At 42.4% G+C, this 1054544-nt stretch overlaps 3 protein-coding genes and 2 pseudogenes across 4 annotated transcripts in view; 3 read left to right on the top strand and 2 right to left on the bottom strand.

Moving 5' to 3' along the window:
* The first annotated feature begins 409891 nt into the window (after positions 1–409891).
* Positions 409892–410009, top strand: LOC126356601 (5S ribosomal RNA; annotated as a pseudogene).
* A 68600-nt stretch (positions 410010–478609) lies between these two features.
* Positions 478610–625460, top strand: LOC126354412 (ATP-dependent DNA helicase 2 subunit 1). The gene is made up of 12 exons (XM_050004030.1): positions 478610–478855; positions 514140–514317; positions 517051–517144; positions 534475–534652; positions 555593–555810; positions 565301–565379; positions 571725–571802; positions 579804–579939; positions 587379–587570; positions 600140–600337; positions 602377–602573; positions 625208–625460. The coding sequence occupies exons 1-12, from the start codon at positions 478676–478678 to the stop codon at positions 625322–625324; spliced, it is 1845 nt and encodes a 614-aa protein (XP_049859987.1). The 5' UTR covers positions 478610–478675; the 3' UTR covers positions 625325–625460.
* Positions 625461–643956: 18496 nt separating this feature from the next.
* LOC126354413 (transmembrane protein 198) lies at positions 643957–974967 on the top strand. Of its 2 annotated transcripts, none has more exons than XM_050004032.1 (7): positions 643957–644271; positions 795221–795596; positions 886649–886759; positions 919205–919429; positions 934653–934895; positions 960537–960700; positions 969670–974967. In XM_050004032.1, the coding sequence occupies exons 2-7, from the start codon at positions 795227–795229 to the stop codon at positions 969826–969828; spliced, it is 1272 nt and encodes a 423-aa protein (XP_049859989.1). In that variant the 5' UTR covers positions 643957–644271; positions 795221–795226; the 3' UTR covers positions 969829–974967. The 2 variants fall into 2 exon arrangements, with proteins under 2 accessions (XP_049859989.1, XP_049859990.1); XM_050004033.1 differs by having other exon boundaries at positions 960540–960700.
* LOC126356750 (5S ribosomal RNA) lies at positions 740311–740428 on the bottom strand (annotated as a pseudogene).
* A 79347-nt stretch (positions 974968–1054314) lies between the features above and the next one.
* LOC126355062 (gamma-secretase subunit Aph-1) overlaps positions 1054315–1054544 on the bottom strand; it is a 22802-nt gene continuing 22572 nt past the window's right edge. The window contains exon 4 of the mRNA XM_050005230.1: positions 1054315–1054544. This exon is cut by the window's right edge and continues 488 nt beyond it. The gene's annotated coding sequence lies outside the window, so the exon portion shown is untranslated.

The following is a 1054544-nucleotide window of genomic DNA, read 5'->3' on the forward strand; positions in this document are numbered from 1 at the left end:
GTATATACTTTCCGAAACGAATTTGTCACTGTCATCTTAAATTGTATTTTACCTATTGCTACTACGACCTCGCTTACTTACATTAACTGAAAATGTTTGTCGAGTTAAAGTTATAAGTTATGTCGCCTTGCCAGTTACGAACCTCTTAGATATATATGCGACCGGTAGATGTATGATGGCAGCCATCTTGAAAGGTTAATATTACGTGAGCCACTCAACAACCGATAATTTCGAGTTTCGCATAATTATTAACCGTTTCGTCTGAAGATGCGCACAGGTAAAATGGAGTTGGCTAAAGTTTATACCGATTCTTGATTGGTATAAAAGAAAATTTGTCCGGAATTAGAGCGTTTCAACATAAAACACAGAAGCACATAAAGTGAAGATGATTAATGGAAATCACTCAGCAGAGAAAAAAATTGTTAGAAAGTCGTAATATTGTAAAAGACGATTCGTTAGGACGTAGCTGAGATTATGGGAACTAGACGAGTTCTCTACTAGATTCTGCACGAAAACTTCAATAAGAGTGTGTTCACTCTGGTCGCCATTGCTGATATTTCACTCAGACTAAATGATGAAGGCAATTGGTGCAGAATATAGCTATTCGGTACGTGAACGCAGTATGGTGACCTCGTGCCCACCATCACAAACCTCACACCAAGAAATAATATCTCCAATGACGAAAGTGTAAGACAGAAATCAAAGAACGTGGCGCCTCTTGGAAAGGTCATTGCGACTGAAATGTTTGAAATAGGATATCATTGAAAAAATTGGTTTAGATAGTAGACATCAATCCAATGCATACAATGAAACTGGATTACGAATTAACAGATCTCTATTGCAGCAGCAATATGGAAACAAATAATTAATCATCTGTGCTATAATTATTAGTAGGTGTCCGAGAGATAATAGGAAAGCTCCATATTTTCTCATCAGAACTGGGCAGGACAGTGTCACGTTAACAGAAATAAAAATTTCCGTTTTAAAACATAGTCTGTGAAGTATCCATGACCACAGGGCTGAGTTTTGTGATCATGGCGGTGAGGGTTGGCAGATAATGAGGGTGTTGGGGCTGATGAGTGGAGGAAGAAGTAAGGGAAAGGGTGAGGAATGCATGGGGACCAAAAGTCATGCAGAAAAGGAGCCAGAGGAGATCAGTATGGAAAGAGGGAGATGAGGACTTGATGAAAACAGTCTCTGTGAGGGATAAATTGGGTAATGGGTGCACTGAGGACGTATTTCCAGATTTCAAGGGTGAGGGTACAGGCACCTAGAAACTTTGGATCAGGGTTTTGCAAGGTCAGAGGTATATAGGTTGAGGGCTGGGGAGGCGGGAGGAGGGGTAGTATCCATGGCGGGATCAGAGGGAAGTGTGGCAGGCAGTGGTTTCTTGGAGGAAGGGGTGGAGGTGCGGTCGCCATTTGGGCGCTTAGACGGTTTTTTGGCGGGTGTCGCATTGGAGGAGGGAGATGGGGGAGGCAGGCCCCTCTTGTGAGGCTGTGGCACTAGGTATGGGGATGGGGCGCCCTGTGCCAGCGACTGTGGCGCAGTGGGCGGCTACTCGGGCTGGGGAAGCAGGAGTAGTTGTAGCAGGGCGGGTGGGGAGGGGGAAAAAAATGGTCTCGGCAGGTGACAGCAATGGAAGGGGGGTCAGTACCAGGGGCTGGAGCAGGGAAAAGAGCAGGGTAAGGAGCAGGGGAAGGAGCAACGTACAGGTGAGGATACAGGGAGGAGGAAGAGACCGAATGGGAGGAGATCATGAGTAGGGGAGGTGGATGAGATGGGTTAAGCCCAGAGGAATCACTCCATGAGGTTGCAGTGGGGGCAGGTGAAGGGGAGGTGTAAATGATGGTGGTAGTGGGGATGTCCATGGCGAAAGTACTCGCTGAAGTGCGAAAAGAACTAAAACGGGGGGCGGCGGAGGTGGCGGCGGCGTCGTGGTGAACACTGGGTGGCAGCGGCGGTAATGGCGGCAGCGAACACCGGGGGGGCGGCGACTGCGGCGACGGCTGCGACTGGATGGTGGCGGCGAACTCCAGGATGCAGAGGTGGCGAGCGGGCTGCAGCGACGGCGTGCAGATGGAAGAAAGGACGACAGTGGCCTGCAGACAGACAGACACCAATGGAAGGAGGCTCTTCCAAAGCGACAAGTACACCCTCAGTGTAGCCCAGGCAGTGAATGTCCTTGTGTGGAACTAAAGGGTGCAACCCTTGAATACAATATCTCTAGGACCAGCAAACCTGTATAAATATCAGCAAGCAAAGAACTTCTGAGGACACAAACCACAGATACCAACTCTTCCTCATAGGTATTGGCAACGGGGCCGCAAGACGGATAGTCGATACTATCCTTGAGCCAGTGGCGACAGACAGAACAGTCTACTAACTTAACGGAGCTATGGCTCACCCTCCCCCTCTCAAACTGGAACAAGCCTCCCCTGGGATAAGAACCCCTCACTACACTGGAATGTTCAATCTGACTGTAATGAGCCTGTATGAGCTTTCCCTATTCTGGGTTCTTGACCAATGGATTGACTAGGCTTAAAATTTTGATAATGCAATATGGACCAAGGAAGCGCAGGGCAAGTGTCCCTAAGCGCTTTTCCCGGGAATTCTGCACAGGAACGTTCCTGATGTAGACGAAATCCTCTACCTTCCCTTGAAAGGGGCGGTTGTTTTTATTACAGATACAGGCCTGATGATCGTGAGCGTTCCTAATATCCGTCTGAGCTCGGCCCATTTTTCCCTAAGAATCTTCAGAGTGATAGACGGTGGTAAAAGATCATTTATCTTCCATAAATTGGAGAGCGGGGAATTCATGCGATGTACGAGAATTAGGTTAGCTGGGGTGGCTTTCGATGCTTCACGCCACACAGAGTTAAATGCTAAGCTTAGCCAGGCCAAGGTAGTATCCCAATTCTTGGGCGATTTATCGCGGTAAATAATCAATACTGACTTCATGTTCCTTTCGGCAAAGGAACCCTGGAGATAATAAGGTATGATGGTACCATGTTTTATCCCATTACCAAATCCATCTCAATGGATCCACGGTGCATCATGGCAGTTGCTGATTGGTGTCGATGACAGCCAGATCGATAGGGACAGCCATGCGATGAGCGGTCATCCATCACAAATGTTGCCAATCAGCCAACAGGATGTCAGCCTGCTTCTTGTGGTCGATGCTGACCCCGGTGAAGTTCTCTGGCATCCCTCCTCTGATCAGGTCCTCCTTGCATAGCTTGTGGCTTCGGCCACTCGGACCTCATGACTGCCTCTTGTCACTTCGCTAGTGCCAATCCCCAAACTTGGTGCCTCACCTCTCAGGCCAGCAAACCCGTATATATATATTGGCAAGCAAAGAGCTTCTGAGGACACAACCCACAGATGCAAACACTTCCTCACAGATATTGGCAACATTGCCGCAAGAGGCATATTACATACTACGTTTGAGCTAATGGCGCCAGGCAGAAGAGTCTACTAACTTAAAGCGCCACAGGTCAACCATAACTCCACCTTTTTACTACACTGTTGTTCGAAGCATGAGGATTAAAGTAACTTTACCATGCAGTGACTTTTCGCAAAGTGCAATCATACACTATGTGATCAAAAGTATCCGGACACCCCTAAAAACAAACGTTTTACATAATAAAATAAACTGGTAGCTAAGATCGGAGGAATTCTTTTTATTCCATGATTACCGGTTTCGGCGAAACTAAAGCCGCCATCATCGGATCTTAGAGCACATACATACATTGTTTGCCTTGATGTTGTAACCTGTATGTATAAAAAGAATTTCCTGTGATCCTGGCTACCAGTTTATTGTGTTACAAGCATCAAGATCGCTCCCACACGAGCGCGATGTGCTCCCTACAAAATACGTTTTTCATATTAGGTGCATTGTGCTACCATCTACTGCCGGGTGCTGCGTATCAGCGACCTCAGTTGTCATTAGACATCGTGAGACAGCAGACTGGGGAACTCCGCGGAACTTGCGGACTTCGAACGTGGTCATTTGATTGGGTGTCATTTGTGTCATACGTCTGTACACGAGATTTCCACACTCCTAGACATACCTTAGTCGACTGTTTCCGATGTGATAGTGAAGTGGAAACGTGGAGGGTCATGTACAGCACTAAACCGTACAGGCCGACCTCGTCTGTTGACTGACAGAGACTGTCGACTGTTGAAGAGGGTCGTAATGTGTAATAGGCAGACATGTATCCAGACCATCACACAGGAATTCCAAACTGCATCAGGATCCACTGCAAGTAATTTGACAGCTAGGCGGGAGGCGAGAAACCTTGGATTTCCTGGTTCATAAGCCACACATCACGCCTGTAAATGCCAAACCACGCCTCGGTTGGTGTAAGGAGCGTAAACATTGGATGATTGAATAGTGGAAAAACGTTGTGTGGAGAGACGAATCACGGTACACAATGTGGCGATCCGATGACAGGATGTGGGTATGCCGAATGCCAGGTCAACGTCATCTGCCAACGTGTGTAGTGCCAACAGTGAAATTCGAAGGCGGTGGTGTTGTGGTTTGGTCGTGTTTTTCATGGAGGGGGCTTGCATCCCTTGCTGTTTTGCGTGGCACTATCACAGCACAGGCCTACTTTGATGTTTTAAGCACCTTCTTACATCCCACTGTTGAAGAGCAATTCGGGGATGGCCATTGCATCTTTCAGCACGATCGAGCACCTGTTCATAATTCACAGCCTGTGGCGGAGTCGTTACATCCCTGTAATGGACTGACCTGCACAGAGTCCTGACCTGAATCGTATAGAACACCTTTGGGATGTTTTGGAACACCGACTTCGTGCTAGGCCTCACCGACTGTCATCGATACCTCTCCTCAGTACAACACTCCGTGAAGAATGGGATGCCATTCCCCAGTACCTGATTGAACGTATGCCGCGAGGGTGGAAGCTGTCATCAAGGCTAAGGGTGGGCCAACACCATATTCAATTCCAGCATTAGGGATGGAGGGCACCACGAACTTGTAAGTCGTTTTCAGCCAGGTATCCGGATACTTTTGATCACACAGTGTATAAAGAAACAATTGCTGCAGTAGACTACAGAAGGTACATGAAAAAAAGCAATGAGATGATCATAAATGACACTTTTATTCCTAGACAATAATTAAACTGTAGTCTTTGCGATATATGACATGGTTCGTAACAGGGTATGAGATCATCACAGACGGAAATGCATGCTTTTCAATGTGATCCAATGCTGGCAGCAAGTTTGGTAAGTTCTTGTGGTAGATGGTTCCCTCTTGACAACTGCTGGATGATCGTGATGCAGTACACCTCCACATCGCGTCCCACATGTACTCGCTGGGATTTAAATTGGGGGAACGTGCACGCCAGTCATTTGTGGAATATCTTCTCCTTCAACGGTTCCTCCATCTGCGCATTTCAATGCGGTCGCGGATTGTCATCCATAAAAATTATATCATGTCGAATGTGTCCCTGAACTGAGGCAAATGTGTAAGGAGTACAGTATTACAATAACGCTGAGTGTATCGTGATCAGAGATTTAGAGGTTACTATTCTCGATACATCACCACACCTTGATCACCAAAAACGATCATGTTCGATAATTCTGGGCGTACATTTACTCGTATATGGCGAGAGGTGAAAACACGTAATGTAATGAATTCACAGGAGGAAACTTAAAATGTTGCTCGCAACCATTTACCGGGATTAGGGAAAGTCCGGACCATCATCTCAAGCTGAAGAAAACCCTCTTTGCTCCTGTTACTGAATATTGTGCCTGCCATCCTCAGTAGGATGAACACAAGGTCACAGTAGGAAGATGCATATCTGACAGCTTTCAAGGCAGAAAAACTAAATTTTCAGGGTTTCATATAACTATTCACCTAATCTAAAAATTTAAAAAGCTGCAAAGTATAATCATTGAAAGGTACAATCTTACGTTAAACGTTTAACACAATAAGTCGAGTTGCGACAAGGCGGCTGTTCACCTCTAATACTGAGAAGATACGGAAACGTAACAACATGCTAACCACCAATCCCTGTAACTGCATCAGTTGGTACAATGCTCGATTAATAACAAATCTTTGGTACTTCTCCAACTGTAAATGCGCAGCATCGATGAGAAAACGACTTCAGACTTCAGATCAACTTCTCAATGAAAACTAACTGAACTTACAATCCATTTATACAATCTGTATTTCACATTCCTCCAGATACAATGGAAGTACATGGACTACAATTCAACAGCTTTTAGCGAGCAACTAACTTCCATCACATCGGAGAATGAATAATGAATTTCACAACATATTAACCACAGAGTTTACAATAATTAACAAGTAATGCACGTTACTCCATTACTCCACAGGTGAAAATCTAACATTTAAGTCAGATAGTTTTGTTGGAAATAAATTATTTGAAGTTACATCCCATTATTAACACAATAAAAAGAAAACCCAATGCCAAAAACCTGCAGAAAGTGGAGCTGCGACTCAAAGTGTACGTTCCACTCCCCACCCATCTGACTTCCGTGATGGCACAACTAACGACAGAAACTAGCGCCTTCACAGTCGGATTACTTCTAGTAATAAACATTGCACTGTACACCATCGAATATTACTTTATACAACATTAACTCCTTTTCAATCACAATTCTGTTCTAGAATTACTTGAAATATTCTCATTTGTCGTTTAGTCTGGTGGTGGTAGTTTGTGACTTCGCCGTTATTGGTTTCTTCTCTTGACAGGATATGAACAAATTCTGGTACTCTACAATCAACCGCTCACAGCCCCGGGCACCATCACTGCATCAGTTAGCAAACAAACCAAACAAATATTAGTATTAGTTGCAGAAGCTGATCTTTGCTATGAATCGGAGAGATTAAAGTGTTTGCTGAAACTCTGTAACAAACAGCTAAAGGACATCGACATCGCTCTAAAAACTTATTTAATTATAACTAGCATTTGAACACATGAGCCTGCCTCATTGATCAAACCATCGGTTCCACAGTAACGACTCTTCTCATACTCATTCGAAACCAACATTTTCTTAAAGGGAAGAGAAAACAAGGAAGAAATTGTCAATGCCTCCATTTCACCTGCTCACAAAGAAACTCCTTGCCAGGTTCAGCCTACACTTACTTTTATACAAACATACGTTGTACATTTGTATTCAACCACATAATTACACACATAAAAATGTTTTGCATCACCCCAGTTCCCAGAACTCATGATGATAGACGTTGACTGTGGATATTATATCACAGACATAGTCCCTTTGACTCTTCAGAGACGTTACTAAACCCGCCGAAAGATGTGGACAACAATGCATGACAGCCAATTAGTTCAAGTCATTTCACCAGGAAGGAGGTACACGGCTCGTGTTATCTGTAGTTCAACAATGCCTAGACTGTCAATAATGCGGTTCTATCGCGTCCGCATTGTTATTTTGCGCCGGGAAGGGCTCTCAACAAGGGAAGTGTCCAGGCGTCTCAGAGTGAAGCAAAGCAGTGTTGTTCGGACATGGAGGAGATACAGAGAGACAGGGTTTATTACATGCCTTGCTCCAGCCGCCCAAGGGCTACTACAGCAGTGGATGACCGCTACCTACGGATTACGGCTAGGAGGAAAACTGACAGCAACACTACCATGTTGAATAATGCTTTTCATACAGCCACAGGACGCCGTGTTACGACTCAGACTGTGGGCAGTAGGCTGCATGATGCGCAACTTCACTCCCGACGTCCATGACGAGGGCCATCTTTGCAACCAGGACAGCATGCAGCGCAGTACAGATGGGCCCAACAACATCCCGAATGGACTGCTCAGAATTGGCATCACTTTCTCTTCACCGATGAGTGTCGCATGTGCCTTCAACCAGATAATTGTCGGAGACGTGTTTGGAGACAAACGGGTCAGGCTGAACGCCTTAGACACACTGTCCAGCGAGTGCACCAAGGTGGTGGTTCCCTGCTCTTTTGGGGGGTCATTTTGTGGGGCCGACTTACGCCGCTGGTAGTCAAGGAAGGCGCCGTAATGGCTGTACGATATGTGAATGCTATCCTCCGACCGATAGTGCAAGAATAACGGCAGCATATTGGCGAGGCTTTCGTCTTTATGGACGACAATTTGCGGCCCCATCGTGCACGTCTTGTGAACAACTTCCTTCAGGACAACGATAACGCTCGACTAGAGCGGCCAGCATGTTTTCCAGACATGAACCTCATCGAACATACCTGGGATAGATTGAAAAGGCCTATATATGGACGACGTGACCGACCAACCACTCTGAGAGATCTACGCCGAATCGTCGTTGAGGAGTGGGACAAACTGGACCAACAGTGCCTTGATAAACTTGTAGATAAAAATGGAAATTCCGTGAGGCTAGGGCCTTTCGCCTGGTGCAAGTCTTTCGAGTTGACGCCACTTCGGCGACTTGCGTGTCGATGTGGATGAAACTGCGAGGTGCTGGGCTAGCAGTGTATTTAACACTAAATTCTTCTCGAAGCTTTATATGGAAATGATGCTCTAAGACCCCCTTTTCTAACTCCGACTTTTGCTGTTACACGTGGGTTAAGAAGAAAAGCGAACTGACTGTAATGTACCCTTCAAGTGGAGTAGAAAAGAGTTTGGCACCCGCAATAATTTAATTAGATAGAAATTAAGAAAAGTTTCATTAACATAGTGAGAAATGAAAGGGTTGTTCTACCGATTAACAGAATGAAAGTTCTGTCCAAAATAACAATTTGATTTATAATGACTACACTCAAAATAGTAAACAAATCACATGAAACGTTTACAATACATGAAACTGAATACGCAAATAAGTACAGTGAAGGTGAAGTTGTCCATAAACTAGATTGTGACATTTATGACCATGTGGTATGTGGAGCCAATTCCTTGCAACTCAAATCTTAAGAGAAACACCCAGCCAATCCAACATTAATTGCTGCTACAGTAGTGAGAACTCAGGCAATGAACATTCAAGACAGAACCACGTAAGAAAAGACGGGAACAGGTGCGCTCTGCTGAGCTCTGATTATCACAGAGCAAAATTCCTTAATCTGCCGGAGCTGCGGACATACATTACCAAGCTGTCTTCTTAGCTGCAAGGACACGATCTGGCATACCAGAAGCGATGGCTGGTTGCTTCGACGTCCCGTCGCGGTGATGATAATGTCGCGAGTATAGCCCGAAACAAATTATTCTGGTCTGGTTGTTCCAGACTAAAGATTTCCTAGCAACAAAAATGCGCCTCTAAGGGAGACGATGGAGGCTCGCTACACAATCACTGACGGTACAGTGAGTGATATTAACAAGCGAAGGCACATAGTAACTCCGATATAGTCAACTTTAGCCAAAACTGCTCAAGACGGAAAACATAGGTCGCTTGTATGCAGAACGCTCATTTGCCAACTGTACTCGGAAAGTTACTTTGAAGTCGAAACTTCAGCAACTTCGTCAAACAGTTACAATTAAATTAAAGTATATTAGACAGCCAACGGAAGGCAGGCTGTCCAGAGCAGCGAGAGCTCAGTCTTGTAACCTACTTCGACTGAAAGGCGAGAGCCGACTCTTACAAGAGCACCCGTACAAACCGAACACAGAACATTTCCGCTCCCACGACAGTGGCCATGGTTAAACATTCCAATCAGCAACCCGAAAACCGGCGGGAAATTCCACTCTATTGCCAAAGCACTACCATTCCACCAATGGAGATTCTTGGCGCCAATTTCTTCGCCGATTTTGCTACGTCACGGAGCTGTGCCCTGAGCAAGCCAATCACAGTTACGATTTTGCAGAAAACGCGGGAATTTGCCCGCCAAGACTGCCTGGGAACACAAGTCATTCCCACGCCTCACTGGTGGCCCGCCAGATACGGTTTTCACAAAGTTTCTGCGAATTAACGGAATCTCTAGCCCAGCCACCCCTTCTGGCCCATCTGGGCGTGTCACTCTCACTCTTATGACAATGGCGGCGTCTGGAAAGCATCCACTCAACTCCCTCACACCCGTTGGCTTAACCCTATCAAGCTCAGCAGAACTCGCCTGTCACCAGACCACCCGACTGACGAGAGACGCTGCATGGGAAGTCTGCGTGAGCGAATAGCAAATTTTCACCACATGCAATCAGAGAGGAAAATCGAATTACTCAGAGTAAGATAGAAATATGAGGGGGGCTTATGCCACCTCTCAAAATGATGATGATGAGGACAACATAACGCCCACACCCTGAGCGGAGAAAATGTCCAACCCAACCTGGAATCGAACTTGGGCTGTTACATACGATATTCTGTCGCGCAGACCACTCAGCTACCAGGGACGGACAACTTGTGGATAGTATGCCACGACGAATGCAGACATGCATCAATGCAAGAGGACATGCTACTGGGTATTAGAGGTAACCCAGACATTCCGGAGGGCTGAACGGAAGACCTCTCCAGTTTGTCTGACGAACCGGTTTCAGGCTCTGTCTCAGGCTGATACTGATCTTCGGTCAGACATGGCTGCTTGTCCTGTTCCAGAGGTTGCCCCTCAGTCTTCAAGATCCGAGTGGTCACAGAGGGTGGGCTTACTAGTAGTTGGGAGTTCCAACGTCAGGTGCATAATGGGGTCCCTTAGGGATATGGCAGCAAGAGAGGGGAAGAAAACCAATGTGCACTCCATGTACATACCGGGGGGAGTCATACCAGATGTGGAAAGGGTCCTTCCGGATGTCATGAAGGGTACAGGGTGTACCCATCTGCAGGTGGTCGCTCATGTCGGTACCAATGATGTGTGTCGCTATGGATCGGAGGAAATCCTCTCTGGTTTCCGGCGGCTATCTGATTTGGTGAACTCTGCTAGTCTCGTTAGCGGGATGAAAGCAGAGCTCACCATCTGCAGCATCGTCGACGGGACTGACTGCGGACCTTTGGTACAGAGGCGAGTGGAGGATCTGAATCAGAGGCTGAGACGGTTCTGCGACTAGGGTGGGCTGCAGATTCCTCGACTTGCGCCATAGGGTGCTGGGGTTTCGGGTTCCGCTGGATAGGTCAGGAGTCCACTACACGCAGCAAGCGGCTACACAGGTAACAGGGATTGTGTGGCGTGGACTGGGCGGTTTTTTAGGTTACATGGCCTTGAACAGGTGCAAAAAGGGCAACAGCCTCAAAGGGTGCGGGGCAAAGTCAGGACATGCAGTAGGCCAAGCAGATATCGCTATTGTAATTGTAAACTGCCGAAGCTGCATTGGTAAACTAACCGGAACTTCAAGCGCTGATAGAAAGCACCGAAGCTGAAATCGTTATAGGTACAGAAAGCTGGCTAAAACCAGCTAAAAATTCTGCCGAAATTTTTACAAAGGCACAGACGGTGTTTAGAAAGGATAGATTGTATGCAACCGGTGGTGGCGTGTTTGTCTCTGTTAGTGGTAGTTTATCCTGTAGTGAAGTAGAAGTGGATAGTTCCTGTGAATTATTATGGGTGGAGGTTACACTCAACAACCGAGCTAGGTTAATAGTTGGCTCCTTGTACTGACCTCCCGACTCAGCAGCATGAGTGGCAGAGCAACTGAGAGAAAGTTTGGAATACATGTCACATCTATTTTCTCAGCATGTTATAGTCTTAGGTGGAGATTTCAATTTTCCAGATATAGACTGGGACACTCAGATGTTTAGGACGGGTGGTAGGGACAGAGCATCGAGTGACATTAAACTGAGTGCACTATCCGAAAATTACCTCGAGGAATTAAACAGAGAACCGACTCGATAACATCTTGGACCTACTGATAACAAACAGACCCGAACTTTTCGACTCTGTAACTGCAGAACATGGAATCAGTGATGATAAGGCCGTTGCAGCATCCCTGAATATGAAAGTTAATAGGAATATTAAAAAAGGGAGGAAGGTTTATCTGTTTAGCAAGAGTAATAGAAGGCAGATTTCAGACCACCTGACAGATCAAAAGGAAAATTTCTGCTCCGACACTGACAATGTTTAGTGTTTATGGAAAAAGTTCAACGCAATCGTAAAATGCGTTTTAGACAGGTACGTGCCGAGTAAAACTGTGAGGGACGGGAAAAACCCACCGTGGTTCAAGAAGAAAGTTAGAAAACTACTGCGAAAGCAAAGAGAGCTTCACTCCAAGTGTAAACGCAGCCAAAACCTCTCAGACAAACAGAAGATGAACAATGTCAAAGTTAGCGTAAGGAGGGCTATGAGTGAAGCGTTCAGTGAATTCGAAAGTAAAATTCTATGTACCGACTTGACAGAAAATCTGAGGAAGTTCAGGTCTTACGTTAAATCAGTAAGTGGCTCGAAACAGCATATCCAGACACTCCGGGATGATGATGGCATTGAAACAGAGGATGACACGCGTAAAGCTGAAATACTAAACACCTTTTTCCAAAGCTGTTTCACAAAGGAAGACCGCACTGCAGTTCCTTCTCTAAATCCTCGCACAAACGAAAAAATGGCTGACATCGAAATAAGTGTCCAAGGAATAGAAAAGCAACTGGAATCACTCAACAGAGGAAAGTCCACTGGATCTGACGGGATACAAATTCGATTCTACACAGAGTACGCGAAAGAACTTGCCCCCCTTCTAACAGCCGTGTACGGCAAGTCTCTAGAGGAACGAAGGTTCCAATTGATTGGAAAAGAGCACAGGTAGTCCCAGTCTTCAAGAAGGGTCGTCGAGCAGGTGCGCAAAACTATAGACCTACACTCCTGGAAATTGAAATAAGAACACCGTGAATTCATTGTCCCAGGAAGGGGAAACTTTATTGACACATTCCTGGAGTCAGATACATCACATGATCACACTGACTGAACCACAGGCACATAGACACAGGCAACAGAGCATGCACAATGTCGGCACTAGTACAGTGTATATCCACCTTTCGCAGCAATGCAGGCTGCTATTCTCCCATGGAGACGATCGTAGAAATGCTGGATGTAGTCCTGTGGAACGGCTTGCCGTGCCATTTCCACCTGGCGCCTCAGTTGGACCAGCGTTCGTGCTGGACGTGCAGACCGCGTGAGACGACGCTTCATCCTGTCCCAAACATTCTCAATGGGGGACAGATCCGGAGATCTTGCTGGCCAGGGTAGTTGACTTACACCTTCTAGAGCACGTTGGGTGGCACGGGATACATGCGGACGTGCATTGTCCTGTTAGAACAGCAAGTTCCCTTGCCGGTCTAGGAATGGTAGAACGATGGGTTCGATGACAGTTTGGATGTACCGTGCACTATTCAGTGTCCCCTCGACGATCACCAAAGGTGTACGGCCAGTGTAGGAGATCGCTCCCCACACCATGATGCCGGGTGTTGGCCCTGTGTGCCTCGGTCGTATGCAGTCCTGATTGTGGCGCTCACCTGCACGGCGCCAAACACGCATACGACCATCATTGGCACCAAGGCAGAAGCGACTCTCATCGCTGAAGACGACACGTCTCCATTCGTCCCTCCATTCACGCCTGTCGCGACACAACTGGAGGCGGGCTGCACGATGTTGGGGCGTGAGCGGAAGACGGCCTAACGGTGTGCGGGACCGTAGCCCAGCTTCATGGAGACGGTTGCGAATGGTCCTCGCCGATACCCCAGGAGCAACAGTGTCCCTAATTTGCTGGGATGTGGGGGTGCGGTGCCCTACGGCACGCCCCACGTGTTGAGCAATTCGACGGTACGTCCACCCGGCCTCCCGCATGTCCACTATACGCCCTCGCTCAAAGTCCGTCAACTGCACATACGGTTCACGTCCACGATGTCGCAGCATGCTACCAGTGTTAAAGACTGCGATGGAGCTCCGTATGCCACGGCAAACTGGCTGACACTGACGGCGGCGGTGCACAAATGCTGCGCAGCTAGCGCCATTCGACGGCCAACACCGCGGTTCCTGGTGTGTCCGCTGTGCCGTGCGTGTGATCATTGCTTGTACAGCCCTCTCGCAGTGTCCGGAGCAAGTATGGTGGGTCTGACACACCGGTGTCAATGTGTTCTTTTTTTCCATTTCCAGGAGTGTATATCTCTTACATCGATCTGTTGTAGTATTTTAGAACATGTTTTTTGCTCGAGTATCATGTCGTTTTTGGAAACCCAGAATCTACTCTGTAGGAATCAACATGAATTCCGGAAACAGCGATCGTGTGAGACCCAACTCGCTTTATTTGATCATGAGACCCAGAAAATATTAGATACAGGCTCCCAGGTAGATGCTACTTTCCTTGACTTCCGGAAGGCGTTCGATACAGTTCCGCACTACCGCCTGATAAACAAAGTAAGAGACTACGGAATATCAGACGTGCTGTGTGACTGGATTGAAGAGTTTTTAGCAAACAGAACACAGCATGTTGTTATCAATGGAGAGACATCTACAGGCGTTAAAATAACCTCTGGCGTGCCACAGGGGAGTGTGATGGAACCATTGCTTTTCACAATATATATAAGTGACTTAGTAGATAGTGTCGGAAGTTCGCGAATGATGCTGTAGTATACAGAGAAATTGCAGCATTAGAAAATTGTACCGAGGGAGGAAGATCTGCAGCGGATAGGCACTTGGTGCAGGGAGTGGCAACTGACCCTTAACATAGACAAATGTAATGTATTGCGAATACATAGAAAGAAGGATCCTTTATTGTATGATTATGTGATATCGGAACAAACACTGGTAGCAGTTACTTCTGTAAAATATCTGGGAGTATGCGTGCGGAACGATTTGAAGTGGAATGATCCTTAGAAAATGTAGTCCGTCAACAAAGGTGGTGGCTTACAAAACATTTGTTTGACCTATACTTGAGTATTGCTCATCAGTGTGGGATCCGTACCAGATTGGGTTGACGGAGGAGATAGAGAAGATCCATAGAAGAGCGGCGCGTTTCGTCACAGGGTTATTTGGTAACCGTGATAGCGTTACGGAGATGTTTAGCTAACTCAAGTGGCAGGCTCTGCCATAGAGGCGCTCTGCATCGCGGTGTAGCTTGCTCGCCAGGTTTCGAGACGCTGGGTTTCTGGATAAGGTATCGAATATATTGCTTCCCCCTACTTATACCTCCAGAGGAGATCACGAATGTAAAATTAGAGAGATTCGAGCGCGCACGGAGGCTTTCAGACAGTCGTTCTTCCCGCGAACCATATGCGACTGGAACAGAAAAGGGAGGTAATGACACTGGCACGTAAAATGCCCTCCGCCACACACCGTTGGGTGGCTTGCGGAGTATAAAAGTAGATGCAGATGTAACGTTGTGTGCAGTAATCTGGACCACCACCTCTGAAGGTGGTACATCATGCAATGAGCGGTTTTCATGAGTAATAAAAAGGGCGAAAGTGATCTTTATGTTGATCTCTATTCCAATTTTCGGTACAGGTTTGGGAACTGTCTGAGTTGAGGTGATGCAAAAGTTTTTTGATGTGTGTGTAATACAATGAATGCAGGTGACTGTCTCTGTCAACCACTTCCCAAGAATTCACAAATGACTCACAATAAAACAAAACAACAAGCACGAAGACCTAAAAAGTCACTCTGAAATTTAAATCTGACACAACAGAACAAATATCTTTCAGACTCTACATGTGTAACAATACTGTAGAAAACTGTCGTTTTCATTCCCTCTTTGACTGTAATTTTTAGTGCTCAGTAGTATTTTTCACGTTAGACCATTCATACTGAAATCATAGTCATTCAAGTTTATTCACATGTCAATTGCTATTGCTACCATATTCGTTTAATTCTCATAGCTAGACAAATAAGTCTGAGTGACGCCACTTTCTGGTCAACAAAATTTTGAAAAATTCGTATAGCGTGGGCTATAACTATCCCTTTGCAGTTTCAGAAGAAATCTTTACTACAGGAGCCACGTTTAATAGCAACAGAAATCAACCTTCCAGTATCCTACTTGACACTGTACAACTCGTTACCACAACTTTTCATTTCCAAAATATTTGACCAAAATTCTCGATTATTACTTAAATCGGCTACACAGCCAATTACAGCTTTCAGAGATGGCATTCTAGCTAATATTTTAGTCAGATTCTCACAACCAAGTCTCAAAACAAATAGCAACATTTAATTATTTTTTTACTATTTTATATGCAGTGGCGACATGGAAACTGTTGTATAGATACTACTCTTACACAAACAAGAATCATGACAGACTCCTCACTTAAATCGCTACACAAAAATCAGAGCTTTTACTACGTTAGATAATTAATTTTCTAAAATGCAGGATCGATTAATTCAGATGAGTCAAGGTAGCATAAAGACAATGTCTATTAGATAAGGTTTCTACAAGAAAGAAAAGAAATGGCAGTTTACCTCAGAGTCGCCTGACAGGTGAAGGCCAATTTGTTAGGCTCTGTTTCGGTACGGTATTTACGACGTGATATTACCACCTTCCATACTACAAATCAAATATTACTTACACTTCGATCCTGGTTTCGATTTGCAAGTGCTTGATCTACAATGATTTTCCATTTGTAACTCCTTTTCTGCTGGGTAATTTCATCCCACTGCTACTGAATTACGTCCAGCCGACTGAGAATATGTATCCCAGGGAGCAGAGTAGCAAAAACAAGGCTCGCTAACCGTGCTATCTCAAGCACTCATATCATTCACCTATCATCAATAAATCCATAAATTAAATACCGTTTTCAGAAACTATTGCCATAGTCTACTGACAATCGAAATTATCAATTTATCCCCCTAGTTTTAGTGCAGAAAAAACTAACTACCCATGCAATAGATACCCTTTAGCAACATAAAAAAAAAACATCCTTGCTTTGCGTCTTATCCAACTGTACATCATCATCCTTATCATTTTTCACACAGTGCTCTTTTTACAGTGAAAATGTCACACAAAGCAAACCATTACTTATCAACATATTTCTGTCGCCTAAGACAACAGTAGAAAAGAAAAAGAGGCTGCAGAAAGGAAATCCGCAAGCAGCCCAAGAAAACCTCACTCACTAACCATGTACCTGTTACAGAGTGGCAGATTATCTAGGAATTCTAGATATTTCTTTGCACGTAGACTTCAGGTCTATTATATTTCTGAGCCCCAGCTCTTCCCCTAATTTTGAATATAGGCGCTGTCATTTGATTTACCTACCACCTCAAATGGACGGTTACAGATCACCCAGAATTTCTTTATTTCACCATTTATTCGCTTGGATTTCTGTTTGGTCTTTACCGAAGCTAGGTACCGTTCTTCAAAGCTGATAAGCTTGACCTTTTCTCTCTCCTGCTTTACCTATCACTTATTTTGTTCCAAGGTCTTCTAATAACGCTACAAACTGTTCTTGCCCCATAATAACGTTACTTGGTTTTCATTTAACATAAGCTTAGATGGGGCAATTTCTCTGACTTCTTGATAAAAGTTATTAATAATTCTCTCAGTGACAGTAATGTAAGTAGCCCCTTCTGAATGCTTTTTGGAACAGTGTGTGTTTTGTAAGCTTTTTAACTGCTACACTGTTCTTTCAATCTTATTACCTTGCTGAAAGTTCCCAGAAACACGAATAAGTTTCATTTTATCTTTTTTCAAGCACTTCTGAAATACTATAGAATCAAATTGCGCCCCTTACAAGACAATAATGTTGTTGGATAGTATCGGGATATAACTAGTTATAGCTTACTAACATTTATTTAATCAATACTTCAAAAGAAACTTAGCTTCAAACTATTTAACTGATCGACATGCCACTTCATGTACAGCCGCCACCCTCCTCTTCCACACCCAAGAGAAAACTTCACCACTATTGATAAAAGATACCTTCTCCTGTTCATTCCAACTGGATAAAAGTCTCTAACATCTTTCAGAAAAGCTCCAGCATGAACTGATACCACTGGATCAAACTTGCAAAAACTTTTACACTTAACTAGAATATTTTTCTCAGCCAAATTCGTACAGGTACAAGATTTAGATACCAGTACACTGACACGGTGCTCTAGGCTTCGCTTAACTTCTTTTAGCACTTCAGTACGTTGCCATTCTATGCCTGCTGTAAGTCGAGCCTGCAGCTAAATTAAACGGTCTTCTACAAATGGATTAACTTCTGTGCATCGTTCCTCTAATTTTCTTGTGCCTGCTTCTACAATCTTCACCTACCATTCTCAACTGCTCGTTACAATAAACTTCTACTGCTTAACTCCTACTTTCCCAGTTTCTCTACTTCCTGATCCACCTTCCATCTCCAAGAATTACCAGTTTTATTCAGTTCATCTGTCACATACTGTATTTTATGATCATTGTCACTCTTAAGATCTACAACCTTCAGCTATGAATCTTAATTAATGCTAGAAAATTTCTGGTCTAAGTCGTGCTTCAAGATAGAAACATCTTGCTTAACGAAAGTAAACGCTTGCTTAAAACTAGCAAGCATTTGGTCTAAATCTTGCTTAAAGCTAGAAAGATCTTGCTTAAGATAGAAAACTCGTGCTTAAAGCTAAAAAAACATTCGACTCAAAACTAGCTCGACTGCTTGCAATCTTATGACCTTATCAGATATTCACGCTTTACCAACGCTTGCTACCCCGACGTCGACCGTTGTCTCTGCTTCTACTTTAATTTACATTTGTGCATTACTTTCCAATGCAGACCCTGGCTGCCTTTCAGAATTATCGACCACTATACTGTGGCGATATCCTACGAAGTTAGATAGCAGTTCAAGTTTAATAACATTTGCACTCCCTAAATCAACAGGCTCCTCCCTCTCTCCACGCTCAACATAAATAGGTTCAAAAGAACATAAAAAGCTCTTATTGGTTTACCTTAGAACTTATTTCACTATCCGCTATTACTCATTATTTTCCAGTCCAGAATCTGTTGTCCCTTTGTAACTTTCACGCCGCACACCATCAGATCACCGACGACGGAGATGGTATATTCTCTGGTCACAGATCTTTGCTACAGTGTCAACTAATAATCTCAGAAAATGGCGCTGAATTTCCCTGAAACTCTTGCGCATAAGCACATTAATATAGCACGCGTAAAAAGTAGTCCTGGCAAACTTCCTTAAACAAAAGCTTACTTCACGTATTTTTCTTTTTGTTTTTCTTTCATGTCGTAAGCGCCAGAATTGCGACTTGTTGGCTATTTACGTCTAATAATGTTAATAATGTTGGTAGAACAATTTGGTCTTTGCCACTCGGACGTTAAGAGGATAGGAGTGTAACAATATGCTTACAGCCAACGTCTGAAATTGTAGTCAGCTTTTAATGAAAAGTTAACTTCTAGCACACATGGAGGCAAGAAAAGTAGAGAGATTGCACTATAGTCTTTGTACGTGTTTTAAAGCCAGAGTGGGCGGGGCCTGTTACCATCTTAAAAACATTAGCAGACTATTGTTTACAGTTGCTCCTTGTTCGTTATTTATGTATTGTGCACGCAACAGATCTTTCGAATACCAAAAATTATAGTGCTTAAATGAATAAAATAGTCTCAGGGAGGCAATTTCGATCTTTTTCTGTTTTTTTAATGCGTAGTTGCCCTAGTAATACAACACATTGGCCTCGTTAATGTAACATATTTTTTTCTTGGTGGGTTTTAATAACCAATGAGAGAAGGTTATGATGTGAAAAGGATGTTTCCGTAATCCAGTTTTTTTTAATTTTATTGTTCCGTGGAACCAAATTAAGAAGAAGTCTCCATGGTCATGGAACGAGTCAATACTTGAAATTATAACACGATAGTAGAAAGAGACAAAATTAAATAAAAAAACATATTCAGGCGACAAGTCGTAAGTTTAAATAAAGAAAATCAACAATGTAACACTGGAATACGCTTAATTTTTCAGCTCTTCCAGGAGCTCCTCGACAGAACAGGAGTAGTGAGCCATGAGGAAACTCTTCAGTTTAGACTTAAAAGTGTTTGGGCTACTGCTAAGATTTTTGAGTTCTTGTGGTAGCTTATTGAAAATGGATGCAGCAGAATACTGCACTCTTTTCTGCACAAGAGTCAACGAAGTGCATTCCACATGCAGATTTGATTTCTGTCTAGTATTAACTGAGTGAAAGCTGCTACCTCTTGGGAATAAGCTAATATTGCTAACAAAAAACGACATTAAAGAAAATATGTACTGTGAGGGCAATGTCAGAATTACCAGACTATTGAATAGGGGTCGACAAGAGGTTCTAGAATTTACACCACATATAGCTCGAACAGCCTGTTTTTGAGCCAAAAATACCCTTGTTGAATCAGAAGAATTACCCCAAAAAATAATACCATACGACATAAGCGTATGAAAATATGCGAAGTAGACTACTTTTCGTGTTGAACTGTCATTTATTTGAGATACTGTTCTAATGGTAAATAAAGCAGCATTTAGTTCTGAACAAGATCCTGAACATGGGCTTTCCACAACAGCTTACTATCTATCCGAACGCCTAGGAACTTGAACTCTTCCGTCTCGCTTATAATAAGCCCATTCGGTCTGATCAAAATATCGGTTCTTGTTCAATTGTGAGTTAGAAACTGTAAAAACTGAGTCTTACTGTGATTTAGAATCAAATTATTTTCCACAAGCCACGAACTTATTTCATGAACTACATTATTTGATACTCTTTCAATATTACCAAGCTGGCGTAGTCAGCAAGCAGAAATATTTTTGAATCACTTGTAATACTAGAAGGCATATCATTTATATAAATAAGAAACAACAGTGGCCCCAGCACCGACCCTTGGGGAATGCCCCACTTAACCGTGCCCCATTGGCACTGAATATCACCACCACTCTCATCATTACGGAGAATTACCTTCTGCTTTCTGATCTTAAAGTAAGAGGGGAACCAATTGAAAGCTACTCCCCTTACTCCATAATGGTCCAACTTCTGCAGTAATATTTTGTGGTCAACACAGTAACAAGCCTCCGTTAAATCAAAGAAAACACCTAGCGTTCGCAACCTTTTATTTAATCCGTCCAAAACCTCACAGATAAAAGAGAATATAGCATTTTCAGTTGTTAAACCATTTCTAAAACCAAACTGAAAATCTGACAGCAAATTATGTGAATTTAAATGCTCCACTAACCTTGTATATACAACCTTCTCGGTAACTTTAGCAAACACCGATGGCATAGAAATAGGTCTAAAATTGTCAATATATCAATGTCTCCTTTTTTATAAAGTGACTTCACTACCGAGTACTTTAATCGCTCAGGAAACCGACCACTCATAAAGGAAAAGTTACAGATATGGCTAAATACTGGGCTAACATACATAGGTCAATACTCCAGTATTCTGCTAGATACCCCGTCATATCCATGAGAGTTCTTGGTCTTTAGTGATTTAAATATTAACTCAATCTCCCTCTTGTCAGTACAATGGAGGAGCATTTCAGGTAACAGTCTCGGAACACTTTTTTCTAAGAGCGCTATGTGATTTCCTGTTGGGACTAGGTTTCTCTTTAGTTCACTTGCTTTATTCAGAAAGTGATTATTAAATACTGTACATATATGTGACTTATCAGTAACACGAACATTCAAGGGATCACAAATTTAGCATTAGAGGACAGCGTGGAGGGTAAAAATCGTAGAGGGAGGTCAAGAGATGAATATACTAAGCAGATTCAGAAGGATGTAGCTTGCAGTAAGTACTGGGAGATGAAGAAGCTTGCACATGTTAGAGTAGCATGGAGAGCTGCATCAAACCAGTCTCAGGACTGAAGACCACAACAACAACAACAACATAGGAAATATTATCACAAAAACCGTTAAAATATGTATCTGAAACCTAAAAATATGTAAAAACTTAGAGAGGGATCTCACACGCAGTCACGCGCTTGTTACGTCACACCAAAGATCTTCGCTTTTAATATATTTGTATTGACACCAAATGCAGATGGAACTCCGAATCCAATGCTTGTTTGCTTACTGGTACTGCTTCCTGTTCGTTACAATTTCAGTTTTCGGCTCGTATGCACAACATTATTTATACTCACGTTTGCATGCCGCTCGGGGCAGCCGTGCGGTCTCAGGCGCCTTATCACGGTTCGCGTGGCCCCCTCCGTCGGAGGTTCGAGTCCTCTCGTGCATGGGTGCATGTGTTGTCCTTTGCGTAAATTAGTTTAAGTTAGTTAATTAGAGTGTAAGCCTAGGGACCGGTGACCTCTGCAGTTTGGTCCCATAGAACCTTACCACAAATTTCATAAATTTCCACGTTTGCATGAAACGTACTTGCGAGTTCTTTCTTATACCATTAACGCGTGCAATGAGGAAGGAAGCAAGGTATGCTATCGCATCTTGTGCATGTCAACAAAGTAAACGATTATTTAAATGCCTTTTTTAAATGAAAAACTACTTCTGCACCCAACAAACCACCAGATATTATTTGGAATACTACCATGCAAGTCGATAGTTATTCTTAATGGTCGAAACTTGGCATCGGCAGTCAGAGTGACATCACGGGGAAGTATCACCGCGCTGAACCATGGAGGTATAAATGCGGTGAACCTGATGTTTTTGGACTAAATAAGATGACGGACACCTGCTTCAATGACAGCTCCCTTCTTTTTTTACTTCCATGCTAGCACGTCAGAGAACGAAAAATGAACTTCACAGCACACCAACCACAGAAATTACAGTAATTAATGTCACCGAAGTTACTCCATCTAACATTTATATCAGGTAGTAGTCTTGGAAATTACTAGCAAAATAAAAGAAAAAACAACAATGAATAATGTTCCGGCGTAACGAAAGCACCGGCACGAAGGTGAAGAACGTAAGAGCAGAGAAGGCTGTGAGACGATGTCAGCCAATAGATCGCTGACTAGGACCGCACCACGACATCAGCGGTCTCTAACCGAATAGAATACAAGCGCCGCTCCTGCCAGCCTCGGACGGACAGTTGAAGACGGACAACAGTAGACCCGGAATAGAAGAGATCCCTTGGAGAGCTGTTACTTGTGATCCATATCCATTACTTGAATGGACATTCTATATAGCGAAAGACATTGATTATTTGCATGTCGTCAATACCTTGCGACACGACATTGTAAACCATAGTTAAGTATTTTCAATCTACTTTATTGTAATAAAAACCATTAATATGATTTGTATGAATTGTTTCATAGCTACCCGAGAAAGCAGCGTCCTTTAGGCACCCTATAAGTGGGCAGGACACAACATTCGCCGCGAGGAGTTACAAACACTGCGACTGACGGCCACGGATTTTTGTTTTGTGTTTAGTGGCGCCTTAATTCTTTCTTGTATTTACTTTGCAGGGACAGTTAATTGCTTTAACAGTTTCTTGCCGTTTTAACTAATCATTGTTTTCAGGTGGACGTTGCAGAAAATTTCCTTGCTTTTATACTTATTTTGCCTGCTTGCCTTGTCTGTTTGTTGCATTTGTCTCCCTCCAGCATGGATACCTGGCCTGTCCCTCCCCTGCTCAGGCGCCACAGCCGCAAGCGTTAGATGCCACACAGCTAATGCAGGTGTTCTGTTCCAGACGCAGCAAATCTCCACATCTCCACCCTGCTAAACACGGTGCAGCAGCTACTGGCCAACGCTGCGCGCCCGACGGAACAATCAACGCCTTTATCAACACCTATTGGTATACCACATTTTCGACAGTTTCGTGAACAACAAGAGGAATGGCTCGAGTGGTTGTCACATTCTCTCTCACAACGAACCAGTTACTGTGAAACTTCCATGTCTATTATCAAAGGTAGGATCTGCAGTGTTCCGCCTTTTCAACAAACTATTTCCTGAAGCCACTCCGAGTGAATTTACGTATGAACAGGTGATGCAGTCGCTAACTAACTATTGTGACAACAAGTGAATGTGGTAGCAGCTCGGTATCAATTTTTTAACTACAAAAAACGGTCAGAACAAACTTACTGAGAGTGGGTAACAGATTTGCTGGGCATGACAAGGAAATGCATATTCAAATGTGTTTGCAGTGACATACATTCAGATGTCACGTTGTGTGTCGTGATCGTGTACAATGTATCTGATGTCAGACTCAGAGAACAGATTCTGAAACAGTCCAATCCATCATTTCAGCAGGTACTGCATATCTTAAATCAGTACGATTGCAGTCCCCTGTCAGCTGCTAAATTTGAGCTGCCAGTTATTTGTCGGGTTGCATCAAATGGTTCAAAAGGCTCTGAGAACTATGGGACTTAACATCTGAGGTCATCAGTCCCCTAGAACTTAGAACTACTTAAACTTAACTAACCTAAAGACATCACACACATCCATGCCTGAGGCAGGATTCGAACCTGCGACCGTAGCAGTCGCGCGATTCCGGACTGAAGCGGCTAGAACCACTCGGCCACACGGGTTGCATCCCTTGGTAGCTATTGGCCCATTCCGAGGCAGCTTGCACTAGCCGAACCGAGTAAACATCACCTCTCCACGCCGCATAAGCAGTTCGCTAAACAGGCGGCTGCACAGGCGAACAGAATTAAGCCTTGCCCTCGGTGTCATTCACGGCACAAACGCCAAGACGCCCCCCTCTGGCAAGCTCAGTGTTATGCTTGTGATAGGAAAGGACGTGTACAATACGTATGTTTGCAACGGAACAAACATAAGAATTCGGCCCACTCACAAAAATCTAGTCACAAGGCCCATGCATTAATGCAGTATATTCAAACTCCGCAACAGGCATTCGCGAACCCGGCGCGAGCAGTTTCTTCAGCTATACACCAGTCAAACAATCTTTTTGTTTAATTACTTATTGGTGGGAAACGTATGAAATTTCAGATGGACATCGGTGCCCCTGTCACATTCCTAAATCTTTACACACATGAACTGCTAGACTTCCCACGCAGCTGACGGCTAATAATGAACAAAACATTTCTCTTCTAGCAACATGTACTTTGCGTGCCATGTATAGCTCGCATACGCGCTCAGTGACTTTTACAGTGCAACAATCACGCGATTGTGAGAACATACTTGGTCTTGATTCTTTTGATTTATTTGGCTTTAACATTCAGTACAATATGTTGTCAGTGGCTGAATTCAATGCAAAATACAGTGTAGCTAGTTTGCTAAGAGAATTCCCTGAACTGTGTTCTGAAGGTTTAGGAAAGGCTAACAATTTTTTTGCACATATTACTCTGAAAGACAATGCTCAGCCTAAATTTTGCCGAGCCAGAACTGTTCCCATTGCATTACGGGATAAAGTCGCTGCTGAACTTAAAGAATAACAAGATAGCAGAGTTATTGCTCCCATACAAGCTAGTCAATGGGCAAGTCCACTGTTTTACTCTCCAAACATTCAAGTCGCATTCGCCTCTGCGTCGACTTTAAGTCTACAGTCAATCGACAAACTGTCATTGATACTTATTCATTGCCACGCCCAGAGAATCTCATGGACAGATTAGTTGCTGGGCGAACCTTTTCAAAAATTGATTTGCGCGACGCGTATCTTCAAATACCGATGTGTGTAGTAAGCAATCAACTGAGTTTGTTTAAATATTTGCGTTTGCCTTTTGGCAGTGCTTCCGCATCCGCCATTTTACAACGATATTTGGAACAGCTGGCTGCACAACAGCTCAACTGTTCAAACTATTTGGACTATATTGTCGGAACAGGTCGTACACCAGAAGAACATATTGCAAATTTACATGCCTCGTTTCGTGTGTTGTCTGATGCAGGACTATAAGTGTAGACTAGACAAGTGTGAATTTTTTTAAAATCTGAGTTGCAATATCTTGCTCATGTCATAAACAGTCAAGGTGTACGTCCTCTTCACTCGCATTTGTTAGCCATACGGGATTTGCCAGTTCCTCTTAACGTCACAGAATTGCAGTCAGTCTTAGGGAAAATGAACTATTATATACGGTTCGTACCGATTTCTGCGCAAATAGCGGAGCCACTGCATCGATTGCGTCGGAAGAATGTCCTCTTTGTTTGGGTAGATGAGTGCCAAGTAGCCTTTCAAAAACTTAAAGATGCATTGCTCAGTGATCGATGTTAGTTCACTTTGATCCTGACAAACCACTGGTGTTGACGCTTCGTCTTACGGAATCGGTGCAGTGCTTTCGCACAGAATTGTTGCTCAAGACAGGCCTATTGATTTCGCATCAAAAGTGTTGCCCAAAGCTCATTGTAACTATTCACAAATCTAAACAGAGGCTTTAGCTATTGTGTATTGAGTCACCAAATGTCAACACTATTTGCATGGCAGAAAATTCTACTTAGTAACGGATCACAAGCATTTGCAGTCCTTGTTTCATCGGATGAAACCGGTTCCTGTACGAACTGCCCAAAAATTGCAAAGATGGCCTTTGTTGTTGTCTCAGTATCAGCACGAGATTGTGCGTCGTCCGATGGCTCAACACGGTAATGTGCACGAACTTTCACGTCTTTCGATTGGCCTGATACAGACTTCGACGTTTCTGCTGCATCTTGTTGTCACATCGACGCTGAGCATTCTGAATTGCTTCAGTCATTTTCCCAGAACTATAGGGAAATTGCACAGGCCATAGAAGCTGATTCGCCGGCCAGTGTGGCCGAGCGGTTCTAGGCGGTTCACAGGTTCGAATCCTTCCTCTGGCATGGATGTGTGTGATGTCCTTAGGGTAGATATGTTTAAATAGATCTAAGTTTGAGGGGACTGATGACCTCATATGTTAAGTCCCACAGTGCTCAGAGCCATTTGAACTATTTGGAATCTGATTCAGATTTGAACATTTTGCTAACATACATTCGCACATCTTGGCCTCGTTCCTTGCATAGCGTAAAGATTCTGTAATGCACCGATTCTTTGCCCGTCGGCATAGCCTCGCTGTACATAAAGGTGTGATTCTTGTTCAGAATAACAGTGCACAGTCACGTGTGTCGATCCCCAAAGCTTTGCAAAAACAAGTGTTGCAGTTACTTCACCAAGGACACTGGAGGGTTGTTCGTACGGAACTGTTAGCTCGTCGACACAGTTCCTGGCAGGGTATGAACACAGAAATAGAACAGATGACGTCACAGTATAACACACATAAGGGAAAATCAGTCCGCTCCACCACAAAATGTCTCTGCTTGGCCTGAGTCACAATCGCCATGGCAACGCTTGTACATAGACTTTGCGGGACCTTTTCAGAACACTCGCTGGTTGATTATGGTTGACTCGAATAGAAAGTTCCCTTTGGCTGTGCCAATCAACTCCACAACGTCACGTTGTGTGTTGTCCCCTATTTCTTGCCTCAAAGGTTTACTTGGAGTCACAGTGTCAGACTATGGCCCTCAGTTCACGTCAAATGAATTTGAAACATTCTGTGAACGCAATGGCATACAGCATCTGACTAGTGCACCTTTCCAGCCACAGTCAAACTGCGAAGCTGAACGTTTTGTCAGAACATTCAAGCAGTAGATGGCCAAATTTCGCTCTGCACACACCAGGGATCAAGCATTGCAATTGTTTCTTGCGTCCTATCGTTCCTACCCATGAGATGGATCATTGTCGGCGGAATTGCTTCACGGCCGCCGCCGTCGCACACTGCTCCACCTGCTCCACATCAGGCGCCGAAGGAAGGCCGGAAGTATCGCTTCCCGCCGCATGATATTGTATTTTACAGGATTTTTGCGGCAGCAGACGGTGGACGCGAGGCGAGATCGTCCGTCGACTTGGCGCTGGCATGTCTCTTATTTCAGGTCTGGGCGGGACGCAGCACCGACATCACAATCAGCTTCGCCTCTGTCGTGGGCTTGATGATCTTTCAATGTCTCTTCCCCCAGATTCACGAATCCAGAAGACAACGCGGCCACAACAGCAGTCGGAGGGTGTCATCTAGAAAACGCGGGACGACCCGATAGGACGGAGCCTTCGCCTTCTCCGCCTCCTCTCGTGGAGATGGACCCGCCCACGCCGCAGCAGCCGACGCCTTCTACATCTGGTCCATGGCAGCAGGAGGTGGACGCGTGCCCTTCTGGTCGCTTTCCGGAGGACATTTCCGCCGGAGCGAAGGCCGGACGGCGGGGTGCGGCCGGAAGCTTGACGTCCCCTGGAGCCACAGCTTTCGGTCCAGCGATGCGCTCACACTCCTGCCTCCCCCGCCGTGGTCGCACTCCCTACCGACGACAACCGTCGCTTTGTGTGTGTGTGTGTGGGGGGGGGGGGGGGGGGAGGAAAGTTCCGGCGTAACTAAAGATGAAGAATGCAAGAGAAGAGAACGCTGTGAGCCGACGTCAGCCAATAAGTCGCTGACTAGGGTCGCACTACGACAAGAGTGGCCTCTATCCGAAGAGAAAATAACTGCCGCTCCTGTCAGCCTCAGCTGCACAGTAGAAGACGGACACTTGTAGCCTCGGAATAGAAGAGAGCCCTAGCCGAGCTGTTACTTGTTATCCATATCCGTTACTTGCATGAGCCTTCTATATAGCGAAAGACATTGATTATTTGCATGTCGCCAATAGCTTGCGACATGACATTGTAAACCAAAGTTAAGTATTGTCAATGTACTTTATTGTAATAAAAACCAGTAACGTGATTTGCTTGAATTGGGACCCTATAAGAGCGAGTGGGCAGGACACGACAAATAAACTGCAAAAAGTGGCCTACGCCTCTAGATGACCAACCTTAGTACGTTTCAAAGTGTTAAGTTAGAGACTGTCTTGAGGCTGTTCACAGTGCACAAATTATCCAGATAATAAGCATTAAGTATCTGAGAACGAGAGCACAATGCGACTTCCAACAAACTTTACACATAATTTCAACCTATTCTAACCTTTATCTTTCAGATGTCACTTACAAAATAATAAAAGGAAAGAATTTTCTGTCTTATTATATGTTAGCTGTTCATGCAGTAAAACTCAAGTACGTGGCATGACGTTTTACTATATTACTTCTTTAGTACTAGTTCTACTCGCAACACATTTTGCAGACACCGTCCATGTATACCACTGAACATACTTGAAAAATTGTATCATTGTGCGACACATAGTTCAGAACACATGACAAACATGGAGGAGCATGAAAGGTAGCTTTCCTTAAAACAGAACGACTGGAGCTATTTTATACATGAGAATTCAGTTGTTTACAGAATATGTGGTAGCGGTGGGCCCCCCTTGTCTTGCTCGTATGTTGTCAACTGTGTTGTGAAACTGCGTGATAACTGTGCACTTATTCTGAATATGAGAGATCAGATCCTTAACCGACGCAAACTTCGTACAAGACATGGGCTTTATTTAATCATCATTCAAAAATGTTTATTAAATCGTCGTTGTATAAAATATATAATATCAGCTCTTGAAACATTTTAATTGATTTCTTGGGAAGAGAATATAGTCGCAGCGAAAACGGCTGAGAGTAACGATAAAAACTGAACTTGTAGAATTATTTCCTAAAATTGAAATAGTATACCACCATTTGAAAATGTCCGAAACCACAATAGTAGCTATGATTTGGCAGATCAATGGATAGCTGCAACATTTTCATATACACTGCCTAACAGAGAAAGCGAAGCACCCCAGAAGACAATGTAACTTCATACTCGTACACACCATCGGTGGATACGTAGGTGATTTGAGGAGCTATCTTCTGTGATAGAAAGGCCAACAGGGTGCATTACTGTTGTTCCTGCCTAGGTAGCAGAATTCCTTAACTTCATCTACGTCGTGACCAAAAATCGTGATGCTAAGTTTCTCACTGTTCTCATTTGTGCTACTTCTCATTACTTTCGTCTTTCTTCGATTTACTCTCAGTCCATATTCTATGCTCATTAGAGTGTCCATTCCATTCAGCAGAACAAATAATTCTTCTTCACTTTCACTCAGGATGGTAATGTCATCAGATAATCTTATTGTTGACGTCCTTTCACCCTGAATTTTAATTCCACTCCTGAATCTTTCTTTTATTTCCGTCTTTGCTTCTTCGATGCACAGATTGAATAGTAGAGACGAAAGACTACGTCCCTGTCTTACTCCCTTTTCAATCCGAGATCATCGGTCTTGGTCGTCCACTCTTATTATTCCCTCTTGGTTCTTGTACATATTGTATATTACCCGTCTCTCCCTATAGCTTACCCATTTTTTTCTCAGAATTTCGATCATCTTGCACCATTTTACATCATTGACAAATCCTATGAACGTGTTTTGATTTTTCTTTAGTCTTCCTTCCACTATCAACCAAAACGTCAAAATTGCCTCTCTCGTGTCTTTATCTTTCCTTAAGCCAAACTGATCGTCATCTAACATATTCTCAATTTTCTTTTCCATTCTTCTGTATATTATTCTCCTCAGGAACTTGGATGAGTGAGCTATAGAGCTGATTGTGCGATAATTCTCACACTTGTCAACTCTTGCAGTCTTCGGAATTGTGTGGATGATATTTTTCGGAAAGTCAGGTAGTGCCAGACTCATACATTCCACACACCAGCGTGCATAGTCGTTTTGTTGCCACTTCCCCCAGTATTTTAGAAATTCTGATGGAGTTTATCTATCCCTTCTCTATTATTTGATCTAAAGTGCTCCAAACCTCTATTAAATTCTGATGCTAATACTGGATCCGCTACCTCTTCTAAATCCACTCCTGTTTCTTCTTCTATCATCAGACAAATCTTCCCCCTGACAGAGGCCTTCAATATACTCTTTCCACTTATCCATTCTCTCCTCTGAATTTAAGAATGCAATTACTCTTGCACTCTTAATATTATCACCTTTGGTTTTAATTTCGACAAAGGTTGTTTTAGAGAGAGGATAAGTTACTCTGTCACGTATTTTTCGCTTACAGAAAATTATTAAAGACTTCATTACAACCTGACGCATCTTGAGCGAGACTCCAGAAAGTTAACAGCCTGAGGAGATACTGATGGAGCCTGGTAAGGTGCTAAAAGCATGAGGCATTTTTTATGATTATTAGCATGTAGAAAAGGCTTCTTGGGGGTTGAGACCAATTGGCGGCGAGTCCATCCCGTAGTAAATCAGTCTTACAGGGCAGACAGCGCAGCTCCTTGTCGGGACAGGGCTCCAGCAGAACAATGCTGTGTTACCTGCCACAGCACCAGCTAGACCAGGAACGTGTATACACAGTGGAGCCATAAACTGGGCATTGTGTGCATGTTTTCCTGTTCACTGATACTGCAAGAAGGCCAGTGAGCCACTTCCCTCAGCTGCCCATGTTGTATAAGAAAGCTCTGGCATCTGAGAAATGTTTAGAAATGAAATCTTTATTCCACCCCATAGCTAGGACTAACAAGCTCCAAGGCAGAGGCGATTTAGATAATGATCTTTGATATTGTATCTCTTCACTTGTTGTCATGGGAAGAGACATGACTTCAGAGAAAATCATCTTTTCACCCTCTGAGAAAACTTAAATAAAGAGCCAGTAATTGGAGGTTCCTTTTTTTTCATAGATGTAGGTTACTTAACACTTGCCCTGGTTCGACATGAGTTTGCGCTGTCATGTGGGAGGAAAGACTTAGCTCCTCTATAGCCATGTGATAGGCTCAAGACGGTGTGAAGGCGGTGCCGTTTATGCACTTTGCGGGGAAAACGAAATTTTTTTCTGGATAGGTACGAACGGGTGTGTCACACACTGAAATCAAACGTGATTTCAGGGCTCTGGTAGAGAGTAAGTTGCGATTCGTCTGCCTGATCGCTAGACCGTGACATTTTTTTCATTTCTTTTGTGGCCGCGATCGATTCACAGGTGCCACTTCCACGTCTCACCTCCTCTGCCGCACACAACTCGACATCTGCAAGTCACGTCGCTGTACAAAGTAAACAGGATAACGTACTGCCGCTCCGGCATTGTCAGGGCGTACAGATCTTAATCGCCACTTTCTCTCAGCTGCACCTCTGTAGAGAAACTTCAGTAGATTTGATCAATCAAAGTCTGCTCAGCATCCGATCAATTCAGTTTGTGTTATCCACATTTTTAGGGCCAAAGTACTTGACTCACTGATCACACTGATCACCTAGTTAAACTGTCTTTGCCAACCAGGCGCCACGCAGTGGAGTTTTTAATCTTCTGTTAGTTGTTTAGGAAATTCAATCTATAATTTGTTTAGTATAGTTTAAATCTTGTTTGATAAAATAAATGTTGTTAGTACACTAAATTTCGTCAACATTCTCAATCAATTCAGTAGTCCAAACAAGTTGCCTTTCACTTTGACTTCCTTACACGCTGTGTCAGCCCTTCTAACAATCATTTCTTTTTCGATTTCTTCACATTTTTCATGCAGCAATTTCGTCTTAGCTTCCCTGCACTTCCTATTTATATCATTCTTCAGCGATTTGTGTTTCTACATTCCTGAATTTTCCCGTACATTTCTGTGCTTCCTTATTTCATCGACCAACTGAAGTACTTTTTCTGTTACCCATGGTTCATTCCCAGTTACCTTCTTTTCAACTTCTGAGATTGTCCTTTTTAGAGGTACCAATTCCTCTTCAACTGTACTGCCTACTTAACTATTCCTTACTGCTGTATCTACAGGCTCAGAGAACTTCATATGGGTCTCCTCACCCCTTACTACTTACGTATCCCACTTCTTTGCATATTGATTCTTCCTGGATAATCTCTTAACCCTCAGCGTACTGTTTACCACTACTAAATTGTGATCTGTGTCTATATCTGGTCCTGGGTAAGCCTTAAATCCAGTATCTGATTTTGGAATTTATGTCTAACCATGATGTAATATGACTGAAATGTTACTGTATAACACGGCCTTTGTTATAATTCTTAAACACAGTATACACTATCACTAGCTGAAATTTATTACAGAACTCAATTAGTCTTTCTCCTCTCTCATTCCTCGTCTCAAGCCCATACTCTCCAGTAACCTTTTCTTCTACTCCTTCCTCTACAACTGCATTCCAGTCCCCCATGACTATTAGATTTTCATCTTCCTTTACGTACTGTATTACCTTGTCAGTATCCGCATATACTTTATCTCTTTACCGACGTCGGCATGTATACCTACACTATCATTGGTGTTGGTTTCTGATCAGAACAACCCCCCTCCCCGTTATACCATTTTCTGCTGCTGTTGATAGGCCGGCCGCAGTGGTCTCGCGGTTCTAGGCGATCAGTCCGGAACCGTGCGACTGCTACGGTCGCAGGTTCGAATCCTGCCTCGGGCATGGATGTGTGTGATGTCTTTAGATTAGTTAGGTTTAAGTAGTTCTAGGTTCTAGGGGACTAATGACCACAGCAGTTAAGTCCCATAGTGCACACAGCCATTTGAACCTTTTTTTTTTTTTTTTGCTGTTGATATTACCCTACGCTCACCTGACCAGAATTCCTTGTCTTCCTTCCATTCCACTTCATTGCCTGCCACCAAATCTGCATTGAGCCTTTGCATTTCCCTTCTCAGGTTTTCTAGCTTCCCTATCACGTTCAAGCTTCTGACATTCCACGCCCCGACTCGTACAACGTTATCCTTTTTGTTAATTATTCAATCTTTTGCCCGTGGTCACCTACCCTTGGCAGTCCCCGCCCGGAGATACGAAAGAGATACTAATAGCGGACTATTCCGGAGCCTTTTGCCAATGGAGAGATCGTCATCACCCTTTGTTTCAGTTATGGGCCACATATAATATAGATACACGTTATGTGTCTTTAATGTAGTGGTTTTCATTGCTTGCTGCAGCCTCATGACGTGGCTCATTGCTGATTCTTCCGCCTTTAGGGGCAGATTATAACCCTTGAACCTCTGCCTGCTCCTCCACCCTCTTTGACAAGGCCGTTGGTAGCATGAGTGTGACTTCTTGTGCCGGGAGTCATCAGCATAAGCATAAAAAGTCAGTCTTCTACATAATAGAGGAAACGTGTGGATCAGTATTCAGTTACGCAAAGGAAAACGAAGTAGGATGTGCCCTAGAAAACACAGATTCGCATGTGTGGGATAATTTACTAGCAAGAAGGCTGAACTTCAGTTACAATTGCATGGAACATCTATTAATTCCTGAATTTTTATAGAGAAAGCACGAAACATGTACGTTAGACATAATGAGTTGCTGGTGTCTGATTTACTAAGCAACTGAGTGCAAAAATGAACAAAATACGTTGCTTCATAGGCTCATGGACTACTGATAACTTCTAAAATAGGGATAGTTTGGTGGACAGTTATCACACATGCACGTCCACATTCACACTGGCACCACAGAGAGAAAAGAAAATAAACGAGAAGCGTGAACGTATACGCCATAATCACATGTGTTTGGCAAAAAGGTGTGTTCTCATAGGTCTAACTCATCAATAAGGAACAGAAGCATGCATTTATCCAAACGTCCAGAAATGAACGACGTGGCCGAGCCGAGTAATACGCAGGGTAAATCGAGAAAGCTGTACAATTTCGGAAGTAATAAAAAGAGTGGACAAAAAATGTAAAACGTAAAAACACGCTGCAGTACTGAAATAACCACACCCTCAATCATAGACTAGCCACTTCCGTTGGTACAATCACACAAAGCACCCACTCAGGTAAAATAATCACGGAATATTGCGAAAGTTGCAAATGGCCAGAAACGCAAATCAGAAATAACATAGGAGCGAATGTAATTAATTTAAAAAGTGGCGGTAAAGAAAGGAATCGCAGGACACGAAGTTGCCGGCTCATTAGTTTTTCAAGCACGTAGTCCAAGTTACCAGTAGAACGGTCAGAAATTCAAATCCGAAATAACATAGGAGCGAATGTAATTTAATTTAAAAAGTGGCGGTAAAGAAAGGAATCGAAGAACACGAAGTTGCCAGCTCATTAGTTTTTCATGCACGTAGCCCAAGTTACCAGTAGAACTGACATCCAAGTACGTCACTTTAACACTGCTCAAGAAAGCAACTGCACAGTTAGTACGTACAGCATTCTGCAAGGATTTCCTCAAGCAAGTCGACCATGCCGATAGGATCATCTCCTACAATGGACCTCAGTTCCGTCCAGAGAGGTGGAAAGAGATTTGCGGGAACACAGAATCAAACCCATATTCGCTTCCATACGACATCCACAATCGACGCCAGCAGAGAGAGTGATGAAAAGTCTGGGAAACCTCTACCGTATCTACTGCACAAAACGTCACGCCACCTGGGATGTTTTCCTACGTGACTTCCAGGACGTGATGAACGAGTTGGGCACACGGTGTCTCCAAAACAGCACAAGTAACAGTTCTCAAGAACAGGCAACCCACAGATCTCACCCGTGAAGTTGTAAATTTTCCCCAGCGAACTCGAGAACAACACCAACAAGTTGCTGACCTTGCATTCAGGAGATTGCGTGAGGCAGGGGAGAAATGGAAAGAGAGTTGAGATAGAAAAGCACGCGACAGTGAGTACCGAATTGGCCAAAAAATGCTCGTTAGAAGTTTCCGTCTATCTAACAAACAGAAACAGCTGTGCCACAAATTCTATCCAATCTATTATGGACCTATCCGTGTCAAAAAACTGGTTGTCCCAGAAAAAAAATCTGTAAACACAAGAAAATAACTGCAAGGTAGTGACAAAAGAAAACAGGCAGATAACTGAGCCATACATGTACACGTAAAATCGACCGAGCGAGGTGGCGCAGTGGTTAGCACACCGGACTCTCATTCAGGAGGACGACGGTCAAACCTGTGTCCGGCCATCCTGATTCAGGTTTTCCTTGATTTCCCTAAACCGCTTCAGGCAAATGGTGGGAGGGATCCTTCGACTTCCCTCCCCATTCTTTCCGTAATCCGATAGTCGGTGACCGCGCTGTTTGGTCCCCTCTCCCAACCCAACCAACGAACCAACGTACAGTCCTGGAAATTGAAATAAGAACACCGTGAATTCATTGTCCCAGGAAGGGGAAACTTTATTGACACATTCCTGGGGTCAGATACATCACATGATCACACTGACAGAACCACAGGCACATAGACACAGGTAACAGAGCATGCACAATGTCGGCACTAGTACAGTGTATATCCACCTTTCGCAGCAATGCAGGCTGCTATTCTCCCATGGAGACGATCGCAGAGATGCTGGATGTAGTCCTGTGGAACGGCTTGCCATGCCATTTCCACCTGGCGCCTCAGTTGGACCAGCGTTCGTGCTGGACGTGCAGACCGCGTGAGACGACGCTTCATCCAGTCCCAAACATGCTCAATGGGGGACAGATCCGGAGATATTGCTGGCCAGGGTAGTTGACTTACACCTTCTAGAGCACGTTGGGTGGCACGGGATACATGCGGACGTGCATTGTCCTGTTGGAACAGCAAGTTCCCTTGCCGGTCTAGGAATGGTAGAACGATGGGTTCGATGACGGTTTGGATGTACCGTGCACTATTCAGTGTCCCCTCGACGATCACCAGAGGTGTACGGCCAGTGTAGGAGATGGCTCCCCACACCATGATGCCGGGTGTTGGCCCTGTGTGCCTCGGTCGTATGCAGCCCTGATTGTGGCGCTCACCTGCACGGCGCCAAACACGCATACGACCATCATTGGCCCCAAGGCAGAAGAGACTCTCATCGCTGAAGACGACACGTCTCCATTCGTCCCTCCATTCACGCCTGTCGCGACACAACTGGAGGCAGGCTGCACGATGTTGAGGCGTGAGCGGAAGACGGCTTAACGGTGTGCGGGACCGTAGCCCAGCTTCATGGAGACGGTTGCGAATGGTCCTCGCCGATACCCCAGGAGCAACAGTGTCCCTAATTTGCTGGGAAGTGGCGGTGTGGTCCCCTACGGCACTGCGTAGGATCCTACGGTCTTGGCGTGCATCCGTGAGTCGTTGCGGTCCGGTCCCAGGTCGACGGGCACGTGCACCTTCCGCCGACCACTGGCGACAACATCGATGTACTGTGGAGACCTCACGCCCCACGTGTTGAGCAGTTCGGCGGTACGTCCACCCGGCCTCCCGCATGCCCACTATACGCCCTCGCTCAAAGTCCGTCAACTGCACATACGGTTCACGTCCACGCTGTCGCATCATGCTACCAGTGTTAAAGACTGCGATGGAGCTCCGTATGCCACGGCAAACTGGCTGACACTGACGGCGGCGGTGCACAAATGCTGCGCAGCTAGCGCCATTCGACGGCCAACACCGCGGTTCCTGGTGTGTCCGCTGTGCCGTGCGTGTGATCATTGCTTGTACAGCCCTCTCGCAGTGTCCGGAGCAAGTATGGTGGGTCTGACACACCGGTGTCAATGTGTTCTTTTTTCCATTTCCAGGAGTGTAGAATCGATCAGACAAGAGCTCACGTATGAAACACACATAAAATGCAGAGCAAAATGAAACTAGTGAAAAAGAAAGAATTATAACGCAAGAAATAGAAATACACGTACATTCACAATGAGAACACAAGAGTACTGGCCGAAAGCAAGCGTGGTTCGCCCACCGCGCTTCCACAATCCTCTAAGTTGACTGAATAAAGTAACTACGCATAAAAATCAAATAATAACAAAAGTCCTAGTTCACCTTATGTTGAATAAACTATACCACGTGATTAGCAAGACCTAAAGCTGTAAAAGGCTTGGGCTAGACTGACACTTACACAGTCTCAATCACCATACTTAAGCTACTGTATCCTTGCACACTAACAAAATCAGGCTCTGTATCGCAGGTAGCGGAAATCCGCAGAGAAACCGTTTCCGCACCATGAAAACGCAAAAAGAATAGCAGTTCGGCTAGATGGGTCATCTAAGTCTACATAAGAATTGGCTAAACTTTCACAACAGCAGATGAAACCTACAACCACAGCGAAACACTTTGTAAATGCAGTACACAGACACATTCACTCACTGTCATTCAAAGGGGTGAGGAATGGGAAGGAAACATAATAATACACGATTAAAACGTTATAAATAAGGATGTGGAAGATAGAGGAAACACAGAAACTTAATGAATGTACGTAATACCAGTAAACCAGCTACAAAACAGGCATAGCTGCAGGAAAATGTGAGATGATGTTTGATAAAGACACATTAAACTGCTCACTCTTTAGGGGACATGATTTACTAAATGCACCACAGATATGAGGTGCTAATGATTCGGCAAATCAAGTTAACTTGAGCAAAACATTTTGAAGTGGCTCATATAGGGGCTTTCCAGTGTTGTCCTAGTAAAGGATCCGGTCGGCCACGTCTGAGCACGACAAGGGAGGGTGGCCGTGTTGTGCACCAGACACACACGTTATAACCCCTTCGCATCTGCACTTGCCATCTAGGAGCAAGTAATGGACTACGTGCAACACTGTGTCATCACGGACCATTGGACACTAGCAGCAGCGACACACCAGGTTCAAATGGCTCTGAGCACTATGGGACTTAACTTCAGAGGTCATCAGTCCCCTACAATTTAGAAACACTTGAACCTAACTAACCTAAGGACATCAGACACATCCATGCCCGAGGCAGGATTCGAACCTGCAGCAGCGCGGTTCCGGACTGAAGCGCCAAGAACCGCTCGGCCACAGCGGCCGGCAGCGACACTATGGATTTACAGTACCATGTGTGGGCTGCCGTTGACAACACACAGCATACTGCTGCGTTTGGAGTGGTGCTAGGACCGGAAAGTATGGACTGCTCATCCATAGTGTCACACTGAGTTCAGCGATGAATCGATTTCCTGCACTATCCCAGCGACCTTCGTCAGCGAGTGTGGTGACAACGCGGGGAGAGCTCCATTCTTCCAATGTTTTGGAGATGCACAGCGGTGTTATTAGCGGCGTCATGGTGTGTGGAATCATCGTGTGTGATGCACGTATGCTAATGAGTGAGGAACCTATCACGTGACATTCTCAATCTTCGTGTGTTACCTCTCATGCGACTGTGCCGTGGTACTATTTTTCAAAAGGGCAACCCTCGTCCACACATGGCACGTTTCTCTGTGAACTGTTTGGGTGATGTGAAGGACTCTCGTGGCCAGCAAGATCCCCAGATCTCTCCCTCATAGAACATGTGTGGGACCAGTTGGGATGTCAACTCTGTCCCAGTTGTAGTACCCAGGATATCAAGAACCAGTTGAAATAGCTGTGGGCTAGTTTGCACACAGAAGAGGACACAATGGTTCCTAACCGAATTAGTGCATGCACGCAAGGTAAACATGGTGCAAAGTCACACTGACGATTGCGCTCATACCGCCAAGTTCTGTGTAATTTTCACTTGATTTTAAAATCGTTTTAATATCACGTACGCTCTCAACTTGTGAAGTTTCACTTCGTTTCCTTCTCCAATTCAGAACGCTTCAGTTTTGTTGTCAGTCAGTGTATTTTCTGGATTCCCTTACTCGTTCATTACTGATGATTACAACAAAGTTCCTCATACTGCAGGTAATACAAAATCGAATGTCAAATAAAATATTTCTTAGAAACGTGCTTTAAACAAATATTGACACCGAAAATCTTTAGGATGGATTACCTGAAAATCAAATAAAAATCTGTCGCTCCTACGTCACTTTGGTTCATGTTGTTCCACATTGTTGGAATTAATGTCACGAGCAAAGATTGGCAATCAGCTCTCAATGTAGGGAAATGCAAAAGTATGATACCGGGAAACCGCAGTTTGTCTGCAAAAGAGACTGCATACAAAACACTTGCATGCTGAAGTGTGTGGGGCCGTATGAGGTCGGACTAGCAGAAACGTGGGGCGTAAGCAAGAAAATAACGGTGCTAATGGTCATAGCCTTATTATACAGGCGAGAGAATGTAATAGTAATGCTGGAAAAATTGCACTCGCATACACTGAACGAAACGTGCCGTACATCTCGTAAGATCCTGTTTATGAAGCTGCGAGAACCATTTCCCACAACACTGACCACATACATTCTTCAGGCTTCTGCGTATGTACGACGTAGGTATAGTGCACAAAAATTTAGATAAATAACAGCTTACTCACAGGCATAGAAGTAGTCATTCTTTGCAACTTCCACCCCTTAATGTAACAGAAAGAGTTCTTAAAACGCTGACGGAAAAAAATCGTAACATAATGAACGTGTCGTATGACGTAAAGGAAATTTTGTAGGCTTGTTTCTTCATCTGACCTGTGATGTCTATTCCAAGTAACATTAGAGTGGGGCTAGTAGCGCTGCTATGAGGATGAAAATCAGATTTACTTTAAATATACGCTGTAGCAATCATGAGCGTTATTTACTTTTGAGACTAGAAGTGGTCAGCTGATATTAGTCAACAATACCTTTAAGCCAAGCGACACCGCATTATCAACACCGCACTGAACGAGATCATGTAACAGAGTTACAAGAAGCTGGATGATCCTTCTCTGTACGTGACTGCTGGCAGCGGCGATCATGAGAACGTACGGTCGCAAGAAGATCAGGCTCCGGAATGTCATGTGGCACTAAAGTGCAAGAAGATCATCGTTTTCGGCGTATGGCTCAGGCCATCGTGCTGCAGCTGCACCAGAAATTAGAGCAGCAGTTAGCACCAAAGCGACACAACGAACAGTTACAAATGGGCGGGCTACTTCAAGGACAGCTCTGAGCCAGAGGCCCTGTAGCGTGCATTCCACTGACCCCAAACCACTGCCATCTGCGACTTCAGTTGTGTCAAGCGAGAGTTCATTGGACGGCAGGGCGGATGTCTGTGTGTTTTCTGATGAAATCTGGTTCTGCCTCAGTACGAGTGACGGATGTATGTTGGCTAGGAGGAGGCCACTTGAGGAGCTACAACCAGACTGTCTGCATGCTAGATCTGCATCTGGAATCATGATCTAGGGTACGATTTCGTATGAGACATGGAGCACTTTCGTGAGTGTTACACACACCCTGACTGAAAAACTGTACGTCAACCTTGTGATTCGACCTGTCGTGCTGCGATTCGTCAACTGCATTCCAGGTGGTGTTTTCCAACAGGATGACGTTCGTACACGTACCGGTGGTGTAACACAAAATGCTCTACAGTGTGTCGACACGTTACCTTGGCCTGCTCGCTCACCAGATAATCCTCCAATCGAGCATGTACGGGGCATCATCAGACGATAACTCCACCGTCATCCACAAACAGCATTTACCGTCTCTGTATTGATCTATCAATTGCAGCAGGCAAGGAACACCTCCTCACAAAATGACATCTGGCACCTGTACAACACTATGCATTGCTTCATTCAACAGTGGCGGTTACACCGGTTATTAACGTACCAGCATTTCAGATTTACAGTGGCTTATCTGGCGCTTACATTACGCTATGACCCTGCATTGTTAAGCACTTACCCTGTAAATATATTACCTAGACAAATGTGTTCCCAAAATTTCTTTATTCTACGTTAACAATTTTTTGGTGTCGTTATTTTTTCCTTCAGTATATGTGTCACAGTAAGAAGTACTCTCTGCCGCGTACATCACAATGATTCACAGTGAAAAGATGTTGATGGAGATCCAGGTCGACCCTCTGCTTTACGTCGCGGGCTTCCCCACTCTCTTTTGCAACAGATCCATGCCGAATGACAAAACACTGCACACAGCCCCTGCTGCGTCTCTATAAATATTCCGCAGACTTTCGCGTCAAATGGGCTTTACGCTCTCCGCAGTGAGGAATTGTATCACAGGACGCAGTTGCAAATGCACATCGAAGAGTTCATCTTACGGATTTAGTGTGTTTCAGAGGGTTTTTTTGCCATATGTTTGAACCTAGCTAAACCAAAACCCCACAGTAATTATACAACTGATTTCTTTCCCAGTTTTCGTAGCCAAACATAGAGTAGGAAGTGAAAAAGTAGGGTATAAAACCAACCAGTGTGAAATCTAGTTTTACAAAAATTACGGAAAATAATGAAGCGAACTAACTATAAGTGATTTTAGGGAAAATTTTATCGGAATTTTCATAGTGAAACAAAGAGCGGGAAATAGATAAAAGTGGTATCATATTGAGCAGTGGGAGGTCTAGTTTTCTAAAAACAAAATTAATTGTGTGAAAGTAATCAGGCTAATTAAGAGAAACTTAATAAGTCACTAATTTCAACATAACTGGGAATCCCTCCTTTCTCTTAATCTATATACTGGTACTCGTAACGGCAGTAGAATGCCAAAAAATAATTTATTAAGTTATATTTCATACTTTCTTAGCAAAACGTGAAAATAAAGAATTTTAAAAAAACCAGTCAAATGTATCTGGAATGAATTGTACAAAAATAAGGACTAAAATTGATTTTATAAACATTTGATGTACAGTCGTGGACAAAACGAGCGAGACCCCTCGCCTTTTCGTTATGCTGAACCGAACAGCTTTAAAGTCTGCTACACAGCATAACAGGCAAGGCGGCGAAGTGGTACCAACATACTATGCACAGGCGTGAAATTGAAAAACTATCTGAACTTTGTCAGACTTTTTTAAATTATATCTAAGAGTATATTAATGCTGATTAGTGTGTTAAATGCAACACGTAATTATAAGATATATATGAAAGAAGAAACGATAATTAGTTTGAACTGTACTAATAAAAATGAATTTCAGCTTATCGAGATAACATAACTGTTTTAGTGAGACAGATCGATACGAATCAGCAAAATATTATGAACATTCTGCCGCGAAACGGTCTGTGCTTTGTCCACGACTGTACATGATTTCGAGCGTCACACGAAGGTGCGTCAAACGCTTATGTAAGCCGTTGTATTATTTTAATCAATCATTTAACCACGTACTATTTTCAATTTTTTTTTTTATTTCTTAGCCTGGATGACATTATTGTAGCTTGGTCATAAGAATAGAATTAAGTTAGATTTATTTCTACTTCGCATTAATTGCCTTGATAATTTCATTATAGACGATATGAGGGGTATTATTTTGGATTTACTTCTACAGAGGTAAGTTTACAGGAACCACTTGCACTCAACATCGCACGCGACAAGTTGTCTCCATCCGTCTCAATAAAGTGTTGAGGTCTCTCACTCATAGAGCTTGAGTCACCTGGTATCAGGTTCATTTACAAGAAGAATGGAGAATGGGTACTCTAAAACAGGTCAAAATGCAGTGATCAGAAGAAACAGATGCTCCGAAAAGACATCATTATTTACTGTGTCGGCAGTAATTCGCAAAAAATATATACTACTTTGAAAAAGCTTTGGATAATATGTGCCTTTCTTCCTCCCAACATATTCCGATGAGCGAAAATAGTGTAAACATTGCCCAGCATGACATTGAATGCTGCCTAGTGGCAGTTCGGACACATGATGCGCTAAAGAAACTACGCAGGGAGAGCAGAGGCGAATGTGGAATCATTCTAGCGGTGACATGGGCAGCAAATCCATTGTCATAAGCGGAATTCACAAAGGGCAGACAGCTATGGCGAGGAGGCCTAGGAGCGACCATCGAGAAATCGTCGCAGCTGGTCGACTGCTCACGTGCTATTGTCATGGGCATCTACGGAAAATGGTTGAAGAGGCCGGTGAAACCATGTGTATATGACAAAGTGTTGACGTCCAAACCTCATCACAGAACACAGAAGTCGAGAGTCTAACTCGTGTTCGGAAGCAGGATAGACACCGTGGACTAGCGATCAGATTCAACGAATTAAAGCTAACAACAATGACAATAATGGGCTTCGGTAGCTCAGGTAGTAGAGCTCTTGTCAGCGAAAGGCAAAGTTCCCGAGTTTGAGTCTCGGTCAGGCACACAGTTTTAATCTGTCAGGAAGTTTCATATGCGCTGAAACATTTCGCCGGCACGGTAGATCAGTGTGTTCGGTCAGAGAGCCGGTTGGCCTCTGTAATAAAAACCTGAGTGGAAGGATCAACCACCGAACTTGAACAGGACGCCTTGCGACGTCCGCTACGACCAAACACAACGATCAAAAAAAAAGTAGCATCTTTGATTCATAATCATAAACCTCTCGGTCCCGGGTTCGAATCCCACCAATGGTTAAATTTTGATTAATAATCAGTATTGGCGGCCGTAGACTTCCGGCATAAGGAGTCACCATCATTCTGCTTTTGTCCTAGGGGTGGGAAACTGCCGGAAGAAACAGAAGTCAATGGAAACCACTGCTTTAAAGAAAGGTAACGTGTATCCACGGGATATGTGGCCAGTAATTGGAAAAAAGTGTCATGATGATCTCTCCATTGGCAAAAGATTCTGGAATGGTCCACTATTCGGATCTCCGGAAGGGCACTGCCAAGGGGGAGGTGACCATGAGATAAAGACTGAATAATCAACGAAAGGATAACTTTCTACGAGTCGGGGCTTGAAATATCAGAAGCTTGAACGTGGTAAGGAAACTAGAAAATCTGAAAAGGGGAATGGAAAGACTCAATCTAGATGTAGTAGGGGTCAGTGAAGTGAACTAGAGAGAAGACAAGAATTTCTGGTTAGATGAGTGTAGGCTAATATCAACAGCAGCAGAAAATGGTATAACTGGAGTAGGATTCTTATGAACAGGAAGGTAGGGCAGAGAGTGTGTCACTGTGAACAGTTCAGTGGTAGGGTTGTTCTTATCAGAATCGACAGCAAACCAACCCCGACAACGGTAGTTCCGGTACACATGCCGACGTCGCAAGCTGAAGATGAAAAGATAGAGAAAGTATATGAGAATGTTGAAGGGTTAACACAATACGTTAAGAGAGATGAAAATCTAATAGTCATGGGGGCCTGGAACGCAATTGTAGGGCAAGGAGTAGAAAAGGTTACAGGAGAATGTGGGCTTGGGACAAGGAATGAGAGAGGAGAAAGACTAATTGGGTTCTGTAATTAATTTCAACTAGCAATAGCGAATAATCTGTTCAAGAATCACAAGCGCAGGAGGTATACTTGGAAAAGGCCGAGTAAAGTTTTCAGTTACATTACATCATGGTTAGACAGAAATCCCGAAATCAGGTACTGGATTGTAAGGTTTACGCAGTAGCAGATGCAGAATCAGATCACAATGTTGTAATGATGAAGAGTAGGTTGAAGTTTAAGACAGTAATCAGGAAGAAGCAACACGAAAAGAAGTGGGATACGGAAGTACTAGGGGATGTCGAAATAAGCTTGAAGCTCTCTAAGGCCTTAGATACAGTGATAAGGAATGGTCAGAAGGCTGTACAAATGAAGAGGAATGGGCATCTCTAAAAAGGGCCACCACAGAAATTGGAAAGAAAAACGTAGGTACGAAGGAGGTAACTGCGAAGAAACCAATGAGTAAAGAAGAAATACTTCAGTAGACAGATGAGAGAAGGAAGTACAACAATGTTCCGGGAAACTCAGTAATACAGAGTTACAAGTAGCTGAGTAATGAAATAAATAGGAACTACAGAGAAGGTAAGACGAAATGCCTCCATGAAAACTGTGAAGGACTCGAAAAAGAAATGATTGTCGGAAGGACAGACTCAGCATACACGAAAGTCCAAACAGTGCTGTTTTGCTAAAAACTGACAAATCGAGCCCTTGGCTATGTACAAAATATAGACTGACTCTTACACAGATCGCATTCCGGAGGACGACGGTTCAATCCTGCGTCCGGCCGTCCTGATTTAGGTGTTCTGTGATTTCCCTAAATCGCTCCAGGCAAATGCCGGGACGGTTCCTTTGAAAGGGCGCGGCCGACTTCCTTCCCCGTCCTTCCCTAATCCGATGAGACCGATGACCAAGCAGTTTGGTCTCTTCCCCGAAACAACCAACCTTACAAAGAAGATTACAGCCATGCACATAACTACCAACAGTCATGGAATAAAGAATATTGAAGACCATGTACAAGTATAGCACCATGCTGAGAAAGGTAGCGTTATAAATTTGCTTGAGGAGATTGAAATATATGTACATAAAAGCAAATAGCTACAAAATCTCCTCAATGAAAAACCGAGTTAGCCAATGCAGTCATTCTTCAAAATTTCATTCAGCTGCTTTCCTATTTACAGTAACAAATAAAAAATTAAAGAAGTCCACTTTTGTAATATTTACATTGCATATCCATACGAACCCATTTACTGTGCTTTCAACGTATGCCTGAATATGTCTATGGTTGTAACTTTTATTTATTTACTTCTGGCCCCTATCATTTATTTTTGTACCAATGTATACCGTAATATTTACGGAATATCACTGACTGCTTTATTTGCTTATCTTAATTTTAATCATTTCTCTTTCAATGTAAATAGTAAGTAACGTAACATTAGCAGTTTGTAAATTTCTAGTGTCACATACATGTGCATAATGTAATATCTCTGAGAGTTGAAGTCTTTGCTATTGTTATGGTTGTAATATCGCCATCTTTGTATACATACCTCCATGTGACGAAACTTCTACGTGAGTGAGTGGTGTGTTCCTCATACACAAATAAAGAAAAGATGTTATGTGGACATGTGTCCTGAAACGCTCAATTTCCATGTTAGAGCTCATTTTAGTTTCGTCTTTATGTACTGTACTTCCTCGATTCACCGCCAGTTGGCCCAATTGAAGGAAGGTAATGTTGACTTCGGTGCTTGTGTTGACATTCGACTCATTGCTCTACAGTACTAGCATCAAGCACATCAGTACGTAGCATCAACAGGTTAGTGTTCATCACGAACGTGGTTTCGCAGTCAGTGCAATGTTTACAAATGCGGAGCTGGCAGATGCCCATTTGATGTATGGATTAGCACGGGGCAATAGCCGTGGCGCGGTACGTCTGTATCGAGACAGATTTCCAGAATCAAGTTGTCCCGACAGGAAGACGTTCGAAGCAATTGATCGGCGTCTTAGGGAGCACGGAACATTCCAGCCTATGACTCGCGACTGGGGAAGACCTAGAACGACGAGGACACCTGCAATTGACGAGGCAATTCTTCGTGCAGTTGACGATAACCCTAATGTCAGCGTCAGAGAAGTTGCTGCTGTAAAAGGTAACGTTGACCACGTCACTGTATGGAGAGTGCTACGGGAGAACCAGTTGTTTCCGTACCATGTACAGCGTGTGCAGGCACTATCAGCAGCTGATTGGCCTCCACGGGTACACTTCTGCGAATGGTTCATCCAACAATGTGTCAATCCTCATTTCAATGCAAATGTTCTCTTTACGGATGAGGCTTCATTCCAACGTGATCAAATTGTAAATTTTCACAATCAACATGTGTGGGCTGACGAGAATCCGCACGCAATTGTGCAATCACGTCATCAATAAGATTTTCTTTGATCGTTTGGGCAGGCATTGCTGGTGATGTCTTGGTTGGGCCCCATGTTCTTCCACCTACGCTCAATGGAGCACGTTATCCTGATTTCATAAGGGTAGTCTACCTGTGCTGCTAGAACATGTGCCTTTACAAGTACGACACAACATGTGGTTCATGCACGATGGAGCTCCTGCACATTTCAGTCGAAGTGTTCGTACGCTTCTCAACAACAGATTCGGTGACCGTTGGATTGGTAGAGGCGGACCAATTCTATGGCCTCCACGCTCTCCAGATCTCGACCCTCTTGACTTACATTTATGGGGGCATTGGAAGTTCTTGTCTACCCAACCCGGTACCAAATGTAGAGATTCTTCGTGCTCGTTTTGTAGACGGCTGTAATACAATACGCCATTCTCCAGAGCTGCATCAGCGCATCAGGGATTCTATGCGACGGAGGGTGGAACCATGTATCCTCGCTAACGGAGGACCTTTTGAACATTTCCTGTAACAAAGTGTTTGAAGTCACGCTGGTACGTTCTGTTGCTGTGTGTTTCCATTCCATGATTAATGTGATTTGAAGAGAAGTAATAAAATGAGCTCTAACATGGAAAGTAAGCGTTTCGGGACACATGTCCGCATAAAGTATTTCCGTCTTTGTGTCTTAGGAACGTTTCCTGAAAGTTTGGCCGTACCTTTTTGTAACACCCTGTATATCCACAAAAAAGTACATTATACAGTTTTGGATGATGCAAGATGATAAGCAACCTGCACTGGAACGTAATGGAGCGGATTCTTCATTGTAAGTAACTAATTAATTCAATTTAACAATAATAATTTGTTTACATTACTTAACATTGTCGTGAGGCGCAACATCTTGTTTTGGTTGTAGGGCATCAGCACCCCAAGGAAGTTTCATCAGGTGGGGAAACAAAACACGAAATATAATGTAGAACGTGACATAGCCGTCTGAAGATAAACCTATCGGTTCGTAACCGGTAATGGTGCTGTTTAAATAATTAAATAGCACTGTAAAAAGTGGCTGGTGGCTGTAATCTTCCGTGCATGAGTCAACCTTTAAGTTAAAACAACCTTCGGTGACATTAAAACCAAGAGTGGTAACGTTAAGAGTGCAACGGGAATTGCATTGTTAAATGCAGACTATAGAGCGAATAGGTGGAAAGAATACACTGAGAGTCTCTATGAAGGGGAAGATTTGTCTGATGTGATAGAAGAAGAAACAGGAACCGATTTAGAACAAATAAGGGATCCAGTATTAGAATTAGATTTTAAGAGAGCTTTGGAGGGCTTAAGATCAGATAAGGCAAAAGGGATCAATGACATTCCATCAGGATTTCTAAAATCATAATACGAAGTGCCAACAAAACGACTATTCACGTTGGTGTCTAGAATGTATGAGTCTGAGAATATACCGTTTGACTTTCGGAAAAATATCCACACAATTCCGAAGACTGCAAGACCTGACAAGTGCGAGAATTATCGCACAATCAGCTTAACAGCTCATGCATCCATATTGCTGATAAGAATAATATACAGAAGATCGGAAGAGAAAACTGAGGATATGCTAGATGACAATCGTTTTGGCATTAGAAAAGGTAAAGGCACGAGAGAGGCAATTCTGACGTCGCGATTGATAATGGAAGCAAGACCAAAGACAAATCAGTACACGTTCATAGGCTTTGTCGACCTGGAAAAAACATTCGACAATGAAAATGGTGCAAGATGTTCGAACTTCTGAGGAAAATAGGGGTAAGCTATAAGGGGAGACGGATAATATACAATTTGTACGAGAACCAAAAGGGGATAGTAAGAGTGTACGACCAAAGATGAAGTGCTCGATTTCAAAAGCGTGTAAGATAGTGATGTAGTCTCTCGCCCCTACTGTTCAATATGTACATCGAAGAAGCAGTGATGGAAATAAAAGAAAGGTTCAGGAGTGGAATTAAAACTCAGAGTAAAAGGGTATCAATGACACGATTCGCTGAGTGAGAGTGAAGAAGAATTACATGAGCTGTTGAATGGAATGAACAATCTAATGAGTGCAGAATATGGATTGAGAGAAAATCGAAGGAAGATGAAAGTAATGAGAAGTAACAGAAATGAGAACAGCTAGAAACTTAACATCGAGGTAGATGAAGTTAAGGAATTCTACTGGCTGGCCAGTAAAATAACCAATGATGTACGAAGTAAGGACATCAACAACAGACTAGCACTGGCAAATAGGAAATTCCTAGCAAAGAGAAATCTACTAGCATCAAACATAGGCCTTAATTTGAGGAAGAAATTTCTGAGGATGTACGTCTGGAGTACAGCACTGTATGGCAGTGAAACATGGACGGTGGGTAAACAGGAGCAGAACAGCATTTGCGATGTGGTGCTACAGACGAATGTTGAAAATTAGGTGGACTGATAAGATACGAAATGAGGAGGTCTGCGCAGAATCGGAGAGGAAAGGAACATATTGAAAACAGAGATAATGGGAAAGGACAGGATGATGGACATCTGAATGACTTCCATGGTACTAGAGGGAGTTGTAGAGGGCAAGAACTGTAGAGGAAGGCAGAGATTGGAATACATCCAGGAAATAATCGAAGAGGAATTCGTGGCAAGCCGCATCAAACCAGTCAGAAGAAATGATATAAAAAACCGGCAATCTGTGGAGGATCTGGTGACGAGAACAGTGGTAGCACGGGTACACCAAACAGCACACATCGCCATTTGCAATTGCAGCGGATACTGTACCATCTAGACTGCACCGTGATCAGTGGAAACGCTTCGCCAGTTCGCATGAGTCACGCTTTTTATTACACTAGGAACATGCTCCTGTCGGGATACGCCATCGTCTAGACGAACAGCTGCTCGAAACCTACATGGACATAGGTTGGAGGGAACAAAGTTGTGCAATGGGAGACACTCATCAGAGTTTCTGTGGTCGTAAATGAAGACACCATGGACTACCTCAATGTTATTGCAGACTACAAGCATCCCTTCGTGCTTGACTTATTCCTCAACGGCGGTAGCAACTTCCAGTAGGACAACTCCCCATGTCACAAGACCAGAATCGTGCTACAATGGTTTGAGGAACATATTAGCAAACTCTCTTTGATGTCTTCGTCAGCAAATTCACTTGATCTGAACCCATCTGCACACATATGGGTCGCTGTCAGACTCCAGACCCGCGCCCAGCCAGCAGAGGCCTGTAATTTATTGTAATTGCGTGACCTGGTCCCACAAACTTCCAGCAACTGACAAAGAACACTGATTCGCTGTCGTACTGCACTCCAGAAACGGACCCGCGGGCTATTAAGAAGACGGTCATAATGCTGTGGCTCACGAGCGTAGGTAAGTAACCTCTTGGGTTCTGTTAAGGACAACCTCGCTCCGCGATAACTGTCAATGAAATTCCGCCGCATTTCTAATTACCGTATGTTGGAAAATTCTTAAAAACAGACGCCGTGAACGCCAGCGCCATACTCATTAGCACAACAAGAAAAATCAGAGTTTACCGAGAGCTGCCTAAATACAGGATGGTCTGCACAAATACTAAGATCCTCGCTAGTATTGATTTCAGGCTACTGTTCTTTCCTGGCAGGCTTTCTTCTGAATCCATATTTACAACAGCGTTCGCTGCAGTCCAGCATTGTATTACCAGATATCTGTCTAGGCACGTCACAGATATCTTGCACTAGTAGCTCTTTCAGTGCCTGCTGATGCATATCTTATCCGCCTGTGATAAGTGGAAGAGGGAATTTGTTGCTATTACGGCGTGAAAGCAAATTCTGATGTATTCGTTGTTGATGCTCGCTTGGCCCCGTCATCTCTAACGGTTCCCTTAATTCTTCCTCCGTGCATATTCTCCAGTAATTTGTTTTTCCTTTCTCTCCCATTTTAGAGCATTATCAGTACCGACATGTATCAGATTTTGACCTCACGCCCCATACCCCTTATGCCCACTACATGGACGAAAGTACAATATAGGCAACTTATGTACTGTCGTGAGTGATAGATGTTCTTCCCGCCTTTACATTACGAAGGAAGACAACACAAAATTATATGCATTGACTGTCATTCCTAGATACAGCATTTACTGTAGAAGTAGGCTGTCACAAAGCAGACGAAGTTAAAGTATTCTGCAACTTTGGAAGCAAAATAACACATGGCGGACGAAGCAAAGAGGACATAAAATGTACAGGATCAGAGGGCATTTCTGATCAAAAGCAGTATGCTAGTATAAAAAATCCCCCTTGATATGTGGTAGAAATTCCTGAGAATGTACGATTTGAGGATAGCATTGTGCGGTAGTCAATCGCTGACTGTGGGGAAAACGTAAAAGACGAGTTCGAAAGCGTGTGACATGTGGTACTGTAAAAGGATGTTAACATTAGATGGACTGATATGATATGGAGTGAGACGTTTCCCGGCAGAAATGGAAAAAAAAGGAACATGTAGAAAACGATGACAAGAAGAAGCGACAGGATGATAAGCCATGCATTAACACATTATGGTAACAGAGAGCGCTGTAGAGGGTAAAACCTGTAGGGGAAGACGGACATTGAAACATATCCAATAACTAACTGAGGGCATAGGTTGCAAGTGCTACTCTCAGTTGAAGAGGTTGGCACAAGAAAGGAATTCCTAATGGGCTCATGCAACGAGTCAGAGCACTGATGACTCCAAAAAAAGAATAAAAGCAAAAGAAAACTGAAGATATTACAGAGAGTTTTAGAGGGTAAAACCTGTAGGATAAGACAGAGAGTGGAATACGTCCAACAAATTACGATTAACTTAGCATCAAAATTAGGGGCCACGAAAAAGACAAAGTTAGGAAATCTGCTACCTTGGATGCAAAATAACACATGACGTACGAAGCAAGTGCTATTTTCAGATAAAGAGGTTGCCACAGGTCAAGAATTCATGGCGCTTGGAGGGTCGCATCAAAATAGTCCGAAGGCTGATGACCTAAGAAAAATACTCATAAATTTCCTGCTTCCCTTTAATGTAAGCCCACACACGTTTGTAGATACGCATGTCGTTTCGAGAGCGGTCGATAGTAGATTTTACTTTCCTTTATTACACATTTTATCACGCCAAGTCTTAGTGTCAGAAATGCCATTTTCCGGTAGACATTACCGTCAACAGACCATCATCTTTCTGTGCGGAGTCATACACGAACGATATGGAATCGTTCGGGCTCTCATTGACCACGATTTCCCTCGCCACTGTCGACCTTAGGACTGCTGATATTTTTTTATGACATCGGGAAACCGATGTATCAATATTTAAAAATGTTCCGTCATCGGCCCTCGACACATCGTAAACAGTATCGATATATCAACGGGAAAATGTCAACGTACCGGCCTATAAACATATCGGCCACCTAATGTAAACATACTGCCAGTTTGAGAGCTGTATATCTAAGTATGTATTTATTATCGATAGATATTGTGTACACCGACAAACTATCAGCCTGACTAACCTCCTTTGGGCAAGAATTGAAAGGAAAACGATGCAAATTCACGCTTAGCGTTAAACAGTTTGCTAACAATGATAACTGCAAAAAAGTGGCACAATAAAAGGCCTCCGATGGGTCCTTCGTTCGGTTACGTTACGTATCAGATTTCTCCAGAACACTTCAACTCGACATCGTTGCTTTTCCATTTCTGCCAATTCAAGCGTTCTAGCAGTTGTGTTGTAATTGCGTGGTGACGTTAAAAACTGCAGTTTCTGTTGGTAGCGCCGATTGCTGATTACGTCAGCATTTCCCGTCACACGTCTCCGCCCTCCTCAAAGACCAATCTTGTCCTTAGATTTTTGTTCATCATTTTCAGCAACTGTTTCTGAAGGATGCTGATGTGAAGAAACAGCACACTAGTCACATTAAAATTGTTTTTAACGCAACTGGTTTGCTATTTCTTCACATCGGAAATCTTGTTATTCCATTAACACCACAACCTTCCATTGCATTTGGACTTCTTCTTTGAGCCACCTATATTTGCTTCAAACAGTCTAAAAGAAAGATTGGACTTGATGAAAGCTCAGAAAGTAGACTCCATATAGTGAAAATAAAATTATGTTCTGCTACAATTTCAAAACAACAGTTTCAAATATTTAACGAAAATTGCGAAAAAAATGTAATATAAAATAAAATTATCCGCCATCGACATTGCCATTTCGTTAACAATCTTTTGGAAAAAATATCGGTAGATAGATATATCGATATTTTATCAACAGTCCCAGTCCATACAAGCTGGTTACCCCAGAAGCTAATCATCGCCTCTGTCCAAGCCAGGTACTTTGCGCTCTAGCAAGTTATATAGATTTTATGATTTACGGTAATAATGCGGGAGTACCGAATAATGTCTGTAATAATAATAATGATAATAATAATCAGAATAATTTTAACAGTGCTAGTTACTTTTTCCTTGTCAAATTCAGGGATGAGAATAATGACACCAATATCAAAAACACTGGGCACAAAACGTTTTGTAGCAACAGGATAACATTTTTTTCTGCTAGGAATGGCAGCTGATGCTGAAACAATCGGTTTTCGGTTATATTGTTCTTTTTTCAAAAGCCATTTTAACATGACTGTTAAAGCCTCTCAAAATAACCGGTTCCTGAAACAACCGATTTTCGATTTTTATACCTATTATTTTCTGTGATAGACTTAGAAATAGGAAAAAAATAGACTCAATTGGTTTCAAGACAGAGATAATCAAAATATTAAATTAAATGGGCCAATAAAAGAAAACTTAGTCCTTCCATTGTTCGCTGCCGTTCTCGAAAAGTCATACGCGGTTGATTGCTACAAAAAACATAAATATCATACAATATTCTATCAATTGCAGTTTTTTGAAACTTTGATTAGAAATCATGTTGTAATCAAGGATTATATCACTATTTGGGCATTACACATAGTCAGTCTTAAGGGGCAAAACCGAGATTGAAGAACTGTATTTTTCGTGTTAATTTGATTGTTTTCTAAATCTACAAGCACATGAAAGCATGTTATGTAGACACAGGCAACAGAACAGCTACTTTCTATTTTTATTGTAAACTATTAATGAATTTTTACGTATTCTCCTTTATTGATGTCGCAAGTTTGTAGTGGCTCGATTGCACTTATGCGATACTGCACTTCGTAAAATACTTTCGGAATAGGAGTGGTGCCATTCTGTAATGCAACTAATGTCTTACAACGGCGAGAAACTGCCGTATAGACACGACGGGACAAGTCTCGTGCATTGCATGTACACGCATACCATCCGATAGTTCGCGTCACAAGATAACAGGCACATTATTGTCTAAGCAATGCTGTACCAATTCTTATGCCATGTGTTTGTTGCTCGTTTCTGTCGATATCGTTATTAAAATAGCTTTGATCGCTTTTCCCATTATCTCTAACAACCCAATAATATTGCAAGCAGTGGAAATCTTGCCAATAAAAATTACTCACCGTTTAAAAAAGGTTTACTAAAGTACTGTTTATTACTGCTGCTATGACTAATTGATATTCCGGTTATTAGCAAAAAAAGCGCTTGTCATAACCGACGCCAAACAAATATCAAAAAAACACCTGTTATTGAGAACTAAAATACCGGTGTCAGTTTTAACAGGTCGGTTTTCCCCATCCCTAGTTTTTGCTTGTTCCATCGGATTAATTAGACTTATTCTATAACGCAGACCTAACAGCCTACTCCACTGGTTTGATTGCCATTTCGTTTCAGACGTGAATTTATGGACCAATTTTACATCTTACACTAAAAAATCGGTGCACAAAATCAATTTTGTTTGTTTTAAACCGTCCTAAAATTCCGAGAATTTTTTTTCGGTCAGTAGTCTACAAAACGCCGCATCTACCTTATATAAAGATTTTTATACTCCAAACCTTCATGTAAAATGTATATACCTTTCTTCTACTACGTCAGCGGCGTCATCTGTTTTATACAGCTGTCAGAATCAGTCCACCAGTACCATTTTTGTACAACACCTTTTTTCTCAGCTGTTTTCCGAAGCAGTATGGCAGCGTTTGATGTCAGTTGTCCACTTTTTAATTGTTGAATATGAATCATCGAACGTGTCTTCTGGAACACTGGATGTACTTGGTACCAAATCGTCTAAAACAAAACAAAACATTCTGCCGCTCAGATTTTCCAGGTTATCCAGGGAACGACGTGCACAAACAACGTACTGCTTTATAAGCCGTATAAACAACCTGTCACTAACCTAACTGCGCTACATTTACCAAGAAAGAGATAAAGCACTCCATTGGTGTTGCTGCCGAGCATTGGGTTCCCAGTTATAGCACACTTGGAGCTCGTAATACGCAATAGAACGTAACACAGATTAAACAGTCGACACTAATGCTGTATATTATACTCGTAGTACCGCGCGCGACCGCTACGTCGCAGGTTTGAATCCTGCCATGGGCAAGGATGTGTGTGATGTCCTTAGGTTAGTTAGGTTTAAGTAGTTCTAAGTTCTAAGGGACTGCTGACCTCAGAAGTTAAGTCCCATAGTGCTCAGAGCCATTTGAATCATTTTGAATACTCGTAGTAAACAACACCACTGCTCTAGACCAATTTCCACTTCGGTACGCTGAAAAAAGTACGTCCTTCTCTGCCGGCTTTGGCACAAACACACTGTGCTGGGTTCTTCGAAACTCTGTGAAAGAAAAACTTTTATTTCCATTTTCATTTCTCGTACCAAGCGTGGACCATTACATGTGAAGGTCAAACCTACAGAGGGCTCAATAAACCGCGTTATGACTTTCTGGCTTGTTTTATGAACGTTCAACAGACGGCCTTGTGCTGGCGACAAAATATCAACACAATTTTGGAGAGATGAGTGCGCCGCTGTGAAACTTTCTCGCAGTTTAAAACTATAAAACTGGATCGGTATTCGATGCTAAGCGTCCAGGTTCTCTTGACAGATCTATTAAAAAGAGAAGTCATATTCAATATATAATATAAAAGTAACTGTACAACGCGCGTGCCGCTAAATCTCAGAAACGAGTCCCGGTACGATCAAGGAAGTTATATTGCGTGGTAACCCTCTATCCCCCACCCATAAAGAAGGTTCCCGTTTTTACCAGAAAGGCGCGCTCTTGAAGAATTGAGGGCTGGGAAGTCTCACCTTCTAGAAATTTCCAGAGCATTTGAGAACATTCCAGGACATTCGAGGGTATTCAGGAGCATTCCACAACATTCTAGAATGTCTGATGAAGTCGATGTGATAATGAAAAAAAAAAAAAAAACGTTTTACCGAACTCATTGACCTTAAGTTGCTTCCTAATAAAACTTCATGGGAGATTAAAACTGTGTGCCGGGCTGAGACTCGAACTCGGGACCTTTGCCTTTCACGGACAAGTGCTCAAGGTTCGCAGAAGAGTTTCTGTGAAGTTTGGAATGTAGGAGACGAGGTACTGGAAGAATTAAAGCTGTGAGGACGGGTTGTGACTGGTGGTTTGGTAGCTCAGATGGTAGAGCACTTGCCCATGAAAGACAAATGTCCCGAATTCGATTCTCGGTCCGGCACACTGTTTTAATCTGCCAGGAAGTTTCACATCAGCGCACACTCCGCTGCAGAGTGAAAATTTCATTCTGTTTCTTTATACTTTCACAGAATCTTTATTTTCATCCGTAATTTAAATTCTATACAATTTTAATGATGATATTTATATGATGGTAGATTTTTATCATGCTCAGGGAATTTCACTTCCGATATTGTCATGTGCCCTTACAAATTTTAAGTTGTTAATATTTATGTTTGTATTTAATTTCAAATATTGAATACTAGACGATATTTTGACTAGCTTTTATTATATTTTCATTATCATTTTTCTTTTATACAGATCGCTACTTACTTCATAATATTAATACCAATACGATTTCAAACGTAAAGAAAACATTTTGTAATAGCCCCCCTCTACATCAGAAAGCCACAACTTTCAGCGCATTGATAAATATGGTTATACATCACGGTATTACATTTTTAGGCATCGCTTTTATTACCATTTATTTTTCGCTTTATAGTGTCATCACTTTAATGTCTGACTTTCTGGCTTCATTTATAAACGTTCAACAAACGGCCTTGTGCTGGCATCAAAATATCAACACACTGCCGCCAGCACAGTCAGTGTTGCCTTACTGTTTGCCGCGCGGGGCTGCCAAGCGGTCAGGGGCGCCTTGTCACGGTCCGCGTGGCTCCCCCCGTCGGAGGTTCGAGTCCTGCTTCGGGCACGGGCGTGAGTCTTGTCCTCACCGTAAGTTAGTTTGCGTTAGATTAAAAAATGCGTAAGGTTAGGAACCGACGACATTAGCAGTTTGGTCCCATAAGATCTTACCTTACTGCTTGATCCTTAGCGGTATGTATCGATAACCGCACGCCACTGTCTTAGCAACGTACGTTTCTTCCCGGCACATCTTTGCTTGCCAGCAGCCATCCTGAGGACGAGGTCTGTTCAGAAACAGCGTCCCTGAAAGAACCAACCGCTGCCACGAACTGATGTACTTAGTTATAAGCTACTTTCCATGTAATGTTATGTAAATACCTTTATATTCCTTTTATAATTTTGTTCGTTCATTTGAACGCATCTTACTTAAATCATTTCCCATTGGCTGAAGCTGATTTTATGAGGTGACAGCGCGCGTTTTCCACTCTATTTAAGCCGTGGCACATTATTCATCAGCAGCAGTAAACGCTCGTGACTTTGTCCAGTTGTTCCGTGTACCGCAGGCTGCGACCATACGCATAAACGCTACTCCATTTTTACTCTTGTTGGTCTGCCTTCTTCGCGCACACTGTATGTGTTCTGACTTCCCTACTTAATATGGCACTTTTTGTATCTTTACAATGCATTAGATCTGAAGTTGCCCAGCACAAAGGCTGAAATCGACCAATCGACCATAATTTTTACATAAATGCTTACTGCAATCTTGACTGCCTTATTAAATGATCATAGCGCATGTAGTAGGTTACTTTTCGACATAGTCTTCTACTGTGTTACGCTACTTCGATCTACGTAGAGTGGCGTGGCCTGACGTGATTCTCTTATGTATACTGACAGTACCCCTGCCCTCAAGACTACACACACCTAGTCCCAGTACTAATATAAATCGTTAAATTTTAGTCCAAGATGCTTAATCGTGTGAATGTAATAGGAACTGTGCACAAACTTCGCATCCGACTAAAACAGAAGCACACAGGTTACATGTCCCTATTATAAGGTAGACACTCTGTCAATATTACATTCGTCAAGTGTTGCAATGCGTTGAAGAGATGAAAGGTCAACACACGTTAGTATTGGCACTTCGGGTTACAGTAATTAGGATTTGATTAAATCTTGTGCACGCTGCAATTTATCTGAAACATAAATACGCTCGTTCAATGAGCCGTAACGTGGATAGCTACACCGAAATAACTATAGCTGTCACTCGTTGTCAGCCTCACTCACGTTAACGATCGGTATAGTACACTACGCGAAAATTTTTCACTCACTAGTTGTTGTTGATGTGATCTTCAGTCCAGAGACTGGTTTGATGCAGCTATCCATGCTGCTCTATCCTGCTCCTTCATCTCCCAGTACCTACTGCAACCTACATCCTTCTGAATCTGTTTAGTGTATTCATCTCTTGGTCTCCCTCTACGATTTTTACCCTTACGCTGCCCTCCAGTACTAAATTGGTGCCGGCCACGGTGGTCTCGCGGTTCTAAGCGCGCAGTCCGAAACCGTGCAACTGCTACGGTCGCAGGTTCGAATCCTGCCTCGGGCATGGTTGTGTGTGTTGTCCTTAGGTTAGTTAGGTTTAAGTACTTCTAAGTTCTAGGGGACTGATGACCACAGCAGTTGAGTCCCATAGTGCTCAGAGCCATTTGAACCATTTGAACTAAATTGGTGATCCCTTGTCCCTCAGAATATGCCCTACCGACCGATGCCTTCTTCTAGTCAAGTTGAGCCACAAATTTCTCTTCACTCCAATTCCATTCAGTACCTCCTCATTATTTGTGTGATCTACCCATCTAATCTACAGCATTCTTCTGTAGCACCACATTTCGAAAGATTCTATTCTCTTCTTGTCTAAACTATTTACCGTCCACGTTTAACGTCCATACATGGCTACACTCCATACAAATACTTTCAGAAACGACTTCCTGGCACTTAAATCCATACTCGATGTTAACAAATTTCTCTTCTTCAGAAGCGCATTCCTTGCCCTTGCCAGTCTACATTTCATATCCTCTCTACTTCGACCATCATCAGTTATTTTGCTCCGCAAATAGCAACACTATTTCAAGCCTCTCATTTCCTAATCTAATTCTCGCAGCATCACCAGATTTAATTCCACTACATTAGATTATCCTCGTATTGCATCTGTTGGTGTTCATCTTATACCCTCCTTCCAAGACGCTATCCATTCCATTCAGCTGCTCTTTCAGGTCCTTTGCTGTCTCTGACAAAATCGCTATGTCATCGGCGAACCTCAAAGTTTTTATTTCTTCTCCATCGATTTAATTCCTACTTCGAATTTTTTCTTTTATTTCCTTTACTGCTTGCTCAATATACAGATTGAATAACATCGGGAATAGGCTACAACCCTGTCTCACTCTCTTACCCACCATTGCTTCCCGTTCATGGCCCTCGACTCTTATAACTGCCATCTGGTTTCTGTACAAATTGGAAATAGCCTTTAGCTCCCTGTATTATACCCCTGCCACCTTCAGAATTTGAAAGAGAGTATTCCAGTCAACATTGTCAAAAGCTTTCTCTAAGTCTACAAATGCTAGAAACTTAAGATTGCCTTTCCTTAATCTATTTTCTAAGATAAGTCGTAGGGTCAGTATTGCCTCACGTGTTCCAGTGTTTCTACGGAATCCAAACTGATCTTTCCCGAGGTCGGCTTCTACTAGTTTTTCCATTCGTCTGTAAAGAATTCGTGTTAGTATTTTGCAGCTGTGGCTTAATAACCTGATAGTTCCGCAATTTTCACAACTGTCAACATCTGCTTTCTTTGGGATTGGAATTATTAAATTCTTCTTAAAGTCTGAGGGTATTTCGCCTGTCTCATACATCTTGCTCATTTGATGGTAGAGTTTTGTTAGGCCTGGCTCTCCCAAGGCTCTCAGTAGTTCTAATGGAATGTTGTCTACTCCTGGGGCCTTGTTTCGACTTCGGTCTTTCAGTGCTCTGTCAAACTCTTCATGCAGTATCATATCTCCTATTTCATCTTCATCTACATTCTCTTCCATTTCTATAATATTGTCCTCAAGAACAAACAGACCCTCTATATACTCCTTCCACCATCGTGCTTTCCCTTCTTTGCTTGGAACCGGTTTTCCATCTGAGCTCTTGATATTCATGCAAGTGGTTCTATTTTCTTCAAAGGCCTCTTTAATTTTCCATTAGGCAGTATCTATCTTACCCCTAGTGATATATGCCTCTGCATCCTTACATTTGCCGTCTAGACGTCCCTGCTTAGCCTTTTTGCACTTCCTGTCGATCTCATTTTTGAGACGTTTGTATTCCTTTTTGCCTGCTTCATTTACTACAATTTTATATTTTCTCCTTTCATCAATTAAAATCAATATCGCTTCTGTTTCCCAAGGATTTCTAGTAGCCCTCGTCTTTATACCTACTTGATCCTCTGCTACCTTCACTATTTCATCTCTCAAAGCTAACCATTCTTCTTCTATTGTATTTCTTTCCCCCCAATCTTTTCAGTCTTTCCCTAATGGTCTCTCTACAACCTCTGAATCTTTCAGTTTATCCAAGACCCATCTCCTCAAATTCCCACCTTTTTGCAGTTTCTTCAGTTTTAATCTACAGGTCATAACCAACAGATTGTGGTCAGAGTCCACATCTGCCCCTGGAAATGTCTTACAATTTAAACCCTGGTTCCTGAATCTCTGTCTTACCTTTATACACTATTGGCCATTAAAATTGCTACACCAAGAAGAAATGCAGATGATAAACGGGTATTCATTGGACAAATATATTACACTAGAACTGGCATGTGATTACATTTTCACGCAATTTGGATACATAGATCCTGAGAAATCAGTACCCAGAACAACCACCTCTCGCCGTAATAACGGCCTTGATACGCCTGGACATTGAGTCAAACAGAGCTTAGATGGAGTGTACAGGTACAGCTGCCCATGCAGCTTCAACACAATACCATAGTTCATCAAGCGTAGTGACTGGCGTATTGTGACGAGCCAGTTGCTCGGCCACCATTGGCCAGACGTTTCCAATAGGTTACAGATCTAGAGAATGTGCTGGCCAGGGCAGCAATCGAATATTTTCTGTATCCAGAAAGGCCCGTACAGGACCTGCAACATGCTGTCGTGCATTATCCTGCTGAAATGTAGGGTTTGGCAGGGATCGAATGAAAGGTAGAGCCACGGGTCGTAACACATCTGAAATGTAATGTCCACTGTTCAAAGTGCCGTCAATGCGTACAAGAGGTGACCGAGACGTGTAACCAATGGCACCCCATACCATCACGCCGGGTGATACGCCAGTTCGGCGATGACGAATACAAGCTTCCAGTGTGCGTTCACCGCGATGTCGCCAAACACGGATGTGACCATCATGATGCTGTAAACAGAACCTGGATTCATCCGAAAAAATGCCGGTTTGCCTTTCCTGCACCTAGGTTTGTCGTTGAGTACACCATCGCAGGCGCTCCTGTCTGTGATGCAGCGTCAAGGGTAACCGCAGCCATGGTCTCCGAGCTGATAGTCCATGCTGCTGCAAACGTCGTCGAACTATTCGTGCATATGGTTGTTGTCTTGCAAACGTCTCCATCTGTTGACTGAGGGATTGAAACGTGGCTGCACGATCCGTTACAGCCATGCGGATAAGATGCTTGTCATCTCGACTGCTAGTGATGCGAGGCCGTTGGGATCCAGCACGGCGTTCCTTATTATCCTCCTGACCCCACCGATTCCTTATTCTGCTAACAGTCATTGGATCTCGGCCAACACGAGGAGCAGTGTCGCGATACGATAAACCGCAATCGCGATAGGCTACAATCCGACCTTTACCAAAGTCGGAAATGTGATGGTACGCATTTCTCCTCCACACGAGGCATCACAACAACGTTTCACCAGGCAACGGCGGTCAACTGCTGTTTGTGTATGAGATATCAGTTGATAACTTTCCTCGTGTCAGCACGTTGTAGTTGTCACCACCGGCGCCAGCCTTATGTGAATGCTCTGAAAAGCTAATCATTTGCATATCACAGCATCTTCCGCCTGTCGGTTAAATTTCGCGTCTGTAGCACGTCATCTTCGTGGTGTAGCAGTTTTAATGGCTAGTAGTCTATAGTCTATGTGAGACCTTCCAGTATCTCCAGGCTTCTACCATGTATACAACCTTCTTTTATGATTCTTGGACCAAGTGTTAGTTATGATTAAGTTATACTCTGTGCAAAATTCTATGAGGCGGCTTCCTCTTTCATTTCTTTTCCCCATTCCATATTCACCTACTACTCTTTCTTTTCCTACTATCGAGTTCCAGTCACCCATGACAATTAAATTTTCGTATTCCTTCACTATCTGAATAATTTCTTTTATCTCATCATACATTTCATCAATCTCTTCGTTATCTGCGGAGCTAGTTGGCATATAAACTTGTACTACTGTAGTAGGCATGGGCTTCGCATTTATCTTGGCCACAATAATGCGTTCACTATGCTGTATGTTGTAGCTTACCCGCACTCCTATTTTCCTATTCATTATTAAACCAACTCCTGCATAACTCCTATTTGATTTTGTGTTTATAACCCTGTAGTCACCTGACCAGAAGTCTTGTTCGTCTTGCCACCGAACTTCACTAATTCCCACCATATCTAACTTTAACCTATCCATTTCCCTATTTAAATTTTCTAACCTACCTGCCCGATTAAGGGATCTGACATTCCACGCTCCGATCCGTAGAACGCCAGTTTTCTTTCTCCTGATAACAACGTCCTCCTGAGTAGTCCTCGCCCGGAGATCCGAATGGGGGACTATTTTACCTTCGGAATATTTTACCCAAGAGGTCGCCATCATCATTTAACCATACAGTAAAGCTGCATGCCCTCGGGAAAAAATACAGCTGTCGTTTCCCCTTGCTTTCAGCCGTTCGCAGTACCAGCACAGCAAAGCCGTTTTGTTAGTGTTACAAGGCCCCATTAGTCAATCATGCAGACTGTTGCCACTGCAACTACTGAAAAGGCTGCTGCCCCTGTTCAGGAGCCACACGTTTGTCTGGACTCTCAACAGATACCCCTCCGTTGTAGTTGCACCTATGGTACAGCTATTTGTATCGTTGAAGCACGCAAGTGTCCCCACCAACGGCAAAGTCCGTGGTTCATTTGGGGAGGGGGGGCACTCACTAGTATAAAACAAAATCACCTACAAACGCGTAGTAAATAATTACCATGACCAACGTTTCTCTTACTTACGGTAAATCTCACTTTCGTACACCATTATTCATTTCATTACGGTAATTCCGAACGTAGCAACGAAAGTTATAATTTCACTGCAAACCAGCGATATAGCGATAGCTATCTCTGCTATACTATTAACTTTTTACAATCTAAAACGTTATTTCTTATTGACCCTCTTCATTATTTCTTGCTCTTTAAATGCTTGAAATAACTGTTAAGTGAATAAAGAAGTTAATGCCTTTGACTTTTCTTAAATGAAATCTAATTAAATCCTTTTTCTCTAATTACTGATTTAATTAGAAATAAAGTCTCAATAAGACACTGTCTCTTTGAAACATGGAATAACCGACTTATCTTCGGAAGACCGATTTTAACTACTTTGCATCTTTGTTATTTACGCTACTTGCACATCATTCAGCGAGGACTCAATCCTTTCCACTGTAAAATTAGACTCCGAACTCAGAATTAAGTATGAATTTCCTTTATTTGAATCAAATTACTCTCTCGCATTCAACTTCCATGTGAAATAGTGACATTCAATAAATCTAAGCCCAACACTAATCGGGACAGGACAGACAAAACAAAAACATAAAGAAAACTCCTGCGTGTCACTGCCTCTTTTGTACTACCTGTAATACAGCAAACAAGGCCCATGCACTTCAGGTGTCGGCAACCGGGTTCTCTCTAACTGTCCCTAAGCTAAATTTGCCACTGGACACCCTACCAAGCGACGGAAATGAATATCATCGAATAACATTAATTGGGTCACAAAATTTAAAGGCAACAATAACTGTGTCGTCTTTTACATACGTCTTGCATATCTTGGTTCCTGGCTTTATAAAACACCAATTGAGACCTAATCTCAGTGGTACATAAAATCACAATTATTACAGCACTAACTCTGCAGTCGCTTTTAACTTCTTTTTCGTCTTCGTGTTCTGCGGTTCTGGTATGGGCGTGTCTGAATTTAGTTGTTTATGCACCCTAAAATAAAACAAAACGAAACCAACATAAACTACTCAGCACTCAACTACCTTAGAATGGGCGACCAAAATCACACAAATACCTCAACCCCTCAGTTACCTTAGAGCGTGCGTGAATACAACATCCACCAACCTAAACCACAACGGCTTCAAGAGTCTTGTGAGCACTAGGAACACCGCGAATGGCACACTAAGTCAGGAATACCGAGAATGGCACCGTATGCCCATTCCAGTTACTAACACTTTCAAATATCAATTTCTACAAACATGGAACACAATTTCACCAAAGTCAGAGCTTAACTTTACAACAGCACGCTAACCCGGTACTTCCTATACAGAGAACTCACTAACGAACTTCATTCACGCTATTGCCGCGTCAATTAACCAATTCCTCCACATATATGATCGTAGCAAAAATCTCTCCAGCACTACGACCCAAGCCAAACTCAAATCAATGACTTCAATGTACCCTTTTTCTCGTAGAACAATATAAATTGAAAGAGATACACTGCTAAACACGTCCAAAAACTCGGTCACACTAAATTCTGGTCTACAACACCGACTGAATACTATCTCAATAATTCAATATAAAACTTCTTGACGATATTCTAGCAAAATTTATTAGTCTGATCCCACCTGTATCTGCGAACTATTGTCTTTCCCGGTGACTGTTAGACACGGTAATTAATTGGAGCTTTCACCTACCAGCTCTAGCGTAGGTTTCCCTAGGAAGACTCAGATCAGAACTGATCTTCTAAATCCCAAAAAGTCCTCGTAGAATAGCGGCCAGCTGGATGTGATGATAATCTGTGGCTCGATAGCTGATGACTGCTGCTGTCAGCGCGAGAAGAATCTTTGTTCCAACTTGCTCGTTCTGTCAGTCGCGGTCGAAAACACGCTTTTCTACAACATTTGCACACATAGAGATTATAGTTACAGAACAGACACACATTTATAAGCATTCATCATGTATTTAATGCTTGTCGAAGCGAATCAAAGTCCGTGACGGCACCCAAACACTTTTGTACCGGCACAGTCTCCATACAATCTTAGGCACTTGTCACTTCGTGGGATGAGTTTAAATATACCCTCCTGGTAGAAATCCTATCCCTGCGTGTTCAGTGTGGCGTGTGGTAGTATCGTGTTAGGCAATTTCGGCAAGGACTACAACAAAAGCAGTTACTGATTATTAACGTAACATGAGGTTTTATTTAATCACTGCTTTTTCCGGCTAATGATCGTTACTTTGTTAAAGAAATCTCCACCTGGCAACGTGTAGCAATGTTGTCTGTCAAGCAGTGTAAATGGCACTAAGTTCATGCACAAAAGTGATCATGTACAACCATCAAACAAGCTAAATGAATTATAAGTAATCTCAACTATACAAGAGTAAGCAAATTAGTCTCTCACATACAACTTCCATGTGAAATAGTGATATTCAATTAATCTAAGCCCCACAATCATCAGTGCTGTTGCATAATAGTCCCATTACTAGTTACAGATCGTCTATCGAATTTACCACTACTTTTATTCGACGTGGCTACACTTTTCTTTAAGCACAATGAACAATTGTGTCACACAATACAACACGCACACGACACTAATGTGTTGCTTCCTGTCAAAATATTTCATAAAACAAGCCTTCATACATCAGCAGAGGACAATTTTTATCACGTAAGATGCTGTTTGGATAGACAGAAAAACACTATATTTAAAGATTATCCACAATGTAAGTGGAATTTACTACCTCTAAGTGGGTCCTGTGTCACCCATACACAATTACTATCGTAATAATGACCATCAAGATTTATGTGTGTATATAAATTCAGTTTAAAACTGCTGCTGCAATATTTCACTAAGATGGCGGCTAACATAAAACAATCACTTATCGATTCTCCTTCAGGCACTCTTTTACTACTAACAAATACCATAATATAAATCTTTCTTGTACCTTTACTATATGCATTAACATTTAAAATATTTCTCAGTATTATTCACTTATTATTCATCATTTACCAATAAACCGCGCTGTACATCAATAGCGCTAGTGGCTGCGCTCCTTTGTAGTAGATCAGAAAACTTAACATTTATATCGGACGAGAATCATAGTGAAATAAAAGTCCAAACAAAGTGGATTCATTTCAGTGACACAGAAACTCTATTTTTCAAGTATTACTTAGCAACATAACAGAGTTTGCTACAGACCTCTGTTACGAGACATCAGTCACGTCCGATCAGTACAACAGTTCGACCAAGAAGAAGAATTATCCTAAAGGAATCATAGATGACAAAAGATGGAGAGTATCATTATCTTTTTCCAAGAGTATTGTCTGAGATATAATTTCTTACAGAATATTAAATTATGTCATTGACAATAATTATTTATTATTTTGACGACATAAATCTCTGGTGAACAGCCTGGTATGAGTATGCATAGGACACAATATTTCGGCAATCGACCACGTTGCCACGTTGTCCTTCCGAAGACCGTGTTTCGGAGGAACGGTTACAAGGAAGGGAAAATTCGGAAGGCTCCACATCCCACGCCTGCAGCACCGGCGGAAACTGAGGATGAACCTCAGGAGGAGGCGGCCTTGGCTATTGTTCCGTTTTGTGGGGCGTTATCCGGAAAAATTGGTAGTGTCAAGGACAACCTTGGTCTACGTAAATCAGGGGTTTATCAGATACCTTGCCAATGCGGGAGTGTATACAGAGGTCAGACCATTCGTACCATTGAAGACCGATGCCGAGCACATCAACGGCACACTACACTGCAACAGCCCAGTAAGTCGGCAACCGCTGAGCAATGCCTCCCGGAACTTCACAGCATGGGTAATGACCAAACCAAAGTCCTGACACAGACTCCAAATACTGGGACTGAGTCATCAAAGAAGTCATAGAGACTAGAGTAAGGGAGCCTCAACTAAACCGTGACAGTGGTTACATCCTTATCAGGGCGTGGAAACACACGATCACCCAGATTAAAAAGAAAAAGGATGTTTCACAGAGTGTACCGACTTCGAGGAGGAGAGAAGAATAACGAGAGCGGTGCCCGCAGACCCTCCTGAACGCAGCGCCAAGACGGCGGGTGAACGGACGCTGTACCTGGACCGCGCCTGGGCGCGGACCGCCCCGACCCATAGGAAGCGCCTGAGGGAGGAGCGGGAGGGGGGATTGTCCTATACATACCTGGCGCCGGCCCACCGCCGGTCAGTACATCAGCGCACCTGATGATGGCAACGTGGTCGATTGCCGAAATATTGTGTCCTATGCACACTCATACCAGGCTGTTCCCCGAGATTTATTTCGTCATAAAATATGCCTGGAGAAATTGAAGAATCACATTTATTATTTTACTATCGATGAAGTCCTTTTTATTAATACCACGAGAATGTTCATTCGCACTCCACACACAACGCTGTCGCGAACATGATTCTTAATAACATACAGGCGTTGATATTACATCAGCTACGTTGACGCGAAGTCTTTCACCTCCCCACCTGATGCGAATCGTCCGCCTGCTAGGTGACCCTGCAAGTGAGGAAAAAAGTGGACGTACTTGGAGCGACATACGAGTTGTAAGGAGGAGAAAGTTGAAGAAGTTGCAGACTTGCCCCCATGTACTTTCCTCCTGTTGGTAGGACAGATTTAGGGAACCCAGCTGCAGCAGAATATCATGAGCAATGTGATGATCGCTTCCAAACGGCAATCCCAATTCTTCCTACATTTACTGTTTCTTGGTCCTCCTATTGCCCTGAATCAGCTCCTCTGCGCGAGCTGTGTTCATATCTGTCGATGCCGTGCTGGGTCGTCACTGAAACCATTTTCGGTGACATTTCCTCCACTAGCCGTTAACTTTGGACACCAATACGCAACATGGTAACGAAACATTAGGCCTATAGTCTCTCCGTAAACCTCTGCCAGCTGCCGGTGGATTTCAGCCGCGGCTACATGTTTCGCCCATAGAAATCGAACTGAGCTGATTTTTTCGTGAGACCAATCTTCCGAAGGAGTCACCATTTGTGTTTACTTACAACTAGCGCTGCACGTGGCGGGTGGCCAATTGCATGTATCAGAATTATCGCACACTACTAATTTCTCTGTAATAGGCGAGACTCCTGGAATACTGACCTTGTAATCTTAGTTACTACTACATGGCGGTCAGTGCCGCCCTCCTGGTCTCAGCGATTCCACACTCGCAATACAATCGTGGCATCCCGACTAGTGCTACCAACACTGCTGCGGAACAGTCTGGGAAGACCGCGATCCCGCCGCTGTTGAACTACTGCGACACCTGCTGGCACACGTTTCTTCTCACTAACAAAAAAATAGTTCAAACGGCTCTGAGCACTATGGGACTCAATATCTGAGGTCATCAGTCCCCTAGAACTTAGAACTACTTAAATCTAACCTAAAGACATCACACACATCCATGCCCGAGGCAGGATTCGAACCTGCGACCGTTGTGGTCGCGCGGTTCCAGACTGAAGCGCCTAGGACCGCTCGGCCACACCGGCCGGCTCTCACGAACAGCCAACGTTCAAACGCGATTTTTGAAAGAAAAACACGGTGCTTAATCTTTCCTTATGTACACAGTGACACCGACATTACTGCTATCTACTTTCTGATCGCACTGTATTGCTAATAATTTGCATATCCAAGTGTTTAATACACCTCATGCCAATTTGACGTATATTGCAGGCCCCCTTCCTCGTGGTACTGTAATTTTAATTGCCAGCTGTGTGCGTTTAAATCTTCTTCGTACTTGTTTGTTCGAAAGTATTTATTCTACGAAGCCGGCCGTTATGCCCGAGCGGTTCTAGGCCCTTCAGTCCGGAACCGTGCCACCGCTACGGACGCAGATTCGAATCCTGCCTCGGACATGGATGTGTGTGATGTCCTTAGGTTAGTTAGGTTTAAGTAGTTCTAAGTCTAGGGGACTGATGACCTCAGCAGTTAAGTCCCATGGGGCTCAGAGCCATTTGAACCATTTATTCTCGGAAATATGTCGATATGCCTCCAAAAGCACTTTATTTTAAAAAAAATGTTCAAATTTGTGTGAAATCTTTTGGGACATAACTGCTAAGGTCATCAGTCTCTAAGCTTACCCACTACTTAACTTAAATTGTCCTAAGGACAAACACACATACCCATGCCCGAGGGAGGACTCGAACCTCCGCCGGGACCAGCCGCGCACATTTTATTTCAACTCGATTTGTAACTCAGGTGGAATCAAAAGAACTCTCGATCTAGTTCGTAGCAGAACATTATTTAAAAGAGGAAACATTGTAATTAAAACCCTTATAGATAAGGATGAAAAACACTTGGGTGAATATTCAGAACTTCGCTCTTCAATGACATTAACGTGACTACCTGTGAAAAGTCTGAGCACCCACCTTTCACATCGCGGATCGCTGCGAGACGTGTAGAAAGAGAATCATTGAGGTTCTGGAAGATACCGACGAGGATGTGGAGCCTCGCAGACTCCAGTCCTGTGACCAGCTGCGCTAGCCTTCTCGGTCCAGCATTCATGGCGCGAACAGCCCGATCGAGATGGTCCCGCACGTTCTCGATTGCGTTCAATTTGATGAAATTTGGTGGCCAGGGAAGTACGCTAAACTCATCCTGGTGCTGTTCGAACCACGCACGTATATTGTGAGCTGTGTGGCACATTGCATTGTCCTGCTGGCAGATCCCATAGTGTCAAGGAAAAACAAACTGCATGTAGGGGTGGACATGGTCCCCAAGTATAGAATCCTTCCTGAATGACGTACTCACTGAGGGAATGCCATGAAAACATTCCCCATATCATAATTGTTGGCCGGCCGGTGTGGCCGTACTGTTCTAGGCGCATCAGTCTGGAACCGCGTGACCGCTACGGTCGCAGGTTCGAATCCTGCCTGGGGCATGGATGTGTGTGATGTCCTTGGGTTAGTTAGGTTTAAGTAGTTCTAAGTTCTAGGGGACTGATGGCCTCAGCTGTTAAGTCCCATAATTCTCAGAGTCATTTTGAACCATAATTGTTGAAGGGTGTTTACTTTCAGCCGTTTCACGCTGTACACATCAGAGATCATCTGTACGACGGAGCATAAAGACGTGATTCATCTGAAAAAGACAGCTGTCACCGCACAGTTGCGTGCAATTTGCAGCTGTCATCGCCCACGAACAGCAGTCGGCTTGGGCGCGTGAACAGGGCGCCTGCTGCTGAGGCCCATACGCAGCAACGTTCGATGAGGGACCACTGTTGGTAGCCCCTAGGGCAGTTGCTCAACAGTTGTCAGTCTGTTCGCCATTACACAAGGCCGTAACCGTCGTTCAGCCCTGTCATCTATGGCTCATGTTCCACCACAATTGTCTCGGCGCCAGTTCTTGGACAGCACAAATTTTACCATGCATGGTATACTTTAATCATAGCGCCAACTTAACCTATTCGAAAATGCTTGCGCCCTTGACCCAAGAGCCAATGATCACTCCCTTTTGGACGCCAGATAAATCTCTCCGATTACGTATTACTACGACGAGTCCACTGTTTTCCGCGTCCCCCCCCCCCCCCCCCCCCTTCCGGACACGCTTCACACAGGATGTTTCCGTAAGAGCGCGCAAAAATGTTACATAACATAGAGAATCCTCCACTGAACAATTTGAGATGCGGAACCTGGGGTTGGAGAAGCGAACTTAAGGATATATGGAACCAAACTTGGCTACCACTTTGTTTATCATTAATGTTTTCCAGCTTATTTACAACTAACATGTGTACAAGTTTACACGTACCGTGCTGCAAGGAAACAAGGAGGACGGCCCTGATTACCAGGAAGTCATGATGCAGGTTTTATTTAATTGTCCATAAGGTAGCTCTGTTGTATAGTATTTACGCTATCCCATGACAGAACGTGCAGTGAATCAACGACAGACCTATTTATTTCTCAGTACTCTTCAGAGACGAACAGTACAACACGATAGAGCAGTACCGGTACAGTGTTTCCTGGTCGCTGGATTGAGAGAGGAGGTCCTATTCCATGGCCTGCAAGTTCATCTGACGTGGGCCTCTTGCTTACTTCCTGCGAGGGCATATAAAATCACTTCCGTATGACACCCCAGTGGATATGGAGATGGAATTAGTTGCCACAATTGTAGCTGTCTGTTATGTGATTCGAAACACACCAGGAATATTTGCCAGCGTGCTTCAGAATCTTGTTCGCCGATGTCATGTTTGCACTGAGGTTGATGGCCGTCAGTTTCAGCACATTTCGTAAGATACAGTACAAATGGTACGTTCATTGTGTCAATTATGGTATTTACAGTTAACTAACGTAAATAAAACAGTACACAATAATGTGATTTCTTTCCTATTGATTTATTAAGCTGGTTTCTCCCACCCCAAGTTCCCTAACGCAAGTTGTTCAGTGGAGTATTCCCTATCTCCTGTTAAATATTTGCACGCTCTTACCCAAACACCCTGTATATCCTGCATTGCTAGTGCTACCACCTTCTGCCTGTGAGTGGTTGTTGTTCGTTGACATCGAACATAGCCGATGGTCACATTAATATGACTGGGCCGTGTGTGTGAAATTTTGGTTTATCTAAAAAACTGAATACATAACGGCAAAGATCATTTCAGTCACTGACATCGCAGTTGCTATTTACCTGTTTATTGCTGCCTTACTAATCTATACAGCGATACCAATGTAACTGTAATCCAATAGAAAGCGGCACACCTTTTCAAAAACAAATTCAGATTCCAGAGAAGAAGAAAGAAAGGTGTGGAGATTGTGACGGTACAAACCCCCGTTACTAGATGGACGTTTGTAGTATGCAAGGATTGCTTTGTGGAGAGCGAGCGCGCTACTCGGCGCGCGATTCGCGGAAGCGTGTGGCGCGCCCGCGCGAGTTTCTGAAACGGTCGGTCTTCGCGGCCGGGCGCCCACACGGCCTGCAGCTTGGGGCATTGTTCGGTTTTTCGCGCATTACGTGTAACTTGCCGTGAAGAGCGATGCGGCACTGGATTGTGGTCAGCAATATGCACCTTCTGAAAGAACAATATGTATTTCAATTCACGGGACGCAAAGGGTATAGTAACCTCAAAATCAGTTAATGTCACGAATACTGGAAGATTTTTAAAAAATAGTAAATAAAAACGTACAGAGATGAGTAAGGACTCATTAAAAACGTTTCGTCATAGCGGATCGAGTGCCATAGTCATATGTTAACATTCATAAATAATTAAGCCCGTAAAGAGCAATAAAAAAAGTTTGAGGGAAAATTGTTTATAAAATTAAACAGAAAATTCATGACGTAAGGAACGGCACTATATAATATTTTGGGTGGCATAACACCTATTTTAAACTAGTTAAGTTATACTATATATTTAACTTGCAATAGTTTTCATTGTTTGCAAATTATTATTAACATTTATCGCCCATAATTAATTAATTATTATAGATATGAAGATTTTGAGCAGCGCAATGTGTAGGTCGCCATAGATTACGTCTAAAAACGGAGCTATATGCAGTTCTATGTTAAAACTTTGCAGCACAGATGTCAACAAACAAATTGGCTCTAAGGGGCGAAATTTTGCATAAACTAAAACTTGATTTACGGGCGATAGAATAATTCTACAAATTAATGTAAAATAGTAAATTAGATGTACTTTTTAGCGTGGTTCTGATGCTGTACTTATTTCCGTCGAGGGATGTATATATCAACATTTGTAACCTTAACTGGTGAGATTGGTATTTGCATAACTAGGGGGTTGACGTCCGAGCCTATATAGGTCAGTCGTTTTGGAGGGTGGGTGGCGAGCAAGTCCCACTTGAGGGTCGCCCATGTGGTCGTTTGAGAGTTCTTTGTCGTTCCGATTACTTTCGACAAAGAGCATTGTCTAATAGTGCAAGTGTGCAGGCATATATTTGGTGAAATGGAAGTGCTACGATTATTTGTGTGAGTGCGATTTACAAAGTATACATTGTCGTAAGTGAATATATGGCGCCAAAACTGTTAGAACAAAGAGGACAGTGAGACTTGTGGTTCTGTTCGAATTGATTGAATAACTTTCGATTATAGCAGCCTACATTACTGCTATTGGGGGCTTGGAGTCAAATTATTATTAAAGTAAAACTGTAAACCATCTCACCAGTGATAATTTCGTTGTGTGAAAGAAAAGGACAACGCCAGTAAATAGTGATTGAACTGTGTCGTGAGAAACTGATTTTAATATAATAATCGCTTAATTCTTGTTACCTAACATAAATTCTACTTATGCCTGAGTGAATAATTGATTCAAAACTATAACAAATGCGAAGGTGTGGAAGTGTACTAATGCACCTAGTGTGGAAATCACCCCGTGAGACTTACGTGAGAGCCAAAATTTGCAATAACATTTTTAACCAACGTTTGTACACTCCTGGAAATTGAAATAAGAACACCGTGAATTCATTGTCCCAGGAAGAGGAAACTTTATCGACACATTCCTGGGGTCAGATACATCACATAATCACACTGACAGAACCACAGGCACATAGACACAGGCAACAGAGCATGCACAATGTCGGCACTAGTACAGTGTATATCCACCTTTCGCAGCAATGCAGGCTGCTGTTCTCCCATAGAGACGATCGTAGTGATGCTGGATGTAGTCCTGTGGAACGGCTTGCCATGCCATTTCCACCTGGCGCCTCAGTTGGACCAGCGTTCGTGCTGGACTTGCAGACCGCGTGAGACGACGCTTCGTCCAGTCCCAAACATGCTCAATGGGGGACAGATCCGGAGATCTTGCTGGCCAGGGTAGTTGACTTACACCTTCTAGAGCACGTTGGGTGGCACGGGAAACATGCGGACTTGCATTGTCCTGTTGGAACAGCAAGTTCCCTTAACGGTCTAGGAATGGTAGAATGATGGGTTCGATGACGGTTTGGATGTACCGTGCGCTATTCAGTGTCCCCTCGACGATCACCAGAGGTGTACGGCCAGTGTAGGAGATCGCTCCCCACACCATGATGCCGGGTGTTGGCCCTGTGTGCCTCGGTCGTATGCAGTCCTGATTGTGGCGCTCACCTGCACGGCGCCAAACACGCATACGACCATCATTGGCACCGAGGCAGAAGCGACTCTTATCGCTGAAGACGACACGTCTCCATTCGTCCCTCCATTCACGCCTGTCGCGACACCACTGGAGGCGGGCTGCACGATGTTGGGGCGTGAGCGGAAGACGGCCTAACGGTGTGCGGGACCGTAGCCCAGCTTCATGGAGACGGTTGCGAATGGTCCTCGCCGATACCGCAGGAGCAACAGTGTCCCTAATTTGCTGGGAAGTGGCGGTGCGGCCCCCTACGGCACTGCGTAGGATCCTACGGTCTTGGCGTGCATCCGTGCGTCGCTGCGGTCCGGTCCCAGGTCGACGGGCACGTGCACCTTCCGCCGACCACTGACGACAACATCGATGTACTGTGGAGACTTCACGCCCCACGTGTTGAGCAATTCGGCGGTACGTCCACCCGGCCTCCCGCATGCCCACTATACGCCCTCGCTCAAAGTCCGTCAACTGCACATACGGTTCACGTCCACGCTGTCGCGGTATGCTACCAGTGTTAAAGACTGCGATGGAGCTCCGTATGCCACGGAAAACTGGCTGACACTGACGGCGGCGGTGCACAAATGCTGCGCAGCTAGCGCCATTCGACGGCCAACACCGCGGTTCCTGGTGTGTCCACTGTGCCGTGCGTGTGATCATTGCTTGTACAGCCCTCTCGCAGTGTCCGGAGCAAGTATGGTGAGTCTGACACACCGGTGTCAATGTGTTCTTTTTTCCATTTCCAGGAGTGTATATGCACTTTCGCGTGAAAACATTGCAGCAGCACTTCTCTTAATTTTACCGCCCCGTCGCAAGACCTAATCGAAAATAAATGATAATACCGTAGCACTTTGAAAAATCTTTCACTTCAGAGCCAGTCCATCACTACTGAAATTGAAGTGCAGGACACGCGGTGCAGCTGTAGTTATTCTGACTCGCGCACCGATCACATAATCTAGCGCGTCCGCTCAGAATGACACACACTCGCCGAATCTCGTCCTGTGGCTACCACGCTCCGTGTACATGAGACAATGCACCGCGGTGCAGCTCCCACTAACGTCGCTCGGTAGCACTCACATACAAATGTTAATCAAAAATTCGATCGTACTATCCTTTTTGCGACGCAGATGACTACTATTTCTATCTCCAATTAAAATCAGTGCTGAAGTGAATTAATTTTCAGCGTCTCTTTCAAAGTCAATAGTAGCCGCTGGGAAAAAAACATGGGTTGTTATAATATTGCAATTGGCTCTTTCCACTGCCTGTCATCCGTAATTACTTTCTCCCCCGCACATTTGCGAGTAACAAATACATCCGCCCACGGAAGGCCAAATGCTACAATCACAAACAAATTTTGCGCCACGCAATCACATACACTCCAACCACTTGATTTACGCTTGATCGTGCACAAATTTATTAATTATCTATTCGCTTCGGGGCCTCACCCGCAAAATCATGCTAAATATTTCGGAGTGGCTCAACATAGCTTGCCAACAAGTAACGAAAATAACTGTGCTGGCAGTAGATTAACATCGCTAAATAGATGTTACAAGAATTCTAGTAACTACAGAAAGACTCTCGTTCCACCTATTCACTGGCCATTAGTAAAAGTCAAGGAATGAGTTAAAAAGGCACTATTTGCTGCGATTTCAAGCAGATAACGTCTATCACATACGGCAGTGGACTTGGAAGACCTGTTGAATGCAACTGATAGTGTCTTGTAAAAAGATTATGAGATGGAAATAAATGAAAGTAAGACAAATTGCAAACCGATTTAGACAAGATATTTGTATGGTGCGAAAAGTGGCAATTGACTCTAATAATGAAAAAAATGTGAAGTCATCCACATGATTACCAAAAGGAATCCGCTAAATTTCGGTTACACGATAAATCAAACAAATCTAAAGGTTGTAAATTCAACTAATACATAGGGATTTTAACTACGAATAACTTACGTTGGATCGATCACATAGATAATATTGTGGGTAAAGCAAATCAAAGACTACGATTTATTGGCAGAACACTGTGAAAAGCAACAGGTCCTCTAAAGAGATTACCTACATTACGCTTGAACCTCCTTTCCTGGGGTACAGCTGTGAGGTGTACGATTCGCAACAGATAGTATCGACGGAGAAAACCAATAAAGTTCCAAGAAGGGCACCTCGTTTTCTACTATCGTGAAATAGGGAAGAGAGCGCCACAGATATTATACGTGAATTGGGGTGGAAATCCTTTAAAAAATGGTTTTTCGTTGCGGCAGGACCTTCTCATGAAATTTCAATCACCAGGTTTCTCCTCAGATTATGAAAATATTTTGTAGGTGACCACCTACATAGGGAGGAATGATCATCATAATAAAATAAGAGAAATCAGAGCTCGCATAGGAAGATTTGAGTGTACTTTTTTCACTGCGAGCTGTTCGGGAGTGGAACTTGAACTTTCTACCAGGCACTCAATTGTCATTTGCAGAGTGAGTATGTAGATGTAGATGGAGTGTAGTCAATTCTAATAATGTGATCCTCAGGTAATTACTTTAGGGAACGAGTCGCTGAAAGAAATATTTCGACCCTAAAATAGCTGAGAATGTAAAGTAAATATGGGCAGTAGCAAGAAAAGCGTTCCTTTAAAAAAAAGCGGTGATCCAAAATAATAATGGACATTGTAATAGCAGATCGAGTAATTGATTAAAAGCTGCTCATTCAGTTTGGAAAAAAGATCTATATGATAAAATTCAGTTAAAAGAAGGCTTAGGTTGACAGGAGCCATCGGCCTTCTGATTCGTTTGGTGCGGGCCACCTCGTCGGTGTCAACTTTTCGTCGCACAGTTGCACTTGTAACCTATGTCTTCAATCATTTGCTGGAGGTATTCCAATCTATGTCTTTCTCTACAGTTCTTACCCTCTACAGCCTCCTCTGGTGCCATGGAAGCTATTCCCGGACGTTTTAACAGATGTCCTATCATCTTGTTCCTTTTTCTTGCCAGTGTTTCCTCGTCCATTGTCCAGAGAACCTCATGACTCTACATCTACATCTACATCCATACTCCGCAAGCCACCAGACGGTGTGTGGCGGAGGTTACCTTGAGGACCTCTATCGGTTCTCCCTTCTATTCCAGTCTCGTATTGTTCGTGGAAAGAAGGATTGTCGGTATGCTTCTGTGGGGCTCTAATCTATCTGATTTTATCCTCATGGTATCTTCGAGAGATATACGTAGGAGGGAGCAATATACTCCTTGACTCCTCGGTGAAGGTATGTTCGCGAAACTTTAACAAAAGCCCGGATCGAGCTACTGAGCGTCTCTCCTGCAGAGTCTTCAACTGGAGTTTATCTATCATCTCCGTAACGATTACTAAATGATCCTGTAACGAAGCGCGCTGCTCTACGTTGGATCTTCTCTATGTCTTCTATCTACCCTATCTGGTACGGATCCCACACTGCTGAGCTGTATTCAAGCAGTGGGCGAACAAGCGTACTGTAACCTACTTCCTTTGTTTTCGCATTGCATCCAATGAATCTCAGTCTGGCATCTGCTTTACCGACGATCAACTTTATATGATCATTCCATTTTAAATCGCTCCTAATGCGTACTCCCAGATAATTTATGGAATTAACTGCTTCCAGTTACTGAACTGCTATGTTGTAGCTAGATGATAACGGATCTTTCTTTCTACGTATTCGCAGCACATTACACTTGTCTACAATGAGATTCAATTGCCATTCCCTGCACAATGCGTCAATTCGCTGCAGATCCTCCTGCATTTCAGTACAATTTTCAATTGTTACAACCTCTCGATGTACCACTGCATCATCCGCAAAAAGCCTCAGTGAACTTCCGATGTCATCCACCAGGTCATTTATGTATATTGTGAATAGCAACGGTCCTATGACACTCCCCTGCGGCACACGTGAAATCACTCTTACTTCAGAAAACTTCTCTCCATTGAGAATGACATACTGCGTTCTGTTATCTAGGAACTCTTCAATCCAATCATACAATTGGTCTGATAGTCCATATGCTCTTACTTTGTTCATTAAACGACTGTGGGGAACCGTATCGAACGCCTTGCGGAAGTCAAGAAACACGGCATCTACCTGTGAACCCGTGTCTATGGCCCTCTGAGTCTCGTGGACGAATAGCGCGAGCTGGGTTTCACACCATCGTCTTTTTCGAAACCCATGCTGATTCCTACAGAGTAGATTTCTAGTCTCCAGAAAAGTCATTATACTTGAACATAATACGTGTTCCAAAATTCTACAACTGATCGACGTTAGAGATATAGGTCTATAGTTCTGCACATCTGTTCGACGTCCCTTCTTGAAAACGGGGATGACCTGTGCCCTTTTCCAGTCCTTTGGAACGCTATGCTCTTCTAGGGACCTACGGTACACCGCTGCAAGAAGGGGGGCAAGTTCCTTCGCGTACTCTGTGTAAAATCGAACTGGTATCCCATCAGGTCCAGCGGCCTTTCGTCTTTTGAGCGATTTTAATTCTTTCTCTATCCCTCTGTCGTCTATTTGGAATCTACCATTTTGTCATCTGTGCGACAATCTAGAGAAGGAACTACAGTGCAGTCTTCCTCTGTGAAACAGCTCCTTACCATATCAGTCACCTAATTTTCAGCATTCTTCAGTTACGGCACTTCTCAATTGCTTCGGTTCTCTTCTTGTCTGGTTTACCACGGTCCATGTTTCACTACCATACAGTGCTGCGCTCCAGATGTACGTTCTCAGAAATTTCTTACTCAAATTAAGGACTATGTTTGATACTAGTAGACTACTCTTGCCCAGGAATGCCCTTTTTGGAAGAGCTTCTCTGCTCTTTATGTCTTCTTTGCTCCTTTCGTCGACCGTCATCGGCTACTTTGATGCCAACAGAGCAGATTGCCTTAACTTCCTCTACTTTGTAATTCTCAATTCTGATGTTATGTTTCTCGCTGTTCTCCTTTCTGCTACATCACATTACTTTCGTCTTTCTGTGGGTTACTCTCAGTCCATATTCCGTACTCATTAGACTCTTCATTCCTTTCAAAACACCCTGCAATTCTTCATTTTCACTATGGATAGCAGTGTTATCAGCGATTCTTATCATTGATATCCTTTCACTCTGAATTTTAATCCTACTCTTGAACCAGTGTTTTATTTCTGCAATTCTTCATTTTCACTATGGATAGCAATGTTATCATCGAATCATATCATTGATATCCTTTCACTCTGAATGTTAATCCCACTCTTGAACCTGTGTTTTGTTTCTGTCACTGCTTCTTCGATGTGTAGATTGAACAGTAGGACAGAAAGACTGCATCTCTGTCTTACACCTTTTTGTTAATCCGAGCACTCTGTTCCTCATCGTCCACTCTTATTATTCCCTGTTGGCTCTTGCACAAATTGTATATTACCCGTCTCTCCCTATAGCTCACCCCTACTTTCCTCAGAATCTCGAACATCTTGCACCATTTTACATCGTCGGACGCTTTTTCCAGGCCGAGAAATCCTATGAACAGTTCCTGAGTTTTCTTTAGTCTTGCTTCCATTATCAAGCGCAACTTTAGAATTGCCTCTCTCGTGCCTTTACCTTTTCTAAATCGAAAATGATCGTCGTCTAGCACATCCTCAGTTTTCTTTTCCGATCTTCTGTATATTATTTATGTCAGCAACTTAGATGCATAAGCCGTTGAGCTGATGGTGCGATAATCTCGCACTCGTCCGCCCTTGCTATCTTCGGAATTAAGTGAATGATGTTTTCCGAATGTCTGATGGTACATCACCAGTCTAGAGTATATACATCAAGGTAAATAGCCATTCTGTTGCCACTTTCCCAATGGTTTTAGAAGTTCATGTGGTATGTTATCTATAACTTCTGTCTTATGTTGTCTCCAGGTGTTCTAAACTCTTTCAAATTCTGATTTCAGTACCAGATCTATCTGTTCAGACAAATTTTGTTCCTCATAGACGCCTACAATGTACTTTTGCACCTGTCCGCTCTCTCCTTCGCGTTTAACAGTGGAGTTCCCATTGCACTTTTAATGTTACCGCCCTTACTTTTAATTTCACCGAAGATTGCTTTGACTTTCCTATGTGCTGCGTCAATTCTTTCGACAATGAGCTCCTTTTCGATTTCTTCACATTTCTCATGGAGCCATTTCGTCTTAGCTTCCATGTACTTCCTATCTATTTCATTCCTCAGCGATTTGTAATTCTGTATTCCTGAGTTCCCTTTACATTTTTGTACTTCCTTCTTTCGTCGATCATCTGAAGTATTTTTACTGTTATCCATTGTTTCTTCGTAGTTACCTTCCTTGATCCTATATTCTTCTCTACAAATTCTGATGTTGCCCTTTTTAAGAGATATCCGTTCCTCTTCAACTGAGCCGCCTATTGAGCTATTCATTGTCGCAGTATCTATACCCTAAGAGAACTTCAAGCGTATTTCTTTATTCCTTAGAAATTCCGTAGTCTATTTCTTTGCTCACTTATTCTTCCTGACTTGTCTCTTAAACTTCATCACAACTAAATTGTGAATTAAGTCTGTATCTGCACCTGGGTACATTTTACAATTCAATATTTCATTTTGGAATTTGTGTGTGATAATGATGTAATCGAACTGGAATCTTCCCGTATCTCCAGGCCTTTTCAAGTCTACCTCCTCGTCTGAAACATCTAGGAAAAGTTAATATAGGACTTGATGGAGGTACGGGGCTGGGGGATAAAGCTGTAAAGAGAGATTTACGAGCGAACGTGGTAAATAGTAAGCAGCTTCAAATAGGTGCAGGCTGCGGGTGCTCTTCAGGTACGTAAAAATTGGCACAGGATAGCGTATTGAGATGTATCATACCAATCTTCAGAATGACGAGTTGTAAAATAACTCATCGGCCTCTCCTCCAAATGACAATCTGCATCCCGACCCGACGATCCAGGTGTTCACTTTCATTTATTAAAGGAAAGAAGTTGGTTGGTTGGTTGGTTGAGGGTCGGTGCCAAACAGCGAGGTCATCGGTCCCATCGGATTAGGGAAGGATGGGGTAGGAAGTCTGCCGTGCCCCTTCAAAGGAACCGTCCCAGAATTTGCCGGAGGAGATTTAGGAAAATCACGGAAAAAATAAATCAGGATGGCCGGACGTGAGTCTGAACTGTCGTCCTCCCGAATGCGAGTCCAGGGTGCTAACCACTGCGCCACATCGCTCGGTGGTAAAGAAGTAAAGTTTGAAAGATCTTCAATACTTTTCAAACAAACCATGTCTGTCGTGGCACTCGACTAGATAAACACGCCTCTGAATACACTCAGAACAATACGAGGATTTGACGCCTTGGTCAATGGGGCAACAGGCTGAGACAAAATAAACTCGCCCTCGTGTTGTCAGTGAACTGTATACGAACCACTAGGTCGGTCTGCAGCACAATACTACTCACGAAAAAGAAACATTTGACCTTCATCATTCGGCTGAAGTTAAAACGAATGATTTGCCTTCATTACAGCTAATGCTAACTTCGTTGGGTACGATGGGATTAATTCGAGTCACTACGACCACCTTAATTTTTTCTGCTCGATATCAGTAAGAAATGATGTTTACACAGCCTCGCGAAGCTAACTGAGATACTGTTTGAGAAAGTCAGCATTGTACTGATACACGAGCAACATAACTGGCTTGTTTGATGTAGCTGCCTTGTGTGCTAAATATTCTGCAAATTACGTTGAATGTTTTAACTTACTTGCTCACGTAGGAAGCGTAGGTTCTGCATGATACACGCCCATTGTCCTAGCCTTCTATTTATTCTCTCGCGCAGCAACACAAAACTACTATTGTTTTAACACCGTTTATGTAGAGTTGGAGACATAGAGATAAGCAACATAGTCCATTAGACAAGAGGTGAGTGTGATGGTGAGTGTTCAAACGTAAGTCACTTGCCATCACTCTGTGTCACGAACAAAACCCTCTGCCTCCGAAATGTTGATTAAACCGTGCGTTGTATGCTGTATTAAATTATTGTCGATCTATAGCGTGCAACAGTGTACACTCCGTACTGTAAAAGCTATGGGGACCACTACTATGTCTGAAAATGCATTGAGACACGTCACCACCAGTACGAGACCCCTTTTGACTTCTCAGACTCATATGCCGAAGGAGACGCAATACTGTTTTCTGGAAAATGTGGAACACAGCATTTATGTAATTGCAGATAACGTGCATAATACACTGAAGCGCCAAAGAAACTGTTACAGGCATGCATATTCAAATACAGATATGTGTAAACAGGCAGAATACGGCGCAGCGGTCGGCAACGCTTATATAAGACAAGTGTTTGGTGCAGTTGTCAGGTCGGTTACTGCTTCTACATCAACAGCTTATAAAGATTTGAGTGAGCCTGAACGTGGTGTTACAGTCGGCGCAGGAGCGATGGGACACAGCATCTTCGAGGTAGCGATGAAGGGAGGATTTTCGCGTACGACCATTTCACGAGTGTACTGTGAATATCAGGAATCCGGTAAAACAACAAATCTCCGGCATCGCTTCAGTGGGAAAAAAATCCTACAAGAACGGGACCAACGACGACAGCCATCAACAAATGTCATCGTGCTTACCATTCAACGAAACATCATCGATATGGGCTTTCTGAGCCGAAGGTCCACTCGTGTACCCTTGATGATTGTACAACACATAGCTTTACGCCTCGCCTGGGCCCGTCCACACCGACACTGGACTGTTGATGACTGGAAAAATATTGCCTGGTCGAACCAGTCTCGTTTCAAATTCTAACCAGCAGAGAGAAGTGTACGGGTATGGAGACAACGTCATGAATCCATGGACCGTGCATGTCAGCAGGGGACTGTTCAGCTGGTGGTGGCTCTGTAATGGTGTGGGCGTGTGCAGTTGGAGTGATATGGGACTCCTGGTACTTCTACATATGACTCTGACAGATGACACGGACGTAAGCATCCTGTCTGATCACCAGCATCCATTCACGTCGCTTGTGCATTCCGACAGACTTGGGTAATTCCAGCAGGACACTGCTACACCCCACAAGTCCATAATTGCTAGAGAGTGGCTCAAGAAACACTCTCCTGAGTTTAACCACTTCCGCTGGCCACCAGACTCCCCAGACATGAACATTACTGAGCATATCTCGAATGTCTTCAGAAGAGATCACCACACACACCCTCGTACTCTTATGGATTTATGGGCAGTCCTCCAGGTTTCTTAGTGTAAGTTCTCTCCAGCACTACTTCAGACATTAGTCGAGTACATGGTACGTCATGTCGCGGCACTTCTGCGTGCTCGTGGGGTCCTACGCAATATTAGGGAGGTGTATCTTTTTCTTTGGCATATCAGTGTAGAATGCAGCTAGATAATAATTATTAAATTGGATAATCGCACATATTAACTAGATATTAACGTCAGTTGCGTGTAATAGCATATAGTAAGTAGGCAGGGGGACTGCTCTGTCAAGAATTTTATCTGATAACACTTTCAAAAGGCAAATAAAAACACATCTTTGAGAACAACGATAGTATGTTCTTGATTCCCGTCCACAGTCCTTTGTCCCATTGTTACCATACACTCTTCTTTCCAATCAAACCTTCCTTAGTTCCCAAAGCCCGTAGCTGGTGTAGTCTACCTAAGATCTTTCCTTCACAATCCACTATACCATACACATGACTTTTGTGCAACTAAGAATACTTTTTGTAAAAAAAATTAAACACAATACAAAAGGATTAGGCTTGTTCCGACTATTGCCTAAGGGGCACTACAAGATGATGAGACATGTGACCAGTACGTCGCCAATCTTTCCAGCCCTTATTGCCAGTAGATGAATACTGATGATGCCACTGTTACGTTATTGAAGCTGTTCCTCATTTGGCTTCACGAGGTGTAAGGTTCTCACCTTAAACTTCTTTTATATTCTTCACGGCCGCAGTAGACAAAAACTTTTAATTTAGTCAATATATTCCATGTCAGATAGGAACCTTGGCGTCAGATTAGAGGATGTGTACCAATCACTATCAGGTATGGCTTTCACTGAAAGCAATCAATGTGCTCAGTCACAATATGCTTATTTGTTAACATGTGCAATTCAATGAGAAACACTTTTCATATTCTAACATAAACGATACACCTTGCAACCGTTACCGAGCTACATATTATTACGTCAGCTTGTGTAGACGTCGTTCCAGACCTCCCCACCACAGAAAAAAATCTGTGGAGATATCGGGAATTGAACCCATTCGCTCGTGCGCAAACTGCATCCGACGTGTTTCTTCTCGTTTATTTGTTTGTGGTTCTATGTGGATATGGCCTGGCATCTTTCAAATTCAGTCGACAAGAACTTGACTCAGTTGATCTATAACAGAGAGTGGCTAGTCCCTTGTCCGAACAAGCTGAGGTATCGTGCCGGCGCAAATCCGCTACGCAGGCGGTCCGCTATCATTACCATATCGTGTTTGGAAGACGCTAATATCCGGCAGAAAACCCGATTTCCACGCAATGTCATCATTGCTATTATTAATCAGCAACATCAGTAGTAGTAAAAGTACCGCCAGAATTAACACTATCAGTCCGAGTCGCTACTGTTAAGCCTATTGCCATTACACACATTCAGATGTTGATTCAAACAATTTTTAATTCCATTAACATCATTTCATTTCGATACATCATAGTAAAATTATTCTGATTTCTTAAGTCACTAAGATGTAAAAAGTACTGACGCGTTAAACCCAAGCCCGATGTAGGAAACGGCTTGAGGGTCCTATTCTGTTCACGTTAAATAAACATTAACAGTTCAAAGACTTGGCGAATTTACGTACAAAGTTTTCTTATACTCTCTGTAATTACAGTCTGCTGGCTAGAAACACTATGTGAACTACGTTTCTAACTGTTTAAACTCACTTACAGGAAGGTAGGTAGCTCTGCATCATGGCACGTCAGTTAAACCATCTGTATACACAATTTGCATTACTTTTGACCAAAAATTTCAAAATGAGGTTTTGAAGACCAAAGATTCTTTCAACTCTATGTCTTCGCTAAATATAGGCGTTTACATGGTATGGAACACTTCTGACTTCGTGCGTACCTCTTTATGACATAACCAAGTGGTATTTAACAATTGTGCAGTCAACACAAAGACTGAGCAATCACTGTAACTGGCAAAATATCAATTCTGGAACGTTTTAATGAGGGATGCTGATAAGTTACAATATACAGGCCACTCCCGCCGGAGGTTCAAGTCCTCCCTCGGGCATGGGTGTGTGTGTTGTTCTTAGCATAAGTTAGTTCAAGTAGTGTATACGTCTAGGGACCTATGACCTAAGCAGTTTGATCCCTTAGCAATTCACACACATTTGAACATACAATTTACACGTCAGTATCTAAGCGGCACGAGAGGCTATGATGACAGCTTAAAAGACTCACAAAAGGTCTTTCCAGTGTTCAAAATCGATCAACTCGCCGACTCGATACTGCTAATATGTTAAAAACAAAATCACTTTAAACGAAACCGTGTTACCTATCGGAGCTGATCACCGTTTCATTGCGCTGTGATGTTGATGAAACAATAAATTCAAATGGCGCCTAGCACTATGGGACTTAACATCTTAGGTCATCAGTCGTTTAGAGTTAGAACTACTTAAACCTAACTAACCTACGAACATCACACACATCCATGTCAGAGGCAGGATTCGAACCTGCGACCGTAGCAGCAGCGCGGTTCCGGGCTGAAGCACCTAGAACCGATCGGCCACAGCGGCTGGCTGATGAAACAACAGCTCGGCAGAACACCCGGAAGCACTCTATTACACAATCATTATTCTCACACATCCGCAATCAGCACTGATGCTCATAGGAAATCATATCGTCAATAAGACCAAATATTAATTGAGGAACCAGATTATAGAACGTGCTGCAGAACCGCGGCGTCGTAACAAGAAAATCACTATGCTGTCGATAAAGGAACGCCGCGCTATTAGGGGCAATGAAAAGTCTATTTTCTCGCTAAGAGTACCGTCCACCATAGGGAAAAGACATACGTGAACCGTAGCGGCGTTATAGAATCTTTGGATCCTCTGAATGACTGGCATCCCGGTAGGAGGCGCGAGTTCCGTACTGATTCACTCGGTTTATCGGTGTTTGCGAGTGAGGAAACAGGCGGAACACGTGCCGCGGTTAGAGGGTTATTGTTGGTGCGTGTCGGTGGTAGGTGCGGACTGGTGGACCAGTCCGTTGACATGATGGCCGTTGGGCCCTCATGCTGTATTCGGAACCGTATGCAGGATAGCATCCATTGTGGCTAATTTCTGGGTTCTGAAAAGAGAGTGCACCAGCAATTTGCCTTCTGGAATGTTCTCGCTGCGTGCAGTTTGGATATTGGTGCTCGGAATAGTGCTTCGAATGACGGCAAATGGAGTACTAAAGAAGTTATGGTGTGCGTTGAATTTATTCCCTCAGTGAACCTCGCCTGCGAAGTTTGAAAGATGGGGTTTGTGATGTCGTCAGTCATACAGCCACACCGCCGCCTGGGAGATCGATTCGCCGGATGCGATTCTCTCGTAGACGGAACTGAAGAAAGGCTGTGTTAGCCGAAGAGTACACAGCCAGTCGCGGTACTTAGCTCGCCGCGAGGCGCCGCTAGGCCACTTCATGCGTAGCAGGAGGGAAGTGCAGTTGTGCCAGTCTACAGCAGTTCATAGCCGCGCTCAGTGGTCAGCCAGCGCCGATGTTAGTCATCATCTGCAGCTCCGTCCTTGCTGCCATCAAGTCTTTGTAACCCAGTTCTAAGTTAGTCTTCAAATTCACCGGATACGACATTCAAGCATACGAGAGATTAATTCGTCACCGCAAGATTTGTGACTTGTAAATTATGTCATTCTACAGACGCTTAGTCTAGTCGCCACTTCTATAATTGTCAACCAACAGATCATGGACTACAACAAAATTACATAAAAATTACTTTCTTATTTTGTACTCCTGCTAATTAATTGTGTTTTCCTGTTGTCGCTACCAAGCAGTCTTGGCATAGTAGCACCCACGTTTCCACCACCTCGGCTACCTCATATTTACTACCTCATGCTGATGGACCCGGTTATGGTGTAAGATCGAGAGCCATCAGGGTTTTCTTCCAATTACTGTAATCTATTTAAAGCGACAATTATAAATTTCCTGATTTGTTTAGTGATTTATATTTATTTGTGTATATGAAGAGTTGTACGGGCATCTGGTCTGTTAGAACCTCCGAGTTAGTCTCAGGTGACGTGAATGTCTACGTAGATGGACCAATTACTGAAGTGTTTAAATTTTCTTTGAACCGTTCTGTTCAGAGTCTGCCGACGGTACTTACTGTGCACTGATGTTGGCATTCGTTGTTTTTCAGTTTTAAGTCATTACTTATCTGTTGTAAGTTTTGAGCAATACTGATTCGGCTCTTGATGTTCAAAACTAACGTTCTTTCAAATTTATTTTAGATGGTTTTCAATCTTGAGTGTCTGTGACCTCAATCTTACTTCTAAATGTTAAGCATAAATTCCGTACCAGACGGGTGAGCTTGAATCAGTTGTTCTGTAGTTTCAAAAGAGCAGTCTATGTCTGTAGGTAAATCTAGGATTAGTTATCACAAGTGTCTTATCCTTGTATTAGCAGTTACATTAACCGAAATTTCTGCTTGCAATTAAAAGCTTTAAGACTTCTTGACTTAACTTAGAATTTAAGTAGTTGCTTAGGGCACGTTACGTTACTTTAAGAGCTTTATTAAGTCTTGAAAGACCTTAACACTTTATTGTTGGAGCTCTCGATTTTCGTATTGTAATGTGTATGCTATTTGTTAACAGACTTGATTTCTGAGCCGTGACATTGTAATTCAAGCGGTGCCTGCGTCTCTGGTGGCCGTTAGCTCTCGCTGGACTTTTGATTCCAGCTGCAGCTGCTAAACAAGTTAACTTTTCAGTTATCCTATTTGACGAGTAGTTTTACGTCACAACTTTTTTGAGCTTGCTCTGTCTTGTGATCTAACGTAACGAATATAAGAATCTATTTTCCATACTTGAGTTTACGAACTGCACTTAAGTTTTCTGAACATTAAAATTCCATCTGTAAATGATTTCTCTTGGAAGTCAGCTTGACATAACTTGGTTCCACACTTCTTGTAACTCATTCCAACATTACTAGGTTTAAAGTTGTGTAATTTTATTTAGGACTCTTTACTTAATTCTACTGTCATACTTGTGTGGCTTTTATTTAAGGCCCTTATGGCCGCTTAAATTTTTGTGTGACTTTAACTTCTTGTCTGCTGAGTTTTAAGAGTGGCTCCTGCGGGGTAAGGATGGCTTCTGCCTACTTGTCGTGATAAAGTGTAGTTATTTCAGTTGTTGTTGTTTCACCGTTTTAAATTTGCTTCTGTTTAAATTGATATTCCTCTCGTCTAAAAACTGTGTATGCAAGAGAAACTTCTTATTCATTATTATATATTAGGTATAAAAGAAGATTAAGGTTTTCATTATCACTCTGATTATTTGAAACAAAATTGTAATTTTTTGAGGAAAAATGATGTGCTCAGCCTTAGTTCGCCCTTCCATGTCTTCTATCCTCTGACCATCCTATGTTTGTACACTAACCTGCGGTGACACATCAAAATCTGAAAATAAAACAAAATGTCATGTGACTATGGCCTCCCATTGGGTAGACAGTTCGCCGGGTGCAAGTCTTTCGATTTGACGCCTTGCGCGCCTATGGGGATGAAATGATGATGTTTAGGACAACACAGCACCCAGTCCCAGAGCGGAGAAAATCTCCGACCCAACCGGGAATCGAATCTGTACCCTTAGGATTGACATTCTGTCATGCTGACCAGTCAGCTACAGGGGGCGGACATCAAAAATCTGATGGAACAATAAGTACTATCCCGCTTACCAACAAAGGGAAGACATTATGAAGTTATACTACCAAGTATCCCTGCACCACCATGGTACTCCTCTGGTATTTACGACAGAGAGTTTCTAGTCGCAATGTTGCATCATCGCATTAACCATGGGTGGTCCACACTGCACTTCCATCGATTACAACTGACTGATTCAGTTCTATGCGATTCTGGCGTGGAAGAGTACATCGACTACATCATTCTAGGCTAGCCACTGTGATTCTAAGGGACAACTGATTTGCTGCAATGCTTGTCGCTTCGCAGACAACAGCTTCTCAGTAGGATGCAGACACAACTCACAGCACATGACGTGTCCTCTGGTGGTTGAACGCGGGATGATAGAGTTAACATGCACATATTTTATGAGTGTCTTGGGCGTATGTGTGTGTGATTGGATATGCCTTTTAGTGTGTAATATATTATGTATTGGAGGCTGGCTGAGTGGATCGTGTCCGAAGATCACAAATGAACAAAAAGAAAGAATCCCTCTCTGCCAAAATTGCCGTAACAATAGGATGAAAGAGCAGTCGAATGAATGAGGGTACTCGCTGCCGGTGAGATGGAAAATGCCCTTAAAAGTGGGAAAGCAGTCATAATCTGCTCAACTCTGATTCTCACCCCCCCCCCCCTCCTTTCCTCCGTCCTTTTCCTGGGCTCCCTCTCCCCCCTTCCATCCTCTTTTTTCCCCACCTACCCTCTCTCTGCCCCCCTTCTCTCCCCCGAGTCCTTTTGCATTTCCCTGCTCTGCCTTTTCCCATTCCCTCTCACGTCTGCCCTGCCCCTCCCCCCCCCCCCCCTTATGAGTCCTCTACCTCCTTCGGTTCCCCCCCCCTTTCGTTTTTCCTCTCCTCCCTCCTTGTTTCCCCCTCATCTGTCCAGGTGCGACATTTCAGTGCAGTGTTTACAGTGAGTGTTCAGTGTTGTGTGTCTTTTTCGAAGTGTTGCGAACAGGCATCATACTGTCGCTGGGTGTGATTTTTATATCTCTTGTGAACAGAAACCAGACTGTCGCTATGTTTTTTAATTGTCTGTCTACTACATTACCTTTCTATTTCCTGTGTATTTTATTAGCATTGCCAACCCTTTGTTTTATTTTTTAACTTTCCACAATTTTCCGCCGTTTTACAATTTAAGTCACCGTTTTATCGCCTGCTTTTATTGTTTCTTATCTTTCTTCTTACGTTTTAAAAAGTCTGTAGGTTGCAGAGCAGCGTACTAAGCTGCTGCCAGCCTGCTTCCTTAGTGGGGAATACAAATTGAATAAAGGAAAAAAACAAAATCTGCAAGAGGATTTGTTAAAGAAAACAGGGAAAGTGCATCCAGTGGAAATATGGCCACAAACTGAAACAAGTATCATGTTAATATCTCTCATAGTAAAAGATTCCCTATTAGTCCCGAACTAGGATCTTAAGAGTGGGACTGGTACGAGGGAGATTATGAGTAAAATATTGAAAAATCAACAAAAGGGGAATATTTTATATGTTGGAGCATGTAATGTTACAAGTTAAAATGGTATTGAGGGAGCTATTTGCGTGTAGAACGTTAATGGATGAGGGACCCTCCATTGCATCGTACGATATGTTGGAAATTAGAGTCGGTCATGGACCGTGTTTGGATGGCCGAACCGGTAGCTCAACATGTTCGGTCAAAGGGGCGGCTGTCCTTTGAGTTAAAAAATATATACGTATAAAAATTAGAAGAAACCTTAGGGAAGTATTCAATGATTAACTTGCAGGGGTGTCATGTAACGTCCACACAGCCCAAGTAAATCCGGGTTCGAATCACTGTCTGGCACAAATTTTCCACTTTCGTCGGTCCATTACCACAGCGCCTTGTTCGGCTGAACTCAAGCATTCTCACCCATTCCTTCTCTTTCTTTCCCCGTTCTCTGTTTCTTATAAAGGTACTGAACCTAGGAAACCTAAAAAAAGGAAATACAAATGCTGAAACTACGATGATACCGCAAAAAAGTGACTTACAATGAATGCTAAACTACGCTTACAAGAGGAACTCCCCATTGCATCCCCCTCAGATTTAGCGGTAAGATGGCCCATCAAAAACTGAACACAGATCAAGCATGACAACAAGAAAGTATGCAAAATTGAAAACTGTGAACAGTCTAACCAAAAGATGTGTAACATCGAGAGCATATTAAAAAAAAACGGATTCGTGGTTATGTGGTGACGGCGATGAACTGCGAAATGGGAGACCCGTGTTCAAATCTGCCTCGTGACACTTTTTTTCACAAAATTATGAACATTCCGTCCGGTCATTGACGTGGATGTCAGCTGTATTCAGAGTTGTTTCTGCGTAGTGTTGGTAGTGATGCAACGTCCGCTTGCAACAGCGAAGTGTTAGGAAGGGACTTGCAGACGTACATACCGTCCCATTTATTCTACTCAGTTGTCACATTTTACGGCTCTTGCGTTTGCAACCTAACATCCCAAAGATGTTCGGGCTCACATGCGGTTCCTCTTCGTCGGCTCAAACTCGTCTAGGAGTTGAACCGCGCGTGTCGCATTACATGCTCTAAATTAGACACTTGTTATCCTTTGGTTAAATATTCTGGTTGATGGCAAGTTTGTGAAAAACAAAGATAATGTAACTTATAATAACAGTAATTATAATATCAGGAACTAAACTAACGACCCATAAATGATGTAGGCCACACAGTTGCGGTTTGGTTAGAATAACGTGTATTCAGAAAGCAAATTAATAGTGACAGTGGTCGTATTTGAGTTACTGTTACATTCGAGCGCACATCCATTTGACACAGTTAGATCATTTACAATCTCATCGCGAAAGTTAACTACGCGAAAAGTTAGAGTTCGCACCATGCGTGCAGCTACTCACCGCTTAGAGACTAAAAAGTCCCGCGATACCAGACAACGCGAAATTTTCTAAGTCGTTTCACTTCCTAGCTGCCTAAAGACCGACTGTCCACTTCCGCGTCTGCATCCGAACTGTACCCTCTGGTGTCTGCAGCCGTCTGCAGCAGCACTGTCCTCTGTCCGTCCTCGGCTGCGTTTCCCGAGCACCAAATGTCCTCGCTCAACTGACTGGGGCAGGTCCCTCTCCTGAAGCCGTCCATCTCATTGGCTACAGCTATTCTACATTATTTTATATTTCAACTTATTTAAATAATCAAAGCTTGACTACTTTCACGTTCTAAATAAAGTAACAATAATATCCAGCACATAATAAATGTTAAATTCTTTTACATATAACCAATACAATTTCCTTCTTAGCTTTGAATGCCACGGCCAGTAGCCTTGCACCAGTGTGCTTTCTGATAAATAAATAAATAACAAAAGTAACTATTATGCACTAAACTTTACAACAAATATTCCATTACCCAGTGATTCAATCAGGTGTCATGCTGCCATCGTTCAGTGTGTTTTGTGTGGAGGAAATGATAACTTGAAGCTTAACTGTAAATACTGGTAATTTAAATTTACTATATCTTTTAAACAACTAAAATTGCAGAGCTGATATTTATAAAGTTTGTCATTTTAATGGTGCGCTTATATATGATATGTCGATCGTTAAGAGCAACCAAAGCGTTCAGATTTTAGCATTCAGGTCTTTGTTACAAAACTTGTTAATTTCACTTTAATAGTAAACCCTAATCTGTTATAGATATGATCAGTATTCACGTTTTATTGTATGGAGGATGGCAGATTAAAAAATTACTGTGGCTTCACTCTCTGCATTACTACAGAATTTAATAGTTTTCATAAACATTTTCTATTATGGCCGATCTTAGGTCGGCCATACTTAACACTGCTACGTCTCTTTGGCCACAAACGGCTTCTACTGGGTTTCCTTATGACGTGGATTCTTGTCTGTCTCACTCGCACTCTACAGCGCTTCGGCCTCAATAGACAATAGACGCCTGTGAATTTTCCCATCTCGTGGTGAAACTGCACGCTTTGTAGCACATGGCCCTCGACGAGAGGGTTCGTTTCACACTTCCTGTAGTCTGACACTTTCGGCCATATATTTAAATCAGAGCTCAATGTTCGCTAAATCACACGTTTCGTGTTTCAAGTTTTCACCCATGAATTCCTTTGTTGTAACATGGTTCACACCCATTTATTTCTTGTTGTTTTCATTTCTGGGAGAGGTCTATGTGGCATCTGCCCTGCACTCAGTATTCATGACATTTACTTGTAACGACAATACATTCTTACCACATGAATCACATTTTATGACCAATGTATGGTATGACAGTTCCCAAGGCTAGGGATAGATAACCGACACATCAATTACTGGACCGAAGATCCATAATTTTGTTGAAAGAAAATGATCAGGGCACGATGTAGGCTTGAATACGAATCTCCCACTTTGCAATCCAACACCGTGACCACACAGCCACGATGCCATTGCTCTGTCCGTTCCCTGGGTGTTGCAAGTCTTGAGCTTGGACAGTTCACTGTTTCAGTTGGGGTAATTTTTTCACAGTCCATTTCACCTTCTCCTGTTTTCGTTCTTAACCTGTGCTCAGGATCTGACGGGCTCTCCACTGGGCCATTTTACTACTAAATCTGAGGGGGTTGCGATGGGGAGTTTCCCTTGTTAGAAGTGACACAGCTACGTGATACTGTTTTGCAAAGGAATGACGCAGATACATGATACTGTTTTTCAACATAGTCCCGAAGTCTTTGCAAAGAACAGATGGAACATTCTACCAACCGTTCAGTTCATCGATGCCAAGAAAACCGGTCCTCAGTTACGCAGCCATTTCATAGCTGCTTCGTGAACGCCCGCATTGATGGAAAATATCTTTCCCCGCAAGATATTCTTTTAGCTCGACGAAAAGATTGCCTGGACATTGTCGTCTGCGGCCTTCCTTTCACATTGGCATCGCCTGCGTCTGGGGGGCCTTGGTGAATCTGTTGGATACATCTCACTGCAGCTGGATGAAACATTGCTTTTGGTCTTATACCACCAAGGTGAAACTGCGCGCAATGCAGACGCTTTGCCCACAATAATCGTACTGTCCCGAATTCTCCCTGTTTTCCGTATCCGTAGCGCAACAGATCTTCATTTCTGGAACACCAGGAACATTGGTATAGGTCTGCGGCAGTTGGTATGGGCAGCAGGTAGTATGGGCAGGTGTATTGTTTTTACTACGTATGTTGTGATCTTTTCTTTACGTCAAGTGGTGTGCTTCTGTTGCGTGTACATGTGCAGTTCATTAAACTGTATGATTTGTAGGCACATACACATATAGTGACACATTAAATAAAGCCGTACACACTAAAGTGATAACGAAACTTATCACAGGCAAATTACACAGTCTTTTTTTTAATGGAAATATTATTTCAGTGGTTATGCCCGCAAAATTAAACACACGAAGAGCGGTTTGAAGTATCGTACTAGCTCGTATGTTAACAAAACATCTCAATTTGATTGGAATTAATATAATGGGTTTTCATGGACAAATACTACTGTGTGACATGTTTATCACTGATCATTTAGGAGTAAGTTGATTTCTGTGAGTTTACGTAGCTGAGATAAAAGGTAGCCGCTAAACGGCAACCAAAACAATTTCATGAAAACTGCTATTAATCTTTGCAAGTAAATTAAAATTACACTGAAGCTAAATAACATAATTAAAATACAAACTTTGTAAGTTATTGCGGTGGGTCTGTGCCGTTTAATATTACGAGTATAAATATTCAAATAAGACGTTGCCGCCGAGCAAATGGCTGACAACAAACATTCATAGGCTCGCGCTGTATTGCGCGTTCTGATATTCTGAAAAAAAGTCATTAGTTTCCTAACGTGTAGGGACGCTAAAGGTACATAAATAAAGGTTATAAGAGCAGACAAAACCATATTTAACGAAAATGCGACGTAAGTACACTCAAAATATCACACACGTCCATCCTCATCCAAGATCAAGACTAAAGTAAATAATTATGTAAAGTCATTCGACTGTTTCGGAGTTATTAATATTTTTAACATAGAACTAAGAATAATATGCATTATAAAACGATATTGTTTTCAAATACAATTACGTTAAATGATAAATGTTTGCTGTACATTTTTATGTACTTCTTTCAAGAACTATAAAAGTCTTAATTCATTCCACTGTTCGTAATTCCATATAAATACCTCTCGAGTTTGCAAGCAGCACTTAATTAAAGTCCAGACCTCACTCCGCCATTTGCTAGAGGTTGGGTGACGTGGCTGCTGAGTTTAGTCGCAAGTAAATTCTATTTGCTTTCGAGGAGTGTGAAAGCTCTTGAACGGTGTAATTTTCAGTGTCAGTTTGAAGTAATATTACTGTTTAAGTAGTCAGTTCTAGATTGTATCGGAATGATGAAATTCTGCTCACTCAAGCTGGTTTCTATTTCAGCCATGTTGCAATTAGCAGTGTCAATCGCATAGTATGGGCCATAACAAAATGAGGTGGTACGACCCATACATGCATCTGTTTTAGGGCGCGATGCCGAGGATGAAGAAGAAGCTTGACGGTGAGAGTCCGAGACTGCAACGAAGCGAGCTAAGTGTTTTGGAAGTGCTGCTGGAGATGATTTAATGTCCCTGGCACTACACAACAAGGAAAATTAACATCACCTTAGGGAATCAGCAGACATCTGTGACACCTCAGACGGGGGTCTTCCAAACCAAAATGTGAAGAAAATTACAGATTTAGATTCCAGGTAATGCGCTAGACAAGATTGAGTTACTAAATTTGGCTTACGATTTGGCAGACAATTTGAAATTGACTCACAGAAAAGAAACCGGTAGGTAAAGATTTCTTTCCAAACTTTATGAAGAAGCACCCAGAACGGTCTGACAGAAAACCTCAGTTCTCAAGTTTAGTGCGTTGTGTCAGGCACAGTCGACCACAAGTTGAAAGTTTTTTTAACCAACTGTTATTATTATTTTCTTGTAGTTTTGATATGTACCCAAACTACTTTGTTTGTGCTTCACAATAACGGACTTCCTTATTTAAAGACCTATATTATGTTGTAGGCCCATACTACCCGACACTTTTTAAATTTCTGGGTGTTGTATCGGTTAGAAATCCTCTATTCACCTTTAATACGAAAAGAAATACACTCCAAGAAAACAAACGACGGCAAAGGATTTATACAAATTTGTCACTAATTGCTATTTATAGATGTTTCGATGGAAAATGCGAAACTTAACTTTGGCTGACGTTGGATGAATGTGTGACGCTGAAACATAATTTCACCGCGCAGCTGGCAGGGACAGTACAAAGGGGACATGTCGAACAAAATAAGATTGGGTTTAAGCTCCAATCGACATCGAGCTCATTAGAGACGAAGCACAAGCACGGATTGTGTCAAGGACGCGGGCGGAAATCGGCCGTGCCCTCTGGTGGGAACCATCCCAGTATTTGCCTGGAGCGATTTAGGAAAATCACGGAAAACGTAAATCTATGTGGCTGGACGTGGGATTGAACCGTCGTCCTCCAGAACGCGAGTCCAGTGTGCTAACCGCTGCACCATCTCGTTCGGTTGACATGTCGATACTTTGGCATAAGGTCTTTGCAAATTCCATTACATGTTGGACAGCATCTCAGACAGACGCGGGAACAGTATATGCAGATAGCAGCATTTGAGAAAGGGCGTAAAATTGGGCTCAAAGAAGCCTGTTGCAATAATCGGCGAATCTAGTAGTGATGAAGTCTTCCGAAGTAAGAGTGATTTCAGGTGTGCCGCAGGGTAGTGTCATAGGACCGTTGCTATTCACAATATACATAAATGACCTGGTGGATGACATCGGAAGCTCACTGAGGCTTTTTGCAGATGATGCTGTGGTATATCGAGAGGTTGCAACAATGGAAAATTGTACTGAAATGCAGCAGGATCTGCAGCGAATTGACGCATTGCGCAGGGAATGGCAATTGAATCTCATTGAAAACAAGTGTAATACGCTGCGAATACATAGAAAGAAAGATCCCTTATCATTTAGCAACAAAATAGCAGGTCAGCAACTGGAAGCAGTTAATTCCATAAATTATCTGGGAGTACTCATTAGGAGTGATTTAAAATGGAATGATCATATAAAGTTGATCGTCGGTAAAGCAGATGCCAGACTGAGATTCATTGGAAGAATCCTAAGGAAATGCAATCCGACAACAAAGGAAGTAGGTTACAGTACGCTTATTCGCCCAATGCTTGAATACTGCTCAGCAGTGTGGGATCCGCACCAGGTAGGGTTGATAGAAGAGATAGAGAAGATCCAACGGAGAGCAGCGCGGTTCGTTACAGGATCATTTAGTAATTGCGAAAGCGTTACGGAGTTGATAGATAAACTCCAGTGGAAGACTCTGCAGGAGAGACGCTCAGTAGCTCGGTACGGGCTTTTGTTAAAGTTTCGAGAACATACCTTCACCGAAGAGTCAAGCAGTATATTTCTCCCTCCTACGTATATCTAGCGAAGAGACCATGAGGATAAAATCAGAGAGATTAGAGCCCACACGGAAGCATACCGACAATCCTTCTTTCCACGTACAATACGAGACTGGAATAGAAGGGAGAACCGATAGAGGTACTCAGGGTACCCTCCGCCACACACCGTCAGGTGGCTTGCGGAGTATGGATGTAGATGTAGATGTAGATGTAGATGTAGATGTAGATGTAGATGTCACTATCCTACGACGAAAGCAGTAATGCATGAATCAGAGCCCAACAAGGTGTCAAGAAGAAACTGTCGACCTAGAGAGACCACAGAGCAGTCGTCAGAGAGCCATTCTCAACCCCGGACCCATCATTATCATCAATCCGCCGAGCAACTGGCGCTTCAGTAACCACAGCGTCCATTGACAGGCGGCTCACAGAAAGGGGACAGACATTACGGCACCTCCTTCGCCGCCTACCATTGACCTATGCACACCAGCAAACCCGTTTGCGGAGCTATCAGCCACATTCAGCCGGGAATATCCTTGACTACAGTTGACTTCAGAGATGCGTCCCGCTTCGAAATGAACCCTGATGACCAGCGAAAACGTCACTGGAGACGACCCTGGACAGTGGTGGGATATCTACCTGCCTGTTGCCCGCCACACAACCATTTCATTTCATTGTGGGACACCTTTGCTTGTCACCCAAATGGCACTGAAACAGAGGATGACAGACTAAAGGCCGAAATACTAAATGCCTTCTTCCAAAACTGTTTCACAGAGGAAGACTGCACTGTACTTCCTTCTCTAGATTGTCGCACAGTTGACAAAACTGTAGATATCGAAATAGACGACAGAGGGATAGAGAAACAATTAAAATCGCTCAAAAGAGGAAAGGCCGCTGCATCTGATGGGATACCAGTTAGATTTTACACAGAGTACGCGAAGGAACTTGCCCCCCTTCTTACAGCGGTGTCCCTTAGGTCTCTAGAAAAGCGTAGCGTTCCAACGGATTAGAAAAGGGCACAGGTCATCCCCATTTTCAAGAAGGGACGTCCAACAGATGCGCTGAACTATAGACCTATATCTCTAACGTCGATCAGTTGCAGAATTTTGGAACACGTATTATGTTCGAGTATAATGACGTTTCTGGAGACTAGAAATCTACTCCGTAGGAATCAGCATGGGTTTCGAAAAAGACGATGGTGTGAAACCCAGCTCGCGCTATTCGTCCACGAGACTCAGAGGGCCATAGACACGGGTTCACAGGTAGATGCCGTGTTTCTTGACTTCCGCAAGGCGTTCGATACGGTTCCCCACAGTCGTTTAATGAACAAAGTAAGAGCATATGGACTATCAGACCAATTGTGTGATTGGATTGAAGAGTTCCTAGATAACAGAACGCAGCATGTTGTTCTCAGTGGAGGGAACTCTTCCGAAGTAAGAGTGATTTCATGTGTGCCGCAGGGGAGTGTCGCATGACCGTTGCTATTCACAATATACATAAATGATCTTTTGGATGACATCGGAAGTTCACTGAGGCTTTTTGCGGATGATGCAGTGTACATCGAGAGGTTGTAACAATTGAAAATTGTACTGAAATGCAGGAGGATCTGCAGCGAATTGACGCATTGCACAGGGAATGGCAATTGAATCTCACTGAAGACAGGTGTAATGTGCTCCGAATAGATAGAAAGAAAGATCCCTTATCATTTAGCTACAAAATAGGAGGTCAGTAACTGGAAGCAGTTAATTCCATAAATTATCTTGGGAGTACGCATTAGGAGTGATTTAAAATGGAATGATCACATAAAGTTGATCGTCGGTAAAGCAGATGGCAGACTGAGATTCATTGGATGAATCCTGAGGAAATGCAATCCGAAAACAAAAGAAGTACGTTACAGTACGTTTGTTCGCCTACTGCTTGAATACTGCTCAGCAGTGTGGGATCCGTACCAGTCAGGGTTGATAGAAGAGATAGAGAAGATCTACATCTACATCTGCATCCATACCTCGCAAGCCACCTGACGGTGTATGGCGGAGGGTAGCCTGAGTACCTCTATTTGTTCCTCCTTCTATTCTAGTCTCGTATTGTTCGTGGAAAGAAGGATTGTCCGTATGCTTCTGTGTGGGCTCTAATCTCTCTGATTTTATCCTCATGGACTCTTCGCGAGATATACGTAGGAGGGAGCAATATACTGCTTGATCCAACGGAGAGCAGCGCGTTTCGTAACAGGATCATTTAGTAATCGCGAAAGCGTTACGGAGATGATAGATAAACTCCAGTGGCAGACTCTATAAGAGAGACGCACAGTAGCTCGGTACGGGCTTTTGTTGAAGTTTCGAGAACATACCTTCACCGAGGAGTCAAGCAGTATATTGCTCCCTCCTACGTATATCTCGCGAAGAGACCATGAGGATAAAATCAGAGAGATGAGAGCTCACACAGATGCATACCGACAATCCTTCTTTCCACGAACAATACGAGACTGGAATAGAAGGTAGAACCGATAGAGGTACTCAAGAAACCCTCCGCCACACACCGTCAGGTGGCTTGTGGAGTATGGATGTAGATGTGGATGTAGATGTAGATCCGCGGCACGGCTGTATGTCGAAGATATTCTACGCTCCATCTTGTTGCCCTTCGTGACAAGCCATTCTGCGATTAAATTTCATCAAGATAATGTTTCTCACAACCGGTCAGAGTTTCTACTGCTTGTCTTTGTGTTTGTCAGACCCCACTTTTGCCAACAAGGACACCCGATTTCTCCCCAACAGAGAACGTTTGGAGCATTGTGGGCAGGTCCCTCCAACCATATAGGAATTTTTATTATGTAACACACCAATTGAACAGAATTTGGCACGGTATCACTCGTCAGAACATTCAGCAACTCTATCAATCAACGTCAGGCCGAATAACAACTTCCGTAAAGGTCTTTCTCTTGAATAAATCATCAAGTTTTTCTGAAACTGTAAGCACTGTAATCATTTATTTGTCTGTACATACACATCAGATCTACCAACTTCTCTCCCATTCGGTGTCTTAAGGTTGTTTTAGAGTGTATTCTAGTAAACAATTTATGCAGTTATGCCTTATTTCAGAATACAGAATAACAACGGAAGTTTCATACGAATTTTGGCCTAAGAGGCCTGTACTAGCCCCCGTCCCGCTACTCTCTTCTAACAGTGCTACATTCCTGTTGCTCAATGGACTTAGCGTGGGTCGACTTATGTAACCCATTTCTTGAAGCTCTAACGTAGATGTAAATAGGCTCAATGAAATGATAAGGGAAAGGACAGAGATATCCCCTCAGGTGAATAGAGGATAACAACAGCAGCAGAAAATGATATAAAGGGGGAAAGAATAAAAATACGAGATGAAAAGAACGTCTTCGAAGGCATATGTGTGGTGGGCTACATGAAACTGACGACCCAACAATAATAGCGGGTGGCGGGGGGGGGGGGGGGGGGGGGCGGGAAGGGGGGCCAGTATAGTGGTTGAATGACGTGTGATAACTTCCTGTGTGGCGGGAATAAATGCAGCTTCACGATGCGGATGGTCATGGAAATTACTCAGCCTTGTCTGTTACTTCTATTATACTGTGACCTCCTGATGCACAGATATTTTTGCACTCTTGGCTACAACCGGCGTTCACTGCCGTTTCACGGACCGCTGCTGTCACCTCTTTGGAACGCCAGCCGTTGCGTCGTCCCAGACTCACGGATCATTTGCCGTGACGACCAGCTGCCTGCAGCCGCGGTGGAGCGACATGTTGTGTTTTCCAGACGGGTTTGCCATCGCCCTCAGCCGTATAGTGTGTACGGAGCAAACACGCAAATCTAGAAACTAACATAAGGTGTGAGAAAATCTAATTTTATACGACACCGCTGACATACAGTACAAGAATACCAACCTCTGACTCTGTAAGGGAATGTGCGTTGTTTTGAGACTTGAGAAGGGAGAAAATAGTGAGTATATGGCGTCACGAGACTAGCAGCTGCAAAGCCTGACATGCAGATAGCCTTTCAACGACAGAATAATTAAGTTTGTTGTTATTGATTATACGAAATTGTTATCGTTATAGGTATCTATACAAGTTTAGCCGAAATGATTCATTGGGTTTCGAAGCACTGTTTATTGACTGGTATGGGAAGTACCATGACGGGTAATACACGAAAAGATACAGTCACTAAGTTTCTAGTACATTCTACAAGTGTTCAATATGTTTATATATACATGGTCAGTCACTAGCTATTTCCACCTAGAATAACTCCGAAAGTGTGATAGTAGCTGAAAAATTGTGGGACAACAATAGCCATAATATGACGTTGGTTTTTTGTTGCTAGGTGGGGTCGCGTCAGAGATATGAAGGTCAACTTTGTCCTTTTTTTTAATGGGATATAACTTATTTTCTGGTAGCGGCTATCGAGACGAATCCAATGATGTGTAACAGTAAGGTCTTTGAAGGTCAATGAAGGTCAAAAAAGTAGCATGAACGACCATTTGCAGAAGGTGTTCCAAGTGATGGCCATTGCAATCAATGCAGTGCTGCAATCTTCTTATCATGGATTGACTTGTATTCCTTATTCACTTATCGAAGCACGAACTTTCCAGCTCCTACCATCCTTTCGGAGTTATTCTTGGTGGCAATAGTTAGTGTGTGTGTGTATGTGTGTGTGTGTGTGTGTGTGTGTGTGTGTGCGTGTGTGTGTGTCTGTGTTTCGCGTGTTACTGTGCGACTTCGGAACTACCGACATGGAGGAAAAGAAAGCACGTTGCGAGCACGCATCATACCGTGGATATTAACAGATGCCCTCAGCATCGAAGCTGGCCGTTAGGTAAGGCACGGACGACCACTACCTTCAAACTTAGTGTTGTTAATAGTGCTAAAAACGCTGTTACTTCGGTTTTTTTTATAATTCAGGCGCAGTCTACGATAAACAATCGTGAAAATTTACAGGAAAGAAATGCAACCCTTTGACATCTGAAGGAATGCTAGGGCTCCAAGTGTCTCGCTTGTAGCAACAGAATATGAAATGAGAAATTACTATTTTTGATGGTGTTACTTCCATATTTCACAGTGGCCCAACTTGTCGTCGATTTTTGCAATATGAATAGGAAAATGTAATTAAAATGTCGATATATAACCAAGTTGACTGAATAGTCTGTTTTTGCTCTACAGTATTACTTTTATTGTGTTAAGTGGTTTTCGGCTTAAAAGGCCGTCAGACATTTACTTACTATTGTCGCCATAAAAGTTTCAATGTTTGTAAACGACATTTGAAAAGAGGTTATACGTCTACATTGAAGCAGAAACGTACAGTAAATAATATATTTGACGGTGTAGTGATAACGCAATGTAAAAAGTTAAAAGTTGAACAGTAAATAAATATAATCGGAGGGAAAAAATGGAATAGCAAGCCTAAGTAGCAGTTTATATTAATAAACAAATTCAATAAAGTAAAATTAGTAACCGGCTAGGAAACTGAAGTAGGTATGAAACACGGAAAGTTATACACATACCAACTAAAAGAAGAAAGTATTATCAGTGTGACTACAGAATATATAAGGAACTTAAATGATATGGATAAGATAAACAGAAATGAATAAATGTAGAAAAGTGGACGAGAGTGAGGGAAGAAACAGTAAATGCTGACTTTGAGAGAGTGGTGGTACTGCGTTTTAAAAAGTAAAAAGATGAACATTAGACAAATATAAAAGCAGCAAAAAACAGATATTAACGCTATACTCAAAACTGTCTATGTGACAGTTTACACTAAATAAATGATCCAAGTAAAATAAAAACAGTACATGATGAAACAACTGCAAGAGGTCTTAAACATGGGAAGTAAGACAAGTACCAGCTACAAGAAAGACTTAAGAATTGTACCTAAAGTCTATATGGATTACATAGACAATTTCAATAAAATAAAAGAACTCAATGAACACAGCAAAATGGGGGAATAAGTAGGAGCAGTCAGTGTGGGGAGTAACGAAAAACAGAGAGGATTATGTGAAGTTTAGGAGAGGGGAAGTGTTAATTTCCAGGAAATTAACAAACATCTAGCTCACAGTCCAGATCTAATCTTAAATCCCAGGAAATTAACAAACACCTAACTCACACTCCACATCTTAAATGACCGATCTTAAATGACCAGACAGAGAAGTGCAGAGAGAATAATAGTGAGAATATAATTCTCTTCCTTTGAAACGAAAACCTATAAAAATGCCCGAATAACTATAAAAGTTAGAGACAGAAGAAGAGTAAATTTCATATAGATCTCGGAGTAATTACAAATTCATATTTAACTCTGAGATTAAGAGAAAAAGAATATGGAATGCAGAGTCGGTTGTAAATTAACAAACCATGTTCGGAAAAATAATCACCTTTTGGTGATTTATAGTAGAATCTTGTTAGCAAATACTAGGAAAGAGAGCGAGTCGTCTCTGACTGGGGTTAATAACCGCTTGATTATTTCTACGTTTTGTTGACAGACGGATTTATTCCGTGAATATCTGCTTTTCATAATGTTCTCTCATTAATGATTGAAATAGGATATGCTCATTATTGGATTATTGTACAATAAGTAGAAAACCTCATTGGCGAGGTGAGTTTTGTGGCTTATATATATTTCGTAACATACAGTACGTATAAGCCTGAAGCTTACATTAGCGTACCGTAATCAGGACCGATAGGATTTTAACAGAGTACAGCAAGCAAACTTTGTGCTCATAGGATTCATTTTTCTTTAGAGATCCCTTTTACACTAAAACGTCTACAGGGTGAAAAGTATTTAAACCGACAAATTCTGGGAGGTTGTAGGGGACATCAAAACAAATATTATTCCCTAATGTCATTTTTTTCCTATGAGAAGTATTTAAACCGGTAGAGGAAGATTTATCTGGCGGCAAATTAATTAAACCAACAAACACTTTTCCATTTTTTATTACTAAGAGACAACAACTAGGTAGCAGCTACGGCTCAGTTAAACAGTCTCCAACAACACCGACCCACACATTAACGAAGAATCGCTCTTGATGAGCGCTTGTAACTGTGGCATGTGCGTCATCCTCACTCCAAACATGCGAATTGTGCATGTTGAAGATTCCATTACGCCCGAACGTTGCTTCATCGGTAGACAACACAGAGCATGTAAACGTAGGATGCATTTCACACTGTTCCAGGTGCCACTGCGAAAACTGTGTGGATAATCAAGTCTTTCCAGGTTGTGGGCACGCTGTGAGTGAAATGGACGTAACAATTGCTCTCGAAGGACTGTTCTTACATTCGTCTGATTCGTCCCCATGTGATGTGCAATTGCACGAGTGCTGATTGATGGATCCCGCTCCACATGCTGCAAGACAGCTTCCTCAAATTGCAGCGTTCTTACCATGCGACGGCATCCCTGTTCAGGTAATCTGCTAAATGACCTGGTCTCACGCAAACGTTGGTACACAGCATTAAAGGTCGTATGATGCGGGATACGGCGATTAGGATACTGTTGTTGATGAGCCCGCTCTGCAGCTCGTCCGTTGTGGTGCGCTATGTAGCACGCACCGACCACATCAGTGTACTCACTCCAGGTGTATCGCTCCGTTAGTAAACAGAGACAATGCACTACTACACTGGTGGACAGCAGTTGCCTACAACTGAAGAGCATAATACGATCTCTAACTACCGAAGATCGTAATACGGCCTCCATCAACTGAAGAGCGTAATACGGCCTCCAACGGTTTAAATAATCCTCGTGGTAAAAAATGACATTAGGGAAAAATATTTGTTTTGATGTCCCCTACAACCTCCCAGAATTTGTCTGTTTAAATACTTTTCACCCTGTAGAAAGGACATAAATGCGAATAATACCAAAATCACTCGTGTTGGTTTGTATAATACAAACAGCGAAATGGTAGTACTTATAGCTACCGTAATGTATACTATTATATAAAGACAAGTCATAATTTAACGTTGTTACAAAAAAACTCGAAAAGTTCTGGATCAATTTTCTCCACACACACACAAAAGTCGTTCTTCTTTAATTTTTTTATGAAAAGACAAGAAAAGTGTTTATATGATACGTTTTTAACAACGTTTTTCCACTTCAGTAAAGTTACTTGGCAAAAATATCGAAAAGTTCTTGATCGATTTTCAGATTTTTGCTTCATACTCTAACAAACATCAGACGGATATGTATTTTTTAAACAACACTGTACAGGTTTTCTGTTACAACCCAGTGTTCGAAAAAAAGTTATGTGCTGTGCTGTGAAAATCTGTGGTTTAGTTTCTTTTCTCGCAGTCATTTAATTACTATATCATGGCATTTAAAGACTTAGGGAAATGTTTGTACTACATGAATTCTTTCTTCTTCTAAGTAATTTCTAGCTAAGTTTGTATACGCAGCAATGTCCTGTTTCGTTTTATTCCTCGCAGTCGATTTTAACAGAAAATCTGTGGCTTCTTCGCTTATGAATAAATTACCACTATTGAGTCTGAAATATCAGAATTTACTGTCATAGATCCAGTAGTTGGAGAGGTGTCTCTCCACGGGGGCCCAAATGGCCTGCGCAGATCTGCGAATATTTCGTCGTTCTGCGCATGACGTCAGCATAGGAGCACGTTGTGTGGAGGCGCCAAAAGAGCTGTTTTACCGATGTTGTTTTGCTTTAGTTTGTGGTGTTGTAGTGGTGCTTTGTAAAAGTGTTGAGTTAAAATGCCTGGGTGTGCTGTAAAAGGATGACTGTCGTACAGCCGAAAGACAAAAGGCACGGATATAATTTATCATTCGTTCCCAAAAGATCGCTTCAGTGTTGCGACGTTAACTGTTTGTTCGTTGCATTTCACATCCGATGATTATCTACGTGACTTTCGAGCAGAACTTCTCAATCTACCGCCGAAGAAAACACTTAAACCAGACGCAGTGCCGAGTGTGAATATACCAGGAAGTGTTCCCAGTGTTTGTGGAAATTCAGGCCCTGATGACACAGTTTCTCCGAATAGGGTAGACAGGTTGCAGGCAAGAAAGACAATGAAAAATGCAATTGAGCACCTGGTTAGTGTGTCTCCGAAAAAAGGAAAAATAGACCAGTCAACAGCGACAGATAACTGTGACACTGATAGTAAACAGATCAGCGAACTCTGTAAACGTATAGAAGAATTAGAATACAGGAACCACAGACTGACAGCTCTGTGTGCAAATCTCAGATGTAGTGAGAAGCGTTCGAAACTTGAAAGCTTGTGGTGAGAAAATAAAATATCAACAAAAGTGTCAAAAGAAGCAAGTGCGGGAGAAAGTGACTCAAATACTAGGCAAATTGTTTTCAAAAACACAGATAAACTGCTTGTTGAGTGGAAAGAAACGAGCAAAATGGCAAAGGGAAGATATTTGTAAAGCGGTTACACTTCTAGCCGTGTCTAGGAAGTGTTATTTGTTTTTAAGAAATCAGGTCGGTTTCCCACTTCCAGTACTGTCAACACTTAAGAGATGGACATCACGCTCTTTCAGATGCTTTCCTGGTGTGCTGACAGACGTTTTGCAACTAATGAAAGCACACTCATCTGCGTTGACAAATACTGAACTTGTGTGTGTGCTATCATTCGACGAAATGAATGTAGACAGCAATATTATTTATGATCCTGTGGAAGATCGTGTTGTAGGGCCACACAGTAACGTGCTATTTGTTATCGTACGTGGTTTGTTTTCTGGATGGAAGCAACCCATTTACTATGATTTTGACACACAAATAACAGCTGATCGGTTAAACAGTATTATCTGCTCTGCACAATATGTTGGTTACGATGTTGTTGCGGTAGTGTGCGACCTTGGAACAAAAAATCGATCTCTGTGGAAAGATTTTAATGTGACAGAAACAAATTCCTGCTTTTCCAATCCGCAGTATGAAAATAAACGAATCTGGGTGTTTTCAGATGTTCCGCATTTGTTTAAATTAATGAGGAACCACTTTCTGGATGACGGACTAAAGCTTCCAAGTGGGAAAATTGTTAATAAATCTATTGTAGAAAGACTGCTCGCATTAGATAGGAGTGAAATGAAGTTGTATCCTAAACTGTCACAGCTTCATCTCAGTGTCAAGGGGAAAGAGCGTCAAAGGGTTTATTTGGCAATTCAACTTTTTTCGAGTACCACAGCTAAAGCCATAAAGTACCTAATGCCTGAAGAGGAGGAATCAGCAATTTTTTTTCAGTAGCAAACGACGCATTTGACATTCTGAATGCTCGGAGGTACAATAAGAATGCTTTATCATGTGGTTATGGGATACATAAGGATGTTCAAGAAATAATATTGAGAGAACTGCATACGTGTGCCGAAAAAATGTGAGTAGGCAATGCAAATCACTTGCTCCCATTCCAGAAAGGCATTATGACAACTGTTCGGTCATTAAATGGACTGTTTTCAGGTCTTTAGCCACTACAAATGACATATATTTTAACAGCAAGATTGAAATAGGATGCACTGGAAAAAAATTTCTCACAGATCAGAGAAATTGGTCATTTCCATTTGAACCCTTTGTAAGTAGGCTGTTTAGATTTTTTTATTGGTAACACCACCTCTGTATGAAAATCACTGGTTGTGCTGTGTGCAGCCTGTGGCTGGTTGGCATTGTTGTAATACTCGCCATTGTAGTGTTGGGCAGCTGGATGTTAACAGCGCCGTTGGAGGTGAGCCGCCAGCAGTGCTGGATGTGAGGAGAGAGATGGCGGAGTTTTGAAATTTGTAAGACCGGATGTCATGAACTGCTATAGACATTATGACTTTTGAACACTATTGAGGTAAATACATTGTTTGTCCTCTATTAAAATCTTTCATTTGCTAACTATGCCTATCAGTAGATAGTGCCTCCAGTAGTTTGAATATTTTATTTAGCTGGCAGTAGTGGCGCTCGCTGTATAGCAGTAGTTAGAGTAACGAAGATTTTTGTGAGGTAAGTGATTCGTGGAAGGTATAGGGCCATTCTTTTGTAGGGATTATTGAAAGTCAGATTTCGTTGCGCTAAAAAAATATTGTGTGTCAGCTTAAGCACAGTCATGCACAATATTTCTAAGGGGACGTTTCACCTTCTCCAACAGAAGTAAAATATCGATTACGGCTGTTACTGCTGGGACACAATGCTCATGACATTCCTCTGTCAAGTGACATATCAGTAGAGGCAGAAGAGTGTGACGGATTTTTGACGTCACATCTGTTCACAGGAATTTTGCCTGACATGAGTGAAGCACTGCAAATGATAGATGGTGAAAAAGAGCTACGAGATATTAACTTTCCTGTTCAACCTGCACCAGAAGAATCTGCTGTCAAAGAGGGATGTGACTGCTCTGCAGAAGGATTCTGTTACCTGGCTGGCTAAATTGCATATCGTGCAAAGAACTGTGACAAGACACTGGGAACGCCGTCTTCTGATATTTTAATTCCACCAACTAATGAAAATTATGGTTGGATTGAATTTCTATCTCACGGTGGGCTTACAGTTCCAACAGATGAGTGGCTACAAAAGGTGTTTCAGTTTGAACTAATTTCTAATGAATTTAATGCATTGGGTAGTATTTCCAAGGAAAAAAATATAGTGAAAACAATATGCACTGCTGTCCATACCAAATACCCGGAATTTTCGTCACACGTTATAAAACTGTATGTCAGAACACGACTTTTCATTAGCATGCAGTTCCTCAATACGAAGCATAAAATGCAGAAAGCAGCAGCAGCACAGAAGCGGAAATCAAGACAGTGGCACTCTTCTTCTACTGCAAACATCTAAACAGGTAAATCAACTATTTTAAATAATTTCCTGAGAACTTATTGGTGTTATAAGTATTTGCTTGTCCTCAGTAAGAGTCGCTTGCTGCGCTAGCCGCTGCCTCGCTTTGCTCATACAGTGACGTCACTGCGCCAGCCAATCACAGCCGATTTAGCTTCGGGCCCAACCTCCCGATTTTAACAGAAAACAGGTGTATCTGTGGCTTCTTCACTTGTGAATAGATCACCACTATTGACTCTGAATCATCAGCAGCTTTGCAATGCTACGCTTTGCGAAGTACTGTCGTTGAACTTACTGTCCTCATAGATCCAGTAGTTGGAGCGTTCTCTCTCATACCCCACATACCAATGATCAAACCAGTTGACCCATTCATTTCACGTGACTTCATTTACAATCAAAGAGTGGGCAGAAGAGGAGCTGGAGAGAGAAGGGGGGAAGAAACGAAAATAGAGAGAGAGAGAACGAGGAGATGAACAGAGAGAGGGAGAGGAGGAGATAGACGGAGAAAGAGGAGGAGTAGGCGGAGGAGATGGACAAAGAGAGGGTGTAGAAGTTAGACAGAGCGAGGGAGGAAGACGGATATTAGGGCGTGCATCCTTTTTCCATACATATTTAGCAACTGTGAAGCATTGCCGGGTTCGCTAGTCTAGTTATATTGCCGAGGAAAAATAAGAGGTCGTCAGTTAAAGAATCTATTGATCATGTGTTTAGATCTATTATCAAGCACAATTCGGCTACTTGTCCATCAGATAAATTTGTGTACTGTTAGGTTAGGAAAGCGCAACAGTATACATTGGGGCAGTATAAAGGTACTGGTAAATTAACGCTGAGAGCCAAATCGAACACGTAAACTTTCCTTTCGTAAGCGAGGCCCTTACTGATTGACATCTCCAGGGATGGTTCACGACGCACCCTTCCTTCCAGGAGTGTTAGTCACGCAAAGTGTGAATAAGAACCTCCGTGAAGTTTGGAAAGTAAGAAAGAGGTGCAGTCAAAGAAAAGCAGTGAGGCCTGCTTGGTCAGCTCCGTTTGTAGGAGTACTACCAGCGTGAGGCTAGGTTGCGATTTCGAGACCCCGGTCTGGCACTCAGTTTTAATCTACCAAGAAGAACAAATTCAAAACAGGCCAAGGCGTGGTGGATAATTGCTAGTGGACCGAAGCAAGATGGTGAATATTGTGCAGTTCATTCCTTAAACAAACTCACGACGACCGAAAATACTTAATAAGATGTATCTACATTTCCTAACAAAAAACTGAAGCTCCCAGAATAGATGATCGGATGGCAATATAATGTTGTACACTTGCACGCCATCAGCAGTATATAACTCATTAGAGTTGCAGTTCTCTGTCACAGGTAGAGCGGCCACCAAAGTGCATTAATGTCGCTCAAGTTTAGTGTTGTTACCAAGTCTGGGAGGGTATGAAAGTGGTGTAAACAGTGTCACACGTTGAGTGATTGTCGTGAGTGACACAGAAATGATACATATTCATCTCAGCCAGTATACCAGCGATTCCAGGCCCGTCAGTCTGGAACCGCGCAACCGCTACGGTCGTAGATTCGAATCCTGGCTCAGGCGTGGATGTGTGTGATGTCCTTAGGTAAGTTAGGTTTAAGTAGTTCTAAGCTCCAGGGGACTGATGATGTTAAGTCCCATAGTGCTCAGAGCCATTTTAACCATTAGTATATCAGGACCTAACAGTGGCCAGCTGGTTGAATCGTGCAGTATCCGAATTTGTGAGGCATTCGAATTTTGGAGTGCAAAGTGAGAGCGAGCATATTCGGAAGGTTCTGGCGAACCATGTCTGACCACCACAAGCGCATCATGGCCCCTTCACATCTTTGCTTGTCGTATGAGGATAAGTAATGGACTCGTTACACTTTCTGTGTCATTTAACAGCACTGGTCAGTGGCTGGCAGTAGCAGGACTGCGGAATTAACGCCTCGTATCCGGGCTGCCGTTACCACTGTTGGGCTAATTATTGGGGTCGTGGCCGCTATTAAACAACAATCAAAATATATTATTGTGAGAGTGACCGCTAACTACCACCAACTACTGAATCAAAAGCGATATTGTAAATAACTTGTACTTATTGTAAATTATCTCACGATATAAATTAGATCATGTTGAACAAATCATGAATGAAAACAAATTAAACAAATTGTACACTGTTCTTAGATATACTACACTGGTAAGATTGGCTCTCAGCTCTTAATGTTAAGTTGATGCGAAGTTAGATTTAATTATGCCCTTGGATAAGCAAATGGTAAATGCGACCTGACTGCGTTCCTATAATCTCAATGTTAAATTGATGCGAAGTTAAATTTAATTATGCCCCTGGATAAGCAAATGGTATTTGCGATCTGACTGCGTTCCTATAATCTCTTTTGTGTCTCAAATAATACGCACTTCGGACACCACCACGAAGAATCAAACCACACATGCAAAAAGACAAATAACCAATAACGAATCGTAAGCAAAACTGCAGGGACGCCCAGTGGATGGCAAGAACACGATCCAGCAACTATTTCTGAACCTTACTGCCGCTGCTGTAAGTTTTACAATACCGTCTACCAGCGTGCTGGCTCCGTCGATACTACTGGGGTGACGACTGCTGCTGCGACGTCGCTGAATTAAGATAAGCCTCTCACATATCTTTAGCAGAATAAACTACTCAGAAACTACTATTACCACAAACCCTCTATTTCCTCTAAATGGTATGCAACGCTTTCAAGAGTGGCTCAGCAACCTTTAAGGTGCAGCCCAGTGTGTCTTGTACTAACGTGCAATACCAGTATGATAGCTCTGTGCACTGGTTGACTACGTTCAATGGTGACTGCCAGCCTATAAGGCGGAATCAACTGCAATTATACTAGTAGTCAATGCAAAGCTTATCGTGGATGCTGATGTCCTACTGTAGCTGCAGACTCTAGATCATACACAGCACAGTATTCAGAATGTAAGTCCCTATCTCAGAGCTACCGAACTTTGCGACTGTCCGCTTTCACGGCACAAGACGCTCTCCCACCTGTCGCTCTCTGCACGATGCTCTTCCGGCGCTCACCGGCCTTCGCCTCCCCGCATCCACTGGCAAATCCACTTTGCTTACACCTACAGCATGCAACTAAATATTATCATTACCAAAGCCCGTATTATTTCAGACATGTGTCTATCATCACGTATCTCTCTTTCTAATCCACCTAATAAGACTAATTAACCATTATATGGGTTTATTTACTCCAAATATGCAGTATAATCTGCGAAATGAATGTCACCTTTCAACACCACAACAAAGGGACTTGAGTCTGGAGTGGTACCGTGACTGTTGCTAAATAGCATCGAACTGCTTTCATAGTTGAATCGCGGTTCTCAACTGCCCTGAAAGAAATCCTGAGCGAGAAGTCGGTAACTTGAGGAGAGTTTCCATTCTTCCAACTTTTCTTAAGACGCACAATAGAGCTTCTCTTGGGATCACTGGGATCATGGTGCGGGGACCCATCGGGTATGACATCAGTAATTGAGAGAACTCTGACGCCGCCATAGTATGTCACTGACATCACGCTTCCTCATGTCTCTCAAGCGATATCAACCTGGTGCCATTTTTCAACAAGGCAGTGCTCGTCCACACATGGGACGCGTCCCTGCGAGCTGCCTGCATTATGTGTTAACCTACTTCCGTGGCCAACGAGACCCCCGTATCTGTCGCCAATAGAACACGTGTTTGACCAGCTCAGTTGTCAACTGCGTCTCAGTGCGAGTATGAAAGTTATCAAGGACCTGTGAGAACAGTTGTGGGCAGTTTACCTCAGGAGAAGTTGCAACGGCTTTTATCACACATTTCCCAACTGAAGTAGTGTTGCATCCAGGCCAGAGAAGGTGCAGGGCCATACTGATAAGTGGTCTCGTATTACTAAGTTCTTTGGAAATGTCACACGATTCTGTAATCACTGAATTAACACCGCAGACCGCCTCTTTCCCCCCTCTCCTTCTGAGACCGGTATTATTCCACCACAGTATTATTGCACCGGGGAGTGAGTACGCTTCTGTCGCCCTATCGTGATTTTATGTAGCGATATTTCACGAGTTCACAGTGAATCACTCGATTCTACGAGCGGTGTCCAATAACTAATGCAACACAATTTCTCTGACGGTTTTGGTTGAAAAATCGCGGAATTTGTTGTGGAACACCGTGGATATTTCCCGGTTGAGCCCCTACAGTTTTCATAAAGTTCCGATAGGTGGCGATGTTATAAGTAGCCTTCAAAATTGCGTCTGTAACAAAGTTGCGTTCCAGGCAGAGAGCTGTCATCAGATTCCTTTTGGTAGAGAATCGAATCATCACAGAGGTTCATAAGCGCTTGCAGAATGTCTATGGAGACCTGGAAATGAACGAAAGCACGGTAAGCCGTTGGGCAAGGTGTCTACTGTCATCGCAACAAGTTCAAGCAGAGCTGTCCAGTCTCCTGAGTGCCGGTTGACCCCACAGCTGAGATTCCTGCAATGTTGGAACGTGCGGACACTCTCATGCAAGGTGGTGGATGATTCAAAATCACACACCTCACTGCACAGCTCGACGTCTCTGTTGGTAGTGCTGACACATTCGTCCACCAGCTGGGATACTGAAAGGTGTGTGCCCGAATCTCGCAACTTCCGACTTCCATCTGTTTGGCCCAATGAAGGAAACAGTTTGTGGACGACAGGGAGGCTATTGTTGCAGAAAGACGTTGGCTCTGTCGTGGACCAGTGGAGTAGCACTGTGAGGGCATACATTGTAGCCTCCCCACAATAAAAAAATAATATAAATAATATTCACATTTAGTGTAACCTCCAAACAGAAAAATTCCTAAACCTCCCAACAGTAAAATATATAATTATGTCGTTCACATTATGTATAACCTACCAACAGAAAAATTGGGTAACCTATCAATAATAAAATGTGACTAATCTCTCAATAAAATTGTCGCTCAATTATAACCTTTCAATAATGATTGTGAATTTAAACTGGGAAATTTAGGACGTCAGCAGTGCTGCGTCATGGCCCTGAAAATTCATTCTGAATAAATTGAAAAATCTTACCTCAATTAGGTCGCCGGATAACGCGTATATATCTGCTCCTATAAGAAATTTTTCTGGAGCAGCTCTGTGCAATGCTGGCCGCTAGGATCTGTCATGTACAAAAAGAAACAACTGATTTTTCTTTACAATAATCGGGATGACCATGAATTGGAGAAATTAGTAAATTCTTTAAATTGAGATGAATGTCAAAAGTTACTTTTTATGTGAAAGATTATTATTAACAGATTTTTTTAACATTTACATGGGACTTCATATAACAATACTAATAAGCGCGACGCTGCTTTTACCGTATACTACAACGCTCAGGCTCCGCCATCGCTGCACACGACCGGCCAAGCCAACACGATACACCAGACTGTGCTCTAGCAACTTCTTACTGCTACTAACACACAGTTCCTACTGCAGTCAACACTGTTCTTTGGTCCCAGATTCTCTTATAGCTTACATATCGCAGGCAGTGTGTGAGAAATCCATCGAAATTACATCTGCTCAAGTGCGCTAACAACAAATTCCGTAATCATGGACCTCTTACATAACCCTCCACTGGGGGGGGGGGGGGGGGGGGACAAAAATTTGGCTGCGATGGTGAGTCAATTGGACTTGTTCTATTAGTTTACTAAGTCTACAGTCACAGAGTGTATACTTATATATAAGTGCAGAACATATTAAGAAATGAAATAGAGTGCACATGCACTGAGTTCAGAACATATTAACAAATGACAAAATGTATACACAATGAGTTCAAAATATATTAACAAATGACATAAAGTGCACATGCACAGATTAAGTCTCTACCATTTTACAAGAATTTAAACATATTGAAAAGTGAAATAAAGTGCACACGCACTGTATAAGTCTTTAGCAATTTTTACAAGAACTAGGAAAGGGATGGGAAGTATAGCATCATGGTTGTAGCACAGTGGATTGCACGTGGCTGCACTGAAAGTCCATATCTTTCTACAGAAGCACAACACCAAGTGAGACAATCTGAAGTTCTCTTCCTGAAGTATTTATCACTGTAACCAAGACACTGAAATGTTGTATTAATATTCAATATTATCATTTTGGTAGTACATTAGGTACACCAGACAGTACAACCATAATGACATCTCCATCGTTCAAGGTGGTGGACAGCTTGATATGTCAATACCACATTCTTGTAGAATCCATACTCTTACAGCAACGCGGAATTAGTACAAAAACCAAATATAGTGCTCCATGATCATGAGGTTGGACAGGGCATATGGATATTGCAGTAATTGCTATTAATTAGGTCAGAGGGTGAAGGACATTAAGTCTTATGCTAGTCATCATTCAGAATTACACTAGTGTATCAACCGATTTGAGTAATTATTGGCATTCATTGATTAGATACTAAACATTTCTGTACTATGTATGGAGTATTGCAGGACATTATTCATAAGTCATCTCGCTACAGTAATTATTACAGAACATTATGCATGTCATCTAATTACAGTAATTAATGGCAGAGCATATTCATGACTCATCTCATTTGGTAATTATTGGCATCATGTTGTAAGTAGGCTGTTTAGGTTTTTTATTGGTAACGCCGCCGCCACGTAGCACTCTGTATGAAAATCACTGGCTGTGCCGTGTGCAGTCTGTGGCTGGTCTGCATTGTTGTCTGCCATTATAGCGTTGGGCAGTTGGCTGTTAGAAGCGCGTAGCGTTGCGCAGTTGGAGGTGAGCCGCCAGCACTGGTGGACGTGGGGAGAGAGATGGCGGAGTTTTGAAATTTGTAAGACTGGATGTCTTGAACTGCTATATATATTTTGACTATTAAGGTAAATACATTGTTTGTTCTGTATTAAAATCTTTCATTTGCTAACTATGCCTATCAGTAGTTAGTGTCTTCAGTAGTTTGAATCTTTTATTTAGCAGGCAGTAGTGGCGCTCGCTGTATTGCAGTAGCTTGAGTAACGAAGATTTTTGTGAGGTAAGTGATTTGTGAAACGTATAGGTTAATGTTAGCCAGGGCCATCCTTTCGTAAGGATTTTTGGAAGTCAGATTGCGTTGCGCTAAAAATATTGTGTGTCAGTTTAAGCACATGCGCGTAGAATCGTTCTAAGGGGACGTTTCATATGTCAACCCTTAGCCGAGGTTACCTCACTGGAATCTTCTGATTTTTTCTTGTAGTTTGTGTAGTTAGTGTAGCCTTTGTTTATTGCTAGCGCGTAATTGTAGAGAGAATCTCCTTTTTAGTTGTAGTCTTTCATTGTTGTACAGTAAAACAGTTGTGGTATACACATAGATTTGCACCAAGTATTTTGCAACTGCGCTTGCAATTAACTAGATATTATTTTCAGTGCTATGTTAATGTGTTCTCTTATTTTTTCTCTTCAAATTGTCCTTTTTTGTGTTATCGTGTGAAATATTGTGACAGTAATGGCGTGTGAAAAACGCAATACTAGGCTCCAAAGTAAACTGAGAAATTACAGTGAAGACGAAAGCAGTGTGTTAGCGCCACCATGTAATGAATTAACTTATCTTCAAAGTAGTAATTTGGTAATTGTGCATAGGGAAATGGAGCGGGTTGCAAATAATGGTGTAGGCAGTCAAACAATTAGTGAACAAGGAAGCATTATCGATCGATCGGTCGACAAAAGCTCGCCTTAGGATTCCGAAATGACAGGACACAATCTTGAAAATACTGTAGATTCAGGTTTTGCGTTCTCACCGTTTTCTCAAATAAGTCAAGACACATTTTCTGTTTTTCAGACTGCGAATATTGCCGGTTCAAATGCATTGCCGAATAGCACTAAGGAACATGTTTCAGGCACCAGTGCATTGTTATTACAATTAATGCAACAAATGGGACAAAAGCTTCAAAAGTTAGACACAATGGAACAAAATCTTCAAACGTTAGACACAGTGGAACAAAATCAGAGACAAACACAGCAAAAGCTTCAAACGTTAGACACAATGGAACAAAATATTCAAAAGTTAGACACAATGGTACAAAATCTTCAAAAGTTAGACACAATGGAACAAAAGTTTCAGAAGTTAGACTCAGTGGAACATACGCTTGCACAAACACGTGAAGATTTAACTACTGAATTACATAAAATCGAATCGAAATGTCAAAAAGTCTGTCATGACGTAAAAACACAAATTTGTGAGCATTTCCAACCTATTTTTTCGCGGCTTGAAAATACATTACAGAATCACGAAGGAGCCATAAAAGAACTGCAAACTATTGTTCATGAAAATCATAAGACCTTGCAAGCTAAAATTGACTTAGTTGCATCTACCGATTTGGTTACGCAACTTGCAAAAACTCAAGAGAACTTAAAGGACACAGTAGATACTCTGAAAATTGGTTCAGAAAGACACATGGAGGAAATTAGTTCACTATCTGATAAAGTAGCCGAACTTTCAGATCAGTTCACTAACTTATCTACAAAGGTAGATGATGATCTGAATGACAGAAAACCTGTAGCCTTCACTGACACTGAAGAGTATGAACAAATTAGAAAATTCAAACAGAATCAAAATCAAATCAACACACAGTTCAAAAGAGAAATGCGGGAAGTACAAGATCAGTTGGCTCAAGTAATACAAGAATTACATATTTCAGAGGACACTCGCGACCCAGTATGGGAAGAGGGACATAGAAATACAGAACAACCACAAAATAATGACACAGGACATTTCGGAAATCATGAAAGAAATTGGCAAGGTACACCGAATTTTGAGGTGAAACCGCTGAAACGACGTAACAATGACCGACATGCGACTCGCCGATATGATGATTTTGACTATAAGCTGTTTATAACTACACGTAAATTCAAAACATTTAAGAATTCTGGCAACGACATTCATCCACAAGCGTGGCTTCATCAATTCTCTCATTGTTTTCCTCCCAACTGGTCATTAGAACACAGATTACAATTTATGTGTGGCTACTTGGGGGATGAACCAGCTGTAAGAATGCGATCGGTCATTCACGATTGCCACAGTGAAGGAGAATTTTATCATGCCTTCCTCTCATCATATTGGTCTCAAGCTACACAAGACCGAGTAAAACATAGCATCATTATGAGGAAACATTTCGAACAATCTGAACTTTCCAGTCTTGTGAAATATTTTGAAGACGTGTTACATAAGAATCAATATCTTTCAAACCCATACAGCCTCACAGAACTCATCTGCATTTGCTTAATCAAATTACCTGAACATTTACGACAGATTATTTTAGCAGGACGATGCAAAGACGACATTGAAGCTTTTCAGGGACTGTTACAAGAACTGGAAATTGACACAGACCGTAGCCGGATACGAAAACAGGAAAACAATCACTACAGGTCACATCCGTCACAATTCCGTGACGACAGAAACAATAACTGGACACGACAAGTCTATTCTTACAACGTAAATCGTGACCAAAACAGACACCACTCATATGACAACCACTGGCAGAGTAATAGCTACAGAGAAAGATTGCATTTCCGTAGTAATGATTATAACAGAGACAATCGTAGAAACAGACAATATGGGAGCCAAAACAATTACTATCAAGGGAGACAGAATAACTTCAGACGCAACGGTCCAGCGCTCAGTTACGATTCAGGGAGAAATTCTCCACCACGTGGCCGACAAGAAATTAATTACAGAAATTACCGACATGACGACAGACGATATGATCGTAACGACAGACCTGAATTGCATCAGAACTGGCGGGATTCAAACAGAGGAGGGCCCTCTCGGCAAGGTGAATTTGTAGAAGTTAGGTCTCCTAATCCCAATAACGACGCACGCCAACAAAGAAGCAGACAATGACTCGCACCGCAGGCAGCCACGTGCGCCGGCTGGCTTAGCGAAAAATAACATAGGCGCTAACCTTGAGAAAAACTCCAGTATTCTTTACCGACGTTTACCGCATGATAATTGCGTTCAAGTTGAAACCCTGAGTACTATGAAGAGTAAAGGATTGCACCATATTTCACATGTAAAACCGTTTATTGAAAGATAATCTGCTTTTTAACTTTGTCTTTGCCATATAACTTTTCACTTTACATTACTAGTATGCTTTGTCAGACTGGGAAACTGTTAACATGCAACCATGTTTTGAAGTTAACTATCCAGTCTAGAACCTAGGGAACATTTTTAAACAGAAATTAAGAATGCATTGTTATAGTGAACAGACGACACAGTGTTGTTATTTGTACATTCTTGCTTGTTAGTTGCACGATTACGTAACGACTATAAGGCTTACGTACTTAGAACATATACTGTTAATGAGGTTTTAATGCAACATTTTGGTTTAGTTGAAAGACATTCTTTATCTGAAGTACTTTCTGTGAGATTAAAGATGACTTAGCATTTGGTTTCTTTGATAGCTACACGATTATATCACGACGCTACTAATGTGTGACACAATTTACATTGTGGTTTTGCGGTGTATCTGTTCTATATCTGCACAGTTTTTCTGAATTCTTCTGGAAAGGAAAACATGTTTTAGTAGTTACTTTGTGGTATAGCTACAATGAGACAGTATTTTCTGTAGCACAACAATACGTTACAGTACAGTACTTACTTCATCACAGCAATAAGCGTAGTAACTACGATATCTATACGCAAAGCATTTCACTTTTGTTTATCATGAGGTAAGTACATTGAGTTCTGCAGAACTTAGCTTTCGGAGGACGATAACTACGACACTTCCACAGAGATTATCATGCAACACGACGCACAGTTTAGCGCTACAGTACATGTAGTTGAGTGATTAATTTTGTACTGAAAACATTTATTTTTAAAGATATTTGAAGTACAATGATACAAAGGTTTTCCGTGATACATTTCATTTCATTGCTGTAATCTGCACCACCTGAGGATATAATTACATTAATCCTCAGGGGGGTACACGCTTACTTTGTGTACCATGTGTATGGCAAGCACAAGGAGCCCTAACTAATATGGTATTTGCTTATACAACTTTACACATCGGTACCATATTTCTCTAACACATAAATTACACAGCTATCTAATCATTTAACTGAAAGACAAACAATTTTTTTGCGTCAGTGACACATGTTTACACAGTTGGATAATTTCACAGTTATTAAATTCTATTTTGTCTTTACTTTGTGAAATGTTCATATTTTTTCGGAACCATTGTGATACTATGAGAGGTTTGAATGATGTATTTGGTATGGGATCATGATTTTTAAAGTACCTTTGAGGAAGATGACACTTTTGACATGAGCAGAGAATTTTTTTTAGTTTTTGAAATTATTGGAGGAAGCTACGACGATTTTGAGAGTTGACTGAGGTGTTATGATGTTATTATTACGATGACTATGTGTATTATGCTGTTGCGGTATGTTTATGATCAATAAGCTGATGCTATATGAGTTATTTGATTATGCTACATATCTCTTATGATGAAATATTGAAGAAGTGTCGGTGAATAAGGTAAGGAATAATGAGTAGTGGTTAGGGACTCTGGTTTGTGAAAAAGGTTGTTAGAAACCAAGAATCGTACTTTAAGAGTTATGAAATGTATGTAAATGAGTGAATGTATTACAACGCCGACGGAACGTTTTTGGACGCTGTTATATTTATAGTATTTTATTTTCTACACATTTGTAACTAAATTTTTGACCTGTTAAATTTTTTATATGAGATTGTCACTGTAGCGGAAACTGGTGTCGTAAATATTTCGGTAAGAAAGTTAAGTGACCACCTGCACGTAATGCGTCGTGGGTACCCAGCTGCGCGACAGCCACCTGGAAACAAGCCATTAGTGTGTGCCTTTCTGAGGCACAAGAAAAAAAAAAGGGCCATTATCCTCGCTGTTGATATTTCTTTGTAGAAAGCGTCGCAAATACGACATGCTCAAACTTGAAAACATATAATTACACTTTGGAGTTCTTAATTTGTGATATTTATTGAAATGAAATGATGAGAAACATTTCATATCTATTATCTTGCTAGATGGAAGATTGTTTACTGCATTATGAAATGACTTATGGCTAGCGAATGACGTTTCACGCCTTGCTTTGCCTATTTTGTTTGATATCTAGTTTCTAGCTGCATTGCAGCATTGGTTACAATAAAATTTAATGGACGTACTAATATAGATATTTTATACCTACAGATCCAGTAAATAATAACTTTATGATGTACTTAAAAAAACGAAGGAGCACAAAAAGACTTTCCTTCACAGGAATTACAGGAATTGCATACATAATATTCTTTTCAAGTACTTGGTAATTTTTACAGTAGAATAACTTCTTGTGGTGCACCACTTTAATGACATAGATATTAATATGTGAACAGACATTTCCTTTTTCTGCATTGCTGTATTTACTGTAATATTTTTTCTACTTGAGCTTTGTCATGTTTAGTTATAAGCTATTGCATTTGCTGCTGCTGTGTGTCAGGCATAATGTTACTGAATTTGACTTTGTATTACTCTGTTAAGCGAGTTTTACAACGGATTTATTTTTCTTGTTTGCTGCACATTGCCTTATATTAGTTTTAATATTGCTGCTTGCTTTGATAACGTCCATTTTGTTATTGTTGTTTGTATTAATTGTTTTGTGCTGCTGCATAGCCTCATCCCTTAGTTTAGCATCTGAGCTCAGTAGATTTACGTTAGATTAAGATGTGGTACGCTATATAAGAGAACGAGTTGCGATGAATTGGAAGAAATGCATTGAGAAGCTATTAGAAAATGGTTTGTACAAAAAAAGTGTTTTGAAAGAGGATAAGGATAAAAATAAGTAGGGTTTACGGACAACAGGTTTAGGTAGGATTTTCTTGGAAATAAATGATGACGTAAGATAATGGAAAATAAATAATGAGGTAAGAAATATGTGAACGTATAAATACAGAAAGCATACTTGGAGAGAATTGTTTTGCTGGAAACAAATGTTGAAATAAGATGAAAGATCTATGGAATGAAGTTTTGGGTTGGACTGCAGTACCAAATGTTACACTGAAAACAAACCCTGTCCTTTCCTCCTGTGTTATTCTTCTATGTGTTTATGTACCCTTGTGTATTTGTCTTTTTCCTGTCTTTATGTGTTTAGCTAATAAGATTTATGTTTTAGAATTTTTCAAATACTATGTTACTTTCTTTGTAAATATGTTTAGACATTATTTATTCTGTTTTGTTTTAATGCTCATGTGTGAAGTTGATGTTTCAAAAGTTATTCTGATCTTTTATGTATTTACTTATGTCATAATTCCTGTAACTCTGATGTGTATGTTTATTTCTATTCTTTTGTAAAGCCCGTTTTACTATAAATTTTATCTGTGTTGTTTTGTTCCCCAATGATGTATTTTGTGCCTTTGTAATTGTACTTTTATGTTTTAAATTCGTAATTGTCTAGACACCAGTTCTTCAAATTAAGTATCATTTCACTGCACACGTTTCTGTTGATCATAGTATATGGACAATATGTGAGAAGTAGGGACTGTTACTGTTTGCACATGTGTTGATAATTCAGCAAGGGATTGGTTAACAGCATTGCTGGTTCTAAGGACAATTCCAAAAACTTTGTGCGTGCACAAGTGGTAGTTGATGGACTTGCTATATTCTCCGCAAGACTCTTCGATGGTGATTGTGCACCTGCACAGTCGCAACAGTTGGCTGCTAGCCATCTCTACAACGACTACAGTGGGTCTACACCTTTGATGACTAACCAATACCATTATTTCTACAAGGGCTGCTGTGGGTCTGCGACTCTGGTGGCCCATCAATAACATAATCTCTACCAGGACTACAGTGGGTCTGCTCTGTGATGACCTACCTACCAATATTCTTCAAAACTTCGACTGACTGTGCTGTGGGTTTCCTCTGTTGTGGCCCATTACCTGCCTCCATGTCAAGAGTCAGCACTGTCTTTCCGTTGGAAGGACAACACTACTTCTTCAAGACTGCTTAGAAATCCACTACTTCCAAGTGCAATTTCTTTTATTGCTCAGACTTTGAGAAAAACACTGCAATTTTACTGTGATGAACGACCAGGACTGTCTTTATGGAATGTGAGAAAATTTTAGCTTTTGACCAACATTGTATCAATAAGTGTGTGCATTTGATATCTTTGTTATTGTAATTATGAAAAATTGTATCAAATCATTATTGGCCAGTGCCCAAAACAATTTGTATACTTTTTTGTGGGGAGCATGAGGGCTATGTAAGTAGGCTGTTTAGCTTTTTTGTTGGTAACGCCGCCGCCACGACGCGCTCTGTATGAAAATCACTGGCTGTGCTGTGTGCAGTCTGTGGCTGGTTTGCATTGTTGTCTGCCATTATAGTGTTGGGCAGTTGCTGTTAGCGGCGCGTAGCGATGCGCAGTTGGAGGTGAGCCGCCAGCACTGGTGGACGTGGGGAGAGAGATGGCGGAGTTTTGAAATTTGTAAGACTGGATGTCATGACCTGCTATATATATTTTGACTATTAAGGTAAATACATTGTTTGTTCTGTGTCAAAATCTTTCATTTGCTAACTATGCCTATCAGTAGTTAGTGCCTTCAGTAGTTTTAATCTTTTATTTAGCTGGCAGTAGTGGCGCTCGCTGTATTGCAGTAGCTTGAGTAACGAAGATTTTTGTGAGGTAAGTGATTTGTGAAACGTATAGGTTAATGTTAGTCAGGGCCATTCTTTCGTAGGGATTATTGGAAGTCAGATTGCGTTGCGCTAAAAATAATGTGTGTCAGTTTAAGCACAGTCTTGTATAATATTTCCGAGGGGACGTTTCAATGTTATCTCATTACAGTCATTATTAGCCAGTTACAAAACATTTTTATGCATCATTCAGAAGTCATCATTCAAAGCAAGAGTTAATTATTGGCATAGCATTTATGCATAAGCCATTCATTATAATAATCATTGGCATACCATTTATGCAGTATTACAAAATATCAGTCATAGCTCACTGTATTACAGTAATTATTGGACTCATGTCATCTCATTATACTAATCATTATCATCATAAGACATTTCATTACAGTGATCAGTGACATTCATTGGCCAGTTACTAAACATGCAGCAAGTATTGAGTATTACAAAACACTTTTCATAACTCATCTGATTGTAGTAATTATTAGCATTCATTTATGAATAAGTCATCTCATTACAGTAATCAGTGGCATTCATTGACTTTAACAAAGCATTTTTTATGCATTATTCAGAAGTCATCATTCAAAACAAGAGTTAATTATTGAGTGTAGCATCAAGTTACTAGTGTTTATATATAATATCATGTAAGTGACATAAGACATTTTTCAAATGTAAGACATTGGAACTAGTATTCAAGGTGTTTAGTCCAATAATACATAGAAATAATGGAATTAATACATCAGAGAAATTTGCAGTATCTTTAGGACTAGAAATATATCTTAAACTGGTAGCATTATTTAGTTGTATACCGGTAATAGTTGGACTGGTATTTTTTTTTTTTTTTTTGGTAGCAAGGCATTGCATTGGGTCGATAATTAATTGCTGCAGTAAAAAAAATTTGCTTTTGACTTATTGCTGGAAATAAGGATTAATAACGTCATTCATCATGAGTCAGCTGTAGCAAGGTTATGAAACAAGTAGTGTATATGTGATCACATTCATGAATGATACATACAAATAGGTAAAAAAATGCAAGTATTAGAACAGGTTTCATAACTAAGCATTTATAGCATATTAATATCATGAAAAGCTTCTCCTGGAAAAAATACAAAATGTATTATTGAGCTGAAAGAAGAAATGCATATTATGCTGAAAAGTTGTGAACTTCGAATTAACAGGTAATGAAACGTGTACTAAATATATATGTACTCTAGCTGTCTTTTCCAAAACATTCAGTCATTATACTATGCAACGTAAGACACGCTGTCAAAAGGAACTGCATCAAGTACTTAAAAAACTACATAGCATTTCTTAACTAACAGTAAACATATAAACGTCATCATTATCATCATCTGCAAAGAAAAACTTCATTGTTCATATTACCATAACTTCATCGCTATCATCACCTGCAAAGAAAAACTTCATTATTCATGAAACTTCCTGGCAGATTAAAACTGTGTGCCCGACCGAGACTCGAACTCGGGACCTTTGCCTTTCGCGGGCAAGTGCTCTACCAACTGAGCTACCGAAGCACGACTCACGTCCGGTACTCACAGCTTTACTTCTGCCAGTATCCGTCTCCTACCTTCCAAACTTTACAGAAGCTCTTATTCATATTAGCATATTCTTCATATAAGTATTCATCATCATTTATTATCATCTGCAAAAAATAGACACTTCATTATTTACATTCATATTACCATTTACTTCATACAACTTTCATAGTATAGAGTTTCTTACTTCTAGCATATTTCATCACTAAAATTAGCATGTGTAGTTCTTTCTGACAGCCTGCATCAATCGCCTCGTATTCTGAAAGAAAAGTAATTAGTCAAAACTGCTGTCATACGATGTGTATAGTATATTCTTGTTAATGATTGTTAATTCTAATCCATTTACTCTTCATGACAAGTTATTTCAATTTCTTTCGTTCATTTCGAAGGTGAAATTTCCATTTCATAGTAAACCACTGTGGTTGTATAATTTATTTCCTTTACATGCTATTGCTTTCTGAAAATGATGAATATGGATTAATATTTTGCATTTAATTCATATACCCATTAAATAAAAACTTGTTTCTAGTGATATAACTAAGCATACAACATAGCATGACAGAAAACGTATTAGGTCAACACCACAGACAATTTTCAAGTGCAAAAAATGTACACACAGTATCATAATGTAGTAGCAAAAGATGTAAAATAGTCACGATGTTGAGATATCATAAGGCAAAATGTCAATGTCAACTGGTGTTTGTTACATCTTAAAGATTTCATAGTACATACAGAGAAAAATTCTACTTTCGATAGGAAAACAATCACACATACACAAAACAAATGTAAAATGTGCACAGTCTGATGTCTAACGACAAGAAAAGCGACCTGCTAACCATACCTTGCCGGCACTTGCCAAGAAAAAATATAATCATCATCAGTAAGTGGTCATATAAATATCTGGAAATAGCATTATAGTGTGATAAAACATAAAGTATGTTCATTCAATAAAGGGTTTAATATTGGAGACATGGTGATCGCCCTTGCTTTTTCTGGTTCTCAAAGTTTCGACGTGGACTACATTACGGTGAGGAATGCTTCGTATTCTATATGGACCTGCATATAGAAGTTCAAATTTACTGCATCTACTCTTTCCCGCTGTAGGATAAATAATGTGTGCGTACTAATATCTTCTGCCCAATGTGAAAGTCACGGTGTACAAACTTGTTTTTGCTGTCTCCTCCGGCGCTCTGCGGCACGTTTGATGTTGTTCAGCGCAATGTCAATTATTTCATGGTGGCGTAGTCGACGAGATGTAGGAAAGGATACTAATTCTTTTATTTTGTTGGGTGGTTCAACATTTTTCAATATGACAGTCGGGGATAGCATTGTAGATTCATTTGGTATGGAGTTAATTACATCCTGGAATGAGAGTATGTATGTGTCCCAATCAATATGCTTTTTATGGCAGTATATTCTACATAGTTTACCAATTTCTTTCGTTAGTCGTTCAGAAGGATTCGAAGAAGCGTGGTACCTGGATATATAGATCGGAGAAATGTTTCTTCCTCGTAACATACTGAGAGTATGTGTGTATCCCAATCAATATGTCTTTTATGGCAGTATATTCTACATAGTTTACCAATTTCTTTCATTAGTCGTTCAGATGGATTCGAAGAAGCGTGATACTTGGATATATAGATCGGAGAAATGTTTCTAGCTCGTAACATATGGGTCCATATCGCAGATCGAAATTGTGGTCCATTGGCGGAAATTACTTTCAATACATGCCCTACATGAAATAGAAAATGTTTTACAAATCCATTCGAAACAGATTTTGCAGTAGCTTTGCGTAACGGAGTGAAGGTAACAACTTTCGAAGTGAGTTCAACAGCGACAAAGATGTAACAAAAACCTCTATTAGATCTGGGAATCGGACCAAAAATGTCTACAGCCGCCATGTGTCTCAGTTTAACGGGTACAATGAGATGTAACGGAGGAATACGTGAAGTCGTATCTGATTTAACTTTCTAGCAGATTTTACATGACGCTAAAACTCGTCGAATACGTTTCTCCATGTTGGCAAAATAACAGTTCTGTCTTAGTATAAGAAAACATTTTCTGGCTCCACAATGTGCGTAACTTAAATGAGTATGCCAAATTAATTTGCTAACAAGCTCGTCAGGAATACATAATAACCACTTGTTGCTGTCAGAGTGAGAGCGGCGAAACAGAATATTATTGCGTACAGTATAATGGTTTCTAATGGTAACGTTATTCTTATCTTGCTAAAGGTGTTTAATTTCTTTCCACACGTTGTCTTTGCTCTGCTCTTGTGCCATGTCTCATAATGACGACGAAATAAAATTTTCAAATGCAACTCGTGGAATATACATCACGCTAGAATTTGCTTGCAGAAGTTAGTTGCGATGTCTTGGTGATTGTTGCTGAGAGAACGTGTTAGTGCGTCTGCTACAATATTTTGTGTACGGATATACGGAATAATACGGAATAGGATAATGTATGGCTTTAAATGTGTTACGCTGTTTAACTTGAAATTCATACATAAAACCGGATATAGTATCAGGGACGTTATGAGAAACTGGAGCTTGATGTAAAAGAATTTTGCTTAGTAGCGTGCGTTCGTCATCTGTATTTGCACTGCTTTGTTTTACTTTATCAGAAATCATTTGCATAACGTCATAGTCAGCTTCGTCTGGTGTATTGTAGTTGTGAACATACGTATCTGTGAACAATGTGGAATGACAGTCTATGTTACGTGATGCAGAAATGACCTCTGTCGGATTAATTGTTTGTTCTTCTGCAGATAATGAGTGCTGAAATTCTAATGCCAGTTGTATATTTTCATCCTTTAACATTAAATAGGAATTTTGAAAGTCAATAATTGTGTCGTGTTGTACCAAAAAATTCGTACCTAAAATAACGTCTGTTGTCAATAAGGGAACAATCCAAAAATTTGAGTGGAACGTATGACCTGCAATACAAAACGTTAGTGTGTCTGTAATTTTACATCTACTCTTTTACCAGATACTGCTCCTTTTACTTTAGTTTTGCCTAATGGTAACGTAGGGTAAATATTCTCTTTGTTACATTCGTTGAAGGTTTCTTCATTTATGACTGGCATAGGTGATCCAGAATCGATTACTGCTGAAAATGTGGATGATCCAATCTTTACTTCAATGACGGGATGGGAAATGTTTTTTTGAATAACTGGTTTTTCATGCAAAAGAGTGTCTCGGATGTAGTCAAAAGTAATAACATTTTCGTGGACAAGATTCTCTGTGTAAAAAGTATTGCTTCCGTTGCTGGAAGATGCAACCTGTACTATATCTAGTCAAATTCTTTCTGATGTGCTGTTATTTGCGGGAGGGTGCTGTGGCATTTCAACTATTTGTACTGTTCTGTTATTTCTTCCTGACGTATTAGGTTCGGGTTGATATCGACTGTCTGGTTCGTTCATGATCATTTGTTGTTCCGGATGATTCTGCTGCTGGAAAGACCTACTGTTATTGCATGTACGCTGAAATCTGTGCTCATTACTTTTACGTCTGTCTTGATAGTCATTGGTACACGGCGCGTTGCGATAGGAATTGAAATGATGTGTTTTCTGTACGTACTGATTTCCTTGTTCGAGTGCGATACTATTTGGTGGAGCCGACGCTATACGTGTAGGCGGCGAAACATTAAAGCTTGGTTGACCTTGCAGACTACATTGTTGGCTAGGTATGCCAACCGGCTGGTTTTGTTGCTGTTGTGGGGAAAAGCCTCTATTGTTACCTAAAATGCGTCTGCTATTGCTGATAATTTTGACGATACTGATGATTAAAATTTTGTCACTTATTAAAATTATACTGCTATTTCTTGTCATTTCGGGTGCGTCTAATGGAAACTGTCACTTTCAGGCAAAACTTGTCATATCAGGTTGTCTTTGCTCATTCCTAATTCTAGATAGATCAATAGCTGAAGAGCTGTTCTGATAGATATAAAGGAAGAGTAGGCAGCAGTGCAGAAAACGAAAGAAGAAATAGCACTACTAAGGCTCGGGGCCCTGTGCACGCTACGGCACATATTCATCGAAGTGTAATAAATCCCCTAAGGTCAATTACGCGCTGCAAATAATTTTTATTTCCTGCATTACAGGCCAAGCTGGTGGAAATACGAAAACAAATTGTATCCAGTCCAAAGCGTGAATCTGTGTTCTCTCATTATTAAGTACCTTAAATTTTCTAACAGATAGAAAGTGTTTGTAATCAAAATTATCGTCTCTGTATGTCTGAGCAGGTTCAGGATTGCATGAGAATCTATTTATCTGTGTCTCTTCGGATTCTAAGTCACGTAGTCTCTGTAAATTACCTAAGTTACACTGGCTGTGTGAGAGTGACAAATGTTGTCTCTGTCACTTTAAAACGTTCGTCAATTTGGCTGTTCTGTTTTTCAAATTTCTTATCGACTTTTGCATCCAGAGTGTGTGAAAGTTCTCCTGATATTAATTTAAACTCGTCGCGTAACTGTGTTGCGTTTTCAGAACAGTGTTTAGCGACTGCACTAATTTCCTCTCTAAGTAATTTAGTTGTGGCTGCATGTGTATTACTTAATTCTTGTGTCACAGATCTAATTTCTTCACTACTGTTCCTAGCACAAGCCTTAATTTCCTCACGTAATTGTTCTTTAGTATCATGACATTGCACGGCAACGGCTGTAATCTGTTCACTAAGCTGTTTGAAATTGTTGTCTTGTTTTCATTAAGTTGTTTGTTCGATTGATTAAGGTTGTCCTGTTTTTCATTCAACTGTTTGATATTTTCATTAAGTTGTTTGTTAGATTCATTAATTTGTTGTTTGAGATTTTCTTTAAGTTGTAGCAATAATGCCATAATTCGATCCATGCCAAAATTAGCTGCTGTATTCTCTGTGCTGTGTGATGGTATATCTGCACGTGTCACTTTTTGTATAACCATTTGGTCATTGTCTGATTCACAAAAAGGTTTGCTAATCGGATGTGCTCTGTTGGTCACTACATAGGAATCAAATAAATCTGACGCGTTTTGAATATATTGTTCACCTTCGTTAGAAACGTTTGTCTGTTCATTGTGTAAATTTTGCAAATCAGGTATTTCAAAATGGGCAGCGTTCATTGTAACGGAACGTGCCGCTTCATCAAATGTAATTAAATTTAAAGTGGACGCAGTTGAGTTTGTTTGCTCATCATTAGGATTAAAATCATTACTAGTGGTCGGTACGCACTGATTATCTGTAATTAGAGGATTATCTTATGACAATGAGTGTCGCTAGTATTAACGGTCAAATTATTCGAGTCGGCTTTCTCACTCATTGTCGCGATGTACTGTTAGCAGTTTTTCGCGGCATTTTCACAAATCAAAGCTAAGCACAAACTCAAACAAAGACAAAGCAAAAATGGAACAAATACAGTTACAACAAAGAGCAATAAATTGCCGATGATCTGTGAAAGAAAGAGTCACAAGTTAGTAAAATGAATGATTGTCAAAAGTTACTCTTTATGAGAAAGATTATTATTAACATGTTTTTAAACATTTACATGGGACTTGATATAACAATACTACATATGCGCGACGCTGCTTTTCCCTTATACTACAACGCTCAGGCTCCGCTATCGCTCCACACGACCGGCCCAGCCAACACGATACAACAGACTGCTCTCTAGCAACTTCTTACTGCTACTAACACACAGTTCCTACTGCAGTCAACTGCTCTTAGTTCTCAGATTCTCTTATAGCTTACATACCGCAGGCAGCGCGTGAGCAATCCATCGAAATTACATCTTCTCGAGTGCGCAAACAACAAATTCCTTAATCATGGACCTCTTACAACATGTCTTCCCAGGAAGGTGGCGTAAGGCCGTCGCATTGAACGGAGATTATGTTGTAAAATAGGGCTTTGTAGCCATATAGTGGGGAATCGTATGGTCTGTTGGAATCCTGAATAAAACCAACGTGCTTTCAGCAAAAAATATATGTTGTATTACTTATTGAATGCCCCTCAGATATGCACAATTGTCTTGAAATCATTGGCCGCGCGAGGTAGCCGCGCGGGCTTTGGGCGTCTTGTCACGTCCCGGGTGGGTCCCCCCGCCAGAGGTTCGAGTCCTCCCTCGGCCATGGGTGTATGTGTTGTCCTTAATTTAAGTTAGAGTAAGTAGTGCGTAAGCTTAGGGACCGATGACATCAGCAGTTTGGCTCCATAAGACCTTACCACAAATTTCCATTTTTTTCTTGAAATCATCCACAGTGCGATGCACGTTCCTTAGTTAGCACTTTCCTTATTCACTGTAATATCACGACGTGTTTCTGATAATGGCCACAGGGGTCCAAGTGCAGTAATATCGTAGTCAGGTAGTTCGTGTATCTGATTCCTTATGAACACACAACAGTTCGTATTACGCTTAACTTTCTTCTTATTAATTTTTTTTTCACTTAACATCGCCTTTTCCGGGTGTTTTGCTACAGAGGAGTTGCTCCTCGTCCGAACCGTTTAAGAATTTAACATAGCACTGTATGAAAACAGCAAGTCAGCATTCCTAGAAAAAAAGCAAGGTAATGACAGTCACACGTAAAGTGCCCTCCGCCACACACCGTTGGGTGGCTTGCGGAGTATAAATGTAGATGTAGATGTAGACCAGTTTGATCACAGAAAGATAATTGTCCCGTTACGTGTGACTGCGCTTTTTGTCTACCAGCACGGTTACTCGACTACTGACTACGTGCCGCGGTTTCCGCCTGTTGAACAGAGTTTGGCGTGGCGGCTGCGGCCAACCGCTCTCGGTGTGGCTTCTCCTCTTATACGGTTAAACGGCGCTGTAGCCGGCCGCTGTCTGAAACGCTGTGTTTTAAGCCGCGACCTCTGTGGCCAGGCCTTTATCGTGGCTCCGTAGCAAAACTGCGGATATCGGCAGGGACAGATATCGTAAAAAGTATGGCGTGCCCTTCCTTCCAGTTTATTATCTGAAACACACCGGCTATTCATGCCGACTTTTTTCATAAGCGGCGAAACGAGCACAACTTCCCGTTCCCTCTCTTTTCCGAAGAGTCGTACTTCTGGAGCACTCCAATAGTCTGGATGGTTGATGCACACCTCCGATTAAAAGTTGTTTCAAAATTTTGTTGAGTACTTAAGTTGAAAGTTACAAGACAACTGTCAGCTTTCATATGGCATTCTACATAGTCTCAAAGTACGCAATTTGCAGTGATCAGTTTATTAGATGGCACTCTTGGAAGCTTAATTAGATGGTGATGGATTTATTGTCCTGCCCTACTTGAGAAACTAATTTATATTAATTACATTTATTAATGAGTGACATTTGATTTCAGTGCACAACTCTGAACCAATTCCAAATAAAAGAATTAGATGTGACAGCTGCAGGACAGTATTTTAAGCAAATGTGCCGTATTAGAGTTGTTTTTATTGCCATAATATGTATTTTTTTCCGGACCATGGCTGTACTAATTGCAGCTACACTGTACTTACTCTTAAATAATTAGTGTATTTCCATCATTTGCACTAAGATTAAGAAGAAAATAATGATATTTACATTCCTTTAATATAAAGGGCGATCAAAACGTTTCTGTTCGAATGCCGTCCAATCCATAATCGGTATGTCAATCAGGTAAAATCTTTGTGAACACTGAGACAACCATCTCGCTGATGCACCAGGCTAAAGTTACCTATTTGCTAAAACACTGTGTCCTCCTGCGTGAAGAAGTGCGTAACTATCTGCTGCACATCCTCATCTGACAGGAAACTTCAACACTCCCCTTACGTGAGCAAGACCGGTCACAGAACCAATTGGTGGTAGGTCGTCTGAACTCGGTGAGGTTGCTGGTGGAGACGATTACGTGCGTCGTATCTCGCTGTAGTTACCTGAAATACACAGACCTGCGACTTTCAGATGATGGTGTCTCCTGGACTCAGGACCTGGATGAACGGCTGTAACGATGTGAAGTTGGTCAGGAGCCAGTGGTCGACTAATTGCCCTCTCGTTTTTTGAAGGGATGCCATTTTTAATACTAGTAATTTTCATTATGGTGGTTTACAAAACACGTTTACACAATCACAATCACTATCGCGCTGTAACAATGAGAGTTACTTTAGTATTGTATGGAACTGGGGACCTAGAAACGACGCAAAGGCTTCGTCCCCGCCGTAGCCCTCAGAGGCACACAACCCCACAGCAGGCTACAGCAGTCCACTCACCCACTGCTGCCCCACATCAAACACAGGATTATTGTGCGGTTCGGTCCCCAGTGGACTCGTCCGACCAGGCAACATGTTTACAGCCATCAACAGTCCAATGACGGTGTTGACCCGGGCCCAGGAGAGGCGTAAAGCTTCGTGTCGTGTAGTCATCAAGGGTACACGAGTGGGCCTTCGGCTCAGAAAGGCCATATCGATGATGTTTCGTTCAATGGTTCACGCGCTGACACTTGTTGATGGCACAGCATCGAAACCTCCAACAATTTGTAGAAGGATTGCACTTCTGTTACGTTGAAAGAGGCTCTTCAGTCGTCGTTGGTCCCGTTCTTGCAGTATCTCTTTCCGGCTGCAGCGATGTTGGAAATTTGATGTTTTACCGGATTCCTGATATTCACGGTACAGTCGTTAAATGGTTGTACGGCAAGATCCCTACCTTTTCGCTACCTCCGAGATGCTTGGTCCCATCGCTTGCGCCCCGAGTATAACACCACGTTCAAACCCACTTAAACCTTAATAACCTGCCATTGTAGCAGAAGTAACTGATCTAACAACTGCGCCAGACACTTGTCTTATATTCTTCCAATTTACATATCTCTCTATTTGAATGTGCATGCCTATACCAGTTTCTTTGGCGCTTCAGTGTACAATATTGGTTTTCGACTGACATGCTGCCCCATACACATTCTTCATTCTCCGATGGATGTCTACTGGTGTTTGTACCTCGGCAGCCAAGAGAAGAATAAGAGCATGTTGCTCTTGTTTGGCAGCATTTGATAATATCGACGCCATACTCCCGTTTCCGCATTAGCACGCATGTCGGAGGGACACGAATGCCACCTGAGTTCCTTTCCTACATGTCGATGCTTATATACCCGCATCGGAATCGCGCCACGTTGCATATACGCTGCGGCAACGCCTCTTATAATTATCTGAGGTTGTTCTCCTGGCTGTTAGGATTTGAGGAAAAAGAACATTGGCAGGTAGATCGTCATGTCAGTGCTACAGTGTACTACATTACCACACAGTACGTGAACAGTGTGTCGGTGACAAGGACCGACGGCAACTACAGGTGGGAGCCAAATGGAACTGAGTCAGACATCTACTGACAATGACAAGGGATAAAGCCTGTGTACATAGACTACCAATTTTAAGCGACCTTGCGATAGCAATTGAAGAGCTTCACATCAGGCCCAACTTCGACGTCTATCGCAGTAAGAGTATCACTCTTACACCTCCCTCCTCGGGCATTCAGCAAAATTCTCTCCGGGCGTTAACTTAAACTTGATTCCCCAGCCTTGTCAATCAAAGTATGTGTTAGTATCTTTCGTTGTTATTGTTTAATAACCCACTTTTCTAAGCTGAAAGAAGTAATTAAGATATGTCTATTTTTGAATATGCTTCCTCCATACCCTTTTGGGTCCTAAATCATCTTGGTGTTTCATCAGCCTGACTTGTGAACAAAAGAAGCGATTGGTGCTGTGTCCAGCCCCTCTCAATAAACCAGCTGATCAAAAAGTCAGTATAAATTTGAAAACTTAATAAACCACGGAATAATGTAGATAGAGAGGTAAAAATTGACACATATGCTTGGAATGACATGGAGTTTTATTAGAACCGAAAAAAAGTTCACCAAATGTCCGACAGATGGCGCTGGACAGCAAAACTGCTATCGTGACGGGTGAGAGGTACGCAGATATGTTAAAGAAACGCATCATCCCCAGCATGGCTGATAAACACCTGCTGGAACGTACGATGTTTATGCAGGATGGCGCTCTACCCCATATTGCTAGACGCGTGAAAGATCTCTTGCGCGTGTTGTTTGGTGATGATCGCGTGCTTAGCCGCCACTTTCGTCATGCTTGGCCACCCAGGTCCCCAGACCTCAGTCCGTGCGATTATTGGCTTTGGGGTTTCGGGTTCCGCTGGATAGGTCAGGAGTCCACTACACGCAGCAAGCGGCTACACGGGTAGCAGGGGTTGTGTGGCGTGGACTGGGCGGTTCTTTAGGTTAGATGGCCTCGGGCAAGTACAGAAAGGGCAACAGCCTCAAATGGTGCGGGGCCAAGTCAGGACATACGGGGACCAAGCAGCAATCGGTGTTGTAATTGTAAACTGTCGAAGCTGCATTGGTACCAGAACTTCAAGCGCTGATAGAAAGCACCGGAGCTGAAATCTTTATAGGTACAGAAAGCTGGCTGAAATCAGAGATAAATTCAGCCGAAATTTTTACAAAGGCACAGACGGTGTTTAGAAAGGATAGACTGCATGCAACCGGTGGTGGCGTGTTTGTCGCTGTTAGTAGTAGTTTATCCGGTAGTGAAGTAGAAGTGGATAGTTCCTGTGAATTATTATGGGTGGAGGTTACACTCAACAACCGAGCTAGGTTCATAGTTGGCTCCTTGTACCGACCTCCCGACTCAGCAGCATTAGTGGCAGAGCAACTGAGAGAAAGTTTGGAATACATTTCACATCAATTTTCTCAGCATGTTATAGTCTTAGGTGGAGATTTAAATTTACCAGATATAGACTGGGACACTCAGATGTTTGGGACGGGTGGTAGGGACAGAGCATCGAGTGACATTATACTGAGGGCACTATCCGAAAGTTACCTCGAGCAATTAAACAGAGAAACGACTCGTGGAGATAACATCTTGGACCTACTGATAACAAACAGACCCGAACTTTTCGATTCTGTAAGTGCAGAACCCCATGAACCATGGACCTTGCCGTTGGTGGGGAGGCTTGCGTGCCTCAGCGATACAGATGGCCGTACCGTAGGTGCAACCACAACGGAGGGGTATCTGTTGAGAGGCCAGACAAACGTGTGGTTCCTGAAGAGGGGCAGCAGCCTTTTCAGTAGTTGCAGGGGCAACAGTCTGGATGATTGACTGATCTGGCCTTGGAACATTAACCAAAGCGGCCTTGCTGTGCTGGTACTGCGAACGGCTGAAAGCAAGGGGAAACTACAGCCGTAATTTTTCCCGAGGACATGCAGCTTTACTGTATGATTAAATGATGATGGCATCCTCTTGGGTAAAATATTCCGGAGGTAAAATAGTCCCCCATTCGGATCTCCGGGCAGGGACTACTCAGGAGGATGTCGTTATCAGGAGAAAGAAAACTGGCGTTCTACGGATCGGAGCGTGGAATGTCAGATCCCTTAATCGGGCAGGTAGGTTAGAAAATTTAAAAAGGGAAATGGATAGGTTAAAGTTAGATATAGTGGGAATTAGTGAAGTTCGGTGGCAGGAGGAACAAGACTTCTGGTCAAGTGACTACAGGGTTATAAACACAAAATCAAATAGGGGTAATGCAGGAGTAGGTTTAATAATGAATAGGAAAATAGGAATGCGGGTAAGCTACTACAAACAGCATAGTGAACGCATTATAGTGGCCAAGATAGATACGAGGCCCACACCTACTACAGTAGTACAAGTTTATATGCCAACTAGCTCTGCAGATGATGAAGAAATTGAAGAAATGTACGATGAAATAAAAGAAATCATTCAGATAGTGAAGGGAGACGAAAATTTAATAGTAATGGGTGACTGGAATTCGAGTGTAGGAAAAGGGAGAGAAGGAAACATAGTAGGTGAATATGGATTGGGGCTAAGAAATGAAAGAGGAAGCCGCCTAGTAGAATTTTGCACAGAGCACAACTTAATCATAGCTAACACTTGGTTTAAGAATCATGAAAGAAGGTTGTATACGTGGAAGAACCCTGGAGATACTAAAAGGTATCAGATAGATTATATAATGGTAAGACAGAGATTTAGGAAGCAGGTTTTAAGTTGTAAGACATTTCCAGGGGCATATGTGGACTCTGACCACAATCTATTGGTTATGACCTGTAGATTAAAACTGAAGAAACTGCAAAAATGTGGGAAATTAAGGAGATGGGACCTGGATAAACTGAAAGAACCAGAGGTTGTACAGAGTTTCAGAGAGAGCATAAGGGAACAATTGACAGGAATAGGGGAAAGAAATACAGTAGAAGAAGAATGGGTAGCTCTGAGGGATGTAGTAGTGAAGGCAGCAGAGGATAAAGTAGGTACAAAGACGAGGGCTGCTAGAAATCCTTGGGTAATAGAAGAAATATTGAATTTAATTGATGAAAGGAGAAAATATAAAAATGCGGTAAATGAAGTAGGCAAAAAGGAATACAAACGTCTAAAAAATGAGATCGACAGGAAGTGCAAAATGGCTAAGCAGGGATGGCTAGAGGACAAATGTAAGGATGTAGAAGCTTATCTCACTAGGGGTAAGATAGATACTGCCTACAGGAAAATTAAAGAGACCTTAGGAGAGAAGAGAACCACGTGTATGAATATCAAGAGCTCAGATGGCAGCCCAGTTCTAAGCAAAGAAGGGAAGGCAGAAAGGTGGAAGGAGTATATAGAAGGTTTATACAAGGGCGATGTACTTGAGGACAATATTATGGAAATAGAAGAGGATGTAGATGAAGATGAAATGGGAGATACGATACTGCGTGAAGAGTTTGACAGAGCACTGAAAGACCTGAGTCGAAACAAGGCCCCCGGAGTAGACAACATTCCATTAGAACTACTGACGGCCTTGGGAGAGCCAGTCATGACAAAACTCTACCAGCTGGTGAGCAAGATGTATGAGACAGGCGAAATACCCTCAGACTTCAAGAAGAATATAATAATTCCAATCCCAAAGAAAGCAGGTGCTGACAGATATGAAAATTACCGAACTATCAGTTTAATAAGCCACGGCTGCAAAATACTAACGCGAATTCTTTACAGACGAATGGAAAAACTGGTAGATGCAGACCTCGGGGAGGATCAGTTTGGATTCCGTCGAAATGTTGGAACACGTGAGGCAATACTGACCTTACGACTTATCTTAGAAGAAAGATTAAGAAAAGGCAAACCTACGTTTCTAGCATTTGTAGACTTAGAGAAAGCTTTTGACAATGTTGACTGGAATACTCTTTTTCAAATTCTAAAGGTGGCAGGGGTAAAATACAGGGAGCGAAAGGCTATTTATAATTTGTACAGAAACCAGATGGCAGTAATAAGAGTCGAGGGGCATGAAAGGGAAGCAGTGGTTGGGAAAGGAGTGAGACAGGGTTGTAGCCTCTCCCCGATTTTATTCAATCTGTATATTGAGCAAGCAGTAAAGGAAACAAAAGAAAAATTTGGAGTAGGTATTAAAATTCATGGAGACGAAGTAAAAACTTTGAGGTTCGCCGATGACATTGTAATTCTGTCAGAGACGGCAAAGGACTTGGAAGAGCAGTTGAACGGAATGGACAGTGTCTTGAAAGGAGGATATAAGATGAACATTAACAAAAGCAAAACGAGGATAATGGAATGTAGTCAAATTAAATCGGGTGATGCTGAGGGAATTAGATTAGGAAATGAGACACTTAAAGTAGTAAAGGAGTTTTGCTATTTAGGAAGTAAAATAACTGATGATGGTCGAAGTAGAGAGGATATAAAATGTAGACTGGCAATGGCAAGGAAAGCGTTTCTGAAGAAGAGAAATTTGTTAACATCGAATATAGATTTATGTATCAGGAAGTTGTTTCTGAAAGTATTTGTTTGGAGTGTAGCCATGTATGGAAGTGAAACATGGACGATAACTAGTTTGGACAAGAAGAGAATAGAAGCTTTCGAAATGTGGTGCTACAGGAGAATACTGAAGATAAGGTGGATAGATCACGTAACTAATCAGGAGGTATTGAATAGGATTGGGGAGAAGAGAAGTTTGTGGCACAACTTGACTAGAAGAAGGGATCGGTTGGTAGGACATGTTTTGAGGCATCAAGGGATCACAAATTTAGCATTGGAGGGCAGCGTGGAGGGTAAAAATCGTAGAGGGAGAGCGAGAGATGAGTACACTAAGCAGATTCAGAAGGATGTAGGTTGCAGTAGGTACTGGGAGATGAAGCAGCTTGCACAGGATAGAGTAGCATGGAGAGCTGCATCAAACAAGTCTCAGGACTGAAGACAACAACAACAACAACAAGTGCAGAACAGGGAATCAGTGATCATAAGGCCGTTACAGCATCCCTGAAGATGGAAGTTAATAGGAATATAAAAAAAGGGAGGAAGGTTTATCTGTTTGGCAAGTGTAATAGAAGGCAAATTTCAGACTACCTAACAGATCAAAACGAAAATTTCTGTTCCGACACTAACAATGTTGAGTGTTTATGGAAAAAGTTTAAGGCAATTGTAAAATGCGTTTTAGACAGGTACGAGCCGAGTAAAACTGTGAGGGACGGGAAAACCCCACCGTGGTTCAACAACAAAGTTAGGAAACTACTGTGAAAACAAAGAGAGCTTCACTCCAAGTTTAAACGCAGCCAAAACCTCTCCGACAAACAGAACCTAAACGATGTCAAAGTTAGCGTAAGGAGGGCTATGCGTGAAGCGCTCAGTGAATTAGAAAGTAAAATTCTATGTACCGACTTGACAGAAAGGAAGTTCTAGTCTTACGTTAAATCATTAAGTGGGTCGAAACAGCAGATCCAGACACTCCGGGATGATGATGACACGCGTAAAGCTGAAATACTAAACACCTTTTTCCAAACTTGTTTCACAGAGGAAGACCGCACTGCAGTTCCTTCTCTAAATCCTCCCACAAACGAAAAAATGGCTGACATCGAAATAAGTGTCCAAGGAATAGAAAAGCAACTGGAATCACTCAACAGAGAAAAGTCCACCGGAGCTGACGGGATACCAATTCGTTTCTACACAGAGTACGCGAAAGAACTTGCACCCCTTCTAACAGCCGTGTACCGCAAGTCTCTAGAGGAACGGAAGGTTCCAAATGATTTTAAAAGAGCACAGGTAGCCCCAGTCTTCAAGAAGGATCGTCAAGCAGATGCGCAAAACTATAGACCTATATCTCTGACGTCGATTTGTTGTAGAATTTTAGAAACTGTTCTTTTGCTTGAGTACCATGTCGTTTTTGGAAACCCATATTAGATACAGGCTCCCAGGTACATGTCACTTTCCTTGATTTCCGAAAGGCGTTCGGTACAGTTCCGCACTACCGCCTGATAAACAAAGTAAGAGCCTACGGAGTATTAGACCAGCTGTGTGGCTGGATTGAAGAGTTTTTAGCAAACAGAACACAACATGTGGTTATCAATGGAGAGACGTCTAGAGACGTTAAAGTAACCTCTGGTTTGCCATAGGGGAGTGTTATGGGACCATTGATTTTCACAATGTATATAAATGACCTAGTAGATAGTGTCTGAAGTTCCATGCGGCTTTTCGCGGATGATGCTGTAGTATACAGAGAAGTTGCAGCATTAGAAAATTGTAGCGAAATGCAGGAAGAGCTGCAGCGGATAGGCACTTGGTGCAGGGAGTGGCAACTGACCCTTAACATAGACAAATGTAATGTATTGCGAATACATACAAAGAAGGATCCTTTATTGTATGATTTTATGATAGCGGAACAAACACTGGTAGCAGTTACTTCTGTAAAATATCGGAATATGCGTGCGGAACGATTTGAAGTGGAATGATCATATAAAATTAATTGTTGGTAAGGCGGGTACCAGGTTGAGATTCATTGGGAGAGTCCTTCGAAAATGTAGTCCATCAACAAAGGAGGTGGCTTACAAAACACTCGTTCGACCTATACTTGAGTATTGCTCATCAGTGTGGGATCCGTACCAGATTGGGTTGACGGAGGAGATAGAGAAGATCCAAAGAAGAGCGGCGCATTTCGTCACAGGGTTATTTGGTAACCGTGATAGCGTTACGGAGATGTTTAGCTAACTCGAGTGGCAGACTCTGCAAGAGAGGCGCTCTGGATCGCGGTGTAGCTTGCTCGCCAGGTTTCGAGAGGGTGCGTTTCTGGGTGAGGTATCGAATATATTGCTTCCCCCTACTTATACCTCCCGAGGAGATCACTAATGTAAAATTAGTGAGATTCGATCGCGCACGGAGGCTTTCAGACAGTCGTTCTTCCTGCGAACCATATGCGACTGGAACAGAAAAGGGAGGTAATGACAGTGTCACGTAAAGTGCCCTCCGCCACAAACCGTTGGGTGGCTTGCAGAGTATAAATGTAGATGTAGTTGTACCTGAAGTCCCAAGTGTATCTTCATCGACCGACATCTCTACGGATGCTGAAAGACAACATCCGACGCCAATGCTTCACCATAACTCCGGACATGCTTTACAGTGCTGTTCACAACATTATTCCTCGACTACAGCTATTGTTGAGGGTTGATGGTGGACATATTGAGCATTTCCTGTAAAGAACATTATCTTCGCTTTGTCTTACTTTGTTATGCTAATAATTGCTATTCTCATCCGATGAAGCCCCATCTGTCCGATATTTTGAACTTTTGTATTTTTTTGGTTCTAATAAAACCCCATGTCATCCCAGGCATGTGTGTCAATTTGCACCTCTCTATCTACATTATTCCTTGATTTATTCAGTTTTCAAATTTATACTGACTTTTTGATCACCCGGTGTATTGAAAGTGTGAAAATAAAGTATGATTATAACAAAACATCTTTATATCAGTGGCCATATAGTTGGGTACTTGGAGGACACAACACAATATTAATAATAGAAGACGAGGCTAGGTCAGTTCTGCGAGTAGAGTGAGGCTGCTTTCATTCTGGCCAGGCAATACGTGATTACAGTAAATTCAGGCACCAGCCTCCCCTAGCCCCTTTTATTTTTGGATCTTCAGCCTTCTGACTTGTTTCATACCGCCCACCACACAACTCTCTCCGTTCTTGTGATCTAGTAGTATTTTATCCTACTCTTGTTACACCATTTTCTGCCGTTGGTAATATTATCCTCGCCACTAATGTAGCGCTCCTGGACACTAACCTAGAGTTTATTATCATGTGGTCAGACGCTTTCTTCCTTCTCTATGATCTGGGCCTCATGCAAACTCGCCACAAAGTTTTCCCTATCGAAGTGACAAAATTAAAATATAGTTCAGTACATATCACTCGTAAAAGAAGGAACGTTAATACCGAATTCTGATTCTGCTAAACTGACTACTGTTTAGCTCAAAATTTTTCATTTAATGGTGTCAGCTATTTTCTCTACTTTAACAGAAACCGTACCATTTTTTATTCTACACAGAAAAGTTCAATTAAAGCGTGAAACAGAAGTCAATTAATTCACAGTTTTATACAGATGTTTCAATAGAGACGGTGACTAACAAAGATTTAGTTATTAATTATAATATGGGTTTGGTACACTTGCTTTCATACAATGTCTGATGCAAACTATCCGAACGGCAGTATGGGTGGGGGGGGGGGGTGGGGGGGGGGGAGGGGATGGGGTCGGACCAGTCAGCATAAAAGTAGCGAGAAGTATTGTGTTGTCAGTAGAGAAGCACTAGCTGCAAAATGGGACATTCAAAAGGGCTCAGTGACTCTAAATGTGGACTAGGTATTGGGTATCACGTGCGTGACAAATCCATCAGACATTTTAATCCTTCTAAAGCCACTCGACTGTTACTGATGTAACTGTGAAGTGGAAATGCGAAAGGACAGCCACAAATGAAGATCACGCTGACTTCATATTCAGACGGACAGCGACTGTCAAGCACTGAGGAAGGTGGTTGTAAAAAAATGCACTAAGTCACTAATGACTTCCAAAGTGCAACCATCAATTCAAGTAGTTAAAAGTAATGGGGTACATCATCCGAGCAGCCACAAATGAAGATCACGCTGACTTCATATTCAGACGGACAGCGACTGTCAAGCACTGAGGAAGGTGGTTGTAAAAAAATGCACTAAGTCACTAATGACTTCCAAAGTGCAACCATCAATTCAAGTAGTTAAAAGTAATGGGGTACATCATCCGAGCAGCCCCTCGTAAGCCACAGATTTCTGAAGTCAGTACTAAGTGATACTTGAGGTTATCTAAAGCCACTGAACAGCGGATGACTGTAAACCAATTATTTGGAGTGATGAATCACGCTAAATGCTATGGCGATCAATTGAGCCATCTGGTTTTGGTGAGTGCCTTGAGAACCTTGCCTGCTGACATGTGTAGTAATGTACAGGGAAGGTGGTGCTATTGTATAGTTATGTTTCTCTTGGTTACAGTGTGACTCACTTATTGCGCTTACGAAAACGTTAAATGAGGAAAGATATGAAAACGTTTTAAGGCCTTATGTATCGCATACTCTGGAGGAACATTTAGGAAACGATGATTTTTTTGTGTCATCATGATGACACATCCTGTCATAAAGCAGCATCTGTGCGGCAATAGTTTGTGGAGCGTAGCATTACTGAAATGGGCTGACCTGTCCCGAGTGCCAAACGTTACCTAATAAAATACCTTTGGCATGAGGCAGAACATCGACTTCGCCGTATTCCCAGCGTCCAACATCACTGTCGTCCCTGGTTTCGCCTTTTGCGAAAAATGGGCAGCCATTCTACATCTACATTTACATCTACATCCATACTGCGCAAGCCACCTGACGGTGTGTGGCGGAAACATTCGGAAACTTCGTAGGACGAGTCCTCAACAGCGTTTAAGCCATCATAGAGATGAAGGATGAGCACACCCCACATTAATGTCCACTATTAGGTATGTGGATACTTTTGAACATATGGTGTATGTTACCATTCTATATGTGTGGCAATGGCGGCTAAGCAGACAAACGTTCTCACGATATCGACCGCCTCCATTTTGAAGGAGATATGACAAATATACAACGACATTCTCTGTTTGTTCTATACGGACTGAAAACGAAAATAACATTTATCTTTGAGAACAGAATGACATACCGCAGGCCTTAGATCTACATATCTATTATTTTTGTAAATTACCTCTACTGCTAATGTACGCTATGCCATCTTCTTATTGGCTCATATTTGTTCTGGATTCCACAGATCGTGTTACATACAGTGATGTTTTACATTAGTTTCTCCAGTTTTAAATGAACAGCATTTTTTTTTCTTATTGAGGAGATATAAACTGAGCCATTGGCGCTGCCATATTAGCCCCCATCAGATGCACATACACCAGTATTACTGGCTCTGAGCACTATGGGACTTTTTTAACATATATGGTCATCAGTCCCCTAGAACTTAGAACTACTTAAACCCAACTAACCTAAGGACATCACACAACACCCAGTCATCACGAGGCAGAGAAAATCTCTGACCCCGCCGGGAATCGAACCCGGGAACCAGGGCACGGGAAGCGAGAACGCTACCGCACCCAGTATTACGCAAGATAATTTTTTTCCCATGGTTTAGTTTTCCATAACTCGCAGTTACGATATTTAGATAAAATACTCAAACATACATTCATAATGCCCAACAAAATTTACATTATGTCAGTTTCTACGAAACTAAAAATAAAGAGGGGTCATTGCAAAACTAAGACCAAAATTCCACACTTAAGTGGGCGAAATAGTGGGTAAAATGTTCTTTGAAAGTATGTCGCTATTAAGGCAATTTTGAAACAAGATCTACGAAAACTGGTGTTTCGTTTCTCGGTCAGAAATAAAGAAATATGCGTTTCAACAATTTTGGAAATATAACTCCTATGGGGTGGAATAGTGCGTGAAAGTCCTTCTTTTAAATAAAACATTATTAAAGAAGCACTAAAGTATTTTTATATCTACATCTACGGAAATTGGTATTTGACTTTTCGGTTAAAAATAACTAAATACGGAGTTTCAATTGGTTTGGAACTTCAACCCCCATCGGGTGATGTTGAGTACGAAAGTGTTTGTGGATATATTTCATTATGCATTTTACAGTCTGAATCTACAAAAATTTGTATTTGACGTCTTTGTTAGAGATTAAAAAGATTTATAAATAACTGTTATTGGAAATTCAATCTCTAATGTGGTGAAATAGGGTCAGCCTTATTCATTGACTCATCATCAGCCAGTCCAAATCGCTAAAAACAAAAATTTGAAATTTGCGTAGGGTGTTGACCTTATACCGTAGGCGTTGTTTAAGAAGAGATTTTTCGAAATGCGACCACTAAAGGGATGAAACAGGGGATAAAATGTTTTCTTAAAATACGTCGCTATCAAGGCCATTTTTAAGCTGGACATACGAAAGTTGATATATGTTTCTCGGACAGAAATAAAGAAATACGTATTAAAGTGTTTTTGAAAATTTACCACCTATGGGTATGAAAAACCTCGTGAACTTTTTTAACAATAAATTATTATTAAATAAGTATTGATGTGTTACTACAGCTATGTCAATGATAATTGGTATTTGACTTCTCAGTTACAAATAAAAAAATACGTGTCAGCGTTTTTAGAAATTGATCCTCAAAGGGGATGAAGTAGGGTATGTGATTTGTTATCAAAATATTTTATTATGTAAATATTTTTAAAGCAATATCTATGAAAATTTAAATTTGGCTTCTCAGTTAGCAATAAAAATTACCTGAGCTTCTCCTGGCGTAAACTATGTTCAAAGTACTTACGGGCATTCAGCCAGGTTGAATTTTCGACAACTGCTGATATTTCGGCGGATGCACACTCCGCCATTTTCAAGGCTTAACTGCAACGACCAGACGAAGTGCAGAAAACACGAGAACTCGGTTCTGCAAGTCTAACAGAAAAGATAACACACACCTAAACAAAAGCCACCAAAGATGAACGAAGTCAGAGCTATCGATAGTAAGAAACTATGGACTGGTAGTTAAGGAAACGTTAACTCTGTCCCTATGCTTTTTAACAAGTGAAAGAGCAGGATTCCAGGCCGAGTTTAAACAAAAGCCTCCATCCCTATTCACAAGGTTGCTAGCCAATTTCAAACAAGATAGGTCGTATTTTACGGAAATACAATGTGAAATGTGTTTTCCGACCTCCATCTAAGATTAAAGCGCTTTTGGGGTCTGTTAAGGATGATCTTGGTTTACGTAAGGCAGGTGTTTATCTCATTCCTTGTAGCTGTGGCATGGCATACATTGGTCAGACCATCAGGACCGTGGAGGACCGGTGTATTGAACATAAACGGCACACGCGACTACAGCAGCCTAGCAAATCTGCTATTGCCGAACATTGTTTGGACACTGGTCACCCCATGTGGTATAATAATACCGAGATATTAGCATGCACGTCCGGCTATTGGGATAGTGTGATTAAGGAGTCTGTTGAAATTAAATTGGCTAGCAACCTTGTGAATAGGGATGGAGGATTTTGTTTAAACTCGGCCTGGAATCCTGCTCTTTCACTTGTTAAAAAGCATAGGGACAGAGTTAACGTTTCCTCAACTACCAGTCCATAGTTTCTTACTATCGATAGCTCTGACTTCGTTCATCTTTGGTGGCTTTTGTTTAGGTGTGTGTTATCTTTTCTGTTAGACTCGCAGAACCGAGTTCTCGTGTTTTCTGCACTTCGTCTGGTCGTTGCAGTTAAGCCTTGAAAATGGCGGAGTGTGCATCCGCCGAAATATCGGCAGTTGTCGAAAATTCAACCTAGCTGAATGCCCCTAAGTACTTTGAAAATAAAAATTACGTCTTTAACTTTTTTGGGGAAATTCAACACCTAAAGGAGTGAAATAGGGTATGAAAATTTTTAAGAAAATATTTCTTGTATTAAAAATATCGTAGAGCAAAGTCTAATAAAATTGGTATTTCACTTCTCGATTGGATATAGGGAAATATGAGGTAAGGGACGAAAGTTTATATTAAAATATCTCCAAAAGAGCGCAAAAGGTGTAATTAACGATAACCTTGACTCCACCTACCGGAATCGCTTTTTGGTCAGAAATACGTTTGGAAAAGACCAGCCTTCTACTGCTTTAATTAGTGTGAAAAGTCTATAAGATGTTGAAATTTGTTTTTCTTTGATTAAAGAAAAACAAAAAAATCTGTACAGACCATAGATTCTATGTGAGCGAAACAGTGGGCGCTAAGTTAGTACGTACATAATTCAACACGAAAAAATAGCATATTCCGCCACAAGTAGAGTAAGCCATTTTACTCTTTCCCACTAGTGTAATTTAATGGACCACTGAACGCCAATAAAGAAAAATCGTAGTAAAGTCAGAGTGGCTGATAAGTAATTAAAATGTCTGACAGGGGGAAAACAGTGCCCTGTTGGACAGAAAACATTGTACGATATCCCGTTCTCCGTCACTCTTCCTGATGGACAAAAATTTACAGAGGAAAAACAGTTATGTTCTGCTGGGCTAACTTCTAAGTTTCGGTCACGCGGAGATACTTCGTGAATAAACCTGCTGCCGCAGCGTCCTCCCTGTGACGAGCTTTGGCCAGTGCCGCGTACCTGCATTTGCGGCGGAATTACTGAGGAACAAAAGCGGCTTTTGTGTGTCCCCTGGCAACCAATTTTCGGGGCCGCAGATGCACCCTGATAACGCAGTACAAAGAGGCAGACGTCTCGTCAGAATTACATAATACACAACAACTCCCTTAGGACTACACAATTTTTACGCTTGTTTTTTTCGTTGCTAAATCTTCCTCATCTTTGGAAACTGTAGCTCTTTTCTACAAAATTATTTTGCTTCAGTTATAATGCATCAACGTCAGTTTTTATGACGGAGCTCTCGTACCTTAGCACTAAGCTCTCGAATTTTTAAATATATTTTTAGTCAACTTTTTTCTGACGTGTAAATGTAGGAAACAGAAAATGTAGACATTTATAAGCACTTTTGGATTATGTTGCTCTTCTTACTTTAGGTGCTTGCTATGAAATACTGGAGAAAAATTCTCCCTTATGCAAGATATCGTTCGACTTGTTTTATGTAAATATGTTTCTGTGCCACCTACAGCGCGTTTTTTTAATTTCCTTTCTGAAAATTATTATTACATGTTAACACCTTGCGGAGTAGTTTTTTTTTTAATTTTGCCTTAAACCTGTTTATTTATGTATTCAAAGGAGCGACTATTAGGCGTCAAATTTTACGCTTACTCATACAGCTGAAGACACATGTCACAGCGTTGACGCATTCAACGTTGTGCGTATATGCTAAGCCGAAATTTAGGCTTAAGGTACTAGTTTGGAAAACTAAAAAGCTACCTAATTATTCACATACCTCACATTACGCTATCGGTGATTTAAGCTGGTAGTTGCGTACCCTCAATGCATTCTAAAACTTATCACGTACAAAAAGCAGAACCTTCTATATTTTCCAGATTTGAGTCCTCATCAGATTACAAATAGCTATATTGTATCGTGTTATTTGACGTGTTACTCGAGTTTTGTTGATCTTTTTGTCTTTCCTCCCTTGTTTTAAACGTGTTCGAACACTTATTCCTTCTGCTATTGCCATTGTTAGTTATTACACACGCATTTACTGGCGGGTCCCCATACCTACTAGATGAGTAAATTATCAGTTGTTTACTATCTTCCAAATCTTGGATAAGACTAAAACTAAAGTAAACTCATCCCGAACAGGCCATGAAGGCCCAACGGTACTGACCAGCCTCCGTGTCACCCTCAGCTCATAGGCGTCACTGGATATGGATGTGGAGGGGCATGTCATCAGCACACCGCTCTCCCGGAGCCGCTACTTCTCAGTCAAGTATCTCCTCAGTTTGCCTCACAGGGCCTGAGTGCATCCCGCTTGCCAACAGCGCTCGGCACACCGGATGGTCACCCCTCCAAGCGCTTAACTTCGGTGATCTGAAGGGAACCGGTGTTACCCCTGCGGCAAGGCCGTTGGCCAAAATCTTGGATACATTTCATTTATACCTATTCTACCCATAACTCTGATTCCAGCAGGAGCTACAGGTCCTTTTCGTAATCTTTTTCCGTTTCATTTTGTGGTTGGTATTATGAAGACTTTAACACACATTATGTACTATGACACTGCGTCACTACGTGCTAGAGGAACTGTGTGGGTCAGCGCAAGTGAAGTAGGAATTAGCGAATGAGTGCCATTTTCCAGGTTTTTCGTAATCTGTTGGGCACTACAGATCTCAATTCACTTTTCTTGTGACATAATGGCTTGATTCAATATCAGAAATGTAAGGAAATTGCATAAATTAAGTAATAAGTTCACAGTCAATTTGTTGACACGTCACAGCATAGGCTGTTTAGACCACAGAAGCCGACCGGTGTGGCCGAGCGGTTCTAAGCGCTTCAGTCTGGAACCGCGGACCGCTACGATCGCAGGTTCGAATCCTGCCTCGAACATGGATGTGTGTGATGTCCTTGGGTTAGTTAGGTTTAAGTAGTTCTATGTTCTAGGGGACTGATGACCTCAGATGCTAAGTCCCATAGTGCTCAGAGCCATTTGAACCATTTGAGACCACAGAACCTTAGACATTCTTTTTTTACGGTATATCTCATGACATTAACTCGTTTGGACTATTAATTGTTCATGAAGACTTTAACGCACATCGTGTACTGTGATACTACGCTACTACACGCTGGGGTGGTTGTGATGGTCAATACAAATGAGATGGGACTGAGTGGATGACTGTTATTTTATAGGTTTCCTACTCACTGTGTGAGAACAGTTTCAATCATTTTATCCACATTCATTTCATTCAATATTTGTAACTGTGCTGATAAACGCGGCATTGAGCGCCCTAAGTTCCAAACACACACACACACATACACACACACACACACACACACATACACACACACACACACACACACACACACACACACATAGACTCTACTACAAGCTCCACGGGACGATCTGTTGAGAAACGTCGTACTTTCAAAAGAATTACATATTCTGAAAACAAATGGTTCAAATGGCTCTTAGCACTATGGGACTTAATATCTGTGGTCATCAGTCCCCTAGAACTTAGAACTACTTAAACCTAACTAACCTAAGAACATCACACACATCCATGCCCGAGGCAGGGTTCGAACCTGCGACCGTAGCAGTCACGCGGTTCCGGACTGAGCGCCTTAACCGCGAGACCACCGCGGCCGCCTTCTGAAAACAGGGCATTGCACACAATTAAGCACTTCTACTGAACTATTCTCCGTCATCAACTGTGTATGACCTTCTGACTCATAGATACTTCTGGGTTGGAGACAGCCAGCGATTTTTATAGCTGTAAGCAAACTACTAATTTTAGTCCAGGGTCAGACTGAGTAATGCTCGATAGGAAGCAATCTAGATGTGTGCTCATAAGCCAAACTTGACGCTGAACATCCCTCTGGCTGAATTTGAACATGGAGGTAGTAACAAGAAATGCATAAATAATACGAACATAAAAATGGTAGAGCACTTTCCTGCGGAAGGCAAAGGTACCGAGTTCGAGTCTCGGCCCGGCACGCAGTTTTAGTCTGCCAGGAAGTTTCATATCAGCGCACACTCCGCGGCAGAGTGAAAATTTCATTCTAAATACGAACATAATCCACCTCGTCACTGTTACAGCCATTCGACAGCTTGTGACGGTCCCATTCGCTGAATCCTGTTGATTTCATGCCGAATATGAAGGTTAATGGATGTCACACGTAGTCAATGGTCATAGCAAAGTGGTTTTGGGCTGAAATCTGCACGAATGATGGATTCATGTGGTCTAGTTTAAATTAGGTGGGATCTGACGTTTTACTTCCGTAGGAAACGAAGTTTTAGAAAAGTATTGCTGCATAGAAGAAGCAACGACAAGTGTTAAATCGGTTTAAATTATCTACCTCCCACAAACATAAAAAAAGCTGACATTCACATATCGCATAGGCTATAATTTCTCTAAGAACGCCAAAAAAATTGGACCTAATTTTAATTGAGGCTGCAGTTACGTTAATATACTAAAAGGTGTTCAAATACCGCTACCATTCACAAAATTAGCTGACTACTAAATTATTTATTTAGCGACATGTTTAGAGGTGATACCTCATGATCAGGCTATAGTAGCATTACAAAGACATTTAACATAAGTATGTACAGATATCAAAGTTTCTTTACGTGACTGCTGTGATTATATTTGTTCTTTTGACGTGGCTAGTCTTCTTGTGATGAGCTGATGTATCACTATTTTCATTGCTCTCTTGGAGTTTTCACAATAATTCACAAACTTGACAAGGGCGACTTTAGAAACACTATAACATAAAACAAATCAGCAGCGCAGAAAACAAGATGTTGGTAAAAACAAGACTTTTCAAAACCCCAAGACAACCAGATACACCATATAATTAATTAATAACACTATTCTTGCTCCAAAAAGAGGCTTATAAGAGATACGTATATGAATGCTTTCTGCCGGCCCTGTAGTCCATATGTTAAGTATGTTCAATATAGGAAACGTCAGGATTAACTCTTGCCCATTATACAACTCCTTTCAAGGGCCTGTGTACCAACCCACACAACACCCGCAATGGCAACAAGGTCTTGCTTTGGTCCCCTTGCTGACACTGATGAAAAGCCCAAGAGAGCAACAGAAATGGCGATATCACAAGAAGACTGGCATGCCACGAGAACAAAGACGATCACAGCAGTCATGCAAAGAAACTTTGATATCTGTACATACTTGTGTTAAATGTTTTTGTAATGCCACATATGCTGATGATGAGGTATCACCTCGAAACATGTCGCTAAATAAATAATGTAGTAGTCGACAAATTTTGTGACTGGTAGCGGCATTTGAAAACCTTTTCATAGTATTCAAAATGTCACGGTAGATTAATGGTCAATATGTCTTCAGATTACGATAATGTTTTGAATCTTTTCCAAATTTTACCATCGTTTGTCTGAAGCTATTGAACTCCCTGAAATAATTATTTCTATTGATTAAAAAACAATTCACCTGGTACTGGATTTTTTCGAAGTTATTAAATCGCATTGAGCTTGCTACGTATTTTGCGATTATTTAACTCGTAACGAAAGTGAAGCTTAAAACCTATAACTTGAACAAAAATCGCGTGATAAATCTGAAATTCAGGTATGGTGTAGATCTCTATGATGGCACTAAGCATGTCAAAGAAACACGAGTTCTTAATACAAAACTGCAAAGGCTTTCGTGTCAAAACGTTGACGTACGAAGATACCGAGGTAGGAGCCAACAGGCAATACCTCATCTGCTCTTAACTTCAAGTAAAGCTCGAATTATGTTTCTTCTTGGAATAGACGTCTACTTGTAGAACTGGCAGATAAATTGTTTCGCACAATTGAAGTGGCAACACAGTAGGTGACGATAACTGAAGGAACCCATTGGTGTATTTCTGGCGGGACTTGTTCAGCCTGATCGCGGTCATATTTCAATTGCCCTTGAGAAGTTGGTCAAAACATCTTGAGGGAGAACTACAACCCTTAGTAAAGGGGTAACAGAAATTAACTATCCCTCATCCCTGCTAAAGAACAAGGAAATGTGTGGTGGCTGTTTTCGGCTGGTGATCCAGGACGAAAGTTATTTGACGTTGGTGGTAAGCCTGAGGAAGGAGGGAAGACAGAGTGAAGACAGCTATATTGTATCACGGTAGATGCTGGTGAGGACTGTGGAGGACAATGTGGTGTGGTGTTAGAGATATCTGAGTGCAGTTGGCATCCTACGAGTAGCCTTATTAGCCTTCTACTAGTTGGTAAGCGATGACAGAGTGAGACACAGAAAAAAATATTGAATGACTGACTACACTGTTGCAATTGAAATTGTCAAAGGCACTTTAAATAAAATGGAATTATGCAGTAGGCCTTCGTCCTTCCGCATTTAACAGAGAGAACGAATTTAGGAATTCTATAGTGCCTGAAAAACCCAATCGCAACGTCAAATCCCCGACTAATAGCGATCTCCAACATCTAGCCACGACTACTACTACTACTACTACTACAATACGGACTGGATCATCGTTTAGTGCTCTCAATACATCGCGGTGGACTCTGTCTTGTGGTGGTATTTGTTGCTACTATATCCTACCACACAGCAGAACCTTCCTCCTGCTCCTTCTTCCAAATGTAGTGGAGAGAACTCTAAGCATTCATGGTGGTGTCTGTTTGTTCTATATCGTGTCTCCCTACCACTTTCGCGCAACGACGCTCTGAGCGTGTTTTTTAGGGAACTAGTTTGAACCTGGGACCTGTTGCTGGGAAGGAGACGCCAGACCACACATGACATGTAGAATTCAGAAGAGTTCAGTGAGACTAGCGATGATCTAATCAAATGCTTAATGATCTCAGCGTCAGCTCCACTGCACTTCCTGTAAAAGAATCTTAATTCTAACTAAATATAGTGGAAAGGGTCCAAGGCTTTCCTATTTTTAGTTAGCTGGTAAAATAACGTCGAAAAAGCAGTTAAGTTTACCATTAGAAATTTATTCTAATCACAAAACATCGTTTATAAATTGCACTATTGATAAAAGGAAATGTTTTAATACAGGATGGTAAAAACCAACTGCGTTCAACAAAAATGTGAACGAATATTCCCTAAATGGGTTTCCAAGTTCTACAATCGATCGAAGGATGACCTATGCCATATCACATCTATAATCTAGGTTTAATTTAAGTTTCACAAAAGAGAAAACTATCAAAATGGTCTATAGTGACCCTCAATTATCTTTAGTAACTTATCTAACTTGTCGTAAATTACAGTGGCTGATGTGGCTTCTCAATAACTATATAAAAGAAAAATCATCGCGTTTCAGATCTGTTCTTCAAGTGGCAAATGTGAACACCATGAGTTTTAATTAACGATCACCATTAGTATTACGCAAAAACGGGGTGTAACAGATGAGTCTTCTGCAGTTCTGAGTGAAGCCTTATGCGCTCAAAAATGCGGCATCGCGTGCGTTCATTACCTTGTCGGTGTTTAGGCAGCGTCAGGGCGACAGCGGCCGGCGCACCAGCCGTCCAGCTCGCCGTCTCGGAACCAACTCTCCCTAACTTCTCCTTACTACAATTTACCGAAGTTAGTTTAAAAAAAACTATCTGGCTATGTTTTCATCTGACCAATCAGGGTCTCAATGTTAACCTTAAGCTCCGCCTACAAAAATTCTGTCTATCCAATGAGAAACGTTATACTTTTCGTGGTGGGGCAATGTTTTTAAAGTTTGCAACGTAACAGAGACGCTAAAAAGTCTCACGCTAAAACCTGCAGCTAGTGTGGTCCTTTTAGCGTTATCTTAAGATCTATACTGCTTTTCTGGAGGGCTCTAGCTTTTAACATGGGCTGGGGGTGATCCTTGACGTACCTGAGACGCGAAAAAGCCTCACACTAAAACGTGCGGGTTGTATAGTCGTACAGGTAGCCTCGCGGCGTGGGTGCCCAGCCCCTCCCTTATCTAGCTTAACACGGTTCTGCTCTCGGCTTCTGTCCTCGTTTCTCCCCTCGGAACTGCGTCTGCCTCACGGTGGGAAGGTACGACATGCATTTAGGCATTCTTGTGTTAGTCTGTGGTATTCCATTTGCTCACTCGTTACTCGTATTACTTTGGTTAATTTAATGTCACGATTTATTCGGAGCTATGTGACATACTACTGGATTTGCTTATCATGTCAGGGTCTTCATGTAAGGTGTTGGATTTGCCTGACACCTTACAGAACCAATTCAGGAATTCTATAGTGCTTGAAAAACCCAATCTCGGCTTCAGATTCCCGACTGATGGCGTTATCTGACATCTAATCATACAACGTATTGGTACGGACTGGATCGTGGTTTAAGTGTGTGGTGTTTTGTGCTTCTGAATTCATCATAGTGGACCCTGTATTGTAGTGGTATTTCTTATTGCCTCTATTCTATCAAGCGGATGTAGCAGAGGGAACCAGTTTACGAATTTTGTAACTAATCTCCACCCAAACACTCCAGAAGGTCCAACGGTACGGCCGGCCGCCGTGTCATCCTCATCCTACAGGCATCACTGGATGCAGATATGGAGGGGCATATGGTCAGCACAGTGCTTTCCCAGTCGTACGTTAGTTTATAGGACCAGAGCCACTACTTCTCAAGCAAGTAGCTCCTTAGTTTGCCCTATAAGGGCTGACTCCACTCCGCTGGCCAACAGTGCTCAGTTGACAAGAAAATCACTATCCAAATGGTGATGTGACGTGAACCAGTATTACCACTGCAGCAAGGCCGTTGGCTGTTTAGGAATTCTATAATACTTTTAAAAACCAATCGCTAAGTCAAATTCCCGATTGATGAATTTATTGTTTCCAATAGCTGTACTGCATGCACTCATGTGTTCGGTAGGGGCGGGCATGGCTGGCGCGGATGTGGGTCTCTCGCTCCCGACCTGCACAGATGGGGCTACACTGCAGTCGACAGACGGCGCACTTCGTGATCGTGAGTTTGTGTGATTGGTAGGATTTTTTTTCACGAGATATGTTTAGTGGACACGTTGTGGTAACGGGGAGGGGGGGGGGGGGGGCAGGGGTTGTGTTCTCAAACATTGGTGTGTACAAGACCTCAGATATATTTACAGCTATGATCTATTTGTGATGGAAATTTCATTACATGATTTGTATAATGTTTGTGAGTGAAACTCAAACGTTGAGAATATGTTTCATTATGAAGAAGGATCATCGTGAGGTGGAGGTGAGTGTTTTAAGCAATCTAATTGACTCCTGTAAATTTTTTTACAATTACTTTGATAGGGTATTGAAAATGGATTATTCATTCTATTTTTGGTATCAAAATTATGTCAGCTTTTCCTTTGTCTACAGCATTAACCAATAAGAATACAGTATTCTGAGAAGAGATGAAAACCTCCATATTCGTATTTAGAGACACTGGTTCTCACAGACAAACAGGGAGTGACCTCTTGAGAGAGACAGAGACAGGAAGCGGGTCTGGAATTTGCCAATCAACAGGAAGTCGTCTCTTGATGCTTTTTCAGGGGGCCATGAGATCAAAGGAGGCCAATATCCAGCCTGTGGTCGGTGGTATTTAGTGACGTGATCTGTAATTAGGACATTGGGCTGTTGTGACCAATGTGACGGCACCCTGACGATAGATATACTTGTGGGAGACCGCAAACAGTGGCTACTATACCGCATTTCAATTTATTCCCTGCTGATTACAGTTATTATGTCATGGCGACCAAGGGTGGGGGGGTGCAGTCATGCTGTCTACCCAAGTGGGGGAACCCTGTGTCCCACAAACTGTTTAAATAAATAAAATGTATCAATATATTATTGACTTTGATTTGAATTTCGTATCATGAGCTCCTTCCTCTCCAGCACAAGTGTTTAATTAATTAATTGAGTTAATAAATTAGTCAGTAAAATTTACATCAAAAGTGTCCTTTCATTGACATGGGGAGTTCCCAGAGGAATAGGGGAGGAGGAGGGGGAGGGGATGAAGTAGGACGAAGGAGATGGGAGGGGGGGAAACGGTTAAGGACCTGTCAATCAAAAGGATGGATTATCTCCAGTGGGGTCATAATCCTCTTAGCAGAACCATATATTAAGCATCTGTCAATAAAAAGAGAACAATAGGTTTGCCCTTGAATGTATCCTTGTTGCTGAATATATCCAAACAGCACTAACAAAATGCACTAAAACGAAGTTTCCCTACTACTCAGATGAATATTTGAACCACTTTCCGAATCTGAATGACCAGACGGGTATTTAAACTGTCGTCGTCTCGAATATTAGTTGAGCGTCGTACCCCTGCGCCACCTCACTCGGCCTTCTGTAAAGTTGTAGTTCCACCAACACTGAAACTTACTTCTGCACCTTCTCCCAGGCAGAAGTACATTTCTGCATCGTCCTCATGATGCAACACTTGGGGGTGACAGAGGTAATTACAAATTCTGACATATCACACAGGAAGATGTAAAGAAGCACCTAGCGCTCTTATTAATTTGGGAGACAGAATAATTTCCTGGCGCTAGTACGAATCTATAATTGTGCAGCAAAGTGTACACGTTTACGCAGTTGCTAGCACTTTAAAACTGGCAGCTACACCAATGCTGCCAGGTGCACCGCCTTGCTTTTTTGCGGGGTATGCTCTTACAATTCAGACAATCCTTGTGCTGTCTCAACTGTCTCAAAGAAGCTTCTATTTGTTAAATCCTCTCCTGCTACATAACACGTTAAGCTATCTAGTCGAAAGTAAGAAGCGTTTATAGAACATCCACTGATCATATTTTCCTGAGAACATTATAGAGAATGATGGTGTCTGCTGAATAACAGTTCTACATCTACATCTACATGACTACTCTGCAATTCACATTTAAGTGCTTGGCAGAGGGTTCATCGAACCACAATCATACTATCTCTCTACCATTCCACTCCCGAACAGCGCGCGGGGAAAGCGAACACCTAAACCTTTGTGTTCGAGCTCTGATTTCTCTTATTTTATTTTGATGATCATTCCTAACTATGTAGGTTGGGCTCAACAAAATATTTTCGCATTCGAAAGAGAAAATTGGGTGACTGAAATTTCGTAAATAGATCTCGCCGCGACGAAAAACGTCTTCGCTTTAGTGACTTTCATTCCAACTCGCGTATCATATCTGCCACACTCTCTCCCCTATTACGTGATAATACAAAACGAGCTGCCCTTTTTTGCACCCTTTCGATGTCCTCCGTCAATCCCACCTGGTAAGGATCCCACACCGCGCAGCAATATTCTAACGGAGGACGAACGAGTATAGTGTAAGCTTCTCTTAAGTGGACTTGTTGCATCTTCTAAGTGTCCTGCCAATGAAACGCAACCTTTAGCTAGCCTTCCCCACAACTTTCCAACTGAAGTTGTTCGTAATTTTAACACCCAGGTACTTAGTTGAATTGACAGCCTTGAGAATTGTACTATTTATCGAGTAATCGAATTCCAACGGATTTCTTTTGGAACTTGTAAGAGGTCCATAATTAAAGAATTTGTTGCTAGTGCACTCGATCTGATGTAATTTCGATGTATTGCTCACGCGCTGCCTGCGATATGTAAGCTAGAAGAGAATCTGAGACCAAAGAGCAGTATTGACTGCAGTAGGAACTGTGTCGCAGTAGCAGTAAGTTGTTGCTAGCGAGCAGTCTGGTCTGGTGTATCGTGTTGGCTGGGCCGGTCGTGTGCAGCGATGGCGGAGCCTGAGCGTTGTAGGATAAGGTTAAAGCAGCCTCGCGCATATATATAGTATTGTTACATCAAGTCCCATGTAAATGTTTTAAAAAAATCTGTTAATAATAATCTTTCTCATAAAAAGTAACTTTTGACATTTATCTCAATTTAAAGAATTCACTAATTTCTCCAATCCTTGGTAATCCCGATTATTGAAAAGTAAAGTCAGTTCCTTCCTTTTTTATAAGACAAATCGATCGGCCAGCATTGCACTTAGCTGCGCCAGGAAAATTTCTTATAGGAGCAGATATATACGCGTTATCCGGCGATATAATTAAAGTAAGATTTTTCAGTTTATTCAGAATGATGTATCAGGGCCATGACGCAGCATTGCTGACGTCCAAAATTTACCAGGGTAAATTGTCTGTCAATTATTGAAAGGTCATAGGTTTGTCACATTGTATTATATTTTCACTGTTGGGTAGTTACGCTAAATGAGAGTATTATTCATATTATTTTATTTTGTGGGGAGGTTACAAACTCATGTGAATCACCTCACACTTTTCGTTATTTAGTGTCAATTGCCACCTGCCACACCATATAGCAATCTTTTCTTAATCTCTTAGCAACTGATACTGGTCTTCGGATGACCTTACTCGACGGTAAATTACAGCATCATCTGCGAACAACATTTCTTTCATTTTTTAAAACTAGAAACTCACTCTTCTTCAGACTTTTTTTTGTACCTCTATTGAAACTGCTCTTAAGGCTTACTTTTCTCGGCAAAGTCATTGGCAATACGCCGCAAATGAACTAGGGGAACGCCATAAAAAATCGTGCCAATGTAGGCGCAAGGTTGACTATTCTTGTTCTTGCTCAGGAGGAAAAACAGATCTTCCCCCCTCCACCCCCCAAAATGGGTTCTTGTCTGTGTCTGAATATTCGAATGTTTAGCTCCTCTGGTACCTTCACACGCTGTTTCTCTTGTCTTCGGGGTCCTTACGAGAATCGTACGTTGGCGGCCGTAGAATAGTTCTGCAGTCACCTTCAAATACCTGCTCTCTAAATTTTCCCAACAGTGTTTCTCGAAAATGACGTCGCCTTCCCCTCAATAGCGTTTCGTCAACAGAAGGTCGTTTCCCTTCCAGGGGTTGCCAATTACGTTCACGAAGTACCTCCATAATAGTCGCGTGTTGATCGATCCTACCGGTAACAAATATAATAGCACACCTCTGAACTGCTTCAAAGTGTTTCTTTATTCCTACCCTGGTGGAAATTCCGAACACTCGAGCACTACTTAGGAATTAGTCGACTAGTGTTCTATACAAAGTTTCCTTTGAAAATGGGTTACAATTTTAATACAATTTTACCAACTAACCAAAGTCGACCATTTGCCTTCCATACTACCGGTTTTACATATTCGTTCTGTCTTATATCGCTTAGCAACGTTACGCCTAGATACTTAATTGACGTGACTTTATCAGGAAGCACACCACAAATACTTTATCCGAACACTAGCATAGCACCCTCTGTTTCGCTCACGTAGACTATATGGCCTGCAGAGATTTTTTTCTTTGTATTTAATTGAATTTTTATGTTGTTCACAAACTGCAACACCTTCTAAGCTTTTCACGCTAATTAAGGCCATATAAGCATGGTCTTTTCCGATTGTACTTCTGACCAAAAAGCGATTCCAGTGGCTGTAGTCCTAAGTTTTTGTTAGTCATGCCTTGTGGAGATTTCCATAGCAAATTTCATCCCCTAACAAATATTTCTTTATATCTAACCGAGAGGTGAAATACCAATTTTCATAAATTTACTTTTAAATTTTTTTAGTGTAACGAAATATTTTCATAAAAATTTTCATGCCCTATTGTCCTCCCTTAGGAGCTAAATTTCCATAAACACTGAAATACTTATTTTTATATTTATAACCGAAAAGTCAAATAACAATTTTCATAGGTGTAACCTTACAAATTCTTTAGTAATTTTTCATAATCTTTTACTGACTTAGTGGTTGAATTTACAAAAATGCTGAAACACGTATTTTTGATTTTATGACTGAAAAGCCAAAAACCAGTTGTCATAGTTCTAGCCTCAAAATTAACTTAATAGCGACTTACTTTGAGAAAGCCTTTCCTCCCGTATTTCACCCCCTTAGGAGCTGGAATTTCGTACATTCTCTTCTTAAATGATGCCTACAGTATAAGATCAACACTCTCTCCGAATTCCAGGTTTCTATCCTTAGTGGTTTCGGGTGGGCGATGATGAGTCAGTAAATCAATCTGGCCCTATTTCACCCCCTTAGGGTTTGAATTTCGAAAAACAGTTAAACACGTATTTTTTTCATTTCTAAATGACAGGCCAAATTTAAATATTCATATTTAAAACTATAAAAATGCTCACATAATAATATATTTTCATAAAAAAATCTCGTCCCCTATTTTATCCCATTAGGAGATCAATTTCCAAAAACTCTGAAACACATTTTTTTTAATTTGTAACCGAGAAGTCAAATACAAATGTTCATAGGTGGAACTTTAAAAATATTTAAGTAGTCCTTTAGCAATGATGCATTTTCCAAAAAAATCTTTCACCCACCATTTTACCCCTATAGGGTTAAATTTCCAAAAGTACTGAAACACATATTTCTTTACTTGTGACCGAGAAACCAAATAACAATTTTCATAAGTCTAGCTTCAAAACTGCCTTAACAGCGAAATTTTTCAAAAAGCCCTTCATCCCTTATTTCACCCCCTTACGGATGGAATTTCTAAAAATCCGTTCTTACACGTCGCCTACAGTATAAGATCAACACCCTCTTGACATTTCAAGTTTCTATCCTAAGTGGTTTGGGCCGGGCGATGATGCATCAGTCAATCAATAGGGACACTACCTTTTATAAATAGAGATTAAAGAATAATTTTTGCTACTCATCTGCATTAACCTACATTTCTCTACATTCAGAGCAATCTGCCATTCATCACACCAAACAGAAATTCTGTCAAAGCCATCCTGTATCCTCCTATCCCGCACATTGCAGCGGCATAAACGAACCGTCGCATATTGCTGCTCCCATATCCGTCAGATCATTTCTGTATACAGAAAATAAGAGCTGTCTTATCACACTTTGCTGGGACACTTTTAGCCGTTAAGGACAACTTACTAGGTTCTATTACTTAAGAAGTTTAGTGTTCCTCACGTGACAGAGAATCTATGTAGCATGCTCGGACCTCCTTAAACAGTCTACGGTGAGGCGTTGTTTCAAACGCGTACCGATAATCTCGGAGTGTGGAATCTACCTGTTGCCCTTGCAAGTCGCCACTAGGGTTAAGGCTATGGCTTCGTGGACCAAGTTGGTGATCTGAAGCGACAATCACCTCGCGACATGCAGATCGCCCCACTGTGTGCGCAAGGAAACGGAACGGATGAGTGGTCGTGACAAATGAAACACAGCTGTGGATCTTGCAGAAAATTAATAATCATGTATATAGACAAGGTGATTGTTAACTAAAATTAAGCTGGAGTCCATAATCATCATAATTTATCGATAAAATTAACCGAAAGCAAACTAACACAAGGCATGAGAAAGTTAATAACTTACCTCTCTTCCAGGGGGTGAGTTCAGGATGGAAGCTGAGTCTTTAGAACAGTTACATTTCTAATTTTAGTTGGGCAGAATAGCTCATGAAAGAATGAGAATTACTCTGTTAACTAAACTCGTGAAGTATGTAACGGAATTGAAAGACTGCGTCGAATGTGTAATGATGCTTGCGCTGATTCAGTAAGTGAGGGGAACAAACAAACATGCATGAAACCCCAGCTACAAAATCGTGGCCAAGAAATCAGTGTACAAACCGTGATCGATCAACGTTTCCTCGTGAGTACCAACGACTCGCAGCGTGAACTAAGCATGGCGGCGAGTTAGCACTGCAGCAGATGATGGACTGCCAAGAGCTGTCTTTCATCTCTGGAATCTAGTATGACTGCCGCTTCCCGAACCAGAATGAAACTTGTGAATGTCGCTAATGAAAGCAGAATTAGGATCTGATGTTAGTCTAAAACTCGCACTCCGCCGCTCCTGTCTTGCGACGCTGCCAAAATTACGCATAAGCATCTCTGAAGAGTTGACTTTACTCTTGAGGTGCGTTCATTATGCAGAATTACTTATCACTTTCGGAAAGTTGCGATTTCCAACGAATGGTAAGATACAAGTCCTATAAACTGCAGATACCAACCAATTGAAAGTCGGTCTGGTTTTCTCGCCAGAACTCCACGTGGAATACCTTTTAACAATGGCGCTAGCAAGGTGTTGGCCCTTAACGGAGGTGTTATGCACCCCCACGTTATGAATCGTTCTTATCGTGTTGGGTCGCCCAGAGTCGCTCGCCGTTCACAGCCTGATGTCCGGTCCGGTCTCCCCCCCCCCCACGCCCCTACTTTGTGTGTGTGTGTGTGTGTGTGTGTGTGTGTGTGTGTGTGTGTGTGTGTATACCTGCAGTCTGGCGATGTACCACGAAAAACGTCATAGCCTGACGCATGTGTCAGAGGCAGCAAGCGGGGTCAGGCCGGTTCGCGGAGATGTAAATCCTCTCAAATGGCGCTACCCGCCTGCCGATCTGAATGAGTGAGATTCCAACCAACACTAGCGACTAACTTGTTTTTCAGCTCTTTCAGTTCTCCTCTACATGGGACTCTGTGAGCCGGTCAAACGCTGATTCTGTACGATACTCCTGCTTGAATGTTTTTTTTTTGTTTTTTTTAACACGAAATTCAAAATTTCAGCTTTCCATTTACTCTCTTCTATTGCCACACCAGACTGCTCGACGAGTGAATGAAGAGAAGCCTTCTATCCGCTTAGCGATTATGTTTGGTTTGTGGGGCGCTTAACTGCCCGCTCATAAGCGCCCGTACAAAGTCCCAATTTGTGGGTTGGACTGATTTGGGTGGAAGAAGCCAAACGGCAAGGACATCGGGCTCATCGGATTAGGGAAAGATGGGGAAGGAATTCGGCCGTACCTCTTCAAAGGAACCATTTGGCATTTGCCTGAGGCGATTTAAGGAAATCACGAAAAACCTAAATCAGGATGGCCGGACGCGGGATTGAACAGTCGTCCTCCCGAATGCTAGCCCAGTGTGCTAACCACTGCGGTGCGGTATTACGCGAGCAGTCTATGGCGCCGCAGTCCTGGACTGTGCGGCTGGTCCCGGCGGAGGTTCGAGTCCTCCCTCGGGCATGGGTGTGTGTGTTTGTCCTCAGGATAATTTAGGTTAAGTAGTGTGTAAGCTTAGAGACTTATGACCTTAGCAGTTAAGTCGCGTAAGATTTCACTCACTCACAGCTAACCACTGCGTCACTTCGCTCGGTCCCTATTTTTACACAGTCCAATCTAGCCACTGTCATGAATGATGATGACGATGATGTAGTGATGAGGACAACACAAACACCTAGTCCCCGGGAAGACAAAATCCCCAACCCGGCCGAGAATGGAACCAGTGAACCCATGATCAAGAGGAAGCAACGCTAGGCACTAGACGACGTGCTGCGGACAATTCAATTAGCTATTTTATGTAGAACGAGTATTTTCTAAGGTTATCGACAAGATCTGCCGCTAAGATGTGACGGTGGAAGTTTGTATGCGTCGCGCATCGATCTTTTTATAGACTCTCGAACTTCTACTAAGTTTTGCCTGTCAATATATACGCGTTCTTTTGTGAATCGAGAGTGCAACAATCTCAGGCTGCCTCGATGGTTTAATGGCTTCTATCGAGTCACTCGTCGAAAAAAGTCTGTTGTGGCAACCGAAGACAGAAAATGGAAAGCTGAAATTTCAAATTTCGTGGTTAAAAGATGAGTGAAGCAATAGGATTGTGCAGGCCAAAGAGAAGGGTTCTAATAGAAACTGTGCAGTTATCCGAGATGTGCGTGTAGGAAATGGGAAATCTTCATAATAAACGTTATGGCTTTGTTGCAGTGATGCGTAACTCAGAATCTATGGTGAGGATCTTGCGTCTTCAGCGGAGTGATACGTGGGGGAACCAACAAGTGCCCAGGAATTCTTATGGAACTGATCTTCATGAAGATCTCTTAAAAACCGGAGATGGCAGTACTTTTCTTGCCGGCAGAGGTGGCCGAGCGTTTCTAGGCGCTACAGTCTGGAACCGTACGACCGCTACGGTCGCAGGTTCGAATCCTGCCTCGGGTATGAATGTGTGTGATGTCTTTAGGTTAGTTAGGTTTAAGTAGTTCTAAGTTCTAGAAGACTGATGACCCCAGACGTTAAGTCCCATAGTGCTCAGAGCCATTTGAACAAGTACTTTTCTTCTAGAAGACGATAGATTAGAAGAAAGGATGACAATTTTTAGCAGAAATAAAGGATAAGGAAGTTTAAAAACGTCTTCAAATTTTTTATGGAGAGAACATTTAAAAGCTGCCGCAGGTAGCCTGCACAAATCTATACCATACATGCCGACTCCCTCGTCACCCAGTCTGAGCTTGTACTAGTGTCCGGACACATGGGAACACGGACACTTGCGACCCCAAGTCACGAAACAAACATTGCGCCTGCTGTAATTTGCACTACTCAGTAAGAAGAAGAAAGGCACGTATGTTTGCCTGTTTCGACTAATTAAACAAGCAGATCCTCAGTGGTGTCCTAGAAAAGTGAGCACCGATTTTGAGGTACGCGCTATATCGGTCCTTCGTTAAGTTTTCACTCTAAGTGAAATAAATGGACATTATTTCCATAAGAAGAAAAGATCTCGATATAACTGAGGATTACCGCCAGAAGAAAGATTTAAGACTTCACGTCAGCGTGTGTCCAACGCTGGCATTTTTTAGCCACAAACTCAGTGTCCAAAATGACTAGTGAACATCCGCACTCTTTCCACATCGTTCCTTTCCTGTTCCTCCTGTGGCAATGGTCTGTTTCCGCCGCATTCAATAAGTGATGAAATAAATTACCGTACAGACGGGAGGAGTTGCGGCTTTATACACGCTTGAAATAATCAATTACATATTGACATAATCGATGGTATTGCTATCGTTTCCCAAGAGTTTTACAAATTTCGATTTCCGGATACTGAATAGAAACTCTATATTTCGTTACAGTGGAACAGTAGTTGGAAAGATGTTAGTATTAGATGCAAATAAACTAAACTCCGTCCAAACAAGCCTTGGAAGGCCCAACGGTACCGTCCTACCGTCGTGTCGTTCTTAGCCGATAGATATCAGTGGATGCGGATATGGAAGGGCATGTTGTATGCTCTCCCGACCCTTGTCAGTTTTCGTGACCGAAGCCGCTACTTCAGAGTTAACCGGCTCATCAGTTGACCTCACAAGGGCTGAGTGCTCCCTGGTTGCCATCAGCACTCGATGTACCCAGACAGTCACCCATCCAAGTGCTAACCAAGGCCGACAACGCTTAACTTCTGTGACCTGACTGTAGCCAGTGTTACTACTGCTGCATGGCCATTGGAATCAGATGGAACTACTATACCTGAAATTCATCTAAGTATTACCGCTCAATCAACAAGTAATTCTGTATTTTCGTTTGGCAACGTGATTTCAAGAAACCAAGATGACGAAGAAGGAGGTCTCTTACGTACTGGCTGTGTCGCAACCTACCTGGCGAGAGGGTGACCGCAAATGTCCGACAAACTCTGCCGACCTCAGACGTCCGAGATCGCAACTGTCCGGGATTCCTTGTGCTTCATCTCCAGTGACCTCGTTTCGACTGGACCTTAAATTCTAATCTTCCTTTTCTTCGAATAAGTTTCAAAATATAAATTGAAAGGTTTATATTTTTTTCGATATGAAAAATAAATTTTATTTCTTTTTGTACAAACAATTACGCTGTGATATCTCTGAAACAAAGAAAATGCTCGTTCTGCTAGTGGCACCGTTGAGTTACCGTCCATGTGTGGCTCACTGAAAAGTATTACAAACCAAAGTCGAACTGGGCGACATTCAGATTAAAACTCTAATCTATACGTCATTACTAAGAGAATTCAGTGTGGTAATACAGTTTACATGATGTTAGTTAAAGCATTTCATACATCGTATGCCGTCAAAAAATCTATAAAAAAGCCGAGTGATATATGCTAGCAGCGTTCATCGATTATCACTCAACGACTTTATGATTAATGGAACTTGGGGATATTACAATTTTAACGGGCTGCGATACTCCTCAACGTATCAGATACCTTCTTTTATCATACGCAGCGCAAACATTACAAGGGCTGTTAAAGCCCAAATAATAGTAGTTATCACTGCATACTACAATACCGGCCGAACGTAAAAAAAGGATGTGATATAGTTTCAGAAAATTTTAAAAAAGAGTCCACAACTCTCATCTCTAAGTAAGGAACACAATTTAAAACAATTTCAAAGTATTAAATGTTCATACGTTCTACTAGAACAGGGCATTCCTCAAATAATCCCATAGGAAACTTACCAGTTATAACAAATAGAAAGAAGAGAAATAGTGCAAACGAGTATCGAGATGACAAATGTCCCAGGGCTATCCAGATTTTCGATACCCAAGCGCTACACACCGTCAGCAAGTATTAATGTATGAGCACAGACACAGGAAGCGACAGGCACCAATATAGTTGCGGAGTCTAAACCGTAACAGACGTAACTGAATTCAGTAAGTGCTGCTTCAGTTACAGAAATTTGACGCCTCAACTGGTTTTCATAAATAACGACTGTTACATTAAATTGCGTTTCAACAGGTGCTTTTGTTTGTTTAGCGTATACCGAGCAGTAAACTGAAATTGTTTGACAGAAATTATGAAAATTGCGGTGAGATGTTTAAACATTGTTCTCTATTGGTTTTTCGGCCACCGTTGTTTCGTGTGGGATGGTGATGTAACGAGTGTTGGTAGTTCCATACTGGTTAGTGAGATGTAAGCGTCAGTTTATCATCACAAACACACCCACTCCCTTCGTCTAACCCCCGCCAAATATCTCTCTTACCATTAATGAAAACACGAAAAAGCTGTAACTTAATGACATTACTTCTTTGCGTAGATGAACATCTAGAGATCCAGGCCAGTGGCAAAAGATTTCACATGGCAGGAAACATACACAATCTCCGTATTGATAGAAATTTAAAGATCGTGTAAAGTACAGTGGTTTTGTTACAGTCAGGCAAACAAGGTACCATGTAGACTGCGAATTAAGAACGGTACAAAATGTGAGAGCGCTGTTGGCAGAATGAAAAGTCTATTCTCTTCTGTGTCCACCAGTAATGTGGTAAACAGCTGATTCCAAAAATGCGTTTGCAACAAGGTTAAGAGGTAGGTAAAACGGTCAGCCATCATACCAGCACAACATTGCGTTGCATAATGACAACTGGGACTGAACTAACTGACAGTAACGATCATCGGTTGCACCCAACCTCCTGTTTAGATACAATTTTACTTAAACATTACAGACTCACTACTCTACCATTTTTGTAGTATAGATGTGAAAGGTGGTTTCTAAGTTACCAGGAACACACACTGGGACGTTGCTTCAACTGCACTTCTACGCGCTCAACCAATGTGTGTCACTTTCTTCTCTGTTTTTCCTTCCAGTGTGTAACGTCCCATCGACATCGAGACCATTAGAGATGAAGCACAGGTTCGGAATGATTCAAAGATGGGAAATGAAATCGGCCGTGACCTTTCAAATGAACCATCCTGGTATTTGACTGGAATGATTTAAGGAAATCACAGAAACCCTAAATCTAGATCGTCCCTTCGCGGATTTGCACCATGGCCCTCCTGTATGTCAGCTCTTCAATGGGAAGCACGCCTCAGGTTAAGGACAAGGGTAGGAAAGGTAATCGGGCCTTTCAGTTGTAAAGGACCCATCTCGCAGTCGCCCTTGCAGACGTGAGAAACCAAAGTTAGCAATCAATTTGATTTTCTAAAATAAAATCACTATTGAGTGGTCGTTGCATTTAGAGTGGGACATCATTAGGCTACGCCAGAAAAAATCATATTCCAAATTGTTTTCACAAGTTAGGAACCTTGTTGCTGTTCGAAATGTCGCCATTTTCCCTTCAGTCATAATCGAGACGCAACTAAGTAGCAACACCAGCCAGTGAAAACACACCATTTCCTACGAATGTCAGTACCACCACAGCAAACTAACGTAAATATCGTTCACCAGGCGTCCACTGTGCCAACACTCGTCCATACGAGTCTCACATCAGCTATCGTGAAACATCACTGCATAAAGCCTTCACTTAGCGGTCAACACTTCAAGGACTGCTTCGTTAGCAACTCGCTGAACGATATAACGCATTCGTACCTTCTGGGCAACAATACAACAATGGGAATCAATTCCTGTGGGCTCTCTACATATTGACCCGTCGCTGTAACAATTTAAATTTCGTTATTTTCCTGGAAAAAATCTTACTATCACTACAATACCCACTGTGATCCTTCTGGTTCCAGATTACGTTACTTACGTAACAAGCTCTTTCCTGATATTGAGGTAATAAGATGGCAACCTAACTTCGTCTAGTTATGTCACTGTGTCCGATAAAGTACCGTAACACTACCGCCCTCATAACTATGTAGTTACTTAAAGATGTCGTCCCTTGACATGACCAGTACCGGATGCATTGTGCAATAGTTAGCAAGAGTGTCTGACCGCTTGTTATCTACATTTTAGAGTCCGCCTGCCATTAGCATATCGGAGTTTAGTGCTTTCCTGAGCTTCGTGTGTAATAAAAATATCGCCCAACAGTGGGCCTGGATACATGGAATCATGTTTTTTTGTGAAGTCTATTTGAATTGGCTTCTACAATGTCACATTATTTTTCTATAGTTAATTCATTCAATCGCGTGTAGAACAACTAGGCATTGTACACATATATACACAGCGATAACTTTTTCATTGGTATGGGTTGCGTGATTGTCCTATCTGACCACTTAATTATAGTAATAAAACAGATTATTGTTCTACCACCTTACGCCAAATCTTATATGATGTAGTTATTTCAATAAAATCTTAAATTTTGAAGTTACATGCGTAGTTAAAATAATAATGTGCAGGATTTTTGCTTTTCAGTTCGTGCTGGGAAACTGGATGCAGAAACATGATAATGCACTAAAGGGCTTCTTGTGGAACAACACCGATAGCGAATTACTATTATTATTAAATCTGGGCAGCGTAAGGGACAGACATTTTGTTATGAAACTGTGTTGTACAGACGCAGGTACTATATTAAACTATACACATGGTATGTGAGTGTCTCACTAGCTGTAGTAGTGTTACACGCAGTTGCTCGTCGAGCCGATAGAAAACGTGGAAGAAGCAGAACTTCGTGGAAATGACGTGCCGCAATTAAGGACAAAAGATTATAAATAATAAATAAATTACAGTTATCCTTCTGCAATATTGCATGGCTCTCACACAAAGAACTAGAACTAGAAGGTGATGTAATGAAAGTGAATGTTGGCCTTGCAGTGTTTCTGCCACAAAAGCTAAAAAGCTAATATGTACAAAAGACGTAAAACAATAATTGCTGCTGTACTGTGGTATCACAGAGATTAAAAGTGCCTCCTTAGCATTTGGAATATTAGTTAGTAAAAACTGCAAAATATGGATAATTAACTGAAGGTATAACTTCAAGTATGATATTTTGCTATAAAAGTAATTAGAGCACTGATAAAAGGAAGAACAGAAGTAAACACATAACTCGATTACGGACCACCTCTACAATCTCGGTTGAAAATGAAGCAACAGACAAAATTTTAGGAAAATGGCGATGACGTTTAAATTCGCGTCTCGCCTTTCGCCTCTCTAAATGAGTTGAGGATGATAAATGCTTTCTTCTGCTACTGGCACGTATCATAATTAAAAGTTCAGAGGCCTGCCCGAAAGAAATATTAAAACAAATGTTTCATAATGTAATGCAGAATTTATGTTGTGGTGACTATCGACTCTACGAGTGATATATCTCTCCCATAGCAGGCTCTCTGACCCATGCGGACCTATTGTGCGCCACCATATTGCTTTCCATTCTGTTTAGCGCTGCCGATTGTATAAGACGTTGTAAATATTCTCGCATAATAAAGTTGTATTAATATACACTCCTGGAAATGGAAAAAAGAACACATTGACACCGGTGTGTCAGACCCACCATACTTGCTCCGGACACTGCGAGAGGGCTGTACAAGCAATGATCACACGCACGGCACAGCGGACACACCAGGAACCGCGGTGTTGGCCGTCGAATGGCGCTAGCTGCGCAGCATTTGTGCACCGCCGCCGTCAGTGTCAGCCAGTTTGCAGTGGCATACGGAGCTCCATCGCAATCTTTAACACTGGTAGCATGCCGCGACAGCGTGGACGTGAACCGTATGTGCAGTTGACGGACTTTGAGCAAGGGCGTATAGTGGGCATGCGGGAGGCCGGGTGGACGTACCGCCGAATTGCTCAACACGTGGGGCGTGAGGTCTCCACAGTACATCGATGTTGTCGGCAGTGGTCGGTGGAAGGTGCACGTGCCCGTCGACCTAGGACCGGACCGCAGCGACGCACGGATGCACGCCAAGACCGTAGGATCCTACGCAGTGCCGTAGGGGACCGCACCGCCACTTCCCAGCAAATTAGGGACACTGTTGCTCCTGGGGTATCGGCGAGAACCATTCGCAACCGTCTCCATGAAGCTGGGCTACGGTCCCGCACACAGTTAGGCCGTCTTCCGCTCACGCCCCAACATCGTGCAGCCCGCCTCCAGTGGTGTCGCGACAGGTGTGAATGGAGGGACGAATGGAGACGTATCGTCTTCAGCGATGAGAGTCGCTTCTGCCTTGGTGCCAATGATGGTCGTATGCGTGTTTGGCGCCGTGCAGGTGAGCGCCACAATCAGGACTGCATACGACCGAGGCACACAGGGCCAACACCTGGCATCATGGTGTGGGGAGCGATCTCCTACACTGGCCGTACACCTCTGGTGATCTTCGAGGGGACACTGAATAGTGCACGGTACATCCAAACCGTCATCGAACCCATCGTTCTACCATTCCTAGACCGGCAAGAGAACTTGCTGTTCCAACAGGACAATGCACGTCCGCATGTATGCCGTGCCACCCAACGTGCTCTAGAAGGTGTAAGTCAACTACCCTGGCCAGCAAGATCTCCGGATCTGTCCCCCATTGAGCATGTTTGGGACTGGATGAAGCGTCGTCTCACGCGGTCTGCACGTCCAGCACGAACGCTGGTCCAACTGAGGCCCCAGGTGGAAATGGCATGGCAAGCCGTTCCACAGGACTACATCCAGCATCTCTACGATCGTCTCCATGGGAGAATAGCAGCCTGCATTGCTGCGAAAGGTGGATATACACTGTACTAGTGCCGACATTGTGCATGCTCTGTTGCCTGTGTCTATGTGCCCGTGGTTCTGTCAGTATGATCATGTGATGTATGTGACCCCAGGAATGTGTCAATAAAGTTTCCCCTTCCTGGGACAATGAATTCACGGTGTTCTTATTTCAATTTCCAGGAGTGTATGTTGGTGTTATTTAATGATTGCCGCGTATCAGGAATAACCACATTGGTGACCCCGATCTGTTTTAGTTCAATTCGCGAGTGCTATTAACAGTGATTTGTATTGTGTTACGAACAATGTTTCAACAACCGTTGAGTCCCTGTGTTCCGACTTCTCAGACGCAGTTTTTCAAAGCGGAAAATTAACCCGTACCGGAAATCACGCCGCAGTTTCAGTGCGAAAGTGAACTCCGCTGTCAACCGGATTTTTACATACGTGGCCCCGAGATAACCTCAATGGTTCCCGCTTGGCCGCCGCAGCACGTTCCCGCGCCTACGGCTGCCTCACGACCGTAGGACTGCATTCTGCTTCTCGACGTCCCAGCAGTGCCAGCGCCTGCCGTTCCTGCTCATCTGCTGCACCCACACATGACGCCTTCTCCACAGCCGCAGACTACGCAACTCTCCACGGACAGGTATGATGCAGCCGCGCCTCCCGCGCCGCGCGCCATCCCGGCTCCCGTTCGTCTTCCACACGTTTTCCCGACGGTTTCGTCCGTCTCTGCCACGTCGGTTCAACCGCGCCCGCTACACTCCCGCACCCGTCGTAACCAGCTCCCGCATGCCTACGCCCGCTCCCGCGCCGGTCCACAATGTTTCATCGACTTCCACACCGGGTTCTTTCGTTCGGAAAACACCTGTCGCGTGCTCACCAGTACGAACTGCACCTGTTTCCACGGTACTGGAGAGTCTTCCTCACCCAACTGTGCCCCCACCAGCTGGGGCCCCAGCAACTGTACCTGCCTACACTATGCAACTGAACTCAAATGTCAAGAATGAATTCTCTTCTTGCAATCCTGCTGCTTGTAAATCGTGTGGTTTTGTCCCTAATAGCCAAATTACTACAGCTACTGTGTACCAGTCTGCTTGTGCCCGATTTGCCACACCATCTGCACCTCCGAGTAGAGTGTTTGCTACACCGACCGTTCCTCAGTACCTCGCGCCTAGCAGATTCCCAAAACTGCCAGCCCTACAAACGGAGAACCCTAAGACATGGTTTGCATTAGTGGATAAAATGTTGGACATTCACGGCGTCCTAGACGACAGAGCCCGATTGTGTGCCTTCTTAGTCACCTGCACGATCACACGGATGTTATTAGTGGCCTGCTGCTTTCGCCTCCCGTGCAGAATAAGTACGAATTTGCTAAAGCTTGTATCGTTGAACGCTTATCCCATCCTCCAGCTGAGTCGATCCAACGCATTATCCATGAAGAACACATAGATGACCGTACCCCATCACGGCTGAGGTGCCACTTACACGCCCTTGTGGACACAAACTTTCTACCAGATGTTGCACAATTTGGCTACTTAAACTTCCTTCTGAGCTACAACTGCAGCTATAGTCCCATGTCTATGAGTCCCTCGAAGCACGCCTGCGCATGGCCGACCGTGCCTATAGCATAATTCAACTCCGGCACCTCCAGCATTCGAGCCCGGCATCCGCCGCCCCCATGCATTATGCAGTAACAGAAGCCAAGCCTACCCGCGGCCTTGGCAAGACATGCGCCTCGCTGTCAGCACAAGCAGCGTCCCCGCCACCCCGTGGTCGCCCAACTGCACTACCTACTTTTACATTGCCGCCACAAAGGTCACCGGAGACGGCCGAGCGAGCACATGAGTACACTCCAGCCGCGCAGCTGGCCACCTCACCGCCCACGAGTGCTCCTGCGCCGCAAGTCGGCTCTCCTTATTGCTGGTTCCACAATAGCTTTGGTGACGCGGCTTGCAACTGCAAACCCCCGTGCGCTTTCCCAAACGCTTATGGCAGGGACGTCTAGGTGCCACGTCCTGCCGCGCTGCCTCACAGCACCTACCGGCATCTCGTCCAACGCCTACTGCACTGTCATCTGCTTCGCGCCTCTTCGTCGAGGACATCAACACCGAACATCGTTTTGTAGTGGAGACTGGAGCCGACATTAGTGTTATCCCACCCTCCTTCACCCCTAACATAGATCCCTTATCTGCCCAGCCACTGATAGCTGCTAACAATTCCCTGATTCTGGTGCTAGATTCCTCACATCTCCTGCTTAACTTTGCCCCAGATCAGGTTTTTCCCTGGACATTTTATTTCACCGAAGTTGATGCACCTGTACTGGGCCTTGATTTTCTCCCCTAATCTGCAAGCCAGCTCTCTGACTCACGTCTCCGGTTCGAGTGTTCCTGGTGCGTCACAACATTTCCCCCCTCAGCTCGAAGTTTCTACTGACTGTTCACACTCTGCCCTTTCAGAATATATGTCACTTTTGCAAACCTTTCTTCTGCTCTCTCAGCTTTCTTGCGCGAGCGTTCAGATGTCAATGCATTGTGCACTCAGAATGTTTATCTGCGTGTTCGCATTGACAAATTCTATGCACAACTGTTGCAGACACAATAGCAGCTTGTGCAACTCCGCACACCCACTCTTGCAACCGTGGACACGCCTCCTCAGCCTGGTCATTGTTCTGCAGCTGTGATCCCATTAACGGTTCAGTCAGCCTCTGCCCCTCCCCCATCTGCCCCTACCCCCTCTGCCTCTACCCCCTCTGCCCCTACCCCTCCTGCGCCTACCCCCCTGCGACTACTCCCCCTTCTGCCACTCCTCCTGTCCCTACCCCCCCTTCCGCCACTCCTCCTGTCCCTACCCCCCCCCCCCTGCCCCTACCACTCGGGCCACTACCCCCCTGCCCCTACCCCTCCTGCCACTACCTGCTCTGCTTCTCCCACGTTTTTGCATGCAATTGGCAATAGCACATGTCACATAATAAACACAACTGAAGGACCCCCTGTGTGGCATAAGGCGCGCCGCCTAAATGCACAGAAACTTCGCTGTGCTAAAGACATTGTTAAAGATCTTTTGGATTCCAACTTTCTCCATCAATCTGATAGTAACTGGTCATCACCAATCCATCTCATGCTGAAGAAGGACGGTACTTTTCGCCTCTGTGGTGACTACCGTGCTCTAAATTTACGCATTACCATCGATAACTACCCTATCCCCCACATTTAAGATTTCACCCAGATGTTGCATGGTTCGCAGATCTTTTCCATTCTCAATTGTAGCAAAGCTTATCATCAGATTCTCATGTTCCTCGACGACATCCCCAAATCAGCCATAATCACTCCATTTGGCCTCTTTGAGTACTGTTCCATGCCATATGGTCTCAAGAACACTGCACAGACATGGCAACACTTCATCGACGCAGTGCTGTTTGACATCCCTTTCGCCTATGCCTACTTAGATGATATACTGATTTTCTCTCCCTCACCTGAGGAGCACACTTTCCATCTTTCGAGAGTGCTTGCACTGCTCGCTGCTAATGGAGTGGAGATCAACCACGAGAAGTCTCAGCTTAGGAGTCCTGAGGTCACTTCTTAGGTCACACAGTCACAGGCGAGGGCATCCACCCTACCTCCTCTCAGGTTGAACTCATACTTAGCCTTCCTTCCCCAGAGGACTTCGCTGAACTTCGCCGTTTTCTAGGCATGGTGAATTTCTACATGCGCCACCTGCCCCATGCTGCATCTATCCAGATCCCTCTGACCAATGCTATGGCGGGCAAGGATACTAAAGGCAAACGCAAACTCGTTTGGACACTGGAGATGGGCAATTCATTCAAAAATATAAAAACCACCCTCTCTAAAGCTGTCACACTCACTTACCCTGCTCCTGACGCAACCATTTCTATTACAGCTGATGCGAGTGACGCTGCAATTGGCGTGGTCCTTCAGCAACATGTATTGGATACCCCCAACCCCTACGTTTCTTATCCAAGAAATTAACCAAATCTCAGTCCAAATGGTCCGCCTTCGACCGTGAACTCCTCGCCCTGTACGAGGCAGTCAAATATTTCAGAGCCAATGTGGAGGGTCGCTCGGTCATGATTTATACAGATCAAAGACCCTTGGCAGATGCAATCCGTAACCCCTCATGTGATCTCCCCCCACAACACTTCCGCCATATGGATTTCATATCCCAATATTCCACTGATGCACAATATACCTGAAGCACTGACAATGTAGTCGCTGGCTACCTATCTCGCGTCAACATCATCACTACCCCACTTAACCTTACTGACCTGGCCCACAGGCAAAGGAAAGACCCCGATATTCATGCCTTGCAACAAGACACAACCTCTTCCCTCCAAATGGAACAACATGCATTCCCTGGCACCACAGAACCGGTCTGATGTGGTGTTTCCACTGGTAGCCCCCACCCTCTCGTACCCGCATCTCTCCGCCGCTCTCTTTTTGATGCACTTCACAACCTAGCTCACCTAGGCATTAAAGCCTCCACCAGATTGGTCACGGAAAGGTATATCTGGCCCGGTGTTAAACATGATTGTAGGATGTGGGCTCACACCTGCATACCATGTCTGAGAGCTAAAGTGGGCCGCCATGCATTTCCTCCGCCAGGAACTTTCAACATACCTAAAGGACGTCTACGACATGCCCATATTGATATTGTAGGTCCCCTCCCTCCCTCCAAGGGCTTTCGATATATCCTGTGTGTTATTGATAGGTTCACTAGATGGGTCGAGGCAGTCCCTTTGGAAGATATTTCGGCTGAGTCTGTGGCTCGAGTCTTCATTGCCACTTGGATTTCCCGATTTCAAAGCCCTACCTCACTTACCACCGACCAAGGTAGGCAGTTTGAATCACAGCCGTTCGCCTCCCTCTGTTCGTACTGTGGCATTGCGAAGTTTCTCACAACCGCTTATCACCCCCAGGACTTGTGGAGCGCTGGCATTGCACACTTCAAGCCGCACTTATGTGCCACAGTGGCCAGTGGTCTGACGCTCTCCCCTGGGTTTTGCTAGGCCTCCGCATCGCATACAAAGAGGAATTGCAACGTCCCTCGCCGAGATCCTTTACGGGGAGCCTCTGGTTTTACCAGCCGAATTCGTAGATGATACGCCGCTACAAAGCTCTTCCGAGCTCCCAGCACTCATCGAGAGCATCCGACGGCACATCGCGCTCATCAAACCTGTCTTGTGTTCATGCATAAGGAACTGGCCACATGTGAATTTATCAAGTTACGTGACAACACAGTACGGACAACCCTGCAGCGTCCATACACCAGTCCGTTTAAAGTCCTGTCCCAAGGACCTTCCACATTGTCAATACTTAACAATGGCAAACCAGTAACTGTTTCACTCCACCAGCTGAAACCTGTGTGGACCTTACAGAAGCACTCTGCAAGTGACCCCGACATACATGACACCTGCCCTCCTTCCCAGGAATCCCATCATGATTTGGACGGGCCCACCACCCCTCCCTCCTTCCTCCGCCCCTTTCAGCCTACATCACGGGCCGGACGACTGGTGGTTCCACCCCGTTGGAACAATGATTATGTCCTAGCTTCAGTCGAGCTTCCTACACCTACTCCCAAGTGTTGTGCGTGTGATTTCACCATGGACAAGTGCTTTTGTGACCATCAAGTGTCCCACCCCCACCGGGCTGGCACAGGACTTGGCGCTCCACCGTGCTCCGCACTGCATGGGGGGGGGGGGGGGGGGGGGGGGGGCTCTGTGGCGACGCGAGTGATATATCTCAGCCATAGCAGGCTCTCTGACCCATGCAGACCTATTGTGCGCCGCCATATTGCTTTCCATTCTGTTTTGTGCTGCCGACTGTATAAGACGTTGTAAATATTCTCGCATAATAAAGTTGTATTAATGTATGTTGGTGTGTTATTTAATGATCGCCGCCGCTCCGCATATCAGGAATAACCACAAGGTTATCAGGAAGTATTCTGAATATTTTCCAAACATTCAAGTTATTTACTAAAAACCAAATTTTGAACAAAATCGTCCCATTCACATTAGATTAAATGACATTTGTAACTGTTATAGAAAGTTCTAATTAAAGCGCTCGATTACTTTAATGGAATAAAACATTTGTATCAAGTTCCATGACTTTAGTGTAAATGACAGTCAATACAAGGTCTCTTAAAGAGGTAATTCAGTTTCATGTTCTACTGTAAGTTCAGTTCTAAAGATTCTAGACGGAAAAATTTGAAGGCAGTCAAGCTGAAACTTTTTCAGTATCTAAAACCAACTATTTTCATTCTATATAAAGTATATAGATTGTAAATTGCTACACAACAGAGTTATTAAATGACACGTGTCTGAGAAAGCGGCCATTTAGATGCTGCTGATTGTGCCTAGAGCGGTTGAGAGCAGATGTTCCGTTCGGCTGTCAGGATGATTATAATAAAACTTAAACTTTCAAAACGCTGTACAGATAACACCACTGGTTAGAATGACGTCCCATTGCAACGCGATATTATTGGAGAAGGAGGAAAACGTATGGCAGAAGAAAAAAGAAAAATAGTATGAAAATCGATCAACAGATGGCACTGTATGTGTCAGAAAACGTAAATTAAAACAACTGTCATGAGAACGACAAGCTTTCGAAATGTGGTGCAACAGAAGAATGCTGAAGATTATATGGGTAGATGACATAATTAATGAGAAGGTATTGAATAAGATTGGGGAGAAGAGAAGTTTGTGGCACAGCTTGACTAGAAGGGATCGGTTGGTAGGACATGTTCTGAGTCATCAAGGAACCACCAATTTAGTATTGCAGGGCAGCATGGAAGGTAAAAATCGTAGAGGGACACCAAGAGATGAATACACTAAACAGATTCAGAAGGATGTAGGTTGCAGTAGGCACTGGGAGATGAAGAAGCTTGCACAGGATAGAGTAGCATGGAGAGCTGCATCAAACCAGTCTCACGACTGAAGACCACAACAACAACAACGAGCACGACCCACTGAAGTTGGTTTAAACACGCCGGGTGCACGGCTTTTCCTCCTGTCGCGACTGCGACGTTCGCCCTCACCGTCTGTCTCAATGCAATATCGCGCTCTGCTTGTAAAGCTGTATTACAAGAATGATGACTGTGCACACATCGCTCTGCAGAATAACGGGACACTGAAGGGTTTGAAAGAAAAAATGATTCGGAAATTCGAAAAGACGGATTCTTTTGGCGTGCAACTTGGTAGTGGAAGGATACGAAATGATTCATGACTGTGCACACATCGCTCTGCAGAATAACGGGACACTGAAGGGTTTGAAAGAAAAAATGATTCGGAAATTCGAAAAGACGGATTCTTTTGGCGTGCAACTTGGTAGTGGAAGGATACGAAATGATTCGACGTCAGTGGAAGCAGTGGCCACAGGAATCCAGGAGGAGACAAGTGGTGGTGTGCAGACGCGTAGTGCACGAAGAATTGCTCGAACATTGGACATACTCGTGAGCACGGTGAGTAAAATCCTACGAAACGTCCTTCTTTGCTATCAATTCAAAATTACCCATGTGCACGAGCTGCTTCCAGTTGACATGCCACCAAGAGATACCTTTGCTTTAGAGTTTCTTGCTCGCATGGAAGTGGACAATTATTGGCCGTGGAAGATTTTGTGGACAGACGAAGCCCACTTCCATCTGACAGGAAATGTCAATACACAGAATTGCGCATTTGGGGCAACGGAAAATCCACACGCAAATCAACCAGTACCACTTCATACCGAAAATGTCACTGTGTGGTGCGGGTTTGAAGCATCATTTTACTGCATCATATTTTTTCAAAGAGACAGGTGCTTCCGGTCCGGTTACCTGTACCTTCACTGGTAAGCGCTGTGAGTGTCTTTTGCGCAATCACGTCATTAAAGCTATGCAACAGCGTGGGTGTGTGGATGGGATCACTTTTATGCAAGATGGCGCACCCTCGCACATTGCAAATCCAGTTAAGCAGCTGCTGAAGCACCATTTCGGATATGCTAGCATTATCAGCCGCTATTTCCCTACAGCCTGGCCGTCCCGATTACCTGATCTTAATCCGTGTGACTCCTGGATGTGGGCCTATCTGAAAGATGGTTTGTTCAGTGTTCTGATTGCAAACTTAGCTACACTGAAGGCAAGCACTGCGCAACAAATTCTGAACGTGACCCTATAAACACTTCGATCAATTGTGGATCATGCTGTTTCTCGATTTCAACTTGTTGCAGAAAACGGTGGACAGCATATTGAACATGTTTTGCGCCAGCCACACGGAAATTAATAATCTGATTTGATTTTGATTCATGCTTTTTATGCGATTTTTGGCCTCAGGACAATTAAAAACCGATTTTTCCCATCCGATGTGATATGACGTTGCCGTGGTGGATGGGCTTAGTAGCTAACAGTGTCACACCTGTACACCCATGCACGCAGAGTGGTACAGCTTGTTTAAGGTCAAACGTACACATTAGGCACTATTGTATGATTTATTTGTCATTTGTAATCGACCACTTTTAAATTATGATGCTTACAGTAGCATCTATTGCTACAATGTGTAACTTTTTTTTTTCTGCCATACGTTTTCCCCCTTCTCCTATAATATTACGTTGCAATTTGACGTCATTCTGACCAGTAGTGTTATTTCTACATCGGTTTGAAAGTTTAACTTTAATTATAATCACCCTGTATATACACGTATATCAGAGAGCCGTTAGGGGACACACTTCACACCGAACTGTTAATTTGTCCGAGTCAATCAAACGCCGGCATACGCTGGACTTTGTATGACGTCAAAGCAAGGATCTACCAAACGTGTTTTCGGTAAAAGTAGGAAGTGAACTTTCGAGGACTGTATACTGTCCGCAACCGCTTAGTTTTTATGGAATTAAATATGTGCCACCTGTAATGCTGACAAAACCACGTGTCAGGTGATTAGATTCTTTTCCACTTTTGTGGCGAATAATTAACCTTGATGTTTAGACGTTAGAGCGATAGACCATTTTACTTGAAACTTACAGAAGAGGTCGCCTCTCAACTGCTAATAGTGCTGTTTCTGATAGACACATATTATTATTATCATCAGAAATTTTATTACGTTTGTGCATATGAACTTGTACTGAATATATCAATCATGTAGAACCCAAAACGTGTACTTATAGACATAGTTCCTGATTCCGCTGAGTAAATAGCAAGTAGGAACATTTTCTTTCAGTGAGTACAAGAGGAATGTGGACTTGCAGACTTTAAATTATGGTCAGTATATTCTCCATCGCTTTCTGGATGACCGCAAAAATAGTTTTCAGGCTCTGGTAAGTGGTGAAGAAGATAAAAGCCACCCGCCACCCCACACTAAGGGAAGTGGACCACCACACGATTTTCACATTCACGTTACAACAAAGGAGAATCAGATGAGTGGATGAACCGTTTATCTCTCGGCATTTGTCATAAATATTTTGATAGTGCTAAAGACATTTCTTTGTTTCTGGCATTGGCAACTCTGTCCACTGTAGTAGAGCCACGTCAAGGTTGTAAATGTCCTTCTACAGTGTAACAGGATACGGTAACCCATCGCTACCTAGTGAGTGTTTCACTAACGATGCGATAAAAAGAAACGCTGCGAAAATGTGTTGTTAGTTTAAGTAGCTAAGAAATGTCTTGCTTCATAACGGCGTTTGCTTGATTATATGCGTTATTAACAACTTCCTTTTTTCCGTAGGTGTATTTCGACAGATTATGCAGAGTTATACTGAACTGCCAAACACACGTATAGTGATACAAAACTGAAGGGGACAAAAATTAGATACGGCTCTCCGACACTCGAGAAGTTGGTGACAGAACAGCTGCCTTCCCTACTATTGATACCACGAGACCCCTCCGTTCTGTTCACGTGTAGTGCATGCGGCACCAAGAGTGTAATAGATTTTGCTCTGGTCCGTACTAAACTCATCCTACAATTTAAAAATAAAAGGATGTATGTAAGATGTGATGTCTACGCAGAACAGTAGGAAATGGACTATAACACAGAACAAATAAAGAAATTTCACTTGGTGTACATGAAGAGATGAAAGTAAATGCGGTGCTCTAATACCATTCATCTTGAAGATTGGAGGTAGCGGTTTTGAAGATAACAATTACCATTATTTAGCTTAAAATACCCGCGTTCCAGTAGTCAAGACCACTTCATCTGGCTGTCCGTGTTCAACCCTTCATACAAGATGTTCAGACATAAAGAGGATGTAGTAATCGAGATTATACAAAATAAATTGCTCAGTCATAAGATCTCTAGACAGGAAATGATTGAATTTACGGACCTGCTGCTGATTTTAACGATTTCTCTTATACGTCCAGTAAAATGGGCTGGCTATGGAGTCGAGCAGTTGGGGCGGAATAGCGTATTTTTCTTTTAGCAATTTTGAAGAGCACTTTCGAAATCTGAAAGTCCTTTAATGGAAACGTATATAATAAACACTGTGTTGACGCAGTGTTGTTGCTAGCAACAGGATGACAACTATAATACTGTAAATTGAATTACTTTCACGAGAAAATTGGCTTCATCGTAAAGCTCGAAAGTGATATTGGTATTTAGTTTTTCGACCTAGAGATAATAAGACTAGACAAACTGCATGCCTTTAAGATCTTTAGGAAGCGAACAACAACAGGTGTTGCGAATCCTGGCAAACCCTACCACCTGTGAATTTGCAAAAAAGCTGTTTCGAAGTTTAGCGCACAGAGACTTCACTGTGCCAATGCCTGCAGCAGATAGATTAAATGACTTGAGCTCTGTTTAGCAAGTAGCACGAAACAATGTATATTACGTAAATATGACGAAATCGCGTTACATACACTGGAAAGAAAAACAAAAGAAAGGAACCAGCTAAGGATGAAAACATCGTTGCCGTGCCAATCTCAGAGAAACTGGCGAATATGTTTAAACCACGGAATGGCCATTTGGGACACCAAGGGAATAACTTAGTAAAATACAGTATAAGGCATCAGGTAGGGAACAGGTAACGCGAATTTGAACAAGTACGAGTATATATGACGCGAGATATATAGAATAGACAGGAAGAACTTTTTCGACAAGATATATAGCGCACACAGACGCTTTCATACTACGTTACGTATGGCAAATTTGTATTAGCCAAGATCACATAGCAGACACACTACCTGCTCAAAGGTGCAGAAGAGGGTTTAGAGCTGGTGCGCATCGCGAAAAAAGGTACTTGACCACGAACAGCCCCTGTGGAGTTTCCTAATTGCGTCACAAGTGTCTGTTGTGGTCAGAATAGTATTCTGTGTAATTTTGAACGCACTATGTCCGAGGGTACTGAATTCGAACAGGGCAAATTGTTCGTAGTCGTAGGTGCTTCCGTAACTAAAGTAGCCGAATTATTTGGTTTTCAAGAGGCACCACATCGCGGATTTATATCGAACACAAGGTAAACTGAAAAACATCATCCACTAAGCCACAACGCGGGTATTGAGCGATGGTTACAGACCCTCAATGAAGATGATTTTGACACCTACAGGACTTAATATAGTACTTGGAAGGCTGTCAGCACCAAAACAGTGTGGAGAGAGCTCCATAAGCAGGGAACTGTAGAACAAGCTGGAATTGCAAAACCATTTATCAGTGATGCAAACGTCGCTAACAGGAAAGGATGGTGTCGAAGCCATGAAACCTGGACTGTGGAGCAATGGAAGAAAGTTATTTGGATGGCTGAGTGTTCTTTCTTTTGTTGCCAGCTTCTGGTCGACTTTACGTGTGAAGAGTGAAACACAACGAAGTTTTGGTGATAATTTGGGACAATATCTTGTGGTATGCCATGGACCCCATGGTTACTCTGAAAAAACCGCTTTACTTCGAAGGATCATGCGACTATTCTGGCTGATCAGGTCCATCTCATGGTACAGTGTTTGTTCCCCAACCGTGATGCTGTGTTGCAAGACGCAAGGCCCCTGTTTACACGGCTGACATCGTCCAGCACTGATTTCGTGACCACGAGTATGAATTGTCGCGTCTCTTCTGGTGAGCACAGTCGTCAAATCTCAGTATTACTGAGCCTTTGTTGTCTACTTTGGAGAGAATGGTGCGTGATGGATACCTACCTCCATCATAGTTACAAGAACTTGCGAACATTTTGGACGAAGAATGCAATGAGATTCGCTTGAAGACCATATAGAACCTGCATTTATCCATCCCGAGATGGCTGGAAGCTGTTTGAATACTAACGGTGCTTCTACACCATTTTAGACATGACAACGTGTTGTGTTTTTGGTATTTTCCATACTTTTCTCCACCCTCTGCTTCGGACACGCTGTTACCTTACAGCAGAAAGTTACACGTCGGCTCGCTCCGAGTCCAGTTGTTACCTGCTGTTCCCCTGCGCCCTGTCACCACTTTGGTGCCTCCCCCACGTTGTTTTCCGCGTCACTTGCTTTTTGCGTCGCTTGCTTTTTTCACTGCTTGCTTTTTACACTGCTTGCTTTTTGCTCCCTGTACAGCGGTGTGTTTCCCCCCTTAAACGCTGAAGCGGCCATAATTCGCGCCCCAATTACTCAACTGCGCCCTTCTGTCAGAGAGAGCGAGCAATTACTCCCTGGCACACCGGACGACCCACTCATTGTGGCGTACTCTTGCGGGCAAATTGTACGCCGACGCGGGCAGTAACTGTTTAGCGACGAAACGTTCTCTGAAATTCCGAGTGAGATACACTGACGCAAAAAAAAAAGAATCGCAACATTGAAAACGAGTCGTGCGGCATAAACGGAAGTTGGTAGGCGTGTTTATACATCTGAAACATGATGCCTACTCACATTTCACGCCAGTTGCCTAAGACTACTATGAGGATGCAAATCAGGTTTGCTTTAAATACACACTGTAACTGTCGTGACCATTGCTTATGTTTCAGATTGGACGTGGTGAGTTGAAACTAGACAAGAATGCCTTTAAAGCGACATGGACGCTACTATCAGCACCTCACTGAGTTTGAAACAGGTCGTGCAGTAGGGTAGGAGAAGCTGGATGCTCCTTTTGCGATAGTGCAGTAAGACGTGGCACAAATGTAGCTACCGTATGTGATAGTTGGCAGTGGTGGGCATGGGAATGTACGGTCGCCAGACAGCCGCGTGGCACCACCGATGTAAGTAGGCTGTTTAGGTTCTTTATTGGTAACGCCACGTAGCGCTCTTTATGAAAATCACTGACTGTGCTGTGTGCAGTCTGAGGCTGGTCGGCATTGTTGCAATATTCGCCATTGTAGCGTTGGGCCGCTGGCTGTTAACAGCGCGTAGCGTTGCGCAGTTGGAGGTGAGCCGCCAGCAGTGGTGGATGTGGGGAAGTGAGAGGGCGGATTTTTAAGATCTTTCATTTGCTAACTATGCCTATCAGTAGTTAGTGCCTTCAGTAGTTAGAATCTTTTATTTAGCTGGCAGTATTGGCGCTCGCTGTATTGCAGTAGTTTGAGTAACGAAGATTTTTGTGAGGTAAGTGATTGACGAAAGGTCTAGGTTATTGTCAGTCAGGGCCATTCTTTTGTAGAGATTATTGAAAGTCAGATTGCGTTGCGTTAAAAATGTTGTGTGTCTGTTTAGTGTTGATCAGAATAGGTAAAGAGCGGAATGTCTGAGTACGTTCAGTTTTGTTCAGCCGTTTGAAAAGCAAATAATGTAAGAGATTTATAAGCACAGTCATTGATTAATTTTTCTAAGGGGACGTTTCACCGAGAAGGAAGACCATCGTGTTCGTCATATGGCTCTGGCGCATCGTACTGCATCTGCAGCAGCAGTTTCAGCAACAGTTGGCGCCACAACGAACTGTTACAAATCGGTTACTTCAAGGCCATCTCCCAACCAGGCGCCCTGTAACCTGCGTTCCAATGACCCCCAGACCACCGCAAGAGCCCACTTGGCAGGGTGGAGGTCACTTGTGTTTTCTGGTGAAAACTGTGAAACGTCACCTTAGAAAAATTAATGAATGACTGTGCTGATAAACCTCTTACATGATTTGCTTTTCAAACAGCTGAGCAAAACTGAACGTACTCAGACATTACTCTCTTTACTTATTCTGATCAACACTAAACTGACACACAATATTTTTAGCGCAACGCAATTTGACTTTCAAAAATCTCTACAAAAGAATGGCCCTGACAAACAATAACCTATACATTTCATGAATCACTTACCTCACAAAAATCTTCGTTACTCAAACTACTGCAATACATCGAGCGCCAATACTAACAGCTAAATAAAAGATTCTAATTACAGAAGTCACTAACTACTGATAGGCATAGTTAGCAAATGAAATATTTTGATAGAGAACAAACAATGTATTTACCTTAATAGTGTTCAAAAGTCATAGTATATATAGAAGTTCGTGTCATCCATTCTTACAAATGTACTGTTTCTGATGGACACACGTCCAGATCATCCGCTCTCAAAACTCCGCCATCTCTCTCCCCACATCCACCACTGCTCACCTCCAACTGCGCAACGCTACGCGCTGGTAACAGCCAACTGCCCAACACTACAATAGCAAATTCCAACAATGCAAACCAGCCTCAGACTGCACACAGCACAGCCAGTGATTTTCATACAGAGCGCTACGTGGCGTTACCAACATAAAAACCTAAACAGCCTACTTACAATTGGTTCTGCCTCGGTGCCAGTGATAGCCGTGTGTTGGTTAGAAGGCCAGTTGAGGGCCTGCAAGCAACCTGTCTGCGTGCTAGACACACTGGACCTCACCTGGAGCTATCGTCTGGGGTGCAATTTCTAATTACGGCAGGAGAACTTTCGTGGTTATTCCACGCCCTGCGACTGCAAATTTGTATGATTCACGAACAGCATTCCAGGAAGTGTTTTCCGACAGGATAACGCTCGCCCACTTACTGCTGTTGCAACCTAACATGCTCTACAGTGTGTCGACATCCAGCCTTGGCCTTCTCGATCACCAGATCTGTCTCCAGTCGAGCACATATGGGACATCATCGGACGACAACTCCAACGTCATCCACAAACAGCACTATCCACCCCTCTATTGACCGACCAAGTGAAAAACACATGGAATTCCATCCCACAAACAGACATCCGCCATTTGCACAACAGAGTGCATGCACGTTTGCATGGTTACATTCAGCATTCTGGCGGGTACACCAGTTATTAATGTACCAGCATTTCACATTTACAATGGCTCATGTACGCCGACGAGCGAAGTAACTGCTTAGCGACGAATCATTCTCTGAAATTCCGACTGCAATATGTGCAGCAAAAATACTAGCCAGGATTTAAACGTGAAACCAAATCAGCGACAGACTGTTTTTTCACTAATAGCTACTGGGTAGATATTGTAAAACGTTCAAAAATATGTAGTAGAGACAGTTTTCACGACAGACATCTTACGCTCATTCGCGGTAGTTAAATTAATGCTTGACACAATCAGCCTATGCTATTTATATCTCGGACAGTATTCAGAATTTCTCGGACTACCTATTTCTCCTTGTTACTAAATGCAATATCGCACGGGGCAAAGAAGCTCCCAGCAGTACAGAAGTATCATGTTGGATGCCTGATCACTAGGCGTTACTCTGTGAGGCTATGTAGGGCTAAAGCCGTAGCTGCGATGGTTCAAATGGTTCAAATGGCTCTGAGCACTATGCGACTTAACTTCTGAGGTCATCAGTCGCCTACAACTTTTAGAACTAATTAAACCTAACTAACCTAAGGACATCACACACATCCATGCCCGAGGCAGGATTCGAACCTGCGACCGTAGCGGTCGCTCGGTTCCAGACTTTAGCGCCTACTACCGCACGGCCACTGCGGCCGGCGTAGCTGCGATCTGGACTACAAAGGGTAATATTTTCGCCTATCTGCTTGGCCTATCATGAGGACAAAATAGAGCGTTGTTTGGTATCGTTCCGCCCATTGGGTATTTATGTGGGCGTCGCAGCACCACAATGGGAATCGACTAGAGAGTCAATTGGTGGGTCCATTTCTGCAGCTGACGCCCAGCCGTCTGGTACGGTGATCGGAAGCGGTCAACAGCCTGCAACCAGTCTCCGACTACCGCCGCTCGTCGACCAGCTCATGCCTTCGCGATTGGACCTAGAAGAGTGTCTTTGAAGCGTCCACCATCCGGATTAGGATTTTGATTCAGACTGATATTTCTCAAATATTGTACCCAACTTCGTAGCTCTTCCAAGCCAGAGTTAAGTATTGTGTATAACTGATTATGTAATAAATGTTATGAACTTTGAATCTGAACAGTCGCTCAGTAGTTAGTCGTAAAACCGATACACTCACTTCTATGCGTATTAAAACCTACCAAACCTTGTTGCTTGAGAGTACCTTACAACATAGCACAATACGGCACTAACAGCATCAGCGCTCCTTTTTTGTAACTATTACGAAGTAAATCTACAAAATCATTCTGACATGTGGTGAATAGCTGTTTCCGGATATTTGGGAAAATGATCTGGCACACAACCAACTGTCTAGCTGAACCGAACAGCGACTAAACACGTACCTCAAATACGATGGATCTCCTTCTTGTTTCAGTGTCAATGCCCAACACCTTCTAAACAACCGATTGCGTGACACATGGATAGAAAGAGGTGGACGAATTCCATGGAAACCACATTCTCCAGTTGTATCCCACTATACTTCTGACTGTGGGAATATTCGAAAGTCATCTTGCTACGAACCCCGATCCGACATGCAGACAATGTTCTTATCTGTATTTGGATGGCTGTGAAACCATACACAAAACCCCAGTGGAGAATCTACGTGTCCAGGGTTCAGTGTGATGGCAGGATGATACACAGGGTGTGTTGATAAAGTCAGACAGGTAGACAACTTACCATCGTCTTTGAAACTAAACCTAAATTTTCAGTTAACATTTTGAAACAATTTTTAAGCTGCTTTTCAGGCAATCTGACTTCGAAATTCTTATGGCAATGGTAGTGCATTCGTAAGCGCAACGAGAAAAAAAAACTCACAAGTTTCTCAAACGGTTAATAACTTTTACCCAGGAATGTTGTTGCATTAATGCGTGACTGAGTAATAAATTACAATGGAATGAATACCCTTAGCATCCGACAGGCGTTGGTATAAGTCAACGGGGACAGTTGAAATTTAATTTTTTATTTTTTGCGGACAAGTGCTCTACCATCGGTTTTTTATTTATTTTTTTTAATTGCGCAACGCTTACCGTTACGCAACTTTTCTTTTCTTCATAAGAAAGGAAAGGAAAGTAAACATTTGCTCCAATTTGTAATAAAAATAGAGTGAACAAAGTATATATTATTTCTAGGCTGCCGTAGCGCAATATAAGAAATGAAATGTCTTCTTGAGTTGTTTTTTTTTTTTCATTTTTTTGGCCAGGTAGTAAACAGAAATTTGTATCATTGTATCATACTTCATAGTTGAAGGAAAGTTTCTCCGCTGCCCTGCGAGAGAAGGGAAATGTGAAAACGAAAATGGGAAAGAAAAAATGCCTTCTGCATTGGTGAGCATCATACATACAGGTCACTGGCAACCTCTGCTATCCGAAATATTGTATTTGCAGCATTTAACCGTTAATTATGATGTTCAGCATATTTCCTAATATCTTCGTGTAGTCACAATGTTGTCTCATTTTAAAGTGTTCAATTTCTATGTAAGAATAATAGTCGAGGAAAGTAGCATGCGTATTCTGCATAATAAACGATGCTGTGTGGCCCATGATCCACGTTGCAGCATTGTTTTTTGCTCGTGGGTATCTCGGTTTTTGTGGCAGAATGATCTCTAAAAGGTCTACACCTCAGGGGGGCCTTCGGTCTATCACCGACAATCGTTGACAAAGAAATGTAGTAATTTGTTCTGAATGTCCGCACGTGAACCTATGAAGAAGCGTATCCGCATGCGTCACAGTTGGGCGTTGGATGAAGACTTCTCATTCGTTGCTACTTTATCGTTGTTAGATACCAGTCGGCTATGACGCGTGACGGTAACACGTCGCTGTGCACATTCCGCCATACTATACTCCAATGTGTATGTGGATGTTTCTCTGCTAGACGAGTCCTGTGGTTTGTTGTCATGAGAAGGCCATAAAGCTTCCCGTTCGTCAGGCTTACGTTATCGACGATGTTGTGTCGAATGTAGCTCATTTCCATGTAGTGCAGTCGCACATGTCGGTAAGAAAGTGGAATGCCGGCGATATTAACGGGTGGGTCAAGGCTATGAGACTTCCACCGCTGAATGAGGTTTCTGGTGATACTGGTCCTTCGCGTACGAAACTCATTCCTGGTGCGATTTAGGAGCAGGGTGACACGTTTCTTGTGTACTTTAATGAGGTTAAGGCCACCTTTGAACGAAGGTAAGGTTGAGGTATCGAATTGAACTTTGAAAATGTGCCCCCTAAAAAAAACCAATATAACGCTTGCTGTATACTCTTGGCTAGATGGTCGGAGATGGGAAGAATTTGCGCCAAATAATTCATCTTGCGATGTCGATGGTCTTAACTTTCTGTAGTATGTTCAAGTCACGGTCGGAGTGAAGTATCAAAGCAGCACGTAATTTATTAAGCATGTGTGACCAGTTCTTCATCAGAAATTTGTCTGGTTTGGCCGCAAAGGTAACACCGAGGGTTGTGTGATAATCCTTGACCTTACACCAGGTAACATGGGATATGTCTCCGATACCGCCACCGATCTGCAAAGCTGTGGTTTTAGTTCTATTTAGTGTTGCTCCTGAAAGGAATGTGAATGTTTGTAAAAGAGTTTCAGCTGACAGAAGTTGTTGCGATGATGACACAGTTACGCATATATCGTCAGCATACGCAATGCATCGGATAGTGACAGACTCGACGCTAATCCCGATCCCGCTGTGCGCTAAGTTGTTCGGTAGCGGCTCTACTGCAATGGCGTACGAAATCATTGACAGAGGACATCCTTGGCGGATGGATTGCTCAATGGAAACTTCATTTGTAAAATGGCCATTAATGAGAATCCGTGAAGAGGCGTTTGTAGTAAGTTTGCGAATTAATTCTATGAGATGAGGTCCAAATCCTAGTTTCTTCATGCTTTTAAAGAGGAAGTCATGACGTACACGGTCATAAGCCTTCTCAAAATCTAGAAAAATCAGAGCGCCCTGTCCTTTGGTTTCAGCATATGAACAGATGATGTCCCTCAAATCGCAGGCAGCTGAGATTGCACTTCGACCTTGCACTGCACTGTACTGGTAACTGCCCAAAACCTTGTACATAACGGTTTGCATCCTTAGCTTAATCGATCTGGTGATGATTTTGAAATCGGCATTCAGGAGTGTGATGGATCGCGTGTTTTCGACCTTCCTGCTGTTCCCATTTTTCGGTAAGGGCAGGATGATACCTTCCGTAAATGCCTTGATTATAACTTCCAGGTGCCATAGTTCATTCGCTATCTCGAGGAGTGTTGGACCAAGGAGGTTCCAGTAACGCTGGTAAAACTCAGCGCTGAGACGATCGGATCCTGGTGACTTCCCTTTCTTTGCACTGTGACCCGCAAGTCGGATCTCGTCCTCTGTGAAAAGAGATCCCAGGTTTGCATTATCCTGTTGTAACAAACGACAGCTCAAGGTCCTAAGAAAATCGTCGCACGAGTGTTCGTCAACGGACTGCTTGTTGTAAAGTTGATTATAATAGTCGTAGACGTGCGAGATGATGTCACGTTGCTTCGTGATGGCATTCTCAGCGTCATCAACGACGGCTTCAATCAAGATGGCTTTACACCGTTTCGTCGTTCTCAGGATGTGGTACAGAGAGACCCGTTCTTCGGCGGCAACGTCCTTGGGGTGGGCTCGCACGATGATGCCTTGCATTCGTTGGCGTTGTATCGCCGTGATTTTCGCTTTACACCGTTTGATCTTTACGTCGATGTCGCGAGAAGGATTGTTGGTGCGACTGTACAGTTCTCTCAAACAGCGATAATAAAACTCAATAGTCTGTTTCTGCCAAAAGCTTTTTTGTCGGGCGTAGCTCATGAGGGTGAGGCGTAATTTAGGCTTAGTACACTGAATCCACCACTGGAGAACGCTATCGTAGCGACGTCGTTGCTGCTGGAGCTGTTGCCACGTTATGTTCACCTCCTCTTCAAGTTGGGCATCCTGCAGAAGGCTGACATTCAGTTTCCAGTAGCCTTTCCCGCGGTATATTTGCTGGCGTTATAGGTTAAGGTAACACTGATATGCACAATGGTCGGAGATGTTGACAGGAGCTATGTCACAGTTCACGGTGTGTCACTGGAGGGTATCGGACACATAGATCCTATCCAGCCGACTGGCAGAGTGACTGGTTACGAAGGTGTACGCTACCCGTTCACCTTGCAGTTGTTGCCATGTATCGTGAAGACGCATGCCATGAATTAAATGTTCAAGTTCGATACATCTGTTCGTGTTAGGAGTTTGGTCTCTGCCGTTAAGCACACAATTGAAGTCACCACCGAGGATGAGATGTGCACGATAAGCGCTAAGAAGAATGGGCACCTGGTTTTCATAAAATTTTGAACGACCTCTCTTATGAGTGCTACCTGATGGTGCGTACACGTTAACAATCTGCACACCATTCACTCGAAGAGAAATTCCACGACCACTAGGCAGCCTCTGGACATCCGTAAATGGTATACCGTCGCGCAGAAGTATGGCAGTGCCTACAGCATCCTGGAGATTGATGTTATCAATGAGAACGTAACCGGGCACTTATAAGACTGTAGGAGGGCAATGTCAACGCTGGTGCCATACAAGAAATCAGTTAGCGAACGGAGTTTCACCGCACTTTGAATTCTGTTGCCGTTAAATGTGGTAACGTTGTAGGTTTGGCTACCGCACATGATGGTTCAGATGACAATGAGCTCTGAGTGTTGGATCGTCCTTCTCGACGGCTTTGAACCAAACTCGTTGGGAACGTCTGGAGTACGAAACGAAATGTCAAAACCAATAACGGGTCAGGGAGTGGAAAGGTCGCAGCGCGATGGTCTTGCGCGAGAGCAGCTACTGCTGCATCTCCTCGTCCTGCCGCCACCACGGCTCATTGCTGCCAGGGTGCTGCGCGGTGCGCCCTCCGCCCTGCCCGCCACCGCCGGCTGAGTCTGTCAACGTGGTCGCATCCGCCTGGCCACCACGCGGGGCTGCCACTGACGTCAGCGAGTTCCTGCGGGAGCGCTGCTGCAGCTGCTCGCTACTCTGTTTGCTCTTCCTCTTAGCCGTTACGGTGCTCTGTTCCTTCTCAGCGCTCAGTAATGCCTTCAGGTGTTTGGTTTGTTCACGAATGCGTTCTTGCCTCGCGGTGTCCTCGCAGCGCACGGACCAAGAGGATTGAGGTTCAGTCTCGCTGCCACTTTCTGACATGTGTACGGGTCTCAAATCATCCGACTTTTCCTCTTTGCTACTATTCCCTTTGCTTCTCCTTCGGTGGCCTTTCTTCGTTACTGCTGCAGTCTCTACCGATAGGGGTGGTTCAGGCATAGTGATCTGCACCCGCTCCTGTATCTCACACGGCTTAGTTTCAGAGGTGGCTGGCGCATCGTTGCTATCCAGCGGCAACTGCCCCTGTGAGGATGACGGTGCCGAATCGACGTCCGTCCTACCGCGAATGTCTTTGGCACTGCATTCCACCTGAACTGGCATCTCCGCCTCGCTAACAGGTTCCGGCTGCCGAGGTGGTGGTACAGTCCCCGCGACTACCTCACTCAATAGCGAAACAAGCTTTTCACTACCGTCTGCAGGACGTTCCCGTGGAAGTTGAAATTGACGTCGACATGTACAGTTCGTCCGCAGATGTTCTGTTGAATGGCAGATCGAACAGGTAGGGGGTTGTCCAATGTAAGTTACCTGTGCACGACAGCCGCCAATGGCAACATACGAAGGTATATGCTTTTTTAAGTCTACACGTTCACTTCACACCCCGCTGTTAATTTTTCATTTGTAACTGAGAAAACAGCGCCGTACAGTGACAGAGAACGTTCAATCGGGTCATTAGGGCACTCAGGTGGCACATTAAATACCCTGACGGTTCACACTCCGTATCCCGAAGGCACGATTTGGACATTACCAATACTGCCATCATTATGACGAAATGGTCTCACGCCAGCATGCTCCTCAACGAATTTCTCATAAGTGTCACTCGAAATAAATTTGATAAATAACGAGTACTGCACAATGTCCAACCGGAACGTGTCGACTAAATCTTCAGGCAATTTCAGATCTTCAAAGATCCACTCGTGAATCTCAAAAGCCGTCGGTCGCAAGGCAGCGCGATCGAAAACACACTGAACGCTGTTCGCTCTGTTAATTGTCGACATCTTACTTACAACATTTATACAGAAACAAACGTTAACAGCGCTCGCACACGCTGCTCAGCTCTCCACCTCAGCACTGCTAGCGACGTAAACGCTGGCTCGCGCTACCGCCCGTCACCGCGCGATGTGCACTGGCCGAGTGCCGGAACACGACTGCGTTGATATAAGTCAACGGGGACAGTTGAAAATAGGTGCCCCAACCGGGACTCGAACCCAGGATCTCCTGCTTAAATGGCAGACGTTCTATCCATCTGAGCCACCGAGGACACAGAGAAGAGAGCGACTGCAGGGACTTATCTCTGGCATGCCTCCCCCTGAGACCCACATTCGCAACTTTTTGTCCCGCACTATATTCATCGTGCCCTGTCCATCATACTCATTACTCGCAGCTTTACTGCCGATTCCCATAAGAGTTCGGGCACTGTTTGTGCATCCGCACACGATATATATATATATATATATATATATATATATATATATATATATATATATATATATATATATACTCCTGGAAATGGAAAAAAGAAAACATTGACACATTGACACTGGTGTGTCACACCCACCATACTTGCTCCGGACACTGCGAGAGGGCTGTACAAGCAATGATCACACGCACGGCACAGCGGACACACCAGGAACCGCGGTGTTGGCCGTCGAATGGCGCTAGCTGCGCAGCATTTGTGCACCGCCGCCGTCAGTGTCAGCCAGTTTGTCGTGGCATACGGAGCTCCATCGCAGTCTTTAACACTGGTAGCATGCCGCGACATAGTGGACGTGAACCGTATGTGCAGTTGACGGACTTTGAGCGAGGGCGTATAGTGGGCATGCGGGAGGCCGGGTGGACGTACCGCCGAATTGCTCAACACGTGGGGCGTGAGGTCTCCACAGTACATCGATGTTGTCGCCAGTAGTCGGCGGAAGGTGCACGTGCCCGTCGACCTGGGACCGGACCGCAGCGACGTACGGATGCACGCCAAGACCGTAGGATCCTACGCAGTGCCGTAGGGGACCGCACCGCCACTTCCAAGCAAATTAGGGACACTGTTGCTCCTGGGGTATCGGCGAGGACCATTCGCAACCGTCTCCATGAAGCTGGGCTACGGTCCCGCACACCGTTAGGCCGTCTTCCGCTCACGCCCCAACATCGTGCAGCCCGCCTCCAGTGGTGTCGCGTCAGGCGCGAATGGAGGGACGAATGGAGACGTGTCGTCTTCAGCGATGAGAGTCGCTTCTGCCTTGGTGCCAATGATGGTCGTATGAGTGTTTGGCGCCGTGCAGGCGAGCGACACAATCAGGACTGCATACGACCGAGGCACACAGGGCCAACACCCAGCATCATGGTGTGGGGTGCGATCTCCTACACTGGCCGTACACCTCTGGTGATCGTCGAGAGGACACTGAATAGTGCACGGTACATCCAAACCGTCATCGAACCCATCGTTCTACCATTTCTAGACCGGCAAGGGAACTTGCTGTTCCAACAGGACAATGCACGTCCGCATGTATCCCGTGCCACCCAACGTGCTCTAGAAGGTGTAAGTCAACTACCCTGGCCAGCAAGATCTCCGGATCTGTCCCCCGTTGAGCATGTTTGGGACTGGATGAAGCGTCGTCTCACGCGGTCTGCAAGTCCAGCACGAACGCTGGTCCAACTGAGGCGCCAGGTGGAAATGGCATGGCAAGCCGTTCCACAGGACTACATCCAGCATCTCTACGATCGTCTCCATGGGAGAATATCAGCCTGCATTGCTGCGAAAGGTGGATATACACTGTACTAGTGCCGACATTGTGCATGCTCTGTTGCCTGTGTCTATATGCCTGTGGTTCTGTCAGTGTGATCATGTGATGTATCTGACCCCAGGAATGTGTCAATAAAGTTTCCCCTTCCTGGGACAATGAATTCACGGTGTTCTTATTTCAATTTCCAGGAGTGTATATCGTTAAGGTTCACCAGCCATTTGACCATCTTCTTCTGTGCGGATGCATAAACAGTGCCCGAACTCTTACGGGAATTGGGAGTAAGGCCACGAGTAATGTGTTTATGGGGAGGGGGCACTATGAATGCAGTGCGGGACAGTTAAGTTGCGAATGTGGGTCTGACGGGAGGCGTTCCAGAGATAAGTCCCCGCAGTCGCAGCCGCCCATGTGTCGTTGGTGGCTCAGATGGATAGAGCGTCTGCCATATGAGGGGGGAGATCCCGGGTTCGAGTCCCGGTCAGGGCACGCATTTTTAACTTGTATCAACGCATGTATGAAGCTAAGGGTATTCATTTCACGGTAGTTTCATTCTAACAAGCTGCATGGTTAACATCTCACCTTTAGTCGAAACTCATGCAATATAAATGTATTTTCGAACTTAACAATCTGAAATTAAGCACGAGGGCAAAAATTTTTAATCCTGTTAAGCAATGACGAAATTCACGTAGCGAGACAGATCTGATGATGTCGCTGACCCAAACTGCGTACATCAGCAGACAGCATACTGCACCACGTAGGCTTATACGACAGTTGTAAGTACTCAGTGGCGAAGTGAGGCAAGTGCATTTCTTATTGAAGATCGTTAAATGCGAATACGTACAACGAGGAAACCAACTACTGGTGCAAGTGCATGAAAACACGTGGCTGCTATGGTCACAGAAAGGAAACTTCTTAATGCAGTTGAAACACGAACGCAGATGGCTTTAGAAAGATATTCTCAAAAGGACTAATGACAGGATAGCCAACTCCATGTGGACGATTTCAATTCGTCTCAAATCCCACACAGAGTCATTAGTTGTGTAGTTATTTGATGAGATCAAAAATAATGCAATGAAAGTGTTCTTCCTACTATTAGTTGAGACAGAAGCTGTAGGTCACCGGCGCTCAAGGACGTATTAATCGGGCATATGATTGGCTGGGCACATGGGCACGTGGTCCCGAATATGATGACAAAGAATTCTGAACGAATACATGAAGCGAGAATGAACTCCATACAAACATGTCTCGAAAGCAATATGGCCTGCAAGAATACCCGTGAAGTGTACATATTAAGCCAAAAAAAGGGATGTGATCCAAATACACTCTAAGACCAAAACCCGACCCATGGCCAATGAGTTATGCAAATTGGTCACAAAGTGATATTAATACACGTACCGACAGAACAAGCTGAACTGTAAACTTTGTCGGCCGATGGATGAATGCGTGACGCTGCAGCGCAATCTTACCTCGCACGTGGCAGGGATTTTAGATCGGGAGCATCTCGATACCAGAGCATAAAGTCTTTGCAAATTTTATTTTGTGTACTCGGTTCGACAGTAAAAATGCATCGCAGACAGGCGCCTGAATGATAGATGCCAGCATTTGAGGGAGAACGTGCAGGTAGGGTAAAAGAAACTAGTTGGAGTAATCGGCAGATCGTTGGACATAGTAACGATGCCACTATTCAACGACGGATGAGTCATGGCCGAATTCAGCACCAAGATGGACGTGGTTTACCTAGAGAGACGACAGAACTGGATGACCGATCAATCGTCAGAGAGGCACTCAGAGCCCCTGGCTTCATCCTTATCACCGATCCGAAGTACAACTGGCGCCCCAGTGACCACGAGCACCACTAATGGGAGGACCACGAAAAGGAAGCTCACCTCACAGCACCTCTCGCGCAGACTGTCATTGAGCTCTGTACACCAACATGTCCAGTTGTGTCGGACACATTCGGTCTGGAATCTCATTGACCAAAGTAGAATCGTCTTCAGTGATGAGTCCCGCTTCGGATTGAGCCCCGATGGCCAGCGAAGACGTGTCTAGAGACGTCCCAGATGGTCGTGGGACGTACGAGGAACATATCCGTTAAGACTATGAGACGAAATTTGGGGTTAACTGGCTGCGGCAGCTGATGACCGACTCGAATGCATTTGCAGACAGCGTGACATCGCCTCCAGAGCATCTCGTACGTTCGTGACCATATCGTGTGGACCCTAGACGACTGGAAAACCGTGACCAGGTCTTATGAGTCCCCACTTCAGTTGGTAAGAGCTGATGGTGTGGCGTAAAGCGTAGACGCCACGAATCCATGGATCTAGTTTGTCAACAAGGCACAGTGCAAGCTGCTGGTGGTTCCATAACGGTGTAGACTGTGATTACGTGCAATGAACTGGGACCTCTGGTCCAACTGAAACGACCATTGACCGGAAATGATTATGTTCGGCTACTTGGAGACCATATGCAACCATTCATAAACTTCATGTTAACAGACGAGCAACACTGCGTGAAATAACCGCAAAAAATTAATGTGGGACGTACGATGTTAAGACTGTGAGGCGTAATTTGGCTTTAATAGGCTATGGCAGCAGACGATCGACTAGAATGCATTTCCTAACAGTGTGACGTCGCCTGCAGGGCCTCTCCCTGGTTCATAACCATATCGCGTGGCCGTGCGACGATAGTATGCGTTAAGACTGTGAATTTGGAACTTTTGTGAATAACGATTCTCCACGGCACTAGACTACGATTTTTCGCGATTAGTTTGAAGAACAGTGTGGACAGCTCGAACGAATAATTTGGCTATCCCGATCGCCCGACATGAATCCCAGCGAATGTTTATGGGGCATAACTGATAGATCAGTTCACGTAAAAAAATCCTGCACCGGCATTGTTTTTCGCAATTATGAACGGCTATCGAGGCATCATGGGTCAATAATTTTTGGAGGCGACGTCTGAGGATTTGTTGAGTCAATCTTACATCGAGTTGCTACACTATCCCAGACAAAAGTAGCTCCGACACGATATTAGAATGTATCCCATAACTTTCGTCACCTCAGCGTAATTTTAGAGTGCTTAGAGGAGATAAAAACAAACACTTTTTATGTGACAAAAATGCCATAGGTATACCGCACCTCGCCGGGGTGCCTGATGGTTTTGATGGTAGTAATGTTCAGAAACGGTGTTCAGACTGCCGTGTGATGAATGTTGTTTTAGAGGTGTTGCTGAAAATGTTGACCGTTTAAGTGTACGCATAACTGGCATTTGTGTACTGTTGACTGTATTGTTCACAACCGTTTGACCGGACTGTACCTCTGCCTAATACACTTGGCGGAGGAAATTACCGCGCCTTTCACCGTAAAGTGTTAGCTGGTATATTGAAGAATATACCGCTAGCAGTCAGACAAAGATTATGGTTCCAACATGATGGACTCATACCACACTATGACTTTGTTGGCAAGAACAGTTAGAACACTTGTTTCCCCCACCACTGGATAGGGGAGGGTGGCGCAGTACCGTGGCCACCACGATGTGTAGACCTCACTCAGACAAATTTCTTCTTGTGTGGTGACATTATAGTATGATAAAAAAAATATTAGGTTAAATATATTTGAATTTTTTTTTAAATTTTGTCTCATACTAGAATGTCGTGTTCCCAGTTTGGCATAGCTTTGCCACAGGAAACACGAAAGCGGTCGAAAACGTCCGTCTTCTGGTCGGCTCCTGATCGTTGTTAGAAGGAGGCTAGTTTTTGATTACGCAAAGGCTTCTGTTATTTGGAAAAGAACAACCCGGATTTCTTTACGTAATCAGCTTGAAATTTATAATTACGTAAGGGACCTTTAACAATAAACAATAAAAAAATTGCATTTGCAAATGAAATCATTAATAAATGGGGCAGCTATGAGTTGTATAGGAGACAAGGAGCGGCCTTCTGTCTACGACCAAGATGCCGGAGTATTCTCTGCTGTAGTAAAGGCTGCTTGATATTTACATAAACAATATGACATGGAGGTAAAAAAATTAAGGAAAAGAGCAGAATAAGAAACTTGGTAAGCACTAAATATATTCAAACAATTCTCACTAGCAAATTAGGGCTTATTTACAAACAGTATAACTTACATAAGTACTTTTCTAACTGTATGGTACGATCAGATTTCAGCCTGCCCTGTGCTGTCTCCTTGGTTCACGTTTTTGTTACAAATTGCGGTCATTATTTTTCTTCTTCGTTAAAGACAATTCTTGCACTGTTCAACACCTTCATAACAATAACTTGCCGATTTACAGTTTCGAACATAAATTACTTGAATTTTATTAATTAATAATGTTGTCTGCACGCTGGCAAGACCGCTCACTTTTATAGCTTAAAGTCGACCTTCTTTACGTTTTCACATTACAAGCAGAAGTACATTAAAATCTGAAGATCTACAAAAGTTTTTTACTGTAATCTTTTATTTAGATCGAACCGGAACGTCACTTCAGCTTCTGTTAAAATGTTTCTTTGACTGCGCAATCGATGTATTAACGTCCGCGCTAGATGCGCATCTTTAAAGTTACGTAAATTATATAAAACAAATGTCTTTCAACTAATAGGTCTCATCTCATAAGTTGATCATTTAATATACAGATAGGTGAATGCCTTTCCAAGGGTACTCACAGCTTTCATACTACGGAAATCCCAATAATATTACAACATAAAGGGTTTGATGTACGAAACACTGAGAGCAGTTGCCCGTTTGGCTTCAGTCTCGACATCTTCATTTATGAAGAAACTGTTCTTTTTAAGAGCGTTAGACAACCATTGGCACGCAGATGACAGTAATGTATTAACGTAAACGGACGAAATTTGCAGCAACATTTGGGAAACAATGTTCATCAGACGACATCTTAACACTGTTTCTGAATATCACTATCGTCAAAACCTTCATCGACTCCCAACGGGGAAACGGCGCACCTGTGACTCTTTTGTCACATAAAGAAGTGTTTCGTTCCATCTCCCCTAAACACTCTAAAGTTTTGTACTCGTACGTTTTTGTGTCCTGTACATATTTCGAAATATTTATCACCCTTTACAACTTTAAGTCAGCATGAAGTATGACAGCAATGGTTAAGTGTTGGAGGCGACATTAGGTTGACTCATTAGTTTTCAACAGACATTATCATAGAATGGATGAGCAGAAACAACTTTTAACTTTAAAAGGAAAAATTGATAATTTTAAAAAGAAATACGAACATCAAAATTATATGGGATTATAAGCCTTGTGCTCAAGTTTAAACGTATTAAAAGATTTCTGACCTAGCTCCTGCTTTTATAACATAAAAAAACTTTCTGTTTCCGTTCGCCTGGCAGAGAGGAGTGAATGCAAACATCAGTGTTAATCTTATTGTTTCTTTCCACTTCTTAGTCTTGGAGGCGAACAGGGACACGTAAAAGTGTGTTTTGGATGTAGGAGAATGAGAAAATTTTTTTATTTGGTTCAAAGAAGTTTTATTCAATACAAAAACTGAAAGTATTGCATGAATTGTGGTTTTTTATTCTGATTTCCATATAAAGGTTGTTGTACGTGTAATTACTGTACTGGAACATTAAATTGATGAATTTGGTTTGTTTGTTAATAAATTAAGTCAGTGATATCACGTTTAAAAATCATCTCTTTGAATCCACAAGCCATACTATAAGTAAAGAAAAACTTTAGAACACCATCTCCTTCACTAAAATGATTCCTCTTCTGTTAAAATAAACACATTTAATAGGCCTTGTTTTTTTTTCAAAAAAACACCAATATAACCGCTAAATAACTTCGTAAGGCACACATGCTGTGCAGTGGGGCATTCGGTATGGTTGGAGATGGACACATTTCGTACTCCGCGATCGTTATGTACACGGCGATCGCGGCGTACCAAGTATGTTCGTTTCTAAATAACTAATCTTATATGCAGATAATCTTTGCCCATAGTCTTTAATCACAGCATAATCTCCTGGTTGACAACAGTGCCAGGTGGTTTTTCATTTCACTCAAAGTCTTGGTCTTGATATTCTTCTGAAGATATACTGAGAGCTACTGTTCCTGTTCACCCCACAAATTCCGAAAAAACAACCCTACATTTTTCATTAGCCGAAACACAAGGCAGATCAAAACATACTTTAAAACTGAACTTTTGGTTAATGAGATGGGACCAGAAATTCGCTTACCACTTACTTAAATTGAAAGAACACAACTTAGACTGATACTTACAAACGTAATTTTACGCAATCAAATTCAGCATCACATCCTATGTTTGTCATATAGTGAACCAAATGTCAAATTCATGATTTCCCGGTTAGGTTGGTTCACTAGCAACCAAGACGCACAAATCTTAAATGATATTCTCATTTGTCTTCCGACACCGTAGCATGGAACTTTTATGTAACTTTCGTTTCAGTTCACCCAATTTTACTGTACGTCACATTTGCCGAGAAGCTTGAAAGTCACGGCGTCGTCTTATGTTACAAAACTGGCGAAGTAATTTTTATAAGAATTTATTCCGGAGACAGCGATTTTAAAACTGCTCAAATAGATTCGTAGGGTTTCACAACACCAACAGTTTCTGATGATGTACGAGAGCCAACCAGAAAGTAATGACTTCTCTTTTTTTCCCCTTCATTAAGTAGCTGTTGTAGCAGTATCAAATTGGCGCACTTCCGCTAACACTCTTCTGCAGTGCTCTCCTATGAGAGCGTCCTACGTCAACGGATGACATCACTGAATAAATTCAGAAAATATCCGACATCGATGTAATATAAGACAACGTTCTGTGACAGAGTTCCTTATCGTATACGGTGTAACGCCCAGCTGCAGTCACGAAAGGCTGAAGAAAGCGTTTGGGGAGGCTACGGTGTGCGATAGAGTCGGTAGACAATGAGTTCGTTACTGCAGAGAAGCTGAAGGGTGGTCACAGTAGGCTTATGTAGCGCGAAGATGCCAGTCAACCACTGCAGTACGTTCGCATACCATCCACATTGTCGGCCATATCATCCGCGACTACTGGCAGGGAGCAACAGGCAAACTGTGTTGCCAGTTATTTATCCATTGGTAAAGGAAATTTGATAGCCATTATTGAAAAATAAGGCAACTCAAATATATGTGGTCACTAGGTGCCGAAAGTGTTGACTGACCAGAATATAAAGAGTCGCTGTTACACATCTGTGTCCAATCTCTGGCACCATCAAACTTCTATCCGTTCGGCCAACTCAAAGAACCCCATCGGAGATGTCTTTTTGAAGATGTGGAGACTGAAAAATTCGGTGCTACAGTGGCTCAGGAAAAAGGACCATGCTTTTTATCGCACAGGTACATATCCTCTTGCTTGAAAATGTATAAAGACTGTTTACAAAGATTTATTGAAAAGTGACAGATTAATCATGAATGTTATAGCTGTTAGTCTATGTTAGCCTGACGAAAATAATGAAGCACCTAGAAGACATGGTCGGATGTCGTGTAAGTTCGTACACATACAGATCGTCGGGAGGTATATAAATTATTTATAGATGCAGTTCTCTTCCACTGGTAGAACATCCACCGGAGTGCATAATTGTTGTTAGTGTTTAGTGTTACTACTAGGCCTGTTAGGGCATATAAGGAGAGCGACCAGCGTCAGATGTTGAGTGATCACTGTGAAGGACATGGAGATGCCACGTACTCTTGTGAACAGCGTTATCAGCCCCTGACAGAGTTTGAAATGGACCTCATGGTCGGTCTCAGTTTTGCCTGTTCGTTAAAGCGTGCCATATTCAGATCTGTGGTGCATTTTGAGGTGGTAATAACCTGCTCTTGGATTGCATGGAGCGCGAGGTCAGGAGTACTTGTCTTCAAGGTTCCAGTCGAACATGTGTGATCGCCACAAGGGAGGATTGCCGTTTTGTGCAGAAAGTACATTGTGACACATTCACATTTGCGCATGGCACCTGAGAACAAGTAATCGACTCCTTCCAACATTCTGTGTTATCCCACAACCATTAGTTAGTGTATAGCAGCACCTGGAACAGAGGATTACTGTCCCACCTGCTGCCGTTACCACCACATCGAAAATGGCGACGTTTGGAGTGGTCTGGTAACGGAGAAGCGTGGACTGCTGAAGAATAGCATCTCAGTGTGTTCAGCGATAGACACTACCCGGATGACCATCGGCGGAGGGCATAAAGGCGACCTTGAGAGAGATCCCATTCTTACAACGTTCTGGATGGGCACGACATTGTTACACCTAATTTAACAGTGTGGGAAGTTATTGGGTTTGACTTTATATCATAACTGCTAGCAATTGAGAAAAATCTGACAAACAGTACTCCACGGACTTCCTGCGTCCTTGTGTGTTACCTCTCACAGGACAGTTTTGTGGTAACATTTTGTAACAGGACAATGTTCATCCATCGGTGGCACATACGAATATGAACTGTCGGCATGATGTTGAGGTATCCATGGGCAACAAAATCTTCAGATCTGTCTCCAATGGAACACATAAGGGAGTAGTTCCGACGACAACGGCATCAAATACCATATTCAGGATATCAGAGACCAGTTAGAACAGTTTTGGGTCAGCTTCCCTTAGCAGAAGGTCCAACGTATTTACGACACCCATCCTAACTGTATCAGTGCATGCACCCATACCAGAGACTGTCCAATGTTGTTCTGGTAAATGGGAACATATTGACAACTTTTTTACAAATACCCTATGTCCCCATATCCCTCCTGGCCTCAACCTTTGTTAATCTTTGTCCTTACTCCCTAGCCTCTTCCCTGGTCCCATTCCAGCACTATACAGCCCTTTATTCCACCAATGCATCCACAGTCTTTTTATCTCTTTCCTTTCCTGCAACCACCCTCCTCCCTGCCACCCTCTGCCTAACCCTCCACTACACCTAGCTGCCCTGCCATCTATTCACCTCGTCTCTCTATGCTCCCTCAAGGAACACTTTACCATCCCCTCACCCCTACCCTACTATCTCTCCCCTTCCCTGCCCCAGCATCCTCCTTACCGCACCACCCAATTGCGTCTCCCATCATGTGCAGCTGACACTCGCAGTGTGGCTTCACCACACAGACTACGGTCATGCGTGTGTGAGTTACATTTGCGCTAGTGTGTGAGTATATGTTCTATCTCCGACGAAGGCGTTGTTCGCCGAAAGCTCATTTGGTGACAGCCTTTTTGTTTTGCCTATCTGCAACTGCATAAAAAGTTTGATAGAGCACTGAAAGACCTGAGTCGAAACAAGGCCCAGGGAGTAGACAACATTCCATTAGAACTACTGACGGCCTTGGGAGAGCCAGTCCTGACAAAACTCTACCATCTGGTGAGCAAGATGTATGAGACAGGGAGTAGATAACATTCCATTAGAACTACTGACGGCCTTGGGAGAGCCAGTCCTGACAAAACTCTACCATCTGGTGAGCAAGATGTATGAGACAGGTGAAATTCCTTCACACTTCAAGAAGAATATAATAATTCCAATCCCAAAGAAACCAGGTCCTGACAGAGGTGAAAATTACCAAACAATCAGTTTAATAAGTCACGGATGCAAAATATTAACGCCAATTCTTTACAGACGAATGGAAAAACCGTTAGAAGCCGACCTCGAGGAAGATTATTTTGTATTCCATAGAAATGTTGGAACACGTGAGACAATACTGATCCTGCGACTTATCTTAGAAGAAAGATTAAGGAAAGGCAAACTTACGTTTCTAGCATTTGTAGACTTAGAGAAAGTTTTTGACAATGTTGACTGGAATACTCTCTTTAAAATTTTGAAGATGGCAGGGGTAAAATACAGGGAGCGAAAGGCTATTTACAATTTGTACAGAAAGCAGATGGCAGTTATGAGTCGAGGGACATGAAAGGGAAGCAGTGGTTGGGAAGGGAGTGAGACAGGGTTGTAGCCTCTCCCCGATGTTGTTCAATCTGTATATTGAGCAAGCAGTGAAGGAAACAAAAGAAAAATTCAGAGTAGGAATTAAAATCGATGGAGAAGAAATAAAAACTGTGAGGTTCGCCGATGTCACTGTAATTCTGTCACAGACAGCAAAGGACTTGGAAGAGCAGTTGAACGGAAGGGACAGTGTCTTGAAAGGAGGATATAAGATGAACATCAACAAAAGCAAAGCGAGGATAATGGAATGTAGTCGAATAAAGTCGGGTGATGTTGAGGGTATTAGATTAGGAAATGAGACACTTAAAGTAGTAAAGGAGTTTTGCTATTTGGGGAGAAAAATAACTGATGATGGACGAAGTAGAGAGGATATAAAATGTAGACTGGCAATGGCAAGGAAAGCGTTTCTGAAGAAGAGAAATTTGTTAACATCGAGTACTGATTTAAGTGTCAGGAAGTCGTTTCTGAAAGTATTTGTATGGAGAGTAGCCATGTATGGAAGTGAAACATGGACGATAACTAGTTTGGACAAGAAGAGAATAGAAGCTTTCGAAATGTGGTTCAACAGAAGAATTAGGAGGTACTGAATAGGATTGGGGAGAAGAGAAGTTTGTGGCACAACTTGACTAGAAGAAGGGATCGGTTGGTAGGACATGTTCTGAGGCATCAACGGATCACCAATTTAGTATAGGAGGGCAGCGTGAAGGAGAAAATCGTAGAGGGAAACCAAGAGATGGATACACTAAACAGATACAGAAGGATGTTGGTTGCAGTAGGTACTGGGAGATGAACAAGCTTGCACAGGATAAAGTAGCATGGAGAGCTGCATTAAGCCAGTCTCAGGACTGAATACCCCAACAACAACAACATCAGCAACTCAGCATCTCCACTGTATTGTGAGCAGAAACTACCATTTTCACAATATCCTTGTATATCTGAATCGATTTAGCTGTCACTGAAATAACATCATTACTGCCCAACCTGTGAAGTTTCCTTTCTCTTCATCCTCCCTTCTCAGTGCTCCTCTTGTTATGTCAGGCAGCGTAAATGGCACAAAGTATTTCATCATCATCATCATCATTTAAGACTGATTATGCCTTTCAGTGTTCAGTCTGGAGCATAGTCCCCTTATAAAATTCCTCCATGATCCCCTATTCAGTGCTAACATGGTGCCTCTTCTGATGTTAAACCTATTACTTCAAAATCATTCTTAACCGAATCCAGGTACCTTCTCCTTGGTCTGCCCCGACTCCTCCTACCCTCTACTGCTGAACCCATGAGTCTCTTGGGTAACCTTGCTTCTCCCATGCGTGTAACATGACCCCACCATCTAAGCCTGTTCATCCTGATTGTTACATCTATAGAGTTCATTCCCAGTTTTTCTTTGATTTCTTTATTGTGGACACCCTCCTGCCATTGTTCCCATCTACTAGTACCTGGAATCATCCTAGCTACTTTCATATCCGTAACCTCCACCTTGTTGATAAGGTAACCTGAATCCACCCAGCTTTCGCTCCCATACAACAAAGTTCGTCGAAAGATCGAACGGTGCACAGATAACTTAGTCTTGGTACTGACTTCCTTCTTGCAGAAGAGAGTAGATCGTAGCTGAGCGCTCACTGCATTAGCTTTGCTACACCTCGCTTCCAGTTCTTTCACTATGTTGCCATCCTGTGAGAATATGCATCCTAAGTACTTGAAACCGTCCACCTGTTCTAACTTCGTTCCTCCTATTTGGCACTCAATCCGTTTATATTTCTTTCCCACTGACATTACTTTCGTTTTGGAGATGCTAATCTTCATACCATAGTCCTTACATTTCCGATCTAGCACTGAAATATTACTTTGCAAACTTTCAATCGAATCTGCCATCACAACTAAGTCGTCCCAGCCAGTCAATTGTTTTCAACATATGATCCATAAATAATATGAACAACAGTGGAGACAGGTTGCAGCCTTGTCTTACCCCTGAAACTACTCTGAACCATGAACTCAATTTACTGTCAACTCTAACTGCTGCCTGACTATCCATGTAAAGACCTTTAATTGCTTGCAAAAGTTTGCCTCCTATTCCATAATCTCTTAGAACAGGCAATAACTTCCTCCTAGGAATCCGGTCATATGCCTTTTCTACATCTATAAAGCATAGATACAATTTCCTGTTCCACTCAAAACACTTCTCCATTTTTTGCCATAAGCTAAAGATCTGATCCTGACAACCTCTAAGAGACCGAAACCCACACTGATTTTCATCCAATTGGTCCTCAACTAATACTCGCACTTTCCTTTCAACAATACCTGAGAAGATTTTACCCACAACGCTGATTAAAGAGATACCTCTGTAGTTGTTACAATCTTTTCTGTTTCCATGTTTAAAGATTGGTGTGATTACTGCTTTTGTCCAGTCTGATCGAACCTGTCCCGACTCCTAGGCCATTTCAATTATCCTGTGTAGCCATTTAAGACCTGACATTCCACTGTATTTGATGAGTTCCGAGTTAATTTCATGCACACCAGCTGCTTTATTGCAAATCAATCTATTGACCATTTTCTCCACTTCCTCAAATGTGATCCTATTTCCATCATCATTCCTATCCCATTCTACCTCGAAATCTGAAACATTGCTGATCGTATTTTCACCTACATTGAGCTACTCTTCTAAATATTCCCTCCATCTGCCCAAGGCATACACAGGATTCACCAGCAGTTTTCCTGACCTGTCCAAAATACTTGTCATTTCCTTCTTACCTCCCTTTCGAAGGCTGCTAATTACACTCCAGAATGGTTTTCCAGCAGCTTGATCCATTGTCTCCAACCTGTTTCCAAAGTCTTCCCAAGATTTCTTCTTGGATGCTGCTATTAACTGTTTGGCTTTGTTTCTTTCTTCAACATAACTTTCTCTGTCTACCTGAGTTCTAGTATGTAGCCATTTTTGATACGCCTTCTTTTTCCTTTTACATGCTGCCTTCACTGTGTCATTCCACCAAGCTGTTTGCTTCATCCTACTTTTACACACTATTGTTCCAAGACATTCTTTAGCCACTTCTAGTACTGTGTCCCTGCACCTTGTCCATTCCTTTTCCAATGACTGTAACTCAGTATTTCTTGTAAAGAAAAATTTAAAAGTAGTTGGCATTACTTTTTGAATGACCTTCATATGATAGCCTTCACAGAAATGAGGTCTTCTTTTACACACTACACTCGTATGAACAAAAACATTTGCAGTCGACATCAAGCTTTAGTTACATCTCTGTGTACAACAAGCCGCTTCCATTCATGAAGGACTGAAACGGTCTGATAGCTGCAAACGACAGGCGCGCACATCTGTCTTCCTCTCTTCACTGCTGGCCAACTGTTCCACCCATGCGGCTCCCTTCCACGAAGTGATGGCGCAGCGGCATTGTTTCTGTCACGGCCGATTGGAGTGTCGTCGTCCGCTGTAGGTTCGCTAGCTGGCTGGTTCGTTAAAAGCGATTCCCCGTGACGAGCAAGTTAATTGGCTGTAAGCTCCATTCCCACTGCGGTGCTTTGGCGCGCGATCCGCTCTCGAAATATCGCTGGTTACGAGCGGATATCGAGCTGCGCCGGCAGCCGTAGAGGAGGCAGTCTCGTAATGAAGTGGTGTGTGCGCCCGGCGCTGCACTCAGGTCATCGCTTCCCTTGCACAGATAACACATCTATTGTGATTCTGGAGTCGTATATAGCACAGCACGAAACGTTTATTGACGGAGTTAAGTGTTTTCTGGCCATGTTCCACTGCGAAGTGCGATGTAAATTTTAGCGTAGCTCCAGTAGTGTCAGTAGACTGGATCACAACAGATCATGTGTCATTTCTGGCTTCTTTCTTTTATTAAATCCTACATTCCGTTTCACAGGCTTCACCAATCCAATCTATTTCCAGGTCACTGGATACCGTTCTCTTCCCACATCGTCCAGTTACCTCTTGTCACGCTCGTACGTCATATTAACTTGTTACTCATTTTTATTTATTTCCTGACACAACTTGGCTGATATTTATACGTGACCCGTTTGAACCGCATCAAATCGTAATCATCATATCAAGAAAGAAAAAAGAAGAAAAGGGCTTTTAATTTTTCATACTATTTTGCAATACTTTCAGAAAATACGACTGAAGCAGTTACACGAATAAATCTTCTGAAAAATAGCAAATAGAACTGTCCTCAAAATTTCAGCTGATGAAACAAAATTCATGAAAACCACTTAACAGACATCAAAATACACAAAAGATAGAGCGAGTTAGTAAATTAACATTGTAAGTAGGCTGTTTAGGTTTTTTTATTGGTAACGCCGCCGCCACGTAGCGCTCTGTATGAAAATCACTGGCTGTGCCGTGTGCACTCTGCGGCTGGTTGGCATTGTTGTAATACTCGCCATTGTAGTGTTGGGCAGCGGCAGCTGGATGCTAACAGCGCGTAGCGTTGCGCAGTTGGAGGTGAGCCGCCAGCAGTGGTGGACGTGGGGAGAGAGATGGCGGAGTTTTGAAATTTGTAAGAATTGGTGTCATGAACTGCTATATATATTATGACTACTGAGGTAAATACATTGTTTGTTTTCTATTAAAATCTTTCATTTGCTAACTATACCTATCAGTAGTTAGTGCCTTCCGTAGTCTGAATCTTTTATTTAGCTGGCAGTAGTGGCGCTCGCTGTATTGCAGTAGCTTGAGTAACGAAGATTTTTGTGAGGTAAGTGATTTGTGAAACGTATAGGTTAATGTTAGTCAGGGCCATTCTTTCGTAGGGATTTTTGGAAATCAGATTGCTTTGCGCTAAAAATATTGTGTGTCAGTTTAAGCACAGTCTTGTAATAATTTTTCAAAGGGGACGTTTCAACATATCTTGGAGAAGCTATACAGCCAAATGGATTAGAAACATCTGCTATTGAAATAGCATTAACGAAATGAAAAGAGCATATGGTTTGACAAAAAATTCGCGCTTTCTCAACCCTCCTGTGTCGTCATCATGGAGAAGGGCGCAGGCTGTACGATATTGACATATGTGTGAATGAAACAGTAAAGATTCCATCGAGTTTGGCAACACCCTCAACACCACCCGCCCACCTTTGCTGAGCACTTTAAAAATGTACCTGAACGGACAGTATGCAGCTCGTGGACGTGCGGTAGCATTCTCGCTTCTTGCGCCCGGGTTCCCGGGTTCGATTCCCGGCGGGGGTCAGGGATTTTCTCTGCCTCTTGATGACTGGGTGTCGTGTGATGTTCTTAGGTTAGCTAGGTTTAAGTAGTTCTAAGTTCTAGGGGACTGATGACCATAGATGTTAAGTCCCATAGTGCTCAGAGACATTTGAACCCCATTTGAACCTGAACGGACACAAACCGGCGCGACAGTCCTAGGCGCCTGTGGGAAAGCTATACTTCTGCTCTTGCGCCTTCCAGTTTGGGCAAGCAGGGTGTCTGTCTGCGAGTGCCTGGGTGTTGCTGAACTGTGGTATCTTGGGTCTTAGAGGGACCCTCGCCCCCCCCCTCCCCCCCCAAATAATCACGTCACACTGTGGAGCGAAATTGTAGGAACCAAAAAGTATAAGCTCACTTTGTTGCTTCTGATCACGCGCAAATTTCGTGTAATGGTTTTGAACAGTCCTTAGCGGTTCCACCCTCTGCAACAGAGCAAAAACTGCGATCGCACTGCTCTCGAAAGGGGTCCGAGATCGACCAGAGCGACTGCTGGCCTTAAATACCCTTAAAGGATGGTTGACTCATCCGGGGTGTTTCAGTGCTCATCGTCACATTTCGAAGTGCCGTTTTCGACCGCGAAATGTTAAGCTATCAAAGTTCCAAGAAGGGGGGGGGGGGGGTAGTTTCACTGACGTTCTTTATACCACCCCCTAAGGCCTTTTCGAGTCGATCCTGAGCGGTAGGGTGTCTGAAATGTTTTCCTGGGCCAACCCTTGGAAAACTCACTGATTTCAACGCTGGACGTCGCAATTCTGACCCCCATTGCAGAGACGTCAAAAGAAGGGATGAAATTTGGGTAAAAGGTGGTGTGACGACCTTCCCACCATGTGGTACGGGAATAATTTTGGTGAAATTTAATGCCGATGTGACATCGCTAACCCACGTTACGCCTCACATGAACTTCTGAGTTTTGGCCGTTTTTTCGCACGTGTCGACACCTCGCTGTTTGAAGCGTCTCCGATCTCGAGCAAGACGTCACAGGACGCCACGCTTTTTCCCTATTAGACGGTAAGGTTTTAGGCATCTTTGAGCCAAATTTCAAATTTCTGCATCTCAGTGGAAAGTAATTACGGCGTTTCAAATAAGTTATCCTTTCTCTCTGTTGTGCAATGTTGATGGATTGTAAAATGAGAAATAACCAGGAGATATATGAAAACTTTAAGAAGGTATCGGAAGTAACGGCAACGCGAAGATTAGTCTTATTTGTACATCTCTATCGGATGAGGAAGAACAGGATAATGAAACAAATGTTTCTCGATTACAGAAATAGGAAAAAGAACTGGAAAGCATCAACATCAAAGAATCGCAAATAGGGTATATAAACCTTTTCAAGGTTAAAATACAAATTTTACAAGGCTTTTAAAGTAGAAGAAATAACATAGAAGAAAGGAAAAGAGAACATGGCAACTAAATGAAGGAGTACTGGAAAAATAGGAAACAACAAAGAAAGTTCGTAGTTGGTTAAACGGCAAAGAAAGGAACATACAGAAAACTCTGATAAGAAGAAGGGACAAGATAATAGGACATGTGTTAAGGTATCCATCAATAACCTCCAGCATACTAGAAACAGTTGTACAAAGTTGAAACTATTCGAGAAGACAGACATTAAAATGCATCCAACAAATGCTGAAAATGCTGTTCTGGGATGAAGAGGTTTTAGTAGGAGAGGAATTCGTGGTGAGTCGCATCGTATCAGTCAGAAGACTTATGACGTCCTAACTGAATTCCATCCCTCGACATTTCGATTTATAGGAATGTACTTTATCATGAGAACACAGGGCTCGAAATTTAAAATATGATACAGTACGTTAAGAAGAATAAGACAGACTGGAGACAATGTAAAACAATGTGTTCGCATTGCCAAAATTAGGCACGCTTATTCCACTGAATGACATATACAATCTCCACGACTGTGTGGAAGTAACACCGTAGCAAATATATCGGAAAGAGAAAATCAAAAATGGTGTTACATATCTCAGATGACGAATAAATGAATTAGTTTCATCATCAACTGAATGCCGTACTGGAATGTACCATTGCCCCCAACCACAAATCTATTAAAAACACTTTTCACCTAAAACACACAATAATAAACATAATTGGAAAATCAATAACGAGAACGTCTTGAGAATCCATAAGGAATGGCCGTATCGTGATAACCATGATGAAGAACGACGGTAGACAGTAATCATTATCACAAATGTCGCGGAGAACTTAATATCAGTCTTGGCAGACATTTAATTTTTCTCTGTGAATGGATTATATATCAGTCAATGGAAACTTAATATATCCGTAAGCAGGAAATCCCATAATACCTGTTGTGCACAAAGTCCTGGAATACGTCGTTCAGCTGACTGAAAGTTCAGTCAAATTCATCTTAAATGTTAAACACCAGTCCGGTTTTCGTAAATACAGTAGCACGACCAGTGCAGCAATTACGGCAACAGATGACACGAAATATATCGTAGAGAATAGTGAGGGCACAATATTGGCATTACTGGATTTCAACAAAGCATTCGATACCGTTAACATGGACACACTTCTCGCAAAAATGATACAGCTGCTGTTTTTCAGTCATGTGCTCTCATGTGCTCCACTTCTTTGGAAGTTCCTTGATGAACAGACAGAGGTGTGTTGTCTGTCGTACTGAGAGGTCGTTCTGGAAGCAATTTCACTCAGAGTGCTATATACACTCCTGGAAATGGAAAAAAGAACACATTGACCCAGGTGTGTCAGACCCACCATACTTGCTCCGGACACTGCGAGAGGGTTGTACAAGCAATGACCACACGCACGGCACAGCGGACACACCAGGAACCGCGGTGTTGGCCGTCGAATGGCGCTAGCTGCGCAGCATTTGTGCACCGCCGCCGTCAGTGTCAGCCAGTTTGTCGTGGCATACGGAGTTCCATCGCAGTCTTTAACACTGGTAGCATGCCGCGACAGCGTGGACGTGAACGGTATGTGCAGTTGACGGACTGTGAGCGAGGGCGTATAGTGGGCATGCGGGAGGCCGGGTGGACGTACCGCCGAATTGCTCAACTCTTGTGGCGTGAGGTCTCCACAGTACATCGATGTTGTCGCCAGTGGTCGGCGGAAGGTGCACGTGCCCATCGACCTGGGACCGGACCGCAGCGACGCATGGATGCACGCCAAGACCGTAGGATCCTACGCAGTGCCGTAGGGGACCGCACCGCCACTTCCCAGCAAATTAGGGACACTGTTGCTCCTGGGGCCAACACCCGGCATCATGGTGTGGGGAGCGATCTCCTACACTGGCCGTACACCTCTGGTGATCGTCGACGGGACACTGAATAGTGCACGGTACATCCAAACCGTCATCGAACCCATCGTTCTACCATTCCTAGACCGGCAAGGGAACTTGCTGTTCCAACAGGACAATGCACGTCCGCATGTATCCCGTGCCACCCAACGTGCTCTAGAAGGTGTCAGTCAACTACCCTGGCCAGCAAGATCTCCGGATCTGTCCCCCATTGAGCATGTTTGGGACTGGATGAAGCGTCGTCTCACGCGGTCTGGAAGTCCAGCATGAACGCTGGTCCAATTGAGGCGCCAGGTGGAAATGGCATGGCAAGCCGTTCCACAGGACTACATCCAGCATCTCTACGATCGTCTCCATGGGAGAATAGCAGCCTGCATTGCTGCGAAAGGTGGATATACACTGTACTAGTGCCGACATTGTGCATGCTCTCTTGCCTATGTCTATGTGCCTGTGGTTCTGTCATTGTGATCATGTGATGTATCTGACCCCAGGAATGTGTCAATAAAGTTTCCCCTTCCTGGGACAATGAATTCACGGTGTTCTTATTTCAATTTCCAGGAGTGTCGGTCGGTTCTGTGCCCAGTATTATTATTCTTAATCTACTCAGCTTTACTGTAAATATCATTTCTACGCCGATGAACAAAAACTTTATTTAGGAATAGAACCTGAAGATATAAGTACTCCCATAGTTCAGATATATAACAATTGCCTTCATTGTTTAGGTGAGCGCAAAAACTCTGAAAAATTAATTGCGAAACAGTCCCAAGTTCTTTTTGTATATCACCAGACGTTGACTAATCCAGAATTCCACGAAAAGGTTGTACCCTTTGTTACGCGATAATATCTCAGTATCACATCAAAAACAGTGTAAAAAATCTTTAGTTTGAATTGCGATGAGTACCTTTTTTTAAGTGGAGAAAAATTTTGTCACCGGGGACGGGAAAAAATCTTCTTGCTTCTATGCCTTTCAGAAGTTTTGGAACCTACTTCCATAGAATGTAAAGTTGTAAGAGGCCCATGACTAAGGAATTTATTGCTAGCGCACTTGAGCAGATGTAATTTCGATGGATTGCTCACGCGCTGCCCGCGATATGTAAGCTGTAAGACAATCGCAGACCAGAGAGCAGTGCCGGCAGCAGTAGTAGTTGTAGCTCCGGCAGTAGGAGTAAGTAGTAGCTAGCTTTTATAATAATATTTTTTACAAAATTAACTCTTTGACAATCATTCATCTGAATTTAAGGAATTTACTAATTTCTGCAATCCATGGTCATCCCGATTAACGTAAGGAAAAATCACTTGTTTCTTTTTATTTCTTATAGGAGCAGATCTATAAGCGTTATCCGGCGACTTCACTGAAGTAAGAATTTTCAATTCATTCAGAATGATCTTTCAGGGCCATGACACAGCACTGCTGAGGTCCAAATTTACCAGTTTAGATTCACAGTCAGTTAATTATTGAAAGGTTATACATGAGTCATTTTTTCATTGAGAGATTAGTCACATTTTATTATTTGTCACACTCACACAGCCAGTACAATTTAGGTCATTTACATTTTCTTTATGGAAGACGTACTACCGTTTATACAGATCATAGAGCTATAAGTTTCTGCATTCCGCTAAATTTACACATGACAGGTTAAGCAGATGGAAGCTTTATTTAGGGGAGTTTAATTTTACCATTGTTCACATTCCCGGTACACAAAATATTGTAGCAGATACACTATCTCGTTCTCTCAGCAACAGTCAGCAAGACATCGCAACCAATTTCTGCAAAGCAAATTTTAGCCTCGCGTGTATTCAACAACTTGCATTTGAAAATTTCATTTCGTCGTCATTACGAGACATAGTACAAGAACAGAGCAAAGACAACGTATGGAAAGAAATTAAACACCTTTGACAAGATAGGAATAACGTTACCTTTAGAAACCATTATACTGTACGCAATAACATTCTGTTTCGCCGCTCTCATCCTGACAACAACTGGTTATTATGTATTCCTGACGAGGGTGTTAACAAATTAATTTGGTATACTCATTTAAGTTACGCACATTATGGAGCCAGAAAATGTTTTCTTATACTGAGACAGAACTGTTATTTTGCCAACATGGAGAAACGTATTCGACGAGTTTTAGCGTCATGTAAAATCGGCCAAAAAGCTAAATCAGACACAACTTCACATATTCCTCCGTTATATCCCATTGTACTCGTTAAATTGAGACATATGGCCGCTGTAGACATTTTGGGACCGATTCCCAGATCTAATACAGGTTTTTCTTACATCTTTGTCGTTGTTGAACTCACTTCGAAATTGGTTACCTTCACTCCGTTACGGAAAGCTACTGCTAAATCTGTTTCGAATGCATTTGTATAACATTTTCTATTTCATGTAGGGCATGTATTGAAAGTAGTTTCCGACAATGGACCACAATTTCGATCTGCGATATGGACACGTATGTTACGAGCTAGAAACATTCCTACCATCTATATATCCAAGTATCACGCTTCTTCGAACCCTTGTGAACGACTGATGAAAGAAATTGGTAAACTATGTAAAATATACTGCCATAAAAGATATATTGATTGGGATACAAACATACTCTCATTCCAGGATGTAATTAACTCCATACCAAGTGAATATACTATGCTATCTCCTACTGTTATATTGAAAAATGCTGAACCACCCAACAAAATTAAAGAATTAGTATCTTTTCCTACATCTCGTCGACTGCGCCATCATGAAATAGTTGACATTGCACTCAACAACATCAAACGTGCCGCAGAACGCTTCAGAAGACGGCAGAAAAAGGTTTGTACACGCCGTAAATTTCACATAGGACAGAAGATATTAGTACACACACACTGTTTATCCAATAGAGGAAAGAGCAGATACAGTAAATTTGAGCTTCTGTACACTGGTCCGTATAGAATTGGCAGCACTTCTCACCCCAATATAGTACAAGTTGAAACTTTGAGAACTAGAAAAACCAAGGGCAATCACCATATTTCCAATATCAAACCCTTTATTGAATGAACATACTTCATGATTTATCACACTGTAATGCCGTTTCCTGATATTTATATGACTACTTATGCACTTGTATCTATGTGACTACTTACTGATGATGAACATATTTTTTCTTGGCAAGTGCCCGGCAAGGTAAGGTTAGCAAGTCGCTTTTCTTGCCGTTATATATCAGACCGTGCACATTTTCCATTTTTATGTATATATGATGGTTTTCCTATCGAAAATAGAATTTTCTCTGCATGCACCATGAAATCTTTAAGATGTAACAAACGCCAGTTGACTTTGACATTTTTGCCTTATGATTTACCAATATCTTGAGTACTCTACATTTTTTGCTACTACATTATCACATTGTGTGCACATTTTAGCAGTTGAAAAATGGCAATGGTTTTGACCAAATACGATGTCTGTCGTGCTATGCTGTATGATTAGTTATATCTCTAGAGAGAAGTTTTCATTTAATGGACATATGATTTAAATCCAAAATATTAATCCATATTCATCATTTTCAGAAAGCAAGACTGTGTAAAAGAAATAAATTAAACAACCACAGTGATTTACTATGAAATGGAAATTTTACAATTGGAATTAAGGAAAGAAAATGCAATACCTTCTCATGAAGAGTAAATGGATCTGAATTAATAATCATTAACAAGAATATACTATACACACTGTATGATAGCAGTTTTAACTAATTATTTTTCTTTCAGAATATGAGGTGATTGTATCAGACTGTCAGACAAAACTACATATGTTAATTTTAGTGATGAAATATGCTAGAACTAAGAAACTGTATAATATATGAAATAATCAATGATAATGAATAGTTGTATGAAGAAAATGGTAATATGAATATGAATAATTAAGTGTCTATTTTTGCAGATGATAGTAAATGATGAAGAAGAGTTGTATGAAGAATACAGTAATACTAATAATGAAGTTTTTCTTTGCAGATGTTGATAATGATGAAGTTCATATATTTTCTATCAGTTAAGAGATGATATGTAGTTATTTAAGTATTTTTTGCAGTTCTTTTTGACAGTATGTCATATGTTGCATAGTATAACGACTGAATGTTTTGGGAAAGACAGCTAGACTACATACATATTAAGTACACATTTCATTACCTGTTAATTCGAAGTTTACTACTTTTCAGCGTAATGTACATTTGTTCATTCAGGTCAATAATCCACTTTGTAAATTTTTTTCAGGAGAAAATTTTCATATTATTAATATGCTACAAGCACTTAGTTATTGTACCTGTTCTAGTACTTGCGTTTCTTTACCCAGTTGTATGTATCATTCATGAATGTGATCACATATACTCTACTTGTTTCATAACCTTGCTACATGATAAATGACATTATTAATCCTTATTTCCAGCAATAAGTCAAATGCAAATATTTTCATGCCCCAGCAAATTGATTATCAATCCCAATGCAATGCATTGCCTGCACAAAAATATTAATAGCTGTTCCAACTATTACTGGTATACAATTAAATAATGCTACCAGTTTAAGATATATTTCTAGTCCCAAATATAATGCAATTTTTTCTGATGTATTGATTCCATGATGTCTATGTATTATTGGACTAAAAACCTTTAATGCTAGTTCAAATGTCTTACATGTTAGATATGTCATTTGCATGATATTATATATCAACACTAGCAGCTTGATGCTATATGCAGTAACTCTTGTTTTGAATTATGAGTTCTGAATAGTGCATAATAAACACTTTGTAAATAGCCAATGAGTGCCAATAATTCCTGCAATGAGATAATTTGTGAATGATGTTATGTAATACTCCATATGAGATGACTTATGAATGATGTTATGTGATACCCCATACATACTACATAAATGCTTTGTAACTTGCCAAAGAGTCCCGATAATCATGTAAGTAGGCTGTTTAGGTTTTTATGTTGGTAACGCTATGTAGCTGTAATGAGATGACTTATGGAGTCAATAATTACTGTATGAGATGACTTATAAATGATGTTTTGTAATATTCCATACATACTACACAAATGTTTTGTAACTGGCCAGTGAGTGCCAATAATTACTACAATGACATGACTTCTTAATAATGTTTTGTTATACTCTATAAATGCTATACCATTGATTACTGCAATGAGATGACTTATGAATGATGTTTTGTAATTCTCAATACATACTACACAAATGTTTTGTAACTGGCCAATGAATGCCAATGATTACTGGAATGAGATGACTCATGAATGACTCTCTTAAGGGAGCGATTGAACTTGAGTAGTCATCATTTCTTCTTCTTTCTTCGTTCTTCTCCAATTCTATTCATGCGCTCGCTGTGTTCTCTCTTGCATTGTTCCGACCATCTTTTTCCTGTTCTGTTTTCGTGTGTTCTTGTTTAAGTGTGTGTTTCTTAATGATGTTTCTAAACTGTTCTCTATTGTTTATGTTGTCTTGTGTGCTTCCCAGTTCTTTAATGTCTTCTTCTGTTTCAGTGATCCACTTTGTCTTGTTCTTGCTCTTGTTTACTATCTCAATGATTTGCCTTGTGAGCCTGGTTTTATTCATCCTGCTGATATGTCCATAAAATTTCATCCTCTTCTTTCTAATGGTGTCTGTTATTGTCTCTATGTGTTTGTAAATCTCTCTCGTTGGCCTCTTCATCCAAATTCCTTCCCGAAACACTGATCCACATTCTTTCCTCAGAATTTTTCTTTCCTGTTTTCCAATCTCTCTGATCTTCGTATGACCATGAATCACTGTAGTTTCTTTAACATAATGTGCTTCTTGTAGGACTACTGTGTTGTAGTGCCTTAGTTTCGCTTTGACATAAATATATTTATTATTATAGTGATTCCAAATGAGCTTATATGCTTTTTGTAATCTGGAGATTCTATCTTTATTGACTATTGAGCTCAGTCCTGATGGTTGGATTATCTCTCCCAGATATCTGAAGTGGGAAAATTGTGCCACTTTTCCGTATTCAGTAGTAATAGGAAGATTATCTACACGTTTGTTTTCCAGGTACTGTGTTTTCTCGTAGGAGATTTGTAGCCCAGTTTACTGTGAGATTTAGTGTAGTTTTTCCAATGCAAGTTTGGCTTCCTTTCTATTGTTTGTTAGAATGGCAAAATCATCCGCGAAAGCCAGACCCATCACCTTAATTCTCTGCTCTTTTTTACTCCCCAGCTGAATTCCTTTTATTTCCTTTTCCCATGTTCTCACAATTTTTTCCAGAACCATGTTAAATGGAAGGGGGTATATTCCATCTCCTTGGCGAACACCAGTATGGATATGAAATGCTTCTGATGTTTCTCCCATGTATTTAACTTTGGAGGTTGTGTCTGTTAATGCCTGTTGAAAAATTGACATTGTTTTTCTGTCAGTCGTGAACTCCTCTAAAGTGTGGAATAATGTTTGTCTGTCTACTGAATCGTAAGCCTTTTTAACATCGATAAAAGTTACCACAGTTTTTCTACATCTTCTCATTTGCAAAATTGTTTTAAATTCCATATCTGTTCGATGCAAGATCGACCTTTGCGAAACCCAGCCTGATACTCCCCTATTAACTGGTCCGCTTGTCCTTATAGTCTGTTTAACAGGGCCTTTGAAAGAATATTGTATATTACAAGGGGCAGTGAAATTCCCTTGTAATTATTTCGATCGGTTTTTGCACCGTTTTTGTGGAGAGGGTGAATTAATGCACATTTCCACTCTGCAGCTATTTGTTCAGTTTCCCAAATGTTTGATATAATTATGTGGGCTGCTGACGTGAAACTGTCATTTAATTTCCATACCTCTGCTGTGATTCCGTCTTCCCCTGGAGACTTGTTGTTCTTCAATGAATTGATTATTTCCTTTACCTCTTCAAGTGATGATGGATTTAAATTGGGATTTGATGTTGGCTTTTCCAAATCTAGTTGTTCTGTCGGAGGCTCGCAGTTGAGCAGTGACTGAAAATCTTTAGCTAATACTTGACTGTTCTCTTTAGGGTTGGCTTCCAGTGATCCATAGGACCGGCAAAAGCACACATTAGGCGGTTGATACCCTGTAAGGTTTTCTTTGAAAATGTTGTAAAAATTTCTGATGTTGTTCTTGATAAATTCTTGTTCAATTTCTTTAAACCGGTTTATATCATACACTCCTGGAAATGGAAAAAAGAACACATTGACACCGGTGTGTCAGACCCACCATACTAGCTCCGGACACTGCGAGAGGGCTGTACAAGCAATGATCACACGCACGGCACAGCGGACACACCAGGAACCGCGGTGTTGGCCGTTGAATGGCGCTAGCTGCGCAGCATTTGTGCACCGCCGCCGTCAGTGTCAGCCAGTTTGTCGTGGCATACGGAGCTCCATCGCAGTCTTTAACACTGGTAGCATGCCGCGACAGCGTGGACGTGAACCGTATGTGCAGTTGACGGACTTTGAGAGAGGGGGTATAGTGGGCATGCGGGAGGCCGGGTAGACGTACCGCCGAATTGCTCAACACGTGGGGCGTGAGGTCTCCACAGTACATCTATGTTATCGCCAGTGGTCGGCGGAAGGTGCACGTGCCCGTCGACCTCGGACCGGACCGCAGCGACGCACGGATGCACGCCAAGACCGTAGGATCCTACGCAGTGCCGTAGGGGACCGCACCGACACTTCCCAGCAAATTAGGGACACTGTTGCTCCTGGGGTATCGGCGAGGACCATTCGCAACCGTCTCCATGAAGCTGGGCTACGGTCCCGCACACCGTTAGGCCGTCTTCCGCTCACGCCCCAACATCGTGCAGCCCGCCTCCAGTGGTGTCGCGACAGGCGTGAATGGAGGGACGAATGGAGACGTGTCTTCTTCAGCGATGAGAGTCGCTTCTGCCCTGATGCCAATGATGGTCGTATGCGTGTTTGGCGCCCTGCAGGTGAGCACCACAATCAGGACTGCATACGACCGAGACACACATGGCCAACACCCGGCATCATGGTGTGGGGAGCGATCTCCTACACTGGCCGTACACCTCTGGTGATCGTCAAGGGGACACTGAATAGTGCACGGTACATCCAAACCGTCATCGAACCCATCGTTCTACCATTCCTAGACCGGCAAGGGAACTTGCTGTTCCAACAGGACAATGCACGTCCGCATGTATCGCGTGCCACCCAACGTGCTCTAGAAGGTGTAAGTCAACTACCCTGGCCAGCAAGATCTCCGGATCTGTCCCCCATTGAGCATGTTTGGGACTGGATGAAGCGTCGTCTCACGCGGTCTGCACGTCCAACACGAACGCTGGTCCAACTGAGGCGCCAGGTGGAAATGGCATGGCAAGCCGTTCCACAGGACTACATCCAGCATCTCTACGATCGTCTCCATGGGAGAATAGCAGCCTGCATTGCTGCGAAAGGTGGATATACACTGTACTAGTGCCGACATTGTGCATGCCTTGTTGCCTGTGTCTATGTGCCTGTGGTTCTGTCAGTGTGATCATGTGATGTATCTGACCCCAGGAATGTGTCCATAAAGTTTCCCCTTCCTGGGACAATGAATTCACGGTGTTCTTATTTCAATTTCCAGGAGTGTATCTACGTTTTTCTCCCAGTATTGCCTTGAATGAACTCTCCTGTATTCTCAAAAATCCCTACCGTTTTTCTGTAGTTTTGTTACTACTGAAAGTTTTCGAAACTTGTATAATTTTTTTTCTATTGCTTGATCACATGCGCTGTTCCGCCATCTGTATGTTCTCTTTCTTGGGGGTTTGCCAAATTTAATAGCATTTTTCAGTACTTCTGCAAGTTCCTTCCAGTTCGTTGCGTTTGTTTGCCCAATTTCCTGGAGAATTTCCCTCTTGTTAAGTATAAGGTATTCTGGATCAATTATGTTTCGCTCATTGGTCTTTTCTTTCTGTTAGGTTGAACTCTAATCTTTATTTGCAGCAAATGGTGGTCTGACTCAAAAAATCCCTTTTTTGTTCGTACGTTGAGTATTTATTTGGTATTCTTATTAGATATGACAACATGGTATATCTGAAATTCGCCCAAAGTTGAATATGGTGATTTCCAAGTTGTTTGTGTGTGATTCGATTAGGTGAACAGATAAAGATTTCTAACGAAGGTGAACAATGTACTCAAAATATGTCAGATTTATGTGATTCCGATGTAGTGACCAACAGTGCATATTCAATTAGCAGCCGGCCGCTGTGGCCGAGCGGTTCTAGCCGCTTCAGTCCGGAACCGCGCGACTGCTACGATCGCAGGTTCGAATCCAGACTCAGGCATGGATGTGTGTTAGTTAGGTTATTTAGGTTTAAGTAGTTCTAAGTTCTAGGGGACTGATGACCTCATATGTTAAGCCCCATAGTGCCCTGAGCCATTTGAATCATTTCCAAGTTGTAAACTTTTTTTTACAAGCTTAAGGAATTATGTGGACATGATTTTAAGATGAGAATTTTCGCAGAAGTTTATCAGTTTCTCGCCAGTTTTATTTGTGCTCTTGTGAGCTGTGTGAATTGCCTTTGTTTTACTGAATTTTTTCTCTTTGCCGAGTTGTCCATTGAAATCTCCAAAGATAATTTTCACGTGATGAGTAGGGATTTTATTTGAGGTTTCCTCCAATAGTTTCCAGAAGTCATCTACTACCTGAGAATATTTTCTACTGTAATCATTTGCGGGGGCATGTGCATTTATCAGAGTGTATGTCTTGTTTCCAGATTTTACTGAGATTGTGGAGATTCTTTCTGATGTTAATGGAAGTTCATTACTGAATCTATAGTTGATTTGTGCACAACAAAAGCAGTGCCAAATTGTTTGGATCCTTTGTTCAGCTGGACTGCAGGTTTTCCTTTCTGCAGGTTTTCCTTACTAGATTCTGAAGTTTTCTGAATCAAAATGATTTTGGTCAGTAAATCGTGTCTCTTGAATCGCAAGGATTTTTACGTTGAATTTTTCCATAGTATTTGTGAGTGGTTAGAGTTTACCTACTTTGGAGAGTGTGTTTGTGTTGAGAGTTCCTATGAAGTTTTTCTGTTTTGGTCTTAGAGATTTTGAGAAGCTCCGACTCTTCTGCGCATGACGTTCCTGGTCCCCCAGAAACTGATGACCAGGAAAGGTCAGTCTACAGACTGATGACTGGAGTAGTAGATTTCTTTCCTTTTGTTCCATCATGCTTATTCAAGCTGAAACTTGTTTTGAGGTGATCTTCTCTGAAAGTCACATGTTTTCAACTTGATTGTTGAGGTCAAGAAGAGGATGGAGCAGTCGCACCAACTAGATGAACAGACGCTGACCACTGCCAGCTGGATTCCAGAACAGACGCTATTCGATTTTGGCTGCCTCTTACGCCAGTTCCGCCGTACCGATGACCTTCATCTCCGCCTTCACTGCCGTTAATGTCTTCGCCGTATTCCTGGCAAGAGGCCCTCACAATGTACTATCACCCGGACCAGGTGAACTAAGGTTTTTTTAACAAGGTGTTACTCCTCCCCCTCATATATATATGAGAGTTGCTCAGAAAGTAATGCACTGCATTTTTTTTTCTCAGGCGAAAACATGCTACGAATGCGAAACGTTGCGTATGTATTATCTGAAGTCTCATGAGTGAGCGCGCCAAGTTTTCGTCGCTTCCGACAGAAAGCGTAGCTGCAGGACAGTTTCAAAATGGCGTCTGTACGTTACAAGGAATGTGCCGTCATTGAATTTCTCACTGCAGTGGAAGTAACTGTGCGGAATATTCACAAAGGCTAGTGCAAAGTTTATGGAGCGTCTGCTGTCAACAGAGGTACAGTTAGTTGCTGGGCATGGAGAGAGAGGTCATCAGAAGGCGATGCACATGAGCTCCACGATTTGCAGCGATCGGGGATACCATCTACATTTGTTGCAACTGACACACCTGACCAAGCCCCCTGGGACTTCCACTTGTTTGGGCCATTAAAGTATGCCATTCGTGGAAGACATTTTGAGGACGATGAGGAGGTGATTCACACAGTGAAGCACTGGCTCCGCCTCCAGGACAAGGGTTGGTACTGACAGGGCATACACGCCCTTGTTTCGCGCTGGAGAAAGGCCACAGAACGGGATGGAGATTACGTGGAAAAATATATAGATATTACGTGGACAAATAGGGTGTGCAGATAAAATACCTTTCTTTCGTGTGTATAGTTCTCATCAATTTTAATAAAGAATTGCTGAAGAATTGTGTTCCATGGATATTCGACGGGATTCATGACAGGTGATCTGGGTGACCAAATCATTCGCTCGAATTGTCCAGAATGTTCTTCAAACAGTTGTAGTCTGGTGACATGGCAGATTGTCATCCATAAAAATTCCATCTTTATTTTGGAACATGAAGTTTATGAATAGCTGCAAATAATCTCGGTTCAGTTAGGTCAGAGGAACCAGTCCATTCCATGCAAACTCAGCGCATTCCATTGTGGTGCCACCACCAGCTTGCATAGTGTGTTGTTGACAAATTGGATCCATGGCTTCGTGGCATCTGCGCCGCACTCGAACGCCACCATCAGCTCCAACCAACTGAAGCTGCGACTAATCTGACCAAACCACAGTTTTACAGTCTTCTGGGATCCAACTGATATGGTCACTAGCCCAGGAGAGGCGCTGCAGGCGATATCGTGTTGTTAGCAAAAACACTAACGTCGGTCGTCTGCTGCCATAGCTTATTACCGCCAAATTTTGCCGCATTGTCCTACCGGATACGTGCATCGTACGTCCCACATAGATTTCTGCGGTTATTTCTCGCCGTATTTCTTGTCTGTTAACACTGAAAACTCTATGCAAATGCTGCTACTCTCGGTCGTTAAGTGAAGGCCGTTGGCCACAAGGTTGTCTGTGGTAAGTAATGTACGAAATCTGGTAGTCTTGGCATGCTCTTGAAGCTATGAATCTCGGAATACTGAATTCCCTAACGATCTCCGAAATGGAATGTCCTATGCCTCTAACTCCAACTATCATTCCGAGTTAAAAGCCTGTTAATTCCCGTCGTGTGGCCATAACCATGTCGGAAACTGTTTCAGACCAATCACCTGAGTGAAAATGACAGATCTTCCAATGCATTGTCCTTTTATATCAGGGGTACTCGATACTACTGCCATTTGCATATGTGCATACTGTTATCCTACGACTTTTATCGCTTACAATTTTTTTCATTAACCCTAAGCTGGTAACGCTGTTTGCTTGATGCAACACGTAACGCAATTTCAATTAAGTCTGTCGTTCTCAGATATTTCACATGAAACATATCGTTGCTTAGAAGTCGCTTAAGTGTTCGCCACTAGCACCAAGCAAATTTCAGTGCATTGCAGCGTTACGTGATTCACATTTAATGTAGCCACATGCAATTTAGATTGCAAGAAACACGTCGACAGTTGGGTGTGACGGGGATCATTGAGACCCGCTGTCTGAGCAGAAAGTTAGCTCATGTCCGCGGCTTGCGCCAGTATCACATGTTCTTGTAAGTGCGAGCGCTTATCACCAACTGCATGATATACAGAAGACGAGGAGTGTCCTTTGTTTCATCACTCATTTCCACGTCTCTTCCAGTTCATTAGAGGTGAGTACTTAGGCAATGTACACTTGCAAATGTTTTTTAAATGTCTGTTTGCGTACACCACATAGCATCTTCGCTTGCATGAGAGTCCCATATACTACTTTATCCATTCAGATTTGAGTGAAAGGAACAAACACTAGGTTTACATACACAAGTCCGACTCCAATAACATCAAGTGGAGCTTACGCAAAGTCTCTTTCTTTGGTAGTTCCACGAATTGTATAACTTTCCTTATGTTACTCGGTTCAAATTAATATTTACAGTGTTTTTTGTAAACCTGTAAAACACAGAATAGTGTCTCTTATCACGTTTCTTTACAAAACCTCTTTGTTTTTTTTCTTTAATCTTCTATTTATGTAACTCTCTATGGAATTACATGCATAAATTCCAATATTGAGGAGACCAATGTTTTATGCTCACACGACACAAATCGTCACATATGCGAGCTCGGATTGGATATGGCAAGCAAACCAAGACAAAGAAGTAACCGTGATCGCGAAAGATATCAAGAACTAGAATCTTCTTTCTTAACAATATATTACTATATTTCTTTTCAGAACAGCATCTGGGCTTAAAACTAGTGTTATTGCCTTCTCATTTCTCTTATCGTACGCGACTTACGGACAAGAAGTTATGAAGGGCTTATTTCATTAGTGATACAAGTCTACTTTTGTTCATTCTGAGATAGTCCTGCTGAAAAATCTGCAGTTGAGATACCAGAAATATTCGAGCATATGGCTTCTTGCTAGAGATGAACCTTTCTTTCTGTTTGTTTGGACCATTAACTTCAGAAGTATTATAGGCAGAAAAGTGGAGGTAATGGACTTGTACCACTATTTAAATAAGTTCTTCATATCCGTGTATTGTTTTAGTCCGACTGTTCAAACACGTACAGAAAATACATAAACTACATTATAGGACACGTATATAACCTCTTGGGGTACCACTAAGGCGCCGGCCGCTGTGACCGAGTGGTTCTAGGCGCTCCAGTCCGGAACCGTGTTGTTGCTACGGTCTCAGGTTCGAATCCTGCGCCGGGCATGGATGTGTGTGATGTCCTTAGGTTAGATAGGTTTAAGTAGATCTAAGTCTAGGGGACTGATGACCTCAGATGTTAAGCCCCATAGTGCTTAGAGCCATTTGAACTATTTTCAAGCCACTAAGGTGTCTTTACGTTTAGGGATTATTGATCACATCAGTACAAGAAGCCATATTGACATTTCCAGTTCTACTTGTACATCTATCGTCTGCAAAGCACCGTGAGGTGCATGGCAGAGAGTACGTTCCATTTTAGCATTTATTACGTTTCTTTCCTGTTCCCTTCACGTGTGAAGAACGGGATGAATGGCTGCCTGAGTGCCCCTGTGTCTGCAGTAACTATTCTAATCTTATCCTCACTATTCTATGTCAGCGATACGAAGGGGACTGTACTACATTCCTAAAGTCATCATTTATAGCCGGCACTTGAAACTTTGTAAACAGAGTTTCTAGGAATAGTTTACGTGTATTTTCAAGAGTTTTCCAGTTCAGTTCCTTCAGTATCTCTGTAACACTCCCGCAAGGATTAAACAAACCTGTGACCATTCGTGCCGCCCGTATCTGTATACGTTAAAAATCCTGTTAGTCCCATCTGGTAGGGATCCCACACACTTACGCAATATTCTAGAACTGGTCGCACGAGTGATTTCTACGCAATCTCTTTTGCAGACTGATGTCACTTCCCAGTATTCTATCAACAAACCGAAGTCTACCACCTGGTTTACCCACGACTGAACCTATGTGATCACTCCGTTTCACGTCCCTACAGAGTGCTACACCACAGGTATTTGTATGCGTTGGCCGTTTCCAACAGTGACTCACTGAAATTATAGTCATTGGATACTACGTCTTTCCGTTTTTTGAAAGGCAAAATTTTACATTTCTGAACATTTAAGAGCAAGTTGCTATCTCTGCCCACTTTGAAATCTTATCAGGATCTGACTGGACATTTATGCAGCTGCTTCATTATAGATAACTGCATCATCTGCAAAAAGCCTGACTTTGCTGTTAGTATTGTCTGAAAGGTCATTAATGAACTGCATGGACAGCAAGGTTCCGACATACTTTCCTGGGGCACACCCGAAGTTACTTCTACACTTGACAATGACTCTCCATCCAAGATAACATGCTGCGTCCTCCCTACCAAATAATCCTCAGTCCAGACACCAATTTCACTTGTTCACTTGGTATCCCATATGATCGTACTTTTGACAATAAGCGAAGGTGTGGTATTGAGTCAAATTTCTTTCGGAAATCGAGAAATACAGTGTCTACCTGACTGCCCTGATCCAAAACTTTCAGTATGTCATGTGAGAAAAGTGTGCACTGGGTTTCACATGATCCATTTTTTTCGAAATCCATGCTGGTTAGCATTCAAAAGATCATTCTGTTGAAGATACCTGATTATGTTTGAGCTCAGAATGTGTTCTAAGATTCTATAACAAATGATCCCCAAGAATACTGGACGGTAGTTTCCATTACCCCTCTTGTAGACAGGTATGACCTTTACCTTTTCTCAGGAATTGTGCACGGTGTGTTTTGTTCGAGGGATCTACGATAGATTATAGTTACACGAGGGGCTAACTAAGCCGCAAATTCAGTATAAATCTGTCAGGGATTCCATCAGACCCTGTAACTTAGTACAGTTTTAACGACTTCATCTGCTTCTCAATACCACTGACATTAATACTTACTTCATTCATCTTTTCAGTGGTACGAGAATTAAATTGGTGAAACTCTCCAGGGATTTCCTCTGTTAAAGAACATTTGAAATCGGAGTTAAACATTTCAACTTTTGCTTTGCTACCATCAATTTCAGTTCCTGTCTCATTCACTAGGGACTTGACACTAACTTTGGTGCCACTAACAGCGTTTACATACGACCAGAATTTCTTTGTCTTTTGTGAAAGATCACTTGACGGTATTCTGCTACGGTAGTCATTGAAGGCATCACACATTGCTCTCTTGATAGCCAAACGCGTTTCATTAAGCATCTATCTATAGCCCTACGCTTTTTTTTGCACCTACTATAGAGTAATCTTTGTTTCTTTCGAAGTTTCTTGACAGTGACTTTATACCATGAAGGTTCCTTCCAGTTACGAACTTTTCTACTAGTGCATATCTATCCAGTGCATGATCAACTATTCTTTTATACTTGAGGCAGAATTCCTCTATACGCTCCTGCCTTGTGCTGAAAGTTTCGAGTTCCTCATTGAGATGTGAATACTGCTTTTTATCTAGTTTATTGAACATATTTAGCTTTCTTCTTGCTTTAGTCGTCCTTTGTACTTTGGTAATCATTGTGGCCACAACCGCGTCATGGTCACTGACACCATTTTCTATGTGGACATTCTCATAGATATCAGCTGTTTGTGTCATTAGATCCTATATATTCCCATCATGAGTGGGGTTCCTATCTTTTCTAGGAAGTTTTCAGAGAGGCATTTAGTAAAGTTTCACACAATGTCTTATCACGCTCACCACTAACAAAACTTTAGTTTTCCCAGTTATTTGTTGGATGATTAAAGTCTCCATCGATCATTACAGTATGACTGTGGAACTTACACACAAGTAAACTGAGATTTTCTCTAAAGTTTTCAGTTACATCAGGAGACGAGTCTGGTGGGCGATAGAAGGACCTAACTACCATTATATGACTACCCCATACAGATTCATGCCCAAACAGTCTCACACTCAGCTTCAATTTCTACCACGGTGGATTTGAGTTTCTTCTCTACTGCGACAAATGTACCCCCTTCATTTCCCATTTACCTATCCTTTCGATAGGCACCTACATGTTCCCCAGTAATCTCGCTGCTATCAATTTCAGGTTTCAACTAGCTTTCTGTGCCTAGTATTTCGTGAGCTACTGCTTTTCAGGAGCGCTTCGAGTTCTGGCACGTTTTTGCGAACGCTTCGGCTGTTTACCATTAAGATTTTAAAACTGTCACTTGTGGGAAGCATTTCTTTCGATCTTGCACTGATACTTCCGGGTTTACTACAGCTATTGTTATCGGGATTGGATGGAGGGTCGCCTAACCAACAAACCTTTGTGTGCACCCGAAATATAGTCAGCTGCATGAGTAGCAGCTTCTGAAGTGTAGTGCACAGCTGACCCATTTAAGGGGACCCTACAATTCCAACACTGTGGCGCGAGTCCAGGAAGTCGATAAAATCAGAGAGATTAGAGCCCACACAGAAGCATACCGACAACCCTTCTTTCCACGAACAATACGAGACTGTAATAGAAGGGAGAACCGATAGAGGTACTCAAGGTACCCTCCGCCACACACCGTCAGGTGGCTTGATGAGTATGGATGTAGATGTAGATGTAGATGGAGCCTAGCTTGTTATAGAACTTTCGAAGTCTCTGATTTAGTCCTTCCATTCGACTCAGAACGAATTTCTGGAGACAATGCTGTATATTGGAGCTTCATTGAAACTCCATGCACTAGGCAGGCCTTCTCAGCCTTCTGTGCCCATCTGACAGTTCTCGTTAATATCACCCAAGCAGGAAAGCTGTTTTCTACAGAAGCTTAGAAACAAGTGTCTCGTTTCATTTACCACTTATACAACTATTTACAAATAATCTCTTCATGCTGAATGGACTGAATGTCCGTAACTTTGAAAGCAGAAAACCAATTAGGGTTTTAGCTAGTCAGTCATGAGCTACTTACATTCTGCTTAACTGATTCTCGATCTCCTAGTGATACTACTACGTACAATAAAGAGAAATATTGTGAACACATAGTGTCATGAGCGACATGACATGACTTGTGGTACAAAATGCACATAAATTATAAGACATATAAATGCAATACGTACACATAAGCAAAATATTTACAAATATGACTCTGTGTACTATGTACAAAATCTCTATTACACATATTTCTTTAAATCTCTCTGGTGATGTAACCTTTTAATCTTGTTGGAATCAAGACAGGCTATGAAGTAAGATCCTTCATGCAGCATTCTGATAATCTCATAACGACCAGTGTATAGTAACTCCATTTCTTGTTTTTCTTTTGCAGAAGTGTGGCCTTTGGGTGAATTTTCAACAGTATTCTTTCACCAGCTGCACAGTTCTGAATTTTTCCCAGTTTTTTCATCATATTTTGAGTTCCTAAATCATGTAGAGGCTGTTAAGGCAATGAGAGCATGGTGTGTTTTTTGTTCCCCTGATATGTCACACTGGCATGTGCGAGAGAGGGTTTACCCACTCACTCTTCTCTTTACCTTCTAACATGACTGCTCAAGACGTGTGGTTCATGAACGCATGGGGCAAACTATTCACTATTTGTTCGAAAGGAGTTATTAACACGACCCATTTATTGCTCTTGAAGAAAGGATTTCCATGCTTTAGAAGTAAATTCTTGCCGGACCGGAAATCTTGTGTCAGAGTATAATATATTTACAAAACAAATCATATGCAGCTGCGAGATATTTAGCACCCAGACGAACATGAGGTAAAGGTCTCACGACACGAAGGTATATGATTTCACCAGGTTATGAACTCAAAATCGGGTAGAAAGGTTTCTTACTGGATATGTTCAAGGATTTTAACTTTTGACTGACAACGCAAATGCGTAAGAACTGATATACCCGACGAGGTAGATTAGGAACATAACAATGCATCGCGAGCATCCTCTTACATTTTCTTACTTCAAAGTGCCCCCATGCCAGGAGCGTACACCATGTAATGTGGCTGCCGTATGGAAAAGGAAGGCATACACAACAGGCGTTTGAACCGTGCTTTTGTCTATGAAATAGAATACTGTCACACATCTTGTAATATTGCTAACTTTGTGTCGTGATGTTTGTGCTATTAATTGTTTAACTTTGCTCGAACGAGGATCTGTGTATTGTAACACTCTCACATCCAGGCACATCTCCAGGTAATACAGTCGGTGTAACGGATCTGTCATTAACAGTATTTTAAATTCGGTTACCTGTTCAATGAAATCTGAGAGCTCAGGTAGCCCTTGTGGAAGTCTGAACAGTATCTGCGAGTAAATTGTCTTTACTTTTAAAATGAACACTCTCATAATAATATTCCTGCAAAGAGATTGACCACCTGCCACATTTCGGGTGAAGCAGTTTACAAGTGAGAAGAAAACTTAACGCTTCATAAACAGAATAGACTTCAATGTGTTTGCCATGTACGCAGAAAGTGAATTTCTTGAATGACCAAACCAAAGCCAAGGCCTCTAATTCAGTTGCAGAATATGATCCTTCGCATTCGGTGAGAACAAGGTTAGCGAAACTAATTACTCGTACTTCAAATTTACCATCTGTCTGTTGCCTGGAGTAGACGTACTCCCAATCTGGAGCAAGAAGCATCAGAGACTATGCACAAATCTCTCTGTGTATCGGGATGGTATAAAATTTTTGAGGTGACTAAAACTTATTTTCTTTTGTTAAAATCTTCCTGCCAGATCAGATTAGTTTACATTCTTACACAAGAGTTTCACCAAATGAACCTTCCAATAAGGAAGCAAGCCCCAGGAATGCTTTCAATTGTTTTTTCGTTAATGGAAAGGGAAAATTTTCAATAACTTCAATTTTTTCAGGATCTAATACAATTTCTCGGGACTAAATTCTATGACCTAAGAATTTGACCTCGTCCTCTCCAAGTTTGACTTTTCTAAGTTAATTGTGACTTCACTATTCGAGAACTTCCTTAACACTTCCTCAAGCAGTTTAAGATGATCCTTCCAAGCTGCAGTTGCTATTAGCAGGTCTTCCACATGGTTCCGGATCTAGAACAATGTTCAAGGCTGTTATGGAAACCTCAGCTCTCACATTCAATCCGAAAGGCAATACTTTAAATTCATATAACCTTCTTCGAAAACAAAGGTGGTATACTTTTGTTCCTCAGTTAAGCGTACCTGGCAGTAGGAGTATTGGAGATCTGCCATGTATAGATAGTGTACTCTGTAGAATTTTTGGATTTATTTCTCTAGTATGTATGCTCGGTTTATTGCGGGAACTATGATTTTATTAACGGATCGTGCACCCAAAATGAGGCACACGCCTCCACCAACTTTGATACAGATACCAATGGACTACTCTAAGGGGACAAAGATGTTTCTGTTATGTCACACTGCTACATTTTTTGAGTGTCATGTTTTATGGCCTCCCTTCTCTTCCACGGGATGAAATAGGAAACTTGGCACTTGTTTTGTGAGGAGAGCTACTTCCATTTCACACTGTTGCTCCTTAATAATTCCAGGTTTACTGGAGAAAACTTTAACATAAGACATCTGTAGCTCGAGCCTTCACTCTCCAGAAAAACATTCTGATTCTTCCACTTTTTGTATAATGATGAGCCAAAACGATTATGACCACCCATTTAATGGTATGTTGTTGCCTCGCGGGATTAGCTGAGCGGTCTGAGGCGCTGCAGTCATGGACTGTGCGGCTGGTCCCGGCGGAGGTTCTAGTTCCCCCTCAGGCATGGGTGTGTGTGTTTGTCCTTAGGATAATTTAGGTTAAGTAATGTGTAAGCTTAGGGACTGATGACCTTAGCAGTTGAGTCCCTTAAGCTTTCACACACTTTTTTTTTTTTTTTTTTTTTTTTTTTTTTTTTTTTTTTTTTTTTTTTTTTTAACAGTATGTTGTTCCACTTTTCAAACACAGTAAAACAGAGATTCTGCTTGTCATGGACTCTACAAGTCCTTGACATGGCTCCAGAAGTATGTGGCCCCAGATGTCTACACACAGGTCAAGCGATCCCTCAAATTACGGAATGGTGGTTTACAGGAACGCAGCTGGCGCCCAAAATGTGTTCAGACGGGTACAGATCAAGCACATTTGCTGGCCGAGACATCAATGTAAGTTCACTATAATGCCCTTCAAACCACATCAGCACGAATCTGAGCTCGAAACACGGACAGTTATCCTGATGGAATATGTCAACCCTGTAGGGAGAGACTTCAAGCGTGAAGTGATGTAGGCGGTCTGCAATAATGTTCACGTAGTTCACCGCTCTCTTGAGACCTTCGATTACCACCACAGACCCCATGGAAGCCTAACTTAATGTACCTCATAGTATAACTCTGCCCTCACCGGTCGGAATCTGTGGTGTGGTGCGTGTTTCGTCCAGCGATTCGTCTGGATGACAGCGTGTAAAGATCCAACCATCGACCTGGTGTATCAAGAAATGTGATTCATTCGACAGGTGACACGTTGCTATTGATCCACAGTGAAAACTCAGTGTTGCTGTGCCCAATGTTATCATAACTGACCGTGTTGTTGAGTCAACACAGTAACAAGTACGCGTTCTGAGATGTGGAGGTTCATGTTCAGTAATGGCCTGTTTAATGGTATGCTCTGAAACATTTATGCCTGAACTGGGATTACGCTCTGTCGCCAGATCTACCACAGATCGCTGCATATCTGGATTACATAGTAGGGGATCCTCCGACCTCTGCGTTTTGTGGCGAGACGTGGTTATCAAATACCATATGGCCTACTCGTTATTTCACCGTCCTCCAACCACTTTCCACAGGTGCTCATGACAGTAGCACGCCAACAGGCAACCAGCTTCGCCATTTCAGAGATTCTCGTTTCCAGACGCACCTCTACAACAATGTATCCCTTGTCAAAACCTCTTACAATAGTGGATTTCAGAATTTTCGGCCCATATTTTCACTTTAATGAGTGCCCATTCGTCTCTCTTACCTTTATATTCATACCTTACCGCTTCACATTCCCGCAGCACCACCATGGGCCATTCAATCTCGCGGTGGGCAGTGATCATAATGTTGTGCCTCACCAGAGTACATGCGTGCAGGGTTACAATTAGCCTCTTCACAATTTGACAGATCAGGTGCGGTATTAGCACGATCAGGGTGATGGTGTGTACAATACCCGTGGCCGTAAGATTCTTACTACAACTTCATGACAAAACTTACCTTGAAGTCCGTTTTAATTACACGTAATACGTACAATCTCGCCACCATTGACTATTAAATGGTACTGACGTTTGGAGGGTCGATAGTTGCGTTCCTGCCAAATAGACAACTGACTCTTAACTCCTTTACTACGAGAAAGTGCAACTAATAGCTCCGTCCTCAAAATTTTCTTCAATCTAAATTTTCTTGTCTCCCTCTTTCGCCTGACACCAATAGTTCCCGTTACCAAACAGTTCTATACTGGCACTGCAAGTATTTTCATTCTGTCGGTAATTCTTCCAAGAAAAATGTCAACAACAACGTTCATAGTTCCACCTGTGTCAAGTATAACAATGGTCGGAATTCCTTCCACAACTGCGTTAACTGCGGCCCGAACAGGTTCTTGAGCAGGTACCATTCAGGACTTAAGAATTTTTACAGAGCTCTTTCCTAATGTCCGTGTCACCATTCTATCACGGCGTATGTAGCTGCTACATCTACATCTACATTTATACTCCGCAAGCCACCCAACGGTGTGTGGCAGAGGGCACTTTACATGCCACTGTCATTACCTCCCTTTCCTGTTCCAGTCGCGTATGGTTCGCAGGAAGAACGACTGTCTGAAAGCCTCCGTGCGCGCTCTAATCTCTCTAATTTTACATTCGTGGTCTCCTCGGGAGGTGTAAGTAGGGGGAAGCAATATATTCCACCCTCTCGAAACCTGGACAGCAAGCTACACCGCGATGCAGAGCGCCTCTCTTGCAGAGTCTGCCACTTGAGTTTGCTAAACATCTAGGCAACGCTGTCACGCTTACCAAAGAATCCTGTGACGAAACGCGCCGCTCTCCTTTGGATCTTCTCCATCTCCTCTGTCAACACGACCTGGTACGGATCCCACACTGATGAGCAATGCTCAAGTATAGGTCGAACGAGTGCTTTGTAAGCCACCTCCCTTGCTGATGGACTACATTTTCTAAGGACTCTCCCAATCAATCTCAACCTGGCACCCGCCTTACCAACAATTAATTGTATATGATCATTCCACTTCAGATCGTTCCGCACGCAAATTCCCAGATATTTTACTGAAGTAACTGCTACCAGTGTTTGTTCCGCTATCATATAATCATACAATAAAGGATTCGGAAATGGTGCCCCCTTTCCGCCCTGCGATTGTCATCATGGAGCACGCTGGAACCGCATCTAGTTGGGAACTTCGTTGTCGATGTCGTTGTCGATGGGTGCTCACCCGTCACCTCTACAATACGAACGGCATGGATCTTGGACAATTCGGAGAAGGTTCCCTATTGTTTGCGTGCCTGTCATCAAAATTAAGGGTTTTGAGGCAGTGACCAATATGTTGCAGATCTTGCATTGTTAGCTTGTCTGTTATCATGATTAGAATTTCGTGGCGGTGGCCTATTTTCGTGATTTTGGTACCACTGGTAGCCAAAATTTGAATGCCACTGGTTCTCTGCGGTCGCATTGCGGTTTGTATGGCATTTCGGGTTAAAAGGCGCCAAGTTCTGGGTGTTTACATGGTTGTCTTGATTCGGCGGTGCAGACTGCGACGCCGCGCCGTTGCCACAGCGTCCGTTACAGTGTCTGTCATTGTTGGCGTGTGAGCTGGTGTTGACAGACTGCGCACTGCTGTTGTGGTTAGCAGATTTGACATCTTCGTGTATTAAATGATCGAATCTAGGACCGAGAGAAAGTATTACATGTCATCGTCTGGTATCGTGATTAGCTTCTCGCGTATATTGATCGGCAATTTTGTCTTTAAAATCAAGAGCATTTTTTGTGCGCGACAGGACTGTCCCAGTACCTTGTCTTATTAATGTAGCGCTCGAAGTACCTCCTCAAGCTACCCCTTTTGAGGTTTTTTCGTCTGGGTCAATAACCTCCTCCCGAACACGCTCCTGGGCAAGACCTGACCTAAAACTAGTCAGGAAATCATTCTCAAACTAGTCATACGTCGTACATTTATCGGCAGCAGCAGTTGGCCACAGGACCGCTTCAACCTGGACAGTTGCTGTGACAAACTGAACTTTCTGCTTTTCATCCCATGATATAGGCAAGACACCTCTAATAGCGAGGTGTGTGGAGTTCTTTTCAGGCGAAAACACTTGAAACTGGCGATGCTTTAGAAAACTTAAGTATCGTCGTTAAAAAGGGTGCTGCCCCCACCAATTCATTCATATGTTCTCAATGGGGCTAGCAGGTGCTGCTTCATTCCGGTTAAGTTCGGCGGCAAGGATCACCCGACTTCTGCATTTCACGAATGTAAGTGGCAGCGGGTTTTCCGCGATGCGGCGGCGTCTTGTTTACCAAAAACCTGCGGTGTGTATCCGCCACCACGCGGACGTGTCTTGGCAACACTCAGGAATGTGATGATTCAGTACATGCCTTATACCTGCGAGTTCGTTTTGAATAATTTCGCCCACAGCGCCCGATTCGAGTGCTGATACCTGCGAAATCGTTTTGAATAGTTTCGCCCACAGCGCCCGATTCGAGTGCTGTCTCTGCATTAAGTCGCTGTAAGTCTTTCCTTTCGTTAACGCCTTCGTCTTTTTCTTCTAACCTTTTGGTAAATTCGTTGCAAAATCTTTGACCCTTAGCGTCTAAGCGTTGACGTAGCACTTTCTCAGGGTTAAGTACAAAGCTATCAACCCACTAAGGCAGGTGGCGTATAGTAGTTTCTATGACTGACTGCGCTTTCTACAGGGATTACATCGCTTGGTAACTTATTTGCTGCTAATGGTATGCCATCGGAATTTTCGTAAGTTCCGAAAAATCGGTAGAAATACTTGGCATATCAGTATCATTGAGAGTTGCTCACTTCCTATGTCGCTCGACAAGAGTGGTACTAATTTGAACGGGAAACAGTTTGTCCCTCTCCGTTGGGGAATTGTTTATTCGTGCGGAAATTCACGCGGTCCTCTCTTCGTCACGTTCGACTAGAGTGCTATTAATTTGCGCGGAAAACTGTTTGTCACTCTCGTCCATTCGCGTTAGCAGTTACCGGTCGCGTTTCTGTAAGAGCAGTGTTAATTCACGCGGAAAACTGTTTGTTCCTTTCTGCTAGGGTATTAGCTATCAACGCCGAAATTCGCGGAGTCATGTCTTCGTCATGTTCGTTTATTGGCGTGGCCATTTCCTGGTCACGTTTTATTTATCATTAATTCAACTTTCTTAAATAACGTTGTGAATGGATCTCCTTTCTGGAATTTCTTCTCTAGATGCTGCTTATCGCTTTGACTCTATTTCATAGATGACTTGATTCACTTCTCGTGTTGCCGCATCGGCATTATTGCCGGCATCAGCAACAGATTCAATACTGATTTTCAGGATCCATCGCTAAATTTTTGCCTTTTATGGTCATCATATGAAAATACCAGTGTTATTTGAAACTGACATGTTATAATACAAATCACAAATGTTACGTTTACGCTCAGCAAAAATTATTTCTAATTACTGTTGAAAAAGATCGACACTCCTTTTTAAAATAGCAGAAAGTCGCCTACGGTCCAATTATTCGCGAGCTTCCGAAGTGCTGCCAAATTGGTCACGATCTTTTACAACAATGCAGTTAACAGAATTCAATATCTTTCACCCTAAAACTTATATTCATTTAATTTGAGTTATGGTTGCTCAGTGAGAAGGAAAAGATCGTGGATCGCGAAATGCAAACAGTAGACAAGGGTATCCATTACCTTAAATTTAAATCTTTCTTGTTTGATGTATTACCGCTTCCTGATACTACACAATAAAATTTCTTCTTTATATATTTTTCCTTCAGGTTTTATATGCCTCAACATGTGCTGTCCAGCATGAAACAAAAAAGACACAAGCTGTAATGAAAACATTAATAGGAACTTTCAGATAATTTTTCTAGCCACACGTTTTGGGAGCCAGATGCTACCTCACGTCTTGTAATGAGAGCAAGATGAGGCGTTTCTGAAAGTGCGGCAAGAATTTAGTATTTTGTAAATGAGGCAATTTACAACAATAGAACAGCCATGATATGAAGGGAACCCTCACTGAGTAGTTTATCTTGTAGTGAAGTTGAAATAGATAATTCCTTCGAATTACTATGGGTAGAGGTTATACTCAACAGCCGTACAAAAATAATAATTGGCTTCTTCTACCGACCCCCCGACCCAGATGATATAATAGCTGAACGGTTCAAAGAAAACTTGAATCTCAATACAAATACGAGGGTCAGTCAAAAAGTAATGCCTCATATTTTTTTTTTCTACGTTTAATTGTCAGGAAATTTAAATGCATTTACATAGGTTGAAAACCACAACATTGAGGATCATTTTGTCATTTTTCAATGTAATCTCCGCCCATCTCTACAGTTTTGGTCCATCTTTGAACAAGGGCATGTATCCCAGCACGGTAAAAATCACAGCTCTGCTTCCTAAGCCATTGACGCACGGATGTTTTGACGGCCTCCTCATCTTCAAAATGAATCCCACGATGAGCTTCTTTTAGTGGCCCAAACAGATGGAAGTCGGATGGTGCCAGGTCAGGGCTGTATGGGGGATGAGGCAAAACTTCCCATCCAATTTTGACAATCTCGTCAGAGGTGTGACGACTGGTGTGTGGTCTTGCATTGTCATGCAAAAGAAGAACATCTGCCATTGATTTTGTTGGGCGAACTCGCTGAAGACGTGCTTTAAGTTTTTTGACGGTTGTGACGTATTGAACAGAATTTATTGTGCATCCCTGCTCCAAAAAATCAACCAGAATCACAGCCTCTGTATCCCAGAAAACTGTTGCCATAACTTTCCCTGCCGATCGCACAGTTTTGAATTTTTTCTTCCTCGGCGAGCTTGTGTGACGCAACTCCATTGACTGCCTCTTTGATTCGGGTTCAAAAAAATGCACCCATGTTTCGTCCCCGGTCACAATTTTTTTCAGAAACTCATCTCCCTCCAAACGGAAGCGCTGCAAGTGTTGGGAGGCTATTGTTTTCCTTGCCTCTTTATTCTGATCGGTTAACATTCTTGGAACCCACCGTGCACAAACTTTTGAGTACCCCAATTGTTTAATAATCGTGATCACACTGCCTTTACTAAGAGAAATAATGCGACACACTTCATCTGCAGTCACCCGACGGTCACCACGAATGATGTCATCAACTTGCTGAATGTTGTGTTGAGTCACTGCACTCACCGGCCTGCCGCTCCGCTTTTCGTCAGTCAACGGTGTTAGCCCTTCAGCTTCCTTACAACGCCGAACCCATCGTCTAACAGTGCTGACATCCACTGTCACAACACCATACACCTTCTTCAGTCTTTCATGAATGCGTATGGGCGTTTCACCTTCTGCATTCAAGAATTCAATCACATAACGCTGTCTCAAACGAACATCGATGTCGGCCATCTGACAAACTTCTGCTGTGCTGCCACCTGTTGACACAGAAAGTTACTAATGCAGTGGATTGCAGAAGAAGGTTTGAGGAATGGCGCCAAATTCAAATTTTTCACTTAACTTAATTTTTTTAAGTAGAAAAAAATGGGAGGCATTACTTTTTGACCGACCCTCGTAAGTACTCCACTTATACAGTTATAATTGGTGGAGACTCCAATCTACCCTCGATTTGTTGGCGAAAATACATGTTCAAAGCCGGTGGTAGACAGAAAACATCTTCCGAAATTGTACTAAATGCTTTCTCTAAAAATTACTTTGAACAATTAGTTCATGAGCCCACTCGAATTGTAAGTGGTTGCGGAAACACACTTGACCTCTTAGCCACAAATAATCCAGATCTGATAGAGGGCGTCATGACGGATATAGGGATTAGTGAACACAAGGTCATTGTAGCGAGGCTCAAAACCATATCGACCAAAACCACTAAAAATAAACGCAAAATATATCTATTTAAAACAGCACATAAAAATCCGCTTGATGCCTTCCTAAGAGAAAGTCTCCATTCCTTCCAGGTTAATTATGTAAGTGCAGACCAGATATGGCTCAAATTCAAAGATACAGTATCGACACAATACATAGATTCATGCCGCAAAAGTTTATAAGAGACGGGACAGATCCACCATAATACATAAAGCACATCAGAACACTGTTGCAACAGCAAAGAAAAAAGCATGCCAAATCCAGAAGAACGCAAAAACCCAAAGACTGGCTAAGTTTCACGGAAGCTCGAAATTTAGTGCGGACGTCAATACGAGATGCTTTTAATAGTTTACACAATGAAATATTATCTCAAAATACGGTAGAAAACCCAAAGAGATTCTGGTCGTATGTAAAGTGCACCAGTGGCAAAAAACAGTCAATACCGTCACTGCGCAATAGCGATGGAAATGCTACCGATGATGGTGCCACTAAAGCGGAGTTACTAAATACAGTTTTCCGTAATTCCATCACGAAATAAGACGAAGCAAATATTCCACAATTCGAAACCAGAAAAGCTGTTAGCATGAGTCACCTAAAAGTAGGTATCTTAGGTGTTGCGAAACAAGTCACTTAAGAAAGGCAAGTATTCTGGTCCAGATGGTATACCAATCAGGTTCCTTTCAGAGTATGCAGACACAATAGCTCCTTTCTTAGCAATCATATACAACCGCCCACTTGACGAAAGGTCTGATCCTAAAGACTGGAAAGTAGCACAGGTCACACCAATATTCAAGAAAGGAAATAGGAGTAACCCATTGAATTACAGACCCATATCACTGACCTCAATTTGCAGTAGGATTTTGGAGCATATACTGTACTCGAACATTATGAATCACCTTGATGAAAATGACTTATTGATACATAACCAACACGGATTCGGAAAATATCGTCCTTGTGCAACGCAGCTTGCTCCTTATTCCCATAAAGTAATGAGTGCTGTTGACAAGGGATTTCAGATCGATTCCATATTCCTAGATTTCCAGAAGGCTTTGGATACCGTTCCTCAGAAGCGACTATTAATCAAATTGCGTCCATATGGAGTATCGTCTCAGTTGTGTGACTGGATTCGAGATTTCCTCTCAGAGAGGTCACAGTTCGTAGTTATAGACGGTAAATCATCGAATAGAACAAAAGTGATATCTGGCGTTCCGCAAGGTAGTGTCTTAGGCTGTTCCTGATTTATATAAATTATCGAGGTGATAATCTGAGCAGCCCCCTTAGATTGTTTGCAGATGACGCTGTAATTTACCGTCTAGTAAAATCATCGGACGATCATTTCCAATTACAAAATGATGTAGACAGAATTTCTGTATGGTGCGTAAAGTGGCCGTTAGCAATAAACAAAGAAAAGTGCGAGATCATCCACATGGGTACTAAAAGAAATCCGATAGATTTTGGGTATACGATAAATCGCACAAATCTAAGGGCTGTCAATTCGACTAAATACCTAGGAATTACAATTACGAGCAACTTAAATTCGAAAGACCAAATAGATAATATTGTGGAGAAGGTGAAACAAAGACTGAGCTTTGTTGGCAGAACACTTAGAAGACGAGACAAACCCATTAAAGAGACAGCCTACATTACAATTGCCTATCCTCTGCTGGAATATTGCTGTGCTGTATCGGATCCTTACCAGGTAGGATTAATGGAGGACATCGAAAAAGTGCAAAAAAGGGCAACTCGTTTCGTGTTATCGCGCAATAGGGGTGAGAGTGTCACTGATATGATACGCGAGTTGGGGTGGCAGTCACTGTAACAAAGGCGGTTCTCTTTGCGGCGAGATCTATTTACAAAATTTCAATCACCAACTTTCTCTTCCGAATGCGAAGATATTTTGTTGACACCCACCTACGTAGGGATAAATGATCATCATAATAAAATGAGAGAAATCAGAGCTCGAAAGGAAAGATTTAGGTGTTTCTTTTTCCCATGCGCCATTCGAGAGTGGAATGGTGGAGAAGTAGTATGAAAATGGTTGGATGAACCCTCTGCCAGGCACTTAAGTGTGAATTGCATTTAACCACGTAGATGTAGATTTTGATGTAAATGTGGATAATTTGGCTAAGAGGTGCACAGTGTAGTACGTCAGAGGAAAATTCCCTGCTTTTATACCACAATTTACCTTACAAAATTCCACCCTCTTGCCGTTTATTTGCAGCTCTACGTTGTATTAGGCCAGTGAGTAGGCAGTCAGAAGTCATTGTTCTGAAACAGAAACCGATCAGACATGTGCCTTTTTAATTGTATGTAGATAACACTATAGCCTGATACACCTTTTTTTTCTTTTTGCTATATTTGCTTTTACTTCTTTCCTGCTTCACTTTTATCATACGTTGAAAAGGTTATATCAGAAAGAGTTTTGTAAATTTAATACTTGGTATACTTATATTTCTGCTGTGTAATGTAATTGTTATGAGTGATTGTCACTTTCAGTTGTTCTGATGTTGCATATTCCTTACTTGTTAACGTGTTGTTTGAATTCGTTTTGTGGACAGAGTAATCAGAAATTGTGATTTTGTGTAAAACTGTAAATCGATGTAATGAGAATCTCTGAAAGTGTTTCTTGGCGCAAAGTGTATAATCGATGCAGTATCATATCGATAGATCGATGGAGCAGGCATCAACAAAGAGACGGGAATGAGAAGAAGAGAGCGGAGGTGATTGTCGTGCCGCGCGTTATACACTGCTACACGTTGTATTCGTGAGCGGTGAAAAATATCAGTGTCTGGAGAGTGCCTCATTTATTATATCGGTGTATCCTGCGAATAATGAATTAGTGACTTCACGTGTCGCGTTACTCATTTGCCGGAACACATTTTGACTCTTTAAGCATAAAACTATTATGAGCAGACCGGTAAGCTGTGATTAAAGATGCTGTTTTCGATTGTAGACAGCAAAAACTATTTATCGCATACCACTAACTGTGGAATGAAACAGAAAATATGGAAACAACGTTTTTGTGACGTATATTGATACGAAGAACTCTAACAGTGAATGTACGGGGTGCTGATCGCCGCATGATATAATTGATTGCGTAGACAACTCTGTACTGCGCTTCTTGTTCAGTTTAAACCGCAGAATAATGATTTACAGTTCAAACGACTTGATTTACCTTCGTAGTGCGGACGGGTGTACTGTGAAATGTGAAGCAACGCGATCGTAAACTATAAATCTGAAAACTGTGACTAAAATATGTGACAAATAATATGACGTCAGGTCACGTCACGCGTTAATGGAGGGATGCGTGTTTTAATTTCGTCGTTGTGTGCTGATACACAGAATGGAATTAATTCTACAAACACCGAACGCACCTGTTCTATACACAACTGGCCCTCACGATCAAGGAGGCCAGCAATATGACACCAGTTATTGGATTACACACTCAAAAAACATGGGAAAACGGCGCAGATGTCGACGAATCGTGGGCAGCATCAGCTAAGTAAAAACTGTTTTGAAGGAACAATGACTAATAGTCACTGAGAACTACATCGTTCTAATCAGTGACGTAAAAAGAACCAACAATAACTTTTCTCGGTCATTGATTTTACTTAACTGAAACTTGTCATATTGTAGTACCATTCAGCTTTATTTTCAGTAACATAAGTCGTTAAAACTTGGTTCATTTAATTATTTCTTTTCATAACCATTATTGCCGGCCGCTATGGCCGAGCTGTTCTAGGCGCTTCAGTCTGGAACCGCGCGACCGCTACGGTCGCAGGTTCGAATCCTGCCTAGGGCATGGATGTGTGTGATTTCCTTAGGTTAGTTAGGTTTCAGTAGTTTTAAGTTCTAGGGGACTGATGACCTCAGATGTTACGTCCCGTAGTGCTCAGAGCCATTTGAACTATTACTTTGCAAACCCATTAACGTCCGACACAGTCATTTTGAGAACAATGGTAATACTAATGAAATAAGAGCCAAACAGTTTTCGTTGATTTGCTTTTAATTGTCGATACTTCTTTATTTATGTAATCTGCAAGTGTTTATCTACATTTGCATATTTTGTTGCTCTGCATTTAATCTCGTACGATTTATTACGGTCTGCCGACAAATTTTACATGCTATCCGCCATTGCATTAGTAGGTAGAAACACGTTACGAGTTGTTCAGTTTGTTTAGCAGGATATTTTATTGGTGGTAATCTGATTCATTGGGCTAATGGGTAATCATTCGTAATGTTATAGTTATGGGTAATTACTTGCATATGAGAATATAATTTTCAGCCAAATTGAAGAAAAGTAAAGTGTTCCTGCTTTCGGTTACCTAAAAATTTCTAGGTGCGGTAAATTTACGGGAGACAGATCGAGGCACTGTCAGTTTGAATAGTTGAACACGGTCGGTTCTACCTCATTCCTTGCTCAAGGAGGTGCTGTTTCGGATGATACAGTTAAATTTTGTGGTTCTCCTTCCTCCTTTATCGCCACAGTTTCCCTCATCTGCTATGGCCACATTGCAAAATATTACATACCGACGATAAATGTCTCAGGGGGATTCGAGGACTTAGTAGAAAATTAATTAACAAAAGTACACTAATTATGTCCGATCGATCGTGTCCGAAGAATCCGCTGCCAAGATCGCCTTTTTTTCTTGCTGTAACATACAGAAATCATAACAATACTGAATAAAGGAAAAGGCATGAAGCAATAACTGAGCTGACACAACAGGCAGATTTAAATAATCGTTATCGAATATATACAGCCAGAACATTATGACCACCGACCTATCATTGATATTAACCAGCCCTGGCGATAGCATCGCCACCTTCTGCATGTAGTACGATGCATGTAGTATCAGTGAGCGTGCCGTCCATGTATAGAATGGGGAAGGCAAGCGAGCTATCTGAGTTTCACCGAGGGCAGATTCTGGTGGCCTGCAGGCTCGGCATAAACATTTCGGAAACTGCACGATCTGTTGAGTGTCCGAGGAGAGCTGTGTTGAGTGTCTCCAACATGACCAACATGTTGGCGAAACCAAAGTCAAACCATGTCCAGACGTTGTGGGGTTGCATGAATACCCATCATTACAGATGTCGGACGTCGTAGGTTGGGCAGAGTGGTAAAACAGGACAGGCGGCGAGCTGTGGCGGAACCGTCAGACTTTAATGCTGGGCAGAGTACAAGTGCGTCCGAACACACAGTGTACCGAACACTCTGCAGCCGACGACCCAAGCCTGTGCCAATGTTATCACCACGACATCGGCAACTACGAATGAAGTGGCCACGTGATCATCAGCGCTGGAAGTTGACGCAGTGGCAGGACATTTCATCGTCTGATGAATTCAGATACGTTTTTCATCATGCCGGTAGGAAGGTGTGAATACACCGTCTTCCAGGGGAACAGTTCTTTGTCGCCTCTACTGTGGGCCAGAGATAAGCTGGCGGCGGCTCCATTATGCTCTTGGGAACATTCACGTGGGCATCCGTGAGAACAGTGGAGCTTGGGGAAGGCACCATGACTGTCAAAGAGTTGCAAATCACGTATATCCCTTCTTGACGATCATGTTACCCAACGGCAGTGGCATTTTTCAACAAGATATTTCACCATGTCACAAGACCAGGACTGTGATGGAGTGGTTCTAGGAACACAGCAGCGAGTTCCAATTCTTGTGCTGCCCTCCCCCCCCCCCCCCCCCCCCACGCAAATCTCGCCAGGTCTGAACCAAATCGAACACATTTGGGATGCGATCAAACCTGGCGTCAAAGCTCATCACTACTCGCCTCAGAATTTACGGGAAATAGGAGATAGTGCAGATGTGATGCCAGCTGCCTTCAGCGGCCTACCAAAGCTTTACTGCTTCCACGCCACGACGTGTCGCCTCTATTATCAGCACCGAAGGTGGACATACTGGCTATCAGGTAGGCGGTCATAATGTTCTTGCTGAGCAATGTGTAATTAGAAGTACGACACTTAAATCTGTTCAGCTCGAGCTCCAAACGACAAACGTGATAATACAAGAAGAAGGTAAAAGAACAGCGCTCTTTGATATATTCTCAGTGGTTTTACATTCACCACTTTTTACAACTTCAGGAAGTTTCGGCACGTTAAATACAATCTTTAAACATAAATCAAAATCTTGTTCTTCCTTACAATTGATAAAGGGTTTTCTTATTACACATCATTACATTACCATTTACGAGAATAAAAATTAGGGCAAAAAATGATGAAACGTTTTAGGTAAATCCCCTGCAACTTTGTATCACAGAATAAGCACATTTGATGATGGCAGGAACATGGTAAACGCACATAAAACATCAAAATTCCTGGTAAGTAATGCAAATTAAACCTTCAGTCATATATGCACTCGTTCAACTAGCAATAAACTAACAACGAATGTAAATAACTAAAAATTATTTCTTATGCACTCGACCCTTACCTGTGGAAATACTTTTTTGGGATTCATTATGTAGAACATGCACATCATATTCAAGCTACAGGAAAATTCCATGGAAATAATAATAAAATATAATAATTATTCTCAATGTTAAGTTCCATTTTAACAATTCGAATTTCAACTTCACTATTTGAGCACATACAGCAACCTTTTCAACACGCGAAATAGCACATTATTAACTAACACACTAACAGCAGAATTCAGGATCATGGACAATAGTCATACTTAACTCACATTTAGAGAGAAAAAATAAGCATCAAAATCCATTTCTAATGGAAACAAAATTGTGCTATAAATTAACTAAAAAGATTAAAGTGACAGCTGAAGTACACGTATTTAAAATATTTATTAAAACATATCAAATTACTCATACTACATAATCGATGATTGTTTAGAGGACACAGAGAAGAGATTTATAACGAATTAACATAAATTAATAAGTCATTCTACAGTACACAATCAAAATATGGTCGATCTTACTGTAGGATCTTATGCCCAGTATCTGTAACGGTTAGTATACTAATCTCCTTTCATTTTTCTGACCTCAAAATCTCTTTCACATGGTGAGGGATGCTCACTCAGTTTTCCGTCAGATGGAGCGAAAACTGCGAAAAACACAATATAGACATTCTCATTTTACAGTGTAGAATACGTCATAACATAACGTTGTATAATTAATATTCCAGGTAAGCTGTAATAGTTAGCGGTTTTCCTTCTTCACTATAAGCTTGTTTGTAAAAGTTTTACATAAACGTTAGTTTACATATACCCTTATATCTATTTGGAATATAAGCCCATATTGCTACAGTGAGTAAACTGCCGACTGTCGATCTTTCTCTAGATTGTTATAATCACTTAAGTTCTATTTGTATAGAATATTTTCGTGAATACTTTCAACAGTTGAATTTGCAGTTCATGCTCGTAGATACTTTACGTTTACTGTGTAATAATGTAATATTTGCACGTTAGTTGTGTCTTATTCATATTATAATTTTGTTATGATGTGTTTCTATGGTTATCTTTTTCTGTTTGCTGTGTTTTTTATCTGTTCTCTTTTTCCAAAACGTCAGTAACATTTTATAGATAATTTTTATGTTTCAGATCGAGTTTTTCATTAAGGACATCGTTTGAATGACTTTTTTGCAGTTCCTTTGGTATTCTAATTGGGAATTTGTAATGCATTTCCGATATGTTCTGTTATGTGGTTTTGGTTTCCGAGATCCAGATAATAGCGTGATTGATTTATGTCGCTATTTCTTGTATACTATTGGAATCTAATGCTAAAACTTCATACCCTTTAACAGAGATAGAATTTTACCCAGTTGTTACACAAGTTTTGTACACACCTTCGTTGACAAACATCTCTGACTAGCAAAGATTACACTGTAAACATAAAACATCTACGAAAATAAATTTTCAATCCAGCTGTCAACAGTAATTCACTAAAATACTTCTCAAAAATTAACTTACGTGATTATAGCAATTCCAACAAACAGACAGTCCACAGTTTTCTCACTGGTGTAATATGGGCATATATTCCAACTAGATGTATGTTCATATTTGAACTGATGTTTCTGTACAACTTTTATAAACGTCACTAAACTCGCCAAATGTAACATCTGCAAATTTACTTGAAATGGCGCTATAGCTGAAACAAGGTTGTAGTAAAGATGCAACATTACTAATGAAACTATCGCAGCTTATCTCAACCTAAAGTGTATGTAGTGTATACAGTGTATGAAGTTTATGTGTGTGTGTGTGTGTGTGTGTGTGTGTGTGTGTGTGTGTGTGTGTGTGCGTGTGTGTGTACTGTGAGCAGTGACTAGTGAAGCAATTCGAATAGAATACCAGAATTTTTTAAGTTGTTTGTTAACTTGTACACGCTGCATCGTTGTACACAACATATAAATCCTTTGTTTGTTAACTTGTACACACTGCAGCGTTGTACCAACATATAAATCCTTTGTCATCTTAGCCTATTTATATTCATAAGGCTGTATGTCCGACTTTAACAACTTTTTAAGTGTTTTTCTTTATGCCGCTGTAGGACGTCACTTAACCGCAGCAATTTCTGTATTCGTTAGACCAGGGCTTCCCAACCTGTGGTCCGCGGACCCCTTAGGGGTCCTCCGGCTCTTTCAAGGGGGTCCGCGGCCACCTTTCACCAAATCGTGTAAAATAACGAGTAAAATTATTGAATAAAAATGTGAAAATCAAAGTCATCACCTTTTTTCCCGTGTGAAAAACACGTGTACTTTTACTTCAGGTCGTATCCCCAAGCAGCCTTTACGGTTCCTAAGTGAGAACATACACACAGTTTAGTGCTGGAGAATGCGGCTTCTCTGATCGATTGTTCACCAACAATACGGGAGTCGTTCGTGCGCTGGCTCACGACGCTAGATGCGCTGAAACCTTTTACGTATGCGCGGAGCGAGCTTTGTCGACCAATCACAGCGCTCGCTGGCACGTATGCGACCCCTAGGCATAATTAAATGTTAAACATGCCTTCTCAGTGCACTACCTGTTTCATAAGTCGATTTTTGACCAGTTTGTTACTTCTAACATGGATCGGTTGCTGAAGTCAGGATCATTGAAGAAGGGTGCAGTTTCTCCATCGCCTTCACAACAAGGGAAGTTTCCAGTTAAAATGAATGAGGAGGGAGGACGACCAAAGGGAGACTTTACATACATTTGAACATTTTTCTTCGGATTTCACTAAAACCACACACACACACACACACACAAACACAACTGTTACGAAATATGCATGCTCCTTACACAACAGTAGCCAAATAGTGGAAGTGAACAGACCATCAGCAACAGCTTGTCAACAGCGAACAGTTTGGACGTGATGTTGATTGCTCTTGGAGGAAGAAAGCTCCATCGTGTGAAATTTCAATTGCCAAGTAATTTTAATCAGGCTATAGTGTGTTGAACAAAGGGAGTAAATCCATTAGTAAGTGTCTGGATACAGTGGGAATTCAAATGGGATCGTTAATTTCAAGTTGTTTTCATTCATCTCTAACCCAAAGACTATTGATACTGGAGGTGGAGGGGGCATTGGGAACATGGCACCTGCATTAAGAAGCTTTCAGTTCCCATGGGTTTCGCTCTGAAATTTGAAGATACTGTGCTCTTGACTGACTAGGGGTCCGCCATGGATTTTCGACTGAAGAAGGGGTCCGCCAGCTGAAAAGGTTAGGAAGCCCTGCGTTGGACTATTAATTCCATTCAACAGATACTGTAATTTTTCTTTACTTTCACTGAGGATAGCAATGTCATCAGCGCATCTTGTCATTCACATTCTTTCGTCTTGAATTTTACTTCTACTCTTGAACCTTACGTTTATTTCCATCATTGTTTCTTAGATGTAGAGACTGAACAGTAGAGGCGAAAGACTACATCCCTGCCTTACACCCTTTATAATCCAACCACACTTTTATCGGTGGCCATCTCTTGTTGTTCCTTCTTGGCTCTTGAACATATTGTATATTACCCGTCTTTCCCTATAGCTTACCCCAGTTTTTCTCAGCATCTTGCACCATTTTACATTGTCCAATGCATTTTCTTGGTCTACAAATCGAATGAACGTGTCTTGAGGTTTTTTCAGTCTTACTTCCCCTATCAACTCTCTGATGCCTTTACCTTTCCTAAAGTTAAATTGATGGACATCTTACAGATCCCAGTTTTCTTTTCCATTCTTCTGTATCTTATTCATGCCAGCAACATGGCTCCATGAGCTGTTAAGGTAACTGCACGGTAATTCTCACACTTATCGAGTCTTGCTATCTGCGTGATTGTGTGGGTGATGTTCTTCCGACAGTCTCATGGTATATCGTCAGTCTTCTACCTTCTACACACCATCATGAATAAACGTTACGCTGCCACTTCTACCAATTATTTTAGAAATTCTGATGGGATTTATCTATCCTTTCTGCCTTACTCGATTTTAAATCTTCCAAAACTCTTTTAAATTTCGTCCTAATACTAGACCCTCTAACTCTTCTAGCTCGATTCCCGTTTCTTCTTCAATCACGTCACGAGACATGTTTTCCCCCTCATAGAGCCCGCAATGTACTCTTTCCACGTGTCAGCTCTGCATTTAACAGTGTAATTCCCATTGCACTATTAATGTTACCACCTTTGCTTTTAATTCCAACGAACGTTGTTTTGACTTTTCTGTAAGGTGAGTCAATCTTTCCGGTAATCATTTCTTTTTCGATATCTTCACATTTTCATGCAGCCATCTCACCTTAGTTCCACTATACTTCCTATTTATTTCATTCCTAAGGCCGGCATTACACTATCACTATTACACTATTACACATCACCGGCATTAAACTGTGTCAAAGTTGATAAGTCAAATATTAATGTCAAAGAAATTTGATAGTATAATAGGGAACTTTGTCGAATCTCGCCTTTCGTCAAAGAAATATGATCAGATCGAGGGCCTCGCCATAGTTTTGATCATAAAAGTCGTTTGCCTTCCGCTCATTGCAATGAAACTTAACCACTTGGAGCTATAGACGCTATCAGCGTGTTTGTAAACATGGATACGAAGTTTACAAATGCTCAAATGTGCGCGAATTCCTAAGAGACCAAACTGATGAAGTCATCGGTCCATAGACTTACACACTACTTAAATTAACTTATGCTAAGAACAACACACACACACGTGCCCGAGGGAGGACTCGAATCTCCGGCGTGAGGAGCCGCGCAATCCGTGACATGGCGTCTCAAACCGCGCGGCCACTCCACGCGGCGAAGTTTACAAAATTAATAGAAGTGTATGAATCATATGAAGCGCTTTACAACGTGAAACATCCCGAATACAAAAATTGCTTAAGAAGATTGGAAAGCAGCAAAAAAAAAAAAAAAAATCGCCGAGGGTCATTGGTTGTGAAATACGTCCTGGTTGCACGACAGATGATATAAAAAAGAAAATTAACGACTTCGGCTCTCGCTGTTCTCATGTGAAAGGGATAGTACGTATTGACACAATGTTCACATAACAAACAAATATTTTACACGATTTTGTAACCCGCACCCGGTTACCCTGATTTAGATTTTCCATGATTTGTCTAAACCGCTTCAGGCACATGCTGTGATGGTTCCTTTGAAAGGGGATGGCTGACTTCCTTCCCCTTCCTTCCCTAATCTGACTGGACCGACGACTTCGCTGTTTGGTCCCTTCCCCCGACCCCAAATCAACCAACGAACATACTTTTGTTCACTGCAGATACATGATGCACACAATAATGTTTACGTAACATAGAAGTATTTTACGTTTTTTTAATTGCAAATGCTTAAAAGCAAATTGGTTCCAATACACAGGCAGTTTACAGTCCTCAAGTGTACTGGTTCCATCTACTGAGTTACTGGACCAGGCCACAGTGTCTGATGAAAGTGTATGTAATGTAGAGGGTACAGTAAGCGGCAGTGAACGTGGAACGCCCACCTTCGAAGAAATTTTTGAGATAGGTGTATTCGTTTATATTTTATATTAAGAAATGTGTTTGTCTTGCCAGGGTACTTTCCTATCACCATTGTAAAATCTTTTAAATTCTTCTCCAACTGTTCTCCCACATATTGGACGTCCAAAGACAGCTTGGGAAACGATAGGTTTCATTTGCCTTAGGTTCTCAGTGCTTCGTGACTCAAGATAGGTGCACTTCCCTACTACTGTAGACAATGTTTCCTGACGAGTGTATACGTGTTTTCTCTTCTCGGTTACAAAGTTATGCAGTGTGAAAGCAGCTGGTGTTATTGTAGTAACTGTTTCTGGTGGCAGATAACTGGTAGTAAGAAAAATCCTGAGACGGCGGGCAAGAAAGCCAGAGGTGCTTTCCACTAGTCTTCTGCCTCGTGACAACCTGTAATTGAAAACCTTTTCTTCCTTAGTGATTCCCTTCAAGGGCTAAGGCTTTATAATGTTGTAACTCATAGGCAAAGCATCGTCTGCCAGCACAATCATTGGAGTTGTAATGTTCATGTTTTCTAGCTTTCTGTCTTCAGGAATGTTCAGAACAGATCGTCAATGAGATACACCTATTGTTTGATTTACGAAAACACCCCAGCATCACCAACTCTTCCATTAGTCCCAACATCAATATACAAGAATTTGTAGGTAGCACTACCATGGCAAATAAAGTTATGCTGTTAAAGGATTCATAATTGAAAAAGTGAGAACCACTAGCTTGTGGACATTTGATGTGAATATGCTTTCCATTCGTTGCTCCAATCGTGTTATAACGGTTCCACATTTCCTCGAAATCATTTTCAATTTTCTACCACTCTTCTCTGTTTGTGGGTACCTGTAAATAAAATTTATGCATGTCTAAGATAATACGTAACTAATGGTTTTCATTCTACATCTACATCCATACTCCGCAAGCCACCTGACGGTGTGTGGCGGAGGGTATCCTGAGTACCTCTATCGGTTCTCCCTTCTATTCCAGTCTCGTATTGTAAGTGGAAAGAAGGATTGTCGGTATGCTTCTGTGTGGGCTCTAATCTCTCTGATTTTATCCTCATGGTCTCTCCGCGAGATATACGTAGGAGGGAGCAATATACTGCTTGACTCTTCGGTGAAGGTATGTTCTCGAAACTTTAACAAAAGCCCGTACCGAGCTACTGAGCGTCTCTCCTGCATAGTCTTCCACTGGAGTTTATCTATCATCTCCGTAACGCTTTCGCGATAACTAAATGATCCTGTAACGAAGCGCGCTGCTCTCCGTTGGATCTTCTCTATGTCTTCTATCAACCCTATCTGGTGCGGATCCCACACTGCTGAGCAGTATTCAAGCAGTGGGCGAACAAGCGTACTGTAACCTACTTCCTTTGTTGTCGGATTGCATTTCCTTAGGATTCTTCCAATGAATCTCAGTCTGGCATCTGCTTTACCGACGATCAACTTTATATGATAATTCCATTTTAAATCACTCCTAATGCGTACTCCCTGATAATTTATGGAATTAACTGCTTCCAGTTGCTGACCTGCTATTTTGTAGCTAAATGATAAGGGACCTATCTTTCTATGTATTCGTATCACATTACACTTGTCTACATCGAGATTCAATTGCCATTCCGTGCACCATGTGTCAATTCGCTGCAGATCCTCCTGCATTTCAGTACAATTTTCCATTGTTGAAACCTCTCGATACACCACAGCATCATCTGCAAAAAGCCTCAGTGAACTTGCGATGTCATCCACCAGGTCATTTATGTATATTGTGAATAGCAACGGTCCTATGACACTCCCCTGCGGCACACCTGAAATCACTCTTACTTCGGAAGACTTCTCTCCATTGAGAATGACATGCTGCGTTCTGTTATCTAGAAACTCCTCAATCCAATCACACAATTGATCTGATAGTCGGTATGCTCTTACTTTGTTCATTAAACGACTGTGGGGAACTGTGTCAAACGCCTTGCGGAAGTCAAGAAACACGGCATCTACCTGTGAACCCGTGTCTAAGGCCCTCTGAGTCTCGTGGACGAATAGCGCGAGCTGGGTTTCACACGACCGTCTTTTTCGAAACCCATGCTGGTTCCTACAGAGTAGATTTCTAGTCTCCAGAAAAGACATTATACTCGAACATAATACGTGTTCCAAAATTCTACAACTGATCTACATTAGAAATATAGGTCTATAGTTCTGCACATCTGTTCGACGTCCCTTCTTGAAAACGGAGATGACCTGTGCCCTTTTCCAATCCTTTGGAACACTTCGCTCTTCTAGAGACCTACGGTACACCGCTGCAAGAAGGGGGGGAGGGGGGGAAGTTCCTTCGCGTACTTTGTGTAAAATCGAACTGGTATCTCATCAGGACCAGTGGCCTTTCCTCTTTTGAGCGATTTTAATTGTTTCTCTATCCCTCTGTCGTCTATTTCGATATCTACCATTTTGTCAACTGTGCGACAATCTGTATTTATAGCGTGAAATACAGGCTGAATATTCTTCACGAGATGAGTGAGCTACAGCCGCAGCCCCAGCAATGTGAGCAGCCTCCCAGAAATAAAAGTAAAAACAGATGTTCTGGAGGCCCCAGCCTGCCCGGAAAGATAGGTGCAGCGCCTTTGCCACTGACATTGCAGCTGAACTGCTGGAGGTGGATAACGTAGGGGATAAGCTTTTTGCAAGAGGCACAATGCACGCGATAAACCCTTTGCTGATGGGTAGTTGGGATATGCTGCAGGCGACAAATCCACAATCACAGTCACAGCCATTCACCTCTGGATACATCCAGGCAGCTTTTCAGCGAGCCGGAAAAGAGGAGGAAGACACACTTCAACATCATTTCTTTTTCTTAGCTCTCCATTCTACTATGTCTATTTCTGAACTCCGGACGCCTCAAATTAAAAAGTGTTCCATTTGTTTCGTACATTTCTATGAATTTCGTAATTTATGAGACAAAAAATAGGTTTTAGTGCATATAAGGTTTATTAAACATTTATTTATCGTCAGATATTGGTCCTTTAGTGCTTTATAAATTGCTTCACACGTTTCTGGGATTATTTTAGTTAATGTGCACTATGGTATTCTAGTACTGTATTGTAAGCTATTGTAACCTTCTCCTGTAGCAAGACATCGGAGTCTTACTGTGAGCCTGTCTTCTGCAGATGTAGAAATTCTTAAGTGAGTATTGTGCTTTGCGATATAAGGACCCACTTCATTGAGCAAATACTGAAATGTATTCTCATCCGTTCTTAAGTAATTTATGTACGACTTGCAGCTCACGTAACACATTTTGTTGAATGCTGTTACCATCTCGTAGTAAAACCCACAGGTACACCCAATTACATTGCCTTTTTTCCCCCGTTTCTCTTCCAAACGGGCACACAGTGTAATTGTTGTACAAGCAACTGCTGCGCATACTAACAAGTTCTTGTTGTCAGCCATCTTCAACTTTGACGAAACATATGACGACAGTGTAATACCACTGTTTAGGCCCACGTCAAAGATACTTGTCAAAGAAATTTGACGAATGATTGATCATATTTCTTCTTCAAAGAAATGTGATAGTGTAATACCGGTCTAAGTGACTCGTGTTTCTGTATTCCTGAGTTTCCACTGGATATTTTTGCACTTCCTTCTGTCTCCGATCAACTGAAGTATTTCTTCTGTTACCTATTGTTTTCGCAGATGCCTTTTTTGTATCTTTGTTTTTCTTTCCCATTTCTCTTGCACTGAACAGCCTCCTGATCTACTCCTTAACGCAATGTCTATAGCCTGAGAGAACTTCAAAAGTATCTCTTCATTCCTTAGAACTTCTGTATCGCACTTCTTTGCACAGTGATTCTTCTTTACTAGTATCTTGAACTTCAGCATACTCCTCATCATTACTAAATTGTGATCTGAGTCTAGATCTGCTCCTGGGAACGTCTTACGAACCATTATCTGATTTTCGATGATGATGATGTAATATAACTGATATCTTCCTATAACTCCTAGCCTTTTCCGAGTATACCTCCTCCTCTTGTGATTCTTCATCAGAGTATTCGCTGTTACTAGCTGAAATTGATTGCAGAACTCAATTGGTCTTTCTCCTCTCTCATTCCTAATACCAGTCCCATATTCTCCTGTACCCCTTACAACCGCAATCCAATCGCCATGACGATTACATTTTTATCTTCCTATATGTACTGAATTACCCGTTCGATATCCTCATAAACTTTCTCGATCTCTTCATCTTCGACTTAAGACGTCAGCATGTATATCTGGACTGTCTCTGTCGGTGTTGGTTTGCTGTCGATTATGTTGAGAACAACCATATACTGAACTCATCTACATCTATATCACACTCCGCAAGCCACCTAATGGTGTGTGGCGGAGGGTACTTTCTGTACCACTACCTATTCCCACCAACCCTGTTCCACTCGTGAATAGTGCGTGGGAAGAATGATTGTCGGTAATCTTCCGTATTGGTTCTAATTTCTCGAATTTTCTCCTCGTGGTCAATGCGCGAGATGTATGTGGAGGGAAAAAATATATTGTCTGACTTCTAGTGAAAAGTGCTGTCCCGAAATTTTAATAGTAACTGTCACTGTGATGCAAAACGCCGCTCTTGTAACGTCTGTCAGTGGAGTTTGTTTAGCATCTCCGTAACGCTCTCTCGTCAGCTAAACGATCCCGTGACCGAACGTGCCACTCTTCGTTAGATCTGCTCTACCTCCTCTATCAGTCCTACCTGACAGGGATCCCAAATAAATGTACAGTACTCAAGAATCGGGTGAACAAGCACCTTATAAGCTACTTCTTTCGTGGATGAGTTACGCTTCCTGAGTCTGCTGTCTGCTTTTCCCATTATTTGTTTTATATGGTCATTCCACATAAGGTCCCTCTTGATAGTTACGCCTAGACATTTTATGGCAGACGCTGTCTCCAGCTGTTTGTCATCAATAGTGTAGCTGTACAGTAGTGGATTTCTTTTCCTATGGATGCGCAATAACCGTAACACATTCAGGGTCAACTGCCAGATCCTCCACTAATCAGCAGTTATCTGCAGGTCGTAATGCAAATTCTTACTATCTTCCGACATTGCTACTTTGGTATAGACAACTGCATCATCTGCGAATAGCCTTAAAGAGCATCCGACGCTTTCTGCTAGATCATTTATATATACTGTAAACAGCAACTTCCCTGTGGTACTGCGGATATTACCTTTACATCTGTCGATTTTGTTCCGTTAAGAGCGATGGGTTGACTTCTATCTGTAAGTCTGCTCCGATACTCCGTAAGCTTGTATTTTTTTCATTAAACGGCAATGCGGGGCGGTGTCGAATGCCATACTGAAATCAAGGAAGACGGCAACAACCTGAGCGCCGTTTCCCTCTACGCTGTGGATCTCATGGAGGAACAGCTGAATTTCGCAAGATGTCTGTTTGCCGAATCCATGTTAATTTTTATAGACGAGATGTTAATTTCCATAAACGTCATAATTCTTGAGCATAATACATGTTCCATAATTCTACAGCAGACTGACGTCAACGATATAGGTCAATAATTGTGTGGATCTGTCTTACGGCCTTTCTTAAAAACGGGAACGACCTGCGCTTTTTTCCAGTCTTTCGGTACCTTTTGCTGCTCAAGCGACCTACGATAAATTACTGCTAGAAGTGGAGAAAGTTCTCTCGCATAATCTTTATAGAATCTTATAGGTATCTCATCTGGTCCTGACGCCTTTCCACTAGTAAGCGATTGTAGCTGCTTTTCAATTCCACTATCGCTTATCTAAATATCTGCCATTTCGACGTTCGCACAGCTATTGAAAGGGGGCACAGTGTTACGCTCTCCCGTGGTGGAACAACTTCGGAAGATCGAATTCAGTATTTCGGCCTTCTGTCTGTTATCTTCCGTTTCACTGCCACTGTGTCGCTGAGAGAATGAATAGGTGACTTTGACCCACTTACTACGATCAAAATCTGTTAGGGTTTTTATTCAGGTCGTTTGACAACGTCATACTTTCAAAATCATTGAACGCTTCTCTCTTACTTTCATTTTCGCTAGATTTAACATTTGTTTGTCAGCTAGGTTTTTACCTCTCTTGAATTGGATATGGAGTGCTCTTTGTTTACTTAGCGCTTTTCAAATATGGCTATTAAACCATAGTGGATCTCTCCCATCCCTTAAAACCTTACTCGGAACATACTTGTCTAGGGCATATTGAACGATGCCTTTGAATTTTTTTCCATTTGTTCACTACATCTTCGTCCTCATCACCGAATATTCTATGCTGACTGCTGAGGTACTCTAAAATTTGTATCCTGTCACCCTTGCTGAGCAAAGTATCTTCTTATCTTTAACATTTTTTGTAAGATCCTTTGTCAGATTGCTACCACAACCTTATGATCACTGTACCTTCATCTACGTTAGCTGATTCGACAAGTTCAGGTCTGTCTGTTGCCAGGATGTCTAAGACGTTACCCTGACGAGTTGGTTATCTAACTATCTGCTCAAGGTAATTTTTGGACAAGACATCCAGAATAATGACACACGAATCCCTATCTCTCGCACAAGTTTTAATGGCATAACACTCCCACACTACACCTGGTAAGTTGAAGTCACCCCCTATTACAGCGGCATGATAAGGTAAATTACTACTGATATTCTGCACGTTCTGTCTTAAGCTCTCTACAACCTGACCCAAGTGGTCTACAGAAGCATCCGATCACCATTTTTGACCGTTCTTTGTTAGTCAAATTCACCCAAATTATTTCACATTCGGAATCCTTGATAAACTCGATAGATTTTATAGAATTTTTTACTGCAAAACACGCTGCCACCATTGGCGACTAACCTATCTTTACGATAAACATTCCAATCTGAACTTAGGATTTCGTTGTCATGGACGTCTGTTCTCAATACCGTCTGTGCATTATAACCTTCAGTAAGTGATAATAATTCTGGGAGCTTTTCTTGGATGCTTCTGCAGTTTACTAAAATCATATTAATCTTTTCTATCTCTGATCTACGAAGACCAAGATTCTCTGAGGTCATTGTGACTTTGATCGCAAGGGAGGGGTTCTCTAACCTAAAAAAGCCCCATGTGCACGCCACACGTACTCCGTCTGCTACCCTAGTAGCCGCTTCCTGCGTGTAGTGCACGCCTGACCTATTAAGGGGAAACCTACAGTTCTGTATCCAATACCGGAGGTCGAGAAATTCGCATCCGATACCGCCGCAGAGTCGTCTGAGCCTCTGGTTTAGACCTTCCACTCTGCTCCAAACCAGAGGACCGCGATCAACTCTGGGTACGATGCTGCAGATAGGCAGCTTAGCCTGCATCCCGCGTGCATTGCTAGTTGTCTTCACCAAATCAGCCAGCCGGCGAAAGGAGCCGAGGGTGGCGTCGTAAAACAAGCGGCAGGCGTCGTTCTGTTCACAGTAACTCACTGTCTGCTCTACCTTCCTGTTCATAACGATATCTACTCCTGTTATACCATTTTCTGCAGCTGTTGATATTACCCTATACTCGTTTCCTTTCTGTTTCACTTCACTGACCCCAACTATATCTAGATTCAGCCTTAGCATTTCTCTTTCCAGACATTCTAACTTCCGTATCACATTCAAACTTCCGACATTGCCCGCCCCGACTCGTAGAACGGTATCCTCTTGTTGGTTATTCAATCTTTTTCTCATGGTCACCTGCCCTTGGCAGTCTCCCTCCGGAGATTCGGAAGGGGACTAGTCCAGAATCTTTTGCCAACGGAGGGGTCATCAGACATTTCTTCGATTATAGGCTGTCATTATATTAAAATAAATCAGAGGTCACAAGGAAATATGTAAGTACTTGTCTTTCACGTGCGCTATTCGAAAGTGGAACGGTAGAGAAATTTCAAACTATTTCTCTATCGTTCCACTTTCGAATAGCGCACGTGACATGTCTGAAAAACAGACACCAGGGCGGATCGTGACAGCTGTGAAGAATGAAATTTCAGTGAATTACAAACATCAACTGTGTACGGGACGTTGAGAAAAATCAACAGGGAGAGTTAAAAATGTGTGCCCGAACGGGATTCGAAGCAGGGATCTCCCGCTTAGTAGGCCTGCGCTCTAACCCATAAGCCGCGGCTGCGCGAACTTATCCCGATCACGCTGTCCCGCAGACCCACATTCACAACTTACTCCGCACACTAATAAAGTAGTGCTTCCTGCCCATTAATCTCAGTGCTCGTGGCAAGGCCTATTGCCGCATGAGTTGGAGCGTATGTGTGCATCCGCACAGAAATGATCCTTGGCTTATGACCACCGTAATTATACGTGTTTGGTGTCGGACATGTCCGAGAGAAGGTCTTGCCACGGGCATTGAGATTGGGCAGGGAGCACTACTTTCGTAGTGTGTGGAATAAGTTGAAAATGTGAGTCTGTTGGAGAACGTGCTTGGGATAAGTCCGGGCAGCCGCACTAATTGCTGACTCCTCGGTGGCTTAGGAAGTGGAGCGCCTAGTAGTAAAGGAGTTTTGCTATTTGGGGAGCAAAATAACTGATGATGGTCGAAGTAGAGAGGATATAAAATGTAGACTGGCAATGGCAAGGAAAGTGTTTCTGAAGAAGAGAAATTTGTTAACATCGAGTATAGATTTAAATGTCAGGAAGTCATTTCTGAAAGTATTTGTATGGAGAGTAGCCATGTATGGAAGTGAAACATGGACGATAACTAGTTTGGACAAGAAGAGAATAGAAGCTTTCGAAATGTGGTGCTACAGAAGAATGCTGAAGATTAGATGGGTAGATCACATAACTAATGAGAAGGTATTGAGAAGAATTGGGGAGAAGAGGAGTTTGTAGCACAACTTGACAAAAAGAAAGGACCGGTTGGTAGGACATGTTTTGAGGAATCAAGAGATCACAAATTTAGCATTGGAGGGCAGCGTGGAGAGTAAAAATCGTAGAGGGAGACCAACAGATGAATACACTAAGCAGATTCAGCAGGATGTAGGTTGCAGTAAGTACTGTGAGATGAAGAAGCTTGCACAGGATAGAGTAGCATGGAGAGCTACATCAAACCAGTCTGAGGACTGAAGACCGCAACAACAAAAACAACAACCAAGTGAGCAGCAGATCCCGGGATCGGATCCTGGTTGGACACAGGTTTTCAACTCCCCGTTGATATCTATCAACATCCCGTACACAGCTGAAGTTTGTAGTTCATTGAAATTTCACTTAATTGTGAATTTGAGAGTACTGTCAAGACAGATGGCCACTTGTTACGGCTTGTGCAGTACTTGTTAGCAGCAGACACAGTGGCTGCGCCAATGACTGAGACAGCGTGGAGTTATACAATTATTTATTGAACTTCCTTTACAATGTTTCCCTCGTCGTCGCTGCCCAGCCCTGCGGATCCTTCCGTCTGGCTGCTGCTTTGTAGATACTCCAACAATGCGGGCAACGCGCGCCACCAGTGCTCTGCTGACGTCAGGATGCCCTGTGGCTGAGGTGAACTCGTCGCCGCTCGGCAGCCACGTCGCCGTGAGGCCAGCTGCCGACGACTGCTGCACCGGCGGCTGGGAAGCCGTCAGTCGCGATGTCCTCGAGGTCCCGTCATGGACGGATCACGCGACGTGGGGTCGGGTTGCCGTGAGGCCAGCTGCCGACGCCTGCTGCACCGGCGGCTGGGAAGCAGTCAGTCGCGATGTCATCGAGGTCCCGTCATGGACGGACCACGCGCCGTGGGGTCGGGTTGCCGTGAGGCCAGCTGCCGACGCCTGCTGCACCGGCGGCTGGGAAGCAGTCAGTCGCGATGTCCTCGAGGTCCCGTCATGGACGGACCACGCGCCGTGGAGTCGGGTTGCCGTGAGGCCAGCTGCCGACGCCTGCTGCACTGGCGGCTGGGAAGCCGTCAGTCGCGATGTCCTCGAGGTCCCGTCATGGACGGACCACGCGCCTTGGGGTCAGGTTGTCGTGAGGCCAGCTGCCTACGCCTGCTGCACCGGCGCCTGGGAAGCCGTCAGTCGCGATGTCCTCGAGGTCCCGTCGTGGATGGACCACGCGCCGAGGAGTCAGGTTGCCGTGAGGCCAGCTGCCGATGCCTGCTGCACCGGCGGCTGGGAAGCCGTCAGTCGCGACGTCCTCGAGGTCCCGTCATGGACGGACAACGCGCCGTGGAGTCGGGTTGCCGTGAGGCCAGCTGCCGACGCCTGCTGCACCGGCGGCTGGGAAGCCGTCAGTCGCGATGTCCTCGAGGTCCCGTCATGGACGGACCACGCGCCGTGGGGTCGGGTTGCCGTGAGGCCAGCTGCCGACGCCTGCTGCACCGGCGGCTGGGAAGCCGTCAGTCGCGATGTCCTCGAGGTCCCGTCATGGACGGATCACGCGACGTGGGGTCGGGTTGCCGTGAGGCCAGCTGCCGACGCCTGCTGCACCGGCGGCTGGGAAGCAGTCAGTCGCGATGTCATCGAGGTCCCGTCATGGACGGACCATGCGCCGTGGGGTCGGGTTGCCGTGAGGCCAGCTGCCGACGCCTGCTGCACCGGCGGCTGGGAAGCCGTCAGTCGCGATGTCCTCGAGGTCCCGTCATGGACGGACCAAGCGCCGTGGGGTCGGGTTGCCGTGAGGCCAGCTGCCGACGCCTGCTGCACCGGCGGCTGGGAAGCCGTCAGTCGCGATGTCCTCGAGGTCCCGTCATGGACGGACCACGCGCCGTGGGGTCGGGTTGCCGTGAGGCCAGCTGCCGACGCCTGCAGCACCGGCGGCTGGGAAGCCGTCAGTCGCGACGTCCTCGAGGTCCCCTCATGGACGGACCACGCGCCGTGGGGTCGGGTTGCCGTGAGGCCAGCTGCCGACGCCTGCTGCACCAGCGGCTGGGGAGCCGTCAGTCGCGATGTCCTCGAGGTCCCGTCATGGACGGACCACGCGCCGTGGGGTCGGGTTGCCGTGAGGCCAGCTGCCGACGCCTGCTGCACCGGAGGCTGGGAAGCCGTTTGTCGCGATGTCCTCGAGGTCCCGTCATGGACGGACCACGCGCCGTGGGGTCGGGTTGCCGAGAGGCCAGCTGCCGACGCCTGCTGCACCGGCGGCTGGGAAGCCGTCAGTCGCGACGTCCTCGAGGTCCCGTCATGGACGGACCACGCGCCGTGGGGTCGGGTTGCCGTGAGGCCAGCTGCCGACGCCTGCTGCACCGGCGGCTGGGAAGCCGTCAGTCGCGATGTCCTCGAGGTCCCGTCATGGACGGACCACGCGCCGTGGAGTCGGGTTGCCGTGAGGCCAGCTGCCGACGCCTGCTGCACCGGCATCTGGGAAGCCGTCAGTCGCGATGTCATCGAGGTCCCATCATGGACGGACCACGCGCCGTGGGGTCGGGTTGCCGTGAGGCCAGCTGCCGACGCCTGCTGCACCGGCGGCTGGGAAGCCGTCAGTCGCGACGTCCTCGAGGTCCCGTCATGGACGGACCACGCGCCGTGTGGTCGGGTTGCCGTGAGGCCAGCTGCCGACGCCTGCTGCACCGGCGGCTGGGAAGCCGTCAGTCGCGATGTCCTCGAGGTCCCGTCATGGACGGACCACGCGCTGTGGGGTCGGGTTGCCGTGAGGCCAACTGCCGACGCCTGCTGCACCGGCGGCTGGGAAGCCGTCAGTCGCGACGTCCTCGAGGTCCCGTCATGGACGGACCACGCGCCGTGGGGTCGGGTTGCCGTGAGGCCAGCTGCCGACGCCTGCTGCACCGGCGGCTGGGAAGCCGTCAGTCGCGATGTCCTCGAGGTCCTGTCATGGACGGTCCACGCGCCGTGGGGTCGGGTTGCCGTGAGGCCAGCTGCCGACGCCTGCTGCACCGGCGGCTGGGAAGCCGTCAGTCGCGATGTCCTCGAGGTCCGTCATGGACGGACCACGCGCCGTGGGGTCGTGTTGCCGTGAGGCCAGCTGCCGATGCCTGCTGCACCGGCGGCTGAGAAGCCGTCAGTCGCGACGTCCTCGACGTCCCATCATGGACGGACCACGCGCCGTGGGGTCGGGTTGCCGTGAGGCCAGCTGCCGACGCCTGCTGCCCCGGCGGCTGGGAAGCCATCAGTCGCGATGTCCTCGAGGTCCCGTCATGGACGGACCACGCGCCGTGGGGTCAGGTTGCCGTGAGGCCAGCTGCCGACGCCTGCTGCACCGGCGGCTGGGAAGCCGTCAGTCGCGACGTCCTCAAGGTCCCATCATGGACGGACCACGTGCCGTGGGGTCGGGTTGCCGTGAGGCCAGCTGCCGACGCCTGCTGCACCGGCGGCTGGGAAGCCGTCAGTCGCGACGTCCTCGAGGTCCCGTCATGGACGGACCACGCGCCGTCGGGTCGGGTTGCCGTGAGGCCAGTTGCCGACGCCTGCTGCACCGGCTGCTGGGAAGCCGACAGTCGCGATGTCCTCGAGGTCCCGTCATGGACGGACCAAGCGCCGTGGGGTCGGGTTGCCGTGAGGCCAGCTGCCGACGCCTGCTGCACCGGCGGCTGGGAAGCCGTCAGTCGCGATGTCCTCGAGGTCCCGTCATGGACGGACCACGCGCCGTGGGGTCGGGTTGCCGTGAGGCCAGCTGCCGACGCCTGCAGCACCGGCGGCTGGGAAGCCGTCAGTCGCGACGTCCTCGAGGTCCCCTCATGGACGGACCACGCGCCGTGGGGTCGGGTTGCCGTGAGGCCAGCTGCCGACGCCTGCTGCACCAGCGGCTGGGGAGCCGTCAGTCGCGATGTCCTCGAGGTCCCGTCATGGACGGACCACGCGCCGTGGGGTCGGGTTGCCGTGAGGCCAGCTGCCGACGCCTGCTGCACCGGAGGCTGGGAAGCCGTTTGTCGCGATGTCCTCGAGGTCCCGTCATGGACGGACCACGCGCCGTGGGGTCGGGTTGCCGAGAGGCCAGCTGCCGACGCCTGCTGCACCGGCGGCTGGGAAGCCGTCAGTCGCGACGTCCTCGAGGTCCCGTCATGGACGGACCACGCGCCGTGGGGTCGGGTTGCCGTGAGGCCAGCTGCCGACGCCTGCTGCACCGGCGGCTGGGAAGCCGTCAGTCGCGATGTCCTCGAGGTCCCGTCATGGACGGACCACGCGCCGTGGAGTCGGGTTGCCGTGAGGCCAGCTGCCGACGCCTGCTGCACCGGCATCTGGGAAGCCGTCAGTCGCGATGTCATCGAGGTCCCATCACGGACGGACCACGCGCCGTGGGGTCGGGTTGCCGTGAGGCCAGCTGCCGACGCCTGCTGCACCGGCGGCTGGGAAGCCGTCAGTCGCGACGTCCTCGAGGTCCCGTCATGGACGGACCACGCGCCGTGTGGTCGGGTTGCCGTGAGGCCAGCTGCCGACGCCTGCTGCACCGGCGGCTGGGAAGCCGTCAGTCGCGATGTCCTCGAGGTCCCGTCATGGACGGACCACGCGCCGTGGGGTCGGGTTGCCGTGAGGCCAACTGCCGACGCCTGCTGCACCGGCGGCTGGGAAGCCGTCAGTCGCGACGTCCTCGAGGTCCCGTCATGGACGGACCACGCGCCGTGGGGTCGGGTTGCCGTGAGGCCAGCTGCCGACGCCTGCTGCACCGGCGGCTGGGAAGCCGTCAGTCGCGATGTCCTCGAGGTCCCGTCATGGACGGACCACGCGCCGTGGAGTCGGGTTGCCGTGAGGCCAGCTGCCGACGCCTGCTGCACCGGCATCTGGGAAGCCGTCAGTCGCGATGTCATCGAGGTCCCATCATGGACGGACCACGCGCCGTGGGGTCGGGTTGCCGTGAGGCCAGCTGCCGACGCCTGCTGCACCGGCGGCTGGGAAGCCGTCAGTCGCGACGTCCTCGAGGTCCCGTCATGGACGGACCACGCGCCGTGTGGTCGGGTTGCCGTGAGGCCAACTGCCGACGCCTGCTGCACCGGCGGCTGGGAAGCCGTCAGTCGCGACGTCCTCGAGGTCCCGTCATGGACGGACCACGCGCCGTGGGGTCGGGTTGCCGTGAGGCCAGCTGCCGACGCCTGCTGCACCGGCGGCTGGGAAGCCGTCAGTCGCGATGTCCTCGAGGTCCTGTCATGGACGGTCCACGCGCCGTGGGGTCGGGTTGCCGTGAGGCCAGCTGCCGACGCCTGCTGCACCGGCGGCTGGGAAGCCGTCAGTCGCGATGTCCTCGAGGTCCGTCATGGACGGACCACGCGCCGTGGGGTCGTGTTGCCGTGAGGCCAGCTGCCGATGCCTGCTGCACCGGCGGCTGAGAAGCCGTCAGTCGCGACGTCCTCGACGTCCCATCATGGACGGACCACGCGCCGTGGGGTCGGGTTGCCGTGAGGCCAGCTGCCGACGCCTGCTGCCCCGGCGGCTGGGAAGCCATCAGTCGCGATGTCCTCGAGGTCCCGTCATGGACGGACCACGCGCCGTGGGGTCAGGTTGCCGTGAGGCCAGCTGCCGACGCCTGCTGCACCGGCGGCTGGGAAGCCGTCAGTCGCGACGTCCTCAAGGTCCCATCATGGACGGACCACGTGCCGTGGGGTCGGGTTGCCGTGAGGCCAGCTGCCGACGCCTGCTGCACCGGCGGCTGGGAAGCCGTCAGTCGCGACGTCCTCGAGGTCCCGTCATGGACGGACCACGCGCCGTCGGGTCGGGTTGCCGTGAGGCCAGTTGCCGACGCCTGCTGCACCGGCGGCTGGGAAGCCGACAGTCGCGATGTCCTCGAGGTCCCGTCATGGACGGACCAAGCGCCGTGGGGTCGGGTTGCCGTGAGGCCAGCTGCCGACGCCTGCTGCACCGGCGGCTGGGAAGCCGTCAGTCGCGATGTCCTCGAGGTCCCGTCATGGACGGACCACGCGCCGTGGGGTCGGGTTGCCGTGAGGCCAGCTGCCGACGCCTGCAGCACCGGCGGCTGGGAAGCCGTCAGTCGCGACGTCCTCGAGGTCCCCTCATGGACGGACCACGCGCCGTGGGGTCGGGTTGCCGTGAGGCCAGCTGCCGACGCCTGCTGCACCAGCGGCTGGGGAGCCGTCAGTCGCGATGTCCTCGAGGTCCCGTCATGGACGGACCACGCGCCGTGGGGTCGGGTTGCCGTGAGGCCAGCTGCCGACGCCTGCTGCACCGGAGGCTGGGAAGCCGTTTGTCGCGATGTCCTCGAGGTCCCGTCATGGACGGACCACGCGCCGTGGGGTCGGGTTGCCGAGAGGCCAGCTGCCGACGCCTGCTGCACCGGCGGCTGGGAAGCCGTCAGTCGCGACGTCCTCGAGGTCCCGTCATGGACGGACCACGCGCCGTGGGGTCGGGTTGCCGTGAGGCCAGCTGCCGACGCCTGCTGCACCGGCGGCTGGGAAGCCGTCAGTCGCGATGTCCTCGAGGTCCCGTCATGGACGGACCACGCGCCGTGGAGTCGGGTTGCCGTGAGGCCAGCTGCCGACGCCTGCTGCACCGGCATCTGGGAAGCCGTCAGTCGCGATGTCATCGAGGTCCCATCATGGACGGACCACGCGCCGTGGGGTCGGGTTGCCGTGAGGCCAGCTGCCGACGCCTGCTGCACCGGCGGCTGGGAAGCCGTCAGTCGCGACGTCCTCGAGGTCCCGTCATGGACGGACCACGCGCCGTGTGGTCGGGTTGCCGTGAGGCCAGCTGCCGACGCCTGCTGCACCGGCGGCTGGGAAGCCGTCAGTCGCGATGTCCTCGAGGTCCCGTCATGGACGGACCACGCGCCGTGGGGTCGGGTTGCCGTGAGGCCAACTGCCGACGCCTGCTGCACCGGCGGCTGGGAAGCCGTCAGTCGCGACGTCCTCGAGGTCCCGTCATGGACGGACCACGCGCCGTGGGGTCGGGTTGCCGTGAGGCCAGCTGCCGACGCCTGCTGCACCGGCGGCTGGGAAGCCGTCAGTCGCGATGTCCTCGAGGTCCTGTCATGGACGGTCCACGCGCCGTGGGGTCGGGTTGCCATGAGGCCAGCTGCCGACGCCTGCTGCACCGGCGGCTGGGAAGCCGTCAGTCGCGATGTCCTCGAGGTCCGTCATGGACGGACCACGCGCCGTGGGGTCGTGTTGCCGTGAGGCCAGCTGCCGATGCCTGCTGCACCGGCGGCTGAGAAGCCGTCAGTCGCGACGTCCTCGACGTCCCATCATGGACGGACCACGCGCCGTGGGGTCGGGTTGCCGTGAGGCCAGCTGCCGACGCCTGCTGCCCCGGCGGCTGGGAAGCCATCAGTCGCGATGTCCTCGAGGTCCCGTCATGGACGGACCACGCGCCGTGGGGTCAGGTTGCCGTGAGGCCAGCTGCCGACGCCTGCTGCACCGGCGGCTGGGAAGCCGTCAGTCGCGACGTCCTCAAGGTCCCATCATGGACGGACCACGTGCCGTGGGGTCGGGTTGCCGTGAGGCCAGCTGCCGACGCCTGCTGCACCGGCGGCTGGGAAGCCGTCAGTCGCGACGTCCTCGAGGTCCTGTCATGGACGGACCACGCGCCGTCGGGTCGGGTTGCCGTGAGGCCAGTTGCCGACGCCTGCTGCACCGGCGGCTGGGAAGCCGACAGTCGCGATGTCCTCGAGGTCCCGTCATGGACGGACCACGCGCCGTGGAGTCGGGTTGCCGTGAGGCCAGCTGCCGACGCCTGCTGCACCGGCATCTGGGAAGCCGTCAGCCGCGATGTCCTCGAGGTCCCGTCATGGACGGACCACGCGCCGTGGGGTCGGGTTGCCGTGAGGCCAGCTGCCGACGCCTGCAACACCGGCGGCTAGGAAGCCGTCAGTCGCGACGTCCTCGAGGTCCCGTCATGGACGGACCACGCGCCATGGGGTCGGGTTGCCGTGAGGCCAGCTGCCGACGCCTGCTGCACCGGCGGCTGGGAAGCCGTCAGTCGCGACGTCCTCGAGGTCCCGTCATGGACGGACCACGCGCCGTGGGGTCGGGTTGCCGTGAGGCCAGCTGCCGACGCCTGCTGCACCGGCGGCTGGGAAGCCGTCAGTCGCGATGTCCTCGAGGTCCCGTCATGGACGGACCACGCGCCGTGGAGTGGGGTTGCCGTGAGGCCAGCTGCCGACGCCTGCTGCACCGGCGGCTGGGAAGCCGTCAGTCGCGATGTCATCGAGGTCCCGTCATGGACGGACCACGCGCCGTGGGGTCGGGTTGCCGTGAGGCCAGCTGCCGACGCCTGCTGCACCGGCGGCTGGGTGGCCGTCAGTCGCGACGTCCTCGAGGTCCCGTCATGTACGGACCACGCGCCGTGGGGTCGGGTTGCCGTGAGGCCAGCTGCCGACGCCTGCTGCACCGGCGGCTGGGAAGCCGTCAGTCGCGATGTCCTCGAGGTCCCGTCATGGACGGACCACGCGCCGTGGGGTCAGGTTGCCGTGAGGCCAGCTGCCGACGCCTGCTGCACCGGCGGCTGGGAAGCCGTCAGTCGCGACGTCCTCGAGGTCGCGTCATGGACGGACCACGCGCCGTGGGGTCGGGTTCCCGTGAGGCCAGCTGCCGACACCTGCTGCACCGGCGGCTGGGAAGCCGTCAGTCGCGATGTCCTCGAGGTCCCGTCATGGACGGACCACGCGCCATGGGGTCGGGTTGCCGTGAGGCCAGCTGCCGACGCCTGCTGCACCGGCGGCTGGGAAGCCGTCAGTCGCGACGTCCTCGAGGTCCCGTCACGGACGGACCACGCGCCATGGGGTCGGGTTTCCGTGAGGCCAGCTGCCGACGCCTGCTGCACCGGCGGCTGGGAAGCCGTCAGTCGCGACGTCCTCGAGGTCCCATCATGGACGGACCACGCGCCCTGGGGTCGGGTTTCCGTGAGGCCAGCTGCCGACGCCTGCTGCACCGGCGGCTGGGAAGCCTTCAGTCGCGACGTCCTCGAGGTCCCGTCATGGACGGACCACGCGCCGTCGGGTTGGGTTGCCGTGAGGCCAGCTGCCGACGCCTGCTGCACCGGCGGCTGGGAAGCCGTCAGTCGCGATGTCCTCGAGGTCCCACGCGCCGTGGAGTCGGGTTGCCGTGAGGCCAGCTGCCGACGCCTGCTGCACCGGCGGCTGAGAAGCCGTCAGTCGCGATGTCCTCGAGGTCCCGTCATGGATGGACCACGCGCCGTTGGGTCGGGTTGCCGTGAGGCCAGCTGCCGACGCCTGCTGCACCGGCGGCTGGGAAGCCGTCAGTCGCGACGTCCTCGAGGTCCCGTCATGGACGGACCAAGCGCCGTGGGGTCGGGTTGCCGTGAGGCCAGCTGCCGACGCCTGCTGCACCGGCGGCTGGGAAGCCGTCAGTCGCGATGTCCTCGAGGTCCCGTCATGGACGGACCACGCGCCGTGGGGTCGGGTTGCCGTGAGGCCAGCTGCCGACGCCTGCTGCACCGGCGGCTGGGAAGCCGTCAGTCGCGATGTCCTCGAGGTCCCGTCATGGACGGCCCACGCGCCGTGGGGACTGGTTCCCGTGGGGCCAGCTGCCGACACCTGCTGCACCGGCGGCTGGGAAGCCGTCAGTCTCGATGTCCTCGAGGTCCCGTCATGGACGGACCATGCGCCGTGGAGTCGGGTTGCCATGAGGCCAGCTGCCGACGCCTGCTGCACCGGCGGCTGGGAAGCCGACAGTCGCGATGTCCTCGAGGTCCCGTCATGGACGGACCACGCGCCGAGGGTCGGGTTGCCGTGAGGCCAGCTGCCGACGCCTGGTGCACCGGCGGCTGGGAAGCCGTCAGTCGCGACGTCCTCGAGGTCCCGTCATGGACGGACCACGCGCCGTGGGGTCGGGTTGGCGTGAGGCCAGCTGCCGACGCCTGCTGCACCGGCGGCTGGGAAGCCGTCAGTCGCGATGTCCTCGAGGTCCCGTCATGGACGGACCACGCGCCGTGGGGTCAGGTTGCCGTGAGGCCAGCTGCCGACGCCTGCTGCACCGGCGGCTGGGAAGCCGTCAGTCGCGACGTCCTCGAGGTCCCATCATGGACGGACCACGCGCCGTGGGGTCGGGTTGCCGTGAGGCCAGCTGCCGACGCCTGCTGCACCGGCGGCTGGGAAGCCGTCAGTCGCGACGTCCTCGAGGTCCCGTCATGGACGGACCACGCGCCGTCGGGTCGGGTTGCCGTGAGGCCAGTTGCCGACGCCTGCTGCACCGGCGGCTGGGAAGCCGACAGTCGCGATGTCCTCGAGGTCCCGTCATGGACGGACCACGCGCCGTGGAGTCGGGTTGCCGTGAGGCCAGCTGCCGACGCCTGCTGCACCGGCATCTGGGAAGCCGTCAGCCGCGATGTCCTCGAGGTCCCGTCATGGACGGACCACGCGCCGTTGGGTCGGGTTGCCGTGAGGCCAGCTGCCGACGCCTGCTGCACCGGCGGCTGGGAAGCCGTCAGTCGCGACGTCCTCGAGGTCCCGTCATGGACGGACCAAGCGCCGTGGGGTCGGGTTGCCGTGAGGCCAGCTGCCGACGCCTGCTGCACCGGCGGCTGGGAAGCCGTCAGTCGCGATGTCCTCGAGGTCCCGTCATGGACGGACCACGTGCCGTGGGGTCGGGTTGCCGTGAGGCCAGCTGCCGACGCCTGCTGCACCGGCGGCTGGGAAGCCGTCAGTCGCGATGTCCTCGAGGTCCCGTCATGGACGGACCACGCGCCGTGGGGACAGGTTCCCGTGAGGCCAGCTGCCGACACCTGCTGCACCGGCGGCTGGGAAGCCGTCAGTCTCGATGTCCTCGAGGTCCCGTCATGGACGGACCATGCGCCGTGGAGTCGGGTTGCCATGAGGCCAGCTGCCGACGCCTGCTGCACCGGCGGCTGGGAAGCCGTCAGTCGCGATGTCCTCGAGGTCCCGTCATGGACGGACCACGCGCCGAGGGGTCGGGTTGCCGTGAGGCCAGCTGCCGACGCCTGCTGCACCGGCGGCTGGGAAGCCGTCAGTCGCGACGTCCTCGAGGTCCCGTCATGGACGGACCACGCGCCGTGGAGTCGGGTTGCCGTGAGGCCAGCTGCCGACGCCTGCTGCACCGGCGGCTGGGAAGCCGTCAGTCGCGATGTCCTCGTGTCCCGTCATGGACCGACCACGCGCCGTGGGGTCAGGTTGCAGTGAGGCCAGCTGCCGTCGTCTGCTGCACCGGCGGCCTGGAAGCCGTCAGTCGGGACGTCCTCGAGGTCCCGTCATGGACGGACCACGCGCCGTGGGGTCGGGTTGCCGTGAGGCCAGCTGCCGACGCCTGCTGCCCCGGCGGCTGGGAAGCCGTCAGTCGCGATGTCCTCGAGGTCCCGTCATGTACGGACCACGCGCCGTGGGCTCGGGTTGCCGTGAGGCCAGCTGCAGACGCCTGCTGCACCGGCGGCTGGGAAGCCGTCAGTCGCGACGTCCTCGAGGTCCCGTCATGGACGGACCACTCGCCGTGGAGTCGGGTTACCGTGAGGCCAGCTGCCGACGCCTGGTGCACCGGCGGCTGGGAAGCCGTCAGTCGCGACGTCCTCGAGGTCCCGTCATGGACGGACCACGCGCCGTGGGGTCGGGTTGGCGTGAGGCCAGCTGCCGACGCCTGCTGCACCGGCGGCTGGGAAGCCGTCAGTCGCGATGTCCTCGAGGTCCCGTCATGGACGGACCACGCGCCGTGGGGTCAGGTTGCCGTGAGGCCAGCTGCCGACGCCTGCTGCACCGGCGGCTGGGAAGCCGTCAGTCGCGACGTCCTCGAGGTCCCATCATGGACGGACCACGCGCCGTGGGGTCGGGTTGCCGTGAGGCCAGCTGCCGACGCCTGCTGCACCGGCGGCTGGGAAGCCGTCAGTCGCGACGTCCTCGAGGTCCCGTCATGGACGGACCACGCGCCGTCGGGTCGGGTTGCCGTGAGGCCAGTTGCCGACGCCTGCTGCACCGGCGGCTGGGAAGCCGACAGTCGCGATGTCCTCGAGGTCCCGTCATGGACGGACCACGCGCCGTGGAGTCGGGTTGCCGTGAGGCCAGCTGCCGACGCCTGCTGCACCGGCATCTGGGAAGCCGTCAGCCGCGATGTCCTCGAGGTCCCGTCATGGACGGACCACGCGCCCTTGGGTCGGGTTGCCGTGAGGCCAGCTGCCGACGCCTGCTGCACCGGCGGCTGGGAAGCCGTCAGTCGCGACGTCCTCGAGGTCCCGTCATGGACGGACCAAGCGCCGTGGGGTCGGGTTGCCGTGAGGGCAGCTGCCGACGCCTGCTGCACCGGCGGCTGGGAAGCCGTCAGTCGCGATGTCCTCGAGGTCCCGTCATGGACGGACCACGCGCCGTGGGGTCGGGTTGCCGTGAGGCCAGCTGCCGACGCCTGCTGCACCGGCGGCTGGGAAGCCGTCAGTCGCGATGTCCTCGAGGTCCCGTCATGGACGGACCACGCGCCGTGGGGACAGGTTCCCGTGAGGCCAGCTGCCGACACCTGCTGCACCGGCGGCTGGGAAGCCGTCAGTCTCGATGTCCTCGAGGTCCCGTCATGGACGGACCATGCGCCGTGGAGTCGGGTTGCCATGAGGCCAGCTGCCGACGCCTGCTGCACCGGCGGCTGGGAAGCCGTCAGTCGCGATGTCCTCGAGGTCCCGTCATGGACGGACCACGCGCCGAGGGGTCGGGTTGCCGTGAGGCCAGCTGCCGACGCCTGCTGCACCGGCGGCTGGGAAGCCGTCAGTCGCGACGTCCTCGAGGTCCCGTCATGGACGGACCACGCGCCGTGGAGTCGGGTTGCCGTGAGGCCAGCTGCCGACGCCTGCTGCACCGGCGGCTGGGAAGCCGTCAGTCGCGATGTCCTCGTGTCCCGTCATGGACCGACCACGCGCCGTGGGGTCAGGTTGCAGTGAGGCCAGCTGCCGTCGTCTGCTGCACCGGCGGCCTGGAAGCCGTCAGTCGGGACGTCCTCGAGGTCCCGTCATGGACGGACCACGCGCCGTGGGGTCGGGTTGCCGTGAGGCCAGCTGCCGACGCCTGCTGCCCCGGCGGCTGGGAAGCCGTCAGTCGCGATGTCCTCGAGGTCCCGTCATGTACGGACCACGCGCCGTGGGCTCGGGTTGCCGTGAGGCCAGCTGCAGACGCCTGCTGCACCGGCGGCTGGGAAGCCGTCAGTCGCGACGTCCTCGAGGTCCCGTCATGGACGGACCACTCGCCGTGGAGTCGGGTTACCGTGAGGCCAGCTGCCGACGCCTGCTGCACCGGCGCCTGGGAAGCCGTCAGTCGCGATGTCCTCGAGGTCCCGTCATGGACGGACCACGCGCCGTGGAGTCGGGTTGCCGTGAGGCCAGCTGCCGACGCCTGCTGCACCGGCCGCTGGGAAGCCGTCAATCGCGATGTGCTCGAGGTCCCATCGTGGACGGACCACGCGCCGTGGGGTCGGGTTGCCGTGAGTCCGGGCGTCACTCCCCGGCGGTGCCTGTGACCAAGACTGCGCTGCGGCTAGTCCTGCTGGAAGATCTCGCTGTAGTTAGTCATCAACATCTACATCTACATACATACTCCGCAATCCACCATACGGTGCGTGGCGGAGGGTACCTCGTACCACAACTAGCATCTTCTCTCCCTGTTCCACTCCAAAACAGAACGAGGGGAAAATGGCTGCCTATATGCCTCTGTACGAGCCCTAATCTCTCTTATCTTATCTTTGTGGTATTTCCGCGAAATGTAATTTGGCGGCAGTAAAATTGTACTACAGTCAGCCTCAAATGCTGGTTCTCTAAATTTCCTCAGTAGCGATTCACAAAAAGAACGTCTCCTTTCCTCCAGAGAGTCCCACCCGAGCTCCTGAAGCATTTCCGTAACACTCGCGTGTTGATCAAACCTACCAGGAACAAATCTAGCAGCCCGACTCTGAATTGCTTGTATGTCCTCCCTTAATCTGACCTGATAGGGATCCCAAAGCTCGAGCAGTACTCAAGAATAGGTCGTATTAGTCTTTTATAAGCGGTCTCCTTTACAGATGAACGACATCTTCCCAAAATCTACCAATGAACGGAAGACGACTATCCGCCTTCCCCACAACTGTCATTACACGCTTGTCCCACTTCATATCGTTCTGCAATGTTACGCCCAAATATTTAATCGACGTTACTGTGTCAAGCGCTACACTACTAATGGAGTATTCAAACATTACAGGATTCTTTTTCCTATTCATCTGCATTAATTTACATTTATCTATATTTAGAGTTAGCTGCCATTCTTTACACCAATCACAAATCCTGTCCAAGTCATCTTGTATCATCCTACAGTCACTTAACGACGACACCTTCCCGTACACTACAGGATCATCAGCAAACAACCGCACATTGCTATCCACCCTATCCAAAAGATCATTTATGTAGGTAGAAAACAACAGCGGACCTACCACACTTCCCTGGGTCACTCCAGATGACACCCTCACCTCCGATGGACACTCACCATCGAGGACAACGTAGTGGTTTCTATTACCTAAGAAGTCTTCGAGCCACTCACATACTTGGGAACCAGTCCCATATGCTCGTACCTTAGTTAGGAGCCTGCAGTGGGGCACCGAGTCAAACGCTTTCGGAAGTCAAAGAATATGGCATCCGTCTGATATCTTTCATCCATGGTTCGCAAGATATCATGTGAAAAAAGGACGAGTTGCGTTTCGCAGGAGTGATGCTTTCTAAAGCCGTGCTGATGCATGGTCAGCAACTTCTCTGCCTCAAGGAAATTCATCATATTCGAACTGAGAATATGTTCGAGAATCCTGCAACAAACCGATGATAAGGATATTGGTCTGTAATTTTGAGGATCCGTTCTTCTACCCTTCTTATATACAGGCGTCACTTGCGCTTTTTCCAAGCGCTCGGGACTTTACGTTGGGCAAGAGATTCGCGATAAATGCAAGCTAATTAAGGAGCCAATGCAGTAGAGTACTCTCTGTAGAACCGAATTGGAATCCCATCCGGACCTGGCGATTTATTTATTTTCAACCCATTCAGCTGCTTCACAAACCCGGGCATGTCTGTCACTATGTCCTCCATACGGTAATCTGTACAAGACTCAAACGGCGGTATGTTTGTACGATCCTCCTGCGTGAAAGATTTCTCAAATGCTAAATTTAAAATTTCAGCTTTCGTTTTGCTGTCTTCCGTTGCCAGGCCAGACTGATCAGTGAGTGACTGGATGCAAGCCTTCAACCCCCTTACCGATTTTACGTAAGACCAGAATTTTCTTGGGTTTTCAGCAAGATCTTTTGCTAAGGCATGACGGTGGTAGTGGTTGAATGCTTCGCGCTACCCGAACTCGGGCAGACCCCAGAGCTGAAGTTGACATCTGGCGGCGAATGGATGACTCCTGCGAGCTGGAACAGACTTCCGGAATCGTCACCTACGAAGACTGAACATTCGGAAACGGACCACGTCCGTCCTCATATCCGAACTGCTTCCTGATGGCTTCTGTCCATTGCTGCCTGCGCTTCAACTATTTATATCCGGCAGGAGGACGTTTTTTGTTCTCGGTGGTAGCTTCTTGTTATTACTCCCACAGTATATTGCAGCGTAACGTAGCATGCTGGCCTCACTTCTCCTTACTCAGCACTCTCCAGGCTTCACTCGGCACTTGGTCTGTGTGCATTCTTATGTCAGCTTGTTGGTAGACTGCAACTGTCAGCAAGGCTATCTGTGCAGCGCTTACTTCGCAACACCTAGATCGCCGGCTGCCCCTGTTTTGCCATTCTCCACTGTGCGAAGCAACGCTTACTACATGTAGCCGCAACAGTACTCATGCAGATGTAAATGAGGACAATGCACTGTCCCTAATTTCAAAATATATTCTACTACACTTCCCATAGCAGAACTGACTGATTAAAAACGTTCTTCAGTGCCGTTTTTTAGTGGTTACAAAGTGATAATTGGGATTACGTTACGGAACGCGTGCCAAAATATGCATTATTTAAGATGTGTAACATAATCTAAAACCATTTTTACTTTATGCCCATTTTTCGACTTGAAACCCACATAAGTGAAGAAATCAGATAATAAACTACTGTTTCGATCAAATAAAAAGTGCCCGATGGCGAGTAGGACTCGCGAACTGAGGGCTCTGTGCGAACTTATCAGTCCTGAGAATCGATAATATCAACTATTTCTGCCTTTTACCGATATTGATAATGGCAAGGTATTGGTCCCAGGATTTCCTAGACCGTGTCACAATCTCTGCAGTGGTTCCAGAGACTATCCAAGACACACAAAAGAAGCGATCAGGAAACTTCAGTTTGTATATGTAGACAGAGAAGATTTAACAAAACATTTTTATTTACTTACTAAACCATTACTACAACTCAGATTTTATGTTTGCATGCAGTAATGTTCGTCTATTGTGCTTTTGACGGATGATGAAAGCAATGTACATTCAAATGGCAAAAGATATTATGTATGTGATATAATAACAATTTGGCTATTTACAATTAGCGCAGAAATCAGATGGCAGTTACAAGAGTCAAGGACATGAAAGGGAAGCAGTGGTTGGGAAGGGAGTGAGAAAGGGTTGTAGCCTATCCCAGATGTTATTCAATCTGTATACTGAGAGAGCAGTGAAGGAAACAAAAGAAAAATTCGGAGTAGGAATTAAAATTCATGAAGAAGAAATAAAAACTTTGAGATTTGCCAATGATATTGTAATTCTGTCAGAGACAGCAAAGGACCTGGAAGAGCAGCTGGACGGAATGGACAGTTTCTCTAGATGCAATAATTTACCAACAGCCGTATGTATTGTAGAAATTTATTTCAAGAACTTCTTATGTGCTACCAGTTTCGGCATTACATTGATGCCATCTTCAGGCCCCACACGTCGTAGTCGTAAAATCGCTATATACGGAAGGAGCCATATAACTGTCTGTGTCGCCTGGCCACCAAGAGCTGTTGCATAACGATTTGATTCAAGGATCCAGTTATATGGCTCCTTCCGTATATAGCGATTTTACGACTATGTCGTGTGGGGCCTGAAGATGTCATCAATGTAATGGGGAAACTGGCAGCGCATAAGAAGTTCATAAAAAAACTTCTACAATACATACGGCTGTTTGTAAATTATTGCATCAAGAAATGCATGCCAGCCGTTGTCCCACGGTCCTTAATGGATCAACGAAGATGGAATGGGCAGTGTCTTGAAAGGAGGATATAAGATGAAAATCAAGATAAACAAAAAAATGAAATGTAGTCGAATTAAATCAGGTGATGCTGAGGGCATTAGATTAGGAAATGAGACACTTAAAGTAGTAGATGAGTTTTCCTATTTGGGGAGCAAAATAGCTTATGGTGGTCGAAATAAAGAGGATATAAAATGTAGACTGGCAATGGCAAGGAAAGCATTTCTGAAGAAGAGAAATTTGTTAACATCGAGTATAGATTTAAGTGTCAGGAAGCTCTTTCTGAAAGTACTTGTATGGTGTGTAGCCATGTATGGAAGTGAAAGATTAGAAGGATGGATCACGTAACTAATGAGGCGGTACTGAATGGAACTGAGGAGAAGAAGAATTTGTGGAACAATTTGATCAGAAGAAGGGACATTTTGGGAGCAAAGTAAATGATGATGCTCGAAGTACAGAGGATATAAAATGTAGAGTGGCAATGGGAAGGAAAGCGTTTCTGAAGAAGAGAAATTTGTTAACATCGAGTATAGATTTAAGTGTCAGGAAGTCCTTTCTGAAAGTATTTGTATGGAGTGTAGCCATATATGGAAGTGAAACATGGACGATAAATAGTTTACACAAGAAGAGAATAGGAGCATAAGAAACGAGGGGCTACAGAAGAAAGCTGAGGATTAGATGGGTAGATCACGTAACTAATGAGGAGGTACTGAATAGAATTGGGGAGAAGAGGAATTTGTGGCACAACTTGACTAGAAGAAGGGATCGGTTTGTAGGACATGTTCTGAGGCATCAATGGATCATCGAATTTAGTATTAGAGGGAAGCGCGAAGGATGTTGGTTGCAGTAGTTTCTCGGAGATGAGGATAGAGTAGCATGGAGAGGTGCATAAAACCAGTCTCTGGACTGAAGACCACAACAGCAACAACAAGAATTACAATTTAACTAGTTTCAGGTTTTTTTTTACTTTAGTTGTACTGTGAAACCTTGTTTCATGCCTAGTTCCATGATTCTAGGTGAGCAGGAAGTACCTTATAGGCTTTGATGTGTGAGTTTGCGAGTATTAGAATATGTGACACATATTACCGAATCTTGTGACTGCACGAACATATAAGTTTGACTTTTTTACACTGGCAAGAGACTGTAGACTTCAGTATGTGACATAAATTTGAACGTTATACGCAACCTATTGGAGAGAAACTGGGGTGTTAAACGACAGACAAACAGACGAATAAAAAAATGGCAAATATTTTTTTTTGTATATGGAATTACAAATTAACAATTTTCGGATTTTTTCCTTTACATGTACTGGGAAAACTTGATCAGAATAAATTATGTTCTCCTGTGTTACAATTACAAACTATCGGTTTCGGGATTTTTTTTTACTTTTTTTGTGCTGTGAAACTGCCTCTTGCCATATTTCGTGATTCCAGCTCAATAGGAACTAACCTATAGGTTTTGATGAGTGAGGTTGCGAGACATAAATGGCCTTACCTTTCGGTTACATTGACTTAGAAGCTTACATTTATTACACTGCCAAGGGCTTTTATACCTTAGTATGTGACATAAATTTCAAAGCGATCAGTCTACCCGTTCTTGAGAAAATGGAGTGTAAACAGACAGACGAACAAGCCCTCAAACAGATAATAAACGAGATCTTTATTTCGTGTGATGTACTAGCGCTGCCCAGAAAGTAATGCACAGCATTTTTTTCTTCAACAGTTCTTTATTGAACATAATGAGAGTTAACCACACGGGAAAGAATGGTGTTTCGTCTACAGACCCTATTTGTCCGCGTTATGTCCATCCCGTTCTATGGCCTTCCTCCAGCACGAAACAAGGGCGTGGATGCTCTGCCGATACCAATCCTTGTCCTGGTGGCAGAGCCAGTGCTTTACTGTGTGCACCACCTCATCGTAGTCCTCAAAATGTCTTCCATGAATGGCATTCTTTAATGGCCCAAACAGGTGGAAGACCGAGGGGGTTAGGTCAGGGCTGTCAGGTGTGACAGCCGTGGATGATCTCCCCGACCGCTGCAAATCGTGGAGCTCCGGTGAATCGCCTTCTGATGACCTCACCCTCCGTGTCCAGCGACTAACTGTACTTCTGCCGAAAGCAGATGCTCTACAAGCTTTGAACAAGCGTTTATGAATATACCCCACAGTTTCTTTCTCTGCAGTGAGAAATTCAATGACGGCACGTTGCTTGTAACGTACATCACCTACAGGTGCCAATTTGAAACTGTCCTGCAGCTAGGCTATCTATCGGAAGTGACGTAAACTTGGCCTGCTCACTCAGGAGACTTCAAATAATACATGCGTATCGTTTCGCGTTCGTAGCATTGTTTTCGGCTGAGAAAAAAATGCAGTGCATTGCTTTCTGAGCAACTCTCGTAATTACGAATTTACAGTTTTCTGACTTTTTCCTTTACTTTGTGCCAAATTTCATGCTTCTAGGCCAACGGGAAGTGATGAGCAAGTTTGCGAGTATCAAAATATGTGACATAAATGGACTATCTTTTGACTGCACATACTTAAAAGCCTCAGCTTTTCACACTGCCAAGAGAGTGTATGCCATAGTGTGTGATATAAAGTTTATACGTCTTTCCGTTCCTGAGAAAAAGGGTGTTTAACAATCAAATAGACATACAGGCTGATGGAAGAACTGCAAAGTGATTCTATAACGGCTCCGTTTTTGCAAACTGAGGTCGGAACCCTAAAAATCGCTCTAAATCAGCAAAAAGAATCATTCGTGAGTTCCATAGTGCTACCAGCAGTCCAGCTAACACAATTAGTGTAAGAGGGGAATAAGGAGAAAGGAGTACAGTGGTCGTGCAGCTTCTTATGAGCCACGTATTTTTGTATTCAGTACTGAGCGATGCTCGAGATAATGTACAGAGCGAATGGAGGAGCAGTTGGGAGTCGATGATTGTTTGTATCCTCGTGACAATACACCATGTCATAGGGCAGTATGTCTGACTCGGTGGTTTGTGGACAAGTTCATTCCTGAAACGGCCTGACTTACCCAGAGTCCCGACCTGAATCGAACGGAGCACCTTTGGAGTGAGCCAGAACGCCGACTTCAACCCCGACCCCAGCGTCCAACATCACTCCCTCCTCTTGCATCGACTCTTGAGGAAGAACGGTCTGAATTCCTCCATAGACATTCAGACACCACACTGAAGGTGTTCTCGGGAGAGTTCAAGCCATCATAAAGGCGAAGGTTGGACACAGCCCATGACAAGTGCCCAGATACTTTTGATCACTGTGTGTGTGTGTGTGTGTGTGTGTGTGTGTGTGTGTGTGTGTGTGTGTGTGTGTGAATAGTCAGGATGATTGATGTTGGACAGAGAGGCTTTTATCAGGGAACATAAACTTAAGGTATGTGAAATAAAAGTGTCTTTACATTACATGACTATTATTTGAGAATATAGTCCCCTATAGTTTGCAGCACACAGATGCTTTTGATCATATAGTGTATACTGAAGTACTGGTTCATGATAAAATCATCCTGTCCATTCAGCAACCTAACGATTTATTAACGATTTATTGACACGTAGTCAGCAGGGATTCAGAAAATATTGTTCTTGTGAAAGACAACTAGCTCTTTATACTCATCAAGTAGTGCGTGCTATCAACAGGGAATGTCAAATTAATTCCATATTTTTAGATTTTCAGAAGGCTTTCGACACGGTTTCTCACAAGCATTTTCTAACCAAACTGCGTGGCTATGGAGTATCGCCTCAGTTGTGCGACTAGGATTCGTGATTTCCTGTCAGAAAGGTCACAGTTCGTAGTATTAGACGGAAAGACATCGAGTAAAACAGAAGTAATATCTAACTTTCCCCAAGGAAGTGTTAGAGGCCCTCTATTGTTCCTGATCTATATTAACGACATAGGAGGCAATCTGAGTAGCCATATTAGATTGTTTGCAGATGACACTGTAATATACCGTCTTGTAAAGTCATCAGATGACCAAAACGAATTGCAAAATGGTTTAGATAAGATATCTGTATGGTGCGAAAAGTGGCAACTGACCCTGAATAACGAAAAATGTGAAGTTATTCACATGAGTACTAAAAGAAATACGCTAAATTTCACTTACGCGATAAGTCATACAAATGTGAAGGCTGAAATTCAACTAAATACTTAGGGATTGCAATTACAAATAACCTAAATTGGAACGATCCGATAGATAATGTTGTGGGTAGAGCAAACCAAAGATTAAGACTCAATGGGAGAACACTTAGAAGGCGCAACAGGTCTACTAAAGAGACTGCTTACACTGCGTTTCCTTGTCACAGGTCCGCGCGGCTGCCCCCGTCAGAAGTTCGAGTCCTCTCTCAGGCATGGGTGTATGTGTTGTTCTTAACGTATGTTAGTTTAAGCTACATTAAGTAGTGCGTAGGCTTAGGGACTTACCACAAATTTCCAGTTACACCAAGCTTGTCTGCCCTATCCTGGGGTATTGCTAAGCGGTGTGAAACCCGCATCAGGTGGGACTGACGGATGACATCGAAAAAGTACAAAGAAGGGCAGCTCGTTTTGTTTTATCGCGAAACAGGGAGATAGTGCCACAGACATGATACGTGAACTGGAGTGGCAATCATTACAACAAAGGCGTTATTAGTTGCGACGGGATCTTCTCATGAAATTTCAGTCATCAGTTTTCTCCTTTGATTGCGAAAACATTCTGTTGGTACCCACCTACATAGGGAGAAATGATCATCACGATAAAATAAGAGAAATCAGGGCTCGCACAGAAAAATTTAAGTGCTCGTTTTTCCCGCGCGCCGTTCGAGAGTAGATAGGTAGAGAGACAGCTTGAAGGTGGGTCATTGAAGCATGTGCCAAGCACTTTATTGTGAGTATCAGAGTAATCACGTAGACATAGACGAACATGTAGAACCCCGACCTGAACCCAATGGAACATCTTTTGGGGAGAATCAGAACGCCGACTTCAAGCCCGTCGACAGCGCACAACAACACTGCCTTCCATTGTGTATGTTCTATTTGGTTCAGGTCGAGGTTCTACATGTTCGTCTACGTCTACGTGATTATTGTGCTATTCACAATAAAGTGCTTGGCAGAGGCTTCAATGAACCACCTTCAAGCTGTCTCTCTACCTATCCGCTTGAGGCAGAAGTCTGCCATTGCTCCACAGACATTAAGATACCCCACTGAAAGTGTCGCCAGCTGAGTTTAAGTCATGATAGAGGCGAAGGTTGAACACACCTCATATAGGTGCCCAGGTACTTTTGATCAGACTGTGCATGTGGGTAGTCATGGTCTATGAGACACTTATCAGCACCATCTTTCACATAGATTTCCAAAGTCCTTAATGTGTCCTAATACAGTCTCCTATCAGCCTCGGAGAAGATATTCAGATTTTTACTAACGTTTGTACCGCAATGTTTTTCCCCCTTCAAGTGCAAACCTGACGCTGTTCTAGTATTATCATGTGTCTGATCTTTGTAATGTATCAGAAACTTTCTTCCCGTGTGTTTCATATATACACTCCTGGAAATGGAAAAAAGAACACATTGACACCGGTGTGTCAGACCCACCATACTTGCTCCGGACACTGCGAGAGGGCTGTACAAGCAATGATCACACGCACGGCACAGCGGACACACCAGGAACCGCGGTGTTGCCCGTCGAATGGCGCTAGCTGCGCAGCATTTGTGCACCGCCGCCGTCAGTGTCAGTCAGTTTGCCGTGGCATACGGAGCTCCATCGCAGTCTTTAACACTGGTAGCATGCCGCGACAGCGTGGACGTGAACCATATGTGCAGTTGACGGACTTTGAGCGAGGGCGTATAGTGGGCATGCGGGAGGCCGGGTGGACGTACCGCCGAATTGCTCAACACGTGGGGCGTGAGGTCTCCACAGTACATCGATGTTGTCGCCAGTGGTCGGCGGAAGGCGCATGTGCCCGTCGACCTGGGACCGGACCGCAGCGAAGCAAGGATGCACGCCAAGACCGTAGGATCCTACACAGTGCCGTAGGGGACCGCACCGCCACTTCCCAGCAAATTAGGGACACTGTTGCTCCTGTGGTATCGGCGAGGACCATTCGCAACCGTCTCCATGAAGCTGGGCTACGGTCCCGCACACCGTTGGGCCGTCTTCCGCTCACGCCCCAACATCGTGTAGCCCGCCTCCAGTAGTGTCGCGACAGGCGTGAATGGAGGGACGAATGGAGACGTGTCGTCTTCAGCGATGAGAGTCGCTTCTGCCCTGATGCCAATGATGGTCGTATGCGTGTTTGGCGCCGTGCAGGTGAGCGCCACAATCAGGACTGCATACGACCGAGGCACACAGGGCCAACACCCGGCATCATGATGTGGGGAGCGATCTCCTACACTGACCGTACACCTCTGGTGATCGTCGAGGGGACACTGAATAGTGCACGGTACATCCAAACCGTCATCGAACCCATCGTTCCACCATTCCTAGACCGGCAAGGAAACTTGCTGTTCCTACAGGACAATGCACGTCCGCATGTATCCCGTGCCACCCAACGTGCTCTAGAAGGTGTAAGTCAACTACCCTGGCCAGCAAGATCTCCGGATCTGTCCCCCATTGAGCATGTTTGGGACTGGATGAAGCGTCGTCTTACGCGGTCTGCACGTCCAGCACGAACGCTGGTCCAACTGAGGCGCCAGGTGGAAATGGCATGGCAAGCCGTTCCACAGGACTACATCCAGCATCTCTACGATCGTCTCCATGGGAGAATAGGATCGTGCATTGCTGCGAAAGGTGGATATACACTGTACTAGTGCCGACATTGTGCATGCTCTGTTGCCTGTGTCTATGTGCCTGTGGTTCTGTCAGTGTGATCATGTGATGTATCTGACCCCAGGAATGTGTCAATAAAGTTTCCCCTGCCTGGGACAATGAATTCACGGTGTTCTTATTTCAATTTCCAGGAGTGTATATTGGCTAGGAGTCCACTGACTGATGATGCCGTGGAAAGCCCATCTTGTTATGAGCAGTACTGATTGTCAAATGAGAAATAATTTTGCTCTGTGATTAATTTCAGAATGTTTGTCGTTTCTTTTAAGCAGGGTATGCGAATGTCTTTCTGTTGTTCTAATTGCTGTATGATGATGTAGATGGTGGTGATGGTAGTGGGAATATCGGTGTACTTAGATGTGATGTCAAATGATATGAGTGTGACTATTTTGAGTATACTAACGTCTTAGATCTCTTGTATCATCTTTCCAGTATTGTGTATGCTTCTGCTGTTTCTGTATATATAACGTTGCAGTGACGCATGTTCTTCTCTGTTAAATGATACGTTGCATCACACAGGTTGATTTAGGCACACAGTCAGATTAATAGTCACATGTGTAATGAACCTCTTCCAGTCACCAATTGCAACAAATCTTAGTGAACATTATTATTCTAAAATACCTAGAGAGAAGATGTGTAGAATTACGGCCTCGTCACTCAGTTGGTACCCGTAGGACGTGTTCTTGTGGTGAGCACGCTAGAAGTTTTTCACCTAGTTGTTGATCGAGCATTTTGTTCCAAGACCCTCACCTGTATTGCTACAGCGTTAGAAGGTAAGTGAACTATGGCTAGCAGTTTAAATTAAGTCAGAGAAGTCACACCGTAAAAACAACAGCAGAGTAAGAGTTGGCTGTCCTACAGGAAAAAAGGTGAGGGAAACAAAACGACAAAGATGAGTAGATGAACTGCGAAAGTACGGAGGCGATTTTGGTAATTAACAGCGACAGTTAGAACCAACTGGAATAGCAATACTATACGAGCATACAGGCCTTCCCGTTAAGGTGGCGTAAAACTGTCGCATTGAAGGGAGATTATGTTCAAAAATAGGATTTTATAGACAAAAGAGTCGGGAATAACACAATGGGTTGGAAACCTGAATAAAATTAATCTGCTTCCAAGAAGAAAATTGTGTTGCATTACTTATTGCACTCTCCTCATACCACAAATTTTTACGAAATCAGTGATGTCGAGTAGGCGCGATTCCCTTGAGAGTGTCAAAAGTTAATGAGTCGCACTGCAAACTTCGAAGGAATCTGTAGAAGACTTCTGTAAAATTATAATACGTAATACTTAAAGTGTACACGTTTAAAAATTGTTAAAAGGAAGAGGCATCAGAGTTGCTCCTCATTAGAGCCAGACCACTCCAGCACAGTTGAAAAGTTAAGAGCAATAAGGAAAAGAAGAAGGTGGGTAGACAAAAGCTGAGCAGACACTGTAAACGAACGTCACGATTTCTACGGGAACAGGAACTAAGTTCTTTGCATAGGAAAACATTACGGCCTGTCTGGAAGAGCTACGTGATTCAAAGATAATGAGATGCATTAGACCGGTAATGTCCCAGTTGTGTCTCCCCTTTCATGAGGAGACTGTTGGCTCTTGATGGCAATTACTGCTTAATGTCACAAAGACGTCCCCCGGGTCCTCCTTTGCAACTTAGACTCGTCAGGTGCCTTGCAGCAGATCAAAGACAAACCGCTGTCTCAGCAGCGTCGGCTGTGCCGCAAAGGCTTCCTAAAGGCTTTGGCGAAGGTTCACAGACACAGGAGATATTCATCACTGTCTGGTACGAGAACTACCGATCGTAACCGCTCAACAAAAGCATCTGTATCTGTCTTAGACTGCACGACGAAACCGACCAAGTCTCCAAGACAATCGATGGGGTAGGCGGAAGAAAGCACTAACCCTATATTAATGACTTTTCCTTTTCTTCGTATACAGCGCGCGCTTGGAACAAATAAGTCCTTAAGTACCGTTAGAAATTATTTTGTCTTGTTCTTTTGTCGTGTTAATTTTCTTTTCTTTGAATTCAGCACGCGGTACTCAAAATTCATCAGCAATCCGTACTTCCCGGTCACACTCGAAATGCAGCCGTTAGTGTTGTAGTTTTAACGGTTGGCAACTCATGAGATGGCAGCTACCTAACCCGGCTAATGCTAGCCTCGCAAAAGTGGTGCGAGATGGCACATAATGCTTTAGAAAGGCCATTACTAGTTCTCGGATGGCAGGGCAGATGTGAAGAGGTTTCAAAATATCGTCTTGTGCTTAGTGCTTTATTCCAGAGACTTTTTCGGTTGCCTAGTTATCTATAGCAGCCTCAGTCATTGCAATTTATCTTCAACCTATGTTCCGGAGGGCAACGGCCTTGCTGCAGTGGATACACAAGTTCCCGTCAGATCACCAAAGTTACGCACTGTCTGGCGTGGAAGGCACTTGTATTGGTGACCATACGGGCCGCCATGCGCTGTTGCCATTTTTCGGGGTGCACTGAGCCTCGTGATGCCGATTGAGGAGCTACTCGATCGAATAGTAGCGGATCCGGTCAAAGAAAACCATCGTAACGACCGGGAGAGAGGTGTGTTGACCACACGCCCCTCCTATCCGCATCCTCGGCCGAGGATGACACGGCGGTCGGATGGTCCCAATGGACCACTTGTGGCCTGCACACGGGGTGCTTTATGTTCTGGAGAGTACGCTCTCCCTTTTGGATTTTACATACATAACTGTTTATTTGGTAGATCGGTGATCAGTCTTTTATGGATGACAACTTACAAAGATCACGTCCGACACAGAAATAAACCGTTTTTCCTGACATGTCTGCAAAAAATGGTCATCGATTCGGTAATACAAATGATCAGGATCTGTTGTAAATAAATACACGATGTATATAAACTCGGTTCATTGGTACCCAATAGTGAATGTTCCTAACTCTGTCATCCACACCCACATATTTGTAATCCATACTGATAATTTGTAATTCTGGAGAAGTCATAATTTAACCAATCTTGAATCTTTCTTCGATGTCAGTTTCAGCTCCTACAACAGTCTCTTACAGGTTGTTAATTCACCTTAATTCCAATCGTTTATCTCAGTACTACTCACTTTAGAACACATTAGAAAACCTAACACTCGCTTCCCCTAAGTAAGTTTTATACACACTTCGTGACAAAAAAGTTGAAGCAGGAACAGGAGTAAATAAAATGAATCTTTTGGGGTTGAGAGATTATTTCAGTGGTTACATAATCGAATCAAATTTACAAAGAACTTGGCAATACGAGTCCACTTACCAGTTTGACGTTACACTCCTCTGGCCTGGATGATTCGCCTAGGAAGGGTTTCATAAAGCCGTTGAGCTAAACTGGTCTACAACTATTGCAACTGGTCCTTCATACCTGGAATTCCGGCACTGGGGCAGAGTTGACGTCCGAGGTAGCTTGACGCTTGTAGTCAGCAGCTCATGGTTGCTGGTTATCATTTCTGACTCCCTGCCAAGTGGCCCCAAGTTCGATTCCCGGCCGTGTCGGGAATTCTCTCGGCTCGGAATTGTTTGAATGTGTGTTGTCCTCATCATCCTTTCATTCCCGCTGAATATAAGTCATCAAAGTGACCTCAAATAAAAAGGCTTGCACCAGGTGTCCAAACGTTCCAGATACCATCTTCCGGCAACTATCGCCATAAAAATATTTCATTTTTTTCCCAAACATATTCTATCGGTCACTGACATTCTGACTTTTCTGGCCCCGGGAGAACTTCAACACAACACATCATTACACACAGTTCATAGAGGTACGTTTCTTGTGTGGTCGAGCTTTGTCCTGTTGAAAAATGGCACTACAAAACTGTCGTGACCTGAAATCATACGCGACAGCTCTTCACATCCTAACGCCAGGAATGACACTGCTGTACTCCCCAAAACATTCAAAGCTTTTGACCTCTTCGCAGGTCAACTCCATACTCTGTTATTATGGTCATCTGGGATAGTGCAGCCCCGCAATTCATCCCTCAGCACGATGCAACTTCATTTATCAGCAATCCGTACTTCCCGGTCACGGCAACACTCGAAATGCAGCCGTTAGTGTTGTAGTTTTAACGGTTGGCAACTCATGAGACGGCAGCTGCCTAACCCGGCTACTGTTTGCCTCGCAAAAGTGGTGCGGGATGCCACAAAATGTTTCATAGAGGCCATTACTTGTTCTAGGGGTTTCTTGGTGATCAGACGTGATCGACTGCAATCTCGACTAAAAGTATAGCTGCCCTTACGTCGCCATTCAGTCCAGTATCGAGCCGAATAGCCTGTAGATCTGAATATTGCACGTTTGGACCAGCCGGCCAAATGGAGGTATATAATGAGGCCCCTTTCGAACTCTATCAGTTGCTGATAACACTGTCTCACACGAGTGTATCGCCATGTGCTTCAGTGATTACTCAACATCGGATGCTGTTTGCGCGCTGCCAGAACTGATACCAACACTAAAAACGAACAACACTAATCCTGTGATTCTTCAGTTTCTCCCTGCGTATTTGTTGCTCGAACAGTCCACAGCTATACTGCCGGTTCATAGTGTCCAACGGGCAAAATATTTCAGCGATCAGACATGTCGCCATCGTCAGATGCGCTGACGAACTGAGCTCCTGAGGGTGGGTTGCCGATTTAAATCGCCTCCCCCCGCGGGCCGCTCTCATCGCCGTCCGCGCCCGCGCGCCGGCGGTCGCGAAGACGTGGGCGTGGGAATCTGTCATAGCGTCGATGTGCTTGCTACGTCCGCCCTGGTCGCCAGTTGTAACTTCTTGCTGAGAGTCTTCTTAATTACAGTCTTTGCCGGGTCGCAAGCCTTGCTAAGATTGTAGCCGCAATCTCGGTTGATAATATCTTCCCTGGTGCGAATTTCGATAGCCTCCCTTATAACGCTGTCCCAATATTTAGAGGCCTGAGCCAGGATCTTGGTACGTTCATAATCTATCTCGTGTTTCTCGGACAAACAGTGCTGTGCTACCGCCGACTTATTTGGATATTTCAGTCGAATGTGCCTTTGATGTTCTCGGCGACGATCTTCGATGGTGCGTACTGTTTGTCCGATATAAGTCTTCCCACTCACAGGAAATTTGGTATATGCCGGCCTTCCTCAAACCGAGGTCATCTTGCACACTTGTCAGTAATGCCCGTTTGACCCGGTGTTTCTTTAATATACGGCCGATTTTCCCCGATAGGGCGCCATTGTACGGAATAAAGGCAGTGGCTACCTCTTCTTCCGTGACTTCATCCGTCTCCACAGGTTGTGCTGTGGTGGTGGGACGGAGATCGCGTCTAATTTGCCATGACGAACGTGTCATCGACATAGCCCGTTTTTTCGGAACATGGTTTTGAGGTGTCCCAATTCCTGGGGTAGATTCTCTGCGTCTGAGATGCTGCGCGCCCTGTGTACCAGTGGTTTTAGTACTCCATACCTCTGAGAAGTGTGGTGGCAGGTGTCTGCATGCAGGTACAGGTCATTGTGCGTTTTCTTCCTGTAAACCCCGTGGCTCAGGGTACCATGAGCTCTTCTCTTGACCATGACGTCCAGGAAAGGTAATATTCCTTCTGCTTCGGTCTCCACAGTGAATAGTATGGAGTTTAGGTGTCTAAGGAAATCCAGTAGCTTGTCCCTACCATGGGGCCAGATGACGAACATGTCATCGACATAACGGAAGAAACAAGTAGGTTTCCAATTGGATGACCCAAGGCTTCCTCCTCGATGTACTCCATGTACAAATTCGCGACCACCGGCGAGAGTGGGCTGCCCATTGCGACTCCGTTCGTTTGCTCGTAGTATTCCCCATTAAACAGAAAATACGTTGAGGTCAAGACATGCCTAAAGAGTTCGGTGGTCTTCTAGTCAAATTTCTGCCCAGTAAGTTCGACTGACTCTCGCAGAAGCACCCTGGTCAATAGTGAAACCACGTCGAAGCTCTCTAGGATATCAGTGTCTTTCAGTCTGAAGTTGTATAGACGTTTCACGAAATCCACGGAATTACGGATATGGTGAGGGCATTTACCTACATAGGCCAGATATTTTGCCAGCAAGTAAGTAGGTGCCCAAATGTTGCTGACAATCGGACGCAAGGGTACCCCCTCTTTGTGGACCTTAGGGAGTCCATAAAGTCATGGTGGTACAGATCCTTGAGGTGACAATTTCTTGGCGTTCCCCTCTGGTAGATCCGCGTCCTTGAGTAGAGCCCTGGTCTTGTTCTCCACCTTCTTCGTGGGGTCAGCGTTGATCTCCCTATAGGAGTCGTCATCTAGCAGGCGCTGCATATTCTCAATGTAGTCCTTACGGGAAAGAACAACAATGGCATTGCCTTTGTCAGCAAGTAAGATAACAATCTCAGACCACTCTCTTAGGTCCCGAATGGCCAGCCTCTCTCTACTGGTAATTTTAGTCTTCGTAGGTGTAGATCTGGTCAGAGCCCGGCAGGTTTCCCGACGCACTTCTGCTGCTGTAGGTGATAATCACGCTGCAAACTGTTCCACTGCACTGACGATGTCCGCGACCGCCGGCGTGAACCTGGGGGTCGGAGCAAAGTTGAGTCCCTTCTCCCGAACCGAAACTGCCTCATAAGACAGCTCCATGTCAGTGAGATTGACGATCGTCTTGCATGGTGCCACCAGCGATGGTTTATCCGAGAGACGTGAGAATTTTTAAATCTGACGTCCAGTGGCCTTTTTATGTGCAGAATCGGCTTTCGTCCAGGTCACAACATCGACCCAGTCCCAGGTCCACGAATTAAACTGATTGGCCAGTTTAAGATGAAGTTTAAATAGTTACTGGGAGTTGTACTCAAGGCTGCGGCGAGTAAACTGCACCCTCTCACGTACCAACGCAAGGCTGGCCCGTCTCTTAATTCTCTTGGCTGCTGCAGAATGGATGTGATGGGTGACCTTAGCAAAGTTCGGCACAATCTGCTCTGTATGACATCTTCAGGAATGCAAGAGCGTGCTGAGGCAACAACAGACAGCAACGTGTTGGCTACCGTATCCTCCTACGACAGCCAATACCATGCGCCTGCGCCAGCAGATTCCTCGGCAGGCATTGACGCGCTGCCCTGCACCTCCATGCAGTGTGGCAATGTGGGCTCAGCACGGCCGTGAGCGGGCTGCACTGGGAAGAAGACTGAGTGATTGTGAAACTCTCGGAAATAAATGACTATTAATTGAACGATCTGCTATTAGCGCCCCGGCACTCCACAGGACTCCACCGGCGCATCCCCGCTCAACTTCCCTAATCTCATGTAGCAGGCCTCCAGTGGGCTCCTAAACCTCGTTCATTCCTACAATGAAGGGTTTCACGACCGGATGTGTCAGCTGCCGAGAATTCTTCCGGGTTGTATGGCAGTGCTTCTATCCCTGACGCTTCCTCCAAAGCTACGCTGGACATCTTCGGAGGTGCTCCTGGTTGTGCTGAGTCTTGCCGACTGACGAGTCAGACGTCGAAGAACTACCTAAATACCGTTGAAAGTGGGCGTGGTCTGTATTTCATGTGATAGCGCAGATAAATCTTGTCAAGGATAAAACACACTCCTGGAAATGGAAAAAAGAACACAGGAACACATTGACACCGGTGTGTCAGACCCACCATACTTGCTCCGGACACTGCGAGAGGGCTGTACAAGCAATGATCACACGCACGGCACAGCGGTCACACCAGGAACCGCGGTGTTGCCCGTCGAATGGCGCTAGCTGCGCAGCATTTGTGCACCGCCGCCGTCAGTGTCAGCCAGTTTGCCGTGGCATACGGAGCTCCATCGCAGTCTTTTAACACTGGTAGCATGCCGCGACAGCGTGGACGTGAACCGTATGTGCAGTTGACGGACTTTGAGCGAGGGCGTATAGTGGGCATGCGGGAGGCTGGGTGGACGTACCGCCGAATTGCTCAACACGTGGGGCGTGAGGTCTCCACAGTACATCGATGTTGTCGCCAGCGGTCGGCGGAAGGTGCACGTGCCCGTCGACCTGGGACCGGACCGCAGCGGCGCACGGATGCACGCCAAGACCGTAGGATCCTACACAGTGCCGTAGGGGACCGCACCGTCACTTCCCAGCAAATTAGGGACACTGTTGCTCCTGGGGTATCGGCGAGAACCATTCGCAACCGTCTCCATGAAGCTGGGCTACGGTCCCGCACACCGTTAGGCCGTCTTCCGCTCACGCCCCAACATCGTGTAGCCCGCCTCCAGTGGTGTCGCGACAGGCGTGAATGGAGGGACGAATGGAGACGTGTCGTCTTCAGAGATGAGAGTCGCTTCTGCCCTGATGCCAATGATGGTCGTATGCGTGTTTGGCGCCGTGCAGGTGAGCGCCACAATCAGGACTGCATACGACCGAGGCACACAGGGCCAACACCCGGCATCATGGTGTGGGGAGCGATCTCCTACACTGACCGTACACCTCTGGTGATCGTCCAGGGGACACTGAATAGTGCACGGTACATCCAAACCGTCATCGAACCCATCGTTCTACCATTCCTAGACCGGCAAGGGAACTACCTGTTCCAACAGGACAATGCACGTCCGCATGTATCCCGTGCCACCCAACGTGCTCTAGAAGGTGTAAGTCAACTACCCTGGCCAGCAAGATCTCCGGATCTGTCCCCCATTGAGCATGTTTGGGACTGGATGAAGCGTCGTCTCACGCGGTTTGCGCGTCCAGCACGAACGCTGGTCCAACTGAGGCGCCAGGTTGAAATGGCATGGCAAGCCGTTCCACAGGACTACATCCAGCATCTCTACGATCGTCTCCATGGGAGAATAGGAGCGTGCATTGCTGCGAAAGGTGGATATACACTGTACTAGTGCCGACATTGTGTATGCTCTGTTGCCTGTGTCTATGTGCCTGTGGTTCTGTCAGTGTGATCATGTGATGTATCTGACCCCAGGAATGTGTCAATAAAGTTTCCCCTTCCTGGGACAATGAATTCACGGTGTTCTTATTTCAATTTCCAGGAGTGTAGTACATAAAACTTCAGTTTACGAAAATTTCACTACGTGGTCACCCGACTGAAGAGCATGTTCCGCCACGGCTGACTTGCCTGTTTTCCCTAGCCGACAAAGACTTTTATGTTCCTTCAACGGTGTGTTCACACTTCTCCCTGTAGTTCCTATGCATATTCAAGATTCCGTGTACATGTGGTTGGGTCTACATTGGAACAACCTAAATGAGAATTTACTGTTGGGTATGGACTGGATATTGAAAGCTAATGCAGCATTTGATTGGGAAAAGAGTTTGTTTACCTTTATTGATCCTAAGACGAGAGTATGTTCCAGTACTGACATGTCGGTTCAAAACTGTGCTGATAAGGGAATTGAAATTAGGGACGTTACATTTTCTAAAGACAGTGGTTATTGTGTAGAGGAAATTACTGAGGATTATGATGATGGAGAATATGGGGATATAGTTCAAGAAAAATTACGGGAATCAGATAATTTGAACCAAGAACAGAAGGTAGAGTTAGAAAGATTATTGTGGAATTACTGTGATGTTTTTGATGATAGACCTGGCAGAGTAAAGAATTATCAATGTAAACTCAGATTAAAACTACATGAGCCATTCTTTATAAAACCTTATAGTGTACCCATTGCAAACAGAAAAGATGTAGAAAAGGAACTTCAAAAGATGGAAGAGTGGGGCATCATTGAGAGAAGTAAGAGCCAATACAATAATCCTTTGGTAGTGGTTGCAAAACGTGATGGCAGTGTCAGGCTTGTACTAGATTCAAGACACCTAAATAAGTATCTGGAAAGAGAGACCGATCATCCCGAGAATATAGACGAATTACTTCATAAATTTGAAAGAATGAAATACATGACCAGTTTAGATCTCACATCAGGATTTCACCAAGTAGAATTAGAAAATGATTCCAGAAAGTATACTGCCTTTTTGTATGGGTGAAGATGTTACCAGTATTGTGTGGTACCATTTGGGCTGAATGTCTCAGTAGCCGAATTCATCAGAGCACTTGACTTTGTTTTGGGAAAAGATCTTTTATCAAAATTAACTGTGTATGTAGATGACATTTTGATCACTGGAGAAACTTGGGAAGAACATGTTAATACTTTGAGGGAGGTTTGCAATAGATTAAGGAAAAGGGGAATGTCACTTAAATTATCTAAATGTAAGTTTGGTATGAAAAAATTGAAGTTTCTGGGGCACAGTATTTCTGAGGAAGGTATTTTGCCAGATCCTGAAAAACTCGAGGCAATTGCAAAATTCCCAATTCCAAAAACCAAGAAACAACTAAAGTCATTTTTCGGGATGTGCAGTTACTACAGAAAGTTCATTAGTACCCAAGCTCTAAATGCTCCAAGTCTTAACAGATTGCTGAAGAAAAACGCAATGTGGGTTTGGGATCAGGAATGTGAAGCTGCTTTTGAAGAAATAAAAACACAGTTATGTAACAGTCAAATTTTGTACCGTCCTGATTTAAGTTTACCTTTTTGCATTATGGCAGATAGTAGTGATTATGGCCTAGGTGCTCACCTTTTCCAAGAAGTAAATATAAATGGGAAAATAGAACACAGGTCTATTGCTTTTGCTAGTCGACCTTGAAAAAACATGAGAGGCAATACACTGTTACCGAGAAAGAGCTTTTGGCCATTTACTGGGCATTTTCTAAATTCAGAAATTATTTATTGGGAAACCAGGTAGTTGTCTACACAGACCATAAGGCATTAATTTATATTCAAGAATGTAGGTTGCATCATGGAAGGATTACCAGGTGGGCACTCTGGTTACAACAATTTAATTACTCAATAAAATATCTTAGAGGACCCGATAATGTAGTTGCTGATGCTTTATCTAGACTACCTGTGGGGGGTGACTTTGAAGATGACAGTGGGGAATGTGAAAAAGAATTCAAAATTATGTATTTAAGAGGGGTGGACAATGAACAAGAAATCAAAGACATTTGTAATGACATCCGATGGAATCAGAACCATGATGAGAACTGTAAACTGGTCAAAAGTTATTTAGAGAAAAAGGGACATGAAAAAGTGGGAGATTATTACAAAATCTACAAGGGGATTCTATTCAAGAGAAACAGTGTAGATAGCGATGTATGGAAATTATGTTGGCCTGAACAGTACATCAATGTACTCATCAAGTACATTCATGAAAGTTTTGGTCATTGTGGGATTCAAAAGTGTATCCAGAAAATCCAAGAAAATGTGTACTTTAACAACATAGCCAGGAGGGTTAAAAAATTTTGACAGGTTGTGACAGGTGCCAAAGAGTAAAAGTATCCAACCAAACTTGTCGAGGATTGATGCAAAACATCTTACCAAAAGAACAACACGAGTTAGTCGCTGTCGACTTATATGGACCATTACCGAAGACCAGAGGAGGCTATTGCTACATTTTTGTTATGGATGATGTTTTTTCAAAATTCATTAAGTTATACCCTCTTCGCAAGGCAAACAGTAAGAGCATTATTTCAAAAATCAGAGGAGACTATTTTGGCAGGGTTGCAAAACCTCAGAAAATCTTATCAGACAATGGGACTCAATTTACTTCTAGAGTATGGAAAGCTTTTGTTGAAAATAAAAATATAAGTCACATCCTTATTTCAGCTTATCATCCGTCAGGAAACCCTTCGGAGAGATACATGAGGGAAATTGGGCGATTCTTTAGAACCTACTGCAATACTGATCATGCTAGTTGGATCGACTATGTTGAGAAATTCGAAGATGTTGTGAACAGCCTACAACATTCCTCAACAGGGTTTTCGCCTTATGAAATACCATATAATAGCAAACCACCACATCCAATTAGAGATTTCATTGATTTTCCAGTCTGCAAACCATTAAGTACTCAAGAGAGAGAGGAAATAGTGAGAAAGACCATGAAATCTCAAGGTGATAAGAGGAAATGTAGACATGACAAAAGATTGAAGCCTACTCAATTTAAAATTGAAGACTTGGTCCTTGTTAAAACACAAGAGAAGTCTAAAGCCATCAGTGGTGAATTAAAAAAGTTTTTTGACATATACATTGGACCTTTCAAAATTCAGGACAATTCTCATCCGAATGCTTACCGTCTAGTCTACCCAAATTCTGGCAGACTGTTTGGCCTACGAAACGTGACCGAACTGAAATTGTATAAAAAAAATGTAAAAAAGTATTTTAGATAATAGATGTTTATAGACTTTTATATGTAATCTTACCAGGATATTTTTGTATACTTTGTTATGTTGTATTTATCTGATTCCTCAGGGGAGCATACATTCTTTGTGTGCTAAGTGTTTGGCGAGCTCTAGGTCCCCTAGCTATGCAATTGTCATATTTCATTTTCGTATTCTGGCATTGCATCTTACACTTATTCTGTGATCCTGTATAATCAATTTTCTCCATCTGTCAGTCTATCCTCTCTTAGCTTTACAAAATTATTTAGAGTAAATTTTCTTGAGTAATTAGACTTTAGAGAATTCAAATTTCTGTGTCCTTAAAAACCGGTCCACCGACTATTAAATGCTTTTGCTAATGTTTAACTGGGTTTGACCACTGTATGCTGTATATTCATAGCGGACTGTGCTATTGCAGCCTGTGATAGCCTGCAGTGTATATGGAAACCATACGGACTGTGAAGATGAGACTGAAACACAGTGTGTGGCATTGAGGTATACCGACCTTTAAGGAAGAAGATCACCGACCTTCAAGAAAGAAGATCACCGGTCTTCAAGAAAGAAGACACCAAAGATATGTGTAAAACTTTTCTGTTTTGTAATGTAAGGACATCAACCCTTCCGTGTTTCACGTGGAAGTGCTGATGGGGGGGGGGGGGGGGGGTTGTGTAACATTACAGGACATATTGGGACATATTGAAGTATTCGATACTGTAGACTTTTAGGGGATGTCGATACAGATATGCAAAATGTAAAGGGAAACTTTGGTGATGTTTAAATATTGTACTGTGTCAATATTAGGACATTTTGCACAGAAAGAACAAAAATAGAATTAATGTAAATATATATTAGTGTTAGTAACCTATTTTCATTCGATTTTGTAATTATATTTGATTTTGTAAAAGAAAGACTCGCTGTTTGCTGTAGCTCTGATTAATTGTATAAATTATCAGTTTTGAGCTAAATTATTTCGTATAATATGGACAAGATACTTTTAAAAACTCGCCAGCTAAAGAGAAAGTCTGTAAATGAACGTTTAATGCACACTTCTGGAACTTTCTATGGAGAAATTCTATATTATGATCGCAAAAATACGAAAACTTGTGAAAACTGTTTCATAACCTAATTTCGAAAGACCATTTGTATCAAGAAAAATTGCTAAAAAGATTTATTTACGTTTTGAAACACGATTTAAATCATTTTACATATAAATAGTTGTTCTAAATCACTCAAGAAATATCCAGAATCAAATGTCAAGATATTTCTGGAAACATCGGTACAAATCTGGTGAAGGTTATCCAGAAGCTGGTAGAAAAATATTATAAAATCTATTTGGAAATTATGCTTGTAAGAATTTATATGTACTGATCCTTTTACTTACTTTAATCTGTACTAAAATTCTGTAATGTCTAATTTAGTTTTAAGTCGTGAATTGCTATCGTATTGTAAACAAAACATTGTCAAAGACTCTCATTGTTTGGAAAGATATTAATACACCTAGGAGTTGTCAGTTCCCAGTTCGGATATGCAGTGCGGTTAGCTCGGAGAGTCAGTTGTTCAGTCTGTGAAGTCTGTCAGTTCTGTTTTGTAAATAAACGTCTGTAATGAAGAATTACTTGTTGTCGTCAATATGAACTCAAGACCTTTTGCACGAAGCAGACACCTCCTAATGCAACGGTTTAATTTGGTTGAGGAAGCTGGGATCGCTATAAGTGCAAACAAATGGAAGTGGAACGTTTTAATTTGGTGTTGAGGAGCTGAAATGTTATAATCTGTAAGGTTAGTTCCCCGTTTTCATTTACTTTCATCACTATGTCTGCTTAGTCGCTTTGCAAATTGCGAGCTGTGTTCTGAGAATCATTTTTATGAAAACTGGTAAGCTACCGTCTTGCATTGCACATCTCAGGTACGGAAAAGGAAATTTGATTTATGACAGTTACATCATTATTCCTAATAGGAACAGATTGCAGAACAGACAAGCGTTCGTGCTCACAAGTGTGTCAATAGATTTAATTACGATCAAAGCTCATGTCCATTGGAAGGCAGTGATTGTCAGAGTGTGTATGTGAAAATGATATATCAGTTCAGAGGCTTAATATCAATGAATGAATTCAATAAAGTGTTATCTTGCAAAAATTCAGGCAGTCTTATTAAAACTTCAGATGCGTTAATTTTTATGATCATTTGGTCTGTAATTACGCTACTGGCCATTAAAATTGCTGCACCATGAAGATGACGTGCTACAGACGCGAAATTTAACCGACAGGAAGAAGAAGCTGTGATATGCAAATTATTAGCATTCACACAAGGTTGGCGCCGGTGGCGACACCTACAACGTGCTGACACGAGGAAAGTTACCAACTGATTTCTCATACACAAACAGCAGTTGACCGGCGTTGACTGGTGAAACGTGTTGTGATGCCTCGTGTAACAAGGAGAAATGCGCACCATCACGTTTCCGACTTTGATAAAGGTCGGCTTGTAGCATATCACGATTGTGGTTTATCGTATCGCGACATTGCTGCTCGCGTTGGTCTAGGTCCAATGACTGTTAGCAGAATATGGAATCGGTGGGTTCAAGAGGGTAATAAGGAAAGCCTTGCGGGATCCCAACGGCCTCGTATCACTAGCAGTCGAGATGACAGGCATCTTACTCGCATTGCTGTAACGGATCGTGCAGCTACGTCTCGATCCCTGAGTCAACAGATGGGGACGTTTGCAAGACAACAACCATCTGCACGAACAGTTCGACGACGTTTGCAGCAGCATGGACTATCAGCTCAGAGACCATGGCTGCGGTTACCCTAGACGCTGCATCACAGACAGGAGCGCCTGCGATGGTGTACTCAACGACAAACATGAGTCCACGAATGGCAAAACGTTATTTTTTCGGATGAATCCAGGTTCTGTTTACAGCATCATGATGGTCGCATCCGAGTTTGGCGACATTGCAGTGAACGCACGTTGGAAGCGTGTATTCGTCGTCGCCATACTGGCGTATCACCCGGCGTGATGGTATGGGGTGCCATTGGTTACACGTCTCGGTCACCTCTTGTTCGCATTGATGGCACTTTGAACAGTGAACGTTACATTTCAGATGTGTTACGACCCATGGCTCTACCATTCATTCGATCCCTGCGAAACTCTACATTTCAGGAGGATTATTCACCACCGCATGTTGCAGGTCCTGTACGGACCTGTCTGGGTACAGCAAATATTCGACTGCTGCCGTGGCCAGCACATTCTCCAGATCTCTCACCAACTGAAAACGTCTGGTCAATGGTGGCTGAGCAACCGGCTTGTCAAAATACGCCAGTCATTACTCTTGATGAACTGTGGTATCGTGTGGAAGCTGCATGGGCAGCGGTACCTGTACCCGCCATCGAAGCTCTGTTTGACTCAATGCCGTTATTACGGCCGGAGGTGGTTGTTCTGGATACTGATTTCTCAGGATCTATACATCCTAATTGTGTGGAAATGTAATCATATGTTAATTCTAGTATAATATATCTGTCCAATAAATACCCGTTTATCATCTGCATTTCTTCTTGGTGTAGCAATTTTAAAGGCCAGTAGTGTACAATAACAGTTCTCGTACAGTGATCGTTTAGAAGACCAAAATAAAGACAAGCTATATTGAGGGATAAAATTGTAATCTGACTCATTTGTCCAGCAGTCAGGTGGCTTATGTAAATTTCATTGAAAGCGGATTGCTGTTTCGCAGACGAAAGGTTTTGTATACCGGCTGGTCTGGATTTCGCATCTTGTAGCGTGAGCTCCATATATTTCCGTTCAAAATTGAATTTTCACGTAGTTCTGTTGCCCTGGACTGAGTTTTACGTATTTCGATATCAAAATAAGTTCTACACATTTCTCAGACACCAATGTAACACTTACGAAAACAAGTTTAGTGTATAACTATAAACTTTCAACTGCTTATAACAACTGAGATACAGCATGAGCACATGTGTTCGTCACGTTGCATTATGCGACTTCTGTGACTGTAGGCCTAGGCCCTATTTTAGTTCAACTCTTATCGGAGAGTTATGCTCACGATGAATATAAGTATTAATCTGCACGAAATATAATGTGTTTCAGGAATATCTGGCTTGTTTTCTTATTGTCACGTGTGTGTCAGCTTAGAAGCTCTCAAGCGTGCCAATGTTGTTTGCACTAGCAGATTGGGCTTCGTAAGTTAGAGTGCAAACTGTTTCTCAATAATTACTACAATTCGTAGCGATCTTAGTGAGACAGCCGTAACGGTGGCTAAACAGACATCGTGCAAGCCGGTTCTTTGCCTCCATATAATCAGAGTCACCCCCACTTCCACATTAAAACATATCAGCAGCATACAGAGTGACAATTATTGAACTATATAAAATAAAATTGTCATAACTTCTGAACGGTTTGCGTTAGGAACTTCAAACTGTACGGTTGGCCGAGGGGCTTGATAGGAATAGGTACGCGCGTGATGGTTTGCTTTAGCTACGAAGCCCACTTTTATCTGGACGATTTCTTCAATCGGCAAAATTGAGCTTTTCGGGAACCGAGAACCCGCATTTCGCGATCGAGAAGTCTCTTCCCCCTCAACGGGTGATTGTGTGGCGTGCCATTTCCAGTCACGGAATAATCGGTGCGGTATTCCTTGATGGCACGGAGACTACCAAACGGTACGTGAAGGTTTTGGAAAGTGATATCATACCCGTTGTCCAAAGTGTTTCATACAAGACGGAGCTCCACACCATGGAAGTAGGATTGTGATGTCCTAGAGGAGCATTTTAGAGACCGCATTGTGACTCTGGGTTACCGAGAGGCCAGTGGCTGGGCCTCGATTGGCCGCCATATTCTCCGGATCTGAACACATGCGACTTCTTTTTGTGGAGCTATATGAAAGACAAGATGGACAGCAATAACCCCGAAACCATTGCTGACCTGGAAACATTCAGGTCATCGACAGCATCGGTGTTCCGACTCTTCAGCGGGTCATGCAGAATTTCGCCGTTCGTGTGCTCCACATCATCGCCAATGATGGCAGGCGCATCGAACATGTCATAACCTAAATCTGAATATCTGTTGTGACTTTTACATGTTGAATAAAGTGAGTGCACGCCGTAGTTTGTAACTAATTTACGCTTTTTTTCATATAGTTCAGTAACTGCCACCCTGCACCAATGGTAATAGCGACACAAAACAAAAGAATATTCCACAAAAGTGTAACAAAAATTAGTATTTATTCAGACTTAAGGACATTTACATTGACACACACGTCTTAACAGATTGCAGTTACGAGGAGGAAATGTGAAGAGGGGAGTGAGAAGTATGTCAGACAAAAAACAGGTATTGTTTTACAACGATAATGCTTTCTCCATCTTTACGTATTAGGAAGCATGTCTCCTATACAAATATATATTCCTCATAACAAATAACACACTTAGAGTCAGACCATTGTTTTTTCTCTAAAATGAAATAGTTTTATTAAAACAAGAAACTCGACAGACGCCTGTACTCGACAGTGACCTTTGCCATCGTCCGGTACCTGCCATGAGCGGTCATTTCGCCTCATCCCCGCTCACTCTCCTGTGAAAGGCGAGCCACAACTCCCGTTGGGGAGGGGGCGGGGTCAGAAAACCAAGCCACTGGTCTGGGCTTTTTACCCAGGCTGGGACATCATAGACCCAGCTATACTACAGAGAATATTATATGCAAAACATCTACTAGGAAGTAGAAGAAACTGATATATAAGTTGACGGCTTAATCCTGGCAATCACTGAAGCTACTAATTAAAAGCTTTAAATATTTCATTAATTAACAGAAGCAGAATTGAGATATTAATGTCATTAAATGATTATGAAAGACACGGGAGACGTGCTGGTCCAATAGTGAACTGACGCGTATCAATGTGCCGCGCCCTCAGGAGTGCAGTAATGTCGAGAACAAATCATGATGGATTGACGAAGGCGTTTTCTCACTCGTAAATTGCCATTCACTTTGCAGAATGGTACTCGTCGCGGAGTTGTTTGCAGGGAAAGTTAGTGATAGTCGATACAATCCAGGTGAACAGGTAGATTTTCTCTTTGAAGAATTTCGAAAGGTGTTCAGCACTGAATCACATCTTCGACTACTAACCGACGGAGTACCTTCTCAGATACATGATTAGCTCAGTGAATTTATTACTAGCAAAAAAGCATGGCACATTGCATGGTGAATGTTTAAGAGAAACGAAACCCACATGCGTTTTGAACCAAAGAAGCGTAATGGGACACTAATGTTCTCAGTGTACATAAACAATTTATCAGACAGGATGACCAGCTCTATCAAAATTTTCTACTGACCATGCCACTGGCTATGAGAAAGTATCGTCGTCCGATGATTGTTACGAAATGCAGAAATATAAAATTTCCGCTTGATGTCATCTCTCTTTAGACGCGAAAAAATGCAAGACGCTGGCTAAAACAAACACAGCGTGCCCTGCAGCATCCAACTGCAAGATTAGTGTAGAACGTACTCAACATGTCACATCACGTAAGCATTTGCAGGTGACAATAAAAATACTACTGAATACTGTGGAATGAGTCGGACGCGCAAAATTAATACTAGGAAAGATGAATCGATCATTCTTTAGTTGAAAGGATTCTGACAAAGTACCACGTATTCTTAAGGCACGAACACACCTAGCGACAAAGTTGTGCGACTTTGTGTAAGGTAGGTAACCCACGATACATTGTGTAGCAACGGTTGTTGTACGAAGTCCTTCCTAGTCAGTTGCACTATACAAGTAACAAAGAGATGTCTCAAGAAACTGACCTCTGTGCGTTTAACCTGTGCATAAATAATTTAATACTATAAAAATTAAAACACTTTGGTCCTGCGGTAGCGTTCTCGCTTCCCACGCCCGGGTTCCCGGGTTCGATTCCCGACGGCGTCAGGGATCTTCTCTCCCTCGTGATGGCTGGGTGTTGTGTGCTGTCCTTAGGTTAGTTAGGTTTAAGTAGTTCTAAGTTCTAGGGGACTGATGACCATAAATGTTAGGTCCCATAGTGCTCAGTGCCATTTGAACCATTTTTTTAAACACTTTACTGGAGGAGGTGTCGCAGTCGCTATGGATCTTCTAGAAAAATTAAAACTAGAAAATGGTATGGGCTTCAGAATGTGGCCGCCGATATCGAAACCCTTCTGCATATGGTTCGAGAAGGAAACAACTTAGGAAACAATTCCAGCTTCGGTCAGGCTAGCTGCCACAGTCCGGTTCCTTATCAATGATGAAGTCCTGCCCGATGCACACAGTTGATGGTTCAAAACAAGCCATCTCATGAAACGTCCTAGAAACATGTGAAGCCATAATAACTTCGCTGAAAGGCTTTGTAAAGGTAGGAAATAATGTTATTTTTATGTACAGTATATTTTATTTTAAAGAATACAACATTATCACATACATTTCTATGTATTACTTAAATATGTCTAACAATACTTGCACATTCTGATTACGTGTGGTCTCTGAATTTTCACAATTTTGCTGTGTATAACCAAAGGAATAGGAGTGGATATTGAAATTCAAGAAAAAGAAATAAAAACTTTGAGGGTTCCCGATGACATTGTAATTCTGTAAGAGACAGCAAAGGACCTGGATGAGCAGTTGAACGAAATGGACAGTGTTTTGAAACGAGGATATAAGATGAACATCAACAAAAGCAAAACAAGGATAACGGAATGTAGTCGAATTAAATCAGGTGATGCCACGGTAGTTAGATTAAGAAACGAGACACTTAAAGTAGTAGTTGAGTTCTGCTATTTGGACAGTAAAATAACTGATGATGGCTGAACAAGAAAGGATATAAAATGTAGACTGGCAATGACGAGAAAAGTATTTCTGAAGAAGGAAAATGTGTTAACATCGAATATAGATTTAATTGTTAGGAAGTGAAACATGGATGATAAACAGTTTGGCTAAAAAGAGAATAGAAGCTTTCGAAATTTGGCGCTACAGGAGAATGCTGCAGATTACATGTGTCCATCGCGTAATTAATTAGTAAGTACTGAACAGAATTGTGGAGACAAGAAATTTGTTGCACAAGTTGACCAAAAGAAGGGATCGGCTGATAGGACAGATTCTGAGACATCAAGGAATCATCAATTTAGTTTTTGAGTGAAATGTGAGGGGTAAAAATTGTAGAGGGAGACCAAGAGATGAATACAGTAAGCAGATTCAGAAAGATGTAGGTTGCGTTAGTTAATCGAGTGTGAAGAGTCTCGCACAGGATAAAGTAGGCTCGCACAGGATTACGTAGCATGGAGAGCTGCAACAAACCATCCTTCTGACAGAATACCACAACAACAACAGCAACAAGAAAAACAACAGCAACCACTAAAGGAAGAGTCGGAAGTGAATAAGCGACTGCTACTTGCGCTGTAGTGAGGCACTGGAGGTATGTATGACGTCAAGTGATGTGGTATCTCTGCGCATCTAAATTCGCCATCCTTCCACTGACGTGTGGACATCGACCTAACGGTTATCGAGCCCGTCTGGCGTAAAGTTTGCCTGAGAGGAGGTATATGAAGAGAGAGTGAACACGGAGCCGCTAGGAGGCGTGAGTCGCGCATGTACTGTGTTTGGAAGCACGCTGGACGGCAATATAAGCTGGCAACGCGTAGAACTGAGACTGTTGGTACTGGCGTTGGTGATTCTGACGTTCATTGGTTGACGGGACTCTGAGTGGACAGCCGTGTTTCTGCTCACGACGGCATTGTAACCATGGATTGTTATTCTTTTTTTGTGAGCAAAATTTCAGCCCATAAACTGCCAGTCCTGAACGATTACCTTAGTACCGAAATGGCCGTGTTTTGATGGTTTATCAAGTGTGGAGAATTTTTTTTTTAATTTAGTTTCTGTACCAATTGGTTGCTTGAAGTTTTCCAGGCCAGTGTTTAAATTTTCATTATTGTCTGGCGTGTATTCCCTGAAGCAAGTACGAAAATGTTTTTGGGGCTTGTTGAATTAACGTCATCTGCTTGTGTGTTTTAGAAGCTTGTCTTGTTACTTTGTGTTCTCTCCCGTGTGTACAACGACATGCCTGAGGAGACGGGCGAGCTGGGCCTGTTGATTGTGGGAGAGTAAAAGGGCTCGTACAAAGAGCGGCAGTTCATGTGTAATGAAAGGAAAGCTGTGTAATCCTGCTTTAAGTATACGCCTCCAGTTATAACCATTATCTCTTGATGCATTTGAAGTTGCGTGAGTGGTGGCTTAATTTTAAAACCACGAGTTTGTTTAAAGTTGTTTAATGAATGGTTCAAATGGCTCCGAGCACTATGGGACTTTACATCTGATGTCATCAGTCCCCTATACTTAGAACTACTTAAATCTAACTAACCTAAGGACATCACACTCATCCAAGCCCGAGGCAGGATTCGAACCTGCGATCGTAGCGGTCGCTCGGCTCCAGACTGAAGCGCCTAGAACAGCTCGGCCACAGCGGCCGGGGTTGTCTAATGATCCTGTGTTGAACTATTGCAGAAGTTAACTCTAAAGTCATTTACTTGTCAGCTTGAATTTGTTTTTGAGATTTCTATGTTTATTTAGAGTAATGTTTTTATGACGAACTTTGTCTTAAAATTTTATGCTCTGTGCTTTTTTTTCTTTTCTTAGTGAGTAGCAAGGAATGATACTTGCTCAGACAGTTACACTGTAATAAAGTCAATCATGTTTGAGAATTGTGGCCTAGTCCTCTCATTAACTGAACCTTTCCTCTGCTAGCGTAAGGTTGCGCTACATCCCATTTCTAATTTTACAAAAACAACTTCGATTTCTCACTGGGATACTAAAATTTCGATGCGAGTTCTTACGCTGTTTCCTAATTTATTCGCAACATGCTATCCGTAAGCTGCAAATTCGTTTCTACTCCTAACTTCCTCTGTTGTCTTATTCGGAGAAGAAACAGTCTTTTTTTCTCTCCTATGCAGCAAGTTCAGAATTTTATTTCTTTTTCCATGTCGTGTTGGGACATTTTGAATTTTTTGGCCAAATGCTCCATAGCATCCCTCTTTCGTACTGTTTTTGTAGTCTAGGGATGTCACAGCCCAAAGCCATGGGAGGATATATATGAAAATGTGTAATTATTTTCAACGCTGTCTCCACGTCAGGCAAGTAGAAACTAACACGGAAAACGTACTGACTACAATAAGTTGTGCGACATTGTCGTATGCCCTGAAACTTGTCCGGCGACTTGAGTTCTGCGACTTCGTCACTTTATATATATATATATAAAGTATATGGGTGAGTACGCGGCCTCAGAGGGAATGTCATAAAAGTCGCTATTGCAATCAGTTCTAGAGACCTGATCCAGTGACTGGAGTAGACTTTGCAGCATACATCATACGTGTCGTAACAGTTTGGTACAGCCAATATGAAAGTGAAACATGGATGCTAAGGGAATCTTTGGAAGAAAATGGAGATAGACCTTGCGGAAACGTGTTGGATACATTTGTAGAATCGCGTTTCTTGTTACGCCAGGTTGTCTCTGGGTACGCTGTCATCTAGGAGAACGGCTGCTTGAAACATACACCGCCCTATGGACACTAGCCTGATCGGAGAGTGGGATAGTATTACGCCATGGCACCTGTGGTAGCAGTCGAAAGCACCTTGTCAGTTGTGGACTAAGTGAAAATTATTGCGGATCTTGATGACTGATGTCCACACCGATGACGACGCAGGATAACTGTCCTTGTCACAATGCCAGAATCATCCTATCGTGGCTTGAGGAACATGACGGTCAACTTACACCAATGTATTAGCCATCAAATTCAGCTGATCAGAACCTGACGGAACACATACAGGGCGCTATTAGGGGCCAGCTCTGCGCTTACAAATACTATCACCACCACCATCATCATCATCAGTGAAAAGTAACCCTTTGCGAGCTTTGGTCTTTTTCCTATTCTCAATTCAGTGCTCGTAATTTACGTGAACTGCGGGATCTTTGAGTGGACATCTGGTGCCACATACCTCCTGAAACCTACCGAGGACTTGTCGAACCCATGTCACGCAACATCGTTGTTGTACTGCGCTCCAAAGATGTACCAACACGGTACTAAGCAGGTGGTGATTATATAACTTTTGTGGTGACTTCTCAGTACTCACGCAAGCATCGCCTATAGAAAGTACAGACAATTTAGAGTTGAACACTTATTTCACATTTTTTGTCTGGCTAACTTCTTAGTTAAAAAGTTTCCCAACAGTTTTTTTGACTATGGCAACGACTATAGGAAACCGCTCATAGTCGGAACAGTCTCCCACACGCGTACGTCGAAACTTTAATGCATTTTACGGCCAATGGTCAACCTCTAAATGGAGTAGCTTAAGGAAACCTTTAGAACATGATCATTTTAATTATGACTTTCCTAGTATCATTTTCTCCCGACTTCCTGTTCATGAGATACAAAAAAAGTGATAACTCCTTAAATACTGATTTGCGTTGAAAATTGTATACAATACTTCAATTTCTTTCCGTCCGTACGAAGTACTGTTGCACAATGGAGAGTCACCCTGTCCACGTAAATGGAGAACCTGATATAGATCTCGTAGATGCACAGACTAGTGACATTAATTTGACCACTGCCAATGTTCGACGTCAACGTGCAACAATAACCAGCCACAGATGGCATGTGGCAACACTATCCGTGGAGGGTATATAAAGGGTGACGGCGGTGGGGGTGGGGGGGGGGGGGGGACGCGGAAAACCGTGCGGCCATTGTCATACTGCGGAAACTGAGCAATATATCCGACGTCCAAGCGGGCATGATCACAGACTTTCGGGCCAAGAGTTGGAGTATTACCGAAATGGATAAGTCTGTAAGCGGTTCGCACGCCGCTATGTTTAAAGAATGCCGTGAATGCAAAATGGCGCTATCCAAAACCGGCGCCGTAGCTATTGTGGTGCGACACGAGCCATAGATGTGAACGACGGCTGCAAATATGTGTACGGACAAATAGACGTGAACAACTGTTGAGCAGCTAACACCGCAGGTGAACGAAGACCGTTCTGCGAACGTTGCTGCATATAGGGCTTTGCAAGAGGGACCAAACATGCTGACTGCTGTTCATAGGCGACGAAGGCTAGAATCTGCACGCCAATACCGCAACTGGGTGGCCACTGGGTGGCCTTTTTAGATGAGTCACGGTTTGTGGTCGATCGACGTGAAACGTCGGAAAGCTAGGGGACCATGGCATCCCAACATTTAATTTGTTTTTCCTCGGCACGGTGGCGTCTACCGATAGGACAGTGCAACGTCTCGTAGGCCGGAGTGGCCGAGCGGTTCTAGGCGCTTCAGTCTGGAACCGCGAGACCGCTACGGTCGCAGGTTCGAATCCTGCCCCGGGCATGGATGTGTGTGATGTCCTTAGGTTAGTTAGGTTTAAGTAGTTCTACGTTCTAGGGGACTGATGACCTCAGAAGTTAAGTCCCATAGTGCTCAGAGCCATTTGAAACATTTGCAACGTGTCACACACCTCGCATTTTGCGTGTATGTTTCAAAAAGCTCCAGGATGAGTTTCCCATACTCCCACGGTCACCAAACTCCCCGAATTTAAACCCAATCGAGAATCTGTGCGACCACATCGATCGGGCTGTTCGTGACACGGATCCCCAACAGAGAAAAATGTAAGTTAATGCACATGAGTAGGAAAAACAGAACCACTATGTTCGAACACAGCATTAGTAGTATGCTGCTTGGCACAGTCACGTTGATTAAATATCTAAGTGTAACGTTGTACAGCAGTGTGAAATGGAATAATTATGTAAGGATTGTAGTAAGAAAGACGAACGGTCAATTTCGGTTTATTGGGAGAATTTTAGAAATTTGGGAAAGCGTGGTTCATCTCTAAAACGAGAGCGCATACAGTACATTTGTGCGAGCCATTGTTGAATACTGTTAGAGTATTTGGGAGACGCAACAGGTCGGGTCAAAGGAAGACATCGACGCAATTCAGAAACGGGCTGCTAGATTTGTTACTGGTAGGTTCGAACAACACACAAGTATTACGGAGATGCTTCGGGAACTCAAATCACTGGAAAGAAGACGGCTTTCTTTTCGAGCAGGCCTATTGAGAAAATTTAGATAAAAGTCGTTTGAGGCTGACTGTAGAACGATTCTGCTACCGTCAACGAACATTTTGCATAAGAACCACGAAGATAAGAGAAATTGGGGCTCATACGGAGACATATAGACAGTCACTTATTTCCTCGCTCTGTTTGCGAGTGGAACAGGAAAGGAAACGACTAGTCGAGGTACAGGGAACCATCCGTCACGCACCATACGGTGGCCTGCGGAATATGGGCGTAGATGGAGAAATTTAGCACAGCTCGTCATGGCACTCGATTCGGCATGGCTCCACATCGCTGTCGGTGCCTTCCAGAACGTTATTGCGCCTTCCAGAACGTCAGTCCAGACTCTTCCGGCACATCTTGCAGCCGTACTCGATAGAAAAGGAGGTTATTCAGGCTTTTGACAGCTGGTCACATTAATAAAAAATGGTTCAAATGGCTCTGAGCACTATGGGACTTAACAGCTATGGTCATCAGTCCCCTAGAACTTATAACTACTTAAACCTAACTAACCTAAGGACATCACACAACACCCAGTCATCACGAGGCAGAGAATGACAGTCAGTAGTGGAAAATTGCGGTGTGCGGCAGGCGGGGGTTCGTTGAGTGTACAGTGTAATGCGTAGACGCACTTTAGGAACTATGTGAGTTGCAAATTTACTACGAGGAGGAATGACGACTCAGAACAATGCTTAGATAGCTTACTGATATAAAAAAGATTTTGAAATGAAGAACTAGGTATTATTTGTGAGATGAAAAGTTTATCTCTATTTTTGTAGACTTGTACTGTTGGCCCACTTCACCCTCGTCACAGTCGAGTTTTGATAACTACTCTATTGATTGATCTTCTAAGTTAATTTACTATACCGTGAAAGTTATTAGAGTAAATAAATTTTGATATTAGAGCCTAGAATTTTTTTATAAGTTCCTTCCTAACTGAAATTTCTGAAATAAGGTCGAGTCATGTGTTTCATTGGCATTTTGTGTCAAGATTATGAACCGAATTTCCCTGGACCAACTGTAGTTAGTTTTTAGCTGCTGCTCAGTGTTGCTTTTCTGCCAGTACTTCATTTTGCAGGTGAGATTCATAATATGTAATTGTTTCGTCTCCTATGCGCAATGTAGGTTCTATCAGTTTCTTTATTTTACCAGCGCCATATGTCACTGCACAAATTTTCGTGTGTTTAAGGTTACATTCTTATACAGGTCCACATTACGGTTTGGTTTGCTTCTTATAGAGTTACTTTTTCTTTCAAACAGTTCACACTAACCAAGTCTACTGAGCCTGAAATTATTGGCTTGCTTATGAATGAGATCGATTTTCATACACACACAGGAATCTTTTTAATTTCATGTAAGTGATGTTTCTTTGAGCTCAGTAGTGCATATAGGTTGTCGGTTCACATTCCCAGCTTTGTATTTACGACACACACATATAAGTAAAGGCTACTCACTTATAGTCGCTAACGCAATCGAGTCGGACGAAGTGGTTCTACCTCAAATATCTGCAAGAGAAGTGGTGGAGAGGTGGTGATGTAAACTTCTTCCTCAGCAGACTGGTCGCCAATGTCCTGCACTAAATTCCAAACCTCTCTGCAGAGTGTCATTGACTGAGAACTTACACACTGTTGTACTCGCATCCATCACAGCACTCTCACACCCCGTGACGTAACGGGTCCTTGAGCGCCGGAGAAGCAAACCTTTTCTAATTAGATAACTGAACCGACACCTTGAGATATCCCAGCCAAAAATAGCCAAACGATTCGTTTCCTATTCTTTTACTCATTTGCTGTTCATTGTTAGCAAATTGTGAAATGAATGTGTAAGTTCTAGCTTACACTTTTAAATCATATTTGTAGTCTTCATTTATCATTCTATCCATTTTAGAATCTAGTATATATCTTCCTATTTCTCCCAAATATCCACATTTAATTGCTGAAAGAGGTATTATCTGAAGTATCTGAAATAGATTCGTAAACTCCAACATCTACTCCATTGTACTATTACTTTTCCATTGCACATGTTCTCCAGTGATATGTTGTTGTTGGTGTGGTCTTCAGTCCAAAGACTGGCTTGGTGCAGCTCTCCAAGTTACTCTATCCTGTACAAGCTTCTTCATCTCCAAGTACTTACTGCAACCTACATCCTTCTGAATCTGCATAGTCCATTCATCACTTGTTCTCCCTCTAAGGATTTCACCCTCCAGTCTGCCCTCCAATAGTAAACTGGTGATCCCTTGATGCCTCAGAACGTGTCCTACCAACCGATCCCTTCTTCTAGTCAAGTTGTGCCACAAATTCCTCATCTCTCCAATTACTTATATTCAGTACCTCCTCATTAGTTACGTGACTTACCCACCTAATCTTCAGCATTCTTCTGTAGCACCACATTTCGAAAGTTTCTACTCTCTTCTTGTCGAAACTAGTTATCGTCCACACTTCACTTCTGTCGAAACTGGTTATCGTCCATGCTTCACTTCCATACAAGGCTTCACTCCATACAAATACTTTCAGAAACGACTTTCTGACATTTAAATCTATACTCGATGTTAACAAATTTCTATTTTCAGAAACGCTTTCCTTGCCATTGCCAGTTACATTTTATATTCTCTCTACTTCGATCATCATCAGTTAGTTTGCTCCCGAAAGATCCTAACTCATCTACTACTTTAAGTGGCTCATTACCTAACCTAATTCCCTCAGCATCACCTGATTTAATTGGACTACATTCCATTATCCTCGTTCTGCATTTGTTGATATTCATCTCACATCCTCCTTTCAAGACACTGTCCATTCCGTTCAACTGCTCTTCCAGGTCCTTTGCTGTCTCTGACAGAATTACAGTGTCATCGGCAAATCGAAAAGTTTTTATTTCTTCTCCATGGATTTTAGTTCCTAATCCAATTTTTTTCTGTTGTTTCCTATACTGCTTGCTCAATATACAGATTGATTAACATCAGGGATGGGCTACAACCGTATCTCACTCCCTTCCCAACCACTGCTTCCCTTTCATGCCACTCGACTCTTATATCTGCCACCTGGTTTCTGTACAAATTGTAAATAACCTTTCGCTCCCTCTATTTGACCATTGCCACCTTCAGAATCTGAAAGAGAGTATTCCAGTCTACATTGTCAAAAGCCTTCTCTAAGTCTACAAATGCTAGAAATGTAGCTTTGCTTTTCCTTAATCTGTCTTCTAAGATAAGTCGTAGGGTCAGTATTGCCTCACGTTTTCCAACATTTCTACGGAATCCAAACTGATCCTTCCGGAGGTCGGCTTGTACCAGTTTCTCCATTTGTCTTTAAACAATTCCTAGTATTTTGCAGCCGTGACTTATTAAACTGATAGTTCGGTAATTTACACACCTGTCAACACCTACTTTCTTTGGGATTGGAATTCTTATATTCTTCTTGAAGTCTGAGGGTATTTCGCCTGTCTCATACATCTTGCTCGCCAGATGGTAGAGTTCTGTCATGGATGGCTGTTGAAGGCTATCAGTAGTTCTAATGGAATGTTGTCTACTCCCGGGGCCTTTCAGTGCTCTGTCAAACTCTTCACGCAGTATCATATCTCCCATTTCATGTCCATCTAGGTCTTCTTCCATTTCCGTAATATTGCCCTCAAGCACATCACCCTTGTATAGATCCTGTCTATACTCCTTCCACCTTTCTGCTTTCCCTTCTTTGCTTAGTACTGGGTTTCTATCTGAGCTCTTGATATTCATACAAGTAGTTCTCTTTTCTCCAAATGTCTCTTTAATTTTTCTGTAGGCAGTACCCATCTTACCCTTTGTGATATATTCCTCTACATCCTTACATTTACCCTCTAGCAATCCCTGCTTAGCCATTTTTCAATTCCTGTCGATCACATTTTTGAGACGGTAGTATTTGTTTTTGCCTGCTTCATTTACTGCATTTTTATATTTTCTCCTCCTACAATAACAAATCAGTTGCCATCCGTGCCAGTAAAGTTGTCGGTTCCAAACAGAGGTGAAAAGATAAATTCTGCCACTGATTTGCCCACAGTTATCCGACCCTTGAGCTGCTAGCACCTTCGCAGTGATACCACCACCTGCCGCGCTGCCGTATATCGGGCCGCAATGGCGGTGCGCAGGTTGTAATATCTGTGCGCCGTTGCATCATTCATATCTGGGTTAGCCTGTCAGAAGCAGGCGGCTGCGGAGGGGGTCTGCTTCCCCGAGAGGAGCTGACAACTGCAAACCGTAGTCTGAGCTCTCCCAGTAAACAGGGCTGCCAACCTGACAAGGCGGAAAGGCGCTGGGAAACAACGCTGAGTGGGATCCGGTGTGTCTGCCAAAAACATTGAAATTTACTGGCTTTGCTGCCTATGGACTTACCGCCTGCCAGCCTGTTGAGAAGGAATCACATCACGGTAATTTTTTCTTAATAAATGCGGTGTAGAGGAATGAGCTCGAACCCAAGACTCCTGCATAGAGGACCTTGCCAAAGCCAACGTTGCGTTGATGACAGATATTAGGATAAGGGTTCACGCCGGCTCATAAGCTGACCCACCACATATACACTACAATCACTTGATTTAACGTTTGTGTTAAGTCGCTTAACGCGAAGTGAACCCCGCCTTTCTTTCAAGACTAAATCGCACTAGTACACCACGTCCGTCACGTGAACACCTTCTTGCAGGAGGCATGTATGAACCGAAAGGAATCGCCCTCATTTATCTGCTGACATTAAAACAATTAAACATGCTAAACACCAGTGCAACGTCACTGGAATCCTTCTCAGACGATGTATGGCCTCATAGGATCATGTTCGAAAAGGACTGAGCAGAAATGACTAGATCATCTCGTGCGGAGAATGCTGAGGAGCACCCAAGCATTTTATAATGCACATGGTCAAGCAGTACGGTGTTATTTTACTCTGCAGTAGAGTTTAATTTCACAGATGTAGAGACTGTACAGGTGCACGTTGAAACAGACTGCCTACGTTTTGGTTATTGTTTTCTTTTCTTTCCCATTATAGTTATTTTTTAGTCTTATAAGAACAGTATATCTGTGCTGGTTGTGCACCACTTTGCTATTAAAAAATCTACAAAAGTACAAAGGTAAGTGTAGGCTGCCTGCAAGCAGAGTCAGGGGTAGTATCTTGAACACATGATGTCATCAAGATGGCGGATGGTGGAAAATTAAAAAGTGCTAGATGGTGGTGGTAGAAATTTTATAAAACGTAAGATGGTGGTGTGGGAAACGTAAAAATGCAAGATGGCGTCAGTGAGAAATTTCAAACTGAAAGCCTGCGTTGGTAGGACATTTAAAAAAATCCAATATGGCGGCACTAGCACACATGCTCTTTCTACCACCTCCCCCCTCTCCCCTCTCCCTTCGCCCTTATCTGTCCCCACTTCCCACCTCCAGTCATTCAGAGCGAAGTATTAAAATGAGGTATCCGATCATAATACAGCTACGAAAATACACAAGCTGCTAGAACCATGTTGAAAGATACGCGTTATTTACGAAAACAATTTCTACACAACAGCGTAAAATACTTATCTTTGAATTGGTTGGTTGGTTGATTCGGATGAGGTGACCAAACAGCGAGGTCATCGGTCCCATCGGGTTAGTGAAGGAAGCCGGCAGTGTCCTTTTACAATAACCATCCCAGCATTTGCCTGAAGCCATTTCGTGAAATCACGGAAAACCTAAATCAGAATGGCCGGACGCGGGTTTGAACCGTCTTCCTATCGAATGGGAGTCCAGTGTGTTAACCACTGCACCACCTCGCTCGCTGCCTTGAATTGTGTACACACATACATACCTCTGTATTTCATCGGTGTAGTGTTAAAATGAAGCTGTCAGTTATTTGAAAGGCGTAAGAATAGTATCAACTACAAAGATCTGCGTTATCCCTGAAAAAATTAAATACGCTTCATTTGAATATGCGTCAGAGTTAAGAATATTTGCGTAATAAAGTTTTATGTTCAAAGATATTTACTTCGGGGTTGAGTGTATACACTTAAAAACTTAAAGATCGGTAGCTTCGGTAGCTCTGCAATCAGCACAGTGAACTGCTAAGCCAAGTGGCTCGGATCCGATTTCCGGCCGGGTCGGAGATTTTCTCCGCTCGGGGACTGGCAGTTGTTTTTCTCCTCACGTTCGTATCGTCATAATTGCCATTACTATTGAGATGCCTGAATGGGCACGGCCCGAAAGCCAATAAATTGAAAAAACAACTCTGTATATCAGCGGAGTATTAAAATTGCTGTTTATGTGAAATGAAACACGAAAGGTTTCGAATAAAACTATCAGACAAGAGAAGAGAAATGTGTAATCCAGCAACTAGTATCAGTAGAAACAGATTTTAAAAATTATAATACACATGGATTCTACAAGATCTTCGCAAACCAAATTAAAGGATATAACCCTCAAAATGTTTGCTTCCAAAACCCAGATGGGAATTTAGCACTAAGCGATGAAGAAAGTTGTGAAGTAGTAGCCGCTAATATTTTAAAAAAAAAACTACTAAATTGTCCAGAACCAACAGAAACCCTCCCAATATCCAACATCAAAGCCCCGCAACAAAAACGTTTCTATACCGCCAAGAGAAGAAGAAATTATCAAATACATAATGAAACTCAAAAATAACAAAGCCTCTGGGAACGATGGAATTGTAGCCGAATTTCTCAATAGTCTAGGGCCTAATTCAAGAAATTAAGTAGTAAGTAGTAAGAATTATTCAAAATATATGAATCACCGAAGAAATCCCAGAAGATTGGAAGCGTGCCTTAATACACTCATTACATAAAAAAGGGGACAAACATGAAGTGAATAATTACAGAGGAATTCCTCTACTCCCTGTCACATACAACATATTATCAGTTTGTATTCTTGAAAGAGCACAGAAACTGCTAAAACCCAAAATCTCAGATTTCCAAACTTGTTTCAGGCCAAACAGATCGTGCCCAGAGCAAATTTTAAACCTAAAATTAATCATAAGAATAAGGAAGATGCGAGGCAAGCCTACAATATTTGTCTTTGTCGACTTCAAGAAATCCTACGAGGGAATCCTACGACTCAAGCCACAGACCTACACTATTTAGGATTATTGAAAAAAAGGATTGGATCGAAAAATACAGAAACTCATTCAGCATACATTAACAAGTACAACATCCAAAGTGAAATTTATGGGAAAACTTTCAAAATCATTCGTGATAAAAACTAGAGTTGAACTAGGTGAACCGTTATAGCCTTTGTTGTTCAATGTAGTTCTAGATAGAGTCATGAAAGAATGGGAAAAGAAACTTGAAGAAGAAAATTTCTGGTAACCAATTTCAAGAGGAACCAAAAAAATAACCTACGAATTTCCTACTTAGCCTTTACAGACGATCCCACAATAATGGCAAATTGTTGTGAGATGGCTAGAAAACAGATAGAAACTCTAAACGAATGCGCAGGGAAAGTCGGCCTGCAGATATCATTTGAAAAGACTATGTTTACAACAACAAATTTAGAAATTTTCAAATTATAAACCAACTATGGAGAAATTAACAGAGTATCACTCTTTAAATATCTACAATAAATTATCTCTGGAAAATATGCACAACAAGACACAATACAAAATGCTCTTAAAGGTTTAGGATTAGTGCAAAACCTCTGTAATAAAAATTGCTTATCTTTAATTGCCAAATTTAGACATTACAAAATGGTAATTAAACAATCAGTGTTATGTGCCAGCGAAACCTTGGCACGAAACAGGAAAACTGATATAGAAAATCTAAAGAAAGAAGAAAGAAAAGTAATTAGGAAAATTTTGGGAACAAGATGGACCGAGAATTGATACAGACTACGGAAAACGTCCAAAATTGAAGAATATTCTAACATAGAGACAGACATGAGGAAAATATGCCTCAAATTGTATGGCCACATGATGAGGCTTCCCGAACACAGACTAACAAAAAGAATAGTAAAATACGTAGATTCCCTCGTTAATGGAGGAGAATGGATCTTGTTCTATACAAATTCATTTTCTGATGGTACGGTACACAGTGTACCATGCAGTACATGTTTTGATCCAGAACATGCGAAATATGTGATATGTAACATTACTGAATGACATAAAGATTTGTCAGAATCCATTAACACTTTGAAGACCTTCCACCTACAAGAATATTGGACCTAGGAAAACGATCATTTTTGCCGTTATTTAAAGCATTACTGGCACATAGCTAAATTATATATCTTTACATGTACTAAAAAGATGGCAAGCTTCAAGATTTATTTTTAGTGCTTTGGTAGATTAGTAATTGTAAATAATGATGACGGAAAGTATAATTTTCTTCACAACAAAAAAGTGTGAAGCCTATTTGAACATCCAAAATTTCTTGCTCACTCAACATACATGGCATATTTCTAGCAGAATTACAGAAAACAGCGAAACCTAAAGAATACGTGCTCGATATTACGTCATTGCGATCCTGTTGACTCTGTCATTCACGACTGCAGCTGTTGTTTGTTTCGAAATTATTCTAGGAATTGACAAAAGAAGGTAGCACCGGTCAATGGGAAGGTCGCAAGACATCCATAGATTGTACCACGCGAAACGAGTCCGGTTTTCGAGTGGTAGGTGGTTTACGCGTCGAGAATATCGCAACCAGCCCTATACTGGGATGTGGCCAGTTTCATCCAAAGCTGCGGCACGACCTATGCTCGGGCTTGGTCTCCAAAGTGTTATCCACGCCATATTTAAAGATATTACAATTAATCGTAGATCCCAGAGTTGATATATACATAGTAATTACAAGTGGTTTAAGTTTCCATACAATAAAAAATTGGCATTGCTCGAAAATGCATTGACTTACACAGTAAAATTACACGTAAACAATGAAAGTGAAGTTCAAATAATTCAATTTTTTGGTAAATATATAAGAAAAAATATATATGAGTGTAGATTCGAGTCTTTCTTATACATTTTAAGGGACTTGAACTCCAGTCAAAATAAGTTAGTAAAGAATATCATTTTGAATTACTGCATAGTCAGTTCAGTTTTCATAACTTATTACACATTCAGTCATTGAGTATTAGGTCACTGATTATCAGAAGCGCTTCCCTTTTATTACAATACAAATACTTCATTTCTCAAAAAATCATACTAATATTTATATAATGATCATCGAACAGAAAATAGCAAGTAGTATCACAAGAGCAATATCGCCAGATGTCAAACGTCAGCTTGTCTGCATGTGGAGTCAGAATCATATGGCCATACATAGTTAATCACAACAGAAAAATAAATACAATACTCAAAAGACATATCTTATAAAGCGACTAATAATGACATAACTTACTTTAAGATTCAACACAAAAAGGATTTATACTCGGACTGTTCAGTAGTAGCTGAAAGAAATGGTTTATTAACTGAAAATGAAGGAAATAACTTCTCTTGAGGTTTAGTGTTGCTTAATGACAAGAGGAAAAGATCATCATCTTACAGTCATTCACTTAACACACTAGAATCGGCTTTGCTTCACTGCTGTAGCAGAATCTACTTCTTCATTCATCAGCATTAGAGAAATTGTGGAATAAAATTGTTTACACAGAAAAACACTAATGTATTGGAGTAGCTTATTTTAAATAATTATTTACAACATGCATAAGAATGTAGCAAATCATCTGGCATCGATGAGTTAAAATACTATAAGCTGAAAAGAAAAAGTTCTCAAAATACATAACACATTTATATAAAAGCGATGGATCAATGTTCTTAACTCTAGAAGATACTTCTGGAATGTCTAGTTCTCCGTAACAGTCCACTGCAACAATTACATTGTTTCGTTCGTTATGTTTTTGATACTTCTGCAATAGAGAAAAATTATATTATGAGCATTATCTCCTACGAATAATAATCCACTTTTCATAATACACCACAATTTGCACCATAATAATCCATAACATCATAAGCCTCACATGGCAGTCTTTAAGCTAAATTCCTCATCATGTTCCACAGCCATATCGCACAGTATTCCATATATTCATTGTGTGTATGCATACAACTCTGAAATTATCACTCTTGAAGAAACTTCCCAAATAACAGAACAAGCATCAGTCAGAAATGTTCCTAGTTAAACCACTGCCCTTCAGAAATACCTTTCTCAGTTCACGACCACTAACACAGTCCCTTATCCAAAATAGTCAGCAGTTATCTATGCCTCTAAAATTCACGACCTCCTTCACAAAATATGTACTTACAAAAAATTTCATCTGACGCACTTTCCTCAAAATAACACAATTTTGTGTCTGGCAAAGGTGAAGTAAAAATCCACATCACAAGTAACCACAAGTCACAAGACACTTCATTATACGTACAAACCATCTTGCTGAAGAAAAGAAAATGTTTATCTTAGAACCTCAAAACCAAGTCTACTCTGCTATACCTAAAGAAAAGTTCCAAACTCATGACATACCTACATAACATTTCAATCAAATACTTCACAAGTAAACGAGACCAATACCAGTTGAATACAAATTGTTCACAGATGGCTTACCATTCCATACTGTCAAAGTGCAAATACAGATTTTCATGTTCTCTCGCTAGCTACACTCGAACCATTAGCCTACAGAAAATGTGAACAGGATCTTTTTGTAGGAAATTTAATGTACTTAATTGGTTTTACTGGGATACGTTTTTGCTAGAAGCCATTGTTTTCGAGTTATCCGTATTTTTCGAGTTATTCAAGAAAAACATAGAAGACACCCCCTCTCCAACACTGAGCCCCACCAGTCAGGATTTCCAGCATGTTGTACATGGCGTTACTTCCTATTACTTTAGAAATATTTACAACTCCAAGAATTATATCCCACATTCGTCCATACCATCTTGCTGAAGAAAAGAAAATGTTTATCTTAGAACCTCAAAACCAAGTCTACTCTGCTATACCTAAAGAAAAGTTCCAAACTCATGACATACCTACATTACATTTCAATCAAATACTTCACAAGTAAACGAGACCAATACCAGTTGAATACAAATTGTTCACAGATGGCTTACCATTCCATACTGTCAAAGTGCAAATACAGATTTTCATGTTCTCTCGCTAGCTACACTCGAACCATTAGCCTACAGAAAATGTGAACAGGATCTTTTTGTAGGAAATTTAATGTACTTAATTGGTTTTACTGGGATACGTTTTTGCTAGAAGCCATTGTTTTCGAGTTATCCGTATTTTTCGAGTTATTCAAGAAAAACATAGAAGACACCCCCTCTCCAACACTGAGCCCCACCAGTCAGGATTTCCAGCATGTTGTACATGGCGTTACTTCCTATTACTTTAGAAATATTTACAACTCCAAGAATTATATCCCACATTCGTCCATTTTTATCTTCGTTGAATGGACGTCTTACAGCACCGGCTTAGTCGAACACTTACAGAATTTAAAATTGACGTTTGTGTAAATTTTTCCTAACGACATAGCAGCATAAAATAAACAGTTACCTCGCTGTGTTCGTCAGCACTTCTGACTACGAATCTACAGTGCTTTTAAGGGTTAAGTTTGGATCGAATTGTTTTAGTTTTAGCATAACGTTTACAAAAGTAGGTTTTTGTTCATTACCTTCATTGGCACGTTTCAATTAATTATGTTAACGAAGTAGTCGAGTACGGTGATGGCTTAATAGCACAATCAACAGAGACTAAAAAAGGTCGAATATCGGGAGTAGTTTGTGTAGTCCGGAATATTTGTACAGTGGTACTAGGGAGTGCTATGAACGAAATATTAGAAATCCTGACTGTTGGTGTGTGAGTGTGGTGTGCAGGTGCGTTTGAAGGTCACTTTCGTGCGTTTTTCTAGGATGAAACGAAAATTGTGGCTTTCAGTGAAAACATATCTCAGGACAAAATTTAACTGCATTAAATTTCCTACAGAATGGTCCTGTTCATTTTTTCTGTAGAACAAACAGTTCGTGCGTAGCGAACAAGAGAACATGAAAGTCTCGCGTTTGGTTTACGAAGACGATCTATAACATTGCAGACTGCATAAAACGACAGCGGTAGGGCTGTTGAATCACCGTGTGTATTTTACTATTAACAATTTTACATATTTGACGTACTAATAACTCATGTTAGATGTTTTTATTCAGTGTTGCAGTTTCTACAAGCATGACTGATGGTTGTTTCCTGGGACAGTGCACCAAAACTTGACATGCACGCCTACTCTGAGCAAAAAACTAAGTAAGTTTTCTTGTGCTCATGCAGTCTACCATTCATTCCCTGTCATATCTGTGAATGCAATTCAGATTTGTCTCTCATTCAGTTTTGCAGAACCTGCAAACAGTACTAAATCGAGCAGCAGGGAATCTTGAAGCAGCTGCAGTATAGCATCCTTCTCCAGATCCAGGAATGGAGAATATGCGAGGAGCAGTGGAGAATCTGCAGTGGTCGAAGTCTCTCAGTGGGCTGAATTTCGTCACTAAATAGTAATACTATTTTTATTAGGAAAGATGAACAAACCAGAAGCAAAGGGCTTTAAATTAATGATATTGAATGGATTGTTGTCGAGTCTTGATTTATAAGTGAAATAATTACAGGTAAAATAGAAAATAGGTTTGGGCTTAAAGAGCCTAGACATTTGTTAGATACCTGTTTTTTCATGTTACCACGAAAAGTGTTTTTCCAGTTAACCAATCTCTGAAAATCAGTTTTTCGGTACTCTTCAAGTTTTCCTTATCCAAGTTAGGTGTATCTCAATACAAAGAATGCGAGTTTAATGCTGTCGAAAATTAATGATGTATGGTACTCGACTAACGTAATTGAGAAGCTGTTAATGAAACTTGAGACTTTTCAAGTGGAGGAGGAAAAAAGATCTACTGCATTTTAATGTCAATGAAAATAACATGTTTTAATGCAGGAGTATACACGAAACTGCCCAAAGTGATAACAGAAAATCACGTAGTAAGTTAAGTCAGAGGCTAACGCTTGTTTTAAGTGCTCGGTTCTAGCAAGATTGTATCTTTTGGATCAGCGTTTAGGCTCTGTGTCATGGAAAAAAAATTAAACTTTGCCAACACATTGTTCCCTACTCAGCTGAAACATGTTGATAGTTTCGACAAACAGAACAAATACATTTCTGTGATGATATTCAGTATTTTGATTATGAATAGATGACATCACAAGACAAGGGAGATGGGAAGTACTACAAGGCACCATCAGAAGAAACATGTAAATCTACTGAGGCTGCAGGCTGCTAATACAGATACACTAGGGTATCTGATCAAAAGTATCCGGACACCCCCAAAAACATACTTTTTTCATATCAGCTGCATTGTGCTGCCACCTACTGCCAGGTTCTCATCTCAGCGACTTCAGTACTCATTAGACATCGAGAGAGAGCAAAATGGGGGGCTCCGCCGAACTCAAGGACTTCGAACATGGTCAGGTGATTGGGTGTCACTTGCGTCATACGTCTGTACGAGGGATCTCCACACTCCTAAACATCCCTAGATCCACTGTTTCCGATGTGATAGTGGAGTGGAAACATGAAAGGACGCGTACAGCACAAATGCGTACAGGCCGACCTCGTCTGTTGACTGACAAAGACCGCCGACAGTTGAAGAGGGTCGTAATGTGTAATAGACAGAAATCTATCCACATCATCACACAGGAATTCCAAACTGCATCAGGATCCACTGGAAGTACTATGACAGTTAGCCGGGAGGTGAGAAAACTTTGATTTCGTGATCGAGCGGCTGCTCATAAGCCACACATCACGCCGGTAAATGCCAAACGACGCCTCGCTTGGTGTAAGGAGCGTAAACATTGGACGACTGAACAGTGATAAAATGTTGTGTGGAGTGACGAATTAGGGTACACAATGTGGCGAATGCCCGCTGAACGTCATCTGCCTGTGCGTGTAGTGCCGATAGTAAAATTCGGAGGCGGTGGTGTTACGGTGAGGTCGTGTTTTTCATGGAGGGGGCTTGCACCCTTTGTTGTTTTGCATAGCACTATCACAACACAGGCCCACGCTGACCTTATTGCTTCACACTGTTGAAGAGCAATTCGGGGATGGCGATTGCATCTTTCAACACAATGGAGCACCTGTTCATAATGCACGGACTGTGGCGGAGTGGTTACACGACAATTACATCCCTGTAATGGACTGGCCAGCGCAGAGTCCTGACGTGACTCCTAGAGAACGCCTTTGTTCTGTTTTGGAACGCCGACTTCTTGCCAGGTCTCACCGACCGACATCGATACCTCTGCTTAGTGCAGCACTCCGTGAAGAATGGACTGCCATTCCTCGAGAAATCTTCCAGCACCTGACTGAAAGTATGCCTGCGAGAATGGAAGCTGTCATCAAAGCTAAGGGTGAGCCAACACCATACTGAATTCCAACATTACCAATGGAGGGTGCGACAAACTTTTAAGTCATTTTCAGCCAGGTATCCAGATACTTTTGATCACATAGTGTGTATGAAGTCTCTTCAGAAAATAACCGAAAAATTTGAATTACGCGTCTACGAAGGTATTTAGTGACATACCGTCGGCAGCACTGCCTTGCGCATTATCTCCTTTGTACCACACATTTCTGCAATGTTGATTTCTGGCTTAGCTTTTGTGATACTGTTATTTGAGTGCAATGTTATAAGAGTTTGCAGTGACTTTTGAAATGTACGATTTTCTGTAGCAGCAATGACACGTTAAATTTTGCATGAAACTGGAGAAAACATTTACAGATACGTCTCAAATTTTGAAACAGCTTAGGGACATGATGCTCTGGATCGTACGCTTAGGTGCAAAAGTTTACACAATTTAAAAGTAGTCGTCAGCCAACTGAAGATGATCCTCGGCCATGAAATCCTTCTACTTAAACTGATGACTTATACTTTCAGAAACGGCGAAACCGTAAACTGTGTGTATTACTAAGACATTTTGCAACAGTTATGTGAAAAAAGTCCACAGAAAGATACCACTTGTGGAGACACAAGTGGTTCTTGCAGCTCGACAATGAACCCGCACACTCACCTCTTTCAGTTTGTCGCTTTTGGGCCAAAAATCAGATGACTGTTCTCCTGCAGCCCCCTTACTGGCCAGACCTGGCTCCTTTCAATCTGTTTTATTTCTGAAATTAAAATCAGTGCTGAAAGATTGCCGTTTTCAGAGTATTGATGACGCAAAGGAAATTTGTCACAGACGTTAAAGGCCATCTCAGATGGAGCTAGCCAGGACTGCTTCGCAAAACTGAGACATCGCTGGGAAAAGTGTGTGAACCGTGGAGGGCGTACTTTGAAGGGGACAAGGCCCACTGATTTGTAAACTTAATAAAATGGAAAAAATCTTCATTTATTTTCAGAATAGATCTCTTATATCATTTCTGTTGCATCAGAAACTTGCCGAGGCCAGCAGAAAGTAGTGTTACTGGTCATCTTAAGTTCATTGTGGTATTAGAATGCGGCCTGTGCTATTTTTATTCCCAGAAAAAAATAGATGCACATTTACCACAGTTTAAGCAGTCAACAGTACACTGAGATAAAGACATGGAATAGCGATATGCGCATATTCAGTTGAGGGTAGTATCTCATGTACAAGGTATAAAAGGACAGTGCATCAGCGGGGCTGTCAGTTATTTTCATGTGATTCATGTGAAACGGTTTCCGGACGCATGACAAAAATTAACAGTCATTGGACGCGGAATGGTAGTTGCATGCTACATTCCATTTCGGAAATCGTTAGTGAATTCAGTATTACGAGATCCGTAGTGCCAAGTGGGTGCCGAGCCTATCAAATTTCAGGCGTTATCTCTCCCAATGGATGGCCTTCACTCAACGACCGAGAGCAGCAGCGATTGCGTAGATCTGTCAGTGCTAACAGACAAGCAGCAATACATGACGTTACCGCAGAATTGAATGTGGGACGTACGAACATATCCGTTAGTACAGGTCGTGAAAATTGGTGTTAATGGACTACGACAGCAGACGACCGACGCGAGTGACGTTGCTGTCATCACGATATCTCCCGCAGCGCCTGTCCTGGGCTTGTAGTTCAAATGGCTCTGAGCACTATGGGACTTAACATCTGAGGTCATCAGTCCCCTAGACTTAGAACTGCTTAAACCTAACTAACCTAAGGACATCACATACATCCATGCCCGAGGCAGGGTTCGAACCTGCGACCGTAGCAGCAGCGCGGTTTTCGGACTGAAGCGTCTAGAACCGCTCGGCCACAATTGTCAGCTGGGCTTGTGACCACATCGTTTGGACCCCAGACAACTGGAAAACCGTGGGCTGGTCAGTTGGTAAGATCTGATGATAGGGTTCGAACGTGGCGCACACCCCACGAAACCACACACCCAAGTCGTGAGCAAGGCATTGTGGGAGCTGGTAGTGGCTCCATAACAGTGTGTACTGTGTTTACATGGATTGGACTGAGTCCTCCGGTCCAACTGAACCGATAATTGACTGTAAATTGCTATGTTCGGCTATGTGGAGACCATTTTGAGCCATTCATGGGCTTGATGTTCCCAAACAACGATGGAATTGTTGTGGATGACAACGAGCCACATCACCAGGCCACAATTCGTCGCGACAGGTTTGAAGAGCGTTCTGGACGATTCGAACGAGAGATTTGGTCACCCATCGAACATTTATGGGACACAATCGAGAGGTCAGTTCGTGAACAAAATCCTGCACCGGCAACATTTCGCAGTTACGGACGGCTGTAGAGGCAGCATGGCTCAGTTTTCCCGCCAGGGACTTCCACCGCCTTGCTGAGTCCTGGGTGCTGCACTACGCCGGGCAAAAGAAGATCCGACTGATATGAAGAGGTACCATATATCATCTCAATGTATACTGAACAGTAGCAGTAACGATTTCGTAAAATTTACCAAGTTCAGCAAGAAACTGAAGCTACCTTTAGCAATTTATTCTGATATGAATCATTTGCTAGTTGCGGTTCCAGTAGTATCCATGGTTCGTATTCTAATCAGCTACAATTGCTTAAGCTGTCCAGTATTGCCTACTATACAGGGTGGTCCACTGATTGTGACTGGGCCAAATATCTCACGAAATGAGCGACAAACGAAAAAACTACAAAGAATGAAACTGGCCTAGCTTGAAGGGTGAAACCAGATGGCGCTATGGTGGCCCGCTACATGGCGCTGCCATAGGTAAAACAGATATCACCTGCGTTTTTTTAAAAGAATAGGAACCACCATTTTTATTACATATTCGTGTAGTACGTAAATAAATATGAATGTTTTAGTTGGACCACTTTTTTCGCTTTGTGATAGATGGCGCTGCAATAGTCACAAGCATATGGCTCACAATTTTAGACGAACAGTTCGAAACAGGTAGGTTTTTAAAATTAAAATACAGAACGTAAGTACGTTTGAACATTTTATTTCGGCTATTCCAATATGATACATTGACAATGCGCTGACGCATGTTGTCAGGCGTTGTCGGTGGATCACGATGCAAACATCCTTCAACTTTCCCTACAGAAAGAAATCCGGGAACGTCAGATCCGGTGAACGTGCGTGCCATGGTATGATGCTTCGACGACCAATCCACCTATCATGAAATATGGTATTCAATACCGCTTCAACCGCACGCGAGATAAGTGCTGGACATCCATCATGTTGGAAGTACATCGCTATTCTGTCATGCAGTGAAACATCTTGTCGTAACATCGGTAGAACATTACGTAGGAAATCAGCATACGCTGCACCATTTAGATTGCCATCGATAAAATGCGAACCATTTATCCTTCCTCCCATTTTGCCGCATCATACCGCCAGGTCGCTGATGTTCCACTTGTCGCAGCCACCGTGGATTTTTCTGTTGCACAATAGTGCATATTATGCCGGTTTCCGTTACCACTGTTGGTGAATGACGCTTCGTCGCTAAATAGAACGGGTGCAATAAATCTGTCATCGTCCCGTATTTTTGTTTTGTGCCCAGTGGCAGAACTGTACACGACGTTCAAAGTCGTCACCACGCAATTCCTGGTGCATAGAGATGTGGTACGGGTGCAATCGAAGTTGATGTAGCATTCTCAACACCGACGTTTTTGAGATTCCCGATTCTCGCGCAATTTGTCTGCTACTGATGTGCGGATTAGCCGCGACAGCAGCTAAAACTAATACTTGGTCATCATCATTTGTTGCAGGTCGTGGTTGACGTTTCACATGTGGCTGAACACTTCCTGTTTCCTTAAATAACGTAACTATCCGGCGAACGGTCCGGACATATTTGGATGATGTCGTCCAGGATACCGAGCAGCATACATGTCACACGCCCGTTGGGCATTTTGATCACAATAGCCATACATCAACACGATACCGACCTTTTCCGCAATTGGTAAACGGTCCATTTTAACACGGGTAATGTATCACGAAGCGAATACCGTCCGCACTGGCGGAATGTTGGTGGTACCACGTACTTATACGTTTGCGATTGTTACAGCTCCATCTATCACAAAGTGAAAAAGGTGGTCCAACGAAAACATTCATAGTTCTTTAAGTACTACACGGGGGTTCCTATTTTTAAAAAACGCAGTTGATACCCGTTTGAAGTATGGCAGCGCCAGCTAACGGGCCAACCATAGCGCCTTCTGGTTACCCCCTTCAAGCTACACGAGTTTTGTTCTTTGTAGTTTTTTCGTTTGTGGCTTATTTCATGTGATGTTTGGCCCGGTCACTGTCAATAGACCACCCTGTAAACACTGCAACTATAGCCAAGGATATTCCAAATAAATTACACTCCTGGAAATGGAAAAAAGAACACATTGACACAGGTGTGTCAGACCCACCATACTTGCTCCGGACACTGCGAGAGGGCTGTACAAGCAATGATCACACGCACGGCACAGCGGACACACCAGGAACCGCGGTGTTGGCCGTCGAATGGCGCTATCTGCGTAGCATTTGTGCACCGCCGCCGTCAGTGTTAGCCAGTTTGCCGTGGCATACGGATCTCCATCGCAGTCTTTAACACTGGTAGCATGCCGCGACAGCGTGGACGTGAACCGTATGTGCAGTTGACGGACTTTGAGCGAGGGCGTATAGTGGGCATGCGGGAGGCCGGGTGGACGTACCGCCGAATTGCTCGACACGTGGGGCGTGAGGTCTCCACAGTACATCGATGTTGTCGCCAGTGGTCTGCGGAAGGTGCACGTGCCCGTCGACCTGGGACCGGACCGCAGCGACGCACGGATGCACGCCAAGACCGTAGGATCCTACACAGTGCCGTAGGGGACCGCACCGCCACTTTCCAACAAATTAGGGACACTGTTGCTCCTGGGGTATCGGCGAGGACCATTCGCAACCGTCTCCATGAAGGTGGGCTACGGTCACGCACACCGTTAGGCCGTCTTCCGCTCACGCCCCAACATCATGCAGCCCACCTCCAGTGGTGTCGCGACAGGCGTGAATGGAGGGACGAATGGAGACGTGTCGTCTTCAGCGATGAGAGTCGCTTCTGCCTTGGTGCCAATGATGGTCGTATGCGTGTTTGGCGCCGTGCAGGTGAGCGCCACAATCAGGACTGCATACGACCGAGGCACACAGGGCCAACACCCGGCATCATGGTGTGGGGAGCGATCTCCTACACAGGCCGTACACCTCTGGTGATCGTCGAGGGGACACTGAATAGTGCACGGTACATACAAACCGTCATCGAACCCATCATTCTACCATTCCTAGACCGGCAAGGGAACTTGCTGTTCCAACAGGACAATGCACGTCCGCATGTATCCCGTGCCACCCAACGTGCTCTAGAAGGTGTAAGTCAACTACCCTGGCCAGCAAGATCTCCGGATCTGTCCCCCATTGAGCATGTTTGGGACTGGATGAAGCGTCGTCTCACGCGGTCTGCAAGTCCAGCACGAACGCTGGTCCAACTGAGGCGCCAGGTGGAAATGACATGGCAAGCCGTTCCACAAGACTACATCCAGCATCTCTACGATCGTCTCCATGGGAGAATAGGAGCCTGCATTGCTGCGAAAGGTGGATATACACTGTACTAGTGCCGACATTGTGCATGCTCTGTTGCCTGTGTCTATGTGCCTGTGGTTCTGTCAGTGTGATCATGTGATGTATCTGCCCCAGGAATGTGTCAATAAAGTTTCCCCTTCCTGGGACAATGAATTCACGGTGTTCTTATTTCAATTTCCAGGAGTGTATACAGAGGTAACAATTGCCATGGGTGGGTTGCTTAACAACTGCATCAATCGCTGAGAGCATGATCGACTATTTAGCCTAGTGCAAAATAAAAAGACGGAAGAAGAATTAGCATTTCGCTTGGCAGTTGTCTGCCATATTTTCCTGCAACCGTTTGAAGAAGGCGATATTACAGACAGAGACCACCGTCATTTCCCCTGTGTCTAACGAGACGCAGCACATCACAGTTGCAGTGTGAGGTACAGGCCTCACTACAGTCCCCATCGTATTCCACATCCTAAACAATTATGACTGACATTTCTTGATCACTGATATTTGTGAACAACAGACATCAGATGGCAACGAAGAAATTAAATTAAATACAGATCGCGTTTCTCTTCGGGCATGTAACGTGGAAAAATACAAATTAATTACAAAAAGTGTTGCTGTATTATACCATGAGCGATACTGTTATATAAACTTGTGATTTGTAGACTCGCTAAGTTTCTTGAAGCGCTCAGGTAGGAAGTACCTAAAATCAGATGAGGGCAAGATAATGAGAGCATATTTTCCCGGTGATCGAGAGTTTAATCTAGATAATCAGAAGATCATTTAGTCCCTATGAAAGCGTGAGCAACAAATCGATTTCGTTAGAAGATCACCTACGTGCAATTAGAAAGTTAAAAAGCTTATTAACACGTAAAACAATAACATGAGCCGTGTACCAAAAAGTTTGCAATGTATTCAACTGGAAAACACTTGGAGTCTATTCCGATTTATATTTGAGAAAGTGCTGACGTGTTCGAAAACTTTCACGCCCTTTGCCTTACGACATATGAACTGGATCCTCCACATTACATTACGTCACTCGCCTTGGAGTGGGATACACTTCTGAAAATTGCTAAAGTAGAATTGCAGTTTATTAGCGATATCGTACAACTCCAGTTTGCTCAAAGAGATATTAGAGGCTGTATTGTCTATTGGTCTTGCAGACATGCATTTGCCAACAATAGATTCATTGTAAATTATAATAACAAAATTGACAAACCTTGCATTATTTGTCTTATCTTAACAGCCTATGCAAGTGGCCGCTGTCGCAGTATCTGTCGGTGACCAGTTTTGAATGGGTACCTCCAGAGAGTGTCAAAACGTATGTGGGGAAAAACATACATGATTCTGACATACACTACATTTTAAATGTGAATCTCGAACATATCGAGAGATTTAACAATTTTCATTCAGATTTGTGCTTATGTCCGTGGAAAATATCGCCGCCATTCGAAAGTAAGAAACGAAAGAATTTATCTTCGACCTTAAATGATTCGAAAAACTATGTCATTCATTACAGGAACAAACTGATTAAAAAAAAAGATTCATTGAATTTTACCATTTAGGCAAGCTTCTTGGATCAAATGATACATTGAGATTAACGCAAGGAAGGAAAAAAGAAAAAGAAAACCCGTCGGTGCAGCAGAGCTGTGCAAAGTATGCTAAAGATGCGACATATAAGACTAATGACATTCTTGGAAGGAACATTTGTGGCAGCTGCATTAATTGAAAATCCAAATTTTCAAAGGACTGTTGCTTTCAACGCAAATTTAGTTGTTATTAACTGAGAAAGCTTAATGGGGTCTTCGATTAACCCACTACAGTAGAAACGACAATTTCTAATATTTCGATAACCCTCCTTATCGACTTTCATCATGCATTCACGTTGAACAAGTTGGTGACAACAACATATACTGTGCTACATGAACACCGGTAGCTTACTCCATCACGCACATTACAATAGCATGCATCTAGAAGGATTTCAGGAACGATGTCCATACTAGACTGATGCATCGAGTTTCCCTGGAAACAACAGATACGAAATTCCGCTAATGAATAAAAAAGAGGACTGATTAATGGAAGGGGAACTTAATGGTGCAATTTGTCGGTCCGCGAGAAAAAAAAAAGTGTGTTCTTGAGACTGAGTCCGGGTGCATAATGCGCAGAGCAAAGAGAATAAAACAGCCGCCTGGTCATTACAGGCAATGTGCATTGGATTCGGAGGTGAAAACCACAGTGCAGCATATAATTCGATCTAAGCAATATTCCTACTATCAAAGAACACAATATAGCCTTACTTACAAAGGACGGTAGCGCCGTATACTTCCAGATAATGTGAATACATTGGCATGGGGTCAATCCCACATGAAAAATTATAATTTATTTCAATTGAAATACTTCAAAAAATGTAAAAAAACTGTAAAAATGTAAATGCGTGGAAAATATGTGTGGAAAATGCAAATTGTAGATTATAATTCTAATTGTAGATAGTAATTTGAGGTCACTAGCACCTTTGTGACTGATGTGAATTCATGCACAACTTTCAGATTGCCTAGATCAAACTTCAGGAAAAATATGTTCTCATTATCTTGAGTTCATCTGATATATCCCTCTCAATCCTCATATGTTCTCATTATCTTGAGTTCATCTGATATATCCCTCTCAATCCCCTCTCAATCCCCATCGTTATTGCTCAGATGCTGAGAAGCCTTTAACAATTTAAACTCTGACTATCCCTTGTCGTTGTAAGAGTTCATGTAATAACAGACTATGCTGAAATGTAAAAATATTGTACGTAAAAAAACAAGTACGCTGAAATGTAAAACACGGTATTTAAAAAGCAATATAAATAAAGAGAAATTGCAGTAATTGCTGAAGTGGTACAATATTTTGCGCATACGTTTGCCTGTGTGTGTGTGCGTGTGTGTGTGTGTGTGTGTGTGTGTGTGTGTGTGTGTGTGTGTGTGAGAGAGAGAGAGAGAGAGAGAGAGAGAGAGAGAGAGAGAGAGAGAGAGTGTACAGTTTCAGGTCAAAATATCTTTGAACATAATTCTCCCATACACAAGTATTTTTAATTTTCAAGTAAAGTTTAGGTAATTCTTTTTTCGGACATGATGTACATCATTGAACTTGATGCCAGAAGTTGGCATTATTTCAGACCTTCATTCTGACTGGCGTATCATTTTAACACATTGCTATGAGTTGCTGGAGAGGGATATTGGGGGGGGGGGGGAGGGTGGGGGAGGGGGAAGGTGACGGTACAGAGTACAAGTGAGCTAGGTCCATTACCTAGAACCTTTTTTCTTTCTTTTTCAAATTTTCCACAAGTGCCAACTTGATGTTCTTAATTTTCGGTCATCTGCCATCTTGATGATGTCATGCATTCGAGATTATTGCCCGTATTCCTGCTTATAGGCAACCCGCACTAACACTTGCATTCGTCAGGATCATTTAAGTGTAAAATTGTCGAGAACCAAAACAGATAAACTACTCATAGTACTTACTCATTTCTTCGTCCATTTGAATTTAAACCGTCACACGTACACAGACGTATAGATGGCGCAAAACGTTTGGGTAGTTTTTAAGATGGGTCATCGGATGTGTCAAATGAAGAATATGGCTAGCGAGTGACAGGAAGGACAGCTATAGCACCCCAAATTTAAGGCTGATGATCGAAGAAACGATTGGTTACAGCATATTTAATTATGGAAATGTGTTGGCTAAGAATTATCCAGAAAATACTCGTAGAATCGACGACTTAGCTGAAAACTGAGAAGTATATCTTGTTAAAATCATTCCCGACAAACCGCTGAAATCTCGTTTTAGTTGCGACTTATTATAGTGTCGTAACAAGTTTTTCTACCTTGAATTATAGTGCATTTATTAGAACTTTATTTAAAAACGGAATGCCCGCGAAAGGCAAAGGTCCCGAGTTCGAGTCTCGGTCCGGCACACAGTTTTAATCTGCCAGGAAGTTTCTTATTTAAAATCACTTTCATGTTATCATTTTTAATACATGACGAGTTTATCTATCAATTTTTCTCCGCAGATTTTCGTTTCGCACGAGAAGACTGCCACGAAGCAGCGTTCTTTTGTCCACGTCGTGACGTCATATCTCTCATCCCTAGTCACTCACTGGCGCTGACGTAAAATAATCCAATTTAAGAAGTTATTTAATCTCCTTTTCACTGCAATAAAAGCCCTTTGATGGGACATGCTTCTGAAATAAAGCGTAACTACCACCTGTAACACACTCAGCTCAACTTTTATTAGCTCCAAGCGAGCACCCGACAGCCGTAAAACATCGACCTAAATAACTTACGTCCAGTTTAAAATCTAACCCAGATAAAATCCTCTTTCATGTGATGAGCTACATCAGTTGTGAAGTTCGTAAACTCATGAGCGGGTGCTATTAAAAGACTAGACTTTAAGCATTCTACAGATTCGAGATCATACCAGCGTCTGCTAACGACTGCATGCAAAATCACATTTGAGCACCGTTGAAAAAATCCTTGAAATCGCTAGTATTTTATTTTGTTTTTACTTTGGTGGACCTCTGGGCCAATAACACAAAATCATAGCATATCCTGTAACAGATTAAGAACATCTTAAACGAAATAAATTCACGATAACAAAAATTTGAACTAAGAAATTCTAGAATGACACTAATAATAATAATAATAATAAATATTACAATAGTCACCAATCTTTACTGCTTGGTAAAGCCCCCTCTTACATTCTTCCAACTGTCCCTCTCTCCAGCTCTACTTTTGTCATTACAGCCCCACTTTTTATTTCCTAATTTTATCCGTTAGGATGTAGTTTTCCATGACTGCATTAATTAAAATGAATGTATGTATAAGCTGTAAGTAAAAAATAATTATAAAAAAACTCAAAATATCCGCGGCCTTAAATTTTTTGGCCAATTTTTCATAAATTAACTCATTATTTAAAGTAATTTAAACTTTCAGTAAGCTCAGGGCTATTTTGACGAAAACTGACATGTTGAGAACCGTGGCTGTAATACTATAAGTTTTATAATCTAAACAGCGGCCATAAGTACGGTTTAACAAGGATTATTCGGATCAAACCATGTCCGGATTCGGATTTTTGGAAGTCCATCTTCATCTGTGACCCAAATAAACTTAGCTAAACCGTACTTGCTATTTCAGTTATGAATCTTTCAGTTAGCCATCATAGTGTTAAATTAGTATCCTCTGTTACAATAGCTACAGGATGATTATAATTAAAGTTAAACTTAAACGGAACGATAAGTGATGTCGTGCTCGCATCGACAGAGCTCACATAAAATCGATAAAATGACGGAAAATACGTATAAATTGATGGAAAATACACCGAAATGCGGGGAAATTGAGGGAGTACTTGCATGTCCTGTGATTGGTGCAGAAAAATTCTTGTGCGTGGGGAAGAGTATACAACAGCAAGAGGAATATGGGAAAACGTTGAGATGGAAGCTCCGGGAACTGGGGAAACAATCTTTTACTTTTCGTCGAGGCAACATTCTACTGTATGTCTATTGAGGTAACAGTGACACGCATTAGTTGACTGCTGCCTTTGATGCTCTCCTGGAAAAAAGAGAGCCATCTGCTTCTAAACTTACTTGCATATGCGTTAAAGGGTGACCGAGAGTGGATGGAGATGGAGTGATAGGGTGAGATGGAATTGTAACGAGGTAGGATTTAATGGTAGACTGATGATGCATTTTAGAAAGTGTGGGACATGTCGCTGTAGGTAATTTGACCACTTTTTAAAGTTGTTCTGTCGGGATGCATTAGTTGTGTGACATAACCTGCGCTCGGCTCGCATACAACTGCGTGTTCTGTATGTGGCTTGGAGCACTGTCTACTGGTGATCGTTAACAGCAAACCTTTCGATCATCAAAGGACTTCCATCCTGTTTCGACTCATTTCTCTAGACGAACGAACATTTATGTGACATACTCCATTCCCCTGCCGCATCTTGGGCATATACTCGAGTCTTCAGTTTCATAACTGCGGTGATTCTAAGTTAACGACGGGTGTTTGTGAGGTACTACGATCCCCGTGTATACGTCTGCGTGACGGATGTCCTGTTTGCGGAGTTAGTGGCTGCATGACGTGTAATTTCACATGTCAAACACCGCTGCTATGCGCTTGTCTCTTTCTTTGTAAAAGGCATTCTCCGTTACTAACGATTATTTTATACAGGACTGATGTGAGCATAGTATAACTTCCGAACCTTCATAGGAAGTGAACAGTGGGGACTATATACCGCGGAAAAGCTATATTGTACATGTATCACAAGGAATCGATGTTTTAAGGAAGTAGTTTTTCGTTTTACAGTTTATCACCATAGTTTATTGTAGAGAAATCTGCAAGGGGATTGTATTTCAGATTCTGAAAATGTATTTCTTACGTTGGTATAGTAACAGCGTTGCATTACCTACGACTAATAGGTCGGAAACCACAACGATCTAACATTATTGCGTGTTTTAAGTGCAGAACATTGTAGCCTTCGGAGAACATGTGTTTATGTTCTCTCTTACTATACCTTCTTGGTAATACCCCAGACACTAGAACCATACTTAAGAATCCCTAGCGCAGTTGATTTACGTAAAACGCAGCAAACTCTGTGCATCTGGAGTTACATCATGCATAAAAACCATCTGTTTCTTGTTCTTACCCGTCTGTTGTATCATCACAACGGTTTAATATCTACTACACACCGATAAGAGGTGCTAACAACCTCGACATTCGCGCATCTGGAGAAATCTTGTGCTCTTGGATGGGTGCGGAACAGCAGTTATAGCCTCGGTTCGCACTATTCCTACACGAAATATGGAATGAAGCGGTCTACTTCTGGTCAACTGCAGGGAGCGTTGGTCAAAGACAATGTGAAGAGATATTTCGGTCTCTAACTTTATCCTAAGAATGCGAGAATGCCCTGTGACTCCCATCCACATAGAGAAAGACTGTATACCGTGCAGTATGATTGAAGTGCTAGAGATATATAGGTTGCTGTCTGATATTCTTTGGTGATGAAGATGTTTGATAATAAACAATGAATGGACATACTACACAGTCATATATTTACATTCTTGATGGTAGTCGCAAAGTAGTGAAGGGGCTATTTAGCGATGATACAGAAATTGCTAAGCATGTTACTGCATCACTGGTCAGTGTTGAAATTATGGTAAAATTTGCTAAAACTGATCGCACTATCAACTATGATATTATTTCAGTACATCAATGTTGTCTGTTCCATCCCAACCGTTCACTGGTACGCTTTTGATTACCACATAAGGACTGACTGACATTGCTTGTTTGAGATGGAGAAAGAGTCTTGGTGGAGGGGACAATACCTTCTGGGGATGGCTAACACTGTTACAGTGATAGCGTGCATGGCAGCAAATGAGGAATCAATAAAATGGAACACAATTTCATCAGCTGTCCCATCACTGTGAAAGATGATTTAAATGTAGAGGTCGTCAATCACATTCGGACAGCAGTTTGGAAACGCTCCACAATGCCTCAAAACTCTTCCAGCTTCCTTATGTTGTGCCTGTCTTCTATTTCAATCACCCGGTGTGTAGGTGTGTTGTGGGGTCAGCAGCACCAACACGATTTACACCGTGCGATGTCTATTTTTCTGGGGGAGCCAATGGACCAAAACGTGTTAGTGTCAATTTAGAAACTGATAAACACGTCAAAGTCATGGCAGTAAAAAAAAATATGTAAGGCAGCGCACAAAGCAAAGCGGTGTATCAAACAACGCAACAGGAACCCTCTCCTTAGGCAGATAATGTGTGGGAGATGGTCCTCATACAGTCCAGGCGATGAAACTTTACACAGGTCGGTGCAAGCGACGTCGATCACAGGCCACCTGCTCCAATGGCTCAACACCTGTATATGTAATAGGATCGCCACATATGCTCGATGCTGGTATGTAGACGGTATTTGTTTTAAATGAGTCCTTCGGATGAAAGTAGCGGAGCTTTTATAGTTTCATTTTTCTCTGATGGACGTTACAGAATAATGGTGTAGAATGTTTGAGTGATAGGCGTAAATGGATCCTGAGAGACGTGGATCTGCCTCGGACTGCATACTGTATGCTGTTGAGTCTTCCTAATTTTCCTGGTAAGAAGCACCACCGTAACTGCTCGCACTGTCTTTCATCTTACGTCGTGTTGCTGGAGCAGGCTTCATTTGGCGCTGACCTCACACATCTTACACGAGGGGCAGAACAAGTTCCCACTTCCATTGAGTGGTCAAAACACGCTCCTATAGCATGACCTCAGCTCTCTCTGTTTCTACACAGGTTGCAGAATGTGGTAGATATTGCTCTCTCCGGCTTCTGCGTTAAATTGCTAAAACTGATCTCACTGTCAAATGCGGTGTATATTACAGTAAATCGCTCCATATCAGTAGTATCTCTCCCATCCAGACTGTCCACTGGGTACGCTGTTGATTACCGCATAATGATTGACTGGTACCAGTTTGCTGACATGGAGGGAACCTTGGCGGAACACTAGATATCTGCTTCTTGTCGCTGTGGAACACAGGATTAAATGTAGCGGTCATCATCTTAATATAGTTGTTTGGAAGCGTTCCTCATTGCTACAGACTTGTCCTGTTTCCATATGATGCGATGCCCTCCACATGCTTTTATTTTTATTTTTTTATTTCACCAATGAGATAACAGTACCTCTTTTTATTTGTGCTACCTCATGCGAGTTGTGAACAGCATCTTCCGTCAATGGTCAGCGTCAGAGCAGTAATCATGTGTATGACTGCTAAATGAAGGAGCAGTGCTTTTCCAAACGGAGCACCGAGACATCCGCTACCCTGTCAATGGGAAGGTGACATTAACTGTACAGGTTATCACCTTCGACTAGCTGTTGGAAGTGCTCTGCAATACCGCAAACTCTTCCAATTTCCATATGTTGCGATGTCTTCCACATTTTTGTCAATGAGAAACATCGCCTCTGTGTTTTATTTCTACCAGCCTGTGCTGTGGTAGCTGTATAGTTTATGCCGTGCGATATTCAGTTTTCTGTGAGAGCCAGAGGATTGAAACGTGTTAATGTCGGTTTAGCAGCAGCTGATATGGATCTCTAAGTCGTGGTAGAAAAAACCTAAGTGTATGGTGGTGTACACTGATTGGGTGTGTTACAATCGAAAAAACAATGTATTAAACGGCTTAAGAAGGAACAATATAGGAACCCTCTCGTGTGATTGATTGTTGGGTATGGTCATCCTATAGTACAGGTGATGAAACTTTACACCAGTCTGTGGAAGTGACTTAAGTCACGAAGCTCCTGCTCTAATGAACCAATGCCTGTATATTTAATAATGTATTTAGGTGATAGACATCCTGAGAGACACAGATCTCCTTTGGACTGCAGCACTTGTATGTAATTTGGAGATGTGTCACAGTGTAGTAGCAAAATCTTCGTCCTTCCCCCATGCCATGTATGATGTGTAGTTTTCCTAATTTTCCCAACAAGAAACACCACCATAGCTGCTTGTACTATCTCTCCTACTATCTTGTGCTGAAGGGGAAAGCTTCGTTTGACGCTGGCCTTACACACTGTACACCGTTGGAGGAGCTATGAGAACATGTTCCCATTTTCACCGAGTGGTCAAAACGCTCTACTGTCCGATTAACTCAGCTGGTCCTGTTTCTCCACAGAATGCTGATGATCTTAGATACAGCACTCTCCAACTTCCGCACAGGTTAGACTTGAATTACCGAGCGAGGTGGCGCACTGGTTAGCACACTGGAGTCGCATTCGGGAGGACGACGGTTCAATCCAGTCTCTGGCCATCCTGATTTAGTTTTTCCGTGATTTCCCTAAATCGTTTCAGGCAAATGCCGGGATGGTTCCTTTGAAAGGGCGCGGCCGCTTTCCTTCCCAATCCTTCCCTAACCCGAACTTGCGCTCCGTCTCTAATGACCTCGTTGTCGACGGGACGTTAAACACTAACCATCACCACCACCACCTAGACTTGAGTTGAAACGTTCACATGGAGTAAGCCGTCAGCGAGCAGAGGGCAGAGACTTAGGAGCAGTTACAGAATGCAGACGGACTGTCTAAAAAACAGCGCTGGAGTTCTTGGTATATGGGACCCCTAGAAGACAGTTTCAAGAAAAAAAAAAAGGTGACTCATTTCGAGATACGAGAGTGGCACGAATGTGATTCACCAGTGTCTGTAATCATTAAAAGACGTCTCTACAGGATCGAAATCAAATATGTGGTTTATTGGATAGACTTGGTTCGAAATTGTGGACAGCATTTCAGAAATCATTTCTGCCTGAAAGTGTAACACTACCAGCGACCGGTGTGTGCCTGTAGACTCAAGACCACTTTTTATGCACGGTGACGGTAACACAGACTTTATGATCGTGTTTTTAATACGGCTCTCCTTACGCAAAATGTATATTGTGGGCTGTAGAATCCCTGTGTGGTCAGCTTCAGATGTCATTTCTCAATAGTTTACCTCAAAAAGAACATCGCGTTCCTTCCATGGATTTCCAGTTGTCCTACTTGGCCAGTGTAATCAGACTGCTGAAAAAAAATCGCCATGCAAAGTGACTCTCATGATCAATTTAATTAATTAACCTGTCAAATTGATATCAATGACGTGCTACCTGGCGGGTGGAAGAGACAGCTATGGCACCACAGAATGATTCTTGAGAAGCGTTTCTTTCTTTTTTTCGTTGCGGCGATATCTTTTAACGAAATTTCGATCTCTCACCTATACAGGGCGAGAGAGGCTTTCACAATTTGTTTCGTAAACACTAGTACGATATAGCATCGCACAGGTAAAAGGGGACCTGTGGTAGTGTACAAAACAGCTATGATCTCTTGAATTAAAGCCTGTTGTTGTCGAACGTAAAGTGATTTTGTTTCTTCCGACATGTGAGCCAATGGCATGAATGACTGTATTCTCTAATGTTATTTTACGTGCATGACAGTTTATTTACAGACACTGAACGTAAGAGGCGCTCTCAGGTCATGTAATTTGTTCAACAAGCTGGAAGAAAATACTTAATATAGATTATTTATTATTTCTTTCGAGTTTAAATTGTCGCTTTTTCTTTACTCTGAACGACGTTTGGAAATAACAAGGACATTCTGCGGTGATCAGTAGATTTTGCTTCAAAATAGTCGAAGTTTTTTCCTGATTTTACGCAGGGTGGGCATGTCTCTGCTGATCATTTGTGATCGGTGGCAGAACACTTCGCTGGACGTCACAAAATAGTGAGATGCGACTGCAGTCGCACATAAAAACTATACCAATTTCGCTCATAAAAATAAAAGAAAATGAACTTCGCTTATTTTCTTGAAAAGAGGACATCTATTACCGTCACAGGTGTGTTTTCCTTTTTCAATAGTTGCTTTGTTATAGGAGTCGCGTTGATGTTAAATAGTCCACCACAGAACGGTGGGCGAGTTCACTACCAGACAGCAGCTGTGCCTCGATCGGGATAGCAGTCATTTATCATGGTTCTGAGGGATGCCGGCGTGAGGCGGAAAGAGCTTTCTGTTTCGCAAGCAGCTGACTTTTGAATTAGCCATCTGGAGCGTCTTCCGGATGGGTGGGATTATGCTACTAAATTTCCCTTTTGTGTTGTCTAGGACTGTCACCTTAAGGCGGGTGCCAGATGATGGAAAGCCGAATGCGGACAGCACCCTGCCAGTACCCCTAGGTGGTAGGCGGAGCAGCTGGCCGTTTGAAGAGCATGTAAGGGAGGGTAGAGGGCCTCGGTTTTTGGAAGTTTGTGATTGTTGATTGAGGAGAATGCACGTTGAACTACGACGATTTTCCCCAGTAGATGTGCTGCATTATGACCTGTTCATTGCGAGTGCTGGTTTTTTCACGACAATTTCGAAGTGTAATTAGAACTGTGATGCATTTTTTTCCATCAGTTGTGACAGCATGTATAGGTTTCGATTAGCTGGGCTGATGGTTTTTGAGCAGACATCTGTAGAGATCTCTGACATCAAACAGCGATAGATACTGTATGCTTACAGGTAATACGCTTTTTAAACTCCTCTCTGTCCAACACTCGCATCTTGTCAGTTGAACGTATTTACCACCAAAAAGAATAAAGATATTACCTTACACCCTGGCCTTTTTCCCGCCAGCTTGTATGTGAAGGGTCAAGTTTGAGTTTGTCTGTCACTAGTTTCGAGTGGTATTGCAAATTTTTTTCCCGGCAGGATAACACTAGTTGTATGATGTCACCAATTTTGAGTTGTATTGCTATTTTATGCCATCCTTGTGTAGCACTATGCACATAGTTGTGTAATTAGGCCAAACTTTCTGATTAATTATCTAATTAGAATCGATCTTTGCACCAGTTTCCCGACCGAAATAAATAAAGTACACTAACCTAACCATCCTCTCCCGCATCTGGACAATTTCCAAGTGTTAGAGGGTGCACCTGGGCTTTCCATCCAGTGGAATCATGGTTTGAGTCCCGGAAAGCGTACCGTCAATTTTAATTTCCTGTAAATTCCAAGCGCCTATGGTAGTATAGTTGTGTTAGGGGAGTACACTTGGGCTTTCCATCCAGGAGCACCAGGGTTAGAATCCCAGAAAGGGTACTATCAATTTTACTTTCCCGCCAATTCCCGAGTGTGGGATGTCAGCACAGCCCTGGGACAAAGAAATTTCCGCCAAAATTCGAAATTCCCACGAAAATTCGAAATTCCTGCCAAAATTCAAAATTTCCACCAATGAGGTAGGTTGGAGGGAAGGTGTGAGAGAGGGAGGGATTGGGGGTGGAGGAGGGGCTAGGACCCACTTGCAGGCTGAGGAAAACATGTGACATCATCTGGGAGGTGGGGCAGGGCATGGTCGAGGGGTGGAGGTGGGTGGGTGCTGGGGTGATTCACTGATCAATTAAATTAATTTGCGTATCAATTTGGTATCAAAATTGTGCCGAGAACCCCACTACGCTACTACTCACGAATCAACAGAAAATGTCCGACAGATGGCGCCGTCAACGCCCACAACTGCAGAATTTAAGCTACCGAAACTCCTAAAACTATCGTGGAAACTCCATTGCACGACGAGAAAGTAACGATATGGGTTGGATTTACCACATCTACCGTTATCGGGCCTTTCTTCTTCTAGGAAATGCGTGGTTCTGGTTTTATAACTGCTATCGTGACGGGTGAGAGGTACAGAATCGCATCATCCCCAGCCTGGTTGATAAAGACCTGCTGGAACGTACGATGTTTATGCAGGATGGTGCTCACCCCATATTGTTAGACGCATGAAAGATCTCTTGCTCGCGTCGTTTGGTGATGATCGTGTGCTTAGCCGCCACTTTCGTCATGCTTGGCTTCCAGGTCACCAGAGCTCAGTCCGTGCGATTGTTGGCTTTGGGGTTACCTGAAGTCGCAAGTGTATCGTGATCCACCGACATCTCTAGGGATGCTGAAAGACAACATCCGACGCCAGTGCTTCACCATAACTCCGAATATGCTTTACAGTGCTGTTCACAACATTATTCCTAGACTACAGCTATTGTTGAGGAATCATGGTGGACATATTGAGCATTTCCAGTAAAGAACATCATATTTGCTTTGTCTTACTTTGTTATGCTAGTTATTGCTATTCTGATCAGATGAAGTGCCATTTGTCGGACATTTTTTGAACATTTGTATTTTTTTGGTTGTAATAAAACCCCATGTCATTCCAAGCATGTGTGTCAATTTGTACCTCTCTATCTACATTATTTCGTGAGTTATTCAGTTTTCAAATTTATACTGACTTTTTGGTCACCCGGTATGTATGTCGATGTACAAGCAAAATTAGGCTTGAAGGTCCAATTGACGATGTGGTCTTCAGGGATGGAGAACAAGCCCAAATAAAGCAAAGAATTACGGAAATCAAGGCACACCTAAATCTGGAAGACCTGGCGCCATTTGAGTCGCTCTTCTCCAGAATGCGAATCCAATGTGACATTAAACCACTGCGCTACCTCGCTTGGTAAGAGCCAGATAGCAGCGCAGGTCGATCTCCTTTTATTGCATCTCTCAGCCTCTGACCACACTAATAGTATCATGAGCAGTTTCGACTTTTTAGTAAGTGATTATGATACGATCTGTTTAGAAATCAAGAAAAAGGCGGTAGCATAGTAGTAAGAGACTAAATCAGATATCAAACTAACATGGGCAGGGTGATAAAAAAAAGTGTTTCAAATTTTGAGAGGTGGTAGTAAGGACGAAAAGAATACAAAAATATGCAGTTAACATGGACCTTAACACTCATAGCCTAAAACCTGTAAGTATTTTTTCATACTGTAAAATACATCTTTTTTGCTGCAAGTTCTTTGCTATTAGGAACAACCCACAGAACGCAGTAAACATATGAGGACACATTCTCCTGTTACTGTTCATGGAAACAGCATGCAGTAAACATTTGATAGTGATATTACTGTAAACCCTATTCGCAGCTCTGTGTAAGTGCAGCGGAAACATTAGATCTAACGAAACTAGGTTGGGTGTTGATAACTTCGTGAAATTATTTTACATTTCAGTTTTACGTTTGCATTACCAGCATAATGGAAGTCTGTTACGCCACTCTAGAAATGGCAGACACCATCTTCTGCAGTGGTTTGGCAAATACAAGCAACCGTGGAGCCCGTGTCCTGTACGCTTAAAAATATTCAGAACGCGAGGTACCATCTGCAACAGCTCTTCAACCGTCTTTTCTAGTGACTAGCGCAGTCCGGCCTTACATCTACAACAAGGGTGGATCTTGGCAAACTTGGCACCATTCGTACTGCTATTGTGAAAAAGTGAGAACTGCAGAGAAGTGAAGAAGATCCTGGAACTCGTGCTCGTAGAATTTCTGTCTTTAATGGCGTTATTCGTCCTTTAGTCTGGGCGATCCTGCATGAAAAGTTGCTATACCCATTTCTTCGGCCACAAGATCAGCCTGCCAGAAAGCAGGTCTACCAATGTCTTCTGCAAAAATGTGGTGAAGATCTACTTTTTGCAACAAAGATGCTGTTCACAGACGTGGCTGATTTCACGAGAGGTGGTATTGAACTAATGCAAGCCCACACGCTGTTGAGCAGTTGAGGCAAGACATCAGACGTCGGTTCACAGTTAATGTACGGGCAGGAATTATTGGACTTCACACGCTTAGGAAACAGGTTGGCTGGTGCTAAGTAATGTCATTCGTATCAACCAATTTGTCTCTCCTGTTAGAGTTAAAAAGGCTCTAAGCACTATGGGACTTAACATCGGAGGTCATCAGTCCCCTGGACTTAGAACTACTTAAACCTAACTAGCCTAAGGACATCACACACATCCATGCCCAAGACAGAATTCCAACCTGCGACCATAGCAGCCGCGTGCTTCCGGATTGAAGCACCTAGAATCGCTTGGCCACAGTGGCCAGCTCCTGCTGGAGGAGGTACCGTTCCAACAACAGCTGGACAAGTTTATAGTAAATGATGGAGCACCATACAATTTTTTTCTAAACTGTCCGAGAACACCCCATAAAGACGTTAAATGGGCACTACATTGTTTACGGAGGTTTTGTACGTTGGCATGCTCGTTTCCCCGGTCTCAATCCCTTGGATTTTTGTTTGAGGGGACAGTTGAAATCTTTAGTGTATACAACACCAATTAATGATGTAGAAGCATTACAGGGACGCGTCATCAGTGCCCGCCAGCGCATCCGCGACCAGCCTGGGGCTTTGGAGAGAGTATGTGATTTCCTAAAACGTCGGACAGAAGCTTGCCCCACTATAAATGGACACCATATTGAGCATCTCCATTAGCGATTAGAGCATGTCGTATGTAACATAAAGCATTAGAAACGCTGCTGAATGATGTGTTCTCATATGTTTATTGCATTCTGTAGGTTGTTCGTGATAGCAGATATCTTGCAGTAGAAGACATGTGTTTACAGTATCGATGATGAACAAGTCTTCAAGCTCTTAAGGTATGCGTCTTAAAGTCCATGTTTACACTACATATTTTTTCTTGTTATCGTCCATACTACCACCTCTCAAAACATGAAACATATTTTTTAAATCCCTGTATACATAACTATACACATTTGGATGTGTAACATAAACTACTGGCCAATAAAATTGCTACACCACGAAGATGACGAGCTACAGACGCGAAATTTAAGCGACAGGAAGAAGATGCTGTGATATGCAAACGATTAGCTTTTCAGAGCATTCACACAAGGTTGGCGCTGGTGGCGACACCTACAACGTGCTGTCATGAGGAAAGATTCCAACCGATTTCTCATACACAAACAGCAGTTGATCGGCGTTGCCTGGTGAAACATTGTTGTGATGCCTCGTGTAAGGAGAAGAAATTCGTACCATCACGTTTCCGACTTTGATAAAGGTCGGATTGTAGCCTATCGCGATGACGGTTTATCGTATCGCAACATTGCTGCTGGCGATGGGCGAGATCCAATGACTGTCAACAGAATATGAAATCGGTGGGTTCACGAGGGTAATACGATACGCCGTGCTGGATCCCAACGGCCTCGTATCAGTAGCGGTAGAAATGACAGGCATCCTATCCGCATGGCTGTAACGGATCGTGCAGCCACGTCTCGATCACTGAGTCAACAGATGGGGACGTTTGCAAGACAACAACCATCTGCACGAACAGTTCGACGACGTTTGCAGCAGCATGGACTATCGGCTAGGAGACCATGGCTGCGGTTACCCTTGACGCTGCATCACAGACAGGAGCGCCTGCGCCATGGTGTACTCAACGAAGAAACTGGGTGCACGAATGGAAAAACGTCATTTTTTCGGTTGAATGCAGGTTTTGTTTACAGCATCATGATAGTCACATCCGTGTTTGGCGACATCGCGGTGAACGTATATTGGAAGCGTATATTCATCATCGTAATACTGGCATGTCACCCGGCGTGATGGTATGGGGTGCCATTGGTTACACGTCTCGGTCACCTCTTGTTCGCATTGACGGCACTTTGAGCAGTGGACGTTACATTTCAGATGTGTTACGACCAGTGGCTCTACCATTCATTCGATCCCTGCGAAACCCTACATTTCAGCAGGATAATGCACGACCCCATGTTGCAGGTCCAGTACGGGCTTTTCTGGATACAGAAAATGTTTGACTGCTGCCCTGACCAGCAAGGTATCGTGTTGAAGCTGCATTGGCAGCTGTACCTGTATATGCCATCCAAGTTATGTTTGACTCAGTGCCCAGGCGTATGAAGGCCGTTATTACGGCCAGAGGTGGTTGTTCTGGGTACTGATTTCTCAGGATCTATGCACCCAAATTGCGTGTGCCCAGGCGTATGAAGGCCGTTATTACGGCCAGAGGTGGTTGTTCTGGGTACTGATTTCTCAGGATCTATGCACCCAAATTGCGTGAAAATGTAATCACATGTCTGTTCTAGTATAATATATTTGTCCAAGGAATACCCGCTTATCATCTGCATTTCTTCTTGGTGTAGCAATTTTAATGGCCAGTAGTGTAGTAACTCGCAAACTGAACACACCAAAACAGGCGCTCGCGAAGTGAACATAACAACGAAGAGGCGAAACATTATTACAGCCTGCCTGACAGTGTGCTGATTCACCTTCGGAATGCAAAAGAACAGTGATTCTGAGTGGTGTGGTTTCAGCAACACATCGGTAAATTTCTGGAGGCATGTAGCACCAGAATTCTACGCACAGATCACTCAGTTTCCTAATTACCTGCCGGTGGTTTGCCAGATGTGTTCCATAGTGTTCAGATTAGACGAATTTCGTGGCCAAGACGTCAACGTGAGTTCACTATCACGTTTCCTAAACCACAGTAGCAAGATTTTGGTTTTCTGACCCGGGGAGTTATCCTGTTGGAAAATGTCATCGAAGTCAGGAAGTCAGGAGAGACATTAAACATGAGAGGATGCTGCTGGCCCGTAAAAACGTTCACTTTGTCCACAGTTGTGACGGTGCTTTCGATTAGTACACAGGTCCCACAGCAGCCCAAGTCCCTCGTAGCATAATACTGCATCCGTGGCGCTGTGCAATTTTCGAGCAGCAGTTAGTATGAATGCCACCATCGATCTGTTGTAACAAGAAATGTGATTCATCCGACGAAGCGACACGTTTCTATTGATCCACAGACAGACTATGTTGATTTATTACAGTAACTACTGTTCGTTTTGTCACAGTGCCTGCAGTATTCGCCCCAATGCTCTGCCAGTTATTATTTGTTGATGGCTTCCTCTCTTCGGGGGTTCGATTCTATGACAACGAATGCTGGGGGCGTGTCCGTGTCCTTATCTATATGACACTATCGTAAGTAGTCTTATTAAGGATTACTTTTATTGACTTCCTTAATCAATTTTTTTAATTTGTACATTACGAGGACGCTTTCTTTCCTGGTTATAACAAACTGAAGCTGCTGCTTCAACGCAGCTAAATCGATCGTTAGTAAATTATCACTTGACAGCTGTTTGTACTTTATTCATTTTCGGTCTGTCAGGTATTTCGACGGCTGTGAATGCCCTTATAAAGCTGTACGTGAGCTGTCACCGAGTCACATTAGTAGTCTTTCTGAACACATTCTTAGTAGCAACAGAAGAAACTTAATATATCACTTAATAAAAATTAGCTTTTGTCATATATTTCACATTAGGCTGCAGAGTAAGGAGACAAACGTAGATGCAAATATAGAAATAATTCCGAAAAACAAAATTTTCTGTGAGGTGTGGAAATAAAATCATTTGATTTATTGCCAGTGTCATCAATAAGCATTATTGTTCTTGCAAAACAACAGCTACAGGTGTAAATTATTTTTTCCTTATTAATTTTGTACCTGACATAGTGTTACAGTTTTCTCATGCATGATCTGTGTGAGAACTTGTCAAACTTTGTTCCTTCTTTAGCGAACGACTTGTTTGTTTATAATTAAGTCGTTAACTGACGATATGATCTGATGGCACTGTTCTTAGACAAGTCAATAATTTAAAATTGTAAAAAGACAAAAATTACATATAAATCGGTAAATTTGTAAATCGACGTGGTGTAACGTGATTCATCCGAACAGACGACACGGTTCTGTTGATCCACGGACCAACTACGATGATATCGTACCTAAGGCAATCGTAACTGACGATGCCGTTCTTATTTTGTTTTGTTTTTTATTTTGTTTACGTTTCTATAGCAACACCTTAGTTGCTGCAGTTGAACGTGATTCGCTTGAAAGCTGCCAGAAGCTCTGCCAACTGTCAAAGATCTTCTTTCGCCGAAGGAAGTATAGCGGCCATCATTCCAACAGCCATCCACTGCAAATCTAGAGGCACTAGATAGTCCTACTTAAACGCAGTTTCGCGTAGCAGTTCCGCAGTCGCTTTCCAGTTACGCAGTCTGTACGTATGCCATAGCTGGAAAGTAGTTTTCGTACCGCTAATATGGTTACACTTCAATCAAAAAAGGACCGTCCTGTCGCACTCTATAGCTAGAAATTACGTTTCAGGCTATTCATATACAGTGTGCACTAATCAGCCAAAATATTATGACCACCTACCTAACAGGAGGTATTTTCACCTTTGGCACGGACAATAGCGGCGGCAAGTCGTGTCATGGAAGGAATGAGGACTTCATAGGTCGCTGGAGGGAGTTGGCTCCACAACTGCACGCACAAGTCGTATATTTAGGGGAGGTGGGCGTTGACCTTTGACGTCACGTTCAATCACATCCTAGGTGAGTCAGATCGGGTTCAGAACTAACGAGTTGGGTGGCCAGCACATCAAAAGAACCGCCACTGTGTTCCTCGAAACGCTTCATCACATTCCTGGCCTTGTGAAACGGCACATTATCGTGTTGAAAAATGCCACTGCCATCAGTAAACATGATACGTCATGAAGAGGCGTACGTGATCCGAAATCCGTGTACAATACTCCTTGGCCGTCATAGTGCCTTGCACGAGCTCCACTGGAACCAACGTCCAGTGTCGATAGTCACGTGCCTATTTCAGTCGGAGTTACCGATGTCGCAGTGTTAGCATTGGCACATGCATGCGTCATCGGCTGCGCAGGCCCACGGTTAGGAGTGTCCAGTGCACTGCGTGTTCACATACTCTTGTACTCTGCCTAGCATTAAAGTGTGCTATTAGTTCCGCCACAGTTCACCGTCTGTACTGTTTTACCAGTCTGCCCTGTTTACGAGGTCCGATATCTGTAATGAGGGTTGGCCGCTCATCCCCACGACGTCTGGAGGTGGTTTCACCTTGGTTTGGCTACATGTTGAAGACGCTCACCACACCACCTTTCGAACACCGAACAAGTCGTGCAGTTTCCGAAATGCTTGTGTCCACACTCAGGGCCACCACAATCCGTCCTCGGTCGAACTCAGGTAGATTGCGCGGCTGCCCCATTTTACACAAGGACAGCACGCCCACTGATATTACACGCTCCGTGCGTGTGTCTGATCAGCAACCATTCCTTGCCAGGTGACGCTGCTGTCACCTGGACGGGTTTTTATCGATAGGACGTCGGTGGTAACAATGTTCAGGAGGATCAGTGTAAACCACTACACTGTCTGTCATTTAGAAGAACGGGGGTTACTTTTCGTATTATCTTGAGTATCTTCTAGTATTAACAGGGTGATGTTGATAATCCGGCACGCTATTTAAATGCCACGTATGTAGGGGCGCACATAGGGTGAGGCAACACGAGCTGTGCTCCGTTGCCCCAAGATCTGGGTGTCACCTGGCCATCAAAACAAAACAAAAACTTAAAATGGAAAGGAAAAGTAAGAAATACAAGATATAATATGCATGAATGTATGTTCAAGAAAGTTCATAGAGTGTTGACAGTCAAGAGTCCCAGGCCATACACTCTTGGAAACTGAAATAAGAACACCGTGAATTCATTGTCCCAGGAAGGGGAAACTTTATTGACACATTCCTGGGGTCAGATACATCACATGATCACACTGACAGAACCACAGGCACATACACACAGGCAACAGAGCATGCACAATGTCGGCACTAGTACAGTGTATATCCACCTTTCGCAGCAATGCACGCTCCTATTCTCCCATGGAGACGATCGTAGAGATGCTGGATGTAGTCCTGTGGAACGGCTTGCCATGCCATTTCCACCTGGCGCCTCAGTTGGACCAGCGTTCGTGCTGGACGTGCAGACCGCGTGAGACGACGCTTCATCCAGTCCCAAACATCCTCAATGGGGGACAGATCCGGAGATCTTGCTGGCCAGGGTAGTTGACTTACACCTTCTAGAGAACGTTGCGTGGCACGGGATACATGCGGACGTGCATTGTCCTGTTGGAACAGCAAGTTCCCTTGCCGGTCTAGGAATGGTAGAACGATGGGTTCGATGACGGTTTGGATGTACGGTGCACTATTCAGTGTCCCCTCGACGATCACCAGAGGTGTACGGCCAGTGTAGGAGATCGCTCCCCACACCATGATGCCGGGTGTTGGCCCTGTGTGCCTCGGTCGTATGCAGTCCTGACTGTGGCGCTCACCTGCACGGCGCCAAACACGCATACGACCATCATTGGCACCAAGGCAGAAGCGACTCTCATCGCTGAAGACGACACGTCTCCATTCGTCCCTCCATTCACGCCTGTCGCGACACCACTGGAGGCGGGCTGCACGACGTTGGGGCGTGAGCGGAAGACGGCCTAACGGTGTGCGGGACCGCAGCCCAGCTTCATGGACCCGGTTGCGAATGGTCCTCGCCGATACCCCAGGAGCAACAGTGTCCCTAATTTGCTGGGAAGTGGCGGTGCGGTCCCCTACGGCACTGCGTAGGATCCTACGGTCTTGGCGTGCATCCGTGCGTCGCTGCGGTCCGGTCCCAGGTCGACGGGCACGTGCACCTTCCGCCGACCACTGGCGACAACACCGATGTACTGTGAAGACCTCACGCCCCACGTGTTGAGCAATTCGGCGGTACGTCCACCCGGCCTCCCGCATGCCCACTATATGCCCTCGCTCAAAGTCCGTCAACTGCACATACGGTTCACATCCACGCTGTCGCGGCATGCTACCAGTGTTAAAGACTGCGGTGGAGCTCCGTATGCCACGGCAAACTGGCTGACACTGACGGCGGCGGTGCACAAATGCTGCGCAGCTAGCGCCATTCGACGGCCAACACCGCGGTTCCTGGTGTGTCCGCTGTGCCGTGCGTGTGATCATTGCTTGTACAGCCCTCTCGCAGTGTCCGGAGCAATTATGGAGGGTCTGACACACCGGTGTCAGTGTGTTCTTTTTTCCATTTCCAGGAGTGTATTTTGAATGGATTTAGGCCGTTCCAGACTGAGCACATAGCTCACGGGCAGCTGACAGGTGTGTAATGTGACGCTTAACTTTCACCTGCGCACCATCCCCGCAGAAGGTAAGCACTCCGCTGCTCGCTCTGTTGAAGGAAAGTGGAGGGTGTACGCGGAGCACTAAACTTTGGTCGTCAGGATCGGAAGAAAGAGCGGCGCGGTGCCGCGAGAAAATTTCTCGCGAAGTAGTCAGTTGTGTAGGCTGGGTGAGGAGACTCGCGTGAAAGGATCGAAAAAGTTACGCAAGTGAAGTCTGTAGCCAACAGAATTCCTCCGGCCGCTAACATTGCCGCCGGTGAGAGAGACCTGATGTAGGAGTCACTTCATTCGAGTGTTGTCGTCTCTGGCTCGTGTTCCTCGCAACAGGGGATCTGAATTTTCGTCGTACCATGCCTCCGGTGACCGCTGTTGCTGCCCTCACTGCTTTTTGCAAAAGTATTTGCTTACATACTCTCAGAAGCTATCAGAAACTGACCTACCACTTTACAATGTGTGCAGATACACAGGGTCACAGCTATTGAACTATATGCAAAGCAACGTAAATTAGTCACAAACAACAACGTGCACACACTTTGTTCAACATATAAACATCACTACAGATATTCGGGTTTCGTTTTTCGATATGCCTTCTACCATTGGCGATGATGTGGCGCAGACGAATCTGTAGTAGAAACAAGTTAATATAGGAGCAGGAGCGCAAGATCTGTGCCCTTCAGGTGCAGTTACAATGTGCAAAGGAGGAACTAGATAGGTTGAGGAGGGTAAAGGGTGGTGGGGAATGTGAAGTGGCAGTTGGCAAGAAGGTAGCTAGGAAGAGGTGGTATTCAGTTTTACTTTGCATACATGCAATAGATATGATCAACTGTCAGAGTTGAGTGGAGAGGAGCCTCGTGTAGCCGTAGATGTAGGTAATTTGCAGCAGTCCTCAGCAATTAGGAGGCCTCGGTTAGTTGTAAAGTCTAGCAGAAAGAAGGTTCCGCTGCTAGGTAGTTCCCAAGGTGGAGGTGTGGGCCAGCAGTTGCAGGAAGTGTTGGGGAGTGAGTACCGGGTCACCAGCATTGAGAAGCCTAGTGCAGGATTGGCTCAGGTGACTGAAAGCATAGGGGAGTTATGTAAGAATTTTACGAAAGAGGATCAGGTAGTGATAGTGGGTGGAGCAGGGAACAGTCTCGATAGGGACGGGGAATATGATGTCAGTGGTGACTTGGTTAAGATAGCTACTCAAACTGGTGGTACTAACGTGCATCTGTTTCATCGTCATGATCGGCCTCACCTTAATGCGGCTGTTAGGCGCGTTAATGTGGGGCTGGGGAGGGCACTGATGGCGGAGGGCATGGATCACATCTCAGTGGTGCCAGTTGGCTCTATCAGTAAATGGTGTTTCACTAGGCATGGCCTGGACCTCAATAGGTATGGGAAGGGGAGGCTGGCTAAGCTTATAGGTGACAGTGTAGTAGATGGTGGTGGTAGTGGTATCACTCATGGAAAAATTCCTGTAGTAGTTGGTATTAGATCTGCATCTTTTTTAGACTGAAGTCAGCTGATAGGTATACCTGCTAAAAGGAAGTGCCTCTAACTAAGGGCTCACCTCCAGAGGACGTAATGTTTCCAAGTAGAGAAGGAATTAGCATATTTCATCAAAATATAGGAGGTATTAGAGATAAATTTAGTGAACTGCTAATAGATGTTAACTCTGAAATTATTGGTATATCAGAGCATCACTTAAATTATTTGATAATTCAGAGGCTTCCTTTACCAGGCTACAGATTAGTTGGCTGTTTCTCAAGGAGTTCCTTGCGGGGTGGGGGAGTGGCTCTGTACGTAAAAAACAGTATTTCATTTGAGTACATAGACGTATCACGACACTGCACTGAAGAAATATTTGGAAGTTGTGCACCATTAGTTGAATTTAATGGAACTAAACTTCTAATTGCTTTTGTTTATAGGTCTCCTAACTCCGACTTCAGAGCATTTTTGCTTAAGCTAGAGAGGGTTCTTGATTCACTTTGTAGAAAGTACCAGAAAGTAGTTATATGTGGTGACTTTAATATTAATTTTGTACATGATTGTGCAAGGAAAAGGATGTTGGTAGATCTCCTAAATTCATATGATCTGATGCAAACTGTGTTTTTTTCCAACTAGGGTGCAGAGGAATAGTAGCACAGTCATAGACAATATTTTTATTCATTCTTCATTACTAGATGGGCATTGTGTTAGTAAAAGGGTCAATGGCCTTTCAGACCATGATGCACAAATTTAAACATTAAAAGGTTTTTGTACTCAAACCAACGTCGTACTTAATTACAAACCACGTAGGAAAGTTAATCCAACAGCAATAGAGAGTTTTTCAAAACTTGTCAAGGAACAAGAGTGGCAAGATGTTTGTAGTGCCAATAATATAGATGATAAATACAATGCTTTCCATAACACATTTCTTATGCTCTGTGAGAGTTGCTTTCCATTAGAACAATCTAAACTGGGTACTAGCAGTAATGGACAGCCCGGTTGGCTGACTAGTGGGAAAAAGATATCATGTAGAACAAAGCGGGAATTATATCAAAATGTTAGAAGTAGTCACAATCAAGCTACGGTGGCCCATTACAAACAGTATTGAAGGTGCTTAAAAATGTTATTAGCAAGGCAAAAAGTATGTGGTATGCCAATAGAATAGCTAATTCACAGGATAAAATTAAAGCCATATGGTCAGTTGTGAAGGAAGTGTCTGGTCAGCAGCACAAGGTTGATGATATAAACTCAGTTCACAGTAATAATATTTCTGTTACTGATAAATCAGATATATGTACAGTATTTAACTACCATTTTCTGAGCATTGCTGGTGAATTAAATAAAAATTTAGTTTCTACAGGAAATCATATAAATTTCTTAGCAAATGCCTTTCCGAGATTGACGTCTGAAATACTCCTCTTTGATACACACAAGAGGGAGATTGAGACAATAATCAAATCACTGAAGACTAAGGACTCTCATGGTTATGATGGAGTGTCTAGTAGAATATTGAAGTACTGTGCTGCAAATGTTAGCCCTGTATTTAGCCATATTTGTAATTTTTCCTTTAGGAATGGTCAGTTTCCTAAGCGATTAAAGTACTCAGTAGTAAAGCCACTTTATAAAAAGGGAGAAAGGGATAATGTAAATAATTTTAGACCTATTTCTATGCCATCAGTTTTTGCAAAAGTTATCGAAAAGGCTGTATATGTAAGGTTAATTGATCATTTTATATCACACGATTTGCTATCAAATGTACAGTTCGGCTTTAGAAGTCGAAGTCGTTTGACAACTGAAAATGCTATATTCTCTTTTCTCTGTGAGGTACTGGATTGGCTAAAGAAAAAGTTTCGAACGCTTGGCGTATTTTTTGAGTTAACAAAGGCATTTGACTGTGTTGATCTCACAATATTGCTCCAGAAGTTGGATCATTACGGAATAAGGGGAGTAGCTCACAATTGGTTCACCTCTTACTTTAGCAACAGGCAGCAAAAGGTCATTATTTACAATGTTGATAACGGCTGTGATGTGGGATCTGAGTGGGGTACTGTCAAGTGGGGGGTGCCCCAGGGATCAGTGTTGGGGCCGCTGCTGTTCCTTATTTATATAAATGGTACGACCTCTAGTATTATGGGTAACTCTAAAATATTTCTGTTTGCTGATGAGACTAGCTTGGTAGTAAAAGATGTTGTGTGCAACATTGACTCGGTTTCAAGTAGTGCAGTACATGACCTCAGTTCATGGCTTGTAGAAAATAAACAAACGTTAAATCACAGTAAGACTTAGTTTTTACAGTTTCTAACACACAATTCAACAAAACCCGACGTTTTAATCTCACAGAACGGGCATATGATTAGTGAAACTGAACAGTTCAAATTCCTAGGTGTTCAGATAGATAGTAAGCTGTCGTGGAAAGCCCACATTCAGGATCTTGTTCAAAGACTTAATACTGCCATTTTCACTATTCGAACGGTATCGAAAATGAGTGATACTTCGACGCGTAAATTAGTCTACTTTGCGTATTTTCATTCACTTAAGTCGATGGTATTATGTTTTGGGGTAACTCTTCCCATTCTAGAAGAATATGTTTGGCTCAGAAACGGGCGGTTTGGGCAATAAGTGGTGTGAGTTCACAAACCTAATGTCGACCTCTGTTCACGAGTCTGGGTATTTTGACATTGGTCTCTCAATATGTATATTCCTTATTGTCGTTTCTTGTTACCAATATTAGTTTATTTCCAACAATAAGCAGCTTTCACTAGGTTAATACTCGGCAGAAATCAAACCTCCATTTGGATCGGACTTCCTTAACTTGTGCAAAAAGGTGTGCAGTATACTGCTGCATCCATTTTCAATAAGCTGCCACTCGAATTCAAAAATCTTAGCAGTAATCCAAGCGCTTTCAAATCGAAACTGAAGAGTTTCCTCATGACTCACTCCTTCTACTCTGTCGAGGAGTTCCTTGAAAAATTAAGCTGATTCTCATTGTAATGAAGATAGCGTTTGCTTACACTTATGGACCGATTTTCTTTCAGGTTCATGAACATTTATTTTTATCTGTTATTACTTTTATGTTGTAAGTTCATGTACTGACAAGTTCCATGACCTTGGAGATTTTCCCCTCAATTTGGTCCTACGGAACTTGACATGTAAATAAATAAATAAAATAAACGAATAGTGGAATTCTGCAAGACGCGCAGATGTGTCGGAACATTGATGCTGTCGATGACCTCCTCAGCAGTGGTTTTTGGGTTATTACTGTACACTTTGTCTTTAATATAGCGCCGCGCGGGATTATCCGAGCGGTCTGGGTCGCGCAGGTCATGGACTGTGCAGCTGGTCCCGGCGAAGGTTCGAGTCCTCCCTCGGGCATGGGTGTGTGTGTTTGTCGTTAGGATAATATGCATATTGAGCAAGAAATAAAGGAAACAAAAGAAAAGTTCGTAGTAGGTATTAAAATCCATGGAGAAGAAATAAAAACTTTAAGGTTTGCCGATGACATTGTAATTCTTTGAGAGACACCAAAGGACTTGGAAGAGCAGTTGAACGGAATGGACAGTGTCTTGAAAGGAGGGTATAAGATGAACATCAACAAAAGCAAAACGAGGATAATGGAATGTAGTCGAATTAAGTCAGGTGATGCTGAGGGAATTAGATTAGGAAATGAGACACTTAAAGTAGTAAAGGAGTTTTGCTATTTGGGGAGCAAAATAACTGATGATGGTCGAAGTGGAGAGGATATAAAATGTAGACTGGCAATGGCAAGGAAAGCATTTCTGAAGAAGAAAAATTTGTTAACATCGAGTATAGATTTAAATGTCGGGAAGTCTTTCCTGAAAGTATTTGGATGGAGTGTAGCCATGTATGGAAGTGAAACGTGGACGATTAAAAGTTTAGACAAGAAGCGAATAGAAGCCTTCGAAATATGGTGCTATAAAAGAACGCTGAAGAATAGATGGGTATATCACATAACTAATGAGGAGGTATTGAATAGAATTGAAGAGAAGAGAAATTTGTGGCACAACTTGACTAGAAGAAGGGATCGGTTGGTAGGGTATATTCTGAGGCATCAAGGGATCACCAATTTAGTATTAGAGGACAGTGTGGAGGGTAAAAATCACAGAGAGAGACCAAGAGATGAATATACTAAACAGATTCAGAAGGATATAGGTTGCAGTAGGTACTTGGAGATGAAGAAGCTTGCACAGGTTAGAGTAGCATGGGAGGTGCATCAAACCAGTCTCAGGACTGAAGACCGCAACAACAACAGTGTATAATCTTAAGGACTAATGACCTTAGCAGTTGAAGTCCCATAAGATTTCACACACCTTTGAACCATTAATATAGCCCCACAAAAAGAAGTCGCATGTGCTCAGATCCGGAGAATACGGTGCCCAATCGATGCCCACGCTAGTGGCCCCTGGGTACCTCACAGCCAAAATGCGGTACCAAAGTGCTCCAACAGGACATCAAACGCTCTCCTGCTTCGATGGCGTCGAGCTCCTTCTTGCATCAACCACATCTGATCGAAATCATGGTCGCTTTGGATAATGGGTATGAAATTATGTTCCAAAACCTTCACTTACCGTTCGGTAGTCACAGTGCCATGAAGGAATATCGCACCGATTATTCCGTGGCTGCACATTCCACACAACAGTCACCCGTTGAGGGTGACGAGACTTCTCGATCGCGAAATTCGGATTCTCAGTCACCCAAATGCCCCAATTTCGCTTGTTGACGAACCCATCCAAATGAAAGTGGGCATCGTCGCTAACCAAACCATATTCATATCAATGTCCTGTTCGCCAGTTCTGTGGACAACAGTGTTGGCGAAACACAACCGCTGTTCCATGGCCCTGGGGCTTAATAGGCGGTGGGTTTGAATTTTGTATGCGAAGAAATGCAGGTCTTCAACAAAAAAATTTCTCAATGTCTCCACATTGAGTCCCATTTGTTGAGCAGCTCGCCTGATCGATTTCCTGGGCTGGTTTGAAACACAGAGCGTGTCTTCTCGATGTGTTCAGGCGTTTTCACCCTCTTTAGACGTCCGAAATTGCCATCACTATCATCATGAACACTACCCGTTCTTTCAAACTTGCGAATCAAATTCTTGATTGATAGCATACTTGGATCTGTTATCTTCATTTTGAACTCGATCGCAAACTTGGTTTGAGCCGCAGATGGGCTGTTATTGCTCGCATAGTAGGCATTCACAAGCGCTATACGCTTTGGCACGCTGTCCCGTTACATTTACAAGCGTAAAAGGCCGACAAGACCATGGAGCATGCGCATGTGCACATTAATTCCCACAATGCACGGGGTCAACAGTCCTAACGCAAACCGTTCTTAAGTTATGACGATTTTATTTCATACAGTTCAATAATTGTCACCCCTTATTAGGCTATTAACACAATGTCCCAGTACTGAGCTTTGAGACAGGTTATTGCTGTAATTAAATATAATTTTCAAGTACGGAAAGAGGAAATCGAGCAACTGTGAAGAAAAGAAAAGATGCAGATGCAAGAAAAAGTTCGTTTCTGGTATCAATAACCAGGCGTAAAGACTGCATTGATGTCAATTCCAAAGGAGTGGTAGAAAAAGTAAAAGCTGCCCTGATAGCGAACAGTACAACAAAATTGAACATCATTCAAAGTATTTAATCTGTAAACATACTGGCCCTATCCAAAACGTGGTATGTTGCACAAAAGATATAGGACCAGTAAAAAACTACATAGGATGTTTTGTTTGGTAAGGCATGTTGTTTCGGGTGGCCAGGTATCAACTGACGGAACAATTACACGGAAGTGGTCTAGACTTAACAGATTGTCGGTCTGAATTTTCAAGCCTTATAATGAAAAATCTCGTACATAACCTCAGGTTAACAGCTAGTAAGTCGGACTTACCAGAGGCAAGCTAAGGTATCGTGACAGAAAATAGAGATGGCAGAAGGATGCCAGCAAATATAATTCATGCATAGCAAACTGCAACATATGTTTTAGAGAAGATTCCAAATGTAAGATTCTGAAAGTCAAAAAAATAATCAGAACCGTTGGGGAAAAAACTCCATGTTCCCTAGAAAATCAGATGAAACACAAAGAATTAAACTGCAAGACGGTCTGGTCAAATTTTGCAGACAAATCCTTAAATTCAAGGCTGCGCTCAGCAGCTTGCATATGTGTATATGATCTGATCCTCATAGCTGCGTGACGCCACAGAATAAAGCTGACCAGTCATCTGTACTACCAGCACTGTGGATTTCTTCCCTTCTGCCGTACACCGAACAGGAGGTTGCTTCAGAAGACAGATGTAACGATGCAAGGGGTACCAAATGTGTTATAAAAGTGAGTGAATTACTCAACGGACAGTACTTTTTAGTACAGGTATTTCGTTCATTCCAAGCAAGTATCGATTCGTGACGTCATCGTCTAGATACGAGTTGACTGTAATCTGAATCCGTTTTAGCAAACTAACAGTCTTTTTCAAGTAATAAAATTTTATTGATTATGAAATACAAGTTCTTGAAGTTTATTCAGAATGGGGAATGTTAATTAGTAATTGCAGGCCGTAATTTATCTGTTTAATATGAAGGTTTTTTTGAATTTCGTGTGCATGAAAATGTGTGAATTTAGGTGCAGCTTTTACTCTGAGACGAGTTATCACTTATGGTGTTAAAGGCGCGCGTGTGCAGTTCGCTGACCTGCGCGGTGAATTTTATTTTTTGTGATTTTGACCCGAATGGAGAGTAAATCCAGTTCCATTTAGACTTTACGTGAGATAGACACATCATGTTCTTACAAAAGAGTCGTTTAGCCCATTAGGAAAAACTGAAACCTGCGCACTCGATTTGAAAAACGTTACACGCTAGCGCGTGATCGAGTTGTCCGGTGGACCGCGTACAATAGTTGCAAATCTCGCTTAGACTTAATGCACAAAGCTGGTAATTAATTTCGAGACAAGTGCTGATTTTGACAAAAATGAATCAAAAGTTTATTCAGAATATCGAGGTTCTGTTTTAATTGATACACACATCACCTTGTTGATCACGTTGCTTGCCAACACCGTAATGCAGATTAATTAATTCATTAGAACGATTTGCGACGTAATAAGTCCCATTACACATATAAACTGATACACGAAATTTGCTGACCGCATGAGAGTATGAGAGTGAATTTATTTCCGGAAAGGCCAATAAACCGGCAGTTTCAAAAGTTAAATTACTAACTGTTGTGTAACTTTATTGATTGTCCCACGCCACTACTGAATGTGTTACATCGTGTCTCTTCACACGAAATCTCAAGAAGCCGGGATGAACAAGAATCAAGAAGAAGGCTAAAGAAAAGGCATCGGTATGCAGGTCTATGGAAATGAATAAAGTTTATATCAGCAAGTTTGCTGTCAATAACACTGTTAACAAAATAAAGAGCAAAAAAATGCATAATGAGCAAAAGCGTTTCCAGTATCCAAGGCAAGGACACTCACATGGTTGATAGTTGCTTTATAAACTGCGTCTTCAACGAGGGAGGAGAGGCTATATGTGACCTGGAATAGCACTTGAAGAACAAAAATCAAGACATCCTCGCCAATAAATGGAAAATGGAAAAGTTCTTACCATTTATATATCTTATTTAAATGTTATTTTTAAAGTCAGTGTAAAAGTTTTGCGTACCTATTGCTGAATGAATTCACTAAATAAGAAAAAGAGATTGCTTAGTGGTAGTACGCAAAACAATAAATGCAAAGTCCTTGGGTTCGATTCCCGATTAGTCTTAGGATTTTTATTTGGTACATACCGCTTCTTTCGCCTCTGTCAATGTTAGCAGATGTACAAAATGTAGGGTTGCACCGTTCTTCGGAATCCACTTTAAACTAGCTGGGCGAGTCCTTCAATAGTCAGACGAAGCCAAAGGCATACCATCTCCAATAGCATCACGCTCGGTAAAGCACGATGGTGTTCAGAACAATTTTCGGGTTGACCACTGCTTTAATTAGTAGCTAATTAATATTTTTAACGTTGTACTGCTACAAACGCACGTCCTATTAACACTAGAGCACGACGAGGACTTCAACATATGCAAACAGGAAGACGCAACTCTCAACCGCTTTCGAGAATATCGTGTTTGAATATTTTATGTGTGCTTTTACATTATGTGCTCGCCTATTAATCAAAAAGTCCGCAGCCGAGCGACTAAGCACTTAGGTTTACGAGCAAAGGATCTCTGTATCGAATGTCACTTTCATTCACACGTAATTCTAGCAACAGATTTATTATGACTGTGTAAATTATCGATATTTAACGATTAATTTATTATTTTCATAAAGGAAATATTTTTTTTTCGTAAGGAGACTGGATTTAGAAATCGGATACACAAGAACTTTCAGTCAGTCAGTTCAGTATATTAATTTTATTTATGTTATTATACCTACATTTGTGGAAAGGAGGGTATAATGTATAACTTATTGAGCACTGCATGAACCAGGACGGTACTGATCACAGAAACATTGGAAACAATAATTTTTTGCGAAATGTAATGTGTGTGATTAAAGTCGAATTTTTGTATGTGCACAGTTTTTCAATATGTCTATTGCAAAGCAAACTTGGTTTAGTCATAAGCTGTTCTCGGTTATCACATAACGTTATCGCGTATATGTTGTGAGAATTATGGGAAACGAAGCAGGAAAAGTATTCCAAAAGCGAGATTCAGTCCAGAAACTAGTTGGTAAAGAAACCAACCGCCTACTCGCTTGCCTGTGGATCCTCTAAAAACTAGCAACCATCAGACGCAGCTCGTCTAAAATGTTCAAATGCAATTTTCTTGGAAACGACTGAGAGTTGTTCACATATGTTGAAGTACTAGTTGCACCCTACACACCCTATATGTATGAATTAAATCGGTGAGGAGAAGTTCGTACGCTCCTATTGTAAGCAGAGAAGTAAACAAAGACCTACTGAATTGAACAGAGAATACTGGAAGTACTTAAATTCGGTATACTTTAATTGGGTATGATAACCTGAGGTAAATACGATAGTAAGGTTATCATTTCCTTCTGGCACTCCTTGTTAAACTGCACTAGCTCTTTTATTACGCATTTTGTATTATGTATGGCATACAGAACTAAGTTTCTGAATAGTATAGTTAACGTAAATTGGAACTGAACCTAACCTGTATAGACAATAATGAACGTATTGACATCATCTGTCATGATAGGTTTTAGTAAATTTCCGCACACTGAGTAATCCTCTCGATATACTAGACTCGGTACAAATGGTATTTGAAGTTATGGAAAAATGAAATTCCGATAACAGGTTTCGATTACTAAGCAACTGAAGATTGCGGCTCTAAACAGTGGTAAAGGACAGTCGATGGGAAACAGAGTTATTCCAAGTAATAATACACTCCTGGAAATTTAAATAAGAACACTGTGAATTCATTGTCCCAGGAAGGGGAAACTTTATTGACACATTCCGGGGGTCAGATACATCACATGATCACACTGACAGAAACACAGGCACATACACACAGGCAACAGAGCATGCACAATGTCGGCACTAGTACAGTGTATATCCACCTTTCGCAGCAATGCAGGCTGCTATTCTCCCATGGAGACGATCGTAGAGATGCTGGATGTAGTCCTGTGGAACGGCTTGCCAAGCCATTTCCACCTGGCGCCTCAGTTGGACCAGCGTTCGTGCTGGACGTGCAGACCGCGTGAGACGACGCTTCATCCATATCCCAAACATGCTCAATGGGGGACAGATCCGGAGATCTTGCTGGCCAGGGTAGTGGACTTACACCTTCTAGAGCACGTTGCGTGGCACGGGATACATGCGGACGTGCATTATCCTGTTGGAACAGCAAGTTCCCTTGCCGGTCTAGGAATGGTAGAACGATGGGTTCGATGACGGTTTGGATGTACCGTGCACTATTCAGTGTCCCCTCGACGATCACCAGAGGTGTACGGCCAGTGTAGGAGATCGCTCCCCACACCATGGTGCCGGGTGTTGGCCCTGTGGGCCTCGGTTGTATGCAGTCCTGATTGTGGCGCTCACCTGCACGGCGCCAAACACGCATACGACCATCATTGGCACCAAGGCAGAAGCGACTCTCATCGCTGAAGACGACACGTCTCCATTCGTCCCTCCATTCACCACTGGAGGCGGGCTGCACGACGTTGGGGCGTGATCGGAAGACGGCCTAACGGTGTACGGGACCGTAGCCCAGCTTCATGGAGACGGTTGCGAATGGTCCTCGCCGATACCCCAGGAGCAACAGTGTCCCTAATTTGCTGGGAAGTGGCGGTGCGGTTCCCTACGGCACTGCGTAGGATCCTACGGTCTTGGCGTGCATCCGTGCGTCGCTGCGGTCCGGTCCCAGGTCGACGGGCACGTGCACCTTCCGCCGACCACTGGCGACAACATCGATGTACTGTGGAGACCTCACGCCCCACGTGTTGAGCAATTCGGCGGTACGTCCACCCGGCCTCCCGCATGCCTACTATACGCCCTCGCTCAAAGTCCGTCAACTGCACATACGGTTCACGTCCACGCTGTCGCGGCATGCTACCAGGTTAAAGACTGCGATGGAGCTCCGTATGCCACGGCAAACTGGTTGACACTGACGGCGGCGGTGCACAAATGCTACGCAGCTAGCGCCATTCGACGGCCAACACCGCGGTTCCTGGTGTGTCCGCTGTGCTGTGCGTGTGATCATTGCTTGTACAGCCCTCTCGCAGTGTCCGGAGCAAGTATTGTGGGTCTGACACACCGGTGTCAATGTGTTCTTTTTTCCATTTCCAGGAGTGTACATGCTGTGTGTTGCACTTGATTCATGTTACTTGAATGTTCCACGATAAACGGAGAAATGGAAATTCTGTCTGTAATTTCAATGTCTCACTAATGGCAACGTTGTCACGATGTGTGCGTGTATACAGTGGTAAGTACCAAAAACATGATTGCTCGTAGTAGTAAAGTGTCTATTGTTCGTGCCACGAGAATGCTTTTCAGGGACGATTTGTACGAATACGAGGATGATGTGGAACTCTATGAATCAGAGAAAGATCCCAAATATGGTCATCATCTCAAATACACTTAAAAATATGTTGCTAATCAGGTAAATATGATTTATTTTTTAAGCAAGTAAACAATATTAATTTGTGTCCTTCATCATAATTTACATGGATTTATTTGACAGCGTATGGTAGAGATGTTAACTGCCACCCATAACATTGTTTACAATCAACAATAAAATTGATTTTATGTTGTCCTGAAACATAGATTCATTTTTGAGTTTGTTAACGCTTCATTATTAAAAAATAGTAATGCATATCTTGGTGTCATAAACTGCACCAATTTATTATATAAAATTTATCATATAATAACTTATTGTTAGAGATTTCACAGTAATGTTTCATTAACTCTCCCAATAAGTAAACTGTGCTAAGTCAATGGTAACTCATGTTAAGTTCTCTCAGTTTGCAAGTAAACAATATTAAGTTTTCATTGATGTATTTTTAGAAATAACATTTTTGATAGAATTTATAATTTTAAACATATGTCGCTGTTCTAGGAACAATTGAAAACAATGACTTACCTGAATACAGAAATCACCATGAATTTTCTTGAAAGGTCCCATTTATGAGAATTTGTTGACACGTTACTGTGCATTTTCTTAAAACAATCAATACGTCCCTTAGCTTGGATCTTTGATTATCTTCAGATCAAAAATATATAGAAAATGAAAGCCATATTCGGAATTTACAATAAATACACAAAATACTCGGTATATAACATAATTGTGAGGTTACGGCACGTTATGAATACATCCGAATAGACATTCATCTTACGACTGATCACGGGATGACAGCTTCCATTATACAGGATGTTAAAAAACTATGTATACAGAATTTTAGAGTGTTCAGAGGAGATAACGAGAATCATATTTTATCTGACAAAATGTCACAGGTGCAATTTCTACTCGCTAGGAGTCCCTGAAGGTTTCGACCCTCAGTGATCTAGTGATGTTCAGAGACGGCCATGTGATGAATATTGTTCTAGAGATGTTGCTGAAAATGTTGTCCGTCTACATTAATGCACAAAGGGCGTCTGCATGCTAATGATTGTGTAACATGCTCAAAACGACCATGTGCTTCATGAGTAACGGCTGCAGTTTCACGCAAACGGGCAACCCGCTGTCCTGGAGTGTCCCTCGGTGCATCGTACGCCAAACGCTTCTCACCCCTCACAAAAAGAAATACACAGGAGTGATGTCCTCAGAAAGCGGAGGCCATTGCTACTGCCTCACACCTCCCAATACAAGAAGTGGAAAAACACGGTCAAAGTGTACTCTGACATCAGCGACAAAGTGAGCACGGGGCCCCGTCATGCTGGAACGACAATCGTTGCCAGACTGCTGGCGGGACATTCTCCGTCATTTCCGGCAGTACTTCACGGAGAAGGCTACACATCAAGTGTGTCAGAAGGTACAGCCCAGTCAGAGGGTCACCAAGGCAGCCGTGCCAAACTTTAGCACTTTTATAGTTTTAAATAGTGACAATGTTTGGAATAAGTGTAGTTGGTGTTCAGAGACGGCCATGTGATGAATATTGTTCTAGAGATGTTACTGAAAATGTTGTCCGTCTACATTAGAGTAATCGTGGGAATGAAGAGAAATAACCTTGAAGAATGTGCCGGACGACGTGAGATAATAATCATGAATTTATGATACAGCGTTATATACACATTCCCATGCACACAATTTTGAACTAAATTCTTGACATAGCATTACAGTAACTTGGTGTAAACGACATTTCACCTAAGAACATAATCTTCGTTTCCCTTTTGTTTTTCATTTTCTTTAAAGAATACAAATATGTTAGCAGATTTAGTTACACTTGAAAAGGCAAAATACAATTGTCCATGAGTAAAGAATGGATTTTGGTAAATACAAACCTGCTATTTGAAGTGTTTGTCTCTGCGACTTGTCTACAGAGATCGCAGATGCAATTTTAATAGCCAAGTGTCTTCTTGTCCCTTGAAAAGGCATGCTTGGATCAGATTGAGCTATGATTATCCGTACTCTTATAATAGTTTTCCTGGTGTCAATCAGCTGAGCATCAACTAAAAATTCGTTGAGTTTTATTAAAACCATGCATGCTCTACTGACTAAGCCCTGGTTAGCGTTCAGGTTTCTTATCAACATTACAATAGTATTTTTCTTTAGTATAAATTTATGTTGCGGTAATCATGACAGGTCTAATGAATGTAATAATTCTAAGGACAGTTTGTCGTTTCGGGAAATATGTTGTTTGTTGTTGTGGTCTTCAGTCCAGAGACCGGTTTGATGCAGCTCTCCATGCTACTACCTATTGCAACCTATATCCTTCTGAATCTGTTTAGTGTATTCATCTCTTGGTCTCCCTCTGTGATTTTTACCCTCCACACTGTCCTCTAATACTAAAGTGGTGATCCCTTGATGCCTCAGAATATGCCCTACCAACCGATCCCTTCTTCTAGTCAAGTTGTGCCACAAATTTCTCTTCTCTTCAATTCTATTCCATACCTCCTCATTAGTTATGTGATATACCCATCTAATCTTCAGCATTCTTCTGTAGCACCACATTTCGAAAGCTTCTATTCTCTTCTTGTTCAAACTATTTATCGTCCATGTTTCACTTCCATACATAGCTACACTCCATACAAATACTTTCAGAAACGACTTCATGGCACTTAAATCTATACTCGATGTTAACAAATTTCTCTTCTTCAGAAATGCTTTCATTGCCATGGCCAGTCTACATTTTACATCCTCTCTACTTCGACCATCATCAGTTATTTTGCTCCCCAAAATACCAATACTTATTTACTACTTTAAGTGTCTCATTTCCTAATCTAATTCCCGCAGCATCACCCGATTTAATTCGATTACATTCCATTACTCTCGTTTTGCTTTTGTTGATGTTCACTTTATATCCTCCTTTCAAGACCATGTCCGTTCCGTTCAGCTGCTCATCCAGGTCCTTTGCTGTCTCTGACAGAATTACAATGTCGTCGGAGAACCTCAGAGTTTTTATTTCTTCTCCATGGATTTTAATTCCTACTCCGAATGTTTCTTTTGTTTCCTTTACTGCTTGCTCAATATTCAGATTGAATAACATTGGGGAGAGGCTACAACTCTGTCTCACTCCCTTCCCAACCACTGCTTCCCTTTCATGTCCCTCGACTCTTATAACTGCCATCTCGTTTCTGTACAAATTGTAAATAGCCTTTAGCTCCCTGTATTTTACCCCTGCCACCTTCAGAATTTGAAAGAGAATATTGCAGTCAACATTGTCAAAAGCTTTCATTAAGTCTACAAATGCTAGAAACGTAGGTTTGCCTTTCCTCAATCTTTCTTCTAATAGAAGTCGTAAGGTCAGTATTGCGTCACGTGTTTCAGTATTTCTACGGAATCCAAACTGATCTTCCATGAGATCGGCTTCTACTAGTTTTTCCATTCGTCTGTAAAGAATTCGTGTTAGTATTTTGCAGCTGTGGCTTATTAAACTGATAGTTCGGTAATTTTCACATCTGTCAACGCCTGCTTTCTTTGGGATTGGAATTATTATATTCTTCTTGAAGTCTGAGGGTATTTCGCCTGTTTCATACATCTTGCTCACCAAATGGTAGAGTTTTGTCAGGACTGGCTCTCCCAAGGCCGTCAGTAGTTCCGATGGAATGTTGTCTACTCCGGGGGCCTTGTTTCAACTCAGGTCTTACAGTGCTCTGTCAAACTCGTCACGCAGTATCACATGTCCCATTTCATCTTCATCTACATCCTCTTCCATTTCCATAATATTGTCCTCAAGTACATCGCCCTTGTATAGACCCTCTATATACTCCTTCCACCTTTTTGCTTTCCCTTTTTGCTTAGAACTGGGTTTCCATCTGAGCTCTTGATATTCATGCAAGTGGTTCTCGTTTCTCGAAAGGTCTCTTTAATTTTCCTGTAGGTGGTGTCTATCTGATCACTAGTGAGATAAGCCTCTACATCCTTGCATTTGTCCTCTAGCCATCCCTGTCGATCTTATATTTCAGGCGTTTGTATTACTTTTTGCCGCTTCATTTACTGCATTTCTATATTTTCTCCTTTCATCAATTAAATTCAATATCTCTTCTGTTACCCAAGGATTTCTATTAGCCCTCGTCTTTTTACCTATTTGATCCTCTGCTACCTTCACTATTTCCTCTCTCAAAGCTACGCATTCTTTTTCTTCAATTGTATTTCTTTCCCCCATTCTTGTCAATCGTTCCATAATGCTCTCCATGAAGCTCTCTACAACCACTGGTTCTTTCAATTTATCCAGGTCCCATCTACTCAAATTCCCACCTTTTCGCCGTTTCTTCAGTTTTAATCTACAGTTCATAAGCAATGATTATGGTCAGAGTCCACATCTGCCTCGCTATGATTAAGTTATACTCTGTACAGAATTCTACCAGGCGGCTTCCTCTTTCATTTCTTCCCCCCAATCTATATTCACCTACTACGTTTCCTTCTCTCCCTTTTCCTACTATCGAATTCCAGTAACCCATGACTATTACCTTTTCGTCTCCCTTCACTATCTGAATAATTTATTTTATCTCATCATACATTTTATCAATCTCTTCGTCATCTGTGTAGCTAGTTGGCAGATAAACTTGTACAACTGTTGTAGGCGTGGGCTTCGTATCTATCTTGGCCATAATAATGCGTTCACTGTGCTGTTTGTAGTAGTTTACCCGCATTCCTATTTTCCTATTCATTACTCCTATTTGATTTTGTATTTATAACCCTTTATTCACTTGACCAGGAATCTTGTTCCTCCTGCCACCGAAGTGCATTACTTCCCACTATATCTAACTTTAACCTATCCATTTCCCTTTTTAAATTTTCTAACCTACTTGCCCGATTAAGGGATCTGATATTCCACGCTCCGATCCGTAGAACGCCAGTTTCCTTTCTCCTGACAACAACGTCCCCCTGAGTATTCCCCTCCGGAGATTCGAATGGGGGACTACTTTACCTCCCGAATATTTTACCCAAGAGAACGCCATCATCATTTAACCATACAGTAAAGCTGCATGCCCTCGGGAAAAATCATGGCTGTCGTTTCCCATTGCTTTCAGCCGTTCGCAGCACCACAACAGCAAGGCCGGTTTGGTTAGTGTTACAAGTCCAGATCAGTCAATCATCCAGACTGTTGCCCCTGCAACTACTGAAAAGCCTGCTGCCCCTCTTCAGGAACCACACGTTTGTCTGGCCTCTCAATAGATACCCCTCCGTTGTAGATGCACCTACGGTATGGCTATCTGTACCACTGTGGCACGCAAGCCTCCCCACTCCACACCAGCGGCAAGGTCCATAATTCATGGGGGTCGGGAAATATATTCGTATTCGTTTATAAAAGTCAATTTTTACGATGACTGACTACCTCCATGACCATAGTTATTATCTATGACAACGCTGAATACAAATTATCCAGTTAATAAATAATTTAAAACAAACTAAATAGTATTTGTAATCAGATAACGCGTAAAGGGAGTCTCTTGCTCGTGATTAATAACTTAGCTTTGTAAAATATAGGCATGAAACTGGAAATCCATTATGTCCTTTTGCCTATAATAGTTACAAGTCTCTTTTTTGTCAAAGTTTTCCACAAATAATAAATTTTAGTACAAAGCTGTTAAAACCCCTTTCTAACCATACCTCATTTATACTGGTGCGATTAGTATGTGTTGAGGAAAAGGGATGTTGACTTGAGAAATAATATGATCACTGTTGATGGCGGAACCCACAAGTTTCATTAGGATTTTCCAGCTTCCAGACATGACTCTTGTGCCTGTTGAATATTGCTTTCCTTGTTGACGCAACCTTGTCAGTAAATAAAGCACACGTTTGGAAGTGAGTGATGTTTACAATTTGGTGTAGGGTCCATTGACAGAAATGCATACGCTGGAGAAAGTCATACGCTGACAGATTATGCGCATTCTTACATTTGAATGGATGCAAGACCTTCCATATACTGGCGTGCGTGTTCCACACGAAGTAGTCAAAACAACTGTGAACGTTGGCCTAATGAAAGTCCAGCACCAAATCCTTCGAGGCCCTTAATGGGGAAACGGTGCACCTGCGACATTTGTGAAACATAACAAAAGTGTTCTATTTAATCTCCCCTAATAACTCCTCAAATATATGTACATAGGTTCTGCACCCTGTATTTTTATGTAACATGAATGATACCTTCAGCTGTAAACTATCTGATCAACAGCGTCCAACACCACTACATAACGTAGAACATCACGAGAGGTGGACCCACCAGTATGAATGGAGGCAAGAGGTTTTATGTCATCAGTAGAGAAGCAGTAACAGTAGAATAGATCGCTCAGGAGAGCTCAGTGACTTTAACGTGGACTAGTCATAGTATGTTACCTGTGTTCCAATGCTGCTCAAGTTGACTTGGTGGTGTAGTTGTGAAGTGGACACTCAATGGAATACCCACAGCCAAACCCAGGCCAGGCAGATTTAATGTACTCACAGTCAGGGATCATCTAGAATTGCGGATGGTCGCTGTAAAAAGTTGTGTGACATAAGAGGAAGGATTCACTTGTGAGCTCCGAAGTACTACCAGCAGTCCAGCTAGCACAATGACTGTGTGTAGGCAGTTAAAAAGAAGAAGGAATACTACAGTTTAGCATAACGTCCTGTCTATAGCGAAGTCATTTGAGATGGAGCACAAGCTCATAATTGTTCAAGGATGTGGAAGGAAATCGGCTGTGCTCTTTCAAAGGCAGCGATCTGGCAGTCGCCTGTAACCGTCCTAGCGGCCCCTTGCCAGTAAGAGGACCCGCACAACTGACAAGCCAGGTAGGCTGCCGCCCTCCCCTCAAGAACTCAGATCAAAACATCACCAGTGGACGTAAACATCAATAGATTTTCCACATAAACACGACACTACTTCGTGAAAAGCCATGTGACAGAATCTTCCAAAGGGAACTAATGTGACTACTTGTAGTACTCTGCTAAATTGGCATTACAAGCACGCCAGCAGAGTCAGACTGGCAGTGTGTACCTACAGCTAAGACAGCTCTGGCCAATACCTAAGCCAGTTCTAGCATAGTAGACACATGATGTATCCTTCAGTAGAAAGTTGTATCTCTGTAATTGTGTAGAGCAGTATTTAGGTTATTATTTTCTTTTCATTGTCTTGTAGTCTTATCTGGTTTTCGCCACCACAAGAGTTGTTGTGCTTCTTATTGTTCTTGCGTTTGTAAATTAGTACACGTCAAGAAGGCGTTTTAGTTATAATAAAGTGTGTTCAAACTTCATCGGTAGTTCTTTCCTGCCAACCGCAAGACACTACAGGAACGATTTAGGGAAATCACGGATAACCTAAATCTAGAGGACCAGATGGGCATTTGAAATGTCGTCCTCCTGAATGCGAATCCAGTGTGCTAACCAGAGGTGTACAAATTCTCCTTCCAGCCTGCTTGCCCCTGTCTCCATTGCAACCATTGAAGTAGTTCAACCTGTCGCAATGGGGACACAAGAGAACACAAGTGTACTGAAGCACTGTGGTTACAGCAGGCCAGCTTGGGCTCCTATTTGCCTCGCAACTTCACGGGACCCGTTTAGCCTGCTGCACCTGACAACATGTTGCGCTATCAGTCCAACGTGACTACAGCGTAGCCAGGAACATGTCTGCATAGGTAATTTCACTGCAGCTCAGCTATCTTAATGATGTGAACAGCAAAATGAACAAACCATACTTAAAGGAGGTTGAGAAGAAATTACAAATTGGGGAACATATATCAGTCACACAGCCCAAGTCTAGCATGGAAAAATGTTCGTGTGTTTGGACAAATCAATGAAAATTGTGTAAAAAGTTGCTAAACACTCATACTGGAACCTCGAGTTGGTAACAATATGTCTGTAAATTTCACCAGCAGTTTCCTCACTCCACAAAAATCTTGGAAGAGGGAAAAGGCATAGTGGTTGACAAGCATGTGGAAATATGTGTTAAGGATTTGAGGCCATTTAGCAGTATGTAGGCCTTTGAAATTTAGGGCAAAAATTGACTGAAATAGGAAAAACATCTGGCTCAGTGGATATTAAAAACTGCATCCTAGTGGTATGCAACGTAGTGCGAAGAAAGCTTAGTATGAAATAAAAGTTTCTTTCAGACATATAAGTCTTATATTAGCATTATATGAAAAACATGGAAGAAGCCTGGAGATACTAAAAGGTATCAGATAGATTATATAATGGTAAGACAGATATTTAGGAACCAGGTTTTAAATTGTAAGACATTTCCAGGGGCAGAAGTGGACTCCGACCGCAATCTATTGGTTATGACCTGTAGATTAAAACTGAAGAAACTGCAAAAAGGTGGGAATTTAAGGAGATGGGACCTGGATAAACTGAAAGAACCAGAGGCTGTACAGAGTTTCAGGGACAGCATAAGGGAAAAATTGACAGGTATGGGGGAAAGAAATACAGTAGAGGAAGAATGAGTATCTTTGAGGGATGACGCGGTGAAGGCAGCAGAGGATCAAGTAGGTAAAAAGACGAGGGCTAGTAGAAATCCTTGGGTAACAGAAGAAATATTGAATTTAACTGATGAAGGGAGAAAATATAAAAATGCAGTAAATGAAGCAGACAAAAAGGAATACAGACGTCTCAAAAATGAGATCGACAGGAAGTGCAAAATGGCTAAGCAGGGATGGCTAGAGGACAAATGTAAGGATGTAGAGGCTTATCTCACTAGGGGTAAGATAGATACTGCCTACAGGAAAATTAAAGAGACCTTTGGACATAAGTGGACCACTTGCATGAATAACAAGAGCTCAGATGGAAACCCAGTTCTAAACAAAGACGGGAAAGCAGAAAGGTGGAAGGAGTATATTGAGGGTCTATACAAGGGCGATGTACTTGAGGACAATATTATGGAAATGGAAGAGGATGTAGATGAAGATGAAATGGGACATGTGATACTGCGTGACGAGTTTGACAGAGCACTGCAAGACCTGAGTCGAAACAAGCTATTTGAACTACTGACGGCCTTGGGAGAGCCAGTCCTGACAAAACTCTACCATTTGGTGAGCAAGATGTATGAAACAGGCGAAATACCCTCAGACTTCAAGAAGAATATAATAATTCCAATCCCAAAGAAAGCAGGCGTTGACAGATGTGAAAATTACCGAACTATCAGTTTAATAAGCCACAGCTGCAAAATACTAACACGAATTCTTTACAGACGAATGGAAAAACTAGTAGAAGCCGATCTCATGGAAGATCAGTTTGGATTCCGTAGAAATACTGAAACACGTGACGCAATACTGACCTTACGACTTCTCTTAGAAGAAAGATTAAGGAAAGGCAAACCTACGTTTCTAGCATTTGTAGACTTAATGAAAGCTTTTGACAATGTTGACTGGAATACTTTCTTTCAAATTCTAAAAGTGGCAGGGGTAAAATACGGGGAGCGAAAGGCTATTTACAATCTGTACAGAAACGAGATGGCAGTTATAAGAGTCGAGGGACATCAAAGCGAAGCAGTGGTTGGGACGGGAGTAAGACAGGGTTGTAGCCTCTCCCCGATGTTATTCAATCTGTATATTGAGCAAGCAGTAAAGAAAACAAAAGAAAAATTCGGAGTAGGTATTAAAATCCATGGAGAAGAAATAAAAACTTTGAGGTTCGCCGATGACATCGTAATTCTGTCAGAGACAGCAAAGGACTTGGAAGAGCAGTTGAACGGAATGGGTAGTGTCTTGAAAGGAGTATATAAGATGAACATCAACAAAAGCAAAACGAGGAAATGGAATGTAGTTGAATTAAGTCGGGTGATGCTGACGGAATTAGATTAGGAAATGAGACACTTATAGTAGTAGATGAGTTTTGCTATTTGGGGAGCAAAATAACTGATGATGGCCGAAGTAAAGAGGATATAAAATGGAGACTGGCAATGGCAAGGAAAGCGTTTCTGAAGAAGAGAAATTTGTTAACATCGAATATAGATTTAAGTGTCAGGAAGTCATTTCTGAAAGTATTTGTATAGAGTTTAGCCATGTATGGAAGTGAAACATGGACGATAAATAGTTTGGACAAGAAGAGAATAGAGCTTTCGAAATGTGGTGCTACAGAAGAATGCTGAAGATTAGATGGGTAGATCACATAACTAATGAGGAAGTATTGAGTAGGATTGGGGAGAAGAGAAGTTTGTGGCACAACTTGACCAGAAGAAGAGATCGGTTGGTAGGACATGTTCTGGAGCATCTAGGGATCACCAATTTAGTATTGGAGGGCTGCGTGGAGGGTAAAAATCGTAGGGGGAGACCAAGAGATAAATACACTAAGCAGATTCAGAAGGATGTAGGTTGCAGTAGGTACTGGGAGATGAAGAAGCTTGCACAGGATAGAGTCGCATGGAGAGCTGCATTAAACCAGTCTCAGGACTGAGGATCACAACAACAACAACATGAAAAACGAACTTCGAGTTTGCTAAAATGCATTTGGAGAACTTAGAATGAACTATTTTGGCCACTTAGAGTGAATTCAGTGATCCCGCAACACACATCCTAGAAAAATTAATTCATATTTGTAAAACTGTGGTATTATCTGGCTGAAACACATTAAGGTTACAGAAACTATTCTTCCAACACCTTACTTTAGTTGGCGTTGCAGTATAATAGACATCTTCAGGTTATTAGGTGCAAAGGATCTCGATATTCAGAGCTGGTCCTGCTTACTACATGTAATAGAGATGACCTGATGATTGTCAGAATTGGAAACAGCCAGTACTAGAAAAAAAGGGTGGAGTTGACTTAGAGCACTATATATACTGGCGATCGTTTACAGCAAACCTCTCTATCATCAGAGGACTTCCATCTCATGTGTGATGATAATGAAACACGTCCATCTTGTTTCGGCACTTTCCTGTAGACGAACGGAGATTTATGCGACGTACTCCATTTCCCTGCCACATCTTGGGTATAAAATCGAGTATTCATTTTCATAACTACGTTGCTTCTAAGTTAGCGATAAGCGTTTGTCAGGTACTGCAATACCCGTGTATACGTCTGCTTGACAGATGTCCTGTTTACGGAGTTAGTGACGGCATGATTGTAACTTCACATGTCAGACACCGCTGATATGGGTTTTTTGTTTCCTTGTAAGAGGGATTCTTTATCATTTTATTGGACTCGTGCAAGCATAGTATAATTTCTGAACCGTGATCGGATATGAATATTGGGCGCTATACACCCCTGCAAAGCTATATTGTGCATGTATCACAAAGAATCGATGATTTAAGGAAGTAGTTTTTTTTTCATTTTACAGTTTGTCACCATAGTTTATTGTAGAGAAACTTGAAAGGAGAGTGTATGGCATGTGCTGGAAATATATTACTTACATTGGAATATTAATAGCATTGCAGATCAGAAACCGCACAGCTCTAACATTATTCTGAGTTTTAAGTGCAGAACCGTGACGCCTTAACAAGTCATGTGTTTATGTTCTCTCTCTTACCAAAATCTTCTTGGTACTGATCTTAAAGGTTAGAACAATATTATAGAATTGGTAACCCAGTTGATCTACGTAAAATGCTTCAAACGTCGGCCGTCTGGAGCTCCATCACGCATAAAACCCGCCCGTTTCTTCTCCTTCTTAAACGTCTCTTGTATCATCACAACACTTTCATATCTACTACTATACACCGATAAGAGATCCTAACCTCCTCGAAATGATCGCATCTGGAGAGATTTTGTGCAGTTGGATGGGTACCATAAGTAAGATCAGTGTGGAGCAGTAGTTTCGGACTCACCTCGCTCTGTTCCTTCACGAGACTTGGCCTCCTTCTGGCCAGCTGCAGAGTAAATCGGTGATCGTGTTGCAAAGATAAGATATTTCAGCCTCTATCTTTATTCTAAGAATGCGAAAAGGCTCTGTGACCTCCTTCTGCTTAGGGAAAGATCGTAAATTACTCACTATGATCGGAGTGCTAGAAAATTATAGGTCGCTGTCTGGTATACTTAGGTGTATATGTTCGACGTACTGCACAGTCACCTCTCTTGATTCGCAATCAAGTATATGGTTCTTGCAATGTAGTGGAGGGGCAGTTTAGCGATGATATAGAAATTGGGAAGGATGTTATCATGTCATTGATCGGCGTTGAAATTATGGTAAAATTGCTGAAATTGATCGCACTATCAACTGTGATGCTCGTTATAACAGTAGATCGACGGTGTCTCCTCCATCCCATCCGTCCACTGGTATGCTGTTGATTGCCGCATAATGATTGTGTGACATCGCTTGTTTGAGATGGGTAAAGATTCTTGGTAGAGGGGCGGCACCTTCTGACGATGGCTAGCACTGAAACAGTGATTACGTACATGAGTGCAATATGAGGAATCAATCGAAATGGAACACTGATCCGTCAGCTATCCAGTCACTGTTAAAGATGATTTTAAAGGTAGAGGCTGACAATCACCTTTGGACAGCTGTGTGGAAATGCTCCACAATGCCGCAAAATTGTTCCAGTTACCATATGTTGTGACTGTCTTTTATTTTAAATCATCCAGTGTGTGTGTGTGTGTGTGTGTGTGTGTGTGTGTGTGTGTGTGTTGTGGGAGCAGCAGCAACGTAATTTACACCCTGCAATGTCTAGTTTTCTGTGAGAGCCAATGCCTCGAAACATGTTAATGTCAGTTTAGGACCTTACACAGAACTTGAAGTCAGGATAGAAAAAAATAAAATGTGTGGTGGCGGACGAAGCTGTGTCATAAGCTACTTGGAAGTGTTAAAGCAGAAAAAAATAAAAATGTTTCAAACAGCAACACAGGGACCTCCTCTTGCGACTGATAATATATTCTGTGGGATATGGTCCTCATCCTATAGTACAGGCTATGACAGTTTAATTGGTCTGTGCAGGCCACTGAGTGCATCATTACCTGTATATTTAATGGGGGTCGACGCACTTTCTCGATTCCAGCACACAGACAGTATTTGTTTTAACCACATATATACATCGGAAGGCAGGGACGCAGTAAAAATTTTATCGAGTTCTCTACTGGCTGACATCAGAGGAGTTTTTATAGTTCGTAGTTCTTTTCCTCTGTTGGATGGTACATAATAGTAATGACAGAGAGAATGTTTGGGTGACAGGTGTGAATGGACCCTGAGGGATGCAGATCTGCTTCAAACTGAATGTAGTTTGTAAACGCTCCACAACATAGGAAAACTCTTCTAGTTTCCATAGGTGGTAACTGCCTTCATTTAAAATCATCCAGTGTATGTGTTGTGGGGGAGAAATCTTCGTTTGGCGTTGGCCCTACACATCGTACACTTTTGGCATAGCTATGACAACATGTTCCCACTTCCACAGAAATATCAGAATACGTCCTGTCGCAGTAACTCGGCTCACTCTGTTTCTACAGGGGTTACAGAATGTGGTAGATATAGCGCTCACCTACTTCTGCTCAGTTCCGACTTAAATTGGAACGATCACATGTACAAAGCTTCAGAGACTGCGGAACAGTTACAAGACGCATAGGGGCTGCCTCTGAACAGTTACAAGACGCATAGGGGCTGCCTAAAGCCATGTTAGAGTTTTACTGTAGCAGATAGGTTTGAAAAAAGGTGACTCGTTTCGAGATATGAGAGTGCCACGATTATGTTTCACTAGTGGGTGGAATCATTAAAGGACATCTCCAAAGCATCCAGCTCAGGTATGTGGTTGAATGGCAAGCCCTGATTCCAAATAACACACAGAATTTCTGACAGAAAGTGTGGCACCATAGATATGATAAACCAATGTACACTTCATACGACCTCAATCTAGCATTGCATTTTTTTAAGTGATTCGTCGTATGGCACACCATCTACTGTATGGGATTATTCTCAACCAACCATCGCCTATAACCCAGTGGATATATTGCAAAGCCTCTGATATGGCATCGGGATAGAATGCAATACAAATACTGGAAAAATATCTAGCGACGGCATGAGGGAGTCGTAAATACTGGCTTCATACCACTTTCCACAGCCAAATCACTTTCTAAATTCAGTAAGTTTATTACGAGCTTACACAGCTGGCGACGTGCACTCGCACTTTCGGTCTGTTAATATTCACCCCACGATCACTATCTACACTTCTGGAAATTGAAATAAGAACACCGTGAATTCATTGTCCCAGGAAGGGGAAACTTTATTGACACATTCCTGGGGTCAAATACATCACATGATCACACTGACAGAACCACAGGCACATAGACACAGGCAACAGAGCATGCACAATGTCGGCACTAGTACAGTGTATATCCACCTTTCGCAGCAATGCACGCTCCTATTCTCCCATGGAGACGATCGTAGAGATGCTGGATGTAGTCCTGTGGAACGGCTTGCCATGCCATTTCCAACTGGCGCCTCAGTTGGACCAGGGTTCGTGCTGGACGTGCAGACCGCGTGAGACGACGCTTCATCCAGTCCCAAACATGCTCAATGGGGGACAGATCCGGAGATCTTGGTGGCCAGGGTAGTTGACTTACACCTTCTAGAGCACGTAACGTGGCACGAGATACATGCGGACGTGCATTGTCCTGTTGGAACAGCAAGTTCCCTTGCCGGTCTAGGAATGGTAGAACGATGGGTTCGATGACGGTTTGGATGTACGGTGCACTATTCAGTGTCCCCTCGACGATCACCAGAGGTGTACAGCCAGTGTAGGAGATCGCTCCCCACACCTTGATGCCGGGTGTTGGCCCTGTGTGCCTCGGTCGTATGCAGTCCTGATTGTGGCGCTCACCTGCACGGTGCCAAACACGCATACGACCATCATTGGCACCAAGGCAGAAGCGACTCTCATCGCTGAAGACGACACGTCTCCATTCGTCCCTCCATTCACGCCTGTCGCGACACCACTGGAGGCGGGCTGCACGATGTTGGGGTGTGAGCGGAAGACGGCCTAACGGTGTATGGGACCGTAGCCCAGCTTCATGGAGACGGTTGCGAGTGGTCCTCGCCGATACCCCAGGAGCAACAGTGTCCCTAATTTGCTGGGAAGTGGCGGTGCGGTCCCCTACGGCACTGCGTAGGATCCTACGGTCTTGGCGTGCATCCGTGCGTCGCTGCGGTCCGGTCCCAGGTCGACGGGCACGTGAACCTTCCGCCGACGACTGGCGACAACATCGATGTACTGGGAGACCTCACGCCCCACGTGTTGAGCAATTCGGCGGTACGTCCACCCGGCCTCCCGCATGCCCACTATACGCCCTCGCTCAAAGTCCGTCAACTGCACATACGGTTCACGTCCACGCTGTCGCGGCATGCTAACAGTGTTAAAGACTGCGATGGAGCTCCGTATGCCACGGCAAACTGGCTGACACTGACGGCGGCGGTGCACAAATGCTGCGCAGCTAGCGCCATTCGACGGCCAACACCGCGGTTCCTGGTGTGTCCGCTGTGCCGTGCATGTGATCATTGCTTGTACAGCCCTCTCGCAGTGTCCGGAGCAAGTATGGTGGGTCTGACCCACCGGTGTCAATGTGTTCTCTTTTCCATTTCCAGGAGTGTATATTCAATATCGTGGTATTTGTGTGGGAAACCACTTAATTCAGAAGCAGTATCATGCCTTGATTTATAAAGCTTGTATAGTTTTTAACAAGGGTATCATTAGCGATACTTGTGTATGCCGCTAGAACCAAGACCGCTTATGCCAGTAAAATAGTCATTGCAATCATTTTCTTAACATCTGGAGTGTAGTAAGACGCTTACGTACATCTTCCTAAGACGCGCTGATATCACCCGCAAAAAAAAAAAAAAAAAAAAAAAAAAAAAAAAAAAAAAAACATGTATCGCTGATTTTCGCTCAGTATCGTTTGGTGTCACCAGCATTCAGTTATTGACGAATTATTATACGTAGTATGGGATGTGTGACATATTCGCTGTGGTCAACAGGCTTATAAAGTAGAAGATTCAATATGGATGTTTGTTTGTGCTGGGCAGTTACTCCCTCCCATGTAAATTGTTCAGTTGACTGTTTCTACAAATTTCGCGTCTTTATTTAGCTGATAGATCATCGATTGTGGTGTGTATTGTGTGCATCTGGATGCTGAAAGACGGGTGGGAGACACCTTTGCTGGTTCTCTAGACATGAGATACGCCTTAGTCGTCTTTTTAAAGTAGAATGATGATTTGTAATCTGTTATATCACTGACATCAGTATTCGCGAGTGGAAGTACCAGTTTACTTTATTTTTTCGAGTTTTCATGTAAAAACAAGATAAATGTCTAGTTACTCAGCGGTTTTCAGCAAGTTCCACGTCCCTGCACCTCGCTAATGTTTTGGCTTTCTAGAGAAATACTTTCCGCTCTTTACATTGGGAATTATACAGGGTGATTCAACATGCCCAATGGGCCGCTTAGGATTGGCATCACGTTCTCTTCACCAATGATTGCCTTCAACCAGACAAACGTCGGAGACGTGTTTGGAGGCAACGCGGACAGGCTGAACGTCTTAAACACACTGTCCAGCGAGTGCGGCAAGGTGGAGGTTCCCTGCTGTTTTGGGGTGGCATTATGTCTACATCTACATCTACATGACTACTCTGCAATTCACATTTAAGTGCTTGGCAGAGGGTTCATCGAACCACAATCATACTATCTCTCTACTATTCCACTCCCGAACAGCGAGCGGGAAAAACGAACACCTAAACCTTTCTGTTCGAGCTCTGATTTCTCTTATTTTATTTTGATGATCATTCCTACCTATGTAGGTTGGGCTCAACAAAATATTTTCGCATTCGGAAGAGAAAGTTGGTGACTGAAATTTCGTAAGAAGGTCTCGCCGCGACGAAAAACGTCTATGCTGTAATGACTTCCATCCCAACTCGCTTACCATATCTGCCACACTCTCTCCCCTATAACGCGATAATACAAAACGAGCTGCCCTTTTTTGCACCCTTTCGATGTCCTCCGTCAATCCCACCTGGTAAGGATCCCACACCGCGCAGCAATATTCTAACAGAGGACGAACGAGTGTAGTGTAAGCTGTCTCTTTAGTGGACTTGTTGCATCTGCTAAGTGTCCTGCCAATGAAACGCAACCTTTGGCTCGCCTTCCCGACAATATTATCTATGTGGTCCTTCCAACTGAAGTTGTTCGTAATTTTAACACCCAGGTACTTAGTTGAATTGACAGCCTTGAGAATTGTACTATTTATCGAGTAATCGAATTCCAACGGATTTCTTTTGGAACTCATGTGGATCATCTCACACTTTTCGTTATTTAGCGTCAACTGCCACCTGACACACAATACAGCAATCTTTTCTAAATCGCTTTGCAGCTGATACTGGTCTTCGGATGACCTTACTAGACGGTAAATTACAGCATCATCTGCGAACAGTCTAAGAGAACTGCTCAGATTGTCACCCAGGTCATTTATATAGATCAGGAACAGTAGAGGTCCCAGGATGCTTCCCTGGGGAACACCTGATATCACTTCAGTTTTACTCGATGATTTGCCGTCTATTACTACGAACTGCGACCTTCCTGACAGGAAATCACGAATCCAGTCGCACAACTGAGACGATACCCCATAGCTCCGCAGCTTGATTAGAAGTCGCTTGTGAGGAACGGTGTCAAAAGCTTTCCGGAAATCTAGAAATACGGAATCAACTTGAGATCCCCTGTCGATAGCGGCCATTACTTCGTGCGAATAAAGAGCTAGCTGCGTTGCACAAGAGCGATGTTTTCTGAAGCCATGCTGATTACGTGTCAATAGATCGTTCCCTTCGAGGTGGTTCATAATGTTTGAATACAGTATATGCTCCAAAACCCTACTGCAAACCGACGTCAATGATATAGGTCTGTAGTTAAATGGATTACTCCTACTACCCTTCTTAAACACTGGTGCGACCTGCGCAATTTTCCAATCTGTAGGTACAGATCTATCGGTGAGCGAGCGGTTGTATATGAGTGCTAAGTAGGGAGCTATAGTATCAGCGTAATCTGAAAGGAACCTAATCGGTATACAATCTGGACCTGAAGACTTGCCCGTATTAAGCGATTTGAGTTGCTTCGCAACCCCTAAGGTATCTACTTCTAAGAAACTCATGCTAGCAGATGTTCGTGTTTCAAATTCTGGAATATTCCATTCGTCTTCCCTGGTGAAGGAATTTCGGAAAACTGCGTTCAATAACTCCGCTTTAGCGGCACAGTCGTCGATAACAGTACCATCGGCACTGCGCAGCGAAGGTATTGACTGCGTCTTGCCGCTTGTGTGTTTTACATACGACCAGAATTTCTTCGGATTTTCTACCAAATTTCGAGACAATGTTTCGTTGTGGAACCTATTAAAGGCATCTCGCATCGAAGTACGTGCCAAATTTCGCGCGTCTGTAAATTTTAGCCCATCTTCGGGATTTCGCGTTCTTCTGAACTTCGCATGCTTTTTCCGTTGCCTCTGCAACAGCGTTCGGACCTTTTTTGTGTACCACGGGGGATCCGTTCCATCTCTTACCAATTTATGAGGTATGAATCTCTCAATTGCTGCTGCTACTATATCTTTGAATTTGAGCCACATCTCGTCTACATTCGCATAGTCAGTTCGGAAGGAATGGAAATTGTCTTTTAGGAAGGCTTCTAGTGGCACTTTATCCGCTTTTTTAAATAAAATTATTTTGCGTTTGTTTCTGATGGGTTTGGAAGAAATGGTATTGAGCCTAGCTACAATGACCTTGTGATCACTACACCCTGTATCAGTCATGATGCTCTCTATCAGCTCTGGATTGTTTGTGGCCAAGAGGTCAAGTGTGTTTTCGCAACCATTTACAATTCGCGTGGGTTCGTGGACTAACTGCTCGAAATAATTTTCGGGGAATGCATTTAGGACAATCTCGGAAGACGTTTTCTGCCTACCACCGGTTTTGAACAAGTATTTTTGCCAACATACCGAGGGTAGGTTGAAGTCCCCACCAACTATAACCGTATGAGTGGGGTATTTATTTGTTACGAGACTCAAACTTTCTCTGAACTGTTCCGCAACTGTATCATCGGAGTCTGGGGGTCGGTAGAAGGAGCCAATTATTAACTTAATTCGGCTGTTAAGTATAACCTCCACCCACACCAATTCGCACGGAGTATCTACTTCGACTTCACTACAAGATAAACCACTACTGACAGACACAAACACTCCACCACCAATTCTTTCCTGAACACCGTCTGAGACTTCGTAAAAATTTCTGCAGAACTTATTTCAGGCTTTAGCCAGCTTTCTGTACCTATAACGATATCAGCTTCTGTGCTTTCTATTAGCGCTTGAAGCTCAGGGACTTTTCCAGCGCAACTACAACAATTTACAACTATAATTCCGACTGTTCCTTGATCCAAGCACGTCCTGTAATTGCCAAGCACCCTTTGACATTGCAGCCCATCCCGCACTTTCCCGAGGCCTTCTAACCTAAAAAACCGCCCAGTCCACGCCACACAGCCTCCGCTACCCGTGTAGCCGCCAGCTGAGTGTAGTGAACTCCTCACCTATTCAGCGGAACCCGAAACCCCACCACCCTATGGCGCAAGTCAAGGAATCTGCAGCCAATACGGTCGCAAAACCGTCTGAGCCTCTGATTCAGACCCTCCACCCGGCTCTGCACCAAAGGTCCGCAGTCGGTTCTGTCAACGATGCTGCAGATGGTGAGCTCTGCCTTCATCTCGTAAGCAAGACCGGCAGCCTTCACCAAATCAGATAGCCGCTGGAATCCAGAGAGAATTTCCTCAGATCCAAAGCGACACACGTCATTAGTGCCGACATGTGCCACCACCTGCAGCTGGCTGCACCCTGTGCTCTTCATGGCATCCGGAAGGACCCTTTCCACATCAGGAATGACTCCTCCCGGAATGCACACGGAGTGCACACTGGATTTCTTCCCCTCCTTAGCCGCCGTATCCCTAAGGGGCCCCATTACGCGCCTAACATTGGAGCTCCCAACTACCAGTAAGCCCACCCTCTGCGATTGCCCGGACCTTGAAGGCTGAGAATGATCCTCTGAAACAGGGCAGGCAGCTGCATCTGGCTCAGCCAGAGACAGTGCCTGAAACCTGTTTGTCAGACGCGCCGGGGAGGCTTTCTGATCAGCCTCCGGGGACGCCTTTCGCTGCCTGCCACGCCTTGGGGCCGACGTACACCGCTGGTGGTCATGGAAGACGCTGTAACGGCTGTACATACGTGAATGCCATCCTCCGACCGATAGTGCATCCATATTGGCAGCATACTGGCGAAGCATTCGTCTTCATGGACGGAAATTCGCGCCCCCATCGTGCACATCTTGTGAATGACTTCCTTCGGGATAACGACGTCACTCGACTAGAGTGGCCAGCATGCTCTCCAGATATGAACCCTATCGACAATATCTGGGATAGATTGACCCATCAACCACTAGAGGGATCTACGCCGAATCGTCGTTGAGGAATGGGACAGTCTGGACCAACAGTACCTTGATGAACAAGTGGATAGTATGCCGCGACGAATACAGGCATGCATTAATGCAAGAGGACGTGCTACTGGGTATTAGAGGTACCGGTGTGTACAGCAACCTGTACCACCACCTCTCAAGGTATGGTGGTACAACATGCAATGTGTGGTTTTCATGACCAATGAAAAGGGCGGAAATGATGTTCATGTTGATCTCTATTCCAATTTTCTGTACACGTTCCTGATCTCTCGGAACTGAGGTGATGAAAAACTTTTTTTGATGCGTGTATATCAAAGAGGTGAAAATTTTGCAAATAAATTTACCGGTTTTTTATAAGAAGTCCTTTTTAATCAAAAGCTATAGCACTGCTGCTATGGAAAATTTATATGCCGGTTTTTTGTCTGGTTATTAGTAAAAAATGAAAAAATCTGTTATAGCCCAGACGAAACAAATACCGGAATAATCGGTTATTCAGAACTAAAATACCGGTATCGGTTTTGTCTGATCGGTTTTTCCCTCCCCTAATCTCATCCAATCTTCTGTTATGTTTGTTTCACGTTCATAGAGAGGTAATAATTTGTGCGTTGCGTTTCCACATTAATGAAACAGGCAATCACTGATCACAGAAGCATTTGTATTTTACTTTCCATTGTTAAGTTGTTGCTCCACGAATGTTACTAATTAACAAATAGGATACTGCTTCCACCATATATCTTGCAACTAATCCCATGTAACTTCCTGCGAAATAACTAAATTACTCAAAAACGGGTCTCCTACGAACTAACATAACAGTGTCAACCCTTAATTATACTTTCCTTCAAATTCTTCATACTATTTTTCAGCAAAAGAGATGTGCACGACTGCTTCGTACTGAAGCTCAGGAGCGACTTTCCACAGCTATAAGTAAGGAGCATAACATTGCTACATCATAACATCAAACGTAGCAGTACTTCTTACGTCTGCCCAGTAGACTTTGTTCAAAAAATGCGAGAAAAACGTTTTTTTTCAAAACCCAAAAAGAAATTATAAATCCCAAAGAAAATTTTGAACCAGCAACAAGATCACCACAAAAAAAAAAAACAAATAAACGCACACTAGTGAACAACTCAGTAATGGTTCCATCCTGAATCATACTGTAATACAAAAAAACATCAGGCCCACTTCCCACTCTCTAATATTTACACCAAAAATTTACAAAAAAATGGCTCTGAGCACTATGGGACTTAACTTCTGAGGTCCTCAGTCCCCTAGAACTTAGAACTACTTAAACCTAACCAACCTAAGGACATCACACACATCCATGCCCGATTCAGGATTCGAACGTGCGACCGTAGTAGTCGCGCGGTTCCAGACTGTAGCGCTTTGAACAGCTCGGCCACCCCGGCCGGCGAAAATTTACAATTGTTTACATTTTGATAATATGATTATACAGCAGTTAAAAATATCAGAATTTGCTGTTGCTTATCTATATAGAGGATTTAGGGGACAATCTGAGCAGCCGTCTTAGGTTCTTTGCAAATGACGCTGTCGTTTATCGATTAGTAAAGTCATCAGAATATCAAAACAAATTGCAAAACGATTTAGAGAAGATATATGTGTGGTGCGAAAATTGGCAATTGACCCTAAATAACGAAAAATGTAAGGTCAACCACATAAGTGCTAGATGGAATCCGTTAAGCTTCAGTTACACGATACAGCGGTCAAATCTAAAGGCCGTAAATTCAACTAAATACCTAGGAATTACTATTACGAAAAACTTAAATTGGAAGGAACACACAGAAAATGTTGTGGAAGCAAAGGCGTTTTTCGTTGCGGAGGAATCTTCTCACGAAATTCCAATCACCAACTACCTCCTCCGAATGCGAAAATATTTTGTTGACGCTGACCTACATAGGGAGAAACGATCACCAAGATAAAATAAGAGAAATCAGAGCTCGTACGGAAAGATGCAGGCGTTCGTTCTTTCCGCGCGTTGTACGAAATTGGAATAATAGAGAATTGTGAAAGTGGTTCGATGAACCCTCTGCCAGGCACTTAGATGTGATTTTCAGAGTATCCATGTAGATTTAGATGCAGAATCCCTTTGTACATAAAATAAGTCTGTATAGCATACAACTCATCGTAATAATTCATTTTTCTCTGCAAACAGGGTCATATATTACCACGATAAAGGCATATTCACGAAGATCTGAAGACATTATGTGCACAGGATTTTGTGAAAAACAGTGCTATTACGACACCGTCAATTCTCAGATCATTTCAGTTAATTGTATCCTTTTCTTTCCTTGTTTTTCTAGCTCAGTATCACTGAAAATATTTTTGACGGTAATAACATATGACTTGTACCTCTTTCAGGCATACGTGCATAAGCTCAGCAGTTACAATGCCTCAGCTGCGCTTTATATACGAACACTGATCAGCTTATTACACCGAAGCAATGTTAAGATTCATGGATCTAGAAGCTAATTAGTTACCAACTGCTTTCATAATGTGGTACAGCATCTTAAAATTGTACATTAAACACAGCATCATTGCTCAGTTGGTAATCAAATTACTTCGAAAAACATGGCTTCAAAATTCAAGAATATTCAGTATCATGATATAAATAAATTGATAGTTTTTGTGTGAGTGATGCACCACATCTAAAGACTATGATATTTGAAGGTAAGAAAAGCATTTTAAGATAAATACGACTTGATATCAATCAACTGAAACAAAACACTTGCAAACACACCCGTAATTGACATATTACTTTTTCCGCACAGCAGTTTGAGCAACGCGTGCACTCACTGACAGATGGTCGTAGCAGCTGATTTTGACACTTCTAGTCCCGCTGACGACGCCAGATGAGCATGGTTGGTGCCCACTGTTTCTCAGTGGTCGCCATGGAGTCAACGTGGAATGGCATGGCGGGGATCGTCAATGCACAGCCGTAGCTCCGTTCATCGCGGCCGTCAGGTTGCAGCGAACGTGGCCGGGGAAGGGGAACCGCATTACGTCATAGTCGCCTCCCACTATCGCATTGGTAGGGCCCCGAACATATCAATAACATATGCCATCAGTAGCCAATACCCGACAAGAAATCAAAAGCACAGGTAGCGCTCAACACCCCTACTTCTCTATATGTGTATTTGTTAAGTGTTGCAATTACGAAATGCTAAAATAAAGAAAATTCCACTGTAAACTATAACGAAGTCAACATTGTTACTAGTACGATACATGGTTTATTAATACAAAGCGATTCAAAACAGTAAGTAAGTCACTGATCATAAATATTTGACACTTCATTTGTTTGTGAGGAGCACACAGTCTTCTTACGGGTCTACAAAAATGCACAACGCATAATTTCCGACTCCTCGCCATCTCCTTGCACCTCCTCTTTCACTTTTTAACAATTCCTTCATTGTAATCACTCAAATGACAATACGCCGTTTCATCTCTGCCTCTTCTGTTTTGTGACAGTTTCGCTCTTCTCTCATTCTACTTCTTAATGGGTTTCTGTCAGTAGCTCGGAGTACCGTAATCTTCTCACGTGTGATGGTAAAGTGTCTTCTCTTGTTGCTTTCACTTGCGTTCTCTTCTGACTCCCATTGCTTCTTATCTGCTCCGCTTTGTGTGAATGTCCCGCGCGCCTGCTCGTGTCTCAATTACTGTGCCACTTAGACGTCTACGGATTTCGTGCGGCGAGCTTTGCGTCATCCAGAATTCTTCGTGGTCTTTTTCATATGATCTTTGAAAATATTGTCTTCTGCCTTATTCCTTTTCCAAGAAAAGAACCATTGCAAATCAAATTTAAACTCTCATTTCTCGTATCTTTCGGACTGTATTTTTCCAAGAACGTCTTCTCAACCTCGTTGTATGACAAGATTTGTTCTTCTTGCTTCACAGTCAACAGATGTTCAAGTTACTTCACAGCAACTAAAGACGCCTGCCATTCTTCTTCTAAATTGTGTTTTTATTTCGTGACAGTCTACTTCAGCTCCTCTGCATCAATAGTATTCGCATCCTCTCTCAGTAAAATTCTTCTGGGTTTGAGGCCGCATTCTCATCTATAAAATTCTGACGTTTCGGTGGCTGTTGCAAGGCGCCTTCCTCAGGGTGTATTGCAGTTTGCAGTTTGCAATACACCCTGAGGAAGGCGCCTTGCAACAGCCACCGAAACGTCGGAATTTTATAGATGACAATGCGGCCTCAAACCCAGAAGAATTTTACTGATTGTGACAACGGCCGCGGAAGCCTACGTTTACACTTCTCATCCTCTGTTTGAATTTTCACTTTCAAAGTATGTTCTTCATCCATTGACAATACATCTGAATCTGTACAGAGAATGTGTGCTACCGATAAGATGCTATCACCTTCTGGCCATTTTTCACTCGTTTCTTCCTCATGTCTGGGATACTGCTTGACATGCTAAGTTCAGAACTAGGTATTTCAATCAGCAAGCCCATATCTGATGTTACTTCCGACAGCTGAACTTTCTGAGAGAACAGATCTGTTTTGGGTTTATTTTGCTATATTTGTCTTGTCTCTACTCAAACATCTTCGCCGTTTTCTCTCGAGCCTCATTAAATGCAGACTTCCTTTCCTCCTTTAATTCTTTCGCCGTTCCCTTATAATTTTCCTTTAATTCTTTTAAACCCTTTTTCTTGGCCCGTTTTTCTTGGACCTGCCTAAATTCTTTGAATTCCTTCCTAGATTCCTGTGAGCTTTTCTCTTGGCTTTCCATTACCGCATTGAGCAGTGCCGTCATATCCCGCTGAATGCTACTTGGAAGTTCGTGTACCCTCTAGATCTTCCCATCTTTGCACCTGTGATGTTTAAGTTTTACTCGCGCTTATTTCCACTGGTTGTCCACGCGTACAGATTCTCTCTTAGTCACATCTTCGCAATCGAAGGCTTTGAAGTCTGCGCTATTGCTCTCCCTCTCTTTATTCAACTAAGATCCCACAACACTATTTGCTACTACTTCCTCCTTTTCTAACAAGATTTTCATACTTGAAATTCAAGAAAGACAAAACACAAAAGTAACTTATCTACTCTACACAAAATTCGCCCCACGTCAAAAATTCAAAAGTTTCACCTATCACAGCATTCTCAAACTACGCGCAATTGACTCCTTTGCAAGACTTTCGTTTATTACCGCGGTTGTTGATTGATATGCCGTGGTGTGATGCTGCAGACTGCATCCTTTCTCTTGCTGAGATAGTCTACTCGAATCACTGCAATCCAAGATGTGGTCCTTTTGTTCTCCTGAACCACTGGAATCCAACATGCTGTTGATTACCACTTCATAAAGGATTCTGTCGATGATGAACACTCTTATTTGGCCTACTCCCTCCACAGTTATTTTTGATTATCGCATTTCGAATAACTATTCTTCACTGTAAACCAGATCTAACATAGCTACACTGAAACACCAAGGCAACTGGTATAGGCATGCGTATTCAAATGTAAGATATAAAGAGGCATAAGACGGCGCTGTGCTATGTAAGACAGCAAGTGTCTGGCACAGTTATCAGATAGGTTGCTGCTGCTACAATGACAGGTTATCAAGATTTAAGCCAGTTTGAACGTGCTGTTATAGTCGGCGCACGAGCGACGGGTCACAGCATCCCCGAGGTAACGCTGAAGTGGAGATTTTCTCGTACGACCATTTCAAGAGTGTACCGTGAATATCAGGAATCCGGTAGCACATCAAGTCTCCGACATCGCTGCGGCCGGAAAAAGATCCTACAAGAACCGGACCAACGACGACTGAAGAGAATCGTTCAGTGTGACAGAAGTACAACCCTTCCGCAAATTGCCGCAGATTCCAATTCTGGGGCATCAACAAATATTAGAGTACGAACCATTCAACGAAACGTCATCGATATTGGCTTACGGAGCCGAAGGCCCACTCGAGTACCCTTAATGCCTGCACGACACAAAGTTTTACGCGTCGCCTTGGCAAGTCAACACCGACATTGGACTGTTGATGACTGGAAGCATGTTGCCTGGTCGGACGAGTCTCGTTTCAAATTGTATCGAGCAGATGGACGTGTACGGGTATGGAGACAACCTCATGAATCATTGGACCCTGCATGTCAACAGTGGACTCTTCAAGCTGGTGGAGCCTCTGTAATGGTGTGGGGCGTGTGCAATTGGAATGATATGGAACCCCTGATACGTCTAGATACGACTCTGACAGGCGACACGTACGTAATCATCTTGCCTGATCACCTGCATCCATTCATGCCCATTGTGCATTCCGATGGACTTGCGCAGTTCCAGCAGGACAATGCGACTTCCCAGACGTCCAGGATTGCTACAAAGTGGCTAGAGGAACACTCTTCCGAGTTTAAACACTTCTTTGTGATAACTAGGAACTAGTGTCACAGTCTAATAATTACCGGGTGTACCGGTATGAAATGAGCGTTTTTTTGTGAAAATGAAACACTAAATTTGAACTGAAAAGTAAAACCATTTTATTCAAAGTACTGACCATTGCTTTTTATACATTTTGACCACCTTTATGGCAATTTGTGGACACCACGCCAATAGAAATGTTCGTCTACTGAAGCAAATCAATCAGGCACCCAATTTTCGACTTCTTCGTAGGAATCGAAAGTGTTCCTCAGCCAAAGCGTGTCCCATTGGTGAAAACAAATGGTAGTCGGAATGGGCCACGTCCGGTGAATACGGCGGGTGGGGTATCAGCTCCCAGCCAAGTGTTTTGATTGTATCCTGAACCAGTTTTGCTTTGTGTGCAGGTGCATTGTCCTGTAAAAAATTACTTTGCCATGTCTTCTGGCCCATTCTGTTTTTTTTTTTTTTCGATAAATACATAGCTCAAATTGATCATTTGTTGTCTGTAGCGGATAGTATTCACGGTTTGAACGGGTTTTAGAAGCTCATGTTACACCACACCTTTCTGATCCCACCAAACACAGAGCATTGTCTTCTTGCCGAATCGATCTGGTTTTGCAGTCGATGTTGATGGTTGTCCCGAATAAACCCATGATTTTTCCTGTTTAGGATTCTTAAAATAAATCTATTTTTCATCGCCAGTAACAATTCGATGCCAAATTGACTTTCTTTCATGTCTTTGAAGCAAAATTTAACAAATGGTTTTTCGGTTTTCCATCTGTCTTCCATTCAATTTATGTGGCACCCATTTTCCACACTTTTGGATCTTCCCCATAGCTTTCAAACGGTCAGAAATTGTTTGTTGTGCAACATTTAACATTGCTGCCATTTGCTTCTGACTCCAAGTATCATCTTCATCCAATATTGCTTGCAATTCGGCGTCTTCGAACTTTTTTGGTGGTCTTCCACGTTCTTCATTCCTTTCATCAAAATCATTATTTCTGAACTGTTTAAACCATCTTTTGCATGTTGCTTCTGATAGAGCATGATCACCATATGCCTCGACAAGCATTCGATGCGACTCTGCAGAACTTTTTTTCAAATGAAAACAAAAAATAAATGCTTTCCGCAAATCATCACTTTCTGGAACAAAATTCGTCATTGTTAACACGATGAAAACACATGATGTTGTTTGTTCCATGACTTGATGTATACTAAATATCTTTGACAGATGTCATACCAACCAAACAAAAGGCACATTCACAACAAATGTTCCCTATCGACACATTTGTATCTTAACGCTCATTTCATACCGGGACACCTGGTACTGTCAGAACACTCTCTAGTGCGAAAGTTGTTATCGTTTGACAGCTAGTCCGACATTAGCGCTCCAGACGGTCAGAAAGCAGATTGTCAAATGCGTCGTAAGGCTAATGTTTGTTTTTAATTATTTTATACTTAATTAACGAAATAGTTGTTTTTTGCGTTCCATGCATCAGTAAGTTACCAAGAGACATGAATTATCGTGAAATACGCGTAAAAACAGCCGAATCACACTGATTCAATGATGTAAGCTACAGCTCATTCATGAAGAAATACTTTCGAATATGTCAATACTTACAGCTCATTCCGGTGAGAACAAGTTAAACTCCAGACCTACATCCTTCCTACCAACAATGTCCAACTGATTGCCTCCTTCCTCTCCCGCCACCTCTCCTGCGGCACCATTCATAACACCGATTCCCGCACCTTCTACCCTTATGCGGGTGTGCCCCAGGGCTCTGTCCTCTCCCCTCTACTCTTCCTCCCGTACACAGAAGATATGCCCCAGCCCCGCCCCTTCAAGTCCACCTCCTGCAGTATGCGGATAACGCCACCTTCCTTGCCCGCACTACTACCCTTCAATGATCCCAGTTCCTTCTCCAGAATCACCTTGACCTTTTTGCCGCATGGTGTAAGCAGTGGCTCCTAAAAATCCATCCTTCTAGGACTCAGGTAATAATAATATCTCGTACCACTCCCTCCTTCAGGCTCCTTGACTTTTCCTTTACCATCTGCACCCCTCTATCCGCCTCTCCCCCGACCCTCACCTACTTTGGACTCACCGCTGACCATCACCTTATCTGGACCCCACATCTCCGCTCTATCCAAGCCCACAACTGCATCTCTCTCCTTAAACTCCTCTCTGGCCAGACATGGGGGTTGAACCCCTCTACCATCCTCCACACCTGTAAATCCTTGATCCATCCCATCCTCTGCTATGTCAGTCCTTCCAAGATCTCCACCCCCCTCCAAATTCTGTAAGTCCCTCCAGATCCTCGAACACCATGCACTCCGCCTCACCTTCTGTATACAGCTCCTGTCCCCCATGTGGAACTTGTATGACCTGATTTCTTTCCCCCATCTGCTCCTTTTCCTTGAACATATGCAAGTCCTCTGCACTTCCCACAGACTTAACCCCCCCATCCCCTGGTTGCTCCTCTCCTCTCCGACCCCCACCCACTGTCGCACCTTCATCACTGTGCCCCACCTATCCTCCACCTCTACACCTTTCATTTCCTTTCCCAAGGTTGCTTCCATCAACTCCCCCTCACAGATGATGCCCTCTCTCCCTTAATTTATCATTCCTGTCAGTTCTTATCCTCACCTCTCCCTCCCTACCTCTGTCCCTTTCCTGGCTCCCTCCCCCCCTATCATCCTGTTTTCCCATCTACCCTCTCTTTGACTTCCATCTCTCCCCTGAGCCCTTTTGCGTTCCCCTCCTCTACCTTTCCCCACTTCCTCTCATGTCCGTCTGCCCGCCCCCTTTATGAGTCTTTCACCCCTTTGCTTTTTCCTCTCCTCCTCCCTTTTACCCCTTTATCTGTCTGGATCCCTCCCCCCCCCCCCCCCATCTGCCCTAAGCTGTGGTGTGGCACCTCCGTGCCAACTTTTTAGTGCAGTGTTTTGAGTGAGTGTTAAATGTTATGTGTCTTATATGAAGTGTAGTGAAGAGAAACCATACTGACGCTAGGTGTGATTTTTTATCTCTTGCGAACAGAAACCAGAGTGTCGCTCTGTTTTCTTTATGTGGTCTATCCACTATTATACCTGTCTGCTTACTGTGTGTTTTTATTAGCATCGCCAATTCTTGTTTTATATTTTAACTTCCACAACTTCTCTGCCATTTTACAATTTAATTCGCCGTTTTTATAGCCTGCTTCTATCATTTATTATCTTCTTATAGATGAAAATGAAATGGGAGATACGATACTACGTGAAGAATTTGACAGAGCAATGAAAGACCTGAGTCGAAACAATGCCCCCGGATTAGACAACATTCCATTAGAACTACTGATGGTCTTGGGAGAGCCATTCCTGACAAAACTCTACCATCTGGTGAGCAAGATGTATGAGACAGGCGAAATACCCTCAGACTTCAAGAAGAATATAATAATTCCAATCCCAAAGAATGTAGGTGTTGACAGATGTGAAAATTACAGAACTATCAGTTTAATAAGTCACAGCTGCAAAATACTAAAGCGAATTCTTTAGAGACGAATGGAAAAACCAGTAGAAGCCGACCTCGGGTAAGATATTTTGGATTCCGTAGAAATGTTGGAACACATGAGACAATACTGGCCCTACGACTTATCTTAGGATCTAGATTAAGGAAGGGCAAACCTATGTTTCTAGCATTTGTAGACTTAGACAAAGCTTTTGACAATGTTGATTGGAATACTCTCTTTCAAATTCTGAAGGTGGCAGGGGTAAAATACAAGGAGCGAAAGGCTATTTACAATTTGTACAGAAACCAGATGGCAGTTATAAGAGTCGAGGGACATGAAAGGGAAGCAGTGGTTGGGAAGGGAGTGAGACAGGGTTGTAGTCTCTCCCCGATGTTATTCAATCTGTATATTGAGCAAGCAGTAAAGGAAACAAAAGAAAAATTCGGAGCAGGTATTAAAATCCATGGAGAAGAAATAAAAACTTTGACGTTCGCCGATGACATCGTAATACTGTCAGAGACAGCAAAGGACCTGGATGAGCAGCTGAACGGAACGGACATGATCTTGAAAGGAGGATATAAAGTGAACATCAACAAAAGCAAAACGAAAGTAATGGAATGTAATCGAATTAAATCGGGTGATGCTGCGGGAATTAGATTAGGAAATGAGACACTTAAAGTAGTAAATAAGTATTGGTATTTTGGGGAGCAAAATAACTGATGATGGTCGAAGTAGAGAGGATGTAAAATGTAGACTGGCCATGGCAAGGAAAGCATTTCTGAAGAAGAGAAATTTGTTAACATCGAGTACAGATTTAAGTGTCAGGAAGTCGTTTCGGAAAGTATTTATATGGAGTGTAGCCATGTATGGAAGTGAAACATGGACGATAAATAGTTTGGACAAGAAGAGAATAGAAGCTTTCGAAATGTGGTGCTACCGAAGAATGCTGAAGATTAGATGGGTAGATCACATAACTAATGAGGAAGTATTGAGTTGGATTTGGGAGAAGAGAAGTTTGCGGCACAACTTGACCAGAAGAAGGGATCGATTGGTGGTACATGTTCTGAGGCATCAAGGGATCACCAATTTAGTATTGGAGGGCATCGTGGAGGGTAAAAATCGTAGAGGGAGACCAAGAGATGACTACACTAAGCAGATTCAGAAGGATTTAGGTTGCAGTAAGTACTGGGAGATGAAGAAGCTTACACAGGATAGAGTAGCATGAAGAGCTGCATCAAACCAGTCTCAGGAGTGAAGACCACAACAATAACATCTTCTCATTATGTTTTTTAAACTTCTGTACGATGAAGAGCGGCGTACTAAGCTACTACCAGCCTGCCGCCTTCGGAGGAAATCGAAAACCAATCAAGAAAAAAAAACTGAAAACAAGAGAAATCAACATGTTTCATGCATGAGAAGCACATATTTCTGTTGTTTTCTGTTGTCATCATCATAGGCTCTTTCCTTTGCACTTAAAAGATTTTTAAGGACTCCAATTATTCGCCCTCTCTTACGTTTCGCTCGACTTTCCTATACACGAATATTTTTGTAAATGTAATTACTTTTACATCAGAAACGAATTTGTTGAAGATCCTTATCACATGTGTATCAGATTTAGCAACAATTGTTAAAATGTTTTCTCCCGGGTTGGGAAACAGTTTTATTGCTTTTGACAATTTATTATCATGTCTGTATGGTTTTCTCTTAAGTTACAGTTGTGGCGGCTTATTTGATACGTTAAATAATGTAGGTTTTAGATTCCATACAGTTTTCCTACGTTCCATATTCACAGACTTGGCTGAAGTGTAGCGAACAAAACTCTGCTTTGTTGGATAGGTCTTCTGGTGTTTACTAGCAACTTTCAGTTATTAAAGGAAAACATTATTATTCAGCAAATGTCTCTACGTTACAAGAGATTGGTAAATAAACTGTCCTGTAATGCACTGCTTCGTATCTAACAGGGTCCTTAGGAAATTAAATAATCGCAAATGTGGAGCAATTTCTTAGCTCTTGTCGATTTTTAAGGCGCTACATACACTCTCTACTGTAAACACTACTTCACAAATAAATGTAGACATTAGTATTATACACACACACACACACACACACACACACACACACACACACACACACACCTTATAATTACTACCCTTGTAAGCCAGCAGGATGTAGGTGATGGTAAAAAAAAGCGAGTAAATGAGGGAATTCAGTACGAAATTGCTTTCTGTACAATATCTGCTGTAGGCGCCCTTTCCCAGCAGATCTTTGGAGGAGTTAAAGAGTTAGGTGGATCTATTCCAAATTTAAATCATACGACAGTGGGACTTGGGACAGGGTCTATTTGTCAGCTGGGGTTCGATCTCCACTCCTACCATAGTTTCTTTTTTCATTGTATTTAATTCCTAATTATACTTTCTAGCAAATTCTTTATACTGTTTATCCGCAACCTGTTTGCATACAACTGCTGTGTGCTAAAGCTCAACAACGACTATGCAAACTCATGAAGACGGTGCATGAAAAGTAGCACTGGGGCATTTCTCTCCAGAGAAAATGCACACTCAACTTCAAAAATTCCAGAACCCAGTTATAACGCGACCAGAGTGGTGCCTGCTATAATTACGTCGATGCTGCTGCCTCTCTCAATTGCCGTAATTGAGAGACAGCTACTATTCAGTGATTGGTACTTTGAGGAAACGGATAATGACAGGTACTATGAGGAACAGTTACCATTATGAGATCACGAATGGTACTATTTACTGACGAAATCACGACACAACAAATACTTCCCAACATTCACAATTAATTAATATCCTGTGTGCCACTATACAACTTCCACAATTTCACCCTGAAACTCTCAGAGAAATAACGCAGCGCGAATAGTCATATACCAAACAGATTAGCAAACTTTAACCTAACAGTTCTAGCCCACACGTATTCTCAACCTGAGTGTTGGCAGCACTGGCGCAGATCACACACACTTGAGTATTAAGCTCGTGAAGATAACTAATTAATTCTATAGTAACAGTCAATTCATTTATTACAACGTAACGAAGTTAATTAGAGTCTGTTTTATATTATATATTGAAGGTTTAAATCGTTTCAAAGTATTTCTCGGAAAAAAACGTAAGCTAAGGGCCGGTTTCCGCGTACTTTAGACCTAGGTTTACACACAAATTTAAGACATTTCTTTAAGTATTAAGTGAAGAATTTAGGTTGTTTTCATTTCACATATATTTAGTAGTGCCATACCTACTCGGGTAATTAAAGGTTTTAAGTTCTATCTTTATTTCCTTTCAAAACGCGTAAAGTACGTATTGCGCATACGTGATCTTAGGCCTAATTTTTTGGGTATACAAGTTTTGATTTTTTAACGTTAGTTTAACTGCATTACGTTACTATATTAATAGTATATACATATATTAGTGTTCCACATAACTTTAGTGACTCCTGTGGTCTGTAGTTACTATAGTATTACTGTTATTGCCTAGATAAATTTTGTAAAAATATTGCAGACGATCATGAGCGAGAAGTGTTTTAGCTGGCGTAGGAAAGTCAGTTCTGGGGTTCTATGTAGCTGTTGTGGCACATGGTTACATTGGGGTGAATGTAGTCGCTAGGGAATCGGGGAAGTAAATGGGTCTTCTCCATGGTATTGCAGATTATGTTCAAGGGATAGGAAAATAGTGGAACAGGAAGGGAAGATTAGAACCCTTCAGGCTGAACTGGATAGTGCTGGGGAGGAACTGGTGAGGTTAAGGGGAGAGAAGGGTGAAGACAGGTGAGAAGTGGTAGCAAGGAACAGGAGCCACAAGAAGAGAATAGTATCTGATAGTTTCATCATTGACACAAAAAATAGATTTGCCTTGCTACTTCAGTCAACTAAGGAAGAGGCTCAAGTAGATGTAAGTGTAGTCATCACTCAATAGACTCTCACTAGGAAACCACCTGTTGCAAAAAAAAGTAGAAAGTAGGAGGGAAGTTCTGTTGTTAGGTAGTAGCCATGGAAGAGGTGTGGGCCAGATCTTGCAGGGAAAATTAGGTGATGGGTACCAGGTCAGAAGTATTTTCAAGCCCAGTGCATGTCTTAGCCAAGTGACAGAGAATGTAGGATCATTGTGCAAGGGTTTTACAAAGCAGGATCATGTTGTGGTAGTGGGTGGAGAGGAAGCAGTATTGATAGGGATCAGGGCTACAATATTGAGTATGACCTGGTAAAAATATCATCTGCAACGAACGATACAAATATTGGCTTGGTTCCTACTTTCATGCGGTATAATTGGCCTCATTTGAATGGCTCTGTCAGGAGAGTCAATATGGAGCTAGATCAGCTGCTTCGGCAGCTACTTTGTCAGGTATTGTTTTGGTTCCTGTTGATGTTATTGGTAGGTGGGATTTCACAAGATCTCGCCTGCATCTCAGTAGGAAAGGGAAGGGTAAACTGATTCACGTAAAAGCACAGTAAAAAATAATGTTAATGTATTGCATCGGAATATCAGGGGATTAAAAATCAGAGTAGATGAGCTTCTTGTTTGTTTAGAAGATTTAGAAACTGATGGCAGAATAGATGTACTATGCCTGTCTGAACATCATATAGTCACAGGTATGGAATTGGTAAATGTAGGTGGATATAAGCCTTCAGGACATGTAAGTAGAGACACTATGGAGAGAGGAGGAGTTGTCATATATGTTAAAATCTGTCATAGTGTGAAAAATTTGGAAACTAAAAATTTTTGCGTAGAGCAACATATAGAAGCATGTGCATGTGACCTTAAACTAAATAATGGCACTTTCATAATTATAGCCGTGTATAAGTCCTCATTGGGAAATTTTCAACTATTTTGGAAAAACTTGGATTCTTTGTTGTGCTACCTGTCAGACAGAGTGTAAGGTGCCTCTTACGTGAAGAAGACATTTTTACCAGTTTTAATAAATTATTGTCTCTTATTGATGTATTCACGATAGTTAGGAAGTGCTGTAGTTCGTAGCCGGTCATAAATCGGAGAGCATTTCCCACGCTGGCTGGCTAGGTGACGAAGCGACCATATGTCGCGCGTAGTGGAGTGGGGCTCGGCGCTGAACCGTATCAACAAGCGTCAGCCTGGGAAATATACATGACAGGAAGTACCACCATCTTGGCGCCACCGATTTTGTTTATTTATATTTAATAATTAAAGTCATTTATGACAACACGAATACTAGGAGGAGCCTCTGGATGTTTAAAGCTATTTACAATAATTTTGCCTCGTTAAAATTCACACCCGTTCATTAACAAATGCATATCTTAGTAAGTACGAACTTGATCGGAAATACACGAACTGTGACGAAACTAGTAAGAGATAAAGACTGTGCACCAAAGTCAGCAGTCTGCGTTAAGAGCTCTTCCTCTCTTGTTTGATGGTAGCCATGCTCTCGGTTACGAGTAGCTTGTGACATGAGTGTTTCATTATTGATCTAATCGGAATAAAAGTGATATTACGGCTTTCTGAATGTTAATTTCGAGTAAATAGATACCCCAAAGTTGATCGACAGCAATTTCAAATAATTAGCTTCCACCGACAGAAACACCCAATGCGCCAATGAAGAATCTGCACGGGGCGACATTTAAGAGAGCTGCACCGCGCAGAGGTAGGAGGAAATCCGACGACACGACCCACCAAGACGGGTCAAGGAAGGTCCGACTTACACTCGCAAATTCCGGGTGGAAATGCTGACCAGTTATACTATGCGTCACATATACCACCCTCTACGGTCTCGCGGCTAAGCTGAGTAATAACAGTATCAGTTTAGAAGCGAGTGAATCTTGCAAGAAAAAAGCAAATTATTGTTTGTGGGGATTTCAGTGTAGAAAGAGTACAATAGAAAGCTTGATCTTGAAGTATTACTTGGTTCTTTCAGTTTGACGTCATTTACTGATTTTCCTACCCGGGTGGTACAGGAAAGTAGCACACTGATAGATAATCTTTTCATAGACCAAGATAAATTTAATCTAATAAACACTTTCCCTGTTAAGAATGGTCTGTCTGATCATGATGCGCAGTTAGATACAGCTCCATATAGTAATGAAAAACGGCCCTCCAAAATAGTGTGTTCAATTAACGATTTAACAATTGAAAATTTTAGGGAAGGCTTGCAACAGTTAGACTGGGATGACGTGTGCAGGGAACATGATGCTAATTTAAAATTTAACCTATTTCATGATACCTTTGTGACTCTATTTGAAAACAGTTTCCCTAAGAAAACAGTGAAATATAATTGTAAGAAACCATGTAAAAAGCCATGGCTTACTAAAGGGATAAAAATATCTTGTAAACAGAAAAGGGAAATGTATCTTATAACTAGGGGGAGTAATAATCCCACAACAGTGAAACATTATAAAAAATTCTGCACTGTATTAAGAAAAGTTATTAAAAAGTCCAGAAGTATGTGCATGATGTCTGAGGTTAGCACATCTGATGGTAAAATTAAAAAAGTTTGGAATATTGTGAGAAGAGAAACAGGGCAACTGAGAGCACAAGATGACTGTATTTCAATCAAACACAATGAAAAGTTTGTTAACAGGAAGTCAGATGTAGAAAATATTTTTAATAATCATTTTTAAGTGTTGTAGAGAAAATAGGATCCAGCTATTCATTAGAAAATGCAACACAGTATATGGAAGAGGCAATACCTACGCAATTTGAAAAAATTAAAATTCAACCCACCCTCCTATTGAAATTAGGAAAATAATAAATTCACTGAAAAGTAAAGGCTTACGTGGAACTGAGGGCATTTCCAACAGACTACTGAATGCTTGTTCCCAACAAATAATTAGGATTCTCAGCCACATATGTAGTAGCTTACTGAAACAGGGCATTTTTCCAGATAGACTGCCATATGCTATTGTTAAACCATTGCATAAAAAGGGAATAGATCTGATGCTAACAACTACCACCCAGTCCGACTTCTGACAGCTCTATCCAAAACTCCTGAAAAAGTAATGTATTCAAGAGTAGCATCACATATTTGTAAAATGAAGTAATAACAAAATGACAATTTCGTTTTCAGAAAGGCGTTTCAACAGAAAATGCTATATATTCTTTCATGATCAAACATTAAATGCATTGAATAACCAAACATCACCCATTGGGATGTTTTGTGATATCCCAAAGGCTTTTGATTGTGTGAATCACGAAATTCTTCCATATAAGCTTAAGTATTATGGTATGAGTGGGATAGTGCACAAATGGTTTAGTTCATACTTAACTGGAAGTATGCAGAAGGTTGAAATCAACAGTACAGATAGTCTGCAAAAACGAGCAGAGTCCTCTAACTGGGGAGGTATCAAGAATGGTGTCCCTCAGGGTTCAGTCTATCCCTTATTTTTCTTAATATATATTAACGACTTCCCACTCTATATTCATGAATGTGCAAAGCTAGTTCTTTTTTGCTCGTGATACAAGTATAGTAATCACATCCAACAAGCAAGAATCAGTTGAGGAAATTGCAAATAATGCCTTTCAAACAATTATTAAGTGGTTCTATGCAAATGGACTCTCACTAAAATTTGAGAAAACACAATTAATACAATTCCCTACAGTAAATGGCATAACACCATAGATAAATATAGACTATGAACAGAAGTCTGTTGCTAAGGCAGAATACTCAAAATTTCTGTATCTGTGCATTGATGAGAAATTGAACTGGAAGAAACACATTGATGAATTGTTGAAACAGTTAGGTCCAGCTACTTATGATATTAGGGTTAAGCAAATTTTGGTGATAAACATATCAGTAAATTAGCCTACTATGCCTATTTTCATTCACTGCTTTCATATGGCATCATATTTTGAGGAAATTCCTCGTTAAGAGAGAAAGTATTCATTGCACGAAAGCGTGTAATGAGAATAATTGCTGGAGTCCATCGAATATCACCTTGCAGACATTTATTTAAGAAGCTCGGGATATTCACCTTCGAAATACATATATTCACTTATGAAATTTGTCATTAATAACCCATCCCAATTCAAAACTAACAGTGAAGTGCATAGTTGCAACACTAGAAGAAAGGATGATCTTCGCTATTGTGGATTAAATCATACGTTGGCGCAGAAAAGAGTGAATTTTGCTGCCACAAACATCTTTGGTCATTTGCCAGATAGTATTAAAAGTCTGACAGATAGCCAACCAACATTTAAAACCAAATTAAAAGAATTTCTGAATGACAACTCCTTCTACTCAATAGATTAATTCTAAGATATGAAGTAGTTACTGTAAAAAAATTAATTAATTATTTTGTGTAAAGAAAGCTTATGTGAAAGTGACACCTTCTACACCATTACCAAATGTCGTATTCATGATGTATGGAACAAGGATTAACGTAGAATGAGACTTTCACTCTGCAGCGGAGTGTGAGTTGATATGAAATTTCCTGGCAGATTAAAACTGTGTGCCGGACCGACACACTAACTCGGGACCTCTGCCTTTCGCAGACAAGTGCTATACCAGCTGAGTTACCGAGACACGACTGACGCCCCGTCGTCACAGCTTTACTTCTGCCAGTACCTCGTCTACTACCTTCTAAACTTTACAGAAGCTCCCCTGCGAACCTTACAGACTAGCACTCCTGAAAGAGAGGGTACTGCGGAGACATGGCTAGCCAGAGCCTAGGGAATGTTTCCAGAATGAGATTTTCACTCTGCAGCGGTACATGCGTGAATTTGGTCGGCTTTGCCGAACATATTGTCATCACAATCATAGATCGTGGGGCAATTACGTCGGTGAATTCGAGTAAATAATGAACGCTTTGACGCATGAATCCACGGGCTACACTCCGGAAGAAACACTATTAGGCCATAAGTCTAAAAGTTTAGTGGAGAAATGATTGATTTCCCTCCGAGAGTTGAAATTAACGTTGAAGTAAAGAAAGAATACCCACGAGAAATGATGAAAAAGAAATCTGTTGCGCGAATACGGCGTCATGACGCTGAATCGCGATTTGCCAAATTTGCTATTGGCGATCTTGTACTTGTTAAAGAACACGAAAAGCCAAGCGAGATCGACCAAAAAATTTCAATATTTAAATTCATTTACAATGGACCTTTTGAGATTATCAGTGTACCTCATACTAACGCTTACTGTTTAGCTTTTCCTAAATCAGGCAAGCAGTTAGGTGTGCGTGATATTGATGATTTAAAATTGTACCAGTCAAGGACTAATTAGTCCGATATGAGAAAAGAGAAACCAAGCCATTACGTGCTATTCTAGTACTAATGAAGTTTGTGAACTTTGTGTATGTATGTATTATGTTAAAATTTTATTGTAATCTGTAAGCTGTGAGTTATTGCCAATGCACTTAGACGAACTGTAAGTTTCAGGTCTGTGTACACATGTGTAATAATGGACAGTCTTGAGTTATCCACTGTGATGGAATTAAAAAGAGGGCTCCTTGAGGTCACTCGGAAGTGAGTAACAACAATTTGAGGCAGGTATTTATTTATTTAATCGTATGGCTAGGGCCCCCCCCCCCCTCCCCCCGTCGGACAGGCCGTTCGCCTGGTGCCGGTCTTTCAATTTGACGCCACTTCGGCGAACTGAAATCGATGAGGATGATTGGATGATGATTAGTACAGCACAACACCCAGTATCTGGGCGGAGAAGATTCCCCGACCCATCCGGTAATCGAACCCGGGCCCAGAGGATTGACAATCCGTCACGCTGGCCATTCAGTTACCGGGGGTGGACTGGAGGTCGTTCTGGAATGCCACTGAGTACGCAAACACAGAGATCTAGCATGCCGCTATGGCGCATGCAACAATGCTCCACTTGAACTGAGTCGTTGACGGCTCTTGTAGCGTGTGCGTGTGCAACGCGAATTGGTTTTCTTTCATCGCCAGTTGTTAAAGGTCTTGATGTAAAAGTTTAGTTTGGTATCCACGTTATTTAAGGCCCGTTTAACACTGCTACACAGGTGACGGTCACCAGCGACGGTCACCGACAGAGATACATTTGTCTGAACTGGGGCATTCCCACCGGGACACTACACTGCCTCACCGGGCCACTGTGACCCAGCAGTGGCTCACCCACAGTCACTGTGTTCACAGCAGTCACTGCCGGACGTACATTAGTTTGAAGTGGAGTGTTCGCACTGGGACACAGGTCACAGACACAGCGCTACACATTTGCCAAAAGACAGGCAGTCGTTTTCTGAGACAGTGCCGCGAAATATTCATTGCATACTATACTGTACACAGGTGTAGCCATGAGTTTAGACTTCATTAACACGGAGGATTTTATAAGTGAAGTAGAACGTCGTCCTGCTATTAGGCATGTCAAAAGCGATGACTATGGCAACAAAGTGGTGAAAACCAATGCGTGGCAAGACATTATAAGGAAGTTGGTGCCTGATTTCAATGAGAAGAGCATGGATGAAAAAAAACGAAATTGTTAAGTTGTATGTTCTTTTTTCAAATTTAATACCTTATTTTCCGGACCATAAACGACTAGGGAAATTTAGTTGCCACCCCTGTACGAGGCTAGGAGGGTAGTAACCTTCAATCATATTTACATCCCTCACCCCTTTTCTTTTGCGCTAGCCAGTATCAAGTGTGCCGTTATGCAGTCTTAATGCGATAAGAAGGTAGAAAATGGATGAGCGTGAAAACCATGAACTCACCCCTATAGTGTGAATTGAGCCGTAGCTGTGTCCGGCTCTTCGAAAAGCGCGCTAGGCGGAGTGCTTTCGCTTCGCGTCTAGTGTTTGCGGTGGCGCTTTCGGTTTGGCGTGCTGTTGGGATCGCTACCGCCCTCTGGCGGGAGGTGTACGGTCGCGTGACGATCGAGGAGTACGTACTGGTCAGTGACCGAGAGAGATGGTGGCGTGAGCGGAGCCTGTTGGGGGTCGTCAACTGCTCGCCACGAGCTTTGCCCGACCTCTTAGCTGTCAGGGGTAAGTCTGCCTTACCCGCATGTACGTGGCTTATGAAGCTTAGAAGCCGTGGTACAGGAAATCAGCGCGTGGGATCTTATGTCTTCTTATCGGCCGTTGAAACCACTGGCAGCGGTTGGCTCTGAGGAACATTTGGAAGTGCAACGTGTTCCCGGTTCTGTGGTGGAGTGTAAGGAGTTGACTACTGTTTTTATGTAATATAAAGGGGTTTTTCAAGTTCTAGTGATATGAATGAGTTTCTTCACCAGTGGTTTTGTTGGGGGTCTTCCCACCACAGTGTTTCGTTTGCCTGTCCGCACGAATGTGGTAATTGCTTCTTGGTCCGGCCGTTTCATTCACATCTCGATTGGGTGATTTAGGTTCCGTGTCGCGTGTCTCTGTGTTTCGGAGTCTGTGCAGGCACCGCCCTTGCTACATCTTCTGGTTTTGGGTAACTTGGGTAGGTGGTGGCTTGTAATGGAAGTTTTGAGGCTGATTTGCTGTGGCCCTGAAGACCACAAATAACTATTCAGCCTATTGTGATTTGAGCCCCTTTACACGTCACTCCCTCACTGAGCCAAGGAAAATTTTTTTGGGATCTGCCTTTAATGTGAAGGTTTGTGAGCTAGCTTATTCATATTTATCTTGTAACAAGTGACAGGTGTAATATAAGTTATTTAACTGGCGAGAGACAACTATTTTACCTTTAGTACAAACTAGCTATTTAAAGGTGTTTTTTTAAAAAGAATTGTTCTCTTATAGATATAATAAGTTTAAAATCTTACTATTGGCGAGTTTTTAACGTCATACCTTGCAATATCCTTTACGGAGAGAAAATTTGCCAGCTATTTAAAAGAGCTTTTTTAAACTGTTGTCTTATAAATATATGTGAAGTTGAAACCTTAGTATTGGGAAGTTGTTAACGTCATACCTGGCAATCTCTTTTTCATAAATAAAATTTGTCAGCTATTCGAAATTGTTTTGAAATTTTTTTAAATGCCAGACTTAAAAATTTATTATCGAGAAAGCCTTTTAAAATAAAAAGGTAACCTTAGCAGTGTGTGTTATTTCACCAGCACCTCCTGGCTCCTACTTCCACGATAACGTTTTTGGAATAACATGTGTACTTGAGCTGTTGTTTGTGAACCGCCCTAATTGACAGTTCATGAATGAAGAGAAAATCTAAAAAAATACTTATATTTCAAAATTTTTATAAGAAAATTAAGACAGATATCTTGTTCATGCAGTCTTTAGTGTCTGAAATTAAAAAAATTTCCAGTCATGCAAGACTGAAAGTGAAATCTGATCTGATGACTGTCATGCCCAACAATATTACAACACTTCCAGTACGTCCCAAATAGGATTTGTACCGGTACCAAATTACGCTACTGCGGGTCTATACCACGACCGTGCATATCTTGGAACAGTTCATGGCTAAACTGGTGGACAGTGCAGATTGCTCGATCAGTTACCACCTGTGTGTTCGCCAATGGCCTCCGAGTACAGTGACGAATCCTTAATACACTTCTCAACAGCACAGGCAGAGAAACAATGAAAGTAGACTATCCATGAAAGTTTTACAGTAATTTCTAATGTATACTAATACCAGCTGAAACCTGTGAAATATGCTTTCAATAAAGTAACTTAATATTGCAGCACCTTCCTTAATGTGAGAGCAAGTTTTCCCTCTGCTGGGATATCCTTCCGCAGTATAGTGTCCATTCCTGTGATTTCTTCTTTCACTTCTCCTAGCAGTTCATCAAATGAAGTTTCCGACATATGAAAATACTGATAAAGCTTCTTCTCATCTTGTATCAGATCGACATAAAGAGTATCAAACAATCCTTTCTCCAGCCGATCACGTAGGAGCGGATGTAAGTGTAATAAACGTTTTGTCTTCATTCTCCTCCTCCTCTTACTTAGAAATACTAACAAAATTTCGTCCTCGCTTGAGTCCATTCACTAGCTAATCAGTTGGCAATACCTGTGGTGTCGGACACCGGTGACCCAGAAGTGTTCACCACAATTACCGGTGTCTGTCACTGGTGACCGTCACCAGTGTCCCATTGTGAAACGGCGCCAAAAACACACTCACTGGCGCAATGCGAGAGGACACTTGAAAAAAAAATCATGTTCATTATACATATTTATGAAAAGAATATTGTAATTACTACTTCTTATTCTGGCAACGGCCTTGCCGCAGTGGATACACCGGTTCCCGTGAGATCACCGAAGTTAAGCCCTGTTGGGCGTGGCCGGCACTTGGATGGGTGACCACACAGGCCGCCATGCGCTGTTGCCATTTTCCGGATTGCACTCAGCCTCTTGATGCCAATTGAGGAGCTACTCGACCGATTGGTAGCGGCTTCGGTCCAGAATACCATCATAACCACCGGGAGAGCGGTGTGCTGACCACACGCCCCTCCTATCTGCATCCTCATCTGAGGATGACACGGCTGTCGGATGCTCCCGGTAGGACGGAGTGCTTTTACCTCTTATTCTGTTTCTAAATTTTTTTACTGTTCTTTATGTACCTTTAAATGATGCTTGAATTTTTTTATGCCAATATTGAGTATGCTTCTCGTAATGTTTGTAGTAATTTCAAACTTACTAATTTCTTGAAGGAAGTGTTTATTTTTAAGATGTGTTGTCATACTATAATGTTTTGAGTAAATATGACACAGGGTTGTCATGTAAATATCGTGTCCCGAACATAACTGCAATAATTATTTGAATTGATAACCCAGCGATTATTGGATATTATGCAGACAAAATTGTTTAACTGTATGCATCTGCATTTCCGTTTGTTTAAATTTTAGGACATTCCCTTAATTTGTTTCCGTCTGGAAAAAAAAGTCATGAAATGTGGGGCACTTATAACACCGAAAATGCCGGATGCATGGCACCTGCTACCGATATATAATTTTTTCTGAATTGTATGTAAATATCTTTAATTTAAATGATTTCTTTTAATAAGTAAGAACATTGCTTCACTGTATGTGTAAATTTAGGTATAAGTCTGTTGACGTTTCATTGTATTTATCTGTGTCTTACTGTAAAACTTATAAGCTCTGGTAAAAAGCCGAAAGAATTGTTATTTGCATCGACTAGCAATGATAATAACAGTGCTTGTACGTTGTAAAATCTTTGGGTAGGGGGTTGTTGCACAGAGCGCGCGGAGAGACCGAGAGACGGGTTCCAGCGCTTGTAGTGTGCGGAAGTCTGTTGTTAACGCTCTCCCCGTAGAGAGTACCATTTCTGCGGTATGATGTACGGGCGCCGGCCAGATATTTAGTAGCAGGAGTATGGACAGTGGGCAGGCCGGGCAGAAGAGGCTGTATTAATTACAATTGCCCATTCCTGTAATTAGCCGCGGCTCCACAAGATGCTACTGTCTTCAGCAACAGCAGCAATTCCAGCAGCACAGTTTCGTCGTCTGCTCCGAGTTCGTCGTCTGTGCAGCACTGAAGTAAGACTGTTGATTGGTAGAAAGTATTGACGGCTAACCCAACAGCACAACCAAATGTGATTTGATTGATAAAATTTATTTAAATAATAATCAAACTCATTGCGATTGTGTCCTCATTGTCCCCAGACATTGTTACCAAGCAGGACCTTTGTTCCTTTTTTTCCTTATATGGTAACTGAGTGTCATAAGAAACAAAATGAATACTTACAGCCAGTTTATTAGTGAATAGTCTCACTTCCCCCCCCCCCCCCACCCCATGAACCATGGACCTTGCCGTTGGTGGGGAGGCTTGCGTGCCTCAGCGATACAGATGGCCGTACCGTAGGTGCAACCACAACGGAGGGGTATCTGTTGAGAGGCCAGACAAACGTGTGGTTCCTGAAGAGGGGCAGCAGCCTTTTCAGTAGTTGCAGGGGCAACAGTCTGGATGATTGACTGATCTGGCCTTGGAACATTAACCAAAACGGCGTTGTTGTGCTGGTACTGCGAACGGCTGAAAGCAAGGGGAAACTACAGCCGTAATTTTTCCCGAGGGCATGCAGCTTTACTGTATGATTAAATGATGATGGCATCCTCTTGGGTAAAATATTCCGGAGGTAAAATAGTCCCCCATTCGGATCTCCGGGCGGGGACTACTCAGGAGGATGTCGTTATCAGGAGAAAGAAAACTGGCGTTCTACGGATCGGAGCGTGGAATGTCAGATCCCTTAATCGGGCAGGTAGGTTAGAAAATTTAAAAAGGGAAATGGATAGGTTAAAGTTAGATATAGTGGGAATTAGTGAAGTTCGGTGGCAGGAGGAACAAGACTTCTGGTCAGGTGATTACAGGGTTATAAACACAAAATCAAATAGGGGTAATGCAGGAGTAGGTTTAATAATGAATAGGAAAATAGGAATGCGGGTAAGCTACTACAAACAGCATAGTGAACGCATTATTGTGGCCAAGATAGATACGAAGCCCACACCTACTACAGTAGTACAAGTTTATATGCCAACTAGCTCTGCAGATGACGAAGAAATTGAAGAAATGTACGATGAAATAAAAGAAATTATACAGATAGTAAAGGGAGACGAAAATTTAATAGTAATGGGTGACTGGAATTCGAGTGTAGGAAAAGGGAGAGAAGGAAACGTAGTAGGTGAATATGGATTGCGGCTAAGAAATGAAAGAGGATCCCGCCTGGAAGAATTTTGCACAGAGCACAACATAATCATAGCTAACACTTGGTTTAAGAATCATGAAAGAAGGTTGTATACGTGGAAGAACCCTGGAGATACTAAAAGGTATCAGACTATATAATGGTAAGACAGAGATTTAGGAACCAGGTTTTAAGTTGTAAGAGATTTCCAGGGGAAAGACCTGAGTCGAAACAAGGCCCCCAGAGTAGACAACATTCCATTAGAACTACTGACGGCCTTGGGAGAGCCAGTCATGACAAAACTCTACCAGCTGGTGAGCAAGATGTATGAGACAGGCGAAATACCCTCAGACTTCAAGAAGAATATAATAATTCCAATCCCAAAGAAAGCAGGTGCTGACAGATGTGAAAATTACCGAACTATCAGTTTAATAAGTCACAGCTGCAAAATACTAACGCGAATTCTTTACAGACGAATGGAAAAACTGGTAGAAGCTGACCTTGGGGAAGATCAGTTTGGATTCCGTAGAAATGTTGGAACACTTGAGGCAATACTGACCCTAGGATTTATCTTAGAAGCTAGATTTCTAGCTACGTTCCTAGCATTTGTAGACTTAGACAAAGCTTTTGACAATGTTGACTGGAATACTGTCTTTCAAATTCTGAAGGTGGTAGGGTTAAAATACAGGGAGCGAAAGGCTATTTACAATTTGTACAGAAACCAGATGGCAGTTATAAGAGTCGAGGGACACGAAAGGTAAGCAGTGGTTGGGAAAGGAGTGAGACAGGGTTGTAGTCTCTCCCAGATGTTATTCAATCTGTATATTGAGAAAGCAGTAAAGGAAACAAAAGAAAAATTTGGAGTAGGTACTAAAATCCATGGAGAAGAAATAACAACTTTGAGGTTCGCCGATGACATCGTAAGTCTATCAGAGACAGCAAAGGACTTGGAAGAGCAGTTGAACGGAATGGGTAGTGTCTTGAAAGGAGTATATAAGATGAACATCAACAAAAGCAAAACGAGGATAATGGAATGTAGTCGAATTAAGCCGGGTGATGCTGAGGGAATTAGATTAGGAAATGAGGCACTTAAGGTGGTAAAGGAGTTTTGCTATTTGGGGAGCAAAATAACTGATGATGGTCGAAGTAGTGAAGATATAAAATGTAGACTGGTGATGGCAAGAAAAGCGTTTCTGAAGAAGAGAAATTTGTTAACATCGAGTATAGATTTAAGTGTCAGGAAGCCATTTCTGAAAGTATTTGTATGAAGTGTAGCCATGTATGGAAGTGAAACATGGATGATAAATAGTTTGGACAAGAAGAGAATAGAAGCTTTCGAAATGTGGTGCTACAGAAGAATGATGAAGATTAGATGGGTAGATCACATAACTAATGAGGAAGTATTGAGTTGGATTTGGGAGAAGAGAAGTTTGCGGCACAACTTGACCAGAAGAAGGGATCGGTTGGTAGGACATGTTCTGAGGCATCAAGGTATCACCAATTTAGTATTGGAGGGGAGCGTGGAGGGTAAAAATCGTAGAGGGAGACCAAGAGATGACTACACTAAGCAGATTCAGAAGGATGTAGGTTGCAGTAGGTTCCAGGAGATGAAGAAGCTTGCACAGGATAGAGTAGCATGGAGAGCTGCATCAAACCAGTCTCAGGACTGAAGACCACAACAACAACATGTAAGGTACTGTATTAGAAAAAAATCAAAATTACATCTAAGACTCTGCAGACTGAAAACATGGACATTACAGCTGCACGTTACATCTTACGATCTGTGCTGTCAGAAATACTTGGCATTCAAGAATCGTTCGTTGACAAATTGCTCGAAGAAGTTTCCAAAATGTGATAAATATAGGGCATCGAACTTACATTCCACAGCAGACGAATGAAAATAGTTGGTTGGTTGGTTTAAAAAAAGGGGGGGGGGGGGGAAGAGACCGAATGAGAATAGTAAGAAAGCACTTTGATGAGCTCTGCGACGACTATGGGCCGATATGTCAGTAAGCAGATTTAGAGTACCACTTTTATATGATGATTGATAGCGTTTATTTGCAAATTGAATACACAGTTTCAAGGAATGAAAGTTGGAAATACGATGTCTGTTCATATCCACTACTTGTGAGGAGGATCTGGAAAAAAGAAGCAGTTAGGTTCACAACGGCATTTCTTGATGGTGGTTCTCCTCTTTTTCCATCACAGCAGCTGTTGGTACAAAATTTATTTAAAATGTAAATATTGGAACGGTCTGGTGTACAAGATCAAATGGAGCTGTTATTAGTGAAACATGACTCATGGGTGTTGAACTATCCTGACGTCTTCACAGCAGTCCACTTGAAGTCAACAGTAACTTTTGAGTGTTTCAAAGGCTGAGCGTTCTCTTTTGCAGCTAAAAATAACAAAAAACCACTTAATGGTCTACAGTGAGACACAAATGTTTATCTGGTTTGGCAGTAATACCAACAGAAAATTAAAACGCATAAAACACTGATTTATCTAAAATGTAGACCATTTTGCTCATACAAAGACGAGGAAAAAATCATTTAAGTAAGACAGCAATTCAGGTTACTAAGCAAATAACTTTTATTAACTATTATCATTTCAACATGAACATTCTAACCTCTACTTCCCACATTTTTTTCGTTTTTCTATGTTATAATACTGTATTAGCCATTATTTGTAATTTCGTGATATTATTTTGTGTTGCAATTAAAAAATTTTTACTGTTTCTATTCTGAACGTCGGAAGATTGGATTACTAGTTAAATACACGCTTTCTTAATGCAGTGAATGTTTTTGTATTTCTTTATAATTTACCTTCGTTTTTGTACAGCATCTGTTATGTGCAATCAAGTAGACATCATCAGCTCTTTCAAGTATAGAGATATAAAGAAAGCATCGAAATAAGTGCTAGTAGGACTCGCGCACCGAGGGTTCTGTACAAACGGAATTATGTATGTAGACAGGTCATCTGTCCTGGGAATCGAGAATTTCGATATCGATACTGGCAAGATATCAGTCCAGAGAATTCCAAAACTTTCAAGAACAACAAAAAGCATTTTTTTGTATTATACATTTACAAATTAACAGTTTTCTATTTTTTTTTTTCCTTTTGTTTCACTGTGAAATCTTCCTTCTCGCCACATTTTATGATTGTAGGTCACCGGGAAGTAACCCAGTATGAGTGGGTTTGCGAGTATCAAAGTATGTGACATAAATAACCGTATCTTTTGATTTAAGTGACTTTGAGGGTTACATTTGTTAGACCGCCAAAAGACCATAGGCCTTAATATGTGAAATTAATTTCAAAATTGATATATCTACCTGTCCTGAAAAAACAGGATTTTAACAATCGGACAGACAGACAAACAGACGGACAGTGAAGTGATCCTGTGGGGTTCCGTTTTTACCGATTTTGAACGGAACCATGAAGTATGTTCTTTAGACTGTATTTAATTATCAAAAGTATTAAAAATAAAACAGACTGTTGTCCGAAAAAGATTTTTGCATTTATTTTACTTTTTGAGTCAAATGGGAGCGTAGTGTGGCCACATTGTGTGTGTGTGTGTGGTGTGTGTGTGTGTGTGTGTGCGCGCGCGCGTAGGGAGAGGCAAGCTGCGAGCTACAGGAGACGAGGTGTGGGGGACGTTCTGGTGCACTGGGAACGATGGAGGTGGTGGTGGGGGGAGGAGGGAGTAAGGGGGCCCCACTCTAGGCTCTTGTCCCGGAGCCCGCAAGACTGTAGTTAGCCCCTGCACGTGTTCCCTGTTTCCGACATGTAAAAGCTTCAGGTCACTACGTTTCCTACGTTTCCTTGACAAGGGTGAAGTACAGAGGATACTAGGAACCGAAATACAAACTTTCAGCGTCCCTACGGCACCGGAATTACCGGACGCGTACGACGGCTCTACATGAATACATGCATCAGTCGTCTACGCCCACTGAATATTCAGTGGATGGTCCACTGGAGGCCCTTTGGTTTACAGAGCAGGGTTACAGCTTCCTTCCTCCCCTTATTAGCCCTCAGTATTGACCTGCCCAAACCGTTTACAACGGCGATGTACTTATTTAAACACAATTTCGCATCATGTCCCTACGCTACTTGTATGGTTTATAATTGTATTTGAAATACAGATGTTACCTTGAAAGAATTAACTTCGAAAGTGGGTTAAAATCCCCAAGTTACTTTAGGCACTCATCTTAGTTTCGAAGCATTATGATATTATTTTATATCCTTGCTGTCATTACACTTGAGCTGAAAAACATGACATGGAAAAAGCAGTATATCCCAGGCAAGATGAGATGGAACTACGAGAAGCTAAACACATGATTAAATTTCGCATCTGGTATATTCAATTCAGTGAAACACATACCGGTCGACGCATTTACAGTAATAAATAACATTGTGCTGGAAGCGATATGAAGTTGTATCAACGTGGAACTCATTTTTTCTCCTTGTCGACACAGCCTTTATACATACGGTTCACACACAGAATGTTTGAATGGATGTAGATTTTTCTTTCCAATTCAGTATAATACAGCAGGGAGCCTTTCGTGTCACTCTCCTAGTCCTTTAACGCTTAAGTAATGAACCATGCGAGGCTGTTGTATCCACCTGCTAGCACCAGAGGAGCATTATTCGTAAGTCTCACCTTTAAACTAGCCTTTTTCCAACGGTGCTATTCTCGGTTGTCGCACAAACACTTCGAGCCTTCCGTCTTTAGCTCTGGCACTTCATCATGTTTCTACTTCAGATGGTAATCCCCCTTGTTTTTCTTCTTAATTTTTCATATGTTTATCTGTCGTTACCGCTATACATGGATCGGTCAAAACAGATAAAAATACACGCACGTCTCATTCAGACGAAATCTGAAATTCATTACAAAATTCCATCAGATATTCATTAAATGTCGACAAGCATTACCTGCGGCTGTAGCGTAAATGTGGCACTGACTTAACAGTTTTAATAGTTGTTTGGCAATTGTTCCAAATGGCTTCACATTACTGTTTATTCTTGCTCCCGATAACGTATCCACAGCTTCTCCAGTCGATGCTGGGAAGGTTTAAGTCACCAACCATATGCAAGAGTACTTCCGTGCTATTTCGTTTATAGTATCTTTGAACTTTTCTAACACTAATGTATCAATCTGGTCTACAGCAGAAATATCCAGTTACTAATCTATGCCCACTGACACTGTTTGATTTTGTCCGTATTACTGCACAGTCGAATTCAATCTGAACCTTGCAGCCGTCCTTCCCCTATACGTTTTGTCCTTGCTTCATTCCACCAGCTCAGTCTGGGTAAAGGATCGTTACAAGAGAAATTTGCAAAACTTGGTCTTGTTATATGAAACCAAAGCCGTGTCTCTTTATAAATATTAAAGTTCCTCAAATATAAGTGGAAAAATGTTACTTTCAAAGGACTTCGTTTACTGAATTCGTAAGCAACATACGTCCTACAAATGACTAGACATAGCCATGTTTAGGTTAAAAACTAATTTTAGTTCCTCTTCCACGCTAAATGTGGCCAATGCTGTATTGCTTATCCAGATTAGTCTATCACACTATAACAGTCCACGGCAGCCTTAATAACCGTTCAAACAATGATATGTCCCACCAACAGATGCTAATGACTAATATGACGATACTATTTTCTCCACTGATTTCGCGAATAATTACGAGCGCCTTCTACAAATAAACCGAGTAATTACTCTCTGCTTCGCTACCAGTCGACGTTAAATTTTCAGACTCATATTTCATCACATTAGCAAACTTTTCAAATAATTTTTGGTACGATTCAACTGCACATGAATGTTCCGTGCGGGACCCGAATGACGACCGCCTTCTCACTCTCTGGTGCGTGATCGGTAACACTTGGGTAATGCAGAACGTAAACGAGTCAGGCAATGCCACTGTTGGAAGCGACGCACTCAGCTCCGAAAATTCTAGAGCACAGGCGATGCGTAAGGGGTATGATTTACTACGTCATACCACTATTGATAGTACAGTCTTGCTAGGCTAAATGTTTCTTTCTATCAATACAAACACTCCTCCGGTTTCTTTTATTTCCTTGAAGGGTCAATCACAAATACACCTCAAAATTTAGTTATCGATTTCGACCAACCACGGATCTTCATCAGGCTGCCTATGTATAAAAAGGAGGAGACAATAAGAAACGTTAGAGAATCTACAAAGTCTGCTAAATAACTATTTACACAATGATAAAACTAGACAAATTACACGTAAACGTCATGTAACGAGCAGTGGCGTAAGGTTTCTGTTACGTTGTCGGCGGGTATATAGGCTACTATTGGAAAACTTTGAGGCTTTATAGGCGAAATTCAATATTTAGTCAGTTAATTCATGTCTTCAAGCCGGATGGAGTGGCCGAGTGGTTCTAGGCGCTTCAGTCTAGAACCGCGCGACCCCTACGGTCGCAGGTTCGAATATTGCCTCGTGTATGGATGTGTGTAATGTTCTTAGGTTAGTTAGGTTTAAATAATTCTAAGTTCTAGGGGACTGATGACCTCAGACGTTAAGCCCCATAGTGCTCAGAGCCATTTGAACCATTTGAACCACGTCTTCAATTGCAAAAGAAATAGACACATTGTCAGACTTTATGATTGCATTATTAGAGCAATGTGACATGATTTTTTTTTACATTTTTGTAAAATGATAAACATAAAAATTAAAACAAATTTTTAATTTCGTCATTTTTAAAGAGAGATTGGTGTGGGATGGTTCAGATATCGTAGCCAAAGATCGATGAAGATGTATTAAGTAAGTAAATTATCAGATGACCATTGGGTCTGAATCTGGTGGCTAGCAGAAATACCCGGTCACTAATATACGCCCATGACGTCGTTTGCACTTGTCCATGATACTAAAACAGTTAAGTAAAGGAAGAAAAATAATAAGTTGTCTGCTATATATGTCTACTGTAATAAATATGTGGTCCACGCCGACGTCTGGCTGTCAGTGTATTTCTGGCGCCATTTCTTCGTAGCACGCAGTACTGGAAATGACTACACACCGTCGTCGAACACTGCGTCTGAGCGCTGGACGCTAGTGGGGTTTCTGAAGGGCAGCCCGGCGAATGTTAGGTGAGCAGTTCGTCGCAGATGTTGAAAGAGACATCGGCAGAAGACTTCTGTTCGTTCAGCAGAATGTCAGCCCCCTTCCTGCTTGAAAAATCTGTAGCTCACCTGGTCCTAGTTGCAGGTTACCTATCTACGGCTTCCAGGGGCAACACAAATCTGAATTTCAGTGCTTCATATAGTTATCGACCGAATTTTAAAATTTAAAATACCGCACTTTCACAGTTTACTCATTACGAGGCATAATTTTACCTTAAAGGTTTAACACAGTAAGTAAAGTATTATACTAGAAACTGCATATACAAAGTGATTCAGGAGGAATGTCACATAATTCGTGAGATGATTCTACATGTGAAAATAAAACGAAAAATTCCTATGAACGTGTGTCCGACTTTCGATCGTTACGGAACTGGAGAGGGTTGAAGACTACACATACCCATGAATGGATATGAAGACATGTGTTAGTATAGTTTAACGAAATGCTGTGTTGGCGCTATGATGAACAGAGTAATGATGCGACAGATGATTGATCCATCTCCACCACAGAATGGATTGCTAGCCAGGGACTCGTATTTTAGCGAATAGACAGATTGTAATGATACATAGAAAGTGTATATTTGTGCAAATATAAACGTTTTATATGGCAAAATGCTCGTTAAGAAACTAAATTAGAATGTTGGCAGTGTTTGTTGCAGGATTCTAGTGCGAGTCGTTTACGAGAAACCGACGCTTGTTTGCGCCATTTAACCTGTGTAGTTGCTAGGTACTATCTTGTTATGTTTGCCTATAGTGTGCTTACGTGTTCCTTGAGTACACAGCGACTTGTTGGTCAGCTACTGTGTGACAGTCCAACCATTAGGTCGTGAGTGGTCGGTGGATTTACCAATTCTTAAAAATCTGACATGTTAGTGGTACACGGAGAGTGTAGGAAGAATGCAATTCGTTCTTGTACGATGTATGCGGCAAAGTATCCCAATAAATGTCATCCGTCCCAGCAGTTATTTACCAACCTCTTGAACCAGTTACATGAAAGTGGCAGTGTAACTACTACACAATGTAACGGAAGGAAACAAGGGACGACAGAAGAAGGGGAAATTAATGTTTTAGATGCTGTAGCAGTTGATCTTCGCGTTAGCTCTCACGCAATCCCACGAGGAAGTAGCATGAATCAGGCAAGTGTCTCACTGCGCGTTAACGAGCATTGCGCTCTCATTTAAACAGATGGCTGAAAGAGTCAGCCTACAGGAATTGAGAAACAAACCCTGTCGCCCAGGACCGTGTGCCACAAAGGGCGCAGATTCACCACGAGATAGGAAAACTCAAAAGCGTCTATTGTCTATTGAGGCCTAAGCGCTGTAGAATGCGAGTGAGACAGACCAGAACCTACATCATAGGGAAATCCCGCAGAAGACGTTTGTGGCCATGGAGACGTAGCAGTGTTAAATATGGCGGACCTAAGATGGGCCATAAAGGGAAACATTTATGGAAACTATTTAATTCCGTAGTAATTCAAGGAATTAAGCCACAGTTATTTTAATCTACCATCATCATCATCATCATCCGCATCATCATTTAAGACTGATTATGCCTTTCAGCGTTCAGTCTGGAGCATAGCCCCCTTATAAAATTCCTCCATGATCCCCTATTCAGTGCTAACATTGGTGCCTCTTCTGATATTAAACCTATTACATCAAAATCATTCTTAACCGAATCCAGGTACCTTCTCCTTGGTCTGCCCCGATTCCTACCCTCTACTGCTGAACCCATGAGTCTCTTGGGTAACCTTGCTTCTCTCATGAGGGTAACATGACCTCACCATCTAAGCCTGTTCGCCCTGACTGCTACATCTATAGAGTTCATTCCCAGTTTGTCTTTGATTTCCTCATTGTGGACACCCTCCTGCCATTGTTCCCATCTACTAGTACCTGCAATCATCCTAGCTACTTTCATATCCGTAACCTCAACCTTGTTGATAAGGTAACCTGAATCCACCCAGCTTTCGCTCCCATACAACAAAGTTGGTCGAAAGACTGAACGGTGCACAGATAACTTAGTCTTGGTACTGACTTCCTTCTTGCAGAAGAGAGTAGATCGTAGCTGAGCGCTCACTGCATTGGCTTTGCTACACCTTGCTTCCAGTTCTTTCACTATGTTGCCATCCTGTGAGATTATGCATCCTAAGTACTTGAAACTGTCAACCTGTTCTAACTTTGTTCCCCCTATTTGGCACTCAATCCGTTTATATTTCTTTCCCACTGACATTACTTTCGTTTTGGAGATGCTAATCTTCATACAATAGTCCTTACATTTCTGATCTAGCTCTGAAATATTACTTTGCAAACTTTCAATCGAATCTGCCATCACAACTAAGTCATCCGCATATGCAAGACTGCTTATTTTGTGTTCACATATCTTAATCTCACCCAGCCAGCCTATTGTTTTCAACATATGATCCATAAATAATATGAACAATAGTGGAGACAGGTTGCAGCCTTGTCTTACCCCTGAAACTACTTTGAACCATGAACTCAATTTACCGTCAACTCTAACTGCTGCCTGACTATCCATGTAAAGACCTTTAATTGCTTGCAAAAGTTTGCCTCCTATTCCATAATCTCTTAGAACAGACAATAACTTCCTACTAGGAATCCGGTCATATGCCTTTTCTAGATATATAAAGCATAGATACAATTCCCTGTTCCACTCAAAACACTTCTCTATTTTTTGCCGTAAGCTAAAGATCTGGTCCTGACAACCTCTAAGAGACCTAAACCCACACTGATTTTTATCCAATTGGTCCTCAACTAATACTCGCACTTTCCTTTCAACAATACCTGAGAAGATTTTACCCACAACGCTGATTAAAGAAATACCTCTGTAGTTGTTACAATCTTTTCTGTTTCCATGTTTAAAGATTGGTGTGATTACTGCTTTTGTCCAGTCTGATCGAACCTGTCCCGACTCCCAGGCCATTTCAATTATCCTGTGTAGCCATTTAAGACATGCCATTCCACTGTATTTGATGAGTTCTGACTTAATTTCGTCCACCCCAGCTGCTTTATTGCACTGCAATCTATTGACCATTTTCTCCACTTCCTCAAATGTGATCCTATTTCCATCATCATTCATATCCCATTCTACCTCGAAATCTGAAACATTGCTGATCGTATTTTCACCTACATTGAGCAACTCTTCAAAATATTCCCTCCATCTGCCCAAGGCATCCACAGGATTCACCAGCAGTTTTCCTGACCTGTCCAAAATACTTGTCATTTCCTTCTTACCTCCCTTTCGAAGACTGCTAATTACACTCCAGAATGGTTTTCCAGCATCTTGACCCATAGTCTCCAACCTGTTTCCAAAGTCTTCCCAAGATTTCTTCTTGGATGCTGCAGTTATCTGTTTGGCTTTGTTTCTATCATCAACATAACTTTTAATCTACCACCCTTCATAAATTTTCATGGTGATCCCAATAAAACTTGAATATTGATCTTATCGATAATAGTTTAGGATTTACTGTTAAACTTTGTAACAAAGACCTGAATGCTAAAATCTGAACGCTTTGGTCGATCTTAACGATCGACATTTCATGTAGAAGCGCATCACTAAAATGACAAACGTTGTAAATATCAACTCTGTAACTTCATTTGTTTAAAAGATATGGCAAACTTAAATCATCAGTATTTTAAGTTAAGCATCAGATCATCATTTCCTCCATACAAAACACATCGAACGATGACAGCACAACACATTATTGGATCATTAGGTAATAGAATATTTGTTGTAAAGTTTAGTGCATAGTAGTTACTTTTGTTCTTTATTTATTTATCAGAAAGCACGTGGGTGCAAGGCTGATGGCCGTGACATTCAAAGTTAAGAAGGAAATTGCATTGGTTTTATGTAAAAGAATTTAACGTTTATTAGGTAATGGATATTATTGTTACTTTATTTAGAACGTGGGGTGGTCAAGCTTTGGCTATTAAAATATGTTAAAATGTAAAATAACGTAGAATAAACTGTAGCCAATCAGATGGACGGCTTCAGGAAAGCGAACTGCCCTAGTCAGTTGAGCGAAGATGTTCGGCGTGCGGGAAAATGCGGCCGGGGACGGGCAGAGAAAGTGCTGGTGCAGATGCGAAAGCGGACAGTTCTGGGTTGGACACCAAAGGGTATGGGACGGACTGAGACGCGGAAGTGGATAGTCGGTCTTTAGGCAGCTAAGAAGTGAAAAGACTTAGACAATTTCGCGTTGTGTGGTCTCGCGGGACTTAGTCTCAGAGCGGTGAGCAGCCGCGCACCTGGTGTGAACTCTTAACTTTTCGTGAAAATGACGAGGTGGAGTATCGGACTTGTGTTTCTCGATGCGACTGTGAATGATCGAACTGTGTCAAATTGATATGCGCTCGAGTATAACAGTAACTCTAAATACGACCACTGTCGCTATTAGTTTTCTTTGTGAATAAACATTATTCTAACCAAATCGCAACTCTGTGGCCTACACCATTTATGGGTCGTTAATTTAGCCCCCGATATTATTATTACTGTTATTATATGTTATATTAACATTGTATTTCGCAAACTTGCTATCAGCCAGACAATTCAACCAAAGGGTCACAAGTGTCTAATTTAGGGCGTGTAATGGGACACGTGTGGTGCAACCCCTAGATGATTTTGAGCCAAGACATTTCGACGAAGAGAAACCGCATGTGTGCCCGAACATCTTTGTGATGTTAGTTCGCACTACACATTCTCCAACGGCATAGGTTCCAGCCCTACCACATCTCTCTGCATCAAGAGCTGCATGGAAACGATTATGAGAATCGTGTTAACTTCTGTACGTGGTCATTAAGATAGGATACTCCAGATATATCATGTATCTTGTTTAGTGATGAAGCAACATTTACCAATCACAATCTGATAAACGGCTGAAACATGCACTGTTGCTACGTTGACAATTCTCATTGGCTTTGTTAGGTGGGACGTCAGTGTCCATGGAGTGTAAATGTGTGGAGTGGGATAGTGAACCATTAGCTCATAGGCCAGTTTTTCATAGAGGGGACCCTGAACGCGCACAAGTATCGTAGTCTCCTAACGGACCAGTCCAAGAATGCTAGAAAACGTTCCTCTGAAAACTAAGAGGAACAAGTGGTACCATCATGATGGCTGTCCATCCTATAGGGCATGAAGTACTACAGCATGACTTCTGGAATTGTTGGTCGTCCCGTTCCCCATATGACTAAAAGACGTTATTCTGAGAGGAAAACTTAAAAACGTTATCTACAAGGACATATCAATTACACCTGGTATATCCAACGACGTATTGCTGCAGCCTAGTCGGACATCTTCTCTGAAATACTAATACGTGTGCAGCGCATACCAGATTAGAAGAGTGTATGGCTGCTGTCGGTGGTCATTTTGAACACGGTCAGTTGTCTTGTCACCGGTCAGAATCCACATAACTAGTTATGCACTTGTCTATTCCTTAGTTTGTGTTGCCACAGGGACTGTACAAGTGCCGGTATGGGATCTTTTCACACTACGATATCTCGTAAAATACTCGCACTAGTATCCTGAAACAAACGCCAGTGACATTCTAATTTACCCTACTTTTAGTTTGTTAATGCCAATAGCCATTGTTTCATTTAAAAATATGTATGTTTGCACAAAAATACACTTTCTAAGTGTTATTCCATTCTGTTGATTGGCTAAAAATAAGAGCCCCGGACTACTTTCTGTGAAATCGCACATCAATAGGACTTGCACTTTTAGCAATATCTGCGGCGCACGTTTTAGGTGATTCATCCTATTATATGCCTTGACGCATATGCCTTGACGCTGCAAAACTCATGTCGCGCAAGTTACCCAGACTGTATTAATCTGGCATTTAACCAATGAGACAACTTACCGACTATCAACAAACTTAACGCAATTTCAAACCCTTCCAAAAGTCACTGACAGCGGCGCAAAACATTGAAAACAAAAATTTTATCACTTACCACATTTTCGTTGTTCAAGCAATAACATTTCAGCAATAGGCATGACGTTTTAGTTTTTGACTTCTTTCTATACCACTGCATATAACTGCGAAATTACATCAGTGTAAAACACATAGATCAGGAGTAATTACGTCACAACATCGAGATGGGTTGAGAAACAATCATTTCTTAAAACAGAGAGCGAATTATCCAGATTATATTCACCAAGTTTTGACTGTTTTCGACAATTTAGGGGTGAGTAAACAGAAATAAGTACAACCAACATAATTAGGCGTTTCCGGCTTAAGCCATAAAGAATTTTTATGCTTAAGGTCAAATATTACACACATTAACTCATTTGTAAAGTTATCAGACATTTGAAGCTGTTTAATGCGTGGAAGTCCGATTCTGTGAAAAATAAGGTTGGAGTGGGGAAGGGGGGGAGGGAGACGGTTACTGGCAAATCTAGATCTCCTCTAAAATATCTGTCTACTTACTTCTTTTAGATATAAGATCACTAATTGCTCTTAACTGCAGAGAATATTATAATTCCCTTTTGCAGTTTCTGAAGCTGTTTCATTGACTATGACAGGTCTGTTCTATAAATTGTGTATAAGATGTTCTCTCCATCTGGTCTACATTTATACGTCAAAATCTGGTATGAAACTTACTACATTCTCGAGTGTTCGTACTTCTTTCAACGATAATTTATGTCGTATTTGTGTTTTAATATTATTTGCCATTCTCAAGGCGAATTTTGTATTAGTAATGAAGCAGTTATACAGAGTAAACCGTCTTATCAACTTGGATCCTAAAGAAGATTTTTATATTGGTGGTGGAAAACAGAGGGTAATAGAGATCTCCCATAATGATGAAACAATTATACAATGTTAACTGTCTGGATCGCACATTGTTTATCCATATTAATTCTGAATAAGGTTAATGCTGAATAAGGTTTTTTATAATTCTGCCAAACGTGTGTTCGGTTTTACCGAACGCCCCACCTACATATTTCACTGTGGTGAACTTCACTTTCATGGGTCCAGAGCCCACAAAGTGTTCTTCTTTTTCATAATTTTGTTAAATGTAGAGTCGACTATTTTTAGATTATTATTATGGATTATTTGTATTAGAATGCTGAGTTCTTTCCATACCTTGGACAGCTCTAAGGGGAGATGAACAATTAGGAATTAGTATAATCAAAATATACAAGGGTGTACTGCCTGTCTACAGTGTCCGACGTCAGACACTGTAGACCGGCAGTACACCCGTGTATATTTTGATTATCAAATGCGCCGGGAGAAACTCAAGAATCACAGGAATTAGTATGTTTATGCCACATGGGATAACAAGTTTGGCATTTATTATTTTGGTGCACTTTCGTTTGTAGAATATTTGGAAGGCGTGCTTGCTACTGTTATTGCTGTGGAATTAATTTTACGATGTGAGCCATTCATTTTGTTAGCTAGTTCTTTGAACTGCAATTCCTCGCCCTTAATAAGAATGATGGATGATCTACGTACGTTTTGTAATAGAGAATTCCGTTTATCAACTCGGACTTTTGTTTGAAGAAAGATTTTTCTTTATTCTTAGTGTTATAGCTCGAGTAAAATAACTTTGTAACTGACTGGTTGCAGCGCGCAGTGGGTGGATTGTGGCAGCGGGGGAGGGGGGGGGGGGGAGAGGAAGGAGCCTGCGTGCAACCAGCTACCCTTGACAACAAGGCCCTGCAGGCACCTACAAAAAAGGGAGAACCTGGTACCCATGTATGAGCTATGAGTGAGTGACAGCGGGTTCCTAATACTTGACTCGGTGAAACATGAGTCACAAATTTATTTTGGTTGAATTATAATGAAAATTTCAGCTGAGGTACACACAAAGGCAAGATCCCACGGAAGTGCTTCTTCTTGCCGATATTATTAACAATTAACACTTCTTTATGGTACAATATATTTTCTTTAAGGACAGATGTAGGACGAAACTTCGAAAAAAAAGAAATTTTTAATCACGTAATTTATTAGATTGATTCTTTAAGAATAACATCGCAAAGTTTCATAACCGAATTCCGGCTAGAACCATGTTTTAGAAAAGTTTGTTTACACGTCTGCGCCTGCCACGCCCCTTCTTCTTATGCTCTGATCCACACCTTCTCTACACTAGAAATTCTTTGTACGTTAATTTTTAGTTCACACACTTGAAACGAACTTCATATGAGTCTAGAAGGCTGTGAGAAAAATTATCTTTGCTAGTTGCTTTGTTTAAAATATGCTTTTTTTAACAGTCTGTGCTACAAACTGATTTCAGGTTTTAGTTTCGCATACATCAACCTGGCCTGCTCGAAATGGGCCATAACAGTGGATGCATATTCAAGAAAGAAGCTGATTTCAGGTTTCAGTTTCGTATATATGAACCTGGCCTGCTCGAAATAGGCCGTAACAGTGGATGCATATTCAAGAAAGAGAGGAAATGTTGAATTTCATGTGTAAAAGGTACAGGAAATTTAAATAACAGTGTTATAGATGCTGCATCTGTGTGTGAAGAACAATTTTCCACAAAGTCATTGAGTTCATCGAAGACAAAAATTGGGAAGGAATACATGATGCCATGTACAGTGCCAAAGATGAATTTTTCAGTGGATGTATGTTAACTTACAGAAATATTTGCCCATGTGATTAAGTTTCATGTGCATGTGGTAATTATGGGTCAAAGGGTCTTAGACTTATGTGATAGTGACAGAATGGGCATTGTAAGTACCATACACATTTTTTGTAAAGTTTGTAAATATGATAAGACTTTTGCTCTCTGTGGGAAAATATATGAGGCGAATACAACATTGTGTTACGCAATGAGATGCTTAGGTGTAGGCACAGAAGGCACAAATTTGTGTTGTGGCTTGATGAACACCCCTGCACCAATGACTAGATTCAGTGATCATTAATTACAGCAGAATGCTCCTCAGAGCTACTGAAGTTGAGTACAAGAAGGACATGAAAGCAGCTGTTGAGGAAGCTGTAGATGTTATCATTGAAGGGGGGAAGAAGAACACTATGTACTGAAGACAGATCTGTGTGTCTCTTGTGATGGAACCTGGATGAGAGAGGCCATACATCATTTCATAGTGTATCATCTATTGTTAGTGTGAATACAGGGAAAATCTTAGAGTTCCAAGTCATGAGCAAATATTGCTCTTAGTGTGAGACAAGAAAGAACAATAATGGCAGTGAAGAAGAAAGGTGGTAGCAGAAACACAAAAAAGTGTTCAGTAAGAATTACCAGGGGTCAAGTGGTGGGATGAAAGAAGCTGGGATGGAACTAATATTCCAAAGGTCATACCCCCTTGGGTATGTGAAGTGTCTAGATGATAAAAATTCCATTGGTTCGAAAACTGTTTCAGAGAGCAATCCTTATGGCTCACAATCTAAAATTGAAAACTGGAACTTGTGCGGCATGTTCAAAAGTGAATGGGAAGTGGACTTCTCAGGTTGAAGAAAGAAATGAAAGGCAAGAAATTAGGAGATGGAAAGCCACTGGGAGGTATTAAGAGACTGACAGACAAGAAAACACACACTTTACAAACATATTATGAAAAGCTGTCAGGGATAACATACATAGTGTGAAAACAATGGGCAATATTCTTTCACAAATTTTCCATTGATGGTAAGCCTCAGCATTCCCTCTGTGACCCATTGTGGTGCAAATGGCTTCATTCAGAAGCCAGTGGAAGGTCATACACCCACAAAAACGGTTTACCACTTACTGTTTTAAATGTTACCAAACCACCTTCCAGATATCTTGCCAATCCTGAAATGCTGAAAAAATGTGTACATGGGAAAACACAGAATACTTTGTACAAATGAAAGCTACAATCACCTTGTATGGATGTGTTGTCCAAAAACAGTATTTTTGTACTCAGTTGTTGTGAATATAGCAGCATGTGATGCCTGTCTAGTGTTCCATAGTGGAAATGTTGGTAGGATTAAGTGCCTCCAGAGGCTAGGCTTTCATTCATGTGCATTCACACAGAAGGTAATCAGAAGCATTGGTGAAGTGCGAGTGGACGAAGTTCAACCAGCAGGAGAAAAAATGTAAAAGTTGGCAAGGCAAAGGAGGCAGGGGAAGAGATTACTCCAGGAAGAAAAGGAAGGGAATAAAGATTAAGGATATGGGTAGCATAAGCACTAGAGGCACAGCATTATTGTCAGAAATTGAAATAAAAACTTAAAGTGAGAATTGCCATAAAGTGACTGTTATTAGTTGTAATGTACTTTTTCTCAGGAACTGTAGAAGCTAACGTCCTGAAGCTTGGCATAGTTCTTAAGAATTTCTTACTGAATAATTGTGTGCAGCACTTTTCTGTTACGTTTCCTCTGAGAAAAGTTCTCCTTCAAAATCTGAGGAAATAGAGCAGTCCTCCGTACCACAAAACTGAAAAATTAATTACAAAGCAACTATGACCTTAAACAAAAATCTGTTCCACACGTTTTATTAGCCTCTTATGCAAATGTGAACTGTGAAACTCCAGTTTTATTGCTTGATTAGCTTAGGAGAAAAGGTACATCGTAGAAAAAATGTTAATCGTAAATACAAATCCTTATTTTCAAACAAAAATTGCACAGTATATCAAGTATTATGTTGTACACAACAGTCTCATGTTTTACTATTTTTGCTTTAATATTTTTGAAGATATATATGTTTAAGTACAAGAATACACTTTACCCTATGTCTGTCCTCAAACATTGCTGTAGTTTCCTTAATAAGTATATTAAAATAGTGGCTCTCAATATTTGTGGAACTGAAATGTCTTTACCTTCATGCACCTTAGGTAATGCAATTTTTAATGCTTTAAGGAATATCAAACACAGAGTTTCTTCACGACTTTGCATGCCTCGCTGTTAATAGTATTAACTGCAAACGGAATGGATTTTTTCTCTTTGTGCAACTATATTTGCATTCGTATTGCTGGAGTACGTTGTGACATCCTCTCTGTAACCTTGGTTAAATTTGCATGTGACATCACTCCTGACAGCAGTTTGGCACTACAGATTCGTTTATTCCCAAGAAAACTAGTAGCCGTAATATACTTGATGATCTTGTAGAAGTAGAAAATGCATTGTTAGTATTTGTGGGTCCAAAGTAGCAGCTCTTCAGAAATTTTACGTTAAGGATTTCCTGAAAGTAATCGAAGCTATGAGAAGGCCGTCAGTTTCAGCAATCCTAGTGATTTATTGTTGTTTGTAGCACCACTAATGTACCATGCATATTAAAGTTTAAACTTGGTCGCTAACAATGTGCAGTATTTCAATACACATCAAAATTGAAGTTATGTCTTTTTCGCAGTATATCTGGCAAGTTTTGACACAATCAAAAATTCATAGTGTTTGATCTGTCCCTGAAGCCTTTCGCTGAGATGTAGAATATTGGTAGGTTACAATTTTTATAAATACGTAAAATTGTGAATAATCTAAAATGCATTGTTTTTAATCTGTCCACCAAGTCTTTCACTGAGATGTAAACTATCGGCAGGTTATAATTTTTTTTTAATATGTAAATTCTGAAGCTAAGTTTTGCGCCAGATTGTACAAATATCAATTTGTCTTGTATATCAATTTGTCTTCTTTAATAATTTGGTTCCATTTTTTGTGCAGTACATGGTCATTATTGAAATACATCAAATTTTAGCCACAGTTAAATTTCTTCTCGATATATTAACTTTAGATGTGAAGGTGCTTGCAAAGATCTTTATAATTTTTGTGTGCCAAAATCCTGTATTTCCTTTATCACTATGTGAGAGTATAAAGTGAACATTATGTAATTCTGAGCGATTAAATAGCATGGATAATAATTTGATGTGTTCTTCTTCACCTGTAGATTTTCTCCTTGCTGACTTTTCAATGTACCATACGATGTAGTATCCAGTACTGGAATTTTCGTGACTACCTGCTTTCGTTGTGTCTAACTGGCATGTGTCTGATTCTGAAGAAGCTAAATTTAGGCTGTTGGTCTCCTTCTTCAGTTCTTTGCGGTATTTATTAGTCAGGTTCCTTTCAGCTTTGATGATATAACTGTTAGCAAAAAAATAAAAAATAAAAGCTCTCATTTTTTGTGAATCAACACAGCTCTATAAACCCTGTCAGCCTTTTTATTACTCAACAAACAGACTCATAGATTTGGCTATGGTCTGAATCAACTTGGCCACATGGTAGGGTGCAGTCACGTTCAAGTTCAAAGTAGTGGACACTGTTACCTTGCAGAACAAACATCAAAAGTGACTGCAGAAAATCTCTTCACGGATTGCCATTAGCAGCGTTAGTGAAAAGGAATGACAGTACTGTTGGATAATGTTCCAGAATATGCAAAAAAATGTTGTAGCTGTAAGTCGATAATTTGCAAATTATAGATGAAGGTATAAGAGGCCATGTATAGTGGGATTCAAGTTTCTGCTGCAAACAAGAAGAAGAAACGTGCACAGAATAAATATTCAACTGACAAAAACGTTAAATGTGTTAGTAGACAACAGTTTGTAGGACATTACGGAAAATACAACGAAACACCAACTTTCCAAAAACTTTATAGTTTGGTTATATAAAAAGGAACTTCAAGATTAGAAAGGAAATTCCGAAAAATTGTTCCGTCTATGGGACACGTTTTCACGGATGTTATCATCGATGAATGAGAGGACACAGTTGCCAAATCGGCATGCTACAATAGATTTTTTACGAAAAATAATGTGCTCAAAGTGAAAATAATAGTGTTTTTACATGTAATTTGATTCACACATGTTACACTGTTAATAAATATTAATGAATTCACAGGGCGCAAGGAGTATTGCCAAACAAATGTGCCAGTCAAAGTTTAGTTTAACCTGACAATGGGTGGTACCTTTAGCCTTAGCCTCTAAATTAATAGATGTTGGTCTGGAAGCTTTGATCAATCCATGGATACACTGGCGGAATGCATATGCTGAATTCAGTCTGATATCTGTAATAAAACACTGGCGATGTGAAATCTCTGTAGTACTTGTACAATATCCCACAGTAGCACCAGAATTCCTGTTTTCAGAGTTATGATGATGTGAAAGACCCATTTACTCCTTTGTCTGATTGTACCATGAAACCATTGTCGATGACGATACTTTCCAAAACATTCAACCTTGCTGGGTTCCCTACATAAACAGACAATCTTTTATCATAGAATAGTGATATTCAAAATTTTACAGTTCGCTCGACAGAAATCCCAATCATTCTGGATAATCAGACAAAAGTGAAAAATAATCCGTCAATTCATGACTCAATAAAAACACTCTTGCTGTAACTGAAACAAAGTTAACACTATGGATAAGAAACTTACAAACTGCTACTACACACTGACACCAACTTTGCCAACATAAATAAAGAATTACAATACTGTGTTGACCAGAAAAATAAATATTTCGACCAGTGTATAGAAGAAAAATTACTGACGGTTGTGCACGACACCGTAGCCGAATCTGTTAAAAATAACAAACATGTCATGGCTGAAGCACCTCAATCCAGTGCACCACGACAGAAACAACTAAACGATGACGTACGACCGGAGTGTAGTAATACTAATAATCAAAGTGCTCACTTTGGTAATCAAAATAAATATATGTATGACACGTATTTTCCGTACCCAACACATACCTCACAGAAACAACTGTACACACCTCTACACATTGCACCTAATTACAATCGCAACATTTATGGGCAGTACATTCCTTTCCATTCACCAGTCGATCACTACAATAATTACAGTGAAAGCAATCGACATTAAAGTGCCAAAGAAGAAGAAAGTGTGATTAAACATTGACAATTTCAAACTTTCATCCCACAAAACCGTACTGTACATCCTGTAATTTTTCTGAAAGCATTTAGAATTACGTTCCCAAGAGCGTGGACTGACCGAAAGAGAATTTCTTACGTTGTAAGTTACATCCAAAGTGACGCAGCTGTCCAGACATATAATGCAGCCGACAGATGCGTGGCATATGAGCAATTTGAAAGAGCTTTTTTCTTGGCCAAATTTTAGTCGCAGTCGGTGCAAGAACGTCTAAGGAATGTGGAACCTTAGCCTTTAAATGCTAAACATGGCAATATAAGCCGGTATTTTGAGAAATATTTGAAAATGGGTCACTTTCTTGATGACCTGTTGCTACGAGCGGTTTACTCCGCGCACTAAAACCCAGATTGCCTTTTAACATTAAAGAGAAGTTAGCACACATTCCAGACAATGATGCAGAATATTTTTTGTCTGTGCTTGATTCTCTTGATATGCTATATGAGGATCAACGTTCCGCACGGCAAAACAGCTGCCATAATGTGCACGTCAGTGGCATGCAAAACGTTCAGGCTAGCCAACTTAATCCTGGCGCTCCGGCCAATGTCGGGTACGTAGCGCAGCAGAATCAACACCTTCTTTCGGCAAACCAATACAAGTTCCAACACCAGCAGACACACCCTATTATGAACAATAATCGTAGGTATCATCTACAACGAGCGAGAACCCACACAAGAGGGGCAGCAACAATAGTAATGGAAATAACAGAAACGGAAACAATAAAAACTCGAACAAAAACAGAAACAATTATCAGCCTGTAAAAAGCAACAGCAAAACTGGAACAGTAGCTACGATAATGCGTGTCAAAGTACTGGTCCACCACCTCAGTACAACATCAACACAGGTCCGTGGCAAATACCGTCCCAGTCGGTACAAAATCAAAATTAGGCTTTTCCCACCAATCAAGAGGTAAGTCATGGTGCTAAACCGCAAAAGCCACAACAGATTGTAGAGTGAAATACACAATACCCTAATGTAAACATAATAGATGTGTCAAGTGAATGTCCACCTCCGCCTTTATCATCACCTGCACCAATTACGACGACGTCAAACTAAAAACGGTCACTACTGTGCCCCAGGTCGTGGCTGAAGAAAGTTTGGGGGGAGGGGGCAACTTCAGTATCAAATCATTGTCTGATACACCCACTGATGAACAACACGATGATAATGTAGAAAATAATTTTCAGCAGCAACCACTGTTACTTATACGCTACAATCATGATGAGAGCTTAGCTGATGAACTATTTCAGAAAAATACACAATGTCGTTCATCTAGCAATGAAATGGTTTTAGCTACAACAAATGGGATAGTAGGAGGAATTTCATCCAGTATGGTTCTGGACACAGGAGCGGCTGTGAGTGTTTTGTCGTATAATTTCTATAAGAAAATGATTGAATTTGAACCTGCACCAGAGTTTCTTGTTCAAAAGTGTAAGATTTTAACTGCCATAGGTAATAAGTCTAGCAGAGTTACGAAACAGGTTTTTGTGACCATTAAGATAGGTAATGGAGCATTACAATGGCCATTCCTCATGGTCCAGAATCTAGTTACTAATTGTATTATAGGTTTAGATATGTTATATGAGAAGGACAGTATTATTGACTTCCCGAAATGTAAATGTTTCCTTGGACATAAGGGCAGTGAAATCACGACTGACTTGGATACCCGGACTCTCAAACACAGCAAGTATTGTACAGGGTACAAAATTCAATTTTTGCAAGAGAGCGACGAAAAAAACATACAGGCACTCGCACCTGATAAAGAATATGATGACTTGAAAACACTGATTAGCCATAAGTTGAGTGAAACCATTGCTATTACGCAATGAGCTTTATCAAGTACTATCTAAGTATATACAGGTCTCTACTGAACGACCAGGTGTGTTTAAGACATATATTTATAAAATTAAAGTCAAGCCTCACCAAATTTTCTATCACAAAACATATAATATACCACTATCTCAACGATCTGGGATGTGGCAAGAACTTAAACAGATGTTAGAGTGAAAAATCATTGAACCTTCCACATTTCCCTACAGCAGTCCATTAATTCTTGTCAAAAAACCTAATGTATATATTAGAGTGGTGTTGGACACACGTGCCATAAATAAGATTATACTACCTATACGTACTAAACCAGAAAATTTAGAGGAACAATTACAAAAAGTTTTAGATGTTAAGTACTTTTCCACTATCGACATAACGAATTCGTTTTGGCAAGTCGCATTAATGCCTGATTCCAGAATATATACTTCTTTCATATTGGGGGGGGGGGGGGGGGTGAACATAACAATTCCGTGTTCTTCCTTTCGGATTGAGAGTCAGTTAAGGCGTATTTATTACTGCTTTGGATACTGTGCTTGGTGACGAGTTAGTTGAGACTGTTACACATTATGAAGATGATCTTTTGATAGCTACTAAGACTTGGAATGAACATCTTGACACCCTTAAAAAGATTCTGGATAAATTGAACAAGCTGGTATAACAGCTCATCTAAAGAAGTCAAAATTTGCTTGTAGTGAGATTAGGTATCTTGGCCATATAACTAATGCACAAGGTATACGCCCTTATCCAGGTAAGTTGGACGCTATTAGGAATTTTCCTAGTCCTCGCACTAAAAAACAACTGAAGTCATTCCGAGAACTCTGTTCTTTCCTTCGACGTTTCCTGTCACAACAACTATTGCACAGTAAGCATCTCCTAGATTTACTTAAGAAGAATCAGGTATGTATCTGGTCTAAGAAGTGACAGCAAGATTTTGATAACATTAAGCACGCATTGGTGAATGCAAACACATAAGACCATCCAGACTTTAGTTTAGATTTTTGTATGACGTGTGACGTGTCATGCAGTGGCTTGTGTTGTTGCCTATTTCAAGTAGTTAAGGATGGAGAAGAGGAACAGGTAAAAGTCATTGGATTTGCAAGCCATACTTTAAGTCAATGTGGATGTACTTATTCAACCACTGAACTTGAAACTCTTGCTATTGTCTGGGCGTTCAAAAAGTTCAACTATTATTTGTATGGTAAATACACGAATATTTATACATATGACGAAGCTCTGAGATTTTTGTTAGCATGTAGTTCGTCCCAGATTATCACGCTGGGCTTGAAAAGGTAAACACAACATCATTTCTGCTGCTTTGTCCCATCTGCCAAACAGATCTTGATAATGTCAACGACTACAGAAGACGCCTAATGCAGGATGGACAGTATTACCAATATTACACTTATTTGTGCAGAAATATGGCAGCTCTACAAAAATCTAATCCACACTGGAACAAGGTAAGAACTTTAGTCATACACTAGTGGAAATGGAAAAAAAACACATTGACACCGGTGTGTCAGACCCGCCATACTTGCTCCGGACACTGCGAGAGGGCTGTACAAGCAATGATCACACGCACGGCACAGCGGACACACCAGGAACCGCGGTGTTGGCCGTCGAATGGCGCTAGCTGCGCAGCATTTGTGCACCGCCGCCGTCAGTGTCAGCCAGTTTGCCGTGGCATACGGAGCTCCATCGCAGTCTTTAACACTGGCAGCATGCCGCGACAGCGTGGACGTGAACCGTATGTGCAGTTGACGGACTTTGAGCGAGGGCGTATAGTGGGCATGCGGGAGGCCGCGTGGACGTACCGCCGAATTGCTCAACACGTGGGGCGTGAGGTCTCCACAGTACATCGATGTTGTCGCCAGTGGTCGGCGGAAGGTGCACGTGCCCGTCGACCTGGGACCGGACCGCAGCGACGCACGGATGCACGCCAAGACCGTAGGATCCTACGCAGTGCCGTAGGGGACCGCACCGACACTTCCCAGCAAATTAGGACACTGTTGCTCCTGGGGTATCGGCGAGGACCATTCGCAACCGTCTCCATGAAGCTGGGCTACGGTCCCGCACAACGTTAGGCCGTCTTCCGCTCACGCCCCAACATCGTGCAGCCCGCCTCCAGTGGTGTCGCGACAGGCGTGAATGGAGGGACGAATGGAGACGTGTCGTCTTCAGCGATGAGAGTCGCTTCTGCCTTGGTGCCAATGATGGTCGTATGCGTGTTTGGCGCCGTGCAGGTGAGCGCCACAATCAGGACTGCATACGACCGAGGCACACAGGGCCAACACCCGGCATCATGGTGTGGGGAGCGATCTCCTACACTGGCCGTACACATCTGGTGATCGTCGAGGGGACACTGAATAGTGCACGGTACATCCAAACCGTCATCGAACCCATCGTTCTACCATTCCTAGACCGGCAAGGGAACTTGCTGTTCCAACAGGACAATGCACGTCCGCATGTATCCTGTGCCACCTAACGTGCTCTAGAAGGTGTAAGTCAACTACCCTTGCCAGCAAGATCTCCGGATCTGTCCCCAATTGAGCATGTTTGGGACTGGATGAAGCGTCGTCTCACGCAGTCTGCACGTCCAGCACGATCGCTGGTCCAACTGAGGCGCCAGGTGGAAATGGCATGGCAAGCCGTTCCACAGGACTACATGCAGCATCTCTACGATCGTCTCCATGGGAGAACAGCAGCCTGCATTGCTGCGAAAGGTGGATATACACTGTACTAGTGCCGACATTGTGCATGCTCTGTTGCCTGTGTCTATGTGCCTGTGGTTCTGTCAGTGTGATCATGTGATGTATCTGACCCCAGGAATGTGTCAATAAAGTTTCCCCTTCCTGGGACTATCAATTCACGGTGTTCTTATTTCAATTTCCAGGAGTGTAGATCAACCTGACCATCCACTGTCTAGCCGTTATCTTATATATAATGTACTATAATCTAGTCGTCATCTTGATGGCTCTAACTGTTGTGTACATATTCCCAAGGACACTGCGGCGTCGATAGTTCGTATCGACCACGAAACTTAATATCGGTGAATTCGAAGTGCTCTGCCGAGCCTCCATCTTAACTTTACTTTAATCAGTTTTATTGTTATACTTCATTCTGTACGGACGCAGTGTCAAGTGTAAATATCTACGAGCTAGGACATATATGGGAATTAAGTTTTCTATGTCCCGATTACCGATCCCATTCCCATAGTGGTGAGCCCGCAGTTCGTTCGTGTTTCGCGTCTTCCGCGCCGGTGTTTATGCAACACGTTATATGCACTAGACAATGACCAAGCCAAACAATGCCTTGTTCGAAGATGTGGAAGCACAACTCCGCTCACCGAGTTTCGTCATTTCTTCGCTAACGGCGTATTCATCATTTACGCACGGTGATTCGCGGTCTCAACCAACGCCGTGAGCTACCCTCAATAATTTTCAACGGTCCAAAACTACGCCGTTAGAGCGAACAATGGTCTCAGGCTTCGCATCACCGGATTATGCCCATCTGACAGTGAAATGTGAAATGAACAATATTTCGAATGTTTCAAGAAAAAGTTATCTCCATTCGAGCACACGTTTAGCCACGCATCGGCATGCTATATCAGTTACTGTCGGGCCAATGTGCAACGCCACCATTACTACAAACCGAGACGGATCCGTTCCCCGCAGATCATGTTCCACATGTGTCTAATTTACATGCACAATTCAGTGTTTCGCATAACATGAACCCCTCACGTCGCCTCAGTGGCCCGCCACATGCGCTACAGGCATGTTATGCATCAAATAGTTTCCACGGGGGTGGCGTTCTCAACCCCCAGTGCCCCTCCCACTTGCGGGGGTCCCCGTTTCCAGTCGCTCAATCGCCTGCCGGTCCCACAGCACCGCCTGTGACTGCCGCTCCGGTCTCTCGCCCCATTCCGGAGGCGGGTCGTTTCCATCTGGCACTTGTCACTCATGGTCCAGTTTCTGGGCCCCCCTCGTGTGGCATACATCCGCCCATTTCCACAGTACCGTCCGTGCCTGCCGTGCCGTGTTTTCGTGACACACAGTCAACTATGCCATCTGCCGCTACTATGGATTCGCTCGCCTGGTTTAAATCCGAGCCTACCATGCCGGCCTCTGACTTAACCTCAGCTCAGCCACTACCCCAGGAGACATCGAAGCCACCGTCATCACCCCCTCCTGGTCGCCTGCCGAAGCCACCATACTTATACGAGGACAACCCAGCATAGTGGTTCGCGCTCGTCAAGCATCTGTTCGAGTTACAACATGTGTCTGATGACAACTCAACGTTTCTCTGCTCATCACACACGTCCACAACCACTCGGATTTGATTTGTGACCTGCTCCTTTCGTCGCCAACTGCACCGAAATACGAATTTGCAAAGAAGACTGTAATGGAACGACTTGCCTACTCGGCACAAGAGTTAATAATCAAGATTCTCTACGAGGAGCACCTGTGGGAATCCACCCCCTCACACCACCATCGATTGCTCGTGAACGAGCATACCATGCCTGATGCCACACTATGGGCTGTGTGGTCTGCCAAACTTCCGATCTACAGACCCATCTGTTACCACACTCGTTCGCATCCATCGACTCCTGCATACTCATCACTGACCAGTTGTATTCGCTGCTTCGGCAACATCAGCCAGTTCATTCCACACCGTTTTTCGGCACAGCCGCCCCCACATACACACCTTCAGCCGGCAGAGGCACGGCTCGCTCCACCGTCACCTCGTCTACTTCTCCCGGCAGCGTCGGCTCCCTCTCTCTGCTGTCCAAGCACTCCAGGATCACCGACGCACCTTATGTACCGGTCTATTTACCGAAACAAATCAACAAGGACTAGCCGCCATCACTGTTGCAGTCTCCACCTCCTCCTCACCCTGCTCACCCTTTCCGCTGGTACTACAAAGTGTTCGGCGACGACGCCAAGAAGTGCAGGTTGCCATGCCAACATGCAAATGCCGACCACAGGAACTAAGAGACACCGAGTCCTGTGGGGAACCTAACAGGCGTCCTCTTACATTTCACTCCGTTCACTCGTCCGCCCGGCCGAGTGGTCGTCTCGATGTGACTGACATTGCATCAGCTCTAGCTATTCTGGTCGACACTGGTGCTGACGTGTCGATCATACCTACTTTGATGGCTCCACCTACTTCTTTACAGACGAAGTCACTTCTACGAACTGTCAACGGGACGACGTTACCTACCTCAGGCGCAGTAAAGGTCACGGTGACCCCATCTCTTTCTCTACATTTTCCGTGGACGTTCTACATTGCCAACATCGATGGACCGATCCTCAGTATGGATTTTTTGTCTCATTACAAACTTTCTCCGAACGCTGTACAGGGTTCAGTATTCCACCATCCTACGAATACCCACATACTGTGCACCCGCACCTATGTCCAACGCTCTATTCCACCAGAACATACGATATCATATGCGAGTGCTCCGCCCTTGCGGGCAACATTGTGACCTCCATTACCGACCTACTGTCAGAATACGACTCGACGACGCAACTCTGCCAGGACAATGAGAAGCTGAAACAACACATCACATCCACTTACAGCGAGCTCGCCGTGGCTCGTACCTCGCTTCTGCAACTGCAGTCCACGGCGCCGCCACCTAAACAAGATTGTTCGGCCGAGTCTAGCTCGAACTGTCACCAGGTTAGTCCCAAAACTTCACTTGTGTGTGACGTTCCAACCCTCCTCCCCTAATCGCGCTCTCCTCATCCAGGACCGTGTGTTTCAAACAGTGCTGCTAACGACAGCCACGCGCACGTTGCGACCACGCCCACCTCTCAGGCAACTACCACGCGTGTTGATAAACATTCCCCCTCTCTCACTAACTGATCACATGACCCAGCGGCCATTGTGAACGCCAGCGCTGCTCTCGCCCGCGCCGGTTGTCCAGTGCAAGATTAACAGCGGACAGTCGCCGCCCGTCCCCCTTCGCTTGGAGCTACACGCTTACCCACCCCCTCCACACAAGCGCATGTCGCGCTCCCATAAGAGACATGTGACTTTTGTGCTAACTTTCCCCACTCGAGCTAACAGCTACGCCTCGTCACGCCCTACTCGTCCGAAGACTCGGCACCAGGACTTTAACCAATCTCATGAGCAGTTCTCAGTTTATTCCGTCACTGATGGAACAACACAAAAGGTAGTTACCACTGACGACCCTCCTATTAGGCATAAGGTACGACTTCTCAACCATATCAAAATGCGTGCAGCGCAGCAGCAGATTAATGAACTTTTAGCGGCAGGTGTTCTGCAACCTTCAGGCAGCAACTGGTCTCCACCAATGCAACTCGTCCCCAAACACGACGGATCTTTTCGAATGTGGCGCGATTACAGGTGCTTAAACGCTCGTCCCGTCATGGACAATTACCCAGTGCTGAACATCAATGACTACACTCATACGTCATTGGGCGCCACAATTTTCAGTGTTATTGACTGTAAACGCGCGAACCACCAGATTCCCGTGGCGTCGGATGGCACTCCTAAGACGGCTATTATCAAGCCACTCTGTTTATTCCAATACCACTTCACGCTGTTCGGCCTAAATAACACGGCACAAACGTGGCAACGTTTCATTGACTCTATCTTGCGACAATTGGAGTTGTGCTTTGCTTATCTGAACGACATTCTCGTTTCTAGCAGCTCAGCGGAGGAACATGAAAATCATTTGGCTATGGTCCTCCAGACATTGAACTCCAACAGTGTCGAGGTCAACAAAGACAAGTTTCAGTTGCGCCAGGCGTCAGTCTCCTTCCTAGGTTACACCATCTCCGCTGACGGAATACAGCCTCCCACTTCTCGTGTGCAGGTTATCACGTCTCTGCCACCTCTAACTATTTACAAAGAGCTACGCCGTTTCCTTGGCTCCATCAATTACTATAGCCACCATCTCCCTTACACCGCCACTGTTCAGGCACCCCTGATTGACACGCTACCAGGCAAACAAACACACGGTATCAAAGCTGTCCCTTGGACTGCTCTGATACTAGAGGCCTTCAAGGCTCTGAAGACTTCTTCAGCTCACGCTGTGACAGTCGCCCACCCCGATCCCTCGGCCGTGTTATTCATCACTACGGACGCCAGCGACATCGCCTTGGAGGCAGTGTTGCAACAATGCAAGGACGACACGGTTTCTCCCCTTCACTTCTTCTCCAAGAAACTATCTACGGCTCAGAGAAAATATTTTACATTTGATAGAGACTTCCTTGCTGTTTACGAGGCACTCAAACTTTTCCGTTCCGACGTCGAGGAACATTCGAATCACAAACGACTCTGGCAGAAGCCTTCTACAACCAACCTGAGGACCCACTTCTTCGACGTTACCGCCACTTTGACCTGGTTTCTCAATTTACAACAGACGTCCGTTACGTCAAGGGTGCAGATAACGTCGCTGCAGATTCCTTCTTGCGGATCAGTGCTGTTTCCCGCATTGTTGATCTTTCCGATCTGGCCTCCCTCCAAGCTTCTGACGAAGATTCTCAGGCTGTCACACGAGACCCACAAACACCACTTGTTTTCACAAAGGCTAAAGTTCCTAGCATTTCCGACGAGGTGTGGTGTGATTCTTTGACCGGCACCCTACACCATTTGCTCCCACCTGGGCTGCGCCGACAGGTTTTCAACACCCTGCGTAACCTAGCCCACCCGGGCATTCGAGCCACCACACGTCTCGTGTAAGAACGTTTTATTTGGAAGAATATCAAATTGGACTGTCAAACCTGGGCACGCAGCTGCGTCGCTTGCCAGCGAAACAAGACCAGCCGCCACACCTCTCCACTTCTGGGCAAGTTCGACATTCCCACAGGAGGATTCCGTCACGTATATATTGATCTGATCGGGCCCTTTCCTCCTTCGCAGGGCCATAGATATATCTTATCAATTATCAACCGTTTGTCTCGCTGGATCGAGGCTGTCCCTCGCCCTAACATTACTGCCGAGACAGTAGCCAAGGCTTTCGTTGGTTAGTGGATCGCTCGTTTCGCGTGCCCGACCACTATCACCACCGATCAGGGTCGACAGTTCGAATACTCCATTTTTACAATCCTCTGCAATATCTGCGGCATTGAAAAAATACACACTACCGCTTATCACCCACAAAGCAATGGGTTGGTGGTGAGATTGCACTGCACCCTCAAGATGGCCCTTCGATGCCATGATTGTCTCTGGTCAGAAGCTCTCCCGTGGGCACTACTTGGTCTACGCTCGTCCTATAAACCCGACCTACAGGGGACTATATCCGAATTCGTTTTCAATGAGAATCCGGTGCTACCGGGGGAACTTATTCCTCCCCAGGTTAGCGAGGCTCTTCCCCCCTCGCCAGATTTCATTAGCTGGATGCGCACACATTTTCAACAAATGCGTTTGGACCCGCCCATCAGTCACTCACCGCCAGAGACTTATGTTCCCACCGCACTCTCCGACTACTCCCATGTCATGCTGCGTGATGTGGTTAGGCAGCCTCTTCAACCTCCTTATCTTGGCCCCTACAAGGTTCTGTGGCAGGGGGACACGACTTTTGATATCATCATTAAAGACACACACAGACAGTTTCTCTGGATCGCCTGAAACCGGCTTTCGTCGACCCTGATGGTCTCACACCGCCGCAGTCTGACTCTGCAGACGATCCATCCTTGAACGAGAATGAAGACGTGCTCCCATCAACCTCACCGCACACCTATTCCGCCGAAAACCGTTCGCCACCGTTCGCTGGTTTCCCGACGTCGCCCCCTGTTTCACCCTGCGCAGGTTTAGCGCCCTCACCTCCTGTAGAGCGCCTCCGCACCGAGTGAACGACGCTTCTACAGTGACGTTCGACGGCCGAGTGCTCATTCTTTTGAATGATACCAAGGTCCCGCCGTCCGACGGTCCCTTACACGTCAACATTGCACACAACCTCACACTCCCGCGCGAATGTGACCGAGCATCTCGGTTACGTAATATCTGTGGACTCTAAGTGCTCAGTCGAGCCCCCATCTTAACTTTACTTTAGTCAGTTTCTTTGTTATACTTCATTCTCTATGGACGCAGTGTCAAGTGTAAATATATACGAGCTACGACATATATGGGAATTAAGTTTTCTGTATCCCAATTACCGATCCCATTCGCATACCACGGAACAACTTAATCTGGCACACACGCTTAGTTTGGGGACATTATGGAACGAAGAAGCGCCTTGCAAAACTTAGCACGTGTTGGTATTTTGATAAAACGAGACGAAAAATTCGCAAAGTACTTAAAAACTGCGTATCTTGTCAGAAACCTAAACGTCAGAACCTATCTTCAAATACAGATCTACATTCCATACTACCCAGCAAACCTCTGGAGACTGTTAGTATGGACGTAAGTGGTCCACATCCAGCAAGTAGTGGTGGTGTGAAGTATTTATTAGCATTTTATGACATATTTTCTATACATGTTAAGCTGTATGCCAAAAATCTGCAACTGCTAACGCAATCAGACGATTCTCACGTGACTACATTTCTCACGTGGGAAAACCCAAGGTAATTTTATCTGACAACGCCGCTTACTACACAGGGCACAAATGGCGAAAATTAAGAGCATCTTTATCTCGAAGTTTAGCCCACAATCTAATCCTATTGAATGAACTTTCAGAGAACTGAACAGAGATATGAGGACACATATACGTACAAAGCATTCTAATTGGGTAAGTTATTTGTCACTATTTGAAGAAGTTCACAACAACCTGAATATATTTGACGCAACCTATACACCTAACTAGCCTATGTCCGGCCGCAAAGAATAAAATGAATGGAGCGATCCGCTGCCGCAGCTATCACCTCAGCAGCAGTCGCACGATGAAAAGATAAGAGAAGTACTAAACACGCTGACGCAGCATGCTAATGCAAGAAACGGATATTACTCTAGTACTATTAAGCGGAAGCTGGAATTCAAGGTAGGGATGCAAGTATTATTGTGTATTCACCATAAATCTTCGGCACTAAAACGGCGGAACGTGAAGTGGCGTCTGATGTACGACGGTCCACATGCAACTGTCAACATACTGCATCCTGGAGCATACCTGATGCAGAACACGAAAAGAAATAGAATCATTGGAGTTTACGCACATCGAGACTTCAGAGTATTTCATTCTAAGCAGTAAACGTATATCTGTTAGTAATGATTATAAAACATATGTACCGTTCAGTGCAACTGCAAGGAAATAAGGTAGCATAAGAAATTTTATTTCAGCTGATCCAGCCAGCAGCAGAAGAAGAAAGAAGAAATTTCAACTTTGCCGAACGTAAATAAACAACATCAGCCTAAATTTTAACATAAATATTATGACGACATTTACGCAAGAGCGACAAAAATATTTTTGAGACAACATAATTGACTAACTGTAACATCGGTCAAGGGCTATTACCGAGCGAGATGGCGCAGTGGTTAGCACATTGGACTCGCATTCGGGAGAACGACGGTTCAATCCAGCGTCTAGCCATCATGGTTTAGATTTCCCCTAAATCGCTTCAGGCAAATGCCGGGATGGTTCCTTCGAAAGGGCACGGCCGACTTCCTTCCCTGTCCTTCCCTAATCCGATTAGACCGATGACCTCGCTGCCTGGTCTCTGCCCCCAAGCAACCCTGCCCAAGGACTACTCATGACTGATTGACGTATACACAAAACCACACAACAATCAAACACTATCACCTGGGAGCTTCATACAACATAACACATGTTCATGTGAAGCCAAGTCCATATACACACTCGTAACGCTAGAAGTCTGTAGGTTTGATTCTAGTGCGTTACTTTAGACGTTTGTCCATTAATATAAGTGCGCTTGGGCTCGTCTGCTGATACATCCAGATGTTGTCTTTAATCTTTCCAATTTCAGGTGCTATCATTGCGCGAATGCAAAATTTGGTTCAAAAATCTGTAATGTCTGCAAAATTATGTAAATACTTGTATTCCGTATAAACCCAAAATGTAATTTTGTATTTATGTGTTATTATCTGTATTGATGTAAAGCAGAATGTAATATGTTGGTATATAAATGTGATCAGAATTTGTAATATGTATCGAAATGTGTAAAACCCCGAGATTTATGTGAAAGAGACTGCTTTTAAAGACATTCTATATACATTGCAATGCTTGTAACCGTGATGAAATATGTGTGAAAAATTGTTAGAACTATTCTTCATATATTAGAATGATCGCGATGAAATATTTATGTAAAAACTTGATAACAAACATGCTGTGAGCGCGATGGAACTGTGCATGTAAAGTACAATAACATTTGCAGTGCACCGCCTAATGACATTTACCACGATGTAACTGTGCAAAATAAGGAACTGGTAAACCACTGGACCTACGGCCGCGAAGCACAAAAGCATTGAAGACAGTTCCACGTTGTTGTTGTTGTCTTCAGTCCTGGGACTGGTTTGATGCAGCTCTCCACAGGAGGAGGAATTTTGGATGGGACGTCAGGGAATGTAATGTTTTCGGAATACGATGACCACTCTTACCTGGACAAATCGAGGATCTATGTCAGCAGTTTGCTGTCCGAAGCCTTGAGTCCATGCCTTCACGAAACTTATGTTGTGGAATGGAAATCCACTGGTAGCATGACCTAGGAAGAACAGTGTTATCAGTGAAAATAAACAGCGCAACGAGTGAACGTGCCCACGTATCGGTTGTCAAATCTGTGAACAGTGACGTCGATATGCAATAACATTTAAGTTAGGCAAACTACTAAAACAATGCTCACCTTTGCATTATTACTGTATGTATTACGTATATGAACTGTAAAGGGCGACACGTCGTACAAGGACAGCTAATCTGAAACAAAAAGACATTTTAAATGTTATACTTTCCATGAGGGACAATGACCAATCATGATCGTGTCGCGAGTTCAACTGACAGCTACCGACAGACTGAAATACACGCGACTGCATGTACGCGGCAGCCGCAATACCAACATTGAAATCTTCTGCGCGCACGTGCCTCATTCAGATATTATATACAATGAACTGTATTTGAATATGTATGGGAATATTGTAATTAATGTGCTTTAGCGTGAATTGCTCGCCTGCAGGTGCGTCCTTTCACCTCACAATTGAGGGGGCAATTTAAAGGCACGTTTGTAGGATGGGCTGGGAAATATAGCAAAAACGTAGATACTCGTATCAGAATATAAAAACAGAATTACATAAGATTTTAATTAGTATAAGCGGTTGTAGCGATTGTGGCGTGCAGCCGCTGACACATTAGAATAATTACGCAGTTCAGTTGACTTGCCGAGAAGACGGCACATTTTTTCTTCTGGAAGTCGCCAGATCAGACGCATATCTGCCATCGCTGCAAGATAATTATTTGGCACACCCCCATTATTATATATATTGAGACGCAATCTCACTAGGCGTACTCATAGTTGTACACAGCAACAGAATTAACGTAAGTGTCTGTGTTACTCTATTTAGTCTAATATTTTGTGAATACACTGATATTATTTAATCTTGTGCTTCATTTGTGTTGCAAGCTATTGTTCCATTTAAAATACGTCTTGGCAAGGCTAAAGGTTCGGTGTTACAAATTATATAATTATATCAAAGGTCCAGTACGAACCAAAGCTTTGGAATTATTCCGTGTACAAAGTCAGATAAAGAATCACACACGGTCAAACTTACAATGAACGGACGTTACTCAAAAAAGCACTGTCAAGCGAGGCAAAGTTTGAATATACTGATCACATGCTATCATTAATACTTATTATTAATTATCTGTTATCTGATATTCAAAAAACAGGCAGGAAAAGCCACGGTGAGAAGAATTAAAACCTGATTAATCTACCAAAACCATCTTTACAAGATTGTATGCCACTGATTTGGACGTATGAACAAAAGTATTTATTTGCTGAAGCAATACACTATCACAATGGTGAAGTATTCAGCACCCTTGAACAACCGGCACGGCCAAGCAACCTGCACAGAGAGATACCGGAAAACAAAGGGAACGCACGCTACTTGACTTAAACAGCCAGAAAACTTTTTTAGAAATTCTAAACCACAAACTCTTCCACGGAGTAGCGTAAAGCACAAAAGAGACGATTGTTTCTACCGCAACAGGCGGTGTAATTACTGTAAAAAGACCGGACTTAACGCTGAGGTGTGCAGAACGAAGCACAACCGACGAAAAGAGCAGACGCTGAAGCGCAGTAAAAATCATGTATTATTCATAGCAAACATGTGCAAATGCAAACTCTTTCACAGACGAAACATCACGTAAATGTCATCTTTGCTAGCAGTAACAAGTCATTATCAAAACGTCGATCTGTTTTCAAATTGACATAGGTCGTCAATTTCAATCGTTAACCTGCAGGCGTACTGAAGGTTGAGAATGCCAAAGTTAACATACTTTCAAAGTCCGCTGTTCAGTTACAATAGTCAGGGGATACCAGTGAAACGATCATTTTCAACAGGTGCCATTTATAACCAATTTACGAAACGGCTGCATTCGTAGTTCTAAATTCTGGAAAGGCAACGAATTTACTGGGACTGGATCTCTTCATTGCATAGGTCTCCAGTATGCCTGAGGGAGCGAATCAAACTCGAACTAACAATCCAAATGGAAAGTGAAATCAACTGCTGCAAACATTTGATATCTCTTTCTGAGGTAAAAGGGGTATCGGTGGTTATAAGGCATGCATTGCAGTAAAATCGAAAGCAGCATAGAAATTTTTCAAAGAACGCAACATTCGTTTTGCGTGAAAAGATAAACTAAACCGGGCACTTGGCGGTATTGAATAGAATGAGGTTGTTGTGGCCGTAACTGGTAGACAGTAGGCAACGCCGATTGTAGTCGTACAGAAACCGAACGACTCACTTAACACATGAGCAGATTTAAAAGCGTCGGTTATATCTCAGTCTGTTACTAATTCATATCCTATTCCAAAGCCAGAAGAATTTATGTCAAAATTAGCTGGTGGTGAGTACGTTGCCAAGCTGGATCTTAAAAAAGCAGTTTGCAAATTCTTTTGGACAAAGACACACAGGACATTATGGTGATTAATACTCAACTTGGCCTCCATCAGTATAACAGCTTATACTTCAGAATAGCCAGTGAATAGAGTTTGTTCCAGCTGTATGTAGAACAGTTAATTCGAAAAAATTCAAACGCTGTAAACTACATTGACAACATAACTGTCTCATATACAACTGAACAGGAAGTTTTGCAGGATTTGGAATCTGTTTCCAAAATTTCTACAAGTGGCAAAGTTCAAATGCAAGAAAGACAAGTGCACCACCTTTCAATGTGAAACGCAGTACTTCAAACACATTGAATGACTATTAATACGTTTATTCATCCGTATATACAATACAAATTGTATGGATGTTGTCAATTTTGTGTTATGAACTAAAACATACATGGGTTCTTACAATGTTTATAATTAAATTCTTACAATTTTTACATGTCGATTCTTACAATATTTATAATTATGCCACATGCTGACGATTTATATAGGCCTGTGTGGTATCTGTGTCTACTAAATAGTTATCTACAATAATTCTAAATACTCATTTACTTTGTAACAACTTTTTATTGATAAATATGTTTTTAACTTTTGCCAAAAATATGAAGTTCATTTACATCTTTCATTTCCTGCGGCAGTTTGTTGTACAGTTTTAGGCCATTATGTAGCACATTGTTCTGTATTTTTGACTTGTTTTTTCCTGTTCAGGTATACGTATTGGCTCGATCTAGTTTGATGATCATGTATTGAGCCTTTTGTAACATACAAATGAGTATTTTTCCTTCCATACATTACAGTCTGGAAAATGTATTCATATGGTGGAACAGTCAGAATTTCCAGTTTTTTGAATAAATCAGTACAATGGTCACTACTGCTGCTATTTTGTTGTTATCCATACAGCTCTTTTCTGTACCTTGAAGACAGACTGAATATTCCCATCACATGTTTCTCAAAACATGAGTCCATAACTAAGGATTGAGTGTATGTATCCAAAATATGTCATTTTGAGGCACGAAATATTGCACACTGGTGCAAGTATTCATAAAGCATAACATGCTGTGGATAGTCTCTTTCTTAAAGCTTTTATTTGTTCTGTCCAATTTAACTGACAATCTACCTCCAACCCCAAAAATTTGGTACCGATTACACATTCTATTACATCTTCATTAATTGTTAATTTATCATGATATTGTCTTTTATTCAACCTGAAGTACATGCAAGTAGTTTTCTTTATGTTTAAAGTTATTTTATTTTCCAGTGACCACTTGTGAACATTTTTTAGGGCTGCATTAGCTTTTTCTGTCAACCATGTTGGAGTTTTGACTGTGATGCGTATGTTGCTGTCATCAGCAAATAGCATATCTGACACTCTGCAGAAAATCGTTAATATAAATAAGAAAAAGGATTGGATCTAATGTACTACCTTTGTGGGACACCCATATTAATATATTTTTGGATCTGATAAGTGTTTTAGTAGAAGTCCTTCTGAAGTATGTGAAATCTCAACACACTGCATCCGGTTTTCTAGATATGAATTAAACCACTTCTTAACCACACCACTTATTCCTAGTAACTGTCATTAATGTAATATAATTATATTGTCAACTGTATCAAATGCCTTTGATAAGTCGAAGAAAATTCCATTCATATGATCACCTTCGTCCAGTGCCTCAAGAACGACCTTTGTAAGCTGTGCAACAGTCGATTCTGTATCTCTTTTGGGCTTGAAACCATGTTGTTCACTGCAAAGAAGTTTAAACTTATTTAGGTACTGCATTAACCTATTTTTCATTGCTTTTTCAACAAATTTGGAAATAGTGGAAATTAGGGAGACTGGTCTTTAGTTTTCTACATTTTCCGTATCACCATTTTTAAGTATTGGTATTACAATTTTTTGTTTTAGAAAAAAGTCAGATTTGATTGATTCATTGATTATTTTTGTTACTGGAACTTTTATGGAATTTGCACATTCTTTAAGAGCACAAGTAGGGATTTCATCTAGACCAATTGATTTTTGATTTTTTAACTGATGTATAACTTGTGTGGCCACTTTCTCAGTTGCAGGATAGAGTGCCATTGAGTTTCGTGGATGGTTCTGGGTGGGTAAGACATACATGACTGGAAAGTTCTCTTGTAATTTCTTAGAAATTCTGTTGAAGTACACATTTACAAAGTTAGCTATTTCTTTTGGGAGTTCATTTGTCTATTTTTGTTCTTAATTTGTAAATTCAAAAGTTTTTGCCCTGTGTTTGCTGTTTCCCATTTGATGATATTCAAGGCTGCATATGGCATCAAGCTAACAGTGCAACACATTGACACCATTAAAAACTTTCCAGCTCTCAAGGTAGTTAAGCAGTTGCATTATGTATTAGGAAAAATAAATTGTTTTTGGGAGTTGGTCCCTCATGCAGCTTCCATCAGTACTGTACAAACCACCAATGGGAACTGGAACACTGAATGCCAATATGCATTTACCAAATTAAAACGACGTTTACTAGACGCCAAATGTCTTGCGATGTATGATCAGAACAAAATGCTTGCAATTGCTGTAGACTCTCAAAACTATGGCAAAGGCGCCATTCTTCCTCATCGACTGCATGATTTTGAGCGACCAATTGAGTTCAGTTAATACACTCTTGAAAGTAGCACAGAGAAACTACAGTCAGATCTCGAAGAAGACTCTTGCGATTATATTTGCACTCAAGAAGTTGTTGATTAATTTACGGATGTAAATCTATTCTTCCACAGACCATAAACCTTTAGTGCCTATATTTGGATCGAAAAATTCTGTTCCTAAATGACCAGGTGAACTGTTGTAGCGCAGGACGTTACTTTGTTGGGTTACGACTACACGATTATATTCGAGTCCACAGCGCACCAATGCAAACGCGTAGTTTCTTTCACGTCTTCCATAGAACAAATCAAAAAATTTGAGTGATCAGCTGATGTTTGTTTTTCAGTAGATACCAGCAATCAAGATATAGTGGAAAATTTCCCAGTAAACTCTAATTTGATTGCTAAACTTGTTCTGAAAGTCACTTTTTTATTTAAGATCAGATAGCATGTTCAAACAGGTAGCCCACAGATAAGAAGTTGCTTAATTAATCAGACGTTAAATCTTACTGAAATATGAGGAACGTACTTAAATTACATAAAGGTATCATTCTGGTACTATCAGAACCAGACAAGACACAAATGGCTGTTCTTTCGGTGCTTAAATATAAGATACAACAGATGCTACACTTAAACCATCGAGAGATAATGCATACCAAATGCACTTCCACAAACCATTGCTACTGGAATAACCTTGACAAAGACACTGAAACTATTTTGGCCAAATGTCACTTATTTAAAAAATACAATATTTTCCATAGTCACAAGCAGCAGAATCCTGGTCACGTCCGCATACTGAGTTTGGAGGACCATTTCTCGGAAGTACTGGCTCGTCCTCGTCGATGTTTTCTCCAATTTTCCATTTGTGGTACAGATGTCATCACTATCTTGAACAAAGACAATTCAGGCTTTGTCAACATTCTTCTCTATTGAAGGACGCCGAAATCTATTGTCACTGACAATGGCACACAGCTTTTTGCCAGGAATTAAAACTGTTTTTTAAAAACCAATGGCACATTTCATACTTCAGGATTGCACCGTTACATCCGGAGGCCAATGGACTGACTGGAAAATTCGTATAAACTATCGGAACTCCCACCAATAGCCATCCTGCCAGGTGGCCCTTGCTGCAGGTGGGTGGCGCCTGTGGGGAGGGCCCTTGGTCGGAGTGGGTGGCATCAGGGCAGATGACATGCAATGAAGTGTGGCACATCTTCTCTTGCTTGTGGTAAGCCGCCAGCAGTCTGTAAGCGTTCCAGGGCTCAATTTAATGCAAACACGTATGACCCCAAATCGTTTCCCTCTCTGGCCACACTACGGGAGGAACAAAAAGCTAAGAATGGCAGCAAAGCTTATTCGCCCCGGTAGCTAGTATGTACGAGAGCTGATGGGGAATCCTTTGTGTCCACGAAGCCTCAGTTCTTTGTAAAGCATTTAGAGGACACGTTTGGGGAGGTGGAGGGCTTGTCTAAAATGCGGTCTGGGTCAGTCTTGATAAAAACAGCATCCTCTGCCCAGTCACAGGCAATACTCGCTTGTGACAAGCTGGGGGAGGTTTCTGTTAATATCACGCCACATAACAGCTTAAATATGGGCCAGGGTATTATCTTCCACAGAGATCTTCTTTTACAGTTCGGCAACGAGCTGCGTGCCAACTTAGAGCGACGAGGTGTCCATTTCATCCGGTGCATCCACCAGGGTCTGAGGGATAACCAGGATGCCATTGGTGCTTTCACCTTGGCCTTCGAGGGTGACACATTACCAGAGAATGTGAAGGTGATGGTCTACTACTGTGGTGTCAAGCCATATATCCCTCTCCCGATGCAGTGTTTTAAGTGTTGGAAGTTCGGACATATGTCTTTTCGCTGTGCTTCCAGCCTCATATGTCAAGATTGTGGTTGTCCATCCCATCCCATACTCCATGTGCCCTGCCTCCCATCTGTGTCAACTGTGGAGAGCACCATTCCCCTTGCTCGCCGGACTGTAGGATTCTACAGAAGGAAAGGAAAATAAAGGAATACAAGATCCTGGACTAACTGACCTACACTGAGGCTGAAAGGAAATTTGAAAGGCTCAATCCCATGCACATGACAACATCTTATGTCGTCGCTACCACTACTGTTATAGCCCCATCCATTGCACCAATTCCAGTCAGCTGTCAGAGACGTAAGGCCACACCTGCCCCCTTGATGGTGGGGGACACTTCCCTTCCTGTTACTCCCACACCACCTACCTCAGGAGCAGCACTCCCCCAACCATCGGGGACATCAGTCCCCACTTCTAAGCCAGAGAAGGGTAAGTCTTCTTCGGCTTCTCTCGCTAGGAAGGGGTCCCTTGTGTCACTCCCTTCCCAGCCTCCTACCAGTGGCAAAGTAGACACCCGCCAGTGGCTGAAGAAGCCACAGGTAGCAGGTCATAGGACTTCACAGTCCTCTTCATTCCTGGAGCATGAATCAAAGAAGCCCTCTCAGCTGGAGCAACCCAAGGAACAGCACGAGAAATCGAAACTGAAGACCCCCTAAGAACAAGGAAATTGCAGTGGCACCCACACCATCGCTACCTACAAGCTCTGTGTCAGAGGATGAGGTGGAAATTCTGCTGTCCACTGAGGACCTAGATCTTGCTGGACCCTCGGACACTATGGATGTCATTCCCACAGGTACTCAATCAGCGGCAGCAGGTGACCCAGTGGCCTAATCTGCCTTCTCGGTCCCTTCACGCCGTTTTAGGCTGCAGACAATGTCATCCTCCAGTGGAATTGCAGCAGTTTTTTCCACCACCTTCCTGAGCTCCACCAGCTTACCAGCCTTCACCCTTTCTTCTGTATTTATCTCAAGGAAACTTGGTTCCCAGCTACGTGCACCCCCTCCTCTCTCCCTGGCTATCAGGGTCATTATACGAATCAGGCAGCTTATGCAAGAATATCTGGTTGAGTCTGCATCTAAGTCCTTAACTCTCTTTACAACGAGTGTGTACCTCTACAAACACCTTTAGAGGCTGTCTCTGTTCGGGTGTGGACGCCTCAGGCAGCTACTGTCTGCAGTATCTATCTTCCAGCGGATGGTGATGTCCCACAGCATGTACTGGATGCGCTGATAGCCCAACTGCCGCCCCCTTTCCTGTTACTGGGTGACTTTAATGCCCATATCCCTTTGTGGGGTAGATTGGTGGCAACAGGCTGAGGCACTGTCGTTGAGCAAGTGTTGTCACAGCTCGACCTTTCCCTCTTAAATAATGGTGCTTCTACACATTTCAGTGTGGCACATGGCACATACTCAGCCACAGACCTTTCGGCCTGCAGCCCTAGCCTTCTACCATCTGTCCAATGGAGTGTGCCTGACGACTTGTGCAGTAGTGACCACTTTCCGATCTTTCTGTCACTGTCACAGCGTCACTCTTCTAGGCGCCTCCCCAGATGGGCTTTGAATAAAGCTGACTGGGACTTATTCATCTCCATTGCCACTATTGAACGTCTTTCTCATGGCGCCATTGATGTGGTGGTTCACACAATCACCACCAGAATCGTTTCTGCAATGGAATCTGCAATTCTCTGTTCTTCCAGGTCCCCTCGGTGGAGGACTGTGCCTTGGTGGTCACTGGAGATCGCTGAGGCGATTAGAGATCGCAGGCGGGCCCTTCAACGTCATAAGCGACACGCATCACTGGAACACCTCATTACCTTCAAGCGGCTCTGTGCCCGCGCCCAAGCCTTATTCGCCAACAGAAGCAGGAGTGCTGGGAATGGTATGTCTCCACCACTGACATCCGTACCTCTCAATCGCAGGTTTGGAGCAATGGGTATCAGACACCCATCAACGCACCTGAGCTTTCCCTGAATGGAGCAGTCTGTACTGAATCAGACATGGTTGCAGAACACTATGCTCAGAGTTCTGCTTCTACGAATTACCCACTGGCCTTCTGCTGCCTGAAAGAGTGGTTGGAACATTGAAGCCTTTCATTCCATATGCGTCACCTCGAATCGTACAATGCGCCATTCAGTGAGTGGGAATTCCAGTGCCCTAGCCGCTACCCCTGACATGACTCCCAGAGGCCCTATTCTGTATCGTTCATACCTATCGGTGTAGTAGGTTTGTCTCGGTTGTGACTTCATTTTCGGTTCTTTACCGAAATATCCTATTCAGCAAGCTTCTGAGACCTGTTACCGTATGGTCCTCCCACCGATTTTACGACAATCGTACCTAGAGGTTTTGGATTTCGGTGTAGCCCTGTCGATCGGTGAGCTGTGGTTTATGTACACCTATAATTTGTTATTTTAAACATATTTAGAGGTTTTACCTTTAGATTTAGTGATTGTGTTACTAAAGAACCACCAGAGGACGCATCTGGTGGGAAAGTGAGTTCATAATAGACTATTTTCTTTTGTTAGAAATATGGTTGGATTAGGTTGTTACTCTGAATGATTACATTAAAAAAAGATTTCGGTCAATATTCTCTCAAAATACGTGTTATTTTTATGCAAATAAGAGTTTAAAGATCGTTAAATATCAAGTCCCTGGCTGTGCTTACATATATTACATAAGTGTGAACTGGCGTTACTAGTGACTTTGTGTACTTTTTCCCACAAATGGTTTAGTTAGTAATTATCGAAACGTGTTTGCAACTTCCAAGTAACAATGGAAAGCAATCATGTGATGCCTGATATTAGAAACCTTCCAAACTATCACGCATTTATGACTTTCGCAACACCGTTTGGCAATGAAGTCAGCCTACGTTCCTCTCTCCCATAGTGCAAGAATTGAGCGTTACTTCCACGTTGTTTGGCGTGGTGAAGTGGCTAGCGCGTGGGAATATGGGTGCGCCCACAGGTGGCTGCAATTTTTTTTTTTTTTTCCTCTTCATATATGCAACACGCTCTGAGACATTGTTATTCGTGTAAGCTAAGGTTTTTCTGTAATATTCGTTATTACTTACATGTAGGAGCGCACTTCCTCAGTAATGATTTTGTGATTTCTGTGTGTTTAAAAGCCGAAATATGAAATTGCTGGAGATGAAATTGCTGTGAGTGAAACAACCGACAGTTACCTTAATATTTTTTCTTGTCAGAAATAATTCACCGTTTTTCCGAATATGTAGCGATTTCCGAGTATGTGGTTAGACAGGAATCTAAGAGCACAATTTACACTACAGGGAATGTAAGTAGGAGCAGTCATCTTCATAATCTTGCTTGTCACAAGTATTTATTTGCGATCGAATCCTCAACAACAGTAGACAGAGATGAAATATCTCCGCCGAAATGTTTTAAGACTGTAGCACCATATACGAAGCATTTTCATTCATGAGATGCATGTTATAAACTTCGACGAACTACACGAGCTCTCAAAAATGAGTTTCTTCAATTTTGTTCTTAAGACCCAAATCGTTGACGTATCATATCGGGAAGTGGGCTACTTAATCATTTGTATCTCTAGGAGCGAGTTATAACCACATTCTGTTCTTCTTATTCTTTGAAACTCTCATAATCAATTTTTCGGGTGTTTTTATAGATGTATTAGTGCAATGTGGTACTACACACTATACCTAACTCATTTTCCGAAACATTAAATCCAAAACACGATGTCAGAGTGAATGAGAATAAGATTACATAAGGCGGCGTTTACGACAATCTGCAGAATGCAGTCAAATACGCTATCCTTATTATGCATGCATGGAAACATGCGGTCCGAGAAACTGTAAAAATTTCGATGCAATTCAGCTGAAATCATGGAAATGGATATACAGCGCCTGATACTGTTAAGGAGGAGGCAAGAGCGATGAAGGCGGGCACGTCAGATCGATGGAATGCGGCGTCATGCGTTATGGCAACGTAAACAAATTTTCGGTACTTGGAAGAATAGCCCCCCTGTGTCGCCTGCTAGCCGCTTTATGTTCGTGGCGCTGTGAGCGCTGCAGTGCGCATTCGCGGATCTGCGGCCGCTTGCTTTTGATTGGCTTGCGCGAAGCGAACCGACAACAGCACTTCAGTTCTCTAGACCCAAACGGTATCGCTTCCGAAATGCATACTGAATAATGCAGGGGCATTAATTCGAGTACTCGACCGTTCGGTGCTCTTGAGTGCCGAAACGATCGGGAGAGTGGCGGAAAGATACAGAATAGGCACCCAAGCCAGATCACGTCCACTATCAGATGTTCAAACACCTCTCGGTGGACTGCCAGCGACACCTCGTCGACGTTGTCAACTGTATCTGGGCTGAGGGTGAGTTCCCATCGAAATGGCGGGAAAGTATCGTTATCCCCAGGTTGAAACCGGGCAAGAACCCATTGGAGGTGGACAGCTACCACCCCATTAGCCTCACCAACATTCTGTGCAAGTTGGTCGAACGCATGGTGATCCGGAGGTTGAGTTGGCTACTAGAGTCTCGGGGTCTTCCGGCTCCATCCAAGGGTGGCTTCCGTAATGACCACTCTGCCTCCGATAATCTGGTCTGCCTGGAGTCTGCCATCTGCATGGCATTTGCAAACCGTCAGCATCCGGTTGCTGTGTTTTTTGACATGCAGAAGGTGTATGATACAACCTGGCGACATCACGTTCTCACCACTCTTCAGGGATGGGGTCTTAGGGACCCGCTCTCGATTTTTATTCAAAATTCTCTGTTGCTTCGTTTCTTCCATGTGCAAGTTGATTCCTCCCATAGTTCCTCCTGAGTCCAGGAGAATGGGGTCCTGCAAGGCACGGTCTTGAGTGTCTGCCTCTTTTTAGTTGCTATCAATGGGCTAGCTGCTGTTGTGGGAACGTCCATATCGGCTTCTTTGTAAGCTGATGACTTTCTCCGGTACTATAGCTCCAGTGGCATTGTGGTTGCTGAACGGCAGGTACAGGGCGCTATCCACAGGGTGCAGACTTGGGCCGTCACACACGGCTTCCAGTTCTCGGCCGCCAAGACCTGTGTCATGCATTTCTGCCGGCGTCACACTGTTCACCCTGAGCCATGGCTCTATCTTGACGGCGAAACTCTTGCTGTGGTGGAGACGCCTCAGTTTTTGGGCCTGCTTTTTGATGCCCAGTTGACGTGGCTCCCACATATTCGGCAGCTTAAACAAACGTGCTGGCGCCATCTTAACGCTCTTCGTTGCTTGAGTCACACCAACAGCGGTGCCAATCGGTCTACCCTCCTATGACTGTATCAGGTGTTGATTCAGTCCCATCTCTATTATGGGAGCCTGGCTTACGGTTTGGCGTCGTCTTCTGCATTGCGGTTACTGGATCCCATACTTCACTGCTGGATTTGACTCGCAACTGGAGTTTTCCGTACAAGTCCTGTAAATAGCATACTTGTGGAGGCTGGCGTCCCTCCACTGCATATCCGGCGCCAATGAGTGCTGGCTGCTTATGCTGCACATGTTTGTAGCTTGCCCAGGCATCCAAATTACTGTCTCCTGTTCCCCAATTCGGTTGTACATCTTCCAGAATGACAGCCCTGGTCAGGGTGTACTATCACAGTTCGCGTCTGGGTTCTTTTCTCTGCACTTGAGTTTTCCCTCTCCCTCGTCTTTTCTAGGGCCATATATACCCTCGAGGTGTGTGCCCCACCCACGCCTTCAGCTGGATTTAGCACAGGGCCCAAAGGACTTAGTCCCTCCTGAGGCCCTCTGCAGCCGCTTTCTTCCCACCCTTGACAGGTTTCATGCCTCTGACATTGTCTTCTCCGACGGTCCGATTATTGCTGGTAGAGTTAGTTATGCTCTTAACTCTTGGAGATCATTCTAAACAACGATCATTACCGGCTGGCTGCAGTGTTTTCACTACCAAGCTGGTAGCCACCTCGCGCTCCCTAGAGTGTATCTGCTCCTGCTAAGGTGGGGCCTTTGTTACCTATAGTGACTCCCTGAGTGGTTTACGAGTTATCGACCAGTGTGATGGCTGTCCAGTAGTCCATCCATACTCTTGCCTATTGTGGACGCTCCATGGTTTTTATGTGGACCCCAGGTCATGTCGACATCCAGGGTAATGAACATGTTGACACGCTGGCCAAACAGGCTGTCCATGGACTGGCCCTGGAGATTGGCCTTTTGCAGTGTGATCTCCAGTCAGTTTTGCGGCAGAAGGTACTTGGTACCTGGAGTGATGAATGGCGCACCCTGCCTTCACCCAACAAACTTCAGGTTGCCAAGGAGACTGCCAGTGTGTGGCGCTCCTCCTCGTGGGCCTCTCGCAAGGACTCCGTTGTACTCTGGTGGCTACACATTGGCCACATCTGGCTGGTGCACGGTTATTTATTGCACCACAAGGACCCACCTCTCTGTCGCTGTGGATCAGCATTGACAGTGGTCCACATTTTGTTTGACTGTCAGCTTTTAACTGCACTCAGGCAGACGTTTGCGTTGCTTGATGCGCTCGTTGCACTTTTAATAGATGACGCTGCAATGGCAGGCTTCGTTTTGAGTTTTATTTGAGCAGGGGGCTGTTATCACTCGATCTGGTGGTTTGTGCCCTTTTTTGTGTTGAGTCTGGCCTTTGGCCTACGGTTTTAGATTGGAGTTTTTAGTGTGCCTCTGGTGGTTGGCTTTTCCTTTTTTTGTTTCCATGGTCGGCCAACCACTGTAACACTCTGTCGGTTTTTCAATTCCTCTTTTCTGGTCTTTGTCTATATCTTTATTGTTCTGTGTCGTCCCTTGTCATCTCTGTTTCTTGTTTTTCTTCCTTGAGGATGTTTCATGATCGTGGAAAAAGGGACCGATAGTGACTAGACTGTAAACTAGTCACTTCAACACCCCCAAAAACCAACCTACAGTCTGGATAAAGGACAGCATATGCGTTGTGATGGCTAGTTACAGAATAAAAACTCACCTCGAAACAGCGTCGTAACTTGCTATTAGCTGAGCAAAACTCGGCCATATAAGGTAGCATGGATTTCCTGGTCTGTGATTGGTTAAGTTCTCAAAACAGAAGCTCTCTTGTGGTAGCAAAACCATTAAGGCATGGACCTCAACCGTGAGTGGTCATAAATTTAAGAGTACTTTAATATAGCAGTTTTGAGTATTTATCAGATAGAGACACAGGCAAGAGATTTTTCTCCACAGAGGTTTTTTTCCCTTGGCTCTTGCCCTGGCACTTTTTTTCCTCTGCCCTTAAAACCGCTACCCTTCGTCAGATTTCGACCAATCTATCACCAGATGAGCGCGTATTAATGGTTAATCCTAACCAGACGTACGCAAACATCGCAGTACCCACATCGTGCGACACTTTAGTGAACACTAACCCTTATGCAGAGATGGCAGTAGACCTTTTGTGTCGACCATCATGCCGGTGTGGGCGTGGAGGGGCTCCACCTCTATTAAGAAAAAAAAAGGCAGGAGCAAACTTAATTGCATTTGTGAGCAGCTGTGTTAAACATTTTTTTAGAAACACTAAGGAATGGGCAGGAGCCAACTGCAGTCACATATGATTGATGAGAGTGTAAAATAGTGTTAATCTAATATTATTATTTTTGAGTGTCACATAAAATACAAGAGCCATCCCATGGAATAAATTTTATGTGCTCTTCACTGAAAAGTAGTACTGTATTTTTGATTGATTCTCACAGTTACAGCACCACATCATAATCGAAGCCACACTGAGAGGGACATATTTAGAAAACGCCAGGTAGGACAACTACAGATAAAATGCCAGATGTGCCTGATGTTGCACATCTCCAATGTCAACATTCACATGTATGGTCAGTTTGTTACAATCAGCTACTGGGGCACAACACTTTAACAAAGGTAAATACTGCACTTCTTCATTCAAGATCTGATGGCAGCTAATAGCCTGATATCAACCCTGCAAAGCACCAGGCTCCTGCAAGACAGGCAGCAACTAACAACAAACATAGAACATGGACTTCGCAACATACCAGCGATTACAGATAATGAAGGAAGGAAGGCAACTTCCATTTATGCGACTTATACACGAAGATGGCAACCTATGAGCTGCATCACCAAATATGTTGAATGAAGGACACCACAAACCCACCAACAGTCATCAGTGCACCAAATGTAGAGGACTTTGCAATACTTATTACATAATTGAGTGTAATGAAAGAACAGTATCAGTGTATCATTATGCAAATGATCATAGCTTTAGTTACCTAATGAATAACTTGTGTACATTGAATTTAATGAATTCTTAATAATTATAAAATATGCTTTCTCAGTAGTCAGCATAATTGTGGCTCTTTGCTGAAATCATGCCCTCAACTACTATTTCAACAACTACCACTGGCTTATTCCTTACAATTTTTAATAACTGTACAACAATATCTCTGACACAGCACTCTCGATTCTTAGACCTTGATAATCGACATTTATATGTACTTGCGACCTTACGAGTACACAATTAATAACAGTAATTAGTATATCATGGATCCCTTACACAATACAGCAATTTATATTTAGATCTCACAAGATATAAGGATGATGGTACGAGTGTAGAAGTGTTAGTTAACAAGAGCAGCACTGACTATAATCTCTGTGTGTGTTGTTCTACAACCTACAAGATGAAGAGAAAGCTTTGTTCTCATTAAATCTGAAAATAATGCTGTATCAGATGTCGAAAAATTATGCCAGCGACTGTTCGTATTGATGTCGCCAATGACTACTGTTTCAGATTAATTACACTTCCTGTATTCAACAAAGTTCAATCATCAGCTGCACAATTAGGATATTTACTTTGCTTTAGCCGTTTAGTCTGTCATCTTCAGAGACCTATAAAATGTAAGATATTTTAAACTGTTGAAACTGGGCCATACCTGTGCATAAGTATATTACAAAGACTTACTTCATATTGGTTTAGCAGATGTCAATATCTTCTTCATAGAAGTGTAATGCCATAACATCTCCAAAAATGTACATTTTTGTATGATAATTTTAAACACAAATTGATAATTTACAGCAAATGAATCAAGTTGTTGTGCTATCAGCAAGAAACGTGTATAAAAGCGTATAAAAAGTATAACTACCCATTTCATAAGAGATGTTACACTACCAAAATAGTGTCCATTTTTCAATGAAGGTCAGTTGTTCGACAAATCTTTGAAATTTAGGTATGAATGTTTAAATATTTCAACGTTTTCTAAGAGGCTCATTTTGTAGCCCTTGTCGACTGTATGCAAAACGTCCATGCTGTACAAAGATGGAGGAGCAAGAGTGTGTTTCTCGATTTTGAGATATTCTATGAAAGTTGATTTGTATGAATTTTTACAATCTTTGATGAGTGAAAGCACACGAAAGCAAGTCTTAAACGCCCTCACTGTCTGACCTCTATAGAAAATTGGACATATATTACACTGAATTTTGTATATCACAAATATGTGATATTTGGAACTTGCAGGCTTCACATTTAGTACTTACTTATGCAGCTCGTATAGAGAGAAGCATTGTGACATTATTGGCGGAAAAGGACACAGTAATGTCATATTTGTTCAACAAATTAGCTATATATGATACTATAAATCACCTAGAAATGAAATTGTAATGTATTCCTTAACAGTAAGGTCATTTTATCGAATGTCGAGGAATTTACATTCCTATAGGTTTTACTTTTATAAAACCTTTTTGCACGATGTGCTTGATACCCATTTTTGACAGCTACATAGTTCCGTTTTCAAGTACAGTAAAAATAGCAGAAAAGATTAGGGAGACCTCAGTCATGAGGTACATCATTACATGAAAAAACTAGTTGTGATGGGTTATCAAAGTTCATAAAACCATCTGTTACATGCAGGTTCAGATCCAGAAAGCTAAGTTCGTTATGTCGATTTGCTCATAATATCCGTTGTTTCAGCTGTCTGTGTAGAAACAAAAGAGGCAGCATTAATGTCTTTAATCAGTTATTCATTGTAAACTTGATACATACATCTGTTGTTGTGGTCTTCAGTCCTGAGACTGGTTTGATGCAGCTCTCCATGCAACTCTATCCTGTGCAAGCTTCTTCATCTCCCAGTAGCTACTGCAACCTACACCCTTCTGAATCTGCTTAGTGTATTCACCTCTTGGTCTCCCTCTACGACTTTTACACTCCCGATGCCCTCCAATACTAAATTGGTGATTCCTTGATGCCTTAGAACATGTCCTACCAACCAATCCCTTCTTATAGTCAAGATGTGCCACAAACGTGTCTTCTCCTCAATCCTATTCAATACCTCCTCATTATTTATGTGATCCACCCATCTAATCATCAGCATTCTTCTGTAACACCACATTTCGAAAGCTTCTATTCTCTTCTTGTCCAAACTATTTATCATCCATGTTTCACTTCCATACATGGCTACACTCCATACAAATACTTTCAGAAACGAATTCCTGACGTTTAAATCTATACTCGATGTTAATGAATTTCTCTTCTTCAGAAACGCTTTCCTTGCCATCACCAGTCTACAGGTTATATCCTCTCTACTTCAGTCATCATCAGTTATTTTGCTCCCCAAATATCAAAACTCCTTTACTGCTTTAAGTGTATCATTTCCTAATCTAATTCCCGCAGCATCACCTGACTTAATTCGACTACATTCCATTATTCTGGTTTTGCTTTTGTTGAAGTTCATCTTATACCCTCGTTTCAAGACATTGGCCATTCCATTCAACTGCTCTTCCAAGACCTTTCCTGTCTCTGACAGAATTACAATGTCATCAGCGAACCTCAAAGTTTTTATTTCTTTTCCATGGATTTTAATACCTACTCTGAATTTTTCTTTTGTTTCCTTTACTGCTTGCTCGATATACAGATTGAATAACATTCAGGAGAGGCTACAACCCTGTCTCACTCCCTTTCCAACCACTGCTTCCCTTTCATTTTCCTCGACTCTTATAACTGCCATCTGGTTTCTGTACAAATTGTAAATAACCTATCGCTTCCTGTATTTTACCCCGGCCGCCTTCAGAATTTGAAAGAGAGTATTCCAGTCAACATTGTCAAAAGATTTCTCTAAGTCTACAAATGCTAGAAACGTAGGTTTGCCTTTGCTTAATCTAGCTTCTAAGAATAGTTGTAGGTTCAGTATTACTTTGCATATTCCAACATTGCTACGGAATCCAAACTGATCTTCTCCAAGGTCGGCTTCTACTAGTTTTTCCATTCGTCTATAAAGAATTTGCGTTAGTATTTTGCAGCTGTGGCCTATTAAACTGATAGTTCGGTAATTTTCACATCTGTCAACACCTGCTTTCTTTGGAATTGAAATTATTACATTCTTCTTCAAGTCTGAGGGTATTTCGCCTGTCTCATACATCTTGCTCACCAGATGGTAAAGTTTTGCTAGGACTGGCTCTCCCAAGACAATCAGTAGTTCCAATGGAATGTTGTCTATTCCAGGGGCCTTGTTTCGACTCAGGTCTTTCAGTGCTCTGTCAAACTCTTGACACAGTATCATATCTCCCATTTCATCTTCATGTACATCCCCTTCCATTTCCATAATATTGTCCTCAAGTACATCGCCCTTGTATAGATCTTGTAGATACTCGTTCCACCTTTCTGCTTTCACTTCTTTGCTTAGAACTGGGTTTCCATCTGAGCTCTTGATATTCATACAAGTGATTCTCTTTTCTCCAAAGGTCTCTTTAATTTTCTTGTAGGGAGTATCTATCTTAACCCTAGTGAAATAAGCCTCTACATCCTTACATTTATCCTCTAGCCATACCTGCTTAGCCATTTTGCACTTCCTGTTGATCTCTTTTTTGAGACGTCTGTATTCCTTTTTGCCTGCTTCATTTACTGCATTTTTATATTTTCTCCTTTCATCAATGAAATTCAATATTTCTTCTGTTACCCAAGGATTTCTACTAGCCCTTGTACTTTTACCTACTTGATCCTCTGCTGGTTTCAGTATTTCATCTCTCAGAGCTATCCATTCTTCTTCTGCTGTATTTCTTTCCCCTGTTCTTGTCAATCGTTCCCTAAAGCTCTCTACAACCTCTGATTCTTTCAGTTTATCCAGGTCCCATCTCCTCAATTTCCCACCTTTTTGCAGTTTCTTCAGTTTTAATCTACAGGTCATAACCAATAGATTGTGGTCCGAGTCCACATCTGCCCCTGGAAATGTCTTACAACTTAAAACCTGGTTCCTAAATCTCTGTCTTACCATTATATAATCTATTTGATACCTTTTAGTATCTCCAGGGTTCTTCCACGTATACAACCTTCTTTCATGATTCTTAAACCAAGTGTTAGCTATGATTAAGTTGTGCTCTGTGCAAAATTCAACTAGGCGGCTTCCTCTTTCATTTCTTAGGCCCAATCCATATTCACCTACTATGTTTCCTTCTCTCCCTTTTCCTACACTCGAATTCCAGTCACCCATGACTATTAAATTTTCGTCTCCCTTCACTGTCTGAATAATTTCTTTTATTTCATCATACATTTTTTCAATTTCTTTGTCATCTGCAGAGTTAGTTGGCATATAAACTTGTACTACTGTGGTAGGCATGGGCTTTGTATCTATCTTGGCCACAATATTGTGTCCACTATGCTGTTTGTAGTAGCTTACCCACATTCCTATTTCCCTATTCATTATTAAACCTACTCCTGCATTACCCCTATTTGATTTTGTATTTATAACCCTGAAGCCACCTAACCAGAAGTCTTGCTTCTCCTGCCACCGAACAGCACTAATTTTCACTATATCTAACTTTAACCTTTCCATTTCCATTTTTAAATTTTCTAACCTACCTGCCCGATTAAGGGATCTGACATTTCATGTCCGATCCGTAGAATGCCAGTTTTCTTCCTCCTGATAACAACATCCTCGGGGGACTATTTTACCTCTTGAATTTTTTACCCCAGAGGTCGCCATCATCATTTAACCATACAGTAAGGCTGCACGCCCTCGGAAAAAATTGTGGCTGTAGTTTCCCCTTGCTTTCAGCTGTTTATAGTACTAGCACAGCAAGGCTGTTTTTGTTGGTGTTACAAGGCCAGATCAGTCAATCATCCAGACTGTTGCCCCTGCAACTACTGAAAAGGCTGATGCCCCCTCTTCAGGAACCACACGTTTGTCTGACCTCTCAACAGATACCCCTCCATTGTAGTTGCACCTTCAGTACATCTATCTGTATTGCTGAGACATGCAAGCCTCCCCACCAACAGCAAGGTCCATGGTTCATGGGGAAGTTCGTTTTATACAATATGTAATGTACACTGACCAGACAGAACTTTATGACCACCAACCAGCTATCGATATAAACCCTTCCAGGCGGTAGCAGCGTCACCTGGCGAGGAATGACTGCTAGACAGACACACCAATAGTGCATGTAGTATCACCGAGTGTGCTGTCTATGTATAGAATGGGGAAGAGGTGTTATCTATCTAAGTTTGACCAAGGGCGAATTGTGATGGCTCTGAAGCATGGTACAACCATTTTGGAAAGTGGTGAGCGCAAGCTATACTATTGCAAGGGATGAGGTTTGGAAAGGGAAACAAGTTGGTCACATCACCATGTTGCCACTTATGAAGCCAAGGTTGTGGATGGAGTAAGGGCCACCAGATACTGACCTTTGGCTAAAGTGGGTGGGGAAAGGCAGAGGAAGACAGATTCGTCACTGTGGAAGGATGGGCTGAGAGGGAGGAGAAGCAGTTAAGACTTGGCCCTGCTACTACCAAAGTCTCTTACCTAATGTTATTTTGTTATGTATCATTACTATTACTTAAAAAGGGACCTGATCCCTTCTCTACAGAGTACAAATATAGTGGCTAAAAAAGGGATGAGTGAAAATTAATTTGTTATCCTAAAATCAGACAGCTAATTACACTGGTGTCCAATATTAAAGCAACAAGGGAAAATTTTCCAAGGCTTCGGTTACTTTGCCACAAAAAAGTATCAACAGGTGATAGTAAAGTAACAACAATGTAAGGAATACAGAACGTAAACAACTGCAACATGCATAATAGCAGACAAGAAAGTTCTTCGTTTTCTCCAGTTCAAGGATATGCACACACATTCCGACATTATGGAGTGCGACTGCACATTCGTCTGTCTGAACTAACCTGACATTTTTATGCTAGTGCATACATGTACACAAACACAAATACACGCACACATACATACACACAAACACACATACAAATTCCTCCAGGAAGGTGCAGTATGTGATGTAGATGAAAATTCGTACTATGGGACCACTGCCCCCAAACATTGTGTGTGTGTGTGTGTGTATAGATATATCCCTAGCAACTAAACGTCTATGCTTTGAAATGTTGTTTCATTTTACCACAAAAAACTGGTCAATAACATTTATTATGAAGTTTGCTTTAGTCCTTAACATACTTTATCGTTGTTAGTTCCTCAGTTCCAATATAATACCCCGAATTTTTGAACCACAGATGCTAACTCATAACTTCACTTTCAACTTTTGCACTGGGCTAGGCAGATTGATGCAATATGTCATTGCAGACAGTGTGAATACACCCCGATGTGGTAGTGATGTGAAGTGGTGGGGACGTGGCGAGATGTCACACGATAGCCAGTGTTAAATGGCCTGTAAAGGTTATTTAATGTAATTTTCTTCATCAGTTTATGTTTTTCCTTGCACATCGTGTGTTATTGTAAAATATAAATTATTTTTCACTTATGGAAGAAGATTCAGAGGAAAACATGTCCAATTAGCCATAGATCATTTTGAATTTGTCACGATACTATGGCAAAATAATAAAACACAGATTAAGAAGACAAAGGAGCACAAAATAAACTACCGTAATATGAGTGAGTGAGGCAAAAATAGGATAACTTCCAATGTTAACAGACGACGACACAGTCCCCACACCACTGTCACCGTCAAAACTGTCTTCCTGAGAAACCTCGACGTGAGGTGACGTAACGTTGATAACCTGTATGAATGCCATCATTTGAAATGCATTGTGGAATGTATTGATAGGATGTATTGTGAAGTTCTTTTCCTTTAAGTGTGAATCAGCCGTAAGTGAAATAAAACATATCGTAATCAATAGTTTGATCGGTGTGTCACTGTTGGATCACACCAGAAGTTTAAATGATAAAGCATAACTATCACAATTTTTGTACTGGTTTTGAAATGGTTCAATTTATTCTTCTCTAGATATGCTAATCATACAATGTAGTGGTCTTGAGGTTTCCTCAGAAGTGCAATAATATTAACAAACTGTCAACATAATGACCATCTGAGAGCTCATATTCATATATTGTCTGTATCTGAAAAATAGATGAACAGTATCGATGGTCCTCAAAATATTCTCAGTAACATAATCTCATATACATATAGAACGTGTCATGCCAAGTATTGACGGTTTGAAAGTATTCTCCATTCAGATATTTACAGAGCTCCATGAACCAGATATGTGACTTAAGTGTGCACTGTTTATGTTTTCAGTTTGCTTTTGTCCATATCATACTTTGAGTGAATCTTCCAAAGAGTCTTTTAACGCATAACAATTTAAATAAAAATATGCTAAGAGAATCATTACATATAGCACTTTAGGATGATCAATGGAGGATTCTGTATCACACTGCTGACTTTATTAATTTGAAAATGTAGTGTAGGTTGGTGAGTTACATGGCAGTTTGGGAAAACGCTTGCATTTCCGAAACTATGTCGTATTTATGCAGTGACTAGTAGGAGGTCTGCGAAATGTATGACATTTTCACCAATTTATCACAAAACGTTAACAAATGTTTTACATTGATTATCTGAACATAACCTTGCCTAGACAAATGCTTATTTCTACAACCTTCAATACATTCAGATGGTTCAAATGGCCCTGAGCAATATGGGACTTAACTTCTGAGGTCATCAGTCCCCTAGAACATAGAACTACTTAAACCTAACTAACCTAAGGACATCACACACATCCATGTCCAAGGCAGGATTCGAACCTGTGGTCGTGCGGTTCCAGACTGTAGCACCTAGAACCACTTGGCCACTTCGGCTGGCTACAGTACATCCCATTCAAAAGATATTAGCTCCAATTCGAAGTCAGTCGATGACACCAGAGCTTACAATCAGACAACTAAGACATTCTGATACAAGTGGCATATTGAGTAGACTGTTCTGGTTCATGTCGTTTAAATACAGACTAAGTGTGTAGTCTCCTGCAAAGTTTTCGAGAAGATTTTGACCATAGCCATAACTTATGGAAACAAGTGCGCGTATTTCCTCGAGCTAAAATACATTCCACTCCAAAGATAAGTCTGAAGAGTGCAGTCAACTGATGAGAACGAATGTACTATCAAACAATGAAAACGATTGGCGCGAATCGCCTAGAAGTTAACTTCTGAGGTTTACAAAACATATGTGTGTCAGTAAATGATTGAAGAAACAAAAGAAATATTCGTCACAAAACGGCTGGGAGTTGCAAAAAACACAATTTGTGAAATTTTGGCAAACTGTTAAACTTTGTGTGTTGCCTGATTTTATCCCCACAAAGCAATGCTTAATCTTGACATTTAATACTTCACAGTTGTTAATGTGAAATTCATTTAATCTCTGAATATGCAGTCTGTGGCAGAGTGGATATTGTGTAACAGTGAAATACGAAATGTGTTTTCACACCTCCACAAAACCAAGATTCTACATGAAATTTTATATTTTGTATATACAAGCCTAATTTCATTTAGTGTTGTGGGAGTTCAAACATTGGACATAAAGTGGCTGCAGTACAGCATGTTGTCTTTGTTAACTCATACTGAAAGTTTTGAATTTGTGTGACTGTAGTGAATATTCTAAAAAGCTAAAGCTAGAAAAGTAGTGGATGGATACTTGGGTAATTACAACTAGTGGTGAAATGTATGTTGTTGTTAATGCTAGAAATTACCAAGTATTTAGATACATAATAGCAATTTACTACTCAGCAGAATTCCAACCACAACACAAACATGACAACAAGATACAGAAAGAAGAAGAAAAGAATAAAGAGAAAATCACATATAAAAAAATAGAAATTAAGTGAAAGCTTAATAATTGAAATATTATTACTTGAACATGAGTGCTACTTATTCATTACTCAAAGAAGTTTTATAAATCTCTGAAACAAATAAAAGAGCTGCTAACATTTGCTTAGTGTAAATGTGTGTTGCTCGTTGGAGGCATGACATTTGAACACTTGACTATTGTATGTACATTTCATAGGGTTGTCATATTCTGAAACACCAAAATGAGGACACTTGCAACAGGACTGATCACCATATTTTAGGACGGTTCTGGTCTGGATCTCGATAAGAGAGTACAACAAGGCTATTTTTACTAAATAAGTATGACTACAATACCTCTTATCTCTAGCACAGCCCAGGTAATTGTAATAGATTGAGATTTTTTTGTTTTAAGTATGAAAGAAAAACTGCTGCAAAACAGTGACTGTGCTGTTCCTATCAAAATCCAGATTAAGACTGCTGAATGAAACATTGTTAGTTCAATTTTATGATGTTGTCACATCGCTATATTAGATATGATCAAAATAAAAAGTATTATAGCCTATTTATCACACATATCTAATGTACTTTAAATCCTATGTACCTCACGAATTTTTCACTAAACTGAATCTTGTTTAAAAGTTCCTTTTGTTAACATAAATAAAATTTCCAAACAAATTAAATCTTATCATTTTACGCATTCACTGTTAGTCCACTTCTCTCCTTTGTTCATTGCAGACATATCAAGGAGAACATCCTCTCAGCACACATGTTATGGGCTAGAACTTTGGAGAAAAAATAGACAATTTTAATTAGTTTACTGAACTGTTATTCACTACTGCACGACTCCATGTGCTTGCACCATTTCTTCTGGTTTGATTCAGGTTTTCCGTCATAAGTGGCCACAACTTCTTTTTAAATTTGAAAACTGATCAAAACACTTTTCATCGTCAATTTCAATAATTTTTACAAACAAAGATTTCCCAGATTCTTCCACATAATTCCATGATGATGTAATTTAACAACTGAAGTAAAAAGCATATAAATTGCTGTTGAGATATGATGAAAACAAATCCCCAAAACTAAAAAATATGGACATTCTCAGAAAACGTAAAAACATGTGTGGACATGTCTGTATAGATGCAGAAGAATGCTAATTTCTGATGTAGCAATAAACTTATATAGATCTGTTGTAGTACTTTAGGCTGCAGGGAGTTATTTATGTAGTTTTGTGTTTCCTTGCTACAGTTGTGAGTCTTTTCTGTAGCAGTGAATATCACTGGTACTCACAGTTGTTGTATTCCACACTCGTGTATTGCTCTTGATGTTTTATAGCTATTGCCAATAATAGAACGTCTAGCTGTGACGTACCTGGCCATAATACCAGCTAATAGTCCCTCGGTGGCAGCTATCAAGGTGAAACATTAGCTGTAAATATGGGTGGGCACAACACTATCTACATCCAATAATGTGATCGACACAAACGCATTTTGTTTCAATGAGATTTACTTCCATAAGCATCAGATCTCCTCCATGTATTAATTATGTAGTTAAGTCTCATTTACCAAGTATGCACATGCTGCACCTTCTAATTATACAATAATAGACACAGTACAGTATAATGTCACCAACCTACAACAGCCTCACTCACATGAAACAATACATGAGGCACTTTAATATAAAAGTTGAACAGCAATCATTGTTAATTGTCCTTCACAGTCCTCCTTCTTATTTACAGGAATACATTATTGCATCATTACATTATTACTATTTTGACTGACACAGGTTTCACACTCAAAGTCTGTGAACAGACTAACTCTCATAATCAAGTTAATCCAAATATGTTATTAACAGTCCTAATTCACGGTCCGGTTTCATTCTGAGTTAAACACATTATTGCATTAGGCTCTTCTGAATGACATAGATCCCAAGCTCAAAATCTCGGAACAGACTGACTTAAAACTGGCTTCAGGGCCACTGCTTATATAGCTTTGCAAAAATGGCTACTAAAGTTTCACATTGTTAAATGACTACGAAAGTTTCACATTGTTGAATACATAATTTTGATAATGTACAATTATTAGAATTTTGCATCTCAGATTACTTGGATAATCCAGAAAAACTGGTTTCGTAGCTGAACTTTATGTTACAATAAGAGTTTTGACTGAAATAAGCCTTCTTGATGACGAAAACTGCAAAAATAGCTAGAGAAACAATACAATACATATAAGGGCTATTTACCCAGAAACTAATGAAGTCCTGATGTTTCTACCATGTTTTGTAATAGTTTAGGGATCTCTATGGACTATTCTCCTAATTTTATCAGTAAAATAGTGATTACATCTATTTACATGTCAACAATATGGCTGGAACAGGAAATAATTACTGTTCGTTAACTGATAGGCGTTTTAGCAAAACTAGTTGCTTCAATGGTTCGAATCAATTAGAAAATTTTTCTGACTAATATGATTTAGCAAAACTAGTCCTGATCTTATACTCTGGTATATAGAATGACAGCTTTCTCTTATGGCTCATGAATAAAGCAAAAAAAAGGAACATTCAAGGAGGCAAATAACAAAACAAAATAGGATTGTGTCCCAGCTTGCTTTGCAACATGGCATTAGCTACAGTGTGCAAGTCAAGATGTGTCTGCAAAAAATAATAGTTGTAGAATGTCAGAGCTTAGACCAATGATCTTTGCTGCTTTGGGCCCAACCCACTCCTACAGTTCCAACTAAGTGAAGGGCAGCAGTCACTAAGCAGTGACTATATTAACTATATGTCACAAAGTATGATCAGTAGACCGATGATCACTGTCCACAGTCTGTAGCACTCTGCTTCAGATTACTTTGTTTTTGCTGTGTCATGTTATCTTCTTTAGAACAGCCTGAATCTTATGAAGTGTGTTGGTTATGGTCTTTTATCGATTACACCCTCAATCACCTACTTTGAGCTTTAATGTGAGGAATGAAAAAGAGGAAATAACTTTAGGATACCTGGGGCACAGACAACTTCAATCAATGCCTCTGTGCTGCCTTCTTGCAGCCTCTGATCCTGTTCCTGCTTTTGACACACAAAATACATAGCCTCATGTTTCAGCCTAGGTGTGTACCCGTAATCTCATTTACAACCAACATAGCTAAAAAAACTTGAGACATCAGATATTTTATGTGTGTCTGTACACCATGCATCAGCTATCTACAAATGAGTAATTGCCAGTCTTCAATTTTTGGTTTTGCTGTCAAGTTCTTGTAATTTCTAACTGCTTGCACATTAAGGTAACAGACTAAGAACTAACAAGCACCACATGTGACTGATAGAATAAGGATGTATTGGCAGAAAGTGCAGATAGAGGAGACATAGATAGCAGATTCATATGTAGGACAAAATTCCCTGTGAATCAAACCTGATGAAGACTCATATATGTCAGTAGGTGTATGCAGCTGCAAGATCTCATCCAAGTGTAGGTTACCATTACTTGTTTTAGACCATTAAGAATGAACTCATGCCATATTTGATCTTTACTATGGTCATGTTGTTTTTCTGAAGGTACCCTGCTACTTAAATGAAGGTTTTTATAGATTGCATCATAGGGTTTTGCTTATAGTCCACATATTGCAATATATCTGTGTTGTGGTAACATCAACTGGTGGCAGTTTATGCAGGCACCAGCTGTCCTCATTACGTAGCTCTAATTGCAAAAGAAATATTGTAACAATTTGTCACACAAAACTGATGTCACGATTTGCTCTAAGTATCGTTGGCAGAGAATTCGATCTTCAGATTCTCAGATATTACCTGCCTTAAGAAAAAGCACTTATGTTGTAAATTTTCGGATATGAATTATTGTACACTTTACCTCACAGATATCTGAGATAGGTTTTCAAGTTTTTTTCCTTACACCTGAAAACAATTGCAGATAAGTATACTGTTCCAATTTTGTAGCAGTATAGGCTAAGTAAAATCCTATATGATGCAAATAACAGACTGATAAGTAATGCAGGTACTGTATATGAAAAACACTAGCAGTGAATAATCTGAATGGGCTGATGTGTCAGAATTATATCGAGTTACAGAAAATTGTCTTGCAATAAAAAATCTTGGAAAAATGTAGCTTTTACTTATTATGCTTGTTAGCCTATTCAGCAATTAGACACACCATTATATACGATTAATAAATTAATAAATTTGAAATTGTGTGGATTGCCAAGTAAGTGGAACTCCCCACAGTAATTGTATAGATGTTCTCATTTTAGTGGCTAGGGTCTCCTGTTGGGTAGACCAGTGGCTGGTGCAAATCTTTTGAGTTGACGCCACTTCGGCGCCTGGCGTGTCGATGAGGATAAGAAGATGATGAGGACAACACAACACCCAGTCCCTGAGCGGAGAATAATCTCCAACCCAGCCGGTAATCGAACATGGGCCCCTCTGCATTGCATTCGGTCGCACTGACACTCAGCTACCGAGGCGGACAAGATCGTTCTACACAAATATGTACAAGAAGGCTTCCACATGAGAATGTAGAATGTGCCTCAAGAGGTTCAAAGTATGAAAATAGTGAGCATTTCGTTCTCAGGAGTGTGCCTGCTATAAGGAAGCTACAGAAGTGTAACAGGCGAACAAAGAGACACAATTCAGTTATTATGTAGCCCACTAGAGAAATTATTTATACAGCATTTTTTGTAAAACCAAGAGGTTGCTAGCAACCAAGAAGTTGTTTCGCTCTATGTAGAGGACTGAGTAATGGCATGTTGATATAATACTTGATGCCAGCATATGCACAACAGATATAAAACTAAATTTAATGGTGTGCATTACAACAAGGCGATTACTTGGTGTTTAAGATTCTCGCTCTGTCTCCCTTTCTGTCTGTCTATCTCCCCACTACCCGCTTTCTCTCTCCTCCTACCACTAAAACAATGTCTTGTGTGTATTTTTCATCTTTTTAGCCTTTTATTTTCCAGGGGAAGTAGACATGGGAAAATCTCTTGCATATCCAGTTTCTTCTGCAAGATTGTACAGAGCTGTACTCATCCTATCCCAGCAGTATATTCTTATATGCAAAACATGGTAGAAATTTCTTTGGATATTTCAAAGTTGTGATTACATATTGCTCCTTTCAGACCTGCATCCTAAGGGTGTCTTACTCCCTCTTTTTCCAGATAGGGCGTGTGACATGGATGAAGTTGACTGAAATGCCCCCAAGTGCTCCAGAGGTATGACTGCACTTATGGCAGTGTCTGCCTGCATTATCTGTTAAACCCTAGGATTCAAAATCTTGGAGACCAGCCATAAACTGATTTATATGAGTTGTGAAAATGATGCAAACTATACAATTTCAAAGGAACATGACTTTTTTCCATATTTATTAACACCAGAAACACTGAAATGACCAAATTCGATTGCATGTCAAAATGTTTCTATGCAAGTAGACAGCCTCATTCACCCATCACACAGTTTCATGGTGGAATATACAATCACTGCCTGAAGTTACAGTCCTTTCTAGACACAATATTTTCAGTAGACTGTTTGTCAAATGGTAACATGCTTTTGTGTAGCAAACAGTTACTGCTGTTTAAATGAGTCAGCAGTTTCGAAACTTTCTTTCTATACAACAACATTTATTCATCCTTTTATTAAGTAGTTCATGTTTCTCCCATCCCAAATGACTATGTAACCCTACTTGTAGATAATCCATGCAAGATGTTTTGTTCAGTCACTACCTCAAATTCAAATACTGTATTGCTTTCAATTGGTAAGTAAATAGAAGCAGATGTCCAGTTCCTCACATGAATTTCTCTGACTCATCTTTAACTTTTTACTATGGGAATATGTAAAGAGTATTAGACTACACCAGTAAAAATAGAAGTTAGGTTTTATCAGTGTATATGTTCAGTTTTCATACACTTGTTCTATAGTGAAACATAACGCTTTTAGCAACAGTCTTAAGGCATCACTAACGCTGTATTTGGACTTCATGGCATTATTAGGCATATTGCAATATATTGCAAGCATATGAAAACTGATAAGCACCATTTACTATTACAATTAATAATTCTTTGTTGCAAAATGTTTTCATTGGATACAATTTATCAGTGGAACATTACTCCCCAAACTCTGAAACCAACTCTCAGCAACGTAACACTTTTGATTTTTACCTGTAGGATGATTGTTCCTCTATATCTTAATGAAGTAAGGACATGCATAATGTTTATTTAACACAAATAAAACAGTTGACCACCTGCTTGGAAACTTCTTAATCAAACAAAAATGGATTTTCACACTTTTTATGAGACTTATCATACTTATTGTGCAAATAATTGTACATACAACAATTTCATTACAGTACGAATCATAAACTGTACAAAAGTATCAACATTTTTTCATTTCAATTTTTCATAAATACGATAATTATTTACTTTCTACACTACACACTGCCTTTCTTCTACCAACTGCATTACTGAAACATGGTAGTTTGAACATTAGCGATGTTTCTAACAAGTCTAACTGTCTATCGTTTGATGCAGAGAGCAATTACAACATAAAATAATCTCCAGTTATTGTTTCTTTTTTTAAGAAAAAAAGAAACATTACTATTTCATAGTATTAATTAACTTAAGTCTTCGTGCTGGAGTGACTTGTTAAATGTGTTTCAAATAGCTTTTGAACAACATTGGTTTGGTTTGTACAATTCACATAGGTATACTGCAAACTGTGAATTAATAGAAATTTTGATACAAGTTATTTTTCTTGGAGAATGGTAGGAAGTTCTCTTGTTGGAGTGAGAGGGACAAACCTTTACACTGCTTCACCCTGGTATTCACCCACATGTTGCCACAGAAACGTCCCCTGTAAGAAGCCCAATAACAGAACAATGTCTTGAGGACATCTTCAGGTTGACAACTGCAGTAGGCTGACAGTTATAGCAGGCTGATAAAAGCTGTGGGTCAGTAACCACAACAAATTGTTGACAGCATGGAGATGGCAATAGGAACATGACTCTGTGTACTCTTCAGGATCTGGTGATAGTGCTCATGTTGCACATGCAACAGATTGTACAATACATATTAGTTTCATGCCACAGTAAACAACGCCAGGGTTGGGCAAGTGTTGACAGGCCCAAACGCTCAGCATCAATTAATGAAAAACATAATGACAAAAATAATTTTTGGGTGGTGTGTCACTGTCTAGTAACATAGGTTAAGTAACACAGCTTGATGAAACCATACAAAGAAATAAGTATTTAACTACAGGACAGAGGGCAACCAAAAGAAATATAAAATCAAAAAACAGAAATGATGCTTTCATTCAAAAACAATACTTACCATGAAGTCACTGTGGTTCATAACGGTTTCCTGGACATTACACGAGGTAGAAGATGGTTCTTAATATGGTGTGTAATAACTATGGATGGCCATACATGCTCTGCAACATGCTCCAACGCGGGTCACCTACTTCTGGTAGGTTGTTTCCATTTCTCCACCAGTGACGTTAAAAGCAACTGGGTGGCCGTTTTGTACATGGCCATGCTGCAAAATGTCTCCCCGTCATGCTCGATGGGATTCAAGCTAGGGGAACAGGCAGGACAGTCCATTCGCCGAATATCCTTGCGTTCTAAGAGTTATTCTCTAAACTTATCGACATTAGTAACTTGTCGTAAGATGCAACACTGATCCGAAAATAGTTTATGAAATCTTTCGGGGGCGTGATTCTGATTTCGGTCAATAATTTCGCATGTGACAAATGGCTCCTGATTTTCAGCTATTTTCTGATCAATTTCCTCGTTTCCGTTGTTTTGTGCTGTTACAGCTAATAAAATTTCGCCACGTGCTTTCTTCTGGCTGTTCGACATCTAAACGTTGTAAAATCGCTTTGCCACTTGAAAATCTTAACAATAATACAAATGGCGTATGGCTTGCTATACTACATTGATGGACAGTCAAACTATTATTTTCAATCGTGGAGGTCCCATTAAGTTTGGCCCATAGATTAACTTACTGGCGCAGTGGTTTAGGGGAGTATGTCTTTGATACATAACGCATGATCTTTGCTCAACGATTAACACGCGCGTGGTTTTGTTTTGTTGCAAGGTATCAAAACACAAAATGGATATTACTGCGTTGTTGGAGGAGGTAGATGATAAACTGGACAGTGCGTCTGCAATACATTATGGAGGCACTGATGGTACTATTTTTGTGATAGATTGCACGGATGGCATGTACGAAAAATGTGAATATAATGTCAGAGAGCTGAACGGTGAGAATCTGCTCACGATCTGCTTGCAGGTACACTTATCTTTTCCTTTGTTTAGTAAGTGAAATAGGTGATGTCATTTGGGTCTGTTCCAGAGGTTTGAAATACAATACTTAATTTTATGCACTAGAGGCATAGCGTATTTATTTCTTAAAAACAAACATTTATTTTGATTGAATCTGAAATGTCAGTATACTGTATGCAGATTGATTTGCCGCAATTTTTTTGCCGATTTTGCTTCTGTATCGCCATTTGAAAAAAAAAAAATTTTTTGTTTGTGGAGACCACACTCACGCAGAATAATAAAACTTGAGACGTGCAAATAGATTAATAAACATTTGGAAAATGGAATTGCGGAAGCGTCTGATTCCAGCCGTCTGCTTTGACCCAATACGTCACCAATATGACGGAACGACCATTCTCAACGCCTCCATTAAGGCGCCTGTGACGTCATTACGTAAACGCCAACAAACACAGCTCTCTCCAAAAATATGATGAAACTAACGGGACCAGGGCGGGAAATTGGGGGTTTTTGGATGGGGAGAAACAAAATATAAACACATACACCACGATCACAAACAACAAAAACGACGACATAAAAACACCTCAAAATTCCGCAACACCTACAATATCGATAGGAATCAGTCACTTCCCTTCACCTATAGAGCTCAACCACCATTGTCGCTACATCAAAATAAAAACGAACTACTCCAAAAATTGTAATCACACCGCAACTATCTATACCACAAAACCAGCATGTAGAACAACAACAATTGGAATAGAACACTTCCCTTGACCGAATAGGTCAACAGCAACCCACGATGCCAAAACACATAGTTTCGACAAAGTGGAATATGTCACTTCTCATGACCTATACAGGTCAGATACAAAAAACTGAAATTGAATACTTCTTCTAAGATACATAAATCAACCACAAGTGCCGATACCAAAACATCAACCACCAACACATACAGTAAATAACACCGACCAAACAGCACACACAAACCCCACCAAACATCATAACACTCGAACAATAGAAAAAAAAAAAAAAGACTACTTACCATAAGTCCCATAGTTCTTAGAGCCGTTTGAACCAAATTACCATTAAAAAGTTCCGGCACTACACACTAATCCGCAGCTCGCATAGTCTGCTTGGACAGGCTGCATTTCACTATCTCTGTTACAAGCTCAAAAAGTTGCAGAAACTTAATGACGACCAACATGTCTTCCCCCATTTCCGACCGCAGATGTGCATTATTAAACTTAGAAGTCATATCCATACCTAACAAAAGAAACCATAAATTGAATTAAATGACTTACCGCACGACAAACAGCAAACCAATAGCATGAAATGACACCGCAAGAAGATAAACACAAAGGAAACTTAATTCTTAACTCACTGAAACTAATTTTCATTCTTCTAGAACAGTCACGACTGATAAACGCACATTTCAAGCACTGACACCCAAACGACCCCAATACACCACATAACACTTGGACCATACACAAGACACCACCAATTGCAACAAGACAACATCTACAAATACAACACACTCATAAACTAAACTCCGTGCTGTCATGACATCATACTTACATCGCAGGTGGGATCGGATGCCTCCAATGACCCTTGCAATATATAATCGTCCAGTAAGAAAGTACTGCTAATAGAAACGTTTCCCTTTTCAACTCTCTGTTGGATAGAAAACCTTAGACATTTTGTCTTTTTGCTCATTGAGGCTTTTTAGTCACGACACGCTGAACTGTAATGTACCTCGATATCTACACTCATGCTCATAAATTATGGATAATTGCAGAATGTGGTGCCTACCAATGTGGCACTACACAGAACTGGCACTAATAGCATAGGCACATAGAGAACACACATGACACAGATCTGTAAGTCCATGGTATTGGTGATAAATTGAGAAAACTATCCCAAAACACATGTGATACAAAACGCCACTGTTTCCTGCGCATGTAGCCTTGTGTGGGATGTGATCACCATGCACATTTACACAGGCCGCACAATGGGTTGGCATACCCTGGATCAGGTGGTGGAGTAGCTGCTGGGGTATAAACTCCCATTCTTGTACCAGTGCCTGTCGCAGCTCCTGAAGTGATCTCGGGGTTTTGAAGATGTTCAGTGATACATCGACCGAGAGCATCCCAGACGTGCTCAGTGGGGTTTAGGTCTGGAGAACAGGCAGGCCACTCCATTCGTGTGATATCTTCTGTTTCAAGGTACTCCTCCATGATGGCAGCTCTGTGGGGCTGTGCATTATCATCCATCAGGAGGAAGGTGGGACCCACTGCACCCCTGAAAAGGTGGACATACTGGTGCAAAATGACATCCCAATACACCTGACCTGTTACAGTTCCTCTGTCAAAGACATGCAAGGGTGTACGTGCACCAATCATAATCCCACCCCACACCATCAAACCATGACCTCCATGAGATATCGGTGTTCTTGTGGTGTTGTACACTGTGGACATCCGGTTCTGTAGTTGCCATAATCTTGAGATCACATTTTGTGGCACACGGAGGGCCCGTGCTACAATCTGTTGTGTTTGACCAGCCTCCAGTCGCCCTACTCTTCTATCCCTCATAACATCATCAATATGTGTTCTTTGGGCCATTTTCAACACACAGTCTCCATTAGCACATCTGAAAATGTCTGCATACTTACTCTCTGCACCATACTCTGACATGCACCAACACACCTCTGCGTATGTGGACTGCTGCCAGCGCCACTGTGCGACGACCACAGGTCAAATGCACTGCGTTGCCATAACCTACGGTGATTTAAACGTGCAAACTGCCCACCAGAGTGTTGTTTCACCATGTATCAGCATTATCTGTAATTTATGAGCATGAGTGTAGATTTGAAAGGTGACAGTGTGGTTGTCAGTTGGTGAAGCAGTATTGAACACTTCACTTAATCAGCAGTCTTAGTTCTGAAAATGGAGTTAAGTAGTGGTTTGTCTCCAGTGTTTTGCTGAATTGTCAGTCAGAGCAAGCAGGTAGTATTAGTAGATTCGGTGTTTCTGTATAAAGATAACTTTGCTGCATAATCTTTAACTGGTCTACAAAGCTAGAATCTGAGCTGGGCCACTACATATAAAATCCAGCAAAAGTTTGGAAGGAAGATTACTGTTTAACAACCCAGTAGTGATGTGGCCATCAGCCTTGCGGCATATGCTCGAATTGAGGAAGGAAATTGGCCACACCCTTTCAAAGGAATAACTCGGCCATTTATCTTAGGCTATGCGGACTAATAGGGAGAGGCTAAGTTTCAATAGCTTGACAGTGATTTTAACTGCAAATCTCCTGAGTTTGTTACCACTGCGCCATCTCACATTGTTTTGAGGCATGGACCTCACAGTGTCAAAAATATTTATTACCTTCTGGGGTAAATAAGAAATGCAAAATTACTTATTCTTTTGATGCATAGATCTCAAGTATGAGAGACAACAATCTTCATGACTTCAAAAGTTCTGATGTCATTGTGAATGTCTTGGTTCAGACTTAAATTTAATATGGAAGAACACAATAGCATTGTAACACTTGTCTGATTTTACTAAAACCCATAGATTTTGCTAAACCTTAATATCCTTACACACACTCAGCCACTCTGCGGGACCAAAAACCATGAGACACCCAGAGTAAATCATTGGATGTGAATAGTGTATTAATATTGTTCATGTTTAGTGTTGTTACCAGGCCTGGTTGAGTATACAGGGTGTTGCAAAAAGGTGCGGCCAAACTTTCAGGAAACATTCCTCACACACAAAGAAAGAAAATATGTTTTGTGGACATGTGTCCGGAAACGCTTACTTTCCATGTTAGAGCTCATTTTATTACTTCTCTTCAAATCACTTTAATCATGGAATGGAAACACACAGCAACAGAACGTAGAAGCGTGACTTCAAACACTTTGTTACAGGAAATGTTCAAAATGTCCTCCGTTAACGAGGATACATTCATCCACCCTCCGTCGCATGGAATCCCTGATGCGCTGATGCAGCCCTGGAGAATGGCATATTGTATCACAGCCGTCCACAACACGAGCATGAAGAGTCTACATTTGTTACCGGGGTTGCGTAGACAAGAGCTTTCAAATGCCCCCATAAATGAAAGTCAAGGTGGTTGAGGTCAGGAGAGCGTGGAGGCCATGGAATTGGTCCGCCTCTACCAATCCTCCATCGCTCACCGAATCTGTTGTTCAGAAGTGTACGAACACTTCGACTGAAATGTGCAGGAGCTCCATCGTACATGAACCACATGTTGTGTCGTACTTGTAAAGGCACATGTTCTAGGAGCACAGGTAGAGTATCCCGTGTGAAATCATGATAACGTGCTCCATTGAGCGTAGGTGGACAAACACGGGGCCCAATCAAGACATCACCAACAATTCCTGCCCAAACATTCACAGAAAATCTGTGTTGATGACGTGATTGCACAATTGTGTGCAGATTCTCGTCAGCCCACACATGTTGATTGTGAAAATTTACAATTTGATCGCATTGAAATGAAGCCTCATCTGTAAAGAGAACATTTGCACCAAAATGAGGATTGACACATTGTTGGATGAACCATTCACAGAAGTGTACCCGTGGAGGCCAATAAGCTGCTGATAGTGCCTGCACATGCTGTACATGGTACGGAAACAACTGGTTCTCCCGTAGCACTCTCCATATAGTGACGTGGTCAACGTTACCTTTTACAGCAGCAACTTCTCTGACGCTGACATTTGGGTTATCGTCAACTGCACGAAGAATTGCCTCATCCATTGCAGGTGTCCTCATTGTTCTAGGCCTTCCCCAGTTGCGAGTCATAGCCTGGAATGTTGCGTGCTCCCTAAGACACCATTCAATTGCTTCGAACGTCTTCCTGTTGGGACACCTTCGTTCTGGAAATCTGTCGTGATACAAACGTAATGCGCCACGGCTATTGCCCCGTGCTAATCCATACATCAAATGGGCATCTGCCAACTCCGCGTTTGTAAACATTGCACTGACTGCAAAACCACGTTCGTGATGAACACTAACCTGTTGATCCTACATACTGATGTGCTTGATGCTAGTACTGGAGAGCAATGAGTCGCATGTCAACACAAGCACCGAAGTCAACATTACCTTCCTTCAATTGGACCAACTGGCAGTGAATCGAGGAAGTAAATTACATACTGACAAAACTAAAATGAGCTCTAACATGGAAATTAAGTGTTTCCGGACACATGTCCACATAACATCTTTTCTTTATTTGTGTGTGAGTAATGTTTCCTGAAAGTTTGGCCGTACCTTTTTGTAACACCCTGTATAAGGGACGTGAACAGTGTCAGATGTTGTGTGGGTGCCGTGAAGGACATGGAGATGTCATGTGCACTGTGAGACAGCGTTATCAGCACTTAAAGGAGTTTGAAAGTGGCTTCATTGTGGATCTCCATTTGGCTGTCTGATTGAATCATGCAGTAATGAGATTTGTTGGAACTTGAAGGCAGGCATACTTGTTGTCAAGTATTGTCAGTTTACTGTTTGCAACATCTAGTATCAACCCCCATCATTGATTGCAGGCCAGAAGTAGTCAGACTAGGGAACTACTGTCCCATTATCAGGCTGACATTAACGTTAAACGAACAACTGGATTTGGAGTGGTGCCTTGATAGGGAAGCATTGACTGCTTGTGAATAGCATCACGTTGTGTTCAGTGATGAATTACAGTCCTGCACTGTCCTGGATGACCGTTGTTGGCAATTATGGCGGTGACCTGGTTAGAGGTTCCATTCTTCCATTAATTTGGAGAGGCACCACAGAGTTACTCTTGGCATCATGGTGTGGGAAGCCGTCACATATGACTTCATGCCACAACTGGAAACGTTTGTGGGAATTCTGACAGCACAAAGGTGTGTCACTAAGCCTCATGTGCTAGCTTTCATGCAACAGTGTAATGATGTCATTTTTGAACAGGGCAGTGGCTGAATTTATGGCTGAGAAATAGTCTTTCTCCATTGTTGTTATTCTGCTTTTTTAAACTATTTTTCATGTTATCAACCAAATTCATTTCATTGTGTATTGTACACTGGTAAAAATCATTTGAAATAGTACATTTGTTAAGGCACTGGCCTCACATTTGGGAGGCTAAAAGTTTGTGCTCTGTTTGGTCATCCTTATTTAAATTTCTCATGAGTTTTGTGAATCATTTCAGATAAACGCTGGAATGATTTCTTCAACGATTTTACAACCATCCACTTTATCCTATCTATGTTTACACATGTGTACATGTATGTGCCTGCTTATATGACATGTTTTTTTCTGCCTGTTAAATTCCATTTTAAATTTAGCATATGAAATGCTCAGAGTACTCTTTTCCTTAACCAATCTTTTACTTGGATGGGCATGTATTTTGAAGAGTGAAATGTTATTTTAACACTGCAACTCATTGGCAAGGGAAAGGTACCATTATTCCTTCCCCCTCTCTTCCCCAACCCCATTTATTCATTCAAGCATTGTGTTAATGTAAGTATCATAATGAAGGAGCAGTTTCAGGGATATGTAAGGAGTCAAGTAATAGATTAACAGGTAAAAGCAACCACTGCTGGGTTCTTCTGTAAAGTGTACAAACAACAAATTATAGTCAACACTAGTCTTCTCAAAGAGATAATTGCATTAATTACTAGTAGATTACTTTGTGTGTGTGTGTGTGTGTGTGTGTGTGTGTGTGTGTGTGTGTGTGTGTGTGTGTGTGTTAGGAGAAAAACTGACGGATTGACAAAACTCAGTACTCCAACTGTTGTACCATTTTTTGAGGTTTTCATCTCATACTTCTAAGAAAGCATTTTTGTTATTTACATAAAGCTGTACCAGATGTCACAGCAGTGTCTTGCAGAAGCTCATATATTATGGTACAGAGCCATTCCAAATCAAATCAACATCCTGTTAATTAAAATTGTACATCACTGTGTTATATTTTGCTAAAATTGGGTGTACTCATAGTGGGTACTGAGACTAAAACAAATACCAAATTACAATTTTTATCTCAAACCATTTTTGAAATATTTTTCAAAACTGGCCAAAAAGCATTATATATATATAATAGAAAGAAACTTCCACATGGGAAAAATATATTAAAAACAAAGATTCCAAGACTTACCAAGCGGGAAAGTGCCGGCAGACAGTCACAATGAACAAAACACACAAACACACACACAGAATTACTAGCTTTCGCAACCGATGGTTGCTTCTTCAGGGAAGAGGGAAAGAGAGGGAAAGACGAAAGGATGTGGGTTTTAAGGGAGAGGGTAAGGAGTCATTCCAATCCAGGAAGTGGAAAGACTACCCTTAGGGGGAAAAAAGGACACGTGTACACTCGCGCGCACACACACACATATCCATCCGCACATACACACACACAAGCAGACATATTTAAAGGCAAAGAGTAAGGGCAGAGATGTCAGTCGAGGCGGAAGTACAGAGCCAAAGAAGTTGTTGAAAGACAGGTGAGGTATGAGCGGCGGCAACTTGAAATTAGCGGAGGTTGAGGCCTGGCAGATATCGAGAAGAGAGGATATACTGAAGGGCGAGTTTCCATCTCCGGAGTTCGGATAGGTTGTCGTTGCTGGGAAGTATCCAGATAACTTGGACGGTGTAACACTGTGCCAAGATGTGCTGGCCGTGCACCAAGGCATGTTTAGCCACAGGGTGATCCTCATTACCAACAAACACTGTCTGCCTGTGCCCATTCATGCGAATGGACAGTTTGTTGCTGGTCATTCCCACATAGAAAGTGTCACAGTGTAGGCAGGTCAGTTGGTAAATCACTTGGGTGCTTTCACATGTGGCTCTCCCTTTGATCGTGTACACCTTCCGGGTTACAGGACTGGAGTAGGTGGTGGTGGGAGGGTGCATAGGACAGGTTTTACACCGGGGGCGGTTGCAAGGGTAGGAGCCAGAGGGTAGGGAAGGTGGTTTGGGGATTTCATAGGGATGAACCAAGAGGTTACGAAGGTTAGGTGGACGGCGGAAAGACACTCTTGGTGGAGTGGGGAGGATTTCATGAAGGATGGATCTCATTTCGGGGCAGGATTTTAGGAAGTCATATCCCTGCTGGAGAGCCACATTCAGAGTCTGATCCAGTCCCGGGAAGTATCCTGTCACAAGTGGGGCACTTTTGGGGTTCTTCTGTGAGAGGTTCTGGGTTTGAGGGGATAAGGAAGTGGCTCTGGTTATCTGCTTCTGTAACGGTTGGGAGGGTAGTTGCAGGATGCGAAAGCTGTTTTCAGGTTGTTGGTGTAATGGTCCAGGGATTCAGGACTGGAGCAGATTCGTTTGCCACGAAGGCCTAGGCTGTAGGGAAGGGACTGTTTGATATGGAATGGGTGGCAGCTGTCATAATGGAGGTACTGTTGCTTGTTGGTGGGTTTGATGTGGACAGATGTGTGAAGCTTGCCATTGGACAGATGGAGGTCAACGTCAAGGAAAGTGGCATGGGATTTGGAGTAGGACCAGATGAATCTGATGGAACCAAAGGAGTTGAGGTTGGAGAGGAAATTCTGGAGTTGTTCTTCACTGTGAGTCCAGATCATGAAGATGTCATCAATCAATCTGTACCAAACTTTGGGTTGGCAGGCTTGGGTAACCAAGAAGGCTTCCTCTAAGTGACCCATAAATAGGTTGGCATACGAGGGGGCCATCCTGGTACCCATGGCTGTTCCCTTTAATTGTTGGTATGTCTGGCCTTCAAAAGTGAAGAAGTTGGATAGTTTTTTGCTCCTGGTTTCCCACCTCCGGAAAGGCAACTCACTCACCCTCCACAACCTTTCCAACAAACCTCAACCTCCTCTCATTGCACACAGACCCAGTCTCTCCCATCTACTCAATCTCCCACTTCCAGCTCCACTCCCCCCAACACCTCAAAATTCTAGTCAACACAATCTGGAACCACAACACCCCAATGCAGTAGTTAACCTTTCCTCCAAACCCAAAGATTCCAAGACTTACCAAGCGGGAAAGCGCCGGCAGACAGGCACATGAACAAAACACACAAACACACACACAGAATTACGAGCTTTCGCAACTGGCAGTTGCTTCGTCAGGAAGGAAGGAAGGAGAGGGAAAAATGAAAGGATGTGGGTTTTAAGGGAGAGGGTAAGGAGTCATTCCAATCCCGGGAGCGGAAAGACTTCCCTTAGGGGAAAAAAAGGACAGGTGTACACTCGCGCGCACACACACACACACACACACACACACACACACACACACACACACATATCCATCCGCACATATATATATATATATATATATATATATATATATATATATATATATATATATTAAAAACAAAGATTCCAAGACTTACCAAGCGGGAAAGCGCCGGCAGACAGGCACATGAACAAAACACACAAACACACACACAGAATTACGAGCTTTCGCAACTGGCAGTTGCTTCGTCAGGAAGGAAGGAAGGAGAGGGAAAAATGAAAGGATGTGGGTTTTAAGGGAGAGGGTAAGGAGTCATTCCAATCCCGGGAGCGGAAAGACTTCCCTTAGGGGAAAAAAAGGACAGGTGTACACTCGCGCACACACACACACATATCCATCCGCACATACACAGACACAAGCAGACATATTTAAAGGCAAAGAATAAGGGCAGAGATGTCAGTCGATGCGGAAGTACAGAGGCAAAGAAGTTGTTGAAAGACAGGTGAGGTATGAGCGGCGGCAACTTGAAATTAGCGGAGGTTGAGGCCTGGCGGATATCGAGAAGAGAGGATATACTGAAGGGCGAGTTCCCATCTCCGGAGTTCGGATAGGTTGGTGTTGGTGGGAAGTATCCAGATAACTCGGACGGTGTAACACTGTGCCAAGATGTGCTGGCCGTGCATCAAGGCATGTTTAGCCACAGGGTGATCCTCATTACCAACAAACACTGTCTGCCTGTGTCCATTCATGCGAATGGACAGTTTGTTGCTGGTCATTCCCACATAGAAAGCATCACAGTGCAGGCAGGTCAGTTGGTAAATCACGTGGGTGCTTTCACATGTGGCTCTCCCTTTGATCGTGTACACCTTCCGGGTTACAGGACTGGAGTAGGTGGTGGTGGGAGGGTGCATAGGACAGGTTTTACACGGGGGGCGGTTGCAAGGGTAGGAGCCAGAGGGTAGGGGAGGTGGTTTGGGGATCTCATAGGGATGAACCAAGAGGTTACGAACGTTAGGTGGACGGCGGAAAGACACTCTTGGTGGAGTGGGGAGGATTTCATGAAGGATGGATCTCATTTCGGGGCAGGATTTTAGAACAGCTTTCGCATCCCGCAACTACCCTCCCAACCTGGTACAGAAGCAGATAACCAGAGCCACTTCCTCATCCCCTGAAACCCAGAACCTCTCACAGAAGAACCCCAAAAGTGCCCCACTTGTAACAGAATACTTCCCGGGACTGGATCAGACCTTGAATGTGGCTCTCCAGCAGGGATACGACTTCCTAAAATCCTGCCCCGAAATGAGATCCATTTTAAAATTTAAAATTTCTATAAATACTTAGTAATGTTTTAAATCACATTGCAAAATATAGATATAGGATGATGAAGTGTCTAATGTTAAAAAAAGAAAAGTTCCTAACTCCTATTTTTCAGTAAGAGCCCCATTTTGACCAAGCCTATCTTTAACAAATGGGAATTTGATTAAAATATGTGGAAAAATAACTGAAAATATCATCTTCTTGAAACAAAACCAGTCAGCATATTGTATAACTAAATTAAGTCGATTGCTTATTTTAATTTTATACAGTTTATGTGGCAGCCCATTAATTGATACAACAAAAATATTAGACATGGAACCAAATTAAAAGCAGGTATGAAAAATGTGTAAATATTAATGTAATAGTTCTTATCCAAACAGATGAATCAGACTGTACATTTCATTTCATACAATTAAGCTAGAGTATGCCAGGCTGAACAAATTGGTTCTTGTCCATGCATACTCACTGTGAACAAGTTGAAATAAGCACAGTCTGCCTGCAGCCATGTACTTGCTGTTTATACAATCATTCAGTGACTAGAGCCTTTATGGAGAGGGTGTATTCTGTATTGTTTTAGTCTGAGGAGGATAATTAAACTTTCTATATTAGTGTTCCTAAGTCATTGTAATGCACCATGGTGTTAGTGTAAAGTGGTTATTACCCCTACGTTGAACAATTTTTATCTAACATATTTTAGTGGAACTTGGTATTTTTTAATAGGGCAGTTATAAGTAAAATTGTAAACTGAAGGAGTGTTTTTTGTATCAATATGGAACATAGTAGCAAGTGCAGTGTTGAAATCCAGTGAAGAAATCGAATAATTCTATTAGAGACAGAAAAAAACTGAGAAATGTCACAGCTTGGATGCCAGTCTTATTGCCACAAATACCTAAAGAATCCGTGATTTGTGATGAATGCAGAAAAGAGGTAACCATGTTGAAAAATACAGAGCTAATCAGTGATCAAAATGCCAAAGATAAAGATTCTTCTGCATCGGAGGTAATCATCGCTGTCAAAGACCCAGACTTCACTAGAACTTCAATGTTTGTTTCAACATTTAACACATTACTCTATGTGAGTCCCCAGTTGATAAGATAAAAATAATATCTAAGCACTATGTTAAATTAAAAGTGGAAAAAACCTCATCAGTGAACATAAACTTTCTGTTGCTGGTGAAAATTCATTGTCTGATAATGATATCAATCTTGACGCATCTGTTCCAAATTCTCAGAACAAACTTATTTAATTCTACAAGTAGGACATAAACTCTAATGAGTATTAGAATTTTATCAGAAAAGTGGAGTATCAGGAACATAATGAGTAAATTTAGTGCTCCTAATTAAGTTATTCGACAGTTCAAAAACAATTTGAAAGAAAAAGACTCAGAGGAAGGTCAAAATGAAAAACCCAGGGAAATGTTTACCAGTAGAAACTGTCAAATCTGTACATTCATTTTGTGTGAACAATGGAATGCTGAGCAGTGCCAGGTATTCAAGATTGCCCAACAGTTACAGAACCAAATGGAAATAAAACAAAAATATGAAAATTTTGGGTAACCTTAAAGAAGCTTACAAACGTTTCAAACACGAATTTCTTAACATAAAAATAGGTTCCTCTAAATTTGCTGTTTTTACACGAAAACATTGTGTATTAGCTGGACATAGTGGCACGCATTCTGCTTGTGCATGCACAGCTCACCAAAACATAAAATTTACGATAGGAAACACCAAAGTGAAGACAGTAACAAATGGCAACTTAAACAATTACGTGTGCTAAAAAGTGCTTTGCAACCCGTCATTAATTGATTGAAAAAGGGGAAAAAGCGAGTATTGCCCAGGAGAAACTGTAATACATAATTTTTACAAAACACTCTTGATAAAAATTTTATTGAACAAGTGCATTCACCAGTGGGAGTCAGTTGACCACTGTAATCTGGAAATCATACAGATAAGTTCCGAAGAATTTATAAATTTATTCTGTAGTAACCAAATTAGTTCATTGCCAAACAACAAAGAGCATTCCTTAACTCCACAAAAGAAAATCTCAGTGCCAGAGAATTTGTTGTTATATGTGATTTTTCAGAAAATTATAGTGTAGTTCTACAGAATGAAGCTAGAGTTATCACTAGACAATCCAACAGATTACTATACATCTTTTTGTTATATATTACAAACAGGGAGGCAAAATTGGGTATGTGAGCTTTGTCGTTGTTTCTGATTGTCTGGATCGCATTCAAGAGCATGATGGTTCAAACCCACTTTTGGCCATCCTAGTTTAGATTTTCTGTGATTTCTGTAAATCGCTTCAGGCAAATGCCAGGATATCTCCTTTGAAGGGCATGCCCTATTTCCTTCCCCATTCTTCTCTAATTCGCACTTGTGCTCTGTCTCTAATGACCTTGTTGTCAGTGGAGCATTAATCACTAAAGTCCTCCTCTGATTGCCTAGAGCACAATACAGCTTCTGTTTACACGTTTCAAAAGAAGCTAATTTTGTATCAAACAAGCTAATTTCTAGAGCTTCCCAAAACAGATTTACTGTTGTTCAGACAGTTTTCTGCTCAATACCAATCTAAGAAAAACTTTCTGGATCTTTGCTTTCATAAGGAAGACTTCAAAATAAAAGTCATGTGGCACTTTTCAACAACAGCACATGGGAAATGGCCTTGCTATGGAGTAGGGGATTCCTTTAAGAGATTGGCAGTTTGTGCAAGTTTGCAAAGGCCATGTCACAACCAAATCCAAACCTCATGAAATCTGTTTGAGTGGGCAGTAGATAACATACCAAAAATAAATTTTGCCTGTTGCACTCAAGAAGATTACACTGCTTCAGAAATGTTCTTAAAAAGCCAGGATGAAGAATCATTGGCAATCAAAAGAGCACAGCAATTTCATGCATTCATCCCCAAGACTAGATCAAAATTATTAGTAAAACTCTTTTTACAGGATGTGCAGAATTGGGAGACAGAGGTAACTACATCACTGGATAAATTGAAGTTACAAGACATAGCAGATTATGTCACCACAGTGTATGACAGAAACTTGTGGCTTGGTACATTTTAGAAAAAAATGAAGAACTTGGTGAAGTGAAAATAACTTTTCTTTATCCATGTGGACTAGCTGCATCATTCTCCTGTCTTACACTTGTGGGTGTCCTGTTGGTGTCAGTTGTGGATGTTCCGCCAGAAAGTTTCTTATTGATAGTTGTTTAAAAATTAATGTTAGTACATTTTGTCTTACATTTAGCTATATTATACATACCTGTTATTCAAAAACAAGCACCATGTCTTTACTTTTTTGTGTATTTAAGCCTTGTGCACCAGAAGTATTACCAGCACATAAATACTTAAATGTTTTTCATACTTTATTTAGGTTTGTAGTTACTGGTCCTTTGTTCAATATTTTTGTTTTACCAGTTAGTAGGTTATTAGTCTGAATTGTATAAAGATTAAAGTAAGCAATCAACTTAATTTAATTATAGCTTATGCTGATAAGCTTTGTTTTAAGATGATGATATTTTGATATTTTTAATTTTTTAGGTACCTTTCTGTATATTTAAATTAAATTCTTACTTGTTAAAGGTAGATTTAGTCAAGGCACAGCTATTAGTGAAAAACATGAGTCAGAAATAATTTTTTTTATGATCAACCCACCATCATCCCATTTTTTTATATTTTACCCTGTGACTTAAACAGTACTAAATATTTATGGAAATATTTTGAAAATTTTAACTTTTGTACTTCCTGGAAAAAAAAATTGAAGCGAAGTTGCAGGTCGTATTTTGAAGAAAAAAAAATCTTAATTAGAACCTGTGTTGTATTGTATATCACTGGAAGGAGTATAAAAAATACTGCAGAATGACTTCTTTTCAAATTGTCTAGGTCAGTTAAGACAGCATCTGGAGCGATTTTTTAAAGAAGTCCATTTATGCTTTTTTGGCCAGTTTTTGAAAATTTCACATAGCAATAGCTCAAAAACTGTTTGAGATTTAAAAGATTGAAATTTAATATTTTTCTTAAACCCACTATGCGTATACCAAATTTTAGCAAAATCTAAAATGGTGGGGTAAGTTGGTGTGACATTGAATTGACCTATCAGAAATCTTGCTTGTAACTGTTTTTCATCCTACCTAAAAGAATGTAGAGTGTTGCATTATGGAACAGGGATTACATAAAATGAAACAGCATTCTTCTGGATAGAACATAATTACTACAGGTCGTTATTGGATCTGCACTTGTTCTTGATATATACCAATTATCTTCCATCATATATCCAAGAAACATGAATAGATCTCTTTGCTGTGGATGCTGGTACTATAATCAAACACAGAAAATCTAAATAATATTTACATGAAAATTATAAACTGATTCTCTGCAAACAAGCTGTCTCTGAATTTAAATAAAACCAATATGTTAAGTTTGGGGCTGCACAATGCCTGACCATACCATTAGAAACGATGTGTGATGGTAAACCAATTAATAAGGTAGAATATTCTAAATTCGTAGGTGTTTATATCAATAAGAACATGAATGCGAAGTCACACATTACAGTTCTTCTTAAATGTGTAAGCACAGCAAATTTTACAACTAAATCTGCTAAGACAAGCACTATATATGACAAATCTATTCACATCTGTAGTAGTGGTGATTTGATGTCATGATCTGTGGTCACCAACTCTCTGTAAATTAATTTGTTTGTTTGTTTGTTTGTTTATCCAGTCATCCATCGATCCATGCATTGTCTTACAGTGCTATAGGACTTCTCATAGTAATACAATGAAAATAAATAACACAAAATACACATAGAATACATATGTATGCTTTTAAACAGTGAAAAATCCAGGATGGAATAATGACAGTATTATGAAAAGGATAGATTGTCACTCACCATATAGCGGACATGTTGAGCTGCAGACAGGTGCAATAAAAAGACTACTAAACATGTAATTTTTCGGCCAAAAGCTTACTCTCTTTTTTTTTTTTTTTTTTTTTTTTTTTTTTTGGCCACTCAACATTTCTGCTATATGGTGAGTAGCAATCTATCTGTTCCATAATACTGTAAGTATGCTTTTTGGGGGATAGGACAGTTGGTCAGCTGTGGCCTTACCAATATTTTCCTGAAATTATTCAGAAAAAACCTAAATCGGGATGACCAGACAGAGCAAACTCCATCCTCATGAATGAGGTCAGTGTCTTAACAACTTCATGGCTTCATTCAGTTGGTCTTTATTGAACAATGTTCTTTGATATAAAGTCAGTTTTCTGCAGATAACTTATATTATAAAAGTAATATTCCTCTTTATCGATGCACACATCAATACTACCCGCTGCTGGCTCTTGAGCCATGAAGATGCTGCTGTGGCCCTTGCACTAGCCCCAGTCTGATCATACAACTGACTTCAGAACCATAAACATGCCACTATATTTCATGTATGTCTTCACATCCTCCCCTTAGCCCACCAGAAAAAACTGATTCTGCATCCCCCAATGATGAGTGATATGTTAGATGTTGAACTCGTGAGAATGACAAGATGTTACTGTTATGCATTATGGATCTTGGCACATGACTTCCTTGTAAAATAGTTAAGTTTTGATTGCCTGAGGAATTTCATCTTAAATCGTACAGGTCAAGATCGAATTTCAAAGTTTGTGGAAAAAAATATATGTTGAAGTTCCACATATACCTCTCTGAAACTACAATATTTTGATGTTCTGCTGGTTTGTTACATATCTCTCTCTAATTTTTAACTTTTGGGAATTTCAAAATTATATTTTGAAAATACGTGTAGTCATAGGATGTTAACTGACTTGAGAAATGATGAAGTGGAACGACTGCTAACTGTCAGCTATGAAATTAATGCATGAACTTCTTAAACTGTCAAAATATTTGTACATAAAGGTGAAAGAATCTGAAATTTTTGGTTATTTGGAAATTATTTTCTCCAAAACACCCATCCTAAATGTCCTAAAATTCCATGGTACATTAGTAGAGCATTGTACTTAGGGAATGAACAATCGGAAAGGGCAGTACTTGTCTGTACAAAATGTGAGAAATTTTAAAAGGTAGACGTAGCTCTATTCTCAAGACCAAAAATCATGAGCACTGAAATATTTAAAATGATCTCTGATTTTAAGTAAATGTCACGCAAAACTGGTATTTATGCATCAAAATAATTACATTACAATATTATAAGTGAGTGATAAAACAATTCATAAATTTGTTCCTTAGCATTTTATAACAAAAATCAGATATAAAATATTTATACCTATTTTTCATTTTATGATATTATTCACAAATTTTAATGTCTTCTGTCATGATTTTACTTCGTGAATTTCCATTAATTAAAATTGCCTACAATGTAACAATCAGCAGTGCACTGTTGGAAAAAGTTCATTGTTTTTTCATCTGCTTCTCATTGAACTTGTATAGCCAAGCTGAATTTACACATGGACAAGGATGATCCAACAAGAGCACTACTTGGAAAATGGGAACCACACTTTTGATGGGGCTATTTGAAAGCATTAGGACCATGAGGCATCATAAAGGAGACAGTTATATCTCGCAGCTCATGACACACACTTAGTATCTGTTCCACCAACCACTGATTGTCATATGAAGGTTGGAACTTTAATATTGGCAGCTATTTATTTACAGCTCGTACAAAATAGATATGTGATTCAAATTTTTACACACCTTCAAAGTAGTCACCAGCATTGTGTATAACACATTGCCAGTGGTGTGGAAGTCTTAGGATACTCTTAGAAACGCCAGTTGTGTTGACAGTTTGAGCAGCGCGGTCTATTGCTCAACGAATTTGAAGCAGTTCTGAAGCGAATGCTGTGAAGTGTCTCCTTCAGTTTAGAAATTGACTTGAAGTCATGAGGGCTTATGTCAGGGGAGTGCAGTAGGTGGTATAGCACTTAGCAGCCCCATCAGTCAAACATATCAGTAACAGCTTGCACTGCATGTGCTTGAGCATTGTCCTGCAAAATTATGGTCAGGTCCTGCAGAAAATGTCATCACTTCTGTCTCTATGCTGTTAATTTTTGAAATACAACCTACGACCAGCTTAGAGAGAGAAGTGATGACATGCTCTCCAGGACCTGACCATCATTTTGCAGGACAATGCTCAAGCACGTACAGTGCAATCTGTTATTGATTTGTTTGAGTGATGGGGCTGCTAAGTGCCATACCACCTACTGCACTCCCCTGACTTAAGTCCTCATGAGTTCAACTCAGTTTCTAAACTGAAGGAAACACTTCACAGCATTCGCTTCAGAACTGCTTCAAATTCGTTGGGCAATAGACTGCGCCGCTCAAACTGTCAACACAACTGGCATTGCTAAGAGTATCCTACGACTTCCACACCACTGGCAACGGGTTATACACAATGCTGGTGACTACTTTGAAGGTCAGTAAAACTTTGAAACACACACATATTTTGTACGAGCTGTGAATAAATAGTTGCTACTATTAAAGTTCCAACCCTCGTATGCACAAGAAATGAAGTGGTTCACTCCAACATCTTCTGATGAATACTATGGTCTCTGCATTTCACACACACTAACAGGCTGCATTTTGTGGAGAACCATTCTTGCAATGTATTTGCCACCCTGGGATGCTATCCAATAGTGACTTCATTGACTTTCTACCACAGGCTTCATAGCAGACCACTCTTCTCCCTCTTTTGAACAGAATTCCCTTAATGTACTTTCATTTATAATTAAGAGTTGCGTGTTTGATACTAATGTTGATATGGTGTCTACAAATCCAGTATAGCAACAACAGCTTCACGCTGGAGATTAAATCGTGTTGCAAGACGTTTATAGAGACCTCCTACCCCATCATGTGCACTTTTTCCATGATCTGTTGCGGAAACTATCCATTTTTGTCTTAGTTCCTATGCTGTAGTGTTGACAAAGCTCACAAAGCTGAAAGTGGTTTCTAAAATAAGATGCTGCACCATCAGTCACATACACTTGTTTAGGAAATTAATGGCCTCTGGGTGGCGTGTCACCAATTATCATGCTGACAGCACAGCATGCTTGTGCTTTGTCACGAATGAGATCATTACGGACAATAGCAAAATAGTGTGATGTTCTAAGGAAGTGAGCAACACGTGTGAATATTGATACATTTGATGTGTGCCAGTGGTAACTCTGAATTTTGTTGTGCAAAACAACACACCAGTTCTCAGCAAAGTCAAAATGAAGAACACATATGTCAGTATTCTGGGATTTGGCTGATTTTAGTTCTACTATGGCCTCACTCTGAATCCCCTGGATATGATGGTGAGCTATTCTTTTCATGACCCAATGTCTAACCCCTGTAACGAAGTTCTCTGGCTCTACTATCTTCTTTGTCAACTCTCCTCCCTCCCACAATGCATGTTGTTGTTGTTGTTGTTGTTGTTGTTGTTGTTGTCTTCAGTCCTGAGACTGGTTTGATGCAGCTCTCCATGCTACTCTATCCTGTGCAAGCTGCTTCATCTCCCAGTACCTACTGCAACCTACATCCTTCTGAATCTGCTTAGTGTACTCATCTCTCGGTCTCCCTCTACGATTTTTACCCTCCACGCTGCCCTCCAACGCTAAATTTGTGATCCCTTGATGCCTCAAAACATGTCCTACCAACCGATCCCTTCTTCTAGTCAAGTTGTGCCACAAACTTCTCTTCTCCCCAATCCTATTCAATACCTCCTCATTAGTTATGTGATCTATCCACCTTATCTTCAGTATTCTTCTGTAGCACCACATTTCGAAAGCTTCTATTCTCTCCTTGTCCAAACTAGTTATCGTCCATGTTTCACTTCCATACATGGCTACACTCCAAACAAATACTTTCAGAAACGACTTCCTGATACATAAATCTATATTAGATGTTAACAAATTTCTCTTCTTCAGAAACGCTTTCCTTGCCATTGCTAGTCTACATTTTATATCCTCTCTACTTCGACCATCATCAGTTATTTTACTTCCTAAATAGCAAAACTCCTTTACTACTTGAAGTGTCTCATTTCCTAATCTAATTCCCTCAGAATCACCCGATTTAATTTGACTACATTCCATTATCCTCGTTTTGCTTTTGTTGATGTTCATCTTATATCCTCCTTTCAAGACACTGTCCATTCCGTTCAACTGCTCTTCCAAATCCTTTGCCGTCTCTGACAGAATTACAACGTCATCGGCGAACCTCAAAGTTTTTACTTCGTCTCCATGAATTTTAATACCAACTCCAAATTTTTCTTTTGTTTCCTTTACTGCTTGCTCAATATACAGATTGAATAACATCGGGGAGAGGCTAGAACCCTGTCTCACTCCTTTCCCAACCACTGCTTCCCTTTCATGCCCCTCGACTCTTATGACTGCCATCTGGTTTCTGTACAAATTGTAAATAGCCTTTCGATCCCTGTATTTTACCCCTGCCACCTTTAGAATTTGAAAAAGAGTATTCCAGTCAACATTGTCAAAAGCTTTCTCTAAGTCTACAAATGCTAGAAACGTAGGTTTGCCTTTTCTTAATCTTTCTTCTAAGATAAGTCGTAAGGTCAGTATTGCCTCACGTGTTCCAACATTTCGACGGAATCCAAACTGATCCTCCCCAAGGTCCGCATCTACCAGTTTTTCCATTCGTCTGTAAAGAATTCGCGTTAGTATTTTGCAGCTGTGACTTATTAAAGTGATAGTTCGGTAATTTTCACATCTGTCAGCACCTGCTTTCTTTGGGATTGGAATTATTATATTCTTCTTGAAGTCTGAGGGTATTTCGGCTGTCCCATACATCTTGCTCACCAGCTGGTAGAGTTTTGTCATGACTGGCTCTCCCAAGGCTGTCAGTAGTTCTAATGGAATGTTGTCTACTCCGGGGGCCTTGTTTCGACTCAGGTCTTTCAGTGCTCTGTCAAACTCTTCACGCAGTATCGTATCTCCCATTTCGTCTTCATCTACATCCTCTTCCATTTCCATAATATTGTCCTCAAGTACATCACCCTTGTATAAACCTTCTATATACTCCTTCCACCTTTCTGCCTTCCCTTCTTTGCTTAGAACTGGGTTGCCATCTGAGCTCTTGATATTCATACACATGGTTCTCTTTTCTCCAAAGGTCTCTTTAATTTTCCTGTAGGCAGTATCTATCTTACCCCTAGTGAGATAAGCTGCTACATCCTTACATTTGTCCTCTAGCCATCCCTGTTTAGCCATTTTGCACTTCCTGTCGATCTCATTTTTGAGACGTCTGTATTCCTTTTTGCCTGCTTCATTTACTGCATTTTTTTTCTCCTTTCATCAATTAAATTCAATATTTCTCCTGTTACCCAAGGATTTCTAGCAGCCCTCGTCTTTTTACCTACTTTATCCTCTGCTGCCTTCACTACTTCATCCCTCAGAGCTACCCATTCTTCTTCTACTGTATTTCTTTCCCCTATTCCTGTCAATTGTCCCCTTATGTTCTCCCTGAAACTCTGTACAACCTCTTGTTCTTTCAGTTTATCCAGGTCCCATCTCCTTAATTTCCCACATTTTTGCAGTTTCTTCAGTTTTAGTCTACAGGTCATAACCAATAGATTGTGGTCCGAGTCCACATCTGCCCCTGGAAATGTCTTACAACTTAAAACCTGGTTCCTAAATCTCTGTCTTATCATTATATAATCTATTTGATACCTTTTAGTATCTCCAGGGTTCTTCCACGTATACAACCTGCTTTCATGATTCTTAAACCAAGTGTTAGCTATGATTAAGTTGTGCTCTGTGCAAAATTCTACTAGGCGGCTTCCTCTTTCATTTCTTAGCCCCAATCCATATTCACCTACTATGTTTCCTTCTCTCCCTTTTCCTACACAGTCACCCATTACTATTAAATTTTCGTCTCCCTTCACTATCTGAATGATTTCTTTCATTTTAATCGTACATTTCTTCAATTTCTTCATCATCTGCAGAGCTAGTTGGCATATAAACTTGTACTACTGTAGTAGGTGTGGGCTTCGTATCTATCTTGGCCACAATAATGCGTTCACTATGCTGTTTGTAGTAGCTTACGCGCATTCCTATTTTCCTATTCATTATTAAACCTACTCCTGCATTACCCCTATTTGATTTTGTGTTTATAACCCTGTAATCACCTGACCAGAAGTCTTGTTCCTCCTGCCACCGAACTTCACTAATTCCCACTATATCTAACTTTAACCTATCCATTTCCCTTTTTAAATTTTCTAACCTATCTGCCCGATTAAGGGATCTGACATTCCACACTCCGATCCGTAGAACGCCAGTTTTCTTCCTCCTGATAACGACATCCTCCTGATAACGACATCCTCCTGAGTAGTCCCCGCCCGGAGATCCGAATGGGGGACTATTTTACCTCCGGAATATTTTACCCAAGAGGATGCCATCATCATTTAATCATACAGTAAAGCTGCATGTCCTCGGGAAAAATTACGGCTGTAGTTTCCCCTTGCTTTCAGCCGTTCGCAGTACCAGCACAGCAAGGCCGTTTTGGTTAATGTTGCAAGGCCAGATCAGTCAATCATCCAGACTGTTGCCCCTGCAACTACTGAAAAGGCTGCTGCCCCTCTTCAGGAACCACACGTTTGTCTGGCCTCTCACAGATACCCCTCCGTTGTGGTTGCACCTACGGTACGGCCATCTGTATCGCTGAGGCACGCAAGCCTCCCCACCAACGGCAAGGTCCATGGTTCATGGGGGGAAGCCACAATGCATAGGCTATGTCATTGTCAGTGCCCTAAAGGTGTATTGCTTCAACAGTCATTATTTCAACACCAGGACACATTGCACACACCTACAACCAACATTTATCTTGTGGCTCTTGAGGTATACACAAAAGCAGTCCATCTCTATGTACGTCTTTTCTGTGACACTGATTATGGCGAAACAGACAAGTTTCAAATTAGTGCAGTAAATACATGTGCTTACTTCCTCCACTGGCTGGTATTTTACCCATTTCGGTTGTAAGGAGAAGAATTTTGCGAGACCAATTTTGAAATTCGTTTTCTCCTTTTTCATTAAGTGATATTCTCCTCTTATCGATCTTTTCTTATATCTTTCTACCTTTTTCACCATTTTCGCTAACAGAGATAACATCCGCCCAGTTAGGACTGTGCCTGCTGCAATCTTTGTCATCATTTAGGTAATATTCCAGAGCTACAGTAAGCATATCATCTTGCAATGGATGCCCATGAATCTGGGCATGCCCCAAAGCCTTTCTCATTCTTTATTTTATGAGCTTTTGAAATTGTCAGTAACTGTACCTTCTCAGTAAAGGTGCTGCTGAGATAGCAGTATTTAGGTTCTGAAACCACGCATCACATTTGATGCACATATCACTATCTTCAGGTTCTGCACCAAGTGCATCTGCATTATACACTTCAGAAAGTTTTGAAGATGTCACTTGTGAAAAACTTATTTCAATTTCTTCCACTTTTCTTTTTACATACAGATTTCTTCTTGTGTTTCTCACGTGACCTGGCCATTTAAGGAAGAATAAAGTTAGCAGAAATACTAACATTCAATGCATCAATAACTTCACACCAAGGAATATAAACATCTCCACTATCATCTTCAGTTTCATGTTTTGGGGTGATGGTGATTATTCAGATGGGTTGTCACTAAATTTCCTCTTGCAATGAATGCAATGATTCCTGCACAATGGGTATGATGCTAATACCATTACTCGATGACCAAGATATTTCTGCAATACCTCTGACAGATTTCCAGCAACTGTGAATGGATTTTCACTTTTCTTAACCACCACCTTCTTGGCTTTTTTCATAGTTCACACACCTCACTCTTTCACTACTGTATTTCCTCACTGACATTGTCTGTAACAAAAAGTTCAAACCAAGTGCAAAACTCGATGCAGAATGGTTTATGTGCAGGTTCTCACTCATTTGTTATAAACAGAAGAGCGCTGGAAACAGTGTTGCTAACATGCATATTTTACACTAAAAATTCAGTGATGCAAAATATGCAGAATGTTTGAAAATTTTTAACATTTTACACAGAAAGATATTACCCACTGTGTTTGTACTGACTACTAACATATTAACCAAACCATATTTTGTGTAGTTCTGAAAAGTTTTTGGATGAGGGCTTTCGAGGAAATATTTAATAAAAATGCAATTTTTTACATTATTACTTATAAACAATTACATAATACAGATTCTGGAGTGGGGAAGATACTATTTATAATGACATCAGTTGTTTATGGTAATATGACAGAAAATGTAGCATTCTCAGACTTTCCAAATCAGAAAAAAAATTTCAGTGGAAAAATTAACTTAAATTTCATATTTTTGTCTTAAATTTGTAAGTTAAATGAAGTCCATTAGTGCAGGGGTCAACTAATCTTTAACACACTGTGAGGGAGCTGTAATGCAAAACATCTGTCAGGTACCCAGTAATTTTGGTTTATTGGTTGTATATATATTTTTTCCAGAAAAATTCATGCTCACGAGTTGACTTGATCTGTATGATTTGAGATGAAATCACCCATCTATACTACTACATGAAGACAAGTTGTTTAACATTGTTTCTGCAGATCTCTAATAGTTCTGGACTGATTTACTTCAAATTTTTACATGATGCTCTAACAAACGTTCAGATGGATGTGAGCTATTTATTTTTTTAAACAACAATGTGCAAGTTTTTTGTTAAAACCAACATCAGGAAAGAAAATGTCATACTGTGCTGAAAACATGCAGTTTCGATTTCTTTCTTGCAGTCAGTTTCAATTATGATAAGAGGGCATATATTAAAACAGGGAAGCTTTATTTGCAGCACTTGGCTTATGATTCTGGAATCTGAATCACCTAAAATTTTGTAATGTGTCAGTCGTCCCTTTTTACCAATGATCCCAATCAATTTACCCATTCATTTTAAGCTTATTCAGTGCCCAAAAGAGGTGTTGTTAGCAATAACAGTAAACAAGGCTCAAGGTCAGAGAGAAATAGGACAGAGACAGGAGTGGGATAGGGCGGGAGGTGGACATAGAGAGGTGGGAGAGATACACAGGCAAAGGGGGCAGGGGGTGGAGGTGGACAGAGAGGGGAGGGAGGGAAGGAGTTTAGGATGTATGTCCAATTCCCATACATATAATGGGTGTTCAAAAAGAGACGAGCCAGAGTCTTGAATACAAAGACCGGTGACAGGAGGTTAATATCATGGCGTGTGTAATGAGGTTTGGTTCCGACTAGAGTGTGGAAGTTCACGGCCCATCGCTAGAGGGCACACGTGCACATCATGTGACTATACAGAGCTAGCAGCAGCATGAATCAAATGTCCAACGCTGCCAGTTGTATTGCATACAGTGACATGGAGGTATCAAGAGCAAAGAGGTCTTAGAGAAAAGAGGTGTTGTTTGTTTTCTGACAGTGGAAGCAGTAGGAGGAATGGTCATTCATCGACAAATGTCACAAGTGTACAGCGAACACTGTATGTACCTTGCAAAGGTCAAGGTGTGGCACGAGCGCTTCAGGGAAGAACGGGTGTCGTTAGCCGATGACGCACCGTCTGGAGCACCACACTGCTTTACCAATGACATTGTCCAGCTGGTGGATGCAGTCATTACCTAGGACTGCTGAGTGACAGTGAAAGCCATTGCCCCTGTAGTCGGATTGAGTGTCGGAAGTGTTCACACTATCATGAAGGAACGACTGCACATGTGCAAAGTGTGTGCCCATTGGGTGCCATATAGTCTTCAACCACACCAGGAAGCATGTCTAATGGCCCACCGTCTTGCTCATCTGCAGCGCTATGCTCGGGAAGGGAATGCGTTCCTGGCATGATTGGTGGCTGGAGATGAGTCACGGGAATGCGTTCCTGACACGATTGGTGGCTGGAGATGAGTCATGGTGTCATTACTTTGAGCCAGAATCAAAATGACAAAGTCTCCAGTGGAAGCATCCAGGGTCACCACCACCAAAAAAGGTCAAGGCCATCCGCACGAATGCAGGAAAGGTTATGCTGACCTTCTTTGACCAAGATGGCCCCCTTTTGATTCACTTCCTGCAGCATGTGACAATAGTGAATGCCCAGCGTTACTTGCAAACCTTGACCACCCTTCTCCAAATGATCACATCAAAAAGACCAGGCAATTCAAAGCCTCATTCGGCCAACAGAGTCATGGCACTCATGTAGAAATTCAAGTGGGAGATTCTCAACCACCCTCCATTAAGTCCGGATCTCTCTCCCTGTGATTACGCCATTTTTGGTCCCCTTAAAAAGGCTCTGAGGAGCAAACGATTCACCTCAGACTACAACATCCAGATGTATGTGCAGAACTGGTTAACATCGCAGTCCCAGGAATTTATATGAGACAGCCATTCACAGCCTTGTGCCCAGTGGGACAATTGTCTCTACAGCAAAGGTCAATACTTCTAACATGCAGGTACTGATTCCTGTAATTATTCCTCCGGCTTGTTTGTTTTTGAATACCCATTATATTTAGCAATTGTGATGCATTGCCAGGTTCACTAGTGTATTGTAATGTGACAAAGTGTAAGTAGTTATTTATTTTCATCATTAACCACTACTCTGAGTCCTCTAAGTAATATGTCATTGTGTAATATGCATTACTGGCAAAGAACACTTTCACTGCCTTTTCAACAGATATATTTTAGTAATCTTTTTCATCTCCTTTGCCAATTTATCATCATGTATATTATTTTGCAAATCAACATCTCTCTATCTCAACGCATACTAATCGTACAGGGGTGAATGAGGTGCAATCAGAAAGGTGTCTTAACTGGCATCTAACGTTGTATACCGATTTTGCGCTAAACTTATCATTTGTGAAAATTTTTAACAAAAGAGACTTATAACTATCATAGGCAAAAGGGCTTCATGGATGCCAGGCTTCATACCTATACTTTATGAACCTAACATACTAACAATGAATTATCTTATTACGAACACCATTTTATTTATTTTAAAGTACTTATTAACTGGACAATTCATATACATCATTGTCATAGATAATAGCCATGTTCACTGTTGAGATTGCAGCCTCCCCGTTTTCCCCTTTGGGAGGGGGTGGCGGAATGGCTGCCTCTTCTCCAAGTACCGCTTTCTTGGCGGTTGATGTCCGCTGCTTCAAATATGTGCAGCTGCGTGTGTTTGCAGCATGCGCGCCACCGCAGTTAATGCATGTTGGCGCGATGTGTGGTGGCTTGTCTCAATCGCGTGTGTCATGTGCCTCGGCACATTTCAAACACGCGTCTGCGTCCCTACACGTCCTGGTGACGTGTCCGATCTTCTGGCAGTGGTAGCACTGCCTCTTGTGCTGCGGTCAGCTGTGCTTCTTCTTGTTGCTGCCACGGTCATCTCCTGCCAGTGTGAGCAGGAGCTTGGCCACAGCAGCAAGTTTGCCTCCCTTTCCACGTCCCGACATGGCGTTGGGCTAGTGTCATTGGCGTGCGCGGACGACGGTAACGAAGTGAGCCGCAGTGAGTCGAGCAGCGGAGTGTGTGCATGTGTGTGCCCTGGCTAGCTGAGTGAGAGGCAGGCACTTAAGTACTCTGTCGCGGACGCTGCTATTGGCTGCTGGAACCACGTGTTCCACTGTGGCACCCTCATACTAAATGTAGGCCAGGAGGCGAGTGCCGCCACAGTTTACGGCGCAATGGTGCAGAGAGCTTTAGGGGTCTTTGACATCCATGACGTCTGGCAGAGATTCGAATTCCACGGCGCGCAGTACCAGATCCCTCCCCCCTGAAACTTGCGCGTAGGGGCAGAAACGCCCCGGAAGGTGCCGAGGTGGACAGCAGTGGGAAGAGGAGCCGGGCTCATCAACTGCTATTGGTGGGGAGGAAGGGATGCCCGAGGTATCCAGATGCCCGAGGTATCCATGACAGTCGATCCAGAGTCCAGGGTGGGGGAAGGAGCCGCCGGACCACCTGGAGGTGGAGAGGGCCAGCGGCAGGCCCTTGGGGAGACGGCAACCAGGAGTAGGGACGATGACTCGAGGACTACGTCCGTAACCTGAAGGAGGTAGGGAAAGAGGTGGTGGTGCAGGTCCCATGGGCGCCCGCGGGGCGGAGCTGATTATGATAGAGGTGCTGCAACCCATTTCGACATCTGCACTAATATCACACGCCGCCTGTAGGCCGCGACGACCATGCCGGGTGTCGAACTTGCCTTGTGCCTGTACTCATGGGCTCACACGGCCGTGCCAGTGGGGTACCGCTGCAAGGACTGGGAGTGGGGGCGGTAGGAGGATGGCATCAGTAAATGGAACAGGGTCTGTGGCTGTTGCCAATGAAGGAGTTCTGCCAGATTGCGTCCGTCAATTGGTGTAGTGCAATAGGTGCTCAAAAACAGGGTGAGGGCCGACATGGTTGGAGATGTGTCAACTGCCTTAGTCAACTGGTGTTTAAAAGTGCCACTCCACCGCACCATTGGACGAAGGGTGGAAAGGGTTCTACGGATATGTTTGAGACCGTTGGCCAGACAGAAGTCGTCGAAGGATGACGCCGTGAATTGGGGACCATTATTGGAGACCAACGTGTGTGGAAGGCCCTCGGGCGAGAACCTGGGCCAGGGCTGTGAGTGTAGCCTCCGTGATGGTGGATGCTACTCGGACAACATATGGGTATTTGGAGTAGGCATCAACGATGAGTAACCACATGGACCCCAAAAATGGGCCTGCAAAATTGATATGGATGCGATCCAAGGGCCGGTGAGGCACAGACCAGGGTGTAAATGTCTGAGAGGGCTTGCCAGGTGACGCGCACAGACCATGCGCTCAATATCGCCATCAATGCCGGGCCAATGCACATGCCGGTGAGCCAAAACTTTAGTACGGGACATACTCCAGTGCTCAAGTGTAACAAACCAAGCAACTGAAGCCGCAATTCCGGAGGGGTGACCACCCAATGGGCATCCTACTCCATGGCCAACAGAAGGGGCTGAAATCGGACTGCATCTGACGAGTAACATAGGACAGCCACCCGTTGACCACGTAGTTGAGAACCTGCCGCAAAACAGGGTCGCGGCGGGTAGCCACAGCAATGTGAGCAGCCATCAGAGGCAGGCCGTCCAGGGCATCCCGGCAGGCAGAATCAGTGTGGAAGCAGAAGACCTCCTGTTGGTCAAAGGCAGGATCGGGACCAACTGGGAGACGTGACAAAGCGTCCGCATTAGCATGGTGGGAGGTGGGCTTATACCGGATGGTGTAAGTGTAATTACGTAAAAACAATGCCTAGCACTGGAGACATTGAGCCGTCTGCTCTGGGAGGTGAGATGTAACCAAGGGTTTATGGTCAGTCAGGAGGGTGAACTTTGCCCGAAAGAGATAAGTGTGAAATTTTTGGACAGCGAACACAATTGCCAGAGCCTCCTCTTCAGTCTGGGAGTAGTTACATTGTGCTGTGGTCAACGTCTTATCCATAACCGATGGGCTGTTCGGAGTCATTGGCATCCCGGTGCGCAAGGACCGCCCCGATGCCGTATGCCGACGTATCAGCATACGGCCCCAATGCCGTATGCCGTCGTATCAGCCACCACAACCAAGGGGAGGTCCGGAGAAAAGGCAGTAAGGCAAGGGGCGGACTTCATCTTTAAATGGAAAAAAGCCTGGTCACAGGCAGGAGTCCAATGAAAAGGTACCCCTTTGCGACGCAAGTGATTAAGGGATTGAGCAACGGAGGCAGCCTGGGGCAAGAACTTTTAAGTTATAAGTAACCTTGCCCAAAAACACCTGGAGCTCAGATAAGTCCTTGGGACGAGGAAGGGCCTCAATGGCCACGACATTATGACCTGAAGGGCGAATGCCATCTTTACTAAGCCAGTGGCCTAAGTATTCCACTTTCGGTTAAAAAAGAAACAACACTTGTCCAGCCAACAGCGTAAACCAGCAGACTGCAGAGCATGAAATACGGCACTGAGGTTTTGCAAATGTTCCTGGCAGGAACACCCGGTGACCAAGATGTCATCCAGATAATTCACACAGGGCGGGATAGGCTGTGTAAGCTGCCCCAGGAATCGCCGGAAAATGGCTGGCGCCGAAGAGACACCAAAGGGAAGGCGCTTGTACTTACACAACCCAAAAGGCGTGTTCAAAACCATGATGTTCTGAGATTCAGCATCCAAGGGCAACTGGTAGTATGCTTCAGCCAGGTCGATTTTGGAAAAATACTCTCCCCCGGCAAGCTTGGCTTCCTGTTGGGGAATGGGGTAAATGTCAACAAGGGACTGAGCATTGACTCTAGTGCCGAAGTCCCCATACAGCCGAAGGGACCCATTGGGTTTCCATATGGTCACCAGTGGTGTCGCCCATGCACTGTAAGTTACAGACTCCACCACGCTAGCGGCCTGGAGCCGATCAAGTCTTGCTGCTGGCCATAAGGCCACTGGAAGGGGCCGGGCCCGGAAAAAGCGAGGCTGTGCATTCAGCCGTAGGGTGATGTGTGCCTGAAAGCCGGAAGCACATTTGAGATCCGGTGCAAACGACAACGTAAAAGCGAAGCACATATTGTCCAAGCTGTGGAAACGACCTTCGTGAGAAACTGAAAAGCCAAACAGTTGAAACGCATCCAGGCCAAAAATATTCAAAGCCGATGGATGGTCGCCGACAAAGAGGGTAAGGAGGCGGGGAACGTGCTTGTACAGCGCCTGGACGACGAACTGCCCACAAACAGGAACGGAACCATCTCCATAGGCGAACAAACAGCGAGAGGGAGGCGACAATGCAGCAGAGCCCAGCCAGATATATGTCGCCATATGGATCAGGGAGACGGTAGCCCCAGTGTCGACCTGAAAACTAACACCCACAGTGAAAATGCGGAGCGTGAGGAAAAGCTTCCGCGCTGATGGGTCATCCTGTGGGACGACTGTTTGCAGAGCATGGACTGTATCTTGAGGCCCAGGAGGGGCAGGAGTGGAACTAGTCGAGTGACTATGACAAATCGGTCAGATGTGGCCCTCCTTGTTACACAGCATGCATGTTGTCCAGCAGTGGGGACAATCAGCCTGCGAATGTGCAGTAAAGCACTGTGGGCAAGATGGAAGGGGGCCGCGCGACTGGCGATGAGGGCCGACCGAAGGTGCCGATGCCATAGAGACGTCAAACAAAGAGAAGTCCCGACGGTGCTGGCCTCTGTCGGTCAGGCCACGTTGACGTCTCGAGGGCGGAACCTGCTGTGACATTGCAATTGCTGCCACCTGCGGTCATGCTGTAAGATGCTCATTAGCCGCTTGAGCAATTTCAAAGGAGTGGGCAAGGCGGAGAATTTCTTCCAAGGAGGGGTTGTTGAGCTTCAACATCGCAGTACAGATCTCAGGATCTGGAGCCAGCTGAACCATCACATCCCGGATCAGGGAGTCCACATACGAAGCGTTACGCTGCTGATTGGTGCACGTAAAATTGCATCGACAGCTGAGACCCTGCAAGTCCGTGACCCAGGAACGATACGATTGACCAGACTGTTTATGGTACCTGTGGAACTGCAGCCGAGAGGCGACCACGTGGTAGCGTTGGGAATAATAGTTTGTCACCAAAAGGCAGAACTCCTAGAAAGAGAGAGCCACAGGATCTGACAAAGGTACCATGTTGTGGAGAAGAAAGAACGTGTCTGGGGAGGCCCGTGACAAAAACAACAACCACTGCAAGGAGTTGTTCGTGACTTGAAAAGCAGTGAAATGTTGTTTCAGCCGATGTAAGTAGGTTTCCCAATCCTCGTTAGCTTCATTAAAGGGTGGAAACGATGGCAGATGTGGGAAAGCATTGGACACCCAAGGACCCTAAAGCTGTTGTGGTAACGCGTCCCAGGCATTGACTTTGTCTGTTAGCAACTGCAGCGACTTTTGTAAGATGTCTAACTGGAGCTGCTGCTGCTGAATGAGCTGCTGCTGTTGCTCCAGCAGACAGACCAACTTCGCCTCCATACCAACAATGACCACCGTTTATCTCGTCGCCAAAATGTTGCAACGTGGCGGGACCCGCGGAGCGGCCCACAAACAACAACACAACGGGAGAGGATGGACACGACCAAGAAGAATGATTGACTTCTTTGATTTTTTGTGAAGAGTATTCAGAAAGTTTTAATTATCACCTCAAAAAGTAAAGATACGTAATTATTTTTTCTTTGTTTGCAGTTACATGTCAGGGCACTTCTTGTACACACTGAAACCCCATCGCCAAAATACCATAGTATGCCACTAGTGGTGTGAAACAAAATGACGAGGCCCATTGATAAAGTGAAAATCTGCAGCTTTGTCAAGCCAGTCCAAATAGTTAAGTCAGTCATCTGGATTGATCTGACACAGTTGCTGCAACATTCACAGTGTTGTAAAAATGAATGACAGCAGAAACTCCATGTTGTCAACAGGCTGCACCATTTCGTTTTGGCATCTATAACGGCATGATACAGTTTCATGGCATAGAGACTTAAGTGTGTATTGGAACCGCAGCTTTTGCCTGCAAACAAATGAAAAATTAACTATGTAACTTCATTATTTGTGTGGTTATTCAGCCCTTCATATACATTTGTCTTGGTGAGTATCACAAGTCTTGATGAAAAAGCAGCTGAAAATTGGGCCTTCTTCAGCAATTAAATGTTAAAATGTCCATAACTAGTGCATTTTATTATCTAATAGTATTCTTACTATCTATAAACCTTTCTGTGTTGCTAAATTCTCCCCCAAATCACTAGGACAAGAAATGGATGTTCAATGGTTGGGAGTATCTGCTATAGTCCTAGGGTGTCAAGAAAAAGGAGATAGTTGTCCACTTTGAAAATGTGACGAGTGACGTGAGGCTAATACAAATAGTTTTACGTGCACGAAGCAGTACCTGTCTCAAACCACTCCCACAAAAACTGAGCATTTTAGTGCAGTAGTTAAGACATTGGATTTGTGTTATTTAGGGTGGGGTTTCAAATCCTTATCTGGCCAGTCAGATTCTCTATGGTTCCTCTAAATCAATTTAGATGAATGCTAGAATGATTCCTTTGACAAGGATACAGTCAGTATCCTTCCCATGCCTGTCCAATCTGAGTTTGTGCATAGATCTTAATAACTTCATGCTCAATGAACCATTAAACCCTAACCCTCCTTTCTTGTCACACTTTTAATGAATGTATGTCAAGCTGAGAAAATACATTTCACAGGTGATACTAGTGTTATAATTAATCCTATTAGAGAATTCAAAACAAAAGAAATTTTTAATAATCATTAAGTAGTTTTCTTCAGATTGATTTCCCTTCATAATATCGTATGTGTGTGTGTGTGTGTGGGGGGGGGGGGGGGGGGGGGATGTTCATACGCTGTATATCCATTCCATTCTGTACCACACAAAGATTAATACAGATGGTAAATTTACAACATAAACAGGACTGAATTTCCGAAGCTTTGAGTGCACATGTTGACAAACATTTAAGGGAAAGTAACAGATTATTGAGCTACTCAAACAATAAGTTCATCTTTTTGCAGTTCATGTAATTGCTAGTTTTGGGAAAAAACAAATTAGTAACTTAAAATGTTTAGCATATTTCCATTCTTCAACAGTCTAGGGTAATGAATTTCAGAACTTAGCGAGGAAGTATGTATTGCACCAAAGCAAGCATCTGAATAATGTACAGTTTACCAACTGTCATTCTGTTTCCACTCCTCCAAGGAGTTTGGAAAGAATAGTAATGTCCACAGAAACAACATTAGAAAAAAATTATGTTAATAACTTACCATTAAAGATATAAATGGCTCAGGAAGCGTTGATAATGTTTGCCTGTGCCTCACTGAGATTATCCTACAAAGAAAAAAGTGTGAAGTGAGTTATTGAGCAATTTCTTCCTCTTCAGCTTCCAAAATTTCTCACTCATTCAGAAAATATGACATATTTGTTGCAGAATTACAACAAATTGTGAAATGTAACAAATACACACATGAAATTACGTCATCTCCTCATCAACGAACATAAACTTTTTGTTACTGCTGAAAATTCATCTTATAATGACTTCGATTTTTATGAATCTGTTCTCGAAGCTTTCAGAACTAACTTATTTAATTCAACGACTAGGGCAAAAACTCTACAGATTGTTACAAGTTTATGTGAAAAGAAGAGTATCAGGAACTTAATGGGTGAATTTTGTGCTCCTAATTACATTGCTCAGCAATCCAAACGAATTTTGAATTAAAAATGGTTTATGGAAGGCCCAAACCAAAAACCAAGGAAATGTTAACCAGTAGAAACTTTATGAAAACAATGAAGATAGCTGAGCAGTGCCAGGTATTACAAAGTGCATAACAGTTAAAGAACCAAACAGAAGTAAAACAAAAATATCAAAAAGATTTATTTTAGGTAACCTTAAAGAAGCTTACAAGCATTTTAAGCAAAAGTTTCCTAACATAAAAATAGGTTTCTCCAAATTTGCTGAGTTAGAGCAAAAGATGTAAATTACTCATAAAGTGTTGATAGTGTTAACCTGTGCCTCACTGAGATTATGCTCCAAAGAAAATAGTGTGAGGTGAGTTATTGAGCAATTTCTTTCTCTTCAGATTCCAAAATTTCTTGCTCATTCAGAGAATGTGGCATATCTGTAGCTGAAATTACGTTATCTTCTAGTCATTGAACGTAAATGTTTTGTTGCTGCTGAAATGAAGTTATGGCATTGCAATCATATTAGCTCTGCCATTCATGACAGCAGCTGTTAAGTTCACTAATGTTTCTTTCAAAATAATTCTGAAAATGGGCCACAAAGGGCAGCAGGAGTCAAGGGGCAGGTCATGAGACATCTGTACATTGTCCTCCCATTAAATGAGTCCAGTTTCTGAGCAAGGGGTAGCTCGCACAATGAGAAGAATGCAGCCTGACCTGTACTCAGGGACAGTCTTTTTAACACAAAGTTGTGGCCCAAGCTATACTTGTGCTTGGTCTCCAAAGTGTTAAAATACATCTCTGAACCAGTTGTAAAATAGTGTGGTCTCCATACAACCTTCTTCTCTTGCTGACATTGTAGTGTATGTAGGCACCTCTCTGTCAGACCACTTTTCCATTACTTACTTTCCTTCAAACACACGAAGAATTTTTGTTATTTTATCTTAAGCTGATGAGCACAATAAGAAGGTAGTATTTTCTTGCCAAGAACAACTAGTTTTATGTTTAGTTTTGATGCTAACTGTTCCAACAACTCCAGTTTTAGAAGGACATGATAAAATTCTATAGAGAAAATAAAGCCTTTACCTGAATGAAAGAAAAATCTATGACTGATTTTTCAGTTGTTTTTAAACCACTCCATAATATCAAGGATGACAGTCCAAATTCATTTTTGTCCATTGTGCAGATTAAACTTGACAGTCTTCTTCTTCATCATCATCATCATCATCATCATCATCATCATCATGTCCGGCTTCCTCTGTGCGCGCATGTGTGTGTGTGTGTGTGTGTGTGTGTGTGTGTGTGCGCGCGTGTGTGTGTGTGTGTGTGTGTGTGCGCGTGCGTGCGTGCCTGTGTGTGTGTTTACAGATAGATAAGATGATGTCACTACTTTCTAATGATGTGTGCTCCTTTTCTCTTGTACCATTAACATAACGTTTTAACATGGAGTGAGTACTGTAGAAAACTGCTGCACTATGGATAGCCTCATTTCCATTTTTCACCACCTAGTGCTTGGTCAGGACTTAAACACTGTAGGTAAATCCAGCCCATTTTCTCCAGTATGTCCACACCATGACATTGTGACAAATATTGTGTTTGAATGCTTCAGACATATTTTCATCATATGTGACTGATGGTTTTTTTTATAATGGTTGCATGTGTGTCTTGTGAATTCTGTAATAATTTAAACAAATTTTTAGTGTTGCAGAGGGACAATTCTCAGTATGCTGCACAATGCTCCCCGTGATTTTGTAAGCATTGTTTTATTTGGAACAAAATTAAGTAACAATCCTCTCAGTGTTAATCATATATTTATACTACAAGACCTCGACTTTCCAAAAGTGGAGAGAATAAAACAGTTAGATGAAGCAATAAAAGGTAACATTTTAATTTTTGTACTTTCTTCCTACCAAATTTATTATAATTGTTGCTGTTTTATGTAATTATAACATATAGAAATAATATTGGAGAAAAGGGAGTTTAATTGTGAATGATGATAAGTTTAGTAACAGTACCCATAGTTTTACCTATTAACAGTGAATTTACTTATTGAATGTAATGGTTTGGATTCTGCCAAGCATAATTGGAATTTAGTTAAAGATGTGAAAAGTAATATTTATTTCTGTCTTCATAGTTATTTGTAACTAAAATAAGCCATTCACATTCACTATGTTGTCAGATTTACATAACACAGTAACTACTTCTGGCTTCATTGCTAATACAAACATCTATTAACAGCTTCCTCTTTTACCCCAGTAAACATAGTTTCATAGTTTCACTGTCAGTGCTACCTTGATTGCAATTACTAGACTTCTTCTGCTGTTATTTTATTCGTTAAGTCATCTCTTCCCTTGTGGAACTAAATATTTTAAAACTGTTAAGGGTTGTTTTATGCCACTGGGTCCATCATGAAATAACCCCAGTCAAAAGCCATTGCCTGTTGGATTCTATTATTACAAATATACTTGTGCTATTGGGAAGTTTGATTTTCTTAAGAGAAATAATATATCAGTCCCTATTATGATTACTCAGCTTGAGATTTGTCATTTTGCTCCAGTTTATTTCTCCCTGTTACTTTTACCTGATTGTCCTTCCATTTCTTTAATGTATTTATTTTGGTCGACAATTTCTATGGGATATCAGGAATGACATTCTTTTACCTTAGGTCAGCAAACTATAATTCAATTTTATCTACAAACATCTCAGAGATATGTTCTTACCAAACATCTCAGTGATATGCTTTTACCATCAGGTAATATTGTTTATAAGCTTTTACGAACAGATTTTTGTGCTAGAGATTAGTACTTTTCACTGTTAATGATGAGGGGCAATCAACTAAAAACTGAACACCCACCACAAAAGGACCACGGAATGGCTCCATTCAAAAGTAATCACTACACTTATCAAGACATTTATTCCAGTGGGAGATGAGACGGTCAGTTCCTGATTCATAGAACGCAGTCAGCCACTTATGGATCCACAACTGAACCTACTCTTGCACGTCCTCCTCTGACTGAAACTGACATCCATGCACGTCTTTCTTAAGGTCACCAAAGATGTAAAAATCATACTGTGAAAGATCTGGATTTATGGAAGACATTGCAACTAACCACTAAAGTGTCATTCTCGTCTGATTGGCAGTGTGGCAGTGGACATTATCATGCAACAGGATGATTCTGCCAGACAGCTCGAGTGCAAACAGCAAAGCCAACAATGGAAACATCCCACATCTCCCCCGCAACAGAAATCTGAAGCTTTTGACACAAGTTCCGGTAAGGCCAAGAAGACCTGCAACTGTAGGGACCCTCCACTCGTCATGTTATTGGAGTGTGAAACCACGATCGATGTGCAGTGCCACAAAACACTGTGCGGGAACTGCAAAACACCACAGTCAAAATGCCCATGAATGCTGTCAGACAGAATCATCCTGTTATACGATAATGCTTACTCCCACACTGCCAATCATACAAGGGCTACACTTTAGTGACTTGTTTGAGAAACTCTGCAACATCTACCTTACAGTCCATATTGATTGCTATGTGATTTTCGCATCATTGTTGACCCGAGGAAAGATGTGCTTAGATGTCAGTTTTAGCTGGACATGGAGGTGCAAGAGTGGGTGCGGTTGTGGATTCATCAGCAGCCAACTGCATTTTACAAAACAGGAATTGATCATCTCATCTCCCAGTGGGGTAAATGTATTAATGCATGTGGTAATTACTGTTGAATGGAACCATTTCATGGTCCCATTGTGGCAGGTGTTCAGTTTTCATTTGACTGTCCCTTAAATGTTTATCAAAGGGAATAATCCACCTGGGAAAACTATAAAATTACAAGGAGGTAATGGCTCACCACTGTTTACCGTCTGGAGGCAGAATGTGAATATTCACATATAGAAGTAGAAAAATTGTCCTGGGTTTCATAAAAATTACCGAGCGAGGTGGCGCAGTGGTTAGCACACTGGACTCGCATTCGGGAGGACGACGGTTCAATCCCGTCTCCGGCCATCCTGATTTAGGTTTTCCGTGATTTCCCTAAATCGTTTCAGGCAAATGCCGGGATGGTCCCTTTGAAAGGGCACGGCCGATTTCCTTCCCAATCCTTCCCTAACCCGAGCTTGCGCTCCGTCTCTAATGACCTCGTTGTCGACGGGACGTTAAACTCTAACCACCACCACCACCACCACCACCACCATCAGAAAAATTGGCTCATTCCTCAGGCAGGAAACGGGGGGTAAGGTGGGGAAGATTAGGAAAGAGGAGCAGTCCACTTGGACCCAAAGTTGAGATGAAGCCACCAATAGTAAGGAGGTGGGGAGACGAAAACCTGAGCTAAGAACACTCACCCTTTTTTCCCACCTTCTGCAACCCATCCCTGTTTCCTTCCTTAGAAAGGAACTTTTATAAGCGTTTATAAGCAGTAACAGTAATTTTACCTTTTAAGGTAGTACTAACCAGCGAACACTCCCCTTGTAATTCTGTTGTTAAATACGTTTAATATTTAATTGTGTGTTATCTATTCATATCCCTATACGTGTTTCAGGAGGTCTGGATATATTCAGACTGATGTTTAATTATATATTTTCTTGTGATATCACTGCACACATTTCAGGTGGTCTGCATAAATTCAGACAAGAATATGGATGTTCTGATGATTACGAAATGCATGATGTATTCTGGGTGTGTCACAGGATTTTTACTGAAAGGTTAGTTGATTTACAAATAGCATTCAAACTTAAAATAAAATTTTATTGGCAGTAGTGTGCATAACATATAACAATTACTGCAAAACTTTTTACAACCAAGTGTCCTTCAAAACTAGTTCATAATGTTTAGTTTGTTCTAAGAGTTACTGGAGTGCTGTGCCTGCATATATGATGGCCGTCCCAGAAGTTTCTTACCTAACAAAGAAAAAACAAAAATTTTGGGTGAAATGTTAATTTCTTTACAGATTTTTCATTTGTTACACTTTTCCCAATGATGATCAATAGCTTTGATATCCTGTTCATTGTAAGAACTGTTGAGCTCTGCAAAATAGCGATCAACTGCGGACTCCACCTTCTCATTTTTTGGCAAGTCTTTTGCCACCAAGGCATTTCTTGAAGTTTGGAAATGGAAAATAATCAGAGGGGCTAAATCTGGCTAATAGGATAAATGAGGAAGCAATTCAAATTTTACTCGTGGAATTTGGCCATGATGATAATGATCGTGTGAACTGGTGCATTGTTGTGATGAAACAAAAGTTTCTTTTTTGCTAAGTGTGACCATTTTTGCTGGATTCCATCACAACACTACAATAAGATCACATTATACTCAGTACTTTCCCTTTTTGAAGGTAATCAGTGAAAATCATCCTGTGCGCATCCCAAAAAATCTAACGCTATGACTTTGCATGCAAATGGAACTGTCTTCACCTTCTTTGGAGCCAATTCTTTCAGTTCACTGTTCTGTCTGTTCCTTCTTCTCAGGTGTGAAGTGGTGGATGCTTGTGTCATTCATAGCTATGAATTGAAGCAAAAACTTGGCTTTATTGGAATGAAACATCGCCAATCAATCACCTGAAACATAGTTATAGGAACAACTCATTCAGTTTTAGTTATACATATTGGTCGAATTATTCGTTCATTCTTTTAAGTGAAATTAGTCTGTGGGAGCAACCAGATGAAAACAATCATTCAGTTGGTTGGACTACTCATTCCTTTTCTTGAATGAAACTAGTATGTATGATCAGCTGGAAGAAAACAGTCATGTCAAGTCAGTTGTAGTTTTACCTGCTGGTTGGATTATTATTCATTTTTTCTCTTTGAGTGAAAGCAGTCATTTAGAGCAATCAAATGAAAAGATAAGGCACCATTATAATGTAACATATTGACTGAATTATTCATTATTTCTTTTCAACTGAAAACAGTTAGTAGTTTTTTCGTCAGTTGAACAATGCACTAATTTTTTTAACTGAAACTGCTCTTCAGCGTTTCACGTGACCAAGCTATCCGTTCATTCTTCTGGGTGAGTGAAACCAGCCTGCAATATTTTAATTAGCTGAACTACAGCAGTGCTAAATTATAATGGCAGACGGTGGTCCTAAGTGAAGACGTATTTCAGGGATACGCCAAAGTTAACATAAGCAGTATACATGTTGATTTAGTTATGAACTGAATGGAGTAATTTTTCGTTTCATCCTTTAAAACTGATTCATATACTACTCCGGATAAAACTGTTCCAGGTGCCATTAATGCGTGACTAATTAATCTAAGGTATCGGTGGGTAGGTCTCACTTAAACTGCCGACCCTAGATGAAAACTGCGAAAATCCCATATGTGTTGGTCAAATCAGAGTATTTTCCCCGACACAAACAGTCCGTAGACAATAATTTGACTGATGGCCTCGATGTTCCACAGGGAGCAGGGACACTTTCTCAGATTTACAGATAGTGTCATAGCTATGAAAAATTCACAAGCACAAAATTTCAGGACTGACTGTATGGCGTTAGGAATCTGTATGGGGTCAGGCAAGATTATTTAATATTTATTAGTCCATTTTAGAATCATGTTATATTAAAAAGTTTTTTATTTAAATAGTTATTGTCTGCTTTTTAGTCTTGTGTGTGTGAAATTTTTCTGTTGCTTTCAAACATTTTGACAAGATTACAGCAGGGCATGTGGTAAACTTCATTATTTCAGTTTCTCTTCAAATGAGTCAACCAGTATATTGCTTCCTCATAGGCATATCTCACGAGAAGACTGTGAATGTGAAAATTAATGACAACTGAACTGACAGGGAAGCTTAGCAGCTATTGTTCTTAAGTGCGAAACGTCCATGACTGGAACAAGAAAACGGGGAAATAGCAGTGGTACACCAAGATCTACTCTCCGTCACACATCAGAAAAGAAAGCAAGTTACTTTTCATTGTCATCCAGTTCTGAGATAAGTTAGTTTCAAGTCTGTAGCTTATCAAAAAGTTAGTTTAAAATCAGTTGCAAAATTTGTACTGAACAGACACAGCAGATAGGAAAACAAAGTACCCTCCACCACACACCAGACTTGAAAGTGAGTTAATATTACAGTATCATTCAGTTCTGAACTATGTTGAAACTTTGAAGTCTCTAGCTTTAAAACCAATTGCAAAATTTGTACCGATAGAAAAAAAAGAAAAAAACACAGACAAGAAACCGACCTAATAAAAACATGTTAAAAAGTTCCTTTCATTTATATACATACACAGATTTACAGTGCAGCTCCAGATATTACATTTTTAAAACCAAGCAAAAATCGATATTTAATGTCACAGTGAAAATTCGTATTTCAGTAAGTAAATACATACATTTCAGATGTACTTTATTTTTAGAAATATACTTTTTATTCAGTTCTGCTTGAAATAATATACTGTATTTGTCTCTAAAAAGTTGTCAACCCTAATCATATTTCATGTTGTTGTTGTTGTTGTTGTTGTTGTCTTCAGTCCTGAGACTGGTTTGATGCAGCTCTCCATGCTACTCTATCCTGTGCAAGCTGCTTCATCTCCCAGTACTTACTGCAACCTACATCCTTCTGAATCTGCTTAGTGTACTCATCTCTCGGTCTCCCTCTACGATTTTTACCCTCCACGCTGCCCTCCAATGCTAAATTTGTGATCCCTTGATGCCTCGAAACATGTCCTACCAACCGATCCCTTCTTCTAGTCAAGTTGTGCCACAAACTTCTCTTCTCCCCAATCCTATTCAATACCTCCTCATTAGTTACGTGATCTATCCACCTTATCTTCAGTATTCTTCTGTAGCACCACATTTCGAAAGCTTCTATTCTCTTCTTGTCCAAACTAGTTATCGTCCATGTTTCACTTCCATACATGGCTACACTCCAAACAAATACTTTCAGAAACGACTTCCTGATACATAAATCTATATTCGATGTTAACAAATTTCTCTTCTTCAGAAACGCTTTCCTTGCCATTGCCAGTCTACATTTTATATCCTCTCTACTTCGACCATCATCAGTTATTTTACTTCCTAAATAGCAAAACTCCTTTACTACTTTAAGTGTCTCATTTTCTAATCTAATTCCCTCAGCATCACCCGATTTAATTTGACTACACTCCATTATCCTCGTTTTGCTTTTGTTAATGTTCATCTTATATCCTCCTTTCAAGACACTGTCCATTCCGTTCAACTGCTCTTCCAAGTCCTTTGCCGTCTCTGACAGAATTACAATGTCATCGGCGAACCTCAAAGTTTTTACTTCGTCTCCATGAATTTTAATACCTACTCCAAATTTTTCTTTTGTTTCCTTTACTGCTTGCTCAATATACAGATTGAATAACATCGAGGAGAGGCTACAACCCTGTCTCACTCCTTTCCCAACCGCTGCTTCCCTTTCATGCCCCTCGACTCTTATGACTGCCATCTGGTTTCTGTACAAATTATAAATAGCCTTTCGCTCCCTGTATTTTACCCCTGCCACCTTTAGAATTTGAAAAAGAGTATTCCAGTCAACATTGTCAAAAGCTTTCTCTAAGTCTACAAATGCTAGAAACGTAGGTTTGCCTTTTCTTAATCTTTCTTCTAAGATAAGTCGTAAGGTCAGTATTGCCTCACGTGTTCCAACATTTCGACGGAATCCAAACTGATCCTCCCCGAGGTCTGCATCTACCAGTTTTTCCATTCGTCTGTAAAGAATTCGCGTTAGTATTTTGCAGCCGTGGCTTATTAAACTGATAGTTCGGTAATTTTCACATCTGTCAGCACCTGCTTTCTTTGGGATTGGAATTATTATATTCTTCTTGAAGTCTGAGGGTATTTCGCCTGTCTCGTACATCTTGCTCACCAGCTGGTAGAGTTTTGTCATGACTGGCTCTCCCAAGGCCGTCAGTAGTTCTAATGGAATGTTGTCTACTCCGGGGGCCTTGTTTCGACTTAGGTCATTCAGTGCTCTGTCAAACTCTTCACGCAGTATCGTATCTCCCATTTCGTCTTCATCTACATCCTCTTCCATTTCCATAATAATTTCCATAATCATATTTCATGTACAACTGAAAAGGCTGAAAAAGAATATAAATGAAAATCAGTCAAACCTGGTGAGTAAGTGAAAACATCATATAATGGTCAAAACTGATGAAGACTTGTTTCAGTCGATTCTCTCTCATTGAGTGGAACCACTCAAACCTGGTGAGTGTAAACATTCATATAGCTGACATTGGCACTGAGACTAGTTTCATTCGGTTCTTTCATTCGTCTGACTGAATGAAATTGTCCCATCACTACTAAAACATCCTCGTGTCGCTTTTGTGTTCCATTGTGAGTCAACCTGGCACCCATCTTGTGCACAGCTTTCTCATGTCGAAATTTTCAGTCAGTATGTAATGTACAACACTTTTTGAAATGCTTATGATGTCTACCAACTTGTGCACTTTCAGCAATGGTCAGCTGCTGTAATTTTGTGGATTTTCGTCACAATTTCCACAGTGGTCATCTCATTTGGTAGACTACCGTGCTGTTTGTCTTGACAGCTCATACGACCTTGCTTAAACTCTACGTTTTACTGTTACTATTGCAAATGAAGGAGCAGATTTCCACAGACTAGAATATTGCTCAGCCTTAATATTAGTCGGACCAAGACCTTTCAGATGAAAGTATTGTATCACATAATGATAACCACTTTTTTCATTGTTTACAAATTCACTGAGAATGTTCACTATTGACACCTGCCAAACAAATATTAAACAACATAGCATAGTCAGACTTCAAACTTAAGTTGGTTTTTACAGTCCTGACACAAGGAGTCTCACCTCAAATTATCAATAGGATTCAGATATGTTGGAGAATCAAACTGTATTTGATAACACTCTCATATCCTGACAATTGAAAAATAATCTTGTGTATGGAACAGCTCAGTGTCTTGAGTGTGGATTCTGAAGGAGAGGAGGAAGAATTTCCTGGCTGCTGTTCTCAGGAAATATGACAATGTAGCCTTTTTTTCTTAAAACATTCCCTACTTATATGTCTGTTAGATGTAACTTAAGACTGGAATTCAGGAGAGTAAGAGGAATGAAGCCAAAGCTCTGCATAATAACAGGATTTGAGGTATTTTTATATGATTAAATGATTTTAAAATGTAAAGCTAGAGAGGAATCAATTTAAGTTAGATTTCATTAATAGAGCTAACACCAAATCGGAGGAATAGAAATTGTTGACATTCATTTGTACACAAAATGGCAAGACAGAAACAAAAATTGAATGTGTAGTTTGCTTAAAGCAATGAAATTTGAAGGAGACAGACAATATTTCCTTGAGCAGGACTGAAACATATTGAATTCCATTATTTCTGTGAGCAGAAGACAATGGAAGACAAAATTATGCTAGAGCTTTTGGCAAGTACTACCTTACATAAATGTGATGCAGTTTATTAATCCTGAAACGAAAATCTTGGCGAGAAATGCATACATTATAAACTTTGACTGTTAATAAATATTCACCTTATCGAAAAAAGTGATTGTTGTGCTCTTTGAATGGTTTGGAAATTCTCCAGTTGCATTAGTAGTAAATTTTTCATTTGAAATTATTAGCATTTTATCTTTGTGGCTTTTTTGAACTTGAGGAAGTTTTTTTTTTTTTTATGTGTATTTAACCAGGCATTTTCAATGATTGATTATGCCAGTAAATAAAAATTGAAGAGCATTAAAAAATTGTGTCTAACTCAAAAGTAAAATTCAATTGTTTATTGACTTCCAAGATCCCCAAATGAATTGTGTTTAACCATAGCACAAATACTAAAAATCAGTCATTAAAAAGACCTTCCTTAGACACAAATACTGGTGTTTCGGAATGAGATATACGTATTTGCAGCTGTTGGAACATTATAATCTTCAAGCTGTACATGAACTTCATGCCTGTTTATGATGAACTTTGTTCAAATCTTTGTAAGAAGAGGTATGATAACCCTTACAAGTCTCTATGTCGGATATTGCTCTTAGACTGTCACTTACCTTATTCACTGAGAAGATAGTGTGGAATGTTGTAACTGTGGTGCATCACTCATTATAAACATCATCATAACTCTTTTTATATGGTGGCAAGATTGGTCCTTTCCATTGTCAGATTGTCATAATCATTTACCCTCAATTTTGGTCAGTGATGACAGTTTTAAATGAGTTCTAAAATGTTGTTTTTTTGCTATCCTTTCAAACACTGACACAAAGTTTTCAAAATAAACAGTAGTTTATTTCAGTATGTATCAATATTGCTGTGGGCTAAAAATTAAATGAAGATGGTAATGCCGGAAAACACAATAAATAAAACAGTATTTGATTTCAGAGATTAGGGAAAAGATAGGCAGTATGTACACCATTGAAATAGGATTGATAATAACACCAACTCTAGTTAAAAGACAATTATAGCTGAGGAAGCAAAGTGATTGCTGCAGCTGAGTCGCAAGGCGTAATCTTTTATTTGTGTGTTCTGCTGCCGCTTGATGAGTAGATTTTTTTAAATCTATTCAGTTACCTTATTTTTGAGAAGTTTGGATAGAGCTGTGATGTACTACAAACAGTTGGCAAGATCTGATACTCAGTCTGCTGGCTTTAGGCTGTCAAGTGCTGGTTTATATTTACTATGTTACCTAAATTCTGGAACTTCAGGGAATGTGATGTGATCCTTTTCCTCGACTGATAATATCTGTAGCAAGGCTACTGGAATGTCACATCACTATTTTACACAAATTGTAAATAAAATAGAAAGAAACTTCCACATGGGAAAAATATATTAAAAACAAAGATTCCAAGACTTACCAAGCGGGAAAGCGGCGCTTTCCCGCTTGGTAAGTCTTGGAATCTTTGTTTTTAATATATTTTACACAAATTGCTTAGACAAAAATTTGAACATATCTCAGGGTAGCCATTTCATCATATACTTTCAGCAGTCAACCAGGCAATATGTTTATTTCTTTTTTATCATATTTTAGCCTGTTACCTATAATTTAAACACAGGCTGTATTCATTCTCATGCAAATTATTACTATCAACAGCCATTTCTTTCCTTTACATTGACAACTACAATAATACATCCATTTTTGCCTGCCACGTTCTGCAGTATGCTCCATCATTTCCTGGTCCATGGGCCCATCATGCCAGTTCTTTGTGCATTGTAGAGGGCATTGTAGTTGCACTGCTGCTTCTGTTGTCTGCCAGCTTCCCAGTTGCAGGGGATGACGTCCCCTGGGAGCATTCTTGCTGCAGCTGAGGGGAACAGCCACTTGCCAGCCCACATTAGCCCAGTTCTACCTCCTTGGGTGGTAAGGCATGGCCCACGGCTGTGCTTCTCCTCTGGTGTTTCTATTACCAGGGTTGCCACAGGTCCTAGAAATCAGGGAATTTCAAACATGTCAGGGCAATTTGGGGGGGGGGGAATTGGAAAAATCTCGTTTTTGTGTTAGTAGATGAAATGATTTGTTTACTGTGGTGTCATGCATCGTTGCTAGTTGACACAGCTGAGAACGTGCCCCGCTTCCCTCATTCTTACTACTACTGCCCTTCTTACCTCTCTTCTCAGCTTGCAGTTAGTGCTGCCACCACTTCTTACAGCTAGCCTAGCAGCTGCCGACGAGAGGCAGAGAGGTGTGAGGAGTGATTTGTTTGGATCTGATTCTTGGAGATTGTTGACGCAGCAGCTCGAGACAGCAGTCATGTCTATATGAGTTGTGTCTGAGTGGTTGTGTGAATGTGTATGTGCTCCCGTTTTCTGACAAAGGCTATGGCTGAAAATGTGGTTGTCTTTTCTACATGCCTGTCTGCAGCTGAGCAATCATCTTCACAGTGAGTTGCTACGTTTCCTCATTACTGTTGATTCTCAGAGTATTTGAACAAGTTATGTGTTGCACGTATTGATCACCTTGGTCTCATTTTATCAATATGTTGTCTGTGGATTGCGAATAGTCAGCTACATGAGTGGATTTCTGCTTTGGGCCAAAACCACAGGCTGTTTCTGTGGATATCTGTAATGGATCAGGCCTGCTGATCTGAAGCCATTTGGTTCCCACTAATGAGCAGACCCCACCTGTTGGATCTAGCCTCACCGGTTTGCCCACAGACCAGGTCTGTTTGTGTATGGCATAATGCAGCGGATTTCCATGGTTTATCCTTGGACCCAGGACTTCAGTGCTCCTCGGCAGACCAGAGGCAATGGGTGATGAATTTGAGGAATTGCGACTGTCTCACCACAAGTACCTTGTACATTGTGGCATTTCATAGACATTTTAGTGTTCTAGTACATTTTGTCACTTCAAAAGTAACTCATATGTTAGGTAGTATGGATGATAAGAAGAAGAAAATTGTGTCAATCTCTGGCAATTATGTACTCATATATTTCTTGGAAGAAAAATCGCAAAATACCTGTAAAATAATAGATATACCACAGTGGGTAGTAACTGACGATAACGAACGTAGTAGAACCAACATTTTATTGGTGGTCACCTACAGAGTTTGTTTCCACAATTCTTCTCCCTTAAACACTTCTTTCAAGAGGCCTACTTTTTTCTGAGGTTATTTCTGAAATCAGTGAAGGTATTTTAAATCTGTCTTGCGACCCCAAGGAAATGTGCATTTTCGTTACCAAATGTGTTTCATTTTATTGAAATAAAATAACATCACTGTCTTCATGATACACATACACCATCTACTATTTAACAGCAGTTCATTACAAAAGATGCTGATTAAGATTTTTGCTCACATCACGAGATGCCATCAGCTTTCTAAGGTTTTATTTTTTCTCAAAGCTATTTCTTCATTGCACTATTCTTTCTTGTACTGTAGCTGCAAAAACAGATTGTCAACTTATGTCTTAACTTACTCTTGAGATCTCAAAATTTGTCAGGGAAAAGTGCTAAAACTTGCCATCTGAAAATCAGGGAATTTCATTTGGGGAAACTTGTGGCAACCCTGATTACAGTCACTGTGCATGCGCTGTAGACTGTTCTGTCACAACTGGTGACCTCAACTGTCTTCACTGTGCTGATCCTTGATCATGTTTCGCAACCTCATGTAGTGCAGTAAATGGGGATTGATTGATTGGGTCATGTGTCACCCAAACCTTTCTTGAAATAGTGTCAACAATGTTGTTGAGGATCTACCATGTTGTCTCACAATGCAGTATCTCCTTGGCATTGAGTCTTCCGTGGCAATTCAGTTGCTGCTGATCAGTATCAGCAACATCGGCATACAACAGACATTCACAGATAGTATGTTCTGTAGTGCCTTCTTCACTTCAGGCATATTCAAAGGTTTGTCTTCAGCCAAATCATTGCTAGTAGGTGGTGTAACGCCCATGACAAATCAAGAAGTGTCAGTCCTTTTAAGGGATTCAGGTACATCATCCTTAGTCTCTGTTTTATGTTTGGAAAAAAAAACACAGGTGCTCCTCATTTTTTTCAGCATCACTTCATCATTTCTGCCACAGGTGGAGGATATGATTGTAAGCTTGCCGCTTGCCTGAAACTGTATTCGTATTAAATTCAGCACTTCATGATCATGGTCTTTATTCAGACAGTAGGCCTTTATCACTGGTTTTTCTTTTATATTATCTGGAAATTGAGTGGACAAATTCCAGGTATTACCTGCAGTGCCTCAACTGACGTGGTATCATAAGCTCTCATCAACCAGAGAACTATTCCGCATTGCACTCTATTAACTACCCATGCTGATGGTATGAGTAGAAGTCGGTGCACACAAACACTCACACAGTGTCCGTAATGTACTATAATGTTGTCACTCTTCCAAGAAGATGCCTAGGTATCAGTGATAGTTTCTCTAGTGGTCTTGTTGCTTAAGGTCAGAATTGGGTCTAAGTTTCCTTTTAATAACATGTGCTTGGTGTTTCCAGGCACAACATATGCATCTACGTCTATACTTTGCAGGCCACCTTGCTATGTGTTGTGGAGTTAATTTGTGTACCATTGTCATTGCCCCCCCCCCCTCCCCCCTCCCCCCTTTCCTGTTTCAATCACGAATTGTTCACAGGGAGAACGATTGCCAGTAAGCCGCTATGTAAGCTAGAATTTCCGGAATTTTATCTTCATGGTCTTTTTGCAAGATGTACATAGGAGGAAGAAATATATTTGTTCACTCTTCTGGGAACACATGCTCTTGTGACTTTAACAATAAACACACCATGATGCAGAATGCCTCTTTCTTAGCGTCTGCCACTGGACTTTATTGATCATATCTGTGATACTTATGTACTTACTAAATGAACCCATAATGGAAAGCACTGCTCTTCTTTGGATCTTCTCTATTTCCTCTATCAATCATATCTGTTACGGATTCCATACTGACAAGCAGTAGTCAAGTATTTACTGTCCAAATAACTGTTTTGTAAGCTACTTCATATGTTGGTGGATTAAATTTTCTGGGGATTCTTTCATTGACTCTGTCTGGCATCTGCCTTGCTCGGGGTTAATTTTATATGATTGATCCATTTCAGATTGCTCCATACACAAACTGCTAGAAATTTTATGAAAGTAACTGCTTCTAGTTATTGTTCTGCAGTTTTGTAACCATACAATAAAGGATTCTTTTTGTCTTATCTACTCACAGTATGTTACATTTGTTTATTTTAATGGTCAAATAGATGTGGATGTAGATTGAAAGGGGATTTTTTCCAGCTGCATGCATCACAGAATTCAAAGCAAGTTCTGGATGGTACATGAGGATGAGAAAAGGATGGGGCATATGTTGCAGCATAGAACAGTGCTACCTCACGGGACTTCTCATGGTGTATGATGAAGAGATATATGCGTATCAGTGTCATACAACCAGTCTAAGAAAATGACCCAACTGTATGCTAGGCCATATGGGCTATATTGATCAGATGCCTGTTTATTTTGATGTACCTTCAAATGTTTTTGATGTGAGGGCCATAAAAAGTGTTCCTGTAGGAAGTCATGGCAGTGAAGAGGCTAGGATAACAACAATACTGAGTCATTAACAGATGTAAGGAAGCTTGACCCATTCATTGCAGGAAAACTGTACCAAAAGAGCAACTGCTTGCAGCACTTATCTTTAGATACCAAAAAAAGGGATGGATGATAAATGACCTGGAGCTAGATTGGTTAAAGGTTGTTCAGAACAGAGTACCAGGCTCTTTTATTAACAGAAGGAAAATGTTGGAGCTCCAGTTTTTTATGTTAAACCTCACCCAGAAAGTTAAGGATCTGATACCAAAAAACAACACAGACCTGGTAGCAATTCTTGGTAGCATGACCACACAGTTTCAAATAAGGGATGTTGTTGTGAACAGACCTTTTAAGGCTCACCTGTGACAGCTTTACAATGAGTGACTTTCTCAAGGAGACTATGTTGACAATTATAGACCTAATTCTATGCCATTGATGTTTGCTAAAGATATCGAGAAGGTTGTATATACAAGGTTACTGGAGCATTTAAATTCACATAATTTGCTGTCAAATGTACAGTTTGGTTTTAGAAGTGGTTTAACAACTGAAAATGATATATTCTCTTTTCTCTGTGAGGTTTTGGACGGATTAAATAAAAGGTTGTGAACATTAGGTGTTTTCTTTGATTTAATGCAGGCTTTTGACTGTGTTGGCCACAAAATATTACTGCAGAAATTGGACCATTACGGAGTAAGGGAAGTAGGTTACAATTGGTTCGCCTCTTACTTTAAGAACAGAAAGCAGAAGGTAATTCTCCGCAATATTGAGAGTGGTAGTGATGTTCAGTCCCAAAGAGGCACTGTTAAGTGGGACGTTCCCCAAGGGTCGGTGCTGGGGCCACTGCTGTTTCTTATTTATATAAATGATATGCCTTCTAGTATTACAGGCGAGTCAAAAATATTTCTGTTTGCTGATGACACCAGCTTGGTAGTGAAGGATCTTGTGTGTAATATTGAAACATTATCAAATAATTTAGTTCATGAAATAAGTTCGTGGCTTGTGGAAAATAATTTGGTACTAAATAACAGTAAGACTCAGTTTTTACAGTTTCTAACTCACAATTCAACAAGAAAAGAATGGGCATATTATAAGCGAGACGGAACAGTTCAAGTTCCTAAGTGTTCGGATAGGTAGTAAGCTGTTGTGGAAAGCCCATGCTCAGGATCTTGTTCAGAAACTAAATGCTGCCTTATTTACCATTAGAACAGTATCTGAAATAAGTGACAGTTCAACACGAAAAGTAGTCTACTTCGCATATTTTCATACTCTTATGTCATACGATATTATTTTTTGGGGTAATTCTTCTGATTCAAAAAGGGTATTTTTGGCTCAAAAATGGGTTGTTCGAGCTATATGTGGTGTAAGTTCGAGAACCTCTTGTTGACCCCTATTCAATAGTCTGGGAATTCTGGTATTGCCCTCGCAGTATATATTTTCTTTAATGTCGTTTGTTGTTAGCAATATTAGCTTATTCCGAAGAGTTAGCAGCTTTCACTCAGTTAATACTAGGCACAAATCAAATCTGCATGTGGAATACACTTCCTTAACTCTTATGCAGAAAGGAGTGCACTATTCTTCTGCATCCATTTTCAATAAGCTACCACAAGAACTCAAAAATCTTAGCAGTAGCCCAAACACTTTTAAGTCTAAACTGAAGAATTTCCTCATGTCTCACTCCTTCTATTCTGTCAAGGAGCTCCTGGAAGAGCTGAAAAATTAGGCAAATTCCAGTGTTACATTGTTGATTTTCTTTATTTAAACTTGCGAATTGTCGCCTGAATACGTTTCTTATATTTCATTTTATCTGTTTCTATTATGTTATAATTCCATGTATTGACTCGTTCCATGACCATGGAGACTTCTCCTTAATTTGGTCCCACAGAACAATAAATAAATAAATAAATAAATAGAATACGTCATCACTCCAGTGGGATAAGTTGAAGACACCCTCAGAATTCATGTCACACCAGAATCTAATCTAATCTAATCTAATCTAGAGAATGCTTACTGCCTGGTGCAGAGCCTCAAGCGACTCTGTAATGGAAGTATTCAATAAGTGCTACATACCCAATGAATGCTGTGCATGGCTCAGAGGATGACTCAGTATGAAAGGAATGCCAAGAAGTGGTAGTATGCTTATAATGAGATGGTGATACCAGGAGTGGCAGGAGCGATGATGATGATGATGATGATGATGATGATGACGGCGAGGACAATGATTAAAAAGAGTGGTGTCACTGACTTCCGGATTAAGTTTAAAATAGGTATAATGTTAGCTTTTCTCAACAGATATGTTATGTCAATAAAACAGTCTGTAATTTTGGTTAGTCAGAATGCATTAAAATTTGTCAATAACCCTCTTAGAAAAGGTAAATAGTATATATAAGAGAAAACATTTCTCCTAGCAGTTACCAGAATTTTTATATCTGCATAATGGCTCCAGAGCATAGTAACTCAATTTACAATGTATTAAAAGTTAGATGATGTAAATTATTACATCGAAACAAAAGAAAGATAAAAATATTCATCTCTCTATAAAACGTGCTAACATATGCAACTTGTCTCATTATTTTAGACTTGTACTTAAATTGCATTAGGGCATTGACTATTCCCAATGTAAAACAATAAATGCTCCCTGTAGCAGGCCCAACATATTCTGCCAGTATGTGGAAAAGCCTAAAATTGTAGCAAATGTCATCCTTCTTTATTGTTTCTTATTGAGTTCATACAGATTTCCATTAAAATTTGTGATTGTCACTGTATACTGCTATAGTTGATTGCAACTTTCATCATATATTTTTCAGGTAATTTTACCATATCATCTTTTATGATAACCATTAAATACGATACTCTATGACTACCTAAAAGCTAGTGGTCAACAATTACTATGCTATCTACCCAATATGCTTTATGCAAAATAAACTGCAGAGCTTTGATAAATTATTCTCTTGAAGGTTTTTTGATAAACATGGGACATTTCAGTCCCCTGAATCTTTAGATTAGGATTAATGGTCCAAACTTATCATATAACTCACTCTGCTGCTTGACATCTTTCAGCAAGTGAATCTTCAGTGTGTCATTGATCACAACATACGTATCTTCACATGTAGGAGACAGTAAAATCAGTAAGTGGTAAAAGTCTTCAGCCAAAAAAGTTTATTAACCCACTGACTTATATAACCGGATCATAGCCAGTGTAGGTCTCATGTCCATTATTAAGCTGCCAGCTGTGAGGCGAGCCAAACAGCTATATCTTCTTCTTAGTGTTTTTGTTTTTTTTTTTTCCCGTCAATAGATTGCATGACTTATTCCATTGGAAAGCTGATTTTAGGCAATGGTCATATAGTACATGTCGACAACTGGTAACGTTTCTCTGTCATTGTTCGTAAGGCTCACTGAAAGAGGCACAAATGCAGTAGGTACAATTAGATCAACAAGACAAAATATGCCAGACTAGTTCCAAATATCTAAACTAAAAAAGGGAGAGACTCCTGTGTTATTTTCACACAATCTCATGGCCCTGCAGTACATGGATAAAAAAGAAGTAAATATTCCATGCAGTATCCATATGGATATCAGTATGACAGCGACAGGAAAAGCTTACAGAAAAACCAAAACCCCAATCCAGAAGTCCCAACCAATTATACAACAACTGAATGAATGCGCTTGGCAAACAGGAGCGGCAGTTGCCATTGTTCCGTCTCATGAGAAGATATGCCAAAGGATATTAGAAAATTTTCTTTTACCTGATAGGCACTGGGATTTTAAATTCATATGTCCTACTAAACAAAGTGAAAGGAAAAAATCTTGTTTGTCTGTTTAGAATTCAGCTGGCTGAGGACATAACACAGCAGGTCACGCTACTAGACTACCCTAGACATGGACGCCCCCTATCTGAAAATTCCTCTGTTAGACTGCAAGTAGCACATTGGGCACATTTTGTTAGGTTTATACCCCCATCAAGAAAACACCCTTCAGAAACTGTGTACCGTGCAGAGCAAGGAAGAAGAAAAGTGACACATGGTACGAAATGAGAAATGTCTAGTGGCCTTGCACGGTCTGAATGTTTAGTGTATACCACACCAACAAAAACTTCCGGAACAGCTTTATCTTCACTCCTCATCACTTCAATAAATAGTAAGGTAAGATTTATAAATAAATCTTATCAAAAAAATTGTTAATTCTCAGAAAATTGTGTAAGACAAAGTGTGCTTATTTTTGTAAATTTAAGTGGTAAATGTCGGGTCAACTAAGGGAGAAAATATTTATTAGTCAGTGGGTTAAATGTCCATTTGTCGAGATACTCTGTAGAGTATTCAGCCAAAAAAGTATGTTGTCCTCTTTGCAGAACGACAAGAAAGCATTGTATAGTTCCCAGCAGAAAATTTTCTCATTAGTAAACCAAAAAAATTTTGTTTACGTATCGAAATCAAATCTTCCTTCAGAGAGAGTAGTGCTACTTCAGAAGACGAGGCATCTGAACAAATACGTTTAAACATTGTAATGGTCTAGCATAGCAAAACATACAGATAGCTAATTTAAAATAAATAAAAAGTAATGCTTTCTAAGTGTAAAAGTTGATGAAATGCAAATACAAGAAGTTTTGTTTGATATGGTACTAACAGTGATGAAGAGAAGTTGGTGCAGTGAATAAAAGTTGTCAGTAAAGCATATACAAAGGGTTAATAAAAATAGAACAAGGTAAATGGCCTGGCTGTCAAAGACAGTGGTCATATGTGTGCGAGTTGGAATTGCTTGAATTGTGTGTGTGTGTGTGTGTGTGTGTGTGTTGTCTGAATCAGAATAATGCTTTTTGGCTGAAAGCGTATTTGTTTAGCGGTCTTTTTTTTTTTTTTTTCCCCTGTCTGCCACTCAACATTTCCACCGTATGGTGAGTATCAATCTAACCTTTTTTACAATATTATCATTGTTCCATCCTGGATTTTGCAAAGTAAATAAAACGGTCTGTGGCAGTTGTGATTGATGAATACAATACTCACTAACTAGGAAGACAGCTACATCCACCTGGTTGATTAAACTGTTAATTGTGATTAAAATATACAAATGGAATGTGTGGTTGGATTTGTCAAATTTTGTTTTGATTAATCTGAGGTCAATGCAACAGAATAGAACTATCTGCATCTCCGTCTGAGATTTAACAACAGTTTTGCAGCCATAGCAAGGCATGTTGTGCTCTACGGGGTTAAAATACTTTCTCCTGCTGCTGCACAAATGTGAAAAACATGGAAAAACTCTAATTTCATGCACTGATAACATTCAGCCTCCATTTTCTTTACTTTGGTGTTCCTTTGAACTGTTAGGACTATTACTGTTGACATAACCATTAGAAAGCACACAAGTTTATAACAAATGTGGAAGAGAGAACCTGGTAGCTGTTAGATATTTAATAATACGGTGCTCTGGGGAAACAGACCACTATGTTAGTAATCAATCACTGTGGAAGATCCACAAGTGAGTGTCCCTGAAAAATCTTCAGTTAGTATTTATATACTGTTATTTTAAGTGTCTGTTGTTTTTGTAACTAATGTCTATCATTGTCTAATCATGTTTATCATGTCTTCCTTCCAGTTAATTGCAGTGCATCACATTAAGCATTTCATTTGCTTGTGTGCACCAAATAAATCTTCCATGTGCTTTCTTCTTACTTTGCCATTTGAAATTTTTCATTTGAATTACTGATTGATCAGACCAAGGATGGGCAACCATCAGGGCTGTGGGCTGCACCCGGCCTGTGATTTGTTTTAATGCAGCCTGGGGAAGAAATTCAATGTGAAAATGAAACGAATATGCTCTCAGATTGTGTTTTGAGGCATAATTTGTTGGCGTGGTGTGATGGGAAATGGGAGCCACTTGAATTGGTGTGTTACTCCATAAACATTGTCATGAATAGTACAGTTTTGGCTTAAAGTGCTAGAAGTGGTGCTGTCATGTTGTGTCACATGAGGCAGCCCACATGCTTAAATACATGAATCACACCCGTCGCTTACTAAAGGTTGCCCATGCCTGGATCAGACCATATATATTAGACAAGGAACAAAAGTCCAAAAGAAATTTCTAAAGTAATTTACTTCTGTTGCAGTCGAAAAAAGTTGGGGTCCAAAAGAATTGTATTAATGACCAATTCAGATGATCCTCACAATGGTTCACTAACCAAACAACATAATGCAAGAATCACAGCAAAAAATTTACGTAAAGACAGAGTTGACCTGTCTTTAGTATATTTCAGTGATACCTTTGATCCTTCCAGATTTTATGAGGTATGTTCTTCAATTTACTTCTTTTGAGCTATTCTGTGCTGTGGCATAATATTAAATATTTATGTTTCTGTTAACATTTTTTCAGTACCGTAGAACATAAGTAATTTTTATTATTGAAATTTTTGTAAGGATTCCACCTATTCGATTAGAATGGACAGGGACTGCGATTGCTGTGTTCGGATGAGGGCTGACTTGGCATCCCTTCGCTCACAGCTGCAAACGGCGCTGACTTCGGTCGCGCAGCTTGAGGCTGTTGCCAATGGGCACCACTGTGGGGAGCCGGACTCGGGTATCACGGGGATGTCAACCTCGTCCCGTCTGTCCCCAGATCGGTCTGCCGCTGTGGTTGCCCCGGTTGCTGCCCGCAGTGGGGCTGAGCCCTCGCCTGTGGTTGATTGGGAGGTCGTTCCAAGGCGTGGCAGGCAGCGAAAGGCGTCCCCGGAGGCTGATCAGAAAGCCTCCCCGGCGCGTCTGACAAACAGGTTTCAGGCACTGTCTCTGGCTGAGCCAGATGCAGCTGCCTGCCCTGTTTCAGAGGATCATTCTCAGCCTTCAAGGTCCGGGCAATCGCAGAGGGTGGGATTACTGGTAGTTGGGAGCTCCAATGTTAGGCGCGTAATGGGGCCCCTTAGGGATACGGCGGCTAAGGAGGGGAAGAAATCCAGTGTGCACTCCGTGTGCATTCCGGGAGGAGTCATTCCTGATGTGGAAAGGGTCCTTCCGGATGCCATGAAGAGTACAGGGTGCAGCCAGCTGCAGGTGGTGGCACATGTCGGCACTAATGACGTGTGTCGCTTTGGATCTGAGGAAATTCTCTCTGGATTCCAGCGGCTATCTGATTTGGTGAAGGCTGCCGGTCTTGCTTACGAGATGAAGGCAGAGCTCACCATCTGCAGCATCGTTGACAGAACCGACTGCGGACCTTTGGTGCAGAGCCGGGTGGAGGGTCTGAATCAGAGGCTCAGACGGTTTTGCGACCGTATTGGCTGCAGATTCCTTGACTTGCGCCATAGGGTGGTGGGGTTTCGGGTTCCGCTGAATAGGTCAGGAGTTCACTACACTCAGCTGGCGGCTACACGGGTAGCGGAGGCTGTGTGGCGTGGACTGGGCGGTTTTTTAGGTTAGAAGGCCTCGGGAAAGTGCGGGATGGGCTGCAATGTCAAAGGGTGCTTGGCAATTACAGGACGTGCTTGGATCAATGAACAGTCGGAATTATAGTTGTAAATTGTTGTAGTTGCGCTGGAAAAGTCCCTGAGCTTCAAGCGCTAATAGAAAGCACAGAAGCTGATATCGTTATAGGTACAGAAAGCTGGCTAAAGCCTGAAATAAGTTCTGCAGAAATTTTTACGAAGTCTCAGACGGTGTTCAGGAAAGAATTGGTGGTGGAGTGTTTGTGTCTGTCAGTAGTGGTTTATCTTGTAGTGAAGTCGAAGTAGATACTCCGTGCGAATTGGTGTGGGTGGAGGTTATACTTAACAGCCAAATTAAGTTAATAATTGGCTCCTTCTACCGACCCCCAGACTCCGATGATACAGTTGCGGAACAGTTCAGAGAAAGTTTGAGTCTCGTAACAAATAAATACCCCACTCATACGGTTATAGTTGGTGGGGACTTCAACCTACCCTCGGTATGTTGGCAAAAATACTTGTTCAAAACCGGTGGTAGGCAGAAAACGTCTTCCGAGATTGTCCTAAATGCATTCCCCGAAAATTATTTCGAGCAGTTAGTCCACGAACCCACGCGAATTGTAAATGGTTGCGAAAACACACTTGACCTCTTGGCCACAAACAATCCAGAGCTGATAGAGAGCATCATGACTGATACAGGGATTAGTGATCACAAGGTCATTGTAGCTAGGCTCAATACCATTTCTTCCAAACCCATCAGAAACAAACGCAAAATAATTTTATTTAAAAAAGCGGAAAAGTGCCACTAGAAGCCTTCCTAAAAGACAATTTCCATTCCTTCCGAACTGACTATGCGAATGTAGACGAGATGTGGCTCAAATTCAAAGATATAGTAGCAGCAGCAATTGAGAGATTCATACCTCATAAATTGGTAAGAGATGGAACGGATCCCCCGTGGTACACAAAAAAGGTCCGAACGCTGTTGCAGAGGCAACGGAAAAAGCATGCGAAGTTCAGAAGAACGCGAAATCCCGAAGATGGGCTAAAATTTACAGACGCTCGAAATTTGGCACGTACTTCGATGCGAGATGCCTTTAATAGGTTCCACAACGAAACATTGTCTCGAAATTTGGTAGAAAATCCGAAGAAATTCTGGTCGTATGTAAAATACACAAGCGGCAAGACGCAGTCAATACCTTCGCTGCGCAGTGCCGATGGTACTGTTATCGACGACTGTGCCGCTAAAGCGGAGTTATTGAACGCAGTTTTCCGAAATTCCTTCACCAAGGAAGACGAATGGAATATTCCAGAATTTGAAACACGAACATCTGCTAGCATGAGTTTCTTAGAAGTAGATACCTTAGGGGTTGCGAAGCCACTCAAATCGCTTAATACGGGCAAGTCTTCAGGTCCAGATTGTATACCGATTAGGTTCCTTTCAGATTACGCTGATACTATAGCTCCCTACTTAGCACTCATATACAACCGCTCGCTCACCGATAGATCTGTACCTACAGATTGGAAAATTGCGCAGGTCGCACCAGTGTTTAAGAAGGGTAGTAGGAGTAATCCATTTAACTACAGACCTATATCATTGACGTCGGTTTGCAGTAGGGTTTTGGAGCATATACTGTATTCAAACATTATGAACCACCTCGAAGGGAATGATCTATTGACACGTAATCAGCATGGCTTCAGAAAACATCGCTCTTGTGCAACGCAGCTAGCTCTTTATTCGCACGAAGTAATGGCCGCTATCGACAGGGGATCTCAAGTTGATTCCGTATTTCTAGATTTCCGGAAAGCTTTTGACACCGTTCCTCACAAGTGACTTCTAATCAAGCTGCGGAGCTATGGGGTATCGTCTCAGTTGTGCGACTGGATTCGTGATTTCCTGTCAGGAAGGTCGCAGTTCGTAGTAATAGACGGCAAATCATCGAGTAAAACTGAAGTGATATCAGGTGTTCCCTAGGGAAGCGTCCTGGGACCTCTACTGTTCCTGATCTATATAAATGACCTGGGTGACAATCTGAGCAGTTCTCTTAGACTGTTCGCAGATGATGCTGTAATTTACCGTCTAGTAAGGTCATCCGAAGACCAGTATCAGCTGCAAAGCGATTTAGAAAAGATTGCTGTATGGTGTGTCAGTTGGCAGTTGACGCTAAATAACGAAAAGTGTGAGATGATCCACATGAGTTCCAAAAGAAATCCGTTGGTATTCGATTACTCGATAAATAGTACAATTCTCAAGGCTGTCAATTCAACTAAGTACCTGGGTGTTAAAATTACGAACAACTTCAGTTGGAAGGACCACATAGATAATATTGTCGGGAAGGCGAGCCAAAGGTTGCGTTTCATTGGCAGGACACTTATCAGATGCAACAAGTCCACTAAAGAGACAGCTTACACTACACTTGTTCGTCCTCTGTTAGAATATTGCTGCGCGGTGTGGGATCCTTACCAGGTGGGATTGACGGAGGACATCGAAAGGGTGCAAAAAAGGGCAGCTCGATTTGTATCATCGCGTTATAGGGGAGAGAGTGTGGCAGATATGGTAAGCGAGTTGGGATGGAAGTCATTACAGCATAGACGTTTTTCGGCGCGGCGAGACCTTCTTACGAAATTTCAGTCACCAACTTTCTCTTCCGAATGCGAAAATATTTTGTTGAGCCGAACCTACATAGGTAGGAATGATCATCAAAATAAAATAAGAGAAATCAGAGCTCGAACAGAAAGGTTTAGGTGTTCGTTTTTCCCGCTCGCTGTTCGGGAGTGGAATAGTAGAGAGATAGTATGATTGTGGTTCGATGAACCCTCTGCCAAGCACTTAAATGTGAATTGCAGAGTAGTCATGTAGATGTAGATGTATTTCATCCGTCCCCTTTCAGCTGATGTGACAACAACGACCGGAAGAGGCCAAATCATCAGCAGCAAAACTGCCTAACCCATCAAATCACATCACAAAATCAACTGACATGGGAGTCTGAGGCTCTCAGAGTAGTGACCAAAAACCATCTCTTTTTTACGTTGCGAGCCGCCACCTAGAGGAGACGCTAAATGGCTTACTTTCTTTATCTTTGAATTTCCCCTTCTCCTTCTAAATGGGTCTCGGTGTACTGGGGTTATCTACTCTTGTGCCCCTGTCAAGCCTCACCGTATAATCCCCTTGAGCAAATAAACTGATATGGTGCTTTTTTAATTTATTTTTTTTAAACCTGCGTACCATATATTACTGGGTTGGTGCATAAGTTTGCAGCTTTTTTTCATAAGTTTAATAAACACAGCAGGTACTTATACCAGACTTTAGTCATCAATAATATATTCTCCTTCACTATTTCCAACAGTCTGCCAATGGTGGGATGACCTTTCAATTCTGCAAACGTGGAAAAAATGTGGTTTTGAGGTGAAGAACTTGTCGAGCCATGTTCAGCTTGCATTTTCTTCCAGAAAGGAGGTTGTTTGATAGAGAGCAGAGAAGGTGAAAATCTGAGGGTACAAGATCAGATGAATAAGAGGGGTGCAGAATGGTTTCCAAACCCAACTCTATAATGTAATTTTTTTCGGTCTAACAGAACATGGGCAGGTGTTATCGTGGAATAGCATCACTTTATGCAGTCTTCCAGGTCGTTTTTCTTGAATTGTGTTTGCAAGTGTCACAGTTTCTGACAGTAAATGTCAGCAGTGGTGCTTACACCTCAGGGAAGCAATTTGTAGCCCATCACACCGTTACTGTTCCACCAGATGTATAACATTACATTTTGTGTGCATAGGTCTTAGTGCGGGGAGTTGCTGCTTTTTGTCGATTCAGCCATTCCTGTCTTTCCTTATGTTGGCTTAAAGATACCATTTCTCGTCCCCAGTAATGACACAAGATAGGTTTTGTGATTTTGGGCTACAGCATGTGGTACCCATACACCCGATTTTTGAACCTTGTCCACTGCATGCAAATGTCACACTCTGGTGGAACAATCACAGTTCAGTGCATTTGCCAGTTCTTGAGTAAAGTTCCATGGAGCATTGTGAATTAGTACGTTTAACCGATCTCCATCAAACACTGAAGGCCTTCCTGGATGTGGAGGATCAGTAATGTCAAAATGATCCTCCTTAAAACAAGAAAACCATTTTCTTGTTGTGCTGTGTCCAATGGCATTACCTGTATACATGGTGCAAATGTTTCTTGCTGCCTCTACTGCTGTCACCATTCTATTGAATTCCAACAGAAAAATATGTCAGAAATGATCCAATTTCTTCACTGGACTCTATTTTCTAGCATCCACTACTCCATTCACTATCTCCAAATGACAAAATGACAATATATAAACTCAAATAGCAGCAGTGAACTACCAATAAAAGTAACAATCATTAAATAAAGCCATAGCAACTTGAATACCAATGTACGAAACAAAAATGCTGTTTTCTTATGCACCAACTTTACTTTCTGATCCAGACTACACCTTTGAGAGGGTGTACAAACTGGTGCCAGAAAAATAAAATTTGTTTACTGGATTACACAGCAGATAAAACATGGTTTACATGTGCCAAAAAAATAAATTAATTAAAAAAATATAAAAATTTAAAAAATGGCCATGTGAGGTATCAGGTGTGTTTTACAATGAGATTTCACTCTTAAAAGTGCTCACTTGTACCCTGCCAGACCAAATAAACTTAAACAGAACTCCCCCCAGGGGGGCTCATGGTTGTTTTGTGAGTTCGTGCATGGCACACATGGGGCCCTGAGCCACTCCCACTCCCACTCCCACTCCACGTCTGCACTTTGGTTTGCTCTGATATCATTAGTGACTGGATCCCCCTACGTACCACCTTGGAAGGAATAGCGGTTTGAGTGCAAATGACTCTGGCAATCACCATTTGCAATGTCTGTCTACCTTAATCCAGAAACTCCCACCCCTGTTTCTGCTTCTTGGGAACTTCAATGCCCACCATCCACTTTGGGGGAGTGTCACTTCAACACCTAGGGGAAGCCTACTTGACCAACCTATCACAGACCTCGATTTGTGCCTACTCGATGATGGTTCCCCTACCTACTTCAGTGCCGCTCATGGCACCTTCTCTGCCATTGATCTCATGAGCTCCACCCGTGTCCTCGTGGCTTGCCTACATTGGTCATCCCGTGATGACCTTTGTGACAGTGACCATATTCCAGTGATTTTATCATTCCCCTGCTGCCGTCAAGTGGACGGGCGACCACATTGGGATTCCGCAGGGCCAGTTGGCCTTTATATATGTCTGATGTCTACGTTGACACACCCCTCTCGAATTCCGTTGATGTAGTCATGAAAGGCATCTCTGCCACTTTTCTTCATGCTGCTGGCACTGCTGTCCCCCTATCCACAGGTCCCTTTCATCGCTGGAGGGCCCTGTGAGTGGCTAGAACCTCTTCTGTGAACACACTGCATGATCCTGGCAATAAATGTTGCTTGAAGCCAGTAGGATACGTGAAAGCCAATAGTCATAGAGCCATCAGTGTAAAAGATGGTGGCACCCTGGAACTCTGCAAGGATGGCACATACAAGACACTAGTAAACCATAGGAACAACAGAGACCTAGACCCTGAAATAGATTGGTCCTAATCCGTGGTCTAGGCACCGTGGTGGACCAAATATGTAACAGTTGCTGTCCAGGACTGTTGACGGATGCTGCAGCAATTTAAGTGACACCCTTCACTGACCAACCTCGTCACTTTTAAGCGTCTCAGTGTAAGGCTTGTTATCTTGTTAAATGGAGTAAAAAGGAATCCTAGGAGCACTACATTTCCTCCTTGTGGATGTATGCCTCTTCATCGCAGATTTGATAAAAGCTCGGTAGCCTTTTGGCCTGCCCAGCAACAGTCAACTTTCCAGGGTCTGAACCTCCAAGGTGCTCTGTGCACTGATCCATTGGTTCTCGCAGAACACCTCGCGACACACTTTAAGATGTCGTCGTCGTCGTCGTCCTCTTCCTACCTTACTACCTTTCTCTGGCCGAAATGCAGAGTTGAACAGACCCCACCTGTTTCATCCTGCACCACGTTGAGCCCTATAATGCACCTTTCACTGAATGGGAATTGGTGCAGGCTCTTAACTCTTCACTTGACACAGCCTCAGGGCTGGATTCCATCCACAGCTAGATGATCCAACATTTGGACATTCCCCAGAGGCAACAGCTCTTCAGGGTCTTCAACCACATTTGGCTCATGAGTGCTTTTCCATCACAATGGTGAGAGTACTGTTATCTCTGACCTTAAGCCCAGGAAAAACCCAATGTCTCTTGATGGCTACCACCCAATTAGCATAACTTATGTAACTTGTAAACTGCTTGAAAGGATGGTCAACTTCTGATTATGTCGGGTACTCGAATCTTGGGGCCTTTTCTCTCTAAACGAGTGTGGCTTCCGGGCAGGGCAATCTCCAACTGGCCATTTACTCTGATTGGAATCAGCCATCTGACAGGCTTTTACTCACTGCCAGCATTGTGACGTGGCTTGGCACCACCACATTTTAGTTACCCTCCATGTCAGGGGCTTCCGTCCTTTTCCGATTTTTAGCTGTGAGTTTTTATCTTGCCGGCTCTTCCTGGTTCAAGTTGGCACTTCATTCAGTGCCCCCCAGATTCAGGAAAATTGTATCCCACAGTGTTCTGTGCCAAGTGTCACACTGTTCCACGTTGCCATCAATGGGCCTGCAACCTCTGTGTTGGGCCTCTGGTTACTCCGGTGTTGTACATTGATCATTTTTCCATGTGGTGCAGCTACCACTCAGCAGTAGCATCTACTGAGCACCAGCTCCAAGGTGCCATCCTACGGGCCTCTGCATGGGCCACCGCCCATGGCTTCCAGTTTTCTCCCTCCAAACGTGGCTTATGCATTTTTGTCATCAACCCACATTACACCCTGATCCAGAACTTTATTTAGGCAATGAGCCCCTCAATTTTGTAGCACAGTCCCATTTCTTGGGCCTTATTTTTGATAACAAGCTGACATGGTTGCCCCACATTTACCACCTAAAGACTACATGTGTGCAGAAGCTTAATACTCTCTGCCTCTTGGCCCACACATCTTGGGGTGGAGACCATTCCAATCTTCTCCATCTTTACTGTGCTCTGGTCTTGTCCAAACTAGATTATTGTAGTCAGGTTTATGGCTCAACAGCTCCTTCCAATTTGAAACTCCTTCACCCTGTTGATCATTGTAGGGTGTGTGGGGTTATAGGTGCCTTTCACACTAGTCCTGTTGGTAGTCCCCATACAGAAGTGGGGATTCCCCCTCTACACATGCGACGGAGCCAACTCCTTGCTTTGTACGTGAGTTGGCATTCGCCAATTCCGTGACCATCCTGTGTACCCTGTGCTCTTTGCCAATGAGGGATGTCTCCCTCATAACACCTGCCCAGGGGTGGGATTGCCGGTTGGCATGCATCTCACTACCCCCTGTCAGGATCTCGATCTCCACTCCCTGGACTGCACTCCCGTGTCTTTCCTCCAATACCCACCCGGATGGTGCCTAGACCGCGGATTAGGATCAATCTATTTCAGGGTCCTAAGGTCTCTGTTGTTCCTAGGCTTCAAGCAACATTTCTTGCCAGGATCATGCAGTGTGTTCACAGCAGAGGTTCTAGCCACTCACAGGGCCCTCCTTTTTGTTTCTCAGGCCTCCCTCCAGCGTGTTTTCATTTGTTCAGACTCCATGAGCCATTGCAGGTTATTGATTGATGCTACTCTCATCACCCTTTGGTCTCTGCTATCCATAACTTCTCTCTTTGTCCTTGAGTGTGCCTCCTGTTCAGTCGTCTTTCTCTGGATCCCAAGTCATGTGGGAAGCAGATACTCCCGTTTCCTTTCATGATTCCAGCTGCTGATATGGAGATTTATGTCAAATCTCTCTTTGCCCAACAGTGGAATGCCAACTGGAGCACTACTGCTCATAGTAATAAACACCACACAGTCAAAGAGTCTATGGCAGTTTGGTGCTCTTTTTTGCACTCTTTTTTGCACTCTTCTTGGAAGGAATCTGCTGATTTATGTCGTTTATGCATTGGTCATACCTGGCTCACCCATTGTTTCCTCCTACATAACGATCCATGCCCAGAATGTGGTTGTGGAGCCAGATTGACGATATCTCACATATTGGTGGAATGTCTCCTCCTTTCAGCCCTTTGTGTTAAGTATAACCTTCCCAATTCCTTAAATTTAATATTAGAGGACGATCCATGGATGGTTGAACTGGTCGTCGGTTTCCTCCATGAAAGTGGTTTTTATTTCCAGATATAAAGTTCTCCTGTAGTTTTGGAGCAGGGACAGGATGGTTGTGGTTGGGACTTCTTTTACATCTACATCTACATCCGTGCTCCGCAAGCCACCTGACGGTGTGTGGCGGAGGGTACCCTGAGTACCTCTATCGGTTCTCCCTTCTATTCCAGTCTCGTATTGTACGTGGAAAGAAGGATTGTCGGTATGCTTCTGTGTGGGCTCTAATCTCCCTTTTACAGTCTTCTCGGTCTGTGACCCCTTGACTGCCCCCCCCCCCCCTTTTATCCAGTTTTTAGATTTGGTCTCACCTTTTATGCTTTTATTGTGTGTGTTTAATGTTCATTATTTTATAATTTGACTCCACTGGCTGGATCCGTCCACTTTTAGCAGACCCTCTTTCCTCTGTAACTCACTTTGGAATCATGGGACTGGTGACCTCGCTGTTTGGTCCCCTACCCCTCAATTAATCAATCAATCAAACAGAACTCAGTGTTACAACATTCTAAATACATATACAACAACAAAAATAATCAATTATTGATAATGTAACGTAAATGGATGGATAAAAAAAATCAACTCACCAAGCGGCGGCAACACACACACACACACTCACACACACACACACACACACACACACACACACACACACACACATACACACACACACACACACACACAAAAGGATTTAACTTCAACAAGCTTTCAGAGCCAGTGGCTCTTTCTTCTGGCAGAAGAGTTGAAGGGGAAGGAAGGGGTGAAGGAAAAGAATTGGAGACGTTTAGGAAAAGAGGTAGGAAAATCACCCAGAATCCCCGGGTCAGGAGAGACTTACAGGACGGGGCGAGAAGGACATTTCCTTCTCATCCAGTTCGGTATTGCACAGAAACCAGTACCCTCATAGGCAGGCAGTATTTGCTGCTTAGTGATTTGGCTTGTTGCTAAAGCTGTCACAGGTGCCGTATTGGTTTTAGCTGAGAAAAACTAGATTGCAGCCTCAGAAAGAAGTCCGAGAAAATTGTTGCATCATTTAGCACTTCCGACTGGTGTGTCAGTAGCCACAGCACACAGAGTTATGCAGAAAATCCAGCTGACACTGTTCAGCGCACCAATAATGCATCTTCTGACTAATTCAGATACTGTTGCCCAATATCAGTAATGCAACTTGCTATTGCAGTATGTTTGTGAGGGAGAGATTGGTCCTGAATTGCTTTTTTTTCTGATGAACCTTGGCTTCAGTTATCAATTACATGAACTTTCAGAACAATTGACGTTGAAGTTGTGAAAATCCTCCTAGGTTACATCAAAGAGTCCCTGCATTACATGAAAACAGGAGAGTGGCGTGCAACCAATCTTTTGCACACAAACCATTTCTTCAGTATGTGAACAATGGACTGCAGCCTTTTTCTAAGAGAAGAAACAACTTGACATGAGGTTATTTCATGCAGTACATTGCCACTTTGTGCATGACAGTTTTTTCAAACAAAGAACAAACGGTTCTTTATCAGAAGAAGAGGATTTCAGGATCGATATCTGTAAAACCCACAGACAGCAATTGCAAGTTGCATTAATATTATTAAGCAACAGTATCTGAATTGATCAGTTAATGCACTGCTGTTGCTTTTTAAGGATTCTGTTCGAATTTGTGCACTGCTCTGTGAACAGCTGCTAATGATCAGCCTGAAGTGCTAAATGTTACAATTATTTCCTCAGGTGTCTTTCCAAAATCATCCCTAAATTTTCTAGTTTATTCTCTGTTAAAGACAGTATGCCATGTGCTGCAGTCTGAGCAATAGCCAAGGTATCATGCAGCAGTTGCAGCCTACCTATGGGGTTATTGGTTCCCATGCAACGTCAGAAACAGCTCTTGAACTATAAGTGAAATGCACTGCATAAGGATTCATTTGTCCTTTTGTTCATTCTGTAACATATGTTATCTCAACTACCATGGCTTTATTGTTCCTGGCTATACCAGTGCAGTACATTAGTGAGCTACAGCAATCAAATGATTGTTGTTGTACTCTTCAGTCCAGAGACTCCTCACTAGTGTGTCCTCTGTCAGTCTCATCATCTCTGTCTACTACTGCAGCCTGCATCCACGTGAACCTGCTTGTTGCAGTCAAACATTAGTCTCCTCCTACAATTTTTACTCCACACATTTCCCTCTATCACCAAATTAACTTTTGCGTGATGCCTGAGAATGTGTCCAATCAACCCACCTCACATTTATGTCAAGTTATATCATAAAGCTCTAGTTTTTCCAACCCAGTTCAATATCTCTTCATTAGGTACTCAGTGCGCTCATCTAATATTTAGAGTTCGCCCATATCACCACATTTCCAAAGCTTCTAATCTCTTGTTTCTAATGTGTTTCATCCTTTTTTTTACATCCCTGACAAATACTTTCAAAAATACTTCTTAACACTTAAATTTATATACAGTCTTAACACATTTCTCTTTTCCAGAACACTTTTCTTGCTGTTGCCAGCTTGTATCTTCTACAATCTTTACTTCAGCCATTGTCGGTCATTTTGTTGCCCAAGTAGCAAAACTCTTTTTACTACTTTTAGTGTTCAGTTTCCTAATCTAATTCTGTGAGCAGTGCACGATTCCATTTGGATACACTGCATCATTTGTGTTTTACTTTTGTTGATATTCATCCCATAATTTCTTTTCAAGATGCTATTCATTCTGTTCAACTGATCCTCCATCTGCCCCGATAGTTGAGTGGTCACCGTGATGGATTGCTGTCCTATGGGCCCGAGTTCGATTCTCGGCTGGGTCAGGGATTTTCTCCACTCAGGGACTGGGTGTTGTGTTGTCTTCATCATCATTTCATTTCATCCCCATCTGGCACGCAGGTCGCCCAATGTGGTGTCGAATGTAATAAGACCTGCACCATAAGGGGCCTCACGGCCAATGACGCAAAAACGCTCATTTCATTTCAACTGATCTTCCGAGCTTTCTGCCGTCCCTGACAGAACTGTACACAGTTACTGGCTAACCTCAAAGTTATATTTCTTCTACTATTAATTTTGATTACTTTTCCCAATCTTTCTGTGGAGTCCTTTTATATTTGTTCTATGTACAGACTAAATAATATGGGTCATAGGCTTCGATCTTGACTCGCTCACTTTCCTTTCATGTCTTTCAACTGCAGTAACTGCAATCTGTTTTCTGTACAAGTTACATATAGCCCCTGATAACCTCAAAATATCACAGAGTGTATTTCATTTAGAATCATCAAAAGTATTTTGTTCTGAATCTACAAATGCTAAAAATGTAGTCCTCATTCCCTTCCTTTCCCTTCCGTTTATCTCCTAAGGTAAGTTATAGGATTAGTATTGTCTCACATGTTTCTGTATTTAACTGGAACCCAAACTCATCTCTGCTCGTATTGACTTAAACTAGTCAATCCATTTACTGTGCACTAAATAAAAGTCAATATCCTCATTCATCAGTTACGTCAGTATTGACTTAATTTCTATATATATACACTGGTCGGGGATCAGTTGACATGTCTAGGTCCTGAAGTATTGTCATCAGCAGAATGAACTAAAATGGTTTGATGCCTTTCTGTTGGTTCTGCGGAGTGGAGATGACGACATTACGGTCACTGAGACAGTGGTAATAACAGAAAGTTGCTGCAGAAGGGGTTGGTGTTGACTTGTTTTCTTTACCAAACCAATTACAGAAGCAGTTGGGTCAGATAGTGTTGTGAGCAAGTAGTGTAATGCAACAACATGACTTACCTGAAGCTATGGCTTGGAGAGCCATAGGACAGTCAGAAGTTGGACAGACACAGAGGGAGGTGGCTGCAGCTATTGGAGTGTCCCAAAGTGTAATTTCCAGGACCTGGATGCGATTTCAGACAACAGGAACCATTAATAAAGGCAATGCTGAGGTCGTCCACAGATAACATCAGCAAGAGATGACCATTATCTCTTGTGAACAGCCCATTGAGGTTGGAGGCTGAATGCAACTCAGCTGCAACGCACCCTCCAGGCAGCAACAAGACGTGCAATATCAACACAAACAGTCTGAAATCGCCTTCAGGAATGTGGCCTCTATGCATGGGGCCTATGGTGTATGTACTATTAAAAACATGACACCGTTTAGCCCACAGAAACTGGACAGAGGAAAATCGGGATTGGAATCGTAATGAATGGTGCCGGGTGCTGTTCACAGGTGAGTCAAGATTTTGTGTTCAGTCGGACAGTAGTCGCTTCCTCATCTGGAGAGAACGTGGAACTCGGAACAATCCTGCTTATGTGCAGGAATATCAAGATATCAGGGTGGTGGGTGAATGGTGTGGGCAGGAGTCAATATTGGTGGATATATGGACCTCTATGCCGTTCAGAATGGCGCTTTGACTGCTTAGAGGTATAGAGATGAGATCCTTTGGCCTTTTGTTGTGCCCTAAGCTGGTGCCATAGGTGATGGGTTCCTTCTATTGGATGATAATGGTCGTCCCCACAGAGCTGGTGGACAACATGCTTGAAGCTAAGGGAATTGAATGAATGGAGTGATCAGCTTGTTCACCAGACTTAAACCCAATTTAGCATGTCTGGAAGGCCCTTGGCAGATGCATTTCAGCCAGACCAGCATCTCCCACAATGGTTGCAGCAATGGGTATTGCACTCATGGAAGAATGGCCAAATATCTCTCAAGAGCCAATTGATAATCTCAGACTGTCCATGCCCCACAGGCGTGCAACTGTACTGGCCATTTGAGGTGATTACACACCACATTAGAGGGCAATGAGAATGACTTGTTTCACTATTTTGGTAGCCTCATGGTGCCATGTTCAATGTAAACGCCATGTAAACCTCAAGTAAAGAGTCGAGACAGCAAAATATCATGTGCTGTATCACACACAAATTACAATTGCAACGGATATCTGAATAAAATACGTTACCAGTCGCTTAATTGTTTTGAGCAGTGTATATTAATAGAAACAGCCAAATTGAGTCCAGTCTGTAACCAAATATAGACAACCGCATTATATGTAAACTGCAAATACAGCAAGTTAGTACTTTTAAGGATAGACAATACAAGTCATGCCAGGTTGTTCTGACACAACTTCACTCCACTACAAACAGTCAATGACAGTTAGTGTCCATAGCTAAGTGTTGTCAACTGTGTAGGCAATAAGAGTGCATATAATATCCAGTATGTTGAAAAATATGTAAATACTAGTTTGAAATAGTCTGTGCAGCATTTTAATGCTACAATGAGTGAGGTTGTTTTCTCACAGTGTCGCTCCTTTATGATCTGCGTTGGTAACTTGATTTGTCAAGTGTGCCGTGGAGTGGTGTGTAGTGGTCACACCTGTCACCTTTGATGACTTTCCATCCTCAAAGTAAGACTGGGATCCAGAAAAAAGGCAACATATGAGCTGACATGTGAAATACACTTGCAGCAGAGCAGAAGAAACAAAAAGTCGGGACACCATTTGAGTGAGAAAGAAAGACAACAAAGAGAATCAGCCTGAAATAAATAAGAGGGAAACTGGATTCCTGATTACAGGAAACCAAAGCACACATGCCAATATTTGCACAAGCTTTTAGGTCAGTGCCCCAACAAAAAAGAGAGATTGTTGCAGCATAATCAAATGAAGTCCAAATCCGAAAGCAGAGTCGTCAGTGAAGTACAAAACTTACCACTGAAAGCCCATTTATTACTGACACATACCAACATACAGAACAAAACTGATGTCTTGAGAGTGCTGCTGTTTATACAAACATCAAATATTCTATAATATGCAAACATTATAAATGTAAGAAATTGTGATGACCTTGCAGAAATGATAAATGCTATATAAGAAATAATTGCTAATTGCCAGGTTTGAACCGGTGATCAACAGCATGCCAGCCAGTGACATTAACTGCTACACCACATAGCATGGAACACAGCTCACAGCATTTCTCCCTTTCCTGTAGAAACAGTGGTATGAGCCTCTACAGCACCATGGATCTAAATCTTGTCTGTGTTACTTTCTATGTCAACACTGGCGGGTCTTCGTATTCTGATCATGATGCTACATTCTCTTCCCTATGATGAATATTGAAGGTAGCTTCCGTCATCGAAGTTTTGCGATTGTTAAGAGGGTCTTCCTTAGAACAGAAGCCCTCCTCATCACTCTATACCTCAGGACGTTAATGGGGCTACATATGACGGTTCTGTGCTTTTGTCTTCTTGATGAAAGGCTGTGCTTGATTTGTGATGGTACACATCAGTATGCCATAGTGGTACCTCTGATGAGAAAACAAGTGTTAAAGTAATCTTTGAACATGTCTAAATTTCAAAAAACTTACCCAGATAGCTACAGTACTGGAAACTATTTTTTTACAAATCAAGTACTAATGAAGGGTATAATCCTCAACTGTGCATATGATGCCCAACAAACGATGAAGGAAGCCCAAAGTAGTGCTTCAGTTACTTTTCCGGTAGTCACTATCCACATATGTGTAATAATTCATACTAAGCATGGTTGTAACTCAGTGGTCGTGTTTGGCAATGTAGTGCGCTCTATTTTTTTTTTCTAGGCATTCAGGATCCATATGCATTCAAGTCCTAGTGATGAGATGTTTCACATAGTCATACTGCAGATGGTCTGGTTGAAAAAGGGATGGTGTATCCAGGAAGTGTGTATCCATTGTCATTTCAGTCTTGCGTCCATGAAGCAGAAAGAACATTCTGAAGCCTTTAGTGCCTTGTTTTGCTGTGTTATTTGCATCACAAAAGGCAGTGTTGCACCACAATCTCTCAATCTGACATCAGTGTACCTCAAGAGCACCTCTTCCAATGTCTTATTAAAGCATCCTGGGAGGCCATTACTCTGTGGGTGTGTAGGTAGTTGTCATTCTGTGGCTGATGTCTCAAAATGAAATTAACTCTGAGTCTAGTGTTGATTGGAAAACTTTTCCATTATCAGATATCATCACATGGGGTGCTTCAAAATAATGTCTTCTATGAGGGACCTTTCAATTTTTTGAGCTGCAGCAGTTGGCACAGCTTTGGTGACACTGTAGTGGTTGAGGGTAGTCAGAGCAGACCATCCATTAATTCTCATTTGCCAACTTCAGGAACCTCCCAAAAGGTCGAGTCCAGTTCAGTGGAATGACGCTGCAGGCAGAATTGTACCAGATGCCCTGGAGGGAAAAGTGGCAAGTGCTCTCATCACTGGAATTCCTTACAGTGTCTCACATAGTGCCAGAATGGTTCGGTAGAGATCTGACCTGTCGTGAAACCCGGGTGACCAGATGTTGGAGCATCATTGAGGAGCCTCAGGCTAGCTGGCCATAGATGTGCTGGGATTACAAGCAACTATTCCCGTACCTTTAGGGTTGAGTTGTTGCTGCTCTTCATAGTTAGTGATCCAAAGTTTGACTTGACCATCTGCAATGCTTATGACTGTTGCTACTATGTACATTTCTTTTGTGAGCCTGTTTAGCTGTCTGCAGTCGACAAAAGCATCACAGTTTAACTGAGCATCTAAATTGACAAATGGGGGCTCACGCCGTTGATGATGGTGAGATAACAATGTCTTCATTGCCAAACAACCTCCCATAGAAAGTTTTGTCATGTATACTTATTGGAATAGCTTTTTCAATCTGGAGCTCTCATCTTCCGCAGCCTGTGACTGCTTATAGTACTTGCAAGAAGTTCTACCAGAAAACATTATGATGTCTACATTTTGTTAAAATGACAAATTCAAAGAGCCTTGTCATGTCATTGTTAGCTATTCTTGCAAGACATCTTCCTATTGACTAGACATATTTCCTATTTCTGACTACCAGCATAATCAATTTTTTATCACATAACATGGTGTTTTTAGCTGGCAAAGATAAGCATTTGATTTTACCAAAAAAGAAGCCCCCAATTTGACTGGCACCTAGACATTTTGCCTGTTAATGATAAGGTGTCTCTCCTCTGTAGATGGTCACCTCATTTAGTTTTCCTGAATTTGTAGCTAGGCAAGTGGCTGATATTTTGTTTACTGTTGTCCATGGAGGATTTTCATCTGTGGTGCTAACCTCCGTGGATGGCTGTGTTGCTTAGTTTTCCTAAAATCATCTGCTAGGTGAGTGGCTGGTACATCTTTATGGCAGTAGAGAATGGCAACAGCATGTTGTGGAGTGACCTCGTCCAGGACATAGTGATGGACTTCATTCTACAGGTTGTGAATATAATTTTTTGCAATTGACTAGTGTGAATAGAACTGTTTTAATGGTTGATGGCTGGTGGCATAGTGTTCATCAAACTCCCGTCTTCCAGTGGACTTATGACAGCATGTTAACCTCCTTCCTCCAAAAGCCAGTTCCTCACAACACTTGGCAGAGGTGTTGACTGGACACTGGATTATTGTTTAACATTTGTGGCATAAGTCCAAGTTATCCAAGTCAGTTCTTTCTGGTACATTCAACTGGTGGTAGAGATTGATGCTAAAGTTTGATACACCTCTTCTTCAGCATTCTGTGTAACATCTTGCAAGTAGCCAACGTTCATGGTTGCTACCTCTCGCTTACTTGGTTCGACAGTTCTGGGTACCTTAGCAAACCACATTTTTCTCTTACAACCTTTCATATGGGAGAGGCCAAGGTCATAGTGGTCTTCTGCAAGTACTACAAGGACCACATTCAGAAATCAGTCATACTATTTTTGTTTGACTTTTTTTCCATTCGATTTCCTTGATGCAAACATTATAAATGTAAGAAATTTTGAGAGCATTACAGAAATGGTACTAAATAACAAATACACTGCCTGCCAAAAAAAGTGAAGCACCCTGAAGTCACAGTCTGATGTCATTGTCACATGCACGCCATCAGTGGGTACATAAATGATTAAGAGTTGCAATTCTCTATGACTGGTAAGACATCCAGAGGACATTAGCATTGTTCATGTTTAGTGTTGTTACCAGGTCTGGTAATTTATATAAAGATGTGAACAGGATCAGATATTGATGATCACTGTAAAGGACATGGAGATGATGGGTATTCATGTTAGATAGCGTTATCAGCACAGAAAGGAGTCTCATTATGGGTCTTTATTTGGCCAGCTGGTCGAATCTTGCAGTGTCCGGTATTATGTAGCATTTGGATGTGACAGCACAGTATTGGACTGCATTGAAACATGAGGGCAGGTATACTTGTTGTCAAGGTTCTGTTCAACCACATCTTACCACCACCAATGAGGATCACAATGATGTGCCTGCCGTCCGAGAACAAGTAGTGAACGGCCTATGACATTCTGCATCTTCCCAAAGCTTTTGGTCAGAGACTAGCAGCAGCTAGACTAGGTAATTACTGTCCCATGCGTAAGATCCGTTAACATCACAACACAAACAGTTGATGAATAGCGTTACATTGTGTTGAGCGGGGAGTTTCAGTTCTGCACTATTACAGGTTACCATTGACAATGAGTTTGACTGTGACGTTGGGAGAGGTCCCATCCCTCCAATATTCTGCAGAGGCACAGCAGAGTTAATCCTGGCTTCATGCTGTGGGAAGCCATTGGGTATGACTTCAGGTGATAGCTGGTAGTGACTCACAGAACACTGATGCGACAATGGTATGTCATGGACGTCTTGCGTCCTCATGTGTTACTTCTCGTGTTACAGTACTGACGTGCCATTTTTCAGCGGGACAGAGTTTGTCCAAACGTGGCACATGTCTCTGTGAAGTATCTGCATGATGTTGAGGTACACCTGTGGCCACCAAGATCACCAGCTCTGTCCACGATAGGACATATGTGGGACCAGTTCAGGTGCCAACTCCTTCTGAGCCAGTATCCAGGATATCAATGATCAGTTACAACCGTTATGGGCCAGCTTGCCTCAAGAAAGGATATAACAGCTTTGACAGCTTCCCAATCAAATCAGTGTTTGCATCCAGCCAGAGAAATTACTGAAATACTATGTCAACATGTGAAGTTTTATTTAGTTTCTTCCTCTCCTTCTCGATGTTCACTTTTTTTTGTGAGGCAATGTAATTGCTGACAGCTTCAGTTTCCCAGTCAGTGATGATAACCTCTGTGCCACACCATGTGCAGCACAACTCACAGCTATGTGATAGGCACACTCATAGGTCATGTTAACAGTTAATGTAGGCAAGATGCAATACTTTTAAAAGTGGTCTACGTACTATGGCAGAAATTAAAAAGGCTCAGGTCAAATCCCAGCCTGTGACAAATGATACTACATTGGACAAATCTTCCCAAGAACAATAGATATTGGCTGTATATTACAGAAAATAATCAAATCAGGGAATTAATCCAAAATAAGCAAGGTGAGCATAGTGTTGCAAGAGTGTATCATATTCCACATATCTGCAGATGAGTGAATGTTGGTATATTAAAGATAATGTCAAAATTAGGACTCCATGCCATGAGGGGGAATGAAAATTGAGAGATATGAAAAACAAATATTTTTAATATCATGGTGATTGTGTTAGTTTAACACTTGACTAAAAATAAGGGGGGGGGGGGGGGGGTTACATGCAGTTCAGTAATACTTAGTAGGAACACTTTCTAATGTTCTGCAATTTCTTTTATTATTATTACTATTTTATTTTTTTTTTGTCACAAATTGGCTTTCGCTTTCTTGTGGTCACCAAAGTATAGCCTAAGAAACCAAAATCCAGATTGTGACCAAATAAATATAATTTTGCAGAACATTAGAAAATGTTTCCTATTTAATACTGTTACCGCGTTCTGCCAGGCACTGGCGGAAAATTTGCTTAATGGGAGTTCATTGTTTGCCTCTGCATATTATGCTTGTGTAATTGCTGCAGAATTTTTAAATATGTTGTTATAATATGGCTTTTGATGTTCAGGGCTCTTTCAATCAAAATAGGGAAAAATGGCTGGATGAAAAGAGAATTTTTGTCGATTATGTTGAAGGCAATTTTGATACCTTGGGAAGGAACTAGCAATATGTTAGAATGAAAATGGTACGTCAGTAGTGAAATATATGCAGACAGAATAAGATAATAGAGGTCATAGGGGCTTCAATGCAATTTAGTATTCTTCATTTTCGAGTAGTGTAAGTTCTGTAGATATAGGTCATGACTTCTTTGTTTCCAGTGGACTATTAAGTTTCATAACTGTAATTATTTTGTGAATTAATATTGCTGTAAATGTTAGTACAAATCTTTTGACAGTATATGTGGTATTAAAGCAAATGCAGCTCATATCTCACTTCGTGTGCAACAGTGTACTGAATATCGTCAGCTCTTAGTTTGATCTTTTCTTAACTGCTCTGATAGTACTCAAAAGCTGAAATGAAGGATGTAGTGCAGTGGCTAACACATTGGACTCATATTCAAGAGGAGTGGGCTCATAATCCTCATCTGAGCACCCTGATTTATGTTTCCTCTAAGGCTACGTCTGATTTTCTTCATCATCCTTGCCTCATCTGAGATTGAATTGCAGCTGCACAACATCAAAGCAGAATATAAAAACGTAACTTTGCTGCCTTCAAAACCTCAAAATGTACTGAAACCACTTTCACACTTAGGAGAATTCTTTGAGCATTTTGGATATACTATTAAGTTTTGTTATTTATTTGTAGGCATTGTATGAGAAAGATGCAGATGAATTTGGAGTAGAATGGAGTTTCTTGCAGAAAGAACTAATTCTTTCTGATTTGAAAAATCGTACTATGATTAGGAGTCATACCATGCGCGCCTACGCAACATTACGATTCAAACTGAAGCCTAAAGATGCGACAGAATCACAAAAAGATGAAAATGATCTGGAATTTGCTGTTCGCCTCTTTCATCTCATGAGGTAAGTTAACTAACTTGCACTTCTTGCTAATATTACATACATGAGTAATGTCAGTTGTAAATCTAATGGAAAAAGTACATCATTGTATTAATGAGTATATAAAAGCACTCACCTTACACTTAACCCTCATTCAGCATGGCTGTGAAGCACTGAAAGTTTGTCACCATATTAGTAAGCACTGACATAATAGTGGGAATCTCTGCCAGTCTTCATATGGTGTGTGGCAGAATGAACTGTGTAACACTGCTAGTCATTCCCTTTCATGTCCCACTCACAAATGGAGTGAGAGATAAATGGTAGCCTGTATGCCTCTGCACAAGCCCTGATTTATCTTGTCTTCGCAGTCCTTAAGCAAAATGTATGTTGGTGGCACCAGTATCTTTCTGCAGGCTGTAACAAATGCCGTTTCTCTAAACTTTCTCAGTAGTAGTTTATGAAAAGGATGTCTTCCCTCCTCCAGATTTTTGATTTGCATAATTCTCGCTTGTCGAGCAAACCTACCAGTCTATTTGAAAACTACAAAATTCTTTTTCTTTTCCCTTCTCATCATTATTAATTTACATTTTCTCAAGTTTTGCCATTTCCGTGTAGCAGTGTTGCTGCTAAAGACTGCTCCAATTAACACTCCATTGTCCCTGAAAAACAAAATATTATGTTCTTCGTCCCTCAATGTGTATTTGCTGAAATTGTACAGATAATAAGTGAAGATACAGTAGTGTGGATGCAGCAGAACATAATTTCAGATCACATCCAAATATTAAATACAGAAGAGACTTTTTGGAAGGTTTAATTATATACATGGTGTTGTCCCAGTATTTGCTGTGAATGTGTTACACATTATTCATTTGTGAGCGAATATGTAAGTAACATTATTATTTTGGAAAGATTCATTGTTTTATGTTGTTTAGATTTAGAAAAACAGTATATTACTGTTCTGATATGAGCTGCTACATTATTTCCCTTTTTAAGGAAAAAAAAATAATAAAACACACTATTTACCGCTTATTCAAGACGATAACCTGGGATGACATGTTCTAACAAGTTCTACAGCAACAACAGAAGGCGACATGACTCTGTTACTGTTGAGTTAGTAAACTCTATTTGTAATGGGTGCTTTCATAATAGTTATGACAATCCTTAGAAAGAATGGCTTAAACTTGATATTTATGATTCTCTCTGGCTTTCTTAATCATCGGTTTTTCTGTATATAATTTCAACACATCTCAGAATTTGTTGCTATACTTCATTGGGAATGCATTTATAACCTAGTTCTTAAAAACGTCCGGATGAAACTGTACCAATATCAGATCTATAACAGTAAGTTTTTTTTCAAGCTCTTTCACATAAGTCATAGAGCCACAAATGTTTTGCCCCATAGTTAGTTATGTAGGTTATAGACATCACAAAAAATTCCTTGCCTCTTTCACTCTACATCTACATACGTACTCCACAAATTACCCAATGCTGCATGGTGGAGGGTACCTTGTACCACTACTAGTTGTTCCCTTCCCTTTTCTGCTTGCAAGGAGTGAAGGAAAAATGACTGCATATGTGGCTCCGTATGAGCCCTAATTTCTCTTATCTTGTTCTTACTTGAAGTGTACATTCGTAGACCCATTCTGCAGTCAGCCACAAATGCTGATTCTCCAAATCAGATGTATCAGATGTATCAGCAACAAATCTAGCAGCACAAATCTAGCAGCATGCCTCTGAATTGATCTGATGTCTTCCTTAAATCCAATCTGGTGGGGATTTCAAGCCCTCCAACAGTACTCAGGAATGGATTGACTAGTATTTTATACACAGTTTCTTTTATAGGAAAGCTAAACTTTCCTAAAATTCTCCCAATAAACTGAAGTGTATCATTCACATTCCTTGCTACTGACCTTATGTGGTTATTGCATTTCATTTTTCATTGCAACATTACACCTGGATACTTGATAGACATGACTGGGTCAAACAACACCCACTAATACTGTATTCGAAAATTACAGGATTGTTTCTCCTTCTTACCTGCATTAACCTAAATTTTGGAACAAGCTGCCATTCGTCACACCAAATAGAAATAACTAGGAGTATTAATTAGCAATTGTACCTTTATGTCCTCTAAGCTTACACTCCATTGAATAAGGGATTGAGTCGTATTCCATCTGAATTGTGGTCTGAGTCACTTTCCATCTAAATATTACTTTTGAAAAATTCGGCATATTCAATACCCGTCTATCACCATTGAATCTATTACTAATAATAGAAGAGCATTTGGTACTGTCACTTTTCTATCCTGAGATGTGCAATCCTCAGAATATAGAATGACTTGAAGAGGATTTTCCATAAACTTTCTGGACAGGATGTTAATGATACATGAGGTAAGCTATGTTGAAACCAATTCTCCTTATGTGTCTCAGAACCAGTAGCACACTGCACCATGGCTTTATAAAATGTACATTGTCAAGTTAGAATCAACCAACTTTGTTTTCTTCCATTCTCTGTGCCACAGCATATGCCACCTCTAAGGTTCTCAGCTCTGTATCTGCAACACATTTTGCACTTCTTGAAGTTAAAAGTGGTTCAGTTTAGGGAGGAACAATCTCCACGTTGCAATTTTCTTTGTAGAGTCCATCAGGCTGTTGTTTGGATTTCACAGAGTGCTCACTGAACAGCGTAGATGGGCATTTCCTGCAGTAGTGCAATGGCATTTTTGGAACACTGTCCAGGAATTCTTTTGTGTAGATATTCCCATACTTTTCTTTTGTTTGATTTATTTGAGAACTTGAAGCTTCTGAAAGAGAACTCAGCCTATCCATGGAATGAGTGTCAGTGTGTCCACTCTTTGATCTCAGGGGCATTCAGAAACATATTTTTTATGAAGTCTTGTTTCCTCATTTAATTTCATTTATCAAATGTCAATTGTCAAGTGATCTTTCACAGAACCATTTGTCAAGTGACGTTTTACAGAACACAAAGACATTCTGGTCATATGTAAGGGCTGTTTGTGGCACCAGAGTTAGTGTCCAGTCCCTAGTTAATGAGACAGGAACTGAAATTGAGGGTAGCAAAGAAAAATCTGAATGCTTCACTCCCTTTTTAAATGTTCCTTTACAAAGGAAAACCCAGGAGAATTGCTCCAACGTAATACTCGTACCACTGAAAAGATGAACGAAATAAGTATTACTGTCAGTGGTGTTGAGAAACAGCTGAAATCATTAAAATTGAACAAACTTCCAGGGCCTGATGGAATACCTGTCAGATTCTATGCTGAATTTGCAGGTGAGTTAGGCCCTCTTCTAACTCTAATCTATTGTAGATCCCTTGAACAAAAAAACATGCCGTTTTTTTTGTCATCGGTCTACTTACTGGTTTGATGCGGCCCGCCACGAATTCCTTTCCTGTGCCAATCTCTTCATCTCAGAGTAGCACTTGCAACCTACGCCCTCAATTATTTGCTTGACGTATTCCAATCTCTGTCTTCCTCTACAGTTTTTGCCCTCTACAGCTCCCTCTAGTACCATGGAAGTCATTCCCTCATGTCTTAGCAGATGTCCTATCATCCTGTCCCTTCTTCTTATCAGTGTTTTCCACGTATTCCTTTCCTCTCCGATTCTGCGTAGAACCTCCTTATTCTATACCTTATCAGTCCACCTAATTTTCAACATTCGTCTATAGCACCACATCTCAAATGCTTCGATTCTCTTCTGTTCCGGTTTTCCCACAGTACATGTTTCACTACCATACAATGCTGTACTCCAGACGTACATCCTCAGAAATTTCTTCCTCAAATTAAGGCCGGTATTTGATATTAGTAGACTTCTCTTGGCCAGAAATGCCTTTTTTGCCATAGCGAGTCTGCTTTTAATGTCCTCCTTGCTCCGTCCGTCATTGGTTACTTTACTGCCTAGGTAGCAGAATTCCTTAACTTCATTGACTTCGTGATCATCAATCCTGATGTTAAGTTTCTCGCTGTTCTCGTTTCTACTACTTCTCATTACCTTCGTCTTTCTCCGATTTACTCTCAAACCATACTGTGTATTCATTAGACTGTTCATTCCATTCAGCAGATCATTTAATTCTTCTTCACTTTCACTCAGGATAGCAATGTCATCAGCCAATCGTATCATTGATATCCTTTCACCTTGCATTTTAATTCCACTCCTGAACCTTTCTTTTATTTCCATCATTGCTTCCTCGATGTACAGATTGAAGAGTAGGGGCGAAAGGCTACAGCCTTGTCTTACTCCCTTCTTAATATGAGCACTTCGTTCTTGATTGTCCACTCTTATTACTCCCTCTTGGTTGTTGTACATATTGTATATGACCCGTCTCTCCCTATAGCTTACCCCTACTTTTTTCAGAATTTTGAACAGCTTGCACCATTTTATATTGTTGAACGCTTTTTCCAGGCCGACAAATCCTATGAACGTGTCTTGATTTTTCTTTAGCCTTGCTTCTATTATTAGCCGTAACGTCAGAATTTCCTCTCTCGTGCCTTTACTTTTCCTAAAGCCAAACTGATCGTCACCTAGCGCATTCTCAATTTTCTTTTCCATTCTTCTGTATATTATTATTGTAAGCAGCTTCGATGCATGAGCTGTTAAGCTGATTGTGTGATAATTCTCGCACTTGTCAGCTCTTGCCGTCTTCGGAATTGTGTGGATGATGCTTTTCCGAAAGTCAGATGGTATGTCGCCAGACTCGTATATTCTACACACCAACGTGAATAGTCGTTTTGTTGCCACTTCCCATAATGATTTTAGAAATTCTGATTGAAAGTTATCTATCCCTTCTGCCTTATTTGACCGTAAGTCCTCCAAAGCTCTTTTAAATTCCGATTCTAATACTGGATCCCCTATCTCTTCTAAATCGACTCCTGTTTCTTCTTCTATCACATCAGACAAATCTTCACCCTCATAGAGGCTTTCAATGTATTCTTTCCACCTATCTGCTCTCTCCTCTGCATTTAACAGCGGAATTCCCGTTGCACTCTTAATGTTACCACCGTTGCTTTTAATGTCACCAAAGGTTGTTTTGACTTTCCTGTATGCTGAGTCTGTCCTTCCGACAATCATATCTTTTTCGATGTCTTCACATTTTTCCTGCAGCCATTTCGTCTTGGCTTCCCTGCACTTCCTATTTATTTCATTCCTCAGTGACTTGTATTTCTGTATTCCTGATTTTCCCGGAACATGTTTGTACTTCCTCCTTTCATCAATCAACTGAAGTATTTCTTCTGTTACCCCAGTCAGGCAAAGCAGCAACTCATTGACAGCAGTAACTTAAATTAACATAGTGAGGTGGAAGTACGTCAAAAACAGGGTGTAAAATACATGATGGCGGGAACACGAGCCACGCACGGCTCAACACCTGTCTAAAAGAAGGGTAATGGAAGTGATTCACGAAACTGCCGTCCGATATCCTTGTCATTGATTTGTTGTAGGCTCTTAGAACATATTCTGAGCTCAAACATAATGAGTTGTCATTAAAGGAATCTTCTCATCCATGCCAATCAGCATGGATTTCAAAAACATCAATCATGTGAAATCCAACATGAACTTTTCTCACATGACATAGTGAAAACTTTGGATCAAGGCCATCAGGTAGAAGCTGTATTTCTTGTTTCTGGAAAAGCATTTGACTCAGTACCACAGCAACACTTATTGTCAAAAGTACAATCATATGGGGTATCAAGTGAAATCGGTGACTGGACCGAAGACTTTTTGTTAGAGAGGGTGTAGCATGTTATCTTGGATGGAGAGTAGTTGTCAGATGTAGAACTAACTCTGTATGTAACCTAGGGAAGAGTGTTGGCACCCTTGCTGTTCATGTTGTATATTAATGACCTTGAAGACAATATTAATAGTAAAATAGGCTTCTTGCTGATGATGCAGTTACCTACAGTGAAGTACTATCTGAAAGAAGCAGCATAAATATTCAGGGAGACATTGATAAGATTTCAAAGTGGTGCAGAGATTGGCAGCTTGCTTTAAATGTTCAGAAACGCACTTCACAAAACGAAAAAACATAGTATCCTCTTACTATAATATCAGTGAGTCACTGCTAGAATTGGCCAACTTGTACAATACAAATACCTGGCTTTAACACTTTATAGGGATGTGAAACGGAATGATCACATAGGTTCAGTCATGGGTAAAGCAGGTGGTAGACTTCGGTTTACTGATAGTATACTGGGTAAATACAATCAATCTACAAAGGAGATACCCTCTGCCACACACCTCACAGTGTTTTGCAGAGTATAGCTGTAGGTGTGGATGATAAATCACAGTATCCTTTCTCCTGAATTCAACATTGATCTTTCCAGGGCGTTTGGTTGGAATAATGTCAACAATCCTGATAACTTAAATTTTCCTCTGATCCTTTGATGTCATTTTCCAGAATGTCAGTTACTACCTGCCTGTCATCAGCAGAAAATTCATGACACTTTCTTTGAGTGGATTTTTGACACATCTTCAATGTACATGTGAAATCCAATTTTCTTGGGTCCCTAGATAATAATGTATAATTTTGTCACACTGTTTTTTAGTATACAGTTGCCAGTTGTGTATTAACATAAGTCAATGACATTTTCAGGCAGTTCGAACAGTCTCTGAACATCACTAGCTTCAAAGACATAATGGACCTCTAACAGGTCGCATAAGAGCACTGTAAAGCTTTTGTACACTACGTGGTGTTTTTATCCTTGTATATAAAGTCACTTGTCCATGAGTTCTCAGAAGGTTATTGGCATATTTCTCATAGTCTTTTGTCAAGTCACCACTAAGTTAACTTAAAATGCTCGGCATTAACTTTCACTATCCTTACTTTTTCCATCTTCCTGTGAGTTTCCGTAATATTTGGTAAAATTTCGGTATCATCATTTAGCATTGAGTGTACAGATAACTTAGTACAAACGGTGGCTGCAGTATTGTTGAGACTTTTTTTTCCCGTTGTTCCCATTGAGAAGTAGAAGCTCCAAAGATGTGGAATGAGGTATACATTAACAAAAAAGAAAAGGCATCATAGATTATTAATCTGTCTACTGTGTCAACAATAAATAATCGCTATAGCGCTATTCATGCTTATGCCATATAAAAGTAATCAAGTCAGTTTGACAGAAAGCGTTTTTCTTTGAAAAGCTTCTGTGTCCTCATTACTCTTATTAGCTGCTGCTTATCTGCTTTTCGTAACTTAATACACTGCTGACCATTAACAGTGCAGCTCCAAGAACGATAGCAAATAACTGAATTTTACTTATTGTGCTTATATAGTACTTTAAGGAGAATACATTACTATATATGTTGGTGATTTTGTTGTATATAAGGTACAAAATTTAGTACACAGACCTGCCACTTCCAGCAAGAACAATGACTCTAACTCATCTGAACTTGGATGGCAGCTACAGGTACATCTGTGTCAAAATTCATCTACACAGTGTCTGGGGAATGGTAACATGCTAGTCTGTCAGCAACTCATGACCAAATGTTTTAAGTAGGTGAAAAATCAGGAGATGGAAACAGTCATATACCCTCTGCTTCGAGGTAGTTCAAGAAAGCTTTTCTTGGAAAAAAAATTCAAAGGCTCTGTTGTATTGCCCAAGTGTTGCTGTAACACTGAACCTATTCACGAATCACTTGTGTTGTAATGGAAATATGAGTGTCTGCAACAGGAGGTGCCAAAGTGACAGTGCAGGAAAGAACTCATTTCAGTGTGTTGAAAGCCAGATGTATGTTTTCCGTCCAGAGCAGAGACAAAACACCAGGTCACTAATAGGGTAGTCTTGAAGGCAGTTGATTAGGTACACAAAACAAGAATTGTTGTCCACTATACCATGCAAGTTGAATAAATTCTTGAAGATAGAAACCCAAGTGCATAGGTTGTCCATTGAGAGTGGAGGCAACTTTGTCAGTTTGCTCCTAAGTGTATGGTGTGAGTAAGCAAGCAAATGCAGGAGGTTGGTGGGCTTGCGTTGAAAGGCGAAATCTTGATTGGGTACAGCAGGTTGTCCAGTGGGATTGTTGCCTTGGGCCATCGTGGTGTAGTGCTCACTGAAGAGGGGTAGCAGGCATGGAGACAAGGTTGACTTGCATGATAGAAGGCGATACCATTGTCAGACACAAGCAGTGAATGCGGTATGTGGTGCAACACTTGACGCCCCAGTGCTGGGCACTGCAGGTGACAAAAACTGAATGGTAACGAAGGCACATACGGAGTACAAGTTACCCCAGGCACCGTATGTGGGAACGTACCAGTTTGTGGGACCCAGGCCAAAAATGTCTATTCCAGGGAGTAACATACACCAGACCCGAACTGTGTAGTAAAGTCGAGTCTTAAACACACGTGGGGTAAGGTTAAAGTGTCTGAGCAGGTACGTATGAATCCAGTCGAGGCAGAGATGCAGAAGAATGAGACACCAAAACCAGGCTATTGTGAAGTCGTATAGGTTAGGATATGTGGATATAGTGAAACGATGGGTGCATGTTCATGTTCCGTTTTAACGGTCATTTGCACTTTATATTTCACTGGGTTCTCACAATCTTGATGTGAAATGCCTTATGGAAGCACTTGGAAGTGTGTTGGTAATGGCAGAAGATTCGTTGCCTGTAGCAAACAACACTGCTGATCAAAAAATTTTCGCAGGTACGAAATGAACGATGAACACAGTCTGGGGTCACCAATGTGGATGTTACATGTGGTAGTTATGTAAACTACATTAGTAATAGTCAACCACATGATGATTGAATAGATTTATTCGGCATGAGAACACAATATGACACGAAACTTTACAAAGCATGGCATGAAAATGTCCAAAAGCCAAAGAAGTCAGCATAGAGGAGAATACAAAACCAGTGGTTATACTTTGCCGTGGTCAACACTCACCACAAACATACATAAACCTCCGCCATTCTATTCTCTTTCCTCACAGAGGAAAGAAAGTTTGAAAGTCCATTCTACTTTCATGTGTGTCTGTATGCAGTACTAAAAATTTCATATCTTGGAGATAACTACAGGCCAACTGTTCTGTCTCCTTGTAATTGTATACATTGTTGTTTTCTTAAGATGATCCTTTTTGATTGAAAGTGCAAAAATGTTTGCAGTAACCATTAATTCGCTACTTATACAAAAACAAAGATTCCAAGACTTACCAAGTGGGAAAGTGTCGGTAGACAGGCACAATAAATTAAACACACAAACACACACACAGAATTTCTAGCTTTCACAACCGATGGTTGCTTCTTCAGGAAAGAGGGAAGGAGAGGGAAAGACGAACGGAAAACCCACATCCTTTCGCCTTTCTCTCTCCTTCCCTCTTTCCTGAACAAGCAACCGTCGGTTGCGAAAGCTAGAAATTCTGTGTGTGTGTTTGTGTGTTTTGTTTATTGTGCCTGTCTACCGGCGCTTTCCCGCTTGATAAGTCTTGGAATCTTTGTTTTTAATATATTTTTCCCATGGGGAAGTTTCTTTCTATTTTATATATATACATATATATATTTCATTTCAGAAAGGTACCCAAACCTAAGAAAACTCATGTTCATAGAGAGACAAATGAAACTGTATACCGTGGAGGTCGCATCAATGCGGTAAGTGATCTAATTCTGTTCAAATTAGTGTTTTTTGTGTAACAATTATGTTTGAATTTTACAGTTGTGGACTGCAAGCCATGTTACTGGTAGAACAGGTGATGTGCCTTGAGAATGAGAAAATCTAATGGGGGATGAAAGACCAGCTATTGGATAAGATTTAGATTTACAACAGCCAAGTGCATGTAATGTGAAGTTCTGTAGTGGGAGGTTGGTAGAAAGCTCAGCACCATATACTGCACTATACACTGTGTATTCAGTTTAGGAAGATAAGTTCATGTGTGGATGACAGGTACATAAGTAGCAGAAATAAGATGCCCCAAAGAAGATGCTTAGACTGTCTTATGAATCACTCAACAGATATGTGTGTGCTGGATTTTCACATTTATCAGCAAATACCTGTCACGCCCAGAACCAAAATAGGCCAATGGCTCAAAGAGAGAAAGGAACTATGAAATTGGCTGTTTGTGCAAGTAATAACAACAGTGTAGCTTTAGAGTAGAGTTGCTAACTTTTTTCATTCTAATTGCGGCAGACGTGAGTTCTCTTAAGAGACTGAATGAAAGAAAAATAGCATTTATGTCATTGTAGAAGTATCGCATGTATGTAGGCTGAGTTGTCATGTTGTCCACAAGGAAATTCAAGCCTAGTGCTGATTTTCCACATCCCTTAATTGGATACTATTTACATTGCCCATTCTATTTCCACTCTCACTTCCTCATGGTATTTTTCTCCCGTATGCAGATAGGCTAGTCACACCAAATACTACACAAGGCTATCTGCACTGTCTAGGGGTGCCTTGCCATGGTTCGCGTGGCTCCACCCCGTCAGATGTTCGAGTCCTCCCTCGGGCATGGATGTGTGTGGTGTCTGTAGCGTAAGTTAGGTGAAGTTAGATTAAGTAGCGCATAAGCCTAGGGACCGATGACCTCAGCAGTTTTGTCCCACAGGAACTTACCACAAATTCCCCATTTTCTGGGACTAACACTGTCATATGTCCATTATCTACAGTTAAATGAGTATACAAAGGAACATACTTCTGTTTCTACTCCTCAAATATCCAGAATTTCAGTCGTGTTAGAATGTCAGTGGATCATGTAGTAACAGAGTTGCTACTTGGACAGAATATTGTAGAGCCGAATTTTAAAATTGCTATCAGTGTGACAGATATACAGAGAGATACATTCAGATTTCAGTATGCCTAAAATTCTTGTAAGTGCTCTGGCAGTGGTCCTAAAGCTCGAGAGATTTTCGCTGAAATCGTGCATTTTACACAGTGTTTTGTAAGTATTAGTAGTGAATTGTAGTATATGAACTTCAATTAATTACGCCATTTAACAAGACAACTAAAATATGTTGTCAGCCAAGAAACAGTCTCTAGGAGCTGCTGTTATCCAATAGCACAAGGTTTTAGCCTAGTTGAATACTGTGATACAGGAAAATTAACATGTTCTATAGCTCCTGTGATGCATATAACATTCCAACAAAACTTTCCAAGAATGTCGGAAGTGTCATCTGTGGAACTCTACTCGGCAGAGTGATGCTCACTTGTCAGCTGACTCCAAATTTAAGTTACACACAAACTCTTCATACACAGTTACTTTGATCCCTCTGCTTTATTATGAGTTATTCAAAACACTAATTTAATGGTGACAATTTAATGGTACACATAGAATCTGTGAGATTGTTAATACATACTGCTGCTATTTACTGGGGGTTGTATTACCAGTCAGAAAAACTGAAGTTCCATTACTCTGTTTTATAGAAGTAAAAAGTACATACAAATTCCATTCTATTCAGCAGTAATGCTTATATTCGAGCTCTGTTGATGGGTTGCTTCCTAGACGGGAAAAATTGAGGTTAATTCAGTGCCCAATTTAAAATCTTTCTATTGGACATGTGTTGTCTAATAAACTGCTTCATCTGATAAACTGCTTGAGATAATTGATGTTAACAGAACATTAAGCCTGTGCCTCCCTTTGCTACATGGATGTTGGGTAGACACAACAGACTTGATAAATTTAAAGAACAACATTGTTTCCATCAAGCTCTTATTTTAAATGGTAATTTATTAGACATTACTACCAAATTTTAAGCATTGGCCATTCCCAAATGCATCTACCAACATAACAGCACACCAGAATGAAGTGGAAATCAAAATATAGAAGTCTACAACTGCACTTGTCATAGAGTTTTCTCAAAAATGGTCTGAGTAATTAAAATAGATGTAGATACTTCATCCTTGTATGTAGTGTAAAGCAGAAATTTCATGCCATGCACAATTAAGCATGTCATGGTCATCAGTATACACAACCTAAAATGTAACATGGGGAGAGTAATAGTAGGTGTAAGAATAAAACTAATAAGACAGCAAAAAAAAACAAATATAACCACAAACAATAGGAAGAGACAACTACTGACAGCTATCCCCAAACCACATATACACAAAGCCGATTACAGTTTCACCACATGTGAACAAGTATATGCACCTACTGTTATTGCATGCATATTATAGTTTAGGTCCGTACATTAACTTAACCCCCCCCCCTCCCCCCCTGTGAACCATGGACCTTGCCATTGGTGGGGAGGCTTGCGTGCCTCAGCAATGCAGATAGCCGTACCGTAGGTGCAACCACAACAGAGGGATGTCTGTTAAGAGGCCAGACAAATATGTCGTTCCTGAAGAGGGGCAGCAGCCTTTTCAGCAGTTGCAGGGGCAACAGGCTGGATGATTGACTGATCTGGCCTTGTAACACTTACCAAAACGGCCTTTCTGTGCTGGTACTGCAAGTGGCTGGGGAAACTACAGCCATAATTTTTCCCGAGGGCATGCAGCTTTACAGTATGGTTAAATGATGATGGCATCCTCTTGGGTAAAATATTCCGGAGGTAAAATAGTCCCCCATTTGGATCTCTGGGCGGGGACTACTCAGGAGGACATTATCAGGAGAAAGAAAACTGGCGTTCTACGGATCATAGCATGGAATGTCAGCTCCCTTGTTTGGGCAGATAGGCTTGAAAATTTAAAAATGGAAATGGATAGGTTAAAGTTAGTAATAATGGGAATTGGCGAAGTTCGGTGGCAGAAGGAACAAGACTTCTGGTAAGGTGAACACAGAGTTATATATACAAAATCAAATACGGGTAATGCAGGAGTAGGTTTAATAATGAATAAAAAAATAGGAATGCGGGTAAGCTACTACAAACAGCATAGTAAACGCATTATTGTGGCAAAGATAGATACAAAGCCACACCTACCACAGTAGTACAAGTTTATATCCCGACTAACTCCACAGAAGACAAAGATAGTGATGAAATGTATTATGAGATAAAAGAAATTATTCAGATAGTGAAGGGAGACGAAAATTTAATAGTCATGGGTGACGAATTCGATAGTAGGAAAAGGAAGAGAAGGAAATGTAGTAGGTGAATATGGAAGGGGGTAAGGTATGAAAGAGGAAGCTGCCTGATAGAATTTTGCACAGAGCATAACTTAATCATAGCAAAAACTTGGTTCAAGACTCATAAAAGAAGGTTGTATACATGGAAGAAGCCTGGAGATGCTGAAAGGTTTCAGATAGATTATATAATGGTAAGACAGAGATTTAGGAACGAGGTTTTAAATCGTAAGACATTTCCAGGGGCAGATGTGGACTCTGGCCACAACCTATTGGTTATGAACTATAGATTAAAACTGAAGAAATTGCAAAAAGGTGGGAATTTAAGGATATGAGTCCTGGATAAACTGAAAGAACCAGAGGTTGTACAGAGTTTCAGGGAGAGCATTAGGGAACGATTGACAAGAGTGGGAGAAAGAAATACAGTAGAAGAAGAATGGGTAGCTTTGAGAGATGAAATAGTGAAGGCAGCAGAGGATCAAGTAGGTAAAAAGACGAAGGCTAGTAGAAATCCTTGGGTAACAGAAGAAATATTGAATTTAATTGATGAAAGGAGAAAATATAAAAATGCAGTAAATGAAGCAGGCAAAAAGGAATACAAACGTCTCAAAAATGAGATCGACAGGGAGAGCAAAATGGCTAAGCAGGGATGGCTAGAGGACAATTGTAAGGATGTAGAGGCATATATCATTAGGGGTAAGATAGATACTGCCTACAGGAAAATAAGCGAGACCTTTGTAGAAAAGAGAACCACTTGCATGAATATCAAGGACTAAGATGAAGTACCAGTGCTAAGCAATGAAGGGAACTCAGAAAGGTGGACGGAGTATATAGAGGGACTATACAAGGGTGATGCTATTGAGGACAATATTATAGAAATGGAATAGAATGTAGATGAAGATGAAATAGGAGATATGATACTGCATGAACAGTTTGACAGAGCACTGAAAGACCTTAGTCAAAACAAGGCCCCTGGAGTAGACAACATTCCATTAGAACTACTGATAACCTTGGGAGAGCCAGTCCTGACAAAACTCTACCATCTGGTGATCAAGATGTTTGACACAGGTGAAATACCCTCAGACTCAAGAAGAATATAATAATGCCAATCCCAAAGAAAGCAAATGTTGACAGATGTGAAAATTACCAAACTATCAGTTTAATAAGGCACGGCTGCAAAATACTAACATGAATACCTTTCCAGACGATTGGAAAAACTGGTAGAAGACGACCTCGGGGAAGATCAGGTTGGATTCCATAGAAATGTTGGAACTCATGAGGCAATACCGACCCTACGACTTAACTTAGAAAATAGATTAAGGAAAGGCAAACCTACGTTTCTAGCATTTGTAGAGACTTAGAGAAAGCTTTTGACAATGTTGACTGAAATACTCTCTCTCAAATTCTGAAGGTGGCAGGGGCGAAATACAGGGAGCGAAAGTCTATTTACAATTTGTACAGAAACCAGTTGGCAGTCGAGGGGCATGAAAGGGAAGCAGTGGTTGGGAAGGGAGTGAGACAGTATTGTAGCCTATCCCTGATGTTATTCAATCTGTATATTGAGCAAGCAGTAAAGGAAACAAAAGAAAAATTTGGAGTAGGAATTAAAATCCATGGAGAAGAAATAAAAACTTTGAGGTTCGCCGATGACATCGTAATTCTGTCAGAGACAGCAAAGGACTTAGAAGACCAGTTGAACGGAATGGGCAGTGTCTTAGGGATACAAGATGAACACCAACGAAAGCAAAATGAGGATAATGAAATGTAGTCTAATTAAATAGGGTGATGCTGAGGGAATTAGAGTAGGAAATGAGTCGCTTAAAGTAGTAAATGAGTTTTGCTATTTGGGGAGCAAAATAACTGATGATGGTCGAAGTAGGCCGGATATCAAATCTAGACTGGCAATGGCAAGGAAAGCGTTTCTGAAAAAGAGAAATTTGTTAACATCGAGTATTGATTTAAATGTCAGGAAGTCTTTACTGAAAGCATTTATATGAAGTGTAGCCATGTATGGAAGCGAAACGTGGATGATAAATAGTTTCAGCAAAAAGAGAATAGAAGTTTTCAAAATGTGGTGCTACAGAAAAATGCTGAAGATTAGATGAGTAGATCACATAACCAATGACAAGGTATTGAATAGAATTGGGGAGAAGAGAAATTTGTGGCACAACTTGACTAGAAGAAGGGATCTGTTGGTAGGGCATATTCTGAGGCATCAAGGGATCACCAATTTAGCATTGGAGGGCAGCACAGAGGGTAAAAATTGTAGAGGCAGACAAAGTGATGAATACACTAAACAGGTTCAGAAGGATGTAGGTTGCAGTAGGTACGGGGAGATGAAGCAGCTTGCACAGGATAGAGTAATGTGAAGAGCTGCATCAAACCAGTCTCTGGAATGAAGACCTATGTATAACTGGGTGTAGTATGTGATTTCTGTTTTATACTACATCAGACTATTGAGAAAACTTTACATCCAGTGCAGTGGAGTGTTTAATATTTTGACTTCCTTTTAATTCTGGTGTATTGCTGTTTTCGTAGATACACCCAAAAATTGGCAACGCTCAAAACTAGTTAGTAGTATTAATAAAGTACGATTTTAAATGACATTTACATGGAAACAATATTGTTCTTTTGATTTATATCTGTAGAGAACTACCTGCTCACAACAGTTATTTGTGTCTTGTTTACATTGCAACTGTCAAAGATCAGTAAATCAATAACTATCCACTCAATATGATGAGTCAGTATTAAACTTATTTGGCATATAAAAATGTAAATAACTGTATCTGCAAAGGTGAAAACTCTGTATGTACTTTAAGCAGCAAGCACAGAATAAGAGCAGTTAGCTTCCAAGTGATCAAGTACATAAAGTACTTCTTGTGTTATCAAACTTTATTTCTGAATTTTGTTATTTACTTTGCTTTGCTTTGTGTTTTTATTTTTCCAGGACACAGGGGAATTGGTCGAAACATTCAATGTTTCCTATTGGAAAGTATTTGCTGGTGAGAAAGTGGAATTCACTTCTGTAAGTATATTTAGAATCTTATTTAGTATAAGATTAATATGTTTATTTATCAGTAAAAAATATGTTAGTTTCAGTAATTCAGAATCAGTTTCTAAACTGAGAAGTCTCTGTATTGCATTGGACAGGATGAGAAGGAAAGACTGACTGAATGGGGCTGCACCAGATGAGGTTTGAAAACATGATAGCTTAAAGGTGAAAGCCAGGGTAATAGGCAAGACAGAAATTATTGCTAAAACATTGTGCACGAGTTACTAAGAGTGAAAACCTAACTGCATTTTATGTAACACTGATGGAAGGGTGGATGGTGAAAAATAGACAAGCCAGAAAATGAATGATGTAGAAAACTAAAATGGAGTGAAGAAATGAGTAGTTACAGTGAAGAAATGCTGAGATAGAAGGAATTATCGTGAATTAAGACCAAGTGGATTGTGAGAACCAAGGGCATTGTAGTGCTAGTGCCCACCTGCATAGTTTTGAGAAACTGATCTCTGGGGGAAGAATCCAAATGGTGAAACAGGCACCAAGGCCAAGACTGTCATGTTTTAGAGCATACTCTGCAACGGGATATTGTGTGTTGCCAGTATACACTCTCTGCCTATGCCCAATCATCCTAGCTGATAATTGGATGGTAGTTTTTTGGAGGGATCAGCAGCATCAGGATCGGTCGTGATGGCTCGGAAATCTGCTTTTGAACTAGGATGGTGGAGTAGTTACGTTCAGTGATGGCTGTGGTGCACCCAAACAGATATATTTGCTATGAAAGCCGAGGCTGTATGGGAGAGAATGTTTGACATGGAAAGGATGACAACTGTTAAAAATGTAAATATTCTTGTTTGTTAGTAGGTTTAATGTGGACAGAAATGCATAGCTGGCCTTTGGTGAGGATGAAATCAACATCAAGGAAAGTGGCATGGAATTCGGAATAAAACCATGTGAAATTTAATTGGGTGTACCCATGGTCTAGGGGTAGCGTCTTTGCTTTATAATCAAAACGTCTTCGGTCCCGGGTTCGATTCCCGCCACTGCCTAAATTTTGATAAATAATCAGCATTGGCGGCCGAAGACTTCCGGCATAAGCAGTCAGCCTCATTCTGCCAACGGCCTTTTGCAAAGAGGGCAGAGGAGCGGATAGAGGTTCAGGGCACACTCTTGTCCTAGGGGTGAGAAATTGCCCCTAAAGGCGGAAGAATCAGCAATCATCGACGACATGAGGAAGTCAGAAGGCAAATGAAACCACTGCATTAGAGACACGTAACGTGTATCCACAGGACATGTGGCCTGCAGTTGAAGAAGTGTCATGATGATCTCTCCATTGGCAAAAGATTCCAGAATAGTCCCCCATTCGGATCTCCGGGAGGGGACTGCCAAGGGGGAGGTTACCATGAGAAAAATATTGAATAATCATTGAAAGGATAATGTTCTACGAGTCAGGGCGTGGAATGTCAGAAGCTTGAACGTGATAGGGAAACTAGAAAATCTGAAAAGGGAAATGCAAAGGCTCAATCTAGATATAGTACGGGTCAGTAAAGTAAAGTGGAAGGAAGACAAGGATCTCTGGTCAGATGAGTATCGGGTAATATCAATAGCAGCAGAAAATGGTATAACAGGTGTAGGATTCGTTATGAATAGGAAGGTAGGGCAGAGGATGTGTTACTGTGAACAGTTCAGTGACCGGGTTGTTCTAATCAGAATAGACAGCAGACCAACACCGACAACGATAGTTCAGGTATACATGACGACGTCGCAAGCTGAAGATGAACAGATAGGGAAAGTGTATGAGGATATTGAAAGGATAATGCAATATGTGAAGAGGGACGAAAATCTAATAGTCATGGGCGACTGGAATGCGGTTATAGGGGAAGGAGTAGAAGAAAAGGTTACAGGAGAATATGGGCTTGGGACAAGGAATGAAAGAGGAGAAAGACTAATTGAGTTCTGTAACAAGTTTCAGCTAGTAGTAGCGAATACCCTGTTCAAGAATCACAAGAGGAGGAGGTATACTTGGAAAAGGCTGGAAGATACGGGAAGATTTCAATTAGATTACATCATGGTCAGACACAGATTCCGAAATCAGATACTGGATTGTAAGGCGTACCCAGGAGCAGATATAGACTCAGATCACAATATAGTAGTGATGAAGAGTAGGCTGAAGTTCAAGACATTAGTCAGGAAGAATCAATACGCAAAGAAGTGCGATACGGAAGTTCTAATGAATGACGAGGTTCTCTAACGCTATAGATACAGCAATAAGGAATAGCGCAGTAGGCAATACAGTTGAAGAGGAATGGACGTCTCTAAAAAGGGCCATCACAGAAGTTGGGAAGGAAAACATAGGTACAAAGAAGGTAGCTGCAAAGAAACCATGGGTAACAGAAGCAATACTTCAGTTGATTGATGAAAGGAGGAAGTACAAACATGTTCCGGTAAAATCAGGAATACAGAAATACAAGTCACTGAGGAATGAAATAAATAGGAAGTGCAGGGAAGCCAAGACGAAATGGCTGCAGGAAAAATGTGAAGACATCGAAAAAGATATGATTGTCGGAAGGACAGACTCAGCATACAGGAAAGTCAAAACAACCTTTGGTGACATTAAAAGCAACGGTGGTAACATTAAGAGTGCAACGGGAATTCCACTGTTAAATGCAGAGGAGAGAGCAGATATGTGCAAAGAATACATTGAAAGCCTCTATGAGGGTGAAGATTTGTCTGATGTGATAGAAGAAGAAACAGGAGTCTATTTAGAAGAGGTAGGGGATCCAGTATTAGAATCGGAATTTAAAAGAGCTTTGGAGGACTTACGGTCAAATAAGGCAGAAGGGATAGATAACTTTCCATCAGAATTTCTAAAATCATTAGGGGAAGTGGCAACAAAACGATTATTCACGTTTGTGTGTAGAATCTGAGTCTGGCGACATACCATCTGACTTTCGGAAAAGCATCATCCACACAATTCCGAAGACGACAAGAGCTGACAAGTGCGAGAATTATCACACAAACAGCTTAACAGCTCATGCATCGAAGCTGCTTACAAGAATAATATACAGAAGAATGGAAAAGAAAATTGAGAATGCGCTAGGTGACGATCAGTTTGGCTTTAGGAAAAGTAAAGGCACGAGAGAGGAAATTCTGATGTTACGGCTAATAATAGAAGCAAGGCTAAAGAAAAATCAAGACACGTTCATAGGATTTGTCGGCCTGGAAAAAGCGTTCGACAATATAAAATGGTGCAAGCTGTTCAAAATTCTGAAAAAAGTAGGGGTAAGCTATAGGGAGAGACGGGTCATATACAATATGTACAACAACCAAGAGGGAGTAATAAGAGTGGACAATCAAGAACGAAGAGCTCGTATTAAGAAGGGAGTAAGACAAGGCTGTAGCCTTTCGCCCCTACTCTTCAATCTGTACATCGAGGAAGCAATGATGGAAATAAAAGAAAGGTTCAGGAGTGGAATTAAAATACAAGGTGAAAGGATATCAATGATACGATTCGCTGATGACATTGCTATCCTGAGTGAAAGTGAAGAAGAATTAAATGATCTGCTGAATGGAATGAACAGTCTAATGAATACACAGTATGGTTTGAGAGTAAATCGGAGAAAGACGAAGGTAATGAGAAGTAGTAGAAACGAGAACAGCGAGAAGTTAAGGAATTCTGCTACCTAGGCAGTAAAATAACCAATGACGGACGGAGCAAGGAGGACATCAAAAGCAGACTCGCTATGGCAAAAAAGGCATTTCTGGCCAAGAGAAGTCTACTAATATCAAATACCTGCCTTAATTTGAGGAAGAAATTTCTGAGGATGTACGTCTGGAGTACAGCATTGTATGGTAGTGAAACATGTACTGTGGGAAAACCGGAACAGAAGAGAATCGAAGCATTTGAGATGTGGTGCTATAGACGAATGTTGAAAATTAGGTGGACTGATAAGGTAAGGAATAAGGAGGTTCTACGCAGAATCGGAGAGGAAAGGAATATGTGGAAAACACTGATAAGAAGAAGGGACAGGATGATAGGACATCTGCTAAGACATGAGGGAATGACTTCCATGGTACTAGAGGGAGCTGTAGGGGGCAAAAACTGTAGAGGAAGACAGAGATTGGAATACGTCAAGAAAATAATTGAGGGCGTAGGTTGCAAGTGCTATTCTGAGATGAAGAGGTTGGCACAGGAAAGGAATTTGTGGTGGGCCGCATCAAACCAGTCATTAGACTGATGACCAAAAACAAAAAATTTAGAGATTCCAGAAATTTTAACAGGTCATCACCACCATGTGTCCGTATGACAATGATGTCATGAATGAATGTAATCCAAATGTGGGGCCGGAGGCTTATGGACCCAGGAAAGCCCCCCTCCAAGTGACCAATGAAAAATTTCGCATAGGAAGGAGCAATCCTGGTTCCTATGGCCGTACCCCTGATCTGTTTGTATGTCTGCTCCTCAAATTTGAAGTAATTGTTGGTACGTATTAAGTTGATTAAGGTAAGCAGGAATGTTGTCATAGATTTGGACTCAGGTGTCCACTGATACTCTAAATGTTCAGCAGCAGACAGACCATGTTTGTGGGTGCATAGGGTTTGTTGGTATAGAAAGAGATGACCTCAGTGGTGACAACCAAGGTGTGTGGTGGGAGTGGGACAGCATGGATTTCAGATGATTTTAGAAATGGTTGGTATCTTAAGTACAGGAGGGGAGTTTTTGTACTATGGGTTGCAGTTGTTGATCAACTAAGGCAGATACACATTCGGTGGGTGTTTGAAGCCAGGAACTATAGGGTGGGTGGGTTTGTGGATGAAGAAGAAGGTAAAAGGTGGTGGTGCGTTGTGTGGGTGGGGTAAGAAGTTCGGCAGATTGTGGTGTAAGTCCTCGTGAGGGGCCTGAGGTTTTTAGGAGGGACTGCAGGTCAATTTGAATCGCAGGGACGGGATCTTGTTGGCAGGTGCTTTATGTAGAGGTGTCAGACATCTGGCATAGACCTTCACTAATATATGTCTGCCAGTCAAGTATCAAAGTAGTAGAGCCTTTGTCTGCTGGGAGGATAATGCTGGAGTCTTCACATAGAGACTGGAGTTCTGCAGAGGACATGTTAGGGTCATGTTGTAGGGACCTGAGGAAGGGCTGTGAAGCAATTTGGGTGTGAGCAGGTTTTGGAAGGATTGTAAGGGATGAATTTGAGGTAGTGGTGATGGATCAAGTTGGAATTGTGGTCAGAACTGTTCTAGGCAGGGTTCAGTGTCAGGTTTGCTGTTGGAAAGGTTTTGGGATGGGTTGCCAAGTGATATTTCAAGTTGATATTACATGTAAAGGAAAGTAGGTGCTTCAACAATGCAGTGTGATTAAGAGCAGATGTAAGGCTGAAAGTGAGACCCTTGCATAAAACGATTAATTCAGAAGGGGAGAGAGTTTTAGACAAGAGTTTGAAAATACTCTACTGTTGTGACTGGTTCTTGTGATTATGAATTATTATTGATCTAGGAGGCAGTGATGAAGGCTGTAGGATAAAACGATTAATTCAGAAGGGGAGAGAGTTTTAGACAAGAGTTTGAAAATACTCTACTGTTGTGACTGGTTCTTGTGATTATGAATTATTATTGATCTAGGAGGCAGTGATGAAGGCTGTAGGATTTAAGGAGTTTGGCCAAGCTTGGTTTGTAGGAAAGAAGTGGTGGTTGATGGTGTGGCTGTTTGGGGAGCTGCGGATAGACAGGATGGGAAATACCACTGCTGAGGTAGATTAGGAGAAGGTGGGGTAACTTTTTGAGTTGTAGTCTGGCGTTTGGCAGTCTGAAGTTGGCTTGGTGGATGATATGATCCAAGGAAATATGAGGGGCAGATAACTGTAGTATTTTATAGAAGAAGAGAAGTCTGGTGGTATGGAAATTGGCAGATGAGGCATGTAGGTCACAGATTAGCAGAAGAAGTGCAAGAGATTGCTTTATTTGAAACTGTAAAAGACCCTGGTGTAGAGTAGGATTACACCCAGAAACAGGGATTTCCAATGTTAGGCCTTTGGAAGTAACTCCAAGGGACAAGCACCGTTTCAAGAAACAAAATGTGGGACCATAGTTTTTATGTACCATTAAAGGGAGAGCCGTGTGTGAAATGATACATTGTATACTGGCTGTTACGTAAACATTGTTCAGCCTTTTACATCGGCGTGATTACCACCTAGTTATCAGTTAGCGTGAATGGGTGTAAGCAGAGGGTGTGTATCGGTAACACACAATATCTTGTTGCAGAGTGCGCTCTACAACATGACCATCTTGACCTCAGTGTCTGTTTCACCATACATGGCATCTGGTTTCTTCCCCCAGACACCAGTTTCTCAGAATTTCACAGTTGGGAACCAGCACCACAACATGTCCTTAGTTCTCACCACCCATCTGTCCTTAATTTACTTTAATTACTTCTGTCCCAGCATTTCTTCACAGTGATTACTCCTTGCTTCACTCCATTTTAGTTTTCTACACCTTTTTTCTGGCCTATCTATTTTTCACCACTCCCCATCCCACCTCTGTTACATACAATGTACTTAGCTTTTCGTCCTCACTAATTTGTGCGAGATGTTTTAGCAGTAATCTCTGTCTTGCATATTACCCTGTCTTTAAGCTCTCTGGTTTTCAAATCTTGTCTGGTGCAGTCCTCAACAGCCTGTCTTTCCTTCTCATCTCATCTGGTAAGTCTCTCCTGACCCGGGGTTCTGGATGACATTCCAAACTGAACCCCTTTTTGTAAACCTCTCCAGTCCTTTTCCTTCATCCCTCTTCCCACATGAAGATGGACCTTAGTGTTCATCCTCATTTTGTGTGAACTATTCAGGCAACCATGCACTTTGGACCTTTTAATGTGAGGTATCTATTGAAGGATGAAGGGGGGGGGGGGGGGCAGAAAACAGAGGTTACAAAGTAAAAGGTTGTATTTGAAAGCTAAAAAATTCATGCTGCCCAAAAACTACGAATATTGTATTGTCATTCAATTCAGTGGCCAAAACAAAATTTCAAAATCAGAATTTTGCATTGTGTATTTAGGAATTGAAAGCAGCATTAACCTTGCACTTGCAATTGTGTACCAGAGCTTAAATCAGTGCTTCCCCATGCCCCACCCCCATCATCCCCACTTCCTTCAGTGCTACTAGCAGTTCTCATAAATAAGTGCCGATCAACAATATTATATAAAGGTTAGATAGCTACTCACTGTAAAGATGACATGCTGAGATGGTCCCTGTGACAATTGGTTGTACATGGGGGTGGACTAGGATGGTGAGATTGGGTGGGTGATGAAACACCACTTGAGGAGAGCTGGGAAGGACCTTACATAGGATATACCTCATTTCAGGGATCATATCCCTGTGGAAGAGCGAGGTGCAAGACCTGTCCAATCCATTCATCCACCATTTTCTATTCCAGTTCTGTCACAGGATTATCCTACCCCCATCAGAGGCCAGGCCACTTACAAAAGCAGCCATGTCATCTACCAGCTCCGCTGCAATCATTGCACTTTTTATATTAGATATTATTACTTACCAGCTGTCTACCAGGATGAAAAGCCACTGCCAAATTGTGGCCAAGAGCAAAGAAGACCACTTGTGGCATAACATGCAGCTGAACATAACATGCTTCAATCTAAGATAACCTACTGTCCCAACAGCCTCCTCCCAATAGTTTCCATCCCCTCTGCCCTGTCACCTCCTCCCAATTTAAGTTCCTCACCCTCATTGTGCTCCACTCTCTGCCAATGCCACTGGTCTTTTCTCCTCTCTGTAGCTTCACCAGAAAGCCACATGTTCATCCCTTCAGGCAGAAATAGAGCTGTTAAATATCGCCTCCTCAGAAAGAGAAATGCTTCGTGAAGAACCAAGGGGTGTGTGTGTGTGTGTGTGTGTGTGTGTGTGTGTGTGTGTGTGTGTGTGTGTGTGTGTGTGTGTGTGTGAGCTCCACTCTGTGGTGTTTGTGTTTGAAGGTCTTTGATGTACGTAACTACATTACAATTTTATTTTTCAGCTAGAGTTGAAAGAAATTAAGAATATCATGGAGCCTGGAATTCAGTTGGTAGGCTTCAAGCCAAAGACCATGATAAAACCAGAACTGCATGTGAAACGTCCAACATTCATATACCCTGCAAATGATGTTATTAAAGGTGATTTTAGAATTTTTTTACTTAACATAAATTTATTATATTTAAGATAAAATGCTTACCAGATTGGCCTCTTTTTTCATATTTTGAAATGAAAACTAGATAGTTGCTATGGAGACACAAGAACTGTGAACATATTTTCTACTAAAACACCTTTCCTGCATGATATTTCCAACTTGTATGAAATTAAACAAGATATTTCACATTTTGTTTGCATTTCTCATAGTGTCATTAATCCATTTATGCAGCAAGTGTAACCCTATTATTTTATTGCTTTTTTACACACTTGGTTTATACTTTTATTCATAGCATTTTCATTTGATCTATGCTTTACATCCAGATTTGTGTTTTTCATTACCTCCCATTACAATAATTTGTAATGTTTTGGGTTTTATAATTGTTGCATTAAAGGCTTTCTTTCATCTATTTTCATCAGAATGTGATTTATGCTCTTAAAAATTTCTAATTCTCATGCTTGGAAAGGAAAGATGAGTGAGCAGTCTTACAAGATTTATGTACTCAGTAACCGTAAGGATATGGTTATCAAAATTAAGAAAGACAGACAGACACACCAGCTGGGTCACTTTTTATCTTTATTGGGACTAGTTGCTTCGACCCTTGTCACAGCTCATTTCCAGATCCAAATCTAATTACTGAATAACAGTTCTGCATTTTAAATGTGATTCACAGTACCTGTAATTAGATTCAGATTTGATGATGAAATGTGGTTACATTGACATCAGATATTGTCATGTCTAATAATATAATCAAAAGTGGCAAAAGGGCATCCTTCCCACATTCACCTCTCTTGTCTTGCAGTACTTTGGATATAGGTGCTATTTGTCATTTGTACATAATAGTACAAAAATCATAGCCAAAGGTACAGTCTTGTGCCGGCTGGCTAAACTGAAATGCAGCATGCCACTTTTTACCCACAATAGGGCACCAATAACCCAGAATGGGAAATACTAGCCTATAAGGGCCCTTCAATATGTTGGAAGTATCCCAAGAAGACACAGGAACTTTCCTGCAAATAGGATACATTTTCATTTTTATGTTTAATTTATTGTATGTTCTTATTCCGCTGAGGTCTCCTGCAGGTGGAATCCAATCAAGACCAACAATAGAACAATATCTTATTGTTCTGCAAACCTTCATGAATGTGTGTGTTGGAGACTGGTCCTGATGGAAACAGGTTATTCCCTTGTTATATAGCTTTTGCTCATAGTATGATTATATTATGAAGCATCAAGTGTATCATCTTCTCTGTGAAGCATTTGTTGTCTGCATAAAAGGATCCAACCAAATGTCGCTACTCGCTCATGGCTTTTGTAAAATAACTAATGGATTTAATGGACATCAAAACAGGACAAAATGCAGTCGGTTTACTTGAATCAGGCATTCAGTCATTGAAGAAAACAATGATTTCCAGAAAATACAAAACATCACCAATTAACATTTATATGGTCCTCAACAAATGATAAGTGGGTAAATTAATGATCATTTTTGCAAATTATGAGTAAGATAAATTAGAAAGAGGTTTCTTTTGACAAAGGAAGATGCTGGTCCTCTGGTTTGTTAAAATTTGAATAAAGGCTGCACAAAACTTTTTGTAGCTGGTTGGTGTCAGATTATGAAATCCTTTATGTCACGGATAAATAATTTGGTTTCATCTCACCTTTACTCAGATTGACACACAGCAGTTTGGCATTACTTGACACAAGACACATGAAGATGTAAAAGCATGTATGGTGGGTTGGCACAATAGTTAGCACACTCGTGTCGCTTTTGGGAGGGTGATGGTTCAAATCTGTGTCTGGTCATCCAGATTTAGGTTATACACATTTTTCTAGTCACTCATAGAAAATGCCCGGATGGTTCCATCCTGGAAACATTCGAAGTGTGTGCTCCATCTCTAATAACCTCGAAGTCGACAGGACATTAAACTCTGATCTTCCTTCCTCCTTCCTTCCTTTCTTATGCACCTTGCATACTGTCTCAAACACTGCCTCCTACCCGAGACAACAATCAAAGGCTTCATTAATATACTATTAGCTTTTTCTTTGGTTCTCTGTGTATGTCATACAGAATATATTAGGTCTGTCAGCATCATGTTATATTGAAAACATCACAAGATATGAGCTATCAAGTTTACATACTTTCTTAGGTCCTCTGACCATTCTAGAACATGTGGTCCATTTGAGTGTCACAGATAATGTTTTTGCTACACATACAAAAGCTATAATACTAAACCATAGCATGTCCTGTGTAAGTTGTGTGTCACAATACAGTTCACTGACAAGCAGGAAGTGAGTCAGGTGCTTAATGAAATGGAACATAGGTAGCTGTTGCCTATAATGTGTGCATAAACAGCAATAAAATTAAGGTCATGGTGTATTCATAGACAGATATGCTGGATGGCTAAGTGTGAGGCTCTTGAACAGGTTGCTCAGTTTTGCTAACTTGAGAGTTGAATAGTAGAAAAAAAAAAGATGTAGTAGCAAGGATTGTGCAAAGCGAAAGGGCTTTCTGTAAAAAGCCGCAGCTGCAAACATTCAAAAATGTACACCTTGAGATCAGGAAAAGATTAATGAAAAGCTTTGTTTGAAGCACAGCTCTGTATGAGTACAAAAAAATGGACATTGGAAAAAATAAATGAAATGATTAGGAGTCTTGGAAAGTGATATTACAGTAGATCAGATGGATTGATTAATATGGAATGAGAAGATAATACAATGAGTAAAAACAAAAGTCTTTTGTGGAACAGAATGAATTAAAGAGATAAAATGTTGTGCTTATGGCACTACACCATTTATTTGTGTTAACTGTGGTTGAAAGGACAACAGAAGGAAATAATTAGAGTAACATGAAAAATCCGGTATGGAATATAACAATATTATGACAAGGAAAGTTGCTACTCACCATATAGTGGAGATAAAGAGTACCATATTGAGTAATACCCTCTTTTTTTATAAGGGAGACAAAATAATTAGTGCCTGTGTAATATGCAAGCAACAATCAGCACGAAGAAAAAATGAGATGGGATGGATGTTTTCTGTTGGTCACAAGGAACTAACCAATAAGCTGGGCTGCTGTGTAGTGGCTTAACAGGTCCTTGGAGTTCTGACTTCAGACTTTATAAGAGGTGGCCTGTACAATACATCATTGGCAGCACAAGTTTTGTTGCAAAAAAAAAAAAAAAAAAGAGAGATTAGTAGATGACCTTAACAAGGGACTGCCAGGTTGTGGCCTAGTACTGGTGTCTTCAAAAAACTTGCTGAGAAAGGAACCATCCACACCAGGTGTTGGCGACTGCTGTTAACAATTCCGAAGCAACTAACTGGAAGCCTTTATTGTAAGGAATGGGAGGCATTCACAGAAGAAGAGAGGTGATCGGGACATGAGAGAGATTAAAGAACTACATACAAAGTGTCTCTGACATAGTGTGGAAACGGGTGCTGAGAGAATCAGTATGGCGCAGTAGTCATACGAAAGATCAAATGGTAATGCATGAAATAATTTACTACGAATTAAAATAGTTGTTTGATGCAGGCTTCCACTCCTGTCTGTTACCAGTTATACCCTTCATTTCAGCATAACTGCCACATCCCACATCAGTGACGATTTGTCTTGTATACTTACATCTAGATATGTTCCTCCAACAATATTATGAGAAGGAAAGTTGCTACTCATCATATAGAGGAGATGCTGAGTTGCAGATTGGCACAACACAAAGACACTCACAATTAAAGCTTTCGGCCATTGGCCTTCGTCAACAATACCCACACACACACACACACACACACGCACACACACACACACACACACACAACTGCAGTCTCAGATAACTGAAACCACACTGAGCAGCAGCACCAGTGCATGATGGGAGTGGCGACTGGGTGGGGGCAAGGAAGAGGCTGGGGCGGGGAGGTGCAGGTGGTGGACAGTGAAGTGCTGCAGGTTAAATGGAGGGAAGTGCTGCAGGTTAAATGGAGGGCAGGGGAGAGGTGAGCAAGGGGGAGATAGTAGTGAAAAAGGAGAGAAGTAAAAAGACTGGGTGTGATGGTGGAATGGGAACAGGGAAGGGGCTGGATGGGTGAGGACAGTGGCTAACAAAGGTCGAAGCCAGAAGGTTACGGGAATGTAGGATGTATTGAAGGGAAAGTTCCTTCCCACCTGCGCAATTCAGAAAAGCTGGTTTTGGTGGGAAGGATCTATGTGGTACAGGCTGTGAAGCAGTCATTGAAATGTAGTGTGGTCAGCATGTTCAGCAACAGGGTGGTCCACTTATTTCTTGGCCACAGTTTGTCAGTGGCCATTCATGTGGACAGACAGCTTTTTGGTTGTCATGCCTACATACAGGGTGAAAAGTATTTAAACTGACGAACATTGGGAGGTTGTAGGAGTCATAAAAACAAATATTTTTCCCTAATGTCATTTTTTCCTGTGAAGATTATTTAAACCGGTGGAGGCCGTATTACGCTCTTCAGTTCTTAGAGGGCGTATTACGCTCTTTAGTTGCAGGTAACTGCTGTCCACCAGTGTAGTAGTACATTGTCTCTGTTTACTAATGGAGCAATACACCTAGAGTGAGTACACTCATATGGTTGGTGTGTACTATGTAGCGCACCACAACGGACGAGCTGCACAGCGGGGTTATCAACAACAATATCCTAATCGCTGTATCCCGCATCATACGACCTTTGCTGCTGTGTACCAACGTCTGCGTGAGAGGGTCACTTAGCAGTTTACCTGGGCAGAGACGCCGTCTCATGGTAAGAAATTGCAATTTGAGGAAGCTGTCTTGCAGCTTGTGAAGTGTGATCCTTCAATCAGCACTCGTGCAATTGCACGTAACATGGGGACGAATCGGACAAATGTAAGAACAGTCCATTTCACTTACAACGTGTCCACAACCTGGAACCAGTTGATTATCCACCCAGAGCACAGTATTCGCAGTGGTACCTGGAACAGTGTGATATGTATCCTACATTTCCATTCTCTGTGTTGTTTACCGATGAAGCAACGTTCAGGCGTGGTGGAGTCTTCAACATGCACAATTCTTATGTTTGGAGTGAGGATAACCCACATGCCACAGTTACTAGCGCTCATCAAGTGTGGTTCTTTGTTATTGTGTGGGTCGGTGTTGTTGGGGACTGTTTAATTGGGCTCTATCTGCTACCTAGGCCATTAAATGGCAGGTACTATTACAATTTTCTCTCCAGAGCAGTGCCAGAATTGATGGAAAACGTACTGCTCCTACAAGACAATGCATATGTTTCCAACATGACGTGGCATCGGCAAATTTCAGTCATCATGTGTGTCGATTCCTGGACCGACGGTTCCCAGAAACGTGGATTGGCAGAAGTGGTCCTGTACCATGGTCTGCTCAATCCCCAGATATGTCCCCTCCGGACTTTTTTGTGTGGGGAGAGATTCGCAACCTTGTTTACACAACTCCTGTTGCATCAGAAGAGGATCTGGTTGCCCAGGTAGTAGTAGCTGCAGGAGGAACACTTCAAGATACTCGTGGGGTTTTTGCCTGTGTCAGACAGAACATGATCTGACAGCCTAGCCTAGCTTGTAGACCACATCACTGGTTTCACAGGTAGCCCTGCCTTTGATGGGATAGGTGATGTTGGTGACTGGACTGGATTAGGTGGTGGTGGGAGGATGTATGGGACAGGTCTTGCACCTAGGTCTATTACAGGGTTATGAGCCATGAGGTAAGGGTCTGGGAGCAGGGGTGTGTAAGAACGGACGAGTATATTGTGTAGTTCTGGTGGACGGCGGAATACCACTGTGGGATGGACAGGAAGGACAGGCAGGACATTTCTCATTTCAGGACACAACGAGGGGTAATCGAACCCTGGTGGAGAATTTAATTCAATTGTTCCAGTCCTGGGTGGTACTGACTTACAAGGGGAATACTAGGTGATGGAAGACTGTAGAGATAAGGCACGGGAGATTTGCTTTTGTACAAGGTTGGGAGGATAATTACGGTCAGTGAAGGCTTCAGTGAGACTCTCAGTATATTTCGAGAGGGACTGCTCATCACTGCATATGCGATGACTGCGGGTGGCTAGGTTGTACAGAAGGGACTTCTTGGTGTGGAATGAGTGCCTCATGTAAGTACATTAAATCTTTTGAATGTCATGGTTTAAAAATGAGACTGTTCACCTAAATAACTGTCATACAATTAAGCACAAGCTTCAGTATCTTGAGCCAATGTGGCATTTCTTCTGTTGTATTTATACAAAATGAAAGTGTCAGTTGCTACATTATATATGCGGACACTCCATGTCAAGTGATCCACTTGATCCTCTCCAATTTTGATGAAGTTGTTATGGGGTGTACATATAGGTCTTACATGAAGATGTGCCAAATTACTGTTTGATGAGTAGTGTTGTGGGACCATTAGTCATGCTGCATAAAGGACAGTTTTTCCATGGTGCAACAGATTGTCAAGTTTGCTTTGCTGTTGTTCATGATTTGATAGGACTGCCATGCTGAAACTTGGAGATTCTACTCAACTTTGTGGGTACAACAGTCCAATTGCTGAACATGTGCTCAATTTACAGCAAATTTATTAATTTTTTGTCACAGTAACTCTCAAATATTGTCTGAGGAAATTTGGATCATGTTTGACAGTTTTTATCATATGACAGAATGACTTACTGCTTCTGATGTGTTCTTCATTTGCAGCCTACCTGCATGTAATGTGTCTGTACAAGCAGCATCTTGAGTACTCAGATAATTACTGAGTTATCCAAGATTAAAATTGATTCAAAAACATTATTCATCGATTTTGCTTGATTTTTCAAAAGGCTATATCTCAAAAGAGTCATCTCAGATTTAACTTTTCTTTGCACCATTTCCTGATAAAACGGAATGAGCTCTTTTCACTGGTGCAAAGAAAAATCAAATCTGCGGTGACCCCCTTTTGAGATATAGCCTTTTGAAAATCAGACAAAATTGATGAATAAATTTTTTGAATCAACTTTGTGGATAAGTCGGTAATTATTTGAGCAACGAAAATTCTAGGTTCTAAAATCAGCAATTTAGGGAGAGGTACATTGCTTATCACTATAAAGATGACATGTTAAATGGCAGCCAAGCGCAGTTAAGACACACAAAAGCTTTCAGCCACAGCCTTCATCTGAAAAAGAAATACACACCATTCATTCGCACAAGCAGCCACACCTCACACACACATGGCCGCCATGGCAGCTCGGACCAAAATGCCAATCATTGTACCACCTGTATATATAACCTATAAAAATTTAATCAGAACTCTGGAGGGATGAGTGGGGAACTTCTTTAAATTTACTCCACTTGATTTAGAGTGACCTATAGATTTATTCAGTTCAAAACTTTAATGGAGTTATTACATCATCTGGCATTAGAGATGGATATCCTTTGACTTTTCTTTTATTTTTCAGGTAGTTCAACAATATTTTCTGCCTTGCTGTTGAAATGCATTGCACGAAATGTAGTTCCTATATGCTGGGTATGTGAACGCAGAGGGGCAAGTCCCCGTTTGGGAGCTTTGCTTCCACAAAGGCAGGAATTTGATAAACACAACAGGCCAATGGCATATGATGGGTTCCATATCATCTACATACCCTTTAGAAGTAAGTGCATTATGTTACTTACCTAATCATACAAAGTTGCCAAGAATTAGAAAAAGGTTTTTTTGTTATTTAGCCGATTGGTATGGAACAGTAACAGTAAATATTAGGATAATGTAAGACAATAAGGAATGATGATAATGAGTAAAGTGAAACATATTGTTCATAAAATTTAATGTTCACATTTATAAATCCCTAATCTCATTTTTACAACTGTAAGACACTTGGAATTGCAGTTCATGCTTCACCATTGGTTACATTGTTACATCTTGCCATTGTGAGGGTATGTCTGCATGCGTGTTTCAATTCCATTTGTTTCCCATGTGTTAAAGTGTCCCTTTTGTTAACAAGCGGTGAAACACTAATCCTCCATTATTTTTCATGTTATGTGAGCTGTGATGTGGATTTAAAGAGGATCTTATCAAATCCATCTTGAAGGCCTTTATGTGTAGATTAGTTTATTGGCCACATTCAGCTTTAATTCAATTGGTTAATTCTTTCCCAAGCCAAATGAAACATCAAAGAGAGTCCTGAATGTATGAAAATTTTTGTGAAGCACTTTCAGCTAAACATTTTAATTTTTCCAACACATTTTAATTTTATTTTGGGTAACTGCTTATGTGCTTGAATCGATGAGAATACAGAATGAAATATATGTACTTGAGGATTGATTGCAGTGCATCAAATAAAGGAGTATTTATTGTTTCCTTATAACTTGTAGTTGACACTTGATGGGAATCTCTTTTGTAGGCTCTTATGGTTAATATTCGTATGTGTAGTAGATGTGGTGACAGACAGACAAAAACAGTTATATATGCTCACTGAAAAAGACATGTTTTGCTATTAACATTAATCTCCATTTGTCACCTTGTTACACGTAGTCATTGAGAAGATTTTAATGGCTTTGCTCCTGATAGTGAGAGCCATTGGCTTATAATACAGTGATGTTCCGTTATTTGCTAGACTCAAATGTTTTAATGAATTGGTTCCGAATCTCTCAGAGATTGTTTGCCTCAGCTTAAATACAATCTTTGAATAAATAGTGTTGCCTGGAAGGTTCCTGTAGAGGTGTACATCATAATTATTTTTACAGTAAAATCATGTAGTACAATAAATTGGCTCCCAGAACAAGAGATAGAAATACATTGAATGAACAAACATGAGTGGCCACAATCACAGACAGAAATGTTCCTACAGCAGTCTGTTAGCAATAACTGATAAACGTGAGCAGTGTCAGCTCAGTGTAGTCATAATATTAATCGAAAAGTTGCTGGTACATAGATGAAGATGAAGCTGGGCAACTGTTGCTGTATCATCTGCTGAGGAGACATAGTCCAGAATTTCAGCCACACACTATTCCTTCACTCACAGTCTTATAGTATGACTTCATGCTGTGAAGTAACCTCTGCGACATGGTCCAGCATTTCAGCCAGTGCGATATTCCGTCATTCATAGCCTTGCAATATAACTTCTTGCTGTGAAGGATCCACGGTGGAGATCTGCTAATGCCTCGCTCTCTGAGTGTGATTGAGATTCAACAATTGTAAGTAAAGATTAGTTTGGTGCGAACTGTGGTTATGTACAGGGATTTTGATTAATCTGATATCAGGAGGTGACACAAGAATTCCTCAGAATGCTAGTGCCTTGAAAGTTCGTCAAAGAACTGCTAAAGAAAGTATCTATATATGTTGATCACAGTAAAGCTTTTGCTAGGTAAAGTTAATTTAGAAGTTGTAATAACCTAATAATAAAATAATCTACCATGATAATGAACCCTGCATTTGTTTTTTAACCTACTTTTCCCTTCGGTCAGTGTACTTTTTCCAACATTTAGCCTATGAGTAGGTTTAGTTTCTGTAACTAAATTTTACGAGGTTTCCAAAATAGTCTTACACTTTTTAGTGGACTTGGGATGTTTTCCAGTCCTAAATATATTTAGATGTGGAAATTGGTAACCTTAGACTCACCAGGCTTCTTCTCTTACATGTTTTCATCCATTTGGTCCAGAAGGTGTGTGCCGTATTCACCTGTAATTGTGTTACCACTTGTAAGATAAATAGTAGTAACAATTCCTTTTTTAAGAAAACTCTAACTATGATTCCAGTAGGTGAAACAGACTTCACCTTTCCCTTGAATGGCCTCTGTTTTTGTACTTTGTCAGAAGTGGTGCATCTACGTTCCGTTCTACTGTCATATTGATACACAAAATCAGTTTGATTATTTTCAAAACAGTTTAAACATAGTTGAAAAATTATTTTTTGGTTTGATGTTTGAATAGAATGGAAAAAACTCTGTAAATCACACAATAGGTTGTTTTCATAATTTTCATAGCCAAACACAGAATGGGAAATGGAAAATTGGGAAATAAAAATGACCAGTGTGAGGTCTAGTACAGAGGGGGAGGGATCACAAAAAATTGCTTGAAAGTAGTCAGTGAAATTAAAAAAATCATAATTAGTAATTTTATGGAAAATTGAAATATTTCATGAACAGATGCTGCTAGCCATGTAAATTAAATGTAAAAATGTTCATCTCTTTAAGGTATAGTTATTTTATGTGTAGAAAGTTATATTTATGTTCTATTTAAGTGCCAAAATTGCTTCCTTTGAATCAAATATTAAATTCAAGACATTTTAAGAACAAAAGATTCTTGCAAAGTAAATAAGAAAAGTTCATCTATTCAAGCCATTTTGCATACAAGAAGTTGCATTGGTGTGATACTTGATTTTTAACATGGTTTCTTTGGAATTAGGTGCTAAATTTAGGACATTCCGAGAACATCAGACAATAGGAAGACAAGTAAGGTGTCAAAAAGTTTATCTTTTCTTCCTGAACAAAACATGGAAATAAAAAAATGAAACAAAAGATAAATGTTTTGTGACATGATTTTTGTAAATATAAGAGATAAACTCAATTAGAGAAACATTTGATAAGCCTTTTTCACTGTGGCAGGATCTTCTCATGAAATTTTAATCACCAAGTTTCTCCTCATTGTAGAAGTATTCTGTTGGTGCTCACCTACATAGGGAGAAATTATTACCATGATAAAAGAAAAGAAATCGGAGCTCGCACAGAAAAATTTAAGTGCTCGTTTTTCCCATGCACTGGTAGCTTGAAGGTTGTTCAGTGAACCCTCTGGAAGGCACTTAATTGTGAACTGCAGAGGTATCGTGTAGATACAGCGGTAGATTAATAACAGCAACAGGGAGTCGATCCAGGAAAGTACATCAGTAGGTTTTGACACAACATACCTATTACTAGAAGACAACGAAAACAGAAAAACCATAATACTTTTTCATGTAGAATTGTTTGGATGCTCAAAACAAATTAGTGAGAAAAGGCTCAGAAATCTGTGTTACAGGTTTTGATCAACATCATTTCCTTTACTTCAGATTCATCTACATCTACATGGATACTCTGCAAACCACATTTAAGAGCCTGGCAGCAGGTTTACCAAATCACCTTCACAATACTCTATTATTCCAATCTCGTACAGTGCGCGGAAAGAATGAACACCTATAACTTCCTGTATGAGCTCTGATTTCCCTTATTTTATCATGGTGATCATTTATCGCTATGTAGGTCAGAATCAACAAAATATTTTTACATTCAGATGTGAAAGTTGGTGATTTAAATAACATAAGAAGAATCCGCGGCAATGAAAAACATCTTTGTTTTAATGACATTCACCCCAAGTCCTGTATCATTTCATGACACACTCTCCCCTATTTTGTGATAATACAAAATGTTCTGCCCTTCTGCAAACTTTTGTGATGTTCTCTGTCAATCCTGTCTAGTAAGGATCCTACACCATGGAGCCGTATTCTAAAAGAGGATGGACAAGCATAGTCTATGCAGTCTCCTTAGTAGATCTGTAACATTGTCTAAGTGTCCTGCCAATAAAAGACAGTCTTTAGTTAGCCGTCCCCACAACATTTTCTAAATGTTCCTTGCAATTTAAGTTGTTCGTAATTGTAATTCCTAGGTATTTAGTTGAATTTATATCCTTTAGATTTAACTGATTTATTGTGTAACCATAGTTTAGGATTCCTTTTAGCGCTCATGTGGATGACCTCACACTTCCATTATTTAGGGTCTGTTGCCAATTTTCACACCATACAGATATCACTTCTAAATTGTTTTGATCTTCTGATGATGACTTTATTAGTTGATAAATGACAGTGTCATCTGCAAACAACCTAAGGCGGCTGCTCAGATTATCTACCAATTCGTTTATATAGATCTGGAACAGCAAAGGGCCTATAACGCTACCTTGGGGAACGCCAGATATCACATCTGTTTAACTTGATGACTTTCCGTCAGTCTCTGACCCCTCTGACAGGAAATCACGAATCCAGTCACATAATTGAGATGATATTCCATAAGCAGCACAATTTCACTAAAAGCAAGCCACTTGTGTGATACAGCATTAAAAGCCTTCCGGAAATCCAGAAATATGGAATCAGTCTGAAATCCCTTGTCAATAACACTTCATGCGGGTAAAGAGCTAGATGTGTTTCATAAGAATGTTGTTTTCTAAATCCATGTTGACTGTGTGTCAATAGACCGTTTTCGTCTGCCTGTAATTTAGTGGATTACTCCTACTACCTTTCTTGAATATTGGTGTGACCTGTGCAAATTTCCAGTCATTGGGTACGGATCTTTTATTGAGCGAACTGTTGTATATGTATGGAGCTATTGCATCAGCATACTCTGAAAGGAACCTAATTGTTATACAGTCCGGACCAGAAGACTTGCTTTTATTAAGTGATTTAAGTTGCTTTACTACTCTGAGGATATCTACTTCTGCGTTACCCATGTTCGCAGCTGTTCTTGATTCAAATTTTGGAATATTTACTTCGTCTTCTTTTGTGAGGGTATGTCGGAAGGCTGTGTTTAGTAACTCTGCTTTAGCAGCACTGACGTCAATAGTATATCCATTGCTATCGCGCAGAGAAGGCATTGATTGGGTCTTGGGTCTTGCTGCTAGCATATGACCAAAACCTTTTTGGATTTTGTGCCATGTTTTGAGACAAAGTTTCATTGTGGAAACTATTATAAGCATCTTGCATTGAACTCCATGCTAAATTTCAAGCTTCTGTAGAAGATTGCCAATCTTGGGGATTTTACATCTGTTTAAATTCGACATGTTTGTTTCATTGTTTCTGCAACAGTATTCTGACGCGTTTTGTGTACTGAGGAGGAACAACTCCATCAATTGTTAATTTATTTGGTATAAATCTCTCAATTGATGTCAATACTATTTCTTTGAATTCAAGCCACGTCTGGTCTAAAGTTATATTGTTAATGGAGGAATGGAGATTGACTTGACTCCCAGGAAGGCATCAAGTGAATTTTTATCTGCTATTTTGAATAGGTATATTTTTAGTTTATTTTTGGAGGATTTTGTGGTTAGAATATTCAGTCTTGCTATGACAACCCTGTGCTCACTAATCTCTGTATCTGTTTTGATGCTCTCTAGTAAGTCAGAGTTATTTGTTGCTAAGAAGTCAAGTGTGTTTTCACAATCATTTACTATTTGCATGGACTGATGAACTAACTGGTTGAAATAATTTTCAGAGAATGCATTTAGCACAATTTCGGATGATGTTTTATGTGTACCAATGGAATTAAACATGTATTTTTCCAACATAGTGTGGGTAAATTAAAGTCACCACTACCTATAATCGTATAAGTAGAGTACATGTTTGAAATCAAACTCAAGTTTTCTTTGAACATTTCAGCCACTGTATCATGTGAGTTGGGAGGTCGGTAAAAGGATCTGATTATTATTTTATTCCATTCGCCAACAATGACCTCTGCCCATACTAACTCACAGGAACATCTACTTCAATTTCACAACAAGATTAACTACTTCCAACAGCAACAGACACACCACCACCAACCGTGTTTAGCCTATCCTTTCAGAACACCATTACATTCTTCGTAAAAATTTCAGCTGAGCTTATCTCCGGTTTAAGCCAGCTTTCAGTGCCTATAACGATTTGAGCATCAGTGCTTTCTATTAGCACTTGGAGCTCTGGTACTTTCCCAACACAACTATGACAATTTAGAACTGTTATATCAATGGATCCTATATCTACGTCTTCCTGTGTTCGGCCTGCAGCCTTTGCGACTGAATGCCTTTTTGTGTTTTCCCAAGATCCTCTAACCTAAAAAACCGCCCAGTCCACGCCACAGAACCCCTGTAGCCACTTCTTGTGTGTAGTGGACTCCTGACCTATTCAGCGGAACCCAAAACCCAACAACCCTTTGGTGCAAGTTGAGGAATCTGCAGCCTACACAGTTGCAGAACAGTCTGAGCCTACTCTCCACTTGGCTCAGTACCAGAGGCCAGCAATCGGTCCTGTTGACTGTGCTGCATGCTGCGACTATGCTGCAGCTCTGCTTTCATCTCACAAGCAAGACTGGCAGCCTTTACTACTTCTGTGAGCCGCTCGAAACCAGAGAGAATCTCTTCTGATCCAAAGTTACTCACATCATTGGTACTGACGGGAGCCATCACATGCACCCTGTGCTCTTCATGGCACCCGGGAGGACCCGTTCCACCAGTGGTGGATTTAAAAATTTTGCACCCCTAGGCACACCATATTATATGCTTATATGCCTGCCGTGCCAGCCCCTCCCCCCTCCAAAAAAAAATGTTTTAAGTAATAACCATTATCTGATAACTTCACAATTGCCTTTCTGGGTTGGTGTGCTGTGAGCAATTTCAGAATTTCAGTACTCTACTATTCATTGTTCTGAACGATGCGTCAGCGGTCTAGTCACGCTCAACCAAAATGTAATATGGTTCCTGAACTGTACTTTGTGTACGGCACCATATAAAACAAACTTAAAACTGCATTGCATTAACACATTCTTCTGTCAAAAGACAACAGAAGTGAACACAAGGAAAATAACTTCTCTTTTATGGCCTAATAATTCAGCAGAGCATGTAGGAGACAACGGATTTTTGTTATACACCCACTTTTAATATGTTCTTTTACAGGAAACCATTGAAAATGAAAATAAAAAAGTTGTGCTATGATATAAAAATTGAAACGAATGTGTCATACATTAGAAATTAATACGTACTTTTACCAAGATACATTCAAAATTAAAATTAAGCTATCGTTTTACGATCTAATTAATTGAATGTGTAGTAGATAAAACCACGTTCAATATTAATACGTGGATCTATAGGAAAGCGTAAGAAATGAAAATAAAATACAGATTTTAGTGCATGAACTAATAACTAAATACGGACAACCAAACACAGAACTGGATTGCTATTACATAATTTTACAGACTACAGTGGAAAATCCAAATTTGTTTTATAATCTAATGATTAGTGTGCAAAGTGTTAGGGTCTGTGTAGCTAGTTGATGCATAATAAGTGTTCACAATACCTTTAACCCATGCAAGGGCTGAACAGATTTGTACTGCAGCTACTGCTCTCACCACAGCTCTTTCTAATGGTATTAGCGAAGCTTTTGCGTATTTATTGACAGAACTGAACTCTGTTATTTATTAACACTTTTTCATCTGAGCATACTCTCTGATAACGTTTATTTCCACAATAACTAAACATTTCAACAGACGCCAAGAATATGCATCAGTTGTGATACACTACAGTATTGGTATGACTTGACTGTACAGCTCCGAGCGGCCTGACCATTTGGATATTGTTTAGAATTGTCGGGCGCCTTTGGTCACGTCTGCATGTAAAGGTGGTTTAGTTCCGCGTTCTACCATCATCGGTTGTAAAGTAAACAGGTAATATATAGTTTGTAAATCCAATGAATGTGCTCTAAGTTATAATAAAAATTACAGTATAATCTTAAATTTTTAAAGCTAATTTCAGTGAACATACTAACTCACCAGGCAGCAAAGTTTGTGTCTGGCTTTGACAGCAGAAAACTCGTTGATCTATCTTCATAGTTCAGACGGTTATCAGTTAGGAGATCGGATTCCATGTGAATATGGACAAGGCGTTCAATCTCTCTTCAGACAATGTGGAACGAATGTACGTATGATTTTAGTCTTTAGGAGCCGAAAACGAATGTTCTGGTGAGCAATTTGTAAGTGCCATACATAGAAATATTCTAAGAGCAATGTCAATATTTGGAAACATGATCTGTAACCTCTATTTTTGTAAAAATTTACTTATTTCGACTGGTATATCACTAATCGCAGAAGATTTCAAAAGTTCCGCAAAATATACACATTCACTAGGAAAGGAAGGCTCTAAGTCATTGTCATATGACACTTGGAGTTTTGCTGCACTTTTTAGCAGTATTGTCAGGTGAATTGTTCTTAAGGTTACTAAAAACTGTGAGGTAGTCCAACAGTGTTCTATAGCTTTCCTTCCTCCTCACTAATACGGCGTACAACTTGTTGAGTACTGGGAGAAATGTTTCGACTCTAAATTTTTCTCTTCAAGTCAGTCTGTTTCTTCATCATAATGAAGTTTACATGTCTGTGATCTTTTATAAGTGCATCCATAGTCTATATCAGTCACAGTCTCCATGGATTTGTTTTCATAATAGTTGAACATGCCACAAATAAGTGCAATAAATCCTACAAGTGATTCGTATAATTCATGCACTATTTTAATATCAGTATTTACACTATGCAATTTCAGATTTACACTATTAAATCTCTAGAGTATGTCCTTCCAAACTGTCATCATGAATACTGTTTCTAGGCTGTGAGTTGATGCAGTAAAGCTGAAGCCTCTTTTCGCACGAGTGGTTTTTCAAACATGTTGCTGGCAATACATGTGAAGGCATTGATAACACCCTCCCAGTCTTCATATAGGCTTACACACGCTTTGTCTCTTGCTGACCAACATGTTTTGATAAACTTTTTACCATTTTGATTCCCAGTTTCATGAAAGAAATAAGTTTATCTCAGTGCTGTGTGGAAGAAATTACAAAAGTTTTGCACTACATTGAAAAATAAACATGGTTCCCGATAACAGCTTGCAGCACTAGTGCCAACAAAATTCAAAGAATGTACTGCACAAGGCACATAATGCACTTTCGGATTTCATTCTTTAATGGGTGCCTGGAAACCAGTGTAGGTTCCTGACATATTGCTTTCTTTGTCATATGACTGGCCTCTGCAGTCAGTAATGTCAGCTAAGTTTTTGGACTTGTATCCCGGGTTTGGTAAAAACAGAAGGAAACGTTTAACAGGTTCACCATTCTTGTTCACGTATCTTAATATGAAAGATAATTGATCAGTATGTGAAATGTCCGCAGTAGAATCTGCTATTATAGAGAAATATTTGGCCTGTTTTAATTCACTTACGTTGATTCTTTTTATTTGTTAAAAAGAAGCTCTATTATTCCATTGCAGTTTGTGGAAGAAAGATAACTTGTATGTCCCTGCTCTGGATTTCCATATCGTTCAATGTGCTCTGCGAGGAAAGGATCAAACTTGGCTATAAGTTCAAGAGACGTTGTGAATTGACCATTATGTAATGAATGGAATCTTTCAATATGTCCACATAGGGGAAGTCCACAACTTTTTAGCTTCTTCACTTCTGCAAACACCCTTTATAATACACTGTGCCAGTACATTTTTTTTTCTATCTCAACGTATGACTTGAAATGAGTGATAATTCAGAATTTTTGTGCTCAAGTGAATTCTCATGATGATATAAAATATTAGAAATATTTTTCCAATCAGCAGTACCACTAGTAGAAATCGGGGCCTTGTCTACAAACAACTTACATGGTGCACAAAAAAAAAAAAAAAAAAAAAAAAAAAAGGAGAGAGAGAGAGAGGGAACCAGCATCGGTGCTACAGGAGTATACTAGAAAATTGCACAAAGTTGAATCACCATTTAAAAGTTTACAATAAAATACATTTTTGTTCAAATATCTCATTTTATCACCTATTGATCTTCTTGAATTAGAAAAATCACCATTAAAATTTTGATTAACGCCACATTGTGAGAGAATGTCAATTGTTGATTCATTGACACACTGTTCTGCAGGATAATCAGTAACAAGTTTATTTCCTTTTGTAATGTCTGATTCAACATTTAGTTTTTTGTGAAACTTGAAATGAGGAACATTTTGCTTCTCTTCATTTTTAACTTTTGTTTCGTCTGTATTTGTTTCTTTTACAACATCTGCAGTGCCAGGAACATCATCCGTACTTCTTGAACTCTAAGTCAAACCAGCAACACTTTCTTGTGAAAAATTTATCTATTTTGCCAAGCATTTTTAGAACATTGGCTTCTCGTTCTCACCTTTCCTTTGATAATTTACGTAATGTCGCCCCGCTTAATTTTCCCCTTTTACTTTTTTCACTGTTATTGATGTTAAGGCACTTACAAAATTGTCAACCAACAGTCAAAACAAATAGAAAAAAAATTGGAAAAGGAAAGAAAGACTGTACCCAGTTCCAATCATACTACGCCCCACATGAGCACAAAGATTTTTACTTTAAACATTGTATCGAGCGATGACTTGACCAACTCGGATTACTCGATGTAACTGTGCTATCAAAGAACAACAATGCAGAATAATTTAATTTCATTGTCACCTGTTTCTCTGTTCTCAGTGAACAATAGAAGCACACCGGGCAGCTGCAATTAGTCTCTTAAAGGAAACGGGACAGTCCCTTTTCTGGCTTCTGTTTCCCGCATCGCCGAAATTTTGGCTGGGATGCAAATGTGTTCTGAAGATTCTTGACACTTTTTTCAAATTTTTGCAGCTTCTTGCAGTGAGGTGTGCTGGATTAACACTTATTGCTCTTACTCTTATAACATTTTAGCAGTTTCTATGGGCAGAGAAGGGAGACTACAAACTTTAAATAGTGTTGTTGGTAGTTCATGTTGTGTATTGTCATTTGTGTGAACACTGCTGTTATGTCTACACGCAAATTCACCTTTTGTTCCAACATAAAATAAAAATAACCTTTCCTCGTAGAGAAAAGCTTCATTATGAAGTTTAATATAAAATTTGCAATGCCACATACTATTCGATTGCACAGAGTGGGAACTTTGATATCATGCAGGCTGCAGCACAATAAATGAGAGAATTGAAAGTTGGTTTCTTCTTCTTTTTTCGCCACAAAGAGCAACTAAGTAAATAAATAAATAAATAAAATTTTTAAACTGTTGTGAAGTGTATTTCACACATTATTAGATATCCTGTTTATGTTCTTTACATATAAATGTATTTAAAAATGTAAAACATTCAGAGTATCAACATGTTTTGTTAAATGGGTGTCATTAAATCAAAGCTCAGATATTGAAGACCACAAAGCTTTCACATTAATTACAGTAAGGGGGGCTTGACTTGATACTTCCCCATAATTTCTACAAGAAATTTAGGTAGTCGGGTTTTACATACTGAGGCCCACACATGTTACAGTATTTAAGAAACTGCTGATTAGTTTATCACAGGTATTTTCAAGGGGAAAATATGGTAGGGTTAAGTAGAAGCTGACAACATTCTCGGAATAATAACATTTCAAACATTGTATTGTAGATTTCTGTCCTGACAGCTTACTTCAAAATATTTTGAACAATCATGAAGATGGCACCAGACAGAAACAGAGTATTATATTTCGATTCAGTCACTAAGTAAACTATGTATATTTCCGAGCTTGTATTGTCGAATTTCTTTCTTAAGGCTTATTTAAACTAGTAAGTTGTTTAACAATATTAAATTTTTTTGTCATTTGTAAGTGCAGTTCTGTTAAAATATAAAAGGTTAAAATGAATACACAGCAAAAAATACCACCACTCTTAAGGTGCCGCCCCTAGACCTGTGCCTAGTGGGCCTATATGTAAATCTGCCACTGCGTTCCACGTCTGGAATGACTCCACCCAGTATGCCACGGAGAGTACATTGGCTTCCTTCCCCTCCTTGGTAGCCATGTCTCTAAGGGGCCTCATAACGCGCCTAACATTGGAGCTCCCAACTATCAATAATCCCACCCACTGTGATTGTCCAGATCTTGCAGGCTGAGAGGTTTCCTCTGAAACAGGACAGCAGCAGCATCTGGCTCAGCGACAGTGTCAGCCACAGACAGCACCTGGAACCTGTTTGTCAGACTAACCAGGAAGTCTTTCACCACCTACTACACTCCGGGGCGACCTCCCACTCGATCACAGGTGAGGGGTCAACCTCAATGTGAGCAGTAACTGGGATGGCCACAGGCGAGGACCGATTAGAGGACTCAAACATGCTAGATGTCCATTGGATCACCACAGGTGGTCCAGAACAGTGGTGCCCATCCACTGCAACCTCAAGCTGTGCAACTGAAGCCATCACACAGCCTGGAGCTGAGAGCCAAGTGTCACCAATTCAGCTCGCATCCGCCCACAATTATTACAAACATTACCGAGCAATGACACCTCCCAAACTCTTTGTTCACACTTACTGAGTGATGCCCATAAAAATTTATAATTAAGAGGAATTATATGTGACTGTACTATTTTGTAATTAAATTTTGTAGTGTATTAAGGTGTACGCCAGTTATACCAAAATGTTCAGCTCCTTACATTAGTGTGTAGTAAACTAAAACAACGTTTTCCCTCTCAGGTGAAATCAGAGACTGCACTTTACAGAATGTGGAAGAAGCATCACCTGAAATGGTCAGTGTGGCAGAGAAAGTTATTTCAAAACTTAAAATGACTTACAATCCATGTGTTTTTACCAATCCCAAGATCCAGAAGATGCGACAATATCTGGAAGCTGCAGCATTAGATTATCCAACTCCTGAGTTTGAGGACTCAACAAGTAATTTGTTCTTCATTATATATATCTTACTTTGCTACATAGTAACTTTTTATTTTTAAATATGGACTGTGAAACTGAAATTTTGAACTTCTTGCTTTAATTCCTTATCACTCTATTTGTGATGACTGGTTTGCTATATTTTTAACAATTGTAAATTTTAAGTATTATTTGGGAAGAAAATCTGATTATAATATATGGCAAATAATGTATTGGTCCTTTATATGCTATAAAATAACAGTTCACTCTGTAACACTTGATCCACATAATTTCAAGTTGGTAGTGCAGCATGTATGTGCTGTAAACCTTGAAATCAGGTGTTTGAAAACTATAATAATAATAATAAAATAATAATAATAGTTTAATGAAATTGCTTTTTAATCTACCCATTAAAGGTAAATTAAAATTTGTCATTAAAAGTATCTAAAAAGAAAAGAATTGATAAAATGAAATTCAAATCAAATAGAAACATGTAAAACTTCTTCTGTGACTGGGTTCCAGAACAGAACTATAGCTTCTGCTCATAGCATTCATTCTCTGAGTAAAGGAACTGGTTCCATACATCTACATATACATCCTCCAAATCACTTTACAGTGGATGGCAGAGGGAACTTCGTACTTATGTTAGCAGTTTTATGTTCTATTCTGTTCTCACGTAGGTTGAGAGGAAAAAAGTCTACCTCTTTGCCTTGGCACAAGTCCATTATGTACTGTGCTTCATTCTCATTGTATCTCTATGGCTTATATAGAGGAGGAAGATACTGGTTCTCTAAATTTACCCAGTTAGGTTTTGTTATAACAATGTTCCCTTCCTGCCATTGATTGGCACTGAAGGTCCCTGAGCACCTTTGTTAAACTTTCTGTGCTTGTGGAAGGGATGAATTTGGACCTGGGATTCCTAAAGATACTTTTCCTTCCATTTTAAAGAAATTAATTGAATCAGTCATGCCAAATGTAAAGCAAAACTTCATTCCAGGTTTCAGGAAGTGCTGTATGTATCCTCTGTGAATTAAGAGTTTCTGAGCAAATTTCAAAGTTATGAAGAGTTTTATAAATGATACTACAACGTCCACGAGAAAGACAGAGATGTTAAAAGAGTTATTACTCCTGGATAGCAAAAAAGGAGGCCACTTGTAGTACTGGGCAGAATATCACTTTTGGTAATCTGAGAGAAAAAAGCTGAAGATGCAGTTAGGACACTCAAAGAATGCTGTTATCTTGAAAGATGATGAGGATTCAACTAACCTGAAATGGAACTGGGACCCGATGACCGAAGTGAGGCTGTCAGTTATTCTGAAGTTGAAAATGCCACTCGTGATTAATTGGGTTTATCATTACAACAGAGGAAATAGTTTGAAAAGGATGACTTTGTGCCTGTTAGGAAAGTGTAGAGAGAGTACCCAGAAACTTCCTGCAATAACGGACCCACTTTTGTACTCAATGAAAAATTTCAGGAGAAATGGCCTGACAGAGATTCTTTACAATATGAAGAGGAGGATGTAATCGGAAAAGTAATACCACCAATGCTATAGAGTAAAAAGGGACTCTTTAGTGTATAGAACTTAATTCTTTTCCGTAAGTAGAAAAGTAGTGGCTGGCTTATAGGAATTACCTTGAACTTTGAAATAATAGTTGTATTAATAATGAAATCTTATTGTGGTATCTAATGCAGGAGAGCATTATTATTTAAAAAGAAAAGCATGTTTTGTGATTCTTTGCTTTTGATTTCTGTGTTTTGCCCAGTAAAATAAACTTTGGGATGTTGGTACATAATATATTCATCTATTCCTGAACAGAAATGTTTTCTGTAAAAAAGTATTCACTGCATATAACACTTTTATTACCCTGGATGAACTTGGTCATAAAACTAACATGTCATTCCTTCATTCTTTAGAAACTCATAATTGAGTGTTTCTTAAATTCTCTGAAATGCAGAATCCTGAAAAAGAATCAATCTCACCTCAGTTGATGGTATTGCTGTATACACATACCATGCAGAATGCTATTTACACTTTTGTTTCTTTGTTTTTTAATTTTTCCAGTGCCGGACATGGATGATATGAAAGAGAAACTAGGATCACTTTCAATAGATTTTGCTGAAGCTACAAACTTGCCCAACTACACATCCGACAAACCACCACCAAAAAAACGGGCTGGTGCTGATGGAAATGCAGAAAATACTAGCAAAGTCAGAAAACTTGACAAAAGTGAGATTCAGAAGCTGGCAGAACAAGGACAGGTAATAAATATTTGATCTGTATTTTGCAACTTCTGCTGTGAGAAATACACTTGATAGTTGGGCTCTGAGGCACTAATGGACTTGAAGTCATACAAGTCGAAACAGCTCTGTTCTCAGGTCCCACGATAACTACAACCTCAGAAATCACAACATATTCAGAAGAAACAGCCAAACATTTGTGACAACAGAGACTATAAATTTCATTGCTGGTCATATATGAAAATACAACGCCTTTTTCCTCACCTCTCGTCAGTCAGGTGTAACTGTCAGCTTAAATACGGCAGTGATGATGATGATGATGATGATGAAAAAAAGTATTACCACAAACAACTGATGTAGATAACAATTAATATTTGAAGAAATACTCCAGAGCCAAGATCACATTTAAATATTTATTTTGAATTTATGACAGGTTTCAGCAGTTTTTAGCTGTCCATCTTCAGATCTGCAATGCGGCAAGACACACGTTGCATTTGTAAACCTTTTTATCCGTACCAGTAGTAATGACATACATACGTACAATATTTTACATATAAGTAACATACCTCATCTTTTTCAAAATTATGCCATATACTATGACAGTGTTAAAAATGTAAGTAGTTTGGAGATGCAAGCTCTACCAGCATGCCATTAATAAAATTATTATTTACAGTCATGTTTCCATACAGCTTTCACCGATTATGTCTGACGACACACTAGTATTGTACAATGTCAGGTGCTATGACAGGCAAACTACATCTTGTGTCCACTACGTGGCAGTGCGGTAACAGATATTACTGTTTGCACTTACATTAGATAGGGTATCCATTCTTCTGTTTTTCCCGGGACAGTCTTGTTTTTTACCAAAATGTCCTGCTGTCTCAAAAGTTTTTTTGGGATGCTCAAATGTCCCGTTTTTTTATGATTGCGCTTGGCTAGAGTATTTTACGCTACTGATGTTTGACTTGCTATTAACTGCTCAATTATTTTCGCTATGAAGCATGTGATGACTTTCAGCATACCCCAAACATGTACCTAACTGTCAAAAATCGCAAGTACACTCCTGGAAATGGAAAAAAGAACACATTGACACCGGTGTGTCAGACCCACCATACTTGCTCCGGACGCTGCGAGAGGGCTGTACAAGCAATGATCACACGCACGGCACAGCTGACACACCAGGAACCACGGTGTTGGCCGTCGAATGGCGCTAGCTGCACAGCATTTGTGCACCGCCGCCGTCAGTGTCAGCCAGTTTGCCGTGGCATACGGAGCTCCATCGCAGTCTTCAACACTGGTAGCATGCCGCGACAGCGTGGACATGAACCGTATGTGCAGTTGATGGACTTTGAGCGAGGGCGTATAGTGGGCATGCAGGAGGCCGGGTGGACGTACCGCCGAATTGCTCAACACGTGGGGCGTGAGGTCTCCACAGTACATCGATGTTGTCGCCAGTGGTCGGCGGAAGGTGCACGTGCCCGTCGACCTGGGACCGGACCGCAGCGACGCACGGATGCACGCCAAGACCGTAGGATCCTACCCAGTGCCGTAGGGGACCGCACCGACACTTCCCAGCAAATTAGGGACACTGTTGCTCCTGGGGTATCGGCGAGGACCATTCGCAACCGTCTCCATGAAGCTGGGCTACGGTCCCGCACACCGTTAGGCCGTCTTCCGCTCACGCCCCAAAATCGTGCAGCCCGCCTCCAGTGGTGTCGCGACAGGCATGAATGGAGGGACGAATGGAGACGTGTCATCTTCAGCGGTGAGAGTCCCTTCTACCTTGGTGCCAATGATGGTCGTATGCGTGTTTGGCGCCGTGCAGGTGAGCGCCACAATCAGGACTGCATATGACCGAGGCACACAGGGCCAACACCCGGCATCATGGTGTGGGGAGCGATCTCCTACACTGGCCGTACACCTCTGGTGATCGTCGAGGGGACACTGAATAGTGCACGGTACATCCAAACTGTCATCGAACCCATCGTTCTACCATTCCTAGACCGGCAAGGGAACTTGCTGTTCCAACAGGACAATGCACGTCCGCATGTATCCCGTGCCAACCAACGTGCTCTAGAAGGTGTAAGTCAACTACCCTGGCCAGCAAGATCTCCGGATCTGTCCCCCATTGAGCATGTTTGGGACTGGATGAAGTGTCGTCTCACGCGGTCTGCACGTCCAGCACGAACGCTGGTCTAACTGAGGCGCCAGGTGGAAATGGCATGGCAAGCCGTTCCACAGGACTACATCCAACATCTCTACGATCGTCTCCATGGGAGAATAGCAGCCTGCATTGCTGCGAAAGGTGGATATACACTGTACTAGTGCCGACATTGTGCATGCTCTGTTGCCTGTGTCTATGTGCCTGTGGTTCTGTCAGTGTGATCATGTGATGTATCTGACCCCAGGAATGTGTCAATAAAGTTTCCCCTTCCTGGGACAATGAATTCACGGTGTTCTTATTTCAATTTCCAGGTGTGTAATTTTAAATTCACTATAGGTTACGAGTAACAACGAAGATTCTTCTCTTCTAAATCGATCCACTGAATCCGTCCTTTCGGTCCAGAGATACTCCACACCACTGATACTTGGTCTTTTGTCACCACACTGTTAATGTTTTGCACTGTGCAATCACTGTTTCATTATGCCAAAACAAAAGTGTAATTTTAACAGCAATATAAAAAGCAAGTTTCCTTTTATCACTGGTAGTGGAGAAACTGTAGAATGTATGTTCTGCACATCAAAATTTGTTATTGGTCATGGTGGAAGGTCTGGCATTGTGAATCATATTAGGACGAAGAAACATCGCATGAGTGATCAAACGAAAAGAGCAAATAAATGTGTGAGTGACTACTATGTAAACTTAAAATCAGTAACAGAAATGGATAGGCAGTTGGCAGCACAAGAAGCTACATTTGCATACCACAGTGGAATGCATAATCATAGCTTCAACTCAATGGACTGTACTACAGCAGTTGCTAAAAAAACTTTTCAATCCTAAATTCACATGTGGACACACAAAATGTAATGCGTTCATTTCTAATGTTATTGCACCGTATCCAGCTCAGCAGGTTTTAAATGAACTGAAAAGTGGTCGATCCATTTCTGTAATGATTGATACATCAGATCATCTGGATTTGAAGTTGGTTCCTCTCCTTATCAGGTATTTTCACCCTGAAAATGGCATCACAGTGAAAGTCCTTGAATTGGTTAATTTAGTTGGAGAAACTTCAGATTTGCTTCAGAATTTTGGTGCTGGAGGTTTTAAAGAAATATGATCATGAGGGAAAGGTAATTGCAGACAACACTAACACCAATTTTGGTGGTAAGCAAAGGAAAGGAAAAAACAATTTGTTCTATAAACTGCAACAGAACACACTGAATAATATAGTAGGTGTTGACTGTCCAGCACATGTGGTGCACAGTTCCTTACAAACTGACTCAGATTGCCTACCAATAGAGTGCCAATTAATTGTAAACAAAATCTACCAGCATTTCCATGTACTTGGCCACAGCAAGACAAGGTGGCTATCTCTGCTACCAGCATTGGAAAGAATTGTAGAGATATTTCCTGCTTTGAAATCTTATTTCATTTCCCTTGATAAGTGTCCTGTTATCCTTAAACAATTCTTTGATAACCCTATGTCTGTTCCTCTACATTTTCGTGTTAGCCAGCTAAAACCTTTTTCCACAACAATTAAATGTATTGAGAAACAAGAAACAGGGTGTATATGACCCGGGACAACCAACAGATCTGGGAAAACCCGGGAATTTTTTAGAATTCCATGAATTTTAGATTGTTTTTGTTTTCAGTTAAATTTTTGTAATTTTGACTGGCAAAAACCGATACTCTAACAAAGGGTATTACTGTATCCCGTTACTGCAGAATAATAATGCAGCAATAAAACATGGACAAGAGGAAAAACAAAAATAAAACCTAAATTTCAAAGGAAATGCACCATATACAACAAAAAACAGTGCTCATACAAGCATCTGCCAACAGCAAAATGTGTCAAGGTTTTAGGAAGACTATGCAGTGCTTTGTAACAACAAATTGCCTCTGATGTGGATGACCTCACAACTGTTAACATTAGATTCGTTTCAGCAGTTAAGAGCGGGATCATGCGCATGCACAGTTGAGTAGTATCACCACCTGCTTCTGGCTTCAGAATAATTGTGGCTGTTGTCTGTGAAAGCATTCACAGCAAGCAACTAGATGCTATCGGGAAAAATGTTCTGCAAAGCGCCTAGCATCCACCACACATTGGTCTATGGATTATTCATAGGACTTTGAAACGCATACCTGTCAATTTTCGAACACATTCCAAGTTGATTTCTTAATGAATCATACGTCAATTAGGAATACGCACATAGTGTACATGATGTCTCTGTCAGGGGAAACTAGAAACAAACTTTCCTGCAGATAAAAGGGGCTATATGAGCTGAGCAGAGTAAAGCCGAACTGATGAACGCCAAGCGCTGTCTCATCATGTGGTTGATTGGGTTTGCAAATGATGAGCATTGTTGTAATTACAAGCGAAATCCACAGATTCAGACTACCAGAGTGGAAATAATACGTAATCTTTCTTACCTGTTAGTCGTTTATCTTCTCAAGGTATCCAAGAAAATGAAATTTTGACAAATTTTTGGCCAGGTCGCTGACTAGTAAGGGCCAATTCTATGGTCCCCGACAAGCAGCCTCTTTAAGTTCTATTCTGAAGTAGCGTGGAAAACGCATTGAACGAATATGTAACAATGCCTAACCAAAGGCTTTGACTTTGGCAGGAATAGTTACAGAATTAGTGATGACAAGAATGTTTGTTAGAACTAGGAAGAAGAAACGGGAACATCACACAAATTATGGAAGAATATGACTATTCCAAATTTGTATAAAAATTTCATACTACTACTTTTCGATCTGATGCTTAGAGAAACTGGAGCGTATGAATGAAGTGTGAAACTATTTCGTAACATCGAGCTTTTTGCTTGTAGTAGGCCGAATACGCATTTGATATTGGTACTTTGTGAGTTATATTCTGTTGTGTTATAAAAATGACCATTTGTGCCAAAACAGTCTCGTTTATGTGGTATTTGTTACAATAGATGCAGTAGTAGAAAGGCCTATTTTGTTTTATACAGCAGACAGTGACAAAATAGACGTAATCAGATCGAGAAACCACACCAACCTTGGGTCCTATTTGTATTAACAGTTTTTTCAGTATTAGACGATGACATTTCAATTTTTCATGTACCAAAACATTTAACAAACTTTGATGAAGTAGTAGATTCTTTCTCAGAAAGGAAAGCATGCTATGTAAAGCTGCAGCAAGAATTGAGAAAAAAGAATTCTAGGAGCTAAGGATTGAAGAAATGTGTGCTGGCTTGCTTGTCTTCACTGGTTTTATGTATCCTATATTTAATTTTGTCACACAAAGCAGCAAGTTGTTAGCTAATAGGGAATAAAGAGTGCATTTTTTTTTTTTTTTTTTTTTTTTTTTTTTTTTTTTTTTTTTTTTTTTTTTTTTAAAAAAGAAAGATGGGCGGGATGTCAAACAGGCCGATTGGTAGCAGGAGAGGCACCACAGGACATTTTAATTTCCTCTGTCCTGAATATAGTTTGATGGCATCCATTACAAAATATACACGTTTCAATTCCACAAAGCAAAATACAGTGACGTGTGATAGAAGAATGCTGTATGAAGAGGTGTGGCACTGCATTTTGGCACACTTAAAACCAAATAACATGTCTTACATTTCCTCGACCACATATGTTTTATGCATCAGACTTTTCAGAAAGATATGCACTACAAAATGAACATATTTTTGAAGATTCAATTTTTAAAAAAAAATTGTCTTCCTATTTGAGAAATGGGGGAGAGGGGGGGGGGGGGGGGTGGCACAATCTAGTATTGCCCCGATTTGGAGGTTTGGAAATATCGTAGATCCGGGGATGATGCGCAGAGCAGTCTGACTTATAGTGGACAGTCTGACTTATAGTGGAGAAGTGGGTAGTCTCCACGTGACCCGTGTTTACATTTAATTAAAAAATGGTTCAAATGGCTCTGAGCACTATGGGACTTAACATCTGAGGTTATCAGTCCCCTATAACTTAGAACTACTTAAACCTAACTAACCTAAGGACATCAAACATATCCATGCCCGAGGCAGGATTCAAACCTGCGACCATAGTGGTAGCACAGTTCCAGACTGAAGCACCTAGAACCACTCGGTCACAACGGCCGGCCCTTACGTTTAGTGGTTTCGCTGTTTCCTCTTCGTTTACGGCTCTCACGTCAAATGAAAACAAAATGGTTTTCTTTGGCTGGGAGCTATCGAATGAATTAAAATACATTCACATAATTACAGACGGCTAAAGTATGTTATTAGTTTCAAACGAACTGTTTAATTCTACACTATTTGCTAGTTTCAACTGTTCGCTGCATTTCAAGTGCACGTTTTCATCTTCTAGCACATATATATTTGCCACAATAAAGAACCAAATATAATACAGAACTGGTACACCAAGAAAATTTACATCCTGAAAACCTCACTGAAAAGCTTAATATCAGTTCAAGGCATGCTGCACTGGGAATCTCGATCTATGAATGTGCTCTTTAAATTTGCACATTAAATGTGCACATTTCAGTATGGGGCACAAAATTCTGATGCTCTTGGAGTATCCTCTGACGTCTTGTTTCTTTTATGACATTATGTAAGATCTTTTACTGTTTAACACGTATGAACATACGGGCCTCCTATGTCATCGTAGCTGCGCAAGCACGGTGGCACCTGTTACCTTGCGCCCTCTGGCAACTGCTGAAAAGAACCTATTTCTAAAAGGTCGCGGGAAAATATTGTGGATGATGGTTTGAAATGCGTTACTTTCAAAGTAAATTTCCATTTACGCAAGTTGAACTATGAGCGAGAATGTACGATGAATTTCGTAAATCAGAGAGTGTTTGACTCTGATTTAAAAATCAACTCTTTGATGACTAGCCATTCATATGAATTTTGAGCCCAGAAGATCAGACATTTATGTCGCTATTGAAATTTTACTTTCACATTTGTGTGATATATCTTAAAGTGTAATACGCGCGTAAAAGACCAACATTATATGTGAAAGCTTAGCTACTCTTGTAGCGTATTATCCTTAGAAACCAATATCATATGTGAAAGCTATGCTTTTCTTGTAGCAACTCTTTGTATATTAATTTAAACCATTAACAATTCCTGTTTGTGTGTTCGCGCTACTTAACAGTGATGTTGCTATTGGCTGACTACATCACACGTCCTAAGCTCTGAATATCCGCTGTCATCGGCTGGCGAGATCACATGGCGTGAGCTATGACTGGCTTACAAAAGCAATCTTGATTTCAATGCTTTGGAAAGTAAAATGTGGTGTGTGGTGGAATTCAAATTTATACATTCGTATTATGAAAATGTGCAGCGTACATGTTGCTGTATACCAAAAATATTTCCAAAACGTGTCTTTTTCCCTGAGTCTCGTTTTCTAAAGTGCCAGGAAATTCTATGCCTGTGTATAAAACCATAACCATTGAAAGATATGATAAGTTATACAGTTCCAAGAGAAAATACACTATCAGGTAACAGGGAAAAAGTATGTTTCCACCTGGGAGAAAGTGTATTTTTAACTGAGAAATCCGGCATTTTTTTTTCCTTGTCCATGTATACACCCTGAAGAATTCACAATAGTGGAAGTTTATCAAGAAATAAACAAATTATTGGGCAAATTACAGTGTAGAAAATCTGAAAGATTTCTCACATCCTTTGTACATAAGACTCTAAGAAAGCGGAAGAAGAGGGTGAAATTACTGTAGAACAATTCCATATTTATGCTGACATCTTCTATGACTCTTGCATTGAGTATTAACTTTTAAAGCATTTGACTGGGTTAATACTGAAAGGAGGAAGGAGTATATAGAAGGTTTATACAAGGGTGAAGGTTTATACAAGGGTGATGTACTTGAGGACAATATTATGGAAATGGAAGAGGATGTAGATGAAGACGAAATGGGAGATACAATACTGCGTGAAGAGTTTGACAGAGCACTGAAAGACCTGAGTCGAAACAAGGCCCCCGGAGTAGACAACATTCCATTAGAACTACTGACGGCCTTGGGAGAGCCAGTCCTGACTACACTCTTCCATCTGGTGAGCAAGATGTATGAGACAGGCGAAATACCCTCAGACTTCAAGAAGAATATAATAATTCCAATCCCAAAGAAAGCAGGTGCTGACAGATGTGAAAATTACCGAACTATCAGTTTAATAAGCCACGGCTGCAAAATACTAACGCGAATTCTTTACAGACGAATGGAAAAACTGGTAGATGCAGACCTCGGGGAGGATCAGTTTGGATTCCGTCGAAATGTTGGAACACGTGAGGCAATACTGACCTTACGACTTATCTTAGAAGAAAGATTAAGAAAAGGCAAACCTACGTTTCTAGCATTTGTAGACTTAGAGAAAGCTTTTGACAATGTTGACTGGAATACTCTTTTTCAAATTCTAAAGGTGGCAGGGGTAAAATACAGGGAGCGAAAGGCTATTTATAATTTGTACAGAAACCAGATGGCAGTCATAAGAGTCGAGGGGCATGAAAGGGAAGCAGTGGTTGGGAAAGGAGTGAGACAGGGTTGTAGCCTCTCCCCGATGTTATTCAATCTGTATATTGAGCAAGCAGTAAAGGAAACAAAAGAAAAATTTGGAGTAGGTATTAAAATTCATGGAGACGAAGTAAAAACTTTGAGGTTCGCCGATGACATTGTAATTCTGTCAGAGACGGCAAAGGACTTGGAAGAGCAGTTGAACGGAATGGACAGTGTCTTGAAAGGAGGATATAAGATGAACATTAACAAAAGCAAAACGAGGATAATGGAATGTAGTCAAATTAAATCGGGTGATGCTGAGGGAATTAGATTAGGAAATGAGACACTTAAAGTAGTAAAGGAGTTTTGCTATTTAGGAAGTAAAATAACTGATGATGGTCGAAGTAGAGAGGATATAAAATGTAGACTGGCAATGGCAAGGAAAGCGTTTCTGAAGAAGAGAAATTTGTTAACATCGAATATAGATTTATGTATCAGGAAGTCGTTTCTGAAAGTATTTGTTTGGAGTGTAGCCATGTATGGAAGTGAAACATGGACGATAACTAGTTTGGACAAGAAGAGAATAGAAGCTTTCGAAATGTGGTGCTACAGAAGAATACTGAAGATAAGGTGGATAGATCACGTAACTAATGAGGAGGTATTGAATAGGATTGGGGAGAAGAGAAGTTTGTGGCACAACTTGACTAGAAGAAGGGATCGGTTGGTAGGACATGTTTTGAGGCATCAAGGGATCACAAATTTAGCATTGGAGGGCAGCGTGGAGGGTAAAAATCGTAGAGGGAGACCGAGAGATGAGTACACTAAGCAGATTCAGAGGGATGTAGGTTGCAGTAGGTACTGGGAGATGAAGCAGCTTGCACAGGATAGAGTAGCATGGAGAGCTGCATCAAACCAGTCTCAGGACTGAAGACAACAACAACAACAACAATACTGAAAAGGAGCAGCTACAGTGGAAGGATATTCAGAACTGTTGTGTTTTTGTTAAAACTATTGTACCAAATTTTCCTGTTGATGAAGACGAACTGTTCGATGAATTTTTATGTGCACAGATCTTCATAAAAAGTGAACAAGGAGACAAAGAAAGTGTTAGTGCAACATGGTGTAAAATATTTGCTTATTTCGAAAGTAAAAATATTAACATGAAAAACATGATTCATTTGGTGGAGTTTTGTCTGGCAATTCCTGGGTCAAATGCTGCTGTGGAAAGTGTGTTTTCATTAGTGAACTCTTTGTGGTCAGATGAAAAAACAACAATGAAAGTTGAAACAGTGAGAGCCTTGCTCATTGTCAAAACACACTTTAATGGTGTATCATGTATGGACTTTTATGATACAATTTCAAAAGAAAATTTACTTCTTGATAAAGTACATAAAAGTGAAAAGTACAGTGATAGTGTGGCAGAATAATTGTGAAAAGTGATTTGGGGTCATCTGAGTGCACGTTGTAAAGGTAAACTTGTATTTGTATTAAATTTAGTCAATACAATATTTATGTCCCGTTTTTTTTTTTTTTCTTCATTGTCCTAGGTTTTTCTCTAATTTGTCTTAAATGTCCCCTTTTTCAATGAAAATGAAGTGGACACCCTAACGTTCGATGAATTATACAACTCACTTGTCAGGAATTTGTACAGCAATTAAAATAGTCCAAATCTGAAGGTAAAGAAAATTACAGACATTTTATAAACATTATACAGTAATAATAACTGTCATTACACAAGCTTTCATAAAACAGCAATATCCATCATTTAAGGGAAAAAAAAGACACTAACCTATAGTCTGTAATGTGCATCTCATATATATTTAAAAGCAATCCAACAAAACCTTATTTTTATTTTATTGTCACTACACATTGCAAGTTCTGTATGATTTTTTTTTTTTTTTTTTTTTTTTATGAAGATCGATGACCAATGTAGTATAAGGTAGGCAGTATTTCTTCTCACAACTTCATAGTTTAGTTTCTAAAGCAACTTTTTCTGGATAATTCGCCCATTTGTGTGTAAGGTATTTTTTATCATGAGACCTAGCATCAAATATTGCAAACCATTAACATATGCAGGTCAGAACAGGGAGAGCATTGGGGAAAGAAATACAGTAGAAGAAGAATGGGTAGCTTTGAGAGATGAAATAGTGAAGGCAACAGAGGATCAAGTAGGTAAAAAGACGAGGGCTAGTAGAAATCTTTGGGTAACAGAAGAAATATTGAATTTAATTGATGAAAGAAAATATAAAAATGGAGCAAATGAAGCAGGTAAAAAGGAATACAAATGTCTCAAAAATGAGATTGACAGGAAGTGCAAAATGGCTAAGTAGGGATGGCTAGAGGACAAATATAAGGATGTAGAGGCTTATCTCACTAGGGGTAAGATAGATACTGCCTACAGGAAAATTAAAGAGACCTTTGGAGAAAAGAGCACTCCTTGTATGAATATCAAGAGCTCAGATGGACAGCCAGTTCTAAGCAAAGAAAGGAAAGCAGAAAGATGGAAGGAGTATATAAAGAGTCTATAAAAGGGCGATGTACTTGAGGACAGTATTATGGAAATAGAAGAGCATGTAGACGAAGATGAAATAGGAGATATGATAATGCGTGAAGAGTTTGACAGAGCACTGAAAGACCTGAGTTGAAACAAGACCCCGGGAGTAGACAACATCCCATTACAACTACTGATAGCCCTGACAAATGTCTATCATCTGGTGAGCAAGATGTATGAGACAGGCGAAATACCCTCAGACTTCAAGAAGAATATAATAATTCCAATCCCAAAGAAAGCAGGTGTTGACAGATTTGAAAATTACTGAACTATCATTTTAATAAGTCATGGCTACAAAATACTAACACAAATTCTTTACAGATGAATGGAAAAACGTAGAAGCCGACCTCGGGGAAGATCAGTTTGGATTCTGTAGAAATGTTGGAACACGTGCGGGAATACTGACTCTACGACTTTGTTGACTTAGAGAAAGCTTTCGACAATGTTGACTGGAATACTCTTTCAAATTCTGAAGGTGGCAGGGGCGAAATACAGGGAGCAGAAGGCTATTTACAATTTGTACAGAAACCAGTTGGCAGTTATAACAGTCGAGGGACATGAAAGGGAAGCAGTGGTTGGGAAGGGAGTGAGACAGGGTTGTAGCCTATCCCTGATGTTATTCAATCTGTATATTGAGCAAGCAGTAAAGGAAACAAAAGAAAAATTCGGAGTAGGAATTAAAATCCACGGAGAAGAAATAACAACTTTGAGGTATGCCGATGACATTGTAATTCTGTCAGAGACAGCAAAGGACCTGGAAGAGTGGTTGAACAGAATGAACAGTGATTTGAAAGGAGGATATAAGATGAACATCAACAAAAGCAAAACAAGGATAATGGAATGTAGTTGAATTAAATTGGGTGATGCTGAGAGATTAGATTAGGAAATGAGACACTTACAGTAGTAAATGAGTTTTGCTATTTGGGGAGCCAAATAACTGATGATGGTCGAAGTAGAGGGGATATAAAATGTAGACTGGCAATGGCAAGGAAAGTGTTTCTGAAGAAGAGAAATTTGTTAACATTGAGTATAGATTTAAATGTCAGGAAATCATTTCTGAAAGTATTTGTGTGGATTGTAGCCATGTATGGAAGTGAAACATGAATGATAGTGTAGACAAGAAGAGAATAGAAGCTTTTGAAATGTGGTGCTACAGAAAAGTGCTGAAGATTAGATGGGTAGACCACACAACTAATGAGGAGGTATAGAATAGAGAGAAATTTGTGGCACAACTTGACTTGAAGAAGGGATCGGTTGGTAGGACATGTTGTGAGGCATCAAGGGATCACCAATTTAGTACTGGAGGGCAGTGTGGAGGGTAAAAATCATAGAGGGAGACCAAGAGATGAATACAGTAAGCAGATTCAGAAGGATGTAGGTTAAAGTAGGTACTGGGAGATGAAGAAGCTTGCACAAGGATGGAGAGCTGCATCAAACCAGTCTCTGGACTGAAGACCACAACAACAACAATGTAGGTCAGAAACAAGCCGAGCATGCACTTCATTCAAGGAGAGTCTGCTGGCAAGAGTGTGAGAGAGAGAGTGTGAGAGGTGCACAAGAATATTTGACTATCTAGCCTTGAATGAGACACTGATTTTTGTTTTAAAGTGAAAACATGTAATTATAAATCCAAGAAAAAAAACTGCTGGAGTATTTGAAGTATGTCAGAGAATAGCCCTTACTTATAAATGCTCTTGGAGTAATTGGAACGGAAAGTTGATTCAGTTTAGAAGTAAATACAGTACTCACCAATAAAATGAAAAGACTTTAAAAAATTATTTTTTCTTGTAATTCAAGGCACGAGAATAGCCATGAGGTTACAATACAAAGAAAACTTGGAAGTTTAGCATAGCCATCATATTGACAGTTAGTAACACAGTCTGATTGTTGTTGGAGCATCAGTTTGAAACTCTCTTGGGTTTTGAGACACCTTAAAATAAAAGTCACAGTTTGTTTCCTTCAAGAATCGTGATCATATTCTCACAGAATCGGATTTATGGCTCATAGGCACTTGAATTAAGAAATTGGATACTCTGAAGTTTATAACGATGAAAATTAAGATCATCATGGAGAATCCTTTTTACTGGTGTGTCATCTACTCCAACATATAGGGCACATTGTCTGGCTGATCAGCATAGACTTCTAAACATTGCCTGTTAAAGAGCTTCTATGTTTCAGGGCTCTGAGTAGTTCCTACTTCGCTCAGTATTGCTTATATGTATTCAAATTGCATTAGATAATAGAATAGGCTAGCTGCAAGGTATGAAACAGTGATGTTAAAAGGCATGTTGTGTTTTCATCAGACTTATCATTTTGATAAAATACTTTCACAGTAAAGCCACGCTGTTGACTCAATGAGTGAATCATTGCAGCTAAGTGGTAGACCATGGGTATTGTGTGGGGCAGTAACTTCTATATCCACGTCCTCCCTACTATGTCTCATTGCCACATATAAACTTTCTCCTTCACTGGTAGACCCTGTATTTTGATATTTTAAATTCTGAATGGATGCCATTCATAAATTGGTATGTATTGCAGTGGAGAACTCGTTAATATTTAGTGAGATAAATCAATAGTTATTTGCATTCGCCATGGATCATAATTGTGACCTCTTGCTATGACGCCGGCTGTGGTGGCCGAGCGGTTCTAGGCGCTACAGTCTGGAACCGCGAGACCGCTACGGTCGCAGGTTCGAATCCTGCCTCGGTCATGGATGTGTGTGATGTCCTTAGGTTAGTTAGGTTTAAGTAGTTATAAGTTCTAGGGGACTGATGACCTCAGAAGTTAAGTCCCATAGTGCTTAGAGCCATTTCATTTTCTTGCTATGATGTGGAAAGAGTCAGTTCTAAAATTTGTAGTACAGCTTTTCAGCAGAAAATATGGCAATGTGCTGACCATTTGCATCATTCCTTAAGTTGTGTGTGTAGTCCAGTCTGCCATGTTGAAACATTTCCTGAAATGTTTTTGTACACGAAGAATACACCAAAAGGAACACTAGGTGAAAATTTAAGCTGCTATGACACACTGCAAGTATTTTTTGAAAAAAAAAAGTAGTAAACTGCCAAATTCATGGTTTACCAGGTGGCTAGAGAAATCTACACGCCTATCATAGCTATAACAGACAGCACACGCGTAACACTGCAGTTGTTTAGCCTCAGTTGATGGCGCACCAGTGACTAGGTAACAGCACACTGCAATCATAATTTGTAAAGTGAATTTCAGATTCCATTGATACAATATTATGAAAAGGAAAGTAGCTACTCACTATATAGCGAAGATGCTGAGTCGCATAACAAAAAGAATGTCAGAAATAAAGCTTTCAGCCAGTAAGTCCTTCATAGACACACACACACACACACACACACACACACACACACACACACCATTCATTCATTCAGACAGACATGTTGTTGGTTGTCATACCCACATAGAATGCAGCGTATTGGTTGCAGCTCAGCTTGTTGGTCGCATGACTGGTTTCAGAGGTAGCCCTGCCTTTGATGGGATAGTTGATGTTTGTTACTAGACTGGAGTAGGTGGTGGTGATGGTGGGATGATGTATGGGACAAGTTTTGTATCTAGTCATGAGGTAAAGGGTTGCTTAGGAATGGACGATTATATTGTGTGGGTTTGGTGCAAGGTGGAATACCACTATGGGAGGGGTGGGAAGGACATTGGGCAGGATGTTTCTAATTTCAGGACATGATGAGAGGTAGTTGAAACCCTGGTAACGAATGTAATTCAGTTGCTCTAGTCCTGGGTGGTACTGAGTTACAAGGGAATGCTCCTCTGTGGCCGGACGGTGGGACTTTGGGAGGTGGTGGGTTACTGTAAAGATCAGGCATGGGAGATTTGTTTTTGTACAAGTTTGGGAAGATAATTACAGTCTCTGAAGGCTTCAGTTAGACCCTCTGTATATTTCAAGAGGGACCTCTCATCATTGCAGATGTGACAACAGTGTTTGGCTAGGTTGTATGAAAGGGAATTCTTGGTATGGAAAGGGTGGCAGTTGTCAAAGTGGAGGAATTGCTGGTGGTTTGTAGGTTTGATATGGACGGAGATACTGATGTAGCCATCCTTGAGGTAGAGGTTAACATCTGGGAAGGTGGTTTGTTGGGTTGAGTGGGACCAGGTGAAGCAAACTCCATGAGTCAAACAACAATGCAGGAACAGCATGTCAGATTGGGTTCTGGCTAAGGAGAAGGAAACTTTTCTGTATTGACGCAGATGGAAGGAGCAAGGATCCGTGGTGGTGGAAAAAATGCAAAAAAAATACGTAAATAACATAGAATTAAACTCCAAAAAAACTGTAAAAATACACCAAAATATCTGAAAAATCACGAGAAGGGTGAAACAGTTGCGGAGAAAGAGTGGGGGTGGGGTGGGGGGGGGGGGTTAAGGATGAGATGCAAGATCGTTGGGATCTTGTGGCACCGGAAAGGTGCAGGAAATAACACGCAAATATATGGGAGAGTGGTGCAGGGAGTGATCAGTTTGAAGGTATAGGATTAATGATATCAATGGGAGTAATGTGGTACATGAAAAATGCTGCACCCACAATCAACATGGTCTTGTAGCCGTCTGTTGTTTGCGGCCATGACGGTTATACAATGTGGCTCATTAGTAAAGTGTGACAAGAGAAACACAGGAAAGAAGAGGAAGGAGGATGGACATTGAGTATAGAGATTCATTAGGAAATAGTAATGAAGGAAAACAGCACTGCCTTACTGGCGAAAAGCTTTATTTATGACAGTCTTTTTGTTGTGCCTATCTGCGACTCAGCCTCTCCACTATGTGTTGAGTAACAACTTTCCTTTTCATAATATTGTTAGTTTCTCTGACACAATTGTACACAGTTACTATTTGTTCAAATTTGAAACTCATTTGATGTATGTAATAATTAGCAGTTGCATTGCCATATTGCTAAGTGTTAACAATGAAAATAAAACAAAATTAATTTTCTTTGCGTTTTCTTCGTATATGCTCGCGAATAACATCTGCCTTTGTGCAGCTTCCAGCGTTTCACAGTAATGTGGAATCGAGTTAGTGGTTTTAACCTTACAAAGATGAAATATGAAGAAGATGGTATACAGTTTAAATCAACTACTTCTCCTGAAGATGTACATATGTATTATTTAGTAGTTAACTTCTTCGAATTTCATTCAGATGATGTTGACATTTCTTAGAAATTGTGCAATTAGAAGCAATGGAAAATAACTCTGATGATTCTAGGAATTGTGGTTCAAAAGTTGATTGTTGTGCTAATTAAAGCCCAGAACAAAAAGACGGTACCTTCCTAGCTGGAAGAAAACCTGACAGTATTAGCTTTCATTGACAAAAAGATAGGGTGTTAATTTTTTTTTGTTTTAAAAAAAAAAAAGAAGAAGAAGAAGAAGAAAATGCTTATGGCTAAGCAGTGCGCGAAGTCCATTTTGTAAAACCTGAACATTAGTTGTATAAATGGAACAAAGATTTACAATAAGTATAAATTACACACCAAAACGAAACTTACAAAATTGTGAAAGGAAAACTATTCTAAAACGTTTAGAACTGCTTGTGAGAGTCAGAGGGAGATTTATGAGACTGACCCCTCTGAATGGAAATAATATGTTCATTACCGACTTCCGGGCTTCTTTGACCTCATTTAAGATACTCAGGAAGTTTTACAGAAAAGGAAGTCACAAAATTATAAATTTTACTTCAGTTAAACAATTAGATATGTCATTAACAGCTGTAATACTATATAGCATTTTGTAGCTCCTCTCGCTATCCCCTAAAATGCTGTGTATAAAGCTAATAAGTCAGGTTTTGTGTGAGGAATGCATGCAAACTGCACATTTTCATTTCAAGTGGAAGACAATCGGCTTTGCAGTTTATAGATGCTATGACATATTCATATACAACAAATGCCACTGATAAGTACCAGTGGTATACTGTTTTTGCAGCTTTGTATCTTTCTTAAGTTACCTCAAGGCAAATTAGGACAAAAAATTTGTAAAACAAATCTTTTGTTGTAAAAAGATTATAATTGTCTTAGCAAAATCAGGAAAAATGGGAGAGAAAAATTTCAATATTACATCCGAAACATCTTCAAACCAGAGGCAGAAAATACTTAATTGCTTTTGTTGGACTTTTGGCCTGGACATAACAGTACCTCTGTCATTAAGATGATGCCAAAACGTCTGTTAATATAATTCAGATTACACCCAGAACTACTAATACTGTGATTCAGTTTCTCGGTAAAGTAAGTTTTTTACACTGGAAAGCATTTTTCGAAAAACTGTCTGACAGTGCAGCTTCCAATAGCTCTTTATCATTTCAGGTTTATCCGTGGAACAGTATTTTTATAAACTCCAGACTTATGTGCAATACCAGTTGCTTCCTTACATTGCACAAATTTGGTTAAGTATGCCTGGTACACTGCACACTGTGCAGAACAGTGGCCACAACCATTTCTTTCCACATCTCAACTTTGTCTAAATAAAACTAGTAATTAAATTCTTCATTTGTGTGGCCATATTGTCCATAGTTGCTTTACAAATGCTGAGAGTATTTTCATTCTGTTGTTGCAACTACAAGAAATAGCATTTTTTCTCACCAGAGGGGGTTTTCCTTTGTTGATGTAAAGCATCATCAGTGGTCTGTAAGTAAATGTATTTACAATATAATGAAAAGGATAGTTGCTACTCACCATAAAGCGGAGATGCAGAGTCACAGTAAGGCACAACAAAACAAAGTTAGCTTTCGGACAACAAGCCCTTTATCAAAAACAGACAACATACACACACTCACGCAGACGCAGCCCACACACTCATGACTACAGTCTCTGGCAGCTGGATCCAGTTGACTTTCTGAGTCTTTTTGTTGTGCCTCTCTGCTACTCAGCATATCCACTGTATGGTGAGTAGCAAGTATCCTTTTCGTCATATTGTTACAGACTATCCTGGATTTTCCAATATTTAAACATATTTATAATTTGATTTGTGTTTGAGGTCGAAAAGCAGTTCATTAACAATATGTTGCTTTTTTCTTATGGTGATTTCGGCTTGGTTTGTCACCTATATAGGGAAATGCTGTCTGATAGCACAGCTTTGGTGGTTTTCTGCATTAGAGACTGATTCGTTAGTCTAATTTTTTTAGTTATTTTGCAGAACTATACATTTCTTACATTTCACACAGCACTTTTTTTCATGCGCCACTGTTTTCTGTTTATTTTTATATCTCTAAGTATGTACTGTGGTTGGTGTTTTGAAGTGTTGCTAACGTAACATTGCCATTAGTTTGCTGTTGACCTCTGTCCTTTTTTTTAATTTTAGTTAATTGTTTGTTTTTAACTCTATATAATTACGTAGCTGTGTATTTATATACTGTGCAAGAGTAGAGAAGGAATAGTCCCTCACTACTCTTACACAGCATATAAATACACAGGAACATAATTATATTAAAAACAAAGATTCCAAGACTTACCAAGCGGGAAAGCGCCGGCAGACAGGCACAATGAACAAAACACACAAACACACACACAGAATTACTAGCTTTCGCAACCGATGGTTGCTTCTTCAGGAAGGAGAGGGAAAGACTAAAGGATGTGGGTCTTAAGGGAGAGGGTAAGGAGTCATTCCAATCCCGGGAGCGGAAAGACTTCCCTTAGGGGGAAAAAAAGGACAGGCTCCCAGGATTGGAATGACTCCTTACCCTCTCCCTTAAAACCCACACCCTTTCGTCTTTCCCTCTCCTTCCTGAAGAAGCAACCATCGGTTGCGAAAGCTAGTAATTCTGTGTGTGTGTTTGTGTGTTTTGTTCATTGTGCCTGTCTGCCGGCGCTTTCCCGCTTAGTAAGTCTTGGAATCTTTGTTTTTAATATATTTTTCCCATGTGGAAGTTTCTTTCTATTTTATTTACAGGAACATAATTAAATAGAATTAGACACATACAGTTAACTAATATACAAAAGAAGTGTATAGGTCAAAGACAAACTAGTGGCAATGTTTATGTTGGCAACACTACAGAACAAAAACCACAATACTTACATAGAAATATGAAAAGAAACAGAAAACAGTGGTGTGCAAAAAATTGTGCTGTGTAAAATGTAAGAAATGCATAGCTGTGCTGAGCAACTAAAAATTAGGCTACAAGTATCAGTTTCTAACAAAGAAAAACACCAAAGATGTGCTAGCAGGTGGCATTCCTCGATGTAGGTGAGAAACCAAGTGGAAATCACTGTGAGTAAAAAGCAGCATATTGTTAATAAACTGTTTTTCATAAAGTAAAATGCATAGGAAACTTTACATTTTTGAGACAACTACAGGGAATAAACAAGAAACTTAGTAAAAACACACTATTTACAAATCATCATAAGATCTGTGCTACAGGAGTAGTTGTAAAATATCTCATCTCGTCAAATTAAAGTCCCGATTGATTAACGTCATCTGTAATGTAACAACATACATTTATTTCATTTTCTTTCCTCTACTAGTGATTTGTGTAACAATTACATCTGCAAAAGTTTATCTGTCAATATGAACTTCAAGTTATTCAAAAATTTAATGATTTGAAACATTTTGGTATGGTTTATGCTGAAAATTTGCATGTGTCCATTTTGGGCTTCACAGCACTGTGTTCTCTTGTCATGCCTGCAACTGCTTATTCACCATTCCTGCACCAGGCAGGAAGTACTATATAAGCTTTCGTTATAAGTAGCTCTTCATATGGCAAAAATGGGTAACTTTAACATTTTTTAAATACTTGTAGTGTGCTTTAGCAGCTAAAATTTTTGACAGTGCATTTCTCTCGGTTAATCCTTCCAGTGTGAAAAATTTCAGGGTAGGTTTCAACATATTGGGCTAGACCATTCCCTTGTAAATTACTCTCTCTCTCTCTCTCTCTCTCTCTCCCTCTCTCTCTCTCTCTCTCTCCCTCCCTCTCTCTCTCCCTCCCTCTCTCTCTCCCTCCCTCTCTCTCTCTCTCTCTCTCTCTCTCTCTCCCTCTCTCTCTCTCTCCCTCTCCTCTCTCTCTCTCTCCCTCTCTCTCTCTCTCTCTCTCTCTCTCTCTCTCTCTCTCTCTCTCACACACACACACACACACACACACACACTACACATTTAGGAATTCGGAGGAGTTTTCAAGCAGATATCATTTCAGTGTGTAATTCACTTCTCGTTCTGATATTACACTCATGAATGTTGCTTTTGCTTTCGAACTGTGATTGTTGGCAACAAACTTTATAAGTGAATAAATGTGCTTTGAGTGTGTAAGTATCCTCAGTTGTTTAAAGAGCTGTCTACAAGGGATTCTAAAATGGACACCATACATTATCCTTGTTGCACACTTCTCTTAAAAACATTTTGTTTTACTCAGTTACTTCTGAACATGATGCCATAAGACACTAGAGAATGAAAATAGGAAAAACAAATCTACTTTGTTTACATTTTCATCTCTAAAATCTCACATTATTTGCAGAGCTAAGAATTGCAACTTACAGTTCAGTTTCTTATCAATATAAACACCTAAGAATTTGGAATTTTCTGTCATGTTTACTGATTTATCCTCATGCATTATTTTTAATGGCATAGTTAGGCCTTGTGCAGTGCTGAATTGCATGTATTGTGTTGTACCTAAACTCAGTGTTAGTAATGTTGAAGAAAATGTTAGTAGTACTCCAGTAGGCTTAATTATACTTGAATCATCTGCAAAGATGATTCAGTGTAGAGCCCTGTGGTACACTTGTATTGATTAGCCACAACTCTGAAGTGCTTTTTTTACTGTGGACACTCTCCATGTTTCTCAATGTAACATTCTGCATGCTTTTGATCAGAAAGGATGAAAATCAGTTGCCAGCAAGGTCTCTGATACCGTAATTTTTGAGCGTTTCTAGAACCCCGTACTAAGAATGCTTTTGACAAGTTGGCAATATTTCATCATTAAAATTTTGTGTTATCTGATGTGTTAATTGAAAAAAATAGCGTATCCTATGGAAGTACCCTTTTGAAATCCAAGCTGCCTTTCGAAAGACAAGTTGAGGCGAAGTATGAGTCTTGGATACATCATTTTTTCAAGAACCGTCAAGAAGAAAGTAAGCAGTGAGACTAGTTGGTAATTGTTAATATCTTTAATACTTCCTGTATTATAAGTGTAGTGAATATTTCAGTGTGTCAGGAAATATTTCCTCTGATAGTGATGTGTTGCATGAATGAAAACATTGCATGTATGAAAAAACATAATTTTAGTGTTGCTAATATTTTCACCTCTGTGAGAGCTGTTTTTTGTATTGAAGGAATTAATTACCTTCTTAATTCCTTTGACCGAGAATGGAGTAATTGTAATTTTTGTTTATGTATGAAGCACTGCTTCTTGCATATATGAGGTGTGTTCATAAAGTAAGGTGACTTTATATTTTTATGAAAAAATATTTATTTATTCATCAATATTCATGTTGTCCCCTACAAAGTAATCCCCCCAGATACAATACACTTGTGCCAACACTTCTTCCAGTCCTCACATAACTTATCATAAGCACTTTCTGGTACAGCATTGAGTACTTCTAGCAATGCAGTTTTTATTTTCTCAATTGTTGAAAATCTTCATCCTTTCACATGTCTCTTCAGTTTTGGGAACAGGGAAAAGTCACAGGGTGCTAAATGTGGTGAACTTATTGCTTTCCGCAAACATCGCATAATGTCTAGGTAATGCTCCTCATTGACCTTACAACCTTGAGGCAAAAATTCATGATGCATTGGAGCAAAACTTTGAAATTTGCTCAAACTTGGCATGCTTTTTTTGGTCTTGGCTTTCCAGGATGCTTCCATTGGGATGACTGGGCTTTGGTTTCAACATCTTAACCTTAAACCTATTTTTTGTCACCTATTATGACCCTTTTGAGTAAATCAGGATCATCATTGACATCATTCAAGAACTCCTGAACTATGCTTAGGTGATGGTTCTTCTGATCAAAATTGAGAAGTTTTGGAACAAACTTTGCTGAGATATGTCTCATGGTCAAAACGTCCGAAAAAATTGCATGATACGAGCCAACCGACATGCCAACATCCTCAGCAATTTCTCCTATGTTAATTTGACAATTTTCCAAAACAATTTTCTTCACAGCTTCAATGTTATCATCTGTTCTGTTGTTGATGTGCTGGGGTATCCAGAGCGAGGTTCGTCATTGGAATCTTCTCAGCCATATTGGAAGAGCACTTGATTCCACTTTTCCCACAAAATTTGATGCAAATTCTTTGCTCCATTTTTCTAATAATAATCGAAAATCGCTGAGCACACTAAAGCATGTTTGACCTTTCTCTCTGTCAAAAACAAATGAAGTATGCTGTACACTTGGAACTGTGAACAAGTGTACCAACGTAACCAAAAAAGATCAATAATCAAATGTACGTTGCCCATGCAATTTGAAAAGGCAACTTACTTTTTGAACAGTCCTTGTATTCCATTGCATTGTTCTGTGAGCTGTCCATGCTAATCTTCTGGCCTTCTTATTTCAGATAGAGAAACTGACAGTAAACCAGCTAAAGGAGTACCTGCAATCTGAAGGTGTCAGGGGCATTTCAACAAAGAAGAAACAAGAACTTGTTGAAATGGTTTACAATTCAGTGAACTGAATGTATGCAAGTGCTGTTTTTACACAACTGTTACCACAAGATTGCATACATGAAATGTATTCACTATTTGCATTTATTGGTCCACAAGATGCTTTTACCTTTTTGTAATTAAATCACAAATGCCTATTTTTTAAAATTATCTCTTTATCAAACCCCTCACAATTTTTAAATAAAACCTCTCATCTTGTCCCTCCTCCACCCGTGCTCCCAACCCTGTGCATAATGGCTCATATCAGTGTAATAGATATAGATCTGAGACCGTACATACTCCCACTACAACCTACACAAGTCACGTCACAGACATCTTGTACCTCGTCAAAGACATCTCCCTGTCAAAGCAACCATGTGATCTACAAATTAAGCTGCAATAACTGTGCCACTTACCACATGAGCATGACAGCTAACGAGCTGAAGCTTGCTGGCAGACCGGGACCTGAAACCACAACCTTTGCTTTTTACACGCAAGTGTTTTACCAACTGAGCTACAAATGCAAGACTCACAACCTGTCCTCATGGCTTTACTTCCACTAGTACATCATCTTCTACCTTACAAACAGCACAGATGTCCAGTACACAGTTTTAATTTGCCATGAAGTTTCATAACAGCCCACACACTGCTAAAGAGTGAAAATTGATTCTGGAAGCAATCCCCTAGGCTGTGTCTTGTATTTACAGTATGCTTTCTTGCAGGAGTGCTACTCATGCAAGCTACACAGGAGAGCTTATGTTAAGTTTGGAAGGTATGAGATGGCAGAAGCAAAGCTGTGAAGACAGGTTAACTGCACCAAGAGTCAGCTGGACCATCTAGTTGCCAAACACATCACCCAACACAATACTCTTCACTTTAATGTCTGCTGCACAGCCTGTGCGTTCTGGATTCTTCCTGCCAACAGTAGATTTTCAGAATTGCGCAGATGGGAACTTTCCTTACAACAAATCGTTTGTTCCTATGATCTCTCTGTCCTCAACCTTCACTAGTCTTTTTTCTCCTACTATTTATGCCTTCCCTGTTCTCACTTCAGTACTACTCATGCCTTCTATCCTGCCAACACACCTACATAGTCCTTTCCTCTTTTCCTCCTCCACCTCCCCCACCCTGCCAGCACAGCTCTCCAATGTGCACCTAACAACAGCAGCAGCAGCAGCAGCCCCATCATCCCCATCCTGCCCCCATGACATTTTTGCACACTCTCACAGCCAACACTAGCACTTTCCCCACCGCTGCCCTGCTGTACTTCAACCTCCCCAACCTACACTCTTTCCTTACTCCCACTACTTACCCCAGTTAGATTGCTGCTCACATCAGGTGCAGCCAGGCCCCAGTGTCTTGAGGCAGTCGGCATGTGTGTGTGAGTTATGTTTGAGTGACTGTGTGTGTGCTTCTACTAAAAAAGGTGGACCTCATCAAAAAAAGACAAAATGTGTCCCCATGGTGGTGGGGGACGGCTGTATAGACTAGGTCTTCAACTCCCTTTGGGGAACTAATCTCAGAATGAAGCCTGCCTCTCCAGGTTGAGGATTGAGTAGACGGTTGATACCCCTGCCTTGTAAAAAGCCTACCATCAATATTAATTTAACAGTGAATGCCAGACTGTCCCAACAAAGATGAATGTGCCAAGGGACAGGAATATGGATATACTGGTGCTTATATCATATCAAATACTAATACAACATTTGATAGGGTAATTACAGAGTTGATTGTTTCTGGAAGTACATTCATTTGCAGTAGTTCAGATTCATTCAGAAGATGGAACATGAATGCACTGCTGTGGTTAGAAACTACGAACAGTATTTCTGAAGAGAAGCTGAGGGATGAAATGAGATTTGTTGCACTCCAGGAAATCAAGTGGAAGGGAAGTAGTAGTAGTAGTAGTAGTAGTAGTAGTAGTAGTAGTAGTAGTTTCATTTGTCTGTAGAACTCTCATATAAGGATACTTCACGTGTCTTAGTATTACAATTTGAGAATAACAAAAATAAAGTATTGCACTTATACAGACATTTACAGACTTACAGGTATAGAATTAGAAAGATGGTACTGGTAATGGTAAGATGTGTGAGCAGAAATTCTTCCTCTGTTAATCAGGATAAAATGAAAGACAAGGAGAGTGGAGAGTTGGTTTTATAGTCTCCAAAGACATGTGTAGAACTATTATTGCTTTCACTCCACGTAATGAAGGAATATGTACTCAGCATATTGAAGACAAGTTTCACAGTGTCACATTCATGAACAATTAAATGAAGATGTGGTAGATGGTTTCTATGATTAGCTACAGAAAGTTTGTAATAAAATATCTGTATATAGCTCCAGAATGGTCCTGGGTAACTATAATACTAAAATGGACAAGGAAGAGGCTTTCAGAAGTGTGTTTGATAAGGAAGTGGGCACTATGAAACCACTAATAACAGTATGAGGATCGACCAGATTGCTGTCACAAACCAGTTAAAAGCAGTAATTATGTTTCACACACACACACACACACACACACACACACACACACACACACACACACACACACACACACACACACACAGATATATTTGTTTGTGTGTCAATCGACCTGCCAGCGCTTTTGTTGGGTAAGTCACATCATCTTATATATGACACACAAATGGATCTTTAACATGCCGGGAGCAAATGAACCGAACCAAATAGACTATATATTGGTTTAAAAGAAGTAGGCATCTAATATGAAAATATGCAGACTTTCGGAAGAGCCAATCCTGCTTCTGACATTTACATAGCAAGGCAGATATTTGCTACTGCTACCAAAGGAAATAGTACCAGAGTAAGAAAAATAGAATGTAGAACAACTGAAAGGCAGGTCTACTCAGGAATATCAGAGCCGATTGAGGCCGAAGATGGTGGAGTCTATAAAGACAAAAAATTAAACACTATTGTAAATGGTGTTTCGACAACAGTTCATGAAATACTGGGGGAAACGGAGAGACTTAGAAATGAAAAGTTATATGATGACAAACATACTCAATGGAACAGAAAACCTAAGCAATACTTAATGCTTATAATGAAATACAAGGTCAAACTGGGTATTATATAATGAAAATACAAGTAGACAGCAAGGATGTGTAGGGGTAAAAAAAGAGAAGCCATAAGGAGACAGATGTGCTGGAAGATCTCTACCAAAGGAATGAAAGCAGAAAATTTTATAAGAAAATTAAAGAAGGAACTCAAGAATATAGATTCAAAGAAATGGCATGTAAAGACAAAGAGGAAATTTTGCTGAAAAATAAACATGTCCTGCCAAGGCGGAGAGCGTACTTCAAGTGAATTGTGGAAGCCAGTGCTATAAGGAATGAGCAGCTACTCCATTACACTGCAGATATACAGTAGAAGAGCCAACAGTATAGGAAATGTGGAAGAAAGCCCACAATCTGAAAAATTACAAAGCACCAGGATCTGATGGAATAACTGCAGAACTGTTGAAAAATGTGGATACTGGTTGCCACAAGTGAAGGCACAAACATATAAAGTTGATTTGGAAACAAGAAAGAATCCTGGGGGAGAGCACCTTATATGTAATTCAACCAATACATAAGAAAAGAGACAAGGCTTGTTTGAATCATCAAGGAATTACACTACTGAATGAAACCTATAAAATTTGCCCTACTATTATCTACAGCAGCAAAACAGATTCTGGAAGAATATCAGTGTGGTTTTTGGCCTAACAGGTCAACAAAAGACATTTGTGTGGAGGTAAATACATGAAAAGGCATTTGAGTGTAATACTTAGCTTGATAACCTCTATGCAGCCTTCCAACCAGGCCTTTGATATTCTTGATCAGGCAGAAGTGCTAAATGATTTGATACTGCTTGGTATACCATTTAAGTATACTTCACTCACTCAACTAACTTTGCTGGTTCCAAGACTGTAGTGTGAATGGATGGAGAACTAATTAGTTTAACATTAGTACAGTAGTCAGACATGGGGATGTCCTCTTTACAATGTTTTTCAATCTGACTCTTGAAGCAGTCATATGGAACCCTTAAACACCTGGTTATTAGGCAGAAAGTCAATTTAGATGTGTGCATATGCGGATGATGTTGCATTTATAGTAGAAGAAGAGTTTCATTAGAGAGAATGATATGTGATCTGAAAGAAGCCATACAACCAAGATGCCTTGATATCAGTGAAATGAAGAATAAGTGCATGAATCTCACCAGGAAGGAAAATAATCACTTTGATAAACTATCAACAGCAGGCCTCAACTTTGAACATCTGCTGATGTTTGACTTCTGCAATCTAATATTAGCAGGACAAATTCCATGTCAACTGGAATAACACTTCTCATTCTGAGCAGTAACATGTGCTTCCAAGTGTTTAAGAAAATTGTTGGCTTACAAGTTATTAAATAGACAGCTCATATTGCAAATATGTAGGGTCATGATCGGGCCAGTTGCAACCTATGGCTGTGAAACGTGAAGATTAACAAGTACCAATGAGAAGCAGCTCAGGTTATTTGAACAAGGAGTTCTGCATAAGATTTATAGGGCAGTTCAAGACAACAGTAGCTTCTGGAGTTCTATAGTGAATGCTGAGTTGGACCATGACATACACAAGGAGCTGAAATTGTAAGATTAATAAGAAATAAGAGAATACCCCTGCCTTGGTCACCTCCCCAGACTGGGTACTGGAAGAGAAATAAAAAAGGTATTTGAATTGAGAAAAAGTGAAAGAAGACAGAGGAAGACCACAAAAGCAGTTGAAAGACAATGTGGAAGAAGGTATAAAATCTCTGAGTCAGAGGATGGCGGAGAACCACACTGGAGAGAGCAGAATGGAGTAGTTCTTTTGAAGAGACTAAGACAAGGCACACTGTTGTGCCATGAGGAATAGTAGTGATTCAGCATGACAAACTTTCAGGGAACCAAAGTAGGGAAGGTTTCATGAATTGGAGGAGCAGGTTGCTCAGTATGTGTGAGAGAAGTGCAATGAAGACTTCTTGAGAAATTATTCAAATGAAGGTGCTGGAGAGAGGAGTTTTCCAAATGGTTGTGTCACAGAAATCAAAGCAAGCACTGGCTGTTGTGTGAGAATGATGTAGAGGTCAGGCCTCACAGTCAACATGAAACAATACTAGCTCATTGATTTCCCACAGAATTTGACTAAAAACTGTGTGTGTATCAGTCTTGCATAATCAGTGATAGCAGCATGACTACTTGCTAAGCCATATGGCCAATGCCGATCAGGTGCCTTTTTATTTTGGTATCCCATCAACTGTTACTGTCGACTTGAAGGGAGTTCATAATGTTTGTGTGAAAAGTTCTGGCAATGAAATGGCCAAAATAATTGTAATGCTAGGGGTGCCAAGAGATGAAAGGAAGCTCCTCTCACTTGTGACACTTCACAGGGAAACTATACCAAAAGATCACCAAGTGAGGTGGCGCAGTGGTTAGCACACTGGACTCGCATTCCGGAGGACGACAGTTCAATCCTGTGTCCAGCCATCCTGATTTAGGTTTTCTGTGATTTCCCTAAATCACTTCAGGCAAGTGTTGGGATGGTTCCTCTGAAAGGGAACGGCCGACTTCCTTCTTCATCGTTCCTTAATCCGATGACCTTGCTGTTTGGTCTCTTCCTCCAAATCAATCAACCAACCAACCAAAAGATCAATTGCCTACAGGGCCAATATTTGGATGCCAAGAAAAAGGATGACTGATAAATGACCTGATACTAGATTGTTTGAAGGTTGTTTGCAACAGAATACCAGGCTCTTTGCTTAACAGAAGCCTTACTACCTGAGGCACAATCTCAACTGAATCTATTATGAAAGGATCCAAAAAGTGTTGCGTATCAAATGCTATAGATGGCTTAGAGGATGCCTAATATGGTAAGAGTGCCAGGCTAGAAGAAACCGTCAGTAGGCTTAGAAATAAAGATGATGATACAAGTGATAGTGATCATGATAAAAAAAATTGTACCCCATACTACTTGTGCTGGTAGTAAACAAAAAAAGGAAGTGAATATAAAAATTAATGTAGACAATTTTCCCCCTCCTTGCATTATAGGCAATCAATAAATGATATAAGTTTGCAATAGGTACAGTGTTAACTTTTGTAGGCAGATGCTTTATACATTGAAGCATTTTTTTAAAATTTTGATTAATCATAATATGTTAAAAATAAAAATTTCTCAAGAAGCCTTGTCAAAAAAAGGGAATCATCTTAAGAAACTTCCTGGCAGATTAAAACTGTGTGCCCGACTGAGACTCGAACTCGGGACCTTTGCCTTTCGCGGGCAAGTGCTCTACCAACTGAGCTACCGAAGCACGACTCACGCCCGGTGCTCACAGCTTTACTTCTGCCAGTATCCGTCTCCCACCTTCCCAACTTTACAGAAGCTCTCCTGCGAAACTTGCAGAACTAGCACTCTGGGGATCATCTTATATTCAAGGTCATCTTACCATCAGGTCATTTTCGTACAGTATTTCTTTACAGCACCAAAGTTGTTGGAACAGCGTGTGACTTTAAATTGTTTGGCACTTGGTTATCTGTGAGAGTAATGACACACTTCTGTGCTCAAGTTCAAAATCCCTGCTTCTGACACCTTTTAAACATATCAATCAACAAAACAACTGACAGCACAAAAAGATTCAAAACAACCAAACACAACAACTAAGACAAGTACACAAAGCAATCATCAATAACCAAACCAAATATGACACCATAGAGTGTAAATAGTACATAACACCACTACGCTTTGTTCATGGTGGAAGTACCCATGACTCAAACAGACAAGAGTCAGACTACAACAGTAGAAACAGGAATGTGCCATCATAAAGACAGAAACTACAGAAGACAAATAACACATCAAAAACATACGCATATCAGACAAACCAAAACCTCATGTACGGCATACCCATCAACAAGCAACAAAGATAAACAAAATTACTATGGATATACGAGTAGCAAACACAGACAACAAATCTGACCTATTAAAAGATACAAACAGTAGAGAAAAAATCACAAAGGCAAACACAACTACCACAGAAGCAACAATGACAAACAGACAGGAGCAAACCAACACATCACAAGATTTGAGCAGTAAATGGGAACACAACAGAAGAACAATAGAGTACAGGGATCTTGAGGGGAAAGTACACTTTGGCAGGCTTGAAAACAGAGATGTATTTCAAACTATTCTATGGTTAGCAACATGACCAAATTACCCAGAAGGAAATAAAATATGTTGGCAGCAATGGGACAGACTGATTGCCTTGTCCCAAGAAAAGAAAATTTCACAGTTGACAAATGAGAACTCTGTAGACTCACAGGAACTCAGCACTAGTGATGATAAAATGTCTCGTCTCCCAATACAATATATGACACTTTAGGGACAAAGGATGCCAAAACAGCAGTCATGGTAACAAACATGCAAATTACAGTGACAAAATTAACACACCTACTTACTGAACTCTTTGTAACAACAGAGATTTCACTGGGAAAGGAATCCTGGATAGTCATATTATACGTACAGTACTCATGACACAGACCCCTTCGCAAACTCTGTTAGGGAAATAGCAGCTTCCTCCAGGGGCAAAAGACTGTTCATCCTCATAAACATAAACACACACACAGCTCTCTGGTGTGCTGATAGGACAGATGCCAAAGGATCATTAATAATGGACATCATAAATGGGTACCAACATACCACGAAAATGCCGGAGGCATCAGTAATATAGACATTTGATTAGCAAATGGAACAGCTGCAACACATATCATTGATTGGCAAGTACATGACAGAGCAACACACAGTGATTATAGTGCAATAATTATACACACTGTACACACATAAACACAAACACACTCACTCAACACCACCCATGACTGCTGCTGAGCAACACAAACTGGCAGATACGAAAAAATACTATAGAATAATTTCCGTTGGACACCCATCTGAGGAAGTATTGATTGTGGAGCACACACATTAACTGAGCTACTACAGAAAGCTTAGATTCCACAAATCTGTGACAGAAGCAGAGTATACCGTGGTCAACATTTTCAACAAAACTAAGGAATGACTCACAAGACAAAAGATAATACTACCCATGAGTGAAGACAACACAAGGTAAAGAAAGTCAGACTTCAACAATACTTTGAAACCCAACTACGTGATACAAAGACAAATTACAAAAAACTAGGCAGGACCATTGGGACAATTTTCTCAGGACCAGCTTCTAGAATAAGATGGGGAGAGCCCTTCAAAAGAATGACGTAGGACTGGAGGTGCTCAGCAGAGTACCTGCTAAACAAGCTACTATCAGACGAATACCCACACAGACAAATGGACATTAACTACATAAATGGTGGAATCACTACTACTTTCAGTCATTAGTGAGTGTGCTGGCAATTAGGAAACTAAAAAGACAGAAAATCTCCAGTCCCAGATGGAGCCCACTCAGAAACTGTTAAAACTGCTGCACCACTGATTGTCCCCTACCTGATGCACTTACTTAACAACTCTTTACAGAAAGGGAAAATACCCATCTATTGGAAGATGGCTAATGCAGTGATTATTAAAAAATGACAGGCCAAGGACTCAACAGACCCAAAATTATACAAACCAATCTGTCTACAGAATGTACTACGCAAGGTCCAAGGAAGGTTACTATGTAAGACTACAGTCTCACAGACAGCTTCATGGCCTCTTCCACATCAGTATGTGTTCAGGCTACACAAGTCTATTGACAGTGCAGTGATTAGGGAACTCAGAGGGCACAGGACAAATACGTGATGGCAATATTAACTAATATATATCTGGCACTTTTGACGACCTTTGCTGACCTGCACTGTTCACGAAGTTAAGAGAAATGCAAATCCCAACAGCTTTATATCATAGCTACAGAGTTGTAGAATGACGAGCAGACCACTGAAGGGTGGTCAAGAAAGTCACCAATAGATGCCCACAGGGGTCCATATGTGGACTCATATTCTGGGATGTTGTGATTGAGCCAATGATATTAGTAGCATACGCTGATGATTTGCTCGTAATAGTATTAACAAACTCAAGAAAACACTGATAACAAAACACTATGCATCTCCTCATAAACTCCAATGAACCGTGTAACAAGAATAAACTAACTGTTGTGGCTAATAAAATGGTGCACTTGTAAGTGAGAGGCAAACTTATAAGAAGCCCCAGATTCAACCTAAATAACACAACCTTGCAAAGCAAAAGGGTATCAAGGTACCTAGGTTTACACATTGACGACAAACTGGACTTCGCTGACAGATAAACAAAGCAGTGAAAATAATGAATAAATTAGCAAGACTAAATACTACAAAATATAGACAGCCCATAAAGACAATACACACACATCGTTCTGTACTATTTGAATCCATAGTATTCTTTGCAGCGAGTGCCTTTGCACATTGGCTACAGCATGCTACACACAATAATTCTGAGATATGGCTAAAGAAGTGTTCTGCTCAGGATGTCGGTTGCCTTTGGCACATCATCAGTGGAGACACTATACATGGTGAGAGTGTGCCTCAGTGTGTACTTGGCATTGAGAATGGTATTTGACAGAAAAGGGGCATCATGTCTACACTTTTTTCCCAAACATCACGGAATGAATGAGGCTAAAACATACAGATACTTTACGTGGCATGCTCCATTTCCTCATGACCCATGGTTTTACCCAGAACACCTCCATCTGTTTGGTCTCGGCTGAACACCCACTTGCGGAGAACTGGGAGTTCTGGAATACATCACTTTTCACTGTGACAGTCATACCCCGAGCTGAGTATGACAACATAGGAGAAATTCTACTACAGCAGGATGATTGGTGCATACTGAATGACATAACTGATAACCTTACATGAATCAAACAATGGAAAATCCAGGACACTATTATAAAAAGTATAGTTGCTACTCACCATTTAGCGGAGATGCTAAGTTGCAGATAGGCACAACAAAAAGACTGCCACAATATAAACTTTCAAAACACACACACACACACACACACACACACACACACACACACACACACACACACACACACACACACACACACACAGAAACATACTCAGGTACAGGCAGTGAGTTTAATACATAGACCTAGTTGTGAATTAAGACAAATTTAAGGAGCACAGAAATGGATCTACAGTAATAAAATATTTTGATATATGTAGGAATATCTTTTGTATTCTCCACAATTTAAATGATATAATGGTTTATTCAGCCTAGTAATACATGTAGTGAAAATGATATAATGTGTTATTAAACTTAGATTAAGTTTTGCCTTACAGACAATACAAACATCATCCACATAACAGGAGAAATAAGAAAGTCAGAGGTGCACAGATAATACACTGTTTATGCCCCGTGTAAAGCTCATATGACCTTTAACAAATGTAATATAAGAGTAACACAAATATAGTCTGTACACACAAATTCATCAAATGAATATTCAAGTTATATTTTGAGCACTAACTTGAATGTGACAGGCCTAATGATTTGCTGAAATGTCACACCCGCAATAGCTAGGTGGTGGGATCTCTAATACAGATCTATGTACTTTCCTATTTCTCCTTCTTAAGCTTCAAGAACTGTGTCATTTTAGAAAACTTAATCTCTCTTCATCATAAGTTCATATCTTCTATAAATAAATTGTTAATTTTAAGATTTTCTGTTACTTGATTACTTTTATATGAGCTGCAATTCTCAGTCAAGACCCCACCAGCTGATTTCGGACACTGCTGGAGCAAAGGTGGTACATTTGAAGTACTAAGGCCACCTCACCAATGAAACTGGGCATGCAACTGCAGGCCAGTGATCAACAGCAAGAGGGAAAGGATGTATAATGGAAGATGAACCAGTCATCAGGACTGAAAATGGCACCACATGGATGAAGCCAATTGACTGAATACCAGAGAACCATTCAAAATGACTTAATACCAGAGTACCACTCAAAAACAAAATGTATGTTTTTATGTTAATATTCACACATCAAATATTGGTTGGGCTTTGGTAAGTGATAAACTTTATTCTTTGGTTTTTTTTTTGGGGGGGGGGGGGGGGGGGGAGGGGGAGTGGCAGCGAGGCAATGTTTTGAACAGTACTAAAATGACATGGAGGTGACAGAAGTCATGAGTTTCAATATTCCGAGATCCACAGTGTCAAGAGTGTGGCAGGATTACCAGATTCCAGGCATTACCTCTCAACCAAGGACAACACAGCAGCAGACAGCCTTACTTAACAACCAAGAGCAGTGACATATGCATAGAGTTGTCAGCACTAACAAACAAGCAACACTGTGTGAAATAACAACTTAAATCAATGTGGGATGTACAGTGATCATATCCGTTAAGACAGTGCACCAGAATTTGGCATTAATGGGCTATGGCCAGATGAGTCCCTGTTTCAGTTGGTAAGAGCTGATTGTAGGGTTGAGGGAATAAGGTGCAGACCCCATGAAGCCATGGACCCAAGTTGTCAGCAGTGCACTGTGCCAGATGGTGGTGGTTTCATAATGGTGTAGGCTGTGTACCTGGAGTGGACTGGGTCCTCTGGTCCAACTGAACTGATCACTGACTGGATATGGTTATGTTCAGCAACCCGAAGACCACCTGGAGCCATTCTTGGACTTCATGTTCAGAAACAATGATGTCATGTCACAGGGCCATAATTGTTCGCAACTGGTTTGAAGAACATTATGGACAATTTGAGGGTATGATATAGCCACCCATAGAACGTTTGTAGGAAAAAATTGAAAGGTCATTTAGTGCAAAGTCCAGCACTGGCAACACTTTCGCTATAATGAACAGGTGTAGAGGGAGCATGGCTCAATATTTCTGTGGTGGACTTCCAGCGACTTAAGCCCATGCCATGTTGAGTTACTGCACTACCTGTATACCCTGACCATATACTAATTTTCACTCTGTATAATATTGAATAAACTGTGATAGGCAAGCCTGAGTTAGGATGGGTGTGGCCCAGTGAGAGCTCAGATGTCCATGTTGACGGTCAGAGACCCTAAGCACGTGAGCCACTACTGATAAAGCGTGCGTTGCACAAGTGTATAACGTGTCCCAGAAGTTTGTCGCCCAAGATTGCGCATGAGAGCTGCTGCTGGATGCTGCCAGAGAATGCTGCCATTTCAGTATCCTATGAGTAGAAAGACACAATAACTTAAACCCCTATAGGCAGTATTCAATGGCCAAAAACACCGTTCGACACAGAAAAATATTCAAACTGTGTAAAGCAGGAGCACTTTTCATTGGTTTGAGTCTTAACAAAAATTAAGAGTAAATTTTAATATTTACTTCAGACATTAAATACTTTCACATAAAAAAATGTCACAACTGTAATCTTGATGATGATCAATGGCCCGCTTCACAATAGCAAATGGTATATAAAAAGTTTGATTAATACACAAAATTCAAACATTTATTTGACATAACTGGAGTTAAAAAGGACATAATTGATTTTGGAGTGAATTAACAAATCACAACAGGAAATTATATAATACTGAAGAGAACAATAGTATTATACAATATATCTATAAAAAATGGGTGATGGCCATTTCATAGGATTAATCAGACTTTAAGTCTTAGATATGATTAATTTAAATATTCAGCAAGAATTATTGCAGTTAGGAACAAATGATAATTATCAGTAGGAAGAGCAGGAAAAAAGCTTTGGAGACGAATGGGCTCATGCTACATTTTAACGACATTTTTAAATTAATTTAACCATAGTAATTTACGATAAGATGAAAATAATAAATGATTGCTGAAACCAAACAGCAAATGCAAACACTGCACTGCTTGGCATTAGTAGATATGCCTTTGAAAGTGGCACACTGTGACATCAAAAGTTTTAGTATAGCTTTTTTTTATTTTTTAGACGCTGAAAGTACGAGATTTGGAGACAGACTGGGGATACTGGTACATTGGGGCTGGCTGTGCAGAGTGAGAGACTGTGTGTGAACAAGGAGTTACCTGAGTAGGATTCACATATTACTTGAGTCAGTAAGTTGAGTAGAAGTTACAAATACAAATTATGGGCAGCTGGAATATCGCAGTGTAGAATTTTGTAGAAGTAAGTGCAGAAGTACAAGTTTCAGACCTACAAGTAAAAATCAGTCTGCCATGGCAAGAAAGTCTGAATTATTCCTGTGGCACATCACATTGGACTTAGTAGAACTTTCGTGCTGTGGCTCCAAATTTTGGTAATTTAAGTTAAACACTCGAAACTGGCGTATACAGGTTAGTTGGTGACAGGCTTCAGCTTATTTTACAGCACTGAAATATGTAGAGTTATTTGGCGAAAGACTGTAGCTTATATTTTTATTTTATTTCCTGCCATGTATGAATGCCCTGCCACCTTGTTACTATATTTTCACAATATGAAATTGTACACGTACAGAATGTGAAACTCACTTGACAGTTCCTATTTTTAAAGAGGTTTAACAACATTGCAGCTATAAATACTTACACTCCCCCTTCCCCTTTGCCACCAAACCCACACCTGCATACTGTCATCTTAAAGCAGACAGACAGCAGGATGCAAGGGAAATGAGAAAACACACAACAGAAGACAGTCATTTATGCTGAGTCACCAAGTGGAGTGGATGTGTTCACTATATGCTCCTACTGTGATGCTCTATTTACCACTGCACTTGGACCGTACCCAGTGCATTTAACTGCAGTGATGATGAGTATTGTGGAACTTACGTAGAGCTTCGAGAATGCCACTAATTTTTTTGCAAAGCATTAGTGTAATTGTATCTAAATACTAGCATTTCAGTGGTAGTATACAAAATTCTCACTAACAAGTGAACAGCGTAATTATGAATTCTTGGAGACACGTGAAAATGTGCTCAGGATATAAATCGCACATCCCAAAAACAGTGGCATGAGCCTTTTGCATCCAAAACTGTACACCTTATCACGAGACACTTTTGAATGATCACATATTTGAGGCCTAAGAGAGGAACTTTGGCAACACAAAGAAACAAAATGTTATTTAATGTAGGAAAGATAGATTGCCCTTTACTGTAAAGATGACACATTAAGTTACAGACAGGCACAATTAAGACACTTACACATAAGCTTTTGGTCACAGCCTTCATCAGAAAAAGAAATACACACAGTTCATGCACACATGCTAGCACATTTCATGCATTCTGGTCCAAGCTGCAATCTGTCTTTTCCTACATTGTTGATATTCAACAAGGTGTATCAATTGTGTGAAAATATTGATATAATATGACCAGAAATGCGTATTTCAGTATCGTGACCTGCTGCTATACTTCCCTCTGCTTCAAAAAATTACACTACCAGAGCAAAATTTTGCTACTTATCTTATAGTGCTGCACAGCTGTTCTAAGTGCACATGTGGAATTTCAGTGAAGTGGCCAAAGTTAAACAGAAAAATATGCACATCTGACTAAAGCCACTTTTTCACATTTAACATCAGTTCTGCAGTCAAGCACTCCAATATCTAATGTCACACTAATCATATTTTCAAAAAGTGATATTGGTTTGTCAGTGTCATACTCCGCCTTTTGCCAAGCAAATTGTCACATAAGCATGTACTTCAGTGCAGAAAGTTGCGTGTATATTGTCTGCTTCGCTTTGCTTTGATGGCTTCATTGAAATCCCATATCTGCACTTTGAAGGTGGAATAATTAACGACATCAGGTCAGCAGAAAACATTTGTTGTTCAGCTACTGTAATTATTTCAAGCAGAGGGAATTCTAAGAACATTATTGTGCTATTCTGATTATTTAAATTCATGCATTTACCCTGAGTCGCAAACCGAAATGTCACAAAGCATCACTGCACCAGGCACAGCTGAAATCAGCCATTCTGTAGTGATGCATGTCAGTGCATGGAATCTGTTTGTGTTGGGCCATCCTGCATGCTGTATAAAACTTTTCTTCCCTCCCCTCTTTCACTATCATGAATCACCAGCAGAAGATGTGAGAGAAGAAGACAAGCTCTTGGTAGCTCTGTCTGATGCTATTGTGGTGTCTGACGTACCAAGCAAAATCAGGTACAATTAGAAGTTTTACTCAACTTAACATTGGTTTCCGTGGCTGATAACCTGTCCATGCCAACCATTCAAAACTCAAGGAAAAACAGTCATTCCCAGCAGCTCTCTTTTGCTGACAGTACGAATGCAGTAAAGCACAACAGTAACATTTCATCAGTGTCAGATCCCAACAGCTGGGTCACAGCAAGCAAAATGGCCTTAGTAAATGAACTTGTGATCACCCATCCTTTTGCAACCAAAACAAAAAATGCATTGCACCAATCACTTAACCTAGGGGAAGCCGTGCATGCGCATGCGCGCGCGCGTGTGTGTGTGTGTGTGTGTGTGTGTGTGTGTGTATTTGTCAAAATAACAAGTTTCAAAGACGAATTTAAATCCCTAGGTACTATTCTCAGTGGCAACAACAGGGTGACATGAGTGTAAGGCTAGCATGCAAAGACTTATAAACAGTCCCTGATAACAACAAAGAAGACTATATTAAGTGTGACCTGAGAAGTAGCACACCTATCAGTTGCAACAGGACAAGCAAGTTACGCTTATTAGGGGCATTTTGCACGACAGTAGCCTTTAAATGCTTAAAGAGAACGTGAAATGAAGAAGGAATTGTGGTCAGCTTGCTGCCCAAAGTTAAAGTCGTCAGAAGACGCAGCGTTACAAGTTGTGACCAATAACATTCCAGAAAACTGCAGATTGGCCAAATTTATGGGACTACATGGGTATTGACATTACAATACAGATCCAAAGTGACAACTGAAGCAAGCTACTGCTATTGAGTATATGGTCACATCCAGAGACACTAGGGCATGCTTGTGCAGTGTGTCAAGTTTGCTGGAAGGCATAACACTGGAGATTGATGCAAATCCTTCACCAGTGTGTGTCTTGTAAGTGAAGAAACATGTAGCCAGCTGTGGAGGCTGCAGGGGCAATGAGCCGAACAACCACACCCTCCCAAGGCCAATGCTGCAGGTGCTGAAGTGAGTTTTGAGGCTGCACTCCACGGCAAAACTACTGTTTGTAGCTCCCAGTGCATGCCACTTGACAGAAATCTGTATGTTCTACCTCTCCAGAAGCATTGAGACCTTAGAACCCAAAACCACAGAGTACACTGACCACCCAGCTGTCCCTCGCCAAGCCACTACACACTCCCTCACAGCATTTGCTGCCTTCCCATCACATGACCAGTACAGCAGCCAGTTTCCTGTGGTGCTCGTGTATGTCACTGCTCAGGCTGCCACCATACACTCTAATCGCCCATTGTGCTGACTGGACTGGTGCAGCACAAAACACTGACAGCCATACAGACAGCCTTGCTGTTGTGGGGGAAGGCCAAAACCAACATTCTGACTAAACTCAATCAGACCTACCCTGCAGCTGATAGCGGCTATAAATCCACCACTCCTTCCCACCAAGGCTGTTAGACTAATAGGACTAACTGTGAGCAACTGGAATGCAAGCAGAATAAGAACCAAAGGCAGTGAATTTTGGCAATTCCTGCAACAGGAGAAAAGTCGTGTGTCCAACATCACAGAGGCATACCAAAACGTGAGCATAAATCTGCAAGTGGCATACTATGAATGCTATCACAGCAGGAGATGACTGCCATATACATATACATTTGCATGCCTTTGCAACACAACCTCACACAACCCTTTGTCGTAAAGAAAGCAACAAAGATGAGCGTTTAACATCCTGTAGACACTAAGGTCATTAGAGACAAAGCACAAGCTCGGGTTGTTCCAAGGGCGGGTAAGGAAATTGACTTTGCTGTTTCAAAGGAACTACCACAGCATTTGCCTGGAGTGATTTAGAGAAATCACAGAAAACCTAAGTCTGAATGATCGGATGCAGATTTCTATGTCCTGAAACCCACAGGCATCGACAGTAAGAACTTCCGTGGGTGAGTTTTTTTTATCGTTGCTTATATAGAGCCCCACAGTGACATGGAGTCCACCAACATCAAAGTTCTACTGCTGTGGTGTGGCATCATCTTTGGTGGAGACTTTGACACAAATGATGATCTTGGAACTCCATGGTTACTAAAATAAATATCAATAGCTACTGAGAGCTGCAGGGAGGTACAACACTATCGTCATTGTACCATGCAAGCTGAAAATATTATCGCAGCATAGACAGCCTGATGTCTTGGATGTTGCACACAATGGTGATGTCTCACACTGCAACAGTCCCCACAACTAGACATGTGCTGTCATCTGAGGATGTACTGGACATGTATCTAGATAGCCCACCTCCACCAAAGCCAGGCATTGACTAGCAGGATGTCGTTTTGGTAGCCTACTGTCTAACAGTCATCTACAGACCGGAGACACCTGCCCCCAGCTAACGTGACCTCATCACCGCCAGTTCCCTTGCAGTCCCCTTGGTGGTTACTCCCTACGCCACAACAACCAGTGCAGCCTTGTGAGGCAGTTGTTACTGGCTCTAAACCCTATCACTGAAAGCTGCCTGAAAATGAAGAAATGAGAGATTCAGACAGCCACTGAAGCACGTAGACAGACAGGATAGCAACAATATCAATTAAGTGGTGAGATGACGTCGTAGGCTGCCAAATGATTGCTACGACGAGTCCAACAAAAGCTGTCACTCCATATGGGAGACCATGATGCAATCAGTGAGACAGGCAGAAATGCTAACTCTGGCAAACACGTTGCTACCGTCGTCCAACTCACTAACAATCCAAACAGTCCTGTTCACATTCAGCTGTTCGCTGCTGCGGCTACTAAATTATTTGACTGCACAATTTGCAGGCGTGTTTGCCCCCACTATGGCGGACAAAGAGAACAAGGTACAGTAACTCAATTGTCTAAAAGCAAGAAAAGTCAATGGGCCCAACCAAATGATCAAGCAACGCCTTGGTGACAATGATCACGTGGCTAGCTAGCACCTTTAACTTCCATTTTCAGCTTTGGGCAATATCCAGCTGCCTAAAGCACGCGGACATCCCAATCACCAAGCCACAGAAGAACCCACTCTCGCCTGACCTGGTAGCTAACGACCAATAAGCCTCTTACCACAGCTCCCAAAAGTCTTTGTGAGAATCTACACTCCTGTCGGATGGCAGAATGACTGCTACCCAGAAGGTTTTGATTTTGTAGAGACCACGTCACGACCCATCAGTTCCTACTCCTCGTGTAGGCGGCGAAGTGCTGAAAGTATTTTCAGGAATCACAGCTGAAGTAAGCTGTGAATAAAACAGAGTGTACAGAGTTAACTTTTTTTCAACCATTCATAAAGCTGTTAAATAAATGATTGGAGACATATCGCATTACAGAAACGCTCTTTTTTCTCCCAAGTTCACTGGTAATATGATTCTCATAAAGCATCATGGTGCACTGCGTCCTGAGTGTGTACCTCGAGGAGGTTATTCACAATTGTAGATTCTTGTGACATTTATTTTGCTCTCTGTGGAAATAGGCACGTTCCAACTAGTGAATTCGTTCGTCCGTGTCACGGCGCAGTATTAAATTAGTCGTTCGATTACTCTTCGGGCTGATACTTCGCGCGGGGTCCGCTAGGACTTGGCGTGTCGTGCTCCCGATGCGGTGGTGGTGAGCTCTACCGGCGGGAAAGCAAAGCTGGGAGTCAATACCGCCGTTGAGTACCGAGACGGGCCGCGATCCGCCGCAGGTCCGCCGAGTCCGGCTAGCCGCGCCTCTCGGGGGAAGGTGGCGGGTGAACTTTTCTCACATACGACTGGAACCACGACGCTGGTGACACAGACTACTTACTGCCCGCCCGGGTTTCTCAGCGCAACGCGCGTCTGTTCGTGGATTACTGAACCACAAGCTACTGTTCGGCGCTTTTGTAGCAGTCTCTTGGCCGGCACGAAGACCGTTGTCGGTGGGGAAGACAGAGGGTGGAGGATGCTTTTCTGCTTTCTGATGGCACCCCAGTTGCTGCATTGCTGAGGTAACCTAGCAGTTGTAATTTTGTACATATGCAACACACGAATATTAGCATTTTTTCCCCTCTTATCAGTTATTACAAAGGCTATTAACAAAGAAAGACTTTGGTTTTATTAGAAGCACCCAGTACTTATATTGACCCGTCTAAGAAATAACTTGCTACATCCCTTTCAACGTAGATTTTCGTATATTATGACTTCTAATCCATATTATTAGCTTATTTCCTTTACGAAACTGAGAGCTTTCGTTGTTTCCGTCTCTAGCATGAGCAAATACACAGATGTTATTGCCTGTTACATTGTTGTTTCTTTGTCAGCTGCCGAAGTCCATTAGTATCGATGAATACACGTTGAATATTACTTTAAATGTCACAGATTGACCATCATGTGCTAGTAGTGTAGATGTTTTTAAAGGCAGAGCTTTATTGAGAAACACGTCAACTTGCAGAAATATCAATATGCCAGATATCAGCTCCGTTTATTATTATTTATGAATGGAACTGTGTGTTATTCACTTTCATCCTCATTACGGGAAGACCATTCAAGAGGCCTGCGTCTTCTACGAGAACGGCTGACTGGAGGAACATTAGCGCCTAGAAAGATGCTGGGAGGTAGTAGTAAGCACGGTGTTCCAGATTCATCTGACGTATTACCTGATGGACAGGCAGCAGAATCTCCGAATTATTAAGCAAAAAGCAGAGAAATGCGTTAGAAATTGCGAATGTTTGATTGGTATAGGTTAAATAATTTTTCAATACTTTAATATATAAAAAGGACCAGTTTGCTTTTGTTCTACATTATTACTTTTATTGTTAACCGGTTTTCGGCTTACAAGGCTATCTTCAGCCAGTTCAATGTCAATTCTTTGCCAATAGTCTGTCAGTTCCAATTACAACGCCAACAATTACGAAAATAAAAGGTGTGCGCAAATACACGCAGTACTCCAAGCAGTAGCCTGTGAATTATTGTATAATAACGGTTATATTTGACCATGTGCGGTTTCTGGTATAGGCCTTTCTAGCTAATTTCACTCCATGCTCATTTCCATTGTGCCTTTACACTTTACAGACGCGATAGCGTTAAGAACCAACAATAGCAAGGCTAAGAATTTGCGAACCGAACGACAAGTAACTGAATTAATACATGTTTGCCATTTAAATTGTTTTACCTTACATATGTTGTACAGACCCAATAATAGCAATATGAATTATCACACCCTATGTATCCTGCATGATGACTGAGTGCGCGGGACCTGGTAATTTATGCTCACCCGTTGATACCGATATTACTCGTGCAACGCATCGTCGACGCGCCCTTTTCACATCACTTGTTATTAATGCTCTGTTGTTCCGAAGGTGATGAAGACCACTTGCATTTCCTGGCTCTCGCGTCTGTTTTACAAGCAGTTAAACGCAATACAAAGTGTGAACTAGAAGCTCCCGTTGTTTCCCCCTGTATCTCTAAGCTTTCACAGTGGCCTCTATTAAACGAGAACCACTTGTTTCCTGAGTGTTCCATGAATCTGTTTAGCGGCGCGCCTGTTGATTAAATCCCAGTCTATTCTGCGGAATTCATTTAGCTTCGCATGGTTGTGCTATGCCGTGATGCCAACCCATGCATGCGTGACATCAGGGCTGTTGTCTTGATATCGGAGTATATCCAAAAGTGTCTACCCATTGAAGCGTAAACAGAAAAGTCAGGCAGTTCTACAACGAATTATCTTACCAAGAGAGACTTTCCGGGAGACGTCAAACGTTTACTATCTCTAGGGGTAAGTTATATACATATTTTGTTAGTAACAAGAGGCCTCCTTTTTGATAACATCGTTCAATTATATGAAACTAAACCGTGTTTCACGAAAAGATCGTCTTCTACCCTCCAGGGATATCCATTTGAGTTCACGCAGCATTTTCGTAGTACTCGTATGATGATCGAACTTACCGGTAACAGCTCTAGCAGCACACCTGTGAATCCTTCGATGTCTTTCTTTAATCTAACATTGTGAGGTTCCCAATCACTCGAGTGGAATTCGAGCGTGCTTCACACAAGTGATATGTACGAGATCCCCTTTATGGATGAGCTATACTTTCCTCGAATTATCTCTGCAAACGAAGTCGGCCATTCATTTTCCCTTTAGTCAACCTGTCATGCTCATTCCATTTCATGTCGCTTTGCAGCGTTAAACATAGATATTTGATCGAAGTGACTTCCAGGCAACACGCCACTAATACTGCATTGTTTTCCACTTATCTGCATTAACGTACATTTTTCCACATCTAGAGCAAACTGCCAGTCATAATACAAAATAGAAATTCTGGCCTTCCTTCTGCATTCTCCTACAGCCACATGACGACGCTACAGAATCATCAGCAAACAGTCACAGACTACTGCTCTTCCTATCCGTCAAATCATTTATGTATACAGAGAACAAGAACGGTCCTATCACACTTCTCTGAAGCAGCTTTGCCGTCAGCCGTGTCCCCTGATGAACACTTTCCGTCGAGAACAACTTAGTCGGTTGAATTGCTTTAGAAGTCTTAGAGTCATTTACATATATGGAAAGCTATTCCGTATATTCGTACCTTCGTTAAGTCTGTAGTGCCTCACCGTGTCAAACGCTTGCCGAGATTACAGGGATATGGAATTTCGCCGTTAGCCTTCATGCGTGATTCGCAGCACATTGTGCGAGAAAAGAGCAAGCTGAGTTCCGTAGGAACGATGCTTTTTCAATCTTGCTGATTTGCGGACAGAAGCTTTACTGTTTCAAGGAAATTTGTCATATTCTAACTTAGAATATGCCGAAGAATTCTGCAGCAACCCAGTGTTAAGGATATTGGTCTGTAATTTTGCGGGCTCTTTCTTTTACCCTCATCATATGAAGGGCTTATTTCAATAGTGGCACAAGTCCATTTTTGTCCATTTTGAGATACAGAGCCCTAAAGTTAAATGAGCGCTGAAAAATCTGCAGTTGAGAGACTAGAAATATTCAAGCATATGGCTTCTTGTTAGAGATGAACCTTTCTTTCCGTTTGTTTAGATCATTAATTTCAGAAGCATTATAGGCAGAAAAGTGGAGGTAATGGACTTTTACCACTATTGAAATAAGCCCTTTATATACAGGAGTTACCTGCGCTCCTTTCCAGTCGCTAGAGACTTTGCTCGGGTTGCACTCAGCCTCGTGATGCCAATTGCGGAGCTACTCGACCGAACAGTAGCGGCTTCGGTTAAGAATACCATCATAACGACCGGGAGAGCGGTGTGCTGACCTCACGCCCCTCCTATCCGAATCCTCCACTGAGTATGACACGACGGTCAGATGGTCCCGATAGGCCACTCGTGGCCTGAAGACGGAGTGCTTTTAGAGACTTTGCGCTGGGATATTCGTTGTAAACGCACGCTTAATAAGGAGCCAATGCAGAAGAGTACTCTCTGTAAGAATGAACTGAAATTCCATCCAGACCTGGCGACGTAATTCCAGAGATGCCTCTTTCAATGCCCCCCCCCCCCCCCCCCATACGGGAGTCTGTGCGATGATTACACGATGTAAATCATTTTTAACGCGATTTGTTGCCGTCAGTTACCACATCTGACCCATCGACGAGTGGCCGAACAGAAGCCTTCAACCTGCTGAGCGACTGCAATGTTAAGTCATTCTGAAGGATCTGGGTTCAAATCCTCGTACTATCGTCCAGATTCAGGCTTTCCGTGGATTTTCTAAATTGCTTAAGGCGAATGCCGCTATGGTTCCTTTGAAACGGACACAGAAAATTCCCTCCCCCATTCTCGTTCAATCAATGGCAGCATCAGCGACTGGACTTTAAGTACGAATGTGCCATTTTCGTTTAAATCCCACCAAAGCTGTCCTCATATGAATTAAACTTGTCTCCTTGAAAACACAATCGACGACTTTCAGAATGGTTGCATCTTGAAAGTAGCGACCCAAAAATGTGTATCATTTGTCATGTAAGCCTTTGCTGTGACGAAACACTAAAACTTGTCGAGGAAAACGGATTTAATCTGTAATGTAATATCACCCAGGCATGCTCTGCACCTCATATATTCAGTTTAAAATTTCGGTTTACGCTGCGTTCGTTGATAGGAGCATGGTATATGTTCATCAGTGCGTTCCACGGGATGAATTCCTTCCTTGAGACTGATTACAATATTTGTCTTATATTTATAAACAATTGAGGCTTTCTTTAGGACTATCATGTACTGCATTCTGCGTTAGTACTGAAGTGCATTGAATATTAAAGTTTAAGCCAGTACACTGCCTTTCTCGTTGTAATATGAGTAGTGTTACTGCGGTAAAAATGAGATGTCAGTGTGAAGTAATATACATTGGTGTCCAGATTTAAAGCAACAAGAGGAAATTTTGCAAGGTTGCGTTTATTTTGCCACAAAATAATATAAACAGGTGATAGTAAAGTACAATGTAAAGAATACAGAACGTAAACAACTGCAACATGCACAACGGTAGACTAAAACGTTCTTCCTGTTTTTCAGCTTAACGGATTTGCACACACATTCCGACAACTGGTTAATGTGCTCAGCATGGAGTTTAACCACCTCTGGGAGCAATACAGGCGTGACAACGACGGTGCATGTTATTAATGACGTCATCAATCTCATGTTGAGGCAATATTGACGATTCTTCCCGCAGAACTGCTCACAAATCTTGGAGAGTAGTTGATGGATGCTGACGTGTTGCAACCTGTGTTCCTATTACACCCCACACATGCTCTATGGAATTCAAAGAAATTCAAGAAAACATCAACCTTCCGTGCCCTATGAGGTCGAGCATTATCGCCCATCGATGCGAAGTCTGGGCCCATAATAACTCGCAACAACCGCATATGAAGTCCCAAGATTTCGTCACGATACTTAACAATAGTTAAACCTTGTTGATTCACGCGTGCAATTTCATGAAGAAGTGTTCGAGTGGTCAACACAACCCCTGCCCACACCGTTAGGGATCCTCCTCGATATCAGTTTCTTTTCACAATGTTTTGGTTCCGAAATCGTGTTCCACGTTTGTTCCAGATGCCAATCCGAGAATCACTCTCCAGACCAAATCGGGGCACATCTGTGAAATGAACATTGGCCCACTGTTTGACCGCGCGGGAGGCATGTTGACGACTCGTCTCTAGACTTTCCCTTCTGTGAAGATACGTCAGAGGTACAAATCGAGCAGATCTCTGACAATAAAGGCTACTCTGCCGAAACCTTCTGCACCCAGTTTGCCTCGATACAACACCTCCACTGGATGCTGAAAGGTCAGATGTCAATCGCCTTGCAGTACTAAGACGGTACCGTCGTGCCGTTACAGCCAAATAACTGTCCTCTTTTTCTGATGTCACACGTGGTCGGTCCTGTCCTGGTCTTTCGGATACAGTTTTTTTCTCTACAGACTGTCGCCACATCCGAGAAACAACAGAACGATTCACATTAAGCCATCGGGCCACATCAGTTTACATCTGTCCTCCTTCCATTGTTCCTATGGTCCTCCACTGCAAAGAGCCTGGTAGATGTCTTCTCTGTGCCATTCTGCACTGTCTGTGACTGGGTACACAGCGATTTTGAATGTGGGACTACACGGCAAACATTATCCCGTTTTGTAGGTTCCCTGATGTCATCATTGGCGTGTTTGTTCGTTGACAGGAATGTCATCTTCCGTGCAGAACATGATCGTGTGGGCATTTGTTGGCAGATTTTATGATTATGTCGTGAATTAGACACAGGACGGGGAAGTAGCGGTTTGTTGCTTTAATTTTGGACACCAGTGTAGTATTAAAGCCGTCAGAAGAAGCTACCTAAATGCCAAGGATAAAAGCATTTCTAATCAAGAAATTAATCGACCTACCCAACTGCTATGCAGTTTGCCGATGAAACTGTAGTTCTGTCAGAGAGAGTAGAGAATTTGAAAGTACTGTTAAACGGAGCAGTTTCGTGAAAGAAAATGGTTGAAATGGCTCTGAGCACTATGCGACTTAACTTCTGAGGTCATCAGTCGCCTAGAACTTAGAACTAACTAACCTAAGGACATCATACACATCCATGCCCGAGGCAGGATTCGAAACTGCGACCGTAGCGACCGCTCGGTTCCAGACTGTAGCGCCCAGAACCGCACGGCCACTCCGGCCGGCAAAGAAGTATATGACAAGAAGATAAACAGAAGCAAAACGAGGATAATTGAATGGAGTCGACTGAAATGAGACGATGCTAAGGGAATCAGAATAGGAAATAGACACAAAAAGTAGTAGATGAGTTTTGCTGTTTGGGAGTGAGATAAGAGGAGCGTTCAATAAGTAACACAACCCTTTTTTCTCGGCCAATTTAGGTTGAAGAAATGCGAAATTTGTTGTGGGACATTATGCAATATTCCCGCTTCAGCTACTCATAGTTTCATCAAACTCCGATTGGTGTCGGCGCTATACGTATCCTTCAAAATGGCGTCTGTAATGCAGATGCGTTCCCAGCAGAGAATTTATTTTGGCGGAAAACCAGAGCATCTTAGATATTTATAGGCGCCCTCAGAATGTCTACGGAGATCTGGTAGTGACCAAAAGCACGGTGAGTCGATGGACGAGGAGTCTGTCATCATCGTAACAAGATCGCGCAGACCTGACCAATCTCCCGCGTGCCGCGTGCAAGCAGCTAAGACTCCTGCAGTAGTGGAACGTGTGGACACAGTCAACCGAGGCGATCGACGGATCACAATCCGACACATCGTTGCGCAACTGGTTGTCCGTGTTGGTTGTGCTGAAAAACTGGTCCACCAGTTGAAGCACTCGAAAAGCGTGTCTCCTCTGGGTTCCTCGCCACCTAACAAGACCGTAAACAGCAACGAACGACCATCTGCGTGTAATTGCTTGCGCGTTGTGAGACTGATCGTGAGAATTTTTTGTCGAACATCGTCACAGGCCATGAAACACAGGCCATAATTGTGAAATGATTTGGGTGAAGGTCACGGTTAAAGCAGGCTCAGACATGGTAATTGGATGTCTCTATAGGCCCCCGGGCTCAGCAGCTGTTGTGGCTCAGCACCTGAAGAATAATTTGGAAAATATTTCGAGTAGATTTCCCCACCATGTTGTAGTTCTGGGTGGAGATTTTAATTTGCCGGATATAGACTGGGAGACTCAAACGTTCATAACGGGTGGCAGGGACAAAGAATCCAGTGAAATATTTTTAAGTGCTTTATCTGAAAACTACCTTGAGCAGTTAAACAGAGAACCGACTTGGGGCGATAACATATTAGACCTTCTGGTGACAAACAGACCCGAACTATTTGAATCAGTTAATGCAGAAAGGGAATCAGCGATCATAAAGCGGTTACTGCATCGATGATTTCAGCCGTAAATAGAAATATTAAAAAAGGTAGGAAGATTTTTCTGTTTAGCAAAAGTGACAAAAAGCAGATTACAGAGTACCTGACGGCTCAACACAAAAGTTTTGTCTCAAGTGCAGATAGTGTTGAGGATCAGTGGACAAAGTTCAAAACCATGGTACAATATGCGTTAGATGAGTATGTGCCAAGCAAGATCGTAAGAGATGGGAAAGAGCCACCGTGGTACAACAACCGAGTTAGAAAACTGCTGCGAAAGCAAAGGGAACTTCACAGCACACAGAAACATAGCCAAAGCCTTGCAGACAAACAAAAATTACGCGAAGCGAAATGTAGTGTGAGGAGGGCTATGCGAGAGGCTTTCAATGAATTCGAAAGTAAAGTTCTATGTACTGACTTGGCAGAAAATCCAAAGAAATTTTGGTCCTATGTCAAAGCGGTAGGTGGATCAAAACAAAATGTCCAGACACTCTGTGACCAAAATGGTACAGAAACAGAAGGTGACAGACTAAAGGCCGAAATACTAAATGTCTTCTTCCAAAGCTGTTTCACAGAGGAAGACTGCACTGTGCTTCCTTCTCTAGATTGTCGCACAGCTGACAAAATGGTAGATATCGAAGTAGACGACAGAGTGATAGAGAAACAATTAAAATCGCTCAAAAGAGGAAAGGCCGCTGGTCCTGATGGGATACCAGTTCGATTTTACACAGAGTACGCGAAGGAACTTGCCCCCCTTCTTGCAGCGGTGTACCGTAGGTCTCTAGAAGAGCGAAGCGTTCCAAAGGATTGGAAAAGGGCGCAGGTCATCCCCGTTTACAAGAAGGGACGTCGAACAGATGTGCAGAACTATAGACCTATATCTCTAACGTCGATCAGTTGTAGAATTTTGGAACACGTATTATGTTCGAGTATAATGTCTTTTCTGGAGACTAGAAATCTACTCTGTAGGAATCAGCATGGGTTTCGAAAAAGACGGTCGTGTGAAACCCAGCTCGCGCTATTCGTCCACGAGACTCAGAGGGCCTTAGACACAGGTTCACAGGTAGATGCCGTGTTTCTTGACTTCCGCAAGGCGTTTGACACAGTTCCCCACAGTCGTTTAATGAACAAAGTAAGAGCATACGGACTATCAGATCAATTGTGTGATTGGATTGAGGAGTTCCTAGATAACAGAACGCAGCATGTCATTCTCAATGGAGAGAAGTCTTCCGAAGTAAGAGTGATTTCAGGTGTGCCGCAGGGGAGTGTCATAGGACCGTTGCTATTCACAATATACATAAATGACCTGGTGGATGACATCGGAAGTTCACTGAGGCTTTTTGCAGATGATGCTGTAGTGTATCGAGAGGTTGCAACAATGGAAAATTGTACTGAAATGCAGGAGGATCTGCAGCGAATTGACGCATGGTGGACGGAATGGCAATTGAATCTCAATGTAGAGAAGTGTAATGTGATGCGAATACATAGAAAGATAGGTCCCTTATCATTTAGCTACAAAATAGCAGGTCAGCAACTGGAAGCAGTTAATTCCATAAATTATCTGGGAGTACGCATTAGGAGTGATTTAAAATGGAATGATCATATAAAGTTGATCGTCGGTAAAGCAGATGCCAGGCTGAGATTCATTGGAAGAATCCTAAGGAAATACAATCCGACAACAAAGGAAGTAGGTTACAGTACGCTTGTTCGCCTAATGCTTGAATACTGCTCAGCAGTGTGGGATCCGCACCAGGTAGTGTTGATAGAAGAGATAGAGAAGATCCAACGGAGAGCAGCGCGCTTCGTTACAGGATCATTTAGTAATTGCGAAAGCGTTACTGAGATGACAGATAAACTCCAGTGGAAGACTCTACAGGAGAGACGCTCAGTAGCTCGGTACGGGCTTTTGTTAAAGTTTCGAGAACATACCTTCACCGAAGAGTCAAGCAGTATATTGCTCCCTCCTACGTATATCTCGCGAAGAGACCATGAGGATAAAATCAGAGAGATTGGAGCCCACACGGAGGCATACCGACAATCCTTCTTTCCACGTACAATACGAGACTGGAATAGAAGGGAGAGCCGATAGAGGTACTCAGGGTACCCTCCGCCACACACCGTCAGGTGGCTTGCGGAGTATGTATGTAGATGTAGATGTAGATGTAGAACTATAAACAAAACGGTAATCCATGGAGTGGCGCCATAGCACACCTCCTCTGAAGAAAAAGTTCAGAGCGCACCGTCAGCCAGAAAAGTCATGGCTACCGTCTTCCAGGACTCTGAAGGGGTTATTCCCTTGGTGCAACGATCACGTTTGAAGTGTAGTGTGCTACCCTTAGGAAATTGGAAGAAAACGACTTGAATGTGTTCGTCGTCACAAAAATGCTAACGAACTTCTTCTCCAAGACAGCACAAGGCTTCACACATGTCTGTGCACCCCAGAGGAGCTCACAAAACTTCATTAGCTGTTCTCCCTCATCCAGCCAACAGCCCGGATATCGCACCTCCGACTTCCATCTGTTCGGACGAATGAAGGATGAACTCCGCGGGGACGAGTACGTTGATAATGGGGAGGTTATTGATGCAGGAAGACGTTGGTCCCGACGTCCACCAGTAGAATAGTACCATGCGGCCATACAGGCTCTCTCGGCAAGGTGGCATAAGGCCTTCACATTGAATGGAGATTATGTTGCGAAATAGGGTTTTGTAGCCAAATCATTGGGAAATAATGTGAGGTATTCGTTTCTTGAAAAAAAAACCTGCTTTCAGAAAAAAATGGGTTACGTTACTCATTGAACGTCCCTCGTAACTGATGATGACCGAAGTGGACACAAAATGCAGAATAACATTGGAAAAAATAGCGTTGCTGAAGAAGATAAATTTGTTCAAATGGCTCTGAGCACCATGGGACTTAACATCTGAGGTCATCACATACATACATGGCCGAGGCAGGATTCGAACCTGCGACCGTAGCAGCAGTGCGGTTCTGGACTGAAGCGCCTCGAACCGCTCGGTCACAACGGCCGGCTTTGCACAACCACAGGTAGTTCCGCGCAGTTATGGAAAGCCACTGTTCCAGGGAAGCATTGTGATTAGTAGATCTGCTTAGTGAGCAGAAGACCAGGGTTCGAATTCTGCCCACAGTACAAATTTTCACTCATCACTTCAGTCTGCATACATACATCATCATTTTCAAGTTCTGACGCAACTGATTCCAGAGATGTTCTTGACTGGCCACTGCAACATATTCAGATCCACATATTGCACGAGTACTGAGCAGAAACCGTCTCCAGCCATCCTGATTTAGGTTTTCCGTGTTTTCCCTAAATCGTTTCAGGCTAATGCCGGGATGGTTCCTTTGAAAGGGGCATGGATGTGTGTTATGTCCTTAGGTTAGTTAGGTTTAAGTACACTACTAGCCATTAAAATTGCTACACCACGAAGATGACGTGCTACAGACGCGAAATCTAACCGACAGAAAGAAGATGCTGTGATATGCAAATGATTAGCTTTTCAGAGCATTCACACAAGGTTGGTGCCGGTAGCGACACCTACCGCGTGCTGACATGAGGAAAGTTTGCAACCGATTTCTCATACACAAACAGCTGTTAACCGGCGTTGCCTGGTGAAAGTTTGCTGTGATGCCTCGTGTAAGGAGGAGAAATGCGTACCATCACGTTTCCGACTTTGATAAAGGTCGGGTTGTACCCTATCGCGATTGCGGTTTAGCGTATCGCGACATTGCTGCTCGCGTTGGTCGAGATCCAATGACTGATAGCAGAATATGGAATCGGTGGGTTAAGGAGGGTAATACGAAACATCGTGCTGGATTCCAACAGCCTCGTATCACTAGCAGTCGAGATGACAGGCATCTTATCTGCATGGCTGTAACGGATCGTCAGCTACGTGTCGATCCCTGAGTCAACAGATGGGGACGTTTGCAAGACAATAACCATTTGCACGAACAGATCGACAACGTTTGCAGCAGCATGGACTATCAGGTCGGAGACTATGGCTGCGGTTACCTTTGACTCTGCATCACAGACAGGAGTGCTTGCGGTGCTGTACTCAACGACGAACCTGGGTGCACCAATGGCAAAACATCATTTTTCGGATGAATCCAGGATCTGTTTGCAGCATCATGATGGTCGCATCCGTGTTTGGCGACATTGCGGTGAACGCACATTGGAAGCGCGTATTCGTCATTACCATACTGGTGTATCGCCCAGTGTGATGGTACGGGGTGCCATTGGTTACACGTCTCGGTCACCTCTTGTTCGCATTGACGGCTCTTTGAACAGTAGACGTTACATTTCAGATGTGTTTACATTTCAGATGTGTTACGACCCGTGGCTCTACCCTTCATTCGATCCCTGCGAAACCCTACATTTCAGAAGGATAATGCATGACCGCATGTTGAGGGCCTGTACGGGCCTTTCTGGATACAGAAAATATTCGACTGCTGCCCTGGCCAGCACATTCTCCAGATCTCTCACCAATTGAAAACGTCTGGTCAATGGTGGCCGGGCAGCTGTACCTGTACACGCCATCCAAGCTCAGTTTGACTCAATGCCCAGGCGTATCAAGGCCGTTATTTCGGCCAGAGGTGGTTTTTCTGGGTACTGATTTCTCCGGATGTAGGCACCCAAATTGCGTGAAAATGTAATAACATGTCAGTTCTAGTATAATATATTTGTCCAATGAATACCCGTTTATCATGTGCATTTGTTTTTGGTGTAGCAATTTTAATGGCCAGTAGTGTATATATGTCTCAGTTTTACTGTCATAGATGCGTAGCACAAAGTAAAAAATTGTGTGTAAAAAGTGGACTGTGTGACTAGACGATGTTCATACGTTCCTTTCATAAGCCTTAACCTCCACCAAATAGTGTCACGAGTTAATGATCGTGTTTGAAACAAAAATAAGATAAGGACTGGTAACTTAGTAACTAGCATTACAGTCTCACGAAATAGTGATAGTAATAACGATCTTTAAAGAAATAATTTAGTTTCATAACCGTAACACAATCAAATTCTTTTGTTTTTACCCCTTAGAAAATTTCGTTTTACCGCTCTGTGTGGTCTGGCGTTGTCATACTGAAAGAGAGGGTGCTCCATGTGTGTACGAACTCTTCGAATTATAAACTCGCTTACAGCAAACTGTTTCCCACGCACCGACACAGTTACATTACACACCGCCATGTTACACGCTACAATTCGGAGCCCTCTGGCTAAAGGGGGCTGCAGATACGTAGACATGAAGAATGAAAGTCTAGAATGTTAAAACATTTGGTTTATTTAAAAAGCTTTACGAGTTTCCTCATAAAAATTCTGTCATTAATTTTCAATACGGTCTCCTAAACGCATGGAGGGCATGTGGAACAGCCCCTTTAAGAGGAACACATTAAATAAATTGTAACATGTAACGTACTGAAGCAGTTTTGTATTCCTTGTCAAGGGGGACCATGATGAAATTGTAGCTCAATTAGATGGGGATTCAACCTAGAAGTTTACATTTCTGACGCTTTTGTACTAACTAGGTCAATATTTCATGTTGAAATCAGTAGCTGCCCATAACTGTGAGGGGCAGTCAAATCCAAACAGAACACCCGCCACAACGGGACCATGGTATGGAACCATTCAAAAGTGATTACCATACGCGTTAAGGCATTTTCCCCACTGGGGACAAGATGATCAGTTCCTGTTTCGTAGAACGCGATCAGCCGCTGACGGACTTCCACGTCCCACTGAAACCAACGTCCATACATTTCTGTCTCAAGGTCGCCAAAGACGTGAAACTGACAAGGGTAAACATCTGAGCTGAAGCGTAGACTTCGTCCGACTGGCAGTGTGGGGCAGGTGTTATCGTGCATCAGGATGATTCCGTCCGACAGCATTTCTGGAAGTTTTGACTTTCTGGAGGAGATGGAGGAGATTACTGTTTAACGTACCGTCGACAATGAGGTCATTAGAGACGGAGCACAAGCTCGGATTAGGGAAGGATGGGAAAGGAAATCGGCCGTGCCCTTTCAAAGGAACCATCCCGGCATTCGCCTGAAGTGATCTAGGGAAATCACGGAAAACCTAAATCATGATGGCCGGACGCAGGATTGAACCGTCGTCCTGCGCCACCCCGCTCGGTGACTTTCTGGAGCGCTGCAGTTTCTGCAAGGTGTCTTTATAGACCTGCGCAGCGATTGTGGTTCCACGCTCGAGGAACTCTACGAGCAGAAGGGCCCTGCAGTCGAAGAAGGTTATCATGACGTTACTGGAACTTTACGAACAGCTTTGTATTTCTTTGGCGGGAGAGATGTGGGGTGTTTCCACTGTTCACTTTGCCGGTTTCCCTCGTGCTGTCGGAATACTGTCCGACGGACCCATGCTATCCAAGGATAGCGCCCCCCCCCCCCCCTCCCCACCCCCCCACTGCGAGTTGGACGAAGACTACGCTTCAGCGACTTGGTTGGGAAACACTGCAACATCCTCCGTACGGCCCGGATCTTTCACCGTGTCATTTTCACACCTTTAGCGACCCGAAGAAAGACACACGTGAATGTCGGTTGTAGCGATTACTTTTAAATGGGACCATTCCATGGTCTCCTTGTGACAGGTGTTTGACTTTCATTCGATAGCCCCTTCTTTATTTACAGTTAAGTTTTAGTTTCTATTATCTTATATTTTGACACTTGTTAGTTCTTGTTATTATGATAATCACTGCGTATTTTCTCATCATTTATCTAAAGCAATTAAACTCGTAGTACATTGTAGAAAGTTTCTCAACACTGACCTCCAGCCGCTGTTCGCTATTTTAGCATTATGTTTCGATTTCTCTCAAACAGTACATCAGAATACTCGAACACTTATGAAATAAAATGATAATATAGTGAGCATTAATACACCTACAGTGCACATTAAAACATAAGCTATATCGTGTCTCCGTGTACATTAGTGCCAAAAGGAAGAGAGAGTTGACAAGTAACTAAACAAAGTTGTTTTCATGGACGTGCTATGTCAGTGGTTTCACCCACTAGTTATATTTAAGTTGGAAGTGAATGAACGTGAGGTTTCGTCTCATACTGAGGCACGCAATTAAATTTATCATGTGGAACGTGACTGCGACACCGTCCGTTTCCTCCCCTCTTTCTCCAAAGTAGGACAGACTATTGAGCCAGAGGTGGCAGAGTGTGACGCACTGCGATCCCACGCAGAGTATTCTGGGAAGGCCGCGCTCACACCACGCGTTGAGAATCGCATACAAAATTCAGTGCGGTTTCTCTTCTCTGAAGAGGATTATTTAATCCATTCCTCAAATTAACTAGAAATCCTCCACAGTGCAGCGAACGTCTTCTTGGTGCGTTCAGTTTTCTTTTTTTTTTTTGCAGGACTTCGACGTTAGTTGTCTTCTGCGTCTACAGGCACTATTTAGACCTCAAGCCCCTGTATAGTACATGGTAGAGAGTACTTCACATCACCGAACTAGGTGTCGTAGTGATAACCACAATGGACTAGCGCTCGAGAGGCTCTGCGTCATTTAATCCTCCAGCCATTAATGCTTAGGTTATCCGTAGTTCCCTTGGACACATTAAGGTGAATGCCAGGATGGTTCCTATGAAATGGACGCGACAGATTTCCCTTAACATTCGTCCCTTAATGCGAGCTTGTGCACCAATTCCAATGACCTCGTCGTCGACATTAATATTTTCCTTTTAGCACTATTGTCGTTGCATTTCCCATTTTACTTGCTGAAGAGAACTCCGGAAAATGGCTGTTTGTTGTCCTACAAGACCTAACCCCTTTCACTTTTTTGTTGTGGTTATTACGTGAATTGTATAATTAAAGCAACTGTATCGTTTTCTGTCCGTTTCAAATATTGCTTCTCTAAACTTCTGCAACATGACTCCGCCTAATGCACGTCGTCCTTTCCAATTTCCTCACACAATCTCACAGCATATCAATAAAACTCGTTCTTATCGAATCGGCTGTTAACTTCGCCCAGGGACTTTATATATTTCCCTTCATGCCGACTCGGCTAACACAGTCACTCGAACAGCACTCAGCAACAGACTGAGCAGGAATTGAGCACGTCGCCTCCTTTTGGAAATAGTCTTCATATTCCGGAATTCCCCAAATAAATCAGTGTCTGCTATTCGCTCTTCCTACAGTTGATGTAGTGTAGTCGTCTCACTTTGCATTATTTCTTGATGTCTCGCTTAGATATTTAACATGTATGACAAAGTACAGCGGCATACTAATAATTCTCCACGCAACATCTCTTTCCTCCTAGTCATGCGTATCATATCGCTATTACCCACGTTTAAAACAAAGTTTCACTCACGATACCAAGCGCCTATTTTCTGTTACCTGTAGTTATACACCGATTCTACTTCCGTGTACTGAAAAGCAGTGTAGTGAAGCAATTTCGACAACCTGCTTTGCTCACGCCAGCTGCGCAAACACCACCACGGGTGACTGACCTCAAGTCTCCCATCACCAGGACGAGCGCTTTAACACGGTGCGCACTAGACAGCCTATGATCCATAATAGACATAACGTCCCCACTCCGCTACATCACATTGCACGGTGTTAAACGGTGAAGTTTAGATTACAAGAGACTGTCCGTCCCAAAAAGAAGTCGTAATTTACTGTCACAATCAGCAAGAAATAACTGACAACAATAGTAGCTGCATTTATTAAGGCCTGTTGCAAAGTTCATCATAGACATTTTTAATTAAGTCTGGTAAATTTTAGATGCCATAGGGAACGCCAAAAAGACGTAAGACATCGTAAAAATATTTTAAGAAATAACATTGATTTTCTGAGGAAACTACCGTCCGATGCAGTCAAGAAAAATAAATACAAGATACATCAGACCGCCTCCTTCCCTGAGTACCGTTGTCTTCCTAATTACGAAATAATGTAAGGAAAACTGCATTAGTCAGCCCTGTGCACCCATTCCCGTTTTTCCAGGTGCGCTCACTGCAGTGACTAATTTGCTGTCGAAGAATATACATGTGTAAACTATTCTCGACATCTATTATGTTCTTACTTATGGACAACGTAGGCTTTGGCTTAGACACTGCTTTGTAAAAAGTAAATCATATTTTCTTTCTTTCATTTAGTGCTCCTCTTTCGTAGGAAAATACCCGAAGCAAATCTATTGTCTACTCATAGAGCCATTGCAGTTTGTATCAACAAAACTGTAGCAATGAAACAAGGAATAAGAAACAGTAGCAGCACATATTCTGCTAACACAAATAATCTCAGGGAGAATCAATTGAAGCTAGGCTCCCATGTGTATAGAAAACATAGCGATTCATACTTCCATTGAGAGCCTCAGACGAAAGCTACTGTTTACCAAGGCCGCAATTTCAGCCGGCACAGTTTCCTACGTGGCGTCAACCGAAGTAACTAATGCGAGATTCTTTATAGTAGTTCAGGAGCTTAGAGAAGCGACAATAAAGAAATATCGAGTACGAAATTTGATTTCTCGTAGAAACGTTTGTGAAATAAACAGCAGCTAGTGTGCATAAATCCGTGGTAATATTAATAACAAAGAGAAATATCCCGATAGTATCTGATTACGGGGTTAGTAGCCTATCTAACATTTGAAGAACCTCAGATCGTTCAAATATTCGGGTGCAATATTTGTAATAATATTAACGCATAGAATTCACAGTTTCTTGTAATGCCTTCACCATTTTATTTTTGTCCTTGTAAAACTCGCTCATGAGATTCTAACGCCACGCTCTTTTTTCGTACATATTATGTAACGAAATGGTTACAGAAGAAGCCCACATCCTTGCCATCGTAATAGATAATTAAGTTAACAAACAAATAACTCGACAAGGGTGCGACTGACTGTACGCAGGCAGATAGAACGAATTTCGTCTTAGTGACATCCTACTGGCAGCTTTTCAACACTTCGCCGCCTGCAAGTCATACGGAAGAAAGTTTTACGCATCATACGCAGATACTGCACGCTACACATACACCGTCGGCGATCTATTTAAGAAACTTACCGCAGAGCTGTACAATAGCTCTATACAGCCAAGTGACCCCGTCATTCTGGATGTGGCAAAATACGAAGGTTGCCCAGAAAGTAATGCACCGCATATTTTCCCTTCGACAATTCTTTATTGAACATAATGAGAATTACACACACGAAAGAATTATGTTTTATCTACACATCCTAGTTTTCCACGTAATCCCCAACCCGTTCAATGGCCTTCCTCCAGCTCAAAGAAGGGTATGTATGCCCTGTCGATACTAATCATTGTCCTGAAATGTAATTAAATCAAGACCCTAAGCTGTCAACAGACGTTGATATACATCAACAGGGGCAGTTGAAAATGTGTGCTCCGACCTGGACACGAACCCGGGATCTCCAGCTTACATGGCAGATGCTCTAACCAGCCTTTTTTCTTTTTTTTGTTTATAAAGATCAGTGTTTGTGGCCTTTCTATATACCTTATGCCCCAACGTTCTGTCCCGTCGTTTAATCACAGACACATTCAAAAAATTCAATTGCTGTTACTCTCCGTCTTCATAGTAAATTGGATTTTCGGATTAATGCTATTTAGATGTAAAAGGAAGGCATCCAACTCCTGTGCTCCGTGTGTCCACACTACGAAAGTGTCATCGACATAGCGATACCATCTGGCTGCTCTATTACCGGCGGTCTGCAACGCCCGTTGTTCAAACGTCTCCCTAAACAAGTTAGCCACAGCAGGACTAAGAAGACTGCCCATAACCACCCCGTCAATCTGTTCATAAAAGTCACTATTGTATTGAAAGTCGTTTGTAGTAGGCAGTGTCGGAATAATGTCACAACATCGGTAGGAAAAATATCCGCTATGCATGAGATTTCTTTGTTTACCTTTTGTTTTACTTTTAAAACCTAACGACGTCACACACATCCATGCCCACGGCAGGATTCGAGCCTGCGACCGTAGCGGTTTCTCGGTTCCAGACTGTAGCGCCTAGAACCACTAGTCCACTCCGGCCGGCAATGAGCCACCGAGGGCACAGAGGTTAGTGCAACTGCAGGGATTTTTCCCTTGCGCGCTCCCCGTTGAGACCCACGTATCTGCACGGAAGAAGGAGGTCAATGGCCGGTTAGCCTTAACTGTATGAAGATGGTAACTGTTCTTTCGGACATGTCCGAGAGAACAGATACCATCTTCATATAATCCTTGTCCTGGTGGCAGAGCCAGTGGTTCACTGTGTGAATCACCTCCTCATCGTCCTCAAAATGTCTTCCACGAATGGTATACTTCAATGATCCAAACAAGTGAAGTCCGAGGGGGCTAGGCCAGAGCTTTCAGGTGTGATAGCCGTAGATGGTCTCCCGGACCGCTGCAAATCTTGGAGTTCTGCAGAACCGCCTTCTGATGATCTCACCGTCCGTGTCAGCGACTAACGGTATTCTGTCGACAGCAGATGCTCCATAGCCTTTGCACAAACGTTTTTGAAGCACTGGCTCCGCCACCAGGGCAAGGATTGGTACCGACAGGGCATACATGCCCTTGTTTCGCTCTGGAGGAAGGCCATTGAAAGGGATGGGAATTACGTGGAAAACTATAATGATGTGTAGATAAAACACCATTCTTTCTCTGCAGTGAGAAATTCGTGACGGCACGTGGCTTGTTACGTACATCAGCTACAGACGCCATTTTGAAACTGTCCTGCAGCTACACCATCTATCGGAGGTGAAGGAAACTTCGCGTGCTCACTCAGGAGACTTCAAATGAGACATACGTCACCTTTCGCATTCGTAGCATTGTTTTCGGCTGAGAAAAAAAACGCGGTGCATTACTTTGTGGGCACCCCTCGTAATATCTCCACGGAAGCTAACCACCTATGCAAGTTCATACCCTCAGACAACACGATATCAGTGAGCCCCAATTCACCTACCGTCGAACGACTTAAAAATTTCAGGCTAATTAATTGCACGTTATCTTCTATTACACTATGCGTTTTCTGTGGCTGCCTAGTCATTTCAGACTCGTGTCTACACTCAAGGCAGCATGTCATCTGCAACACAGGAAAAATCTATATCGAAATTAAATCAGTGCACACTCCACTGTAGAGTGAAAATTTCATTCTAGATATATCGAAATTATTAGGCCTAGATTATAACCTCAAGAAATTGTATCTTCAAGTCAGAAAGATGGCGTATATCAATTTTAACTCTTAAAGGTACTGTAAGTGGCCCCTTTTTAGACTATGGTAGGTGGATATTAGCCGTCTACGAATTGTTATTGCACTCAATTGTTTTTCTGTGTGGTGATCGACTTTTCAGTGCTTTCTAAAATTTATGTCCGCCTTTCACGAACGTACTAAATGCCAGTAATTACAGATTAATAGGAAAAAGAATGTTTTGCTGAATTTGTTTGAAGCTGTGCAGAGTGTGTGTAAACTTGCTTTTCAGCGTCACTTCGAGAATGTGATAGGCCGTTTCTCTCTTCATCTCATCTCTTGCCTGGTTTGTTAAACAACTAAGGCACTCGCCAAGTTCTTTTCGAGGCAAATAAGAGTGAGTCACACGCATTCGATGTCGTTTTAATAGCAAAGCCGCAATGCAGTCGGGGCATTCATCACTACAAAAACTGGTGAAGTATATCGGGCGCACTGTGACCAAACTGTCGGTTGACATCATCGGGCGATCCCTGCCGACAGCGTCTGGCGCCCGTTGTCGGTGCTACTGCGACTGCAGCCTTGTCGGAACTACTTCTTTACAATATGAACGTCAACAAGAGAAAAACTGGGCAATAGAATGTGGTGGAATTATGGTGCGTTTAAAAGTAGTTGCGATTGTTGACAGTTCATCGCGGAACGGGTGGAGAGAAGCTAGTTGCCAGCGTGGGCTGGGCGCGTCAGCAGCTGACTGCGTGAACATCAAACCGCCCAAGCTGGCCGATCTGCGATCTTTCTCAGACGTCTGTAAAGAAACCATCAGCTAAAAACATCTTATCTCGCACATCCTTTATGTTAATTCATCAGCTTCGTGGTGAACTGCACATCATTTCGTTAATGCCCATAGCTATTGCGATATTTCAGTATTACTGCAAGAAATTCTTAAAGTTTGCAGTGAAAAAAAAGGGCCGCTAAGCATTTGCATTTCGTGCGTGTTAGGTCGGTGATGTGTTGCCTCATATGAAATGTAGATACGTACTGAATTATTATTTAAACTTGGAAGGATCTGTCTGCAGTCTCGCGAAAATGGAATGTACATAATCCATTATATTGTGAAATCACACGCCGGCGAAAAAGCCAAAAACAAATAGTTATAAATCGCACTTGTCAAATAAACCGTTCGAGGTATCGAAACAAGATTTTGGCAAATGATAGCACACAAAAAGCAGAGTATTTTACTATATTATTAATATATCGAACTTTCATATCCGCCACTATAACAGAGCAGCTACAGATTTTTTTTTCAGTGAATTAATGTAATTTTTAAGGACCATCAATAGCTGGTGAAATGAGAACTGCTGTGAGTTTTATAGTGAAGTTACGCGTTTATTTTATTCTGAGAATGGGCTGTTTCATGAACTACTGACCTGACCTGCCCTCATTTACTAGTTTAATAACACACGATTCTGTCGCAATTTCCACTGCGTTCGAATGTTAGTGAGATGAATATTTGTACACCATGCTCTGTTTTGAGGATAGAAGTAGATTTTAACATGGCAACAAGAGAAGGTACGTGTTACTCAAACTCATCACAGAGCCTGATTCAACTATGTCCTTTAGCTTTAGCCAGTTTGTCTACCTGGTATCGTGGGGTTTTTGGCTTGTAGAGCCCTTCATCTGCCATTAACTTTGCCTTACACATGCTACGTTCAACTTTATCCAGTGGAACATTTCTTTTGTACCCGGAGCGAAACATCCGCTTTCGTCCAATGGATTGTTATAGCTTTATCCATCTCAACAGGGTAGCATGCCGCAGTATCTATTATTATTGTTGAATTCGGAGGAATATTTTGCAGCAGAACATTATTTTCAAAGCCATTGAATGTGTTCCTGAACGTCCACTTTGATTGTGAATCTTGTGTTTTCAGACATGGTGCACTGTTTTTATTAATAGAAATCCAACACAAAACACTTGTGAACAATGCCTGATGACGGCATAACACTTCAGCCCCAGTAAATACCATGCTCCAACGGAAGATGACGAACGTAGATGCATCTATTGCGCAACACAACGTGGCAATGTTTATCCACGGTGTGGCAACAGAGGCGCTTTACCAACCGAAGCGCTGGTGGTGTGGTGGGGAAAGCCTGCTCGCTCGTGTTACCGAGGGGCAACAGAGTCACATCCCCTCCGCTGTGCCGAACGTCAGAAGTCGCTAGTAATTTTAAACGCACTTTAAGTCAGGCGAAGCTGAGGGAATTAGAGTAAGAAATGAGACACTAAAAGAAATAGTTCTGTTATTTGGGAGGCAACCTGACGATGGGCTAGGCTGACGTAGAGCAGATATAAAGCATAGTCTGAGAATGAAAGGAAAGTATTTCTGGAAAAAGAGACATTTGTCAACATGGAATATCAATTTAAATGTTAGCAAGTCTTTTCTGAAGTATTCATTTGGAGTGTAGCCTTGTATGAAAGTGAAATGTGGTAGATAAACAGTTCAGACAAGAAGACAATATAAGCTTTTGATATGTGGTGCCACAGAAAAATGCTGAAGATTAGCTGGGTAAAGATCGTATAACTAAGAAAGAGGAATTAAATCGAACTGCAGAGAAAGGAAATCTATAAAATAACTTGACTAAAGTAAAGGCTCGGTTGACAGTAGACACCCTTGACAACAAGGAATTGTTAGTTTGGTTACAGAGGAAGTGCGGATAAAGATTGTTGCAGACCAAGGCTTTGCACTGCAATAAGTAGGTTCAAATTGATGTGCGTTGCAGTAGTTATGCAGAGGTGAAAAAGCTTGCACAGGATAGACTAGCATGGAGAGCTACAGCAAACGAGGTTTCTAACTGAAAACAACAACAGTAAGCTACCTGGTGGTTATAATTAGAGTACAGCTACTGGCAGAAGTCCAGTCGGGGCTGTAATTATTACCATACGGCAGCGAACCTTTGTAGATATTCTAACGCGTTAATGAGGAGCCGATTTACGCTGGAAAAAAATTAGTTCCAATTTTTGTCACCATGTGCAAATCTGGTGCTATGAAAGAAGGAATGATGTACAGAAATTTTTCCATATGTAATGGATTAGGAAAGGGACGTGGACAAAAAAGGTTAAACAAGTGAGAAAGACATAATATTAATTTTGTTATTAACTGTCGTTTATGCAGTTTGTTCTTTACGAGCATTGGAGACGTCGAAAAGAAGCTGCATCTTTAAAACGACGTGATCAACAGTTGCAGCAGTTACAGCGGAATCTGAACAAAGTATTCCTGTGTACTGGCCTTTAGATTAGTAGAGACCGAACGTGTCCCTGGTAAACGCCTTCGTTTAGATATCGCCAGAGCCAAAAGTCACAAGGATTCAGATTAGATGATTTTGCACGCCATGCACCTGGAAAACGTTTGAAGATAACACGTTCGTGAAAGGTTGAGTTAAGCAGGTGTTTCACTGGGTACGTGACATGAGGTGTAGGCCCATCTTGCATGCAAGTGGTCTCCACACAGCTGCGCTCTTACGAAGCAGGAGTCACATGCTGTACGAGGAGGCCCTGACAACGTTTAGACATCACGGTACACTTGACAGGCCCTCTGGTTGTATTCTCTTCAAAGAGTAACGGTCCGAGAATAAAAGTGCTTGTGAATCCACACCACATAGTCACATACGGGGAGTGCAGTTGCTCTTTGTGCACACCACGCAGTTTAACAGTACCCCAAATTCGGCGGTTCTGTGTGTTCACTGCGCCTCATAGCGTAAAATGTGCCTCGTTAGTCCATAGAACAGGAGTTCCCGGCCACATGTCATCAACTTCAAGATGTGACAGAGTCCGCCCCCGTTAGCTGAGTGGTCAGTGCGGCGGAATGCCACGCCAAGGGGCCCAGTTCGATTCCCGGCTGGGGCAGGAAATTTTCTCCGCTCAGGGACTTGTTGTGTTGTCCTCCTCATCATCTCATCCCCACCTCCGACGTGCAAGTTGCCCAGTGTGGCGTCGAATGCTGTAAGTACTTGCCCTCGGCGGCCGAACTTCCCTGAATGGGCTCCCAGGCTACAATGCCGTACGCTCATTCCCTTTTTTTTTTTTTTTTTGTGACAGCTGAACAGAAGAGGCTTCCGATCAAGAGGTTTTAGTTGTTGCACAGTTTTCACGGTACCAGCGTAGAATATACCGCAAAACTTTTCGTACTGTTGGCCATAGGATGGACATTCTCGTGATACTGTACGAGCGCTAGCACTACGTACGGCATGTGCCGTATGGTCAGTTACAGCAATAACAGCAACCTCGTCAATAACTTCCATCGGGATAGGACACCTTTCTCTTCCAGGTGCCACACCAAGCTCACCGGTGTTTTCGAATTTCATTGCCATCTTCTCTAAACCATTGAGTGACGTTGGAGCTTTCCTCAGACCTATCAGTAGGTGCTACTCTCTCAGTGCAGACTGTAGCTGCTGCCACTCACATAAAACAGTTCCACTAACAGCGCACTGTCTCTCTTCTCGATAGCCATAGTGTTCACTCACGTTATGACTTGTCAGATGACAGTGTGGGTGTCATATGTCACACAAGCAGTCTACGGCACCAGAACTGCACCTGGAGGGCACAATTGGAGCTAATTTTTTCCAGCGTAAATCGGTTCTGCATTAATGCATTAATATTAAGTTTCGCTGTCATACTGTAGTTACAGCCGACCTGGACCTCAGTGAGTAGCTGCACTTTGATTATAACCACCCGGTATGATCAGCAATAACAGTCGAGGCTCCCGCTTTGAGAACTGCGTAGGCAACGAAGTGGCTGAGGAAAGGCTGTCGGGAGGAAGCACCTGCCGGGCCGGGGGAGTTTGTCTTCCGGCCGGCGTGGCCATGTGTGCTTCCTGATGACACAAGACTGGTTCCACGAGGCTATTACATTAAGCCTCCTCCCGCGTTGCCACCTGCCCTCACCTGACCAATCCACACCGTTATGTCACCACTTTCTAGTCACTCTCCATCATCTCTTCTCGGATAACATGCGTACAGTCTCGTGGCCTATGGGAACCAAGGCACAAAGCCTTCTCTGGTCCTTACTCTGAGGGGGGAAAAGTATATTTTTACGATCCCGTTTCGAGAAAAACTAATTTTCTTGTTTTTACCTGTTTTTCAGATACTCTAAACGTCAAAAAATCTAATGTATTCCACATAAATAAGTGAAGACATCCATCGCCATTTAATTACCTGTACGGTATTGGCGAAAAATCAGTACAACCAGTAACAACTGTAAAATACCAAAGAAGAACGGTTCGGCGTGACCTAAAGTAGAATGACAAGATAAATGTAATTGTAGAAAAAAGTGATACAATGATGCGATTCATTATTCTTTATTCACAGGAAGTAAAGTGTACAATCGACAGCTGACGTCGAATTATACTGAAGTGCCAAAGAAACTGGTATAGGCTTATTCAAATAAAGAGATATCTAAACAGGCTGAATATGGAGCTGCGGGCGGCAACGCCTATGTAAGATAAAAAGTGTGTGGCGCAGTTGTTAGATCGGTTACTGCTACTACAACGACAGGTTATAAAGATTTAAGTGAGTTTGAACGTGCTGTTACAGTCGGCGCACGAGCGATGGGACACAGCGTAACGATGCAGTGGGGATTTTCCCGTATGACCCTTTCACGAGTGTACGGAGAATATCAGGAATCCGATAAAACATCAAATCTCCGACATTGCTGCGGCCGGAAAAGGCCCTGCAAGAACGAGACCGACGATGACTGAAGAGAATCATTCAACATCACATAAGTGTAGCCCTTCCGCAGATTACTGCAGGTTTCAATGCTGGGCCATCAACAAGTGTCAGCATGCGAACCTATCAAAGAAACATAATCGATATGGGTTTTCGGAGCCGAAGCCCCACTCGTGTACCCTCGATGACTACACTACACAAAGTTTTACGCCTCACCTGGGCCCGTCATCTCCGATATTGGACTGTTGATGACTGGAAACATGTTGCCTGGTCGGACGAGTCTCGTTTCAAATTGTATCGAGCGGATGAACGTGTACGGGTATGGAGACAACCTCATGAATCCACGGACCCTGCATGTCAGCAGGGGACTGTTCACGCTGGTGGAGGCTCTGTAATGGTGGGCGTGTGCAGTTGGAATGATATGGGACCCCTGATGCGTCTAGACACGACTCTGACAGGTGACACGTACATAAGCATCCCTTCTGATCACCTGCATCCATTCTTGTCCATTGTGTGTTTCGACGGACTTGGGAAATTCCAGCAAGACATTGCGACACCCCACACGTCCAGAATTTATACAGAGTGGCTCCAGGAAGACTCTTCCGAATTTAAATGCTTCCGATGGCCACTAGACTCCTCAGACATTAACATTATTGAGCATATCTGGGATGAGCTTGGAACGTGCTGTTCAGAAGAGATCTCCACTCTTTCATACTCTTACAAATTTGTGGACATCCCTGCGGGATTCATGATGTCAGTTCCGTCCAGCACTACTTCAGACATTAATCGAGTCCTTGCCACGTCGTCTTGCTGCACTTTTGGGTGCTCGCGGGGACCCTACAAGGTATTAGGCAGGAGTACCAGCTTCTTTGGTTCTTCTGTGTAATTCCATATTTATACATTTGCTGAAGGCTTTTGAAACCATTCCCCACAAACAGGTTCTGATCAAACAGCGTGCCTATGGAGTATAGTCTCAGTTGTAAGACTGCATTTCTGAATCCCTGTCAGAAGGTTCGTAGTAACTGACAGACAATCAGAGTAAAACATAATTGATATCTGGCGTTCCCCAAGGAATGCAGGTTTGATTTCTGCCGAGTGTTAACTGAGTGAAAGCTGCTTATTCTTGGGAATAAGCTAATACTGTTAACAAGAAATGACAGTAAGGAATACATATATTGAGAGGCCAATGTCAAAATACCCAGACTCGTGAACAGGGGTCGACAAGAACCTGGAAAGGACAGAACTTTGAGAAACTGAAAGGCAAAGGTAATTGTGAAAAATTAGAGAATGCATATATTGGGAAATCATGATGCAAGGACAGGAAACGGAATGTACAGAAGGAAGATGGGATCGTTTTAAAAATGTATTGGGGCTGCGTAATTCCCAATTGAAGCTGCGTAAGTCATCAACGGCCTAATGAAAGTCATGATTATGGACCTCGACATTCTCATATTCAGTGTGTTATGCCCGTTGAGTATCGGGTACAGTAGCTTGGATATCAAATGCGGTCGTTTGGCGAGATATCATTCGGTATCGAGTCCAGTACCACACGCTATACACGTGACCTAGACACTTTGTATGACCTATTTTCTGGGAGACCTGTAGTATTGTCTGGAAGCAGAAGATGAGAAGAAAACAGTGGTCCGAAAATTTAGCTGAGGGGGCCGAAACGAAAACATAGCAGCAATCAGGAAGCAGGTTATAGACACGAAAATCGGTCAAACCGTTATCACAATAGTGGCAAAGATAATGAAATCCACTTGCTTCATCTGTTCATAACAGTCAACTGCATGTTTAGAGTATGGCAGCAGTTAGTGGTCACAGAAAGAACGCAGTTGGGATGGATAACTTGGTAAAACGGCGTCATCATTTACGATTCTATCTGCGATGGAGAATATGAAAATGTACTTCAGATTTTCTTGTGTTTATAGACTGTGATGACAATGTGTACCATCAGGTTCAGCATTCATAAACCTGAGGCAAGGTTGGTGAATGGATACTACAAATAGTAATGACCTGTGCTGTCGCTGGAATATGATTGTGACCTCACACGACAACAACGTACCCTTAGCTCAACCGCCGCGCGGGATTAGTTGAGCGGTCTCAGGCGCTGCATTCATGGACTGTGCGGCTGGTCCCGGCGGAGTTTCGATGGTTCAAATGGCTCTGAGCACTATGGGACTTAACTACTGTGGTCATCAGTCCCCTAGAACTTAGAACTACTTAAACCTAACTAACCTAAGGACGTCACACAACACCCAGCCATCACGAGACAGAGAAAATCCCTGACCCCGCCGGGAATCGAACCCGGGAACCCGGGCGTGGGAAGCGAGAACGCTACCGCACGACCACGAGATGCGGGCACGCGGAGTTTCGAGTCCTGCCTCGGGCATGGGTGTTTGTGTTTGTCCTTAGGATAATTTAGGTTAAGTAGTGTGTAAGCTTACGGACTGATAACTGCTAAGGTCAAGTCCCATAAGATTTTACACACATTTGAACATTAGCTCAACCATTAGAAGAGTGATGTCACCAAGAGCTGTGTACCGAGCGAGGTGGCGCAGTTGTTAGCGCTGTGGACTCCCTTTCGGTAGGACGACAGTTCAAATCCGAATCCGGCAAACCCGATTTAGGTTTCTGGTGATTTCCCTGAATCGCTACTGGTAAATGCCGAGATGGTTCCCTTGAAAGGGCACAGCTGATTTCTTTTCCCATCCCTGACACTACCAGAGTATATGCTCCGTCTCTAATGACCTCGATGACGACGAGACGTTAAACCTAATCTTCCCTCTTTCCAAGAGCTGCGTGCAGATGGATTCATGAAGCGTAATACACCATGGACAAAATAAAACTGACCCGGAAAATGTTTATAAGACTGACGTGGAACTGACCCTTGTTGATGAAGAGAACAGAAAATGCTGGAAACCGTGAGTTCGATGCACCAGTAGATCGCTGTCACATGTTAGCGCATGGGCATCTCTCGTATGCCTTGTTCAGAGTACTTCGCAGTGCCATCAGATTTGAGTGAATGAGATGAGCAGACATGTTTAGTGATCAGTTGAAGGCAACACAAAATGGTGCTCGCGACAAAATAGCACACGTTCTTTGTCCAGTGTTACGCATAGCAAAATTCGTCGAACACGTGTGCGGTACTGATAATAAGTCCGTAGGCTGCCGCAGCCAGCTACAGAGACGGACGAAACGTCAATATTTTAGTTATTTTTAATGTTTCATAATGACGCGGTCTAATGTCCAAAACGATTTTATTCAAAACGTGAGGAGCTGTTTGCACAAGGTTTAACACTGTAAATGTTTTGGCAAAACCTCCAGGAAAGTCTGCAGTGTATGGAGAGCGACCAGTCATGTGTGAATATCTGACTACTAACGACAAAAGGGAGCGATCAGCGTGAATACCGACATGTATGCTGGACTGAAGACGAATGGAGCGTCACACACTTCAAAGTTTCGGAAGCTTGCTGTGCGACATGAGACGTGATGAAATCTTTCCGGGTTATCAACCAAGTATCAGCATCTTCACGAAGTAACATTTCCATCTACATGACAACACCGCAATTTACACTTACAATGACAGGAATTTCATCGAACCACTTTCAGACTGTTTATGTACCATTCCATTCTCGAACAGCGGTCGGGAGAAACGAACACTTAAAACTTCCCGTGTGAACTCTGATTTCTCTAACTTTATCACGATGATCATGTCATCCTATGTAAGTGGGCGCCAATAAAATATTTCCGCATTCAGAGGAGAAAGTTGGAGATTGACATTACGTGAAATGGTCTCGCTGCAATGAAAAACACCTTTGTTTTAGTGATTACCACCATTACCACCCAAACTTGCGTGTCACATCCGCGATACTCAGTGCCGAATTTTGCAATAATGCAGTACAAAACGAGCTGCCCTTCTTTGAACTTTCTCGACGTCCTCCGTCAAACCTATCTAATAAGCATCTCATACTGCGCAGTAATACTCCAAAAGACGACGGGCAAACGTAGTCTAAACAGTTTCTATGTAATCGTAATAATTTAAATTGTTTCTAATTGTAGTCCGAGAGTATTTAGTTGCACTAGCAGACTTTAGATTTGTATGGTTTATCGTGTAACCGAAAGTTAACGCATTGCCTTTAGTACTCATATAAAAAAATGGTTCAAATGGCTCCGAGCACCATGGGACTTACTTTCTGAGGTTATCAGTCCCCTAGAACGTAGAACTACTTAAACCTAACTAACCTAAGGACATCACACACATCCATGCTCGAGGCAGGATTCGAACCTCCGACCGTAGCGGTCGCGCGGTTCCAGACTGTAGCGCCTAGAACAGCTCGTCCACTCCGACCGACTAGTACTCATGTAGATGACCTCACACTTCTTATTACTTACAGTCAACTACCACTTTTCGCACCACACGTATTTTGCCTTAATCATTTCGAAATTGGTTTTGATCATCTGATGACTTTACTAGACGGTAAACGATAGCATCGTCTCATCTGCAAACAATGTGAGACGGCTGCTCAGATCGTCTCCTAAATCATTTATCATAGATTAGGAAGAGCAGAGAGCCCATAACGCGTCCTTGGGAAACGCCAGAAGTCTCTTTTGTTTACTCGATGATTTTCCATCAGTTACTACGAACTGTGACCATTATGCCTGGAAATCACGAATCTAGCCATACAGCTGAGACGATACATTTATAGGCACACAATTTGATTAGAAGCCGCTTGTGAGAGACCTAAAACTATGGAATCAGTTTAAGATTCCCTGTGCATAACACTCCTGGCATATTTCGCGACAGTTTCATTGTGGAGACTAAATTAAAAAAAGCATCTGGCATTGAAGTCTGCACTAAATTTGAAATTTCTGTAAAATGTCGCCCATTTTGGAGATTTTGCGTTCTTTTAAACCTGTCATGCTTTTTTCGTTGTTTCTACGACAGTGTTGTGATCCGTGTTGTCTACTAGTAGAGTCTGTTCCGTCTCATTAAATCTTATTAATTTATTTGGCATATATCTCTTAATTATTCAGCTTTGGCCAAAGTATGTGTTTCCTGTGGGTAATGATGTTTTATATATTCTAGGGGCACTCTTCCTCGTCCGAGGGAGCATAGGACATTCGGCCAAGAAACTTTAACACTTCTTCCTCTGATTAATAAAATTCTTTTCCGGGCTATTATGCCGTGGTCTGATGGATTTCGCATTGTAAACCAACGTTTCGTCCCCATCTGCGGAGGACATCTTCAAGGGGGTTCGTGGCTTCTGTTAACCTCCGAAACACACACTGTCTCACTACTGACTGCAGCAAATTTTTGTTTTCGCGTGCTCCCGCGCATAGGCGTGACGTCACATGTTTTGAATACGCGAGCGCAATTGGCCGTTGTCGGTTGCCGCCGTCCGCTGTTGCTATCATCCCATGGCGGAAGACTGGTACACATCTTCTTCAGCACCGGCATCCAGATGTAATTCAATTTCACGCCCTCCTCCTTCCTATTAAAATTCCTGGGGTGTTTCATAATCTCTATAGCCTCTCTGAATTGCGCTCGCGTATTCAAAACATGTGACGTCACGCCTATGCGCGGGAGCACGCGAAAACAAAAATTTGCTGCAGTCAGTAGTGAGACAGTGTGTGTTTCGGAGGTTAACAGAAGCCACGAACCCCCTTGAAGATGTCCTCCGCAGATGGGGACGAAACGTTGGTTTACAATGCGAAATCCATCAGACCACGGCATAATAGCCCGGAAAAGAATTTTATTAATCATGACAGTTCCGGCCGTGAAAGTTTACATTTTACACTTCTTCCTCTTTTAACCAGGCCAACGGAAATTCTTTATTTGGGGGTGAAGAAGTTAAATATATGTGAACAAAGGAAGGTTAAGAGATACACCGACCCTGTGTCCCCGTTTCAATCTTAAATTAGCCTTTTCCACTTGTATAATTGCGACTGCCTTTGTGCATGACCATTGATAACAGCAGTAATAGTTATAGGCATCGAGAGGAGGCACAAAGTATGCTACAGAGCGATCTGAAGATCACGCGTCATCTAATTTGGTGGGAAATTGGGTAATTCGCCTTTACGGTTGATGTTCCGCATCATAAACCGAGGGTAAGGAAACTATCGAGACGGCAAAATGTGGGTCGTGGCGCCGCCAGCGAATCGCGCTCCCCCACAGTGGGGGTTCCCCGCGGCTCACTGGGCATGCACCACGCGTCATTGCCCTGCGGACTGCGCTGACGCTCGGGCGCGCCCCTACCGCGTCACGTGGGTTGGGCGCCGGTCGTCATGGCTGCCAGACACGATAATCCGGAGCAGCGTTGCCCGAGTGGGGCTCCAACATCGACCAAACGCAGACCGAGCAATGAACTCCGGCAACTTCAATACCTTCCGTGTGTATCGGAGCTGACGTCATTAAATGAACATTTCCGAGTACGTTGCAAACCCATACCCATTTTCAGAGTGCGATGTAAATTTCATACGCAATTCACATATTGAGAGGGGTAGTCGTAAAGTTTCAGTTATCACCTGGGAAAATATCGAGCTGGTGGCGGTTTTGAAACGTTCTTTTCGCCCGTTCTTCAAAGCTTCCGTGGCATTCGTCAAGTCACCCTCTCGGTCGCGGTCTAAATCCATAGTATTCTTAGCGATGTGCGGCGGGCGAGACAAATTACGCGACGTATTGCTCTGCGGATTTAATTGGAAATGTTTATTGGCGGACCCAGAGTAACTGAGTACACTGCAACGTCACATAACCATTCTAAATAAGGGTCACCGGCCGAGCTTTGATTCGCGAGATAGGATTACAACTACTTCACTCTTAGTATCAAAGCCCCGTATCAATCTAAGTGCTTGCAGAGAGATTCACGGATCCAACCCCTTGACATACGTACATCACTAACAGTTCGCACACCGTCTCCAACGGGCCACTATTAACTCTCGCCGATTTCACCACAACAACAAAACAGGAATACAGTTCCAACGTCAACAGGGCCTTCCACAAAAAAATTTATCTACATCTACATCTACATCTACATGACTACTCTGCAATTCACATTTAAGTGCTTGGCAGAGGGTTCATCGAACCACAATCATACTATCTCTACTATTCCACTCCCGAACAGCGAGCGGGAAAAACGAACACCTAAACCTTTCTGTTCGAGCTCTGATTTCTCTTATTTTATTTTGATGATCATTCCTACCTATGTAGGTTGGGCTCAACAAAATATTTTCGCATTCGGAAGAGAAAGTTGGTGACTGAAATTTCGTAAAAAGGTCTCGCCGCGACGAAAAACGTCTATGCTGTAATGACTTCCATCCCAACTCGTGTATCATATCTGCCACACTCTCTCCCCTATAACGCGATAATACAAAACGAGCTGCCCTTTTTTGCACCCTTTCGATGTCCTCCGTCAATCCCACCTGGTAAGGATCCCACACCGCGCAGCAATATTCTAACAGAGGACGAACGAGTGTAGCGTAAGCTGTCTCTTTAGTGGACTTGTTGCATCTTCTAAGTGTCCTGCCAATGAAACGCAACCTTTGGCTCGCCTTCCCGACAATATTATCTATGTGGTCCTTCCAACTGAAGTTGTTCGTAATTTTAACACCCAGGTACTTAGTTGAATTGACAGCCTTGAGAATTGTACTATTTATCGAGTAATCGAATTCCAACGGATTTCTTTTGGAACTCATGTGGATCATCTCACACTTTTCGTTATTTAGCGTCAACTGCCACCTGACACACCATACAGCAATCTTTTCTAAATCGCTTTGCAGCTGATACTGGTCTTCGGATGACCTTACTAGACGGTAAATTACAGCATCATCTGCGAACAATCTAAGAGAACTGCTCAGATTGTCACCCAGGTCATTTATATAGATCAGGAACAGTAGAGGTCCCAGGACGCTTCCCTGGGGAACACCTGATATCACTTCAGTTTTACTCGATGATTTGCCGTCTATTACTACGAACTGCGACCTTCCTGACAGGAAATCACGAATCCAGTCGCACAACTGAGACGATACCCCATAGCTCCGCAGCTTGATTAGAAGTCGCTTGTGAGGAACGGTGTCAAAAGCTTTCCGGAACTCTCAGAATTCCTTACTTCAAGAAATCAAAATGACATAAATAAAGGCTAGCCAAGTCCGTGACTTTTATCCCACGCCACCGTCATGTCATCTCAGAAATCGCTCCCTTTACCGCACAAGTCCGCAGTCACTAACGCACAACACTCGTTGAGAAAAACAAAAAAGTGCTAAGTGGAATTCCACACCTGGGAACGCACGTCAGATTCTCTCTGTCTTCCGTACAGCACTAAGTAATTTGGTTGATCGCAGACGATCACTTACTCTGAGCCTCTAATATACACAACATAAACACCATTTCCGCCACAGAGAACTCGCAACTTCTCCACCTCACAAGAGCTGCCGACCGCCTCCTCGATTTGAAACACGGTCTGACACACACAGTCACGACACTCCTGCACATTTTTGTTATCCACTGAGACAGCAACGCTCCAAGCAATCAGAAAGCTACACTTCTGAATATGGAGTCGGATGAGTGGGAACAGTAGTGTTTAAATAGATTTGTAACTACAATAGTGAGCGTATGCAGTACTATAAAAATCGGCACTAACTAAAAATTGACACTACAGTTGTCTTTCTTTAGTTTACAAAGAAAAATTTGGAGTAGGTATTAAAATCCATGGAGAAGAAATAAAAACTTTGAGGTTCGCCGATGACATTGTAATTCTGCCAGAGACAGCAAAGGACTTAGAAAAACAGTTGAACGGAATGGACAGTGTCTTGAAAGGAGGAAATAAGATGAACATCAACAAAAGCAAAACGAGGGTAATGGAATGTAGTCTAATTAACTCGGGTGATTCTCAGGGAATTAGATAGGAAATGAGACACTTAAAGTAGTAAAGGGGTTTTTGCTATTTGGGGGGCAAAATAACGGATGATGGTCGAAGTAGAGAGGATATAAAATGTATACTGGCAATGGCAAGAAAAGCGTCTCTGAAGAAGAGAAATTTGTTAACATCCAGTATAGATATAAGTGTCAGGAAGTCGTTTCTGAAAGTATTTGTATGGAGTGTAGCCATGTATAGAAGTGAAACATGGATGATAACTAGTTTGGACAAGAAGAGAATAGAAGCTTTCGAAATGTGGTGCTACAGAAGAATGCTGAAGATTAGATGGGTAGATCATATAACTAATGAGGAGGTATTGCATAGGATTGGGGAGAAGAGAAGTCTGTGGCACAACTTGACTCGAAGAAGGGATCGGTTGGTAGGACATGTTCTGAGGCATCAAGGGATCAGAAATTTAGCATTGGAGAGCAGAGTGGAGGGTAAAAATCGTAGAGGGAGACCAAGAAATGAATACACTAAGCAGATTCAGAAGGATGTAGGTTGCAGTAGTTACTGGTAGATGAAGAAGCTTGCACAGGATAGAGTCGCATGGAGAGCTGCATCAAACCAGCCTCAGGCCTGAAGACCACAACAACAACAGTTTACAAAGGACCCTGTGGCTAAGAACGCTACATTGCAGGACTGTTTATTTACGAATCTCTTGTAACGTGTAGATACTTAACGAAGAATGTTTTTTAAAAAAGCAAAAGAATGGCTAGTAAACGGCAGAAGACCTGACCTTTTGCAGAAAGACGTTGTATATCTACTCAAGAATGTGAAGTTTTTTTTTCAGTATACTTCCAGCCAAATCAGTGAATGTCGAATGTAGTAAACTTGTACTGAATGCAATAGCTGAATAATTTAGCGTACCAAGCAAGCCACCACTACTGTAAGTGAAGGAAAAACCCAACACGAGTGGTGATAAAGCGTAAAAACCAATCCCTCCGTGGCCAAGGTCGCTTTAGTACACTTGTACCGTGGGGCATGACTGGAGAGGGGGGGGAGGGGGGTGGGTAAGTCAGTTTAGATTAGATTCAGTTTTCGTTCCATATACCCAAAAATGAGACAATTATCGTAGGTATGGAACATGTCACAAAGTATAACATAAAAAATATAGAACATATGAATGTAATACTCACTTCTCTGATCGTTTGTCAGGAGATTGTCAAGTCATATGAATACCTTACAGTAAACTGGAACTGCTAGTATTTACAGAATTAATACGCTATCAGAATGATAGTTATGCACTTTTAATAAATTTACCATGTACAAAATACCTAATCTCGACTGTTGTGGCCAAGTGCTGTCAAACTGAAATCTAACAGACGGTTCCACTTAAGCTGGTCTAACAGTCCCTATTAAGACACTCATCAATAGAGTAGAAGAAGTTGCCTACCAAAAAGCCTTTCAAACTCTGTTTAAATTGTGCTTTATCTGAAACCAAGTTTTTAATGATTGCTGGCAGTTTACTGAAAATGTGTTCTTGACTACTGGGCCCCTTTTTGGACCAAGGTAAGTGATTTTAATTCTTTATGCACATTGTTCTTATTCCTAGTATTGATACTGTGTATTCAGCAATTGGTTGGAAACTTGCTGGTGGAAAAAATTTTCATTGCCAGTATTCGGCAGGCGAGGGCAGCAGAGGCGGCATAAAGTTTCTGATCTCCAGACTTTGCGCTGGTGTCCTGGTCAAAGTTCGAAACCTCTCCACAGTGTCTCATGAAGCGAGGGCATGTGGCATTGCTCATGATGATCTGTCCATTGGATAGAGACGTTAAGCTTGATGTTATTTGTGAGGAATAGGCTATGTCCCGGCACTGGTTTTATCCTCTCCCTTCTCTCATCATCATCATCATATGATACAAACATTACACTACATCCCACACAGCCAATACATACATGTAGTACTACAAATATTGTAATGGAGCATGTTGTAAATAAGTAAACAAAAAAAAGTCAACACAGAAGAAAGAAATTCCACAAGTGTTGCAATATCTAAGCCACAAATGGCTAGACTCGTGAACACATTCGGTTTTGAAGCAAAAGTAATTATTTTTACAAAAGTATTCCTCTATTAGAAAGTCGAGTGAAGTGTAAGAGTGTACGAATCACTAGACTCCAGACAAAATTGGTAGGTGTCAAAGAAAGTGCCTACTATAATAAGAATGGAGAACAATAGAACTAAATGCTTCTTGTTTAAGAAATATACACTCCTGGAAATTGAAATAAGAACACCGTGAATTCATTGTCCCAGGAAGGGGAAACTTTATTGACACATTCCTGGGGTCAGATACATCACATGATCACACTGACAGAACCACAGGCACATAGACACAGGCAACAGAGCATGCACAATGTCGGCACTAGTACAGTGTATATCCACCTTTCGCAGCAATGCATGCTGCTATTCTCCCATGGAGACGATCGTAGAGATGCTGGATGTAGTCCTGTGGAACGGCTTGCCATGCCATTTCCACCTGGCGCCTCAGTTGGACCAGCGTTCGTGCTGGACGTGCAGACCGCGTGAGACGACGCTTCATCCAGTCCCAAACATGCTCAATGGGGGACAGATCCGGAGATCTTACTCGCCAGGGTAGTTGACTTACACCTTCTAGAGCACGTTGGGTGGCACGGGATACATGCGGACGTGCATTGTCCTGTTGGAACAGCAAGTTCCCTTGCCGGTCTAGGAATGGTAGAACGATGGGTTCGATGACAGTTTGGATGTACCGTGCACTATTCAGTGTCCCCTCGACAATCACCAGAGGTGTACAGCCAGTGTAGGAGATCGCTCCCCACACCATGATGCCGGGTGTTGGCCCTGTGTGCCTCGGTCGTATGCAGTCCTGATTGTGGCGCTCACCTGCACGGCGCCAAACACGCATACGACCATCATTGGCACCAAGGCAGAAGCGACTCTCATCGCTGAAGACGACACGTCTCCATTCGTCCCTCCATTCACGCCTGTCGCGACACCATTGGAGGCGGGCTGCACGATGTTGGGGCGTGAGCGGAAGATGGCCTAACGGTGTGCGGGACCGTAGCCCAGCTTCATGGAGACGGTTGCGAATGGTCCTCGCCGATACCCCAGGAGCAACAGTGTCCCTAATTTGCTGGGAAGTGTCGGTGCGGTCCCCTACGGCACTGGGTAGGATCCTACAGTCTTGGCGTGCATCCGTGCGTCGCTGCGGTCCGGTCCCAGGTCGACGGGCACGTGCACCTTCCGCCGACCACTGGCGACAACATCGATGTACTGTGGAGACCTCACGCCCCACGTGTTGAGCAATTCGGCGGTACGTCCACCCGGCCTCCCGCATGCCCACTATACGCCCTCGCTCAAAGTCCATCAACTGCACATACGGTTCATGTCCACGCTGTCGCGGCATGCTACCAGTGTTGAAGACTGCGATGGAGCTCCGTATGCCACGGCAAACTGGCTGACACTGACGGCGGCGGTGCACAAATGCTGTGCAGCTAGCGCCATTCGACGGCCAACACCGTGGTTCCTGGTGTGTCCGCTGTGCCGTGCGTGTGATCATTGCTTGTACAGCCCTCTCGCAGCGTCCGGAGCAAGTATGGTGGGTCTGACACACCGGTGTCAATGTGTTCTTTTTTCCATTTCCAGGAGTGTATGTTTACTATTCTCTTGCTTTCAGCGGAGTAAGTTGCAATTATCTACATATTCTAAAGTATTTCTTCATGAGTAAGTTGTAGCTTTTGTCTACGTCACTGAATCAGGGAGAATCGGCATTTTTACATTTATTTCAGGGTCTCTCATGTCTATTGACAATTCACTAACGCTTGGAACTGAAAAATATAGTAACTATCTCGTTAATTAAGTAAAAAATAATTACAAACAAACATTTATCTTATGACCGGCTTTCTCGCCATTAAGAGCGCTAGTGTCGTTCCAACTGTCAGTCGGTCGAGTCCAAGACTCGAACTCGAGACCTTTGCCTTACGCGGGCAAGTGCTCTACCGACTGAGCTACCCAAGCACGACTCACGACCCCACCTCAGCTGTACTTCCGGCCGCACCTCATCTCCTACCTTCATGTCGTGCTAGTCCTTTAAGACTAATGATAACTGATTTCAACGTTTTCTACTATCACATCGGTTGTTATGCGGCGTTCTTCGAGAACCAGGCTCTCCATTTCTCTTGCGATTCGCGGTTCTTCCCAGTGAGATGGTCAGACACTTCATTTTTCTTCATTCAGATCCGTTTGGCCACAACGGCAGCGTCTGTGCCACTTAACCATTGTGCCATATAATTGCCCATTGTTCCTCTACCAACTCAGTATGGAATGTTGCAGCGTTGTTCCCCTTCAAATGCAGAACACGATTGCTGCTCAACACTCCCCTGAAGATTCTGATACTGGTATACATTGGAAGGATAGAAAGTAGTTGTTTTCTCAACAACTCTATAAGTGGCAGAAAGTAGTAGTTCGAGTAGAAGAAGATGAAACTGAAGTTGTGGGCATTGTAAAAGATGTGAGAATGTGTTGCAGGCAGTGCCGTCGTCGGCAGCCGTTGTTTCCGTAGTTTCGTAGGCGTAAGCTGCTTGAGATCTATACACAGTGAGTAACGGAAACAATAAAAACAAGGAAAGCGAAGCCACGTCTTCCAAGAATGGTCATCGCTGCTGGGTGCACAGAAAATGTGATGAGTAAAGGAACGGGTTGTCCGTGTATTCAGAACGGAGTAAGTGCTGAGGCCATTTAACAACTGCAAACCGAAGAATCGTGACTGAACAGCAACATTCTTACCCATGTGGCTATGCAGATTTACACGTTAAGAAACGAATGAACAACTGCAAGAAAAAGAATCCACGAATAAAAAACAATCCCTGTTTACCAAATTCTTAAAGAGGAATTCCAAGTTTTGTAAGTCGTCGCAAATATGCAAATTATGAAAAATCGAAGACAGCGTTGTGTATAGCAAGAACGGAAGCTACTGGGATGACCCAGAACCCTGTCATTAGTTCGGAGATTCAACTGAACGAAGAAATCTAGAAATACTTTTTTTAAAGCTGGCGATGGGTCTGTTCTTGACAAAAGAATCCTGATATTCTGTCGTGAAAAAGCGGAGAAAATTCTGTGTCAAAATGGAACTGTTCTTATGGCCGAGACATTCGACAGTTGTTCGAAACAGTTCAAACAACTGTAAATCATACACATTGAAATCGGGAGCACAGAAGAAAAGAGGAAGATATTTCCTGTTTTAGTTGATTTGCTCCCTGATAAAACTCAAAATACATATGGAAGATTTCTTTCTGAACTGAAAAATTAGATGCTTGGGTGGTCACCAAAAACTGCAGCGCTAGTCTTTCAAATGGCTACAGTTAAAGTTATGAAAACAGTGTTTCCCGAAACATCCCTTTCCGGTTGCAATTTCAGTTCACCTATGTCTATGGAATGAAATATAAGAATTGAGATTAACGGAGGAATAAAGAGATAGAAAAGATGTCAGGTTGTTTTCCCGCGTGTGTCCTGCGGCGGCATGTCTTCCAACAAATAGTATATATAATAAAAAACAATACGATGGCTATTCGGAAAGTAAGGAACGTCGCCGATCCGACTTAGACTTTGTCCTACCGCAGTATCAACTTCTCAATACTCTCGTTATAGAAGGCAGCCGCCAGTGCTTCCAATACTCTACGCTGGCCTACAGCTCGTTGTCTGTGCGAAAATGTTGTTCATGTGAGCAGAGATGAAACAGAGGGAGACAATTACGGGCTGTATTGAGCGTAATCAAACATTTCAAATTGAAAACGATGCAGGAGCATCTTCATCGCTCCTGCAGAACACGGCTGAGAATTATCTTGAAGAAGAAAACGCATGACAGTTATGTAATGTTGGCTGCATAGCTTCAGGCGAATCTTCTCAACAGGCTTTCGTACTTGGCAGGAGACGCTATTGTTCTAGGTATCTTTATTTGCTCCCTGTGTGCTCAGAACTAAAAAGAACGACGTAAAGCCATCTATGGGCATACTAGAGACACTGCCCAACATACCTGTGCAAAACTGTGGTTTCCATTTCGCGACCGATCGTTACTTACTTTCCGAATAACCTTCGTAAAAGAAATTATAAGAATATATAACGACTCGGGAGATTTAAGATGATGCTTAAAATCTCTGGCTTTCTTACAAAAGACTGAGTGAGGGATCAAAATTCATAATATAGGACAAGTAATTTAATCTTCTGCTGCAGTAGTGTTCTATACAGAAAAAAAGTAAGAAGGATCGGAAACGCCAGCTCGGAAAGTCAACATAGCCACCGACACGAGACGGTCAGAGGTCGGGAACCGCTTGAACAAGTAGACAGAGCCTATTCATAATGTAAATCGCATTATGTGGAAAGTGGCAATACTTGTACTGATATTTTATTGCAGTGTGGTTTGAATATTGTGATGAATCGACAGAGTTATTTTTATAGAAATGTAGTGTTTCGACTAGTCAAATAAAAAGTTTTTCTATTAATCAAAACTGGTAAGCGTCCCAGACTGATGAGCAATACTCAAGGCTTGGTCTTAACGATTGTTTTGAAAACCACTTGTTTCGTGGATGAGTTACTGTACATTTCCTTAAGACTCCTCTAATGTCTACATCTATATCTACATGACTATTACGCAGTTCTCACTTCAGTGCCTATTAGATGGTTCATCGAACCATCCTCAAACCATTCCTCTACCGTCCCATTCACGAACAGCTCACGGGAAAATCGATCACTCAAATCTTTCTGTGCGAGCTCTGATTTCTCTCATTTTATTGCAATAATCGTTTCTCCCTCTGTAGGAGGGTGCAATAAAATATTTTGGCATTCGGAGGAGAACATTGGAGACTGAAATTTCGCGACAAAACTTCGTTGCAATGAAACAAGGCTTTGTTTTAATGCTTGCCACCCCAAGTCGCGCATCATATACATGACAATCTCTGCCAGTTTCTCCATAATACAAAACGAACTGCCCTTCTTTGAAGTTTTTCTATGTCTTTCGTCAAACCTATGCGGTAAGGACCCCTTACTGCACTGCCTTATTCTAGCAAAGGACGGACAAAATTAGTTTAGGAGTCTCTGTAGTAGATCTGTTGCATCTTCTAAGTGTTCTGCCAATAAAACGCTGTCTTTGGTTTGCCTTACCCAGAACATTATCAACGTGATCGTTCCAACTGATGTTGTTCATAATTGTAATTCCCAGTATTTAGTTGAAATGAGCGCCTTTAGATTTGTATAATTTATCCTGTGACCGAAATTTAACGGTTTCCTTTTAGTTGTCATGTGGATTACCTGAGACCTTGAAACGTCCCCTTAGAAAAATTGTATAAGACTGTGCTTAAACTGACACACAATATTTTTAGCGCAATGCAATCTGACTGTCAATAATCCCTACAAAAGAATGGCCCTGACTAACATTAACCTATACCTTTCACAAATCACTTACCTCACCAAAAATCTTCGTTACTCGAACTACTGCAATACAGCGAGCACCACTACTGCCAGCTAAATAAAAGATTCAAACTACGGAAGGCACTAACTACTGATAGGCATAGTTAGCAAATGAAAGATTTTAATAGAGAACAAACAATGTATTTACCTTAATAGTCATAATATATATATCAGTTCATGACAACAATTCTTACAAATTTCAAAACTCAGCCATCTCTCTCCCCACGTCCACCACTGCTGGCGGCTCACCTCCAACTGCGCAACGCTACTCGCTGTTAGCATCCAGCTGCCGCTGCCCAACACTACAATGGCAGACAACAATGCAAACCAGCCACAGACTGCACACGGCACAGCCAGTGATTTTCATACAGAGCGCTACGTGGCGGCGGCGTTACCAATAAAAAAACCTAAACATCCTACTTACAACCTTTCATTATTTAGAGCCAATTTCCACTTTCAGCACCACAATTTATTTGGTGCGAGTCTCTCGAGTGCTGTTGATACTATTTCTTTTAACTTAAGCCACATGTAGTCTTCACTTACATCGTTTGGAAGGATTGGAGACTGTCTCTTAGAAAGACGCCAACCAAATTTTTAGCTGCTTTTATAAATAGATATATTTCGCGTTTAGTTTTGGTGAATTTCTTTGTTACGGAATTAAGCCTCGCTCCACTATGTGTTCACTAATCCCTGTGTCCGTCGTAATGCTCAGGATTATTTGTGGCTAAGAGATCAAGTGTATTTTCGTAACCATTTACAATTTGAATGGCCTCGTGAACTGATTGTTCAAAATCATTTTAAAAAAGCATGTAGAACAATTACGGAAGTTGTTTTCTATCTACAATAGGGTCTGAAAATGTATTTTTGTCAACATACGGAAGGTATATTGAAGTCACTGCTAACTTTAATTGTATGAGTAGCGTACCCATTTGTGATGAGACTAAAGTTTTCTTTGAACTGTTCAGCAACTGTTTCATCTGAGACCGGGGGTCGGCAAAAGGAGCCAGTTATTAATTTATTCCAGTTGTCGAATATAATCTCTGCCCATACTAAGTCCTAGGAACTAACTGTTTTAATGTCGCTTGTGAGCGAAACACACATTACATTATTTTTCCTTAAATTGTGCTTCTTGTTTCTGTTGTAATGCAGATCATTACAATTACGGCTTTTCCCTCCAAAACCTAGGATGCTTTCTCTGTGACCAGAGCTAAACTATGTAGAACAACAACGTGCGTTATAAGCATAGCATACTGTATTACTTGATTTCCTTATTTCTAACCTTTTTAAAATTGTACGTCGACTTTAGATGACATGTAAATCATAGATGTTCTTATCTCTAGTTAGTGAACGTATTTTCAGTCATGTTATGAACATTGTCCCGCTTCACTTTATTAACTAATGTTTCACCGCAAGGGATATCGGATTTTAGAGAGAAAATTAATATGGAGTATATCGTTCTTCTTTTCAAACATTCCAATTCCCATTTCTTCTTTCCTTATTGTCTTTTGGGCATGCAGTTCTAGTAATTAAAGTAGGCAGAAATGCAATGATAAAAAAATAAATGATTAGCGTACATTCGCATTCTCTTTACATAAGCGTGAAAGGAAGCTACCGTATAGACAGAGGAATCTATATTTATACTTGGCAGAACTAATCACATACTGGCATAATCGTCGCTATTGCTTTCGTTTATCAAAAGTTTTAAATATTTCGATTTCGGAAAAGAAGTTCTGTATTTCGCCAAGATGTCGAAGAAGAAGGTCCCTTGCGTACTGGTTGTATCGAGTAAGATGTGGAGGCGGCGGTTTGAAAGCGGACAGAAGTACGAGGAAGAGCGTCCCTTACCTGAGGGATCGCTACTCAAGCTACCTGGCGAAGGGGCAAGTGTGGCAAATGTCCGGCGTGGAAAATGTCCGGTATTCCTGCCTGCACCTGCCGCCTACCACTCGCGGCTCCTCTCCAGTTGAGGCCGTTGCTGCTGCCGGCGGCTCGCAGGTGTCTCGGTCCGTGCATTGCTGTGCGTCCATCCTTTATGCCGGCGCCGGCACGCGCTCAGCCGGCCGCGTCGCTTATACGCCGCTTCCCTTCCCACAGATCCCAGGCAGCCGCTCGGAAACACAAAGGCCGGCAGACACACACGCGGGCGCAGGCGCCGTACCTCGCTGGCCAGCCGGGCCGCCAATCTGCGAAGCTCCCAGCCAGCCGCGTCTTCCTGCCTTTGAGTCGCAAAAACCGAGAACCCACCTCTCAAGACCAGACCAATGTCTTTCCCAGATGTGTCCCATCCTACCTTCAGACCCATCGTACCTTCAGATTTGTGCACCAGAAAATCTAAAATTCTCTCTGTCGTCTTACGTACAGCAACATCACCAGCCATTTGACATCTTCTACTTAGGCACATACCACCTCCAGACTTCCCCAATATACAAAAGTCTTCAGATGTAAGCAATCATTTTGCTCCTAACTGTTTTCTACTGCCATTAGACCGTCCTCTTTTATCTTTAGCATCGAGAAAACGATTCCTTGGTCGTACCATCCTTTCCCCAGGCTACACATCGTAGCCAACCGCATTTTGTTTTCATTACGGTCTTCCACTTCAATTTGTCCAATGGGCCATTTGTTAGTGTTCCTTTCGCGTATGGATTCGCAACACGAGGTATATCGACCAGATGTGCCCATCCCAAACTGTGTTGCTAAACGGCTGAAACGATCATCCCAGTCCTATTTGCAGGCTGCCTGTCTAACAACTTCGAGGGGGAACGAAAATTTGGTTTTCAGTATTTTATATAATTATTTATCGTTTTTAAACGCTGTCTTTGTCAGCTCATTAGGGTTTAACTATAAGTCAGCTATTAAAATTAAAAGGTTGAGGGAGCAAACCTCATAGCGTGCAAATTACCCAGTCTAAATTCGTCCATTATTTGAGAACGGAAGGACTTAGCGACTTCCAACAAACTTTTAAGTTCAAACCTTTTCAAAACTGTTGTCACGCTGACACCTCCAAAAAATAATGAAAACAAAAAAATCAATTGCAGTAAAACTTCAGTATCAGCCATGACGTTTTAATTTATTACTTATTTACTATGAACTCTATTCGCAACACAGCTTGCAGCTGGTACCCATATATACCACTAGATTTACCTGCAATGTTACATCATTTTACAACTCACAGTTCAGGAGATACGACGTCGCACACAGGGTGAGCAATAAGTCAGTTGCTAAAAATATATATTTGGTGGAATAAGACTAAACAAATGAAAGTACAAATTTACGATCAACATAGAAATATATGTAGAGTTCAGTGAATCTACAAAAGATGCACGAAGTGACTTTCATGCTGTTCTAAGCAAACATTTAGTATTTTCAATACTGATGTACAAATTTTGCCGCAAATCTTCCGGGACTGTAGGTTTTCAAATTCTGATTGGATTCATTTCTTCAGATGCTCATCATCGCGATTCTTGACGGAATAAATCTCATTTTTTAACATCCCAGACTGAAAAATGCTTGGGTTTGGTATCGGGACCTCTTGGAGGCCATTCAATAATACCCAATCTCCCAATCCAGTCATCAAAGTTTTCATTTAGAAAGACAATACTCCATAACGTGGGGGCGCTGCATCTTATTGCCATATCAGCTTCTCCATAACCGGCTGCAGACGTTAAAAAAGTGATCTATTTTCGAGTTCTCACGTTTGTTTCTGAAGCACATCTAACTAATTTGCAGAACTTGACAGTGCGAGTCCAGCTAGCCACCTCTGATACTCTCTGGCCATTTACTCATGTTGGGAGAGTTTAGCTCTGCCTCCATAGACACATTGGGATTCGTACAATCCCAGCAGACGCAGTTGTGTCTTTCTATCCCGCCATTCACATTAAAGGTCTACTCGTTGCTCCAAAGAATACTTTTTGTATAGCTTGGGATCTGCTTGTTGCAGAATTCCATACGCCTGACCGGATCATCTTAATTTAGATCTTGAAGTAAAGTAGACCTTATGGTCTCAGTTTCAGTTTGTTCTGAGACCAGAATGAGATTTTCACTCTGCAACAGAGTGTGCGCTGATATGAAACTTCCTGGAAGATTAAAACTGTGTTGCGCACCGAGACTCGAACTCCGGCCTTTGCCTTTCGCGGGCAAGTGCTCTACCGACTGAGTCATTTGTGAATTTGTTGTTGCTACTCCATACTCCTTGGACGCTTTTCTTTGAAATTTAGTCGGTGGCTGAACGAAACATCCCGCGATAACATTAAGTTTCTCTTCCGTAGCAACAAACTTTGGCTTATCTGAACGAGGAAGATCCGCTACCGACCCTGTCTCTTCAAATCACAAATTAAATCTGGGAATGACTTGTCGAGATGGAGGCTGGGCGTTTGGAAAACGTTCCACAAACAAATCACAAACATCACTGTAATTATGCTCATGTTTCCACCATGTTTGCAAAACAAATACATGTTAGTCTGCAATTAACTTTCTATTCCTTGTTTCTCAGATAACAACAAACATAACCTCAAACTGACTTGTGGACACTATACACTAGTTCAGCTCAACCAAAATAAAGTCTAAGGACTAATAGTGAAAACTGACTTACGGCTCAGCCCATGTATTTGACATGCGTGAAAAACTAGTTGGTGGTTAAAACGGAATGCTAATTACCCAGATTATACTTATCCAGTGTTTGTTAATGAGGGCACGTAGCAACTTTCAACAAACTTTAGAAATAATTTCAAACATTTTCTCAACTGATAAATGTATATGAAGACTGAAACGACGAATGAAAATTTGTACCAAGACCGGAATTCGAACCCAGGTCTCCTGCTCAATGGTCAGATTCGCTAATCACTACATCACCCTGGCACAGCCTTTGCACAACTCACGGACTACCGCAGCATGCCTCCCTCCTCGATCCAAATTCACATTCACATTTCAGCCCACTTGCTATTCCACCTACTCGAATAAAATTGCAGAGGCTCTCCAACTATGTTAGAATAGCACCTCAGCATCGAGCGAAACTGCTAATGAAACCCAGGCACAGGTGGTTTAATCAAATGAAATTACATGGTTATAGAGACCTTTTCAAGTATCGAATATCTATGATGTGTCTTTTAAACTTCATCTCGTTTATATTTAACTCATTTGTAAGGTAGCCAGAGGTTTGAGGCTGTTTTCTAAGTGCGAGTCCGATTCTTTAATGAATTCGGAGTGGGACAGCTACTGGTCAGCAAACATCGGTCATGCGAAACCAAACTCGCACATCTCACGTGATATCGTGAGCGCCTTGGATTAAAATGGTTCAAATGGCTCTGGACTTAACATCTGAGGTCATCAGTCTCCTAGAACTTAGAACTACTGAAACCTAACTAACCTAAGGACATCAGGCACATCCATGCCCGAGGCAGAATTCGAACCTGCGACGGTGGCAACCCTTAACTCAAGATTATACCTCTTAATGATAGCGTTTTACACTTTTACACTTTCGAGTCCTTCCTCGGGGATGGGTGTGTGTGTTGTTCTTAGTATAAGTTAGTTTAAATACTGTGTAAGTCTAGCGACCGATGACCTCAGCAGTTTGGTCCCTTAGAAATTCACACAGATTTGAACACACACTTTTAAATTAAGTTAATAATTACATGAAATATCGAAATTCTTATTTTTGTTGTTCCTGAAAGCCGGCGTTATATAGGCAACCTGATGCTGTAGTGGGCGTTTAGTACGCAGATCCTTTCGATAGACCTTTGTAGGAGGATCACATAAGATATGAACTTCAGGTGGCGCTTCGCCCAATCAAAAACCTAGTCAGTTCGTTACTGTACCCGTAAACGTAAACGGCGTCCACAGGCCGTGGAAGACCCAGCGGAACCGACCGGCCCCCGGGTCATCCTCAGACTACAGGCGTCACCGGATGCGGATATGGAGAGGCATGTGGTTAGAACATCGCTCTCCCCGCCGTATGTCAAGTTTCCGTGACCGGTACGTTACTTCTCAATCAAATAGCTCCTTAGTTTGCCTCACAAGGCCAACAGCGCTCGGTAGACCGTATGGTCACCCATCCAAGTACTATCCCAGCCCGAAAGCTCTTCACTTCGGTGATCTGACGGGAACCGGTGTTATACTGCGGCAAGGCCGTTGCTGTGTCCGAAGTATTAAAAATGCGAGCTAACGCGTTGTTTCCGCTTTGTTTCCACTGCTGATGGAACGTCAGACTGTAACGAATCAAATAAGGAAGTACGGATGTAAGCGAGCTTCCGCGGACCATTCAACATGAGTATTCCTAGAACATTCTAATGTGGCCTGGGCTTTGCTATGCTATTCTGCTACGTTCGCTCATGACCAGGTAATATAGCTTCTGCATTTCTCACAGTTACACTCTTTGATAAACAACAACTGGTATATTCAAAATGGAATTTTACGATACAGTCACTCTTCTTCTTCTTGCGTTAAGACCTTCTAGGGACCACGTTCCAATTTCCATTCTTAATCCTGTGTTCTTCTTTCCATTTCTTCCTGTATTCCTTCATCGTTTCACTATGTTTCTCTTTTCCTGTCTTCAGAGCACTTTGTGGCAGTTTTCTTTTCCCTCTTGCATTGGAATCATTCCAGTTTTAAAACTTTTCCGCTAAAAAATTCGCTTTCAGTACTTCCTCTCTTATGTTACTCCTTTCCAAATCTTTTCTAACCTCTTGCATGGAGGTGGTTGTTAATTTCTTTTCCCTATGATATTTGAAGATCCGCTTGGTAAGTCAATTGGCACCCATTCTGAAAATGTGCCGAAAAACAGTAATCTCCGCTTCCTTACTTTTTCTGATGTGTGTTCTTTGTTCTGATAAATTTCACCGTTACTTTTCAATTTCCAAAATGCAGCATTTTTCCTAGGCCCTAATATTTTCCATGTACTTTTTTCCAATATTTCCAATTTATAAAGCTCATAATTTAATACTAGACCTTCGCTAGTACACAGGCCATCTGGTAACATTGCGTGTTGTAGCACTTTAACTTTTTTAGATAAGCAGCTTTTGCTGTAGGTATTCTAATTCTACCAGAAGTTTTTTCCCTCTTGTTGATTCTTTCCTCTAAAGCATATATTTCTATTTTCTTGAAGAGTCTGCCACAACTATTTGAATTGTTTCACCTTTTCTATTTTCCCAGTATCTGTTACTATATATATTGGGGCACTTTTATATCGTCATAAATTTTGTATTCTCTCAGAGATTCTTGAGGTTGTTGCGTTGGCTGTCTCTTCTAGAAAATGTACTTGCACTGCTGCATCTATCAGGTTTTCAGAAAGTGTAGCAAATTATCCACAAATGCTACGATTATAACGTATTTCTTCTTTCTCCCTAGTACGAGCAGCGATATTCTGGATTCTTTCAGTTTTCCATTCCAAAGTCATTCATTATTACTGCTCCCACAGTTGTTAAAACACCTTTGTGATTTCTTTGCCCTTCTTCCGTGAAAACGACAATATTCATCGCAAACAATGTACAGTACTCGTGTTTCAGATTCACTTAGAGTAATGTTGTGTTGTACAACGTGTTTCTTCTCCCTACGCTACTTTCTTCCCGCTATCATAATTGTTCATAGGCGAGCTTATCAATTTGTATTGTTGTTCCTGAACGAGACATGGCACCTAATTTTCGCATATTGGATTCATTTTTATGTTGTGCTCGAAGTTGTTTTTGATCGACCTCTTCTCATTGCTTTTGTTTCATTGAAGATCACATAGAGTGGCAGGCAGTAACCGTTACCATCTCACAAAGTGAAATGTTCAAAGTTGTCCGTTACGTGAGGGTCGGTACTCTGCTCTGCGCACGCAGCAGCAGCAGCAGCAGCAGCTACTGCCGAGCACAGATCGATGTCCCGTGCCGGCTTTTCTTGCGCCGCTCACCGGAGCGACGAGCCGAGGTGACTCCAGACGGTCAGCGACCCCTACCAGCCGCGGCGGCTGCTGGCTGCAGCCGAGGGTCGAGTTACCGGCTGGCCAGAGCTCGACGCACCACCAGAGGTCGTCCCCAGCATTCTTCAAAGTCCTTGTAATTGTATCGTCTTTTCCGCTTGTTCTGTTGTGTAGACTATTCGGGGCGACGTGAAACACATACCTGCTAATCGATCGCTGCACTGTATCACTTCCCTCTTCTTTTTCTTCTTCTTTTTCTGTAGGTACTTATTATCGTTGCACTCCACTTATTATCGCTGCACTCCCACTTTCTGAATTTGGTTTGACTTTGTTTCCTTGCACTGTATTGCTACGAATTTATTCTTAACATGTTAGATTTAATTTGATAATATACCTTGTGTTCATTTATTTTTTCTGCACCTAGTATCATATTGTTTATCTCGCCTCTTTCTGAGTTGCATTTCATTTTTTATTTTTTTATGTCGGTCATTTTTTTTTACTATTTTCTTTTCATATAACGATAAACTATTCGTGAATCTTCCAAGTTATTTTGACCAGCGCTCCTTTTACTGGGGCTTATGCTGTTTATATAACATCTTTGTAATGTATTCAGTCTAGTCCCTCGTCAATTACACTACTGGCCATTAAAATTGCTACATCACGAAGATGACGTACTACAGCCGCCAAATTTAACCGACAGGAAGTAGATGCTGTGATATGCAGAGGATTAACTTTTCAGAGCATTCACACAAGGTTGGCGCCTGTAGCGACACCTACAACGTGCTGACATGAGGAAAGTTTCCAACCGATTTCTCATACATAAACAGCACTTGAGAAATGCGTACCATCACGTTTCTGACTTTGATAAAGGTCGGATTGGAGCCTATCGCGATTGCGGTTTATCGTATCGCGACATTGCTGCTCGCGTTAGTCGAGATCCGATGACTGTTAGCAGAATATGGAATCGGTGGGTTCAGGAAACAGAACGCCGTACTGGATCCCAACGGCCTCGTATCACTAGCAGTCGAGATGACATGCATCTTATCCGCATGGCTGTAACGGATCGTGCAGCCACATCTCGATCCCTGAGTCAACGAATGGGGACGTTTGCAAGACAACAACCATCTGCACGAACAGTTCGACGACGTTTGCAGTAGCATGGATTATCAGCTCCGAGACCATGGCTGCGGTTACCCTTGACGCTGCATCACAGACAGGAGCGCCTGCGATGGTGTACTGAACGACGAACCAGGGTGCACGAATGGCAAAACGTCATTTTTTTCGGATGAATCCAGGTTCTGTTTACAGCATCATGATGGTCGCATCCGTGTTTGGCGACATCGCGGTGAACGCACATTGGAAGCGTGTATTCGTCATCGCCATACTGGCGTAACAACCGGCGTGATGGTATGGGGTGCCATTGGTTACACGTCTCGGTCACCTCTTGTTTGCATTGACGGCACTTTGAACAGTGGACGTTACAATTCAGATGTGTTACGACCGTGGCTCTACCCTTCATTCGCCAGCCGCGGTGGTCTCGCGGTTCTAGGCGTGCAGTCCGGAACCGTGCGACTGCTACGGTCGCATGTTCGAATCCTGCCTCGGGCATGGATGTGAGTGGTGTCCTTAGGTTAGTTAGGTTTAAGTAGCTCTAAGTTCTAGGGGACTAATGACCACAGCAGTTGAGTCCCATAGTGCTCAGAGCCATTCGAACCATTCATTCTACCCTTCATTCGATCCCTGCGAAACCCTACATTTCAGCAGGATAATGCACGACCGCGTGTTGCAGGTCCTGTACAGGCCTTTGTGTATACAGAAAATGTTCGACTGCTACCCTGGCCAGCACATTCTACAGATCTCTCACCAATTGAAAACGTCTGGTCAATGGTGGCCTAGCAAATGGCTCGTCACAATACGCCAGTCACTACTCTTGATGAACTGTGGTATCGTGTTGAAGCTGCATGGGTAGCTGTACCTGTACACGCCATCCAAGCTCTGTGACTCAATGCCCATTCGTATCAAGGCCGTTATTTCTCAGTATCTATGCACCCAAATTGCGTGAAAATGTAATCACACGTCAATTCTAGTGTAACGTATTTGTCCAATGAATACCCGTTTATCATCTGCACTTATTCTCGGTGTAGCAATTTTAATGGCCAGTAGTGTAATTTGTTTGTTTCGTTATAAATTCCACAGATACGGCCCCACCATTTTTTCAACCTAACGCTGCAATCGGTTACAATAATTTGTCAGTATCAATATTATAATTTAAGGAACCAATTTGATTCATTTATCTTTCTTTAGCCAAAATCTGAATTAATTATTACCTACTACAGTCGCCAGGCGCTTCCCAAACACTCTCTTCTGTTAGAGACAATGAACCAGTGCTGAAATTTCTTTGTATTGGTTATAGAATTCCAATAGTCCACAACTATCATTCACATTTTCTGCTCCAAATATTCCGATTTATTTTAACTTTTGGTTGGTACCTACACATGTGCCCAGGAATTCAGTTATAAATGCATTGGTATTACTCTTGGTTTTCCCATATAATACCACTATTTAGTTTTATAGGTCTCCAGATATTTGATCAATGCTGTTCGTTGTTGAAAAATACATTGAGATGAGGAAAGTCGTAGGAAAGCGATATGTACATATACAGATGACGGCAGTATCGCGTAAACAAGGTGTAAAAGGGCAGTGCATTGGCGGAGCTGTCATTTGTACTCAGGTGATTCATTTGAAAAGGTGTCCGATTTGATTAAAGTCGCACGATAGGACTTAACAGAATTTGAACGCGATATGGTAATTGGAGCTGCACCCAAAGATCATTCCATTTCGGAAACCGTTAGGGAATTCAATATTTGGAGATCCACAGTGTCAAGAATGTGCCGAGAATACGAAATTTCAGGCTTGACCTCTCACCACTGACAACGGAGTGGCTGACGGCCTTCACTTAACGACGGAGCGCAGCGGCTTTAGTGTGGAGTTGTCAGTATAAACGGACAAGCAACGCTGCCTGAAGTAACAGTAGAAATCAATGTGGGACGTGTAACAAACGTCTCAGATAGGGCAGTGCGGCGAAATTTGGCGTTAATGAGCTATGGCAGCAGACGACAGACGCGAGTGCCTTTGCAAGCAACACGTCATCGCCTGTAGCGCCTTCCTGGGCTCGTTACCATATTGGTTGCACCTTACACGAGTGGAAAGCCGTGGCCCAGATGAGTCTTTATTTCAGTTTTCAAGAGCTGATGATAAAGTTCGAGAGTGGCAAAGAGCCTTCGATGCTTTGGACCCAAGTTATCGCCAACGCACTGTGACAGCTAGTGGTTGTTCCATAATACTGTGGGCTGTGTTTACATGAAATATACTGGGTCCGTGATCCAACTCAACCGAGTATTTACCATTTGCAGTCATTCGTGGACTTCATATTCCGAAACAAAGATAAAATTTTCATGGATGACAGTGCTCCATGCTACCGGGCCACAATTGTTCCCGATTGGTTTGAAGAACATTCTGGACAGTTCGATCGAATGATTTGGCCACCCAAATCGTCCGACATGAATGACATCGAACGTTTATGGGACATAATCGTGCACAAAATCCTGTTCAATCGGGAACCGCGCTGCTGCTACGGTCGCAGGTTCGAATCCTGACTCGGGCAGTGGATGTGTGTGATGTCCTCAGGTTAGTTAGGTTTAAGTAGTTCTAAGTCTAGGGGACTAATGACCTCAGATGTTAAGTCCCATAGTGCTTAGAGCCATTTGAACCATTTGAACAAAATCCTACACCGGCATCGCTTTCGCATTTCTGGACGGCTATAGAAGCAGCAAGGCTCAAAATGTCTGCAGGGGACTTCCAACGACTTTTTGAGTCCATGCAAAGTCGAGGTGTTGCACTATGTCGAGCAAAACGAAGTCTGACGCGATATTAGGAGGTATCCCATGACTTTTCACTTCAGCGCAAGCCTATTAATCGATCTGATAGGCCAGAAGTTTTTTCGTTTGTAGTAAGTGTAAGGCCAACGTTACTAACACAGTAATCGCTACACAATAATTTACCCATTTTACTGGTTATTTAGCTCCGTGGCTGCGAATTACATTATTTTAAGAAAGAGCAATCAGCCACTTTTATGTATTTTTATTTATGCCAATATGCGTTCCTGGCTTCCACTCATCTTTAATTGGAGTAATACATACTGCATTTTCAGTAAGTTGTACGGCGCTATTGTTATTCCGATTTCACAGCAAGCGGAGTAGAAAGTAATTACACCTAACTAATGATATATCGTAAATTCACAACTCGTGTAGTATAGTAGCGAAACAAAATTATTAATTTTCAAAGGCCATCTGCAGCATCCAAATTGCTATCGATATTTTAACGACGTATTACTGAAGATTCAAGTATTCTAATATGTATTAAGCTAACTGAAGATGGGTGAAAGCCCGAAATGCGTATTGGCATGAATAAAAATACATAAAAAAGTGGTCGGCTGCCGTACTTCTTAAAATAACAAAAGCAATCTCAGTGAAGCTTAAAGCACTTTACATTACAACTGAGCACATTTTTAGCACAGTAGTGCTGCACAAACATACTTCAAATAAGTCAATCGCGCTGCAGTCCTCTTACCTCATTTGTACATTGCAGGTTCTTCAGTGGTTTGAGAGCGGGGCGCTAGTGGACGCTGAAACAGCGACGGAAGACTGCTAGGGTAGGGCATCGGATCGAATTGCATCGAGATATTATTTACCGGACGAACTGATATGAATGACCATTGATACAATGGCATTAGCTCCAACTCTGTAGTCATCATGTGGTTAAATGTCCCTTATCTCTTGTTCATCGATGTAGCGGTAACATATGAGCACATATTCGACGTTCATCTACATCTACATCCATACTCCGCAAGAAACTTGACGGTGTGTGGCGGAGGGTACCTTGAATACCTCTATCGGTTCTCCCTTCTATTCCAGTCTCGTATTGTTCGTGGAAAGAAAGATTGTCGGTATGCCTCTGTGTGGGCTCTAATTTCTCTGATCCTCATGGTCTCTTCGCGAGATGTACATAGGAAGGAACAATATACTGCTTGACTCCTCGGTGAAGGTATGTTCTCGAAACTTTAACAAAAGCCCGTACCGAGCTACTGAGCGTCTCTGTTGCAGAGTCTTCCACTGGAGTTTACCTATCATCTCCGTAACGCTTTCGCGATTACTAAATGATCCTGTAACGAAGCGCGCTGCTCTCCGTTGGATCTTCTCTATCCCTTCTATCAACCCTGTCTGGTAACGATCCCACACTGCTGGGCAATATTCAAGCAGTGGGCGAACAAGCGTACTGTAACCTACTTGCTTTATTTTCGGACTGCATTTCCTTAGGATTCTTCCAATGAATCTCAGTCTGGCATCTGCTATACCGGCGATTAAGTTTATATGGTAATTACATTTTAAATCACTCCTAATGCTTACTCCCAGATAATTTATGGAAATAACTATTTCCAGTTGTTGTCCTGCTATATTGTAGCTAAATGATAAAGGATCTTTCTTTCTATGTATTCGCAGCACATTACACTTGTCTACATTGAGAGTCAATTGCCATTCCGTGCACCATGCGTCAATTCGTTCCAGATCCTCCTACATTTCAGTACAATTTTCCATTGTTAGAACCTCTCGATATACAACATCATCACCCGCAAAAAGCCTCGGTGAACTTCCGATGTTATTCACAAGTTCATTTATATATATACATGGTGTTACAAAAAGGCACCGCCAAACTTTCAGGAAACATTCCTCACACAAAGAAAGAAAATATGTTTTGTGGACATGTGTCCGGAAACGCTTACTTTCCATGTTAGAGCTCATTTTATTACTTCTCTTCAAATCACATTAATCATGGAATGGAAACACACAGCAACAGAACGTACCAGCGTGACTTCAAACACTTTGTTACAGGAAATGTTCAAAATGTCCTCCGTTAGTGAGGATACATGTATCCACCCTCCGTCGCATGGAATCCCTGATGCGCTGATGCAGCCCTGGACAATGGCGTATTGTATCACAGCCGTCCACAATACGAGCACGAAGAGTCTCCACATTTGGTACCGGGGTTGCGTAGACAAGAGCTTTCAAATGCCCCCATAAATGAAAGTCAAGAGCGTTGAGGTCAGGAGTGCGTGGAGGCCATGGAATTGGTCCGCCTCTACCATTCCATCGGTCACCGAATCTGTTGTTGAGAAGCGTACGAACAATTCGACTGAAATGTGCAGGAGCTCCATCGTACATGAACCACATGTTGTGTCGTACTTGTAAAGGCACATGTTCTAGCAGCACTGGTAGAGGATCGCGTATGAAATCATGATAACGTGCTCCATTGAGCGTAGGTGGAAGAACGTGGGGCCCAATCAAGACATCACCAACAATGCCTGTCCAAACGTTCACAGAAAATCTGTGTTGATGACGTGATTGCACAATGGTGTGCGGATTCTCGTCAGCCCACACATATTGATTGTGAAAATTTACAATTTGATCACGTTGGAATGAAGCCTCATCCGTAAAGAGAACATTTGCACTGAAATGAGGATTGACACATTGTTGGATGAGCCATTCGCAGAAGTCTACCCGTGGAGGCCAATCAGCTGCTGATAGTGCCTGCGCACGCTATACATGGTATGGAAACAACTGGTTCTCCCGTAGCACTCTCCATACAGTGACGTGGCCAACGTTACCTTGTACAGCAGCAACTTCTCTGACGCTGACATTAGGGTTATCGTCAACTGCACGAAGAATTGCCTCGTCCATTGCAGATGTCCTCGTCGTTCTAGGTCTTCCCTAGTCGCGAGTCATAGGCTGGAATGTTCCGTGCTCCATAAGATGCCGATCAATTGCTTCGAACGTATTCCTGTCGGGACACCTTGGTTATGGAAATCTGTCTCGATACAAACGTACCGCGCCACGGCTATTGCCCCGTGCTAATCCATACATCAAATGGGCATCTGACAACTCCGCATTTGTAAACATTGCACCGACTGCAAAACCACGTTCGTGATGAACACTATCCTGTTGACGCTACGTACTGATGTGCTAGATGCTAGTACTGTAGAGCAATGAGTCGCATGTCAATACAAGCGCGAAGTCAACATTACCTTCCTTCAACTGGGTCAACTGGCGGTGAATCGAGGAAGTACAGTACATACTGACGAAACTAAAATGAGCTCTAACATGGAAATTAAGCGTTTCCGCACACATGTCCACATAACATCTTTTCTTTATTGGCGTGTGAGGAATGTTTCCTGAAAGTTTGGCCGTAACTTTTGGTAACACCCTGTATATTGTGAATAGTAACGGTCCTACGAAACTCTCCTGCGGCACACCTGAAATCACTCTTACTTCGGAAGACTTCTCTCCGTAGAGAATAACATGCTGCGTTCTGTTATCTAGTAACTCTTCAATCCAATCACACAATTGGTCTGATAGTCCATATGCTCTTACTTTGTTCATTAAACGACTGTGGGGAACTGTATCAAACACCTTGCGGAAGTCAAGAAACACGGCCTCTACCAGTGAACGCATGTCTATGGCCCTCTGAGTCTCGTGGACGAATAGCGCGAACTGGGTTTCACACGATCGGCTTTTTCGAAACCCATGCTGATTCCTACAGAGTAGATTTCTAGCCTCCAGAAAAGTCATTATACTCTAACATAATACGTGTTCCAAAATTCTACAACTTTGCGACGTTATAGATATAGGTCTATAGTTCTATATATCTGTTCGACGTCCCTTCTTGAAAACGGAGATGAATGTTTAGTCGAGTCGGTTGCTGATGTTTTTGCTATAATGCGCTCGAGGGAATAGACCAATACCTCATGCCAAGTACGGTTTCCTATTGTAGCAGGCGCCGACAAGACGAAACCATGGAGTCGTGTGTACGAAAGGCTCCATGAAGGGGACAACCAATCCTGTGTCTAGCGCATACCGTCACCTCGGTCCATCACCATTTGGGAGGACGTCGTTTCAATTCCCTGTCTGGCCATTCTGCTTTACCGTAAATTCCACAATTTTCCTAAATCGCTTAAGACAAATTCTAGAAAGATTCCTTTGGAAAGGACACGCCCGATTTCCTTGCTGCATCCCTGCCCAGACGTCCACAATGGGACTTGAAACACGAATGATCCCTCTTTTCGCTTGCCCCAAAGGAAGTGTTTCCAGTGGGCACACTTTGACGTACACCGGTTTACAGATAAATGGAAAATCGCTCTATTCACGTATCAGTACCATTTGAACTTCGTAATACCAGCAGGTGAATTTTCTTTCAGAAATTTGTCGGTTGTCGGAATTCATAGCTACCCACCAAACATCCATAAACGCTGTATTTTCAGGATAGATGGCATTTCTGTATCTGCTGGTATATCCTTAGAACTGTCACGCCGTCTCGCAGAGGTACCTTTCTTGCTGCTTACCAATGTGCTTATGCCAGTATAATGATTTCATCCCATAAGATGACTGATCCACCACGTATGTATCGTAACACGAAAGAAAATCAAGTAATTCTGTTGCCGGAAACCCAGGCACATTCTTCACATCTTAAAAATTATGTTCATAAAACTAAGAAATGTAATATACCGATGCTACAGAGTCAGTTTAAAAACTAGGCCGAATACTGGAAATAAACGGAACGGTATGAAGATATGTTTATTACATACCCGAAGAGAATAAAAAAGAAAAGTTAGATTTTTAAATTCAAAATTTCGCTGGGATAATAGTTAAACTTGCAAACCCCCTGACGATGTCCTTCGAAAACTGGGGTGAAACGTTACGAGTTCCAAGAAAACTAAAGGGTTAATGGTATAGACGTCCGGAGAATTCAGTAAGTTTAAGACTTTTCTTACATACTGTCTATTGACAACGATAATATTAAAAACAAATCAGTATTTTAATTTGATAGTGGTCGAATTTGGACTACAACTTCTTGAACAAATCTATGCTGAAATTCATCTGGTGTGGGCAATGTAAACGTAATTCTGTGTGACCAGAAGGGCATTTGATTCTGAACTCGACACATACGATATTACGCACAGTTCCATACATGATGGACAAATTGAAGTCAAAACTGAGTTAAAGTGTATGAGGAGGACCTCAACAGCATTATTAAAATTATAAAATAAAAAAGGTTAATTAACAGAGGGTACTGGATGCAGCTGTGTAGCGTTATCTTCACAGAGCTACAGAAAGATTTATAATTCAACAATTGACTTTAACAGTTCAGACAAAGGGTGGAAATATGAGATCCTATTCTATTTTGATAGTTTTGAAGGTGGGTACTCGCTCTGTTGTTGTATAGTTGTATTTTACGTCACTTGAGTTGCCGATTACGCTTCTAATAATTTGTCTAATACTGTGCTTCTTAGTAGAGATAACGTTTTCCTTCAAGAGCGATACTTGAAAATGCTTAGCTAACTGTAAGCAGATTAAACTGTGCTCACAGTGAAAACTAATCACTCTGTGACACAAAACTATAAGCCACTTCCCTCAAGATGGCCATTAAGCTCAAGGAATACACATGTTAAGCAGACAGTTTCTCTGCCCATCAATTGGGGTGCTATTTGCGATAACCTGGGCGCAGTTTCAAGCTCTGTTCGACTCCAATGGCTGCCAACACATATCGCCAAGCTGGCCTGGGTTTTAGTAACATGAACTAACAATATTACAGTACCAAACCAACAAACAAAGCAGAAAAGAAATACGACATTTATAGATCAACGAAAGGAATGTAATGAAGGTCAAAGTGGCCACCCCCTGAGTCTAGTAAATACCGCTGACAGCTACTAACATGTGGGCCTCTAGAGCAATTTCCAGTGACTACCTCAGGTTTCTCCGTGGTGGGAAGGTCTTAACAGGGTCCACTCACCATCGTGAGGCCACATCAGAAGTTGATTTTAAACATACATCTACATATACAGGGTTTCTATGCAAAAAATCGTCGAGAGCATATTCTCTGGTGTTTCAGCAGATATTCGCAATTTCGTTTTTGCATTGCCTAGCTGGATTCAGGCCAAACAAATGGTGCTCATCACATCGTTCATGCGACGCCCAGTGTCGACGCAAAGCGTTGGTTTGTTGCCCGTTAAAGCGTTGGTTTGTTGCCAGTTACAGACAAAATTGTTTTTAAAACTGAATGTTATGTGCCCATTCGACAGAGCGGTCCCAGATTTGTCTACTGCGATATTTGTTTTAGCCTGCGATATTTGTTTTAGCCATATGTATTGACAGGGACAGTAGAACTCGAAGAATAACCAGTACTCAGGTAGCGACAGCAGTGCCGTAACCCATGTTGACTGCTACCGCCAAGCATGAAGCGCTACTGAGTCGCTACTGGATTGTTGTTTATTGTTCGTGTTTTACTATTCCTGCTAGCTCATATCGATAAAACGGATATCGGACTAGACTAATTTGTGAGCGAGGCGTATTCGGAAAGTAATGTATAATTAGGCGAAAATGGAATCCACTGTGAAAATCCGATGGAACTTTGCACAGATTTATTGGGCAGTGTCTTAAGTGTGCCTGTCGATCACCTCATGTCACTCTTCAGTTCAGAGCGCAATGTGAGTACGTAGAAAAGCCTAAAACAACAGTGTCTCCCGTCTAGTATGTGGATCTGGTGAGAGATTTTGCCTGAAGCTATGCAGCCCACATAACGTGAGTGTTAAGCGTTTTTCTCTCTTCATGACAAATTTCAGCCGCATTCTGCAGGGGCAATGAAGACGCTCCTGCAAGGTTTTCGATGGGATGTATTTGACCACCCACAATGCAGCCCTTAATTGGTTCCCTCCGTTGTTCATCTCTGCTCACATGAACCGCTGGCTACGAAGACAACATTTTGGCACAAACAACGAAAGGCAGGCCAGAGCGGAACTGGCGGAAAGCACAGGCTGTTGCTTTCTGTGACGAGGGTACTGGAAAATTTGTACAACACCACGGCAAATGTCTTAAGTCGGAGCGGCGATTATTTAGAGAGGTATCTGAAAGGTGTGGCTAACTGGTGAGAATAAAAAAATTTTGATTTTCACTGTGGTTTTCATTTCGTGACAACTCGGATCTTATTTTCCGAACAGTCCTCGTAAAATTCTTTTTTTAAAGTAATTTTGCTTGTAACCAACGCCTTCTGTTTGCACTGGGCGTCGCTTGAAAGACGTAACGAGGCGTAATTGTTTGGGCTGACTCCAATTACACAATACAAAAAAGAAATTGCAAGTATCTACTGAAGCACCGGCGAAAATGCGCCTGATGGCTCTTAGAGGAGACACTCGCTGTATTCCTAAGATCACTGTAAAGTGCATGGCGGAAGGTACTCTGTACCAATGTTATTGACTTTCGTTGCTACCGCTACTCCATTTGCTTATTGAGTGAGGGGAGAATAACTGTCTATATGTGTCTGGAAGTACCCTTATCTCTCTTATCTTATTCCCACGATCCCTATGCGAGTTATACAGGATAATCGCTTGATATTTTTACAAACTTTCAGGGCTGATGGAGAAGGCTAAATGTATCAATTTGAGGTAAGGAACCCCTGTCCATACTATCACCCTTCAATGCTGCCTACCCTACATTCTTGTATTCCACTGTCAGAGGTACCAGAACGATTTTCACTTACAATTTTCGACTCCGTCATTTCCGGACCAGGGTACCATCTACATCGTCGCTTAAAGTTTGTATCATCATCACGGAATCGCTATGTATACGACGGTGTCACTTTAATGGTTTCACAGTCTTCTTCGAATATAGGTTCTTTAAATTTATCCAACTCGGCCTGTCTTCCAAGAATGCTCGTTGAAGTCCCTGAAGCATTTTTGCCACCCTCTCGTATGGACTATACCGACCTGTTAGGAACCTAGCAGCCTGTCTCTTAATTCAGCATCTGTTGTCATACCTACTTGATAATGACTCTAAAGACTGGAACAGTTCTCTAGAATTAGTCGCACTTGCGTCGTGTATGTGATTGCCATTACAAAAGTGGTTCAATCGGCTCTGAGCTCTATGGGACTCAACACACACTCCTGGAAATGGAAAAAAGAACACATTGACACCGGTGTGTCACACCCACCATACTTGCTCCGGACACTGCGAGAGGGCTGTACAAGCAATGATCACACGCACGGCACAGCGGACACACCAGGAACCGCGGTGTTGGCCGTCGAATGGCGCTAGCTGCGCAGCATTTGTGCACCGCCGCCGTCAGTGTCAGCCAGTTTGCCGTGGCATACGGAGCTCCATCGCAGTCTTTAACACTGGCAGCATGCCGCGACAGCGTGGACGTGAACCGTATGTGCAGTTGACGGACTTTGAGCGAGCGCGTCTAGTGGGCATGCGGGAGGCCGGGTGGCGTACCGCCGAATTGCTCAACACGTGGGGCGTGAGGTCTCCACAGTACATCGATGTCGTCGCCAGTGGTCGGCGGAAGGTGCACGTGCCCGTCGACCTGGGACCGGACCGCAGCGACGCACGGATGCACGCCAAGACCGTAGGATCCTACGCAGTGCAGTAGGGGACCGCACCGCCACTTCCCAGCAAATTAGGGACACTGTTGGTCCTGGGGTATCGGCGAGGACCATTCGCAACCGTCTCCATGAAGCTGGGCTACGGTCCCGCATACCGTTAGGCCGTCTTCCGCTCACGCCCCAACATCGTGCAGCCCGCCTCCAGTGGTGTCGCAACAGGCGTGAATGGAGGGACGAATGGAGACGTGTCGTCTTCAGCGATGAGAGTCGCTTCTGCCTTGGTGCCAATGATGGTCGTATGCGTGTTTGGCGCCGTGCAGGTGAGCGCCACAATCAGGACTGCATACGACCGAGGCACACAGGGCCAACACCCGGCATCATGGTGTGGGGAGCGATCTCCTACACTGGCCGTACACCTCTGGTGATCGCCGAGGGGACACTGAATAGTGCACTGTACATCCAAACCGTCATCGAACCCATCGTTCTACCATTCCTAGACCGGCAACAGGACAATGCACGTCCGCATGTATCCCGTGTCACCCAACGTGCTCTAGAAGGTGTAAGTCAACTACCCTGGCCAGCAAGATCTCCGGATCTATCCCCCATTGAGCATGTTTGGGACTGGATGAAGCGTCGTCTCACTAGGTCTGCACGTCCAGCACGAACGCTGGTCCAACTGAGGCGCCAGGTGGAAATGGCATGGCAAGCCGTTCCACAGGACTACATCCAGCACCTCTACGATCGTCTCCATGGGAGAATAGCAGCCTGCATTGCTGCGAATGGTGGATATACACTGTACTAGTGCCGACATTGTGCATGCTCTGTTGCCTGTGTCTATGTGCCTGTGGTTCTGTCAGTGTGATCATGTGATGTATCTGACCCCAGGAATGTGTCAATAAAGTTTCCCCTTCCTGGGACAATGAATTCACGGTGTTCTTATTTCAATTTCCAGGAGTGTATGAGGTCATCAGCTTCCTAGAACTTAGACCTACTTAAACCTAACTAACCTAAATACACCACACACATCCATGCCCGAGGCAGGATTCGAACCTGCGACCGTATCGGTCGCGCGGTCCCAGACTGAAGCGCCTAGAACCGCTCTGCCGCACTGGCCGGCTTTGCCTTACAGATCAGTGCACTTTCCCAGAACCCTCTCAACAAATCCAACTTTTCCATCGGCCTTCTTTAATACTGATTTATGTTATTATCCCATTCCGTACTGTATCTTAAAATTACCCCTAAACACTTACACTATGTGAATTGCTCAAGATGTTCGCCACTGATCTTGTAATCAGGTACTATAGGATCCTTTTTCTTTGTTATAGCGATTATCACACATTGATCCGCATTTAAAGAGGTCTGACATTCATTGTGACAAGTGTAATTTTTGTCTAACTATTTCTGCATTCCTTGCTTCCGTCCGACGGAGGTACTTACATGTAGACAAAAGCATCGTTAGCAATCAGCCTCGTTGTGCTACTGACTCTGTCCAATGGAAGAAACAAGCAGCTAAATTGACGCTCGAGCTGCTGAAGAAATGTTAAATCGAAGGTCTTGCAGTTCTTCTTGGAGTCATTGTTTGGAATATCAGTGTTAAGAGGTTGTGGTCCCCAAGCCGGAGTACACTTCGGTCACCGTTATAGAAGCGATGGGGTCGACGGCTCTGCCTGACCGGAAGGAAGCATCCTTCTTTAAGAGCGCTCTAAGACCGTTAGCTTACGTGGCCAAATCTATTCAGCGCTTGTCCGTCACCATATGAAGTTTGGGGATGGTGAAGCATCATGTTACGATGAACCCTGGTTGTTACTGTGCCAGTTTCATTACTCAAGTAAAACGGAAGATGGAAAGAAAATTTCCCTCGCTGCCTGCGCACCATCTTGGCTCGCTCGATTCTCTGCGTCGTCTGGCAGTACGAGCCGTTTATTATTCCGTTGTTACTATGCCACTACTCCCATCTTCGTCGCTGCGTATTTTCCTCAACTTTTCGAGATACCTGTTGAAGACAGGTAAAGCTTGGAAAACAAAGTTATAAACTTCAGTGTGGCAGAAATTCCACACAGATTCAGTTCTTTGTTTCTTCTCTATCTTCGTTCCCACATCCTCATTTTAACAATTCTAATCGCACATCCATATCTCCAAATGATTATTAATTGCAGCTCTTTTAAAAAAGAGCACGTTGTGCTACAGCAAAACGCTGGATTCATAATACGGATTCCAGTTCTTACGGGATTACACTGTTTTAGATTTTCTGTGATTTCTCTTAATCATTAATTAGTAGCATATGTGTTATATGATTCAGAGTCAAGTCGTCTTCTCATTCTACCTATTAACGTATCTCTTGTTTTCTGAGCGCCCGATTACACATTTGCAAGTTGTTATCACAGTGTCTATATGCTTTCATTTCCAAGTTCACTGTGTCGCGTCCACTATGAGGTGCTATCAGCAGTTATGCAAACTGTTTGCTTTCAAAATGTGCATTACTGAATTGTCACATCCACAGTCAACCATACACAGACTGACAGGGGATGTGTGTCTTGAGCTACCAAATGCTCGTCCAGCCACCCTGATTTAGGTTTCCCGTGATTTCCCTAAATCAGTGAAGCCAAATGCCGGGATGGTTCCTTTGAAAGGGCAGGGCCGACTTCCTTCCCCATCCTTCCCTAATCCGATGGGACCGATGTCCTTGCTGTTTGGTCCTCTCCCCCAACCAACAAATCTTAAGCTACGGCGAGGTCTCTTACTCAGACCAGATGTTCTGATGGTTGAACGTCTTCAAAGGATTACTTGGGGACAATGTGCTTTGATCTGGTGGACCTTCTCCATACTCTTTTTTCCTATCGTAATATCTTCTTCCCCAGCCACGACATGATGCTTTAAGCGTCTCTTGTTGGCCGTTTTGTAGGCATTGCTATAAGCGTCTCTTGTCGACCATGATCGGCTCTAATCTACCAGTTATGTGGGCAAGAATATTACCCTTGGTATATGTTTTCTAATCCATTCTTTTACCCTACAGCGTGAAAACTGTGTGAAACACTCTGCGATGAGGAGATTAGTGCAGCAGAGGAAACTGTGACGGGCCGCACTATACCAGCCAGAATGACTGACAAAAAAAGCAAGAGATAAGGAGGTAAACACAGTCACTAGAAAACACGGTGTCATGGAGTGAGCGCAGTAGCAAGTTGCGTTGCTGACGTCACAGCCTACCCTGCCAGCGCTCAGTAGCTCAACACAGCTACAATCTATTATGTTGACATTGCACTTTTGAGCGAATACAAGGTTCTTTAGGTGAGTGTCAGTTCTTATCGGTGATGGGCTATTAAGTGCAGAGATGGTGTAGACTAGTCTATAGAGGTGCTCTGAGAGGATGTTTCGAACTGTTTTCACGGAAAAATAACGGTTTCTCGCGTGATCGCGAGATAAAGATACTGCATAAAACGGAAAAAAGTCGGGAATTAGGTTAATGTATTTCCTAACAATAATGAGACGAAACGAAAATGGATAAATGTACAGATTCGTTTTCAGTTGCCAATGCTTGTGAGTGCTCAGTACAGTTCGCTGAATCGTGTTATGGAACAGATTTGAAAACTGTCCTTCGAAACGCAAGTTGAAGTCTTATGTTGTTCTAGTCCCATATGTCCCAGCCTTCAGAGTTGACTTACGGGGTAATAATGTGCCTCATAAGGACGGAAAAATTCTGGCGCTAAAACAGTCATGCTAAAGAAACAGAAGAGATGTTACAGGTAAATACACTACCGTGAACTCTGATGCATGCAGTGTGCCACTGTTGTTAGCGTCGGAGACTGGTGCTGCGGGTCAACAGTTCAAACCTGAGCACCAGCAGTTACTTGTTACCTAGTAATATTCATTTCTGGAAGCTTCTTGAAATATTTGTCATGTTTGTAATGTTTCTATATTCTAGAATATTCACTGTTTGTATAAATACCAACATAAAACATGTATGGATAAAAATTCTACTTCAAGATCCCAAATTTTCTTCATTGATTATCGGTTTCGCCCTATTACCGAGCCACTTCACATCTAAAAATAAAGAAAACTGCGTACCAAAAGTGCACAATAAAAAAACACATTCAGTACTTGAATTTCCGTTATACAGTTCACATCAGTCCAAAATGTTGTTCAGTGTGTGACGCTCATTACACATTGTCGTATTTTTTTAGAGCTAAGTCACCCTAATTAAATATAAAATCTTATAGGTACACGACAAATATTAAAACATGGCACAATAAAGACATGCAAAATGTATGATGCGAAATATGAAGTACCTTACCTAAAGTAAAAACCGTAGATGGTTTCGTAAACTGACAATGTTCATCACTAATCAGATATTGTTACAGTGCCCAGTTTGCCACATACGTGCAACAGATCAACAACAATGATAGTTGCAATTTGTCCATTTTATTTGGACTGTTGAGCTCCGTGGCTGTGGATAATGATATTTTACTATAAAAATACAGCGACAGTCGACAACATGGCGGATAACGCAGTGCTCCTGTGTAAAATACGTGACAAAAAGTGTTTGTGCTGTTGCAAAAAGAAGAAAGGCCAAGAAAAAACAAGGAGAGGAGAATGCCAGCTGCAGCATCCAAACTGCTGTCGATATTTTACCACTGTAGAAACTGCAGATACATGTAATTTACCAGCCCTAAGATGGGTGCAAACCCGAAATTCATATTGGCATAAATAAAACGCAATTTAAAAAGTGGCTGGTCGCTGTATTTTTATAATAAAAAAAATAATAGTTTCATCGCCCAATAGTGGATGTCAACAAGAAATCGTTTCTAAATGCCAGCCAGTTGGCTAATAGATGTCACACAGACACTTCCTTGTTCCTGCTATGAATAACAGGAATTATATCTTGCTTACATCCACTCATGTGCGGTGCAGCTATCATTGCTGTCGATCGTTTGTACATATGTGTGGCAGAATGGCCACTGCAACAGTATTTGGTTTGTGATTAACGTTGTCAAATGGTTCAAATGGCTCTGAGCACTATGGGACTCAACTGCTGTGGTCATCAGTCCCCTAGAACTTAGAACTACTTCAACCTAACTAACCTAAGGACATCACACACATCCATGCCCGAGGCACTGCGCGCCTAGAGATTAACGTTGCAGTTTACATAACAAACTACGATTTTCACTTTAGGTAAGGTACTTCATATTACTCACCATGTACACTGAGGAGGCAAAGAAACTGGTATACCTGCCCAATACTGTGTAGGGCCCTCACGTGAACGCATAAGTGCCGCAACACGACGTGGTATGGACTCGAACAATGTCTGAAGTAGTGTTGGAGGGAATTGACACCATGAATCCTGCAGGGCTGTCCATATATCCGTAGGAGTACGAGCGAGTCAGAGATCTCTTCTGAACAGCACGTTGCAAGGCATCCCAGATACGCTCAATAATGTTCATGCGTGAGGAGTTTATTGGCCAGCGGGAGCATTTAAACTCGGAATAGCGTTCCTGGAGCCATTCTCTCACAATTCTGAACGTGTGGAGCATAACGTTGTCCTGCTGAAAATGCCAAGTCCGTCGGAACGCACAATGGACAAGAATGGATGCAGGTGATAAGACAGAATCCTTACGTATGTGTCAGGAGTCTCATATCACTCCAACTGCACGCGTCCCAAGCCATTACAGAGCCTCCACCAGCTTGAACACTTCCCTGCTGACATGCACAGTCCATGAAATCCTGAGGTTGTCTCCATACCCGTACACGTACACAATTCGAAACGAGACTCGTCCGACCAGGCAACATGTTTCCAGTCATCAACAGTCCAATGTCGATGTTGACGGGCTTAGTCGAGGCGTAAAGCTTCGTGTAGTGCAGTCATCAAACGTACACGAGTGGGTCTTCGGCTCCGAAAGCCCATATCGATTATTTTTCGTTGAATGGTTCGCTGACTCTTGTTGATGGCCCAGCATTGAAATCTGCAACAAGTTTCGGAAGGGTTGCATTTCTGTCATTTTGAACGATTCTCTTCAGTCGTCGTTGGCCACTTTCTTCAAGGATACTTTTCCGGCCGCAGCGACATCGGGGATTTGATGTTTTATAGAATTCCTTGTACTCACGGTACACAGTGGCGGATTTACATATAGGCCCACTAGACACAGGCCTAGGGGCGACACCTTAAGGGGGGCGGCATTTATTTGCTTTGTAGTCACTTTAACCTTTTCCGTTTCAAAGGTATTCTATCTCCTGCACATTCAGTGTTGTAATGGAGGGAATGAATAGGGCAGTTAGAGATATAGTTAAAGAAAAATGCAAGAAGATGATTTTTGCAGATGATATGGTAATATCAGGTGATAAAGAGGTAGATGTACAATTACAACTTGGTACGTGGAAGGAAATAATGAAAAGGTATGGATTAAAAATAAATAAAGATAAGAGTGAAGCAATGGTATTTGGTAGAGAGCAAGAGATCAACGGAAATATTACCTTGAATGGAGAACCCCTTAAAGTGGTAGAAAGTTTCACTTATTTAGGGAGTGAAATATCTAGGGATGGAAGAATAACTAACGAAATTAATAGGAGGTTACAGAAGGGAGGATATTTCTACCAAACAATAAAACACCTGATTTGGAATACGGAAGTTTCAGAAAAAGCAAAACTCTTTATGTATGAGAATTATTACTTCCCTATTGTCACCTACGGTGAAGAAACATGGACAATGACAGAAAGGGACAGGAGCAGACTGCAAGCAAGGGGAATGAAATTTCTCAGAGCAGTTAAGGGAAAAACAAGAATGGACAGAGTAAGGAATGTAGAGATTAGAAAGGACCTTAAACAAGAAAGTATGAGAGAAGAAATTGAAAAAAAGAGATTAAGATCGTATGGGCATGTTAAGAGGATGCATGGGCAGAGACTCTCCAAAATTATGGAAGAACTAAAAATTGCTCAAATGGCTGTGAGCACTATGGGACTTAGCTTCTGAGGTCATCAGCTCCCTAGAACTTAGAACTACTTAAACCTAACTAACCTAAGGACATCACACACATCCATTCCCGAGGCAGGATTCGAACCTGCGACAGTAGCGGTCCCGCGGTTCCAGAGGAACTAAAGATGGATGGGAAAAGACCTAGAGGACGCCCAAGAACACGGTGGAAAATGGGAGTGAGAATATCTGTGGAAAGGAGAGGTGTGGCCTGGCAGCAAGTGGAGAAAGAAAAGTGGTGGGAGGACCGAGCCAAATGGAGAGGACTCGTCAGCACCCAGACCCGCCAGTAGCTGGAGCGGGATCGAGATGTAGATAGACGTTTTAAAATAACTGCGCTTACAAACGACAAAAATGGTTAATATTGTTAAACAACTTGCTAGTTTAAATAAGCCTTAAGAACGAAATTCGCCAATACAAGCTTGAAAATACATAGTTTTCTTGGTGACTGAATGGAAATTTAACATTGGGTTTCTGTCTGGTATTATCTTCATGATTGTTTTGAGGTAAGCTGTCAGAACGGCAATCTACAATACAATGTTTGAAACGTTATTATTCCGAGAACTTTGTCGGCTTTTACGTAACCCTACCGTAGTATTTTCCCCGTGAAAATACCGGGATCCTGTGATAAACTAATCAGCAGTTTGTTAAATACTGTAACACATAGAGGCCTCAGTATGTATAACCCGACTCTACTTACATTTCTTGTAGAAACTTCGGGGAAGTATCAAGTCATCAATCACTCCATTACTGTAATTGACGTGAAAGCTCTGTGGTCTCCAATAAATGAGCTTTGATTTAATGACACCCGTTTAACAAAACATTTTGATACAGGGAATGTTTTACATTTTTAAACACATGTTTATACGAAAAAAGCATAAGCAGGATATCTAATAATGTGTGAAATACACTTCACAACAGTTTAAAAATTTTATTTATTTATATAATTAGTTACTTTTTGGGCCAAAAAAAGAAGCCAACTTTCGTTTGTCTCTTTTATTGTTCTGCAGCCTGGCACGATATCCTAGTTCCCACTCTGTGCAATCGAACAGTGCGTGGCATTGCAAATTTTATATTAAACTTCTTAACTAAGATTTTTTTTTCTTCGAGAAAAGGCTATTTTTATTTTATATTGGAACAAAACGTGCATTTGTGTGTAACAGCAGTGTTCACGCAAATGACAACACACTATATCAACTGCCTACAACACTACTTAAAGTTGTAGTCTCTCTTCTCTGCACGCAGAAGCCGCTAAAATGGTATATGAATAAGCGGGATAAGAATCGATCCAGCAAACCTCACTACAAGAAATTGCAAAAATTATTTGCTTTTAAAATTAGAAAGACAATGTCGAGAATATTCAGAATACATTTGCGTTGCCCAGCTAAAATTCCGGCGGCGCTGGAAATAGAAGCCAAAAAAGGGACTGTCTCGTTTTCTTTACGAGACAAATTCCAGCCGGCAGGTGTGCTTCTATTGTTCACTGACAACATAGAAACGAGCGACAATGAAATTAAATTATTCTGTATTGTCGTTCTTTGATAGCACAGTTACGAGTAATTCGAGTTGGTCACTTCATCGCTCCATGTTTAAAAGAAAAATCTTTGTGCTCATGTGCCATGTTTAAAGCAAAAAGCTCTGTGCTTATGAGCGGTGTAGTATGATTGGAACTGGATACAGTCTTTCTTTCTTTCCTTTTACAATTTTTTTATTTTGTTTTGACTGTCGGTTGACAACTCTGTAAGTGCCTTAACATGAATAACAGTAAAAGAAGCAAACGTGCAAAATTCAATGGGGCGGCATTTCGGAAATTATCGAAGGAAAGGCGAGAACGAGAAGCCAATGTTCTAAAAACTGTTTGCAGAGTAGATAAATTGTTTTTTTATTCTTCTGACAAATGAAAGATTTGGCACGTAGAACTTTTGTCATCTCCACTCTTCGATTGTGTGTGAACTGAACACCGCATGTGGTGTGCCTGTATTCTTATCTGCAGTCAGAAGAGACGAGAGTGAGTAGTAACTTCAGCACCGCAGCACATCTGCGCGTAATACCTGCCGCATGTTCCAGTAACCGCGACTATTTCTTTAATATATTATATATAACCTATATACATGTAATTTTTCACGATTTTTCGTAACAATGTTTCCCCGTTATAAAATTTGTATAAATTCATATATTAAAGTTACATGCGCGTAGTCCAGTGCAACGTTGTGTCCATATTTCAAAACATTGGAACTAGGGTTACCATATATCCAAATGAAGTAACCAAGGGTATTACAGTTTTTATGTGAACTCAGTGGCTTAAAAGTAACTATTCCTTGGATTTGAGAACATGTGAGGTCTTTATATGATATAAAAGGCACTGTCCTGATTGACAGATCCAACGGAGAGCAGCGCGCTTCGTTACAGGATCATTTAGTAATTGCGAAAGCGTTACGGAGATGATAGATAAACTCCAGTGGAAGACTCTGCAGGAGAGACGCTCAGTAGCTCGGTACGGGCTTTTGTTAAAGTTTCGAGAACATACCTTCACCGAAGAGTCAAGCAGTATATTGCTCCCTCCTACGTATATCTCGCGAAGAGACCATGAGGATAAAATCAGAGAGATTAGAGCCCACACAGAAGCATACCGACAATCCTTCTTTCCATGTACAATACGAGACTGGAATAGAAGGGAGAACCGATAGAGGTACTCAGGGTACCCTCCGCCACACACCGTCAGGTGGCTTGCGGAGTACGGATGTAGATGTAGATGTAGACTGAGTGATTGACTCATAACGCCCAGTCGAAACCACTGACGATAGTGTGGGATGTATACACATTTGCCATCCATATTTAGCAACTGCGGAAGTATTGCCGGGTCCCCTAGTTGCCTATATTTATGTATGCAATATAATACTGCCATCACCACGTACGGCTTCAATTAGCTTTTCCTCCATTTCGAACTACCCACAGCCAGAACCACCGTGAGCCTCGCAGTAAACTGCGTACAGGAGACTGCGGTCCACAGGGTCACCAAGCGCAGAAACTGCGCCACGTCACGCTGCGCTCTAACGTGCGCGGGACCATTCAGTTGTGTGGTTCGCAAAAACTCACCGTGAGTCACCCTGCGTCTCATCTTGCGGCCAGGCTTAACCACGTGTCTGCCTCCATCATGGGGGGGGGGGGGGGGGGGGGGGGCAGACAGCAGATGGTATCTGTATGCAATTCTGCTCTTAAGGCGCACTTTGTTGGTCATTACTGGTTTCGAAGGTCAGCATCATCCACTTCAGCTCTGTCGCAAGGAAAATATTTTTCGAGGAATGCAGCTGGCTGTTCCCCCCATCAGAGGTTCGAGTCCTCCCTCGGGCATGGGTGTGTGTGTGTGTGTTGTCCAAAGTGTAAGTTAGTTCAAGTTAGAAATTAAAACTAGCGAACTTTGCGTCCTCGCAGAGCATCAACCGATAAAGACCACAGCAGCGGGGTCTGCTGCAGACAAATATTCCTGGAAAAATAAACAGCTGTTACAGGTGACGTCATCGCCGTCGAACGCAGTGAGGCCACTTCGATCGATGACGGGCGCGTTGGCAATGCGGGCTGATGGAAAGAGGCGTGGCAGCGGATGGGTACACACAAAGAGTGAGTAAGTGGAGACGCGCGTGCATCGGCCGGCTTGAGAGGCACGGACGAGGCATCCGCCGCGTCACGCGAGACTGCATTCACTGCACGCGAGGCAGCCCGGCTGATAAGCCCGTGTCCCGCCCCGGCCAGGCCATTGTCCGCTCGTCTCCTGTCTCCACTGGCCTAAAGGGCGCACAAAGGCGGACGCGTCCACGCAGTCACATAGTCGAGGCATTCGGTGCCGCTGTGTCTTCAATTTCTGACATTCCTACAATGTGCGCGGACAGCAGTGGTAATGGAACTTGGCAGACGTTCGACACTTTCCATTATTGACTTCTGAGACTGTCGATTCGTCTGCAGAAAGTGCAATAGCCGACACTGGTCTGCAAAAGTGAAACGAAAAGGCGTCATCAGGCCTCCTGTCCGACGAGCGCTCCACAAATACTTGCGAAGGTATCACTGCATTTAAAACACTGAACTTTGTTGTCAATGTTGTGGTTTTTAGTCCGAAGAGTGGTTTAGTTCAGTTCTCCACTTTATCTTGTATAAGTCTCTTCACATCCACGTAATTATCGCAACCTACGTCCGTTACCGGACTATCAGTTTAATCAGTCATGGATGCAAAATACTAACGCGATTTCTTTACAGACGAATGGAAAACTGGTAGAAGCCGACATCAGGGAAGATCAGTTTGGATTCCGTGAGGCGATACTGACCTTACAACTTACCTTAGAAGAAAGATTAAGGAAAGGCAAACCCACGTTTCTAGGATTTGTGGACTTGAGAAAGCTTTTGACAATGTTGACTGGAATACTCTCTATCAAATTCTATAGGTGGCAGGGGTAAAATACAGGGAGCGAAAGGCTAGATACAATTTTGCACAGAAACCAGATGGCAGTTATAAGAGTCGAGGGGCATGAATGGGAAGCAGTGGTTGTGAAGGGAGTGAGACAGGGTTGTAGCCTCTCCCCGATGTTATTCAATCTGTATATTGAGCAAGCAGTGAAGGAAACAAAAGAAAAATTCGGAGTAGGAATTAAAATCCATGGAGAAGAAATAAAAACTTGAGGTTCGCCGATGACATTGTAATTCTATCAGAGACAGCAAAGGACTTGGAAGAGCAGTTGAACGGAATGGACAGTGTCTTGAAATAAGTATATACGATGAACATCAACAAAAGCAAAACGAGGATAATGGAATGTAATCGAAATAAAATCGGGTGATGCTGAGGGAATTAGATTAGGAAATGAGACACTTAAAATAGTAAAGGAGTTTTGCTATTTGGGGAGCAAAATAACTGCTGATAGTCGCAGTAGAGAGGATATAAAATGTCGACTGGCAATGGCAAGGAAAGCGTTTCTGAAGAAGAGAAATTTGTTGACATCGAGTATAGATTTAAGTGTCAGGAAGTCGTTTCTGGGGGTATTTGTATGGAGTGTAGCCACGTATGGAAGTGAAACATGGACGATAAATAGTTTGGACAAGAAGAGAATAGAAGCTTTCGAAATGTGGTGCTACAGAAGAATGCTGAAGATTAGCTGGGTAGATCACATAACTAATGAGGTGGTATTGAGTAGAATTGGGGAGAAGAGTAGTTTGTGACAACTTGACAAGAAGAAGGGGGCGGTTCGTAGGACATGTTCTGAGGCATCAAGGGATCACAAATTTAGCATTGGACGGCAGCGTGGAGGGTAAAAATCGTAGAGGGAGACAAAGAGATGAATAAACTAAGCAGATTCAGAAAGATGTAGGTTGCAGTAAGTACTGGGAGATGAAGAAGCTTGATAGACTAGCATAGAGAGCTGCATCAAACCAGTCTCAGGATTGAATACCACAACAACAACAACAACAACGTCCGTTTCAAACTTCTCACTGCTGATGACAAGGACACCCCTACAATTTTTGCCCCGAACACTTCCCTCCATTACCAAATTGAAGATACCTTCATGCCTCAGAATGTGCCTTATCATCTCTTTTTTTTAGGGAAATTCGTGCTATAAATTTCTTTTTTCCCATATTTGATCTACCCATCCAATTTACGGCATTCTTCCGTAGCACCACATTTCAAAAGCTTCTGTTCTCTTCTAATTTGAAATGTTTATTTTCATCTTTAACTTAAGGCTAACCTCCATACAAATGCACGCAGAAAAACTCCTGGCAGTTAAATTTAAATTGATTAGTAACAAATTCCTCTTCTTCGGAAATGCGCTTCTTGCTATTGCCAGTCTGCGTTTTATGTAGTCTTTGCTTCAGCCATTTGCTGCCCAGATAGCAAAACTCATGTATTATTTTTAGTGTCTAATTTCCTAATATAATTCTCTTAGCATCGCCTGAGTTAATTCGATTACATTAATTTACCCTTGTTTCGCTTTTGTTGATGTTCACCTTATAGCCTCTTTTTCAAGATGCTATCCGTTCCAAACAGCTGCTCTTGTAAGTCCTCAGCTCTCTCTGACATAATTGCAGGTCGTCAGCAAACCTCAATACTTTTATTTCTTCTCTCTGAACTTTAATTCCGTCTCCAAATTTCTCCGACTTTTCCATGACTGCTTGCTCAACCTACAGATAGAATAACATCGGCGACAGGCGACAATGCTGTCTTACTCTCTTTTCATCTGTTTCTCTGTTTATTTTGAGCCTATTACCTCTAAAAATTCAATGTAGTCCACTCAAGTTCATCAAAATTTTTCTCTGCTTCTACAAATGCTATACACGTACGTTTGTAACTCTTCTGTCAAAGATAAGTTGCAGGGTCAGTATTACCTCACATGTTCCTAAATTTCTCTGGAACCCAAACTGGTCTTCCTCGAAGTCGACTTCTACCAAGTTCTCCTTTCTTCTGTAAATAATTTGCGTCGGTATTTTGTAATATGACTTATTGAACTGCCGGTAATATTCACACCCGTCAGCACCGCTTTCTCTGTACATGGAATTATTACATTATTCTTCAACGTTGTGGGTATTTCGCCTGTCACATATGTCTTGCCCACCAGAAAGAATAGTTTTTACATGACCAACTCTACCAAAGATCTCAGTAATTCCGAGGGAATGGCGTGTGCTCCAGGGCTCTTCTCTCACTTAGTTCTTTCAGTGCTCTGTCAAATTCTTCACGCAGTATCATATCTCCCATCGCACCTTCATTTAAGTCCTCCTCGCTTCCTGTAATATTGCCTTCTAATTCATTTCCATGCTCCTACACATAGTAACAAGCTTTTCTTTTCTATCACCCGTTTATTTCAGTCCATCGTCAGACATTTGCCATCTACTGCTGCATAAACCGTGCCTGCAGCCTCTTTCTTGCTTTACGCGCTGCAGCTCTGTGGCACCGTGTCGCTTCTGCACGTCTGACGAGATAGTTAATTTTGTCCCCGGGAAGGTTTCGGCTTGTTCGAGGAGTCACCCGCGCTTGCTACCTCTATCAATTCCTAGCAACGTAGTGCGGAGGTAAAAGACGCTGGACTTAGAATGACGGCAGGCAGATTCCGCTCAGCCACCTAGATTTAGGTATTCGGTGACTTCCTTAAGTCATTAGGACGGATGCTGGGATGGTCCGTTTGAGTGGGTAAGGCCAATTTCGTTCCCCAATCCGTACTTGTACCGGTATCTAATGCCGTCGCCGTCGACGCAAATTTACTTTCTTCTGTTAATCAACGTGCTCTGAGCACAAGACACAAATTACGCAACGGATTGCTCCGTATATTAACCAGGAAACGTTTATCAGCTGAAACAGGAAAACTATCGTCACTCCGACACTTTTATCTGTCCAAATAAGGGTTGCCAGTCTGGCTTTGGTCCACAAGACAGGTTAATCTTGTCAGTACTCTACATACAATGACTGATGCCTATTACTACCTTCGAATACACAAATGACCTTATGGATAACATCATAAGTTCACTGAGGCTTTTTGCAGGTGATGCTGTGGTATATCGAAAGGTTGTAACAATGGAAAATTGTACTGAAATGCTGGAGGATCTGCAACGAATTGGCGCATGGTGCAGGGAATGGCAATTGAATCTCAATGTAGACAAGTGTAATGTGCTGCGAATACATAGAAAGAAAGATCCCTTATCATTTAGCTACAATATAGCAGGTCAACAACTGGAAGCAGTTAATTCCATAAATTATTTGGGAGTACGTATTAGGAGTGATTTAAAATGGAATGATCATATAAATTTGATCGTCGGTAAAGCAGATGCCAGACTGAGATTCATTGGAAGAATCCTAAGGAAATGCAGTCCGAAAATAAAGCAAGTAGGTTACAGTACGCTTGTTCGCCCACTGCTTGAATACTGCCCAGCAGTGTGGGATTCGTACCAGATAGGGTTGATAGAAGAGATAGAGAAGATCCTACAGAGAGCAGCGCGCTTCGTTACAGGATCATTTAGTAATCGCGAAAGCGTTACGGAGATGATAGATAAACTCCAGTGGAAGACTCTGCAAGAGAGACGCTCAGTAGCTCGGTACGGGCTTTTGTTGAAGTTTCGAGAACATACCTTCACCGAGGAGTCAAGGAGGATATTGGTCCCTCCTACGTATATCTCGCGAAGAGACCACGAGGATAAAATCAGAGATATTAGAGCCCACACAGAGACATACCGACAGTCTTTCTTTCCACGAACAATACGAGACTGGAACAGGAGGGAAAACCGATAGAGGTACTCAAGGTACCCTCCGCCACACACCACCAGGTGGCTTGCGGAGTATAGCTGTAAATGCAGATGTAGATTCCATACAGGAACAGTGGACTCAAAAAACCATTCAGTACGTCGCTTCCAGCTGGTTCCTAGCAAATTCCTCCAATAATCTCCGAAGACGCAAAACAGTATAGCAATTTAAGGTCAAAAAACAAACAAAACCACACAATTGTTCAAAGGTTTTAACGACATAAGCCGCACTTGGGCATTGAAATGAATCAATGTTAACAGATGAAAATTTGTGCCGGACCGGGACTCGAACCCGGATTTCCCGATTCACGCGTGTTATCACTTTACCCACCACGGCCATCCGAGCATGCTTCATTTCTGACCCAAATTCCCAGCCTGTTAAGCACTACCGAGCGTTATCTACATATGAACCCCTTACTCACAGTTCTCGATCCTCCTATGAGATCGAGCATGCTGTGCGTCCGCTTTGAAAGAAAGAATCGTTGGCCGTCGTCGTCTTATTGATACACAAGCTGATGATGACAGACAGGCTGGAAATTTGGATCGGATGGGAAGTTTGCTCGAATGGCCGCAGCGATAAAGGTCGCCCGCTCGCATTAAATGGGAAATCCCGGTTAGCGTCTCTGTCCGGGACAAATTTTCACATCTCAATATTGACTCATTTCAATGGCCAAATGCAGCTAATGTCACTAAAACTTCTGTACAATGTACTGCATGGCTGCTGGATCAGATAAGGTGTTTGACCTCTCGGACATGGCCGTAAGAACAAACACCACACGCACACACATGTATGTATGAGAGAGAGGTATTTGGAACTTCGTTTTTGTAACGTGTAGGTGGTGACAGCCCAGACAGATTATGCTCATTATGTCTTTCATACGACTTCTTGCTTCAACGGAGAGCGTCGGTTTGCTTCCACTTCCAAACAAAACGGTAACGGTATTTAAAATAGAATTTTACGTAATCGTTCGACAGAGCGGTCGCAGGTCTGTCTAGAGCGATATTTCTTCTATCGAAATATATTAACAGGGACAGTGAAACGCCTAGAATAAGCACTACTCCATCCACGAAGCAGCGACGGCTGCCCACTGGCCCGCGCTGACTGCTACCGACATGCAGAAGCGCTGCTTCGTCGCTGCTGGAGTACTGATTACTCTTCGTATTGTATTGTTCCTGTTAATACATGTCGATAAAACTAGTTACGTACCAAACTAATTTGAGGATGATCTATCGACTGGGCACATAAAATTCCACTTTAAGAACTCATTTAGTTTGTAACGGAAAACAATGCGACTCTTTCCGTCGAGGGTGCGCGTCGTTTGAAGACGTAATGATGGGCAGGATTTCTTTGGTCTGATTTCAGCTACACATGCAAAAAATAAATTGCAAATATCTGCCGAAACAACAAATCAAATGTGCCTGACGAGTTGTGGGTTGCGGCAGCTGGATGACACACCCACCCACCCACACGCGCATATATATAGAAAAGATGTTATGTGGACATGTGTCCGGAAACGCTTGGTTTCCATGTTAGAGCTCATTTTAGTTTCGTCAGTATGTACTGTAATTCCCCGATTCACCGCCACTTGGCCCAAGTGAAGGAAGGTAATGTTGACTTCGGTGCTTGTTTTGACATGCGACTCATTGCTCTACAGTACTAGTATAAAGCACATCAGTACGTAGCATCAACAGGTTAGTGTTCATCACGAACGTGGTTTTGCAGTCAGTGCAATGTTTACAAATGCGGAGTTGGCAGATGCCCATTTGATGTATGGATTAGCACGGGGCAACAGCCGTGGCGCGGTACGTTTGTATCGAGACAGATTTCCAGAACGAAGGTGTCCCGACAGGTGGACGTTCGAAGCAATTGATCGGCGTCTTACGGAGCACGGAACATTACAACCTATGACTCGCGACTGGGGAAGACCTAGAACGACGAGGACATCTGCAATGGACGAGGCAATTCTTCGTGCAATTGACGATAACCCTAATGTCAGCGTCAGAGAAGTTGCTGCTGTACAGGGTAACGTTGACCACGTCACTGTATGGAGAGTGCTACGGGAGAACCAGTTGTTTCCGTACCATGTACAGCGTGTGCAGGCACTACCAGCAGCTGATTGGCCTCCACGGGTACACTTCTGAGAATGCTTCATCCAACAATGTGTCAATCCTAATTTCAGTGCAGATGTTCTCTTTACGGATGAGGCTTCATTCCAACGTGAACAAATTGTAAATTTTCACAAGCAACATGTGTGGACTGACGAGAATCCGCACGCAATTGTGCAATCACGTCATCAACATAGATTTTCTGTGAACGTTTGGACAGGCATTGTTGGTGATGTCTTGATTGGGCCCCATGTTCTTCCACCTACGCTCAATGGAGCACGTTATCATGATTTCATACGGGATACTCTACCTGTGCTGCTAGAACATGTGCCTTTACAAGTAGATACAACATGTGGTTCATGCACTATGGAGCTCCTGCACATTTCAGTCGAAGTGTTCGTACGCTTCTGAACAACAGATTCGGTGACCGATGGATTGGTAGAGGCGGACCAATTCCATGGTCTCCACGCTCTCCTGACCTCAACCCTCTTGACTCATTTATGGGGGCATTTGAAAGCTCTTGTCTACGCAACCCCGGTACCAAATGTAGAGACTGTTCGTGTTCGTATTGTGGAGGGCTGTGATACAATACGCCATTGTCCAGGGCTTCATCAGCGCATCAGGGCATCAGGGATTCCATGCGACGGAGGGTGCATGCATGTATCCTCGCTAACGGAGGACATTTTGAACATTTCCTGTAGCAAATTGTTTGAAGTCACGCTTCTACGTTCTGTTGCTGTGTGTTTCCATTCCATGATTAATGTGATTTGAAGAGAAGTAATAAAATGAGCTCTAACATGGAAAGTAAGCTTTTCCGGACACATGTCCACATAACATATTTTCTTTCTTTGTGTGTGAGGAATGTTTCCTGAAAGTTTGGCCGTACCTGTTTGTAACACACACACACACACACACACACACACACATATATATATATATATATATATATATATGTGTGTGTGTGTGTGTGTGTGTGTGTGTGGAACAGTTCTGAAGCTAATACCACAAAGTGGTTCCTTCATCTTCGGAATAAAATCAAAGTCACATGGACTTAAGTCCAGGGAGTATGGTGGATGATACAATACTTCCCAGTCCCATCGACCGAACAGAGCAGCACAGCTTGCGCTGTATGCGCCCGCGCATTGTCGTGCAAAATGATGGGTGGGTTGCGCAGAAGTGTCGGCGCTCCTTTCGCAAAGCTGATCGCAGGTGATGCTCCAAAAACGAACAGTAATACTGTGCACTGACGGTCTGCCGTGAAGGAACGTAATGCGTTAGGATAACACCAGCACAGTCGTACACTAGAATCACCATAACTAGACCACTCCATTCGCACCATCAACAGAACAGGCTCTACTAACGGTATACTGTGCCTCCCACATCGCTGGCAACGGGTTCTACACAATGCTGGTGACTACTTTGAAGGAGAGTAACAGGTGAAAACATGTAACACTTTTGCTTCGGTTGTGAATAAATAGTCGCCACTATTTTTAAGTTCGAACCCTCGCGTAATATATATATATATTGTCTGATGTCAACGTTACGTCGTGCACAATACACCGTCGGCATGTAGGTAAATGATTATAGAGCGGCAATTCTTTCTGACAGGTAGAATGGTCACCAGACTGTAGTAGTGTTGTTTTTGTTTAGTGTTGTTACCACGCCTGGTAAGATATATGGGACATGTGAACTGTGAAAGACACGAAGATGTAGTGTACCAGTCTGAGGCAGCATTATCAGCGGGCTCTCCATTTGATCAGATGGTTGAATCGTGCAATTTCCGGATGGGTGCTCGGATATGAAGTGAGGTGATGATGTATGACTGCTTGGGAACGTGAGGGCAGGCACACTCGTCATCAAGTTGCCCGTCGACCACGTCTGACCGTCACGGGGAGGACCGCCGTACTGTGCGCCAAGCACGTCGTAATCCCTTCACATCTATGCCTGCCATCCAAGAACACCTAATGGACTCCCTGCAACATTCTATGTCACCCCAGCAGCAGCTGGGGTACTGAATTACTGTCCCACGCGTAGGCTGCTGCTGGCATGGCAACTCAACGGCTGCGTTTGGAGTGGTGCTGTGACCGAGAAGTAGCGACTGCCGTTGAGTAAGGTCCCACTGTGTTCAGAAATAAATTGCGGTTCTGCCCTACCCTAGATTACCATCGTCGGATCTTACGGCGACGATCTGGGAAGAAGTTCTATTCTTCCAATGTTATGGAGAGGCTCAGCTGTGTTACTTCTGGGGTCGTGGCATGACGAGCCGTCAGGTATGACTTAAGTTCACGGCTGGTAGTGATTGAGGAAATTCTGATGTCACGACGGAACGTCACCAACATCCTGTATCCTTACGTATTATCTCTAATGCGACAGTATTGTGGTGCCATTTTACAACAGGAAAATGTTCGTCCACACATGGCATATGTCTCTGTGAATTCTTTCCATGATGACAAGACGCTTCCGTGGTCAACAAGATTACCTGATCTCTCTCGGATAGAACATGTGTGGGATTAGCTCGGACGACAAGTCTGTCCCAGCGCCACTACCCAGGGTATCAGGTATCAGTTACAATAATTGTGGGCTAGCTTGCCTCAGGAGAGGACACAACAGCCGCGTGACACATTTGCAAAATGATTAGTGCCTGCATCCAGGCCAGAGAGGGTAGAATGTTACACTGATAAGCGAGCTCGTACTACTAAGTTCAGGACTCGAATTTGTAACTACTGAAAAAAAAACATCGCATACCTTCTCAACCCACCAAGTTTCCTCTTCCACTTCTTGGTACTCTACTTTTTTTAGTCATGTTGGCTAAATGTAACTTCTCGTCTTCAACTGGACCTCACCAAGGGCGTCATGTTGAGTTAAGCACCTCCTACAGTCAACTATTTGCTCCATGATCTGGTATGAGGCCACTTCGCAGCAACTATGTACACACTCAATCTATATCCCAACCTTCTCCTAGAAAAACGGAAAAATGAATAATTAGACATCTACCCCTTCTCATGAGAACTCAGATGTGAATTTTTAAAGGGTCTCCATATTGAGAACATAACTTCGTTGATCACTAAAGGACAGTAATTGTCGACCTCAAAAATGTTAATCATCTCTAACCGACGAATGGCTTTATCCCCTGGACACCTGCCACCCAACTTCTCGATTTCGAGAGGCCTAAGCAGGTCTCAAAATTCTTTTAACATTCAGACAATGAACCTCAGGAGCACAACTCAAGCACTTCCTTTGGTTATTTCCTGCTGCAATTAATATTTCTTGTTTCGAAAGTGTTGGTTCTTACGACGACTTCTCGCTGGTTGCTTTCCAACAGATACGGGATAACATTCACCCTTGTGGGGGAGCCACTGCGACTTAGGCCAGCGTAGTAGGCTCCAGCCACAAATCACTTTAGATTAATTAAACAAAGACCATCCTCTACGCTGGTCAAAGCCCTCAACCAATGGATGCCAGATACAGTCTCTGGCGTCCCAAACAGTCAAGAGGACAATCCCCCGCCCCCTTCCTCCAAGGCGACCAGAAATGATATATTGCGTGTTTTCTCCTGTCGTCTACTCATCTTTCATTATGTATTTATTTGGTACTCTACCGGCTACCCAAAGACTAAAGCCAAGATGACGATGATGTTTGGTTTGTGGGGGACTCAACTTCGCGGTTATCAGCGCTAGTACAAATTCCCAACCTTTGCTCAGTCCAATCGCGCCACTTTCATGAATGATGATGACATGATGAGGACAACACAAACACCCAGTCATCTCGAGGCAGGTGAAAATCCCTAGCCCCGCCGGGGATCGAACCCAGAACCCCGTGTTCGGGAAGCGAGAACGCGACCGCGAGACCACGAGCTACGGACTAAAGCCAAGAAATAGCTTCCTCAGATCAACTGAGGGCTACAAACACCAAACTCAGTCTGAATTGGAGCTGTGGTCAACTTCAAATGACCATCACTGGATGAACTGTCAAATGAAGTAGCCCCTGAGAGAAGTCTGGAAATTTCTTTATAGACTGCAGATCCATTAAGTAAATGCCGTAAACTTAGGATAGCCAGTGCATATAACCTGTGCAGTTATGGTGAGGTCCAAACTAATCGACACAAGTATTTCTGTTGGAAGACCTCATGTCAGCAACTCCTAATGAAATTGATGTAGCCCACTTACGGTCCAGACTGCTTAATCTGTTCTATTTATTACATATTTAGGTGTTTTCTTGTGTTTCCTTTTCTACGGGGTGGTCAAAATAAAATTGACGCAGGAAATATGTGATGCACCTTAAGATAGGCAGCCCAACGTACTGCATGAAATAACCCTAAGACAAAAAAGGACACACTACGAAGTAATCTGTGGAGGTGATGTGCGTATACAGACAAATATATGACAACAGTTTCAGAAATATTGGACTATTTACTCAAGATAACGAGCTTCACAAATTGAGCAAGTCAATAACTTGTTGGTCCACCTCTGACCCTTATGTAAGCAGTTTTTAGGTTTAGCATTGACCAGAAAGTTGTTGGATGTCCTCCTCAGGGATATCACGCGAAATTCTGTCCAATTGGCGCATTATGTCGTCAATATCCTGAGCTGGTTGTAGGGCCCTCAACATAATGCTCCAAACGTCCTCAGTTGGGCTACCTTGCTGGTCAAAGTAGGATTGGGCTAGCACAAACATAAACAGTAGAAACTCTCCCCGTGTGCAGGCACGTATTATCTTTCTAAAACGTAAGCCCAGGATGGCTTGCCATGATGGGTATCAAAACAGGGCGCAGAATATCATCGACGTACCACTGTGCGCTATGGGTGCTCCGGATGACAACCAAAGGGGTCCTGCTATGAAATAAAATGACATCCCAGATCATTAGTCTTGGTTGCTGGGCCGTATGGAGGGCGACACACTGTTTGGTACCCCACTGCTATCCGGGGCGTCGCCAGTTACATCTTCACTTATCATCAGGGCTCAGTTCGAAGCGTGACTCATCACAGAAGACACTTGTACTCCAGTCAGTGAGATTCCAGGCCGGATATGCCCGACACGACTACAAACGGGTTTGTTGGTGTACAGAGGTCAATGGTAATCGGCCCAAGGGCCGCCGTGAGCCTAGCCCCCTTTCCACGAGCCGCCTGTTAACGGTGCCTTCGGTCACTCAAGCACCAGCTGCACTTCGGATCGATGATAATGACGAGCCCAGTGCTCTCAGTGCCTCTCTGACAATTTGCTCGGTCATCACATTCTGTCGCCTCTCTCATATACAACCGCTCGCTCACCGATAGATCTGTACCTACAGATAGGAAAATTGCGCAGGTCGCACCAGTGTTCAAGAAGGGTAGTAGGAGTAATCCATTTAACTACAGACCTATATCATTGACGTCGGTTTGCAGTAGGGTTTTGGAGCATATACTGTATTCAAACATTATGAATCACCTCGAAGGGAACGATCTATTGACACGAAAACAGCATGGCTTCAGAAAACATCGCTCTTGTGCAACGCAGCTAGCTCTTTATTCGCACGAAGTAATGGCCACTATCGACAGGGGATCTCAAGTTGATTCCGTATTTCTAGATTTCCGGAAGGCTTTTGACACCGTTCCTCACAAGCGACTTCTAATCAAGCTGCGGAGCTATGGGGTATCGTCTCAGTTGTGCGACTGGATTCGTGATTTCCTGTCAGGAAGGTCGCAGTTCGTAGTAATAGACGGCAAATCATCGAGTAAAACTGAAGTGATATCAGGTGTTCCCTAGGGAAGCGTCCTGGGACCTCTACTGTTCCTGATCTATATAAATGACCTGGGTGACAATCTGAACAGTTCCCTTAGGTTGTTCGCAGATGATGCTGTAATTTACCGTCTAGTAAGGTCATCCGAAGACCAGTATCAGCTGCAAAGCGATTTAGAAAAGATTGCTGTATGGTGTGTCAGGTGGCAGTTGACGCTAAATAACGAAAAGTGTGAGATGATCCACATGAGTTCGAAAAGAAATCCGTTGGAATTTGATTACTCGATAAATAGTACAATTCTCAAGGCTGTCAATTCACATAAGTACCTGGGTGTTAAAATTACGAACAACTTCAGTTGGAAGGACCACATAGATAATATTGTCGGGAAGGCGAGCCAAAGGTTGCGTTTCATTGGCAGGACACTTAGAAGATGCAACAAGTCCACTAAAGAGACAGCTTACACTACACTCGTTCGTCCTCTGTTAGAATATTGCTGCGCGGTGTGGGATCCTTACCAGGTGGGATTGACGGAGGACATCGAGAGGGTGCAAAGAAGGGCAACTCGTTTTGTATTATCGCGTTATAGGGGAGAGAGTGTGGCAGATATGATACACGTGTTGGGATGGAAGTCATTACAGCATAGACGTTTTTCGTCGCGGCGAGAGCTTTTTACGAAATTTCAGTCACCAACTTTCTCTTCCGAACGCGAAAATATTTTGTTGAGCCCAACCTACATAGGTAGGAATGATCATCAAAATAAAATAAGAGAAATCAGAGCTCGAACAGAAAGGTTTAGGTGTTCGTTTTTCCCGCTCGCTGTTCGGGAGTGGAATGGTAGAGAGATAGTATGATTGTGGTTCGATGAACCCTCTGCCAAGCACTTAAATGTGAATTGCAGAGTAGTCATGTAGATGTAGATGTAGATGTAGATGTAGGTCGACCGCTTCCTTATAGACGCTGTGTTCGATCATGGTTCCCCCAATCCCGCCAACATCCTCGAATAGTGGTATCGCTCCTATTCAAATGTCGATGGATTTGCCAACTACTCCAAATGGCGTCTTTGAATCCCATTACACGTTCCTTTTCAAATGCTGACATCTGGGTACATTGTTCACGCGCGTGCCTTCGAGGCGTAGTTACTGTCGAACTGGGTACACGAAATGAAATTCGTAAAGACTTTACGCCCTGATAGCGATTTGCCCCTGTTTATTATCCTTGCCAGCTGCGCGGTGAAATTGCCTTGCAGCGTCACACATTCATCTTTGGGCCGCCAAAATTTGCAATTTTGCATTTTCATCCGATACCTTAACAGACATCAGTTTCTGATCAATTTACATAACTTCGTGGTACTGTGCTTTTGGTCTTAAAGTGTATTTTCTGGACCAGTTTTATTTCAGTCACTCTGTATAAGTGTTATAAGCACTAGAAGTCTACTTATCTGCACTGTTTTATAACTTGTACTTACGTTTTACTATTAGTTTGTGATCCAATACTTCCGAAATGATTTTTTTTTTAAAAAAATCTTCTATTAGATCGCTGTCTCATTTTTTTACCTTTTGGACTCCAGCAAAGAACTTCCTGTGTCCATCGACAATATATTCGCCTGGATACATGTCCCTCTTACTTCCATTCATTGTTGTCTCGTTACGTTCATAATTAGGTCTGCCATTGTACTCTGTCTATCTCTCCCAGTAGTTTCGAAAATCCGTCTGCCCTTCCCCGCTGAGCAACCCTCATATTTTGAATGGTTTTCGCAATAAACATTCGCGTGTCATGGTCATAAGTCAAAGCTGGTAATAAACCTTAAGTTTACGCTTTTTTTTCCATACGCTTCTGAAGTTTAGTTTTGGAAACCTTATTTAGATTACCAAAAGCTCTCTAAACTGATTTTATTCTTCTGTTCATTCTTTTCCAGCCCATCTAATCATTTAATTTATATTAATTTATTTCAAACAATAAGAAAATCATGTATCAGGATGAAAAACGACATGAATGGGCTAGGCACCAGAGAGAACTGTGTCAGTCAATAAAGCTGGAAAAGTATTATCTCTAACTAATAATAATCGCAAATGTTACATGAGCTTACTTTTGTCTAACCTGAACTGAGAGATGCTTATGGATGTTAGGAGGGTGAAATGCGAATTAAAGTTATAATGGAGGAATAGTTACTTCCACTAATGAATGTGTGACACATTATGAGCGATCTTATCGTGAAATATTACTTCGGCAAGCATGTGGTTGACGGTCAGCGACTCATGGCAAGCAGACAAATGTCTGAAAAGTGGTGGCAGCTATGTAGAAAATTTTGTTAAGAAATGTTCTTTCCTGTAAAAAAACATTTTGATTCGAAAAACAAAATTTTATGTGCTTTTTTTTCAAAACAGCACTTCCTTTGCAGTCATGCCTTGTATACAACTGTACGACATATAGTTCAGGAGATATGTCGCCATAAACATTGAGCTGAGGGAAAAACTAGCATTTCTTAAAACGGAGAGCAAATTAACCAGATTATACTGTTTTATTGTTTAATAATGAGAACACTTAGTGACTTCCAACAAACTTCGAACATAGTTCCAAATCTTTTCCAAACTTTTTCTTACTTAAATTCCCACAAAATAATGAATGAGAAACAGTTTATTGCTTGCTAAAAGTTCATTGTTCACATGGTAAAACTTCAGCATCAGGCATGAAGTTTTAATGTATTATTTCTTTACTACTAATTCTATTCACCACCCGTTTTTCAGACGGTACCCACATACACCACTGAAGATAGCTGCAACATTGTATCATTGTATGACACATTGTTTAGGACTGGTGCGGCCAAGATTTAAGCTCTGGGGCCATTCCCGTATCCTTGGGCCAAAGCGCTCAGCCTCGCTGCACATGTCCCCCTCTGCCACTCCACACAGACCGTGCGTGAAGAGGGGGAAGAGGGGTAAACTGAGAGCACGCCCCATTTAAATGGAAGAGCAGCTGACTGCATACGACTTGGTTTTATATTTCACATTTGTCAATAACAAAAATCACAAACAAAACAAGTTTAAATATTATTTAATTATTTTTAGCCTGTTAAAGATGTAACATAAGTTTTATCTGGTATAGAATGTTAGCATACGGACAGACGCAAAGAATTTCACAGAGTTTCGACTCTAGTTGCCATGTTATCACGACTTATTTAGTTTCATAATCGAATAACTTCCCCATGAACCATGGACCTTGCCATTGGTGGGGAGGCTTGCGTGCCTCAGCGATACAGATGGCCGTACCGTAGGTGCAACCACAACGGAGGGGTATCTGTTGAGAGGCCAGACAAACGTGTGGTTCCTGAAGAGGGGCAGCAGCCTTTTCAGTAGTTGCAGGGGCAACAGTCTGGATGATTGACTGATCTGGCCTTGCAACATTAACCAAAACGGCCTTGCTGTGCTGGTACTGCGAACGGCTGAAAGCAAGGGGAAACTACAGCCGTAATTTTTCCCGAGGACATGCAGCTTTACTGTATGATTAAATGATGATGGCATCCTCTTGGGTAAAATATTCCGGAGGTAAAATAGTCCCCCATTCGGATCTCCGGGCGGGGACTACTCAGGAGGATGTCGTTATCAGGAGAAAGAAAACTGGCATTCTACGGATCGGAGCGTGGAATGTCAGATCCCTTAATCGGGAAGGTAGGTTAGAAAATTTAAAAAGGGAAATGGATAGGTTAAAGTTAGATATAGTGGGAATTAGTGAGGTTCGGTGGCAGGAGGAACAAGACTTCTGGTCAGGTGACTACAGGGTTATAAACACAAAATCAAATAGGGGTAATGCAGGAGTAGGTTTAATAATGAATAGGAAAATAGGAATGCGGGTAAGCTACTACAAACAGCATAGTGAACGCATTATTGTGGCCAAGATAGATACGAAGCCCACACCTACTACAGTAGTACAAGTTTATATGCCAACTAGCTCTGCAGATGATGAAGAAATTGAAGAAATGTACGATGAAATAAAAGAAATTATTCAGATAGTGAAGGGAGACGAAAATGTAATAGTAATGGGTGACTGGAATTCGAGTGTAGGAAAACGGAGAGAAGGAAACATAGTAGGTGAATATGGATTGGGGCTAAGAAATGAAAGAGGAAGCCGCCTAGTAGAATTTTGCACAGAGCACAACTTAATCATAGCTAACACTTGGTTTAAGAATCATGAAAGAAGGTTGTATACGTGGAAGAACCCTGGAGATACTAAAAGGTATCAGATAGATTATATAATGGTAAGACAGAGATTTAGGAACCAGGTTTTAAGTTGTAAGACATTTCCAGGGGCAGATGTGGACTCTGACCACAATCTATTGGTTATGACCTGTAGATTAAAACTGAAGAAACTGCAAAAATGTGAGAAATTAAGGAGATGGGACCTGGATAAACTGAAAGAACCAGAGGTTGTACAGAGTTTCAGAGAGAGCATAAGGGAACAATTGACAGGAATAGGGGAAAGAAATACAGTAGAAGAAGAATGGGTAGCTCTGAGGGACGTAGTAGTGAAGGCAGCAGAGGATAAAGTAGGTACAAAGACGAGGGCTGCTAGAAATCCTTGGGTAACAGAAGAAATATTGAATTTAATTGATGAAAGGAGAAAATATAAAAATGCAGTAAATGAAGCAGGCAAAAAGGAATACAAACGTCTCAAAAATGAGATCGACAGGAAGTGCAAAATGGCTAAACAGGGATGGCTAGAGGACAAATGTAAGGATGTAGAAGCTTATCTCACTAGGGGGAAGATAGATACTGCCTACAGGAAAATTAAAGAGACCTTTGGAGAGAAGAGAACCACGTGTATGAATATCAAGAGCTCAGATGGCAGCCCAGTTCTAAGCAAAGAAGGGAAGGCAGAAAGGTGGAAGGAGTATATAGAAGGCTTATACAAGGGCGATGTACTTGAGGACAATATTATGGAAATAGAAGAGGATGTAGATGAAGACGAAATGGGAGATACGATACTGCGTGAAGAGTTTGACAGAGCGCTGAAAGACCTGAGTCGAAACAAGGCCCCCGGAGCAGACAACATTCCATTAGAACTACTGACGGCCTTGGGAGAGCCAGTCATGACAAAACTCTACCAGCTGGTGAGCAAGATGTATGAGACAGGCGAAATACCCTCAGACTTCAAGAAGAATATAATAATTCCAATCCCAAAGAAAGCAGGTGTTGACAGATGTGAAAATTACCGAACTATCAGTTTAATAAGCCACGGCTGCAAAATACTAACGCGAATTCTTTACAGACGAATGGAAAAACTGGTAGATGCAGACCTCGGGGAGGATCAGTTTGGATTCCGTCGAAATGTTGGAACACGTGAGGCAATACTGACCTTACGACTTATCTTAGAAGAAAGATTAAGAAAAGGCAAACCTACGTTTCTAGCATTTGTAGACTTAGAGAAAGCTTTTGACAATGTTGACTGGAATACTCTTTTTCAAATTCTAAAGGTGGCAGGGGTAAAATACAGGGAGCGAAAGGCTATTTATAATTTGTACAGAAACCAGATGGCAGTAATAAGAGTCGAGGGGCATGAAAGGGAAGCAGTGGTTGGGAAAGGAGTGAGACAGGGTTGTAGCCTCTCCCCGATGTTATTCAATCTGTATATTGAGCAAGCAGTAAAGGAAACAAAAGAAAAATTTGGAGTAGGTATTAAAATTCATGGAGACGAAGTAAAAACTTTGAGGTTCGCCGATGACATTGTAATTCTGTCAGAGACAGCAAAGGACTTGGAAGAGCAGTTGAACGGAATGGACAGTGTCTTGAAAGGAGGATATAAGATGAACATTAACAAAAGCAAAACGAGGATAATGGAATGTAGTCAAATTAAATCGGGTGATGCTGAGGGAATTAGATTAGGAAATGAGACACTTCAAGTAGTAAAGGAGTTTTGCTATTTAGGAAGTAAAATAACTGATGATGGTCGAAGTAGAGAGGATATAAAATGTAGACTGGCAATGGCAAGGAAAGCGTTTCTGAAGAAGAGAAATTTGTTAACATCGAATATAGATTTATGTATCAGGAAGTCGTTTCTGAAAGTATTTGTTTGGAGTGTAGCCATGTATGGAAGTGAAACATGGATGATAACTAGTTTGGACAAGAAGAGAATAGAAGCTTTCGAAATGTGGTGCTACAGAAGAATACTGAAGATAAGGTGGATAGATCACGTAACTAATGAGGAGGTATTGAATAGGATTGGGGAGAAGAGAAGTTTGTGGCACAACTTGACTAGAAGAAGGGATCGGTTGGTAGGACATGTTTTGAGGCATCAAGGGATCACAAATTTAGCATTGGAGGGCAGCGTGGAGGGTAAATATCGTATAGGGAGACCGAGAGATGAGTACACTAAGCAGATTCAGAAGGATGTAGGTTGCAGTAGTTACTGGGAGATGAAGCAGCTTGCACAGGATAGAGTAGCACGGAGAGCTGCATCAAACCAGTCTCAGGACTGAAGACAACAACAACAACAATCGAATAAAGATCTTTCACACATATATGTCGATCAAAATATTGTAGCATTTTTGCGTCTTCATTGTGGAGACTTTGAGACTCTACTTGAGGATAGCAATGTAGACGTTTTGGACAGTTTTAACGCAAAAACATTTGCCATTACTACTGGAATTACCTTGCAGGAGAACCCAGTTACATCTGCACATACACACGGGCTGTTTCAACTAAAATGGCAAACAGTTTGAAAAAAGCTCGAAAATTCACAGCATTATCAAAAACTTTCTAAGACTATCCTTGCAATCCATTCAAGCACGCAACGAATTCTTCAAACCAATCGTTTCTAATAATGCCAGTGAGATTCGGTAACTGGACTGTCTTTATCAGAATGTGTCCTTTCTACAATGGGGTTTTCTCTTTAAATGCACCCCATCAAATCAGAAAGAACTTATCTTGCAGTGTTTCACCGTGTGCAGTGCTTGGTACAGTCCACTTAAAACACGAGGTCTGTAATCCATTCTGAATGTTCAAATTTTCGTTGCTGCGGCCCTTTCTTTTTCATAAGTTCAACAATAGCGGCCTTTAAATCGAAAAATCGTTCCAGACATGCCCCTTGACTTTCCCAACCTATTTTTCAGTCATATATAAAGTCTCCATACTCGTCGTTAAATTGCACTTAAGACTGTTCCAACTGACACTGGAGTAATGCGTGGTCAGGTGTACATTTTCGACGCATGAGTCACAATCCTGGTAGCCAAAAGGGTAAGCAGCTGGTGTAGATAAGTTGTTATGGGGAATGTTTATACAATATACACTCCTGGAAATTGAAATAAGAACACCGTGAATTCATTGTCCCAGGAAGGGGAAACATTATTGACACATTCCTGGGGTCAGATACATCACATGATCACACTGACAGAACCACAGGCACATAGACACAGGCAACAGAGCATGCACAATGTCGGCACTAGTACAGTGTATATCCACCTTTCGCAGCAATGCAGGCTGCTATTCTCCCATGGAGACGATCATAGAGATGCTGGATGTAGTCCTGTGGAAAGGCTTGCCATGCCATTTCCACCTGGCGCCTCAGTTGGACCAGCGTTCGTGCTGGACGTGCAGACCGCGTGAGACGACGCTTCATCCAGTCCCAAACATGCTCAATGGGGGACAGATCCGGAGACCTTGCTGGCCAGGGTAGTTGACTTACACCTTCTAGAGCACGTTGGGTGACACGGGATACATGCGGACGTGCATTGTCCTGTTGGAACAGCAAGTTCCCTTGCCGGTCTAGGAATGGTAGAACGATGGGTTCGATGACGGTTTGGATGTACCGTGCACTATTCAGTGTCCCCTCGACGATCACCAGAGGTGTACGGCCAGTGTAGGAGATCGCTCCCCACACCATGATGCCGGGTGTTGGCCCTGTGTGCCTCGGTCGTATGCAGTCCTGATTGTGGCGCTCACCTGCACGGCGCCAAACACGCATACGACCATCATTGGCACCAAGGCAGAAGCGACTCTCATCGCTGAAGACGACACGTCTCCATTCGTCCCTCCATTCACGCCTGTCGCGACACCACTGGAGGCAGGCTGCACGATGTTGGGGCGTTAGCGGAAGACGGCCTAACGGTGTGCGGGACCGTAGCCCAGCTCCATGGAGACGGTTGCGAATGGTCCTCGCCGATACCCCAGGAGCAACAGTGTCCCTAATTTGCTGGGAAGTGGCGGTGCGGTCCCCTACGGCACTGCGTAGGATCCTACGGTCTTGGCGTGCATCCGTGCGTCGCTGCGGTCCGATCCCAGGTCGACGGGCACGTGCACCTTCCGCCGACCACTGGCGACAACATCGATATACTGTGGAGACCTCACGCCCCACGTGTTGAGCAATTCGGCGGTACGTCCACCCGGCCTCCCGCATGCCCACTATACGCCCTCGCTCAAAGTCCGTCAACTGCACATACAGTTCACGTCCACGCTGTCGCGGCATGCTACCAGTGTTAAAGACTGCGATGGAGCTCCGTATGCCACGGCAAACTGGCTGACACTGACGGCGGCGGTGCACAAATGCTGCGCAGCTAGCGCCATTCGACGGCCAACACCGCGGTTCCTGGTGTGTCCGCTGTGCCGTGCGTGTGATCATTGCTTGTACAGCCCTCTCGCAGTGTTCGGAGCAAGTATGGTGGGTCTGACACACCGGTGTCAATGTGTTCTTTTTTCCATTTACAGGAGTGTATATCTACCATCGTTTCCCACCAACGGCAGATACAAGAACACACTTTTCCCTCACGTGCATTCACTTGTTCGTCTACCGGCAACCTGAAGGTCATCTGAACCTTCAATAGGAAATGCGTCACCCCATCGCTCCCGGACTGAATCATAATTATTTGATAAAACACTGCATGGACATGAGGGTACTAGTCTTTATACGTCCATCTTTACAGAAATGTTTGCGGGACTCGGCTGTTCTCTACCGTACTTCGAATCAAACACCTTTCAGCCGTCTGATTTCCAAAATTATCAGTTTCGGCGATTTATTACGCCATCTTCAGGCCCCTATAGTGCAGGAAGATTTCACTTCGGTTCTGGTCAAAACAGGAACCCGCATTCAAATACTGGTATCTGTAGATTTCTGCTTCCTATAGCAATCACTTCAACCATCAACTGCCAACTGAGACCAGTGTGGACACATTGGTGGACACATTTCCAACTAATCTCCATGGATTGAGCGGTCGTAGTTTAGAAGGATTCCTCATTTCTTTCAGAATCTCGCGAAGTCCTTTCTACGATGCATCACCGCTGGCATCAGGATGGAAGGCGGTGCAGGTAGATACGAATCTGACTGCTCAGTATGTGCTATTCTGGAAGTTCGCGGGAGTTCACTACTTGCGCTAAAACCTTTGTACTTAATGACAAGATTCTCTCCACTGAGGATAAATACTACAATATAACAGGTCCTCTCTGCATTTAAAAGAATGCCAGAGAAGGCATGGCCCTTCTATTCCCTTCGGCTCTTCTTTATTTCCTTAATTTCTGTATCAGTACGTTTCCATCCCCAGGCCATGAAATAGTCGTTCTGATTGGAGCCCATTGAGAGAAAAAATTCTGTCTTTAATGATCTCCGTTGGTTGTCGTTAAGCAGTGGCTGAAAGGGAAGTCTTGCTCTCTTTCTTTCTTTCCTGCAGACTTTACTGAAATATGCATTAATCAGCTTCTCTCATCGATCTGGAAGCATCGTTAACTGTAATTCGCGAATCCGGTGCCTCTGTCAAATAGAATTCTACTCTTATTGAGAAACGGAAGCCGTGCAAAGCTGATGAATCACAAGATACTTCTCGAGATTGCTTTACTAAGTTCGCGCTGAAATATTGCTCCACGACTGAATGGTCTAGCAGAAACCTACGGCGATGAAAATACAATGTTAGTTCCCAAGTATAGAAAACGTGTGTATTCCGTTTCCGACAAAACACGTTACACAGAAAATATTAAAGACTTCTGTAATCCAACAAATTGTAATATAAATTAAAAACTTAATTTGATGAGTAGTACAATAATGAATGAACAGTAAATTCTATTGAAATGTCAATACAGAAAACGTTAACTGGTGCAAACATACAATTATTTGTCGAGAATCAGATACTTCGATACGCGAGGAGTTTAGTTTTCAAACTTTTATTTATGTTTAACATACATTAAGAGCCCACCTGTGCTGCCATTATTTATTATTCTCAGGTCTCATTCGAGCAGCTACTAAGAGCGTTTTTCTTTCTCTTTGGGACAGCATGTCTTCCTATAGAGGACGACACTTTACTGAGTGACGTTGTAAATGACTGAATAAGATGCACTGTTCACGCCCACAATTCAAGAAATTGGACTCCATAGTTTGATTGTGTCAATATGTAAAACTCACCCGATGCAAGTCTACTACGTCACCATCCACATGGACAGTGATAAATCATCTATATCATGTCTATTTTTCCAAAAGTAAATATACCGTAAAAGATAACATCAAAATACAAAAAAGGCAAGTAAGATGACAAAGTACAATTCAGCTGCGCCAGAGAAAAACTTACTGAGCTGTAGATATTCAGAAAGGTAACTCATTAAAACATACGGTATTTGTGCAACGATTTGGGCAAATTTCTTTCGTCAGCTGAGAATATGTTTATCTTGGAATATTAAGTGTCGCAAATTACTTAGCTGTCTTGAGAAGACCAAGTGGGAGCCATGGTTGGAGTTAATTAATATCTTTTGTAACATTAAATGAATTTTCCGTCGGTGCTTGACAGAGCATGATGACCAATCTACACTTACGTGCAACACTTTAAGGACGAAAGCCCGCATCTCACCGTCGTGCGGTAGCGTTCTCGCTTCCCACGCCCGGGTTCCCGGGTTCGATTACCGGCGGGGTCAGGGATTTTCTCTGCCTCGTGATGGCTGGGTGCTGTGTGATGTCCTTAGGTTAGTTAGGTTTAAGTAGTTCTAAGTTCTAGGGGACTGATGACCTCACATGTTATGTCCCATAGTTCTCAGAACCATTTGTTTGTTTACGAGAACGGAGGCGCTGGTTCTCAATCAAGCAGCTCCTCAGTTTGCCTCACAAGTGCTGAGTGCACCCCGCTTGCCAACAACGCTCGGAAGATCAGATGGTCACCCATCCAAGTGCTAGCCCAGCCCGACAGCACTTAACTTGGGTGATCTGACGGGAACGGGTGCTTCCGCTGCGGCAAGGCCGTTGGCATCCTTGATGACTGCACGACACAAAGCTTTGCGCCTCACCTGGCCCAGTCAACATCGACACTGGACTGTTGATGACTGGAAACATGTTGCCTGGTCGGATGAGTCTCGTTTCAACTTGTATCGAGCGGATGGACGTGTGCGGGTATGGAGACAACGTTTGAATCCATGGATCCTGCATGTCAGCAAAGGACTGTTCAAGCTGGTGGAGGCTCGTTAATGGTGTGGGTCGTGTGCAGTTGGAGTGATGTGGTACACCTGACAAGTAACACATAAGTAAATATCCTGTCTGATCACCTGCAGCTATTCGTGTCCATAACTCTCCAAACGTTTCGCTCTGCCCTGCCATGAATGACATACGTTTTCAATGTGTGTTCCGCAACCGCACGCTAGAGTGTTCGGACATGGCTGTCGCCCACTCCAGCGAATTATGATGCGCTTACTCAATTAAAATTCAAATACTGATTGATCCAAATGTCGGATTAAGATGAGGTTTGCACCAGTCAACTGTAAATTAAACACTGAGGTGACAAAAGTCATAGCATATCTCCGCATATCGTGTGTGCATCAACTCAACGTGCCATGGACTGAACAAGTCTTTGGAAGTCCCCTGCACAGATATTGAGCCATGCTGCTTTCTTTAGTTGGCCGTAATAGCGAAGGTGTCGCCGGTGCAGGATTTTTGCATGAACTGGCCTCTGGAATATGTCCCATAAATGTTCAACTGAATTGATGTCGAGCGATCTGGGTGGGCAAATCATTTGCTCGAATTGTCCAAAACGTTTTTCAAACCAATCACGAACAACTATGGCACAGTGACACGTTAGGAAACATGTTGTCCATGAATGGCTGCAAATGGCGTCCAAGTAGCCGAACACAACTATTTCCATTCAGTGATCGGTTCAGTTAGGCCAAAGGGCCCAGTCCATTCCAGGTAAACATAGACCACACCATTATGGAGCCACCACCAGCGCCCATAGTGTTTTGTTGACAACCTGGGTCTGTGGTTCGTGGGGTCAGTGCCACACTCAAACCTTACATCAGCTCTTACCAAATGAAATCGGAACTCTTCTGACCAGGCCACGTTTTTCCAGTCGTCAAGGGTCCAACTGACATGTACACGAGCACAGGAGATGTGCTGCAAGCGATGTCGTGCTCTTAGCAAAAGCACTCTCGTCGGTCATCTACTACCATAACCCATGAATACCAAATTTCTTCCCACTGTCCTAACAGTCGTATGCCCCGCATTGAGTTCTGCTGATATTTAATAAAATGCTGCTTCTTTGTTAACACTGACAACTCTACGCAAACGCCCTGCTCTCGATTGTTAAGAAAAAGCCGTCGGCCTCTGCGTTGTCTTCTCAGCGCACTCTTGACACTGGGGATCTCGGAACATTGAATGCCCAAATGATTTCCGAAATGGAATGTGCCATGCGTCTAGCTCCAACAACCATTCCGCGTTCGACGTTTGTTAATTCCCGTGTGCGGCCATAATCACGTCGGAACACATATGAGAGCCCCTCCAATACAATGCCCTTTTATCCTTATGCACGCGATACTACCGCCATCTGTAAAAGTGCGTATCGCTATCCCATGACTTTTGTGTTCCACCACAAATTCTTCTCTTCCTGTACCTGTTCGATTATGTAATGTTAACATTAGTAAATGAGCGTGGTCAGTGAGATATCAGATCACGGGTACGTCTCAGATTTTGTCTTGTAATTCTACAGGATTTACTTTAGATTAAAGCGAAATTTTGGCGCGAGTGGTATGTAGAAAATGACGTGCAAGCACTGGGGAAAAGTGTATATTGTTCAGTTAGGTGGAGCTGTGCTAGTTGGGTTGTTGGTACATGAGGCAAGCTGGAGAGTATGGAAGACAGATTCAACATTTGCAAAACCTCTTTTGATGGAAAGCTACCCATACAATGTAGGTTGGTGAAGGTTTACATATTGTTAAGAAAAGCGGAAAAGTGATACTGTTCCAATCGGTGAACATTTGATCCCAGAATGCCAGCTTAGTTTGAACTGCAAAAATACCGCTTCATTTTTCCTCTCTGGAAATAAAGTTTCTTTATGCACATGTTCGATTACAAGAGCAAATTCAACTCTATTTTTCATTTATGTTTCCACATCGACTCCACTTTGCGTTAAGTATAAGGATTCTGTGCAACACAAAAAGTAATACTTTTCTTTGTAAACATTCCGTAACTCGTGACTTTATTTATCCTGTGTGTGTGTGTGTGTGTGTGTGTGTGTGTGTGTGTGTGTGTGTGTGTGTGTGTTTGGGTCGTAAGTTGCATGTCATTCTGAAACCTAAAGGCCGTTTTACAAGAGCGACTTTCTGGTCAAAATCTGTAACTCGAAGTGTTGCGCCTTTCGTGCCTACGTGTAAATCAGCACTCAACTACGGCGGGAGTCTTGTCTATGATGTCGGTTGCCTGTAGACTGCGTCGAGTGTGGAATTCTAAATTTCCGAGAATGGTGCACATTGAACATGCGCAGAAACAAGGGACTACAGCGACGTTGCTAACGTCGGAAGTTAACTAGTTCTGGCCGATTTCTTTCCATTCTATAAATGGATTTTTTTGTTTTCGTAACTTCTTAATCTTCTTTGTGTTGTTTGTTTTGTTTTCGTGGCACACTGAAAAGTTACAAAAGGCTATGGTATTTTTTCTACCACTGTTCCCCTACACGTGAGACGATTCTTCAAAAATGGCTCTGAGCACTATGGGACTTAACATCTTAGGGCATCAGTCCCCTAGAACTTAGAACTACTTAAACCTAACTAACCTAAGGACAAAACACACATCCATGCCCGAGGCAGGATTCGAACCTGCGACCGTAGCAGTCCCGCGGTTCCGGACTGCAGCGCCTAGAACCGCACGGCCACCGCGGCCGGCTGAGTCGATTCTGATGGTGAAACTAAAAAGCTATTCAAGTTTTACCGAGAAAAGCCTACACCATCACGTAAGTAAGAATGTAAACAGGTGAATGTTTTTTCATGAATATTATTTCCCCAAGGAAAAAGTCGAAATTGTTTGGCGAGAAAAATAGTTTTCTATGTTATTTGGCACTTAGCAAGAAAACAGGATAAAAAGGATAAAGGAAAAAGGTTCTATTTACTTTGTTCTAGACACTGTTTGACGAGTTTGGAAGTATATATCTTCTTGAGAAAATAAATATTTATGTTCTGAAATGTTTCGATACCACTTTTCCTACTCTTTCAGTTCTCAGAGTGTCACTGATGAACTAAATGACCTTTGACAATAATTTCCACCATGAATTCTGCTCTGGTCGTTAATAAACTTCACTATCGCGCTTTGTTCCCACATTTTATTAATGTATTTCGATTTTTTCACAGAAAGTATAGCTCCACATAATCTCACTTTCACCGTACAGATGATAAACTGTACAGCAAATGGCTCTCATGACACACTTCTTAACGCTGACGTGTAAACGAAAATGACCACTCGCAACAAATGAGATACAGTGCAGGAATGAAACACCAGGGGCGCAGCAGTAAACTCACGTGTCTCGAGTAGTCAATTGAGACAAGAAAGTCGATCGTGTGATGGAACCTAAGAACCCGAAAGCCAGTTTGTGATCAAATAAATAATATTTTGCAGAACATCAAGGAAGTTTTTCCTATTTAATATTAAATATCATTGGTATTTCCTCCCTCAGCAATCTTTAAACCAGCTAATTCTAAGTAGTCACTGATCAGTTTGAATTAGTTCTCATTGTTATTCTATGCGGAAGAACTGGAATTAATTAACGTCCACGTACAATTCCACTAGGTTTCGTATTAAATACATGTTGTTCCATACAAGAACTGTTTTTATTTTAAATTCTTAATTCAGTTAGTTTTCAGATTAAAAGAGAAAGTTAATATAGAAACAAATCGTTTGGAAAACGCTGGTTGTTGTAATACGATAGTTTCTTAGACTGCTAATACGCGTGGGCTATCCTGTGAATTCAGTCTGCTTTCGGTTTGCTAATTTCATAGGATCAATAATTTTAAAGTTCTTTTTATGACGTGGGTTTTCATGGCATGAAATGTTTGAACAAAGATATCTATATAAAAAAGTATATTAAATTAATTTTGTTATTTGTTTGGCCCTGTCCTTTTACATATAGTAAATAATTAAAAGAAAGAGATATAAGATTTCGTACAGTTGTTTATCTTATGACTTACATATCGTCAGTTCACCTGGAGGCGATTTTTGCCCGATCATTGTTACGAGCGTGTTTTGTCTCAGCTGTCTTCGTTTTTCTTGAAATTCAATTTACCGTTTCTGGGTCGTTTTTCATTCCAAAAACTCAAGCAAAAACTTTCGGATTAACTCAAGATTTTCGTTTTAGGCCACACATCTCTGGTTTTCATATGTTCTCTTCAGTCAGTCTAGTCCAGTTCGTTTGTTTCCATAGAATTCTGAATATTTAATCGTGTTACCAAAGATCATACACTTCCGTAATTTATCTAATCCTAATAACGTAATTAATCTTAACGAGCGGTGTACAGTCATAAAGGCAGAATTAGCCGACAAATTTCTCTTTCACAAGAAATGCAAGCAAAATTTAGTAAATACATGGCATTCAAAATTGGTGTAAACAAATTATTTACACCAAGTCAAGATGATAGTAATATTCTACCTGTTACGTTACATGCTGTCCTGCATGTCACTTGATGTTTGGTTTCTGACTCAACTGCCCTCACTATGCCGATAAACAACCTATTTCTTGTATTTCCACCGAGCGAGGTGGCGCATTGGTTAGCACACTGTACATCTGGGAAGACGACGGTTTAATCTCACTTCCGGCCATCCTGATTTTGGTTTTCCGTGATTTCCCTAGATCGCTCCAGGCAAATGCCGGGATGGTTCCTTTGAAAGGGCACAGCTGACTTGCTTCCCCATCCTTCCCTAATCCAATGAGACCGATGACCTCTCTGTTTGGTCCCTTCCTGTCCTCCATGAATGCTATTGGTTTGTTATTAATAGTGAATGGATTGCAGTTGTACTGGTGTGTTAATTGCTTCACGGGCGATAAAGAGCGCACGGAAAGTTTTCAGCAATATCTGTATAGTCCGCAGACAAGAACCGCGTTTATATTCCTCATAGTAAGTGTGATAACTTTGCATTGAACTAACTCAGTCTCCCTATCTTAATTTTAGATAACTTGGATTTCTCAAATGACAGCCCCCTTTCCTAATAATTGTTACCTCTGCACTATTACAATTTGTACCTGACATGTCCTTATAATAACTTGGTGCCCCTTCTCTAAGGCTATGGTGTTGTCTCGGTAGAAGAAACGTAAGCGTTACAATCTTCAATCTAGTTCAGTTCTTCATTCTGACAGTCAGCATGGAATTTGCTCCTGACCACCAAGTGGGTGAGGCTAACCCCACCTTAGTACTCCATTTAACAATTAGATGCAATGACCGCTGAAGGAAGGTGTTACCATTGATTTCAAAACCATTGTACCCCGGTGCCTGCATGAGTGCGACCGTCCTGGACCCAGTTCTGGGCAAATTAGATACAAGACTTAACGCGGTAGCCGGTCCGTTGTAGGGGGCTTGACATTTACCAACACTGTTGTAGCCCTGTAACTGCGCAAACGTCTCATTGCCAGTGGTGGTGTGCGACTTTGCACACATGTCAAGGAGCAGGTGCGCTTTCCCATTGGCGCACCAGGACTCCAGTTGACACTCACCCTGATAGGGTGAGTCCTATCGCGTTATGTCTTGTATCTAATTAGCCCAGAACTCGGTCTAGAACGGTCGCACTCAGGCAGACACCGGCGCACAATGGTGAGCTCTTTTATTCCCCACAGATTCCACGTGGACTTGATACTATAAACAGGGGAAGAATTATGCATCAACCTAGTTCAGTGAGGAGTGTACTTCGGTACTAAAAAGAAATACAAACGTCTACGCCCTGTTATCATGATGAACAGATCCACGACAACCGTAGAAAAATCTCGACGCTCACAAAAAATGGTTCAAATGGCTCTGAGCACTATGGGACTTAACATCTATGGTCATCAGTCCCCTAGAACTTAGAACTACTTAAACCTAACTAACCTAAGGACATCACACAACACCCAGCCATCACGAGGCAGAGAAAATCCCTGACCCCGCCGGGAATCGAACCCGGGAACCCGGACGTGGGAAGCGAGAACGCTACCACACGACCACGAGATGCGGGCCCGATGCTCACACAGACAACATTAATCCCTCGGAACACTATAATGAGACCCCCAGAATCTTAGCAATGATGGAAAGCCCGATCATCCATCCTCAGCTGTAGAAACACTGTTCTGGGCAACAGTCCACCTGGAGCCACCTGTAGGTGAGTTCCTGCCAATTTTGGAAGATTATTTTCATCAAACAGTTGCTAGATGACTGAATTCTATTATCGCAACGACAAAAGAATGCCAGCTCCATGTTGGACACACTCATCTAAATCACTTCAGCCTACATAATGGGAACCCTCCTCAGATGCTGTGGTGCCTTGCTGACGGTGACTCTTATCCAAGCAGAGTGCCTCTCTTCTTGTTTGCACTTCAATGAAATCGGGGTCTCAAGTTTTTCTAATCCTTGGTACTGACCGTCGATGAAAGAACAGTCATACAGGTTTTACACTTTCTCTGAGAGACTGAGTTTTATTCCTGACTTTCATATTTTGACTATACCAGATCGGGGTTGGCGCAGTTGCGGGAAGTGCGTTTACGACCGACTCTTACTGCCTCATGCTGTGCGCCAGGTGACCTCTGCTGTCTGCAGTGCCTGCTGGCCCCGTCTGATTTCTTTTTTTTTTTTTATCATGTTTTGTTCCCATCTAGATCTTTCTATAACTTACTATGCTTTTAATCCCTTTTACTTGTATCGGCTTCTTTCCACTGGTGTTGAGCGGTCTTTTTATTACATCACTGTTTTTGGCCCAGCATCGCATTGTGTGCGAGTGTGGCTGTCGCCGCAGATGAACCAGAAGTGCCCCCCGCCTGCTCCCCCGTTACAAGCTGACCCGACCCAACGTTCAAATTACATATCCCACAACCAGTTTTAACCCCAAGCATTATTTTTGCCCAAGTACCTGATTGTACCATTACTATATGTCACTGCAATGGTAAGAGATGCTCTATGCCACTAACTGATGACATTACCCTTCTTGGACTTTTTTGTGAACGAGGGGCTGATGGCCGCGTGGTGTGAAACCTTAGTCTCCAAACAACCAACCAATCGAAGCCAGCGTGCCCATAAACGACCTGATAAAAGGAACAGGAAGCAGGATTCTTGAGGCGGATACCATTTTTTAGGCTTGACAAGAAAGTCGTCAAATTGACAAGAAATTCTTCAAAAAGACATTTGGAAGCAGTTTGGTTCCAGGCTAAAATGAATACGGGAGTGTATTCGCGCCTCACCTCGCACTGTTGTTAAAACGGACAATTCCGAAATGTAATGAAAGTTTCATCACGTAATACGCTTTATGCGGTGAGCATCTCCACACCGTGCAAGACTGTAATACGGCACCTCCTTTCAATCATCACACGGACATCGAAATGACACATATTGGGTAATGTAACAGCGGAACAGAACAGCTACTATGTTCACTTATGGAAAGATGTTGGGCCAGATGAGATAACTGTAAGATTCAATGGAGATTATGCGAAAAAACTTGCTACCCTTCTAACAGCACTTGTTCATCTTTGCTGTTGTGAAACGCATCTCTTCCAGTGAACAAGTGCTTATAGCTCTTAAGGTATGCACTGTATAGTCTACGTATATTGGATTTCTTCTTGTTTTGGTCCGTACTGCCACCTCAGAAAGCTGCCTACCCTGTAATTTTAATAACAACAATGCTGGTACATGTATCAGAGGTATCAGAACGATTTTCACTTATAACTTTCAACTTAGTTGTTTCCGGACCAGGGTCCCTTACCTCAGATTGATACATTTCCCGTTATCCATCATCCCCGAAAGTTTGTGACACAGTCACGGAATCACACTGTAGATATCCTAAAAGTACAGGGTGGACGAGAAGTCTCTGTACACCCTAGTATAGAGTGAGGAAGCGCTCCATCTTACAGCAGTCATATGCGTTAGGCACCTTAACCATGTTTGTAACATGTGTAAATAATCTACGCCATTCACAGTCCCTTCGTAGAAGCATGGTCCAAGCAGATGTGATATCGTCGCTGTCCATATCATTACGTGAGGCGGCTTCCTTTTTCACTCGACTGAGTAATGAGAATTCTCTTTGACCCAAACGATAATATTACTAGTTATCGAACTGAAATAAATGGTACACTCATATGAAAACGTAACCTTTCTACAGTTCGCCGAATCTGGAAACGTGGTTAAAAAAGCACGGCATGCTAAAACGCCTTAATTCCAGTCTGTATCCGATAACTCGTTTACGAACGTCGATCAATGAGGTCTACCCTTAAGATCCTTTTACGTATGATATGTATTGTGATCCTCGATTTTCCGAGTTCTGAAGCACGTACAGGTGCCGCTTTCGCAGGAGGCTGTTCAATCGAAGAAGATACTCCGGCACATGTTCTCATGTTTTCTTCCTTCCATTGCTGTCTTTGACACTGCCAAAAGCAAAAGGACGTCTGTCTCAATCCAGAAGTATTGCCTTTCGCGGTGGAGCCTTACTAACAGTCTTTCCTTGAATGCTCCCATAATCTGTCTCATTGTCTGTCCTGTTTGTTGTCGTTCGTAGAAGCAAGCACTGGTCACTAAGCACCCCTATAACCGATCACGTCTCCGATGGCGAATTCCAACAATTGATTCTGAAAGTTTCTTTTAAAAATAAGCTTTTCATTTCATATAAGGTTTTGTATTGTCTTGGTTGGTTGGTTGTAACTTTGCTGTTGTTTAGCTTTGGGTGATTTCGTGCATTTTGAACTGCGAGAGACACCAAATATATCTGCCTGCGAGAATACAACAACGATTTTGACCTGGTTTATAATCTTTCCATCACTATGTGCAAACTGGTTAAATCCTGAGCTTTACTATTAATCTCTTTAATTAAGCAAAGTGTATCCCTGTGTGTTAATGATTTGCCTAATAGTGCTGTTCATGAAATGGTCCCCGTGCGTTGATAATTTTCGCAGCAAACTGATCCTGAAATGGAAATGTCTTACCTCATAATGTAATTGCATGGGAACGCGGTACTTGCTGTTCTCTATGCGCCTGATGGTATCTTTCTCCATGTTCGTCACTGACAGCTCCACAACTAGGAGGGGAAAAGTCTAGGCGGGAGTGGAGAAAGTGGATTTTAAGGAACCTATTGCATCCAAGATAATGGTATTTTGCAGCACTAAAACCAACTGAGAGTAGTTTCCGTCTCTTTTGTTGCCTAAAAATCCACGAACAACTTCCTTGAAGGCTTCTCAAGTTTCCTTTTCTTTCCCCTCCAAATCTTGGTCAAATGCAGGATCCTTCACAAGTTCTCGAATTTGTGGCCCGATAAAAATACCTTCCTTAACTTTTGCATCACTTAATTTCGAAAATTTCTCTGTTATGTACTTAAAGTCCCGTCCTTCTTGGTTCACACCTTTGACAAAATTTTTCATCAGACCCAGGTGGATATGCAGGGTTGGAAGAAGAACATCTTTTGGGTGAACGAGAGACTCGTCAACGACATTTTTCTCGCTAGGGTTAAGATTTCTTGCAGGCCAGTCTGCATTAATATAATGTGATTTTTTATCCCTACTGTCCCACATACATAAGCAGCAGCAATGTTTTGTGTGCCCCAGTTGCATTCCTAGAGTATGGCAATGACTTGTAGATCAACACAGATTTTCCATTTGTGTTCATGATATTTGATTGAGTCCTAGACTGCAGTCATATTTACATTCATGTGAACTGCATGACCAACAGGAACAGAAGGAAGACTGTTGCCATTGTGAAGTAGAACAACTTTCAAACTAAGCTTGAAGGAGTCTATGAATAGCCTCCATTCAGTTGGATCATAATTCAGATTCAAAGATTTCATCAAGTCATTAATTTCGCAGCAAACAAAAAGATTGTTTTTCTTCTCCAAAAAGGGAAGCAGTTGCATGTGACATTTTCTGTACAGCGAGGCTGTTACATGACTTGCGAGAAGATTCCATTGCTGTAGTTGAGACCCAAGAATTTCTGCTTTCTCCTTTGACAAGTCGATGTCTCTAATGAGATCACTCAATTCCGCTTGAGTCAATCTGTACGTTTATCACCTTTTTCCTCTTCTCCCTCATTGTCTTCATTTTCTGCTTGTAGGCTAGCGCTAAACCATAGGCACCGCCAAAGCCATAGATCGTTTCTTATTTTTCAGCCATTCTCGTAGTGTAACTGAACATGCGTTGCAATATATCTGTGGAGCCCAAGACTTATCCTAGTCCCCTGCTTTCATACTGAAATAATGCTGATGCGCAGTCTTCAGAAGAGGCGTCAGACTGTCTTTCTGCGAGGAAAATTTTATTTCACCAGAAATGTAACAAAAATTATTCACCTTATTTACATATTTTCATGGCATTTTTACGAATTTTGCACTACAAAAGCACTCTCAAACCAGAAATTCTGCTTTAATTACAGCGGAAACTATATGAAACTCACAGTCACAGCAACATAATCTATATTTATGACTTACACACAGCTTAAGAGCATTTGTGTTTTGTTATTAGACAGGTGTGCCACCTCCGAATACAAAATTTCCCCCAAACTGAACATGTTGACTACAAAAATGAAATATCACTTTGTCTCCAAAGCAAGAGCTAATCTTTCATTTTTATGGTGAATTTTTGATTCAGCAGATGGAAATACATAGGAATTAACTACTTTTGAGCCCCCTAACATCTTCATTGTTGGCCGGTGCTATGGGAGTGGTGCATCATGAATAAACACTTTCCGCTTCATTCATTGTACACTGTGATACCCCGTGGTGGTGGGAGGTGGTCATGGTGTGGATAGTTCTGATCCACGCAAGACGCCATTTCATTTACTCAGTCACTATGGAGGAGTGAGATTTGCAACGTCGAGTGTTTGTCTATGACAGTTTCGTAAAAAGTGGTGAGTCTATTAATGCTACGCAGCGATTGTTTCGTGCGCGGTTTAATGTCGGTCGACATGGAGCTGTTCCGAGCCGTAACACAATTCTCAAATTGGCAGAAAACTTCAGACCAACTGGAAACATACTGGATAAGAAGCATCCTGGCCAGAAACGCAGAGTAACGACACCAGAAAATGTTGAAAGGGTAAGGTAAGCAGCAGTCAGAAGCCCAGGACGGTCAGCTAGACGTCAAGTTAGGGAGTTACGAATCAATCGTGAATCGGTTAGATGAATTTTGCATAAAGAATTAAAATTTCATCCCTACAAAATGCTCATTGTCCAACAACTTAAGGAAACTGATTTTGCTGTACGAATGCTTACCGAATGCAAGTGATTTTGGAATCGAATGAAAATGAAATTTTGTTGATGAGAGATGAAGCTCATTTTCATTTAAACGGCACCGTGAATATGCAAAACCTACTTTACTGGGCTCCAGAGCATCCACACCTTATCCACCAGCGTCCTCTACACTCAGAAAAAGTAAGTCTGGTGTGTTGTTAGCTCTGTTGGCATTATTCTATCTTATTCTCTCTCTCTCTCTCTCTCTTTTTAAGAGAACGGGGCCACAGTTACTGTTAATTCGGTTCGTTACATTCGTATGCTTGAAACATTCTTGAAACCAGAACTAAGAAGACGACGAATCGCTTTAAAACGCGTTTTGTTCCAGCAGGATGGGGCAACATCGCACACCGCAAACACTTCAGTGACAGTTCTTAGACGCATGTTTCCTGGCTGGATTATCTCATGTTTTCGCAATGTTCCTGAGCCTCCCAGGTCTCCCGACTTGTCAGTAAGTGCCTTTTTTGTGTGGGGGTACCTTAAGAACTGTGTCTATAACCACAAATCACGAAATTTGGACGAGTTTAAGAGTGAAATCATTCAAGAAATTGCTGCCATCCCTGCAGAGATTTTAGTTCGTGTGATGGAGGATTTTGAGAACAGACTTGAGTCCTACATTCGAAATGGACATCACCTTGACGGCATTATTTTTCACAAATAAAATGGCAAATAATGAGCTTTGATTTTGTGTAAATAAACGTGATTTAATTTTAAAGTTGGCTGAGTATTATTTCATTAAAAATCGTCCGTCTCCCGTGTGTCACCCTGTATTTGTATGAACGTCGTAGCTAGGAGATGTCGTTAGAGGCGTGAAGCACCTCCCAGCTGTGCGCGGTGATGAGGCGAGCCCTGGCGGCGCGCAGTGGCTCCTGTCGGGAACTGATCCAGGCGTGGGTAGCGGCCGCATCGATCGCAGGGGCGGCGGCGGCAGCGGCAGCGGACGGCGTCTGGCGTTCCCGCCGCTCCGCGCTCTGCACTGATTCCGCCGCCAATTGGCCTCATCAGAGCTGCCTGCCTGCCCCCCTCTGCATCATCCCTCCTTAACGTGTCCCCTCCTCTCCCCCCGCGCGCGTCAATGGCGCCGGACAGACACAGCCCAGCTGACGTAACGGCCGCGAGGCAGCTGCAAACCGCACGACTCAGCGCTGTATTCGCTTCCTCGTTACTGCAAGATTGGACGCACAGTTGGGATGCCATTGTGTCCATTTCATATGCACACATAAAACAGTTTTGTGTCCGAGAGTTCCGTAACCTGTACAGAAAATTGGAAGAGAGATAAAAATAAACATCATTTCCGCCCTTGTTATTGCTCATGAAAACCACACATTACACGTTGCACCACCATACAGCGAGACCCTCAGAGGTGGTGGTCCAGACTGCTGTACACACTGGTACCTCAAATAGAGGAAAGGTGCCTATTATGCGATAGTTCCCTAATATGGGACACCCCAACGGTGCTCATGTTAGAGGCTGCACTCTGGTGGAGAGTTTCTTAAACACGTCTATTGCGTGCCAGACTACGACACAGCGAGTAGGACGCCATAGCTGAGCCGGACACAGTACGCAGAGGCTGATACAAAATTTCTTGTGTTTGGAGTTTTTGCGACATCGGTGTTAAGGCAATATTTCAGCTTAAGGGTGAGTGGATATTACTGCACTCTTTTATTGTTTTTATTTGTGAGGGTATTACCTATAATTATTGACAATTAGGTTAATTTTCAACAAACATTGTTAACAAGTGCGTTATTCTTTGTGTAAGATGGCGAAATTCCTAATATGCGATAATATGGGGATTCAAATATGCGACAGTGTCACATATTGCGATACCTATCGCATATTGAGGGAACATTACTCTCACACAAAGAATCTCGGTGTGTTAGATAAAGCACGTGAAAACAGTGTTCATATCGTATGTTTGCCACCTCACTCAACGCATAAAATGCAGCCACTTGACGTCGAATTTATGGGGCCTTTGAAAACCTGCTATGCCCAAGAGAGAGAAACGTGGTTGGCAAGTAACCCAGGTCGTGTTATCATCCCGTTATTAATAGCCAGGTTATTTGGGGCAGCTTACAACCGAGCAGCAGCAATGGAAGCATCTGTGAATGCCTTAAGAAAAACAGGTCTCATCACATGCAACAGAAACATCTTTAGGGAACATTAATTTTCAATTCATAGCCATGCTGACGCTCTTCAAGAAAGAGATACCAAAAACGAAAATGAAACTACTGATGGTGATGATCGAGCTGTCAGCCCGGCAGACATCAGACCTCTCCCACACATCGCAAAACCACCTAGAGACAGTCAAATAAGTCAAACATCGCGTTCGTGCTCTGCTGCGTTAGTAACTTCAACTGCTTATGTGAAGCAATTGCAAGAATCTAAACAGAAGAAATCAGTGGCTGAAGCTAAGAAAGCAGCCAGAAAGTCATTTGAGGAGAAGGGTGGAAAACCTTCAAATGGTAGACCTAAAGGAGAAGAATCGTCTAGTGACTCGGCATACGATGTCCATCTTGATGACAGTGGGGATCCAGACAGCAGTGATGACGATGACGCAGAGTCTCTGTTCTGTATTGGGCGCTTTTCTGAAGACAAACACGGGGAGAAATGAGCACAGTGCACGAAACGTTGTCGCTGGGCTCATGAAGAGTGCGGAGTCACAAAAGACAATATTGTTTGCCCCGGATGTCGTAAATATGAACCTAAGTAGTGTGAAATGAGTGAAGCATAACAGAAATGAATGAACATATAAAAATTGTATATTCATATGTCATTATTCTGTAATAAAATAATTAAAGCAAAATATTATTACTGTCTCATATTAGGAAACCTTGATGTCATTTCTACGATATGCCTTGTTTGTAAAGATTTAATAACTACTCTGAATGATCGTTTATTATTGCAAATACGATAATTGTATGATAAAATTAAATAATGCAAGATATTATTACCATCAAAAAAATACAATTGCACTTACTTTTAGGTCTTTCAAATGGGTTTACAAAAGTGTGTCTCATATTAGGCACTTTTCCTCTACCCAGTAGCACGTCCTGTTGCATTGATGCATGCCTGTATTCGTCGTGGCATACTATCCACAAGTTCATCAAGACGCTGTCGGTCCAGATTGTCCCACTGCTCAATGGCGATTCGGCGCAGACCCCTCAGAGTGGTTGGTGGATCACGTCGTCCATAAACAGCCCTTTCCAATCTATTCCAGGCGTGTTCGATAGGGTTCATGTCTGTAGAACATGTTGGCCGCTCTAGTCGAGTGATGTCGTTACCCTGAAGGAAGTCATTCATAAGATGTGCAAGATAGAGGCGCGAATTGTCGTCCAGGAAGACGAATGCCTCCCCAAAATGCTGTCATTATGGTTGCACTATCCATCGCAGGATGGCATTCACGTATCGTACAACCGTTACGGCGCCTTCCGTGACCACCAGCGGCGTACGTCGGCTCCGCATAATGCCACCTCAATACAGCAGGGAACCTCCACCTTGCTGATCTCTCTGGACAGTGTCTCTAAGGCGTTCAGCCTGATCGGGTTGCCTTCAAACACGTCTCCGACGATTGTCTAGTTGAAGGCATATGCGATACTCATCGGTGGAGAGAACATGATGCCAATCCTGAGCAGTCCATTCGGCATGTCGTTGAGCCCATCTGTACCGTGCTGCATGGTGTCATTTATGCAAAGATGAACCTCGCCATGGACGTCGGGAGAGAAGTTGCGCATCATGCAACCTAATGCGCACAGTTTGAGTCGTAACCCGACGTTCTGTGGATGCACTAAAAGCATTATTCAACTTGGTGGTGTTGCTGTCACGGTTCCTCCGAGCCATAATCTGTAGGTAGCGGTCATCCACTGCAATAGTAGCCCTTACGCGGCCTGAGGGAGGCATGTCATCGACAGTTCCTGTCTCTGTGAATTTCCTCCATCTCCGAACAACATCGCTTTGGTTCCCTCCGAGACTGATGGACACTTCCCTTGTTGAGAGCTCTTCCTGGTACAAAGTAACAATGCGGACGCGATCGAACTGCGGTATTGACCGTCTCGGCATGGTTGAACTACAGAAAAGACGAGCCGTGTACCTCCTTCCAGGCGGAATGACTGGAACTGATCGGCTATCGGACCGCCTCCGTCTAATAGGCGCTGCTCATGCATGGTTGTTTACGTTTTTGGGCGGGTTTAGTGACATCTCTGAACAGTCAAAGGGACTGTGTCGGTGATACAATATCCACAATCAACGCGTATCTTCAGGAGTTCTGGGAACCGGGGTGATCCAAAACTTTTTTGATGTGTGTATAACGAGTAATCGCAATAAAGGCTGTTTCAGAAAGACTGATCCGATTTCACATGACCGTGTACCTAGTATGTTCCGAAACGCCGCACATAAAGACGGGATTTTCCGGTGCTCATACATCGGGTTCTCTTGGTGATAAAAAGGTAGGGTCAAGTGTTTAGGATGGCTCTTGTGCTAGGGACCTTCTGTAAAAGCAACAGAAGGGTCGTCTTAGTGCCACTATCCTACAGTACAGGGACAAACTATGAATATTTCAAACTTCCACCTGCTCAGGCAAATGGAGGAAATAGGTTCGTTCTTTTTGCATTTCATGTGGTATACGGTGGGGTTGATGGGGCTTGTAGAGGCATCATTGGACGGTTCCTCGGAAAACCTCACAAAATAGTTTTTCTACTATATTTTGGCCGTCTCCGCTGGACCAAAACCAAGTCGAGAATTTCAAGACTGTTACACACGGCAAATAACTGAAATTATTAAGACATATTTACGATATATTCCTAAGACCCCGATCTAGAGAAAGCTTGAAAACTTTCTCGATATTTTTATCAGTTTCCAAGGTTCAAAGTTATCCTACTTCTACACGTAAAATCCGGTATGAGGCGAAATGTAAATAATAAATAACCGTAGCAAATTGCTCAAATTTTCATTGTATATTCTCCAAGCAGTTATCTAGACGAACCATCTCTCAGTTTTGAAAAATCTTAATCCGTTACCGAGAAACACTCCAAGACGGCAAAACTCAGCAAATGACTAATTTTACCATGTATGCGTAAGACCCCGCGACGTAGAACAAACTCAAAATTTTCTTCGCATCTTTATCCATTTCAGATATACAGAGGTTCAAAGTTACCCTACGTGTAAAAATACCTATGTAAAATCGAGGTCTGAGATGAAAACATAGTCTATAAACTGATGTAGTACGGAGAAATATGCTGTAATGTTTATCCGTTATCATCTGGGAACCCCACGTTGTAGTAATAAATACTGGAAGAGAATAGACAGTGGTTGTGTTATAGAAAGAGAGAAGGAGTCAGTGGCAGTGTGATAGAAAAGGAGGGACACAGTTAACATTGACAGAAAAGTGTTAGGAAAAGAGTGAAGGAGACAATGAGGGGGGGGGGGGGGGGACAAGGAGAAAAAGAAAGTGGAAATGGGTGAGAGCCAATTATAATGAGAGACAGAGTATATGACAGTGACAACGGGGAATAGACAACAGTGACAGTGAGAAGCGACAGCAGCAGTGGGAAGGAAGAAATGAGATGTTACCAGTAAGAGAGAGCAAGAGGGAGACAGTGACAGTGAGAGTGTAGTAGGAGGACAGAACGAAGGCGACTGTGGTTGTGACACAGGAGACAATGACAGAGAGACACAAGAAGATAATGACAATGAGCTGGACTAAATGACTGAGAAATAGCAAGTGGGAGTGGATGAGTACGAGCGAGCTACAGCCTTGGGCTAGTGGGTGTGAGTGAGGTACAGTTAGGGGAGCTTGCGGGAGTGTGAGGTACGTTCCGTGTTAACAAAAGCGCGAATATGCTCGTATGCCAAAATTTTTAAAGGTGCTGAGGAACGTCGATCCGGCAACGGGTACCCCACTTTGGAGTCAAGAGTCTTTTAAATAAAGAGAAACGTATTGCATTTTTTTCTGCTCCGCATTTTCGCGCTGGTCTTCTACATTAACGAATGCGGAAATTAGGTGTAACTTTTAACTTACTCATCGAAACTAAAAGTTGACCAAGGCCCCAGATGAAAGTCATCGATTCATGTGGTTGCCGGTAGGGGTCTCCCACGTGAGCTTGTTCGCTCGCTCTTTCATTGCACAATTGCGAGGACGCGCAGAACATGGTAAAGTCGGGAAGAAGGAGAGGCCATCAATTTAACCTCGTATTTTAAGGAGAAAAAAATCACACTTGCAAGATATCAGCTCCAGCAATCGCGAAAATTTGTGCATTAATTCATTAGTTCGCAGTTATGGTCTGAAAGTATAGATTTCAAACTTCCGCACGTACCGATTGTCAGTCACTCCATTCCACTGCAGCAGCCTATTGTGAAGTCGCTCTACAGTGGAGTGAGTAAGAAGTTCGAGGAATACCGCTTTGCCATTGCTAACACGCTTTGTTCATTGTGTCAAAGTACGCGCTTTCTAACCTGTATCTGGTGCCAGAGATTTGTTTGCTTTGAGCATTTCCATGTTGCGATGCACCATTGTTGTGCGTTATTTGCTTCGGATTTCAAAGCAGGCTATGTTAAGGAGAAATACAATTGCAGGAGATGTACAATTTTTCAACGTGATTGGCATGATTAAATTGCAAATCCATAATCATTAAATTCATTTCACAATAATTCTTCAGTTACTTAGTTTTATTCATTTTTATTTTGAGGTGTGTACACAGCTGCAGAATATCAACGCGAGAATATTGTTAAAATAATATTGAACGTATATATTCGTGAGGATGACATATTGCGTGCTCATATTGCTTACTGTTTTTCGTGTAGATTAACATGTGTGCCCTCGAGCAAGATCTAAAAACAGATTACGCAGAAGTATCCGTTCACCTTTCCACTCCTCTCCTCTCGCCTTCAACGTACCTGGAGTAGGAAGGGATTGGTTGTCACTCCTTTGTACTGATAGGGTTGCCCCCTTCCTAAATATCAGGACCATCACCGTTGTGGACGTTCTTTTCCAGACTTCTCCATAAGACGCAATTCTGTCCAGATTTTGCAAAATACTGTTACGAACTTGACTCAATTACAAGAGTAACGCCATCTGTTAGAGCAACATGTAAGTGCAACTTCAGTTAGTTTTATTTATGTAAACAAGTATATGTTGAAAAGATCGCCTCACAGATGCCAGTGATGGCTCTGCGTATCCCGTATCGACGACGCGAGCACCTTCTAGATCTAGCGCCATCATCCTAGAAAACACCACACTTCTTCAATAGTACGGGGTTGGCAATATTAAAGTAACACCACGCGGAAAAATCAGGTAGTTTTCACTGGAATAGCGGTCTGATAACACGGTTCTGTCTCAGCGTAATACGAACAACGAGTGCGAGTTTGTACTGTTTGAAGTATTGACTATGGGTGTATAGAGCGTAAAGTGTATAGTCACGTGCACTTCGAGGACTAGATGTTATTGTCGACTGTTAACCGTCCTGTAAACTTATCACAAAAATGGCTCTGAGCACTATGCGACTTAACTTCTGAGGTCATCAGTCGCCTAGAACTTAGAACTAATTAAACCTAACTAACCTAAGGACATCACACACATCCATGCCCGAGGCAGGATTCGAACCTGCGACCGTAGCGGTCGCTCAGCTCCAGACTGCAGCGCCCAGAACCGCACGGCCACTCCGGCCGGCAACTTATCACAGCTTACGAAAATGTCTAAGGATGGAAAGAGAAAGAGTCACCTTTCGGATGATTACGCAAAAGGGTGGTGTTTGTCAAGAAAGGACGTGCGGTTCAGGAAGCGTTTTGTGAGATTTGTAGCTGTTTCATCTCAGTAACCCATGGGGGTAAGACAGATGTGAGCCATCACATTTCTACGAAGAATCATACACATAGATTCGCGGTAGCATCAACATCAAAGCCTATTTCTACATTCATGATTAAAGAAGACACTCAGAAAGAACTGTTCGTTGCTGCTGCAGAACTAACAACAGCTTATAAAGTTTTCAAGCATCATCAGTCCTTCAGTGCTCTTGACTGAACCGTAAAACTGAATGCCGCAATGTACCCAGACTCCAGGGTCGCCGCAAAAGTAGTCTACAGCCAGGACCAAAGCTATAGCGATTGTTAAAAATGTTTTCGCACCACACTCCGTGGCGAATGCATAAGACAGTTGCCAGAAGGTTCATTATAGGACATAGGCCCCGAAGCATCTAATCACATGGCTGAAAAGATTGTAGAACATCAACCTCGACGACAAGCAGAGTGGCAGTGTGCATAAATACGAGTATTCCCTGACGTGTACAGTTCTATATCTTCATGTTATTCTTTGATTTTCAACTAGTGTAGTATTCCATGCCTCATTAGAGAATCCGAAGTACCTATACATGCAAGTATTAATGTAATGTAATATGTTGAAATAAATCAATAACTCTCAGAAGATGTTTCCTTTAGTTGTTCAAGACTTAACTGAAAGTGACGGAATCCAACAGAAGCCGCTTAAGTTTGATTCGCTGAATAACGAAACATCGGAGACAGTTGCAAAGTTTCGTCTAGACTCTTTAAGACAAGTGCAAATTCCATTAGATAAATTAATCGCTTTTTGTGGAGACAATTACAACTTCGGTGGGCTTCATCGACCCAGCCACCGGAATGTGTTCGGCAAATTAAAGAAGAACTAGGAAAAAATGTAGAATGAATTGGATTCTCTGCCCATATTCTCCCAATTCTAGCCTATATGAGGCTCCGCTATAGTCTCCACCGTTGACATTGAAATAATCGTCATGAAAATATTTAATTATTTTTCAATATACACCATAAGGACAGAGAGGCTAAAAGAGTTCTGCTTATAAGTAAATGTCAATCATCAGACTCTTCTATCTCACTCAACAACAAGATGGCTGTCATTAACGCTCGCAGCTGAGAGAATTCTTAAGCTTTGGATTATATTAAAACAATTTTTTGACGCCAAACAGAGGCCGCATAAAATAAATTCAGATTTTTTCCAGTACTCCTATTAGCAAAATTGCTCCACGTTTCTGCAGTGAAACAAGTATAGTCCGAAAAAGAGTAAAGTCTCGATAACTGAAATAAGAAATACGTTAATAGACACTCAAAGGTGTCTGAATGAAAACAAGAACGCCTGTTGTATTGGCATACAAACCAAGACGAATCTGGAAAACTTAAAGAATGATAACTCTAACCAACAAATAGTTAATTTGATTTTTAAATTTGAGGAAGAGACAATGGCGTTCTATACCACAGCATTTGATTGCTTATAGAAATGGACTATTTCTTCTAATAAACATGACGCTATATCGAAATCCAGACTGAGTGAGGACTGAAAACACTATTACATACCTGACTAAAAATGTTATGAGGATTTCAGGCGACAATTGTGTTCAATAATATATGTATCTGAAGAGCTTTTTAGAAACTAGGCGTGACTCGGAAGAACGGAAGCCTAAACCCTCCGTGGAAGAAAGGTGGATTTACACTAAAGAGCCGAAGAAACTCGTACACCTGCTTAATATCGTGTAGTGCCCTCAAGAGCACGCAGAAGTGCCGTAGCACGACGTGGCATGGACTCGACTAATGTCTGAAGAAGTGCTGGAGGCAATTGACACCATGAATCCAGCAAGGCTGTCCATAAATCCGTAAGAGTACAATGGGGTGGCGATCTCTTCTGAACAGCACGTTGCAAGGCATCTCAGATATGCTATAAATGTGCTGTGAACCTTTAGCGTGAGAAGTTAATTGTTTGTTTATCTCATGGTGTGGGGAGAGGGGGGACACATTGAACTTTTGTGAAAAGTAAATTAAATCATTGCCGGTCGGAGTGGCCGTGCGGTTCTAGGCGCTACAGTCTGGAGCCGAGCGACCGCTACGGTCGCAGGTTCGAATCCTGCCTCGGGCATGGATGTGTGTGATGTCCTTAGGTCAGTTAGGTTTAATTAGTTCTAAGTTCTAGGCGACTGATGGCCTCCGAAGTTAAGTCGCATTGTGCTCAGAGCCATTTGAACCAATTAAATAATTGATCCTAAACGTTATTGTAATAAGTGTCCCTAGGTTGTACTGGCAGACATGTAAAAGATAAACATGTGTAAAATGTAAATGTTCGTTCGAAAATAAAAATTTGTAGTCCTATACGTAAGTTAAAATTCACCCTAAGTTTCTATCTCCATTCTCGTGAAATCAAATTAATCTGTCTGAAAGAGTCTGCATTACGTGTAAATGTGTACCATAACCTCAGTTACGGCCCCCTAACAAATCTACGAGTTTCGTTACCCTCTCTCTCTTTACACTACCAAGATACGACGGTCGTTTGTGAGTAATATGCGCTATTTACTCTTGCAGAAAATAAAACGAAGTACTTAACGATACGCTGGCAAAAATGCACAGTAATCGGGACGATAATGTTTCTTCTCAGTGTCAAGAGAAAAATTTCGTTCCCCCCCTATAGAAATCAACGAAGACTCCGTAAACATAACCCTTTTGAAAATCAGCTCACTCTGTTTACTGTCGAGATCCAGAGCTGCTTAGATATCGGCGCCCAGTTTGGAGTCGTGTTCCTTGAGTTCACAGCGTTCGATAAGGTTCTGCCGTGTCGCTTCGCGAACAAAATACGAGCTTAAGACGTAATGCACCTATTTTCTAACTTACGTAATTCAACACGTCGTTCTTAAAGGACTGAATTCTTTTATGCAAAGTAACTACTGGAATATCCCAAGAGAGTGTTACAGTGTCACAAAAGAAATAGGTGATCTGTTGGGTAACGTCTTAAGTTTTATGGGACTGTTATTCAGGTTATGTTATTATACACAGCAAAGTTGAAATGCCATGAAGTAGCAAAATGTAGGATGACCACCAGGGAATCAACTCTTCTCCAGTGGCAGTGGACAGTGAACAAAATTAAATGTAACATATCGCACATAAATATGTGGATAGATACATTACTGTTCGATTTCACTAATGGCGACAGATCACTGGAAACAATAGCACCGTAACATATCTAGGAGTATTCGTCTTGAATCATTTAAAGAGGAACGGCCACTTATAACCACTTGCACCCAAGCAAATGCCAGACAGAGATTTATTGGGGGAATCGTAACGAAGTTTGAATCATTCGCGAAAGAAATGGCTTACATAACACTCATTAGACCGAATTATTATTCCTTAATCTGGAGCTCTTACCAGGTAAGATTAACATACGAGACATAATGGTCCAAAGAAGAGCGACACGTTTTGCCCCGTGCTAATCCATACACGAAATGGGCATCTGCCAACTCCGAATTTGTAAACATTGCACTGACTGCAAAACCACGTTCGTTATTAACACTAACCTGTTGATGCTACGTACTGATGTGCTTGATGCTAGTACTATAGAGCAACGAGTCGAATGTCGACAGCCGGCCGCGGTGGTCTCGCGGTTAAGGCGCTCAGTCCGGAACCGCGTAACTGCTACGGTCGCAGGTTCGAATCCTGCCTCGGGCATGGATGTGTGTGATGTCCTTAGGTTAGTTAGGTTTAAGTAGTTCTCAGTTCTAGGGGACTGATGACCACAGATGTTAAGTCCCGTAGTGCTCAGAGCCATTTTTGAATGTCAACACAAGCACCGAGGTCAACATTACCTCCTTTCAATTGGGCCAACTGGCGGTGAATCGATGAAGTACAGTACATACTGACGAAACTAAAATGAGCTCTAACATGGAAATTAAGCGTTTCCGGACACATGTCCACATAACATCTTTTCTTTATTTGTGTGTGAGGAATGTTTCCTGAAAGTTTGGCCGTACCTTTTTGTAACACCCTGTATACAGGGTGGTCAGAAACATTAAGGGTTTTGCAGTATAGGTTGTGCTGCGAAAAAAAAAAAAATTCGATACGGTGGGCCGTTTCCGAGCCAATTAGCAGTGAAGTTAGCTAGTGGCGCCGTTGCGCGCGCAAATTCAAGCGGCTCGCCAGATACAGGCAGTTAGTGTCAGTTGTTCTCATAGCGTAGATGATACGATACGAGACTGCTCAGCCTTTGGCTCGGGTTCGATCCTTACCATTGTCCCAAGTCCTGTTTTTGTATCGCTCTCCGGGTTTAGGGACCCTAACGAAAAATACGTTTGACACCATCGTCTCTGGCGCTCCTCTTGAATTTCAAAGGCCTGATTGGCTAACTTCAACGCTAATTAACTGGGAAACGGCTAAACGTACCGACTTTTTGAATTATTTATCACAATACCCTACCTTGCAACACTATAAAGTTTTCAAACTGTTTCTGACTATCCTGTAGATGGAGATTCTATGAATATGAACAATGTCCAATTACTGTTTAATTCCTCCTAAACGTATTTGACAAAATTTTTCGTTAGATGCGATTTGTTTTATCGGCGAGATATCCTGACCGGCGATAATGCAAACATTTGTAACACATCATCGTTTTCCATATTTCAAATACTATACATTTAAAATAGTTTTGCTGCATAAAGTCACTTTTTCCCCTTCAACAATTTTATGTTCTGAGAAATTGTTTTTGTTTTTATTATCAACAGAAGTTGTAATTAAAAACTTGGTGACAACATGATGAACAAAAATTACAGCCTAGTTGACGTTATCAACGAGGGGAGACACGAATTTTCACAGGCACTGCTGCCAGCTTCTGTACTGTTTTGGGATGGCCGATACAAATGTTTGTACCTTGCATTCCTGCAAAATGGTTCAAATGGCTCTAAGCACTATGGGACTTAACATCTGAGGTCATGAGACCCCTAGACTTAGAACTATTTAAACCTAACCAACGTAAGCCGGCCGCGGTGGTCTCGCGGTTCTAGGCGCGCAGTCTGGAACCGTGCGACTGCTGCGGTCGCAGGTTCGAATCCTGCCTCGGGCATGGATGTGTGTGATGTCCTTAGGTTAGTTAGGTTTAAGTAGTTCTAAGTTCTAGGGGAGTAATGACCACGGCAGTTGAGTCTCATAGTGCTCAGAGCCATTTGAACCTAACCAACGTAAAGGCATCACACACATCCATGCCCCAGGCAGGATTCGAACCTGCGACCGTAGCAGGCGCGCGATCCCCGACTGAAGCGCCTAGAACCGCTTGGTCAGAGTGGCCGGCCATTCAGTGCAGATTCTCCTCTTGGTATCCACTGATGCCGTCTGTTTTGCAAAGGAATTTGCACCCAGAATCTGTAACTTCGTTGCTTCGTGGTCGGTTTAACATAAACACAGTGTGAAACTTGAAAGTGAAGAAAACAGGACGGAAACTTAAGGCTCAACTTCCCGGCTCGAAGGGGTTATCAGAGACAGAGCAAAAACTCTGGTTATACTTGGATAGCTAAGGAAACCAACGGTATACTTTTCTTGAGTATTATCCTGGCATCTGCCTTAAGCGGTTTAGGGAAACCATGAAAATCCTGGCTCTGGATGGGCGGTGGTGGATTTGAAACATGCTCCCTTCGAATGCAAATCCTGTACATTAATTTCTAAAGCTCACACAATTCGGTGTCATCTACCAAGAGCTACTTCTTTGGCCTACTGCAGTAACAAAATAATAAAAAAAGATCACATTTTAAATATTTTCGACAGCATGTCTAAAAGTAACAAAACAAACTTCGATAGCTACAGCTGATAGGCTCCGGGGATGAAATAAATAATTTATTTTCGTTGATCGAGCAAAGTCGTATTTCTTTTTCATGCGCGGCAACACCACTATGCCGTATACTGGGCGTCTCAGTGAGATCTATCCAATTTCGCTGAGCTGCATTTTCTACATGTATGAAGGGAAGAACATGGAATAAATTTTAACTTACGCATCCGATTTTATATCAGTATATTATTTGCATGCGTATCGATACAACCTTGAGGTACTTCGTGCATATACGTTTAGGACAAAGTTTTCATACACCTTTCACAAATTTTCAATGTGCCCTCAGCCAAACGCATGACAGACAATCAGCCGGTAGTCAGACTCGTCCCATACTTTGGCGAACATGTATGGAGTTGCTGCATTTGCTGATGTTCCTACGAGGACTGAAAATAAGGTAGTGGCAACATAGTCCATATACTCGCAGGAGATCGTGTATGCGCAAATAGGGTACGAGAGCGATGAGACGGCGCTGTTGTCGATGTATAGCGTGCGTTTGAGGGACATCCAGTTGGGACTGTTTTGCTGTGTCGCGCTGACGTGAAGTGTGTTGATTTCACCACTGTAAATCGTGTTTCCAGTACGTGACCATCGTTCGTGGGTTAAAATAGAGGTTGCCCGATCTAAAAATGCTTCGGAAAGTTGTAGAGCACGTGAAGCGTATGGCGAGAATGCTTTACCGTATAGGACGGTTCCACGACGGCTGAAGGGGTTTCGTGTGGATCGGAATGAGACTACAGATTTCCATCGTACACCTCGGCCGACTATTCCTCAAGATCAAACTGACATCGTGAGTGGTCTCGTTTCCGTAGACCATCAATTGGCTGTTCTTGCATTATCGCTAGAGTCGTCAAAAGGTGTTCCATATATTGACGAAATGTCGAAGCATGAGGAAAATTGCGTCCCGTTGCATTCCACATCGACTCAGTGACGTACAGATATGACACCGATATTCACTTGTTAACATCCACCCACACAGATATCGCAACGGAGGGGACGCATTTCTGCAGAGTATTGTCAACGTGGATGAGACGTGAGCACCAGTCTATGATCCTGAATAGAAGCGTCAATCGTATGAAAGGCGTCACCTAGGTTCGACCACGTCCACAGAAATTTCGTCAGGAGCCAAGTCAGGTAGAGCTTACGTTGATTGCAGCATATGGCTACCATCTATGGTCATCAGTCCCGTAGAACTTAGAACTACTTAAATCTAACTAACCTAAGGATATCACACAACACCCAGTCATCACGAAGAAGAGAAAATCCCTGACCCCGCTGGGAATCGAACCCGGGCGCGGGAAGCGAGAACGCTACCGCATGACCACGAGCTGCGGACAGGGCGTTATAGTTACCCATGCTGTGCCTGAGAGACAAACCGTCAACAGTGACTACTATTGCCGATTTCTGGACTGCAGCGGTGGCACTGGGAGGTCTTGGAACACTGTGTGTACTCTCCAGGCACGAGTCTTTGTGACTTTGACCTGTTTTCGAAGTTGTGGGAATCCCTCTGAGGCCGCCGATTTCCTAACGTGGCAACTGTACTCCGCCCATTTGGGCTCTCCATTGGTGTCATCAACAGAGAACGTCTTGCCAACGGTCGCCAACGACTTCCCGACAATTGGCAAACACTGACACACTTTGCGGGAGACTAGCTTGAAGGAATGTAACGCAATTTATACTTGTTGTAGTTGGAATCACAAGCGATGGCTGTCGAATTTAGGCTGGTTGTGCGCACCTACGTCACGCATACTCCGACAGCCAATGAGCGTGCTGTCGTCTTCTGAGCCCTCTGCGCTGAGTGCTGTAGCTAATACGAACATTAAACGTGATGGTAGCGAGTTGTTTAGTGAATTTCTGTTTCATTTGTTGCGAGTTTCATTGCTGATGGTGGTGGTAAGTGATAAATTCTACATAAGCAAGCGAGAGACATAATTCGCAGGAAATATGCTTCCTTCAAGCGGAAAGCACGCGCATGCGCATACCGCAGCTGTCTATTGGAATTGTCGGCACGAACCGCCATCGCTCTTGGATAGGACTATAGTCCATTTAAACATTGCTTTCTATTAATGTTGCCACTATTTTATCTACAGTCGCCGTATTCGATATAACTGTTTACCCAAAGCTGTTTGCAAGGGGAAGCACCTAGACAGAGTCTTTCATGTTGTAACCTCCCCACAAAATACCAAGTGTAACTGCCCAACAAAATAAAATAATATGAATAATATTCTCATTTAGTGTAACCTCAAAACAGAAAAATTCCTAAACCTCTCAACAGTAAAAAAAATATAATTATGTCGTTCACATTCAGTATAACCTACCAACAGGAAAATTGCGTAACGTATCAATACTTGTTATTATCGCGTTATAGGGGAGAGAGTGTGGCAGATATGATACACGAGTTGGGATGGAAGTCATTACAGCATAGACGTTTTTCGTCGCGGCGAGACCTTTTTACGAAATTTCAGTCACCAACTTTCTCTTCCGAATGCGAAAATATTTTGTTGAGCCCAACCTACATAGGTAGGAATGATCATCAAAATAAAATAAGAGAAATCAGAGCTCGAACAGAAAGGTTTAGGTGTTCGTTTTTCCCGCTCGCTGTTCGGGAGTGGAATAGTAGAGAGATAGTATGATAGTGGTTCGATGAACCCTCTGCCAAGCACTTAAATGTGAATTGCAGAGTAGTCATGTAGATGTAGATGTAGATGTAGATGTAGATGTAGATGTGGAATAATAAAATGTCACTAATCTCTCAATGAAAAAAAAAAATTGGGTCACTTATAACCTTTGAATAATTGACAGTCAATTTAACCTGGTAAATTTTGGACGTCAGCAATGCTGCGTCATGGCCCTGATACATCATTCTGAATAAACTGAAAAATCTTACCTTAATTAGGTCGCTGGATAACGCGTATATATCTGCTCCTATAAGACATTTTTCCTGGCGCAGCTAAGTGCAATGCTGGCCGATAGATTTGTCCTACATAAAAGGAAAGAACTGATTTTTCTTTTCAATAATCAGGATGGCCAAGGATTGGAGAAATTAGTGAATTCTTTAAATTGAGATAAATGTCAAAAGTAACTTTTTATGAGAAAGATTATTATTAACAGATTTTTTTAAAAACATTACATGGGACTTGATGTAACAATACTACATATGCGCGAGGCTGCTTTTACCTTATCCTACAACGCTCAGGCTCCGCCATCGCTGCACACGACCGGCCCAGCCAACACGATACACCAGACACGACTGCTAGCTAGCAACAACTTACTCCTACGAACACACAGTTCTTACTGCAGCCGCTCTTTGGTCTCAGATTCTCTTCTAGCTTACATATCGCTGGCAGCGCGTGAGCAATACACCGAAATTACATCAGCTCGAGTGCGCTAGCAACAAATTCTTTAATTACGGACCTCTTACAATGTCACTCCCACCTCTGTCTCTGCCCCATCCTATCCCCTCCGCCCCCCCCCCCACACACACACACCCACACACCCACACAAACACCAGCATTGAAACCAGGTGACTTCGGAGACCAATCTTGCAATGCGAGATCCGTACGCAACATACGGCCGATGCTTCACTAAAGCAACTGCAATGTCAAAGTGTTCAGACCAGATGAAGCACTGAAATGTTTTTTGCTTTTTCTCGCAACTGTGGAACAAAATCTTCAACATATCCAGGTACACGATTCTTGTAACCGTATTTCCCGCAAAACATAACGGGCCATAAATCTTTTCTCGGGAAACTACGTCAAACATATGAAGCTTTAATAATAAAAGGAATCGACCAGGGTAAGTGGCCACTGTGTTCCACATAATCATACCTTGTGACAGTTCGTGTTTCCATTTAAGCCGAGTAGATCCTCATTACTGACCACTGAACTTGGAAAGAAATTATATACGGCCTACAGGTCGAGACAGAATTCACAGACCTTTACACGTTGTTGTTTATGTCACCATGAAACGCTGGTTTCAACTGAGTACTGTATTGTTTGAAATACAGACATCACCACAAAACGCGCCAGATTAATGAGCTAAAATGTGATCTCTCAGGTTTCTTCGGTATGATTGGTTAACAGTATGCTTTCACGTACACAACGTAATTAAAGAGTATTAGAAAATATATGTCGAGAATCCTAATAAATCTGGAAGGAAGTTCCAATTTAAATAAGGCTAGGTTTCTGGCGCTCAGTCTATTGTGATCTCGTCGGCCATCTCGTTCACCAGGGCTGGAAAATGATGAGTCAGTGTGCGTTTCACATAATAACAGTTGCAGATCTGAAAAACAGTATATCTAAGGGTGCGGCGAGCGCCGGGAATCGAGCTTGGCTATAAACAGCGGCGCGACACCAACACGTCACACTCTGGTCGGAGTCCAGTCAACGAGAACACGTAGCACAGATCGTAGGGCCTGAAGAAGTCAACTGGGTCGGTCGTCCAAATATTTTGCATTAAAATTGAATCAAAAAACTCGTTTGCACGCGAGGAACAGCTAACAATGGCCTGGCACAGCCAGTAGACTCCAGAGGACTAGGGCAAAATTCTGTTTACTGCGCACTACTTCTTGAATGAGCACGGGGGCGACCTGTGCATTTCCCCTTGTATAGACCACCAGTGTGTTGAGACTGCTGGTGACATTCTCGAAAGCTTTCAGCCGTGAAAGGTGCAGTGTCGCAGTCACGCCGTACTGTTGTAACGGAATTACAGCTGTCGAAACGGAGAATGCAAAACACCTTTTGTTGTGTCGCCATCTCGATTAGACGTGCACTGAGCAATGAAAGGATAAACGAGCTAGCTGTACCAGGTTGACACCGACAGGCAGCCACATAGACCTTCTATTTTCATTCGTATAGGGGTCTCCAAACTACGGCCCGAGGGCCGAAACCGGCCCGCGAGGGCCGGCAAACCGACCCGCGTTAGCTGGACGGTCATCCCCGGTATCCGGCCCGCCAAATATTTGAGATGCTACCTATACTGGCAACAATTGAGTTTCGAGGCCTATCGCGACCAATACACCGCGACATAGTTGGAGCTCTATCTTTACAAAGCGGAAGGATCATGGTTAAACTTGTGGCTATCCACAATAAACAGACAGACCATGCTCCGTGCGATAGTGAAAAATAAAAGAACGGTTAACAGACTAGCACAATAGCAGTTTGTGTAATTTTGATCACAATAAGTATGGTATGCAGACATATAGTTGCCCAAATCTTGCCCCTAGTTACCTTCAACCTGCAGGTTTACATTATTCATGCCGGTAAAACTGAAGAAGTTTAAAATGAAAATGAGAAAGAGTTCATGCCAAACCTTATTCGAGCATTTTATTCTACTCACGAGTCTAGTGCAAGTCTTTCAAATTGGCGCCACTTCGGCGACTAGCCTTAGTAATCAATCATTACGGAAGATGCTTCTTAAGCGAGGTTTCACTTTCTTTTGATTACGTCGTAAAATACATACAGAATGTGCAGTGTCATACTTTTTTGTCGGTGAAATTCGCCAGAATAAAATACGCCAGAATTTCAGTCAGGTACGTCCACCAATCAAAATTATGTAACTAAATAAAAATCGTAGTTCGTTTCAGTGCTAGCTATTCCCACAACCTTAGATTTTTGCGATTTCATTTTTGCTTTAGCCTTACATTACGATTATCATGGAGTGCTTTAATCCCACTAGGTAGATCTTGGTCCTTATGACTTCGTGGAGGAGACAATGTGGCCGCGGACTAAAAAAGTTTGGAGACCCCTGGTATAGAGGATATTGTCTCGTAAACTCGAATAAATGTTTTTGAAGCATATTGTACTTTAACCTCTTGAAGCATTGAGAACCAGACGAGGAAAGACTAACAATAACTGCGACCGTATTTCCAAAGACTTACGTTTTTGCGAGTGCAGTAACAACGACACACAGCTCCGCTGCATATATTGCCGGGTGCTGCATTTCTTGTAGCCGACTTTCACTTAGCACGTTGTTTGTCGTGGTCTACGTTTCGCCTACAGCGCCAAATAACTTGCTCTGGCGCCGTTCTCCCGACTGGTAGTATTGTTGTTAGCCGTGACTGCATGTGTACCGCTAACACGCGCCCGAAATTCGTTTCTCACAACCGGTGTTTTCGCTATTTCGCCTCATTTACCAGAGATACGTTTTGTATAGCATTTAAAATCATCGCAGTTTCTGTTTTCAATAGCGTAATATTTATTCTCTTGACTTCGTCATTTATTTATTTACAAGTAAACAACCGATTCTTTAAAGAATCGAACATTCTTATATAAAAAGCTTCCAACTTTACAAATGAGTTGACGTTAAGCTAGTAACCGAGAAAAAGATTAGAAAAGTTTCGAAATTTTGTTTACAGTTTGTTGGAAGGCGCTAAGAGCTCTGATTACATAAACCTGGATGAATACAGTCTGGATAATTTCCGCTCTGTTTGAAGCAAAAGAAAGTTTTTTACGTTTCTAAACGTTTATGAGTTCATATCTACTGAATTACGTGCCGTACGATGATATAACTTTTCCAGTACATTCAGTGATATATGTGGGTACTGTCTGCAAAATATGATGCGAGTGGAGTTAGTAGTACAAAAGTAATAAATTAAAACCTTATGATTGATGCAGAAGTTTTAGTGCGCCTCATTCCAAGCAAGAACCAATTTTTAACGCATCTCAATGTTCCTGGCGTCATGTTTTCTTAACTAAGTGTGTTACAATGATAAATTATTGCTGGTACATTCAAGGGTATAAGCCAATACCGTCTCAAAAATGTGTTACGAACAGTGTCAGTATTAAAGAAGTAATAAATTAAAAATGTCATTCCTTTTACTGAAGTTGCATTCCTTTGTGAATTTGTACGGGTGTCACCTAGAAAAAGTTTCAAAAAGTTCCGAACTTATGTTTAAAGTTTGTTGGAAGTCATTATCAAATACTAGATGAATAGGAACGAATGAACAACTTCCGAACTGGACGAGATGACCCAACGGGACCGACCGGTCGCCATGTCGTCCTCAGTCCTTAGGCATCTCCGGCTGCGGATACGGAGATACGGAGGAGCATGTGGTCAATACATGTCTCTCCAGGCCGTTGTCAGTTTTTGTGATCGGTGTCGTTGCCTCTTAGTCAAGTAGCTCTTCAGTTGGCCTCACAAGGGCTGAATGCACCCCACTTGCCAACAGCACTCGGGAGACCCGGACAGCGACTCATCTAAGTGCTGGACACGCTCGACAGTGCTTAACTTCAGTGATCTAACAGGAATCGGTGTTATCACTGGCGGGTAATTTGAATGTAGCGAGCTACGCTGCCTAAAGACATACACACGATTTATAACTGTAGTACTTTTCTTGCTGTGTTACACCTTTGGCATAAGATTGTGCTTCTTAATGAGTAGATTAAGACAGAATTTTGAATTTTTAATTTCGGCCAATAATTATACGAAATAACGAGGGTAAAATTTTGTTGCCCCAGGAAGCTGTCACATAGAAACCTGCAACTGTACTCTTGAACCGTGAGCCTTGAACAGGATTAGTGGATTACTAATTTAGATATCGCTTTACTGAACAAGATGACGTAGTGGTTAACGCACCGACTTCGTATTCAGGAAGAATGGGGTTAAAATCTCCATCCTTCTAATTCAAGCCCACATCCTTGTCCAGTGTGAACTAGTGCTGCCACTAGTGATCTCGGCATCGACGGGACACTGAGCTCTGACGTCCTTTGTTCCTTTACTACCTCACGCGGAAGGTGGTGCGTATAAACGGAAAAAGGTACTACAGAAAACTTTGTTGAACAGTCAGATCTGTGGCATTTTATTAGTAAAGATGGGTTGCGTTGTATTGTATTGTATGGAAATGGGGACCTAGAAACGACGGAGACGCTTCGTCCCCGATGTAGCCCTCAGTGGTTCACAATCCCGTAACATGCTACAGCAGTCCACTCACCCCACCGCCGCCCCACAACGAACCCAGGGCTGTAGTGCGGTTCGGCCCTCAGTGGACACTCTCCTTCCCCCACCCCTCCCCCCTTCCCCCACCCCTCCCCCCGGGAACGTCTCATACCACACGCCAGACGAGTGTAACCCCAATGTTTCCTGGTAGAGTAATTATGGTGTACGCCTACGTGGAGACAGTGTGTGCGCAGCTATGGCCGACATAGTGTAGCTGAGGAGGAATGAGGGGAACCAGCCCGCATTCGCCGAGGTAGATGGAAAACCGCCTTAAAAACCATCCACAGGTTGGACGGCACATTGGACCTCGACACTAATCCGCCGGGCGGAGGCGTGCCGGCCCGCCCGGAAAGCAGTGCCTTAGACCGCACGGCTAACCAGGCGGGCTAACATGGGTTACTTTTTTTATTTGGTTGTCGTCGCTCCTGCACCATACAATCAAATAAAATTCAAAACGCCATAACCACGTTTAGCAAGCCTGAGACAAAAATGAAGACAGCAAAAATAAATAATCATCCTTCGATTCTTCCAAATCAGAAAAAGCGAGATGAAAGAACATTTTAGAGGAAACATGTACATACTTTTAACTAGAGAGCCACATATTAATAAAATCCAATAAACAGAACTTAGGGATATAATACTAAAACTCCAGAGGGCCTCGTCTCGGTGTTTAGAACGAGCTTAGCATTGTCTCACTACAAAAACTAATTTCCATAAGTACAGTATAATATTTGGTGTGTTTAGATGCACTTGTAGTAGACAGGATGGTAACATAGGCGTTACATGAAACGATAGATTGTCAACAGATCTACATGCAGAATACCCCTATCGTAATCAAAAACTGTACACCCCCCCTCCCCTCACTGGTACAGTAAATTATTGCAATCGCTGCTGTAAAGTGAATTCCCATTTTTCGCCTATTGTGAAATCTAAACTTAGTCTCTATATCAAACCATAAACAAATATGTAGTTTACAAACGTCCTATTTTATATTAATGGTTTACAGTCACCTACATATCGTTTTAGTTCTTGAACGTGCACGTAAGATAATGTAATTACTTCAACGATGTAGTACTACAGTGTCTGTGACACCTTAGTTTCGTAAAGGTACCGCTTGACAACGAGTCCCGCTTCAAACTAGCAATGGAAGAATACCTAAAATAAATAATGCAGCTTTGATAGAATTATTGCTATGTGATTCATACAATTTATTAACGGTGTCTATTAAAATATACAAAAACCTAAATCTGCCACAGTCTTCTGCAAAGTGCTATCTCGCAGTCACCTGCAGAATTTTACAAAAATATTGGAAAACCTAGTTACAATGCAATGAGTCCCGCTTGAAACTGAAAGTAGGGGAATAATAAAAAAAAAGTATTCCTGCTTTCACAAAATTATCACGATGTTATCCATATAATTTATTAACGCTTTCAAGTTTGCCACCCGTCTTCTGAAAAGTGCTGTCACGCAGTCACTTGTAGATATTTAGAAAAATATTGAAATACCTACCATAATGGTACCATACACTGAGGTGACAAAAATCACGGGATAAATGTTCCATGGATTCACGTCGGGCGATCTAGTTGGCCAAATCATTCGCTCGAATTGTTCAAAATGTTCTTCAAACCAAATCGCTAACAGTTGTGGCTCGGTAATATGGCTCATTGTCATTCATAAAATTCCATAGTTATTTGGGAACATGAAGTACATGAATTTCTACAAATGGTCTCGCAGTAGCCGAACATAACCATTTCCTGTCCTCGATCGGTTCATTCCACGTAAACATAGCCCACACCATTACGGAGCCATCACCAGCTAGCACAGTGCGTTGTTGGCAACTTGGGTCCATGGCTTCGTGGGGTTTGCACCACACTCGAAGCCTACCATCGACTCTTACCAACTGAAATCGGGACTCTTCCGACCAGGCCAGGGTTTTCCAGTCTTCTAGAGTCCAACCGATAGGGTCACGAGCCCAGGAGAGGCGCTGCAGGCGATGTCGTGCTGTTGGCAAAGGCATGCGCGTCGGTCGTCTGCTGCCATATCCCATTAACGCCAAATTCCGCCGCACTGTCCTAGCGGTTACGTTCATCGTTCGTCTTACACTGATTTCTGCGATTATTTCACATAGTGTTGGTTGTCTGTTAACACTGACAACTCTACGCAAACGCCGCTGCTCTCGGTCCATTATGCCGGTAATACACTATCAAATTTCTTTGTCCAATATCTTTGTCAAATATATTTGTCAAAGAAATTTGATGGTGTAATAGGGAACTTTGTCAAATGTCGTCAAATATTTGATCAAATCTAGGGCCTCTCTGTAGATTTGATCAACTAAGTAGCTTGTCTTTTGTTCACTGCAATGTGACATGTTACCACGTGGAGCGTTAGCATCGCTACAGCGTTCTGTCATCTGTAGTGTGTTTTCAAACATTGCCGGTAAATACAGTTGGTGTGTACCGAAAACTACAAAATTAATAGAGATGAATGTAGCTGATGAGGCGCTTAACAACGTGATGCACCCTGAATACGAAAATAGATTAAGAAGATTGGAGACCTGACCGAACATAACCTAACGTAACTATCTCCTGTAACAAGGAATCGGAGTGTTACGGTGAGCCTGTCTTCTGCAGATATAGCAGTTCTTAAGTGAATATTGTGCTTTGTGATATGAGGATCCACTTCACTGAGCACATACATTAATGTATGCTCATCCATTCTTAAGTAACTGATGTACTACTTGACGTCCTCCACTATAAGCTCACGTAACAAGTTTTGTTGAATGCTTTTATCGTATCGTCGTAAAACCCACGGCTTCACCCAGGTACGTTTCCTTTTTTCCCCCGCTTCTCTTCAGCATGTGCACACAGTGTAATTATAGTACATGGAACTGCTGCAGTTAATAACAAGTTATTGTTGTCAGCCATCTTGAACTTTGACGAAAAATATGATGACAGTGCAATACCCCTTTTTAGCGCGACCTCAAAGATCTTTGTCAAATATATTTGACAAATATTTGATCACATCTTTGATCAAATATTTGACAAAGAAATCTGGTAGTGTATTAGTGGCCTAAGTGATGGTCGTCGGACACTGCGTTGCCCGCGGTGAGAGATAATGCCAGAAATTTGGTACCCTAGGCACACTCTTGACGCCGGAATACTGAATTCCATAAAGATTTCCGAAATGGGGTGTCACATGTGTCTAGCTACAGCTACCATTCCGCGTTCAGAGTCTTAATTCCCGTCTTGCGGGCATAATCACGTGCAAAACCTTTTCACATGAATCACCTGAGTACAAGTGACAGCTTCGCCAATGTGGTGCCCTTTTATACTTGTGTACGTGACACTGCCGCCATGTATATACGTGCATGTCGCTATCCCATGACTTTGTTACTTCAGTGTAGATTTAGATAACACAGTTCGTCTCTGAACATCTAATATTGTGGCTGTCTTGGTTCCGCAATTTCATATTCAAAAAATGACGCCCTGTACGACATCAAAAGCATTTTTTTCTGGGAACAAATTCACTGTTCCATAAATGCCAAGATTATTTCCCCGGCCATTATAAAAGACGGGGAAACTACCACTCCTTTAAGATCGCCGTCTGGCGTGGGTTAACGGTCGTCTCCATGGTAACTCGAGTTGCTGATTGCTTTATTTACTCGAACAACACGGAAGAAGCGAAGCTTATTTGTAGCCGTAAAGTGTAAGAGTAAACTAACTAGCAGTTCCCGGTAGCTTCCAGACAGCACATTTAGCAAGAGAGTGAGCACCCACTTCCTCTAAGGCTTACAGCTGCGTGTGCTCAGTATTCTGAACTACTGTTTTTTAGGATTGATGGTTAGCGAGATAATAACTCTGTTTACGCACAGCTTTCGCTGGAGCAATACGCAAAACTCTCAGACCGCAGTACGTAAGACACCTTCATATATAACCTAACTATTATGGGAATTTCAAAAGTAGATTTACTCCTGATAGTACTTTATTGTGTTTCAGCGACTTAAATGATACGTCCGTGCGTATCATTTAAGTAGCGGAAACACAATAAAGTACTATCAGGAATAATTCTATAACCATTTTGCATACATTCCAGATAACTCGTTTTCGTGGGACACATTTTTGATATGTTCCTTATAAAATACATTTCTTTGTCAAGGCATGATAGTCGATTACGCATCATTATAAGTCTTATTTCGATTCATTAACATTTGTGTTTGCTGAACTCTTAGGACGGCAACATTACTAGTGCCTTACTAAACCAGCACAATGAAGCAATTGACTGCAATATGAGACCGAACCTCATTGGTAACAACCACACAGCCGGCCGTGGTGCCCAAGCGGTTCTAGGCGCTTCAGTTCGGAACCACGCGGCTGCTACGGTCGCAGGTTCGAATCCTGCCTCGGGCATGGATGTGTGTGATTTCCTTGTGATAGTTAGATTTACTTAGTTATAAGTGTAGAGGACTGATGACCTCAGATGTTAAGTCCCATAGTGCTCAGAGCCATTTGAACCGTTTGAACAACCACACATTCAACAGTTCAAATCCCTGACTGCTCTATTTACTTAAAGTAAACAAGTAGTAATTGCGACTGACTGCTGTCTTGAATTTTATTTAAAAAACAATGACGGTGTCACAGTAACAGTTCTCGACGAGGCAGCAGAAACAAAAATAAACTTAATTCTCTCAAATGCGCGACCACAGTGAGCTTCGTCCCTCACAGTCCTGACGAGCTAGCTCTTATTTTCTGTCTTGGATGTATCCTGTTATTGTTATGTGCCTACTGACTTTCATTCATTCATTATAACCTTGACGTATTAGCTACAACGGAACTTACCGTATTTTGATGATGATTGGTTTGTGGGGAGCTCAACTGCGCGATCATAAGCGCCCGTACAAAGTGCCAGTTTTTTCGCACTCCAATTTTGCTACTGTCACGAATGATGATGATGAAATGATGAGAACAACACAAACACCCAATCCCCGGGCAGAGAACATCCCCAACCAGGCCGGGAATCGAATCCGCGTCCCCGTGATTCAGCGGCAGCTTCGCTAACCACTAGACCACGATCTGCGGACACCGTATTTTAAACACTCTGGCAACACTTCATGTGTCTTACTCGCGACCTCATCGCTGACGTTGCTTTCAAGTTTCTTACGAAGAGCAAAACGCGTTCTTCGTAGCCGAATTGTGAGAGCAGAGGCTCCTGCTGTTGGCGATGGAGCCTGACCCTATCAGATCGCTTCCGTATATGGCGGCCGGACGGAAAGCACATTGCCACAGAGTGTACTGAAGAATTTATTTCAGTCAACTGAATCCTGTCCTACTGCAATGTCAAAGCTTCTTAATACGACGCTAGGATGTCGGGTCTTATGTGATTTCATTTCGTGTGCTCGAAGAATTCCATTTCTTTGCTGTACTTTTGTTTCCTGTGAAGTTTTAAAACAGATCTTCGGATGAAATGGGGTTCGTAGACCGTTTGCAAGTAACGGAGCCGTCTATCCACAGCAAATTTTAAAGTGTCGTAGTGCAGATGGAGCGTCACAATTACACGTTTATGTTAGGTCTAACACGGAACGCGTATTTAGTGCCATTGGATCCATAAGAAATAGTTTAAATCGAATGAAACAACAAGTTTACTGTCACCAGTCACTGTCCATTTATTTTCACGAAGCGTTTCAGAGGTTTAATCCTCCATTATCAGGTTGATTTACATTTGTTAGTATGACATATGTATGTGTTGTGTTACGATTTTGGAGGAAGTTGTGGCACCGTCTAGTGGAGAAACAAAACACTATTTCAGAACATGATTTTGGGTTTTCTGACAAAAACTAAACGTATATCTAACGGTAAAAATAAAATAAGTAAAATAGAATACCTCCAGTGGTCACAGGTTCCTTTCACTGTCGTAACACATCACATGTATATTGTCATATTTTGTAAACAGAGATGGCGTCTGGATATTATTAGGTGCAAGGATCATATAGTAAAAGAGGAACACGAGCACAAAGTATAAAGAATGTACATCATAACTTTATTACGGAATGATTTTTAAAGGATTTTGAAGATCTTTATTTTGAGGTGTTGAATGCATGCATGTTGAATACATATTTGAGAAGACTGATAACACTAAACTTGTTGTTTCATTCGATGTCATTAACAGTCACGGTAAAGCCTAACCTAAAATGTTGTCATTTAAAATTATTTAGTAACAATTCTTTCCATTTCATTTTCATTTGCATTGCTAAACAATTTCGGCTGTAAAGCCATTTTCAAATATGAATGCATGCAGAAGCCATCAGAGAAGCCATGCTTCATTCCGGGCTCAATCACTGAACAATTTACACAAACAGCAGTCTAATAGTAAGGAGTCACCCATGAAAGTCGTCATAACCTCCACCATCAGATCCAAAGTTATCTGTAGTAACCTTGTGTTCTGAAGTGCATGTAAGTAACAGTTCATCACGTGTTTCAATAAGCTGACACAAACAACAAATAACAAAGCGACTGATGATGTGAAAGGAATGTGCTGGCAAAAGCTAATTCCCATCTTGAAGTTTAGTGCCCGCCCGTACTTTACTTAAAGGTGTGAGTGGTTAAAATCGATTAAAGGTAAAACTTTTCACTAAAGTAGATATAAAGAGTCTCCATAAATCAGAGTCTCCTTTCTGCTTTAGTGGTCAGCGTGTCTGATTGCTATGCGGAGTACCCGAATTCGATTCCCGGTGCCGCCAGCGGTTTGTCCTCTGTCTGAGAGCTGGAACGTGGTGTACTCAGACTCGTGATGCCAATTGACGAGCAACATGATTGAGGAGTAGTGGCTCCAAGGTCTGTGAATCCAACAACGGCCAGGAGAGCGGTGTGGTCGCTCCTCCATAACGCATTTGAACGACGGCATTATCAGAGGAAGACACGGCTGTCGGTCAGTTCCCATTGGCTCGTCTAGGCCAGAAAGCGGAGCCTAAATCTTATGTGTGGGTGTGTTCATCTTCTATGAAGCTATCTGTACAACTGTCTGATGAATCAGTACTGACAATTTTACGCACCTGTTGTCACGCGTGTTATACAGGGTGGTCCATTGGTCGTGACCAGGCCAAATATCTCTCAAAACGAAACAACTACAAAGAACGAAACTCGTCTAGCTTGAAGGGGGGAACCAGATAGCGTTATGGTTGGCCCGCTAGTGGCGCTGCCATAGGTCAAACCGATATCAACTGCATTTTTTAAAAATAGGAACCCCCCCCATTTTTTATTACATATTCGTTTAGTACGTAAAGAAATATGAATGTCTTAGTTGTACCACTTTATTCGCTTTGTGATAGATAGCGCTGTAATAGTCACAAACATATGGCTCACAATTTGAGACGAACAGTTGGTTAACAGGTACGGTTTTTAAATTAAGATACAGAACGTACGTACGTTTGAACATTTTATTTCGGCTGTATCTTTCTAAACTTATCATTTCTGAGAACGCATGCTGTTACAACGTGATTACCTGTAAATACCACGGTAACGCAAGTAGTTCGCCTCCCACAATGTTCGCACATGCGTTGACAATGCGCTGACGCATGTTGTCAGGCGTTGTCGGTGGATCACGGTAGCAAGCATCCAGCAACTTTCCCCGCAGAAAGAAATCCGGGGGCGTCAGATCCGGTCAACGTGAGGGCCATGGTATGGTGCTTCGACGACCAGTCCACCTGCCATGAATATGCTATTCAGTACCGCTTCAACCGCACGCGATCTATGCGCCGGACATCCATCATGTTGGAAGTACATCGCCATTCTGTCATGTAGTGCAACATTTTGAAGTAACATCGGTAGAACATTACGTAGGAAATCAGAATACATTGAACCATTTAGATTGCCATCGATAAAATGGAGGTCAATTATCCTTCCTCCCATAATACCGCACCATACATTAACCCGCCTAGGTCGCTGATGTTCCACTTGTCGCAGCCAACGTGAATTTTCCGTTGCCCAGTAGTGCATATTATGCCGGTTTACGTTACCGCTGTTGGTGAATGACGCTTCGTCGCTAAATAGGACGAGTGTAAAAAATCTGTCATCGTCCCGTACTTTCTCTTGTGCCCAGTGGCAGAACTGTACACGACGTTCAAAGTCGTCGCCATGCAATTCCTGGTGCGTAGAAGTATGGTACGGGTGCAACCGATGTTGATGTAGCATTCTGAACACCGACGATTTTGAGATTCCCGATTCTCGCGCAATTTGTCTGTTACTGATGTGCGGATTAGCCGCGACAGCAGCTAAAACATCTACTTGGACATCATCATTTGTTGCTGACGTTTCACATGTGGCTGAACATTTCCTGTTTCCTTAAATAATGCAACTATCCGGCGAACGGTCCGGACACTTGGATGATGTCGTCCAGGACAACGAGCAGCATACATAGCAAACGCCCGTTGGGCATTTTGATCACATTAGTCACACATCAACACGATATCGACCTTTTCCGCAATTGGTAAACGGTCTATTTTAACAGGGGTAATGTATCACGAAGCAAATACCGTCCGCACTGGCGGAATGTTACGTTATACCACGTACTTATACGTTTGTGACTATTACAGCGCCATCTATCACAAAGCGAAAAAAGTGGTCCAACTAAAACATTGATATTTCTTAGCGTAGTACACGAATATGTAATATAATGGGGGTTCCTATTTAAAAAAAAAAAAAACCCAGTTGATATTTGTTTGACCTATGGCAGCGCCATCTAGCGGGCCAACCATATTGCCATCTGGTTTCGCCCTTCAAGCTAGACGAGTTTCGTTCTTTGTAGTTTTTTCGTTTGATGCTTATTTCGTGAGATATTTGGCCCGGCCACTATCACTGCACCACCCTGTATATTTACCACCTGTTTCGGGACCACATTATCCTATTGTCGAGTGTTTAAGGCTCCTAAGCCATTGATATAATAAGGGACAGCTTGAAGGATAACTGGGTAAAGTAGTCCCGAAACATGTTTTAGTAAATATATCATTTGCCTATAGCACCGATACTTGGGTTTCAGGCAGCTTCATTGAATTGAAGTGCTGTTCCAATGCAGTTAGAGACCCTCTGCAATGTTGTTCGAGCTTAGGCGGAATACCAAGTGGGCTGAGGCAGTAATGGGAATTTTGATTGAGGAGGGTGGCGTGCTAGGCTAGTCCGCACACTTATGCTAAACGATGTGCTAGCGTGCCATAGTGGTTAGGGCACCTGCCTATTAATTAGGAGACCCGAATTCGAATCCCAGCATTGGTAAAAATTTTCAGTCTGTTTCACTCTGTATATCTACATTAATAGATTAAGTCTGAAAGCCTGTCTGAAAACAATTTACAATAAGACTAAAATATAGTCTACTCATTGAACAGAAATTTGTTCACTTTAATAATGAAGTCATAGAAACTTAGGACTGCTCAGCAAGAAATATGTAGGGTATTCCTAGAAGTGACAAGGAAAGAAATTAACTGCTGAAGGAACAGACTGGAGTGGAAGTCGTAATTAAATGCATAATTAAAATGAAATTAAAGTGAAGACGTGGATGGTAGCTGGATGGACCGACGAAGTACTTCGCTGCGTTTCAAGAGATGTGAAAGACAGAGGGGATAACTTAATGGAATGTGGGTAGAAGACATTAGAAATCATGGGCGAGCAGCACGGAAACATATGGCGGAAACTTGAGCGGAAAGATCTAGAGGGCAACGTGATACCATAAATAATAATATCCTCCTTTCCAATTTCTAAAAGACTGCTCTTTGCATGAATTCCAAAGGACCTCGTTTGTCACTAAGGCCTACGTGGAGGAACAACAGTATTATATGCAGATAAATCTGATTTTGTGATTTAGCCATGATATTTGTTGTGGTAGCGGTTTCGTTACACCACAATGGAAATTTTATTTTTTGAAAATTATAGTCATTAAAAATAATTGCAATCTTATGTCGCATTTATAGTCAATGACAGGTTAAAGGAAAATGCTGCAGGAATGTAAATAAAGTACAAATTAATAGCATTTATTTTCACTCAGGGTATATTTTAGACAACAGATAGTTGATTCCAACCCCTTAACAAAAAGCAATTATCAAACAATGTACAGGGTGTTTCCGTAAGGGCGCGCAAAAATGTAACAGGACATAGAGAACGCTCCACTGAACAATTTGAGGTAGGGAACTTGGCGTCGGAGAAGCTAACTTAAGAAGTAAAGTAAACTGGTCTACCGCTCTGTCTAGCATTACTGTTTTCCAGCATATTTATAACCAACATGCGTACAAGTTTACACGTACCGTGCAGTTTACTTATATGTACGTTCTTTATTTCCTGCAAGGAAACAAGGAGGACGAGAGTGATTACTAGAAAGTCATGATGTAGGTTTTGTTTACTTTCCCATAAAGTGGCTCTGACATTGTCCCGTGATCGAACGTGCTATGAATCAACGACAGACCCATTCTTTACTCACTGCTATTCAGAGACGTACAGTACAACACGATAGAGCAGAACAGTTTCGCAGAACTCACTGACGTGCACCTTGTGCATGGAGAAGTTAAGCTGCAATGCTCTCTGCTGAAAGGCTGTACAGGGAATGATATCCTAACTGGCATCATCCATCACGGCGAGTGTTTATTCCTCTCGATCGACGAATGCGGGAGACTGGTTCATTAGAAAGAAAAGATGAGGGACCTGGTACGTGAGAACCACTCCCACACACAATTTAGAAGAGGTGGTGCTGGAACGTGTTGCACCGGACCGCACTACAAGTACTTGTTGTTGTTGTTGTTGTTGTTGTTGTGGTCTTCAGTCCTGAGACTGGTTTGATGCAGTACTCCATGCTACTCTATCCTGTGCAAGCTTCTTTATCTCCAAGTACCTACTGTAACCTACATCGTTCTAAATCTGCTTAGTGTATTCATCTTTTGGTCCCTCTACTGACGAGCCCTCATTTGACCGTCATGGTACTTCGAACAGCAGGAATAGCCACGTGCGGGATGAAGAAAACCCTGCAGAAGAGTCACCATCAAGAACATTTTGTTGCCTGGCATTGTAGGTGATAATTACATTGGGCCATATCTTCTGCCTGGCCGTTTGAATGGTTACCTATACTTGGGGTTCGTGTTCTACCTGAGTTGTTGGAGAACATGCCCTTGGCTGTTCGTGAGAGGATGTGTATACAACACGACGGTGCAACTGCTAACTCCAATGTGGATATCCGCAACCATCTCACAGCTGTATTTCCTGGCCTCTGAATTGGAAGGGGAGATTCCATTTCAGGGTCTGCGAGGTCACCTGACCTGAATCCCTTGATTATTCCCTATGGGGATAACTGAAGTCACTTGTGTATGAGATACCAGTGGACACGGAGATGGAATTAGTTGCCAGTGACGTATTCGAAACACCAGGGATATTGGTCAAGGGGTGTCAGAACCTTGTTCACCGATGTTATGGTTGCATTGAGGTTGATGGCCGCGATTTTCAGGACATTTTGTAGGATACAGTACAAATGGTACGTTCATTGTTTCAATGATGGTATTTGCAGTTAATTATAACTAATGTGAATAAAAAGTACACAGCAGTGTGATTTTATTCATGTTATCTCCGTAAGCTGGCTTCTCTGACCGCACGTTCCCTAATTGACATTGTTCAGTGGAGCGTCCTCTATGTGCTATTAAATTTTTCATGCTCTTACGGAAACACTGTATACATCTTTCAGTCCTACACTACAGCTGGGAAAAATAAATAAAACAATAACATGTCCTTTCTGTTAAATTTTTCAAAGGTTCGCTTTTGCCGGGTTTTAGTTCATGCTTCGAGACAAACGGAACGTTGTCAGATGAAGTGTTAACCAGTCAGGGAAGAGCACGTTGTGAGATGTCCACGACGAACCCCAGAGAAGGTGGCCCTCAGCATGGCGTTAGCTGTGCGGCAGCGGTTGGCTTTGGTTGAGACAGTCACCTAACGACTATTAGCCAGCTCATATTCCTCTCATCACTAACCAATTTATCTGGCAATAACTGTTGTTGCTGTTCCATAATGCCTTCTTTTCCCGTGTTAGAACACACATACACCGTCTTACCAAAAGCATCCGTACGCCCCTATGTAACGCAGAATTAACCACTATATGTTTCAAGAGGCGGAGCCGCCACTATAAAAGGAGACAGGGACTATTGTACTGTCAGCAGAGAAGCACTAATAGCACCACAGGTCGGCCAGGAGAGTTCAGCCACTTCGAACGTGCACCTGTCAGAAGATAACACTTCAGTAAAAACCCTTCTAAAGGTACGCTGATCGACTGTTTGTGTTGCTACTGCGTAGTGGAAATGCGAAGGAACAACCACAGCTAAAACAAGACCAAACAGACCACATGTACGAGGGTGAGTCAAATGAAAACCTTAAATTTCTAATAACAAATCGAAATTTCGCGTCGTTATCCTGTAAGTTGGTAAGCGTGCTACAAACAGCATGCAGAATGGCCTGTAGATGGCAGCATAGTGCAGATGCACACACACTGCCGCAGTATCAGGATAAAGATGGCCGCCCCACTTGCGACTTGCACCAGGGAAGAACAGCGTTCTGTTATTCGGTTTTTGCGTAGTGAAGGTGTGAAACCTATTGAAATTCATCGAAGTATGAAGGTTCAGTACGGTGATGCACGTTTGTCACAGCAACAAGTCTACAAATGGAGTAGGAAGTTCGCAAATGGTGTGACTTCAGTGGAAGATGCTCCTCTTTCAGGTCAGGCACAATGAGTTGTGACTCCACAGAACATTGCAGCAGTTGAAGCCATAGTGAAGGAAAACCACCGAGTGACACTGAATGACATTGCAGCATGTTTACAGATTAGTCATAGGTCAGCACACCACATTGTGCATGATGTGCTCCAGTTTCACAAAGTGTCTGCAAGATGGGTGCCACGGCAGCTGACTCCTGAAGTTAGAGAGCGACGTCTTGATGCTTGCGAAGAACTTCTTCGGCGCTTTGAACGAGAAGGTAATGGCTTCCTTGCAAGAATCGTTACTGGGGTCGAAACCTGGGTTCACTTCCACCAACCGGATACAAAGAGAGAGAGCAAGGAATGGCGCCATCCCTAATCACCAAAACCAAATTGTTTCGAACAGAACCATCAGCAGGGAAGGTTATGCTGACTCTCTTTTAGCACGAAAAAGGCGTCATTTTGGAGCATTACATGCCTAGAGGGACCACTGTCATCGGTGCGACATACACAGATCTCCTAAAAAATCATCTGCGGCCTGCAATCAAATCAAAGCGACATGGATTGCTGTCAGCAGGTGTCCTTTTGCAACATGACAATGCAAGGTCCCACACTGCCCATACAACAGTTGCAGCAATCACAGACCTGCATTTTGAGTGTCTTCCTCATCCACCATACTCACCAGCCCTTGCTCCAAGTGATTTCCATATGTTTGGAGCATTCAAAGACGCAATGGGAGGAAAGAAGTTCCGGTCTGATGAAGAGGTACGCCACGTGGTGCATGAGTGGTTGCACGGACTGCCAAAAGAATTTTTTTTCTAAAGGAATTTATGCACTTTGTAAGCGCTGGAGGACTTGCATTGAGCGTGGGGGAGATTATGTTGAAAAGTTATAAAACTTTGTACCACTTCTGCACAATAAATAATATTTAAAAAAAATATTTAACTTTTTCATTTGACTCACCCTCGACATGGACATGGAACGTTGATTACTTCGGAGTGTAGATGTAAAAAAACAGCATGAAACCAGCGGAAGAAATTAGTCATGAGTACAGTGTGTGTAAGTAGAGAGTTAAAAACAACTGGGTACAGTGGTCGAGCAACTACTCATAAGCCACACATTTTCGTAGGCAGTGCTAAGTGAACCTTGGGGTGGCGTAAAGAGCGACTATACTAGACAGTAGATGAGTGGAAACAAGTTATTTGGAGTGATGAATCACGCTGTATCCTGTGGGTTTGGGTTTTGCGAACGTCTGGAGAACGTTAACTGCCATCATGTGTAGTGCCAACAGTAAAGCATCGAGAAACTACTTTTACGGTATGGTGGTGTTTCTCGGTGTGGTCCCCTTATTGCGCTTAAGAAAACTGTAAATGCAGAAGAGTATGAACACATTTTACTGCACTCTGCCACACTAAAAGTAGAAGAATAGTTCAGGGACAATGACTATAACAGCATGACATGTGAAACAGAACATGTGAGGCAAAAGTCTGTGGACAATAACATTCCTGAAATGGACTGGCCGGCCCAGAGTCTCGATGTGAAGTCAATGAGACATGGACGGAGTAAAAACGTTGATGTCGCTCCAGACGCCAGCGTCCGCCATAACTACTTCATTTGGTTTCGGCTGTTGAGGAAGAATATGCTGCCAATCCTCCACAGACATTCAGATGCGTCACTGAAAGTGACCCCAGCAGAGTTCGTGCCATCATAAAGGCGGAAGAGTACGTATCCCACATTAGTGTCCACTGGCAGCTCTCAAGTTAGTGTTGATCTGATGATCGCGAAGAAAGTTCCCTCTTACATAATTCTTGCATTAAGTCAGTGTTACCAACTATCTTTTATTGTGCTAATGCATCCGTCTCTGACACACTGGTTCCCCGTCCAGGTCCTATCTGGACGCTAGTGGTGCCTATTCCGTGCCTATGGCTGTGGCTGCGGGTATCGAGAGCATATTACAGTGTGCCATACCCGTTGTTTAGTGGCCTTCGTTCGACTGTTTCTACCTATCAAGTAAATTCTCTTAGTTCAATTGGACTCTGTTTATACAAAACGTTTCTCGGTGTAGCTAATTTATTGCTGTGTGAATTTTTGTAGCCGGCCGGGGTGGCCGAGCGGTTCTAGGCGCTACAGTCTGGAATCGCGCGACCGCTACGGTCGTAGGTTCGAATCCTGCCTCGGGCTTGGATGTGTGTGATGTCCTTAGGTTAGTTAGGTTTAAGTAATTCTAAGTTCTAGGGGACTGATGACCATAGATGTTAAGTCCCATAGTGCTCAGAGCCATTTGAACCATTTTTTTTATAGTACGCAATAATAAGATTAATGGTACTTGTAGAACAGTGGTTCCCAAACTGGGGGTAGTTACTCCCTGAGGGGCAAAATGAAATTTTCTGGGGGGTAAAAACTAAATGATTCGATTCTGTTTCAGTCACGAAACTAAATTATTTTCAAAAGATCATTACTTTTTAACACAGTTTTTAAGACTAATACTGATTGTATAAATTATCAATAATTACTTTTCTCATTTAGTAGCATTAATGTAGTGGAGGTTAAAGGTTCCTCACATAGTCACATGTTGTGCTTTGTCCCGTACAGCGCTGGTGATAAAAAGTGAAACATATAAGTAACAAATGCTAAATATCACAAGAAAATGTTTTCTCCAAGTAGTTATTGTAGTAGTCCAGAAATTACTCCATTGCTCACTTCGAAACAGATTAATGAATTAACTGACAGCGTGGCACAACGGTAACTACATAAGGACCACTATACAATGTACACAGTATTATTCTTATTCTTATTATTATTACTACTAACACTGTTAGTGGGTGTGGTCAGACACAAAGTGTTAACAGCCTGAAGTCTTCCAATTTCTGCCAGTTCCGTAGTAAGGAGTGCAGCAATCAAGTGATTTACGAACATTTTAACTTGATCGATTTTAAATGGAGTTGCACTGCGCAGGTCAAGCAAGTGTCGCAATGGAGAGGTGTAATACAGGAAAAGTATGTTTCGTAACAAATGTCTATTCTCACTGTGGAAAGATAGCTTTCTTATCTGAGGAGGGGTTGTGGATGCCTTTACTATGCCCCATTAATTCCTTCGTCATTCATTCTAACACCCCCCTCCCCCACACACAAACACACAAACTAAATATCATTCATCTTTCGTATTTAGAATAAAAGTCATCATTCTACAGTTTAGTTAAGTGCTAAAGTTGGTGAGAGTGTGGGGGAGGGGCAACAGAGGGTGGAAGCGGTGGAGGGGGGGGGGGGGGGTTGGTTCTGAGCACTATGGGACTTAACGTCTTAGGTCATCAGTCCCCTAGAACTTAGAACTACTTAAACCTAACTAACCTAAGGACATCACACACATCCATGCCCGAGGCAGGATTCGAACCTGCTACTGTAGCAGTCACGCGGTTCCGGACTGCGCGCCTAGAACCGCGAGACCACCGCGGCCGGGGGGGGGGGGGGGGGGGAGGGGGGGGGGGAAGCGCTGTGGTACCAGCTAATGTGTAATTGCACTTAGGAATAATGGTCTGAGAAGAACTGCACTACAAACTGTCGCATGATTTCAATATCTTAGAATTATATTGCGACGCGACTTAAAATGAAACGAAACAGGAAATATGTAGTAAGTAAGCTGAATGCTGTTCAAAGTATCGCGAGAAAGTGCCAGATGACTGTTAGTGGAAGAAGGAAATATTAGTAGGGCGCTGTTGGTTGGGACACTCCGAGGAGGAAGTTCAGGCATCTAATCGGAAATGGTTTTCTTGCTCTATTCACAATGACCCATTTTCTCTTGAGTCTTAAGTGTATCTGCTGAGTATAGGCGACTGCATAGTGTGGTGTCATGGTTGTGTTGTATTTGGATGAGATAAGGGAGACGCTAATATCCGGTTCCGGCACAGACTCCTCTTGAATATGACCAAGGCGGCCCTATAACTTCCCCACACTGCGATCGGTTTAAACCACTTGACCGTGTGATCTCGTACCTAAGCATTGCGGAAGCAACACTATCGGTTCGAAATACTGGATAATAGAAATGGGGGAAACATAATATACAACTCGCTGGTAATGACAAACGCACTCAACTGCAATATTTTTGATATGGAATTTCTAATGAACCAAAGATTAAAGTTGGTACCGATCTTCCACGGAAATGAATATTTCCACTGGTGAATAATTTAGTGGCGTGAAATTAACTTAGATAATTTTGAAATATTGCGGTGGCCACTACGACTGGACAAACATCACTACAAAATCAACTGATCAGAGAAGTGGAGTTGGTAATCTACAAAGATGTGTGCAACCCCATTACCCACTTATGTATCGTGCTTACCGATGTGCCGGTCGCAGTGGCCGAGCGGTTCTAGGCGCTTCAGTCTGGAACCGCGCGACCGCTACGGTCGCAGGTTCCAATCCTGCCTCGGACATGGATGTGTGTGATGTCCTTAGGTTAGTTAGGTTTAAGTAGTTCTAAGTTCTAGGGGACTGATGACCTAAGATGTTAAGTCCCATAGTGCTCAGAGCCATTTGAACCAGCTTACCGATGTAAATGCTCCCTGCTATTACTGAAATTAGAATGTCTGAATCACCCTGCTCAGTATTATAGACATATCATTCTCAATACAATAAAACGAACTGTGACTGCTGTAACACTGAAATAACCTTGAACGTAGCAAAATCTAGACGTAGCAACACATAAACATTGACTTTGAAAAATTTATTTTTAGATTAATGAAATAAATCAGAAAAAAAATGAATAACATTATGAAACAAATCAGTTGAAACATCGCTGAAATACTACACACCAAACGATCAACACATACTGTAGGAGCAACAGCAATTTTCTTTCATTATCTAACTTGTTTAGTGCCAGTATTCAAATTAAATTAAATACTTCCAAATAAAAGAGTACTTGTTGAAGGCCTGTTAGTATACAAACCAGCTGTTCATTAAGTAAGATTTTCTCAAGAATTTTTCAAACGAGCAAAATTTGGTACAGCTCTGTTAAATTCTGTTAGATAAATTACGACATTTGGTCATGTCAATAGGAATCGTGGAATCAAGAACCTATCCCAGAAATAACGACGTAGGTCAGTAAAGTCGACTACCACACCCAATCTTCACTGATACAAAACACTATATTCTTGGAAAATCGCTGTTTTCAAAAGAGCCACTGAGAATGATCATTTTAAGCGTCGATCCTATAGTCGCGTGGTGCTTAAGTCATCGTAATCGTGTGAAGAGGTTAGTCGGCGAGGCCAGTGGTGCGTAAGTGCTCCACATCCGACGTTTGAGACAATTCTCGGGGGAAACTCGCAATCGCACACCCCTCAGATTTAGTGGTAAGATGGCCCAGTGGATAGCCCATGAAAAACTGAACAGAGATCAAGCATGAAAACAGGAAGACTGAACTGCGATAAAACAGCTTAAGAAGTGCAATATCGAGACTGATTGAATAGTCGCGGCGTCGTGGTTAACCACTTAGTTCATTCTGGTTGCTCCATATTGCGCTTCTTAGCGTTGGACAGTTTACAGATTTTTTTTTTTTTTTCACAGTTCAATACACCTTTCTCCTGTTTTCGTGCTTGATTTGTGTTCAGTTTTTGACGAGATGTCCACTGGGCCCTCTTACAACTAAATCGGAGACATGCGATGGGAGTTTCCCATGTTAATAATATTGTGCAGTGGTATAAACTGTGTCAGTGTTTTCTTCTCGGCCCACTGTAATCCACGAGTGTCAGAAAGTCACATGCCGTTACCTCACACCTCGCACATTGCTCTGGAGCGCAGTGTACCGCTTACGAGCCCTCCTTGTGGCTCTATTTGGTGCTAACGCCGCACACAGCGGCCTAGATCCTATCCTGGACCAGCGCGCACCCCCGAGCACGTAGAGTTTCAGTCAATGTTACGAAGACGTGCCAGTCTTAACCTTTACCGTCCCCTTTGCCCTATCATATCCCTATGATTACAACAATTACGCATGAACATTACGAGCATGGAATTTTTATTTAAAGTGAGTTTCATGAAAAATGAACACGAAACTGTCATTCTGATTGCGTTACTTTATTTTTGAGGAATAAAGAAAATTGTGCACATCTTACACTGCGTTGGGGCAACCGCCGGACTTGACATCTTCATCCTTCAGATGTATCACCGTCAACAGTGTCACAATCTCTCAGTCCTTGACACACTCCGGAGAGATTTGCAATTTAAACCATTAAATTGGCACAAAGTCTGGTGATGAGAAACCTTACGGCACTACCCCTGCCCTCCTTGTGAGACGAATACTGGCGGTGAAAATTTCTTCCAAACCCAGCAGGTTCGATCTGTGTATCTTCAAAGTCGAGCGCCACAGAACAGGCGTGTGTTCCCGACCTCGGTTACGGAGGTGAGAAGACTGTTAATAAAACCAAATACAAAGACACCAGTATGTCCTATTTTGGAATACTTCTCCAACGTATGTAGTACCCATGATGCACGCTTGACAACAGACAGACAAGGAGTTCAGAGACGGGCTGTTAGGATCATAGCACGTCAGTACAATGCACACAAAATGTAAAGAGAACGATGAGTCTACTTAAATAGGGATACTGGAAGAAATTTGAAATTTTGTGCCAGGACTGGAACTCGTACCTTGATTTCTTGCCTTTCGTAACTAGTCGTTGCACCAGTAGAGTATCCTCGTACGCCGGCTGGCCCGAGGCAAATTCTAGACGTCATCTCATTTCCCTTCCACATGCTGAAGACCTTAGACGCGATGTTGTTTTTGGGAGAAACTGTTACATAAATTACAAGAATAGGTATTCGAGGAAGATTGTGAAATAATTCAGCTCATACTCATTAAAACGTTCCGGGATTTTATGCAGATGAATTTGTTGTTGAAACTCACGTTTTGTCTCTCTCTGCAGAGGATATCTTCAAGGGGATTGTAGCTTTATCAGAGGGCCGATGCATATCCTGGGTCTCTAGTGTCCGTTGCGAAAATGTGTACCTATATCGAGGAGCTCCATCCTCTGTACTCAGTGGTTTCTGAAGGACACTGTTTAAAACGTATCACAATGGTGTAGCGGAAGTCGATACGAACAAATTGATATGGGCCTCAAGCGGTCTGTCAAATCGGAAAATAACCTCAAATTGCCCAACAAAATCCACCTGTGACTATCACGTTATAGAAAACACTCCAACTGGAAATAACACTACCCTGTCAGAAGTTAAATCTATTAGCTATTTCAAAATTGTTTGGGCTTTCGTGGCCACTTGTTGACAAACTGCCTATTGGCAGAAAAAGGAACGTCGGGTACGGCCTTTCTGCCATACATTCCCAAAGTGACGGACAGAATCGGCCGTATATTGCGCAAACATAGCCTAAGGACGATTTTCAAACCGACAAAGATCAAAGGGCGTCTTAGATCGGCGAAGGAGAAAAGGGACCCACTTGCAATGTCGGGAATATACCGTATACCGTGCACATGCGGAAAATTTTACGTCGGAATGAGTGGACTATCAGCTAACACCAGGATCAAAGAGCATAAGCGACACTGCATGTTGAGGCAAGTGGAGAAATCGGACGTGGCAGAGCACGCACTGAGTGAGACCGACCACCTAATAAAATTCGCCGACACGGAAGTTCTGGCTGTAGAGAAGCACTATCACAAGCCTTTGTTCAGAGAAGCTGTAGAAATACAAAAACACGAGAACAGTTTCAACAAGAAAGAGGAAAGCCTTAAGGTAAACGGATCCTGGCTTCCCGTACTGCAGTGAACGACCGTCGCAGGTAGCAAGAGGAGAACCGCACCGGAAATGACCTCGGAGATGCCCTCGGACGTTGGCGCGCCAGGTACATATAGTCTGCGGCCGCGAGCTCGGCTCCAGTTCACCACCTGCAATGGAGGGTGAAGCTTTGACAATGCCAGCCACTCGTGCTGGCGAAACGTCAGTAAAATCATTAGATGAACGTCGGCCGAAGAACCCGAAACAGAAGCTGAAAGTGTTGTTAATAAAAATTCTCTATTTAAACTAGACTGAACTGCATGTCACTGCTTTAGTCTTTAATAAAACTCGCATCTGACTGCGTATTTAACTGAACTGAACTTTATCTGACTGCATGAAAATATTGTTGGAAAATTAATACACAAAATACACATCTTACTGCATGAAAGTTTAGTGGTAAAAATAAATGAAAGTCACCAACCTGCATCTGACTGCGTCTGTGGACTTCCCGTTTAGCCGATAATAAAACATATATTCAACTCAGCCGTAGTGCAATGGCATAAAATTGTCATTCAAGATAACTTTACTCATTTTGGCCCTGTTTGTTACTTAATAAAAATTCTGTCCTAATCTGAATAATTTGCCAACTGTGCAATGGCATATAGATTATTTTACTCTGATAAATGAAATTAGTAGCTTTACTCATGGGAACCTTACTTTAATGTACCTTTTGGTTCAATGCAAGCACAGGTTGCGGAGAACGACATAAGGTGTGAGCTGAAACTTTAATTTTATCTAAAAAACATTTTTTGTTCAAACTTTTAAGGCAGATGTGAAAAACTAAAAAAAACTTCTATAGCATGGATTTACGAAAAAGTTTCACAAAACGCATATTGCATCAACAATGAGATTTCTATCTAGCTTTTAGACATTATTTAACCAAAGAAAACCCTATTTTATTAATTATTCTTTCTAGTTTCCCCAGGTATGTGCCGAGATCCGTTCAATATATAGCTTATTATGTGCGTAGCGCCAATTCTTACTTTGATGGTGTCACGACCCGGCTGCCTCCTGCAGGCATCTAGCTCTGAGTCGAAACACGGCTGCTGTCTCTGCGCATCTCCTCACCACTACTCAAACTTTTACCGCGTGCACCTAGCTCTGTTAGCTGTCAAAGATTTTACTACTCGAAGATGTACTACTCGTCCAACCTTGCGGTTGGGAACTATCGACATTTTTCACTGGCTCAATCCTGATCGAATCTCAGCACACACCTTTCAAAGCCAATAGGCAGTTTGTATTAGCTATTTCGCTGACTGGCGTCTTTTGAAGGCTTTTGTTGTACTAGTTTTAAATGTCTTCCGTGACTGGGGGTGGACGTTAACGCCGCCGTGTGCTGGCAGGCCGCGATGGCGATGGCGCTGTCGCTGTCGGTGTCGGTGCCGGCGTCGGTGACGAGTCCGGCAACGTCGTCGGCGCTGCCGTCGGCTCCGACGCTGGCGCCCGCCGTCGCAGTGACGGTGGGCGGCGCGGTGGCGGGGGGCGGCGGCCGCGGCCATGGGGGCGGCGCCGGGCCAAGGACTCCCGCGCCCGGGCCTCCCGTGGTGGGCGGCGGGCCCGGCGGCGGCGCGGGCGGCGGCCGCGGACATCCGGGGGCGGACGCGGGGGCGGCCGCCTGCCCCCCAAGACTCGACTACGGCGCCGCCGCGGACACCGACGCCGCCGCCGCCATCATCTGCTCCATGTACATCGTCTTCGGCGTCGTCTACAGCCTGCTCGGTGAGTACCCCTCGGAGTCTTCATATCCAGTTTCGTGCTTTAACCTCCCCTTCTTAATATCCCAACTGGATTGCATTACACTACTGGCCATTAAAATTGCTACACCACGATGATGACGTGCTACAGACGCGAAATTTAACCGACAAGAAGAAGATGGTCTGATATGCAAATGATTAGCTTTTCAGAGCATTCACACAAGATTGGAGCCGGTGGTGACATCTACAACGTGGTGACAGGGGGAAAGTTTCCAACCGATTTCTCATACACAAACAGCAGTTGACCCGCGTTTCCTGGTGAAACGTTGTTGTGATGCCTCGTGTAAGGAGGAGAAATGCGTACCATTACGTTTCCCACTTTGATAAAGGTCGGATTGTAGCCTATCACGATTGCGGTTTATCGTATCGTATCGTATCGCACATTGGTCGAGATCCAATGGCTAATAGGATAATATGGAATCGGTGAGTTCAGGAGGGTAATACGGAACGCCGTGCTGTATCCCAACGGCCTCGTATCACTAGCAGTCGAGATGACAGGCATCTTATCCGCATGGCTGTAACGGATCGTGCAGCCACGTCTCGATCCCTGAGTCAACAGATGGGGACGTTTGCAAGAGAACAACCATCTGTACGAACAGTTCGACGACTTTTGCAACAGCATGGACTATCAGTTCGGAGACCATGGCTGCGGTTACCCTTGACGCTGCATCACAGACAGGAGTGCCTGCGATGGTGTACTCAACGACGAACCTGGGTGCACGAATGGCAAAACGTCATTTTTTCGGATGAATCCAGGATCTGTTTACAGCATCATGATGGTCGCGAATTGTGGTATCGTGTTGAAGCTACATGGCCAGCTGTACCTGTACACGCCATCCAAGCCCTGTGTGACTCAATGCCCAGGCGTATCAAGGCCGTTATTACGGGCAGAGGTGGTTGTTCTAGGTACTGATTTCTCAGGATCTATGCACCCAAATTGCTTGAAAATGTAATCACATGTCAGTTCTAGTATAATATATTTGTCCAATGAATACCCGTTTATCATCTGCATTTCTTCGTGGTGTAGCAATTTTAATGTCCATTAGTGTGTAATTGACCGTGATCGCGTTTACCTACTGAAATTTTAGAGTGAGTGAGACTATCGTCATCGAAGCAAAATAACACCGGGTAGTTGGAGGAAAGTGCACAATAGACTCTTGTGAAGGAAGACTCTATTCTAGAAACTGAAAATAATTCTGAAATTGGTGGAATTTAGTGGAATCGTTCACGAGCCGCACAGGGGGATAAGGGTACCACGTAATATTTTAATACAAAAAATATTGAATACTGATTAGCAAAAAAGGAATAATCAAACGCCACTAGAACCTTAAGGAAGGTAATGGCAAAGAAAATTAAGCAAATAGTCACAGGTGTGGCAACGGAAGGTTGTCACCCTTTTCCAAATACAAGAGTTCGCGAGAAAATAAATGAATCAGAAAGCACTTAGTTTACAACTACCCAGTCTGGAATACTAAATTTTGAAAGTAAAGGCAACTGAAGTTGCTGGTTAAATAAATTACTGACTGTAACTGAATCTTTGTTTCATAAAAAATGACTTTCAGTAACCTCAGCATATCATCATCATCATCATCATTTAAGACTGATTATGCCTTTCAGCGTTCAGTCTGGAGCAAAGCCCCTTGTAAAATTCGTCCACGATCCCCTATCCAGTGCTAAAATTGGTGCCTCTTCTGATGTTAAACCTATTGCTTCAAAATCCAGGTACCTTCTCCTTGGTCTGCCCCAACTCCTCCTACCCTCTACTGGTGAATACATGAGTCTCTTGGGTAACCTTGTTTCTCCCATTCGTGTAACATGACCTCTCCATCTAAGCCTGATCGTCCTGACTGCTACATCTATAGAGTTCATTCCCAGTTTTTCTTTGATTTCCTCATTGTGGACACCCTGCTGCCATTGTTCCCATCTACTAGTACCTGCAATCATCCTAGCTACCTTCATATCCGTAACCTCAACCTTGTTGATAAGGTAACCTGAATCCACCCAGCTTTCACTCCCATACAACAAAGTTGGTCGAAAGATTGAACGGTGCACAGATAACTTAGTCTTGGTACTGACTTCCTTCTTGCAGAAGAGAGTAGATCGTAGCTGAGCGCTCACTACATTAGCTTTGCTACACCTCGCTTCCAGTTCTTTCACTATGTTGCCATCCTGTGAGAATATGCATCCTAAGTACTTGAAACCGTCCACCTGTTCTAACTTTGTTCCTCCTATTTGTCACTCAATCCGTTTATATTACTTTCCCACTGACATTACTTTCGTTTTGGAGATGCTAATCTTCATACCATAGTCCTTACATTTCTGATCTAGCTTTGAAATATTACTTTGCAAACTTTCAATCGAATCTGCCATCACAACTAAGTCATCCGCATATGCAAGACTGCTTGTTTTGTGTTCACATATCTTGATCTCACCCAGCCAGTCTATTGTTTTCAACATATGATCCATAAACCTCAGCATAACGTAATGCAAAATTTAGAAAAAGGCAAGCAGTTTACTTTTAATTATGGAAATATTGAATTTACTTTAAGCAAATGAGCTCCTGATTTACTTTTAAGATAACAATAACGTATGTACCAAGCTAGCAGAAGTCACTCGCTAAGCTAAATATAGAATGAATAAAATTGCGCACTCTTAATTTATGCTGTGTCTTTAGTTATTAGTTTTGCCATTGAAATTTTGCGTTTCTTTAAGTGAGTGAAGTTAATACTCAAAACTGCAAAGTAGTTAAGCACCGTTATGCAGCCGGCCGGGGTGGCCGAGAGGTTCTAGGCGCTACAATCTGGAACCGCGCGACAGCTACGGTCGCAGGTTCGAATCCTGCCTCGAGCATGGATGTGTGTGATGTCCTTAGGTTAGTTAGGTTTAAGTAGTTCTAAGTTCTAGGGGACTGATGACCTCAGAAGTTAAGTCCCATAGCGCTTAGAGTCATTTTTGAACCGTTATGGAATACAAGAATGAACAGTTGCTGAGGCAGCGAAATTTAGATTGATACTGGGCTTTACCAAACAAGTAAAACTTGCAGTTAATAGTCAATCAATTTTCATATTTTTACGACACTCGGTGATTGTATGGAAACGAAAGGGACCCTGCTTGGTAATAATGTCTAAGGACAATGACAACACAGGTGCCCCACAAATTTCAACGACGGCAGCTTATCATTCAAGAAATTTATGAAACTTTGTGAAAGAGATGGCACTGCGTAATTCCAGTACAATATTAGTTAACTGTCTTTACGATGTTGTAGTTTTGAGGACGACGAAGAATGTGGCCGACGCCAGTGCTGAGCTGCCGCTGTTGCTGCTGCTGTTGGTTGAGACACTGAGTCGTCTCCAGAGCCACGGATTGCTATGGGACAGGCAATAGTTAAAGTTGCAGCTTTCTCCGCCTGTCCACTACTACCGTGATCTCAATACTCTCAGGTTAACGAATCTGACGCGTATGCACTGGCGCGATCGTATTTGCACACCGCGTCTGTGCGAACGCCCAACCAACAAATGGTTCCAATGGCTCTGAGCACTGTTGGACTTAACATCTGAGGTCATCAGTCCCCTAGAACTTAGAACTACTTAAACCTAACTAACCTAAGGTCATCACACACATCCATGCCCGAGGCAAGATTCGAACCTGCGACCGTAGCGGTCGCTCGGTTCCAGAGTGAAGCGCGTAGGACCGCTCGGCAACCCAGGACGACCCCAAAAAACATTTCCGCACTCTTTCATGACTGAAACTACTCTGCTTCATCAATGCCCGCAGCACGACTGAGTCTCTTCACATGCAAAGATAAACAACGGCACAGCAATTGCCTTTTCGTAGTTGCTATAGGCACATTAAAATAATGTTCCCTTAGCCGTTACCCGGAAAATTACAATATTTGCATTACAAACAAATTCATTTATATACTGTGACAAATAAATACGCTGTTATACCCTTTACATATTAACTATAGTTTCTGTAATAAAAATTACATATTCAGAAAAGGAAGTGAAGTACAGGTTATCAACAGATACTAAATGGTGAAAAACTCTGGATGACGCAGAAGGTATTTTATCTGCATTTTTGGTATAGCGGTACCACAGTAAGGACCTGCATTTTACGGGATAAACTTGCTAGAATTGACACAGTCTATGAAAGACTGCCCTTGACCGCAATTAGAACACTCTAGTGCAGTCTCCTAGATTCTAAGACATATTGTGCTGCCAGGCTGTGAGCACGACGACACTGTACTGCGACTAATACCGTGGTCGTGAGATGCGGGCAGAGCAGTGTGCTCCTGTCGCTATCAGGGACGTTCGGCAGGCAGCATGTCAGTCGAGGCACTGTGCGCAGTGCCCGGTTTATACCCAATAGACATATCCATTAATCGTCGCGCTATATTACAGGGTATTTACACTAAAGCGCCAAAGAAACTGGTACAGGCATGCGTGTTCAAATACAGAGATTTGTAAACAGGCAGAATACACAACAAGTGTCTGGCGCAGTTGTTAGAGAGGTTACTGCTGCTACAGTGGCAGGTTATCAAGATTTAATTGAGTCTGAACGTGGTGTTATAGTCGGCATACGTGCGATGGGACATAGTAACTTCCAGGTAGCGATGAAGATCGGATTCTCCCATACGACCGTTTTACGAATGTACCGTCAATATCAGGAATCCAGTAAAATACCAAATCTCCGATATCGCTGCGGCTGGAAAAAGATCCTGCAAGAACGGGGCCAACGACGACTGAAGAGAATCGTTCAACTGACAGAAGTGCAACCATTCCGCAAAAATCTGCAGATTTCAATGCTGGGCCATCAATAAGTGTCAGCGTACGAACCATTCAACGAAACACCATCGATACGGGCTTTCGTAGCCGAGTGCCCTCTCGCGTACACTTGATGACTGAACGACACAAAGCTTTACGCCTCGCATGTGCCCGTCAACACCGACATTGGACTGTTGATGTCTGGAATCATGTTGCCTGTTCGGACGAGTCTCGTTTCAAATTGTATCGAGCAGATGGACGTGTACGGATATGGAGACAACCTCCTGACCCCAGGGACCCTGTATGTCAGTAGCTGACTGTTCAAGCTGGTGGAGGCTCTGTAATGGTGAGGGGCGTGTGTAGTTAGAGTGATATGGGACCCCTGATGCGTCTAAATATGACTCCGACAGGTGACATGTACGTAAGCATCGTATGTGGTCACTTTAGCAATTCCAGCAGGACAACACCTCCGCAGGCCACGAAACTCCCCAGATATGAACATTATTGAGCATATCTGGGATGCTTTGCAACGTGCTGTTGAGAAGAGATCTCCACCCCCTCCTTCTCTTACTGCTTTATGGACAGCCCTGCGGGATTCAAGGTGTCAGTTCCGTCCAGCACTACTTCAGACATTAGTTGAGTCCATGGCACGTCGTGTTGTGGCACTTCTGCGCTCTCGCGGGGGCGCTGTACCAGTTTTTTTTGGCTCTTCAATGTATAATGTCCATGAAACGTAACAAATGATAGAGTGTGTGAAAGACGGACACTCAAAGTCCATCCTTCGTCATACGGCACCCTTATAAGCGATAGTTCAATACAGCCCATATCCGACCTAGCACATCTGCAGTGAAGCTAAGGACACCTGCAACGATGCAATGTCTCAAGTCTTCGAGATTGTGTGGTAGAGATGGAACAGAAACGTCATACAGTTCCACAAGCAAATATCGCAAGACCTCAGATCTGACAACCCTGGCGCCCACTCAAGTATCGGCAGGTCTTCACGACGCGGCCTATCCCGCGACGTGACATCTCATTTAGGTAATCTCATACTCAATTGTGGCAATGTTTAAGGGCGCCATCATGTTGGAAGACGAAATACCTGCTGACAGTTTCAGATTGTGCCATGAGCCACAATTCCTGTGTGTCGCAGTAGGTGACTGCACTGACAATTCTGTAAATGAATTTTTTGTAGCGCTTCAGAATGTAGTTCTAAATTGCTGATGTGAAACACGACACGGAAATTGCTTTGCACTACCTATCGATTGGCAACACCAAAAATTCTAGCACACAAAATATTTTCTCTGCCTGGAAACTTGGAAATTTGTGGTAAGCTTATATGGGACCAAACTGCAGAGGTCATCGGTCCCTAGCCTCGAAAAACTACTTAATCTACCTTAAACTAACTTACGCTAAGGACGACACACGCACCCATGCCCGAGGGAGGATTCGAACCTCCGACGGTTCTAATGGCTCTGAGCGCTATGGGACTTAACATCTTAGGTCAGCAGTCCCCTAGAACTTAGAACTACTTAAAGCTAACTATCCTAAGGATATCACACACATCCATGCCCGAGGCAGGATTCGAACCTGCGACCGTAGCAGTCCCGCGGTTCCGGACTGCAGCGCCTAGAACCGCTCGGCTACCGCGGCCGGCTCCGACGGTTCATGCGTGCGAACCATGACAAGGCGCCGTAGACCAGGCAGCTCTCTGCCTCGTTGGTCATTGTTTTCAGCAAGTATGGTGAACTTCACTGGCGACAAACTGTTAAATATTAAGAAGAAGGAGAGAGAGAGACAAATCTCTCGACGTTTATCTTTCACGTATTGTATCATTTGATACATTATGTTCAACCATTTAAAATGTTTTCTCGACTTCACAATACTCTGCATATTTTCTCTGAAAAACGACAGACGAGTCACAGGGGGAAGAAATACAAACCTTGAGACACTTGGGGAGTGAACTCACGGCAAAAGCGTTCATTCCACTGCGGAAAGGACCATATGGTATCTGTTTTCCTCCCCAACATCAGAGAGTAGTTGAAGGTGAAACACGTCAACCCCATTGTTCATTTTATGACCGGCCGCGGACCGTGTAGTCCAGTGAAACTCAGAAAAAATACCTGTACCTTGCAAAAGGTGGGTAGAAGATTTTATTTTTTTAACTCATTCATATTGTTGGAAAGGTTAGAAAACCAAGTTTTTCCAACAAAATTTCTCTTGGGAAAACTTTCTGCAGTCAAAAAACTTCCAAAATTTCGGACTTTTTTCAGTTTTTTTTCAAAATATCTCAGTTTCATTTGCTCCTATCGCTTTGACGTCTATTTTCTTTTTTAAAGAGCACAAAATTCTCTACAAATTTGATTCTTACCATTTTTTTTCTACTCCCAGAATCTAAGGCGCCACAGTGCGTCAAAAAATACCAATTTTTCAAATTTCGAGCAAAGAATAGTTGGTGACAATTTCCACGGTGTAAAGTTCCGTAGAAAAGATAAAGTTATGACTCTCCTTTCTGCGTTCAATTCTGTAAAAGCTGGGAGCACTAAAATTACTCCTGTTGATTCTTTAACTCTTTTCCAAAGGATTTGTTTAATGAAACAACGTGAAGAAGAGTTAAAAGCCTTTCTGAAATATGAACTTGCTCCTTACCCAATGTCCCTATTCTCAGAAAAAGGCATGCGAAAAGCAACAAAACCTTCATTCTACAATGCCTTCGTTCCAGTGGAAGATGTGAAGTTAGGTGGACCGAGTAAATTTTTTGTCATTGATGGAGGGTACCTTATCCACAAAGTGACTTGGACTCGAAATGTTTGCTTCAAGTCAATAGCCCAAAGCTATGTTTCTTACCTGCAACGTCATTTTGGCTCTCAATTTGCTATTGTATTTGATTGGTATCCATGTGAGAGAGACAAATGTAGCACAAAGACTGCTGAGAGGATTCGTGGGTCCAAACAACATTCTTCGGTTGACGTTGTGGTTGAATCACAGATGGTGAATCAAGTCCCTCAGGACAAGTTCTTGTACAACGAACGAAACAAGATGCGTTTGATTACACTTCTTAAAATGGAATTTCTGGAATGTAGCATTGAAGTGCACCAGACACAAGAAGATGCTGACGTTATAATTGTAACATCTGCCATTTCAAGAACCAAAGATTTTGGAAGTGTTGTCATTGTAGGAGAAGATGTTGACCTGCTTGTGCTCACGACCGGTTTGGGGCAAGGCATTGAAAACTTATTTTTCTTAAAGCCAGGAAGAGGAAATGCAGAAGATAAGTGGTTTTCCACTGCATCTTACAAGTTTGACAGTTCCACATTCTGTTCACTCACGCCTTTAGCGGGTGTGATACAACATCTGTTTTTTTTTTTTTTGGTCAAGGAAAAATTAAGTGTTACAATATTGTTGTGAAAAATGAACACCTAACCACAGCGCTTTGCACATTCAATAAACCACATGCTACCCGTGAAGAAATAATAACTGCAGGAGAACAGGTTACTATCGCATTGTATAGTGGAGGTGTCAGCAGTTCCCACACACTAGACCATTTGCGGTTCCAGCTATTCGCCAAGTCTGCCACAAAAAGCAAACTGAATCTTGCCCGCTTGCCACCTACACAAGATGCTGCACAACATCATTCGTTGCGGACTTACCAACAAGTCCAAAGTTGGATGGGAAACTGGGAATCTCCTGAGAAATGGGGCTGGAATCACAGTGACCACGGTCCAATATTCGTTATAATGAGCCAAGGTCCAGCACCTGAAGCACTTCTCCACATTGTTTCATGCTCATGCAAGCTGAACTGTGGCTGAGCGCGCTCCTGCAGAAAAGTGGGTTTGAAATGTTCTTCAATTTGCAAGAAATGTATTGGGGTCAACTGTGAAAACGTGCCAAAATTTTAATATGAAGACAGTGAAGAAGATGTTATGGAGGATGTTGAGGAAACCACTGATAAACCAACGAACTTTCTGAGGCTGACTCGCTGTTTAAAGAAGAGGTCAATCTGGGATCAACTCTATGTACAGACCCTGAATCCGTAACTCTAGGTATTTCTTGTGACACTGAGGAACCTGGCCCATCAAAATGTTGAAAGTGATGCTCTTATCTGTCTCAAGTGCGCTTAAGTGCAATATTACAAGTATTACATACCCATAACTGTCAACATTTTTTAGTAACTGACAATGCATTTTAATTGTAATAAAGTTACTTATTTTTAATGTCGACTGTGTGACTTTTATACACAAGAATAATTACCTACCTAATTAGGTTGCCTATTGCAACTAATAATAGTTCAGTTTCCTGAGACAATTTATTTTGTGTATGTGTGTGTGTGTGTTTATCTCTCTTAATGATTTATATTTATAGTTTTACAAATACCAGGGCTGAGGTGGCCCTTAGTGAACTTCAGGTAGTGATGTAAGAATCACAATAGTTGGGTGCCCAGCAATCCTCATGTTGCATACAGAGAAATTGAATACCTGAAAGTGAGGTGGTAAATTCCAACTTATAATATGATGTGTAATGTATTTATACTACACAAACAGAAACTGAAAAAATAGTGTTAAAAATAAGGTATCTTGCCACTATGCTCAAAATTTGAAAAATTGGTATTTTTTGAGGCGCTGTAGCATCATAGATATGGGGAGTAGAAAAATATAGCAAGAATCAAATTTGTAGAGAATTTTGTACTCTTTAAAAAAGAAAATATACGTTAAAGCGATAGGAGCAAATGAAACTGAGATATTTTGAGAAAACTGAAATAAGTCCGAAATTTTCGAAGTTTTTTGGCTGCAGAAAGTTTTCCAAAGCAAAATTTTGTTGGCAAAACTCGGTTTTCTAATCTTTCCAACCGTATGAACGAGTTGAAAAAATAAACTCTTCTACCCCACCTTTTGCAAGGTATATCTACTATTTGACTGGACTAGTGTCCCATTTGCTTGCTGCGTGTAAACCTTGGCCAGGAGAACTGATATGCCTGTAGAGAGGAACGCACCTGGAGCAGGTACTCCTGGACTGCAACCGTTGGTCGCAGGAAAGACGGCTAACACACAACACGACGGCATTACACAATCGCCTCAAAACAGTATACCGACCTCAGGGACAGCGCTGACACAGTATCGAGAGCGCTGCGTAAAGAGTACTTGCAGCCAAGAGAATGCAGGTGGCAATCAACATAGGCGGCGAACGACTCCACAGACAATAACACAAGGCGGACACTAGCAGTAGTACATGAAATGTATTCGCGGTTGCTAATATGGACAACCATCAGCTGTATAAGGGAATCACGACAATGACAATTTGTGCCGCACCGGGCGTCGAGCCTGGTTTTCTCTTATTTTCATTGTTGTCATTCCAGTACACAGTTGACGGTTGTCCTTACTCACAACTGTGAATACATCTCGTGTATTTCATAACGGCTGCAGTGCCTGATGCTCCGGACGTGCATGCACCTCCGAAGAAACACTGCACCGTAATTCGGAATAACACAGGCGCTGCAATATCGCACCGGGCAAGCGATTTTCAAGTAAAATGTCTCCCCTGTAGGGGAATATACGTAATGGATGTACGAGTACAAGTCGTAGACACGTGGGTGACGGCATATAGAAGTTAAGTGTGGTGTTGAGTCATGCTTGCCTAGCCAAAAGGTAAGGCGACTGCTCGCGATTATCGGGACTTCCGGGTTCGAGTCCCGCTGCATTCCGTTATACAGTTAATAGTTGTCCATATTCACAACTGCGAATACATTTCATAGCGGCTGTAGTCGCTGCATGTCCGAAGGAATATTGCATCGTAACTCTGAATACCACAGGCACTGCATTATCGTACTAGCAGTAGTGGTAGCAGAGCTGGTCAGACGTCAGCGGCACAGGCGAATAGGGACCGACGTGGGCCAAGGATTAACTGTAAACTACTAACGCAGCCCTGGTGCTGTAGTTGTACTACTAACTACTAAGGCTCGCTAATGCTATTATCCTAGGCATTCAACAATGCTGACCACTACATTATACAGGGTACAACATTACATACGCACACAAACGGTAGAAACCTAACCTACTTGGAGTAGTAGAATTACAAGCATGTTCATAATTAAATGTCGCTGGCAAGTGTCACAGAAGAATCACGAAAACAACATAATATGTGGGCACCAACTCTGAATCTCTTGGAGAGAGCTCCTTAAACAGCTTGCTACCTGTATATTGACAACAAGCCATGCCGCGCATGCATTTTCTTGCGTAGTTGGTTGACATTGGGTAATAGCCTTTCGAAAACAACTATGAATTTAAAAAACTAACGTAAGAATGAAAAATTATCTAGGTCAACCAAGATTTAGCCTTATCACAGCGTTAAGAGGAGAGCGCTAACAAGCCGTAAATCTTTGGCCAGCTACTCAGTGATCTACAGGATATAACTGCTAAAAGGGTAATACTGAAAACGAATTAAAACAACTAATGTAGGTCTAGGAATTAGGCCTTGTTTTGGGCACATAACACTTCTTTCAGGTTTGTTGCAGCCAGTCACGATTGCCTATTCTGTTCCAACTCAGAGTAGCACTTACACCAAATATCTTCAATTATTTGCCGTAAATGTTCCAATCTCTGTCTTCTCCTTCTATTTTTGCTTATACAACTTCCTCAGACTGCCAAAGAAGTTGTTTCCTGATATTTTAATATATCATTATAGTCTTTCTTCTCATTTGTTTGCACACATACTCTTTTCCTCGCCACTTATGCGAAGAACCTCCTAACTTCTTCATCTTTTCAGTTATTTCGTAACAGGTGTTAATATATCATAAAATAAATAGATCTTAGGACAACAATCTAGCGGAATGTAAGCACAGAAGTAAATGCAATTGCACACCGACTTTATAATATATTGATGTGTTCCGCATCATAATAAATTTCCATGTCAATGATCCAATGAACAAGTGTCAAACTAAACTGAACTAAATTGTATGTGTTTGTGTATACGTGCGCGTGTGTGTGTGCGCGAGAGAAACAGCGAGAGAGAGAGAGAGGGGGGGGGGGGGGGCTCTTTAGTGAAGGGGTCAATGGAAGTGATTTCTTGATTTAGCTGGTAAAGGGTAAGTCCGCTAGTAGTCACTGGTTACGGAGTTACTTTAAGGATCCGCCCTACCATTCGACTGCGTTGATTGATGAAGCGCTGGTAGCTGCAAGATTATATCTAGCATACCAAGCGCCCAAGTGCAGGTTCACGAGGTCCCTGTAAATTTGAGGACACAGTAATGCAAGGCACGCCATGTCATGTAAGACGATGTCACGTGAAGGAATCTTGGAGTTTCCTTTCTGAGCCCCCGGCGAGATAAATTCCTAGCATTACGCATACTTTATGCATATTTTCTATATCAACTGGGTTGGTAGCCCGTCCTAGTGGCGGAAGTACGTCAGAAAAGGCGTGGACGTCATAACAGTTTCTCGAAATGATATTGTTTACACATTCATCACAGTAGACCGACAGTATTATTATTATTATTCGGTTGAACGACAGAAAATTAAATCACTGTGGAGAGATAGAGAATTGAAACCAGCGTTAAATGAATAAGCAGGCAGTGACTTAACAATCACGCTACCGTAATGGACATCAAGCATTCTGAAGTCGCGTCAAAAGGCATTCGTCCTTGACTCGTGTTTTCGCTATACAAGACGCTTTTTACTACTGTATATACACTATCCACTCAAAAATGTCCTGGCACGTGTTAGTATACATATGGGGTACGTCCACCATACGCCTTAATAAAGACTTCAGATCTGCTTAGAACACTTTCAGTGAGGTGTCTGAATGTCTGTGGGTAAACAGCAGGCCATCCTTCCTAGAGAGCCAAGACCAGAGAGGGTAGAGAGATCTTGGACTCTGGCATCTGGAACTAAATCAACGTTCTAACTCATCCCAAATGCGTTCCATTGGTTTCATGTCAGGAGTCCGGGCAGTCCAGTCCATTTCAGAAACGTTATTGTCCAGAAACCATTCCCTCAAAAAAGCTGCTTTATGACAGGGTGTGTTGTGATGCTGATATAGTCATCGGTTCCGAACTATTGCTCTGCTTTACGCAGAACATAGTGCTGTAAAATGTATTCATATCCTCCCGCATTTAGCGTTTTCTTAAGTGCGATATGGGGACCATACCCAAACCACGAAAAGCACCAACATACAGTACCACTTCCTCCTCCGTTACTTCACTGTTGGCGCTTCATATGATGATAAGTAACATGGTAGGTAACGCTCTCCAAGCGTTCATCAGACCCTAAGTCTTCCATCGGATTGCCACAGGGTGAAGCGTGATTCATCGTTCCATATCACTCGTTTCCAGTCGTCCAACATTAGCGGCCTCGCTCTTTACACCTCTGGCGTCGCTTATCATTGGCTACTAAAATGAGTGTCTTATAAGGAACTGTTCGACCGTTTTACCCCATTTTTGTAACTCCTTACACTGTCACTGTGCTACCCGTAATGCTGGTAGCACTTCGGAACTAACGAGTGATTCCTTCCGCTGATTTCACACGGTTGTTGACTACCCTCCGCAGTGCTCGACGGGCCCTGTCCATGAGTACGTGAGGTGTACCTCATCTTGGTTTAGCCAGGGTTCTTCCTTCAAGTTTACACTTCACATTCACATCACGAACAGTCGACTTGGTCAGATTTGGGAGGGTTGAAATGATTCTGACGGATCTGTTACTCGGGTCGAAGTCACTGAGCTGTCCTGACCGGCCAATCTGCTGTTAATTCTTCTCGACTGACAACACAATACTCCCCGCCTCCTTTCATACTGGTAGCTCCGCCTCTCGCGCCGGATACTTTTCATCACGCGCTGATGTCTGTGGGTGAGCCGCGTGTGTGAGAGAAAAATTTTATGACTTTATTTAAAACTGCATCCGTATAAACTGACAATGGCTCATCAGACAGAGTTCCAACAGCGAGAAAACTTTGCTCTGCATATGTGACAACTGAAGCCGACCTAAGTAGTGCTACTTGGACTTCTACGTCTACGCTGACGATCCAAAACATTGTGACCACTGGCCACCGCGAGGTTGAAAGCTTGCTGATGATGTTGTGAGTACGTGGCTCAGTAAGGAAAGAATGTCAGCGAAAGAGAGACGAATGGCAGTCATTATAGCGAAAATACTGGTCACAAATGCGGAAAGTCGCTGATATGAGGGGTTTTGACAAAAGGCACAATGTCATGGCGCTGCGACTAGAAACGAGAAGCTCTGGAAAGGGCGAAGCTGATCAGCAAATGTTCAAAAATGTGGTAATTCCTAAGGGACCAAACTGCTAAGGTTATCGGTCCCTAGACTTACCCACTAATTAAACTATCTGAAACAAACTTATGCTAAGAACAATACATATACACTCATGTCCGAGGGAGGACTCGAACCTCCGGCGGGAAGGACCGTGCAATCCGTGACATGGCGCCTCAAACCGCGCAGCCAGCAGGTCGGCTGTTTGTGTACTACTGTCGTGAGCACCTATGGAAAGTGGTTGAAGGATGGTGGAATAATGCGAAGGCCGTATGGTACTGGACGTCCACGCCTCATCACAAAACGTAGACGTCGGAGGAACTCCTACTGGATAATCCAGGGTGGGCAGCAATCTGTGGCAGATCTGACGATAGAGTACAATGTTGGTGCAGGCACAAGTGTTTCGGCCATCGTTGAACATGGTGCTCCACGTCACACGATCCCTACGTGTTTCTGTATTGAGCCAACGACACCGTCAGTTACGTTTGCAGTGGGCGCAGTACCGCCGAGTTTTCACCGTGGATCAACAGAAACGTGTCGCCTCTCCAATGAACCTCGTTTCTTATTACGCCAGGTTGATGGTTGAGTTCTTACACGCCGTCATCCAAACGAATGGCTACTTGTGCACCGCGCCACAGATGCAGGCCGGTGAGAGCAAAATTATGCTATGGGGTACATTGAGTCCGGCATCCATGGGACCTGTGGTAGTACTCAAAGACACCTTGACAGCCGTGAACTACGTCGACATTACTGTGGACCACCTGCAACCCTTCGTGGTTGAAATCCGCTCTGATGGCGATGGCATCTTCCAGCAGGATAATTCTTCGCCACACAAGACCAGGCCCTTGCTGCAGTGCTTAGAGGAGTATTATACTGAAATCACATCGATGTCTTAGCCAGAAAATGCCCCTGATCTGTATCCACTGGACCGAATATCGAGAACCTTCTGCGTGCCCACAAACCACCATCCCGTAATTTGCGGGAGTTTAGTGATCTGTGAGTTGACACCTGGAGCCACGTATTTTTAGAAACCTATCAAGGACATGTAGAATCCATGCCAAGCAGAACCTCTGGTATGCTGTGTTTTAAAAGTGGACCAACACGCTATTGAACAGGTGGTCATAATGTTTTGACTCATGTGTGAACATCTACAAACATACGCCGCAAGCCACTCTAGGTATTTGGCGGAGGGTGCCTGTACCACATCTAGTCGTTTCCTTTCCTGTTCCACACGCTAATAGAGAGAGTAACAAACGACTGGTTATATGCCTCTGTATGAGCCCTCTTTTCTCGTTCTTATCTTTGTGGTTCTTACGCAAAATGTATGCTGACGGAAGTAGACTCGTCCTCCAGTCAACTTCAAATGACGGTTCTCTAGATTTTCTCAATAGTATTCCTCGAAAAGAACGTCATCTTCCCTCTAGGGTTTCCCATTTGAGCTCCCGGAGCATCACCGTAATACCTGCGTGTTGTCCGAACATACCGGAAACTAATCTAGCAGCTCGCCTCTGAATTATTTAGATGGCTCCCTTTAATCTGATTTGGAACGGATTCATTTAGAGGTGAACCACTCTTTCATAAAATTCTCCCAATAAACCGTAGTCGATCATTCGCCTTACCTCCCGCAGTTCTCACATGCTCGTTCCATTCATATCACTATGCAGCGTTACGCCCGGATATTTTAAAGACGGAACATCTACATCTACATCTACATCTACATCCATACTCCGCAAGCCACCTGACAGTGTGTGGCGGAGGGTACCCTGAGTACCTCTATCGGTTCTCCCTTCTATTACAGTCTCGTATTGTACGTGGAAAGGATTGTCGGTATGCTTCTGTGTGGGCTCTAATCTCTCTGATTTTATCCTCATGGTCTCTTCGCGAGATATACGTAGGAGGGAGCAATATACTGCTTGACTCTTCGGTGAAGGTATGCTCTCGAAACTTTAACAAAAGCCCGTACCGAGCTACTGAGCGTCTCTCCTGCAGATCTTCCACTGGAGTTTATCTATCATCTCCGTAATGCTTTCGCGATTACTAAATGATCCTGTAACGAAGCGCGCTGCTCTCCGTTGGATCTTCTCTATCTCTTCTATCAACCCTATCTGGTGCGGATCCCACACTGCTGAGCAGTATTCAAGCAGTGGACGAACAAGCGTACTGTAACCTACTTCCTTTGTTGTCGGATTGCATTTCCTTAGGATTCTTCCAATGAATCTCAGTCTAGCATCTGCTTTACCGACGATCAACTTTATATGATCATTCCATTTTAAATCACTCCTTAGCAGCGTCAAGTAGAACACTACTGATGCTGTATCCGAACATTACGGGTTTGTTTTTCCCACTGGTCCACATTAACTTACATTATTCTGCCGCTCATGACACCATCTAGAAAATTTTGTCTAAACCTGACATGAAGTCCAGCCTTAGTTCCCGGCTTCAATATTAACTCCTTGCACTTCCTTCCATTACCAAATTGACCATTCCTTGATGGCTCAGGATGTGTGTTATTTGTCGATCCATTCTTTTAGTCAAGTAGACGTGACACTTCATTATGCCTCATATATTGCACTTATAAATTTCTAAGTGGCTTATGTGTATTAGTATAGTCTATGTTTCGATGCCACATCTTAGAACTATCCGTACGAGCTGGTTTTGCACATCTTCATCTGCATCCACAACCACAGAATTACTAATCAACCCACATCACCGTGCACAGTAAAGCGTACAATGAGAGACACACCCTGACGTAACCAGCTTGCGTATTGAGCATAGGAAAAAGAACCGGTCATACGCCTTTGTTCACAGATTCATCGCTCTTACGGTAGTCGCTTGCTTCTTGCGAGAAATACACGGTGGCGGCAGCAGAACTGTAGCGCAGGTTAACACATTTAGCGACCTCTAAATTTAGGATAATGGAATTCTGCGAGAACAATGTCACCTTTCTTCCAAAGTTCCAAGTTTAAGTTTCTGTATCACATTGTCGTAAGGGTTGCGTCTACATGTAGAGATTTTGTTCCAGGTACATTAGGCATTTAGCTTCAGCGCAGCAATTAGATTCGTAAATTAACTGCGAGCCACTTTTAAAATGTTGTTATTTATTTGGTTGAATAATGTCACTACCGACGTTCAGTAGCACACTTACTTTGATCTTAAGGGTAGCTAATCTACCTTTCTACTCCAGAGCTATGTCCACAGAGTTCGGATATTCTGTATCGTAATTCCTCTGTAGAGAAGAGGTTAATGTGGTTGATAGTTGTAGTACGATCCAGTGATGCGTACTTAGTTAAGTGATTTAAAATCTCAGAGTCACCGTGCCTTACCTAACAAGTTTTTCTTCTCAGAATTTTCCATTTTCTTGATGAAACAAGTTTATGTTGGATAGACATCACATTTCATCAACTGAGATTGGTGATAGCTCAGTAACAAACAAGTGGGGAAAAATTATAGAACCATCCTTAGACGTCTTTAAATGTCTGTCAAGTTGAAAAGATAAATCAGAAACATACACATTTAATAATGAAAATGACAGTCCGGCAGTAATAGTGAATTAGGTGGGCGGAGACTTTCGAGTTACGAAGAAAGGAAAGGTGCCTGGGGGTGGCTGTGATTTTCATCAGAAATAATTAGAACTTGACGCAAAATAACACAAAGGGGCTTCCGCAATTGTTTCGAGAATATAAGCGGCGAAAGACAATTCCCGAGAATGAAACAATGCTGTGTGAGGCAGACAACTCCAGCGCTATAAACCTCCTGTAACTTACAAGATGTTTATTAAATTGGTACCATCCACGCTGACAAAAAAGAAATCAGTAAGAAAAAGGAAAAGGGTACGTTTTATGTGGAAACAGCACAATGGATATTTGCAGTCCTGTAGCTAATTATAGAATGACGATTATTTTGAAAGAGCACATAAGTAGTTGTTAGCATCTCACTTGGACAATGAACTGAAATCACCTAGTTTCAGTAAGTTGGACGCAGAGGAATTATGGGCAAACGTTAAGCAGATGGTAAATCGTAGTCTGGAGAATTATGTGCCTAGTAATTGGATTAATGATGGAAAAGACACACCATGGTTTAATAACGAAATTCGGAAGCAGAGGCTGTTGCACGCTCAGTTCAAAAGAGAACGTGCAAATGACGACAAGCATAGGTTGTCAGATGTTCGTGCGCCTGTGAAATGGTCTATGCGCGAAGCATTCAACAACTACCACCTTTATACCTCAGCAAAAGATCTGGCAGAGAACCCGAGAAAATTCTGGTGCTATATAAAATTGCCAAGTGGGCATAAGGCTTCCATTCCGTCCCTTTGTTCACCAGTCTGGTGTGGCAGTTGAAGAAAGCAAAATGAATACCAAAGTTTTAAATTTCGCCTTCAAGAAATCGAACAAACATATCGTACAAACATACCGTCATTTGATCATCGGACAGACTCCGCGTATGTACGACATAGTAATAAAGGTCCCTGGCGTATACAAACAACTGAAAGATTTGAAAGCAAATAAATTAGCAGCACAAATAATACTCTATGGCATTTTCTCCTCACGTAGCTTCTTGCTTTTATCGGGAATCTCTCGCCCAGCGCAAACTCCCAAACGACTGGAAAAAAAAGCCCGCATCTCGTGGTCGTGCGGTAGCGTTCTCGCTTCCCACGCCCGGGTTCCAGGGTTCGATTCCCGCCGGGGTCAGGGATTTTCTCTGCCTCGTGATGGCTGGGTGTTGTGTGCTGTCCTTAGGTAAGTTAGGTTTAAGTAGTTCTAAGTTCTAGGGGACTGATGACCATAGATGTTAAGTCCCATAGTGCTCAGAGTCATTTGAACCATTTTTGACTGGAAAAAAGAGAAGGTGACTCCTGTATATAAGAAAGGTGAAAGAAAGGATCCGCAAAATTACAGATCAATATCGCTAACTTCTGTTTGCTGTAGAATCTTTGAACGTATTCTCAGTTCGAATATAATAAATTTTTTTGAGATCGAGAAGGTTATGTCCACGAATCAGCATGGCTTTAGAAAGCGTCGCTCATGCGAAACTCAGCTTGCCCTTTTCTCACGTGATATATTGAGAACCATGGATGAAAGGCAACAGGCAGAGTACTTATTTCTAGGCTTCCGGAAAGCACTTAACACGGTGCCCCATTATAGGCTGTTAACGAAGGTATGAGCATGTGGATTAGATTCGCAGATATGTGAGCGGCTGTAAGACTTCTTAAGTTACAGAAGCCAGTGCTCCGTCCTCACCGGCGAGTGTTCATCAGAGACAAGGTTACCGTCAGGAGTGCCCCAGGGAAGTGCGGTAGGACGGCTCTTGTTCTCTGTATACACAAATGATTTGGTGGACAAAGTGGACAGCAATCTGCGGTTGATTGCTGATGATGCTGTGGTGTATCGTAAGGTGTCGAAGTTGAGTGACTGCAGGAGGATACAAGATGACTTACAAAAACTTTATAGATGGTGAGATGAATAGCAATTACCGTTAAATATAGAAAAATATAAGTTAATGCGGATGAGCAGGAAAACCAAACCCGTAATGTTTGGATACAGAATTAGTAGTGTCCTCCTTGACTCAGTCACGTCGTTTAAATTTCTAGGCGTGACGTTGCAAAACGATATGATTGGAATATGCATAGGGAGAACTGTGGTAGGGAGGGCGAACGATCCACTTCGATTTGTTGGGAGAATTTTAGAAAAGAGTGGTTCACCTGTAAAGGAGATCGCATGTAGGAAGCTGGTGCGACCTATTCTTGGGTATTGCTCGAATGTTTGGGATCCGTACCATGTCGGATTGAAGGAAGACATCAAAGCAGTTCAGAGGCGGCTTGCTACGTTTGTTACTTGTACGTTCGGACAACAAGTAAGTGTTACGAAGATGCTTCGGGAACCCAAATGGGAGTCCCTGCAGCAGAGGCGACCTTCTTTTTGTGGAACACTACTGAAAAAATTTAGAGAATAGTCATTTGAAACTAAATGCCGAACGATTCTACTGGCACCAAGATACATTGCGCGTAAGGACCATGAAGATAAGACACGAGAAATTAGAGCTCATGCAGAGGCATACAGACAGTCGTTTTTCCCTCGCTCTGTCTGCGAGGAAAGGGAATGACAAGTTGTGGTACACGGGACCCTCCGGCATGCGGCTTTTCGCGGATGATGCTGTAGTATACAGAGAAGTCGCGGCATTAGAAAATTGCAGCGAAATGCAGGAAGATGCAGCGGATAGGCACTTGGTGCAGGGAGTGGCAACTAACCCTTAACATAGACAAATGTAATGTACTGCGAATACATGGAAAAAAGGATCCTTTATTGTATGATTATATGATAGCGGAACAAACACTGGTAGTAGTTACTTCTGTAAAATATCTGGGAGTATGCGTGCGGAACGATTTGAAGTGGAATGATCGTATGAAATTAATTGTTGGTAAGGCGGGTGCCAGGCTGAGATTCATTGGGAGAGTCCTTAGAAAATGTAGTCCATCAACAAAGGAGGTGGCTTACAAAACACTCGTTCGACCTATACTTGAGTATTGCTCATCAGTGTGGGATCCGTGCCAGGTCGGGTTGACAGAGGAGATAGAGAAGATCCAAAGAAGAACGGCGCGTTTCGTCACTTGGTTATTTGGTAAGCGTGATAGCGTTACGGAGATATTTAGCAAACTCAAGTGGCAGAGTCTGCAAGAGAGGCGCTCTACATCACGGTGTAGCTTGCTGTCCATGTTTCGAGAGGGTGCGTTCCTGGATGAGGTATGGAATATATTGCTTCCCCCTACTTATACCTCCCGAGGAGATCACGAATATAAAATTAGAGAAATTAGATCGCGCACGGAGGCTTTCAGAGAGTCGTTCTTCCCGCGGACCATACGCGACTGGAACAGGAAAGGGAAGTAATGACAGTGGCACGTAAAGTGCCCTCCGCCACACATCGTTGGGTGGCTTGCGGAGTATAAATGTAGATGTAGATGTAGATGTAGATGTAGAGATGCACCGTACGGTGCCTTGTGTAGTATCTATGTAGATGAAGATATAAGATAAATAGATGAGAATTTTCAGACTCGTTTTCAACAGGATATGGTCTAAAAACCTTCAGCCGATGCAGGCATGCTAAAGAGTGTCCTTCAATACTGTAGTTTTCTTTACAATTCACTGAGATTCAGAAATGAAAGAGGAACCAGATAATGAGACATTATATATATATCACGGAAAGTATTTTCAGCAGTGTTTGACAATGCTTTCAGATCCTTAAACTTGGCAATGCAGAAGGAATACTCATAAAGAGAACACATTTGAACCTCTATCGTTTGCTGGTGACGTCGTATCTTTTGTCTCTAATGGAAATAAACTTTAATCACGAAGGTAAGAACATAATAGACAAAAACTGAAAGTAGGACTGAAAATAACTTATAACGAAACCATTAACCCTATCCCCTATTCTTTAAAAAATCGAAGGCTCAACTTTCACTGCATGTAAAATGCAATTTAGTAAGCTATAAACTGTTTTCATTTAATTATTTTGCGAGATTGTAAGCGTCAAAAAGTTTCGGAAAGGTTCGAAATGATGTTTGAAGTTTGTTGATAGTCGCTAAGTTGGTTTGGTTTGGTTGTTTGGGGAAGGAGCCCAGACAGCGTGGTCACCGGCCTCATCGGATTAGGGAAGGATGGGGAAGGAAGTCGGCCGTGCCCTTTCACAGGAACCATCCCGGCATTTGCCTGGAGTGATTTAGGGAAATCACGGAAAACCTAAATCAGGATGGCCGGACGCGGGATTGAACCGCCGTCCTCCCGAATGCGAGTCTAGTGTCTAACCACTGCGCCACCTCGCTCGGTGGTCGCTAAGTGCTCACATTCTTAAATATTGGATAAATATATTGTGGGTAATGTACACGCCGTGCGCTATGCTACATCAAGATAGCAGTATGCATCGTGTGACGAAAGTCACAGGATATCTCTTAATATCGTGTCGATTTCCTTTTTCCCGGCGTAGTGCAGCAGTTCAACGTGCGTGGATTCAACAAGTCGTTTAAAGTTCCCTGCAGAAATGTTGAGCCATGCTGCCTCTATAGCATCCATAAATGTTCGATAAGATTCATGTCGGGTGAAATGGGTGGCCAAATCATTTGCTCGAATTGTCCGAAATATTCTTAAAACCGGTCGCGAACAACTGTGAACCGGTGACATGGTGCATATCGTGGATAATGTGGATAGCTGCAAATGGTCTCCAAGCAATAGTAGGACCAGAGGATCCAGTCCATTCCAGGTAAACGCAGCCCACACCATTATGCAGCCACCACCAGCTTAGTCCATTCCAGGTAAACACAGCCCACAACATTATGCAGCCACCACCAGCTTAGTCCATTCCAGGTAAACACAGCCCACACCATTATGCAGCCACCACCAGCTTAGTCCATTCCAGATAAACACAGCCCACACCATTATGCAGCCACCACCAGCTTAGTCCATTCCAGGTAAACACAGCCCACACCATTATGCAGCCACCACCAGCTTGGGCAATGTCTTGTAGACAACTTGGGTGCATGGCTTTGTGGGGGTCTGCGCCACATTCGAACCCTATCATCACTTAGTTCAAAAAGGGGTCCACTACTCAGGAACACTCATCTTCAATAATTTGCCAGCAAACATAAAACATTTAGTTGCAAATAAAGATCAGTTTAAAAGGAACCTGAAAGACTTACTAGTGGCCAAGTCCTTCTACTCCATTGACGAATTTTTTAATAGAAACAAATGATGTATTGTATACAGGGTGTCCCAGCTATCTTCGACAAGATAGCTGGGACACCCTGTATATTCATACTATTGGTATTGGTAAAAAATGTTCATATGTGCGTGAAATCTTACGGGACTTAACTGCCAAGGTCATCAGTCCCTAAGCTTACACACTACTTAACCTAAATTATCCTAAGGACGAACACACACACCCATGCCCGAGGGAGGACTCGATCCTCCGACTGGACCAGCCGCATTTGTATTGTTAATTCAGCTTAAAAAGGAAAAAAATGATATGTTCCACACCCACGAGAATCTCCTCAGCACGGATCTATGGAACGAAAAACTAATCTAATCTAATCTAATCATCAGCTTTTACTAACTGATATCGGAACTCGTCTGACCAGGCCACGGTTTTCCAGTCGTCTAGGGTTCAGCCGATATGGTCACGAGCCCAGGAGAAGTGCTGCAGGCGATGTCAACCTGTTAGCAAAGGCACTCGCGTCGGTCGTCTCCTGCAGTAGCCCAGTAACGCCAGATTTCGCCGCCCTCTCCTAACTGATACTTTCGTCGTTCGTCCCACGCTGGTTTATGCGATTATTGCACCCATCGCACGCATTGTCGCTGACACCTTTCAGGCAATCGTCTTGTTCTCGGTCGTTAACTGAAGACTGACGGCCACTGTGTTGCCGGCCGCGGTGGTCTCGCGGTTCTAGGCGCGCAGTCCGGAACCGTGCGACTGCTACGGTCGCAGGTTCGAATCCTGCCTCGGGCATGGATGTGTGTGATGTCCTTAGGTTAGTTAGGTTTAAGTAGTTCTAAGTTCTAGGGGACTAATGACCACAGCAGTTGAGTCCCATAGTGCTCAGAGCCATTTGAACCATTTCAGCCACTGTGTTGTCCGTCGTGAGAGTTAATGCCTGAAAATTGGCATTCTCGGCACACTCTTGACACTGTGGATACCCAACGATTTTCGAAATCAAATGTCCCACACGTCTAGTTCCAACTACTATTTACTTTGTTTTTATTTGGTTGTACAGGGTGTTTCAAAAATGACCGGTATATTTGAAACGGCAATAAAAACTAAACGAGCAAGAAATACACCGTTTGTGGCAATATGCTTGGGACAACAGTACATTTTCAGGCAGATAAACTTTCGAAATTACAGTAGTTACAATCGTCAACAACAGATGGCGCTGCGGTCTGGGAAACTCTATAGTACGATATTTTCCACATATCCACCATGCGTAGCAATAATATGGCGTAGTCTCTGAATGAAATTACCCGAAACCTTTGACAACGTGTCTGGCGGAATGGCTTTACATGCAGATGAGATGTACTGCTTCAGCTGTTCAATTGTTTCTGGATTCTGGCGGTACACCTGGTCTTTCAAGTGTCCCCACAGAAAGAAGTCACAGAGGTTCATGTCTGGCGAATAGGGAGGCCAATCCACGCCGCCTCCTGTATGTTTCGGATAGCCCAAAGCAATCACACGATCATCGAAATATTCATTCAGGAAATTAAAGACGTCGGCCGTGCGATGTGGCCGGGCACCATCTTGCATAAACCACGAGGTGTTCGCAGTGTCGTCTAAGGCAGTTTGTATCGCCACAAATTCATGAAGAATGTCCAGGTAGCGTGATGCAGTAATCGTTTCGGATCTGAAAAATGGGCCAATGATTCCTTTGGAAGAAATGGCGGCCCAGACCAGTACTTTTTGAGGATGCAGGGACGATGGGACTGCAACATGGGGCTTTTCGGTTCCCCATATGCACCAGTTCTGTTTATTGACGAAGCCGCCCAGGTAAAAATAAGCTTCGTCAGTAAACCAAATGCTGCCCACATGCATATCGCTGTGTTCAATCCTGTGCACTATATCGTTAGCGAATGTCTCTCGTGCAGCAATGGTAGCGGCGCTGAGGGGTTGCCACGTTTGAATATTGTATGGATAGAGGTGTAAACTCTGGCGCATGAGACGATACGTGGACGTTGGCGTCATTTGGACCGCAGCTGCAACCCGGCTAACGGATACCCGAGGCCGCTGTTGGATCACTTGCTGCACTAGCTGCGTGTTGTCCTCTGTGGTTGCCGCATGCGGTCGCCCTACCTTTCCAGCACGTTCATCCGTCACGTTCCCAGTTCGTTGAAATTTTTCAAACAGATCCTTTATTGTATCACTTTTCGGTCCTTTGGTTACATTAAACCTCCGTTGAAAACTTTGTCTTGTTGCAACAACACTGTGTTCTAGGCGGTGGAATTCCATCACCAGAAAATTCCTCTGTTCTAAGGAATAAACCATGTTGTCCACAGCACACTTGCACGTTGTGAACAGCACACCCTTACAGCAGAAAGACGATGTACAGAATGGCGCACCCACAGACTGCGTTGTCTTCTATATCTTTCACATCACTTGCAGCGCCATCTGGTGTTGAAAATTGTAACTACTGTAATTTCGAAAGTTTGTCCGCCTGAAAATGTACTGTTGTCCCAAGCATATTGCAACAAACGGTGTATTTCTATCGCTGCTCGTTTAGTTTTTATTGCCGTTTCAAATATACCGGTCATTTTTGAAACACCCTGTACATTCGGGAGCAAAACGTAAGGATGAAAGTAACTTCCGCAAACTGCCATACGACATACGTAGGGTTTCGCAGGGATCGAATGAAGGGTAGAGCCACGGTTCGTAACAAATCTGAAATGTGACGTCCATTGTTCAAAGTGCCGTCAATGCGAACAAGAGGTGACCGAGACATGTAACCAATGGCACCCCATATATCACTCCGGGTGATAGGCCGGTATGGCGATGACGCATACACGCTTCCAATGTGCGTTCACCGTGATGTCGCCAAAGACGGATACGACCATCACGATGCTGTAAACAGAACCAGGATTCATCCGAAAAAATGATGTTTTGCCATTCGTGTATCCAGGTTCCTCGTTGAGTACACCATCGCAGTCGCTCCTGTCTGTGATGCAGCGTCAAGGGTAACCGCAGCCATAGTCTCCGAGCTGATAGTCCATGCTGCTGCAAACGTCGTTGAACTGTTCGTGCAGATGGTTATTGTCTTGCAAACGTCCCCATCCGTTGACTCAGGGATCGAGGCGTGGCTACACGATCCGTTACAGCCATTCGGATAAGATGCCTGTCATCTCGACTGCTAGTGATACGAAGCCGTTGGGGTCCAGCACGGCGTTCCGTATTACCCTCCTGAAAACACCGATTCCATGTTCTGCTAACAGTCATTGGATCTCGACCAACGCGAGCAGCAATGTCGCGATACGATAAACCGCAATCGCGATAGGCTACAATCCGACCTTTATCAAAGTCGGAAACGTGATGGTACGCATTTCTCCCCCTTACACGAGGCATCACAACAACGTTTCACTAGGCAACGCCGGTCAATTGCTGTTTGTGTATGAGAAATCATTTGGAAACTTTCCCCATGTCAGCACGTTGTAGGTGTGTGACTTTTATACACAAGAATAATTACCTACCTAATTAGGTTGCCTATTGCAACTAATAATAGTTCAGTTTCCTGAGACAATTTATTTTGTGTATGTGTGTGTGTGTGTTTATCTCTCTTAATGATTTATATTTATAGTTTTACAAATACCAGGGCTGAGGTGGCCCTTAGTGAACTTCAGGTAGTGATGTAAGAATCACAATAGTTGGGTGCCCAGCAATCCTCATGTTGCATACAGAGAAATTGAATACCTGAAAGTGAGGTGGTAAATTCCAACTTATAATATGATGTGTAATGTATTTATACTACACAAACAGAAACTGAAAAAATAGTGTTAAAAATAAGGTATCTTGCCACTATGCTCAAAATTTGAAAAATTGGTATTTTTTGAGGCGCTGTAGCATCATAGATATGGGGAGTAGAAAAATATAGCAAGAATCAAATTTGTAGAGAATTTTGTACTCTTTAAAAAAGAAAATATACGTTAAAGCGATAGGAGCAAATGAAACTGAGATATTTTGAGAAAACTGAAATAAGTCCGAAATTTTCGAAGTTTTTTGGCTGCAGAAAGTTTTCCAAAGCAAAATTTTGTTGGCAAAACTCGGTTTTCTAATCTTTCCAACCGTATGAACGAGTTGAAAAAATAAACTCTTCTACCCCACCTTTTGCAAGGTATATCTACTATTTGACTGGACTAGTGTCCCATTTGCTTGCTGCGTGTAAACCTTGGCCAGGAGAACTGATATGCCTGTAGAGAGGAACGCACCTGGAGCAGGTACTCCTGGACTGCAACCGTTGGTCGCAGGAAAGACGGCTAACACACAACACGACGGCATTACACAATCGCCTCAAAACAGTATACCGACCTCAGGGACAGCGCTGACACAGTATCGAGAGCGCTGCGTAAAGAGTACTTGCAGCCAAGAGAATGCAGGTGGCAATCAACATAGGCGGCGAACGACTCCACAGACAATAACACAAGGCGGACACTAGCAGTAGTACATGAAATGTATTCGCGGTTGCTAATATGGACAACCATCAGCTGTATAAGGGAATCACGACAATGACAATTTGTGCCGCACCGGGCGTCGAGCCTGGTTTTCTCTTATTTTCATTGTTGTCATTCCAGTACACAGTTGACGGTTGTCCTTACTCACAACTGTGAATACATCTCGTGTATTTCATAACGGCTGCAGTGCCTGATGCTCCGGACGTGCATGCACCTCCGAAGAAACACTGCACCGTAATTCGGAATAACACAGGCGCTGCAATATCGCACCGGGCAAGCGATTTTCAAGTAAAATGTCTCCCCTGTAGGGGAATATACGTAATGGATGTACGAGTACAAGTCGTAGACACGTGGGTGACGGCATATAGAAGTTAAGTGTGGTGTTGAGTCATGCTTGCCTAGCCAAAAGGTAAGGCGACTGCTCGCGATTATCGGGACTTCCGGGTTCGAGTCCCGCTGCATTCCGTTATACAGTTAATAGTTGTCCATATTCACAACTGCGAATACATTTCATAGCGGCTGTAGTCGCTGCATGTCCGAAGGAATATTGCATCGTAACTCTGAATACCACAGGCACTGCATTATCGTACTAGCAGTAGTGGTAGCAGAGCTGGTCAGACGTCAGCGGCACAGGCGAATAGGGACCGACGTGGGCCAAGGATTAACTGTAAACTACTAACGCAGCCCTGGTGCTGTAGTTGTACTACTAACTACTAAGGCTCGCTAATGCTATTATCCTAGGCATTCAACAATGCTGACCACTACATTATACAGGGTACAACATTACATACGCACACAAACGGTAGAAACCTAACCTACTTGGAGTAGTAGAATTACAAGCATGTTCATAATTAAATGTCGCTGGCAAGTGTCACAGAAGAATCACGAAAACAACATAATATGTGGGCACCAACTCTGAATCTCTTGGAGAGAGCTCCTTAAACAGCTTGCTACCTGTATATTGACAACAAGCCATGCCGCGCATGCATTTTCTTGCGTAGTTGGTTGACATTGGGTAATAGCCTTTCGAAAACAACTATGAATTTAAAAAACTAACGTAAGAATGAAAAATTATCTAGGTCAACCAAGATTTAGCCTTATCACAGCGTTAAGAGGAGAGCGCTAACAAGCCGTAAATCTTTGGCCAGCTACTCAGTGATCTACAGGATATAACTGCTAAAAGGGTAATACTGAAAACGAATTAAAACAACTAATGTAGGTCTAGGAATTAGGCCTTGTTTTGGGCACATAACACTTCTTTCAGGTTTGTTGCAGCCAGTCACGATTGCCTATTCTGTTCCAACTCAGAGTAGCACTTACACCAAATATCTTCAATTATTTGCCGTAAATGTTCCAATCTCTGTCTTCTCCTTCTATTTTTGCTTATACAACTTCCTCAGACTGCCAAAGAAGTTGTTTCCTGATATTTTAATATATCATTATAGTCTTTCTTCTCATTTGTTTGCACACATACTCTTTTCCTCGCCACTTATGCGAAGAACCTCCTAACTTCTTCATCTTTTCAGTTATTTCGTAACAGGTGTTAATATATCATAAAATAAATAGATCTTAGGACAACAATCTAGCGGAATGTAAGCACAGAAGTAAATGCAATTGCACACCGACTTTATAATATATTGATGTGTTCCGCATCATAATAAATTTCCATGTCAATGATCCAATGAACAAGTGTCAAACTAAACTGAACTAAATTGTATGTGTTTGTGTATACGTGCGCGTGTGTGTGTGCGCGAGAGAAACAGCGAGAGAGAGAGAGAGGGGGGGGGGGGGGGCTCTTTAGTGAAGGGGTCAATGGAAGTGATTTCTTGATTTAGCTGGTAAAGGGTAAGTCCGCTAGTAGTCACTGGTTACGGAGTTACTTTAAGGATCCGCCCTACCATTCGACTGCGTTGATTGATGAAGCGCTGGTAGCTGCAAGATTATATCTAGCATACCAAGCGCCCAAGTGCAGGTTCACGAGGTCCCTGTAAATTTGAGGACACAGTAATGCAAGGCACGCCATGTCATGTAAGACGATGTCACGTGAAGGAATCTTGGAGTTTCCTTTCTGAGCCCCCGGCGAGATAAATTCCTAGCATTACGCATACTTTATGCATATTTTCTATATCAACTGGGTTGGTAGCCCGTCCTAGTGGCGGAAGTACGTCAGAAAAGGCGTGGACGTCATAACAGTTTCTCGAAATGATATTGTTTACACATTCATCACAGTAGACCGACAGTATTATTATTATTATTCGGTTGAACGACAGAAAATTAAATCACTGTGGAGAGATAGAGAATTGAAACCAGCGTTAAATGAATAAGCAGGCAGTGACTTAACAATCACGCTACCGTAATGGACATCAAGCATTCTGAAGTCGCGTCAAAAGGCATTCGTCCTTGACTCGTGTTTTCGCTATACAAGACGCTTTTTACTACTGTATATACACTATCCACTCAAAAATGTCCTGGCACGTGTTAGTATACATATGGGGTACGTCCACCATACGCCTTAATAAAGACTTCAGATCTGCTTAGAACACTTTCAGTGAGGTGTCTGAATGTCTGTGGGTAAACAGCAGGCCATCCTTCCTAGAGAGCCAAGACCAGAGAGGGTAGAGAGATCTTGGACTCTGGCATCTGGAACTAAATCAACGTTCTAACTCATCCCAAATGCGTTCCATTGGTTTCATGTCAGGAGTCCGGGCAGTCCAGTCCATTTCAGAAACGTTATTGTCCAGAAACCATTCCCTCAAAAAAGCTGCTTTATGACAGGGTGTGTTGTGATGCTGATATAGTCATCGGTTCCGAACTATTGCTCTGCTTTACGCAGAACATAGTGCTGTAAAATGTATTCATATCCTCCCGCATTTAGCGTTTTCTTAAGTGCGATATGGGGACCATACCCAAACCACGAAAAGCACCAACATACAGTACCACTTCCTCCTCCGTTACTTCACTGTTGGCGCTTCATATGATGATAAGTAACATGGTAGGTAACGCTCTCCAAGCGTTCATCAGACCCTAAGTCTTCCATCGGATTGCCACAGGGTGAAGCGTGATTCATCGTTCCATATCACTCGTTTCCAGTCGTCCAACATTAGCGGCCTCGCTCTTTACACCTCTGGCGTCGCTTATCATTGGCTACTAAAATGAGTGTCTTATAAGGAACTGTTCGACCGTTTTACCCCATTTTTGTAACTCCTTACACTGTCACTGTGCTACCCGTAATGCTGGTAGCACTTCGGAACTAACGAGTGATTCCTTCCGCTGATTTCACACGGTTGTTGACTACCCTCCGCAGTGCTCGACGGGCCCTGTCCATGAGTACGTGAGGTGTACCTCATCTTGGTTTAGCCAGGGTTCTTCCTTCAAGTTTACACTTCACATTCACATCACGAACAGTCGACTTGGTCAGATTTGGGAGGGTTGAAATGATTCTGACGGATCTGTTACTCGGGTCGAAGTCACTGAGCTGTCCTGACCGGCCAATCTGCTGTTAATTCTTCTCGACTGACAACACAATACTCCCCGCCTCCTTTCATACTGGTAGCTCCGCCTCTCGCGCCGGATACTTTTCATCACGCGCTGATGTCTGTGGGTGAGCCGCGTGTGTGAGAGAAAAATTTTATGACTTTATTTAAAACTGCATCCGTATAAACTGACAATGGCTCATCAGACAGAGTTCCAACAGCGAGAAAACTTTGCTCTGCATATGTGACAACTGAAGCCGACCTAAGTAGTGCTACTTGGACTTCTACGTCTACGCTGACGATCCAAAACATTGTGACCACTGGCCACCGCGAGGTTGAAAGCTTGCTGATGATGTTGTGAGTACGTGGCTCAGTAAGGAAAGAATGTCAGCGAAAGAGAGACGAATGGCAGTCATTATAGCGAAAATACTGGTCACAAATGCGGAAAGTCGCTGATATGAGGGGTTTTGACAAAAGGCACAATGTCATGGCGCTGCGACTAGAAACGAGAAGCTCTGGAAAGGGCGAAGCTGATCAGCAAATGTTCAAAAATGTGGTAATTCCTAAGGGACCAAACTGCTAAGGTTATCGGTCCCTAGACTTACCCACTAATTAAACTATCTGAAACAAACTTATGCTAAGAACAATACATATACACTCATGTCCGAGGGAGGACTCGAACCTCCGGCGGGAAGGACCGTGCAATCCGTGACATGGCGCCTCAAACCGCGCAGCCAGCAGGTCGGCTGTTTGTGTACTACTGTCGTGAGCACCTATGGAAAGTGGTTGAAGGATGGTGGAATAATGCGAAGGCCGTATGGTACTGGACGTCCACGCCTCATCACAAAACGTAGACGTCGGAGGAACTCCTACTGGATAATCCAGGGTGGGCAGCAATCTGTGGCAGATCTGACGATAGAGTACAATGTTGGTGCAGGCACAAGTGTTTCGGCCATCGTTGAACATGGTGCTCCACGTCACACGATCCCTACGTGTTTCTGTATTGAGCCAACGACACCGTCAGTTACGTTTGCAGTGGGCGCAGTACCGCCGAGTTTTCACCGTGGATCAACAGAAACGTGTCGCCTCTCCAATGAACCTCGTTTCTTATTACGCCAGGTTGATGGTTGAGTTCTTACACGCCGTCATCCAAACGAATGGCTACTTGTGCACCGCGCCACAGATGCAGGCCGGTGAGAGCAAAATTATGCTATGGGGTACATTGAGTCCGGCATCCATGGGACCTGTGGTAGTACTCAAAGACACCTTGACAGCCGTGAACTACGTCGACATTACTGTGGACCACCTGCAACCCTTCGTGGTTGAAATCCGCTCTGATGGCGATGGCATCTTCCAGCAGGATAATTCTTCGCCACACAAGACCAGGCCCTTGCTGCAGTGCTTAGAGGAGTATTATACTGAAATCACATCGATGTCTTAGCCAGAAAATGCCCCTGATCTGTATCCACTGGACCGAATATCGAGAACCTTCTGCGTGCCCACAAACCACCATCCCGTAATTTGCGGGAGTTTAGTGATCTGTGAGTTGACACCTGGAGCCACGTATTTTTAGAAACCTATCAAGGACATGTAGAATCCATGCCAAGCAGAACCTCTGGTATGCTGTGTTTTAAAAGTGGACCAACACGCTATTGAACAGGTGGTCATAATGTTTTGACTCATGTGTGAACATCTACAAACATACGCCGCAAGCCACTCTAGGTATTTGGCGGAGGGTGCCTGTACCACATCTAGTCGTTTCCTTTCCTGTTCCACACGCTAATAGAGAGAGTAACAAACGACTGGTTATATGCCTCTGTATGAGCCCTCTTTTCTCGTTCTTATCTTTGTGGTTCTTACGCAAAATGTATGCTGACGGAAGTAGACTCGTCCTCCAGTCAACTTCAAATGACGGTTCTCTAGATTTTCTCAATAGTATTCCTCGAAAAGAACGTCATCTTCCCTCTAGGGTTTCCCATTTGAGCTCCCGGAGCATCACCGTAATACCTGCGTGTTGTCCGAACATACCGGAAACTAATCTAGCAGCTCGCCTCTGAATTATTTAGATGGCTCCCTTTAATCTGATTTGGAACGGATTCATTTAGAGGTGAACCACTCTTTCATAAAATTCTCCCAATAAACCGTAGTCGATCATTCGCCTTACCTCCCGCAGTTCTCACATGCTCGTTCCATTCATATCACTATGCAGCGTTACGCCCGGATATTTTAAAGACGGAACATCTACATCTACATCTACATCTACATCCATACTCCGCAAGCCACCTGACAGTGTGTGGCGGAGGGTACCCTGAGTACCTCTATCGGTTCTCCCTTCTATTACAGTCTCGTATTGTACGTGGAAAGGATTGTCGGTATGCTTCTGTGTGGGCTCTAATCTCTCTGATTTTATCCTCATGGTCTCTTCGCGAGATATACGTAGGAGGGAGCAATATACTGCTTGACTCTTCGGTGAAGGTATGCTCTCGAAACTTTAACAAAAGCCCGTACCGAGCTACTGAGCGTCTCTCCTGCAGATCTTCCACTGGAGTTTATCTATCATCTCCGTAATGCTTTCGCGATTACTAAATGATCCTGTAACGAAGCGCGCTGCTCTCCGTTGGATCTTCTCTATCTCTTCTATCAACCCTATCTGGTGCGGATCCCACACTGCTGAGCAGTATTCAAGCAGTGGACGAACAAGCGTACTGTAACCTACTTCCTTTGTTGTCGGATTGCATTTCCTTAGGATTCTTCCAATGAATCTCAGTCTAGCATCTGCTTTACCGACGATCAACTTTATATGATCATTCCATTTTAAATCACTCCTTAGCAGCGTCAAGTAGAACACTACTGATGCTGTATCCGAACATTACGGGTTTGTTTTTCCCACTGGTCCACATTAACTTACATTATTCTGCCGCTCATGACACCATCTAGAAAATTTTGTCTAAACCTGACATGAAGTCCAGCCTTAGTTCCCGGCTTCAATATTAACTCCTTGCACTTCCTTCCATTACCAAATTGACCATTCCTTGATGGCTCAGGATGTGTGTTATTTGTCGATCCATTCTTTTAGTCAAGTAGACGTGACACTTCATTATGCCTCATATATTGCACTTATAAATTTCTAAGTGGCTTATGTGTATTAGTATAGTCTATGTTTCGATGCCACATCTTAGAACTATCCGTACGAGCTGGTTTTGCACATCTTCATCTGCATCCACAACCACAGAATTACTAATCAACCCACATCACCGTGCACAGTAAAGCGTACAATGAGAGACACACCCTGACGTAACCAGCTTGCGTATTGAGCATAGGAAAAAGAACCGGTCATACGCCTTTGTTCACAGATTCATCGCTCTTACGGTAGTCGCTTGCTTCTTGCGAGAAATACACGGTGGCGGCAGCAGAACTGTAGCGCAGGTTAACACATTTAGCGACCTCTAAATTTAGGATAATGGAATTCTGCGAGAACAATGTCACCTTTCTTCCAAAGTTCCAAGTTTAAGTTTCTGTATCACATTGTCGTAAGGGTTGCGTCTACATGTAGAGATTTTGTTCCAGGTACATTAGGCATTTAGCTTCAGCGCAGCAATTAGATTCGTAAATTAACTGCGAGCCACTTTTAAAATGTTGTTATTTATTTGGTTGAATAATGTCACTACCGACGTTCAGTAGCACACTTACTTTGATCTTAAGGGTAGCTAATCTACCTTTCTACTCCAGAGCTATGTCCACAGAGTTCGGATATTCTGTATCGTAATTCCTCTGTAGAGAAGAGGTTAATGTGGTTGATAGTTGTAGTACGATCCAGTGATGCGTACTTAGTTAAGTGATTTAAAATCTCAGAGTCACCGTGCCTTACCTAACAAGTTTTTCTTCTCAGAATTTTCCATTTTCTTGATGAAACAAGTTTATGTTGGATAGACATCACATTTCATCAACTGAGATTGGTGATAGCTCAGTAACAAACAAGTGGGGAAAAATTATAGAACCATCCTTAGACGTCTTTAAATGTCTGTCAAGTTGAAAAGATAAATCAGAAACATACACATTTAATAATGAAAATGACAGTCCGGCAGTAATAGTGAATTAGGTGGGCGGAGACTTTCGAGTTACGAAGAAAGGAAAGGTGCCTGGGGGTGGCTGTGATTTTCATCAGAAATAATTAGAACTTGACGCAAAATAACACAAAGGGGCTTCCGCAATTGTTTCGAGAATATAAGCGGCGAAAGACAATTCCCGAGAATGAAACAATGCTGTGTGAGGCAGACAACTCCAGCGCTATAAACCTCCTGTAACTTACAAGATGTTTATTAAATTGGTACCATCCACGCTGACAAAAAAGAAATCAGTAAGAAAAAGGAAAAGGGTACGTTTTATGTGGAAACAGCACAATGGATATTTGCAGTCCTGTAGCTAATTATAGAATGACGATTATTTTGAAAGAGCACATAAGTAGTTGTTAGCATCTCACTTGGACAATGAACTGAAATCACCTAGTTTCAGTAAGTTGGACGCAGAGGAATTATGGGCAAACGTTAAGCAGATGGTAAATCGTAGTCTGGAGAATTATGTGCCTAGTAATTGGATTAATGATGGAAAAGACACACCATGGTTTAATAACGAAATTCGGAAGCAGAGGCTGTTGCACGCTCAGTTCAAAAGAGAACGTGCAAATGACGACAAGCATAGGTTGTCAGATGTTCGTGCGCCTGTGAAATGGTCTATGCGCGAAGCATTCAACAACTACCACCTTTATACCTCAGCAAAAGATCTGGCAGAGAACCCGAGAAAATTCTGGTGCTATATAAAATTGCCAAGTGGGCATAAGGCTTCCATTCCGTCCCTTTGTTCACCAGTCTGGTGTGGCAGTTGAAGAAAGCAAAATGAATACCAAAGTTTTAAATTTCGCCTTCAAGAAATCGAACAAACATATCGTACAAACATACCGTCATTTGATCATCGGACAGACTCCGCGTATGTACGACATAGTAATAAAGGTCCCTGGCGTATACAAACAACTGAAAGATTTGAAAGCAAATAAATTAGCAGCACAAATAATACTCTATGGCATTTTCTCCTCACGTAGCTTCTTGCTTTTATCGGGAATCTCTCGCCCAGCGCAAACTCCCAAACGACTGGAAAAAAAAGCCCGCATCTCGTGGTCGTGCGGTAGCGTTCTCGCTTCCCACGCCCGGGTTCCAGGGTTCGATTCCCGGCGGGGTCAGGGATTTTCTCTGCCTCGTGATGGCTGGGTGTTGTGTGCTGTCCTTAGGTAAGTTAGGTTTAAGTAGTTCTAAGTTCTAGGGGACTGATGACCATAGATGTTAAGTCCCATAGTGCTCAGAGTCATTTGAACCATTTTTGACTGGAAAAAAGAGAAGGTGACTCCTGTATATAAGAAAGGTGAAAGAAAGGATCCGCAAAATTACAGATCAATATCGCTAACTTCTGTTTGCTGTAGAATCTTTGAACGTATTCTCAGTTCGAATATAATAAATTTTTTTGAGATCGAGAAGGTTATGTCCACGAATCAGCATGGCTTTAGAAAGCGTCGCTCATGCGAAACTCAGCTTGCCCTTTTCTCACGTGATATATTGAGAACCATGGATGAAAGGCAACAGGCAGAGTACTTATTTCTAGGCTTCCGGAAAGCACTTAACACGGTGCCCCATTATAGGCTGTTAACGAAGGTATGAGCATGTGGATTAGATTCGCAGATATGTGAGCGGCTGTAAGACTTCTTAAGTTACAGAAGCCAGTGCTCCGTCCTCACCGGCGAGTGTTCATCAGAGACAAGGTTACCGTCAGGAGTGCCCCAGGGAAGTGCGGTAGGACGGCTCTTGTTCTCTGTATACACAAATGATTTGGTGGACAAAGTGGACAGCAATCTGCGGTTGATTGCTGATGATGCTGTGGTGTATCGTAAGGTGTCGAAGTTGAGTGACTGCAGGAGGATACAAGATGACTTACAAAAACTTTATAGATGGTGAGATGAATAGCAATTACCGTTAAATATAGAAAAATATAAGTTAATGCGGATGAGCAGGAAAACCAAACCCGTAATGTTTGGATACAGAATTAGTAGTGTCCTCCTTGACTCAGTCACGTCGTTTAAATTTCTAGGCGTGACGTTGCAAAACGATATGATTGGAATATGCATAGGGAGAACTGTGGTAGGGAGGGCGAACGATCCACTTCGATTTGTTGGGAGAATTTTAGAAAAGAGTGGTTCACCTGTAAAGGAGATCGCATGTAGGAAGCTGGTGCGACCTATTCTTGGGTATTGCTCGAATGTTTGGGATCCGTACCATGTCGGATTGAAGGAAGACATCAAAGCAGTTCAGAGGCGGCTTGCTACGTTTGTTACTTGTACGTTCGGACAACAAGTAAGTGTTACGAAGATGCTTCGGGAACCCAAATGGGAGTCCCTGCAGCAGAGGCGACCTTCTTTTTGTGGAACACTACTGAAAAAATTTAGAGAATAGTCATTTGAAACTAAATGCCGAACGATTCTACTGGCACCAAGATACATTGCGCGTAAGGACCATGAAGATAAGACACGAGAAATTAGAGCTCATGCAGAGGCATACAGACAGTCGTTTTTCCCTCGCTCTGTCTGCGAGGAAAGGGAATGACAAGTTGTGGTACACGGGACCCTCCGGCATGCGGCTTTTCGCGGATGATGCTGTAGTATACAGAGAAGTCGCGGCATTAGAAAATTGCAGCGAAATGCAGGAAGATGCAGCGGATAGGCACTTGGTGCAGGGAGTGGCAACTAACCCTTAACATAGACAAATGTAATGTACTGCGAATACATGGAAAAAAGGATCCTTTATTGTATGATTATATGATAGCGGAACAAACACTGGTAGTAGTTACTTCTGTAAAATATCTGGGAGTATGCGTGCGGAACGATTTGAAGTGGAATGATCGTATGAAATTAATTGTTGGTAAGGCGGGTGCCAGGCTGAGATTCATTGGGAGAGTCCTTAGAAAATGTAGTCCATCAACAAAGGAGGTGGCTTACAAAACACTCGTTCGACCTATACTTGAGTATTGCTCATCAGTGTGGGATCCGTGCCAGGTCGGGTTGACAGAGGAGATAGAGAAGATCCAAAGAAGAACGGCGCGTTTCGTCACTTGGTTATTTGGTAAGCGTGATAGCGTTACGGAGATATTTAGCAAACTCAAGTGGCAGAGTCTGCAAGAGAGGCGCTCTACATCACGGTGTAGCTTGCTGTCCATGTTTCGAGAGGGTGCGTTCCTGGATGAGGTATGGAATATATTGCTTCCCCCTACTTATACCTCCCGAGGAGATCACGAATATAAAATTAGAGAAATTAGATCGCGCACGGAGGCTTTCAGAGAGTCGTTCTTCCCGCGGACCATACGCGACTGGAACAGGAAAGGGAAGTAATGACAGTGGCACGTAAAGTGCCCTCCGCCACACATCGTTGGGTGGCTTGCGGAGTATAAATGTAGATGTAGATGTAGATGTAGATGTAGAGATGCACCGTACGGTGCCTTGTGTAGTATCTATGTAGATGAAGATATAAGATAAATAGATGAGAATTTTCAGACTCGTTTTCAACAGGATATGGTCTAAAAACCTTCAGCCGATGCAGGCATGCTAAAGAGTGTCCTTCAATACTGTAGTTTTCTTTACAATTCACTGAGATTCAGAAATGAAAGAGGAACCAGATAATGAGACATTATATATATATATCACGGAAAGTATTTTCAGCAGTGTTTGACAATGCTTTCAGATCCTTAAACTTGGCAATGCAGAAGGAATACTCATAAAGAGAACACATTTGAACCTCTATCGTTTGCTGGTGACGTCGTATCTTTTGTCTCTAATGGAAATAAACTTTAATCACGAAGGTAAGAACATAATAGACAAAAACTGAAAGTAGGACTGAAAATAACTTATAACGAAACCATTAACCCTATCCCCTATTCTTTAAAAAATCGAAGGCTCAACTTTCACTGCATGTAAAATGCAATTTAGTAAGCTATAAACTGTTTTCATTTAATTATTTTGCGAGATTGTAAGCGTCAAAAAGTTTCGGAAAGGTTCGAAATGATGTTTGAAGTTTGTTGATAGTCGCTAAGTTGGTTTGGTTTGGTTGTTTGGGGAAGGAGCCCAGACAGCGTGGTCACCGGCCTCATCGGATTAGGGAAGGATGGGGAAGGAAGTCGGCCGTGCCCTTTCACAGGAACCATCCCGGCATTTGCCTGGAGTGATTTAGGGAAATCACGGAAAACCTAAATCAGGATGGCCGGACGCGGGATTGAACCGCCGTCCTCCCGAATGCGAGTCTAGTGTCTAACCACTGCGCCACCTCGCTCGGTGGTCGCTAAGTGCTCACATTCTTAAATATTGGATAAATATATTGTGGGTAATGTACACGCCGTGCGCTATGCTACATCAAGATAGCAGTATGCATCGTGTGACGAAAGTCACAGGATATCTCTTAATATCGTGTCGATTTCCTTTTTCCCGGCGTAGTGCAGCAGTTCAACGTGCGTGGATTCAACAAGTCGTTTAAAGTTCCCTGCAGAAATGTTGAGCCATGCTGCCTCTATAGCATCCATAAATGTTCGATAAGATTCATGTCGGGTGAAATGGGTGGCCAAATCATTTGCTCGAATTGTCCGAAATATTCTTAAAACCGGTCGCGAACAACTGTGAACCGGTGACATGGTGCATATCGTGGATAATGTGGATAGCTGCAAATGGTCTCCAAGCAATAGTAGGACCAGAGGATCCAGTCCATTCCAGGTAAACGCAGCCCACACCATTATGCAGCCACCACCAGCTTAGTCCATTCCAGGTAAACACAGCCCACAACATTATGCAGCCACCACCAGCTTAGTCCATTCCAGGTAAACACAGCCCACACCATTATGCAGCCACCACCAGCTTAGTCCATTCCAGATAAACACAGCCCACACCATTATGCAGCCACCACCAGCTTAGTCCATTCCAGGTAAACACAGCCCACACCATTATGCAGCCACCACCAGCTTGGGCAATGTCTTGTAGACAACTTGGGTGCATGGCTTTGTGGGGGTCTGCGCCACATTCGAACCCTATCATCACTTAGTTCAAAAAGGGGTCCACTACTCAGGAACACTCATCTTCAATAATTTGCCAGCAAACATAAAACATTTAGTTGCAAATAAAGATCAGTTTAAAAGGAACCTGAAAGACTTACTAGTGGCCAAGTCCTTCTACTCCATTGACGAATTTTTTAATAGAAACAAATGATGTATTGTATACAGGGTGTCCCAGCTATCTTCGACAAGATAGCTGGGACACCCTGTATATTCATACTATTGGTATTGGTAAAAAATGTTCATATGTGCGTGAAATCTTACGGGACTTAACTGCCAAGGTCATCAGTCCCTAAGCTTACACACTACTTAACCTAAATTATCCTAAGGACGAACACACACACCCATGCCCGAGGGAGGACTCGATCCTCCGACTGGACCAGCCGCATTTGTATTGTTAATTCAGCTTAAAAAGGAAAAAAATGATATGTTCCACACCCACGAGAATCTCCTCAGCACGGATCTATGGAACGAAAAACTAATCTAATCTAATCTAATCATCAGCTTTTACTAACTGATATCGGAACTCGTCTGACCAGGCCACGGTTTTCCAGTCGTCTAGGGTTCAGCCGATATGGTCACGAGCCCAGGAGAAGTGCTGCAGGCGATGTCAACCTGTTAGCAAAGGCACTCGCGTCGGTCGTCTCCTGCAGTAGCCCAGTAACGCCAGATTTCGCCGCCCTCTCCTAACTGATACTTTCGTCGTTCGTCCCACGCTGGTTTATGCGATTATTGCACCCATCGCACGCATTGTCGCTGACACCTTTCAGGCAATCGTCTTGTTCTCGGTCGTTAACTGAAGACTGACGGCCACTGTGTTGCCGGCCGCGGTGGTCTCGCGGTTCTAGGCGCGCAGTCCGGAACCGTGCGACTGCTACGGTCGCAGGTTCGAATCCTGCCTCGGGCATGGATGTGTGTGATGTCCTTAGGTTAGTTAGGTTTAAGTAGTTCTAAGTTCTAGGGGACTAATGACCACAGCAGTTGAGTCCCATAGTGCTCAGAGCCATTTGAACCATTTCAGCCACTGTGTTGTCCGTCGTGAGAGTTAATGCCTGAAAATTGGCATTCTCGGCACACTCTTGACACTGTGGATACCCAACGATTTTCGAAATCAAATGTCCCACACGTCTAGTTCCAACTACTATTTACTTTGTTTTTATTTGGTTGTACAGGGTGTTTCAAAAATGACCGGTATATTTGAAACGGCAATAAAAACTAAACGAGCAAGAAATACACCGTTTGTGGCAATATGCTTGGGACAACAGTACATTTTCAGGCAGATAAACTTTCGAAATTACAGTAGTTACAATCGTCAACAACAGATGGCGCTGCGGTCTGGGAAACTCTATAGTACGATATTTTCCACATATCCACCATGCGTAGCAATAATATGGCGTAGTCTCTGAATGAAATTACCCGAAACCTTTGACAACGTGTCTGGCGGAATGGCTTTACATGCAGATGAGATGTACTGCTTCAGCTGTTCAATTGTTTCTGGATTCTGGCGGTACACCTGGTCTTTCAAGTGTCCCCGCAGAAAGAAGTCACAGAGGTTCATGTCTGGCGAATAGGGAGGCCAATCCACGCCGCCTCCTGTATGTTTCGGATAGCCCAAAGCAATCACACGATCATCGAAATATTCATTCAGGAAATTAAAGACGTCGGCCGTGCGATGTGGCCGGGCACCATCTTGCATAAACCACGAGGTGTTCGCAGTGTCGTCTAAGGCAGTTTGTATCGCCACAAATTCATGAAGAATGTCCAGGTAGCGTGATGCAGTAATCGTTTCGGATCTGAAAAATGGGCCAATGATTCCTTTGGAAGAAATGGCGGCCCAGACCAGTACTTTTTGAGGATGCAGGGACGATGGGACTGCAACATGGGGCTTTTCGGTTCCCCATATGCACCAGTTCTGTTTATTGACGAAGCCGCCCAGGTAAAAATAAGCTTCGTCAGTAAACCAAATGCTGCCCACATGCATATCGCTGTGTTCAATCCTGTGCACTATATCGTTAGCGAATGTCTCTCGTGCAGCAATGGTAGCGGCGCTGAGGGGTTGCCACGTTTGAATATTGTATGGATAGAGGTGTAAACTCTGGCGCATGAGACGATACGTGGACGTTGGCGTCATTTGGACCGCAGCTGCAACCCGGCTAACGGATACCCGAGGCCGCTGTTGGATCACTTGCTGCACTAGCTGCGTGTTGTCCTCTGTGGTTGCCGCATGCGGTCGCCCTACCTTTCCAGCACGTTCATCCGTCACGTTCCCAGTTCGTTGAAATTTTTCAAACAGATCCTTTATTGTATCACTTTTCGGTCCTTTGGTTACATTAAACCTCCGTTGAAAACTTTGTCTTGTTGCAACAACACTGTGTTCTAGGCGGTGGAATTCCATCACCAGAAAATTCCTCTGTTCTAAGGAATAAACCATGTTGTCCACAGCACACTTGCACGTTGTGAACAGCACACCCTTACAGCAGAAAGACGATGTACAGAATGGCGCACCCACAGACTGCGTTGTCTTCTATATCTTTCACATCACTTGCAGCGCCATCTGGTGTTGAAAATTGTAACTACTGTAATTTCGAAAGTTTGTCCGCCTGAAAATGTACTGTTGTCCCAAGCATATTGCAACAAACGGTGTATTTCTATCGCTGCTCGTTTAGTTTTTATTGCCGTTTCAAATATACCGGTCATTTTTGAAACACCCTGTACATTCGGGAGCAAAACGTAAGGATGAAAGTAACTTCCGCAAACTGCCATACGACATACGTAGGGTTTCGCAGGGATCGAATGAAGGGTAGAGCCACGGTTCGTAACAAATCTGAAATGTGACGTCCATTGTTCAAAGTGCCGTCAATGCGAACAAGAGGTGACCGAGACATGTAACCAATGGCACCCCATATATCACTCCGGGTGATAGGCCGGTATGGCGATGACGCATACACGCTTCCAATGTGCGTTCACCGTGATGTCGCCAAAGACGGATACGACCATCACGATGCTGTAAACAGAACCAGGATTCATCCGAAAAAATGATGTTTTGCCATTCGTGTATCCAGGTTCCTCGTTGAGTACACCATCGCAGTCGCTCCTGTCTGTGATGCAGCGTCAAGGGTAACCGCAGCCATAGTCTCCGAGCTGATAGTCCATGCTGCTGCAAACGTCGTTGAACTGTTCGTGCAGATGGTTATTGTCTTGCAAACGTCCCCATCCGTTGACTCAGGGATCGAGGCGTGGCTACACGATCCGTTACAGCCATTCGGATAAGATGCCTGTCATCTCGACTGCTAGTGATACGAAGCCGTTGGGGTCCAGCACGGCGTTCCGTATTACCCTCCTGAAAACACCGATTCCATGTTCTGCTAACAGTCATTGGATCTCGACCAACGCGAGCAGCAATGTCGCGATACGATAAACCGCAATCGCGATAGGCTACAATCCGACCTTTATCAAAGTCGGAAACGTGATGGTACGCATTTCTCCCCCTTACACGAGGCATCACAACAACGTTTCACTAGGCAACGCCGGTCAATTGCTGTTTGTGTATGAGAAATCATTTGGAAACTTTCCCCATGTCAGCACGTTGTAGGTGTCGCCACCGGCACCAGCCTTGTGTGAATGCTCTGAACAATTAATCATTTGCATATCACCGTATCTTCTTGTCGGTTAAATTTCGCGTGTGCAGCACGTCATCTTCGAGGTGTATCAATTTTAAAGGACAGTAGTGTAGCTCGATGGAACTTGCACCACACATAGAAAGAACTGCTACAGTATGATACAGAAGGAACTGAAAGAAATACGTAATGAAGTGAACAGAAATGACAGTTTTATTCAAAGACAATGATTGCACTGACGTCTCCGCTGTTCATGTTGGTCCCCTGAACGTTACAAAAGGCGGGACGCGGTTCTCAATAGAGTATGTGATCACAACGGACAGGCAATACGTACTCTGTAACGTGCATCAGTGCTGTCCACAAGGTTAGTGTGGAGTTATTGTGCTATAGCGTTCCATTCCTCCTCCTTATGCATGCTCTTTGATGCATGTCGTCGTCTGCAGTACGTCTGCCCTACGCATCCCACACGCACTTGATGGGATTTAAATCGGGCTACCTGCAACCCAGTACATTCGCCAAAAATCCTGTCGTTCGAAGGGCTGCTCCACCTGCGCTGTTCCATGTGGCTGCACACTATCATCCTTAAAAGTCGAGTCAGGGTGGAATGCAGCCCTGAAAAGATACGCATGGCGAAGGAGTACAGTGTCATAACGTTGACCGATTAGTACACCGCGTTCAAAGATTTGGAGGTCATTACACCCATGCAACATTATGCCTCCTCACAGCATAACTCGTGGACCACCCAAACGTTAACGTTCGACAATGTTCCTGGTGTATTGCGTGTTCCCACCTCTCTTCACTTGAGGCTACGTCCACCATACTTGCTCCGGACACTGCGAGAGGGCTGTACAAGCAATGATCACACGCACGGCACAGCGGACACACCAGGAACCGTGGTGTTGGCCGTCGAATGGCGCTAGCTGCGCAGCATTTGTGCACCGCCGCCGTCAGTGTCAGCCAGTTTGCCGTGGCATACGGAGCTCCATCGCAGTCTTTAACACTGGTAGCATGCCGCGACAGCGTGGACGTGAACCGTATGAGCAGTTGACGGACTTTGAGCGAGGGCGTATAGTGGGCATGCGGGAGCCCGGGTGGACGTACCGCCGAATTGCTCAACACGGGGGGCGTGAGGTCTCCACAGTACATCGATGTTGTCGCCAGTGGTCGGCGGAAGGTGCACGTGCCCGTCGACCTGGGACCGGACCGCAGCGACGCACGGATGCACGCCAAGACCGTAGGATCCTACGCAGTGCCGTAGGGGACCGCACCGACACTTCCCAGCAAATTAGGGACACTGTTGCTCCTGGGGTATCGGCGAGGACCATTCGCAACCGTCTCCATGAAGCTGGGCTACGGTCCCGCACACCGTTAGGCCGTCTTCCGCTCACGCCCCAACATCGTGCAGCCCGCCTCCAGTGGTGTCGCGACAGGCGTGAATGGAGGGACGAATGGAGACGTGTCGTCTTCAGCGATGAGAGTCGTTTCTGCCTTGGTGCCAATGATGGTCGTATGCGTGTTTGGCGCCGTGCAGGTGAGCGCCACAATCAGGACTGCATACGACCGAGGCACACAGGGCCAACACCCGACATCATGGTGTGGGGAGCGATCTCCTACACTGGCCGTACACCTCTGGTGCTCGTCGAGGGGACACTGAATAGTGCACGGTACATCCAAACCGTCATCGAACCCATCGTTCTACCATTCCTAGACCGGCAAGGGAACTTGCTGTTCCAACAGGACAATGCACGTCCGCATGTATCCCGTGCCACCCAACGTGCTCTAGAAGGTGTAAGTCAACTACCCTGGCCAGCAAGATCTCCGGATCTGTCCCCCATTGAGCATGTTTGGGACTGGATGAAGCGTCGTCTCACGTGGTCTGCACGTCCAGCACGAACGCTGGTCCAACTGAGGCGCCAGGTGGAAATGGCAAGGCAAGCCGTTCCATAGGACTACATCCAGCATCTCTACGATCGTCTCCATGGGAGAATAGCAGCCTGCATTGCTGCGAAAGGTGGATATACACTGTACTAGTGCCGACATTGTGCATGCTCTGTTGCCTGTGTCTATGTGCCTGTGGTTCTGTCAGTGTGATCATGTGATGTATCTGACCCCAGGAATGTGTCAATAAAGTTTCCCCTTCCTGGGACAATGAATTCACGGTGTTCTTATTTCAATTTCCAGGAGTGTAGTATACTCCTGAACTTAAATTTCCACCTGTTTTAAGGATTGACATACAAAAACAACTTCATGGTCCAGCAGCAACAGAATTCGTGCTTCTTCACCTTATTTGTAAATCTGAGGAAGTTGCGTTTGTACTGGGTTGCTTTTACAAGAAACTGTGAACATATTGGTGCTCTTCTTTAGGTATCTTGGTTGACTATGGGGTGAGGAGCACTGAATATTACTGAAATATCTTGCGATTGTACACCCTGGGGGAGGGGCTGGAGGACAGAAGAAGAGGCAAAAGACAGATACTTGTTTTATCAAATAAAATTTTTTTATCTTATAAAGTTTCTTCTTTCAGTTGCAAGAGGGGAATGTTTTATCTTTTTAATGTGCATGTTTAAAAAATTTAAGCTTAGCAGTATTTTCGATGTATAAAGCTATTTTGTTTCCTGTTTAGAATTCCTTTCGTTGAAAACGACTGTAATCTAATGACTGGCAACAGTTGGACATTTACACATGTAAATTAGTTCACATTTCCAGTGACGATGTCAAACGAAAATAAATAATTAATTAAAAGAAGCGTGTTAATTGTAAGGGGGTTGGGATAAGTTTCGATAGCAAAATGGATGAAGTGAATACAGTTACTTGAATGTAAAATTTCCGAAGCTTGCAATGGGGCAAAGCATCTTCTCATGTTGATGTACGTTTGTTTCGACAGGATTCAGTAATACAGAACTGTTGTTGTTGTTGTGGTCTTCAGTCCTGAGACTGGTTTGATGCAACTCTCCATGCTACTCTATCTTGTGCAAGCTTCTTCATCTCTCAGTACCTACTGGAACCTACATCCTTCTGTATCTGCTTAGTGTAGTCATCTCTTGGTCTCCCTGTACGATTTTTACCCTCCACGCTGCCCTCCAATACTAAATTGGTGATCCCTTGATGCATTAGAACATGTCCTACCAACTGATCCCTTCTTCTGGTCAAGTTGTGCCACAAACTTCTCTTCTCCCCAATCCTATTCAATACTTCCTCATTAGTTATGTGATCTACCCAGCTAATCTTCAGCATTCTTCTGTAGCACCACATTTCGAAAGCTTCTATTCTCTTCTGGTCCAAACTAGTTATCGTCCATGTTTCACTTCCATATATGGGTACACTCCATACAAATACTTTCAGAAATGACTTCCTGACACTTAAATCTATACTCGATGTTAACAAATTTCTCTTTTTCAGAAACGCTTTCCTTCGACCATCATCAGTTATTTTTCTCCCCAAATAGCAAAACTCCTTTACTACTTTAAGTATCTCATTTCCTAATCTAATTCCCTCAGTATCACCCGACTTAATTCGACTACATTCCATTATCCTCGTTTTGCTTTTATTGATGTTCATCTTATATCCTCCTTTCAAGACACTATCCATTCCGTTCAACTGCTCTTCCAAGTCCTTTGCTGTCTCTGACAGAATTACGATGTCATCGGCGAACCTCAACATTTTTATTTCTTCTCCATGGATTTTAATACGTACTCCGAATTTTTCTTTTGTTTCCTTCACTGCTTGCTCAATATACAGATTGAATAGCATCGGGGAGAGACTACAACCCTGTCTCACTCCCTTCCCAACCATTGCTTCCCTTACATGTCCCTCGAATCTTATAACTGCCATCTGGTTTCTGTACAAATTGTAAATAGCCTTTCGCTCCCTGTATTTTACCCCTGCTGCCTTCAGAATTTGAAAAAGAGTATTCCAATCAACGTTGTCAGAAGCTTTCTCTAAGTCTACAAATGCTAGAAACGTAGGTTTGCCCTTCCTTAATCTAGCTTCTAAGATAAGTCGTAGGGACAGTATTGCCTCACGTGTTCCAACATTTCTACGGAATCCAAACTGATCTTCCCCGAGGTCAGCTTCTACTAGTTTTACCATTCGTCTGTTAAGAATTGGCATTAGTATTTTGCAGCTGTGACTTATTAAACTGATAGTTCGGTAATTTTCACATCTGTCAACACCTGCTTTCTTTGGGACTGGAATTATTATATTCTTCTTGAATTCTGAGGGTATTTCGCCTGTCTCATACATCTTGCTCACCAGATGGTAGAGTTTTATGATCTTCGTTTGTAGCTTTACGATAGTAAGAAAATCTTCCATCTAAATAAAACTGCAGAATCAAAAACAATACCAAACATTTTGTCCAAAAATAAGAGATTTATAGTGATAAGCACGCCCAGGTGTTTCTGCGTGCAACAGACCTGGCGTTCGCCGTGCCTAGCTGACGTAACGTCACGAACAAGCGCCGAGGCCTTCCTCTGAGTCGATGTTGCCATAGTTCAGGAGGTATGACGTCATTAACAATGAGGTGCGTGAAAAACTGCCGCATCATTCAATTTATTACTTCTGTGCTACTAATTCGCATTGAATTTCGCAGACGGCATCCACATATGCCGATGAATGTCACTAAGCTAATATGTTATTGTACGACACATAGTTCAAGAGATATTACCTCATAAACAGCGACATGCGAGAAAAAATGCTGCTTCATGCATGAAGTTTTAATATATTTACTCTTTACTACTAAGGCACTTCTACAGTCGAGTCAACATGAGAAAATCCCTGACACCTGGCAGCGCATTTGACACCTTTCAACTACGAAACGCAAACGGCTGGAGGTGAAAACAATAGCCGCTTTTGGAACTATGAAGAAGTGTTGCCATAGAGACGTTTACAAAATCGCGTTGTAGACATGTGAAGCAGTTGCGTCCAGAGTGCAGAAACTGTTTCATAATTTCAGAAGTGTTGTCACGAATACATGGAAATGAATTTTTTTCGACGTTGTACTTTGTTTTCTTTTCTAATAAAAGTCGAGGAAAATAAATACCCTGGCTATACCGAGTGTTTCAGCTAGTGTACAGTATCTACATCTACATCTAAATCGGTACTCTGCATTCCACCTTACGGGAGCACCCTATCGCTAGTAGTCATTTCCTTTCCTGTTCCAATTGCAAATACACCCTTGGCAGGAAATGCTGAGCACCCTAGGTAATTCTGAGTGCTGTCAAAAATAAGAAAATTAAATGAATAAAAACAATTTGTTCGAGGTTATAATGTTTAATAATAACACAATACCAATATTGCGTGGGCCCACCTCTTGCCCTTATTACTGCAGAAATTCCTTTTGGTAGAGAGCACAGTAGCTTTTTTACAGTATTTGGCACTCATGGCGTTCTATTCAAGGAGCAGGCGGTCTTTTAACTCTTCTTTTGACTTAATTGTATGCCCCGGACTTTGCGCTTCAATAAAGCGCACAAATGCTCTGTGGGGTTCAGATCCGGTGATTCGGCAGGCCAGTCCAAAAGCTGGACGTAATTTTGCCGAAGCCAAGTCATTGTCCGGACAGATTCATGGCAGACTGTATTACCGTGTTGGAGTTTAACGCCGTCCATGTTTTTATCGCCAAAAAGAGTGTAAAGGAGAACAGTAAAGCAGATTCTAGGACTTATATGTAATTTGTGCAATGCATTTGGCCTTCACTGACGACCATTTGTCCCGCTCTCGCAGCGCTTATGCAGCCCCAGATCATGACCCTCCCTCCGCCGTATATTACTGACGTAGATCACACCAGGTGTACCAAAAATCTGAAATATGAATAAATATTGTAGATAATTCTTTCATAAGTTTTTAAATTAATACATTTTCTTTTCTGCCCAGTCCGCCCCGATAGCTGAGTGCTCAGCGCGGCGGTCTGTCACGCCAAGCGATCCGGGATCGATTCCCGGTTGGGTCGGCGATTTTCTCCGCCCAGGGACTGGGTGTTGTGTTGTCCTAATTATCATTTCATCATCAGCAGCAGTGGAATCACCACTGGAATCACTTCCCTAGACGCTCATGCGGTGGACCTCTCTGATGAGGCTTCCTCCAAGGCAAGACCTGCCGTAAGGAAGAACACGAAGTTTTAAGCTTTTCTACCCAAATATGTGTTGTTGGAGCATCAAATTGACATATCCACCTGAATGTTTGCTTCGTCAGACCATACGATATTGGACCAACCTTGCTCGGTGGGCGTTTGGTGTTTTAGAGCACACTCTTAATTGTGTCTTTCTATTTTTGTAAGAGGGACATGGCTTCTTCCTGGCTATATAGCCTTTTAGACCAGCTTTTTCAAGCCATCTACGAGTGGTGCGAGCAGATATTGATTTGTTAACACTTTCAGACAACTCAGCAGCGAGGTCTAAAGAGGTTTTTAACGAATCTCGTACTATCATTCGGCCCTCGCCGTCTGTTGTGATCCGCTTGCGCCAGGTTCTGGGACTATTAACATGCGATCCGGTCATGGCGAAAAGCTCTGTAACATACTGTACACATCGGCGTGAACATTTCACATTTTTCTAAATATCTGCCTGCGATTTCTCTTGCTCATGCAAAAGCTTAATCTGTACTCGTTTTTCTAAACTAAGTTCGTTTCTTTCAGGCATAACGCCACAGTGTCAACAGTGTCAGATCTCAGCAGGAAAAGAACACTAGGTTAGCGGTATGTGTCCACAAAGAGCGAATGTAGCGGACTGATTGACACACGGAAAAAGATTTAAATGACAAATTTTATTACACCAGATGTTTGAGATTAGTGGAATGTGTCCACACAGAGCGAATGTAGCGGACTGTTTAGCACACAGAAAAAGATTCAAATGACAAATTTTATTACACCAGATGTTTTATTGGTGACTTTGAGGTGGATCATTGTTTTTGGCATTTCCGACGCCGACAAACTACTTTTCAAACCAAAGGGTTTGTTTACTGTCATGTATGTCACACACGTGCAAAATTTCTAGTGTGCTTAATGCTTTTGGCGAAGGGTGTAAAACGAGGGAAAAACGGCAGTCTATATGCCTCCGTATTGACCTTAATTTCTCGTATCTTATCTTCGTGGGCCTTACGCGCAACATACACTGAAAACCCAAAGAAACTGGTACACCTGTCTTATATTGTGTAGGGCCCCTGCGAGCACGAAGCAGTGCTACAACACGACGTGGCATGGAATCGACTAACGTCTCAAGTAGTGCTGCAGGGAACTGACACCATTAACCCCGCAGGTCTGTCCATAAATCCGTAAGAGTACGATGGGTAGCGTTCTCGCTTCCCACGCTCGGGTTCCCGGGTTCGATTCCCGGCGGGGTCAGGGATTTTCTCTGCCTCGTGATGGCTGGGTGTTGTGTGATGTCCTTAGGTTAGTTAGGTTTAAGTAGTTCTAAGTTCTAGGGGACTGATGACCTAAGATGTTAAGTCCCATAGTGCTCAGAGCCATTTGAACCAAGTACGATGGGTGGAGACATCTTCTGAAGAGCACGTTGCAGGGCATCCCAGACATGCTTAATGATGTTCCTGTCTGGAGAGTTTGGTGGCCAGTGGAACTGTTTAAACTGAGAAGAGTGTCCCTGGAGTCACTCCGTAGCAATTCTGGGCGTGTGGGGTGTCACATCGTCCTGGCGGAGTTGCACAAGTCCGTCGGAATGCGTAATAGACATGAATGGATGCAGGTGATCAGACAAGATGCTTATGTACGTGTCACCTGTAAGAGTCGTCTCTAGACGTATCACTCCAACCTCTCACGCCCCACACCATCACAGAACCTCCACCAGATTGAACAGTCCCCTGCTGACATGCAGGGTGCGTGGATTCATGAGGTTGTCTCCATACTCGTACACGTCTATCTGCTCGATACAATTTGAAACGGGACTCGTCCGACCAGGCAACATGCTTCCAGACATCAACAGTCCAATGTCGGTGTTGACGGGCCCAGGCGAGGCGCAAAGCTTTGTGTCGTGGAGTTATCAAGGGTACACGAGTGGGCCTTCGGCTCCGAACGCCCATATCGATGATGTTTCGGTCAATGGTTCGCACGATGACACATGTTGATGGCCCAGCATTGAAATCTGCAGCAATTTGCGGAAGGGTTGAACTTCTGTCAGTTGAACGATTCTCTTCAGCCGTCGTTGGCCCCGCTCTTGCAGGATCTTTTTCCAGCCGTAGCGATGTCGGAGATTTGATATTTTCCCGGATTCCTGATATTCACGGTACACTCGTGGAAGTGCGGTAAAATCCCCACTTCATCGCCACCTCGAAGATGCTGTGTCCCATCGCTCATGCGCCGACTATAACAACACGTTCAAACTCACTTAAATCTTGATAACCTGCCATTGTAGCAGCAGTGACCGATCTAACAACTGCACCAGGCACTTATATAGGCGTTGCCGACCGCATTGCCGTATTCTGCCTGTTTACATATCTGTGTATTTGAATACGCATGCGTATACCAGTTTCTTTGACGCCATGAGTATTGAATATGGTATGATCTGTTTTCAGATACCAGGTCTAAAATTCATGGCAATAAATTGAACTGAACTTGACTGAGGGCTCTAGTGCACCCGCATGCTGCCCGCGCCGTGTGAGCGCAGCGGGTAGCAACTGACCCGCGCGTTTCGCCGCGTCGCGTCTCCTCATCCTCGGGCAGTGCTCTCCGTGAGGCAGACGCTCCACTCCGCACCGGCGGGCGCGGCGCGGTCATCGATCCGCAGGCTCCGGCGTCATCCCCCCTCCCCCCCCTTCTCCCCCCTCCCTCCCTCCGTCCTTGTATACGTACCAGCCGGCCCGCGCCTCCGCTTGCCTCCCTCTGACAAAGGAGAGACGGGACGGGACCGCACCCTCGCACCCAGCAAGAGCCGAGCGCGGCGGTGCGGGCTGGCAGGCGCTCTGACGTACCCAGTAATGACTTCAGCAACGCACCAAAACGGCGGGGCTCACTCCGAGGCTCGCGCTGCGCTGTTCGATGTGACAAAAATGAAATCGCGCAACAAATATAATTTCCAGTATTTAACCCGATATTGACACGTAATCGACAGTGACTGTTTCAAAAATATCAACAGGTAACAAGTTTATCGTGATGGCCGTTCAGCTCTATACAGGATGGTCCATTCATCGTGACTGGGCCAAATATCTCACGAAATGAGCCTCAAAAGAAAAAACTACAATGGACGAAACTTGTCTAGCTTGAAGGGAGAAACCAGATGGCGCTATGGTTGGCCCGCTAGATGGCGCTGCCATAGGTCAAACGAATATCAACTGCGTTTTTTTAAAAATAGGAACCCCTATTTTTTATTACAGATTCGCGTAGTACGTAAAGAAATATGAATGTTTTAGTTGGACCACTTTTTTCGCTTTGTGACAGATGGCGTTGTAATAGTCACAAATATATGGCTCACAATTTTAGACGAACAGTTGTTAACAGGTAGGGTTTTTAAATTAAAATACAGAACGTAGGTACATTTGAACATTTCATTTCGGTTGTTCCAATGTGATGCATGTACCTTTGTGAACCTATCATTTCTGAGAACGAATGCTTTTACAGCGTGGTTACCTGTAAATGCCACATTACTGGAATAAATGCTCAAAATTATGTCCGTCAACCCCAATGCATTTGGCAATACCTGTAGCGACATTCCTTTCAACAGCGAGTAGATCGCCTTCTTAATGTTCGCACATGCACTGACAATGCGCTGACGCATGTTGTCAGGCGTTGTCGGTGGATCACGATAGCAAATATCCTTCAACTTTCCCCACAGAAAGAAATCCGGGGACGTCAGATCCGGTGAACGTGCGGGCCATGGTATGGTGCTTCGACGACCAATCCACCTGTCATGAAATATGCTATTCAATACCGCTTCAACCGCACTCGAGCTATGTGCTGGACATCCATCATGTTGGAAGTACATCGCCATTCTGTCATGCAGTGAAACATCTTGTAGTAACATCGGTAGAACATTACGTAGGAAATCAACATACACTGCACCATTTAGATTGCCATCGATAAAATGCGAACCAATCATCCTTCCTCCCATTTTGCCGCATCATACCGCCAAGGTCGCTGATGTTTCACTTGTCGCAGACATCGTGGATTTTCTGTTGCCCAATAGTGCATATTATGTTGGTTTACGTTACCGCTGTTGGTGAACGACGCTTCGTCGCTAAATAAAACGCGTGCAAAAATCTGTCATCGTCCCGTAATTTCTCTTGCGCCCAGTGCCAGAACTGTACACGACGTTCAAAGTGGTCGCCATGCAATTCCTGGTGCATAGAAATGTTGCACGGGTGCAATCGATGTTGATGTAGCATTTTCAACACCGACGTTTTTGAGATTCCCGATTCTCGCACAATTTGTCTGCTACTGATGTGCGGATTAGCCGTGTGAGCATCTAAAACACATACTTGGGCATCATCATTTGTTTCAGGTTGTGATTGACGTTTCACATGTATCTGAACACTTCCTGTTTCCTTAAATAACGCCGGCCGCGGTGGTCTCGCGGTTCTAGGCGCGCAGTCCGGAACCGTGCGACTGCTACAGTCGCAGGTTCGAATCCTGCCTCGGGCATGGATGTGTATGATGTCCGTAGTTTAGTTAGGTTTAAGTAGTTCTAAGATCTAGGGTACTGATGACCACAGCTGTAAGTCCCATAGTGCTCAGAGCCATTTGAACCATTTTGAACCTAAATAACGTAACTATCCGGCGAACGGCCCGGGCACTTGGATAATGTCGTCCAAGATACCGAGCACCATACATAGTATACCCCCGTTGGGCATTTTGACCACAATAGCCTTACATGAACACGAAATCGACCTTTCCCGCAATTGGTAAACGGTCTATTTTAACACGGGTAATGTATCACGAAGCAAATACCGTCCGCACTGCCGGAATGTTACGTGATACCACGTACTTACACGTTTGTGATTATTACAACACCATCTATCACAAAGCGAAAAAAGTGGTCCAACTGAAACATTCATATTTCTTTACGTAGTACACGAATATGTAATAAAAATGGGGTTTCCTATTTAAAAAACGGAGTTGATATCCGTTTAGCCTATGGCAGCGGCATCCAGCGGGCCAACCATATCTGGCTTCCCCTGTCAAGCTAGACGAGTTTCGTTCTCTGTATTTTTTTCGTTTGATGTTTATTTCGTGAGATATTTGGCCCGGTCACTATCAATGGACCACCCTGTATACGAGGTCTGTTCAAAAAATTCCGGAACTTCGTCCATAAAATTATTCTACGATTACCTTTTACTTATTGTGCATGGTCTCCTTAAAAATAGTCTCCATCACGATTGATACACCGCTCCCAACGTTTCCACTTCCGGAAGGAGACTTGGTACGCCTCTTGCTGGATCGCGTGAAGCGCCGTCTGTGAATTTTCTTTTATTTCGTCCACCGTTGTAAATTTCTTTGCGTTCAATGTGTTTTCAACTTTGGAAAGAAAAGAAAGAGGGTCTGCAGAGGGTCTGGAGAGTACGGAGGATGAGGCAGCACAGTGATTTCGTTTTTTGTGCAAGAGTCACGCACCAACAGGGATGAGTGTCCGGGTACGTTATCGTGATGTAAGGGACATGAATTGCCTCGCCACGTTTAAGAGGAATCGTTAGCGCTAGGATTTCACCCGGAACAAGTCCTGCCCACTCACCTCCGGTTTTCCCGGTCTTTGTTCGGCGCCTGGGCATCGTTTCAGTTGACCCAAGTGGTTTACCGCGTTCGGCTACACTTGGAGTGAATGTTAAATTAATATCTTGCTAGGTCTTAAATTTTGCCAGATAGTTAAAAGACACGTTACAAAAAACGTGCACAATTGACCTCAGCTGTGCCAGGTACTTGCACAGCAATCATAAAACAATTTAGCACTGAACTCTTTAAATAAGAGAACTCAGTATTCATATGAATAGACTATGAAGAAACATACTTCTATGTGAGAAAAAGCACCCAAAGCTAAAACAGGAAAAACCTACCCCCAAAGAATAATTTGCTTGGAGAAAGAGGAACCACAGTATACTTGACACTTAAGTTTAAGAACTCAGACAGTGTACGGGAAACAAACACCAATGTTCACTATATTTCTCTGCCTCGTGATGACTGGGTGTTGTGTGATGTCCTTAGGTTAGTTAGGTTTAAGTAGTTCTAAGTTCTAAGGGACTGATGACCATAGATATTAAGTCCCATAGTGCTCAGAGCCATTGTTTTTGTTCACTATTCTTCGAGAGGGCATCAAAATTAGTTTGCTCTTGCTAGATCGATCCAAACTCTTTTTGCGTGTTATTCACTGAATAGTTTTGCTGAAAAGTTTTAGGGGTGGAAGAAGAGCTAGCACAGCATGAAGGACGTTTTACAAATGGTTCAAATGGCTATGAGCACTATGGGACTTACCATCTGATGTCATCAGTCCCGACGTTTTACAGCTGTGAAACACTGCAGCACTTATTTCCTCTGTGACAAGGTTTGAATGACATTTACGAAATTAATAAATCTTTTGGTTAAAAACAGACAGGACAAAGAATAACGACAGATTATTGTCCTGAGACGTTTGCACAGCATACAGGACACTAATCACACAGAACAGCCACAATTCTTTATAACCTCGATTATAATGCGCAGGAATTTACAAGTTAAAATTCACCCATTACCCATGAAATACTAACGAAGTATGTCATATAAGCAAATATCTTGCTGCTTTCATTAGGCATTTCCACTTTATGGCATTCTTATTTTCTTTAATTTTCGTGAGCTATTGTGTGGGCCTACATAAACAAAATGACTTTCATATATTTCTGTATAAAGTTGATTTTAGACAACAGAGTTATTCGACTGCATCCGTGGCTTTACTACCGACATGACAGATTCGAGACCATTGTTTTCGCATTGTATGTTTGCTCTGCTGTTTCCCTCGAATAACCGTATTATAATAAGTGATTTAGTCAATTAAAATTTGTCCTTATTGCCCTTAAATATTTTTGTTTCCTATTGCTGGCGATCTGGTACCGCGCGCCGCCGGCCGCGGTGGTCTCGCGGTTCTAGGCGCGCAGTACGGAACCGTGCGACTGCTACGGTCGCAGGTTCGAATCCTGCCTCGGGCATGGATGTGTGTGATGTCCTTAGGATAGTGAGGTTTAAGTAGTTCTAAGTTCTAGGGGACTGATGACCACAGCAGTTGAGTCCCATAGTGCTCAGAGCCATTTTTGAACCACGCGCCGTGGAATTTGAATCCGCCCCAGACGTCATGGTCGTCGAAGACCCGTAGAGGCCTCTGTACCATCACACCGTAAGCTGTGGCAGCGCGCGCCTCCTGGCCCGCATTTAGAGTGAGGGCGCCACAGTGGAACACGTGGTTGCAGCAGCCAATAGTGGCGTCCCCGATAGAGTACTTAGAGCGCCTGCCTGTCGCTCAGCTTGCCAGGCAATCATCGTTGGTCGTACCACTCGCTCCTTCCGGCTCCTGGATTTCTCCATTACCGTCTGTGCCCGTCCTGTCCACCCCTCCCCCGTCCTCACCTACCTTGGCCTCACCATTGACCGTCACCTCACCTGGATCCCTTATCTCATCTCCACTTCATCCAATCCAAAGCCCACCACCGCCTCCGACTCCTCAAACTCCTCTGGCCGAACATGGGGGTTGCACCCCTCTACCATCCTCCACACCTACAAATCCTTAATCCGTCCCATACTCTGTTATGCCAGTCTCGCATGGATACCTGCCCCCCCCCCCTCCAATTCTATAAGTCCCTCCAGATCCTTCAGCATCATGCACTCCACCTCGCCTTCCATAGGCACCTCTCGCCCCCCCCCCCCCCCCCCACGCGGATCTTCTATGACCTCATTCCTTTCCCCCATCTGCTCCTATTCCTCGAACATCGCCACATACTCTATACCTCCCGCCGCCTTGATCCCCCTCACCCCCTGGTTGCTCCTCTTCTCTCCTGTCCCCACCTCCTGCCATGCCTTCACTGTTGTGTCCCTCCTACCCTCCATCTCTACACCATCTCCTTTCCCAAGTGGTTTCCATCAACTCCACCTCCCAGATGATGCCCTCTCTCCCTCCATTTATCCCTCCCATCAACTCTGATCCTCACCCCCCCTCCTTTCCTCCGTCTTTTCCCTGGGCTCCGTCTTCCCCCCCTTCTATCCTGTTCTTCTCCCTACCTACCCTCTCCCTACCTCCCTTCTCCCCCCCCCCCCCTCTGGGTCCCTTTGTATGCCCCTCCTCTGCCTTCCCCAGTCCCTGTTGCGTCTGCCCAACACTCTGCCCCCCTCTTGTGGGTCCTCGTCCTCCATCGGCTCCTTTCCCCCCCTTTCCCCCTTCGTTTTTCCTCTCCTTCTTCCTTTTTATTTTCCCATCATCTGTCCAGATCCCCCAACCTACCCTCGACTGTGGTATGTCATATTTGCCAACTTTTTAGTGCAGTGTTCAAGTGAATGTTCAGTGTTGTTTGTCTTTCCAAAGTGTTGCGAACAGAAATCGTGCTGTCGCTGGGTGTGAATTTTATGTCTCTTGCAAACAGAAACCAGACTGTCGCCATGTTTTTTAATTGTCTGTCTATTATTTTACCTGTCTGCTTCATATGTATTTTATTAGCATCATCATCCCTTTGTTTCTATGTTTTAAGTTCCACGATTCTTTTCCGCCATGTTACCTTTTAAGTCTCCGACTTTATCGTCTGTTTTTATTATTTATTATCTTCCTCTTTTTAAAACGAATTCCTTAGGCTGAAGAGCGGCGTACTAAGCTGCTGCCAGCCCGACTCCTTCGGGGGGAATCGAAACTCAATAAGAAAAAAAAACTCAGCCTGCCATTCTAACCTCGCGTGCGTCTCAGGGCATATCGCCTCGCATTACACAGAGTATTGACTTTCGTGTTGCTTTACGAATGGACGTGGCTGTCTTGTTTGGTTCGTGACTCTGTTGTCTGTTCTTGTTTTGTGTCGTAAGGTCCTTCGTTGGTCGTGTCCGTCCTCTCCGTTGTGTTGTTCGCGGGCCGCTCCGCGGGTCCAGCCGCGTTTCCGTCACTACCACCCCGCGACCGTTCCGGTCGCCGTTACAACAGGCGATGCTTTAAATTCTCTATAAATATTTTTATTTCTTTAATAATGCAGATTCATATTATATTACTGTCCAGAAAAAAACTTAAATTTCTTACCATTGCTGAATTTCATCACAATGTAACATGTGTTGGACTGTGACGATAACAACTGTGATGTAGCTTCCAGTTTGCGGAACTGGCGGCTGTTTAGGGGAGGGTCTTACGCTATGGATAGGCATGGAGGGGGGTGAATGGGCGGGACTTGTTCCGGGTGAAATCCTAGCGCTAAGGGCACGTACGTTTAAGGCCGCTTCCTTCTCACATTTCCTCGCAGGCGTCCTAACACGTCCCCGTAGTACCATCGATTAACAGTTCGTCCCTATGGCACGAATTAATGATGAACTAATCCTTCAGAGTCAAAGAAAATTATCAGCATGGCCTTGACCTTTGACCTGACCTGACGAGATTTTTTTGGTCTTGGACGACCTTTCCCGACCCATTGTGAAGAATGAACTTTGGCCTCAAATCATAACCGTAGATCCACGTCTCATCACCGGTTATTATTCTCCTAAGCAACACCTAATTCTCATTTGCGCTGTCCAAAGGCTTGTGATAAATAGCGAGTCGGTCTTCCTGGTCTTGACTCATCAGCCATGGGACGAACTTGGCGGCAACACGAAGCATCCAAGATGCTGTGTAAACATTTCATGACATAATCCAACTGAAATGTTACGTACTTCTGCAATCTGTCCGACATCAATATTCGCTGGCACGCAAAATTTCGTTGACATGTGCGTCATCGGTAGACGTCCAAGGGCGTCCTGAACTAGGATCATCTTTAACTACCATCCTGCCATTTTGAAACCGTGTAAACCATTCGTAACACCGAGTCCGGCTCTCATCACCGTAGACTTTCTGCATCATTTAGAGTATCTCTGTAAAGGTTTTTCTTTTTTTTTTTTAGTTTCACGCAAAATTTAATGCAGACGTGAAGCTTGTCCTAACTCTGCCATCTCGATATTCGCGAACTGTGCGACACCATCATCTGCTCACTACAACACTGAATAATAATTAGCAGACATACAACAATGAAACTTCCGGCAGTTGCACATTAAATACAGGCGTGTGCAGGGTTGGCAACCGCATTTCTCTCCAACAGACCGTTGGCACGAAATTACGAATGTTCCGGAATTTTTTTGAAGAGACCTCGTACATATTGCAGCAGTTTACAGAGAGATGGTACTTCAGATACAGTCATTCGTGGTAACTTTGCAATACTTTTTACCATTTTTAAAAAAAATACTGGACACAAAATAAATTACACACCTCAACAGTCATTGTAACATCTTATATCTGTAGTTACTGAGTGCTTGGAAATGTGAAAATGTATACTAACTACGCATTATCAGGGTAAAATTTTAATTTTAACACTGGTACAAACTTCCACTGTGCTTCGGGATAACTTTAAGCCAGTTAAAAAAAAAAGAAAAAAAAATCCTGTGTCTAATGCTCTGGATAAATTTAGATCGTGCCCGCAGAAAATCAGGCGTTAAAAGAAGTAGAAACAAACAGGCAACGCAGTCATAGGATAATCGCAAACCTAAGAGACTGTAGTAAGTTGGAAACTTCTGTTGATTAACATAAATTATTTAAGAAAGCAACATGTTCCGAGCACAAATCGCATCTTCAGCCTCCAGTGGCAACACAAAACATTTAGGAAACGTACACACTCCTCTGTAGAGTGAAATTTCATTCTGGGAACAATACCCTAGACTGTGGCTCAAGCCGTTGCCGCATAGACCGTGCTTTCGAACGTCAACGCTGAGCTTGCCCATTTCAATGTGGTGCTGAACGCTCAGAAGCGATGCGACTTATGCATACGGTACGTGGGCCTCAACGTCGTATACGCGATCGCAGCGCGTTCCAGCGGCAGTTATCGATTGCAACTGCCTCTCAAATCACACTGTTCACAAAATGGCCGGACATAAAATTACTTTATTAGTTCTATTAAAACGCACATTTCGTCCTTTGTCGATGTACTAGTCGTGTTGTTTTGTCTGTAACACACATAAAGTAACTTCAGTAGCCATGAACATGGTATAAGGCAAAAAGGAAAGTAGCATGTCCAGTCAGTACGGACATCTCCTTATGAAAGTTCCATTACAAATAGTGCGATTCCCCAAGTAAGATAAACATTATTTCGTGTTTCTCACTTTTTAGTAAAACCCTAACGTCATTCTTACTTGATTACTGGTCCCATTTAGTAGCAGAATCTTTACAACATGTGAAATACAAAAGTTGAAACAACAAAGTGCAAAATATCTTGTAGATAAAGCCAATCGAACAAACTCACTTCTCAGAAATAGCGTACTTATATGTATATAACATCGAATATTAGAGAATATTCTTCTATTAAACTGATACATAAGTATCACAAAACACGAAGGTTCCTAAAAAAATAATGTATCTGGCAGGATGCGAACCGACAACGCAGCACGTGGAACATTACTAACCAGCATCTTTAATTTTTACGCGATACCAACGCTGCCTTTTTAACCACCATCCGTTATGTCTGAACGTCTTCTGATAGCGTTAATCGTAGATATTTTATTAACTGACGTTTAATTAAAGCAAATTGTACCAAGAAGAATGCATTTTTGATACATCTCCAAGATTCTGTTGCCCGAAAGTCACACTTTCATAATACGCACGTTAACTACCAATATGACGTTTTCCGCTGTTTTATTACAAAAAATTGTACAATTAACGACGAGTTTTCGAGAGCTCCGCAAAAAACGGCATATATTCACATCGGCTTCAATTAAAAGCCAAAATGGTATCTCACGACTCAATAATTAACACGGATGACGTCATCTGACTGACGTAGGTGGCGTTCTTCCATCTCAACGGTCTACGTTCAAAAGCACGTTCAGAATTTCTGACATGCTAGGTATTGGCCTGCACGCTCGGAAAGATTCCTCAGCGTTCTTTTTCCGCGCTATATAATCAGAAACTCAATCAACACTCAAATGCACGGTCCGTGTGCCGACGGCTTCAGCCATATCTCCGCAGTATTCCTTCATTCCAGGAGTACTGTTCCCGAAAGGTATGAAAGAGTAGTTCTGTGAATTTTGAAAGGTCAGAGACGAGGCACTGGAAGAAGTAAAACTGTGAGAATCAGTCGCGAATCGTGCTTGGATAGCTCGGTGAGCCCCTGCACGGTATTATAAGTGTGTTCAATCAGGGAGACTGCTACTCTCTTGATAAGAAACTGAGCAAAGATTTCGTGGAAGGAGTTTGGAAGATGTCGTGCGACATCCGCACAGAACTGCAGAAGAGAAACGACTACGAAACAGGTAGTAAGCAAAAGTAAAAAATTTTAGTGCAATGGGTATTTTCTTTTTTAAAAAACAAACAAAAAGTGAATGAGGAAAATGCCGGTAGAGCACTTGCTCGCCAAGTCAAAGATCCCAGGTTCGAGTCCCAGTCCGGCACATAGCTTTAATATGCAATTGCAGAATGAGAGTTCATTCTGCAAAAGCACATATAGATATTAAAGTTTTTTACAGTCTTGGCATGTGTTGTAGCCATCCTGCGCAGAAAGAGATGGATAACCTAATATGAAGAAATACTTACATAGTAAGTTAGTCTGCTAATCATATAATGTTTTAAAAATAATTACTCACTTTGTTCATATGAGATGATTGTATTCCTGGCGTGTGTTTAGTTACATCCGTGTGATATGGCTCCTTGGATATTGTTGATCACTGTTGAAAAACTTGCAAAGGACATTAAAAACAATCACAATCAACTCTGCTGTGCAGTACATACAAGACGACTGTCAAAACAAAGCTTGTTTCGATTTTTTAACTGCCAATATGCAGATCACGTTAATAACGCTAGTATGAAAATTATTTTAAATAATTACAGAGATATTGCTATTGGAAAACGGAAAAGAGATCCTAAATCTAATTACAGATTTCAAGAATACTGTGACGATTGAGAATATACAGGGTGTTAAAAAGAAGTGTCCAATATTTTGAGTGGTGGTAGTACTCACCAAAACAAGAAAAAAAGCCCAGTAAATATGGTCTCTAAAATGCATACCATAAGACCTACAGGCACTTGTTCATTTCGATGCTATGAAGGAGATCTCTTCTAATCCAAGCTCTTTGCTTTCCGTATTTGAGAGGAGGTGGTGTGGACCAAAACAAGTAAAAAATGTCCAGTAAACATGTGCTCTAAAATGCGTACCTTAAGAGCTATGAACACTTGCTCCTCTTCGATGCTGTTGAAACACATCTATTCTATTGAACCATTGTTCACAGCTCTTAAAGTATGCAGTTTTGAGCCCATGTTTACTGGACATTTTTTACTTGTTTTGGTCCACACCACCTCCTCTCAAAGTACGGAAAGCAAAGAGCTTGCAGTAGATGAGATCTCTTTCATATTATCGAACAACTGCCCATAGTTCTTAAAGTATGTGTTTTAGAACCCACGGTTGCTGGACTTACTTTCTTTTTTTGGTGAGTACTACCACTTCTCAAAATATTGGACACTTTTTAAAAAAAAACCTGAATATGAATATATCTGGTGATACTTTGTAGTACACTTCTAGTTGCCGCGCCATTTCACTGGCACACTGTCACGCATCTGTTATCAATAACGCAACAGAAACTCTTTGCAGGAAATCCCGAAAACGTACTCTTTTCTCACAATGCGCCACTCTTATTGCACAATGGCCTTAGGGTGTTGAAGTTACTTTAAAGCTCTTTCAGTTCAAAAGCCTAAAATATCATATGCATAGCTAATACTGCGCAGGGAAAACTACTCGTGGTGAAACTCATACACATATTACAAATAATAGGTACACGTGAACAAATAGATTACGTCTTCGTAGCTTTCCGGAAGGATTTCGATGCTGTACCAAACCCATTTGAGCACCAGTGGTTTCTACCTCAGAAAAACCATTTTAATAATAATTTTGTTTTAAAGTTTCAGTGTCTTTCACGTGAAACCGCCGGTAGTATCAGAGCTTAGGTACTACTGCAAGACAGAGATATCTAGCGGTACACTGAGGTACTTCTGTGATTGTAGTGCTTTTTAGTAGCCACTTACAGAGTCCAAAGGAGCTGTCGGTGCAGACTACGCTTCGTGATTTAAGGAGATGGTGACACTGAAACGCGGCAGGCAAATTCTCACGCGTTTGTAATTTAACATGAGTGTGATTCTGCGATTAGACGTAGATAACACGTCACATTTCATTGGCAGTGTCTTTGTTACAGTACACTCTACGACCAAAAAACGACGCACTACGAAGGAATTATCCCAATGGGACGGATTTGGGTAGATGAGATGTATATGTACAGATGAATAATTGATTTCTATTTTAGAAAAAATGGGTGATTTATTTAAGAGAAACACCTTCACAAAGTGAGCAAATCAAAAACGTATTGGTCCACCTGTGGCCGCTATGCAAGTAGTTATTCTGCTTGGCACTGATTGACAGAGTTGATGCATATCCTCTTGAGGGATTGTTGTTGTTGTGGTCTTCAGTCCTGAGGCTGGTTTGATGCAGGTCTCCGTGCTTCTCTATCCTGTGCAAGCTTCTTCATTTCCCAGTATCTACTGCAACCTACATCCTTCTCAATCTGCTTAGTGTTTTCATCTCTTGGTATCCCTCTACGATTTTTACCCTCCTCGCTGCCTTCCAGTACTAAATTGGTGATCCCTCGATGCCTCAGAACATGTCCTACAAACCGATCCCTTCTTCTGGTCAAGTTGTGCCACAAACTCCTCCCAAATTCTATTCAATTCCTCCTCATTAGTTATGTGATCTACCCATCTAATCTTCAGCATTCTTCTGTAGCACCACATTTCGAAAGCTCTTCTTGTCCTAACTATTTATCGTCCATGTTTCACTTCCATACTCCTGACACATCCGTACTCGATGTTAACAAATTTCTCTTCATCAGAAACGCTTTTCTTGCCATTGCCAGTCTACATTTAATATCCTCTCTACTTCGACCATCATCAGTTCTTTTGCTCCCCAAATAGCAAAACTCCTTTACTACTTTAAGTGTGTCATTTCCTAACCTAATTCCCTCAGCATCACCCGACTTAATTCGACTTCATTCCATTATCCTCGTTTTGCTTTTGTTGATGTTCATCTTATATCCTCCTTTCAAAACACTGTTCATTCTGTTCAACTACTCTTCCAGGTCCTTTGCTGTCTCTGACAGAATTACAATGTCATCGGCGTACCTCAAAGTTGTTATTTCTTCTCCGTGGATTTTAGTTCCTACTCCGAAGTTTTCTTTTGTTTCCTGCCTGCTGAATATACAGATTGAACAACATCGGGGAGAGGCTATAACGGGGTGGCGGCAGGAAGGGCATCCAGCCACCCCTTAAACTAACATTTCCACATCCGATACACCATGCCGACCCTGTGTCTGCGCGGTAAAACAGGCACAAGCAAAAGAAAGAAAAAGAGGGATAGTGAGGATAAGGTAGGGGGGGAAGAGAGCTAGAGCGTGCACAGAGGCATACAGACAGTCATTTTCCCTCGCTCAAGACACGAATGGGACAGAAGACTGACAATATTTTCTTAGGAAACACCATGCATCAGTATAAGAGGCTTCTTCCCTCCGCCACGCATTGTACAGTGGCTTGCGGAATATATCGGTAAATTTAGAACAAGATGAGTACATGATAATTAGGCGTCCACTTACATAATTCATTTTCTGTTCTTGACCCGTCGAGCCGTAGTTGCTCATAGTATTATAGTAGTGAATTTTCTAGATATGTCTTTGTGCACCTGAACGAATTGCATTTATGTTTTGTAGACACATGTCGCAGGAATTTATGAGTAAACATATTCAGTGGCTTGGAGTATATACACACTTAGCCTTAGATGCAGCAGGTTTCATATTTTGACGTTGTACTTTCAGGTCATGAATAGTTCTCGTACTGACGCTTTCGGCCGTAATATATATTTCATTTCTCGGTGCTAAACCTAATAAAGAACATGAGATAGTTATCAGTCACACACAGAATCACAAACAAAACCGCTAACCATTCCTGCCTCTTTGACGAGGACGTTGCGCATATACTAACAGAATGTGATAAATACAATCACCCAAGAACAATTACACTGTGCAGTATTTGAAAAATAAGGGCTATTATTCTCTTATAGAAGCTCTTAGTTCCATGAACAGATCCGTTGCGACATGTACTTGCTATTTCATCCGTCCGTCGAAAAGCGAACTTTAAACATTGAGTATCTTTTCTTATGTGTAATTACGTATTTTGTGTTAAAATATCGCGGCTTTTGTTGTAATGGTGCAGGCAGACTAATGTTCGTTGTTGACTACTTATGTCGTTCATTCTGTTTTATATTTTGTAATGAAACCAGACCAATGCTCAGTTTTTGTCATTATAGAAAATAGTTGTATACGGTGAAATGGGCTCTCCCTGAAACCAAATAATAAAATAAAGAAAAGGCCACTGAACAGAGACGTCATATAAATGCCTTCAACAATCAGATGACACTACAGCTTCACCGGGAGGAAAGCGGGCACACAATATATATTGCAATGCTAACGCGCAGTCTACGTAATGAAGTACACACACCGAAAAAAGTTTTACATCACACGGGTTCTCAGAACTCCTGAAGGTAGACGTTGACTGTGGATGTTGTATCACAGACACAGTCGCTTTGACTGTTCAGAGATGTTATTAAACCCGCCCAAAGATGTAAACGACCATGCATGAGCAGCGCCTATTAGACAGAGGTGGTCCGACAGCCGAACAGTTCCAGTCATCCCACCAGGAAAGAGGTACGCGGCTCGTCTTGTCTGTAGTTCAACAATGCCTAGACGGTCAATACGGCAGTTCGAAGGCGTCCGCATTGTTACTTTGTGCAAGGAGGGGCTCTCCACAAGGAAAGTGTCGAGGTGTCTCAGAGTGAACCAAAGCGATGTTGTTCGGACATGGAGGAGATACAGAGAGACAGGAACTGTCGATGACATGCCTCGCTCAATCCGCCCAAGGACTATTACTGCAGTGGATGACCGCTACATACGGATTATGGCTCTGAGGAACCCTGACAGCAACGCCACTATGTTGAATAATCCTTTTCGTACAGCCACAGGACGTCGTGTTACGACTCAAACTGTGTGCAATAGGCATGATGCGAAACTTCACTACCGACGTCCATGGCCAGGTCCACCTTTGCAACCACGACACCATTCAGCGCGGAACAGATGGGCCCAATAACATGCCGAATGGACCGCTAAGGACTGGCATCAAGTTCTCTTCACCGATGAGTGTCGCATATGTCTTCAACAAAAGTGGCTCTGAGCACTATGGGAGTCAACATCTGAGGTCATCAGTACCCTAGAACTTAGAACTGCCGGCCGCGGTGGTCTAGCGGTTCTAGGCGCTCAGTCCGGAACCGCGCGACTGCTACGGTCGCAGGTTCGAATCCTGCCTCGTGCATGGATGTGTGTGATGTCCTTAGGTTAGTTAGGTTTAAGTAGTCCTAAGTTCTAGGGTACTGATGACCACAGATCTTAAGTCCCATAGTGCTCAGAGCCAGTTTGAACCATTTTTGAACTTAGAACTACTTGAACCTAACTAACCTAAGGACATCACACACATCCATGCCCGAGGCAGGATTCGAACCTGCGACCGTAGCGGTCGCGAGGCTCCAGACTGAAGCGCCTAGAACCGCTCGGCCACATCGGTCGGCCATGTCTTCAACCAGACAATCGTCGGAGGCGTGTTCCAGCGAGTGCAGCGAAGTGGAGGTTCCTTGCTGTTCTGGGGTGGCATTATGTGGGGCCGACGTACGCCGCTGGTGGTCACGGAAGATGCCGTAACGGCTGTACGATACGTGAATGCCATCCACCGACAGACAGTGCAACCATATCGGCAGCATATTGGCGAGGCATTCGTCTTCATGAACGTCAATTCGCGCCTCTATCTTGCACATCTTGTGAATGACTTCCTTCAGGATAACGACATCACTCGACTAGAGCGGCCAGCATGTTCTCCAGGCATGAACCCTATCGAACACGCCTGGAATAGATTGAAAATGGCAGTTTATGGACGACGTGACCCACCAACCACTGCCGGCGAGTGTGGCCCAGCGGTTCTAGGCGCATCAGTCTGGCACCGCGCGACCGCTACGGTCGCAGGTTCGAATTGTGCCTCGGGCATGGATGTGTGTAATGTGCTTAGGTTAGTTAGGTTGAAGTAGTTCTAAGTTCTAGGGGACTGATGAACTCAGATGTTAAGTCCCATAGTGCTCAGAGACATTTTGAACCACCAACCACTCTGAGGGATCAACGCCGAATCGCCCTTAAGGAATGGAACAATCTGGACCAACAGTGCCTTGATAAAATTGTGGATAGAATGCCACGACGAATACAGGCATGCATCAATACAAGAGGGCGTGCTGCTGGGTATTAGAGGTATTCGTGTGTACAGCAATCTGAACCATCACTTCTGAAGGTCTCGCTGTATGGTGGTACAACATGCAATGTGTGGTTTTCATGAGCAATAAAAAGGGCGGTATTTTCTGTATAGGTTCCGGAACTTTCGGAACCGAGATGATTCAAAACCTTTCTTTGATGTGTGTGTGTGTGTGTGTGTGTGTGTGTGTGTGTGTGTGTGTGTGTGTGTAGATTAAACATGAGCTGTTTGTGACCTAGTACTACAAAATTATAAGATGGGAAATAAAAACTAATGCACGTAGGTTTAAATATGTGTACGTTTAAGGTAAGTAGATGTTTCTCAGTTAACCAAGACGGAAATCTCATGTGAAAATATAGTTATAATCATCAATATAAATCTCCATTGTACTTATAGACTCATCAAATCTTCGGTGAACGTCTAGCGTGCTGTTTGAATCATATAACATGTCGGCTAAAGAACGTCCAACGCAGAAGTGTACGCAAAAGCTGCGGCTCTTGTAGGCGTGGCTACTGTTGTTCAAGCATGTCCCACATGCGATAGAGACATTTCTCTACACCCAGTGAGACGGAAAAGGATCATTAGAGTACCTGCCACAGGCATCAAAAATTGTTCAAATGTCTCTGAGCACTATGGGACTTAACTTCTGAGGTCATCAGTCCCCTAGAATTTAGAACTACTTAAACCTAACTAACCTAAGGACATCACACACATCCACGCCCGAGGTAGGATTCGAACCTGCGGCCGTAGCGCTCGCACAGTTGCAGACCGTAGCGCACAGGCATCACATAAGCGCCTAAGTCCAGATTCCGACTAATTCAACCCATATTTCTAATAATCAGTTCGTAATTTACTTCACCTTCGCCAGTCACTGGCCTACACTGTTGATCGCTACGTTCTTTAAAGAATCATTCCCTTCATGTGAGTGGGTCCGTTGCGAAATTGATCAGTGCTTTAAACTGCATACAATTCGAACAAAGCGAAAATTTATTTGCATAACGACGAAATTGAAAAAAATACGAAGTTTGAAAGTGGTTGCTTTGCAGATCTCTTACATCACAACCTCCCTCTATAATTTATTTAAGTCTCACACGATCATATTGCCAGGGATGCAATCTTTTGTCAAAAATAATTACTTCCCACTCCGTTAACAATCAGTTATCTGTTAACTATTACCCACATTGTAACACTGCAGTTAGATAACATTCACTGTGTGATCAAAAGTATCTGGACATCCCACGTAATGCGGAATTCACCACCAGAGGCGCGGAACCGCCAGTATATAGATAAAAATTGGGCGCGGAATATTGTGTTATCAGTGGAGAAGCTGTAACAGCAGCATGAGTCAACCTTGGGAGTTCAGCTACTGCGAATGGGGACTAGTCATTGGATGTCACCTGAGTAACAAAGGGGAAATTTAAGCCCTACTGAAGCTTGGTGATGAGACTGTGGAGTAGAAACGCGAAGGAACAGCCAAAGTTAAACCGAGACCAGACAGACCTCATGTACTGATGAATAAGGACCGTTGGGTATTGTGGAGAGGGGTAGTAAAAATTCGCATGAAATCAGCGACGGAAATCACTCGTGGGCTACCAGCAGTGCAGCAATGACTGTGCGTGGGGAGTTAAAAATAAATGGCTTACCATGATCGAGCAGCTCCTTGTAAGCTACATGTTTCCGTAGTCAATGTTAACAGATGCTTGAGGTGGTGTAAAGAGTGATTCCACTGAATAGTGGATGACTGGAAACGACTGATTTCGACTGATGACTCATGCTGTACCCTATGGGAATAGGATGGAAGGGTTTGGGCTAGGCGAATGTCTGCAGAACGTTACCTGCATCAAGTGTAGTACCAATAGTGAAGTACGGAGGACGTGGTATTATGGTATGGGGAAGTTTTTCGCGGGCAGGGTGTGGGTGGTCCCCTTCTCTGCGCTTAAGAAAATGCCAATTGAGGAAAGACATAAACATATTTTATAGCTTTGCGAAATGTGGAACGGTTCAGAGAGGAAGATTTCTTGCGCACCCCTAATAAGCAGCGTCTAGGACGCAATGTTTTATGGATAACAAGACACCTGAAATGGACTGACCTGCCCATACTCCCTACCTGACCCCAAAGGAATGACTTTTGGATAAGAACATCGATTTAGCTCCAGATCCCAGCATCAAACGTCATTGTCTTGTGGGGTCAGCTCCTGAGGAAGAATGGGCTGGTATTCCTCCACCGACATCCAGATACCTCACTGAAAGTGTCATCTGCACATTTCAGGCCGTCATACAGACGAAAGGTATTCAGAATATATATTAATATCCACTAAAAGGTGTCTGGATACTTTCCATCCGATAGTGTATTAACTGTAGATTAAAATTGTGTATCGTACTTTACCTTTCACGGAAAATGCTTTTGCTGACTGTTGTGTACGACTTTGTACACAACGGTAGGAAGAGGTGGGCTACAGGGTGGTGTGGCAGCTGTCGTTGTACGAGTAGGAAATCTGGACGGAACAGAAATGATTAGCAAACAAGTTAATGCAATAATTAGAAGATTTACTTAACTTGCATTTCTCCAAGCCTATGAAGTCTCACTACAAATAATGCAGCAAGAAACGAAAGTCTAGCTCATTAGTGTCAACAAGGATGAGGCTCCCTAAAGCAAGCACGAACCGAACGATAGTGTCACAGCGAAGACACTCCAAGTGCGGCTGGAGTGAGTGGCTGCCGCCGGCCATCCTACACTGAAGCACCAAAGAAAATGGTACAGGCATGCATATTCAAATACAGAGAGATGTAAACAGGCAGAATAAGGCGCTGCTGTCGACAACGCCTATATGAGATAACAAGTGTCTGGCAAAGTTGTTAGATCAATTAATGCTGCTACAATGACAGGTCATCAAGATTTAAGTGAGTTCGAACGTGGTGTTATAGTCGGCGCAAGAGCTATGGGACACAGCAACTCAGAGGTTGCGATGAAGTGGGGATTTTCCTGTACGATAATTTCATGAGTGTACTGTGACTATCAGGTATCCGGTAAAACATCAAATCTCCGACATCGCTGCAACCGGAAAAAGATGTTGCAATAACGGGATCAACGACGACTGAAATGAATCATTCCGAGTGACAGAAGTGCGACTCTTCCGCAAATTGCTGTAGATTTCAGTGCTGGGCCATCAATAAGTGTCAGCGTGTGAACCATTCAACGAAACATCATCGATATGGGCTCTCGGAGCCGAAGGCCCACTCATACACCCTTGAACTGCACGACACAAAGCTTTATGCCTCGCCTTGGCCCATCAACATCGACATTGGACTGTTGATGACTGGAAACATGTTGCCTGATCGGACGAGTCTCGTTTCAAATTATATTCGGATCGACGTGTACGGGTATGGAGACAACCTCATGAATGCATGGACCCTGCTTGTCAGCAGGGGACTGTTCAAGCTGGTGGAGGCTCTATAATGGTGTGGGGCGTGTGCAGTTGGAGTGATATGGGACCCCTGATACCTCTAGATACGACTCTGACATGTGGCACTTACGTATGCATCCTGTCTGATCACCTGCATCCATTTATGTCCATTGCGCATTCTGACGGACGTTTGCAATTGCGGCAGAACAATACGACACCCCACAGTCCGGAATTGCTACAGAGTGCCTCCAGGAACACTCTTCTGAGTTTAAACACTTCTGCTGCCCACCAAACTCCCCCGGCGGTCCTCACGCCGCCAACTCGCGTACCTGCAGCTACCGTCGGCAGCACACCACATCAAGTTCCGAGGTGCCTGCCGCCAAGTCGCGCAGCACTGTCTCCCCTCTCCGGCGAGGGGCGCACTTCGTGCCGCGTCGAAGCGGCCACTGACCAAGCGCTGGCCGACTTACAAGCATCCTTCGCGGCCAAAAGGGCTGCAACGAAGGATGAACTCGTGGCTGTCCACCGACAGCTGCAACAGCTGCGGGAGGAGCTGCGACTTCTCAAGAAGGCGCCGCCTGTCCCTGCTCCCGCCGCCCCCGTGAGGAGGCCAGTGGGGGTAGACGCCGCCACCCAGACGTCCACCGACTCGCCTCCTGCAGCAATGCAGGCGGCTTCGCGCATGGAAGTCGACGTCAAGACGCCTGCGCTGTCTTCTCCCCCGGAGACAGACGTGGAAGAACAAGCACAATCCGAGGAAGAGATGCCGACCGCTTCCTCGCAAGCTGAAGAAGAGGAAACCGTCGAAGAACTGCCCCTTCCGCTTCCGGACGAGTGGAGCGTGCAGCCCTTCCTGAGAAACATCGTGGCGTCGCTGAAGGACGGGACGTACCCTCATGGGGACAACCCGTACCCCTTCACGCCGGCGCACGCGAAACCACCACTGCCTCACCAACCGTGCGACCTTCGCCCCAGGCGTTGCACGTTGCGTGAGGCGGTAACGAGGAAGGAGCTAATACTGCTCAACAGCCGCCCCATCTTCACCCCTTCCGACTGGGAACACATCTGCCAGGTCACAGAGAAGTGGGTGAAGGAGGAGTGGCGCTCCGGCAGGCGTCAGCCTGCCCCACAGGACATACCAGCCATCAACTACTTCGCTAGTTTAAACTCAGCGGGATTAGCCAGAGGCCCATTCGAACGAGAGGCCACCCATACGACAACATAGAGGATAAAGGAGGAATAGCAGCACTGCTGCTTAGCCTCCATCATCTCCGGACAGAGGATGTCCGTGATTTAAGCGAGACGAGACGAGGCGAGACCATATATGAGCTTTATGGAGCATATCTGGGATGCCCTGCAACGTGCTGTTCAGAAGAGATCTCCACTCCTCGTACTCTTATTTATTTGTGGACAGCCCTGCAGGATTCATGGTGTCAGTTCCCTTCAGCACTACTTCAGACTTTAGCCGAGTCGATGCCACGTCGTCTTGCAGCACTTCTCGCGGGGCCCTACACGATATTAGACAGGTGTACCAGTTTCTTTGGCTCTTCAATGTACACTCTTTGAAATGGAAAAAAGAACACATTGACAACGGTGTGTCAGACCCACCATACTTGCTCCGGACACTGCGAGAGGGCTGTACAAGCAATGATCACACGCACGGCACAGCGGACACACCAGGAACCGCGGTGTTGGCCGTCGAATGGCGCTAGCTGCGCAGCATTTGTGCACCGCCGCCGTCAGTGTCAGGCAGTTTGCCGTGGCATACGGAGCTCCATCGCAGTCTTTAACACTGGTAGCATGCCGCGACAGCGTGGACGTGAACCGTATGTGCAGCTGACGGACTTTGAGCGAGGGCGTATAGTGGGCATGCGGGAGGCCGGGTGGACGTACCGCCGAATTGCTCAACACGTGGGGCGTGAGGTCTCCACAGTATATCGATGTTGTCGCCAGTGGTCGGCGGAAGGTGCACGTGCCCGTCGACCTGGGATCGGACCGCAGCGACGCACGGATGCACGCCAAGACCGTAGGATCCTACGCAGTGCCGTAGGGGACCGCACCGCCACTTCCCAGCAAATTAGGAACACTGTTGCTCCTGGGGTATCGGCGAGGACCATTCGCAACCGTCTCCATGGAGCTGGGCTACGGTCCCGCACACCGTTAGGCCGTCTTCCGCTCACGCCCCAACATCGTGCAGCCTGCCTCCAGTGGTGTCGCGACAGGCGTGAATGGAGGGACGAATGGAGACGTGTCGTCTTCAGCGATGAGAGTCGCTTCTGCCTTGGTGCCAATGATGGTCGTATGCGTGTTTGGCGCCGTGCAGGTGAGCGCCACAATCAGGACTGCATACGACCGAGGCACACAGGGCCAACACCCAGCATCATGGTGTGGGGAGCGATCTCCTACACTGGCCGCACACCTCTGGTGATTGTCGAGGGGACACTGAATAGTGCACTGTACATCCAAACCGTCATCGAACCCATCGTTCTACCATTCCTAGACCGGCAAGGGAACTTGCTGTTCCAACAGGACAATGCACGTCCGCATGTATCCCGTGCCACCCAACGTGCTCTAGAAGGTGTAAGTCAACTACCCTGGCCAGCAAGATCTCCGGATCTGTCCCCCATTGAGCATGTTTGGGACTGGATGAAGCGTCGTCTCACGCGGCCTGCACGTCCAGCACGAACGCTGGTCCAACTGAGGCGCCAGGTGGAAATGGCATGGCAAGCCGTTCCACAGGACTACATCCAGCATCTCTACGATCGTCTCCATGGGAGAATAGCAGCCTGCATTGCTGTGAAAGGTGGATATACACTGTACTAGTGCCGACATTGTGCATGCTCTGTTGCCTGTGTCTATGTGCCTGTGGTTCTGTCAGTGTGATCACGTGATGTATCTGACCCCAGGAATGTGTCAATACAGTTTCTCCTTCCTGGGACAATGAATTCACGGTGTTCTTATTTCAATTTCCAGGAGTGTATATTGCAGACGCAGCGGGAGCTCGTGATACGGAGCTGCTGGAGGAGTGTTTCACGGAGGGTGCTCCATTGGGTCTGCTGGATTCCGCAACGACCGCTATCAGCGTGTGACGGAAACTTGCAATTTCGTTGCCACCTCGAATACGCCTGTTGGTCGCTGTGGATATGTGAAACCGAAGACTCAGCTATCCATGCATGACTCACAGCGTAACCTCACAGCTTCATTTCCACCTGTACCTCCCTGCTATTTTCCAAACTATCCAGAAACTTTTGTGCATACGTACTGGTAGCATTTTGTGCAGAAGAATTTGTGTCATTTAAATTCATGTCCGTGAGGACTCACTCTCCCATACATTCATAATCAATACACCTGCATCAATACACGATGCACTGTGTTATGGACACAATGAAACACACACAGAGTTGTGGAAGGGGGGGGGGGGGGGATGTTAAGATGTATGTTTTACTTTTTGGCATAGAATCATGTCTGCATAAGTAGATACCCAAATCCATAGCTCCTATTGATATTCCTGTCTTAGTAGATGTCCTTTGGTGGGGAGTTTCAGGTCCAAAGCTTCAAATGATATTTGGGCAATGTTTGCCATTTTTTGCCTCCAGCACAAATGGAAGTATGTATATACTGCACTTGAATATGGTTGCCCTCAGTGTCGCCACCATACCGTTACTTTGAAACGAAATACAGGGCTACTAAAACGTTGCACAGCTGCCAAACCAACTGCCACCAGTCGCTCTCGTTACACTGCCAGTAACCGTCCAGTCTAGACATAAGGAACGGCATGAGTACGAGTACAATGTTGGAAGTTGCATACATTCGAAATCAAGGCGCTAGTATAATTCCGCAAGTATGACGGGTGTGAGAACGATGTCGCTGCAACTGCTTCCTACTCGTCGACTCGTTGGCTCTTATAAAGTAAAATAAAATGAAAATAATAGTGCAGCAATGAAGAGCCGTGACGGAGCACGGAGGTTGAGTGCTGTTGTAATGTAGCACTGATGGGTGAAAACAACCGACTCCCTGGATTAGGTAGCTCCCAACGAATCTGCTTTGTGAGACTGTGGAGGGGATAGGGCAAAAGTTAAATAATGCAGTGTATACAAATGTAAATGTATGCTGTAAGAGCAACAGTGATGTCTGTAATTCACTTCTACAGTCATATTTCAGACGGTAAAGATATAAAGTTCGTCCAATGCAGACAAGATGGTGTTACTCTTTTTCAACAGATCAATAATCACTGCTAAATGACTGGTCAACGTACTGATAAAGAACATTCGTTGCACACAGCAGTTATGTAGTGGCAAAGACGCGACTCTTCGGTTATACTTGTGGACTCCTCCCGACACTCGTTTGTTCCACTTGTAGCCGACAACAGACTCATGCGAAATGTTTCCTGTTACGTGGGCAGCGATGGAGACTCGCGAATCGCCTGCGAGCGCGCGGAAACGGCGAGTTCGGTGATGACGTAATAGGACCCGCTGGCGAGATCTGCACAGAGTCCGTCGGCTGAGGTTGCTACTTTTATCACGATAGCTTGTGACATCATCCTTACGGCATAAATCAACCCATATGTTAGACGTAGAAAATCTCTTTCAAATAATTTTATTTTTGCACACTTTTAAGTTACTAAAACTAAACTAAAAAACCTCGCCCGAACAGGCTATGAAGGCCCAACGGTACCGGCCGGCCTCCGTGTTATCCTCAGCCCACACGCGTCAATGGATACGTATATGGAGGGGCATGTGGTCAGCACACCGCTCTCCCGGCCGTATGTAAGTTTCCAAGACCGGAGCCGCTACTTCTCAGTTTCCCTCACAAGGGCTGAGAGCACTCCGCTTGCCAACAGCACTGGGCAGACCGAATGGCACCCATCCAGGTAGTAGCCTAGCTCGATAGCGCTTCACTTCGGTGATATGGCGTGAACCGATGTTACCACTGCGACAATGCTGTTGGCAGTTTTAAATTACCCAGATGGGCAATTTTAAGCACTTTCAATACATGAAAATATAATTCAGTAACCCCAACAGATTTCTAGTCCTGTTCGCGTGCATATCATATTCAAAATAAATAGACTAAAAATTCTATAAAATTCTCAGAATGAAAACTGAGCAACCGTGGTTGACATGTATATCAAGTGATCAGTAAAATACAAATCTGAAATTTTTCGATGTTTATAGTAATGGAAATGCTGTGTGGCTAGGGCCTCCCGTCGGGTAGACCGTTCGCCTGGTGCGTGTCTTTCGAGTTGACGCAACTGTGGTGACTTGCGTGTCGATGGGGATGAAATGATGATGATAAGGACAACACAATACCTAGTCCCTCAGCGGAGAAAATCTCCAACCCAGCCGGGAATCGAACCCAGTCCGTTAGGTATGACATTCTGTCGCACTGATCACTCAGCTACCAGGGGCGGACTTTCTAGTAAATAAAACATCATATTTTAGCTCAAACAAGTCACGTGTATCTAATTAAGTATTTTGGATTCGTAATTTCCTGTCAGCAAGGTGACATTTCGTAGAAACTGACGGAAGGGCATCGAGTAAAACAGACATGATATCCGGTGTTTTGCAAAGAAGTATTTTAGGCCCTTCGTTGTTTCTAATCTACATAAATGATTAGGGGATAATAAAAATAGCTGTCTTAGATTGCCATCTGAACATCAAAACCAATTGAAAAATGATTTAGACAAGGTATCTGGATGGTGAGAAATGTGGCAACTGACCCTAAATAATGAAAAGTGGAGGCCACCCATATGAGTGCTAAAAGGAATCCGTTAAATTTAAGTTACATGATAAGTCACACAAAATTATATTCAATTCAGCTAATACATAGCAATTACAATTACGAACAAATTACATTGGAACGATCACACCTATACAGGGACTGTAATTAAATAAGCGAAATCGGATCTCCTACGGAAAGGTTTAAGTGTTCGTTTCTCCCGTGCGCCGTTCGAGAGTGGTACGGTAGAGAAATAGTGTGTAAATGCTTTGATGAATCCTCTACCATGTGCGTAACTATGAATTGCAAAGTAGCCATGTGGTTGCAGATGTAGACCTCGCACTTCGAGTGAGATACCTCAGTTGCTTGAAAATGCTTTTAAGTAAAGTGTTAATAGATTTTGTTCTTAGATTAGATCATAGAAGCTGTACCACGCCCTCACTCCCCAAACCTATTACGTTAACGCGAATAGGAGATGATACCGACTTTCAACGGATGTTAGTAACGTCGGGCATAATTTCTAAAATGGAAACCAAAACCGAAAACGTGAGTCATACGACTGAAGCTGATAAAGTAAACACAAGTAAAAAGAGTGACGCGAAAAAGACGCAGATAATTTCAAGCAATTTCATGGGTAACCGAAAGTATCTGTAATGTTACGTCAGAAGCAACATTTATTACATGAAAATTTAGGTTACTGTGAACAAGGAGCCTCCAGTCTGAATTAATCGATTAGATTCTTGCACCCTCGATTTTAGATTGACGAAAGTAAAAGGAAATTCAACAAAATTATGTCACAATTACAAAATCGTAATTGAACTTAACTATAGCCCACAAATCACGTAGAAGTGCCGTATTTCGGGTAATGCGCGTTCGTCTCCTCCCTCGAAGGCGTCCCAGTATCGAGTTCAGGGGACCTGGAGGACCACACAAGCGCGCTCATGTCCCACAAGCCATTCTGATAGAATTATGGGCAATTACATGTCACCCTGCACATTCTCATACTAGAATGATGCATCTGATACTTGTATAATGGTATATCTGCACGCGCCGTGTGCTATTATCAAATAACTTTTCTCATTAGTGGCCGGAAGTATTTTAAGATATATCGAGACTCAGGAGAGACTGCACTTCTGTGTGCTTTTTAATAGCTATAAACTGATGCTGCATTTACAGGACGGTTAAACAGATAGTATCCCGTGTGTGTTCTGTAATTTTCGTGATTCCTTTGCCAAATGAACGTACTGTGTTGTTTGCAGAACTATATTCAATGCTGAGATCACTGCAGTAGATGGGATCTATTCGTGCTGAGAGATTTCTCGACTACACTGACTTTCTGGATTCCCTTAAACCCTACAACGACTATACCCAGAAGATAAATATGCCCAGAACAACCCAGAGTACCCTCTCCGTCCGCAAAGTATGGGAAAACAGGAGTTATTCCGTTAGGTACCCAACGAATTCCAGGGGCAAGATACTCTGAACACAATTAATTGGTTACGAACTGTAGATTAAAACTGAAGAAACTGCGTAAAGGTAGGAATTTAAGGAGGTGGGACCTGGATAAACTGAAAGAGCCAGAGGTTGTAGAGAGCATTAGGGAACGATTGACAAGAACAGGGGAAAGGAATACAGTAGAGGAAGAATGGGTAGCTTTGAACTTTGAAATAGTAAAGAGAACAGAGAATCATGTAGGTAAAAAGACGAGGGCTAGTAAAAATCCATGGGAAAAGAGATGTTGAATTCAAATGATAAAAGGAGAAAATATAAACATGCAAGAAATGAAGCAAGCGAAAGGGAATACAAACTTCTAAAAACGGAGATTGACAGAAAGCGCAAAATGGCTAAGAAGGAACGGCTAGGCGACAAATGTATGGATTTAGAAGCATGTAACACTAGGGGATCGATAGATGCCGCCTGCAGCAAAATTAAAGAGGCCTTTCGAGAATATCAAGAGCTTAGATGAAAAACCAGTCCTAGGCAAAGAAGGGAAAGCAGAAAGATGGAAAGAGTATATACAGGGTCTATACGAGGGAAATGTACTTGAGGGCAATATTACGGAAACATTGCATGAAGAATTTGACAAAGCACTAAAAGACTTAAGTTGAAACAATGCCCCGGGAGTAGACAACATTCCAATATAACTACTTATAGCCTTGAGAAAGCAAGTCATGACAGAACTCTTCCATCTGGTGAGCAAGTTGCGTGAGACAGGCAAAATACCCTCAGACTTCAAGAAGAATATATGAATTCCAATTCCAAAGAAAACACCAAGGGGTTCTAGGCGCTTCAGTCCGGAACCGCGCTGCTGCTGCGGTCGCAGGTTCGAATCCTGCCTCGGGCATGGATGTGTGTGATGTCCTTAGGTTAGTTAGGTTTAAGTAGTTCTAAGTCTAGGGGACTGTTGACCTCAGATATTACGTTTCTTACTGCTTAGAGCCACTTGAACCATTTTGAATCCAAAGTAAGCAGGTATTGACAGGCGTGAAAATTACCGAACTATCAGTTTAATAAGTCACGGTTGCAAAATGTCGCCACTCTAGTTTCTTAGCCGCCCTTAAGGTGCTCGTAACAACCAAATTTGTTTACCAAATGCGCTGTTTCCTTTCCATGGATTTGTCAGACGACTGCACAGACGTATCCACTAAGTTTGTCAAATGTAAACTGACTTTGGAAGCAGCTGTCACACTGTGGGTATCGTGTCACGAAACATTTTGACACTAGTGGCTTCCAATGCAGACAAAACATTTCTCGCATTCACTTTAAACTGAGTAGACAGATGGAAAAGAAAACAAGACGTTGATCGAGGGCGTTGTTGAAATTGAGCGATAAATATATCCCTAAATCTTCCGAATCAAATGTTACATCCATAATCGATGATTAAATTAACTTTCTCCGTATTGACAGTTAAACTTTTAAGAACTTTTTATAATTACTTCGAGCTCACATTTAAAACGAAGACACAGTTATGCACAAATCAGCTCTCTTCTCTTCGGTCCCCTAATGCAATTTCTTTAAAATACTACAACGTGGAAATACATACACTGTCCATGGAAGAAAACTTGATGATAGTTTCCGAGAGTGTGGAACCTCACAATACAATGATATTAATTCTAATAAAAACTCTATCTCGCTAAACATGCGCAGTAAAACATCAACATAAACAACGTCCGCTATCTTGTCAAATCGGCCCCTATTAAAAATTTCTCTCATACACATCAGCCACAGTCTACGTTGCCGCGCTGGGTACCGCGTGGTCTTGGGCGCCTTGTCACGGTTCGCGCGGCTCCTCCCGTCGGAGCTTCGAGTCCTCCCTCGGTCATGGAGGTGAGTGTTGTTCTTAGCTAAGTTAGTTTAAGCTATCGTAATTAGTATGTAACTCTAGGTACCGATGATCTCTGCAGTTTGGTCCCATAGAACCTTACCACAAATTTCCAAAAATTTTTACAGTCTATGTTTGACAAACACGGCAAACAAAGCCATACACTACCAAGTGATTTGACAAAATTAGCGAAGTTTGACAAAATGTTTGATGGATTACAGGGGCCTGTTAGACACTGTTTAGACCAATCGCAGATCACCGACAAAATGATTCAAATGTCTCTGAGCACTATGGGACTTAACTGCTGAGGCAGGATTCGAACCTGCGACCGCAGCGGTCGCGCGGTTCCAGACTGTAGCGCCTAAAACCGCTCGGCCACACTGGTCGGCGCAGATCATCGACTACTGTGCGATCATTAATTAATTAACTTGGCTCTCAAGGGTTCAAAATTGATTGCGAAATCTTGTTGCAGTTAGTCGCCGTGGAAACATAATCTGTGTAATTGCTCATTAGTCTTAATGAAAGATGTTTCGCGATTTTGAGTAACCAATATCTCACCGCTTAAAGCAGAAGAACGGATAGGAATGAAGACAGTCAATTAGACTACAGTCTCCTACAGCTACTTCTTTTTAATAACGCATTCCTGAATTCGTTCGACACATCTGTAACTTCTCTTTCATGATATACAGGCACGGTGGGTGAATGAACGGATGAAGGTACACGTGTCAATAGTAACTCTAATATGAAATTTATTTTCGTAGCCCGCAGCTCGTAGTCGTGCGGTAGCGTTCTCGCTTCCCGCGCCCGGGATCGATTCCCGGCGGGGTCAGGGATTTTCTCTGCCACGTGATGACTGGGTGGTGTGTGATGTCCTTAGGTTAGTTAGGTTTAAGTAGTTCTAAGTTCTAGGGGACTGATGACCATAGATGTTAAGTCCCATAGTGCTCAGAGCCGTTTGAACCATTATTTTCGTACGCGACTATGAAGTGATAAAATAGGTAAGTAGCAGTTTAATTTGCCGTGCTGTGTAACGAAAGCTCTGTGCAACGGAATAGGAGATTTTGATTTTGTTGCCATGATAAAAAAGACAGTTTCATGGCTGGTCGTCTGTGGCCACGCTTGCTGCACTTGTGCTTGAATTTCAGATGCGATGAAGAAGAAATGTAGCTCTGGTACTTTTCCCTAGCCAGCACGAAATTCCCGCACCAAAAATTGAGAAAAAAATGGTTCAAATGGCTCTGAACGCTATGAGACTTAACATCTGTGGTCATCAGTCCCCTACAACTTAGAACTACTTAAACCTAACTAACCTAAGGACATCACACACATCCATGCTCGAGACAGGATTCGAACCTGCGACCGTAGCGGTTACTCGGTTCCAGACTGAAGCGCCTTTAACCGCACGGCCACACCAGCCGGCAAAAAATGGAGATTTTTCTCTCTTTTTTGTTCAGTTTTCCCCAGCTCGTAACTTTTAACGCAGCAAAATCGTAAAAAAAATTATATTTCTCTTTCTGCAAAGCCGGTGCGGAAAGAGGATCTCTGCGTATTCCTGTAGTGCATCTATAATCCCGAAGAGCAACAGCACCACTGCTGTTGGTTTGATAAAACAACTTCGCGAACAAAGCCCTAGTCACCTTGTCCAGATCCATATTGCCTATCTGGAACTGTAATGCACACTGACTATTGTGTTTCAACGCTATGACGTCGTACCAGTACCGATGCCTAACGACAAGTCATGAGACTAACACTACTGATGCAAACTGTGCAGCACAGAATCTGTACATCATTCCTATAAAGTTGAGTATCTATACCCTAAGTAGTTTTCCGCCTGCACTGGTTCAAGTAGCGAAGGTTTAACTGTAACCACCCTGTACACCAATTTCATATGATTCAGCATGAAAGACAGCTCCAAGGCTGTTATATTTGCTGGCGAGACATTCATAATTGTTAAATGTAGCGCCATATAACAAACCAAAATTATGTCACACCTATGTCAAATGTAGATTATGATACTATCGTCATTTTTACTGAAAACTGTCTCTTCTTTCGTTAATGTTCATTCTAGTTGCAGTTATAAAATACGGGATCATACGTATTGGAGTAATATGTTATACTAATTATTTAGGCAAATTTTATACTTTCTCAAATTATTTCACAGCACCTCAGAACATTATTTGTATCTTTCAATGTAAAAGCTTTTGGATATAAAAATTAGTTATATAGGGTTTACTTTACACGAGTTAAAGCAAATGCAACATAGTTCGAATATTCTTCCAAATGCAATTTACCTAATATTTCATAGAAATTTCTTGTTCACTAACAGAATGCTATCATTAGTTTCTAAAAAATACTTTAACTTTGTCGTATAGAATTCGATGTTTCGTAAAAGCTGAATATATACACTGTCCTTTAGATATAGCATCCTTGAGAATCCCAGAATTTCTATTTTGCAACTTTATGGTTCAAATGGCTCTGAGTACTATGGGACTTAACATCTGAGGTCATCAGTCCCCTAGAACTTAGAACTTCTTAAACCTAACTAACCTAATGACATCACGCACATCCATGCCCGAGGCAGGATTCGAACCTGCGACAGCAGCAGTCGCGCGGTTCCGGACTGTAGCGCCTAGACCCGCAGGGCTACCGCGGACGGCTGCAACTTTATAAAATAATTTTTATCATTATTTTATTCCGCTAATGATTGCAAGAGCGAAATATACGTTTACTTAAAATTGTTAATAATACAAAAACCTGACGTCATTATAATCATTAATTTGAACTCTATAGTTTCTAGAACATGCTAGAAATTCATACTTTAATATATACAATTGAATATGCAGCAAATCATCAGTCAGCACTTGGCAGTCAGAATGTGCATTGACTTTTGTTTCAGCGAGAATAAAGTAAGTCTTTTTTTCTCATGAAGGCCCGAATAAAAAGTTGTCTTCAACGTTAAGAAGCTCAATGGAGAATTTTTAGTCTAGTGATTTTTAAAACGTGAAATAAAACATGAGCTGTGACATCGTGAAAAAGTGTATCCACTTTGTCAGTAAAAAACCAGAGGCCTGAATCATCTCCTAGCAAAACGGTGAGTCCTGTGTGAAGGACAAACAGATAGAGGAATGCATCTTTCGTCACACTATTACTCATCGAACTTTTTAGTAAATAATATCTCTTTCCTTGAACTTTAAAAATGTACTATATTAGCAGTTGGTAAGTTTGTAGTTGTAGGTTCAGCTCTACAACGATGAAGCGTAAATGCTACGATTTATTAACTCATGATGGGGATAACTCAAGTTAAAAATGAGGGGCTCTGGCGTGCGTACGAAAGACAATAACCAGTAACATCTGTGGAACGCTGGAAGAGAGCTTTCTTTGAGCACATTTTGCGTAATATGACTGTATAAAGCAAAAATGGAAAACAAGATAAAAACCTGTTTCAAGTTGAACTTCAAATATTTATCGAAAATTCAGAAACATAATATAAAATAAAAATATCGGCACTCGATATTGCCATTTCGATATCAATGTAGCGATGATAAAAATAACACCGATAATATTGTTTCCTGGGAAACATATCGACACGTCGATATATCGATATTTCATCTACAGCTCTGCTCAGCATGAGCAGACTCTTCATACGGACACGAGCTGTGTTGACGAGCATAATCCTGTTCAAAATGGCACCACGATACTGACGCATGAGAAGTTAGACATGAACAAGAAAGTCAGTAGCGTGCCACTGCGCCGTCAGAGTTCCCTCAGTCGCTACCAGCCATAGCCTGAAGTCACACCCAATGGCTGTCCACGTCATGACGCCAGGAGTAACACCGCTGTGCCAAGCCAAAACATTGGAATAGTGGGATTTCTCCCCAGATCACCACCATACTCGGCAATGATGGTCCTCTGGGTTAGTGCAGAACTGTGATTTATTGCTGAACACAATGCGACGTCATCTATCTACTGTACATGCTTCCCAGTCATACCACCACTCCAAACGCAGACATTTGTGTTGATGTGTTCACAGCAGCCTACACTTGAGATGGTAATTCCTTAGTCTCGCTGCAACTAGTCTCTGACTGATGGTGTGGGATGAGATAGAATGTTTCAGGCACTTATTACTTCATTTCTGATGGCAGGAGCAGATGTGAAGTGGTTACGATGTGCTTTGTGCACAGTACAGCGATCCTGTCTTGTGGCGTTCAGACGTGGTTGACCGGAATCATGACAATCTACATCTACATTTATACTCCGCAAGCCACCCAACGGTGTGTGGCGGAAGGCACTTCACGTGACACTGTCATTACCTCCCTTTCCTGTTCCAGTCGTGCACGGTTCGCGGGAAGAACGACTGCCGGAAAGCCTCCGTGCGCCCTCGAATCTCTCTGATTGTACATTCGTCATCTCCTCGGGAGGTATAAGTAGGGGAAAGCAATACATTCGATACCTCACCCAGAAACGCACCCTCTCGAAACCTGGACAGGAAGCTACATCGCAATGCAGAGCGCCTCTCTTACAGAGCTTGTCACTTGAGTTTGCTAAACATCTCCGTAACGCTATCACACTTACCAAATAACCCTGTGACGAAACGCGCCGCTCTTCTTTGGATCTTCTCTATCTCCTCCGTCAACCCGACCTGGTACGGATCCCACACTGATGAGCAATAATCAAGTATAGGTCGAACGAGTGTTTTGTAAGCCAACTCCTTTGTTGATGGACTACATTTTCTAGGGACTCTCGCAATGAATCTCAACCTGGCACCCGCCTTACCAACAATTAATTTTATATGATCATTCCACTTCAAATCTTTCCGTACACATACTCCCAGATATTTTACAGAAGTAACTGCTACTAGTGTTTGTTCCGCTATCATATAATCGTACAATAAAGGATCCTTCTTTCTATGTATTCGCAATACATTACATTTGTCTGTGTTAATGGTCAGTTGCCACTCCCTGCACCAAGTGCCTATCCGCTGCAGATCTTCCTGCATTTCGCTGTAATTTTCTAATGCTGCAACTTCTCTGTATACTACAGCATCATCCGCGAAAAGCCGCATGGATGGTTCAGATGGCTCTGAGCACTATGGGACTTAACTTCTGAGGTCATCAGTCCCCTAGAACGTAGAACTACGTAAACCTAACTAACCTAAGGACATCACATACATCCATGCCCGAGGCAGGATTCGAACTTGCGACCGTAGCGATCGCATGGCCGGCCACCTCGGCCGGCTAGCCGCATGGAACTTCCGACACTATCTACTAGGTCATGTACATATATTGTGAAAATCAATCGTCCCATAACACTCCCCTGTGGCACGCCAGACGTTACTTTAACGTCTGAAGACGTCTTTCCATTGAGAACAACATGCTGTGTTCTGTTTGCTAAAAATTCTTCAATCCAGCCACACAGCTGGTCTGATATTCCGTAGGCAATGAGTATGCCTTCGCTCACATACCCACGCAGTCCACCGTCGGGCCGCTGTCACATCGGTACGCCCAAAAAATCTCGTTGCTGCCTGATTTGACCAGCTGGCTTAATGAAAATTCGTAATAAGGTCTCTTTCAAATTCTGTCAGGCGGTGATTACTCTGTCTCACACGCATATGCTGCATCTCTGTGTCTTTCACATTAATCGCTCAACATCTGACACTGTTCACGCCCATTGTACAATGAGATGGCAAAAGTCATGGACAGCAATATGCAGATATACAGATGGCGGTAGTATCGCGTACACAAGGTATAAAAGAGCAGTGCATTGGTGGAGCTGCGATTTGTACTCAGGTGATTCATATGAAAAGGATTCCGACATGATTATAGCCACACAACGGCAAGTAACACACTTTGAAGGTGGAATGGTAGTTGGAGCAAGACACATGGGACATTCCATTTCGGAAATTGTTAGGGGACTCAATATTCCGAAATCCACAGTGTCAAGAGTGTGTCGGGAAGACCAAATTTCAGGCACTATCCCTCACCGTAGACAATGCAGTGGCCGATGGCCTTCACTAAACGACCGAGACAAGCGGCGTTAGCGTAGAGTTTTCAGTGCGAAAAGTCAAGCAAAACTGCCTGAAATAACCGCAGAAATCAATGTGCGACGTGTGGTCAAGATATCCGTTAGGCCAGTGCGTCGAAATTTGTCGTTAATGGGCAGCAGATGACCAATTCGAGAGCATCTGCTAAGAGCACCGCATCGCCTGTGGCGCCGCTCCTGGGCTCTTGATAATATCAGTTGGACCCTAGATGACTGGAAAACCGTGGCCTGATCAGATGAGTCCCGATTTCAGTTGGTAAGAGCTGATGGTAGGTTTCAAGTGTGGCGCAGAACCCACGAAACCATGGGCCCAACTTGTCAACAAGGCACTATGCGAGCTGGTGGGCTGCTCTGGCTGAACCGGTAACTGACTGGACGTGAAGTTTTTATGAATGACAATGCACCATATCACCGGGCTATAATTCGAGTGACTGCTTTGGCCACCCAGATTGCCCGACATGAATCCCATCGAACATTTACGGGAATAATCGAGAGGTCAGTTTGTGGACAGAATCCTGCACCAGCGTCACTTTCGCAATTATGGGCGGTTATAGGGGCAATATGGCTCAATATGTGCAGGGGACGTTCAAAGAAGCGTTGAGTTCATGCCACGTCGAGTTGCTGTATTATGCCAGGCAATAGGAGGCCTGACAAGATATTAGGAGATAGCCCATGATTTTTGTCACCTCATTCTATGCACTGCCAGGCATGGTAACACAACTAAACACGAATAGCATTAGTGGATTCTGGTGGCTGTCCTACCTATCACAAAGAATTGCAACTCCAATCATTTACATAATCGTCAATGGTATGTGCGAGTACGATGTCACTGTCACATTACTACGCCTTCTGGGTAGTTCACATTTTTCTGAGGCGCTGTATTTCTGCTTTCTCTTACTGTTGTATCTTTTGGTTCAGCTTGCTTCTCCACAAAGATAACAGGAGATTTACTTGCATAATTGTCTGTTACTAACTCGCGAGCTGTGAGTTCGCGTCCTGGAAGCAGACACCTTTTCGCAGACAGTGGCGGACACCCAGTAGAACAGCGAGTGTGCGGGTGGCGGCGTTCACGGCTTGCAGTGGCGTGGAGGAGGCCGACAGCCCGCCTCGCCATGCCTCAGCACCCCTTACCGTGGCGTCACCGGGCGGCTCGGTTTACATTTACACCGGCTGGGAATGACACACCCTACTGCTGCAGTGCTCACTTCTACGAGAGCAATTCGAAAAGTGAAGCCATTTTTTAAAAGAAACTTTTTTATTGGGGGAATAACGTTGCAATTAAGTTCATTTTTGTACGTAATCTATCTCTCTCAATCTCTATGCACTTCGTCTGTGTCTTGACAAGCTTCCTAAATCCTTCACGGAATAGGTTTTTATGGTAACCTACACTTCCACTCTTGCAGCGTCTACGCAACGTCGTCATCTGAAAAACTCTTGGATACGCGCATGTGCCCCTTCTTCGAACCAAAAAGGTGATAATCACTTGGAACAAGGTCAGGACTCTCTCGTGGGTCCTTCAGCAGCTGAAAACCGATATGAATTATCCTGGAGCAAAACCACACCTTTTGAAAGCTTCCCTCTCCGTTTTTGTTTTGGTTTTCAGATCTCGCAGTAGCTGCCACTGTTCATTGTTTGGCCTCAAATAGTGCAAAGAAGCAACAATGGAGCTTTCATTTATAAAATCATTGCAATCTTGAACTTTCCTGCATAAGCTTGGCTTTTGTATTGTTTTGCTGTCAGCGAAGATGAATGTTTGCAGCTTATTATGTGGTTCATGAACGTCTCATGAACGCTTCCTATGCTATTGAAAAAGTCAATGAGTTAGTTACATGTTCCACTGATCATTTGAACGATTCTTTTATCGAAATGATATGGAAATAATCAGTTTACATGATATGTATACATGATTAATGTTATCAACAATGAACGCATTATTATTTTTAGTCTTACTAATTCAACTACACTTTTTTGCTGGCTACCAGTTTTTAAGTAGAAATTCATCAATGAAATAGGAGTTGTCCAGGAGAAATGATTTTAAAATAGATTTAAAACTTGCTCCGCTATCTGTCAGTCATTTTATGTTAATGGGCAAATGGACAAAAAACTTCTGTTGCTGCACATTGAACGCCATTCTGAGCCACCGATAGCTTTAACAATGGGTAGTAAAGGTCATTTTTCCTTCTAGTGTTGCAGGTATCTACATACATCGTTGTTTTTCTCAAATTTTCTTGGCTTATTTAATGATGAGCTTCCGCTTCGAAACGTCTTCTGTGCCGTTTCGACATCTCAAAACTTTTCTGTTCGTGCTTGCCAGTTGACATTGTACCCTAGCAGTACCAACATTGCTGTACTTTACAGGCATCGTGGACGATTGGAATGCTGAACCTTGGCTAACACTCATTTCCTGCGCACTATAATTAATTGTGGCACAAGGACCACCACGAGTCATTCGCTCAGCTATCTCTACGTTCCTGTCCATTTTCGAAGCTCCATCTCCAATTAAAGTGATTAACCCACTTGTATAATAAGGCAGCTGTCATCACACTACAGCCGTATTCTGCGAATAATCTCCACAACTTTAGCCCGTTCAGAGTATATAAAGCGTTCACTCCATCGGTGGATTGTAGGTACCAAATGAATGCTGGACCGAGACTCTGTCCCTGACATCAGCCTTTTGCAGACGACTAACACACCAACCGAAAATGTAGAATGGTGCATCATGAGAAGTGGCTATGTTATAAGCCTAAACTAGAACTAATAAGGAAAATGCAATCGTCAAACACAGTGTCAAAAAAGTAAATAAAACAGCAAACGTGTGAGGCCAGAGAATGGCTACAGCATTGCACTTGCATTTTCAGATGTAATCCGACTTTGCAGTGCTTTGAGGGGAGTTTATTGAGTGGGGGAAGGGGTGTTCCTGTTTGATGATGCTTTTCAGACAGAGCCCAGGACTCGTGATTCTTGCTTGCTCCGTATTCGGCAAACCCCGACAGTTGGTTAGATTTGGTTGGGTTGATTTGGTGGAAGAGACCAATCATCGAGGTCATCGGATGGGGAATGAAAACGGCCGTGACTTTTCAAGGAACCATCCCGGCATTTGCTTGAAGCCATTTAGGGAAATCACGGAAAACCTTAATCAGGATGTCCGGACGCGGGATTGGACCGTTGTCCTCCCGAATGCGAATCCAATGCTAACAACTGCGCCACCTCTCTCGGTGACATATGGTTACAGGTATACTCTGGGGATCGAGCCTTAGAGAACTGATCTTCTTGCATGGATCGCGTGCGATTAAATCCGTAACAAAATCTCCTTCTGTTTATGTACTGGTCTGCTCCCGATTCCAGTCTGAACCAGACTGTGTGTGGAATGTTTTTGGAGCGCCAACTTCGCGTTACACGTGAAAGAATTGTTTTCGCTGTTTGAAGGCAGAGATGTGGAAAACGCCATTTTTATACCCCAGTTACTGTCATCAGCTTTAACGTTTCTATACTTCGTTATGGCCGCAGCTATAACTACATATATCTCTACTGTAAACCATTTTTATGTCGTTTATGAGTCAGAACTTCTTTCGGTGGCTGTGAAACATCATTAGATAGTACTTTTTTGTGGCTTACTTCTCCAGTCTTCATTTTGGTAAAAAATTCTTTGGTTTTCATTGAATACGCACGAGGTCTGTTTAAGAAATACCGGAACTGCGTCCACAAATTTTTTCTACGCTTACCTCTTATTTATTGTGCATGGTCTCCTTCGAAAAACCACCTCCACAATTGATACGCCGCTCCCAACGCCGTTTCCACTACGAGAAGCAGTCTTGGTACGTCTCTTGCTGGATCGCGCGAAGCGCCGTCTCTGAATTTTCTTTTAGCTCATCTAGCACTGCAAATCTTAGTCCTTTCAGCCGCGTAAATCATACAGATTTTCGTTGTACATAACCAATGAGCATCTTTCCGTTGCGAAATGTTGTGTTCATGTGGATGTCTGTGACGAATAAGTATGGGTTTATTGGTATTTAAACTGTCCATGAGCAACGCAAAGCGAAAAGAGAACAAGACGTACCCGTCTAGAACAGTATCGATTTCAATGTGTCATCAAGAAACGAATCACCTTCAGTAGCATCAAATGCACTTATTCCACGAGACTCTGCTCAGTGACTGGGGGTTTAATCCAGGACAATGGTCAATAGTTCCGTGTTAAGGAACTTCGCAATACACCTCTCCTCCATATAACAGTCAAACACCAACAGAAATTTATACTGTCACTAGGGTTCTAAGCGGCCAACTCTGTGTTGAGCGCTTCATCACCAACGTGCATTGGCGACCAAGAATCTACGGATACATCGAGATGCGACCAATCTATTGTAGCCCTACAAATTTTATTTTTCGAGTGGCTTTTAGCATTTTCTCGCATATTTTCATTCACATTTCTTGTCGTTAAAGTTTCTCCTAGCCTTTTGTACAAGAAGAGCTATCCCCTGACACTGCGACTGAAGAGGGGAAGCCCTCCTTGCTGTGCTGGGGGCTTGACCACGTCCGCTGGAGGCGTCGGGTAGAGCTGTCCCATGCGCTCGCTGACACGGGTACTGGTTGCTGTTTCAGGTTACCGCTGCTTCAAGGCCGTCATGTTCCTGACGGGCTTCATCTTCGGCTCGGTGATCGTGTACCTCATCTGCCTGCAGGAGAAGCTGCTGCCGGCCTACGGGAACGCTGGTAAGTTAGCGCGTTCGCGGCTGGACCTCAAAGCGCGCCACAGTTCTCCCGTTGGGCACTTCTCACCACGCTCAAACTCCCTACGCCTTCCAACTCCAACGAGTGCTTGATAGTGTTCTTACACTTGTCATCTACCAACTATGATCAATGTACAGTGCGTACCCGTTCCATTTGAGACTAAGTGTGGGAAGAGTGACTGCGTTATATCTGCATTTACATCTATACTCCACAAACCGTCTAATGGAGTGTGACGGAGGGTACTTTATCTACCAATGTCATTTCCCCTCTTCCCCGTTGCATTCGCGAATTGCACGCGGGAAGAACAATTATTGGTAAGACTCCGTGAGAGAGCTCGAATCTCTCTGATTTTAACTCCATTGTCCTTTTTCGATATTCGTGTAGGACGAAGCAATCCTTTGCTAGACTCTTCCTTAGAAGGACGGGCAGGGAATTTTAGCTGTAAACTACAACGTGATGCACATCGCTTCTCTTGTAACGTCTCCCACTGAAGTTGGACGTGCGTCTCCTACTACTACATGGATACTCTTTGCAAATCACATTTAAGTGCCTGGCAGAGAGTTCATCGAACCACCTTCATAATTCTCTATTATTCCAATCTCGTAGAGCTCGCGGAAAGAATGAACACCAATATCTTTCTGTGCGAGTACTGATTTACCTTGTTTTATCGTGGTGATTGGAATTTCGTGAGAATATTCCGTCGCAACGAAAAATGCCTTTCTTGTAATGATTTCCAGCCCAAATCCTGTATCATTTCTGTGACACACTCTCCCATATTTCGCGATAATACAAAACGTGCTCCCTTTATTTTAGCTTTTTCGATGTACTCTGTCAGTCCTATCTGGTAAGGATCCCACACCGCGCAGCAGTATTCTAAATGAGGACGGACAAGCGTAGTGTAGGCAGTGTCCTTAGTAGGTCTGTTACATTTTCTAAGTGTCCTACCAATAAACGCAGTCTTTGGTTAGCCTTCCCAACAACATTTTCTATGTGTTCCTTCCAATTTAAGTTGTTCGTAATTGTAATATCTAGGTATTTAGTTGAATTTACGGCTTTTAGATTAGACTGATTTAGCGTGTAACCGAAGTTTAACGAGTTCCTTTTAGCACTCATGTGGATGACCTCACACTTTTCGTTATTCATGGTCAACTGACACTTTTCGCACCATTCAGATATCTTTTCTAAATCGTTTTTCAGTTTGTTTTGATCTTCTAATGACTTTATTAATCGATAAACGACAGCGTCATCTGCAAACAACCGAATACGGCTGCCCAGGTTGTCTCCAAAATCGTCTATTTAGATAAGGAACAGCAAAGGGCCTATAACACTACCTTGGGGAACGCCAGAAATCACTTCTGTTTTACTCAATAACTTTCCGTCAGTTACTACGAACTGTGACGTCTCTGACAGGAAATCACAAATCCAGTCACATAACCGAGACGATATTCCATAAGCACGCAATTTCACTACGAGGCGCTTGTGTGGTACAGTGTCAAAAGCCATCCGGAGTCCAGAAATACGGAATCGATCTGAAGTCTCTTGTAAATAGCACTCAACACTCCATATGAATAGAGAGCTAGTTGTGTTCCACAGGAACGATGTTTTCTAAACCCCTGTTGACTGTGTGTCAATAGACCCTTTTTTTCGAGGTAATTCATAATGTTCGAACACAATATATGTTCTAAAATCCTGTTGCATATCGACGTTAACGATATGGGCCTGTAATTTAGTGGATTGCTCCTACTACCTTTCATGAATATTGGTGTGACCTGTGAAACTTTCCAGTCTTTGGGCACGAATCTTTCGTCGAGCGAACGGTTTATATGATTGTTAAGTATGGAGCTAATGCATCAGCATACACCGAAAGGAACCTAATTGGTATACAGTCTGGACCAGAAGACTTGCTTTTATTAAGTGATTTAAGTTGCTTCACTACTCCGAGGATATTTGCTTCTACGTTACTCATGGTGGCAGCTGTTCTCGATTCAAATTCTGAAATATTTATTTCGTCTTCTTTTGTGAAGGCATTTCGGAAGGCTGTGTTTAGTAACTCTGCTTTGGCAGCACTGTCTTCGATAGTATCTCCATTGCTATCGCGCAGTCGCGCAGAGAAGGCATTGATTCTTTCTTGCCGCTAACATACTTCACCTACGACCAGAATCTCTTTGGATTTTCTGCCAGGTTGCGAGACACAGTTTCGTTGTGGAAACTGTTATAGGCATCTCGCATTGAAGTCCGCAATAAATTTCGAGCTTCTGTAAAAGATCGCCAATCTTACTAATCGAACCCGTGGCAAAATGCGCTACTCTTCTGTGGACCGTCTCTATTTAATCTTCCAGTGCTGCCTGTCAGGGCTCCCAAACTGTGGAGCAATATTCAAGTACTAGTCGACTCAGAGATTTGTGAGCTACAGCCTTCGTGGGCGGACTACACTGGCTGAGGATTCTTGCACTCTGGTATCCGTCTTTCCTGAGATTACTTTATGTGATCATTTCACACGAAATATCTACTTATGCGTTATCTTGGACATCTAATGAATGTTATTGCATCCAGTGCTTGTTGAGCAGTGATGTAATCATACAAAATGGCTCTGAGCACTATGGGACCTAACATCTGAGGTCATCAGTCCCCTAGAACTTAGAACTACTTAAACCTAACTAACCTAAGGACATCACACACATCCATACCCGAGGCAGGATTCGTACCTGCGGCCGTAGCGGTCGCGCGGTTCCAGACTGAAGCGCCTAGAACCGCTAGGCCACAAAAGCCGGCTGTAATCATACAATTACGGGTCATTCTTCCTATTTGTACGCTGTACATTTCTTTATGATTAGGGCCAATTTAAATACTTGCACCAAACATCGATCCTAGCAGATCCTATTTCGCTACAAGTTTTTAGTGCTGCTACTTCTCAGAATACAGCATCATTATCTACGAGTAACCATACGGAGCTTCCGACGTTACCCACTATGTCTTTTACACACACTGTAAACGGCAACGGTCTTTCAGCAGTCCACTGAGGTACGCCCTAAGTTACTTTTATGTCTCAAGTTTTCTCACCACTGCGAACTGCAGCGAATTTATGGCTAAAGAATACCCATATATTTCGACCTGAAAGCAGATTCGTGCAATTTTCTAAGTATCGCGAAACATTAAAAGTCTGCATAAAGAGTCCATTACATCGGATTTTTCGGTCTCAGATTTCTGTTACACTGCTCTGCGCGCATGCAAACTTTGATCACTCTCCGTGCCTTCTTGGTATATGCCATTAGTCCAACCTGAGGTGAATGAAACACACTTAAAAAGTATTCTACAGCATACAATCTCTTTCGTAGATTAAATTGTAGTTTACCATTATTTTATTAGCGTATGGATGAATGCCATTGGGTTTACCCACACAACTCTCGAGAGTATGAACTAGGTTCACTTCATATCACCATGCATTGTTTTACCCGAGTAAGGCTGTAAAGAAAAAGTACCGGTTAAATTTTGAACTGTACTTATTACGTACTGTCGATTCACCTAACAGTTCCTCGTTATTTCCTTACTTATCGTAATCATTTACTACTACAAACAAGCTGATGATGAAGTGAAAAGTGCATGGGCAAGGAGGAAAACAAGAAATTGTCTTTAGTTCAAAGCACAGTCTTCAAATAATATTTATTATTCAAGCAAACACGGGTACAAATAGCGAGCTCTGTTGAAGGAGAGTCACCTCAGCATGAAGAACCTGCAGGATGTTTATTGAGAGAAAAATATAGCACCGTAAAAGGAGGAGGGACTGCAAGTATACTCAATGTCGAAAGATATTTGACAGTGGGTGAATTGGACGAATTACCAGTGTACGTTTTGGAGATACATAAATCGCTAGAACCAATGCATTACTCAGCGAACACTGCACACAGTCTTCAGTGCCGCAGTGTATAGCAATTAGCATTCCCGTACTAAATTTTAGTTCTCGCATGGTGTACGAAGCCCAGCGGTGCACACAGATTGTACCTGCTGTGGCTAGCGTTTCTGCCTCTGGGACATTGGGTCCCGGCTTCGATTACCGGCCTGTTTGGAGATTTTCTCTGCCCGGGGACTGGGTGTTTGTGTTGTCCTGATCATTTCATCATCATCATCATTCGTGATAGTGGCTAGATTGGACTGTGTAAAAAATTGGACTGTGAAAAAAAGGGCGATGATGACCGCGCAGTTGAGCGACCCACAAACCAAGCATCATCATCATCAACCCATACGTGGAAAGTGCTCCAGGTCGCACTCTCTGCTGTCCCACTGCTGTCACAGTTAAACGTTCGTCAGACGAGTCAAAAAAATACGTCAACCACAACGTCCACTGATTATATAGGAAACGAAATGTAAAGAGCCACCAGCTTCTACCCTTTTCTTTGATTATACACTGCCTGACAAAAAAAGTGAAGCATCCAGAAAGGCAGGAGAAAATGAAACGAAACTTCATGTGTTGAGAGGATACAGTCAGTTCCACGCTGTTGTCTCTATCAAATAAAAGACACTACTATAAATAAGTATTTACATGAAAATATATGTTATTAATTATTGCACAGTTACCTAATAGTTAATCCAATCGCTGCCGTTTTCGATTATAGCTTGCACCCTTTGTCATGATTTTCACGAGGTTTTCTGCATATTCTCTCGGTAACGATCTCCATATCGTCCTGATTTGATATGACAGCTGCTTCAAAGTATATATTGGCTTTCCTTTTAGCTTCATTTTAACATACGATCAAACATTTTCGATCGGATTTGCATCCGGAGACATTGAAGGCCAATCTATCGTGGACACTCCATTGTCTTATTTCCACGCTGTACAGAGACGGCTGCGATGTTTAGGAACATTATCCTCTTGAAGCACCTAGTTTGCCTCGTTAGAACCAAATAGCTTTCAACGGACCTAAGAAGGCATTTTTGATAAATATTACACATTTTTCATTGTTTAAATTGGCTGGAAATAAGTGACACGTAGCGCACGTTAGCTCTCACTCCGGTAAATCACCCACATTTCCAACCTCTAACTATCGTTTGTCCCACTTCGCAATGAATGTCTTCTAAAAATTTTAGCAGCAGTTTCATATGAAAGCTTTAGTACCTTTGGACAATTTACAAGGAACACTTCCTCATAGGGCTCCCGATTTTTTGAAGTCATTTTTAACTGCAACCGAAAAAACAAAGCATTCAACTCTCACACAGTTTATCTACACGTTGTGCAAAAGAGCATTGATTACAGATTTGAGACCACTACGGGAGATGTCGCTGCGGACATTTCAAATTATGGCGTACACTTTCTAGTGGAACTGATTGTATTTTCGTGATTACAAAATCGAGTGAAATTTACTAAGGACTTCGCAGAATGAGCCCACTTATCAATATAAGGTTGCATCCCCTCTGCCCTAATGCATGCACTGATTCTGTTAGGAACGGCGTGATAAAACCGTTGTAATTTCTTCTGGTGCAAGCAGGTCCACAGCTGGTGCAACTGGTCCTTGGTGTTCTGGATTCTGGCACGGCGATGAGGTTACGTCCGATCTGGTTCCGCGGGTGTTCAATAACGGACAGATCCTGGGATGTAAGTCTGCAGGCTTTTGTGGCCGTCGTCACTGAAGTTAAAATCTTCTTGGTTATCAGGCCGCGTCAAGCTTCTTCTAAAATGATCGACGTTCGATTCCTCTGCTAGGATATTCTCTTCTGGTGTACACTACTGCTAGTACAGTGTTCTAGCAGTAGTGGACACCAAAAGATCCTGAGGAAGATCCCAGCAGAGGGGTCGAAACACCGATCATTTTAGAAGAAACATGACGCGGCCTAATAACCTAGAAGATTTTAACTTCAGATCCTGGGATCTTGATAGGCACGGGACTACTTGTACATCACGCAGAGAGTTCATAGAGACACTTGAAATGTGCGGACGAGCATTGTCCTGTCGAAAAACGGCACCACGGTACTCTCATATGAGAGGTAACACATAAGAATGTCCTGACGTAATATTATGTCGTAGGTATTCCATCAGTCAGTAGCAGCCATGACCTGATGGTTTCCCATACCACGACGCATGGATTGACACGGCGGATTCCTTACACAACAACGGACGAATGAGACCTCTCCCCAGGTCGCTCCCATACTCGCTGATGGTAATCCGGGGTAGTTCAGAACCGGGATCCATCGCTGAACAGAATGCGGCATCATTGCGGACGTCATTGTTCCACGCCTCCCGGTCACGGCATTAAGCCAAACTCAGCTGTTGTAACACGCAGTAATTCCCTAATCCAGCTGTTGCTAATCTCCGACCATTGGTGTGGAACGGCACAGAATGTAGCAGGGAGTCCATTACTTGTTCTCGGATGGCAGGCGCAGATGTGAAGAGGGTACAGTCTGCTTAGTGTGCATTACTGTGTTCCTCCCTTGTGAACTTCAGACTTGGTTGAATAGAACCTTGACAACGAGTATGCCTGCCCTGGTGTGTCCAAGCAGTCCGACAACGAGCCACTTACATGGCCCAATGCTCCACAAAACTGCATATTGCATCATTCTACCAGCTGTTCAAACGGAGACTCCACTGTAAGGCCCCTTTCAAACTCTGTCAGCTGCTGATAAAGCTGTCTCGCACGAGTTCGAGGCAACTCCGTGTCCTTCACAGCGATCACTCAACTTCTGATGCTGTTCATGCCCGTTATATATACTTCCAGGCTGGTAGCAACACTAAACACAAAGAACACTAATGCGCTCTGGTGGTCGTTGCAGCTGTCATAGAAAATTGCCACTCTAATCATTTACATATAGTGTGCATGTGACCCGACGGGGTAGCCGAGAGCAGTAATGCGCTGCTTCCTGGACTCGGGTAGGAGCGCCGGCCCCGGATCGAATCCGCCCGGCGGATTAACGACGAGGGCCGGTATGCCAGCCAGCCTGGATGTGGTTTTTAGGCGGTTTTCCACGTCCTGCTAGGTAAATACCGGGCTGGTCCCCAAGTTCCGCCTCAGTTACACAACTCACAGACATTTGAAAACGTTCGTACTATGTCATGACTTACACTAGACGCAGACAGCCTGGGTACACTACTTCCGTCTCGGGGGGTTCGGGGGGGCGTAAGGAAGGGCATCTGGCCAACCTCTGCAATTAACACTGCCAAGTCCGTAATAACAAAGCCGACCGCGCGTTGGAGCAGGACAAAGACCCCGAGAAAGAAAGAAAGAGTATAGTGTGCACGTGTACGAAGTTGATTGACATCTGACAATGTCTTCTGAATACTTCACCTTTTTTTGTCAGACAGTGTACTATGCTACATTTACTATTTGACGAAAACAAGCAGGTAAAACAGGACCTATAATTAAACAAAACTACAATCCGAATACTGTATCAGCATTGTTGCTATTTACATAATGCAAATTAGAAATTATACGTAAGCTTCGGTTATTTTTTTCCATAAAAAATACACTCTTTAATTAAGTTATGACCTCTGTGTTTAGTGGTCACGTACAGACACGTCAGGGACGTATTCGCGGTAGTAAGGAAACGTATCTGAGCTGTTGTGAGGATAACGAAAACTCTAGCCGAGTCTCCACAACCTCTCCCCACCCCAGCCCGTCGCCATTGGGGCTCACAACCCTTATGTGAGCACGTGCGTGGCGACCATGGGGCCCCAGAGCCGCTCCAGCACCCCTTTCTACCCTGTGCTGCAATCCTACTCTCTTACTGCCCTCTTATATCGGAAATCTACGAAAAAGAGAGCGGCAACCTGTCAGGCACTTGGGGCACGCGTGCAGCCGACAAGACCCCTACACGTCTCAGCATCGCGGGCTGTCCATGTCGCAGTCACGACCAGACACCGGACAGCAGTACCAGCGCTGGCAGCGGCCGCCACTTCCGAAGGACCTGTTTGTGTCCGCACAACACGTGACAGGGAAATCGCATCAAGACTATTCTGCCTCCGGCAGCTATAAAGGACGGCGAACGGAGTAGACGAACCGGCCCGATATTTATCCCTCCTCTTCCCCACCTATCTCACTCCACATCAGGCCCCTCTCTCCTTTCCCTCTCCATCCATCCCCATCCTCTTTCCTCTTGCAACCACTGTCCTACTTACACGACACCCCACTCCTCACCCTCTGTCTTTCCCATCGACTGTATTTCCCACTATCCACCTCAAGTCCTACCTCTCATCTTCATAGTTTTCCTACATGGCAGACCCCTATTTCTCTATCCGTACCACTCAGCCCTATGAAACACACTCTTTCCTCCAGCAATACTTCTCACCCTAGTACAGGTCCTTCAGGTTTTAAGTGCAGTGCCTCGGTGTTTTTATCAGAAGAATTTCACCTTCCTGCTATATGTTTTTATAATGTATGTATTTCCGATTTTTAAGTGTCCGCCTTTGGTTCTTAATTTAAAACAGAAAACAGCCTAAAATTTTATTTCTTTTTCTCATTGTAACCTTTTTTAATCCGTTTGGGTAAAGAACCAAGAATTGTATCCCTGACAGCTCATCGCCCTCCCGTATGGGACGAGGGGGATGAGATAACAATATGGAGGAAAAAAGACTACACGAGCCAGTTCTTCCGGCTCCAAAAGCCTCTCCTGACCTTCAGAATGGTTTTGCTCACCTCATTGTCCTAGCTCGCTCTCGAAGCCCATCGTAGGGACAAACGCCGCTGTTCTCAGCTTTCATAGTTGTTTCCTCCATGGACTTACACTGCATAAAGGATAGACTTCACAATGCCTGTGCTGGACTTAATCAGACCGACGTTCCCGTAACTTGGATTATTTCCCTGTAAGTATATTTTCCTATGAAGCTTCTAGTAGTGTTACTACAAACAAGAAACTGTCAGGCGACTTTATATAGCAGCTGTGTCAAGCCTCTGTGCCCGTACGTAGTAGGACGCTGTATTTCCGGCCTTTTGCTCCTACCGTCGCAGCAGAAGCATTTTCGTTGCCAGTAAACTTGTTGAAACCTGCTCACTGTTTTCCCTGTGTCCCCATGAGGGACACTTCACACACTTTTTCCCAGATTTAGTCGGACGGAGAGCTCCCTCTGACAACCTAAGTCTCCTGTAAAACACTGATTGTAGTTCCTTTTCTTTCTACAGATTTTCTTTTAATCGCCCATTTCGCAGGCGCGGAACATCAAGGATGATGAGGGGGGGGGGGGGGGTAGATGGGGTTCACGGGGGTCTTGACCACCTTCCCCCGAATACATTTCAGTAATTGTTAAGTCTATTAAAAAAGTAAGTTACACGTTATTATGGCAGGTAGTAACTTTTATTGAATAACTACACTTCAGAGTGACACAGATACGTGACACTGTTTTTCGACACAGTCACCAAGTCTCAGCCACTCGAGAACCAATGTGTGAACCTCCTCATCGTTGGAAAATCTGTGACAGCTGCGAATCAGTTCTTCGATCACCTGGACGGTGTCGCCTGTGGTCGATGTACACGGCTGCCGTTGTTGATCACCATCACCTAGTCGCCCACGCTTGCGCTGCCTTTAAGAAGTTATTGGCACCATTTCACTACTCCTGAGCGCGACATTCCATTTGGTTTACATACCGCGACAGCTTCATAGTGAATGAGTGTGAATTTACACGTTTTGTCCTGAATAACTGTACTGTCCCGCAAAGGAGCGCCCATACAATAAGTTGTAGGGGGAGGGAGCACATCTGTGGGTATGGAGTATTTTTCAATATTTTTGAAGACGTATGGCGACGTGTAAGTAGCAATAAAAAAGTTCGAGTTGAGGCTATTACATTTTATTCTTGCTTACGGGTCCGTTAATTGATATTTCGACACCAAGCCTGCCTATAAATTACATAAACTTATATATAATTGAGATGAAACTTCCGTAGGAAAGGCAATGAAATACGATTATCTAGAGAGAATAAAATACTAGCTCTGCATTTACTTTTGTCGGTGGGTTAATTTGTATTATACAAGGTGCCTGAACAATTTATATGTTTTAAGATTCTTTCGTTCGTAATCAAGGCCAAAGTTGATGTATCTAACTTGGATCTAAAATATTGTAAATACTGACATTGTAATAAAATAAACTCTTTGCTGTGCAAGATATTATTAAATGAAATGCTTTAAATTGCTTTTGGTTGCTGCTGTGGAAAAAGACGTGAAATATTTTGTAATACTTGAAACCGCTACGTAATGGCGGCTGATTGTTGCACACCAACGATGTTGTGTTTCCTGGCGGCGCGGCAGCTATAAATTGCTAGAGATTGTTTAAATGTCCAAAACATTGATATGAGGGACCGAAGGTTACTTTCAATAAGTCCGGAACCGCGCGACTGCTACGGTCGCAGGTTCGAATCCTGCCTCGGGCATGGATGTGTGTGATGTCCTTAGGTTAGTTAGGTTTAAGTAGTTCTAAGTTCTAGGGGACTGATGACCTCAGATGTTAAGTCCCATAGTGCTCAGAGCCATTTGAACCATTTTTTGAACTTTCAATAATAACAAGGCTTGCATTTCTTACATTATTAAAAATTACAACGCACACTCACCTCCTCAACGTAAATGACTCTTTCACCAAGAACACCAAAAACAAAAGTAAAACAGACAGAAGACGTAGCGGCTATTGCGACCGCTTCTTTTATAGAACAAGAAAAGATATTGTTATCTGTAATTGAACTTGTCAGAGATGGCAGCTATATTGTTCAGAATGTGTCTCTGGTGAAAAATAATTACTGTACACTTCAGACGTCTTAGTAGTAAGTTACAGAAATCACGCAGTCCTTAATGTCAATATTTGGAGACATTGTAGGACCCTGTTGAAAACTTGCGTAACACCGACTTTTAAACAATTTTCTTGAAAGAAAAACACTTGACTATCAGAACTGTATTTGCAGGAAACACAGAACACGTACTCTTTTCTGGCAATGCGCCACTCTTGCTGCCCAGTGATCTTAGCGTGGGACGACATGTTCCACCTATTTTTTCAAGTCCCATCCTATTTTTACATATACGAGAGTAAGCCAATAACTACCTGAAATTTGCTCTATAGCTTCGCCCTACGGCTTGTTTGCTCACCGGCCGCTCAATGGCACCGTTAAGCCTAGTTTACACGACGACACTGGGTTGCGCCATTCGTTGCGTGGAATGAGTTGCACGCAAATGGTTTCATATCTGACTGTAGACACGGCGAAACCAGTACATACTTCAGTTTCTTCGTTTTGTGGGTCCCTGAGTCGTGTCTGAAATAAAAGTTTTGGCAGCTGCACGTCGCACAAGTTGTGATGAAGTTAAAGCTTGTTGCGTGGAATCGCTGCATAAGTAAAAAATAGGAAACGTGTTTCAGTTCGTGACTGGATGAAGAAAAGACGTCAGCTCGGTTGCTCAGCATCCTTGCTAAAATAATTTGTAATGGAAGACCCAAGAAGTACTTTTAATTATCTTAGAATGTCAACAGAACTTTTAACATTTCTTCTAAATATAGTTAATTATGCGATAAGGAATAAAGATATTGTAATGCATGAAGCACTGTCACCAGAACTGAAATTAATATCACATTGCATGCATTATAATCGAGAACTCTCGGCATTCTATAAGATGAGGTTTTAGTTGGTGATGACGCTTTTCATTAACACCAATAATTATTAACAGTAATAATTATTAACATTAACAACAGTAATTATTTGAAGCAGGCCGCATTAAGAAGAATATGGTTTGCAAACTAGTCTATTGAAGATAGATCTGTACAGTGGCAATACTTCAGAATTCAAACATACGTGAATGAGGAGCACTGTACGACATTTTAAATAGATTAATATTCTTTGTAGTTTTTTTTAATTCAGTTGTATATGTGCTCTCAATTCAATAAATTATGCCCTGAAGTTCAGATACTGTCAAACTATCAATGATCTGATCGCATGTGATGGTCTCAGGAGTAGCAATATGTCGCTTATTTTTGTATTCAGCATCACTGAAACCCCACAAACACCTATGCAAAGCATAGATATCCAAAAAGCGAACATTATTCTCCATTTCCCACTTCATATTTCATTTTGTGTACACTCTATGAACACACATAACCGCAAAACTCATGCAACTAGTGTCGCGAAAGTTGGAACACGCCGACAGTTTCATTGACGAGTTGCGCAAACGCACGGCGCTCGTACGCAGTGGCCGGTAGCGCAGTTGCCTGCGCCCTAGTGTCGTCGTGTAAACTAGGCTTTATCTTGGCCTGTGGCAGGTTGCATAGACATCAGTCCGCTTTGCGCTGTTGCGAAGTAAAGATGGCCACGCCAATCTCTGTTAGCCCCAAAGAGAAAGAGCGTTTCCTTATCGTTTTTCTGTGGGAATACATAGAAGAGTTTCAGGATAATACGGTGACAATGCGTTTACCAGTGGACTAAACAGTTCAAAGTGTTCGAACGAGGATGAAGAATGACGAAAAAACAGGACTTTCAGCTACAGCCACAAGTTACGCCAATATTGAACAACGTGAGAGTAGGTTTCCGCGATAGTTGTCACCATCTATGAAATTCTCCTGGGCTGTTGACCGTAATGTAAATATATAAAGTTGTTCGACGTTTCGGCCACTATTGCAAATAGCCATCCTCGGGGCTTTGTTCTGAGCTGACTCAGCTCAATATAAAGCACTGAGGAAGGCCATTTGCAATTGTCGCCGAAACGTCGGACAATTTTATATATAGACACTGCGATCAACAGCCCAGAATAATTTTACTTACAATATTGAACAAGTCCGTGTCTTCATTCTGAACAACAGACGGGCGACTGTAGATGCTGTGACAAACCACATGCAGTTTAGTATGGTTGTGCATATGAAATCATGCATAACAGGATAACAACTGCATGAAGAGCACAAGCGGAACCGTGGGAAAAACTGTCATCACCTACTAGACTTTTATGCTAACGAAGGCGAAACGTTTGTGAAACGTATCTTTACTGAAGATGAAACATGGGGTCATCACTTCGAATCAGAGAGCAAGTGCCTGAGCATGGAATGGAAGCACCCCGAATCTCAAGTCAAAAAGAAATCCAAGAGTCAACTTTCTGCAGGAAAAGTGATGCTCACAATTTCTTGGGACTTACAAGGGCCAATCCTGGAATATCACTTGGAAAAGGGGTCGACAGTGAACAGTGGACGTTACAGAGATATGCTGTTAAACAAGTTGGCACCTGTAATTCGTAATACACGCAGAGGTCGATTGTCGGAAGATATTCTTTAGTTGCGTGAAAATGTGTGTTCACATACCGCCGCCCACAACCTCTCATACACTTCAGACGCTGCGTTTCGAGGAGCTGGAGTGTTAGTCCCGATTTCGCCTCGTCAGATTACCATCTGTTTCGTCCATTTAAATATGCTTTAAGATCTCGCCGATTCAGCTCCGATCAAAAAGTGAAGGAAATGGAGCATACGTTGATTGCTGTGCAACCAAAAATCATTTTTGCCCTAGGTACCTGAAAGCTTGTCCAATGGTGGACCAAGTGCATTTTAAAAACAGAGTGACTATGCTGAAAGAGGTTATCAACAAAAATTGTGTACTCTCGTTATAATAAGAGAGCTAGTCAGAAAGTAAGGTTCAATCGGACGCGAAATGGGAACTACAGTGAAAACCAAAAACGTTTTATTGCAATTTGCTATACTTTCCCGCTACTTCTCTCCACTTTAGCACCCAGGTTAAGACATCTGTCATGGCGGGGTACCAACTTTCCAATACCTTCGTCATGGAAGGCATACGCCTGTGCTTTCCGCCAATTCTCTGCGCTGGTATACTGCTCTTTATCGGTGCCCAAATGTTGTGTTCATGTGAGAAGAGGTGAGCATCAGAGGGAGCCAGTCCTGGCTGTATGGTGGGTGATTAAACACTTCCCATCGAAAACGCTTCAGGAGCTTCCTCATTGCCCCTGCAGTGAGCGGCACAGAATTTATTGTCATGAAGGAGGAAATGCATGACAGATACGTTACGTGACGTTGCATGAAATGAGGAGAAACCTCGCAGCGGGCACCCCTACCTGGCGGGAGACACTATTGTTATAGGCATCTTTATGTGCTCACTGTGTGCTCAGAACTTACAAAAGCGACGTGACGCCATCGACAGGCACACGAGAGACACTGTCCAACATGTCTGAGCAGAGCTCCATCGGATTTTCACTGCCGTTTCCATTTCGCGACCAGTCGGGTCTTACTTTCCGAATAGCCCTAGAAAGTTATAAAAATTGATTGCAGATACTTACTGTCCTACTCTCGTATAAATTTAAAAATTTCTCGGATGACTTTCAGTGAATAAAAGAGCGTAAAAACTAAGAGCTGGAATGGCAAAGGATTCCTGGGAAATCATATGTTACTTTTCAGTTTCTAGCCTATGTGCATAGTTTTGCGTTCTGATCGTCTGAGAATAAAATTCCACCGCAGTAAAGGAGCCAATTCACTGGCCAACGTTACCTGCTGCCTAAAGCTCATCTGAGATTATTCGAGCGTCCACAAGCAGGATGGCTAAACAAATTAAGTTGAGTAAGCAAACACAGAAAGGATAAAAAATCCTCCCCCCCCCCCCCCACACACACAAACACACATATATAAACTAGGAAAAAAGACCAACTTTTTCGAACGCAGACAAAAATTATTGTACGAAACACCATTTATATGCTCATATAATCATAACCTGAAGGCTTGAGTTCACAATTAGAGTACTAAATAGAAAACTGACAATGCCGAATGCACGCTTCTGTTTTATTTCGTCCAAATTTTGGTGTTGTCAAAGTTATGAGAGTTTGTTATCATTATAGTTCCCATAACAATCGCGTGACACATTTACTTCTAAAAATTTTGGACGAAAGCTTTCCAAAAGCTGCATTTCTCTGAATGGCAGTTCCTCGGAAGTTATACTAAAGCAGTGTAGGGGAAAGATGGGGTAAGACTTGTTATTGGGGTGGAACTGGGTACTTTGTTCGAACGTCACTGTTTATGCCCTCTGGTGGACAGATACAGAATTACACTCTACTATCCGATCCACGAACGATGGCGGTTCGCACTTGTCAAGGCACCGACGGGGATTGCATTGTTGGCGATTCCAAGGGACATGTGCGGTATGCGCATGCGTATGCTTTCCAGTTGAAGAAAAAGCAAATTATGTCTCTTGCTTGCTTACGCAGAATTTATAACTTACCACCACTATCAGCGATGACAACTCGCAACAAATTGAATCGAAATTCATTAAACAACTCGCTACGATCACGTTTAATGCTCACATTAGCTACGGCATTTGCAGCAGAGTGCTCAGAACATACTGAACGCTCATTAGCTGTCGGAGCGTACGTGACGTAGGGGTGCAGAACAAGCCTAAACTCGACCGCCATCTTTCGTAACTCCAACTATTATCAAGAAGAAAGAGCGACCATATTGGCATGTTGTTGCTGCTCAGCTCACAGGGCCTGTTTAGGTAAGTTTACATTACGATCTCAACTAATGTGCTGTTGTTTTTGAACTGCGATTTTTTCATAAAAACTCAATAATCAGGAATGTCAGATGATTAGTAAGTATTTATACACTAGCAAACAATAGGGATTTGGTTCAACAGTAGCGTGCTCTTGTTTCGTTTCTATATCTGCACTCGGGGTAACACCAACTACATTGCCCCACCATACAAAATAGCCTACAAATTACATTTTGCACTGTCAAATATGCTGAGAACTTACCAGATGAAGCCAAATAGACAATCAGGGAGTCAAGAGAGCCTGGAAGGTGCAATGGACGAAGTATTGCCGTGTAGAAGGGGTTACATGAAAGTGATAAGACGTTTTAAAGTTTCACAAGGGATCTTATAAGATTAAAAACGACTTGGACAAATCAACTTCTCAGAAAGCGGCAGTTAAAGGACGATTATGGCCATGTTGTACTGTGTTATGCCACTTTGATCTGTGTAGAGTGGCGTGGCAAGACGTGACTCTAATCTGTATACTGACAATCGTCAAAATTTAGTCCCAGATGTTCAATTGTGTGAATGTAATAGAAACGGTGCACAATCTACACATCCGACTAAACAGATGTACACAGATTACATGCCCCTGTTACGTCATACACACTTTGTCAAACTTCACTCGTCAATAGTGTTGCAGTGCGTTGAAGTGGTGAATGGGCTACACACTTTAGTATTGGTGCTTCACGTTATAGTAATTAGGATTAATCTTAGGTACACTGCACACTTTTTGAAACATAAACACGCTCGCTCAATGAGCCGTAAAGTGGGTTATTGACAACAACAGATCAACAACTCTCAGTGAAATAACGTACGTTATTACCCGTAATTTGAGGCAACTAAGGCGTTATTATTCATAATTTAAATGATTAAAACCTCTTAACGACAGCAAACAACTTTATAACCCGAAATAACTATAGCTATCTCTGGTTATTTACGTTATTCACGCTAAAGATCGTTGTAGTTTACTACGCGAAAGTCTTTCACTCACGACCAAAAAACAAAATCACCTAAAAACGTGTAATAAATATTTCCCGTGATCAATGTTTCACTTACTTACGGTGAATCTCAATTTCGTGCACATGTTTTCAGTTAAATTTATAAACCGTTTCTCATTACAATAGTTACGAACATATCAATCAAAGTTATAATTTCATTGCAAACCAGCGATATAATGGTAGCTGTCTCTGTGATACTATTAATTCTCTTACGTCCGGTAAGTGTTATTTCTTATCGTCCCCTTTCCTTATTTCTTTCTCTTTAAATCCTTGAAATAATCTTTAAGTGAGTAAAGAAGTTAAAACCTTTGGCTTTTCCCAAATGAAGTCTAATTAAATCCTCTTTCTCTAATTACTGATTTTAGATCTTAATAAAATCTGAATAATACATTGATTCTTTGAATCTAGCTCTTTGAAACCTGGGATAACTAACTTATCTTTGCAAGACTTACTTGTAACTACTTTTCAGCAATGTAGCTCTCAATTAATAACGCGACGTGAGTTTCTTTGAGTGGGAATTCAATCCTTTCTACTGTAAAATTAGACTCCGAACTCAGAATTAAGTTTTAATTTTCTTTATTAGTCTCCAATTAGTGTCTCACATACAACTTTGATGCGAACGAGTGACATTCAAAAACGCTAAGCCCCACGCAAATCGGTATAGGCCAGAGAAAACAAAAACACAAACAAAAGTCAAAAATCTTACATGCCACCACAGCAATCAAGGCTCATCCACTTCAGGTGTTGGCAACCGCGTTCCCTCTAACAGTCCCTAAATTAAATTTGCCACTTGCCAACCAACCAAACAATGAAATTGAATATCGTCGATAATATTAATTGGTTCCGCTAGGGTACGAAGTCTATCTTCAAACATTAGGGTCACAAAATTTACGGGTGACAATAACTGTGTCCACTTTTACACAAGTCGTGCAGATCCAGGTTCCTGGCTTTATAAAACGCCAACTGAGACTTAAACTCAGTGGCACACAAAAATCACCCTTTAGCGTCTGCTCAAAAATATGCATCAATATAAACTGCTCAACACTCAACTACCTTGGAGTGGGCGTCCACAATAACACAAATAACGCAACCGCTCAATTACCTTAGGCGTGTGTGAATACGACATCCACCAACTCAAACCACAACGACTTCTAAGGTCTTGTGCACACCAGGAATGCCGCGAATCGCACTCAAAATTCAGTCCAGTGACGACTGACACATTCCAACACCATCTTCTCCAAATATAGAACACGGCTTCACCGAAATTAGAGCGTAACTTTACAACAGCACGCTAGCCCGTTACTTCCTACTAATAAACTCGATCCACGCTATTGCAGCGTCACTTAACCAATTCCTCCACATATACGATAGTAGCAAAACTCTCTCCAGCGCTACGAACCAAAATAAATTCTAATCAATTACTTTGATATCTTCTACTTTTTCTCGCGGAGCAATACAGATTGAAGCAGATGTATTGCTAAACACGTCTAACAAGTCACACTAAGTTTTGATCTACAAGACCGACCAAATTCAATAAAACTTCTTGACGAAATTCTCACAAAATTTGTTTGTCGCGATCCCACCTGTATCTGCGATCTATTGTTCTTCCCGGTGACTGTTAGACACAATTGATCAGAGTTTGCATCTACCAGCTCTAGCGTAGGCTTCCCTTTCAAGACTCAAATCAGAACTGAACTTCAAAATCGCAAAAACCACAGGGGAACAAATTTAGACAATCACTTCACAATCCATTTGCTTTTAACAATTAAATGTAGGTTCTTCGGCGGCCTTCGTCTCGGTAATTGGCGGCCAGCTCTATGTGATGATATCTCTGGCTCGGACAACTGACGTCTGCTGCTGCAGGTGCTAGGAGACCCTTTGCCGCAACTTGCTCGTTCTATCAAGCGCGGTCAAAAGCTTGCTTTTCTACAACATGTTACAAAACATACATACATTTATAATCTTTTATCACGTGTTTAATACTTGCTAACCGCTAAGTTAATATGTTAAAGCGAATAGAGTCCGTGGCGGCACCCAAAAACTTTTGTCCCGTCACAAAGTCCACTGTGTTTTCAGAACAAGAAAACAGTTAGTCGATTATTATTGGGTTTGCTTTGAAAGACGTCCGAAAACGAACATACGATTTGCAGCCAAAAATAATTTGAAGCACAAATTCAACGATGAAGCGAAGGTGGCTGGACGGAAATGGTTGTATTCAATTGTGGAAAATGTCTTTGCTGGGCCGACGAAAACTGCAGCGGAACACATTATGAGGATTGTTACTTTACATGTGAATTTGTGTCAGTTAAGTTGTATTTCTGCTACGGCTTTTCCACTGAAAATCTTGTTTTTCTGTATTCTCATAAAGTTAGTATGAGTACCTGCTCTTAGCCTACTAGTGAGGTACGACAAGGTGATTTGACTTCTATAAGGCATTTCTTATTAAAAAAGTACTGAAGCTATGGATTTTCAGGAATACTATATTGCACCCAGTGAAACAATGATTAGTTTTAGTCAGTCTGACAATCTTTATGTTAATTAGTTTAGTTGCAAAGAGCCTTGAACTATTAGTTACTCGATCTGAACATAAACAAATTTTCTACCATTAGTATAATTGCTATATTATAATATTTTTGTTGTTGTTATTATTATGATCATAGGCATATGAGGTACACTGAAAGTGGGCTGACAGCAAGTTAAATTTGGTAATTGGGAAGGGGCAGGTACTTAATAAACTGTGACACCTCTCTTCCTCCCTCGCACACGATCCCTTGATCTGCATCTAACATTTTGTCTAAATCACGTTTGATCTTTCTGTGATATTTTGGCATTGTACCATACCTCGAGGCAACTCATATACAGGGTGTTTCACTAAATGTGTTTGCCTTTGTAAGTTACGAAGTAATAGGAGACGGAAATATTTATTGGGGTAGGTCACCATAAGAAACGTTACACTGTCTGCGGAGCTATGAACATCGTTAATTGTGTTATTATCCAAAGAGTTAGAGCAAAAAGACACAATTTTTTAAATGGAACACTAGTTGTTTCTATCATGCACTGGAATCAGTATCACCAGATGTGTATAAATCAATTTAAATTACATTCCTATCACTTTTAGTTTGGGAGCTACAACCCTTCAAAGTTTCAGGGGCAAATACCACATGCTATACATCATACATGGTTGTGTGGTGGGTGATGGATGTTCTGGCGATGGGAAGTTTATTTAAATGAGATGTTCAAATGTGTGTTCATGTTCGTGAATGCACAACGCAATGCGCCTTCTAGAGGATCTGCGGACGAGATGTAATATCGCTGGTGTCACGGAGCAACATGCGTCCTCGATGCGCCGTTTTAGATCATCTGGGGATGCGGGCTCAGTGACTTAAACACGATCCTTTAGATATCCCCACAAAAAGAAATCTAATGGTGTTAAATCGGGCGATTTTGTGGGCCATGACTGAGGACCAAGGTGCCCCAACCATCTTCCTGCAAACCTGTTATTTTGTTCTTCCACAACAGCACGCGCAGAATGGGCTGGCTGACCATCGTGCTGCATCCACATATGGACTCCCTTGTGTAGACACACATGTTCTAAAAGACCACCCAAACTGTCGACTATAAACGCGCGATATAACTCACCTGTCAGTGTTCCTGGGAAGTAGTGTGGACCGGTGATTTCATCCCCAAGGATTCCACACCATACATAAATAGACGACCTACGTTGACGGTCGACAGGTCGTAACCACCGAGGATTGTCTGCGGCCCAGTAGTGCACGTTATGGCGATTCACTGCACCATAATGTGTGAACATGGACTCGTCAGAGAGCGTAACACCTTGTAAAGGCTCCAGCGTGAAATTACGCATGGCCCATTCACAGAATGTAACTCTCGCACGGAAATCGTTCAGGTGCAGCTCCTGGGTCAGTGACAGGCGGTACGGATGCAACCTGTGGCGTGTACTATACGTCACATAGATGTGAGGCTAACACCAGCGACTGCAGCAACGGCTCGAAAGCTGACATGAGGATCGTGATGTACTGCAGCTAAATCAAAGACCTCCGTCTCCTCACTTATTGCAGTTCTTCGTCTGTTACTGTGGCGCATTACCAAGCTAACTGTTTCTCGAAGTCGTTGTTCGGCACGTAAGAACGTAATGGCTGCCGGAGCTCTTTGCCTAGGATATCTCACGGCCTTATGCCATGGCTGCTTCAGTGGCACAGTGTCGGGACTCGCCGGGCATCAGCAACATGTCAACGTACACGTTGTTCGTGTATGCCATCTTCATCTGATGTCAGTAACTGTGGTATGTTGAGCCCTGTTTGTTTATGTGCCTCGAACTGTCGGGTATACGGCCGTGTGCGGCAACAGTCGGCAGTCTTAACAGGGCATTGACGACACTTCTCGCTTCGTGACACCGGCGACGTTACAACTCGGAAGCGCCACATTTAGAAGGCGCATTGTGTTCTGCACAACGTGTGTGGTATCTGCCCCTGAAGATTTGAAGGGTTGTAGCTCCCAAACTAAAATTGACAGTAATGTAATTCAAATTGATGTATACACAGCTGGTGATACTGATTCCAGTGAATGATAGAAACAACTTTTGTTCCATTTAAAAAAATTGTATCTTTTTGCTGTAACTCTCTGGATAATAACACAATAAACTATGTTCATAGCTCCGCAGACAGTGCAACTTTTCTTATGGTGACCTACCCCCAATAAATATTTCTGTCGCCTATTGCTTCCTAATTTACAGAGGAAAACACATTTAGTGAAACACCGTGTATGTCACAGTGAACGTGAACCCAGGTGTTTATTTCAACAGTCTCCGTGAATGAGAGTTGTCCTTTCTTCTGCTTCTTCATGAAAAGTATGTTGTGGACACTCCGATCTTCCAAGATGTTGTTTGTTGTGGTCTTCAGTCCTGAGACTGGTTTGATACAGCTCTCCATGCTACTCTATCCTGTGCAAGCTTCTTCATCTCCTAGTACCTACTGCAACCTACATCCTTCTGAATCTACTTGGTGTATTCATCTCTTGGTCTCCCTCTACGATTTTTACCCTCCACGCTGCTCTCCAATACTAAACTGGTGATCACTTGATGTCTCAGAACATGTCCTACCAACCGAACCCTTCTTCTAGTCAAGTTGTGACACAAACTTCTCTTCTCCCCAATCCTATTCAATACTTCCTCATTAGTTATGCGATCTACCCAGCTAATCTTCAGCATTCTTCTGTAGCACCACATTTCGAAAGCTTCTATTCTCTTCTTGTCCAAACTAGTTATCGTCCATGTTTCACTTCCATACATGGCTACACTCCAAACAAATACTTTCAGAAACGACTTCCTGACACTTAAATCAATACTCGATGTTAACAAATTTCTCTTCTTCAGAAACGCTTTCCTTCCCATTGCCAGTCTACATTTTATATCCTCTCTACTTCGACCATCATCAGTTATTTTGCTCCCCAAATAGCAAAACTCCTTTACTACGTTAAGTGTCTCATTTCCTAATCTAATTACCTCAGCATCACCCGATTTAATTTGACTACATTCCATTATCCTCGTTTTGCTTTGGTTGATGTTCATCTTATATCCTCTTTTCAAGACAATGTCCATTCCGTTCAACTGCTCTTCCAAGTCCTTTGCTGTCTCTAACAGAATTACAATGTCAGCAGCGAACCTTAAAGTTTTTATTTCTTCTCCATGGATTTTACTGCCTACTCCGAATTTTTCTTTTGTTTCCTTTACTGCTTGCTCAATATACAGATTGAATAACATCAGGGAGAGGCTACAACCCTGTCTCACTCCCTTCCCAACCACTGCTTCCCTTTCATGCCCCTCGACTCTTATGACTGCCATCTGGTTTCTGTACAAATTGTAAATAGCCTTTCGCTTCCTGTATTTTACCCCTGCCACCTTCAGAATTTGAAAGAGAGTATTCCAGTCAACATTGTCAGAAGCTTTCTCTAAGTCTACAAATGCTAGAAACGTAGGTTTGCCTTTCCTTAATCTAGGTTCTAAGATAAGCCGTAGGGTCAGTACTGCCTCACGTGTTCCAGTGTTTCTACGGAATCCAAACTGGCCTTCCCCAAGGTTGGCCTCTACTAGTTTTCCATTCGTCTGTAAAGAATTCGAGTCAGTATTTTTCAGCCGTGACTTATGAAACTGATAGTTCGGTAATTTTCACAACTGTCAACACCTGATTTCTTTGCAATTGGGATTATTATATTCTCCTTGAAGTCTGAGGGTACATGGCCTGTCTCATACATCTTGCTCACCAGATGGTAGAGTTTTGTCAGGACTGGCTCTCCCAAGGCCGTCACTAGTTCTAATGGAATGTTGTCTACTCCGAAGGCCTTGTTTCGACTCAGGTCTTTCAGTGCTCTGTCAAACTCTTCATGCAGTATCATATCTCCCATTTCATCTTCATCTACATCCTCTTCCATTTCCATAATATAATATTGTCATCAAGTAATCGCCCTTGTATAGACCCTCTATATACTCTTACCACCTCTATGCTTTCTCTTCTTTGCTTAGAACTGGGTTTCCATCTGAGCTCTTGATATTCATACAAGTGGTTCTCTTTTCTCCAAAGGTCTCCTTAATTTTCCTGTAGGCAGTATCTATCTTACCCCTAGTGAGATAAGCCTCTACATCTTTACATTTATCCTCTAGCCATCCCTACTTAGCCATTTTGCACTTCCTGTCGATCTCATTTTTTGAGATGTTTGTATTCCTTTTAGCCTGCTTCATTTAGTGCATTTTTATATTTTCTCTTTTCATCAATTAAATTCAATATTTCTTCTGTTACCCAAGGATTTCTACTAGCCCTCGTCTTTTTACCTACTTGATCCTCTGCTGCCTTCACTCCTTCATCCCTCAAAGCTACCCATTCTTCTTCTACTGTATTTCTTTCCCCCATTCCTGCCATTTGTTCCCTTACACTCTCCCTGAAACTCTGTACAACCTCTGGTTTAGTCAGTTTATCCAGGTCCCATCTCTTTAAATTCCCACCTTTTTGTAGTTTTTTCAGTTTTAATCTACAGTTCATAACCAATAGATTGTGGCCAGAGTCTACATCTGCCCCTGGAAATGTCTTACAATTTAAAACCTCGTTCCTAAATCTCTGTCTTACCATTATATAATCTATCTGATACCTTTTAGTATCTCCAGGGTTCTTCCACGTATACAACCTTCTTTCATGATTCTTGAACCAAGTGTTAGCTATGATTAAGTTATGCTGTGTGCAAAATTCTACCAGGCGGCTTCCTCTTTCATTTCTTACCCCCCAATCCATATTCACCTACTACGTTTCCTTCTCTCCCTTTTCCTCTTACCGAATTCCAGTCACCCATCACTATTAAATTTTCGTCTCCCTTCATTATCTGAATAATTTCTTTTATTTGATCATACATTTCTTCAATTTCTTCGTCATCTGCAGAGCTAGTTGGCATATAAATTTGTACTAGTGTAGTAGGCGTGGGCTTAGTGTCTATCTTGGCCACAATAATGCGTTCACTGTGCTGTTTGTAGTAGCTTACCAGCATTCCTATTTTTTATTCAGTATTAGACCTACTCCTGCATTACCCCTATTTGATTTTGTATTTATAACCCTGTATTTACCTGACCAAAAGTCTTGTTCCTCCTGCCACTGAACTTCACTAATTCCCACTATATCGAACTTTAACCTATCCATTTCCCTTTTAAATTTTCTAACCTACCTGCCCGATTAAGGGATCTGACATTCCACGCTGCGATCCGTAGAACGCCAGTTTTCTTTCTCCTGATAACGACGTCCTCTTGATTAGTCCCCGCCCGGAGATCCGCATGGGGGACTATTTTACCTCCGGAATATTTTACCCAAGAGGACGCCATCATCATTTAATCATACAGTAAAGCTGCATGCCCTCGGGAAAAAGTATGGCTGTAGTTTCCCCTTACTTTCAACCGTTCGCAGTACCCGCACAGCAAGGCCGTTTTGGTTGGTGTTACAAGGCCAGATCAGTCAATCATCCAGACTGTTTCCCTGCAACTACTGAAAAGGCTGCTGCTCCTCTTCAGGAACCACGCGTTTGTCTGGCCTCTCAACAGATACCCCTCCGTTGTCGTTGCACCTACGGTACGGCCATCTGTATCGCTGAGGCACACAAGCCTCCGCACCAACGGCAAGGTCCATGGTTCATGGGGGGCTTCCAAGATAACGAAGATGAAACTAACAGCCCTATGCGGTGCAGAATTGACTGTTAGATGATACTTCAGGCAGACGTACCAGTATGAAAGGAGACGGGGAGTACTGCTTCACCAGTAGAGATTTAATAACACCGAAACGGGTCTGCCAGGACAGCTCAGTGACCTAGAACGTGGACTAGCCGCTGGATGTCACCTGAGTAATACATCTATCAGGGACATTTCAGCCCTTGTACAACAGTGCTAGTCGATTGTTGATGATGTGATTGCGAAGCGGAAACGTAAAGGAACAACCACATATAAACCAAGACCCTCCAGACTTCATGTAGTGACGGACAGGGACGGTCCGCCATTGTGGAGAGTGGTTATAAAACATCGCAGTCGAGGTAGCACAACGACTGCGCTACGGAATTGTAAATAATGGTGTACAATAGTCGAGTACTCCACGTAAGCCTTACATTTCTGTAGTCGATGCTAAGCGACACTTGAGATGATGCCACTGGGCACCAGATGACTGGAAACGTGTGTCTGGAATGATGAATCGCGCTGTCCTGTATCGGAATTGACGAATGCCTGGAGAGCGTTATGCCAGCACTGAAGTACGGAGGAGATGATATTACAGTATGGAGGTGTTTTTCGTGATTAAGGTGCGGTTCCGTTATTACACTTACGAAAACAATAAACGCGAAAGGGTATTAACACAATTTACAGCATTGTGTGCTGCGTGCAGTTGAAGAGCAATTCGAGGACTACAAATTTTTGCATAAGATGTTTCAATGTGAGTTTTCTTTTGGATGATGCAGACTACAATAGCCTAAGAATTAGCAGATGCTACTGAATTTGTTGAACAGTTACATGTTTTGTCACAGATTATTTATTACGTTTTAAATGAAAATATGTTTATGGCTTCTTTTTACATTCTGACGATCATTTCACTTCGCATCTGTGTGAAGTATATCATATTTGTTTTTCTTTGTGAATATTTATTGTGTATTCCTGTTTTTCTGACATGTTCTACATTTGGAGGAAGTCCTCTCCTGACGATCATTTCACTTCGCATCTGTGTGAAGTATATCATATTTGTTTTTCTTTGTGAATATTTATTGTGTATTCCTGTTTTTCTGACATGTTCTACATTTGGAGGAAGTCCTCTCTGTGGATCTATTGGAACAAAAAGTACATCTAATCTAATCTAATCTACTCAGCCTGGCAGTGGACCCTGTCATGAAGCAGTATCTGTAAGGTAACGGTTTGTGGACAGTAAAAATGGACTGGCTTTTTCAGTAATCTGACCTGAAACTGAAGGAAAACATTTGGGATGATTTAGGTCGTCGACTTTGCTGCAGATCGCAGTGTCCAATATCACTGCCTTCTCTAGTTTCGGTTCTCGAGGAAGAATAGGCTGCCATTCCTCCACAGACATTCAGACACCTCATTGGAAGTGTCCCCAGCAGAGTTGAAGCCTTCATAAAGGTGAAGGGTGGACACATCGCATATTAAAATCCAGTAATTGACGTCTGGATACTTTTGATCAGATAGTATACAACTGTAGTTTGTCGAACACTCGGGGATCGTGCCACACCTCTGCTGACCGATTAAATCACATGATCTTAATTCTGTAGGAAATGTCTGGAGCTATGCTGAACAGTGGGTGACAAGTAGCAATCAGCATCACCAGAAACCGATAGTTTAATGGGGTGTGATCATTAATGAGTGGCTTCGGCTGAATATGGCTACCTCACTAAATATGGCATACCTCATGGGCCCACTTCCTCGCTCAAATGAGGACATTATGAAGGCTAGAGGTGGCGTTTCACAGTGTAGTCGGTACAGAATCCATGGCTGATAGATGTGCAGACGGCAAGGGCACGTGTGTGTGTGTGTGGGGGGGGGGGGGGGGCGAGCGGTAGTGGTGGGGGCTACAAGCAGGCCTTGTAAGGGAAATGCCGAGTACCAGCAGCACAAAGCCAAGTCCCATTCAGCATCATCGTGTAATTGCCCCCACAACACATCAAACCAGAAGGAGAAGCAACCTAGAGGCGCTAGAAATTCACCACCCGCCGAGGTTCAAGCCTCAGTTATGTGCGTCTGCGGAAATGCCGAGCGCTGGAGAAGTGCCGTTCTAAACCGAAGACTGCCCACGCACTTTTTGTACTAATGGGCCCCTTCATGCCCACACTTGAATGCTGACCATTCAAAAAGATAAACTTTCGCCCCTGCTTTCGTTAGTATCTAACAAGAATTCCGTGGAAAATGTAGCGAATTATTTTCACCTGGCTTGTTAACCAGTTATAACTTTCAGAGAAGTGTCACATTTCTTTGGGTGCCATTTTAAAATTTGCTTCTTTGGTCAAAACACAGTACGCAGTCTCACCTCACTAACATGTTGTGCAGAAACAATTGTGAGAGAATTCTGAAAGAGTGGTTTATTAAGTCAAGAACTCAGGAAAAATGTCAGTAGCTTATGAAAAAAAGCAGAACTTCAGTACAAAAAAATTTGTAGTGTCTTCACTTATGTTGTTGCAAAACCCATAGCATTTCTCGTCCTGTCAGCTATCGATGACCTCTAAAATTACATTCTTTTATAGAAAAAATCTGTAATTAGTGGAATAACACAGTAGGTAGTAATGATGTGGAAAAATACTCTGCTCTTTGCTTGTTGTTATCATATGTCAAAATCTCAATTCGATATCTGAAACCACTTATGAAATATGAGGAATCTACATCTACACATCCATTTATACACCGCAAGCCACCCAACAGTGTGTGACGGAGGGCACTTTACGTGCCACTGTCATTACCTCCCTTTCCTGTTCCAGTCGCGTATGGTTCGCGGGAAGAACGACTGCCGGAAACCCTCTGGGCGCGCTCGAATCTCTCTAATTTTACATCCGTGATCTCCTCGGGAGGTATAAGTAGGGGGAAGCAATATATTCGATACCTCATCCAGAAACGCACCCTCTCGAAACCTAGACAGCTAGCTACACCTCGATGCAGAGCGCCTCTCTTGCAGAGTCTGCCACTTGAGTTTGCTAAACATCTCCGTAACGCTATCACGGTTATCAAATAACCCTGTGACGAAACGCGCCGCTCTTCTTTGGATCTTCTCTATCTCCTCCGTCAACCCGATCTGGTACGGATCCCACACTGACGAGCAATACTCAAGTATAGGTCGAACGAGTGTTTTGTAAGCCACCTCCTTTGTTGATAGACTACATTTTCTAAGGACTCTCCCAATAAATCTCGACCCGGCACCCGCCTTACCAACAATTAGTTTTATATGATTATTCCACTTCAAATCGTTCCTTACGCATACTCCCAGATATTTTACAGAAGTAACTCCTACCAGTGTTTGTTCCACTATCATATAATCATACAATAAAGGATCCTTCTTTCTATGTCTTCGCAATACATCACATATGTCCATGTTAAGGGTCAGTTACCACTCCCTGCACCAAGTGCCAATCCACTGCAGATCTTCCTGCATTTCGCTGCAGTTTTGTAATGCTGTAACGTCTGTGTATACTGGTGTCTGTTGTGGATATTTCATTCTGGCTTCATCACTGGCACGGTGCAATCTCAAATGAGTGTTCTATGTCAGATGAATTTTCTCGAGATTGGTGACAGATAGATACCTCTACCCAAGTCTAAAGAAAAATTCAGTATGTTAGCTACATTTCATAGGCAACAACAAATTATGTAATATGCACCAAACGCAAAATCATAGCTCCCTCTATTTTTTATTGCAAACATTTCCGAATTTCGCGCAGTGTCGTATTTCTAGGTAAATATCACAACTATGATCATTAACGAAATGACGAGCACACCATCACGAACCTGACATATAAAGCTATCAACCTCTACATCTACATCCATACTCCGCAAGCCACCTGACGGTGTGTGACGGAGGGTACCTTGAGTACCTCTGTCGGTTTTCCTTCTATTCCAGTCTCGTATTGTTCTTGGAAAGAAGGACTGTCGGTATGCCTCTGTGTGGGCTCTAATCTCTCTGATTTTATCCTCGTGGTCTCTTCGCAAGATATACGTAGGAGGGAGCAATATACTGCTTGACTCCTTGGTGCAGGTATGTTCTCGAAACTTCAACAAAAGCCCGTACCGAGCTACTGAGCGTCTCTCTTGCATAGCCTTCCAGTGCAGTTTATCCGTCATCTCCGTAACGCTTCAGCGATTACTAAATGATCCTGCAACAAAGCGCGCTGCTCTCCGTTGGACCTTCTCTATCTCTTCTATCAACCCTATCTAGTACGGATCCCACAATGGTGAGCAGTATTCAAGCAGTGGGCGAACAAGTGTACTGTAACCTACTTCCTTTGTTTTCGGATTGCATTTCCTTAGGATTCTTCCAATGAATCTCACTCTGGCATCTGCTTACCCGACGATCAACTTTATATGATCATTCCATTTTAAATCACTCCTAATGCCTAATCCCAGATAATTTATGGAATTAACTGCTTCCAGTTGCTGACCTGCTATTTTGTAGCTAAATGATAAGGGATCTATCTTTCTATGTATTCGCAGCAAATTACCCTTGTCTACATTGAGATTTAATTGCTATTCCCTCCACCATGCGTTAATTCGCTGCAGATCCTCCTGCATTTCAGTACAATTTTCCATTGTTACAACCTCTCGATACACCACAGCATCATCTGCAAAAAGCCTCATGAACGTCCGATGTCATCCACAAGGTCATTTATGTATATTGTGAATAGCAACGGTCCTATGACACTCCCCTGCGGCACACCTGAAATCACTCTTACTTCGGAAGACTTCTCTCCATTGAGAATGACATGCTGCGTTCTGTTATCTAGGAACTCTTCAATCCAATCACACAATTGGTCTGATAGTCCATATGCTCTTACTTTGTTCATTAAACGACTGTGAGAAACTGTATCGAACGCCTTGCGGAAGTCAAGAAACACGGCATCTACCTGGGAACCCGTATCTATGGCCCTCTGAGTCTTGTGGACGAATAGCGCGAGCTGGGTTTCAGACGATCGTTTTTTTCGAAACCCATGCTGATTCCTACAGAGTAGATTTCTAATCTCCATAAAAGTCATTATACTCGAGCATAATACGTGTACCAAAATTCTACAACTGACAGACGTTAGAGATATAGGTCTATAGTTCTGCACATCTGTTCGATGTCCCTTCTTGAAAACGGGAATGACCTGTGCCCTTTTCCAATTCTTTGGAACGCTACGCTCGTCTAGAGACCTACGGTACACCGCTGCAAGAAAGGGGGCAAGTTCCTTCGCGTACTCTGTGTCAAATCGAACTGGTATCCCATCAGATCCAGCGGCCTTTCCTCTTTTAAGCGAATTTAATTGTTTCTCTATCCCTCTGTCGTCTTTTTCGATATCTACCATTTTGTCATCTGTGCTACAATCTAGAGAAGGAACTACAGTGCAGTCTTCCTCTGTGAAACAGATTTGGAAAAAGACATTTAGTATTTCGACCTTCAGTCTGCCATCCTCTGTTTCAGTACCATTTTGGTCACAGAGTGTCTGGACGTTTTGTTTTGATCCAGCTACCGCTTTGACATGAGGCCAAAATTTCTTAGGATTTTCTGCCAAGTCAGTACATAGAACTTTACTTTCGAATTCATTGAACGCCTATCGCATAGCCTTCCTCACGCTACATTTCGCTTCGCGTAATTTTTGTTTGTCTGCTAGGCTTTGGCTATGTTTATGTTTGCTGTGAAGTTTCCTTTGCTTCCGCAGCAGTTTTCTAACTCGGTTGTTGTACCACGGTGGCTCTTTTCCATCTCTTACGATCTTGCTTGGCATATACTCATCTAACGCATATTGTACGATTGTTTTGAACTTTGTCCACTGATCCTCAACACTATCTGTACTTGAGACAAAACTTTTATGTTGAGCCGTCAGGTACTCTGAAATCTGTAAGTAAAGCAATCTATAAGTAAAGCAATCTACAGGGTGTCCAGGAAAGGACTCCCTGATTTCAAAATTAAATATCTCGAAAACAAAGATCGATAGAGGAATGCAGTAAATGGTATGTTTATTGTGAAAGCTGTAAGAAGTTTATACAGCAGTTTGAAATAATAGTTACAAAAGCTGCTAACAGATGGCGTTGTAATCGCCATACATAATGCCTCGTATGAATAGTGATCCGAAGCCCAGAGCGATCAGTTCCACTACTGAAACGTGAAAGCAGGTTAGCGTACCGAAGGAAGAGATTAAAACCATGTACTCCATTGAACAACACGTTTTTCTGGTGCTAGAGTACCACAGGTTAGAAGAGAGTCCTACGGCAACAAGGCAAAGTTTTCAAGCACGATTTAATGTTCCAAAAGGACCCGATGCGAAAACCATTCGTACGCTCTTCGCAAAATTTCAACGAACAGGCAGCGTAACTGATGATCTAGTGGGGCATGTTGGCCGCAAGCAAACCGCAGTTACGCCTGAAAATATCGGCACAGTTTCTGGAATTATTCAGCGAAATCCAATGTCAGCCGTCCGTAGAATTGCACCTGAGACTGGTTTGAAGTGTTCCAGCACGCAGAAAATACTGAGAAAGAGCCTATACATGTTTCTATTCAAAATTCAAACGCACCAGGCAATACCCGTACGAGCTGTGCAACAAAGGGTTGCCTTTGCTAATCAGATGCTCACAGTGATTGATAGTGAAGGATTTGATGTTGGCTGCATCTGATTTACAGATGAAGCACACTTCCACCTGAATGGATACGTGAATAAGCAGAACTGGCGATTTTGGGGTTTCGAAAAGCCATATTGGTGTGAAGCGAAACCTCTGTATTCTCCTAAAGTTACTGTGTGGGCTGCAGTATGCAGCAGAGGCATTATTGGCCCTTTTTTCATTCGAGAAACTGTCACTGGTGCACGTTATGTTGCAATTTTGGAACAATTTGTCGCCACACAGCAAGCGTTAGAGGATCGACCAGGTACTGAATGGTTTATGCAAGATGGAGCCCTACCATATCGGACCGAACAAGTGTTTCGCTTTCTTGAGGAACGCTTCGGGAACCGAGTCATTGCTTTGGAATATTCCAAATTTACTGGTGCAGGCATGGATTGGCCTCCATAATCGCCGGATTTGATTCCAAGTGACTTTCTTTTGTGGGGCACAGTGAAAAACATGGTCTACCCGAAGCATCCCGCCACGCTGGACGAGCTTGAATCGGCGATCTCTGTGGCATGTGAATCCATTTCGGTTGAGACACTACGAAATGTGATGGCAAATTTCATTCTTCGTTTGCGCCACCTCTGTAGTGCCAATGGTGAACATTTTGAAAACATTGTGATGTAATTGTTTGCAAAGATTGGTTTCATACGATTATTTCACTTATGTATGCTGATATGAGCTGTACAGCGTACAGCGCCATCTGTTAGCAGCTTTTGTAACTATTATTTCAAACTGCTGTATAAACTTCTTACAGCTTTCACAATAAACATACCGTTTACTGCATTCCTCTATCGATCTTTGTTTTCGAGATATTTAATTTTGAAATCAGGGAGCCCTTTTCTGGACACCCTGTATAAGTAAAACAAAAATCCGCTTTTTTGTTTTACAGAATAGTTTCTGTAAGATCGTTTGAGAAGTATTGCAGGGTGTACGCCTCCCTGACCAGCCGAAAGGTGGAAAACAGCTGTCGGCCTCCCTGCGCATCGGCCACTGTATCCTGCGTGGACTCTGCGGGCGGTGTCTCTCGGGAGGTGGCTGGTGTCTGTCGTTCTATGCTGTTACGAGGAGAGTGTGTGAGGCGGCCTGTGTTTGGCCGGCAGGCGTGGCGCTGGCGGCGGGCCTGCTGTTCGGGCTGGTGACGATGCTGGTGCAGTACGTTGGCCTGTTCATGACGGGCCTGCACACGGGCCTCTTCTGCGCCGTGGCGGGGCTCGCCGTCGCCGACCAGCTGCTGGGCTGGGCGCCGCCCTCCGCCTGGGCCGCCGCCGCCTCCCTGCTCATCGCCGGGCTCGTCTTCGCCGTGCTCAACCTCTACTGCCAGAAAGGTGCGTCCAGGCCTCGCCTCACCACGGTATTGCCCGCGGCCCGCGTGCTCCTATACATAACCCTGAAAAAGAGGTCAAATGTTTTGCGAAATGGTAGATATGATGTACATATATGCGACGTACATGGACAGACGAACAAATTATTACAGTTTCAAAAAAACTGGACGAATTATTCCAGTCAAAGAGCTTCATAAATTGAGCAAGTGTATAATGCTTTGTTCCACCTCTGGCCCTTGTGCAAGCAGTTATTTGCGTTGGCATTGATTGACAGAGTTGTTGAATGTTCTGCTGAGGGATATCGTGTCAAATCCTATCCAATTGGCGAACCAGATCGTCAAAATTCCGCGCTGGTTGGAGGACTCTGCCCATAATGCTTCAAACGTTCTCAGTTTGAGAGAGATCAGGTGACCTTGCTGGTTGGGATGCATGAAGACAAGCAGTAGAAATTCTAGCCGTGTGTGGGCGGGCGTTATCTTGCTGAAATGAAAGCCCAGGTTGGCTTGCCATGAAGATCAATGAAATGAAAGGGTAGAATATCTCTAATTTATCACTGTGATATATACAGGGTGGCTCATTGATAGAGACCGGGCCAAATATCTCACGAAATAAGCATCAAACGAAAAAACTACGAAGAACAAAACTCGTCTAGCTTGAAGGGGGAAACAAAATGGCGCTATGGTTGGCCCGCTAGATGGCGCTGCCATAGGTCAAACGGATATCAACTGCCTTTTCTTTTTTAATAGAACCCCCCATTTTTATTACATTTCGTGTACTACGTAAAGAAATATGAATATTTTAGTTGGACCACTTTTTTCGCTTTGTGATAAAGGGCGCTGTAATAGTCACAAACGTATAAGTACGGGGTATCACATAACATTCCGCCAGTACGGACGGTATTTGCTTCGTGATACATTACCCGTGTTAAAATGGACCGTTTACCAATTGCGGAAATGGTCGATATCGTGTTGATGTATCGCTATTGTGATCAAAAAGTCCAACGGGATTGTGATATGTATGCTGTTCGGTATCCTCGACATCATCCAAGTGTCCGAACCGTTCGCCGCATAGTTACGTTATTTAAGGAAACAGGAAGTGTTCAGCCACATGGCTATTGTGATCAAACTGCCCAACGGAATTGTGATATGTATGCTGTTCGGTATCCCGGACATCATCCAAATGTCCGGATCGTTCGCCGGATAGTTACGTTATTTAAGGAAACAGGAAGTGTTCTGCCACATGTGAAACGTCAACACGACCTACAACAAATGATGATGCCCAAGTAGGTGTTTTAGTTGCTGTCGCGGTAATCCGCACATCAGTAGCAGACAAATTGCACGAGAATCGGGAATATCACAAACGTCGGTGTTGAGAATGCTACATCAACATCGACTGCACCCGTACCATATTTCTATGCACCAGGAATTGCATGGTGAAGACTTTGAACGTCGTATACAGCTCTGCCACTGGACACAAAAGAAATTACGGGACGATGACAGATTTTTTGTACGCGTTCTATTTAGCGACGAAGCGTCATTCACCAACAGCGGTAACGTAAGCCGTCATAATATGCGCTATTCGGCAACGGAAAATTCACCATGGCTGCGACAAGTGGAACATCAGCGACCTTGGCGGGTTAATGTATGGTGCAGCATTATTGGTGGAAGGATAATTGGCCCCCATTTTATCGATGGTAATCTAAATGATGGAATGGTCGTTGAAGCCCGCATGTTCACCGGATCTGATGTCGCCGGATTTCTTTCTTTGGGGAAAGTTGAAGGATATTTGCTATCGTGATCCACCGACAACGCCTGACAACATGCGCAAGCGCATTGTCAATGCATGTGCGAACATTACGGAAAGCGAACTACTCGCTGTTGAGAGAAATGTCGTTACACGTATTGCCAAATGCATTGAGGTTGACGAACATCGTTTTGAGCATTTATTGCATTAATGTGACATTTACAGGTAATCACGCTGTAACAGCATGCGTTCTTAGAAATGATAAGTTCACAAAGGTACATGTATCACATTGGAACAACCGAAATAAAATGTTCAAACGTACCTAAGTTCTGTATTTTAATTTAAAAAATCTACCTGTTACCAAATGTTCGTCTAAAATTGTGAGGCATACGTTTGTGACTATTACAGCTCCATCTAACACAAAGCGAAAAAAGTGGTCCAACTAAAACATTCATATTTCTTTACGTACTACACGAATATGTAATAAAAATGGGGGTTCATATATATATATATATCTGTGTGTGTTTGTGTCTGAATTCCTAAGGGACCAAACTGCTGAGGTTATCGGTCCCTAGACTTACACACTACTTAACTTAAACTAACTTTTGCTAAGAACAACACACACACCCATGCCCGAGGAAGGACTCGAACCTCCGATGGGAGGGGTCACGCAATTCGTGACATTGCGCCCTAAACCGCGCTGCCACTCCGCGTGGCCCACTGTGATGTAAAGCGCTGTGGATGACAAGCAGAGGCGTCCTGCTTTCTGAAAGAAAAGCACCTTAGATCATTGGGGTTCATCCAAAACGGGACTCATCCAGGCCAAATATGTGTTCAGAGACAACCCGGGCAATGGCATACCAACCTGACTGCTGCCCGCCGTACTGCCCGACAACTTCCAACAACTCGGGATTTTGACGGGCCAATGTGCCAATTGGACAGAATTTGGCACGATACCCCTCAGTGCGTTCAACAACTCTGCCAGTCAAAGCCAAGCCGAATAACTGTTTGCGTAAGGGCCCAGAAGCGGTGCAACACGTTATTGACTTGTTCAATTTGTGAATCTCTTTCTCTTGAATAAATCACCCAATTTTTCTGAAATTGCAATCACTTGTTTGCTTGTAAATGTACATCGCATCTAGCAGGTCGGATAATTCCTTCGCTGTGCGTGTTCTTTTTGTCTTATAGTGTAATTTCATTAAAGAAAAAAATAAAATACATTACAGAAACATTTGGTGTAACTTATTTGCTGTACATGATTACGAGCATCATTCAAAGACGCGTCAAGCGTTCCTCTAAACTGTTTTGTTCCTTACTTTTAGATAAATAATTTCACAAAACATTTTATGGAGTTTTTTACTTTTTTATATTTTCAACTTTTATTCAAAAAGCGTGACCTTATAGACACTTCATTCGCCGTCATTGGGTCTCCTGCTCTCAAAATACCCTAAAGGAAGTCTCGATTCGAAAGAAGCCTTTTTGACAGGTAAATATCACACAATTGTGACTTATGCGCAAAATAGCTAGGCCTTGCAGAGATGAACATTTTGACACTTTATTTATATAGCTAGCATCAGCTTTTCGTAAAATACTTCAATTTTCCGGAAGTCACTACACTTTTCTTAATTACCCTGGTTACCTCTAAGTAATTAAATATTTATATCTAAAACTAGACCTCACAATGATCAATTTGATACCAAACTTGTCTATTTTCCACTCTTCCTCTGACTGTAAAAATTTAAGAAAAAACTTATTGTGTAATATATAGGGAGTCTTGTTTCCTATCTACTCAAACATTTGACCAAAAAATTTCTAATGTTAATCGTACACTTACAAAAAATCTCAATTCGATATCTTGAACCGTTTATGAAATACGACGATTTTTACGACCACGTGATTCCTGATGCGCAGGAACGGTACTAGTCGCCCTACATGGGGCCCGTCTGCCACACATACAATCCAAAATTTCGAGAACGAAGAGAGATATTGTTGCCCTCTCAACTTTAAATACAATTACAATATGTTGATGACATTCTGTACACAGAAAGGTATGATCTTAAATCAACTATACACACCACAATGGGTTTAATGGGCTTTCAAGACTCTTAAAAATTCAGTGCCATGATTTTTACAATGTAGTAACTGACAATAACAGAAAGAAATTCAGACCTTTATCTAGTGAAGATGTCAAGGTGTGACATGTCAAAGTGTTACATTTTCTCACCGAATAGCGTTCTTAATCAGGTAGTAAGTATTTCACAGCAGCCGTCCGCAGCTCGTCGTCTCGCGCTAACGTTTTCGCTTCCCGAGCATGGTCCCTGGGTTCGATTCCAGGGGGGGGGGGGGGGTCAGGGATTTTTCACCTGCCTCGAGATGACTGAGTGTTGTTGTGTCGTCTGCATCATCATCATTCATCCCCATTGCGGTCGGAGGAAGGCAACGGCAAACCACCTCCACAAGGACTTTGCATAGTAGGCCGGCGCGGGTCTCCGCATCGTCCCCTACGCTCTGTTACAGAGTACGGGACTTCATCGTCATCATCACAGCAGCCAGCAATATCGCTCCAGCGCTGTCGCTGTCGCGCGTGCTGCAGCGACAAGATTCAGACACGTTAGGATTCAATCGTCGGCAGTTGCAGCGGACGACAAGCAACGACACGGATGATGTCAACCTAGGCCACCTCCGTAGCTGTTACCTGCTCCGTAGCTGTTACCTGCTGTCGTTTTTCGTCGCCGGAAGCTGCCGCGCGCTTTCGGCTGGTCGCTTCTGTCCTCACGTTGGACGCCTGGCGACAAAGTTGCGGAACTCGTGTCGGAATACAAAATTTCAGTACCAAGTTTCAGGGCCATTCCGCGGCATTTTTCTCGTCTCCTGCAACTGTCGCGATACAAAAGTCACAAGCATTAGGTTCCCCGTCGAAACGGCGAACATGCGACAGTGTTGTGCGACTTATTGTAGTCAGTACGTTTTCTGCGTCAGTTTCTGCTTGCCTGTCATGGCGACAACACTGGAAATAATTGAAGTTTTTCAGTCTCTCCCATGTCTTTGGGAGGTGACATCCCAAGACTACAAAAACAGAAACAAAGGGAGGGATGCTGCAGAGCATTTAGCCCAAAAATACAAAATGTCACAACATGACATGGAAAAATACATAATTTTAGAATTCAGGAGAGAACACAGGAAGTTATACAAGCAAAAAAAAAAAAAAAAAAAAGAAAGAAAGACAACTGGTTCCTCTCCGAAAAAGTCAAATTCGTTTGCTTATCACACATTACAACTTTTAATACAATGCAGGGATTTCTGGAGAAGTCGGTTTATGGCGTATTCAAATTTACAGAGTGCTTCAACACTTTGACGTGAGAATACCTCCAATTGCATTCCTCGCTCTCAACACCCTGCAGTGCAAATAGCATTCTCCTTTATTCACCGCAGCATTGTATTGTGAAACTCTCATCCAAAATTCAGAGTCCACACGTAACCAAACTGCACACTCATTGTGGGGCAAATTTAAGCAATAAACATAAATATAGGTGACGAAGTTGCATTCTTTAAATAATCATTATTGATAGTAAAATATACTATCACTCAAAATAGCATTATTTCTTACCTTTACAAAGCCTTTCTGCAAAGTAATTATGCCTTCACATTTTTCTGGGATGATATTAGAGATCGCTTGTTTGGAAATTCTAAATGTGTACATAAGGTTGAAGAAAGATTCACCATTAGCAAGGAATTGTAGTGTGACGGCTAGCTTCATGGGGGCTGGAATGGTTTTCCCCCAAACATTTGCGGGAGAGTTTCTAAATCGCCAGGGCGCAGTCTTGAAAAAATTCTGAAACAATACCAACTTGCTGTGGTAATTTTTCGAGAAGATTTGTAGCAACAATAATATGTCCCGAAAACACACTTGTCCTCCAGCAACGTTTACATTTACTTTTCTTCCTTTTTAATAATATTAAATTAGTTATTCACTAATTAAACACACTGAGAGCAATTTCTTGGGACATCCTGTTCTGAGTTCTGTAATACAGCGACTCCAAAGGCGTGATCAAGCGACTCTGTATAGCGACTGTCGCCATACAGTGTATTGCGACTGTCCGTTGTCCATATTCAATGTCGCGCGACTTTTCGCTCGTTGTGGGCATGCCTTTAAAGTCTATAGTTTCTATGTTCCTATTGTGTATGTATCCAACTATGCACGTACACACGCGCTCACGCACGTACGCACACACACACACACACACACACACACACACACACACACACACACACACACACACAAACACAAACACACGCGCACGCACACACTATGTCTTGATGGCTATCTCATAAACACGTCTGTATTTTCGTCGGCGTTTGCGTTTTCGTCTTCAAATATCACTTGCATATGCACAGTGAAATCTTCTGCATCCTTGATACAGGGGAACTCTTAAAGCCAAAAGTAATATTTCCTCACAGCTTATATGCAGACAGTGTGCATGCCGACGTGAGTATCATCTCGGACTACTGCCTCTCTCACATTGGAGATGTTTTCAGGTGTCAAGGCTTTTTTTTCCTTTTTCGTGTCATTGACATGCATACTAAGAGGCGTGTTTTTTTTTAAGAAAGTACCGTTTTGAAATTAAAAAAAGACGTGCTAAGATATCTAAATAATTTTATTTTTACATGAAAGCATGCACCTTAATCTACGCACTGACGCCATTACAGTCTGATTCTTCCTTGTTTAGGTTATGTACTGAGTGTTTAAGATGCTTCCGGTAATCATGAGTCCCGCCGACTGTGAAGTACGAGCAGTTATAAGATTTCTTAGAGCTGAGTCCTAAAAGCGATCGATGTTCATCGTGAGATCGTGCAGTTTACTGAGAAAACATTATGAGTGATGGAATGGTAAAAATGGTTCAAATGGCTCTGAGCACTATTGGACTTAACTGCTGTGGCCATCAGTCCCCTAGAACTTAGAACTACTTAAACCTAACTAACCTAAGGACATCACACACATCCATACCCGAGGCAGGATTCGAACCCGCTACCGTAGCGGTCGCGCGGTTCCAGACTGTAGCGCCTAGAACCGCTCGATGGAATGGTAAGAAAGTGGATGAGAGCATTTAAAGATGGCCGCACAAATCTGCATAATGAACAACGGAGTGGCCGTCCTTCGGTCGTTAGTGAAAGTTTGGTGCAGGAAGTGGACAATAAGGTGAGAGAAAACAGACACTTTACGATTTCCTCCTTGCGGGATGACTTTCTTAATGTTTATCGTAGTGTTGTGTATGGCATTGTGACCGAGCACTTGAATTACCGAAAATTGTGCGCACGTTGGGTACCGCAAATGTTGACGGATGTGCACAAAACCAAACGTTTAAGCAGTGCATTGACTTTCCTTGAGCGGTACCACATCGACGGTTATGATTTCTTAAGCCAAACTGTTACGGGCGATGAAACATGGATGGCTTACGTCACGCCTGAATCAAAGCAACAGTCCACGGAAGTTGAGCAAGGGCATCGTTTTGCTGGAAGACAACGCCCGTCTACATGTGGCGAATCAGACCAAAGATCTCGTCACATCTTTTCGATGGGAAACTCTAGATCATCCTCCGTACAGCCCCGATCTTGCGCCCAGTGACTGCCATCTGTTCCTGCACTTGAAGAAACGCCTGGCCGGCCAGCGTCTTCAAGACGATGACGAAGTCAAAACAGTGGTGATGCAGTGGTTAACAAGTCAGGTGGCAGACTACTGTGAGGAGGGTATTCAAAAACTGGTACAATGTTATGACAAGTGCCTTAATATTGACGGAGGCTTTCATGTAAAAATAAAATTATTGAGATACATTAGCACGTCTTTTTTTAATTTCAAAACGGTACTTATTTAAAAGAAACACGCCTCGTGTTTTAATTTAAGACATTGCCCACGTCACTTGTGTTTATGCTCCAGTAATTCCACTTTAATTATCCCATACGTCGCAAAATTCACGTAAGGGATGCACTTTTTCAGTTTTACAAATGGGCTTCACACCTGTGAGAGTTATGCCCGTGCCTATGGTAGTGGGAAACTCTGTTTCAGAGACGCTAACACACTTACTTTGATGTGTGGAACATGACGTGCTGAAAGCGTAACAATTTTTATTGTGATGTAGCTTGATAATACTGAAACGGGGTCAAATTTGTTAATTACTAAATAATTGAATGAAGTGTTTATTTCAAATTAAAGATTAGACTTTGCAAAGTAAGCTTCAGAATAGTAGAGATCGTTTAATTTGAAGGGAATTAGTTCTTTCGAAGGGAGACAACTTACAAACAGCTCACAATAGGCGAAGGATGACAGTGTGTGCCCGCAGCCCACGACGTGCCTGTACTTAACTACCATACAAAATTAATAGCTACAGACGGCAAGAATCATGTGCACTAAAAGACAATACCCATTGTCTTCCAACGACAGAATATTCCTAACTATGTTCTTCTCATTTACAGTGATATAATTCAAAAATCAAAGTCCATTTATTCGAGGAAAGCAGAAGTTTTTTCATAGCAGTTCAGTATAAATCTGGTTATAAATATAGTAAGGACAGCTGTGAATTTCGTGCGTATTGGTATCCACACTAACAATGAGTATTAAAACGAACTGCGAAAGTTAGAACCTAAACCTGTAAATTTACGCCTGTCTCAACGAGAAAGATTCTCCAATTTACATCTTTTAATTGACTTTGATACATATCAAATAATGCACAGCGCGATATAATTGTTTAAATACTCCCCACCTTAACACTAACGTGTCCCTTTCTGCGACTCTTTACCCAGATATTACCTTAGCTTTTAATTTTTTTTTTTTTTTTTTTTTTTTTTTTTTTAATGTTCAAATGTGTGTGAAATCTTATGGGACTTAACTGCCAAGATCATCAATCCCTAGGATTACACACTACTTAACCTAAATTATCCTAAGGACTAACACACACACTCATACCCGAGGGAGGACTCGAACCTCTGTCGGGACCAGCCGCACAGTCCTCTACTGCAGCGCCTCAGACCGCTCGGCTAATCCCGCGCTGTAGCTTTTAATTCAAAACCACTGTGACACCAAGTGCTCCGTACTGCTAGTATTAGCGGCACAACACAACATTGCCCCAGCCTCAGAAAAGAAGCGCAAAAAAAGATGAAGAACAGTCCCCTCATAAAGATGAAACTTGTTTGTCAAAATCGCTCTTCCCCATACGTAGGTCTGCCAGATAAACGGGCGGACGTACCAACAGAGTTCGTCAAATTTAACCTCAATCCTGAAGCAGTTATGGTCCGCCACCTTTGTAACTCCGTGGTAGCCAACACGGGTAGCTCAGCGTGTTCGGTCAGGAGACTTGCCACCATCTGTAATTAAAAAAAAAAAAAAAAAAAAAAAAAAAAAAAAAAAAAAAAACTGAGTTAAGTTCCTATCGGTGGTATCTGAAGACAAACAGAGCGAGAAAAAGAAGACAAAAAATGGTCAGTCTGTGGCTACTATGCTGAGGACCCGGATTCAGTCCCTGATGCTGGCAGTATATATATATATATATATATATATATATATATATATATATATATATATATAACAGGGTGCTCTCAACCTCGTGGATCATCAGGGCCATAACGCGGAGCTTTACTTCACTTTGAAGCATCTGCGTATATCGTGTCGCGAAGCATTTCAACACTAGTGGCAATGCATGCAAAGCGTTCCTTGCATTGACTTTAGCACTGTGTACAAAGAATAAATTGAATATGAGATGCTGGGCCAGGAAATGGTTGAAACTGAGGGATGAGTATACTCACAAAAATCTGCTAAAGCAAATATTACATTCAGAACCTGATGATTACGTCAACTTTCTCTGAATGGACACTCAATCTTTTAATAACTTAGAATTACGTCTCACTCACGCCGAAAAGAAGACACAGTTATGCGAAAATCTGTTCTCTTCTGCTTGGTCCTCTAATGCAAGTTCGTTAAATACTATAACACGTGAAGATACGCGTCTTCTGCGGAAGAACTGGAGAGCTAAGACTTTTTTATGTTTATTTTCTTTAGCTCTCCTGCCTGTACGAGGACGTGCTGAGTAGTAACGCCTCAGAATTTTTCACGTGGTGATTCATAAAGCCTTATAAATAAAGGAAACTTTATTAACGTTCTACATCTTTGTTCTTCATTTCTACGTATTTATTTCCCAACATAGTCATCCCAGCGACGACCACATTTTTCGCAACGAAAGACCAGTTTGTTGGGACCATAAATGTAGAATATTTTCCTTTGCTAACGGAACAACTTCAGCTCTGCTTGCACCGCTTCATCGCTATCGAGTGAAGTCGTTCCGTCACAGCTTCACCTCTGCTTGCACCGCTTCATAACCATCAAGGTGAAATCCTCGAAGGCGTTCTTTAAATTTTGGAAACAGATAAAAATCTAATGGAGCCAATTCGGAACTGTATAGAGGATGACCGATGACCGTGAACCCAAGGCATCGGATTATTGCTGATGTCGCGGCGCTCGTGTGTGTCTGGCAATGTTATACTGAAGGAGAGGGTGGTCCGTGTGTGGATGACCACTTCGATTTCGAATCTCGATAACAGTATGCTGCTTCTCATGCACCAACACAGTTACTTTACACATCTCCATGTCAAACGCTACAATTCGGAGCCCTGTAGCGACAGAGGGCTGCAAATATGTAGATATGAAAAATGAAGATGTAGAATGTTAATAACGTTTGTTTTATTAAAAAAACACTTTAAGAGCTTTCACATTAATTTCGAAGACATTGCTTTTCAGCACGCCCTCGTATGTTGGGCGTGGAGTATAGATTTTCTTCTTAACGTCTCCCTTCGTAATATATGGCTGGGAAAGACGCAACTCTTCTACCATTTTGGTAGTTGGTAGTGCTGTTTTGTTTTCGTCCTTGATCGTAGTTTCCTTAATTGTGGAAACTGACAATACAGTGAGATAACTTGTAATACAGTAATACTCTTTCTCGCTAAACATGATCGGCGAAATTTCATCAGTAACGATGTCCACCATCTTGTGAAATCTCCCGTCAATCAAAATTCCTCTCAAACGCTTCACTGACTATGTTTGACAAACACGCCAAACAAAGTCGCTCGCTGCCGAATAATTCGACAAAATAGTGAATTTTTACAAATTGTTTGATCGTGAGTGGGGGGGGGGGGGGGGCGTAAGGCTTGTTTGGCATGTTTGAGACGAATTTTAAGTGACGGCAGATTTGACAAGACGACGGACGTTGTCTGTGTTGAAGTTTCGCCTCGCATGGTTAGCGAAAAGGATTTTTATTACAATTTAGGTCACTATATGTGACTTTCCACAGTTATGGAAACTGCGATCAAGGATAAAAACAAACTAACACTGGCACTCGCCAAAATAGTAGAGGTGTTGCGTTTTTCCGAGCCATACACTACGCAGGAAGACGTTAAGAAGGAAATGGATATTCTACAGACAATATACAAGCGGGAGTGCAATATAATAAAAAAATGAAGCTCTTCGATTCTTCCACGAACTATTATATGTTTCCGTGATGTATTATTTTCATGAACTGTCATGAGAGGACCTAATGGAAAAGATTAAATTTTCGCATACTTGTGTCTTCTATTCCGGCGTGAAGGCGAAGCAACTCGGCTATTGAAAGTATGACTGCCTGTTCGGAGAAAGTTGATGTAATCATCAGATTGTGAGTGTCATTTCCTGTAGCAAATTTTCGTGGATATGTTATCTCTCTATTTCAGCCATTCCATGGACCAGTGTCTCGTTTTCTTTTTCTTCCTTACACACAGTACTGAAGTCGATGCAAGAAACGCTTTATCTGCATTGTGTGAAAGCGGCCTGTATCAAGGATGGGAGACCTATGGGTTGTGAGTGAACAGGAGGGAGGCAGTTTGAAACAAAAAGAGTGAGATTCATGGAACCTTTAGTATATTTTGAAATCACGGAATACAGCTACGGGCACATCCAGCTTGTACTTTAGGGGCGTTAAACTGTCTGGGTGTTACCAGAATATGCAAATAGTTCAAATGGTTCTGAGCACTATGGGACTCAACTGCTGCGGTCATAAGTCCCCTAGAATTTAGAACTAATTAAACCTATCTAACCTAAGGACATTACAGACACCCATGCCCGAGGCAGGATTCGAACCTGCGACCGTAGCAGTCGCGCGGTTCCGAACTGAGCGCCTAGAACCGCTAGACCACCGCAGCCGGCTATGCAAATAGGAAAGCGAGGGAGATAGGTAGTTTACAACTGGAGTTAAAAGCGGTAACCGTCGATCTCCTCCTTTCAAAGCAGCCTCGGGAAAATCCCAATTAGACAGTGGAGATAATACTGATTTTCAATGAAAAATACCAATAAAAACAGTAATGTTTGCTTTATTCATTTTAGTAAACCGCATTTGCGTACTACATTTCAGTACAGAGAAAAAAATCATAAATTTGAGCAATATGTTCATCCGTCACCCTGTATTTCGCCAATAAAGTTAACTTTAATTACCTTTGTTCCATAAAATTTCGGGCGTGCAGCCGCATAAATTTCACTTCTTCTTCTAATAGTTCGGCTGTATATCGTCCAGCCATCTTCTGAGTGAACCGATGTGACTGACGATCCAGCTCCTGCTCCGTTCTTTTTAAGCCCGCGTACCGCGCTACTGCGCTTGCGGCCACGGACACACAAGCAGCCAGAGACGTTGATCGGTGGCAAATCGGTATAACATACGCATGAAATTAGATCTGTGGCTCTGAACCTCGAAACCAAGCTTCATTTTACAAAAAGATAAACTTTCTTCGAAAACAAAAGGCTTATTCTCCTACCCAAATTTTATAACAAGCCAAAGAATATGCCTCCTTATTAAATTGAAGTATTAGCAACTGAACTGAATTTTCGTTCCTTTGTCGGGTTTTCTCTCAACGCTTTCCGGCGGATGCCGAGGAAGTAGACGGGCTCAGAGTCCGGGGTCGATGGCCGGCGTAGCGAAGACGTGGCACCTTGACGTTCCCACCACGTCGAAGTATCTTCCGGGCCTCAGTCCGCGTCGGGTCGAAAGACGCCTGTTTCCCTTTCTTCCGGCTATTTAACACGACGGCTACAGTCTTCCTCCGCTGATTCCGGAGTGATGATTGGCGGGCGTTGGCGATCCCTGACTGCTGGATGGTGATATCAAAGTGTGACCATCCGCGCAGGAAAAAGGCTCGCGCGCGTGCGTTGTTCGTGGCTCATTGGATGTTTGGCGGGAACGCCTATAGCGCTGGCTGGCGGAACGCGCCGGCACTAAGTTGCAGACGCCGCTTAACCCTGAAAAGGTAGCCGACCGTTGCGTTTGTGTGGCTGTGTGCCCCACGGCAATTATGTCACCTATTGCATGCAAATTGAACTTCCACTGTCGCAGGGTGGTATGTGACTTCAGCTACCAGCACCACGCCTTCAATGTGCTCTCCAGTGGTGCGCTTGGAATGACATCATTGCATAGAACACTTTCACCATCCACCAAGACAGTAAGACCGTGATCCACCGGTGCTGCTGTATTGAAACCTCCACACACACACACACACACACACACACACACACACACACACACACACACACAAAGAAAGAGATATGTGGCTGCACGGTCGATCCACAAGGTGACATCGACATATCGCTGAGAGCTGTGCCGTTGGGACATCTTTGTGAGTGTATTACAGAAAGTGCTGGATTCCATGATCTGTGCAAGCTGAAGCCGCTATCTCTATTAATTAAATTCGTCGTCAACCGAATTTTAATTGCTGCTTTCACTACTGAGTCCCAGAAAGATGAAGTCGAGGCTAAAATTTCGACGTCAAAAGAACGCGGCAAGTGCTGGAGCGTCAGTCATCTCGGCTGACTCTGAAAATGGCTGGACGATGTACAGCCGAAATACACTACTGGTTATTAAAACTGCTACACCAAGAAGAAATGCAGATGATAAACGGGTATTCATTGGACAAATATATTATACTAGAACTGACTTGTGATTACATTTTCACGCAATTTGGGTGCAGAGATTCTGAGAAATCAGAACCCAGAACAACCACCTCTGGCCGTAATAATGGCCTTGATAAGCCTGGGCATTGAGTCAAACAGAGCTTGGATGGCGTGTACACGTACAGCTACGCATGCAGCTTCAACACGATACGACAGTTCATCAAGAGTAGTGACTGGCGTATTGTGACGAGCCTGTTGCTCGGCTACCATTGACCAGACGTTTTCAATTGGTAAGAGATCTGGAGAATGTGCTGGCCAGGGCAGCAGTCGAACATTTTCTGTATCCAGAAAGGTACGTACAGGACCTGCAACATGCGGTCGTGGATTATCCTGCTGAAATGTAGTAGTGGATTATCCTGCTGAAATGTAGGGTTTCGCAGGGATCGAACGAATTTTAGAGCCGCGGGTCGTAACACATCTGAAATGTAACATCCCCTGTTCAAAGTGCGTCAATGAGAACAAGAGGTGACCGAGACATGTAACCAATGACATTCCATACCATCACTCCCGGTGATACGCCAGTATGGTGATGACGAATACACACTTCCAATGTGCGTTCACCGCGATGTCGCCAAACACGGATGCGACCATCATGGTGCTGTAAACAGAACCTGGATTCATCCGAAAAAATGACGTTTTACCATTCGTGCACCAAGGTTCGTCGTTCAGTACACCATCGCAGTCGCTCCTGTCTATGATGCAGCGTCAAGGGTAACTGCAGCCATGGTCTCCGAGCTGATAGTCCATGCTGCCGCAAACGTCGTCGAACTGTTCGTGCAGATGGTTGTTGTCTTGCAGACGTCCCCATCTGTTGACTCAGGGATCGAGACGTTGCTGCACGATCCGTTAGACATGCAGTCATCTCGACTGCTAGTGATACGAGGCCGTTGGGATCCAGCACGGCGTTCCGTGTTACCCTGCTGAACCCACCGATTCCATATTCTGCAAACAGTCATCGGATCTCGACCGACGCGAGCAGCAATGTCGCGATGCGATACACCCCAAACACGATAGGCAAGAATCCGACCTTTATCAAAGCCGGAAACGTGATGGTACGCATTTCTCCTCCTTACACGAGGCATCACAACAACGTTGCACCAGGCAACGCCGGTCAACTGCTGTTTGTGTATGAGAAATCGGTTGGAAACTTTCCTCATGTCAGCACGTTGTAGGTGTCGCCACCGGCGCCAACCTTGTTTGAATGCTCTGAAAAGCTAATCATTTGCATATCACAGCATCTTCTTCCAGTCGGTTAAATTTCGATTCTGGAGCACGTCATCTTCGCGGTGTAGCAAGTTTAAAGGCCAGTGATGTATCAGAAGAAGAAGTGAATTTATGTGGAAGCAAGGCCGAAATTTTATTACCTTTCTTCGAATTAGTTCCCTACGTCGGCGGGTTCGAGAGGTAAGGTTAGTGGCGTCCCCCAGCGCTGCAGCGTGATGCGGCTAGTGAGCGACGCGCGAACGCCGGCAGGTTTGACGGTGCTGGGCACGAGCGTGTACGGCGGCGCGATCCTGGCGGGCTCGCTGGACTACTGGCTGCAGCGGCTGGCGACGGCGCGCTGGCTGTGGGCGCGCGTGGCCGGCGCCGCGCCGCCCGTGCCGCCGCCCTGCTGGCTGGGCTGGCTCGTGCTGGCGCTCTGGCCCGCCGTCGCGCTCGTCGGCGTCGCGACGCAGTGCGCCGTCACCGGCCGCGGCCTGCACCACCGCACGCACCGTGAGTAGCCGCCGGCTCTCTGCGCGTCCGCTCGTGGCCGCTACCTCTGTTCCATTCGCGAGCTGTGGCGTCGGAAGCATGGGGGCAAGATTCTAAACATGCATTTTTATATCAAAAAACCTCCCGAATTCCTGTTTATTATTATTGGCATTGATGACGTGGTATTAGAGGCAGAAAGTGAGCGGACAGTGAATAACATGCTCAAAGATCTGAATGAAGCTTGCAAATAAACACAGCAAAAACAAAGAGTATGGTCATCGGTACAAGACGTAGACTGTCCAATATTAAAACAGGACAATCTACCATTAGCCAAGTAAGTCGATTTAAATATCTCGAAAGCACAATAACTGAAGACTGTCACCAGGAGGTGAAAACTCGAATTGCCATAGCAAACGAGGCATTCAACAGAAAGAGGAGACTCTTATGTGGCAAATTAGATAAAGGACTAAGGAAAGGGCTTGGCAAATGTTTTTTTCTGGAGCGTGGCACTATATGGGTCAGAAACATGGACACTGAGACGAGAGGATGAAAAAAGGTTTGAAGCATTTGAAATGTTGATGTGGAGGAGAATGGAGAGAATAAGCAGCATGGAGAGGGTGAGTAATGAAAGAGTATTGGATAGGGTTGGTGAGAGAAGATGTCTGCTGAAGGTTGTAAGAGAAAGGAAAAAGAACTGGTTGGGACATTCATTGAGAAGGGAGTGTTTGCTAGTAGAGGCTTTGGAGGGATTGGTTTGTGGGAGAAGACTGAGAGGAAGAAGGAGATACAGGTGATAGACGACATAAAGGGAAGAGGAAATAATGCAGACCTGAAGAGGATGACAGAAGACCAGACAGCCTGCAGAACTACCATGTGAAAACCTGCCTTTAGGCAGAACCAGGGTGCAATTTGTGCTTTTAACAGTGGGGGGGGGGGGGGGTCTTAGGGGGTTAGTAGAATTATATATGTTACTAGCTTGGACCGTGGCGTTACGCATGGTTAAACGGCCGTTTATAAATAGATGTTAATACCAAAAATCACTATTGATGATTGACGCGTATGCACTATCAGAAAAGCCACCCCTTGTTATATCTTTAAAAGTACAATACAGGTAAAGCTTATTTACAAAATCATCTACATATGGGTACAGTTATATGAGGGGAATTCAAAAAGTAGAGGCACATTTGTGAAAAGTTGTACCTATTCTGATGATAGAAAACTGAAACACATTAATAGTAAGACATATTAAAAACTTTCAGTGTTCGGCTCCACAAATTTAAATTATATGTAAAGTTTTACTCCAGTGCGTGGGAAATAAACATCCCAGGTTGGGATGCATAAACTAAAACCAGAGGAGGGGATGGTCTGATGCCCAACCCCCCGGCAAATCGCACACTGGGCAGAACACTGATGATGATGAACAAAAATAACCAGCAAAAGTGCCACTGATTAATACTCTTCGGAGTGAAGAAAGGGGAAATACGTTGGAACACATATTATGTTCGAGTATAATGACTTTTCTGGAGACTAGAAGTCTACTCTGTAGGAATCAGCATGGGTTCCGAAAAAGATGATCGTGTTCTAACAACCCTACCACAACAAAGGTCAAAAATTAATTATGATTGTAGTGTTGCTCACGCTGCTAAATATTGTAATTTCAGGCAACAACAAAGTTATATTATGTGGCAGGTGTCATTAGAGCACAGTTATTGAAGTCATTTCTTGAAATAATGAAAAAACTAGGCACTAATCTTTTCGTGTTTCCCACGCTGGCCTCGTTGTGAACTCGTGGCTAAATCATCGAAGATCTAGGTCGTGATGATTCCAAGCTCGGATACAAAGGCCTAGGTGTTATTCTGCGATATTCAAAAGTTTTATAGATGCGCTTCACAAATCATTCTTGAATATTAAACTTTTGCAAGTTAGGACAATGGTGATGTAAAAATGTAATCAGCACTCTGAATTTAAGTTAACTTCTGTTTTATTACTTTTGTTGCAACATCACTTCACAATATAAAACATACTTGAAAATATCTTCCTCACTGTTACAGTTCACAATTCATAAACTGACTACAATTTGCGTCTTTTTAACATGACGACCAAGACTTGACACTCTAATAACCGCTTACGTGCCCAAAAATCAGAGTTACCAGTACGTCAAAGATCATAGTGACAAAAGAAAGAATACACATAAGAATAATATCATTGCAATATAAACATATCGATGTATCAAAGTACCTCTACATTAATGAAATCAAATCTGAATGTTGTCACAGAAATATGTAACTATTTTACAGAAACATAGTAGAATATTGCTGGTATCGAGAGGTTGATGTGAGGTGCCGTAATGGTTACGTAATTCGAGTACCATTACAGTGTGAAACCAGCTCGCGCTATTCGTCCACGAGACTCAGAGGGCCATAGACACGGGTTCCCAGATAGATGCCGTGTTTCTTGACTTCCGCAAGGCGTTCGATACAGTTCCCCACAGTCGTTTAATGAACAAAGTAAGAGCAAAAGGACTGTCAGTCCAATTGTGTGACTGGATTGAAGAGTTCCTAGATAACAGAACGCAGCATGTCAATCTCAATGGAGAGAAGTCTTCCAAAGTAAGAGTGATTTCAGGTGTGCCGTAGGGGAGCATCGTAGGACTGTTGCTATTCACAATATACATAAATGACCTTGTGGATAACATTGGAACTTCACTGAGGCTTTTTGCAGATGACACTGTAGTATATCGAGAGGTTGGAACAATGGAAAATTGTACTGAAATGCAGGAGGATCTGCAATGAATTGATGCATGGCGCAAGAAATGGCAATTGAATCTCAATGTAGACAAGTGTAATGTGCTGCAAATTCATAGAAAGAAAGATCCTTTATCATTTAGCTACAATACAGCAGGTCAGCAACTGGAAGCAGTTAATTCCATAAACTATCTGGGAGTAGGCATTAGGAGTGATTAAAATGGAATGACCATATAAAGTTGATATTGGTAAAGCAGATGCCAGACAGACTCATTGGCAGAATCCTAAGGAAATGCAATCCAAAAACAAAGGAAGTAAGTTACAGTACATTTGTTTACCCACTGCTTGAACACTGCTCACCGGTGTGGGATCCGTACCAGATGGGATTGATAGAAGAGATAGAGAAGATCCAACAGAGAGAAGCGCACTTCATTAAAGGATCATTTAGTAATTGCGAAAGCATTACGGAGATGATAGATAAACTCCAGTGGAAGACCCTGCAAGAGGGATGATCAGTAACTCGGTACAGGCTTTTGTTGAAGTTTCGAGAACATACCTTCACTGAGGAATCAAGCGGTATATTGCTCCCTCCTACGTATATCTCGCGAAGAGACCATGAGAATAAAATCAGAGAAATTAGAGCTCACAAGTGCTTCCAAGAACAATACGAGACTGAAATAGAAGGCAGAACCAATAGAGGTACTCAAAGTACCCTCCACCACACACCATCAGGTGGCTTGCGGAGTATGGATGTAGATGTAGAAATAAACTTTAAAATCAGAATGAGGAGACTAGGTACTGGCTGAATTGAAGCAGTGGGGGGGGGGGGGGGGGGGGGGTCATGCATCATGTCTGGGTAGCTCAGTTGGCAGAGCACCTGCCCGGAAAATGTAAACGCTTCGAGTTCGAGTCACAGTCTGACACACAGTTTTATTCTGCTAGTTAGTTTCAAACTTTAAAACCATTTATTCGACTCATGCAACCTATGACACTGTTTGCCTACAAAACTGCATGTCTCATTGTCTGATTATGTTAGTGGATCTAGTGCAATATATTTGTGCCTTCCATTATTTTAAAGTTGACTGGCGTTATTTCCAAAACCTCAAAACCAGCCTCAGTAAAGATCAGGGCATACCCTGTGGGTGATGTTCCAGTTTGAGGACGAGAGTCAGACATAGAGCAAGACTGACTGATTCAATAAAGGCCAGGAATCTGGATTGACTCAATAAAGACAAGTTTAACAAAAGGGAATCTGGACTGGAGCAAAACTGTTGTAGAAGGTGAATGATGGAAAGAGAGAGGAAAGTGGAGAAGAGAACAAACGTGACGACAACTTCCCTAATTAAAGTTTAAACAATGGAAAGTCCTGGTTGCAGCATCAACAGTTATGGAAAGGATAGTAATTACATATAATAACAACTACCAGGTCATATGCTTCCATACAAATATACACTGAAGAGCCAAAGAAACTGATACACCTGCCTAATATTGTGTAAGGCCCCCGTGAGCATGCAGAAGTGCCGCAACACGATGTGGCATGGACTCGAGTAATGTCTGTAGTAGTGGTGGAGGGAACTGACACCCTGAATCCTGCAGAGCTCTCCATACATCCATAAGCGCACGAGGGGGTGGAGAGCTCTTCTGAACAGCACATTGAAAGGCATCCCATTTATGCTAAATAACGTTCATGTCTGGGGAGTTTGGTGCCCAGTCGAAGAGTTTATACTCACAAGAGTGTTCCTGGAGCAACTCTACAGCAATTCTGAATGTATGGGGTGTCGCATTGTCCTGCTGGCATTGCCCAACTCCATCGGAATGATGGATGCAGGTGATCAGACAGGATGCTTATGCACATATCACCTATCAGAGTCATATCTACACATATCACTCCAACTGCACATGTCCCACACCATTACAGAGCCTCCACCAACTTGAACAGTCCCCTGCTGACATTCATGGCCCATGGACCCATGAGGTTGTCTCCACACCCATACACGTCCATCCACTCAATACAATTTGAAATGAAACTCGTCCAACCAGGCAACTTGTTTCCAGTCATCAACAGTCCAATGTCAGTGCTAAGGCATAAAACTTTGTGTAGTGGAGTACAAGAGTGAGCCTTCGCAACTGAAAGCCCACATCGATAATGTTTCATTGAATGTTTCGCACGCTGACTCTTGTTGATGACCCAGCATTGAAATCTGCAGAAACTTGCCAATGGGATGCATTTCTATCATGTTTAATGATTCTCTTCAATCGTCATTGGCCCTGATCTTGCAGGGTCTTTTTCCGGCTGCAGTGGTGTCAGAGATTTGATGTTTTACCAAATTTCTTATATTTATGGTACACTCGTGAAATGCTCGAACGAGAAAATCCCCATTTCATCAGTACCTCAGAGATGCTGTGTCCCATTGCTCAAGTACCAATTATAACAGCACATTCAGACTCACTTAAATCTCGATAACCTGCCATTGTAACAGCAGTAACAGAATTAACATGGCTCTGAGCACTACGGGACTTAACTTCTGAGGTCATCAGTCCCCTAGAACTTAGAACTACTTAAACCTAACTAACCTAAGGACATCACACACATCCATGCCTGAGACAGGATTCAAACCTATGACTGTAGCGGTCGCGCAGTTCCAGACTGCAGCACCTAGAAGTGCTCGGCCACTGCGGCACGGCCACAACTTTGCCAGACACTTGTTGTCTTATTAGGCATTGCTGGCCACAGAGCCGTATGCTTGCTGTTTACATATTCCTGTATTTGAATATGCATGTGTATACCAGTTTCTTTGGTGCTTCATGGTTCAATGTATTTTATTGTCCTACAATGTACAAAGCATGTTGTCAGAAACATAGACCAGAGTGAACTAACTGCAGGTCCAGAGAGGTTAGCTGAGCTACCTCAGTGCAGCAATATTGTTCCAGGCTACTCTACAGAGCTATGTCCCCAAGACAGATTGCTGCTCACTGTAAAAATGGCATGTTGATTGCTACACATCAAGTTTTTGGCCAAAGCCTTGATCAGAAATGGAAAAAACACACACACACACACACACACACACACACACACACACACACACACACACACACACACAGGTACACATACACACGTAACTGTTATCACTGGCCATTGCAGCAGAATGCCAATGCCACCCCCCCCCCCCCCACTCCTCACAACACTGCGCCTGTCTGGCAGCCTTGTTCTTCCACCATCTAATCCCTGCACACTCTCCCCACCTGTGCCCTGCTACCCTCTGCTACCCTTCCCCATTTCCCACCTCACTCTGGATTGCTACTTGCATTCAATGCAACACATTTGCATTCTGGCTGGAGCAGCCAGAGATAGCGGTCCTGTGTGTGCAAGGTGTGCTTGCTTGTGTGATTGTGTGTGTGTGTTTTTCTTTTCTCATGAAGACTTTGGCTGAAAGCCTAATGTGTGACAGTCTTTTCATCTCCTCCCTACGGCAAAAATATCAGAATGTTGATGAAACAACTAAACAGAAACATGCAAATAACTAGATGACAGGTATGGAAGGAAAATTATAGCACTAATTTATGACACTTACAACGTGGAAAAAAATTGCAGAACCATACCTGACAATTGACAGCAAACAATGACTGACAGTGACTGGCATATGAAAAATATAGCACAATAATTTTAAAAAATCTATAAATCACCCACTCATACCCTTAAGATTTGATGGAGTCTTTTTGGTAGAGTCAATTAACACACAAGGAGTAGACGCTGAGGCAGAGGAGGAGCTCACATCATAAATAACAGAAGATGAAATAACAGACACCATAATGAGTGTAAGAAACTCAGCTCCAGGAGAAAATAAGCTCAGAAGAATGTACCTAAGGAAATCCAAACAAGAAACAATGATACCATTACCTCAAATGATATATATTTACTGCCTGAGCAAAGAAGTTGCCCCAGAATCTTGGAAAAAGGACAAAGTAATAACCAAGGGGGGGGGGGGGGGGGGGGGGAGACAAACGTAAAGCAAATCTCACCTCATACTGGCCACTAACACTGTAACACTGTTAAACATCTTCAGGAAGACATACAAAACAATAATGACAGATCACTCAATGGGGTACAATGATTGAGCAGCTTCTCCTAAGCCACACATTTCTGTAGCGGAACACCCATGCCTAGCATACAAAAAGGATTCAAGAAGAACCACTGTAGCAGTGATCCATTCCTGAAACTTATCAGTTACACCAAGAATATCTTTAACCACAGCCAGTGTATGCTCACCAAATTATTGGATATTAAACAGGGGTTTGATAAGATATGGCACATTTCTCTGCTGATGAAACTCGTAAATGTGGATCTATCCTTAAAAATAATAAAGCTTAAGCACAAATTAGTGGGAGACAATGCAGGGTCCATGCAGGAAATGAATCATCAGACTACTTTTCCTCTTAGGCAGTGAGGCATTCTATCTTCACTGATATACAGCCTATATATCAGAGATGTACTAACCACAAACAACAACAGCCAGACTATAGCCTTATTGGTTGAAAATACTGTGTGCTGGGTTACAGACAGCCAAACACAAGTGATCCAAAGCAAAACTAACATGTACCTAACCTAATTATAAACATGGATGACAGCATACTGTGTCAAGCACAATCCCAAGAAAACACAGATGGTACTCTTTCACTGTCAATGCCTAACAAAGAAGAAAAATCAAGATGAGAGAGACACACAGCTCCCTTTATGAGGTACAGCATTTGAGCTTAGAGGCAATAGCCAGGTATTCATGACTATTCTGCTACAAGTACTTAAACCAGCACACAGATCAGAAAAAAATACGTAACAGAATAAGAAAAAGGCAAGGGCTTGTAATACAAATACGGATACCTTTGACAGGTGCACCACCCAAACAGCAATTCACACACATAAAAGACTTGCCAGAACACAGTGACCCCGCCCTAGGAGGAATGATTACAACAGCAGTAAACAAAATACACTCAACAAAGAGGTGATTGCTATACAGCTAAATAAATATGAATGTTAGAACACACAGTGAGGAAGTATGCAATGCTACAGGAGATATGGTAAAAGCATACTCCAAAATCACCACAATGATTAAAAAGCCAATAAAACCAAGAAAACCTAAACCAAGATACTTATACCCACAGTAAACGACAATCCAAAACATAGTAAAAATATTCCCAGACCTGGCATTGACCATGCTGTCCCTGATCAAAAACAAAGAGATCACACTACGTCTAGATGAAAGACAATAAACAGAATACAATAAACATAGTTGTAACCAGCCACTTCACAGAGCAGTAGAATGTGCCAGAAATACTCTAGGCCATAAATATAAGCAACACTGTAATAACCATTCACTGCACATAGCACTGGAATATGTCACAACCAAAAATTATAAGTGTAAGAAACATATAGGAACCAGCTGCTGCACATAACAGTTGAATTTGTAAACAAGTAAACAGCAGATGACATGATGATTTCAGTGAGTTAAATTGATGAAATTTTGTGCCAGACACATTCGTCTGGATTTTATTTAGCTAATGTAGTGTATCATCAGTGATGTCAACTGCTAGTCATTTATTATGGCTCATATCTTGCCATGTTAATGACATCATCAGTCTATCAGCACAGTATAACATTGTTAATTAACCATATATGGGGATAGCTTTTGTGGAGGAAGCCTGTAAGCTTGAATACAGTAAGCAGGTTCAAAGGATGTAGGCTGCAACAGTTCTGCAGAGATGAGGTCACTTACAAAAGATAGACAGGGTACACTAGCAAAGAGATCTCCATCAAACTTCAGACTTATGGTCACAACAATATCATTTGATAGGGTGTGTGAAAATTATTAATCAAATTCAGTACATAATAAAAGTACATTGAAAGTAGATTTATTAAAGCCTGATATATCAAAGATATTCATGGATATTGCTGATGTATCAACAGCATAATATTAGTGTATGAATACTGATATTATTTCTACAAATAGTAATTATTTTTTATACTTCATTCCCACATTAATCAGATGCAATGAAGAGTGGTACTTTGCAGAGTGATCACAGCACAGTATGACTGCCAGTTTCACTTTGCGGCTACTGTGGTCTATGAATGGTGACAAAATCCACAGGTGGATTCCCACAACAGGCCTACCTAATTTTATTGATATAGTTAAGTTTTCAGGCAAGACTGATGTTGAGGTAGGATTTCCCAAAATCGATATTGTGAAATAAGATAAATACATCAATACACGGCATTCTGAAGAGTCACTTAAGTCATATAACAGTAATACAACAGTTATAAAATGACCAAGAATGATAGAAAGGCTAACTTGTTACAAGATCTGTTCAGAAATGATGACATATTGAAGTAATTGTCTACTGTCTTGAATGACTGCTTCCACACAATGGTAGGAAACAAACAAATTTACCCAATACAGATCTGGAACATCCAATGAGATTACAAAAATAATTGACACTAGAAAGAGGTAATTCGTCTGGCTATGAGGTGTTTCCTTGCGAAATGCTACAATATTGTGTTGATTTGATTGTACCAACCTTGACATATTCTTGAAATTAATCAATTACTCATGACCTAAGACTTCTTTTGTGTGCAGAAGGGACACACAAGAACATAGACTGAGACAGGAAGATCACCTCTAATAACCCATTTCATTTCTGCTTGTCTAGTCAGAACATTTTGTCTACAGTAGCATAAAAGGTGTGATTGGAAAGTTTTAAGAATTGATCCACTACTGCTTACTGGTTTGTTGGGCAGGCACACTGAGGGTGGGGAGCAAGTCATTGCCTTGTCCTTGAATGCCCTCTGACAGGAAACTATGGTTCCTTTAGTCAGTTTGTTGTGGCAGCTGGTTGAGTGTGGGTCTGTTAGAGCTTGTTGCTGGATTCTGTCTGTGTTAAAATGTATGTAAAATTGGAGCAACGAGTTTGTGTGAAATTTTGTATTAAAACTGAGAAATCAGCTTGATCCACCTCCACTGCCTCCAAACTACCCTCTGTTAACTTTCTAGAGTTTCTTAACCTCGAACCTTGCCTCACCATCTTTCCCCAAATCCCTCAACGTGAAAACTAATCTTACATCTGCAGAAAGAACTGCAGTCCACCATCTAGAAACTGATCCCATCCTGATAATCCTACCTGCAGACAAGCGGTCCACCGCAAGGATTACCTGGCGGAAGAACTCCATCAGCTGTCAGATGCTTCCATCTACCTACAAACCTTGCAACAGTGACCCCATTCCAATAATCCAGCAGAATCTCCAGTCACTACTCAAATCCTTAGGCCCATCCCGGAACCTCTCCCCAGAGCCCATCTCTCTACTTACTCCTATGACCCCCCACCACACCCCCACCTTCTACATGCTTTCTAAAGTCCATAAACCCAAGCACCCAGGAGAACCCATTGTGGCCGGTTACTGTGCCCCAACTGAGAGAATCTCTGCTCTCGTAGACCAACACCTTCAATCTATTACCCAGAACCTATCCTCCTACATAAAAGATATCAACCATTTCCTCCACCGACCCTCCACAGTTCCTGTTCCTTTACCACATGGTGCCCTGCTCATCACTGTTGATGCCATCTCCCTGTACACTAACATTCCTAATGCCCATGGTCTTACTGCTATTGAACACTACCTTTCCAGATGCCCTATAGATTCCAAACCAGCAACCTTCTTCCTAGTTGCAATGAACAACTATATTCTCACCCACAATTACTTCCCCTTTGAAGGCATTACCTACAAATAAATCCGGGGTACGGTTATGGAAACCAGCATGGCACCATCCTATGCCAACCTATTCATGGGCCGTCTAGAGGAATCCTTCCTAAAAAAAAAACCAGAATCCTAAACTCCTAACCTGGTTCAGATTCATTGATGACATCTTTGCTATCTGGATTGAAGATGAGGACACCCTATCCACATTCTTCCAGAATCTCAACAACTTCTCCCCCATTTGCTTCGCCTGGTCCTACTCAACCCAACAAGTCACCTTCCTAGATGTTCACCTCCACCTCAGAGATGGCTACAACAGTACCTCTGTCCATATCAAACCTACAAACCACCAGTAATACCTCCACTTTGACAGCTGCCACCCATTCCATACCAAGAAGTCCCTTCCGTACAGCCTAGTCACCCATGGTCATGGCATCTGCAGTGATGAGCAGTCCCTCTCAAAATATACCAATGGTCACACTGAAGCTTTCACTGGCCGTAATTATCCTCCCAACCTTGTACAAAAACAAATCTCCCATGCCATATTTTTCCAGCCTCCCTCCACCTCCCAAAGACCCACAGTCCAGCCAGCCACAGAGGAGCATTCCCCTCGTAACTCCACACCATCTGGGACTGTAGAAACTGAATTACATTCTCAGCCAGGGTTTCAATTACCTCTCATTGTGCCCTGAAATGAGAAATGTCTGCCCACTACCCTTCCCACCACTCCTACAGTGATATTCTGCCGTCTACTGAACCTTCACAATATACTCGTCCATCCTTACACAACCCCTGCTCCCAATCCCTTACCTCATGACTCATGCCCCTGTAATAGACCTCGATGGAAGACCTGTCCCATACATCCACCTACAACCACCTACTCCAGTCTGGTCACTAACATCACCTATCCCATCAAACACAGAGCTACTTGTGAAACCAGTCATGTGATTTGCAAGCTAAGATGCAACCACTGTGCTGCTTTCTATGTGGGCATGACAACCAACAAGCTGTCTGTCCGCAAGAATGGCCACCGACAAACTGTGTCCAAAAAATAAGTGGACCACCCTGTTGCCAATCACGCTGCCAAACATGATATCCCTCATCTCAGTGACTGCTTCAGAGCCTGTGCAATATGGATCCTTCCTACCAATACCAGCTTTTCTGAATTGCACAGGCGGGAATTTTCCCAGCACTACATCCGACATTCCCATAACCCTCCTGGTCTCAACCTTCGTCAGTCACTGTCCTCACCCATCCAGCCCCCTCCCTGCTCCCATTCCAGTACTACGCAGCCATCATTTCACCACCCCACCCAGTCTTTCTTTATATTTCTCTAATTTTCGCTACTTCCTCCCCCCCCCCTCCACCCCCCACCATACCTTCTCTCTTGCCCTCCGTCTAAACTGCAGCACTTCATTATCTGCCACCCCCCCCCCCCCATACTATCTCTCCCCCTCCCCACCCCAGCATCCTCCTTATCCCCACCCTGTCACCACTCCCATCATGCACTGGTGTTGCTGCTTACAGTATGGTTTCAGTTATCTGAGACTGTAGACGTGTGTGCAAGTTACATTTGTTCGTGTGTGTGTGTGGGGGGGGGGGGGGGGGGGGCATGTGCACACATTCATGTGTGTGTGTGAGTGTGTGTGTGTGTGTGTGTGTGGGCATGTGCACACACGACTGTGTGTTTGTGTGTCTATTGCTGACAAATGCCTTGATGGCTGAAAGCTATAATTGTGTGAATCTGTTTGTTGTTCCTGACGTGACTCAGCATCTCCGCTATATGGTGAGCAGCACCTTTCCTTCTCTAATGTTGTTACATTCCATCCTGGATTTCCCATTGTTTGAAATCAGCTTCTGAAACTTACGAACTAATAAAAACAACTTTTGGAGATAATTGTATGAGTCAGTCAAATGTTTTTGTCTGTTTCAACAGATTTAAAAATGGCCATGAATCATTTGAAGGTGAACCACAGTTCAGCCGTCCTTCCACCTCTAAAACGAATGAAAACGTTGTGAAAGTTCATGACTTAGTGCACTCTTATTGTAGACTTACAGTTAGGGAGATGGCTGATGAACTTAAATCAATTTTCTATGCAATTCAGTCAACTTTAACTGAAGATCTGAACATGCGTAGAGTGTCTGCAAAATTCATTCCAAAAGCGTTGTCAAGTTAACAAAGACAATACCAACTTGAAGTGTGCCAAGAAATGCTTAATTGGACTAAAATGACCCAGATTTATTAAATAGGGTAATTACAGGTGATGAATTGTGGGTATATGGATATGATTCTGAAACCAAAGTGCAGTCTCTGCAGTGGAAGTCTCCAGGTTCACCACGACCGAAAAAAGCACGGTAATGTTGGTCGAAGGTGAAGACAATGTTGGTGACTTTTTTTTTCAATTCTACCGGTATTGTGCATCATGAATTTACCCCTGGAGGACAGGAATATTACAAATGTGTCCTTGAGTGTTTGCGTGAATAGGTGAGGAAGAAAGTGCCTGTATTGTGGAAAGACAGGAGTTGAGTGCTACATCATGACAATGCTCCGGCTCATCGTGCCTTCTTCATCATTGAGTTATTGACCAAATTCAAAGTTTCTGTGCTTCCACAACCATGATATTCCCCTGATTTTGCCCCTGCAGACTTCTACCTGTTTCCTAAACTGAAATTTTTGCTGAAAGAGAAGCTGTTTGACTCGATTGAAGACATCCAGGCAAATATGGAGAGTGTCCTTAATACACTTCAGGAAAAAAATTTCCAGGAATGTTTCCAAAAGTGGAAACACCATTGGAGTCAGTCTGTTCAGTCAGAAGGTGATTATTTTGAAGTAGATGCATCACAGTAGCATGTAAGTACCATCATTGTACAATTACAAGCCCAACTTAAAACTTTCCAATCACACCTCATATTGTTTCATTGCCTGAACAGAACTAGTTAACTTTTGGCTTTTTATGAGATTCTAAAGCCATATACAATCTCAAAAATGAACTGTAGGGAGAGCTCATCACGAAAAACTGCCTTGTTGGTATATTCTGTGACCTTGCCAATACATTTTACAGTGTGAACCATACTTGGAAATGAAACATGCTGTGTAATTAATGCCACTACTCTTATACAGATGAAGTTTTGCATTCTACTAGAAAGTTGTGTGTTACAGTGGCAATCTGCACCATGTAAATAAAACAGAACTCTGAATCAGGAAACATAAATTATGGTGCCCCATATGATTTGATACTGGTTATTAACATTAATAATGATCTTATAATGATTCTGAAGGATGATTCAAAAACTATTATGTTTGCTGATCATACAAACATGTTTGTTTAGTGCCAAAATTTGGCCATACCATTCATGTTCCAAACAATAAGTGAAGCCACCCAGAACTGGTTCATAGCAGACAGTTCAAACTTTAATCATACGAAGACTCATAATGTAATTCTGAATAAGCAAACTGCATCAGAAATATGCAAATACTGTGATAAATGCATGCTTGGGTGTAAATACAGATTCTCGCCAAGCCTGAAAGTGTTGCTGTTGTATTTTACCACAAACAGCACCTGTACAATGCCGTCAATGCATTGCAGGTGTCAGTCATGGTCTTCTATGTAGTTATGAGTGTATTATATCAGAGCTAAGAGAATTTGAATGTGGGCAAATCATTGGTGCTTGCATTGTCAGTGCTCCTGTAACCATGGGAATCAAAACGTTTATTGTTTCAAGAGGGACTGTATCAAAGATTTATACCACATATAGGGAAAACAGAAAAACATTGTCTCCTGAGTCACAACTTGGATGAAAGTGTGTGTTAAATGTTTGTGACAGATGGTCATTGAAGAGGACTGTGACAATAAATTAGAGAACAACAGCTGCAAAAGGCTCTGCAGAACTGAATGTCACACTTGTGAACCATGACAGCATGTAAACAACACAAAGGAGCTAAATGAGCAGGGAATTGCAGGATGAGCTGGCATTCCAGGCTCACTCATCAGTGATGCAAATGTCTGTAACAGGAAAATGTGGTGTAGAAACCATTAAACCTAGATTGTGGAGCAATGGAAGAAAGTAATTTCATTGGATGAGTCTTGTTTCACACTATTTCGCACTTCTGCCCGAATTTACTTCCCAAGAGTGAAACATGGTGGGGGCTTGTTGAGGATTTGGGCAGCAATATTGCAGTATTCCATGGCCCCCATGGTTACTCTGAAAGGTCACATTATTGCTAAAGATTAATTATGTGACCATTTTGGTTGATCAGGCTCATCCCACGGTAGAATGTTTGTTCCACAGTAATGATGCTGTATTCAAAGAGGGCAGGGCACCTGTTCACACAGCTCACATTATTGAGGACTGGCTTTGTGTGCATAAGGACCATTTGTTCCGTCTCCCCTGACCACCACTGTCACCACATCTCAATATTATTAACTATTCAAACAATGCAAAATCCAGGTTGGAATATCAACAGTTTTATGGAAAGGATAGGTTGCTACTCACCATTACGGATACATAGAGTTGCAGACAGGTGCAATGAAAAGACTGCTACACACTGAGCTTCAGGTCAGAGCCTTCTTCAGAAAGGAAAACACACACACATTCACACAACCAAAACACCCCGTGTACACATTATCACTATCTCTGACCACTCCGGTCAGAATGCAAATTTGTCACATCCAATGAAAGCAGTAATTCAGAGTGGGGCAAGGAAGAGGGAGGGACAACAAGGTATTGGTATGGGAAGAGAAAGCAGCACTGCCTGGCAGAGCATGCAGGGGGGGGGGGGGGGGCAAAAGGAGAGGAGCAGAGACGGGGAACAGACCAGTGGTTGCACTGGCAGAGGACAATACACATTGAGGGTGATGGAGATATGAACTGGGAGAAGGTAACAGGACAGAGGGGCCGAAACTGTTGCCACAGACTGAGGCAGGATGATTTTGGGAACAGAGAATGAGCTGCAAGTAAAGCTCCCATCTACACAGTTCAGAAAAGCTGATGGTGGAAGGGACGATCCAGATGACCTGGGTTGTGAAACAGACATTGAAATCAAGCATAGCAATCTATCCTTTTCATGAAGGATTCAGCTGCAGGTTGTGTAACAGGGTGGTCCATTTTGCTCTTGGCCACAGTTGAGCTGTGGCCATTCATCCTGGCAGACAGCTGGTTGCTACCAATATAAAAAGCTTTGAAATGATTGCAGGATAGCTGGTATGTGATGTGGCTGCTTTCGCAGATAGTTCAGCCTCTGATGGGATAAGATAAACCTGTGACATGTCTGCAGTAGGATGTGCTCAGTGGGTCAATTGGGCAGGACTTGCATGTGAGTTTTCTACAGGTATATGGTCCCTGTGACAAGGGGTTCCGATTGGGAGTGGCATGGGGATGGACTAAGATGTTGTGGAGCTTGGATGGGTGATGGAATAGCACTTTAGGAGGGGTGGGAAGGATCTTGGCCAGGAGTGCCTCATTTCAGGACATAATGATAGATAATCAAAGGCCTGAAGAAAGATGTCATTCAGTTGTTCCATTCCAGGGTGGTATTGGGTGGCAAATACTGCAGTCCTTTATAGCTGGTTCTTGTAGGTGGTGGGAAGACTGGGGGTGTGCGGGGATATGGCACAAGAGATCTGTTTGTGGAATGGGTCTGGTGGATAGTGCCTGTCTGTGAAGCTCTTTGTGACACGTTCAGCAAACTGTACAAGGGAGATTTTGTCACGGAAGATATGCAGTCCCTGGGAGGACAGGCTATATGTGAGGGATTTTTTGTGTGAAAGGTATGGCAACTGTCAAAATGCAGGTACTGTTGATGGTTGGTGGATTTCTGCTTTCATTCAACATGACACAGTTGCATTCTGGCCAGAGCAGCCAGAGACAGTGGTCATGTGTGTGGAATGTGCTTGTTGTGTGAATGTGTGCATTTTTATGTTTTCCTTTCTGAAGAAGGCTTTGACCAAAAGCTCAATTTGCAATAGTCTTTTTGTTGTGCATGTCTGCAACCCAATGTGTCATATTTATGGTGAGTAGTAATCTATCATTTTCATAATACTGTTATTATTTAGTCTTCTTTGTCTAGTTTTGGAGAGAACTGTGCATAATTACTATCCATCTTCATTATCATTACCTGAACTTGCTGCTATTTTGCAGGTAGAATGGTGTAAGATTTCCTTGGAAACCATACAGTGCCTGCATTTATCCATTCCAAGATGGCTAAAAGTTGGTCTTAATGTCAATGGTTTTTCTACACTGTATTAGGCAAAAAGGTGGGAAATTGAGGAGATGGGACCTGGATAAAATGAAAGAACCAGAGGTTGTACAAAGTTTCAGGGAGAGCATAAGGGAACAATTGACAGGGATGGGGGAAAGAAATACAGTAGAAGAAGAATTGGTAGCTTTGAGGGATAAAATAATGAAGGCAGCAGAGGATCAAATAGGTAAAAAGACGAGGGCTAGTAGAAACCCTTGGCTAACAGAAGAAATATTGAATTTTATTGATGAAAGGAGAAAATATAAAAATGCAGTAAATGAAGCAGGCAAAAAGGAATACAAAAAAAGGGTATAAAAATATTGAAGGTGTATGAACTACCAGCATATCAAAAGTAGGAGTATGGTACATTTTATTTGAAGAAACAAGTATGAGAAAGTTTTGTACAAGATTAGCGCTCTTTTGTTGAATGCTGATGGAAAGCTAATGTGAAATTAAATGCCTTTCGACAGTGTGTGAAAGGGCCACATAATGGGTCTCAAATGATGAGTTGGTTGAATAATCTAATATCCAGATTTGTGGAGCATTCAGATGTGGCAGTGGCGTGGCGACGAACTGCGTGGCAATGTGAAGGTAGGCATACTCATTATCATGGTTCCAGTCACCTGTTTCTAACAACCAAAGAGAGAATAACTATACTTTGCACCGATCACATCATAAGCCGATCACATTTGCACCTGCCAGGTAAGAATGAGTAATGGACACTCTGCAACATACCATTATCCTGCACCATTGGTCAGAAACTAGCAGCAGATGAACTAAGGAATTACTGTCTCATCCCAGTCACCTGGAGAGAGGTCCCATTCTTCTGATGCTCTGGAAAGGCACAGCTGTGTTGCTTGTGGTGGCATGGTATGGGGAGCCACTGAGAATGACTTCAGGTCATAGCTGGCTGTGATAGAGGGAACCCTGACAACGCAGTGGTTCACCATGTACATCCTGTGTCCTCATGTGTTACCTCTCATGTGACAGTATTTTGGTGCTATTTTTCAACAGGACAATGCTCGACCACACAAGACACAGGTCACTATGAACTGTCAGCATATTGCTAACATGCTCCTGAGGGCAGCAGGATATCTTTCCCTGATGGAACATGTAATACCAACTTGGATTCAACTCTGTGCCAGTGCCATCATCCAGGGTACCAAGGACCAGTTGCAACAATTGTTGGCCAGCTTGCCACAGAAGAGGATATGATATGACACCTTTCCCAACCAAGTCAGTGCATTCATCGAGGCCAACGAGTCTGGGTTAAGGCCAAAGTGACACAAGCTGCCACTTGGGATGCAAACCTGAGAGAGCGCTAGAGGTGCTACTGCAAAAAGTACATGTCACATTTGGCAGTGGCTGCTTGGAACACCAAGCTATGAGCTTCAAGGGGTACCTGGGATACTGAAGTGAAACATTTGTATACATTCTGTATCACAGTTATCAGCAAAAACAGACAAGGGGCCAAGTATAAGAAAGAAAAGGTGAGGCAGTGGGGTGGAGGGAGGGGATGAGGGGCGGGGAGGTCCAATGATACATCATTTGCGTGATAAAGTTTCTCAAACTGGCTCTGCGGGACTGACGGGGTGCGACACAATATTGATAGGTGGACTAATATTTGTTTTTTTTTAATTTTACTTGATTTTGTTATAAGCACTGAAATAATATCAGATATCCTCTGAAACCATTCATTTTTATTTTCTCTTCCCATTCTGGGTGCTTCACTTTTTTTGTCAGGTAGTGTATAAGCAACACAATGGGTGGAATCTGTTAACTCTTTATTAGAGAAAATGTAGAGCATTTCACATCCCAGAATGGTCATGGCCAACTGTTCTTTGGTATGCAGGAAGTTTCTTCTAACAGATAATGTTAGATGTCGGTAAAAAAAAAATGCTGAATACTGTACAAGTCTTCTGGAGCAATTAAATGAATAAAGTGCATGATAAAAGGAAAATAGTTTTACTCATCAGGGCAATATAGCTGCCTATAAAAATGCAATTTAGCAATAGAGAAAACTGAGTAGTGTGAAGTATTTATTTATATATTGCTGCTAACAAACTAAACTTACAGCTTCATTACCTAATCCAAGTTTTATAACACAAACTGTATGCACCGTTGATGGTTTCTGCTTTATGGGCATTAAGATATGGTCCAAGGCATATTTTTTTGCCTAATGTTAGAATTATGCCCATAAAACAAAAAACATCAATAATGCAAATATCGGTCTCCATTCTGTGACAAATTTAATGATTTTTCTTATATCTATCCCATTGACCATATTTTCCATGACTTCCAGATACTACCATATCCAAGGTAATTCATGTTGCCATAAAATATTCAAACAGTGATGAAATTATATGGGGCATAAGACAGGTATTCTGCAAACATTTGATAATCGCACTTCAGACACGAAAAATGTTGTTGTTGTTGTTGTTGTTGTGGTCTTCAGTCCTGAGGCTGATTTGATGCAGCTCTCCATGCTACTCTATCCTGTGCAAGCTTCTTCATCTCCCAGTACCTACTACAACCTACGTCCTTCTGAATCTGCTTACTGTATTCATCTCTTGGTCTCCCTCTACGATTTTTACCCTCCACGCTGCCCTCCAATGCTAAATTTGTGATCCCTTGATGCCTCAAAACATGTCCTACCAACTGATCCCTTCTTCTAGTCAAGTTGTGCCACAAACTTCTCTTCTCCCCAATCCTATTCAATACCTCCTCACTAGTTACGTGATCTACCCATCTAATCTTCAGCATTCTTCTGTAGCACCACATTTCGAAAGCTTCTATTCTCTTCTTGTCCAAACTAGCTATAGTCCATGGCTACCCTCGATACAAATACTTTCAGAAATGACTTCCTGACACTTAAATCTATACTCGATGTTAACAAATTTCTCTTCTTCAGAAACGCTTTCCTTCCCATTGCCAGTCTACATTTTATATCCTCTCTACTTCGACCATCATCAGTTATTTTGCTCCCTAAATAGCAAAACTCCTTTACTACTTTAAGTGTCTCATTTCCTAATCTAATTACCTCAGCATCACCCGACTTAATTCGACTACATTCCATTATCCTCGTTTTGCTTTGGTTGATGTTCATCTTATATCCTCCTTTCAAGACAATGTCCATTCCGTTCAACTGCTCTTCCAAGTCCTTTGCTATCTCTAACAGAATTACAATGTCATCAGCGAACCTTAAAGTTTTTATTTCTTCTCCATGGATTTTAATACCTACTCCAAATTTTTCTTTTGTTTCCTTTACTGCTTGCTCAATATACTGATTGAATAACATTGGGGAGAGACTACAACCCTGTCTCACTCCCTTCCCAACCACTGCTTCCCTTTCATGCCCCTCGACGCTTATAACTGCCATCTGGTTTCTGTACAAATTGTAAATAGCCTTTCGCTCCCTGTATTTTACCCCTGCCACCTTCAGAATTTGAAAGAGAGTATTCCAGTCAACATTGTCAGAAGCTTTCTCTAAGTCTACAAATGCTAGAAATGTAGGTTTGCCTTTCCTTAATCTTTCTTCTAAGATAAGTCGTAGGGTCAGTATAGCCTCACGTGTTCCAACATTTCTACGAAAGCCAAACTGATCTTCCCCGAGGTCGGCTTCTACTAGTTTTTCCATTCGTCTGTAAAGAATTCGTGTTAGAATTTTGCAGCTGTGACTTATGAAACTGATAGTTCGGTAATTTTCACATCTGCCAACACCTGCTTTCTTTGGGATTGGAATTATTATATTCTTCTTGAAGTCTGAGGGTATTTCGCCTGTCTCATACATCTTGCTCACCTGATGGTAGAGTTTTGTCAGGACTGGCTCTCCCGAGGCCGTCAGTAGTTCCAATGGAATGCTGTCTATTCCGGGGGCCTTGTTTTGACTCAGGTCTTTCAGTGCTCTGTCAAACTCTACACGCAGTATCGTATCTCCCATTTCATCTTCATCTACATCCTCTTCCAATTCCATAATATTGTCCTCAAGTACATCGCCCTTGTATAGACCCTCTAAATACTCCTTCCACCGTTCTGCTTTCTCTTCTTTGCTTAGAACTGGGTTTCCATCTGAGCTCTTGATGTTCATACAAGTGGTTCTCTTATCTCCAAAGGTCTCTTTAATTTTCCTGTAGGCAGTATCTATCTTACCCCTAGTGAGATAAGCCTCTACATCCTTATATTTGTCCTCTAGCCATCCCTGCTTAGCCATTTTGCACTTCCTGTTGATCTCTTTTTTGAGACGTCTGTATTCCTTTTTGCTTGCTTCATTTACTGCATTTTTATATTTTCTCCTTTCATCAATTAAATTCAATATTTCTTCTGTCACCCAAGGATTTCTACTAGCCCTCGTCTTTTTACCTACTTGATCCTCTGCTGCCTTCACTCCTTCATCCCTCAAAGCTACCCATTCTTCTTCTACTGTATTTCTTTCCCCCATTCCTGTCAATTGCTCCCTTATGCTCTCCCTGAAACTCTGTACAACCTCAGGTTCTTTCAGTTTATCCAGGTCCCATCTCCTTAATTTCCCACTTTTTTGCAGTTTCTTCAGTTTAAACCTACAGGTCATAATCAATAGATTGTGGTCGGAGTCCACATCTGCCCCTGGAAATGTCTTACAATTTAAAACCTGGTTCCTAAATCTCTGTCCTACCATTATATAATCTATCTGATACCTTTTAGTATCTCCAGGGTTCTTCCATGTATACAGCCTTCTTTTATGATTCTTGAACCAAGTGTTACCTATGATTAAGTTGTGCTCTGTGCAAAATTCTACCAGGCGGCTTCCTCTTTCATTTCTTACCCCCAATCCATATTCACCTACTATGTTTCCTTCTCTCCCTTTCCCTACTACCGAATTCCAGTCACCCATGACTATTAAATTTTCATCTCCCTTCACTATCTGAATAATTTCTTTTATTTTATCATACATTTCTACAATTTCTTCGTCATCTGCAGAGCTAGTTGGCATATAAACTTGTACTACTGTAGTAGGTGTGGGCTTCGTATCTATCTTTGCCACAATAATGCGTTCACTATGCTGTTTGTAGTAGCTTACCCGCATTCCTATTTTCCTATTCATTATTAAACCTACTCCTGCAATACCCCTATTTGATTTTGTGTTTATAATCCTGTAGTCACCTGACCAGAAGTCTTGTTCCTCCTGCCACCAAACTTCACTAATTCCCACTATATCTAACTTAAACCTATCCATTTCCCTTTTTAAATTTTCCTAACCTACGTGCCCGATTAAGGGATCTGACATTCCACGCTCCGATTCATAGGACGCCAGTTTTCTTTCTCCTGATAACGACATCCTCTTGAGTAGTCCCCGCCCGGAGATCCGAATGGGAGACTATTTTACCTCCGGAATATTTTACCCAAGAGGACGCCATCATCATTTAATCATACAGTAAAGCTGCATGCCCTCAGGAAAGATTATGGCCGTTGTTTCCCCTTGCTTTCAGCCATTCGCAGTACCAGCACAGCAAGGCCATTTTGGTAATTGTTACAAGGCCAGATCAGTCAATCATCCAGGCTGTTGCCCCTGCAACTACTGAAAAGGCTGCTGCCCCTCTGCAGGAACCACACGTTTGTCTGGCCTCTCAACAGATACCCCTCCGTTGTGGTTGCACCTACGGTACGGTTATCTGTATCACTGAGGCACGCAAGCCTCCCCACCAACGGCAAGGTCCATGGTTCATGGGGGGAGGAAAATATTGGGTAAAGTTCATTGACCTAAAAGGGGAGTACAACAAAAAAGCAAGTGAATTTTTTTCTCTCTCTCAGGTGCTAATTGCTGATTCATTGTTCTCTTCTTTCCTTCCTGTACTCTTTCATCTGTTTACTGTGTTTTTTCTTCCTGTATTCCAACCATTTCAGAGCAGTTTTTTTGCCTCTTCTACCCTAGAATCCTTCCATGTTCATTATTTTGCTACTAAACATTTCTCAGTCAGCTGTTTCTTCGGCTTTTTTTTTTCTAAATCCTTTTTAACTTTATGGATCCAACTCATTCTTGACTTATTATCTCAAACATATTTTAAGATGTTTCTGATTAACCTACTGTATTACGTTTCAGCAGTTGCATTTCATACAGAGCCCAAAAAATACCAGTCTTCTTTTTCTCAGCCCTTGTGATATGTTTCCTATGTTTCAGTAAATTTTGTCATTGCTATGTAATTTACAACCTTCCATAGTTTTTCATGGGCCTAATATTTTTCTAATGATTTCCCTTTCTCGTATTTACAATTAATCTATATTACAGTTTAATGTAACACATTTCGTTGCATACAGTATGGCTTCTCTTTAGTATTTTAATGCCTTAATTTGCATTTTAGACAGGCAATGTTTGTTATATAAGTTTTTAGTTATACCATAACATCCTTTCCTCTAATGGAGCTTTTTCCAAACCATTCCCTTTGATTATCTTCCCGAGATATATATTTTTTTTTTAATCTTTTAAATTTTGCTAATATATGTTTGCAGAAATTTTGTTGCATTTTTAATGTTTGTAATTTTTTTTCAGGAATTCTTAATCTTTTCCTATTGGCTGTTTCTTCTAAAAGATTAATCTAGCATAGTCATCTACTAATACTACACAATTTATTCCAATATTTTTGTAGCCTTTTCCCAACCCTATAGAACACAGTTAAAAATAACTGAGGATCAGCTATTACCTTGTTGTACATCTGTGTGAACTCTTTATTAAAACAAGACATTGTTTTCATTCCTGAGAATTTTTACTTTGCCCTCATGAGAGCTCCTATTGTGCCACAGGGCAGCTACATCAAATACTGTTTGAGCATGTAATACTGTTTTATTACTCAATACATTTAATTATTACTTTGTATGACTGTAAGTGATCAACCCAAAGCTTGGTTTCAGCACCACACTGTTTTATGAAACTAATCTGACTGGAGGCATTTTAAGTGAAGTAAAAAATACTTGGTTCAACTGGAGTGAAACACTAAAAATTTGTATTTTTTTAACACTTCACAATGCAGCCACTAAACAACACACTACAAATTTCATTACTTTCTTGTAACACCTTGACAGTGTTGCAATTTCCGCAAACAGTACCAGCTTTTGCTTTTGTAAGCATTTTGCACACTTGCTCCTGATAATACCAGGTGGACCGGTATGAAATGAGCATTAAGATACAAATGTGTCAATAGGGAACATTTGTTGTGAATGAGCCTTCATTTTTTTAAATTTTTTTTGTTTGGTTGGTATGACATCTGTTAAAAATATTTAGTATACATCAAGTCATGGAACAAACAACATCATATGTTTTCATCATGTTAACGATGTCGAATTTTGTACCAGAAAGTGGTGATTTGTGGAAAGCATTAATTTTTTATTTTCATTTGAAAAAAAAAAAGTGCTGCAGAGTTGCATCGAATGCTTGTCGAGGCATATGGTGATCATGTTCTATTAGAAGCAACATGCAAAAGATGGTTTCAATGGTTCAGAAATAATGATTTTGATGTAAGAAATGAAGAACGTGGAAGACCACCAAAAAAGTTCGAAGACGCCGAATTGCAAGCAATATTGGATGAAGATGATACTTTGAGTCAGAAGCAAATGGCAGCAATATTAAATGTTGCACAACAAACAATTTCTGACCGTTTGAAAGCTATGGGAAAGATCCAAAAGTGTGGAAAATGGGTGACACATGAATTGAATGAAAGACAGATGGAAAACCAAAAAACCATTTGTCAAATTTTGCTTTAAAGACATGAAAGAAAATCAATTTTGCATCGAACTGTTACTGGCAATGAAAAATGGATTTATTTTAAGAATCCTAAACAGGAAAAATCATGGGTTAATCCGGGACAACCATCAACATTGACTGTAAAACCAGATCGATTCAACAAGAAGACAGTGCTCTGTGTTTGGTGGGATCAGAAAGGTGTGGTGTATCATGTGCTTCTAAAACCCGGTGAAACTGTGAATACTAATCGCTACAGACAACAAATGATCATTTTGAACTATGCATTGATCAACAAAAGACCAGAATGGGCCAGAAGACATGGCAAAGTAAGTTTTTTACATGACAATGCACCTGTGCACAAAGAAAAACTTGTTCAGGATACAATCAAAACACTTGGCTGGGAGCTGCTACCCCACCCACGGTATTCACCAGACTTGGCCCCTTCCGACTACCATTTGTTTTCATCAATGGGACATGCATTGGCTGAGGAACACTTCAGTACCTACGAAGAAGTTGAAAATTGGGTGTCTGATTGGTTTGCTTCAAAAGACGAACATTTCTAATGGCTTGGTGTCCACAAATTGCCAAAAAGGTGGTCAAAATGTATAGAAAGCAATGGTCAGTACTTTGAATAAAATGTTTTTACTTTTCAATTCAAAATTAGTGTTTTATTTTCACAAAAAAACACTCATTTCATACCGGTACACCTGGTAAATAAATGTATGATCATGGCTTTACCATAAACTTGTATTTGTGACACAATTGATATACTATCATGGGATGTTTAAAGCTGAGCTTAGATTAGTTTTCAGGTGTTGTTAATACCTTTTTCAGCACATACGAACAGCGAATTATCAGAATAACAAGAAGAGCAATGGCTTTTTCGGAGTAATACCTCTTAATATACAAAATAATCAGTGTGACTAGACTAATGCATAATACAATCAGTTGTTAGTATGCTTAAGATAATTAGCTTGCAGTGGCTACTCCAGTTGATTAGTATGTAACTTGAATTGTCATTTGAGCCTTAAGGGTGGGCATCATGCTGGAATGTGATGTGTGACACTTGATGTAATTTTAGAAATATTACTCTTTCTGTTTATCATTCCAGGATCCTTAAATAAAGAAAAGCTACTACTAACTTTTTGTATGCATCAATTTACTTGCAAAATATGTACTTAACCATAAACCTTATTCTCGTAATGATCAGTACTATATTTATTTGTAGCAGCATATCTGAAACAGCATCACCATGCCGGAGGGCCAGGAATGCGCAGTGGTGGTCCAGCAGGGCAAGTGCCTCGTACACGTGAGCAAAGGGCAGAAATGAGGCAAAACAAGTATCGGTACCTCTATCAGGTACGGACAGCACATGGAGATGTCATTTGCCAGGTGAGAAATTTCATTTTGTACAAAGCTCTCTAACTCTTCCGATAAAACAATTAACTGTAAACCTTGAAAATAACTGAGGTGTGCATTGGCTTATGCAACGGACCTGTATTTTGGATGAGTGGATTGCAAACTCATATGCAACAAAATTAATGTAAGTTTCCTTTGTCGCAGTCAGTTACTCCAGCTGAATGCCAGGATGGTTGGTTCAGTAATGCAACAGCCAGTTTCTTCACCTCATGCTTCTCAACTAAGTTAATGTTCACCTTTAACCACAGTGAATGTTGAAAGTAGCAGCCAATGTTAGTTAGTTTGTTTTACTACCACCCTTGCCTTTGGAACTTCTCATGAAATATGAAACCAGATATCAGCAAAACTTTTCACAACTGGCTTATATTTAATGAATTTTAGAAGACAGCATGCATGTGTATCTCCCATGTATACCATCTTCTTGACTTCTAGAGGTGTACTCTGCTTCACGTCATTGTGGAAATCACGAATAAAAAGTTGGAGAGATTCTGTTTTTAAAAAATGAGAAACCCAGGATTTAATATAGCAATATTATGAAAAGTAACAATATTATGAAAAGAATAGTTGCTACTCATCATATAGCAGAGATGCTGAGTCACAGATAGGTACAACAAAAAGGCTGTCGGAAAGTGAGCTTTTGGCCAACAAGGTCTTCATTGAGACAACATACGCACACACACACACACACACACACACACACACACACACACACACACACACACACGCAAATGCAACTCATGCACACATGACCACAGGCACTGGCTGCTGAGGGTCTGGCCTGACCACCCAGCGACTGTAGTGAGTGTGTGAGTTGCATTTGTGCATGTGTGTGTATGGGGGGGGGGGGGGGGGGGTGCATTTCTTTTGCAGTTGTTGTCTCATATTTTAAACTCCAGAGATACTTATGGGTAAACTTGCAACATGTAATATAATGTCATATTATTGGATATGCTGCAGTAATTCTGTGTCTTTTTGACACAATATTTTAACAGCATAACTCAATATCATCATCCAGCACTCCCTGATGCATGTCTCAGTTTACCAGTGAGCACCTGATGACAATGAACTACAAAGTAAAAATGTTGTGTCAAGAGGATGTGACATCCTGGCAGCATTCTTGAAAAGAAATCACCTATCACCAGCACTGGCAAAACGTGAGGATTGCTTGTACTGTTATGCTGAAATACATCACTTCTTAGGTACGTCAACAATATGTACATAAAACTTCCTGGCAGATTAAAACTGTGTGTCGGACTGAGACTCAAACTTGGGACCTTTGCCTTTCGCGGGCAAGTGCTCTATCAACTGAGCTACCCAAGTATGACTCGTGCCCTGTCCTCACAGCTTTAATTCCACCAGTACCTTGTCTCCTACCTTCCAAACTTTACAGAAGCTCTCCTACGAACCTTGCAGAACTAGTACTCCTGAAAGAAAGGATATTATGGAGACATGGCTTGGCCACAGCCTGGAGGTTATTTCTAGAATGAAATTTTCACTCTACAGCAGAGTGTGCGGTGATATGAAACTTCCTGGCAGATTAAAACTGTGTGCCAGACCGAGACTCGAACTCGGGACCTTTGCCTTTCGCGGGCAAGTGCTCTACTGACTAAGCTACCCAAGCACGACTCATGCCCCGTCCTCACAGCTTTAATTCCACCAGTACCTTGTCTCCTACCTTCCAAACTTTACAGAAGCTCTCCTGCGAACCTTGCCCGCGAAAGGCAAAAGTACCGAGTTCGAGTCTCGGTCCGGCACACAGTTTTAATCTGCCAGTAAGTTTCATATCAGCGCACACTCTGATGTAGAGTGAAAATCTCATTCTAGAAACAACCCCCAGGCTGTGGCTAAGCCATGTCTCCGCAATATCTTTTCTTTCAGGAATGCTAGTTCTGTAAGGATTGCAGGAGAGCTCCTGTAAAGTTTGGAAGGTAGGAGACGAGGTACTGGCGAATTAAAGCTGTGAGGATGGGGCATGAGTCGTGCCTGGGTAGCTCAGTCGGTAGAGCACTTGCCTGCAAAAGGCAAAGGTCCCGAGTTCGAGTCTCGGGCCGGCACACAGTTTTAATCTACCAGGAAGTTTCACATCAGCACACACTGTACATACTTCAGCCATTATTGTGGTTTACTGCCAGCAAAGTAGAAGTAGCAGAAATAAGAACAGCAAGAGACTTAACTTCAAAGTTGGTGATCACGAAGTAGATGAAGTTAAGAAATTCTCCTACCTGGGGAACAAAATAACCCTTGGTGGATGAAGCAAGTAGGTCATCAAAAGCACATTAGCACAGGCAAAACATGGATGATGTACATTTGAAGCACAGCATTGTATGGTAGTGAGACATGGATGGTGAGAAAACAAGAACAGAAGAGAATCAAAGCATTTGAGATGTGTTGCCACAGAAGAATGTTGAAAATCAGGTGGACTGATAAGGTAAGGAATAAGAGGTTATCTACAGAATCAATGAGGAAAGGAACATAAGGACAACAGTGACAAGATGAAGGGACAGGATGACAGGACATCTGTTAAGTATCAAAGGATAACTTCAATGGTACTAGAGGGAGCTGTGGATGCTAAAAACTGTAGAGAAAGACAAAAATTGGGATACATCCATCAAATGAATAAGGATGCAGGATACAAGTGCTATTCCAAGATGAAAAGGTTGGCTGGCACAGAAATGGAATTCATGGTAGGCTGCATCAAATCTGTCAAACTGCTGATGAGAGGCTGTCACCAAAATCATTCTTTGAGGAAACACTTAAACCAAATACAGCACCATGAATAATATCCATGTTCTCTCATGCAAATCAGACCACCAGATCCAAATATAAAGTGTTCAGTTCATGTGATTAGTTATACAGGGTGTCTAGCAAAGGAGATCCAGATTTCAAAATTAAGTATCTCAAAAACTAAGAGCAATAAACAATTGCAACAAAAGATATGTTTACTGTGGAAATGGTAAGAATTCTGTACAGTAGTTATACAGAAGTTTTGAAGTAATTCAAAAAGCTGCTAACAGATGGTGCTGATACTTTGCAGCCGACACAGTGAAAGTGCATAATTAAACTTGTCCTCAAGAAAGTGGAACATCTGTTTGGGATGATCAGGTCTGGCCCCATCTCGAATGAACCACTTTGTGCCTGATTGATCCTCCAACGCTAGCTGTGTGGTGACAGACTATTCCAACATTGCAACATAGTGTTCACTAGTGATCATTTCTCACAAGAAAAAGGGCCAGTAATGCCTCTGCTGTGTACTACAGCCTGAACAGTAACTTTAGGAGAATACAGTGGTTTCCCTTCACACAGATGGGGATTTTCAAAACCCCAAAATCACCAGTTCTGTTTATTCATATCTCCATTCAGGTGTAAGTGTGTTTCATCTGTGAATCAGATGCAGACATCATCAGATCATTCATTATCAATCATTGTGAGAATCTGGTTCACAAAGTCATCTCTCTGTTGCACAGACCACATTGGTATGGCCTGGTGGCTTTTGATTTTGAATAGGAACATGTGCAGGCTGTCTCAGTATTTTTTGTGTGCTGGAACACTTTAAACCCCTCTCCGCTGCAATTCTTTGAATGGATTTCCTTGGAGTTTGCTGAATAATTCTAGAAACCATAGTGACATTTTCAAGAGCAACTAAAGTTTACCTGCAGCCAATATTCCCCACTAAATCATCAGCCATGCTGCCTGTCCAGTGGAATTTGATGAAGATCTGGTGAATGGTTTCAGTTCAGATCCTTTTGGACATTAAATCACGACTGAAAACAGCATCTAGTTACTGTAGGGCTGTGTTCTAACCTGTGGTGTTCAGTACCAGAAAAACATGTTGTTCGATGGAATACATGATTTCAACCTCTTCCTTCAGTATGCTGCCCTCCTTTCATGTTTCAGCTGTGGAAGTGATACTCCAAGCTATAGCATATTACTTATAGGCAATACATATGGTGATTACAGAGCCATCTGTTAGCAGATTTTTCAACTATTTTGAAACTTCTGTATAAAATTCTTACTGCTTTCGCAATACATCCATTTGTTGCCCTCTTCTATCAATCTCAGTTTTCGATATATTTAATTTTGAAACCAGGGACATCCTGTATGTTCTCAGTTCTCTCTATTCCATTGAAACATATCAGGAGTTCAAGTAATGCAGAGCTTCTTGTTAACTAACTGGCGAAAATAATTTACACTTCCATTCCCTTTCATTCCAAAGATTCCAACTTTGTAATTTGCTACTGTTACAACATTTAATCTTCAGAGAAATCCTTTACTTCAAAAAGCCCTGATATGCTGAAAGATTGATTTGTTTCCAATACTTGTTTTCATGATTATTTGTGTTAATTTTATTATTGTATAAAACTAATGATTTAAGCCCAAACCAATGAAACTTAGTAACATCACCTCCATAATATTTCACCATTCACACATGCCCATTTGCCTGCCACATCTCCTAATGTGACACACCATTCTGTAAAACCTTCTTCCACTGCTCTACAGATCAACAAGTTCATTGTGTGTTCCACCCTAGGCAATGTCACATATTTCTTTTTGTGATCTGTTATTTCCATGCAACAGTACAGTCATACGATCAGAGTTCTATCCATTCTTGAACAAAATTCTGTCACTACACACTTGTGATGGAACAGAAATCCTCTGCAGTAATTGACAAAAATGTCTTATGGTTGATTTCCATAAGATAGTGAGTTTGGCAGACCCAGTGTGTTAATTATTACACCTGCTAGAGTGATGGATATGTTTAATGTTTCTATGTCTTTCCATTACAACAATGTCACCAGAACAAATTTAGCTGTTGTGAAATCACAGGTATGGACCACTACAGTTATGCTATTTCTAGCTCTTCATCATCCCCATTGACTCAATTTTGTAAAGGTGATCTACACTCAAAACTAACGGAGAGTCACCTAAGATTTTTCAACAAACTGAGATATGTCACAGAACATTTCCAAACAGCACAAGCTATCTTTAAGTACAAAATTCAACCAAAGTCCAGTCAGCTACTAACACTGACCAAAGAGTAAACAACTGTAAATCGAGTCCAAGCAAGAACCAAACATTAGACTGACTGGCATCCACTTCCACTACATCAATACTATGACAGAATTACAACTGACTCACACCAGCCCTGGGCGGACTTAAATACTGGATACTTGTAGGCGTGGTCTTGTCAGAGAGGAAAAGTGCCATCTGGGTGATGACACAATGGCGATTATAAAATAACAGCAATGAAACATTGTGTTATCCACAGCAAAATATTCTCTTTTATTATTTCATACTATGGTGCCAGAAATGTACATATATTTGTAGGTAATGGCTGCCAGCAAAATAGCTAGTCACTATTTCACAACATCTGTATATAAATGCTGTAATCTGTCTTAACTAAATGCAAACAAACCAGTTTGAAATGTCTGTATGTATCACTTTTCAAATCATTAAATAATGTTTACATTTAGGGACACTTGTTGACCATTACCTAGAACAGGGTTGCCCAACAATTAAGCTAATGTGAGCCACACTGGAAGAAGACAAGTATTTTAGGGACTCACAAACTATACTTAACACTAACAATGGCCCCTGAGAGCAGAAAAAAATATGTCAGTCAAAGGTATATAGTTAACACATTGAAGTAATTTAGAATTTATTAATTTATGATTTTTTATTCATTTTATATATGAAATTTCATTAATAATTTTATATACATAAGTAATTACAAATCTGGGGAACTAATGTATCAATCTTAAATTCGGGTGAAGTGGTTGTAGTCTCAAGATGTTTATCTGAGATTTTGGTTCTGCTTTTATTCTTTGTGTGCTTTACTCTTGAAAATAACTGTTCACAAATTTACATGCTTCCAATTAAAGACGACATAACACACAACTTTGCAACAAGGGATTTTTGTCTCTGGAAGGAATAATTTGTGAAAGTCCAACAGTAATACATGATCAGATTTTTCTTTCAGTTGGAGATCAGACTGCAGTCCTATGCATTACATCCAAAAATCTTCTGACAAAATATCTTTGTTATAGTGGAAGTGGAAGTATCAGGAAAGATACAATATCACTGGTGATGGTACACCTTCACTGCCCCTTAATGAAAGTGAATTATTGGTACAAATTTTGCCAAGAAATACACATTCACTAGGGATAACACACCATCACTAGTGAAGGTATACCTCCACTGCCAAGAGGTAAAGAAAGTGAACCAAGATTGCAGTAGCAAAACAGTCATATTTTGAAAGTTGTGTTTTATGAACTGCAATTTAGAAATATAGTCATATAAAATTCATGGTGCTGCAGAAACAAAACACAGTCATATTCAAAAGTTGCATTTTATGAGATGTAATTTGAAAATGTAGTCATATTATATAAAATTCATTTATTGCAGCAAGGATGTGCACCATGGCATTTAGAATTGCACAACATTGTTCTTTTTGCAAAAGCATCTCAGAGTCTGATTTTTGTGCTGGCAGTTTCATTTGAAGAATCCATGGCTTCTTCCCATTGGCCGAAGTGATGCAGTTGTTGTTAGGGTGACAATTTTCTCTGCTGGAACTTCCTCCTCAGGGATTATTCTAAGAGGGCAAGCACTGAAATGGGACCTGAAACAAAATGTTGTTGCAGTCGTCCCTTCCCAAAATGTTTAAAATCAATCAGTTTATTACCCTGAGTAAATATGGTTAATTCCAACACCTGTTGTTCCAATTCAGTAGAAGCCATCAGCTCTTGTGTTGAGGACGACACCCAAGATTGACTTTGCGTCACCTCTTCCTCAACTGAAATTGGGAACTGGGACTCTCACCGTAAATCCCTTTTCCACTGGTGGCAAACAACGGTATGGGCACTGCAGCATTCTTTGTGCTTGTACACCTCTGCTCTGTGTTTTTTAATAGCACATGTTGATGCTTCTAAATCAGTCAGGCAGTATTCATTATTGTCTGGAACACATTCTTTCTTCCTGTTCTCAACCTCTTTTCCTGTTGGTATATTATCATCTTGCACTGGAGATTTGCTGTGATCATTATCCTGCAATGTTTCAGTCCATTTCTCACTACTAGCACTCATTTGATTAATTATATTTTCCAGGTTGTCCTCAGGGTGAATGTTCGCAAAAACCTGATGGAAGCAAACCATGTTTTGGAGGGCATATGGGGCTTTTTAATTAAAAAATGTAGTGTTGTTCTCCAATAACTGCACAAACCTTATCGCATGGCTCCCCTCCACAGTGATGTACTCCTGCATCCATATAGCTAGCATAATTTCCATGTCTTGATTTGCTAGCTCTGTGTTATCTTGTCTCTGGTTGTGTCTTGGTTTACAGTGCACAATCCTAAAAATAGTTCAGTGAAGCCGCTCATTATTTTGTTAAGAAACTCTCAACCATTGTCTGACTGCAACACTGAGGGAGCACCTGACAACATAAAAATGTCAGTAATGTTATTGCATACTATCTCAGCTGTTTTGGGCTTCAATGGCCTGAAAACAATAACAAATTTAGTGAGATGGTCCTGATAAACTAATACAAATTTATAGTCTACATCTGGTTATTATTGTAAATCTATTAGATCAACTTGACATCTGGAACTTAACTCTTTGAACAGCATGGACTTCACTACTGTTCCTTTCTTCTGACCTTTTTGTTTTTTTGTTAACAGGCCTCACATAAGCTAAGATAAATCTGAACACACTGTATGTTGTATTGTGGTATTTTGACTTTAAGCATTTTATCATTGATCGTGTCCACTATGACCAGTCTTTACATGAGCATCAAGCAGAATATCATGCATTTCTTCGAAACACAGTACTTAACCTTGAATTCTTCAGTAACAGGTTGTATTAACTTTGTCATTCTGTTCATCTTGAACACTTCCTATCTCTTTAAAAAGTTGTAGTCATTGCTGTCCCTCTTTCGTCCATGTTTTAGTGGTTTAACCTTTCTGATAAGTGACTTGAACTTTTCTGCTACTATACACATGCACTAGTGGACATGTTCTTTTCAATTTACAGTAAGCTTTCACTGATCATTTTAGTGATGGTACACATGCATTATGGGTGCTCACTTACATCTTGGGCCACATTGATACTTGCTTTGAGCTGCATATGGCCCATAGGTCAGACACCTCTGCCCTAAAGCATACTCTGCTTCCTCCTTTTTTCCCTGCTATGAGCCATCTTTCTCTCTGTAGTTTTATTTCCACTCTGTCATCATCTCATCTCGGTATAGACAACTACAAACTCTGCCAGTTCTCCCTTCCCAGACTTTTAAGATGCTAATATCTTATCATCAGTTTCCCTATTGTCCTACCTTCTTGTGTTCCCTTGACCTGATGCTACAGGTTACTTTTTTAATTAATCCCTGATTAGTGTTGTTTTTTACACATATTTTCACTCTTCCCACCAGAAGAAAAAACTTCTGGAACGAGAAATCAGTGTTTTTTTGTAATTATCTGTCTCTTGCTCTCTATCTCTCTCTTCTTTCTTTCTCTCTCCCGCCACTTAGTTAGCAAAAACTGATTCTACCTACATTGAATTTGGTTCCATTTTTATGTTTGCTTTCATTATAAATAAGCTATAGAGCAGGGGTGTCCAACCCGTGGCCCATGCGCAGCATGCGTCTCAAAGCAAATATCAGTGTGGCCAAAAGTAAGCATTAATGCAGCCCAAGAAGTGAACATCCATCACACAATTGGTAAAAAGAATTTCAGTTTGACTCCCATTACACATTTTTTTTACCCTAAAACACTCATCTTCTTCCAGAGTGGCCCAGGTAATCAAAAACGTTGGGCACTACTGCTATAGGGTGAAGGAAGTTCAGTGAAAAAGTGCTTTCCTCATACACACAATTGATTATTTAGCCAGTTTGATAGTGATGTATACACTACTTTTATAAAGTATGTTGATTATGCTTGGTGTTATTTATTGTTGCAGAGTTATGTTCAGGCCTTACAGCGCCGTGTCCTTGGTGACACCAGTTGTGGCACTTTACGTTCTGACAGCACAAGGCTCACCGTTCTGCCACCTGCATCATCAGCAGGGCAACCACTCACTGAATCAGAGGGTGAAGGAGACACAGATGACCTACGTTGACTTTCTGATTATGTGACAGTCCAGATCTTGCATCTGAAATTTGTGTTCTTTCTTTTAGAATATTAGGGCAGGAAGAAATTTCCAACTGCTAATTACCTGTAGATTTCTGTTCAAGTGAATATATTTTCACATATCAATCACCTTAAAGCATTTATGTGTTGCTATTTTCAAAATTTTTATTGTATTTTGATCAAAATTTGTAAAAAGTTTGCTCATCAGTTGAAAAAAGTATAGTTATCTGAAAATGATAGCGTCATTGTAGCACTTGAAGCTAGTGTTTCTATGTGCCCTACTTACAACAATACCCCACAAATTGTAAGAGATCAAACTGTAGATACTGAGAGAGAGAAAAGTGGAACCTATTCTGTCCATTTTACTTAAATGTGATCATTTGTCTGGCTACTTCAAACAAATGTACTGAACAATTGCTCATGTTTTGCGGAATAGTCCATTTACATCCAGTCCAGTCACTTACTTACGTATGAATATGCAATCAATGCTGAAATATTTCTATAAAATGTGTTTTAAGAGACATTTGAGATCACATTTAATTAATGTAAGGAATTTTGTTGTTTGTATACTATGCCCTATGAAATTTTTTTGACACAATAAACAGAAAACAATATTTCCAACTTACAAGTTTTATGTGCAAAGTTGTTAAAAGAGGCTGTGCAGTCACAGACAAACAACAAAAGTATAATAATATGTCATCAAGTAACAACTGTAGCAGCTATATGTGCAAGACAAGAAATACCAGAATGTATACCTGTCCAAGCAACACTTTTAAAAAGGTACGGATGATAACCTTGGATAAAACATCCCGACAGCCAAATTAAAAAGATACAATGACTCTCCATATATGCTTCTATGCAGGCAAAACCTATGTAGAAGTAACACAGAGTATGATTGTTGAGGTTTTTGTGGTCATTTGTTGACACAATAGCCTATTTGCTTTTATTTCAGGATTTTTGGGTAACATTTGTTTTATGATTTTCCTGAACTTTTGCCAGTAGGAGTTGCTGGTGTTGCCAAAGGTTCACTCTCCACTAATAGCAAAGGACTGGAGTTGAGACAACACCCAGAGATTATGTGTACCTTTGCGCCAACATCTGAGGGAATTTCCCTGATTGTTACCACTGGGGTTCTCCCTTTGCCACCTGCTACAGCTGTCTACTGCAGCATGGGAATACATGAACTGTTTACTTTGAATCTTTCTTCTTTTTTCAACAAAAAATAAAAGCAAGCTTCAATATAAAAAATTCCAGATTCCAGTGAATGATCACTGCACATAGTAATGGGAGAAAAACAGTGGTAATGACCAGGAAAAAGTCCTCATACGTTCGTGTGACAGGTACATATAATCCACAACTGCAGACTCAACCCTAGTCCACCACCAGCAGTGGAGTGTGAACCTTAAACACCAACAGTCACTCCTATGATGAATCCTCTGGAAAATCACTAAACAGACATCAGTCAAAGATCTCAAGACAGAAGTCCACAGGCAATATGTTACAGCATCTGATTTTTGAAAGGGAATATCTAGTTCTGCTAAGTTCCCCAAATTTTATGAAACAACTGTCTCTGATGAAAGAGCCACTCTCTTTTGTTGGAACTAATTCTTCTTCTATAAATTGAGCATTGTTAAGATTATCCACAGCTCCCACAATAAACACCTGTTTAATGACTGTATAAATCATTATTACCTACTATCTTTCTTTTCTAACACTGGTAACAGCTAATTCCTTCTTTTTATGTCACTGGAATATTCAGATTTTGTGTGTAGAATGATTCCAACTCAATTTAGCTACTTCTTGGAGGAAGCTACAGTTTAATAATTACAAGTTGCAAACAGTTACAAAAGAGCAGAATAATACAGTAAATTTCACTTTTCTTCATTCTACAACGTATGTTTTGTTGTGAGAGAATAATGTGCAGGCATTCACTATTGCCATTGATTCTTTCGTAAAACAACTGTCTCCAATTTCACAGCCAAAGGAATTAATGGATATTACAATCACATTAAACTAAGTTCAAACATGACTTTTGGAAAACCAATACAGCACAATATTGTTAAATCACTCTAGATCCCTAGCTGTTTATATGTTGTCTATATGCCAGAGTCCAGCAAACTCCAGTAAGTATACCATTTATATTAAATGATGGAGTTTTGCTGTACGTCTAGACTATCATTGATCTGTCCATGTGAAATAAACTTGAAGCAGACATCCAGAGGTTGAGGCTATGTGATAGGTTTCATAGGTATTGCATCTTAATGTTTTTCCTTCTCTCTTTCACATGTGGGATCATTCATGCATGCTTGTGCACTAGTGTCCAACCAAGAGACATTTGCTTCAAATCTGATAGCAGGAAACTTTTCACAGCCAATATTTAGCTGACAAGCAGATAATGTGTCTCATGGGGTGAAGACATTCAACAGAGTTGGTGGTAATCCATCTGTGGCATAGAGGCATTAAAACCTGGAGGCCCTGTTGGTACTATTCACCTGAATTAGGCTACATTCTAGTACTGTATACTCTCCTCTGTTTCATCATCATCATCATCATCAACAGCACCATCACCACCACTAAGAACATAATCATGACAGTAAATTCAGCACTGAAAAAGCATATAAGACTCAACATCCACATCTCATGAAGAAAATATGTCATTCTGTGTAAAGAAATAAAACTTTCCACTTAGGTGGCAAACCCATTCTCTCAAGGTGTTCTAGCTGACAATATCATATGTTATTAGCTTTTGACTGTCTTACAGAGAAGGAGAAAAAAATGGGCTATATTTAACAAAACCTTCTAGTTATGGATCACAAATGAATGACAGAATGACTTCATTGGTATAGAAATGGGCCCAAATCAGTAACATGTCATTAAATGACATTAGTGGTCCTATCAAGCCCAAAAGATTTTGGGAACATCATAATTTAGTTTCCTAATAGATATATTTGAATCTCATATTTCCATTTCAAATGGACAGAACTGCATTTATTTCTCAGATCTTCCTAACAGAATAAAGATAAAAAAAATTAATGAAAAATGCCACAGTAAACACATTTATATTCTGATACCAGTGAGAGAAAGTAGGTAAGAGGGGAAAGAAAATGGTATTTCCAAGTCACTAAGGAACAACTAAAGAGAATAAAAGATTTAAAAAATTGGAAAAAATAGGTCCTTCAGGCCTTAGGTTAGAATGACTGGAATACAAATGATGATCAAGTGGCTAACACGTGGAACTGAAACAATAATAAAACTCATCAAGAATCATCAGAGAAAAATGGCAATAAAGACACGACAAGCATTAAAAAGAATAAAACAATTCCTAACTTGATACTAACAGTATGCTCAACAGCAGTAAGGGTGTCACTTTAACAATATCCACAGTGTTTATCAATCATCATCATAATATCTGCAAAACTTGCAATAAAAAATAAGTCAGAAATGTACCACACAATTGATGTAATACATAAATTTCACAATTTACTGTCTGACAAAGAAACTACTTTTTCTCAAATATTTTTCTTGCCAACATCTTTATTACTGTTAAGTTCCACAATTAACTACAGTAATTCACTGAATTCTGTCCATTGCCTTTCACATATTTACGACACTATCTGGACTAACATTCCCAGTTCACATTCCTTCTGGCAACAGCCTTTCTCCATTTGTTAGCCTTTGAGAGAGATGCCTATAATCAGGGCCAGTTTAAAGCTCAAGCAACACAAGTTACTGCTTGAGGCACCAAACTGAGACAGGCAGCAGAGGCATCACCCAACTGAAACGTTACTATACAGTGCCTATGGTGAATGTGTATGAGGGAAGAGAGGGCATCAAAAGATAAGTTGCTTGTGCTGAAAAATAAACACACACACACACACACACTTTCTGCTGGAACCCTATTTTTTAAAATTTTTGTTCTCAGCATAATGATCCACCTTAAGTTTTCCTGTACCATTGCTTCGCAAACATAACCTTTTACTTCTCTCAAAGTTCCTGTTGAGGAGTTTCTGTTTCTGGTGACACATAAAGTCATCAGGCACTGAGTGGTTAACTGTGATCCAAATTTATCTGCCCAGTAGATAACTGGCTATTTTATTTCCAAATATTGTGCGTCACCTTAATGTGTGACACAGATATTTTGTACAAAACACTTTTTATTCAGTCATATTGATGTCAACTGTTTAATGCTCTTAAGCATTACTAAGATCTTCATTATATAATGATATATGATTATCTGCAATGTTTTCCCTGAAAACAGTCAAGTCTAGAACGTGTGTCATTACTTGACACAATGAAATATTCCCATGTATCTACATCCAAGACTTATAATGTACAGTAACAAAACGCACATACATATAATGCACTTCATTTCAGAGAGTAGTTATGTAATATAACATATGTTTTTCAAATGAGTGCATTTCTTTGACAACTTCTGAAACAAATGAATGACTTCTCGTTACAAGCTTTGGAGATGATGTGATCACCACAAACCTCTTATTGATAATAAATATATATGTTTATGTTCTTTTATGACTTTTGTGCAGTGCACAGAATGTTCAGTATTTTGTGTAAATATAGCACTGCCATATAAGTAAAAGATAGGTTTTCTTGCTATCTACTGAAATACTACTAACTAGGATTAAAGTGAAACTGTTGAACAACATGTTGTTTTGTTCAGTAATTTTCATTTGCAGCAGATGTGTTCCATAATTCTTGTTATTAGCGTGAAGGAACAAAAATGCACAAATAATGTAAATTTGTAAGATTATTGATTCCCACATGAAAATGTGACTCACTGTGTGACAATATTTAATGTGAAATATACAAATTCAACTGGAAAGTAATTAGCATTTTCATAATTTTTAAAATCATATCAAAAGTGACAACAGTGGCATTCAGTAGCTACATGCAGTACTTGTCACAGAATGCTAAACACATTTCTGTTTACAAACTGATACAATATTTCAGTGCTGAGCAACTAAAAATTATGGATGTGTGTGTACTAGTATAACACGAAAATTACAAATTAAAATTGTACCATGTAAGTACACAATAACTTCTATCTTATTTCACTGGATTAAGCTACCCATTTGACATAAATATTAAAATAAATTTACTTTAGACAATATTTACAGAGTGTTTGATTCGTACAGCACACAGATCTATTACCATTGTTCCTTAGGAAATGCCAAATTTTTCATTCAATGTTACTAACTTCTAGCCAGTCACAGTAAATAAATGTCATTGAAGAAGGATGGACTGTAATTATTATCTCAATCAAATTCAGAGATATTCTGCTCATCTGGTAAAACTCTGATGATTTCTAGAAGAAAGCAATGTAGTATCGTGAAGTAAATGTAACAGCATTGAGTCCAAACCAGTGGTTCATGTTACAGCAATTAGGATATGAAGCGGACTTTTTTGTGGGGCCGTGCAAGTCACTTTATTCAGCATCAAGATAATGTAATGCATCACAATAACAGTACATTGAATGTGCATATAGAAATAAATTTTGTAATGTTAGGAATGCAACCACAGCCAAGGGTACAGAGCACAGCATGTTGTTCTCAATGGAGTGACGTCTACAGATGTTAAAGTAACTTCTGGCATGCAACAGGGGCGTGTTATGGGACCATTGCTTTTCACAATATATATAAATGAGCTAGTACATAGTGTCGGAAGTTCCATGCAGCTTTTTGCGGATGATGCTTTAGCATACAGAGAAGTTGCAGCATTAGAAAATTGTAGCGAAATGCAGGAAGATCTGCAGCAGATGGACACTTGGTGCAGGGAGTGGAAACTGACCCTTAACATAGACAAATGTAATGTATTGCGAATACATAGAAAGAAGGATCCTTTATTGTTTGATTATATGATAGCGGAACAAACACTGGTAGCAGTTACTTCTGTAAAATATCTGCGAGTATGCATGCGGAACAATTTGAAGTGGAATGATCATATAAAATTAATTGTTGGTAAGACAGGTACCAGGTTGAGATTCATTGGGAACGTCCTTAGAAAATGTAGTCCATCAACAAAGGAGGTGGCTTACAAAACACTTGTTCAACCTATACTTGAGTATTGCTCATCAGTGTGGGATCTGTACCAGGTCGGGTTGACGGAGCAGATAGAGAAGATCCAAAGAAGAGCGGCATGTTTCGTCACAGGGTTATTTGGTAAGTGTGATAGCATTACGGAGATGTTTAGCAAATTCCAGTGGCAGACTCTACAAGAGAGGCACTCTGCATCGCGGTGTAGCTTGCTGTCCAGGACTCGAGAGGGTGTGTTTCTGGATGAGGTATCGAATATATCGCTTCCCCCTACTTATACCTCCTGATGAGATAATGAATGTAAAATTAGAGAGATTCAAGCGCGCACGGAGGCTTTCCAGCAGTCATTCTTCCCGCAAACCATACACGATTGGAACCGGAAAGGGAGGTAATGACAGTGGCACGTAAAGTGCCCTCTGCCACACACCGTTGGGTGGCTTGCAGAGTATAAATGTAGATGTAGATGTAGAAGGGTGACAGGGATCTCCTATGCATATGCTAAATCACATTGGTATGAATTTTAGATAATACAAGGTATTTCAAACTGCTTAATAACTTTGGAAATTACAACAGATTTATTGACACAATTAACAGGCCTTGTTTTAGTGTTACATACATTAATTTTCTAAACTTTACATTAAACAAACTGAATTTGAATTCCATTGGTTATGTGGCACACATGCCACCTGAAGTTAATTTTTTGTCGAACACCCAGCAGCATGCCAGGAGTAACTTGTTCCATTGTGGTGTACATTCTTGCTCAGAGCTCTGCCATAGAAGCAGTGATTAGGATATGGTACAAGTACAGCATCCTTGATAAATCAATAAAACAAGTGTCAGGTCCAAAGAATGTGGGGCCAGCAGTCAGTACATCTCAACCAAACCATGTACCAGGAAACCAGCTGTCGAGGAAGTCCTGGACATCAGTGAGGTAATACACTGGTATACCATCTTGCATGAAGTGTACACTGCCTTCCTTTTCAGCCTTGTCAGTCAGCATGATTAAAAAGTTTGCCAGCAGGTTGAATCTGAAATTAACAGCAGTGAGATTTATGGGGAAAATTTAAGTGTATATTGAAAGGTTAGGCAAATAGGAAATTGAGAGGGTATGATTGTCACATTAGGCAAGAACTCAAATCCACTGAGATAGAAATTGAAGCTGTATGTGAGACTGTTTCGGCAAAACTCAGTATAAGGAATGGGTATAAAATAATAACTGGATCCTTCTATCATCCACCAGAGTCATCTCCTGATATAGCCAAAAACTTCAGAGAAAACCTCCGTTCACTTGTTCTTAAGTTCCTCATACGACGGATTTTTACGTGCGTGTGTGCGATGCACCAATTGCGATGGATTATACGTTGCTGCTGCTGCAATGCAATTTCTTTTACAATTTTTGTTCACCTACCTCTTCACAGCGGTAGATCTTGACTGTCGGAAAATTACGTGTTTTTTTTTTTTTTTTAGTTTTTTTTTTATTATTATGGAACATGGAATTTTACTAACTTCCAAAATACAACTATTTTTGATCTCAAACTTTGACATATTGTTTGTTTTCACAACAGAAGGATGTACATCAAATGTGACATTCCTCAGGTTATTCCTTTATTAGTTACTAATATTTTTAGTTTTGTAAAACGTAAGGGGCCTGCCAGCGCTACTCCATTGCTTTCACATGTGCAGCTGCAACAGATGGTCATGATGTCAGTCTGCAGGACACAACTCAACCGGCTTACGTTGCAGCCCACATACATTCTGAAGTAAAGCTTTTAATAGACAAATGGGCAATCGCGCACTAGTTGCAACGCCACACACCTCCTGAGGAACTAAAATATTTAATTTCTTAACAAATTTCTTTGTTTCTTGATATTTTTCTATTAAAGATTTACTTTAACCATTATTATTTGTCATTTCTGGTTCTGTATATATTTCATTCATTAATATCTAGGGCTAATGACCCACAATCAGTTAACTCTAGACATATATGTTAAATCATGAATATTAAAATAAAAAAGTTACAATCTTCATACTTTTTTTTAATAAGTTGCTGAAAAAGAAACAAACCTACAATACACTCTTTTTACATCACACGCACACTAACAACATAATCGCTTTGGTGAGCGTCACCTCTGAACCCTTATACTTTTCAGCACTCGTTGTCTGACTCGGTGTCCTGCTTTGGAGGTCCATATGAGTCTCGTGCTACTACAACCTTACGCCAACACACCTGAAAAATTCAGTTGGCCTCAGTTTCCATCCTTAAATGCTACATCTTAACCCAACACAATAACCCTCTCAAAATTATTTTATTCATAGTTTTCATGACTCTTACTGAATAACTCTACTTTTACAAGTCGTCATGCAAAATTTTCTTTCCAATATTTCCATTTACAAATACCTTTTTTTTCTTTTCTTTTTAGTTAAAAGTGAACTAACTTTCCTATAAGCAGTGCCAAAGTGACACATTTACTATTAATTTTTATTCATTTTTCTTTATTGCAATGAATCAAACAAGTTACTGTTACATATAAATATATACAAATGATTTCTAACAAATAGTACACAAATAAACTTCAAATTTCAGCCAGTACTTATGGCTCTCCAAATCCGGTACACCACGTAACCTTACAAAACACAAAATTATTCATATATATAAAATTTTTCTCCAGGCAATCTCCTGCAGTCCTGTACAAGAAAAACAACATCTGAAAACACATATAAACACTACACATTCCTTAAAACTACTAATCTTAAAATTGTTCTATTGACTTCTGGGGCACTTGAATGGTTCAGATTCATATATGGGTTCCTCTTGACTAAAGTCAACTTAGGGTTTCTCAAGCCAGTGTTTTGCTGCTCTGTTACAATGATCTCCAACTCAGGTTTCATAAAATTCAACATCATGTTTCTCTAGTCACATTCAGTATTTGTTACATAGTCATATCCATACTACACTCAGTCAGGTTAGTAATGATTAATAACGTCTCAATTTATTCTGGGTTATATCAGGTTCCTTCTCCCTTCTCTCATTTGTACATCCACCTATTTTTAAGCTTTGATCCTGTTTTCGTTTACTTACATTACCTCACTCTGTTTACAAACATAGCCTCTCCTTCTCTTACCAACATTGAGCAGGCAACACCTTGCCTCTCACTCCTTTGTTTATTATTATTTAGCAGGCAACACTTTTACTGCTCTGTAATTATTTCCTCACATACATTCTTATTGAAACATTTTCTCATTACCTTACACAAATATTCTTCTTACAACATACTACCATTATTTTACAGACAGCCTTGCTGCTCTGTATCATACCTTATCTTCCCTTACCAAAACAACCTCCCGAGGTTCTCAAGCCACTTATTCACATACTTAATACTATGAGTGAGCAGGCAACCCCCAAAATGATTTGCTCCATTTCTACTTTATTACTAAGCTAGGATAGAGTAGTTACCCACCTTTGTACAAATCTTTTTATTCCTTCTTTCTTGGGGTCGAATTTTTCTCCAGACCAGAAACGGTTAAGTACATCCATTTGCTTTTGCTTACCCCAGTACTCCTCAAAGAAAGGGTGTTTAAATCTCCCCCATTAAGTTTGAAGTAATAAATCTGATCTTATGCTTATCAGTCCACACTTTAGGCAAGATATCCTCAAAGTCACTCCAAAACTCACGTGGATGTACACTTTTATTGGGATCAAACTTGAGAAACCGTCGATGGGTGACATAAGCAATCTCAGTGGATTCTACTATTCTACTAGACATAATGCTACCACTATTGTTAGTAACACACTGTTCTACTTTTGTTAGCCGACAGTCATGCTCACACAATTGCTTATTCATACTTTCACGGAATTGATTAATATGAGTTTCCAAGCCAGTGACTTTATTTTTACCTGAGCCCCAAGTTTGTCACACTTATCTTTATTTTCCTTCAATTAACATTCTGAGGCAGCGTGATTTATTTCACTATAATTTTCTACCCCTTTGATATATTCACGAGCCTTGACTATTTCTGTATTTACATGCACTTTAAATTGCTGGTGGTCATCAGTAACTTGTTCGATTTGTGTAGTTAATTCACTTTTTACTTGAACAATAGTTTGCGTACATTCCTGTTTAACTTGGTTTATTTCAATTTTTACATTATTACTAAGCACTGCCATGTTGTGCTTCCAACAATCTCTTAGATCTGAAATTTTTTGAATCCAGCTTAGATTCTATCTCCTCACCCATATTATTTTGACTCTAACCCACTCAATTTTGAATCTATCTTAGAACCCATTTTTGTCATATCAGAACCTAATTTGGTCATATTAGCTTCCATCTGCTCACTTAATGAGGTACCCATTTTTATCATTTTAGCTTCCATCTCATCACTTAATGAGGTACCCATTTTCATCATATTAGAATCAATTTTCGTCATATTAGCATCTAAACCATTCAATTTGGCAATAGACTCACTAACATAACTGCCACACTATCTTTCACCCCATCATTTACTGATACAATGTCTCCATTAATATTACCTACTGCCACAGGTAGATCTGAAACACTGGGATCTGATACATTCTGTTCCACCTCCGACCCATAATTAACACTTAATGACTCTCTCAAACTACTATTGAAATTGGGTAGGGACACATCCAAGCTAAAGTTTATGGGATCATAAATCTCTTCCCCTTGTTGTTTCCCCCTATCTACCCTCAGTTCATCCTCTACATTTGTTTGCTTACACTCAGCCATTTTATTCAGTCCCCCTCCCCCCCCCCCCCCCCCACACACACAAAGTTTTAAAAAGCACACTACTTAACTTTGCGCTTCTGATGTCTCCAACACGGCTATCTGAGGCTGCGGGTCCAATCACCATGCACTGGGCCGCCGTACCAGTTTACGGGCCACTACTCCGGTCAGCGCTGCCAACTGCTTCCGCTGCCTCCGTCACATCATCTCGTAGCTTGTAGTCTGCCAGATGTCACCGTTATCAGCTACTTCAGTCAGCACGATATAACTGCAAAATTCATCCGCCAAGCACATCAAACACACTCACAGCTCATGGGCTATCACTGCCTTTCTGTCCACGTGGCAATAGTTCACTCTTAATATTTACCCTTTCCCCAGTTCTTATTTATTCGCAAGCACTTTTTTATCATCCGGTTACACACACACTACTGCTTTCAATGAAATGTTTCATTATCTTTCCCGGCCGATGCACCAATTGCTGCCGATTTTTACGTGCGTGCGTACAATGCACCAATTGCGACAGATTATACGTTGCTGCTGCTGCAATGCAATTTCTTTTACAATTTTTGTTCACCTACCTCTTTACAGCGGTAGATCTGTGCATGTAAACTTCTGACTGCAGCTACTTACGAGATCACAGAAAAGCAGTGTTGAGGAAACTGTAACCTCATAGCTACACGCCGGAGGCCGCTATAAGTAAAATTTGCTGAAAATTGTCTATGTACTTTAAAGAAATGATTCGGAAAGGGAATGTCACTCATACTTTAAACATGAAGTTCAAATTTAAACCTTCAATAGATCTTTCTTGCCGTAAAGCAAGATCATCAGCCCACATTTACGAAAATTACTGAAGTTTCTGCTCACAGTTATCACCATATCTAAAACAGCCAGAACTTTTACCTTCCCAAATTCCAAAACCAAGTACTTGTAACACAGTCAATGATCAGCCTATTACTTCTGCACATGATATTCAGTGGTTGTCTTTGGTTAAATTTTATCCTCGCCATAAAATACTCAGTAAGAATATACTCAGTACTGCCATGCTATATAATTCAAAGTTCACTCACTATTTTCGTCGGAACGAATTATCATTACACTCTAAAGTTTTGATAAACAGTTTCTGGTCACTACCAGATACCATTAACACTGGACCATAACGTGGAAGTCATCCCAAGACTTCATCTTACACATAATGCGAAAAGTCACATCCAGCATAACCGCCTCCAATCAAAGCTAGCTTGCGACTCTCCTCTCACTCTCACCCTACCCAAAAATATATCTCCTTGCTAGGCCGCCAACCATCTTGCTTCTCATTGGCTGTCAGCACTTATGACCAATGAGAACTCACTTCTAGGGCGCAGCTAGCACCAAAATCTAGCAAGCACAAACCATTTCTCTAGGCTCATTGATGTCATCAAATTAAGTAACACAAAACTCTCTAATTAAATAAACAAAACAAAATGAACTATAAGCTTTACTCTACATCTGGAAATTTATTATGTAGTCACGAATGTTCTGGCTGTCTTATACATAAGCATACATACTTGGACATCCAACATTCACTAGTAGGGGAAACACTAGTGGATTCATTCCCACGTTACAGAGTTGGAACACTTGCCAGTTCCTGTATTTTACTAACTTCCAAAATACAACTATTTTTGATCTCAAACTTTGACATATTGTTTGTTTTCACAACAGAAGGATGTACATCAAATGTGACGTTCCTCAGGTTATTCCTTTATTAGTTACTAATATTTTTAGTTTTGTAAAATGTAAGGGGCCTGCCAGCGCTACTCCATTGCTTTCACATGTGCAGCTGCAACAGATGGTCATGATGTCAGTCTGCAGGACACAACTCATCCATTACTGACCGTATAATACTCAACCGGCTTACGTTGCAGCCCACATACATTCTGAAGTAAAGCTTTTAATAGACAAATGGGCAATCGCGCACTAGTTGCGACGCCACACTCACTCATGCTGTAATCATCAGTGAAGACTTAGATCACCCAACAATTAATTGGTGAAGTTACAGTTTTATTAGTGGTGACTGTGATAAGACATCCTGTGAAACATTATGAATAGATTCTCTGAAAACTACCTGGAACAAATAGTTAGGAATCCCATTCATGATGAAAATATATTGAATATAATGGCTACAAATAGACCTGACCTCTTGAGGATGTCCTCATCAAAATTGGCATCATTGACCATGACACAGTGGGGCAATAATGATTACCAAAGTACAAAGAACAACCAAAACAAGCAAAAAGGTATATATGTTCAGTAAACTAGATAAAAAATAAGTAGCATTAGGCCTCAATGAGGAACTTGAAACTTTTGAAACACAGGACAGGAGCATGTAGAAGGGCAAGGGCCCAAGTTTTAAAGAATAGTTGGCCATGCACTGAACAGATCTGTACCCAGTAAGACAGTTCATAATTGGAGGGACCCTTGATGGCTTACAGTCACTGTAAAGAAACTTGTAAACATACATAGATTGTTTTGAAATGGCTATTCCAAAAAAAGAAAATAACTGGAAAAGGCTCCAGTAGACAAAACATAGAGCACATCAGGGATCAAAGTATAATGTAAAAGAAAATAAGAACTTTTTGTACTGTCAAAACCAGATAGCAGCCCTGAATTTGCTCACTACTTCAAAAAATACCAGTTAATTCTGAGTCATGTCATAAAGGAAGCAAAATTAAGGGAAAACAACATATTTTTAACAAAAATTTTGCACTGTCACAGGCTGGCAACGAGATCACTGATCCAAATTTAGTTGGTAACTACAACAGTACTTAGTATACCAAAATTGCTGGCGAGACAGTGAAGGAATAAATGAAAAAAAAAAAAAAACATCAAACAAAGTATTAGAGGAAATTTCTGAAATAGGTGTAAACAACACATCCATTATCCTTTGACCAATAAGCAGAGAAGAACTGTTACACACCATTAAGGCATTAAAAAACAGAAATTCTGCTGGAATTGATGATGTGCCAAACTACATTGTAAATATTTCAGTAGAACGGATACTCACACCCCTGCTAGATATCTCCAGTTCTTCATTGTCAAGTAGTATCTTCCAGCAGCAGCTAAAAATGGCTAAAGTTGTACCCCTTTACAAAAAGGGTGATTGGCAGCAGATGGTCAACTATAGGCTTGTTTCATTTTTGTCAGGCTTTTCAAAAATCATATAAAAATTAGTTCTGTCACAATCCACTTTTTTAACAAAAAAATATTATCTCAGAATATCAGCACAGCTTCAGGTCACAGTGCAGTACTGAAAGAGTCACTTGCACCCTCATAAATCGTATTTTAAATGCAGTGGATACCTGCAGAAATGTTTCGGGGGTTTTCCTAGATTGAACCAAAGTCTTTGATCTAATAGATCAGTAAATTCTTCTGAGAAAGTTAGAGTGCTTTGGTGTAAGAATGCTGCCAAGCTAGTGACTGAAAGCCTACTTAGAAAATTGCTCTCAGATAACAGAGATCAAACATATGGAAAAAAATGAACTCCAAGCTTATCACTTGAAACCTTCCACATTAACCCATGGTGTACCATTAGGCTCAATTTTAGGTCCCTCTCTTCTTAGTTTTCATAAACGACTTCCCTCTACATGTTCAACACTCCAAACCAGTCCTATTTACAGAAGACACCAATGTACTGACTGAAGGTGAAAATGAAAAGGCTCTTAGTCTGTATGCTAAAGTCACACAAGACAAGATTTCAGACTGGTTTATAATGAATAAGCTACTGATAAAATCTCAAAAATCAGTCCCCATACACTTGCACATACAGCAAAATAAAAATCCATTAAAACCAAATATCTCTATGGAAGAGCAAAAAATTAACAGTGTCACTGAAACAAAACACTGGGTGGTCCACCTTGTTTTTGGTAACAGTTTGGTGATGGCCATTTAATCTAGTTAATAGATTGTTGCTTGTCATTTCAATGTAAAATTCTGTGCAGTGGTTGCAGCAGAGCTGGTATATAACATGGCTGCTTTCACAGGTCACCTGGACTCTGATGGGGTAGGGTGTGAAACAGAATAACCACATAGACTCAATCATGGGTAATGCAGATGGTAGACTTTGGTTTATTGGTAGAATACTGGGGAATTGCAATCGGTCTACAAAGGAGATTGCTTACAAATCACTCATGTGACCAGTTCTAGAATACTGCTCAAGTGTGTGGAATCTAACAGGGGATACTGAAAGTATACAGAGAAGGGCAGCACGAATGGTTACAGGTCTGTTTGATCTGTGGAAGAGTGTCACTGAAGGAACTGAACTGGAAGACTCTTGAAGACAGATGTAAACTATCCCAAGAAAGTCTCTTAGCAAAGTTTGAAGAACTGGCTTTAAATGATGACTAGGAATATACTACAATCCCCTATGCATCGCTCACACAGGGATTGTGAGGATAAGATTAGGATAATTATGGCTGCACAGAGGCTTTCAAACAATCATTATTCACATGCTTAATATGTGAATGGAACAGGAAGGAAACCTAATAACTGGTACAGTGGGATGTACCCTCTACCATGCACCTCATAGAGGTTTTCAGAGTCTAGATGTTGATGTAGCTGTATCTGTAGATGTCTAAGCACACCATTCCATTAACTATTTCCTCTTAGAAAAAGAAAGGGCCATAAACTTTGCTCTTGTTCAATGCACAAAAGATGTTGACTTTTTGGCTATCATAAATATGTTGCAAAGTTTGTTGTGGTTTTCCATTGTCTCAGACCCTACAATTAACATGAACACTTATGCAAAAATTTGACTCCTTACTAAAGGTAATGTATCCAATGAAATCTTCATCTTTATCTAAGCAATGTAACATTTCCTCACAAATGACTTTACAAGCATTCCCATCGGTGTTGTTTATTTCTTGCACCCAGGACCAATTTCATGCCCAAGCAACGCAGGTGACCATTTGGGGCCCTAGATGAGGGGGCTACCAGAAGAGACCCCAGTGAAAAATTCATGTCATAATTAGTAACAAAAACAACCCATTTCCACACTCCCTTACGTTTATTTTTTAAGACCTTACTGAGAACCCAAGGCATGGGTGATGAGGGAGGGAAATATGTTCTCAGACACACCTTGCTTGCACCATCTCTAATTTGTACAGTCTCAGATATAAATGTCTTCTTAATACATGGCGAACAGTTACACATGGGTCACAAAGCTTGTGAGAAGCAGACTGGGGGAACTTTGTAGCGCTGTTTGCAAAGCTTTGTACAACATCATCACACACTTCAGCTGACCTGAGGATTTCTATGACTTACCAAGCACCCAGTTTCAACAAAATTCTTCAACGATTCAAACATAGTAAGCCTGCTAGGATAATCTTTACCATGGTCAGTATGAAAATTACATTGCTTAGCTGTCACAGACTTTGGTTGTTCATAGCAAAAAACACAGTGGGCCAGTGAATATAGCTATCTTCACTACAATTGTCACTAGCACTTGCAGTGGTTTGATTCATACTAGAATGCTGTTTGAGTCCAAACTTAATCTAGTTTACTATGAAATCACACTCAGACTAGGTCCATAAGTTGTGTGATAAGTCTGTATGAATTTTCAAAGTTGTAAATTCCTGTTAGAAACATCATGAATTGAAACATTACCATCAATTGGAGTTTCATCTTTTTTTAAGGAAATTGTGTGTCAGGTGTCATGTACTCATGTACCTGAATTTCACACACACAATATACTGTATTACATGAAGATGTGTGTGTGTTTATTTTTAACTGCGTACCCTAACCATTCCTAGTATCTCCTGAAGTGTATGACATTAATGAGCAGCCCACAGCAATGAACATAATTCTAGATAGCTGACAAAGTGATGAAATATAAGATACCTATTAGAAGGAGTGTTGCAAAAGCACAGTGTGGCCATTTTATTTCATCATTCCTATGATTTCACTAAATCACTGAAGACATATGTCAAGATGGCCTATATCTGCTGTAATACATCAATTCTTGGTGTTCAGTAACACTGTTGATAATTATGTTAATCCCCCATCTATTAGTTATAAGAGTTCCACCAGGCTAAATAGTAAAGTTCATTCCTGCTAATAATGCCTTTTAGTCATTTAAAGAACTTCACTTGTCTTGAACATACTTCCCATCAGGCTACATGCATACAATACAAGAAGATAGAATAAAACACACTATAATGCAATTTATTTGTATCTCATAGCTTAAGAATGGCCATTTTGTGAAGCATATGTTAACAGTTCAATGTGTAACCAAACAACTTAATTTTGATGATCCAACATAACACTTCTTTGCAGTTCATCCTGTGGTAGTCACCCTCTATCTCTTAACAACATACTTTCTTTTTTGAATATGTGAAACTGGTCAATTGTCTTTAAGTAGTACATGCCACTACTTACAAGAGATGGAATGAGTAATCCCCATGGAGGTACTGGGCAGTGGATGGTCACATAGTTAAGAACTACAAAATGGTAGCCCAGTAGGCAACAGCATCACACTTCTGTAGCTGTGTGTGAAATGTGTTGTCTGAAAAAGCATGTAAGGATGGAATCTGGGTTACCACATGCCCATTCTTTATGTGCTACCTATTGTACATCACCTCCATTATATGATGATTGCTCATTTCATCAGCTGGATTCCACTGAGGATTTTCAAGTACCTGAATAACAATATTTCAGAAGTTAGATATTGCACCAAGTGACCCCCTGTTATATCCCATTCTAAAGTAGTTCTGTCTCTGATTATGTTGTTTTTGACAGAATATTCAATCATCACAAAAAATTTGAGTATATGAAATTTGATAGATAATTGCTGAAAGATCATCTTTCAAGGCATGATAGGTTTCTGTTATGCAGGGAAAGAGGCATGCATATCATGAGCAAACTACAGCAAGGCAAGGTTAAAATCATGCTTTTACTCCAGTAACTATTATTTAAAAAAATGAATGTCATTAATTGCATGTGCAAGGAATAGAAAGGCCAATACAACATCTACAACCCTTACTATAGTCCAAAATAAAGATGGAGTCTTTGTCCGTGAGCTTACTATGGGTCCATCAGGACCAGCAACAAAATGCAGCACAAACAGGGTTTCTGGTCAGATGAGCACAGGATTATCACCAACAAATCAAATAGGAGTGGTGCAGGAGCAGATCTAGTAATGAAAAGGAAAACAAAAATGTGGGTAAGCTGTTGTGAACAGTGTAGCAAAGAGACCATTGCTGCCAAGACAGACACAAAACCATGACCCACTGCAGTTGTATAAGTGTACAGAGAGAGAGGCATTTTAAATTGTTTTTTGAAGTATCTGGAAAACTACAAATTTGATTTAAAAAAGGTAGTAAAAGAAGGTGTTTTCCTTGAAGAGGGACATCCAATGACACCAAACTCAACCCACCACCCCAACCCCAGAGTGAGAGAGGGAGTCAACCTTGATATCTTAAGTAGGAACCTCCATTACGTATTGCAGAGTCAGATTCTCTGGTAACAAATATTGTATTTAACATTGATTTCACTGAGTGATAGATTGTGCCACATTAGCCAATAATCAAAATGTATTCAGAACCATTGAAAACTGGTGAGCAACTGTTCAAAATGATGAAATCTTCTCTGATACATTTTTTGCCATTCAAATTACAATCTATGACGCACAGACGGTGATCATGCATCACAATCTGTGATCAGATTCTCATTGTAGGTTTAACGCTTCCAATTTGAAGAAAATAGTTCCATTATTTGGAATGTGACAGTGGCCATACTGTGAACTAAAGACATGGAAGTGGCAGGATGATGCAGTTACTTTTCACTTTACTTCAAGCATACATCTCTTCCAAATTGTTCTATGATGTTGAAAATTGCAGAGAGAGTAAATATCATTTCCTCGTACTTTGCATCAGACAGACATGCAGTAGAAGCTCATTTAAAGTATACTAACCCAGTCTCTAATATGAAAGTTCTTTTTGCAACAACTTTTTGCAGTATTATCCAATTGCTTACTGAAACTGGAAGTGTTCAACCCAACAAAGAGTCTGACCACAGCCTATGATGAACAAAAATACTGAAATGAATGTTTTAGCATCAGTTTCTGTAAATCCTCACATTAGTTTTTTGAAAATTGCATGAGCTTCATAAATTTTGCAAAGGAGTGTTCTGTACATACTGTATAAACACAAATTCCATTCACATCACTTACTGTTGCACCATCAAGAATTACATGGAGGAAACTTTTAAAACCACTTGAACTTCTGCAATTGGATACAACAACAACTAGCAGCCTATGATGATTTTATTTCACAGATAATTTTCTCTGATGAATCAATTTTTATAAATCATAGCCAATTCAATCGGCATAATATGCATTATTGGTCAGTGGACACTACCCATTAGTTAAGATAAGTCAAGTGCAACACTTGTGGAGTGTCAATGCTTGGTGAGATTATTGTAGTCACTTGGCCAACTGACCCATGCTTCATAGACAGCAATGTAAATGGGAAAATGGATGGCAACCTTTTAGATAACAATTTGCCAAATCTACTGGGAGACATTTGACATTGACCAAGAATGGATATGTGGTTTCAATGCAATGGATGACCAGTGCATTATTGACAAGTATCTCAAGAAGTTTTGAATCAAAACCAACCTGGTTGATGGATTATATGGAGAGGTCCTCAGAATTGGCCTGTATGTTCACCCCACTTGACTTCCCTTGATTTTTTAATTGGGGAATACTACACAAAAAATGATACATGGAAGTACCAACAAATCCAGAAAATATTGGCAGTAAATAATCAATGAAAGTGATATATAACATTATTTTACAAACAGATCCAAAAATAAATTTAATAATCGGCATTAGATTGTGCAATTAATAATATGAATTTTAAGCATACCAGAAATTTCATAATTTTAAATATTTTAAAAGAAGAGTAATTTCAACCGCTTGTACAGAATACTAACAGATTGATTTCTTTTTACATATTTTAGCCTGAAACATAACACATCGTATACAAAATCATATGAAGTTCATTCAGTTAGACACCTGATATAATATTTACCTATAAAAGAATTGATAGTATATGTGGTATTGGTTATTTCTATTAGAGGAAAAAAAAAGAAAAAAGAAAAGGTAATGTTAGAGGAGAGTGCCCCACTATAACTTCTTTGGAGCTTCTCCGTTTCCTCTAACGATCCTATCTGCTTGTAGCCTTAGCCTGGCATCTGTACTACTTGTGATTTGTTTCATGGGGTCATTCCAGTCTGAACTGATTTGTATGCATATTTCCAGATATTTAATGGATGTGACTGCTGCTGTTGATTGTTTTGCAATTGGTTCATCATGCAATAATGTGTCTTCCCACCTATTTGTGTGGAATAAATTACATTTGTTTATATTGAGGATCAACTGTCAATCACTGGACCAAACTTTGATCCTCTGCATGTCTTGTCTTCCTGCATGTCACTACAATTTTCTAGAGTTGAGACTTCACTGTATATCACAGCATCATTGCAAACAATCATGGAACTTCTGACATTACTCACCAAATCATTTATGCATAAGTGAAAAGTAATCATCCCATAACTCACCCTTGGGGTACACCCAAAGTTAGTTTCATGTCTGAAAATTTATATCCATTAAAAACAAAGATTCCAAGACTTACCAAGCGGGAAAGCGCCGGCAGACAGGCACATGAACAAAACACACAAACACACACACAGAATTACGAGCTTTCGCAACTGGCAGTTGCTTCGTCAGGAAAGAGGGAAGGAGAGGGAAAAATGAAAGGATGTGGGTTTTAAGGGAGAGGGTAAGGAGTCATTCCAATCCCGGGAGCGGAAAGACTTCCCTTAGGGGAAAAAAAGGACAGATGTACACTCGCACACACACACACACACACACACACACACATATCCATCCGCACATACACAGACACAAGCAGACATATTTAAAGGCAAAGAGTAAGGGCAGAGATGTCAGTCGAGGCGGAAGTACAGAGGCAAAGAAGTTGTTGAAAGACAGGTGAGGTATGAGTGGCGACAACTTGAAATTAGCGGAGGTTGAGGCCTGGCGGATATCGAGAAGAGAGGATATACTGAAGGGCGAGTTCCCATCTCCGGAGTTCGGATAGGTTGGTGTTGGTGGGAAGTATCCAGATAACTCGGACGGTGTAACACTGTGCCAAGATGTGCTGGCCGTGCATCAAGGCATGAGGATCACCCTGTGGCTAAACATGCCTTGATGCACGGCCAGCACATCTTGGCACAGTGTTACACCGTCCGAGTTATCTGGATACTTCCCACCAACACCAACCTATCCGAACTCCGGAGATGGGAACTCGCCCTTCAGTATATCCTCTCTTCTCGATATCCGCCAGGCCTCAACCTCCGCTAATTTCAAGTTGCCGCCGCTCATACCTCACCTGTCTTTCAACAACTTCTTTGCCTCTGTACTTCCGCCTCGACTGACATCTCTGCCCTTACTCTTTGCCTTTAAATATGTCTGCTTGTGTCTGTGTATGTGCGGATGGATATGTATGTGTGTGTGTGTGTGTGTGTGTGTGTGTGTGCGAGTGTACACCTGTCCTTTTTTTCCCCTAAGGGAAGTCTTTCCGCTCCCGGGATTGGAATGACTCCTTACCCTCTCCCTTAAAACCCACATCCTTTCATTTTTCCCTCTCCTTTCCTCTTTCCTAACGAAGCAACTGCCAGTTGCGAAAGCACGTAATTCTGTGTGTGTTTGTGTGGTTTGTTCATGTGCCTGTCTGCCGGCGCTTTCCCGCTTGGTAAGTCTTGGAATCTTTGTTTTTAATATATTTTTCCCATGTGGAAGTTTCTTTCTATTTTATTTACAGCATCATTTATATCCATTAAGATTGATTACTGTGTTATGTTTTCAAAGAACTCTACAATCCAATCACAAAGTTGATCTGATATTCTATACACTCATAATTTGTTCATAATGCAACAGTGAAGAATCATATAGATGCCTTCTAGAATTCAAGGAACACATCAACTTGGGCACCAGTAACTACTGGTTTCTGGATATTGTGGACACACAAAGTGAGCTCAATTTCACACAGTTGTTGTTTGCATAATCAACACTGATTCCTGCACAGATGTTTGGTCTTAAGAAACATAAGAATACACAAGTATAAAATGTGTTCCACAATTCTAAAACACAGTTGTGACAGTGATTACAATTGGGTTCATCTTTTTGACAATCTTTCTTGAAAGTAATAACGATCTATTTTTTCAGCCACTAGGAACACTTTGCTACTCCTGGGACCTACGATACACAGCTACTAGAAGAGGAGTAAGTTGTTTCACATACCTTATGAATAATTGTGTAGGTATCCCACCAGGTCCAGTTGCCCTCCTTTCTTGATAGATTTCAGCTGATACTCTATCCCATGGTAATTTATCTTGATATATGTCATTTCAGGAGTAGTGCAACTTCTAAAGGGGGCACTGCAGTACGATATTCTTCAGTGGAACAATTTTTGAAAAAGAATTTTTTCTCTTTGATTTGATCCACCTCAATGTCATTATGGTTGCAAAGTATCTAGACAGATAGCTTTGATATGTTTACTGATTTAACTTAAGACCAAAACTTTTTAGGATCTTCTGTCAGATCAGTACATAGAATTTTACTTTCAAATTTGTTGAACGCTTCATGAACTAGCTCACATTACTCTAATTTTGGCTTCATTCTGTATTTGACTGTGTATGAGGTTTTAGGTACATTTAAATCTGTGGTTAAGTTTGCTTTGCTTATTGGGCAGCTTTCCATCATGGCGCCCAGTCCACAGCGATTCTTTCCTACCCTTCACAACTTTGCTTTGCCCATACCTGTCTAATGTGTACTGTACAGTCCTCTTTAACTTCATTCATTGATACTCAACCTTTCAGTCTCAGGGGGCATTTCATGTTGATAACTCAGATAATCTGAAATCTATTTCTTGTCTCACTTGCTAAACTGGAATATCTGCTTCCCTTTCTTTACATTCCTATTTACACCTATATTTAGTGCAGTTGTAACAGCCTTATAATCACTGATTTTCTGTTCTGTGTTGGCTATTGCCTATTTGTAATCAGGAGATCTAAGATGTTAACTTCATGAGTTGGCTCTCTGATTAACTGCTGAAGGAAATTTTCAGATTAAGCCTTTATAACTATGTCACACAATTCCCTGTCCCTACTACATGCCCTGAACACTTGAGTCTCTTGGTGTACAGCTCAGAAGTTGCAATTTCCCCCTAATACAACAATATGACAAGGAAATTTATAAGCAAATATCTCCCAATTTGTTCCTTAATTCTTCTACTTCTGCTGCATCTGAGGCAAGGAATCTATAAAAGAATTTGTTACAGTGTTTGATCCCCCTTTAACACTTTTCTTCATCCAAATCATTTCACATTCAAAATCTATTCTAACCTCAAAACAGATCTTATTTACAATTGTACACACCATTCCATCACAGGCATTCATTCTATCTTTGCAATATGCATTCCAGAATTTAGATTTTATTAATATCTGGTTTCAGCAAGCACTTTGTCTACTTATACAGCTACATACATACTCTGCAGGCCACTATAAGGTAAATGGTAGAGGGTACATTGCACCACTACCAATTTTCTTTACTGTTTCATTTGCAAATAAAGTGAGGGAGAAATGACTGTCTATATGCCTCACTATGAGCCCTGATTTATTTTACCTGATCTTCCCAGTCCTTATGCGAAATATATGTTGGCAGCAGTAGAATCATTCTGCAGTCAACTTAAAGTGCTGTTTCTCTAATGTTCTCAATAGTGTTCCTCAAAGAGAAAGTCGCCTGCCTTTCAGGTATTCTCACATGAGTTTCTGAAGCATCTCTGTAATACTTGTTTGTTGATTGACACTATCAGTAACAAATCTAGCAGCCTCCCTCTGAATTGCTTTTATGTCATACTTTAATCTGACTTGCCCCAAACACTTAACCAGTATTCGAGAATTGATCACACTAGTGTTCCATTTATCATCTCCTTTGCAGATGAACTACACTTTCCTAAAATTGTCCCAATAAAGATGTCCAGCTACAACCCTTACACACATGATCCATTTGGAGCACTGTAAAAAAAGGAACAGGAAGAGATACAACAAACAAAGAAGATGTAAAGAAAATCAGATAACCCCAAAAGTGTGCTGAGATTTTTAATAAACACTTCCTATTAGTAACTCAACAGATTGGTTGCAAGCCCAGTGTTGATGAAGCTGTAACTCTTTGTCAAGCTGTATATTCAAACACAATTTCAGAAATGCACCTTAATCCTGACACTGTAGATGAAATTCAAAAAATCATCATGTCTCTAAAAAGTAAGAACTCTGCAGGGGCTGATAATATTTCTAGTAATTTATTGAAATATTCTTGTGTGTGGATAAGGGACATTCTCTGTCACATTTTCAATAATTCCCTTCAGAAGGGTGTTGTTCCCAGTAGACGTAAGTATGCCATTGTGAAGCCCCTGTACAAAAAGAGTGATAAAACTGAACTAACTATTGACCAATCTCTTTGCTGACAGCTTTCTCTAAAACTCTAGAAAATCTAATACATGTAAGAATTACTGATCATCTCATGAAGAATGGAGTCCTCAGTAAGAGCCAATTTGGCTTTCAAAAGAGCCATTCAACAGAAGACGCAATATAGGCATTTGCAAATGAAGTCCTAAAAACTCTTCATGAAAAAATGTTAGCACTTCGTGTCTTCTGTGATTTCTCTAAAGCTTTTGACTGTGTTGATCACTAGATTCCCTTGCAAAAAGCAAACTTTGTAGGAATATGTGATGTTGCAGGCAAATGGCTATATACATATCTCCAAAACAGAAAACAAAAAGTTGTCTTGAATAGCTCAGGCGGAGTATGTGATGTTTCCTCACATACTGAATGGAGTTCCATTACATGTTGAAAGCCTCAGGGCTCAATTCTTGGGGCACTATTATTCCTGATTTTTATGAATGATCTACCATCTTGTACATGCCTGCTATGTAAATTTACATTATTTGCTGATGCTACCACAATTTTTATGAGCAGAAGTACAGATAGCAATCTAGATTCATCCATTAATCACATACTCTTAGATGTGGTTAAATGGTTCAAGGTGAATGGTCTCTCATTAAATCCCAGTAAGACCAGCTTTATTCTAGTTCTGTACAAAAACAGAAAAAGAGAGAGAGATAAGTGTGACATGTGGTAATCAGCCAATAGAAAGAATGGAAACAACAAAATTTCTTGGAGTGCACATTGACAAGAAAATGACCTGGTCTTCAGATATTATTGATCTCTGAAAGAGGCTTAGCTCTGCTATGTATGCTTTACAGGTTGTCACTACATGTTTTGAACCTAACACTGCAAAAGTACCATACTATGGCTATTTTCACCAATTCATTGAATATGGTATTATTTTTTGGGGCAATCAGACATTAGCAAGGCAAGTGTTCATTGCTCAGAAGCGAGCTTTAAGAGTTATATGTGTGGATTGCACCCAAAGACTCATGTAGAAATAGCTTTCAAAAACTTAAAATATACACAACTACTTGCCAATATATTTTTCTCTCATGTGTTTTGTCTGTAAGAATATAGAGATATTTCAACCAAATAGTAATTATCATGAGTATAACACAAGGAGGAAGAATGACATACACAGTGACCATAGAAATTTGAGCTTGGCACAAAAGGATGCCCACTACACTGGAACGAAACTCTTCAATGTTCTTCCTTCTGAAATGAAAACAGAGATTCATAACAAGAGTAAGTTTAAGAAAGCACTAAAAATATTTCTGCTAGAAAAAGCTTTTTACAGTCTATATGAATTTTTAAATAAATAAATTGTAAAATTTAATATTATATAATACAAGTTGACATAATGCCACTAAGAATGTTATTTAACTTGAGCTCTGTATCTGGTGTGCTCTGTATCTGATTTTCCGTAATGTTTTAATGATTCTAAGAAAATATGTATAATCTTTTTTCTGTAGTGCTGCTCAAAGAATTTACTGTACAAATTTTTATATAATTATGTACTCAAATGTCTGTATATGCAATAAGTGCAGTAGCCACCAGAAAGATCGCAGGAGGCGCACATCGGAACGGTGCATCATGGACATTAGTTGCCACAAGTAAAGTCCCATCCACCAGAGGGCACGTGAGAATTCGGCCACACGCTATGCCAGCAGCACAACAACAACTCAGGCAGCATGGGCCGTGCCCAGTCAGTTTTACATCGGGCATGCCTAGCCAACAGTTCCCGGTCTACACTATGTGAAGTGCAATGGACAACGTGAATCGTGTTAATACACAATTGGCGACGAGTAGGGTCATTTTTTCGCGTGCTGTGTTATTGTTCTGGTTTCACAGCTTATCCATGGCATGGGGGATTTAGTGCGAGTTTTGATCAAGCAGTAGACGGAGCTCATGGCAACCATGAAACAAGTGCTTCTGGCATTGCTCTCCATGCAGTCTGCTCCAGCACTGTTCCCTCCTCCCTTTCCCTGTATGACGAGATGGCAGAGGATTGGGACGCATATGAACATCACCTTCGGCAGCATTTACAGGATTTCATGTTGCCGATGCAGAGGTATGTCACGCTCTTTTCTTGTCTTGGATATCTCCCTCGCTGTATCAAGTTTTGCGGCAGCTAGCGCCATTGCAGGAACCCTTGTCCTTGTCTTTTTACCCATTGTGTTCTTTGGTGTCTTTATATTATCACCACCACACACACGTTGTGGCGGCTAGGGTCAAGTTCTATCAATGCCAGAAACAGCCCCATCAGTGTTACCGGGTGCAGGCCGCTACCCTGCATGGTCTTAGTCAGAACTGTCATTTTGTCATGGAGCAGTCGCGCGAGTCGTATGCCCACGTTATGGTGCGAGACGTCATTGTTCGTTCGGCCCCTGATAGGGAGGTCCGGCAACGGACCCTGCAGTTGGAAGACCCTTCCCTTGAGGAAGTCCTGTCCATTGCTCAATTGTATGAAGTCTCTCACGCCACAGGTCAACAGTTGGAAGTGTGGTGTGACGTCATGACGGTTCAGGGCGGCGCGTCACGTCCACTGCATCCGAGGTGGTTGACGTGCAAGCGGTACAATCTGGCCATTACGGCCAATCCCTCAAAAGAATCGAAGGAAGCAGGTACAGAGGACATGGACTTTGACATTCAGGAAGTTTCATCGGGCCAGGCTCCCGATGCATCGGCACACAAACTCTTTATCGAGGTGTCGGTTCAGTCGCGCCGATAACAACTGCAAGTAGATACAGGTGCGGCAGTTTCCTTCGGCGTCTCCACGGTTATGGTAAACAGTTCATTCCCCTACTGGCTCAATTCACTACCGACGTTACTTACAAATCAGTCACTCGGCTTCTTACTTTTATTGTTGTCAGTGATGTGAGCTCTGCTAACCTTTTTGGATTGGATGCCTTTCCAGCTTTCAGTTTTTCTATCGCAGGCACCATACAGTTGGTCTCCGAAGACGTTCCCTATCAATCATTGGAATCTTTGACCTCTGACTTCAAGGATATTTTTCAGGAGGGCCTGGGGAGTGTTTCAGACTTTGAAGCTCACTTAATGTTGAAGGCGTCGGATCGCCCGCGTTTTTTACGCGCGAGGCAGATCCCCTTGGCTCTCTGCCCTCAGGTTAAAGGAGAGCTAGACCAGCTGACAGACCTTGGGATCATTCTTCCCATTTCTTCTAGTGAGTGGGCTTCGCCCCTCCGTTATTGTCAGGAAATCCTTAGGAAAATTACGTCTTTGTGGCAATTTCAAGGCCACCATTAATTCCCAATTGGTGGTGGGCACCTATCTCTTGCCTCCTACTGATGAATTGTTCTCCAACATGGCGGGAGGCCAATATTTTTCGAAAATCGATTTTTGGAGGCTTATCATCAGATACCACTTGATGAGGACTCCAAACAGCTGGCAGTCGTCAACACCCCATTTGGCCTTGACCAATACCAGCGGTTGGCCTTCGGAATATCCAGTGCCCCAGCGATATTTCTGCATTATCTTGAGCACGTCACATCGACAATCCTTCATTGTATTAATTACCTGGATGACATAATTATCACAGGCTGCAGCACGAAGGAATGCCTGCACAACCTTTGAACCCTCTTTCTCAAATTCAGGTCTATGGGCCTGCGTTGCAACCTGCGTAAGTCAAACTTCTTCCAACCATCCATTGAGTATGTGGGCTACACCATCTCTCGACACGGTGTCCAACCGCTAGGAAGTTTGGTCCAAGGTATTATCGACCTTCTGCAACCAGCTTCGCTGAAGGAGTTACTAGCTTTTTTTGGCAAGATTGCCTATTACCACCAGTTCATTCCCAAGGCTTCCATCATAGCCCGCCCCCTGTACTGCCTTCTGCAAAAAGGTATTCCTATTGATTGGTCACCTGCATGCAAGCGAGCGTTCACCTCGTTGAAGGGCCTCCTCACGCCAGTGCCTTGTTTGGCTACTTTTGACCCCAATAAGCCGTTGGTCCTGGCTACAGATGCTTTGCAGTATGGGGTGGGGGCCGTTCTGGCCCATCGAAATGCGTATGTCTCCAAGCAGCCACTGGCGTTTGTGTCCAAAACTCTTAGTCCCGCGCAGGGCCATTACTCCCAGGTGGAAAAAGAGGCTTTGGCCATTGTCTATGCTGTTACCAGGTTTCACCCTTTCTTGTATGGCATGAAGTTTCAGTTAATCACTGACCATAAACCATTAATATCATTATTTGGCCCCGCCTTTCGAATTCCGGACAGGGCGGCCCACAGACTGCAGCGCTGGGCCTTGTTCCTTTCTAAGTACCATTATGACATTCATTTTTGCCCATCTTCCAGTGGGCCCAGATCCTGAGTTCGACTGGGAGGAGATTATGTGTTTTCATTTGGATGTGGCGTCTCACCCAGCGGGTGATGGCTTCCCGATCACTAGTTCTAGAGTTGCCAGGGAAACGGCAGCTGACCTGGTTCTTCGGCAAGTAGTTCGCGTCACTCAGCAGGAATGGTCGTCCCGACCTCCAGGCCGGGTGTCGGACCCTCTTCATAATTATTTTGTTCTACGAGACCGCCTCTCAGTCTTGGAAGGAGTTCTCCTTCTGGCTATCGATGATACAGCTCCTCCCGTGGTTGTTCCAGGAGGTTTGTGAAGGGAGGTCCTCACATGAGGGGCACTGGGGTGTTTCCCGTACTAAAACCTTGGCTCGCAGACATGTGTACTGGCCTGGTATTGACAGAGAAATTGAGCACTTGGTGGCCGCCTGTTCCCAGTGTGTGAGCCAACAGGCGTCTCCCAGGTCAGCATTCTCTTCATGGCTGCCTGCAACTCAGGCATGGGAACGTGTTCACATAGATTTTGCGGGCCCATTTCTCAATGGCTTTTGGCTAATTGTCATTGATGCTTATTCCTGATTCCCATATGTGGTTCGCTGCTCCTCAACCACTTCAGAAGTTGAAATCCAGGCACTCGCAAAAATCTTTTCTGTGGAAGGTCTGGCAGTCACCCTGGTATCGGACAATGGACCTCAGTTTATTTCGCAGACCTTCCAGGATTTTTGTAGATGCTTCAGTATTCGGCATGTTTGCTCTCCCCCCTTTCATCTACAATCTAATGGGGAAGCTGAGCGCATGGTGTGCACATTTAAGACACAGATGAAAAAGTATGTGCACGAATTTCCTGTGGAGGAGGCATTGACGTCATTCCTGATGGCATACCAGACCACACCGGTGGGAGAACGCAGCCCCGCAGACCTCCTCCACAGGTGCCAACCTAGGACTCTGCTGCACCTCCTCTGGCCTGGTCCTCGCCAGTCTTCGCAAAACGTGGTACCTTGCTTTTCCACCGGGTATGTTGGCCTGGGCAAGTGGGTTTGGTCACAATCCATGATGAATACCGGCGGTGGTCCTGCGCTGCAATTGCCGCTGGCTCTATACCTTGCAGGCGGGGGACCAGGAGATACGTCGTCACCAAAATCAGGTACGTCCATGTTTGGGCACCCACCCTCTGACCCCTCAGGTGCCGGTTTCCTCATTGCCGGCACCTGTGTTGTTTTCTCAGGGGATGCTACCGCCCCTCCCACCTGTGACTCTGCCACACTGCGATGGTTCTCAGCCTTGGCGGCCTCCAGTAGCTCCAGCACCATCATCACCATTGTTAGAGATTAGAGATGCCCCAGCGAGAGCCGGCCCCCCTCGTAGGCCCGGTTTCTCAGGAGGCTGGTTCATCTGTGGTCATGACTTCCCCATCGTCCCCACCACTGGGTCTTGCCCCTCCCGAGGTGGAACGGGATCCAGAGTTTGATGGCTTATCGCCCGTACTGTCCCGGGCTCCGGTGGTGGGACGGCGGGGCCCTCTTCATGTCGATCACTTCCAACCATATTTGAAGGTTCCGGCTCAAGGGTTGGCAGATCCGTCTGACTCCAGCATTCCAATGGATGTGGAGGTCACCGCTACTGCACGACGCTACACCTTCCGACACAGTTAATCACAGTGGCTTCACCCCCCCGAAGGAGGAGGAGTGCAGCAGCCATCAGAAAGATCGCGGGAGGCGCACACCGCACGATGCGTCACGGACAGTAGTTGCCACAAGTAAAGTCCCATCCACCAGAGGGCACGTGAGAATTCGGCCACACGCTATGCCAGCAGCACAACAACAACTCAGGCAGCATGGGCCGTGCCCAGTCAGTTTTACATCGGGCATGCCTAGCCGACAGTTCCCGGTCTACACTATGTGAAGAGCGACGGACAACGTGAATCGTATCAATACAATAAGATTATCATATTGTATTTGTAAGAAACTGACTTGTTCCACAACCTTGTGAACCCAGCACAGTTGGGCCTATGGAACATGAAATCAAATCAAATCAAATCAAATCATTTTGCTGTGTTACATCCAGATACTCAATTGACCTGAATGTGCCAAGCAGCACACTACTAATGCTCCATTCAAACATTACAAGTTTTTTTTTCCTTCTCATCTGCATTAACTTACATTTTTCTACATTTAGAGCTAGCTGTTGTTCATCACACCAACTAGAAATTTTGTCTAAGTTATCTTGAATCATCCTGCAGTTACTTTATTATGACAAATGTGTAAAATACCTGTATAGCAACACATGTATTATAACCTAAAATTAAGTTTATTAGTCTGTATGTAGTATAAAAACTGACAAGTCACCTATGTCGCAATCCTTGATTGTATAAGGCATGTTACGTGATAATAAAATTTGATTTGATTTGATTTGATAATGACACCTTCTCGTGCACCACAACATCTTCAGCAAACAGCCACAGACTGCTGCTCACCCTGTACAACAGATCATTTACATACATATAGTGCTCCTATTATACTTCCCTGGGGCACTCCTGACGATACCCTTGTCTCTGACGAGCACTCGCCATTGAGGACAACATATTGGATTTTATTACTTAACAAGTCTGTACCTTTGTTAACAGTCTGTAGTTGTGCCCCAGCTGCCTGTTGCCCATTGTTCAAGGTTCACAGGATATCATCTGAGAAAAGGGCACATTGAGTTTTGCACATGTGATTCTTTCTAAAACCGTGCTGATTTGTGGACAGAAGCACTTTTGTCACAAAGGAGTTTATTGTATTCAAACTGAAAATATGTTCAAGAACTCTGCAACAAACTGATGTTAAGGATACTGGTCTGTAATTTTGTGGGTCTATTCTTTTACTTTTTTATAAACAGGAATCAACATAATTTCTTTCCAGTTGCTTGGGACTTTGAGCTGGGTGGCAGATTCATGATAAATGCAAGCTAAGTAGGGGGCCAATGCTCTAGAGTACTGTTTATAAAACTGAATTGGGATTCCATCCCAACCTGCTGTCTCATTTGTCTTCAACTCTTTTAGGTGCTTCTCTGTGCCAGGGATGCCTAACACTGCATCCTCTATACAGGAGTTTGTGAGAAAATAAAATGGCAGTATGTTTATAATATCCTCCTGTGTGAACAATTTATTACATGCAAAATTTAAAACTTCAACTTTCCTTTTCCTTTTTTCTATTGCCACACCAGACTGGTCAAAGAGTGACCAGTCAGAAGCCTTGTAAATAGGGCCTGGACCCTAGTACTATGTGGGCATAGTTACCATTTATGTGTGATACTAATTGTAGAACCTTTCCTTGGATGCTACACCAGTTAACTAATACCATGTTAAATAATTTAGGAGTAAAGGAGGCTATTCACTGAATAGCAGAATTGTTGAGACATCAACAGTAACACACAAGACAATGAAAAAATGTAACTTACCTGCACTGTGGGGTGATTTCTCTATAGTAAATAAACCACATGCATGTGCCCTCGTACTTTGCAACCGTACTAGCACAGATGAAGGGCCTTGCATAGAAAGCTGCATAAAATCAGTCTTCGAATGAAGACCATAAACAAAACTGTTTCATATTTACTTTTATAAACCCATATACTTGTAAGTGTAACTACAAGGTGACAATTGTGTACTTCATCTTTTTTAGATAACAGAAAATACACACATGTGAATAGATATCAGAAATTTACTGTGGAAACAAAAAACTGTGATTCACAAATAAGGAATCAGAACTGATTCAGAACTAAATTATAGGAAAAAGGCAGCAAAGAGAATTAAATACATAAAACTCATCCATGAATTGTAGACCAAAGATGATATTTTTTCACTCAGATTGTAATATTTATTGATATCTATTTTTAGTAACATGTTTAGTTTGGCTCATATAGCCATTTTCAAGAGTTTATCCAAAGGAAGGTTTTACTGAGTATGCTTGCCATTATAAAGCTTGGCCGTGTGGTTCTAGGCACTCCAGTCCGGAACCGCGTGACTGCTATGGTCGCAGTTCAAATCCTGCCTCGGGCATGGATGTGTGTGAAGTCCTTCAGTTAGTTAGGTTTATGTAGTTCTAAGTTCTAAGGGATTGATGACCTCAGATGTTGAGCACCATAGTGCTCAGACCCATTTAAAATACAACATAACAATCAGCCTATGAAAGAAGTTGACATGGTCAAATTCCTGGGACTAAATATGGAGAACAACTTAATTTGGAATACGCATATTGACTTCCTATCAAATGAACTAAGCAGTTTTGCATTTGCAATGCAAATATTAGCAAATTTTGCTGACTTGAGTACGCAAAAAATTGCTTATCACAGTTACTCTGAATCTGTCATTAGATATCAAAAAATCTTGCAGCAACCCAGATTTGATCGTGCCTGTTTTGAAATGGAATAAAATGAACAATGTATCAAATGGAACAGATAAAGAACAAGATGGAACACAGAGTCAAGAAATACGAAGTGAAAAAACAACACACTTCTGAATCTACTCTGATGGTTTTGGAAGAGGGATGGCTATAAAAACGAAGAACTTGACAACTAAAAAAAAAAAATAATAATAATAAAAAAAAAAAAAAATAAATAAAATTGAAGGCATAGTGAAACCTAGAGCAAGATTCAACCAGATCCTCATCAACACTGAAGATTGCAGTAGTTTGTCAAGGAGTGACTTTACAGTTCTTATAGGTGGTTAGGTGGTTCTAATTATGAATGCCATAATGAAATAGCTGCAGCAACAACAGCTCTGAAGACAACACTGGGCAAGTTAACAAACACAAATGTTATATTATTTAAAATACCTCATCATCACGATTTAATTGAATCATCATGTGTAAACAGAGAAATAACTATAGTTAACAAGTATTTTGAAACAATTTGCAAACAGTTTAAAAATGTAATGCTTTTAGATATTAGAGAATGTATCAGTCATAACCATGAACCATCTGACAATTGTAACTGCTTGAGAACTTGTCATACAAGACATGTTCAAGGCCTAAGTGAATTAGGAAAGACACTGATGGCTCAAAAAATACTTAGCATGGTGAATAACAAATTATTTTGTATCACCAATTTGGAACATATGCCTGAAAACTCAGAACCAGATCACGGAAACATATAAAGCTGACCAAGCCTGAAATGTGTCAGACTTGGTTAAAACCTGAAGGAGACACTAAGGTGAGCTGTGCACCAAATCTAGGTGGCTTGACTTTGCTATATCAGAATGTACAATAATTAGGCAACAGAATGTGAGACCTGGAAGTAATTTTAAACTGTAATCTTAAGGAGGTTTGTGTGCTGTGTATCAGTGAGTGCTGGCTTCGGAAAACTCAGATTTGTGCAGCAAATATACCATACTTTGACTTAATAAGTAGCTTTTGTAGGGTAACTTATAAATGTGTAGGTGTATGCATCTATGTTAGAAGTAATGTTAAATCTATAGAGGTAAAACTTAGTAAGGTGAAGTGTGCAGAAAAAGATTTTGAATGTTGTATTTGTGAACTTACAGACTGTCAAACTATTGTTGCTAAATGATTAGTGGAAAATCTCATATCATTGCTTGCATCTATAGGTGACTTTACCCAATTCTTACATTATATAGATGATCTTTTAAATGAACTGAGAGGCAGGTCAAATTGCACAATAGTTCTTGGTGACTTAACATTAATTTTAACAAAAGTAATAAGAACACGGTACAATTGTTAAATCTCTTTAACTTATACAACATACAACCGACTGTGCAGGAAATTACCAGATATGGGGGGTGGGTCTGAAACACTACTTGATCAGATATTTACCAACAAACTAAGCTGTGTGTACAACACTGAAGTAACAGATAGAGGCTTTTCTGGCCATATGGCTTTAAAAATGATGATAAGGAATGAGAACAATGAGAAACACACAATCACTGAAAAATATGTACAAAGAAGACTTATTAATGCAAACAACATAAGGTTTTTTAATAGTATGCTAACAAGGGTGCAGTGGGACATGAAACAAACTGATGACATAGACAAAAAGTATGAAAGTTTTCTCACTGATTATAAATATTGCTATGATGTGGTGTTCCCATTAAAAAGCATTAAAATCAGTGAGAAGACAAACGTATATGTAACACAAGGGATTAAAGAATCAGCAGTCGCCTTTAGTAACCTGAGCAAACATGCTAAAATAAATACAAAAATAAAATGATACTATAGGAAATATAGAAGGGTCTATAGGAAAGTTTTACAGGCAGCAAAAAGGCTAAGAAATGATTCACACATTAACAAGGGAAGCAATAAATCAAAATCTATTTGGAATGTTATAAACAATAGCACAGGGAAATGTAAAACCAAGACCCATAATTTCAAAATTGAAAGTGAGGGTAAAGTGATAGAAGATGCTCAACAGATAGCCAATATACTCAATGAACATTACATGAACATAGCACCAAACCTAATTAAAAGTCTGTGCAAAAGACAATGTTTCTGTACCCAGTAACAGAATGTGAAGTTAGAAATGCTATTAATAAACTAATAAATAAAATGCCTTGTGGTATTGACAGAATTCCAGACAAGGTAATCAAGCATAGTCCTACCAGTATAAATACTCACCTAACTGACATTGTTAATACTTCTTTCAGGACAGGGGTGTTCCCATCAAAACTAAAACTCTCCATAATAAAGCAACTTCACAAAAAGGATGTACAGCTGACATAAATAATTACAGGCCAGTGTCATTATTGTCAGGTTTCTCTAAAGTAATGGAAAGAGTAATGTATGCTAGCTGACTTCCTGAATAAAAATAAAATACTGACTAATGCTCAAAATGGGTATAGAAATATTAGATCCACAGAAAAGGCAGTCTTCCAATTCATGAGAATGGTCCTAAATGCCTTGGACAAGAATGAATTAAGCTGCAGGATATTCTTAGATTTATCTAAAGCATTTGATCTAATCAGCCATGACTTATTGCTTATGAAACAAGAATTTTATGGGGTCCGGGGACTTGCCTTCAAATGGTTCAAGAGTTATCTCTCTGATAGGCAACAGAAAGTACAAATATGTCTTGAAGGCAAAGAGTGTCTTTCAGATTTAAAAAAAAAAAAATAAACTAGCTTTGGAGTGTCCCAGGGTTCTGTGTTAGACCCTCTGCTGTTCTTAGTGTGTATAAACAATTTGTCAAACCATCTGACAGTTGCAGAATTGGTGATGTTCGCTTATGACACTAGCATTTTTCTAAAAGGATACACCAAGGATAATCAACAGCAGAGTGTCTCTAGGACAATAAATGAGACAGGAAAATGGTTTAGCGATAGATAATGCTTTGATCATAAATAAGGATAAAACGGTATTGATGAATTTCAGTAATAAGCAAAGTAAAGGTAGAAGAAGAGTAAATGCTGAGTTAGGGTATTATGTTATTGCACAAGATCCATAGACAAAATTCTTAGGTATAAGGGTGGATGAGCACTTGAGACGGGATAACCATCTAGAAGTTTTGAGTAAAAAACTAAGTAAATGCTGCTATGTGCTAAGAATGCTTCAGGAATGTTGCAACACTGTATCATTGCTGTGTGCCTATTATGCTTATATGAACTGTTTGCTTAGATATGGTGTGATCTTCTGGGGAAATATATGTATGGCAAAACAAACTTTCAAACTTCAAAAGAGGGCTATTAGAATTGTGGGAGTTGCCAGCAGAACATCCATAGACGCATAGTGAAGGATGGCATTATTCTGTGGCGGCGCGCACAACGGACAGATTGTTTATTCTTTGATTATATATAAGAGTTCTGTGGTTATTGATTCAATGTTAATATGAGCTTTTTGTTGCAATAAAAAATAAATATTATAGCTTAACTACTTCATGAGTCTTTCTGAAGATTGTAATAAGTAGTACGTGGCTAAAGTGGTGACCCCATATAAAGAATTTGGTTGTAGATGAACAAATGCAGCCCAGTCCAATTTCCGCTACCAGGAGCCCACGTGGCACAAAAAGTGTTACAGATCGGTGCGATGTTTTGCTAAAGAATGTTGAGGAATTACGACATGACATTGAAGAACAAGAAAACTCTGCGTTGATTTTTTCTGTGCCATCAAGTAATGGCCTTTCAACAGAGAACAGTAGCAAGATTAAATTACACCCACTGCAGTTCATACCTGAACTGTGGCTTGCAATGCTTGATCTGACTTTCCAGCATCATGGCATTGTAAATGAAGAGACAAAATTTATGATCGCCGTTAGTACGCTTGACAATAAAACAGCATACTTCAGCAGTAAAAGTATACGTGTTTTAAGCAGTTACTCATTGAGCGACTACGTCGGCTGGTAGAACAACGTATCCAGCAAGTATTACATGGTGAAAAGAGAGGAGATAAGTAACCTTCGGAATTTTGGCGGCACCTGCAAAGTTTAGTCAATGACACCGAGTTGCCGGATACGACACTGCAACATGCATGGCGTGTGCAGTTGCCAGAGGTAGTTAGAATGGCTGTGGTGCTCTCAAAAGCACAAGATATCTCGTCATTGATCTCATTAGCCGACGAGGTCTACACCTCGTTAGACACAGAGCATACGATGACGGTCATGTTCGGACACAACAGTACAGACTCACAGGAAACGGCGGCGGCAATACGACGACACCGACAGCCAGACGTTTCTCAAAAACTGGATGACCTATGAAAATAAGTTGACACATTGAAGCAGCAGATACCGACGTTGCTCAGAGGCAAGACAGGCACAAACAAGAAGAGCAAGGGAGATGACACTGTGTCTAAGGAAGGTATCTGCTGGTACCATCGACGATTCGGAAGCGAGGCGACGTGCTGCACATCACCCTACAATCGCCCAAATGGCTACAGCGGCTGGTGTTAGGTGCTGCCGGTCACAAGTTCGAGCACCAGTGCCTACTCTTACGAAGTGAGATCGACGAGGGGCAGCTACAGGTGAGTAACCTTTCTCCTTTATCTTCACTGCCCCATCGGCTGTTTGTTACAAACATTAAGTCCAGCCGTGCTTATCTAGTCGACTCAGGTTCGGACGTTAGTGCATTGCCTGTTAGAAACTGTGATATGAAGCTCCCTCCATCTCAGTCGAAACTCACAACAGCAAACGAGACGTCACTAGCGACTTATGGAAAATGTCAGATAGAGGTAGACCTTGGGTTCCATGAATGTTTACCATGGACTTTGGTAATTGCCAATGTGTCAGACACAATACTGGGTGCAGATTTCTTGTTTCATTATGCACTTGAGGTATCTATTAGCTCAGTAAGCATTCGACGGGGTACACAGTGCATTAAAGGCACTCTAGGACACAGCCCTATGTCCACATCTGATTGCAGACAAGTAACAAACTGCGAATCCATGACTGGTGGGCACACAATAAACCACAATACGGTACATCACATCAGGACTACATCCGGTCAACCAGTGTCTCAATGCCCACGCCGGTTAGCTCTGGATCATTTTGCTGCACCAAAGGCAGAGTTAGGGGAATTATTATGCTCGGGAATCGTCCGTAGCTCCAACAGTCCATGGTCATTGCCACTTCACCTCGTAAAGAAGAAAGATGGGACTTGGAGACCATGTGGAGATTACAGGGCACTAAATACTCGTACCATCCCTGATCATTATCCGATACCACATATCAGAGATTTTACGCACGCTCTTGCAGGTGTGACCATTTTTAGTGTCATTGATTGCAAAAAGTGTATCACCAGATACCGGTCGCACTTGCTGATATACCGAAGATGGCTGTCACGATGTCATTCGGTTTATTCGAATTCCTCCGTATGCCATTCGGGTTAAAAAATGCAGCAGTGTTTCATTGATGAAGTCCTCAAAGGTTTACCATATTGCTTTGCATACCTCGATGACATCTTGTTCTCTTTTTTTTTTTTTTTTTGTTGTTGTCTGAGGAATTGCACGAACTACATCTAAGGACTGTTCACCAACGTATTGAGGCATATGGCATTATGGTCAATGAATCAAACTGTTTACTTCGACGACATCAGGTGCCATTCTTGGGCTACTCAGTGACAGCAGCCGGTATCAGCCCACTGCAAGACAAACTCGAACTTATTGAAGAGATGACTCGCCCCATCGACTATTGCCAACTACGCCAGTTTCTTGGAGCAGTTAACTTCTACAGACAACATCTGCTTAATGTGGCAGCTATTCAAGCATCTTTGACTTCAGCACTAGGCAGCAAGGATTCAATAGGCAAATAACCTTTACGGAGGACATCAGAGATGCAGATGGCATTCAACAAGATCAAAACCTGTCTACGTCAGGCAGTAATGTTGGCACATCCGGTTACTCAAGTTCGACTGGCAATTGTTGTGGATGCGAGCCAGCAGGCAATAGGTGCAGCTCTGCACCAGAAGGTGGGAAACAATTGGCAGCCTTTACGTTTCTTCTCACACGAGCTTACATCATCACAAGTAAAATGGAGTGCCTATGATAGGGAGCTACTGGCAATTTATGAAGGCATAAGACATTTCCGACCGCAAGTAGAAGGCAAACCATTCACTGTTTTCACAGACCACAAACCAATTACCTTCACCTTCAGTAAGAACAAGGATGGTTGCTCACCACGACAATTTAGACAACTCGAGTTTATCGCCCAATTTATGACAGACCTGCAGCACATAAAAGGAGCTGAGAACATTGTGGCAGATTTCCTGTCTAAGTTGGAAACAACCTCTCAGACTATTGACTACAAGGAAATAGCTGCAGCACAGGAAACAGACCATAAACTTGCTAAATTCTCTTGTGTAGTACGTCCCCGCGTTACACTTGCAACAAATACAACCTACAAGTGAACACTTCTGAGTTTGGTGTGACGTATCGCAAGGAAAACCGAGACCATTCGTACCTGAGAGATTGTGACGACAATTTTTTGATAGCATCCATGGACTGGCTCATCTGGGAATAAACGCCAGCATCAAACTAATGACAGACAGATTTGTGTGGCCCGGTATAAATAGAGACTGCCGTAATTGGGCAGAAACTTGCCTGGACTGTCAGAGGGCCAAGGTGGGATGACACATGCACAAAGCAGTAGGAAACTTCCCACTTACCACACAATGTTTCACACATGTGCACCTGGATATTGTGGGATCGCTTTTGCCGTTGGAAGGATACCGTTATCTCCTCACTGCAGTCGACCGCTTCACCAGATGGGCATAGGCGATTCCGTTATTGGATAGTTCAGCAGAAATGGTGGCACATGTATTTCTTTCATCTTGGATCGCACATTTTCGCTGCCCTTTACATATCACCACAGACCAGGGGTGTCAGTTTGAGTCAATGTTGTTCTCAGAATTGGCCAACCTCTGCAGGTTCCAACATCATCGCACCACAGCATACCACCCAGCAAGCAGAGGGATGGTGGAACGCTGGCATAGAACATAAAAAGTTGCATTAATGTGCCATGTACAATCTTGGTCATCAACATTACCACTAGTTTTGTTGGGCCTACACACAGCATTGAAAACAGATTTAGGGGCATCCACCACAGAATTGGTTTATGGTGAAACCTTACGACTGCCTGCAGAATTCCTCACCGATAAAGAAGGGGTGTGACAGAACAAATTGCCATTTACATTGCAAATGGTACGTGAGCATATGGCCAGACTACGCCCATCTCCTGTCTCGAGACATGGAGCGATAAATACGTTCGTGCACAAAGATCCCCGCTCAGGTACACATGTGATGCTACGGACGGACGCTGTCAAGTCACCACTGCAGCCTCCATATTCTGGACCTTACAGAGTGCTCTCACAGGATGAACATACCATGCAGATAGATATAAATGGAAAGAGTCAAGTGGTATCATTGGAATGCCTCAAACCTGCACTTATGTTACTGAAAGAAGAGGACACAGAGGTCAGGCACCAAGTGCCACCTTCCACACCACTGGACCAGGATGACACCACCTCACCACCACAAGAGGAAGCGGTACTGTCACTACCAGCAACAGAAGCTGAAGAAGTTCAACCAATGCCTTCAGTACACACAAGAGCTGAGTGTCGGGTGAAATATAAATACCCCTACATTCCCGGAGCTCCGCTCTATTGGAGGGGGGCTGTCTGGGAGTTGCCAGTAAAACATCTGTAGACACACAGTAAAGGATAACATTATTCTGTGGCGGCACGCACAACAGACAGATTGTTTATTCTTTGATTATATATAAGAGTTCTGTGGTTATTGATTCAATGTTAATATGAGCTTTCCGTTGCAATAAAAAAATAAATATTATAGCCTAACTACTTCATGAGTCTTTCTGAAGATTGTAATAAGTAGTACGTGGCTAAAGAATAATGAAAGGTGTTCCATGTAGAGTGTCATGCACAGAAATATTTAAAGAATTTAAAATAATGACTCTTCCTAGCTTATACATCTATGAATGTGTCTGCTTTTTGAAAACTCATCAGGAATGTTGCAACATTAAATAATCAGGTCCATGACCATGAAACAAGGAACAGAGATGATTTTCACACAGACACCCACAAAGGAACACTCTACCAAAAGAATTGTAAACTACCAGCCCAAAATATTTTTTAATGCATTGCCTGCTACAATAAAGAAAATTAAAGAATTTCATAAATTCAACATAGATCTTAAACAATTTTTACTAACACTTGTTTTTATAACACTGAAGAATATCTGAATATGGACAAGTAACATTGTTGTGACTTCCCGATCTTTCAAAGTGCCACCGCGCAGTTACGCACGTCCTCTACATGTGGTGCTGTCTGCCAGCCATGCAGCAGCCGTGCCACCTAAGCGGCCAGCCACCCAGCGGCCGCTAGACTTGGACTCAGTGCTGATTTGACTGTTACAGTGTACACACGTCTTACTTTGTTTACTTGATCTGTGACTTACATGTATTGTGTCGTCCTTGAAATATATTTGTTCAATTTAACGTTATAAAAATTGGCAACGAGGTAGTGAATTTTTCTTTTTCATCGTTGACCCACCGATTTCCATGGCTACTTTAGAGCAACTATTGCAAGGTCTCATTGAACAGCAAACGCTTCTCACATCGGCGATTCGTGATTTCGTCACGGCATCCAATGTGGGGCGTCTCTCGTCGTTGTCTATAACCTCTTTTCCTCCTTACGACGAGACAGCGGAAGACTGGTCTGGTTATGAAAAACGTCTTTGACAGCACTTCTTGGCATTTCATGTCGCGGATGAAGAAACATGTAACTCTCTGTTCCTTTCATGGATTTCACCTCAATCGGTTGTTGTCGCAATTGGCTAATTTAAAAGATCCTGCTTTTTTGTCCTTTTCTGAAATGTGCTCACTTCTGTCCATCTATTTTCAAAAGCATATGCATGTGGGAGCCTCTCGAGTTGCCTTTTATCGTTGTTAAAAACAACTGAATCAATCCTATCGCGCTTGGGATGCTGAACTTCACGGACTCAGTCGCAAGTGTCAATTTGTTACTGTCATTCACAAAGACTCCTACACCAATTCCATGGCACGGGATGCTATTATCCGGTCGGCGCAAGACAAAGAAATGAGGCAACGTGCCCTTCAGTTGGGAAATCTGACTCTAGATGAAGTCCTATCCATCGCACAGTCTTTTGAAATTCCTCACGCTGCTGGAGTGCAAATAGAGGCATGGGGTGAGGTCGGGGAAGTCCAACCCCTGTGCACTGTTGATGAAGCGTGCGGCATGTCCCCGCCAGCCGACATGGCCGCAGTACGCTCCCAAGCGCAGCCTCAGCCTAACCGTAAACAAACCTCTACGAAACTGCAGCAAAACCCCTGGCAATTTCCTTCATGTCCGCGGTGTTTTACGAAACATTCATGGGAGGATTGTCCCCAACGTTGGGCCATGTGTCACAAATGCAAAAAGACGGGTCATGTGTCCTCCGTTTGTAAATCCGACCGCATACCTTATGTTCATGAACGTGACGCTGATTCTGCTTCTGTGTTGTCTGTCAATGGTACTTCTTCCCTTTCAGGGAAGTTATTCCTCACTGTCCAAATACTTGGCCAGGATGTTCGCTTGCAGATGAATACTGGTTCTGCTACCACTATCACCAATTCTCAAACGTATCTTCAGTAGGGTTCTCCAAACCTATCACCTGTCACTAGGCAATTACGGACGTACAATAAACAGAAGATTTCTCTCTTGGGACAATTTGATACTGAGGTATCTTACAAATCCATCGTTTGCACTGTTCCCATATTTGTGGTCAACAATAGTAACGTGGAGAATATTTTTGGTTTCAATGCCTTTCGCGTTTTTGGTTCTTCCATTGATGACTGTCAATATCGTCTCTGATGCTATTCCTTGTGCTCAATTGGATTCCTTGTCGACATTTTCGTCCCTTTTTTCTCCTGGGTTAGACCGTGCAAACGACTTTGAAGCTCATATCACGCTCAAACCCACTCCTCGGCCTAAGTTCTTTCGGGCTCGGCCCATTCCTGTGGCCATTCGTGATCGGGTCAAACGGGAGCTGGATCATCTCATTGCTTCAGGGGTCTTGCTTCCTGTCACTTCCAGTGAGTGGTCCTCTCCTGTCGTTGTTGTTGCTAAGCCCAATGGTGATATTCGTCTCTGTGGCGATTTCAACGCCACTGTAAATGCTGAATGCCTCATCGACACTTACCCTATGCCCCGACCTGAAGAGTTGTTCACTAAACTTGCTGGCAGCCAGTATTTTTCTAAACTTGACCTGTCAGAAGCTTATCATCAACTTCCTCTCGATGCAGCTTCCCGGCAGTTCCTGGTCCTTAAAACATCTTTCGGCCTCTATCACTACCAACGATTGCCATTCGGGGTTGCCAGCGCCCCTGCTCTCTTTCAGCAATTCTTGGAACAATTATTGCTCCCTGTCCCTGGGTGTATAAATTACATGGACGACATTGTTGTCACTGGCTCCACCACTGAAAACATCTTCAGAATCTCCGCACACTTTTCCACGTCTTAGAGACTGCTGGTCTTAAGTGTAACCTTCATAAATAAAAATTTTTTCAGGCCTCTATCACGTACTTGGGGTTTAAACTCTCTCGGGATGGTATTCGTCCACTTCAGCAAACTGTCGCTGCGATCGATGCCCTTCCTCGCCCTACATCTGTTAAGGAACTGCAGGCCTTCTTGGGGAAAATAGCATACTGTTACAGGCTTTCACCATCTGCTGCTTTGGTGGCCCAGCCGTTGCATCTCCTGTTGCATAAAAACATGCCCCTTCACTGGTCCGCATCATGCGATGCGGCTTTCCAGAAATTGAAGACTATGCTGAAACAGGCCCCATTCCTGGCTACTTATCGACCTGGCCAACATCTTGTTCTTGCCATGGACGTCTCTCAATACGGGGTTGGTGCAGTCCTTGCACACCATTTTTCTGACAGTTCTGAACAACCCCTTGATTATGCCTTCAAACCACTCACAGATGCCCAGCAAAAGTATTCTCAAATTGAAAAAGAAGCTTTGGCTGTTATTTATGCTCTTCATAAGTTTGGTGTTTTTCTTTATGGATCCAAATTTCATTTTGTTACGGATCACAAACCACTTGTTTCCTTGTTTCACCAATCAACGTCACTTCCCGACAAGGCTGCACACCGCCTACAGCGTTGGGATCTTTACTTGTCTTATTTCAATTATGAGATTCATTTCCGGCCAATGGCTCAACATGAGAATGCTAATGCACTGTCTTGCCTTCCCATGGGTCCTGATCTGGCATTCGATAGGGACGAACTTTTGTGTTTCCACCTGGATGTTGCCAAGCAGTGAGTTGTGGATGGGTTTCCCATCACCGGGGACCGGCTGGCGGCTTCTGATCCTACCCTCTCCTGGGTTTTACGCTGTATTCAGAAGTGCTGGCCAGATTGTCCGTCTGCTCAGACTGTTGATCCGTTGCGGAACTACTATGCTTTGCGTTACCGGCTCACAGCTAGGGATGGTGTTATCCTCCTTTCCACCGACAATGCTTCACCGCGTGTTGTGGTACCTGCGTCTTTGCATGCTGCAGTCTTGCTCCTCCTTCACCAAGGGCACTGGGGTGTCTCGCACAAAATCTCTGTCGCACCGTCATGTGTACTGGCCCGGCATCGACACTGAAATCGCACACATGGTCGCTGCCTGCGGCCCTTGTGCGTTGCAGGCCGCCGCCCCAAAGTCATCTTTGTCACTGTGGCCTTAGCCTGAGAAGCCCCAGCAGCGTATTCATGCTTTGCGAGAACTTTTTTAGGTACTTATTGGCTTCTCGTTACTGACGCCTACTCTAACTTTCCTTTCATTGTCCATTGCATCGCCTACCACCGCAGCAACCACAAATGCTCTAGCTTCCATTTTCTCTTCGGAAGGCTTTCCCTCTACTCTTGTTACTGATAATAGTTTGCAATTTGCCTCTTCTGATTTTGCAGATTTTTGTGCTCATCACAGCATCATGCATGTCACGGCCCCTCCATTCCATCCACAGTCCAACAGTGAGGCTGAATGACTGGTCCACACATTTAAGGCTCAGATGAAGAAACTCCTGACTTCTTCTGCTGCTGATGATGCGCTTCTCCAATTTCTGGCTTCTTACTGTTTCACCCCCATGGGAGACCACAGCCCAGCTGAGCTCGTACATGGCTGACAGCCCTGCACGCTACTTCATCTTCTGCGGCCTTCCACCTCATGGCTGTGGGTGCCTTCGCTTGGCTGGTTCACCTTGTATGGGTAGAGGATATGGCAGGCGGCCAAAATGGAGTCCCGGCCGCATCTTACGACACCATGGCCGATGCCTGTATGAAATCCAGATGGACACGGGCGTTGCAGTGCGTCATTCGGACCAGCCCAGCTTCGGCCTCATGTGCTGGCAACACCTGTTCAAAATGCTGCAACACCACCCTTTGGATCTACCTGACACTCAGGATCCTGGAATCTCTCATTATTCATAACGCAGTCCTCTCACCATCATCTCGGTGCCAGCACAAGAACTGACGCTGCCAGAAGACGTGCCCATCCAGGAACCAAATGACCATCATCTGTCAGAGCAACTCTATTGGCCTCCTTCTCCTACAGACGCCGACACATCGCCCACGTCTCCTGTTATAACAAACAAACTTGCCGCAATGGGCAGATTGAGGCACCAGGACCCCAGCAGATTCGACCCCCACGTATCCTGTCATCTCGACCTGTTATCATCGGGGACACTTCTGTCCGTACGGGAAGCCTCCTCCTCGAGACTTTACAGCCAGTCAAACAACGCCTATGGACGTTAACAATCTACAGGCCACCTCCATCAAGATCAGTGCAAAAAATTCAAAGGGGGGAAAAGTGTTATGACTAACCGATCTTTCAAAGTGCCGCCGTGCAGTTACGCGCGTCCTCCACATGCAGCGCTGTCTGCCAGCCATGCAGCAGCCACGCCACCTAAGTGGCCAGCCAGCCGCAGTCGCTAAATTTGGACTCAGTGCTGATTTGACTGTTACAGTGTACACATGTCTTACTTTGTTTACTTGATCTGTGGCTTAATGTATTGGGTCATCCTTGAAATATATTTGTTCAACTTGATGTTATAACAAATATTATTTATATATACTGATACAAAATATTTGTATTTATTATCCAAATTTTTGAAACAAATTAAATATAAGAAATTATATTTTAATTGACTACATCTATACAATATATATTTTTAACGGATGAATAAAGAGATTGATTGATTTAGGATAATTTTCTGAAGAAGTTCAAGTAGAGTATGTTGGATACTGAAACTGCAAAAGAAAATTGTCCAATACATGTGTACTGCATAGCAAACAGAGTCTTGTTGCCCATTATTTCAGAAACAACAAATCTTGATTTTTCCCTCCGTATACATTTATGAAATTATAATCTTCCTACACAGCAAAGAACTTCAGGAGAATCATTTTAATCTCACATGTAACACAAGAAATAAAAATAATTTTATGCTACCCATACACCAGTTGAAATTATATGCATGGACTCCACAGTATATGGGGATGACAATATGAAACAAGTTAATGGGCAAAAACATGTTTAATACGAAGCCAGAAATTTTAAAAATGGGAGAAATCCTACTATTCAATAGAAGAATTCATAGAGGATGAAATGGTAATTTGAGCAACGGTAATTAAGTGTTATATTTTATTGTATGTATATATAATAAAATTCTGTTATTACTATTATGCTGTTTGTTAATATCACCTGTTCTTTATTTATGGTGAAATTTTACCACACTTTGACATGTCTCCTGTACCTGAATCAAATGATTTAGATAATGTATGTTAGGAGACAAATAAAGCACAATTCACAAGACATGGAAACCATAACAAACTCACAGTGTGCTAGTGTCATTCATGTTAAGTCATCCAAGTCATCTCGCCCACCACCTCACAGATCTGAATGAAACTTGTGTTATTTGTTCTCTGGATGGAGATAAGTAACCATACCAAACTCCAGCATTTTATCTCTCTCAGGTTTCATTTTATGGAATTTCAAAGTTTGGAGTTATGCTTCAATTTTTGTATTTTATTTTGTAAAAAATCATAGTTCACTATAAAGGAAAAGAGATAATTCCTAAAAATAATTATCAAAGTTAACACAATTTTTCCAAACACCACTAAATACAGTAGATGTAACTGATAACAGTGACTTTTTTCTCATTATAGTACATAAAGTCATCTGAAAACTTGGTAAGTTCTTCCAGTTGATGTTTTGCGCTGTTCAACAACAGCAAGCACTTACAGAATGAGAACTAGGCAACTATCTTAGCATTTGGGCCAATTCAATGATGTCATAGGTCATGAAGCGTGCATTTGTATCTAGTTTAATGATTATCTCAAAATACCACAGACTGGGATATTTGCAAGCTACATATGTTGATGGGGTATAGAATTACTGATTGATACAAGAAACAATTTACTCCAAGGCACTAACAAGAAACAAACTCATTTGCTGCCTATCCCCATCTCACTGAACTGGTCTCAGCATAAATATGAAATACATTTGAAGTTTCTGAATACTCAGCACAGCAGGAAAGAAAAGAGCTTCTTAGCAGAACCAAACCTACAAAGAAGGAAGACACTGAAACCTGAAGTAATTGATTTAGAAATAATTTTTTTTATCAAAGTGATGAACAGTCTAGAGTTTTACCATCTATAAAATATATTGGAAGCAAAAGGATAAATCAATATGGAACAAAACAGTTGATTTTATGTAATTTACATAAAAGTTATTCAAAATTTAACAGTGGATACTCAGAAACTAAAGCAGGTTATTCTATGATGATTCCACTTCGTTCCAAATGGTGAGTTTTAGCAGATGCTAATGGTACCCTCTTCGTATGTGGCTGCACAATTCATAAGAATATAATTTTGCTAATGAATACAGCAGCTTTTGAAGGAATCTATAACTATCTCAAAAGAATAATAACACATGAAAACCTGACATCTGCCTGTGAGTTACAGCACTGAAAATGAATGCTCTCCAAACGAAACTCTACTATGTTTCATAGTAAAAAATTATAAAGTGTAATGAAGATGAAATCATTGATTTTCAATAGATGTCCACTGGCAGAACAGAAATGATCATATGCACAGCAAGCACTGCTGATTTTATTGAGGATTTTTCATCTCAATTGGAAAAACAGGAAAAATGTGTTTCACATAATTTAATTTTCAAATTACAGTCAATAATATAAGGAAAAGGATAGATTGCTACTCATCATGAGAATGACCTGTTCAGCTACAGACAGGCACAACAAAAAGAATGTTGTGGCTGTCTGCAACTCAGTGTCTCATCTTTACAGTGAGTAGCAATCTATCATTTTCCTTGTATTGTTGATGTTCTAATCAGAAGTTTCCAAGTCCCATTCAAAATATTATAATAGTATGAATGATCTTTATTAAAAATTACTCTTTCAGTGTCGGAAGTGGATCCTGATGATGCCAGTGGGCCTCTGACTCTTGCACTGTATACTCTACTATAATTAATGTATGTCTTTGTATTACATCTGATGACATGAAACATAATGTTTGTATGACCCATGCAATGCAACAAACAATAGGTAGTTTCATCAAACAAATACTCAAGTATCCATTATTTTAATGATGCAGACCAATAACAAAACCTTAATTTTATAAATCTTCAAGTATCCATGAAAATGATTTTAATATCAGTGTGTTTGCAATGAGCCCCAGAATAAATGAGTGTGATGGTACAAAAGGAACAGTTAAAAGACTAACACAAAAGGAAATTTTGCAAAGACTCCTAGGAAACCAAATACTACATACAAAGGGAATTTTTTGGGTTTTTTAATTAAAGTTTTATTTTATTTCTGAATATTCTGGAAATCAGACATATTTTGACCTTGCAGAATGTTTTGGTGAAGTTCCTGGAAGCAGAATTTTCCATAACTTTAAGCCACTAGTTTGTTTATAGAGCTTGAAAGCAAGGAAGACCCACCCTGAAATGTAATTTAAGGAATAAACTGGCATCCTTTGAGAGAGAACAAAATATGATCTCATCAAGACACTTGGTTGTAAATACTACAGTCTATAATACTTTTGGATAATCATTGAACTAAATACAACAGAAAACATTTTATTATGCAATGTTCACATTTTTCAGGACATTTATCATCATTCAACTGGCTCAAATGAGAGAATATTTGGCCAATTCCCTTTCCTCGTGTGCTTGCTGTTGTTGAACATCCTATTACACCAGTCAGAGGATTTACCAATTTTCAGAGAAGTGTATTTGCCCTATTTAGAAAAAAATGGTAGTGTTATAAATTATAAATAATGTCTGTGATACATAGTGTTGTTTGAAAAGATTGAACCAACATGGGATTTTTTTTAAAAAAAACTGTGGGTTGAACCTGTTTCTTTTATAAGTTTAATCACTTAAAATTTCTGTTTTGGTCAGGACCCTTGAAATTTCAATGGTTTATTTTAGGCTCTCACGGATAAAATTAGAAATCATACTTGTTATGAAACAAAATATAATGAAGAAGAAATTCATAGGCTACGCCTTCTTTTTTTTTTAGGGGGGGGGGGCGTATCTCTTTCACTTCATGGTATATTCAGTGTAATGCTGGACCATGTCTTTTTTTGTAAAATAAAATACAAAATGTGAGTAAAGGGTTTTTTTCTGTCTTGATGGTTTTTCTTAAATGTATGACTTTTTTTCCTAGTGTCGAGTCTAAAGTCTTCAAATTTCATATTATTTGGATGATAAATAAAAAGGGGCCTGTTAGCAAGTGTCATTTTGTGTTGTCACAATGGAAAATAGGCAAACCTTTCTAACTTTGGAGTGCAATTAAATGGAAACAGTGAGAGGTAAAATGCAAAAATTTGATACCAGTACTGATCTCCATAGGGAGAGCTAATACTCCCGGTTTCATCCAAATCTGAGATGGTGGGTAAGAACAGGCTTTTATTCTGGGTGGACTGACATAGAAATACCTGCTACTGCTTATGATGGTTTACAAATGGTATGTTATACTTTAGGAATTCAGCAAATTTATGGCTGTGTTTCCCACTATAAAGAAATGTATGACCTCTCTACTCCGTAAAGGCAACACACTAAGAATTTAAAATTAAATTTCTTATACAGCATTAAAGATAATGAGACCCATTTCCTATGTGCAAGTAATAAGTGACTGACTTAAAGAAAGGATTTTTTTTTTTTTTTTTTTTTTTTTTTTTTTTTTTTTCTTCAAGTACCTGTTTGGGATATAGGTGTGAAATGTCACAAATCAAGCACTGCAAATAAGTTTTTATTCAGGATTATGGAAGATTAATATTTATTGTCCTATTGTAGAGAAAGTATATTCTGTTAATTCAAATAGGTGAAATATTAATAATAAACCTAGTTCAGCAGAAGTAAGAGGTTGAGTTCTGGTCCGAAGATCTGCATCTGTATACGCAGTTTTTGGATTTGTATGCAGAGATAAAGAAAATCACAAAAGATAGACCATGAGTTATTATGTGGGTAGTACCACAACCCCCCCTCCACCCCCTCCCCTCTCCAAGAACATTTTACTAAAAGCATTTATATTTTTACACATATCAATATCCAAGTTTCTGAGATAATTTTTGAAAAATAAAGGAGCATGAAAACAGTCTCAAAATGACAAGGAATCTGTGATAGCTGCTATCAACAAATCAGAAATATTTCTTGGATCCTCTGGTACATTGGGTGAACCACAGGAAGCTGAGTAAGGCAAGACATAAAGTAAAAGGTCCAGCAATGAGAAAATTACAGAACCATTGATTTTCCTGCGCATAGGTGGAAACAAATGAAATAAACACCATTGATCAAATGCTCTCATTTACATGCTAGCATTGTCATAGTCTCCAGATCTGTTGTAAGATATGTTAAAGTGATATACTACGTATTTCTCTACACAAATTATTGTTAGTATTACTATTATTATTACTATTACTATATTACACAATGGAAACACCAGGCAGGAATATTAACAATACAGGAAAATGACTGATTGCAACTTACTGAAAAGATTACATGCTAAATTGCAGACAGGCATAATGACAAGACACTTACACACCCTGCTTCCAGCCACAGCTTTCATCAGAAAATGAGAGACACACACTTCATTCATACAAGCAAGTGAGCACACCTCACACACACATAACCGCCAACTCTGGCAGCTCAGGTAAGAATGCAACTATGTCATTGGATGGAAACAGCAATCTGGAGGGGGTAGGGAGGAAAAAGGGGAACGGGAAAGGGATCGCAGTGTATGGGTGGGGGAAGAAGGAGCCGTGTTCGGTGGAAAGTGCAAGGACTAGAATGCCAACAGGCGCAGCATCAGGAAGTTGTGGGGGAGGGAGGTGAGAAAAACACAGTGAAAAAGGAGAAGAGCGGGGAAATATGGGCAGGTGTGTTGGTAGATGGTGGCAAACAAAGCGAATATGAGGTAAGAATGGGGAAGAGGTGGCAGGACAGGGTGGAAATTGTTCAGTGGAGGGCGTGACAACAGTATGTTACTATAGGTTGAGGCTGAGATAATTATGGGAGCAGAGAAAATGTTATAAGGATAAGTCCCATCTGCGCAATTCAGAAAAGCTAGTGGTGGAGGGGAGGATCCAGATGGCTCAGATAATGAAGCAGCCTATGAGATACAGCATATTATGTTCAGCTGCATGTTGCGCTTGACCACAGTTTGACAGTGGCCGTTCATCCTGGTGAACAGCTGGTTGGTAGTCATACCAATATAAAAAGCCGTGCAATGATTCTAGCAGTGCTGGTAAATGACATGGCTGCTTTCACAGGCAGCCCAGCCCTGATGGGATGAGATCAACTTGTGACAGGATTGGAATAGGAAGTGCTGGGTGGGTGGATTTGGGGCTTCCACAGGGATATGATCCATGTGGAAAGAGGTTGGGATTGAGGGTGGTATAGGGCTTGATTCGGACATTGTGGAGATGGGGTGGACAACAGAATGCCACTATAGGAGGCGTGGAAAGGCTCTTAGGTAGGATTTCAGGACATGATCATAGGTAATCAAAGCCCTGGCGAAGGATGTGGTTCAGTTGTTCTAGTTCAAGATGGTATGGGGAGACAAAGGGGACATTCCTTTTTTGGATAGTTCTTGGGGGTGGTGTGAAAATTGGGGTTGTGAGGGGAAATGGCACAGAAGATCTGTTTGTGGGCTAGGTCTGGGGGATAGTGCCTGTCTATGAAGGCCTTGCTGAGGCCCTCAACTTACTGGGCAAGGGAGTTCTTGTCACTGCAGATACACTGTCCCTTGGTTTCCAGGATATATGGAAGGCATTTTTTGGTGTGAAAGGGACGTCAGCTGTTGAATGCAGGTACTGTTAGTGGCTGGTGGGTTTAAAGTGGACAAAGGTGCGGATGAAACAATCAGAGGAGAGGAAGTCAGCATCTAGGAGCCTGCCATGAAGGGTTGAGAAGGGCCATGTGTAGCAGGTGGGAGAGAAGATACTGAGGTTGCGAAGGAATGAAGATTGGGGGCCTTGGCCCTGAGCCGAGATTATGAAGAAGGTGCCATGCGGGCGCCCATGGCTGTGCTGCAGATTCGTTTATATACCTTCCCTTCAAAGGAGAAGTAGTTGTGGGTTAGGATAAAGTTAGTAAGGTGTATGAGGAATGAGGTAGTGGGTCTGAAGTCTGAAAGATGTTGGCAAAGGTAGTGTTCAATAGATTGTGGACATGAGGGATGTTCCCTCCTATGCCAACCTGTTTCTGGGCCATCCAGAGGAGACTTTTGTAGCCTCCAAAAACACCAAAACCCTAGTCTGATTCAGGTCCACTGATGCCATATTCATGTTCTGGATGCAGGGCCAAGACACCCTATCTTCAGTCTTTCAAACCTCAACACCACTCCTGTCTGCTTCATTTAGTCCTCCTCAAATCAACATACCACCTTCTTACACATTGAACTCCTCCTCTCTGATGGATCCATGTGCACTTCTGTCCCACCAAACATGAACATTAACTGCATTTCGACAGCTGTTATCCCTTTTACATCAAAAAATGCCTCCCATACAGCGTGGCCACCCAGGGATGGCGTATCTGTAGTGACAGAAACTCCGTTGCCCAGTATCTGAGGGTCCCACCAAGGCCTTCACAGAGGGGCACTACCATCCAGACTCAGTCTGCAACCAGATCTCCTGAGCTAAATTCCCTCATACCCCCAATCCTTTCCCCGTGCTCAAGAACCAGACATAAAGGAGTTTCTTCCTGAGTCACTCAGACTCGTGCTGGACTGGGATAACCAAACTACAATCTTCGCCAATGCTTTGTTATCTATCATCATGCCCTGAAATGAGGGACACCTGACCCATGATCCTTTCCACCCCTCCTACAGTGGTGTTCCAATGCCCAACCAAACTCCACAACATCCGAATCCATCCTCGTGCCACTTCCAATTCCAAGCCCATGCCATAAGGACCCTGTGGAAGACCCATGTGCAAGACCTGCCCAATCCACCTACCCAACACTTCCTATTTCAGTCCTGTCACAATTTTATCCTACCCCATCAGGGACTGGGTCACCTACAAAAGCAGCCATATCATTTACCAACTCTGCTACAATTATTGTACAGCTTTTCATATTGGTGTGACTACCAGCCATGTTTCCACCAGGATGAGCGACCACTGCAAAAGAGCAAAGTAGACCACACTGTGACACAACATGCGGCTGAACATAACATGCTTGATAACAATGGCTGCTTCACTACCTGAATGATCTGGATCCTCCTCTCCACCACAAGCTTTTCTTAATTGCACAGATGGGAGTTACCCTTACAATATTTTCTCTGCTCCCATATTTACCCCAGCCTCAACCTACAATAACATACTGTCACGACACCCTTCACTGAACAGTTTCCACCCCCACTGTCTTATCACTTCCTCCCCATTCTCGTCTCCTGTCCTCTTTGTTTGCCACAATCTGCTAACACCACCTGCCCATCTTTCCTGGCTCCTCTGCTTTTCCATTCCATTTTGTCCAACAACTTCCTGATGCTGCACCTGTTGGCATTCTACACCCCGCAAACTCTGCCAGAGAGCGTTCCTCTCTTCCCCCACCCGTATGGTGCTATCCATTCCCCCTTCCCCTTCTCCAGATTGCTGTTTCCAACCCACAAGATAATCATGTTCTGGCTTGAGGTGCCAGAGTTGAAGTCATGAGTGTGTGAGGAGTGCTTTCTTGCTTGTGTGAATGAGATGTATGTGTGTGTTTCTCTTTTTCTGACAAAGCTTGTGGTAACAATCAATGTGTAAGAGTCTTTTAATTGTGCCTGTCTACAATTTAGTACATTATCTTTACAGTAAGCAGCAATCTATCTTTTCCTACATTGTTGTTATTATATTAAAATATTTTACGGTTGTATTGTTATTGTTAGATCCCAGGCAACTGTGGTACAGTGGATGTGGGAGTGAAAGCAAATTATATTTGGAGGAGTGGTAAGGGAGGAGAAAATTAAGAAACTGTGACTCCCACCCTTGCTCAGAACCCAATCCTGTATCTATTTCTGGTAGTATGTCCTTTGTTGAAGTCCACATCAAGGGAAACAGATGCAGACAAAAAAGAAATAATATGCACTTCATCAACAATTAATTCAACATACATGCATATGAATGACAACACTAATGTGGATCATTGTTAGCACAAAAGATACAATAAGTTTCTCTTTGTATGAAAGTCTACTTCATTTCAGAATCAAACTTCACTCACAATCAGTGTATACGCTGCAATTAAACTTCATGACAGACTAATATCTGATATTGCATTGGAATTGAAATTGAGACTTTTGCATTTGTGAACAATATTCTATGAAATGAGCCTCGTGAGTATACTTAATGGACCACTTAAACTCAGCAAGCAGCTCTTCACTAAGCTTCCAAGTTTTACAGTTCTCCCAATACCTGATGGAGCAGAAATATCTCTGATATGAACAAGCAAATGTGTGACAGCAACTGCCTGTTAAGCATTCTGTGGATTTTGAATGACATTTGATCACTAGTGCATACAGATCTAGTTGAGACATTTTGTGTATGTACTTCTCAAAGACATCTCAGCAATTTTATCTGGTATCTAGACTGGACATGGCTTAAAGCTTTGTACAGAAAAATGTGTGGGTGTATTAATTCTTTGTGACAAGTGAAGTCACTATTTTTGAGTTACAGGAAAAGAGCGGATAGTCATAACTCATTTTTCTACATTCCATATGGCACTCGATTGTACCCCTACACATACTTTGCAGGCCTCTTTATGGTGGGTGACAGATGGTACTTCTGGTACCACTATCTGTTCAGGCATTCCCTCTTCCACTCATGAATCCCATGTGGGAAAAATGATTGTTGATTAACCTATGTATAAGCACTATTTTTTTTGATTTCTCATTGAAGTGTTTTCTCAAGATATGTGGGAGGAAGTAACATGTTTCCCCAGCTCTTACCAGAATTTAGTCTCTCAGAATTTCAACATAAATATGATGCACACCACTCCCATTGTAGCAATAGTCACTGGAGCTTGTTGAGCATCTCCATAACACTCCTACACTGACTAAGTGATGCTGCAGTGAAATGTGCAGTTCTTTGTTGGGTCTTCTCCATCTCCTCATTACATACATTCAGGGTCGACTGTTAGTCCTTGCAGCAGTCATCAATACTCAGCAGGTCTTTCTGCAGTTCGCTGCAGTCTTCTGGTGTTGCTATCTTCTTGTCAACAACCGCACCATTTGTGAACATCCTTGTGGAGCTTCTGACATTATCCACTACATCATTATACTGCAAACAGTAACAGCTCTCTAACACTTCTTTAGGGTTCTCCTGAAATTATGTTTACATCCATCAGTTTCATTCCATTAACAGCAACATGCTGAGTTCTGCCTGGAAAGAAGTCCTGCATCCTGTCAAAAATCTGGTACAATACTCAGTAAGCTCCTACTTTATTCACTAGATGACAGTGAAGACCTGTTTTAAAGAACTATATAACACACACTCTATTCTAATAAATTATGCTGCAGTGACACTGCACAATTGCAAAGCCCAGTGAAAGTGTTCCAAAAAATGTCAAATTTGGAGCTGTGACATACGGCAGAATAACAGTTTACACAATATTTTTGTCGATTATTTGTTTCTTTTCTCCATTTTCAGCATTATGTCAAGTCCCACAATAACATTGAACATTGTAATATATTTATGTGACGAAATTTTATGCACGTGTCCACCACATGACAGAAATATCAAGTGAAAGAATTCATAGAGTTTACTAAATATTCAACAAAGTTAAGTAACATGTAAAGACACACTTTTCATTCTCCTGTTCAGATACATTGACGTAAAATAAAGTTTGCACAAAATTATTGCAATGAAGTAGTGCCTTGCAGAATTTATTTCATTCCTATAGTGTCATTTGTTAAAGTGAAAAACTAGCATTACCTTAACAAAGAGTGAACAGGATGGCACATACAGGAACTGGATGGCAACTTGTATACTGATATTTTATGCACGTTGATCAAATGGTCTAGGTAAGTACCTGAATAAGGAGAGAACAATAGTTTCTAAACTGCACCAAGTACATGTGTTCTTTACGACTTCTGTTCCTCATTACAAGGATTACGATTCAGCATGTGTATTTACTCTGTCTCAATTTTTGCTCATTTTAATAACTAGATTAGCAAGCTCATAAGTCAAAGAAACTTATTCAGTCTATCTTCTACTGATAAGTGTCTCCAACACAAAGTTGAAATAAATGTTTTGGACCACTACCTACTTACGACATGTAGCCAACCTATTGAAACTGACCAAGTGACCATGGTACTTTTTCACAGGGTGGGAAGAGTAACGTAACCAATGTTTGATGTGTCACTAAAATTACATGTAAGCAGAACTGACTGTTGAACACACTATCCTGCACTAACTGTCCCACAATTAATTATAAATTATTACAGTCCACATTAAAAAGTGAAACGTGTCATATCACAAACTTCTAAGTTCAGCCCTCAGGAAAGAACGAAATTTTTGACACTTTCCACATCACTATGCCATATTGTAAAACATCATGGCACAATGGTTGGGTAAGCCTGATCTGCATTGTGGTTAGCACTGAATGATGGAAACCTAACATTGTGACATTCAATAGGAGAGTACAAACATTAAGGCGTATGTGAATGAGTCAAATCTTAAATGAGGGGAAAGTTGAATATATAAAACACACACACACACACACACACACACACACACACACACACACACACACACACACACACACACAAAATACTGCCAAGATACATTGTGGTTGTGTACTTGAACTTAAAATTGGTGAAACAGACAAAAATCAGGATCACAAACACAGCACTAAATGAGCTACATTATCATTAAACTTAATTCACATTAGTAGCTGTCAGACTTTGGAGTAGTCTGGCCATTCGAATATTCCGCTTAGTGAACTACATCATATGGATCGAGGACTCTGCATACCTTGAGTGCAAGCACCTATCAACAAACAGTTTTTAAACTCACTTTTGTGAAAAATCTGAAGCAAGCTAGAACAGAGCATGCAAGTAAAAATCTCAAACTAATTTGAAATTATTAAAATTGTGTTAAAATATTATAACTAAGGGGGAAATACACTCTCCAGCACAAAGTTGAAATAAATATTTTGGACCACTGTCTACTCGCATCAACCACCTATTCTTTCCATTGTTTAAAAATAATGCACAATTATTAGCACATAAACCTAAACGGTATTATTATTTTCACTTCAGAACTGCTAACACTTAATTTTCCTCTGGAAAACTGAGCATACTCACCACAGGACCACTGACAGTGCAAAGCCACTAGCATGTGCTGGATGGATACAGTAGGCTACACTCAAACCAGAGATAAATTATATCATGTAGGACTATAGCTCGAGGAAGAAAGAATACAATGGAGCCTGGAGAGTATATTCAGACAGAAACTTTCATTCTGCTGCTGACTGTACATTGTACACCTTTCTCCTCCACCCCCACCACCAAAATTTAAAAAAATGAAATAAATTGACAAAAATAATCAATTTATGCAAATTAATGTAAGTGTCTAGATCAAAAGTATACTCATCAAGTAGTGGCAGCAAAATTCACATATAGAAGGTATTAAAGTTCACAAGCTTTTGGACTCAGTGGCACCTCCTCCTGGCAGAGGAATTAAAGGGAAAGGAAGAGGGGTGAAGGAAAAGGACTGGTGAGGTGTAGGAAAAGAGATAGAGTTCAGAAAAGCGGCTCAGAAACCCAGGTCAGGGGAGACTTACCAGATAGCATGAGAAGGAATGACTGACTGTTGGCAACTTCTCATCCCTGACCTGGAGTTCTGGGTGACTTTTCTGAACTCTACCCGTTTTCCTAAACATCTCCAGTCCTTTTCCTTCACCCCTCTTCCCTCCACTTCAACCCTTCTGCCAGGAGGAGGAGCCACTGGCTCAGAAAGCTTCAAACTTGCGTGTGTGTTCTCCTACCTCCGCTTGGTGAGTAGACTTTTTATCAATCCACACACAAAAAATAAAACAAGAAACGCATGTATCTGTATGTCCACAGGAACTTGAATTGTTGCCCTTTTTTAAGCAACGTTGTACAAACTGAGCCACCTATGTACGTCTAGAAGCATCTAACTATCAGAACCTCTCTCCTACTCTTGCAAACACCATAATATACAGTTTAATCTGTAAGGATGTTGAAGTGTAGACCACTATTTCCTTCCTTTTCTGGACATGTAGATGGTGTCAGGTGTCTAATTGATACATGTAAATGACATAGGACATGACATGATTGTAGAGTATCTGTCAAGAGCTATTCTAATACATCTGTAACTGGTTGTTCATTAGCTGGAGCAATGTTTGCTGCTACTGCAATGATTCTGTCTATTTGGAAGTATATAGTATCACTGTGCTGTAGTGGATATCACTATAATGGAAGGAAGAGTGAGTGTGATATCTAATGCTAACACATTGCTAACTTCTCTCAAACTGCACCAGTGGAACTGCTAAGCTTTAGTTCCAATATTATGACTCCCTGAGATACTGAAAGGAGCTGGCATGTGCTCTGGTGATTGGAAACTTAATCCTTGTAACTGAACTGAACTGAATTAGTACTGAAACAAAGACCATTTTTAAACAGTGTAGCCCAGAAACTGTGACTGAATTAATGGGCCCTTAAATGGTGTACTAAAGAAATTTAATAAGTTGAGAGACAACAATCAGCAAACAAAAGTTAAGCAGGAGACTGATCTACTGAGCAAATGACTAAGGGGCAGGAAAGAACTAATGTAGTAAGGCATTTGTTTAAACCAACACTTCCATCAACAATCACAAACTTCAAAGCCACAAGCTGTACACCCAGTAACATCTGTTTCCATTTATTCACTGTGTTCCATAGATCCCAAAAGAAACAGAAATTTTCAAGCCTACAGACTGAGAAAATTTCAGTAAAATTATGACTTTTTAATCTTCTTAGGGGCTGTATTTTTAAAACTGACATCTATCAGTGATTGTAGAGTATCTGTCAAGAGTTATTCTAATACATGTGTAACTGGTTGTTCATTAGCTGAAGCAATGTTTGCTGCTACTGCATTAATTCTGTCTATTTGGAAGTATATAGTATCACTGTGCCTGGAAATGCAATTTCATTCACTTTGGTGTTATTTATTGCTCTATTTTCTTAGTGATACTCTGGAGTATTTTCACTTTATTTTTAAAGTAGTTTATTTTTTGATGCACAGCAGGGCTGTATAAATCTCATTGTCTTAGTAGGGAACAGAAGGATTTTACAATTTCGTCAGTAACACAGTTGAAACTATTGCTTATAGCCTGTCCTCTCATTCTGAAGAAATCTCTTTTTGCCAAAAGATTCTATAATCATTCATTCCTTGTTCCTCCTTTTGTTCAATTTCGTTCCTGTAGAAAACTGGACTCAAATGTGCCACAAAGCATCTCGTTCATTCAAATGGATTTAACTAATTAAAGAATTAAATTTTTCATTAACACTGTTACATCAATCTATTATACATGTTCTTCACGGCAGCTTGCATTCTGTTTTCTAGATGTCTACTGGAACAGTCTCTTTACAAGGTAATTCATCTTACCCCTTGTTCCATTTTCCCTGAGTACCAGTAGTGGCCAGACATTTGAAATTCCAATGGTTAACAGACCCTTGTCCACACTTCTGTTTTTGCTTTCCCAAGAGACAGGACACAGCAAGCTTCTGAACAGGTGGAGTTATTAAAGCTTCAGTGATCAATACAGGGGCTGTGTCCCACACAATTTAAAAATGATGTACAAAATGAAAGGTAAAGATTGTTAATATGATAACTCATTGGCCTTGAGGGAAAAGTTGTAACCATCAACTCATTGCAAGATGATGGTACATAATTTTGGTAGAGATGCTGACTAAAAATGGTAAAACTGGTAGAGACCAAACTTGAGAAGTTCATTTTGAGTCCTAGAAAAACGTGGGAACATATGTGGATACAGTGGCTCTAAGACTAAACTTACAACATAAGTTAAACATACATTTACAGCATTTATAAATTTAGAGAAATCTTTTAACACTGTTGATGAGAACAAACTCTTTGAAATTCTGAAGACAGCAGAGATAAAAAAGTTATTCAACAGTTTTACAGAAAGCAAAACTGCAATTACAAGAATCAAAGCACATAAAAGGCTGCTATCCTGAGATGAAAGTGAAAGAGGGTTGTAATCTATTCCTTATGTTATTCAAATGATCAAGCTGTGAAGGAAATTGAGAAGTTTGTAAAGGGAATCTAAGTTCAAGGACAAGTAAAGTAAATTGAAAAGATTTTATGAGATGAATATCAACAAAAGTAAATAAAGGGTAATGAAATGAAGTTTGCACTCAGATGATGCTGAAGGAAAATGAGACACTTCAGAGTAGCATATCTGTTTTGCTATGTGGGCACCAAAATAAGTGATGATGCGTGAAGTACAGGGAGTATAAAATGCAGACTGGCAATACTAACACATTTCTCAAAAAGAGAAGTTTGTTAACATCAAATACAAATTCAAATCTTAGGAATTATTTTCTGAAAGTATTTGCCAACATTGTAGCCTTGTTCAGCAAATGGAACATTGATGATGAAGAGCTTATACAAGATGGGAATAAACACTTTTGAAATGTGTTGCTACAGAAGAATGCTAAAGATTAAATGGGTAATTGAAGAATTAATGAGAAAGTACTCAACTGAATTTTTTTTTTTTTGGGGGGGGGGGGGGGGGATGTACGGAACTATCTGAGTAAAAGAAGGGATTGATTGATACAACACTTCCTGTACCATCAAGGAGTCATCTATTTTGTAACAGATGGAAGAGTGATTAAAGATTTGTGTGTGTGTGTGTGTGTGTGTGTGTGTGTGTGTGGGCAGCAACTTTTGCATTGTGTGCAGGACATTCATCATGTTGGAACCACATTGATAGATGAGTTCCCAATCCTAGACCTTCCATGAGGAGTGGTAGTGTGTATTGAAGAAATGATGCATACCAGTGTCCATTCAATGTTCCATGGTAAAAATAGGGACCTACAATTCAGTCAATTAGAGATGGAACTCCGTCACCTCCATAGGTCCGAGGAATTTTGCTCTGATTGTTGCCAGCATCACATTTATAGTACCAGGGAAGCAGGTTGCTAGCCTTACTTGCCCCGGGTCCCATTGCATTTTACCCCTAACGGTTGAGGGACTAACCAGTGGATTTGGTAGTCTCTGCCATCTGAGCACAAAGGTGGCCATGACTCGGAATATGTCTGAGATGCCCAGACTTATTCCAAAGTAACTGGTATCCCGACTGTCTGGACCACTTGCTTGGCCACTCATACGTTGCCCGTGGTTCATGAACTAGGACATGATACCGGGAACCCACACCATGAACGCTGAAAGGCATAATCAGTCTTAAATGATGATGATGACAATACAGTCAGCAATGATATCGCACCAAACACTGACACTCCACTGTCATTGATGAGCAACTTGGCAAATCCAGTGGGGATTTTGCAGGGAACAGTAGTGCATGTTCTGCAGACTCACATTACCAAGATTTGTAAATGAAGCGTCATCCGTAAACAACGCATTGCTTTGGATTACTTTGCAACTGCTGAAGTGCAAAACGACAGACTGCAATGCGGGAATCAAAGAACCAATGCCGATGCAAGATTCTGCACCAACTGCTGAGGCTTATTCCTAGACCTTGTGCAATTTCTCCAACACACATCTGAGGATAGTGTGCTACAACAGCCAGAACAGCAATTTCGTTTCCCTTGCAAGTCACTAGCGTTGTATGTCAGTGTTTTGTGGGAGCCCAGCTTCCTGTTTCCGTTAGTGTATTGCAGATGTTGCCAATGGTTTGGCGTGATGGACACCGCCAATTTGGGTGGTGTTCAGCATACAATGTCACAGCTGCAGTTGCATTTATGTGACATTCCCCATAAATTAAAATAATATCTAGTTTTTCTACATTACTGAAGGCTAACATACCAACTAGATGATGGCAAATGTACACAAGCCACAAGAAAACAGGTTTTAATGTGGCAATGTATGAGAATTACGTTATGATATGAGAGCAGTTATGCAGACCAGATTAGGAGACACTTGTACACTGGAGGTAAAGAGGATCATGGTGATATTGTTATGTTTACGGCAGAAAACAGGTGCCAGTGCAGGCAACCCCTACTCTGAGCACAATACTACATGTGATGCATTACGTCAGAAAATGTAACACCGTTGCTATGCGTTACAGGGCACATATTTCAGAACTTACGAGGTTTAGAAACACGAAACCACTAATTGTACCTCTAGTTGTCACTTCGCAACAATAAACATTATGTGCAGGACACCCATCAATCTGATACCACATTATTTGACACATTATAAGAGGTAGACTGGTTCAGGTAAGGTACAGCTCAAGAAGGGGTTAAACTATCCCCCTTTAGGAGTGCCATTAATAAATATGGGCCAATGATGTGTTGTCATACAATACCACACCATACATTAACACTTCACTGGCATAGTACATCAATCACATCACGATTACCGGCAGTGTTAGGTGCATACTTGAGTCTCAGGACGTGGGCTATCTTTGTGCTTCATTTATTTCAAGCATCAACTTCGCTTCACAATTTCTCAGGATGTAATTGACATATTGTGATGCAACCAATGCCATTCTTTTGTGATTTTTCATGCTATTGATTGCAAACGAATTAATTGGGGGGTGTCCATTTGAAAATACACAAGTTTGTGTCAAAAATAGTATTTGTTTACATTTTAAAGTTTTGCACCGTATTCAGTTTCCTAAGCCCCTGCCATATGTTCATGATGGTGAAAATCGTTTTTGAATATCTGTAGTTGTTCCAGAGATCTTTGAGGTGGCAGACTTAGGTGAGACACCCTGTATATCGGAGACGCTGCACAACAAAAAGACTGTCACAAGTAGTGACTCAGCTCTCTCCACTACGCTATTCCATAACCCATTGACTCCCATGTAATAAACTATGAAGATGACATTGGTATTATCCTATGTTAGAAAATGTAAGGAGATCAATCTTTTGCTACTAGTGGAGTAACAGAAGTAACTAAATACTTGTATGATCAGGGTTACACGGTGAATGTCACGAAACCTCAATTACAGGCATTTAAAACAGCCGCTTTGCACCAAAACAAAGTAAAGAATTTATGTAACATCTCAGCAACAGAAACTGGAAGCTGTAAATTCTTGGGTGTGTATGCTGATGAAAATTTGCAGTGAACAAATCACATTAAAGTTGTATGCGGAAAAGTCAGTAGTGCCTTATTTCTCCTCAGCTCATATACATAGTTCCTAACCAAATACTGAAAATAGTATATTATGGAAAACTGTATCCCTTTCTCAGTTATGGGATAGAGCTAAGGGGCTGCACAGCTGCCATACTGGTGTTACGGAAAGAACATGAGATGGGCCATTGAGATTCTTGTCGAGAAGTGCTTGTGCAGCACAACTGCCAAACAATAAATTTTTTTGCATATTCAAATTAGTTACATTTTTATGAGTCAATCAATGAAAGTTATCCTGTGCAGTGATGTAAATGATCAGCACACCAGGATAAATTTTAACTATTTCCATAAAAGAAGACATTAAGCATGATGGATAGAAGCTCACACATGAATGGTTTGATTTCCATTAACAAACTACCAAGTTCTCTAAGAACATAAAAGAGAAATGATTTGACAAAGGCCTTAATGGTCAGAAGCTTTATTTATTTGTGACAGTCTTTTTGTTGTGCTTATCTGTGACTCCATTATTCGGGGAGTAGCAACTTTCCTTTTCATGATATTATTAATAAATGTATAAAATAGATACAAAATGCAACAGTTGCCACATTATATAACATATTTTGTAAGGATAGTTATTGTCATACTATTATATCTGACATTTGCAAAAACCATCATTGTGATGGATCCATGCAAAGAAAGTGTAAATAAATAAATAAATACAAAGACGACATTTTGTAGTCTGCTCTTCATCTTCTTTCCAGATCTGCACTAGAGCAAGTTGGTGCCAGGCTAGGGCACAAATTCATACTTTCATTTCTCTTGTTTGCCATGAGCTTGGTTAATAAACCTGTTGCTCTTGGTAAGAAAAATAGGTACATGTATAATATATTAAGCGGAAATCAAACAATGGAAAATCCAGGATGAAATGTAACTCAGAATCCAGAAACTAAACAGACCTGCAACACAGTCATGAACCTTTCCTCCAGAAGCCTTAGCCCCATAGAAATATCAGTCTTTTCCAAAGGCCTCACCTTTTGCCGCACTCCCAAATTTAGTCATACAGGACTTGTTAAAGACCTTCTCTCCTTCTCGCACTCCCTACAGTGGAAACACTTTTTTGCCACCAACCCTACCAATCAGACTTAACCAAAGACCAATATTGAACCGTGCCTAACACAGTTCACTCTTCCATCCAACAGTGATCAACCCTCACTGCCACCAAGCCACCTCCATGTAACTTTACAGAATTTCTTAACCTCAAGCCTTGCCTCGCCATCATTCCCCAAATCCCTCAACATGCAGCCTAACCTTACATCCACAGAAAGAACCACGGTTCACCATCTAAAAACTAATCCTACCTGCAGACAACAGCTCCACAGCTGTCACACACTTCCACCTACAAACCTACTAACATTTCTAACGCCCATGGCCTTACTGCTGTTGAACACTACTTTTCTCAATGCCTGATGGATTCCAAACCAACAACCTCTTTCCTAGACACCATGACCAACTATATTCTCACCCACAATTACTTCTCCTTTGGAGGCATTACCTACAAACAAATATGAGGTACAGCTATGGGCACCCACATGGCACCATCCTATGCCAACCTATTCATGGGCCATCTAGAGGAATTATTCCTAAACATCCAGTATCCTAAACCCCTCACCTGGTTTGGATTCATTGATGACATCTTTGCTACCTGGACTGAAGATGAGGACACCATATCCACTTTCCTCCAGAACTTCAACAACTTCTCCCCCAATTTGTTTCACCTGGTCCTACTCAATCCAACAAGCTACCTTCCTAGATGTTGACCTCCACCTCAAAGATGGCTGCATCAGTACCTCCATCCACATCAAACCTACTAACCACCAACAATACCTCCACTTCAACAGCTGCCACCCATTTCATATCATGAAGTCCCTTCTGTAGAGTATAGTCGCGTGTGGTTGTTGCGTCTGCAGTGACGAGCAGTCCCTCTCAAAGAATACTGAGGCTCTCACTGAGGCATTCACGGACCGTAATTATCCTCCTACACACACACACACACACACACACACACACACACACACACACACACACACAGAGAGAGAGAGAGAGAGAGAGAGAGAGAGAGAGAGAGAGAGAGAATGCACACAAAATTCCAATTTGACGCCGAACTTTGGTGAACAAATGAACACTGACTGGGCTGGGACACACAATAAACCACAATTGCACTGTGTTCTGGAGCAGTGAAAAGCGTTTTACTATGTTATTTGCGAAAAATACTTGTTATAGTTGTGTGTGCCTCCAACACCTCAGATAATGCAGAGAATGGAAGTACTTGCCACACGAAAACGTAAGTAAAAACGAATATAGGTACGAAAATCTGAATTACATTCTAGAAGACAGGTTAACTCCCAGGGGGAATATATATAATTCTCATCAACATCATTTGGTTGCAGATGACAAGTTACCTATAGTAATTAACACACAAGTGATCCAGAAAATTCATGCACACCAAATGTAAAGGTATTTACAAAAAGAAACTATCTGTTGTTGGAACAAAAATGCAAACAATTTTATAATCATTTAACAAAAATGTTCACATTGCAGAATAAATAAAAAACAAAAACCCACTGATGATGGCACAGTGGTGCTGAAACATATTTGGGTACTGAGAAAAATGGTGTTTTGCATAACTGGCAGACCTCACATCAAACAGTTTTAACTGCAAACACGGCCAATACAAGGAACTGCAAATAAAAATGATGGATATCCTCCCAACCTTGTATAAAAACCATATCTCCTGTGCCTTATCTTTCCAGTGTCCCACCACCTCCCAAAGTCCTACCGTCCAGCCACAGAGGAGCATTCCCCTCTCAGCTCAGTACCACACAGGACTGGAGTAACTGAATTACAATCTACGCCAGCGATTCGGTTATCTGTTGCTGTGCCCTGAAATGAGAAATGTCCTGCCCATTATCCTTCTCATCTCTCCCACAGTGGTATTCCGTCATCCATCGAACCTACACAATATACTCGTCCTTCCTAAGACGACCCCTGCTCCCATTCCCCTACCTCATGGCTCATACCCCTGTAAATACACCTAGATGCAAGACCTGTCGCATACATCTTCCCACCACAACCTACTCCAGTCCAGTCAAAAACATCACCTACCCCATCAAAGACAAGACTACCTGTGAAACCTGTCATGTGGTTTATAAGCTAGGCTGCAACCACTGTGCTGCATTCTACGCAGGCATGACAACTAACAAGCTGCCTGTCTGCATGAATGGTGATTGACAAACTGCGGCCAAGAAACATGTAGATGGCCCTGCTGTGCTGGACACGCTGCAAAACATGATATCCTTCATTTCGATGACTGCTTCACAGACTGTGCCATATGTATCCTTCCCACCAACACCAGCTTTTCTGAATTGCGCAGGTGAGAACTCTCCCTGCAGTGCATCCTATGTCCCCATAACTCTCCTGGCCTTTATTAGTCACTGTCCTCACCCATCCAGCCCCTTCCCTGTTCCCATTCCAGTACTATACAGCTGTCATTCCACCACCACACCTAGTATTTCCCTCCTTTTCTGCTACTTCCCCCTCCCCCCCTCTCCCCTACCCTCTGTCTAGCCTGCACCACTTCCTTGTCCGCCACCCCCACCATACTATCCCTCACCCTTCTTGCCCCAGCTTCCTCCTTACCCCCACCCATTTGCCACTCCCATAATGCACTGGTGCTACTGCTCGCTGTGTGGTTTCAGTTGCCTGAGACAGGTCGTGTGAGTTGCATTTGCATGTGCATGTATGTGTGTCTATTGTCGACAAAGGCCCATGGCCAAAAGCTTTAATTGTGAGAGTCTTTTTGTTGTGCGTATCTGTGACTCAGTATCTCCGCTATACTGATATATTAAGCAGAAATAGATAACTAAATAATAAGCAAATTTTTTGAGCAATCTTCGAGCTCAGATTTCTGAATCTCGATTCAGAGTTAAGTTTATTTTGAGGACATATTTCTTTTTTAAAAACAACACATGTTTTTCATTACTTCTTAATTGTTGTTGTTGTTGTGGTCTTCAGTCCTGAGACTGGTTTGTGCAGCTCTCCATGCTACTCCATCCTGTGCAAGCTTCATCATCTCCCAGTACCTACTGCAACCTACATCCTTCTTAATCTGCTTGGTGTATTCATCTCTTGGTCTCCCTCTACGATTTTCACCCTCCACGCTGCCCCAAAATACTAAATTGGTGATCCCTTGATGCCTCAGAACATGTCCTACCAACCGATCCCTTCTTCTAATCAAGTTGTGCCACAAACTTCTCTTCTCCCCAATCCTATTCAACACCTCCTAATTGTCATAAGCAATTAATAAACAATTTGCTCAAATTTAATTTTTAAATCAATAACCATATTTTCAGTTTTACACTAACCAAACAAAATTGAGAAGCATTTTTACAAAACTCGATACATACAAAAAATTACAAAATTGCGTTAGGCATGAAAATTACACAATGTTGACCTTTTACAACAATTTCTGAACCAGGTTTTAGTGAAAGTCAACTACTACTTTCTGTATGAACACTCCAAATCACAAGGTTTTCGTAAAACATGATACATGCCAGCTTTACAGTTACCTCAAAGGTCGAGAAACTCAACATAATTACTTTCTAGTGTCTCAACTCTCTTTCTGCAGCAAGCAGTTAACAATAATGGAATATACTGGTTGCTTTAAGCGATAGTACCCATTGTTGTAACCATAGTTACAGGTGGGAATAGTGCTGTAACCATACTGCTTTTAGACAAGTACTCATTTGACACTCACACGTATGTCTACAAAGTAGTATTGCAAGCTGCAGCAGAATGGATGACAATTCTTGTGAATCTGAAAACAGCATACAAGTAAAAAGTGTTCGGATGGAAGAAAATCCCGATTAATGAAGAGCTCACACCAATCTGAAATGTAAGTGTAAAAAGAAATCTATAATTAAATGCTATCATGGACCTTCAGTCCAGGTAGCAAAGATGTCATCAATGAATCCAAACCAGGTGAGGGGTTTAGGATACTGGATGTATAGGAATAATTCCTCTAGCTGGCGCATGAATAGCTTGGCACAGGACAGTGCCATGCGGATGCCCATAGCCGTACCCCATATTTATTTGTAGGTAATGCCTCCAAAGGAGAAGTAATTGTGGGTGAGAATATAGTTGGTAATGGTGTCTAGAAAAGCCACGGATCTTCAAAAGCAAAAGGAATTAAAGAATGCAAAGCTGCTGAATTCTTCTATGGTGGTATTTCCCACTTTCATCATTGAGTGACATAAGTAAATAAAATCTGTCAAGACAAATTTCTGTTAAGACTCCTTAACATTGCTTCCCTTCAGCACAGGGTAGTGGCCACCCAGATTGCAAAAAGGAAGAAAACAGTGACAGTGAAGTATACGATTAGAAAAAGGAATGGTGAAGTAGTGCCTGTTTATGATGCCACTTTCCATGTAGTATATCTGGCACGTCAAAGGATATGTTATCCTCTCTAGCAAGCAGGTTCCATAATGGAGGAATGTTGCCAAAGAAAAAGAGAGAATAGACAACGGAACAGGGAAAGATCATTTGGAAGTAACTATTGCCATCAAGAATGATACGAAAAAAATGTAAGTACAGAGAGAGCCACCATGGAAAGGGGAAGCATATGAGAGTTATTTGCCTTCAGGTCTCACAGCCAACAAAGCATTAAGGAAATTCTGTGAAAAAAGAAAAAAATCAGGAGTGAAACAATACTCCTTATCAAAATACAAGCATATATTTTACAAACATTTCCATCTATCTTTCAGGACATCTCACACTGATACCTGTTCATTTGTAAGATTGGTTTAATGGACATACAAGCAGAAACATGTTTGCAGAAAAAAATTACCTACAAACTAAAATTCGTGCAGAGCAGTTTTACGATGTAGTGAAAGATGATAATATAAATGCCATTAAGAATTGCTTTGACAAGCTGTAAAACCAGCCGATTCCAAAACTATTAGGCAGTGAGGTTTTCTATGCTAGACGAGTATCGTTCTGCAACCTGCACATCATGTGCCATACTAATGAGTAGGAAATGGAAAACATGTTTTACAACTGGTTGAAGATAGACTCTTCAAGAGGATGCAATGAAGTTGCTTTGGCTTTTCTTGACTTTCTTTCTGATTTACATAAAAGACAGCCAAATAATGACACCAATACTACACACCTACTCTCGGATTCTTCCAGCAGAGGGTGTGGGGGGGGGGGGGGGGGGGGGGGACAGTTGTATGATGGCAAGGCTTAAAGTGTTCTTGGAAAAGAGCAGCAAATTCAATATTTGTCTCTTCTTCCCAGACCAAGTGTATGGTAGAATTGAGAAATATTACAGAAAAAGGAAAAGCATCTTGTCTCCTGAAGAATATTACATTTTAGATGGGCATGGTACTCTCAAAGATCTAAATACAGACCCGACTGTTTAAAATCTAAAAGATACTGTATGGAAGGTACTAAGTTGGAAGCTCTCATTCAAATGCACAGCCAAGCGCATCATCTCATACAAGAAAGCAAATAAAATTGGTACTGCATCAGTTAAGTGATACATTCTCTAGAGATCCAGTACAAGTGGACAATCTGAGACAAAGAAACCATGCCATCCAACAGTGCTAACATCCACCCTTTTACCAAAACAAAATATGGTAACCACAGAAAAGAGGAAAGATGTGTGTGCCTTGCTAAAATATTTTGAAACTCCAGATGATACAAACACGGTTTACAAAGATGTCTTGGACTAATGATGTATAGATGTAAGAGGGAAGACTTGACAATAGCAGTGTGATTGTAACATGTAATACTTTACGTTATTCATTTCGTACTTCATGTAGTATTTTAATAATGATAAAAGCTAAACAACACGTTAAAACAGTTATCACTGTTATTTTGTATTATGCCACTGTACTTCTATTATTATTATTATTATTATTATTATTATTATTATTATTGTTTGTATTCTCAATAAAGTTAAACAAAAAATTTAAAATGCTTTACATACCAATATATACAAAAACATGTATTTCAAAACAACGGAGGCACACACAAAAAATTAGTTGTGGAAAAAAATACAGGCATACAGAATGCAACATAAATTTTACATTAGACTAAATTTTGCCCGTACAGGCCATGAAGGCCCAATGGTATAGACTGGCTGCCATGTTATCCACAGCCCACAGGCATCACTAGATGTGGATATGGAGGGGAATGTGGTCAGCACACCACTCTCCTGGCCGTATGTCAATTTACGAGACAAGAACAGCTACTTCTCAATCAAGTAGCTCCTCTGCAACTGGCAGACCGAATGGTCACCCATTCAAGTGCTGGCCCAGCTTGAGACAGCAACATAACTGATACCAGCAATAATTATAAGCATTTATCGACTTTTGAAATGCTGGAAAAAATCACGTTATTAATATTAAATTTTACATTTCATTATAACACTTTATTATTGCCAGTGGTATCTAATAGTCATGCAAAAATTTAAATGCTCAAATATATCCATCTAGGTGACAAATAGGAAAGCTCATTTTATGAAAAACAGTCTGTTGCATTTACCACATTTTGAAGAAAAACTCCTCAACTGTGATTTGTTCATTAAAAAATGATAAAGTAACTGAAAGTTTAACATTATGGTTAAATTCACTCCAAACACAAAACAAAATATTCATTGGTGTGAAATGCTTGTGATTCAGGATGAAATTTTTTGCTATTAGTAAAGTATTTCCAATCAGCTACAATAGTCTGCAAAAACTACAATTTTTTGTAACTACATACAGAAAGATGTAAAACTACTTTGACAGCTTATTCAGAAACTGACTGAGGCAAATAAATAAGTTATTGTGATTGTTGCACAGAGCATTTAAGCCTGTTCTACTATTCTTTCTTAGAGATGCATTTTTATTTTCACAAACTACGTCATCTGCATAAATATGCTGTAGATCTGATAAAAACAGAGGTAAGGTGTGACTTTTAATTCTGGCCTATTCTTCTCCGCACAATTCCTCTGAGAATTTTAGCAGGCGACACACAGTAAAAATTTACTGTGACTGATAATGTATCCAATGTACAAAAAAGCCTCAAATTTTATTCCAGTGCTAGTCAGAGTACTTCTCAAAGTGTTTCTATTTCTCACATTCAAGCGGTATCAAGCGCTCACTGTATTCACAGTTTAAAAATAACTTATTCTCAGTATGTTAGCACAGCACTTAAGGTGACATTTCACAGCAACAGGAACCAAGATACATGTGTATCTTTTATTATTCAGTAGGTGCTTTTTCTGAATGAGAGAATGATTTTTTTAATCAGTCCATTACTGGGAAACATGTTTTGTTGGGTTCACTGCTGTTTTTGAATTCATTTAGACCAATGGTACCTAGCTGTGGTAATAAATAGCCTTACAATACCCTGAGTTTTCTCTGGTCCCTGCCTCCTCTGTACAGGGCTCTCGGATCTGGCACTGACATACCACTCAGTTAAGTCAATGTGCAGTGACTAGTCCTGTACTTCCTGGAGAGAGATTGTATCTATAGAAGAGGACCATACTTTACGCACCTTTGGCTTCTCTGGTAAGTTTATCTCCATTCAGTGCAACCATTTGCACCAGCTTCTGTACATGCTGATTTACAGCCAGTTATGAACAGCAACTTACCTTGTGGCCGAGAACAGGAGTTACAGTGGGGCTGTATTATGAATGGAGCAATGTTTTAGTGAGCAGTAAACAAACAACTTTAAGCTAAGCTTGCTGATTATCTTTTAAATTCAGGATCTTTTATGCTACGAGTATTAGGAGTTCTGTTTAAGAACTGAAATGATCGACACCCGAGAAGGTGATTTACTCCTACAACAGGACAAAACCACAAGATAAAATTTTCTCGTCCCTGGCATGACTTGGAGTTTTGAATCTCGAACTTTTGTTTAGTATAGGTTACGTTCACGAACAAACTGGAAAACAACGGAAATTTATGACAAATGTATACAAAATGCACTGCTGTTAAAGGTAAGCTCAACATGGCACACTATTATGCCACATTATGTTCTAAAACAGCAAGCCACAGGTGGAGACACTGAAGAAATGCATAATATGAGATTATTTTATCAAAATAAAAGTTCCGTTAAGAAAACTATTAAAGTACAAGGAGACAGAATAACTCACAAACATCCAGCACATAACTTCAGAAAATGGAAGTCCAACACCTAACCTTCATAATGTCTTTACCAAACCATTATTCATACCTCCACAATACTGTGCCCACAGTAAATCCTGCCCCATGCGCCTACAATTTACACCAGCATCATGACTGGTAAAGTGCATAAAATCAAAGGCAGAGCAACATGCAACGTTAAACATGTGCTTAGTAGGATTTTATTCACCCTAGGGACATTATGAACACTAAATTCACACAGACTCTTGCTCCCTACAATTCAAAACGGTGCAATAGGATATTGCTTATGCAAAAGTTTCCTGTGTAATTAAACCCATGAAAATCAAATGAAGATATGAATAGCCCAACTACACTTCCTACACTCGCATCCAGAGGTTACTGAACTGCAAAAACTACAGTATAAACAAGATAACTATCTGTTTCAGCATTTGTCACATGGGTATAAGGTAAGGGTTCTGCAAATGCAATTCTTTCACAGCATTCATGGCAAGACAATTATTGTTGACATACTTGGATTTGGATCATATTGCAGACTTACATTCAATTAAAAAGTGAATTAAAAAGTAAAGAAAGATGTTTAAATGAATATATACAGTTAAATTTTTATTCTCCTAAATCAAATGCATGGTAAAACACACCAGTGTGAGCACATGCACACTGTGAAACCAGTTGTATGAATGACAAATTGGAAATAGCATTTGGTCACTGAAGAGACAAAATTCTTTCACAAGAGGTGTGTTACTGTGAATTCATTGAAAATCACTATAAATATGCTGCTAGTCTTCTTCTGGTACAAGTTCAAACAGAAATTTCAACCGACACACAAAAAGCTGCTGAGTGATGTAAGTTTCTGGCAAAGATTTCCAATGAAATACATAGGTAACAAGTCTGAGTTAAACACTAATTTACTGTTTGCCAAAATATGAAAATTTGATTTTCTTTACAATTTGGCCTTTATTTAGTGATTTTTGATTGGCCAATATGAAGACTCTCACCCATCCTTGCCTGTCAACTACAAATATATAACTTTGGTTGGTGTGACTGTGTTCTTTATATGCTCTGTTAAACACCTGCAAGGGTGGGGACTTAGAGACAGATCAACACTGATAATACCAGCCCACCGATAGTTCTGAAATCTAAGGTCATTGCACTTTACACTTCAACAATGAGAAATATATTAGATAATCCTCATGTAACAGACCAAAGAAACAAAAATCATTTTAAAAGTGTTTCAGTACTACTTCTTGCTGGAACTAAAATTTACTTAGCAATTTATACAGCAGTGTTCTATAGTTAACTATGTAGCTAGTTTTAAATACTCAACGTGAAAACCAGTGGTCACAATAATACCTGTCAAATTTCAACAGAAAATTCCACATCAACAAGAAGGATTTCATTTAAGATTACAGACAAACACTGGAAATATGCTCATTACCATCATATGGTCTGTGATCTCTGACCAACTCCATGGCTAAAAGTCACAATGGGATTTTAAAACATTAGAGGGGTTTGTTTAGGAATAAGAGATTGAGGACATCTCTGTGGGGTGCTAGATCCTGCCTTAAGGAATGGGAAGCTGTAACAACTTCTTAAAAGTAATGCATAACACTCATCTGACAATCTCAAATGTAAGTATGGCAATTTACTTTAAAAAATAATATAGAGGGAAACATTCCACGTGGGAAGAATATATCTAAAAACAAAGTTGATGTGACTTACCAAACAAAAGCACTGGCAGGTTGATAGATACACAAACAAACACAAACATACACACAAAATTCAAGCTTTCGCAACCAACAGTTGCTTCTTCAGGAAAGAGGGAATGAGAGGGAAAGACGAAAGGATGTGCGTTTTAAGGGAGAGGCGCGCGCGCGCGCGCACACACACACACACACACACACACACACACACACACACACACACACACACACACACACACAAGCAGACATTTGTAAAGGCAAAGAGTTTGGGCAGAGATGTCAGTCAAGGCGGAAGTACACAGGCAAAGATGTTGTTGAAAGACAGGTGAGGTATGAGTGGCAGCAACTTGAAATTAGCGGAGGTTGAGGCCTGGCGGATAACGAGAAGAGAGGATATACTGAAGGGCAAGTTCCCATCTCCGGAGTTCTGACAGGTTGGTGTTATTGGGAAGTATCCAGATAACCGGGACGGTGTAACACTGTGCTGAGATGTGCTGGCCGTGCACCAGGCATGTTCAGCCACAGGGTGATCCTCATTACCAACAAACACTGCCTGTGACCATTCATGTGAATGGACAGTTTGTTGCTGGTCATTCCCACATAGAAAGCTTCACAGTGTAGGCAGGTCAGTAGGTAAATCACGTGAGTGCTTTCACATGTGGCTCTGTCTTTGATCGTGTACACCTTTCGGGTTAGTGGTGGTGGGAGGGTGCATGGGACAGGTTTTTATCCACCCCACCAAGAGTGTCTTTCCGCCGTCCACCTAACCTTCGTAACCTCTTGGTTCATCCCTATGAAATCCCCAAACCACCTTCCCTCCCCTCTGGCTCCTACCCTTGTAACCGCCCCCGGTGTAAAACCTGTCCCATGCACCCTCCCACCACCACCTACTCCAGTCCTGTAACCCGGAAGGTGTACACGATCAAAGGCAGAGCCACGTGTGAAAGCACCCACGTGATTTACCAACTGACCTGCCTACACTGTGACGCTTTCTATGTGGGAATGACCAGCAACAAATTGTCCATTCGCATGAATGGACACAGGCAGACAGTGTTTGTTGGTAATGAGGATCACCCTGTGGCTAAACATGCCTTGGTGCACGGCCAGCACATCTTGGCACAGTGTTACACCGTCCGGGTTATCTGGATACTTCCCACTAACACCAACCTATCCGAACTCCGGAGATGGGAACTTGCCCTTCAATATATCCTCTCTTCCCGTTATCCACCAGGCTCAATCTCCGCTAATTTCAAGTTGCCGCCACTCATACCTCACCTGTCATTCAACAACATCTTTGCCTCTGCACTTCCACCTCGACTGACATCTCTGCCCAAACTCTTTGCCTGTGTGTGTGTGTGTTGAAGCTTCTTTGCAGATTAATTACTGATTTAACAAACATGTAATGCAGTTATAATTAGTAATTATAATTAATAATTACACCTCACCAAGAGTTTTTAATGGTTTCAGTAATCATATCAAGAGTAATAGCTTTTCCATTTCCCTCTTTAGAGCTTTATGCTCCTTATGTGTCTGTCCATAATACTTGCAATCTGTATTTGCGCTACATTGAACCAACTCAAGTATTCAAATACCACTATTTTATGAGAAGCAGATTGTATTCACAGCCAGTGAGAGATTCAGTCTGTTTCATAGCTTACTGGTTTGGCAGGCCAATATGTCCTATTACGCTGCAGGCTGTGTCAAGGATTGGCACCACTGTGTCATAGCATTGCTGAAGCATAGAGGTTGTACAGTCTTGACATAGAAGCAGGCATCTCTGTGGTAAGGGGTTTGTAGTCACAGACTTCTGGTCAGTCTTATGGTATGGTATGGCTGCCTGGCTGTAACAGAGTACTGAGTTGCCTACATTAAGAAGTGTTGGAGAGAGAACAGAGACCAGAAATGAGTCACAAATGGGCAGTTGGACAGCACAGAAGGCATACTAGACTGTGACCGCAAGAAGTTCTTTATAGGAAACACCTAACCTGCAGAAGTGACTGTCATACGGAGTGGAAGCTTGCCAGGTGGAACTGGTATCGCAACCCTAAGTATGAGCAGAAGTGCTATGTATATTTGCCATTTAGTGCAACCTTGGGAGCCTCCGTTGAACATAAAGGATGTGTTCAGCATCGAGTGATGGGTGGCTTGCTCCAAACAGATGCATGTTATAATTGTACTCACATGGCTCTGTATTTCCATGGTGTATTCTGTATCTCAACTATTGATTGCATTTAATATGCAAAAGTAAGACAACAGTGTGGATTTTTCCACTACATAAGCACCGTCCTGTTAGTCTGGAATTATGATCATTTAATACTTTTTTCATGACTTCTGGTTGTTCTCACATCAGACAGCAGTTAGTGGGTTGTGATATTTTCTGAACACATTTACTGTGAAGCTGTCTAGTAGCTGTGCAGAAACAAATTCTTTTGCATTTCAAGGAAACTACATTTAAGTATGTAAATAATTGTGTTGGTGTGTACAAGGTGCATGTCTATGGACTTTTCTTCTTGTTCATGGATCACCAAGAGTAACAGATAAACAGCCAGTTCACCTCCCAAAGCAAAGTTCGAAGTAATTTTCATTAAGAGGCAGCTACAACAGACTGGATAGTGATGTAGTTTAATGCTTTATATACTGTGCGTCAGACATTTTGATTTTATTTCCTGTGGAGGGTTGCTTTTAATTAAGAGGTCTTATTTAAATGATCATTTGTCAGCATTTTTTATTGTAAACTCTATGCCTGACTGAGCTTGTTTATTAAAAAGTAAACTGTGGTTGCTCTTTATAATACCCTCAGTTAATTGATTAGATTAGAGTTTAGCTGAGTTTCTCATTCTTTTAAATATTTATTTTAGCGAACAGATGATAGCAAAAGGTGACAATATGATTGCTGCTTGCCATATTGGGGAACTCAATCACGATTCAACATCTCCGCTATATTGTGAGTGGTAATCTATCCTTTTCATAACACTGTCATCATTATATACTGAATTTTCCATTGTTTGATAGTAAAATGTATTGATAATATTTATTGTATATGAAAAATAGTTATTTCTCTCCAAGGGGTGGTGTATGCCAAGGAACAAGCAGAAATTTTAATGGTTTCAAAATAAATAAATAACCTATTAGAACCTCGGTTGTATGTGTATCGTTTTTCCTAATCAGCCACTCCCAATAGGTTTTGGTCCCAGTATCGCCACAAGGCAGATGAATGAGACATGCTGACCATCTGTGATACAGTAGAACATGTACACTCTGGGTGTTTGCACCAGTGCATCATGCAGTGCAGACTGCACAAAACAGCTTCACTATGTTGAGGATGGTGCAAACCACCACTCCTCGACCTTTTGCAATAATTCTGTCTCTCTTCCATTACACTTTTCTCACTTGCTGTGCCTGTCTTGACTTTTTCCAAAACTTCACCTCTCCTTTCTTTGTCATTGTCAAACGTTTATGTGCAGCAGGTGGAGAGCTTAGTTTGGTGGGGCAAGATTACCAGAGCAGAAAACTACAAATAACAACAACAATAACAATAATAATACACACATCACCTCAGTTATGAGAGTTCCGGAACCTGTACAGAAAAATTGGAATAGAGATCAACATGGACATCATTTCTGTCTTTTTTATTGCTCATGAAACCCACACATTGCATGTTGTACCATCATACAGTGAGACCTTCAGAGATGGCATTCCAGACTGCTGTACACACCGGCACCTCTAACACCCAGTAGCACGTCCTCTTGCATTGATGCATGCATGTATTTGTCAAGGAATACTATCCACAAACTCCTCAAGGCACTGTTGACCCAGATTGTCCCACTCCACAACAGTGATTCAGCATAGACCCCTCAGAGTGGTTGGTGGGTCACGTCATCCATAAACAGCCCTTTTCAATCTATCCCAGGTAACTTCAATAGGATTCATGTCTGGAGAACATGCTGGCCACTCAAGTCGAGCGATATTATCCTGAAGGAAGTCACTCACAAGATGTGCTCGATGGGGGTGCGAACTGTCATCTATGAAGATGAATGCTTCACCAATATGCTGCCAATATGGTTGCACTATCGGTCTGAAAATGGCAGTCTATTCAGCATGTTGTTGGGTCCATCTGTACCACACTGCATGGACCTCGCCATGGACGTCAGGAGTGAAGTTGTACATCATTCAGCCTATTGCGCACAGTTTGAGTCTTAACACGGCGTCCTGTGGTTGCACGAAAAGCATTATTCAAAATAGTTGTGTTACTGTCAGGGTTCATCCAAGTCATAATCAGTAGGTAGTGGTCATCCACTGCAGTAGTAGCCCATAGGCCGAGTATCTCCTCCATGTCCAAACAACATTGCTTTGGTTCACTCCGAGATGCCTGGACACTTACCTTGTTGAGAGCCCTTCCTGGCACAAAGTAACAATGGGGACATGATCGAACTGCGGTATTGACTGTCTAGGCATGGTTTAACTACAGATAACATGAGCTTTGTACCTCCTTTCTGTTGGAATGACTGGAACTTATATCGGCTGTCAGACCCCCTTCGTCTAATAGACATTTCGCTTGTACATTATTTACATCTTTGGGCGGGTTTAGTGACACCTCTGAACAGTTAAAGAGTGTGTGTGTGTGTGTGTGTGTGTGTGTGTGTGTGTGTGTGTGTGTGTGTGTGTGTGTGTGTGTGTGTGTGTGTGTGTGTGTGTGTGTTGCAATATCCACAGTCGATGTCTATCTTCAGGAGTTCTGGGAACCGGGGCAGTGCAAAATGTTTTGATATGTGTACTAGAATTTGGTTCCAACAGAAAATAATTATTCTCTTTTTCCTTTTTTATTCGCAGTTATGCTACTAAGATCTGGAACAAGGAATCAGCTATGAGCAATTCTTGGAGAACTTTTTTAATTTAAATCAGACATATCTGCACATAATCTAGGTTTCATACAAGTAAAACAGAAAAAGCCTTTCACATACATATGTGGAACCAAACATAGAAATAATCTTTGCTGTTTCACTGCATAGTTTAGGAAATTCATTCTTCAACAAATTCTGGTACAATTTAAGCAAACCTTTGATATTGCAAGCCCTTTCAGTGATGGTTTGCAAATAGACGAATTGTAAATTGGGATATGCACTTCCCATTGCTGTCAAAAAAGGATTTATATACACACCAAATATTGGCTGCAATTAGTAATTTCCTGTGACAAAAACGAAACTAAATAATAATAAATGAAAGTAACAAATGAAGGACTAAAAAGCAATACGTTTTAATAAATAGGTAGTGCGGACTACTGTTTTTAATGTAATGTGGCACTCCTACATTTAATAAAATTGACTTGCTGTTAGTAACTACCTGGAATCATGTTCAAGGGATTATAGGACCTCAATGTATTTTTCAAAGTACATTCCTTCCCACATAGATGCTGTCAAACAAAACCATATGCCATTTTGAATAAAGCACTTTTAAAAACCCGGATGTCATATTAAAGACAAATTTTATGTATCACTTACCTAGCTCATGAAAGTTCTCTGGAAGGTGGTTTTTGGGGAACTAAAGTTTATGTTGCCAGTCATATTGCTGATGTGATTACTTTCTTTTTGGAATTTCAAGACTTAAATCATTCAAGAGAGATATAACGTCCACTAGAAATTCTATATCAGTTAACCATTCAGGGTTGTGGCAAATTGTCTCTGGATGTCCTTTGTGCTATAACAACTAAACCATGGCATGGTGTAATTTAAAAACTTGAGAAATCACTTTCCCTTTACTCAACCAACGCACCTCAGGATAGTAGGAGATAACTGGATACTACTACTCAATTAAATCAAAAATTCTTTGAACTAATGATGAATGAGCCCATGAGAATGAATATAATTCATAATACGCACCACTACATTCATCACATCTTTGATAGCGGCAATTTTTGCACAAAAGAGCCTCTTGGCCTGTAAAACAATTAACGGAATATAAATTCGTTTGTTTAACTTTTTCCACATTGTGCCAATAGACCCTTTTACTTCACTGCGCATTGCTGCTACCCCGTCTGCTGTTACGGAAAACTGCTTTAGTCAAGTGAGTCCTATTTCTTTAGCTGCCATTTCAACCACTTCTATAAAACAACCTGTAGCAGTGATGTTCATAAAAATCATATCCAGAAGCTCTTCCATTAAATGTAGGTCATCATCCACACCACGCAAAAAAATGGCCAACTGAGCCGTGTCCCTAATATTTAAGGGCTCATCACGTGCAATGGATTACACTAGGCAGTTTTTTTATTTCGGCTGCCAACTTTTCACGCAAATTCCAAGTAGTTTCACTGATTTGCCAAGATATGTCATAATATTAGAAAGCGGTATTTTGCTGTATGTGGGAGCTAATGTGGGAATCATTGTGTCTACTACATCCAACAAAATATTTTATATATTTTCATGTCTGTTCATTTTCGGAGATGTTAGAAAGAATGGACACCATCCCTGATCCACTAGCCTTCGTCACTTGAGACACACTCATAGCCGATGTCTGCAGAACCCTTTGTGTGTTAAACTTCTTCCTTAATTCATCCTCCTTGCAATCCTCTGAATGCAATTTGCTGTAATGTCTTTCCATAGACAATTTTCTTACTCACCTAATTACCATAAGGCAGATTAGATATTTGGCTTTATGTCACAAAAAAAAAAAAAAAAAAAAAAAAAAAAAAAAAAAAAAAAAAAAAACTTTCTACTCTGGTTTAAATGGACTTTTTGGAAATCTTTGCTATTTTTTCAGAGCAGGTTGTTCCATTATTCAAGTAACTGTCCTACACTTATCTATTTCAGTGCTGAATAAGCCATTTATCGATGCATTTGGTACCACACAAAAGCGGCTTCCACAGACAAGCCAAGTTGAGGCTAATTAAGCCATACTGGACTGATGCAGCAAGCAAACACTCCTGCACCTCACTTTACACGCACACGGTTTTCCTTTGTGTGTGTGTGTGTGTGTGTGTGTGTGTGTGTGTGTGTGTGTGTGTGTGTGTGTGTGTGTGCGTAACTAAAACTTTGCTAATCCATACCCTAACAGACCAGGTGCATGGTCAGAACGCAAAAAAATTCCGACATTCAGAGGAACACTTATTACCCATACAGTATCATACAATTTTAATATTCACCTGGAAAAATTAATTGAGATATGGTCACAAGTTGGAAAACCATAACAACAGAAAACACCGACACACTGTAAAATACCTTTGTATTATTCAATAAGATACTGTTACTGTAAGTGAATGTTTAGCAAACTGTACATATCTTAACACTGCTGCAGCGACACACAACTAACTCTCTGTGCAGCAAGAGTTCTTTTAGTTTAACCAGACTCATGAATGTTATACACTTGACAAGGGACTAGCTTAAGCTCTTCAGCTAAGTTGTCATATTTTGGAAAAAATTCATTGGCAGCTGCTTAGTCACCACACAGCTTCTCACTGGAAACAATTACATTTCAAATCCTGCGGCATTTTTTCCAGCGATGTAGCCACTTTCACTCACTGTAAAGTTTTCATTTTCATTGTGTCCATCTATATTTTCATAGAAAAACAATGCCTTTTCTTTTATGATTGGTCCAAACAATGGAGTTCCTTTTCTTCTCTGCTGATCAAACACTGACAAAGTATTATCTAGAATTTCATGAGTTTTCCTATTTTTTCCTCCAGCCTTTAACAGTTGTTTCACCAAACCATACCTCACTTGCAAAGTTTTGTAGAGACGGGCCTTTGTCTAACCTTTCATGCCTTTTCAGATTCTCTCCTAAAGACAGTGTCTTATGTTTATGTTTAGTTGATGCTATAATTTAGTTTTGTACACTTTAATATGTAAGAAGAACAGTATCACTAATTTATCATTCAAATATGTGCACAATACCATTTATCTATTAATTTAGAAACAAATTATTTCATACTAAAACTTATGAAACTGCGGCACCTATAAATGGTCAACTGCCTACTGTTCCATTCACAGATGATTAGTCATTGACAAATGCAAACAAACTACTGAAACGGGATCTGGATTAAGTGGGGAGTCAGATCATATGAGGTTGTTCAGATTAGCAAGTGTCTACTGTACCATTCTAATACATTTTCTTTCATTGTGATACATATAGTATGACCCAGATAGTGCAGCAAAGCAAGCACTCCATTACAGGAGGGCAAATCACCAAACTGCAGTATGTACACTATATTGACAGTGCAACTATGGCACATATCAGCCTGTTTAGTAGCTTCTGAATATGATTCAACCACTTTTTTCTAGCAAGAAATAGAAGAGACATGATGTTGAATTTTTATGTTTCACACATGTTCCTTACATTGTTGCTGTATAGTCTGAAATGTATTGATGTTCTTGCTAATTTATGTTCACACCATCCACCTTTATTGCCAAGACAGTTGTGTGTGCACGACATATTCCAGAGTGTACATATACTCTTACTTCCCCCCCACGCACACACTCAAAAGTGATTTGCAAATAGCAACAGTGTGTACTTAAACCTGTACACTGCATCTACATCATAGAGCAACACCAAACTGAATACATCTACAGCAGTGAAAGATTATATTGTTATTTAATATTTTTCATTCAAAACTACAAAAATTATTGAAAGCATCATGACAAGATTAAATAATAATAATAATAATGATAATAATAATAAACAATAATAACAATAATAATAATACTAAAATAATATTTAATCTTTATCTAAAATAGAAATAAATAAAATAAGAGAATGTATTTTATGAATTATAAAACACTGATTATGAGAGCAGATAGTCACTCACCTTTAAAACAAAGAGCCAAATGGCAGTAAGGAAACTACAGAGACTGTTTACCAGAAATTTAGACGTTTCTACTTCTGTGGTGCAGTACACTTAGGCTCACACACACTTACAATCCCAGCACACAAAAATGATGCAGCTGTCACCATGAGTAATTGTTACACTTATTTGGTATTGCACTTTAATCCCACATTAATGGCCATCAGTCGCGCAGTTTCAGTGTAGCGCCTAGAACCGCTAGCCCACCCCGGCCGGCCGGTCACACACACACACACACAAACACACACACACACACACACACACACACACACACACACACACACACACACACACACACACACACTTGACTACCACCTCCAGCAGCTTGGATCTGAGCTTGTGTGTGTCTCTTTTCCTTTCTGACGAAGGCTGTGGGCAAAAGCTTATGTGCAAGTGTCTTGGTCAAAAGAACGTGTGCCTAGTGTCTGCAACTTAATGTGCCATCTTTACAGTAGGTAGCAATCTATCTATATTCCTTCATATCAAGTACTAGAGTAACTGAGCAATCACTTTCGAAAACACACTTTTACACCTTTAAAAGTAAATAAAAGCAAGAAATTCACTTTTGTTCAAGGATTAGGTAACAGCTTACAGAATTTCTAGAAGTTAGAATGGTTATATCGGGAATAAATCTGCATTTGTCTTGAAATATCTGAACTGTGATAGTACTGCACCACTTCCCTTAATAAAAATACAAGATATGAAACAAGATCAACTATCAATTAATTATGCTGAAATTAACTGTGCAGCATCAATGGGATTTAAAAGATGGGCACGAAAAACAAATTAGTTTTGAGATTACTACTGAAAAATTCACCAAATTATGAACCACTCCACATAAGAAATTTGAAATAAAAAAGGATTGTTTATTGTCAACATGCCGTATCCTCCGACAGACTTACAGTAGTATGCAGATACAGCTGATTCACAAGAATTTGAATGAAATTGTAGCTGCTGTACCTGATACAGGTCTATATCAGTCTCCAGATTTTTTTTAAGTCTATCAGTCACAAATTTAAAACAGTGTAAAAATTATTGAGTGGTATTTTGTTTCATGTGCTTTTTGGAATGGTTG

This window comes from Schistocerca gregaria, chromosome 3 (assembly GCF_023897955.1).
Source record: "Schistocerca gregaria isolate iqSchGreg1 chromosome 3, iqSchGreg1.2, whole genome shotgun sequence".
NCBI classification, from domain to species: domain Eukaryota; kingdom Metazoa; phylum Arthropoda; class Insecta; order Orthoptera; family Acrididae; genus Schistocerca; species Schistocerca gregaria.

Coding starts and splice junctions, on each gene's coding strand:
- LOC126354412 (XM_050004030.1), top strand. CDS start 478,676: ATGGATATTACTGCGTTGTTGGAGGAGGTAGATGATAAACTGGACAGT. Junction 587,571..600,139: donor CATCTACATACCCTTTAGAA/GTAAGTGCATTA, acceptor TTTCCCTCTCAG/GTGAAATCAGAGACTGCACT. Junction 600,338..602,376: donor TGAGTTTGAGGACTCAACAA/GTAATTTGTTCT, acceptor TAATTTTTCCAG/TGCCGGACATGGATGATATG.
- LOC126354413 (XM_050004032.1), top strand. CDS start 795,227: ATGGCGATGGCGCTGTCGCTGTCGGTGTCGGTGCCGGCGTCGGTGACG. Junction 886,760..919,204: donor GCCGGCCTACGGGAACGCTG/GTAAGTTAGCGC, acceptor TTTGGCCGGCAG/GCGTGGCGCTGGCGGCGGGC. Junction 919,430..934,652: donor CAACCTCTACTGCCAGAAAG/GTGCGTCCAGGC, acceptor GAACGCCGGCAG/GTTTGACGGTGCTGGGCACG.